We start from the raw sequence: 1,120,439 nt of genomic DNA, 5'->3' as shown, positions 1-1,120,439 counted from the left end.
TTAGTGGATGTTTTCCTCTGCCTACAGCTTTGAGCTGACCACGAACCCTGACCCAGTTGGACGCATAGTAACCAACCCAAGATCTGGCCACTCCTGGCTTCTGAGAAACCGCAAGAGTTTCCCCTAACTGCATGCGCCACTCCACTGCGTGACCTACTAGAGACAGGTGGTGGCAGAGGGCAGGGGACAACAGCGCGTGTCCCATATATTAAAGACCACCAGCAGCCCAGGGAGAGAGACCCAACTACTTGTTACGAACTGAGGGCCCTTGGCCACAGCCAGGTGTTGGTCATCCTGTCTTCCCTTCCGCCTCTTGAATTCTGAGATCAACTGCAGCCACTTGAAATGTCCATTTTTAAAAGAGGAGCAGCCAATCCCCACGAGTGGCGGACCCACACAAAAACTCTAGATGGCTGACTAAGCACAAGGAGCCAGGTCCCTGGGGTGGGTGTACCAGGGACCGATCCTGCTAGGAAGGCAGACCTAGGCAGACCCAGAAAAGTCTCTGTCCACAGGAACCTTGATCTGAGAGTGCAGGAACCTTGATCTTGAGAGCCTCAGGGCCTGGGCTGGGGGACCTACAGGGGCTGGGGGTAAACCTCACCTCCAGCCCCACCACACCAGCCAGGAAGGGAAGCTGCTAAAAAGCAGGATGAATCTGGTCCAACCCCAGGACCTGGACTCCCCTATCCTCTCCTCAGTGATGGTCCCCCCAAAACATTTCACTGTGGGCAGAGCATCACGGGCTACAAAGCCTGTCCACGTGTATCACCTCATTTCATCAAGGTGTAAGGAAGAGGAACCAAAACCAGCCCAGGCTGTCTCGGGCCATGCGTTGGGAGAGGGGAGGATCCCCCACCCCAAATAGGTCAAAAGTCCCAGAAGAGTCCCAGTGGAGAGGGCCCCAGCTGGAGGTGATTTGAGGAATCGGAGATGAGGGAGAGACCCAGGTCCAGCCTGGGGAGGGTTCACTGTTGGGGCAAATCTGGGCTCAGACATACAGACCGCAGTCTCCACCGGGAACTCTTGCCTTCCTTAAGGACACAGATCCCACCCCTCTGACAGAACGGCATAAAAAGTGGCCACGGATTAGGCCCTGAGAATCAGGAGACAAGAACGAATAGTCTTTCAGGAATGACCGGACAAAATGTTTCAAGTGGGTGCTGACCCACGAGATGGTTGCTGTACAAAACCTAGGGTACACATCTACCTGTCCCTCAGACTGAGTGACTGTCCCCAAAGTGTAAATTGACTTTGGGGTGCCACATGGGGACCCTCCCCCAAAACCTAAAGATTCAGCGCAAAGATAGAAGTAGCTTTGAAGCACCTGCATGGCTCAGTTGCTTAAGCGTCTGACTCTTGGTTTCAGCTTAGGCCGTGATCTTGTGGTTCGTGGGTTCGAGCCCCGTGTCGGGCTCTGCACTGACAGCTGGGAGCCTGCTTGGTACTCTCTCCCTCTTTCTCTCTCTCTCTCCCTGCCCCTCTCCCTCTCTGCCCCCACTCGTGCTCTCTCTCTCTCTCTCTCAATCAATCAATAAACATTAAAAAAAAAACCCAAAAACGTAGAAGTAGCTTAAAGTCTCCCCCCAGAACCACATCCGGGGCAGTACCATGTTCCTAATGGCCAAAACCCTGGGTACAGAGGAAAGAGGAGCCTGGCGGCTTCACTTCTGAAGGGGGGGAGGGAGGAGGGGGGAGGGGGGCAAACCAGGCCCCACATCTCTTCTTCCTTCAAGTGGCAAGCCAGAGTCTCAGATGGTCTTTTGGGAGTGTGGACCCTCAAAAGGAAGAATGGGATCAGGGACACAGACCCCCATTCGCACCCTTAGCCCGATCTCAATCCTCAAGCCACTGAAGGCTGGAAGGACAGATGCCCGGCTGACCCCATTCACAGCTCTTGCCTCTTGGTTGGGAATATCCAGACAAGGGCACAAAAGGAGACAGAACCTGTGGGTGCTGCCTAAGGCCAGAGCAATGACCTGCATCTGTGGGCAGACGCGTCCTGCGGCCAGTATGACTCAGGCCCCTGGGCTCCCGGGGTTCTGCCCGGATGAGCCACAGCACCCAGCGGGCTGGCGCTCTCTGGGGGACTGAACGCCAAGGTCAGTCTGGCCACAGGACAGACAGCTAGAGAAGCGAAGCTCCCCCACAGGTGCCGAGCTACCTGAAGATCGTGCTCATCCTCAGGCAGAGCATGACAGCCCGAGAATCTGAGCATCTGGGAGCTGTGAGTGAGGGGCACTCGAGGGCAGAGCCCAGTCTCCCGTCCAGGGCTGGAATCCCTTCCCGAATACTTGAGCTCATTCTTCCTCCTCCCAGGGGACCCCAACCCACCATGGGAGAGTTCTGCCTGTGAGAAGCTCCTTTCTCCTTTGACTGAAACACCCAACCCCCAGCCTCTGCCCATCCCTCCCCATCTGCCCTCGAGAGCCTCAAACAGTGAGCCCGTCCCGCCCTCTTGCCTATGGTGGTTCTTCCAGTCCTTGAAGAAGGCATCTGTCCTGGGCTCGGGTCTTCTTCTCCCAAGACTCTGCACCCCGGTACCAGAAAACTTCCTCCCAGGGTGGGGATTTCCAGACCCCTCAGCAAACCGGTCACCCTTGTCCAGACCAAACAAACTGCGATGGTGTCAGCTGCCCACCTACAGGTTTCTGTTCACCTAAGTAAGGTGACGGGAGCCTTTCTGGCAGCCGCGTCACCCTGTTGACTCATCTTAAGCTAGCAACCAGCAGACTCTCGGGCCTTTTTCTTCATCAACTGTCGGTAAGCCAGGTCTTCCCTAACTTTTCCCCCGACGGTTGAAATCTTAAACCCGAGTCTAGGTCTCTATATATTCCCCTGTCAATTCCATCTGGTCAGCTTGGGCCTCTAGTTCCAGGCTGTGGAGGACGCTGCATTGCCTGGAAGGGTCCCCCAGCCGTGTCAGCTGAGACAGGGTGGAGAGTGTCAAAGGGGTGAGGGTCCGGGACAGACTCCGGAGGAATGCTCCGGTTAGCCTCTGCCCCACCAGCTCACACAGTCTAATCGGCAAATGTTTGCTAATCCTCACGCTGGCCAGTGCAGCGCCCCGATGCACCTGCTCCCCTCCTCTCCCCCTGCCCATCCTCTCTTCTCCTCAACACCAGAACACAGAATGTTCTAACTCCTCTCGCCCTGTCCCCGGTGCTCAGAGCAATTTCTACCTGGATTCCTGGCTCACTGCTCAGCTTTATCCTGCTCATCAGGTCTCCTTGCCTTCTCCGGGGCATGAGCCCCCGGCCTCTGTGCAGGCTCTCTGCTGGGTACCTGCCTAGGCCACATGCCCTCGTGGCCTGGCCTGGGCACGTGGCTGTGTCTCTAAGCGGTGCGCAGTGCGTGCTGCTGTCAGAGTATGTGTGTGCCTGAGGGCCCCGGGTTCCTGCAGCTTTTGATGTCAAAGAATGAGTAAGCGCTCGGCCAGATTGCCTGCACTGAGCTCCCTCAGGGTGTGAGCCTTGGAGGGTTCCCTTCTGCACCCCACTCCCCAACGTATTTAGGATTCGACGTATTTAGGATTAGGTTCCTCATCTTCTCACCGGGCCAGAGTCAACCTTGCCTCACTACCTCTCTCCATGGTTCGGGGAGGGGTGGGGTGACTGATCCCCTAGGTATGGGAAGTGGCTTTCACATGTGCCACTTCTGAGCCTCCAAAATGTCTGTTTGACACCTCCTGCTGAGATGTACTAACAACTCCCAGCACCCCTCAAACCGGCTTCCTCCCATGTTGTTGCCCTCCCTGCCCGAGCACTTTTCCAAACAAATACCTCTTGGCAAGAAGGAAAAGATAGCTCCCCTCAACCCTCTTTGAAACCCAGCTTCTCAGGAGATGGGAGTTCTAGGGTCCTGGGGGCACCTCCCGCCGGGATGTTAAATGGGCAATAAACCAATCAGCCTGGATGCTTTAGAGGGTAAGGATTTGAGTGGTTCTCATAAAGGGCCTCCGGGGTCAGGTAGGCGGGCTGTACCTATACCGGCCAGACGGCCAGACGTTGCCCAAGGGGCAGTGGGCTGCCAGGCTCCCCCCCAACGGTAGGCAGTAGGCGGAGTCCAGCCCCACTGACTGTTCCAGGCCCCGTATCTCTTCGCCCCTGGTCTGAATTGCTTTGCTCACCACTCACCTCACTGTTTCCCCCGTGTACCTCCTGGTCAATTCCAATAGGAGTCAATGAGCATACTGGAAATAGCTCCCGGTATGGGGACAGAACCCAAGATGGGCTCTAGGCTCTCAAGGGTATTGGGAGGAGGCAGGAACCGAGGAAGGGTGAAAAGAAGTGTTTGAGTCTCTGCAGAGGCACAGAGAGGGACTTGCCTCAAACTTTGGAATACAAGGGCCCCCAGCCCTCTCTGAGAAACTGCTCTCAGTGGTAGTAACGACACAGAGAGGGGCGCCTGGGTGGCTCAGTCAGCTAAGCATCCGACTCTTGATTTGGCTCAGGTCACAATCTCACAGTTAGCGGGATCGTGGGATGGAGCCCTAGGTCAGGCTCTGTGCTGACAGTGCAGAGCCTGCTTGGGATTCTCTCTCTCTCTCTCTCTCTGTTCCTCCCCCTGCTCTCTCTCTCAAAGTAAATAAAGATGAAAAAACTTGGTTAAAATGACGCAGAGAATGTAAGAAGAGAATCTAGTTCCAAGCTAGGAAGGAGGGAGGTAGGAAGGTGGGGCTGAGTGGGACCTTGGAGGAACCGTAGGCATTAATGAGACAGGCAGTCGTGGGGAGAAAGAATTGTTCTGTAAAAGGTAGAGTTGGAGCAAAGTCTTGGAGACGGGAATGATGAACCTGGAGGACAGGGCGCCTAAGGCGATAAAGTAGAAGGCGAGGCTTGAAAAGTTGGAGGAATATACATTTTGTAGACACGTCAAGCCCCCATAGGGGAGTTCAGACGTCACCCTGCAAGCCCATGGTTTTCAAATGAAAGTAGAGCTGGTTTTTTTTTTTTTTTTTTTTTTTTTTAATTAAACGAGAGCTTCTGTGTGAAACACCACACGAGACAAGAGTGGAGAAGTTTGGTTCGAAGGCAAGGAGAGGAGCTGAGCCTCCCCCCTCCCCACCCCCAGCCCCAGGAAGCCCTGCAAGGACAGTCCCTGGATGGGATCACGCTGTGTGGCGTGCCCTGCAATCGGATCTGAAATGTGGCCGTGTGTGTCAAACCTCTTTCCCTAAGAGAACATGCAGTTAATCTCATTTCTTTTTGAGAACTACATCGTATTCTGTTGTGTGAATGCACGGAGACTGGCTTACGCCAATCTCCTGTTGAGTAATTGCATCACAAACATGACTTCTTATAATTGGCTTTGCTATTAAATGTGAAACTGGGCGAGGGGGGTAAAGGTGAAAAGCAAACCACTGCTTACAGGTAACCGGGGACCAGCAAAGGACTTTAAGCAGGACACTGATGGGATCTGCGGGTTGGGAAATTCCTCCTGTGTTTGGCGGATGGACAAGGGTGGAGAAGTTGCTGGCATGGGGCCATGGAGGCGGTAGGGTGAAGAAGGGCTGGACTGAGGCTGTGGCAGAGGGATGCTGGGGTGGGGGGAGGCAGAGGGCTCTGCCATCGCACCGATGTATCCCCCACCCCCTTCCCCCAGACCCACTTGCCCCGGGGACCAGAAGGAAAGACACACGTTGGGGACCTGGGTCTGCCCACTGAGAGCGAATGTGTGACCCACAACTGGGGCCCCTGGGTGGCAGCGTAACCATCTCCTGCTTTGTGCAAGACCCTCACTCTCCTGGAAGAAGGGCAGTGTGAGACCATCTAGAGCTTCTGTGCAGAGTATCCTGTCCCATCCTCTGCCTCCCCGGGGCTCATCATTTATAGAAGTGTCTTTTTCAACCCACATAAGTTGGTTATAATTGGTTTGAAACCATGGGGAGGGGGCCGGTGGGAGGGGTGGAGAACAGGGCTGGGAAGTGAGGAGGAGCAGGTGCAGGGGGACAGCTGCGAGTGAAAGGTATGAAAACAGACACCCGTGTCTTCCTTTGCGGTTAGCTGGGTAAACAACCTGAGCGCTGGTGGGGTGGGGTAAGGGGGGAGGAGGAGGGGGGGAGGAGAAGGAGGAGGAGGTGAGGGGAGGAGGAAGGGGAGGAGGAGGAGCTTCCAGAGACAAAGTGGGCGCATCACCCTCTCTTGGAACAGCAACACCCCTTCCTCTCTTCTGAAGCCGAGAAGGAAGCAGAGGAGGGAGCTCCCGAGTGATGGGCAGGAGCAGGGAGGGAAGCCCAGGCAGGGCTGCGTAGTGGTGAAAAAATCGGCTCTGGAGGGAGATCAACGTGGGTTCAAACACACCTGACCTTTGTAAGATAGGAAAATCACAGGGGCGCCTGGGTGGCTCAGTCGGTTAGGCGTCTGACTTCGGCTCAGGTCATGATCTCACAGCGAGTTCGAGCCCCGTGTCAGGCTCTGTGCTGACAGCTCAGGAGCCTGGATCCTGCTTCCGATTCTGTCTCCCTCTCTCTCTGCCCCTCCCCTGCTCGCTCTCTGTCTGTCTCTCTCTCTCAAAAATAAACAAACAGTAAAAAAAAAAAAAAAGACAGGAATAGCACATACCTGAGCTTGTTATGCGGAGTGAACAAAGCAGGAGGCTAGCGCTACAATTTCAGCTACAGTGAAGACATTCAGGAACAGGGAGACGCATCAAGAGGAAGCCCGTAGGCCACACCAGCAGCTGCCCCCTCAGCAGGATCTTAGGTTTTAGCGCCCGCTGCTCTGTTGGGAATTGGAGCAGACGGCCCCTTGCCCCAACCAGACCCATTTCCAAAACTGAAGTTCCAATTCCATGCCGTGAGCCGGCGGCCTTCCCTACCCGAGGACACGTAAACTCAAAGCACCTAACAGGTGCACAGCCCTTCAGAGTCCGTGAAGCCTCTCCCTACCAAACGCACCACGCATCTCCTTCCATCTTCGTCACCACCCCGCGAGGAATCAGTCCCGTTTACAGTCGAAACCTGCAGCTGGACAGGGCAAAGCGATTTGTTCGTGGACACACAAGGGGAGGTCGGGATTTGGTCGGTGGGATGTATCGGGAGCCCAGGGACAAAGGCAGCGTGGGGGTGGGGAGGACAGGAGAAATCTACAGGGGACTCGGGGTCCCCCTGTGAGAGGGAAGATGGGTCCTCAGTTCCCCGCCCTGCTGTCTCCTTGCCCTTGCAGTACAAGGAACTAGGCAACTACAGCGACAGCACGGAGAGCCCCGCGGTGGAAAATCACCTCTGCTCCACAGCGGAGGGGCCCCTCCTGTCCTCCTTCAAGGCCGTGTTCATGCCCGTGGCCTACGGCCTCATCTTCCTCCTGGGGATGATGGGCAACATCCTGGTGCTGGTGATCCTGGAACGCCACCGACAAACCCGCAGCTCCACCGAGACCTTCCTGTTCCACCTGGCCGTGGCCGACCTCCTCCTGGTCTTCATCCTGCCTTTTGCCGTGATCGAGGGCTCCGTGGGCTGGCTCCTGGGCACTTTCCTCTGCAAAACTGTGATCGCCCTGCACAAGATCAACTTCTACTGCAGCAGCCTGCTCCTGGCCTGCATCGCCGTGGACCGCTACCTGGCCATCGTCCACGCCGTCCACGCCTACCGCCACCGCCGCCTCCTCTCCATCCACATCACCTGTGCCACCATCTGGCTGGCGGGCATCTTCTTCGCCTTGCCGGAAATCCTCTTCGCCAAAGTGAGCCGCCTCCATCGCAACGACTCTCTGCCGCGCTGTACCTTCTCTCAGGAGAACCGAGCTGAAACCAACGCCTGGTTCACCTCCCGCTTCCTCTACCACCTCGGGGGCTTCCTACTGCCCATGCTGGTGATGGCCTGGTGCTACGTAGGAGTGGTGCACCGGCTGTGCCAGGCCCAGCGGCGCCCGCAGAGGCAGAAGGCGGTCAGGGTGGCCATCCTGGTGACGAGTGTCTTCTTTCTCTGTTGGTCGCCCTACCACGTCGTCATCTTCCTGGACACCCTGGCGAGGCTGAAGACCGTGAGCAACAGCTGTGAGCTGAACGGCTACCTCTCCGTGGCCATCACCATGAGCGAGTTCCTGGGCGTGGCCCACTGCTGTCTCAATCCCATGCTCTACACGTTCGCGGGCGTCAAGTTCCGTAGTGACCTGTCGCGCCTCCTGACCAAGCTGGGCTGTGCCGGCCCCGCCTCCCTCTGCCAGTTCTTCCCTACCTGGCGCAAGAGCAGTCTCTCTGAATCAGAGAATGCCACCTCCCTCACCACCTTCTAGGTCCCGGCCCCCTTCGTTTCTGCTTTCCTTGGGGGATGCGGTGTTACTGGAGCCCCTTCCACGGGACCTGGGATCCTAAGAGCTCGCCGTGGCCTAGCTGTGTCCTCACATGGGGCAGCTGGATGAACCAACCCCTCTCTCCAGGACATCCCTGCCATCGCTTCTTCCAGCCCCAGGCCTGGGCTGCAGGCCGGGGAGGGGAGGCAGCCCAAAGGCAAGAGCAGAGGATACCTGTGCCCGGCTGTATCCCCCCGGGGCTGAGATGACCCCCCCCCACACCTTGTTTCATCTTAACCATTGGAAGCTCAAGAAACAACTTTTACTTCTGCCCTTGCCCATTGCAGAAGTCAGTCCCCTCCCAGAATGCACTCCGTCGGCTCAGGGACCACTGACCTGCACCACTACCCACCTCTCCTCTCGCCCCACCTGCCGAAAGAAGCTAGAGGCTGAGCACCAGGGGATGGATGGAGGTCAAGGCCGAGGAAAGGCCAGCTGGCAAAAGAACGCGGCCTTAATGTCTCAGTCACTAACAAACACAGACGTTCTGCCGGGCCACCAGCCCTGCAGCATCTTGACCAGGCAGGAAACTCAGACTGACCCAATCCCGGAAGCTGCTCCTGGCCCTGACCAAAATGGCCCTGGGCCAGCCCCGCGTCACTGGGCCCTGGGAGGTCTGCAGACTGAGGGCAGACTCCAGGCGCCCTCAGAGACCAGCCAGACAGTGTCCTACAGAAGAAAGAAGGCCCAGCCAGCAGAGAGAAGCCACTGACAGGAAAGATTCTCCTTAGCCCCAAGGAGGCACAAGTAAAAACCAAGGCCTGCTGTCTTCTCTGCCCAGTGTAAAGAGGGCCAGGGGCAGTAGGGTCCGGGGTCCCGGCGGGTCTGGGCACTGATAAGGAAGGAGGCAGTCCGTTCCTTCCCGCCCCCCTCTCTGCAAGCTACACAGCAAAGGGGTCGCAATCGCACGGAGGGAGCACTTTGCCGAGAGTCAGAACGGAGATGGAGACCCGCCCCCCAGAGAAGGACGACAGACTGAAAGGGGCTTCTGGGGGTCGTCACATCCAGCGCCCTGCCTGCAGGCCAAGCCCAGAGCTTGCCTGTCTCTCTGGGCCTCAGCAAGAGCCACGAGGCATCCCCTTCGTCTAGGCAGGGTGAGAAGCAGGCCTGGGCAGGGAAGTCCCCGAGCCTCAGGAAGCCAAGCCCTGCCCCTGAGAGGATACTACTCAGATGGAACCAGAGGATGCTGCTCCGTGCCTGCCTGCCCAGAGAGGGCTCTCCCTCCCTCCTCCGCAGCCTCTGGGCTCGCCAGGGCGGGATGTCCGGGACCCTAGCACTTGCTGAGGGCACCTCTGGGTTGCCCAGTCCCGCTCAAGGCAGCTGGCCAAGCTCCCTGGGAGGCCCCCATGGTGGAAGTCAGAGCTTGTGACCCCAGGAGGGAGGGCTGTATCTTCACCGTAGGACCCTGGGAAAGCCCCCGGAGCCCCGCTTTTTCTCTCCCAGCATCCAACAGTAAGCTGGGCAGTCGAGTAGCCAGACACAGAAGCAAAAAGGCAAGAGGATGGATTTTAATTTTCTCTTTTTAATAAAAAGGCACCTATAAAACAGGTCAATACAGTACAGGCAGCACAGAGACCCCCGGAACAAGCCTAAAAATTGTTTCAAAATAAAAACCGAGAAGATGTCTTCACATATTGTATTTATATATTTATATTTATATATATATATTTATATAATGGTACAAAATGGCTGGGGGTATGGCCATGGATGGAGGGAAGTAGGCTGGCCTGTGGAGTTCACCTTGGAAAGCTAGTCTGGTGGCGGAGATGGGAGAAGAGAACGGGGAGGGCATTAGGCCCTTTGCGGTCTGACCCCTCTCTCCTCTGGGCAGGAAACACTTAGAGTCAGTTTGGGGAGTCTTGGGTCGGGGGGGGGGTGGTTCATGGGTACAAGGCCCAGGTTGAGGCAGGGTGGGCAAAGCGCCTGGCAGGATGGAAGCTAGGTGGCCCCCAGACACAGATGTCGGGGCCCTGGCCCTGGGCCCCTGGGAAGGTGCTGGGGGAGGCAGGGGCCTGCAGCCAGCCGGCCCCAGAGGAAGCGCTTGACCTGGCTGACGGTGGACTGAGGACAGCACCAGACTGGGAAAAGTGGGGCAAATTCCCTTTGTATCACAGCTGCCAATGCTAGACCAGACCCTGCAGATCAGGAAGGCTGGGGATGGGGCCACGGCAGAAGACCCCTTGTCTAGAAATGGCCCCCGGCCCCGGAGGCGGGGCACAGAAGGCCAGGGAACTGCCCTGCCACCTCACAAGGCAGGAAAGGAAGTGAGAAAAGGAGAAGTGTTTTACTCCTGGGGCCAAGGGGGCAAAACACTGAGTCTGTATGGCTTCAGCTCTGACCAGAGGCAGGTGGGGAGTTTTGGGAAAGAGCAGGGGACTGAGGGGGAGGCAGTGGCTGCGCCTGGGCGGGCACAGAGCCCTGAGCCCGGGGCAGGGGGACCTTGCCGGTGAGAAGGCAGGCAGAGAGGAGGCGACAGGAGGCCCCCTGCTTTTCCAACACTTTCTCTAATCCATGCTCAAAGGATGGAGGCTGGAGAGAGACAGATCTACTCAGCCAAACCCTTTTCCTTCCGCCTTTGGTGATAAGTAGGTGGCAGTTCCTGGAAGAGACGCGGCCTGGGGGTCACCTGGCCCAGGGCTACCGCAGCAGGCACAGGACCACGTGGACCGCCGTGCCACCACCCCATGGCTCCACTCAAGGGGGCCACACAGCCTCCACCTCTCCCTCCTTTCCTTCATCCCACACTGGGGAGGGAGGACTTCAAGTTCTGGCCAAGGTGTAGCAGCAGGGGATACCAGCCATCCATAGCTGGGAAGCCAGGGCCCCGTGTCGCCTGTGCGGGGCGAACACACACGCCCGTGCACACATTCTCCTGAATCATTCAGCAACAGACAGACTGCCGCTCTGGGAGGCCTCAGCCCGGATGGGGCTCTCCAGGAGGAAGCCTCGGTGGTCTGACCTCAGTTTAGGTGCGGGCTATCTTTCATTTCACCGTTTGGGGAAGGGACCGGAATGGTATCCTTACAGACCCAGAGACAATGCAAACACTGGGTACCTGTGTCAGACTGCATGGTCCTGAGTCCAGGAGAATGGAAGGGGCAAGAATTTGAAGAGGGAGGGAAGGGTTTTCTTTTATCCTTTTTTTCTTTTTTGTGACTTCTATCAAAACACAGAAATACAGCACACACACAAACCGGCACAAAAGCGCAGCGCTCTATTTACAGCTGCGGCTGGCACCTGCCCACCTGGCCAGCCGCCTGCAGGGAGGGGTGGGAGAGGGGGTCAGCCACATCAGCAGGGAGAGGAAATGAGGCAGGAAGAGACAGAAGGAAAAACAGGTGGGAGCAGAGAAACCAAGAGGAGAGAGAAGCTCGCGGCAGAAAGGAAAGGGACAGAGTGGGGAGACCTCCTCCTTCCCCTCTCCCCCCACGGACTCGACACAGGACTCCGAAAGCACAGCTGCAGAGGGTGGGTGCAGAGAAAGAGGGAAGGGAGAGGCTCCATAGGACTGGGGAGGAACGGGCGAGGGGCAGTCCCGGTGGTGGCCGAAATGGAACCCCAATCCAAAACCCCCCACCCCGCTCTGTCACTTCCCCTTAAGCTGCCAGCACATCTGGTTTCCACAAAATGCCACGCCCCACACAAGCCCCTCCCACCCCCTCCACCCCACCCCTTGACCCAGGCCATCCCAACACTGGAGGGGAAGGAACTTCCTTAAGGTTATCATATTTGCAGTATCGCCCCAGCTCCGGCCCCGCACGGGGACTGCTAGAAGGGCAGGTTGGCCATGCTGCCCGGCGCCGGGAGGTAGCCCATCTGGCTGTCCAGAGACACGCTGCGCTGCCGCAGGGGATGGGACACCATGAGGTTCTGCTGGGGCGGGGGGCCCATGAGGGAGCCCTGTGGGGACAGCATGTGGGGGGGCTGGCTGTAGACCTCGCCCCCCACGCCCCGTTGCTTCATCAGCATGAAATTCTGCTGGGTCATGAGGCCTTGCGGAGGCGACATGACCCCCTGGTGCAGGCCGTGGGGCACCATGCCCTGCTGTGGGGGCACACCTGTCCTGCCCAGCAAGGACATCTGTCCGGGGTGGCACATGGACATGTTGAGCCCCCGCTGGACGCCCTGCTGGCCCGGGAGGTTGGGGGGCCGTGAGGGGGTCTGCTCCGCCATCATGTTCTGCAGGTTCATGAGATGCAGATTGGGGGGCTGGGCCTTGGGGGGCTGGTTCTCGCTCTTGGGGAAGTACTGGAGGGTGCTGCTTGGCTTCTCAGAGGGGATGATCCTCGACAAGTCGAACTCAGGGATCCCCGTCGGGGTGGGCCGGATCACCTCGCTCAGCTCGGGGTCGTTCAGCACTGACGCCACCCCGGGGAGCACGCCCGGCGGGTAGGCGTCGCCCATGCGCCCAGCCATGCCTTTGCCCATCAGGTGCTGCTGAGGGGGCATGGGGCCGGGCGGCTGGCTAGGCAGGTCCTCTGGGGGCAGGGGCATGCCTGAAGGGTAATGCTGCTGCAGGCCAGGCCCCCCACCCCCACCCCCACTGGGGGCCATGGCACCGTGGGGCTGCTGCAGCCGAGGAGGGAAGGGCATCATCTGGGAGGAGCTGGGCACAGGGCCGCAGGGGGCATTCAGGGAGTCTGGGCCCCCTGGAGGCAGCATCATCGAGTTTTGAGGGGGCCCTCCTGTCCCCTGCGCATTGGGGTGCAATGGAATGTTGGACCCCAGAGGGGTAGGGGAGGGCAACATGGTAGGTGGGGGTTCGTGGGACAGGGGCTGCTGGCCTGGCAGGTTCATGCCCATGGGGCTCTGGGCAGCAGCCGAGTTCAGGTGCATCTGGTTGGGCTGGTTATTGCTGATCCCTGTGGGGAGAGAGAAAAGAGGGTCAGAAGCTGTGTGCACCCAGCTGTGAGAGGGTGCAGAACTCAGTCCTTCCCCACTCCCCAGCCAGGCTCATGCCAGGAGGGGTAAGGGGCCTCCACCGTGGGCCTGTCCTGGCTGCAAGGGCATGGACTTGAGGCATTCAAGTCAGAAGCCAAGAGACCCAAGTTCTGGCCCAGTTTGCCATGGGGTCATCATTGCATGTTGGAAAGACCACTGGAGTACTCTGGGCTTCGTTTCGCTAAATTGACGACAAGCGGGAACTTGACCCGGGACGTCACACCCCCATTCCCAGGGCCCACTGGAAGCACACGAAAGCCAGCATAACCACAGGGGTGACTGCTGGCCATGGCATCTCTTCCCGTGCCCGGTGCCCACACCAGCTCTTCTCCTTGCGGCCCCCTTCCTGCCTCGCACCTGGCCCAGAGCCCTGCGGCGGTGGCGGAGGGGGGAGCAGGGGCCGGTCGGGCAGCAGCTCGTCGTCAGAGGTGGCGATAGTCTTGATGGCATTGTGGTAGAGCGGGGTAGAGCTGGGCATGGCGTACTTGGACATCTGGGACATCATCAGTGACAGGGGGTTCTGGGAAGGCGTGGGGTCTGGGGAGGAAGTGAATGGCAGGCTGGGGTTCATGAGGCCGCTGGGAGGGTTGGCGGGAGGCGCTGAGGAGCTGCTCCGGGGGCCGCTAGGCGGGAGGGCACCTACAGAAGCGGGGAGACAGAAAGAGCGGGAGTGACTGGGGAGGGGAAGACGAATTTGGCTGCTCACGTTGTGGGTGAGGGAAAGGCCAGCTCCCGAATCTCCCGACTCCTCCAAGCACACCTCCGTTCCAGTGTTCTGTTCAGCACCCTCAACGTGGACCCCCGCTATCACTACAGCCCACCCGTCTTCAAGCAACTCCTGCAGCCTCAGGGGCCCAGACAGTGGGGAGACCCCAAGTATGAACCCCTCAAAAGGCCTGGGAGATCACCACGGCGCTCCCTGCGGACGCTCACGCCCAGCTGGTGACATGTGCCCCTTAAGCAGAGCCATCCACCTCTGCGCCCGGATACAGACGCCTTCACTCACTTGCCTGCCCCAGCCCGAACACGCCCCCCCGACCCCGGGAGGTTCCCAGTGCCAGAGTCCAGTGCCCCCCTGCCTGGCCTGGCGGACTTACCCTGTTCCATGTTGCCCAGGGTGGTGGAAGAGTTCATGTTGAGAGGCGGCTGCTTGTTCTGGGGGACCCCAGGGCTGGGCATGGCTGTCTTGGGTGAGGCGACCCAGCCCGGAGAAGGCACCGCCATGGAAGGAGACTTGAGCCTGCTGGGCGAGCCAGTGGGCGAACGGACACTGAGAGAGGAGCTGAGGACCTGGGGTGACTTAAGAGGTCCCGGTGGGTTGGCCGAAGGCAAGGGCACCATCTGTGAGGGAGTCTGGGGTGATTTGAGGTTGGCAGAGGGCGATGTGACCAGGGGTGAGTGCACCTGGCTAAGGGTGGGCGACTTCAGGTGCCCCATGCCTGGTGAGCCCATCTGATTAATACTGATGGTGAGGTCTGAAGGCCGTCTGCCCAGCCCCCGACTGGGGGCCGAATGCACGGACCCGGGAGGATTGGACGCGGGGGGCAGAGGCATGTGGCTGAGCCGGGTGGTGCCCACATTGCCCATGGGCATCGAGCTCTGGTCAGGACTGAACATGTCTTGAGTATTGCCCATGTCCTGGGGCATGGCTTGGTAGGGTCCCTGGCCCCCAGAGAATCCCTGCTGGCCCTGGTTGGGAAACTGTGAGGGCATAAGCATCTTCTGCGGGCCACCCATCATGCCACTGCTGTTCTGGGCCCGCACCCGGGCCATCTCCTCAGGGCTGAGGCCCTGCGGCCCCATCATGTCCCCCGGGCCCCGCATCTTCTGCGACATCAGCATCTGCTGCTGTGGGGTCATCTGGACGTTCAGGTTCATGTTCATGTTCATGTTCACATTCATGTTCATGTTGAGGTTGCCTGGCCCCATGGGAGGGTCCACCTCTCTCAGCCCAGACTGCCCCATGGGGGGACTCAGGAGGCCCCGGCCTCCACCAAACTCCATGCCCATGGGGGTGCCCGCCAGGCCCTCGCCACCAGCCATCTGCCCGGGGAATATGGCCGGATCCATCTGCCGATGCGCCTGCATCATCCGCTCCATCTCCATGCCCTGCCCCATGGCGCTGCCTGCCATGCCCAGGGGGCGTTGCATGCCCATCGACCGCTTCTCCAGCAGCTGGTGCCGCAGTAGCTCCTCCCGGACCCGAGGGGTCATGAATCGCTCTGCTTCGCCCTGCCCCCCTGGGTAGGGCACAGCATTCTGGGCAAAATTGCCGGGGCCCCCCATGGGGGGCAAGTCTTCGGTCCAGCCCATACCCGGCCTCACAGGCCTCTGCATGGCATTCATGGGCACCTCCATGGGCATACCCTGCATGCCCCCAAACCCAGGCACCCGTTGCATCTGGTTGCCGGGGAAACGGGGGCCGGGAAAGGGAGGTCCGCCCCGGAGCTGCATGGGATCTTGGACGTCCATGGGTCCCCGCAGCTGGGCACCCATCCCTGGTGGCCACTGATCCCCAGGCTTGCTGTGGTAGGGAGGCGGCGGCCCCCTCACCATCATGCCCCCCATGCCCATCATGTCCTGCAAAGGGCGGCCCCCGTGCAGCCCAATCTGCTCCTCCTTCCGCCGCTTCTCCTCGTAGTATTCTTCCTGCAGCTTGCGCCAGGCCACCTGCTCCGGCGTCAGGCTGTCCTGACCCAGCCTCTGCATCATCATGTTCATCTGTTGCCCCATGTCGCCGCCCGGGGGGTGCCCAGGCACTTCATGCTCCAGCGGGGGGCCCCCTAGGCTCTGCGTCTGTGAAATCATGGACTGCAAGGGCTCCTCGTACTTCTTCAGCCCGCTGGGAGGGGCCGCAGGGGGCTGCTGGGGGGCGGGAGGGGCTTGTGCTGGTGGGCCCCCCTCCACGGCTCCTCCTGGGGGCCCCTTGAGGAAGGGCTCGGTCTCCCCGCTGCGGAGCAACAGCCGCTCAATGTCTCGAAGCGTCTGGAGGGAGCGCTCCCGATGCTCCAGCTGCTCCTTGGACAGGCCTTCCGAGCCCACCAGGCTCCGCTGCCCGTTCCCGGTGGGGGCGGCCTCCCCCAGCAGGGCAGGGCCCGGGGCGCTGCCGGGGTCTCCTCCAGGAGGCAGCGGGTTATTGGCGGTGGCGGCTGTAGGGGTGTTGGGGTGGGTGCCCCCGGCGCCACCGCCCGTGCTGGCGGCTCCCACGGAGTTGGGTGTCAGGTCCTGACCGGTGTCCTCGGGAGGACCCTCTGAAGGCAGGGCGGGCGGTGCGCTGCCAGGGGCGGGGGGCGGCGGGGGCGGCGGCAGTGGCTGGGGCTGCGGCGTGCCTGCTGATGGCGTGCTTAGGGGTAGCGGTTCTGGGGTAGGTGGCACTTTCGGGGCCTGCAGGACGACAGAGGCAGAGTGTGAGACAGCTAAGGGGATGCGCCGGCCAATCCTCCTGTTCACAGAGGCGCCGCACCCACCTGGTCCAGCTTGGCCCGGGGCACGTTCTGCTGGTGGTAGGTGAGGATGGAGTCGGCCCGGCCCTGAAGCACCGCCTCAGCAGCCCTGCACGGGAGGGAGGGTCGGGCACAGAGAGCTCAGAGAGGGGGCGGGAGGGAGCCCCTGCCCTCACCCAGCCCAACCTAAGCCTGGCTCCCTGCAGCCACACACTCAGGCTGAGGGGCACTGGGGAAAGGGAGCCGGCTCGGCCTGCCCCAAGGCACTTACGTGTTGGCCAGGTGGGTGGTGAAGACGTACACGTACTGCGAGGGAGGCTTTCCGGGGACGCCCCCGCCCCCGCCCCCAGGGGCATCAGGCCGGAGGCCTGGCGGAGGCCCGTGGGGGGCGCCTGGGGCGCTGCTCTCGCTGAGGGGCAGTTGGGCGGCTTGGCCGGGACCCAGCTGTGGGGCCGTCATGGCTGGGTCTGCTACATTACAGTCTGCATGAGAGAGGAGAGAAACAGGGTAAGCAGCCCAGATTTAGAAAGGAGAGCCAGCTGGCACTCCCCACCACCCCATCCCAGAGATGCCCAGGGACAGACGGGCTCACTGTTCTGCAGCTCGTGCCGGCAGGGGCCGTTTGTTGTCACACTCTGGCGGTGTGTGTCTGGCTTCTACGCTTACTTGCCCGATACCAGTCCTTGACCACGACGGATAAATTGTGGGGAGCATACAGAGCCGAGGGGGAGGGAAAGTGTGACCCCCGCAAAGAGGCTCCTGTGTGCCTGGCATTCTGCAGGATACTTACAGATGTGATTCCATCTAACCACAACGTCCCTGGGAGGGAGGTGTCACACACCCTACTTTACGGAGGAGGAAACGACTTTGGAAGGATGACATTACTCACCCAAGGTGACACAGCCCATCAGTGCAGAGCTAAAGTTTGAACCCAGGCAGGGACTGCAAAGCCCTTCTCTGAGCCACACACTATAGCGTGTGTGTGTGTGTGTGTGTGTGTGTGTGTGTGTGTGCGCTCCAACGGTGGGGGTGACGGTAGGAGGAGGCCAAGAGGCTGTACAGATCGATGATTCAAACGATGAATGGTTTTGCAAGCGAATCCACCATTAACGGATGTTATGACCTTATGAACATGATAGTCCGTCCCCTTAAGCCTCAGTTGTTTCGTCTACACAATGGAAATACTAACTCCCACTCTGCACAGGAGGCAGGCCAAAGAAATCTGTTTTTACGGTAACTTCAGAACTGTGTCACAAACTAAAAAAAAAATCACTCCAAAAACAGAGTTATGAAAGGCTGGCATAGTGGATGCACTCCCAGGGTAGACGGACCGCCCTGAGTATGGACTGAAGTTTGTTCCATGGTCACAAAGTTGATTCTGAGTCCTAGCCTAAAAAAAAGATCTACACGTGGTCATTAACGGGACTAGGTAAGTCAGCAGACCCATTCCCACGCCAAGAAAAACAAAAGTTAGGGGCGCCCGGGTGGCTCAGTCAGTTAAGCGTCCGACTCTTGATTTCAGCTCAGGTCATGATCTCATGGTTCGAGGGATCAAGCCCTGCGTCAGGCTCCGTGCTGACAGTGGAGCCTGCTTGGGATTTTCTCTTTCCCTCTCTCTCTCTCTGCTCCTACCCCGCTCCTTCACGCTCTCTCTCAAAATAAATAAACAGACATGAAAAAAAGAAAGAAAAACAAATTTTACATAGAATGACAGAGCCAAAAGCTTGGGGGCCCAGGGAGGGCTTGAGAGCTGACCTCAATGTGCAGGGTTGCCCTGGGGAAGAGGAAAGTGCATATTTGGTATACAGAATTAGGACTCCCAGGTACAAGTTAGGGGAGGGAGGCAGGCTTTATTCCAATGAGGAATTTTCTAGTACAATAAGAACAATAGCAACAGCTAACTGTTCTAAGTGTTACACATAACTATTCATTTTCTCTTCATACCAACCCTATGAGGTAAATACGTATACAGATGGGACAACCGAGGCTCTTTCCCAAATGTACACAAATAATAAATGGGAGACCCGGAGTATGAACCAAAGCGGTCTGACTGCACTCTGTGCTACTCACCTCTACATTAGACTGCCCCCAACCTAAGAATTTGGGAATCTAATGACAGAACTGAAACAGCAACAGTGGTTGCCTTAGTTTGGGGTATTGGAAGCTATCAATTTCTCCTTTGTATTTCCCTGTTTCTTTCAATGTTTCTACATCCTGGCAGTCTAAATGTTATAAAAGTGAATGAGGGTGGTGGGGGGGGGCTGAGGGTCCTGGGAGGCACTGACCAGCCCCATCTATCCCTGATGGGTTCAGTGGGGCTCATGGGCCACCTGGGCGGGGGTGGGGGGGAGACTTGGGACCAGATGACCTTTAAACTCCCAGACAGCTGCAGAGGCTTCTGTATTTAATCCCATCCACCGACACGACACGGTCCACTCATTCCACAAACATCTGCTGAGTCTGTTTCCTCCTCTGCAATAGGCATCCTAAGAACACCTACTTCATAGGGCTCTTGTAGGGATTAACTAAGACAAAGCAGCAAAGTAGCCAGCACATTCTTTTTCTTCCTTCTTTGTAGGGTCCCAGCCCTTGAGAAGTTCACAGTTTAACATTTCTCTGGCTGGCTTCTTCTGCATTAAGTTGTTTCACCCCTTGAACAGGTGTAATCTTTGAGGGGGCCGACCAAATAAACGCGTATGGACTTCTCAAGGGCAGGACAGTATCTGGTTCTCCCCATTACGTGAGCAAAGGCCCAAATACACACTGATCAATACAATAACGAGAGGAAGGGGCATCCACCCACACCCACTCCTCGTCCTGGTGACGCACTCTAGGCATTTGCCAGGAGTCAATTAGAGGTTGGGGAAGGGTGCCAGAGACACAGCCGCTGTCAGCTCACACCCAGGCTTAGCGAGACTTCGCGAGCAGAGCCAATGTCTGGCTCCCAGGGATGCAGGACCCTCGCCACCCTCCCTCCACTGACCAGTAGGTGGCAGCAGAGGCCAGGAATTCACGAGAGGAGGTCTAGGTGGTGTGGCCAAGAGGGGCCACCCCACCCTACCTCTGTCCCAAGGAAGAGGGGGCCACTGAGCACCTGGAAGGCAGGGGCTAAGCTGTCACATCGCGGGAGGGACAGAGTGACAGGTAGGATGGGAAACAAGTAGCCTGGGCTCCTGACCCCTGCTCCTTGCCCAGACTCAGCCGTCTAAAGCCCTAGGTGAGGAGAGGGAGGCTCCCTCAGGGCAGCCATCCCCCAGGGGCACAATGGGCCACAGCATCCTGGGATCAATGGGCACTCACTGTGGGTGGCCCCAATGGGCTTGTCGTCCTCCTCGCTGTCGGGTCCTGAACACCATTCGTCCCCACTGTACGGCTGCTTCCGCTCCAGCACACAACGCCGCTTACTCCGGGGTGCCACCTCTGCCCGGGCAGGACAGAGCAGGCAGGGGTCAGAAGGAATGCCCAGAGGCCCTGTCCTCCTACACCCAGGGTCTCCACAGGCCCATTCTCCCAGATGCCCCACCCCAAGAGGGCAATGCCCAGGACATGGTGGGCACTTTGCCAGCCCTTGGCCCCCACCACACCGCCATTTGTTTCTGATTTCTCTCTCCAGCCCCGCTGCCTGTCTCCCTTCCCCCACCCAGCACCAAGCACAGCATAATCCCCAACCACAACTGGTTCTAATTAGGGCTGGGGTGGGGGGGGGATGGTGAGGGAGGGGGAAGGCGCTGCTACTCTTCCAGGCCCCAGAGCCTGCTCAAGAGCTCCCACCAGCTGGGATACTAGGAGGTTCCTAGGAGGTGTGTGGGTCTGCTCCTCACCCCAGAGCACCTCCCTCTCCCCCTCTGGAGGTTCTGGTGGGAAAGCAGAAGAGCAATGAGGCTGACCGGAAGCCCCATCACGCTGGGTGGCCACTCCATGGGTGGCACCTAAGGATGAGAAATCTCCACCCTGGCCAACCCCACTCCTGAGAGAATGACCAAGTTGGTGGGTATAATGGGGGTAAGAGAAAGGCGACCCTGCATAAATGCTGGAGAGAAGCAAGTGACAGGAATCAGGCAAAGAGGGCAGCAAGCTTGGGCCTTGGACTATGGAACATGCTGGGGTCTTGGGGACCAGGAAAAGGGATACCTTTGGCCTCTGAATCCAGGGATGGGGTCCCAGCCTCTCGCTGCTCTCCAGAGTCCACAGACACGCTCCTCTCCCTCTTCACCTTGCCCTTGAGCGAGCTGAAAGGGGGCACCCCTGCCTGGGGGTTCTTCAGACTTGAGTTGCTAGGTGAGATCTGGTTGGCCTTGGCCCCATGGTTCCCCGCCCCCACGCCCTTCGAGCCCAGGTTGCAGGTGGGTCCTTGGTTCACATTCTGGTGCTGGGATTGGGCCCCGCCATTCCCTGTCTTGCCATGATTGGTCAACTTATTTTCTGGGTGCATTGGCTTGGCTGGGGCTGGGGGGCAGTGGCCGCGTGGGGAGAGCGGCGGGCTCCCTGGAGCTTCTCTCCTCCTGGGGTGGGGTAACCTGGGAGAAGGTGGGAGAGACATGAAAAGTTAATCTTGCTAGGGGCCTAGAGCACCTGATTTTAATGCCCCATCCTGCCTCACCTGGTGGTAGTGGAGGTGGGGGCTGAGTAGCATCTTAAGACCACCAGCTATTCCCTATCTCCCTCCATGGTTTCTCAGACAAGGGCTGAGGTCTTTCTCCACCTTGGGGAGTGAAGATAGGGCAACCCCCTCCACATCTCAGACCCCACGATTCAAGTGGACACCAGGGCCTTGGTTGGCAGAATCCGCCCCCACCCCCAACATCCATCACACTGCAAGCCTCCATGGCAACTCCGCTCCTCTAGCACCTGACCAACACCTCAACAACCTCTTTTAGAGTTTGCTGTTTTCAGACTCCTTCCAAGTTCCTACACCTCAACTTTCATGTGCCCCTACACCAGCAGGTAAGGGAAATGGGACCTGAGGGTCATTGTTCATGCCCCAGCCCCCTTCCTCAGGGGAAGTGGGGAAAAGCACACTGGAGAGTAGTGCCCACTGATCCAGACAGCTCCCCAGAGCAGGGAGGGGGGGAGCCTGAAGGGGGTCCACCGGCAGGCCTGGCAGGCAGGCAGGCAGGAGCAGGAGGAAAGGGGGAGGGGAGTGGCGTGTTAAGCAGAATGGAGTGAAGCTGGAAGCCAAGGATTCCTGCAGCCTAGGCTGCGGGCCCTTTAAGCTCCAGCCCGCTCCCCCCACCGCCTCCCCCTCCCCGGAGACCTATTAATAGCCGCTGGAAAGATCACATCACGGGAGAGGATATTTATCCCCCCTCATTCCACACCAGCTCAGATTTATTTCAGCTCTGCTGTCCTGCTGCTGCCGCCTGGCCCTGTCTGCCGGCTTCTCCTGGGGAAGGGGAGGGAGGCAGGCACCGCCCCTCCCTCCAGCTCCCACCCCCGGCTAGACTGAGGCCAGAGGGCGCCATTGGACCCGACAGTGAGGTGGGCGGGGGTCTGCTCAAACCGTTTTTTTAGGAGGCAAGGGCTGGAAGGGATTGGAGCAGCAGTCATAGCTGATTGCCATTCCCCTCTGTCCCCTGGGCCCAGGCACTAAGGCCGTGGGCTCCTGCCTCAGGGCAGGCCTTCCCATTCTGACCCCCCTTTAGCCCACCGGTGGCCTGGAAGCCAAGTGCCCACAGGGCGCACTTTCCAAGCCAGCACCGCTCAGCCCCGTGACCACTGGGCCCTTCCCTTCCCCGCACTCCACACACACACTTCCCGCCCTCCACGACACCCACACACCTTGTCTTGTTAGCCAGGATCCTCATGGCTCCCACACACAGTGGGGCTACGGCCCCTGTGCGTGCCCAGGGCCCAGCCAGGTACTCGGTACTGGAGCACGGACTGCAGCAACAAGCCCCAAAGAGAAAACTTGTGACTTGGGGAGGGGGTGTGAGAAGGGGAGGGGTGACGGGAGGACCCAACAGCCCTGGGACTAAGGAACTAGAGAGGGTAAGGTGGGAATGGAAAGGGAGGACTACTAGGTGGGGTCTCTATCCTGGAGGCCGGTCCTATCCCCATCCCTCCCGCACCTTACCCTCAGGGAGCTTGCAGTCTCTAGCAAGCACACAGCCCACACCCCCCGCCCCACCCCGGGCCGCTGAGGCAGAAATCACTAAAAGGATAGGTTGCAAAGGTGCCCGCGTGGGGCTGCCAGGAGGTCTGCTCTAGACCCCTGGGGGACTCCCGCTCCCAGGCACGCCCCTCACCCGGGGTGGGGACCTCCTCACGCCCCGCCCCCAGGGCGCCCGGGGCGTGGAGGGGGCCGGGATGGGGGCAATGCCCCGCCCCGCCCCCAGCTCGAGGCCTAGCCCGTGCCCATTCCAGCAGGCCCGGGCGGGCAGCTAGAGGCCTGGCGGGGCCCCGGGGCTGCAGCTGGGCTCTTCTGGAGACCAGTAACGCTGGCTCAGATTCCTCCCCGACCGCAAGAATGCAGGAGCCTCCCCTCCCCCCCCCCGCCCCTGCACCCCACCCCGCCCCCTTCGGCAGAGCCCGAGCGGAGAGGCAGAGCGAGCGAGGGAGCCAGCGAGCGAGCGAGGGAGCGGGAGACGGACAGGACTGCAGCGTGCCTCGCCAGGCCCCGCACGCGCCGCACGGACAGACACACGGCCAAGTGCGGCGATGGGCGGGGCGCGTGCGGCGGCGGGCCGAGGTTCAACCTAGCGCTGGGCGCCGCCTGGCAGGGGCTCAGAGACTCACAGGCACCCAAACTGACTCACACACACTCACAGCACACACGTGGACGGGAAGACAAAGACACGCACGGAGCCCAGGAAACTAAAGGCGCGCCCACGCCGACCCCGAGGAGGTGTGCTGGAGGGCGAGGGAGGCGCTGGCCCAAGCAAGAGCACGGAATCAGCCTGGGGCACCCGCGGACGCCCAGGCTGCCCGACAGCAGAGAGGGAGCGTGCCGACTCATTGAACAGATGAAAAGACTGAGGCCCGGCCACAAGGGAACCATGGAAAGTTGAGCCTGATAATGACAAAGAACCACGCGCGTGCGCGCACGCACACACACAGACACACACACACACACGCACACGGGGCCACAGATACACCAACAAACAGACTTACACAAGCACCGACGCCCCACCCAACCTCCCCCTACCCTGCCCTTCCCCGCCCCACCGACCGAGTGGGGGAGGGGAGGAGTCTTGGGCCTAGCTTTGCCCTCGTGATAGGCCCAGCCAGACACCGGTGCACATTCTCGCTGCTCCCTGGAAGGCTGCTGGAGGCTGGGCTGGAGCTGGAGGCGAGGCGAGGCTCCCTCCCACCCCCCGCCCCCGTGATCCTGTTGGAAGTCTAACCCTAATTTAACCCCAGGCATATTGGCCTTCCCTGCTCTAGCTCTGTCTCCGGGAAGAGAGGCTGCTCAGGGGAAGGTTCCAAAGTCCAGGGCCTGGCTGGGAAGCCGCCCGCTGCCAGCCCGCATCTCCTGCAACAGGTCAGAGCAGGAACAGTTAAAGAGTGGGGCTGGAGAAGGCACCTGGGCTTAGGGACAGGCCCGTGGCTGACAAGTCTCGAGCGCTCCCTTTCACCACCGCGCTGATCCTCAAAACTACCTACCACCCAATGGGGACAGTATCCCCATTTCACACCGTAGAAACGGAGATTCGGGAAAAGGGTCTGGGTCATGTGACCAGTATGCGGGAGCGCCGAGACCCCATTTCTGGGGTGTTTCTCCGCACTGCAGCGTCTCGCCCCCCCCCCCCCACCTTTGGTGTCATGACGACGCATCAGAGCCTGCACCATATCGGTGGGCTTCTCACAGGCCACCTACTGGGCCCGCCCCCTGTGGGGCAGAGGGGCAGGGCGAGGGCCACCCACTACCTCCTGTGTTTACTTCAAATGTTGGGACCTGTAATAATTTGGGAAGGGGCTGTTAGAAAACTAGTCCTCTCCTGTGTCCCCAGTCAGGCCGGGGCCCCTCCTCAGAAGAATCTCGGAGTGACCCTCCCGACTCCCTCTCGGACTCCACCCCCTCGCTCCCACCCCGCCGCAGGGCGAGCTGAGTCAAGCACAGATGAGTCAGGACTTTCCCATCTCTCACACCTCCCCCCGTCTACCCCTCAGGAGTCTGCCCCAGCTCCCAACGACCCCTCATCCTCACACATTCACAGGCCCAGAAGAGACCTGGAAGGCCTGGGGATGGGGGTAGAAGGGCTAATTCCTGGAGGGTGCAGTTTTTCACCACCGAGTAAAGGGGACTTCCCAGCACTAGAGAAGCCCCTGGGATGAGTGAAAGGAAAGGCACCACCGGGCTCTGGGAACAGCGCTGTGGCTCCCTCTTAGAGGGTAGGCTGGGGAGTGGTGACCTGTGCTCACAAACCGGCTTCAGTCACCCGAGTGAATCGCCAGGAGCACACCCTGAGAACAGAGCCCAGGAGGCAGTTGAGACAAAGAACCTCAGATCAGCTGCTTTGCTGGTTGTCTTCCTGGCTGGGGGGGGGGGGGGGGGAGCCAGCGGACCCGACCCCAGCTGGGGGAGAAGACCAGGAGGCTTCCACGGATGCTCAACACAGAACCGCCACAGGTAACAACAGGCATTCACACACCGGTTGGCAACCTGCTTATTTCCAGCTGCCCCCACACTGGAAGCCCCTGCTTGGTTCACCAGCCAGCCCACCGGTCTCATTGCCTAGCTCAAAACCATCCAAGAGACGCAGTGAGAAAATGGCTTGGAGGCTCCATGCTCCCCCCATACAGTGGGCAGACACCTCTAGAGAGGAAATGGGCTGCCTGGGCCCTCTGTGATGGCCGAAAGGTCACGGCCCTGCTAGAGCAATAGGGGTAGGATTATTGTCCCCTGGCTCAGGGAGACGCAGCTCCCAAGACAACAGGGTCCGGGTGCCCCTTCCTCCTGGGTGTCAGGATACCTTGGTCCCTAGAAGCTCTCCCCTACCACCCAGGTCACTTCCTCTTCCTGAGGTGGTGACTCAGCCAACAGGGGAGGTCAAGGATTCATACCCCAGCAGGAAATCTGCTCAAGGACCAAGGTATTGCTCTGGGACCCTCTATGGGGACTCGTAGACTCAGAGGCCTTCCCCTTGCCCTAGTTCCTAGCAGCTCTCCCCCTTTCCCCCCACCTCCTGCCAAAGGAGACCATGCAAATCAACAATTTTTGTCTGGTTGACAAACCACCTCAGCCCACCTGCAGCCCCAGGGTGACGCCAGGCAACCTCAATTCTCCAGGGACATGGCAACTTCTGGCCCCAGACTACTGTAGTCTGGGGGCTCTGAACAGGGTGCTTCTGGGGGGGGGGGGATGCTGCCCATTCTGGTGCCCACTGTCCCTTCTGGAGGCCGCAGAACAAGTGGCATTGCCTAGACAAGCTTGAAGTCACCTCACTTGGCTCCTTCAGCCAGTGCCAATGTGGCCAGGCCTTGGGACACAGTCATGCCCTGGCAGTGGGGTGCCCCCAAAGGCTGCTGCCCAATCCCTGGCTGCTCCCTCCCTCGGGGGGGAGGGGGAAGGGAGGGTGGGGGGCACAAGGAAACAAGACAGGGCAGGAAGCCCAGGCAGGCGGCGGGCACTCTGGGCCAGGCACAAACAGCCAACACAGGAAACCACAGCCCACCCCCGCCCACCCCACCCGCCCAAAGCTCTGGGAGAGAGGAGTTGCCAAGAGGCTGGTACCCCGACTGGGGCAAGGGCCTGGGGTTAGCCGGGGGCAAGGCGGGAGCAAGCAGTTCTTCAGCCTTCTCTCTGCCCCAGACCCTACCTGGGGAGGGGGAGAGGAAGCCAGGCTGGCAAGGGACGGTGCTGCCTCTTTAAATCCACCGAAATCCTGAGCTAGGCCCAACCCAGCTCTGGTTTCACAGGAAGGAAAGGAGCTCAGGAGCCAGTAGGGCAGGCGGTGGTGTCTGGAATTAGCCCCACCGGCCCAAATATATCTGGTCTCCGCCTGCCACCCCACTGGCACTTCCTGCCCCCTGGCACCTGCACCACGGTGGGGGTGGGAGAGGGTCTAGGTGCTACTCCCTACCCAGTGGGAGACCCTGGTCTCTGGAGTTGTCCTGTTGCTGGGTACACGTGGGTGGGAGGTGACCTCCCAAAGCCTTCCCAGAAGGGAGGAATGGGCAGGGTAGCTCCCTGAGGGCCCTCACCTGGCCTGTCCTCCAAGGGGTTAATCTGGCCCCTGTTGGGGGGGGGGTAGGGGTGGCCTAGGAACCTCCTCCAAACTGCCTGGCGGCTGGGAACAATGGGGCCATTGTGGGAGGACCGGAGTGCGGGCAGACTTGCTGGCACAGCCAGCCAGGCGGGACCTCACCCAAAGCCGGCCTGCCTGCCGCACTGCTCTCTCCCCCAGGTACTGCCAGCGGCCCAGACGTCCTCCCAACCCCCTCCCCTCGCCCGCCTGGCCCAGACCCCTGGCACCAGCAGCACCTGGAGGGCCCTCAAGCTCTGCCCACGTTGACATCCAGACTGCTCTGACCCTACAGGAAGCAGGGGCATGTGGGCCAGGGCCGGGTGGGGGTGGGGACTGACGAGACAGGATGTGTGCCTGTGATCCTCCTGCAGGGAAGACAGGAAGGCCAAACGGGGTTTCTGGTGTCAGTCCTGGCACCCTCAGGCCAGAAGGGCTTAGGGGATTGTGAGACCAGTGACCGGCAGGGCCTCCTTTCCCACACTCATTCCATAAACCTGCTCCCTGAGGAGATCCTGCCCCAGCAGCCTCACCTTCTGGGGTCGGGACACTGGCAGGCAGTGCGAGTGATGCCGGGCAGTGAGAACTGGGTTTGCAGTCAGACAGACAAGGTGCCAGTGACATCCCGCCCTTTCTGAGCTATGGGACTTGTCCCTCTGAGCCCGTTTCCTCATCTGCAAAATGAGGATACATTTACAGGGTGAGATACGAGTAGTGAAATAGCTAACAGAACACGTATGACATACTCAGCCCTCAGGAAACCACCTTTGGCCCTGATAGCCCCTTCTTTGCCCCCTGCATAGCACCCAGATATGTGGGCATTTGGTAAAGGTGGGCATTTGCCCTTGGAGTATCCAAGGGAATGGGGCCTGTGGACATCATATCAATGGTACCAAGTACAAACGCTTGGCTCTTCCTCTGCCCTTCTGGAAGAGGCCAGCTCCCTCAGCTAGCACTCCCCTGGGTATCAGTAGATGTACTGACATACACTTGAACCCAGAGTGTGAACCCCCAAAGTGATAACGTTCTCCGCTCTCTTAGCTTCAAAGCCTCAGGAGGCAAGTGGAAGGGGTTTTCCTTCAGGAGTGGCCTGTACCCTCCAGCCAGGCATCCCTCTCCCCGTCTGACCCCTTGGTAGTATCCTGCAGGGTTTGGGCTGGAGGAAGCTGGGGCCTCCTTTCTTGCCATGCGCATCTTTAAAGGGTGAAGGGTCCAAGAGAGCAAGAAAAGCAACTGGCACAGGCAGTTCTGGAAAGCATGGGTCCAGGGAGAAGACCTGTCCTCTTCTCAACTAGAGAGGGCTGTCCCTCTCAGGGTGGCTCCCCGAGCCCCCAAAGGGTTAACAAGGCCCTAAAAATAACCTGCTCCCAGCAGGACCCGCTGATTGGAACCCTCCAGCCATCTGTTCCCATTTTCTCCTGTTCACATTGGAACATCTGAAACCAGCCCCAGAGCCCCAGCCCGATCCCAAAAATAGCCCCAGCCTGCCCAAGGAACAGGCCCCAGGGGCTGGGCATAGGCAGCATGGCCAGCCCGGCAGTGAGGCATGGCCCAGGCCAACTCTGAGCCCTCGCTTTCAGGCCCATAGAAGGGAGGTGTCCTCTCTGGTCCCAGAAGGAGGTGATGAGCAGAGCCAGGGTCTCCAGCCCACTCATCTTGGTACCAGGCCAGAGTACCAGGTCCTCATCTTGGTACCGACCAGCCAAGCCCAGGTCTCAGACCCAGGAGCCCTGGGATCCTAGCTCTGCCACATCTTAATCCTCTTTGTCCAGAGATTTGAATACTCGCTCCGCAGAAGATCCAAACCACCCGTCTGCAGAGCTCCCCCTGTTGTGGGTACCCCATGCCTGCTGCCTACTCCTGGGCTCCTCATCCAGAAGTTCCCAAGCCTCAGCCCCTCCACTATCTCTCACTCCTACCCCAGGGCCCACAGGACCCTTCTCACCCAGGGTCACTCAGCATCCCCCCTGCCCCACGGCACACAGGGCTGAAGCAGATCTCTTTCCAGCACTGCCCACACTCAAGCAGCCCAGGAAAAGAGTCCTCTGGCCACGGTGGATGCCAAGATGACCCCACCCCACCCCCGGGGGTTCAGGATGCCTCCTCCCTGCCGGCTTGTGTACAGCAGGTGCCAGGCAGGCCCATCTGGGCTTCTATACATATCCCGGGCCTGGGCACTGCTCTGCCACACTTGGGGAAAATGTCCAGGCAGGGTACAGGGAATCTAGGGGACCCTGGACCCTGGGGCAGGCCTCACAGCTGCCATCCAAGTCACAGCTCCACACTGCCATGGCTCTCCCCAAGGAAGGTCCCTGACCTCTTAGGCCAGGAAGGAGAGGAGGCAACCAGTTAAGCCATTTAAGGACAGAATGTAGCGTTTCAGCCTGGTGAAGAACAGAGCAGCAGGGATGGGATGGTGGGAGGGGTGCTAAAGTTGATCTGAGCCAAGCAGCCCGGGGGAGGGAAAGCTCAGCCTGAGAAGGGCTGGCAGACCGGGAGGGACATGTCCTAAGTCCCCCAGGCTCCTCTCTGGGCCTCTGGCTATTTGGCAAACTTGCAACTCAGATGTTGGTGGGCTCCAACAGTGGGGAAACTGAGGCAGCAAGAAAGTGAGTCTGGAAGGGTATTAGAATCCAGGAATCTGAAGTGCTGGAAAGGTTGCCCCCCCCCCCCACTCCTCCCACCGACCATCAGTTCTTCCCTGCTAGAGCACCACTGGGAGGGTCGGGAGGGGAAGGGTCGGGGGTTCCTGCAGAAAGCCGTGACTAATAATGAAGAGAAGCAACTCTAGCATTTATTGAGCACTTGCTCTGTAACATCAGACTGCCCCTAATGCTTCACATGCATGATCTGATTTAATCCTCCCCATAACGCCACAAAAAAGTACTTTCCTGATCCCCACCTTTAAGGCACAGGGAAGCTAAGTAACTTGCCGAAGGTACACAGTCCAGAATTGGAAGAATCAGGATTTGAACCCAGACCCGCCAGCAGTTGGGTTCGTAACCATTTTGCAATACAGATTCACCCTGGATCGGCTTTGACGAGAGAACGGGTGCCCCTCACTCATTCCGCACACACTCCCTCCACGCCTGATGTGCGCCAGGTCCTGGCTAGAGGCCCCCAGTTCCTGCCCAGGGAAGAGACCAAAGAGAGGGCACCAGTCCCCACCCCCTCAGCACAGGTGCCCTGAGAGCAAAGTTCTCTAGGGCCCCCAGTCCTACCCACCCCCAATCTGCTAAGTCCTCACCCATCCTGGTCCCTAATAGTGGGAAGGGAGCCAAGCAAGTTACCATGACAACAGCACAGGGCCCCAGCTGAGAGAGGCCCCTAGGCTGGCGGTGAGTCTGCCGCCCCTCTCACTCACCAGGTGGGGGTCAAAGGTCAAGTGGGACTCACTAGTGAGGGTGGAGTCTAAACCCTGCCCCCACACCTGCTCAGCCACACCTGTCACTGCTCCCCTCTTTTTTCAGGGCTCCAGTTGGAAACAGGACCACTTCCTGCCAGTCCCTGAGGGGTAGTGGCCTCCAGCAGGGAAGGGGGGGGGGATTAGAAGCCCCTCCCTCCTGAGGACAGTCTGAGAGAAGGGCCTCCTCCTGGTCCTCAGCCTTCTCCAGCTTTCCCTAGTCAGTCCAGGAGCCTACAGGCGTGTTTGTTGTGAATTCAGAGAGTTGTTGCTAAGTAAGGAAGGAGGGGAGGGAGGAGAGGGAGGGAAGGAGGGGGGTGGTAGTAGGGAGAGAGCCTCTGTGTGTGTGTGTGTGTGTGTGTGTGTGTGTGTGTGTGTGTGTGTGTGTGTGTGTCTGTGTGTCTGTGTGTCTGTGTGTGTCTGTGTGTCTAGAGGCCAGGGCAGAAACCACATTACGGTGGCTGGTAGCCACCCTGGCTTTGACTCAGCCAGCTGAGGCCAAAGCCGGGACAGAGCGGGGCAAGTACTTGGGATGACCAGGAAACTGTACCTTGCCCTCCAGGGGTGATTGGCCAGGAGCTCCCCACCTCCCACCGGGATGGGATCCAGCTAAGAAAAGGATTGGGACTTTCACTGGAGTGGCGCTTTAACCCTTCCTGCCCCGCCCCGCCCCAAGGCTCCGCAGCTCCCCTCCAATGGGTGTAAGAGAGCGAAAGGAGAAGTGGGGGGCAGAAAGCCAGGAGGAGGGCGCCCGAGACAAAAAGCCAAGCGGGAGACTCTGGCAGACAAGAGAGCAGCGAGGAGGCTGCGGAGGGCACACACAAGCACACGGAGCTCTCACCTCAGGAGCAAAGTGTGACGGGCTCAGGCTCAAGGGTGTGGTCTGGGAAGGGGGCTCCCTGTGGAGAGACGGTCAGAGCTAGAAGCCCAAGCCAGCAATCTCTGCCCCTGCTCCTCCCATAACCCCGGCCCCTCCCCCAACATGCACACCACATAAACGTGTACACACAGACACACAGCCTGCAGCTCCAGGAAGTCTCTGAGCAACTCGGACACCCCCACCCCCCCCCACCAACTCCAGAACTTCTGTGGATTGGCTGGGAGCCAGGCCTGACCCAGCTGCTGCACCACACCGCTCCCCCTCCCTATCCTGGAAGCAGGAAAGGAGAAGGCACTGGAAGATGCCTTTGAGAGAGAGAGGAGGGGCCGATGACTCCCATGACCTGGCCTGAGGTTCTGGGGGAAAGGATGGATGGGGAGACCTGAGGACCCTGGCTTTCAGTGCCCGCCGCCCCCAGGGCTATCCTATGTCAGAGAAAAGAAGGGTGCCCCTCCTGAGCCCCTGTGTGGTCTCTTTGGCTACACCCCTTATCCCCTGAAGACGCAAAATCCCCACCGGCCTCGGTGGGAGGACCTGGGGTAAGAGAATCAGGCTTAGCCGTTCAGTAGGAGGGGGGCTGGGTGAAGCTCCCACAGGCAGGCGGGAGGGAGGCTGGTGGCTGGGCTCAGTTTGTACTGGGGGTCAAAGGGGAGTTCTTTTCCGAAGAATTCTGGGAGAGACGCCAACTAGAGCAAGCTGCTAACCACCCCTCCCTCTCTCTCTCTGCACTGGGGGCAGGGGGGTGTCCCTGCCAACCAGACTTAACCCTGTCCAGACTGTGTTGTTCCCAGGCCCAGGATGGGGGAGTTGGGTAGGAGACTTCCAGTTGAGCTCAACTTCCAGTTCAAGGGGGGCAAGTGCAGAGTTTCTGCCAGAATGAAGCTGGTTCCACATAGCCCCATCTGGTAGCACCCTGCCCTACCGCCACCTGGGTGACTTTTCTAGGCTCATCTCCTGAAGGTGTCTGCGGTGACGTGTGTGTGCGTGTCTCAGAGACAGAGATTGAGAAACAAACTGAAAATTCCTTGCCAAAGCCCTCCCCTTGCTGGGTCACTGAGCACTGTACCAACCTGTGCCTCCATCCCTCCCTTCCTCCCACTGTGTCCTGGGACCAGAGGCCATGGGGGTGGGGGGAAAGGACAGCTTATCCTTCTGCCTACCTCCTGCTGCTGTCTCCACAGGCCCTTGACTCCTACAAACAGCCCCTGCCGTGGCCCTCTTCTTCCTCACTGATTTGACCCAAGTGCTACTGGAGGGAAGCATCCAACTGTAGCCAGAGATCCCAGGATGGGAAACTGAGTCATAGCGAGACATCAGGGTTTCCAGTGCCTGAATCCCAGGCTGACATAACAACATAACTCTGCTATCACCACCCTTGCTTTAGCCAAAAAAAAACCCCAAAAAACAAAAAACAGCCCCTCTGGCACCACCACCCCCTCCCTGCCCCACTGCAGAGCACAGTCTAACTGCAGAAGGGACGGATAAGATTCAACATCAGGAAGGACTTCCCAGGATCCAAGCTACAATGGCAGCTGGCCCCACCCCAAATGCCTCATATTTCTGGGGTGAAACATCACACCCCTAGGATTCCAGCCCCTTCTGTCTTCTGTGAAGGTGGGAAACACAAACGTCTTGTGTCGTTTTACTGTCTGCCCCTAGCCAGAGAAGTCAACTTTCCTGAATCTTAAATTAGCCACCACCAAGCTCCCAGGTCTGATATGGCTGGATGTTCCTCATCCCTGCGGGAAGGAAGTGACTGGGGTAGAGGGGTAATCCCCTTTCCTAGTCCTTTCGGGCACTGGGCCTCCCTGTGACAGCCACCACTGTATCATCAGGTCAAGAAGACGGTGCACTGATAGTTTGGGGATCGCTCAACATGCTGGGCATCTGCGAGGCGCAGAGGAAGAGAGGCCAGCCCTGGGGATAGTTTATCCCAAAGTCTCCCCACTCCACTACTTTCTCTCCAAGGACCAGAAGCCTTGGCCCCACTCCAGGAAACCTCCCTATCAAGGGACAGAGGACTCCATGTCCCAGGTCGCTGCAGGGAGACCTGTGACGACACACCCCAGACATGTTCAAAGGGAGGAGGAGAGAAGTGAGAACAGAAGCAGAGCACACACGTGCACAAACGCACACACATCCACACACGTACACTCATCCAAGAGACACAACCCCAGGCATACCCACTCCTTACAGGTACTCCCCGTAGGTGCAACTGAGACACGGACACAATTCCCAAAGATACACATCCGAGATACCTCCTAAAAAGTAACCCCAAACTCCCTAAGAGTGGCTCAAAACCCACAGAGGCTGCCATCCTCATAGAGAATGAGGAGATCTCAAGAATCACAAAACACATGGGCCAGTCACACAGAACTGCTGACAGAAGATACACCCACAGTGGGATACACACATACACTGGCGTGCACGCGCACGCACACACACAGAGTAGTATGCACGTGGCTGAGTGTTAGCACTCAAACTCACACACACACATACCCTGGCCATGCACAGCGTGAGGTCAGATTAGAGGACTAAGTTCTGGGCTAGTGGGGAGGAGGGGAGGCAGAGGGGGGTGGAGAAGTACTCAGGGATTTCAAAACAATCTTGGTTTCGAAATGCTGGAAATGCTGGATTCAGGGCCATTCCCAGTTGAGGCTGGGGGGGGGGGGGAGTAAGGGGGAGGGGAAGACAGGCCGGTGCAGGGCCACGAGCCCTTTGGAGGAGGGGGTTGGACAGAGGGAATCCCAGCCTCCTCTGGGAGAAGGGGGCCTAGAAGAGACACCAAGGTTAGGAGGGGCAGGTGGTCCAGAACCAAGCAGGAAGGGCCTGGGGTGGAAAGGAGGCAAAAGAGGAGAGGGCTCCCCTTTGGCCACTGACTGAAAAAGTAAGAAGACAGGGAGGCCACCCCTCCCCTGAGGAGTGAGAGGAAGAGGGAAGCTGCCTGTGCCCACTTCCCCCAATTATGGGCAGTGGTAAACACCTTCTCCCCTACAGAGTAGCCCCCTGGCTGCCCTTCTCCACCAGCTAGCAGAGCCCCAAGGTGGGCCCAAAGCTAAGGGGTCCAAGAAGGTGGGGGGATAGCTAGGCCCTGCAGGGCTCAGAGATCTTTCCTGGGACCTGAGCCTCCCCATACTCAGAGCAGGGTGGGAGACAGCTGCCTGGGAACCAGGAGCTTCCCTCTTCTTCATGGGGGGGGAGGAGGCTTTGGGGAGACTGAGGGAGTACAACACACCCCCGCACCCAGGAAGTCACCCCTTTCCTCCCAGGGCAGCAGAATGCCCTCCATGCCCCTCCCCCAACCTCTGGGGAAAGTCGGCAGTTCTCTCCCAGGGAAGGGAGGTCAGGCCAGGCTGGGGGTGGGGCTCTGGAGGCCTGGCCCTGGCACCCGGCAGAGGAAATTCCAGGCTGTAACTCCAGGCTGCCTTTAGGGCCGCCCATCCAAGTGACATGCAGCACCTCAAGAGTGCTAGTACGGGGGCGTCCTCCACTGAGACCCTCAGCTCCCAGCCTCTGGCTACCTAGCCCTCCAATGGGCTCTAGCCCCAGCTCTAGTAGATAAAGGACAGGACCTGGGGAAACTTAGGACTCTCTGGGCGAGCCTCCACCAGCCCCATCCTGGCCCCTTGGCCACTCAGAGCCTCCTTTTCCCAGATCCCCGGGGGGCAGCCCCTACAGTGTGGCTAAGGGTGGGCAGCTGCCAGGGCTGGCAGGCAGGGGCACAGATGCCAAACTACAGCAGCCGGGCGCTCAACAGGTTGAGCCAGTCCCTGGAACAGCCAGCCCCACCCCAGGGAGTGCGGGCCTGGCAGAGGCTCCCTGCCCGCGGCACCCAGCCTGTACCCGCTTGGCTCCCACGGCTGCCCACTTTCCCACGGTGCCATCCCCCTCTGCCCCCTCCCCCCCGGGTCAGCACCCGGGCAGCGCCCAGGGCTCCTGGAGCAAGGAAGGGATGCCATTTCCCCGTCACCCCTGGATGCCAGGCTCTTGGGGTGCCTCACTACCAGCAACCAAGGAGCCCCAGAAGAGCAAGCATGGCATCAGGACAACAAGAACTCCAAAGTGCCCCCCACCTCCTTGCAGGCTTTTCCCGGTCCTGGGGAGACAGGACACTCAGACACCCTGGCTCCCTGCAGCTGCCCCGTCCCCTGGGCGCTGGGGCAGAAGTTCAGCCTGTGGCGCCAAAGGCAGTGTGGGGGTGCCCCCAGCTCCTGTCTCAGACTCCCTGGAGGAGGGGCTGCAGAGCTGGGTGACCGCTGGCCCCTTCCGCTCCTGCCAGAGCTTCTGCTACCTGCAGCGCTGGTCCCTTCCTTCCACCCCACTCCTGGGCTCCACGGAGCTCTGTCCCAGCCACTCCCCCACAGGCAGGCATCCCCCCTTTGCAGGCATCTCCTTTAATCTAAAGCAGGTGCCAGGCATTCCAGCCCTGGCTGAGTCGACATTGCCACCCACTAGGCCTCTGCCCAGAAGGCTACTGCCCTGCTCATTCATGGAAGTCGAGTCCCCAGCCCAGGGCTCCCGCTTAACCCAGGTACCCAGACACTGGGGTGGGGGCGGGGGGCGGGAATTCCCCAGACAGGCACGGGCGCCCAGCACAGGTTCAATAAGCAAGTTCACTGGACCCCACGTTACCACTGCTGTGCTAGCCCCAGATTTCTGTGGACCACCAATCCCTCTCCAGGACTCTGTAATCTCTTCCCGCCTTGACCCTCAACCCCAGTAGTTAAAGACTCCTTTTGAACCTCCACATGGACCTCCACAACCCATCTCCAGCCATAGGGCCCCTGCTATCCCAAGCATAAGAGTTACTCTGGATCTAAGATTATGCCAGTCTATCCCTGACCAGCACCTTCGGAAACATTAAGCTCCCCTTCCCCTAATCAAGAACAACACAGGTAAGCAGAGAACCTCTGGAGGGAGGCAGCGAGAACCAGACCGGGTTCTCCAAGGCCAAGGAGCCTGATCTCTTAGGGGAGTGAGCACCTTCCTCCCTTACCAGACTTCCTCGGCCCCTCACCTTCCTTGCCCATTCTCACTGGGTCCTGAGGCTTCTATCAGCAGACAATTCACAGATGACACGAGAAAGACAGGGCCTAATCACGCTCTTCCCCTGGGGCCACAAAAGCATGGTCTTGACCCAGAGAAGGCGAGATGGTGCTGGGGGTTGTGGGGGGCAGCAGAAAAGCCAGGCCCAACAGAAGTGGCTGCTTGCTGGAGAGGCTGAGGAGCAGGGAGAACCGGGGCAGTGGAAGCCCACCCACCCTGGAGGTCTCACTCAGAGAGCTGCCCAGAGGCATCAGTAGGATTCCAGCTGATACAGTGTGCAGACAGCTTTCCTAGGTAAAACAGGAAACCAAGGCCAAAGATCAAGTGGGCCTCAAGCCCCCTATCCCATGGCTCAGTCACATGCCCAGCTCACCTTTCCCAAGCAACACTTTTTCTCTCTGCAGCAGAGCACACCCCCCCCCCACACCCAGACACAGACACACACCCCAAGCAGCAGACAGACTGAAGGAGGAGGGAGGAGGGGTGTCAGAAAAACCCGGAAGGAAGGAGGCTGGACAGACAGACAGAAGCAGATCCTGGCTTCACTGCTCCAGAGAGACACCCTCCAGACTCCCAGACTGTGAGGGACACTCTCTTTCTCTGCTCCCAAGAGGGAGAAGGGGAGAGTAGACTTAGTGTCTCCTGAAACCAAATTCCAGTAGCTCTGGGATAGGACATACCCCCAGACAAGTGAGAAGCCCTAAGCCTCACTTCTCTTCCCCATATTCCTCCCCCACGGTCTCCAGGGGGACCAAGGCAGAGGGAGCCTCCCCTTAGCAGAGCAGGGACACCTCCAAGGAACTGTGCGACTGCCCCACCCCCCAGCCAAGCCCACACCACTGAGAATCCTTGGCCGGGAGACTCCTCCAGTCACAGCCCCTGCTGCACCTAGGCACTGCTTGGGGGCAGAGGGTAACCCCAGCAATCCCCAATCCCAATGTACCTCTTTCTGGAGGCTCCCATTAGCCAGGGGAGGAGTGCTGGGGTGCTGAGACCCAAGGGGTTGGTGAGCCTGGGAGGGGGACTACATCTCCCAGAAGCCCCCAGGGCAGGGTTGCTGCTCCAGCTGGCCCAAGGCCGGCCTTGTTCTCTGCGCTAGGGTGGCAGGGTCCCCTGATTGCCCCTAAGCCCTCCCCCCTGAGCTCTGGGGCTGCCAACCTGATTGGGGGCCCAAGAGTAGCCACCACAAACCCTGAGGGCGTCCCCCACCTCTTAAACAGCCTAGGGGTGCGTGCCAGAGGGCAACAATCAGACTGTGTTCCCCCTTCCCAGTTCGAACTGGATCTCCCTCCTCGCGCCTCTGCCTGCCTGGCATGACTTTCGCCCTCGGCCCCAGCCCACCCCTCACCTCGCGCCGGTCGGGGGTCCTCACGCCAGGCCGGAGCTGGACACCATGACCAGGTCAGGGTCGGTGACTGGATTGGGGTCCTCCGGGTTGCCAGTTGGAGGTGCGGAGGGGGGCGGGCAGGCGGTGATCTTTTGATGCTGGATGCCTTGATCTCAATACCAGCCCGGGCCGGGAGAGGGTATCCGGGGGTCTCTGGGCGCCTGGGTTCCTGCCTCCCAACCGCCGAGCATGGTCTTGGGCGCCGGACACCGGCGGGAGAGCGTGCACACCCGCCCGGCCCGGGGCTCGGGGCTGGGGTCTCGGCCCCGAACCTCAGGGCTCCGGCTCCTGCTCCTCCTCCCTTCCTTCCTTCCTTCCTTCCTTGCTTCCTTCCTCCCTTCCTTCGCCTCCTCCTTTCACTTTCCCCGAGGCCCGCGGGGACGGCGGGCGCGGGGCGGGGAGGGGGCTGTCTGGGCGCTTATTGTTGGTCGGACGCCGAGGGTCCGGGTCGCAGCCCCCGGGCGGCGCGGCGCCGGGGGACCCAGGCGTGCGGGCGTCCGTCCGGCTGGCTCCGGGCGGCGGCGGTGGTGCAGCGGCCCCGGGTCCGGGGCATGTCCGGCCACTGGCTCCGCCGCGCGCCGCCGCCTCCCCGGGCTCCCCTGCGCTGCCGGAGCCTCGCTCGCCCCTCCACTCGGCTCCTCTCCCCAGCCTGAATAAGCATCGGGGCTCTCTGGCTGCCTCCTTCTGCCTTCATACCAGAGCCCGGAGAGGCCCCTGTCAAAATAAGAGCTCCCCCATCTCGCTCGCCTCCTCGCCCAACCCGGCTCCCCCAGCCTCCCAGTGGTCTGACTCGGTAAGGCGCCCGGCCGGCTGGCTAGCGGGAGGCAGGTTGGCCCGGGGGCGGGGAGGGGGCTTCTACCCTTCTCTCCTCCCCATTCCTGAGGACTGGGCATGAGACGCCCCAACAACATCCCAGGCAACAGAGAGATTTGACAAACCTACCCTCCAATCTACACTGATTGGAAGGAGTGGGAGTTGCCTGGACTTCCCGCAACCCCCAACACACACACACACACACACACACACACACACACACACACACACACACACAAATACTGGGTCCCCTTTTCACTGTACCCACCCACATTCATTATGCACTGAGCATCTCTTTATTCATCTTTCTTTCCTAGTAGATCATGAGGTCCTTGAGAACATAGACTGAGTTTTTTCATCTCAGTCCTCAGCCCAAAGTGAATGCTAAGAAAATGTTTGTGGAAGCAAAATCTTTGTCTTTGCAAAAGAACTCTCTCCTAATCTCAAAGTGCTCCACGCGTGGGCGCGCGCGCGCACACACACACACACACACACAAGACCCTATAGGAGGATAGATGCAATGAAAAAGAAATTGTAAAGCCCTTTTAAAAAGCATTTCACCAATGTGATTTCGGTGTTCACCACAAGCCCATGAGAAAGATGTTATGGCCCCATTATATCGGTGAGGAAACTGAGACTTGCATTTGTTAAGGACCTCCTCAGGTTGATACGGCTAGAACGTGAGAAGCCCAGAAGTGGAATTCAGGTCTCCTTATCCCAGGACACTTTCCCTGTATCCCCCTGCTCCCACCTAAAATTAATACCAACAAGTAACAAGCATGGGCTGCTTCAGAAAGAAGACCAGCAAACCTGTTTGCTCCTGATATTCAGTTCCACTGCCCTCTCTCCTCCCCTTCGGATAGATGGTCCCCAGAGAGCTCTAGTCCTTACAGACCGCCCTCTCTCCTGACTACCTCTCCTTACATCTATGCCACTCAACTGGGTGCTTACTTAACGTTTTGTTTCTCCTGTATATATGTTTGGTTGCCCCAAAAGATTGAGGGCCCAGACCATGCTTTCTATGCCTCTACATTCCCCACAGCACTCAAATGCTGGGCTCATAGCAGGGCTTTCGTAAACACTTATTTGGTGGGTTGATAGTGCCAGCAGCTGGGGCCTGGGCAAGGTCTGAGGAGGCACAGGTGGAGATGAGGGAGAAACCCTCAAAAACAGATAACCCCTGTGTGAGCCTCACATCGGTTTACAAATCATTTTCATGCACATTATCTCTAGATCATGTTTGGATCCAATCAACAAAACTTCCCCAAGTGCCTACTAACTGCTGTGCCAAACACCAAGCTGGGTCAGGAGTTGAATCATCACAACCTCATGAGGTAGGTATTCCCACTTAAAGGAAGAGAAGACTGAAGCCCAGAGAAACTGGGCTCAGGTTTGAAAGATCCTAGAGCCTAGGCAGTAGGCTATTTCCTCTCCTCTCTCCAGGGTCCTGTGGATATAGGTGAGCCACCAAGGCAAAAGGGCCATTTCTCAAACATCGTGCTGGTTAGAAGGAAGGGCCCACCCCATTTGTGTGGATCAGTCTCCCCTTACATACATGACAAACCACATGGGCTTGTTATGATCCGTTTGGCACAATGCCCGGTTCACAGGAGGTCCAGAAAACTGTTCTCAGGAGTGAGAGCTGTGTTGTAAGAGGTCTGTTAAATGGGGTACACAGTAAGTTCAAGCGTATTCAGCATGTCCTGTGGAGCAGCCATGTAGAGCGCTCCCCTGGGTGGGGCTGTGACTCATTGCCCCAGCGTAGGTTCCAGGTCGGGATGCGGAGCTGAGCTCCGAGCAGCCACGAGTTCTGGGTGGAACCCTGGAGCGAGCGAGGAGAGGAGAGGAGAGGGGCCCGTGGCCCACTGCCGGAATCGAGCGGCTCCCTCTACTGGCGAACTCGAGGAATCACCAGGTGTTTCCGTGTATCTGTGTGTCACCGTGTCACGAGGAGTGTCACAAGTGTGTCAGCGAGTGTCGGTGGAAGTGCCAGCACGGGGTAGAGGTGAGTGAAGGTGCCTGCTCATGGAGCAGTGTGGGTGCGACAGTGCCATGCGGGCCTGTCTCTGCAACCACAGAATGTACACACACAACCGTATCATGGAATACAATTTACTTTGGGGCTGGAGGCGGAGGGGGAGTGAGGAGGGCGGCTCTAGGGCTGGTTATCTGAGATTACCTCGTGAAGTGGTTAGGACGAAAGTCGGTTCCAGCTGAGACTCCTCACCAACCCCATACCGATGGGAGGAATTCAGGACTGAAGAACAGTTCTTGGGAAGGCACTCTATCCCCTAAAGGAACTGACGACCCAAGAAAGGGTTAACTTTGAGCCCTACAGTGGCTTCAATCATTGGCTCAGAGCACTGTCAATCAGAGTTCTGGGGCGGGGTTCTCGGGCCGCCTGCGGACTGCCCAGGGCCCCTCGCTTGCCCCTAGACCCCCACATCATTTTACTTCTGGGCTGCGCCCACACCCCTATCTTGGTGGAGACACCTTCCTGAGCCTGGAGGAAGAGCAGATCCGGGCATCCTGGCTTCCCCACTCACTCCAGCTGCCTGGCTTCCTGATAGATGGTGATTATTATATAATAGACCTGCTGGACAGAACCGTGCCAGCGCTCGGAACACTTTGCCCCCTCCTCGAAGCGTGCCCCAAGGTCTGGCACCAGCCGCACCAGAGCCTGCTGCCCAGCTCTGCCGGCTCCCCCAGCACCACCTCCACCTCCGGGCGGGAGACCCCTGGGCCACCTTCCCCGGTGGACCTGGGGCCACGTCTTGGGATGGGGCGGGCGCCCAGCAGGTCTCAGTGTCGGCCTGCAGAGTTTGGCTTTACCAGCGCCTCGCCGGGATTGTGAGACCCACCTGGCCCCTCGAACCTGAACTTGGAACTTGGGAGCCAAAAGAGGTGGGGATAGGGGGCGCAGGGGCCAGGGTGGAAAGGGAAAGAAGTTTGGGAAAGGTGCGGGGGCAGGAAAAAGGAGCCTGGGTGAGGGGGCCGGCAGGGGCAGTGGGGGAGGGACTCTTATCCTGACAGGGCTCCCGCCTTCCCCGACTGGAGGGTTTGGAAAAACTGAGCAGGCAGCCAAGGCTTGGCTGGAAATCCTGCAGCCCACCCTCCTGGGGACACAAAGCTGGAGGGCGGAGGCAGGGCGGGGGAAGAGAGCACGACCCCGGGGAGGGCAGGGCCTCTTTTGGGGCTGGGGGCCCAGGGGCCAGGTCCCTGGGGAGGGGGTTCCTGGCGCTGTCTCCCTGCAGTCTGTTGCCCCCTTCTCCTCCACTCCCCCTCTCCTCGCCCCCCCTCCTCCCCCTCCCCGGCTCCAGTCTTGCAGATTGCGGGCAGACTTAACTCCTTGAGTGCCAGCCTGGTGGACTCCGAGGTGGTGACGCTGGGAGGGAGGGAGGGAGGAAGGAAGGAGGAGACTCCGGACCCCACTCCCACCACTGTTTAACACCTTGTGGCCCGGAACGCAGTCTCGGGATCTGGGCTGGTCAAAGCCCTGGAAGGTTGCCTGGTACTCGAGGAGAGATACACAAAACCCGGCACCCGAGAGCTGCGTAATCTGGCCCATTCTGCTGCCAAATCTTAACCGTCTACACTCCCGCCACCCCAGTCCTCTGTGTCTCTCCCTCCACTCTTCGGCCGCCCTCCCCCCACTACCCGACCCACCAGTCGTTACAAAGGTCCCCGGCCGACAGAAGGCTCGTGAGAACCCGGAAGTCTGGGTTCTGTGGCTGCCCCAGCATTCTCTGTATCCTCTGTGAGGCCCAGCGCGGGTGACCACAACCCGTGCCTCTTTTGCCTCCGGGGGGCTCCTTCACCTTTCAGCGGAGATAGCTGCCCAACTGAGGCAGGGAATGGTAGCCTCCGCCAGCCCCGGCTGGAACAGGGGCCTGAGTAACTGGAAACCCTGACTTCACCTCCACCCTAGCCCCTTTCTCGGGCAACACCCCCTGCGCCATCAGATTTGCCTTCCAGTTCGGCTCTGAATGACTCTGCCCGAGCAAAGTAAACCAGGCCAGGCAGGAAGGGGTTAACGGAGCTAGCCGACTCCGTGCGAGAGCCAGGTGAGGCACCGCCCATCTTGGCCCTCAGGTGTGTGTGGGTGGGGACGTGGAGGGACACCGACCTAGGGGCCGCTTTTTTGCCCCCTGGTGGCTAGATCTGGCCTAGCAGTTGCAGGCGGAAGCTGCGCGCCGCGCCGGTGGGGATGGGTGGAAAGACTTTGCAGACAGTTAGAGGACTCCTCCTGCGCGAAGAACACTTCCGGAGGGAAAGAGAATCCTCTGGGAGAGCTCGTGGAAGCAGGGAACTCCCACAGGCCCTGCCATGTCCCCCTCACTCAGCGGGCTGCCTCAGCCACTTCCAGATCTTTGCCCTCGGGGATTCCACTCGCGGGTCTCAGGTGCCCAGGGACCTGGAAGAGGGAGGGGGGAGTGAAGACATAGGCTCTGTCTCAACCTAATAGAGGAGGTCAATCGCGGGGCGCTGCTCCTCACCTTCTTTTTCTTCTTGTGCCTCCAGCCTTCCCAGAACTCCCATTCCCTCTGGACCCCAGCATCATATTCAAACCGGTAGTCAGGCTTCGGAGCTCCTACCAGCTACCCTGGCACACCTCAGCTTCCCTCCCCTCCAGCCAAGTGGCCCTCTGGGTTTCTCCTCATAAAAGAATCCCTCTTGAGGGATTCTAGGTGCTCACAACCGCTTCCCCTTATCCCCCTCAGGGCTTGAGACCCTTCCTCCCCTCCACCCCAAGCCCTTCCAGGTTATTGAAGGCCTTGTTCTTGCGGGCTTCCTTTCTTCCTTCTTTTTTGCTGTTCCTTTCAGCTGGCTCACTTCCCTCCCTCTCCCCATTTCCCATTATCCTCTAAGACTTACTTTCTTGCTTGCTTGCTTGCTTTCTTTCTCTCTTTTTCATGTTTATTTATTTGTTTTGGAGAGAGACAGAAAGTGCATGCATGGAAGGGGCAGGAGGGGCAGAGAGAGAAAGAGAGAATCCCAAGCAGGCTCCGAGCTCACTGCCAGAGCCCAACTCATGACCTGAGCCCAAATGAAGAGTCAGGCCGACTGAGCCACCTGGGCGCCCCAAGAATTCCTTTTTCTATGGGCACTTCATGCACACAGGGACCCTGACTGACTCAACATTTCCCTTTTCCTCCTGGAATCTTTCTCTGACCAACCCATGGACTTATTCATTCAAAAACCATTTTTCAGGACCTACTATGCACTGGGCACTGGATGAGATGATGAGTATGTGTTGGGGAACAAGACAGATGTGTCACCCTCAGAGCCTGCAGTCTAGGTGGGGACGGATAAGTGAACAAGTGATCTCAGTTCATTGTCATGAAGCCTTGGGGAGCATCTCGGAGAGACACCTATCCTGGACTTGGGAGTCTGGAAAGTTTCCGGCTTGGGAGCAACATCTGAGCTGAGACTTACTCTAGCCTAAGGTGTGGTTCCGCCCAGGTGAACAGTACATCTCACTGGAGGCCTAAAGATAGAACAAGATTCCAACAAGGGACCTCACCAGATGTTATGGGGGGGGGAGGGGGATCTCTAAGGCTGCACTCCCAAACAACCCATTTCTTTTTTAAGATTTTTTTTTGGGGGGGGCGCCTGGGTCAGTTGAGCTTCCGACTTCGGCTCAGGTCACGATCTCACCGTCTGTGAGTTCGAGCCCCGCGTCGGGCTCTGTGCTGATAGAGATAGACAGCTCAGAGCCTGGAGCCTGCTTCGGATTCTGTGTCTCCCTCTCTCTCTAACCCTCCCCCACTCATGCTCTGTCTCTCTCTGTCTCAAAAATAAAATAAAACATTAAAAAAAATTTTTTTTAAGATTTTATTTTTTATTTTTCTGACTTTGAGATTTTATCTTTTAAGAGCCCACAACCCCAAGATCAAGAGTCGCACGCTCTACCGACCGAGCCAGCCAGCTCTCCCCCAAACAACCTATTTCTAATAAATTTTCCAAGTCCCAAAAGAAAGAGGACTAACCTGAGAATCTAGAGTATGTGACCTTGGCCTAGTCACACCCAGTCTCTGGGCCTTAGTTTTTTCAAATGGAAATCAAGAGGGTTGGAGTTTATCTTCAGGCTCTTTATCAGGAAGATAGCAATTAAATAGAAGGCTTGGTTAGTTCAGAGAGAAATACTCTCTTAGCTCTGGTGGGCTTGAGGAGGGATAGCAGCATTCAGAAGCCCAGGAGAGGCTACCACTAGCAGGGGCCCAGAGAAAGCCACCTCCTACCCCTCACCATACACGTTGACTGGCAGGTTTTTTTTTTTTTCCTTCAATGTTTACTTTAATTTTTTTTTTTTTTAAAGGGATTTGGGGCAGGATAGTATTTAAATTTTTTTTTTCAACGTTTATTTATTTTGGGGACAGAGAGAGACAGAGCATGAACGGGGGAGGGGCAGAGAGAGAGGGAGACACAGAATCGGAAACAGGCTCCAGGCTCCGAGCCATCAGCCCAGAGCCCGACGCAGGGCTCGAACTCACGGAGCGCGAGATCGTGACCTGGCTGAAGTAGGACGCTTAACCGACTGCGCCACCCAGGCGCCCCTTAATTTTTTTTATAACAACGTTCATTCATTTTTGAGAGACAGACTGCGACGGGGGAGGGGCAGAGAGAGAGGGAGACACAGAATCCCTAGCAGGCTCCAGGCTCTGAGCTGTCAGCACAGAGCCGGACGTGGGGCTCGAACTCACAAACTGTGAGATTGTGACCTGAGCTGAAATCAGACATTTAATCGACTGAGCCACCCAGACACACCCTATTTATTTTATTTTTGAGAGAGAGAGAGGAGAGAGAATCCCAAGCACGCTCCACGCTAATCAGCACAGAGTCCGACATGGGGCTTGAACTCACAAACCTGTGAGATCATGACCTGAGCCGAAAACATGAGCTGGCCACTTAAACGGCTGAGTCACCCAGGAGCCCCATAGCCTGGCAGTTCTGAGTGCTGGGAACATTTAATTTCTGCCATCAACTGAAGGCAAGAGCCTTTCTAAGACGGTGCTGGGAGGAGCGAGCATGGGGGCAGGGAGCACACATAGGATACATTTAGTTGCTGCATTAATTTGCTCTCAAGTGTAGCACTCCAGAGCTTTTGTTTTTAAGAGATAGAATGTTCGCAAGTAAGGAAACTGAGGCCCAGAGTGGTGAAAGGACTTGCCCCACACCACGTGGCTGGTGAGCAACGGCTAGAAGCGATGCCCAGGCCTCCTGATTCCCAGTCCAGACCCTCTCCACCACACCACTGTAGCATTTGCTTCCAACTTTCCATTGGACTTCTTCCTGTGTCTGGCTCATTTCCCTGGGAGGCCACGAGATCTGGGAAGGCAGGCTTGGCCTTCTTATCTGGACATCCCCCAGAGCCTGGTGCAGAGCTCTGAACACAGGGAGGGGTGCCCAGATGCCCCGGGCACCCCCATCCCCCCCTTTTCTGTCTCATCATGAGTCTCTTTACAGGCATGGACCTCTCTGGCCCAAGGGAAAAATGGCACCCTTGGACTGTGGACAACCCCCTGAACGAGGCATATCCTCAGTCCCAGCAGGGCCTAAAGCCTGCTCTGTGACTTCCAGAAACCGCTCTGTGATGGACTTCCGGGGGCCTTATTTTCTCCATCTGTCAAGACCCATAACCCCTTCTAATTGCTAGGGTACTTGGAACTTGAAGTCCCAGATGAGGAAATGTTTTTACAAGACGTAACTCTGAGGTAAGGGAAGAAGCTTCACGATCCAGTCTGTTTCGCAGAATCCCGCAGCCTCGGGACCCCGTCTGCTGGGACTAGGGTACCGCCTCACGGGGTGCCCACACCCTGGCACTGTGCTGGACCCCGCGGAAGTTGCAGGATACGAAACCTGAATCTATTCTGCGATCCCGCCAACTAATTTCCCACAACCAAAAATAATTTCAACAAGGAATCCCAATTTTCACTTGTATCTCTTCGGGCTGCTCCGGTTCATAACCTACCACGCCGCTTGTTAAAATTCCCTTCCCCCTTTTCTGCTACATCTTGCAGCAGCTACCTGTCTCTCTGCCTCTCTCTGTCCTCTGGAGTCAACACAGCTTTTCTGCCTCTCTTTGCCCGATCTCTTCTCCTTAGTGTATGGACTGGCTTAGCCTGTCAGGCTTCATTATTTTCCGTTTCTTTCACCCGTTACCCAGATTCTAACACACAAGGAAGCTGCTTGGTTCCTGCCTCCTGTTTCTCCCCGGCTATTCCTCCAGTTCTCTGTATCACAAAAGCCCTGGAACTGAGTGGGCCTAGACAAGATTTCCAACAACAGGTGAGGGATAAAATTATCTTGGGGTGGGGGCAGGGAGAGGGGAGGCAGAGGGAGGCTGAGAACAGTCAATGATGGATAGGTTTTGATCCTCTAACAGGCACCTGCCCTCAAGGAGCTTATGAGGTGGAGACAGTTAAAACACAATAAACGTTGCTAAATAATTAAAAGATGTGGACCTGATGTGATCAGCGCGGCATCCTCGGGGAGACCTGTGGAGAAAGAGGAGACTGACCTCAGGTCCAGGGGAGGGCAAGGGCTTAGTAAGGGGCACAGGAAGAAGAAAAGCAATGGAATCACAGATCTTGGTGGGAAGGGGCCTCAACAAAGAACAACTACCTAGTTCAGGTTCTTTCTGATGCTCAGCTAACAGCCCTGGCAAGCAGGGGATCAATCACCGTCTTCTTGAACACCTCCAGCCGTGGGAAACTTACTGTCTCCCAAGGAAGCCAGTTCCATTTATGAACATTTGTGGGGTTTTTTTTAAGTTTATTTCTTTATTTTGAGAGAGAGAGAGAGAGAGAGAGAGAGAGAGAGCTTGTGCACCAATGGGGGAGGGGCAGGGAGAAAGAGAGAATCCCAAGCAGCCTTCATGCTGTCAGCACAGAGCCCCATGTGGGGCTTGATCTCATGAACCATGAGATCATGACCTGAGCCGAAGTGATGAGTCAGACATTCACTTAACCGACTGAGCCACCGAGGTGACCCTGGCTTTTGGTTTTAATTAAAGTTATTTCATGTATTTAAAGTAAGTCTAGGCCCAACATGGGGCTTGAACTTACAACCCTGAGATCAAGAGTCATATGCTCTACTGACTGAGCCAGCCAGGCAGCCCTATGAATGAGCATTTGTTTTTCCTTCCTTTGAGCTGAACTCTCTCCCAGTGGTCTTTACTTATTAGTCCGCACGCACTACCTCCTCGGGTCACAAAATGTAAGACTAGTTCTTCCTCCTCATGATAACCCTTCACTTATTTGAGCTTCAATGACTCCTGACTCTTCTCCTCCTACCCAACCTAAATATTCCCAGTTCAATAAACCCTCACTCCCATGATAACACCTGGCCAACTTAGAGTCAAGCAAGGCTGTCAATCCTCTCCTTTATTCCAAATACCGTATCTCTATTAATACGACCTAAAATTGAATTTACTTTGGCAACCATATCATGCTGATGACTCAGACTGAACTTACTAAACCCCTCATTTCTGTGATTCTGTTTCACCCAAACTGCTTTTTCTTTTTTCTTTTCTTTTTCTTTTTTCTTTTTTCTTTTTTTTTTTTTCTTTTCACGTGAACTGCTTCTAAGCCTCACCATTGTACAATGCTGAGGTCTTACACGGACCTTTGATCATTTCATCTTGTTAAGTTGGCCTGACATTCTACGCATGGAGACGATTGGGGGATCCTTATCTTGTCCTTCAAAGTGTTTACTATCCTTCCAGGGCTATATGTGTGAAATGTGCTACTACGTTTTCATATCAGATAATGATAAAAATATTTAACGGGACAGAGATGAAGACAAAACTCTAAATGACACAGTTGTCCTCCTGGTTGATACCGGTCTGTGTCACACTGAGACGATGATACATGGTTTTGTAGGTGGGATGGGGTCAGATGGTAATGAGCCTCCAACATGTAAAGAAAGAATAAGAAAATAGATTCAGAAGGTTTTTGAGCACAAGAGTCTTATGGAAACAGGTTGATGTAGCAAAAAATAAAACAAAACACCAACTTTGGAACTCTGTACATCTGAAGCTGAATCTCAGCTCGGTCGCTTTCTCGCTGTAGAACTTTGAGCAAATTACTTTAACCACTCAGAACATCAATTTCTTCTCTTGTAGTATGGGATAACGCCTCCTCGACTGTGGAGATTAAGTGAGATGATATATATGAAAAGCCTCATACATAAAAGTCTCTCAATACACTAAGAAGAAAAAGCAGGAGAAGGAAGGAGGAGAGAAGAAAGTCGTGTTTAGAACAGGCTTAGTTTCAGCGGCGGGGGGGGGGGGGGGGGGGGGGGTGGGCGGGGGCGGGGGGGGGCAAATTTATGATAGGCCCAAGTAAAAAATCCAAGTGTAAAATGAGCCTTTGGTGAGGCCCAGATTGACTGGATGCTTGGTCTAGGGCAATATATATGAAATGGCGGAGCGCTGGAAGTGGATGTGGGTGACATTTCAAAAGGAGAAGTGATTCACCTTGGATTCTGGCTACGTGTGTGGAGAATGACAGAGAGGAGACACGGGAACACAAAGAGAGGACATGGATTAGGGAAGAAGGGTTCAGGGGCGTCTGGGTGGCTCCAAGTGTCCAACTTTGGCTCAGGTCATGAACTCACGGTCCGTGAGTTCGAGCCCCGCTTCGGGCTCTGTGCTGACAGCTGGGAGCCTAGAGCCTGCTTCGGATTCTGCGTCTCCCTCTGTCTCTGCCCCTCCCCCGCTCATGCTCCGTCTGTCTCTCAAAAATAAGCCTTAAAAATTAAAAACAAAAATAGAAGCGTTCGTGTTTAGAGTGGTGGAAGTTGTCAGGATAGTAGGACATCCCAGGGGGTATGACCAACGAGCGGGTGGAGAGATTTAAGGGGAACTGTGTGCAGAAGAAGTCAGAGGGAAGGTTAGGTGTTTCGGAAGCACCCTGGTAGCTGTAGCCATTGGGTCAGGTCTCCGAGGGTGAGGTGGGAAGGTGGGAATCGAACTGACAACAATAGCCTGCAGGACACCCCAGAGCCACGCTGATTTCCCTCCCCCCCCCCCCCCCCCCCCCCCCCCCCCCGCCCCACCTGTCAGAGCTGAACCGGAAAAACTCGACCTTACATTCACCTTTGCATCATGGGCCTCAGTCCAGGGCCCCTGGGACCCGAACCCTGTCCCTCCAGGCCTCTCTGCTTCTCGGCCCTGATATCAGAAGGACAGGAGTTCTTATCTGGTCAACGGACTCTAGCTTGTTGCTACAATCATGGGCTGGAAAAGGGAGAGACGGGAGGGGACCTGTAGAGAGAGATTTGGACGGAAGCGGGTGGGGACAAATGGAGAGCGAGTGACAAACAGAAGCTGGGACAGGCAGGGCAAGGTGGGCACCATGAGTAGGTAGAAATGCGGGCTGATGGAGGAGAAAAAGAGAGACCGAAGGAGGGGGCAGAAAAAAAGATTTGCCGAGAAACTGATGAAGTGCAACTGAGAAAACTGTTGCCATGGTGACGGGTCCAGAGGAGGGAGTAGGAATATCAATCGGATTATGAGTTGGGGGAATGGGGAGGGGGTCGCTCAAGACCCAGAGGCAGTGCCCCCCACCCCCGCTGGCCGGCCCCAGCAGCCCTCCCGCAGCGTGAGGACCGCCTTCCTGAGAGGCCTCCCAGAGGCCAGCCGAGGGAGGACCGTGGGGACAGAAGCATGGGAGGGGCCCGGGGCTCTGGCACTTTCTCCCCTCCTCTCCAGCCTGGGCTGGCACAGATCTGTCCCCCCCCCCCCCACCACCACCTCAGCGTGCCTCACTGGCTCTGGGACAACCTGCTCCACCCACCCTACTTTCTGTCCTCCCCACGTCTTCCTCCTCGGAGCCCCCAAGTGAAGCGCGGGGAGGGGACTTGTGTTAAGAACCTACTGTGTGCCCCGCACAGTGTTGGGCACCTCGCGCCTTGTTTCATCCGGGGCCTCACCGCAGCCCCGTGGGCTAGGTGCGCCACCCCCACTGGCAGACAGGAAACCCAGACCAAGGCCCCAAGCTGGAAAGTGGCCGCCTAGCTGGCCCATCTGCTCCAAAGCCATTTTCTGTCCTCCGAGCCCCCTGCCTACCCTTGGCGGCCTGCTTTCCGCCCCCTCAGGCCAGGATGGGAGGTGCTGGGGGGAGGACCCGTTCAAGGCTCGAGCTCCATTCCTAGAGACAGAGAATTGGGGACACTTGAGGCAAATGTGCCACAGCCAGCTCGGCCTCCAGGCTAAGTGGGAGGCGCAGGGGAGCTCAGAGCTCAGAGCTCGGGGCTAGGGGAGTGGGGAGGAAGGGCTGAGGGGGAGAGGACTGCGGGGCTGAGGGGAAGCTCTGAGGCAGGCGTTTCCGGCAGAGCTGAGGAGAAACTTCCAGCAAGGCCCAGTGGGGAGCACTCAGGCTTGCAGCGTCTGAGCTGGTGAGTGAGTGTGACTGGGGGCTGGTGTTTGATTGCAGGTCCCTGCAAGTGGAAGTGGCTATGTGGTGGCGGGGGGGGGGGGGGGGGGGGGGGGAGGGGGGGAGGGGGGGGCTGTCTCCCTCCCCCTCCCTCGGGCGGCTGTACAAATAACAGTTTTGTAAAGGGCACCGGATCTGATGTGCATATCAAACAGGGCCTGAGGAGATGGGAGAAGGCAGAGTTCAGGGCTGTGACCTTGGGTAGCCGTGCCAAGACTACCCCTCCCTGCCAGAGGGTGGAGTGGGGTTCCAGAGGATTCTGACCCCTTCCCACACGCCTTGCTTTTCCTTCTAGTGGCCACCTTGAAACACTTCCCTGTTCTCTCTGGGGATTGGCTGGAGCCACAGCCTAACCCGGAAGTTGCTGGGGGTGGGGGGGGGGTGGGGCAGAAATTAGCTGGACCCCAAGAGGGGCTAAAGGTCACAGTTCTGTTGGCCCCCCCACCGGTTCGCTGGGTTTGAGTTCCCAGGTCTCTGCCCCTCACCCCTGTAGAGGGGGATGAGGGGATAGAACCCCTTCCTCTGCAGATGTGACCCAGGGAAGACTGACCCAGACCGGCTCACCCCTTCACACTCCACCAATATCCCAGGAAGCCCTCCTGACCTCCTTCCCCTACCCATGTTAGGTTTCTACAGACAACTAGAAGGGGACCCCGCCTGAGGTAAAAGAACGGGGGAGGGGGTGGAAGGGAGTCCCCCCCCCCCCACAACTCCTACCCTCCTCTTTCACACCTGCCCTCCTTGGCCCTTCCCTGAACCCCAGACCCAGCTCCACCCAGACAGCCAGTCCTTCAACACCCTCTGGTCCAGCCCCGTTGTCCTCATCCACACACCCTCACTCCCAGACTGAAGCAATCTCCATGACTTCTACTTGCCAAAGCCAAGGAGCACGCTTCGAATCTCTCTGGTGCCCTATGAACCAGTTTGCTGTGGGCCACGGGTCCTGGAAGCATTCTTCTTTGGGGACCTGGGACACCACTCCCTCCTGGCTCTTTTCTTTTTTCTTCTAGGGAAGCTTCTCAGTCTCTTGGGCAGGCTCCTCTTTGCCTTTGACCCTAGTGGTGTTCCCCACGCTCTGTCCTTGCTCTTGTCCTCTCACTGGGCCGCACTGCTCCCCCAGGCTGCAGCTGTCACACCAGGGCCCACAGCCCTCCTGAGGTCCAGACCGGGAATCGCAGATCTCCAGCCCCTCCCAGAAAAACCTCCTCCCACCACCACCTGCACCCCAGCTGGTGAGGGTGCCGCCATCCACCCAGCTGCCCAAGCCACAGCCTGGGAGGCATCCTTCACCCTGCTCCCCACCCCGCCCCATAGCCCTCCCAGCCAAACCATCGCCTTAGAATTTTCTCTTCGGTCATTTCTTGCCCAGAATTGTATCTCAACAGTGTGTCAAGAGACATCTAAAATATCTCCCAACCACTCATCCAACACAATCTCTACAGTACAACGAAAATCATCTTTATAAGATACAAATTTGATCATGACACTCTCCAGTTTTAATCCTCCAAGGGGCTTCTTTGTATCCTTAGGATAAAAATTAAAATTCTTTAAACGGGCTTACAAAGCTCTTCATCTGGTCCTGGCTGCTTCTCCAGTGACTTCCCCAAATTCCACTCTTTTTTTTTTAATGTTTATTTTTATTTTTGAGACAGAGAAAGAGCACAAACGGGGGAGGGTCAGAGAGAGGGAGACACAGAATCTAAAGCAGGCTCCAGGCTCTGAGCTGTCAGCACAGAGCCCGACGCAGGGCTCGAACTCATGGAGAACTCACGGACCATGAGATTGTGACCTGAGCTGAAGTCGGACGCTTAACTGACTGAGTCACCCAGGCGCCCCTCTTTTTTTTTTTTTTTTTTTTTTAAGTAGGCTTCATGCCCAGCGTGGTGCTCAGCGTGGGGTTTGAACTCACAACCCTGAGATCAAGACCTGAGCTGAGATCAAGAGTCAGACACTTAACTGACTGAGCCACCCAGGTGCCCTCCATCAAATTCCACTTTAAACCTCCAGTCGCTTAATGAGCATTTGCAGCTCTTTCAGCCTAGAACAATCTCCCCTCTCACTCCTTCCTCCCTCCACCTTCGCCCTGCTAATGCCTACTCAACTTTCAGATCTTCACTTATTTACTACTTCCTCCAGGAAGCCCTCCAGGACTGCCCAAGCCCATGTAAGTTACCCTTTCAGTGAGGAGCCTCTCTGGCAAGTCATTTAGTGTCTCTGACCTTAGTTTCCTCATTAATACAATGAGGACAATAACAGTAGCCACCCACAGAGTTTGCTCAGAGGATTAAGCAAGAAAATATAGGAAGGACTTAGTGCAGTGCCTGACATGTGGTAAACACTCGATAAATAATAGCTGTTAGCATTACTTTTTCTACTGAAATCCTGCTGCAGTGAAATAGTGGACTCTTCAGTATCTCCCATTATACCATAATTTTCCGGGAGAGCAATCGTGCTCACCTCTGAATGCCCGGTACTTAGCACAGTGACTGGTACAAAGGCATGTAAGAAACATTTATTGAATAAATTAATTCATATTCATTCGGGCCACTATTATTTCTTGGGTCGATTAGCTCTCCTTTAGGCCTAAGGAGAGGCTTAATTACCCCCGCAGTCAAGCCTCCGCCTTTCCTACAATACTGAATTTTGCCACTTCCCTGCTTAAACCCTGTCAGGGGCTCCTGACAGTCTGAAAAACATGGTGGGCCAGGCCTTTGCAGGGCGGTTGCCCAGAAGATCTGCTTCTTTAGATCTGCTCCTCCCCTCCCTCCCCTTCCACTGCCATCCCTCCTTGCCAGGCTCTGCCCCACTGGCTACAGGGAACCCCTCTGCTTTGACAACCCTGCAGCCTCTATCCCTTCAGCCTCAAATATGCTTCCTCCTTGCTCACTAGCAAAACACCACTCCCCTTCCGACACCCTGTCCCAGATGACACCATCTGGGGCACCCAGTGGCAAAGTTGGCCTCAAAGATATATGTTGTTCAGTTTCACTCACCTTGTTTTACTGATTTGGTTACCTGCCTGGCCCCAGGGGTCCACAGCCCCTGTCCGACCTCACAATGTTGTGATCCATCCAGCTGCACTGAGGGCCTCGACTTTCTCTCCCCAGCAGCCACCTGGATGGCCGCCACTCTCCCTCCTGTCCCCGACCACACGCCCATGCTTCATTCGACCTTGACCTCACCCCTCAGCGCCCCACTTCCTGGCACATCCAGTCACTCCTTTCCGTAACTAGCCCCATCTTGTTCTCCAACCCTTCAGGCTCGCCAATACCCTCAACTTTCCGTGCCTTGAGTCTGGACAACCTGACAGTTGTATCATTTCTGCACTCAAGCTGTCGTGTAATTTGAAAAACTCCCAAAATGTCAAAGTTAGCGTGATGGTTAGTTTTATGTGTCAACTTGACGGGGCCACGGTGCTCAGATATTTTGTGAAACGTTATTCTGGATGGCTCTGTGAAGATGTTTTTTGGGGCAAGATTAACATTCAAATCAGTGAATTTTGAGGGAAGGCAGATTATCCCATGGTGTGGTGGGCCTCATCCAATCAGTTGAAGGCCCTGAACAAACAAAGACTGACTTCCCCTCTCGCCTGCCCCACAAAGAAGGATTTCTGTTGGTAGATCACCTTTGGACTCCAACTGCAGCTCTTTTCTGGGTCTCCAGCCTGCCTGCCTCCCCCTTTAGACTGTGGATTTGCCAAACCTCCACGATCACATGAGCCAATTCCTTAAAATAAACCTCTCTCTATATATACACATCCTGTCGGCTCTGTTTCTCCAGAGAACCCTGACTAATGCAGCCAGTGCCCCTGAAGACCAGTGGTCCCCAAGCCCAGCTGGGCCACAGCCACCAAACAGCCTTCCTCAAGGCCCCTGGTAGCTGTGTCCTCTTCCCACAAATAGCTACTCAAACTCTCACCCCTCTTCAGGCCCCAAGCCCTTCTCCCCACTGAGCTTCCTACTTCCCAGAGAAAGTGGAGCCATCAGGACAAGCTCCCTTAATTCGCTTCTTGACTCCTCCTGTGGTTCTCCCCCCACCCTCTCTCCACAAAAGTATCGCATTTCTCTCCCTTGTTGCCCCATTAGTTTCTCTCTGCTTTGAGAGTGTCACTCCTATGGCCAAAGGCTAATGACTCCACCTCTGATCTGAACCCCATTTTCTCCCTCCTCCAGTCACACCCCTCTCTCTCCTACGTCTTTACCTTTTTTTTTCTTCTTGATGCTTATTTATTTTTGAGAGAGAGAAAGAGAGAGAACGAGCAGGGGAGGGGCAGACAGAAAGGGAGACAGAGGATCCCCAGCAGGCTCTGCACTGTCAGGACAGTGCCCCATGTGGGGCTTGACCCCACAAACCGCGAGATCATGACCTGAATCGAAGTTGGAGGCTTACCCACTGAGCCACCCAGGTGCCCCTTTACCTTTAAAAACACAGCAGGTGAGCCTTTTCTGAATCCCAAACTCCCCTCTCCTTCCTTGTCTCCTTGTCTTCCTTTGTTTTACCTCTGCTTCTCCCCTCCCGGTCATCTCTAGACTCTTGCAGTCTGGCTTCTGTCTTCCTCACCTACAGGAAGCTGCTTCGAAAGATGTGTGTCCTTCAAGATGCCCAGCCCAGTGGACATTTCTCAGTCCTCCCCTTTGTATCAGTTGTCTATTACTACATAACAACGTACCCCCGAACTTAGCAGCCTGTGAGAACAAATATTATTCTGAGAGTCAGGAATCAGGAAAGACTTAGCTGGGCAGTTCTGGCTGAGTATCTTATGAAGGTGCAGTGAAGACGTTGACCTGGACCACAGTCATCTGAAGGCTTGACTGGGGCTAGAGGATCTGTTTCCAAGCTTGCTTATTCTCATGGCTCTTGTCTAGAGGCTTCGGTTCCAGGCTGGATGTTGGCAGGAGGCCTCGATCCTTTGCCATAGGGACCTCCCCGTAGGGGTGCTCCTATGCCTTCCAGAGTGAACAGTCCAAGAGAGAGCAAGAGGAAGGTGCAAGTCCTTTTAGGATCTAGCCTCAGAAGTGACCATTGCCCCTGCTGAATTCTATTGGTCACACAGACTAACCCTGCTACAATATGCCAATCCATTACCTCCTGCCAATCCCTTCCCACACTGTTTCCAAAATGCTCTTTCCACAATTAGAACTCCTCAGAGGCTCTCTGTTTCCTTTAGGGTAAAAACCAAGCTCCTTAGTATAGGATCCAATGCCACCGGCGACCCAGCTGCTGGCGAGGGGTATTGTCCCACTCATCTTTGAAGACCTCTTTCTAGCCAAGGTGTATTTGTTCACGGTTCCTAGAAAGTGTCAGGATAATTCACTTCTCTGAGCCTTTTCATACGCTGTTCCCTTTTTGGAATATCCTCTTCCACTGATTTCTCTTTTTTTTTATTAAAAGTGTTTTTTTTAAGTTTATTATTTATTTTTGACATAGATGGCTCAAGTGGGGAGAGGCAGAGAGAGAGAGAGAGAGAGAGAGAATCCCAAGCAGGCTCCGTGCTATCAGCACAGAGCCTGATGTGGGGCTCAAATCCATGAACTGTGAGATCATGACCTGAGCCAAAACCAAGAGTTGGATGCTTCACCGACTGAGCCACCCAGGCGCCCCATCTTCTTACACTTATTTTAGCCAGACTACCTCCAGTTCATTCTCCAAAACTCAGCAACTTGAGAGCAGGAATGCCTTCTTGTCCTCTCTGTATCTCACCTATCATGGCAACTACCACTGAGCAGTTGTTTGACAGATGTTTACTGAATGAATACACGAGTGAGCAGGCAGTTCCTGTGTGCCTGGGACCCCGGTGGCATGCTTAGCATACAAGGAACAGCTGGCTCACATCTCCGTCACTTTCCCGTTCACACTACCTTTCCCGCCCAACCATTTCCCCCTGCATCGATGCCAGAATTGGGAAAACAAATTCCTATTTCTTCCTTTTAATTACTTAATTTTAAGTAGGTTCCATACCCAACGTGGGGCTTGAACTCATGACTCTGAGATCAAGAGTCGCATGCTCTACTGATCAAATTCTGAGCAGCTCTACTGATCAAATTCTATCCCACCTCATTCCCTACTAGCTCTGTGACCTCAGGAAACTCATTTATTGCCTCTGAGCCTCTAGACTTCATCTGCAGTAAGGGTTAAAGGAGAAGATAAGATGAATTACTTAAATTAATATTTATTGAACCAGATATCATGCTAGGCACTCTTAAATAAATTAGCTTGAGTGATGGTCATATTAGTTCAGTGAGACAGATTTTAGGCCCTTTCTGCAGAGGAGGAAACTGCAACAGAGTACTCAGGTAGGTAACATGGTCACAAAGCTGGAAGAAGGTTTGGGGTAAGTGGTTGTATCATAGGGAGCATTACAAAAAATAAAGGAGCATCCAGGTCTCTTTCAACCCTGAATGACACACAGATTTTCCTTTCCTTCCAGCCTTTTCCTCAGATCTCAAGGATTGAGGCCCTGCCATTTCCCATCAGACCAACATTTGGTAAGCCCTGCATATTACTTCTCGATCCAAGTCCCCAGGACTCCCCCAGTCTGCTCCCACCGACTGTGACAGTGATGGCCAATATTCCTTCTGCACCTTTATTTTAAAGCATTTTTACACCTGTCATATCTTGCTAGATGATTGAGAAGGAATGAGTCTTCCCATTTTATAGGTGAGAAAACTGAGGTTCAAAATGGTATCACCTATCATCAGGAGGACAATAGTCCCCATCAGAGGCTCACATGCCCATGGAGTCAAGTGGACATGGGTTTTTTTTAATTTTTATTTTTTTTAATGTTTATTTATTTTTGAGACAGAGACAGAGCGTGAGCAGGGGAGGGGCAGAGAGAGAGGGAGACACAGAATCCAAAGCAGGCTCCAGGCTCCGAGCTGTCAGCACAGAGCCCGATGCGGGGCTCGAACCCAAGAACCGTGAGATCCTGACCTGAGCTGAAGTCGGACCCTTAACTGATTGAGCCACCCAGGCGCCCCAAGTGGACGTGTTTTTAACTGACTGGCAAGCAGAAGAGTGGCATCCGGAGCAAGAACCATCGGTATACCAGACAGAGCTGGGTTCCCATCTGAGATCCCGTGGCTGCAAAACTACTACATTCTAGAAAAGATAAAAAGTACCATAATTCAGAAAGAGTAGGTCTGCTTTAAGAGCTAACCTTTTAGTCCAGGCAGAAGAGAGAGGTTAAGAACTCCCTGAAGGCAGAGACTTATTTTGCCTTTGCGTACCTGGTGCCTAGCACAGTTCTGGTACTTAATAAAATGTTTGTTGACTTGAGTATGGAGCTTGGCAGGAAGGAGGCAGAAGAGAAAACTTGCGTGAGTTTAGAATCAAGAATCTGAGGGGGAGACAGCCTAGGAGGTGTGGGTCCAAGAGAGAAACTCCAGACATTTGTGGCCCTGGTTCCTTTACTCCAAATCGTGAGGACATCCTCCAGAGGCACAGGGTGCTGTGGCTTTAAATGACTTCCGTGTGTCAATGAATCTGCTCTGCTAAAAGAGTTATCCTCTTGCTCCTGCGCTTGGCCTCCCCCTCCTCGCAGCTCCCCAAACCCTTCTCGGCCGCTGTGATGGGATAATTAGATGCGAGAGCTCAGCACAGATGATGCTCCAGTTGCTTAGCAACTAATGGTTTCCATGGAGACCGCAAAGCACAGCCTCCAGAGCAGCCAGTGAGCAGCTCGGCAGGGCAGGGAGAAGACGCAACTCTCAGTTCCTCCAGAAACCTGGGGAGGGCCGGGTGGGTAAGGGGGGCTGGAGGGAGAAGGGAGGGCTTAAAGGCACAGGGCCCTCTTATCCCTTTAAAATCCGGCCAGGGCTCTGCCCTGCCCTATTCCACTCTGCCCCACTCATGATTTCAGATGGGATGGGGGCTTAGATGTGGACCCAACACAACGCACCCTGCAAGAAACCCGACCTCTTCTTTCTGCTTCTTGGTTTATGAGTGAAATGGGAAGACATACCTCCCAAGCCTGAGCATAAACATCCTTCCGGGTTAGTGATGGGATTTGAAGAGCGAGCATCAGGAAGATCCCCTCGCTCCTAGAATGCCACCACCTACTTCTTCCCTCTCTCCAAAGTTCTCCTCAACGTGCAAACAGTCCTCTTTCAGTTTGTAGAATGATGGTAGGATCTGATGGAAAAGGGAACAAAAGCCAAGGTGCCGGAAAAACAGAATTCAGTTCTTCACCCCAAGGCAGCCTGTTCTGGGAGACTGGGGAAACACACCTGCCCCTGATCCCCACCAGTGTGTGTGTGTGTGTGTGTGTGTGTGTGTGTGTGTGTGTGTGTGTACGGGGTGCAATATGGAACATCTGGCAATTCAAAGTGTGGGCCTCTCAGACTAGCATCAATTGATGTTACCTGGAAACTTGTTAGAAATGTGGACTTTCAGGCTTCACCTCAGACCCACTGAATCAGAAACTGCATCTCATCCCTGGTGATTCATAGGCACATTCAATGTGGAGAAGCGCTGGTCTGAGACCCTCTGACCCTCTGCTTGGGTCTGTGAGTTCTATCTTTACCCTCACCCCCACCCCCCCACTCCGGGCTCACACTCCAGGCTTTGAACCTACCCTTCTTCCCACCATCGGAGTAAGGACACAGCCCCACCAACCCTTTGCTTCCTTACAGGACCCTGGCCCTTCTCTGGGTCTGGGGAAGACAGAATAGTTCATGGCACAGAGACCTACATCAGCGCTCTCTGTACAGCTCTTGGCCTCTCCCTGTGGAGCATCCTGCTTCTCACAGGTGACTTCCTCTCTGAGTCTGTTTCCACATCTGCAAAAAGGAGCCTGTGACATCTGCAGCCCCTTGGCTGTAGGGGTAAGTATGTTGGCTCATGTCCACAGTGGGCACTTTCTCCTCGTCTCTCCTTGCTTTCTGCTTATAACCCCCCTTTCACTTCGGTCTAATCCAGCACAGGGCTGGGGGATGCGGTCAGAGGAGTTGTGTCTCTTTTTCATTTTCTCTTACCGGGTCTGTTTCTCCCCTTTATTCTCAATGGTTTCAACAGTGGTTGCTGAGCCAGGCTGACTGTGCCCACCGCTGCTGGATGGGGTTGGTGGCCACCCCTCCGGTCTCTCTGGAAGTCTTCCCTAGCGTCCCTCGGCCCAGCTCCTCCCAGAGCAGCAGTACCTGGGCCTCGTTGGAGACCATGAAGAGGAGCCCTTGGGTCTGCTGCCCCTGTCCCCTCCTACCAGCCTCAGTTTCCCTCCCATCCTTGCCCGGCCAAGGCCCTGGCAGAAGCCCCTCAGCGTTGCTTTCCTTTTCTTGCATGCCACGGCAATCTCATAACTCGCTGCACTCCCGGGAAGACTCCCATACCTGAGGGGGCCAGTCCTCCACAGGCCATGCCCCAGATGCACGCACAGGCAAGAATACTCAGGCCCTAACACGCGGGAGTCCCAGAAGAAGGGGTGATTTCCGCCTCCCACTTTAGTTACTCTGCCCCTCTGCAGTTGACTAAGCCAGCAAGATCCAGCCAGGGCATCCCCACTTCTGACCTGAGAGCCAGCTCCCCATCCTGAAAAACCTGTCTGGGGGCCTGCCCTGAGGCTGTAGGACCCAAAGGGCAGGTTGGACAGGATTCCCCTCCAGCCACTCCCACCCCAAGACAAAATCAGCCACCCCAGGGGCCAGGCCTCACTTGCCTCAGGAAGCCTCAGCCTGCCAGCACCTGTCCCAGCTCCCAGCCCAGCTATGGCATCCCCGCTGCCCTTCCGGACCTTGCCCTTGAACCTGATTCTGCTGACTGTCCTGGCCCTGGGGGCTGCAGGTCTCTGCCTTCCCTGGCGGGGGTGTGGGGAGGGGAGGCACTGGGCCTTCCAGGGCTCCCAAAGCAGAGCTGGCCTGGCTGGTTGGGGGTGGGGAGCTGATGATGGCAGTGACCAGGCATCAGTCACTGAGCCCAGGGGACACTCCTGGTCCTCTTCCAAACCCAGGAGGCGGAGAGATGTGCCGAAGGGCCCAGGGCTAAGGATTGGGGTAAGGTTGACCTCTGCCCCCTACTGACACCCAGGATCTGGCCGCTTGGCGGAGGACCCGGCTTTTGCGTCCCAAGCCTGCCACCTGGTGGTCACACAAGCAAAGGCCTGTGTTCTGCCGGCCGACTGCAGCACGGCAGGGGAGGACTCTGCATCCTTAGAAATGGCCCCCAGGGGTCAGGGCCAGGAAAGGGGATTGCATGCCCCCACCCCAAACCCCCTCTTGGCTCCCCAGCAGACTTCAACATCTCAAGCGTTTCTGGTCTGCTGTCCCCGGCGCTGACGGAGAGCCTGCTAGTTGCTTTGCCCCCCTGTCACCTCACAGGGGGCAATGCCACGCTGATGGTCCGGAGAGCCAATGACAGCAAAGGTTTGCTACCCCCCTCCCAAAGTGGCCCCCTAATCCCCAGAGACCCCTACCCAGGCCGCCACCAGCACCCTTTCTCCCACTCCTGCCTTCCTGTAGACCTTTCTCCTGAGCCATCCATACTCTGCTGCCCCTTCTCTTTGGGGCCTCAGAAGCATGACCCCGACTTCACCCCTGATTTCCTGTCCAGTGGTGAAATCCAGCTTCATGGTGCCTCCGTGCCGTGGGCGCCGGGAGCTGGTGAGCGTGGTGGACAGTGGGGCTGGCTTCACCGTCACCCGGCTCAGTGCATACCAGGTGACAAACCTCGCGCCAGGAACCAAATACTAGTAGGTACCAGATCCAGGCCTGGGGCACCTGTTGGCGGAGGCGGGGGGTTGATAGGAAGAGAAGCTGAGTCCTAACATTTGGTGGGAGGTGATATGGTCAGCCTGGGGGAGAAAGTGAGGGCGTCTAGACGCAGCTGACGGCGTCTAGAAGGGGCCTCTTGGAGGAGGGCACGGCTACGAAGGAGGGTGCCTGGGCTCCGTCTTCTTCCAAGTCCCAGATAATCACTGAGGAGTCTCCACTCTCTCTCTCAAACCCCACTACAAAAGCGTTTCCTACCTAGTGACGAAGGGGGCATCCACTGAGTCCAGTAGAGAGATCCCGATGTCCACGCTTCCTCGTAAGTAACATCAGGGTCCCCCAAACCTCCCCTGGCCCTCCCATCCCATCCCCCGGCTGCCCCTCCCTGTGCCCCCTTAGCTTCTTTGTACCTATGTCCTCGTACTAAGCCCTTGGCATTTTAAGTGCCTGTTGGCTTGTCTCATAAACTAAAGGTTCTATGCGTGTCGGGATGGCGCCCGATTGATTTCTGTACCCTCAGTGACCAACATAGGAGCTGCTTCGTAAATGTTTGCGTGATGGATGTGTGGATCAGTTGGCTGGTTGGATGAATAAATGGACGAAGGATGGCTGGATGAGACGGAGAGCGTGGGGTCAGGATAGGGGCTCTTCCTGCCCACGAAGGCCTCCCCGCTCTGTCTTCTGACAGGGAGGAAGATGGAATCCATTGGGCTGGGGATGGCCCGGACGGGGGGCATGGTAGTCATCACGGTGCTGCTCTCTGTCGCCATGTTCCTTCTGGTCGTGGGCTTCATTATCGCCCTGGCACTGGGCGCCCGAAAGTGAGGAGGCCCTCACCAGGCAGCAGGCCTCCAGAGGGCCCGCGACGCTATCCATGTCCCCAGCCCCCGGCTTTGCGCTCTGTGCCTGCCTCCTTTCCTGAAAACGCTGCCTGCTCCCAGACCTCAACCTGGAGGCTTTGGCCTTTTCAGTGCCTTCACCTCCCCTCCCTGCCCCCTCCCACTGGAGCCCTTTCCTCCCTCTGCCCCTCCCCCTTGTCCCCAGTGCCTCACCTTCTCCCCACACTTCCTGTCATCCCCTCACCCCCACTCTTGTCAGAATTGGCGCTCCTTCCACTTCACCTCTTTAATCTCCCCCTCCCTCAACAATTCACCCCTCCCGCAGTGATGGAAGTCTCCAGAATAAAGTCTCATGCCGCCTCTGCTGTGTGTTTCCCTTTCATGTGCTCCACCTGTGTGGAACCGAATCCCCGTTAGGCTCCCAGTCCGCCCTCCCTGCCCCCCTAGAACAGCCTAGTTGCTCCTCTCAGGAGGCAGGAAGGGGGGGGGGGCGGGATTAGATGCCAGGAGTCAAGAGTCCTCAGAGCCCACGTGGGCTGTGGGTTTTGCCCCCTCCACAGCAGGCCACCCAACCAGGGCACGGTGCACTATGTGGGTGAGTCTAGAGGCTGAGGGTGTGGTGTTGGGAAAAGGATTGCAGGCTCTGACTGGGGAGAGCCAGAGAGGGCTACCAGGTTGAGACCCCAGACAGGGTGCTGGGCGGTGGGAGAAATGGAGAATTTTCTAGAGGGGACCTAGGAGGAGGGCAGAGAAATGGAAGAAGCCTGGGTACAGGAGGACAACGGAAAAGTAACTGGGAACTGAGGGAAAAGAGAAGGAGCGTTCTCCTTTCCAAATACACGACTCTTCTAAGGATCAGTGATCTTTGCATTGATCTTAGGGGAGATGCCAGAATCTTTAAGGCGACCTTCAAGACCAGCCCTGGTCTCTCCCCTAACTGCCCCTCAGTTCTCACTGTGTTCCCTCCAATATCCTGTGTTCCCTCTTGCATCAGGGCCTTTGCACCGACTACTCCACATGCCCGACTTGCCTTTACGACTCCCCCCATCCCCACTCCATTCTTATTTGCACAGGTAACCCACCTTCTCCGAGGAAGCCCCTGACTTCTACCCCCCGACATTGGGTTGGGTTCCCCTTTCCTGTTTTTCATAGCAATACCGTGGTTTATAATTATATGTGTATGTGATTATTCAGTTATCTCCCCAACCAGACTGTGTGTTCCATGAGAGCAGTCATTTTGTTCCCAAAGTACCTTTCCTCCGCAATGCCTGGGGCACAGTAGGTACTCAGTAAATACTTGTTGAATCGGTGAACAGATGAAGGAATGAATAAGGCCCTGAAGAGAAGGCGGCAACTGGGCAAGTGCCAAAAATTCTGTGAAAACAATAAAAAACAACACAGAGCTAGAAGATGCTGGAACAATGGTGTTAATGACCCCTTCATAGAGTAACATGAGAGCCTCGGAGAGGAAGGCAATGGAAGAGAAGAGCAACAATGTTTATTCATCCCACAAACATGAATTGAGCATTTATTATGTGCCAGGTGCTGCTAGAAGTGCTAAGAATAAAATGTGGAAGGACATTGTTCCTCCCTCCTGGAGTTTATGGAACTTAAGGCAAGAGACAGATTCTCAAAAATGTGAACAAGTAAATAAATTAAAAATGAGATACGTGCTGGGGCGCCTGGGTGGTTCAGTCAGTTGAATGTCTGACTCTTGATTTTGGCTCAGGTCATGATCCCAGGGTCATGGGATCGAGCCCTGTGTTGGGCTCCACACTGACCGTGGAGCTTGCTTAAGATTCTCTCTCCCTCTCCCCAGCTCCTGCACAGGCCATGAGCTCTCTCCCTCTCTCTATCTCTCTCTCTCTCAAAAACAAACAAACAAACAAACAAAACCAACAACAATGTGGTAAGTGCTGTGAGAAATGAGAGAGGAAACAAACACTGAAACTTTGGGTGGGCCTAACAGAGCTGAGGCTTAAAGTCAGGAGACACAGGCAGAGAGGACGTGCCCAGCAGAGAGAATGGTTTGGGCTGTTTCCCTAACTTCACTGCACCAGCCAAGGCGGGTTTGGGAGCCCGACCTTCCCATGCTGGGGGAAGACCATCAGACTGGGAGTCAAACTGCCCACTGGAATCATCTAGGGGGTTTTAAAAACCTCAACGCCTAGGCCATACCCCATACCAGAATCAGAATGACTGGGGTAGGAGCCGGGCATCAGTATTTTTTCAAGATCCTCAGGAGATCTTGAAAGTTTGGAATATGCACTAAAGGTTGAAACGTACAGATATAAACATTTTTTTGAAATTGTGATGAAATATACATAACATGAAATTAACTATTTTAACCATTTTTTTAAAATGTTTACTTTGAGGGAAAGAGAGTGCAAGTCAGAGAGGGGCAGAGAGGGAGAGAATCTTAAGCAGGCTCCGAGCTGTCAGCGCAGAGTCCCATATAGGGCTCCATCCCACGAACTGTGAGGTCATGACCTAAGCCAAAAGCAAGATTCAGATGTTCAACCAACTGAACCACCCAGGCACCCCTATTTTAACCATTTCTAAGTGTTCAGTTTGGCAGCATTAAATACATTCACAGTGTTGTGCAACTACCAACACTATGGGCTCCAGAACTTTTTCCTTACCCCAAAGAGAAATTCTGTATCCACTGAACAATATCCCCATTGCCTCCTCCCCCACCCTTATCAACCACCATTCTACCTTCTGTCTGTGAAATCGGCTGTTGTAGGTATCTCATAAAAGTGGAACCACGCACGATTTGTCCTTTTGTGTCTGGTTTATTTCACTTCGCATCATGTTTTCAAGGTTCACGCATGTTGCAGCCTGTGTCAGAGTTTTATTCATTTTTAAGGCTAAATAATATTCCATTGTATGTATAGACCGCATTTTGTTTATCCATTCACCTGCTGATGGACATTTGGGTTGTTTCCACCTTTTCGTTCTTTCGAACAATGCTGGTACAGAGGTGCACAAATATCTGTTCAAGTCTTTGCTTTCAATTCTTTTGGAGAGATACCCAGAAGTGGGATGGCTGGATCGTATGGTGATTCTTTGTTTAATTTTTGGGGGAACCGCTATACTCTTTTTCCCTGGGGACTGTACCATTGTACCTTCTCACCAGCAATGCACAGGTGTTCTAATTTCTCCACATCCTCATCCACACTTATTATTTTCTCGTTTTATTTGTTTTTAAAAAAGCCTTCCCAATGGATGTGAAGTAGTATTTCATTCTGTTTGTTTTTTTTTTTAATTTTTTTTTTCAACGTTTATTTATTTTTGGGACAGAGAGAGACAGAGCATGAACGGGGGAGGGGCAGAGAGAGAGGGAGACACAGAATCGGAAACAGGCTCCAGGCTCTGAGCCATCAGCCCAGAGCCCGACGCGGGGCTCGAACTCACGGACCGCGAGATCGTGACCTGGCTGAAGTTGGACGCTTAACCGACTGCGCCATCCAGGCGCCCCTTTCATTCTGTTTTTAATTTGCATTTCCTTAACGATTAGTGACGTCGAGAATCTTCTCACGTGGCTATTGGAAATTTGTCTATCTTCTTTAGAGAAATGGCTATGCAACTTCTTTGACCATTTTTAAATTGTGTGTGTGTGTGTATGTGTGTGAGAGAGAGTTGTGGTTCTTTATATGTTCTGGATATTAATTCTTTATCAGATATATGATTTGTATGATATAAACATTCTTAAATGGTAGACTAATTTGAAAAGGGCTATAAAAGTGTAGATGCATTATAGTAAGTATTTTTAACAACACAAAAATGAAATACCCATATGGAAAATTTTTGGAAGTATATACATCAAAATGTGATCTATTATCTGACTGATAGAAAGAATGATTTTTGCTCTATTGTTTTCCCCTTTGTGTTTTCTATACTTCTGAGTTTTCTGCATCGAATGTGTATTATTTATTTATTTATTTATTTATTTTTATTATTTTAAAAATTATTTATTTATTTTTAATGTTTATTTTATTTGAGAGAGAGAGAGCAGGGGAGGGGCAAAGACAGACAAGGAGACAGAGGATCTGAAGCGGGCTCTGTACTGACAGCAGAGAGCCCAATGTGAGGCTCGAACTCACAAACTCCAAGATCGTGACCTGACCTTTATTATTATTATTTTTTTTTTAAGTAATCTCCAGGGGCACCTGGGTGGCTCAGTCAGTTAAGTGTCCAACTCTTGATTTCAGCTCAGTTCATGATCTCAGAGTTCATGAGATCAAGCCCTGAATCAGGCTCCATGCTGACAGCTCAGAGCCTGGAGCCTGCTTCTGATTCTATGTCTCCCTCTCTCTCTGCCCCTCCCCTGCTCACACTCTCTCTCTTTCTCAAAATAAAATAAACATTTAAAAATTTAAAATAAATAAATAAAATAAACTTTAAAAATAAATAAACAAAAAATAAAAAGTGATTTCCACATCCAATGTGGGGCTTGAACTCACGACCCCAAGATCAACAGTCAATGCTCTACTGACTGAGCCAGCCGGGCACCCAGAACAGGTATTATTTTTATAATTAGGGAAATTATCATTAAAATTACTATTATTGGTATTAAAGGTAGAGTCCTAGCAAATTTTTTAAAAGGGAGCTGTTGTTTTCAGTGTAGTTAAAACAACATTTATTGAGGGTCTCCTACATGCCAGGTGCTGTCAAAGTTTCTGGTCTATTAGACAAGCCACAGGCAGCACAGTAGGGGAAAGGAGGAACCCAAGGAGGCTCCCACTGGCAAAATCTGGCACAATTGAGGATTAAAATACATACTATTAATGAGTTATACTTCACTATATAGAATTACAGAATTTTATAACTATAATAAATTGCTATAATCAATAATTACAAATAATCCACTCTAAGAATCCTTTGGGTCCATACTGACAATAAACAAACAAATATGAGATAAGGGGGCACCTGGCGGGCTCAGCTGGTAGAGCATGTGACTCTTGATCTCAGGGTTGTAAGTTCCAGCCCCATGTTGGGTGTAGAGATTACTTAAAAAATAAAATCTTGGGGCGCCTGGGTGGCGCAGTCGGTTAAGCGTCCGACTTCAGCCAGGTCACGATCTCGCGGTCCGTGGGTTCGAGCCCCGCGTCGGGCTCTGGGCTGATGGCTCAGAGCCTGGAGCCTGTTTCCGATTCTGTGTCTCCCTCTCTCTCTGCCCCTCCCCCGTTCATGCTCTGTCTCTCTCTGTCCCAAAAATAAACGTTGAAAAAAAAAAAATTAAAAAAAAAAAATAATAAAAAAAAAAAAAATAAAATCTTTAGGGGCACCCAGGTGGCTCAGTCGGTTGAGTATCTGACTCTTGATTTCAGCCCAGGTCATGACCCCAGGGGTTGTGGGATCACACCCCTCGTTGGGCTTGTTGATGAGCATGGAAGTCCTGCTTAATAGTCTCTCTCTCTCCCCGCCTCTGTTTCTCTCCCCGCTCATGCTCTCTCTCTCTCTAAAAAAAAAAATTAAGGGGCGCCTGGGTGGCGCAGTCGGTTAAGCGTCCGACTTCAGCCAGGTCACGGTCTCGCGGTCCGGGAGTTCGAGCCCCGCGGCAGGCTCTGGGCTGATGGCTCAGAGCCTGGAGCCTGTTTCCGATTCTGTGTCTCCCTCTCTCTCTGCCCCTCCCCCGTTCATGCTCTGTCTCTCTCTGTCCCAAAAATAAATAAACGTTGAAAAAATAAAAAAAAATTAAAAAAATAAAATCTTGGGGTGCCTGGGTGGCTCAGTCGGTTAAGCGTCGGACTTCAGCTCAGGTCAAGATCTCGCGGTCCGTGAGTTCGAGCCCCGCGTCGGGCTCTGGGCTGATGGCTCAGAGCCTGGAGCCTGTTTCCGATTCTGTGTCTCCCTCTCTCTCTGCCCCACCCCCGTTCATGCTCAGTCTCTCTCTGTCTCAAAAATAAATAAACGTTAAAAAAATATATATTAAAAAAATAAAATAAAATAAAATAAAATCTTTACCTCTTAGAGTTAAAAAAATCAATAAAAATAAAATAAAATATTTTAAAAAATATATGAGATATGGAAAAGCTCTTCCTTACAATAGAATGTCAACTAAATAGGGGCGCCTGGGTGGCGCAGTCAGTTAAGCGTCCGACTTCAGCCAGGTCACGATCTCGCGGTCCGGGAGTTCGAGCCCCGCGTCAGGCTCTGGGCTGATGGCTCAGAGCCTGGAGCCTGTTTCCGATTCTGTGTCTCCCTCTCTCTCTGCCCCTCCCCCGTTCATGCTCTGTCTCTCACTGTCCCAAAAATAAATAAACGTTGAAAAAAAAAAAAAAAAAAGAATGTCAACTAAATAAATGGGAAAGGAGGGATAGATTTAGAAAAACCATTTTAGAGGCACCTTGGTGGCTCAGTCAGTTAAGTGTCTGACTCTTGATTTAGGCTCAGGTCATGATCTCACAGTTCATGCATTCAGTCCTGAGTTGGGCTCTGTGCTGCCAGTGTGAGGTCTGCTTGGGATTCTCTCTCTCCCTCTCTGCCCCTCCCCCCTCAAAATAAATAAAGCAACATTAAAAAAAAATCATTTTATACCATCATAGTAATGATTGATTCAGGCAAGGATCATAAATAGATAGGAATTAAAAGGCCCAAACTTGATGAGGAACAGGACTTTAGTTAATTTTATTTATTTTTAGTATTTAATTTTTTTTTTTTTTGAGGAACAGGATTTTAGATCAAAGTACCTCCCCACAGATTACTTAAATTACAAAATAGAAAATAACTATCGGAGGGAAACCTGGTGGAGACCACTAAACCAAGTGATTGAAGTTAACGTCAATAATAATGAGATAAACTGACACGGTGTGGCTCTTGATGTGAGGTACTGAGAAAGAAACAGCATTCAACAGCACTTGTGTGGTGTTCTTGCCAAAAATGTGTAAGTCGAATTATGAGGAAACATCAGACAAACCTAAACTGAGGGACATTCTACAAAACAAATGGCCAACACTCTTCCCAAAATGTCCATGTTATGAATGACTAAAAAGGCTGAGAAACTGTTTCACATGAAAAGAGGACTAAAGAGACAATGAAGAAATGCCCTGCGTGATGCTGAACTCGATCCTAGACCAGAGAAAAAATTTATATAAAGGACATCATTGGGATGATTAGTGAAATTTGAATGGAATCTGTATGTTAAATAAAGTACTGAATCAATGTTCAATTTTCTGGTTTTGATTATGTTCTCATTTCTGGTGATATAGGCCAGTATCCCTGTTTTTAGGAAACACACGCTGAAGTATTTATGAGGAAAGGGGCATTGTCTGTAAATTACTCTTAAATAGTTCAGAAAACAACAACAAAACAACAACGATGTCTTCTATATGGAAAGAAAAATTTTAATGTGATAAAATGTTGATAATTAGTGTCATTGGTGGATTATAGGATTTAGGCATACAGGAATTTTTTTATACTATTCTTGGCATTTTTCTGTAAATTCGAAATGATTAAAAACCAAATTAAAAAACAAAACAAACCACCCTCCAATCCTATCGCCATAGGTGCTACGGATGAGATCTTCGATAAGCCATAAAATCTATCAGAAAGTAGCTATTAATACTATCACGGGATCATTCTTAAGTGGTAGAGAAACTTACTAAACACAGGAAGAGCTTTGTGCAAATGCATAGCGGAAAGAGAGCCTGGGATCCCTCCCTTCTGGACCCCCAGGGTCCCCAAGCCCCCAAATGAAAGCGTAGGGGGTTGAGGAGAGACGTCGCATGAGTACCGGGTGGAGGCCAGAGGCGATTAAAGGCGTCAAATTGGGGACTCTCCACACCTGAGCTGGCGCCAACTAACCAGATCGAGCCCGTGGAAGTGAGGAAGTGGTGCGAGGCCTTCAGCCCCGGACTCTCCCACCCCCTGCCGGGCGACCTCTCCTCTCCCTGAAGGTGGACCTGAAACTCCAGCACCTCGACCTCTGGGCCAGCCTCCATGGCCAGGTTCCGGGCTTGCTGGACTGGGACATGGGCAACGAGTCGTTCCTGGCCTTCACCACGGCGCACCTGCCCCTGGCCGAGCAGAACCGTGAGTGCGTGGGGGGCGGGGAGGCGTGGGGGAGGGGCGTGGTGGGCGCCCGGGTGGGGTGTTCGCGGGGCTCCCGGCCCCTTGGCCCCCAGCCCCCCCACCTTCGGCCCGGCGGACTAGCTGGGCGCCCGAGTGCGGTTTCGGGATCCCGCGCCCCCCCCTCCCCCCACCGCGGCCGAGCGGGAGCCCCTCGGCGCCCCACCCCCACCCCAACCCGGGCCATGGCGACACTGGCCTCGACCCAGAGCCCCCAGGAAGTGGGTCCTGCCACAGCACACCGCCTGGCACCTCCACCCCCACCGTCCGCTGCGTCCCAGAACCTTCTAGGCCTCACCTCGGCCCTTTTCCCATGGTGCCTACCGCCATTTGGCGCGCCACAAACATTTTACTCGTTCTGTTTTTAAAATGTTATCGGTTTTGTTCGAGGCTGTACCCCCACCCCCACCCCCGTTAGTACATTGGCTGACACCTAGAGGTGCTCGATATTTGCCAAACGGATGGTTGACCGTTATGGTCTTTTAAAAAAATGATTTTTTTCTTTGGACCTCCAAGGCAGAGGCAAAGACGATCCCCTCCTACGTTCGTGGTATATTATTGCCATCTGGTCAGGCAAGGTCCTTGGATTAACCCCTTACCCCCACTTCAGTGCACCCACCTCCACCCCCACCCTGCCTTCCATCACCTCGCACACTCCCTTGTATCTACCCTAAGTGATTTAATGTCTTTAGATAGGTTTATCTTTGAAAACGATTTAACGTTATTTTATGTTTATAGACGACCTTCATTTACTTAATGCTCATTGCTTTTTTGTGCCTACTCGCATTGTTTTTGAGAGCTACTCAGGTTGCTACACGAAGGTCTGGTTCATTATTTCTGATGGCTGGGTGGTATTCTGTTATCTGCATATACTACCTTTTGCATGTACCTTGCTGATGGAGACCTGGATCGCCTCCAGCTCTCTGCCACCATAAGTAATGCTAAGGAATTCCTGTATCTTCGTTGATTAACAAATATTTATTGAGCACTTGTAATTTGCTAGGCAGTGTTCTTGACACTCGTGGTACATAATGAACAGAACAATCTATATGGAGCCTACGTTCCACTGGGGGCAGACAATCCACATAAAAATATATCTATAGTATAAGGTGATAACTGAGATGGGGGAGAAAGGATACAGTAAGAGGGCTCAGGAATGTGGGGAGGTGGCGACAGCCACGGTTTTAAATAGGGTCATCAGGTTGGGCTTCCTTGGGAACATAACCTTGGAGCAGAGAGTTGAAGGGTATTTAGAGGAAAAGTTTCCCAGGCAGAAGAAATAGCCAGGGCAAAAGTCCTAAGGAAGGAATATGTCTGGAGTGTTGGAGGCGCAGGAAAGAGGCCAGTGAAGCTGGAGGAAAGTAAATACAGAGGGAAGTTCAGAGCATGTGGAGCAGAGATCAGGACAAGCCCATCTTCCACTCTAAGGACTTTGGGGTTGACTTTGAGGTTGAAAGGTTTTGAGCAGTGGAGTGCCATGATTCAGGCTTCCCAAGTGTGTGACCCATGTAGTTGCTTCCTCTGCCGGAGGAATAGTTTCTATTACAGGATATATAGGAGGATAATTTCTAACTTGAGATCATTTTAATTTTAGAACAAGGAACCCCTCATTCTCACTTTGCACTGGGCTCTGCAAATTAGGTAACCCAATCCTGCATGATCTATACTTGGTAAAGATCACTTCGGCTGCTGTGTTGAGGGTACATTGTAAACGTAGAAGAAGCCAGCAGACTAGAAGGCTACTACTGTAATCCAGACCAGAGATGGTGGTAGGCTGGACCCTTAGGGTGGTGGCAGAGAAGGCAGAGAAGGCAGCCACCCTGCTGGGGTGGCTGATGGATCGGATGTGGAGTGTATGAAAGAGAGAAGATGACTCCTCCAAAGTTTTTGGCTGATCCAGTGAAAGGATGGAGTACTGAGATGGGGGAAGCTTCTGGTCGGACAGAGAGAAAGATCAGGAATTCTGTTCGGGACCTGCTGAGTTTGAGGATACTTTTTAGATTTCCAAGCAAAAATGTTGAGTGAGCAGGTAGACGTGTAAGTCTGGAGTACCGGAGAGAGGTTTCTTTTGAGAGTCCTTGGTATGTGGGTGGCGTTTAAAGGACGAGAAGAGAGAAGAGAGAGAAGGACCAAACATGAGCCCTGGGGACATTCCATTGTAAAGATACTGGAGAGAAGAGAGATAACCAGCCCAAACTAAGGAAATGACCATTGAGAATCAAAACCAAGAAACCGTGGTTTCCTGGAAACAAGTGAAAAAAGTGTGTCATGGAAGGACCGGTCAGATGAGAGGACTACCCCTGTGAGGTCAGGTGGGAGGTACACGGACAATTTGGTTTAGCAAAGCAGACATCATCGGTGACCATGATGATGGTGGGGTGGTGGAGACGAAAGCCTGATTGGCAAGGGCTTAAGGGTGGAAGGAGGGGAAGTGGGGTCCGAAAGAATAGGTAGTTCTTTTGAGGAGTTCTGCCTCAAAAGAAAGCAAAAACATAGGGCAGTGGCCTGGCACAGAAAACCAGGGCAAAAGGTCTTTTCAATAAGATGAGAGAATTAACATCATATTTGAATGCTAATAAGAATGATCCAGTAGTAAATACACACACACACAAATAACAGGAAATAGAGGAGTGGTTGGTTGGAACATTATCCCTGAGAAGGCTCAAGAGCATCTGTGCCAGGGAGGGAGGGAGGGAAACAGAGACACTATGCTCTGATCTCCCTGAGATCACCAACCTGTTGATGTCACCCTTTTTTTTTCCTGCTCTTGAGCCCTGGGTGTTTTTCCTTTTTTAACCAACCTGTAATCCCGTGGTCAAACATGCTCTCCATCAATTCCTTTGACCCTCTCTGGCTCTGGAGCACTTGCTTGGCCAAACCACCACCCCGATTAAATCCAACTCTACCAAAGAGTACTCCAAAGCCATAGACCAACGGATTGGTGATATCATGGTATCCAAGGATAGTTGGAGTGGGGAGAGAGTTAGCTGGAAAGATAGGTGAAGTATGTTTGTTTAATTTGTTTATTAAATCGGGGCACCTGGGTGGCTCAGTCTGTTAAGCGTCCGATTTTTTATTTTGGCTCGGGTCATGATCTCATAGTTTGTGAGTCCGAGCCCTGCATGAGCTCGGTGCTGACGGTGCAGAGCCTGCTTGGGATTCTCTCACTCTCCTCTCTCTCTCTACCCCTACCCCACTTGCTCTCTCTCTCTCAAAATAAATAAACTTAAGATTTTTAATTTGTTAAATCAGTTAATCAATGTCTACACCCAACTGATCATACCACAGAAGATTAGCATATAAGTTCCCCTACAGACTTGAATAGACACACCCAGGAGTAGACCTTGATGTCTTGAATCAGCCCTTCACTGTGATAGCACCAGCTGCTGTTCAGATCTGCAGTATGAGAAAGGATTCTTTTCTAGTTCCCTGCATCTTTGCCAACACTTGGGATTATCTGTTTTCATATTTGTCAGTATGATGTAAAGTGTTATCTCATTATTTTATTGTGTTCTTGTTACTAGTTAGGCCAAGAACATCTTGTTAGTAATTCAGGTATCCCTTCCTTATGAATACTGATTTATATCTTTTGCCCACTTATAGGTTTGTGTTAGCTTCTGCAAGTCAGTAAGTGAAAGATTGTCTGGTAGAGAGCTGAGAACTTTAGGAGTTGAAATTTTCTTTTCTGGCTTTTTTTGTTGTCTATTGATTTTTTTGTTGTTGTTCGTGGTTTTACTCTGCAGAACATTTTAATTTTTATGTATTATAATATTTACATAAAATGTATAGATTAATTTGAGGGTAATTGGTATCTTTTAATACGTATTATGTCTTCATTTATTCAAGGCTTTCATGTCCTTAAATAGTGACTGCATCTTTTTCCCATGAAGGTCTAGTTCGTTCTTTGATGGGTTAACTCCTGAATACTGTATACTTTTGGTTGCTACTGCAAACAGTACCTTTTTTAAAAAACTTAATTTATTTTTTAAATTTACATCCAAGTTAGTTAGCATGTAGTGCAACGATGATTTCAGGAGCAGATTCGTTAGTGCCCCTACGCATTTAGCCCATCTCCCCTCCCACAACCCCTCCAGTAACCCTCTGTTCTCCATATTTAAGAATCTCTTATGTTTTGTCCCCCTCCCTGTTTTTATATTATTTTTGCTTCCCTTCCCTTATGTTCATCTGTTTTGTCTCTTAAAGTCCTCATATGAGTAAAGCCATATGATATTTGTCTTTCCCTGATTGACTAATTTCACTTAGCATAATACCCTCCAGTTCCATCCATGTAGTTGCAAATGGCAAGATTTCATTCTTTTTGATTGCTGAGTAATACTCCAGTGTGTGTGTGTGTGTGTGTGTGTGTGTGTGTGTGTGTGTGTGTGTGTATACACACCACATCTTTATCCATTCATCCATTGATGGACATTTGGGCTCTTTCTATACTTTGGCTATTGTGGATAGTGCTGCTATAAACATTGGGGTGCATGTGTCCCTTCGAAACAGCACACCTGTATCCCTTGGATAAATACCTAGTGGTGCAATTGCTGGGTTGTAGGGTAGTTCTATTCTTAATTTTTTGAGGAACCTCCATATTGCTTTCCAGAGTGGCTGCACCAGTTTGCATTCCCACCAGCAGTGCAAAAGAGATCCTCTTTCTCCACATCCTTGCCAACATCTGTTGTTGCCTGAGTTGTTAATGTTAGCCATTATGACATTTTGATTTGTATTTCCCTGATGATGAGTGATGTTGAGCATTTTTTTCACGTGTTGGTTGGCCATCTGGATGTCTTCTTTGGAGAAGTGTCTATTCATGTCTTTTGCCCATTTCTTCACTGGATGATTTGTTTTTTAGGTGTTGAGTTTGATAAGTTCTTTATAGATTTAGGATACTAACCCTTTATCTGATATGTCATTTGCAAATACCTTCTCCCATTCTATCGGTTACCTTTTAGTTTTGCTGATGGTTTCCTTAGCTGTGCAGAAGCTTTTTATTTTGATGAGGTCCCAATATTCATTTTTGCTTTTGTTTCCCTTGTCTCTGGAGATGGGTTGAGTAAGAAGCTGCTGTGGCCAAGGCCAATGAGGTTTTTGCCTGCTTTCTCCTCGAGGATTTTGATGGCTTCCTGTCTTACATTGAGGTCTTTCATCCATTTTGAGTTTCTTTTTGTGTCTGGTGTAAGAAAGTGGTCCAGGTTCATTCTTCTGCATATCGCTGTCCAGTTTTCCCAGCACCACTTGCTGAAGGGACTGTCTTTATTCCATTGGATATTCTTTCCTGCTTTGTCAAAGATTAGTTGGCCATACGTTTGTGGGTCCATTTCTGGGTTCTCTATTCCATTGACCTGAGTGTCTGTTTTTGTGCTAGTACCATACTGTCTTGATGATTACAGCTTTGTAATACAGCTTGAGGTCCGGGATTGTGATGCTTCCTGCTTTGGTGTTCTTTTTCAAGATTGCTTTGACTATTTGGGGTCTTTTCTGGTCCCATACAAATTTTAGGATTGTTTGCTCTAGTTCTGTGAAGAATGCTGGTGTTATTTTGATAGGTATTGCATTCAATACATAGATTGCTGTGGGTAGTATCGACATTTTAACAATATTTGTTCTTCCTATCCGGGAGTATGGGATATTTTTTCTTTGTGTGTGTGTGTGTGTGTGTGTGTGTGTCTTCTTCCATTTCTTTCATAAGCTTTCTATAGTTTTCAGTGTACAAACAGTACCTTCTCTAAAAAAAATTTTTTTATATGGGAATGCAAGCTGGTGCAGCCACTCTGGAAAACAGTATGGAGGTTCCTCAAAAGACTAAAAACAGAACTACTCTATGACCCAGCAATGGCACTACTATTTATCAAAGGGATACAGGTGTGCTGTTTCGAAGGGACACGTGCACCCCCATGTTTATAGCAGCACTATCAACAGTAGCCAAATTATGGAAATAGCCAAATGTCCATCGATAGATGAATGGATAAAGAAGATGTGGTATATATATACAATGGAGTATTACTCGGCAATCAAAAAGAATGAAATCTTGCCATTTGCAACTACATGGATGGAACTGGAGGGTATTATGCTAAGTGAAATTAGTCAGGGAAAGATAAATATCATATGACTTTACTCATATGAGGACTTTAAGAGACAAAACAGATGAACCTAAGGGAAAGGAAGCAAAAATAATATAAAAACAAGGAGGGGGACAAAACATAAGAGATTCTTAAATACGGAGAACAGAGGGTTGCTGGAGGGGTTGTGGGAGGGGGGATGGGCTAAAAGGGTAAGGGGCACTAAGGAATCTGCTCCTGAAATCATTGTTGCACTATATGCTAACTAATTTGGATGTAAATTTAAAAATAAATAAATTAAATTAAATTAAAAAAAAAATTTTTATTTTTTCCAGTTTCTTCATGCAGCTATGGAGGAACAGTGATTAGTATTTGTTCTTATATCTAGCCAACTTTCTAGGCTCTTGTCGGTTCAGATAATTTGTCTATCGATTTTGTATGGTTTCTGTCTTAACATATTTTTCTATAAATAATGCTAGTTTTGCCTTTTTCTTTCTGACTTTATATCTTTTTCTTTCTGACTTTATATCTCTTTCTACTTTTTCCTCTTTTCAATACTATGTTGGACATTATTATTAATGAAATGGGCATTCTTTCTAATTACTGAGCTCTCTAATAAGTATATCATCATTTTCCAGACAAAAACCTAGATTCAACTGCAGTATGATGACACCCAAGGGGTCCTTTTGGGGGGGGGGGTGAGGTGGAAATAGTTGCCACTAACCCCCAAGGAGCCAGCATAGGGCCAAGCAGATAGCTCTAATATACACTCGATTTACTCTTTTTCTTTTACTGTTCCTTTTTATTTTTTAGTATTTCATGGTACAGAGGGACCACAGTTTGTTTACAGTTCACCCACTGGAGGACATCTGGGTCACTTCTGGTTTTTGGCTAATACGATTAAAGCTGCTCTGAACATTATCATACAGATATTTTTTTAGTTTTCACAAATGATTTTATAATTTTTTAAATATAATTTATTCTCAAATTGGTGAACATACAGTGTGTAAAGTGTGCTCTTGGTTTTGGGGTAGATTCCCCTGGTTTTTCACTTACATACAACACCCAGTGCTCATCCCAACAAGCGCCCTCCTCGGTGCCCATCACCCATTTTCCCGTCTCCCCCAGCCCCCCATCAACCCTCAGATTGTTCTCTGTATTTAAGAGTCGCTTGTGGTTTGCCTCCCTCCCTCTGTTTATAACTATTTTTCCCCCTCCCCTCCCCCATGGTCTTCCGTTAAGTTTCTCAAGATGAGTGAAAACGTATGATTCACTCTTAGCCCACCACGTATTCATTCATCCAGTTAAGCTGAGCTCCTCCAGGTTAAGCTGAGCTCCTCCCATGTGCCAGGCAGTGAAAAAGACAGTCCTGGTGATTGGCTCTAAGCAAAGTAATTAGGATAAAATGTGTGTTAGGGAAGTGTTTGGACAGGCAGAGAAGGCCTGCTTTAGAAAGATGTTTCAACAGAGACATGATGAGTGAATAGCAATTAACTAGGGCAGCGGGAAGAGAGAAGAGTGTATCTGGCAAAGACACAATAGTTTGTTGGGAGGCCCGGGATCTAGAGTGTGGTCTGTTGGAGACCTGGAGAGCCTGGGAGGAATGACCCAACACTGATGAGGAGCCAGGGCCTTGCAGACTGTCCCAAGAAACTTCAGTTTGGCCCAAGGGTCATAGAAAGCCATCAAAAGTGTTTAAGCAGAAAGGTGACAGGATTGCATTAATATTTTAGGAAGATGCTCCAGCTGCAGGGGGACTAAGTTGGAGAAAAGCAGATAAACAGACCATTCGGGTTATGGCTGGACTTGGGGATTGACTGGGTGTGGCTGGATGGGAAAGAGAAGGCAAGAACACTTCCGAGTTCCTGACCCAAGCCAGTTCGGTTAGATGGTGGTGCCACTTGCGGAGACGAATACAGGAGGGAGAGCAGGAAGGTGGAGTTTAGTTGCAGGAATGTGGAGTCTGAAGTACCTGCGGGTTATGCAAGGAAAGATCTCCAAGGCCCAGTGGTACTTACGGGCAAGCAGAGGAGTCTGGGCCGGAGGTACGGATTTGGAAGCCCTACGTTGATAGATAATGGCTGAGGCCACAGGCATTCATGAATTGGCTCAGGGACAGTGTATGTGGAACGAGGTCAGAGAAGTCGAATATGGTGTCATAACGCCCCAGGGAGGGCCCACAGCCACGTGGTCCAGGACCCTGGGGCCACAGTGGAAATACTAGGACATTTTGACCCTCTTCTGTCTTTCTTTTTGCCAGTTGCCAGGTATAGACTTCGAATAGTTGAACCACCAAAAGTACCTGTGGGAAAAACGCCCAACTCTGATCAAGATGGTGAGTGGGGGTAGTGGGTTCTCTGGCATGGTCATGCGGCCTGGGCCGGACCCCAAAGCCAGTGAGCTATGGCGCACAATCTCATTTTTCTCTGCACAGGCCCAGCTCTTGAGCCCAACCTGTGGATGTGGGTAAACCCCAGCATCGTGTATCCCCCCGGAAAGCTGGAGGTCCCAGAACCTCATAAGGGAGAGGATCTCCCAGGCGCACTCCCCTCCCCTCAGCCAGCCCCCAAAGAGGAAGACTTTGCCAGCTGCTCAGAGGCCACGGCGGTGGAGTCACTGCCACCATCCTCGCCCTCCAGCGAGCAGTCTCCCCCTCAGAAGCGGTTTGCCTCTTCCCCCAGCAACTGGGAGGTAGGAGTTTCTGGGGTCCTGGGCTGGACTTGGGCTGGACTTGGGCTGTAGGCAGGGAGGGTGCAGGGATGATGCGATCAGAGAGGGATCCTTAGGGACCACCAAGGGTTAACGGGTTCAGAAATAGGCCGTGCCCTTGGGTTGGGGAGAAGCCCCGATGAGGGCCCCCTACCACTCTCCCTCCCTGCCACTGCACCCCTGGAGTAGAGGCGGTGGGGTTAGGACCAGTTCCTACTCTGTGCTCCTCTAGCTCACAGAAGAGGAGGAGGCTGAGGACCAGGATGACAGCTCCTCTGTGGCTCTCCCGTCCCCTCACAAAAGGGCCCCCCTCCAAAGTCGGAGGTTTCGGCAAGCCAGCAGCCAAGAGGGGAGGCTCTGGTCCCGGCCCCCTCTCAATTACTTCCACCTCATTGCACTGGCATTAAGAAACAGTGCCCCCTGTGGCCTCAACGTGCAACAGATCTACAGTTTCACTCGGTACGTGCCCCGGGGAGGGGGGGCCCTGTAAGGACGGGACGGGAGGGGGTCAGGGCCCTCAGACTGACACCTTCCAAGCTGCCCCTGGCCCTGAGCTGCTGCCTCAGTTCCCCCATCTGGGTCTGAAAGGATAAGTGTGTTCCCAGGCCTCCTTCCCCAGACACTGGTACTGCGCTGTTCCCAGGTGGGTGTCCATGTATCCTGTGTTAGGGAAGACATCCACCTCCACCCCCTTTCACGTCTAGAAAACCCTAACCGTTTTACGTCTTAGTCCCTTAAAACGTAAATTCGCCTGGGTCAGAAATTCTCCCATCCTCCCTGTCAAGATTATCCAGTAGAAAATCTGGTTTCGCCAGCAGTTTCTCACATGCTTTCCCTTTGGCTAGACTGCCTGGCACAGGTCCCCGCACGCCCAGGGGAGCAGGGGGGCACCCGGCTGAGAAGGGATGTGCATTTAGCTTCGACAGTCGCCTACACGTGAGCGTGAGGGGTTTCTCAGACCCTTTCCCTCTAGCAGGAGAGTCTCAGAATATTAATCCACAAGCGGCATCCTTCCTTGACCAGGATTCCTCTTACAGGCATGGGTTGGCCTGATTCTGGTCCGTTCATGTCACAAGTCACAGTCATGAGCCCTCAGAGGGAAGCAGGACAAAATGAGTCTCGGAACGGGAGCAGTAAACTGGGTTTAAAAGACGAGGGTTTGCGGGGTACCTCAGGTGGCTCAGTCAGTTGAGTGTCTGGCTCTTGATTTCGGCTCAGGTCGTGATCCCAGGGGCTTGGGGTCAAGCCCCACGTTGGGCTCCATGCTCAGCATGGAACCTGCTCGGGATTCTCTCTCTCCCTCTGCCCCTGTCCCCTGCTCGCTCTCTCTAGAATTTAAAAAAAAAAAAATGAGGGTTGGCACAAGCAACACACCGGGTCAGGCTTTGCCGTGTGCTCCGTCAGCAGAGAGCTGTTCCAGGCCGGCCTGCCACCATCCACCTTGACAGAGGGGCCGAGGCTCCTGGCGCCTGGGGGACAACCGTCTCGAGATGGGGCGTCTCCCAAAGACAGCATATCTTTCCTCACCGTTCCCCCCTGTCCGCAGACAGCATTTCCCCTTTTTCCGGACGGCCCCGGAAGGCTGGAAGAATACCGTCCGTCACAATCTCTGTTTCCGAGACAGCTTTGAGAAAGTGCCGGCCAGCGTGCAGGGTGGCGCCGGCACACGGCCCCGCTCCTGCCTCTGGAAGTTAACTGAGGAGGGACGCCGCCGCTTTGCAGAGGAGGCCCGCGCCTTGGCCTCCAGTCGGCTGGAGAGCATCCAACGGTGCATGAGCCAGCCAGGTGTGAGGCCCTGGCACGCGTGGGGCCGAGGGGCGCCCCCCCCCCATCCTGACGCGAGGGGAAGGAGACCAGGTCCCACCGTGGGGGGGGGGGGGGAACACCTTCTGTAGGAAGGGGAGGGGATAGCGGTGGTCCGAGACCCTGGGCCTGCCCTGGGTGGGACCCCAGCCATCCAGGCGTGTACTTGAGGTCCAGGGGGTTGACGGAGAAACAGCTGAGGTGCAGTTGGCCTCACGGCCCGGCAGCCTAGGGAAAGGGTGGCGGCGCAGCGAGAGACGCACGGTATGAGCGGCGACGTGCAGAGGAGGTTTCTTTTCTTTTTCCGGAGACCGGGTGGCATTTGGGCCTTGAGGGGAAAAATAGGTCAGCTGCCGCGAGGTGGGCCAGGCTGAGGGAACGGCAGCCGCAAAGGGCAGGTAGATTCTGTTGACTCTCTTCTTTTCTTACAGATGTGATGCCCTTCCTCTTTGACCTTTAAATCCAAGAAGCAGGAGTCAGCCCATCCCTTATTAAAGTTACCTGCAGCAGCCTGGTGGTGTGTGTGTGGTCTCTGAGGGTGGGGACGGGGTGGAGGTGGAGGTCAGCTCTCGGGCTGGAAATGGGATGCCGTTGGAGCTGACGGATGCTCCAGAGGCGATAGGGCAGGTGCCTGGCGCGCCGCCGAGGGAGCCCCTACACTTCTTTCCTCAAAGGAAGAAAACACTCGGCCCCGTTCAGGAGCCTGGAGCAAATCCCATTTTTCTGGATTATGAGGATAGTCTCGGGAGATGCTAGCTCGTAGCGGCCAGCCCTGCCAAAGGCCCAAAGCAGCACGGCCCGCGCACAGAGGGGATGTAATCAACTGGGGACAGTGGAGAGAAGCAGAAGGAAGCACATCACTTGTAGGGCTGTTGAAGGAGAGGCAAACCCTCCTAGGAGGCCAAGAAGGAGCAGTGAGAAGGGCGAGAGGAAAGACTTTTGGAAAAGGATGGTCAGGCTCAAGCCTCATTCCCCACCCCCATTTAATGGTTTTGAGCGTGGGAGGGGTGGCAGTGAGGGGTGGGAAGTTGGAGGCAAGATGGGGTACCTCCCCGTGCTGTTTGTCTCCACCATGGCTCAGCAGAGGCCACAGCACTGGTTGGATTAGGAGTCCTTAGAGACTTCAGATCCCAGCTGGGCGCTGTGGATTTCCTGGCGGCAGGGGCGGTGTCCAGGGCAGGGCCAGATGCCAGCCTTGGGTCCGAGGGGAGTACGGAGATGCCCCGAGTGAGTGAGAGAGGAATGAGGTTTAAAGCCGCATCGGGATACCCCAGACATTCAGACAGTGCTTGAAGGCAATACTGAATTTCCCACAGGGCTGCAATGACCTTTCTCATTCCCTCTCCTGCTCTCCCTTCTCCCCCTAGGAGATCTGCACAGAAACAGGGCTCCACCCTCAGAACCCAGGGCTTCAGCTATCCTCCGTGCAGGAGGCAGTCTTTGACCTTGAAGAACTGACCCTTCTACCCCAGGCCATTGGCCATGAGATCAGCCAAGAACCTGACCTGGGGTTATACCTAAGCAGAACGTATTTGTGGCACCATTTTAAGATACACTGAACTTTCCAGGAATGCAACTGTTATGTAAAATGAAGGATGATTGTGCTTTTTTTGGTTTGGAAGTTGACCAAGAGTTGTTTGCCATTTCAGAAAATCACTTCACTGACAGCAAAGCTGCTCTGGTATTTAAGTCACCAATACCACATGCCTGTATCAGATTGTGTTTGTGTCTGCTGCACTCACGGGGATTCTGCATGTATAAACAAATCTTTATTACATCCAGGCAGCCGATATAAAGACAAAGTATTGTCAATAGTCGTATGACTGTCAGCTCTTAAATCTGAGCTCTTCACTGTAAGTATGTACAAATTTCCGACTATCTCCTTTTCAAATACAGTTTATCCATTGAAATACAATTTCCCTTTATTTTTCTGTTCTATTGCAGTTAAAGTGTTATATTGATCTTTTCAAAATCGCATGTGTAGGTCAGTTATTTTATTAGTAAGATTCATTCCAAGGTGGTAAAGACAGTCTACAGAATGTCTGCTCTGTTCCTTGGGTGTTAAGGCTGATGGGATAGAGAACCACTGAACCAAGCAACATATAAAATAGAGTCCCTGCCCAGAGGTGCTCACCCACAGTGACACTGGTAACCAGTGAGGACAATGGAATAAATCATGTTTATGTCCACCCCCCCAAAGCCTAGCGTGGGGCCTGTTAGGCAGTAAGAATGCATTATTTGTGAGGTGCCTGGGTGGTTCAGTTGGTTAAGTGGCCAGCTTTGGCTCAGGTCATGACCTCACGGTTCATGAGTTCGAGCCCTGCATCAGGCTCTGTGCTGACAGCTCAGAGCCTGGAGCCTGCTTTGGATTCTGTGTCTCCTTCTTTCTCTGCCCCTCCCCCATTCGCACCCTGTCTCTCTCTCTCTCTCTCTCTCAAAAATAAACATTAAAAAAAATGCATGATTTGCCACTAGTGACTTCTCTAACAGGCAGCTTCCATATTCTCTGGAAGCACACGTAACAGCAATGAGCTCTGTCTAGAGCTAGGGAAGAATTCTCACAGGAGGAGTCAGCCCTGGGTCTTTCCCCAGGTCTACAAAACAATAGCTGGCACTTGTCCAGAAGCACCCAAAGCCAGCCATGCTCTGCGGGTAGCTGCTTCTGCTCCTCTGAGGCAGAGGTGGAGGCTGGAAGGTACAGAGGAGCAGCGATGGGGTGGGAAGGAAAAGTGACCTATTCCAAGGAAAAGACAGGACAGACACATGCAGGTGCACTGTCCGTGCAGAGCCCGATGGGGTCTTGAACCCATGAACTGTGACATCACGACCTGAGCCAAAATCAAGAGTCTGACATTTAACTCACTGAGCCACCCAGGTGCCCCTATCCAGAAAGTCATTTTAGAGACTTTCTTAAAACCAGAGTCTAGAGGATAAATGGAGCTGAAATAGACCAGACACTTGGAAACCAGTTAGAGAGATTTTATATGAATCCAAGTAAGAGAGCAAGGGAATTGAAACAAGGTATGCTCTAGGAGTAAAAAAAAAAAAAAAAAAAAAAAATAGAGAACAGGCTTTAAACATCTTAGAAATCCAGGGGCACCTGGCTGGTTCAGTCGGTTAAGCAACATGACTTGATTTTGGCTCAGGTCATGATCTCACGGTTCATAAGATCGAGCCCAGCATTGGGGCTATTAGCATGGACCCTGCTTGGGATTCATTCATTCATTCTCTCTCTCTCTCTCTCTCTCTCTCTCTCTCTCTCTCTCTCTCTCTCAAAATAAATAAATACAAGAAATCTCAGAGGGATGCCTGGGTGGCTTAGGCAGTTAAGCATCCGACCTCGGCTCAGGTCATGATCTCACGGTTTATGGGTTCAAACCCTGTCTTAGGCTCTGTGCTGACAGCCTGGAGCCTGCTTCAGATTCTGTGTCTCCCTCTCTTACTTCCCCTCCTCCACTCATGCTCTCTCTCTCGCTCTCAAACATTAAAAAAATAACAAAAAATAAAAAATCTCAGAAATCCAAGAAGACAACTTGGGTGGGGTGGATATGGGACTTGGGTGGGGTGGATATGGGGACTGAAAAAGCAAGTGTCAAGATAACCCTCCCCCAAACTCCAGGCTTTAGCTTGGCTGTATTCAGTGGAAGCATGATAATAGGGGATGTTCTGAAGTGGAAGATGTTGAGTTCCATTTCACACAAGTCAAGTTCAGTGGGCAACTGAATGAACACTCAGTAGTGAAGAACTTTAGGGAGACGGCTTCGAAAGCAAAATTGCAGAGGGCTGAGAAGGTAGAAGTCGAAGCAATGTAGACTAGCTTTGGAACAAATGAGGAAAACAGATGACTGGGTTGATCTGCATTCGGGGTTTGATGAAATGAAGTTTTGGAAGGTCAAGTGAAGTAACAGGTTGCCATAAAAGTATGGTAGAAATAGTCCTGGGATCCAGTGGGTAGAGCAAAGCCAAGGACCTAAGACCTAGACCAGTAATTTTCAAACTTGCTTGATCATCAGAATCACCTGAAGGACTCATTCAACTGAAGCTTGCTGGGCCCCACTCCAGAGTTTCTGATTCAGTACATCTGTCATGGGCCCAAGAATTTTCATTTCTTTTTTTTTTTAATTTTTTTTTCAACTTTTTTTTAATTTATTTTGGGGACAGAGAGAGACAGAGCATGAACGGGGGAGGGGCAGAGAGAGAGGGAGACACAGAATCGGAAGCAGGCTCCAGGCTCCAAGCCATCAGCCCAGAGCCTGACGCGGGGCTCAAACTCACGGACCGCGAGATCGTGACCTGGCTGAAGTCGGACGCTTAACCGACTGCGCCACCCAGGCGCCCCCAAGAATTTTCATTTCTAACAAGCTTACAGACTCTACTGTTGCTGACCCGGAGGCCACACTTTGAAAACCTAGACCAAAGTCGCTGGTAGATACTGAATAGTTTTCTGAGTGAATTGATTAGAGTGCTCATCTTCAAGAATGGAAGAGAAGACGGTGGTCGGAATATAACTGCAGAATTTGAATTCAGAGAAGGAGCAATTTTGGGCAGACAAGATTCAGGATGGACCCTCCCAGGGAAATGATGGGAGGTCAAGGAATCGAGTGTTGTGGGGTCTTCAAAATGAGTCACATCTGTCAGAGGCCTGAATCTAAAGGGGGGCTCAAAGAGGAAGTCAAGATCTGAAGGGGAGTCTGGCTACTTTCTGGGCCTGAATTATGTATAGTTAACATACACCTACAGACATGGTGGCCCATCCAGGTTAATGCACCAGTACTGGTAACAAATGTAAGGGAAATTTGGGACTCTGTGCTAGTTTTGTGTGGCACATTCTTTTTCTTATCTTTTTTTAAAGTTTATTTATTTTGAGAGAGAGCAAGTGGGGGAGGGGTACATAAGGAGGGGGGGGAGAGGGGGGGGAGAGGGAAAGGGAGAGAGGAGAGAGGAGAGAGAGAGAGAGAGAAAGAGAATCTCAAGTAGGCTCCATGCTGCCAGTGCAGAGCCAGACACAGGGCTTGAACTCACAAACTCTGCCATCATGACCTGAGCCAAAATCAAGAGTCAGTCACTTAAATGACTGAGCCACCCAGGTGCCTCTGTCTGGCACATTCTAATTTTTTTTTTATTTTAATGTTTATTTATTTATTTTTTTAATTTTTTTTTAACATTTATTTATTTTTGGGACAGAGAGAGACAGAGCATGAACGGGGGAGGGGCAGAGAGAGAGAGGGAGACACAGAATCGGAAGCAGGCTCCAGGCTCCGAGCCATCAGCCCAGAGCCCGACGCGGGGCTCGAACTCACAAACCGCGAGATCGTGACCTGAGCTGAAGTCGGACGCTTAACCGACTGAGCCACCCAGGCGCCCCTTAATGTTTATTTTTGAGAGAGAGCACGCATGTGCATGCGTGCCAGCGGGGGAGGGGCAGAGAGGGTGGGGAGGGGCAGAGAGCGTGGGGAATGAAGAATCGGAAGCGGGCCTTGTGCTGACAGCAGAGAACCCCACGTGGGGCTCGAACTCACAGCTAAATCATGACCTGAGCTGAAGTTGGACCCTTAACGGACAGAGCCACCCAGGCACATTACGCATTATGTAAGTAAGGTCTGCGCTGGGCCTCAGGTTTTTTGGGGGGGTGCTCTAAGGTGGAGATCACAGCCTGGGGATTCCAGCCATGTAAGGGAGCAATTCACCTTAGACCCTCAGGCTTAGGGGAGCAGGACAGACAGGAAGGCTGTTCTTTCTGGGAAAAGCAGCTTGTAAAGAATGAAAATTCCACCAGATGAGCATGTTTACAGAATAAAAATGTCTGTTAACCCTCAGCCATGATTCTGTACCCTTTATAGCTTCCCCTTTACAGGAACAGCTGCTCAGAATACCCCGCAAGGGTACAGCTGTGATTAGGTCTTAAATTAAGGCCACCTCCAGCATGTATTCCTTACTGCCAGCTGGTACTGATGAACACTGAAACCCAAGGTGCTGCCTTTGACGCTTAACACCTGTGCAACCTTCCACAAAGTTCCTTTCTGTCCGTGCCTGTTTTCCCATCTGTAAAATGCCGGTAGAAGAAGATAAAGTGCGTCACATTGTTTGGATCAGGTTAGGCAGGTAATGTAAAGCTCTGGACATTAGTGAGCACCCTAATAATACTAGTTATGATTTGTTGCGGTGTCTGATGCGGGTCCTTGACGATGCCCCGACATGCGTGCGATTTGTGGTCCTGCGGTGTCACCTGTTGCGTGTGTCCTTTCCGTGCATCTGTACAGTGGTGCTGCCACTTTTTCTAGGTAGACGGCATCTGGGGATCTTGAGGATGGCTGGGTCTGCGCGCCTACGGGGAGCCCCGGAAAGGACTCGCGCAGCCGCAGAAGGGCCTGCAGTGGCGCCTGCCGGCCGCTGGGGGCCGCAGGGGCCGCTGGGTTCGCCCCGCCCCCGAGGGGTCAGGGGTCACCGAATGGCCGGAGATCGGCAGGTCGTCGCGGGTATCCAGTCTTGGGCCCATGGCGCCCGCGCAGCGTTGTCCTCTGTGCCGCCAGACCTTCTTCTGTGGTCGCGGACACGTGTATAGTCGCAAGCACCAGCGGCAGCTGAAGGAGGCTTTGGAGCGGCTCCTGCCCCAGGTGCGGGCGGGAGGCGGAAGGGGGCCGCGGACCGCCTGGGGGCGGGGATGCGGGCCTTGCGGTGAGAGCGCGAGGGTGTGGGGTGCGGGGGGACCCCTGGGGTCCTACACGGCCTCTCCCCGCCGCAGGTGGAGGCCGCCCGCAAAGCCATCCGCGCCGCTCAGGTGGAGCGTTACGTGCCGGAGCACGACCGGTGCTGCTGGTGCCTGTGCTGCGGCCGTGAGGTGCGGAAACACCTGAGCCACGGAAACCTGACCGTGCTGCACGGGGGGCTGCTGGAGCATCTGGCCAGGTGAGAAGCGGCCTGGGAGCCTCATCCAGCCCACTCGCCTACTTGTGTGGGAGGGAGGGTTTAGGAGTGGGGGAGAGGAAGAACGCTTTGATGGTTTGATGAGGGTAGATTGAGTCACCTTTAGGCATTGCATTCTTTAGGGGTAGAAGGGTTTATGGCTTGCATGGCCCCAGTGGTAGTGGTGGGAAAACCAGCTGGGTAGCTGGCTCGGCATTACCTCCCATCGTCTATCAGATGCCTCTATTTTTCTTGGAAGAGGGAGACTGGACATCTGGAAGAGACTGATAACAGTATCGTCAGCCTTGCCCAGAGGCAGAAACCCCGATGTCAGTGTACACTACGTATCTGATGTCTGCATAGCTGAGTAATATTTTGTAATAGATCATTGAGATTATTCCTTCCTTCTCAGCCCGGAGCACAAGAAAGCAACCAACAGATTCTGGTGGGAGAACAAGGCAGAGTTCCAGATGAAAGAGAAGTTTCTGATCTCCTCCCAAGACTATGCACGGTAAGTCATTGGTAATGAAAGGTGAACTAACAGAATAGGGCTTCTCTGGGTCTGTGTCAGGTTCTAGAGCTTCCTCTACTAATTGGAAAATTCAGTAGGGACTTCATAAGTATCTATCGTTTTCATAGCACTCATGGTGCCAGGCACTATACTGGACACAAAAGTATGACAGTCCTTGAAAGGTTTGTATCTACTTGGGGGGGGTGGGATTTACAATGCCGTTAGCAAATGGAGAATAGTATATAACAAAAATTGACTATAACCAACCATTTAAATGCGTGGTACAGAGAAGATAAAGTCCTTTAGAAATAGAACAGGCTTTATTATAGTGTGCAAGAAACTGGTACTCCCCAGTGTCAATAGTTTTAGACTGTTTTAACTGGCCTCTGAAGGACCCTGAGAAACTGGAGTGCAGGAAGCTGGTCAGCACGGAGTGGGGGTGAGTGCTGACTGCTTCAGGAAGAGGACACAGGCAGCCTCACACTACGTCTATTGGGACTATATTGAGATTATGGGGTACAGAGCCCAAGGGGATCCCAGAGCCAAAGTTACAAAAAAACTCATGTCTGTTCTTCTCAGTGTGGAGAATGATAAGGGGATGATAAGAAATGCCTAAAACTTACCACCTTGCCTTCAAATCTGTGGTTCATACAGGCAGGAGATGGGAAACTGAGGCCAAAAAGCACTCACTCCTTAGATCCTGACCCAGCTCCAGATGGTTTTGGTGGGTGAATAAAGGATAGCTGAGCAGAAAAGGTTATAATTGAGAATTGCGAGGATGGACACTTTGAACTTTTTTTTTTTAATGTGTATTTGTTTTTGGGACAGAGAGAGACAGAGTGCAAGTGGGGGAGGGGCAGAGAGAGAGAGGGAGACACAGAATCTGAAACAGGCTCCAGGCTCTGAGCTGTCAGCACAGAGCCTGATGCGGGGCTCGAACCCACGAACCGTGAGATCATGACCTGAGCTGAAGTCGGACGCTTAACCCACTGAGCCACCCAGGCGCCCCTGAACTTTTTATTAGTTTTGACTTCTGCATCTTATAAATTTCAAGGTCACACACACAAGGCAAAACCAAGCCTAATTTGACCAGTAAAGATACCATGAGCCTTCTTTAGACTGTTCATTACATACACAGCAAAAAGAATACACCTCAAGTGCCGACTTCCCAGGTCCTTGCCCCACCCACCAGAAAGAACCACTCTGAAACAAAAAGAGCTAGCTAACTGCAGCGTGAGCATGGGACACCCTGCTGCTGGGGAGCCCAGTCTGGCCTACAGCTTTAATCTGAGTGGGCAGAAAGCAGCATACTGCCATCAGAGCCCGGAGGTGATGACAGACTCTCATGACAGCCTGGGGGTGTTGGGGGAGATCGGGAGGTGAGTGGCAGATGGCCCCACAGCAGCTTTTCAGCTCTCCCATCCTCTTGTATTCCAGGGGCATCACACAAGCGTTCGGCTAAGACTCTGATGCTACAGTTCTAGGCTTCGCCCGTATGGATAGGCACAGGGCTGCCAGGGCACCGTGGTAGAGCCATTCCCTCAGAGTTTTACATACTCAAATCAGGCCAGAAAGCAAATCCTAAAATTAATTGCAAACAGTGACAAGTTATCATAGCTGTATATAAATTGGTATCACAAAAGAGTAAGAATTTAAGTAACTTGAACACAAAATTCTGACCATATACCCTCAAGAAGGCTATTTTCTAAGGACTAAAAAACTGCAAAGAAATTGAGGCTGGCTTAGTTTTTTTGTGATAGTGGTATCAGTAGTATTGGTATTATTCTGATACCTTTACATGTGTATGTAAGATAAAAACAACTGCAAGTATATTGGTGGTGTTCCAAATATGGACCAATTCAAAAGGATAATTGATCAAAAAGGATAATTGATTTTTTTAAAAAAATGTTTTGAGTACACATGTGCACGTTGGGGGTTGGGGAGAGGGAGAGAATCCCAAGCAGGCTCCATGCTCAGCACAGAGCCCAGTGCAGGGCTCGATCTCAAAACCACGAGATCATGACCTGAGCTGAAATCAAGAGTCGGACCTTTACCTGAGCACCCAGGTGCTCTGATCATTGATTTTCTTACGTATGGTAATGGTTTCATGGTATCTTAGGCTCTTCCTGTTCTTAGGTGCATGCCGAAGTTTTCAGTTAAGTCTCATGATGTTCTAAAGCCCATTTTTGACTTGGAAAAAGGAAATGTTTGCATAGAAGAGAAGTGGAGCCAGTATGGCAAAATGTTAGCAGTGAATCTGGTTGAAAGGTACATTGGTGTTCTTTGTTCTATTTTGATTTTGAAATTACCAAAATTTAAAGAAAAAGTGATCTGAAGGTCTTTTCATAACTGGCAGGGATTGGAGTTCTTGGCTGACTTGCCCTTTTTCTTTAGATTCAAGAAATCCATGGTGAAAGGTTTGGATTCCTATGAGGAAAAAGAGGATGAAGTAATCAAAGAGGTGAGTTAAAAGAAAGGCCTCTGGAGGACCCAACCTTACGACCTTGTACCTAGCTAAGCAGCCTCTCTCCCACAGATGGCAGCTCAGATCCGTGAGGTGGAGCACAGCCGGCAGGAGCTGGTTCGGTCTGTCTTAGAGGTTGGTTTCCCTCGGAGGAGCCAGAGCAGTATCCAAATCCATTTGATCCCTGGTTCTCCCAGGTCCAGCATTTCACCTACCAGCTCTTCTAAGAGAACTCATGGACTCCATGCTTCATCTGCTCAGCTTGAATTCCCTTAACTGTCTGCCGGGGGGGGCAGGCCTTGTCAGTGGCAATGTGGGCAAGGCAGGGAAGGGGGGAGGGACGGAGGGAAGTTTGCGAGGACAGTACCCTCCGTATGCTAGTTTCCTTCTGAAGGGTGGGAGCATGGCCAAGACAGACTGTTAAAGGGTCCTAGACACATTTATTTTTCCTGAATCAAACTCAGCCTCAGGCAGTGCCAGACCCAGAAGAAGGCTCTTCAGCGCTTGGAAGCTGGAAAGGGACCAACAGGTAAACTTGATAAGGACTCTTGTTGAGTCTGACATGTTAGAGCCTTCTGTAACTTTCTGGCTGGGAAATGGGAACAAAGTTCATCTGTGCCATCCTCATGGCTCAAGGACCTCATCTGCCAGCCTGGCTCCTGTCTGTCTTTTTCAGTCAAGTGGCCTCCGCCTCACAGCAGCCTTCCTACTTGGACCTGCCACCAGCCCCGGAGCTTGACTGGATGGAAACAGGACAACCTTTGACATTCATTGGCCATCAGGTACAATGGATAAGCCAGCCAGGCAGGGCCAATGCCCCCTTAGTTCCCAGGACACCCCTCTCTCCTGGGTTTTGTACCTATTCTAACCCTTCCTACCTTCTTTTCTGTGTTGTTCCATAGTATGTTCTCAGACACATTTCCTCACCCTCCAGTGATCTCATCACACCTTTGCCCCAATGCCTAGATCTCATCCTTTGCAGAACCCCCAAGTCCCACTCAATGTAGGATATCTATAAATATCCCATAAGCACTTGAAGCTAACCTCTACCATTCTATTATTCTATTAACTGTGGATGAGTTAACTCTTCCATCTCCTACCTCCTGTCAACAAGGTTTGTTTTATTACCTGACTGGAAGATGGCCTCCAGATACATATACTTTCCCGCAAGTTTCTATTCCTCCTGCACTCCTGTCCCAAACACAGAAAGTCACTGCTTCACCTATTCTTATGTTGTATACGCCAGCCATATTGTGCTTCCTGTTTTTGCACATGTAGTTATCATTGCTTTAAATAATGTTTACCTTCCTTCAGCCTAGTTCAAATGTCACCTTTTCATGGAATGATTATCTGAACAGGTTGCCTGTTATAAATGTACTTAGTACCATGTAAAAAGCTGCAAATATAATGTGTGATTTATGCTTAATTCTCTTCCCCTACGATACATATGCCCTGTGAGTAAAGGGTTTTGCTTACCGGCATCTAGCAGGCATTCTACTTTTGGACATCTTCATTACAGAGACCCAGAAGTCTCTTGAGGACAAGACTGTTTCTCAGTTATCTGTGCTCTTAGGATTTAACATCAAACCAGAACTAGCACTTGTAGTGCTTCCACTACCCCTCCCCCCCTCCTGTGGTTTGTCATTTCTCTAGCTAGGAGTATCCACCCTGTCCTGGCTGCTCATCTGGAATTTTTCCCCTCCATTTCTAACTACAGGACACGCCAGGAATTGGTAATATCCACTCAGGTAAGGCCTAAGGCAGTGTTTCTCAGATGGTAAGAAACAATTATTTTAAAGAATAAAACTGATTAAGTACTACCGGGGGCCCCTGGGTGGCTCAGTCAGTTAAGCTCAGGTCATGATCTCATTTTGTGAGTTTGAGCCCCATGTGGGGCTCTGCACTGACAGTGCAAAACCTACTTGGGTTTCTTTCTCTCCCCCTTTCTGCCCTTCCCTTACTCGCATTATCTCAAAGTAAATTTAGAAAAAATTTTAAAGTACAGTATGGAGTACTATCTTGTGGATAACAAGATAGAGTTGTATCTTGAATACATGAAGAACTCTCAAAACTCAGAAGTCATGTAAAAAGATGCTCATCAGAGTGGCTAAAATTAAAGATGGACTGTGTTAACGCTCATATACTGCTATCAGGAATGTAAAATAGCAGAACCAATTGGAAAATGGCTCAGGAGTTTAAAAAGTTAAACACATACCCACTGTTATAGGATACAGACATTACAAGATAAAAGAAAGCTTACCTGCACACAGGCTTGCAACACACATGGTCACAGCTTTATCTGCAGTACCTCCAAGCTGAAAACAACCCATACGCCCCTCAACAAAGCAACGACAGAGTAGTGCCCAACAAGGAAGGAATTGTTATGTGCAGCATAGATAAATCTCAAAACTGTTAGAGAAGCCAGACCAAAACCAGGTACGTCCTAGAAAATGCAAACTAGAGTAACAGAAGCAAACCCATGGTTCCCTGGGGCTGTGAAAAGGGATATGGGGAGGTACAGGAAATATTTCTAAAGGTTTTTCTTTTCAGATTGTACACTTTCAATGTGTGCAGCTGTATGTCAGTTATGCCTCAACAAAGGTATTAAGTATCAGCACATCATATCACATGTAAGGTGTGTTGCTTTAAATTAGTCCAGGGCCCTCAACTTCCCAAGGTCCTGAGTCTTGTTTTTGAACATTTCTAGTTATCAATCAGTTAAGAGCTTTTACCTAGGGCAGTTTCACAGTAGCCTAAAACTTAGAGTGCCTTAATTTCTGCTGAATGGGTCTTTTCCAGGAGCTACACCTCCCTGGATGGTCCAAGATGAGGAATACAGCTCTGGAAACCAACAAATAGGGCCCTCCTATGAAGAATTTCTTAAAGAAAGTAAGTAAAAAAAATTCCAGAGTGGGAATGGGTTAAGTTTCCCTACTCAAATAAAACTGTTTACTTCTTTGCAGAAGAAAAACAGAAATTGAAGAAACTCCCCCCAGACAGAGTTGGTGCCAACTTTGATCACAACACCAGCACCAGTGTAGGCTGGCTGCCCTCTTTCGGCCGCGTCTGGAATAATGGACGCCGCTGGCAATCTAGGTATGGGCCCAGTGCCAGGACCCCAACCCACTACCCCTTTGGAGAGATCTCAGCCTTCATCCTGTTAACCCTTCACTTTCTTTCAGACATCAATTTAAAACAGAAGCTGCGGCAAGGAGCAAACAGTCACATAAAGAAAAAAAGCCAAATGTTTCCTGATACTTTTCCAACCACCATGAGGCACAAAGCCAAGCCAACAACCCATACCTGCTCTTCTCTCTTATCCTTTGTAACTGCTTTTCTTAGGAAAAGACACATACCCACTTATTTGATTTAATAAAGTTTTATTTTCCAAAATGTACAGTTGGTGGTGGAATCTGCAAAAGAAAAAGAAAAATCACAATTATAAAGCCTTATGTAGCAGGGGGATGTAGACTTTCTATACCATGAGCCCGTAGGTTCTTGCCTACCTGTTCATGCATCTTCACCAGCAGCTGGGGCATCTCCACCCTTGGTGTTTCTGGTGTAAATTACTTGAGCTCTGTGCTTTGAGACGAGTTTAATAAGTCCTGGGGAGAAAATAAGGATAAGGTTTTCACATAATCCTATGAAATAAATACTTCACAGACATGAGAAATACTGAATTTGAGCATGAGAGTTTAATAACAAAGGCAAGCATGCCTATGTTTCTTGGTGATAATCTGATTTATCCTTTCTAAATGAGGGACCCACTATCTGCTCTTGGGATGATTACCCTTATTGCACTTTAATAAAACTTAAAAGTCACTATATTTCCATACTAGACACTCCAGGGGCTTAAAATATATATACTCCTATTAAAGTGAGACTATGAGTAGACCCACCACTCGATTTTTAAAACACAGAAATAAAAAAGGATTTACTATCAAAGCTTTTAATATTTTAGTAACTGTATTTCACTACATTTGGGTTACTTCTGTAACTCTGTATTTTGAGAGAGACCAAGAGAGTGTGAACAGAGAAAGGAGAGGGAGAGAATCTCGAGCAGGCTCTGCACTGTTAGCATAAGCCCAAAGCCTCCCATGAACTAGGAGATCACAACCTGACCCGAAATTAGGAGTTGGATGCTTAACCAACTGATGCCCCTATTCTGTAACTCTTAAAGTGGATTTATTCACTTGAGAACACAAGAAATCCTTGTGCTTCACCAAAATGACAAAGAGGTACATGACACAAAACTGGCCAAGAACCCCGCTTTGAGGTCTACCCTAGAGATAGCATGTTAGAATATTACAATCACTGGTTAGCCTGTGCCCGTTTTAATAAATTCCAGTAAAAAACACATTTAAGATGGCTAACATGGTCAGGCCAGTTTTACATGCAAAAGCACACTAGTACGATTTATCCCTCTCACCTTTACTAAGGAGCTCCTGAAGGGCTGCCCTGGCCAGGGAACCTCGAATCTTCAGTCTCTCAGAAACGACAGCTGGAGTTATAAGCTTATAATTGGGAACTTCCTTACAGAGTTTGTCGTACGTTGCTTTATCAAACAAGACCAGGTTATTGAGCTTGTCCCGAACTTTGCCTTTGGACCACTTCTGCTCCCAAAAGAAAAAGGACAGTCAGCGTTCCCTGGAAGAAATTACTCTTTCCCTCACCAAACCATCTGTGTCACCGCAACTTTTTTTCCATGGCCATAGGAATATACTGCAAAGTTGTCTGTTCTTGCCCTGCAGAAATCTACGAAATTTAGAATTTACAGCAATTCTGCAAACGAAGATTCAAGTAATCTGAAACCAAGATACAAAAAAAAGACCCCATTGCCATTTACGTTATCCAAGATAAGTTAGATTAAAAAGAAAAAAAACAACCACCCCCGAACACATCTGCAAGAGTTTCGGGTGTAGGCTAAGCCCCACTAAACCAATTAAAAGAACACCACGTGACCATCAGACTACATTCACACTTAGTGTGTACCACCCCATTCTTCCAAACACAAAACGGTTTGAGAGCGCAATTCTAGTCCTCGGACTCCAGACGCCACAACCGTAAAAGCCATTTGCTATACACGTCATTTATTACTACAGCTACACGGGCCCGGCGTCCCCAGTGTCTCCCACTCTTGGAGGACTCCACGCCTACCTTCTTTTTGGCCTTGCCCCCAGATTTGTTCACTGGGTCTTTGTCTTTTTTGGCCGATTTCCCGGCATCTTTCTTCTTCTTGTCGTCCTTGGGCGGCTGTGCGGAAAAGGGAGAACGCAGCCAGATCACACGGCAGCCCCACGCTCCCTCTGCAACGGCGCCCCCACCCCGCCCAAACCTCACTACCTGAGCACATGGGTGAAGCAATCCCCCCGCCCGCCCGAAGCAGCCCGGCAAGTCTGGGGCTCTGCGTCTGGTGCCGCCTCCACCCCGTCCCGGCGCTTCCCGGCTCTCACAGCCGCACCAGTTTCCCACTCGGAAGAGCTCACCATAGCGAAGCTCAGAGAGCAACAGCCAACACCGCAGCCTCGCTAAGATGTCGGACAAAAAAGGAAGCGGCGCTCACGCACGGGCCCAGAAACCTCCACCCTCAGCAAGCGTTTCCGGGGCAAGGGGCGGAGCCAGCGACGGAAGGTCGTAGGTCCAGCCCCTTCGTCCAGCGGGCAGTAGGGAGGGTGGTTGTCGTTCCCCAGCCGCGCACCCCGAACAGTGTCCGCGGCCTTTTGGACTTTGCCGCTAGTTGTGAGGTAGTCACACGTCGCTATCCCCTGGTCCTGGAAACTAATAAAGAGAGAAAACAATCTGCCAGCCTCCGTAACTACCCCCAAGATCCCGCTAAGCGTGGTGCTACAAGTGCGCAGGCGCCGGCTTTGCGAGGATGGGAGGAGGGGGCAAGGGGCGGGTCCCGCGACTGCGGTTCCGGGGCGGGGCCGTCTGGAAGAAGCCGAATCCCCGCCTCTGAGGGGCAGCGGCCGCAATGGCGATTTTTAGCGTGTACGTGGTGAACAAAGCTGGCGGCCTCATCTACCAGTTGGACAGCTACGCGCCACGGGCCGAGGCTGAGAAAACTTTCAGTTACCCTCTTGATCTGCTGCTCAAGCTGCACGACGAGCGTGTGCTGGTTGCCTTCGGCCAGCGCGACGGCATCCGGGGTGGGCTAGGATTGCGTCCGATGGGCGGGCCCGGTGCTGCGGAGTGGGCTGGTGTCTCTGCTGGGCAGTAGGGTTGGGGGAGAGGGGGTGAGGCCGGGTCGCTGGTCCCATCAGCGGAGTCCCCACGCTGGGGCTTCGTTGACCCTTAGCTTCACCTCTACAGTGGGCCACGCAGTGCTGGCCATCAATGGCGTGGACGTGAACGGCAAGTACACGGCCGATGGGAAAGAGGTGCTGGAGTACCTGGGCAACCCTGCTAATTACCCGGTGTCCATTCGGTTCGGCCGACCCCGCCTCACCTCCAATGAGAAGCTCATGCTGGCCTCCATGTTTCACTCGTAAGTCCCCCAACCCTGTCTAGTGCCTTTTGGCCTTCACTTGGCCCTTAGGCTAGCTGGATTAGTGTGGTTCTACGGGAAGTCTCCTGAGCAGCAGTGCTTATCTTTCTTTGCCTTTTCTTTTTTTTAAGCTTATTTATTTTGAGAGAGCACGCGCAAGCAAGGGAGGGGCAGAAAGAGAGGGAAAGGGTGAATTCCAGGCAGGCTCTGCAGTGTCAGCAGGGAGCCGATGCAGAGCTCGAACCCAGGAGCCAGGAAATTGTGACTTGAGCGGAAACCAAGAGCCGGACGCTCAACCAGCTGAGCCACCCAGGCGCCCCTCTTTGCCTCCTTTTAGGTCATCAGTTCTTGTGTTATGAAAAGAAAAAGAACGAGTCCAGTATAACTAGGCTTTAGATAATACTGGCAATGGTGTGATCTTGTGTAAGTCAACTTCCCTCAGCTTTAGTTTCTAAGTCTTTAAGGTAACTGAACTAAATGATCTTTAAGACCTTTTCCTGCTCTCAACTATAGTATGACATATGCTGGATAATTATAGTCATGGGGTAAGTAACCCTGGCACATATTCCCAGTGTTAATTTCACCCAAAGCTTTCAAGGTAAAATGCTTTACAGCAGAGTAGGAGTGTAAACTACATGCAAAGTTCAAATGAATTTTAAAGAAATTTTGGTGCTTCTGCTAGGCAATTGAGGAAGCTGCCTCTTCTTTTTTTTTTTTTTTTTTTAATGTTTGTTTATTTTTGAGAGAGAGAGAGAGAGCTCCCAAGCAAGAGAGGGAGGGCAGAGAGAGGGGAGACACAATCTGAAGCAAGCTCCAGGCTGAGCTGTCAGCACAGAACCTGACCCGGGGCTCAAACTCACAAACCATCACACTGCCTCTTCTGACCTCTCAGAGTGTAATGTAAACTCCTCAGCAGCTAGGGTTACTTCAGTGGAAAAGTTTGAGCAGCACCCCTCCCTTAAAACAGTGGGGTGCATTCCCAACCTTACCTCCTTTGCAAATAGGCTGTTCGCAATCGGTTCCCAGCTGTCTCCAGAACAGGGCAGCTCAGGCATTGAGATGCTGGAGACCGACACGTTCAAACTGCACTGTTTCCAGACACTGACAGGTATGCGTCTTCAGATAGGCCAAAGGGATGCACTGGGGGCTGGTTGGGGGAAGGGACTGACCAGAGACAACTTTGGTAAGCAAGGGGGTGGTGGTTAGCTTTTCCTGGGACAATTGCACGGACACGTCTGTTTTGCAACTCCAAAACCAATATTTAATCTGATGCCGGTTTTGCCCACACCACCCAGCACGCTCGGCCATGGTTATCTTGTGTGCAGATAAAACCTTAATGTTGCACATGTTTTGGTAAGTGTTTCCAAATGAAACTTGAATGCCAAATGGAAATGACCTTTGGATCATGTCATTGCCTCACTCCCTTAATGGGGATAATTGAAAACCTCCTGAATTTGTTTCCTGCCTGGCACTTGCTGCCGAGGGACCACATGACTAGGAATTAAGTGACAGAGCTAGAAATCAAAGCTTGGTCTCAATCAGTTGGGTGATGTGATAAAGTCATGTTACTGCTCTGGTCTTACAGATCCACAGTCTTGGTGTTCCTGCTTTACGGAGCAATAGGATAAAAGTAAAAATGGGCTTATGAAAATGCTACACACACACAGGATGATGTTATTTGCTTTTCTCCACTCTTTGGTAACCATTCCTGGCCCTTCTCCAGGGATCAAGTTTGTGGTACTGGCAGATCCCAGGCAAGCTGGAATAGATTCTCTTCTCCGAAAGATTTATGAGATTTACTCAGACTTTGCCCTCAAGAATCCATTCTACTCCCTGGAAATGCCTATCAGGTAGGTAGTCGCCCTCCCCAGATATTGGTCAAAGCGTCCTTGCCCTTCTCTTTGTGCTCTTCCCCAAAGATATTTTTCAAAAGTGTAAGAAGAGTTATTTTTCAAATAAAACAAAAGTGACTAGCCTTTTCTTGCTATTTTGAGAGACTAAAGACTTTCCTGTGGGGTTCATATCCTTCTTCATGGAAGAGTTTCCACTGGCTCTACCTCGGCACCCAAAGTGGGGAAGAGTCTGAGACTTTACACTTTGTCCTCATCTGTGCCACTTGGGTCTGGCCTAGGTGTGAGCTGTTTGACCAGAACCTGAAGTTAGCCCTGGAGGTGGCAGAGAAGGCTGGAACTTTTGGACCTGGGTCATAGGCTGAGCCTGCAATGGATCTCCCAAATTTTGAGAGATCCTGCAGCAGGAAGTCTGCTGTATCCACTCCGATGGAGATCCTCACAGCTTCCTTAGTGCACTTGACAATGGGAGGGTGCAGAGCCTGATGACACATACTGATCCCTGAGCCTTAATACTGCTCTCTGCCCTCCCGTGTCTATCGTGGGCCTATTTCCCAACTCTGTACAGACTTATTTATGGAGGGAGTAGGTCCATAAATGCTAAATAAACATTCCTTTGATCTGTGTTTGCTATCCTAATTGATGGTTTGGGGGGAAAGGATCTGGTGGGTAGACAGGAATGAGAAAAGAATTCTGAGATGAGATATGTTCCAATAGAAAAAAATAAGTATTCATTAAATGAATGAACTTGGGGCTTTAAGTCAGGACCTTGGTCTAGTTCCAGAATTGCTGATTTCTAGGGTGATGGTGGAATATTTATCAAATGTTTATAGCCAGCCTTTACTGCTTTATCAAACTTAAACCTCACCCTAATCTCAGGGGGTACATTCTCCTATGGACAAGAGATTTAGCAAGGTACAGACACTCTATGCCTCAGAGTCTCAAAGCTGATTACTAACTGCATGAGTTTGAACCCAGGCTTTCTGACTATGCTATCATAAGCCACTGTTCGGAGCGCCTAGGTGGCTCAGTCAGTTGAGTGGCCGACTTCAATTCAGGTCATGATCTCACAGTTTGTGAGTTCGAGCCCCGTGTCGGGCTCTGTGCTGACAGCCTGCAGCCTGCCTCCGATTCTTGTTTCCCCCTCTTTCTGGCCCTCTCCTACTCACCCTCTATCTCCTTCTCTCAAAAATAAATAAACATTAAAAAAAAAAATTATAAGCCACTGTTTACTGATTCCCTCCATCAAAGTATTTAATTTGTCTGAAACCCAGTAGCTTCATCTCTAAAATGATCATTGAATTATACAGTGTAAAGTTGAAGGCAAAGGAGACATAAGCTAAAAGGAGTATACGTCAGATCTCCCATTCCAAGGAAATGAAGTCTGTCCTGTTTGGGGTGGAAAGAGCAGGTAGCAAGAGAATATTTTCCAAGGAAAACTGTCTCTGGTCTGTAATACCACTTTTGAAAGAATGGCTCACTGTGTTTAGTATCAAATCTAGTTTTAATCTCTTTATCAAGTCTTCCTCCCTCCCACCCAGGCCCTGGTGTTCCCAGGGTATTGGTGAGAGTGATGGCCTCCTCTCTGCCTGGAATCTTGAGGTATTGGCAAGAACAGTCACCGTGTGCTAAGAGGCCTTAGGGCAGAAATCATGGCCCATTGGTGCCCTGCAGCTACAGGAGGAGCCTCACCTCTTGTGGGGATGGGGTGGGGTGGGGTGGGGTGGGGGTGGGGCAGGGTCCAGGAGAGGAAGAGGGTATTGGAGACTCCCTCACTGTAGGGGTTTCCTGTTTGAAGGCAGGAAATTGGAGCTAATGAAGTCCAAGAACAAAAGTTGTCTTTTAAATAGAGCACAGGATGGGGAGCTGGGACCTCATTAGCCACTGATAACTTCCAGCGCCACCTGGGCGAGGGAAAAGGAGCAAAAAAGGCGATCCAAGGTTCATCGGTAGCCGGAGCAGCCCCACTTTCTTTCTCCCCGCCCCCGCACCTCCCCAGCCCTGTGCAGGGGAAGGTCCACAGGTGGGAGAGGATGCACAGGTGCCTGTACTGTCTTCACTCAGCCTTCTTGGGCACTGGGCCCATCTTGGTGCGGATGTTTCGTAGCAGAAAGAAGGCGACTGTGCTGACTGCACAGATCACTTCGGCCACCCAGAAGGCTGTGCTCCAGCTATAGTGCTTGGCAATGGTGCTGAAGGGCAGCCCAGCCAGAAAGCCGCCCACTGCCAAGGAGGAGGGGAAGAGTCTGGGTCATTTGTGAGGCTAGGGCCGGCGGGGCCTGCCCTAGACTATAGCTGGCTTAAGTGCGAGGCACAAGTAGGGGTGAGGTGGAGACTCCGCTTACCGTTGGCCATGAGTCCCACAATGGCATGGGAGGTGCCGCACAAGTTGGGAGGAGCACTCTCATTGGCTATAACTCCGAACAAGGCAATGGGACCGTAGGAGGAGAAACCGAACAGGGCTCCCAACACCAGGATCCAGAGCTGCAAGGGCAGCACAGAGTGGCATTCAGAGTTTGAGAGAGCCTACCTACCTATCTACCTCTGCCAGAGGACAGAACAAATAACTGTAGTAAGGACACAGGAAATGACCTCCCTCACCCCACTTTCTGATACAACGGACAGGGCAGAGCTAGAGGAGTGAGCGCCACACCGAGCCAACCCGAGGGCTTGTGTGGGTAGGTAAAGGAGGTACAGAAGCCATCCCTCCAAGTTAGATGCTATCTCTTCTCAGAACTCATGCTAGCTGGATTGGCTAGGGGCAAGGAAGACAGTAGGACAAGGGTAAGACAAACCAGGAAGAAAACCAGAGATAAGGCACCTCGTGCTCCGTAAAGCCTGTGAGCTCAGCGAGAGGGTGAAGAGCTGGAGTCCAGAAAGCAACATCCTAGAGGAGCACAGGAAAGAAAAGGAAACCAAGTCCCGAGTCCAGGAGGGGCACCAAAGTACAAAGAGGACACGAGGTAAGACAGACCTGGAAAGGGAGATCTGAGAGGCAAAGAAAGGCCTGGGCCAGGGTGGAGCCAGGGAGAGGAAGCCTGAGAGTCGGCGGCCCTTGCTTTCTCATCCTTGTGCCTGCTGTGGGCCAGGCCCTCCTTATTTACCTTGGAGGAGTCACTGGTCACAGTGACCCGGAAGAGGTACATGGACACGGTCATGCCAGCCATCATGAGCAGCAACAGGCCATGGCGAGGGTTCCCGTAGATGGATAGGCCTGCCTGTGGATACAGTCCCAGCAATGTCAGGGCCTAAAAGCAGCAGAGAACCTCCACCCCTGGACTCTGATACAGCAGGGCCTCTGCTGACAGGTCTTTGGCAATCCCACCACAGCTCTTGGCCCCGGGCAGCTCTGGGAGGCCCCGGGACCTGCTCGTTGTGTTCAGAGGCCAAACTCCACAACATCCCTTCCTCCCCCACGGGGCAGGGTCGGGACATGTGCTGGCAAGCTGCACCTGCTTCCTCCTCAACCCCAGTTTTCCTGGGGCTGTGGAGAAGCCCACTGCCAGGCTGAGAGACATTCCAGCTCTCCTTGACATCATTTAAAGCCTTTTCCCCAAGAGTCTTAACCTTCACACCCCCAGCGAATAGCGGCAGCCTGGAATCATTCCAACCTCCCCCAACCTAAACTGGCTTATGCCAGCCTGCCCGTGCCCCAGGGCTCCCGCCTCTCTGGTGCCTGTCCCAGTCACGCTGGGAAGATTTAAAGGGACCCTCCTCCTTCCTGTCCTGTCTGCCCACTCACCTTTGCCATGGCCCGGTCTGACAGGTAGCCAGCTGCGATGCTGCCTACAAGGCCCCCAACCTCCAGGGCACTCATGTAGGAGCTACCTGGAGTAGGGAGTTGTGGTGGGAAGAGGGAAAGGAAGGGTGGGTGTTACACACTGGGGTTGTCCCAGACTGGCTTAAACCCAGAGAGGTACAGGGTCCCCAAGGGTGACCGACCACAGCTGTCTGAGTAGTGCCTGGCCTCAGGGAAAGAAGGAAGGGATAAAGAGAAGCTGGGCCTGAACTTCCCATCCCCTTCATTGACTCCTGCTTCCTAGGCCCACCCCCATTCCAAACTCATCTTACCCACGAGGACGGATTGTCCTTTCTCCTGGATGAGGAAGAACTGGCCCCAGTCAGTACAGCAGGTCTTTACTCCAAATACCACGAGGTAGCCGGTGGACAGTACCCACAGGTAGGGGGACAGCAGCAGCTCCTGTAAAGTACTCTCCTCCTTCGAGGAGCCTGGGGGCAGGAGGAGGCCAGGCCTGAGGCTCCACTCTTGCTGCTCTGCCCCGACTGAGCCCCCACCACTCATTAACCAGCCACAGGGCCAGAGTCCATCCACACAGCCAGGGACCAGCAGGAAGGCACCCCTTTACCCACTGTTCTACCCTGTCCCCTCCTCTATAGGCCTCAGCAAATGAAACAGGGACCAGGGCACATGGAGGAAGGCACCCAAGCCACTTAAGCTTAGGATGCTGTCCAGGACAGGACAGGGAAGTCTGGCTCTGCTGTGAGGAAGGACCGGGATACAACATGAGTCGCACAGCATTTGTTGGCTCTGCTGCTTGTCTGGTACTTAAGTGTCTCTTGGAACGGAGTTTTATTTACTCCCCACCAACTTGCCACCACCATCCCTCCCCCTGCCTCCATCGGCTAGCACAGGGCCAGGCATACAGCCAGACCTCAATGAAAGTCTGCCAAATGAATGGTGGATGAAGGTGCCCCAGTGATTTGGCTTGGGTGCGTGCTCACCCTTCTTGTCCTTGGAGGGGGCGGGGTCCAGGTTCCGGAGCCCAACGTCAGCGGGTTCATTGTGGATGAGCAGGAGACAGAGGAAGGAGACAACTACACAGAGCGCCCCAGACAGGGCCAGCGTGCTGCGCCAGCTATAGCTCTGGGCGAGGATGGTTGCCAGGATAGGGCCCAGCCCTCCAGCCAGGTTCATGCTGGTTGACAGAATGGCCCACCAGGTGCCAAACTGAGATGGCTCAAACCACTGTGGGGCAGAGGGTTCAGAGTAGGTGCCCACGTTAAACACGTTGAAGGTGAGGGTCAGGTGGGGCAGGGGCAGACCTAGAAGCTCACATTACAGGGACGAGGAAGAGGGCGCCTCTACTTGGCAGGGCCAATTCCCTCATCTGCCACCTGATCCCACCATGTTTAGCTCCTAAAATATCTCGACGAGCAACAGGAGTTGGACTGGAACTCCCGAGGAACCCGCTCGGGGATGGGAGTGCTGGTACTCCCACATGCCCTGTAGGTATCCCCTCGACCAGTCTCAACTGGCTTCTTGGGAGCAGACACTCACCTTCCGCAGGATCTTCCCACAGGGAGGCCAGCCCAGCCCCTGTGCCAGGCCATTGAGGAACCAGAGAGCAGCAAAGACAGGTACCATGGAGCTCCAGGAAAAGACTATGTTGACCAGGCCGACCAGAAGCAGCCCAGAAGAGAAGAGCCAGCGGGCACTCATCTGGTCAGACAGCACCCCGCTCACAAACTTGCTGATGGCGTAGGCTGCCGACTGGCTGCTGGTGATGAGCCCTGCAGGGGAGGGGAGCAGGAAGCAGCACACCTAGGGGGTTAGGGGCCAGGGCAAGGGCACAGGAGGGATGGAGGAAGGCATGGGGTCACGTGTGTAGAGGTGCCTGGCAGGGTGAGATAGGTTCCTTCCAAGGGGACCAGAAGCAGCCTGTGTTGGAATCCCAGCACCCTTTCAGGGGGCGCCGCTACCCCTCCTCACCGCCGGCGCTAGCCCCAGGCTGACCCTTGACTTTTCAACCTGGAGAGTTCCAGCGGCAGCTGTCAGGGGGCAAGAAGGGGAGAACAGGGCAGCCCCACCCTGGGATTTACCCATGCCTGATTACATTTCCTCCTCACCCTGGATGCCGACCCAGGGCTTCTAGCAGTTCCGTCACCCCCACCTCTGGGCATGGGGCAAAGAGCTTAGAATTGGAATCAAGGACGTTATTCCCCCTGAAATGTAGCGTGCGGGGCCACGTGAAGTTTCTGTGCCAAGTCTCCAGTTCCCATTGCTTACGACGTCAGTGGCCAGCGTGCACCCTGTGGTCTTAGCACGCACCCACGAGGTGTGGAAACCATGCCCAGAAGCCCCCTAAACATACTCGGAATAAGCCAGACCTCTGGGGGCGCGTGTGGGTCACAGGCACACAAACACACATCACATAGGCAGCCCTCATCAGACGCGTATCGACTACACTCCTGGTGCTTAGCCCACAGCCAGGCGTATGGTTTTCAGAGTCCGGTCGGCGTGTGCCGACTCTCCCTACCCTCCACTGTGCAGACGCTCCACACACGCTACGTGCCTTTATGCACGACACTGCCACCAACACCAACTTGTCCTACGGGTCCTGGGTCCCAGGGCCCACCACCCTGCCCTTCCGTGGCTCACCCAAGTCGTCCTTGTCCAGAGGGATCTCCTCCACCAACGACGGCATGACAAAGGAGAAGGTCTTGCGGTTGAAGTAGTACAGGCTGTAGCCTCCAAACATGGCTGAGAAGATCACAGCGCGGTAATAGCCGTAGCCTTGGGCGGCCATGGTGGAAGGGAGCAGGCCCCAGTGGCCAAGACGCGAAGCCCTCTCCGACCACAGCTCCTGCCTGTGGCTCTCTCAGTGACCAGATCTGCTGAGTTAGGCTTTCTCTGTTCCCTCCTCCACCCAGCCTCCCAGGCTCCCTTTATAGCCACCTTCTGGACAATCATTAAGCCTGGGGCAGCTCGTAGGGAACCCAGTGTCCTGAGGGAGACAAGAAAACAGGAGATTACTGTCGGAGAATCTGTGGGGGCTGGAGGGGGTCCCAGAGGGAGGCGCTGCCCAGAAGCCAGCACGCTGTGTCCCTAGAATTTCTGCCTTTCTCCGCTCTTCCTTGTCCGCCTGCCTGTGAAACCAGCTGTGATTAAAGGCTCAACCTAATTACTTTTGTCTGCCTGAGCCCAGGGGAGGCAGGGGTGGGATAAAACAGAGCTGCCCTCTCTAGCCCTGCTCCCTCAGCCACCTACCTTCTCATTCATTCAGCCAAGGTTTACTGGTTGCCAGACACTGCACTAGGTGCTCGGTTAGTTTCTACACACACACACAGACACATACCCCCACTTCCAAGCCTTCTTAGGGCTGCTGACTCAAGCCCTGTAACTCCCAATGCCTAGCACACATCGGGATGTAGCTGTTTATGGATAGTTGCAGAATTGTAAGCGAGGGGAACTTCCCAGCGCAAGCCCCTGTTGCACTGAAAGCCCCTGTAAAGCCTGCGGTCATGGTCACTCAGCTGCCTCTGGTCCCTTTACTCTATGACGCCAGTGTGGGGTGCCCTCTGGCTGGCTGGGGGCTGCAGGGCGAGTGACAGCACGACCCGTGAGCGGGAAGGTCCACCCGCGGACTTCAGGCTGCACTGCCGAGCCCGCTAGCGTTCTGGGGCCCCGGCAACACGCCCCCGGGCTTTTCCGCTCGATTAGGAAAGCAATTGGAGCAGAAGGCGTAGGCGAGAGCCGAGCAGGCGACCGCTCATAGTCTCCCGGAGGCTCCTCGCTCCAGGCGCCTAGTGGCTCAGCCCAGCAGGACGGGGCCAGGCGCAGGATCTCGGCACCTGCCCAGCCCCGTGTCCTCAAGCTACCCAGGACACCTGACTCGGGCTGCGAGGCCACAGACCCGGCAGCCGGAGAGGTACGGAGACACCGGACTGGTGCGACAAAAAGAAGCAGGTGCATGCTGGTCCGGAGCAGCGCCTCAGAGGCCCCCAGACTCAGGAACTGCCCCTCATCCCAGAAGAGGCAGCTGCAGGAACACCTCCGCTTTGGATCGGAAGTTACGGCAACCTTTACTGGGGCTCTAACAAAGGAGCCCCAAGACCCGAGACTCCCCCTCCAGCCCCGCCTTCAGGTGGCACCCCTCCCCAGCATTTGTCCCGCTACCTGCACGCAGGCGGGAGCCGGAATAGGACAGAGCCCGGAGGCGGGACCGCATGCGCATGCGCATGCGCTCGCTAGGGGGCGGGGCCTCCGCCTGCGCCTAGCTGGCTGAGAGCCAAGTCCACCTCCAAGGGTGTAGTCCAAAGCTGCCCGTAGTACTGGTCCTTGGGTGAGAACAGCGCCCCTTAGGGGCTGGACTCGTAGGTCCCTTCTTTAACCGATGGCATTCAACATACCAGTTTTTAGTGAGCGCCTCCCACTACCAATCACTGTTCCGCGTTAACAGTCTGGAAAAGGCCTTGCAGAGAGCACAGTCTTTTCTGTAAGAAATTAAAGCGGTCTTCAATAAATACAGTATGAACAGTTGATTTGTAATCAGACTGCTGGGGACAAAGTTAAGACAAAATACACGGGGTGTTTAAAGTGCCTGGCCAGGGGCGCCTGGGTGGCTCAGTCAGTTGAGCGTCCGACTTCGGCTCAGGTCACGATCTCGCGGTCCGTGAGTTCGAGCCCCGCGTCAGGCTCTGGGCTGATGGCTCAGAACCTGGAGCCTGCTTCCAATTCTGTGTCTCCCTCTCTCTCTGCCCCTCCCCCGTTCATGCTCTGTCTCAAAAATAAATAAATGTTAAAAAAAATAAATAAATAAAAAATAAAGTGCCTGGCCAGGAATAAACCTTAAATTCTAATCCTGGACCCATTACATTTTAACAATGTGACCTTGGGTAATAATTTCTACGAACCCCAGTTTCTTACCAACCTCATAGGTTCATGTGAGGACTCACTAGAAGATTTATTATTATTTTTTAAAGATTTTATTTTTCTAATTATTCTCTAAGTGGGGCCCGAACTCACAACTCCAAGATCAAGAGTCACATACTCCACCAGCTGAGCCAGCCAGGAGCCCCTCAACAGAAGATTTAGATAAGAATTTAGAAAATTTAGGTAATCGCTTTCACAGACTACTGGAGAATTGCTGAAAGAATTCTAAGTGTTCCAAAGTTGACAGCAAAGATCTTTTAGATTAGGAAGGTGATCAGGGAAGGGAGGAGAAGCCTGCAATCAGCCACCACCAGTGCCACTCCAGAATGCCTCATGAAAGCTCTTATTTTATTTTTATTGTGTTAACGTGTATTCATTTTTTGAGAGACAGAGAGAGCACAAGTGAGGGAGGGGCAGAGATAGAGGGAGACACAGAATCTGAAGCAGGCTCCAGGCTCTGAGCTGTCAGCACAGAGCCCAACACAGGGCTCAAACTCACAAACTGTGAGATCATGACCTGAGCCAAAGTCAGATGGGCAACCGACTGAGCCGCCCAGGTGCCCCTTGATCGGATTCGGATGAGAATCGTGGGTGGGTTCGGTATTTCCCCTCATTTCCGGACTGGGTACCCAGAACAATGAATGCAGCCAGGGATTCCCATGAGCAGAAAGATGAAGCATTCAGCCTCCCAGATGACAATCTTGGATCTAGCAATTGGGAGGCAGCCGATTTAGGAGAAGATAAAAGTAATGAAGAACTGGGAGTCTTACTATCAGCAAAGTACGGATAATAAACTATCAGAAAGATATTGAGGACATTGTAGACTTGGCTTCAGTGAGGTAGGAGGATCATGGCACAGAAGGTAATATGGCTGGAGATGATGATGATGATGATGATGATGATGATGATGATGAAGATGATGATAATGATTCACCTGATTCTGAAAGTCCAAATGACTCTGAAAGTGGTTCACGGAGAAAGAAGAATCTGCTGAAGAACTCCAAGCTAACTGAGCACCCGGATGAAGTGAAGGATCCCCAACAAAACTAAAAGATAACCTACTCAATGGGAGAAGATATTTGCAAATGACATATCCAATAAAGTGTTAGTATCCAAAATATATAAAGATACTTTATACAAACTCAACACCACAAAGCAAATAATCCAATTAAAAATGGGTGGAAGAGGGATGCCTGGCTGGCTCAGTCAGTAGAGCATGCAACTCTTGATCTCAAGGTTGTGAGTTCAAGCCCCACATTGGGTACAGAGATTACTCAAAAATAATTAATTTTTAAAATAGGCAGAAGACATGAATAGACATTTCTCCAAAGACATACAGATGGCCCACAGACACATGAAAAGATGCTCAACATCGCTCATTATCAGGGAAATGCAAATCAAAACCACAATGAGATGGGCTGCCTGGGTGGCTCAGTCGGTTAAGCATCTGACTCTTGGTCTCGGCTCAGGTCATGACCTCACAGTTCATGAGTTCCAGCCCCGTGTCGGGCTCTGCTCTGACAGTGTAGAGATTGTCCCTTCTTGGGATTCTCTCTCTCTCACTCTGCCCCTCCCCCACATGCAATCTCTCTCTCTCTCTCTCTCTAAATAAACTTAAAAAAAAATGAGATTTCACATCACACCTGCAGAATGACTAAAATCAAAAGGACAAGAAACAAGTGTTGGAGAGGATGTGGAGAAAAAGAAACACTTATGCACTGTTGGTGGGAGTGCAAACTGGTACAGCCACTGTGGAAAACAGTATGGAGGTTCTTCAAAAAATTAAAAATGGAATTACCATATGATCTACACTACTGGATATTTACCCAAAGAACATGAAAACATTCAAAAAGATATATGTACCTCTATATTTACTGCAGCATTATTTACAACAGTCAAATCATGGAAATAGCCCTATTGTCCATCAATACGTGAATGGATAAAGAAGATGTGATAGTGTCACCTGGGTGGCTCAGTTGGTTGAGCGTCTGGCTCTTGATCTCTGTTCAGGTCACGGTCTCATGGTCATGGGATCAAGCCCTGTGTCGGGCTCCACGCTGATGCCTGGAGCTGCTTGGGATTCTCTTTCTCTCTGTCTCTCTCAAAATAAATAATAAACATTAAAAAAAAGAGAGAGAGATGTGGTGTGTGTGTGTGTGTAACTCAGCCGTAAAAAAGAGTAAAGTCTTGCCATTTGCAACACCATGGATCGATCTAGAGAGTATAATGCTACGTGATATAAATCAGAGAAAGACACATACCACATGATTTCATTCATATGTGGAATTTAAGAAACAAAACAAAGGAACAAAGAAAAAGGAGACAAACCCAAAAACAGGCTGTTAACCATAGAGAACAAATTGGCAGCTGCCAGAGGGGAGGTGGGTGAAGGCTGAGTAAAATAAATGAAAGGGATTAAGAAGGTTCTTATGATGGGGTGCCTGGGTGGCTCAGTGGGTTAAGTGTCCAGCTCTTGATTTCGGCTCAGGTCATGATCTCATGGTTCGAGGGATCAAGCCCTGTGTTGGGCTCTGTGCTGGCAGGGAAGAGCCTGCTTGGGATTCTCTCTCTCTCTTGCTCTCTCTCTCTCTGCCCCTCCCCCGTGCATGTGTGCTCTCTCTCTCTCTCTCTCTCAAATAAACTTAAAAAAAAGTATACCTATCGTGATGAGCACTGAATAATGTATAGATATAGAACGGTTGAATCACTCTATTGTACACCTGAAACTAATATAACGCTGTATGTTAACTATACTGGAATCAAAATGAATATAAATAAAAGCCTTATTACAATGGACAGTGGGGGACTATACAGCACAGACTTTTACATTATAATTATTTAAAAGAGGGGGCGCCTGGGTGGCGCAGTCGGTTAAGCGTCCGACTTCAGCCAGGTCACGATCTCGCGGTCCGTGAGTTCGAGCCCCGCGTCGGGCTCTGGGCTGATGGCTCAGAGCCTGGAGCCTGTTTCCGATTCTGTGTCTCCCTCTCTCTCTGCCCCTCCCCCGTTCATGCTCTGTCTCTCTCTGTCCCAAAAATAAATAAACGTTGGAAAAAAAAAAATTTAAAAGAGTGCCTGCAGATACTATGGGTTACACTTGTATGGGTATGACTATAACCATTTTGACAAAGAGTAAGGGTTGTCGAAGATAATAAATAAATACAGTACTCAATTTTCTTTCTTATTGGCACCATCAAACTTCTTTGTTATTAAAAAATGTCTAAGTTTATTTATTTTGAGAGAGACAGAGACAGCATGAGTTGGTGGGGAGGGAGGGGGGGCAGAGAGAATCCCAAGCAGGCTCCATACCATCATGCAGAGCCTGATGTGGGGCTCGAACTCACGACACCGTGAGGTCATGACCTGAGATGAGACCAAGAGCCTGCTGCTTAACCCACTGAGCCACCCAGGTACCCCAGCACCGTCAAATTTCCAATCTCATCCTTTTACAACCTTTCAATTACAGTTACGGGGAGGACATTTTATAGTTCGTGGTAACTGTTTCACCTTTTTTGTTCCTGTATATTTTTCTCTTATAAAATCTTATCGGATACTGTGATATGTTCATGAAAAATATTCTTGTATTATTCTTTGTAATAGTAGTACTATTCATCATGGATATTTCTACTGCCAATAGCAATCTAAATTATTGTTGGCATAAGATTAGGTACTGGCCTTTGAACCAAAGCAACACGAAAGGAAATACTTTCACATCTGTTAGGATGGGATGGCAACTGTCATACATTTGGAATGTTACGATCCCAAGCAATCTTTACATAATATGAATTACATAGTGTATTATATTTTTGATGAAACTTGGCCCGATTTGACATAAAAAAAATTACTTCTCTGATCAATTGGTCTTCTATATGTAAAACTGGATTTTTTAAAAAGGGAATATGTGACTAAAGTTAATTTTCTTCCTAAGGCCTAGATAAAGAGAAAGCAGTTTCCCATTTTTAAAAAAGAAGAGAAAAAAAATCTTACATGGCTAATATTTTTCAGGAGTCTAGGTCAGTTGTTTTACAGAATGTCCCTCGATATTTGTCCAACTATTTTTGCGATGATTATATTACTTTTGGAAGAAGTACTGCATAGATGATGATGTGTGTACCACATCGGGAGGCTTGGGATAAGTTTGATCATTTAGTTAAAATGGTGTCCGCCTGATTTCTTTATTGTCAAGTGTATCTCTTTGTAATTAGTAATCTGTGGGTCCATACTTTGGTACTGCCTCATCAACCTTCATCTGTGGGCCTACCTGACCTCTCTCCAGGCTTCAATTTCTTCCAACATCTGATCAACGTCCATAGGCAACCTTCAGAACCATCTTCACACCACACCCTGCCTCCGGGACCAGCCAACACCTGCTTTTGAGATTAGCGCCTTGTGGTCGACCAGCTACTGAGCTCCCAGATTTGCCAGAATTATTCCACCCACGTGGCCTGCCGCCTAATCAACCTGCATCTGGGGGCCTCCTACCCTCCCTCCCTCCCAGCTTCTATTTCCGCCGCGACGGTGTGGCTCTGGACCGCTGGGGCATTTCCTCCGCCAGTGGGCGGAGGACCAGCGCCAAGGCACTGGGAGCCCCTCGATGCCAACCCCGCACCGCGGCTGTGCCCTCTTCCAGGACGAGCAGAAGCCTCCCAAGACTGACAGGGCCAAACCCCGAACTCAGTGGAAGCCCCCCCAGCCCAGGAGAAAACCCCGAAGCAGGCCCTTCTGGGTCTGCAAGCCCCGCCCACACACACTCTGGGTTTTGCCGGAAAACCGGATCCTAGAGGAGCAGGTGAACCTCGTCAGGAAGATGGGGTGCACCTGCCTGAGCTCCGGGGGCCGGGCTGCGCAGCGTCTCTTCCAGAGACTCACCCTCCTGCCCCCTAGCAGCCTCCGGAGCCCACGGCTTTTGAGGGGCCCTTTTGCACCCCCTGGTGTGGGGGCTTCTGCCAGAGCCTCTACCCGCAGCCCCTAGGCAGCTTTTTAACCACCCTGCAGCCCTCTCCCAAGCCCTAGGCCAGATAGAAGCAATAATGCTTTTTGCAGGAAAAAAAAAAAATCTTTATTGGACGGTTCCTGGTTAGTGTATAAAAAAACACAAGTGAGGGGCGCCTGGGTGGCTCAGTGAGTTAAGCGTTGGAGTCTTTAATTTCCGCTCAGGTCGTGATCTCATGGTTTATGAGATCCGTTCCCGAATCGGACTCTGCGCTCTCAGCTTGGATTCTCTCTCTCCCTCTCTCTGCCCCTCTCCCACTTGTGCTCCTCCTCCCTCTAAACAAACAAACAAACAAACATTTAAAAAAAAGGAAAACAATATGGCTTTAGAAAAACCACACCCACAAGTGATTTGGGGGTCCTTCATTTTGTATCTCGCAAGGCTACTGAATGCCTTTATCAGTTCTAACAGTTTTTCGGTGGTCTTTAGGGTTTTCTATATATAAAGTCATGTTATCTGAAAACAGTTTTAAGGGTAGAGGAAGATCATCTGAATCCGGTATTCTCAGGATAATTTTACCTTCTTAAGTATTATTGAAGACTCTAAAGAGCCATGTGGGTTATCTCTGTGGATATTTTTCACATCATTAAAACTGAGAGATTTAGGGGGTGCTTGGGTGGCTCGGTTAAGGTTTTGACTCTTGATTTCCACTCAGGTCATGATTTCGCAGTTGTTGAGTTCGAGCCTCACATTGGGCTCTGCATTAACAGTGTGGAGGCTGCTTGGGATTCTCCCTCTCTCCCTCTCTTTCCGCCCCTCCCCCACTCACTCTCTATCCCTCTCTCAAAATAAAAATAAACGGAAAAAACTGAGAGATTTAAAAAGTACTTATGAATACATTTTAAAGTAATGCTAATAAACCAAATAGGACATCAATGTAAACAGCTTTTTAAATGACAAATAATTATATTTTAAGAATTTATGAGGGGTGCCTGGGTGGCTCAGTCAGTTAAGTGTCCGACTTCAGCTCAGGTCATAATCTCGCGGTTTGTGAGTTCGAGCCCCGCGGCGGGCTCTGTGCTGACAGCTGGGAGCCTGGAACCTGCTTCGGATTCTGTGTCTCCCTCTCTCTCTGTTCCTCCCCCGCTCGTACTCTGTGCCTTTCTCTGTCTCTCAAAATTAAATAAACATTAAAAAAAAAATAAACAATTATGAGAACAGTGAGATCGTTTTACATTTTTGCAAATCTCTTTAACTTCTGGTTTAAGAGAAGACCACTGTATTTTCACATCTGCTTCTGCATTCAAACTGCTGCCTGCGCTAGCTTGGTTGAAGCATATGAATATGGAGCCTCACACAGATAATGTAGCTGGAAAGGAAGTAGTTTTATAGCCTTTCCAGATATTTGTGATTTAAAAAAAATTTTGTGGGGGGGCGCCTGGATGGCTCAGTTGGTTGGGCGACAACTTCGGCTCGGGTCATGATCTCATGGTTTGTGAGTTCGAGCCCCACGTCTGTCTCTGTGCTGACAGCTCGGAGCCTGGGGCCTGCTTCGGATTCTGTGTCTCCCTCTCTCTCTCTGCCCCTCCCCCACTCATGCTCTGTCTCTCTGTCTCAGAAATAAATACATATTAAAACTTTTTAAAAACTTAAAAAAAATTTTTTTTTAATGTTTATGTTGAGAGAGAGAGCGTACGCACATGCACAATTGGGGGAGGGGCAGAGAGAGAGAGACTCCCAAGCAGGGTCCCCACTGAGCGTGGAGCACAATGCAGAGCTCTATCCTACAACCGTGTGATCGTGACCTGCACTGAAATCAAGAGTCAGAAGGTTAACCAACTGAGCCACCCAAGAACTCCATTCTTTTTTTTTAGTTCTTCTATTTTATGAATATTCTCTTTTTGTTTAGTGTTTATTTATTTTTAAGAGGCAGAGAGAGACAGAATGTGAGTGGGGGAGGGCAGAGAGAGAGGGAGACACAGAACCCGAAACAGGCTCCAGGCTCTCAGCTGTCAGCACAGAGCCTGACGCGGGGCTCGAACTCACAGACTGTGAGATCATGACCTGAGCCGAAGTCAGATGCTTAACCGACTAAGCCACCAAGGCACCACCAGAGATTTTGGATTATTGATTCAATCTCCTTACTTGTTATAGGTCTAATCTGACTTTCTGGGTTTTTTTAGTTTTGGTAGTTTGTGTGTGTCTATGAATTTGTCCATTTTATCTAGATTATCCACTTTGTTGACACATAGTTATTCGTACCATTCTCTTACAATCCTTTTTAGTTTTGTACAGTTAGGAGTGATATCCCTTCTTTCACTTCTGATTTTAGTAATTTGATTCCTCTCTGTCTTCTATTTTAGTTAATTTACCTATAGATTTATTTATTTTGTTGATCTTTCCAAAACATTAACTTTTGGTTTCGGTGATTCCCTATTTTTTTTTTCTATCTTGTTCCTCTCTGCTTTCACTTTTATTATTTTCTGTTACATTTGAGTTTAGTTTACTTTTTTTTTTTTTTTTTAGTTTACTTATTTATTTCGAGGAGGGGAGGGGCAGAGAGAGAGGGAGAAAGAATCCCAAGCCGGCTCCTCACCATCATCGTGGAACTGGACGCGGGGCTCAAACCCATGAACTGCGAGACCATGACCTGAGCTGAAACCAAGAGTCCATGCTTAACCGAATGAGCCACCCAGATACGCTGAGTTTAGTTGACTTTTATTTTTCTAGTTCCTTAGGCAGTGGAGTGAGATTGTTCATTTGAGATGTTTATTCTTTTTATGTGTAGGCATTTACTGCTATAATTTCTCTCTGTGCATTGCTTTCAGTGATCCCCACAGGTTTTGATATGTTGTGTATATATATGTATACACACAAGCGCGTGTGTGTTTCAATAGACTTTATTTGTTACAACAGTTTTAGCTTCACAGCAAAATTGAGTGGAAAAGTACAGAGAGGCCCCATATACCCCTGCCACCACCCCCACCCCCACAGTCTTCTCCCCTATCAACGTCCCACATCAAAGTGATATGGTTTGTACAATCCATAAACCTGCACTGACACATCATTATCACCCAAAGTCTACAGTTTACATTAGGGTTCACTTTTGGTGTTGTACATTTTTTGGGTTGGGAATGACATGTAGTCACCATGAAAGTGTACAGAACGATTTCACTGCCCTGAGAATCCTCTGTCCTCCACCTATTCCTCTCTCCCTTCCCACTGACCCCTAGAAACCACTTATCTTTTTTACTTTCTCCAGTGTTCTTTTCATTCATCTTGAGGTAGTATCTGATTTCCCTCATGATTTCTTCTTTTTTTTTTTTTTTTTTTAATTTTTTTTTCAACGTTTTTTATTTATTTTTGGGACAGAGAGAAACAGAGCATGAACGGGGGAGGGGCAGAGAGAGAGGGAGACACAGCATCGGAAACAGGCTCCAGGCTCCGAGCCATCAGCCCAGAGTCTGACGCGGGGCTCGAACTCACGGACCGCGAGATCGTGACCTGGCTGAAGTCGGACGCTTAACCGACTGCGCCACCCAGGCGCCCCTCATGATTTCTTCTTTAATCCATTGGCTGTTTAAGATTGCATCACGGGGCGCCTGGGTGGCTCAGTCAGTAAAACGTCTGACTTCCGCTCAGGTCATGATCTCGCGGTTTGTGAGTTTGAGCCCCAGGTCGGGCTCTGGTCTGTTTGCTCGGAGCCTGGAGTCTGCTTCGGATTCTGCATCTTCCCCTCTCTCTGCCCCTCCCATGCTCATGCTCTGTCTCTGTCTCTCAATAATAAATAAATGTTAAAAAAACATTTTTTTAATAATAATAAAAAAAGATGGTATCACTTTCCACGTATCTATGAATTTTCCAGTTTTCTCTTTGTGACTGATGTCTAGTTTCATTTCATTGTGTCAGTGAAGATACTTTGTATGATTTCAGTCTTATGGAGTTTATTGAGACTTCTTTGGGAACCTAAAATATAGTCCATGCTGAAGAATATTCTATGTACAATAGAGAAGAATGAGTATTCTGCTGTTGCTCAGCAGAGTGTCCTATTATTGGATGAAGTCTGTTAGGTTTAGTTGATTTATAGTGAGTTTTAAGCCCGCTGTTTCCTTACTGATCTTTCATCTAGAAGATCTATCCATCATTAAAAGTAGGGTAGTGAAATCTCAACTATTACTGTGGAAGTTCTATTTCTTCCTTCAATTTTTCATTGAGTGTCATTGCATGCTTTACATATTTGGGGCCTCTTTGGTTTGGTACATATGTTTATAATTGTTATAGCCTCTTAATTGATTCTTTTATTAATACATCATGTCTTTGTCTCTTATAATGAAGAAAAAATGTGTATGTAACAAAAATATAGAGAGAATGTCTTTCTTTATATATATATATTTTTTTCTTTCTCTCTCTCTCTCTATATATATATATTTATCCTGAGAGAGACAGAGACAGTGTGAGTGTAGGAGGGGCAGAGAGAGAGGGAGACAGAGAATCCCAAGCAGGCTCTGCACTCTCAGCATGGAGCCCGATGCGGGGCTCAGACTCACCAAAGTGTGAGATTATGACCTGAGCTGAAAGCAAGAGTCAGAGGCTTAACTGACTGAGCCACCCAGGCACCCCTAGAATGTCTTTCTTAAGCCTCTTTTGACTTCTGGTCCATTTTGTCTGCAACTAGTAGAACTACTCCAGCTACTTTTTTAGTTACTCTTTGCATGGAATATAATTTGCCCATTTTTTCACTTTCAACATATTACTGTTTTTGACCTAAAGTTAGTCTTTTGGTAGCCAGTGCACATGGGAACATGGGTCACGTGGTAGGACCAATAAATAAAGAATAATAAAAAGCAAAAAAAAAAAAAAAATAAAGTGAGTCTTCTGGGGGGTACCTGGCTGCCTCCGTTGGAGGAGCACGTGACTCTTGATCTCAGGGTCACGAGTTCGAGCCCCACGTTGGGTGTAGAGATTACTTAAATAAATATTTTATTTTTAAAAAAAAAATTTTTTTTTCAACGTTTATTTATTTTTGGGACAGAGAGAGACAGAGCATGAACGGGGGAGGGGCAGAGAGAGAGGGAGACACAGAATCGGAAACAGGCTCCAGGCTCTGAGCCATCAGCCCAGAGCCTGACGCGGGGCTCGAACTCACGGACCGCGAGATCGTGACCTGGCTGAAGTCGGACGCTTAACCGACTGCGCCACCCAGGCGCCCCATTAAATAAATATTTTAAAAAATAAAGTGAGTGTTTTGGAGGCAGTGTATCCTTAATTATTGAGATCCATACTTGACTTTATTTTTTTCTCTTTTCCTTAAGCTTTCCAAAATTGATATCATCCCCTTAATAAGATAAATTCCTTAGTCGACATTCCTTTACTTACCATCTCCAGTTGCCATCATTTATCATTTTGTTTCAGGATTCTTTTTTTTTAAATTATTTTTTAATGTTTATTTATTTTTGAGAGAGAGCGAGCACGAGCTGGGGAGGGCCAGAGAGAGAGAGGGAGACACAGAATCTGAAGCAGGTTCCAGGCTCTGAACTGTCCGCACAAAGCCTGACGCAGGACTCAAACTCACAAACTGTGAGATCACGACCTCAGCCAAAGTTGAACACTTAACCGACTGAGCCACCCAGGCGCCCTGTTTCAGGATTCTGGTTAATAAAACAGCAAACATTTAGACAGTATGCATTATGTGCGTGGCACTGCCCTGAGAGCTTTCCTATGTTATTTCCATTAATTCTCACAACAACCGTATGAGGGTGGGACGATTTTTATGGGAAAACTGAGGCAAGGGGCTAAGAAATTTGCCCAAATCATGGGCCATTAAGTGGCAGTCAGGATTTAAACCCACTCATCCCTGCAACCTCTCAGATAAGCCAATTCTAAAGCTGTTAGGAAAAAAATAAGCAAGATTACCCAAGAAAAAAATTTTAAACTACAATAATTAAACGTGTGCATTATTTTTTTTAAGTTTATTTATCAAAAGTTGCATGCTCTATTGACTGAGCCAGCCAGGTGCCCCAAACCTCTGCCTTATTAAAAAATATATATATCATTGAGGGGTTCCTGAGTGGCTCAGTTGGTTAAGCGCTTAGTCCAACTTCAGCCTAGATTGTGGTCTTGCCGTTCCTGAGTTTGAGCCCCGCATAGGGCTCTGTGCTGACAGCCTGTTTCAGATTCTGTGTCTTCCTGTCTCTCTGCCCCTCCCCCACTCACGCTCTGTCGGTCTCTCTCTCAAACATAAACATTAAAAAACGTGTAAACAAGAAGGGAAAAGCTTTAAAAAATTAAAATAAAATAAACTATCATTGAGACAGGATTAAAAATCCCAGTAGAAGCTCAAACCCACCTGAAAACTTGTTATATAATAAAGGTGGCTTTCTGTAACAGCCTAGAAAAAGCAGATTTCAATAAATGGTATTGGAATACTGGCTAATTGGATCCTGCTTCATACCTTACCATAAAATAAACTGTAGGTGGATCAAAAGATCTAAACACAAAAAAGTAGAACCAAAAATACCAGACAAAAGCATGGCAACGTAATCTTGGATTGGGGAAGGCCTCAGTACAACAAATCCCTAAAAGCCGTACAAAAATAGTAAGTTCTACCTAAAATAAACTTATGCCATACAAAATAATACAAAATAATAAATTCTACCTAAAATAAATTCATGCTGAAGACCACATACTCAGTCAAAGCCTAAACTGGATAAGACAGATTTAAGTCACGGACCAAGGACTGATTTCCTTAATGCAGAGAGAATTCTTCAACTTTTTTTTTTTTTTTTTTGGGACAGAGAGAGACAGAGCATGAACGGGGGAGGGGCAGAGAGAGGGAGACACAGAATCAGAAACAGGCTCCAGGCTCCAAGCCATCAGCCCAGAGCCTGACGTGGGGCTCGAACTCATGGACCGCGAGATCGTGACCCGGCTGAAGTCGGACGCTTAACCGACTGCACCACCCAGGCGCCCCAATGCAGAGAGAATTCTTAAAGATCATTAAGACCAACCACCTAATAAGGAAAAGGGGCAATGGATAGGGAACAATAGCTTACGGCAAAAGAAAATACAAGCGGCTCTTAAATAAGATGTTCAACCTCAATCATAAAATAAAATCGAAGCCACTTTTTAATTTATCAGTCTGGCAAAATTACAGTATTAATACTGTATTGGTTAAAAAAATACTGTGTTGGCTTCAGCAACTATGTAGGGTTGGGTCTCGTCTTGCTTTAAAAAGATAAGAAAAATCAAAGCCAAATGATTTGTCTCAGGTGTAGGTTACCGACTAGTTCCTAATTTGTTGGACTCCAAAACTCATGTCCTTAATCAATGAACAGCGCTGCTTCCCATACACATTAAGAATTAAACAGAATTAAAAGAAGGTAACACTTGAGAATTTAGATTAGGGTTTCTCAGTATCACTGCCATGGACGTTTTGGGCAAGGTAATTTGTTGCAGTGGGGAGGGCTGTCCTGTGTATGGGAGAATGTTTAGTGGCATCCTTGACATCTATCCACTAAATACCAATAACACCTATCCTCCACAGCCCCTTACCTGCCAATTTTGACAGCCCCAAATGTCTCCACACATTGCCAAATGACCCCTGGTAAAATTTCCCCGGTTGAGAACCGCTGCCTTAAATATTCCTACCTTCTAATGTAACCTAAGAGATCAAGAAAACAGTATTATGCCCAAAGGCAGTCACTGTTGTAATACTGAGAAGCAGAAACATCCAGGGGTGCAATATGGATGAAAGATTTAAAAAAACTATGGCATATCTAGCCAGTGTATTACAGAGTTGTTCACAATGCCCGTATGATGATGGAAACTAGAGAATCAAAAATTGATCCTTTAAAAATAATGGCTACAGGGGCGCCTGGGTGGCTCCGTCTGTTAAGCGTCCGACTCTTGATTTCAGCTCAGGTCGTGATCTCAGGGGTTGGTGAGTTTGAGCCCCACATCAGGCTCCACGCACTGACAGTGTGGAACCTGCTTGGGATTCTCTCTCTCCCTCTCTCTCTGTGACCCTCCTGCACACTCTTGCTCTCTCTCTCTCTCTCTAAATAAATAAACTTAGACATGGAGGAAATGTTAACGCATGTTGCTAAGCAAAAGTGGCCAGGCTGAAAGGCTACATACTGTAGGACTCCAACTACACGACATTCTGGGAAAGGCAAAACTAGGGAGACAGCAAAAAGATCCGTGGTTGCCAGGAGTTACAAGCGGCAGGAGGGATGGACCAATAGAGCATAGATTTTTTGGACAGTGAATCTACTCTGTATGACATGTAATGGTGGGCACATGTCATTATAGATTTGTCCAAATTACAAAGAATGTACAATGTCAACATTAGTACATTAGTGAACCCTAATGTAAACTATACTTCCGGTGATGACAATAATAAACATCGGGTCATACGTTAGTATGACTATATTACTTTGGCGGGGGGTTGTTGATAGTGGGGGAGGCTGTGCATGCGTGGAGCCAGAGTATATGGGAAGTCTCTGTACTTCTTGCTCAATTTTGCTGTGAACCCACAACTGCTCTAAGAAAGTCTATTTAAAAAAAAAAAAAAATCTTCAGGCTTTAAAACATGTCTGACCTGTTCAAACTTTAGAGAAAAACAGAATCTTCCCATTATTTATTCAGCTTCTTAGACATGCGATTAAGGACTAGAATGATCTTCCTTTGGCAAAATATGGTTCCATCACCACTGCTAACCCAAATTAACGGTGCTGAGTGGTGACTTTAGTAACACATTCTCATATCAGAGCAGTTAACAGCGAGTGCTAATGGGTCAGCCTTAAATTCAAACCTAGCCGAGGCACTTAACACCTCTGATTCCCTGGATCCATTACTGAGATCTCTGAACTGTCAATTTCATTTTCTTTTTTAAGTAGACTCCACACCCAATGTGGGGCTTGAACTCACAACCCTGAGATTAAGTCGCATGCTCCACTGACTGAGCCAGCTGGGCCGTCTCCCGTGAACTGTCAATTTCTTACTTGCAAAATGGGGTTGTTATCTTAAAAAATGGTAGTCACCTAAAAATGCCTGGGACATAGGGGTCCAAATGTCAAGGGAAAAATAAAACAATTGTGTTCTCATGAAAAAACAACTTACATATACGAATCTCAACTAAGTCCAAAATGTATTTTGGCGGTAGTAGGATACGTAATTTTAAGATTCAAACTTCTAGCGTCCAAATTTTCTATAATAAACATGTATTGTTCATACACAGGAGACTTTTTTTTTTAGAGAGAGCAAGCAAGTGCACCAGGCTCCATGCTCAGCAAGGAGCCCAACCTGGGGCTCGAACTCCTGACCCTGGGATCATGACTTGAGCCAAAATCGAGTCGGATGCTTAACCAACTGAGCCACCACGCTGCCCCAGGGAACAAACATTTTAAAAACCATAGCACAAAAACTGTAGAAAAGAATATTTTATTGAAACAGTTTCTCAATTAACAATGGACCAAAGTACAATTTGACTCAAACCTGTCCAACCAGCCTCAACCGCTAGTGAAAGAACTCAAACATACAGGATGGGGTGGGACCCTTAAGTCTCATATCTGCCAATGTGGCAAAAAAAAAAAAAAAAAAAAAAAAAAAAAGGAAAAAAGACAAAGGACAGACACAACCAGGTTCCCCCTTGCCCTGGGAGCTGGGTGGCGCTGTGGCTCCTGCTCCAGACGAATACTGGAGGACAGGCTCCCCAACATCGGCATGATGGGTAAAGAGCCTCCATCTTGGCAGAGCAATGCAAGAAAGGCAGGCCAGCCCACACCCTCTTCCTTCACCCACACGGCCTGCCTCAAAGAGGGCGAGGTGGCATTTTTACATTCACGCCATGGTCTCTCCTTCTCCCAGGGTCTTGGGATAGGGGCTCACAGTAGAAAGCACATTTTGGTCAGCCCAGGGGGCCAAGGGACCAGGGAAAGGCCATATCTAGGAGGGCAGAAGACAGGAGAGCAGAGAGGGCCAGGAGTCACAGGGACACGGAGGGACAGGAACAGGGAAGATGCAGACTCTGACAGTGCTCGCAGGATGCTGGCATCCCACGCTGGCCACTCCACACGCTTTCCTGTGTCTGAGAGGCCATAAGTGGGAGCTCCCGGGTTTTCAGACGTCTCTCCCACAGAGGCAGCTGGCTTCCCTTCTTCACGTTCTTGCTGCCTACTCTGGCCACCGCGGGTGGGGATGGATCTAGCTTTACTGCAGCCAGTCCAGATGGAAAGGCTGGGGCAAGAGGCAGACAGCTGCCTTACTCACAACCGGAAGCCAAGGAAACCAGGGGAAGAGTCGTCACCGGGGATGGGGCCTTTTAGGGAAAGACAAGACCTTGGAGGAGGAAAGAGCATAGATAGGCACTCAGAAACCAGACCTGGTAACCAAGGCTCTGTAGACACTGGCCCCTGTAGGGGCGGACTTGGTAGTGGAAGAGGGAAGCAGGGAGGAGGACAGAGAAGACTGGAGACTCTCTAATAGCCCAGGGCATCCGTCTCCCACCTGCCAGGTCCATCGACCCCATCAACAGCCAATCTCTCACCTACCCACAGGCAAAGAATTAAGACATAATAGTGATTTTCCCCAAATGAGGGCCTGGATGGGTAAGGAACCAGGGGTGGGACTGGGAAATAAAACAATTTCAGTTTTTACCACAGAACCACTGCCGAAGGAACTGGTGAGCTGTCCCTTCCTCCCCATTCTCCACACCTCCAATCAAGGTGAGAGAAAAGGAACCGAAGCCTCTGAAGGCAGGAGCAACCCCTCCCCCGACCCTCGATGTTTAATAAATAGAGGAGGTAGGAGAAGGGGGAGGGGTGAAAGGGGGAGCTGGGGGTTGGTTATAATTCATCATTCTTCAAAGTCCGCTTCTGTCCTGTCGGCTGCTCCTTCTGTTCCGGTTCTGCTGGGAGTGGGGAAAAGCGAAGGAATGCCAGCAGGTGAGATGAAGGTAACTGGCCCCATTCTGGGCAGATCCTCCCCGCTGGGCCCTACTAGGCTTCCCGGGTGCCCCCAGCCCCATGCTCACCTGCTCCAGGACCTTCTAACTCCAGAGGTTCGGTGTCTGCCTGTTCAGATCCTGCTTTTGGGAGGAAGAGGTTAGCCTCTGCAGAAGGGAGGAAGGGACTAATGAAAGGGTTGGCAAACTTTTTCTATAAAAAGACAGATGGTGAATGTTTTAGGGGTTGTGGGCTACACCCGGCTTCTTTGCACAGACATGCTTGTGTGGATATGTAAGAACCTAAAAACGTAAGGACTGTTCACAGCTTGTGGACCTTCTAGAAACAGGCTGTGCCTGCAAGTCTGCCGACCCCTAGGCTTAGCAATATCCATATTCCCAATCACTTTCTTCAACTCACCAGTCTCTTTCTCAGGTTCTGAAATGGGCTTTGCATCTTCAGTCTGGCCTGGAGGAAAACCAGGGGTAAAATGTGGTCCCAGGAGGGAAAGGAGGCCTTCTTCCTGCCCAGTGGCACCTGGAGCCAGGCACCCTGCCCTCACCTGGTGGAAGGATGACCTTCTCTGCTTGGTCACTGGCACTGGCATTGAGGGGAGGCTCTGCCCGGGTTGCATTCTTGTCCTTGGGTCGGGGCCGGGGCTTGGTAAACTTGGCCTTGTTGAGCAGATACTGCACCTCACGGTCCAGGGCCATCATCTTGGCCTCGATGTCTTTTGAGAGCAACACGGGTTTCTCTGTGGCGGGAAGCTTGGCCTGCTCGGCCATGGTCGCATTCTTCCAGGCCTGTGGGTGAGCCCAGGACAGGCTCAGAGCTAGCCCTGGAGAGGGTAGGTTATCTCTGGCCCGGATGAAATACACCCCAGACCGGCCCCAGGCTCTTCTCTCAGATGGCAAACCACTCCACTACTCCTGGCTGTCAGCCCCACGATGGTAAGCAGACTCTTCAGAATGGCATCTGAGGCTCCCCACAAAGGAGTCCCAAACTCATAGCCATATCTGTGGCTTACAATACTAGGGACCAACTACAGCTGAAGCTGTTGATTATTCCCTGGTCTCTCCACTTCTGAGCTCTGGCTCAATATCACTCTCCACACACCCAAAAGGAAGAGTTTCGGCCTCCCATGACAAGTTTTCCCTGGCTCACCTTCTGAGCGCAGCTCAAGCCCCAGCTGCTTGGAGCAGCTGCTCTAACCTCATAGGGATGGGCTCTGCTGCTCCTGCAGTCTGACAAAACTCATGGCCGTGACCCTTGCTTGGGGCTAATCAGACGTGGCCTCAAATGTAAATGCCTTCCGCCTTCCCGATTAGCTGCCGGGCCAGGAGGCAGCAGCTGCTGAACCCCGGTTTCTCGGCATCTCCTCTCTGTCCAGCATAGCACACCTTGCCAGGTGAGCATCCCAGTAAGTGTTCATGCAGGGATTACCCAGGTTTCGTTGATGACTTTCTCCAGCGTTGTCATCTCCACCTCAGTGAAGATCTGCTCCATCTCTGGGATGAGCCGGGCGCCCCTGTAAGCCAGGAAGGAGACGGTGAGCCCAGGGGAAAGAGGGATCTGGGGTGTGGGCATGGGGCATGGGAAGCTGATGGACCTCCAGCCTTGGCAGGACCGAATAAGGAAGAAAATCGAAGGGGCTGCTCACTTGAGGAACATGCTGGAATGGTTGAGGAGATTATCAAGGGCAGCCAGCCGTTCGGGCCACTTCTTGCGCTCTTCTACCCGAAAAAACAACCCGTGGCATAGCTTCCTCAGCTCAGTCAGCTTCTCCTTCAGCATCTGACGGACGCAGGGTGGGAGTGGGCAGAGGGGGTTGAAGGGATGAGAGCCTGGCCCTGGAGCCGACCCCGCGTCTTTCTCCTGGCCTCACACCCCAGCTCTCCTCACCTTCTCTGACCTTCTGCCTGTAAAGAGCAAAGCGAGGGCTCCCATCCCACCCACCACGTCCTGGGAAGCCACTTACCACTGTGGTGGCCCCAAAGCCCTCGTCCTCCAGCCAGGCGGAGGCAGCGCCGAGTTTCCCAGAGATCTCTTCACGCTGCTCCTCTGTGGACACTTCCTGGTACTCGGGTTGGTACAGTTTGTCCTAGAGAGGTGCACACGGGCCCAAGCATGCACCGAACCCCAAGAGCAGGGCTCACAGAGGCAGACCCTCCTCAGACACAGGTCCCGGGGCAGCTGTGTCTCCCAGCCCACCAACCTGGGTCTCAAAGATAAAAGCTTCCAAGCTGTTGGCAGCCTTTTCCCGTTCCTGCTTCTCTAAGTCTCGGGACGTCAAGTCTTGAAGTCTGTGGGATGACAGAAGCAAGCATGAGGGAGAGAGCATGTTGACCTCAGACCCTGGGGCAGACGGCTCTCCCTCCCATGGGTGCCACTGCCCTTACCACCCTGTGCGTGCATGCTCACACAGACACACACACACACACACGCGCACGCTGTGCACAAACCTCTACTCACTTTTGCACTGAGTGGGCCAGCTCATCCTCGGGCAAGTCAGGCAGGTCCAGAACCACCAGCTCCACCCCAATCTCCTCTACCATTCTTTGCTTCCGGGCAGGCTTCTGCTTCTTTTCTTCCTCTGGGGCTGGAGGGGCAGCCTCAGACCCTGCCTCCTTTTTCTCACTTGGCTTCTGGTGGGGGAAAGAAATGAGGAGGTCAGGGGAAGCTCAGGTCCTTCTATTCCCCACAGGCAGGCATCTATTCCCTTCGCCTCCGGCTCACCTGGGCCTCAGGCTTTTCCTCGTTTTCTTTTTCTGTGGCCTTTTCTTCCTCAGGAACCGCAGCCTCCTTCGGCTCAGTGGGTGGGGGCGGCGAGGTGTCCTCCGCTGGGGCCTCCGCCTCCTCCTTGAGCTCCGCTTGCTCTCCAGGCTCATCCTTGCTCCCCTCAGCAGGGCTCTCCTCTTCCTCCTGGGAAACAAGAGGTCCCCAGCAGAGCCTATGGATGAATCGCTCAGCCGGCAACGCCAAATCCCCCAGGCTCTGCTGCGAAGGGGCCTGCTGCTCCCAGCACAGCCTGGGGACAGGCAGATGCCCATACGGTAACAGGCTGTGCAGACTACGGCAGGCAGTCTGGTCGGAGGAGCAGTGCTTCGAGATGAAGGGAATGTGCCCTGGAGCCCGAGCACAGGGACAGCTCAGGGTCCAGAGGATGGTATGGTTCACTCGGCAAGGGCCCGGGGAAAGCGGGGAGGGTGGGGGTCTAGTCAGTCCTAGGCAGCTGGAATGCCTGCCCCAATCCCTCCCTGCCTCTGTTGCTACTACCCGGCCCCGTTCACCATCCTCCGAGCTCCCCTGGCTCCGTGCTGGCCTTACCTGGACAGTGTCTGTACCATTCTCTTTAGTGTCTGGTGTGGTACCACCTCCAAACAGGCTGGAGATGGTGTTGCCAAGTTCTAGGAGGAAGAAAACCCAGAGACTCAAAGGGGCCACAGCAGTGACACCACCTCCTTGCCCAAGGGCAAGGCCTGCCCGCCTCCCCCAAAGGCACACAAGTATATCCTCTCTCACACATACACGCACACGCGCGCGCACACACACACACACACACACACACACACACACACACACACTCTCAACTTACTGGTCAAGGTAGATTCCTCCTCTGGGCTGTCCTCCACCAATGTCTCAAACACAGACTCCACCTAGAAACAGGGATTCGAGGTGACGAGACGCACACGCTAACCCACCTCGTCCCCACAAACGTCCTGCCACGGTGGGTGTCGACTCACACACATCCACGTGACCCGTGGCGGTGCTGGCCTATTCCCTCACCCGCCTTCTTCTAAGGGATCTTGGATCAAGTCATCACTACCCCCCTGGATTATGAGCCCTCCTGAGGACTGGGTCATAGCTCCTTCTTTCCCTCACGGCCTTGCACTTCTCCACTTGACAACAGAATGGGCCGTGATTTCCCACGGTACCTTCTAAAAGATGTTAACCCCCAGAACTACTTTTTTTTTTTTAAGTAGGCTTCATGTCCAGCGTGGAGCCCAGCACAGGGCCTGAACCCACAACCGCGAGATCAAGACATGAGCTGAAACCAAGAGGTGGACTCTTAACTGACTGAGCAACCCTGGCGCCCTCCCCCCTCCCCCCAACCGCCCAGCCCCGAACCATTCTTTGAGAACGGATTACTTGGCCATTCTACAGATCCTGAAATTTACAACATCTGTAACTTTTTATAGGCCCTGACCCACCAGGTCCCTGGTTAGCTGTGTTTAGAGCCAGGACTTATCCACCTCCATAAACCTTTCTCGCTTATCATGTTCTAGTACCAGGTGGAACCGCTCTGCAAAGGCTGGTGGGGCCTGGACCCTTGCCCTGTACCCACGCTCTCATTCTGCTCTCACCCTGATGAGGCTGAGCACGCCACTCTCATCCAGGTTGAAGTGAGCCTTGATGCCCTTAGACTCGTAGTCGGGATACTTCTTGAAGCTCTCACCCACACCTTTTAGCTTCACTGTGGTCAAATTCTGGGAGCCAAATACCCTGGTTAGGGAGGAGAGAGCAAGTCCAGGGAACTCAGCCAGCCAGCCTCCAGCCTTTGACTACAAGGCCTCCCAGCACGAAATGTTGGGCCCTCCAGAGAAAATGCTCACCCCAATCCTGACCGCACAGCCCGCTTCCCCCTGTCAGCCCCGTGGCCCCAGATCCTCCCTTCTGGAGCCCCCACCTCGCCCCACCCTCTCACCGAAGATCCTCGGGCCCCAGGAAGCCCAGGTCACCATAGTTGATGTGGAAGTTAAAGTCATGGTTGTAGCGGTTAAAGGTGATGACTTTGCGTTGAGGGTAGGGCCCCATTCGGGAGAAGAGAACACGCTTATTGTGCTTCAGGCTGCGAACCCCAGGCTCCTCCTCCACCTCCCTCGTGAACTCCACCTACACAGCAGGCAGAGAGGAAGCACACTGGAGAGCCAGAGCAGATTCTGGGGTAAAGGTACGTGGAGACCGTCAACTGGCAGAAAACAAGGGTACAGGCTACGGCAGACGAGAGAAACCACCCTCGGTGAGGTGATCAGACAGGCCTACTCACCAGGATGGGGTAGATCACCGCATCTCGCACTACAAACGGCTTCACCTTGAAGGCTTTACTGAGTGCGGCTGCCTGGTACACAGCCCCCATAGCAGCTGCTTCGTCTGCGTTGATGTTCTTCCCCAGTTCCTCCCTGCAAAAGTCCTGCACTTCAGCACATCTACTCTGGAGCACCCAGCCTGGTCGCCCTCTCCGCAGCCCTGGCCCCAATGCCTCAGCACCCACACTCACTTGCCCACAGCCTTCAACAGCACCTCCTGAACTTTGGGGACCCGAGTGGCCCCACCAACCAGGATCACCTGCTCAAGCTCATCCTACAGAGAATGGGAAATGGAACGGCACATCATCAGCCCTCCTCGGCACCGACACATCCGGTGACACTCCCGCCCCCTCCCCCTGCCACCTAACCACTTTCTATCCCACATGCCCCCCACCCTACGCCCACATCTCACTACCCCCTCACCAAATTCATTTCGGCACTCTGGAGGGCCTGCTGCACAGGCCCGGGCACCCGCTCAAATAAATCTGCACACAACTCCTCAAACTCCGCACGGGTCACTTTCGCCTTGAAGTCCACATCATCCATCAGGCCCTCGATCTAGGAGGAGGATGGGGCAAGTCAGAGCGCCCACCCAGGTCCTCCTCTTTGGGGGGGCAGGTCAGAAATCGAGGGAATTGGACTTTGGGAGAATGGTAGGAGGCCTGGGAAGAGGGATGAGCCACACCGCACACCAGGGGCCTAGCTCAGGATGGAGAATATTTGCCCTCGACCAGCCATGAGTGGGCACCTGTGCCATGTGATCAGCGTTGGCACTCAGGACGGTTTTGAGTCGATTCGCCTCCCGTAGCAGCTTGGCCATGGCACGGGGGTTCTCCCGCACATCCTTAGCTCCCTGGCCCTTCCGCTGTTTGTTGAAAAGCCTTGCCAGGTGCTCACGCAGCCGGAGTTCCATCTCCAAGCCCCCCAGGGTGCGGTCAAATCTATCCAGGGAAAAGAGAAAAAGCGTGAGGAACACACAGTGTCCCTTCATCGACCTAGGAACCTCACCTTCCTCTCACGTGGCTGACACCTCAGTGGCAGTTCACGTGCGTATCCAATCCACCATACTTACTGGGCATTGACTATCTGTTTGTCTCTGGAGATGCAATTAACAGCAAAGAGACAGGGAACCTGCTGTCAAGGAGCTTACAGTCTAGCATCGAACAATTACATGAAAAAAAACGCCAACCACCCCGAGTTATAAGGGAGACATACAACAGCGTTAGAAGACGTAGAAGGGAAATGCCCCCTATTTACAGACGCCATAGAAAGTTCTGTGGAGATGTGATGCCTGAGCTGAGACCTGCAGGATTGAGTGGAGTTAATGGGTTGAAGAGAAAACAACCCTAGATGGAGGGACCAGTGTGCATAAAGACCCTGAGGTGAGAAACAGCCCAATGAATAAGTTCCAAAGGACAGTCATGGTAGAACTCAAAAAGCAAAGGCTCTGGGTAGAGACAAAAGGGAGGAGTCAGAGCTCTCACAGGCCACAATAAAGGTCTGGGACCACTAAGGTTTTTTTTTTTCCTTTGAAAGAGAAAGCTGGTGAGAATGCGGGCACGTGCGAGAGCAGGGGAGAGGGGCAGAGAGAGAATCTCAAGCAGGCTCCAGAGCCAAAATCAAGAGTCCGACGTTCAACCGACTAAGCCATCCAGGCACCCTGCCACTGAAGGCTTTTAAAGAAATAGACTATAATCAGGTTGGCACTTTGGAAACAACCTTCTGGCTACAACGTGGAGAAAGAACTGAAGGGGGGCCACAGCGAAGACAGGGAGACCTTCTATCGTAACCCTGCAGGTCAGAGATGATGGAAGCTGGGACTAGAGTGGTGGAGGAAGAGCTGCACAGAAAAGAACGGCTCAGAAAACCAGACCACGTCACCAGTAAGTACGCTGAAAGTGACAAGAACAAGCAAATGACCGCATCTGACACTGCGCATGGTCGGTAGCCCCACGGATTTCCTAAGTAATAGCTCACGGTAGTTCCCTGCCTTCCCAGTTTGGGGAAGCAGGAGGGGAACCCCCATGTGGCCCTTTACAGGGCCCGTTTTCCAGAGCATGAGCTAGGCTTCGACCCACAGGCTGTCTTCCCAAACTGTCCCCTTCTCTCTCCATCTTCCCCCCAGTTCTTCCAAGACGTACCCTACAGGGACCGATGCTTCAGGAGAACATTCATGCAGGGAGCAGGAAAAGGAGGCAGCTGCCCCTCCAAGAAGAAACCCCCGACCCGAGGGTGTCTCAGCAAGTACCCACTTACCCCACTCCCCGGATCTGCAGCTGTGGCTGCATCCCCGCCTCCTTAGTCTTCACCGTCTGGTAGGTGACAATGGTGCACACGGTGCTGCCAGAGCCCATGTCATAGAACATGACGTTCTGTGGAGACACCGAGACAACTGTCACGGAAACCTTCTCTAACTCCAAGGTGCTGTATCGACTCTCCACTGAAAGCCGAAAAGCCCCAACGCTGGCCGAGAGGGGCCTGGTGTTGCATTTTGTCAAGGGCTAGTCGTGCAAACGAGATGCAAAACAGAGTCAAGTGGTCTCCGTCGTCACAGCCAGCCAGCCTCCAAGTCCGGTGAGAAGTTCCTCCCCAGCTCACCTGGGCAGTGGTGTTGATATCTTTCCGGCGGAAGACGCCGTAGCTGAGGGCGGTGGCGGTGTTGTCATTGATGAGCTGTAGCACTTTGAGGCCAGCCATGCGAGCCGCCTGCAGCACAGCTCGGCGCTCGGCCTGATTGAAGAAGGCTGGCACGGTGATCACTGCATCCTTGATGGGCTGCTCTACAGAGGGCAACAGACCAGGGTTCCCACCAGCTCCATACTCAGACGACCCTTTCCGAGTCTTGCTACTAGTGACCTTCTGGGCCAAGTAACTCTTTGCTGTGTGGGGCTATTCTGTGCATTGTAGGATCTCGGGCAGCATCCCTGGCTTCTGCTCGTTAGATGCCAGTAGCAGCTCCCCAGTTGTGACAACCAAAGAGGTCTTCAAATATGGCTGGCTGTTCCCTGGGAGGCAAAACTGTCCCACTGAGACCCTAGGGAACCTGGCCACCGCTGGCCCCACCTTAGCCACTCACCTGCAAAATCTTCAGCCAGGGAACGTGAGTAATTGAGAACCATGCCGAGTACCTCCTCAGGTGAGAACTGTAGCTGCCTGTGGGGAGGGGATGAGTTAAAGGCAAGGACAACCATGAGCAGGGGAGCCCATCAGGCCCACTGAGCCCACTGTCCCCAGCACAACACTCACGGACTGATTTGGAAGTGCACAGTCTGCCTCTGTGGGTCGAAGCCTAGCTCATGCTCTGGAAAACGGGCTCTGTAAAGGGCCACATGGGGGTTTCCCTCCTGCTTCCCCAAGAGGTGCTGGAAGTAACGCAGTGTCGCCTTTGGATTCTTGATGGCCTGAGAACAGATAAATAAGGAATATGGCGTGAGGTTCCCAAGTCTGCCATCACCTACCTCTCACATCAGAGGCTGGTAAGAGAACAGGCTCTGGGGTCTGACATCTCTTTTCTGCCCATCGCTTATGGGAAAGGGGTGGGCTGTTAGCTCACCATGCTTGCTGCACTGTCTCCAAAGAATCTTTCATTTTCTTTCAGGGTCACAGTCACTGGGGTTTTCCTCCGGGATTCCCTGAAAAAAAGAGACACAGGGCCCAGGTGCCTACAGCAGGATGTGGATTCAGGAGCCTCAACACCCCAAATACAATCACTTAGACACCAGCCTGTTGTGGGCCCTCGCAAGAACACACACGGGCTTGGAGCACAGACTTCCCTCTTCCCCCACCCCTGACACTGGGGCCGCCCTTACTTGTTCAAGACAATTTCCATGGGCACTCCGGGTTTGACGATGGCCACCTTCATGGACTCGCTGCCCAGGTCCACAGACATCACTGCCAGCGTGTCTGAAAAAGAAAGAGATTTGTTGATTACCCCCTGTTCCCCAACACTCCTGAGTCCCCTCTAACCAAAGCACTTCACCCTCCAAAGAGAAGGACAGATAGCAAAGATAAAACCCTAGGTTCAGCAACTCAAGAGTCCAACTTCCAACTAAAAGCCTCCTCTCCCACCATAGTTCATTCATCACTTCTTCTTTTGAGCCCACTACTGGGGTACATACCACTCAGTGCCAACAGATCTGCCAAGAGCACAGCCATCAAGACCCAACAGGCTAGCCTCCTCGGCCTCTGCCTCCTGACGGTGGCTGCCATTGTGCCTCTGAGGGAGGAGAAAAACAACACTTGTAACCGGATGCCCTGAGTGAAGAAGACAGAAACTCATCCCAGAACAGAGAAGCTTTAAGATTCATACTCCACCGTCCCTAGGTAGGGCAAAGGGGCCTACATCCCCCTCCCCGCCCTCCTGATAAGGACCCAGCACTCTAATCACACAAAGGGTCCTGGGCTCCATCCACCACATCCCTAAACAGGGAAGGTACCGGGACAGGAGAAAGGAGACCAGAGCCTTCCGTCCACGGCATAGGCTGTAACTGGCTCACCCTAGCACTGCCCCTGCTGTTAGACACCTGGGGTGCGGCCAGGGATCCCCGCCCAGGGCTCAACTGCCTCCCTACACCTGCAGCTCCCCCGCTGGCGGGGAAAGCCAGGCCGGGCCTGGACGGGAAATGAGAAGTGGTGACGTTGGAGGCTGGGATGTTAGAAGGGCCTGTCTCCTCCTCGGTATCCTTTCGGGTTGTCCCGCCCGCCGCCCGTTCTCCATCCCAACCCCCCGCCCCGCTGCCTACACAGACGCCGTGCCTGCAACGGTAAGATTCCTCGCCGGGCAGGTACCGAGTCCCCCGAGTTCACCTAAGCGTCACCTGGCGAAGGCGGCGGCTCCCACCCCCGGAAACGCGGCCCGGCCCTCCCCTAAAGCGTGAGGGCGCCCCGGGACCGAGCTGCGGGGTCAAGCGCACCGGCGTCCGTGCGGCCCTTGCTCCCGCTACCGACCCGCCCCCGGAGCTAGCACGTTGCCTCTCCTAGGAGGGGTGGCCGGCTCCCATCGCCATCCCTAACCCCGTTACCGCTTGCCTGCGCTCCTGCGGCCCCAGCTCTGGGGCAAACGCGGCGGCGGACGTACCCACGAGGCCGGCAGGGCGCCCCCAAGCCCGCGCCCTTCACAACTCCCCTCGGTTTGCAAACTGTTACATTAGCCACCAATCTCTCCGCGGCGTCTCGCGCACCAGCCGGCCCCGGACGCGGCGCGCGCTCATTGGAGCCTCGGCCGCCCGGCCCTGCGCCGCGCGCCGGGCCCCGCCCCCATCGCCGCGGCGCGCGCTCCCATTGGGCCACGTCCTAGGCCCGCCCCCTCCTCCGTCGCCGGCTTCAGGCCGGAGGCTGCCGAGGGGCCAGTCCGCCAGTTGGGGGTGGGAAACGGCCGACGCCGGCCAGGGATTGGGCCACGTCATGGGGCCCGGCGCGCGCCCCGGTGCGTTCCGGGACCTTTCCGGCCTCAGCGCTGGATGCCGGACTGCCGGTGTCGGGAGTGACTCGTGTCCCGTGCAAGTGAGCACCCGGACAGTCCCGCAGTCGGTCCCCTTACTCCGGTCACCAGGGGAGCCCCGGCCGAGGAGCAGGAATGACCGGCATCCCCTCCGCAGCCACGCGGAAGAGGCTCTCGCTTGCTGGTTGGTATTGAACTGCTTAGGCTTCGGATAGAAATCCAGAATGGCTACGCTTCAGGCTTGGTCCACCCCCACCTTCGTTTCACCTTAAAGACACCAAGACAGATCTTCGCTGGTGGGACAGAGATAACAGAACTTGGCCTGGACCCCTTACTCTAAGACCCATTTTTCTGAGACAGAATATTCCAAAATGGAAAGCGCTGCACGCAAAAGACACTTTTATCTATGAGGCTGTGATCAACTGAGCATAAATGCATCACCTCATGTTTCCGTTCCTTTAAATCTTGTATATCTTCTTTTTTCCCGCTTCTGTCAGAATTAAAGTATCTCGGGCAGGTTTGGCGCTCCTCCCTCCCTTCTGTGTACTTCGTAGCCTAATGGAAGTGTGCACAGCGCTTGGAGAGCTCACTTTTCTTTTTTCAACCTGCCCCACCCCCACCCCCGTTTTGTTGACCTGAGCGCACTTTTCTTAAATGTGGAAAATCGGTCTCCTGTATCCTCCCTCTTCCGAAATCGACTCCTAGCCTCCCTTCGCAGAAGGTTCCCTAGAAGGTCCTGGCTGTAACGGCCAGGACTTGTTTAAGGAACTCTTACCTGTTCCTTTCCCTACATTTTTCATGATGCTTAGGGAGGCAGGGTAGTCAGGTGTCTGTACTTGGAAGATAAACACATCTACTGGTAGTATCAGGGAGAGGTCTATTTTTCTTCCCTTTGTGGACTGTTCAGTCTTCATATGGAGATCTTGGTAGAAATAAGGAGAAATAAATCCCTCTGATACCATGCTCAGTCTCACTCTTTCTGGAATTATCTACTGTTAACAGTGTGGTGTGTAACCTTCCAGGCCTCCTCCTGGGCATTTATGGACATTTGTTGAAATCTGTAGCTTTTGCTTTCTTTTTAAATGATAAAATGTTGTATAATGAAGTTTGTTTGCAGCTTGCATTTTCTCCCCCTTTTTTTTTTTGAAAGTAATAACATATCACGGAGCGTTTTCCGGATCAGTGTGTAAAGATTCACCTCATTGTTTACTGCTGTAGAACATTCCATAGCACGGGGGTTGGCCAGCCACAGTGATGGATATCTAAGTTGTCATTTCAGCTCTATGAGACATGCTAAGTTGTCATTTCAGTTCCACAGAGAAAGATTTTGTTACTGTATGACTGACCCAACTTTTGGGTAGCAGTCTGGTAGGATAGATTCCATCCATTTCAAACAGATTATTCATTTCTAATATTTATTGGGCCTCTGTCAGTTATAAGCATTGCACTAGGTGTGGGATTCCAGAGATGGGGATGACCATGTCCTTGCCTTTGGAAAAGTCAGTCTGTTGGGAAACATGTTTATGGTTTCAGTGCACTTATTAATTTATTTATTTTTTAGTTTATTTTTTGAGAGTGAGAGGGGAAGGGGCAGAGAGAGGGGGAGAGGATCTGAAGCGGGCTCTGAGTCAACAGCAGAGAGTCCGATGTGGGGCTCGAACTCATGAACCTCGAGATCATGCCCTGAGCTGAAGTTGGACGTCCAACCGACTGAGCCACCCAGGCGCCTCTCAGTGTACTTATTAAAAACCTATTGAGGGGCGCCTGGGTGGCGCAGTCGGTTAAGCGTCCGACTTCAGCCAGGTCACGATCTCGCGGTCCGTGAGTTCGAGCCCCGCGTCGGGCTCTGGGCTGATGGCTCAGAGCCTGGAGCCTGTTTCCCATTCTGTGTCTCCCTCTCTCTCTGCCCCTCCCCCGTTCATGCTCTGTCTCTCTCTGTCCCAAAAATAAATAAATGTTCAAAAAAAAAAAAAAAAAAACCTATTGAATGTGTGCAAATTGGGACACTAAGAAGGTCAGTTTGATCTGCTCCTAAGTGAGCTCCCATCCTCGGGTTATCCTTGGTGGGAGTACAGTTTTGCTGCAGCTACGGTTTTCGACCTGGGTATCTGTCCCCTTGGGAGGTGCGGCAGGTGCGAGTGCTCTAGAGAGTCACCTGTTTTGTTTTCTGACCAGAGAGGACCCTAGTGTTTCACAAGAACAAGTTGTAAAATGATGGGAAAATGTTAAGGTAAAACACCTGATTTAGATTGACGAAGGCAGCTGAATTCACTAGTTCTCACTTAGAACAACATGTTAATAACATTTGAGGACTACATCGCTTCCCCCACCCTGAGCAGAAACCCTAAAGTTGCCATCTTGCAGGACATGTGCAACTGTCAGAAGATTAAAGTGAACACATTAGCAGGAGCATGTGCATATGTTATAAACCATGCATGTTACATCATATGCTGAGGGCAGTGTTAATCAGGACAAACATCCTGGTTCAGGAGAATTTTAAAAATTAGTTGTCGGGGCGCCTGGGTGGCTCAGTCGGTTAAGCGTCCGACTTCAGCTCAGGTCACGATCTCACGGTCTGTGAGTTGGAGCCCCGCGTCGGGCTCTGGGCTGATGGCTCAGAGCCTGGAGCCTGCTTCCGATTCTTTGTCTCCCTCTCTCTCTGCCCCTCCCCCGTTCATGCTCTGTCTCTGTCTCAAAAATAAATAAACGTTAAAATAAATAAAATTAGTTGTCATTCAGCAACTTCCATCTTAGGTTTAGGTAATGCTTATATATATTCACTAAGAGACTGTTTGTAATAGCTTTATTCATAACGGCCCCAAATTGAATATTACCTAAATGCCTATCAATAGTTGGATGGGTAGGGGTGCCTTGGTGGCCTAGTCGGTTAAGCATCCAACTCATGATTTCAGCTCAGGTCATGATCTCATGGTTCGTGAGATCAAGCTCCATGTTGAGCTATGCACTGACAGCTCAGAGCCTGCTTGGGATTCTCTCTCTCTCTCTCTCTCTCTCTCAAAATAAAAAAATAGTTGGATCGGTAAATAAATTGTGGTGAATTCACACAATATAATTCTATACAGCAATGAAAATGGTCTATGATTACAGTCTGCGACTTAACTAAAGCCCACAAAGCTAATACTGAGTGAAAGAAGCCAGAAGCTAAAGGGTACATACTTTATGATTTCAGTTATATAAAGTTTAAAACCAGGCAAAACTAAGCTATGGTGATAGAGGTGGAGACGGTGCTTACCCTTGTGGGGTGCTAGTGTTTAGAAGAGGACATAACACGCTTCTTGGGGGTGCTTGCCGCGCTCTGGTTACCATGCTGGTTGCAATGGCTTTGTGAAAATGTAATGGGCCATGGTATGTATGCTTTTCTATATATGTTATACCTTAATAAAATTTTTAGAAGTTATTTTAGAAAATTTTTAGAAGTTATTTTGTGTCACTCAAAAGACTAGAAGGTTTGATTTTGCTGGAACCCTGAGACAGGGGAAAACTCACTTTTAGCAGGAGAGGCTGTACCTAGATAAGTTTTGTTTTTGTTTTTGTTTTTATTTTCTATTTCTTCACCAATGGTTTTAGAATTATGAAAGAAATGTGATTGAAGAAAACTGAAGAACATAGGAAAAACAAATAGTAAAATAAAAATCACCCACAATTCCATTTTTTAAATTAAACACTTAGCATTCTGATGTATATGCACACACTTTACACTTTAATGGAGATAATATTTTGTGACTAATTCCGTTAATTTTCCTATGTCATTTTTCCTCTACAGAATTTTCAGTGGCTATTTTTATAGATTTGTATAAAGAACTACAATAATTTTATTTACCAACATTAGTATTTGACAATTATGTTGCTTCCTTTTTCCCTTCTATTATAAAATTGCAGTAGACACTTTTATTGACAGATATTTATGCAAATCTGTCCCCTATAATCTACTTAGGATAAATTCCTAGAAGTGCCTATGCAGGCTTAAATTCCTCTTTAGGCATTTGATACATATTGCCGAGTTGCCCTCCAGAAAAGTTTACCATATGCACTACCAACAGCAGTGAATGACAGCCCCTGTATCTTTAATAATACTGTTAAGGTTACAGGGGTGCCTGGGTGGCTCAGTTGATTAAGCATCTGACTCTTGATTTCGACTCTGATCATGATCTCACTGTTCATGAATTTGAGCCCCACACTGAGGAATGCAGAGCCTGCTTGGGATTCTCTCTCTCTTTCAAAATAAATCTAAAAAACATTGGAAAAAAATACTGATGCAATTCTCCAGTCCTGGTATTATGAATTTGAATTGGATGGAGTGAGGAGTGGATGAGGAGACAAAGTACTGGGGACATTTCCCAGTTTGCATTGAGATGGGAATGATTATGTGTCCAGAGAAAGCAAGGCTTTTTGTGTTCTTGAATTCTGTGATTTCACGAACACCTAGAAAATCACTCAGATTTATGAACAAATTTATGGAATTGACTTCTAAAAACAAAAATTTAAATCAAGCACCCAGAGGTGCCTGGGTGGCTCAGTCGGTTGAGTGTCCGACTTCGGCTCAGGTCATGATGCCACGGCTTGTGGGTTCGAGCTGACAGCTCAGAGCCTGGAGCCTGCTTCGGATTCTGTGTTTACCTGCCCATCCAGTGTTCCTGCTCTGTGTCTCTTTCTCTCTCTCAAAAATAAATAAATATTGTTTAAAAAATAAATCAAGCACCCACAATATGGGGCTTCAGAGTTGGACAGACCTGGATTTGCCTGTAAGCACTACTTCCTACCTGTGTGACTCTAGGCAAGTTGTTTAGCTTTCCTGAGCCTCAATTTCCACATCATTAAAAGCGACATGCTGGTACATGCCTCACAAGGTTGATGTACAAGGGGGTAAAGTGCTTAGTAGAGTGCTTGGAACATCCTAAGCACCAAGTACATGTTAGTTAACCACTTGTTTTTATTATTACTCTAGAGAAATACAACTTAAAAATGGGCACTACTGCAGTTGTTAAAAGCTTGGTTAAGTGCTTTGCCAAGTTCATGGGGAATTTCCCTTCCCTTTTTTTTTTTTTTTTTTTTTTTTGGCCAGATTTTCACAATCAATAATGAGCTAATTGCTTCCTCCTGTTTCCCTGTGACTTTGGAACCTGTATGGGGAGACCTCTGAGTTTGTTGCTGAAGCGGAAACTTTAGCTGTCCTGTTGCTAAGGTGGAAACTTTTGATAGCCTTTTAGGGGTTAAGAGAAAAAAGCCCAGACTTTTCAGTAGTCTAAAAAATGGTTTTCTACCCAGAGAGCCACATGAGGCAGGAAAAAAACAACAAAAAAACAAAACCTGATAGAAAATAAAAGTTTGAAGCCAAAACAAGAAAAGTTCCTGTTTTGCTCCAGTGAATATGACTGTTTTATACATCATGGGCAGCATTTTGCTAATGCAGAAAAGAGAGGCCGTTGCTAGGCAATCCTTGATTCTGAGTTGCGATCCCTTTAATTTCGAGCTAAAGACTTGAATTGCTTCTTTAGTCCCTTCAGAACTCAAAGTTCTCCAAATACAGAACTGTAACAATTAGTACATCATTTTCTGTGTAGTTCCTCTGCTTATCTTCCTCACTATACTGAAGTTCCTGGATTCAGACAAGTATAACAAAAAGACAAATCCTGGTGTATGTTCTGACAAGTACAGCCTAGCTTCACACTCCAGAAGAGCATCTAATTAAAGGTTAGGGAACTGAAGAACTTTGATGTGCTTGCCCAGAGAGTCACTTGAACCTCATAGAGACTCCCGTTTCTCACCGGAGATAATGATACTTCTGCAGATGGTTGCTAGGAAAGTCCATAAAAAGTGAAAGCACTCTGTTAGGTATAATTAATTGTATGAAATTCAGGGCTGGTTACTGGCAGTCATTCCTATGTCTGTCTCCCATGGTGGTGGTTGAGCTCCCTAAAGGGCAAGAACCACCTCTTGTTCATATTTATATTCTGGGCATTTAGTACAATTGCAGGGATAGTGAGTACTTGATACATGTTTGTCTAAAGGAGGAAGGGAAGGAAGGCAGTGAATCTGAAGAAGTGCAGTGGGTCACCAATCCCTGCCTTTGTACCCTCATCAATAAGACCAAATGGGCATAGGCCTTCCCAGGTTCAAATAGGAAGTAGGAAAACTCTGGACCTCTGCCGTTAGACAGTAGGAGGAGCACCTAAATCAACAACAAAGATGCCACTCTGCTGTTCACGTCTCTATATTTCACATTGCTTGTTTTCTTTTCTTGAAAAGTGACTTATGTACAACCTTGTGTTCATTTCATGTGTACGTGGTGTTTATACACATTACAAAATGGTTACCACATAGATCCAGTAAACCATCTGTGGCCATACAAAGTTTGTGCAATATTATCGGCTGTATTCCCTATGTTGTACATTACATCCCTGTCTTTTTTTTTTTTTTGTAAATACCTCTTAATCCCCTTTATCTATTTCACCCATCCTTCACCCCTTGTCCTCACATCACTGTTTTTTTTTTTTTAATGTAAACTCTGCATCCAACATGAGGCTTGAACTCATGACCCTGAGATCAAGAGTCACATGCTCCACCAACTGAGCCAGCTAGATGCCCCCCACGTCACTTGTTTTAACATGTTATTCATAGTCTTAACGATTGACGTAACACACTTGCAAACATTCCAATAAGTAATACAAAATATACTCAGCAGGTGAAAGTGGGTCCAGGCTACTCCCCATTTATACTTCTGCACATGGGTTTAGATGTTGAAACTGTGAAAGAGGAAAGAAATCTGAGCTAGAAGTCAGGAAATCTATGTGCTATACAGTTTCTTCCCCTCACTTATCTCTTTAGCAAATGGACACTACCTTTCCCGTCAACCAGATTGAGGAGAGGCGGGGGTAAGAGGAAAATCATCCACATTTATTCCTTCAACCACACAGGAAGCCTCTACCGGGCTCTGTTAGGACTGGTCATGGTAAACAAAACACAGCCCCCGCGTTCTGGGATCTCCAGCTGGTGGGAATAAAGACAACATTTTCTGGAAATAAAAAGCTGTGGGGGAGAGAGATGCAAAAACAAACTTCACAGATACCACATGGTCACTTTTTCATATGTCCGTATGATCTCAAAATGACTGCCACTCCTGTACAGAGCTCCTTGTGACGCCAAACTGTTCACCTACAGTTTTCCCCAGGAACACTTGCTTTAGCCAGAGATGTAAATGGTGGGTGGCCATGGAATATCTTAGACACTTGCCACTTGTTAAATCACTCAGCTCCCAGAGCTGCCACTTCCAGGCCTTTTCCCACGTTCGGCTTATGTCCCATACCCTCCCACTACGGAAAGGGAAAAAAAGCCCACGCTCTTGAGAGTTCCTGCCCCACAAGTATTTCCTAGCTTCGTTAAGAAACAGATTCTACATGTCTAATTCATGCCACACTGACAGAGGGACACAAAAATGAACGTAAGACACTGATTGCGGTGCGCAATCCGTATCTCGTTGCAGACACAAACTTCTAACTTTATGTCTCCGCTCCTACAGCTGAAAAGCCAGTTTCATATACATTGGCTTATTCATGCCTCAAAACCGTCGTAGGAGGTCATAATCCGCTTGAGCACAGTGGGTTACAATTAAGGCGTGTGATAGTCCTCATCTTGATCCTTCAGTGCCCACGAATTTAATAAAGGAGGAAACTGATGCTCAAAGAGGTGAAGGGTCCAGCACTTCAGAAGCACTTTAGCCAGCGCAGGTACAGAGCCGGTAAACAGGCCAACTGCGGGGCGACGGACCGGCGGGGAGTCCTACCTCACGCGGCCCCGCCCACTCTCCCCGCCGCGGGAAGCTGTCACCTGGCCGCCAGGGCGCATGTGCACTCAGGCCCCAGGAATCTGTCGGCTCACGTGATCCTTTCGCCCCTCTCACATGACCTCTCTCCCAGAGGCGGGGACCTTCGGCCAAGATGGCGGCCTACCTGCAGTGGCGGCGTTTCGTTTTCTTCGACAAGGAGCTGGTGAAGGAGCCGCTGGGCAACGATGGTGCTGCTCCCGCGGCTGCACCTGCCTCAGGACCCGCTGCTTCTAAGTTCCTTTGCCTTCCTCCTGGCATCACTGTCTGCGACTCAGGCCGAGGGAGCCTCGTCTTTGGAGATATCCTTCCTCTGGAGCTGTCTGTTCCCTCCCCGGATCCCTGAAGAGATCCAGCTGGGATGGAATCTGTCGGTCAGAGGGGTTCGTGTTACGTGACACTTTCCTTTAGGTGGGCGCCCAGTGGCTCCTTCTGTGGCCTGAGGGAAGAAAGGAGGAAGTCCATTCTGTAACTTGTTGCCAACTGAGCAGTCGTGGGCAAGGCAACCTCTTCGGGCTTCCATTTACTTCTCTGTGAAAGAGGTGTAAGATACCAGTTTGGCAAGGCTATTTTTAAGATTTATCTAAACAGCGTATGCAGGTTGGCTTTACAAGATGAATGTGTAAGGTGGCATGATCTCTCCTGCCCAAATTGTGAGACTAGAAGTTTGCTGCTTTGTTCTTCATATTGTTGCTACTAAACTCTGGTCTCCGTTTTCACTGGTTTTAAGATGGAGAACTTTTGGGAGATAATATGTGGAGAAATTCTTGAAAATTTGAGAGAGATTAAATAATATATGTTAGTAGTTGTCTGGGATCTGGTCTAAATAGAAGTCTGTCTCCTTGGAAAGGAGGTTCCTTGACTATTCTACACATATGGAAGGCCAAATCTGGTTCTTGCCCCGCTCTCTACAGCTTACAGGCTTCCAAGCCTACAAACTACGGGTGACACACCTATATCAGCTGAAGCAGCACAATATTTTGGCATCTGTTGGTGAAGATGAAGAAGGCATCAACCCCCTGGTGAGTCCCAGAAAGGAAGTGGGAAAGACCCAGGCCCTGGGAATGGCTGTTGGAGGGTGAGTAGTATTCACATATCTGAGGTCTGTTCACAGGTAAAAATCTGGAACCTGGAAAAGAGAGATGGTGGCAATCCACTCTGCACTCGCATCTTCCCTGCCATCCCAGGAACAGAGCCAACTGTTGTGTCTTGTTTGACTGTCCATGAAAATCTCAACTTTATGGCCATTGGTAAGCGGAAGAAGGCAAAGCTAACACTCCGTGGTTTTTATAGATTTTCTTCAGAGTTGCTTTTGCAGCTCGTCTTCATTGTTTTAATGAGGCCACTTTATACTGAACTAAGGCCTTTGAGATAGTAAAGTTTGGAGCGGGAAAGCATTTAGTTTCGTTCTTTGAAAAAGAGCCTGTGTGCACCGATTTTTATGTTAACCATTGGAAGAGTTAGATATAAGGAGAAAGCTTGTTACTTCTTTTTTTAAGTTTATTTATTTTGAGAGTGAGAACGAGTCAGGTAGAGGGGCAGAGAGAGAGAGAGGGAAAGAGAGAGAATCTCAAGCAGGTTCCATGCTGTCAACACAGAGCCCGACGCAGGGCTCAATCCCACAAACCATGAGGTTATGACTTTAGCTGAAATCAAGAGTCAAATGCTTAACTGACTGAACCACCCAAGCACCCTGAAAGCTTGTCACTTCTAACAAGTGCCTTAAATGGTCTTTTCCCCCTTCTGTGCTCCCTGATCTTTTCAGCCTCAATGAAGTGCTGTTTCCTGGTCCCCTACAGGTTTCACAGATGGCAGTGTTACATTGAACAAAGGAGACATCACACGGGACCGGCATAGCAAGACCCAGATTCTGCACAAGGGCAACTATCCTGTTACTGGACTGGCGTTTCGCCAAGCGGGAAAGACCACTCATTTGTTTGTTGTGACAACTGAGAACGTTCAGGTATGATGGGGACCTGCACTGTTAGGGGCAGGCAAGAAAGGGGCCTACGATAAGGAAATGACGAGAGGTAGGGTTCTTAAACTCTTTATCATGTAGCCTTGAGTCATTTGCCCAGCTTAATATTTTATTTTTTCACTTAAGAGGCAAGGAAGAGTCAGAGTTAGGAAAAGAACAATGGGCTTGTAGTGAAAGACCTGCTTTTTTCCCCCTAACTTGTTAAGTAACATCGGACACTGATGCTCTTAATTTCTAACAGTCTCCTCTCAAGTATGGTCTTGGTAAAAGTTCAAAATTATTGCATTTCTTGCAGTGGCAGTTTTCCTGTAGTTAGTGACCATACACACAGAGGGAGAAAATGTGGGTGATGGTAATGGACAAAGCAAGGAGCCAGGGAAAGTGTTAGGGTGCTAAGAGTCAAAAAGAAAGAGAGCCAGTATGGAGATGGGAATACCTTTGGGAAGGCTTAGATGCCCCCTCCTGAAAGGGAGCCTGTTAACGCCTTTCTTCTTGCAGTCCTATATAGTTTCTGGAAAGGACTACCCTCGTGTGGAGTTGGACACCCATGGTTGTGGCCTGCGCTGCTCAGCTCTAAGCGACCCTTCTCAGGACCTGCAGTTCATAGTGGCTGGAGACGAATGTGTCTACTTGTACCAGCCTGATGAACGTGGGCCCTGCTTTGCCTTCGAGGGCCATAAACTCATTGCTCACTGGTTTAGAGGCTACCTTGTCATTGTCTCCCGTGACCGGAAGGTTTCTCCCAAGTAAGGACTCCAGGGGGGAGGGAAAGGGAGAAGGCTGCACTTGTTTGCCAGAATTAGCATGATTTTAAAATCCTAATACCCCAATCCTGTCAGTCTGCTACTTTGGTGTTCTGTACATTGTCCTCACACTTAGATTCAGTTGTAACATTTTTACTGAAAAAATGTATTTTTGCTACAGGTATTTGCTAAGTGCCCTAGAACGCCCCAGGGAATTTTTGACCTGTTTTTGTTTTTTTTACTCTTCAGTCAAAACACACTGGGTGGCGGAACAAGGAAATGAACAGTGGAGAAGCTATAAAGGGCTGGGGAATGCAGGACACAGTATTTTTATTCTGAGCCACCTGAAAAGGGGTGGCACGCTCTTCCTCATGATGGAAATGATCCGTGTCAGTGTTTATCTTCAGTCAGCACTAAGTGCAGTATCTCACATGTACCAGGGGCTAATTATATGAATGGGTGTTTGGATGTTCTTAATTTTTTAAGCTACCCCTTATGTTAATGGTAGGATCCTGAAAGGTACGATCAGGTCTATGTGTTCTCTTCCTACAACTGCCCATGCAATGCTGCATTTATGGGATATGCTGCTAGAGGGGCCAGAGGGTGATTTGTTCTGGGCAGAGTAGGCAGCACCAAAGTTGTCATGGGAAGAGGAGCTGGTGCAAATAGCTGGTGCTTTTTCTTTCCCACACAGGTCAGAGTTTACCAGTAGGGACTCCCAGAGCTCCGACAAGCAGATCCTCAACATCTACGACCTGTGCAACAAGTTCATAGCCTATAGTGCCGTCTTTGAGGACGTAGTGGACGTTCTTGCTGAGTGGGGCTCCCTGTACGTGCTGACGCGGGATGGGCGGGTCCACGCGCTGCAGGAGAAGGACACACAGACCAAACTGGAGGCAAGGCCACCAGATTTCCAGAGCTGGCCACGGGCACCCAGACGCAGGTGTAGGAACAGGCTCCTCTTGGAGGCCAAGTCACCTTGGCCAGGGTGTTTCCTTCCCTTTGGGGCACAGCCTTACCTAGCTCCTTTAGGGCTGAATTACAAGGTAAATGGCCTGGGATGAGGTTTTAAGAGTAAAGTAATGGCTGAGAGCCTGAGTCCACTCTCAGGGTCCATTCATCTGCAGAGAGCCTTGGAAAGTAAGGCCATGTTGGACTTCGGGGTATCTGAGAGGTCTTGCCCTGTCTAGGATCTAGGCAGATCAGAAATCCAGGACCGTCTGGCTTGTGTGTTGTAGCTGCTTTCTGGTAGGGTGTCTCCTCAGGACTGCTTCTAGTAATTTTCTAATCTCTCTCCCCTTGCAGATGCTGTTTAAGAAGAACCTATTTGAGATGGCCATTAACCTGGCCAAGAGCCAGCACCTAGATAGTGATGGGTTGGCCCAGATCTTCATGCAGTATGGGGACCATCTCTACAGCAAGGGCAACCATGATGGGGCTGTTCAACAGTATATCCGGTTAGTCTTGGTTGCTTTAGGATATAGCTCTAAATGCAGCCAGATAGACTAACACCTGGGCTTGGGTTAGGGGAGTGGACTCCACCAAAAGGAGCCATCCTTTTTCCCTGCAGAAACTGTGATGGCCTGGGTGAGAAGTTGGTACAGTTTACCGTAAAGGGAACATTTAGGGTCAAATATTACATGACCAGGGTGCAGTGGAGCTGATGAGTATCTCTTGTTTTAAACTTTATTTTGTTTTTACCTGTGTATCTATATTTTTTAAGTAGGCTTCACACCCAATGTGAGGCTTGAACTCACAACCCCGAGATCAAGAGTTACATGCTCTACTGACAGAGCCAGCCAGGCACCCGTTCTTGTTTAGGCTGGCCTTTGTTAATATTCACTTTTGGGGCACCTGGCTGGCACAGTTGGTAGAGCACACGACTCTTGATTTCAGCATCATGAGTTCAAGTCCCACATTGGGCACAAAGCTTAGTTTAAAAAAAAAAAATTCATTTTGACCTGATTTGTTTGTTTGTTTGTTTCTTTTGAGAGACACAGCACAAGTGGGGGAGGGGCAGAGAGATGAGGACAGAGGATCTGAAGCGGGCTCTGCACTGGCAGCAGAGAGCCCGATGGGGGGCTCAAACTCATGAACCATGAGATCATGACCTGAGCCAAAGGCAGACACTTAACCGACTGAGCTACCCAGATGCCCCTTGATTTGATTCTTTAAAGGGAAAGGGTATTCATCTCTTGGCTTCTACAGTTTCTTCCCTTGAAGAAACCCTAATTCTTGAAATTTTCTGCCCTACTAAGAGGTGGTGTGAACCTGTCTGGCCCCTCTACCTTTCTAGAATTCCTATCTTCAGCCAAGTTTAAGAACCAGTGCTGTGTTAGCCTTGCATCTCATGTGGTCTACAGTCTAGTAGCATTGATATCCAGGTCTTGTTAGAAATACAGATTCGCAGGCCTCCCCCCAGACGTGCTGAGGATCTGCAAGCGATTCCTAGGTACATGAAAGAGAAGTACGCTGATCCAGATGGTGTTTGATGCACGTGTCTCTCTAGAACCATTGGAAAGTTGGAGCCATCCTATGTGATCCGCAAGTTTCTGGATGCCCAGCGCATCCACAACCTGACCGCCTACCTACAGACCCTGCACCGGCAGTCCCTGGCCAATGCTGACCACACTACCCTGCTGCTCAACTGCTATACCAAGCTCAAGGACAGTTCGAAGCTAGAGGAGTTCATTAAGGTGCAGGGTGGTGGTGGTGGTGGTAGATTCCCCGAGGGCCCCACTGAGCGGGAGGTGGCTTTACCAGGGTTTGCCCCTTTTTCAGCAGATGCAGGGAGAAGAAAGGGCTCACCTTATTTGGGGACCAGGACCCTCTGGTCTATAAACTGGGAAGAGGAATAGCCTTTCCTGCTAGTTCTCTCCTGTCTCCCTCTTGTTTTATGATGCTTGAACTTTTGAGGGTATGTAAGCTCAGGGAATTAACAGTGGTGGGCCCCTGGGTCCCCAGAGGTGTCCCTGTAATAGTAGGGGAAGAGGAAGACTTTAGCTCTTAAAAACTTACTGAGAAGTAGGAGGACCTAGTGTTTTAAAACCATGGACTTTCTTTAATTTTTTTTTTTTTTTTTTTTGTCTCCAACCCTCCCGGCCTCAACTTTATTGTTATCTTAAGAATCTGTCAGGGGGCACCTGGCTGGCTCAGTTGGTAGAACATGCAAATCTAGATCTCCAGGTCGTGAGTTCAAGCCCCACATTGGGCCTAGAGTTCCTGTTAAAAAAAAAAAAAAAAAAGAATCTGGTCTCAGATGCAGGTTTCCTCTCCCTTCCCCAACCACAACCTTTCTGTGAATGATTTTGTCTGACGTCTCCCTGGCAGACCAAGAGTGAGAGCGAAGTCCACTTTGATGTGGAGACAGCCATCAAGGTCCTCCGGCAGGCTGGCTATTACTCCCATGCCCTCTACTTGGCTGAGAACCATGCACATCATGAGTGGTACTTAAAGATTCAGCTAGAGGACATTAAAGTAAGTGAGACTCTTGACCCAGACAGAGACCTGTTCTTTTTCCAGGACCTCCCCGGAATGATGAAAGTACTTCCTGGTGGGAAGGCAGGAGCATGCGCTTACTCTGCCCTTACCTCTCCACAGAATTATCAGGAAGCCCTTCGGTACATCGGCAAGCTGCCTTTTGAGCAGGCAGAGAGCAACATGAAACGCTATGGCAAGATCCTCATGCACCACATACCAGAGCAGACGACCCAGTTGCTGAAGGGACTGTGTACCGACTATCAGCCTAGCCTCGAAGGCCGAGGTGACAGGGAGGCTCCAGGCTGCAGGGTGAGACGTCAAGGAGAATGGCTTTTGGACAACGGGGATCACTTCTGGGGCCTCATGGATACCACACCCACTCACTTGGCCTCCTCTCTCCTCCCTTGCCATCCTAGGCCAACTCAGAGGAGTTCATCCCCATCTTTGCCAACAACCCTCGAGAGTTGAAAGCTTTCCTAGAACACATGAGTGAAGTACAGCCTGACTCCCCGCAGGGCATCTATGACACACTCCTTGAGCTGCGGCTACAGAACTGGGCCCATGAGAAAGATCCACAGGTGAGGCCTGGCGAAAGCTGCAGCAGATGCTGGAGAAAAGACAGCCCTTCCATCTTTTGTGGTTGCCTTTTGCTGCATTCTTTAGACCAGTGACCCCTCACCCTTGGGGGCTAACTGGTTCCTCCGTGAAGAGGCGATCGAAGAGGCAGTTGACTTGCCTTGTCACAAGAGAGCTTTGTGATTTTTTCCCCCCTTATGCCCAGCAACTCTACCCTCCTTCCCTAGGTCAAAGAGAAGCTTCATGCAGAGGCCATCTCCCTGCTGAAGAGCGGCCGCTTCTGCGACGTCTTTGACAAGGCCCTGGTCCTCTGCCAGATGCACGACTTCCAGGATGGGATCCTTTACCTCTATGAGCAGGGGAAGCTGTAAGATTTGGGGCAACTTCAGGGAAGGGGGAGGATCCGGTTTTCCAGGGACAGCCACTGAGGTGCGCCTTGCCCCGGCCCCAGGTTCCAGCAGATCATGCACTACCACATGCAGCATGAGCAGTACCGGCAGGTGATTGCTGTGTGCGAGCGCCACGGGGAGCAGGAGCCGTCCCTGTGGGAACAGGCACTCAGCTACTTTGCCCGCAAGGAGGAGGACTGCAAGGAGTATGTGGCGGCCGTGCTCAAGCACATCGAGAGCAAGAACCTCATGCCACCGCTTCTAGGTACTTCAGAGGGCGGTAGGGAGGGGTGCGGGCTGCCCACAGCTCTGGGGCAGGGGCGCTTCCATTCTATCGAGAGGGTGCTGCTCGGTTCACTGTCTTGTTTCCTTCCGGGCCCAATCTCAGTGGTGCAGACTCTGGCCCACAACTCCACAGCCACCCTGTCTGTCATCCGGGACTACCTGGTCCAAAAACTACAGAAACAGAGCCAGCAGATTGCACAGGATGAGCTCCGGGTGCGACGGTACCGAGAGGAGACCACCCGCATCCGCCAGGAGATCCAGGAGCTCAAGGCGAGGTACTTGGCGACTAGATATGTGGAGGGGGGATAATCTTGTTCTTCACTGGGTGTCATTAAATACTTTTCATAGAGGATTGTATGAAAATATGTTCAAACTTTGCATTTTTGAAGATCTGTTTTAATGGAAGAATTCCAAAGAATGGTTTATTCCATAGATCGTTATTCATTAGGTTTTTGGAGGATGTTAACTTGCAGCAGGTGTTTTTCTTTTTATGAGTCTGTATTTTTTTCTAAAGACACATTTTTTTTTTTTTTTTTTTAAGAGAGGGAAAGGGAGAGAGGGCGAGAGCAGGGGAGGGCTGTGAGATCATGACCTGAGCTAAAATCAGGAGTCAGATGGCAAGCACTGATCTTAACACAGACAGAAAAAAGCCCTGCCATGTGGAGCTTACAACATAGAGGTAGGCAGGCGCTGAATACATTCAAGAAAATATTACAGTATGTCAGATGGTGATAAGGTCTAAGGAGAAAACTAGTTTAGGAAGGGGAGTGGGGTGCTGTGTGTGTGTGTGTGCGCTCGTTTATAAGGTGGCCAGGAAAGTCCTCACTGGAAGGATCACGTCTAAGTAAAGATCTGAAAGGTACAAGTTCCCCAGCTGTGGAATGAATGTCACGGGGATGAAAGGTACAGCACAGGGAACGTAGTCGGTGTGGTAACGGTGCTGTGTGGTGACAGATGGTAGGTACACTTGTGGTGAGCGTATAGCGCAACACACAGACTTGTCAATCACCATGTTGTACACCCAAAAATAATGTAACGTATGTCAGTTGTACTTCAATTAAAAACAACAACAAAAAAACGGCGCTTGGGTAGCTCACTCGGGTTAAGTGTCCGACTTCAGCTCAGGTCATGATCTCAAGGTTCGCGGGTTTGAGTCCCGGGTCAGGCTCGCTGCTGTCAGCTTGGAGCCTGCTTCGGATCCTCTGTCCCCTTCTCTCCCCGCCCCTCCCCCACTCGTGTGTGTGTGCTCCCTCCGTCTCAAAAATAAACAAACATGAAAAATTTTTAAAAACCGTGAAAGACAATTTAGTGGTGGTTGTGAAAACTGAACCGGTTAGTCGGACTTGCTGGAAGCACGCTGAGACTCTGCAGGCCCGGGCGGCATCCTCATTTCACTCCCTTTTGGTGGTTAAGAGCAAGAGCTTGTAGTCCCTCGACAGGGACCCCTCATCGACTCCTGCCACCTTCTCTCTGCACCCGGCTCTTGGCTCTGCCCCCACTCTTTGCCACTCCTTTCTGGTCTCCCTTGCCTGCAGTCCGAAGATTTTCCAGAAGACCAAGTGCAGCATCTGTAACAGTGCCTTGGAGCTGCCCTCGGTCCACTTTCTCTGCGGCCACTCCTTCCACCAGCACTGCTTTGAGAGTTACTCAGAAAGTGATGCCGACTGCCCCACCTGCCTCCCTGAAAACCGGAAGGTCATGGATATGATCCGGGCCCAGGAACAGAAACGTGATCTCCATGATCAGTTCCAGCACCAGGTGGGCATGAGTGGGTAGATGACTGCCCCACTCACGGAGAGTCACGGGAGCATTCGCTTCTTTTCTTTCCTCCTCCTCAGGACAGGACACCTGCAGTTCTGATTCTTCTCTCCTCTTTCCCTGCAGCTCAAGTGCTCCAACGATAGCTTCTCTGTGATTGCTGACTACTTCGGCCGAGGGGTTTTCAACAAATTGACTCTGCTGACCGACCCTCCCACGGCCAGGCTGACTGCAAGCCTGGAGGCTGGGCTGCAGCGGGACTTGCTCATGCACTCCAGGAGGGGCACTTAAACAGCTCAGGGGAAGGGGTGTGATAGTGGAGGCACAGTAGTAGGGACATGGGGGACAGAGGTAGGGCTGTTGCACAGGAGTCAGGCAGACATGCCCAGGACTCCACCCTGATCTGATGCCATAGCCCTCAGGACTAAAGAGGACTTTTTCTCCCTTCTTCGGCCAGCCCGCCATTCCTCCTGTTGACTTTTTGAGCAGTGTGGATCATTCCAGACCAGCGGGGGAGGGTACCTCAGCAACCTCTGAGTGTGGACAATAGCTGCTTTGTTCTCTATCCAAGGGCACCAGGCTGTGCTTGGGTCCTTGCTCCCAGAGTCTATAAATAAAAGAATATAATGGTTTGGGGGTTGAAGGTTTTGTTCTGGGGACTTCCTGGTGATTCTTAATTGTGCAAGATGTACTTTCCCTCTGCTCTTGTAGAACTCCAATTCCCTTCTTGCAGGGTTCTTTGAAGATTATGTTGACAAGACCTCATTCCAGTAATGGGTGGGGCTGGTGGCCTCCAGTCGACCAGTTTACTGAAGAGCCTCAGTGACGAAAGGCCTGGTACCTGAGCTCCAGGAGCAACCTGGACCAAGGCCCCCAGACTAGCGCCTGCTCTGTAGTCTGGCTGGTCTCAGTGGCTCTTGTTTGCACAAAATACTCAAGCAGGAGGCAGATTCTGGTGGGAATCCTGGGGTTTGAGCCTGCCTTCATTATGCATAGGTTGGTGTCTTGCCGGATTTAGTACCAAGTGATAAACAAGATAGAAGGGCCTTGGTTGAAACGCTTTTTTTCCTACCTCTTGGAAGCTGCCCATTGAAGTTTGTGTGGCTACGTGTCTGCCTACAAATGTGTGGGAAGACTGCTCTTACGTGTTACTCAGCTGAAGAGTAACTCGGACATTGTGCTTTAGAGTTTAGGTAGTATGTGGAAAAGGGAGAGTACGCTGTATTTGCAGTGGCTACGAATACAGACTTCGGGGCCGCTGACCTAAGTTTGAATCCTAGTTTGATTTAGGTTGTCTCTTACCTCCTCTGCACCTGTTTCTTCGTCTGTACATTAGGAATGACAACATCGCGTATAGCTGTTGTGAAGGCCTGAGGCGCGAATGGGTGTCCAGTTCCTTGGTGGTAGTTAGCACGTGGGCACTCAGTGCATGGTTATTAATACAAGCACTTTCTCCAGCACTTTTCCCACTAATAATTATGTGCCATTTATAACGGCACTCCCACTTGGGTTGTCTTTTTTTTCACGTTTATTTTTTGAGAGAGACACAGTGTGAGCAGGGGGAGGGGCAGAGAGAGGGAGACACAGAATCCATAACAGGCTCCAGGCTCTGTGCTGTCAGCAGAGTCCAACATGAGACTCCAACCCACGAACTGGGAGATCATGACCTGAGCCAAGAGCTAAAGTGAGACACTTACCCGACTGAGCCACCCAGGCGCCCCCCTTCTTGGGGCATGACCTTTGATCTCTGAGCCAGTCTCCTCAGTTAAGAAATACGAGTGTTGCCTATTTCAGGGCTGTGGCAGAGCGAAGTTTTAATAGAACAAAGGAAGCACCGCATCAGTTTCACTAATTGTGCCACAGCCAAGGAGATAAAGCTGTAGAATTCTGGGTGACCAACTTTCTGCAACATCCTCTTATCTGGAGGTGTTGAATCCAGTGGAAGGGGCATGGAAGTTACCCAAGGACGCTTTACTTCAAACGCAGCATTTTAGAGTTAATACTTTTCCTCTCGGGCCCTGCTAACTTTGGCTTGGCCCTTTGGGTGGCGTCGGAGGGCTGCTCTGCGGGTAAATCTGGGGAGCATCTCTTAGTCATTGACCATCAGTACTCCCGGCTCAGAACGAGGTATATGTAAAAGTAATAATGAATGGTTAATAGGCCCGGGTCTCCAGCAAGGAAGACGGGCGCACAGGGTCCCCAGGGTCCCCACCAGCCGGGTGGAGTAGGGGCGGTAACAGAAGGGTAAGGTCAGGTCTGTCGCAATCCTTCTAATTCCCGCCCCGAGGGTGGTCCTCCCCTCCGGGGGCGGGCGCCGGAAGTGACGGAGAGCCCGGAGTCTGAGGCTGCAGGAGGAGTTCGCACCCCGCGTGCACCTGGTGCCCGTTGGCCGGGACCTCCGGCTTCCCTGTACTCCCGGGGACCCTGGCGGCACCTCCCGGACCTACCTCCTGAGCACAGCCATGTCTGACAATGGCAACGCGGCCGCGACGGCGGTGAGTATTTGAGCCGGTGATCCTCGCAACTTCGGCATTCCGGACTAGCCGGGCAACGATTGGCCCCAGGTTGCCACCCTCCGTCATCTATTGGTCCGAGCGACTATCCGTCATTTTTTTTTTTTTTCCCGAAATAGTTTTTTAAAGGACCAGTAGCTGAGTTGCCCTTAGGAAGGACGGGAGATCAGGGAGCTGTGGGGGCGGGATTAAGAGTGGAGGGATAGTCTGGAACGAAACCCCCATACCTGCGAGGATCTGGGTGGGGTTCCGCCGGGCCTGGTATCCACTCTAGACTTAGTGAACAGCCCAGATAAGTTCGTCTACACAAGATCGGGACCCTTTTATACGAGACAGGGCCGAGGCAGCATTCGGCCACTTTAGGAATATGTTCCACTTCGGATCCTGAGAGGAGAGTATACCCCAAGTCTTCCACTTGCACACACACATCTTGGAAGTGCGCCTTCTCCCCTTTTTCCGTTTTAGCGGTCACTCAGCCCTGGCCTACTCAGGAGTCCCCAGCTGAGACACACCTTAGGGTTACGATGGTGGGTGGGGCGCCACCCTTGCGCCTTCCTCTTCCAAGCTCGGCGCCGGAGCTGTGGGCTTGTGTAGATGCAGACTACAGCCAGTGGAGGCCACTGCTAGCCTGAGATAAAGAGATGGGCAGGGGCCCCTGGGTGGTTCAATCGGTTAAGCGTCCGACTTCAGCCGGTTTGTGAGTTCGAGCTCCACATCGGGCTCTCTGCTGTCATCACAGAGCCTGCTTCTGATCCTTTGCCCCTGTCATTCTCTCTGCCCTTCCCCCCAGTGCTCTGTCTCTCTCTCAAACATTTTAAAAAATGCTTATCTCCCGTTGTCCAGCCTGCTGGTGAGGAGAGGGATTTTTTGCCATTGCACACATTCTTCTCTTTTTAAATTCTTTTCTTAATGTTTATTTTTGAGAGGGGGGGCGGTGGACAGAGAGAGAAGGAGACTGAATCTGAAGCAGGCTCCAGGCTGTCAGCACAGAGCCAGATGTGGGGCTGGAACCCACCAACCGAGGGGTCATGACCTGAACCGAAGTCGGAGGCTTAACCGACTGAGCCACCCAGGCACCCCTACCATTGCACACATTCTTGAGCACCAGGAGTAGGAAAATTTTCGACTAGGAGTAGGAAAATTCTAGCTCCAACTTTTTGCCCATTATTAGCTGTGTGACTCTGGGCAAGTCATTTCACTCCTCAGTTGCTTCCATAACATGGTGCTGGAGATCCTGCCCTGTCTAGCTGATAGGTTGTCATGAAAATTAAAAGCAATAGGATACATGTTCAATAAATAACTTTTTTTTCCAATTTTTGAAAAACATTTATTTATTTTTGAGAGAGGGAGAGACAGAGCATGAGCAGGGGAGGATAGAGAGAGAGGGAGACAGGATCTGAAGCAGGCTCCAGGCTCTGAGCTGTCAGCACGGAGCCTGATGGGGGCTTGAGCTCCCAAACCGTGAGATCATGACCTGAGCCTGTCAGAGGCTTAACCAACTGAGCTACCCAGGCGCCCCCAATAAGTAACTTTTTAATGGAATAAAATATGCTGTGCAGAATCGATGCAGGGATTGTTTGAACCCAGCAGTTTCTGAGACCTTAGATTTCTTTCTCTAGGCTCCTAGTGGCCCAGAATTTTAGGGGCCATATTTAGCATTTCAGGCCTAGCCTAATTTGCTCAGGGTCCCTAGGGTTTATTTATGGGAGAAGTGACAGCAATGCAATAGACTAGGGTCCAGGAGCAGCCAGCTGTCACATCCCCAACAACAGAGGCCTCAGAATCCTGCCTGCAAAACAACTCCACGGGTTAAAGATCTCAGAATAGGGAAAGTTGACATTATCTGCAGTGGCTACTCTTTGGTCTAGAAAGAAATAGGACCTGAGACTGAGGAATGCAATTCTACCTGCTAGGCACTGAACACCTTTGTCCAGGGTGCCCTGGCAGGAGGAAGAGGCATGTCCCTTTGAGTTCCTAGCTTGGTCACTGACCTCCTGATATTTCTGGTTGGTGAGACCAGAGGCAGCACTCTAGGTGAATGGACAGTAGGCAGCTCAGCCTTTCAGTCTTATAAACATCAGCGGCACCGGGGCGCCTGGGTGGCTCCATTGGTTAAGCGTCCGACTTCGGCTCAGGTCACGATCTCACAGTCTGTGAGTTTGAGCCCCGCATCGGGCTCTGCACTGACAGCTCGGAGCCTGGAGCCTGCTTCCGATTCTGTGTCTCCCTCTCTCTCTGTCCCTCCCCCACTCATGCTCCGTCTCTCTCCCTCTCTCAAAAATAAATAAACATTAAAAAAAAAAAAATTAAACATCAGCGGCAGAAATACCTGGAGTCCAAACCTCTTCATTTTATAGATGAACAAACTGATACTAATGGGATGGTATGCTCAAGGTCACCTGGACTCTACAGAAGATCTGTTTGATCCCAGTCCTTTATGTGTACATTCCAGCCAGATTAGGGAATCCATGGTGTGGCACCTGTGGGGTAGCTCTCGGTATCTAGGTGGCACTGAAACTTTCTCCTGTGCCTGCTGTATTATGGATACTGAACTTGTCCTCAGTGACTCAGCGCAAGTTCCCTCGAGGCCCCAGCTGCCCTGCCCCTGCCTACTGCAGGGCCCACCCTCCCTGTGGCCAGGCTGATGGGCCTTATCTCTCAACCCACCTGGCTGTGTGCAGCACTCCCACCACCTTAGCCGGGATGGGCTTCTGGACCCAGTGTCCGGTTATTACAGCAACAGCAACAGCGGGTCCTGCTATTGCTTCCCTCAGGTCTCTGTTTCTCTGGATCCGTGAAGAGGGCAAAAGGTGCTGAGGCAGGTTAAGGGACCAGTCTTGGAGTACTTTCCCACTCCAAGGCTCAGCTGGCCACAGGCCAGGGGCTGGCTGAGGTTCTTTTCTTCCAAGCCAGGGATTCTGGTTCTTGGACAAGGTGTTGAGGCACACGAGGAACAGAGGGGACTGTGACTTGGGGACTTTTTCTGCAGGAAGAAAACAGCCCAAAGATGAGAGTGATTCGCGTGGGTACCCGAAAAAGCCAGGTGAGTACGGTTACTGGGCAGAGCAAGTTTGTCACAAGAGTTCTGTGCTCCACAGTATTGCAAGCTGGGGGGCCGAGAGGGTTAGGAATGGAGGAAACTGGGTGGGGGTGGGGGGCTGGGTGTTAAATCCCACGCAGAATGGCATATTGCGTTCTGTGGAGAGATAGTCCCCGGGCTGAGCAGACCAGGCCAGGCCCCTCTCCTTCCTACGTGGGCATTCAGCCACCTCTCTGACTCCAATTCCTTCCGAGTCTCCCAAACCCTGTGAGGGTGTGAGCTCGGGGCAGTGCCAGGGAAGGATAGGACTAATCTGAATGTTTGCCTCCAGCTGGCTCGCATACAAACAGACAGTGTGGTGGCAGTGCTGAAAGCCTTATACCCAGGCCTGCAGTTTGAAATCGGTGAGTCTTCTGGACAGGAATGGAAGCTAAAGGGAAGCCCTTTCCCCCCAGAGGGGAAAACACAACACTGTTGGCTTTCCCTGGACCCAAAGCTTGGTCCCAGTGCCTTTAAGAATTGTTAGCTGTTTCCCCCGCCCCTCGCAAAAGAATTCTTAGCTATTCCCCCCTCCCCCCCCCCAAAAAAAAGAGAATTCTTAGCTGTCCCCATTTTGGAGGGCCATTTCCTCCTCTGAATACCTCTAGCTTTGACTCCCTGGGCTAACCTGGCATTTTGCATCTTCTGCTTTGGGTCTTTTTTTTTTTTTTTTTTTTCAATGTTTATTTATTTTTGGGACAGAGAGAGACAGAGCACGAACGGGGGAGGGGCAGAGAGAGAGGGAGACACAGAATCGGAAACAGGCTCCAGGCTCTGAGCCATCAGCCCAGAGCCTGACGCGGGGCTCGAACTCCCAGACCGCGAGATCGTGACCTGGCTGAAGTCGGACGCTTAACCGACTGCGCCACCCAGGCGCCCCGCTTTGGGTCTTTTTATGAGTGTGTCTGGTCTTCCTAGATCATACATTCCTAGAGGGCAAGGAATTGGGCGGGGGTGGGGGGGGGGTGTCTGTATCCATTAGGAGTCTTAGTACAGTGCTGGGCTCAGTAGGGGCTCATTAAACGCCGATTGATGAGCACGTGACTGATTCTCTCCTCAGTTGCTATGTCCACCACAGGGGACAAGATTCTTGATACTGCGCTCTCTAAGGTAACGTATTCCCCCCAATCCCTTTCCCTCCTTTCTCCTTCCTTCCCCCAAAAGATTCACTCTGAGGCTTTTTCTTGACCGGCAGATTGGCGAGAAGAGCCTGTTTACCAAGGAGCTGGAACACGCGCTGGAAAAGAATGAGTATGTGAAAGACGGGAGAGCATGGTTCCGTCCCAGTCTCTCACTGGGACCCCAGTGCACATCAGAGCTGGATATCAGCTAGACTGGGGGGCTTCAACACTTGGCTAGAAGGAGGCTCATATGTGGGTTTTTCAGACCTCACAAAAGGGGAGTGTCCTGGTTCCTAGCCATCTGGCTGCCTGGAGGGCAGGATTGGCTGGGGCATTGGGGACAGGAGGGAGGGTGGGGAGGAACGGGTCTCAGGGTCCTGAGGTTTTAGACGTGCCTGCTTCCTAATGTGCTCTAAGCACACCACTGAAGTAGAGGCAGGTGTAGGTAGAGGAGGGGTGGGGGCCTGCTGCTGGGATCCCTTCTCCTAGCCTCCCTCTCCCGTCTCTTTAGAGTGGACTTAGTCGTTCACTCCCTGAAGGACCTGCCCACTGTGCTTCCTCCTGGCTTCACCATTGGAGCCATCTGCAAGTAAGAACGCTGCGAGTCGGGGGATGGGCAGGCGGGTAGGCATCATGTTGACCTTTGCTTTTCCCTTTGGGACGCTACCCTCTGCCTCTACGGCTGAGGGGTGTCAGGCATGGCCAAAAACAGAACATGCCAGTTAGTTGGCTATCAAGAGACCCTGGAAGTGACCTTAACTGAGATCTCTTTCTCATTCTGTGACTTTTCCTCCATCTCCAGGCGGGAGAACCCCTATGATGCCGTTGTCTTTCACCCAAAATTTGCTGGGAAGACCCTAGAAACCTTGCCAGAGAAGAGGTGAGTGGGGCCCAGATAGACATCCCGGTGGGACATGCACAGAAGACAGAGGGCTAAGAGGAGGAGGAAAGGAACCATGCCTTTCTTGGGTTAAATCTTATTTTACACCCTCTCTCTGAACAGTGTGGTGGGAACCAGCTCCCTGCGGAGGGCGGCCCAGCTGCAGAGAAAGTTCCCACACCTGGAGTTCAAGAGCATTGTATCCTTTCAGAGGAGGGAGGGGGCAGTAGCCAGGGAGGAAGATGAGGTCCATGGGGCCACTTTCAGAGGAAGTGGACCATGGACCAGCAGGTCTGTCCTCCACTGTCTGCTCTATTTGTCCATCTACCCATCCATCCATCCATCCATCCATCCATCCATCCATCCATCCCTAATCCTTTTATGTTTTCTTAGCCCCAGGCCAGTGCCTGGCACTGGGGATAGTGGTGAGATCAACGATGTCCTTGCTTATAGAGTTATATTTTTGCCTGGAGACAAACAGGCATTGATAATACAGAGTGATACTGAACAGTGATTACTGGGGAACAGGGGAGGTGGAGGGTGCTTCCATTTTTGTTTCATATTGTACTATATTTTGATGTTCTAAATATATCAAATGTTTCATAAAGCTGATTTTCAAAATAGTACATGTTGAGTGCTCCAGTGCATGAAGTAGGGAATTCTCTAGAAGCTTCTAGCTGGAACATCGATAAACACAGACTTGGGGGTCGGGGAATGCTTCCCAGAGATCTTGTAATCTCAGGCAAGTTATTCAACCTGTCTATCATTTTCCTCATCTGTAAAATGGAAGTAATTCTAATACCTACCTCATAGGATTGTGAAAATTAAATAGATGTATGCAAAGCACTTTAGATCAGTGTATGTAGCAATTAAGTGTTAGTAATTAAGTAAACGTTAGGTGTTATCAGTAAGCTGAAAACTAAAGGTGAGATGTTAGTTGGATCCAGAAGGACTCAGGCAGGGGGAGCAGCAGCATGAGGCTCCAAACTGCCCGGCGCTTGTGGTCCTTAGCGTCTCTGCACAGCGGGGAAATCTCAACACACGCCTTCGGAAGCTGGATGAATTTCAGGAGTTCGGTGCCATCATCCTGGCTGCAGCTGGCCTGCAGCGCATGGGCTGGCAGCACCGGGTGGGACAGGTAAGGGGCTGTCCCTTCTCCATCCCCAGTTAATCTTCCCCCTGTTCCTGCCTGTATTCTCTTTCTGAACACCCTGCCTCTAACGGTATGCACTGGAAGTGAGTCCCAGGCTGGGAAGATTGGGGATCAGAGGATAGACCCCCACTTTTGCCTACCTAGGCTTTCTGTGTGGTAGGGAAGCCCCATCTCACTACTGTCTGCTTTTAGTACCCCCAGTTCCACCCTTTTGAGTGCCTATTCTGCCCCTGCAGATACTCCACCCGGAGGAGTGCATGTATGCTGTGGGTCAGGTATGTTTGACCTGGGAAGCCATGTGTTGATGTGCTCTTTTGTTCTCAACCAAAAAGCTGGTCTTGCAACCTTGTGCATAAACATTTCTAGGGAGGGGGAGGGCTTGCGAGATTTCTGGGCTAAAAGAGACCCCAGGGAGCAGGTGGAGGTGGGCTGGTTCCCATGCTCAGCTCCATTGGTTGGGGAAAGATTAGGCCTGATGTCTTAGGCTGTTTTTCCCTCAGGGGGCCCTGGGCGTGGAAGTCCGAGCCAAGGACCAGGACATCCTGGATCTGGTGGGTGTATTGCATGATCCTGAGACCCTGCTGCGCTGCATTGCCGAGCGAGCCTTCCTGAGGCACCTGGTAGGACCTGTGTTCCGGGGATTGGAGGGGTGGGGACTTGAGGAGTTGGGAATAGTCATGGGGGAGATTTCTCAAATTGATGCTCTTTATTTCATGGTAATTCATTCTTGAATGTATAGGCAGGACTGGGCCCCTGCCTGTTTCAGTTATGTCTTCAGAAGTCTATCTCTGAGGGTTCTGGTGACAGAGTCCTTGGAGACACAAGAGTCCTTGGAGTTCACCGGGCAACTTCTCATTGCAGGAAGGAGGCTGCAGTGTGCCAGTGGCCGTGCATACAGCTATGAAGGATGGGCAAGTAAGCACTGTGACATTTGTCCCCGTGCACGTCAAGTTGTCCACAAGAGCCCAGGTTTCTAACCATTTCTCTCAGAATATGCTGAGATAACCGTTTTCTTTCCCAGCTGTACCTGACAGGAGGAGTCTGGAGTCTAGACGGCTCAGATAGCATGCAAGAGACCATGCAGGCCACCATTTGTGTCACTGCCCAGGTGCCAAAGCTGGAGGGTGAGGGAGCGGGTGAGAAACAAACCTGCATGTTACCTCCTCTTTTGTGCTCACCAAATTCCCCCTCCTTCCCTCACTTAGCATGAAGATGGCCCAGAGGATGATCCACAGCTGGTGGGGATCACTGCCCGGAACATTCCACGACAAGCCCAGCTGGCTGCTGAGAACCTGGGCATCAGCCTGGCCAGCTTGTTGCTGAACAAAGGAGCCAAGAACATCCTGGATGTTGCACGACAGCTTAACGATGCCCACTAACTGGTCTGTGGGGCACAAGTGCCTGGGTTGCTATAATGCAGCGCCTGCATCCCAGCCCTAGTGCCCGGGTCTCACTGCTAACTGGGGAGTGATTACCCCAGGGGATTGAACTGCAAGGTCAGAGACTCCCAGGGACTTGCCTCACCTTGGGGCTGTGTGAGTGCCTTGCCTCCTCAGTAGGTGGGGGTTTCATCTCTTTAGAGAAAAAGTTCAAGCCACAGCCTTTGAATGTAACCAACTCAACTAATAAACCAGCTCTGAAGGCGACTTTGCTTTTGGTGGGGTTGCAGTTCAAGGACCAACAGAAAACCTTTTATGCTAGAGGCTGGGACGTCTGTCCAAAGTTCTTCTGGGACATTTTTGGTTTCTGCCACCGTAGTTATTTCAAACAACAAATGGTCTCCCAGGGAACACCAAGAAAGCCGTGATCAGACAAACCTAGGACTTGCCCCTCTCGGGCTAACCCGTGTGTCTATCAGGTGAGCCACGTATCAGATAGCCCCCCTCCCCCACCAGCCCCCACGACCTCAGGAAGATAGGAGTCTACAAAGTCAACCCTACAACTCGTACAGAACGACCACAGACATTGCGTTTTTAAAAAACAATCCTTTAATAAACAAAATTAGTCCATCTGAAACTCCCCAATATGTAAGGTACTAGTCTTGGATGGGTTATAGCTGCAAAATTCCAGTTCCGAAGCTATCGGAGGCTCAGTGCAGACGGGGACTCACGGGCCGGTGCTGGTACGAGGCGCGTGGCCCGGTAGAGTAGTCGCCGGAAGCGAAGTGGGGCGAGCGGCGGAGCCAGAGGGCCCGGCGGCGGTCACACCGCGGGCGCGCGCACACCTCCTGCGGTCCCCACGGCCCGCAAACCCGGGCTCCCCGCCCATTCCCCGCCGCGGGCCGGCCCCCCGGGCGAAGGAGGCGGGAGTCGGGGGGTCTGTCAGGACGAACGGCGATCGGTCTTTCCCGCACCGCGTGCGATAAAGTCCCGGCCCCGGCGCGCGCCTCAGCCCTGCGTCAGAGCTGCGAGCGGCTCTTCCAGAAGGCACCGCGGCCTCACCGCAGCCCACCGGCTGTTCCGGGGCCGGCGCGGCTGAGTCACGGGCGCCGCGGAGGGCAGGTGCGCGCCCCCAGCCCCCTCCCAGCCGCAGTTCTCTGGTCTCTGCGCCAGGCGAGCGGGGCCGCCCCTCGGCCCGAGACACCGAGAGCGAGGACCCGCGAGCCCGCGCGGGGGAGGGGTGGGCCGGGCGGCGGCGGCGACGACAACGCGGGAGGGGGAGCCGAGCGCCGCGGCCTCCCGCCCCGAGCCCGACGTGGCTCAGCTCTTTCCGTGAGGGCTGTGGTGGCCCTTAAAAGGGCCTTTGTGGTGGCATGGGGGGCCGGCTGCGACGCGGGCTCCCCTCAGTACTCCTGAGAGGCCTGGGTGGCCTTCTTGCCGCCCGCCGGCGCCTTCGGCCCCACGGTGGCGCTGGTTTTCTTGGGCAGCAGCACGGCCTGGATGTTGGGCAGGACGCCTCCCTGGGCGATCGTCACGCCGCCCAGCAGCTTGTTGAGCTCCTCGTCGTTGCGGATGGCCAGCTGCAGGTGGCGGGGGATGATCCGCGTCTTCTTGTTGTCGCGGGCCGCGTTGCCCGCCAGCTCCAGGATCTCCGCGGTGAGGTACTCCAGCACGGCCGCCAGGTACACAGGCGCGCCGGCGCCAACCCGTTCGGCGTAGTGGCCCTTCCGCAGCAGCCGGTGCACGCGGCCCACTGGAAACTGGAGGCCGGCGCGCGACGAGCGCGATTTGGCCTTGGCTCGGGCCTTGCCGCCCGTCTTGCCACGGCCCGACATGCTGCGCGAGGTAGAGAAGCGGTGAAGAGGGACGCCTACCAAAAGGCCAACGAACAGCCGCCCGCCGCAGTCCAACTGCTGCCGCGCGCGCCCAGGGGCCGCCCTTATAAGCCCCCAGGGCACACCCCCGCGCCCTCCTGATTGGCCCTTTTCTCTAATACCCGCCTCCGGTTGGTTGCAGTTAACCCTTCAGTGACGTGCCACGACTGAGGGAGCGCGCCCGCCGATTGGTCGAATTTGAAAACCTTTTGCCCGGGGAAAAAGGCGAGGAGGAGTGGTAGCACGCAGCCAGCCAGCCACTCCCTGATGTAGCCAATCTATGTGAAAGGCGCCAGATTTAAACGCTCCAGCTGGAGCCCAGAACCGGAAGACAAAGAGGGTGGAGTCTGAGCCACCTCAAGAGCCTCTGGGAAATCTTTGCGGGCCTAGGAGTTTTCACGGCAAAGGGTCAACACCACCGCCTCCCCTTCCAGGTTTGGTCACCCTCTTTTTTCTCCCTCCTCCCATCCTGCAAAGGTAAAGCTGAAGAGGGAATAAATAAGACGCGCCCGCCACCCCAATTCTATCCCACACCAGAGAGCAGGTAAGTCCAATCTTATGGCCTTTCCTGCTACCTGAAGTAGCGGGACTTCAATATTTATTCAACATATTCTATCCAGTCTCCGTTCTTTGTTCGCTTCCCGATACACTGAAAGAAAAAGGACGGGGCCAAGAGAGAGGCATCCTCTTGAAGGAGGTGCCTCCACCCACCCTCCCAATCTACCCTAAAATGCCCATATAGGAAATACACCTACCGGAACAACAAGAAAAAGACAACACTTTATTGTCACCACTGGAAGCACCTGGCCCCCCAGTCTGCTCTTACTGATCAGAATACTTAATTTATAGTCAGATATCAAGTGATCTTCAAGCCCGTGTCCCTATCCCCAGCCAGGGTTCTATTCTCAGGCCCAACATATTCCTTCAGAGTCAGAGTTGTGGATAACTGCATAAAAGCTGCAGTATCCCACCTTCGGAGGCTGCAAAGACGGGATGGAGAGGGAGAGTGGCAGGTTGAAGGAAGCCATAGCCAAAATCCAATCCACAGTCGTTAGATGTCAATAATCACAGCAGAAAGGAAATGCTAAGTACAAAATCTGGAGGAGAATGAAAGGTGGGAGAGGCCTGGCCAGGAGGCATTTCGCGTCCAGAAAGAGGTGGTGGGCCTGAGTCAGGAACCCTGCAGACCGTGCAGTACAGGGCAATGATCAGGGGACTCAGACATCGTAGAAGAGCCGGACAAGCTGGTACCGAATGGAGAAGGTGACAGCACTGCCGAGGATCTGTGAGGGGAAACACACTAGAGTCAGAACCCTGGAAAAAGGGACACATGGCAGTGTTAAGCCCTTCCCCAACCACACCTGGAGCAGCAGCAGCAGCAAGGTCAGGTTCCTCTCATGCATGGGCCCGAAGACCTTAAGTACCAAGTTGATGAGGGTCATGTTGTTACACTCTGTGAAGGCACCGTCGTCATTCTCATTCTGGTGCACGGTCACTAGCTGGAGACTCTCTGCTACCTGGAAGGATCAGAGGTGGAGAGAATACCAACCATGCTTCAGCAATGGGGATCTGCTTCATGCTTCCAAACTCCCCTTGGATCTGATGCAGGCCTAGGTTCCCCAGTCCCTGAATTCCAGATGGCGGCCTAGAGCCTTACCTCCTTGTTACCCTGTTACCTTTAGAATAAAGGTGCCCAAGAAAGAGAGGCTCTTGGTCTTGAACTTGGAATAGCTCATCTCCAGTTTGCCTGTCTTGGTATTGAGTCTGCAGGGGGAAGAGAGCTTTATGTGACTGGGCCACTACAAGAACTCTCCTCACTGGGGCCAATAGGAAGAGCACTGAATGTGGAAACCAACCTAAGATCTTCTGGCTCTGCTTACTACTGTGTGATCAGAGCTGATCAGATTATGTAGGTAAACGTGCTCTGTAATTTATAAGAGCTAACCACATGGACAGAGTTAGCCCTTCTTTGGGCCCACTCCCTTTGCACAGCATATGTGTAAGGCTGGCTTTTCTGCATCCCGAGTGAAAAAGCTATGATGTCCCTTTCAAGCCCCAAAGTGGCTACCTGGGCATACGGTGGCGAGGGCAGGGTATGATATGCAGGAGCTGAGGCAGTGAGTAGAGGAAGTTGAACACCTGGGGCATGAAGAAGAGTAGCATGGTCTTGCTGAAGTGTCCCAAGATGCCCACCACGGCAAAGGTCATGCCAGCAAAGTAACAGAAGGTATCTCCCACAAACACCCGTGATGGGTACCTGTGTGGGGGAGAGGATCTGAGCCAGGGGCAGGAGGCACTACCAATCTTTTCTCGCACATCACGTACCCTGGGCTAGCCCTGACTCTAGTTCTGGCCCAGAGGAGACTCCAGCGCTTTCAGCAACTGTCCAGAACCCAAAGCCCTGAGTTCATTTCTTTCTGGGGGCTCTGTAGCACTTGTCCGTAACTATGATTGGATAGAGAGTAATTGAAGAATATTACCGACTAAAGACCCGGAAAACACTCACTGCAGGTGTGTACAGGTGTAGCCTCTCCAGTAGGAGGTGGGTCAAGATCAGGACCATACTTGCTACAGATTCAAATAGTTATTACCCCTAGCCGCAGGCCTACTTACCAGTTATGGTAGAGCAATCCCAAAGTGGTGAAAAAAAAGGGTATCATGAAGTAGAGGGAAAAGACATGATCATCCCGATAATCACCTTTGGAAGCAGGGGAAAAAGAAAGCACAAGTTGATAGGTATTTCCCCTGCATACCTTGGTCCTATTTTTGTCTGTCTCTTAAGTTCTGTTCCAAGCTGTATTCTCCACCTCTTCCCAGTCACATTCAAGAACACAGTACCCCTTTTATGTCACCCAGGCAACTCCTAACATTCCACCTTGTTCATGAACCCCTCCTAAATGAGTTACTGTCTTCAATTGGGTTTAGATCATTCACACCGAGGTTTGATATATCAGCTTTACTTCCTAACTGTGTGACTTTGATCATGACCATTTAAATTTTCTAACCCTCAGTTTCCTCAAATGTAAAATACGGTTGAGGAGAATTCGTGCCACATGTTACAAAGCTTAAATGAGATCATGTTTTAAAAATGGTTGGTTTTGGGGCGCCTGGGTGGCTCAGTCAGTTGAGTGTACGACTTCGGCCCAGGTCATGATTTCGTGGTTCACAAGTTTGAGCCCCACATTGGGCTCTGTGCTGACAGCTCACAGCCTGGAGCCTGCTTCAGATTCTGTGTCTCCCTCTCTCTGCCCCTCCCCAGCTTGCACTCTCTGTCTCTCAAAAATAAATAAAAACATTAAAAAAAAAATTTTTTTTAAGTGGTTAGTTTTTTTTTTTTTTTTTAAGTTTATTTATTTTGAGAGAACCAACAGGGAAACAGCAGACAGAAAGGGAGAGAGAGAATCCCAAGTAGGCTCTGCACCATCAGCACAGAGCCTGATGCCAGGCTCCATCCCGTGAACTGTGAGATCATGACCTGAGCCAAAATGGAGTTGGACGCTTAACCTACTGAGCTACCTAGATGCCCCTAAAATTAGTTAGTTTTATTTTTATTTGTTTATTTTTAAACGTTTTTTGAAAGTTTCTTTATTTTGAGAGACAGAGAGAGCGCAAATGGGAGAGGGGCAGAGAGAGAGAGGGAGACACAGAATCAGAAACAGGCCCCAGGCTCCGAGCCATCAGCCCAGAGCCCGACGCGGGGCTCGAACTCACGGACCGCGAGATCGTGACCTGGCTGAAGTCGGACGCTTAACCGACTGCGCCACCCAGGCGCCCCTAAAATTAGTTTTAAAAGGCACTTACTGATCTCCATCAGCCAAAGACCACCAGAAACACACCTGTAGTCAAAGCTGGGTTTACTGACTTGTAATAAGGGAGACACTGGAGACCACACATCACAGGCAACCAGGGGATGCCTCAGTAAGAGGCGCCTATTATAGGATTTAAGTAATTCTGGGCAAAGCAAGGAGGCAGAACTTTGCCCTAGACTGGGTGCTGTCAGTAGAAGTGATTCTGTGATTGAGTATCTTAATTTTATCTAAGAATTAGCAGGAACTGAGTTATCAGAAAGCAGCAGCAACTGCCCATGTTGGCCAGAAGAGGGAGGTCTTAGTCGTTTTTATTAATGCACAGTGTTCTTGCAGTTTGTCTATATTCAAACATGGTTATGGAGGAATCTGGTTTTTGTTTTACTGTGTCATGGTCACAGAGTGACCCTTGTCTGATTCCGAGGTTCTGTGAAATTGCTTACGTTCAATAGGAGAAGACCATAACCTACCTATTAGTGCCAACCCAGCTATAAAGAACGGGGCAGCTATTTTTCTCACATTTAATAAATCTGAATATATTGCTTTTTCCCCTAACCTCCCCAAAGCCAGATATCAGGCAAGTTCCTCAACACTCAGACTTCTCTCCCTACTCCCCAATCCCACCTACCTTCCAGCTCCACCAGATTGAAGACAATGATAGAAGCAGAAATGACTAGCGACTGGCCAGCCTCTAGGCCATTAATTCCTGCTAGGATATTGATGGCATTGGTACAGAACACGGCCAGCAGCCCCATGTAGACGTAGTACAGGATCCCTGGGGGAAGAAGACAGGAGTGTGCCACTCATAGAAATGAGGGTTTAAAGGGATTCTTCAGAGACGAGTGGCGAGGAAAAAGTACAGAAGCAACAGAAAGGATCTGAGACGACACAGGGACAAGACAGGGATACTTAGGGGAGAATCTGGAGCATCAGGAAGGATGCTCTGCTAGGTATCTCCCAGCGTAAGGTGCCCTAAAGTAGAGGCCACAGGGTCAGCAGCGGCAGGGTTACTCACCCAAGTCCAGATGCAGGCCAAGAATCGGACGGAAGGGCTTGGGTACCACAACGGTCGTGTTGCCAAAGTTGGTGAAATAGACCATGAGAAGAGGTAGTGAGGCAGCTGTAGGCAGCAGCAGCTTATGGCGCCAGCGCAGATTCAGTACATCGTCCGCGAAGCCCAGGAAAATCATGCAGCAGATGGCAAGGAGCGCACCTATCAGGGCCACAAACTGGGGGAGGCTCGGGCAGGTCACAGCTCAAGCCTACTCCTACTTCGCCTTTCAAAAATTCCTGTCTTTGCGCTCGTTCCTCAGCCCCTCAACCCAAACCCAAATAACCCCGACTCCCTCAAGTAGCTGCCAGCCCCCAGCCAACAAGCAACCGCCCCCACTCACCCACTTACTTCATGGTGCGGGAAGGCTTTACACTGCTCCTCCACAAAGCAGTTCAGGAAAGGGAAAGGGATGAAGCAGAAGAGGATGATAAGGAAAACAGCACCGCTGATCACTCCCTGGGACTCTGGGCTGTGGCCCAGCAGCAAAAGGGGTGGGCGGGGGGGGGGGGGGGGGGAAAGGAGGAAAGGGGGCGTGGTCACTCACTAGTGCAGGCATCACAGCAATCTAATGGGGAAGGGGGGAAGGGCACCAGTGCTGGAGTGCCTGATACACACGAGGGTCCCCCAAACCACTACCTCCCTTCCCGATGTTAACTAGCTCTGCCCTTCACCTCCCAGAGCCCGGAGCTCTCTGCGGAGTTAGCGTTCCGTCTCCGCGCTCAGGCACCCCAGTTCCCGCCGTTGCCCGGCCCACCCTTTTCCTCTGCCCTTGCCTCCCGCCCGGGACCAGGGTGCCGCCGCTCACATTTGCTGCTGGCCGATTTTGTTGAGGTCCTGGCCACAGAGGCGCGCGGCGATGAAGTGGCCACGGAAGGCGGGGATGAGGGTGACTGTGGCCACAAATCCCAGCAGCGAGCCGAACAAATTCACCAGCAGCGGCATCGGCAACTCGGGGAAGGCCCACATGATGACCAGCCAGGGGGCCCGCTCCGCCGCCTCCGCAGCTAAAGGGCAAGCTGGGCGGGAGCCCTCGGCCCTCAGCAGGGGGAAGTGGCTGCGTCTTCCCACAGCCGCCTGAGCGAAACCCAACAACTCCGACTTGAGCCGCCCTCGGGACTCCGGCGGGCCTCTATAGAGCAACCTCGCCTGTGGCCCCACTGCATTTGCCTTCCCACGGTTTCCTCCCGGATCTTGCTCGCAGAGCAAACAGCGTTGTGGGAGGCGGCGGCGGCCATTTTTAATGCGGGCACGAGAGCGGGAACCGGAGTGTTATTTTAAATTTCACCCTTTTATTCGAGAGTTGAGTCACCACGAGGGTATTGGGAAAGTAATTAAAAAGACAAACAAGAGTGGATACTTTCCTAAGACCATGTTAAAGGTGTACAGCCCAAAGCGGAAAAATTGCTTGCCCGGTTCCAAAATGAACACCTCCTTGTCCCACGTGTCTGACGCCGCTTTCTGTTGGTTCCACGTCAGTTTTAGGTCGGCCGGCCGCCTCAGGTCACATTTAAAGGGCCAGTACCCTGCGTTTCCTCTGGGGTACCTCTGGAGCCGGGAAGATGGCTCCTGGAGGCAAGGGGAAGGGCAGGAGGGACGAGGATGAGGAGCACCCCTGCTCCTGGTAGAAAACTTGTTGCCAACGTAGTCGGAAGCCAAGGTAAAAGCAGCTTGGCTCCTGGAAACGCAACTACAGTTTGGAAGATGATGTAAATTCTAAAGCCCAGACACTTGAAAACTCCCTCCCACTCCATGTTTTTCTTGTCCTTGATTCAGGTACTCTTCTTTCAAAGCCCCACCCGCCTTCTACCCCCGCCGAAGCTGTTAGTTGCCCGGCAACCCAGCGGGGCATTTAACCACTGAAGGGACTGAGAGTGCCCTCAGGTCTTGAATTCAACCTGGTACTTGACTTTCCTTAGTCCTGGAACACTGCATTGTGCCAAGCTCCCAAACCTAAGAGGTGGAACTGGAAGGTGGCATTGGAAAGAGCTAAGGAAGCAGGAGGCTGAGCCCCACACGTGGTTTCCTGTGGGCCTGAGGAACTGCCAGTCAGGTTTCTTCCTTTAGGTTACCATGCCTTTTCCTTGGCACCTGCTTCCTTGCAGATAAGGTTCCCCCGTTTCTTCCCTTTCATTCACCAGCAGGCTTTCAGTGGAAAATGATTTACATTCCACAGAGAGGAAATCGCCACCAGGGAGTACAAAGACAACTCAAGTATCCCCTCACTTTGTCCACTCTCAAAAATGGTGCTCACCGGGGCGCCTGGGTGGCTCAGTCGGTTGAGCGTCCGACTTCGGCTCAGGTCACGATCTCACAGTTGGTGAGTTCGAGCCCCGCGTCGGGCTCTGGGCTGATGGCTTAGAGCCTGGAGCCTGCTTCGGATTCTGTGTCTCCCTCTCTCTCTGCCCCTCCCCCATTCATGCTCTGTCTCTCTCTGTCCCAAAAAAAATAAATAAACGTTAAAAAAAAAAAATAAAAAAAAAAAAAATAAAAAAAAAAAAAATGGTGCTCACCAGGAGTCAGAGGCAGGTTGACTTTTGGGGCCAAAGATGGTCTCTCCTGTCTCTCAAAACCAGGTGTGAAATGTCCCTTCGACTTGAAGGCAGCTGTAATTAGCAAGAAAAAACTCATCTCTGTATAAAATATACTTTATATATATAAAGTAATCCCAGTAATGTACTTGATAGTATTCCACCAGATTGTAAGTACTTGTTATTCCACTGGTAGTGTTTCTCTCTCTCTCTCCCTCTCTCTCTCTCTCTCTCTCTGTGTGTGTGTGTGTGTGTGTGTGTGTGTGTGTGTGTGTGTGTGTGTGTATCGGTGCCTCTTAGACTGGAAACTCCCCAGAGGTGAGTGTTTTCTGTTCTAAGGAGATCCCCATGGGGCTAAGCACACAGATATCTGTATACAAGGCATCATCACACACAATGAGTCTGGGTCTTGAAAGAGGGTCAAATCACAATAGGAGCACACAGAGCAATTAGGGGGAGGTGAGAGGATGTTGAAGAGTAGCATCTCCAAAGATTTCAGTCGGTGGCAAGGGTGGAAGGGCCTCCCAAATAGGGAAAGTGAGACTCCAGGAGCAGGTGGAAAGGAGGAGCTTGTGGGAGCCTCAGAGGAGGCAGCATTTAGTTATCTTGTTGATCAGGAGCAGGTTGAGACTCCCTGGAGGTTTGAGGGAGAGTGTATCTATTTCCTTTTTTGTTAGGAGTTCAGTCCTAATCTTCCTTCCCAACCTGGCATTGGGAACATTTGACTCTTTCTTCTCCAGAGATCATTAGCCAACCCCCCACCCCCCCTGCAACCCCCACTGGAACAGGGTTGGTTGGCGGGGGGGGGGGGGGGCCTTGTTCAACGTCAAGACACTAGGGATTTTTCATCCAATATACATGTTTGCCATCAGAAAATGGTTACTTGGGTACTTACATTATAATCTCAACATTTTTGTACCCATGATGGTAAATGCCCAGTTGATTATCAGACTAGTTAGGAGAAACAAACACAGGACTTGGCCACACTTGAAATTTTGTGGCTTTCCTGGTTAAAGTTCAAAGCATTTGCCTGAACGCCGAAGCTGGTCCTAGAACTTACAGATGAGGTGAGTCCTCAGTAGCTTCTGCCGGTTTCTTGGGCTAAGGAGACAACATTTCAGATGCATGTCTCCTACTAGGGAGCCCTGAGCACCTCCCAGTGAGCAAGGCCAATCTATTGTTAAGTCTGATTCCCTGTCAAAGCCTGTCCCAAAAATGTTTTATAGTGCCTACAAAGTCCATGAGACAGCTTTGGATAGTCTGGGCAATGACACTTGCAGGATCCAGGCTCTTTCCAGGCAGCTGAGCTACGTTTTTCTTTTCTTTTCTTCCCATCTCTCCCCTATCAGTATATCAAAAGTTGTTAGCTGAAAGCAAGCCCCAAGATCTCCCATTCCATTGAGATGAAATGAGTTTTCTTTAAAAAATTTTTTTTTAATGTTTATTTATTTTTGAGACAGAGAGAGACAGAGCTTGAATAGGGGACAGTCAGAGAGAGAGGGGGAGACACAGAATCTGAAACAGGCTCCGGGCTCCGAGCTGTCAGCACAGACCCCGACGCGGGGCTTGAACCCACAGACTGCGAGATCATGACCTGAGCCGAAGTCGGACGCTTAACCAACTGAGCCACGCAGGCGCCCCGAAATGAGTTTTCAAAAGATGGAAACAGTATAGAAATTCTTAGTGTTGACATGCATAATGGAATATTTTCTGTTAGACTTTTTTAAATGACAGGGGCGCCTGGTGGCTCAGTCGGTTAAGCGGCCAACTGTTGATTTTGGCTTGGGTCATGGTCTTACAGTTCGTGAGTTCGAACCCCACTTTGGGCTCTGCACTGGCCGTGCGGAGCCTGCCTGGGATTCTTTCTTCCCTTCATTTCATGTCTTTTCCTCACCTAATGATTAGAAACATTCTAGGGGCACCTGGCTGGCTCAAGCCGAAGAGCATGCGACTCTTATCTTGAGGGCATGAGTTTGAGCCTCACGTTGAGTGATTACTAAAAAAGATAAAAATTAAAAATTTAATAAACTTAAAAAAAAACACATTCTAGGAATCTTTCATCATTTTTGGTGTCCAGTGATGACGCACGCATGGGCAGGACGACAGCAAGGTTAGTCCATTACCAACCATCCCCCCATCATTTCTTACAGTGAATTCCCAGCATCCCAGGCTACCCCACCACCTCCTCTGGCTCAGGAACCCTGTTGCTGACCTACCAGATTCTGCCTAACTCTGCAGCCCTGCACTTTAGAAGGCATTGTTTATTCCCAGATACTCCTTCTTTGGACTACTGACTGGATTTGGGAGGGAGATTAATACCTACCCTGTTACCCTGTGTGCTGAACACTTTGCCATATGTACATGGAGAAGGGCCTCTTGGGGAATGGGGCTTCCTTTTAATTCTGTTGCAAGAGTTTCCTTCCTCTCCCTCCAGAAGGAAATGACAAGCTCCTGTCCCGTAGGGATGGAATCTCCTCCCTTAAATCCAGGAAAAGGGATCGATCCTGAGGCCAGAGTGTACCCATAGCATCATTTTGTATGTGTGTGCACTTGTTGGGGTATCACATATTTGGATGGCATCACATGTTTTGGCTGAATCTATTGATAGTCCAGTGCTACGCTGCCAGCTCCCTTCTCATTACCACCTCTTCTACACGTGCTCCATGGGCAAGAGCTGTTACTATGGAAATATATTATTTTTAAAAACAGAAGCAGCCCCAGGCTTGGGAAATATCTCCAGAACAAACCCACGCGAGCAAGGAGGTTAATAGGGTGTTCCTGGGTCCTAGGTGCTAGGAGAAGGGAGGTGGTGGTGGTGGAGGGAGATTAACATTCCATGTTCTATTCTCAGACTCTACTAGGTTCAAGTTCTTTCTGGTCGGTGTCTCCTGGACCTCCGCGAGGCACTTCTATGTAGGAGGGATGCTCTGCACCTATTTACTCACCCAGGGCCTAGCTTAGGCCAAGAAATGGGAACCAAAGAAGCTGCTGCGCCTAGGGGTGTTGGGAGAAGGAGCCGACGCCATCCACGGAGGTCATGTCCTTAACCCCACATGCGTCCAAACTATAGAAATCTAAGTGCGTAAGGGAAATCAGACGAGATACCTCAAGTGAGCGAAAGTTACTCTTGCTGTGAGCTCGGGGGAAAGGGAGTACCCCTTTTTCAGTATGGGGCGGGGTGGTCAAAGATCCCGCCTATTTTCAACCCCGGAACCTCCTCCCCTCGGCGTAGTCCTCCCGCCCTCCTCTAAGCGCTTGGGCGCCGGGCTCGCCAAGCCCCGCCCAGCGCGGGTGCGGCTCCTTTAAGGGCGAGTGGGGGCGGGGCGCCGGCCGTGTTGTCAATGTCGGCTTTGCGCACGCAGCCCTTCCGGAGCCGGTGCCGGTCCGCGAGCCCCCACGTCTCTGCAGAAGAGTCCCCGCCCGGGTCCAGAAGGGCCCACGCCGTGGGAGGAGTCGGGCGCTGGCAGGCGACTAACCCAGGTCGGACTGCCGGACCAACTGAGGAGGGACCCGGATCACGCAGAGAGGGACCCCGGCGCTGCGAGCCCCCAGGACTCCTCTCATCGATCTGTGGCATCCACTAGTTCCGGACACCCATCCCCGCAGAGCCCCCAAGCCCGCGCGCTCAGCCCCGGGGGAGCCCGCCCCCGCCCCGCGGCCCGCCCGGGCCATGCTCCCCCGGGGCAGCGGCTGAGCCCGTGCCGGGGCCCGGACCGGAGCCCGTGCGGAGCATGGATCCGGGCTGGGGGCAGCAGGACGTGGGCTGGGCGGCCCTGCTGATCCTCTTCGCCGCCTCGCTGCTCACGGTGTTTGGCTGGCTGCTACAGTATGCCCGGGGCTTGTGGCTGGCACGGGCCCGCGGGGGCCGGGGGCCGGGACCCGCCTTAGCTGCCGAGCCCGCGGGCTCCCTTCGAGAGCTGGGCGTGTGGCGCTCGCTGCTGCGGCTGCGGCCGACTCGGGCTGGTGCCCCCGAGGAGCCAGGCGTCCGGGGCCTCCTGGCGTCGCTCTTCGCCTTCAAGTCTTTCCGAGAGAACTGGCAACGGGCTTGGGTGCGAGCGCTGAACGAGCAGGCCTGCAGGGACGGGGTGAGTTGGACAGGAGCACCTAGGTGGTTCCCTCAGCCTTTCCTTCCAGGGCGGGGAGGGAGGGACTGCTCTTGCCTGGAGGGCCAGATGGGGGTGGGGATCAACTGGAGAACCCTACGGCTTCTCTTCCCCTCTGGGATCACAGAAAAGGGTGCAGGTGAGGCTGGAGGTTGTAGAAATCTAGCTATGTCCCAGATCCTCTATTCTGTGGTCAAGGTACTCTCTGGCTGCAAACCCAAGCACAAGTTGCTGTTTTCATAGCAACGCTAATCCCTGGGCCCGAGGGCACTTCCGTGTAGCCTGGGTGCTGGTTGTGTCGGGGAGCAAGGATAGAAGGGAAACAGGTGCACCTGCAGAAGAAATTTGCCTGGTCCTCATGCCACCACACCCAGTTAACATTTCATGCCCCAAATCCCTGGTTTGATCAGGCAGATAGATCCCCAAGGAGCCTGAAATATACACCCCCTCCACCCCCCCCACCCTTAGTAATTTCACTGATACAGTCTAACACACCCTTCTTTTTGCTGACCTGCAGTGTATATATTGAGGAAAAGGTGTTAAGGTGGAGAGCAGATTGACAGTCCATGCCCCTCTCAGTAGATGAGTCTGGAACTGCCTCTTGAGGGTCAGTCACAAACCAGCCCAGCCTACTTCCTCCCATTGCACCATGGGCATCTGGTCTCCCAGGAAGTAGGGCAGGAAGCGTGGTCATAAGACTGAGGTGGGGTGGGAGGTAGAGGCCTCCGTGTCATGGGGCCCTCTCCCATCCCGGCCCAGTATTCTGTCTTCACTCTCACAGCCCATCAGCCCCCTACCCAGAAGGTTCTCCATTTCCAGCTCCCACTAGGGCTTTGCTCCACTAGCTCCCCAGATGCCTGGAAACAAAAGTGGCCACGTAAGAAGTTGCTCAGTCTCCTCTGTCCAGCTAGCCAGCAGAAAGCCAGATGGCATCTGTTAGTCTACATCTTGAACTCATGCCTCCACCCACTTCTCCCTGTACCTTGTCCCTTGGTCAGGAGAGACTCCCCAGGACAGCTGACTCAGCTGGACATTGGCCTCCCTTGCAGGGGGTGGGGAGATTGGGGTTCCTAGCATCCATCTCCCCATCTCCCTGGGCCTGGCCTTCAAACAAGCCAGCTACAGGCGCAGAGAAGTTGGTGTTTTCTGGTGTGCCAGGCACACGGGTCCTGTGAATCTGTTTCCTCCCATCCCAAGACCCGAGGAACGGCTGCCAGCTCAGTGGGTGCCCCTTCTTCAGTTCTCCTTCCCATCCTGCTTTCTGGATGGGACTGCAGTAGGCTGTTTCCACTGCTGTGTAAGAATCAGGAAGCTCTTTCAAGACCCAAGCTAAGCAGCTTTCTGCTGCCTAATACCACCCTGCTGTCTGCCTTGGGGAATTAGCCAGGCCTCTGGAAGCTTGAGCTCTCTGAGCTTGCTTTTCTTGCCAGTGCCTCTGGTAAAGTTCCCCACGCCCATGTGGAGCTAGTCCTCAACCCCAAGAATATAGATAGGGTCATACTCTTGAGCTTCTGCATCCTGTGTATGTAGACGTAGGCTTAGCCTCATTTCTCCAGCTCTTATCTTGAATAAGTGGCCCTATTGCTTTTGCCTTTAGCTCAGCCGAGTCACTCTCTCCCTCACTATACGTAGGTAGCAACCAACACCTTTATTATTTTTTTTTCCCGGTGTGCACCTTTCTCTGGGGGTAGGTTGAGGAATGAAGAGAAAGGTGGGAGGAGAAGAGGGAGGCTCCTAGTATTCCAGGAGGAATCGAGGGTCTTCAGCTCAAGGTGATCTGGTCTTTGAGGTGGTCTAGCTCCTCCATCCTTCCTAGCAACTGCAGGCCCCAGAGAGGTGTGGTTCAAGGGGAACACTCCCTGTCCTAAAACCCTGAGCCAAGAAGGGGCCAGAAGCCAGCCTGCAGCTGAGGACTCCGCAGTGCCAGGACCCAGCCAGCAACCCAGCAGGCCAGCCCTGTGGGGGGCAGCTCCGGAGACCTGACCCTGTGTCCACACTACTTACTCCCTCAGAGTTCCATCCAAATCGCCTTTGAGGAGGTGCCCCAACTCCCACCCAGAGCCAGCATTAGTCATGTGACCTGCGTAGACCAATCAGAGCGCACCATGGTAAGGGGCTGCCGGGCACTGCCTTCTATAGACCCCGAGGGGGGCTGGTCCCAAGAGTTCCCTTTAGTCTGAGGGTTCTTGGCCTGAAGTCTGTGAATGCCTTAGGAATGCAAGGATTGGCTTCAGGAGGTCTGAGAATCCCATTAAAGTTGCATGCGAAATGTAGCACATGTGTGTGTATATCTGCATTTTTCTGGAGAGAGGAGTCTTTGACTTTAATTCTTCTATGGGCTTGTGACCCCAGAAGGGTGAAGTCCCAAGGAAAACCCAGTGGGGAGGGCTCTCTAAAGGGCAGCGCAAAGCAAGGTTGGGCACCTTCCTCCATGCCTGACCCTCCTGGCCTCCGTGCTTCGCTTGTCTCAGGTGCTGCATTGCCAGCTCTCTGCTGAGGAGGTGATGTTCCCAGTCTCCGTGACCCAGCAGTCCCCCGCTGCCGTCTCCATGGAGACCTACCACGTCACTCTGACACTGCCACCAACACAGGTGGAAGGGGATGTGGGAAACTGAGTTGGGCAGGGGGTGGTTCAAGGCCTCAGCCTTTCAGTTTGGTTCCCTCTGGGACAGAATTTGGGAAGGGAGGGTCCTGGGGAGTAGGAGTAGTTGGAGGTGTGAGGCAAGTCAACCCAGCCCCTTTGTCCCTCCTCCGCAGTTGGAAGTCAGCCTGGAGGAAATCCCTGATGAGGGGCTGCTTGTGTCCTGGGCCTTCACTGATCGTCCAGATCTCAGCCTGACGGTGCTTCCCAAGCTGCAGGCCAGGGAGGTAAGGGGGCAGGGCTCGGCGGAAGAGGCAGAGCAAGGAGGGGGTGCGGAGCTGGGGGCCCCACCTCTTTATTCTCCTTTTCTCCCTACAGAGAGGCGAGGAGCAAGTAGATCTCTCCACCATTGAGGAATTGATTGAGGATGCCATTGTCAGCACTCAGCCAGCCATGATGGTCAACCTCAGGGCTTGCTCTGCCCCTGGAGGCCTGGTAAGTAGGCACTCAAAGCAAATAGTCTGTATGCATATCGTCCCCAGGGTGCTATGTCGGGATCCTCGTTCGTTTTCCCTCCTTCTGCTCTTAGGTATCCAGTGAGAAGCCACCCACGGTGCCCCAGGCGCAGCCAGCCATCTCCAGACCTATCCGGTTATTCCTACGGCAGCTTCGAGCATCTCACCTGGGAGGTGAATTGGAAGGTGAGAGCTAGAAGCAGCTGGGGGCCTGCCAGGGCTATGGGTGCAGGTGCCCCCTGCCCTTCTTCCACGGGTGTAGTTTCATCATTCCTCAGTGGCTTCCCATCTTTGAGCATCTTCTCATTTCTCGTTCCTCCCAGGCACTGGGGAGCTATGCTGTGTAGCTGAGCTCGACAACCCTGCACAACAGAAGTGGACCAAGCCCGCAAGTGCCGGTCCCGACGTGGAGTGGACTGACGACCTGGCACTGTAAGGAGTGACTCCTCCAACCCCACCCCTGCTCCTATGGGCAGACTGAAGATCAGACCCTTCCAGCATAGCCTTAGCACGAATCAGCTCTGCTTTCACTGAACTTTGGTGTGAGCCCCCATTGTATGCCAGGCCCTGGCCTAGGTCCTGCGGATACAGACGTGACCAAGATACACCCCCACCCCTGAGTCGATTGCAGGCTCCAGGCAGACACAGATGTATGTAAAGACGATGGTATAAGGGCTCCAGTCAAGATCTACACAGAATGCCGTGGGCGTGCTTAGGTGTGGGGAGATTAATTCCCATGGGGAATAAAGATCAGAGTAGGCTTCGTGGAGAAGGTGGCATTTAAACCGCACCTTAGAGCAAGAAGAGGGTTTCAACAGAGTGTGAGAGAGAAGTGTTTTTGGCAGAGGAAACAGCTTGAGCAAAGGGAAGGGGGTGGTTTGACATGGAGAGACAGGGAGGGCAAACGGGGCAGGATCAGGGAGGATCTGAATGCCTAGCATACTATTCACTGAGCAGAGTTCTGTCCCGTTCTCTTGGGAAGAGTATTTGTTTTTGTTTTTAATTGTTTTAAGATTTTTAAACATTCATTTTAGTTTTTTAAATTTATATCCAAATTAGTTAGCATATATACTTTTTTTAAGATTTACTTTTTTAAAATTTTATTTATTTAACTACTCTCTACACCCAAAGTGGGGTTCGAACTCATGACTCCGAGATCAGGAGTCACATGCTCTTCTGCCTGAGCCAGCCAGGCACCCTGGGAAGAGACAGTAATTTGGAGGGCAGGCTCCATTGGAGCCCTTATTCCACGGGCCTGTGGCCTGTGATCAGTTCAAGGGTGGATTCAGTTTACTAATCTTCCCCTTCCCTGCCCCACCTCCTCTTGGCCACAGGGATCTGGGCCCCCAGAGTCGGGAGCTGACCCTCAAAGTGCTGAGGAACAGCAGCTCTGGAGACAGTGAGTATGGGGCAGGAAGGAGCCCCTCTGGATGGGTGCTCAGTGGGGCCCGGTCATGGGCCCAGCTCACAGTGCTCCCCCTTTCCCCAGCTGAACTCTTGGGCCAGGTCACGCTGCCTGTGGGCTCCCCTTCCAGACCGCTGTCCCGAAGACAGGTATGCCCGCTCACCCTAGGGCCGGGGAAAGCCCTGGGACCAGCGGCCACCATCGCAGTGGAGGTGAGAAGCTGAGCCTGGGGAGAAGACGGGAGGACACTGGGGAAGCACAGTTTTTGAGGCGCCGCCTCTTGGCTCTTCTACCCCTCGGCAGCTTCAGTATGAGGAGGGCTCCCCCCGGAACCTAGGTACACCTGCTCCCTCCACTCCACGCCCCAGCATCACTCCCACCAAGAAGATCGAGCTGGACCGGACCATCATGCCTGATGGCACCATCGTGACCACAGTCACCACCGTCCAGTCCCGGCCTCGTGTAGAAGGGAAACTAGGTAAAGAGAACGGAGCCCAGCTTGAGCCAGGGGTCCCTGGCTGCAGACCCATGCAGGACAGGGAAGGGCAAGGGAAGACCTAATTCCAGCTCCTCCTGTATCCAGCCACATCTTCCTCATCATCTTTCTCTCTCAAGCCTTCTCTTCCATCCCTCCTTTTCCCCGCTGTTCCTATCCTGCTTTAGCACTGGGTCGGCCAGGGCCTCCTCTACAAGACTCTTGTACTTCGCTCTCTTGCCGTTCCTTCCCCCCTGGCCCCAGTTGCCTACTTGTGCCTCCTTCTACCCTTGACCTCCTAGCATCCTTGGGATCCTCCAACAAACCCAGTGGCCTCTGTAGTACTTCTCCCACTCCCAGGGGCCCTCCAGGACATTTCTCCCAGCTCCAGAGGTCTCTTGGGGTTCCCCCCACCCCCAGGGGACCCCTGTGCCATCTCCGTGCACTCTGCATTTTCAAGGTGTCTCCCCATACCCTCAGTGGGTCCCATGCCATTGCCCCACACTCCCCTTGCTTCCCGTGCTGTCTTTTTGCCCCCATGGCATCTTATTAATCACCCATGTGATTAATTGTCCCTTAGTCACCCCTGCCCTCTGAGTCAGCCAAAGCGTGCATCTCAATAAAGACAGTAGGGGGTGGGGGCCACTTTAAGGCACCTCCCGGCTCACTGACCCTCCCCCACCCACCAGACTCCCCCTCCCGCTCCCCGTCCAAGGTGGAGGTGACCGAGAAGACTACGACTGTGCTGAGTGAGAGCAGCGGCCCCAGCAGTGCCTCCCACAGCAGCAGCCGTGAGTGGGGGATCGGGAGGTATGAGTGGCGGTTGGCACTGGAGCCCCAGAGTCAGAGTCAGAGTCATTTTGGGTGGGGCACAGGAGTCCAAGTCCAAGAAGGAGCCACGGAGGAGTCATGTTACCAATCCTCTGTACCCCCAGCAGGGGAGAGCCACCTTTCCAACGGCTTGGACCCTGTAGCAGAGACAGCGATTCGCCAGCTGACGGAGCCCAGCGGGCGGGCAGCCAAAAAGACACCCACCAAGCGTAGCACTCTCATCATCTCTGGCGTTTCCAAGGTAACAGGGCTCTGAGGAGAGGAGCTGGGATAGGGAGAAAGCCCTAACGGGTCAGTCCTGCCCATTAAAATGTGTCCCTCCTGCCAGGTGCCCATCGCTCAGGACGAGTTGGCACTGTCTCTGGGCTATGCGGCATCCCTGGAGGCCTCAATGCAGGATGATGCGGGAACCAGTGGAGGTCCCTCCTCACCTCCCCCAGACCCACCGGCCATGTCTCCAGGACCCCTAGATCCCCTCTCCAGCCCCACGAGCGTCCAGGAAGCAGATGAGACAACACGTTCGGACATTTCTGAGAGGCCATCTGTGGATGATGTTGAGTCAGAAACAGGGTCTACTGGCGCCCTGGAGACCCGCAGCCTCAAGGATCACAAAGGTGGGGAAATATTGGCATGTGCTCTCCACTTCTTCTTTTTTTTATTTAAAAAAAAATTGTTTATTTTTGAGAGGGAGAGAGAGAGAAACAGAGAGAGGGAGCAGGGGAGGGGCAGAGAGAGAGGGAGACAGAGGATCCAAAACAGGCTCTGCCCTGACAGCAGAGAGCCCAACGTGGGGCTTGAACCCACGAACCTCGAGATCATGACCTGAGCCAAAGTTGGACGCTTAACCGGCTGAGCCACTCAGCCACCCCTTTAAATTTTTTTTAATGTTTACTTATCCCCCTCCCCTTTTATGCCCAGTATCGTGACCTGGGTCCTACTGGACACTTACGGGAATGGGATTCTCAACCCAGTTTGCCTTCTCCTTCCTCCCCTAAGGGATCGCTACATTTCCCAGCCTGTTTCAACCAAGCCAGAGTAGAGAAGGGGCACTTACTGCCTTGGGTCCTGGCCTGGATCTGACAGGCACAGGTGACTGGGAGGGATGCCAAAGGATTTCCCTTTACCTCTGTTCTTCTTTCTTCCTGGGTCTAAGCACACCCCTTCTTTCCTTTCTTCTTTTTTTTTCTCTCCCCCCCCACCCCCGCCGACTTCCATTCTGTACTCGCTTTCCTCTGAGTGTAAGGAATCCTACGCCCAGTCAAACCTAGAAGTGTCCTTCTAGCAGTGACACAGCCCGTGGATAGTCGTGGTGCTTTTCTAACTTCTAAGGATGAGAGGCTTTGCCCCCAAACATCTTTATCCCTCTGCCAACGAGTCCGTCAACCACACATGTATTTTAACTATGATGTAAGCCTGCATCACTTCTTGGGATAATGAGATTCCTAAGTCCAAAGCCTGCTGTGTAAACACTTGTCTCATTATACTGGTCCCAAATTTACCTCCTTGAAGTTTTCCAGATGCAGCTTCTTGCTCGCATCCTGGAATTTGGCCACCCACCTTATCCTTTCATGATTTTTATGGGCTTTTAGAAATGCCCTCTGCTCCGTCTTTTCTTTCCAGAGTAAAGAGGTCCATTTGTCAGTCTGTCCTTACAGGGAAGCAGCCCTGTGACATTCCTCCTCAGCGGCAATAGTTAGACTTGCCCACAGAATCCCATGAGTGCCACCATTTTTTCCTCAGGAAAGATAAGAGGCATTGTTTTGTCTCTATTTTCTTTCCTAAGGAAGCCTGGCTTCTAGGCGAAGGAAAGGTTCTGTTCTGTATCTTTGACCCCTCCGTGCTTGGTCCTTTCTCTGCTCCCCACCTCACCCCATGCCTGTCATACCCCTCTGTCTGCCTCAGCCTCCCCTCTTCCCCCACAGTGAGCTTCCTGCGCAGTGGCACGAAGCTTATCTTCCGCCGGAGGCCTCGACAGAAGGAAGCTGGTCTGAGCCAATCACACGACGACCTCTCCAACACGACGGCCACCCCCAGTGTCCGAAAGAAGGCTGGCAGCTTTTCTCGCCGCCTTATCAAGCGCTTTTCCTTCAAATCCAAACCCAAGGCCAATGGCAACCCCAGCCCCCAGCTCTGAGGGCCCTCCTCACCTTTTGAGCGAGGAGAGGGCAGGAGTCCTCTCAGCCCACCCTCCACATCCTCTTCCATTCCCCTTCCTGGATTCCCAACAGTCTGGGCCAGGGAAGCCCTCTGGGTTCCAGGAAGCCCTGTCCACCCTGGGCTGTGGGGCCAGTTGGAAGGGTGCTTACAACGGGAAGCATGAGAGAGGTGGGCACCTGTTGCTGAGAACACAGAAAAGGGAGTGGGTGGCTGGGAACAAGAGGAGGGCTCTGCCCCTGCACTTGTGGGCATTCCTCGGAACCGGTTGTGCTGTCGACATTGGCCCCTCAGAGGAGTCCCAGGGTGCTCAGCTCCTCAGCTGGTCCTTCCTCCCCTATTTATTCTCTTTTCTATTTATATGTGTGGTCCAGGACCCTCAGTGCACAGACGAGAGAGGGCATCTCTCCCAGGTGACCCTTCTTTCCTGTCCCAGGAAGGTAGGCAATTCCCTTTGGGACAGGACTCCCTTGTCTCCCTCAGGTCCCCACTCTGACCAGCACCAGTGTCTGCCTCTGAGGACATTGGCAGCTCACAGAAAGCCGGGCCGGTGCCCGGGCTGGGGGGCAGGTACTCCCCACCTCCCTGCCTCCCCTCCTGCTCCTCGTCCCTCCCTCCCTTTATTACCGTTTTTGTACTTGATGCCTTCTCTGTGAGCAGTGGCTCTGTTGGAAGGAGGGAGCCCAGAGCTGGGTGGGAGCCTTCCCCAGAGCGATGGCTCCAGGGGCTTTACTAAAGACTGATGATGATGGAGCGAGAGCAGGGCTGCACCCTCCGCGTGTTGGGAGATGATGATGTCCATTGCTGTGTGATGGCTTGGAATTTAATTTATTAAATTAAAGTCAAATTGGAGTTTATAAACTGGACCACTGGTTATCCTTTGAAAGGTGAGTGGGCAGCGAGGCTGTGGGATGGGTGGGGTGAGAGGGTCAGAGACAGGGGCCCAGACGGTGAGGTGCAGTAGGCGACCCACGTGTTGGGGCTGCTAAGAAGTTCCCGTGGGGAAGAAGGGACCTAGAGAGGATGAGGGAACGGGCCTTTGAGGGATGATATTGTAGCAAAAGAAGGCCATCAGAGAAGAAAAAATCAATTAGGACAGGCATCTTCACTCCCCTTTCTTGAATAGGCTGTTGCTTCCCTGATAGAACAGAATCCTAGGCAGGGACTCTGGCTCTAGACTGCCTAGATTTGAATCTCAGCTCCTGTAATTACCTGCGTGACCCTGGGCAAGTTACGTTACCTCAGAATGCCTCAGTTTTTTCATCTGTGAAATGGGAGCCGTGATAGTAGCTATGGCTTGGTTGTGGCCGAGAAGCAAATGCGTCGAGCACTCACAGTTTTGCTGGCATATGGTCGGTGCTGAATAAGTGTAACTGTTGCCTCAGAAGAGACAGATTGGGAGGGGGAAGTCTTATAAGGGTTTCATCACAATGAAAGTCTTTCATTCCTAAGTTTGGGCAAGGTTCAGGGAGCTAGGGATACTAGCAAAATCTACACCCCTGGTCCCTGTTCTCTGGGACCTTCCACAGGACTTGAACTGGGTAAGCTGCTACAGGGTGTCAGACAGAGCCCTGGACCAGGGACAGAAAGCCTGAGTGTGCCACAGACACACCAAGTGACCTTGGGACAGACCACTTCTCCTTTCTGGAACTCCACTTCCTCATCTCTAAAATGAGGAGTGGCCTAGATAACCATTCAGGTCACCTCCAGCCTCACCATTCTGACCTACATCACTGGGGGGGTTAGGGCACATGCCTTTGGGTAGGCAGCACAGGACTGGCAATATTCCCCACGTTCCTGTCCATACTAGTCACAGAATATGGGATATTTAGAAAGAGTGGTAGAGTGTGGATATTTAGCTAATTTGTATACAGTGATACGCTCAACTCTAGGTCACGAGAACTCAAAAGAGATTTATCTAGCTATTTCGCCTGATCTAAAAAGTGCGACTCTTAGTGGTCCACACAGGAGTGGCTTGCTTACCAGGATGCCAAGGTAGCCAGACACACTGATCTCGAATTTTTACAAGAAATTTTTGTCACGGGGGGTGGGGGGGCGAGCGTTCAGATTCCCACTGCACCTGCGGATTGAGTGGATGCTAACTGGAAGCTGTACTCAGCTTCTAGTGTTGAGCTGCCCGGAGCTCAATGGAATCATCTATTTTATGGTAAAGAACCTGATCACATTTCAAAGATACAGGTGTTTTTACAGGAACACAAAAGAAATACAAAACATCACTTGATAACTTTATTCATTTTACACTTTCGGAAGAGAGCCACAGCTCTGGAGGAGTAGGAATTATGCTTTTAAGTTTTTGTGGCAGCTCTTACAGACCAAATCTGAGGATGTGTCTGAATTATCCGGCCAAAATTGTAGCTTGTTTTCAAGAGAAGCAGATTGAGATGGAAGTAAACTATGCTAGACAGCAAGACTCAGTCTCAAATTTCGAAGACATATGTGTGGATTCCAGAGCTATCCTGAAATTTTTGCTCTGTAAAAATCGTTTTGGGTCTACGTAGTTCTGTGAATGAACTTTTTCTTCATGCAATTGCTAAATTAAAGCTAAGAACCATCTTCAGTGGTGTAAATTTGAATTAAAGTAAGGTTGGCATTTTGTGAAGTATTACTCTATGCGCTTTTGAAGGAATGAAGTTGATAAAATATATTTTTGTTACTTCTGGATTGTATTTTAAAAGTCCTGTTTTAAAATAGGGACAATAATGTAATTCGCTGTTGTTAGTAACAAACTTCATGCACGAATTTCAGATTTTACTATGATGCTTATTTTTAATAGTATCTTCTATTGAACATTTAATGTGTTTCCTGATGATATGAATTACATAGGCTTATTTTTAGGTTAGGAAATACAGAAAAATGTAACAAAATAAATATCAACCCCAATGAACTTTACTAAGGTACATTATTTAACAAATATGTCTTGAGCCCTTAATGTTTCAGCCACTAGACTAAGTGATGGAGTATGAAGGTGAAGAACACATACAATCCCTGCCCTCCCTTACTGGAAGACTTCTTGGAAAAAGAAGCATATTCACTGAGACCAGAAGAATGAGTAGGCGTTAGTCAAATACATGCCAGACTGGGGAGAAGGGAAAGACGGTACCAGGCAGAGGAAACAAGTACAAAGCAGAAAAAGTAAAAGGCAGCTAGGTGTGGTAGAGAAACCGAAAGTAACTCGGGGCGGGAGAACAGAAATAGAGGACTAGGACTCAAGACACCATCGAAGTACACAGGACTCAGATGCTGAAGGTTCTAGAAAGCCTCACTATAGTTTGGGCCGGGGGGGGGGGGGGGGGGGGGGAGGGGAGCGGTGTGTGCCCCGAGGCCACAGAATGCCTTTTAGCGTTTAAAGCAGGGTGGTGGTTTGATTAGGTCTCCGTGGGGAATGGCTTAGAGGAAAACAAGAGTGCACGCAATGGAACCAGTTAGTGTAGACATCCGGGCTCCACGTCGTTAATAGACTAGACAGGGAGCGGAGAAGGACCGGGAGGAGGGGCAGAGGGGGCTGAATTCGAGAGCTCCGGCGTGTGTTTAAGGACGTAGAATTCAACTTGGAGGAGGGTCGCACGTGATGCACGAGACAGAAATCAGGGATGACTACCGGGTTTCTGACTTGGAGTGGGTGGATAACATGGTTGCTTACCGAGCCAGGGAACAGGAGAGGTGGGGGGCGGGGGGAGAGAAGACGGCTCAGGAATGCCGATATTTAAGAAATCGGAGTAAGAGAACGAAGGATAGAGGTAGGACCCTAATTTGGGCCGGGCGGGGCTTACAGCCGCGCGCACCCAGCCTCACGCGCCGCCACCGCCGCCTCCTCCTACTCCCCCTCCCTGTGCTCGCGGGCAGCTTAACACAGTAACCCACGCGACGAAGGAGATGCCACTCGGGACGCAGCTGGAGCCCCGCGCAGGCCCAGTGGGTGCCGAGCGCGGAGCCTGCGCAGTTGGGGGAAGTCGGGGCCTCGGGATCCTCGCCCGCACCTCGCCTGGAACCCAGCGGCTGCAGCAAAGCTGCCATCCCCGAAGCCCGCCGCTCCTTGCTCCCGCCCCTTCCGTATTTTGGTCGCGCACGGGTTCCGTCAGTCGTAGCGGCCATTGGCTGCTAGAGGTATCCGAGAGCGATGATTGGCTCTCGGTGGCCGTCGCTCAAGCGCCCTTCCGGAGATGGTCGGGGGTGGGAAGAGCTGGAGAGACCCGGGAGCGGAGGGACGGTAAATTGGCTTCCGGCTTGACTGGGCGGCTTTGGGGACGCTCTGAGTAGGCTGCTCAAGCCAGGCTCTTCCCTAGTCACCTTGGCTAGGCTTCGTCTTGTAGCTCGGCCACGCCGGTCGGCCTGGCGCCTGCAGCGCCCCTGGCCCTTAGTCCCTAACCCCAACTCGAACCTCCCTGCTTTCTCGTGTGGGGCTTGGCTGCTGCTGAGACGTGGTCACCGCCATGCCTTAATGCGGGAAGCACTACGAGAAACCTGCGGGGCTGCCAGGAGGGTCTCCTTTCTTCTCTTCGAACTCTCCCGGTGTTTCAGGGGCCCGATCCCGGCCGCTCAGGACAAGTCTTCCCCGCTTCGCCTGTGCACTGGGATTTCTTTCTGTCCTGACCTCCCTCATCGGGTGCTTTGTTTTGGCAGTTGTCTTCACACGTCAGAGTCATCTCTTCGGCCAGATTGTGAGTCCTTAGGAGGTTCAGGACATCAGTCCTTTCTTTTCTTGACTATCGTTCAGGGTTAATTTGATGCCTTGCGTTAAAATATATACTCAAGTATTTGCTGGTTGTTTCTTACTGTGACCCCTGATGAAAAGAAGTGTTGGGAATCCGTCGGGTTGTCCTTTTGTTGACCTTTTTGTAGAATTCTGCTTAGATCATCTCACCGTCAGAAGCAAGGATACAAATAGCTGACGCTTGTTGAGTTCTAGGGGTGTGTTATGCTAAGCATTTTAATCTACATTATCTAGTTTAGTCCATAAATCAATCCAGTGAGACAAGTTTAATGATTCCTCTGCTATATGGGAAACTGAGGCTTAAGTAACTTGCCTAGGGCCCCACAGCTAGTAAATGTTGGAGCTTTCTAACCAGTTTTGTTGACTCTAACATCAGCTGTGATAGTAGTATCCTGTTTTACATTTAGAGAAACAGGTTCAGAGAAGCTAGGTGATTTATCCAAAATAAAATAATAAGTCATAGATTCACGTAAACATTAAAAGAGCTTGTATTAGGATGTACTGGCCCTGAAGTTAGAACTGAACAGGGCACAGGCCAGGCTTTCTAGGAGCTCACAGTTTATTGGAGGAAACTGACAAAATAGCTACTTAATGAAACATGTTTGGGGTATTGTGTATACAGATATGAGGTCTGTGGAGAGGAAGGAATCAGACAAGGAGTGATAAGATGGCAGATGTAGAAAGAAAATGGAACCAAATTCCCTGGCTTTGAATTCTGTCTCCATCACTTCCTAGCTTGTGGCTTTGGGTAAATTATTTAACCTATCAGGGCCCATTTCCTCATTTGTGAAGTGGGATAATAGTGGTACTTCCCTCAATAGGTAGGTGGTTGTATTAGTGAGTTTTTATATACATAAGATTCTTAGAACAGTGCTTTGTCTACAGTAGGTACTTAATGTTACATTATTCTAGGCAGAGTAAAATCATTGAGATGGGGAACTTGAGCCCAGGTTTTCTGACAACTTGTCCATTGCCCTTGCCAGTATACAAGTTGCCTCACTTTGCTCACAGAAAGAGGAGTGGTGACCAGATTGTCACTGTCCCACTGTTCCCCAGGCTAGAAACAAGTAGGACACAGGCAAAGAAAGTAAAGGAAGCTGGGGGACGACAAAAGAGGAATTCAGGGGGGCGCCTCGGTGGCTCAGTCAGTTAAGTGTTTGACTTTGGCTCAGGTCATGATCTCACGGGTTTGTGAGTTTGAGCCCCACGTCGGGCTCTGTGCTGACAGCTCAGAGCCTGGAGCCTGCTTCTGATTCTGTGTCTCCCTCTCTCTCTGCCCCTTTCCCACTCGCTCGCTCTCTCAAAAAAAAAAAAAAAAAAAAAAGCGGGATTCGGGGAGCTTTGCCTAAGGTTCAGGTCGTTCTCGATATCTAGATAACCCATCTCCTGGGTCTTGCCCACCAGTCAACAACAGGTGGGTGTGATGCGGTTTCTGCCCAGAAGCAGCTAAGATTGTCCCATTGGGTAAATGAGAATAGAACATATCAAATGACCATGAGTGACCATGGGCAGCATACAAATAGGTCGAGATTTTCTGGCATTATCTATGCCAGACATAGAACCAAGAGGCAAGCATAACCTGAGGGTGGGTAGTTTTGGAAAGCTTCCTGGAATGTGATCAGATGCTGACATTTATTGAGTGTCTGGGGAGTACAGAGCTCTGTGCTAATGTTGGGAATAGGCAATGAAGGGGTGATGGTCCCTGCCCTGAGAAGCTCCTAGTCTGGGGGAGACAGACCTTCCATTCCACTGTAGCAACACCATAATGAAGGTGTGCACAGTGCTGTGGGGACAGCAGGTAGATATTCCAGCTGCACCTGGATGAATTGGGAAAGAACTCATCAAGGAGGGGACATTGGGCTTGAAGGGTAGGGAGAAGTTTCTCAGGCAGAGAGCTTGAGGAGAACGTGATGTGTTTAAGATAAAGTTCATTGAATCAGAGAGGAAGAGGAACGAATGAATGGGAGAGGAAGCCAGAGCAGCAGCATGGTGTAGAGGAGGAGGGTGTGATCTTTGGGTTAGAGTCTGGGCGCTCTCACTTTGAAATGAACTTTGGAAGAGAAGTTTCCACAGGGCTGACTCATGGTAGGCCCTCAAGAAGGGTTAGTTTCTTTACCCAGTTCCTGGAGAAGTAAGTTGAGGCCAGTTGAAGAGCTTTGCATGCGGTACTAGGTGGACTTGAATCCCGTAGGCAGAGAGTTAGAGGAGGTTTGGGATGTTGTGTCTGCCTTAGGAAGGTGTTCCCTACTTTTCCTACCCCAATGTTATAAAAACAGTGAACGTTTTATCCTGATAAGGTTCACTGTTAGTCTCGAGCAGCCCAGCAGCCCCATGGACATCCCAGAGTGTCCGAGGTGACTGGCTTCTCGGAGGAGGGGCAAAAGCCTTAGATTAAAAAGGGGTTTCTCTGATAAGCAGTTAGGTATAAGAGGTTCTTGAACTTGTAGTCATGAAGGATTTCACGTGTTTTGTTTTTTCTGTGTTTTTTTTTTCTTTTTCTTCTCCATGTGTAGTAAGTAAAGGCCTTTCCCAGAGTTCCCAGCTCTGTCAGGTAGACCAGTGCCTTGCTCCCTTCTAGGGCAGCGACAATCAGTTAACATCCGCCCAGAGGTGACACACCAGGCAGAGTCAAGGCCTCTTAGTGTCCTCTCTTGTCCCTGGACTTTTGCTTTCACTGTTGTCCTCTGTCATTCTGTTTCCTTTTAATGAGGGAAACTATTCTTTTATTGTTCCACAAACTGTGCTTCTGGAACTGCCTGCATCAGAACTGGGGTGCCGAGGTAAAAGGGCAGATTTCTAAGCTTAACCCCAGCCTACCTGAATCCGAATCTCTGGCAGGGTGTCTAGAGAACCCTGCAATTGAATTCATATTAAAGGTGGAGAACCTGCAGGTTCTTATTCAGCTTTCTTCAACAGGCATTTGTTATAGGCCTAAGCATGACTAGCACTGTAAATACCCAAGGTACGATATCAGCTAGACAGATAAGGCCTCTTTTGTTCAAATGGAATCTGTACTTGACCCTTGAACAATGTGGAGGTTGGGGTGCCAACCCTTACGCAATCAAAAATCCATGTATAACTTTTGACTCCCCCAAAGCTTAACTACTAATAGCTCTACTGTCGGTTAAGCATCTGACTCTTGGTTTTGGCTCAGGTCATGATCTCACGGGTCGTGAGTTTGAGCCCCGCATCGAGCTCTGTGCTGACAGTGCAGAGCCTGTCTCTCTTAATAATTAAATTATTCTCTCTCTTAATAAATTCTCTCTCTCTTAATAAATAAACTTAAAAAAATATTGTCTTATGTAAAAACAACAACACTGCAGATGTTACATGTGTTACTAACACTAGATGTCAAAAATGAAAAGATGACAGTCTGTAGGTGTGTGTGTAAGTTTTGATAAATTTTAACTTAATAAAAAATTTTTTTAAGTAATCTCTACACCCAGTGTGGGGCTCAAACTCATGACCCCAAGATCAAGAATTATATGCTCCACTGACTGAGCCAGGCTGGTGCCCTGATAAATTTTAACTTTTTTAATAGATTTGTATATATTTTATGGTATTAAATAATGAAAGACTGGTGTCTACATATATTTTATGTGTTTGTGACCTACCTTTTTCTTATTTTTTTTAGAGACAGTGTGAGCAGGGGAGGGGCAGAGAGAGAGGGAGATAGATAATATGAAGCAGGCTCCAGGCTCTGAGCTGTCAGCACAGAGCCTGATGTGGGGCTTAAACTCAAGAACCGCGAGATCATGATCTGAGCCAAAGTCAGACCCTTTACTGACTGAGCCACCCAGACACCCCTAATTTTTAAAAATATTTCTAGGCTACACAGTTCATTTGCAAAGTTTTTCAAATTGTTGCAAATATCCCAAAATTTTCCAATGTATTTGAAAAGTATTTTAAAAGTCTGCATATAAATGGACCCGCACAGTTCAAATCTCTGTTCAAGGATTAAATAGACATTTTAGTTCAGAGAATGTCAGGGGAGTGGTGAGTAACCACTGGATAGATTAGGCAAAGGCTGATAGTATGGCAGTTTGAAAGTCTGGTGGGAATTTAGGACATGATGCAGTGAAAAATAAAGAGCTTCTGGGCTCATCTGTAAGCCGTGTGGAAAGAATATGGACTTTGGAGTCAGCCTGACGTGACCCTACCACACGAGTAGTGTGTGACCTTGAACAAACCAGTTAACCTCTCTGAGCCAGAGGTTCCTATTTGTAAATGAAGTCAAAAATAGTACTTACCTCATAGGGTGGTGTTGGTAATTCAGTGACATAATATAATATGCTTAGTATGATGCTTGACATATAGTTAAGTGTGAAATTAACAACAAAAGGTTTTGCTATCCCCGTTTTGAAGATGAGGATGTTCAGGAACAGAAGGGTTAAGTTACTTGGCCAAGGTCACACAGCTAGTAGGTGGCGGACACAGGAGTCTAGATTTGAAGTCTCTTCCTTGTCCAGAGCCATCTCTTTGAACCTGTGCGTTGTTCTGCATCCCATTGGAATAATTAATTCCTTCTTGGCCAGTTGCTCTGAAGCTTCAAGAGAAATGGGCCTTTAAAGTTCTTAGCTCAGTGCCTGGCACACGCTCAATAATGTTAGTGTGTTTTTCCCTTCCCAAGAACGCCAGACAGCTTCCAGGGGTTTGAGGAACTGCTACTCCATCCTTATTGAAAAAGCACAGGGTTTCTCACAGGTCACGGGAGAAGGTGCCTGCTGCCGCCTCTAGGCAGCCTGTCAGCCCAGCCGTTCACCCCCTGGTGGCGTTTGGGTGGAATCCTTGCAGCTGTGGGTTTCTTTCCACTCTAGGGTGAAGGCCATGCCGCCCCCTGGGAAAGTTCCCCGAAAGGAGAATCTGGGGCTACAGTGTGAGTGGGGGTCCTGCTCCTTTGTGTGCTCAGCCATGGAGGAGTTCTGCGAGCATGTCACTCAGCACCTCCGGCAGCACCTGCACGGCTCCGGGGAGGAGGAGGATGAGGAGGAGGACCCACTTGGTAAGGGGGCAGGACAGGAGGGGGAAGGAGCTCAAGGAAGGTAGAACGTCTGACTTTCCTTTCCTAATTGTGCTTGTTTTGCTTATAAAAGCGTTGTAGATGGGAATGCAAACTGGCGCAGCCGCTCTGGAAAACGGTGTGGAGGTTCCTCAAAAAATTAAAATAGATCTACCCTGTGACCCAGCAATAGCACTGCTAGGAATTTACCCAAGGGATACAGGAGTACTGATGCATAGGGGCACTTGTACCCCAATGTTTATAGCAGCACTCTCAACAATAGCCAAATTATGGAAAGAGCCTAAATGTCCATCAAGTGATGAATGGATAAAGAAATTGTGGTTTATATACACAATGGAGTACTACTTGGCAATGAGAAAGAATGAAATATGGCCATTTGCAGCAACGTGGATGGAACTGGAGAGTGTTCTGCTAAGTGAAATAGTCATACAGAGAAAGAGAGATACCATATGTTTTCACTCTTAATTGGATCCTGAGAAACTTAACAGAAGACCATGGGGGAGGGGAAGGGGAAAAAAAGGGAGGGAGGCAAACCATAAGAGACTCTTAAAAACTGAGAATAAACTGAGGGTTGATGGGGGGTGGGAGGGAGGGGAAAGTGGGTGATGGACATTGAGGAGGGCACCTGTTGGGATGAGCACTGGGTGTTTTATGGAAACCAATCTGACAATAAATTTCATATTAAAAAAAAAAGCATTGTAGACTCATCATAGAAAATTCATTCAACAAGGAAATGTGGGACGAATCTGAATCCGCCAGCCTGCCATCAAAAGGCAATTAGTGACATTACTTCAGTGAATGTTCTTTTGACGTCTCTCTGCATGCAATAATAAATTAGATAAAGATGATTTTCTTTTTTAAAAAGGATCATATTATTATTATACAAGCTGTCGACAACCTGCTTTTGTGCTTCTCTGGTAATGCTTCTCAATTTTTTTTTTTTCCACTGCAACTACCAGATAGGCATGGATTTTACTTCCCAACCCCAGATAAAAAGTTTAAAAAATACTTGAAACAATACTTGCTTTTATTAAATGTTCTCTCAAGTATTCTTATTCTTTTTCATTAAAAAAAAAAAAAAAAAAATGGGGGGGAGTGCCTGGCCGGCCCAGTGGGTAGAGCGTGTGACTCTTGATCTCAGGGTCATGAGTTCAAGCCCCACGTTGGGCCTGGAGCCTACTTAAAAAAATAAAAATTGGTTTGAGCCTCCCTAAGTTGATGTATTCAGTCACTAACAGGTCACAAAACCATTTTAAAAATTCTGTTCTACACAAAGTACAGAGGCAGCTCTCCTTCCCCAACCTCAGATTCTGTTTTAAGTCTAGTGACTATGAAGCATAAGTGATAGTTTCAGAAGTCAAACAGTACGTACACAAAAGAGAAATTAGGGGGTTATTATGTATTTCAAAGTAGCTCCTTTTAAAAACAAGTAAGCCCCTGTAAAGCATTGAAAATGTGCTTCGAGAGAGATGCACGAGAGCCAGGCATTGGACTGCCGCAGCTGATGGCTTTCCCGGAGAGGGTGGATCTCAGGCAGAATTTGGAGGAAAGAAGGACCTGTGGTCCGACGGGAAGGAGTGAGGGGTGTCCCAGCTTGGGAGCCGGCAGCGCACGCCAGCCACACTGTGAGTTTGTGGCTCTGGACCTTGCACACACCCTTCCCTCTGCCTCGACCACACTTCTCCATCTAGCTCACAGATGCTCGCCCTTCGGATCTCAACGCAGCGACACTTCCGAGTCCTCCATGCCTACATCACATGGGCTCTGTTTAATTATGTTTCAGTAACCCGCACCCCCTGCCCCCTTCATAGAACTCGGAGCTGGCTGCAGTTTTAGATTTATACGTGGGATTACTTAACTAACCTTTCCTCTCCCTGACTGAAAGCTATCGTGAGGGCAAGGACCGGGACTCTTTACTCATCAACCCCCCCCCCCACCCCCCCAGTGCCTGGTGCACGATTGGTAGTTGTTAAATGCTGGTATTTGCCGAATGAACTGTGGTAATTCGGTCAGAGTGCAGCCTGCTCGCTCGCCGCTAAGTGTCACAGGTAGAAGGAGAGCTGAGCTTTGGAAGGTATCAGACTTTTCCCCCTAAACCCCTTTCCGCAGAAGAAGAATTCTCCTGCTTGTGGCAGGAGTGTGGCTTTTGCTCTATGGACAGTTCTGCTGACCTCATCCGCCACGTCTACTTCCACTGCTACCACACCAAGCTGAAGCAGTGGGGGCTGCAGGCTCTGCAGAGCCAGGCCGACCTCAGCCCCTGCATCCTGGACTTCCAGAGCCGCAACATCATCCCTGACATCCCTGACCACTTCCTGTGTCTGTGGGAGCACTGTGAGGTCAGCGGGCAGTGCTGGGCGTAGGGGTGGAAGGAAGTTGGGGATCTTTGCTCAAGATGCCTTGACCCTCTCAGGGATGCCCTGCGTCTGCCAAGGTTCCTGCTACTATGTCATTTCATTTCCGGGTGGCCCCCATGCTCAAACTTTCTCAGGCCCACCAAGTTAGTTTGAGAGAGCGCCAAGAAACCCCCTTTGGGCACGTCGGTGTAAAAGTCCCTCTAGCCACCCTCGGTCCTAACCCCAAGTTGCCCCTGGCACAGAGTTCCTTCGACAACCCCGAGTGGTTCTATCGGCACGTGGAAGCACACAGCCTGTGCTGTGAATACCAAGCGGTCGGCAAAGACAACCAGGTGGTGCTGTGTGGCTGGAAAGGTAGGGCCACTCCTTAACGTCTTGTCCTTAAAGAATCCCTGGGGGTGGTAAGGGGTTGGGTTGGGGCGGCGGGGTATGGGACCAGTCCCCCAGGGTAAGGTCGGCTGCTGGCCGGAGACTTGATGTCAGAACTGCCTCTGGGCGTTTGAGCCTGACTGGGCTTTCCTTCCCAGGCTGTACCTGCACCTTCAAGGACTGCCGTAAGCTTCGAGAGCACCTCCGCAGCCACACCCAGGAGAAGGTGGTGGCCTGCCCCACCTGCGGGGGCATGTTTGCCAACAACACCAAGTTCTTAGATCACATCCGTCGCCAGACCGCGTTGGATCGTAAGCAATCAGAGAAGAAGGGGAGTGGGTGCAGGCCGTCCTTGCGGTGGGGGTAAGGGGCATGTTCCCGGGAGAGGGGGCCACCGAAGGCATCTGCAGCCTGGCTACATCTGCCTCTAGGACTCAGTCACCTGCCACAGTGTGACAGGAGAGTCATTAGGTGCTCTTACTGTTCAGTGCTTACTGTGTGCCGCATCTCTTCCCAGTGAATCCTCGCAACCCCATGAGGTATGCTGCTCCTCCCCCTTTCTGCAGGTGAAGAAACCGAGGGCCAGGTTAACTCACTTACCTGAGGTGGCACAGCTAGTTAGGGGTCAAGCAGGGATTCTCATTCAGGTCCTCGACTGCAAGCGCCATGCTCTTTCCATGGTCTGTGTCCATCCCTGGTTCCTGAGCTCCCCCTTTCTTGGGTGGTTCTCCTCTCCCGGGCTTGCTCTCCTGTCTGTGCCTCTCCGCCATCCTCCGCAGCCCAGGCTCTCTTCTGCCTGCCCCACTGTAGAGCAACGCTTCCAGTGCTCTCACTGTTCCAAGAGATTTGCCACGGAGCGGCTGTTGCGGGACCATATGCGTAACCATGGTGAGCGGCCGGCACCCCCAACCTCCTTGCCCACCCTCCAGGTATCCGCTAGGCCCCCGATCACAGCCTCCTCTCTGCTCCTCTCAGTGAATCACTATAAGTGTCCTCTGTGTGATATGACCTGCCCGCTGCCATCGTCCCTCCGAAACCACATGCGCTTTCGCCACAGCGAGGACCGGCCTTTTAAGTGTGACTGTTGTGAATACAGGTAAGGGGAACCAGGGGCCAGAAATGGGAGAACCCGAGGTCCAGGGTCCCCCGTGCCCTCCCACCGCTCCTGACCTCTCCTGGCAGCTGCAAGAATCTGATTGACCTGCGGAAGCACCTGGACACCCATAGCAAGGAGCCAGCCTACAGGTGTGACTTCGAGAGCTGCGGCTTCAGCGCGCGATCCCTCTGCTCTATCAAGTCCCACTACCGAAAAGTGCACGAGGTGAGTTGGGCGGTCGGTGGGAGAGGGCAAGTGCAGGTGTGGGGGAGCCCAGGATGCAGAGCTGGCCTCACTCTCCCTCCCCTCCCCATCAGGGAGACTCAGAGCCGAGATACAAATGTCACGTGTGTGACAAATGCTTCACGAGGGGCAACAACCTCACCGTGCACCTTCGAGAGAAGCACCAGTTCAAGTGGCCCTCAGGACACCCCCGTTTTCGGTATGTCTCTGAACCCTGCCCCGTAGGTTCGCAGACCTTCCCCCCCCCCCCCCCCCCCCCCCGATAACCTTTTCAACAAGTTAACCTTGAATTTGAGGATAATTGGATGTCCACCATCTCCGTTGAGGTTCGGGGAACCCTGAGAATCAGTGGTGGAGCAAAGATGAGTTTTGTGACCTTTGAATGGAAGGCACAGTGCCAAAGCCCTACAGCCAGAACCGGAGCCTAAGGGCCCTCATCCGTAGCCCCAAGGCCATCTCCTGAATCCTGTGACACTCCCACCCTCCAACACAGATCATTTCTTTTTCCCCCCTCTGCACCCCCTCCCTCCCTCCCTCCCTCTCAAGTTTCTACATCAAATTTTCCATTTCGAGTAATGCTCCCTCCCTCTTGTCATTTCTTCTGCATATTCCAGTAAAGACCCCTCTTGGTCTCCAACTCCTGTCACTTAACATCCCAGGGCTTCTCCCATCCCTCGTGTTTGTCCCGTAGCTTGCCGGTCTCTGGACATTTCTGCGTCCCCCCCGCGCGTGTTTGCTGCCCCCCATGCTCCCGCTTCCCCAGGTACAAGGAGCATGAAGATGGCTACATGCGGCTGCAGCTGGTTCGCTATGAGAGTGTGGAGCTGACACAGCAGCTGCTGCGGCAGCCGCAGGACGGATTGGACCCGGGAGCATCGCTGAGTGAGAGCAGCCTGCAGGGCATCATTCTCGAAGCAGTGCCAGGGGAGCCGGGACCCCAGGAAGAGGCCGAAGAGGAAGAGGAGGGTGGGAGCGGTGACGGCACGGCCCTCTCAGCCTCTCAGGACACTCCCAGCCCCGTCATCCATGTGGTGAACCAGACCAACGCCCAGGGCGAGCAAGAGGTTGTCTACTATGTGCTGTCCGAGGCCCCGGGAGAGCCCCCCCCAGCCCCCGAGCCCCCCTCAGGGAGCGTCATGGGAAAGCTTCAGGGAATAGCTGAGGAGCCACAAGTCCAGATGGTGTGAGGGCTGCAGAGCCTGACCATTCCTACCCCAGACCCTGGCGTGTGAGCCAGGCTGGTGGCAGTGCCCCTAGTGGGCAGCCCCTGCCAACGGATGCCTTTAAGGGTGGTGCCGAGAGCTGTGTGGTGCACTCTGGACCCGGCTTGCGTCATTCAGCGGATCCAAAGGACTTCCTTTTCTGCCAGACGGCGCTTTGTGGGGACCTGAGAAGTTTGGGTTCCTTGAAGGGGATGCGCTGGTTGTGTGTGTCCTCGTAGAGGGGCTGGTATCAGGCTTACCCATAACCCCCTAGTCACTCTGAAACAGTGAGTAAAAGCCCCCGTCAACTCGCACCCATTCCCGTCCTTAGGTCCAGGGGTGACACATAACCGGTTCCTGCGAGGGCCTTTTCCTTACAACCAGCCAAGGCAGCATGAACCAGGCAGCCATCTCCCTCTAAAGGGCTCCTGCGATCGCAAGGACTTTCATGGTTACCCTCAGGGATGGGATTGGAGGCACTGAGTGTGTGTGTAACGGTTGTTTTGGTAATAAAAGAAACACGGGCTCTTACTCATGTCTTCCTTATGCTTGGTGGCTCTCAACCAGATAGGAGATGCAGCTGCCCAGAAGAGGAGTTGACTCATTAGGCTTGTTCTCCTTTTAGTGACTGGGGTTTGTTTTTGTTTGTATCTTTACTCTTGCTCCCCCCCCTCCCCCCTTGGTGAAACTTCTCCATTTCTTCTCAGAGCACCTGCTGTCTCCATGGAGGTCTCAGGCGTAGGCTGTGAGCGGGCAGTAGGAACACTCCCTCTAGAATGCACGATCGGCTGGGAGACAGGAAGGTAGGGCACCTGGCCACGGCCATGCCGTCTGAGTCCTGGTTAGAATCCAGTGTCTCTGGGGCAGGGTCTCTACCTGTGGGGCTGAGGAGGAAGCTGGGACGGGTGGTGGATTTGGAGGCCCTAGGGAATGGCAGGTGCTGTAGGTTTAAAGACCAGGTTAGAAAATTGTGTCTGAATGTACAGTTTCCTGGGGAAAGGGTCTGTTTTTCACTAGATTCTCAAAGAGGTTGAAACCCTCCAAAAAGAACCATTTCGCTTGGCCTGTCTAGCCACTTCTGGGCACCCTGTGTCCATTCTTGGGGTCGCTGCCACTCTTGAGGTCAAGGGAATACTCTCAGGGGTATTCGTGGGCAGAAAGCTGCCCACAAAAGATTTCTGCACCTTTTTGAGAGGACCGAACTTAACTCTTACCGCAAAAACAGCATGTGCCTGTTGCAGGAAGAATTTAGGAAAAGAACAAGCTTTTCGTTAATTCCAGCCGCCGTTTACTGAGTTCCTTCTATAGTCCGGGCGCTGTGGCAGGTGGTAAAGATACAGTAAATGATGAGTAAAACCCAGAGATGAGTGACACTCTCTGCCCTGAAGAGACTTGGAGTACAGAGACAAGACCAAAGTAAGTGGAGGGTTGGAAGCCTACCAGAGTTCACTGAGGAGGCTCAGAGGAGGAGGAGACCGCATTACGTGGGCGAGGGATCAGGAAAGGCTTCATCAAGGAAGTGATTAGAGCTACAAGGTACAAAGAGGTGGACACATTGTTCCAGGTAGAGGAAACCAGGTCTCTACACCTGAAGGAGGACTCCGTGGCCTGCAGCACAGGGCAGTACGCCACGGGGAGAGACGAGACCAGGAAGGAAGGCCGGGCCACCCAAAAGGATCCACGTGAGGTTTTAGGACGGTGATTCTGCCAGTGATGAGGAATACAGATTGGAACAGTGAGAAGTTAGGGGGCTGCTGGGAAGAATTCAGGCAAGAAACAGTGAGGGCTTTAAGGTTATGCCCGTGTGGATGTTCACGTTGCCTCTACGAGAGCACCTTCGAGGAAATGGCAGTGTGGAGAAGAGAGGAAATGTGAATGAAAAATGTGCTCAAGCAAGGCCATCTCATTCCCAGGCTCACTCCTCTAGGGTCTTGTTCTGATTTTGCCACCCACGCCCTGTCCTTCCCCTAAACAAGTATCCACTAACCCCAGCAGGCCTTCAGTTCGTTGAAGACAAGCGAGGCTTCTTTGGGCCTAAGTACCCTCAGTTTCTTCTATATCTTCTCACGTCACTTAATTTGGGGCCCCTTCCACCCCACCTCCTCTGGGCCTGTGTTTTTGGTGGTTACACATTGTGAAGCCACTGCCCTCTAGAACCCCTGTCTTTACATACTTTGTGCTGCCCAAACCATGCTCCTTCCAAGGTATGCACTTGTTACCTTGGTCTTAACAGCAGGCCCCCCTGTTTATCCTTATTAAATTTTGTCTTGTGAGATTGGCACCTGTCCCCAAGAGGTAGATTAAAAGGTTGAATAAAACAGGGCCAAAGACAAACCCCAAAGGCAAGTCCTTAGAGACCTTTCTCCTAACCATGACCAGATGAAGACTTTAAAGACTCCAAACCTTGAAAACACACGGTGGTGCCCCACTTTCCATATACGATTCAAATACAGTGGATCCTTGAACAATGCGGGGGGTGGGGGCGCCGACTCCCCCCACGTAATTGAAAATCCATGTGTAACTTTTGACTCCCCTAAAACTTAACTGGCGATAGCCTGCCGTTAGCCAGAAGCCTCATCAATAACGTAAGAAGTTGATTAACACGTTTTGTATATGTATTATATGCTGTGTATTCTTACAATAAAATAAGCTAACAAAAAAAATTTTTTTTTAACGTTTTTATTTATTTTCGAGACAGAGAGAGACAGAGCATGAGCAGGGGAGGGGCAGAGCGAGAGGGAGACACAGAATCCGAAGCGGGCTCCAGGCTCCGAGCTGTCAGCACGGAGCCCGACGCGGGCTCGAACCCACGGACCATGAGATCATGACCTGAGCCGAAGTCAGATGCTCAACCGACTGAGCCACCCAGGCACCCCCTTGCTGGTGCTCTAAGCAGTGGCTCAGGCTGCCGCCTCCAGCATCCCTGATGCCGTCCTTTCCTCAGTTGAGCAGTGTCTTGAGGATCAAGCCAATCCCTTATGTAAAGTACCTCCCTTACCAGTCTTGACAGTTACACCCACACCAGATCTCATGCTCTGTACCATGGGGACAGCGGAAGAGGTTCTGGCTTGCTACTGCGTGAATCCAGTTCTTCGGGGGAAGGGGATTCTGGGCTCAGCATGCATAGGTTAGAAAGCACCGGAGCTAGCATGAGGGGTTATTGAATCGAAGCAACTAGAGCCCTATGGAAGGATATCAGAGGCTGGGGCTGGGTCAGCGCAGGACTTTGGAGGTAGGGCGATGACACTGCTAATTTGATTACCTTAGGGTTTCATCCAGAGTCAGCCCATACGTCAGACATCATGGTGTCTGAAGATTAAGGAGACAACCTACCTTACTGTCCCTTAAAGAGTGGGGGTACAAAGAGAAGGCAGGCGGCCCAGGAGTGTGGAAGCGAATGCTTCTTTTCTCTTACTTGGGGCAAGTCCACAGTCTTCAGAGAAGAGCACAGGAGAGCTGACTAAGGTATAGAAGAGAAATGTTTCCCCAAGATGAGGGGAGGGAGGAATGGTCATGGGGAATCAGGTCATTTCCGTAAGGTTACGACCTATCGAATATAGGTATAGTGAATGGTAGATGAATGGAGGAATTTTGCTCAAGGGCAGGAATCCCATGACGCACTTCGGGAATAAGGAGCACAGCCGTCCTGTTCAACAGCAGGAGTTGAGGCTGAGAGGCAAGGTTGGTGGATGCCGGCAACTCTTCACGCTTGATAGCTTGCATTTCTTGACCGGGCAAGGAATGGAGAGGACAAGTAGATAAATGACACTTGGGGAAGGAATGGAGACACCCCTTTTGAGCAAGGGAAGGAGGGATGAATGGGAGGGGTGAGAAAGCTTTCACATCTGTTGTCTGTATTTCCTTGAGGAAGTAGGAATTAAAGTTTTGAGGAGAGTGATAAGAATCGCCATTAAAGGATAAAAGAGTGAGATCAGCTGATGGTCGAAGGCCAAGATCAGGCACTGGCAAATTCACCACAACCAGGTACTTTTTTGTAGCAGATACCAGCACCCCTGGAGCAAAAGCAGAAGACAGACCGCTGGGTTGACCCACAGCCAGGACGTGGATGGCGTCGGGCCAAGGAACAGGGTAATTAGAGCAGCTGGAGAAGACTGGACAGGGAGCCCCTGAGAGACCAGAAGGTAGTGGTTAGGATCAAAGCACTGGAGGTTAGGATCAAAGCACCTGGCTGGCTCAGTCGATAAAGCATGCAACTCTTGATCTCAGGGTCATGAGTTCAAGCCCCATGTTGGGCATAGAGCTTACTTAAAAAAAAAAAAAGCCAAAAAACAAAGCATTAGAAGTTCCGATGAGGCTTCTGAAGATTAGAGGGCAGAGGGGAATGCTTGTGGTCAGAAAGGGGACATTTTTAAATGGAACTATTCAGAGTCCACAGTACATCTAAAAGAAGTAGGCTGCTGTGAGGCGCCTGGGTAGCTCAGTTGGTTGGGTGACCGACTTCGGCTCAGGTCATGATCTTGCAGTTTGTGAGTTCGAGCCCCGCGTCGGGCTCTGTGCTGACAGCTCGGAGCCTGGAGCCTGCTTCGGATTCTGTGTCTCCCCCCTCTCTCTATCCCTCCCCTGCTCACACTCTGTGTCTGTCTCTCAATAATAAATAAACGTTGAAAGAAAGAAAGAAAGAATGAAAAGAAAGAAAGAAGGCTGCAGAGTGGAGACATGTCACAGGAGTGGGAAGAATCCAAAGGAAACACCTACCTGCAGAAGCCTTTGTGCCCCCTCCAGTGGAGTGGGTCCTGTCTCACAAGGGGAACCGATGCCAGAGAACCACTAGGTGATACCCGCTCAAGGCTGGTTCCATGCAAAGGACACACATAACCAAGAGGTGTGGTGGAGGTTCAAGTTGTAAGGGAAGAAACAAGTTGAGGGGGGTGTGTGGGATCAGAAGGAAAAAGAGAGACTCTTGGGTAGTGACCCTTGACATTTTGCAGCTTTGGAGGTCCCCTCATTTTCTTCTTAGCAAAAGGGGGTGGTACAACATAGCAGGGGAGAGATGGAGAGGTATGTGTTACACTTTAAAAAAATATTTACTTTTGAGACCGAAAGCGAGGGGGCATGCAGAGAGAGAGGGGGACAGAGGATCTGGAGTGGGCTCCATGCTGATAGGCGAGAGCCGAGAGTCAAGAGCCTGACGCAGGGATCGGGGCTTGAACGATGCGGGTCTCAAGGGGTCTTGGGGCTTGAACTCTGAGACCATGACCTGAGCCAGTCTGATGCTTAACTGACTGACCCCTTACTTACTACGCTTTTTTTTTTTTTAAGTTTATTTATTTATTTTGAGAGAGAGAGAGAAGCAGAGCACGTGAATGGGGGCGAGGCAGAGAAAGAGGGAGGGAGAGAGAATCCCAAGCAGGCCCATGCTGTCAGTGCAGAGCCCCACACGGGGCTTGAACTCAGGACTGGTACGATCATGACCTGATCGGAAGTCAGACGTTTAGCCAACTCAGCCACGCAAGTCCCCCTGTATTTTTATAATTTTAAAAGAATAAAGATCTTTTAGAAAGCAACAGCAGGGGCTCTGCCTCGCAGGTACCCCCCTCCACCGTCCAGATTCGAGCCTACGCCCATCTTTGCTTCCTGCCTTGGGTAGGGGAGGGCTAGGGTCGGCCTCCCTCTTAATCCACCCCTCATTCCCAGTCCTGAGCTGCATTTCCCCCAGTGGCCAGCAGAGGGTCCTTCTATTGATAAACACATTTTAAAACCATTCTTGCCGAAGACGAGAGACTAGTGCCGTGGGCAAAGGAGGCCCCGCGGATGAGTGGCCTGGGGTGGTAGGAACAGAACTGAGTTGGTTCCAGAGTCCCCAGTCCAGTTCCTCCCCCGGTCCCATAGGACACTGCTACCCCCCTTTTGCCATAGGTACATAAAGCTCCTTACCGACTGCTTCTCCCACAAATCCCTGCCCAGAGCACCCGTCTGCTAGATTAACTCCTGGCACTAAGCTGAGACAGGAGTTTTCTGCTTCTGCCTTGTTCCTCGTAAGCCAATTATCATCAACCCTTACCTTTCTGGGTCTAAGGAGCCTGCCCTGTTTGGAGGCTCCCTCTTGGGAAGGGGGGGAAGGGTCTGGGATGGGAATTGGGGAGGTCTCAGAGAAAGAAAAGGGTCAGTCTCAGGGAAGGGAGGAGGACTATTTGGGGAAGAGGGAGCAGGTCCACTCTGAGGGAAAGTCCTTGGTAGGTGATAGGGGGATTGTTCTGGGAATGATGAGGTCTGGACTGAGGAATGAAGGGTCTCTTGAGCAATGGTTCTCAAAGTGTGGTCTCTAGACTAGCAGTATCAGCATCACCTAGGGACTTATTAGAGATGCCAATTCTCTGGCCCCACTGCGGATGCTGAGTCAGAAAGTCTGGGGGTAGGGCTAACAATTTGTTTTAACAAGCCCGCCAGATGATTCTGACATGGATCCCTGGAGCCATCACATCAACTCATACTTGTGCTTGACATTTCTGAGCGTCCGTTTCCTTATCTGAAACACGGGAGGATAATATTGACCTCATAAAATTGTCATGCGGACTGGTTAGACCATTCAGGCAGCTGATAGCTATTGAGTACTTTCTGTGTCCAAGTTCTAGGAATCCAGGGGAGAAAGTTACAGACCTAGCTCTTTTCAGAGGTCACGTGGTTATGCCAGGTGCCTAGCACATAGTAGGCATTCAATAAATGTAGTTTCCCTCCTTTGCCGAGAAAATGGAAGCTTCTTCTGGGGGAAATAAAATGAACCATGGTAAGCCTGGCCTGGAGAGTAAGGATGTATGATCTATTCTTGAGAATAAACACTAAGGTCTTGGACACTTGAACCTCATGAGACTCTTTTGAGGCCGATCTGCAGGAATTTTTATCATCTCTATTTCATGGATAAAGCTCAGAGAGGTGGAGAAAGTTGCTTAAGAACACAGAATGAATCAAAGCATCAAAATCAGAAAGCAGGTAACTGACTCCAGATTCAGGACATGGAAGATGTGTTCACAAAATGGGGAGAGGGTGCCCCCAGAGAATGGCAAGGTCTGTTCTAGGGAAGAGGGAGGACTTTCATGGGTCCATGGCACGTGTTCAAACCCAGGGGATGGAAGGTTCAATTAGGGCAGGGGCTCTCGACTTCCTACCCAGTGGGGTCCACCGGGGAGCTTTTTAAAAACACTAAGAGCTGAGTCCTGAGATCAGGACTAACTGGTTTGCGGTACTATCTAGACATATTTTCTAAACATCCCCCAAGTGATGTTTAACTCGTAGCCAAGGCTGAGGACCACGGCTCTGGGGCATGGGGCGCAAATCCTATGGTGTGGAAAGCTGATGGAACACTTGGAAATGTTGGTCTCTGAAGCTGGGGAAGCCTGTCCCGAGGAAAGGGGGACACGGTGTTCCTAAGAAAGGGGAGAACATTTTCCTGAGAATTGGAAAGTTGTACGCCAGGGAAAGGAGGGGAGTGTCATTAAGATGTGGTTATCTTGGGAGAATGGAAGAGCCTGTCTAGAAAACAGGAGGGAGGGAGGGAGGGAGTCCATTTGAGAATAGGGTTCTGAGAGGCCCCATAGCAGGTGGGTAAAAGCAAAAACTTCAGGATTCAAGCCCTGTTCTGCTGCTGACTAGATGTGTCCTCTTGGGCACATTGCTTAACCAACCTCCTTATGCCTGTCTTCCTTCCTTCCTTCCTTCCTTCCTTCCTTCCTTCCTTCCTTCCTTTCTTTCTTTCTTTCTTTCTTTCTTTCTTTCTTTCTTTCTTTCTTTCTTTCTCTTTCTTTTCTTTCCTTCCTTCCTTCCTTCCTTCCTTCCTTCCTTCCTTCCTTCCTTCTCTTCTTTCCTTCTTTTAAATTTATTATTTTTTAAAATTTACATCCAAGTAAGTTAACATGTAGTGCAATAATGATTGCAAGAGTAGAATCCAGTGATTCATCCCATATGTGTAACACCCAGTGCTCATCCCAACAAGTGTCCTCCTTAATGCCTCTTGCCCAATTAGCCCTTCCCCCCCCCCCACTCAAAACCCCTTCAGCAACCTCAGTTTGTTCTCTGTATTTAAGAGTCTCTTATGGGTTGTCCCCCTCCTTGTTTTTATATTATTTTTGCTTCCCTTCCCTTATGCTCGTCTGTTTTGTATCTTAAATTCCACATGTGAGTGAAGTCATATGATATTTGTCTTTCTCTGACTAACTTCGCTTATTATAATACACTCCAGTTCCAACCACGTTGTCGCATGTTTCTTTATTTCTAAAGAGAGGTTGTAATGCCTGCCGCATGAGGATATTGTGAGAATGAAGTCAGATAACGCCAGGTCCATAATGATCGCTCAATGAATGCAACCATTGGAGACGGGGAGTCTATACTAGGGCATTGGAGTTAACTTGGAGAACGGAGGGTCCATCTGGAGAAGGAGAACGTTGGTCCTGAGGAACGGCGGTGATGTAGGGCATGGGGTGGGGCGGAAGGTAAGGAGGGCTGGATCCGAAACCCACTGAACCTTACAGTTACAGGGTGGAGCCTGGTGATGTCTTGAAGAGGCTGCCAGCCTCGGGGCGCTCATGCGCTGGAGAGGCTGGAGGAGGGGCTGATGAGCAGGGGAGAGGTTTGACTGCTAGTAACCTCTCAACTGCTGCAGTAAGAAGGTGGCTGCAGCACCAGCAGCCTCCCCTCCCATCTGTCTTTGCCCTGTGACAGGTGGGAACTTAAAAGCTCAGGTCACACGTCTCAACTGGCTAACCTACTTACCCCTAGAAGACTGGGTCTGGGGCAAGCAGGGACCAAGAGGAGCAAGAGTAAGGAGCAAAGCAGGGGAAAGCCCCAGAGTGTTCTGGAGACCTGCATTTGAAGGCTTGTGGGGTGAGGGAGAGAACGCATATGTGTGCTAGGAGATGCGGAAGGCCGTGTCTGTGAGCCCTGTACATGCCCTGGCGCATATGTGCTTGTGTATAAGGCTTGTGCCTGTCTTAAAGGCCTGAATTTGCCTGGGAGAATAAAGATGTCTGAAGCAGGTTGAGCTCTAAGTACCACCTTAACCTTGGAGCTCCTTTCAAGCTCTCCCAAGGCATCCACTCTCCTTCCCTTCTTAACTAGTTTCCTCCAGCTTAGAGAGGGAAAGTGGGGGTGGTGTGGGGAAAGGGGAGGAGGATATCCCAAGACTAGCTTTCAAAGCCTTTTATCTAGTTTGGGGAATCCCTGGGGGAAGCCTGAGCTCAAGGGCCAGAACCGAGGGAAACTGATGGCGTGTGTGTGTGTGTGCGTGCGTGCGCGCGCAGTCTGACAGCTTTCACAATCCCTTGAGAGAGATGGCATTTGCACCCTAATGCCCACCCCCCACCCCATATACGCACCACCGTCATCTAGTATGTAATCCAGGGACTTGTCCCCACTGCACGACTTCAGCTCCTTTCCTGTCTTCAAGTTGGCCTTTCGTCGCCAACCCCCCAGTCCCGGGGCCACACCTGCGCTGGCTCCGGCCTCCGCGTCGCCGGCACCGCCGTCCCCTTCGCCTTGCTCGCCCCCCGCCGGCTGCGGGGCCGCGCGGGCCCTTTAAGAACAGCGGGACCGGCGAGCAGTAGCTGGGAGCAGAGCGCAGTCGCCCGGCGGGCTCGGGAGGACACAGCGCCCGGGACCGGGCTCCGGGAACCGGGTGTGCGCAGCCCAGCCGAGTCGGGGCGCGCCCCCCTCGCCCCTCCCCATCCTTGTCATCTCTCGGCGGACTGGGGCCCGGGCCCTCCCCAGTCGCCCGCCCCGCCCCGGCCCCGCCCCGGCCCGCGCCGCCGGGACCGGGAGCCGGGCCGCGGTGCCGCAGCCGGAGGCAGGTGAGAAGGGCCCGGAGTCTCCATCCCCGGCCCGCGGCAGCGCCAAGCTTCTCGGTCCGCACCGGCCCGGGGGCGCATCAAGGTGACTAGGCACGCGGGAGATGGGGAGGGGGGAGCCCGCCGCGGGAGGCTAGTTGGCGCGGCGGTGGAGGGGGGGAGGTCTTGGGTGCGGGTGGTGCGGCCGCCGGGGCCCCGGGGCGCCGGCGGGAGGGGCGGGCCGGGCGTCGCGCCCGGGGATGGGGAGGGGGATGCTGCGGGAGGCCCAGAGCCTCCTCTTCCTCCGTCTTCTCCCCGGTCCGCCCTGCGCGCACCCGGCTACCCAGACCAGCTAGCGGGCAGCCTCCGCGGGCCGCCCCTTCCCTCCTCCCCGCTCCCCAACCCTCCAGTCCCCAGGGGCTGCTGGCCTGCGGGGTAAGGAGATTAGAGCCACCGCGGGGAGGAGGGAGCGGCTGAGGGCTTGTAGGGGTCGGGCTGCGGCCAGGCTGGAGCCGGAGCTGGGGCTGGCCGGACCGAGGAGAGGTCGGAACCGAGCGTTGCTGCGCCCGGAGTGGGGGGCAGGAGGGGGGCAGACGCTCTGGCGGTGGGGAGTGGGGTGCTCTCCGTAGCAGATCTGCCCTGAGAAAGAGGCGGGGAGTGGGGGCGGGGGAGCATTAGAAGGCGAGGGAGGTTTGAGCCAAGGCTTGGGGGTCTCCGCCGAACCGAGCAGGCCCTCTCCCTGCAGGCCGGCGGCGTGATGGCGGAGAAGGCGCTGGAGGCCGTGGGCTGTGGACTAGGACCCGGGGCCGTGGCCATGGCCGTGGCGCTGGAGGACGGGGCGGAGCCCCCGATGCTGACCACGCACCTGAAGAAGGTGGAGAACCACATCACCGAAGCCCAGCGCTTCTCCCACCTACCCAAGCGCTCAGCAGTGGACATCGAGTTCGTGGAGCTGTCCTATTCCGTGCGGGAGGGGCCCTGCTGGCGCAAACGGGGTAAGGGAGCAGTCTGGTGGGGAGCTGTGGAGCCCCCAGGAGTTGCCTCGTGGAGAGCAGGAGGTCTGGGAGTCCCCTGTTCCGCACCAATGGGCCCTGTGGGAGCACTGAAATCTCAACCCGCTGGCTATGCACACAGTTGAGGCGGCGGGGCTGTGCTCCCCCCACACCCGCGAGCACTGTGTGGGACTCTAGGTTCAACTGGCTACTGGAGCTTTCTCCCCCTAAGTTGACATGATGACCTCCGGGGGTTCAGTGACTCTTGCAGAGTTTTCCTTCCTTCTTTTTTTTTTTTTTTAGGTAGAATTCCTGCCTTTGAGGGCTGGTGCGAGGAAGTGGGGGGCTGCGTTGCACAGGTTCTCCCCAGCGGGTAGCAACATCCTTGTACCCACAGAACACTGCTAATCCTAAAAGATGTTCTCATTCCTGTCATCTTACTCCATTCTTGCCGAAGTCCTCCAAGGCAGGGAGGGTGAGGGTTTAGCAAGAGAGATGACATCCTCACGTCACTAATAAGGAAACTGAGGTCCAGGGAAGTTGAGTAACTTGTCCAGTGCCACACAGCTCATACGTGGCAGAGCCAGGACCAGAAGCCAGGTTTTCCAGCTCTCTGCGTATTGTTTTTCCCCGTCTCTTAACTTCCCTGGTACACCAATTCCCATCCCCTCCTCTTTTCTCTCATCAGCACAGGTGGGGAAGCGCTGGGGCTCTGAGTTCCTTGGAACCCTCGCCATCGCCTGGATCCCTTGCCCCTGGCCGGCCACGGGCAGCTTGAGCTGGGAATAGAGAAGCTGAGGGGTTTATTTTGTTTTTGTTTTCCCCCAGAGCTGGGTGTGGACGAGGGGTGGAGCTGGGACATTGTTCTCTGAGATTTAAGAATAAGTTTGGGGTGCTTCCGAGCAGGACCAAACATGAGCTGTCTCTGTACTCCCCACCCTCACTCCCATGAGTGACCAAAAGGTCACGGGGCCTGAGCCAATGGCAACTGAGGCCTCTGGGCCCCCTGCCCGGTGCCCGTCCCTGAGCAGCCTCTCCACCCCGAGACCAGCTCTGGGCAAAATGAAGAGGTAGCCATTATGTCCTTAGCCGTCTCGTTTCCTCAGTTTCAAGGAGATGTGTAGATAAGAAAGAAACGTAGTTAGATGGACCGGTTGCTTCAACCCACCCACCCGTCACAAATTGGCACCTCTGACCAGGTCCTTTCTCCTTTGACCTGGCCAGCCCCATACTCTCCACTGTCCACTTTGCTGTCTCTTCTGTCCCTTGCCCTTTTCTTTGTCTTCTGTCCTCCTCTCTTTGACTTGCCTTTTCACCGGAGTCCCTCTCCCCTTGTCTGGAGGACAGAAAGCAATTAGAGAAATTAGAGGTGGGCAGAGAGGAAAAAGAGAGAGGGATGTGGAGAGAGGGTAGTTTCTGCCTTTCCCAGGTAAGGATTTGCCGCCCTTTTCCCCTAATTATTACGGTGTTTCTTGTTTTCAAACCACTTTCCTATTAGTTAGTATTAAACACCTCACTTAACATTCACAATAACCCTGTTATGCCTTGGGAGGAGATGTTACTGTCCTGATTTTGACAGGACTTGACAGAATTGCAAGAGAGTTACTGACTGAGGCAGGACTAGAACTCTGATGTGTCTTTATGTCAAGGCCTGGCAGGCCCTTCCCATGAAGAGCAGCTATGGAACAGCAGGGGTTCAAAGACTGGGTTCCTAGCCACCTGTCCACTGGAAGATGACCTTGGGCCATCTGCTCACCCTCTCTTGGCCTCACTTTCCTCATCTGTGAATAGGGGTGATAAGAAATGTCATTGCACAGGCTTAGCTGAGACATTATCTGTGGAAATGCTTTGTGAAAGGCAAGTGTAAGCTGATATTTGTATTAGGCATCAGTGTCCAATCTAGTGCTTGGCTGTGATTAAATGAGAGGAAGGTTCATCATTGCCAGTTTCCTCCCCTGCAAAAGAAATCATTTCCTGTGAGTGGTTCTGAAAGGCGTTTGCTGGAGTATACAACCACACGTCTTTCGGATTGATGGTCATAATGACTGAGGCAGAGGGATAGAACCTGTGACTTGCCCTCTCCCAGTGAAGAACTTGCTGTGTGACCTTGGGTGAGTCACTGGAGGTCCCTGGGCCCCAGTTGGCTCGTCCATGTTGCTGTAGCAGCAACCCGGGTAATGAGTTTATAAACGGGAAAGCACTATCCAGGCCGTCGGTGCGATCAGGACCCCAGAGTGGACAGCAGCTGAGCCTCCTTCTGAATGGATGCGTCCAGAGGGATAGCTGGGTGCTGTGGAGGGAGAGTGAAAGATCACATCCCTTCGCTGTCTCTGCTGAGGAGGTATTGTGGAGAGGGAGTGGGGCTCAGTGGGGGTCGGAGGAGGGTGGTAATGAACAAAATCTCCAGTGGGAGATTGGTGTTTCTGCCTCACTGAGGCAGGTCTGCAAGCATACGAGGCAAGGCTGGTCTCATGGGCTTCCTCCTTCCTCTCTACCTTGTTTTCCCGGGTGACTCCCTGTAGTCTCTGACCTCTGCTTCCTGGATTGTGTTCTGTATATTCTCTCACATGGCAGAGCTCCTCCTTCCAAGGATTGGCGAGCCTCTGACTTTCCTCTCCATTTTTGAGTGCTGAGCATCCTTCAAGACTTAGCTCAATTGCCACTTCTTCCAGGAAGCCATTCTTGATATTTCCCTTGGCCCTCCACCCTCCTCAGTTCCATTTTCTGCATTCTCATTGTGCATTATTTGTGCTTCTATTATAACCCTTATTTTATCTTTCCTTAGATCCACAGACGTTCCCACCATTTTTACCTAGACTATGACTTTCTTTCTTTCTTTTTTTTTTCAATGTTTTTTATTTATTTTTGAGACAGAGAGAGACAGAGCATGAGCGGGGAAGGGGCAGAGAGAGAGGGAGACCCAGAATCTGAAGCAGGCTCCAGGCTCTGAGCTGTCAGCACAGAGCCTGATGCGGGGCTCGAACTCACAGACTGTGAGATCATGACCTGAGCTGAAGTCGGACGCTCAACCAACTGAGCCACCCAGGCACCCCAGACTATGACTTTCTTGAAAGCAGGAAATGTGTCTTCTTCATATTTTTTTTTTTTTTTTTTTGTCCAGTGTCTGGTACAGAGCTTGGAATGTAGTGGATATCAATAAACATTTGTCAAATGGAATTAATGATAAAATGTCATTTTTTAAATATACTCTATGTGCCAAGCACTGTGTCATATGCCTTTACATATATTATCTCATTGACTCTTTACAACAACCCTATGAGATAGGTACTATCATCCTCATTTTACAGATGAGGGACCTGGAGCTCAGAGAGGTTAAGCAACTTGCCTGAGGTCACACAGCTGGTAAGTGTGGAGCCAGAATTTGAACCTAGATCCACCTGACTCCAAATCGGTGCTCTTAATGCATATGCTGCCTCCCAACGAGTGAATGAATGATGAGATGTTACTGGGCCACGTTAGGGGCTGCAGAGACAAGCCTAGGGGGCCAAGGGAGCACAAAGAAGGCTTTTCCAGAATGAAGCAAAAGCTCTGAGAGCACTCACTCCGGGAACACTTACTGAGCACCTAGTACCTGCCAGACGGTCTCCTGAGGTTACAAAGATGAGCAAGCCACAGACTCTGCCCCCAAGCAGCTCACAGACTAAGAGGCTGGGTGGGGAGGGGGTGAGAGACAGGCGCGTCAAATAGCTGCCGTGCTGGCATATGCAAAGCGCTATGGGAACACCGAGGACATTCGACCAGCTCACTAGGGCTGATCGTTGGGAAAATCTTCCTGGAGGCAGTGAGGGTCACTGCTGTGTGTATAGAAGGGGAGCAGGGTCGTCTATAAGCTTGACCCCGCTCTCCGCGACCATCCATGAGGTGTGGAGGTTTTTCATAGCCTACCGAAGAGTATGGTCACCTCTGATGCTTCGACATTAGGAGTGGCCGTTTCTAGGGGACCAGGATGAGAGGGTGTGAATACTGTTGCTGCTCTGAAGGTCGTTCCTCCGTCCGAATCAGTTTACCCTGAGTAGGGACTGCCTATTTCAATAAAAGCCATGGCCGCTGCTAAGAGTTTGGGGCTCCTCTGTTCACTGCAACCCTGATCAGAAGTGCCTCCCTCCCTCACTGCAGGTTATAAGACCCTCCTCAAGTGCCTGTCGGGTAAATTCTGCCGCCGGGAGCTGATCGGCATCATGGGCCCCTCGGGGGCTGGCAAGTCCACATTCATGAACATCCTGGCAGGGTACAGGTGAGGACGCAGCTGGGGCGGAAGCGGGGAAAGGGGCCGGGAGGACGGATCCGGATCCCCGGGAGAGCCCAGAAGGGGATCTGAAGTGGCCTTGACCTCCCACCCGCGACCAATGTTCCTCCAGGGAGTCTGGCATGAAGGGGCAGATCCTGGTCAACGGGAGGCCGCGGGAACTGAGGACCTTCCGCAAGATGTCCTGTTACATCATGCAGGAAGACATGCTGCTCCCACACCTGACGGTGTTGGAAGCCATGATGGTGAGGGCTGGATGGCCGCCTCCTCCTCCCAGCCCCCGCTTCTGTCCGCTGCCCCCATCCTCAAGGGGTCGAGGCAGGGCACCCCTCCCACACACATCTGACCCGCCTACTCTCTGGGCCTCAGGTCTCTGCTAACCTGAAGCTGAGTGAGAAGCAAGAGGTGAAGAAGGAACTGGTGAGTGGGGAAGAGACAGGGGTGAGAACAGGACGGCTGCCCTGTGTGTGTTTCTGAGTCCTAGAGCCCCGAGTTGGGGGGGGGGCCCGGGTGGGGACAGTGGACTTAAGGGAAGACTTCTTTAAGTTGGGGTGGTGTGGGGGTGGGGAGGAGTGGAGAATCTGAAGCTGACCTGGGATGGGGGTGGGGCCTGGGCCAGGTGACGGAGATCCTGACAGCACTGGGCCTGATGTCCTGCTCCCACACGAGGACGGCCCTGCTCTCCGGTGGGCAGAGGAAGCGTCTGGCCATCGCCCTGGAGCTGGTCAACAACCCGCCGGTCATGTTCTTTGACGAACCCACCAGGTAGTTCTCCCCCTCCTCCCCCAGCAGGATGCCCCCTCCTCTCAGCCCTGAGCCCAGGGAATCTGCTCCACTGCTGGAGACCAGAGTCCGCTTTCGCAGCCTCCCAGGGCCAAGATAAGGGCTTACTCCTCGTCGGTCCCTGCCAATCCTAGTGCCGTAGCAGCCCCATCCTTCATGCAGGCAGAAATCCCACGTCCTCCTTGACTGATGCCTCCCTCTCCTTCTCTTCCCCACAGCCAATCAGTCACCAAATCCTGCTGATTCTACCTCCTTTCTCCGTCTCTCAGATTTGCCCCACCCCCATCCCTAGTGCTCCTGCCTAAGTTCAGGACATCAGCAACTCTTGCCCGCATTTCTGCAACCGACTCCTATCTCTTTGCCTCCAGTCTCTTCCAGCCAATCCTTCCTCCAAAGTGCAGCCAGAGAGAGCTTTCTAAAAGACAAGTCTGGCAATTCTCACTCCCTTGCTTGAAAACACACCCAACGGTTCCCATTTGCCCTCCTAATAAAATCAGAGGACTTACAAGGTCCTGGTCTGAACCTACTTCTCCAGCCTCACATCTTGCTTCATGCCGTCTTATATTTTATGCTCTAATAACACTGAATTGCTTATAATTCCCTGGGCCGGACATGTGTTTCCTGCCTCTAAGCTTTGCACATGCTGTGTCTTGTGCCTGGAATGCCCTTCGCCTCCATGCCTGCCCTTCCACCAGAGCTGGCGTAGCTCCTTCTTCTTCTACATGCACTCGGCAAACTTCTCTGACTACCCTCCAACCCCTGTATGGCAGACCTGAACCCTCCCCTCTTTGTCACGCCACGTTCCACATTATCTCAAGTGATCTGTGCGCTTATCTCTCCCTCCCTCTGGACCAGAGTCTGTCTTAGTTATCCATCACCGTAATCCCAGTGCCTGGCCTTCAACAGGTGCTCGCTGGATATTTGCTTGTTGAACTGAGTGGTGCTCTGGGCCTCTTGGTAACTCCAAACGCCTGAATCGTCCAGTATGTACAGGCTACGGGGATGGCCAGAGTGACTCCCTTCCTTGCCAGCTCCATCCCCTTCATAGCAGCCGCCCCACCCCAAACACTCCCTTCTTTGGCTCTGCCCACCTCACCCCACCCCACCCCCTTTCTCTGGACAGTGGTCTGGACAGCGCCTCCTGTTTCCAAGTGGTGTCCCTCATGAAGTCCCTGGCCCAGGGGGGCCGTACCATCATCTGCACCATCCACCAGCCCAGTGCCAAGCTCTTTGAGATGTTTGACAAGGTGAGGGTCTCTGGGCCTCACACGTGCCTGGCCTGCAACGGGGAGAGAGCAGGGCATCAGTAGAGGTGCTGGTGGGGCCTGCCGGGTCCACTGGCTGTGTTTTCCTCACCCTTCTCTTTCTGCCTCAGCTCTACATCCTGAGCCAGGGTCAGTGCATCTTCAAGGGCGTGGTCACCAACCTGATCCCCTACCTGAAGGGGCTCGGCTTGCACTGCCCCACTTACCACAACCCGGCTGATTTCAGTGAGTGATGACACTGGGCCAAACCTGGGGGATCGGGTCATGCACCCGGGCCTCCTCGGGGGCAGAGGCCTCACTGTCACTGGCCTTCCCCACACACCCATGGAGGGGCTGGCTTGCCCTTGGGAACCAAGGATGCATCTTAGCTAAGTGCTCCCCTCTGTGCCTCCTAGTCATCGAAGTGGCCTCTGGAGAGTACGGAGACCTCAACCCCATGCTGTTCAGGGCTGTGCAGAATGGGCTCTGTACCATGGCTGAGAAGAAGAGCATCCCAGAGAAGAATGAGGTCCCCACCCCTTGCCCCCCTTGCCCTCAGGTGAGTAGGGGTGGAGACGGCAGAGAAGGAAAAGTGGGGGAGGGGGGATGGGACGATGGACAACGGCCCTGCCAAAGAGGCTTTCCCCCAGAGGCATCACAACCACTGGGTTCTAGGAAGAACCCAGAACTTGGAGTAGACCTACTATTAACAGCTGCGTGACCTTGGGCACGTTGCTCGACCTCTGAGCTCTGGCGTTCTCGTTCATTTATTTGTTCAGCAAGTTCTTACTGAGCATCTGTGTGTTGTCCTCGGTGCCGGCACGGTGCCACCTGGTAAGCCAAACCGATGCTGTCTCTCGCCTTTTGGCCAAAACGTGTCCAACTGTCATCTGCAGCCTGGGGGTGACGACACTTACCTCCAGGGTCATTGGCAGGACTAACTAGATCATCACGTAAATGTCTTTGCACTGTAGGTCCACCCAGGAGAATGGGGAGCTAGTGCTCAAAAGTCCCAAACTCCCCAGGGGCTTGCAAGTGAGGGTTTTTAAGGCCAAAAGTTGGGGCAAGGGTCTCTTGAGAAGGTGGATGGCGTTGACTGGAGACCCATAAGGTCATGCCAGCAGGTGCTGTGGTGCTGTTTCGTCCGGAGCAGATGGAGATCTTTCCCACCTCAAGAGAGTTGGAATCTGAAAAATCTTTGTTCTGTATGTTAGAGATTTCATTCGGTCCATCTGGTGCTTATATCTTTAGGGTAGTGATAATTAACCACTTGTGAGCTGGTGGCGTTGCACTCCTACAATCCCTTGGTTGGTCCAGCTGTGCCTGGAGGCCATATGACCTCTGGTTAATTCTTTCTTCTGAACTGATACGATGGATGCTGGCCTCAAAACCCAGAAGGGTTCCTTACTGTTGCTGCGGTCATTATTATCATTGCTAGATATGATTGTCATTACGCCCTTGGGGTAAAGGTTTCTTGATGGAGTAAAGAAGAGGAGTGACCGGTCTCCTATTAGCCCCCACAGGTGTCCTTGACCTCCTTGCTCTCTCCTGCCTCCCACGTTTTTACTTGTTCCTTGTCTCTTTCTCTCTCTCTCTCTCTCTCTCTCTCTCTCTCTCTCTCGGAATCTCGCTCCAGTTCATGACTTTGAGGCCAGCTTCCAGGCACGCACCTCAATGGTGGGGAATTTTCCATCGGTACACCTGGAGGACCCCTGCCCTGAGGAAGGGCTCAGGGGTTTTCCCATCACTGAGCTGGATGTGCAGTGAGTGGGTGGGACAGGCTCACCTAAGCCAATGTCCTCTCCCCAGGAAGTGGATCCCATCGAAAGCCACACCTTTGCCACCAGCACCCTTACACAGTTCTGCATCCTTTTCAAGAGGACCTTCTTGTCCATCCTCAGGGACACGGTGAGGCATCAAGTTGGGGGAGAAGAGGCTGGTAGAGGCCTGGCTTTGGGGGGCATAGGATCTCAGCAGCTGGGAGGGGAACGTCCCCCCTCCCCCCAGCCCCCACCGCCGGCAGTCTCCCAGTACCCCTGTGTGTCTGTGTGTCCGCGAGGGCAGCTCTGAGTTCCTACCCCAGTGTGGCTGCTCATCCCTGGCCTGCGGCCCATCCCCTCTCCTCACCCAGGTCCTGACCCACCTGCGGTTTGTGTCCCACGTGGTAATCGGCGTGCTCATTGGTCTCCTTTACCTGCACATCGGTAACGATGCCAGCAAGGTCTTCAACAACACCGGCTGCCTCTTCTTCTCCATGCTGTTTCTCATGTTTGCTGCCCTTATGCCAACTGTGCTGACCTGTGAGCTGAGCTGCCCTGGGTGCGGGGGGGGGGGGGGGGCGGGGAGGCTGGGGGCACAGGGGGTCAGGGTATCAGACAGCTGTGCCTAATCTGCCTGTGTCCTCAGTCCCCTTAGAGATGGCAGTCTTCATGAGGGAGCATCTCAACTACTGGTACAGCCTCAAAGCATATTATCTGGCCAAGACCATGGCCGACGTGCCCTTTCAGGTAAGCCTCTTCCTCCCTCCTAGCTGGCTCCTTCCTCACTTGCTTGCTGGCCTCCCTCAACCCTGTCCCCTGCCATCCTTTCTTTTCCGTTTCACTTAGCAAATAGGCGGGGAGTCCCTACTGTGCACCAGGCGCTGGGATCCGGCAATGAATAAGACAGATGCAATCCTGACCTTGTGGAACTTATGTTCTTGTGGGAACGACCGATGACAGACAGACAGTGATAAGAATAATGACCCCGTGAATGACTCTGTAAATCTTATCCACGGCAGTGGGGGCTGGTGGAGTCCCTGGGGCCTTAGTGCTACTTGGTAGCCGGGAGACGTTGAGCTAGCCCCTGTCTCTCTCCGCTTCCACGTCCCCATCTATAAAGTGGGTGACGAGAGTATCTACCTCAGGGTCGTTTTTGAGGATTAAATGAGTTAATACGTGTAAAGTGCTTGGAATAGTGCTTGGCAGGGGTGCCTGGGTGGCTCCGTCAGTTAAACGTCCGACTTCGGCTCAGGTCGTGGTCTCACGGTTCACGGGCTCGAGCCCCGCGTCGGGCTCTGTGCTGACGGCTCGGGGCCTGGAGCCTCCTTCGGATTCTGTGACTCCCTCTCTCTGCCCCTCCCCTGCTCACACTCTGTCTCTCAAAAGTAAACATTAAAATAAATTAAAAAAAAAAAAAAAAAAAAGAACAGTGCTTGGCATGCACGAAAGTGCCCACTAAATGTAAGCCAGTTTGGTTTTTTTTTTTTTTTTTTTTTTTTTGCCACTGCCACTCTTTTCCAAGCTCCAGGGCCACCAATAATCCCGAGGGCACCTTTGTACAGATTGGACGAAGATGCCCCTTCCTCAGGGAGGCTGCTGCCCCGCGCCAGGGTGCATGGCTTTGTGGGGAGAGCACAGCTGGATCTCGGCCTCTGGTGGCCTCTTGATTGGGTGCCCCTGTGCAGGGGGCAGCCTGCCGTACCGTACTCGTGGCTTTGGACTCCGCCTCCAGGAGCTGATAGCTCAGAGGGGGACAAAGTGTGCTTCCGACGTAGAGTTGATTAATCAACAATACAAAGAATAAGCTGGTCCAGGTTTCGGAGCTCAGATATGGAGAAGTCACCATGCCTGAACTGGTCAGAGTGGGTCTAATGGAAGTGGTGACACCGGAGGAAGAGAATAGGTTCATATAGCCAGGAAGAAAGCGGTCATGGGCAGCCTGGGGGGGGGGGGGGGAGGGAACAGCAGACAGAGCGCGGGGACAGGACTAAGCACGGACGCTCGAGGAAGAGCTGTTCTAGGGCTTCTACCGTGCCCCTGGCTCGCGGTCCACTGCCCAGGCCTGTGTCCCCTCCCCAGGTGGTGTGCCCGGTGGTATACTGCAGCATTATGTACTGGATGACAGGCCAGCCAGCTGAAACCAGTCGCTTCCTGCTCTTCTCAGCCCTGGCCACTGCCACCGCCTTGGTGGCCCAGTCTTTGGGGCTGCTGATTGGAGCCGCCTCCAATTCCCTACAGGTGGGAGGGCCGGCACTTGGGGGTCTTGAGGGGCGGTGGACAGGATCTGGTGGGAGGAAACAGGGGCTGGCATAGGAATGGATCTGTGGGAAACCCCAGGGCCACCTCAGTCCTGAGTCTATCCTGGTCACTCCCGTGATGGCCCGGTCCCCTTCCCTCCCCTCCAGGTGGCCACCTTTGTGGGCCCAGTTACCGCCATCCCTGTCCTCTTGTTCTCCGGTTTCTTTGTCAGCTTCAAGACCATCCCCACTTACCTGCAATGGAGCTCCTACCTCTCCTATGTCAGGTCAGTGCCCCTTCCCTCACCATCTGTCCCTGCTCCCCCCACCCCCACCCTCCGGCAGGAGCCCAGGCCCCAGGGCTGAGAGAGTTGCAACTGGGCCCTGGCGGTTTGCCCAGGGAACAGTGACCTATGCTCTGTATCCTGCTCTGATGTCCCCACGTGCCTAGGTATGGCTTTGAGGGTGTGATTCTGACCATCTATGGCATGGATCGAGAAGATCTGACCTGCCTGGAGGAGCACTGCCCTTTCCAGAATCCACAGAGTATCCTCCGAGCGTTGGATGTGGAGGACGCCAAGCTCTACATGGACTTCCTGGTCTTGGGCATCTTCTTCCTGGCCTTGCGGCTGCTGGCGTACCTTGTGCTCCGTTACCGGGTCAAGTCAGAGAGATAGAGCCTTGCCCTGGCCTGCGCCCCAGCCCCCGCAGCGGAAGCCCCCAGCCCCAGCCCTCTGGGACTGTTTTAACCTCGTAGACTTTGGCACTGGTTGCTGGTGCAGCCATCCTCCCCTCTCTCAGCTGCTCCACAGGCTGGCTGCTGGACTGCGCTCCCGGCCGTGGCCGTGGCAACCGGGGCTCCAGCCCTCTTGCCATGCCCAGGAGTCTTCCCCAGTTGATGCAGTTTGTAGCTTCCTCTCTAGTCCCTCCAACATCTGCATGCAAAGACCACTAGGAGGCTGCCGCCCTCCTTCCCGCCCTCGGCACCCTCCTCTGTTGTCCGCCTGGGAGCCCCAGGGTCTCCAGGCCCCCACTTACAACTGACCAAAGTGGCCTCCTCTGGGGGTCCCCGCCACACAAGTGTTTGTAAACTGGACTGTTCTGAGGTTCAGGTTCCAGGGCTGGGCCCTGGTGGGGCCCCCTGTAAGTCCCATTTGGACACTGGAACGGAGCAGGGAAGGCTCTGGAAGTCTGTTCCTCCTCCTCACCTTCTCCCCACCCCCAGACCTGGCCGCCTTGGACAATCTGCTGGGACAGAAGCTGGGTTTTCTGTCTGGGTCACCCCTCCCAATCCTGGGGATTGGAGAGGCCTGGGGCCACGGGACGCCCCGTTTACCCTTCCCCGTCCCCTTTGGTGGGGGTAGGGTCTGGTGGCACCTCTGCAATAATGTTTGTGTTTCTCTCTCACCTGCCCCTGGAACTGGAGAATGCACTTTATTCTGGGGCACGAGTAGGAGAAGACCAAGCTTCCTTTCTTGCTTCTCCTACCCGGTCCTGCAAAACTCCCTACCCTCCCCAGAGTTAACGGGCGCATACGTGCGAACAGGCAATCTCAGACCTACACACACTCGCTGTCCGCCGTGGCTCCGAGGAGCGATGGTGGCAGTGGTGGCGGTGGGAGCTGCGGGAAGGGCAGTGCCGGCCTCCTCCTGGGCATGCTGCTTGGACTGTAAGGTTGAGGCTGGTGCTACCCGGGGTGTCTCCAGGATCTGCAGGTGTCTACCCCCGAGTCTTCCTTCCCCTCCAAGTCAGGGGCGGCACAAGGCACTATCTCTCTGGAGTTCAGGAGCCAACACAAGCACAAGCACGGGCATCAGTTGGCCTTGGCCGCCTGCCACCCCATGCCCCCTCTCTTGTGCGTCAGGCTGGTATTCTCACTCTCTTACCCCTTCCCCAGCCGCTTGCTGCTCATTCAAACTCCCGTCTGGGTCTCTCCACGCCCTTCCCATCAGCCAAGGCGGCCCCTGGGCACCAGAGCGACAGACACAGAACATGTCTGGCCGTTGTGGTAGGTCCAAGGCTCATGCCGCTTCTGATTTCCCCTTCCCCCAGGGCTCTTTCCCGCCCCCCTGATTTCTGTACACATACCACTCTTCCTTCTCTTGTCCTGCCACGGATTCCCGCCATCACCCAGAGATGCCAGTTGTATTTGTGGGGTTTCACCCATTATTAATAAAACCTATATTTATACAGTATGCCGTGTAGAAATGTGTACGGGCGTGGCACCCAGGACCACGAGCTGTGAGGGGTCTTCGAAGCACTTGAAAGGAGTCTGCGCGCTTTAGGGAGTTTGTGGCAGTGGGTGGTAAGCCAAGCTAGTACATGTCAAGGTAGCGAACGTATAGCATATAAAGTACCTGTATTATGCTTTATATGTTACAAATGCTTTGTGTGCATTATCTCAAGAAAGTCCGATGCCGACTCTGCATCGTCCCTCATGATAACCCATTTTGCAGATGAGACAACTGAGACGTGGGCTAAGTAACTTGCCCAGGGACCCTTAGCTAATGGAGGTGAAGCCAGATCTGGGAACCGGGTCTTCTGCCTCCAGACTCCTCATTCTTGACACTGGCCAATGATGATGATGAGGGTGGACCTGCATGCTCTGTGTGGGTGCCTTGTGTCTGTTGCGTGGGTGTGTTCTTGCCAAGTGATACACGTCCCTCTCTTCAGAATTCACTGAGCCCCGGTTGTGCCTGGCGGGGCGGGGCGGGGGAGGGCATCTAGTCAGTGGTCATAAAGGGCAGTGAGAAGCAGGAAAGACCCCGGAGCCTAAGCGCTAGGATGAGAATACCAGGTACCTCACCGAACTTACCCCAGCTTTCTCTTTTTCTTCCTCTCTTCTCTCCTGCCCCCCACCCCCCAGCCCCGTCCCTGAGCCACACTTAACCAGGGCCCAGCCATCAGCCATCAGGACTGGACGTGGGTTGGTGGTCTGAGGTTTGCAGTAGACAACTGCCCAGAAGTCCTTGAAGGTTGGTGGCAAGGTGACCCAAGAAGCAGCACATTGTCTCACCCTCTTCCTTCCTGATCCTGAAGCTTGGGGACTGAAGGAAGGGACTGACATTGACCCTGCCAGCTGCTAGGACTACCTTGCATGTGCTACATGCAGAGCTAAGTGTCCCGGGCTAGATGAGGGTCTAGTCTATTACTGGTTGGGTGCCTGCCTGGAAGTGGACTTTTTTTTTTTTAATTTTTTAAATGTTTATTTACTTTTGAGAGAGAGAGAGAGAGAGGCAGAGCACGAGTGGGGGAGGGGGAGAGAGAGAGGGAGACACAGACTCCAAAGCAGGCTCCAGGCGCCGAGCTGTCAGCACAGAGCCCGATGCAGGGCTCGAACCCATGAACTGTGAGATCATGGCCTGAGCCGAAACCAAGAGTCGGACGCTTAAGTGACTCAGCTACCCAGGCACCCCTGGAGATGGACGTTATCGTGAGGGGTTCAGAGTGGTGGTGGGAAGTGGGAAGAGGTCAGAGTCCTAGCTTCCGGAACCCTAGCTAGCTTTAGGGGCCATGCTGGGTGCCGCCCTTTCCCTGGAGTGATGCCTGCAGGTGGCTTATTAAAATCAGAGGGCACAGATCCCACCGTTCAGCCGTCTTTCTTAAGATTCTTCGTCTTTACTTTCTCTTTCAAAATGTAAATACTCCGAAAAGAGTAAAAACATTTATAAACTCACACACTGGTAAGAGCCCTTGGGAGCTACAGGAGACGAACAGCCATCCAGAGCCAGCAAGGGCCACTCGGGCCCAGAGAACATTTTGTAGAGTGGCTCATGTCTTTGCAAAGAAAGCTCTTTCGATTCTTACAGTAACCCCATGAGGCTTCTGGGATGAGTATTATCGTTTCCTCCTTTCACAGAGAAGAAAACCAAGGCTTGGAGAAGCAACTTGAGCAAACTCTCCAGATCCTGTCCTCTTGCCACTGTGAGCCACCTACGATTTCTCCCACCGGTCCCATCAACCTGCAGGGGTGTGCCCTCCGCCCGTCCCAGCATGCTTAGGAATGGGCCTGCTCTCCCTGAGTGCCAGCCTCCCCGGACTCAGAGATCATTCCCTTCAATGCAGCCACCTTCTGTGCCAGGGCCCGTGCAAGGGGCTGGAGGGCAGAGATGATTAAGGCAGTTCTCCGCGCTATGGGTCTACAGCACCTGGTGCCCCATCCTGAGGTTGGACGACAGAGCACATCCCACAGCGTGACTCAGGGTACTTCTGTCCGCGAGATGCCGGTCAAATGATATGTTATTAATAAAGCCGACATGGCTGTCATACCCACTGGGGGTGGGGGAGGGGAATGGTTTGCTCTGAGCCGTGTCCAGTAACTGCAGCCGGGGGCCCTTCTGCCTCGCACAGCTAGGCAAGTGGAGTGAAGCTGGAAGAGTCCCCCAGGTCTGAAGTGTCACTCCTGAGACCACATTCACAGCGTTGTCCCCCCCCCCCGCCCCCCTTCTTCTCCCCTTTCAGAGCTTCTCTTAAAATGAAAATGTGCTATTTCCCCTGATGTTCTGGAATGCCCTGCCCTTCCCTTCCTGGACTTACTCGAGATCCAATTCAAATGTCACCTTCTCTGTCAGAGGCAGTTAGTAACTTCCTGCCCCAGCCTTTCCAAAGGCTTCTGTCTGCCTCCGATGGACCATCATTTGGGCTAGCCGGAGGGGAGCGGCTACGGTCTGGACCCTGCGTGCCTTGTTCCGGTGGCTCAGAACTAACCCCATACCATGTATTCAGTGAATGAACATAGGCCTGTGTGTGTTAATGAAATGTCAACACTGTCTTCAGTCCGGATGGACAGTAGGGACCACAAAGCCCTCTTCCCAGCCTTGCCTCAAGGTGCCTCTCTATGGCTTCCCTGTTGCACACCTCTGCTCCGTGCACATCGCACACCTACGTTTGCATGTGGAGGCGGGCCCTGGCTGTGGGCGGTGGGTGGCTGCTCTATCAGCTCCGTGGGTCCTGGGTGTGCCCTGTGTGGAGCCACAGGGATGAGAGTGAGGGCTTTGAGGACCAGGAAGCCCCAGGGCGAGGCCATGACAGGGCGCCAGACAAGAAGAGCAGGTTGGGGCGGGAGCGTATCCCTCATTCTTACTCCTTTCTTGATCAAAGTGACCAGAAGCCATACACAGAGGTCTGGGGGCTGAAGAGGGCCCGGTACAGAGGGAGGGACCGCTAAGGCGTTGACTAGGCTGTCTGCCAGGAGGTAGGCTGAGGAGGTGAAGAGGCCCAGAGGGAAGAAATGCCCCGGGGACGGGTAGGTGCCTCAGGAGGGGTGAGGCCGGAAGATCTAGGCCGGGAACTCTCATTCCCGGCCCTTCCACTTCCTAACTGTGTCAACCTGCGGGAGTCATCCCACCCTCTGAGCTGCAGTTCCTCGGTCTGTACAATGGGCACGACAGCAAGCCCCGCCCGAGAGGGGAGAAGTAATTGGATGGCACCGGCGCCTGGTAACCTGCAGAGGACAGTCAGGGCGGCGGCGGCGGCGGGGCCAGCTGGGATCGAGGCCCGGAGCCGCGGAGGGCGGGCGCGAAGGTGGGGGGCGGTGGGTGACGCACCGGGACGTCCCCGCCCCGGGTCTGCTCGCCGCGGCGCCGGGCTCCGGGCGCCGTCCCCTTCCTCCGCGGGCCGCCGGGGTCCGGGCCGTCCTCTCCGCGACCCGCGACCGGGGCCTGCTGCCGGGGCGGGCCGGGCTCCGCGCACGCGGGGCGGGGCGGGGCGGACGGGACGCGCCGAGCGGGGGCCTCTGGGAGGAAGCGGGAGCCGCCGGAGGCCCGCGGGTGAAGGCCCGGGCGGCGCCGAAGCCCCGCGCCCCCCCGGCTGGGCCGCTGCTTCGGGGAGGTCAAGCCCGGGACCCGGAGGAGCGAGCGGGTGCGCTGAGCGGTGGGCTTGCCGGCAGCCTCTCCCCTTGGGCTCCGAGGCCAGCGGGAACGGGGAGAGCTGTTTGGGACCCAGTTTGGAGGGCGGGGAGGAGCTCTGAGCACAGCCCCCGTACTGTTCCTGCTGTGCCCGCTGCTTGGAAATGATCTTTGGAAACTGCCCTCACCGCCGCCCCGCCTGCTCGGCGAGCCCCATCTTGAGGCAGTGGCCCTGGATCTGACTTTCTCCCACTGAGCTAGTTTCCCCGAGCTTTCTTCTCAGCTTTCCAGGGCCTTCTCCTAACCCTTCTCCAGCCCCTGGGACCTTGGCTCTGGCCCGGGCCGCTCCACCGGTGGGCCTTGCTGGTGGGTGGGCCCAAGCCCATTTCCCCTGCCCTGAACGCGTCCTGCCCTTAAGGAGCCACATCTCAGGGCAGACCAGGTACCAAATTAGCAGCACGCTCCATTTAAGGGGCATCAGGGTCCCAGGAGAGGAGACCTTGGAGCAGGGTCTTAAAAAATTGGGTAGGATTCCGGCAGGGGAGAAAGGCCATTTCAAGCCGAAGAAAATGTATGAACAGTTAGGACAGTTGAGAGCAAGAATTTGGTGAGCCTGGCTACTGAGGTAGGGGTTGGGGGCAAACTGAAAAATAGCTTGTGTGGGCCAGGTGTTTGGACTCTTTACGTAACCCAGGATTGTAGGGAGGTGATTGGTGGTTGAGATGAGGGATTAGGCTGAGATGAGGGTGGGGTGAGACTGAAGGCAGAGAGCGGGGAAGGAGAAGGAGAAGGGGGTCCTCAGAAGTCGGCAGAGAATCTGAGGTAGCACAGAGGCAATGCCATAGGAACAGGCTGGCAAAACGCTGGCACGAGGAGTCGGTAGGGCTGTTTCAAGTGTGTGAAGGGAGAAAGTGTTTCAAGACCCAAGAGGTCAGGTGCCTAGTATAAATGGTATGCTTGGAAAGATAAAGCAATAAAGTAACTAAAAGGGGTGGGGGGGGGTGAGGAGTGTATGCGCGAAGCATGAAGCACAGGCAGGATGGCCATATGGAGATGTCAAGTAGGAAGTCATCCATTCATTTATTATTTATGCCAGCCTCAAAGGCGGCTTACATAAAAGTCATAGAATAGATAAAGTGATGAAATCATTAAAACTCAGCCAACAGGACCTGAGAGCTGGGGAAAGTGGATAATTGTTACTTGAAAACGTCGGCTCAGAAAAGCCGTTGAAAATGAACACAGGACTCATCTGAGCCTGCTGGCAGCCAAGCGAAAACGACGCCTAAATAAAGTAGTTCACCAGGCTGGAAGTCGAGAGAAAGGCATTCGTTGAAGGCTCAGGGGTAGTAGGAGATGAAACGGAATCCCTCGAGTAGGGGGTGTAGGGGAGGGAGTCGATCTGAAGCCAGGTCAAGGCTTTGGCAGTGCTGACATTTAAGGGAAGGCTGATGCTCCCTGAGGAGAAAGGCCTTTCTGTGGCCTGCACGGGGAGATGGGAGTGGGGAGGTGTGTGTGTGTGTGTGTGTGTGTGTGTGTGTGTGTGTGTGTGGTCCATTCACAGAACTCTTCTTACAGGGGAACAGGATAGAAGGTGGCGTGCTAAGTCCCCCGGGCTCTGACCTTTCCTACCATGTGGTGGGTTTGCCACTTGCCCAAGGCCTCTTGGGGCCCTGGTCTGGGAAGTGTACTCCAGCCAGCAGGTGAGCAGGAAGAAGCAGTCAGTTTCTGTTTCTACATTCCTCTTCAGGATCCAGATGGTGTCTCCAAGAGGGCAGGGATCCAGACACCAGGTGTGCTAGCCCTAACCGTGCTTCAGGAGCTGTTGGCCTTGGGCAAGCTACCTCACCTCCCTGAGCTTCCTTTTTCCCATCCTAAAATAAGGGAGTCAAGCTTAGATGACCTTTGAGGGTCCCTGTAGCTACAGGAGTCTAGGATCCCTTGTCTGGTTTCGTTTTGCATTCAGCAGATATTTCTTAAGTATGTGCTATGTGCCAGACCCTGTGCTAGGTTCTAAGTATGTAATTATGAACCAAAACAGACGGAGTCCCTGCTCTCATGGAGGGGGTGGGGCAGAAATGTCTGTTAATCAAATAATCATACAACAAGATATAAAATTGCATGGTAACTGCTACAGAGGGGCAGCACACGATGTTATGCGAACAAATGATGGGGGATTTAATGTAGACATGGAGTCTGTGTATTGGTGGGAAAATGTGGGTGGGATGTGGGTGCTGTTTCTTCCTTCCCCTTTCCCTCTGTAGATGGACGAATCCCCTTCCTGATCCACTGGAGTTGGCCCCATAAAGGGGAGCGTCCCCTTGGGCTCTCTAGGTGAGGCCTCCATGCCATGCCTTAGAACACATCTGGGCATAGCTGAGTAGCCTGGGAAGGGGCAGGACTTGGAGAGATCTTGATCCCTCGGGAGTGAGATTGGTTTTCTGAGGGTGGGGAGGGTACAGAGTCAGCTACCAGGCCTGAGATGAAGTTGGTTTACATGATCTACAGTACAAGCGACGGTGGGCAGCCAGAGGGAGGATCTGTGGGAAGTGGGTGGAGACTGGCAGTGGCCAGCCTGAGCTCCAGGCAGGCAGTCAGCAGAGTGGTGCGGTCGGGGGGGGGGGGGGGGGGGGTGAGCGGGACAAAGACCTCAGTCCCCGGGAAGGGTGTGAGAGTCTGATAAGGCTCTCGACTTGGGTATCCAGGGTCAGGCCTGGATCTCAGGAAGCTCGAAGTCCAGCAATTCAGACGGGCCTGGGTTCTGAGCCTGTGCAGAGGCTGAGCCCAGTAGCCCAGCCCCAGCTCAACCCTTCTTGTTCTCAGGGCCTTTATACGTCACCATGGAAGCTCAGCAGGCAGTGGTCCTCCATCCAGAAGGCATGGACAGCTGTTCCAGGACATCTCTGCATCTGGTAAAGAGACTGGCTGCTCAGTCAGCCTGAGGAGAGGGGCTGAATGGGATCCTAGTGATGGGGATTGATGGGGGGTGAGGGGGGGGGGAGTTGGGTCTGGAGGGAGAAGCAGGCAGGAAGAAGGAGGCAGAGAGGATCCATCAACTCCCCTCACCCCATCGTCCACCTGTCCATGTATCCCTTCCTGCAATACTTGTGCAGTATACTCTTAGCACACTTAGCGTATACAAAGCACTGGCGGGGGGGGGGATATATCACATCCGCCCTCAACAAACCGGGGGTCTGACATTCAGGTGGAGATTGCGCACAGACAACCACACAACCAGTCAACCCAGGTTTGGTGTCACTTGTCTCAAGGCTCACCACTCTCTGCCATGGGCGTTCCAAACTCTCTGGACAGTCTGTTGTCTGAGGGTGTCCTCTATGCACAGCATCGTTCTGGGTCTCGGTATCCTGGTCCTGTGATTTGATTCTGCTGCCTGACCCTACCACCTCCCTGGCCAGCCCTAAGCTCCTGCATCTTCCAGCCCCTTTCCTTGACCCATTCCCCTTGCCTTCCCATCCAGAAGCTGTCCAGCACTATCGCCGGAATCTGGCCGAGTGGTTCAGCCGGCTGCCCAGAGAAGAGCGCCAGTTCGGCCCGACTTTTGCACTAGACACGGTCCATGTAGACCCTGTGATCCGCGAGAGCAGCCCAGATGAGCTGTTTCGCCCAACGGCAGAGCTGGCCCTGGAGCATCAGCCACCCCTAGCCGGTCTCCCCGCACTGGCTCTGTCCCAGCTCTTTGACCCAGATGCCTGTGGGCGCCAGGTGCAGACAGTGGTGCTCTATGGGACAGTGGGCACGGGGAAGAGCACACTGGTGCGCAAGATGGTCTTGGACTGGTGTTATGGGCAGCTGCCAGCCTTCGAGCTGCTCATCCCCTTCTCCTGCGAGGATCTGTCATCCCTGGGCCCCGCCCCCGCCTCCTTGTGCCAACTTGTGGCTCAGCGCTACACGCCCCTGAAGGAGATTCTGCCCCTGCTGGCTGCTGCTGGGTCCCGCCTGCTCTTTGTGCTCCATGGCTTGGAGCATCTCAACCTCGACTTCCGGTTAGCCGGAACAGGGCTTTGCAGTGACCCCGAGGAGCCAGAGGCGCCAGCTGCCATCATTGTCAACCTGCTGCGCAAATACATGCTGCCCGAGGTGAGTGGCCCCCTGCCTCACCACTGCTGCCCCTAACTTGCCTCCTAAAGACTTGTGTGTCCCGAGCCCTTGTGTTTTATTGGTGTGGGGGCATAGGTTCTTGGTTAGTTCAAACCTGCCCCTCCACTTCCCAGCTGTGTGTCTTTAAGCCAGTCAGTAACTTCCCCAAGCTCTGTTCCTTCTCTCCTAGAGCTATACTCATCAACTGAGACACTGCATAGGAAGTACTTCAACATGGTGCCCTGGATCCTAGTGGAGGCTCAGTAATTGTTAGCTATAATTATTATAGTCGCCATCATTTTCTTTTTTTTTAAGTTTTTATTTATTTGAGAAAGAGGGGGGAAGAGAGGGAGAGAGCGAATCCCAAGCAGGCTCTGCGCTGACTTGGGGCTTGAACCGATGAACCATAAGACCGTGACCTGAGCCGAAGTTGGATGCTTAACCAACTGAGCCACCCGGGTGCGCTGTGGGCATCATCATTTCCATCCTGGGACACTCAATCTTCAGGGGCTCTCTGGAGAGTGAGGCCATCAGGACACAAAGGTCTTGCTTAACTCTCAACCGTGCCGTTCCCAGGCCAGCATTCTGGTGACCACCCGGCCCTCCGCCATCGGCCGAATCCCCAGCAAGTATGTGGGCCGCTATGGCCAGATCTGTGGCTTCTCTGATACCAACCTGCAGAAGCTCTACTTCCAGCTCCGCCTCAACCAGCCAGACTGTGAGTACGGTGCTGGGGGTGCAGGGATCTCGGCCACGTCAGCTCAGCGTGACAATCTGGTGCAGATGCTCTCCCGGAACCTGGAGGGGCACCACCAGATCGCCGCCGCCTGCTTCCTGCCCTCCTATTGCTGGCTAGTCTGTGCCACCTTGCACTTCCTGCATGCTCCCACGCCGGCTGGACAGACCCTCACGAGCATTTACACCAGCTTCCTGCGTCTGAACTTCAGTGGGGAGATGCTGGACAGCACTGACCCCTCCAAGCTGTCCCTAATGGCCTATGCAGCCCGAACCATGGGCAAGTTGGCCTACGAGGGGGTGTCCTCCCGCAAGACCTACTTCTCTGAAGAGGATGTCCGTGGCTGCCTGGAAGCTGGCATGAAGACTGAAGAAGAGTTCCAGCTGCTACATGTCTTCCGCCGGGACGCCCTGAGGTTTTTTCTGGCCCCGTGTGTGGAACCAGGGCACCAGGGCACCTTTGTGTTCACCGTGCCTGCCATGCAGGAATACCTGGCCGCCCTCTACATCGTGCTGGGTTTGCGGAAGACGACCCTGCAGCGGGTGGGCAAGGAAGTGGCCGAGCTCGTGGGCCGCGTCGGGGAGGACGTCAGTCTGGTCCTGGGCATTGTGGCCAAGCTTCTACCCCTGCGAGCCCTGCCTCTGCTCTTCAACCTGCTCAAGGTAACGACCCAGCACCCCAGGCTCTCAGCCCCCCTATCCCCCATTCACCCCCTTGCTCCTCTCCCAGAAGGAAACCGCTACTTCCTGTGTAGCTGTGAATCTTCTTCTTGACTCTGGTTTCAGATTTGGGCAATCTGGCTTTTAGTGGGATTGAGACATAAGGGAAGGGGGAGCAGGAAACCACAGACTGGGGAAGGCTTGATGGCTGGGAGGAGGATGTGAGGGCGCAGGCACTTTAGTCACAATCCTATGACCCTAATGACGGTTTTCTTTTTGCCTCTCTTCTGGTCTTTGTCGGTGGGAGGCAGGAATCGCGCTATAGTCCAGGGTCTGGCCTCTTCTTTGCAGGCCCAGAAACTCCAATGTATCTGTTCCCTTGGAGGTGGTTAGACTCCGGGAATGATGACTCATTCTAACTAAATCACCAGAGACAAGTTTATAAAGCAGATGCCATTTTATTCATTTATACCAGGAGGAGAAATGGCATTGATAATTGGCTTAGGATAGTGCAGGCCTGCTCCAGAGTCCAAATCACAGGCCCAAGGACTGTGCTGTGAGCAGGGCAGACGTGCTAAGTTTTTGAGGGGAAGAAGGATCCACCTTCTGGTGATGGCTACCAGGTGCCTTGGGAATGAAATCTTATTATGATCCCTTTGTAGAATCCTAAGAAAATCATAAGAGACCGAGGCTCACAGAGGCTAAGTAACTTGCCCAAGGTCACCCAGACAGTAAGTGGGATAGCTGGGATCTGGGTCCAGGTTTAGGAGTCTGAACCCTGTGCTCTCTCTGCCAAACCTTACTGCTGTGTGATAGATATTTCTGTTAAGCTTTGGTGCCTTGCTAGGTAACCCTGGTCCCCTCTAGGAATGCATCAGTAACTTCTTTGGGAGGTAGAACCCTGGTCAGTGCTGGCAAAATTTTAACAGGATTTCCTCTTTATAGGCACCGAAGCATAATGTTTAGGAGCAGGGATTCAGTAATTCAGCTATATGGGATTAAATCCAGGCTCTGCCACTTACTAGCTGTGTGATCTTGGACAAGTTACTTAACTGCTATGTGCCTCCAAGTCTTACCTGTTAAATGGGGATAACAAAATCTATAGCATTTGGCCTAATATGAGGAGTAAATGTATTCATCCTCAGGATCTGGTACATCATAAGTGCTATTTATTGTTTGTTAGACAGGAAAACAGGCTCGGGAAGCCCACCCTTTCCCACACCATAGGCTCAGACGGGAAGGTAATGGCCATTGCTCAGGCCAGCCCAGCCCTTTGAGGATGTGTTTGCCTTATCTGGGTTACAGTGAGAGGCTGTGGTCTCCTGACAGGATTCCAGAAGCCCCTCAGTGCACCAAATTGTTAGCACCACAACTCCGGCCCTCTGGGAGGGAGGGTTGCTGAGCAGAATGCTGGTCTGATTTGTTTCTTCACGAGCCTATTGACTCAGCTTCGCAGGGTGACATTTTCTCATGCTGTCAGCATGTGACTGTTGAGGGAGGAGCGCTATAACCTCCATGGCAGAGACCTCACCTGTAAAAAGGGAAAAAAGAAACCAAACCAGCCGTTAGAGGAGGTGCCACAAAACAACCTCGTGGCTCCTTGCCAGAGCCACGGGCCCTCCTTGCCTTGCACCAAGGCAAGGACGGGAGACGATGTCCCAAACCTCCTAAATGTTAATTTCCCCAACAAACATTTGAGTGCCTGCTGTATACCAGGCAATGTGTTAGGTTCTGGGGAAGAAACAATTAACGAAACCCCAGATTTCTGCCCTTTCTGGTCCTCCAGTGGGAACACAAACATGTCCCTGTGACCGTGTGATTTAAAACTATGGTTTGGCACCCGGGTGGCTCAGTTGGTCAAGCGTCCGACATCAGCTCAGGTCATGATCTCACAGTGTGCCAGTTCGAGCCCCCCCCATCGGGCTTTGCCACTGTCAGCACAGAGCCTGCTCCTGATCTTCTACTCCCCTCTCTCTCTGTCCCTCCCCGACTTGCGTGCTCTCTCTCAAAAATAAACAGAACATTAGAAAAAATGAAAACTAAAAAAAAAAAAAAAAAAAAAATGAGATTATGGTAAGTGCCTGGAAAGCAAAGTTGCAGGTGCTGTGAAAATGTGTAAGTGGGGGACCTGATGGGTGTGTGTGTGTGTGTGTGAAACACTTCTCTGCAGGAAGGGCATTTAACCTGACCCTGGAGCATAGCCAAGGAGAAGAATTGGGGAGGGGAGTCACCCCAGAAAGAGAATACAGCTTTGAAGGAATGGAACCGTGGTACTGTCGAAAAATAATAATAATGACAAAAACCGAAAGGACAGAAGCAGAGCGCGTGAGCGTAAGAAGTCTGTAGCTGAAGGCAGTGTGGCTGGCAGGGCCTTGAAGGAGCAAGAGCGACATCAGTCTTTGTTGCTGGGGTGACCGTGATGATGTGGAAGATGAGGATATCTTCGTAGCAGCACCTAGCCTGGTACCAAACCAAATGCAAAATAGATATAAATTCCTTCCCACCACCGGGCTTGCAAATGTATGGGGTGTCTGGGAGAAAGAATTTCCTAATGTCAGGAATGTAGGACACAAGTATCGAGAGGTGACTGTGGAAAGGTCAAATTGGGGCCAAATTATGACAAGTTTTCTATTCCGCGTGGGCAGTGGGGAGCCACGGCGGGTGCTGCCGTGGGGGAGCACAAATCGTGCTGGGGGTTTAAGAGAGACGGTGAGGCCGGATGGGCAGGGAGAATGCACCTTCCGCTGAGCTTTGAAGGCCGAGCGGGCACACAGGAGGCTGCAGCACCGTCCCTGTGTCCCCTCCCAGGTGGTTCCAAGAGTGTTTGGGCGCGTGGTGGGTAAGAGCCGCGAGGCGGTGGCCCAGGCCATGGTGCTGGAGATGTTCCGAGAGGAGGACTACTACAACGACGATGTCCTGGACCAGATGGGTGCCAGTATCCTGGGCGTGGAAGGCCCCCGGCGCCATCCAGACGAGCCTCCCGATGATGAGGTCTTTGAGCTCTTCCCCATGTTCATGGGAGGGCTTCTGTCCGCACACAACCGGGCCGTGCTGGCTCAGCTCGGCTGTCCCATCAAGAACCTGGATGCCCTGGAGAACGCCCAGGCCATCAAGAAGAAGCTGGGCAAGCTGGGCCGGCAGGTGCTGCCCCCATCAGAGCTCCTGGACCACCTGTTCTTCCACTATGAGTTCCAGAATCAGCGCTTCTCTGCTGAGGTGCTCAGCTCCCTGCGCCAGCTCAACCTGGCCGGTGTGCGCATGACACCCCTCAAGTGCACAGTGGTGGCAGCTGTGCTGGGCAGCGGAAGGCACGCCCTGGATGAGGTGAACTTGGCCTCCTGTCAGCTGGATCCTGCCGGGCTGCGCACACTCAGGCCTGTCTTCCTGCGTGCCCGGAAGCTGGGGTGAGGACCCGCCTTCAAGCATGGGCCGGAAGTCAGGAGAGGGTTGGGGGTGAAGAGGTGGGAAGAGAAGGTGCTGGGGAGACCAAAGGTAGTGAGGAAGGACCAGGGGGCGGGACGAGGAAGTCTGGGGTGCGTGGAGGTGACAAGCAATAGAAGGGAGGGCTGCATGGGCTTTGAGAGGCAGGATGGTGAGAAAAGGGCATGGTGGGTGGGCAGGCTCCATGCTGAACTCCTCCCTTGCTTCTCACCTCCCCTCTGGCCACTTTCCGTCCCAGCTTGCAACTCAACAGCCTGGGCCCCGAGGCCTGCAGCGACCTCCGAGACCTGCTGCTGCACGACCAGTGCCAGATCACCACCCTGCGGTGAGTGTTTCGGGACGGGTTGGGGAGGGCTGGAGGGAGGCTCTGGCCATCCTGCTGGCAGGCTAAGGTCAAGGGTGAGCCTCCCGCCTCAACACACCTGGCGCTGGCCCACCCCTGGTGTGGTGAAGGGGGTGGGGGCCTAGACCCCCGTCCTGCCGCCCAGGTCCGGTACAAGCAGCGGGGTGGAGGAAAGCTGCCACTGGGGATAGGTGCCTCTCTGGTGGCTAAAATCAGCGTGGGTCCGGGGGAATAATAGCCAGGCCGGTTGCCTGGCAACAGTGCCGCTGATGCTCTCCCAGGATTTTCCCTGTCGCCTCACAAGGATGACCCTAATGCTGGGCACTCAGCAGATGCTTCCAAAGCGCTGACTGGTTTACTAGGAACCCAGAAGCCTGGTTGGAGTAAGAGGAGGTGAATGAAGAGGGGGAGGGCAAGGGGCAGGGCGGTCTGGGGAGGAGGTGAAAAAAGGAAGGAGAAGAGAAGTGGTAACGATGAAGAGAGGTGGGTCAGCAGAAGAGAATGGAAGGAAGGAGGAGAAGCCAGCCCCCACCCTGCTCTGCCTCCTGTGCGCTCTACCACACCCCTGTTTCTTGGTTCTTTTCTCCCCTGCCTGCACACCTTTGTGTCCAGGCTCCCCCACCCCAGGCTATGTATCCTTTCGGTCCAAGTCCCGCCGCCCAGCGCAGGGCATCTGCCGTGGGCCCTCATAACGTTGGGGTGCTTGTGGCCATAGGCTGTCCAACAACCCGCTGACGGCGGCCGGTGTGGCCCTGCTGCTGGAGGGGCTGGCCGGAAACACCTCCCTGACACACCTGTCCCTGCTGCATACGGGCCTTGGGGACGAGGGCCTGGAGCTGCTGGCCACCCAGCTGGACCGTAATCAACAGCTGCAGGAGCTGAACGTGGCCTACAATGGTGCTGGTGACACAGCGGCCCTGACCCTGGCCCAAGCTGCCCAGGACCACCCCTCCCTGGAGCTGCTGCAGTGAGTCTTGTCCTCGGTGCCATCCCCCCACCCCAGCCCTTCAGTCTCCCTCCTGTCTCCACTGCATTCTTCCTGCCCTAGGGCCTACCCTCTACCCCTGCCTTCTCACTGGTCCTCACAGACCCGCTTCGGAACCGACCCATGCCTTACCCCGCCCCGATTCCCTACTACCATTTCTCTTCGAGTCCTAGTGGCTCCATCCCTACTGTCCCGGGTCCTGCTGAGTTTAGATGTCATCTCCAACTCCTGTTGGCCACCCCCCTTCATCTCTGGCTCATCTCACACGCCCCATCACATTCCACAGCCAGGGGAGGAGTCGTGAGGACCCCCCAGGCTCTGTCCCGTCCACCCCCTGCCCTCCTTCTCAGAGCCCCGCTGAATGGCATCTTCTATTTTCTCTCCTTCTAGTCTCTACTTCAATGAGCTGAGCTCAGAGGGCCGCCAGGCCCTGCGGGATGTGGGGAGCACTGCTAAAGGTGGTGCCCGGGTCGTGGTATCGCTGACAGAGGGGACAGCAGTGTCTGAGTACTGGTCGGTGATCCTTAGTGAAGTCCAGCGGAACCTCAACAGCTGGGATCGCAGTCGTGTCCGGCGCCACCTTGAGCTGCTGCTTCGAGATCTGGAAGACAGCCGAGGGGACACCCTTAACCCCTGGCGTAAGGCCCAGCTGCTGCGAGTGGAGGGTGAGGTCAGGGCCCTCCTGGAGCAGCTGGGAGGCCCTGGAAGCTGAAGCAGTGGCGGCAGTCACCGAGCTATGTGACCCCTGGGCCCAAGACCCTTCCCTCTGTGGCCTCCTGGTTTGCACTACTACTTCCAGAAAGATCCCTGTGGGGCTGGAGGTAAAGGATAGGGCACAACTGTGCCAGTTGCTCTCCCGGGGCATGTCCAACCATTGCTCCCCCAAGTCTGGAATTGCCAGGGTCATGGAACGTGCCTCCTTCCATTCAGCTAGGGCTGAGAAAGACTCTTCATGTGGCATCTTGGCAGCCAGTCGCCCTGTGGCACCACCAACCTTACCTCCATCCTCTCGAGGAGCTTCCGAGTGTGCCACCAGGGGGCGCACTTCTCCTGCCCGCCTCCCCAGCGGTGTTGCCATCAGATGCGTTGGAGGGCCTCCACCTTCTGCCTTTCTGCTCATCAGAGGACACGGAGGATGCCCGGAGCCGCTTCCCTCTCTTGTTGGTGCCTTCTCCTCACCTTCACGCCCCCTTTCTCACAATGTACTTATGCTCAGTGGCTCCGAGGGGCCTGTGCACTGCCCTGCTTCTATTAAAAAGCTGTGTCTTCTACCTACTATGGCCTCCTTGCCTGATGCTTTCAAGAAGGGGCGCTGTTTTCGGACCACTTTCTGTTGCAGGTGGTTCTTGGACGCTAGGTTCAGAGGCAGCGAGGGCTGGGGGTGGTCTCGGAACAAGATACTGGGGTGGGAGGAGGTCATGCGGGGCTATAGGACTTCTATCACCTTTTCAAACATACCTATCCCAGGCTTGGCATTATCATGACAAGCAACCTACCTTTGTCTGCCCGGAGCAGAAGCTGGGCCCGCAGCAGTCTCCAGAGAAAGTTGGGGCCCAGGAATGGGGGCAGGAGGAACACACATACTTCTCCCTGGGGGATAAGACTCCTCCCGTTAACCATTACCTCACTGCTCCTAAGGCAGTGTCTTTAAGGAGGCGGGACGTGGCAGGTTAGGTGGGAGGGTCAGCTGTTTTTCATGGACCTTGTCCCTACCCTGAGCACTGGGTCACTGATCCAACTATGGAAGCAGCTGCAGGTAGGAGACTGGGAGAAATCCTCTGCTGGGGACTTGAGAGGGCAGTTGAGAGGGCAGATTGGGAGGCCAAGGCTTTGGGACCAGGGTGTACTTGATGTTGGGGCTTGGTGCCCGGAGGCAAATAGATGGCGAGTTAGAAGAGAAGAGGTGAGTGGATAGGTCTGTCTTCCTGGTCCACGCCCCGTCCTGATATGCTCAGATTTCTGTGGACTGGGAGGCAAAGGGAAGAGAGAAGAAGGGAAGGTCTTTCTGGAGCAGAATGGAGGGGGCAAGTTCTAAATTTGGGGGTTCGCCCAAGTCCTTTCAGTTAATGACTGTGGAAGAGGAGTGGGGTGGGGAGGGAATGCGCCCCTCCTCTCCTCATCCCTTCTTTGCCCAGCAGATCTTCAGGACACAGCCTCGTTAACTCTGTAAGTGCCATGCTGGGAAGGATTGGGGCAAGGGGCAGAGGAGATCCAAGGTGGGGAAGGCCTTCATTCGCACAAGTAGAGACCGGGACCAGAGTCCCGATGTCAGCTTGCTCCTACCTGTGTCCCTTGCCTCCTTGCAGGAAGTTTGAGTTTAACCCAAAGCAGGGCATTGATAATCCTGTCCTCTCTCTGGCTGAAGACCTTGACCCCTCCGGTAACCCCCTCGCCCTGGGCAACCATTCCCTTTCCCCAGAGATACCACAGCTCCTCTCCGGCCTCCCGTCTCCTTGGTAACCACTCCACTCGGCCTCCCTCTGATAGCAGCCTGGTGGGGAGTAACTGTGTGGAGGTAGGAGGGGTTTGGGTGTTTTCTTTTGTCCAAGCCACTCTTCCCACATTTGGGTATTTGGCCCCACTGCCCGATACTTAACTGGGTAGGAGCCTGCCCAGTGCCCTATCACAAGGGTAGCGTCTGCCAGGCACAAGGCGACTTGTATTTAGGCCCCCTCTTCCTCCCCCTTTTCTGTTGCCCACATCCCCTTCCAGATCTCTGGAGCCTGGAGCGGCCTCGCTTCTGTCTGCTGAGCAAAGAGGAGGGCAGGAGTTTTGGCTTCCACCTGAGACAGGATCTGGGCAAGGCTGTGCCTGTGGTGTGCAGGGTGGAGCCAGGCACCTCTGCCCAGCGCCAGGGTCTTCGGGAAGGGGACCGGATCCTAGGGGTGAACGACCACGTTGTAGAATGTGAAGACTATGCTGTGGTGAGGTTGGGCTGGGGCTTCTCTGTGGCGTAGAACATCCCTTAGCACCTCAAGGAGAGAGAAAGTCACTTCCCTGGATAGATGGGGGCAGTCCCTAAGCCTCAACCTCCCCTACCTTCCAGGATTTAGGGCTGCCCAGGTTGGGATGATCCGGAGAGTTGGTTCCAGGGGGTATAGCTCAGGGGTAGAGCATTTGGCTGCAGACAGCTCACTCCAGGGAGGGGGCGCTGGCAAGAAGGGCCGCTCCCAACCTCCCCCTGCATGCCCTCTCTTTAGGTGGTGCGCCGTATCCGGGCCAGCGGTCCGCGGGTGTTGCTGACAGTTTTGGCGCAGCACGTGTATGACATGGTTCAAGATCGGCAGGGGAACAGTGCCCACCTGTCTCCTACTCTCGGCCCAGGGGTCCGGCCCCGACTGTGTCACATAGTGAAAGATGAGGGCGGCTTTGGCTTCAGTGTCACCTACAGTGAGCCCCGAGGCTCGGGAGGGAGGTCAAGAGCGGGATCTCAGCCCAGTTCTGGGCAGGTGGCAGATGGAAACTTACTTGTTTTTTTTTGTTTTTTTTTTTTTCCGGCTTCCAGGTTATCAGGCTCCTTTCTGGTTGGTGCTGAGCACTGGAGGAGCAGCTGAGCGGGCCGGGGTGCCTCCTGGGGCCCGACTACTAGAAGTGAATGGGGTCAGCGTGGAGAAGTTCACTTATAACCAACTCAGCAGGAAGGTATGGCCGGCTGTCTTCCCCCATTCGGGCCTCACCCCTCTGGGCCCGGGGGCCATGCCTCAGGCAGCAGATTCCTCCCCCTCACACTCATCTTCTCATCTGACCTTGTACCTCCTGCCATCCTTCCCTTCACAGTTCCTGCTAGGCTCTTCTCTCCCCCACCCTTAGTGCCTCCTTCCTGGGGTTTGGAGGAGGGGCTGGCTCTGCCCTCCCTACCCAGCTGGTTGATGCCGATGCCCTGCTGGGTTCCTACAGCTTTGGCAGAGTGGAGAGCAAGTGACCCTGCTGGTGGCCGGGCCAGAGGTGGAGGAACAGTGTCGCCAGCTGGGAATGCCCCTGGCTGCGCCCTTAGCGGAGGGCTGGGCACTGCCCACCAAGCCGCGCTCTCTGCACCTACAGAAGGGGCCCCGGGGCTTTGGGTTCCTGCTTCGGGAGGAGAAAGGTCTTGACGGCCAACCTGGTGAGCGGTAGTCCCGGAGGCGGGTAGGGAAGGTGTGTGTTAAACCTGTTCACATTCGACTCTCAGTGCATATAAGTGGTATCCCTGGCTGAACCCCAGCCCTGAGCCTCCTCCTACTGTGTCCCCCCCCCCCCCCGGGGTCAGTCCCTCAGTGTGCCCACAGTGGCCTGGGCTGGGGTTAGCAGGGAAGGGGCCATGAGGATGTTTACGTCCTAGGACAGTTCCTGTGGGAGGTGGACCCAGGACTGCCAGCTGAGAAAGCCGGGATGCAGGCTGGGGACCGGCTGGTGGCTGTGGCTGGGGAAAGTGTGGAGGGGCTGGGCCACGAGGAGACAGTGTCCAGGATCCGCGCGCAGGGCTCCTCTGTCTCCCTCACTGTTGTCGACCGTAAGGCTGACCGCTTCTTCAGCATGGTGCGAGCTGAGGGCCGGGGGCTGGAGTGGGGGCAGGAATGGAGCAGGGCTCCGGTAGGGGGGGAGAAGCAAAAAAGAAAGGTTTGTTCTGTCTGCCTCCTTCCAGGTTCGCTTGTCCCCACTTCTCTTCTTGGAGAGCACAGAGGCTCCTGCCTCTCCCCAGGAAAACTGCTCGGCCTCTTTGGTTGAAACCAAGGACCTACCAGTTGAAGACACAGCCATGCCTCTTGTCCCGTGTGGCTCCCGCCAGTGCTTCCTGTACCCTGGGCCTGGCGGTGGCTACGGCTTCCGGCTTACCTGTGTGGCCAGTGAGCCTCGTCTCTTCGTCTCCCAGGTGACTTATGCCCTATGGACCTCGGATCTTTTCAGTCCTTTGCCTCCTAATGAGCCGTCATCTGCTTCCCTCCCAAGGTCTTAGAGCATCCAGCAACTTTTCCACGGTGTCCCATGTTCCGTAACCCCCCTCTTCACCAGGTGACCCTAGGAGGCTCAGCTGCCCGGGCCGGGCTGCAAACGGGAGATGTGATTCTGGAGGTGAATGGGTATCCCATGGGTGGAGAGAATGACCTGGAAAAGCTTCAGCAGCTGGTTGAGGCTGAGCCACCCCTCTGCCTGAAGCTGGCCGCCAGGTCCTGCCGGGGCTTCGAAGCCTGCGATCGCTCAGGGTTTGGAGAGGTAAGGAAGTAGGGACAGACGGGCAGTGAGCAGCCAGAGAAAGAGCCCAAGAGGAGGGCTACAGGGTGAAGCAGTGTGAGGCATGCAGGTTGGGACTTTAGACCATGGTAGGTGGGGACAGAAGGACCCAGGGAACAAGCCACATCCCTGGGCGGTCCAGTGGGGGTGGGGGCAGGGAAAAGGAACACTTCTGATCTGTGAATGACCTTCTGTCTTCTCTCTCTCTGCTCAGGACGGGGCTCTAGCCTCAGAGCTGCTGTAGTCCTCCTCTGCTGGACAAAGATCTGCCCATTGGCCTTCCCGTCTTCACTCTCCGGCTTGTGATGGTAGGAGCTGAGAAGCTCTCTTTAAGCCAGAACTGCAGCTCTAGGATTCCGGACACCCCCAATCACAGGATTGCCCAAGGTCTCCCTCCCTTCCTCCCAGAAGAGGGTGTGGCCAGAGGCCTCCGGCAGGCCCACTAGGGGGCCTAGGAGCATCGGGTTGTGTCCCTGGGATGAACTTCCCGCCCGAAAGGAAGAATGGTGTGATTTCGTGATTTGTAATAAATTAGACCCTTTCCCAGCACAGAGCTCCTAAAACCCTTGGAATTTCCGAAGTAGTAAGATGACAAAGGTGTCTTCTGTTACTCGTACCAAGCCCCTTTCAACCACATCTGACTTTGTTAATTAAGGAAGTGATTTTTGGAAAACACCTAAGGTTGGGGGACTGGTTGCCAGGGGAACCTACCACGTGATTAGAGAGGGTTGGAACTTTCAGCCCCGCCCCGCCCCGCCCCACCCCACCCCCACCCTGGACCTCCCGGGAGGGGAGAGGCACTGGAGGTCGAATTAATCACCAATGACCAATGGTTTCACTGCTTGTGCCTCCATAGTGAAGCCTCCATAAAAAAACCCCCAAAAGGACGGGGTTCAGGGAGCCTGGAGGTGCCGGCCGGGTGGTGTACCCAGAGGGGGCATGGAGCTCCCACGCTCATGCCTTGTCCCGTTCCTACTTTCATCTGGCCGTTCCTGACTTGTGTCCTTTATAAAAAAACCGGCAATCTAGCGATTAAAAGGTTTCTCTTGAGTTCTGTGAGCCGCTCTGGCAAATACTGGAACCCAAGGGTGGGGGGGCGGGGTCGTGGGAACCTTTGTGTTTTGGCCAGCTGGTCAGAAGCACAGATGACAACCGCTGGCTTTTGAAGTGGGGCCCGTCTTGCGGGGCTGAGCCTGAGGGATCTGATGCTCTCTTCACGTCAGTAGTGACAGAACTGAGTTAACTTGTAAGGCACCCGGCTGGTGTCCACAGAACTGTTAGGGGATTTCTTGGTGTGGGAAACCAACACCCCCCCCCCCCCCACATTTGACCAGAGGTGAAATAGTACTGGGAGGGTTGTAGTAAAATAGAGGAGAATCCCAGGGTTTTCCCTTTTTAGGTGGGCTGTGGGCTGGCTAGGATTGAAGCCATCTGGAACTTGCCCTAGGCATGACGCCAGGAGACTCGGGTATATTGCAAGAATTTGGAGACAAGTTACACCTTCCTCTGCAACCTGAGGATTGTGCGGGCTGGTGGCTGGTCACTGTTAGTCTATTATAGAAATGGCCTTTCTCCTACAAATCTGGCTGCCTGTGTTGGTGGGGGGGGGGGGGGGGGTGGTGTCCGGGACGGTGGTTTGGAGGGACCAAAAAAGCTCCAGACCCAAGGCATGGGACCCAGTTTCTCTAAAAGAGAGTTGAGACCTTACCGAATTTCTCTCCTCTCGTTCAGTCTTCGGAGTAATGGGTCAGCCCAGAACCAAGCTGCCCCGTAAGAGGTCCTCACCTCTGCCAAAAAGCCACAGCCCACAGTTCTGCTGAGTTCCACATGGAGACAGCTTTATTGCTGGAGCCTCCCAGAGCCCCAGAGGCTAGAGGCTTACAGCTTCACAGATCCAGGGGGTTGAGTCCAAACTGGCGGAGCCGCTCCTTGTATTTGGTATGAAGTCTCAGCACGGCCCCATCCCACTGAGGCTTCACTGCTCTCAGCTTGGCCAAGAGTTGGTCCAGGCTGCCCTGCAGACACCAAGCTTCAGGCCCCAGGAAGGGAGAGGGCAGCGTGAGGGGTGCCCCAGGCTAGTCTGTAAGCTCTCCTTTGCCAGTGGCTTCTTCGAGCTTTTACACTTAGTGGGCATGGTTGCAGCCCCTGGTTGTCTGCCCTCAAGACAGAGCAGATTTCCTTGTGGAGATGCTTCTTTTCCTTCCCCCGGTCTGTCACTGTCATACTAGTTGGGGTTTGGGGGGATGGGGGGGTGCTGGGTACTGGGGTGGTTGGGATTCAAACGGGTGCTTACGTGTAAGATTTCCTCGTACTTGGCCTCCATGTCTGCCACGTGTGCCCGAAGCTGAGCCAGAGTCTGGTCCCGCTCTCTGAGGGCCTGCTCTGCCCCTTCCCGTGCGGCCTCAGCCTCCCTCTGGCACGTCTCTGTGGGGCCGGGCAGAAGGAGAAAGAGGATTGGGTAGTGACACTCTACCTGTGAACAGAGTCTCCAAAGGTAACCTAAAAAGCGGAACTTCAATGGGATCATTCCAGACTCCCCCAGTATCACCAAGTTTCCCGCAGTCCATATAAAGGGCGGACATATACCTCTAAGGTACAGTAGAGAGAGTAGTGGCATTGGGACAAGAGATGTGGGTCCAGAGTTTGGTTGTCGCTTATTGACTACCTGTGTAACCTCAGGCATGTCTCTCTCTGAGCCCAAGGTTCTTCATCTTTAAAGACAGAACGATCCAAACCTTACAGGCTTACTGTGAGTTGAATGCGAGCGTATAGGGGGAAATGTATAGTATATACAGGAGGTGCTCCATAAATGCTGATCGAATTTAAATTCCAGAAAAGGCAAGGATGAAGAAGGGCATTCAGGGTCTGCATGGCAGATAAGCAACTCTTGGGTATCTGAGACTATTTTAGGTTAAACTGAGGCTATCTTAGGTTAGGAAAACTTTGAGACCACAATTGTGAAAGATCCTATGTGCACGCTAACATAGCTCAACTGCATCCTGTAACCGAGAGAGAAAGGAAAAACTTCCTGTTTTTTACATTTTTTGCTTATCTGGAAGGTTTATTCCTTTATGTAGCAAGTACTTATTTATGTAGGACTGAGCATGCATGAGGCATTGAACATAGGGACGTAAGTCTAATATCTTTCCTCAGTTTCGTTGTGAAAATCAGCTGAGAGGAAGTATGTTTTGCCCATGACAGACATGGCAGTGTGGGGAGAAAGATCTGGATTTGGAGAGACCATTGAGAGAGGAAGATGGGGTAAGAGACTTGGGTCTTTTTTTAGTTACAACCTAAGAGGTTTTTGCCATCTTGAACCCTCTGCTCCAATCCTCCATGGTGGGAGAGTTGATGGGGAAAAGGATAAGAGAGGGCGCCTGGGTGGCTCAGTCGGTTAAGTGTCCAACTTTGGCTCAGGTCATGATCTTGCGGCCCCTGAGTTCGAGCCCCGCTTCGGGCTCTCTGCTGACAGCTCGGAGCCTGGAGCCTGCTTTGGATTCTGTGTCTCCCTCTCTCTCTACCCCTCCCCCGCTCGCTCTCTGTCTCTTAAAAATGAATAAATGTTAAAAAAAATTTTTTTTTTTTAAAAAGGAAAAGGGTAAGAGAGCCTAGATAGCAGTCTTCTAGAGAAGGACTTTTTTTTTTTTTTTTTAAATGTTTATTTTTGAGAGAGAGCACAAGCAGGGGCAGGGGCAGACGGAGACGGGGACAAAGGATCCAAAGTGGGCTCCATGCTAACAGCAGTGAGCCTAATGCGGGGCTCAAACCAACGAACCGTAAGATCATGACCTGAGCCGTCATCAGATGCTCAACAGACTGAGTCGCCCAGGGTTCCCTAGAGAAGGACCATCGTAAGTCCACCCCTGCAGACTTGGACCTTGTCAGTGCCCCTTGGAGAGACAGGGGTTAGGGAGTGGAAGCCTACCCAGCTGCTCCCGAAGTCCCCTCACTTCTTCTTCCAGTGGCCTGCTGCGGGTCTCCATTTCCTTCCGCAGGACTTGGCACTGACGACTCATCTCTGTGGTGGGGGCAGAGGGTCCCAGGTGTGGATGGAGTGGTGGAGAAAGGAAGGGACATTGTGGGCAGGGAGGGCCTTCTTGGTCCAGTGGGACAGGAGCATAAAGGCCGCCTTGGTGGTTCTTGTGATTCTGAGAGGCTGGCCGACCCCGAAAAGCTGGGGAAGAGCTAGGAAACCAAGCCCCTTTCCCCATTCCAACTCAGTACCTAGACTGTAGCCCTTCTCCCCACTCACTCCCATGGGATGAATGAGATAAAGGCCATGACTGCATTTTTTAATCCACAAAGCACATGGCATCAGGCATCCAGGAAGGTTCCTGCCTGGGATCCCGGGAGGCTGTCCTTCGTTTCCCTCAGGACCCTGCCCAATTCATGCTGAGCGGGGAAGGTTAAAGTCAGGCATGGCAGACGGACATCTTTCTTGTTTCACTTCCTTGTATCCTCTGGCCCTCTTGGCTGTCCTTTTCCAGGCCCCTGTCTCCTGCCCACCTGCCTGACCAACCACACACACCTGCATAGACGACCTTCCCCTCACTTCGGGCCTCTTGCAACTCAGCCTCTAGCACTCGCAGCCTCCACCTCAGCTGGTCTTCAGAAGCCTTGGCTCGGCGGGCCTCGTCCCTCCTCAGAGCTGTGAAAAGTCCCAGAGCCGTCCTCACGACTGGCTGGGGGTCCCACGTGGCCCTGTGGGCTTGATGGACCGTGCCCACCTCTGGGAACCCGGTGGCAGGCTTCCAGCCTTTCATTTTCCCTCTGGGTTGGAAATGGGTTTGTCCCTGGAATGCCATGAGCTTTTCCTTACTAAGGGAAACCCCCCTCTATGTTCTGCTTATAAAAACTAGCTATCATCACCAACCCTCCCGGCCCAACCCTTCTTCGCAACGTCAGTTCTTCCTCCACCAGGGATTGGCAGGGGTCACCTCAGCCTCCCGCAAACAGCTCTAAGCCTCCGAGCCTCTGACGATGTGAAATGCCCCCCCCCCGCCCCCAGCCCACCTCTGTTGTCCTGAGCTTCCACTTTCTTACCCAAGTGGTCTTGGAGCAACTCCTTTTCCAGCACTGCCAGCCTGTGTGCGGACTTGGCTTCCACATCTGCCCTGGCAAGTTGGCAAAGCCTCAGCTTGGTCTCCTTGGACCTTTAGGACCTTATCATGATCTCAGCCTCCCTCACTTCTCCCCATCCTCATGCCACGCCCTGAACTTTCTTCCTGCAGGAGATCTGAGGACCTTTCAAGGAGGGATTTCTGATGGCAGGGACTACTGAGTTCCCTGCTGTGTCCTGGCAGCCCAGCCCAGGGTAGGTACTCAGAATATGTGTGATGAATATATAGGGAAGGCACAAAGCCAGAAGGGCAGCACAGAGTGGGTATATGCCGGTTTCCCCAATTTCCCAGCTCCATGGAACGTGGAGGGAAGATATCGGGGGAGAGGGTCCTGAAGGCTCTATCTTGTCATGCAGAGGGCTGAATTCTCTCTGGAGCACCTCTGCTTGGTGTCCAAGCCAGAGAATGGAGAAGCAGGAGGCGCTCACCTCCATCCACCCTGACTCACCAGCACCCACATTCTTTTTCTTCTTCTGTGACCCAGCTTTCATCCCTTTTCCTTCGGTCTTAGATGGCATCTCCTTGCTGTCCTGGGGAAGGAGAGGACTTGTATTTAAGATTGCACATGGGGGGCGCCTGGCTGGCTTGGTCGGTTAAGCGTCTGACTTCGGCTCAGGTCATGACCTCGCCATCCGTGAGTTCGAGCCCCGAGTCGGGCTCTGTGCTGATGGCTCAGAGCCTGGAGCCTGTTTCGGATTCTGTGTCTCCCTCTCTCTCTGCCCCTCCCCCATTCATGCTCTGTCTCTCTCTGTCTCAAAAATGAATAAACGTTAAAAAAAAAAAATTTAAAAAAGACTGCACATGGGGTTGCTTTCCTGACCCCTAGATTGAACCAGGAGTCCCAGGAGAGTTAGAGCTCTAGTCTCCGAGCATGTCTCTTATACCTTCCAGAAGCTTCTGTTCTTGGTCTCCTTGGACCTTTAGGCAAGCCTGGGGTAGGGGGAAGGTAGAGCTGTTTCTTTCTACCAGTAAGGTTCTATGTACAGAAATCATTCCCCTCTACCCTCTTTTGGAGAAAATAAACCTCAGTACTTGTCTCTTCCCTCTTCCAGTCACCCTTACCCTGCCTCGTCCTGTAGGATCCTCTCTTGCTTCTGTTGTATTTCCCTGTAGGGTGACCCACTCATGGAGAGGGGCAGAGAAATGGCCCAACCAGCTAGGAGCCTGAGGAGGAGCCTGGGTTCTGGGAGCCAATCCAGGGTGACAAATTTCCTTTGAGGGCAGGACTGAGAACTGGAAGGTTCGGTTTCGGGAGGCTGAGTGTTGTCCAGGTAACTGGGAAACATGGAGTCAGAGACAGGTGGAATGGGCCAAGTACAAAGCTTAAAATAGCAAGGTCCCAGAGGGTCAATTCTTCAATTCTCTCCTTATCCCTAAGTTCTAAATGTAGTTTGAGGAGAAAGGGCTTTGGAGCCCGGTAACTATGCTTCATTTCCATGTAGCACTGCCTGAGGTTTGGAGACTTACAAGTTACAGATTTACACATCTGATATGGTGCTGTTATGCTGATACAGCGGAAAAGAGCTCATAGTAGCCATTTCGGGCAATTTACATCCCTAGGGCTGATCAGCAAATGACATTATTAGGCTTGGGGAAGGCATTCTGTAGCGTACAAGGGAAAGAAATGCAGGAGAAGGGAGTTGAGAGAGTTTCTCACATCGGAGAAAGGAGACACAGAAGAAAGATAGACCCACGGACTCCAGGCTGCTGACATAGAGGCTACAAATGTAGAAGAAAGGATACTGGTTAGAGACAAGAGCCATGGGTTCTAGTCCCCCCTCCAGTTATGTAAACTTGGCAAGCCATTATATTTTGCTCAGCTTCAGTTTCCTGGTCTTTAAATCTTTGATTCTGTAAATCCTGTAAGGCCTGGGTTTCAACTGGGCATTCACAGGGCTATCTTCCCTTGTGGAGACTTAATTTATTGATCTTCCCCTATTCTCTTATGAGGCTGGTTTTCAGAGACAGGTGCTCAGAAACTACTTTGCTGGGCTCTCTGTGGTATTGAGTTTGTCGGGGCTCCCTCTAGTGGACTTGCTTGACGCCCCCCCCCCCCCCCCCCCCTCCGCCAGGCTCCTAAATTTTTCTACTTAAATTATTGATGGTGCCTCCCTCTTGGGGATACTTTCTAGCATCTTGCTGGAGTCATGAATGGCTGGAAAAATGACTTTGGGGGAGGGAGTATGGTGAGCGACCTGCCCTTGTGAGGCAGCCTCTACCCTCCTTCCAGCCCTGTTGCTATTCTGGACCCTTGTCATCTGTCTGCCACCTGGATCTCTGGGCACCATACTGGCTAGAATGAAAACAGCAAAAACGTCAGGGATTTCCCCCTTGTGGATTAAGGAACCTGCAGACTTTTTTAGCTATTTCTCTCTATCTCTGTCCCCCTCCACACTTCTGTTCAATTGCCTGTTGTCAGTTTGCATTTATTCTTCCCCCAGAACCGTTTCCCCCTGCATTGGAATGCAGTAGAGGTTTTTGCACTGGTCCTCCTCATCTAGAAGCCTCGTTGGGGTCATTTGCCACGGAATGATCAGTTTCTCTGTTATGCTGATGCATTGGATGACATTTTGAGGACAGAGTTTACAGAATACAAACGACATATCACGCCTTGGAAGAGCATTTACTTTTCAAATATGTTCAGTCAACCAACCGACATTCAGGTGCAGAATGAGGATGTGGTCTGGGTGAAGGTGAAATGTGATAAAAGTGCCTCATGTCACATGATGTGATGGTACAAACTGAGCCAGCTCTAGAATAACCAAGAATGACACTGTGATCAACAATCCAATCCCATCTTGAGTACACTTTGAAAATAAGCCAAGTAAAAATTATTAAACAAAAAAAAAGGCCAAGCTTTCCTTCTTTTTTCATTAACGTTAAAATTTTTTTTTTACTGTTTATTTATTTTTGAGAGAGAGATAAAGACACACACGGAGCGTGAGTGGGGGAGGGGCAGAGAGAGAGGGAGACACGGAATCTGAAGCAGGCTCCAGGCTCTGAGCTGTCAGCACAGAGTCCGACAGGGGGCTTGAGCCCGAGAACCGTGAGATCACGATCTGAGCTGAAGTCGGATGCTTAACCGAATGCCCCTGATTTCTTTTTAAAATTCATTTATTTTCTGAGAGAGAGAGAGAGAGAGCGCGAGAGACCGAGAGTGCGAGTGGGAGAGGGGCAGAGAAAGAGGGAGACTCCCAAGCAGGCTCTGGTGCTGCCAGTACAGTGCCCGTGCGGGGGTTCAAAGTCACCAACCCGTGGGATCATGACCTGAGCTGAAGTTGTCGCTCAACTGACCGAGCCACCCAGGTGTCCCACTCATTAACTTCAGTTTAGAAGTGAAAATAGGAACTATCACCGGACAGAACTCTGTCCATCCGGGAGTGTTTAAGGGATATAGAGGAGAGAACTGTCACTCTGCTTTATTCAAATATGCGAGGTAGGTCATTTGTATATTTAAAGAAATATGTCTTCTTCAGCAGAAACAAAGTACAAACTATACAAGTTGTACAAACAATACAATTTGATGATAGAGGGGGGAAATACCCTGTGTACCTACACTGTGTTAGGTACTGTGGAAGACCAAAGTCAACAAGACAGTATGGCATGAATTAATGTACGGTAGCTGTAAGAATAAATGGTTATGGAAATTTAGAGGAGGAAAGGGTTATTTCTAGCTGGAATGTCTGGTTATTTCTAGCTGAATTCTGAAGAATGGATTGAACTTCAGTAGCACACTTTGGGCAGAGGGAATGCTCTGAGCAATGTGGATGAAAAAAAAAAAAAAAGAATTGTGGTATTTTGTGATTTGGTCAGTCACCCAGCATAGTATGTGCATTGATATTATAAAACTGCAAGGTAGTTTGGAGTTAGATCATGACTGTTAACTTCATTCAGGAGACCATTAGTAGTGTTTAAAGGTTTCTTTCTTTTCTTTTCTAAAAAAAATTTTAATGTTTATTTTTGAGAGAAAGAGAGAGAGGGAGACACGGAATCTGAAGCAGGCTCCAGGCTCTGAGCTGTCAGCACAGGGCCCGACGCGGAGCCCAAACCTACGGGCCATGAGATCATGACCTGAGCTGAAGTCAGACACACTTAATCGACTGAGCCACCTAGGCGCCCCTTAAAGTTTTTTTTCTGATGCTGTCAGAACTATAGTTCAGGAAGACTGGTCTGGTGGCAGAAAGGATTGGAGGTGGCAGGGAAACCAGTGAGGAAAAGGTTTTAATAGATCAGGGGAGAGAAAGGGAGGGCCTGCAGCTAGGGTGGTAGATGGGAAGTTTTGACAATTATCTAAGAGCCGTGCTTAGATTTTCCTTTGGGAGATTTCTTCTCTTTCTAATTCTACTGATAGGAAACGATAATGCTGACTCCTTAATCAATCTTAGATAAAGGCCACTGAATTGCAGGATAAGGAGGTCTGACAGATAGGTCTTTGAGTCCAGAGATATTTCCCCCCCTTACAGGGGCACACAATAAACTTAATTCCTTAATCAGTCAAGGGCTTTGTGGAGGACCCAGGTGGGAGGATCTAAGACTGAACTGAGTACTTACGGACACACTAGAGCCTGCAAGCTCCCAAAGAAGAGGCTCAGAATTAACAAATTAGGTCAGGGCACTTCCTTCTTCAGGAAGAAAGTTCCCTTTTTTCATAGTTTTTCCAATGAAGCTTTTAGATTAGAGAAGTGGAAATGACTGGGAACTGCTTTTGTTTCATGAGAGGAGTACTCCTCGGGCTAGGGCTCGCAGCTGTCTTTCTGTGGTCAAGGCCTGGTGCTGGGGATGCTAACCTGCGGTGCAATGCGCTGAGCCCGGGGAATCTTAAGCACATACCCAATTCCCAGAAAAGGAACTAGTGTTCAGAAGGCAAAAAAGGGGGAAATGTTTTGTTTTCAGAAGGTCAAAGGGCCTGGAAGAAGAGCTTGCGGCCTAAGTGTCTTAAGCCTTTCTGGAGTGTTCGTAATCAGGCTGCAACAGTCTGCAGCATTCGCATTCCTGTCCCTCGGTGCCGACTTAATGAGTTTAAAACACCAAAGGGGTGGGGAAATAACTTCCGTTTTTCTCCCACAATGTTCAGAAGCAAATGACTTTAAGCTCAATTTCCTTATTCACCAGGTATGTGGCGGAAGACTTGACGTTAAGTTTCTTTCTACGGCTAGCTGTCCTAATTTAAATACCCCAACCACCCCTCAAAGAGAGCCAACCTAACAACCCACAAGGAACATGGAGGGCTCGGCTTCTGTCTAACGCGCAGACTCCACCCCAGACCCCGCCCCTTCCTTTCCCGGATTCTCCAGCAGAGGGCGCAGGCGCAAAGGTTCTGTCTGGGCCCGCCCCCGGGGGCAGGGGAGGGGTAGGCGGCGCGGAAACTTGGCCTCGGCTTTCCGGGAGCTGTGGCTCGGGAGGGGGTGGCGCAGGAAGGGTCGCTACCCAGTCGGGACCGGGCCGCCGGCTTCCCGGGGCGCCGTGCGCTCCTCCCGTCCCCGGGCTTGCGCTCTCGGAAGGGGCGCGCCCGCGCGAACCTCGCTCCCGTCACCGCCCACTCCTCCTCCCCGCGGCCGCCCCTCCCTCCGCCCGGACAGCCGGCGGCGGCTGCGGCGGCGGCGGCCGGGAGAGGCCCCTCCTTCACGCCCTCCTTCTTTCCCTCGCTCGCAGCGGAGCGGAGCCGGCGGACGCGGCTGGGCCCCCAACCCTCCCCGGGCCATGGCCGGCAACGTGAAAAAGAGCTCTGGGGCCGGGGGCGGCGGCAGCTCCGGGGGCTCGGGCTCGGGCGGCCTGATCGGGCTCATGAAGGACGCCTTCCAGCCGCACCACCACCACCACCACCACCTCAGCCCCCACCCGCCCGGCACCGTGGACAAGAAGATGGTGGAGAAGTGCTGGAAGCTCATGGACAAGGTGAAAGGCCTGCCCAGGACCCGCGGGAGCAGGGGTGGGCGTGGGCGGAGGGGGCCGAGGGAGGGGAAGGAAGGGACAGAGGAAGCTGGGGGAGGGGACGGGTCATGCGGGGCTGGGGAGGCAAGGAGCTGGGGTGACCCGGCCGAAGGGTGGGGGACGCGGGGGTGAGGAAGAGACCGGGAAGGTGGGGGTCGGCGGTGGGGGAAGGGCTGCGGTTGGGAGTTGGGGAACGTTGAGATAGTGTTTGGGGGTGGCGAGACAAAGATGGGTTGGGGGCTGGGGTGAAGGTTAACTGGGAAGCCACCAGGGCGGAAGTATAATGGGGGGGTGCAGAGTTTGGGGCTCTGCAGGGTCTGGGGATGTGGGTCACGGAATTGGCCCCAGGAGGTAGGAGGGAGGGGGAGGGCGAAGAAGAGCGTGCAATTTACCGGCTGGGGCTGTTAGCTGGATGAGCAGTCGAGCTCTGAGTCGGGAATTAACGTTTATGGGCTCTGGTTGAGAGACCTGGGGTCAGGACAACTCCGTAGGCAAACTGCGCTCGGGGAGAGCCCGTAGTTTTTTTCTCATTAAGATATTAACACCAAGGTAAAAGAAATCAGGATGTTTAAATGGCCAAGGAAGTAACTTTCCTCCACCTCTAGCGCTGGGGCAAATTTTTATTCTCCAAAACATTGGATGTGATCCATTGCTGGTGCCGAGATTAAACCACAAGTTCTGGTTAGAAACATTATCTTTTGAAAGATGTATTAACTGAGCGTGCTAAGCAGCAGATTCTGACTTCTTCCAGATTCTGACTGCTTCCAGAACTTCCTCCTCATGCTGCTTTTAGCTGGGTTCTACTTTTTTCGTGGCCGACCTGACTCCGTGTTACAGGACCTGACTTTTAAGCTTGTTCAATGAGCTTCTTTGCTTACCTTTTTTAAAGCAAGTTTGAAAGATATCGCTTTTATATTTAGCCATTAAGTGTGGCATTTGGGAGAAGTTCACCTCATTGTAGTGTCTATAATATAGTAGTCCTTAAAAGTGTTTAAGCATTTTGAGAGCACCCAATATAGTGTTTTCTTAGTTCATTAATGGACATTAATTAATAACTTATTTTTGGAAAATTTCATATTGTCAGCGAAGTATCTGGCATATTGTAAGAGAATGGTGTTATTTCCTCCAGAGGAAAATTGGTTTTCTCTGGTTCCTCTCTAGGTCTAGGTTCCTCTTCTGTAAAGTTCTTCATGGATTGTTTTGGACTAAAACAGCTAATAAGAATGATTATGAAACACTTGGCAAATATAAACGTGCTGTATAAATGCTTAATAAGTCCGTGCGTGCATTAACACTCCTGAAGTGCATACAAGTGGTTTCAGAGCCACTTTTTCAGGGCTGGTGTTTCTCATGTTAAATAATTGGTATTGTAGTTAATGATACAAGTTTTTTCATATTTATTATGTTGGTGGTGTAGTTTTAATTTCATTATTTAGAAATTGTAATAAAACCATTATAGAAAGTTAGGCATGTAAAGGAAACTTTAAATTCATTGACACCTTTAAAAACGTTTTTTTTCTTAAGTGTTTACTTATTTTTGAGAGAGACAGAATGCAAGTGGGAGAGGGGCAGAGAGCAAGGGAGACAGAATCTGAAGCAGGCTGCAGGCTCTGAGCTGTCAGCACAGAGCCCTATGCGGGGCACGAACTCAAACCACAAGATATTGAGATCGTGACCTGAGCCGAAGTCGGAAGTTGGACCCTCAACCGACTGAGCCACCCAGGTGCCCCTCATTGACACCTTTTTAAAAAAATACCAAATGTATTCAAGATCTGAAGTTTGTAGGTTTGCATTTTAGGGATTTACAGCTGAGGACTGAAAAGGTTCCCCTGGATTTAAAAAAAAAATTGTATGTTTAATTAGTTTCTCGTGTAAGATACGTGTATGCAATATACCCAAACTTGTATGGATTAGAGACCTTTCCTTAAAAATAATAAACTTTTCCTCAAACTTTTGAATCTCTATAAGGTAGTTCAAATAAGATCCTTTTTAAACTTTTTTCCTTCATTTCTTTAAAGTATGTGTATAGCGATGTGATTTTTTTCTGCAGAATGTTTAGTTGTATGGGGAGAATAGGACTCGTTTTGAGTGCTTTTCAGGTTTTGATAGCTTCAAGGGAAGTAGGTGCCCAGCTTTTCCTTTCTAGTGTTGGGAGAGAGGGATGTTTTATTCTTGTGTTGCTTGTCTTAGAAGGTGATTTTTAGTAATGTCTGTGCCCCGTATCACAAATTACTAGTCTTGTTTCTGGTGTATTCGGCTGATAGGTTCATATTGCTCTCCAGATTTCCTGAGTACTTTCATAAGTATTGGATTGAACTGTTTCTTTTATGCTTGCATATTTTTTTTCCACGTTTTTATTTGTTAGAGCCTTAAATAAATGTCACTAACCCTTCTTCATGTGGTATGATGTAAGTGGTAAAGAACTTACTGTCAAATCCACAATTGCCCCACACATTTATTGAATTCGGTTCTGAGTCTCTCTCTCATACCTGTTCTATCCTTGTTGTTGAAGCTAGGTGAATATTATTCTAGCTTATCAATGATCAGTGTCTTGACTTCGTGCTGGGAACTGTTAGTCTCTTCCCCTCCCCCAGTATTGAATGTGTGCAGATGGAGAAGTTGGCATAAGTCATGGGTTCTGGTCAACATAGGCTCAATTTACTAATCCATTGTGGAACTTAAGCTCATTGTCGGAAAAATCCTTGTGCTGGGACACTTGTTATTAAACAAAAAACATGGTCAACCTCTATTTTGCCAGCTGAGTATATTGTAATAAATACTTGTGTGTGAAGAAAGTGGCTGGGAAGAGAGGATTGGGCAGGGGAGTGGAGAGAAAAATCCTATAAATTGCCTTAAATGTAAACTTAGAAGTAGTAAGGTATCTAGTGAGACACAAAATTCCATTATGAAGTAGAGCAGGAGTTGGCAATCTGTTTTTGTCAAGGGACAGTAAATATTTTAGGCTTTGCTGGACACATACTTAGTCTTGTATTCTTTGTTACTGTTTTACAACTCTTTAAAAAAGTAAAAGCCATTCCTAGCTTGCAGGTGGACAAAAAGAAAGGTTTGGAGATTGTAGTTTGCCCCTGAAGCAGAGCAACATACTGGGTATATTTTAGGTCTATGTTATGTTTTTATTTTGAATTAGCTTATATCATTAAAACATTAAGGTGTTGATTTTTTTTAATGAGATATAATTTATAAGTGAATTTATAGTTCCCTTATGATTTTAAGGGAAAAAGCTTCCCTTTAAGGCATGAGTTTTAAAAAAGTATTTTCAAAAGGTGATCCTTCTGCTACCTGCCTTCTTCTGTTTGTCCCACCTCTGTCCCACCACCCCCCAAAAAATACCTTGAGTAACTTCCTGTATTTGGGAAGTAAGATGCACTAATTAGAATTTATGATGCAGTGTATTTCATTGGACTACATCCTCCTTTCCTTCCTTCTTCCTTCCTTTGCACACTAAGTCCCAGGCATACTGCTAGGTGTAAATTCTTACACTCCAGGTTACATTACAGTGATGAGTGACTACGTAAGTATGTAAACAGTGATAGGAGATCTCTTAAGTTTAAACTTATTTTTTCTGTACATATTACTTCTGTACTCATCTTAACCTCTTGAGATTGTAAATTCTGTGAGGACAGCACAGCGACTATAATCTGCTTATCTCCTGCAGTGTCCGGTCATGAGGACTTATACAATAGTAAGAGCTTTGTAAATATTTAAATTGCTTTGTGTGTTCTTTTTTTTTTTTTTTTTAATTTTTTTTTTTTTTTCAACGTTTATTTATTTTTGGGACAGAGAGAGACAGAGCATGAACGGGGGAGGGGCAGAGAGAGAGGGAGACACAGAATCGGAAACAGGCTCCAGGCTCTGAGCCATCAGCCCAGAGCCTGACGCGGGGCTCGAACTCATGCACCGCGAGATCGTGACCTGGCTGAAGTCGGACGCTTAACCGACTGCGCCACCCAGGCGCCCCTGCTTTGTGTGTTCTGAAGGAATAACTGAAAAGAAAACGTGTGGGGGTGGGAATAAATTTTAATTACATTAAACTTATTTCTTGCAGTAGCCCTTTGGCGGTATCATCTCTTCTATAGACGGAGACACTTGGGCTCAGAGATGTTATGTAATTTAATTTAGTTAATGGTGGAGCCTGACTTGGAATCCAGGATAACCCACCTCCTTAGGCTTGGTTATTTCCTCCATACAGTACCTTCTCAGGTGTACCACAAAGCGTCAGTAACAGAAACCATTCAGCAAGTGACCTGTGTGGTTACAGTAGTCCTCACGCACACACGTTCATTAACGCACCCAAGCACAGTAGACATTCTCTTGAATAATAAGGTAGCATTTAATACCATCCAGTGAAATGTCTGTTATCTGCTTTCAAGTTCAGTGTTTGCATTTCTTCAAATTAATGTCTACTGGCTACTTTGCATGGTGGTCACAGAGGCTTGTACACTTCATTTTCCTCTTCTACTTAATTTGTGTTCTCTGCGGTAGTATTTATCACTTTTTCATCCGTTTCTCCCTTCGCTAGAGCTCTTCAGGACCCAGGCTCTGTCTTAATATCAGTTCCTGGGCCTAACATGTGGTACTTGCTGAATGAAGTGCAGACATTTAACAAAATAAAATGAGATCAAAACATAGTCCCTCCTCATTTTTTGTATGATTGATTAGGGGGGAATCAGGTAGGGAATCCCCCCTTTTTTTTAATGTTTATTTATTTTGAGAGAGAGAAAGCAGAAGTGGGGAAGGGCAGAGGGAGAGAGAGAATCCCAAGCAGGCTCTGTGTTGTCAGTGAGGAGCCAGACTCGGGGCTCCATGTCACAAAGTATGAGATCGTGACCTGAGCCGAGATCAAGAGTTGGAAGCTTAACTGACTGAGCTACCCAGGAGCCCTAGGAATCTTCTTGAGTGCTGAATTAAAGTATCATTTACTTAAAGTAGTTTTACCTTTTTCAATTATAGAGGTAATATACAGTCATTGTAAAACATGATTGTGTTGTTTTTATGCTATTAACTCCCCAAAAGGATGTAAAATTCTTCATAATTTCCTATGAAATGAGCTCACTTGAGCATTTCATGTGATTCATGGTAGAAATTTTCAAAGGTATATAGAATAAAAGTGGGGTTGGGCCAGGGGAGAAGAGAATTTGTTCTGTTCATTTTGTAGCTTTGGCTAAAGTTTTTGGTAATTCTTGCTATAGTAAACCTTGTGTTTTTTTTTTTTGTTTGTTTTGTTTTTTTTTAAACATACAGTGTAGACTTGGCTTCAGGAGTAGAACCCAGTGATGTACCAGTTACATACAATGACCAGTGCTCATCCTGAAAAGTGCCCTCCTTCATGCCCATCACCCATTGACCCCGCCCCCATCAACCCTCAGTTTGTTCTCTGCATTTAAGAGTCTCTTATGGTATGCCTCCCTCTCTGTTTTTATCTTATTTTTCCTTCCCTTCCTTTCTGATCATCTGTTCAGTTTCTCCGATTCCACATGTGAGTGAAATCATGTGATAATCTGTCTTTCTCTGACTTATTTCGCTTAGCATAATACTCTCTAGTTCCATCTGTGTTGTTGCACATGGCAAGATTTCATTCTTTTTCACTGTCGGGTAGTAGTCCATTGTGTTTATATTATGTACCACATCTTCTTCTTTTTTTTTTTTTTTAATTTTTTTTTTTCAACGTTTATTTATTTTTGGGACAGAGAGAGACAGAGCATGAACGGGGAAGGGGCAGGGAGAGAGGGAGACACAGAATCGGAAACAGGCTCCAGGCTCCGAGCCATCAGCCCAGAGCCCGACGCGGGGCTCGAACTCACGGACCGCGAGATCGTGACCTGGCTGAAGTCGGACGCTTAACCGACTGCGCCACCCAGGCGCCCCTGTACCACATCTTCTTAATCTATTCATCAGTTGATGGGACATTTGGGCTCTTTCCATAATTTGGCTATTGTTGATAGCTCTGCTATAAACATTGGGGTACGTGTGCCCCTTCGAATCAGCATTGTTGTATCCTTTGGCTAAATTCCTAGTAGTGCGATTGCTGGGTCAAAGATAGTTCTATTTTTAATTTTTTGAGGAACCTCCGCACTGTTTTCCAGAGTGGCCGCACCAGTTTGCATCCCCACCAATAGTGCAGTAGGGTTCCCTTTGCTCCACAACAGCTGTTGTTTCCTGAGTTGTTAATTTTTGCCATTCTGACCGGTATGAGGTGGTATCTCATTTTGGTTTTGGTTCGTATTTCCCTGATGGCATGTTGAGCATCTTTTCATGTGTTCTGTTTGCCATCTGGATGTCTTTGGAAAAGTGTTTGTGTCTTCCGCCCAGTTCTTCACTGGATTATTTGATTTTTGGTAGTAAACCTGTTTTTAGTATGTTGTTGGTATGTTTTTAGTATACATACACTAAACCTGATATGGGCGTGGCAACCATGGGCAAATTGATCTATTCCTCTTTCATTGGAGTTTGTGTTATATTCAAACATAACATCATAACTTTTATGCCGTGAAAAAAACCCCATTTCCCTAATGATTAGCCTAGATCATTAAAAGAAAAACAAATTAAGTGTTAGTTTGGAAGCTAAGCCTAAGCTTCAATGACATTTTTTAATGAAGCTGTTAATTCTGATCTACGTTAGGTTTGTTGAAAGTAGGGGGATTATGACAAGCAAGTCATTGTGAAATGTTTTCATGATTAGCACATTTTGTGCTGGAAGGAAATAGGTGGGAGTAGTCAGCCAGGAGCACTGGAAGCCAGCCTCAGCTCTGTCCCCACAATGTTCCTTCCTGCAGCAGCTTCCAAAAGGAGGAGGGGGAAAGGGTGCAAATTTCAAGCCCTGGGAAGATTTGGTGCTACTCTCCTGGATGCTCCCGCGATTCCTTCAGAAGAAATCCACAGATGACTCTGGGTCTCCTGTCTGCAGCTTTTGGGATGGATGATGAGTCTGTCTTAGCAGACTCTGCTTCCTGGGCACCCTGTCAGAACCATCTCTGGTCACTGCCTTTCCTCTGGCTCTGGGATCAGCCATGAGGAAGTCTTAAAATGAGACCAGCTTATTGGTAGTTCAGTGAATGGGATGGGATCCTAATTCCTGCCTCTTCCTTTCTTAGACCTGCTTTGCATAGGTGTAACACTCTTTATGAAAAACAGTTTAATGCAGAACAAAATGTCTCCCTTTACTCTCATACCTTCAAGTGACTACCTCTCCAGAGGTACCTGGCATCTATAGCTTACAGTCCGTCCTTATCCATTTCCCTAAGTGGCTCTGAGAAGGTTGGATGGACATCTTTTGCCCTTGAAAGATTTATCAACTTGAGCAAGTTACTGACTTCTTAGCATTTACTCCCTAAGACTGATAGCTGAGTTCTAATCATTTCTTATATTGTAGACCAGTTTACAGTTTCACATCTTATACATCAAAAATCTCAAAACAGTGTGTTTCAGGAGAATGAAACTGAGATTCAGAGAGATTAAATAACCTAAGTCACCCACCCATCTAATACTTTTGTTTTTTTCTGTGGATCTTGAACTGGTATTCAGACTCTGTTAAGTGATTCTTATAAACAAGTGCTTCTCATACTTTAACGTGAATTCAGACCATCTGGGGATCTTGTTAAAAATGTAGAGGCTGAATGGATCTGGGGTGGGGCCCACGATTCTGTAGTCCTGACCAGCTCCCAGGTGATGTCCATGAAGCTGGCAAAGGGACCGTGCTTGACGTACCAAACCTCCATACCACAGTTGCTTTTATTTTAGGTAAGCTTGCTGGATTTTTTTTTTGTTTTTTGGAAGAAATGGCAATAGGATATCTTGTTTATGTTGAAGATTTTAATTATTATGTTCTTAAATTTCAAAAGTAATTTATACTCAGAATTAAACATTTTTAAACCAAAGTGGGATCCTTTTTAATTAAAAGAATATTTTTTAAGTTTATTTATTTTGAGACAGAGAGAGAGGAAGGGGATCAGAGAGAGGAAGAGAGAGAATCCCAAGCAGGCTCCGTGCTGTCAGTGCAGATCCCGACTCAGGTCTTGATCTTATGAACTGTGAGATCATGACCTAAGCCAAAACCGAGTCGGTTGCTTAACTGACTGAGCCACCCACGTACCTCAAAAGTGGGACTTTAAACAAAAATGCTTCTAGAATTTTTTTTGTATTTGCTAAATTGTGGAGATTTTCCGTGTTAATACCACATATAGGTCTTCCTGAATTTTAAGGATTGTGTAAGATTTCATAATTAAATATGTTTACTGAATTCATCTTAATCTTTTTGTTTTATTATTTCTTTAGAGAGCATTCAGGGGAGGCACAGAGAAAGGGGGAAGAGAATCATAAACAGGTTCCATGCTCAGTATCGAGCCCCTGTGTGGGGCTCAGTCTCACGACTGTGAGATCATGACTTGAGCTGAAATCAAGAGTCAGATGCTTAACTGACTGTGCCACCCAGGCACAGTATTGATAATCTTCTAGGTTATTTCTGATTTTAAGTATTAGAAACTGTGCTGTAGTGACTATCCATTTTGTGGTTTCTGAATATTTCTTTAGAATAAACTCCCAGAAATGAAATGTGCTGCGTCAAAGGACTCGCACGTCAAAGTTTTAAAAATATATGTGTGAGCATATTGCCCTCCAAAAAGTTTGCTTCCGACCACAATCTTTGTCTAGTTTGTTGATTTAAATGATTCCTGGGGCACCTGGGTGGCTCAGTCAGGTAAGCGTCCGACTCTTGGTTTCGACTCAGGTCATGATCTCATGGTTCAGGGACGCTGATAGTGTGTAGCCTGCTTGGGGTTCTCTTTCTCCCTCTCTGTGCCCCTCCCCTGCTCCCTCTCTCTTTCTCTCTCAAAATAAATAAACATTAAAAAATATATATGATTCCTTGTTACCTTAGGTGAAAATTATGGTGGATCTTATCGCAATCACACTTTTCCTGAACTCAAGCTATATGCCTGGTGCTGGGGAATTAAAGATGAATCCGTGTACTCAGACTCTGGTGATATAACTGGAGTCGTACAAAGGCTCTGGGAAGCCTCTGTGGGAATCATTAGGCAAACCATGGCTTAGTCCCTGAGGACACGAGAAAGGGGACTGGGAATGGGGAGGGCTTTAGAGCAAATTGGTGCCTCTGCGATATCCTGAGCCACAGTTACATCTCATTTGGGCCTGACATCCAAAAGCGATGCTAAAATCGCCTAATTTCTAGCTCATGCTGAGTATTTGGTTTGAAGTTGCACCAATAAGTCCGGATAGAGATATTTTTTTTTTTCTTTTAAAAATAGGATCTGTGTATAAAAACTGCATGTTTAAACTATCAGCACATGTAGTTTCTTTAATATTGTACATTGTGTTGGATGTATTTTTTTGTGTGTGCAGTTAATGTGATAAATGAAAGTAATGAGATTGGTAATTAGTTATAAGTGGCATAGTGTCTTTAATAAATAGTGTTGGGTGGTATTTGAGAAGTGTTAGGTAGTAATTACAGTTCAAATCCCTGAATGGAGTTTTGATAAATCAATAATGGAGAATAGTAATTAGAAGTAAAAGGCTTTTTTCTTGGGGCCGTTATCTAGTGATGATATGTTTCTTAAAAAAAAAAAAAAAGTATAGGTTTCTGATTTCTCTTTAAAAAATATTTAAAAGCTTCACTGTACATTTATACTTGTAAAACTTAAATCTCTTCAAGTTTCTGTGTTGATGAGTTTCTAAAACTTGAAGCTTTAATAAGAAACACTTAACAAGGCTTTAGAAATTAATTGATCACTCTCATTTATAGGAGCAGAAATTCAGATCCAGAGAGGTGAATAAACTTGCCTAATGTCAACAGAGCCAGTTAATGTTGGTCATCAGACTAGAACCCAGGTTCCCAGACCTGGTGTCCTCCCTGCTATATCTCCTGCTCCCTTGAGCAATATGGAGCCTTTTAAAATTGTAATCAGATTTTGCATGTTTTATGTTGAATTCAACATACTGAATACTCATTTAAAAAAAATTTTTTTTGTGTGTTTATTTCTGAGACAGAGACAGAGCATGAGTGGGGGAGGGGCAGAGAGAGAGGGAGACCGAGAATCAGAAGCAGGTCCCAGGCTCTGAGCTGTCAGCACAGAGCCCGACGCGGGGCTCCAACTCACAGACAATGAGATCATGACCTGAGCCGAAGTCGGTCGCTCAACCGACTGAGCCACCCAGGCGCCCCTGAATACTCATTTTTAAAGTATAAAGCTTAATCACATTAAAATATTTTAATGTTTATTTTTGAGAGCATGAGCAGGGGAAGGGCAGAGGGAGAGGGGACACAGAATCCGAAGCAGGCTCTAGGCTCTGAGCTGTCAGCACAGAGCCCGACGCAGGGCTGGAACCCATGAACTGTGAGAACTGTGACCTGAGCCGAAGTTGGACGCTTAGCCAGCTGAGCCACCCAGGCACCCCTATCATGTTTTAACATATAAAAATGTTTGAAAAAACTTCCATGGATAAGTTGAGGTCTGTAGAGATAAAAATACTTAGTCATTCATAGTCCTATATGCTTAGAGTTTTCTGCCTAATGAGAAATTCACATTCCTTAGCGTTAGAAAGGAGTCTGTGTTCAGAGTAGAATTAGGTTTAGGCACTGTTCTTGGTACCTTTTCTCTTTTTATAAATTTAGCTATTTCCAAGCATAATTTTATTCCTCTTTATTGTGACCATAGCACTTTCCAAATTTTTTTTCTATTGACCATTGAGCCTTGGCAGAAGCAAAGGGAGGAGTGAGGCCAATGAGAAAGCTATTATGAATGGGCTGTATGGCAGCTGTACAAGGATGCTGTTGCTTTCCCAGAGCTAAGCACGTTTCTTTTTGGCGTTACTTTGAGTGACGCTGTAAATGTACAGGCAGAAGTAAACAAAAGGAAGCCATTTTTGCTATTGCAAGACTTGGAAGGCAAAATAAAGTTGGCCAAATGGAGGACACAATAAGCAGGAAAATATTTTATCTTTTTAGAAATTTGGGGGGGAATGTTTTTTAAGCTCAGAGTGTCCATTTATGCTTTAACTATGACTGCTAATTTAAAGTTCACTAAGTAGTAAAGGCAGGTTGTTAGCTTTTGAAGTTTGCTGACTATTGACTTGAATTATTCACAAAGCCTTTTTTGAACTTTTTCCCTAGGGATTATACATATTTAGGGTGTTTCTCTTTCTAGAAGATTTTAAACATCAAAAGAGTAGGTCTCTATGTTTTCTTTATGTCTGCATTAGTGTTAAAAACTCAAGAGCTAGTGGTGGAATGCTGATTTCCCTGGTCATTGGAGGATTCATCTCAAAAAGATCTTGAGAAAAGCAGACATTTAATCTACAAATGATCTTTACAAGGTCACATTTGAAGGAAGGACAAATAATACTTGTGGAAGGTACATGGTACCAGCTTCAAAATGCAAGCAAATCAAATGTTTTGGAGACATTTTTTAACCCTTGATATTTTAAATCTGGTATGTTATGAGAAGAGATATATTTTTCAATTAATTGTCATAAACATTTATAGATTGCATATTATAGGTTGGACATCGTATGTAAGACTAAGCAATTTTATTTTCATTTTGTTAGAAGGAAGCATGTCTTTTTTCCAGAGGTATTAGGCAAATATTGCATTTTAACCTAAATTCTGTGAAGTTAATGCATTTACTTTTCTTGTTTTTCTTTTTTTTTTTTTTACATTTATTTATTTATTTTGAGAGAGACAGATACAGTGTGAGTGGGGGAGAGGCAGAGAGAGAGGGAGACAGAGAATCCCAAGCAGGCTGTGCACTGTCAGTGCGGAGCCCGATGTAGGGCTCGAACTCATGAAACTGAGATCATGACCTGAGCCGAAATCAAGAGTTGGACGCTTAACCGACAGAGCTAACTAGGGACCCCAGTGCCCTTATCTTTAAATAGGGAGAACATGTGGGTTGGTGTGTATCGCCCTGGATATAAATGGAAACTCTTATTGGGAGCTCTGCTGGATTTGTGCCTTTGAAGGAGTGGTGGTTACTGTAGCTTTCGCAGATCGTAGGTTACGCTGTTCTTGGGTGGCCTGCTGCCTTTTCTCTATCCTTTGGTCATCAGTTAGAGAGCATGCAGGATTAGGAAGTTGGAGTGGCATGAACCAAGATGGTAGAAATAATGGTACCAGTTTCGGGGAGTCATCAAAGGGTGATGTGTTATCTATCGCTCATCTTCGGTACATAATTCCTGCCTACCCTGAAGATAAGCCTGGCCAAGTTGTATGGAAATGGGGAGGGGAACTAACATATTGAGTGCCTACTTTATTGGAAGTTATACAGGCCTTTCATAAGTGTTTATTGTGAGTAGGTATTATCTCTGTTTTTGCAGATAATTTTTTAATTTTAATTGAAAGCTTAAACATTTTTAATTTTTTAAAAATTTCATTGAAAATTTAAAAAGCCTGTATTTTAGGCTTTATTGTAATGTCTCCTTATTAATGCCCTACCTCTTCCACATCTCTCTCTTGCTCTCTCTACTTTGCTGTCTCCATTTTAGTCTCACTGATGTTTTTATTCTTCAAACAAATCTAGACCTGTTTCACTTTTGGACTTAAAGATGACCCGTCCTCTGGGCTCCTCTTCTGCTGATACTACCTGGCTAGCTCCTTTGTGTAATTTCCGCTTTTAGTCCAGATTCTTCTCAGAGAAGCTTTCCCTGTTCACTGGCCTAGAGGAGTTGTTCAGCATATTCTTACTATATTACTCTAATTCTTTGCATTGAGTGTGATATTTTTCTTTATATTGAAGTATAATTGACATGGAACATTCTGTTAGTTTCAGGTGTATAACATGATTCTGTATTTGTATACATTATCGAACGATCACCACGATAAGTATAGTTACCATCTGTCACCATACAGAATTACAAACCTGTCCTCACAAAAATTTTTTTCTTACAATGAGAACTTGTGCGATTTACTCTCTTAGCAACTCTCAAGTATGCAGTACAGTATTATTGACTGTCGTCCCCAAGCTGTATATTACATTCCCATGACTGAAGTTTATACTTTTTGACTCCCTTCGCTCATTTTGCTGACCTCCCAATCCCCCCTCCCCTCTGGCAACCATGAATTTTTTTCTCTGTATCTATGAGTTTTATTTGCTTGTTTTATTTTTTAGATTCTACATGTAAGTGAAATCATACGGTATTTGTCTTTCTCTGCCTTATTTCACAGCAGAATACCTTCAGGGTCCATCCATGTTGTCAAAGACGGTGAGATTTTATTTCTTTCTATGGCTGAGCAGTAGTCTCTTGTGCATATATACCACATCTTTCCAAGTTCTTAGTTCAGGATTACACTTTTTATTTTATTTTTTAAACATGTTTATTTAGTTATTTTGAGAGGGAAAGAGTGCGAGCAGAGGAGGGGCAGAGAGAGGAAGAGAGAGAGATTCCTGGTTGGCAGTGCAGAGCCTGATGCTGGGCTCAATCCCACGACCCATGAGATCATGACCTGAGATTAAATCACAAGTCAGACACTTAACTGACTGAGCCACCCAGGCACCCCTTACCGTGTCGTCTTTATCCATTTATCCATCAGCCGACACTTAGATTGTTTTCGTATGTCGGCTCTCGTAAATCATGCTGCAGTGAGCATAGGGGTACGTGTATCTTTTCAAATTGGTTTTTTGTTGTCTTCAGATAAATGTCTGGAAGTGGAATTATTGGATTCTATGGCAGTTCTATTTTTAATTAAAACAATTTTTTTTAAGTTAGAAAGAGAGTGAGTGAGCAGGGAAGGGCAGAGAGAGAGGGACAGAGGAAGTCTCAAGCAGGCTCTGCACTGTCAGCATGAAGCCTGATGCGGGACTCGAACTCATGAACCGTGAGGTCATGACCTGAGCCAAAACCAAGAGTCAGATGCTCAGCTGACTGAGCCACCTTAAGCACACCTCTATTTTTAATTAAAAAAAAAAAAAAAAAAAAAAATTTTTTTTTTAATGTTTATTTATTTTTGAGACAGAGAGAGACAGAGCATGAACGGGGGAGGGGCAGAGAGAGAGGGAGACACGGAATCGGAAGCAGACTTCAGGCTCTGAGCTGTCAGCACAGAGCCCAATGCGGGCCTTGAACTCACGGACTGTGAGATCACGACCTGAGCCGAAGTCGGATGCTTAACCGACTGAGCCACCCAGGTGCCCCATATTTTTAATTTTTTTTTTCTTTTTTTTTTTTTTTTTAATTTTTTTTTAACGTTTATTTATTTTTGAGACATTGAGAGACAAAGCATGAACGGGGGAGGGTCAGAGAGAGGGAGACACAGAATCTGAAACAGGCTCCAGGCTCTGAGCTGTCAGCACAGAGCCTGACGCGGGGCTCGAACTCACGGACCGCGAGATCATGACCTGAGCCGAAGTCGGCCGCTTAACCGACTGAGCCACCCAGGCGCCCCTATTTTTAATTTTTTAAGGAACCTCCATACTATTTTCCATATGACGGCGCCAATTGACATTCCCACCAAGAGTGCATGAAGGTTCCCTTTTCTCTACATCCTTGTCAACACTTCTTTTTGATACTAGACATTCTGACAGGAATATGGTGGTATCTCATTGTGGGTTTGATTTGCATTTCCCTGATGATTAGTGATGTTGATCATGTGCCTCTTGGTCATCTGTATGTCTTCTGGGGAAAAATGTCTATTGAGACTTTTGCCCATGTGAAAATCAAGAGTTTTAAAAAAGTTTTTTTGTTGAGTTATAGATGTTCTTTATGTGTTTTGCATGTTAACCCCTTACCAGATACATGATTTGCAAATATCATCTCCCATTCCGTAGGTTGCCTTTTCATTTTGTTGATGGCTTCCTTTGCCGTGCAGGAATTTTTTAGTTTGATGTTGTACCATTTATTTTTGCTTTTTTGCCCTTGCTTTTGGAGTTTGATCCAAAAAATCCTCATCAAGGGGCGCCTGGGTGGCGCAGTCGGTTAAGCGTCCGACTTCAGCCAGGTCACGATCTCACGGTCCGTGAGTTCGAGCCCCGCGTCGGGATCTGGGCTGATGGCTCAGAGCCTGGAGCCTGTTTCCGATTCTGTGTCTCCCTCTCTCTCTGACCCTCCCCCGTTCATGCTCTGTCTCTCTCTGTCCCAAAAATAAATAAACGTTGAAAAAAAAAATTAAAAAAAAAAAAATCCTCATCAAGACCCATGTCCAGGAGCTTGCCACCTGTATTTTCTTCTGGGAGTTTTATGGTTTCAGGTCTTAGAACTTTGTATTTTTTTACTTCTTTTTTATAGTTTATTGCCTGATTGCTCTCTGATTCAGGCATGTTGTCTTTTCACTTCTTTATCCCAGTGCTTGGCATATATTTATTGAATACGTGCACGGAGAAAAGGCAAAACCATCAGGAACAGCCTTTAGCTTACTGCCTTCCTATCTCTGAGTTTATCTCTGAACCTGCCCTCCCTGCCTTTCTTCTGTTTTAGAGGAAGGAGGTATCCTTTCTTTTAATGGTGTTTAGTGTTTCTAGCTGTGTGGTAGATCTCATTCCCTGTTGTTTGCCAGAAACCTTAGCTTTTCGTTTATCTTTTTCTCTTCTGATTCTTTCTACATATAAATCATGTCCAATTTTCTCTGCAAATAAAACCCTTTAGTTATAGACCTCTTGTAGTCTTTGTTGGGTCTTGATCTCTCAGTCTTATTGTCAGACTCTCCTACCTCCCTCCATGGACTAACCTAAGGAAGCTCTCATTTTAGTTGTTTTTATTATAAATACTGTAAAAATATATTCTGAATTATAAACAACCGACTTACAAATGAGGTTTTGGAATGTAACACTTGTAAATTGGAGACTGTTTTATTAATATGAGTTCTTGCTGTTAGCATATAGTTGTCTTCTGAGGTAGAGTTTTTTTTTTTTTTTCTTGGCTATGTTGTTCCCTTTTGGCTTAAACCTTTGATAGGATGAGCAGCTTCCTAAAACACTGTTAAAATATTCATACATCAGATATTTATATTGATGCAGCTTGTGTTTATTTGGTAGGGTTATATGGGACTATTTTTCAAGAGTTCAGGAAATGGGGTACAGAGAATAGAACACCTACCTGGCTTTAAAAATGTATCGACTTACTCATCGTTTGAAGAGTCATTGATGATTAGTTATTAAATGGGAATTTTACAGTTATTCTAGATGGACCTCATGTTTCCACTTCTGGGGCATCTATCCTGAGGAAATAATCTAATGTACAGAAGAGTACCATGCCCAGTGATGTCCATCACAGTGATACTTGGAGCAGTAAAGACTTGAAAACAATGTAAATGTTAAAACAAATGGGGGGGGGTGATGTTTGAGATACGTTATGGTATATCCATAGAATGGAATCATTTAAACATCACAAAAAGGTTTATAATGAGCTTTTGTTGACTCAAGGAAGAAATCGGTGTTTTTAAGTGTGAAATAAAAAGCAAGATGTTACACTTCTCTCCTCCGACTGGTACACAATGTTAGGTAAGTTTCAAACCAAATATTGCTGATAATTAGGAAAACCAGAAGACCCTCAAGAGCTGTGAAGGCAGTAAGGAATTATGAGGTTCTGGAAGATAAGGAAAGCTCTGAGAAGTTTGCCTGATGTTTGAGGCTACCTTGCCCATGAGGTCATGGCTGATTCTGGAAGTGACCGTTGAAAGGCTGAGCAGACTTTTCAAGATATGGATGTCGAGGAAAAAAAATTGGAATTAGAGCCTGCCAAGGTAGAGGGCCTTGGGAAACTCTAGGTTTTGGGGTTGGGTCCCTCAGGGCCTAAATTGGAGTAAGGGTGAAACGGAAGTAGACTAGTCTTTATAGGGACTAAAGTCCAGTTTTTCAATCTGTTCAATTCTGGATTACATGAAGGTGGTCTGGGATTCCTAATGTCTCCAGCCTGTTTGTCTGCCAGAAGCAAAAGTAAACCCTTTCTGAATAACATCATCCATGGCCTCAGGTTGTCTCTATAATTCTTTTTTATAATTTTTTTGATGTTTATTTCTGAGAAACAGAGAGTGCGAGTGGGGGAAGGGCAGAGAGAGAGGGAGACACAGAATTCAAAGCAGGCTCCACACTGTCAGCACAAAGCCCGATGCGGGGCTCGAACCCATGAACTCTGAGTTCATGACCTGAGCTGAAGTTGGATGCCCAACCGACTGAGCCACCCAGGCGCCCCTCTATAATTTTTAAAAAATGTTTATTTATTGAGAGAGAGAGAGAGTGAGCGAGTGTGCACACGAGAGGGGGAGGGGCAGAGAGTGTGGGAAAGAGAGAATCCCAAGCAGGTTCTGTACTGTCAGCGCAGAGCCCAATGTGGGGCTTGATGTCACAAACCGTGGGATCGTGACCTGAGTTGAAATTGAAATCAGGAGTTGGACACTTAACTGACTGAGTCACCCATGTGCCCCTCTATCATTTTTTGTATACAGAGTCCAACATTCAGTAAAAAATAGACGTATGAAAAGACAAAATGCAACTGGAAACCAAAAGGAAAAATTGACAATAGAAATATACCCATAGGACAAGCAGAGATATTTGAGTTATCAGTCATGAACTTAATAAATCTGTGATTAATGTGTTAGAATAATTAAAGATAAAATTGGTACCGTTGAGATTTGAAATAATGAATTAGAAATTCTGAAACCGAAAAACACAAGAACTGATGATTAGGAACTCAGTGAATGGGTTTAATAGCATAGATACAAGTGAAGAGACAACTAGGAAAGTGAAAGATAAAAAAAATTCAGACTAAAGCACTGAGAGGCAGAAGGATGGAGAAGACCGAAGAGTGTATGACAAATGGAATATGATGAAAAGGTCTTTATGTATAAGTAATTGAAGTCCCAGAAAGAGAGGAGAAAGGAAATGTCACAGTAGCAATTACAGGTGTGCCTTGTTTTATTGTGCTTTGCAGATACTGCATTTTTTTTTTTTTTTTTTTACAAATTGGGTGTGTGGCAACCCTTTACTCCACTATTCCAACAGCATTTGCTCACTTTGTGTCTCTGTCATATGGTAAATTCCCCCAATATTTCAGACTTTTCTTATTTACGTTTGTTACGGTGATCAGTGATCTTTGATATTCCTATTCTAGTTTTGGGGCACCACGAACCACACCCATGTGAAATGGTAAACTTTTTTTTTTTTTTTTTTTTTTTTTAAATAAGCTCTGTGCCCAATGTGGGGCTTGAACTCATGACCCTAAAATCAAGAGTTGTGTGTTGTGCTGAGCCAGCCAGGCGCTCCTAAAATGGTGGACTTAATTGATAAATGTGGTATGTGTTCTGACTACTCCACTGAGCAGATTCCTCCTCTCTCTCTCTCTCAAATGGCCTATTTCCTGAGATACAACAATATTGAAATTAGGTCATTTAATGACCCTGTAATGGCCTCTTAAGTGTTCGGGTAAAAGGAAGAGTGGCAGGTCTCTCACTTTAAATAAAAAACTAGAAATGATTAAGCTTAGCGAGGAAGTCCTATCTAAAGCTGAGACAGGCTGAAATCTGTGCCTCTTGCACCAGTTAGCCAAGTTGAATGCAAAGGAAAAGTTATTGAAGGAAATTAAAAGTGCTTCCTACTCCAGTGAACACACAAATGGTAAAAGCAAAACAGTCTTACTGCAGATGTGGAGAAACTTTGAGTGGTCTGGATAGAAGACCAAACCAGCCCCAACATTCCCTTCAGCCAATAAGAGGGTGGGGGAAGCTGCAGAAGAGAAGTTTGAAGCTGGCAGAGGCTGGCTCTTGAGGTTTAAGGGAAGACGCTGTCTCCATAACACAGAAATGCAAGTTGAGGCAGCAAGTGCTGGTGTAGAAAGAAGCTGCAGCAGGCCATCCAGAAGATCTAGCTTAGATAGTGAATGTGGCTGCATTAAACAAGTTTTCAGTGTAGATGAAACAGCCTTCTATCAGATGAAGATACCGGCCAGGACTTTCATCAGTAGAGAGAAATCAGTGCCTAGCATCAAATCTTCACAGGGCAGGCCGACTCTCTTGTTGAGGGGCTAATGCAGCTGGTGACTAAGTTGAAGCCACTGCTCATTTACTACTCCAAAATCCTAGGGCCCTTAAGAATTATGCTAAATCTACTCTGCTTGTGCTCTGTGAATGGAACAACAAAGCCTTGATGATAGCACAACTGTTTACAACATGGTTTACTGAATATTTTAAGCCTACTGTTGAGACCTACTGCTCAGAGTGAAAAAAAAAAAAATGATTTCAGGGGTGCCTGGGTGGCTCAGTTAAGCATCCGACTTTGGCTCAGATCATGGTCTCACAGTTCATGAGTTCAAGCCCCGCATCGGGCTCTGGGCTAACAGCTCAGAACCTGGAGCCTGCTTCAGGTTCCGTGTCTCCCTCTCTCTCTCTGCCCCTTCCCCACTTGGTTTTTCTCTCTCAAAAGTAAATACTAAAAAAAATTACTTCAAAATATTACTGTTCATTGACATTGCACCTGGTCACCCAGGAGGTCTGATGGAGATGTATAAGGTTAATATTGTTTTCATGCCTGCTAACACCGCATTTAATTAACACTGATTTTCAAGTTTTACTACTCAAGAAATACATTTCATAAGTCTATAGCTGCCACAGATAGTGATTCCTCTATGGATCTGAGCAGAGTCCATTGAAAACCCCTGGAAAGGATTTACCATTCTAGATGACATTGAGAACATTCTTGATTCATGGGAAGAAGTCAAAATATCAACATTAACAGGAGTCTGGAAGAAGTTGATTGTAACCCTCATGTAGACTTTGAGGGGTTCAGGACCTCAGGGCAGGAAGTAGCTGCAGGTGTGATAGAAATAACAAGAGAACTAGTTGCAGAAGCAGACCCCAAAGATGGGACTGCATGGCTGTAATCTCAGGATCAAACTTGAACAGATGAGGAGTTACATCTTAGGAGCGAAGAAACTGGTTTCTTGAGATAGAATCTCCTGGGGAAGATGCTGTGAAGACTGTTGAAATGGTAGCAAAGGATTTAGAATGTGACATAAACTTAGTTAATAAAGCAGTGGAAGGATTTGAGAGGACTGAAAGATTTTGAAAGAATTTCTACTGTGGGCATAATGCTATCAAAGAACATCTCATGGTACAGAGAACTCAATCATGAAAGGAAGAGTCCATCGAAGCAGCAGACTTCACTGTTGTCTTAATTTAAGAAGTTGCCATAGCCACCCAACCTTCAGCAGCCACCACCCTGGTCAGTCAGCTGTCAGCATTGAGTCAGGACCCTCCACCATCAAAAAGGTTACAACTCACTAAAAGCTTAGGGGATGGTTGGCATTTTTTAGCAATAAAGTATTTTTTAATTAAGGTATATACGTTTTTTAAGACCTAATACTATTATACTGTTAATAGACTATAGTAGAGTATAAACATGACTTTTATATGTACTGGGAATCCAGAATACTCATTTGACTCATTTTATCGAGATGGGTGCTTTATTGTGGTGGTCTGGAATCGAGCCTGCAATATCTCTGAGGTATGCCTGTATAGTTTGGATATAGGTACATTTAGACATATTTTGTGTATTTCAAATATATTCTTTGATTCTGTACATGTGTTTTTACTCTTTGTACAGTATCTCGTGAACAAGTTCTTATAAAGTGGTAGAATTTAAGTAGCTTTTGTATGTGTGTGGTTAATGCTTTTTATCCTGTTTAAAAAAGTTTTCTCATGAAGTAATGAAGATAATTTTCTTCTATTTTCAAGCTTTATAGATATGCCTTTCACATTTAGGTCTATAACCCACATAGTTCTTTGGTGTTTTGTTTTTGTTTTTTTGCTTATTTATTTATTTATTTTTGGGATAGTGTAAGGTGAGGGTTTAGTTTGATTTTATTGTTTTTCTATATGGATACCCAGTTGTCCCACTACTATTTTTGGAAAAGACCACTCCTTTGTGATAAGTGAAGGGTCTGTATACGTGTGGGTCTATTTCTAAGCTTTTCTGTTCCACTAATTTATTTGTTTTTCCCAGACACAGAAAAATCCATGTAAGTGGCGAAGTACAAAATAAGATGGTAGGAATAAATACAAATTTATCGGTCATTGTAACAAATATAAAATGTACTAAACTCACTAGTTAAAAAACAAAGATTGTTGCATTGAGTTTTTTTTTTTTTTTTTAATTTTTTTTTTTCAACGTTTATTTATTTTTGGGACAGAGAGAGACAGAGCATGAACGGGGGAGGGGCAGAGAGAGAGGGAGACACAGAATCAGAAACAGGCTCCAGGCTCTGAGCCATCAGCCCAGAGCCTGACGCGGGGCTCGAACTCACGGACCGCGAGATCGTGACCTGGCTGAAGTCGGACGCTTAACCGACTGCGCCACCCAGGCGCCCAACATTGAGTTTTAAAAATACAGCTACCTGTTCTCTGAAAGAAACCTATATAAAACATCAGGAGTCAGAAAAGTTGAAAGTAGAAGATGGGAAAAAGAATTATCAGGCAAATTCTGGAGGCCATTTATATGGCAAGGAATGGTGTCTCGGTTCAGCTGCATGCTTTACTGGGTTCAGGGCCGCTCCGCTCCCTCACACCAGTGGTTGTTAAACTCTGGCCTCTCATTACTTCCCAGGGTAGCCATGTGTTTGATTTTATATAGAGAGGGGGAGGGGCAGAGAGACAGGGAGACACAGAATCCAAAGCAGGCTCCAGGCTCCGAGCTGTCAGCACGGAGCCGAATGCGGGGCTTAAATGATGAACCGCAAGATCATGACCTGAGCCGAAGTCAGACGCTCAACTGACCGAGCCACCCAGACGCCCCTAGCCTGCTATGTAATTTCTGAACCGTTAGTCTCTTGTACGGTTTTAAGAACCCACCCTTCCAGGGGAACCACTAAAAATGGAAAATCATTGTCCATAGGCAGGGGTGTTACAGATCATCTCTTAGGGTCTTGTGCATTTTTTTTTTCTATTTCTGCAATCGAACACATATTTTGTAACTTTTTTTTTTTTTAACTTGAAAAAGGATATTGTCCTTAAGATCCTCCCAGTAATAGCCCTTCTTTTCCATTTGTTGCAGGTGGTGCGGTTGTGTCAGAACCCAAAGCTGGCGCTAAAGAATAGCCCACCTTATATCTTAGACCTGCTGCCAGATACCTACCAGCATCTGCGCACTATCTTGTCAAGATATGAGGGGAAGATGGAGACACTTGGAGAAAATGAGTATTTTAGGGTGTTCATGGAGAATTTGATGAAGAAAACTAAGCAGACCATAAGCCTCTTCAAGGAGGGGAAAGAAAGAATGTATGAGGAGAATTCTCAGCCTAGGTAATGGCAAATACCACACAAATACTTATTCAGGTCTGTGACTGCCTGAATGGGTAACACACAGAAGTAGTTGAATTGGTTTTAATATTTATGTCAACGAGAATGCAGAGTTGACATTTGATTTAAAAGTGTGCTGTTACTATGTTTATTTTTGAGAGAAAGAGAGGGAGAGACAGTGTGAGCAGGGAAGAGGCAGAGAGAGAGGGAGACACACGATCCAAAACAGGCTCTGGACTTCCGAGCACAGAGCCCAACGTGGGGCTTGAACTCACAAACCGTGAGATTATGACCAGTTGGAAATATTAATTCATCTAGAACAAGTAATAAAAATGTAAATGCTACTTGAACTTTTTAGGTAGTAAATTACTCTCAAGGAGTGACATGAATTAGGAAGGACGGGATTAAGTTAGCATGTGTGACGACTGAAGCAGTAACTTACTAAATGGTATCCCTGTAGCCTACCTGCCACTCCTTTGACTCTGTTGGCTTAGATTCCAGGAGCCCTCATCTCTCACTTAAAATTATACCCACATCATTATTCGTATTACCTTTACTATGACAAATTACTCAGGTTTGGTCCAGAGTACCAGTCTTTTCTTGTTAAAAAGATCTCTGGCGATTGAATTCAATCTGTGGGAACCTTTGTAACTCCTAGGTTTATAGGAACGTGAACTTTGTTCCTTTAAAATATTTAAATTTTATGACTTTTGTTAAAATAAAACCCTGACTGTGTGGGCTATAGCTAACTGGTGATTTTGTATTGCTAAGTTTTTAAAAAATAATTTTCCTTTATTAGGTACCAGAACTTAAAATTTAATTTTAACATCTACAGTGAACTAGGTTCTAATTGTGGGAGGTGAAAAGGGGAGTTAAGCTCTCAGTTGAGGTACTGTGTTAGATCGCTTAATAGAGATATGTACAAAATGCTGTGTGAACACAGTTTGGCCTAGCAGCATCAGAGAATTTGGCACAGAGGAAGTTATTTGAGCTAGGTTTTAGGAGGGCAAGTAGAAATTTCCTAGTCAGTGAAATGAAGAAAAGGCCTTTAACACAGGGGCATGAAAACATAGGCTCTGTGTGTTGAAGGAAAGGGAGCAGTCTACTTTAGCTAGAATTGGGGAAGATAAGTGAGCTGGGAGTACAGAGTGAAGTCAGGTGGTAACTGTTCTATTACTTCTAGACAGTCCCCTATAGATCATACATACGCTGCCATGATTTGTAAGATTTTTTTTAAAGAGCACTGTTACAGTGAAATTATAGATTTTCCAGTCTTAGAGCATACTGAATATTTAACTTTTTTTTCAATGTTTGTTTATTTTTGAGAGACAGAGACAGAGCATGAGTGGGGGAGGGGCAGAGAGAGGGAGACACAGAATCTGAAGCAGGCTCCATCCAGGCTCCAAGCTGTTGGCAGAGAGCCTGACGTGGGGCTCGAACCCATGAACTGTGAGATCATGACCTGAGCTGAAGTCGGATGCTTAACCGACGGAGCCACCCAGGCTCACGTTAACTTTTTTTTTAAACAATGAAATGTTCATCTCTGAGTGGCAGTATGGTGTACTAGTTAAGAGGATGGACTCTGAAGCCTGTGTTTGAATTTTAACTTGGCACTTAGCTCTTTGATCCCTCAGTTTCTTCATCTGTAAAATGAGATAATAGTAGTACTTTGCTTGTAAGGTTGTTGGGAATTATTGAGTAAAGGTTGAGAGCTTAGGACAGTGATTGGCACAGTGAAAGTGATAAGTGTATTAGCTCTAATTTTAATCATCTTCCTCATTTTCTTCACTCTAAACATAGCTTATTGTACAAGGCCGAGTATTTGTGACACTGCCAGATCCTAATGAAGTATATAGACCGATTTGTCCCAACTGAATGGCCTCATACTATTGTTTCAAGTTCTTTTGCAATTTTTTTTTTAACCCAAAGGCCATGAGGTTTTTACTTTTTCCTTTTTTTGTTTAAACAATGTGCACCACGATGGTTCAACAAGGAAGCAAATGCTATGAATACGAAAGCTGCAGTTGGCAATATACCCCATCTAGAACCCAGGGAAGGTGAATTAGACAGAAGTGGTAGTCATTCTAGTTAAACAATCAGGTAACATCATGACGAGTCAGTTTGCAGCATCAAAACTGTCCATTTAAGTTTCTTTCTTAATGATCAGAGGTCCCACGTTGTCTCAAGTCTCTTCGTTGCGTTTGTGTGAATCCATCACAGACTGGGAACTTTTTGGACCTCCAGCAATGGCAGTACACGAGCTTTTATTTCCCAAATCTTCCATGTCAAAAGCATGTACTATCTTAGAGTTGTCTTTCTGGATGTGAGGGTTCACCATAGATTTGTGGGATGATCTTTTTTTAATGTTTATTTATTTTGGGGCGGGAGAGAGGGACCGAGACAGAGTGCGAGCAGGGGAAGGGCAGAGTGAGAGGGAGACACAGAATCCGAAGCAGGCTGCAGGCTCTGAGCTCCAGATCCCGACGCGGGGCTCGAACACACAGACTGTGAACTCATGGCCTTGAGCCGAAATCGGACGCTTAGCTGACTGAGCCACCCAGGCGCCCCTTGTTGGATGATCTTTAATGTAAAATCTTTTGTGAGCCAGATAATCCAGTCGCAGCTGTACTGGCAGCAGTAGTAACTGCTGCCACCCATTCAGCTCGCTGGAAGTCAGACACGTGGTGCCGCTGCTTGCAAAGCATGTGCACGGGACACTAAGCACAAACGGGCTGTCGCGGAGGGCCCTCGTTTGCCTTTTTTTTTTTTTTTTTTTACTTTACTGTTAGTGTGCCTGATACTTTACCCCAGTATTCCTGGGGAATATCAGTTTTATTCCCCATAATATAAAGTTTTTAATATACTATGGGTTTAATACAGCAAGATTTGTACAAGTTATATGTAAAGTGAGAATAAATTTCAGTTGAGATTCAGTTTTTTTTTTTTTTTTTAATGAAGGAAAATGGCTTTACTGTATGACCTTTGTGATCTGTATTTTGGTTTCTTAGAGGCTTTTTTTCCTAATCAGTTTTGGGTTTTTTTTTTGTTTTTAGTTTATTTTGAGAAAGAGAGAGAACGAGCGGGGGAAAGGCAGAGAGACGATGGGGGACAGAGGATCAAAAGCGGGCTCTGTGGGGGAAAGGCAGAGAGAAGGTGGGACACAGAGGAGGCAAAACAGGCTCTGCGTTGACAACAACAAGCCTTATTGTGGGGCCTGAACTCCCGAACCGTGAGATCATGACCTGAGCTGAAGTCAGATGCTCAGCTGAGCCACCCAGGTGCTCCTTCCTAATCGTTTTTTTATTTTTTTAAAGTTTATTTATTTTGAAAGAGAAAGCATGAGGGAGAGAGAATCCCAAGCAGGCTCTGCACTCTCAGCGAAAAGCCTAATGCAGGCTCCAACCCACGAACTGTGAGATCATGACCTGAGCAGAAGTTGGATGCTTAACCGACTGAGCCACCCAGCGTACCCCAATCAGTTTTCACATTGAGATGTTAACATATCATAAAATCCACCCTTTTAAAGCATGTAATTCAGTGGTTTTTTTAGTATGTTCACAAAATTGTGTCACGTCCCCAGTGTCTAATTTCAGAATGTTTCCATTCCGTTAACAAGAAACATCATACTCATTAGCAGTCACTCTCCATTCCCCACTCCTGCTCCGTACCCCTGAACCCCTGACAATCACAATCCTTTCTATCTGTGAAGATGTGCCTGTTGTAGGTGTTTTGCATAAGTGGAGTTCTATAACATGTGGCCTTTTTTGTTTGGCTTTCATAGCGCATGTTTTCACAACTCATTCATGTTATAGTGTGGGTTGGTACTTCATTCATTTTTAATGGCTACATAATATCTGCTTGCATGGGTATATCACATTTTGATTACAGACAGACAGCTTCGTTTCCACGTGACTATAATGAGTAATGCTGCTATGAACATCTGTGTGCAAGTTGTTGTGTGGCCATGTTTTCTTGGGTATATACCTGAGAGTAGAATTGCTGAGTCATATGGTAACTTTTTTGAGAGAAAGAGAGTGCGCTAGTAGGGGAGAGGAAGAGGGAGAGAGATAATCTTAAACAGGCTTCAAGCCTAACCTCAGGCTCCGTGAAGCTCCACGAAACTTGGTCATCTCATGACTGAGATCCTGACCTGAGCCAAAATCAAGAGTTGATTGCTCAACCATCTGAGACACCCAGGCACCCTCTACGTTTAACTTTTTGAGGAACTACAAGACTGTTTACCGCAGCAGCATTTCACATTCCCCCAACAACGTACAAGGGTTTCAGTTTCTTACCAACACTTGTTATTGTTTTTGTTTCTGATTATAGCCATCCTACTAGGTATGAAGTAGGTATCATTGTGGTTTTGATTTGCATTTCCTTAATGAGTAATAATGTGAACATGTTTTCATGTGTTTATTGGCTGTTTGTATATCTTTTTTGGAGGAATGTCTATTAAAATCCTTTGCCCATTTTGGGTTGTTTTTCTTTATATCGTAGAGTTGTAAGGGTTCTTGACATATTCTGGATACTAGACCCTTATCAGGTATATGATTTACAAAATTTTATTTCCATTCTGTGGGTTGTCTTTTACTTTCTTGTTAGTATCAGTTGAAGTACAAACGATTTTAATTTTGTTTTTTTATTTAAAAAAAATTTTTTTAATGTTTATTTATTTATTTTTTTTAAATTTTTTTTCAACGTTTATTTATTTTTGGGACAGAGAGAGACAGAGCATGAACGGGGGAGGGGCAGAGAGAGAGGGAGACACAGAATCAGAAACAGGCTCCAGGCTCCGAGCCATCAGCCCAGAGCCCGACGCGGGGCTCGAACTCCCGGACCGGGAGATCGTGACCTGGCTGAAGTCGGACGCCCAACCGACTGCGCCACCCAGGTGCCCCTTAATGTTTATTTTTGAGACAGAGACAGAGCATGAATGGGAGAGGGTCAGAGAGAGAGGGAGACACAGAATCTGAAGCAGGCTCCAGGCTCTGAGCTGTCAGCACAGAGCCTGACCCGGGGCTCGAACTCACGGACCATGAGATCATGACCTGAGCCGAAGTCGGACGCTTAACCAACTGAGCGACCCAGATGCCCCCAAACGATTTTAATTTTGATGTCCACTATTTTTTCTTTGGTTACTTGTGCTTTTGATGTCATGGCTAAGAAACCATTGCTTAATTCAGTGTCATGAAGATTATGCCTGTGATTATTCTGAGTTAACTTCTGTATATGGTCTAAAGGTAAGGGTCCAACTTTATTCTTTTGCAGGTGGGTATCCTTTAGTGCCAGCACTGTTTATTGAAAAGAACACTCTTTCTGGGGCACCTGGGTGGCCCAGTCGGTTGAGCATCTGACTTTGGCTCAGATCATGATCTCATGGTTCGTGGGTTCAAGCCCCATGTCGGGCTCTGTGCTGACAGCTCGGAGGCTGGAGCCTGCTTTGAATTCTGTGTCTTCCACTCTCTCTCTGTCCCTTCCCCTGCTGGTGCTCTGTCTCAAAAATAAATAAACATTAAAAAAAATAAAAAGAGAAAAAGAACACTCTTCCCCATTGAATTGGCTTGATGCACTTGTCAAAAGTCAATTTACCATATGTAAATTTTTATTTTTAGATGTAAATTTTATATGTAAATTTAAATTTTTATTTCTGGATTCTTTCTGTTCTTTCCATTGGGTATGTGTCTTTCCTTATGCCAGTATCTACACCGTCGGTTTTTTTCTCTTTAAAAACAAATTTTTTTTTCAATGTTTATTTATTTTTGAAAGAGAGAAAGAGAGACAGTGTGTGAGCAGGGGACGGCAGAGAGAGAGGGAGACACAGAATCCCAAGCAGGCTCCAGGCTCTGAGCTGTCAGCACAGAGCTGGATGTGGGGCTTGAAACCACGAACAGTGAGATCATGACCTGAGCTGAAGTTGGAAGCTTAACCCACTGAGCCGCTCAGGTGCCCCCTACACCATCTTGATTACTGTAGCTTTGTAGTAAAGCTTTGAAATCAGGAAGTGTGCTTTGTTCTTTTTCAAGATTGTTTTGGTTATTTGAGGTACCTTGAGATTCTTTATGGGTTTTAGGATCAGCTCATCAATTTCTACAAAAAGAGTGGCTGTAATTTTGCATTGGACTGGAAGATCAATTTGGGAAGTATTGCTATGTTAACAATACTAAGTCTTCCAATCTATGAACATGGGATATCCTTCCATTTATTTAGGTTTTTTTTTCTAAAAGTCTTTGAACATTGTTTTGTGGTTTCCAGTGTACAAGTTTTTCACCTTGGCTTAATTTGTTCCTAAGTATTTTATTCTTTCTGATGCTATTAAAAATGGAATTGCTCTTCTGATTTCACTTTTGGATACTTTATTGCTGGTTTATAGAGCACAATTGATTTTTATGTATTGATTTTATATCCTGCAACTCTGCAGAACTCATTTATTGATTCTAGTAGGGTTTTTTTAAGTTGTTTTTTTTAATGTTTATTTTTGAGAGAGAGAGAGAGTGGGGAGGGGCAGAGAGAAAGAGGGAGAGACAGAATCTGAAGCAGGCTCCAGGCTCTGAGCTGTCAGCACAGAGCCCGATGCGGGCCTTGAACTCACGGACTGTGAGATCACGACCTGAGCCGAAGTCGGACGCTTAACTGACTGAGCCACCCAGGCACCCCTGTTCTAGTAGTTTTGTAGTGGATTCCTTAGGATTTTCTACAAACAAGATCATGTCATGTGCAAATAGAGGAAATTTTACTAGGATAACTTTTATTTCTTTTTCTTGCCTACTTGTGTTGTCTAGAACCTCATGTTGAATAGAATTTATGTTGAATAGAAGTGGTAAGAGCAGACATCCTTGTCTTGTTCCTGATATTAGGAGGAAAGCTTTCAGTCTTTCACCATTGAGTATGATGTTTAGCTGTGGGATTTTCAGAGATGTCCTTTATCAGGTTTGAAAGTTTTCTTCTATTCCTTGTTTAGTGGGGTTTTTTGTTTTTTTTTTAAATCATGAAAGGAAGTTAACAAGCCTTTCATGCTTCATTCCTGGTTTTTCTTCTTTGGAGAGGGAAATCTGTGGACTTGTAAAATTCTAGAAAAAGTGAATATGTTAAATTGCATTAAGGGCAAGAATGCAAGTAAGCCTGAGGAGTAACTGAAACCAGGGTTGGAAATGTGCTGGGATTCTATCTGCGTTCTCTCAATGCAGGTTAATGTCTGAATTAAAGGAAAATCTGACCTCTGCTACATCCAGGATTTACATCTTAAGGGTTTCTGCTGTAACAGACCATCTGACTCTTAGTTTCGTTTTGATCTGACTTGCTAGAGATCAGTTGATTATCCCTGAACCAGTCAACTCCAAAGAAAAGGCAAGTGCTGGGATTCATCCAGCGTGGGCCAGGTGTCACCTCTAGATGAACCTGTGGCTTGGGGAGCATACTTATTCCCCTCAAGCTGTATGCACAAGGGAGTTTGTTCTTAGACTGAAAGTTGAAGAGCTGATCCCTTCAATAGGCTCTGCATAAGTATATCTATCAATATTTAATATAGTTGCTTCCTGTCTTTGTTTTAGAGAGGATATTGGATGAAGTAACTTCCCTAAAGAGAAATTTGCCCTTGTTTTTCTTAGACTTCATAAAAACGATTTAAGCAAAAGCTATAAGCTACTTTTTTGTCTTTGATCTGTAACCCTGGTTTTTGCACCTGTTTTCTTTCTTGCACAGGATGTTATAGCAGAAGCTGAATGGGATATTGAGATGCAGCTAATTTTAAAACATTACTGTTTTGTTGTATGTACTTTGGAAGTAAGACTAAACTTTGTTGTAACTGTCCTGCCTTTTTAGTTATAAAGTTAGTATGCCAAATCTCACTGGTAGATGATGGCAGCTTAGATCTTTGTGTTGAGAAGTTTGGGCTTGGTGAGGAAAGATTCCCTCTCAGATTAGGAATGCATTTCTCTCAATTGGGAAAGGGGCAGCACCTCCTTTTCAATGCTGGGCAGAGAAGATGATGAATTGAACACAAAGTTGTGATGGCAGAGAAGGTAAGAAGTAGATAGTACTTGATGTGTTTTCAGGCTGGCATAACATGAGTTGTTAATGATTGGCTAGGTTTCTGGTTTGAGAAACGGGATAGATGGTGCAATGGGAAGCCATAGAGAAGTAGAAAAGGGGAAGGACCTGACCTGTTTGTTACTTTACAGTGATAACTGCTGGCTGCTCTGTGGGAAACAGATTAGGCCTGTGGGGGTAGCAGTGATGGGAGGAGAGGCGTACGTGACAAGGTTGTTGCTGTCAGTTACATGGGAGGTGAGACATCCTGGTCTGGGGAGAAAAGTGGACAGACAGGAGATGGATTGGAGCTAGAATCGAAAAGAATTGCTAGTGAATTGGACAAGAGGAGAGCTAGAAAAGATGACAGAGAAGGATCGATGATGACCTATAGATTTCTGTCATTAACTCTGTCAGTGGCGGCAGCATTTACTAAACTGGGGAATTTGTGGAGTCTAGGTGTGGGAAGAACTAAATCGGGAGTGGGGAGAATCAAGAGTTCCTTTTGGACTTGTTTACTTTGGAGCTATTTTTATGAGCGATCTAAGGCAATAAGTCAACCAGGCAATTAGCTGTGTTGGACATTGGAATTCAGAGGGAGAGGTGTAGATTACAGTTAGAAATTTAGTGGCTTTCAGAATAATATTTGAAGCCATGAGAGTAGACAGAATCATCTAACGGGAGAGGAGTTGATGGTGGAGACTGAGAAAGAAAGAAAGGAGAGGATAGATTGCAGTAGCCAGCAAAGAAAAATTTAAAAACACACAAAAAAACCCTTTCTCTAAATAGAAAGTTGACAGGGGGCACTTAGGTGACTCAGTCATTTAAGCGCCTGACTCTTGTTTTCAGCTCAGATCATGATCTCAAGGTTACTGAGATCAAGCCCTGTGTCAGGCTCTCCGCTGACAGCAGGGAGCCCACTTGTGATTCTCTCTCCCCCTCTCCCTCTGCTCCTCACTTGTTTGTGCAACACACATGCCTGCCCTTGCTCTCAAACAAAAAAGGGCAAATAGAAATACTAAAAAATAAATCTAGTTTGCTAGTCCTAAAATAATTTTCCTTTGGACTAAAAAAATTGGCAAAAAAAATGGAAAATTGGCTTTAGTGTTTCAAAGGAGGGTGCAGGAAATTGAGTGCACCCCTATCTGGTTGTGGTAGGAATGAAATTGGTTCAGCCTTTCCGGGGGCTGGTTTATATACAAAGATTTAAACTTTTGCTCAGCAGTTCCACTTTTATTTATTTAAGAAAAAAAATTTTTTTTACATTTATTTTTGAGAAACAGAGTGAGGCAAAGTGTGAGTAGGGGAGGGGCAGAGAGAGAAGGAGACACAGGATCTGAAGCAGGCCCCAGGCTCTGAGCAAGAAGTCAGCACAGAGCCCGACGTGGGGCTTGAACCCAGAAACTGTGAGATCATGACCTGAGCCAAAGTCGGAGGCTCAACTGACTGAGCCACCCAGGTGCCCCCAGTTCCACTTTTAGAGATTTATCAAAAGAAGTGAGAAGGGATTTGAATTAAAATATAAAACCATGAAACTCCGAAAAGAAAATCTAGGCAGTAAACTCATTGGTTTCCTGAGGCAAGAGAAACAAAAGCAAAAATAAACACTTTGAGAAGACCTCAAATTAAAAAGTTTTTGCACAGTGAAGGAAGCCATCAACAAAACAAAAAGGCAACCCACTGAGTGGGAGAAGATATTTGCAAATGATATGTCCAATATGGGGTTAATAATCAAAATATATAAAGAATTGCTACAACTCAATACCAAAAACAAATAACCTGACTAAACAATGGGCAGAGGACCCGGATAGATATTTTTGTGTTATCAAGAGTTAGAATAAGTTACCCAAGTACGTGTAGCTAGTTAAATGCCAGAGCCTCTTTTTTTTTTTTTTTTTTAAAAAGCTACTCTCCCAAATGTTTATTACTAATGACTTTGGTTTTCTTTGAATGTAAAGGAAAGGTAACTGTATATTCCATTCCATACTATAGAAATGATCCCTTGGAGACCCCACTTTTCAAGTATCTTCTGAAATAGTAAACCACATAGACTCAGAGAAGTTAAAACATTTTTTTAACAGGCATGTCTTTTGAACACAAAAATATTCAGCAGTGCCATTTATCACAGGATTATGTCCTTACATAACAAGAGAAGGTCACTCAAATACTTCTAATTGGACATAAGCTTGATTATGCTAATAGAAGGAATATGAAGATCTCCTCCCTTGCCTCCCCTCAAAGAATCTGTGGTAACTTTTATGAAACCAGAACATTATAGCGAAGTAGGCAGTGAATGTCAAGTAGAATGTGTAAAAGCCTTTTTCTAATCACTTTGCTCTAATAGTGCCAACCAAGGCTTGCTCTAAAACCATAATACTTGTGAAGTGTACAACTGCATTTAAATGAGAACATCTTAAAGAACAAGCTCAAAAGCTGGCTGCAAGAATGCCTTTTTTGCCAGGCTGTTGTGTACAAAGTAGCAAATGCTTGCTAGGGATACCTAACTATGTGAACTCTCATCCTGGCAACTTCTTTTTCTCCTTAAACTTACTGTGTGTTGAAATACATGTTTTTCGTTTTGTTTTTTCCGAAAGCTTAAATCCAGTGTTTTAAATTTGCCAAAGAAATGGACTAAGAAGACTTCGTTAGCATTTTTCTTTCCTCTTTGTTTAAACCCTCCCCCACCTCCTTTTACATGCAAAACACTCACCCAGCTTTAGTGTCTAATAAAATACACCTAGATGGTTGAAATCCAAGTTTAAGTACTTAGAGTTAGTATTTCTTAACTTGTTTCCATTCTTATTCTTAGGGCCTCTTCCCCCAGTTAGTTACATTTAATGTTTATTTTTGAGAGAGCGAGCGAGAGAAAGAGAGAGAGTGAGCGCGCGTGCGCAAGTGAGTGCGAGCGCTTGCAAGTGGGGGAGAGGCAGAGAGGGAGACAGAATCTGAAGCAGGCTCCAGAATCTGAGCTGTAAGCACAGAGCCCGACTCAGGGCTCCAGCCGGGAGATAATGATCTGAGCCAAAGTCGGCCGTCCAACCCCGACTGAGCCACCCAGGCGCCGCCTCCCTCTGCCCCCAGTTATTTATACTTAGAATAGTTGACTTGTATAATCTTGGTGAAGTTGAACCAGATAATAGTGATCCTTTTCTTTGATTCTCCTGTTCTGATTTCAAAGAGCAGGATTGAAAAGGGATTTAGGAGAGAGAATCTTCCATTGTTGTTTGTGTTAACAGTGAGTTAAATTCTCCACACGAACTTTGCGCAGGGGTCTTTAGGCCTGTGTATGTGTGAATATTGTCTATTTTACTTTTTAATCACTGGATCAAGATTTTGTAGATTAAATCTTTACTTGCAGATCCTGAATGATTATTAAGGCCCTGTTTTATACCACAGTTTGTCAGTCATTTCCACTCAGCGGCACACTTAATGTATCAGGAAACATGGCATGTTGAGCCGTGATGTTTTGGCACAGTAGAATTAGGTGCTAAGCGGGCTGACGGTATGTGTGAGCTGGATTGCCCAGATTGGAGTCCTCTGCCATCAGCCGTGTGTAATGGCCTTAGAGAAGTTACTGCTCTTTGCCTCAGTATCTCACTTAAAGGTGTTCTCATAGGATTATATTATGTTATAATCATGTTATATTAAGTTAATATTATATATAATTATAATTGCGTATCACAATCATAATAAATATTATATAATATGTTCTGAATTATATATAAGGTATATAATATGTTATATTATAATTTTTATTATATTATAAATATTGTATTTATAATATATCCTATTATATTAGCTGTCATATTATAATAAGTTAATATTTAGAAAACTCTTAGAAAAATGCCTGTACACAGAAAACAGACCTAAGTATTTGCTTTCTTAAAAAAAAAATTAGATAGACAGTCCTCAAATTATGGGAAGGAGAAAAGTATTCAATGTCCTATCCATTGAATTATAGACTTGAAAATGGTTAAAATAATTTTATGTCATGTGTATTTTACCATAATTTTTTCAGAAGAAATCTCATAATTCAAAAACTACTGAAGTCACTTTTGAAAACTTGACTCTCAGTAGACTCCAGATGAATGTCAGGCTGGAATTCATGCGTGGAAGGATGACAGGTACACAGATCCCCCTGTTCTCGTGGTGTCCTGTGGAGAGAAGTGCTTAGGTTGGGGCATGTGACTGAGCTCCAGGAAAGAGACCCTACCTCCCCAACCCACTCCTGAGCTCTCTTTACGGGGTTGAGTGTGATGAGTAAGGTAAAAAGTGGGATTTGGGGAACCACCTGTTTCCAGGAACTGCTGAGAACCAGCTGCCTGGTACCTAGAGACTGTGGGAGCCCTTGGGAAGATGTTTAGGAGAAACTCTTCCTGTCAGGGAAGGAGGAGCACTTCGTCTTTGTTAGCTCATTGCTAAGCTCATTGCCAGAGAGCATAGGATGATCAATCAGGAGCCAGAGTCAGTTATCTACGTGAGGTGGCTGGGACTAAAGTGGTAACTGGACTGTGATGGAGATAAAGATGACTCTATAGGGGCACCTGGGTGGCTCAGGTGGTTGGGCATGTGGCTCTGGATTTCCGTTCAGGTCATGATCTCGATCTCGGGGTCATGAGATTGAGCCCTGCGTCAGGTTCCATGCTGGGTGGGAGGAGCCTGCTTAAGATTCTCTCCTTCCCTCTCCGTCTCTGTCCCCCCCCCCCGCCCCCCCACGCTTATGCGTACACTCCCTCCCTCTCAAAAAAAAGGTGGCTCTATAAAGGGAACCTTTTTTGTTTTTGTTATTTCTGTATGCAGTTGTTAACAGTGAATTGTGGTAATAGATTTGTGATGCTAAACTATCCTTGCGTTGCTTGGATCAACCCTAGTTTGTAATGATGTATAAATGCCTCATTGGATTCTATTTAACAATCGTTTACAATTTTTTCATCTATGTCAGTAAGAGAAACTAGCATAGAATTTTTTTCTCATGGTCTTTTGACTATGGAAGTAATCAAAATGAGTTATTCTCTTTCTGTTATTTGTGACCGTTTGCAAAAGTAATTAGTTTTTGTGGGGAATATTCAGTAAAAATTCTTCTGTAGTACTGTTATGGTCTAATGTGCATGCTTGTGCATACATGCATGCATAACTATGTCTGTGTGTGAGGGCTGGGGAGGGGGTTTTTGATGACTACTCTGTTTAGGGGTTGTGGTTTACTCAAGGTTTGAAATGAAAGTCCATTTCCCCTAAACGCGTTTAAGAACAGTGCTCGCCATATAGTAGGCATTCACTGTTTATGGAATGAGTAAATTAGTAAAGGTTATTGGAATAGATTTCATTGTATTCTGTTATTAAAATACCTTCTATATTTTTATTTGTGTCTAATTGTGTTAGATTTTAAAAGTTGGTGCATTCTGAAGATTTTATTTTGCCAATTCATCATGATAGGTTTAAGATTTCAGCTTTCAAATATCTTACATTCTACTCAAGACACGTTTGTGATTTTTTTCTTTATTTTTCTTCATTTGTGAATATACCTCTGCACTTTGACAATGTTGACGTTTTATCATATGTGTCTTACTTTACCAAATTTAATGAACACGGTAAATATGGTTTACTTTTGCATGGTGGCTCTAATATACAGGTTCCATATGATTTTCCTGTTGGGAAATATGAATGGGTGGTAGAACCCCTAAAATTTTAGAACGTAGGGAGATGCGCTAGGATGCTAAATGGATTTTCATCAAGTCTATAAAAGATACTGAGAAACAAAGTCTGGGTCCAAAGAGATGGCATTAATTTCTGCCTTATGTGAGAACAAGTAGAAAATCATGATTTTCTTAGAAAGGTGGCTCACTTGGGACACCGGTTGCCCATTGTTTCAAGACAACCTTCCACATGGATTTGTTCTGCTTTTTATAAAACAAGTCTGCCACTCATGTTCCGACTTCATCCCACCTTCCCCCACACTCCTCCCAAAGGGAGACATACGCTCCACGTTTTTTTGTTTTTTTTTTTTTAAATTTTTTTTCAACGTTTTTTATTTATTTTTGGGACAGAGAGAGACAGAGCATGAACGGGGGAGGGGCAGAGAGCGAGGGAGACACAGAATCGGAAACAGGCTCCAGGCTCTGAGCCATCAGCCCAGAGCCTGACGCGGGGCTCGAACTCACGGACCGCGAGATCGTGACCTGGCTGAAGTCGGACGCTTAACCGACTGCGCTACCCAGGCGCCCCTCTCCACGTTTTTTCAAAACGCCATCATTTCAGTTGGATTGTCCTGTGTGAGGGAAGGAGCAGACAGGCCGTTCCATTCCCAGTCGTGTCAACAATCCTGTGCACATCTGCTTCCCTGCCTCTTTCTCAGGCGGCTGGCTAGATGTTGCCGTGTTAATATCTTTCGGACACCTCACACTCAACGTGTCAGAACACAGAATGTGCCCTTTTCACTAAGCAGACCAGTAGCTGCTGCTTTGTTCCTAGCATTGGTATCACATAGTGGTGATAGGCCCGAACTGCTAGGATTGGTTATAGGCTTTTTCTTTCAGCCTTGGGTTTTTCATCTGTAAAATGGGGATAATGGCTCAATCTATCTGGCAGGATTGTAAATGAGAATTAACTAAATAGTAAGATACATAAAGTGCCTGACACATAGAAAGCCTTTAATAAAAGTCTTAGCTTTTATTACTATAAAATATTAATATATTGTATATTTATTACTATAAAAATGGGAATAACCCTATCCCAGTTGCTCAGGCTCAGAGTTTCCTGTTCACCATCTCTTCTATTCAGTTGTCTCTTCTTGATTTTACTTCTGCAGTATCTCTCAAATTGGTCTTTCAAAAATACATACATATACGTGTGCGTGTGTGTGTATATATATATTTTCTTTTTTTTTTTTAATTTTTTATTTTTTTTCTTCAACGTTTTTATATTTTATTTTTGGGACAGAGAGAGACAGAGCATGAACGAGGGAGGGGCAGAGAGAGAGGGAGACACAGAATCGGAAACAGGCTCCAGGCTCCGAGCCATCAGCCCAGAGCCTGACGCGGGGCTCGAACTCACGGACCGAGCTCATGACCTGGCTGAAGTCGGACGCTTAACCGACTGCGCCACCCAGGCGCCCCCCCCTTTTTTTTTTTTTAAAGTAATCTCCACACCCAACCCAGGGCTTGCATTCATGACCCCAAGATCAAGAGTTGCAACCTCTACCTACTGAGCCAGCCAGGCACCCTAAATCGGTCTTATTTTACTGCCCATGCTCAGGCTCCCATTACCTTTCTACTGCAGTGTATCCTAACTGATGTTCCTGCTTTTGTCATTTCTCCTCTAATTCACTCTTCAATGCTGCTGTTATTTATGGCCTTAAAACACATTAAATATGACTCCTGATTGCAGACTTTTAATGACCTTCCACTGCATTTGTCCTGTCTCCCACCCAGCTTGCTAAATCTCCATTTTGGGTTTTGCCCGCATTTTCAGTTTTATCGCAGGCTCCCACGGTGGTGATACACTCCAGCCATCCCGGTCGGGTTTACCAGTCTCCGAGCTCCTCTGTGGAGTCTTGGTTCACTCCCTCGGCCTGGAATCCCTTTCTTTCCCATCGTTGGAAGTTTTATGGATTCTGTAAAGCCCAAGAGGTCTCCTAAATTTTACTAGTTTTAATTTGTGGTTCTCCCACCCATGTTCTTATGGCACTTGGTTTTTACTTGACTTTAGTACTTACTAGAGTCTTCCTAAGTGTGCAAGTCTGCTTTGCTAACTAGACAGTAGCGTCGAGGAAGAAGTTCTTTCCTATGTCGTAGGAGTTGTCTTTGTTGATGGTTTCTTAATAAAGTATGTTAAGTTTGATAAAATACTGCTAATACTATATACTACATATATACTATATATACACCTTTACATATATAAACTGTATACTAAATACTAATTCGTAATACTAATAGCTAAAATACTAATACCAGAGTTGTACAGAGATACAGAATTGTGAGCTTGAGGATTATATTTCATGGAAAATACATTGAAGAGAATGGCAATGATGAAGATTTCTCTAGTTTTGATCCCTTAGAAGCATTAGATTCAGATAGTTATAGAAAATTCCATGTTCTTTCCCAAGTTTTGAGGATAGCAAAGTTTAGTAGCTACTCTGTATTTGTTGGGAAAAACCATGTATTTAAACGTCTAATGTCTAATATATTCAGGAGGTAAATAATTAATGCTCACCAGATAGACTTTCTGCATAGTTGATTAGATTCTATTAGAGCTATCTCCTCAGTATAATTTGTTCTGTCTATAATGTATCCATATATTAAAAAAAAATTTTTTTTTACACTTATTTATTTTTGAGAGACAGAGCACAAATCGGGGAGGGGCAGAGAGAGAATGAGACACAGAATCCAAAGCAGGCTGTAGGCTCTGAGCTGTCAGCACAGAGCCCAAAGTGGGGCTCGAATTCACTGTGAGATCATGACCTGAGCTGAAGTCAGATGCTTAACAGACTGAGCCACCCAGGTGCCCCATATATCCTTATATTTTTAAATTTATTTTTTAAGTTTACAGAATGAGCTTTCTGAAAATTGCCTGGTGGTTTTGTCATTTGTTAGTGGGAGGATATGAGAAGTTTTGGAGATTTCTGCATTATGTTACTTATGTGTTTGTGTATTCTTTAAAGAATTAGTATAGAGAAGTAGTAATCAGTTCTCAGGGTTAATATGCTTTTAGCTGCAGACAAATGCTTCAGTGTATATAATAACTTATATAGTTACCTTTCAGAAGTTGGTTGAATAAATTCAAAGGTTATTTTGAAATATAGAGAAGTCAGATTTTATTTTTAAACTCTTTAGGAAATTTGTTTGTTTATTCATTTTTTTGAGAGAGAGAATCTCTCTCTTTTTTTAAATATATGAAATTTATTGTCAAATTGGTTTCCATATAACACCCAGTGCCCATCCCAACAGGTGCCCTCCTCAATATCCATCAGCCACCTTCCCCTCTCTCCCACCCCCCCCATCAGCCCTCAGTTTGTTCTCAGTTTTTAAGAGTCTCTTATGCTTTGGCGAGAGAGAGAGAGAGAGAGAGAGAGAGAGAGAAAGGGAGGAAGGGAGGGAGGGAGGGAGGGAGGGAGGGAGGGAGAAAGAATCTCAAGTAGGCTCCATGCTGTCAGCACAGAGCCCAACATGGGGCTCAATCCCACAAACTGTGAGATGACCTGAGCGAAAACCAAGAGTCAGATGTTTAACCGACTGAGCCACCCAGGCACCCCAGAAATAATTATTTTAAAATATTGTCTCTAGTATAAGTGATCACTGTTTCAGATGAGTTAGGAAAGAAAGAATAGATCTGTGAAAAAGTAAATCTTTTCCACTAATAACTATACAGTGGAGAAGCAGACAACCCAGCATTAACCAAATGGTCAAGCTTAACATCACTAGTGATGTCATGTGTGCTTCACATATCCCCTGTTGTGATGAGAAGGGCACCTCACTTCTATGACATTCTTTCTGTAAACTCAAGCACGGTCAAAAATATGAGAATAAAATCAGCTAAACACCTTGAGGGCATGTGCTACAGAATACCTGACCAGTAACCCTTGAAACTCTTAAGGTCACGGAAAACAAAGACTAAGAAACTATCCCACACCAGAGGAGAGTGCCGATATATGATGATAAATGTTATGTATCCTAGATTAGATCCTGAAACAGATAAGGACATTAATGGAAGAAACAGGTGAGACCTGAATAATGTCTGGGGTTTACTTAATAGGACCATACTGATGAAGGTTTGTTACTTTTGATGAATGTACCATAGTAACATGAGGTGGTAACATTAGGAGAAAGTGAAACTGAATGAGGGGTATATGGGAACATTCTGTACTATCTTTGCAACTTTTCTGTAAATCTAAGATTCCAAAATAAAAAGTTTATTTAAAAGGTAAAGTTATATTTTCTATTTCCATTCTACAAATTTATTGAATGCCTGTTAAGTGCAAGGCAGTGTGCTCACTACTGCAGGAGATAGTGTGTAAGACCCTTTACCTGCTCCTGTCCCTAAGGAGTTGTTATTCTGTTGGGGACTGAGACAGCTGATACAAAGCAGGACATGATGGAACCTGTGCTAAGTATTTTATTTTTTATTTTATTTTTTTTAGGTTTTATTTATTTTGAGAGAGAGAACAGAGAAGAGTCAGAGAAGGAGAGAGTGAGAATCTCAAGCAGGTTCCACACTGCCAGTGCGGAGCCCGATGTGGGGCTCAGACTCATGAACTGAGAGATCATGATCTGAGCCAAAGTTGGAGTCTTAACAGACTGAGCCACCCAGGCGCCCCATGAAGCCTGTGCCAAGAATTAAGATGCTTTGGGGTCTGGGGTTGGAGAGTAAGACATTAAATGAAAGCTGTTAAATATCCCATGCCCACCCCACCCAATACATACACCAAAGAGACAGCATTTAGAATGAACTTTGGGCAGGATTTTAGTAACCACAGGCATTAGAAAGGAAATATATATCATTCCCACCAGCTTGGGCTCACGACCTGCTCTGCCAATTACTAGCTCTATGACCTTGGGTGAGTCATTTAATATCCCTGTCTTTGTTCTTCATTTGTAAGGTAGGATTAATGATTCCTATCTCAAAGCATTGTGAGAATCACAGGAGGTATGCATGTAGTTTAGCAAAGCATCTGACACATAATAAGCTCTTAATGTGAACTATTAGAACTAGAGGGAGGCATGTATTGATGTAACACCATCAAGAAAGGTGTGGGGCCCCAGAAGGTATAGAATGTTTGGGAAAATATTGTAGTATATGTTTAGAAGGATGAATTGGGACCATCTTGTAAGTGCTTTAATTTACAAGCTGAGGAGTTTGAACTTTTTTGGTGGTTATTGGGAAGTCTTTGAAAATCTTTGTGTAGGAGGGAGTAAAGAGATTGCGTCTGAGTTTTAAGATTAATTTGTTAGAAGTGTGAGGGGAGTATTAGAGATTCTCACATGGGCTGCTGCCCTCCCAGTCACTTGGTGAATTACATTAGTGTCCCTTTAGCTTTGAATTCTATGAAACCGGTAGTTCAAAATGCTCTGGATGATTAATGTTGTGTGATGGTAGTCTGTTACATGTAACTGGGGATCTCAAAGGCAGGACCGCCAATATACAGATATGTTTAATGTGTGTTTAGTATTATAAAAAAAAAAAAAGGTCATTGATATTTTCAGAGATACTGGTTCAGAACTCCTTTTGTAGGTGATGCTTTTGGTTTTGCACCCCCCCCCCTTTTTAAAGCAGTTTAAACAGATAAGAGCTAAACAGTACTTTATTGACTTCCTGTGAAGCTTGTTGAAAGAAGTTCCGTTGTATCTATTTTTAAAGCTGATTACTCTGAGCAGAGGATGCTGCTATTGAGTTATAAATGTCATGTCACTATGTTCTCAGTCAGCATTCTTTGGATGACATTAGTGTTTGCATGTAAGGTTTTTGGAGTCCAGTGACTAGGAAAGCAGCATAGTTATCACTGAAATGGTACCAGTACATAAAGTACTTACAAACATTGATCATTTCACCATTCAACAGTATAATTAATTTGTCATCATCTCTGTGGAGTCCTTAGCCCACACCATGGCTAAATGTCAAAAAATGGGTTATATTGACCTCATTTGGGAGAATGTTTTACAACTTCAAAATGATACTGTATAATGTTGTGTAGCTATTTATGAATCATTGTATTAAAAGTGTTAATCACTTTGAAATTTACCCACTGGGAAATACAGGTTCATTGGGTCCACAAATACTAAAACACATTTCAGCCTAAATTATTGGGGTTTCCCCCCAGTGTTTTACTATGAAAATTTTCATTCATACAGAAACATTGAAAGAACTTTACACCATTCCTATACCTGTCTCCTAGATTCTTCAAGTAACTAAATTATGAAAGTCTTGCTTCCTTTGCTTTAAAAATCAAAGAAACTTCTTTCTGAGTCTTTGAACCATTTTCACATGAGACAGTATTTTGAAATGGCTGAGATGATTTTTGATGTTTCTGTGTTACCTTTTTTTTTAATGTTTTTAACACTTATTTAACATTTAATATTTATTTTTGAGAGCAAGAGCAACCAAGGGGGATAGAGCGATGGGGATAGAGGATCCTAAGTAGGCTCCGTGCTGACAACAGAGAGCCTGATGCAGGGCTTGAACTTAGGGACTATGAGATCATGACCTGAGCTGAAGTCTGATGCTCAACAGACTGAGCCACCTAGGCACCCCTGTGTTATTTCTTCAGAAAGAAAATTGAGTAAAATAATTCACAGATTCTGGCATTTAGCAAGTCTCTAATGTTAGAATGTATAACAATATTTAAAACAATTTTTTTTAAGTTTATTTTGAGAGAGAGAGAGAGAGAGAACACAGGCAGGGAAGGGACAGAAAGAAAAAGAGAGACAGAATCCCAAGCAGGCTCTGCAACAACCTCACAGAGCCCGATGGCAGGGCTTGAACTCATGAACTATGAGATCATGACCTGAGCTGAGATCAAGAGTCGGACACTTAACCAACTGTGCCACCCAGGCACCCCCAAATAGGTAACAATATTTAACTTACCACATTAGATTAACAGGCTCTGTGTTGACAGCAGAAAACCCAGCATGGGGCTCGAACTCACGATCCACGAGATCCCAACCTGAGCCAAAGTCGGTCACTTAACCAACTGATCCACCCACGCATCCCCTCCAGGAAATACATTGTAGATCTCTAGTCTTTTTAACTATTCTCATGTATATTTTCACATACTCCTTTGTAGAAAGAATAGACCATGCTTGTGAGTTACAGAGTTTATTACTATCAAAATGGAGGGTTTTTTTTTGTTTTTTTTTAAGGACCGTACTTTAAGTTCATGTATTTATTTTGAGAGAGAAAGCACAAGTAGGGGAGGGGCAGATAGAAGGGAGCAAGGATCCCAAGCAGGCTCCACACTGGCAGTCCAGAGCCCGACATGGGTTTCGAAATCACGAACTGTGAGATCATGACCTGAGCTGAAGTAGACACCTAACCAACTGGGGCATCCAGGCGCCCCCAAAATGGAGTTTCAGAAACGTAACCCTAAGTGAGAATATCTTTATGAATACATTGGACTAACTGTATTGTAAGTCATCATTGTTTTCTAAAAGATCTCAATCTCTTAATACTTATTTCTGAAAAGTCCTTTTCTTCATGAAATAAATTGTTGCTGTACTTGGAAGGGATGGAGCATTCTCATTAAAGCAAGAGTGGTACCATTCTCAGTATTCCTCTTAAATGTTCATAAATTTTAATATAAAGAGTTAATTTATCTCCCCATACATGTTCTTTTTTTCATTTCCTCTTTCTCTGCAAAGTACTTTGTGGCCGTGAGTTCTAAAGATGGCTTGTTTTTCAGTATTTTGTGTAGTAAGTTCATTGGTTGGAATCATTTGAAGAGTTTTCTGTTTATCTCATGTTCATACAAAGGCTACTTTTCAACACTGTCCTGTTTGATTTATAGAAATGGTGATTGCAATTCCTATCAAGTTGTATTTATCTTTCTACTTTAGAAGCTAAAGCAGGAGCTATATTGCTTCTTTAATCTTTTCTTTTTTTTTTTTTTAATTTTTTTTTTAAAATGTTTATTTATTTTGGGGACAGAGAGAGACAGAGCATGAATGGGGGAGGGGCAGAGACAGAGGGAGACACAGAATTGGAAGCAGGCTCCAGGCTCTGAGCCATCAGCCCAGAGCCTGACGCGGGGCTCGAACTCACGGACCGCGAGATCATGACCTGAGCTGAAGTCGGACGCTTAACCGACTGAGCCACCCAGGCGCCCCGCTTCTTTAATCTTTAATATAGCTATGTATTGGTGACATAGAAATCTTAGTTCCTTATTAACTGAAACTCTACACAGAAAATGTAACCATTATTTTAGGCCTCAGGTACAAAGGTATGTTGGCTTGTAGAGTAGGACCTGAGTTAGGGGGAAAGAGCTGACACTGGTCTGAACTTTGAAAACAACTGACACTGTATACTGAGTCAGCATTCGATTATTATGGGGAAGTTGTGAGGTAAGAGAAGAGGAGGAGGGAAGCTAGAGGGTAGAATTTGTGGTTACTTAGGTGTAGATGTTTGGTGTCAAAGGTAATAAAAATGGGAGCACCTGGGTGGCTCAGTTGGTTGAGCATCCAACTTCGGCTCGGGTCATGGTCTCATGGTTTGTGAGTTCGAGTCCCGCTTCGGGCTCTGTGCTGACAACTTGGAGCCTGGACCCTGCTTGGGATTCTCTGTCTGTCTCTCTCTCTCTCTCCCTCTCTCCCTTTCTCCCTTTCTCTCTCTCTCTCTGCCCCTCCCCCACTTGCTCCCTGTCTCGCTCTCAAAAATAAACATTAAAAAAAAATGACTTCCTTCTTCAAATACCTCATGAGTTAAAGTAAAACCTGTATTACTTGCTACTGCTGGAACTTAAGAAAAGTTTTGTCTTCAGGGTATTTATAAAAAAAATAGAACAGTTGTGTTCCTTTGTGGCTCTTTGGAGAATTGTTAGAACATATTGTATGAATTGAAGTAACTGCTGACAGAATTTTGAAAAGTATTGCTTACCTCGTAATAAGCTAAATATCCATCACACCTCGTGGTTCTAAGATTACATGTTTAGACGGATTCTGCTGATTAAACTCAGCCTTATACACAGCACTCAACCATAAGCCAGCGGCCTTAAAATGTTATTGAACAGAATTTCAACTCAGATCAGTTACAAAATGCTGTGACCCGTGGGCTTTTATAGATATTTAATTTCCTTTTAAGAAGTATGATGCTTATGGTGCACAACTCTGGTGGTTTTCAGAAATGTAAGTTGGCTTTTTGGGGATGCATCCTTGAGTAGGAAAGTGTCTCAGATTGATTTTCAGTAACTATTTCAGTCAGCACTTTGAGCTGCTCTTAGGTGCCTGGTGCCATTACATCCTTGTGGTCAATAACTTTCCCTTTTCTTTTCTTTCTCTCTCTCTCTTTTTTTTTTTTTTTTTTTTTTGTGGCTTCACAAATTAAAATAGCTTTCTGCTCATTATGATTTTGGTGTGTATATTGTATCTCTGATCCAGCATCATGCTGGACCCTTGGTAGATCTCACTGGAACATTCTTTGAAAAGATGCCAACACAGCTCAGTCATCCCAGACTCCCTTCTTGCCCCTGCTTCAGACTTGGTTTAGAAGTCAACTCTCAAAAGAGAGGTTCCTAAGACGACCCTCTCTAAAACAGCAACTCTCCATGGCTCTCTTCTCATAGGCTGCATTGTTTTTCTTCAAAGCACTTTTCTCCCACCACCTGATGCTCTCCCATGGGAACAGGAATGCCGAAAAGCCAGATTTTGTTTTGTTCATAGCTGCATCCATCCATAGAGCCTAGCACTAGCAGGCAGTGTTTTCTGAAGGTATAACGAAGGTTAGAAATGGTGGCAGCTGCCCAAAGGGATGTGAATACCCGTTAGAAATGCATTTAGCTCTCGTGTACATAGATAACGATAGTACAAGAGGGGTTCAGATGACATGAGAGCTGCGGTGAACGTGCTGTGGGTATTTGAGTGGTTCATTACTTCTAGCTGGCTTCTTAGGAAATGACATTTAAGCTGCGTCTTATTTCAGACTAGGGAAACTGATAAGCAGAGGCTTACAGGTGGGAAAGTGAACAAGGGTAGTATGTATGAGAAAAGATGACGTATTCAGTTTGGCTAGAACATACTCGTGAAGAAGTAAGAAATTAGTTAGAGAGGTAGCTTAGATTCGAGTCAGCGGAAAGTCTTCAAATCAAAATTGAGCTTGGGTTTTGTCCCCCTGGCAGTGTGGAAATTGTTTTTTCCCCTCCTTAAAAAGGCAGTTACATATGTGGCATGATTCACCTTCACAGGAGGAGACTGGAGACTGAAGTCTGTTTTTGTTACTGTATTTACTTTTAATTCCAGTTGGTTAACGTACAGTGTAGTAATGGGGTGCCTGGGTGGCTCAGTTGGTTAAGCGTCCGACTTTTGATTTCGGCTCAGGTCATGATCTTGCGGTTTCATGGGTTCGAGCCCTATGTCCATGCTGAATCTGCTTCGGATTCTCCCTCTCCCTTCCCCTCCCCCGCTTGTTTTCTCTCGGTCTCTCTCAAAATAAATTTTAAAAAAACCTGTAATATTCGTTTTAAGATGTACAGTTTAGTGATTCTACACTTGCATTCATCACCCCGTGCTCATCATAAGTGCCCTCCTTAATCCCCACCATCTGTTTCACCCGTCTCCCACCCTCCTCCCCTCTGCTAACCATCAGAGTTCCCTGTAGTTAAGAGTCTGTTTCTTGGTTTGCCTGTCTTATTTCCTTTACTCATATGTTTCTTTTTTTTTTTTAATTTTTTTTTTCAACATTTATTTATTTTTTGGGACAGAGAGAGACAGAGCATGAACGGGTGAGGAGCAGAGAGAGAGGGAGACACAGAATCTGAAACAGGCTCCAGGCTCTGAGCCATCAGCCCAGAGCCCGACGCGGGGCTCAAACTCACGGACCGTGAGATCGTGACCTGGCTGAAGTCGGACACTTAACCGACTGCGCCACCCAGGCGCCCCACTCATATGTTTCTTAAATTACATGTATGAGTGAAATCATATGGTATTTGTCTTTCTCTGCCTGACTTATCTCACTTAGTGTTATACTTTCTAGCTCCATGCATGTGGTTGCAAATGGGAAGCTTTCATTTTTTATAGCAGAGTAATAGTTCATTGTGTGTGTATATACACACACACACACACACACACACACACACATCTTTATCCATCAGTCAGTGGACACTTGGGTGCTTCCATAATTTGGCTATTATAAATAATGCTGCTATAAACATAGGGGTGCATGTATCTCTTTGAACCAGTGCTTTTGTAATTTTTGGGTAAATACCCAGTAGTGCAATTACTGGATTGTAGGATTGTTCTATTTTTACCTTTTTTTTTTTTTTTTTAAAGGCTGAGACCTAATCATAGGACTAGAGACCACTCCCCTCCTCCTCCCCCTCACCCTAACCATATTTTTTTGGTAATGTTTATTTTTGAGAGAGAGACCAAGTGTGAGCAGGGGAGGGACAGAGACAGAGGAAGGCACAGAATTTGAAGCAGGCTCCAGGCTCCGGTGCTGTCAGTACAGAGCCCGAAGTGGGGCTCGAACCCACCAACCGGGAGATCATGACCTGAGCCGAAGTCGGACATCAACCGACTGAGTCACCCAGGCGTCCCTATTTTTACCTTTTTGAGGTACACCGTATGGTTTTCCACAGTGGCTACAGCAGTTCACTTCCTACCAACTGTGCATGAGGGTTCCTTTTTCTCCCCATCCTCACCAACAATTGTTTCTTGTGTGTTGATTGGAGCCATTCTGACAGGTGTGAGGTGATATCTCTTTGTGGTTTTCATTTGCATTGCCCTGATGTTGAGCGATGTTGAACATCTTTTCACGTGTCTGTTGGCCATCTGTGTGGAAGACTAAAGTTTGAATTGTGGAGTAGGTGGGGGAGGGTAGCAACGAACTTCAATTAAAATCATGTAGTTTAAAGGTAGGAAGACAACAGTGGTCAGCAAATTGACAAATAGGTCAGATATGGAGAATAAGGGAGGCGGAAGAAGCCAAGATAACTCTAAGCTTTATATATATATATATATTTTTTTTTTTTTTTAATTTTTTTAATGTTTATTAATTTTTGAGAGAGAGAGTTTGAGCAGGGGAGGGCAGAGAGAGAGGGAGACACAGAATCGGAAACAGGCTCCAGGCTCTGAGCCATCAGCCCAGAGCCTGACGCGGGGCTCGAACTCACGGACCGCGAGATCGTGACCTGGCTGAAGTCAGACGCTTAACTGACTGCGCCACCAAGGCGCCCCTCTAAGCTTTATATTTACATATATATATTTCAGAAACTCTTTATTTAAAAAAATTTTTTTTAATGTTTATTTTAGAGAGAGCACGCACATGCGCTCCTGCGTGCAGGCGGGGAAGGGGCAGAGAGAGAGGGAGACAGAGGATCCAAAGTGGGCTCTGTGCTGAGAGTGGAGAGCCCGATGTGAGTCTTGAACCCATGAAACCGTGGTGAGATCGTGACCTAAGTCGGAGTTGGATGCTTAACTGACTGAATCATCCAGGCGCCCTTCTAAGGTTTTGAATTTGTGGGAAGTAAGATGGTGTTGTCATTACAGAGAATATGAAGACAGAACAGATTTGAGAAGGAAGATTAATTTAATTTTGAACATGTTGCTTTGAGGTGTTAGCATGTGAATGGAGAAGTATAGTTGGCAGTTGGAAAGTTACCAAATTTTAAGATTTGGGAATCGCTTGCAGAGTGGTTTCTCAAGCTTCTGATTGTGAAGTAAGAGTCAAGAGATTACCCGGAGAGAGAAAAGAAAGTAGCCGAGAGCATATTCTTGGGAAATAGCTCTGTTGAGAGAATAGGAAGAAAAGCCAAAGAAAGACAAAGCCAGTAGGAGAACCAAGAGAGGACAGCATGAGAGAAACCAAAGAAAGATACTTTCAGGAGGAAATAAGAGTCCTGAAAAAGCTGTTAAAACCTTGAGAGTGTGATATAATATCTTCTTGGTCATATTATACATATATTACTCTGCTGTACTGTTTAGCATAGTTTGTTTTGTTTTTTGTTTTTTTAATATTTAAGTAACCTATACCCGCAGTGTGGGACTTAAACTCACGACCCAGAGATCAAGAGTCGCATGTTTTCTGTCTGAGCCAGCCAGGCGCCCCAGCATAGCTCTTTACACATAGTAAGTTCTCAACAATTTAGCATAACTTAAGGAAATCCTGGGCTCTCACTTGTTTCTCTTTAAAGATTAACATTTGGCAGAATGTGATCTGTGTTTATTGAGGTTCAGTCTACTGTGTCCTGCTGACGACTTGAAAGTAAGGTCATTGGGAATAATTGGTGCTTTGCACGTTTTCTGCCAAGTTCTGTGTTGCAGAATTCTTCTGAGATATACTCGTGATATATTCTTTCTGTTTGTTTGTTTGTTTGTTTGTTTTTAAAGTTTATTTATTTTTGAGAGAGTAGGGGAGGGACAGAGAAGGAGGGAGAAACAGGATCCCAAGAGGGATTGATGCGGGACTCAATCGCACAAATTGGAAGATCATGACCAGAGTTGAAATCAAGAGTCAGATGCTAACTGCCCGAGCCACGCAGGTGCCCCTAAAAATTTTATTTTTAAGTACTCTCTATACCCAGTGTGAAACTCGGAACCCATGACCCCAAGATCAAGTGTCGCATGTTTTACCAGCTGAGCCAACCAGGCACCCCATTCTGTGATACAGCCTTGATCTTTATGATTTTTGTTACAACTTTGGTAAAATAGTAAAAGTTCTAGAAGCCATCATGGAAGGATCTCCGAGTGCCAAGAGGAGAACTGCTGATGGAACTCAGGGATTGGATAAGTGCTTGTATTCCTGTCTCACACTTGATCTATTTAGCATATGAATTATTTTAAGACTGTCTTCAAGGAATATATTATCACTTTTGTAGGTGCTTTCAGAAAACAAATAGGAAACTAGAAAGAGAATAACTTGCTACAAGTGCAAGAAGACATATCAGGAAAGTGGAGCGGATTTGTTGAAAAGCTGACTGGAAAGATTTCAGTAGCATTTTGCACAAGAGTCAGGGCCAGAGAGACTTGGTTACTTTGGTGCAGCATTTTATACATTAAAGACAAAGATGGGATCTCCATTATAACAGAAAGAGAAAAGTCTCTATTAAAGAGAATTTTTAGATGATCAGATTTGATTATGAATTGACTTGAAATTTTATAAGCCACTCATGACAAGAACAGACTTTTGAATACAGAAATACCAATGATTGAGACAAAGGGAAGGTAATGCAGACGGTAGCTGGTTTGGTGCTTAACAGTAAAGCATCTGTCTGTATCTTTTCTGTGTGACAGCACATTAAAGATAAGAAAGGTAATCTGATTACAGTATGCACCTAGGAGTGCCTGGCTGGCTCAGTCGGTGGAGCATGTGACTCTTTAATTTTAGAGAGAGAGAGTGCTAGCAGAGGGGGTGGAGAATCTTAACGTGTGCGGCTCAGTCCCATAACCCTCAGATCATGACCTGAGCCAAAATCAAGAATTGGACGCTTACCCGAATGAGCCACCCAGGTGCCCCAACACACTGATTACATAACTCAGTGCATTAAGCTGTGTGGCATCTTTATGATTCCATTCATTAAGCAGAGATTAAACAGGTTATTAGAATAAGTTCCCTGATTGTCAAAGCAGAATAGTAGCATATTCAGGAATTTTTACATGGTTTGGATTTTAGCATTTCAGTTTTGGTATAGGATGAGGAGTTGTTTTGGTAAAACTTAACCTCTTTAAGGTCTGATTTAAGTGAAAATATTTGTTAGGTCTTAGATATTTAAATTGAGAATTGTAATTTATTAATTTATTAGTAATTTATTTTTTAATTTGTGTGAGTCATATGATGATTCGTTTTAAAATCCAGAATAGTTTATACAAAGCTATTCTGATTATTTTGCTTTTTTAGCATTTCCTCTCTTTTGTGAGTAGATTAGTCGAGGTGTTCAAGTAAGTACCTTTATTTGAGTCCTCTGTCATCTTCACAACGTGGATTTGTTCATATTAGTGAATACTCAGAGGTATTTGGCTTGAGTTAGATTAAAAGCCTTAAAATATATTCCTGTTAAATTTTTTCTATTTACTATAGGACATCTTTTGAATGGAGGGAATGGGAGTGGATCTAGTGAGTGCCACAGTCTTTGTTCTATCTGCATCTTTCATATGATGTTAGAGCAAAAACAGTTTCTGAAGCCCTGCTTTGAACACAGATAGTATCACAGAGTATTTCATATGTCAACAACACATTTGCTTCCTCTCTCCTTTCCTAGTTTTATAATATCTCTGAATAATATTGATGAGAAAGTATATTGGAAGAGGTTCTTCGTAAATGTATATTCGTGTTCATATTAATTACACACCTGACTAAGTTGATTTGAGTGAATTTAAAATAAAAATAACGTTATGTGTTTAATTATTGCACTTCTGATCATTTGTAGGCGAAACCTAACCAAACTGTCACTGATCTTCAGCCACATGCTGGCGGAACTAAAAGGAATCTTTCCAAGTGGACTCTTTCAAGGAGACACATTTCGGATTACGAAAGCAGACGCTGCAGAATTTTGGAGGAAAGCTTTTGGGGAAAAGTAAGTGCCCAAATAATTTGAACTATGAAAACTAAAGCATATGTTTTGGCCTTTTGTGTATTTTAAAATTTTTTATCTAATTTTTAACTTTTTTTCCTTTTTTTTTTTTTTAATGTTTATTTTATTTTGAGAGAGAGAAAGAGTGGGGGAGGAGCAGAGAGGGGGAGAGAGAATCCCAACCAGGCCTCCTGCTCAGCACGAAGCCCGACACAGGGCTTGATGTCACAAGTGATCTCACAAATGTGAGCTGAAATCAGGAGTCAGATGCTGAACCAACTGAACCACCCAGCTGCCCTAACTTTTTTTAAGTAAACTCTAACCCCAGTGTGGAGCTCGAAATCACAACCCTGAGTCATATGGTCTTCTGACTGAGCCCCTACTTATTTTTTTATGAATGGAATAATATGGGAAAGCATAGAGAAAAATAACGAACATGAATGTACAGTAGCTTCCCCCCTCCCCCCCTTATCTGCAGTCTTACTTTCCATGGTCTCAGTTCCCTGCGGTCAACTGTGGTCCAGAAGCAGGTGATCCTCCTGATACTTCATCAGAAGGTCACTAGTAGCCTAACACTACATCACAGTGCCTACGTGATTCACCTCCCTTCATCACATCACGTAGGCATTTTATCATATCACATCACCCACCACAAGAAGGGTATGTACTGTAAGATATTGTGAGAGGGAAAGATCATATTTCCATAACTTCCATTACAGTATACTGTTAGAGTTCTATTTGATTAGTTATTGTTCTTAATCTCTCAGTGTGCCTAATTTAGAAATTAAACTTTATCTTAGGTGTGTGTGTATAGGACGAAACATAATATATATAGGGTTTGGTATTTACCTGTGTTTGCAGGCATCCACTGAGGGTTTTTGCAAAGTATCCTTTGCAGATAAGGGAGGACGTGTACTGTATCTGCTGCTTTGGTGTAAATAGTTAACTTTTTTTTCTTTTTGGAGAAAATTTCGCAGATTCAATTGAAACCCGTGCTCTTTGTTTGAATATTTATTTCTTTTTCTCCCCATCCGTTCTGCTGTTAATGGACATATGTTTCACATTATTTGCTATCACAAACAGCGCTGAGGTGAACAAAATTATATTCACCTTCATAGGCAGGAGCTTCTTCATAGTTCCATGCTAGGAGCAAAATAGCCAAATCAGGGGGTTTCACATCCTCTGCTTTGCCAGATATTGCCCAGTTGCTTTCCAAAGTGGTTATACTAGTTTATATCCCTGTGAGTAGTGTACGTAAATTCCAGTAGCTCCAGAGTCTGGCTAACACTGGTGATGTGAATTGGGTGTCATATTTTGCTTTATAGTCCTGATGACATGGGGGACTGAGCATCTTTTCACAAGTGTGACCAGTCAGGATTCTTACTCTAACTTGCCTATTCCTCTTCCTGACTTGTCCTTTTTACTACACTTTCTCCTCTTGTAAGATACGGATTGTCTGTTAGTTACTTACAAGTATCTTCTAATCTGTAGCTGGTTTTTCCACTTTCCTTATATTGTCTTTTGACGTATAGAAGTTTTAAATTCGACAGACAGATTCATGAATTAAGCTTATGCTCTTAAGTATTAATATAAATGTTCCTGTATGTCCTCTGAAACTTTGGATCAAGGAAATGAAAAGATAGAAAACAATAAAACTTTTTCATCGAATATACAGATCCTAATGTAAATTTCTTTTTAAATGCCACCTTTTTCAAAATATGTGTAAATGTAAAACATAGAATAATTAGTGATTTAAAAATCTGGGTAAAGAGGATGGGAATAAGTTTAACTTTGTTTCTTTTAACTTAATAACTACATTAGAAAAGAGTTCAAAATGCCACTTGATGTCTTAAAACTTTTCAAAGGCAATGAGCTTGTATTTTGAGAAATAGAAATCCCATAATATCTGGTGCTTGCCTTATCTGGGGTTTAATCACTTATATTAATAATTTATTCCTCATCCCTGTCAAACTCTGTTGCTCCTGTGCCATAAGCCTGTTTCCTCCTGTCTCATTCTTGAGAGTGTGAGTTCCTCAGAGAACTCAGAATGTATTTCATGCTTTGAAAAAGTTATTTTGGGGGCCCCTGGGTGGCTCCGTCGGTTGAGCTTCTGACTTTGGCTCAGGTCATGATCTCGTGGTCCTTGAGTTTGAGCCCCGCGACAGGCTCTGTGCCTACAGCTCAGAGCCCGGAGCCTGTTCAGATTCTGTGTCTTCCTCTCTCTGTGCCCCTCCCCCACTCGCGCTTTGTCTCCCTCTGTCTCAAAAATAAATAAACATTAAAAAAAAATTAAGAAAAAGTTATTTTGGGGCGCCTAGGTGGCTCAGTTGGTTAAGTGTCCAACTCTTGGATTTTGGTTTAGGTCATGATCTCACGGTTCGTGGGATCGAGCCCCATGTTGGACTCTGCCCTGACAGCTCGGAGCCTGCTTGTGATTCTCTCCCCTCCTCTCTCTGCCCTTCTCCCGCTCGTGCACGCGCCCATGCGTGTGCAGTCTCTCTCGAAATGAATAAATACTTAAAAAAAAAAAAAAAAACTTAGTTTAAACGTAAGCTTTCTGTTAATTGAGGCCTGGCCAGAGGTTGCATTTATTATATAAAAAGAGTAATTTCCTCTCTCTTTCCGTGCTTCCCTAAATGGAACAAATGTGTGAAGAAAGATGAGAAAGGGGTTAGTTTGTGACCTTCTGCCAAAGAATAGTGGAAGAAGATGTCTCTGTTACAATGTACGCATTAGAAAGTTAAGAAATACATCGTTTACTCCCTTTCTCTTCTCAATCCAAAATATAGCTTAGCTTCTTTAAGAGAATTGAAATTGGTTTTAAGACCTCATGTGGCTTTCTTTTCCTTGGTTATTTTAGCAATGCCCAGAATTGTCTGTTGTCTCACTCAGTGCCTTCCCTCCCACCCCCCACCCCCCACCCAGGACAATAGTCCCTTGGAAGAGTTTCCGACAGGCCCTTCACGAAGTGCATCCCATCAGTTCCGGGCTCGAGGCCATGGCTCTGAAATCCACTATTGATCTGACCTGCAATGATTATATTTCAGTTTTTGAATTTGACATCTTTACAAGACTCTTTCAGGTAGGATACTACAAACAAAACTAACAACTAGTTGTTGCTACTTTTCTGAAGAGAGAGCTCTTTAAAAAAGTAACATTTGAAAGTTTATTGTATAAAAGTATTTTTAGTCTAGAAATTATAAGCAAAAAAACCCCCACTGCCCTGTATTTTTGTTTATTTATTTATTGGTAAAAATAACTATATGATCTGCTTTGTTCACCTCATATTTATCATCTCATTTTGTTAGTGAGTAGTCTTCTTTTGCATTGTCTTAATGGTTTTGGAACGTCCAGAAAATGGGTATAATATGATCTATTTAATCAGTTTCCTGTTGCTGGACATTATGTGTTTCCAACTTTTTCTCCTATTGCATTGAAATTCTTGACTGTTAATATTGAGAGCTTCGAAAGAGCTCATTTATTTCTTTCCATAAAGATAATGTGCATGTAGCCAAACTTGCATAAGCCTTTGTTTGCAACTTCTTAGTTGCACGTGTGGGTCCTGCTGTTTCTCTGATTTTTTTGTTTGTTGCCATTTAACCTCACTCCTGTCAGTAGAACTGCGTTAGAATGTCTTGAATTTCATTTTATGAAAAAAATCTTTCTGTAAGTGTATATTTGTTTTTTCTTAGTTTTTGTAAGCTCTTATCTCAACCGTGTTTCCCTCATAGTGACAACGTAATTCAAAATTTGTGAGAGTAAATGGAGAATTTATCATTGAGAATCAAGGTTGTTTTCCTTCTGTTTTTCACTGCTCTGAAGTTGGTTTTAGGTCTTGAGCTGAGTGGTCTGATTGAACTCTTGTTCCCTTAGCCGTGGTCCTCTTTGCTCAGGAACTGGAACAGTCTTGCTGTAACTCATCCCGGATACATGGCTTTCCTGACGTATGATGAAGTAAAAGCTCGGCTCCAGAAGTTCATTCACAAACCCGGAAGGTCAGTTCCTTGAAGCAAAGAGGTTTATCCTCCTATATTTTATTCTCTTGTGACCTTTGCCAGAAAGGAGGAAACACGATCTTGTGTTAGTTCCCCAGCGGCCACGTTTCTTTACTGGGATTGCTATCTGTTCACCAGAGGAATTGACGGATTCAGATCTTAGGGTTTGATAAATGCTTTCAAGCCACTTAAAAATTGAGCGTATGTGTTTCTTGCTTTTGCTCTGTAGTCATCGTAGAATCTATTATTGGTGGTCCTTTTGATTTTTGTCTCTGTCTCAGCTTCCACCCGAATACAAGTATGTAAAAGGTTCTGTTCCTCACTGTTCACAGTTACATTTTCCGGCTCAGCTGCACTCGTCTGGGTCAGTGGGCTATTGGGTACGTCACTGCTGACGGGAACATTCTGCAGACAATCCCACACAATAAACCTCTCTTTCAAGCCCTGATTGACGGCTTCAGGGAAGGCTTGTGAGTATCTACTGTTTGTCATCTGCTGGAGTCTAGGAACTTAGGGGTTGTGAAACTTGATCATCAGTGACTTTATTCCAGGGTTCTTTTACAGTTTAAGATTCAAGGAGCATCTTAACAGGTTATATTGTTTTGACCTCCAGGTTCTGTAGGACTTTTGTTTTTATTTAAAAGGAGTCATAGGGGTTGGCAAACTATGGCTCGTAGCTGTTGTTAGCTATGAGGCTGACTGTTGTGGTACAGCCCGCACCTAAGACAGGTTTTCCCTTTTCAAGTGTTACTTAAAAAACAACAACCAGAGAAGAATACATGACACAGACAGACTTACGTGGCTTGCAGAGCCAAAAATAGTTACCGTCTGGCCCTTTACTGAAAAAGTTGTCAGCCTCTCAGACGATAGAGCCTGGGGCGTTGTGGCCTAGAGAAAGAGCTATCAGTGTTTGGGAATATCTTCTTGGAACTGTTCTGTTTTTGTTTTGTTTTGGTTTGGTTTGTTTTTAGAGAGAGAGAGTGCAAGTGGGGGAGAGGGGCAGAGGGAAAGAGAGAGAATCTTAAGCATGCTCCATGCTCAGCATGGAGGCCGATGTGGGGGTTGATCCCTCAACCCTGGGATCATGACCTGAGCCGAAATCAAGAGTCGGATGCTCAACCTACTGAGCCACGCAGGCGCCCCTGTATGTTTTTTGAAGTATTAGTAAGATACATCTTTGTACTTATGCAAAACTACCCTTTTAGAATGAGAGAATTGCTAGATAAAATTTGTCTGTCTTGGTAGCAGTTACAAATTAGCTTTAGTAAAACCCCGAGGCTGGTTACTCTTTTTACAGCTATCTGTTTCCAGATGGACGGAATCAGAATCCTGACCTGACAGGCTTGTGTGAACCAACTCCCCAAGACCACATCAAAGTGACCCAGGTGAATTTTGTTGTATGGTATAACCATAGCTCTGGAGGCAAGCTTTTTTTTTTTTTTTTTTTTTTAATTTTTTTTTTCAACGTTTATTTATTTTTGGGACAGAGAGAGACAGAGCATGAACGGGGGAGGGTCAGAGAGAGAGGGAGACACAGAATCGGAAACAGGCTCCAGGCTCTGAGCCATCAGCCCAGAGCCTGACGCGGGGCTCGAACTCACAGACCACGAGATCGTGACCTGGCTGAAGTCGGACGCTTAACCGACTGCGCCACCCAGGCGCCCTGGAGGCAAGCTTTTGTATGTACTTTACAGAACTGACAGTTCTATTGTATTAAGTGATTGAAACATTTACATTTATGTATTTTTATCCTTTTTTTAATGTTTATTTTTGAGAGAGACAGAGGGCGAGTGGGGGAGGGGCAGAGAGAGAGGGAGACAGAATGTGAAACAGGCTCCAGGCTCCGAACTGTCAGCACGGCGCCCAACGTAGGGCTCGAACCCACGAACCTCAAGATCATGACCTGAGTGGAAGGCGGGTGTTTGAGCCACCCGGGCACCCCAGAACATTTACATTTTAAACCATTGACTAGATTAGTGAATTTATATGTGTGTGGTTTCTCTAAAGAACTTAAAATAGGACCGAGACCGAGTGCTTTTTTTCTCTTTTAACGAGAGACTATTGACCACTTTCGTACAAGCAAAATTTGTATAGAAAATAAGTCTTTAGTTTTTCTGTTGTTAGTATTTACAGTTACAATCAGTAACAGTACAGTTACAGTTCAACAAATATCTGAATGGGCTGAGTAATCTCTTTAATTTCTTTTTAATCAAAGGAACAATATGAATTATACTGTGAGATGGGCTCCACATTCCAACTGTGTAAAATATGTGCTGAAAATGATAAGGATGTAAAAATCGAGCCCTGTGGACACCTCATGTGCACGTCCTGTCTTACGTCCTGGCAGGTATGGATCCAAAGCATGCATTTCCCCAGCTGTGTAATCACTCTGAAGAATTGGGGATTGTGTATCCTTTACAGATAAAAAGGATGACCTGGCTTCTGGGGTAGGTTTTAAATTTTTGATTTCTTTTTTCGTCTCTAGGAAATGCATTTCCCAGTGGACAGATCTTGTCAGTACTTTGAGACGTGTCTGTTACCATCTCCTGTTTCCTCCGCAGGAATCAGAAGGCCAGGGCTGTCCTTTCTGCCGATGTGAAATTAAAGGTACTGAGCCCATTGTGGTAGATCCGTTTGACCCTAGAGGAAGTGGCAGCCTGCTGAGGCAAGGAGCTGAGGGAGCTCCCTCCCCAAATTATGATGACGATGACGACGAACGAGCTGATGATTCTCTCTTTATGATGAAGGAATTGGCTGGTGCCAAGGTAAGACTGCAGTGCAAGAGACTGTGACAAACTGCATGCTGAGTTGTGCTCTAAAGCGATAGAGCACCTGCTGACATGGATCTATAAGGGGTCACAGTAGCTTACGTTTACTGAGTATTTGTTATGTGAGAGATACCATGTCAAGCACTTCCCTTATTTTAACTCCTACAGTCCTATACTCCTGTCTCCTCCAATAACCGAGGAGTAGATACTACTCCTCTCATTTAGCAGATGAAGAAACCAAGTCATGGCAAGGTTAAGGAATTTGCTGACAGTCACACTGCTACTGAGTTGAACCGGGGTCTGTGGCCAGACATTCCGCCTTTAAGGCCCATGCCCTGTGTCTTAGACAGGGCTTTACTCACGGAGCTTGTTGGAGAAAATGAGGGGAGTATAAAAAAATGGGACCCTATTTTGCTGCTGTGAGGAGAATGCGGTCTTCTTGCCTTCTTTCCTAATTAATGTCTTGGCATCAGAAGGTTAGATTGCGGGGGGGCGGGGGGGCGGGGGGGCTGAGGCACTGTTAGTAACCAAATAAATGACAACTGGCAGTAGGAAGTATTATGTAGAAACTAAACAAACTGGAAAGGCCCTGGTAAAGAGAGGAAACATATAAAGGCCGGGAAAGGATGGGATCAAATTCTGTAACATGAGGAGGTAGGGTAAAACAGATTTATTCCCAAGTAAGAAGTAAGGCAGTCCTTGAAGATTTTAGCCAATATAGGGCAAACAAAAGCTTCTGATACGCTTTAGGTTCTCTAGTTTAGAGTGTTACAGATCATCGGCAGCTTTCTTTCGTATCATCCCCTTACTGCCTGGCACATAGTAGGTGCTCAATAAGTATCGGAAGAGTGGATTGATCTCTTAAATGATTGTATCCATTGTGTCTCCTCTCTGTTCTCAGTGCCACTGCCTTATTTCAGGCTGTCCTCCTTATCTCTTCTTCCTGCTTCCAGAACCGTTGGTCTACCGTGCAGACTTGACCACCTCATTCCTTTGCCTCATACTCTTACCACAGACTTCTCATTACTTAATGAGTTAAGCCATTCTCCTTTCCAGGCACTTTGCCCTTATAATTCTTTCTGCTTTATGTTTTATGGTCCAGCAAGGCCAAACCACTAAAAATCTCTCCATGCTTTTGTCTTGGTAGTTTCTATGTAATTTAGTGGAGATTTCATTTCCTAGGAAACCTTTCCAGGCTGTTCCCTGCCTCCTCCACCCTTAGTTCACATGTATTTACACACATATCTAGGTCTGGCCAGGTGTCTCTAGGACGCTGAATATGTCCGCCATAGAACTTACCACCTTGTAATATTTTATAAATGTATTTCCTGGTATGTTATAAATTCCCAGAAAGCAAGAGCCATGTCTCATTTGTAATTTACTCCTCAAAATTGAGCACTTAGTAATTGTTTTGAATGTTTGGGAATTGAAACCGCTTCAGAACAGGATTGATAAATCTGTCTATACTGTATCAATAATGGATAGTGGAGGAAATCTGGAGTGAGGTGTACATTTTTGGTTTTTTGAAGTGGACAGATTTTTTTTTTTTGAAGTTTTGGCCTCTTAAACAGGCTCTTTGGTTCCAAAGTTTTGGTTCCAAACCGCCTCTAAAGCAGTTTTATATTCTTACATAAATTTCTGTGTGTTCATTCATGAAAATCTATTCGTAACTCCTGGAATATTAGGGAAGCTGAATAAAAGGATAAAGAGGTGAACTTTCATGGATGTATTTGTTTGAAATTAAAATTACCCCTTTATGAAATTTTATAGATGAGTAATACTGTGGAGAAATAGGAATCACATTCAGTGTTGATGTGGGTACAGATTAGCCCGTCTTTTTGGAGGACAATTTGACATCTATCAAAATGTGTAATGTTTAAACTAGCAATTTCAGTTTTAGCGATTTATCCTGAATGGGACACCTGGGTGGCTCAGCCAGTTGAATGTCCGACTCTTGTATTCCGCTCAGGTCGTGATCCCAGGGTCGTGGGATCAAGCCCCACGTTGAGCTCTTTGCTCAGTGTGGAGCCTGCTTAAGATTCTTCCTCTTTCCTCCTCCCCTGCGTGCACGAGTGCTCTCTCTCTCTGATTAAAAAAAAAAGAAAGAAATACTCAGATAAGCACACAAAGATGTAGATGTAGTTATTCTTACAGCATTGTCTGCAACAATGAAAAATCAGAATGAATTCACATGTCCAGCAGCAAGAAATTATGATACATCCATGTGCTTGTATTCTATGGCTGCTGTAACAAACGACTGCAAATTTGGCAGCTGAAAACAACACAAACTATTGTTACCGTTTCCAAGAAGGTGGGAAGTGTAACACACGTGCCGTCAAGCTAAAATCAGGCTGTCAGCAGGTCTGCAGTTCTGTCTGTAGGCTCTAGGGAAAGATCCATTTCCTTTCTTACTTGGATTTGGCAGAGTTTAGTTCCTTGCCAGTTGTAGGCTCAAGATCCCTGTGTCGTTGCTGGCTGTCAGCTCGTGCTCTTCCCAGCTTCCAGTGGTCAGCTGCATTCTTTGGATCCTGGACTCCTTTCCTCCTCCTCCTGCCTTATCTCTCAGAGGTTCTCTGCTTTTAAGGACTCTTGGGATTAGATGGGCCCATGCTGATAATCCGGGGTAATTCCCCCATCTCAAGATCCACACCCTTGGGGCGCCTGGGTGGCGCAGTCGGTTAAGCGTCCGACTTCAGCCAGGTCACGATCTCGCGGTCCGTGAGTTCGAGCCCCGCGTCGGGCTCTGGGCTAATGGCTCGGAGCCTGGAGCCTGTTTCCGATTCTGTGTCTCCCTCTCTCTCTGCCCCTCCCCCGTTCATGCTCTGTCTCTCTCTGTCCCAAAAATAAATAAAAACGTTGAAAAAAAAAAAAAAAGATCCACACCCTTAATCATATCAGCAAAGTTCCTTTTACCAAGGAAAGTAAGGTATCCACAGTTGCTGGGTTTTAGGGTGTGCATGAACATCTTCGGGCTGGGGGACAGCGAATCCTCATTCTGGTTACCACAGTCCACATAGTGGAATCCTCTGCAGAAGGAGTTCAGTTTACATACACTTCAGTGGAAAGCTGTCTCATGTATGTATCTACATATAGATTTTAAAGTTTATTTATTTTGAGAGAGAAGGAGAGAATGTGAGCATGGAAGGGGCAGAGAGAGAGAGAATCCCAAGCAGGTTCTTCGGTGTTATCACAGAGCCCCATACAAGGCTCCATCCCGTGAACTGTGAGATCATGACCTGAGCCGAAACCAACCGAGCCACCCAGGCGCCCCTAATGTATATTGTTTTAAAAATAACTGTATACTATATATAGTGTCACCTTATTTTTGTAAAGAAAAAAAAAATTGCTTGTAAAAAATTTTCTTAATGTGATCTGTATGATTTTAAATTTATTCATTTAAATAAAAGTATAAATAAAAAGTACACTGTAAAAATTCAAATCAAGAAAAAACAGCTTTGTGTATTATCAGTTGGCTATTCCATAATTTATTTATAGTCTTTCCTGTTTTAAAAAAGATTTTATTTTTAATTAATCTCTGCACTGAACATGGGGCTTGATCTCACGACCCTGCGATCAAGAGTTAGATGTTCCACCAACTGAGCCAGGTACCTCAGTTTATGTAGTCTCTCTCTCTCTCTCTCTCTTTTTAAATTTATTTTTGAGGAAGAGTGTGTGAGCAGGTGAAGGGCAGAGAGAGAGGGAAAGAGAGACAATCCCAGGCAGACTCTGTGCTGTCATTGTGGAGCCTAGGTTGGGGCTTGAACTCAGGAACGTTGAGACCATGACCTGAGCCAAACCAAGAGTTGGATGCTTAACTGACTGAGCCACCCAAGCGCCCCCAATTTACATAGTCTCTCAATGAACATTTTGTATTATTTCGAGACTTTTTATGCAGGCTGGTGTTCTCTTGCAAGTCTGTCTGTATGATAAATTTCACGCGGTGGGATTGCTGAGTGAAAGTGAATGTACATTTAGGCTCTTTGATGGAGGAAAAGATACAGTTAGGGGAGAGGCACAGGGGAGTTTCACAGAGACAGTGCTGTTGCATTTCTTAGATGTACTTACGTAGGTGTTTATTATTCTTTGCATTTGTATGAATAAAATATTTTACGAAGATATTTAATTTTTTTTGTGTAGATACTAAAATTTATCCTCGGTTTTTTTGTTGTAAAATCACTCCCAAAGGTAAATGAGACTAGGAGAGTGCCTGTTTCATCATGTCCTGGGTAGCTGCTGTTTTCTGTTGCTGTTTTATTTTGATTCATTTTTAATACAGTGGATCTACTTACTACAAAATCCAAATGATAAATGCGTGTGGATTTTCTGGTAAGTGTAAAAGAATTGCTAGAAGGCTGACAGAAACCTTGGTTCCCTGCCTCCACCGCCCTCCCTTCAGCTCCTCTGTGTGCCCACTCAGATTTGTTAGTTCTTGAACCCTTCATGCCATCTACTTACACTGCTTTCTTTTGCCTCCTCAGTAGTAGTCTCTGTTCACTTCAGGTGTTGTAGAAAAGGGTTTATTATCTCCCTCCTTCCTCCACCATATCTCCCTATTACATTTGAGTGGTTTGGGGCCAAATCACTCTTCGGTGTGTAAGGGTTTTGCTCCCTGACTCTCCAAGTAATATGCGACGATGCAATTGCTGTTGTTTTCTCACGTGACCTTCTGCTCTTCTTGGGATAATCGCTTTATTTTTATTTCCTTAGTTTTCTGTCTGTACCTGTCACTGCCAAGGCTTACCAAGCTGTCCGATAGCCTCTTAACTCTCTGAATACAGTACGTAGTATATAATATAGTGTAGGACCATATGAGAGTCTTTCACGTTCCAGCCCCAGCCTGGACTTTCTGGGGGTGCTGCAACCCAGCCCCTGGAGCCTTCCTCTCACCCCCGTGAAACCTCCCTGTCGCTCCTTTCTGTGGAAGTGCCTGTGAAACACGTCTCCCATGTTCCCTCTTTCTTGCTTTACTTCCTTGTTTGGGTGGAGTATCTCTTCCAAAAGGTGAGAGGTAAAATTTTTGAGATGTTTGATACCTTACAGTGTCTTTGTTCAACCTTCAGATGGACTGGTTACAGAATAGTAGGTTGAAAAAGACTCAACTCTCAGTGGTTACGGCTTCACTTTGCTTGTAGGTTCTAGTTTGCTGTTTGGTGTCCCCTTTCCCTGTCCCCACGAAACTTTTAGGTTATTTTCCTTATCCTTAATTCCTTGAAAATGTAAGGGCCTTTTTGGTTTATTTATTTGCTTGTTTGTTGTGGGTTTTTTCCTTCATTGGGCTAACTGTGCAGTAAAACCTTCCTATGGATATTTGTGTCCGTTAGGTCTCAGAAACATTCTTGTTTCATTTCTCTGATAATTTCTCCCCTGTGTTTTTCTCCTTTTCTGGAATTTTCATAGATGTTGAGATAAAAGAACACTGCAAGGATCAGTTGTGATGGTGAGACATGAACTAAAGAGTATGATTAGCCCAACCTCTGCACTTCAGGAATGAGAACGAGGATAGATGGCGAGAGGGGTTGAAATAGGCTGGCTCAGCCGGTGCAACGGGTGACTCTTGGGGTTGTGAGTTCAAGCCCCATGTGGGGTATAGAGATCACTTAAAAATAAATCTTCAAGGCAGAGCGGGCCTTTCAGATTGGGAAACAACTTGAACAAAGGTGAGGAGGTAGGAATTCCTGAGTTGAGACATTGGGAAAGTGAGTTAGTGTTGGATGGTGTTTTGAGCGACTGCATATTGAAGGATGGCTAAGCTGGTAATGGTGAGCAAAAAGGATTTGGCGAGATAAGAAACCAGAAGTTGGGAGAATTGCTAGAAGCTGGCTTTAATAAATCGGGTCTGGGATTGGTGAGCAGAACGAAAAGGCACATAAAGGTACGAGACTCTTCCATGGAGAAATCCGGATACAGCGACTGGCTAGAAACTAATGGAGAAGTGAGAATTAGCCTGACTAATAACTTCTCACTTTCTTAACCCTTGAGGTGCCTGGCTGCTGCAGCTGCATCGCTCATGCACCACTGAGTCGGAGCCCCGTTTCCTTAGGCATGAGTACAGCAGGTAGCTGATGAGGGCTTTCTTTGCCCTCGTTTACAAACCACTCAGCATTAATGGCAGGACTAAGGGTGTGAACGTTTTTTGTTTTTGTCATTTTACGTAAGTGCTTGTAATACATATTTGCCCATATTCCATCTGTATTGCTTCCTGGAAGGGAACACAAATGCCAAGTAGCATTTTGTATGAATTATGCATCTCTTTTGATCGCTTACCTGGAAACGCTTATCAGCTACTCGTCACCCTGCGATAGGCACAGACATGTATTGCTTCGACCGGTTTGGCACCTCATATTTTAAGAACACAGATTGATAAAAGATATTAATCCCTTTGCATTACTGAATTGAAATAACTGGTTTCTTCAGAAGGACGCAAGATGCTTTTTAGCAATCCTGTTGGTTGTTTTCCTCTTAAAACACCTTTATTTATTTATTCCTATCATAACAACCCATGGAGAATTTATCATCTTTGATCTCTTTCATTGTCCTGTGCCCTTAAATGTTTTTTTTCCCAGGTGACTTGTTGAGAGGTTAACGTCTGCTCCTTTCTTTTTTATATGGGCTCCTATTTGTAACCTTGAAAAGATTTTTTTCTCTCCAGGTGAGGATGTGGAAAATTGTAACACTTGTTTTCGGATGTAAACTAAGAAGCTTTTTGTAGCACAGCCATTTTTAGTATATGTGCTGCCGACGCGAGCACTCACAGCCATTTTTAGATCCTTGCCTGTAACTTGCATCTGTATGGTGTTTCTGTGATTGAGAGCGCCCTCTTATGGTGACACAGAACTAATTCAGGAAGTCTGAGCCATTGGCCGTTCTAGTCAGTGTTCATCTAGCACTTGCTGTCTACAGCTTTCGGAGGAGTTGAAAGATGCCACTCCCTCAAAACAAGAATGACCTATTAGGAAATTTTATTTGTGTCAGGTGGAACGGCCTCCCTCTCCATTTTCAGTGGCCCCGCAAGCCTCCCTTCCCCCGGTGCCGCCGCGACTTGACCTTCTGCAACAGCGGGTGTCTATTCCTTCAAGTGCTTCTGGGCTTGGAAGTGCTTCTAAGGTAAGACGTTATCCGTTTCTACGGTTTTCTGATTCGTTGTTGTGGATTAGTGGGCTTTGTGTGTGGGTGGTGGTGGTTGTTGGGTGTTTTGTTGTTGTTTTCGATTAGTGGGTTTTGACTGATTTGCTTTCGTCCTGCGTCCACAGGCAGCTTCTGGCTCCCTTCATAAGGACAAACCATTACCGATACCTCCCACACTTCGAGATCTTCCACCACCGCCCCCTCCAGACCGGCCATACTCTGTTGGAGCAGAAAGCCGGCCTCAGAGACGCCCCTTGCCTTGCACACCAGGCGACTGTCCGTCCAGGGACAAACTGCCCCCTGTTCCCTCTAGCCGCCTTGGGGAATCATGGCTGCCTCGGCCGATCCCCAAAGTACCAGTGGTCGCTCCAAACGCTGGTGACCCCTGGACAGGTAGAGAATTAACCAACCGGCACTCACTTCCATTTTCATTGCCCTCACAAATGGAGCCCAGAACAGATGTGCCTAGGCTTGGAAGCACATTCAGTGTGGATACCTCCGTGGTGAGTCCTGCTTTTGAAATTATTTAGCCTGTTAACAAATATTTGTGGATGGCATTTCATGGGTCGCACTTTTGTCTACGTTTTGTATAGGATTCAGAAATAATAAAACGTAATCCCTACCCTCAGAAGTATATATACCCTCAAGAAGTGTATTAATAGATCAGATAAGGCATGTTTGTAAATACTGCAATATGTATGTGGGTGCGTGCGTATGTGTGTATATATGTAGGTATGGCTGGATTCGTGTAGTGTAAATAGAAAACACTTCAGTTTTGGAGAAAGGAGAGGTTATTTCCAAATAGAGCAATCATGAGGGCTTTGTGGAACGAATGGCATCTGAATTTGAAGTGTTCTTTCCCAAGTGGATAGTTTTAAGGTCAGAGCCACAGTGACACAAATGCTTGAGGTGTGTTGTGGGATTAGAAGTAGGTTAATATGAGTGGAGCAGAAGGTTTGTGTGTCGGAGTGGGGAAAAGGTCATGAAAGGAGCATTAATACTAGATTAGAGGACCTGGAAAACCCCATCAAGGCCAAAAGAATTTGAATTTATTTGGTAGGAAATGAGCATCTGAAGGTTTTAAGTCAGTGGAGTGACATGAGCAAAATGATGGTTTCAAGAGGTACATGTGGTAGCATTATGTAAAATAGATTGCTAAAAGGATAGATTGAAAAAAGGCTGGTAGTTCATTGAATAAGCATGAGAAAGAGGTCCAGACCTGGGCGTGGGGAGGTGTATCTGTTTTTGGGGGGTTCGTTTATGTATGTACTCAACAAGAAATCTTACCCTTAGAAAGTTTACATTCTGGTGGAGTAAAGACAAAATAAACTCGGTAAGTTAATGAAACACAGGATGTTGGGTGCTGATGAGTGCCGTGGAGGAAAATAGCTCAAAACGGGGTTGTAGGGATAGCTGGAGTCGGGCTGAGGGGTACGTGGAGGGATGGGGTACAGTTCTGAGCAAAGACCTGGAGCCCGCTGTGCTGATTCTCAGGGAGACCATTCCAGGATGAAGGGGAAGCCAGCGAGTTTGGGAGAGTCTGAAGAATCACAAAGGGGCTTATAGAGCTGATGCTAAGTAAGCAAGAGAGAGAATGGTCTAGTGCACATTTCATTACCCCGTGTTCTCTTGTATATGCGAGCGGTGTTATTTCTTGTGTGCTGTACGGATAGTTGAAGGTTAATTAGCAGTATAACTAAGTAGTAATGCTGGCAGTCTCCTTCAGACAAGTAAAAAGAGAGAATGGTCTGTGAGTAGTGAAGCTGAGGAATGATGCTGTGGCCCTTAAATGAACTGCATCTTTCTTGGTTGCAAGAGAAGGGGGAGAGTGGCTTACATTTAAGTGGCATCTGTGTGATAGGCAGTCTAATTAGAATAAATTAGACTGGACTTTCTGGTGGCATCATTGTAGACAGAGGTACAGATATTTAAAATTAGAAATGGTATTTGTGGAGACAGCCAATTTCCTCAAATCTAGAATTGAAACCATAAACCCCATCTCCTTGGCTCTTTTTAGATCTCTGTCTTCCTAACCCTTACATTTAGACTTTCTTCAGAGCCTGAAAGCAGTCCCACTTTTGGTGGGATGCAATAACCCGTAAGCACAGCGTTGAGAGTGAGGTGTGTGCCTGTGTTACTGTTCTTGTTATTTTGAATAAGTTAAATAAATAAGAGGAGATACTGAGCTGTGTTAAGAAGGTTCTTTTTCACCACCTTTCTTTCCAGAATATGAATAACAGCCCATTAGCAGGTTCAGAGTTTGAGCACCCCAAAATCAAACCTTCTGCGTCTGCCAGTGCCATTTATTCTCTGGCTGCCAGGTAAGTACTAAAGCTGTATTTCAATTTTTTTTTTTAAACATTTACTTATTTTTGAGGGAGAAAGAGAGAGAGAGAGAGAGAGAGAGAAAACGAACACACAACAGGGGAAGGGCAGAGAGAGACTGAGACACAGAATCTGAATCAGGCTCCAGGCTCTGAGCTGTCAGCACTGAGCCTGATGTGGGGCTCGAACTCACGAACTGTGAGATCATGACCTGAGCTGAAGTTGGATACTTAACGGACTGAGCCACCGAGGTGCCCCTAAAGCTGTATTTCACTGTGGAGTTGGTACTGTTAAAACAGCTCACTCACGGAATTTAGAAAACCCACAGGAGTATAAAGAAAATAAAAATTGATCTGTATTTGTATCAATTCACAATTATTATATTTTCTGTTTTGGACTAATTTTTTTTCTCTGTGCATGTTCTCTGTCTTATTGGGCTTAACAATTTTATTCATCTTCTCAAAGAAGCAGTCTGGTTTTGTTGACTTTTGTAAAAACAATTCTTTTCTTAATTCTTATCATTTTTAATTTTAATTCTTAATTCTTCGGTGTCTTTTTTTGTGTGTGTGGCAAAAAAACACATGAACTGTACCATCTTGTTTATAAGCGTACAGTTCAGCAGCATTAAATACATTCACTGTATTAAGTACATTATTAGTATTAAATATTAAATTAGTATTAACTACATTCACAACCATCACAACCATCCATGCTCATAACTCTTCATCTCGTAAAACGGAAACTCTGTACCTGGTAAATAGTAGCTCCCCATCCTTCCCTCCCACAGCCCCTTGCAGCCACCGTTATACTTTATGATTTTGACCACTCTACCACCTGTATAAGTGAAACCATGCAGTATTTGTCTTTTTGTGATTTAACTCACTTATCACGTCCTCATTCATGTTGTATAGTATTGCATAATTTCCTTCGTCTTTAAGGCTGAATAATATTCCCCTTGTATGCAGTACCCACCCCACCCTGTGCCTTATCTGCAGGGGGTGCATTTCAAGACCCCCAGTGAATGCCTGAAACCAAGGATAGTACCGAAACGTGTGTATGCTATGTTTTTTCTCTACGTACACACATGACGAAGTTTGATTTATAAATTAGGCACAGTAAGAGATTATCGACAATAACTGATCATAAACCAGGACAATTACAACAGTATGCTGTGATACAAGTGCGTGACTGTGGTCTTTCTCCGAATACCGTACTGTACTCACCCTTCTTGGGGTGATGTGAGATGGTAAAATGCCCATGTGACGAGATGAAGTGAGGTGAGCGACGTACGCACCGTGACGTAGTGTTAGGCCCCTATTGACCTTCATCAGGAGGAGGATCATCTGCTTCCAGACCGCAATTGACCGGGGAAGTCAAACCACAGAAAATAAAATTGCAGATAAAGGGTGACTGCTGGACCACATTTTGCCTATCCGTTCATCGGTGGACGGACACTTGGATCGCTTCCACGTTTCAGCTGTTGGCGAAGAGTTTGCCGTGAGCGTGGGGGAACAAGTACCCCCCAGGGCCCTGCTTCCAGTTCTTGTGAATATGTACCCAGAAGTCGTATTCCTGGATCATAGGATAATTCTTTCTTTAATTTTTTTGAGACCCCATTACACCATTTCCTGCAGCAGCTCTTGTACCATTTTCCACCCCCACCAACAGTGCACAAGGATTCCCGTTTCTCCACATTTCTTGCCAACACCTGGTATTTTGGGGGTTTTTTGATGGTAGTCATTCTAATGAGGTGGTGTCTCATAGTTTTGATTTGCATTTCCCTAATGATTAGTGATATTGAGCATCTTTTGATGTATTTATTGGTCATTCACATATCCTCTTTGGAAAAATGTCTATTTAAGACATTTGATCATTTTTAATTTTTTATTTATTTAAAAAAAATTTTTTTTTAACGTTTATTTATTTTTGAGACAGAGAGAGACAGAGCGTGAACAGGGGAGGGTCAGAGAGAGAGGGAGACACAGAATCCAAAGCAGGCTCCAGGCTCTGAGCTGTCAGCACAGAGCCCGACGTGGGGCTCGGATTCACGGACCGCGAGATCATAACCTGAGCTGCAGTCGGACGCTTAACCGACTGAGCCACCCAGGCGCCCCGACTCGTTTGTAATTTTTTAAATTTTGCTTATTTATTTTGAGAAAGAGAGAGCACAAGCAGGAGAGGGGGAGAGAGAAGGAATCCCAGGCTCCTTGTGCTTGACAGCACAGGAGCTCGAACCCAGTGAACTGTGAGATCTTGTCGTGAGCTGAACCCGTCTGAGCCACCCAGGCACCTGCCTGTTTTTTAATTGGATTGTTTGTCCTTTCATTGTTGTCGTCAGGTTTTATAAGTTCTCTCTATATCCTGAATGTTGATCCTTTATCAGATGTGATTTGTGAGTAATTCCCTTCCATTCTGTGGGTTGCTATTTTATGGTGGATAGTTTTTCGATGCATAAAATATTTTAACATTTTTATGAAGTTGGGGCATCCAGCTGGCTCAGTCGGTGGAGCATGTGACTCTTGATTTCAAAGTTGTAGGTTCGACCCCCATGTTGGGTGTAGAAATTACTTAAAAAAAAAATTGGTTGGGGGGGTGGTGTCTGGGTAGCTCAGTCAGTTAAGCATCCAACTTAGCTCAGGTCATGATCTCATGATTTGTGACTTTGAGCCCTGCATCGGGCTCTGTGTCTGGAGCCTGCTTCAGATCCTGTCTTCCTCTCTTTCTCTGCCCCTCCCCTTCTCACGCTCTGTCTCTCAAAACAAATAAATTTGTTAAAAAGAAAAAAAAAAAAAGTACAGTTACAAACCATTGCTTTCTTTCAGCATTTTAAGAATACCCCATTGTTTCTGTTGGAACATTAGCTCTCAGGCTAATGTTGCTTCTTTACAGGTAGTGTTTCTTTGCATGACTACTTAAGACCTCTTTGTCTTTGGATGCCAGTGCGGTTACTATAATACTTCTAAATAGTTTTCTTTATTCTTCTTAAGGTTTGTAGAGCTTATTGATTTTGTGATTTCATGTTTTAAAACCTGTTTAGACAATTTCAAGCCACTCTTTCTTAAATAGACTGAACACTGCCATCTCCTTCCCTTCTCCTTCTGTGACCACAGTTACCTGAATGTCCCTCCTTTTTGACCGTGCCTCGTACAGCTCTTAGGCTCTCTGCTGTTTTCCTTGCCTCTCTTTACTTTGATCTCAATAGTTTCTACTCTATTCCGGTTTCCTGATCTTCTCTTTTACAGTTTCTAACCTGCCCTGAATCCATCTGTTCAGTTTGTATTTTCAGATACTGTGTTTTAAGGTTCTGGAATTTCCACGTGATTTTTATTTTTATTTTTTTTTTTAATTTTTTTTTAACGTTTTATTTATTTTTGAGACAGAGACAGCATGAAGGGGGGAGGGTCAGAGAGAGAGGGAGACACAGAATCCGAAACAGGCTCCAGGCTCTGAGCTGTCAGCACAGAGCCCGATGTGGGGCTCGAACTCACGGACCGTGAGATCATGACCTGAGCCGAAGTCAGACACTTAACCGACTGAGCCACCCAGGCGCCCCTCCACGTGATTTTTAAAAATGTACGGATTCTAATTTTCTAATAAAATTCTCCATTCGTCTTTTTGTTACTGAACACGTGAAGAGTAATCTTTCAAAGGCCGTATCTGTGAACTCCAGCTTTGTCTCTCCAGGTTAGTGAGATAACCAAAGTATCAGTTGAGCCCTTCAGTTACTACCGTCTGCTCAGTTTCTCAGAATCTGCTGGCCTCTAGACACAGTTCAGAGGTTAGCTGCAGCTCCAGGGAAAACTATAGCAGGATTTCACACCTACTTCTCCCCTGTGCCCTTCTCTGGGATTTTTGGCCGCCCATGTCTTGGCCATCATGGAACCCCAAATTTCTAGTCCCTTTCTCCCTAGCCTGTTGAAACTGCCTTCACAGCTCAAGTTCAGAACCCCTGTATAGGGCTGGCTTTAAGGTATCCTGAGTCTTGGCCCCTTGAGTCTTGGCTGCCAGGCCACTCTCCAGTGCGTCCTTTCGTTTGTATTTCATCCTGCTTGTATAGCTGTTTCAGGCAGTTAGATGATGTTTGCGACTGGTCGTGTCTGTAGACATGTAAAATGTACGTATGTTTTAAATCAAGGTATGGTTTTAAAGTCTCCCTTTTCTTCACCTTAGCCTTTTATTTTGGGCATTTCTCCCTATCATTAAAAAAGTTCTTTAACAATCCAGTGTGTATAGCAGCATTATTAACAGTAGCCAAACTAGGAAGAGAGCCTAAATGTCCATCACCTGATGAATGGATAAAGAAGATGTGGTAGTACATATACAACGGAATACTACTCAGCCATCAAAAAGAATGAAATCTTGCCATTTGCAACAATGTGGATGGAGCTAGAATGTATTCTGCTAAGCAAGATAAGCCAATCAGAAAGACAAATACCATATGATTTCACTTATATGTGGAATTTAAGAAAGCAGGTGAACATATGGAAGGGGGGAGGTAAGAGGAGAGGGAAACAAACCATAAGAGACTCTTAACGATAGAGAACAAACTGAGGATTGATGGAGGGAGGTGGGTGGCAGATGGGCTAGATGTGCAGTGGGCATGAAGAAGGGCACATGTGATGAGCACTGCATGTTGCATGTAAGTGATGAATCACTGAATTCTCCTGAAACCAATATCGCAACATATATTAACTAAAATTAAAAAAAAAAAAAAAGGTTTTTCAAAATAGTCACTTTTAATGGTTATATAGTATCATATAACATTACGTATTTAACCATTGCCCTGTTGGATATTTATTTTTTTTTTTTATTTTTAAATTTTTTTTTTTTCAATGTTTATTTATTTTTGGGACAGAGAGAGACAGAGCATGAACGGGGGAGGGGCAGAGAGAGGGAGACACAGAATCAGAAACAGGCTCCAGGCTCTGAGCCATCAGCCCAGAGCCTGACGCGGGGCTCGAACTCACGGACCGCGAGATCGTGACCTGGCTGAAGTCGGACGCTTAACCGACTGCGCCACCCAGGCGCCCCATGGATATTTATTTTGCATAAAACCTCTTCCCATAATAAATTTGCTTCATTGAACATCTTCACATAACCAGAGATACATCCAAAGTAGAATTACCAGGACAAGAGATTGTGAGTGTTTTGATGTATTGCCAAGATACTTAATGAGGAAGGAAGTGCAGTTGTATACTTTTATTAACATCATCAACAAAAAGATTCTAATAATTTAAAAAGTTTTTGCTTGCACCTTTAATGACCTTTTTCTCTCTATGGAAGTAATATGCTAAAGAATATTTAGAAAATAGAGATATGTGACACTGAAGAAATGAAAGTTATCCATAATCTTAACACCTAGGTTCAGACATTGGTTAGCAATTTGAATATCTTCGTTGCCATTCTATGTGGGTATGGAATCCTATTGTACATGCGTTTTTTCACTAGGAGGATCTTGAACATCCTAGGACATCATAATATAGTCTCCTACTACAATGATTTTCAGGTTATTGCAAATGATTACAAAGCAGCAGAACTGACTTAATTGGAACCTTAGTAGGTAAAGTAGATAAGAACAGACTGACTGTGGTAGAAGGAAGTAGGCCTCTGAGGCTTCTGCTTGGAACCTCTAAGGCACTGAGGGACCCGGTTGGCTTCAGGTATATTGCTGCGTATGTGGTTCCACAGTTACTTTATTCAGTACATTCTTACTTGACCGGTTATCACCTATTTTTTCAGTATCATAAATAATGCTCTAGTGAGTATTCTTGATTATTTCCTTAGGGAAAATTCTTAGAAATGGAATTTCTGAGCCCAAGTGTATGCCTGTTTGGTTAAATATTTTTGCTGAATTACACTCCAGAAAAATTGTACCAATGTCTCATTTCTGACACTATTTGAAAGTACCATTTCCCTGTATCTTCACCAATACTTGATATTTTTTCTTAATCTTGATGGGTTTTTACCATCAACAGCTTGTTATGAAAAATTTCAAGCATAGAGTCAGGGTGACAGATTTTTACAGTGAACAGCCATATATTCCCCACCCGGGCTCTATTAACATTTTCTTATACTCACTTACACTTTTTTTTTTTTTTTTTTTTTTAATTTACATCCAAGTTAGCATATACTGCAACAGTAATTTCAGGAGTAGATTCCTTAATGCCCCTTACCCATTTAGCCCATCCCCCCACCCAAAATCCCTCTAGCAGCCCTGTTTGTTCTCTGTATTTAAAAGTCTGTTATGTTTTGTCCGCCTCCCTGTTTTTATATTATTTTTGCTTCCCGTCCCTTATGTTCATCTGTTTTGTATCTTAACTTCCTCATATGAGTGAAGTCATATATTTGTCTTTCTCTTGCGAATTACACTTAGCATAATACCCTTTAGTTCCATGTACTTTTTGTTTTTAAATCATCTCTGCACCCAGCGTGGGGCTCAAACCTGCAATTCTGAGATTAAGAGTTACACGTTGCAACAATTGAGCCAGCCAGGCACCCCTCTATATACTTCTGTCCCTACCAATCTGTCAGTCTTTCTTACTTCTTGGGCACGTTTCAGAGCAAATTGTAGATACTAATATGCTTCCACCCCAAAACTTCAGCACGCGGAACACAAAGTAATACGTAGACATAAGAAAAACCTGCAGTTAGATTATAGGGACTGTCGCTCTGTCTTAGGTGTCTGTAACATTTAAGTGTTTTATAATAAGCAGCTATTGCTTTTATAGTTGGGAAAAAGAAACATGGAGTAAATACAGACAAATCCAGTAGATGCTCCTTATCGAGTGTTTAGGATGTGCAAAAATACAAAGACGAAGGGAGGAGGTACACTCTTTAACTCACGTTCCCAGCAGCAGTTGTGTGTATGTGTGTGCGCTTGTTCACACGTGCATTTGTCTTGTTTGTTGATTTTTTTTTCCCCTGGTTTTGTCAAGTTTCTTGGGTGGGGGGAGGGAGCAGGAGAAGTTTTGATTCCAGAGCTGCTAGGTGAGAGCTTCGGGTGGAATGGCAAGATCCCCAAAGCAGGAGTCAGAAGATGGGAGATGCCATCTCAGAATTGATGCTAACCTACCACTTGATCTCTCTTGATGTCAGATTTTTGTTTTCTAAAATGAGGAGAAAAGTGATTAAAGTAGGAGATAACCTATGAGGAAGCTTTCAACAAGCTGTATTAGTCTTTGAAACCATAGGTAGATGTTAAGAATTAGCATCTGGCATAGGTTCCTAGCATATCGTCAGAAGGCCACAGCTGCTGCTCGCTTCGTGCCTGGTGAGGGAGAAACTGGCACGCCAGCTCTTGGGCTGGGACCCCAGTTTATTTGGGGACTGAGACGAACCGGCTTCAAGCACTGTTCCCGTGTAGCCCATCTCAGACAACATAGCTGTGTCTGTGGTCAGCTGAAAGCAAAACTTGAAGTTAGTGTGTTTTGTAATAATGAACCTGTCTCGACCAGGAGAAGTAACAGTTCCCTAGGTGGCATGTGTTTTTCCGTCAGAAGTGAGTTGCGGCCTGTCTCGAAGACTCTCATTTCACACTTGCACGTTTTGCAGCTTGTTTATCGTTTTCATTTTCTTTTTCTGTCTTCTTCCTCTCCCAGGCCTCTTCCTGTGCCAAAGCTGCCCCCCGGGGAGCAGGGTGAAAGTGAGGAGGACACGGAGTATATGACCCCCTCCTCCAGGCCTCTAGGACTTCCAAAACCGGATGGGAAATGGCCTTTGGACACAACCCAGAGTTCACGGTACGTTCACGATAGTCTTCTGGGAATTAAGTTGACACCACTCACCTGCCTAGCTGCTCCCTACGTGATGTTATCCGGCCAGAATGAAAGCAGAAAGACGTGTGGAGCCTACATACCCCAGCGTTTGGCCCCTCGCACCTAGAAGCAATTCCACTTATGCTTCCTCACTGTCACAGTAGTTACAAAACCACACGTCCACTGTGCATCGTAAGAGTCGATCCTGTGCCATTTATTAGTGATCCTGGCAAAAGGAAAATGCTATCTTGATAGACTCAGGGTCTAGGATAGTTAAGAATAGACGAGGCTTAATAAGTTTGCAGATAACAGAGTTCTGTTTCTGAAGATCATATGCCACTTTCCTTCTGGTTCAGAGCGTGTGATTGTGACCAGCAGATTGATAGCTGTACATATGAAGCAATGTATAATATTCAGTCCCAGGCGGCACCGGCTGTCACAGAGAGCAGCACCTTTGGTGAGTAGCCATTCTGCTACTTTGAAAATCATTGATGTGCCATTGGAACGAGCCTGTCATACTTGGCTATTTGAGACAGCTTGATTCTAGGCAGAAACTTCTTTTAAATAATCTTCTTGGCAAAATATCTTTGATCCAGGGGCAGTAAAACCCTCTCCTCTATTTCCTGTTCACGCAACTAGTTCCCTTTGTACTTTTTCATCCTTCCAGGGCCTAGAGACATTTGGGTTCTATGGCCTGGGCCCGCAATGCTGGCAGCTCCCTTTTATTTCCTTTGCTTTTTTAGCATTGATGAAATTCTTCTGTGTGTGGGTGGTGAATACTCAATTCCCATATCAACTAGCTTACCAAGTTGAAAGTTCAAGAAGGCAGCACACACAGGCCCTTTGGCTGGTCTTGCGAGGTGAAACGCCAGTAGAAATGTTGAATGAATGCTATAAAATGACACTTGAGTCTTTGGCTTCAGTGGCTGTTAACCCTGACAAGGGTAGCCTTTACCACGTTCAGGAGAGCAGGGCCGCAGTGTCGGTGCAGACTGTGTTTTCTCTGTTCTTTTGTCTCCACCCGCGGGGCCTGCCATGGCGGTCAGGCCCAGGGTAGACCATTGGTAGCTTGCGTGCTGGACATGTGTGAACGAATGAGCTGCGTTAGAAGACGGGGTGTGTGTGTGAGAAGCAGAAGATAACCGCACAAACCGTTCTCTAGGTGAAGGGAATCTGGCCCCGGCCCACGCCAGCACCGGACCCGAGGAGTCTGAAAATGAGGAGGATGGCTATGACGTTCCCAAGCCGCCTGTGCCGGCGGTGCTGGCCCGGCGGACTCTGTCCGACATCTCTAACGCCAGCTCTTCGTTTGGCTGGTTGTCTCTGGAAGGCGACCCCACTGCAAGTGAGTCTCCAGGCCGGCCTGGGTTTGTGCTGAATGGCTGTGTGGCTCCCGGTTTGTATTGCAACAGAGGTGACTGCCTGGTGACAGTGCTTTTGTCACCAGATGTTAAGTCTGTTTTAGTCTGTGTGGGAGGAAAGGTGGTCCCGGGGTCTCCATTAGGAAGTTGAACTGTAGTCAGACTCTTTAGGATTCTGCCAGACTTAGAAACAAGGTTGTTCCTTAACCCGTGGCTGCTCCTGGCTGGTGCTAGGTAGGACGTCTGGTTCTTTGGGGTGCGTGTCATGACACCAGTAATGAAGCTTGATGGTTCAGAGCGCGCATTCTTGACTTCCGGGCCCTGTCCCATTGGAACGAGGGCGCGCCGGCTCTGGAAGCACACTGAGTGGGCTCGGAGCCAGCTCACATTTGGGCCTTGACTCTCAGGGGCTGCCCTTGCACCTGTGGCTGCCTGGGAGGGCAGCAGCCAGAGTTGCTGTCACTTTGGAAATTGAAGACTGTGCTCAGGACAGCTGGCAAAAAAGATACATCCAGTTGCCCAAACAGGTGGTGATCCCCACCCGCCCAGCCTTGTTTAATGCTTCTCCACTGCAACTTAGTCTTATTTCTGTTGTCCTCTTTGTGGAAGGAGAAGTTTAGTGTCTTTGGCCCTGCCAGAGAAGTTGTTTTAAATAATCTAGGCACTCTGTGTGTGAAAAGTGTATAAAGCGTGATGCGGATGCAGGTGTCTGTGCTCAGGACAGCAGTGTTCCTGTCAGCGGAGCAGGTGCATGGTATATTTAGAAGGCTGCTCCCGCTGTGAGGAGGAGGCGAAGGCTTTCTGCTAAAACCCTGGAACCGGTAAAACCCGGCCCTTTAAGAGCACAAGTCCCTGCCCAGGTACAGTAGGTCGGTAATACCTTGATCTTAGCACACTGTTATTCCTGCCGTTAAGTGGGGATCTCCCCCGCCCGCCCCCCCCCCCCCCGCCAGATTTGCAAATATTTTCTTTCTGATTTCTTCTAGACTTCACTGAGGGTTCCCAAGTTCCCGAAAGGCCTCCCAAACCGTTCCCCCGGAGAATCAACTCTGAACGAAAAGCAGGTAGCTGTCAGCAAGGCGGTGCCGCCCCCGCCCCACCGCAGCTCTCCAGCGAGATCGAGAACCTCATGAGTCAGGGATACTCCTACCAGGACATTCAGAAAGCTTTGGTCATTGCCCACAACAACATCGAAATGGCCAAAAATATCCTCCGGGAATTTGTTTCTATTTCTTCTCCCGCCCACGTCGCCACCTAGCACACCCCCGCCCCGCTGCAGCGTCAGAGGACCAGTGAGCCGGCCGCTCTTACTGGAGTGGCACCTGCAAGGGCAGAGGTGCCTTTGGAGACTTCGCGGTGAGGTCTCGCCCTCTCTGTGGGGTTTCACATCTGTGGTTCCAAGATTTCAAAGCAGTGGAATGAACATGGAGCAGCTAGTGTGTTTTATTATTTTATTTGTTTTGAGAGTGGATTCGAAGGTGTCCTTCAGTCCTCACCTTACAGTGTGGATTCTTAGTAAATGGTAGCCTACCTGGGGAACAGTCCGGAAAGCAGTAGGAGAAGTATTGTGCTGTAAATCCTCACTGGGGACTTCAGACTTCCCTGGGTTAAGGATGTGGTTGTGTTTCTGTCTGTCTGTGGTTGCGTGTGTCCTGTGATTATAAGATTAACCTGCTGTGTGTGTTAATCCCAGGCAGGGAATTAGCACAAGAGATTTAGGAAGGAATCATTTAAAGACTTCCATCTACTGTGGTATTCTACCCAACCCCAGTGTGTATTACAACTTCAACACTCCCTGACGGCTTGGATTACCACGTGCATAGCTCAAGTCTTGTATTTTTAGAACACCCTCCCTCTGTCCTTTGTCCTGCTTCCTCCTCCTCCTTGGTGTCTGTCACTGGCAGTGGGCTTGCTGTGACCAGACTTACTGAAGCCGAGTGGCTTATAGGATGTTCCTTATTACGTGTGATGGTTGGTGTTGGTTTGTGTGGTAGATGGGTAGTGGGGGAAAAAGTACTGTTGCTGTATCCTTATAGTCATGTTTGATCTAGCAGCTAACACTGGTCACTCCAAAGCACTGTTTCCATAGGAACATCGACTCTGTTAAAGTACGATGTTTTCATTATCCTAATTCCATAATGACTGATTCGAGATAGAGGCCTTCAGATACATTCCATGCCCTCCCCAGAAGGTGGTCTGTGGAAGTCCGTTGCCTTGATGCCGGGAATGTGTTCTAACGTAGGCCGTGGGTTTTTCTGCTTCACGGGAAGGGAAGGGCATTTGTTTCCAGCAATGGCTTTCTGACCCGAATACCACAAAACTTTTAGCAAGCTTCACGCACAGGCTCTTTGCCTTGTTCTACATAAGATGCACAAAATAGTGAAGATGTCTCTGTTGGGTTTTTTTTTCCCGGTGAGTTAATTCCAGCTTATACGGGTGTCTCCCTTTGAACATGAGCCAGGTTATATTTTCGGAGGAGAATCTGCTCTTTGCCCTCGAAGGAAAGGGGCTGACACCCATGGTGGTGCAGCATTGCGCTGACAGCCCCAGTCCTGCATCGGGGCCTCCGACAGCTGGGTTTCTCTTGTGCCTGTGGCTTTGGGCATGTAGCACGTCCTTCCGTCTCCTTGTCACCTTAGTCCTGTGTACTCGTGACTGCGTTCTCCACGGTAATTAGCATTCAGTGTATAAATGACTTTACTGTGGTCAGAGACCGTATGTGAGAAGCCTGACGATTTGTGTAATTGCAGGTTACAAAGGAGATTCAGGGTCCAGCACGGGGCACCCGTTAGTCGGTTCCTGGAGGTGCTGCGAAATGACCCCTGGAGTTGGGTCAGTTCTCTGTCCGGTCTTTGCTGGCTTCCCCAGCAAAGCGGGTGTACCCCCTCGCTTGTCAGAAGCACGCCTGCTCTTTGATCAATCTGCCCTCTTCAAAATCTAAATCACGCTTTTGTCTTTAGATCCAGAATCTCTTCAGATCGGTTTTCTTTCTCATCTTGTCATCTGTGGAACTAAAATTTTTTCTAACTCTTCTCTTGGCTCTCAGCTGTTCCTAGACCTGTTGGCTTTATCCTCTTGCCTCCGAACCATTTACATTCCCAGGGTAGAAGGTACAGGACTTCTTGTTGATTTGCTCTGGTTCCCCAATGTCTGCTCCACGTGGCGGAAAACAGCCCAGCCCACCGTCAGGTGCAGGAGGTCCTGATGGTCGTGGCCGGGGGCAGGGAGAGTGGCAGTAACCTAGCGTCTCCTTCTAAAAGCCAGTAAGGATAGGGTTTCGTTTGTGGTAACGTTCAGTTTGTATTTTGTTTAAATGCTGAAGACCCAGACGAAAAACTAGAAGAAATGGCAGCATTTTCCATGCCTGCCCACACTGGAAGTTTTCCTTGTCTGCAGACATTGCCCATAGTCTGAAGATGTGTCAAGAGAACAGAACACTGGGGCGCCTGGGTGGCGCAGTCGGTTAAGCGTCCGACTTCAGCCAGGTCACGATCTCGCGGTCCGTGAGTTCGAGCCCCGCGTCAGGCTCTGGGCTGATGGCTCGGAGCCTGGAGCCTGTTTCCGATTCTGTGTCTCCCTCTCTCTCTGCCCCTCCCCCGTTCACGCTCTGTCTCTCTCTGTCCCAAAAATAAATAAACATTGAAAAAAAAAAATTTAAAAAAAAAAAAAATAAAAAAAAAAAAAGAGAACAGAACACTGATTCTGCATATCTTTTGCCTGTTCAGTGTATCCAAAATCTTTGGAGAGTGTGTCCTTACATATATAGGCTAAGGGCGAGTTCATCCTTTTGTTCCTCGTTGAGCGCCCCTGTGGCTCATGGGGTCAGGCCTCCAACTGGGGTGTCAGATCCCAGTGTTGGACATACGCTTCATTGATTGGCTTGGTCATCGGCCTGGCAGCTGGGTAGCTATAGGCTTTCAAGCTTCTGAGACCATTCTGTGAGGTTTTCTCTCCTCGGGTCTGTGAGGACAGACCTGGGTCCAAGCCTCAGGTCGCCAAGGTAGTCTCACGAAAGTTTTCACGTGGAGGCTTGTCTTGAGGGTATTTCCAAAACTTTAATCTCTTAAATTTTCCTTGGGCTAAGGCACGAATACCAGCTTCTTCATCCTCCATTCGTATGGCAGTTTTTAATTCTTGGGCTCTGCTCTGAATTTAGAATTGCTCTTTCAGAAGTTGGCTTTGAGTTTTGCCATTTTGGGTAAACCCATCTCCCTTCTCCCTCCGAATTACAAGTGGTTCCTTCTGTGTTAACTTGCCAGGTGGGTAAGGTAAAAGTCACTTTGATGTTTTTCTTTTTTCTCAAATGCATTAGGCTATTCTGTTCAGTCCAGTCTCCTTTCCCTCTTTCTGGCTTGCCCTGCACGGCCTGCCTCTGTGCTCCTCTGTGCTCCTCTGTGCTCCTCTGTGCCCCTCTGTGCCCAGCTGCCCTCTGCGCTCCTTCCACTAAAGTAAAAGATTCCCAGAGCAGAAACACCTGTGGGCTCTGTGATATACCTCCCTTTAAGAAAATAAGAGATTGGGCACTTTGCGGTCTCCACGTGCATCTGTTCATTCTTATGTAAGTAATGATCTGCACCTTGGACGGCCATTCTCTTCCACTATCCCTCCTCCCCCCACTCAACACACTCCGCCATTCTTCTGTGCTCTTCCCAGACAGACGACACCAGGGCCCAGGATGGGGGACAGCGCTCGTAGTGTCATTCAGCTGCTTTGCGGGTTAAAATTTTTGGATGGGGGTCGCTATTCTTCAATCTTAAAGTATTTATCTCCTCTATAGAAAACTAAAATATAACTTAGGGTCCAAACAGCAGACCTACAAATGAGTTTTTGTAAATTTGCTAGCAGAGTAGGGACTGTATATTCCCTTCAAGGCACTATGATCACACTTGACACCTGTGTGTGTGGGTGGTTGGCGATGGTGTTGATGCAGAATATTCTCCTACCTCACCTCATGACAGTCAGGGTTCTAGATCTCCTTCCCAAGCTAAGGAAGTCCCCCCTCCTGCCGTTGGCCTTTCTGACTCTGGTGACCGCTGCCCAGGGAACAGTGGTATTCTAACCATCGGCCTGGCCTGGTGGTTACCAGTTAGGTTGTTCGTTCAGCAGATGTGTATGAGCGATTACCATGTGCCAGAAGCGCCAGCTTCTCCGTGTTCCTCCCTGTCCAGGACTTGCATTTGGCCCTAAAATAGCTCATCCCCAAAAGACGGTGCAGTTTTTATTCACAGCTCTTTTATGTAGATCTGTATTTCCTTAAAGAGCTGTCCTGGGTAAAATCAATTCAAGGCTCTTCCGTTAACCCATGTCGTCTTCCTAGAGCTTTGATACTTTCTGGGAGATTCCTCAACGTGTCTCATGGGTACCCACCATCTTTTGTGTATTTCAGTGGAATCTGTTTGGTGGGTTGAGGGGTGTGTTGGCTCAGCTGCACGGTTAGGGCAGTTACGTGTTTAAGTAAAGCATCTGCCCGTAGTTCCTCTCCAGTCTAGTGCCTTCCTTGATCTTCCTACTGAGCTGCTGGAGTTCCTAATCCCCCTTGTTGTGAAGTTTCCTTGTCGCCCTTCGGGGACCTGTTACCACCTCCCATTCTCTTTGGAACTTATTTTCCAGTCTTCCAACACCTTTGCAGCCGATTCTATGTCTTAGAAAGGCAGAAGGTGTGGGAGAGGGGCGGATACCTGTTGTTCGGTCCTGGTCTTCAGCTGATCCTTTGGTCTCCCAAGAGCCAGTCGGCAAAATAGATGGAACTCAGTTCTCAGAAATGCCAGCCTTTCCTGGGCTAAGGAGCCTGGGACCCTAGAACTTAGCATCAGAATACATACGTCACCACTCTCCTGCTAGACTTTCAGGCTTTAGAATTCAATCCGAAGTATTCTAAGTCCACCTACAGTGTTACTGGCACTACTTTGACCTCAGCCTATGTTCGTTGTCTTTCTTTAGAAGCGCGTAAAGCTACCCAGTGCATGGAGGAGGGTTCATAGTGAAAGGAAGCCACAGTTTTGTATCTTTGTCCTGTTTCGGAATCCTTCGGATGTCAGAAACAGGTATTCAGGCTAAAGAAAGGAGGGAATCCTAAGGATACAGGGTATTTTATAGACCCCAGTGCGAGAAGTACAGTCGATTCTTGTATGGGGCTGGGCTGGGACTGTCAGACTTTGCACCTGGTCCTTTCTCCTGCTTGTCAGGCACAGCCCTGGAATAGACAACCCAGTCCCCAAGTATACACAACGTCCCAGCTCTAAGGATCACCGTACACAGCTTCCCAGTGCCTCTTGATTCATTCAGATTCTCAAGAAAGAACACGATCGGCCCAGCACATTGCCTGGGTGTCTACGCCTGACCAGTTAGCCTTGGCGTGTGGGGCGGCAGCGGTGTGCCCCTTTGGGTGGGAGATGGGGGGAGAAGAGGCTATAGGCAGGATAGATACCCTCCCTAAAGGTCTTTTAGTAGTAAAGCTGCTGTCATACTGCCTTTTTTTAGAGTAGAAAGGTAGGCATGGGACTGTGTCTGGCATGTTGAGAAAATTCTTGGGTTTTGCTTAATTTGGGTTATCGTCGTCTTTATTTCTTTATTTCCTGTTGTCAATCCCTTTATCAGTCTTGGCATCCAAGATTTCTTACCTCCCTCCTCAGGACCCGTTTCTCCTGTTCCAGAGCTAGTCTGTTCTTAGGTGACGTTTCTTTGCCTTCATTCAATCTCAGGTTTTTAGCCTTCTTTCATATTATTTGGAGAGCAGATCACACATCCCACTGTAGCCACCCATGGACTTTTGGGCTCTCTTCAAGTTTTAGCACCGAAAATACATCCATTCTATGGGCCCGTGGTCCTGGCTCCCCTCCTCCTCGAGGAGAGCCCTGCGGTAATATTCTTGGGCAAGCCTTCCAGGGTACCTCAGAAACTGCTTCCCCATAGCCAGCAGGAATATATAATAACCGGGACAGTAGCCAGGATATAAATTAGATGTAGATTCCAGTTTAGAAGAGTTTTGACTGAGAGCTCTTTAGACCGGGAACCCTGGTCTCCCCTGTCCACTTGATTTCTTTGTAGTCCTGTATCAGAGCCTTTTTTAATTTTAATTTTATTTTTCAAAAAACTGCTTGCCTACTAAGTCTTTTGATCTTGCTTACCTCATCCTAGAGCCTGTCCCGTGTTCTTAAGGCATGTTCATAATTACTTGTAACTTTTTTAAACTGTTGGAGTCGTTAGGAATACACAGAAGTAACCTAGTAATCCAAAGATACACATTGAGGCACGTGATGAAGGGTGGGTCGTCAGCCCTTGCATTTGGTATCCTGGACTGGGCGCCAGAATCAAGGAGCAGAGGGACAGCAGGGCCGGGTGCCTCCCTGTCCTAGGAAATCTGGCGTGGTTCCACAGGGGAGCGCAGTGTTTTTTGGGTCTAAGCAGCGGCACCCGCGTAAGAGGTGGGGGGGCCGGGACGGGAGGAGCAAGCTCTGGCCGGAGGCTCCCTCACATTCAGTTGGGAACGGGAAAAGAACGGAAGGGCCAGCTGTCGGCTAAGAGCAACAGCTGTCTGGAGCTCTCCCTGCCGCTTCCCTTGTGTAACGCTCGAGAAAAACGCGGTGGACCGCTCCCTCTGTTTGCCCAGAGCAAAGGCTGAAAGCCAGCCTCCGCTCTCCTACCGCTCAGGCGGCCGAACAGATCAGCGGACTTCTGGTTGCCCGGCTCCACGTTCTTGACCCGCTCCTGAAATGAACGTGAGGGGCACCCCTCCACTGCCTCTCACAAGTCCTCTTTGCACGTCCGAGCCGGACCGGAGGGCCAGGGAATGGGGGAGGCTCGGGCACACGCCCCGGGCAGCTCCTCGGGCCTCACTCCGCCTCCCGCCCAGCCCCGACGAGGGGGGCGCCGTGTGCCCACGCCCAGTGCGCCAACCTGCTCGCGTGTCGCGTGCCCCGTGTGTCCGTTCCCTCCTCCCTACCTACCTCGGACCCTGCTCGGGGCGAGGTAGCCGTGCTCATGGCGGTCTTGAAACCGCAGAGGCAGAGAACCACGTAGGAGTCTGTAGACTGTGTGTTTTCTCTTCCTCGGTTTCTTCCTTCTGCTGTCTGGGTAAGCCTGCAGGCACGTTGCCCGTGAGAGTGGATGCCTCCTGACCTACCGGTCTCCGTGTCTCGGCCTTGACCTCCTGCTGAAACATGTGGTAGGGGCATGGCAGCTACGAGGTACCTCCTCCTACATTTGCTTTCTGGCTGTGGTGACTTGGGATTTTTAACCTTATATATCTTTTTCCTTTATTCAAAACAAAACAATTTTTAGCACACTGAAAAAAAAAAAAAAAAGCCAAACATTTTTGTGCCTTTCTAAGGCAGCACTGTAACTCAGGCTGCATTTTAGGACTTAATATGGAAATACCAGAGTCTTAGCTCCTCTACCTTGAGTGTCCATCCTTACAGACTGGGGGGAGGAGGAAACGCTCTGTGTGGCTGGAGAGATGTCAGATAGGTGAGGCACGTCTGGGGTCCCCTCTCCCTGCCGTGATGCTCTTTTGGAGTACGTGTTCCCCTGGGATCATTCGGTTGGCTCTAGTCAGGATCGCAGCCGCCAGGTTGAAGGCTCTGTCTCCAGCGAGGAGAGAGGGAGACTGTTCTGGGATTTCCAGGTACGCCCTGGACCATTTCAAGTGTGCCAGCCTCTGGGCCTGCTAGTGACTCAACTGCATGGGAAAGTGTAGGACGGACTCTCCCGAGAACAGACGTGGTGTGTCTTTTCTCTTTGCTGGATCCTGAACTGGCCTAGACCTCCCGCCTCTCCCTCGAGACATGGCTTTCCTTTCATTTGCAGACTTCAGTCTTAAAGCATTAAGCAGCCAGTGCCCTCTGCGGGTCCAGTTTTCCCCTGGGGAAGGCAGCAAGGACCACGTGCCCGGTCCTCAGCATGGTGGTCACGGTCAGTTTCAGCAAAGAAAAAAGGAAAAAAAGTTTTCTGAGAATTTTACTTCTCCCTTTCCCCTTTCAGTTCTTCCCTGCCTTTAATGAAGAATTGGGAGAGAAACCATTCCTTTGAACGTCCTCCCTCTTTAGGATTTTGACATTCTTGGCCTGGGTGGGGCTGAGGAGAACTTGATGCTTCCTCCGGAATAGAGTCCCAATTTGTATATCAGTGTTAAAAATGAAACAAAACGAAAACTTAGAGGAGATTTTTGTGGACTATTTTAAAAATGTGTCATTAATATAAAAAAAAATTTCTATTAGCAGTATTTAATCCTTCTCACCTGTAAAGAATAAGACAGAAGGTAAATATTCTTACAGAGAAGAGCAGAGCTTTAAGATTGGTTTTCATTTGACGTCCCTTTTGTTTTGCCAATGTATTAATGTTTAGAGGTCTGTTATACTAATGTTATTTATTAATTTTTTTTCATTTCCATACACAGTTAACTAAAGAGCTTTTTCAAGCACCCATGTCTGTAAAAAAAAAAAAAAATATTTTTAAATAAAGTTTCTTTTGTTGTAGCAGCCTGGAGTTCTTGCCCTTCCGTGGGGGTGGGAGAGTGAAAGACCAGGCCCGCGCAGTCATCGTGGTGAGTCTGCTGCTACCTCAAGGCAAGTCTGAGCCGCTGGAAAGCCTAGAAAAAAGTTGATAGCTCCTCCTTGCCAACAGCCTTCCGGGCCCTGAGAGCTGCCTTAGGGCGAGGCGGCCTTGCTGCTGACAAGCAGGGGGATCATCCTCTGTGGTGGAGCAGGAGCTGTTTGCTCAGAAGCAGAGGGAACCTCTGGTCCCCGCTCCTAAATGTGAAGGGTTTTGTGTTCTGTTCGGTACGATTCCAGTTGTGGAGACCCCAGGCTGCTGTGGTGCCCATGATGAATAAAAAACGGGGTGAGATTTCTGGGACAGTTAAGCTTTATTTTTCTTACATATACATATATATATATACATACATAGAGGAAATTTGCAAATTTACACACAACCTAACGAAACCACATATACATACAGGTGCGCGCACACAGATACACATTCACACCCCAAAGCTCCAGCCAGGCCAGCTCTTGTCCCTAAGTACCATTCTCCCATTAGGGAAGGCCCTTCTCCCAGGGTCTAAGGCCATTAGCTCACTTTATAGAAGTTTGGTGCTTATAGAGTTATAGTCTTAATCGTCATAAAGGACAGTCTGGACCTCATGGCTGTCCCCTAACCCCACCTTTCAGTCTTACGTGACCCCCGGACAGGGCAGTGGGAGCCAAATTAACGCAGGGGGTTTGGGCACAACGGCCTAACTCTGGAAAACTGCCCAGCTTCCTCCCTGCAGGGACAACAGGATCTAAGGAACACCACCAGTCCTGGCTTCTTCCCAGAGAGAGGTGGGTCACAAAAGGGCCTCCCGCGGCAGGCAGGCAGCTGCTTTGTAATGAATGCTGGGGTACATACTCTCCAGAACCGGTGTGAGCAACATACTTCAGCAGAGAGGGGCCTGGGCTCAGTGTGTCCTCACCTCAGTGACACAAGCGAATGAGGACGCCAGCCTTTGGGGCAGAAACCAGCTCCAGATAAACAGACTACCTAACTTGGCTGCCCGTAGAAAACAGGTATATACATCGACAATATGTCTACAGAGAAAACGCGGTCTGCAAGAAACTCCTTCCCACTCCCGGGATACTGAGGCCCCTCCCTGGGATGAGCCTCACCCAACCGAGACCTCGGTGGGTCGGTCCTTGAAGAGGACCTTCTCCCGACGGCCCTTCCCTCAGAAATGGGGTCTGCAGGCCAGCTGGAGTAGGGACCTCCTCCTACCCCGCGTTAGAGGCTTTGGCGATCATCCTGAGTGTTGGGAGAGGGTAAGCAGGGAGCAGGAAGTGTTCCAGGCGGGAAGGGCACTCAGTGTGATGAGCAGGCTAGTGCCTCAGATCGATGTATTTCTCTCCCTAGAAGTAGGTGAAGAGGAGAGAGGTGAGGGGAGCGCGGGGGGACCGCGTTGGCGTCTGGGGTGGGAGCGCTGAAGGGATGAGGGACCGAAGCCAAAGCTGATGGACGAGGCGTGGAGGGAAGCGGTGGGAGGGGGCGGGGCAGGAGGGCCTAGGCTCCGCACTGGACTGGCCACACCGCGCTCGGTGACCTGAGCCACGGCACTGTTTGGGGAAAGGTGGCGGTGACAGGGCGGAGGGTGTGCTGTCAGTCCGGGGAGCTCCCCCTTGTCCACGGCCCCCTGGCCGCTCTCCTCGCCCTGCCAACCTGGGACTAGTGTTAGGAAGGCAAGACGGGCCTGCTCCCAGTCTCCAGTAGAGGAGGAGGAAAGGGAGAGAGAGTGAGTGTTCAGAGGACGAGAGCCATTAGCCCCCGCGGCTCCCAATCCCTGGAGAGGCGTCAGGCACTGGCCGCAGGAACTGCCTCCTACCTGGTCTCCTGGAGCCCTCTTGTCACCGGTGCTGCCCTGTAGGAGGCCCATCTCTTCTGGGAGCTTATCTGACTTAACTTCAACTACAAATTCGCTCTTACGAGACGGGGGCAGCGTGCTGGGAGGAGGGAGGGAGGCAAGAAGTTGGCAACTCAGGGGCAAGGGAAGGGAAGGTCGCTGGGAAAGACACTGGACTGGGTGATGGGGCTCTTAGGCAGGTGCTGTGGGGCCAGCTCAGGGAAGGGAAACACGCAGTGAATGGAAGGGAGAAGGCGTGGGTGAATGCAGCGGGCAGGAGAGCAGGGAGCACTCACACTCAGCGTCCCCCTCCTGCTCCTAAGGGGTGAGCGGGCACTCGAGCAGGCAGGGAATGTGCCCACGGAGGCAACAAGCTGGGTAGCACGACGGGGGGCGGGGGGGATAGAGGGCGCGGGGTACCATGCTTACATCTCCTGTTTGCCCGACCGCCCGCATGGTAGCTTGCCCTTCTTGTAGAAGAAATAGAGAACGGCACCCAGCACGGCCAGGACGAGGACGCACACGGTCACGGCCACGATGGCCACGCCCTTGCTTTCAGGCTCCGGCAGCTTCTTCTCTGTCCCACAGAGATGTTCCTAGTCACTCCCGGCCCCAGGTGGCCACGCTTCCACCACTGCCCCACCCAGCCCGGGGCTCCCCGGGCAGGGACAGGGCAGGATAAGGGTGCCCTGGCACAGCCCCGCGGCCCCCCCCCCCCCCCCCCCCCCCGTTCTCGAGCCCAGACTGCCTGCTCACCTGTGGAGGTGCCGTTGGCTCTGCTGTAAGGACTGACAGTGGAGGTGCTGAGGCCAGTGGTTCTGTTTGAGTCTGTGGTTAAACGGATCGAAAGGTGGGTTAAGAAAAGCACAAGCCCGCGCTCGCCACACCCCGCCACACTGAGGACGGACGAGGCCCGTACCCAGCTCCAGGAAAATGGTGGTGGTGTTTCTGCCCAGGAAGTTGAAGGCCACGCACTCTGCACCGGTCTCCAACAGCTCTGGGGTCACGAGGACATTCAGGACACTCAGGACGCTCTGCGGATCTTGGTCTTGTTCATGGGCCTGTAAGGAAGGAGGCGGAGCTCAGGGGCCGGGCCCGGTCCCCGCAGCAGAGCCTGGGGCAGGGGTGCGTGAGCAGGGGAAAAGGAGGTGGGCTCACCGTGCCGTCCACGCTCCAGGAGATGGAGGGCCGGGGATGTCCCGACGCTTCACAGGACAGATTCAACACTGTGTTCTCTTTCACCCACATCTTCCTTTCCTTTGATGTCATCCACGGGGACCCTTAGGGAGGGAGGGGGACAGGTGTGGCGGCCAACTCCACTGGCCTGCCTCCCCCTCCCCGCCAGAGCATCCCGGGGCGGCCGGTGGCCTTTCGTCCTCGAAGAGCTCGAAACCACCCAGCCGGGGGTAGCTTCCCAGGCCGCCCGGTCCCTGCCCAGAGGGCCTCACCAAAAATGGCCACGCGGACCAGCTGAGTGCGGTTCAGGCCCGGGACGCTGGGCACGGAGGCCACGCAGCGGTAGCCTCCCCCCGCGTCTCGCTGCAGGTTGTGTAAGCGGAGCACGGGCCCCTTCTCCAGCACCTGGCCTGTCTGGGGTGAGAGAGGGGTCGGTGGGTCACTCACAGCCACACGGCCCCCCACGCCCCACAGCCCCAGGCCCGCCTGAGTACCTTTTCTCTCAGCCACTGGAACTCCAGGGCTCGGTTACTCTCTGCCTCACAGGTCAGGGTGAGGCTGCCGCCCTCCCGGCTCTCTGGGGCCGCAGGGCTCACCCGGACATCAGACACATCTGGGGACACGGCAAGGGCGTCAGCCTGGGCAAAATTCCCGCTTGCCCCCCGCCTGCTCCCCCCCCCCCCCCCCGTCCGGGGCCCGGGGCCCTCACAGTTCACCAGCAGCTCCTGTTGCTCGCTCGGCAGCGATGCCATGGTTTCCAGGTCCAGGCCCTGACACTGATAGAGCCCACTGTGCTCCTTCCGGGCAGACTCCAACACCAGGACCCCGTTGTCCTCCGTCGCCTTCTCCTCCATCTCCTGGGTGCTGGGGTTCTGGGGGAGAGCGAGGGGGTGAGCAGCGTGCGCCTCCAGCCGCTCTCGCAGCCCTCGTGCGCCCAGCGCGGGCGCCCTCCGCACCTGCTTGCTGATGGTGAAGTGGGGCGGGGGGTTGCCGTCAGCCAGACACCGGATTTCCACGCGGTCCCCTTCCTTCAGCACGCCCACGGGCTCCACTTCCAGCCACACTTTCTCCGCCGGGTCTATAGCACAGGGGGGGCACGGGGGCCGCGGCCGTCAGCCCACCAGCCGGCCCCGCGACGGGGAGCGGCGGGACTTTTCCACCCGCCCCAGCCCAGGGCCGGATCGGGACTCACAGAAAACCGGGACGACGACTTCCCTGGACTCCTTCATGTGGTTCCCGCTGGGCAGCCGGTAGTTGAGCTCGCAGTAGAACTGGGCGTCTTTGTCTTCCTTAACCAGCTGGGCCTTCAGAACGCTCTGCAGGGTGTACAGACCGCTCGACTCGACGATCTGGGACGACTGAATGTGGACCCCTGGGCAGGGAGGAAGGGGAGAGAGGCTCGGCCTCGGCCCCGCCTCCGCCCCCACCCCCTGGTCGCAGGGGCTGCCGGAGGGGGCTCCCGGAGGGACCCCGGCCTCCGCAGAAGGCCAGGCACCACGGGAGCCGCGACTCTTCACCTCCGAAGTTTTACTGCTCGTTATCCACCTGCTCCGCGGGCGCGTGCCAGGAACGCCACAGTGACTGACCGATGCCCCTCAGCAAACACTCCAGACGCCCACCCACGGGGGTAGTGAACGGCCAGCCTGAATACACCATACCCACTGGGGGGGGCGGGGGGGGGGGGGGCAAAACAATCCGGTAGAGCTACACTGACGAAGCTGCAAAGGTTTCCAAGGCTCACCGTCAAAAGAAAAGTGATCTACCACACAGAACCACCGAGATCGGGGGCTTCCCGACCTCGGTGCTGCCCAAGCGTCGGCGCAGAGAATTCTTTGTGGGGTGGGGCTGCCCCGTGCACTGTAGGCTGCCAACCGTCCCCCAGGTGCCATCACCACCATTCCGTTCGCGACAACCAGAAATACCTCCAGACAGCGCTAAACGTCCCGGAGGGAGGAGCAAAATGACCCCTCTTTGAGAACCACTGATTCAGAGAATAAAAAATCAAAAGCCTACACGTGCCGAGACGTATCTCTGTATGTGTAAGGACCCAGAAACTGGCCGGAAAGAACGAACACTCAACTGGCAGCAGAGATTACTTTCTGGGAGGGGATGTGGGGCAAGAAGGGAATTTTCCTTCTAGATCTCCTGGGTCGTTTACATTCTCACGAGAACGTTTTCAGGCCTCGCTTGTGGACTTCAAAAAACCAAGGTCCGGGGCGCCTGGGTGGCGCAGTCGGTTAAGCGTCCGACTTCAGCCAGGTCACGATCTCGCGGTCCGTGAGTTCGAGCCCCGCGTCGGGCTCTGGGCTGATGGCTCAGAGCCTGGAGCCTGTTTCCGATTCTGTGTCTCCCTCTCTCTCTGCCCCTCCCCCGTTCATGCTCTGTCTCTCTCTGTCCCCAAAATAAATAAACGTTGAAAAAAAAAAAAATTAAAAAAAAAAAAAAAACAACAAACCAAGGTCCGACGAAAGGCAAGGTGGTGGCACCGTAAGCAGGGCCCTTAAGGGCTGACGGGGCTGCACTCACGTTTCTTCTCCTCCTTCAGGGGCCGCCCGTTCTTGTACCAGATGACTTGAGGAACGGGGTACCCATTTCTCCCCACACAGGTAGCAACCTGAGGGGGACAGGCCGTGAGTCTCGCTGCCGCTCAGGCCCCACCGGGCCCCGCCGGGCCACCCTGGCCTGGCTCACCTCCTCGGGCTCCTCGCTGTTGACCGAAATGCCCAAGGGATTGACCTGGATGGTCGGCTCCTCCGGGGCTTCTACGAGGGAAGGAGAGGGCATGGGACCACACCGCTTCCCGCGACCCACGCCGCCCGCGAGGCACGGATGGGGCACTGACTGTAGACGTGGAGCTGGATTCGGTGCTCCTGGGACTGAGGGCGCTTGCCCTGGCACAGGAAGATGCGCTCGTCGTGGGGGGGTGACGTGTGCCAGGGCCAGAGTAGTCCCTCTGTCCAGGAGGCTGAGCCGGTGCTGGTACTCGCCGGGTTCGCTCTGGCCCTGGCCCTTGCGCACGCGGAAGATGAGAGTCGGCTTCTCCTTGTGGACCTGAGGAGGGGTGACGGAGGGGAGGGGAGGGTCCTGGGGCTGCGGGAGGGGGACAGCCTCCCACCCTGCCACCCTGCCACCCTCCGCACGCACTCACAGAAAACCAGTCCACGTGGCTGAAGTTGCCCGGGGAGTGGGAGGGGCCGCACTTCAGAAGGGCTGTCCCGCCAACTTCCACCTCCAGGGGCTCGGGGGTGGGGGGCTCCGCCTCTCCAGGCACACCTGGGGTGCGGGAGGGGACACCCCAGCAGTGGTGTCAGCTCCAGCTGCTCCCCGTGGCCTCCCCTCCCAGCCCGCTCCCTGCAGCTTTTCTTCCGGGAGAGGGCCCTGCCCTCCTGAGCCTCAACCCCTCTCTACCGGCTGCCCCAGTCTGCCCTCTCCCCCAGTTCAGGGGAGTCGGGGGGGACCGTCTCTGGTCATCGCAGGAGGAGACCCTGAGCACCAGGCACCTTCCAGACGAGGCTGGCAGAGGGGCAACCCAGGCGGTGGGCCAAGAGGAAGGCCCCTTTCCTTCCAGGCCCCCTCCACTCCCAGTGAGCTCAGAGTGTGGGAATGCAAGGCATGTGCCAGGCTGGGGCACACAGGCCCCTTTGTGTCCCCACACCACGGGGAAGACCTCACTACTCTGCCCCCCAAAAAAGCCCTCCCCAAATTTCCCACAAGACGCAGCGAGCCAACCCCGGCCAGAAGCTCCCATGTCAGGCTCCCAAAGCGGTACCTCTGTGGACATCCCACACGCTCAGGGGACCCCCCAGCCTGGGAGTCCTGTGAGCACGAAGGGGTCAGAATGTCCCCTAGGGGTCAGGGTGAGGGCCAGGCAGTGAGCAAGAGTGACGTCAGTGGTGCCAGCGTGCTGCCTGCCCTGTGAGGAGGTGATGTCACTCAGTACCATCTGGCTGGCCTCCGGGATGCCTGGGTTGTTGCCCCGGGCTGGCGCCCAGACAAGGAGGGCAGATGGAGCGGTCTTCAGCCCACAGCAGAGGCCTCGCTCGCGTCCCTGACTCCGTTTCCCCAGAGCGAGAGGAGCGGGGCAGGGTGGGGCTAGATTGGCTGCAGCTGTGGAGCCCAATTTAGCCCTTTCCCCAGAAACACAGTCAGCCTGGGAGGCAGCAGCCTGGGGTACCCCAGGGACACTGTAGGCACCGGGCATGAGGCCAGCGAGCTGGGTATTGCCTAGCCCTCCCCTTCCCCAGCCGGACAGCGGCTGGGACCCGGGAAAGGGAGCCAAGAGAAACACGCGACACCGCTGCAGGCCATACAAGGGCAGCGTGGACCCGGGAGCGCCCGGCTCCCAGGCAGTTCCAGAGAAAATCTCTGAGGTGCAGGGGCGCTCTTCCCACCTGAACGTGGTCCCACTCCGGGAGGCGTAACAATTCTGGGCGCTTCCACACTGGGCACCCTCGAGCCCTCGCTTCTGCCACCTGTGATCCCCTCACCCGGACAGGCGCGAGGCGACCCACGCCGCCCCCCAGCCCCTGCCAACGCCCTTGCTCGGGCGGGAGCCGCCGTCCCTCCCCCGCTCGCTCACCTCCAGCCTGGCTCGGAGCCCAGGCCGGAGAGGAGGCGTCGGCGCGCCCCCTCCCGCTAAGCAAGCCGCCTTTTCCAGCAACAGGCGGGCGCAGGATCCGGGATTTGGGGATGCGCTCCAGCGGCGCCTCCCGCCGCCGCTCCAGCCGCGGGCCCCCAGAGTGGGCACCTGAGGCAAAGCTCTCCCCAGCTCCCCCGAGAGGCTCGGCTCCACCCCCTCCGGCTCCGGGCAGCAGCCTCCTCCCTCCCCGCGTCCTCCTTCCCGGGATACCCTAGGATCGAGGCTGCAAACTGGCGGCGAAGAAGAGTTGCACGCGCGCAAGGCGCCGGGAAGGAGGAGCGCACGCCGGGGCGCAAAGCCCCGACCGGCGCCGCGCCGCCGGCTCCGCTCCGCTCCCCGGGCGCGCTCCGCCAAAGACCCCTGGCCCGTGCCGCTCGGGGGCGCGGGCCCCCTGCGAAGCCACTCACCCGCGGCGCGGCGACAGCAGCAGCAGGCGGCGAGCAGGAGGGCGCAGACGAGCCCGGACGGCCCCATGCTTCCCGGCCGGAGGGCGAGCGCCTAGTGAGCCAGCCGGCGGCGGCCGGGGGCTGACGTCAGGGGGGCGGGGGAGGGGGCCCGGCCCGCCCCGCCCCGCGCAGCCCCCCGCCCCCGCCGCCGCTCCACGGGGGCGGGCCCGGAGCTGCGCGGAGCCGCGCGCCCGGCTAGGCCGGGCCCGGCGCCCAGCCCCCTTGCCGGCTCGGGTCGGGCGAGGGGGCAGTGACAGGTGTCTCGAGGCCGGGCTGACTGGCCGAGGCGGCGGCTACGGGAGGTCGGCCCGGACGCCCCGAGTCACGCCGGCTCAGAACCGGCGGCGCTCGGCCCCGCTCGGCCCCTACCGGGACGGCCGGGCGGAGGAGCAGCAGACCAGGTCCTCGGGCGCCCCGCTGGGGGCCTCCCGTGCAGGCGCCTCTGCCCGCCTCCTCCTCCACCCCGCCGGACCCCTGCCACCGAGAAGCTGGCCGGCCGCGGCGGCTTCCCAGAAATATTGCACCACTGCGGCTGCCGCCGGCCTGACACTACCCCCAAAGCCTCGCACACCCCCAAGCCTCGCAGTGCTGGTCGCTTTGAGGGAACAGCCCCGGGCCGGGGCCCGCAGACCCGGAGGTACCCGCACTGAGGAGTGGAGACGGTGCCCCGTGGGCTCCCCCTTCGAACCCAAGCCCCCGCAAGTCTGAAGAGCGGAAGAGGGAGGGGGGCTGAATTCACAGGCCCAAGGCTTTCACACGGAACCGAGTCCGGGCCTTGAAAATTCTGCTTTTGCCCTCTTCACTCAATGAGCCCAGCTGGGGCTCAGTTTCCCCTCTCCTGAATAAAGAAAAGAGGGAGAAGGAAGGGTTCATGGGTGCGACGTCTCCAGTTGACCTCTGAAAACCTGTTGCTGTCCTGATGGTTGAAAGGACCCCCTGAAGCAGGGCTTTTCCCGCCCCCCCCACACCCCACCGCCCTTCACCACCACCAACAGCACAACCCCAGGCCCCCTGTGGACTGGCTCCGCAGCTGGGGGTGGAAGCATGGAGGGGGAATCAGGTCTGATCGCAGGCAGCCCTCCACACAGCAAGCTCCCCCTCTTCCCACACCCAGGTCTTCTGGCCCCTTGAACTCCGGCTCTGGGGAGTGGGATGGGCTCCTGCCTCTTAGAGACCCCAGCATCACATCTGCTGGGACTCCAGGGAGAGGGTCAAATAGAGGTCTGGATTTGGGGTGGAGGCCGGTCGCCTGGCAGAGCAGCCTCTCAGCGGGCTGGGGGAGGAGCAGCGTGAGGCAGCAAACGCTAGAGATGGGCAGGTGACTTGAGAGAATGCTCTGGGCTGGTATTTTGATGACGCAGAGATGACTGGCAAACCACATGAGCCTCGGTTTTTTGGAACCTTGCTGACCCCTCCTCTCCCTTCATCAGTCTCCAGCCAGAAGCGATGCCAAGCCGGCCAGGGCAGGGGCGTGGGGCCTGGAGCCTAGGGGGAGAGGCCGAGCGGAGGACCGGAGGACCGTGGCTCCGCATCCCCCAGGAGTGAATGTATGGACTGGCCCCGGGGCCCGGAGTGGAATGGATGAGTTTGTTCGGCTACGGGGGAAGGAGCAGGAATGGCTGAAGGATGCTGTTTGCCTCCCCCACCCCACAAGCCAGAGCTGGGCAGGGAGCTCCGCTTCCCCGCCCCCACTCCCTTCCCTTCACTTAACACCATTAACTAATCATTCTCCTCTCCGCCTGAAAACAAAGCCAGCTAGCCACCAAGGACAGTCAGTTCGGAATTCTTCTTCCGCCCTGAGCAGAGTGCAGCCAGGTGGGGTAGAGGAGCTGCCTCAGCGTCGAAGGGGAAATGAGGTTAGAGCCCAGGGTGACATCCTTTCCCAGTGTGGCTCCACCAACATGCGCAAAGACGGTCCTTTAAGGAAGCCGGCAGCCTGGGGGCGACCTGGGCTGCCAGGGAGTGGGTGGTAGAGGTCAGGGGGCAGGCAGCTTTGGGATGGGCTCATGATGGGGGCACTTTGAGATTCCAAACCAAAGAGAGATCAGGACCTTGGAGAGGATGCAAAGGGGCACGGAAACAAGAAGAAAGGGCAGTGAAGGCAGGAGAACAGGGTAGAGAGAACAGAAGGTGGAGAGTATCAGCCCTCCGGCTCCTCGAAGATGCCAGAAAGTGGAGCTGCAGTAATGGCAGGGAAGAGAGAAGGCAGCAGAGGAAGAACTTTCTGCAAGAGAGGACTGTGACCCAGCTGGAGAGGGATCAAGGAGGCGGTGGCCACGGGCAGAGACACCTGGGCTGCGTTGGAAGCAGCTTTACTCGAATGTAGGCCAAGACAAAAAGAAGCCCAGGACCAGAGTCCTAATTCTTTGTCTATTTCTCTCCAGAAGGAAGGGGTAGGAAGGCTGCTTTCCTCCACCCCCATGATAGGCCCAGACTACTCGGAGATGAGGGGTCCCGCCGTGTGGAATGTCCTCTTCGTGTCTCCCTGGCATGGGTCTGACCACAGGCAGAGAAACTGAGGCTGGGTGGGGTGGTGGCCATGGTCTGGTCTCCAGGGTGGGTGGGGCTTTCGTTTCAGTGTAAGTTAAAGTGGAGAAGAGTGAGGCCCCCGCCGCAGTGTAGCGGATGGGGAGGTAAAAAGACAGGGATGGGCCTGGCCCAAGGGGCCACCGGGGCAAGATTCTAACCTAGGAGTCCTCTCTCAGCACAGTGGGCACGGTGGCCCTTCCACCCAACCCTCTAGTTGAGGGGCTTGACTGGGAGGAAGATAGGAGAAGGGCGGGCTGGGCAGAGGAAGGAAGCTGATAAAGACAAGTTTGCAGCTGCAATGAGGAAGGAACTGGGGGGTGGAGGGGGGGCAGCCCAGCAATCTTGGCAATTATGGAGGCTGGGGAACCCCCTGGCCTGGCCAGAGAATAGGGTCCAGTTTGAGTGTTTGGAGGGGAAGGGAGGGGAATTTTTCCAGAATGGGGGTCTGAGTTGGGAGGAGACCGCATTGAGGGAGTGGAAAATAGGGTGGGAAGAGGGTGGGGGGGCGGTTGTTGCTGAAGACATCATCAGGCCAGGAAACCGGATACTGGGGGGCTGGGTTGGAAGATGTGGGGGAAGAGATTGAATGGGGGGAAGCAGCCCCTATCCTGGCCGGACGCAGTCTCACATGTCCTTTGCACCTGACCCAGGGCAGGAGGAAGGAGGTGCAGCGTGGATTGAGGTGTGCCCCCAGAAAGGCAGGGGAAGAGGAGGGTGGCTTGGGCGTGGGGGATGGGAGGGGCTATTTTTAAACTTGGAAAACCTTGAGTGAGTTCATCTCCACCCTGAGTGCTGGAGGCGGCAAAGGCCCCATTGTACAGGGGTCTAGAGACGGGGAGCGGGGAGGGGGTGAGTGGCACAATGGCAAGAATTATGTTGGAGCCGCAGGGCAAGCGAGGGCGGGGGAGGGGACTCCTCGTCACAGCTGGCCTACTGAACTACGGGTCGGCCTAGGCTGAGGCTTGGAAGGGCGGGGCGGGGGGAGGGTTCCACTCTCACAAAGCCCCCTGTGGGGGAGCTGGGGTCTCTGGCATCCGGTGGTGGTCCATCCTGGGGAGGGGGCTGCGGGTGGGATTCCCACAGCCTGGCTTTCCCAGGGACTGCACGGCCTGTTCCCAGGCTCCCAGCATTCCAGAGACTCCCCTGGGAGCCGCCGGCCTCTCTTCTCAGCCCCCTGTCTGCTGGGAGTGGGGGGGAGAGAAGGAGAAAGAGGATGTGGATGCATAGGGACGCTTCCTGGGGACTAGGGACCCTTCCACCAGAATGGAGGGGGGCTGCCCTCCCATCCCAACCCCGCTAAGGCCTCTGAATGGTGACTGTCCTTGTCCTCTCCGACCCCAGGGGCCTCTCCACGTTGGCGGTCCTCCAGCACCCAGGCCTCGGCCCGGGGGAGCCCGCCGGGCGTCCCAGGAGCCCTGCTCTCGGGGTCTCGCCCAGCGGGGGCCGCGGGAGGCGGGGCATCCGGCGCCGCTCGCACCAACCCAAACATTACCTTAAATGCTCAGGCGGCAGCCGCGGGCCGGGGAGGGGCTCTGGGCGGGGGCCCGGGAGCTCTCCGGAAGCCCCAGTCGGTCCCTAGGCCTTTCCCAGAGCGCAGCCGGCAGCCGTGATTCAGTCCAGTACCCCACCCGCCCCCCTCGCGCTGGAAAGTAGGAGCGGGAAGTGGAATTGGGGGAGTGGGTGGAGAGAGCCGAGGCTGCATGGGGAGCCCCAGGGGGCCGCCTCCTGGGCGCGCAGCTACCTCGGATCAAGGAAAGAGTAGGACCCTCCAGCCAGGGTTTCAGCATCGGGACAGGAGTGGGGGTTTCTGGGTCTCTCTCTAGCTCTGCAATACCCACTCCTGTTAGCTGTGATAAGAGGGCCTCCTTGCACATCCCCTTCCCCGTCCCCCCTCCCCCGAATCCTGGATCTCAGTTCTCTGGCTTCTGAGGCCCCTGCTGCTTCCTCCTCCCATCCTAAATTTGGAGAAGGGAGCAAGTTGGTAGGGTGGGGGGAGGGGGGGGGGAGGGCATGGGAGCAGGATGCTGGAGCTTACACCTCTCCCCCTCAGGGAAGTTCACATCCGCTCCCCAAAATACCACCACCTAGAAATGTCCCCAGAGGGCTGTTTAAATTTGACTTTGAGTTGTCCCTGAGAAAAGGCCAGCTAGTCTAACTGCAGAGAGACCTAAGGGGGACCCAGGCACACCACCAGGGTCTCCTGGCCTTCTCTTCCGGGCGACTTCTGCATTTTGTTTTCCCCTCCTTCCACACAGACCTGTGAGCCACCTGGGAGGAGCCCTGGAGGTGGGGACCTGTGATCCCCACTGTAGTTGACACAGCTGACCTTGGAGGAGAGGAGAGAGGAGGAAAGAGAAGAGGGGAGGAACGCCTGGAGACTGCTCCCTGCCTCCCTGTGCCACACCCCTGTGGCTGGAGGATGAACACAGAATTGGGAGTCAGGAAAAAGCCCCAGACTAGGTTTAAGACTGGGGCTGCGCTCCCCCCTGGCATCTTCCCTTTGCGTCCCTGTCAACTTTGGTCTCAAACCGCTGACTGTGGGTGGCTTTGAGACAGCACTGCCACTTCATTAACTAATCTTGGGCAAGTGACCAAACCAGTGACTGTTCAGAGGGGACACGGCAGTGCTCAGAATGAGGGAAGAAGCCACTCATATCTAATATATGGTGCTTTACAACTTAGACGTTTCACATCAAGATCATTTTTATCACCAGTGTTTATCTTGATCTTTGCAAAAAAATGAAAAAACTGAAGAAGAGTGACATGATCTTGGGGTGCCTGAGTGGCTCAGTTGGTTAAGCATCTCTTTTTTTTTAAGTTTATTTATTTTGAAAGAGAGAGAGAGAGAGAGAGAGAGAGAGAGAGAGCACGAGCAGGAGAGGAGCAGAGAGAGAGGGAAAGAGAGAATCCCAAGCAGTCTCTGCACCATCAGTGTGGATGGAACCTGATGTAGGGCTCGAACTCACAGACCATGAGATCATGAACTGATCCGAAACTAAGAGCTGATGCTTAATGGACTGAGCCACCAGGTGCTCCCCACCCCACCTTTTTTAAGTTTAGCGTCTGACTCTTGATTTCAGCTCAGGTGATGATCTCAAGGTTCATGGGTTTGAGACCCGCTTTGGGCTCTGCACTGCAGTGCAGAGCCTGCTTGGGATTCTCTCTCCTCCTCTCTCTCTGCCCCCTCCTCCCCCCCCAAAATAAATAAATTTTAAAAACTTAAAAAAAAAGAGTGACATGATCTAAACTCACACAGCCTGTGAGCAATGGGAATACACACACACACACACACACACACACACACACATATATATATATATATATATATATATATATATATATATATCTTACTGTGGTAAAATACACATACCATAAAATTCACCCTTTTAATCATTCCAATTGTGCAATTCAGTGGCATTAAGTACATTCCCAATGTTATCCAATCATCAACACTGCCTACTTCCAGAACTTTCTGATCACCTCAAGGAACTAAACTTTGAACCAAGACTACTCTAACTCACAAACCAGTGTGCTATACTTGTAACAATTTATAGCTGAATTAAGTAAGCCTATAATGGAAACAAAGGCAGTGGATTGAGGAGCACTGAATTCGGTCGTATAAACAGGATGTTCAACAGGGATTCAGAAAAGGGAACATCCATGTGAACCTCTGCCTGCACTAGCCAGGAAGGTCTTTCTGGAACGGTGGAGGCTTCTGTGAAGAGTCTGGTTTTAGAGAGGGAACAGTGAGGAGAGATCTTTCCAGGCAGGGCGGGTGGCAGGAGCAAGGGGAGGGCTGGGACTGAAAGGGAGGCTAGGAGATGGGGCAAGTATATCTGCTTTCATTTCCATTATAGGTTTATTTGGAGTGCCTTGAGGAGAGTTTTAGCCACTACCATCACCTGTTGGCATCACCTTTCCGTAAACAGCTGGTACCCAAGAAAGTGTTACATGGCTAGATATTCAGCCGGGTAGAAGGTGCGTAATGTGTGAGTTTGGACAGATGGGGTGGAGTTAGGTCATAGGGGAAGAACTGGATCTTAAGAGACAGTAGGCAATCGGGAGCCACTGCGGGTTCTTGAGCAATGGCAACCGATGTGCTGCGATTGGAACTCAAGATTAGAGGGCCTGTTTCTTCTTTGCCCGAGAGCGCCCCCTGGTGCCCCTAGTTTGAATTGTTTCCCTCATCTTCTGGAGTAGGTGGGAGGAACTGGGATTGAGAAGCAGGACTGATGAGTTGGAGAAGCCAGACTCTAGGGCCACATTCCAATTCATCCTGAGTGATAACAGCAGGGAAGTCAAAATCAAGGAGATGTGTGGACAGAGAGGGCTTGATGTGAAGGAAAAAGGCATTGTGGTGGTTCCCTTGTCCGCCCCATCGTTCTGGGCAGGATATGGGGTGTCAGGTGCTAAGGTGGAGCTGGAGGTAGGATGATCATTTTTTTTTTTAATGTTCATTTATTTTTGAGAGAGAGAGACAGAGCACAAGCAGGAGAGGGGCAGAGAGAGAAGGAGACACAGAATCCAAAGCAGGCTCCAGGCTCCCACCCGTTAGCACAGAGCCCCAAGCGGGGCTTGAACCCACGAACCGTGAGATCATGACCTGAGCTGAAGTCGGACGCTTAATCGACTGAGCCACCCAGACGCCCTGGTAGGATGATAAGTAAGACAGGATCCATGTTCTTGAGGAACTTATACTCTACTGAGGGAAACACACAAGTCAACAGTTATAATACGACGTGCCAAGTGCTTGAGCGCAAATATGCACACAGGGCAGTTACTGAACCCGGCCTGAGGTTGTCAAAGAAGGCCGCCTAGATGAGTTCACACCTAGCTTCATTTTAACCATGACAGTAGGTAACCAGGGGACGGGGTGTGGCGTGTGCTGTTTAAAGTGTGACCTGGGGGGGGCGGGGGGGGGGCGCTTGACTGGGTCGGTTGGTGGAGCCAGCGACCCTCGATCTCGGGGTTGTGAGTTCGAGCCCCACACTGGGTGTAGAGATGACTTCAAGATAAAATCTTTACAGTCTGACCTAGCATGCTGTGTGCAGGTGACCACTGGCAGTTGGTTAGTATCCTGCAAGGGAAGGATGAGTTTCGTGAGGGATGAGGCCAGATTACAGAGGATTTGTAAACTACGGGAAATTATCTAGAGCAACAGGGTGCCTTGTGAAAGCTGCGATCACGGAAGCATCCGCAGACGGGTGTAGATGTATCAGCGCTCAGGCCCCAGAGGGACAGAATGAGAGGCCCCACTTTCTAAGGTCCTGTTTCCCTTCTCAGGTCCATCCTTTCCCCTGTGACTGAGGTTGGAAACATCCAGTCCCTTCTGGGGAGGCAGTCTCCACACACGGGTGTGGTCTTATTTTAATTTTCTACAAGCCGATTTATCTGATCATGAGAGACCCTCGCTATAGCGAAAGATGAGTGTTGGGGGGGGGCCCTCTTCCCTTATGTCACCCCCATGTGACTGAGACCCTCTTGGGAGCCTCTGTTCCTTCCCATATCCAACTTGAAGTGGGGTTCACTTTTTGAGCCCCCTCTACACAATCCTTAAACCCACACAGCGGAGTACTATGCAGCTGTTAAAAAGAATAATGATTTCTGTACGCTGATAGGAAGTGATGGCCAGAACACGATTTTAAATCAAAAAGCTAGTTATAGAACACTATGCAGACAATGCTATTTTTTGTGTAAGAATGGGTGAACATTTGGGGCGCCTGGGCGGCTCAGTCGGTTGAGCATCTGACTCTTGATTTCGGCTCGGGTCATGATCTCGAAGTTTGTGAGTTCAAGCCCCACATCGGACCCCACACTGACAGCATGGGATTCTCTCTCTCCCTCTCTTTACCCTACCCTGCTCATGCTCTCTCTCTTTCTCAAAATGAATAAATAAAACTTAAAAAAAAAGCGGGTGAACATTTTATACATTACACCTCTATATTTATACTTTCAAATAGAAATGGTGAAAGGACCAAAACCAAATAAAAATCATTACTTGCAGAGGGATGGAAGGCACAGGCCCACCCCCAGTATTTGTGGGGCCAGGTCAGAGTACAAACGAAGGCTCACATATCGTATATCGAAATATTTGAGTTATTTGGAAGCTAACTATCAAATATGCTTTACCCTCTTACCTTGACAAATACACTTTCTAATGACAAAATTAAAAAATAGGTAAAGCTGTGGTTTTTGTATGACTTAAAGTCAAGAAAATATTCAAGGTAAACTAACTTAAGGTTTTTTGTCTTTTTTTTTTTTTAAGATTTTATTTTGGGGGGACACCTGGGTGGCTCATTCGTCAAGCATTGGACTTCAGCTCAGGTCATGTTCTCACAGTTCGTGAGTTCAGGTCCCACATCCGGTGAGCTTGAGCCCTGCTTTGGGTGAGCCCTGCTTTTCTCTCTCTCTCTCTCTCTCTCTCTCTCTCCCTCTTTCTCTGTCCCTTGCTCACTTGTGCCCTCTCTCTCTAAAAAAAAAAAAAGATTGTTTTACTTTTCATTTTATTATTTTTTTTAAGTTTCTTTATTTTGAGAGAGAGAGAGAAAGCATGTGAGACCACAGGAGGGCCCAGGAGAGAGAATCCCAAGGAGTCTCTACACTGTCAGCACGCAGAGTCTGATGTGGGGGCTCCAACTCATGAACCTTGAGATCAGGACCTGAGCTGAAACCAAGAGTTAGACACTCAACAAATCGAGCCACCCAGGCACCCCTTACTTTATTTTAGATAGAGCAAGTGGGGGAGAGGGGCAGAGGGAGGGAGAGAGGGAACCCAGGGATTCTTAGCATGGAGCCTGAGGCAGGGCTTGATTCCATGACGCTGGGATAATGACCTGGGTTGAAATCAAGAGTTGGACCTTCAACCCACTGAGCCACCCAGGTGCCCCAAAGATTTTATTTTTTATAATTTTTTTTTATTTGAGAAAGAGAAAGAGAATGAGAGAGAGAGAGAGAGAGAGAGAGAGAGAGAGAGAGAGAGAATGAGTGGGGGAGGGGCAGAGAGAAAGGGGAGACAGAGGATCCAACTCGGGGTCTGTGCTGACAGCAGAGACCCTGATGTGGGGCTGGAACTCACCAACCATGAGATTATGACCTGAGCCGAAGTCAAATGCTTAACCAACTGAGCCACCCCGGCACCTCCCAAAGATTTTATTTTTAGTTACTTAAAATATACACTTAAAATACTCTACATCCAACGTGGAGCTCAAACTCACAGCCCTGAGTTCAAGAGTCACATGCTCCACCGACTGAGCTAGCCAGACGCCCCATAAATTAACTTAATTATTTATCATTGCCCGTGCCTGGGTATTCTCACGACGGGCCTGCAGTGTTTGGATGGAATAATACAGTCATACACAACTCATAAACTATTATCTATTTATCCCATGAAATTAATGTTTGCCTTAATTTTGGCAAAATCCCTAATTGTGTTGTTATAATAAAAATGTTCTCATGATACATATTCTGTTGCCAGTAATGCTAAACTAATTGACCTTTCTTGAATGACTGTTGTTCTTAGATGTTTTAAAAAATTAGTTCCAATTTAAAGAAACTTTGCTCCAAACTGAAATTATTCCTACTATTTTTAAACCGGTGCTTTGATTCAGAATTGGCTCATAAATTTTACGTCATGTTCAAATCTGATACAGGAGTTACATATAATAAATATTTTATCCCAGAAAATATTTATTTTGTTTATTTTTTATTTAAAAAAATCGGTCGCTTAACTGTCCGACTTCAGCTCAGGTCATGATCTCAGGGTTTGTGAGTTTGAGCCCCGCATCGGGCTCTGTGCTGACGAGTGAAGAGCCTCCTTGGTATCCTCTCTCTCTCCCTCTCTCTGCCCCCGCACCCTCCCCCCGCATGCTTTCTCTCTCTTTCTCAAAAAATAAACAAACATTTAAAAAAATTTAGGGGTGCCTGGGTGGCTCAGGCTGTTAAGCTTCCAACTTCGGCTCAGGTCATGATCTCAGGGTTCGTGAGTTCAAGCCCCGCATCAGGCTCTCTGCTGTCAGGACAGAGCCTGCTTCTGATCCTCTCTCTCCCTCTCTCTCTGCCCCTCCCCCATGCGCTCTGTCTCTCCCTGTCTCTCTCTCTCTCAAAAATAAACATTAAACTAAAAAATTTTTAATTCAGAAAATAAAAAAGTGAAAAATGTGATAAAATGTTAATACCCTGTGACACGAAATAAAGAGTATACAAGGACTCTACTCTTCTTTGCTTGCAACTTTCTGAATGTATGACGTTATTTCAGAATAAAGTGAAATGTATACATGTGGAAACTGTAACAAGGAAATAAAAAACGTTTGCATGACCATAAAGGAAAAGACTCACATGCAAATATTCCCCAAACCAATGTCTATACAGAGACTTCTGGCCAAGATCAAGTTACAATCTCAATTGAGGAGAGATTTGAAGAAATATAGCAACATACTGCTTTTCAGAGTGTATTTTTTTAATTAAAAAAACTTTTTAATGTTTATTTTTCAGAGACAGAGTGTGAGTGGGGGAGGGGCAGAGAGAGAAAGAGGGAGACACAGAATCCGAAGCAGGCTCCAGGCTCCGAGCTGCCAGCACAGAGCCCGACTAGGGACTCGAACTCACGGACCATGAGATCATGACCTGAGCTGAAGTTGGATGCTTAACTGACTGAGCCACCCAGGTACCCCTCTAAATTAAAATTTTTAATAATTAAAAAAAAATTTTTTTAGTAATCTCTACACCCAATGTGGGGCTCAAAGTCACAACTCAGAGATCAAGAGTTGTACACTTTACCTCCTGAGTCAGCCAGGCGCCCCAGACATTTTTTAAAAAAATTTTAAATGTTTGATTATTTACTTTGAGAGAGAGAGAGAGAGAGAGAGAGAGAGAGAATGAGCACAAGTGGAGGAGGGGCAGAGAGAGAGAGCGTGAGAGAGAATCCCAAACAGGCTCCAAACTGTCAGTACAGAACCTGATGCAGGGCTCAATCCCATGAACTGTGAGATCATGACCTGAGCTGATATCAAGAGTTGGACACTTAACCGACTGCAGACGCCCCAGCCCCAGAAAATTTTAATTTAAAATTGTATTTGGTACAGTGTATATACATATAGATAATTATTTTTCTTATGACTCATAAGAGTAGATTGCATACATCATGCTCTGAGGTCCCTGAATACTTCACTATTTCCTATGAAGGCTATTCTCTCTCTTTTTTTACAGTTTATTTATTTATTTTAATTTACATTTTTTTTAACGTTTATTTATTTTTGAGACAGAGAGACAGAGCATGAATGGGGGAGGGGCAGAGAGAGAGGGAGACACAGAATCGGAAGCAGGCTCCAGGCTCTCAGCTGTCAGCACAGAGCCCGATGCAGGGCTCGAACTCACGGACCGCAAGATCATGACCTGAGTCGAAGTTGGACGCTTAACCGACTGAGCCACCCAGGCGCCCCTATTTATTTATTTTTTAATAATCTCTCACCCGTCACGGGGCTCGAACTCACAACCCTGAGATCGAGTCACATGCTCCTCCCACTGAGCCAGCCAGGCACCCCAAGAAGACTATTCTCTTATATAACCACAGAACGGTTATCCAATTTAAAAGATTCAAGTTGATACAAGGCATGTCTAATCCATATTCCATATTCCAGTTTGACAAGAGTCTCAATAATGTCCATTGTAGCAATTGTGTACCCGCTCCAGGATGCAGTTCAGAACTCTCCATAGCATTTAGTCCTCGGGCCTCATTATTCTCCTTTCACCGGCAGTGATTCCCAGGCTTTGTCCTTCCTATTTGTCAATTTGGATTCGTCTGATGTATCCTGGTGCTCAAATTATGGATATGCACCCAGGCTGGGATATTATGTAAGTAATCTGTACGTTAATATCCTTTGGTGGTTCTGGCCTGAACAATTTTCAATTTTTGCTATGATAGTTTGGAAATGGTGATTTTCTACCTTCAGCCTCTCTCCTTGTGTATCAGTGAGCATTGCATTGCAGAGAAGAGCTCTCCTTCCTCATTTATTTATCTAGTGTGTCAGTTTGGACTCATGGATTCCTATTTTATTCAATGGGTTTTATTCCATTACTGTCCTTAATTAATTAATTAATTTTTTTTCTAAATTTTTTAAATTAACATTTATTTATTTTTTGAGAGTCAGAGAGAGAGAGCACGAGCAGGGAAGGTGCAGAGAGAGGGAGACACAGAATTGGAAGCAGGTTCCAGGCTCTGAGCTGTCAGCACAGGGCCTGATGCGGGGCTCGAACCCATGAACTGTGAGATCATGACCCGAACCGAAGTCCGTCGCCCAACTAACTCAGCCACCCAGGCGCCCCTGTCCTTATTTATTTTGATATTGAAATTAGCCCAGATCTGGCCACCTTTGAGCTGACTCTTGTGTTCTTTGACATCGCCCCCCCCCCCATACACCATAATTTTTGGCAATGCTTTCTTTCTGGCACACCAAATTTACCTTGTTCTCTGCCCCAGCCCTGTAATCAACCATTTTTCAAGGAATCTCAATTCCTTTTAGTGCAGAATGGTAGTTAGAAACCAAGACCTGGGCATTAGGTATGCCCCCTTGCTATGGGGATGTTACTGTTTCTTGGCCCTTTCAGTGGACAGAGCTAGGGGGAAAAATATGTAGGTATCATTTACATATGATCTATATAATACATATATAAAATATCTATACATAAAATAATACACATATAATACATCTAATCTAACATCTATTATATATGATACATATCTAATCTAATATGTAATATATATGTATATGTATATGTGTGTGTGTGTATATATATATACATACATACACACACACACACACACACACACACACACACACACACACACACACATATATATGGAAGCATGGGTTCATGGTGGTGACTTCCAATTCTGACCCAACTCCATGGGGTTCTACCTTGCCTTCCTGCATTCCATATTTATGGCTCCCTTTTTCCAAAGGACTCTGGCTCCCAGCAATATTTCAGAATCGCTATACCCATGGTGCTACAAAAAGCAAAGCTAATAACAATAGTTCGAGAGGTGTCCTTCCGCCTCAGGCTGAGGGTCTACAGTTAGTTCTTACTCCTCTCCTTTCTGGATGGTTATGTTGTTCATATGAAATACAGTTGGGTTCATTTGTTTCTGTTTGCATTCAGTTTGGGAGATTTTTTTTTTAAGTATTTTTATAGATTTAATTTAATTTTTTTTTTAAATTTTTTTTTCAACGTTTATTTATTTTTGGGACAGAGAGAGACAGAGCATGAACGGGGGAGGGGCAGAGAGAGAGGGAGACACAGAATCGGAAACAGGCTCCAGGCTCTGAGCCATCAGCCCAGAGCCTGACGCGGGGCTCGAACTCATGAACAGCAAGATCATGATCTGAGCTGAAGTCGGACGCTTAACCGACTGCGCCACCCAGGCGCCCCTTAATTTAATTTTTTAAATGTGTAGAGCATTAGCATGCTTTCAAAAGTCAAAATTATGCAAAAAGTATACTAACTTTTTAGTGGCACCACCTCCCCTTCCACCCCATTCTTCTACCTCTTGTAAATAATTCACCTTATCGTTTTTCTGGTTTAACCTTTCTATGTTTTTATTTTTTCAAAAATAAGCAGATATATATATTCCCTTATTTCCCATTTCTTACACAAAAGGTATACTACAACATTTTGCACTTTGCTTCTTTTTCACTTGTAAGCTGGAAATCACTCTAAGTTATGCAGATCGTCCTTATTCCTTATTTATTTATTTATTTATTTATTTATTTATTTATTTATTTAATCTTTAAATAGGCTCCATGCCCGACATGGGGCTTGAACTCATGACCCTGAGATTCCTGAGTTCCCTGCTTGCAATCCCATAAAAATAACACCAGCATTTTTCACAGAGCTAGAACAAACAATCTTAAAATTTGTATGGAACCAGAAAAGACCCCAAATAGCCAAAGCAATCTTGAAAAAGAAAACTGAAGCTGGAAGCATCACACTCCCAGACTTTAACACATATTACAAAGCTGTAATCATCTAGACAGTATGATACTGGCACAAAAACAGATACTCAAATCAATGGGACAGGATAGAGAACCCAGAAATGGACCCACCAACATATGGCCAACTAATCTTTGACAAAGCAGGAAAGAATATCCAATGGAATAAAGACAGTCTCTTCAGCAAGTGGTGCTGGGAAAACTGGACAGCGACATGCAGAAAAATGAACCTGGACCACTTTCTTACACCAGACACAAAAAGAAACTGAAAATGGATGAAAGACCTCAACGTAAGACAGAAAGCCATCAAAATCCTCAAGGCGAAAGCAGGCAAAAACCTCTCTGACCTCGGCGGCAGCAACTTCTTACGCAACACGTCTCTGGAGGCAAGGAAAACCAAAGCAAAAATGAACTATTGGGACCGCATCAAAATAAAAAGTTCTGCACAGCGAAGGAAACAGTCAGCAAAACTAAAAGGCAACCAACAGACTGGGAGAAGATATTTGCAAATGACATATTAGATAAAAAGTTAGTATCTAAAATCTATAAACAACTTATCAAACTCAACATCCAAAAAACAAATAATCTGTGAAGAAATGGGCAAAAGACATGAATAGACACTTCTCCAAAGAAGATATCCAGATGGCCAACCGACACATGAAAAAATGCTCCACATCACTCATCATCAGGGAAATACACATCAAAACCACAACGAGATACCTACCACCTCACACCTGTCAGAATGGCTAATATTAACAACTCAGGCAACAATCGATGTTGGCGAGGATGCGGAGAAAGAGGATCTCTTTGGCACTGCTGGTGGGAATGCAGACTGGGGCAGCCACTCTGGAAAACAGTATGGAGGTTCCTCAAAAAATTAAAAATAGAACTACCTACGACTCAGTAATTGCACTACTAGGTATTTATCCAAGGGATACAGGTGTGCTGTTTCGAAGGGACACATGCACCCCAATGTTTACAGCAGCACTATCAACAACAGCCAAAGTATGGAAAGTATGGAAATAGCCAAATGTCCATCGATGGATGAATGGATAAAGATGTGGTATATAGGGGCGCCTGGGTGGCTCAGTCGGTTAAACGTCCGACTTCGGCTCAGGTCATGATCTCATGGTCCGTGAGTTCGAGCCCTGTGTCGGGCTCTGTGCTGACAGCTCAGAGCCTGGAGCCTGCTTCCAATTCTGTGTCTCCCTCTCTCTCTGCCCCTCCCCCATTCATGCTCTGTCTCTCTCTGTCTCAAAAATAAATAAACATTAAAAAAGATTAAAAAAAAAAGATGTGGTATATATACAATGGAGTATTACTCGGCAATCAAAAAGAACGAAATCTTGCCATTTGCAACTACACGGATGGAACTAGAGGGTATTACGCTAAGCGAAATTAGTCAGAGAAAGACAAATATCATATGACTTCACTCATATGAGGACTTTAAGATACAAAACAGATGAACACAAGGGAAGGGAAGCAAAAAGAATACAAAAACAGGGAGGGGGACAAAAACATAAGAGACTCAAATATAGAGAACAGACAGAGGGTTGCTGGAGGGGGTGTGGGAGGGGGGAGGGGCTAAATGGGTAAGGGGCATTAAGGAATCTACTTCTGAAATCGTTGTTGCACTATATGCGTTATATGCTAACTTGGACGTAAATTAAACAATAAATAAATTAAAGAAAAAAAAAGAGTTGCATGCTCTACTGAGACAGCTGGAAGCTCCCCCCCCCCCGCCTTTTTTTAAACAGCTGCATTGCATGCCATTGATTTACCTACCACAGTTTTGTCAAACAATCTCCTGTTTGGACTTGTGGATAATTTCCAATATTTTGCAATTACAGATAATGTTACACTAATTTTTACTTTGTTGAAAGTGTCCAGGACACCTGTGTGCCTCAGTCGGTTAAGCTGCCTCCGTGAAGCATCTGACTCTTGATTTTGGCTCAGGTCATGATATCAGGGCCATGAGATCGCGCCCCACATTGGGCTCTGCACCAGGTGTGGGTTCTACTTGAGATTCTCCCTCTCCGTCTCCCTCTGCCCTTCCCCATCTTGCGTGTGTTCCCTCTCTCTTGAAAAATAAAATAAAAATAAAGAAATCGTCTTAACAGTAAATTCATGGAAGTGGATTGCTGGGTCAAAGGGTAAATGCATATATAGGTTTTTTTGCTTTGTTTTCTTTTTTTAATTATGGTAAAAAAAAAAAACCCCACACATAACATAAAATCTATCATCTTAACCATTATTAACTGTACAGTTCAGTAGGGGTAAGTATATCCTGTTGTGAAATAGATCTCCAGAACTTTTTTTAATCTTGAAAAATTGAAGCTTTATATCCATTAAACAAAAACTTCCCCTTTCCCTCTCCCACTTAGGCTCCATTAATCATTGTTATAGTTTCTGTTTCTATAAATGTGACTACTTTAGATACCTGTATAAGTGGACTCATACAGTATTTATCCTTTTTTTTTTTTTTGAGACAGAGAGAGAGAGAGAGAGAGAGCGAGCACAAGTGGGGGAGGGGCAGAGAACGAGGAGACAGAGAATCCCAAGCAGGCTCTGCGCTGTCAGCACACAGCCCAACATGGGGCTCGAACCCATGAACCACAGGATCATGACCTGTGCCGAAGTCAAGAGTTGGATGCTTGACACACTGAACCACCCAGGCGCCCCCAGTATCACCCGTTTGTGATTGACTTCTCTCGCTTAGCATAATGTTTTCGCGTTTCATTCATGTTATAGCATGTATCAGAATTTCATTTGTTTTTATGGTTGGATGAGATTCCGTTGTATGCATAGACCCCATTTTGTTTGTACATTTTTTTTTGTCAACGGACACTTGGGATGCTTCTATGTCTTGGCTGTTGTGAAGAGCGCTGCTATGACCCTGGGTGTGCCAAATCTCTTTGAGACCCTGCTTTCGGTTCTTTTGCATATATTCCCAGAAGTGGGGTTGTTGAATCATAGGGTAGTTCTATTTTGAAGTTTTTGATGAACCTCCATACTGTTTTCTATCCTGCTGCACCACTCCACAATCCAACTAACAGTGCACAAGGGATCCAACCTCTCCACATCTTTGCCAACACCTGCTATTTTCTGTTTCCTTCATAGTAGCCAACCCACTGGGTAGAAGGGGACCCCACCTGAGCCCTACTAGTAACCTTTCTTTTCCTTTAAAAAAATTTGTTTTTAATGCTTATTTATTTTTGACAAAGAGAGAGACAGAGCATGAGCAGGGGAGGGGCAGAGAGAGAGGGAGTCACAGAATCGGAAGCAGGCTCCAGGCTCTGAGCTGTCAGCACAGAGCCCGACGCGGGGCTCGAACTCACAGACCATGAGATCATGACCTGAGCCAAAGTCGGACGCTCAACCAACTGAGCCACCCAGTTGTCCCTACTAGTAACCTTTCTGATGACTAGAGATGCCAAGCATCCCCCCATATACCTGCTGGCCAAATGCACATCATCCTTGGAGAAATGTCCATTCAGGTCTCCCACACAATCCTCCTCTATGTGATTTTCTGCTATTGACTGGGAGGAACTCTCCAGACACCAACCCCCACTAGATACATGGCCTGTAAATACTATCTGTCCCCTGCTTGATAGACTTGCTCCCTACTCTGTTGATTGTATTGCTTGATGCATAAGAGCCTCCACATCCGATGTAGTATGATTTGTTTAATTTTTCTGTTTTGTTTATGCTTTTCATGTCAGATCCAAGAAGTCACTGCCAAGTTCAATGTCATGAAACTTTTCATCTATGTTTTCTCCTAGGAATGTCATAGGTTTGGGTCTTATGTTTAGGTCTTTCTTCCATTTTCGGTTAACTTTTGTAAATGGTGTAAGATAGGGGTCTAAATTCATGCTTGTGCATGTGGATATCCAGTTTTCCCAACATCATTTGTTGAAAAGACCGTCCTTTCCCCCACTGGGTGGTTTTAGCCCTCTTGCTGAAGATCATATGACCAAGTATGCAAGAGTTTACTTCTGGGCTCTCTCTTTATTGGTCTGTATGAATTTCTGTCTTATGCCATTACTACCCTGTCTTGATTATTGTAGTTTCATAATAATGTACATGTAGGTCTTATAGATACTGCCCTCCTCCCATTGCTTGGTAATGTATTGCTTTCCTACCAGCAATGAGTGCCTGTTTCCCCAGAACCTTGCTAACAGGGTGTTCTGTCACGTTTGTTTCCTTACAAGTTTATTAGAATAGAGCTCCCTTAGATTGAGAAAGTATTTTAGAATTCAAAAGAAGTTAGTTAATCCTTTGGGAAGCAAAACAACTACTAGACAGGCACACGCAAAAGAATTAATCTAGACACAAACCTTGCATGTTTCACAAAAATTAATCTCACAGACCTCAATGTAAAATGCAAACCTTTAAAACTACTAGATAACGTAGGAGAAAATCGAAACAATCTTGGGTTTGGCGTGACTATGAAAGAGAAAATTGACAAGGTGGACTTAAAATTGAAGATTCCTGTTTTGTGCAAGGCACCGTTGAGAGACTGAAGAGACAAACCACGGACTGGGAGAAAATATTTGCAAAACATACATCTGATAAAGAACGGGCATCTAATGGGGCCCCTCGGTGGCTGAGTCAGTTAAGTGTCCGGCTTCGGCTCAGGTCATGATCTCCCGGTCTGTCAGTTCAAGCCCCAAATAGGGCTCTGTGGGGACAGCTCAGAGCCTGGAGCCTGCTTCAGATTCTGTGTCTCTCTCTCTCTCTCTGCCCCTCCCCTGCTTGCATTCTGTCTGTCTCTCTCTCAAAAATAAATAAAGATTAAAAAAAAAAAAAAACCTAGCATCTAAAATATACAAAGAACTAGGGGGCGCCTGGGTGGCTCAGTCATCTGACTTCGGCTCAGGTCATGATCTCACAGTTTGTGAGTTCGAGCCCCCCATAGGGCTCTGTGCTGTCAGCTGGGAGCCTGGAACCTGCTTCAGATTCTGTGTCTCCCTCTCTCTCTGCAACCCCCCCCACTCACGCTTCATCTCTCAAAAAATGAATAAACGTTAAAAAATTTTTTTTAAATCTACAAAGAACTTAACAGACACCTCATCAAAAAGATATACATGGGAATGCAAGCTGGTGCAGCCACTCTGGAAAACAGTATGGCGGTTTCTCAAAAAATTAAAAATAGAACTCCCCTACGACCCAGAAATTGCACTACTAGGCATTTATCCAAGGGATACAGGTGTGCTGTTTTGAAGGGACACATGCACCCCCATGTTTATAGCAGCACTATCAACAATAGCCAAAGTATGGAAAGAGCCCAAATGTCCATCGATGGATGAATGGATAAAGAAGATGTGGTATATATATATATATATATATATATATAAAATGGAGTATTACTCGGCAATCAAAAAGAACGAAATCTTGCCATTTGCAACTATGTGGATGGAACTGGAGGGTATTATGGTAAGTGAAGTTAGTCAGAGAAAGACAAAAATCATATGACTTCACTCATATGAGGACTTTAAGAGACAAAACAGATGAACATAAGGGAAGGGAAATAAAAATAATATAAGAACAGGGAGGGGGACAAAACAGAAGAGACTCATAAATATGGAGAACAAACAGAGGGTTACGGGAGGGGTTGTGGGAGGGGGAATGGGCTAAATGGGTCAGGGGCATTAAGGAATCTACTCCTGAAATCATTTGTTGCACTATATGCTAACTAATTTGGATGTACATTTTAAAAAATAAAAAATAAAATTAAAAAAATAATAATAATAAATAAAATAAATAGTTCAAGGGGATGAAAAATACAGCATAGGGAATATAGTCAATAATAATATAGTAACATCCAGTGAGCATTACATAATGTATTAATTGTTGAATCACTATCTTGTACATGTAAAACTAATGTAACATTGTATGTCAACTATATTTCAATAATAAAAAATTTTAAATAAAAAAAAAGATATACAGATAGCAAATACCCATATGAAAAGATGTCAACATCAGTTTGACTGGGGAATTGCAAATTGAAACAACAAGGTGCAGGCTGCCTGGGTGGCTCAGTCGGTTAAGCATCCGACCTCGGCTCAGGTCACGATCTCACAGTTTGTGGGTTCGAGCCCCGCGTCGGGCTCTGTGCTGACAACTCAGCGCCTGGAGCCTGTTTCAGATTCTGTGTCTCCCTCTCTCTCTGCCCCTCCCCCGCTCATACTCCGTGTGTGTTTCTCTCTCTCAAAAATAAATAAACACTAAAAATTTTAAAAGAACAACAACAAGGGGCTCCTACGCATCCGTTAGAAGGGCTAAATTTGAGGACACCGGTGGGTAACAGGAATGCTGGTGAGGCTGTGTTGCAACAGGAGCTCTCACTCAGTGCTGACGGGAATGCACAGTGGTACGGCCACTTCCTAAGATCGTTTGGCAGCTTCCTACAAAGCTAAACATACTCTTTACCAAGCAATCAAGCAATCGCCCTTCTTCGTGTTTACCCAAGTGAGCTGAAAACTTATGTCTGACAAAAACCTGCACGTGGATGTTTACGGCAGCTGTATTCATAATTGCCCAAACTGGAAGCAACCAAGATGGCCTCCAACAGGACAATGGATAAACAAACTCGTAGGTAAGGGATAAAAAGAAATGAGCTATCATGTCACAAAAAGCCATGGAAGAACCCTGAATACATATTGTGAATACATAGCATATTAGCACGATGCTAACTTGGAAAGGCTACGTACTATAAGAGTCCAATGACATGACATCCTGGGAAAGGCAAAACTATGGAGACCCTAAAAATATTAGTGACGGTGGGGTTTGGGGGGGTTTAGATGGCTCAGTCGGGTAAGCGTGGACTCTTGATCTCGGCTCAGGTCGTGATCTCACGAGTTGGTGAGTCTGAGCCCCGCATCAAGCTCTGCTCTGATGGCATGGAGCCTGCTTGGGGTTCTCTCTCTCCTTCTCTCTCTGCTCCTCCCCCGCTTGTGTGCATGCATGCACTCTCTCTCTCAAAATAAATAAATAAACATTTTTTTTTTAAAGTTAAAAAAAATATTAGTGTTGCTAGGGGGAGGAGGAAAAAAATTTAGCGATGGCCAGGGGTTGGGGGTGGGGAGAGGGAGGGAAGGGATGAATAGGTGGAATGTGGGGATTTTTAGGGCAATGAAAATATTCCAGGTAATACTGAATGGTGTATGTAGATGGCCTCATACATTTGTCAAATCCCATACAAAGAGTCAACACTAATGGAAACTATGGACTTCAGTTAATAATAATAATAATAATAATAATAATATATTAGTATTGTCTCATCAATTATAAACAAAGTAAAATAGTCAAATAAACTTAGATTTTCTTGGTTAAACTTTTGTCAATATTATTATTAATTTTTTTAATGTTTTATTTATTTTTAAGACAGAGAGACATAGAGCATGAGCAGGGGAGGGGCAGAGAGAGAGGGAGACACAGAATCCGAAGCAGGCTCCAGGTGCCGAGCTGTCGGCACAGGGCCCGACACGGGGCTCGAGCTCACGAACTGTGAGATCATGACCTGAGCTGAAGTCGGACGCTTAACCGATTGAGCCACCCAGGTGCCCCTATTAATATTATTATTATTATTATTATTATTTGTAAACATTTATTTATTTTTGAGGGGGGGGAGGGGTGGGGAGAGAGAATCCCAAGCAGGATTCACGCTGTCAACACAGAGCCCCACATGGGGCTTGAACTCGAGAACTGTGAGATCATGACCTGAGCCGAAATCAAGAACTGGACACTTAACCAACTGAGTCACCCAGGCGCCCCGAATCTACTTGTTTAACAGCATTGAGCCTGTTTTCCCGTCATGTGTCCCAGAGAGGTAGTGAAGTCAAATGTGATGTGTGTCTTTCCAGGTTGTTTTATCTTTGGGCAGAACCACAAAACATTGAATATAATCTTTTTATTGTTCCCAAGAACGCCATCACGATCAGCGCAATTGAGGCCAGGTCTAGAAACAAGTTCACCTTTGTGCCCTACAGGGAACATGGCACAAAAAATGCTTCTGGAACCTTGTTTCTCTTCACCTTTACTAACCACGTCAGTCACATCATCATTGACTTGCCCTCAACGATCTTTTAAATCAATGCCTAAAATTACGAGATGCTTTTTTTTCAGTCTTTTCCTTCCATTAAAACAGAGCTACAACCAATTAAATATGTATGCATGTTTCACCTAGATGTGCATATATGCACCGTTTAAAATATCTGAGTTGACATTACAAATGTTCCTCAGCCATTGCATTAGTTTCTGAGTACTTCTGGAACCGCAAATTAGAACAAGAAGAAAAGCATGAGGATTCGACTAGTTAATTAATGTATTTCTTTTCTTACCTAAGCATTTTAACTGCTCGAATCCTCTCCCACATAAAAATTCAGGAGTTTTGTTTGTGGCTTTTGGACACAGTCCCCTCAGAGATGCAGGAAAGGGCTTCCCTGGGCCCAAATGGTGTCATGAACAGAGCTGATGTTTAGGGTTATGAGTTCTGCTGTGCCAATGCCAAGCCCTGGATCCTGATTGACCAAGCAAAACATTTTTTGGTATGTTTGTGATTTGCGGGGCCCTTAGCTGGTGCTGGGAGGGAACAGGGTGGAGGGGGCAGAATGAAAACAAACCTATGAATGTACCTTTTTATACAGTTTGGACTTTGGGACACTGTAAATGATTTGTATAAGTCAAAAGCAAACTTGGATCAAAAAGAAAAAAAGATCCAACTCTAAGCCACGACAGTAATAGAAATTACACCGAATGCTTGATGGGGAGCTAAAGGGGAGGGTTAAAGGACACACAAGATTACAAACAAGACCCCTGAACTGGACATTCTTTCATGGTTTTACGCCATCTTTAAAATCCCCTTTCATTATGGCAGCTCGCATCTCTCACCTAGCAAAGCAAAAGCCCTCCCGCAGTTAGCGCCACAGCAGAAAACGAGTTGTTGATCCAGGAGGCCCCTTGGGGTCAGGTCTCCCCACTACAACTTCCGTTATAAAATTCTACAAGGATAGAATGTGCCTCTAGGCCTTAAATTTTCTCAAGATCTGGCTGATTTTCTTCTCAATCACTGTAACTCATGCTAGTAAGCAACTTGAACTTCCTCCTTAATGTTGGTGTAAGATCTTACCGCCAACTCTCTCCAGTCTCCTTTCTCCAGCCTCCAAACAGGTGATGACCCCCGCTTTGGCAACTGTGGGTTTGAACCCGCTCTTATCTGAAACACAGTCCTGGAGGAAAAGGAAACATTATCAAGTTAGTAAGAGATACCACGTGACTCCAAACCAAGTGATCATTTCCAAGGTCACCTCAAGGAGAGTGGTTTAAAACCTCTCAGCTCTAGGATGTGCCTTGGCTTCTCCACGGGGGTGTCAGCCCAGCACTTCTTTAAAAAAATTTTTTTTTAGTTTATTTATTTATTTATTAAGAGAGAGAGCGAGCAGGGAGGGGCAGAGAGAAAGGGAGAGAGAATCTCAAGCAGGCTCCACACTGCCAGCGCAGGGCCCTATGTGGGGCTCAAACTTGCAAACCATGAGATCATGACCTGAGCTGAAATCAAGAGTCAGAGGCTTAACCAAAGCCCAACACTTCTTTAATATATATATATTTTAAAAGTTTATTTATTTTTGAGAGAGACAGAGTACTAGCAGGGGAGGGGCACAGAGAGAGGGAGACACAGAATCCGAAGCAGTTTCCAGGCTCTGAGCTGTCAGCACAGAGCCAACACAGGGCTTGAACCCACAAACCATGAGATCATGACCTGAGCCAAAGTCGGACGCTTAACTGGCTGAGCCAACCCAGGCGTCCCCGAAGCTCAGCACTTCTTTTGTATTGTGTTCACACGGTAATTTTCAGCTGTTTCTAGCTGAAGAACGGAGAGCATTTTGCAATACACCAATTCATTTATCACAAGAATTTTGGCCACACAGAAAACCTCTGCCTGCCCACAGCTGGGCTGCCAGTTGAGTCAAAGGTTATAACTCATTTAAGTGGCTTTGGTGAGTCTCAGGTCACTCAGAGGGAAGGCTTTGGTCCCAAACTAATGGAAATACCGTTTTAGAGGATCCTGCCAATTCTAAGAATGTTTTTCTTGGTGTTGAAAGCTGGCTGGTTAATTGCACACAGTGTGGGCACAGCAAGTTTGCTGAATTTGAAACATGGTGAGTTTGAAGTACCATTGTGATATTCAGGCACTGTCTATGTCTAGGAAGCACTTGGAACCTAAACTTTGCAAGAGATTCAGGCTGAAGGCACAGAATTGGAAATCATCATGTAGAGAGAAGGGGCCATGAAAGAATACAGGAGAGTGTAATGTCCAGGGGCCAAAGGTGGAGGAAGTGGTCACTGGTATGAAGTGCTGCAGAAATACAGATTAAGAACACCTTAGTGTTCACGGAACAAGGAAGGTTTCTGAAGAGAACAGGTTACCGGTGGGGAGATCAAACATCTTGAAATGGAGGTGGGTGTATTCTCCAAGATTTGAAATTGGGGAAAAAAATGCACAGTCGGACAATAAAAACATCAGTAACAACAATCACAACAGACCATGATCTGAGCAGGAGGCTAAACCAAATCTTTATTTATGCTCCCTTGTTTAGAGAGATTAGCATTTTGTGGGGGTAGAGACAGACTCTTCTGTAAAATCAAATAACAAAATAGGAAGTTGGAGGCTGATGGCTAGAGAAAGGGAGGGGAAATCCCAAGAGGAAGAGGAAGAGGAAGAGGAAGAGGAAGAGAAAAACATGTCTCAGAGAAAACATTAAGTTGGGGCCTGACAGATGTGAGAGAGAGGCTGGAGGATAACCAGTGGAGTTGTAGGAACGGCAGTCCCTGCACCACACTATGCTGTAACCCTGTTGGGACCCCACATCTCAGTGAAGGCTTGCTGCATACCTCAGCTTTGTATTAGTGATGCTTTGGGGAATGAGGGATTCAGGTAGTGCTTGGGGTTGGGAGGGTGAAGGGGGACAAACACTTTTAGGAGTCCAGGCCAGAGTGGAGATGAAGCATTCAAACGTGCAGGAAATTAAACCAATGGTGACCAGGGGAAGGATAAGACAGACCCCCAAGTATCCTTGGCATTGGTAGAGAACACCAGGTTTGGCTTCCGGATATATTTGGGGTGGGGACTCAAATATATTTTGAATATTAAAGGAAAGGATAACTTGTTGAGGAACCTGGAGCCGCCCAGGTGTAGATATCTAACTACAATGTTCTAGTAAACAAACAATAGGGGCTAGTGTAGGAGGGTGAGCTATTTCTCATCTGTGGCCTCCTTTTCATAATCATAATGAGGTAATCTAAAAATGCTGAGAAAAGCTGATGGCGCCAAAGGAAACAGTTTGGAATAGCAGCTTGGGAATGCCCTGTAACAACAATGTTTCCCCTCGTGAACGGCTTGAGAGAAGGCACCCCCTTAACCATTATTTGTATCCCCAATGTATCTGCAGGAGCTCAATAAACGATAGACTAAATGAATGAATGAACAGAGGAGGACGAGGCAGCGAGTCTGAGGAGGATGTGGAGGTGGTAAAATCCCAGAGTCCAGCCCAGAGGCAGTAACCGTCAACAGCACCTAAAAAGTTCTGAAATCGAGGGCTAGGAGCAAGAACAACTCCCGTATTTGGCCCAGTACAAAATCCTGCTGTTAGGGGGCGGGACTAGGAGGAGGGCATAGTCCGCTTCTGCCCGTCAACTGACCAATCACCGCCTCAAGGGGGCGGGACTTCATTCTGTCCCCGCCCTTTCCTCTGGAAAGTAAATACGTTCGGGCACCGTTCAAACAGACCAATGGGTGCCGGATGTTTCCTGCGGTTCCTCCTCAAGATTGGTCGGAATTCGTCGTCCCGCCCTCCTTGTCACGCTTTTTGCCCCACCCTTTCGCACACAAGATGGCGGCGCCCAGCGGAATAGAGGCCGCGTTTGGGGTTTGCTGAAGCTGACTCCCTTTCCCACTGCCCCTTTGGACGCAAAGAGCCGCGAGCCCCGAGGACAGGGGCCGGGCGGGGACAGCGGTTCCTGCGTAGCTGGACCGCGAGCCCGCGCCCAGCCTGCGCCGCCCCCACCCGGCCCCGGCCCGATCCCATCCGTTCCCGGTCTCCTCTCGGTCCGACCCACTGCCTGGCCGTGGTTCGCCACCACCGGGCCTCCAAAGCTGAGATATCTCCTCCAGCCCGGGCTCACCTCCACTTTAGAGATGTTTGGCCTCTTCCCTTCCAAACTGGCCGCATTCAAAACCGGGACTTCTGGACCAGCACCTGGTCTCCTTTCCCTCCACTGAGACTCCACTTCGCTCTAACCCACTCCTTCCTCTGTTTCTTGATTCTCCCTGGCTTGGAGACTGCCTCACTTCCCTTCCAAGTTAATCTCCGACGCCCCCAAATATTATTAACCTTGACACCCTCCTCAACCGGGAGTCAGACTTCCTTTTGGATTAACCTCCACAGTCCTATCATGGAGGCTGTGTACCTGATAGTGAATGGGGTGGGCCTTGTGCTGGACCTGCTGACCTTGGTGTTGGATCTCAACTTCCTGCTGGTGTCCTCCCTCCTGGCTTCTCTGGCCTGGCTCCTGGCCTTCATCTACAACCTGCCACACACGGTACTGACTAGTCTTCTGCACCTGGGCCGCGGAGTCCTGCTTTCACTGCTGGCCTTGATTGAAGCCTTGGTCCGGTTCACTTTTGGGGGCTTGCAGGCCTTGTGTACTCTGATGTACAGCTGCTGCTCTGGCCTGGAGAGCTTAAAGCTCCTGGGGCACCTGGCCTCTCACGGGGCACTGAGGAGCCGGGAGATACTGCACCGGGGTGTCCTCAACGTGGTCTCCAGTGGCCATGCTTTGCTGCGCCAGGCCTGTGACATCTGTGCCATTGCCATGAGCCTGGTGGCCTACGTGATCAACAGTCTGGTCAACATCTGTCTCATTGGCACTCAGAACCTTTTCTCCCTGATGCTGGCCCTGTGGGATGCCGTGATGGGGCCACTGTGGAGGATGACGGACGTTGTAGCTGCCTTCCTAGCCCACATTTCCAGCAGTGCTGTGGCCATGGCCATCCTCCTCTGGACCCCCTGCCAACTAGCACTGGAGCTCCTAGCGTCAGCTGCCCGCCTCCTGGCCAGCTTCGTGCTTGTCAATGTCACCGGCCTGGTGCTGCTGGCTTGTGTGCTGGCGGTGATGGTGACCGTGTTGCACCCGGACCTCACTCTGAGACTGGCCACCCGGGCACTCAGTCAGCTCCATGCCCGGCCATCCTACCACCGGCTGCGAGAAGATGTCGTGCGGCTATCTCGCCTGGCACTGGACTTGGAGGCCTGGCGCCGAGTCTGGAGCCGCAGCCTGCAGCTGGCCACCTGGCCGAACCGGGGAGGGGCCCCCGGGGCTCCTCAGGGTGGCCCGAGGAGGGCGCCCTCGGCCAGGACCTGGCGACAGGACACTCTTCCTGAAACAGGGCCCAGATCAGAGGCAGAGGAGGAGGAGGCCGGGACGGTCAGAGCAACAGCTGCCCGCGGCCGGGAGAGGCTCAATGAGGAGGAGCCCGTAGCTGGGCAAGACCCATGGAAGTTGCTCAAGGAGCAAGAGGAACGGAAGAAGTGTGTCATCTGCCAGGACCAGAGCAAGACGGTGCTGCTGCTGCCCTGTCGGCACCTGTGCCTGTGCCAGGCTTGCACTGAAATCCTGATGCGCCACCCCATCTACCACCGCAACTGTCCACTCTGCCGCCGGGGCATTCTGCAGACCCTCAATGTCTACCTCTGAAGACTCCTTCCCTGTCTGCCCACCCGTCTGTGCTCCATGAAGCCACCTGTGCTAGGACAGCTTTAACACCCGACCTCTCGGTTTCCGGCCTGAATTCCCTCCTGCCCCCATGGCTGTCATGCCAAGCCTCTAAGCCATACATCCAGGACATTGAGATAGGATACTCTGGAAGACTTATGAGCCGGGTGGGGCAGGGTAACAGCTCTTCCTTACCCAGTGGGTCCCTGTGACGCCGGAGGTGGTGAGTGTGTCACACTATGCAAGGCCCCGAGACTGCCGTGGACTCCCCTCCAGGTTGCCAGGGCCCATCCAGATGCCAGCCTCTGGGGCTCCCCCCTGTGCTTCTGGTTTTTCTGTTGGGGATTTGCAGGTCCTCTCCCTGGCCCCTCCCCATTTCCTCCCCAGCTTCAGCCACAACAGAGCACTGTCATTTGGGTGTTTGGGCAACTCAGGGGCCTTGGAATGATCTTGAACCTTTGCTTTCAGCCAGAGCGCCCGTGCCCTGGTAAGCCTTGGGGATAGTATCTCTCAGGTGCCCTTAGAGCTACCACTTCTGCCTGTCTTGATCTTACGAGGCTCCCTCCCAACCTGGTCCAAGAGCTAGGATCAAGAGTTTACCCCTTGGAGGGTGGGTGTCTGCACCTGGCTTTGGGACCACATACCCTCTGGCACCCCAGCTCCACTGGGAGCCTCAGGAGGGACAACCAGATTTCTACTCCTACCCTTTTCACTCCCCACATCACAAGAGAACATTGGCATTCCCCTTCTGTTTGTGTCTCCCTGGCACTGGGGAGGGCAGACCGTGCACATTTGACTAGGGTCCAAATACAGAAGGGGCCAGCCTAGGGGCATGCAGCCCTCTGCTGGGTCTGTGTGGCCCAGTTTCTAGTGAATAAAGTTCTGTTGACCGCTCTGACAGCCTCTGTGTGCATCCTTACAGGGGTGAGCAGTTGGTCAGGTTGACTGATGCTGCAGCAGGGTCCTTTGGTCCTGCTGGAGTCACTGTGGTCTGGGGGTACCTGGTGGGGGAAGAGATAGGATGTGAGTACTGTGCCTCGGGGAGAGCCCGTGCCAAGGGTGGCTGAATCCACCCCCGATTTGTGCCTTCTCACACACCTGGCTTTGGAAAAGCCCTCCCCGTCTTTTCTACTTTTGCCAGAATGAAGTCCCAGTACGGAGGAGTTGCGAACGGCTTCCCAGCTTCTCTGGTGCCACTCGTCCCAGGAGGGATTTGGGGTCCTTGCTGTCTGGAGTCCAGTCTACCCTCTGGTCCCTGGAGGAGCTGGCCCTTGACTTTGTGTCTCTTGGCATGGTGTGGGGCTGTGGTGGGCTGGGGTGTGGCTGTGAGGCCTCCTGGTGGAGAGCTGGGAGCTGAAGCCTAGGACCTGAGCCCAGTCCCCATGGTCATATCTGCCCTCACATGACCAGCAAGAGGGGGGCGGGGCACTCCCCCATAATTGTATGTTAAATCTAGGAGCATAATGCCAGGGGCAGCTTTCTAGAAGCCGTTGGGTGGTAGGGTGGGGGTGGGGTGAAGAGGGAGAAAGGGTAGGTCCGGAAGAAACTGAGAAGAGGCCCCACCACATTCTTTGGGGGTTGAGAGGCTGAATTGATTGTGGGTCTGGCAAGCCCTGGTTTGTTAGTCATTGGGTTGGGGGTGGGGCTGGGGCTGGCTTCTGGAGGTCTGAGGAGGGGAACCTTGAAGGGGCTTTGTGGCTAGCCTCAGACTTAGTGGCGCGGCCCACCCAGGCTATGCCCAGCATGGTGGGGGAGTTCTTCACGTCCATTTTGGAGTTGGGAGGCCTGGGGAGAGCTCCCCGCCCCCCCCCCCTCCTTCGCCCAACCCTAGGGGAGTTGAGCGCGGGGAGGCTTGGCTCCTTTCAGTCTCTGTTTAATGTGAGGATAAACATTTTCTGAGAGAAGATAAACTTCCTGAGCTGGGAGCAAAGGACCCCTTTTTCCTGCACCCCCATCCAGAATTACATTGGCAGACGTCAATATCCCATCCTCCCCCCTAACCACCCGAAGCAGGCATGAGCTCAAGCTCCTCAGGATCATTGCTGCATTCTGGAGCTGGGACGCCCTCTTGTGGTCATCTCAGAAATTACTTATCTCTAGCCACCCAGGAACGCACCACTTCCCTGGGATGGGGGACAGAGAAATAGCTTTCCAGTCATCTAGAGACCAGGCAAGCAGCCAGAGCAGTCACAAATGCAAACCCCGGGCTCCTTTTTTGTTGATCAGGGCAGGGGTGTGTGTGTGTGTGTGTGTGTGTGCGGTGAAGGTAGCTCCCGCCCCGTTCATATGACATCTTTGAGTTAGGAAAAGGTGGTCAGAGCCCCATGTCAGAAGGCCACCCTCCTCAGCCAGGCACTCCTATTCACGTCCCACGCGACTTAGGGGCAGCTCTACGGAGCGGCCTCCCGGTCAGCTAGGCCTGCATCCTGTATCTCTTGCCCCACGGCTCGTCCAGCCCAAGAGCCCTTCCTTCCGCATCGCTCCCTCTCCCCTCCCCCATCCTCAGAATCAGGGCATCCCCACCACTTAAAGAAGAAAGGCTGAGCCAGTAGGAGGATTTTTTGGGGGGAGATTTATTGAATGGTCTCTGAGAAAAGGGCCCAGGAATAGGAAGGACAAGAGAGGACCCAGAGAAGCAGAGCACCAGGAAGAGGGCACCCCACCTCTGGGGTCCCGGGCCAGAGCAACTGGGGGACCCACACCTGCCAACACAGAGTGCCCCTTGGTTTTGGGCAGAAATCCAGCCACTGCCCATATTGCCAGCCCTGATCTCAGACAGCCTCTGTCCCCATTCTCTGCCAGCAGCAGGACGGAATCATTCACAACATCCCAAGGGGGGGCCAGCCCTCCCGGATATGTGACTGTCAGAGTCACACCCTCCTTCCCTAGGAGTGAGAGAGCGCGAGCTCGCTTTCCAGTGAGCATCAAGCGAAGACAGGGGAGTTGTGCCAGTCAGAATACACCAGAAACCCCGAGAAGGTGCTGTCTGTCTTGATGCTGGCATAGATGCCAATGTAATCACCCACGCCCACCTGCACCCACACCTGGTCCTCTGGCTCCAGCCTCACCATGGCGCCCCCGGACAGCGAGGCTGGCTTGGGCCACCCTCCAAAAAACTGGAAGAAAGAGGCGATGGACTCGCCGTTCTTGACCAGATCGAACTGCAGGCTAGCCCGGTAGACGGTGGCGTGGACCGCGAAGTAGTAGACCCCGGGCACCTGGCAGGTGAACTTGCCGGTGGTGGCGTCGTAATGTCCCTGCTCGTTCACCAGCACGCGGTCGAAGGGTAGGGGCGCGTCCGACGGCGGAGGCACCCGGCTCTCCGAGCGCTTGGCGCTGAAGGCGGAGCGCGGAGGTACTGAGCACTCGCCCGCAGGCCCGGTCGCCCCCGCGGGTCCCGCCTCTCCTCGCGGCCCGGGCTCCCCCCGTGGCCCCGGCAGTCCTGCGGGGTGCGGGCAGCGGTTAGGGCGAGAGTGGCGGCGGCGGCCGCCCGCAACGGGGTGCACGGAGGGCGACGCTGAGCACCCTCCCCACCCTCTCTGGGGCCCCCTGCCGCCGCTTCCCCGGCGAGGGCCGCCCCGCCGCCCGGGCCCCGGGCTCCGCTGCCCGAAGGGCCGGGGCGGACCCGAGCGGCCGCCCGCAGAGGGTCCCCGGGGCCGTGGCCTGCGGCGGGCTGAGTCACCCTCTCGGCGCCCCGCTCCCGGAGCCCGGCGGCGCCCCCTGGCGGGACCCCGAGGCCCGGCCCTCCGCCCCGCGAGCGCGGACGGCCCCGCGGACGGCGACCCGGCGGCCTTCTTACCTGGCCTCCCGCCCTCGCCTTTCTCTCCCGGAGCCCCGGGCGCGCCGTCTCGCCCGTCGCGGCCGTCGCGGCCGGGCAGGCCCTGGCTGCCGTGGTGGCCCGGCGTGCCGGGGAGGCCGGGGTGCCCCGGACACAGGCTGGGGATCTTGTTGTCGTCCAGCGGGGGCGAGCCGGCCGCCAGGCCCAGGAGCAGCACGGCGACGAGCGGCCTCATGGCGCTGGCACGGGGACTCCGGCCGCCGGGGTCCTCTCGCAGTCTGTGGGTCAGGCGGGACGGGAGTCGGGACCCAGAATCCGGACCCAGAATCCCACTCGGCGCGGCCGAGCGCGTCCCCACCCCACTGCCATGGGCCCGAGGCTGAGCGGCCGCGGGGGAGAGGAAGGAGGGTCGCCCCCGGAGCCGAGGAGACGAGAGCGCTGGAGGGGGGGGCGGGGTGGAGGAGGTCAGGAGAGGCTGGCTGCCCCCGTCCCGCGCCCCCGGCCCGGTCTTTCCCCCAGCCCCCTCCCGTCCCCACTCCTCCCTCCTGCTCTCCGCCAGACTCACCCCCTCCCGGCTCCCGGGGCCTCCTTCGGGGCGCTCGCTCGCTTCTCCGGACCCTCCAGCTGACCCCTGTCCCGCCCCGGCGCTTCTCCCCTGCCAGGCGTCCCCTGCCCTCTTCGCCCCCCTGGTCCCGGTTCGCTCCCTGCCGGCTCCGCTCTGCTCCTCCCAGACTCCAAGAGGAAACCAGTTGTTCAGGGGCCAAGAACTCCGAGCCGGGAAATAGCAGGGAAATAACTCGTGGTGTCGCCCGGCCGCTGGCCAAGGTTTGGGAGAGAAAGGAGGGGGAGAGAGTCTTAGCTGGGCACAGAGAGGCAGAGCTGTGTGAGACAGACACTCAGGACACCCAGTGCTCCAAGGAGCCGAAGGAGAGGTGGTGCGGTGATGGAGACCAAGGACCAGACTAGTCCAGGAGAAATAGAAGCAGAGAACCCAGGGTGGAGAGTTCTAGAGGCAGACGGACAACTGGATCTCCAGGACTCAGAGCAGGGCCTGCCACAATTCCTAGGCACTCAATACTTTTTTGTTGAATAAATGACGAAAGTCAAAAGGCAGGTGATGGAGAACCTGAAAAAGGAGGTGCCGAGGGGAGGGCAGAAGACAGGAAATGGGGGTCAGAGGCTTGGGTGGGAAGCACTCCTCACTGTCAATGGCATGGTGTGGAGCTGGGGCAAGTAAAGGAACAGGGAAGCTTCCATCAGCCCCTCTGGGGACTCCTCTTCCCCTCCCTGGGAGGCTCCAGAGAGGATGGGCAGAGTCCCCTGCCTGCCCGCCCTGATAGGCAAAGGTGGATGGGCAGGCAGAGGGCAGGTGCCTGCTTTAGGGTCAGGGCTGGGCACAAGCCTCCAGGCCAGCCGCCTCAGGCAGCCTGTTGCAGTTGAAAGGCCAGGGGGTGCCCAGTAGAGCCAGGCCGGACTGGCACTGGAGCTCTGCCTCCTGGCAGACAGAGCGGCAAGGGGGAAGGACGCTGCCTGTGGGGGTGCAATGGGGCACAAGCAGCCCACAGAGGAGCCTCCGGAAGTTCTGGTAACAGGGTAGACTTGTCAGGCTCTGTGGAAGGAGGAGATCAGCGCTCAGGAGCCACACTCTCACAGCTCCCTCCACTTCCGGCGGGGGGTGGGGGGGGGTCCCCCCCGATCTCTGCCCGGAGCACCTTGTAACTTCTGAGGACCTCCATCACTTCCTCCTGGGTGGCCATGCCCACCCAGATGTTAGGGAAGGCTGTGGCGTTGTAGCTCAGGCCGATGCACATCTCCACCTGGACGGGTTCACAGGCCAGCTCTGTAGGGGCGGGAGGGGACAATCACTGTGGGGATACACTGGCCGATGACCCGGGGCAAGTCACTACATCGCTCCCTCTGGGCCAGATGGGCATTGTTGTGGGAATCAAAGGCAACAACGTGGAGAGATGCTTTGCACATATCGCGGGTTCTATCATCCTAGAGAGCCTGCCCAAATATCCTTTGCCAGCCCTGGGCATCATGAAGGTGTCTTTTCAATCTCTCAGAGCATGGGGCACTGACACTGGCAGGGACTGCTCGGCATCCAGAAGGAACTCCCTGCTCTCACCTCCATCTTCTTCTGCTTTTTTTTTCCTTCCCCCTTTTTTTAATAGGCTCCACACCCAACATGGGGCTTGAACTCATGACCCTGAGACCAGGAGTCACATGCTCTACTGACTGAGCCAGCCAGGTGGCCCTCACCTTCATCTCTGAGGTGGGCTGTGGAGAGGGGCTCTTTGTGTGACAAGGCTGGGCTGGTTCTTTTCTTAAAAAAAATTTTTTTTAAATGTTTATTTTTGAGAGAAAGAGTGAGTGTGAGTGGCAGAGGGGCAGAGAGAGAGGGAGACACAGAATCCGAAGCAGGCTCCAGGCTCCGAGCCATCAGCACAGAGCCCGACGCGGGGCTCGAACCCACAAACTGTGAGATCATGACCTGAGCCGAAGTCGGACGCTCAACCGACTGAGCCTCCCAGGCGCCTCCTTTTCTTTTCTTTTTTGAATTTGTTCATTTATTTTGAGAGAGGGAGAGGGAGGGAGAGAGAGAGGGAACCACAAGCAGGACCCACACCAGCAGCATGGGGCTCGAACCCACGAACCGCAAGATCATGACCCGAGCGAAAACCAACAATCGGACGCTCAGCCGACTGAGCCACCCAGGCGCCCCAAGGCTGGGCTGGTTCTTGAAGCCCCACCCACTGACTCCCTGATTCCCACTTCCCTTGGGGGTGACATTAAGTACCATTGCCACCACTGGGTGAGAGTCCCTCCCGGACTCTGTGGCGTGGCCCCTGAGTCAGGATGGGGAACTCTCCATCAGGGAGGACAAGGGTGTCCGTTAGGACAACCTGTAGGGTTGCTATGAACAGGCACCCAGCTGGCTCAGACCTGCCGCGCCCTGCCCACGGTGCTCTGGGCCAGGCTTCTCACCTGGGGGCGGGAGCAAGGGGCTGCTGCAGTTGCCATTGCTGCTATCTGTGCAGTCTCTCCACGTGTCACACATCCACTGCAGACTCTTACACGCTCCATCGCGGCAGGAGAACTCTCCGGGCCCACAGGGATCTGGAGGCAGAGGGGGCGTGGCAGTGCCCTGGGACGTGCCTGTGCCCCCACACTGCCTTCACGGTGCCCCAACCAAGGTCCAGAGCCCTTCCTCGTTCTCCCAGAGGCAGCCGTACCACCCACGCCCACTCACCCCGGGGCACCTACTCTCTGTGGCATTGAGGGCCCTGTAGGTGGCAGAGAAGCCCCCACTGCTGATGCCACGGTCTGTCCTAAAGAGCACCACCAGCTGGTGGCTGGAGGAGATGAGGCGAGGTGGTGGCTCCGCTCCACAGAACCTGCCCAAGGCGGAGAGCAGACCTGGGCAGGGGGCCCTCGGAGACCCGGGGTGTTCCCACAGGCGTCACTGTGAGTGGCACTCGGGGCGATGCCAGAGGGGATGGGACACATGGCCGCTGACTCATGGAGCTTAGGCCCCCCCCCCCACCCGAGAAGAAGACACACATATGGAGCAGACGAGGAATTAAGCAAACTGCTTGAACTCGAGCCAGCTGGAGATGGGAAAAACCAGGGAGGGTGTGAGGGGAAGTGGAACGGGCCCTTCGGGGCAGGAGAGGCAGGAAGGGCAATGTGGAGCAAAGGCTTTGGGCTGAGCAAGGACAAGCCTTTTCCTAGGGCGACAGTGAAGAGACCTCTGGCTTAGAGCAGAAGGAAGGATGGGATGTATCCGGGGCTCCTGCTCTGCTGCTACCTGCCCAGGAGGCCCAGGGCCCCTGAGGTGCTGGTCTCATACACCGCCACGTAGTCCAGCTCGCACTCGTCCTGAGCTTCTAGGCTGAAGTTGTGCAACTGCAATTCCACGCCACGTCCCGCAGGCACCGAGATATGCCAGGTGCAAAGCTGGGGGAGGGCACGGATGGAGTAGTTCGAGGGTCCCTTCTCCCATCCCCGTCTGGGCATCCAGGCTGAGCTCCAGGAGGGTTCCCTCCCTGCTGCAGGCTGGGTAGGGTGCGGGCGGGTGCAGCCCCGCCCTTTCCTATTCTCCTAAGGATAGCTCTTATCCTCGGCGGTAGAAAGGCCCTTTATCTTGTCTGCTCTGAGAGATAAGTTTACCCAGCAGGGGAAACTTACCTGGCCACCTAGTAAACGCTAAATACGGTTCCCTTTCTGCCTGTTTGAGCTCTGATCTTCCCAAGAACAAGGCAGTGTCTCCCATGCCGTTCCCAGTCACACAAACTGGGGGCACAGGTGTGCCCACGTGTGCCACACCGCCCTCCCCGTGGACCGCTGGCTTACCTGTTGGTGAGGGTACCTCTGCAGGTAGCTGGGAGCAGAGAAAGTGCCCTGGAGCCCAGTCAGATTCCCCCCACACCCTGCGGAGAGGAGGAGGGGCTGGTGAGTTTGCCAGGGTCTGTCTGTGCCTTCGCCCAGTCGGGCTGGCAGGGACCGCAGGGGAGAGTTTTTGGCCAGGCCCATGAGGAAGCAAGGTCTGGGCCAGAAGAATGCCCTGGCAAGCTTGGGGCTGGGCCAGAGCTGGGCAGCTCAGGCCGAACCCGAAGCAGATGCCCGAAGACAGTACATGCCCTGTGCCTGGCGGGGCCCGTACCCGAGAGCTTGGTGCTACAGTTGGCCTCATCGCTGCCGTCAGCACAGTTGGCAAAACCGTCACACATTGAGTCGGGTAGCAGGCAGACGAGCTGGTCACAGGGGAACTCGTCATGAGCACAGTTCCCTGGGGAGGGGCATCTGGATTCAGAACCCCCCCCCCCCGTCCCCCCGAGTCTCCACCCCTTTGGCCAGTGCTGGAGGGGCGTGGAGACACTTGAGAGGTAGCCAGAGACATGGTGGGAAAACACTCACCGTTCCCGGGGGTCACAGCCTGGTACCAGGCATGGAAACCAGATCCTTCCACACTGCTGTCAGAGACGAAGGCCACCCGGAGGCGGCTGGCGTTGGTGTTGAGTGTAGGGGGAGGCACCTTCCCGCACACTCTGCAAGAAGCCAGGTTGGGCGCCATGGAGGCTCAGAGCTCAGGGCCAGCCAGACTGGGGGCTGCCCGGGCCCTGTGGTCCTCTTTCTTCAAGCCCTGAACCGGTGGCGATGCGGTCAAAAGGGGCCCTTTCATTTCCTGGGGAGCTCTGGCTTTCCTGACCTGCACATCCATCCTTGTGGCATTTATTCATGGGTAAGATAGGTGGGGGCCCCATTGGACAGAGAGGGGAGGGTGACCTTCCCAAGGTCATACAGCAGGCACGGGGCAGAGCTGGGTCCAGAGGTCAGGTCTCTCGGTGTCCTTCCAGCCCAGTCTTTCCCAACGCTGCTCCCTGGTTCTGCCCTCTAGACGGCAATGCAGGGCAGCGGTGAGATCTCCTGGGGGCAGGGGGACCCACCTGAGGAGGGGGCCTTCAGGCTCAGGGGAGATTTCCAAACGATCGAAAAGACAGGAGGCCACGCTTTCCATGCTGAGCGCTTCAATCTTGAGTTGTACTGCATGGCCTGCGGCCACCTGGATATGCCACACGCAGTGGGCGTTGGGTGGGTAAGGGTCTGGGTAGTTGGGGCTGCTGAAGAAGCCCCTTGGGCCAGGGAGGAGGCCCCCACAGGCTGCAGAGATGAAGGTTAGAGTTCAGAGCTCAAAAGGAGAGAGACCCTTTTATTTCCAAGGTTCCCCTTCCTAGCCCCCCTGCCTCCTGCCATCTTGGGCTCTTCTCCAGGAAGATCTTCCCTGGGTACTCACAGGACTGCGGTGAGGGGCTCATGCCTGCCTCCTTCAGCTGTCCTTTAGGGTTCCCTGTTGCTGGAGAGGGGGTGGGAGTGGTAGGCGTGGTGGTGGTGGTGGTGGTGGTGGTGGTGGTGAAGCCTTGGGTGGGCAGTGGGTGATAGGAGGCCCCAGGCAGGGGTGTAGTCTGCAGCTCTGGAGGGAAGAAGATGGGGGAGTGGGATTCAGAGGAGCTGGTCCTCTAGGGGTGATGAATAGAGTGGCACATGGAATCTCATTCAAGAGCACTTTTAACCCAAGCAAGGCCCGGTACTCACGGGCTAGAATGATGGCCACCAGAAGTCCGAGCAGCAGGAGCAGGAGGCTGGCCAGCAGGAGGACACAGAGCCAGGAGAAGTGACAATCTGGCTGCAGCCCTCGGGGCCGCCGACCTGTGGGTGTGCGGGGTGGGATTTTGAGGGCCCCTTGGGCTCTCAGCTCCTGGGCCGGTTCTCCCCCGGTCACCCCCTGAGATGGTTACCATGCCAGGGAGCCGGGACGCTGCAGCTGGCATCCTCCCGGAAGGCCGGTGGGGGAGGCCCTGATTCAGGCTCAAAAGCAGGATTGCAGAACTCAGTCTGAAAGGGAAAGTCTTGAGGACTGGGGGCCAGTGGTGGCACTGCCTGGCTGGCGTGTCCTCTGGGCACGGCCAGCCCTAGGCAGGGGTCTGGGTCTTGGGAGAGGGGTCCTATGGGACCCTTACCTTGCTCAGCTCTGTCGCCTCCGCACAGAGGATGATATCTGAGCATTCCTTCATGGCTCAAGGCTCTGCATGGCTTTCCTGGAGTCCCTGTGATAGCCCAAGACCGCCAAGGGCCCACTCCCTGATCCGAAACTGCCTATCAAGGGGCAGCCTCTGCTCCCTTGGGGGAAGGGCTGCCAGACTAGACTGACTTTCAGACGGCCCTTGGCGGACCGGTTCAGGCTACTGGCTACTGGCTACTCGGTCTCTGTGTGGGGGAAGGACGCAGGCAGAAGGAATTCGCAAAGGCATGAAAGGGTCCCTTAATCCAACTCAGCTGAGGATGCTGAGGTCAAGAGCTTGGCTCAGGGCAGCAGTCCTTAAAGGCACAGGCAGTGGTGGAGGGCACCCTGCAGAGGAAACCAGGTGCTCGGTGGGGGTGTGACCAGGGGAACTGGACACCCCACTTTCCTAACCTCACCCAAACTACTGAGTGAGCTGGGGTGGGTGGGAAGGAGGACAATGCAGGCATAAGGGAGCCTTAGAAGCTAGGTGTCGAGGTTTGGCAGCTTTAAGGCCTATGAGCCCTAAGGGCCCTGGAAAAACCTGCTGCCCTCCCATCCGGGGACTGGGGCATTTAGCCAAGCCTGGGTCTTTGGAAGGTCCCTGTTAAAGCACCGGTGTGACCAGGACAAGGAGATAAGCCAGTATAGGAAAAACGTCGTATGTATGGGCTTCTTCTGTCTGTGCCGATGTGACTAGGGGAGCTTCAGGGGCTGGCTGCCTTTTCCCGGGCCCTTTAGGCTGCAGAAAAAGGGCAGAGGAGAAGAGGAGCCAAGTCCTTGGACAGGGGCAGGCCCTCAGCTAGGCGGTGGAGTCTGGCGGTCCGTGCCATTTGCTGCTGCAGGATAGAAAACCCACACTCTGCCACCTGGACCACTTCATGCCTCTTCCTCTGTGACGACATTCTCTTGGAAAAACCCAGCCTGGCCCAGCTGTCCTCCGGGAGAGAGAAAAGGGCTTGTTAACGGGTTTTGTGTTAGCCATGCTCAGGCTGAGTCGGGCAGGGCAGGACGGGGTGGGGGTGGGGGCAGTATAATGACATTTCTGGCTACCGTTTGCAGAACATTATGTAGTAGGCCCTGGGCAGGGAAGTCTTACTGGTTTCCCCTCCTTAGGTCGCGCTATGAGGTAGCATAATCATTTCGCGAATGATGGCACCAAGGCTCCAAAGTGTTCTCCGTGGCACGCCACTTTCACCCTCCACTGGGGCTGAGGCATGTTGGTGACAGAGGGGAACAAAGCCAGAAACCCAGAGCGGAGAAAAGGGACAACAGAGATAGGTTCTGTGTTTCCTAAGGCAGCTGTCCTCATACCCAGGGGAGACCCTTCACCCCCAGGTTCTTCTCCATTCCTCCCTTGGGGGGCCTTGGGCTGCTTTTGTATAGGGGGGCAAGCCTTTCTTTCTTGGACCCTCGGATGGGGACTGCTTTTAGAGGGTTTGAGAGGTCAAAAGTATTTCCATAATAACACTGCGAGCTTATTTGTCTTTTCATCTGTGAGCACAGGGTACAGTTTTCCAGAGGCTGTGTGGGAAGCTTCTCTCTGGCTTTGCTGTTGCCCACGGCCGTCCTCTGGGCAAGGGAAACTTGGAGTTTCTAGCTCCCGTGGGCTTCTGCTTGTATTCCTGAAAGCATAGCTTCCTGTAGCCCCCCATGCTGACCCCACACACAGTTCTCTCTCCTTGGCTCTCTGTGGTTCTTCTTTCACCAGGAAGGGCGAGGCCAGACCGAGGTTGGCTGTTAATACTCTGGGACTCCGGCTCTCTAGCGTTCTCTCCTGCTGGTTCTCTAGCTCACACTTCCACTCCAGCCAGACCAGCCTGTTCGTTGTCCCTGGAACACGCTGTGTCCAGGCTCAACTTTCATCTGGAATGCCTTCTTTTTCCTTGTGCTCAGGGCTGGCACCAGAGGTGTGCATTAGGACCCGACTTCTCCTTGCCCACCCAAATCTGCCAATTTTACTCCTCCTCTCCTTGTTCACCGCCACCCCTAGCCTTGACCCTCATCCCATGGCAGTGCAATCCCAGCCAACCTTCCGCTATGTCCGAGAGGCAGGCGATGCTGAGTATCAGGAAATCAGAAATGCTCATCCCTTGGATTTGGGTCGTCCATACTGTGGCTCCACGTCAAGAATTCTGCTTGGTTTGGGCAATGCTAAACTTACTCGGCATTCCGAGCCTTTATCGTATGTTGTTCGGAGGAGCAAAGGCGGCACCCGGGCATCCTGGGAGGCTGGGGAACCAAACACTGGCTAAGCATCACCCACTAAGAGAATGTGAATGGAATGTTGATGGTACAGTCCTGGAAATGTGTGTGTGTGTGTGTGTGTGTGTGTGTGTGTGAAATGCACAGCTGAGTACCTAGTATGTTCCAGACACTCACAACTCTGAGTAGCTATTGTTATGTTCGGATTACAGAGAAGGAAACTGCGAGGCTCAGAGAGATTAAATAATTTGCTTGTGCTGAAAATACTAGTCTCTTTCTGCTGCCTCCTGCCTCCCACCCTGTTGCTTGTTTCTGCCTATAGAGCGATGAAGGATGGGGGCCCTCAGAGGTGCCCGGCCCAGACCCTGCTGGGGCCCAGGTAGGTGATAGATTGTGCTGGTTTTGCTCTCGGGTGTGTGTGGATGTGTAGAGTTGGGAGCTCCCTTGCTATCCTGCCGTTCAGCTCAGTTCCTAACAGACACAAGGTTGGAAAGTCTGCTGCATAAAGTCCTGCAAAAAGCTGTCAATTATTCACCCAAAGGCAGAGTACTCAGATGGAAAGGGAACTGTCCCACCTCTGCCACTGACAAACCAGGGACTTGGACAAGCCTTCTCTAGTGCTCGTGTCCTCACTGGAAAAGTGAGAAGGTGGACAAGGTGACCTCTGTGGTCCTGACGCTAAAGCTTTACAGAAAAAAGTATTTTCTGAGCTCTGGTCATTAAAAAAAAAAAAAACCTAGAGTAACTCTATAAGCTGGAATCACGGAACCAGAGGCATGTAAGGCCCCCTAACTTGGGACTTGGAGGCATGTACTTAGACAAGAAGTGACTTAGAAAGTGGACACTTGGGCCGAGAACTTCAAGGTCCAATATCCTTAATGCAGATGAGGCACAAGGCCCAGAAAGAGGGAGGTTCTTGCTCAAGGTCACACAAGAGCAGTTGCGGGGGTGGGTGGGGGGGGGGGAGAACTCCCACCCTCCCCCAGGGAGAGGCCCGCTGGAACATAAGCAAAGAGTGGGGGAAGAAATTCCAGTTGCTAGGAGGCAAAGCTGATGGATAAAGAAACGTGGGGGACAGATTGTGTTTGGGATCTGGGTAGCATTAGGACCTGTTGCCATGGGAACGAGAAAGCGCCATAGGTTAAGTACAGAAGGGAGAGCTGGGTGCAAGGGTGGAGTGGGCTGCCTGTAGCTGTCTGCTCCCCTGTGGGAGACCACAAAAAGGCCGCGGTGGCTTCCACATCCAGTGAAAAACTGGTTGAGAGGTACAGCAGGTTACAGTGATTTGGGGCTCACCCATCTGCTTTGCTAGAAGCCTGTTTCCACCTTGAAGAGCATCCTGTTGACTTGTGGTTTGGGGGAAATCATCAGCATTTAAAACCTTACCCTGGGTCAGGCCACTTCCAGGGCCTGTCAGGGAGAAATCCCAAGGATTGAGTCGATGTTTTTCCCACTCTTGGAAAATGCCCAGGAGAGATGCTCCGAGCATGGTCTCATCCCACGTGAGGAGTTTGACAGCAGGCACTGCGGTCTCAGCAAAGATGCGATAGACAGGCCTTGATTTTTCAGTGTCTGGAGCAGGGAGGCAGTTAGGAAAAACCCCAATAAAATACTCTTAAGTTCAGCTGGCGGAGGCTTCAGCTTCCAGAGTTCTAAAATCAGTGGCAGAAAGGGAAAAATCTAAATTGTACTAAGAGTTAAAAGACAAAACCAAAGGAGACAAGTCCCCGAGTGCTCCAAAAAAGCATTCTCTTTAAAGGGTTAAATCTGTTTTTAAGTCTTGAAAAAAAGCACCTTGGAGAACAAAACCTTCAGCATAAAAGCGGCTGTTTCTAGGTATTAACAGGGCAAGTCAGAGTCTCGTGTTCATCAAGGGCCAAGTCTTTTATTCCTCCACATCCAGGTACAGCCACTCTGCTCCAAGAGCAAACTCTGTTATACCCAGCCTCTGCTGGAGACACCAGTTGTGGCTCATTCTAGGTCTGTACAAGACGCCCAAGTGTCAACAGTGCCCACGCCAGCAGTTAAATGGCAGACGGTGGAAATGTCTAGTAGATATGCTAATTTTCTTCGGTGTGAAGACGATGTTGAGGTTATGTGGGAGAATGTCCTTACTCTCAGGAGACGCATGCTGAAGTATTTAGAGGTGGTGAGGGCACCTCACCACTACATGTTTGGCCCCCAAGAACAAAGTATATGTAAGCCAGCCTGGCAAAATGTTGATCGGTGAATACGGGTGAGGAGAGCATTCAAAACGTGCACTATTTCAGTTTTGTAGAGTTGGGAAGTTTAGACTGAAAAGCGGGCAACTTTTTCAAGAACTTGGAATTTACAGTCTGGTGGTAGCAGTAAAACATGTGGCGACTAACAGGCTCACAGCTCTTCCTGGGTGCAGACCCTTCCCAAATCAAGATGCCGTCACTTACCAACTTCTTTCTCAAAGCTATTATTTATTCTGTACAAGGTTCCACTGTACATCAGACATTCTTCTACTCTTGCTTACACAGTAAACAAGTGCACACCAGCCCTTTGGCTCAGGTTCACAGGGCTTCCCTGGGGAAGGGGGTCAGGCCAGTTAAACTTGGGGCGTCTCTCTCTGATGCCTCCTGGGAGCATTGGAAAGCTTCAGGCTCCAAGGGGCACAAGCTGGGCCCACCTGCGTGGATGCACAGAGCTCCGTGCCTTGGTGCCGGACGGCTTACTCTCTGGGACAGCACCGAGTTTTGTCCAGAACTACTCAGGGCAAAATCACGCCCGTGGGAAAAGAATCATACGGCTGAGGCAAGATGTCCCCAGACACCCAGGCTCCAGCTCCTGGGGTGGGACTGACGACCGATGCCAAGAGGGGCTGAGGGGTGGCATGGGCATCCCTGAGAAACTCGGTCCAAAGGGCCTATGTCTAGGAGGCTCTGAGACGGGGTGGGGGCATGAAGGTCAGGAAGAAGAAGCACATTAAGAGGGAATAAATTAAAGGTGAGAGAAGTTCTAGGGATAAGGGGCTTGTGCTATCCTTCAAACAGCTGGGGAGTAGACCAGGGGTGGCTTAGAGGAAGTGGGCAGGAAAAACTTGATACACTACCGTAAGAAATCTCCTTCCACCTACTCTCCTCTTCACCTCACTGCAATGTAAAACAAGCCAGGGGCTACGGGCACGACCCCCATCTCCCCCAGCGGGTTTGAACACGGCACTGGGGAAAAGGGAAGAGGCTGAGGGATATTTCAGGGAGGGGCAGTTACCCCCTGGTCCCCAAATGCTATAAGGCACAATTCTTGGAGGCAACTAGATTCCATCCAAAACATTAAAACAAAAACAAAAACAAAAACTTGTTAGATCCCGGGTCTACTGTGGCTGTACTTAGGGCCTGGCCGACGCCCACCTAGCACCACTGGGGGCTAGCATTAGAAAAGCTGTATTTGAAGAACTAAAAAAAAAAAAAAAAAAAAAAAAAATGACCAGCATAACATCCCAGCTGTCAAGAAGTGTGAAGGAGAGCATCTCCAGTCTGAAAGCTTTAGTTATTGTAATTAAAAAAAAAAAAAAAAAAGTTGGGCTTTTAAAAACCAAAATCAGCTTTTTTAAAAGTCATCCCCTTGTCTGTCTCCCTGGAGATAGCAGCGTTAAGAGGGCTCTTGGCTCATGGGTGTTTTTCTTGCTTCTGGACTGGTGAGCAGGGTCCAGGCGAAGACAGGTGCCAGGCTCCGACGCCGGGGCTCCCAGGCGGCGATCCTCCCAGCAGGCTCCAGAGGGCGCTATCTTCTCGGGAGGAATGGGGGCTGGAAGGGCACCAAGAGGACGAGATCTTCTCCCCACAGACCGCTGTTGTTTATTACACACAGGAAAAAACCACAAGCTTAAAAACGCAAACAAGAGAAGCCGAGGGGACACTGTGCTGGCTCCGGGCTCTGTGTCCTGTCGATCTTCGTGCCGCGTATGGCTCAGGGGCTCCTGGCTCCGCGCTCCAGACCCTGACCAGGCTGCAGCAACTCCTGCTCGGCAGCTTTAGTTTACTTTATTTTTCTCTTATTTGTCAGGATTTTTTTTTTTTTGTCTTTAAAAAAAAAAAAAAAACTTAGGGTGTGGGGCCACCACAGGAAAGGGAGACAGGGATGTAGCTCCTTGCTGCTACATGCGGGAGGGTGGACTGGCCAATTCGTAGAAGAGCAAATAGGCGTCGCTGGTGCGCACTTGGCTGGAAGACATGGGTGTGACGCTGTGGAGAGAGCAGGGAAAAGTCAGGGCCCTGGTGAGTGGGCCACCGGACACAAACTGAGTGGCTGAGGGAGTCGTGAGGGCCCGCTGCTTCTCTCCCTACTGTGCCCCCAAAGCCAACCTCTCTCGTCTTCTAGAAATTCTGCAAATGCGCAGCGGACTCGTATATATCACACGGCCTTTTGGTTCTGACCTTTTGCAGTCAAGTGGAAGCCACACAGATGGGTGAGGTACAGGTGTCTGACAGCCAGGAACCCTGAGACCTCTGTCTCACCTGGAGTCATTGAAAGTGTGCCATTCGCCCGTCACTGGACTCCGGCAATAGGCTGTATAATGGCCGCCCATGGTGGTTCCAGAGTGATTGGACACAGCGTACAGGTTGTAAACAGCGTGGTCTGAGGAGGAAATACGAGGTTTCAGGCCCCCAGGGCATTTCTCTCCCACCTGGCCTGGCCTCTATTCCTGATTTTCAAAACTCACTCTTCAGCAGCTTCCTTCTACCTCTTGGCCTCGCATCTGGATTTTAGGCACCTGTACCTTGTTTCCGCCCTTCCAGCTCAGAATACTCACTGGTGTTTTCTGAGGCAAATTCTCTCAAGTCCAGGTCTCTTAGTGGGAAATTCACAAATGTTGTGAGCTTGCTGGTTCGTATCCTGGATTCTGAGAACCGCTTCAGATCTGGTGTTGATGTGAGTCAAGGACAGACAGGGTGGCAAGAGTAGTCACAGTAAAGGAGACTGGGTCCTAAGAGGGCGATGCGCTTCTCAGAAGCATTAGAGCAAACAGGGAAAGGAAAGTCTACCAAGTTTCCTTTTTTCCTACTCTGTTCGCCCTCACTTAGGCCCCCAGTCACTCTTTGAAGGCAAGGCCCTGCCAAGGGGGATGTTTAAGGATACGGAGCACCAAGATCTTTGGGAACCTCTGGATGGAGAACTTCTTTATACATCGTTTTCTGGCTCGGCAGTGACAGCATGTCTGAAAGACACGACAAACAGAGCTACAGAGGACTTGGGAGAGAAGTTAACAGGCCGCGTCCCGCAACTCCTGGGCTCGATCTGCCGGTGACAGGTCTTTCCCAGAGAGGTCTCTTGTATGCGTGCTCTTGCTCTCGTGGAAGGGGGACTTACTGGCTTTTCATCGCCATCAAGCACATCCTCTTTGGTGAAGAGCCTCATGCAGTCCATTAAAGTTACCTCAGGATAACCTCGCTGGGAGAGACAAAAAGTCACAGGTCGATGACGTGAAAAGATAAGAGTGGGAGTTTCCAATGTGGGGCAACAGGGGCACATACCTTAGCGATGGGCAGGGAGAGGTCCCAGAAGGGATCAAAGACTGTAGAGCAGTAACCACAGTCAGTGCACGTCAGGGAGCTCTTTAGCTGCCCAACAAAAAGATCTGCAGAAGAGATGGGACAGTGAAGCTTAAACCCGGAGAAGGAGCACACGTCTTCTCTGGGCTGCGTCCCTTCTCAGCGCTCCTGACTCTGTCTGTGGGCCACTGGGCAGAAAGAGGGTTCCCTGGGAGGGTGATTCTTAGGGCTTTTCATGCTCATTCTCTACTCAGGCAAAAGCAGTTGAGGGGGAGAGCAGGCATTCCTCCCATTCACGCACTTACCCCCAATCCGACTGTCTTCCCGTTCTAGATACTTCCTCCACATCTGTCGCCCTTTCTCATCATCACTAGGAACCAGAGAGAGGGAGACAACTGGGTCAGAGCTCACGAGAAGTTTAAGGATCCATCGATCTAAATCCTTAATATTAAGAATTCTCTCCAAATTATTAACCCCAAAGTAGTCAGCAAAAGATCACAAGTTCACGAAGGGTTTCTTTCCTATGGCCTTCTCCTCTTACTTACGGAAGATGATCGAGGTTCTCAGGGTTGGACTTAGGCCTCACTGTTACCCGGTTCACCTCGTTGTGGAGCCCATCCAGAAGAAAGCGCAGAAACTCCTGAGCATCTTGCTGACTGAGTCCAAAGAAAAGAGAGTGAGCAACACCTCTCGTTCTAAGAACCGACCTGCTGTGGCCGACTCCCACCCCGGAGAGGACATGTCTGCAAGGCTCTTACTTATAGCCAACGAAGCGCGGGGCGTATCTCTGGATCTGCGTCTTGAACTCAGATGGGCTCACCACATCATTGGGGGATGAAGTCCATATGGTCTGGATTAGTTTTGCAAACTCTACAGGAAGGAGAGGGTAGAGAGGGGGCACGGAGGGCAGGTGAGACATTTTCTGGAAGAAACTCCAACTAGAATCCCACCAAAAAGCAGCTAAAGGAAGAAAAACAGGACGGATACTTAGAAAACACATCTACTGGAGTATGGTAGTGGAACGGAGAAAGTGTCCGCGGATGGGCTCCTCACCTTCCATGAGGGCTGTGTGGACACTGCTGCCGTGGCTGAGATCCCGCATGTAGAGCCTCTGGAGGCAGTAATCCCTCAGCTCCCGGGTGTTGCTCAGACACTGCAGAATGGAGTTCATGAAGCACTGCAAGAGATCATCAGACCATCAGCGGAGAGAGGCCCCTGTCATGCGTGTCTACTCACGCAGTAGCAAAGGCCCTCTGGTTCATCTACTCCAGAAGCGAACCCTCCCACAGCCTCAAGTTCCTCTTTTCGCAAGTGAAAGGGGTGCAGTGAGGCAGATTCCCACTGCTGGCAGAGGTGGCGTAACTGGTTATTTACCGTAGAGACGTACAAACGGGTGTGGGTGAGCTGGGCAGAAGTGGGTGGGAAGTGATGGATGTCCTTCAGGAGAAGGATCCAGGAATGTAGCTGACAGTGAAGAGGGCAACTCCCCTTTAGCAGTGCTTCCTGCTCGGGGCGAAGAGTGAGGCAAAGCCCTGGCCACAAGGGCACATTTCAACGGGCCTAGAGGATGGGGAGTCAGCAGGAGCTGGGAGGGAACTCTGGTTAGGTGGTCCCAGGTGGGACAGGAGGGGGTGGCCTCAGGAAAGAAGTGGGCTGGGAAGAGCTCACCGTGTTCCCAAGGTTTCGAAGACCAGCCAGACCCTGGGCGCTCTTAGAATTCTGTAAGCAAAGAACACATGGCGTATGAGACTGAAGGCAGAGAGGTTGGGCCTGGGGTAGGCTCTCCTGGGCACTTTTCTGCCAGTCGGAGCCATGAGCATCAGGCACACACATTATTGTCTCTTCAACTTTAGACTATGTACGTGGTAAGAAAGAGGGTTGAAGGATGCCTGTCATTTTCAACAAACAGCAAAAATATTCTTCAGGGCTTTCTTTTGTTGAGATGTGTCTCCCCCCCCCCCCCCCCCCATCTCTATATTACTCTTCATTCTCTGCCACACTGGAGGCTGGAGATTAGAATGAGAGACTAGGAACTTGTGTATTTCATTCTGGCTACAAGGAACTCCAGGTCCCAAATCCAGGCATTATCTCCAATGACCCACTTTTCTGCCCGTAGATGTCCAAAACATGAAGCAGCTGTCATAACAGGCACTTCAAGGAGGTCTTGAAATGCTCAATGACAAAACATCTGAAGCGAGTCGGATCTTCAGCTGGGGAAAACCGAAGTTGGCCTGCCATCCTCAATTGCCGGGAGACAGGTGGGATTCCTTCCAGCTGAGCTCAGCTCCTAAAGGCTGATTACAGCCTGGGAGAGTCCTCCCTGCCTGGCTCAGGTTTCAGCATCCTGACTGGTCACTGGCTGGGAACACTTCTGATGGCAGACTGTGGCCACACAGAGGTAAGCACCTGGCTGAAGGTGCCACTCTGGTTCTTGTCCTTGTTGTGGAGGCCGGTGAGGGGGTTGGAGCGAGGCAGCTGCTAGGCCGAGGACTGTGAGTATTGTTTGTCCAGCTCTCTTGGCTAATTCCGGCCCTACCTCTAAGGAGTCAGAAAACATTTGGGCTCAAAGGGTTAAAGACACAGTGCGCAGATGAGCCTGCCACCCCCTCTCTCCGGGAGGGGACGCGGGAGCCGGCAACTCTGGAGCAACACTGACTGGGGCATGCGTGGGGCCAGCTCAACCCTGATCAGAACAGGAGCCTGAAATAACTCAGCTAAAATTACTCATGCTGTGTGCTGACAGCCTCTGAGGCTGTCAGCAGCTCAAAGCCCATGAGGTTGTCAGCTCAAGGGGGTGGGGAGAGGCAGGCTGAAGGAGGGCTTTTCTCAGGAACTGCCCTGCTGATCCCACAAGGAAGTGGATCCCTCCTTCCTAGTTACCAGGTCTAACACTAACAGGGAAGGAAATATACTCAGAAGAGAGACCTGGTTTCCACCTGCAGTTAGAGAGGAAAGCTTATTGGCAGCAGGTGGGCAGAAGCATCCTCAGCCAGCACTGGAAGTATATGGCCCCAAACACAAATTTAAATCTTACCTGACAGTCTAAACCCTGATGTTCCAGTATGAGGGCCACAACAGAGATAATTCCCCGGACAAAGACCTTATCAGCATTTTCAGGGAAGCCCGGAGAAGGACTCCCCACTGCCCATTTGGAACTAAACGTTAAAGCCCGTCCACAAAAGGATACCCACTCTTCCCTCCCCCAACAGCCACTCTTACTCCTATTTTTGGCAGCGCTTTGTTAGTTCTTACCCCCTGTGCCTCAGACGACACCTGTTTAAAGGAGCTGTAGAAGCAAAACATTCTACCACTGGTGATCATGTCAAGGTCCATCAAGGTGGGCCCTCAGCGGAGACAGTAGTCACTCAGTACTAATGGGGGAGGGGCAATGGAAAACTGGAGGCACTTCTGTGGCCTTGACACTTTTAACTCTGACCCAGCAAAGGGAGGGTCAAGAACACATCATCACCTGTGGTTACGGTTCTTGATCTAACCCTACCAATGGCCTAGCCGGTGCAGACATGGGGAAGGCTCCTTTAAGGTTTCGTTAGACCCTCTGTTAGTTTTCCTTTTCGTAGGGGGTGGGGGGTGGGTCGTGCCTCTGTCTGAAATTTCCTGAGTGCAAAACTACTTGCCAATTTCTAAGCGCTCTGTGTAGAAGGCCGTTGGATAACAGGAGTCTGGGGGTGGGAGTGGAGGGGAGAGCAGGGCTGTTCTGTGCCCAGCCAGATATTCTTCTGCCATGAATAGGAAATCAGGAGCTCCGGGGAAAGTCAGCACTTTCCATTCCAGAGAGAACAAAATGTCCTAGGAGTGACCTTTCTTATGGGGAAAACAATCCTACCTCAGGGCTGACAGGGAGAGGCTGGACCGGGAGACCCCCCACCCAGCGAGAGCCTCTCACCCAGCGGGAGACAAGGAAAGGATTCCAGCTGCTAATGTGGAGCTCATATGCCAAGACCTGAGAAAGTCTGGATCAAGAACTTCCTCGAAATGAGCCATCAGCCAACCTAAGCTTGACTTAGTAGCAACCGCAGTTCTGAAAAGTAGACGCCACCTCCGCAGTTAGTAAACAGGCAGCATTCACCTTCCGCGAAGGGGCAGGGGGCTCAGCGAGAGCCCGCTCTGGGTTAATGGGGCAGAAACATCTGGGGATACAGAAGCACAGGCTTATGGGTCACATAAGCAAGGCTGATGGAGGTTTGTGTCTTCACACTCAAGACCCCGCTAAAGGGCTTTCCTGCTTACTTCACCTGTGCCACGAGTGTCAGCCATGAGTCCTGGCTGAGGCCAAGGAGCCTGGTGTGGCCCTGGCACGGGGCAGGGCACGCACTGCCAACTCGTGGAGCTGGTGCCTGTTACGTAAGATCTGTCAAGCTCTGGCCCCTTCTCCCTTCCCCAAGGGGGCAGTGCCCAGCTTCTAGCCCCAGCATTACCCGGGGGCGGGTGGTGGCTACTTCATCTGAGGGACCCAGTGCCCACTGAGCAGAACTGGGGACGGCCGAGAAGAAAAGGGAAGTTGCCCTCTTTCACCTGTCTGCGACTCCTCTGCCCTTCGCGGGGGTCAAAGGACCCCCGTTACCAACCCTTTGGGAGAGCGCCCTTTGGGATCAGTGAGGGGGAGGCGGCTCCTTTCCCACCAGCCTTTCTTGCCGGGTTTTGGTCTTGGAGGAGTCACACGCGCAGAGTCCAGCGTGCCGCCGGTTCCCTCACACAGCGAGAGCCAGTCAAGGTTACGCTTTCCCGCACCTGTCCTGAGAGGTGCCAGGAATTAAGAGCCCAGGGGCCACCTGGTGCCGGGGTCTCCAAGAGGGAGGGGAGGAGGGGGGCTCGGCCTGGGACCTCAACAAGGGGAGGGGGCCGCGAGTAAGCCTGAGATCACCTGGGGAGGGGGCATTCCTTGCCGGGAGAAACTGGGAAAGGAGGGGCGGGGGCTGGGAAGAATCGGTCCCCCAGGCCGGGGGCGCGCGCGGCAGATGGGGGCGGGGGTGGGTGGGCGTCCCGGGGAGGAGGCGGAACCCTAGGCCCTCGGCGTGGGGGTCCCGGAAAGGGGGCCCCGCGTACCTTGGCTTTGTTGAGCAGGAGCCCCACGAAGGTGGAGAGCAGCAGGGAGGGGGAGAGCGGGGAGCGCGGCCGCAGCTCCTTGGCGAGGGCGGGAAAGGGGGCGGCGGGGGGATCCTCGGGCAGGGTCACCGTGTACGAGGTGCGCATGCTGGGGGGCAGGCGGCGGGCTCGGCCCCACGCCTAACGTTGGCAAAGGGGGCGCGGGGGAGGACCGCGCGGTGCCGCGGCCCGGACGCCAAGGCCGGCGAGGCCGCCACAGGACACCGTCTGCGGCGCCCGGCGGTAACCGCTCCGGCCGGCCGACCGCGCGCTCCTTCGCCTCAACCTCCCCGGCGCTCGCCGCCAACCGCCCCGACACCCGGCTCTCTCGCGCTCCGGCAGACTGGCGGCCCCGCCGGCGCCTCGGGCCCCACGACGTCAGCGCCGGGGGCGGGGCCGGGGCTCCAGCCCCGCCCCCGGCGCCGGCACGCGGCCCCCAGCGCGGCCCCGGCCCCGCTCGCCCCCGCGCCTCCCGCGGCTCGGCCCCCGGCCCGGACCGCCCCCAGCCCGCCGACCCCACGGGCCGCCCAGAACCCCGGTCCCGGGGAAGGGCTGAACGGGCTCCCGCGCCGGCCTCGGGGTCGGGGCTCTGGAGGACACGACCCCACAGGACCGTGTCAGCCCGGTGAGCTTCCCCCCCAAGGCGGTTCACAGTTCCTGACTTCTGGGGGCCGCGGAGCCTTTGGCGAACCCCGTGAAAGCGCCGTTCTCTCCTGGGGGCGGGGGGATGCACTTATGCACAAACTTTTGCAAGGCGTTCGGGGCTGGGGGTACTCAGGCCTTTGTGGAGCCCAACACCCATACAAACCGCGAGGGTCGAAGGGCTCCCGGTTAGGAGGATGGATTTCCGCCGCGTCGGCGCTGAACTTTTTTACCCCCCAACCCCGCCCCAGTCCCACCTGGCCCATTATCAAGCGAGGCACTGCTCCTATTTTATAAAGTGCAATAGGTCACTGTCCCATTTGGCCCCAGGGAAGAACATTTTCTGGCTTCTTCTGTCCAGTTACCCAACTGCATCTCTCACCAAATCTCAAATTTTGATTTGTTTTGGGAGGTGGGAAGAAAGAACCACCACGTTGAGGAAGCAGGTGCTCAGCCCGGGTGGGTGGGGTGGTGAGTGTACTGCTCTGACCCTAAGGGCGCCAAGGCTTGAAGAGCAGAGGCCTCTGCGTTTTATTTCGATGCTCCACCCCCCACCTCCCCACCTATCAGGGACCCACACGGAATCTGCCTAGAGAAAGTATCTTGTTTGGAGCCTGCTGGCTATTTTTAGCCAGTATTTTTAGCGTTTAAAAATACTCCGAGAAGCAGCAGTGTGTGCTGTTACTCATCTGTGGCCTCCTTCTGTGCCTCTTGGCGTGCTCGTCCCCACATGTACACGCGCACCGCACACACGACCACAGCCACATGGGGAATGTGCCCGGGACACATGTATGGAGTGGGCATGAGGCAGGAGCCACAGGGCATTTCACCTGATGGTGAGTGAGGGCACCAGCGTTAAGGGTGGTGAGCTCCACAGCCACTGTTTTCACTCGGTGACCAACACTGGACACACTGCCATGGCCTTTTCCTCCATGCTTCCCTCTTTCTAGGTGCACTCTTTCCAGCAAGTCCCACACAGTCTGCAACAATTCTTGCATTGGATCACAGCACGCTTCTGCCCCCGAACACCTAGAGCACCGGACTCTTGTTGCCTCCAGTCCAGAAGCTGAGCCAGCTCTGCGAGGCTGTCGGTCCACAGGCTCCTTCCAGCATCACCACCCTCCCTCTTCTCTGATCCCTGCTGCTAACCAACCTGCTCTTAGTTCTCTGCTTCGGCACTTGCCTTCTCTCACTTCAAGAGCAAAACTGCCACGGATTAAGTACTTATTAAATGCCAGGCACTGGCTAAGTGCTTTATATATGTTATCCTAGTTAACTTACATAATTAACACAACGCCGTAGGAACTATTACCTCTATTTTCTGGATGAAGGGCCTTAAGTCCTGAGAGGTCAAATGACGTGCCAGAACCACAAAGCTAATAAATGACAGTGTGGGGCTTTGAACCCCAGCCTGCCTTACGGCAAAACCCATGCTTTTAACAACTACCAGGAGACTCTGGAATGTCCTTCCTGCTCTCTGCCAATTACCTGCTTGTAAATTCTGCTCAAAACTTGTGTTTTCCACCAAGCCCTCTCCAAAGAGTTCCACCCAGCTCAGAACGCCCCATTACTGCATACCCTCTGTCTATTGGTGTTTGGTTTACATAGTACTAATTTATCTTAATATGTTTATCTTTGATTTATAAGTGTCTCCAAAGCTTCTGTAAATGGTCTTCGAGTGTGTGTTGATTGTGCCATCACAATGAAACTCCCTCAGGGGCAGGACTGTGGGTGCTCTTAGTGGGTGCTTAATAAATGGTGTTGATCTCATCTGTAAAGTGGGGGCCAGGATTCTTGGGTATCCTGGAAGTCCCACTGAGCCTCACAGGGTGGGGTGAGTCTGGATTTGCATGTTGAATAAGCATGCTGTGGTAAGTGCTGTCTAACAGGTGCTTACCCACGGGAACATTTGGCTTCTCGCCCCATGACTTAGTCCAGTGATGTGCAGTGATGTGAGTACTACCCCCCCCCCCCACCCCGGGATTCTGTTAGCACATTTTCTCCCTCTTTCCTGGGATGTAGAAGGTTAAGGGCCCAGAAGGGGAAAGCTACCTGGATGGGAGCTCTTTGAGAAGCCTGGGGTGAGGGGAAAGAATTCACACAGGGTCCGGTCTTGTCAGGCAGGTCTGACTGCTGGACACAACCAGCAAAGAACTGTGGCTCATTTCTCAACTGGCCAACCCCCCCATGACATGCTTTCTCCTCAGTGCCATTTCTTGAAGTGGGATGGGCAATCTGGGATCTGAATCTGGCTCTGGCTGCATTACTCTCTGCCTCCTGAACGGGGCTCATTCCGGCAGCTCGAGACTGCCATTTCTCAGAAGCCTGTGCTTGGCCTGTCTTCCCTGTAGGTTAAGAAATTTTCTTCACCTCAAATCTTTTTTGGCATGGATGGAGTATAAATAAATTAGAGTCAGGGTTACCTCTGTGAGGGCAGGACTGAGAGTATCCTGCTTCCTCAGATCTTAGGGGCAGCTTGGTTCAGGGTTTGGAAACACTGAAGCAGGCCTGCTCCCCGCAAAGCAAGCACCTTTTATTACTGTCACAAATGGAGAGACTGGTGGCCTGACTGATTGAACCGGTAGGGGCTCAGAGTCCTTCATGGGGGTTGGACTTTCAGCCCACAAATGCCCCTGGGGAAGGAGGGCGCTCTGCTTGCCTGAATCACTCAGACCCCAGGAGGCCAAAAGCTCTGTACTCCTTTGAGCCCCTGGGCAATCTGGCCTGAACCAGCTGGATTCCAGAGGCCCACACATTTCCCTCTCTTGCTTAGATTTCTGTGTGGGTGCCAGTTTTACATATCCATTGAGGTGACAGGGTGCAGGGGGCCACGTGTGCAGCTCTGGGCCCTGAACATGATGTTCATTTCTGTAGCTGATGGTCAATGGAGCGGCTCCCCCATGGGCACGGAACATTTTGCCAGGCTTGGATTAACTTCTACATTGCTGAGCCCCACCCCAGCACCACATGAACTCATGAAGGCGTCCTGGAGTGGGGGTGGAGGAGGAGGCGGGGAGGATGATGCTGGGCCCTGATTGAGAAATTGAACCTGGGTAAGGCAGCACTGGGGCCACCAGCCAGCTGACAGTCCGTAGCCAGTGTTCCAGGGATGGAGATGGTCAGTACCTTGCTGACTCTAAACGCAAACCCCAAACCGACTCTCTTTTCTTTCTCAGCACTTAGCACTGGTCCTGGCCAAGGGATCCTCCTGCTTAAGGTCTCCTCTGAGTGACCTTCCCATGCTGTCAACACAGATTCAAGCCCTTAGGAAGTTCAGCTTCCTCAGGGTGGCTGAGTGGGTGAGGGCAGCTCCAGGGTCTTGGGCTGCTAAGCTGGACAAACGAGACAGTGAGGATGCAGTTCAGCGTGGCTGAGTAAACAGAGGGAGAAGGCAGGGGAGGAGAGAGGAAGGTCACACTTTTCCGCTTCTCATCCAGGACTTCTAGGGCAGTCCCTGCTGTCTTCAACTTGTTCTCTTTGGAGTAACCCCTGCTCACTGCATGGCAGCAGTCAAGTTCAAAGTCCCACCCAAGAGAAAAATCACATGACCTCTGCTTATATAATCTCTCTGTCACTGAACAGCTGGGAACCCAAGTCTTTGGGAGATGAGTCAGCAGCCCCGGTGACAAAGAGGACCCAGGTAGTCTAGGTTCCTGGACCTTTTGCTCCTAGCAACAGGTTTCAGAGCAGAGGGCAAGGGTCTGGAAGAGGCTGCATGGGGAGAATAGGTGGGGCAGGCTCTGAGCCTCACTCCCTGGCTCTGTATCTGAGCGGCAGGTACTTGGCACGATGACTGCGCTCTGGAGGGCCCTGGGCCAACCGTAGTTTTCTTAGAGGAGAGGGTGGCCTGGGCAGGGCGGGGTGAAGGCAGGGCTGAGGCTGGCAGGCAGAATGCCAGGGAGCAGTTGGAGGGGTGGGGCGGGGGAGGATTAGGATGGATTGTAGGGGTTAAAGCGCAGCCCTGGCAGGGCTCAGTGGGAACAGCTTGTCCTTCCATAGGCCCAGGGAACAGGAGAGGTGGGGCGGAGGGGGCTATAACTGGTTGGGTGCTTGGGCTCCTGGCTTTCTGCAGGGCCAACCCACCTGGCCTGGCTTGGAGTCCCCACAGGCAATGGGTGGGGGTGGTAGTGAGAGCTTTTTTTTTTTTTTCTTTTTGCCAGTTTTGAGCTATCATGTCCCTCCCCTCCAATCTGTCTGCATTTTAAACAGAAGGTGGAGCCTGGGGCAGCCCTTGTTATCCTAGGCTGAGGTGCACCCTGGCGGACTGGTGTTTTGTTGGTGCTTATGCAAGCACGGTGGGGGGGGGGGGGGGCGTTCAGGATTCATGTATCCCTTCCACCAGTCCCTTACTTGTGCTCAGCTGAGTCTGTGAAATTCTAAGTTCATGTTGGCTGTTACTATTAATGAGGGAAATGAGTCTGGTTAGAACTCTTCTACACCCTGGTGGGGGGCCTGCTTTTGACCTCCCTTTATGAATATCAGCTAGTTCAAGTCAGCTACCCTGAGAGCCCCTCGGGGTCAGGCCTGCCCCAGGGGACCCCAGAGGAGTCCCATCACACTGGGCCCTGCCACTTCCTCACCTTTGTTCCTCCCAGGGGTGGTCCCCTCCCGCCCCATTCTACTCAGCTGTCAAGTGCCCCTGTCCTATCATGCTCTTCCATAGCATTTTATAGGTTGCAGATTCCTTCGCATCCACTGTTTGCTCTGAGCCTCACGCCCGCCCCGTGAGGTGGGCAGGGCAGGCATGACCAATCCCTTTTATGGATGAGGAAACAGCTCAGATGAGAGGTGTCTAAGGTTAAAGAAGCAAACTGTTCTTTCCAGCCTCAGACGACCCCTCCCTTTCCCACCGTCTATGACACCTAACAACACCTGGGGCTGCCTCCTATCACAGCTGTTCTAAGAACTTATTTCCCCAAGTTGTGAATGCGCTGAGGGCAGGGACCATGGCTTGCATCTGTCTTGCCTCCCAAAGCACCTAGAAGGGTACAAGGAGGACTAACATTTATTGCGTGCCTACTCGGTGCCATGCAACCTTTGACTTCTCACAATGATCTATGAGGTGGGAACGACGAACACTCGTTTCATAGAGGTTCAGGTTCAGACATTAAGGAACTTCTCTAAGGTCGCACTGTCAGTAAGCTGAGCGCCATAAATGAACGAATGAGAAGTCGAGATCCCCACCTGGAGATCTGGAAAGACACTGCACCCGATTTTAGAAAGAAGTGGTCCAGGCCCCCTGAGCAGGGCTGTTCGCACCTCAGGAGATGGAGTCAGCAACAGGAAATGAGGCTGAGAGTGGCGAGGAGGGGGTGTGAGGCTAAACCGGAACTTACACCAATGACCCATTAGGAGCCTTTCCCGTTGGTAGTGTCTTCTTGAGTGTGAGCTGAGGGTGAGACACTAGCTCAATCGTAGGCTGTTACTGGCTACTTAAGGGTGCTGGGAATTGTTTCTGGACGGGAAGTGAGGGATGTTAGGGGGGCTGAGTTTGCCCCGGGGCGGTCTCAAAACTCCCTTCATCTGGCCCCGGAGGTGGAGGAGGGGCTGAGGTGTCCCCCTGTGGGAGAGGCGGAGGGCAGCAGACTCCTGGGGGGTTTGAGGTGTGCCGGTGTAGGAAGGAGGCAGAGTCCCAACAGAGTTTGACGCCCAGTAGAGGAGACCTGGCTGAGGGGGGTCTGCAGTGTAGTCTGTGGAGAGGAGGTTTGCAGACCTCAGGCTGCTGACAGATTACCCGGAGTGCTTGTAAAAAGGCCAGAGTCCCAGGCGTATCCCTAGGGAGTTTGATTCAGGGGCTCTGGGTGGGGCCCAGGCCCCTGAATTATTAAGCCCTGCAGGTGATTCTGGTGCAGGCGGTCTGCAGACCTTACTTGGAAGAGCACTGCATACCATAGAGAACCCTTCTCTTCTGAGCAAAGGGAGGAACCTCTCAGAGGCCTTTAGGGCCCAAGCCCCTCCATCGAGAGCTGCTTTCTGATTGCCCCTGAGATGAGCCACCCCAGACATGCCCAAGGAGTCATGCTCCAGTCCAGCCACACATCCCTCGGAGAGCTCGTATTTCTCCCAGGCCAGTGCTGTTGCCCCTCACTTCTCTTTCACACTAGCCCTCCAACATAGCCACTCCTGCCTTGTCAGGTTCTGAATGTGCCGGGAGGCACCAACTTTTGTGTCTCCCATGGCACTTCACAGACAGCCCATAAGGGCCAAGACTGTCTCATCAAAGTTGTCCTCTCAAGACCTTTAGTTATGACAGGCTTAACGGTCTATGATCCAAAGTTCTGCCCCTATTTTGCACCCCTGCTCCATTTGTCTGGACAAGCCCACTAAGCAGCATTTATTTCTTGCTGTGGCACAGCTATTATTTCCAAAAGGCACCTGTCCTAGAAGTAGGGGACTGGTACGTAAGGTGATGAAGGAAACCCAGTACCCAGCTCTCCTGACCATTTACTTGTCCATCTGTCTATCTGTCCGTCCGTCCGTTCATCCATCCATCCACCTACCCACCCACCCACCCACCCACCCAACCACCCAAACACCCATCCACACATCCAGCAGGTTAGCTGAGCTCTGTGCAGTGCTAGGCACTTGGGGAGAGATCTGGAGGTGGGATTTCTTTCTCATCCTCTGAGAGCTGGCCACTTTACGGGTACGCTAATAACTAAAGAAAAGGCAGAGAGGTGACCCAGAGAGGTGTGTTCAGGGATTAGATGCAAGCCAGCCCTCTTCCCTCATTCTAGCCTAGGCAGGACAGGAATATAGACGTATGGGATTGTCTCACGCCCTAGACAAAAATTTCTCCACCGTTTTCTCCCAAGATACAGGATGAGCACTGCCATCCAGACACCCTGGTCCTGAGTCAGGACCAGTGTCAATCAGAGGGGAGCCGCGCTCCCCCTGATGTCTTATGCCAACGTTAAGCCACGTCCCCAGGCTGAGCAAGAGGAGAGATGCAACCAGAGCAGGGAGGCCTCTCTTACCACAAGGAACACTGGCGGTTTGGGGGCCTCAGCACTCAGTCCAGGATGGTGCAGGGCCTGCAGGGGACACTGGCATGTTGGGTGGTGAGGTGGCGGGTGAGAATTGCAGTGTATGTGGGGGTAGCTGACCATTTCCGAGAGTACTGCTGGATCGTCGTTGAGTGCATGCGTCCTGCAATGGGTGTCCTAGGGAGAGTGGGAAAGTCCCTGAGCAAGGCACCGAGCTACAAGGGTACCAGACCTGCCGAGATGACGTCTCTGGCTTGGGCTGCAGGAGTAGCTGTCATGAGGTTTAGGAAGAAAACCTCTGCCTTCAATCATCAGTCAGATGGGGAGTCCTTCCCTTAATCTGGCTCTTCTACATCATTCGCTCCCTCCCCAGCCCACCGACGGGTCCCCACGGGGCAAACTCACCATGGTGTCTCGCCCTGGGGAGCTGGAGCGGCTGGACCCAGGAGCCTGGCCCTTACTCTTCTCCCACAGAGTGTAACGGCCAGTGGGTCGGTAGGTGGGGCTGAGGACTTCAGGGACTCGAGAGGAAGGGGCCTGGGTGGGCACCTGAGGGGCGCTGCCCTTTCGACCATAGTTCTCCAGGTAGTCTGTCAGGTACTCTGAGCGGCTGGCTGCCTGATAGAGCCCCTGCAGGGCGCACAGCTCCTTGCGCGTGCGGGCCAGCATGGGGCTGCGGCCCAGGTTCCCAGGGTCTATCCGATAGCTATCTGAGGTCCGGAGGCTGGAGAAATCCCGGGCCAGGTCTGATTGACTGCTGGACTTCTTCTGGGTCAAGGTTATACCCTGGTCCCGGGCAGTCCCGGGCAGGTAGCTGAGGGAGTTGTTGGTCACTCCATAAGGGAATCCACTGCCCCCGCTGAGTCCGCTCCCTGAAGGCCGCTCAGTGCCTCGAGTCTGGCTCTCTGCCCGCTTACCACCCCCGATGATGTCGGGTCTCAGCAGGGGGCGGCCCCTGTCATAGTCCAGGATGGAAGAGGGGCCGTAGGTACGGGGACGGGTGAGGAAGCTGGTTGGGGGGCCTGGCTTAAAGGCGAGCTTCTCCTTCTCCAGGAAGGAGGCAGCCAGGTTGGCCCCATAGGAAGAGGGAGTGTAGGTGCCATAGCCTGATTTGGCATAAGGGGCATCTGTGTAGCGGGCCGATTCTGTGTAGCGCTTCAGGGTGGAGGAGAGCTGGGACATCCTTCAGGGCGGCACTCAGTGGGGACTGGGAGCCTCATGGGCTGAAAGACAAGGAAAGCAGTTGTCAGAGGGCCCTGCCAGGTTTCAGGCTGCCCCGTACCTGCTCTTCATCCCCAGCTGGCCACAGCCAGAGACCACACTGTCCGTGTCCGCAAGAGGCTGGCCCGCTGTTAAGAAATACCCCCGTGTGTGTGCGTACACACACATGGGTGCGGGTTTGCGTACAGGTTTGCATGCCCCCATGTAGTCACGCCTGAGGGAGAGCACAGGACGCCAGCTGGCTTTGATAAACCGTACGGGGCCATCGATCTCAGCACGTCCTGGCCGCTCCGGGTGCTCCCTGGCAATGACCCAGACTTGAGAGTGGGGACTGCCCTGCCTCACAGGCCTCCAGTTGACTCACAGTATTCCAGCCCAGATCTCCTCTGCTTTCAGGGGGGTGCTATCGCCCTCAACCCCTGGATTGAAAATACGGGACATTTTAAGAATTAAGACTGCTTCCCTCCCTTTCTGCTTAAAGGAGGGGCAGGAATCTTTTTGGAATCCTACATTATCTGAGCTGGAGTGGCCCGAGGATCACTTGGTCAGATCCCTGGTGGGGAGAAGGAGGCTCATGAGAGGAAGTAATGGGGGCTAGGGAGGCAGTGGTGAGTGAGCATGTGGCAGAAAGGGGACTTGACCCCAGTCTCTAGATCCAATCCCACAGTTCTTCCCTGGACATGGTCACTTGCTGTGGTGGGGAATCCTCGTGTGGTGGAAACTGCCCTCTTCACGGATCTAACTCTTCTGTTCTAGGTGGAGTTAAGGTCCTGTGGCCTCCAGGGGTTCCTTTACCAACATCCAACCCAGCCGCCTCAAGGGTGATGACTTGTGCACAGGGGGCCCCCTAGAGGCTAAAATCCTTCACTACAGGCAGTGCTCTAGTGGCTGCGTGCCATTTTTTGCAGCTGGGGTGGGTCTGGCGAAGGCACCCAGAACTCTCTGAATTGAGGGGTTGTAAAACCAGGATAGGAATCCAGGCCTTTTGGGTTTCTAGGCCAGTGCTCTTCTTGCTGTACCTTGATTCACCACCGCCCCCCCACCCCATCAAGTTTAGGCTCACTTGGGGACCACCAGAGTCCCTTCATCACCCTAAGGGCACAGGCTTTATCTACAATGGAGCTGAGGGGCAAAGGTGCTTTGGAGAGGGGAACCAGTAAGGTCAGGCCCCTTTCCTTGAGGACTTCAGGGGCTCTTGTGGGGCTCCTGGGTTGGCGGCGGTGGGGGGCGGGGGTTGGCGCAGAGCCCTTCAGGAACCTCAGAGTAGTGGTGCAGGGCTGGTTTTGACTTGCCCAGTGACTGACTAGCTGGGTGATTTTGCACTATTCATTTAACTTGTCCGAGCCCCAATCTCCTCACCTGTACCGGGAGTATAATCATCATCATTATGCTTCCTATCTCACAGGGTTGTTGTGAGGAATAAATGAGATAATAACACGTGAAAGCCCTCGACTATGACAGTGGTTATTATCTCTTCCCCTGGCCCCTACCAGGCCCTGGGCTCCTCCTTCGTAGGCCTATAATAATGTCAGGGCCGGCCGTCTCCTGGCCTGGCCGGCCTCTGACCTCAGCCCTGGGCGCCAGGCTTCCTCTGCATCCCTCAGTGAGGTGTGCGGATGAGCAGGCAGCGGGCAGAATCTAGCCGTTCAGCAGACACCGGCTCGGGCAGCCCACAGCCTGCCTTAGGCTGGCAGCCCAGCCCATTTGGGCAGAGAGGAGCTGATGCCAAGCCCTAAATGCTGTTGGCTTGGCAGAGAGCCCTAGAAACTCAGTCCATGCAAGGCGTGGGATAGGTGCAGGGGTGGGAGATCAGCAGGTGGCAACCTCCGTATGGATCCCAGAACAGAACTTGTAGACCCTGCCAGAGATCTGCAGCAGTTTTCAGTCTGGGCTGGCTCCGAAAGGCCTGCTCCGCAGTTACTGGGTATGCTTCTCCCACCTGGCCTGGGGACCCCTGTCTTCGCTTGCATGCCCTTGCCCACTGTGCTTCCGCCTCTAGCACGGATTCCGCTCTTTTCTAGGAGAAAGTACCTGGAGGAGGACCTTGTGTCCGGTCGGAGGGGAACCACAGGTCTCCTTCCATCTGCTTAGTCTCTGGGGTGCAGAGAGGAAGAGCATGAAGGCTGAGGGAGGCCAGGGGAGACACAGACAGAGCCACCGGGGGCAGGGGCGTGGGACTAGTCCTGCTCTATTTCACTTTGGAGAACTCCATCAATAATTCAAAGTCAAAGAGACTCCAGGTCTCAGGAACTGGGCTCTGGGACAGCAGGCGGCCAATCAGATACAACCTCCTCCCCACCCCCAAGGGCATGAGCTCATGCCTCCTCCCCATGGCTCTCACTCCCCCTCCTCCACACTAAGGCTCCCAGGGAATTGGCATTCTGCAGGCAGTGCCCCAAACTCGTGACCTCTCCTGGCCCTGCTAATGACGCAGAAGTGCTGGGGCCAAACAAAGTACAGGGCACAGAGACAGCCAGTCCTGGGAAGGCCCACGAATATTCCTTGGGAAGGGATGGGGCTAGAGGTGGAGTCACACCTTCTGGCCCGTAGAGTCCCAGGAGGGCTCCTAAATCCCTCTCTCCTGTCTGCTCCCATCTGGCAGGCAAGTGACAGACCTCCCCCTTGCCAAGGCAGCCCTGGGGGGTCATACCATCACTAACAGCTCCCTGGAAGCTGACTCTCAGTGCTGACATCTGGCTTATAGTTCCCCTGTCTGGGGAGAGGCTCCCTTTTGGGACTGAGGCCTTGAGCATGCCTGTCCCCTTCCCTAACCCCTAGTTTCATTCTTGAGAAAAGTGTCAACACTTTCCAGGTGAGCAGACAGCTTGGGTTGGTGCCCCTTGGCATTACCTGGCACGGCTGTCCCTGGAGACTGCAGAATTCACCACGGGTGGGAGAGCAGGCTGGGCCCTGGCTGTAGCCTTGCTGCGCAAGACAGGGACAGGACGGGCACTCACATGGCTTCGAGTCTCCTTGTTGCCACAGGAACGGGCTGGACTGAATGGCCCTTTCATGGGGCAGTGGGAGGCCAGCCGATTGGCTGGGATTCCCCCGTCTCCCTCTCTGCCCGGCGTGGGGCCCCCGCTGCCTGTCTCCTTCTGCTGTTTACCCAGAGCTGGCAAGTATAGGCATGTGGCTCTAGGCAACTCCTCCCCAGGTGCCCGCCACCTCGGACAGCAGGGGCCCTCCACCTGCCAAGCTCCTCCTCCACTCCCGTCTTCGCAGGGGCGCCTCCACTCCTCCCTGCTCTGTCAGAGTTCCCCCTCACTTTGCTGTTTCCCCCCGCTTTGGAGGCGCCTCTGCCTTCATTCCTCTGCCCAGAGCACTCAGCTTCCTGAAGGGACATGCGGTGCCTGGCGCTCTCCTGAGTGAACTTCGTACCGAGCGTCCTCAAAGTCTCAGTGCGGATTTAGGCTTGGATTCTTTCGGAGAAAGAATGTAAACTTGCAAACATCATTTGAAGGCTTAAATGATTTATGTTACATTGAAATGACCATTTTTGCTCAAAAGTCAAAAAACAGACAAGAAATTAAATAATGACACTTTGAAGTGTGTAGCACTCATATTTCTGAAGTTACTGCAGTTTGGAGCTGCACTAAGGCTTCTGGGACACCCTGTATTAACCTGCTTAATTCTCACGATCACCCTACGCAGCGGGTGCTGTTATTCTGCCCACTTGCAGATGAGGAAACCAGCGTTGGTGGAAGTGATGTGGATTTCCCCAAGGTCACACTGTGAGCAGCGGCAGAGCTGGACTGGGGACCTGTGCTCTGTCCCCTAACAGCCCGCCCCCCCCCCGAAGCCCCCCGCCCTGTCACTTCACACTTCCCTGGCCTCTCCCTGAGCTGCACAGGGTAGGACCTGCGGCATGGGGTCTGGGGTGGGGGAATGCAAGCATCCACTGTCTAGGCAACAGCGTGGCGGGTACAGACTCCCGCAGGAGCGGCCCTTCGAGTTTCCACGGCCGGCAAGTGAGAGCGAAGCCAAGTGCAACCTGAGCGCCAGTACAATTCTGATCGGCCAAGAGATGGTCCAGGAGGCCTCCATTTCACCTGCGGTGCCAAGCTCCCAAGTGTCCCCTGGCCGGCCTGGGCCCTTGGCCCCAGGCCTGCTTATGGACATGACCCCCAGCCTCCTACCCTCTCTGCAGCTTGGCCCACTCCCCAATGTACCCAGGCTGGATGAGTCAGGGGTTAAAATGAGCCCTGTCTCCCTGGGGCAGCCAACCCCCTTGCGTCATTTCCTGTTGCTCACGTGAAGGGCTCCCCAACCTGCCCAGCCAGGGGAGGGACTTGTTCCCCAGGAATCCCAGGCACTCCTGGCCCTCGGGGTAGGGGATGGGTAATGCCCCACATCCCAGAAGGCTTCATGGCCCCTCTCTGCCCAGATCCACTCTGCTTTCTGGCGTGAAGGCATGCCAGCTTCTGTGCCCTTGCCATTGCCTGGATAGAAAGCCCCTAGCTGAGTTTCCGAGGCGTGCCTCCACAGAGTTCAGTCCTTCCCTCCTACCCAGGTGTCCAGGACAGGTGAGTGGAGAGTCCCGCCAGGTGCTTGGGAATCTCCACAGTGGTGACCTCAGAGCTTCCCAAAGCCACTTGCTAACACCATTGGAATGAGGCACTGCTGATGTGCTGACCTTGAAAGGTAAAGAGGGCTGAGAGAGGGGTCCTGTCTCCCTTCAGCTACACTCTCTGACCCTTAACTGCTATCTGCTTGGGCACTGTCTGGGCACAAGCATCAGCTCCTAGGTTGAGGGATGTTCTGGGAGACGTGGTGAATGCAGATAGGGTGGAGGACCGGGGTGGGGGCCACTTGCGCCTGCGTGTTCCAGGAGCTCTGTGTATACCTCTCGGTCCCCAGCAGCCTCAGTGTGTCCCCTTGCCTCCAGCCTGTCACTGGTAGCTCTGTCTGTCTAAGGCTTGCACTCAGGGACCCACCAGTTTAGTGCCTAATCCCCTTGCATGCCTTGGCTGAGGGTCAGTCAAGGGAATTTGGGTCTGTCTCAGTCTCTTTTGCTCCTAGTAGTTGCCCAAGGGCTGGGAGAAGGGTGAAGGGGTGAGAGAGATTGGAGATTAGGGCAAGAATCCTGACTGGTGGAGAAAGGGGTGGGCCCAGGGTAGTATGTCTATAGTATGCTTCTTGATTTAGGGTTTGGAGGGGGTAGGCATCTCTACACTTCCAAGAAAAGGCAAAGGAGTGGGCCCTCAGGCAGTATCGGTATCCTTAAATTCTCTTTCCGAATCACCTCTCTTGGGAGCTCTCCTGGTGCCCCCTCCCTAGGGGAGAGGCCCAGTCTCCCTGCTTTTCCTCCAGGGCTTATCTTTTTTCTGTTCCTGCTGCCTCCTCTGCCTCTGCCTGCCTCCTCTGAGCCTTCGCCTTCAGTCTTGCCCACAGCACCTTCCAGGCCCTGTTGGACAGCCTATCACATGCTCCTCCCAAACACCCAGGGCTCTCTGGACAGCAGCCCCGCAAAGCTCACATACTACAGGGGCAGCTACTGACCTGTGTCCGGGGGCACTGGACAGGATCTGGGGGCTTCTCCTTCCCCAGCAAGGCAGGGAGAGCAGTGGAGAGCCGGGAGGCTGGAGTCTGACTGGGGCTGGGTAATCCGGAGCTCAGGTTACCGACTCCGATATATATAGTATCTTATCTGACCTCACAGAGATGGCTAGCTCAACTCACTTGCATTCCAAGCCCGGGGAGAATTAAAGGGGCAGAGGCAGGCCCTCCCTCGAGGTGCTGCCCTTATGGGCCAGGGCCAGGCAAGGAGATCCTGCGAGGGCTCTCTGAAGGAGGGGGCATTTTGAAATGGACAGAAGGGGGATCCAGGGGAAACAGAACTGGAAAGAGGGTAGGGGGATGGTGGGGGTGGGAGGAATAGAGGCAAGAATATGGAGAAGGAGGTGTCGGTCACAGAATGAGAGGAGAGGATGAAGCCTCAGTGCTAGTCCCAATCCTCCCTTTCGAGGTGGAGTAGCTCCAGAGGTCCAGGGCATACAGGTAGTGGGAGGCAGGCGGGACCTGCTCTCAGGTATTCAGTCCAAACTCTTACAATGGACTTCTAGGCCTGGGCTTATATTCCAGCTCATTCTTTTTTTTTTTTTTTTTTTTTTTTTTTATAGGCTCTGACACTGTGGGCAAGGCACGTTAAGCTGCCTGAACCTTAGGGCGTTAATCTGTAAATCAGGAGTAAAAAGGATAATAACGCTATACCTCACAATTTGAAGAATTAAATAGAATAACATAAGTTTCCCTGGCCTATGGTTAAGAGTTCAATAAACGATAATAATGATTATGCTGAATACTTCCACTTATTATTAGTTAGTGGCGGTATGTGTAGGAGCACCTACCAGGGAAACCTTCTTAGGGAGAGCAGGGCCTCGGGGCTACCCATTGGGAGTGCTCTGTTCTAATGCCAGATGACAGCCCCATGGGTTTCTGAGCTGGTCCGTGTCCCATAAGTGGCGTGGGCAAACGACCCTTGCGATATTCCGAGATGTCCAGCCCATCCAGCCGAGAAGGGCCAGGCCTGTTTCGGCTCCTTCCCCCTTTGCCTAGAAAAATAGAGCAAGTGCAGCTGTCCCCAGGCTACCAGGAGAAAGCTGCTCTGGGGTGGCTCCACTCTACCTGTAGGAGTGCTCAGGATTCCAAGGCCACAGAGCTGGGCTGGGCAGGCTCACAGGAGGAAGGAGCAGGATTCTTAACCTCTTGGGCCTTGGTGCTCTTGTGTGCTCCCGGTCCGTGGCTCCTGTTTCCCGATGGCTCTCCCTGAGGACTGGGAGTACCCAGTACTCCACCCTGTCTCAGCAGAGGCTACTGACTCAGCTTGGGTCCTGGTGATGCACTTCAGAGGACGCCCTCGTCCCTGGCCCTCATTCCAGTCCTCATTCCGACTCCAGTTTGGTACGCATCTACAGTATTCAAAGGAGTGGGGGATGCCCCAACCCCAGCCGGTGCTTATGCCGGTGCTTTGGGGAGGTGAACATCACCACGATCTTCAGTGCAGCCCCATTCTAGAAGGCAGATCAGGAGGTAGGTGTTCATTCCTCGGAGGACAGCTAAAATGGGTTGGTCAGGGCTTCCCTTGGCTGTTAAGTAGAAGTTACTCGCCTTGGAGCACCGCGTGCCTGCTTCTGGTTTGGGATTGGTGCGAATTTCAAAGATGCCTCTTTCTGGTTTGGGATTGGTGGAAAATCTCCCCTTCCACTTAACTGCTGCCCTACCCCCACCCTCACCCCTTCGGGCGAACTGACCGGAGACAGCCCCCAGGAGCTGAAACAGGGTGGAGTAAGTGAACTGGATGTACACGTGGGGAGGGGGGTTGTCAGTGTCCAGGCGTCACTCTCAGGCCGTATACCACACAGGGCACAGAGACCTGGACCTGCCCAAGCGGCATTTCCTGAGAACACACTGATCAGCACACAGATGGCTCTTCCTGGCACCCCGGGTCTGTCAGCTGGCAGGTTCCCCCCTCCCACAACTGGCACCCACAGCTGGAGCTCCTCCACACAGCTGGCGCTCGCCCTACATTTCTGGTGCCCGTTCTACCCAGGCTGTCGTTGACACCTCACTTTCTGAGCCTCCAACGGCACTGACCTCCGCATCCCTCCTCCCCAGTCTGCGACAGGTGGCACGTACCTGCCTCTTCTCCGAGGATGGACGAGTCGAGCCGGGCACAAGCATGGAGCTGCGGGTGAGTCCCGCCTGGTACTGGCGCGGCGCAGTGAGCAGCAGCTGACGCAGAGGGCTCCCTGGCCTCGGCTCCTGCCCGCCTCTCCCCCACCTCCGCCGGGGGCCCAGAAAGGACCTCCCCGGGAAATCGGCGCCACCCAGCGGGCAGCCGCCTCATTGCGCCCGGCCGGCAAAACCACGCCGCGCGTCTCGCGTCACCGAGATGCGTCAAGGCTATTGGCTTGTTCCAATTGTGACGTCAGGAGAGCCCCGCCCGGCCTGGGTCTCCCAGGCGACCGGTATATACAGAGAAGCACGTGGAGGCAAAGCCCGCGAGTTTGGAAGGGGTGGAGCTCGACCAGAAGCGGACTGGTATGTGTCAAGGTGGGACCCAGTGGGAGGGTATTGGGAACGAGAAGGGGTTCCCGGGAGAAGGCCCAGCCTTTGAGCCCTGGGGTACAGATACCAACTTCCAGGTTTGAGGGAAGGCTAAATAAAATGTTCCCGCTCCTTCCCACCTGTCTGGGAGAGGGTCTGCTTTGGCTCTCCTTGTTTTCTCTCCTCTCCTCTTTCTCCACCTCTCTCTCTGCTCATTTTACTAACATGAGACCAGTGATTGGGGATGACTCTCTGGGGAAACTGAGGCACCGAGTTAGTGGAAGGGAGGTGTTTTTTTTTTTTTTTTTTTTTTTTTTTAGTTTTTTGGGAAAAAGCTAAGACAGAACTTTGCGGCTCCCATTTGTTGTGTATCCTGTGGTGTTGAAGAAAATCACACAGCCAGGTAGATTGGCGCCAAGGCAAATCCAGGTTTTTGGTCTTTCCAAGTGTCCTTAGCTCCTTCTCCTGTTCTCTGTGGCTGGTATTTCTGTCCTTCACCGTTGCCTTCAAGATCTTCCTTGTCTTCTGTTTCCCAGAGAAACTAGAGCCAACCAGAAGGGAAATACTTAAGTTTCCGCCTGCAAACATATCTGAATCCATTCTTGCCTCTGCTCCAGGGCAGTGAAGGAGGCTTCCCTCTCCTTGTCCAAGATGACTCCCTTTGATCTTGATTCTTTATACTCCTTCGGGGTCCTCCTTCCTTCGTGTTTTATGGATAGCTCTTGGATGTGCTGGGCACTCTTCTAGGCACAGAGGATACTGCGGCGAACAGAACAGGCAAAAGTTTTGCCTTCAGGGAGCTTACATTCTAGTAGAAGCAGAAGACAAATGAGCAAAATATGTAGTATGTTAGATGGCAGTAGGAGCGATGGAGGCAAACAAAACACAGGCAGATACACAGTGTGTAAGGTGTTGTCAGAGATGGTCTCAATGAGAAGGTGACATCTGAGTGACCTGAAGGAGGCGAGGGAGTGAATCATCTGGCTATCTAAGGAGAGAATGTTCTAGGAAGAGGGGAACTACAGATGCAAAGATCATGAGGTAGAAACACAGTTGCCATTTTTGTGGAAAAACAAGAAGGTCAGTGTGACTGGCGTGAGGACAGCTTGGGAGATGAGGTCAATGAGGGAAGGCAGGGATTGCACCCTCTAGGGCCCTAAGGCCATTTTCATGGACTTCAACTTTTACTCTGAGATGGGAGCCATTGGAAGGTTTTGAGCAGAGGATGGGCACATCCTCTGATGTCTGAGAACACATCTGAAAAGAGCCAGGGAACACATCTGAAAAGAAGCAGACCATTAAGGACGTCACTCAAATTATCTGGTGAGAGATGGCGGTGTTAGTGTGGTAGGAGGCAGGAGGGTGGGGAGGTGTGGTTAGGTTCCGGACGTACTTGGAATGTTAAGAGCCAATAAGGTTTTCTGATGGATGAGGTGGTGTGAGAGAAAGGGAGGAATTTTTGACTTGAACATTAACTGAGAAGGTGGGTAGGAGGAGGGCAGGAGCTTGGTTTAATAATGTCAAGTTTGAGATGTCTGTTAGGCGTGTCAAGATGTCAAGAAAGTGGCTGGATGTGCAAGTTTGGCAGGGTCTGGGTTGCAATATAGAATTGAGAGCTGTCAGCATACGGCTGTTGTTTAAAGCCGTAAGATTAGGGGAGGTCACTGAGGGAGCAAATAGAAATAGAAGAGGTGTGCAAGGACCGAATCCTGGAGCTCTCCAACATTAAATGGTTTTAGAAACGAGTAGGAGCCGTCAGAGACTTAGGAGTGGCTAGTGAAGTAGAGAAGGAAAGAATCCAAGAGATGGGTGCTATGTTGTAAGCCAAGAAAGGAGATTTACCAAGGAGTAGAGAAAGATCATTCGTGTCAAATGCTGCTGATGGATTAAGTCACCCAAGTCTGGGAATTGATTTAGAAGGCTCCTGATGACCTGGAAGGGTACGAAGAGAAGGATGGGGTACAGTGTAGAAAACTCTTTGGAGGAGTTTTGTGGTAAAGGAAGGTGGGTGGGAAGTAAAAGGAGAAGTGAGGTCAAGAAAAATTTTTATTTTTATTATTGATTTTGAGAGAGAGAGAGAGAGAGAGAGAGAATGAGCAGGGGAGGGGCAGAGAGAGAGAGAGAGAGAGAGAGGGAGAGAGAGAGAGAATCCCAAGCAGGCTCTGTGCCGTCAGTGCAGAACCTGACTCATGGCTCAGTTCCACCAACCGCGAGATCACGACATCAGGAAACCTACCCAACCTGGGCACTGAGATCTCCTATGTGCAATCCCAGTTGCCTGTTTAGTTATAACCAGTTACTGGACCCCTTGCAAATTTGGTCCCTTTCACCATTTCATCCTTGGAGCTCTCTTCTCCTTTAGGTTGTATCATATAAGGCTTTTCTGGTTTTCCTCCTGACAGTTTCTTCCTCCTCTTTATTTCTAGTAGCCCTTATAGCGTGGTGGTTGTTCTGGGTGCAGATTGTAGATTTTCTGGGATGACTTCTGATTCCTCTGGTTACTAGCTCTGAGGCCTGCAGCGTTCCTATCTGTTTCTTCACGTGTAAACAAATGCGGCTGGTAGTAGTACCCGCCCTGTAGAGTTGACTTGAGCATTAAATGAGTTAATATGCATGAAAAAACCATTACAGCAATGCCTGACCTATAGGCAGCACGTGAGAAGATCGCTCTGATCTGCTACCTGTTCATCACCTGCTCCTTGTACGGACTGATGACGCCAAAACCTGTAGTTTCAGCACCAGTCATGGTTATCTGTCTGCCTCCTGACATGCCCTTGGACACCCCATCACCATCTCACCCTCAACATGTCCAAGCCTTAAACTCATCGTTCTTCACTTAGTTTGTTCCCATTCCTTTATTGCCTACGTCTGTGAATGGCATGATCGTTCATTCAATTTCCTACTCAGAATTTGCTGGTTTCCAACTTCTCCCCTCACTTAATTCTTAAAAAAAAAATTTTTTTAACATTTATTTATTTTTGAGAGAGAGAGAGACAGAGCATGAGTGGGGGAGGAGGAGAGAGAGAGAGAGAGAGAGAGAGAGAGAGAGAGAGAGAGAGAGGCACAGAATTCAAAGCAGGCTCCATGCTCCCAGCAGTCAGCACAGAGCCTGACTCGAACTGTGAGATCATGACCGAAGTCCATCACATCCAAAGTTGGACTCTTAACCGACTGAGCCACCCAGGTGCCCCTCCCCTCCTTTAATTCTTACAGAGGGATTATTTTAGTCCACAAACTCAAAGATGCAGGAAACATAACATTGTTTTTCTGTAATATACCTACATTTTTTCCCCTTCCCTTCCCTTCCCTTCCCTTCCCTTCCCTTCCCTTCCCTTCCCTCCCCTCCCCTCCCCTCCCCTCCCCTCCCCTCCCCTCCCCTCCCCTCCCCTCCCTTCCCTTCCCTTCCCTTCCCAAGAGAAAGAGAAGAGAAAGAGAGAGCACGGGAGGGGCAGAGGGAGAGAAAATCTTAAGCAGGCTTCAGGCCCAGCCCAGAGCGCAAAAACGCGGGGCTCGATCTCTTGAAATCAAGAGTCCAACACTTAACCAACTGAGCCACCCAGGCGCCCCTGTAATATACCTACATTTCTGTTTGGAGTGGTGGACACTTAGTTTCAGAAAGTGACGGAATTTCCCCTCCTTTCTCCAAGGATTGCCTGAGTTTCTGAAGAGTGTCCCATATATATTTGCCAGAGCACTAGAGGAAGTGGGCCTTGTTATTAAATGACCAGCCAAGTGTCCACTTAAATGTCTACTGCCTGGTTCCTGCTTGCCTGGCCTCTTTAGGTCTGGTGTCTTTATGCTACTTCTGGGTCACTCTTGGATACATAGGCATCATTCTTGGGGTAGCAAGAGAGAGTGTGACACTGACCAGGGTTCTAGCTGCCTCCAAAGTAGGTTACACTCTGTAGTCATTTCCTCTTTCTGGGACTGTGTCTCCTTTCTGAGGCTCTACCCAGGATGTTGGGATGGAAGCATAGTGATATCAGATCTCAGAACCTGCTTGGGGGTTTTGCTGTCTAAGGTGTCTGAGGACAGAACCCACCATCTGTTCTCTTATCTCTTCCCTCTGGCTGGGGGTAACGCCAGTGGGAGTCTGGCTTTACCCAAGATCTTTTCTCTGCATCTTTTGTATAGGTTTTGAATCCTTTCTGTTTTATTAAGGGCCTAGGCAACTCAAATCCAAAAGCTGGAATTTTTTCCCCCTGGTTTTTGCTGTCTCATCCCTTTACTGAGGCATAAGTACAAAAACTTGGCTGCTTAAAGTGGGACTATGCGGAGAAAGGGAAGCGAGCGAAAATACTGTTTAGAAATATTATCTCACCATGTTTCCTACATCTGCTGGGATCGGATCTTTTTGATTTTCTGTCTTTTGTTCCCCGAAATTTCCCCCCATTCTATGTCTATCGCTTCTGTTTTCTTTTGGAGTTTTATTCTGTTTCTCTTAGTTCGGGCAATATATTCCTCCCCAGCCATTGACAGTGGAGTTGCTGAAATGATAGGAGGTTTTGCATTTGAAGACCCTTGATGAAAAGTAAAATTAGGAAGACTGAGTGAGTTATGAAATGCCGATATGTGATTTAAGTTCATTAACATCTAACATTAAAAATTTAGCACACTAGGGGTGCCTGGGTGGCTCAGATGGTTAAACATCTGACTCTTGGTTTCAGCTCAGACCATGATCTCATCATGGTCATGGTATTGAGCCCTGAGTTGGGCTCAGAGTGGAGTGCAGAGCGTGCTTGGGATTCCTCTCTGTCCCTCTCTCTCTCTGCCCCTCCCCTGCTCGTGTTCTGTCTCTCTCTCTCAAGATAAATACACTTAAAAAAGTTTATTACAGTAAATAAAGGAAGTGTCAGTAGCATTTTACAGATCTTAAATTAGCAGTAACACGCACACTGTCGTGCCTGTGTGAGATCACCTTTTTTAGGATTGCCTAAACACACTTTCCACAAGAGTGTGTTAAATCTAGTTTGTTTATGGGGCGCCTGGGTGGCGCAGTCAGTTAAGCGTCCGACTTCAGCCAGGTCACGATCTCGCGGTCCGGGAGTTCGAGCCCCGCGTCGGGCTCTGGGCTGATGGCTCAGAGCCTGGAGCCTGTTTCCGATTCTGTGTCTCCCTCTCTCTCTGCCCCTCCCCCATTCATGCTCTGTCTCTCTCTGTCCCAAAAATAAATAAACGTTGAAAAAAAAAATTAAAAAACAAAAACAAAAACAAAAAAATCTAGTTTGTTTTGATGTATGTGCTATATAGTTGGGGTTTTCCTCATGCCAGTGTCCTTCTCCAAACATCCAGTGCCTTCCTGGCTTTAGGTCTTCCAGTTGGCTGGGTCCCCCTCCCTTACTGCCTCCCCCCCCCCCCAACCACCCCGCTCCTTCATGGTCTTCACGTCAGCTTTGGGGAGACTTCTATAAGGCGGGGGGGTCTGCCTGACATTGGACTCTATGATTTTTGGCACCTTGGTAGGGAGATACAGGAAAAGCCATCATTTAAAAGTTTCAAGCAGTTTTCAGTTTCTAGAGAGAGAGGGGCTTCAATTTATCTTGGGGCTGACTGATTCTTTGCTTTGGGAAAATCACTACATACAAAGGGCTTTTCATTTCCTAACTGTAAAGCAAGTATCCATCACTGAGCTGAGAGGAATGTTAAATCTGGTGGAATGGGAATTGTGTTCTTATCTCTTGCTTTTTAAATGTTTATTTTTATTTTATTTTTGAGAGAGAGAGAGAGAGAGACAGAGAGAGAATCCCAAGCAGGCTCTGCCTGTCAGCTCAGAGCCTGACGTGGGGCTCGAACTCACAAACCGTGAGATCGTGACCTGAGCTGAAATCAAGAGTCGGACACTTCGCCGACCGAGCCACCCGGACACCCCTGAACATTTAATTTGTTTAACTGTGATTCCTTTAACCTTACATTTGAGGAGCCATCCGAGACTAGTGGCTATCATGTTGGACAGCTCAGGGCTAGATGGCAGGAAACTATAAAGACGTTAAGTCCCAAAGCCTGAGCCCAGAGCTATGATGATGGCCGTCGTCATGAGAGAACACAGAGGCGCTAAGAGGCTGAGTCACCCCCATGTGAGGGGTGGAGCTCCCCCAGAAGGCCCTGCAGCAAGAGAGGGCAGCATCCTGACTGTGTCAGGGCTCATGTCCAGAAACTTAGTGGCTCAAAACAACACGGTCTATAGGTCAGAAGTCCTGGTGGGATTTGCTGGTTCTTTGGCCAGGGTCTTATGAGGCCAAAATTAAGATGTTGGCCAGGCTGGGGTGCCTGGGTGGCTCAGTCGGTTGAGCGTCCGACTTCCGCTCAGGTCATGATCTTGCAGTTTGTGAGTTTGAGCCCCGCGTCGGGCTCTGTGCCGACAGCTCGGAGCCTGGGGCCTGCTTCGGATTCTATGTCTCCTCCTCTCTCTGCCTCTCCCCTGCTCATGCTCTGTGTCTCTCTGTCTCTCAATAATAAATAAAAGAAGTTAAAAAAAAAAAAAGATGTTGGCCAGGCTGGCTCTTAGCTGGAGGCTCAGGGTAAGAATCCACTTCCAAACTCATTTAGGCTGTTGGCAGAATCCGAATCCTTATGGCCGCAGGTGGGGGGAGGGGGCTTTGTTTCTTCCCTGGTGGCTAGTTGGGATGGGCTGTCTGCTCCCAGAGGCTGCCCACATTCCTTCTCAAGTGGCCAGCATGGCATGTCGAATCTCCCATGTGCTTTTTCTGGCTTCCTCTCTTTCTCTTCTGCCACTAGCCAGAGAACATTCTCTGCTTTTTAAGGGCTCATGTGATTATGTTAGGCCTACATGGATAATCTCCCTCCCTTAAGATCAACTGTGCCACATAACATAACATAATCATGGGGATGACATCTTACTTCACGTATGGACTCCAGGGATTAGGAGGTAGGGAATCTTCAGAGACCGTTTTTAGAATTCTTCCACCGCTCGCACTTTTTGATAGGAGTATTTTATATTATCTACTCTCCTCAAATCTGTCTCATCTTCTCTCCATCTCCTCATCTTCTCATTCAGCTGATGACCTTGCTGCTTGTATGAAAACCCCTGGCCCTCCCGACTTCGGGTTCACACACCTCCCCACCTCCCACACCCAGTCATGACCAGACTTCCTGCAAGAGAAGCCTGCATTCTCCCACTTACCCTCACTGACCACTGTAGTCTGGCTTCTGTTACCAGAACCCCATTATGCTGCTCTTGTTAAAGCCACTGGCTGGTTATCGATGGCTGCATCACAAACCACTTCGAAATTCAGTGGCTTTAAACAATTTAATAATGTATCCCATCCTGCTATGGTTGATGGGCTCAGCTGGGAAGTTCTCTCTTGAAATTTCTTTCTCACGAGGATGTGGTCAGTAGCAGCTGGGCCTGGAGTCATCCAAAGGATCTGCTGAGTTGGACGTCCAAGGCAGCACACGGACACGACTGGCAGTTGGTGGTGGCTCTTGGCTGGGAGCTTAGCTGGGTCTGGGGACTGGAGTGCCTACACATGGCCAGTTATTTGACTTAGGCGCTCAGAATGGCAGCTGGGACACTTCCAAGAGGGAGTGTCCCAGGAGTGAGAATTCCTGGAGAACAAGGTGGAAGCTGCAAATACTCTTATGATCTGGCCTTGGAAGTCGTGCAGCGTGACTTCTACCATATGCTATGGGTCATAAGCAAAACACAGGGCCATCCCAGCTTCAAGGGGAAGGGATTACGCAGGGGCATGGTTTATTTAGGGGGCCATCCTTGGAGGCTAGCTACCGTAGTCACCAACAACTTGGTCTCTTCATCTTACTTGACTTCCTCCTCCTCCTTTTGTTGTCCTTCTCTCTTCTCCTCCTCCCCCCTTCCTCTTTCTCTTCTTCTTCTCCTCCTCCTCCCCTCCTTCTTCTCTCTCCTCTTCCTCCTCCTGCTTCTTCTTCCCTTAGTTTTTATTTAGTCATCTTACTTCTTAACAGCAGTTGATCTAGTTGATTGCTCTTTTTCGAAACTTTCCCTTTTTTGACTCCACAGACCCCTGGCTTTCCTCTTCCCTCTCTAGCTCCTGTTTGATATCCTTTGCTTCCCCCTGAAACTCTAAATATTCGATCATCTCAGATTCTAGGCCTGGGCTTGATTATTTCTCTTTGCCTTCCTGCATGATCTTTTTTGTCCCATGGTCGGTGCCTGCCACCCAAATGCTGATGTCTACCAAGTTTTATTTCTTTTTTTATTAAACATTTGTTTTAGGGACACCTGGGTGGCTCAGTCGGTTAAGCGTCCGACTCTTGGTTTTGGCTCAGGTGATGATCTCACAGTGCGTGAGTTCGAGCCCCATGTTGGGCTCTGTGCTGACAGTGCAGAGCCTGCTTGGGATTCTCTCTCTCTGATTCTCTCTCTGCCCCTCCCCCACTCACTCTGTCTCTCTCAAAAGTAAATAAACTTAAAAAATTTTTTTAATGTTTATTTTCGAGAGGGAGGGAGAGAGAGAGAGAGAGAGAGAGAGAGAGAGGGACAGAGACAGAGCGTGAGTGGGGGGGGTGGTGTGGGGGCAGAGAGAGAGGGAGACACAAAATCCCAAGCAGGCTCCAGGCTCTGAGCTGTCAGCACAGAGCCGGACACGGGGCTCGAACTCGTGCACCGTGAGGTCATGACCTGAGCCGTAGTCAGAAGCTCAACTGACTGAGCCGCGCAGGCACCCCTACCAAGTTTTGTTTCTAACCCCGACTTCTCCCCTGTGCTCAGAACTGGGTTATCCAGCTGTCTTCTTGTTACTTCTATTTGGATGTCTGATGGGCAGCGTAGACTTAACATATCTACTTCTCAACGTTTATTTATTTTGGGACAGAGAGAGACAGAGCATGAACGGGGGAGGGGCAGAGAGAGAGGGAGACACAGAATCGGAAACAGGCTCCAGGCTCTGAGCCATCAGCCCAGAGCCTGACGCGGGGCTCGAACTCACGGACCGCGAGATTGTGACCTGGCTGAAGTCGGACGCCAACCGACTGCGCCACCCAGGCGCCCCCACATATCTACTTCTCTATCCTAGCGCTCTCCCAGCCTTTTCTGTCTTAACACATTGGTCAGGCAAAAACCTAGGGGTCATCTGGGATTCTTTCTTCTTTCCTTTCAGCACCTCCACTTCCATCCAAACCGCTAGTTAGCAAGTCCTCGCTGTTCTTTGGGAGCAGGCCTTAACATATTTCTTTAAATATGCTTAATTTTTATTGCTTAGCGAACTGATCTATTTATAGAGAAGACATATTACATTACTAGGTTTGTCATGTAAAAGCAGCGTGTGACCCCATCCCAAATTCTCATTTCCCCAAGCAACCCCTCCCCACTGTTTTGGCTAGTTTTTTCCTGCTATTTACATCTGTATTTGGGAATTTCTCGAATCGATAGCTATTTCCTGATTTTTCCGTTCGAAGTAATGCCCGTTTTCTTTCACCTGTGGAAATGAGGTTAGCTTTCTTATATGCCTGTTTACTCCGCCACCAAACACGCTTACCCTTTTTGCATGTCCAGTACAGCGTCCTCACAACTTTTGGTTAAAGTTTAAGTGTTCATTCATCACAGTTTAGTGTTTATATTTGTATGCCTATGTAAGTATTCTTTACAGCTAAGCCATGTTATATGCTATGATTAGAATTCGATTTTTCTTCCCTCTGGAATTAATACTTGCCATCTTTTTTGTGTGTGTGGTTCTTGTTGAGAATTTAAAAAAACCTTATTTTAGGGGCACCTGGGTGGCTAAGTCGGTTAAGCGTCCGACTTCGGCTCAGGTCATGATCTCGCGGTTCGTGAGCTCGAGCCCAGCGTCGGGCTCTGTGCTGACAGCTCAGAGCCCGGAGCCTGCTTCGGATTTCGCGACTGCCTCTCTCTCTGCCCCTCCCCTGCTCATGCTCTGTCTGTCCGTCTCTCTCTCTCAAAATTAAATAAACATTAGAAAAAATTAAAAAATAATTTATTTTAAAATAATTAATATAGGGGCACCTTATTAATTACCTTACCTTACCTCAGTCGGGTAAGCGTCTGACACTTGGTTTCGGCTCAGGTCATGATCTCATGGTTTCGTGGGTTCGAGCCCTGCATCGGGGTCTGTGCTGACAGTGTGGAGCCTGCTTGGATTCTCTGTCTCCCTCTTTCTCTACCCCACCCCCACCTGCTCTGTCTCTCTCAAGATAAATAAATAAACTTAAAATAATTAAAGACATTATAGATTTACGGGAAGTTGCAGAAATACCATAAAGAGGGCCTGTGTACCCTTCACCCAGTTTTCCCACTGGTAACATCTTACATAGCTATAGTACAATATCAAAACGGGGAAACGGATATTGGTAAAATCCACAGACCTTATTCAGCTTTCACCAAGCCTCTCACTTTTAATTTTGTGTGTGCCTGAAAGGCACCACTTTTGCTGCTGTGGTTTTTGCCCAAACTGTTGTAGCGTCTTCCTAGGGTTAATGCAATATCCTCCCGGTTTTTTGCTTCTACTGTTGTTGTCTGCTGCCCTTAGAATAAGATTCACCCTTTTCACCGTGACCTGCAAGGCTCCATGGGACCTGGCTCTCGTCTGCCTCTGCAGTGACATCCCTTGCCTGAGCACCTTGAGTGAGTGCGCCTTTACTGTCCCTCTGCCTGCGTGCACTGCCTGCTGCTCTTGAAAAGGCCAGCTTCTCTTCCAGGACTCAGCCCAAGGGCCCTCTCCCTAGACTTGCCCTGGCCATCCTGAGTAAAGTGTTCTCTTATCGCTTCTCGTGTGTAGATGATCCCAATCTATACTCATCAGACTTAGTCACTGGTTTACTTGCTTAATGTCCATGTTCTGTGTGAGAGCATTTTTGTGGGGTGGGAACCTGTCTGTATCATTCACTACTCTGTGCTCGTCACCCTGCCCGGGGAATTACTCCCTGGCATGCAGTGTGCGCTTAGCGACTCTGGGGGTGAGGATTGCCTGGGTCAGGGACCCTGATGATGGGCTTGTGTGTTCAGAGAGCTGTTATATCAGCCAGCAGCGGTGAGCTGCCCTGGAGAGAGGCTAAGGCCTGTCCTTTGACTGAATCCACAAAGGCTTCCCATCCCTCTTCCCATGTTTTTCAGGATATAGAAGCAATAAAATAATACTTCTTTCTTTGTAATCACCTTATAACATAGTAGAGCCTGCTTTTTGTGCTAACTCCTACTCATGACTCCTTCTCTGGCAAAGGGCCCTGCCTCTATATTCCCATAGCACTTTATGGAGGACTGATTTTCATTTAATGAAATTCACCCATGTTCAGTATACTGAAACTTCCAGAAAGTTCCCTTGTGCCTAGGCTGCTGCTGCTTTTTAAAAACTGTGGTAAAATACATATAACATAAAATTTACCATTTCGGCCATCTTTAAGGGTGTGGTCCGGTGGTGTTAATTAAGTATGTCCGTATTGTGTCTCCATGACTACCGTCCATCTCTAGAATGTTTTCCATTTTGCAAAACTGAAACTCTGTACCCATACTCCATAGATACTAACTCCCCATTCCCCCATTTCTCAACCTCCTCCAGCCCCTGGTAACCACCCATACAACTTTCTGTCTCTCTGAATTTGACTTTGGTTTCTTCTTTTTTTTTCCTATTGTGGTAAAAAACACATATGACATTTATTGTCTTAACCATTTTTAAGTGTGTAGTTCAGTAGGATTAAATAATGGCTTACTTTTATTTTTATTTTATTTATTTATTATTTATTTATTTATTTATTTTTTAAGTTAATTAATTTGAGAGAGAGTGTGCACATGTGTTCATGAGTGGGGAAGGGGCAGAGAGAGGGAGACAGAATACCAAGCAGGCTCTGTGCTGCCAGTGTAGAACCCGAATGGGGCTCGATCTCACGAACTGAACCATGAGATCATAACCTGAGCCCAAATCAAGAGTTGGACACTTAACTCACTGAGCCACCCAGGAGCCCCAGTGGCTTCTTTTTCAGGTACGTTTAGGTTTAGTTGTGAATGCAGAAAACTCCAAATAACAGTAGCACAAAGTCGGTAGTCCACAGCTGCTACCACGAAGTACCATCACTAGGAACAGAGGCTGCTATCTTGTGCTTCGTCATTTGTAACACACAGCTTCTATCTCATAGTCCGAGATGGCTGCTCTAGTTCCAGCCATCAAGTCCACATTCCAGCCAGCATAAAGGTAAATGGGGCAGAAAGGCATGTGTTTTTCCTTTAAGAGCACTTCATAGGAAGCACACGTCCTTTTGCCCTCACGTCCCATCGGAAAGAACTTAGCCGCGTAGGCACATCTTGCTGCAAGGGAGCTGGGAAATGCAGTCTTCATTCTGGACCACATGTTCCATTTCTAATTTGTGGGTCCTACTGCTGAGAAAGGAGGGGGAATACCCAGCAATGTCTGCCACAGCTTCCCTGCCTCATGGCACTGATCACTGCACTGAGATCAATTTCTTCTTCCTGGACTGCAGATTCCCTCAGTCAGGGGCTGTGTCTTTTAGGCACAGAGCCAGGTCCTTAATGTTTGTTCTACAAATAAATGATTCCAGCCGAACCATCTTATTTTGAATATTAGAGAAGTGAGGCGTTAAAGAGTGAAGTGACCAGGGTCATCGAGTCCAGGTTCTGACCTAATTCAGGAAACTGCTTTACTGCAGACTGGGCAGGTGACCTCCACTGACCATGCCCACTGCTGGGCACTTCCCACCTCTGCTGCTGGGCAGCTCCAGCCATCCAGGGCCCCTTCTGGGTGTGGAGCCGAGCCTGGCCTCCCTGGAACCCTCCTGTGGTCCCACGTTGCCCCCTACACCATGTGTCCACTTCCCATACCTTCCCCTGGCTCCAGGTGTTCCTCTGCCCGGCACGGATGCCTCCTGTGAGTCTTCACAGGACATGAGCCTCCCTGAGGCTAAGGGCCCTGGGCAGGAAGGCAATCCACCTCTGTCCTGGGCTGTGTGGAAGAGAACTGATGGCCCCCACACTTCTCCAGGACTCTGAAGGGCTCCAGCTCCAACATTTCCCCTTAACCTGAGATGGCTGCTTTCTCATGCAAAGACAGACGTGCTCTTTGCAGCCCGGAAGCTGCAAACACAGGGAGGGGATCGGGGTCACGCTGAGGAGGCTGGAGGATGCAGGTCACAGGTACCCTGGACGCCGTGTAGATTTATTGGTTGACCAGTGAAAGTCCCTGCGTCTCCTCATGGTGGCCTCCTTGCCCTTCCCGAGGGAGTTGCTAGACGTTGGAGAGACCTTTACACTGTGCCCTGTGCAGCTAGTCCTCTGTCTCAGTGGATGATCTAGTCGGAAATGGGTGTGTGTGGAAAGGAGCTTCTGTTGCTGTTGAGCAAGAAGAATCCAGATCCCAAGGTAGGGACTGACATGGCTGAGGGGGACATGGGAGAGGGGTGAGGAGAAGTAGGGAGGAGCTTGATGGGCTGGGGTCTGGGGCATGTGGGCAGGAAGCAGGGAAGGCCCCGCCCTCTTTATAATTAGCCATGTCACCATGGACGTCCCGCAGCCTCCTCAAGACCTTCTGACTTGCCCAGAGACGACCTGATGGCCGTTGTGGCCTGCCTCTGAGGGCCCAGATCTCTCCCAGCCCACAGCATGGCCTTTCTGGGTTGGCTTACGTTGTGAGGCCTGACGGCCCAGGCTTTAAGTTGTAGGGTTCCCTTTTGGGCCCGCCTGTCCCTCTCTTCTCTTTTCCTGCCTTCCTAGAGAAGCATGGTTCCTAGAGAACCATGAGGCCCTGGTTCTCTGATGGCCTCTGTGGCTTCTTAAGCTAGCCTCACCCACTGCAGGCCTCAGGCTCTCCTCCCCCAAGCATGGCTGCAGGGGGCAGCACCATCTCCCCAGGACCCTCTGCGTAGTGTGGCTGCTAAACTCCAGGGGAGCTGCTCCGGAGTGTGACAAACGTCACATAGGAGGCTTTACACAGGTGCCAGGGGCTTGCGGTGTTGTCACAGTTGAGGCTTCACACCTGGCTCCTCAGTTCCTTCCAGAAAGCCCTTCCAATTTTAACTCTTACCACCCCACGGGTGGCATTCAAACTCCCTTCCCCCACAAAGGCTCTTTTTATTTTCTTGGCGTGGCGCTCAAAGCTCCCAGCAGGACCGAACAAGAGGCGCCTGTGTCCACTGGCGTCCTCTGGAGACCCCAGGCTGGCTGCACCATGCTGAGTGATGTGGGCCTCATGGTCGGTGATACACAGGCGGATCCCTCTCCCAACTCGCAGGCTTCTCTTGCCACCTTTTGGCACGGTCACTGCACGGGGCCACTGGCAAGGCACAGGCGTCGACGGGAGGTGTCAGGAAGAGTGGGAGCCGGGGGCATGAATTTAGATCCCGGGCCCTTAAGTAAAGGCTTAGAATCAGCCTCCACCGTGGGGAATACGAAACGAATAAGCCCCTGGATGGTCACCACCGCCTTCCCCCAAATTTCCCGGGGCAAAGCCGGGAAGGCTCTCTGGGGGAACCCGGAACCACCTCGTGATCCTGTTGTAGCTCCCAGCACGAGGATGGCCACTGATGTTCGCATTCTACTCATTGACTCTCAGGGGAGCGGGCTTGGGGAGAGATGGAGGGAGCAAAGCAGAGAAAGGCTAGAAGACAGATTCCAGAGGCTTGGTTTTATTGTACACTTTTCTTTTTCCTCAATGAGATACCATAAGCTGTGGTGGCACTACACACAGTCACAGGACGGGGCACAGCTGCCGGCTGGGGAGCTGGGTGTTGGGAAAAGCCATCTCTCGAGGCATGTCCCGCTCACGGGTCTCACTCCATGGGCTGCCTCAGACGCCCTTGCCCCCCAGGTCCCCGAGAGGACAGGCCTGTGGGGCAGAGGGCCGTCTCAAGGCTTGGCCACCGGCCAGAAGGGGTTGGCGCTGTCGGGGGAGGGAAGGAAGAGCCTCCCAAACGCGGGCCAAAGTCTGCTCTGCTCTGGGACTCTACCTGGCCTGACTTACTGCCTGCGGGCCAGAGTTCTGGAAGCTCTTAGGAGCTTGGGCCAGGCTGGGAGGAGGCTTGTCCTCTGCCACCCTCTCAACGGCTGCTTGAGGTGGTGAGGGACAGCAGGCTCTCAGTTTTAGTTTCATCAGGCAGAGAGGGCTGATGGACCCTCTCTTCTACCCCCTCTCCAACCCGCCAGTAGATTGCTCCCAGGCAGAATCTGCTTTTTCACGGGGCCGCACCAGGCCTGAGGCCCCTAGGGAACCTCGGCAGTTCCCTATGTGGAACTGCTTCCCGTATGTGGACGGCTTCTTGCTGTGGCAGAGGCTGCTCCTGGAGATGTTCCTTCTCTCCTCTTGTGAGGGGCCCCAGATGCTTGGTGGTGCCCTCACATCCGGGCTCTTCAGGCACCATCCCTGCCTGCTGGGGGATGTGCTAGGCCCAGATGCATCCCATCCTCCTCCTCATCCAGGTCTCTCCTGGGCCTCTGGTCCTGGTGGGCAAGGATGATCCCCCCCCTCTCCCAGGGACTGGCATCCCTCCATCCTTCTACCCCTCCCATGCCCTCACTCTCCATCACATTCCCAACCCTGGCTTCCCTTTTCACAAACTCCTAAAGAAAAGGAAGGATAAACCAGACAGAAGCAACTCTGGAACAAAGAGTTAAAAAAAAAAAAAAAAAAGATAGCCAGTGGCGTGCGGAGAGGGTGTGAGCGGCAGTGGGGCTGGGGAATGGGTAGACGATGGCATGCGGCACTGGGATTCCTTGTGAGGGGTAGGGTCCCCATTTCTCCCCAGGGTGTGTGAGGGATTGAGGGTAGGGGGTCAGCCAACTCCGAGAAGTAGGGTCTCTGGACTGGGCCTTGTGGCTTCCTGCCCAGCCAGTCACAGGGAGATGAAGTCCATGGCCTGGAGGAGAGGCAGGGAGAGCAGAAGCAGCAAGAGCCACGAGGTGTTCTGGGCCAGCAGGCTTATGCCCTCACACTTGACCAGTTTGTCTGTGGGGAGAGAAGAGGGAGGAGGGGTAGGGCAGGAAAGAAGAGGCACCAGGATTCAGGCAGGCACAAGCCCTGAGAAGGGCACGTTCCCTTGGGGAGGCTGGTGTCAGGATGTCTTAGCCGGAACCAGGGCCTGTCTGCTCGACTAGAACCACCTGTCTTTCCCATTTGCAGGTTCCTGAGCTCTTGGACAAACATCGTATCAGATCTTTATTAAGCATCATCAAAAGAAAACTATGGGTGTTTTCTAGGTGGGGAAGAGGAGGGCTGGGGAGGCCAAGTGATTTGCCCAGTCATGGTGGAAGTGTCCGCTCCACCACTCTGCCTGTCTCACCGTTCCCTCAGCCTTTCTCCCTATTCACACAGAGGGCAGTGGTTCCCCAGGGCACCAGGCAGCAGTTGGGGGAAGGGGGAGAGAGGTTTCTGGGGCCCCTCTCCTCTTCGGCCCAGTCAAGGGGGACTGCCTTGCTGTCCTAGCCAACCCTTTCCTCCCTAGCCTCCCTCTCCCAGCTCACTTGGACTTGTTGGGAGCTCGCCTCACCTCTGAGCACAGAGACATTCTTGCTGGAGCTGGTGGTAGACTGGCCAGAGAGCTGGAGTTCACATGTGTACATCCCCTCGTCCTTGGTGGTGAAGCCGGATAAGTAGAGGACCTTGATGTTGTACTTGCTGGTGAAGTTGGTTCGGGAGCGGTATGAGTGCTCAGGCACCCCCATAGTGCCAAAGATCACGTGCTTCTTCTTCTCACGGGTTATGCTGAACTCATACTGGATGGGGGAGGTGGTGGAGTTCTCGTGGCGGCAGTCCAGACGGAGGCTCTGGTCCACCAGGCAGGCTGTCAGGCTGGTCACCTTCTGCCCACGGGCTACCTGCAAGACTGGCACCGGCAGTGCCCACATCCAAGTTGGGGGGCCCTGCAGAGCCGGGGGCCTCCCACCCACATTAACAGTAGAGAATGGCCTGGCCAGGGAGGGCACAAGGGTCTGTTCTTTGGGCACCCTTCCCCACCCCAGAGGTCCCCGAGGGCCAGTTCAACCTCCCCGTTGCAGATTCAGCCCCCCTCCCTCATCATCTTTAGTCCTGGGTGTTCCAGGGGCAGGAGATCTTGGGGAGCTGATGTAGGTTCCTGGTTTCCATTTGGAGATTCCACCTCAGTGTGGGGCAGACTCAGTAGACTGCTTTTCCGAAAGCCACCTCAAGCAGGCAGAAGATCAGCTAGGCTGCTCAGCTGATTTAGGGATGAAAAAGAGCCCTCTCTCCCTTTGTCACCTCCTCCCTCTGAGGTTGGCAGGAAGAAGCTCGCTCCTCTGAAGGGAAGGAAGCCAGCGTGCTTTGAATCCCAATCCCAGCCCTGCCCCTTGCCCAGTACCTGTCAGCAAAACAGCGATGCCGATGGTGGGGTTCATGGTGCAGAGAGCTCAGTCCTCGATCTGGTGGGGGGGGGATAGGATGGGTATCAGCCAAGAGGTGGGGTAGGTGTGCCCACACTTGCTGCTCGGGCTGGAGGGCCTCTGCCATGATGGCCCCGGCAGCCATGGAAGCTGCTCTCCATGGTTGTCCCCTCCCACTTACTAGTGAATGTGACACTGCCACTAGGTGCTTTCCCCCCTCCAGGAAAGCGAGGGGGAGGGTGGACACACCCTATAATGGTGTGTGTCTGCTGAACTCTTTGAGTGAGTGACTTTTACCGTCTCCTTTTCCCTTCGGGAAGGCAAAGTAGACGTATCACAACATTTACCACCTTAATCATTTTTAAGTGTCCAGTTCAGCAGTGTTAAGTTCACTCGCATTGTGGTGCAACCCCCAGAACTCTTTTTATTTTGCGGCACTAACACTCTACCCATCCCACAAAAACTCCCCATTCAGGGGCTTTCTGTTTCTTGTTCAGGAGAAAATCCCCAGTGCCCAAACAGTTCCTGGCATATAACAGATGCTCAAAAGATACCGAACGAATGAAAGAATCAGCTTTAGATACCTACAGCGTGGTGATGGGTTTAGGAAAAATGATAAACCTTTGGCACTGAGGACTGCTCCATAGTAAGTGACCCACAAACATTAATTTCCTTCCTCTGAAAGGACTGTGTGGCTAACGTGCTTCCAGATAGGACTGTCCCTGGCACACAGCTAACGGTGTTCCCGAATGTCTGTGAGGGAAAGCGACTGTGCTCTCTGATTGCATATGTTCTCTGATTGCAGGATGTTTCCAAAATGTCCAGCCCTCTGGGCATGTCTCTTGAGCCCTGCTACAGTAGACTCCCTGCCTGGGCTCTGTGCCTTGTCTTTTTCCGAAGCCTACTCTGGACCAATATCCCGGCGTCCACACGGGGCAGATAGCTTGGCCTGTCCGCATCAGGGCTCACCGGGGAGAGGCCACGGGAGTGGCCTGCGCCGGGGGATGGGGGGGGGGGTGGTACGACTGCCCTGGTGCCTGTGCCCAGGTGCACCGTCAGTCGAATCCCAGGGTCCCTGGCGCTCAGCCCTGAGGCTGGGGGAGGCTGAGGTCCCGCGAAGCCTGAACCTGCAGTCCTTACCCCTTCGGACTTGTAACTGAGAGGTGCCCTTGGGGAAGAAAGGGGGTCGGCATCTGGCTTTGACTCAAGACATTTGAGTTACGGAGGGGGGGTGTGAGCTTGAGATCTAGGAGGGAAAGGGGAAGCCTCGGCTAGAGGGCTAGAGCGGGGAAGAAATGGAGCTGGGGCTGGAGGAGGGCTGGAGAGCCAGAGGGGGGTGGTTACCGAGCGGTAGGGGAGGCACAGATGTTTTCATTTCCCTTGCTCTGTGTCCCTGCAGCCCAGAGCCCAGAGAAGTTCTGCGCTCCCACCCTCTCCAGCCGCCGTTTGACTAGCCCCATCCTCATTCCGTTTCTGAATTTCACTCGGCTCCTCTCCCAATTGAGGTCCCCCCTTCCCTCTCTCACCCTTTCTCAGTTCTCCCCTCCCCCCCCCCCCCCCCCCCCCCCCGTCCGCCCGCCTTCCAGTCCCCGCCCGCAGCACTGCGGTTCCCCGGTCCTTTGACGCCCCGCACCCAGCCCTCCGCGAGGTCGCAGGGCAGAGATTCCCTCCAGCCGGCGGTCATCCGTCCTCTCGCCGCAATTTCACCGCCCCCACCCCACGCCTTGGCGAGCTCGGTTTGGGGACGTCTGTGTGGAGAGCAGAACCCAAGGCTGGCTGTCCTTGGCGCCCTTCCTCCAGGTTCTCCTCCTGCGCCCCAGCCCCAGACAGCCGTCCCTTCAGCGGGCGAGAGCCCGGGAGCTCCTACCGCAGAAGGCGGGGTGCGGCCCGGCCCCTGGCCTGCAGCGAGCAGTTGCGTCCCGCTCTCCGCTGCCTGGGAAGCCGACCCCTCCCCGAGCACCGCGGAGCTCCCTGCCGGGGCGCCCCCGAACCTTTTCCCGAAGCCTCGGGTCGGGAGGGCCTCTCCCAGCGCCCCGGGCGCCGCCCTGGCTCCTGCTCCCACCTGGGCTCCCGTCCTCTGCTGCTGCAGCCTCCCCCGGACGCACCGCCGCCTCCAGTTGCAGCACTCTGCCGGCGCCCCGCAGTTTTCACCCGGGGTGGGAGTGGAGGAGCGGGGAGGGCCCGGGACTCGGCCAATCAGAGCCCGAGTGGGGAGTGGGGGGGAGCGAGGAAGGATGGCAGAGGGCGGAGGAGGTAGCCTGGTATAGATGTGGGAGAGTGGCCGTCTGCCGCAGAAGGGGGACCTCACCCTGTGGCCGGCAGGCCAGGCCAGGGACAAGAGGGTTCAGGACCCCGGGGATCCGGGTGGGGCAGCGCAAGGAACACTAGGCGCTGCCCAGAACCCCGAAATGATTGCTCCCCTTTTAAGGCTTTAACCCTTTCTTCCGACCGGCCGAGGCTTCAGAAGCCTGTGGGAAAACCAAGGGGTAAGGGGTGGAGGCGGCAGGGCAGCCACCCGCCCCTTTGGTCAGTGCCCACGCCTCCTCCTGCCTCCTCCTTTCCTTTTCGGCTGGAGCCCATCTCCCTGGAGCCTCCAGTGAGAAGTTTTGGAGTTGGAATATTCCAGGCTTTCTCCAAAGGAAGATGGCGGGGTGTTTTTCCACATTGGAGCAGCTCTTCAGAAGCAAGGCAGGCACTGCGTCCTGCCGGTCCTTCCTGATCCTGAGCCCTGCCCCACTCCCTCCTCCATCCTAGAACACCTAACCCTTTCGGGGGCTTTCTGCTCTGGGGCATTCAGTCTCCCTCTACTCCTGGACTGGCACCTCCCAGGGCAGATAGCCAGAAGGTTCTTCTCGATTTCATATAGTCCTCCTGATCCTAGGCACCCCTCCCCCCCACCGCCCCCTGCGTAGTGAGTAACTGCTTGCTTGGTCTTCAGACAAGGGCAGGAGTACTGGTTTCTGCCAGACATTGTGCCGGGCACATGACATCCCTGGCTGTGCTGACCTCACAACGGTATGTGGGGTTCGTCCCATCCCACTCCCAGTCCTATTTCGTGGAGTGGGAGAGCTGACCAGCCCACCTGAGCTGTGTGTGGAACCCTCGGTCCTCAGTGCTGAGCCACTCAGCTGCTGTGTCTCAGCCCAGTGGGACGGGACAATGTGGAACTGTGGGGGAAGGGGAGAAGACAGGACCGCTAGAAAGGAATGGAGGAAACTAGGCTTTTGATTCCCTGGGGCATCCACCCTAGCTCAATCAATTTCAAGTCACCAGAAGCCCTTGGATCTTTTTTTCTTTTTTTCTTTTTTGGTGGCCAGTGCCAATGACTTGTCGCTCCCACCCACAGGTGAGGTGAATTTCTTTGAATGAAGGTTTATTTGTTTGATTTGCATCTTCATGGCCTTTTTGTGAATTCTGGTTGGGACATCCAGTAGGCTGGCCCTGCCTCCCGGCCATCTGCCTGCCCCTTCTCCTATTTCTTCATAGCAGTCAGCCCTGGCACCTTAACTGCAGTTTCCATTACTGCAGTAGCACTGTTGGAAGTCATCCCTGGGCTAGCAAGTGGGAGATTTACTTCCCTCTCCCTCCCTGGGAGGTTAGGTGGCCTCCTAGTACTGAGAATGATGGAACCTTCCAACTGCAAGGAGCTTTGAGGATGGTCCAGTGTAGGGGTAATTCACTGTGGTAAATAGCAGAAGCTCTGGGGGCATTTTATGAAAAATGCAGTCGTCCCTGCCCACCTGGGGTCTCCCTAGTCCAGTATTCCTGCTGCCTGTGTCTGCACTTTTCACAGGCTCCCCAGGGTCTGGGAACTGCAGAACACTGGCCTAATAAGATCATCCCTCTTCCATAGATCAGGCAGTCTGGCTTCTCATTGTCTGTAGGATAATTTTTAAGGGCCTGGGTGTCCTGGCTGTCAGCCTTCACCACCATTTCATCTTGTCCATTTATCTTCCTGCTACATGCCAGAAAGGCTGGCCTCCTCCCTGTCACTCCCTGCATTGTGTTCTTTTTTTGCCTAACAGCTTTCTGATTCTCAGTCCAGGGACCTTTCCTATCAGAGCACAGTTGCTTTAGGCTGGGGCCTATCCCTCTTCTCTCTCTTTCTCTCTCTCTCTCATACACACACACACACACACACACACACACAGGTGGGACTGGAGACTGTTCCTTTTTTGGCAGAACATGGGGATACCCAGAGGCATTTTAACTACAGAAGCTATCAGGGCTCTGGCTGGACGAGACCCTGGATGCTCTTCCCCACGCTGTGGCCGAGTCTCTGAGCGTTGTTGGATGGAAAGCTTTGCTGTGCTATTTTGATGAGGTTATGAGGACCTGGCCTCCTTTCTGGGTCCCCAAGCACTTTACCTCGGGAAGGGGAGGGGAGTGTGGACTCCAGAGGGTATGGCAGTTGTGTGTTTGCTAAAGCAAGATCTCTGGCTGATTGGAATTGATGGTTCAAATGAGATAATCTGGGGGCAGGGATGGGACCAGATGGTGAAGGGGAGATGTAAAAACTCCCACTTGCTGGGTACCTGGGTGGTTCAGTTGTTTAAGCATCCGACTCAGGTCACGATCTCATGGTTCATGGGATCGAGCCCCGCGTTGGGCTCTGCACTGGCAATGCAGAGCCTGCTTGAGATTCTCTCTCTGTCTCTCTCTCTGTGTCCCTCCCCCACTCACATGTGTGTGGTTTCTCTCTCAAAATAAACATTTAAAAAAGATTATAAAATAAATAAACTTAAAAAGAAAAAAAGAGGTCCTCTTATTTGCTAATGGGACAGGATCAGGGTGCTGAAAGCAGGAAGGGTTTAGAGGAATCCACCCAAAGCAAGATTTCCTGACAGCCTGTGGCTGCCCTATTGGTTCCTTAGAACTGACTTTCACATCATCTCCAGTTGCTCTAGCTAGAGACACACGGGGTGAAAACTCCTCTAAAAATGCATATTTCTTTAGGGTGACCATAGGACTCCCAGCCATTCACTCTTCTTCTTCACCGATTTCGTCAGATCGGGTTTATAGAATCACACAGGTGACAGAAGCTGTTCTATCATTTTATAGCTGGAAACAGGTCCAAGAGGATAATGATTTGTCAAAGGACCGACAAATACTTTGGAGCACTACCAGGACTAGTTGTATCCTAGATCTCCTGACTCCACATACAGTGGTCTCCACTGGCCCTGGGGTGGGACTTCAGACTTCTACTAGACTGATTTCTCTGGTCCATGGTGAAATAAGAAAAACGAGGACAGTGTGGGATGCTCTAAACATAGCCATCAGGTTGCCACCTTGTTCTGATCACCGCCTCCTCACCGTGTTGATGAGGGAGGGATTTTCACCCTTGGGTTCCAGACATGGCTGAACGCATGGCACCTGACACCAGACAGGTGAGATCGACAGTAGGTTATTGGTCATGTATGCTCACAGCCCAGAGGAGGACCCTGCACACAGGAGTTGCACAGCGGAGTGAACAGCCAGGAGCAGTGGGAGGCAGGCTTTGTTGGCTAAACGGTGGGATGCCCGTTTCCAGCCGGAGGATTTGGTTGGCTTGTTGACTAATTCTGTGGGCTGGCATGGAACTGAAGCCCGCTGCTTGGGGACAGTCAGGAACCATGCCTAGTCCCCATGATAAAGAGGGTCGATTGGCTAGGGGAACTTCTTAGCAGGAGCCAAGCTGGAAGAAGGACTTGTGGCTAGATGGTCCAAATTTTATCAGATGTCAAGACAGCACATACTGTTGAGTCCCAATTTGGGGCTACTTAAGGTCTTATCACACATACTTGCCCTTCCTTGGGAAGGCCTACGCTTTCCTTCTAAGGTTATGCCTTTCTGCTTCTTTGAAGTGATGGCGGTAGGTGGCATGTGTGTTTTGAATGCCCAAAGGCAAGAAGGGAAATTTGGTAACTTTGTGTTGATCTGCAAATTTCTTTGGAAACATGACTGTTCTCCGAAATTCAAACATCTTGGAATCAAGTGCTCTACTCTGAGCGGCCTCTCCCAATCTCTAGTTGAGGTGAACTCTCCAAGTGAGGTCACTTTCTGAAGTTCATGTTTGGTTGGAGAGTATGACAAAAAATGAAAGTTAACTCTTAGAACACAGGGAAGAGGGCAAGAGGACAAAGCACCATGGAGATATAATTTTCAACATTTATTTAAAAATCTTTGGGGCACCTGGGTGGCTCAGTCGGTTGAGTCTGACTTCAGCTCAGGTCATGATCTCACGATTTGTGGGTTCGAGCCCCGTGTCGGACTCTGGGCTGACAGCTCGGAGCCTGGAGCCTGCTTCGGCTTCTGTGTCTCCCTCTCTATCTGCCCCTCCCTTGCTCGCACCGTGTCTCTCTCTGTCTTTCAAAAATGAATAAACATCAAAAAAATAAAAAAAAAAGACTTTTATTCATGGATGTATGATTAAATAACATTATTCTGGGCACAGTGTTCTAGGCATGGGGCTAGACCCTGGAATTACAAAGATCAACAGAGCACAATCTCTGCCTTCAAAGGGCTGTCCAATGGGGGAGACAGAAATGGTATAGAGATAATTAGAAAACAGTAGGGTAAAGGCAAAGGTAGAGATGTGTACAGAGTATTGTGGGACCCCAAAGGAGGGGCAAGTGACCACCCAGTCTGTCAGAGAGGCTTTCTTGGAGGAGAAACATGAATTGAGTCTTTAAGGGTGAATGGGAGTTGCCCAGGTGTGGTGGCTTGTTACATTAACAGTCTCCAGTGAATCATGCGTCCTGGTACCCATGCCCTTTGTGTGATTCCCTTCCACATTTGTTCTGGGCTTGGCCATGTGCCTTGTTTTGGCCAATGGGCCATCAGCAGATGAGATGCAAACAGAAGCTTGGTAAGTGCTTGTATGTTAAGACTTGCCTTCTTGGAATTCAGTTGCCATGTGAGGAAGTTGGAGCTAGCCGTGTGGAGAACTGAGGTGCCTCAGTAGCCCCCAGTTGACTGCCACATGGTCATAAAAGCATGTGCGATCACAAAAGCATGTGTAATTCCTACTGATGCCACATAGAACAGAAATAAAGCATCCCAGATAAGCCTACTAAGCTGGTTCTAAAACCTGGATACAAATTCTGATATTGCTTCATCAAGAAATAAAGTCTGTGTCTCCCCCTCTTGAATCTTAATGGGGATGTAACTGCTTCAGCCAATAGAATATGGCAGAAGTGATGCTAAAAGACTTTTGAATTTACATCTTGAAAGACCTTATAGCTTTTACTTTGTTTGCTAGAATACTCACTTTTAGGGCCCCGGTATAAAATGTCTGAGTATCCTGAGGCCATGCTGTAAGGAAGCCCTTGTCACATGGGGAGGCATTGTGTAGACACTTTGGTTGGCAGTCCCAGGTGAATTTAGCTTTCAGAGTCATTTCAGCCCAGACTCCAGACATATAAATAAAGAAGCGTCCAGATAATCTCAGCCCCAAAGCTGTTTGAGTTGTCCACCTAGCTGCTCACATTTTCAAGTAGAGGCCCCAGATGTTGTGGGACAGAGACAAGTCTGAATCCCTAACCACGGAATTCATGAGTTTAACAAAATAGTGGTTGTTTTAAGCTATTGTTTTAGGTGGTTTGTTATGTAATGATAGACATGTGATACATATATGGGTGCCTAGAAGTGTGATGCTGCCTTAAAACACTGAACAGATGGCATTTGGAACAGGGAGATGGGTGAAGGCTTGAAGGACAGGCAATAAGAATTGTGAATGTACTGGCAAGGGAGCTGGAAACCGCTTGGACCAAGGGTGACCAGTGTTATTTAGTGCTGTGGCCACTGGCAGAAAGTGTGCCTAATGAATTTGTGGGTTTGGCTTAAGAGATATGGAGATGGAATGTTAAAAGTGCCATCCAGGTGCTTCCAGCTGGCATGTCAGGTGTTATAAGGGAGCGATCAGCTAAATAAGGATCTGTCCAGTTTGCTGGGTTGGAAAAGAAAAGTAGTTCTCATTTTCAGTCTCTCCAGCAGGCGACAGATTCCCAAAGTAAGAATTGGCCTAAAGGTAAAGATGAAATCAAGGGTATGATTGTAGAACCTCTGTTAACACCCCGAGGATTTAAGGTGGTGTCTAGTAGGCCTTCTCAGTTAAACAAAAGGGTTTCTAAGAATATTAAAGATGTTGTTCCATAGCTGAAGTAGAGTCTTCTTGAAAGTAACTATGTATGTGGCTTTTGGTGCAAGAAGTGAACCCAATAATACTCATAGAAAATCCATAAAGTTTTGAAGAGTACTGTTTTGGAAGAAACTCTATTAGTTTGGGCTAACATGAACGGAAATAGTTAAAAAAGGGAAAGGAGGCCTTTGGGCCCCCAACTTTCTATGGGCAGTAAGCTGGCCAATAGTCACAAGGGACTTTTCTTATGGAAAAGAAAATCCTCTCAGAGGGTAGATCCAGGAGCCTAGCGGGTGTAACTAGAAGCCAAGGAGAACTGGACTTTATTCAAGTAACATCCCTGCTTCCAAAGGAGGGGGGTCCTGATAACAGAACCTGGCTGGATTTCAGAATTGCTTTGAATCAGTGATTGCTATGTGCCTCCCATTTCTCTTTTAATGGGAATGTCTATTGAGGCTATTCTATGCCTGATTCACAGTTGTATGTTGGGCACATGGAGGGCAGATGTCTTGTCTTACTAATTCACAGGTCTGTGAATCAAGAGGAGCCACACCTGAGGAGTTGTACCCCAGGAGGCTCAGCTACATCCAGACTTGCTTCATATTGTGAGATCATAGACCTTGAGCCTGGTGTCATGATTGAATACTATTTTGGGTGTTTTGGGAAGGATGAGTATATCTCACATGTGGGAAGGCTGTGCATTGGTAGGGGTAGAGGGCAGACTGGTAGGTTGCTCTGTTAATGTCCCCCCAGTGAGTCACACCTCTTCCACATTGATTCTGGGCTCAGCTATATGACATGCTTTGGTCAATGGAACTTCAGCAAATGTGATGCAGGCAGAGACTTCCTAAGTGCTTGCTCATTAGGGCTTGCTTCTTGGAGAACCCAACTGCCACATGAGGAGCCCAGACTAGCCAAGGGGAGAAACCTGAATTGAGATGCTCCAGCTGGCAGCCTCACCCAATGACTAGACACTGTGTGAGTTCCTCTTGGAGCATCCAGCCCCAGTGCACCTGTCAGCTGACCATAGTGCATGGGTGAGCCCAGCCAACTCAGTTTGGAGCATATCTACGCACTGTTCCAGCTGATCTGTAACCAAACTGATGATTCACAGAATAGTGGTTGCCTTTAGTTACTAGTCTGAGTGGTTTGATATACAGCAATAGATAACAAATGAACCAGATGAAGAGAAGGAAGGGCATTATGACAGAGGGGATGGTACGAGCAAAGGCATAGAGACAAAGCAAAGCAAAGTGGGTATGCGAAAATGCAGGCAGTTTGGGGTTGTCTGAGACAGTGCACGTTGAGAGGGAACATTGGAGAAATGGGGAAGAGCCAGCCGAGGAAGCCCTTGTCTCTTTGGGCATGGGTGATGGGGAGTCAACAGTGGTCTACAGAAGGGTACAGATAGATGCATTCTTTAGAAAAATTACTCTAGGGATAGAATAGGGGATGAACAGAGGGCCACGTAGACCCTCTCCTGGCCAGGTGGTTTTTTACTCTTTTACTATGTTCAGAGCAGTGTTGGGGAGGACACCTTGGGAAACAAGGTGGTATGATAGACACTGCCTTGAGGTCAGGGTCAGTGTCTGTCTTGTTTACTGCTATATCTTTGGGACCTCCAGGTCCCAGCACAAAGTCGCTTCTCAATTGTATGTATGTATGTATATATGTATGTATGTATTTGAAGTATAGTTGACATACAATATATGTTTTTTGGTCATGTTTTCTAAATTTATTTTTGAGAGACAGAGACAGAGCACAAGTCAGGGAGGGGCAGAGAGAGAGGGAGACACAGAATCCGAGGCAAGCTCCAGGCTCTGAGCTGTCAGCACAGAGCCCGACGCGGGGCTTGAACTCACGAACTGTGAAGATCATGACCCGAGCTGAAGTCAGACGCTTACCCGACTGAGCCACCCAGGCGCCCCCAAACAATATATATTTTTTAAGTTTTTATTTAAATTCGTTAGTTAACGTAGAGTATAATACTAATTTCAGGTGTATGACAGTGATCCGACAATCACAGTAAAAAATGCTCACCATAGTAAGTGTAGTTACCCTCTGTCACCATATGAAGGTATTAACCATATTGTTGACTATATTCCCTATGCTGTACTTTTCATCCATGTGACTTATTTATCTTACAATTGGAAGTTTGTATCTCTTAATCCCCTTCACTTATTTTGCCCATTTCCTTACCCCCCTCTCCTCTGGCAGCCACCAATTTGTTCTCTGTATTTTTAAGTCTGTTTCTGGTTTTTTTGTTTGTTTGTTTTTTTAGATTCCACATGTAGATGAAATCATACATTTGTCTTTCTCTGTCTGACTCATTTCACTTAGCATAATGCCATCCATGTTTTATTCTGTTTTGTGGCTGAGTAATGTTCCATTGTGAATATGTGCCGCATCGTCATCCAAGGGTCTATCAATGAGCACACAGATTGCTTCCAGATCTTGGCTATTGTAAAGCTGCATTAAGCAGAGGGGTACATATATTTTTTCACGTTAGTGTTTTCGTTTTCTTTGGGTGAATACCCAGAAATGGCATTGCTGGATCATATGGTAGTTCTGTTTTTGAGGAATCCCCTATACTATTTCCCATAGTGGCTGCACCAATTTACATTTCCACCAACAGCACGCAAGGCTTCCCTTTTCTCCACATGCTCACCAACACTTGTTATTTCTCGTCTTTTTGATTCTAGCCATGCTGATTGGTGTGGGGTGATCTCATTGTGGTTTTGATTTGCACTTCCCTGATGGTTAGTGATGTTGAACATCTTTTTCGTATGTCTTTTGGCCATCATGTATCTTCTTTGGAAAAATGTTCAGGTTCTCTGCCCATTTTTTATTTATTAAAAAAAATTTAATGTCTATTTATTTTTGAGAGAGAGAGAGAGAGCGCGAGTGAGCAGGGGAGGCGCAGAGAGAGAGGGAGACACAGAATCCGGAGCAGGCTCCAGGCTTGGAGCTGTCAGCACAGAGCCCGATGCGGGGCTTGAACTCACAAACTGGGAGATCATGACCTGAGCCCAAGTCAGATGCTTAATCGACTGAGCCACCCAGGTGCCCCTCTGCCCATTTTTTAAATAACATTGTTTTTGTTTGTTTTTGGAGGTGAGTTGTATGAATTCTTTATATGTTTTAGATATTAACTCCTTATTAGATATATCATTTGCAAATATGTCTCCCGTTCAGTAGGTTGCCGTTTCATTTTCATGGATCTGTTTTTCTGCCAGTACTGTACTGTTTTGGTTTCTAAAGCTTTGTAGTAAAGTTCAAAATGTGAGATTGTGATGTCTCCAGCTTTGTTCTTTCTTCCTCAATATTGCTTTGGCCAGTCAAGGGTCTTTTGTGGTTCTGTACAAATTTTAGGAGTTTTTTGTTCTAGTTCTGTGAAAAATACTGCTGGTGTTTTGATAGGCATTGCATTGCACGTCATTCTTGCACAGGGACCATGCTAATTTTCTCTGTATTGTTCCAGTTTTAGCATATGTTGCTGCCGAAGCGAACGCTGATAGAGATCACGTTGAATCTGTAAATTGCTTTGGGTCGTATGAACATTTTCACAATATTAATTCTTTCAATTCCTGAACAGGGTATATATTTCCATTTATTTGTGTCATCTTCAATTTCTTTCATCAGTATTTTACAGTTTTCAGAAGTATAGGTCTATCACCTCCTCGGTGAAGTTTATTCCTAGATAATTTATTCTTTGTGATGCAATTGTAAATGGGGTTGTTTTCTTAATTTCTGTTTCTGCTAGTTCATTATTAGTGTGTAGAGACACAACAGATTGCTGTATGTTAATTTTGTATCCTGCAGCTTTACTGAACTTGTTTATTAGTGCTAACAGATTTTTTTTTGTTGTTGTTTTTTGGTGGCGCCTTCAGGGTTTTCTATATACAGTATCAGTCTGCAAATAGTGACAGTTTTACTTCTTCCTTACTAATTTGGAAGCCTTTTATTTCTTTTTCTTGTCTGATTGCTAGGACTTCCAATACTATGAATACAAATAGTCAAAGTCCTTGTCTTGTTCTTGATCTTAGAGAAAAAGCTTTCAGCTTTTCACCACTGAGTATGATGTTAGCTGTGATTTTGTCATACATGGCCTTTATTAAGTTGAGGTATGTTCCTTCTTTAAAAAAAATTTTTTTAATGTTTGTTTATTTTTGGGGGGGTCGTGTGCGTGAGCGGGGGAGAGGTAGAGAGAGAGGGAGACGCATAATCTGAAGCAGGCTCCAGACTCTGAGCTGTCAGCACAGAGCCTGATGTGGAGATTGAACTCATGAACCATGAGATCATGACCTGAGCCGAAGTCATACACTTAACCGACTGAGCCACCCAGGTGCCCCGAGGTATGTTCCTTTTATACCCACTTTGTTGAGAGTTTTTATCATGAATGAATATTGACTTTTTTTAAATGCTCTTTCTGTATCTATTGAGATGATCATATGATTTTTATTCTTCATTTTCTTCATAGGGTATATCATGTTGATTGAGTATGGTTATTGAACCATCCTTGAATCCCTGGAATAAGTTCCACATGATTGTGGTGAATCATCCTTTTAATGTTGAATTCAGTTTGCTAATATTTTGTTAAGGATTTTTGCATCTGTGTGTTCATCAGGAATATTGGCCTCTTTTCTTCTTTTTCTTTTCCTTCTTTCTTTCTTTCTTTCTTTCTTTCTTTCTTTCTTTCTTTCTTTCTTTCTTTCTTTCTTTCTTTCTTGTCTTTGATTTTGGTATTAAGGTAATGCTGGGCTCATAGAAATTTGGAATTTCTCTTTTTTCCTGATTCAGTCTTGGGAGACAGTTTCTAGGAATTTATCTGTTTCTTCTGGGTTTCCAATTTGATGGTGTATAACTTTTCATAGTAGTTTCTTATAGTCCTTTGTATTTTTATGTGGTGTCAGTTGAAATTTATCTTTCATTTCTGATTTTATTTATTTGAGTTCTCTCTCTCTTTTGATGAGTTTGGTTAAAGGTTAGTCCATTTTGTTTATCTTTTTAAAAATCCAGCTCTTAGTTTCATTGATTTTTTTTTTTGGTCTCTATTTTATTTATTTCTACTCTGATCTTTATTATTTCCTTCCTTCTGCTAACCTTGGACTTTGTTTGTTGTTCATTTTATAGTTCCTTTAGGTGTAAGGTTAGATTGTTTATTTGAGATTTTTCTTATTTCTTGAGATAGACCCATATCACTGTAAACTTCCCACTTAGAACTGCTTTTGCTGAGCTGACAGCACAGAGCCTGACACAGGGTTTGAACTCGTGAACTGTGAGATCATAACCTGAGTTGAAGTCAGATGCTCAACCGACTGAGCCACTCAGGTGCCCCTACAGTTTTTGTTTTAAGGTCTGTTTTGCCTAACATAAATGTTGCTACCCCAGCTTTCTTTTTTCACTTTCATTTACATGGAATATCTTTTTCTCATCCCTTCACTTTCACTCTACATGTATCTTAAGGCCTGAAGTGAGTCTCTTATAGGCAGCATACAGACGACTCTTATTGTTTTAAATCCATTCAGTCACCCTGTGTCTTTTGATTGGAACATTTAGTCCATTTGTATTTAAAGTAATTGTTGATAGGTATGTACTTATTGCCATTATGTTAGTTGTTTTCTGTGTGTGTGTGTGTGTGTGTGTGTGTGTGTGTGTGTGTGTGTTTGTAATTCTCTGTACCTCTTCTCTCTCTTGCTCTCCTCCATTCTGATTTGATGAGTTTCTTTAGTGTTATGCTTAGATTTCTATCTCTGTTTTTTTGTGTATCTTTTATAGGTTTTTGGCTTGTGGTTACCATGAGGTTTGTATATAATATCCTGTGTATATAGCAGTCTATTTTAAATTGACAATCATTTAAGTTCAAATACATTCTCAAAGCATTGCATTTTTACTCGATGTATCAATGTATATGACATCATATTTTATATCTTTTTATTTTTATGTACCTTTAATTATTGTAGATATAATTTATTTCACTACTTTTGTCTTTTAACCTTTGTACCAGCTTTATAGGTGATTGATCTACTACCTTTACTGTATGCTTACTTTTGTTGGTGAATTTTTTTCCTTTCATAATTTTCTTTTAGTTATGGCCTTTTTTCTTCTCCTTAAAGAAGTCCTTTTAACATTTCTTTTTTTTTAATGTTTGTTTATTTATTTATTTATTTGTTTATTTATTTTTAAACAATTTTTTTTAACGTTTATTTATTTTTGAGACAGACAGAGACAGAGCGTGAACAGGGGAGGGGCAGAGAGAGAGGGAGACACAGAATCTGAAACAGGCTCCAGGCTCTGAGCTGTCAGCACAGAGCCTGATGCGGGGCTCGAACTCACAGACCGTGAGATCATGACCTGAGCCGGAGTGAGACGCTTAACTGACCGAGCCACCCAGGCGCCCCAATGTTTATTTATCTTTGAGACAGAGAGAAACAGAGCATGAACGGGGGAGGGTCAGAGAGAGAGGGAGACACAGAATCTGAAACAGGCTCCAGGCTCCGAGCTGTCAGCACAGAGCCCAACTCAGGGCTCAAACTCATGGACCGCCACATCATGACCTGAGTCGAAGTCGGATGCTTAACTGACTGAGCCACCTAGGTGTCCCGTTTTAACATTTCTTTTAAGGGTGGTTTGGTGGGGTGATCTTTTTAAGTTTTTGTTTGTCTGGGACACTCTTTCTCCTTCAACACTGAATGATAATCTTGACAGGTGGAGTATTCTTGGTTGTAGGTTTTTTCCTTTCAGCACTTTGAATATATCCTGCCACTCTCTTCGGGCCTGTAAAGTTTCTGCTGAGAAATAAGCTGATAGCTTTATGGGATTTCCTTTATATGTAACTAGGGGCTTTTCTCCTGCTGCTTTTAAGATTCTTTATTTTTGATTATTGACATTTTAATTATTCAGTACATATTTTTGAATGAGTATAAAAAATAAGAACAATCAAGTATTATAGGTGCTGCCTACAAGGGAAAAAAAAGGAGGGATTCCAAGGAGAGTTCGGGAGAAAGCAGTGGTTGTTTTTCTGGAAAGAAGAAGAAAGGCACTCTCCACAGAGGGATTCTCAGAAGCAAAGTCATGGAGGAAGGAAGTGTGTCTGGGGAACTGCATATTCTGAAGTTCTGTGTGGCTCAAGCATGGAATGGGAGGAGGGGTGGTACCTGAGATGTGGTTGGGGAAGGAAAAGGAGCCAGATCACAAGAGACTGGATCTGCAAGGCTAAAGATGTTAGATTTTATCCAATAAGCAGTGGAGAACCATGGAAATCTCTAAAGCAGAGTGGAAGTGTGATGAGACTTGCACTTTGTTTTTTACATTTATGTATGTATGTATGTATGTATGTATTTATTTATGAGACAGAGAGACAGAGCACTGGTCGGGGAGGGATATAGAGAGAGGGAGACAGAATCCAAAGGAGGCTCCAGGCTCCGAGCTGTCAGCACAGAGCCCGACGCGGGGCTCGAACTCACAAACCACAAGATCATGCCCTGAGCCAAAGTCGGACACTTAACCGACCGAGCCACCCAGGCGCCCCGAGACTTGCACTTTGGAGAGGTGAATGGAAGTCAGGGCAATGGTGTGGGATTGGAAAGGTGCACAGTAGTGGGTGTAGGGCAACTGGGAGGGAGCAGAGGAGCTTAGCTGAGGGGGCTGAGAGCTTGAAAGAGGGGATGGAGGAGAATAGGACAGGTGAGGGAGATTCAGTTTGGAGAACTCATAATACATAGGCATTCCCTGGGTATGTTTTGTGAGGGTTGCAAGAACTCCCAGGTTTCTGGTGCGTCTCTTCTGAAGGATGGAAGAGACAAGGAAGTTTTGGGGCAAAAGATCATGAATTTCGTGTCGGACAAGTTGAGCTTGAGGTACCCGTGGGATACACATGTGGAGAGGTCCAAGTTGGGGTTGAGGAGTGAGGTCTGAGTAGAGGGTGGATATCCGACAGGTGTTGGCAAACAGGTGGTAATGGGCACCCAGGGAGGGTTGCAGGCCTAAAAGAAAACAGAACCTGAGACAGGATCTGAAGGAGCACTGATATTTAAGGAATAGCAACAAAGGAGTGTGAGAAGGAGTGGCAGAAGGCCAGGAGAGCCAGGAGAGGGCCATACCACAGAAATGGGCACGTTTCAGTGAGGGAATGCTCAGCGTGTTAAGTAAAGACTAACAGATCAGGAAATGACTGCCCTTGAAAAGCAGTTTGTTATATCCCCAGATCCAAAGAGGAGGGATGCACGATCCACAGGGGGCCACTCTGGGAATCAGGAGGCAGAGGAGGGAGAAGGGGGTTTCCGTGGGAAAGAATGTGTGAGGCAAGATAAACAGGTTTAGCATTACTACTTTGAATAATTGTAGTGGGTTCTGGGGGCACAGGGGTGACTCCAGTTGGCTGGTACCTGGCCCTGTGATGAAGGCTAGTAGCTTGGAGTGTGAGAACCTGATAAGGAGATGGTTGAGAATGTGGACACCATCAAATCCGACTGGTCAACTAAGTTAGATTGGTAAACAAGATGGGTTAAATTAGATTGGCTTGTTTGTAGTTGAAAGGTGCACTCGTGGGTGAATGGTGTATTATCTCTAGGAATTGGCTAACCCTGGGGTGGGAAGTCATCCCAGGTGTCGAAGCATCAGAATATAGAACATAAAAGACCTAGTTAATGTAGTGATGGGTGGGGGAGTGAGTGGGAAGAGATTGGAGATGTAAAGCAGAGGAACCTTGTAAGTGAGGATAGTATAACTGCCGTGGCTCCCTCTTCTCTCAAGGGTGGTCGGAGCCACGTGGAGAGGTGAGTTGCTGGTTTCCAAAGAATGGGGCTAGAGCATCCCCTGGAGGCAAGGATGTGCCTGCTGGTAAGATCTTGCTCATGCGTGGGGCACCTGGGTGGCTCAGTCGGTTGAGCGTCCGACTTCAGCTCAGGTCATGATCTTGCTGTGCGGAGTTTGAGCCCCGCATCGGGCTCTGTGTTGACAGCTTGGAGCCTGGAGCCTGCTTCAGAGTCTGTGTCTCCTCCTCTCTCTGCCCCTCCCCTGCTCACGCTCTGTCCCTCTGTCTCTCAATAAGAAACGTTACCAAAAAAAAAAAAAAAATCTTGCTCATGCATGTCTCCTGTGCTGCAGCCGTTGGCAAAAATGCTTGAGAGCATGGACTCTGGGGCTGCTTGGGCTTTGGGCTCCACCTCAGGGTTTTGGCTTGGCTAACTTTAGTTCTTCTCCATCTGCACAGAGTCAGGGGAGGGCCAGAAAGGTCTGCCTGAGAGGCGAGAATAGCCCTCCCGAGTCCTGACTCAGTCTCTCCAGTAGAAGGAAAACGAATTAGCAGTTTTTTGGCAGGTACAGCTGTGCCTAGGGATAAACAAGATTCATCCTCGTGGAATGTGAGCAGAGTTAGCTTTTTTTAAAAAATTTTTTTATTGGCTTTTGGCAAAAAAGGGGAGGCAGAGATCCCACAGTTCTCCGAGGCCACTTCTATCTCAGCTTTTCAAAGTCAGGACCCATCTTGGGCAAAGTCGCTTTGTAAGCAAGCTGCTGTCTCCTCATTTACAAGCTCGTAATATCCCTAACTCCTTCTGAAGAGGCTGACAATTACCCAGCACCCCTTGCCAGCTGGCTTCAGCCAATAGAGCTGCGTACAAATGCAGCATCCTGTAGCTACTCTGGGTCAGGCTACCCCAAAGTGAAGGGAAGTTCAACACTTAGATGGGGAAAAGGAAAAAAATCTGAAATATTTCCTTTATGTTGGAGGCATTTCTGCTGCTCATTGGCAGGGAGGAAAGGCAGAAAATGTCGATGGGTGTTCTTTTTCTAGAGTGCGGTGTGTAGGAAAGCACGTGTTTCAGCTTCTCTAGGTGAGAATCAGGCAGATGTTGTCCATTCATCCTTCCAGGAGCTATTGGAGGAATGGGAATGGATGGATCTGGGGGTGGGGGTGACTCCTAGCACAAAATCTTTCTGGGGTGCCTGGGTGGCTCAGTCAGTTAAGTGTCTGACTTTGGCTCAGGTCATGATCTCACAGTTCATGAGTTTGAGTCCTGCGTCAGGCTCTGTGCTGACGGCTCAGAGCCTGGAGCCTGCTTCAGATTCTGTCTCTCTCTCTCTCTGACCCTCCCCTGCTCATGCTCTGTCTCTCTCTCTCAAAAATAATAAACATTATAGTTTCTGTGTTGTTCTATAGCTAAGGCATTTCCAGTAGATCCAACTTATTAAAGATCCAACTTTAAAATTTTGGGCCCAATTTAATTTTTAGTTTAGTGTGCATTGCTTTCTGATTATGAATGGCCTATAGTCATATATCGTATAGACACATAGATACATAATACATAAAGAATATAAATTAAAAAAATAAGAAACATGAAAAAAATTTAAATACAATGATACTAAACAACATGGAGTAAAAAGTAAATTTCCAACTAGTGCCCTCCAGCCATTGCTACAATTGCTGGCACTTGTGTATCCTTCCAGAAATATCCATGAAAATAATGGTGTTAGCAAATTTATTCTTTGTGGTGAGGCATAGAACTGCACACAGATGCAGTCTGTGATATATTTTTGTTGTGTACCTTGCTTATTTATTTATTTATTTATTTATTTTTTAATTAGTATTTTTTTTTTTTTATTCAACGTTTATTTATTTTTGGGACAGAGAGAGACAGAGCATGAACGGGGGAGGGGCAATGAGAGAGGGAGACACAGAATCGGAAACAGGCTCCAGGCTCCGAGCCATCAGCCCAGAGCCTGACGCGGGGCTCGAACTCACGGACCGCGAGATCGTGACCTGGCTGAAGTCGGACGCTTAACCGACTGCGCCACCCAGGCGCCCCTATTTATTTATTTTTTACTGAACAATGTCTCTTGTGGATTATTCTGTATCAGGATATATAAAATTGACTTATTCTTTTATCAGTTCTATGCTATTTCATTTATGATCCTATTACGGTATATTTAACCAGTCCTCTCTTGGTGGCTGTTTAGGTGATTTACAAACTGTACTATTACAAGCAATCGTTGAAATATTATTACTAAGTAAATTAAATCATCCAGTGTTTTCTTTTTGCAAATGATGAGCAGGCTTATATCTTCAGTCCAGACTCTTCCCTGTGCTCTGACCCACTGATCAGCTATTAATATCCACACGAATGTTTCAAATCTAATATGTCCTAAATTGACCCCCAGTCTTTCCCACTGCATAAAGGGGACCCCCATCTACACAAGTGCCCAGCTGGAACCCCCGAAGTCGTCCGTGATTACTTCCTTTCTCTCCCTGCCCACTCGCCTCACCCATCCACCTCCCACAGAGCTCTTTTTTGCCCACTTCTCTCCAAGCTTTTGCCTTTTCAGTAAACCTTTTAACTCCATGGTGCTCTACAGCTGCAGCCCTTTCCCAGAAATACTTTTACTGTCATCACTCAAAGCTCCTATCACCTTCTATCTGGATTAATGCAGTCATAATAAAGAGTAAATGACTTACAAAGCACTTGCCATGTGCCGGGCACCATTCTAAGTGTATTATAAACCCTAGTCCCTTTTTTTAAAAAAGTTTATTTATTTATTTTGAGACAGTGAGAGAGAAGGAGAGGGAGAGAGAGAGAATCTCAAGCAGGCTTAGTGCTGCCAGCTTGGAGCCTGATGTGGGGCTTGAACTCACAAACTGTGAGATGGTGACCTGAGCCAAAACCAAGAGTCGTACACTTACCCGACTGAGCCACCCAGGTGCCCCAAACCCTGGTTCCTTTTGATCTTCAAAATCACCCTCAGGGTATGTGTACTATTATTCTTATTATTTTACTTGCTTTTAAAAAATTATCTATTATTCAATTCCAGTATAGTTACCATATAGTATTATATTAGTTTCAGGTGAACAATATAGCCATTCAACCATTCTATACATTTCTCAGCGCTCATCAAGGTAAGCGTGCTCTTAATCCCCTGTTTCTATTCCACCCACCCCCACCCGCCTTCCCTCTGGCAACCACCAGTTTGTTGTCTGTTTTTTCTGTGTCTTTTTTTCTTTGTTTATTCGTTTGTTTTGTTTCTTAAATTCCACATATGAGTTACATCATATGGTATTTGTCTTTCTCTGACGGACTTACATCACTTAGCATAATACTACCTAGCTCCATCCATATTGTTACAAATGGCAAGAGTTCATTCTTTTTTATTTATTTATTTATTTATTTATTTATTTATTTATTTATTTTTTCAACGTTTTTTATTTATTTTTGGGACAGAGAGAGACAGAGCATGAACGGGGGAGGGGCAATGAGAGAGGGAGACACAGAATCGGAAACAGGCTCCAGGCTCCGAGCCATCAGCCCAGAGCCCGATGCGGGGCTCGAACTCACGGACCGCGAGATCGTGACCTGGCTGAAGTCGGACGCTTAACCGACTGTGCCACCCAGGCGCCCTGAGTTCATTCTTTTTTAATGGCTGAGTAATATTCCATTCTGTATATCCTCTTCTTCATCCATTTATCTATGGCTGGACATTTGGGTTGCTTCCATATCTGGAATATTGTAAAGAATGCTGTAATAAATATAGGGGTGCATATATCTTTTTGAATTAGTGTTTTCATTTTCTTGGGGAAATACCGAGCGGTGGAATTATGGGATCATAGGGTAGTTCTGTTTTTAGTTTTTTTCAGGAACCTCCATACTGTTTTCCAGAGTGGCTGCACCAGTTTGCATTCCCACCAGCAGGGCAAGAGGGGTCCTCTTTCTCCATATCCTCGCCAACGCTTGTTATTTCTTGTGTTTTTGACAGGGTATGTGTACTATTCTTATCTCCATTTTACAAATGAGGAAACTGAGGCACAGAGAAGCTCATCAACAGGTAAGAGCCGGGGCTGTTAACACTATGCAATTCTCTCTACTAAGTAATCCGCCTTGCAGACCTTTCTCCAAATCAGCGCTCTTTTTAAAAACACGGAGCAGGTCACGTCCTGCGCCTCTTTAAAACCCTTCAGTGGCTCGATGTTTTGTCCTTTCTCTCAGAATAAAACCCAGATTCCTACAAGGGATTGCGCGTGTAGGCCCCACATCTCATTGCCTTACCTAGCATCATCTTTCCTGCCAGCACTGCACTTGGCAGGCTGTTTGGCAAGTCTTGTCCCACCTCAGGGCCTTTGCATTTACTCTCTGTTTGTCTAGACAAGTGGTTCGCTCCTGGGGCTATTCCCTCTTCTTCCTCTCCCCAGTGACACTTGCCCACTTCTGGAGATACTTTTGGTTGTCACAATTGGGGCAGGGGGAGGGGCTACTGGCAGGGATGAGAGCGACCAGAGTTGCTGCTAAACATCCTGCAATGGACAGGACCATCCCCACAGCAAAGAATTATCTGGCCCAAAATGTCAATAATTGATAAACCTGTCTCTGTGTATTCATTCAAAGTCACGTCTCTGTGTATTCGTTCATATGATTCATTTACTTTCAACTGTAGATGTTGGCAGAAAATGTCTTCCTGACTGTCCTATTTAAAGGAGAGCTAGCCTCATGCCCCACCCAAGTTATCGCCATCATTTTCCTAATTATTAGTACTTTTGCTTTATTTTGTTCTTCTGGTTTCCTGGGTTCAATGCATTAGGCCACTGTTTCTAATCTTTTGAGAAAATACCTTAGTGAGATATTCTAGGTTTTTAAATCTGGGTCATGTATGGTCTTTAAATTTTTTTTTTTCTATATATTTGTGTGACTATTATTGGAGTCTAGTTTACATTATACTTTTTAACCTATTAGTGTTATCATGTACATAGGTACTAGTGTTTGAGAAGCACGTTTGTTTATTGAATTCACTCAATGTTGAGTGAATTAAATGTGTTCAAAATGCTATAGATATTTGTGCTGCTTAATACAGTACGGTAACATGTGCCATTTAAATAAAGTTAAGCTAATTAAAAATAAATAGAATTAGAAATTCAGCTCCTTACTCATGCTAGCTACATTTCAAGTTCCTGACAGCCAATTGTGGCTCATGGCTACCATGTTGGACAGTGAAAATATAAAACATTTCCATCATGGCAGAAATTTCTGTTGGGCTGTGTTGTTCCAGAATTTCGTTCTATTTTAAGATAAAGTGTATATATCACACATATGGTCATATAGATGTAAATATATGTTATATTCCTGTTATAATAAAATGGTTTTTAAAACCTTTCTTTTTATACAACGTACCTTTATTAACTACTTAGGATGTACTAAATTCTTAAATGTTAAAAGATTATCACATTCTTTGCGATAGAAATCTCTACTTTGCTGCATTAAAAAAATATGCTGTTCAGGGGCACCTGCGTGGCTTAGCGTCCAACTTCAACTCAGGTCATGATCTCATGGTTTATGGGGTTGAGCCCCACATCAGGCTCTTGGCTGTCAGCATAGAGCTCGTTTTGGATCCTCTGTCCCCCCCCCCCCCCCCCGTCCCTCCCCTGCTCTATCTCTTTCTCTCAACAATAATCATTAAAAAAAGACACTGCTAAAATAAATAAACGTTAAAAAAAATTAAAAAAAAAAAGGGGCGCCTGGGTGGCTCAGTTGGTTAAGCGTCCGACTTCGGCTCAGGTCATGATCTCACGGTCCGTGAGTTCGAGCCCTGCATCGGGCTCTGTGCTGACAGCTCAGAGCCTGGAGCCTGCTTCCGATTCTGTGTCTCCCTCTCTCTCTGCCCCTCCCCCGTTCATGCTCTGTCTCTCTCTGTCTCAAAAATAAATAAACGTTAAAAAAAATAAAAAAAGACACTGCTTCATAAATATCTGTTTATTTTAAAAATTCCTATTACATCTTAGGAAAAGTGACACAGTCTTAAAATTTTTCTTCATGATGGGAGGGCCTGATTTCATAAGTGAATCTCGGGGGGTTCAAGAGAGAGAAAGGTACTGGGAAAGTAATGCCACATCCTCTATCTTATTTCGTGAAATGCACATTCAAGACACCTGTGCTCACCTTTGCCCACTCACAAGACAAAGGGCGAAATAATACTTCCGGAAGTGAATGTTGCTAAGGATTATGGATGTAGGGCGTGCTCATTTACGAGGGTCCTCCGGAGATTTCCCCATGACTGACTGTGGCTACTACCTTTTATCCAGCTCCCTTTCAGGCAGTGTGTGGCCCTGGGTCCCTGCCTGCCGAGCAGCGCTGCCTCTCAGGAGCCGGGAAGCTGTGGGGTCAGGAGGCTTGGTGGAGACTCAGGGAGAAGGGCAGGGGTCTTAACTGTGCTTCTTGAGGCTGAGACAGGCACTTCAGGAAGCACCCCACATATTTGTGTATGTGAGCCTTCTGGGTGGAGCCAGTGGGAAGCAGCTGGGGACCGGTCGCCTTTGCAATTCAGGCTGCATGTCCTTTGGTTCACCAATGGTGCTGGGTTGAAATTTAGGGCTGGGAGTAGGGTGAGGTGAGCGAGGCACTCGTCAGGGGTGCAACATTTAAGAGGATGCCCAAAACTCGGTAGCTAAGGTAAATACTGTCTTAATGACAGTATCTCAAAACAAAACAAAACAAATACAAAAATGCCACGCAGAACAAAGTGTCAGTCTTTAAAACAAAGACAGGATCTGACCCTGGGCTCGCATGATTTATCTTACTTGCATCAACCTCATCTTGGCCCTGTCACCAGATAAAAGCTGCTGTCACCGTCCTAACTGCAGCAAGAACTTCCCCTTTATTTATTTATTTATTTATTTATTTATTTATTTTTAATGTTTATTTATTTTTTTGGGACAGAGAGAGACAGAGCATGAACGGGGGAGGGGCAGAGCGAGAGGGAGACACAGAATCGGAAACAGGCTCCAGGCTCCGAGCCATCAGCCCAGAGCCCGACGCGGGGCTCGAACTCCCGGACCGCGAGATCGTGACCTGGCTGAAGTCGGACGCTTAACCGACTGTGCCACCCAGGCACCCCAAGAACTTCCCCTTTAAAGAGTACAAAACAAAACTTCCTTTTACTTTTGTGACATACAAGGAGGACACAGCACACATCTTTAGGATATTGGTAGCTGCATTTTTACAACTTCACATGCAAGTGCAACCAGAAGCCCGGCCCCCAGAAGCTGCCCTCGTGCTCCTTCCAGGCACCACCCTTGCCTCCAGGTGATGCCAATCCCTAGCCTGATGTCATCATCTTTCTTTTTTTATTGAGGTGAAATTCACACAACACAAAACCAACTATTTTAATTTTTTAAATATTTATTCATTTTGAGAGAGAGAGAGAGAGAGAGAGAGAGAGAGAGAGAGAGAGAGAATCCTAAGCAGGTTCCATGCTGTCAGCATAGAGCCCAACGTGGGCCTCGAACCCACGAACCATGAGATCATGACCTGAGCTGAAACCAAGAGTCAGATGCTAACTGACTGAGCCACTCAGGCGCCCCCAATTCAGTCATTTTTTAAATTAACTAATTAATTAATTGATTTTCAAGTTAGCTAACATACAGTGTAGTCTTGGCTTCAGGAGTAGATTCCCGTGATTTATCACTTACATACAACACCCAGTGCTCATCCCAACAAGTACCCTCCTTAATGCCCATCACTCATTTTCCCCACCTCCCCAACCCTGCACCCCATCAACCTTCAGTTTGTACTCTGTATTTTAAAGAGTATTTATAGGTTTGCCTCCTTCTCTGTATCTTATTTTTCCTTCCCTTCCCATATGGTCTTCTAAGTTTCTCCAGTTCCACATATGAGTAAAATCATATGATATCTTTCTCTGACTGACTTATTTCACTTAGCATAATACCCTCCAGTTCCATCCATATTGTTGCAAATGGCAAGATTTCATTTGTTTTTCATCGCTGAGTCGTATTCCATTGTATACAGGTACACGTCTTCTTATCCATTCATCAGTTGATGGACATTGGGCTCTTTCCATAATTTGATTGTTGTTGAAAGCACTTCTGTAAACATTGGAGCACATGTACTGCTGTGAATCAGCACTCCTGTATCCTTTGAATAAATACCTAGTAGTGTTATTGCTGGGTCGTAGGGTAGTTCTATTTTAAATTGTTTGAGGAACCTCCATTCTGTTTTCCAGACTGGCTACACCAGTTTGCATTCCCATCAACAGTGCAGGAGGGTTCCCGTTTCTCCACATCCTCACCAGCATCTGTCGTTTTCTGACTTGTTCATTTTAGCCACTCTGACAGGTGTAAGGTTATCTCATTGTGGTTTTTTTTTTTTTAATTTTTTTTTTTCAGCGTTTATTTATTTTTGGGACAGAGAGAGACAGAGCATGAACGGGGGAGGGGCAGAGAGAGAGGGAGACACAGAATCGGAAACAGGCTCCAGGCTCTGAGCCATCAGCCCAGAGCCCGACGCGGGGCTCGAACTCACGGACCGCGAGATCGTGACCTGGCTGAAGTCGGACGCTTAACCGACTGCGCCACCCAGGCGCCCCTCATTGTGGTTTTGATTTGTATTTCCCTGATGATGAGTGATGTTGAGACTCTTTTCATGTGTCTGTTTGCCATCTGGATGTCATCTTTAGAAAAGTGTCTATTCATGTCTTCTGCCCATTTCCTCACTGGATTATTTGTTTTTTGGGTGTTGAGTTTGGTAAGCACTTTACAGATTTTTGATACTAACCCTTTATCCGATATGTCATTTGCAGATATCTTCTCTCATTCCATTTGTTGCCTTTTAGTTTTGCTGATTGTTTCCTTTGCTGTGCAGAAGCTTTTTATCTTGATGAGGTCCCAATAGTTCAATTTTGCTTTTATTTCCCTTGCCTCTGGAGACATGTCAAGTAAGAAGTTGCTGCAGCCAAAGTCAAAGGGGTGGCAGCTTGTTTTTCTTGTAGGATCTTGATGGTTTCCTGTCTTACATTTAGGTCTTTCATTCATTTTGAATTTACAACATCAACCATTTTGAAGTGTACAATTCAGTGACGTTTTATACCCTCACAGTGCTGTGCGAATGACCACCTCTATCAAGTTCTAGAACATTTTCATCTCCCCAAAGGGAAACTGTACCCATGAAATCCTCATCAAAAAATCCTCATCAAGGGGCGCCTGGGTGGCGCAGTCGGTTAAGCGTCCGACTTCAGCCAGGTCACGATCTTGCGGTCCGTGAGTTCGAGCCCCGCGTCGGGCTCTGTCATTTCCTGTTCTCCCTCCCCCCAGCGTATGGCTAATACCAATTTACTTTCTGTCTCTTGGGATTTACCTATTCAGGACACTTCATAGAAATGGAATCATCCAGCTGTGTCTGGCTTCTTTCACTTGACATAATGCTGTCAGGGCTCATCCTGCTGTAGCAGGTATTGGCACTCGATTCCTTTGTAGAGGTAAATAACGTTCCATTGTATGAATACACCCCATTTCGTTTGTGCGTCATCTGTTGATAGGCATTGGAGTTGCCTCTACTTTTTGACTCTTGTGAATAGCACTGCTATAAATATTCACGTAGAAGTATTTGTTTGAATACCTGTTTTCAATTCTTTTGGGTTAGTACCTGCTACAACAGGGATGAGCCCCTGCCTAGAGTTGTAATTGCCGGGTCTTATGCTAATTGTATGTTTAACTCTTTGGGGAACTGCCAGGATGTTTTCCACGGAGGCTGCATCACTTGTGCATTCCTACCTGGATTGTACAAGTGTTCCAGTTTCTCCACGTCCTCACTAGCACGTCTTTTCTGTTTTGTTTTGTTTCGTTGTTTAATTATAGCCATCCTAGTGGGTGTGAAGTGGTATCTTAACTGTGGTTTTGATTTGCATTTCACTAATGACTAGTTAAGTTGAGCATCTTTTTATATGCTTATTGGCCATGTGTATGTCTTGTATGTTCAAGTCCATTGCTTATTTTAAAATTGTTTGTCTTTTTGTTGTCTATTGAGTTGTAAGAGTTCTTTATCTCTTCTGGGTGTTAGAGCTTTTATTTGTTTGTTTATTTATTTATTTTTAAAGTTTATTTACTTATTTTTGAGAGAGAGGGAGAGAGAGAGGGAGAGAGAGAGAGAGGGAGGGAGAGAGAGAATGAGTTGGGGAGGGGCAGAGAGAGAGAGGGAGACACAGAATCTGAAGAGGCTCCAGGCTCTGAGCTGACAGTACAGAGCCCGACGCGGGGCTCGAACTCACGGACCGCAAGATCATGACCTGAGCTGAAGTCGGACACTCAACTGACTGAGCCTTATTATGGGTGTTAGACCTTTTAAAGATATATGGTTTGTAAATACTTTCTACCACTTTATAGGTTATCTTTTCACTTTTTTGATGATAGCATTTAATGCACAAAAGTTTTTAATTTTGATGAATTCCAGTTTGTCTAGTTTTTCTTTGTTGTATGTGCTTTTGGTATCATAGCTAAGAATTCATCGCCAAATCCAGGGTTCATGAAGATTTAACCTTATGGTTTCTTGTTAAAGTTTTGTAGTTTTATGGGGCGCTTGGGTGGCTCAGTTGGTTAAGCGTCTGACTCTTGGTTTTGGCTCAGGCTATGATCTCACAGTTCGTGGATTTGAGCCCCATGTTGGGCTCTGCACTGACAGTGTGGAGCCTGTTTGGGATTCTCTCTCTCGTCTCTCTCTGCCCCTCCCAGCTCATGTGTGCTCTCTCTCTTTCTCTCATCAAAAATAAATACATATTAAAAAAAAGTTTTGTGGTTTTAGCCCTTATAGATAGGTTGTTGATGTATTTTGAATTAATTTTTGCATATGGTATGGCACAGGGATCCAGTTTCATTTTTTTGCATGTGGATATCTAGTTGTCATGCCACCATATGTGGAAGAAAATATTTTCCCCCACTGACTGCTCTTGGCACCCCTGTTGAAAATCAATTGGCCGTAGATGTATGAGTTTATTTCTGGACTCTCAATTCTATTCCATTGGTCTGTATGTCTGTCTTTATGCCAATACCACACTGTTTTTATTACTGTAACTTTGTGTAAGTATTGAAACAGGGAGACCTAAGTCTCCTAGCCTTCCTTTTATTCATTTTTGACTAGTTTTACAATTTGTATAAATGGAATCGTATACCATGTACTCATATGATATGTTTGTTTTCTTCTACTTAATATAATTTTGAGAGCTGTAAAGTTAAGTTAAAAAAACCTCTTAAATAAATAACACATTGAAATGATTTAAGATTTTATTTTATTAAAAACATTTTTTTAAATGTTTTTATTTATTTTTGAGACAGAGAGAGACAGAGCATGAGCAGGGAAGGGGCAGAGGGAGAGGGAGGCACAGAATCTGAAGCAGGCTCCAGGCTCTGAGCTGTCAGTACAGAGCCCGACGCGGGGCTCGAACTCACAGATTGCGAGATCATGACCTGAGCCAGAGTCGGATGCTCAACCGACTGAGCCACCCAGGCGCCCCTAAGATTTTATTTTTAAGTAATCTCTACCTTCAACATCAGGCTTGAACTCATGACCCCAAGGTCAAGAGTCACACGCTCTACAGACTGAGCCAGCTAGGCACCCCACACACTGAAATGATTTAACACATTCAAAGTGTGGGGGGGGTGCCTCGGTGGCTCAGTCAGTTAAGCATTGGACTCTTGATTTTGTCTCAGGTTATGATCTCACAATTGTGGGATTAAGCCCCATGGTGGGCTCAGAGCACAGCTCAGAGCCTGCTTGAGATCCTATCTCCCTCTGTCTCTGCCCCTCCCTGCTCAAGCTCTCTGTCTCTCAAAATGAATAAATAATAAATAATTAATAATTAATAAATAGACTAAGAACCCCCACAACATTCAAATAGGATGACAAGCTTAAAGTGAAAAGCTGGCTGTCTCCCAGTCCAGTTCTCCACCTCCCTTCCCCAGAGACACTCAGTGTTACCAGTCTACTGAGCATTTATGGAGAGAAGTTTTAGGCATAAAGAGGTCTTGGATTATATACCATCCCCCACCGCTCCACAGAGAAGGTAGCCCATGCTACAGATGGAAGAGAACACTTCATTAGACAGAACTTTCTAGTTCTTTCCTTGGCTTACCTTCTCCCCGTCCCCATTGCCAGGATTCAGTCCATTTTATGAGTACAGGGCTGTTACTTTGTAGACTGTAACTCCGTTTTTCCGGTGTTTCCTCATAATTAGAGTCAGCTTATGCACTTTGGGCAGTAATAACGCAGAAGTGATGTGCCAATCTCAGCCCGGTATATCAGGAGGCGCCTAACGTCAGTTTGTGCCATTACTGGTGAAATAAATTTTGAGCACTTGGTGAAGGTGGAGCCTGCCAGGTTTCTCCACTGCAGAATCATCAGGTTTTTTTTGTTTGTTTGTTTGTTTGTTTTTTTGTAAGTAATAAGTTATCTTTGGGGAGATTCTTTCAGACAATGCATATGTTGCTACTCATCAAATATTCACTTAAAGGTTTTAACATCCATCGATGATTTTTACCTGAATTGGTGATGATTGGGAAGTGATGCGTATGAATTTTATTTGCACCGTCCTTGAGCTCTGCTGAACCCAAGAGTCAGGCTAGGTCAGTAGTGCTGTGAGGTGCCTCCTACAGGGTTTCTGCATGTCTGTGGCTCCGGAAGTCCTGCCTGCTGTCTCTACAAGGCTCAGCTTGTAGTCCAGGGGAAGGGTGAAGACCCAAAAAGAGTGAGAGGTGTGAGGCACAGAGTGACAACGTCAGATTCACTGAACTTGCCTCCATGCCCCTACTTCTGGCTCCAGAGAAATCAGAGGGGCCATCGGTAAGTTTGGGGCCGTTGAGGCTTGATCTCATGATCCTGAGATCATGACCTGAGCCAAATCAAGAGTCGGGTGCTTAACAGACTGAGCCATCCAGGTGCCGCTAGATCGTCAGTTTTGAAACCAAATTTGGACTCTCTGCTCTGGAACCCCAATTTCTTGAGCAAATCATCCTCTGATATGCATCCTAGAGTTAAGGGCTGTTCTTTTTTTTTTTTTTTTAATTTTCTTTTTTCCAACGTTTATTTATTTTTGGGACAGAGAGAGACAGAGCATGAACGGGGGAGGGGCAGAGAGAGAGGGAGACACAGAATCGGAAACAGGCTCCAGGCTCCGAGCCATCAGCCCAGAGCCCGACGTGGGGCTCGAACTCACGGACCGCGAGATCGTGACCTGGCTGAAGTCGGACGCTTAACCGACTGTGCCACCCAGGCGCCCCAAGGGCTGTTCTTAAATGCCTTGATGAGGATATGTCACTGGGAGAAGGTGTAGTATATGAAACCTGATTGCTTCTCTACCTCGGATCTCCTCTTTTTTTTTTAATTTTTTTTTTTTCAACGTTTATTTATTTTTGGGACAGAGAGAGACAGAGCATGAACGGGGGAGGGGCAGAGAGAGAGGGAGACACAGAATCGGAAACAGGCTCCAGGCTCTGAGCCATCAGCCCAGAGCCTGACGCGGGGCTGGAACTCACGGACCGCGAGATCGTGACCTGGCAGAAGTCGGACTCTTAACCGACTGCGCCACCCAGGCGCCCCTCGGATCTCCTCTTCATGATGACCTTGTTGTGGCCTTGGCTTGATTCTGAGACATCTGTAGGATCCGGTCTTCTCTGAAGTAGGTGTCTGGCTCTTTGATTCTAAAGCCAAATTCGGATTCAGACTCTTCAGTGTTGCTTTCTAAAGCAAGTTTTTGTTTGGAAGCATAATTGAGGTAAGATTTTTGGCTGAATGCGTGGATGAGAATTTTTAATGGATCCTCTGTGAATTTGGTGCAACTGTACCTACTATGTGTAGCCAGAATCTTGTTTGGAGAGTTGTCTCAGGGCATATTGGAGGAGAGTCCTGGAGTCCATTCTGGGATGTGACCAGCTAGATTGATCTTGTAAAATTGCAGATCTCACTAGTCCTATGCCCTATCAAAGACAGCTACCCAATACCTACAGCATCCCCAACTTTATACTGCCAACCCCTGGGATCTGCAAATCCATGTAAACACTCCCCAAACAATGTCATTTTGATCTTTATTTAGCATGAAAAATATGAGACGTGAATAATTTATGTGAGGTCAATATAGCTAATAATACAAACAATATAGCTAATATACAAACAATATAGCTAATAATACAAACTTATGATGGATTCTTGGATTTGTCACAGTTTTTGTATCTGTGGATTCTAGAAATGTTGATTTTTCTTGGTGGGATATTCAGAATATTTTGCCATTGAAAAAGGACAGTGGAGGGGCGCCTGGGTGGCGCAGTCGGTTAAGCGTCCGACTTCAACCAGGTCACGATCTCGCGGTCCGTGAGTTCGAGCCCCGCGTCAGGCTCTGGGCTGATGGCTCGGAGCCCGGAGCCTGTTTCCGATTCTGTGTCTCCCTCTCTCATTGCCCCTCCCCCGTTCATGCTCTGTCTCTCTCTGTCCCCCCAAAAAAAAAACAAACAAACCAAAAACGTTGAAAAAAAAAAAAAAGAAAAAGGACAGTGGAATATTACTCAGTGATAAAAAAGATTATCAAGCCAAGAAAACACACGGAGGAACCTTACATGCATATTGCCAAGTGAAAGAAGCCAGTCTAAAAAGGCCACCTAGCATAGGACAACTATATGACATTCTGGGAAAGGCAAAACTACGGGGACAATAAAAAGATCACTGGTTTCCAGGGGTTGGTGCATAGGTGGAACACAGAGGATTTTTAGGGCAGTGTAACTATTGTTTGATATTATAGTGCTGGATACATGTCATTCATTGTACATCTGTCAGAATGCGTAGAATGTACCCAAGAGTGAACCCTAATGTAAACTATGGGTTTTAGGTGATAATGATGTGTCAGCATAGGTTCATCCATTGTGACAAATGTGCTACTCTGGGGTGAGAAGTTGATAATGAGGTGGGGGTGGGGAGGTTGTGAGTGTTTATTTGTGGGCAGGGAGTATATGGAAATTGTTTCTTTTCAGCTTTGCTCCAAACCTAAAACTGCTTTAAAAAATAAACTCCATTAAAAAAAAAAAAAAAAAGGATTCATACATTTTTAAAATGTTGGGCACCTCCTAGCCTTCTGGATAAAAATCCAAACTCCTTCATGTACTGGGCCCTCCACTGTTGGGCTTGTGTGCCTTTTCTGGCTTCATCCCCTACCCTGTTCCCCCCTTCCAGCAGGACAGGCTGTGTTCTGACCACATACATCCTCTTGCTGGCCACCTTCTTGCTTTGTGCCTTCATCACCCCCTCTCCTACAGGGCTTGTCTTTCTCCTCGTCCTCTGCCTGGTGAGATCCTACAGGTCCTTAGGCTCAGCTCAGATGTCTTGCCCGTGGTGAGCCTTCTTTGGTGCATTCAATTCCAGGCAGAACTCTCACCACCAAAACCCTCCATGACTGCACTTTTAGAGCAAGGTTTCTGGTGGATGCAACTGCTTAGGAGTCTAGTCATTTATCTATGATTTATGTTTCTTTTTTTGCAGTCACACTTTTCTTTTACTCAAAGGATGAGCGTGGCATGGAGTATATAATGGCTAATTTCTTTCTTTCTTTCTTTTTTTAATAATGTTTGTTTATTTTGAGAGAGACAGAGAGAGGGAGAGCACATATGAGTTGGGGAAGGGCAGAGAGGCAGAGAGGAGAGAGAGAATGTCAGGCAACGCTGGGCTCGATCCCATGACCGTGAGATCGTGACCTGAGCTGAAATCGAGAGTCAGGTGCTCAACTGACTGAGCCACCCAGGCACCCCTGTGATGGTTAATTTCATGTGTCAATTTGACTAGGCCAGGAGATGCTCAGATAGCTGGTTACACAAGATTTCTAGGTGCATCTGTGACATTGTTTCTGGAAGAAATTAGCCTTTGAGTTGGTGAGCTCAGTAAAGCAGATGGCCCTCCCAGAAGTGGGTGCCCTTATAACAAAGACCTGACAACATGAAAATGACTTTGCGACTGGAAGGGTTTTGAAGCACGTGCGGGACCCATATTGCTGCCACGGGGAGTCTGAAAAGCATTTCTAGTGGAAGCTCAGGAAGAGGAGAGCTTCAGAGAAAATATCTTTTTAGAGGGTATAAAAACCATCAAGCGCAGAATGTTGGTAGAAATGTGAATGGTAAAGGCCATTCTGATGAGGTCTTGGATGGAAATGAGGGACAGGTTACATGACGGTGGAGAAAAGGCTGTCCTTGTTATAAAGCAGAGAAGTTGGCTCAGTTGTGTTTGTGTTCTAGTGTTCTCCAGAAGGTAGGACTTGGTTGCATTGAAATTGGATATTTAACTAAGGAGATTTCTTAACAAAGGGGTGGCTTGGTTCCTCCTGACTGCTTCTAGTAAAGTGCAGGGAGAGAGAAAAGGATTGAAGATTGTCCAGAATTGTGAACCAAAAAGGAACCAAAACAAAGATTTGGAAGATTCTGTCCATACTGTGAAAAAAGAGTGTGTTCAGAAGAGAACAGTGAGGCTGTGGCCGACTGACCAATTGATAAGGAGAGCAGTGTGACTGTGAACGAGGCATTGAATCAGCCATCTCAGCAGAGTCCCAGATGGGATTATACTGGTGGAAACACTGTCAGCTGGGACTGTGTGCTGTCCTTCATGATAAGGGAAGAAGGATCTTGAAGGCGAGTTAGAGTCATCAGGGCCACTGCCTATCTTTCAACAGGGCTGAGGGCTGCCCAGCAGGCTCTGGGAGTGTGACCCCCAGTTGGCAGAGGTCCTCAGCAGAGGTGGCACCCCAGCAAGCCATGGGTGTGACGTTGCCCACCCCCCACCCCCCAGTGGGTCTGGAAGGCAGAGCATCTATCCACAGAGGATTGTTTTCCAGCCTTAAGATCTCATGGAGTTTGTCCTGTGGGTTTTGGACTTGCTTGAGACCTGTCACCCCTTCCTTCTCTCCTGTTCCTCCCTTTTGGAGAGGGAATGTCTGTCCTCTGCCTGTGCCATTATTGTACTTTGGGGGCACGTAACTTGCTTGGGTTCGCAGGCTCGCAGCTGGAGAGCAGTCTGCCTGGGGATGGAGCTTAGCTCCAGCGTCACCCACATCTGACTTAGGTGATAGTTAGATGAGACTGAATGCCTCTAAAGAGTTGACACTGGAAGGAATGAGCTTGGGGGTCCGCTGGGAAGAAATGAATGCATTTTGTATGTGAGAAGGGCATGCATCTGGGCGGGGCAGGGGTAGAGTGCCCTGTACTGACTGTGTCCTCCATATTCCTACGTTGACAATCTCCAGTCGTGATGGTGTCAGGAGGCGGGGCCTTTGGGAAGTGATTAGGTCATGAGGGTGGAGCCCCCTTGTTCCAGTGACCTTGTATGAAGAGACCCGAGCGCTTGCTTCCTCCTTGCCCTGTCTGCCACGTGAAGATTCAGTGAGCAGCAGACACAGCTACGATGTGGCCCTGCTTTAGGAGACGGGGACATATGGAGGCACAGGCAGTCTAGGTTTGCTTCCTGGCTCAGAAGCATGAGCGTGCCAGAGCTGATGAGGGAGCTCCAGAGGTGTGGTTCCTGCATGACTTTCTTCTGTTCCACTCAGCTGCTTCCTTCCAGCTGGACCTCTTCACCCAGCACTTGGCATGCCCTCAGGAAGGAAGCTGGGTCTGCGCAGGGCAGGAGGGGGGAGGGCGTGGTGGCCCGGGAGCTTAGCCCTTGGCAACTGGTATGTCCCCCTCAGACCTGAAGACAGATGCTTTCTTTCCTCTAGGGCAGTCCCATTTCCCCTTTTCTCCTCCAGCAACTCTTGGTCCTGTGCATCTCCTGGGCAAGGTCTGTCCTCCCTCCGACCTCATACCATCCTCTGTGAAATGGGCTAATGTCTGATCTGCTGGCCGCGGGAGGAGCATCCAGTGTTGCCTGGATTTATATCTGGAGGCTACACTCCAGGGCATCCCACACGCTGTGTCTTCCGAGAATAAGCCACCTGCCTAGGCTATTTTCAGACACAGCTGCAGTTGAATAAATCATGATCAGGACGAGGACCGCACTGTGAGCCCAGAGCTGGCCCTCCAGAGGGCTGGGGGTGTGGCCTGGCCCGGGGCCCTCCCCTGGCTGCTATGCTCCTCTGCTCAACCACACTTTCTTCCCCTCCCTGGATCCAGCCCAGCTTCTCCCCTGCAGGAGGCTTTCCCCCAGGGACTCCACCTGCTCCCGCTCTGAGGGACTTGACCCAGTACCCATTCCATGCACTTAAAAAACCCCACACCAGTTGAGTAGCTGCCTGGGGTGCAGTGGGAGTGCAGGATACAGGGGTGAATAGGTGTGGTCCTTCACCTCCAGTGGGTCATCCTCTGTGGGCATTTGAAGGCAAGAGCAGAGCCACGCAAGAGAAAGCAGTGTCCGTGAGAAGAAGAATGTTAGATGGAGTGCAGAAGAGGGAAGCAGTACATCTCATTGGGAAGATTGAGAAGCAGGAGGTGCTGGTTTGGGGTTTTCTCTGTGTATCTTCTTCCGTTCCCATTTTCCTTTCCTCCGCTCATCTCTCAAGCACGCTGTTCCGCACCAGGCACTCTGCTAGGTGCCAGGGGAAACAGGTGCGCTGGTGTTAGTTCGTTAACTCAGATGCAAGAAATGATGCACTTCTTTATTTTCTCTAAGCTGACTTAGACTCCAGGCACCAACTCTGCTGGGTTGGTGGGAAATGCACCTTTGTCGTCCTAGAGCCTCCCGACCCCAGCTTGTGCAAAGGCCCAGGCCGCACAAGGAGCCGTGGCACTAGGTGGCAGCTGTGGGTCTGCTCTCTGCTCTCTGTGTTGCTGAGCCTCCCTCGGCCTGTTCTGCCGAGCCCCTGGGGCTCAGGCTCAGCTACAGGAATCCCGTGCCTGGACACCTGCTAGGAAGCTGCTGGGGGGGTGGGCGGGGAAGGACAGGTTCCTCCCCTCTGTCCCTCTGGCTCAGGGGAATCTCTCTTTTGTTCACAAGACTCTCTTTCTTCCTGGGCTTCCAAGCCTGTCTTCTGTCCCTCAAGGACATGTAGCGTATTCACTCAGGGGAAAACAGAAGGCAGGAAGAAAAATGTATTAGTGTCATGGGCTGAATTTTGTCCCCTCAAGATTCCTATGTTGAAGTTCTAAACTTTAGTCTCTGAATGGCTTCAAAGAGGTAATTACGTTAAGATGAAGTCTTCAGGATGGGCCCTAATCCAGTATGACTTGTGTCCTCCTAAGAAGAGATTTGGGTACAGATGTGCACAAATGGAAGGCCATGTGAAAACACAGTATGGCCATCTACAAGGCCAGGAGAGCAGCCTTGGAAGAAACCAACCCTGCTGATACTTTGATCTTGGACTCCCAGCCTGCAGAACCCACGAGAAAATAAATTTCTGTTCTTTAAGCCACACAGTTGGTGACATTTTCTTATGGCAGCCCCAGCAAACTAATGGTTAGGATCTATGTTTGTTTGGTTGCTGTAATAAAAGAACCCCCGATACAGTGACTTAAACAAGATGGAAGTTAATTTTTATCTCATGAACCAGTCTGAATGTGGGCTTTGTAGCTGACGGGGCTGGGGATTCACACTGCTGACTTGAGGCTCTCTCCCCCGCTGGGATGTTGTTCTCATCTTCGAGATCCCAGAGAGCTTCCCACTATGTCCCTAGGTCCATCTCTGGCCAGCAGGAAGGGGAAAAAGAGAAAAAGGAGAGCAGTGTCCTTTCCATCTAAGGGCAAGAACTAAAAGGTGTGGAATCACTTCTGCTCGCATGTTCATGCACTGAATTTGGTCACACGGCCACATGTAATGACAAGGGAGGTTGGCAGATGTCTTTACTCTGGATGTCTGTGTGTGCAGCTAGACTTTGAGGTTCAGATACTACAAGAATAAGAGGACTACTGAAGGACAGTCTCTGCCCTTCCAGAAGCAAGGAAGAACGGGAGTGGTCAATCTGCTGGAAGAGAGGAAGGGGGAAAGGGAACATGGCAAGGAGGATCTAAAAAATTTATATCAAAATTACCTGCCGCATGGACAATAGTAAGACCTGGGCAGAGTCTGCCCTCAGGCTGCTCCCAAAGGCTCAACATTTCTAGAAAAGAGTCCTTAGAAATAAGCAATTACAGGGACGCCTCCATGGCTCAGAGAGTTAAGCGTCTGACTCTTGATTTCGGCCCAGGTCACGATCTCATGGTTTGTGAGATCAAGCCCTATATCAGGCTCTGCACTGACGGGGCGGGGCTTGCTTGGGATTCTCTCTTTCTCCCTCTCTGTCTGCCCCTTCTCCACTCATGCTCTCTCTCACTCTCTCAAAATAAATAAGCTTTTAAAAAAAGTACAGACTCTTCTATTAAAAAATAAAAATAAGCAGTTATAACAACATGACAATATACAATGTCAATAAAGTAGACGTTATTACAGTTACAACCTACATTGGACATCACGGAGGTCAAAAGAGAGCGCCAAGTAATAGGTGGGAAGGTGGGAAGTGAATTGATATAATTTTTAGAACAGGATGCCTAATATTTAATTTAATATCATTAGGGTTCTGTAACATAACTCCTGTACACCTTTAGTCAAATCTACGAACTATATAAAGGCCTGTGTGTGTGTGTGTGTGTGTGTTTGTGAATCACATTTTGTTCCACACATTTTGTGCCGAACGGGGAGGATAGTGCATCTGTTTATTGAACACATCAGGCAAAGCAGAACTGAGGCAGGTGTCTAGAGAAACCACCACCTCACATCCCCTGTAGAATTCCAGAGAGACTGGGCTGGAGTTGGGAACGAGGTTTTAGCCCATTTTGTTGAGTGTCAAAGATTGAAGCAATGCCTGTATTGCAGCCAATGCGATGGAAACCAGTTTGAACATGCTTCTGGGGCATATTTCCCTGTGCCCAGGGGAGTCAACGGAAGTATTACAGACTGGGAGACACTTAGGATTTTGCCTTAAAAGAAAAGAAGAGAGGACTAGGTATCCTAGTCGAGGGTAGAGGTTTGGTTCTGAGGCACCAGAAGGCTTTAAGCAGCTGTCACGTGATTGCCCCTGGACTTTTAGAACCGTGATGAGGATTGGAATTGGCTCTGTGGATGTGAGAAGGGGAAGAGGAAACAGCCGGGTCACACATGCCGGGTTTTCCTTCCCAAATCACCAGACAAGTTCCTCCATCTCAGTTGGGGTAGAGTGTGGTGAGAGGGTGGAGGGGCCCAGAGGGTGGTGTTGTGGGACCCCTTCACGTGGAAGGAGGCTCAGGACAGGGAAGAGTACCCATGTTCCCTGGGATTTCATTTTGTTAACCCATTGGGTTTCGCCATTAAGCCTTTGATTAGCCAAGTGGGGATGTGTTTGTCCCCTCTGGGTAGTTGTTCCACAGTCTCACTTACCTTTGCATTTCCGCCACCTAGCACCATGCCTGGAAAATGGTAGGTGCTTGTACATAGTTTTTGAAGGAAGAGAGGAAGGAAGAGAGGAAGGAAGGTGGGCATTGCCTCCAAGTAGAGGAATCAGGGCACCTGGTCATTGCCTGCCTCTGGGTTAACCTGTACCATATTTCACCCACATTGAGATACAGGGGAGAAGCTCATGTCTTTCTTGGGAATCTTGAGGGAGGTGGACGCACCCTATCCTTGGTTACTTCCCTATGTCTTCCACGGTGCAAATCAGTTTAGTAGGTTGTGACCATAATGTAAAAAATAAAATAGGCTATAACAGTACAGGATAGAATGAACTTGCAAATATGAAAGCACATTATATGTAATAAAACAGCAGTTGCTTTATGAAAGTTGGTGTGTGTGTGTGTGTGTGTGTATGTATTTGTACTGATTTGTTATATAATTTGTGTATTTCACTATGAATTGCAGTAAAAAAATGTAAAAGAAAACTACTGACTTCTTCCATTTAGCAAAACTGAATTGCAACTTCTCTTTTCCTGTAAGGGAGTGAATTTAAATAGTGAAGTATATTTAATCAAGGGATGAGCTCAAAATGACAAGCTCATTTGTCAACCCCTTGGGGACTGTGGCTCAAGCGCCTTACTGGGTGGCATTGTTTTGCGGTAGCATATGTCCAAGGGGGTGCAACAAAACACTGAAATGCACTTGCGCAACTGGCTGTCGTTGTGTCTCCACACGATTGCCAAAGCACGACACCCACGAGCATGGTGAAGAGTTTGATTTCCCATCTTTCCTGTGTGTGGAGCTGGTTCGTGAAACCTTGGTGCTGGTGATCGTGGTGAACATTAGAGTAATGATAGTATTAGCAGACCTAACAAGCCTGTCAATGTAGTGAGTTCTTTTCAGCTCTGAGAGTTTGTTCCACCTGTCTTTTCATTTAATTCTGCAACAGCCCTGGGAGCCGTCGGTCAGGTAGCGTTATACCCATTACACTTGAGAGGAAACAGGGCCGTCCATGCTCCCACAATTCCAAAAGAATTGCCAACAGGAGCTCAAACTTGTACATCAGTGGTCATTGCAGCATTATTGGCAGTAGCCAAAAGGTAGAAACAGCTCAGTGTCCCAATGACGGATAGATGAATTAAAAAAAAAAAACAGTAGTGTATACATGCAACGGGTTATCATTCTGCTGAGTTTTGATCCGTGGCGCAGTATGGATAAACCTTGAAAATGTTATGGTAACTGATGGAAGGACAACTATTGCATGATTCCACTTAACATGAAATATCTGGAAAAGGCAAATTCCTAGAGACAGACATTAGATTACCAGGGTCTGGGGGAGGGAGAAATGGGGAAATTATTACTTAATGGGTTCAGAGTTTCTGTTTGAGGTCACAAAAAAAGTTTTAGAAATAGGTAGTGGTGATGGATGTATAACATTATGAGTATAATTAACGCCCCTGAATTGTATACTTGAGATGGATAAAACGGCAAATAGCATGCTGTATGTATTTTACCACAATAAAAATACATTTAAAGCATGGATTAGAGGCATAAATGTAAAGCCTAAAATCTGTAAAGCTTGAGGAAGAAAACTAGGAAAATTTTTTTGTCTGCTTGGAGCCTGGAGCCTGCCTCAGATTCTGTGTCTCCCTCTCTCTGCCCCTCCCCTGCTTTTACTCTGTTTCTCTCTCTCAAAAATAAATAAAACTTAAAAAAAAAAATTAAAAAAGCAGGGGAATGCCTGGGTGGCTTAGTTGGTTAAAGCGTCCGACTTCGGCTCAGGTCATGATCTCATGGTTCATGAGTTCAAGCCCAGCCTCAGGCTCTGTGCTGACAGCTTGGAGCTTGGAGCCTGCCTCAGATTCTGTGTCTCCCTCTCTCCCTCCCCCTCCTCCCCCGCCCCACTCATCCTCTCTCTCTCTCTCTCTCTCTCTCTCTGTCAAATAAATAAAACATTAAAAAAGATTAAAAAACATTTTTTTTTTGTCTTTGGGTCAAGCAAAGATTTCTTAGATATGACACCAAAAGCATGATCCATCAAAGAAAAAAAAATTAATAAATTAGACTTCATCAAAATGAAGAACTTCTGCTCTTCAAAGAGAATTCTAATAATGTCCATCAACCGATGATACAGTGACAGATCCATACAATGAAATATTATCGGTCAATAAAAAGGAACGAGGTACAATGTGGAGAACCTTGAAACCGTATGCTAAATGAAAGCAGGCCACATATTGAATAATTCCCTTTCCGTCAAATATAGATAGGCAAATTTATATGGATTGCTTAGGGTTGGGCGAAGGAAGGGAAATGGGATTTACCACTAATGACTATGGGGTTTCTTTTATGAGGGGCAAAAACGCTCTAAGATTGTGGCCATGTCTACACAGCCCTGTGCACGCTGTAAATGAGTAAATTGGGTGATATGTGAGTTGTACCTGCATAAAGTTGTTTAAAATAAGAATGTTTTGGGGATGAGAAGATAAGCCACAGAGTGGGAGGCAATCTCTGCAAGTCACTTATCTGATAAAGAACGTGTATCTAGAATCTAAAACCCTCCCACACGAAAACAAGAACACAAACAGCCCCATTGAAAATGTGTGCAAAAGAGTCTAACAATTGCTTCACCAGAGAAGATCTATAGATAACCAAAAACCGGACATCATTCATTATTGGGTAGGTGCAAATTAAAGCCATGGTGAAGATACCATCCACACCTGTTAGGGTAGCAAAAAAACTAGACGAAACCCCAAATGCCGACAGAGATGCAAAGCAATGGAAACTCATATATTGCTGATGGGAATGCAAAATGGTAGAGCCGCTTTGGAAAACAATTGGACAATTTTATGAAGTTTGGTATACACCTACCATATAATTCAACAGTTCCACCCTTTAAGTATGTACTTAAGTGAAATAAAAAAAACTTATGTTCACCTACTGTAAACCTTGGACTTCGGGTGATGATGATGTATGAGTGTAGGTTCATCGGGGGTAACTAATGTCCCACTCTGGTGGGGGATGTTGCTTAGAGGGGAGGCTATGCAAGTCGGGGGGGGCAGGAGATGTATGGGAAATCTCTGTACTTTCTGTTCAGTTTTGTTGCGAACCTAACACTGCTCTTAAAGTCTTAAGAAAAAAACCTCAAACAACGTATATTCCCACAAAACGCTTTATGTGACTGTTGATAGTGGCTTTATTTTTAATTGCCGCAAACTGGAAACAACCCAGATGTCCCTCAACTAAGAAAAGAATGTAAACAATGTATAAACCAAGTATGGACACATCCACACAATGGAATAGTACCGGGTAATAAAAAGAAAAGAATGGCTAATATAGGGCAACAACATGGGTTAGTCTCAAATGCAGCATGACAAAGAAAAGGAGCCCTCCTCAAATAGCTGTGATTCCTTTTTACGACATTTTGGAGAAGGCAAAGCTATGGGGACGGAGAACAGATTCTGATTCTTTGCCAGAGACTGACCACAAAGAGGAGTGATAAGAAGTTTTTGGATAAGAATGCTCTGTCTTGATTGTGGCATGACTTCATGTGTTTTCAGGATATATAGAATGTTACACCTAAAAAAGGGTGAATGTAAGTTATACCTCAGTAAACCTGGCTTAAAACCGGGTCATCAAAAGACAAGGCAAAGTACACACATTCATACTCAGAATAACCAAAAGGGGATAATAACCCAGGTGTCCATCAGTAGATGAATGTATAAAACACTGTATACCCACACAATAGTATATGACATAGCAGGGCAAATGGATGAACTGAAGTATGTTCAACATGGATACATTTTAGTAAAAATAGGAAAAAGCAAGTCGCACAGGACTACATGCAGTATGATGCCCTTTTTGTAAAATCCAGAATCAAAACTGAAGAGTATATTGTTACACATACGCTTATTTGCAATAAAAATCAAGGAAATGCCAAGCACAAAATTCAGGTTCCGGTTGCCTCTGGTGGGAGTGAGGGGAGTCTGGAGGATGCAATGGGGAGGAGCTTATAGGCCAATAGAAGTCATTGCTAACAGTCTAGTTCTTGGGTAATAGGCAAGTGGCAATAACACCTGTGTTATTACAATAAATATAGAGGGCCACGCATTAATCAGTGATGGTCTGTTATGAAATGGGAATGATTAACTGTCTTACCTGATCCTCCTACAAAAACTAAAAACTGCATTAGAGGATGTGGCTTCGAAGCGTGGGCGCATTTGGCTTGGGACTGTTTCATCCCTGGTGGATGGGCGCCTGCACGTCTCTCCCCCAAAGGCAGGCCCCTTTTCACGTGACAAAGAGCAGGCTAGACTGAGGCTGTGTCTGCAGACAGTCCCTCTCACAGACTCGCCATCAGATAAGCCGTGGGGAGGAGTGAGGAGAAGGGCCAGGTGCAGATTCTCCATGTGGAGGCACAGGGCCTGGGAAGTGGAGCCAGGTTCCCTCTCTGCTGCCCCGTCGCTGGCAGCTGTATCTCTATGACCCAGAGTTCTCTGAGCACCTGCTGCCACCACACTGTGAATGAAGCTTGCTGGAAATCTCTCCGTGTCCCCCCAGAGGGTTCTTTTTCTTTTGCAAGTCGACAATTCTTTTTTTTTTTTTAATGTTTATTTATTTTTGAGAGAGAGACAGAGCGAGCAGGGGAGGGGCAGAGAGAGAGGGATACCCAGAATCCAAAGCGGGCTCCAGGCTCTGAGCTGTCAGTACAGAGCCCGACGCGGGGCTCGAACCCACAAACCGCGAGATCATGACCTGAGCCGAAGTCGGATGCTCAACCGACTGAGCCACCCAGGCGCCCCTGCAAATTGACGATTCTTTAGAGCAGTTTTAGGTTCACAGCAAAACTGAGCAGAAGGAGGAGAGATTTCCCAGATGCCTCCTGCTTACCACTGCCCGCCCCCCCCCCCCCCGCCGCCCCACACAGCCTCTCCCATTATCAGCATCCCCCACCAGAGTGGTACATGTGTTATAATCGCTGAACCACATTGACACATCATTGTCACCCAGAGTCTGTAGTTCACATTAGGGTTCACTTTTGGTGGTGAGCATCCTGTGGTTTTGGAACATGCAATGACATGTTTCCACCATTCTAGCATTGTACCTAATAGTTAATACTTCCCTAGCAGTCATCTGTGCTGTCTATTCACCCCCCTGTCCTTGCCACCACAACCACTGATCTTTTACTGTCTCCATAGTTTTGCTTTTGGCCTTAAATGGTCATATAGTTGGGATCATACAGTTTGTAGCCTTTTTTTAAAAAAATGTTTATTTTTGAGACAGAGAGTGTGTGTGAACAGGAGAGGGACAGACGGAAAGGAGGACAGAGGATCTGAAGCAGGCTCCGTGCTGACAGCATAGAGCCCGACGTGGGGCTCGAACTCACGAACCGCGAGACTGTGACCTGAGCCGAAGTCAGATGCTCAACCAATTGAGCCCCCAAGGTGCCCCGCTTTTTTTTTTAAGTTTTATTTATTTATTTATTTATGTATTTATTTATTTATTTATTTTTAAGTTTTATTTATTTTGAGAGAGAGAGTGAGAGCGACGGAGAGGTGGAGAGAGAGGGAGACAGAGGGAATCCCAAGCAGCCTACACGCCCAGCACAGAGCCTGAGAGACCATGAGATCCTGACCTGAGCCGATAACAAGAGTTGGATGCTTAACCCACTGAGCCACCCAAGCGCCCCAGTTTGTAGGCTTTTTCGATTGGCTTCTTTCACTTAGCGATATGCATCTATGTTTCCTCCATGTCTTTTCATGGCTTGATAGCTCATTTCTTTTTAGTGCTGAGTAATGTTCTGTTGCCTTAGACGTACCAAAACGTATCCACTCGTACTGTAGGACATCTTGGATACTTCCAGGTTTTGGCAATTGTGAGTAAAGCTGCTCTAGACCTCCGCGTGAAGGTTTTTGTGTGGACATGTGTTCGACTCCTTGGGTAAATACCGAGGAGTGTAATCGCTGGATCTTGCTGGTAAGAATATGTTCCATTTTTCGGGAAACTGCCAAACTGTCTTACCAAGGGGCTGTACCATTTTGCATTCCCACTAGCAATGCGCGAGAGTTCCTGTTGCTCTGCCTCCTTCCTAAAATTTGGCCTTGTCAGCATTCTGGAGCTTGGCCATGCTAGCAGGTGTGTAGAGGTATGTAGTTGCTGTTTTAATTTGCGTTTCCCTGATGACGTACAACGTGGAACATCTTCTCATATGCTTGTTTGCTCTCTGCACATCTTCTTCGGTGAGGTGTCTGGTGAGGTCTTTGGCCCATTATTTAATTGGGTTGTTCGTTTTCTTATTGTTGAATTTTCGGAGTTCTTTGTACATCTCGGATAGTAGTCTTTTGTCAGGTGTGTTTTTTTGCAAATATCTTCTCCCAGTCTGTGGCTTGTCTTCGCATTCTGTTGAAATTGTCTTTTGCGGAGCGGATTCTTTTTAATGATGCCTAGCTTTCAACTATATCTTTCATGGATCACGCCTTTGGTGTTGTATCTAAAAAGTCATTGCCTGGATGCTTGGGTGGCTCAGTCGGTTGAACATCCGACTGTTGCTTCTGGCTCAGGTCATGATCCCTAGGTCGTGGGATCAAGCCCCTAGTCGGGCTCTGTGCTGGGCGTGTAGCCTCTTGGGATTCTCTCTCTCCCTCTCTCTCTGCCCTCCCTTGCTCACGCATTCTCTCTCTTTCCAATAAATAAATAAATAAATAAATAAATAAATAAATAAATAAATAAAATAAAAAGTCATCGCCACTTTCAACACCCAGTGGTTTCTTCAGAAGACATTTCTTTCACGATTGCTTACCTTGTGGGAATAACTTGTGAGTGTCTAGTCCGCATTGGATTCTTGGTTTCTCATCCTTCTTGAGCTTATACTGGTTGGTTCCAAAGTCAACACAAAGGGTGCAAATCTCATAGAAAGTCATGATAGAACAACAGATTACCACCCCTGTGAATGGGCCAATGTAGCCAGCTCCCCCCCCACCCCCCAGTGTGGAGTAGATCACTTATTCTTTAGCTGAGCCTCACGCAAAGTAATTGGCTTACGTTAGGTGCCACATTTGAAAGATATTTACTTTTATTTTTATTAAAAAATGTTTATTATTTTTTTTTGAGAGAGAGAGAGAGAGCACGCACAAGCAGGGGATGGGCAGAGAGAGAGAGAGAGAGAGGGAGACCAGAATCCAAAGCAGGCTCCAGACTCTGCAATGTAGGCACAGAGCCCGATGCAGGGCTCAGACTCATGGACCGTGAGAGCATGACTTGAGTGGAAGCCAGATGCTTAACCGACTGAACCACCCAGGTGCCCCCAAAGATACTTACTTTTAAACATCACAGTAACGTTTAGCTCAGCAGGATGTCCGCACTATGAGAGGCACACAAAGAGAGCAGATTCAGGTCTCTGTAGCAAACACTCATTGGGTAGGATGGTGAGCATGATTGCCCATACTGCTTAATTTGACACTTTGCCTTCTTTTGGAGCACAGAGATTTGAATTTATGTGAGTTAAGTGCTTAATGTGATGGATTCTCTTGTATTTGCCTCTGGAGTTTTTGGCTATGGCACACCAATCTCCTCTTTGGGTTTTATAAAGCTCTCTAAAGGACATGGCAAGAATATCTCTGAGGAGCCTTTTTTGTGCCCAAGCCACTGGGGTCAGAGGTGGGCCTGCCACCTTCCTGAAGGAACAGGTCAGAAGCTGGACCAGAAGATAAAATCAATACCAGGGACTAAGTCAGTGTATTGTCAAGACATGTGGGCGATCCTGGGTGGGCAGAAGTGGGATGCGGGGACAAGTGAGAGAGGAAAGGGAAGGGTGGGAGGTGGCCAGGTTCAGGTGACCAAGAGAAGAAACTGGGTGGTTAACAGTGCCAGTGGTGCCCAGGCCAAGAGGCTGGGACAGTTCCTGGGTCTGGTGGTCAGGAGGTCACTGGTGAACAACGGCGGGGGAAGTTTTAGTGTATCAGTGGGTGCTGAGGACTGCAAAGTGAGAGCAAGTAAGTGAGAGCTATGAACAGGTCATTTCCCGGAGAAGTTGGGTTAAGGAGGACAGCAGAGTGGTAAGGGACAGCAGTGACGAGCAAAGGCACTGGCACCCTGACGGGACCCTAATTAACACTGAAGGAACAAATGAATGAACATACAGAGGTCTGATGGTGAGGAGAAGGAGTCAGTGGAAAAAATTAAAGATGGGACAGGAGTTTCAAGCAGGCAAAGGGTGGAATTTGAGAAGAGAAACTGTGGGAGTTTCCATCTTGGCCAGTGTCTGGGTCTCTGGAGCTGGGAGGTCCCAGGCGGGGCCGGACAGGAAAGCCGGGGGCTGAGCCGTAATCGAGGAAGGCTGCCAAGGCAGAACCCCGCGAGGTGGAGCTGAGTAGGGTGTGAGTGGTGCAGTGGTGGCCGATCAAGGGGCTGGGGGTTGAGGGCAGAGCGGTGGTGAGGTGTGGGGGCTGGGAGCCAACCTGGAGGTGCAGGTTGGGGCGAGTTCGGGGCATAGGACATAAAGATGGAGGGGGTCCTGGAGGCGTGAGGTGGGGCAGGTGCCTGCTGGGAGCCGGGGGATGGCTGCACGCGGCAGCGTCTTCCCTGAGCTATGTCCCTGCAGGACTGTCCTCCTGCTTCCTTGCCTGGAAACACCTGTGGTGACTTAGCTAAAACCGGGGCTCCGTTAAGCCATGGCCCTTGTGCTATCTGGAAGGGGTTTGGGGCCCCGAATCATCTCTGTCACCCTTCCCCTCCACTCTCAGAGATACACCGGCTGCTGAGAAGGTAAGTGCGTATTTTCTTAATCTGCACAAGGACCCTATAATTTATTGGCCAAATCGGGACATGTTCGAGTGAAAGGGGATGCCATTGCTACTTATGCCAGGAGACCAGGCAAAAACGAAAACCGTCCCAGGAAAACTGGAAAGTATATGATATTCCCCTGCCTATAACCTCCCGAATCAGATTCTCTGATAAAAGCTACGTTCGAAGCTCAGGAACTGAATGAGGATGTGGAGAAAGGGCAGGAGGGGATGCCACACCTCTTTCAGTGGCCCACTTGCCAATAAAACATGGCCCAGTGGGGTCAGACTCCAATGCATCATGTCAGCGACAGAGGAGCCAGGCGGGGGAGGGTTTTCTGTTGCAAAGGAAATAAGAGCAGGGAACGGAGGAAGCCCGTGGAATAGTTGTTTCTCCAACAGCAGCCAGCGTGGGGCCCATTTCCCCCCAGCGCGCGGTGTGTCGGGGCCGCTGTTTATTCACCTCCCACCACCTTGCGGAAGCTGGCTTCAGAAACCAGTCCTCCACCCCAGGCACCACAGGTTGAGAGGAAGCGAGGATCCACAATGTTTAAACAATCCAACAAATAAAAATTATGCAAGGAAATTGGGAGCGCTGTGCACCGCTGGTGAGAATACAAGACTGTGCGGCCGCTGTGGAAGACAATATGGAGGGTTCCTCAAAAAATTAAAAACGGGTCTATTGTATGGGCCAGCAATGCCTACTCCTGGTTATATGTCCAAAGGAGATGACAGCAGACCTTAGTGGACCTTGTCCCCCATGTTCGTTTCAGCACTATTCACGGTAGCCAAGGTGTGGAAGCAGCCTAAGTGTCCGCTGACAGATGAACGGATAAAGAAGATGTCGTATATATGCCGAATGGAATGTTATACGGCCCTCAGAAGGAAGGAGAGTCTGCAAATTTGGCAGCAATGCAATCAACAATACTGCATTATACACTGAACATTTTGTTAAGAGGGCAAATCTCTGGGGGCACCTGGCTGGCTCAGTTGGCTAAGCATCCGACTCTTGGTTTGGGCTCAGGTCGCGATCTCACAGTTCGTGGGCTCGAGCCCAGCATCGGGCTCCGTGCTGACAGTGAGCACAGAATTTGCTTGGGATTCTGTGTCTTCCTCTTTCTCTGCCCCTCCCCTGTGCTCGCTCGCTCGCTCTCTCTCCGAAGTAAATAAACTTTAGAAAAAAGAGGGTAAATCTATGTTAAGTATTCTTACGCGACAAAATAAAAAAAAATTACTCAAAGAAAAAAAAAAAGACTGGAAGGAAACACAAAAATGCTAACAGCGATTCCTCTGATTGATAGGTCTTGGGGTGATTTAAAAAAATGTGTACTTTTCAGTGTTTCCTAATTTTATTTTATTTTATTATTTATTTATTTATTTATTAAAAAAAAATTTTTTTTAATGCTTATTTATTTTTGAGACAGAGAAAGATAGAGCATGAACGGGGGAGGGGCAGAGAGAGGGAGACACAGAATGTGAACAGGCTCCAGGCTCTGAGCTGTCAGCACAGAGCCCGACGCGGGGCTCGAACTCACGGACCGTGAGATCGTGACCTGGTTGAAGTCGGACGCTTAACCGACTGCGCCACCCAGGCGCCCCTCCTTCCCTATTCCAAAATGAAAAAGATAGTCTTTACTGTTCTCTTCTGAAAGCTTCATGGTTTTACTTTTCATTATTAGGCCTTGAATTGATTTTTGTACATGGTGTGAGAAGGAATCCAGTTTCATTTTTTTTCCTGTATGATTATCTAATGACCTCCGTTCCATTTATTAAAAAGTCTATCCTTTCTCCAATGATCTGAAGTCCTACCTGGGTCAAAAAATCAAATGTATGGCTAAGTCTCTGAAATGTACCAAAAATCTACCTAAATTTCCCTGTGGCAGTACTACATACTACCATTATAGTTTTATTTTATTTTCATTAAATTTTTTTAATGTTTATTTATTTTTTGAAGAGAGAGACAGAGCATGAGCAGGGGAAGGACAGAGAGAGAGAGGGGGACACAGAATCTGAAGCAGGGTCCAGGCCCCCAGCTGTCAGCACAGAGCCTGACACGGGGCTCGAACCCACGAACCATAAGATCATGACCTGAGCCAAAGTCGGACACTTAACTGACTGGGGCACCCAGGCGCCCCCTAATCACTATAGTTTTAATGCTTATCTTTTTTCTTTTCTTTCTTTCTTTCTTTCTTTCTTTCTTTCTTTCTTTCTTTCTTTCTTTCTTTCTTACATTTATTTATTTTTTTTAGTAATCTCTACACCCAACGTGGGACTCAAACTCATCACCCCCAGGTAAAGACTTGCACTTTCTTCTGACTGAGACAGCCAGGTGGCCCCTTAACATCTAACTTGATACCTGGTAACGCAAATTTTTCTACATTTCCTGCTGGTATTTTTCCCTTGCAATACCATGTACATTTGGGATTTTTACTAGGATTGCATTAAGTCTACAATCAATCTGGGAGAATTGATATCTTTATGGTAATGACTTTTCCAATCTAAAAGCAGAGTATAACTCTCCAGCTACTTAGGCATTTTAAGAAATACTTTTCAATAATGTTTTTTTTTTTTTTAATGCTTATTTATTTATTTTTGAGAGAGAGAGAAGGAGGGGAGGGGCAGCGGGAGAAAAAGAGACAGAATCTTAAGCAGGCCCAGCACTGTCAGCACAGGGCCCGCTTGAACTCACAAACCATGAGATCATGACCTGAGCCAAAATCAAGAATTGGGTGCTTAATCGACTGAGCCACCCAAGAGACCCTCAATAATGTTGTATTGTGTTCTCCATACGCTTTTTCTCTAGCACTTCTTTGTTTGATCGCGGTATCTTTTAGTTCTATCCTAGATGTCTTGTAATTTTTATTGCTATTGCACATGCTGTCTTTTAAAAATTATATTTTATAATTGCTGATTTATTACATTAACAATTGATTTTAGTTTGTGGATCCTGTAGTCAGAGATTTGTTAAGTCTTTTTAATAATTCCAGTAGTTTACTTGAAGATTCTTTTGGATGCTTTTCTTCAATCATATCCTGTATGAGTAAGGGTAGTTTTGTATCTTCTCTTAAAATCCTTAAACCTTTGATAACTTTGCTTGCACTGGTTAGGACCTCCTTCTGCACTTGTTACAACCTCTAGTACTCTGTTGTATGGAAGCAGTAATAGACATCTTTGTCTTTAACCTAAATGTAAAATGAGAATTTTAAGAAATATTTAATTAGTGGGGCGCCTGGGTGGCTCAGTCAGTTAAGTGTCTGGCTCTTGATTTTGGCTCAGGTCATGATCTCATGGATCATGAGAAGGAGCCTTGTGTGGAGCTCGTGAAGCCTGCTTGGGATTCTGTCTTTCTGCCCCTCCTTGGCTTGTGTGTGCATGTGTGCATACTCTCTCTCAAAATAAATAAACAAACATTTAAAAAATATTTAATTAGCTTAAAAAGATTTTTTTAGGGGCGCCTGGGTGGCGCAGTCGGTTAAGCGTCCGACTTCAGCCAGGTCACGATCTCGCACTCCGTGAGTTCGAGCCCCGCGTCGGGCTCTGGGCTGATGGCTCAGAGCCTGGAGCCTGTTTCCGATTCTGTGTCTCCCTCTCTCTCTGCCCCTCCCCCGTTCATGCTCTGTCTCTCTCTGTCCCAAAAATAAATAAACGTTGAAAAAAAAATTAAAAAAAAAAAAGATTTTTTTTAATGTTTACTTATTTTTGAGAGAGAGAAAGAGAGAGAGCAAGGGAGGGACAGAGAGAGAGGGGTCAGAGGATCTCAAGCGAGCTCTGCACCAACAGCAGAGAGCCCAGTGTGGGGCTGGAATCCACAAACTGTGAGATCATGACCTGATCTGAAGTTGGTTGCTCAATGGACTGAGATACAGCTACCTAGGTACCCCTAATTATCTTTTTTAAAAGTAGACTACACACCTAGCATGGAGCCCAACATGGGGCTTGAACTCATGACCCTGAGATCAAGACCTGAGCAGAGATCTAGAGTCAGATGCTTAACTGACCAAACCACCCAAGTGTCCCAGTATAATGAATATTTTTAATGTTTATATTATATTGCATTTTTTTAATATTGAATTTTTTAAAAGTTTATTTATTTATTTTGAGAGAGCCCAATGCCAGGCTCAAAGTCATGAACTGTGAGATCATGACCTGAGCCCAAATCAAGAGTTGGTCACTCAACTGACTGAGCCCTATTATTTTTCATTTTTAAAGAGCTTTTTAAAAAGTATTCTCTACACCTAACATGGGGCTCAAACTCATAACCCCGAAATCAAGAATTGAACACTCTATCGACTGAGTCAGCCAGGCACCCCTAGGATATTGTATTTTGTATTTTTTAAATAAAGTTTATTTATTTATTTTGAGAGAGAGAGAGAGAGAGAGAGAGAGAGAGAGAGAGAGAGAATCCTAAGCAGGGGGATTCTCACACCATCAGCATGGAGCCCGATGTGGGGTTTGAACTCCGGAACTGTGAGATCATGACCTGAACTGAAACTGAGTCAGACACTTAACTGATTGAGCCACCCAGTGCCCCAATTATATTTTATTTTTAATGTTAATATTAAGTATGATGTTTGCTGCAGGTTTTGGTAAATATCTTTTATCAGCTTAAGGAAGTTCATTGTGTCTCAAGTTGGAAAAGAGTATTTATAATATGTCTGTAATATGTCCGGAATATTATGTCTAACACACATATATGATATATGATATATCTCATATAGTAGGTATTTACATATATCTTATGGCATATGTGATCTATATTATATATCATATAGTGTATATATGTGTTAAAGAAGAAAAACCATACAGGTATTTTAGTAAATGAAAAAATATATGATATACATTATATTTATAAGATATATGTAATACATATAACATGTATGTACATACATACTATATCTGATAATGTAGTAAGTTGCTGGCACTCTGATTTACTTATTAAGGAGTGCATTCATGCTGTTTGCTGTGTAGATGGTTTTGAGGGGAATAAGGTTGGAAAAAAGAGTTCAGTTAGGAGGCTACTGAAGTGGCATAGGTCAGACATGCTTGTGCCTTGAGCTGGTGTGGCGATAACAGAGATGGAGAAAAGCAGTCAGGTTTTTTTTCTTCCAAGATTTTATTTAAATTCAAGTTAATTAAGAGGTGCCTGGGTGGCTCAGTCGGTTAAGCATCTGACTTCGTCTCAGGTCATGATCTTGTGGTTCATGAGTTTGAGCCCACATTGGGCTCTGTGCTGACAGCTCAGAGCCTGGAGCCTACTTTGGATTCTGTGTCTTCCTCTCTCTGCCCTTCCCCCACTCACACTGTCTCTCTTTCTCTCTCTCTCTCAAAAATAAACAAACATTAAAACATTTTTTAAAAAGTTCAAGTTAGTAAACATATAATGTAGTATTGGTTTCAGGAATAGAATTTAGTTATTAATCACTTACATATAACACACAGTGTTCATCAGAACAAGTGCCCTCATTAATGCCCATCACCCATTTAACTCATCCCCCCCCCACCTCCCCTCCAGCATCCCTCAAGTAGTTCTCTATAGTTAAGAGTCTTTTATGGTTTGTCTCCCTCTCTGTTTTTATCTTACTTTATTTTTCCTTCCCTTCCCCTATGTTCTTCTGTCTTGTTTCTTAAATTCTATATATGGTATTTTTCTTTCTCTGACTTATTTCACTTAGCATAATACCCTATAGTTCCATCCATGTCATTGCAAATGGTAAGATTCATTCTTCATGAAGGCTGAGTAATACTCCATTGTGTATATATACCACATCTTCTTTACCCATTCATCAGTGGATGGACATCTGGACTCTTCCCATAACTTGTCTATTGTTGATAGTGCTGCTCTAAACATAGGAATGCATGCGCTCCTTTGAATCTGTATTGTTGCATCCTTTGTATAAATACTTAGTGGTGCAATTGCTGGGTTGTAGAGTGGTTTTATTTTTAGTTTATTCAGGAATCTCCATACAGTTTTCCAGAGTGGCTATACCAGTTGGCATTCCCACCAACAGTGTAAGAGGATTCCCCTTTCCTCACATCCTCAACAGCGTCTGTTGTTTCCTGAGTTGTTAATTTTAGTCATCCTGACAAATGTCAGGTGGTATCTTATTGTGGTTTTGATTTGTATTTCCCTGATGATGAGTGATGTTGAACATTTTTTCATGTGTTTGTTAACCATTTGCATGTCTTCTCTGGAGAAATGTCTGTTAATGTCTTCTGCCCATTTTTTTTTTCTTTTTGAGAGAGAAAGAGAGAGATAGAGAGAGAGTGAGCAAGTGGGGGAGGGGCAGAGAGAGAGGAAGACAGAGGATCTGAAGCGAGCTCTGCATGGACAGCAGAGAGCCCAATGCTGAACTTGAACTCACGAACCGTGAGACTGTGACCTGAGCTGAAGGCAGACGCTTAACCAACTGAGTCACCCAGGTGCCCCATCTTCTGCCCATTTCTTAATAGGATTATTCATTTTTTGGGTGTTGAGTTTGATAAGTTCTTTATAGATTTTGGATACTAGCCCTTTATCCAATGTGTCATTTGCAAATATCTTCGTCCATTCCATACGTTGCCTTTTAGTTTTGTTGATCGTTTCCTTTACTGCACAGAAGTTCCAATAGTTCACTTTTGCTTTTGTTTCCCTTGTCTCCAGAGGCATGTCTAGTAAGAAGTTACTACAGCTGAGGTCAAAGAGGTTGCTGCCTGTGTTCTCCTCTGGGATTCTGATGGTTTCCTGTCTCACATTTAGGTCTTTCATCTATTTTGAATTTATTTTTGTATATGGTGTAAGAAAGTGGTCCAGTTTCATTCTTCTGCATGTCACAGTCCAGTTTTCCCAACACCATTGTTGAAGAGACTGTCTTTTTTCCATTGGATATTCTTTCCTAAGAAGCAGTCAGTTTTAAGGTATATTTTAGATTTGCTGATGGACTGGATATGGGGTAAGAGTTGGGAGCAGATGGAGAATAAAGGGAAAGGGAAGACTCAAAGAGAAGTCTTAAATTTCTGGTTTTAGATTAAAAAAAATTGTGGTAAAATACACATAACATAAAATTGACCATTTCAACCATTTTTAAGTCACAGTTCAGTGTCATTAGGTACATTTGTGTTGTTTTGGGACCATCAGCACTATCCATCTCCAGAAGTTTTTCATCATCCCAACTGAAACTTAGTATCTATTAAACAAGAACTCCCTATCTCCTCCTCCCCCGCAGCCTCTGACAACCACCATTTTATTTTCTGTCCCTATGAATTTGACTACTTTAGGTACCTCATGTAAATGGAATTAATGATATTTATTTTTTTTGTGACTGGTTTTTATTTCACTTAGTATAATGTCTTCAAGTTTCATCCATGTTGTAGCATGTGTCAGAATTCCCTTCCTTTTCAAGGCTGAATAATATTGCATTGAGTGTATATAATACATTTTCTTTATCCATTCATCTGTTGATGGTCACTTGGGTTGCTGTGACCATTGGGTTGACTGTGAGATCATGACCTGAGCCGAAGTCGGACGCTTAACCGACTGAGCCACCCAGGCGCCCCAGTGTTTCCTAATTTTAAACAAATGAGTATTATGTCTATATTGGAAAAAAATTTTTTTAAAAAAAAATTCCTGCATTTGTTACCTTTAACTAGTCCAAGATCCTCTAAATGGTGAACAAAAGCACCCTCTCCTGCTGAATTGTGCCCACTTCCCCAGGAGGATATTTGCCTGTGTTACTCACTGGGCTGGGACTGCTGTATGTCTGAGTCAACTTTGCAGCCTCATACCTGGCCCAGAGCAGGAAGTCCGTGCGTGTTTGCTGGGGAGAAAGCGCAGTGGCACACACTTGTGTACATCACGCGCAACCCCGAGAGTCCAGACTAGTATACCCTTCGTGCCTTAGAGGAGAATATTTGGGGAGAGAGCCCCAGTCCCCAGGAGCTCTCTTGATGTTGCGAATGACAGACAACCTGTCCCAACTTGTCTTAGGCGAGAAAGAGAATTTGTTGGCTCACGTAACTGAACAATCCACGGGTTGTGTTAACTTCATGTGAGGCTCTACCCAGGGCTCTAAGTACTTCATGGGGACCCAGTTTCCCTTTTCCTTAGTGGGGAGGAGAACATCGAGAGACCGTTACCAGGGGAGAAAGATGCTGGGCAACCAAAAAAAAAAAAAAAAAAGAGGAAGATCCCCCACTTGGACGTGACAGTGGATAATAGGGAAGTTGGGATCGCAAGCTCAGCTGGCACATCTCAGCAAGGCCAGGGCACAGAGATTGGCAGGGGAGTTCTGGTCCAGGGAGAGCCAGCCCAGGGTAGCTCCTGGGGTGGTTGTCTGAGTGGGCATGGACGGCAGGGCTGGAATAGCGCAGGTGCGGGGCAAACTTGAAGGTTAACTGGAAAAAAAAAATGGACATTTAATTAATTCGCACATAAGACCCACCATATGCTACACACTGACAAACCAGGAGTTGCTAGGGGGTTCCTGTCATTTCTCTGCCAACAGCTCATTGTGTGAACTTAGATCATTTCCCCTTTGGGGCTTTGTTTGCTCGTCGCTAAGAGTGAGGGTATTGGATTTGTCCATAGGGCTCACGCACCTTGGGGACCAGACAGACAGAAGCTGCTAAATGAAGCAGGCAGAGTGGTCAGTAAGGCCAGGTGGGGACTGTGTCAGACTGGAGTGTGGACCCCTGACATGGCAACCCCTCCCCAGGGCCAGTCCAGTGTCCCTAGGAGAGAGTGCCAGGGAAATGTTGCCGATCTTCTGTTCCTTTTTTTCCCCCAAGAAAAACAAAATCCAAGTTTTTATATAGACTCTGATTGTTAGATGTTAATAAAATTTTAAATGACTGTGGAGGCGGAACAACACATGTCTGAGACCCAATTTGTGCCCTCCGACTAGATGGTCTTGTAAGGCCCTTCTGGCTCAATCGTTCTCCCGTGGCCCCGCGCAGAGGGAGGTAAATGGTGGGGAGAAGGCGGTGGCGCCTGTAGCTGAGGCTGGAAAAGAACAAAGTGCTAGATTAATAAATACACGTAGAGCTGGGATAATCGGGCAGCAAGGTGTCTCCTTTCCATACACTCCGGAGGTATGTCTGTTCTCTTCCCTCCTTTCACGTCCCCTGCACGCTGCCTGGTCTCGTCAGCTGAACCAAGCTCTGTCCACGTCATGAGATCCAAAAGGTGTCCACAGTGATTTGACCCTTCTAGGAATCATTGCTGATGGAGGTAACTCCCAAAAAGGAAAGACACTTCACCTTCATCCATCCGTCTGTCCATCCATCCACCCACCCGCCCAGCCACCCATGCAACCGTTAGTTTACCAAGTGTTGAATGTCAGTTTATGCTTCACACTATGTTAGGCACCATGGACCCTTTCCTCGGTGAGGGACCCTTTTACTCAGAGGTCCCAAGCTGCTGCTTAGAATATCAATCCTCCTGTTGACTGGTTAAACCCTAGGGAGAAAGATGACTTTTTTTCTATAGTACATCATGAGAGCTCTTTTTAAACAAAAGTTTATTTAAATCCAAGTTAACCTACAGTGCCATAATGGTTTTGGGAGTAGAATTTAGTGATTCATCGCTTACCTAGAACACTCAGTGCTCATCCCAACAAGTGCCCTCCTTAATGCCCATCACCCATTTAGCCCATCCCCCACCCACCTACCCTCTAGCAAACCCCAGTTTGTTCTCTGTATTTGGGTCTCTTTTTAAAAATGTTTTTTAAAATGTTTATTTACTTTTGAGAGAGAGAGAGAGCAAGTGGGGTAGGGACAGAGAGAGGGAGACACAGAATCTGAAGCAGGCTCCAGGCTCTGGGCTGTCAGCACAGAGCCCAGTGCAGGGCTTGAACCCACGAACTGTGAGATCATGACCTGAGCCAAAGCCGGACGCTTAACTGACTAAGCTACCCAGGCGCCCCGAGTCTCTTTTTAAAAAAAATTTTTGTTAAAAAATTTTTTTTATAAAATTTTTTAAATAATTTATTCTAATGTTTATTTATTTGTGAGAGAGAGAGAGAGAGAGAGAGTATGAGCAGGGGAGGGGTAGAGAGAGAGGGAGAGAGAGGATCTGAAGCGGGCTCCCAGCCGTGAGCACAGAGCCCAACGTGGGGCTCAAACTCATGAGCCATGAGTCATGACCTGAGCTGAAGTCAGACACTTAACCAACTGAGCCACCCAGGTGCCCCTGAAAGCTCTTTTATTAACACTCCAGTTGCATCATTTAATCAGGAGCTAAGCACTTAGGAGCATTCAGGGCATCAGCTCCTTATCTAAAGGCTCAATAATTTAAGGAGTCTTCCAGCTCGCAGTTCCTCCTTAATGTATCGTAAAGACAAATTTTCTACACTTCGTGGGCCCTCCGGAAAGGTCAGCATATGGGTGTGGGTCCCATAGAGAATACACTCTGCCTGGCACATAGGAGCTTTGAAGGATGTTTTTAGAGTTCACAGTAGCTTCTGGTACCTAGTTGACTTGCCAAGTCCTCCATATATTTCATTAAGCATTTTACTGAATAAGGAGGTTCTGGAAGTATATCAAGTCCCTGTAGCAGCCTCCCTCTGGCAGGGGAAAGGAAGCTCAGCATCCTGGCTCACAGATCACTTCTGGCTACCTGTCCCACTTCCAGGGCCGGGGAGGGCAGGGTGGAGCTGGAGGGGGACCCCAGGGGTTGCCTTGGATAGCACAGTCTTGAGCCCAGCAGGGGATACTCAGAGCCCTCACTTTCCTTTCCTCCATGTGTGGTTCCCAGGGCCAGGAGACCGTCAGTTAGTTTCCTGCAGTGAGAATTGTCCCAAGCTATAGAGGTCCATGCTGCTATTTGAGCCATGGCTGACCCTGAGACCGTCACTCACTAGGGGTTTCGTCACAGTTTGTCAGCACCAGCATCCATGTGAGTCCTGGGCAGCTGTGCCTGGCTGCCTGCGCCTGCTGGGAGCTCTTAGTGACCAAAGCTCCCTGAGCAGGTGTCAGGAGTGGGTTCTAGGCACGCCAAGCTGTTGACCTCCTCAGCTGGGTGGAGCCCAGGGGAGCTCAGCTCCCAGGCCTTTCACCTTCAGGTCTGAGCACCTTTGTCCGTTTCCTCCAGAGTGCCCGAAACTGTTATTTTTCTCTGCCTGTCCTGATACGAAAAAGTCTGGGAAATAACTCTCCTGGTTGTGTATAAGCAGATAGCAGCTGAGTATCTGGTCCCTTGAGGCTGGCCTGGTGATGATCAGGGCCAAGCACTGGTCTAGATCAGAGACTCTCAAATTTCACTGGGTGTGAGAATGTCTCGGGGGAGCGTCTTTAAGGTGCAGAGTGCTAGCTGCAGTGTCTGTCTCCAGAGAGTCTGATTCTCAGAATCGGAGGTGGGATGGGGCTGTCTTCTGCCACTGCTGATTTGGGACCCCACTTTGGGCAGATCTGGCTGGGCTGCTCGTTTGATTGTGCTTCTCTTCCTGAGCCCCTTCGTGCTGCACATAGGATCTGTGTTGGTCCCCGGGGCTACAAAGCTAAAAATGACACTTGCAAGATTAAAGAAGTGATTACGAGGCAGTGGGTGAGTGCCAGGACCCAGTGAGCACACAGTGTCCGGGAGCTCCAGGGAGGCAGCCAGTCCACCTGGCGAGATGATGGGGCTGGGGTTCCTAGGGAAGGCAACTCTCTGCTAGTCTTAAGGAATGAGGAATTTTCTGGATAGAGAGGAGAGGAAGCTGATTGTGCTGAAGCATGGGGCAGGCCCATCTCAGCCTGGCCATTCTGTCTGGCTCTAGAGTAGAAGACAGTAGAAAACAGAAGGCTGGGACGGTTTGAGGACAATCTTGGACACCATCCTGAGGAGTCTGGATTTTGTCTGGAGTGCAGTGAGGTGGTAATGGACTGGTGCGATCAGATTTGCATTTGCGGGAGCAGGTAGGAAGTGACTGGGGCTGGCGCTCCAAATGCAGCTCTATCTGTAGAGGTCTTGAGGCTTGGGTAGGTTGCTTATGCTCTCTGAGCCTCCGTTTCCCTCATAAATACAAATGGGTGCAATAATATCTAATGTACGGGGTCATCAGGAGAGTAAATGGACTGGTCTATGAGAAAGCTCTTGGCATAGTGCCTGGCACATAAGCTCCCAACAAAACAATGTCCCTGCATGCCCTAGCTATATGCCCGTGGCAGCAGGGGGAGGGTGGAGGGGGCAGATCTCTGGGCACAAGCCGGGGGGAGGCTGTCTTACTAGGTCTGAATAAAGGTATTGGGTGTGGATGGAGGACTGGGGGTCACTGTGGAGAGGAGAGCTGGAGCATCAGGCGATAATATGTGGACTGCAGGTCAGGTGGTGCCTCGGTGTGGAGGGTTGCAGGGAGCAGGGGCTAGATTCCTGGGAACCTGGGAAGGGTGGCATGAGAGAGAGGCTCTAGGACAAAACTCTGGAGAACCACAGATCTGAGGGGCTGGCTGAGGAGAAGAGTCAGAGCTAGAAAAGGAACATTCAGAGAAGCAGGAAGAAAAGCCGGGAGAGGCCCGTCTTCCAGGTCAAGGAGGGCGTGGCGATTCCTGGCACTGCACACCTCAGAGAGGGCAGTGAGACGGGACGGTGTGGGTGCCTCAGGCCACAGTCCTCTTCCTGAGAGCAGGCAGGACATCAGGGGCTGGAGTAAGCTGAGGAGCCCACGCAAAGCGACCGTGCCTTGGAGAAAGGCCTGAAGATTCAGGGTCATGGGAGGAGCAGAGAAGGAGCCTTTGTCCTGAGAGGGGCTTAGATGAGGGATCGGTGAAGGAGAGGAGGGAAGATACAGGAGACTGTGTGGGTGGGGTGGGCAGGGGGCTACCGGGGAGGCCACCAAGGGCCCTGATTGCTCTGAAGGAGGGGTGACTTGGGGGAAGAGAAAGAATCCAGAGGTGTGGGGGGTGGGGGGCAAAGGGTGGACAGGGGTGGGGTGAGAGGGGAAAGCAGGAACGAAGGTATGGAGGGGCTCACTGGTAATGGGAGTCAGCGGGAAAACTCTGGATGGAATGGGACAGAGCCGGGCTGGCAGTGTGGGGAATGCTTGCATTGGAGTGATGGAGTGGAGCACGTGGAGGCGAGATCTGGTCACTCCCAAGGGGCCTGGGCCCCGGAAGGCTTGAGGCGTGTCTCTGGGCCGGGGAGCCCTCCCTCAGTAGTTGGGGGCGGGGAGCGGCTGCCCTGGGAGCCGGTCTGGAGCTGACCTAGGCCCTGCCTGCAGCCCAGACATAGGCAGTGCTTTGTTCAAATGGGTACTGACAGTTTGCTTTTTCTCTCCCCCGTTTGTGGTTGTTACCCTGCCCCCTCCGACAGTTTCTGGATACTGAGCCAGGATCTCCATGTTGCAATTACATCTCATATATTTAATTTGGAGCCTTTAATAAACTGGGGGGTGGGGGGGTGGGGGGTGGGGTGGGGTAGAGGCTGCAAGGGAAGGATGGAATTAAAACCACATCCTGGGGTAACGAGATCCCCATGTAGCCTTGCTTACTTCTCCCATTCCCAGACCCTGCTGTCTGCCCTCCTTTCTGGGAGGGAAACCCTTCTCTGCCTGCCTAGTGGAAGCCAGTGGAAAATCCGGTTCACATTCCATATGTCAGCTTGTTGGCAGGCACCCGTCCCACAGCCGGAGAACTGCCAGAAGGCGAACATACTCATTTAGGATCATACTTGTGGCTGCAGCCTTGCTCTTCCGGCAGAGGGGGATTGGACAGGAAGGAAAGACGGGAAGATCTCCCACCAGAGGAGAACCTGGAGGGGATGGGAGTCTGCCTTCGCCTCTGGGAGGATAGAGAATTGGGAGAAGGCTCTGCGTGATGTGACCCAGAGGAGGATCCCTGGGTGGGGAACGCCAGGGAACATATCTGGACGCTGGGAAACTGTCAATATAGGAACCAGCTGACTCAGTACAGTCAAATCCCAGTTCTCCAGGGTTGGAAGCATAGAGGGAGACTCCCACTTGCGGATCAGGGTTGGATTCTGAAGCCCCGTTTGCTTCCGGGATGCTGCTCTCCTTGGCTCGGGGACTACAGGGCTCTGTGGCCACACCCCACTGGCTTTAGGTGGCTGGCCCAATCTGAGCTGGAACTGGTGTCACTGCCTCAGTATCCCCAAACACAGCTGAGTCAAGATGGAACGCAAGAGTGCTCATGGTTCAGGGATGACAAGGGAGAAGCAAGCATAGGAGGTAACGTGAAGCCCACCCACGTGCCAGGTACAAGGGCTGCTGCTGCTGCTTCAGCTGGAGGACCCGCTCCCCCACACCTCGGGCTCTATCCTGACGCTCTGTATATGACAGAGATCACGTTTCTCCATCTCTCCTGTCCCGGGAGAGGTCCTGAAGGGACAGCTTCCTCGGGCAACACCCAATAAGCTCTTACAACAGTCAAACACATAGCAGGAAGCTTGGTTCGTGAAACCTCCTTCCGCTGTTTTTCTGGACGCTGGGGTATTCTCTCTGGCAGGAACATAAGGTCATGTGGCCCTCCATAAAGACAAGGTCCCCATTGATGCATCCTGGTGGGTTCTTTTTTCTTTCCTTTTCTTATTAAATTTTCAATTTATTTCTCAAATTGTTCAGAAACCAAATAGTTGGTTTATTGGGGGGTCCTGCCAGAGACACCTGTTTATTGGGGGGTCCCACCAGAGACATACCACTGGAATCAAGATGTAATTGTGACAGGGGGAAAAAAACAAACAAACTCCAAACCATCCACATGGAGCTTAATTCCTTAAATTATCGTGTTTCTTGGCAGGTCCTCGATTGAGGCTTCCTCTCTGGGGGGCACTCTCCATAGATCATGGCAAGGAGGTGGGGCCCAGGAAGTCTGGCCCTTCCCCCCAGCCTTCCTGGGTGACGGGACAACAGAGCTCTCTGCAGATGAACGGCGGAGCCAGCCCCCTGAGGGGCCGAGAGATGCGTGCGTGTTCTAGAATGAGAGCATAGTTCTGCCCTTTGGGCTTCTTGGAAGACGTGAGCACAGGAGAAGGCTGGGCTGGGGACTGCTGGGGGGGGTTGGCGTCCAGTGGGTGGTTGTCTTCTGGCCTCTGGGTCTCCCTTTATGCTGAGGATAAGTGATGTGGCTGTGGTGGCGGGCCACCGAGTTAGGCTTGCTGGTTCGTGGCTTGGTCCCTGTTTTTGCGAGGCTCTTTACTGGGAATCACTGGCCTCCTCCCTTGTGAATGTACCTCCCACAGCAGGAGGCAGACAGTCCAAGTATTAAGTAAGCGCCTTAAGATTCAGTCCCCACAGTTTTGTGCTAAGTGGGTTCCAAATAATCCCGTTACGAAACGAGAGATCACGTTCCTCTGAGGTTAACGAAAAGTGAATCATCCGGTGGGGCATGTTGATGATGGGGCAGGCTGTGCATTTGGGGGGGGGGGGGGCGGGGAGAATCAAGTCTATGAAAACAAAATTGTGGCCTGGAAACATGGTTTCTCAGCATCAGCAAGAAAAGGAGGAATTAGGTAACTGTGTTCACGTTCCTAAAAGAAGTTCTGTGTAAAGTCATTTTACAAAAATGTCTTAAGCACCTTGGCTGCGCCGATAAAGGTTCAGAGCTGTGACATTGCTCTCAGTGAGGCGGCCCAATCCAGGACTTCGACGGATGTCCTGTGTGAAGTCATTTCAGAAGTCACGTGAAATGATTGTAAAAGCAAAAGGTCACAAACCTGCATAGTGTAAGAACACCGTGAGATTAATACATTTTCGGTCCGGAGACTTGTATTCTGCGAGCTGAAATCAAACATTGGATTTCAAAGAAGGATTTCTTTTTCTGTCGCAAAAAAAGGAGACAGGGTGCAGCTGACACTCCTAACTGAACTTGTGTGGAAATGGGAAAGTCCTCAATAAGTCACACGGTTGTTGCTTCTGGGACATCCCGTGCCTGTCCCCGAAGGCGTGAAGCTGAGCTTTCCCTTGTCGGGGACAGTGGTGGCAGGTGGCTGGAGGACAGGAGGGAACCCCAATGGTGCTGTGTGTGCTGGGTTTTTCCTGGAACTCTGACTCCATGCCAGAAGCTGTGAGAGTGGGAGACAGAGACTGAGAGAGGGGCCCGGCTGGACAGACTGACCAGGACGGCCGGGGAAGCCTTTCCGAGGAGCGAGGAGCGAGAGCAGCGTCGATGGGAAGGAATGAGGTGCTGGTGGGGTGCACGGCTGTGGACAGACTAGAGAAGGTGGTGCTGGGGGAGTCCCGAGGCAGCGGCTGGAGGGAGTCCGGCCTGCCTCAGTGTACCCTGTGGCGAAACCCAGCCGTTTTCGTCTGGCTGCTACTTCTCTTCCAGGTACCGGTTGCATTGCTCATGGTCAGTCCACTTTCCGGCTCCTGTGTCCTCCTGACTTTGGCCCACGGTGACCTCTCTGGTCTCTTCCTACCTCTCCCTCAACCCTAGGAAGTAGGTTCTGCGATTATCCTTGTTTTCATGCAACGAGACAGACCAAGTTAGGTGACTTGCCCAAGGTCACACAGAGAAGGTCAAAGCCAGGCAGTCTTGGCTGCAGAGCAGTTTTCTTCACCCAGACCACCCTAAACTGCACCTCACACGTGTGCTGCCACTGTGGCTCCTGCCCCCACCCCTGGCGCTGACGGCGCACCTTGTGGGTGTATCTCCATCCACCTGACCTTGATCGGCCACTGCTGGGGCGTCTGCAAGTGCCTGGGACCGGTTGGGGTGTGCTGAGAGGAGTGGGGGAGGGCTCAGTGGCTGCAGCTGCTCACGCCCAGGTGCTCTGAATCCCGTGGGCTCTCTGGAGTCATCGCAGCCTCCCGGGCCATGGTGCATGATGAAGGGGCTTCCTGAGATTTCTTACACCTATGCCAGGTTCTGGTCACCGTCATCATCATCACTAGTGAGCACCGACTGTGTGCCAGACTCTGGGCTTATGCTTTCATTTCAAGGCAACCCTTGGAGCAGGATGCAGTTTCCAGTTATGACTTCTCTGACCTCAGGGTGACAAGGGTATCTGTTGCTCGAATACCCAGAGATTGGGGTATTGGGGCGCTCACAGGCGTCAAGGTGGTTCTAGCAATGGCTTCTGCCATCCCTGCTTCTCTCTGCCATCCATTCCCATCGGCACCAGCCAGACTGCTCAACACACTGAGATTTCTGCTTCCAAGTCCTACTGGAACAGAGCCTCAGCCAACATCACATGGCCTTTTGCTCTTAGCCCCCACGAGCATTTGCCATGTCCTGCTGTACCTGTTAGTTCGAAGTTCCCAGGAAGAGGGAGACCCCACTCAGGGTGTGCACGGGGACTGCCCTTTAACTTGGCAGGGTGTCGTAAGCAGGACAAGCAATGATAGTTGTCACTGGTGTAATATCACTATCTCCACTTTATAGAAGGGGAAGCTAGGGTTGAGAGAGGTTAAATAACCTGCCTAAGGTCACACAGCAGGTTGGGACAGAGCTGCAATGAGAATTCAGAGCCACCAGACTCCACAGCCTCTTTCGTGGGCTGTTGGGAGTCCCCAGGCCTAAATTCTAACTTGAGACCCCCTCCTGTTCTTTCCTCCTCCCTTACGCTCGGTTCTCCCAGGCCTCTCCATTCTTGCTTCCTTCTCTGGTTTCTGGAAGTGCAATTCCTCAATATCCTGCCTCCCAACCAGGTAGGCAGGAGAGGAAGACCTAAAATCTGCTGAATTACTTTTTTGAATTTGGCCTGTTTTCCAGGCTGTCTACGATGTTGCTTTATCTGGAATTTCTTATTATTGATTTTTGTAATAACCTTATGAAGTATGTACTATTAAAACCTCCATTCTTTCCTGGGGGTGTATAGTGTGGTGACCATAGTTAGGAATACTGTATTGTAGGGGCACCTGGGTGGCTCAGTCCCACCAGTTGAGCGCCCTGGATGCTCAATGAAGCATCCGACTCTTGATTTCTGCTCAGGTCGTGATCTCATGGTCGTGGGATTGAGCCCTGCACTGGGCTCTGCGCTGACAGTGCGGAGCCTGCTTGGGATTCTCCCTCTCCCCTTCCACCGCCCTCACTCTCTCTCTCAAAATAAATAAGTTAAAAAAAGAAAAAAACAGAACACTGTATTGTATATTTGGAAGTTGCTAAGAAAGTAGATCTTAAAAGTCCTCATCCTAAGAAAAAGATTTTTTGTTAACAATGTGAGGTGATGGATGTTAACTAGAATTATTGTGGGAATCATTTTGCAACATACACACATATCGAATCATTGTGTTGTATGCCTGAAACTGATATCTGATATGTCAATTATATCTCAATAATAAAAAAGATGAATAAGTTTTGAGGATCAAATTTACAACGTGCTGATTATTAGCTAATAATAGTGTATTATATACTTGAATGTTGCTAGGAGAGTAGATCTTAAATGTTCCTCACTACAAAAAAGAAATAGTAATTATGTCATAGGAAGGAGGTGTGTTGGTTATGCTATGTTGGTTATCTGTCATATTGCTATATATAAAATGTATCAAGTGAATACATTATACGTCTTAAACTTACACAGTGTTATATGTCAGATGTATCTCTATAAAGTTAGAAAAAAATGAACCCCCCCCAACAAAACCAACCCCTCCCCCTGCCATTTTACGGATTGGAAAAAAGAGACTAAGAAAAATCAAGTAGGGGGGCACCGGGTGGCTCAGTCGGTTAAGCGTCTAACTTCGGCTCAGGTCATGATCTCACGGTTTGTGAGTTCGAGCCCCACATTGGGCTCTGTGCTGACAGCTCGGAGCCTGGAGCCCGCTTCAGATTCTGTGTCTCCCTCTCTCTCTGCCCCTCCCCTGCTCACGGTCTGTCTCTGTCTCTCAATAATAACGTTAAAAAAATTTTTTTTTAAAAAAAGAAAAATCAAGTAGGTTATTCAGAGTCTCTGAGCTAGTCTGTGCAAGGGCCAGGATTGGAAGGTCGCTGGGAGGCAGTGACATCTAAGCCTCTGTTACTCCAGGAGCAGGGGAGTTAAGCAGGTGAAATCTGTGTTGGCAGGATTGTATGGGGGATGAGTCAGGAGGGGAGGGGTGTTTCAGGCGAGGGAAAGCCTGTGCAAAGGTCTGCAGCATCTACTCTGTGCCCCACCTGGTAGAGACCAGGCAAGAAGATGGAAACAGCATGAGCATCTCAAAGACCAGGGCTATTCTCATTCTCATTCCCCTGTGTATGTCCATTGTCTGCCCATCGTCAGGTGCACGATGTGGCTCACAAATATTTTTTGGGGCCGGGGAACTTTTGGAGAGTTGCTCAGTGACAAGGAAGAGGGACTGTGCTGGGAAACTTTGCTGTACCCCTTCCTGCCAGCACTTTCCCTTGCGCCTTGGCAGACGTCCCAGGAAAACGGACTCACACCCTGCCCACCAGCCTTAGGATGCTGCCCTTGCCTGAGTTTGGACGTGATGTCCAAAGATCATTCAGCCGGTGTCTCCTGACCTTTTTTGAGGCCACACATGTCTCTGAATAGCTTGGGAGAGTTATTACCTGGAGAAAACACATATGCTGCACCTACATGATTTGACACGGAGTGTTCTGAGGCCTCCCCTGGGAGGTTGCCCTGTGTGGAGCCCGGAACCCCCCCTTCTTCCACCCCTGCCTGGACCCTCTCCCTCTGGACTGTGATATGAGTTGGATCAGATGTCGGTTTGGGAAAACTCGAAACCGGGCTCTGCCTCTATCTCGTGCCGGCCGCTGGGCCTTGAACAGCCCATCCTACTTCCAAGGTGCTGCTGCCAAGCCAGGGGGCCCCCCTCGCACCCCCCCGGCCCCCCCTCCCTGGGGCCCCTCCCTTCGGTCAGCTTTGCTCCACCCCGGCTCCCCCCTTTCTCTTCTGCTTCTGCCAGCTGCCTGGGGAAATCCAGAGCATCCAGGATCTCCAGTAGGAATGGCCCCCATTCCTGCCCAGGCCTCACCAGCCCCGCCCTCCTTCCCTTCCCCTCCCTTTCCATACTGTGATGTATGTGATCTTCCTTCCTGTTGTCCCATTGTGCACCTACTTCAAGTGTTGTTTTTAAGTTTATTTATTAATCTTGAGAGAGATTTGATCCACGCACAGAAGCGGGGAGGGGCAGAGAGAGAGAGAGAGAGAGAGAGAGAGAGGGAGAGAGAGAGAGAATCCCAAGCATGCCCTGCCCTGTCAGCTCCGAGGCCCCTCCCCGTCCTGACGCGGCTCAAACCCATGAACCAGGAGATCATGACCTGGGTCAAAACCAAGAGTTGGACACTTAACCGACTGAGCCACCCGGGCGCCCCCAAGAGTTTGTTAAAAAATGTCGTTAGGACTTCTGTTTTCTTTTTAATCTCCTCCTGTGTTCATTTTCCTTTCTAATCTGCTGGGGTTACATCATTTCTACCATCCTCTTGCTGAACTCTAAACTGCCTTTTACCACTTTGCCCTTTTGCTGCTCCTGCTGAGCCAACCCCCAGGCCTAGATTGCCTTGGGGCAGGAATCCTTTCCAACCAGTTCGCTGTTCCTCAGGCTTGCTTTTCTCTCCCTTCTCACGCTTGTGCTCCAAAACCCCCTTCCCTCCCTCCCTCTCTGGGCTGTTTTCTACTTCCCAGGGACAATGGCACTCTGAGAGTGGACCACAGTCCTGGGTGTGTGTGTGGGGGGGTGGTGGGGGGAGGAGGGAAGGGACCGAAGTGAGTGGTCCCCAGTAGTACCCATGGAGACCCTTCCCCCCCAAGGCATTGACTCCCACCTGTGGACACCCTTCTACTTGGCCCACTGAGGCCACGGTCTGCCCTGTGTGGAGCGGGACACAGGAAAGCCACTCTGTCCCTTGATCGCTCACCCCTAAGGAAGGCAGACCGAACAGAAGGGGCTGGGGGTGGGGTGGGCAGCCCTGTGGACTCAGCTGCCCTCTGGCCCGTGCTGGCCCCTGAGCACTGCTGGAGAAAGCATACCCTTGGGCAGTGGGCCAGTCTCCTTCACTGACATTTCATGGTCTTTACCTGGGTGTGAAGTCCCGCCTAGAAATCACTTGAGCATTCCAGACATCCCATGCAGCCGCCCACCTGCCCGACACTTCCCCTTGGATATCTCACAGGGATCTCATACGAGGTGTGTCCAAAACTCAATTCCTGATTTTCTTCCCCTACCTGTCCCACTGCCAGCCTTCCCTCATCTCAACACTCAATTCCTGTCTGACCTGGAATCGCCCATGGTACTTCCCTTCCTCCCCCGTCCTCTTTCCATCCATCACCGAGCCCGAACCTTTTCCTCCTCAGCGTCTCACAGATCCAGCGGCCCCTCTTCTCCCTGCTGTGCCTGCGTCTCCACACCCCCTCACTTCTCTCCTGGACACTCCTCCCTGGAGCTCCCAGGGCGGGTGCTGTCTCCTCTGGTCCTGCCCCACCCCATCCCGACCTCTCCCATCTGCTTCTCGGATCACACCTCTCCCTGCTGAAAACCCATCAATGGGGCCCCGTTGCTGTCAGGAAAAAATGCAAACCCCTCCTACGACCTCCAGGGCCCTCCCTTCCCTGGATGCTCCGTACCCAGACCTTTTGGTTTCTTGCAGTCCTCTGAACTCATCCCTCTTCCTGGAACACATCACCTGCCCTGCTTGACTGCCACCACCACTGTGCCTGGGGAGTGGGTCAGTGATCACCCCTGTATGGGGGATGCTGGGCACACGTGGTCGGAAGCGTGAGGCCAGAGCCTGGGGGCTGCCCTCCGCGAGCTCCTCACCTGACCGGAGGGATGGTAAACATAGGAGACCCAGGATGCACACATAAACCTTCACACAAAGCTTTCCCCAGAGGCACACAAGTAAGGGCACCATTACTGTGGTTAGGCCAATCCAGAGACCTGGCCCAATGTCATTGCCATCGTCATTGGCAATCACCATCAGCGACTGATTATGACAGCTACTGTTATTGCATACCAGTCATGTGCTCAGCTTTAGACATTGGATCTTAGTAGTCCCTCACCATTGCCCTGAGACTCAGTGAGGGTAACGACATCGCCTCTTTGGGATCTGTTATGGTTTGAATTGTGTCCGCCTAAAATTTCCTATGATGAGCTCCTCACCCCTGTACCAGGGAATGTGATTGTGTTTGGAGATAGGGCCTTTATAGATGTGGTCAAGGTAAAACAAGAAGACCTGTGAGGAACTAAATTTCTCTTGAAGCAGCCCCAGTCCCTGGTACTGATTAGAGCAGCCCCAGCAAACAAATACAGGATCTAACAGCTGGAAGAGACCTCAGAGTCTCAGAAGAGACCTCAGGTCACGGTTGACCCACTTCTTTTCACTGAAGGGGAGATGAGGCCCTGAGAGGGGAAGTGCAAGGCCATAAAACAAGTCAAAGACAGGACTTCCGGCCTAAGGCTCCTCAGACCAGGATGCCAGGGCTGGGTGCTAGAGCAAGTGGATCTGGGGGAGGAGGGGAGAGGGACGCCTTCCTGGGGGCAGGGAGAGAACTGTTCAGTAGTCACTCCTTATCCGAGGTCTCAGTTGCTGATGTCAGCTGTGATCAGGAAGCAGATGATGTATTGTCAGAAGGTCAATAGCCTAAGGTTACCTCACAGTGCTCACGTCATTCACCTGTCTACCTCATCACGTGAGCATTTTATCCTCTCCCATCATCATCACAAGGGTGTGTGGGGCGCCTGGGTGGCTCAGCTGGTTAAGCGCCTGACCCTTGATTTCAGCTCAGGTCGTGATCTCATCATGGTTCGTCGGTTCGAGCCCCGCATCAGGCTCTGTGCTGACAGCATGGAGCCTGCTCGGGATTCTGTCTCTCTCCCTCTCTCTCTGCCCCTCCCTGACTCATGCTTTCTCTCTCTCTCTCTCTCTGAAAATAAATAAATGCAATTTATAAAAAAAAAAAAAGCCGCAAGAAGGGTGTGTATGCTGCAATAAGGTATTTGGAGAGAAAGAGACCACATTCACGTACTTTTTATGACAACGTGTTGAAGTTCTAGTTTATTGTGGTTGTTCATCTCTTACTGTACCTAATAAACGAAACTTTATCATAGGTGTGTATGTATAGGAAAACAGCCTGTATAGGGTTCAGTACTATCCGTGGTTTAGGCAGACACTGGGGGTCTTGGAACTGGGGGGTCTTCGAACTGGAGGTCTTGGAGGAGGAAAGATGGTACCTGGAAACCTGACTGAGAAATTCCTGGGAAGTTTCCTGACCTGGCAGGGGCAGGCGAGGGCCTCGAGGCACTCGGTGGATGCAGAGGGTGTGAAAGAGGAAAGGCTGGACACAGGAAGAGAGGAGGCAGCTTGACCCTTCCCCAGGACCTTTGAGTTGCCCTGCTGGAAGTTGTTTCAAGAGCCTGAGAGGAATTGGGCTTAATAGGAAGGAGTGATCAAGAGTCCAATCTGTCCAGAGGTGGGCTACCCCAGGAGGCGTGGAAGGGGCAGAACTTGTTCAGCAAATATTTACTCAGCACCCACCTCGGTGCAGGCTCAGTTCGGGGGGCGGGGGATCCAGTGGTGACCGGACGGACATGGTCCCCAGGAGCCTCTCAGAGCTCACCCTCCGCCCAAGACAGCGGGAATGAAGAACATAATTACACCTGCAATCCTGACAGAGGCTAAGGCAAGGCTCAGAGGGCTCCGAGAACATTGGCCCAGGAGGGCATTCAGAAAGGCTGGAGGATGGTAAGGAGGGAGAACGGTCCTCGCTCTGCGCAGGGAGGGGTGCGGTGTGGAGGCTGCCCGGCTAGCGGGAGTGAGAAGCGGCCATGGGCTGGCGTGACACTGAATGCAGCCGGAGTTCCCAGGAGGCTGGTCATTACAGCTGCTGAGACCACAGCAAAGGCCTTGAACTTTGCCCTGAGGGTGGTATAAAGCCACTGGAGGGGTTTGGGTGGGGAGTGATGCGAATCCATTCATTCATTTATTTATTTATTATTTATTTATTTATTTATTTAGAGAGACAGAGAGAGCAAGAGCGAGCAGGGGAGGGGCAGAGGGAGAGAAAATCCCAAGCAGACTCCACGTTCGGCTCAAAGCCCGACGCAGGGCTCAATTTTAGGAACCATGAGATCATGACCTGAGCCGAGATCCCTAGCCGACTGAGCCACGCGGGCGCCCCTCCACTTAGGTTTTGAAAAGGCCAGTCTGGCTGTGGTGTGGACAGGAGCAACAACAGAGAGCAGCTGGGAATGCGAGATGGGCGGACGGGAAGGAGGGCGGTGGGCCCCGGCTGGAGAGTGGCGCTGGCCCTTGGGTGCAGGGGCAGAGTCGACAGGCCCCGTGGAGCTTGGCTGGGGTGGGAGTGGTGGAGGCTGACCGAGGGCCGCTGGGTGTGTGCCATGTTCACTCACGGCATGGAGATCAGGGGTCATCGTTGGGCATGTACAATGTTAGGTCCCTGAAGACATCCAGGAGATGAGTAGAAGGAAGTGGATAGGCTGGTCTGGAACCGAGGAGAAAGATTGAGGCAAAAGGCTTAGTTTGAGAATTCAGGCTGAGTCATGGGAATGGATGTTGCTGCTCAGGAAATGTGCATCCAGGGAGAGGAGGAGAAGCCTGAAACGGAGCTTTGAGAAATACCCACACCTACAGAATGATCATCAGAGGGGGAGCTTCTCTGAGCTTTCTTGTCTGTAAAATGGGCATAACGATTTGAGTTGCTGTAAGGATTGGGTAAGACGAAGTATCTACAGTGTTTGACACAGTGTTGGTGCTGGTCGAGAGTTCTCGTACGTGGGGTGGTTCCGCAGTGGCCTTCCTCCTCGGTCACGTTGATTTATGAACGGCCCTTCCAAAGGTGTGAGCAGAGGCTTGGACTGCTTTGTCGCTGACTGCAGCACCGTACCAGATGTTAGTTTCTGCTACTGCAGCTGAAGGATCCCCTTGTATTTCTAGCCCTGCTGGCTGCTCACAGGCATGGGCTCAGCCAAGATCTCTGGATCTATGTGAGGGAGGCTTTGAAACCAAGAGCCTCCTGGGAAAGATGGAAAGGAGGGGACCAGGCCTTCCGGCAGGAACTGAGGGTGGTCCTCAGACCTAGCATCTGTTTGTGCCCCCAAGAGCAGGGAAATCAAATCGGCAGGCGCCCCCGGCCCCGCCCTTCGGTGCTCTGGGCTTCCTCTGCAGGTGTCTCGAAAGGGAGGACGTGGCTGGAGATGGGGAATGGGAGGGAAGGGGCAGGTTTGAGGATATGCTGGGTTGAGGAGGGGAGGGTCTCCAGGCTAGGGTGTGCATGCGCTGGGTCCCCCATCCAAGTCTCTTACACCTTTTCAGTAAGCCTGATGCCCTGTCTGCTGCCTCTGACAGAGGGAGTCTGACATGGACCATTTTGGAGAAGCTGGACTCCTGGCTCGTGGGCGGTGGCTGGGGCAACACCGCCCCCTCATGGCTTGCTCTGAGAGTGCAGCCAGTGATTGTGCCCAGGGGCGCCGGCCCCACCGTCGTCCAGGTCCACAGGCAGCCTCTAGTCCTTGGCTGTCTGTGGAAGCCTGTCAGTCTGTCTCCAGCTGTGTGTACCTAAGAGTGGCCCTTTGTTTTTGGCTTGTGTTAGCCGTCACTGGTGGGTGTATCTCTGTCTATCTGTCCTGCTGGCTTGGGCTGCCTGTCCCTGTGTCTGTGAGCACCACCTCCTGTCTCTGTAGACTTACTATCAGTCTCCGGCTCACTTTCTGCCCAGGTCTCTGTTTCTGCATCTTCTTCTGTCTCTGATTTGCTCCTTGCCCTCCCCCGCTCTGTCCCTGGGTCCGGGAGCTGGGGTCACAGCTGCCCTCCCCCTTTAATGTTGGACTGATTCTTGAGAAAATCTGGGCTTTTCAGTTTTTTCCGTGATGAGTCAGGAATTCCTGGAGGGATCAGGGCTCAGGCCCCACCCAGTAGTGACCTCAGAGAGGATGCAGGAGGTCAGAGGAGCCTTTGGTCAGGCTGGAGACTGTGGCAGGATTTTCCAAAATATGCTCAAGGGGCTGGCTGGGGCTGGGTGCATTCCAGTGGACATCTGAGAAGAATGATGAGTGAGTTGGTTGGCCACCAGTGTGGAGCTGTGCTGTGGGGCCGTTCTGGCTGCTGCCTGTGTGAGAGCTTTCCTATTCTCCATAATCCTCACCAGGCTTTCTGTTGCCTCAGGGCCTTTGCACAAGCGATTTTTTCCTTTTTGGAATAGTCTTCCCCTAGGCCTCAGCTTAGAAACTACTTTCTCTAGGAAGTCTTCCCTGATTTATACTGTCTGAGATGGGGTCCTCCTTTATGCGGTACCCTATACTTGGTTCCCATTATTACCTGGTTTTAGTTTCACTTCCCAACTTGTGTGTCTATTGCTGTATCATCAATGTTTGGCCCTTTTTGGCTGTCAGTAAATACTTGTTGAAAGAACATTCTGGAGTTCCACCTGGCCCCACCAAATGTTGTCTCCTCCCTGAAGCCTCCCCTTACCCCTCTATGCTCCCATAGCTCCTAGGACTGTGCTGTCCAATCCAATATAGTAGCTGTTAGTTGGTTACATTTAAATTTTTTTTTAACGTTTATTTATTTTTGAGACAGAGAGAGACAGAGCATGAACGGGGGAGGGTCAGAGAGAGGGAGACACAGAATCCGAAACAGGCTCCAGGCTCTGAGTGGTCAACACAGAGCCCGACGCGGGGCTCGAACTCACGGACCGCGAGATCATGACCTGAGCCAAAGTCGGACGCTCAACCGACTGAGCCACCCAGGCGCCCCAGTTACATTTAAATAAATAAACTTAAGGAAAATTAGAAATTCAGTTCCTCAGTCACGTTAGCCACATTTCATTTTTTAAATGTTTATTTATTTTTGAGTGAGAGAGAGAGAGAGGGAGAGAGAGAATGGGGGAGGGGCAGAGAGAGGGAAGGAGACACAGAATCCGAAGAGGGTCCAGGCTCTGAGCTGTGAGCAGAGTCCACCGCGGGGCTTAAACTCACGAACCGTGAGATCATGACCCGAGCCAAAGTCAGACGCTTAACCAACTGTCCCACATAGCCACATTTCAGATGCTCAGTGTTCACTGTGGTTAGGGGCTACTGATGTACCGAGCAGTGCAGATATGGAACATTAGCATCATGACAGCAAGTTCCATTGGTCAGCACTGTCTTAGAATAATCTTTGGAAACCGCTCCTTTTCTGAGATTCCTTCTTACCCTGGGAGGAAGAAGAAGGACATAATGGGTCCCTCTCAGGATCCCTAAGGCCTGGCACTATCAGGGAATATGTGTTTGTTAGATGGATGGATGGCAAGTTGCCTCGGGCTCCCAGGGGCCCAGGAAGGTGGCAGGGGTGCCTCTGAGCTGACCAGGGGAGCTCGCGTGCTGGTCTGTGGAGACGTGGCTCTGCTCCAGTTTCTGCAAGTGGACAGAGGGCCTTTGGGGGCCCTCAGCCTGAAAACTTGCAGCTGCAAGAGCTTGGAGATTCCTGCAGGTGAGTGATAGACTGTAGGTCAGACTTTGAGGCCTCATGTTTTGGGGAGAGCTCCGAGCTGTGTGGTAGGTGAAAGTAGCCAGGTCGGCTGGCAGTGAATGAACCACAGAAGGTTCCAGTCCTCCAGGGAGGCTGTCGGAGGCTGCCCTTTTGCTCTAGGAGAGGAGCCAGGGCCCTGGGAGAGGGATGGGGCAGCTGCAAGGCAGGAAGGAGTTGAGGCAGGTCTGCGAGGCCCCTCTGCCCCAATCCCTCCTCAGCAGCTGGGCTTGGACAGTCATGGCAGTTGGGGTCAGAGCGGGGGTCTGACCTGGCAGGATCAAGAGCTCACAGAGGGCCTCTGTCCTGTCCCTGTGACCTCCTCTCCACTTGGTGCCCTGGAAGGCTCTGCCAAGAGCCCTGCTTTGTTTGGGCTGCTCTGAGGGGAAAGGGACTTGCCCACCCCTGGGCAGGAGAGAGGGAGGTCAGGCCCACCACACACACACACACACACAAGCACACACGCATGCACAGATATTTATATAAACACACAGACATACTGACAAATGCTCACATATGCATATGCTTACACACACACACACACACACACACACACACACACACACACACACTCAGATACAGTTCCCTAACCAATCCCTTTAATGGCTTGCAGTGCTCCCTGGATACTCTGTGATTTTGTCTGACAAGCTTGGAACTGGCCTCCGGGAGACAGGACAGGGTGGGGATCTCATCTCTGACCCACATCTGAGTAGTCTGAGGCTGCAGGGCTGCTACAGGAATTCTAGGAGCCCCTGCCAGCCTGCAGCAGGCACAGAGCTCCAAGGGGGTAGAACCGAATCAGGCCTCGGAATTCGGGTGGCTTTCCAGGGAGGGGTGGTGGGCGTTTTTCCTGTCCATGGACAGGGAGGTAGCAACTTGCCAGGAAGGCTGGGGAGCAGGGGGGACATGGATGGCCCACATGGGTCGGGTAACACCCTCTCCCCACCTCCACTTGTTCTGCCTCTTCCTGTCCAGTTCTTCCCTCCCCCTGGTTTCTCAGCATCTCTGTGCCCTAGAGGTTCCAGGAAAAGCTCCTGTCTGGCCTCTGGCCCAGAAACAGGCCCCAGGAGGCAGCTGGGGAAAGGCTGCCTGTTCATCTGTCTGTTGGATCCGCTCAGCTGGCAGCCCAGGGGGATGGGGCTACCTGTAAGCAGCCCAGGACTGCGGAGGAGGGGTGCAGTAGGGGAGGGTGAGGGCCAGGGGCACTTCTAGCCCGAGCCCTGTATGGGGGAGTTGACGTATCTCAAGGTGGCTGTGTGGCATGAAGCAGGCGGGAGGGACAGCTTTCCTGATGTCCACACATTGGTCATGGGTCTGCCGGCAGCCTGGAGTTGTGCCAGGGACTGTGGGCCTGCCCGGCACTTTGTGAGGGGATCAGGGCCCAGCGCACGCACACAGAGCTCCAGAATATGCCCCAGGGAAGGGAAAAGGAAATACTCGAAGGGTGACCTCTGGTGCATGTGAGGGCAAGAGGCCCACCCCCCTTATTTTTTGCTGGGTCACCTGGACCTCCTTTGAAGGCCGAGACCTGCTGTTGTCTGACTGTGTGATGCTGAGTGATATTCTCGCTTTGCTAGGAGGCTCTGTTGAGAAATGAGTGGACCGGTTATAAATGATGGGGGCCATGCAGGACTTGGGGGTGGAAGCTCTGGAACTGAGTGAGCCCACCGTTGGGATCTGGCCCAGGACTCCTTGGACGGACCCGAGGCCACTCCTCAGAACTGAGGGTTGGCTCCAGAGCTGAGGCTGGAAGGCCAGGGCTGGGGCTCCATTCGAGTCCCAGCCCAGAATCCCTTGCTCACCGAAAGCTGATGGAACAGTGTGGAGAGGCGTGGGATTTGGCCTTCAGGAGGTGAGTTTAGGCTCCAGCTGGGGACGTAGGCCCTGTCACTGGCTTCTCTGGGCCTCAGTGTTCTCATCTGTGAAGAAAGGGTGTCGGTACCATGCGGGGCACCTGTGAACTGATGTGTGAAAGTGCCTGACACATAGGGTTAGCTCCCCTCCTTCTTTGTTCCCTGAGGTTGTCCTGGCACTTTCCAATCTGGGTAAACAAGGACTGGAAGAGGGTTTCCTCTGGCTGGCGTAGCCCATGGAGACTTCGGGAGACCCTGCTTTGGACCTCAACCTCCCCTGTGTCTGTGAATCAGAGATAGACTCACCTGGCCAGCTGTGCCCCACGGAGCTACCACCTGTGGCCCGAATTGATGTGCACTCTCCTTCACCTGTGGTGGCCACCTGGGTGCCACGATTTTCAACTCAGGGGACAGGAGAAGCTTCCTGATTTCCCTGGCACCCGGCTGGGCAGGGGTGTCCCCTGCAGAGCCCGTGGACCAGTGCCTGGGCCTGTGCGAGGCAGTTGTCTCCTAGAGGAGCTTGAGTCTTGTTAGATAGGAGAATGTCAGGTGAGGTGCCTGTCTACACTTGTGGTTGGGTGAAACCCACGTTCCCAGTTGGCCTGAACGCCCAGGAGGGAAGGCATCATGTAAGATGTCCGACCTTCCCATCCTGACCCTCGCGTCCCACCGTTTGAGTCGTCCTCTTGGGATAAGCGCTGGCTTCTCTTAGCAACACCTTAATGCTGGTCCCAAAGTTGTTGTCAGACGCCATCTAGTGCACCTGCTCATTTGATAGATGAGGAAACCAAGGCTCAGAGGGCAAGACCCAAGGGGACACTGTGGGACGGGGGTGGGGGAGCACAGAGCAATTAATTCAGCAAATGCACGTTGAGCACTCCCTGTGCACGAGATGGGCACCAGCAATGTGCCACGCGTGCGTAAATGCTGGCGTCTGGGTTGAGAAAGCCACAGCCTTGCCCTGGCGGAGGGCATATGGCCCTCTCAGAACGTCCCAGGACCCAGAGCTTCGGGGGCTGGGGGGAGGGAGTGAAGCAGGAGGAGGAGGAGGCCGGCCTGGACTGTGGATTCCCAGGGTGGTGGCAGCTCCCCAGGGTCAGCGTGTGATTCCACCTGGGGGCTGTGGCACCTGGGGCTGGGGATTTAGCCTTTGTGCAGCCTTCTTGTTTGCTTGTTTAAAAACTGCTATGAAGGGCGCCTGGGTGGCGCAGTCGGTTAAGCGTCTGACTTCAGCCAGGTCACGATCTCACGGTCCGTGAGTTCGAGCCCTGGGTCAGGCTCTGGGCTGATGGCTCGGGGCCTGGAGCCTGTTTCCGATTCTGTGTCTCCCTCTCTCTCTGCCCCTCCCCCGTTCATGCTCTGTCTCTGTCTGTCCCATAAATAAAATAAAAACGTTGAAAAAAAAATTTAAAATAAAAAAAAAAAAAACTGCTATGAAGGGAAGGGCGCCGTAGTACGGAATCCATCGGGTTGTTCTGAGTTCCTATGTGGACTGTTTAGAATAGTGCCTGGTATACAGTAAATGCTATATAGGCACTTGCTATTACCGTTATGGTGGCAGCCTCCCTGGCCTTTGGTGCCTTTTGTTTGGTGCATTGATGAGATAGATACCTTCCTCCCTGGAAAGTGGCCGGAGAGGAACAGCTGTGGAGGAGAAGAGGGCAGGGTGGGAAGGGGAGGTGTTTCCTGCTCTCCCCTGCCTGCTTGCTCTCCCCTGCCTCGAGGTGGGGAGGGCCGGGCACAGGGAAAGCTGTTCAGGACCCGGCCATGCTCTGGTGGGACTGGCCCCTGCCTCCAGGGACACAGAATTGCCTGGGCTGGCAGGACACTGGCCTGGGGAGGAGTGGACCTATGAGTGGGGGAGGGAGCCACAGTGATTCTTTTTACATTGCAAAAGCGTTTAGGGGCCTGGGGGGCTCAGTCGGTTGAGTTGGACTCTTGATTTTGCCTCAGGTCATGATCCCAGAGTTGTGAGATCAAGTCCCGTGTTGGGGCTTGAGATTTTCTCTCTTCCTCTCTCTCTGCCCCTCTCTTGCTTGCGATCTCTCTCTCTAAAATTTAAAAAGAAAAAAAAAAAAAAGCACCTATGCTTCATGTCACAAATTAAAAAAAAAGATAGGAACATATAAAATAAACAGTGAAAGCCCTTTCAACCCCTTAACTCCCCTCGACTCCTTCCCCAAAACCTACTCCTCAGGACTAAACACAACTAACAGTCTAAACTGCATCCTTTCTAGACCTTTTCTGTACGGTAATAACGTAAATACGCACACATAAATACCGTTTTTGGTCACACACAAAAAAGAGAAGACAGTTACATAATATCACACACATTATTCCGCAACCTGACTTTTTCCACTTAACGAAGCGTCTCAGAAATCCTTCCGTGTTACACGTATGGGCTCCTCCGTTGTCTCTATCGCGGCAACACGGCGGACCAGAATTTATTTCACTGCTTCCCCAGTAATGGACATGCGGGTGGTTTCCGATTTTTTGCTATTACTAATAATGCTGCCTGAAACATCATCATACATACATCTTGCATCTACCTGCGGCTGTTTCTGAGGCCATGTGCCCCTAGAGGAGTGGCAGACTGAAGGGGAATGTGCATTTAAAATTGTGAGGGCGAACGTGTGGGCATCTTTAGTGTTTGTTGATGCAAACCCCCGTGTATGTACGTGCGTGTTCAGGGACCAGAGCCGTGTCGCGTGGGGAGCACAGTGCCTGTAACCCAGGTCTCTGCACTGTCAATGCTGAGGGAACACATGGGGTGGGACCCCCCCCCCACCCCCACCCCCACCCCAGCACACTTCGGGTTCCTCTGCCTCCCTCACGTGGACCTCAGTGCTGCCCTGCAATCCTACTAAATGTTCCCAGTCCGTTCAGTTTCTCTCTGTCTCCTAGGCAGTCATTTTGTGCCTTCTCTCTTGCTGGAGCCCCCCTCTTCACTCTTGGCCGATGGCCTCTCTTCCTGGGTCTCTGAGAAAAGAGAAGCCACCCAGAGAGAATGCCCACAGTCGCCCACACCACACCCACCTGCCCACCTGCGTCAGTGCCCGAGTCTTCTGTCTCTTTCCCCGGGCCAGGGCGGCCCCTCTAATCTACACAACCAGATCTTTGAAGAAATTATTACTGAGCTATAAATTACAAAGCGTAAAATTCACCCTTTTAAAGCATACACTTCAGTGGCCTTTAGCATATTCGCGGAGTCGTGCAAACATCATGGCTACCTAATTCCAGAACATTCTTAATCTCTCCGTATCCATTAGCAGTCACGCCCCATTCTCCCTCTCCCCAGCCCCAGGCAAACACGAATCTACCCTCTGCATGGAGAAGTCTGTGTCTGTGTATTCACCTATCCTGGACATTTCATATAAACAGAATCATACAATAGCCTTTGGTATCTGGCTTCTTTCACTTAGCATAATATTGCCAAGGTTAATCCACGTTGTAGCATGTCTCAGTATATCAGTACTTCCTTCCTTTTTTATGACCGGATAATATTCCAGTATGAACAGACCACATTTTGTGTAGCCACTCGTTAGCTGATGGACATTTGGGTGGCCCCTTTTTTGGCCATCGTGAACAACATTTCTGTGAACGTCTGTGTACACATTTTCATGTGGCCGTAGGTCTTTATTTCTCGTGGGTATACCCAGGAGTGCCATTGCTGGGCATATACGAACTCCATGTTTAGCTTTTTGAGGAAACTGCTCAATCGTTTTCCAAAGTGGCTGTGCCATTTTATCTTCCCACTAATGGTATACAAGGGTTTCGATTTCTCTATGTCCTCGCCAACACTTGTCACTGTCCTTTTTTTTGTTTTTTTTTTTTTGAGAGAGAGAGAGAACACAAGTGGAAGAGGGGCAGAGAGAAAGATACACACACACACACACACACACACACACACACACACACACAGAATCCGAAGCAGGCTCCAGGCTCTGAACTGTTAGCGTGGAGCCCAACGCGGGGCTCGAACCCACAAACTGTGAGATCATGACCTAAGCCGAGGTCGGGTGCTTGACCGCCTGAGCCATCCAGACGCCCCTGTCTTTTGAGTCTAGCCATTCCAGGGGGTGTGAGGTGGTATCTCATTGGGATGGACAACTGGATCTCATCCCTTTTTCCCTGCTCAAGGACAGTGCCCTTGTTCTTGTGATTCATCCCTACATTCTCCCTCAACAGCTTTCCCCTCTCTACCCAGTCACCCTCATCGCTTTCAAGCAAATTCTAATTTTTCCCACCTTAAAACCACCCTCCCAAGCCTCTTGACCCCACCCCCAGCTACCTTTTCATCTCCCTCCTTCCTTTTATATATATATATATATATGTTAAAACCCCACAAAAGGATTGTCTCTACTTGTCTCCCATATGTCCCCTTTCATTCTTGCTTGCACGTCCTGCTAGCAAACTTTGGTCCCCACTCTGTCTCCGGAATTGTTCTTCTCTGCGTCCCGGAGCCAGTAGACCTTTCTCAGCCCTGACTTGAGGATCAGCAGCTTTTGACGTGGTTGCTCACTCCTTCCTCTTTCTTGGCTTGGGTCCTGGGACACCAGCCTTCCTGGTTCTCTCCCTTTGCAGCCCCCTCCTCTCTCTCTTGCACTTTTCTGTGGCATCTGGCTGACACAGAGTAGTTGAGGGCTCCCTGACTCCGTCCCTGGTCCCTTCACTTTTCTTTCTACCCACTTGGATCTCGTCCAGTCTTATGGCTTTAAATGTCACCCAAGTGCTGATGACTCTCAGATTACAGCTCCAGGCAGGCCCTCTCCCCTTAGCTCCAAATTCATTCATCCCCCTGTCCCTTAATAGGCAACTCTGACCTGACAAGTACCAAACAAAGCTCCCACTACCTGCCATCGAGGGAGATGTGCCAATCTCACATCTCAGTAAGGGCAATGCTGTTCTCTCTGTCGTTTAGGCCAAACCCTCAGGATCAGCCTTGACTCCTCCTTCTCTTGCATCCCAAGAAATCCTGCCACTTCTCCCCATTTGTCCCCTTAGGTACCCCCAGCCAAGCCACCACCGTCTCCTGCTTGGAGCTTGCAGTCGCCTCCTGACAGTGCCCTTGTTTCCACCCGTGCTCCCCTCAGTTTATTCTCAACTCAGTGCCCAGAGAGATCCTTTTATTTATTTATTTATTTTTAATTTTTTTTCAATGTTTGTTTATTTTTGAGAGACAGAGAGAGACAGAGCATGAGTAGGGAAGGGGCAGAGAGAGGGGGAGACACAGAATCCGAAGCAGGCTCCAGGCTCGGAGCTGTCAGCACAGCCCGACGCGGGGCTCGAACCCACGAACCGTGAGATCATGACCTGGGCCGAAGTTGGACGCCCAACCGACTGAGCCACCCAGGCGCCCCATCAGAGAGATCCTTTTAAAATGCAAGTTGGATTATGGTATTTTCTGCTCAGAACCCTGCAGTGAGGTCCTACTTCACAGGACAGAAGCCCTTGCAGCGGCCTCAGAGGTCCCATAGGATCTGGTCCCACCTCCTACCACTGTCCCACACCCCCCATTTAATTCTTCCTGGCCCCTTTCTGTTCCTCAGACACAACAGGCATGGCTCGACCTGGGCACTTGCTGTTTCTTCTGTTTAGAATGTTCCTCCCCGGATTTCCACACGGCTCTCTCCTCATCTCCTCCCAGACTTGACTCAAATGTCCAGTGTCTCAGTGAGGTTGTGTCTGACCATCCTATCTACAATCACTGGGCGTTGCCCACCTGCCTCCTGATTTTTCTCCCGGTGCTTACCCCTCTAACAGACTGTATGTTGTATGTGTTGGCCTTTATTATTTGTTTCCCCCACTAGATTGCGAGTGCCGTAGGGGCAGCGCTTTTAGTCTCTTTTGTTCACTACTGTGTACTCAGCCTCTGAAATAATGCCTGTCCCACAGCAGGTGCTGAGTAAGTATTTGTTGAATGAATGAATGGATGCCAGTAGTCTGGAAGGTCTGTATGCTGGATAACTCCTCCCTGCTATTCCATGTATAGCTAACAGGTGGCACTGTGACCACAGAAATGGCAGGCTCCTCGGCTACTTCCCGCCCCCTCCCCCCCCCCCCCCCCCCCCCAGAAATCCGCCGTGCTAGATGCCCCCGCTTGGGGGGTAAATTGCTGAAATATATGCGTGACAGTGTATGTGCTTACGGGCCAGTCTGATGCCTGTTTCTGGCAGGATTTCAGAAGCCCTGTTATTATTTCTGGGCTGAGGAGGGTCACTAACTTTGCCACCTGTTTTCTGCCCTAGGCCCTGGTGATGGTGAGGCATATGGGACCAGGCAGCCAGCCTTTGGCCACCTCTGGATTTTGAGTGGCCAAATCCACCCAAAATCCTCTGAATGGATTTGGCTAGACCCTAGGGAATGTTTCAGAGTCCTGGGAGAGGGGAGGGGCTTCTCCCGCCTGCCTCCTCTTTGCTCTCAGCCATGGGACCTGTCCCACAGTCCTGGGGCATCCTTGGACACTTGGCTGTGTTCAGCTCAGACCACTGTCTACAGTCAGAGAGCCCTTCTTTTCCCCCTTGGGAGGTGAGGCAAGCTCAGGCTTTCTAACCCTGCATTCGTGCTGGTTCTCACTGTCAGCACGTGGAGGTGTGAGCAAGGAGCCTGGGCTCAGACCAGGACCCATTCCTGGCTCTGCCACTTGCCAGCTGGGTGACCTCAGCTAGGTGCTAAGCCTCAGTTTGTCGTCTGTCCGATGGGAGAGACGTGTCTGCCTTATTGTCGGGAAGGCTAGATGCTTGCCACGCACCTTGTCTGGTTCTGGGCTGATGCAGACAGGTGCTCTCAGTAAGTACCAGTTTCCACCTTGAAGGCAGATAGAGCGAGGACTAACGGCACCGAAATCAGACTAAGAGCGACGGTGGGTGGCTGGGCCATTCATTGTTCATTCACTTATGCTAGTGTCTGCACACTATGCCTCCCATATGCCTTTGGCTGTGTAGGTCATTGGGGGCACTGTAGGGAACAAAAAGACTTTGCTCCAACATTCAAGGAGCTAAGGATTAGTGGAAGAGACGAGACTAGGTGCGAAAAAGTTAAATAACGAATTTGAGTTGGAGTACAAGAGATGTCAGTGGGCTCCTCATGATGAATTGCCCAGTGGGTGGAACAGATAGGCAGTGCTGTGAGCTGGGGCTGTTGTGGTCTGGGGAGGCCATGGTGGGCTCGGGGGAGGAGACAGATGGAGGCCGTGGCCATGGCTGTGGCTGTGGAGGGAACCAGCCTGTGATGATGTCAGCTGCACCCACCTTTACTGTCTTCTCCCCATGGTTGGGTCTGGGTCTAGCTTCCAGTTTCCATGAGTCACGCTGGAGGTGTCCTGCTGTCTGCCCCGGGCCACGGCTGGCATCAGGTGAGGTCATCTGGAATTGGACCTGGCCCTCACCTAGGGAAGGGTTCTAAGGATGGGGCTGCTGTCTACAGATACAGAGCACGCCAGGATGATGTCCTGAGCAAAGGGCACCCTGGTCCCTCTGAAGCTGGTTGGGGGTGGGAGAAGGAGCCACCCTGAGGATGGGGAGCTCTTCCCTGGGGGGTATCTGTTAGGACTCTTCAGATGCTGGAGCTGATGCCTTCCTGCAGGACCCTGGGGTGGGAAGCATGATGAGGAACATCGCTGTCCCACAAAGTCCTAGTGTAACCTTTAGGAAATCAAACTATCAAGAGCCTACGAAAGCCGGCCTGTACAGTGAGTGATGGATAAAAGCAGAGGCTCTGAGCACCATCTAAGAATTCTGTGGGCCACTCCCTTCCCCCAACGCGTGTCCCATGCTGTACCTAAGGCAAAAGGCCTTCAGGACCCCCGGGTTAGTGTTTTGTAGGGCAGAAATAGTCACAGCCCCATCCAACCCTTCCTTGTGTTTTAGAGCTTGCAGTCCTCCATCCCTGCCAACTTCCCGCAGGGCAAAATCCAGCCTGTGCCCAACTTTCTATGCCAGGTCCTAGACGTGCTGCCGTTGACCTTCTTTCTACCTTCCCCCTCCCTTATCCAGGTACTCCTGGTTTCCAGGAAAGGATCCAGGGGCCCTGATATCCCCTCACTGACCTCAGAGACCCTGCACCTGTCAAAGCTGACTCCCCGGAGCATCTGGTCTCTGTGGTTCCCATCTGCCAGGGAAGCTGCCATCCCACGTGGTCCCTGGCAGGCCTGGGGCCCAGGGGCCCAGACTGGCCCTGGACCTCCCGGCTGCCTCTGCCCCTCTCCCTGCCGGGGCGGGCTTGGCACTGCTGGTCTGCCCACGTCCTTGCTTTGCCCAGCTGCCTGCCTGGTACAGAGGATCGGCATCGGGCCCTCGGGGGCAGCGGCTGGGAGGTGAGTCTGTTTACTCCACCGCCCCACTTTCCCTTAGCACAAAGCAGAGCGCTCACTTAGATTAATTAATCTGCTGCCCAGCCTGCTCCTCCGACCCATCTTTTATTCATGGACATGCGGCGTTCTCCGCTTTACCAGGACGCGGGCATCAATATTTCATCCTTGCCTCACCTGCCAGCTCCCTGCTTCCTCCTTCCCGTTTCTCTCCAGCTCTAGGACCCTGAAGGCTGGGCAGGCTGGCCTAGCCCAGGGCGTCCTCGTCACCACAGATCCCCCTCTGCCTCCTCAGGCCCCTCACCTGCTCACCCTGCCGATGCCACTGATGGCAGAGGCGGGGCCTGACCCAGAGGCTTCTCTGCGCGAATGAGCTGGAGAGGTAGAGGAATCAGAGGGCCAACCCAGGAGTGAGCATCTGGGCTCAGGATTCTGAAGGGTGGAGGGGGATAAGCCCTGGGGCAGCGGGGTGTTTGTGTGTGGCACCGCGGCTGGTACTGTAGACCTTCTACCGTATCTGCTGGAGTTGTTGTCGGGATGGGAGATGAAGGTTGTGCAGGGCTGGGCCTAGATCCGGTCACACAGGAAGTGCTCCTTTTTCTTCCTCGTTTAGACCAGACCGTCTGACTCATTTTTTCCCATGTCCCGTGCCTAAGCAGTTGAACAAACGACTGTTGGAAGGAACGAAGTGATAACCAGCATTCGGGAGCACCGGCACACCCGTAGCCAGCTTACACCCTTCTCTCTTCGTCAGCTGCAGGCTCTCTGGGCTTGTACGAGGTGCTCAGGACCCTGGGGGTGAACTCCCCAACTTGGGGGGGACCTGACCAGGATCCCAGCCCAGGGCTTTCAACCTGGGGTCCATGGAGGGCCTGCTGGATGGCCACGAACGCTTGAAACACAAAATCAAAATCAAGTGGGGTGTGTGTGTGTGTGTGTGTGTGTGTGTGTGTGTGTGTGTGTTTTGGTGGGGACTAACTCCTAGACAGGACAAATCTCTTCTTTTTAATGAGCAAGGAAGCGTTGATGGGTTTACTTGTCTAAGGAGCCACCTCTAAGGTGTGAGTGTGGGAGTATGTGTATCGTGGGTATACAAATGCACATGTGTGCTTCTCTGTGTGTGTGTGTGTGTGTGTGTGTGTGAGTGTGGCAGTACTGGGTGGGTGTTGGGTCACAAAGGAATATGTTGCGGTCCTGCCCTGGAGGAACTCACGGTCCAGTTGGCAGAGTGTGTAGCCTGGATGGAAGTGGTGACACTCAGGTGGCCTTTGGACAGGCTGTGTGTCCTTGCCTGGGCTGTCGAGCTGCCTTTTATCTCAACGTGGCCCGTGGTTTAGGGCGTCTCCCGTGCTGACCACCGGGTCTGGGGGAGTTGCTCTGAATCTAGCTTGTGCCAAGGTGGAGGATGAGAAACCACCCACCAACCCTCCCCCCCCCCCCCCCCGTGCTTGGTGGGAGCTCCCTGAGGGTGGGGATTTTTATGTTTTGTTCAGTGACCCGTAGCAGAGCGAGGAGGGGCTCCATAAACATTGTGGGGTGAATGAATGAATGAACGAATGAATTCTGCACCACATTACTCCGTAGCCCACAGATGAGATATCTTTTTTTCTCCTCAGACCTAAGTACCAGAAAAAGCATAGCCTGTGTGGAGAAACCAGTGTTCATCCATTTATTTATTCAGGATATTTATTGAGCACTTACTGTGTGCCAGGCACCATCCCAGGTGCCGTGGAGACCATGATGAACAAAATAGGCAAACGTCTCCTGCTTTCTAGCGCTAAGTGTGTATCTCACGGATCCTGAAGGTCTTGTCACGGATACTGTTACTGTTTCCTCTCTGTTTTGGCTGCCCTGCCCGTGCCCAGTGCTAATTTTGTGAATTTTTCTGAGTATTGAAACTGCGCCTCCGATCTCATCTCGTTATTCTGTTTTTCTTCTCCTCGTGTCTTGACTGTTTTTAACAGGAAAGGGAGTGTTTCTGGCCCAGGAGTTTGGGAAGCTGCTGAGGGCCAAGGCTTTTTCTTGGTCTCTCTCTGGAGTCTCTGTCAGACACGATCTGCGGTGCCTTACCTCCATCTCCGGGTCTCTGCCCCCGTCTTCTGTCACTTGTGGACCGGCTTTCCCACTCCCATGGCTGAAGAGGAGGCCTGGCCACTCTTTTGCTTTGAGGAAATGGTCCCTTTGTATGTTTGATCTTAGAATCTTATGCATTCTTTCAGAGCGTTTCAAGATCTTGTGCAGCACATCTTAGCCCTGCAGACGAGTGAGAGTGTGTAGGGGTAGGGGGTGGGGTGGGGCGGGGCTGGCTCTGACTGGAGGGCCAAGTAGAGATGGAGCATGCCCCAGAGAGAGGAAGCTGAAGGTGACAGACCTCTTGGGTGGGGGCATGGTCCTTTGCTGCCCCTCCCCCTGACAGGCCCTCTTTAAGAGTCAGTGGGATTTGCTCAACCACAGATAAACTTTTGTTCCTAGTCACCTGATAAGCTCCCTCCTCCCTGGCCCCGCCCAGCCAGCCTTGGACTTCACAGCCTCATTCCCAGGTGAAGTCGCTGCCCCTTTGGCTGTTGGCCTCCTATTACCATCACAGTGGCTGGTATTCAGCCATTCAGGATGCTATGAAACCGTACCATTCAGACTTCAGTGTCTGAAGTTTGGTGCCAGGAAAAGGGACAGATGGATATGGGGGAGGCAGGAACAATTGGCACAGAGGGCCAGAGGTGGGGGACGCTCAAGGAGGAGACTGGGGGGCTAGGGTGGGGTGTGGGGTGGAAGGAACCAGGCAGAGGTGCTGGCCACACAGCCGTGTGTCACAGGCATGCCTGTGTCTTTCTACCTTGAACCCTCATCGGCACCTTGGCCTTGAGCAGCACTGACCGGACTGTTGGGGTGGGGGAAGGGCTATGACCAAGAGAGAAGGGGACTTTGATCTGAAAGCCAGATCACCCTCCCCGTAGGCCCTAGGTCTGGGGTTCTCACTCTGACGCTTAGCCCCTCTTCACTCCATGGTCCCCCCCTGCCCCTCCCCAGCCCCCTGGTTTGGGAAGAGGAGCCTGAAGTAGGGGAAACAACATCCCTGGTGCCGGCACTGGGCTGTAAGGTATAGTGGCTAACCGGTCATGTGCCTTCAAACCAGTTATATAACCTCTCTGTGCCTCAGTTTCCCCAACTGCATATTGGAGATAATAGTACTTATCTCATAGGATTGTTGTAAGGATTAAGTGACTGATACAATAAAGAATTCAGAAGAATGCATGCATATAGTCAGTGCTCAGCAAGTGTTAGCCACTATTACTGTAATTTAAGGGTTCTAGAAGTTTCTTTCCACTCTTGTATTTCCTCCATATATGCACGGCCTGAAATTCTTCCTCCACATATTCCACTGGGTGATAGTCTTCCTGAAGGCTTCTTTTAAGAAACACAGAACAGTGCCTGAGAATGCAGGGCGCAGATCAAGGACAAGGACTTGAGGCCTGGCTCCATGCCTTGTCTGCTGTGTGACCTTAGGCAGTTCCATAGCCTCTCTGCACCTTGACTCGTTCTTCTTAGATGAGATGACAGCAGACCTACCTGCAGGGTCCTTGTGAAGACAAAATGAGCCCAAGTGTTTAAGACACTCTGCATGGTGTGTGGCATGGCATGAGAGTTCAAGAAGTAGGAGGCTGTTTCCTTACAAGCTGCCTCCCATTCATCATCATTGCATTGGAATGGCCTCACCTCTGAGCTGGTAGTGCGGGGCTCATCCTGTCCCTTCCAGGTGAGGAAATGGAGGCTGGGAGAGGGGAAGGGGCTTTCTGAACAGGACTGGAGCTTGGGCCTCGTGCCTCAGGCCAGTGCTCTCTTGAGGCCTCAGAGGCCTGGCACATGTGGCCGGTGCTCTGGGCATGATGGGGTTAATTAGGTGCTTTGCCCTGACCTGCAGCCCCTGTGGGAAGAGGGCCCACAGGGTGGTGAATCTGGAAGGCCTGGAAAGGGCCAGCAGGGGTGGTGGTAGCCTGTGAGTTTATGGATGCTGCAGGGGGGTGGGGGCAGGGGCACATCAGGAAACAGAGCCAGCCTACCATTTCACAGATTTGTGCCAACACAGTCCTGCTGTCTGCCTCTGGGAGCCCTCACCGTGTATGCCCTGCCCCTGCCTCGCCCAGGGCCTGGTCTATGGCCCTGGGGGACCCTGGAATAGAGCTCATCCACAGGCCTGGAAGCTGGGGTGCCTGCCCCACTCCACCCCCCAGGGCATGGCCTTTTCTGATGCCTATGGGCCTCAGGAGGGATAGAGACTGGCCCCAACCCAGAGACATGATAGACATGATCTCATTTTTCCATGAGATTGTGAGGGAGGGAAAAAGGCAAGTAGCAAGTAGCCCATCTGGACTGAGCAGGGGAAAAAGCAATTTCCTTCTGAAATCTGTTTTTCTGATACTTGAAAGATGCAATTTGGAAATGTCTTGGTGGCTCTGGCTGGGGTGTGAGCCAGGCCACCTACAGGGCATTAGGGTGGGGACCTAGGGGGGTGGTTGAGGAGGAGGGAGGGCCACGGAGAAGGGGACCAAGCCCTTGCTGGGTTTCAGCTCAGCCTCAGAGACCTCGCTCAGTCAAGAAGAGGGAGGTGTGAGAGGGATGGTGTGGCAGAGGGAGAGCTGAGTGAGAGTGGCAGGGATCGAACAGGCAGAAGAAGGGGGTCTGGGTCCTGAGTCCTGAGAGGTGCAGCCGTGGTGGAATGTGCTGGATGAATGCCAAGCCTGGATGGGTTAGAAGGATGGCCCATCACCTGAAGGATGTCCATGCTTTGAGATCTTCTAGTCTCAGGAGATTTCATGGGGCAGAGACAAAAATCCATCCTGAAGGACAGAGAGTTTCAGTCCCCTTTCTGGAAAACCCTCTGGGTGCTAGGCAATCAGATGGTACCTTGGGGGCTTTGTCAGAGCCTGTAGGAGCAGCTGGGGTGCAGCATGGGACAGTAGAGGGCTATAGGCCAGCCTTAATGCCTGTTATCCCCTAGGGCCCCTCTCCCTGTTCTCCACAAGCCTCCTCCTCATGCTGCTGCCTCTTTTTGCAGAGGTGTTCCAGTAGCTGTGGCATGGCTGTGAGGGTTCCAGCTTGGGGGGAAGGCTGGGCGCCTTTGGGTAGGGCAGAAGTGGAGACTGAGATTCACTGGCATGACAGGGGCTTCCCTGGGGCTTGGTTTTCCCTCTGACAGGATGCTAACCCCATATCCTAAAGCACAACCTATCAACTGACTCTCCAATGAAGCCATCAGCCACCTGAGTCCAATGACCTGTCAATCAAACCATTACCCTACTAACTAATCCACCAACCACCCATGAACACACAACCCTACACCATGCCGCATCACCAACCCAGCAACCTTCTAAGCAACTACCAACCTGCCCACCAACCAGCCAGTCTGCCAGCCAACCAGTCCACCAACCTGTTTGTCCACCATCCTACCATCCCACTAACGAGCCTGTCAGCTAACTCACCAATCAACCCTTACCCCCACTGTCCATTCACGAGATAGAAACCACACAGTAATATTAACAGGAGAGGTTTAATGTAAAGAATTATTAACTATAACCAGAGAAGACTTACTAAGGTTTACCTACTAACTATAACAGGGGATTGCCTATCTGCTGTGAAGAAACACAGGAATAGCAGGTATGGAGAGTGGGTACTACCTCTGGGGCTGAGGCAGAGCATCATAAGAAGGAACAAATCCCAAAGAGCCTTCCTTACATGCACACACTCAGGGCTGACATCATGACCCTATTAAAGGAAGGTACAACGAGACCCACTGGGCGGCAGAAGAATTTGCTGAGTTGCCATGCTGGTGAACTCCCTGGAAAGCTGCCTTCTGGGGCACTGGAGGAAGCAGTATGCTGAGGGATGCCTCCTTGTGGGGGTCTGGAAGAGAAGTCCCTTCATCCAGCAGTGTTCCAGTCCCTCTGACAAAGCTTAACACAGCCAGCTGGTACAGGAGAAATCTTTACAGAGTCCAGCCATGATCACAGGCAATCAGATGGTAACTGGCACACCCATTTTCCCAGTACCGTACCACCCCAGCAACCCTCTAACAGATAAACCAGTCCATCCACAATCAGCCTTCTCGTCCACCAACCCATCCTACCACCCCATCAACTAGCAACCTTCTAACCGGTTTGCCAACCCATCCACCCACCTTCCAGCCAACTCAAATCTAATTTTCCTGGTGGTAGCCTGCTCCAGGCTGTGTGCTGAGAACTGTGAGGAGAGTTCCACCTTGCAGGAGAGACATTTTGGAGTAGTTCATCCAAACTGGGGAGATGTATGCAACTTACACATATGACCAGCTATGGGCCAACAGGAACCTGTCACACAGGTGACACCCATCAAATGGACAAACAGTGGCCACCTAAAGTTAGTGGTGGGAGGGATGGCTATGGCCTAATGGTATGGGACAGCTTTGTGGAGGGGAAGTGATCTGGGTTTTGAAGAATGAAGAGAATGGAAATTTAGACTTGACAAGGGCTTCAGAAAGAAGACAAGTGGGAACAAGCATCTCTGGTATCTCTAGCATAAAGGAGGATTCAGGCATATGAAGACTTCTGCATGGAAGACTCAGCATGCCAGGGAGTCCTTAACAGGCAACTGCCCTGGACCTGCAGGGAGCAAGTCTCCATTTTTCCCATGAAAATAAAGAGTCATAATGATCCCACATGGGAGGAGATGGTGATCATATCATCAGATTCGTTCTCAGGCAGTGGATGGAATTTCTACCTAATAGCACTCTTCCCTTTTCATCAAGGACTAAGCTGGGAAAAACAAACAAACAAACAAACAAACAAACAAACAAACAAACAAACAAACTCATCCAGCATCAGGCAGACATCAGGAAGAACTTCTAGTCCAGACCAGCAGGAGTCTCAGGAATATGCTTCTCTGTAGACCTTGAAGAAGAGAGACTCCCACCCATCTGGGATGGCTGCAGTATTGACCTTCTCAGAGGCAGGGGTATAACTCTGATGATCCTTCCTAACCCTGTTGTTAAAGCGTCCCCTGTGCCCCGGGTCCACCTGGTCCCAGGCTGCCATCAGCCCAAGTGCCATCGAGTATCTTGGAAAAAAAACCGGACTTTCAGAATCAATTGATGGAGAGGGGTTCTCCAAACATTCGCCAGAGAAGGTAATTAAATTCCAATAGGAGAAGATGGAGCTGTGTGACAGGGTGGTAGGGGCAGCGTGCTGGTGCTGGGCTGCTGAGCAGTGAAATCACAGGCGTGCGCAGCCCGAAGCTGGCAGCGGCACAAAGGAAATTGGAGCAGTCAAATATTTCCCTCCTCGCTGAGTTCCATTTACATGTTTATAATAGAGGTTCTTAAGGCCCTAATGAGAAGGCTGCTCATTGCCGGGAAGAGGATGATTAAGGCTCTGCCAGACGAGATCAGGGACAGGAACAAAGGCCTGTTAATTACTACAGAGGGACAGGAGGGGAGCCAGGCTCCACTTGCTGCTCCCCCAGAGCCTTCCCAGACTAGTACCTTCTTGCTCTCGAGGATCACCTTTGCCCCCAGCCCCAGTGACCTCCAAGGGATGGGTTGGATAGAGCCCCAGGACTGCATCTGGTGTCCTTCAACACATCCCTGGCCCATGCCTCCTCTTCTGGTGATGGAGGTGTCTGGGGCTGCATAGGGGAAGAACAGCTGTCAGTCTGGTCGCTTGCACCCTGCCTGCCCCTGTGTGCTCTATGCTGTGCACCTACCTGAGGACCTCATCTGTGTCCATCCTACCCCTGGGCTTAGGTGATGAAAGGAGAAATGAGAGGCAGGAGAGGAAAAGACTTGAGGAATCTCTCTGTCTTCCCCGTGGGGAAGAGGGATCAGAGGAATGAGTTATGTCACACAGAGTAGAGTGAATGTGGCCATCAAGAGTGGAATTTGAAAAGCCTTGATTTTTAGGAAAATGATCATCTTGTAAAGGCCCAAACCAGAGATTTTCAATTAGACTCTAGAATCTAGGCCCAGGAGATATAGGGTCTAATGATTTTGGAGGAAAGGCAAAGGCCCTAAGATGGGAGACCCAAACTCCCTAGAGGATATGGTGCTATCTTGGTCTTCTCAGGGGTCAGTCTTGGGTGAATAGCTTAGAGTCGTGATGTCATGGGAGGAGGTTGGGGGGGAGGGCAGCTAGGAACATCTCAGAGGCTCCTTTGCTTACCAAGGTGCTTTCCTTGGAGCTGTCCACGGTACTGGCCTCAGATCCCATCTGGAACTGTCTGGCCAGTTGTCTGCAGAGCCCCTGCCCAAGCCCGTAGCACTGATCCCCTGCCGCAGATCCCAGAACCCTCAGATATATCTAGCTCTAAGATGAATTTTAGCTGAAGCTTTAGTGCTAGCAGTAACCTAGTCCCTAATCACAGCCTGTACCTGAGAGCTCATCTTAACCAGAACTCTAACCAGAACTCACACTGGAACCCAATATGAATCTGAAGTTCGGCCCAACCCTATCCCTTCCCTATGATGAATCTTAAACGTTATCTCCAGGTGTAACATCAACCCTAGCATTTCACTTCACTCCTCACCCTTGTCTCAGACTGAACCTGAGCAGTCTGGCTCTTCCTATGCAGACTGGCTCTTCCCTCCCTCCTCTTCTCTCCCTCCTTATAAACATGGCTGAGCATCTGTGGCAGGCACTGGAACTTAGCCATGTGCTCCAACCTCCCTCACTGCCAGGGATCGACAAAGTCACATCAAAGTCAGTATTGAGAACATTTCCTCAAGGGGGGAAGGCTTTGGAGAAGACATTGTTATTATTTTGCAAAGGTGAAGGATAGGGTGGGCCGTGGCTCCTGTCCACTGCTCTCCATCTGCCGTGTGTCTCTGACTGTGGTCTTCTCCAGCCTCTGGCCCATTGTGCATGCTGTGTGGGGGAGGAAGAGAAGAGTGGGGTACTCCTCGTGGAGGAAACTCTCACAGAGGCAAAGCAGGTGGCTGGTTTGTACATAAATGCTGAGGAGTGCTGAGGATGCAGGAAGTTATCAGACACGATACTACCATCCAGAGGCCCCTCACATGCTGATCCCGTTAAAGCCCCACAGCACTCTCTGAATGGAATGTAGTCCCATGTTGAAGTCTAGAAAGTGGAGATTCAGAGAAGTGAAATAACTTACCTCAGATTGCAAGGATACCAGGTGGAGTTGCTTGGAGTAAAATATAAGCCTCTGGCTGTGCACCTGTGAAGCTGGGGAGGTTAGAAAGGGGAGGGTCCTAGAGAAGGGTTTGGGGGAACAGCTGTAGGGGCGAGAGCATGTGGCTTTTCTAGTGTCTGGAGGGGTGAGTTGGGATTGAGGTGGGCACTGAAGGAGAGAAGCTAACCCAGGCTGAGATGGGCTGATGGGACGGGGTGGCTGGTGTGAGTTGGTCTGGACATTGTCTTGGCCCAAAGGTAGGCACTGGAAAAAGCTGAGAAAGGGAAAAGAGCCCATGGCCAATTCCTACTGAGGGGGGCCTGCTCTTGTGTTCCAGGTAGAGAGCCCAAGGGGTGAGATGGAGAAGGTAATGGGGGAGAATGGCATCCAGGAGGAGGCATGCCATGTTCCTCAGGATCCACAGGAAGGCCTGTGTGTCCCAGTCTACTGACCCTCCACTCCTCTCATGCTCCAGTCCTCGGCCTCCATCTCCTCCCTCCTCCCTCTGTTGGGTCTTCTGCTCACAGTCAGAAGAACCTTCTGAGATCCTTGTAAGAGGCTCTTCTCCCCAAGAAGCTGGGTTGCTTCCTCTTTCCAGTCAAATTCCACTCAACTGTGCTCCTTGGCTTTCCAGTCACTTATAGTTGGGGTGGCCATTATCTGTCTTCCAGACTGGGACATTGCTGAAAATGAAGGGAGGGCTGTTAATGATTGTTCGGAGCAGCAGGTGCAATCCCAGGATGTACACTATGGTCTTACCCCTCTAGCCTGACCCCAGGGCCCCTGCACTACCACCCCAGCTTCTTGAGAATCTGCCACAGTGCAGACCTGCAGCTTCCAGGGCCTGGAGGGCTTTTACTGTGAGAGTTCTTTGCCAGCTTGGGGCCAGGACCCGAGCCCCAGCCCCCCACTCACTGTGTCGAAACCTTGGCTGGGCACCCCTCCTCTCTGGCTCATCTCCCCGTAAAATAGGATAGTCACGCCCGCTCTGCTCTTCTCCCAGTGAAGTAGAGGATGTGTTGGCAGATGGATGCATGCACGCACGAGGCTTGCTAGGCTTATTGTCCCCTTTCCTGTCCACATTTTGGCCCCAATTATTCTTTAAAAAATTTTAAATTATGGTAAAATACACATAACATAAAATTGCCATCTTAGCCATTTTTATGTGTACAGTTCACTAGCATTAATTATAATTACATTATTGTGCAAGAGATTCCCCAGAACTTTTTCATCTTCCCAAACTGAAACTCTTCGCCCATTAAACAAAAACTCCCCATTCCCTTCTCCCCCACCCCTGGCAAACACTGTTCCACTTTCTGTCTCTATGAATCTAAGTACCTCATGTAGGTGGAATAATACAGTTTTTGGCCTTTTGTGATTGCCTTATTTCACTTAGCATAGTGTCTTCAAGGTTCATTTATATTGTAGCGTGTCAGAATTTCCTTCCTCTTTAAGGCCGAATAATACTCCACCGTAGGATAGACCCCATTTTGTTTACCTGTTTATCTATTAGTGGATATTTGGATTGCTTCCACACCTTGCTTTTGTGAATAGAGCTGACGTGAACATTGATGGGCAAATCTCTCTTCAGGGCCCTGCTTTCAATTCTTTTGGGTATACCCACAAGTGGGATTGCTGGCTCACGTGGTAGTTCTATTTTTAGTTTTTAGGGGAACTTTCATACTGTTTTCTATAGTGTCTGCACCATTTTACATTCTAAACCGGCAGGGCACAGGGTTCCAGGTTCTCCACATCCTTACCAACACTTGAAAGAAAATAATTTTTTCTTCCCTTAAAACAATTTTTTTTAATGTTTATTTTTGAGAGAGAGAGAGAGAGGGACAGAGTGTGAACGGGGGAGAGGCAGAGAGAGAGGGAGACACAGAATCCGAAGCAGGCTCCAGGCTCTGAGCCGTCAGCACAGAGCCTGATGCGGGGCTCGAACTCACAAACCATGAGATCATGGCCTGAGCCGAAGTCTGGACGCCTAACCGACTGAGCCACCCAGGTGCCCCTCTTTCTTTTTTGTTTTTAAATAGTAGCCATCCTGATAGGTGTGAAGTGATATCTCATTGTGATTTCGATTTGCATTTGGTCTCAACGTATTTTTTTGGGGGGGGGGCGCCCAATTTAGTTGAATTCCCTTTGTCTTAGGACCTTCATTCCCTGTAGCATCATCTATCCTCCTCTGCACCTTCCAGGATCCTCAGGCTGGTCTTGCCTTAATTATCGCGTCTCCTATCAGCCCTGGACCATCAGCTCGGTGCAGAGGAGGTGGTATCTTTCTTGAAGCTTTAGCATAGATAGCCCCGGGGGCCCAGGGGGCTCTGTCCAGTTGACTGGATGTTGGTTGAGCGGGTCTTTAGCTCAGCTGTTCTCAAACGTGACCATGAATCAGAGTTGTCTGGTGGGCTTGCTAGACCTCAGATTGCTGGGCCCTGCACCCGGTTTCTGATTCCGTACATGTGGGGCAGGGTCTGAGGATTTGTATTTCTAACAGGTTCCCAGGTGATGGTGCTATTGCTGGTCCAGGGACCGCACTTGGAGAACCACTGCTGTTTTCAGCAAAAGCTCTGCTGGCCTTCCAGGGAGCCTTCAGCCTAAGGGGTGCACTGGCAGCAAGGAGATGGCCTCATGGGGAGTGGTGTGGGGCTCCCCACATGCTGGGTCGGGGGTGGCGGGGTAGCACCTCAGACGCTCGGGAACTGAGCTCCTCTTGCCTAGAGGCAGAAGCAACCTCCACTGCTTTTGGAGAATGTAAGTGTTGGATGTCCTCAGCCAGAGCCGTGACATCCAAGTTTAATCTGCACGGAGCAATTAGAGGGAGGGGGCTGAGCGGGGAGTGGGAGCTGGGAAGGCGGTTGCATATTTCATGCTGTTCCTGGCTTTGAAGGTCCCAGGAAGGCAGGCTCTGGCAGTCGGTGACAGCTTCATCGTAATGAGGGATGGGGACGTGTGCCCTGCTGGGGGCGGGATGCAAAACCCGGGGCTCCTCGCCTGGGGTGGAGAGGCAGTGGATGGGGAGGAGCAGGGGACGTGCCTGGTGGGCACCGAAGGGAGGGGGGAAGGAATTCTGTGATCTGGGCCCCTCCCAGCTCAGCCCCTCTTCTCCCACAGGGTATAGGGGTGGCGGTGAGCTTCCTGGAGGACTTTAAAGTCTTACCTCTGTCCCCAAGGGCACATCTGGAACATCCCCCCCCTCCAAAAAAGTATCTCAACAGCTGCAGAAGCTTCTGGTAGAGCAAAGCCCCAATGTTCCTGAAAACTGTTCCCAGCTGGGCTTTGGTGGTATTGGGAGCCTCTGGATTGCAAAGAGAATAGGACTTATTACCATTTGGTCTCAGATCCACACTCCTCCTGCTCCATCCCCCATTCCCAACCTCCCACCAGTAAAGGCCAAGGCCATTTCTAAAGAGTTCATAATTGAGGGCTTAGGGAGGATCTGTGAACATTCTGCAAAAGCCCTTTTCCTTTTTCTTCGTTTCGGCCACGTCGGCCCCACCCTCGGCACAGCCATGATGTAGCATCTGAGATCCAGGGTGAGGGGAGAGTGGAGAGGCAGGGTCCCTGATCAGAGACAAGCTTTGTTGGGGGACACTCTTCTGGGACCAGAGGTGGGGTGGGGGCCTGCACGGGGTCGGTGCCTCCTGGTCTCAAGTTACAGACTCAAAGCCTCTCAGCGCCCTTGAGTTGGCTGCATTGACCTACATGCCCCTCTGGGCTCAGTAGGGCACTGTGCCTGCCAGTCTCTGAGGAGACACAGGGCCATGTAGAAAATGACCTTGGTTTCTTTACTCACAGATATGCAAGGCATCAGTGAGAGACTGGATACCTGGGAACGACTTAAGCTGAGTCTGCTGCACTTCTGCCCTGCCCCTGCCCTGCCCTGCCCTGCCCCATTTCTAGGGCTCCATTTGCCCTTCCAAAGGACTTTGCAACCATGGGATAGGACAGGGCCAGCGAGCTGGGAAGAAATGACAGCGCTGCAGTACGACTTGTGATCAGACAGACCTGGGTTCGAATTTTGCCTTTGCTTCCTAATTGCTGGAGATGTGACCTTGAGCAAGCCATGTGGCCTTTCAGGGTCTGAATTTGCTCATCTTGAAAAGGGGGACAGAACTTCAATTTTGCTGGGATGTTGCGAGAACGTGATACGTGGAAACACTTAACAACGGGCGTGTACAAGACCTTGAGGTGGATGCATGGAACACAGTTCAGGGTCTTACCCAGCCCCACAGCCCTTCCCTCCAGCCCAGGCAAGGTGGAACCAGGGACCAGGCCTCGAGGCCCCTCCCTTAGAGCGGGTTTGAGTGAGCATTCAATCCTGATTAGCTCCACCGGCTCCCTCGTAACCTTTTCATTAGGAAATTATGTTTAATAGAAATTGTTCTGACACCTCTCAGCGCGTTTCCCTGCAATTCATTACCATCTCGGGGGAGGGGGCAGGCAGCTGAGTGGCTCTATCAAGGGAGCCCCACCCCCCTCCCCTGGTCCAGTCACTGCCTGTGTAGGTGGAAGGGACGCAGGACAGAAGTGTTCCAGCTTGGTGTCCCCGGGGAGAGGTAGGCCAGCTGTTGAAGCACATCTGGACGGGATCGGCCTGCTCTTAGCATCCTCCCCTGGGTCTGATTTGGGACTACCCAGCTGCTGCCAGTGATGCTTGTGTGTTGATGGCATCTGATTCTTGTTCTGTCCTCAGACTGCCCCCAGCAGGGAGAGAGCCCAGTGGTCTCCAGCTGCCGTGGAGCCGGAAGACGAATATGCTCTGTGCTCTGGTGCCTCTCTCTGCCTGCCCACTATCTTCTTCCTCAGCTCCCTTCCTCCTGGAAGCCTCCCTGGATGAATCCCCTCCAGCTCTGCTGTCATTGTCTCCCCCTTCCGCACTGGGTCTCAAGATAGGAGGAGTTTACACCTGCTCGTCACCTGGATCCCAGGAGTCTGGTCTGCATCCTCCCTCCCCTCGCCCCCTGCCCCACTGACTGAGAATGGGGAAGGCAGGGACTTCATCAGTCCCTGGCCTCATCCATCAGGGGCTCTCAGGATTCAGTTCTGAGGACCGAGACCTTCCAGAATCCTCCTGTCTCTCTCCTAACTCTGGACAGTTCTGTTTCTCACGCTCCACCTTGGGAGGAAGCAGGGGGAGGGACACAGGTAGAAGGTCACCCCCATCTCTCTCCCTTCCACCTTCTTCCAGACCTGAAAACTAGCTGGGAAGTACTTTTCCGTGTCCCTCCCATTTTGATCCTGGGCTCCTGGCTGCTGCTTTCCCCTTTCTTGGTGCCTTGGATTTCTGCTCCACGAAATGAATGGCGGCGTCCCTCATCCTTTTCTCCGCCTGAGAAAAGAGGGTGCCAGGAGCTTGGCGCTGACCCAGTCCCTGCCTCCCAGTGCTTGGAGATCTGGGGAGCCGGCTTGGATGCCCCAGCATGCTTTTCCTGACCCGACACCTGGTGAGACCCCCATGCCATTTCAGCAACCAGTATCTGAAATTAGCAGCAGCCTAATCTCTCTCTGCCATATCACTCAATGGTGTAATTGTGCAGAAAAAAATGTATTAAAATGCAAAACACTCAGTTGTACTTCTTTATGTTAAATCCCTTCTTCGCTCTATCTCCCTCTTAATTTTACAAGGTTTTTTCCCCCTCTCCCCCTTTCATAAAAGGGAGAGCTGGGCATGCAGGGAATCATTTCAACTCCCCTATAAATCTCCAAAATGAATACTTAAATTCGTGGAAAAAAATACATTCTTACACCTTTAATTTCCCTGCTATGAAGTGTAATGAAAAAGCCTGATTATTTTTAATTCTTCCCTTTAATAATTCAGCGGCAGAGTGATTTAAGACTGGGATTCATAATTACCTTTCCACTTTCTTGGCAAATGGAGTTTTAATAGAAATGAGAGCTCTGGCGACTGAAATGTATTTCAACAGGTGGCTGAGGGGTCAGGCCTGACACCCACTGGTGCAGGAGTGATCTGAGGGCCCCTCCAGGCTGTGGGGTCTGGGCTGGACACATGGGCCAGGTGGATGGAGGGAGAGGTGTATCGCTTGTGCTCACTGAGAACCCCCTCTCAGGACAGTAATGAATGGTCACAGTGTGGGTGTTAGATGACCCATTTATCCTGGAAGGGAGAAACTGGTGAAAAACGGCCATGAGGAAAGTCTTCCTGATGAGCAATAATAACCCAATAACCCAGAGCTTAATGATGGTGGCTGCAATTAAGTGAGCAAATACTGTGTGCCGGGCACAGTGCTAAGTGCTTCAAAGGCGTTCTCTCTTCTAATCTTTGTAACAATCTGTTCCGTGTATGTGGAAACTGAAACTAAGGTGCAGAGGAAACTAACAGGCTGAGTCAAGGTAAATGGGCAGGACCTCATTTCTGTCTGACCCTAGAGACACCACTGTCTATACTAGACTCATTTCCCAAGCACTGCCCAGAGTCCAGAGTCTATTCCCCAGGCCCGGTACCTGCCCCCAAGGAGCTTACAGACAGAAGCAGACAAGGTAGTGGGGTAGGATTGGAGAGAGGCTGTGGAAAGGTGCCGGGCCAGGTAGGAGTCAGGAGCCCTGGGCACTTCACTAGCTCTACTGCCTGTGAGCTTGGAGACACTGGGAAAATCACTTCTCTGAGCCTCAGTTTCCTCATCTATAAAATGGGGATAATAAAAACTGAGTTGTCTAGTTCAGAGGACTGTAATGAGACTCAGATGAGGAAATACATGTGGAAGAGCCTTGTAAATCCTTAACTGCTCTACAGGAGTGAAGTGTAGCTATTGTTATCTGATAACAGAATGCAGAAAACTGATCTGTTTCTGTCCTCCTCCCGAAGCCATTTTCCCTGCCGCCTGCGTGTCCAGCCTTTCTACCAAAATCCGGCTCAGACTTTATCTCTTCTTCCAGGAAGCCTTCTGGATTGACCAGTCTCAGGACTCATTATTTTATGACTCTCCACCCGCTTCTTTCTCTATTTTTTTATATTCAGTTATTTGAGTCCTTAAGTTCCTTGAGGCATAGGGGTGTGTGTGTGTATGTTCTCTCTCTCTCTCTCTCTCTCTCTCTCTCCCCCCTCTCCCTCTCCCTCTCCCTCTCCATCTCCGTCTCCATCTCCCTCTCCCTGTCAAACCCACTACAAGGCTTTTTACTCCCTTTCTTTTTTAACTGGAAAACTCTGCCTCTGCATTCTGACTGTGACACATCAATACAGTTGATTCACTGCCTGAATAGAGACATAGATGGTGAAAACCCACAGTGAAAACCCAAACCATGAAATATTGGTATTGGAGTGTTACAGCGTGTAGTAAGGCAGCCGTATACGCGCGCGCGCGCGCACACACACACACACACACACACACACACACACACACACACACATACACGCGCGCATGCTCTTACCATCATGTGCCTGCACCTGGCTCGTCTGAGCTTGTGTATATTGTGATGATGATCCAGTTGGGGACAATTGTACCCAGCCCTTATTTTATAGTTTATCAGCTGCTTTCCCATACATTAAAGAATAGGATTCTCACAATAGCCTCCTGTAGAGGAAGGCAGGGCAGGAATCATTGTCGTTTTTTTCAGAACGGGAGAGGTTATGTAGCTTGCCCAAAATCCTTCTCTGAGCTGGGAGAGCCTTAAAAGGCTTTCACACTCCTGAGCCATGACTCTCTAAGATAGCAATGGGACTGTCTGTCTGCAGAGAGGGAGTTTGTGTGTGTGTGCCAGCGGAGAAGCCTGGCCTTGGTCCTGGAGGACTGTCTGAAGGAGGAATTGGCTGCCCGGGACAGGGACTCAGGAGCCCCAGGGCCATGAACTTTGGAGACAAAGCCCTTCTTGGGGTCAGAATCTGAGTTCTGACCTAGCCTTCCTGCACCAGTCTTTGAGCCTCCCTGAGCCCGAGTCTTTCTAAGGACCCAGGAGTCAAGTTCTCCACTCTGGAGTCCCCACTGTCCACACTCTGGCTTGTGGTAGCTTGCCCCTGGGGACCTCAGGAGGAGAGGAGGGGGCTGGAATCAGAGGGGTGGGTTCTGAGGGCCTTCGCCCAGATCTGGGTGTGTTGGATGCCCCTTCCCCACCTCCCGTTAATGCTCCCTGGAATGAGAAGAGAGCAGAGGGGCCCTCAGAGGCACTTGAGCCCTGATTGGGAATAAGTATTTGATAATGACTCCCATCAAATGTCAAGCGGCCTGCTCAGTTCCTCCGGGGCTGATTGCTCCCCCTGGGCTGGGGGTTGGGGAAGCATGCTTCTACACCATTGAGATCCCACCCTGGGGCTTTGTCAGGGTTTTGTCTCTGAGCTGAGCTGCTCCTGGGCTATGGATGCTTTAGCTCTCATAGCAGCCCTCCCTGTTCAGAGCACTGGAGTCTTTACCCCTCCTGGATACTGCCATGGAATGGGTTTTGCAGGTGCCAAGATGGGTGGTCAGGGTAGTACGGAAGCTGGAACTGACCTCACTGGTCCTGGGGCTGGGTCAGAGCCTGGTGGCTGGAAGCTCAGTCAGGCTCTTTGCAGGAAAGGGTCCTGCTCCTTCAAGGCCCTGCTGGAGCACAGGCCCCAACTTCTGCATGGCTAGGACTTGTGGTCTTAATGCTCAATGTTATTTGTTAGCTCGTGCTTTATAACAAATCACCCCAAAACTCAGTGACTTTAAAACAATTAGATTTATGATTTCTCATGAGTCTGTGGATTTTCTGGATGGTTCTTCTGGTCTTGGCTAGAATCACTTACGTACTTGTGGTTGGCCCTGGGTTGAGGAGATACCTCTCTTGATCTCTGGGTTCTCACGTCTGGGCGTCAGCTGGCCCTAGGCAGGTTTTGGGAGGCCTCAGATGGGACATCTGGGCTCTTCTTGACAAATTTCATTCTCTAGCAGGCTATCCCAGGCTTGCTCACACGATACTGGCAGGGTTCTAAGAGAGCATGGAAGGTCGCAAGGTCTCTTAAAGGTCTAGCCTTGGGATTGGCATGCCATCACATCTGTTGACCTCCGTTGGTCAAAGCAAGTCACAGGGAAGCCCACGTTCAATGGGAGGGGAAAGACTTTGCTTCTTGTTGGGAGAAACTGCAAAGTCACATTGTAAAGGGGTATGGGTATAGGTAGAGGAGGATTTGGGGACATTTGGCAGCCAACCTGCTGTATCCAGCCTCTGAAGCCTCTTGTTTCCTCTCCCCCAAAGTGTGAATGGGAGAACTTGGCTTTCATTACCAGGGAAGGATGGGGCAGGGCCTTGGCTGCATGACCTCCTAGAATTCTTCTGAGATTTTGGGATGAGCTCCTATTCTCCTATTAGTGGGTCCATTGCATCACCATGGAGCTGTGTAACCTTGGGCTCTTCACTTCTTCGCTCTGTGCCTCAGTTTCCCCATTGGTGAAACGAAGTGGTTGGATTGTACTTGATGATTAGAGTAGGTGATTAGTTATTGGGAACCTGCTCTGTGCCAGGAGATGTGCCAGATATTAGGCTGTAAGGGCTGCAAGGGCTGCCAGGCTGGTGTGGGAGAACATGCTGGCAGGGGGCAGAGTGCCCGATAGTATGGAGAGAGAGATGACGAGGTGAGTTCAATACCCTTCTCTACTGCCTTGAGGAAGTTGGTTCCCCGGTCTAAGCTAGTTTCCCCTTTGGCAAAACTGACCTGTGAAAACGTTTGGTAAGATACGAACTTAGAACGTATCATTAACTGTGAAGTGTGATGTGTATGTCAATGGCTGGAGCCACTAGCCCTCTCCTGGACACTGGCCTTACTGTCAAGAGCTGCAGGGATCTTACTCACTTCTGGTAAAATCTGATGTTGGTTTCTCACCATTAAATATGTGCTCCTTGGGCTGGAGAAACATGGCAAACTTGGCTGGGTTAGACACGGAGGGGTGAGTATTACAGAAATGGGGTCCTTCTTGGTCAGCAGGTGCAGGAGGCACGGGGAACTAAGTCTCCCCCACCGAGCGTTTGAACAGATCCAGATTCAACCACCATCTCTGGTCACCGGCCATCCCAGGCAGTCTCTTAGGTGTCACCGCAGTTGTTTTCACCCTCACTGTGACTTTGTGGGGACGGTGCTTCTTTCCCACTCTACAAATAAGGCCACCGTGGCGGGTGGCTCAGAGAAGCAGCGTGACCTTCGTCCATCCACCCAGCGAGTCATCATGTATTTTGAATCTGTTTCATGCCGGCCAGATAGAAAGAGGTCATGGCTACAGACTCGAGATGGGGTTTGAATGTAGCTCTTCTGCTTCTAGTACCGTTACTTTTCCTACCACGTCACGCCAGGGATCGCTAGGTTCCATGACCATTCGGAGTAGGACATGCTGGAATGGCCTTCACAGGCAGTGGATGGCACTGAGGGTAGATGAGCCGAGGACCTGCTGACTACAGGGAGTCATGATATAAACAGAAAGACTATTAAGGACTTTGTGCCAGGCACCGTGCTAACGCTTTGCAAACAGTATCTCGTTTAATCGTCAGAAGAACCTTGTGAGGTTTGTACCATTCAGGTGGCTTGCCCAAGGTCACACAGATGGTGAGAAGGGGTCTGGGGTCTGCACCCTGGTGGCGTGGCTGCATCTGTAATATAGTGCTCCTGGCTAACCAAGGTAATGGGCCAGGCGCTTTCTGCCTTAGGTCTCTCCAGGTTCCCGGCTGATGGGAGGCTGGGTGCTGCCTGGGGAAAGGGGAAGTGCAGGTCCTGTCGAGGCCCAGGAAGATGCAGCTAGGGCTTATGTTAGTCTGCACCAAGTAGAGCAACGTATGGAGAAAAAGTGGGTGTGGAGAGAGTGTCTGAGGTCAGGCTTTCTTTTTCAGGGAGTGATGCATCACTCAGATACCCAAGGCCATTAGCTCCCTTGATGGGTGCTGTTCTCTGCTTAGTTGTTTATCATGGCCAAAGGCATGAAATTGATTCCAGAAATCTTGTCCGTTTCCTTTGGCTCTTCCTGCGGAGGGGGTAGAGTGGGTGTATGTGTGCGGGGCTGGCCAGGATGAGGGATGCTCTCGGGGTGGCAACATAACCCATATGGTCATATCCTTTCAGGGGCCTTTGGGATGTCATCTCCATGTCCAAGAATGGACATCTTCCCAGGGCTGAGAGGGTTGAGGGTAGAGTGGCACCAAGGCAGAAATGGGAACAGCTGGTTGGAAGGAGTAAATGCAAGACTGTCAGAGGTAATTGGGGAACTGGGTAGGGGTCAGAGGACAGTCCTGTGGTATTTTAGGGGACTTTCTGGTGGGGACTGCAGTATTTGGAGCCCATAGCTATGAACCTGGTAGCGGGTTTTGCAGAAAGTAGGAACAAAATATGGGCCATTCTCTATGTATGTTGCTCAAACCACAATCAGGCATTGATGGGTTTTTGTTGTCAATAATAAAGACAGTGGCAGTAATCACATTGCAACATACTTAGGGAGCGCTAGATCCAGGTTCTAAACTAGACCTGAATGAGAAAGGTGTGGTCCCAGGGCCCGTGGAAATTAGTGTGTGTGTGTGTGTGTGTGTGTGTGTGTGTTGCGGGATGTAGAGGAGACTCCCACAGGGGCTCATGCCTTTATTAAGATGGCTGTAAGAGGTATGAACAAAGTGCCTGGGCTTGGGGGAATTCAGAGAAGGGGCTACCCAATCTGGATCTTAAGAATGAGTTGGTTTCACCAAGGATCGGTTAAGTCAGTTGGGGTTCGTGGCTATAAGCAATAGAAGCAACTCTGACTGATTAAACAGAAAAAGAATCTACTAGAAGAATACTGGGTGTCTTATCTGATCACAGGGAGGGTTGGTGGAGAGCCAGACTCAAGACTAAGCTTTTAGGCAAGATGCCCCCTGTACCATAGAGCCAGACTGATGGGGAAGCCCCAGCCACTGCTGCTGTCCCACTGGACACCAAGGGACCTCTGTTGCTGTCACTCCCCATTGATTGCACTTCTGGTCCAGGAACTCAGTCCTGCTATCACTTCTACCCCAAAGCTGGACACCTCCATTTCCACCCTCACCAGCACAGTAGATTCTGGGCATTTCTTCCATACTCAAATTCCTCCCTCTAAAGTGAAGTCTCCTATGGGTGAATCTGATCAGCGGGATCTGGCTCACAATCTGTGTCCTAGCTACAAAGGAGGCTGCGTAACCAAGCTTCTGTTTTCTGTTTGACTCATGAGGTGGATATAAGGCTCTTTATTGCCCCAACCACCTTGTGGTCTAGTCTGATGATGATGGATACACACACAAAAAAAGAATCATAGGGAAAGGAAACAGGACCAGACTTCCAGATCACATCAGATCTGCACCCAAATCCTGCCCTATCTCCAGGTTTCCAGAGCTAGTAAATTTCTATAACCTGAGCCACTTTGAGCTGTTCAATGTTCTGTCCTTTGCCTTTGAAAACCCTCTAATAGCTACATTGATCACTGGTTACTCATGTGTAATGGCAGCCCAATCCAAGAGACAGCAAAGTTGGCATCTGAGTGGCGCCGAGGGGGCTAAAAACTGGCTCCTCTCCTTACCCTCAAATGCCTTCCTATTGGCACATGTGAGGGTGCCCGAGATGTGTGAAGAAAGGTCCTTTCCTTTCAAGGAAAGCCCTTTGCCTAGGGACCACCCTGTCCCCCTTCCTCCTAGAGGTGACCCTGTTTAAGGTAGAAAGACTCCAAGAATAGTTGATGGGCCCATGGTCCAACTCAGCCCAAAGGGCTCAGAACATGACTTTGTCAGGGAGGTGCAGAGCTGCCCACTGCTTGAGACCTTGAGCAGGTGGGGAGGGGGCCAGAGCCCCCTGATGCATTGTCACTCCCCAGCAAACCAAGATTGAGGAGTTGCATTCTGCCCAAATCCGTGGCCTGGCCTGGCCACAGTTCTCCCACGGTGGGGTGGCATAGAACAGCCAAGGTGGGGTGGGGGAGCACTTGGCGTGTCTTGTGACCCCAGCTAGGACAGAGGCTGTCAGGGGCGTTTGTCTCCAAATCATTACCCCCCAGGGACATGGGCTGGTCCCGTATTACTTAAAGAGAAGTGGAGGGCCCTGTGCTCCAGAGGGCTCCAAATGGCTCCATATTTCCCTGGGAGGGGAGTCGGGCGGAACATAAATAAGACAATTTATTCAGAGAAACCATCTCCCCTATTTACATTTAAATTGAATAATTTAAAACACCTTTACCCATTTCCATAAATTATCCCCCATTGGACGGGCAGTCCAACTGCGTGGAGGGGGTGCCATCCTGGGGAAAGGCCTAATTACATTCCCTGCTACAGGGCTGGAGTGGGAGGGGAGGAGGGGAGGTGGGGAGGGGCAGGCAGGCCTGAGAGGAGGGAGCTCCAGAGGAAGCAGATATTTGCTTAGAATTGGCAGGAAGAAGGAGGGAACTAATAAGAGGTGAGGTCCTTTTTAAGAGCTTTACAACTGAGAGGTGAAGGGCAAAAAAAAAAAAAATCTTCCTTTTATCAGAGGAGTGAAGTCTTTGGTACCAGTCCTCTGCCTCCAGCCAAGGACATCACTCAGGTTCGATCTGGGTCAGCTGTCCTGTGTTTACAGCTTCTGCAGACCCAGTCTGGTGTAGGGGCAGAGGGGGCAGAGGGGGAAGGGACAGGCTTTCCTCAGGGATTGGTTAGTTAGGGGTGTTTCCCAAGCACCTGCTATTGGCCAGGATCTGTGCTGAGTGCTGGGGACATGGGGCCAACCAGCCCAGCCCCGCCCTTCAGGACTCTCGAAAAGAAGGCTGTGGAAAGGAGGCTGTGCACATGCAGCCCAGCAGTGGGGGAGAGGACACGATTCGAGGGAGGCGGGTGGGGTGAGGGGCCTGTCCTATTGGAGCACCAGGCTCAGAGGAGGGGCTCTCTGGATGGCTCTGGAAGGATGGGTGGATTCAGGTAGGTGCCTGGGAAGACAGAAGGCCTTGCTGCGAAGGGACCAGTGTGGAGAAAAGGCTCCAAGAGGAGAAAGCTCACAGTTTTGGACTGAGGAGGCTGGAGTAACTTCAGGGGAGGAGAATGAGGAGTCGCCCGAGTCGGCTCAGGAGGCAGCACGCCTGCCTGGGCCTGGTGGTATTACCATGGCGGTTTCCCTCCACAGCACGCTGAGCTTTCGTGGATGGAGCCTGGGCATTGCGATCCCCCCATCACTGACTCTGTTCAGGCCTCTGAGGAAGGGGGGCCCTCCTTTTGCCCAAGCGCCTCTATTTCCCCACCAAGGGCCCAGGGAAGCTGCAGGCTCTTCCCGGTCCCCCTGATGCAGAGGGATCTGATTCCTGGCATTGGCCCATTTGGTCTTCAGGGCCCTGGGGCCCCCTCTGCCTCCAGAATCTCCTGGCAGGTCTCCCTGCTTCCCCACTCTCCGGGGATCACCTCCCAGAGATGCAGCTCTTTCCAGCTTCTCTCCTCTCAATCAAGGTGCCTCTGGCCACAGGGTAGAGCCCCAAATGACTCCATCCTCTCCCCAGCTGAAGATTTGAAAAGGCAGGCAAACGATGTGGAGCAGGGGTAATTTGGCCTGGAGAGGGGACAGCGAAGGATGGCCTTGGAAGGAGGCTGGTGACAAGCTCTTAAATGCTTATGACAACCCGAGGAGGCAGGCGAGATTAGCTCTGCTTAAGAGTTGAGGACATAGGGGCTCCAAGCTGGACAAACCAGAATCTGCCCTTTGCTCTGTCTTGAAGTCCCTGCTGTTGATTGCTCATAAGGATGTTGTGGCTCACAAGGATGCTGACGAGCGGTCGCCGGCCAATAGTGCTGTGCTGCGGGCTGTGGGGGCAGAGGAGCCTAAACCTCTCTGGAAAACTGATGAAAGGGTGGTGCTGTCCCCTCATATGTTAGTGGAATCGTTCCTTTGCCACCTTCGTGGACCCTTCGTGGACCCTTCGTGGACACATCCAGCAGTGAAAAATGCCTGTGGGTCAAGGCACACCTTCAGAGCTAAGGCCCTTAAAATAAGCCCCTATATTCAAGGAAACAGATGTCTCCCTCCTGTGGCTGCTGGCCTCTCCCCAGCACCTACTGTCCCTGCCGGTCAAGCCAGTGGTTTTGCCCTCTCCTACTGGAACCAGACAGGTGTAGGTTCAGATCCTGACTCTATCATTTGCTAGCTGTGTGACCTTGGGAAAGTCACTTGCCCTCTCTGAATCTGAGTCTCTTTAGCATCATAACACTGATGTCAGAAGGTGGTTGTGAGAATTAGATGAGATTGTACAGTGAGCATCAGGGCTTAGAGCTCAGCGCACAGAGCAGTTGCTTAATAAGTGTCAGCTTCTTGGGGCGCCTTAGTGGCTCAGTCAGTTAAGCATCCGAGTTCAGCTCAGGTCATGATCTCGTGGTTGTGAGTTTGAGCCCCGCATCGGGCTGTCTGCTGTCAGCACAGAGCCCGCTTTGGATCCTCTGTCCCCCCTTCTCTCTGCCCCTCCCCGCCTCTCTCAAAAATAAACATTTAAAATAAATAAATGTCAGCCTCTTTTCCAATAGGTCTGCCACCTATTAATGACGTCCTCTCAGCTACCCCTTGCCTTTCTCGAAAAGTCCCAGGGAACCTCTTTTGGGAGACCTTCCACAGTTTGTTCCTTGCAATGACTGTCACAATATGCTCGGGGTCCCCTAGACATTGAGGTGTTCAGTTTGCAGCTCTTGAATTAAAGCCATTTGTGTCTTACTCCACTTGTGTCTCATTCTCCTTTTTCTGTTAAAAGACACAAAATAATACTTACCTTACAAAGGTGCTGTGAAAATTAGGTTAGAAATAACTTGGGTTAAGTGCCCAGTACGGTGTGGGCACACAGCTGTCACTCAGTAACTGCACTGATGTTGGTGGGGGAGGGGAGTAGACTGCCTCCCATCAGGTTGAGTCCTCCCAGGCAGAGACTGCCTGCTCCCTGACTTTCCCAGCGCCAAGCAGAGGAAGTCCCCTCCCTGGAGGATTCAGGCTCTGGTGGGGAGAAGTCCTTCCCCTCTTACTTGATAGTCTCTCAGGACATTCCTCTTACGAACCTGGTAATTGTGCATTAACTATTGGCGAAGTGGTTACAGGTGTGGCTGGGGTAATGGTGGAGCTATTTAGGGATGATTTTCGTCCCTCTGATGAGGTTCCTCATTTGAGGTTAGGGGGTCAGTGGTCTACAAAATGTGGATCTCCTATTTCATCAACAAAGAGCATTTAGGCATCTAAAGGTTGAGCAGGGCAATCCCTAGGTGCATCCTGGGCTAGTACTTGGGCATTAGAGACACCTCAAGACCTCAGCCCAGATGTGCCCCCTGATAGCATCTTGCTCATGCCAGCCCAGTCCCAAGGATGGTTACTTAGCCAAGTTGCATGACCCTGGGAAAAGGAGGCCAGCAAGGGCAAAGACTGGTGTCATGGGAAGCAATGTCATGGATGTCCCAGATTATGGCTCAGACACAACTGGCTGTTTGATTTTTTAATGAATTTCTAATTTCTCTGGGCTCCAGTGGGGATTTTATTAGATAAACTCCAAGGTCATCTGCAAATTTTAAAGTTCTGAATTTCTAGGTCTAACCTGAATCCCTCTTGCTGTATTTGGAAGCCAACAGAGACAATATTCTTGGTATATACACTTATACTTGGTAATAAGTGGCCAACATTGGGTGAGTCCTAGAAGGCTGTGGTTTTTAGTCTCTTTTTAAAAATGTTTATTTATTTATTTTGAGAGGGAGAGAGAGACAGACAGACAGACAGACAGAGAGAGACAGAGAGAAGGAAAGAGAGAGAGAGACAGAGAGTGAGAATCCTAAGCAAGCTCTATACTTTCAGCACAGAGCCCGATGGAGGGCTCGATCTCAAGAACCATGAGATCATGACCTGAGCTGAAATCTAGTCGAACATGTAACCACCTGAGCCCCCCGGGCACCCCTTTAGTCTTTTATCGTAGAAGAGTTTTGATGGGATTGTATTCTAATTAAATATTTAATGCAGTGTATCTGCCTGTTAAAATCATTACCACCACCTTGGGGATGGGCCTCCTTTGTGTTCTTATTTGCAGCTTGTCTGTAAGTGACAGAGCTAAGAGCCGCTGGAAATCTGCTATGTGAGATCCAGGGATCCAAGTGGGTTGTCCACAGGGCAAAGGAAGGTTTCAGGGCTCTGAACTTGCCTTGCTACTCCACTTCCTAGAGCCTGTTATGGTATCACAAGCAGGACCCAGGGAATGGGATCGACCCCATGTTTGGGGCTGCCCTTTATTCTGCCCAGCCCTCTGAGAGTTGGGGAGAGAATATGTGCTTTTTTTTCCCCATGTTAATAAACCCCAAATGAGTCTTCATTAAGGGCTCCATTAAGAAGCCACTGTTATTCTTGGCACTCATTAGCATTGCTGCTTACTGCTAAGTTTCCACACTGGTGCTTTCTCGGGGCTTCACAGGGCCCCCTCTCTATGCTGGAGGGCTGCTCTTGAGAGAGACCTCAACTGGCTGAATCTCAGAGGGAGAAGAATTTGGACTTCCCCAGTCTACCTCACCCATTCCCCTGTCTCTGGACAATGGCCTGTCAGATTTCTAGAGCCTCTCTTAGCAGCCTGTTGAAGGGGTTTGTAGATCTTGGTGGGAGTTTCTCCTCTTGTCTAACTTCCCTCTTTCACTGTAGTGTGAGCCAGTTTCCAACCCTTCCCTAGGATAACGAAGAGTATCTTTCTTTCTAAGAGCACCTTGCCTTCTCTCTCCTTCTGAGTTCAGGTCCTAGATTAATTTTGATACCTGATGAAACCTGCCTCCTTTCTGTATCCCTGGGGTCAAACCCATTCCTAGATAACATATCTCTGTAGGTCAAGTGTCTGTTAGGGTCATGCCCATCTCTCCCCCATTTGTGCCGTTCTTCTGTCTCCTTAGCTCCCATCATCACCCTTGTTCTCTCAAGGCTTCAGGACGACTCCCGGGCCTTTATCAGGACCTGTGGCTGCCCGACCCCTTCCTCCAAAAGCACCGCCTAACATACATTATTCATACTGTGTGCCAAGCACCGTGCCAGGTCTTCTATCGCATTTACCCAGACTTGCAGTCCTACCAACAGATGGGCATGACTGGTATCATTTTGGAAATGAAAACAAACCAAAACAAAAAAATGAGGGGTGCCTGGATGGCTCATTCGGTTAAGTGTCCAACTTTGGCTCAGGTCATGATCTCGTGGTTCGTGATCAGGCCCCACATCAGGCCCTGGGCTGTCAGCGTAGCCTGCTTCAGATTCTGTGTCTCCATCTCTCTGCCCCTCTCCTGCTCAACTCTGTCCATCTCTCTCTCAAAAATAAACATTAAAAAAATAAAAACAAAAACAAAAACAAAAAACTGAATCTCAAAGGGATTCAGGTCTTTGGCCACACAGGTAATTAAAGGTAGACCCAGAACTGAACCCGGGTGTCCTGACTCCAGGTAGGATTCACCACCTGCTTCATCGAGCCACCCTTGCATTCTTGCCCCTTCTGGTTTCAGTGTAATGACCAGCTAACAGGAGAAAGGGCTTGGGGTGGGGATGGGGCACCTGGGTGGCTCAGTTGGCTAAGCCTCCAACTCGATTTTAGACCAGGTCATGGTCTTGCAGTATGTGAGTTTGAGTCCCACATCAGGCTCTGTGCTGACAGTGCAGATCCTGTTTGAGATTTTCTCTGTCTCCTCTCTCTGCCCCTTCCCTGCTCCTGTGCTCTCTCTCTCTTTCTCAAAATAAAGAAATAAACTTAAAAAAGAAAAGTGTTGGATCCACAGCTAGTGGCTAGCTGCTGATGTGACAAGAAAAAATTAGACTAACTTCTTCTCTCACGCATCAGAGTTTCCACATCCAAGTGCGTGTGGTTCCTTCAGTGTGGCCCGCTTAGAAAGTTTGATACATATGCCCATGATGTCACATTGTTGGCACCTTTGGAAACCCCCTGTGGCATTTGGTCTTGACTATTGGTGAATATTTATCTTTTTTTTTTAGGGTGAACTGTATCTTTGGAAATACCCTAAGGTCATTTGGATTCAACCCTGAAATACAAGGTAAGGCAACAAAATAGGTGATTCCACTTTGGCTCACTACCTTTTGAAACATTTCTCAGGGAAGTGTAGTGTAGACATTCACTGTTCCACAGGTCCCAGCTTATGTGCTGTACAAAAGATTTCTTGAATGTCTCAGAATCTTGACATGTGAAATAAAGCTGGAGTGGCTATTTGATGGGGAAGGGATGAGAGAAAGGTGGGCAATGATGCTCACAACCAGATGGCGCATGACCTTTTCTCATGATTTTGAGCTACTTTGTGGGCCTGGGGAGTTGGAGTTCCCCTGGCAGATACATTGACTCTCTGATCTTGGGTCAGCTGGGGCATCAGTGACAATCGATGAATATTTTCCTGCCAAAGGTGTTGCTTAGTCTGACTTTATCTAGAAGACACAATAAATAGAAATGATTTCTCTTCTGTCCATGACAAGAGTGTGGCTCAATCTGTTACAAAACAATGTCATGTTTTTTTTACAGGAGTCTGTTTCTTTGCCTTAGCTGGACAATTCAGCCATCATTCTCAAGATGGCTTGAAAATGTTCTTCAAAAAGAACTAAATCTTTTACCTTTCTCAGTATTTTCACTGGCTTCAGGGAGAGCAGGAGAGGGGCTGGACAGTTGCCTTTGGCAATGTCCTGGTTACCTTCCTTTCTTTAAAAAATTTTTTTTAACGTTTATTTATTATTGAGAAGATGGAGAGACACAGAGCATGAGCAGGGGAAGGGTAGCAAGAGGGGGAGACACAGAATCCGAAGCAGGCTCCAGGCTCTGAGCTGTCAGCACAGAGCCCAAGGCGAGGCTTGAACCCACGAACCGTGAGATCATGACCTGAGCCGCAGTCGGTCGCTTAACCAACTGAGCCACCCAGGTGCCCCTACCTTCCTTTCTTTAAACCTGGGAAGTCTGTGAGATACCATTGCCTTGGACATCATCTCACTTCTGTACACTTCGTTGAGCCTCTGAAGTGTCCTCTTTGCAAGATTTCCGTGACTTTGGCCCTGACTGGGCTTGATTCTCAGGCTTCAGGAATACCTGCTCACTTTTTGCTGAACACCAACGCAGCATACACTTCCTGTCTGCATCAAACCAGCTGGGGCTGGCTGTGGTGGAGATGGGAAATACGTGACGGGCTGACATTGAGGGGTTGCTGCTATGGGCTGACACACGTCAATCTCTCCTCTTCTCCTTTTAGGGAAAACCTGTCTGGTGAAGTTACTGTCATATGAAGATTGTGCAGTTTATTTATTTATTTTTAAAAATGTTTATTTTGAGAGAGAGAGAGAGAGAGGGAGAAGGAGAGAAAGAGAGAGAGAGAACAAACATGAGTAGGGGAAGGGCAGAGAGAAAGGGAGAAAGAGAGAATCCCAAGCTCATTCTGTGCTGTTAGCCCAGAGCCCTGAATGGGGCTCCATCTCATGAACAATGAGATCATGACCTGGGCTGAAATCAAGTCGGGTGCTTAAACGACTGAGCCACCCAGGCGTCCTGAGATTGTACAGTTTAACAGGGCCCCCTGAAGTTGTGCCCTTGCCTTTGTTATTTTAGATAAGATCAATGAAAACTGTGGAGAATTACTCCACTTCTGTGAGCTTCAGTTCTGTCATCTGTGCAGTAATAATAACTCCAACCTGGGAGATCGTGAGGACCAAATGAGATGATTCATACAAAGAGTTTGGCTTGTGACTGGTACATAATAGGTGCTCAAAAATGAAAGCCATTATCGTGATTACCAATAGTGACTCCAGTTGGATGTGAGCTGGGGCTGTTTTTGGTCAGGTGAACTAACTGATCCAGGGCAGGCACATGGAGGGGCTGGGGAACTGTCCATGGTTCTGCCTCCATTCAGCTGAGATGAGTAAACGTCAGTAACCACCTATTTTGTGTCATGCTTCTAAGCACCAGATTCTTTAGACAAAGGGAAAGGCTTTTATTGGGACTCACAGAACGTCTCATATGTGCATAGGTGAGAGTGTGTGTGACATGCCCTGTCGGTGAGCATGGGACTATCTCATGTACATGCGTATGTGTAGGCATTTAAAAACCAGTGTGTGTGTGTGTGTGTGTGTGTGTGTGTGTGTGTGTGTCCATTTGGAGGGAATGAATGGATGGGGGTTGAAGTGAAGGAGGGGTATTGCTATAACGTAGCTCACCTGGGTAGACTAGATGGTGAGAAGGCCCCAGCTTGGCCACGAGGAGAGGCTGACTTCCTAGAACTTCCTGGAGACACTGAAAAGTACACTGGCCCCCACCCCATACCCCTCCTGGCCCACCAGAACAGAGTAAATCTGAGGCCAGAGTGGAACTGCTCTCCTGCCGGGCACTCCAAACTAATTTTCTGGTACATTATACACTTGGCCTTTTGAACAATCAATAGCCTTAAATGCTGTTTGGTTCCTGCAGCCAAATCCAAAAGAAATAAGACATAATCCATCTGGCTGATATGGCCAGAGCAGGAAGGGAAGGAGAAAGAAAGGGGGGGGGGGCTAGAGCTGCCCTGGGGAATCTCTGCTTGGCTCAGGGAGGCGGGGGACTGGAGGGACCTGCCAGCTCTTGAGAGAATGGGCCTTTAAGAGATATTGATGGCTAGCTAATCACAGCCCCATTTGTCTCAATGCATCCTACCCATAGAGCTGTCACTACGGCAGTTGTGGAGTTCAAGTGGGGAAGAGCTGGGATGAGACTCAGGATGCAGGGTTCAGAGCGAGGGGTGCTATGGGTGTCTTAGAATCCTGGATGGAAGGGTCTGACTTAGTCTGGGGTTAGATTTGAGATATAAACCCCCAGAAGTCCTGAGATGGCACTAGGCAGGGTATCCCTGGGGGGCAGGGATCTAGAGTCCCAGAATAGGCTTGGGGCTGCTTGGAGAAACCCACATCTGGCTTGAGAGAAGACAGCATGGCCCCTGCAGGCCCTGCCCTGCGCTCAGGCTAGCAGAGGGTGGGATGTGAGGAGGTGCATGGAGGGAGAGAGGGGGTTCCACAGAGTAGGAGCAAGTGCAGAATCAGCCTCCTTCAGAGCTTCTGCTCCCATAGGGTGGAACTCCTAGAAGGATAAACAGCACCTTAGGTGTCCCTGGTCCTTCTGACAGCCTAGCTGGGAGGGCTGCATCCCAGGGGCCTCCAGATGTCCTCTGGTTCTCTTCCACCCTCAAACCTGTGCCCCACTCAGAGGGATGAATGAAAGGAGTCAAGTGCCCAACTCAGGGCTCAATTTCCCCATCTCTTTAAGACATGGTCACTGTCTAGAGACAGGTAGGTGGAGAACGCAGACCTCTGCTGGACCCAGGGGTTTGGGTCATTTCCCTTGGCGATGGAATGCCCAGACGGTGGGAGAAATGATATTCATGGTGTGAAGTCAGTCACGTAGCAGCCTGGCGGGATGTGGGGGAGGCAGGAATGGCACATCTTTCCAGAGGATTATCTGGGAGTGGTTTCCCTGGGGAAGGCTTGTAGGTGGAGGGGGGAGGAGGAAGGAGGTGGCACCTCTCTTGCCTTACGCCGCACCTGGCTCTAGGGAACGGGACCCACTCTAACTGCCTGTCTGTATCTTCAAGCACTGTAGGTGACCCCTTAGTCTCTGGGAGCAGTGGAGTAGGGGAGGGTGGGAAGGCCAAGGAGAGGGGTCAGGGCCGGGGCAGAGGGGCCACAGGCAGGAAATAGGGAGCCTAGGGTGGACATATCCCCCATCCAGAGGGAGCCTCAAGATGGGCGGGTGGGGACTAGCTTGGGGAGTGGTGAAGCCAGGCTCAACATCTGTTTGGGCCACCGGAGGCTTCCCAGCTACTCACAGCCAGGGCCCGGGGAGCCTCCTAGGGCTTGGCTCTACCTGGCCCTGCTTAGCTGGAGAAGTGTTCTGGCTTCGTAGGTCCAGGGCAGCTCAGCCTTCAGCTGCCGCAGCAGCAGGAATCCAGTGGTGGCGGCAGCTCTGTGATAAGGGCGGGGCCTGCGCACTTCTCCGATGGGTAATTATGCTTGGAGCATGTTCTATGGAGATGCAGGGCTTGTCTGACAAGGCACGCTCTTGTTCCTGCTGCTGAGGCAGCTCGGGAGCGGAGAGGCCAGGGGCTGAAGGTGACGTTGCCGCTTGGGGAACCTATCGTGGATAATGAGCTGCCGATCCCGAGGGGCACTCATCCAACTGGGCACCCCCGTCCCTCCCCCAGCCAGGGGAAGGCGAGCAAGAGGGGGCTCAGTGAGAGGATCCTTTTGAAGTAGGGGGCGCTGGGGAATGCCATACGTTTATGGTAACGATGATAACAGTTTATTGTTCACGATTATTATAATAGCAGAGGCGCCAATATTTATATAGTGTTCTGTACTTTTCAAAGCATTTCCACATTTGGTTTTCTCCATCCACCTTTCACGTAGGGACAGATCTTTATCCCTGCTTGAATAAGGAAAACCTGAGTCGCTTGGTTCAGATCACAGGGCAGAGCCCTGTCCACAGCCTGGTTTCATGACTTGGATTTCAGAGCTCCTTCTCTGTCTCCCAAGTGGGGCAGTATTTCTGTTCCGGTCACTCGCCACTCGCTAGCCTGGTGTCACTCCGGATGCTGTGTGTGAGGTCGCAGGGCGGGAGCTGAGGGAGGGGGAGAGGGAGGAGGCCTGGGTCCCCGCGTTGGGAAGCGCCTGCAGCAGGACAGGCCTGGCACAAGACGGGGAGTGAAGCTGATCTGAAGGCATGGGCATGGGCCAGTGAGACGGGCCCGCTGAGTATTTCCACAGACTTGGTGCTGCAGCTGAGCCGCCATTCTGGGAGGAAGCTGTGACGCTGATTGCCATCTGCGTGAGCAGGTCCGTGAGCAGGTCCTCTTTAAAAGACATGGTGTGACAGACTGCCCTTCCCCTGCAGCACGCACGTGAAAATGGTGCCAATGAACACCCTGCAGATTCCACACTGAAAACCTGGGAACTGGAGAAGATGACAGGGTTGTTCAGTAGGGCCGCGTTAAACCAAGGAAGCCTTCCTGTTGGAGGCACTTCTGAGTGGAGTCTGGGAGGAAGGAAATGACAAGCGCAGTAGAGGCAGAACAGAGGGCCAGGGGCAGAAAGTGAAAGGCTTGGGATGGTGAGCATGTTAGCTTGGATGGGCCTAGGGGTGGAGAACTGAGGTGGGTGAGGGGCCAGGATAGCTGGGGATTGAGGTAAAAGGTCGGATGTGACATTGATAAGCCAGAAATCGAGGAGGCTCTGAGGATTGTTAGAAGGGAGGAAATAAGATCAAAACAGGGCGTGGAATGCTTTGCAAAGCTCTGTGTAGGATGAAGGTTGAAAGGAGAGACCAGACAGGTATGGGCAGGTGAACCCTCCGGGAGATAGCCGTGTTCCATTCTGACTTGGAGTTCCAAGTGCTAATCATGGAACCGGGAATTCTCTGGATGGCCTCAGGACTTTAGGATGCTCTGCACATCCTCACCCAGGTTGGGCTGTGTTCTGGAACTTGGCAGGTTGGATGGCTCCCCACACCTCATTGCCCCACCCCACGGTGCCTTCCTTCCCCCATCAGGGACCCAGCCTTCCCTCTACAGGACACCAGTTCAGCGCTGGATCCTGCCTCAGGCTCCAGGAGAAATCTTGCTGCTCTGGGAAGATGCCCCGCTGCTCCTTCTGCTCTGCTCTGGGGTGATTGATGGCTGTGGGTAGGTGGGTGAGCAGCCTTCCCTTGCCCAGCCCGGTTCAGATGGTTGGAATGGGTGGGAGACAGACTCCCAGAGTAGCCAAAGAGGAAGTGGCAGGGAGGATAGGCCAGGGGATGACCCACACACTCCAAGGGTGGTTCTAGACGAAGGGACTGGTTCCAGGGTCCAGGAGATGGTTGCAAAGTACCAAACAATTAGCTTAATGCTGGATTCTTCTGAGTAGGCAAAAAGTACTGGTTTGCTGCCTGATTTCTTGGTTTCTCGGGGCCACCCTGCAGTAAGGCCTTGAAAGACCCACGATGTGGAGAGTGAGGGGAAACTGAGGCCCAGGTAGAAGGAGGTGGTTTGCTCTGTGTGCTCTGTGAGTCCCACTGTGAAGTGTCTTCTCTGAAGCATTGTCCTCCCCTCTGGACTTCCATGGTACATGGTTCGGAGGGGGTTCTCTGTGTCTCTCTTTGCCAGGCCTTTCTAAGGAATTTTAAAGGGACAAATGCTCTTCTCCGGATTGGGGATGGGGGGAACCCGAGAGCTATAGGCACCTGTAAAACCAATTTAAAAATCAGTCTAGCCAACCAGCCCCCAAAGGAACCAAAGGGAGCTATAGAGTAACTCAAAAGCAGACACTAATGGAGGAGAAAAGAAATGTAGTTACATATTCATCAGCTTTTAAATATTCATGAGGATTGTAAAGCAGATTAATTTTCATGCCTCATTTCTCCCGCGGTTCTCGCTGTCCATATTTTACCGCAGCAGCAGAAGAAAAAGGAGCTATGGATCACTTGGCCAGTGCCCTCGCTATCACTTAAGGAGCAGTGTGCGTGCTCATGTGTGTATGTGTGTGTGCGTGTGTGCATGTGTGTGTGCATGTGTGTGTGTGTGCCTGTGTGTGTTTGTGGGGGCGGGGGAACAGGAGGAGCCGTCACTGTGGAGGTGAAGATGTTCATCTCCTGAGGGGTGGGCCTGTCTGGCCAAGCCAGGACGATGCGAGGACGGCGCAGGACAATGCAGGGAGGTCATGGAGGTGTCTGAGGGAGGGGATCCATCTGGAGCAGAGAGGACTCTGGAGGCATCGAGTTGATTCCTGGCCTCCCCAGGGTGAAGAGGGAAAAAGGACGTTCACCAGAGTCAGCAAGGGTTTTCTCTACACTCCCCTAAACTAACTGTCTGAGAAGAACGATCCACTGATGGACTGAGGTGAGAGAGCAGGGGCGGGGGCACCAGTCGGGGTGAGGAAGGTGCGGGAGACACTGAAGAACAGAGGGAGAGCACCCAAGCGGGAGCAGAAACGGAGAAGGAAATGAAGGGGTGGCTGAGGGCCCATCTGTTCCAGGTGGAGAGCATTAGATGAAAGGGCAAAGTTTGAAATGATGAGATTGGAGGCTAGATATCTTGAAGGACTTTCAGATCCCGGGGCTGTTGGACCTTCCCTCTCTGGGGATGGGAGAGGGCTTCCTCTGAGTCATACCCCAGCTGCCGCCACCCTGCAGAGTGGAGGGAGCCCGGAGTAAGAGGTGTAGCAGGGACCGCTTGGGAAGCACAGCCAACAGGTGTCCTGCTCAGAGCGACCGGGCAGAGTTGGCGGGAACTCAGTGTCAAGAGCAGGGTATCAGGGTGAGCCAGTCTAGGGCCAAGGGCAGCGAGTGTTGTCGTCCAGAGTCATGAATGGGAGCCAGGCAGCCTGTGAAGTAGCAAAGATGGGCCCTGGGGGACAGAGTCGCCGATGCAGCCTCTCCCGGGGGTCCTGGAGTGTGGCCCCTGGGCACTGATGCCACCTGGCAGCCCTTAGTGGTTTGGGCCAACTTTCTTGGAATTAGAGGAGGGACGAGCTGGTCCATCCTGGTCTGCCAGCCCCTGCCCCACTCTGTGGAGGCAGAAGGGTGTTCTGTGGAGCACGGTCCTCGGGGTGCTCTCTGGTGACCTTCGAGTATCACTAGGCCAGACCTCCCGGGTGGGTTCCCTCCCCAGCCTTATTCCCTCCGTACTGCCTTGGACCTGAATTCTCAACCAGAGTCCAGCCGCCCAATGGATACCTGCACATGGCTGTCTAGCACACATCTCAGACCTAACACATCCACACTCAGACTGACTGCCCCCAGCACGCAGACCTGTTAGCCAGCAACCGTCCCTATATCGGTCAATGGCCACTCTACCCGTCCAGCTGATCAGGTCAAAAAACTGAGGAGTCATCCGTGACCTCTTTCTCATCCTGTCCTTCAACGTTAACACCCGGAATCTTCTGAGTTCACTTCCACCAGCTCTGTGGCCACCGTTCAGGCCCGAGCTCCTGCCTTCTCTTATCTGGATAATGACGGTAGCCGTCTGCTCTCTTTCTGGGGCCTGTGGGAGCTCCTCGTAGTCTGGCCCCTCCCCTTTGTCTCTCTCACCTTGTGTCTTTGTCACTTGAACCCCCAGAGCTACACTGATCTCCCCGCTATTCCTTGAGTGAGCCAGGCCTGAATGTGGGGCTCACGCCTTCCCTTCCTCTAGGACTTTGCTCAGTTTGCCTTCCTAGTGAGGCCTTCCTGAGCACTCTAAAACACTGATCCCTTCCCCAGTTCTCTCTCTCTCCCATAGTGCTCTATTTTTCATAGAACTTTCACCTTCTAACATGATGCATGACTATTATGTTTTTTTGTTGTTTATTGGCTGCCCCCCCCCCCCGCCCCTGCCCCGCCGGACTATTAGCCCCTTGAGGGCAGAGATTCTGTCCATTCAGTTCAATGCTTTATCCTCTGCACCTAGAGCAGGTTCTGGCACACCTGAGCTCTCCTAGGAGATTTCCCCAACGAACAGTTATTGACCAGGAAGCTTCCCCTTCTTCCCGTAGAGGAGTAACTGCTCCAGCAACTGTACATCTGATGAAAACAATGGAAAATTGGGTAAAATACCTAAAACCATTACTTTCAGAAAGTAGGCCACAAGTAGCACAAGGTGGTCCCTGGGAGAAGAGAGGCCCTACTTTCACATCAGTTTATCCCCAGGCCAAAGCAAAGGAGCAGGGATCCCAGACAGAGCCCAGGGGCTGAATTGGGAAGACTCAGGTTTGGGGATTGAGACTGGGACTGAGGAGGCTATAATTCGTAAAGAAGAACACTGGAGTGGGGTGCACCTGTCCACGGAGAGTTCTGAAAATCTGCAGAAGGGTCCGTGAAACTTTAGCTGAGCACTGATCTGGGCATAATTGGGGTGGAGCACCGCGAGGTTCTGGCGGAAAGCAGAAGGCTGAACAATTCCTGAGCTCACACAGGAGCTGGGGATGGTTCCGATTTGTCCCTGTGAGGGTGGAGAGAGCTTGTAGCTCGTGGTGCATTGGATACAGTCCTCAGAAGGATGTGAGCTTAGTCAGAGGCCAAAGGCTGCTCTGGACCCACCCAGTAGAGCTTGAAAGCAAGGTTTCATAGGATCACAGTGATTCCAGATAACTGCGAGCCAGAACGAAATCCAGTTCTCTCTAAAACCATATGACAAAGTCCAGATCCCGAGGTGAAATTCACAATATCCATCACCTAATGATAATAATAATAATAATAATAATAATAATGATAAATCATGCAGAGAAAAAGGAAAACATGAACTGTAACCAGAAAACAGACCAAGCAACAGACACAGACCCCCCTCCCCCAAATAAGAAAGATGGTGGAACTAGCAGACAAGTATGGTAAAGCAGGGATTACAAGTATGCTCCATAGGCTCAGAACTGAAGAGGAAAACATGAACACAATAACGAGAAAAATGGAAGGTTTCAAAAAGCACACGGAACTTCTAAACATGCAAGCAGAACTGAAGTGAAACCCAATTGTTAAACACACAAGTGATTTTATTTCTGCCACAGCCACTACCAGGACCACATGGCGGGGTGGGGGCACTTTTCCCCTCCAGCTTATTCTCCCAGCGGTCCGTGCTTGCCCCTCCTGTGAGGGCGCTACATTTGGTTTCTCGGTTCCCCAGGACTCTGGAAAAGCAGGCTTCTTTTCTGTTCGACCCCCAAATGCAGTCTGGATTTCAGGGAGCAAGCAGTGGCCCTCTTGAGTCTCATTTCAGCTGCTGTTTCGTGAATCCCTCCTGTGTCTTCTGATCGGAGCACTCTGCCACCTGTCCAGCTCAGTAGTGAACCCCTCCTCTCCATCAACAACTTACCCGAGTTGTTCCAGAGCTCTTATAATGGTGTGATAAGCCAGAGCTGGCCTGCCCCGTAGAGTGACACATTGAGTCCGGTTGGCACAAGGCAAGGAAGAAAGGGACGAGGTTCAGGAGATCGGTGGGGATAAAGAGGGAGAGGGCAGACTTCATTAGGAGGTCAGGGAAGGCTTCATGGAAGATGTGGCATTTCTGTGGGGTTTTGAAGGATAAAGTTTGGGCCGGTGGGAATCAAGGGGCAGGCGCTGTAGGTGAAGTAGGGTATTGTCTTGAGTTGTCCTCCCTTCCTGAACCCCCAGGCTGCCCCCTCCTCTTGGGGTTCCAGTCAACTCTCTTCCTGTCAGGAGTGAGTTCTGCAGGCTCCAGGCACCCAGGTTTTCCCAGCAAACTAGTGACACCAAGTGCGGGCAGCTTCGGAGCCCAGCTATTCCTCACCTCCTTGGGCTCTGACCAGATGGAACGAGGCCCCAGATGGGCGGCGTGTGTTTCCAGGACAGGCTCAAAGACCAGCCCGAGGGGACAGGTCTGAGCCAAGACTAGATGACTCTGTCTCTCTGGCCCTAAGCCCCCGTTCAGCTGCTCCTTGATCCCCAGGTCAGCATTGCTGCCATGAGGCACCCCTGCCTGGTTTGGGGGCATGGGAGCATCTCATTTGTCATCTTTCTCTCATTTCGTTTTCCCCGTCTCGCCCCACCCACCTGCTCCCTCCCATCCTCCATCTTGAGTGTGTGTGGTATGATCAGCTCCCAAAAGGGGCTCAGTTTTTCCCAGGCTGCTTCCCACATATCACCTGACCTTCAGAGTCCCTCTTGGGCGGGGGGGCGGTGGCGGGTGTGTGCAAATAAGCAGGGCTGGGGGCGCCTGGGTGGCGCAGTCGGTTAAGCGTCCGACTTCAGCCAGGTCACGATCTCGCGGTCCGTGAGTTCGAGCCCCGCGTCAGGCTCTGGGCTGATGGCTCAGAGCCTGGAGCCTGTTTCCGATTCTGTGTCTCCCTCTCTCTCTGCCCCTCCCCCGTTCATGCTCTGTCTCTCTCTGTCCCAAAAATAAATAAAAACATTGAAAAAAAAATTAAAAAAAAAAAAAAAACCAAAAAAAAACAAAAAAAAAACAAATAAGCAGGGCTGGGGGAGCGGCGCAGGTGCCCCTCCTTCAGGCGTGTTTGGTATAGATAAGGAAGAGCTTGTCAGCCATGGTGATGTCACCGCAGAGAGCCTAAGGTGGGAGGACCAGAAGCAGGGTTCCCCAAAGTGGGAGGTCTGAGCGAGGTAGGTGGGGAGCTCAGACACGGGCTTCGAGGTGACGTGTGCACCCCTCCTCACCTCCCACCTCCCCGGGTCTGCCACGTCATGGCCTCCGCGTGTCACCCAAGCCAGATGTTCCTCCCCTTCCTCCCCCACAAAAGGGTGGAGAGATGGTGTCCACCGTGCGGCTGCCAGGGCGTCTCGATCCCCTTAGGGCTTCACCCACCTGAAACCTCAAGCGCTGAGCTGGAGCAGTGCTGTCGTGGCCCCGGGCACCAAGTGGGCCCGGTCGGGGGAGGTTGGGGTGGTTGTGAGCCCTGACTTTGGCGCCCAGGGGAGCTGGGCCTGAGTTTCATCTCCGCTCTCTGTATGCTCCAGACAAGTGACCTAACCTCCAATCCTCCATTTCCTTATCTCATCTGGAAAAGTGGGATAACGGCACTCCCCCACCGTCTAGCGGGGGCATGTTGGGCCCCGAGTAAATGGCAGGTGGTGGTGTTTTGTTGTTGTCGATGAGCTTGCTGAGACGGTGGAGGCAGGACCTCCACAGGCCTGTCCTGGCTCCCCTCTGCCTGACTCCCCACCCCAGCTGCTTTGCTAAGCCCCCAGCTTCCAGACCCTTGTTCTGGATCCTTGTCTGACAGCCCCCCAGAGGGACACATTGCATCCTTAATTGCAATTCTCTTGCTCGGCAAAGCCATCAGCACCTAATGTCCCATGTCGTTGCTGCTTCTCTGCCTGCGGACACCTCGCTTGTGGGGGCTGCTCAGCCACCCAGGGCAGCTCCATCTGGCCAGGACCGGCCATGGTGGGGAGAGGGATGGGCAGGCCAGGATGTTCCACGGATGCTTTGGTGATAATTTGCTTACAAGTAACTTAATATCAGAGGGCAAAGTTCTTCGTGACTCTATCACTGGTCCTTTCTACCACTTTAGACCTTTATTTATGGCCCCCTAGAAACCACAGGGGTACCTCTGGTCTCTTAACACCAGAGCTTTGTCCATCTCTCCAGTGCAGGGAAGAACCCTGAACCCAGGGATAAACTGAGCCCCCCCCCCCCCGCCGCCTCCCTGCCCCCGCCGATGCCCATGCAGAGTTTTAAGGTAGCACCCAGCAAAATGTCAGGGCTGGGGAAGTTGAACCTGGAGGAAGACCTGGATGCTGCTGGAGACCAGGATCAAGGGAGAGCTTGTCCTGGGTGCTCGGATTCCCATTCCCTGGGTCCCGGGGCAGGCCCCCTCCTCTGGGCTGGCACCTGTGTGATCCCCGTCCCTGCTCCCGCACCTGAGGAGCATCCAGGGGCATAGCTCCTCAGGAGTTCATGTTCAAGACTGGCCCGAGGGTGGCCTTGGCTGGCCCCAAGATGGGGCAGACAGGAAGTGAGCAGCACTGACACTTTCTGTCAGTTCAGGACAACAGACTGTTCAGAGGAAGTCCAGGGGTTCCCCATTTTTGAGAAAGAGCTGGGCCAGGGGAAGAGGGAAGAGGAGCCTCTCAGCTGCAGCTCTTGTCCCCCCTCCCTGCCCCTCCCTTGTCCTCCTGGCCAGGTTCCTGCCACCTCCACTCCCAGGCTCCAGGATGTGTCTCTTTTACCTTGAGCCCAGGAAGAGACACAAACCCCTTTGCTGGTTCGTCTTAGCATTGCTGGGATCTGCTGGCATTTTCACAAAGGACTTCCATAAATACTAAGGGAGAACAAAAGGGAAGTAATTACAGAAAATACAAACAGCATGAAAATAGTCAAGTTTCTAAAGTACAGGTTTCCCAGCCTCGGATAACCACCCTGGAGCCCAAGAGGCTGGCCCGCCTTCCTGGCAGGCCCCGTGCCAGGACTCCAGCCTTCATACACTGGCCTATCACTGAGGGCCAGGGGCCAGGCCGAATCCCCTTGCTCTTAACTTTCCCACCTGAGGATTTGCCTCGGCCGCAGCTGGCCTCCCAAGCTGTGGTGTCTGAAACACTGAATGTGTGTTACTCACCACTGGGCTTCAGGTGGAGGCCTTGACTGCCTTGAGAGCACCTGCTGAGACAGGTAAGCCCGAGTCTCCGCCCCCAGGCCTGTCCACCGCACACCCACTACCCAAGCATATTTCCACTGCCTTGACCGTTGTGGCATTACTGTCTGACTCACTGTGGCTCCTGAATCGTCCTGCTCACACGCAGTGGTGAGCACACGGCAGCCATTTGTTCAGCGTGACCCAACCCCCTGGACCGAGGTCAACTGGATTAGAACAGGCACCCGAGCAGAGCTGGGCCAATCAGAATTTATCTTTGGGGTATTATAGGGCCTAGAAACTGTCTCATGACACCGTTGTTTATTACACGTGGGCTTGGGAGCCATGATGACCATTGTGAGTTTTGACGTTGGCCCAGATGTGCAAGGAGAAGCAGAAGGGTGTGATGGGCAGCAGGAACTCCTGGTTCCTTGATATTAGTCCTGACTCACGCTTGGCCACGTTCCTGCCTACCAGACACTCCTGTGTCCTTTTAGCAAACTTTTCCTTTTATCTAAATGCCAGTTTGAGTAGATTTCCGTAGCTTGCAACCCCCCAAGTCTCAGCCCATCCCACCACCCCGGAAGTTGGGACAGATACAGTAGGGCAGCCAGGCTGTCAGACAACCAAAGCTGCGGCCCCCGCAGGGACTTGAGTGAGGCGCTGAGAAGTCCCTTGGGAAAGCGTGAGAGCAGCCAGGAGCATCAGCCTGTTCCACGCTGTTGTGGGTGGGGAGCCCGGGGAGCTCACTGATGGGGCAGCGCAGTGCTAGCAAAGGGGGACCTTGAGAATATTGCTCGTCCCTTGTGATCAACATGGAGTAGTCCGTGAAAGGGCCTTGGCTTTCCTTCCAGCATTCCACCTTCTGACCACTCCTCCCCACCCTGTTGCTCCTGTCCATGGGGGTGTAATGCACAGACTAGGAGTCTGAAGTCTGAGCTTGAGCCCCATCTCAGCCACTGATGAGCTGTGTGACTTAGATAAGTGACTTCCCCTCCCTAGGCCTTCCTCCCCCCCCTCCCCCAACTAAAAAGTGGTAATGTACTCTGCAGGGCTCCATCAAACTCTTCCCTCCCTTGTCCCATCCTTGCTTCTCCACCTATCTTCTCCTGCCCAGCATGTGCCTCCCCAGCAAACCTTCCCCTCTGACTCCAGCCCCTTCAGGACCTTGTGATACCCTTCCTATAGTTCAGGGCCATCATGTGTTGGGCATGAGTGTGTAGGGTTTCTTTGAGCCTTACTTTTGGGTGGGGTGCTGACTCAGTCTCCCCCATCAGAGTGAGACTCCCCAAGGGCAGGGTTCCGGTGCTTCCTCCTCCCTCTAGACCCCTCAATGTGCCTGGAGCAATACAGGGACCAGAGAGGGTGCCTGGAGGCAGGCTGCCTTCCCTGACCTGTCCATCTCCTCTTTCCTTTCCCTCTCCCGACAGGGAAGACATTCCAGAATCTACTTTTTTTTTTTTTTTTTTTTATTTATATATGAAATTTATTGTCAAATTGGTTTCAAGAATCTACTTTCTAAACTAAGCAAGAGTTATGGGCTCCCCAGGCCTCTTTCGAAAACTAGCTCATGCCATGGGAGGGGGCATTCTGGCTAAGTCTTCCTTACATGGCTGCCCCCCAACCCCCATCCTGGCTTCGTTCTCTCTGCAGGGGCCGCGGCGCGCCCCGCCTGAGCCAGCCACCACGCGCCCACCCCCCTTGCGGCAGGCTCCTTCCCTTCCTCTCCCCCTTCCTGGCTCTCCCTCCTGTCGCTGCCACCCATCGTCGCCCCCCTGCCTCTCCCAGCCTTTCTATTCCCATCCTGGCTTGTCTCCCCAGGCAGCTGGGAGCAGGGCGCCTTCGATTTCTCTATTCAGTCTGAGGCGTAGCAATTTTCTGCTCTCCCGTAATTAGGGGAATTTTAAGCAAACTCCCCGACGGATGATTACAGCAGGTTCAATCCAAGCTCCTTTGATCAGGGAAGAATGAGGACGTTGTTGGAATATTCCTCGACCTGCTGGCCAGACAGGCTCTGAAGCGGAAGTCTGGCTCTTGGGCTCCCCCTGGAGGGCTCTGGACTTTCATCCTGGTGCCTGAGTGACCCTGGGTGCCGGGGTCTTTCCTGGGGAGGACTGGGTTCAAATCTTGCTTTGTTAAGGATTATCCCAGAGGTGGCTTCTCTGGCTTTGGGCCCATATCTGGACTCAAAGCCAGGGTCGGTGACTTGGGCGGGGAGGGAACTTAAAGAGGCACATTGGGCGGTCTCCCAGGTCATACAGGCGCTCTACAGTGGGACATCATTCCCACTGCAGCCTATGTGAATGGTGATTCCTAGGGTTTTGCAGTGTCCAACCTGCACCGCACAGTTGTAACCTTGAACCTGCCTCCAGGAAGCTTGAATGGCTCCATTTTTCTAAAACGTTGGAGGGATGTCAACTCCTTCGTGTTGAAAGAGCCTCTTTTCTTTATTTTGTCCGTTTCCCTGAGTCTTTTGTGTCTGCCAAAGGCAGTGACGAATAACAGGAAGAGCATGGCCTTTGGAGCAGCCTAGGGAATGGATTCCATTACAGCTACTTCCTGGCTGTGTGACCTCGGTTAGTTAAGGAACTTCTCTGAAATTGAATATCTATCCCAAAGGGTTGTTTTGAGGATTAACTAAGGAACAGATTAAAAACACTGCTTGGCTCATAAATGCTCTCAGTAAATATCATTCCCTTCTCCTTTCCCTGCCCACTTCACACAGTTTAAAAACATCACCACCCTTCAGGGCAAACCCTACTCTCCTCTGTGTCCCCCCCCCCAGCCCTGTGTCCCCCCAAAGCTGTGCTAGAGAGCAGACTGAGTGTATTAATAGGCTATTAATGTCTCCGGCATTCCCAAGCAGTGGGCCTGGCTTTTCCATAGGTTAATTAGGTCATATTTCAGGATAATTATGGCGGTATATTCCTACACTAATTAAGTGGCTTTAAACCATCTTCACAACGCAGCTCCATGAATCATAATTAAGCCTTACCACCGAGTGCCTCTGCCAGCCACGGAGCCCCGCACACGGCCCGCTCCGCCTGCGCTCAGTCGAGGGAGTGGGTACACTGGGACCGCGGGTTTGAAAAGGACTCATGTTCTTGGGATCATGTCAGGATGATTCCTAGTGAATATCGGATGAGGCTTTGCATGGTTTCTCTTTTGTTTCCACAAGGAGGGAGACGAAGAGAAATACAGTGTTCATATAGGTTTATTCTCTCCTCCTTGCTGCTCTGTTGACTAGATTTGAATAGATTCCCAGGGGATGCGGGCGGGGGTGAGAGAGGGAATGCTGGAACACAAAGTTGCAGGTGTCGGTCGGCGGTGAGTGTGCGTAAGAATTTGCATTGTACCTGTCGTTCGCTACGGACTGTGTCTACCACGAGCCGGCTTAGTTCATGACTACCTGGGAAGGAAAACAAAAGCGTCAAAACACACGTGTCTGGGAGGGCTGGATGTACCTCCTCCTTCCTGATTGTTTTGCTCTTGACATGCCTTGCAAGTTGAGCGGCTCACACCTCAAGAATGGCCACCATTTTGGCTACTGTCCGTTCTAGCTGAGTCATGGCGGGATTATTGGCACCAGCGTCAGGAGATCCAGTTTTGAGTCTGGGCTCTACAGCTTGCTGGATGTTGCCCTGAGAAAGCCCTCTGGCCTCCTGAGCCTCAGCTTCCTTGTCTGGAGAATGAAAACAACACTAACTGTCACGTGGGACTGCCGGACAAGTTGAATAAGACAACTGGAGGGTGCCAATGACTTCAAGGAGGAGTCAGCAAATTCTGAGCTGTTCTTCCAACCATGGAGAAGGGCTCACGTGGACAGGGCCACACTCCCTTCCAGGACTCCTTGGCACTCATCTGTCTGATGGCTCTCGGGTCTGGTGTGTTTCGCTTGTGTTCGTGGAAGCCACAGAGGGTCCCTGTGGGACCAGGATCTAGGACCTCGGGTGCCGTAGCACCGAACATTCACCAACTGGGGCCACCGGGACACACGTTTTCTCCTGCCTGAGAGAATATACAAAGCCTGTCTTACCAACTCCTACTACCGGAGCTTGGAGAGGCCACCATGGTGGCACGAAGAGGATAATCATGGGATGTCTGGGAAAGGTTTATGAATCAACGTCTGGGAACCTCGATCCTAAGCTCACAGTCCTCAAAACTCCTGGCCTCTGTGGTTCTCCTTTTCCTGTCTCCCTGACTTCACACTACACCATCTCCCCACCCTGCTCCCTGCAGTCCTGCCTCCCCCAGGCAGCACCTTCCCAGAGCCAGAGGCTCAGGCAACAAAGGGGAAAGGGGGAGACTTGTTTCTGCTCGCTCTCTCTCTCTCTCTCTCTCCGTCTCCCCTTCTCTCTGTGGAGAGATAGCCCCAGGCATTTTGAGTAAGACACTAATCAAATAAGGACAGGTCACAATACACCAGCATCTTCTGCGGAAGCCAGGGAGCCGCTCCGGTGTCCTCAGCAAAAGGACAGGGAATTGGGGGGCAGGGGGATGGGGAGGAGGCAGCATTGATTTAACCCGGTTGTCACATATAGCCCCCGGCCCCTCTGACAAGAGAACACCATGTGAAGGCGCAGATAAGCCCAGCTGGAAAATTGACAGCAAGGAAGGTAGCCCTGGTTCCCCCCTCGCTGCTGTGGCCTGTGGATTACGGCTCTGTTAGAGTAGAGAGAGGTGAGAGGCGAGCGAGGCTTCCCCCCGGATACCACCTGTAGATAGAGGGAATGAGCCTTGTTCTCCCTGATGAGCAAATGGCCATCAGGAGATGAGAGCTCTGGGGAGGGGGTGGGGGGTGGCATCCTGTTGAATTCAGATGGAGAAGAGGGGCTGTTTCTTTAGTGGAGACGCAGGTTGGACCCAAGGTGAGCCGCCTGCTGTCTGCACTGAGGAAGGGAAGAGAGGGCCGAGCAGCGCGCAGCCCAGCACGCAGCAGTGGGAGTGGGCCGGCTTCTGTGGGATTGGACCGCTGCCCCGTGCCCACGGAGCTCTTCTGGAAGCCAGAACAGCCTGTTGGAGATCTCAGCCCGGGAGGAGCAGCTCTTCTGGAGGGGGAGGCTGGGCGGGGGTGGAGAGAGTACAAGGATCGGACAGCCGATAATGGGGGTGGATGGTTCTTCCAGGCAACAGTGTGGAGCCGCGGGGGCCCAGCTTAGGGAGACAGCTCCCCCTGCATATGGCATTCACGCTGACTTCTTGTGCCCAGGAAGCCTCCACCATGACATTTAAACATGCGTGTTCACATGTGAACGCACATCTGTGCGTGTGTGTACACCCACGTAACCACGATACATTGGCATGAGGTGGTAGAGGACGGTCCTCCTGAGACCACCAATTCAAGGTCACAGTGCAGCCTTTGGTATATGACTCTACCTTGCTGGGCCTCAGTGTCTTTGACTATATAACGGGAATGAGCAATCCCTTGCTTGCTCCCTTCAAAGAGCTGTCATATGGGGCGCCGGGGTGGCTCAGTAGGTTAAGCATCTGACTCTTGGTTTCAGCTCAGGTCATGATCTTGCGGTTTCGTGAGTTCGAGCCCCGTGTCAGGCTCTGCCCCGGCAGCACGGAACCTGCTTGGGATTCTGTCTCTCCCTCTCTCTCTGCCCCTCCCCTATTGGCACTGCCCCTGTGTCGCTCAAAATAGATAAACTAAAAAAAGAAAAAGAAAAAGAAGAGCTGTCAAGGTAAGATACAGAGGGTGGGCAAACCCTCTGTAGACTATAAAATCCGCTCCAGCCGTGAGACCTAGTGAGGGTCATGTTGTTGTCCTACCTGAGCCTCTCTGGACAAGGAGGAGGGGGTGGGGATGGGCACAGTGTCAGCTCCTCACGCCTCCTCCACCAGCACCCAGCCCGTGGGGAGGAGGATGAGTGGGAATCACTCCTTCATTACTCTTGTCAGAGCCAAAGGGGTGGAGGGAGAGGCTCTGGGGCTGAAGCCCAGTTACATAATCCGTTCGACCAAACCCAACTCTGTGGAGCATACAAGGATAAGTAACTCTCAAGGATCTCTCCCAGGGATTGAGACGCGGAAGACAGGAATACAGCCACTAATAGGTGTCTATCATGGAGAAGAAAAAAGATAAAAAGAGTACACAGGAGAAACTACTAGAAGAAACAGTGACTTAACTTTTCCCAGAATTAAAGGGACATATACGCGTTCAGAGAGAAAGGGATAAGAGAGTGCTGAACAAGATAAAGAAGAAAAAAACCTCATTCACAGATACATGATGGAGACATTTAAGTGCATCTCAGAGAGAAAACCTCCACGTAGATCACCTACCAATAAGGAGAGCCAGAGTGTCGTGATAGGACAACCGAATGATATCCAGAAACTACTGAAGTTTGTATATAGCGAAATATTTATTTACCTATAAATAGGGGCGAAGTAACGATAAATAGGGGCATAAAGATGTATGCAGAATGTATTCCAGTGATTTAAAAAAAAAAGGGAGCACATACAAGATACCAAAAATAAGACTGAGAATGTATTATTCTTCTTATTTGACTATTGCTTGAATAGATGATGAATATATGTCACAGTCTGGAACTATATTCCAGATAATGTCAACATGATAGCAGTCAGGAGAGACAAATGGGAAGAGACCAAAACCAAAGCAAACCAAAATCACCAAAACGTCTTGCACGTGAGAAAAATAAAAACATACTACCAAATAGCCCTTGGACTAAAGAGAAAATCTTAAGGGAAATTATAAATTACTTAGAATTAAAGGTCAAAAAACAGCTCTGCATGACGGAATGTATGTCCTACAGCTAAAGTAGTCCCACAAGGAAAACTTATAGCTTTAAATACATCTATCAGAAAACAAGAAGGGCTGGGGCGCATGGGTGGCTTGGTTGGTTAAGTGGCCGACTTCGGCTCCGGTCATGATCTTGCAGTTCAGGAGTTCAAGCCCCGTGTTGGGCTCTGTACTGACAGCTGAGGGTCTGGAGCCTGCTTCGGATTCTGTGTCTCCCTCTTTCTCTCTCTGCCCCGCCCTTGTTCACATTCTGTCTCTCTCTCTCAAAAATAAACCTTAAAAACAAATTTAGAAAACAAGAAGGGCTGGAAACAAATATAGTAAGTAAATGTAGTAAAATAAAAAGGAAAGTAAAGTAAATAAAGTAAAATAAAAAAAAACAACAACAGTAGAGAAAACCCAAATAAGCAAAAAGAGAATAATAACGATTAGAATAGAAATAAAGAAGAATGCCAAGAACAGCAAAAACAGTATAAATGAGTACTAAAAACAAAAATTTCCCTGAAAAGACAAAATAAACAACTTTGAAAAGACCCATAAAATAAACATCAAGAAAACAAGAGAGCAGATTTTAAAATAAACTACAGAATTAACCCAACTCTGTGGAGCACCAAAGGGTCTCTCCCAGGGGCAGGGAGAAAGACTATGGGGTAGAACTAAAATTTTTAAATATAAAAATAATGTTAGAACAATAAACAGGTATATGCAAGTATATACATTTGAACCTGGATGAAATGTACAGATTTCTGGAAAATATGCTGAAACAGAGACAAGGTAAATAGAAGGCCTGAACAGACTAATAGGATTTGGAGGGAAAGGACTCCTCTTACACTGCTGGTGGGAATGCAAACTGGTGCAGCCACCGTGGAAAACACTATGGAGTTTGCTCAAAAAGTTAAAAATAAAACCACCCTATCATCCAGTAATTCCATTACGGGGTATATATCTGAAGAAAATGAAAACACTAACTCGAAAAGATATCTGCACCCCCGTGTTGCCGTGGAGGGAAGCTGGGGTGGAAGAGAATGCAGTCTGGACCAGTTGTGGTTAAAATATTGTGGTTAAAATATTCTACTTTTGCAATTTTGCAATGCACAGACACATGTCTAGGACCCTCCCAGGATCCCGGAGAGGACAGTAGACCTGTATCTGACAATAGCAGTGAAAAAATCACAAGGGCTTCAGGCACTAACAACAAAGGCCCAGGATCACAAAGTGGAAAAAAAAAAAAAAAAAAAAAAAAAAAAAAAAAAAGCATTAAACTTTAGGAAAGCCATTAAATGAAAGACCTAAATAAAAAGAAATACTATATCCACATTTGGGATGACTTAATTTTGGAAGGATGTCTATTAGCCTCCAAATTAATTTCTACATTCAATTAAATTCAAAGTGAGCAAGAATTTTGGGGGGAATTTAACAAAGTGAGTATAAAATTTCTACTGAAGAATTGAGGTCCACAAATAGCTAATCCAATTAAAAAAGAAGCAACAAAGAAGCAACATTTGTTCTGCTGATAATCAAACTGATTACAATAAAAGCGTAATAATAAAAAGCAGTGTGTTCTTGGCATAGGAACAGACAAATAAGGCAGAGGAACAGAATAAGAGACCAGAAACAGACGTAGACACAGAAATAAACTGAATAAAAACAAGTCTAAACGAAAATAAACAAACAAACAAAAAACCACAAAATACAAGGGAACACCTTCTGAGAGAGGTAGCATCACAAATAGAGAATGAATTATTTAGCAAAAGTCATCGAAAAGAAGATGGTTCCCTGTTTTGGAAACGAATTAAATTGGATTGGTACTCAACACTAGATTTTTAAAAATTCCCAAGTGAAGAAAGACCTAAATGTGAAAAGTAAAATTATAAACGCAAATGGAAGAAAAACGTATTAAAAATAACTATGAGCCTCAAAGTGAGCGTTTCTTTGAAAAGATTTAAAAAATAACCAGACGCAAACCATAAGGCACAGAATAAATAGATTTGATCACACCGACATTAGAGACTTTTGTTTAAAAAAAAAAAAAAAAAACCCAGAATAAACAAAGTTAACAGAGGAGTAACAGACTGGGAGTAGATATTTTTGGAAGTCTAAAAACTGACAAAGGTTTAATATGCAGCATATACAAAGAACTGCTAATCTTTCTAAGAGAAAAAAGGGAAGAGGGATACAAACAAGGCCATTCATAGAAATGGCCATTTGAAGAGCTAATGGCTATATAAAGAGTTACTTAATTTCTTGAACACAAATTAAAATAAGAAGGTATGGGGCACCCGGGTGGCTCAGTTGGTTGAACACTGAGTTCATGATCTCACGGTTCATGAGTTCAAGCCCCGCATCAGGTTCGCTGCTGTCAGTGTGGAGCCTGCTTCCTCTGTCCCCCTCTAGCTGCCCCTCCCCCGCTCTCTTTTTCTCAAAAAAAAAAAAAAAAAAAAACCCCACAAAAATTAAAAAAAAAGAAGGTATCATGTTACCCCCTCAGATTGGCAAAAAATTTGAAAATTGGAAGCCTATCAAATACTAGTGTGGAGGCAGGAAAAAGAAAGCCTTAAGCCTTCAGTCCCTGTTGGTGGAAGGTGTAAACCACGCAGAAAGAAAAACCTGGCTGACCTTGGTACTGAGAGTCTGTGTGCCCTTTCCCTGCCACTCGCACACTCTGGGTGTACGACTCAGAGTCTCTCACACTATGACGGGAGGCATGTGCAAAGAGGTGCCCGTCGGTCCTGGTCAGGATCTGAGCCAGCCTGGTGTCCTTCACCGGGGGCTGGGTGAAGAAAACGTGGCATTCGAGTGTGATGATGGCATACCATGCAGAAGTCAGAGGTAATGAACTGCATCTCCATTCAACAACTTGGGAAGATCTCACAAGCAACCCAGAGGGAAGAATCCTAAGAGACAGAATGGAATTGATATCATGAAACCGGTTACGTACATTTCCAAGCACAGACCACAGTGTGGTTTTTTTTAATTTTATTTAAAAAAATTTTTTTAACGTTTATTTATTTTTGAGACAGAGGGAGACAGAGCACGAACAGGGGAGGGGCAGAGAGAGAGGGAGACACAGAATCTGAAACAGGCTCTAGGCTCTGAGCTGTCAGCACAGAGCCCGATGTGGGGCTCGAACTCACGGACCGTGAGATCGTGACCTGAGCCGAAGTCGGACGCTTACCCGACCGAGCCACCCAGGCGCCCCACAACAGTGTTTTTAAAGGGTGCCCGCGTGTCTAAAACGAAACTCCCAACGTTAGAATGGAAGGGCATTTTAACTCCTCAGGCGTGACACAGGACACCTTTTGATGCTTTTGATGCACCTGCACCGAAAGGTAGCAGGTCTGTAACTTGTTACCCAGAAATGTTTGCCGTGGAGACTTGCCACTTACCCCGCCTCTGGGCTGAGGTTTGGGGATGGGGTGAACAATCTGCTTTGCAGATAACCTGTCAGTAAGAGGAAGCTAAAGGTTTGATGACTGCTTTAGAGGCCACATCAAGTGTCTTTGTGTCAAAATGCATTCATCAAAACAAAACAAAAACAAAAACAAAAAAACCCCGAAGTGCATTCATCAGGGCGTCACTAACCCTCCCAGAAATAAGTTAAAAAACCCCTGTGTTCCAGTAAGTTCTCTGGCCTGTGGAGGGGCTAATCTTATCTTCTCCCGTGAGAGGCATTTGTCCTGTGAATCTCTGTGCTGCTGAAACAGGTCATTTTAAAATGGGAACATTGGTCTCTTCTGGGGGACCACATCTCGAGCCAGGGTTCATGCTCCGGGGTCCCAGGTCTCATTAGACTCCCTCGGGGCCTCACTTGATGATACTGCTACCTCTCTGTTTGCATTTAAAAAAAAAAAAGAAAAAAAAAGAAGTGAAATAAATGAGATGGGGGAAGAAAAGTGAAAGGATTACTTAATAAAATAATAGGGATCAAAACAGTAAAAACAGACAGCTCTGGTAAAAAAGACAAAAAGCCCCACTGGATGGGACCATAAAGGGCCAAGTGAGGTCTTTTGTCTAAATTAAAAATAACTAAGCCATAAAGTAGGGAGACCGAGGTTCAATATGTGGAATTTCCAGAGGCTGCAGTACACGGCCGGGCACAGGGAGCTCCCCTGCTTTCTCCCTTAGGCTCTGGATCCTGGGCCAGATACTGAGATGCCCCAGCTGATGGGGCAGAGCTGACAGGGTTTCTCCCCGCTTCCTGCCCCCCCCCCCCACCCCCCAGGTCTGCAGCTCTAGGTTGGGAGCACAATTCTGGCCTCAAACTCACCTTTCCTGGCCTCTGCTCATGTGTCCACCTGGCCTTTGCCCAAGTGGTCCTCTCCCCCTTCCTTCCTTCTGCCCTCCTCACTACACCTACCTGCCCAGTAGGGAGGGGAGGAGTCACCACCTGTGGGCTCGTGTTCCACTTCTGTCCCCTGTGGGCCATGGGACTGGGCAAATTGTGTCTCAACTTCCTTAGCTCTCAAATGGGAAGAATCATAACATTGGCCCTGTCTGCCACCCAGGCATCCTTTGGAACCCTAGGGAACCACAGAAAGCTGAGGGACTTTTGCTGATGGAGGGTCAGCTCAGGACTCCCTCCCCCATGAAGCTTTAAGTGAATACTCCACCCAGACTGAGAGAGTTGCCCTGGGTATCCTCACACCGACTGCTGTTAGCACCCGAGATATCCCCTCCATGCCTGGAAAAGCGTGGAGGTTATTAGTCGGTGCTTAATAGATATTGATTAATTGATCAAAAGGGCCTGCAGTCTCATTGTTTTCCCGCCTCTCCAACCAGACTGTGAGTTCTCTGAAAGAGAAATTTCTTCTTTCTCCTTCCCTCCCTTCCGTTTGTCCCATCAACCATCATATACTTGTGTACCTACCCTGTGCCAGGCCTCAGACACAGTCCCGCCCTCAGAAAGCCTGCATTCTGGGTGGCAGAGGAGGGAGGAGGCAGTTAAAAGCCAAGGAAACAAGCAAATAGCAACAGTAACTGCAGATTCTGTGCAGTGGTCACAAGACAAGACAGGCAGGGGGCCACTGGGGAGGAGTCTACTTTAGGTCCAGCGGCCAGGGCAGGTCTCTCTGGGGAAGGGGCATTAAGATGGGTGGAAAGATGAGGAGGGGCTGGCTGGTGGCCGCGGTGGCAGAGCTGAGGGGGAGCATTCTAGGGAGAAGGAACCATGTCTGCACTGGCCGCCAATGTGTCCGAGGGGGAGAGGTGGCCCATAGACTGGAGCGGGAGGAAGCAGAGGTGGGGAGTTGGAACCTGAGAGGGAATCAGGAGCAGGTCCCAGTGGCCCAAGAAAGGGATACGGATTTTCTTTTTTAGGGCAACAGGAAGCTACAGAGGGCCTTTTTTTTTTTTTCCCCTTTAAGTTTATTTATTTTGAGAGAGACCTAGAGAGTAAGGGTGGGGGAGGGGCAAAGAGAGAGGGATTGAGAGAGAGAGAATCCCCAAGCAGGCTCTGTGCTGTCAGCAGGGAGCCCGATGCAGGGCTCGAACTCACAAACCACGGATCACCACCTGAGCCGTTTGGACGCTCAACCGACTGAGCCAACCGGGTGCCCCTACAGAGGGACTTTAATCAGGAGAACTGTTAAACGTTTTTGAGGCAACTGGGAAATTTGAACATAGATTGCGTATTAGATAATATTAGGGAACCATTGCTAACTTTGTTAGGCGTGTTAATGGTATGGTAATTAGGAGAAAGGAAAAGAACTCCTTATCTGTTAGAAATATAGATTGAAGTCTTTGCAGGTGAAATGGAATGATGTCTGAGATTTGCTTTAAAATACTGCAGGAAAAAAAATTAGTGTCTGGGAGAATAGATGAAACGAGATTAGCAAAATGTTGATAAGGTTTGAAGCTGGGTGATGGTACATGGGGGTTCATTATACCAGCTTCTGAAATTTTGCATAATAAAAAGTTAAAAAAAAATTTTTTTTATGGGAGGAATTGGAAGGAAACCATCTGTGGGCACTCTGCTCATCGCTTCAGGCATAGGCCCATCCTGCCCCAAGCAGAGGTATTTGACCATGAGCTGTGGACTCAGACAAACCTGGTATAGTTCCCAAGTTGGCCGGTTGCTTTCTGTTCCCTTGGGTAGAGCCGCTCAGTTTCTTATCTGTAAAATGTGGGATTGTTACAAGCATTAAATAAAATAGTGCACGTAAAGCCCAAGCGTAGTGCCAGGCAATGGTTACTGCGCAATTCCTGGCAGCCGTTGTAGATGTGATGCAGACTGGTCCGAGGCACGGCGTGACTGGATTCGAGAAACTTCTCTTGGCGATTAGTCTGCAGTCTCTAGGAAGCTGAGGCCAAATACACGCGTTGGAGTATACAAGCCGTCAGGCATGCGCACACACCCCTGGCTTGCATTCAGGCACCTGCACGCACGCACAGACACCCTCCGTGGGGAGGCCTCCTCATGGCACAGCCTGAGGGGGCTTGGGGTGTGACCTCTAGGAGAGGCTGGGCGGTCCTCCCCGCAGGACCAAGGGCGAGGTGAAGAGGGTTATGCCCAGATGAGACGGGCTGTGTGGCCCATGGAGAAACGTGGCACCTGGTGGTCCAGGTAGGAGGGCACAGCTGGAGGTAAAGGTAGTGCCGTGGGGTACGCAAGGGGCTGCGGAGACCCCATAAGTGAGAAGGGGGGACAGGCTGGGGCCGTGGGACCCTGCGGGAGAGCCAAGAGGCAGTGCCTGACTAGAAAGTCTTCAAATACAGGAAGAACAAGGAAAGCAACTACCAAACCTACCCGCAGCGTGAAAACAGTTGTTTCCCAGGGGCCTGGTGATGGACTCCGAGATGCTAACCTCGAGCCGCCCGAGAGCTGGGTGACCTCACAGGCCCCTCGCTGCTCCTCCATCCCCCCACACGACACCCGGTGCTCTGTCCATGGTGGGGCCAGAGAAATGCAGGCTGGCCGGGCCTCCGGAGACCCTTCCTCCCTGTCCTGGTTTTTGATCTGAGAGCCATGCAGCTTCCAGAGCCAAGAAGGAAAGGCTTGGGGTTGGAGAGACAGCCCCGATCGTATGTGTGGGAGGGTTAGCCCCCATCTGCCCAGGTATCAGAAAGAATCCCAGGATCCTATGCCAGAGAGAGACAAGGGAAGCACGGGGCGGGGGTGGGGGGTGGGGGGTGGCTGTGCCCCTAGGATAGGGAGGGAGGGAGAGAGAGAGGGCTGGGGGCAGAAGAGGCTTCTGGAGCTCAGGTCTGGGGGGAGGGGCGGGTATGCCGAGAGAAGTCTGGGGAAGAGAAAGGCAAGGAGGCGGGGCAGAGAGGCCAGTGCCCCCTGCCTACGCCCTTCTTTCCACTGCAGGTACTGGGGCCACGGGCTTTTGATGCGATTCTGTCATCATTGCTGGGAAGACACTTTTAATCAAACCCCGAGTTGGGTGGCAGGAGGGAGAGAGGAGACCCATTCTGCCTTCACTTACTCTATTCCAGAGAACAATTCGGGGAGTTGCTGATCCTGCCCCTGTCACATTAACAGTAATAAAACACCCTGGCGACTCCCACTCTTCAGATGTCAACATCGATTTACTCCAGAACCTGGCGCCCACTTCCGGGCGGCCTGCATCCGAGTGCGGGGGCCCTGTCCTTTGACTGTCACTGCCTCCTGCCCTCAGTTTGGCCTTGAAGCCCTTGGGGTCAGTGCTAGGCGTGGGGGCTCAGAGCCCCCAAAGTCTCGTGGACACCTGTGTTGGAAAGGAGGCTTCTCTTGTCCCCATCCGAAGGAACGTGTTCCCCTTGCCCATCCTAAGGAGGATCAGTTTCCGTGGTAGCCCAGTCTCCTCCCTCCCACTGTGGAAAGGGGTCCCCCTGGTAGTATGGTGGGGGTGCCTTGCTGGAGCCTCAGGCTTCCTTAGGCCAACCGGGGCTGGGGGCTGGGGTTCCTTTCGACCCAGACCAGACACCTAGATACCAGAAAGTCAAGTGGTCTGCTCAGGAGCTTGGGATCAGGGCCCGCAGTCAGATGAGTTTTGTTCTGCCTGGTGCCCTCCCAGACCCGCCTCACCCCGAGGCACACGCTGAGAGCCTCCGGGCTGAGGAACGGCTTCTGGGCAGCCCAGCAGGTTCCAGAGGCTGAGCCTCCTTGTGTGATGGCTGCGGAATCACCGCCTGTCACTTTGGATTTTCCTTCTGGGGGACATCTCTCTGCACAGGGGTGACTGTGGACATCCCATGGTGGTAGTGATCATACGGGTGTCTGGGAGCAGAGCACCCAGAACAACCACAGCTTTCCCGCGAAGCTTCTTTCTTATCCGAAAAACTTTAGACACACTGGTCTTCCGCTCTACAGCACATGCCTTTTTGTTTCAAATTATTTACGAGTTAAATCGGTTGACTTTCTCCTGAGAACTTTGGAGTGAATTCACACTCCAGGAAGTGGGCCATGGGCTCCCCAGAACTTTGAAGGACTTATGGGCCCGAGTCGGAGCAGCGAGGCTTTGAATCATCTGTGCTCCTGTCTCACCATCTGGCTGGGCTTACAAGTAGGATCACTTTTTATTTGAGGTGGGGGGTCTTTATTAAGGGGCTCGAGTATTTCCTACGACTGGGAACAAATGACCACACATTGGGTTGCCTTAAAACAACAGAAACAAAGTCTGTCACAGTAAGGAGACCGGAGGTCTGAAAGCAAAGTGTTGGCTGAGCCAATGTCCCTCTGAAGCCTCTCGGGTAGGATCCTTGCTTGCCTCTTCCAGCTTCTGGTGGCTCCAGGTGTTCCTTGGCTCATGGCCACCTCCCTCTAGTAATCTCTGCCTCTGTCTCTACATCACCTTCTCCATTAGTCCAGAAGAGGAGCGACCCAGGCTAGTCGTGATGGAGCGTTTAGAGAAAAGCAGCCCCTACCCCTTGGGCTGTTGACCGTTAACCAGGTGAGAAGAAGGTGGTTCTAGGTCTTGGAGGTAAGGAGGCCCCTTCCCGGAGACCAGCTTGTGGCCGGTAGGTGAACAGAGCGAGGGGTGCTGACAGCATCAGTTCCTTGGGCTCAGGCCTCGTGGATTTGCAGGGCAGTGCCTCTCTGAGCACCACTGTGAGGAACGCTCTTTTCTGAGAGTTCTCCCCACCGGGGTGGTGGCATCGGCCGGGGCCTCTGTCGCTCTCCTTCTGTCTCTGCACTTTGGTCTGAGCTTCGGGGGCAGCGTGGCTCACAAGGAAGGTGTTCCCCGGTCCACAAGCATGGTGGGGGGTGGGCAGCCACCCCTGTGTACCGTCCGCCGCGGGCACCCGTGGCCGCGGCAGGAGGAGCTCCAGACTGTCTCTCTGGCATCCCGGCGAGGGGCACGGAGGCAGCCTCCAGCTTTCCTTTAAGACCCTGGAAAGTGCCGTGCCAGCGGAGAAGGGACTGGCTGGGGAGAGGCTTGAGTGTTTGCTCTGCGAGGAGGGACCCGAGCCCGTGACTGGGGAGGGGCCACTCTGCCTACGTTATCATCCTCTACGTTGGAATCACTGTTGTCCTGTGAAAAATCCCCTCTTCTAAGGCAGCACGCTTATGCCAGCAACACCACCGTGGCTCAGAGCATCTCTTAAGCTCCCTTGGGGCACTGCCATCAGAGTGTGTTTGCATCAACCAGACGCCTTGCTTTCCAGTCACTCCTCATCGTTGACCTAAACAGCAGCCCACAGCCTGATGGCTCCCTGCGTGCCAGGCTTGGCTCTGAAATGCCTCCCCTTAAAAAAAAAAAAAAAAAAAATCACATCTGGTGCATTCAGTGGCCTTCAGCCAAAGCCTTTGAGAATCCACAAAGGCAGCAGGGCATTCATTATTTGAGGTTGGATGTGGGTTTTGGAAATGATGGTGAGGCTCTCTGAGCTGAGGCATAAGAGCTCCAGAGGGGCTGGCGTCTCCCGCTCTCAGCCCGCCGTCCTGCTACTGTCGCACCTCTGGTGGCCATAGCAGATGCGGCCACACAGTGCCTGGCCTCGCTTGCTGTCTGCTTCAGTTGCCTCTGCCGGCAGAGCCGTCGCACCCCTTCCGTGTCCTGATGTATTTTGCATGGTTCACAAGGGCTCCCCGGCAGCACTGAGCCCCGGTTGCCCCCACCAGTAACCAGCTCAGTTACCTCTGGGTTGGTCTTTCTCCTTCCTTGTTTCTCTCTTCCCACCGTGGCTTTCCCAGGGATCTCTCCCCCAAAGAAGCAACCTGCATGGAAGACTACACGTGGGGGACCCAGACTGACAGCTGCCCTGCGAGATTTCTTTAGAGGTTCATGAATGAACTATTTCCACGGAGCCTGGCAATTGACAGCATCTAGGGAGCTGTGTGTCAGCCATTGTCTCATGGGCCATTTTTTCCCCCCCCTCTCCATTCTTCTTTTTAAAAACATGGTTTCTTGAGATCTAACTCACCCATTTCAGGTGCGCAATTCAGTGGTTTGTAGTGTATTCACAGAGTTGTGCAAACAGCACCGCAATGAATTTTAGGATGAGTCTATCATTCTAAAAGGAAACATGGTACCCGTTAGCAATCACTACCCATTTCCCCCTCAAACCTGCCCCCCACCCCAGGTAACCACTAATCTGCTTCCCGTCCCTAGAGATTTGCCTATTCTAAGTGGTTCATTTAAATAGAATCATACAATATGTGGTTTTTTGTGTTTGATTTCTTTCCTTTAGCATAATCTTTTCCAAGTTCATCCATGTCGTAGTGTGGATCAATAATTCCTTTTTTTTTTTTTTAATCTTCATCATCTATTTTACCCATTTCCCCCACCCACTTCCCCTCTGTTAACCATCGGTTTGTTCCTTATAGTTAAGAGTCTGTTTCTTGGTTCGTCTCTCTTTTTCCCCTTTGCTCATTTGTTTTGTTTCTTAAATTCCACATATGAGTAAAATCATATGGTATTTGTCTTTCTCTGACCAACTTATTTCACTTAGCGTTATATTCTCTAGCGCCATCCATGTTACAGCAAATGGCAAGATTTTATTCTCTTTCATGGATGAATAGTATTCCATTGTTTATTTTTACCACTTCTTCTTATCTATTCATCAATTGATGGACAGTTGGGCTGTTTCCATATCTTGGCTATTGTGAATAGTGCTGCTATAAAGATAGGGGTGCGTGTATCCCTTTGAATGAGTGTTTTTGTATTATTTGAGTAAATACCCAGTAGTGTGATTAGTAGATTGTAGTGTAGTTCTATTTCTTTTTAATTTTTAATTTTATTTTTTAGAGTTTATTTATTTATTTTGGGAGAAAGAGAGGGTGAGCAGGGGAAGGGCAGAGAGAGAGGGAGACAGAGAATCCCAAGCAGGCTCTCTGGGCTGTCTGCTCAGAGCCTGGTGCAGGGCTCGATCTCATGAACTGTGAGATCATGACCCGAGCTGAAATCCAGAGCCTGATGCTTAACCGGAGCCACCCAGGCGTCCCAGTGTATTCTATTTTTAAGGTTTTGAGGGACCTCCATACTGTTTTCCACTGTGGCTGCTCTAGTTTGTATTCCCACCAACATTGTAAGAGGGTTCCTTTTTCTCCATGTCCTCGTCAACAGTCGTTTCTTGTACTGTTGACTTTAGCCATTCTGACAGGTGTGAGGCGATACCTCATTGTGGCTTTGATTTGCATTTCCCTGATGATGAGTGATGATGAACACCCTTTCGTGTGTCTGTTGGCCATCTGTATGTCTTCTTTGGAGAAATGTCTGTTCATGTCTTCTGCCCATTTTTAATTGCATTATTTGCTTTTGGGTGTTGAGTTGTAGAAGTTCTTTATCTATTTTGGATACTAACCCTTTATCAGATATGTCATTTGCAAGTATCTTCTCCTGTTCTGTAGGTTGCCTTTTAATTTTGTTGATTTGTTTTTGTCTGCTGGGCAGAAGCTTTTTATTTTAAAGTAGCTACAATAATTTATTTTTGCTTTTATTTCCCTTGTCTCAGGAGACATACCTAGAAAGATGTTGCTATGGCCAACGTCGAATAAATTACTGACTGTGTTCTCTTCTAAGACTTTTATGGTTTCAGGTCTCACGTTTAGGTCTTTCATCCATTTTGAATTTATTTTCGTGTATGGTGTAAGAAAGCGGTCCACTTTCATTCTTCTGCATGTTGCTGTCCAGTTTTCCCAACACCATATGTTGAAGAGACTTTCTTTTTCCCATTGGATATTCTTTCCTGCTTTGTTGAAGATTAATTGACCCCATATAGTTGTGCGTTTATTTCTGGGATTTCTATTCTGTTCTATTGATCTAGGTCTCTGTTTTGTGCCAGTACCATACTGTTTTGATTATTACAGCTTTGTAATATAACTTGAAGTCTGGAGTTGTAATACCTCCAGTTTCGCTTTTCTTTTTCAACACTGCTTTGGCTATTCAGGGTGTTTTGTGGTTCCATATACATTTTGGACTGCTTATCTAGTTCTGTGAAAAATGCTGTTGTGGAACGCCTGGGTGGCTCAGTTGGTTGAGCATCTGACTTCAGCTCAGGTCATCTCATGTTGGAGGGGCACTGACAAGTTCGAGCCCCTCATTGGGCTCTGTGCTGATAGCTTAGAGCCTGATGCCTGCTTTGGATTCTGTGTCTCCCTCTCTCTCTGCCTCTCCCCTGCTAGCACATGCTCTCTCTCAAAAATGAATAAACATTGAAAATAATAATAATAAAAAAACCAAAAAATATTTATTTTGAAAAAGAGGGAGAGAGAGAGAGAGAGAGAGAGAGACAGCGTGAGCAGGGAGGGACAGACAGAGAGGGAGGGAGAGCATCCCAAGCAGTTTCTGCATCGTTCAGCACAGAGCCTGATGTGGGACTCAATCCCAAAAACCGTGAGCTCATGATTTGAACTGAAATCAGGAGTCAGATGGACTGAGCCACCCAGGTGCCCCATTTTGAATTTATTTTTGTGTATGGTGTAAGAAAGTGGTCTAGTTTCATTCTTCTGCATGTTGCTCTCCAGTTCTCCCAGCACGATTTGCTAAAGAGACTTTTTTCTACTGGATACTCTTCCTCCTCTGTTGAAGATTAGTTGGCCATATATTTGTGGGTCCATTTCTGGGTTCTCTATTCTGTTCCATTGATCTATGTGTCTGTTTTTGTGCCAACACCATGCTGAGCTCTCTCTTCTTTTAATTTTTAATTTTATTGTGAGATTCAGCACTGCATTCCCATATTATTTCGCAATTTAAAAGGTACGGAAGAATTCCTATTCTCTCTTCAGAGGCACCCAATATTTCCCAGTTAAACGTATTTTGGGGGGATGTTTCTAGCATATATGAACAGTTATGAATACGTGTTCTTCCTTTTTTTTACACAAATAGTGACAGATAATACACACTGTTCAGCACCACCTTTATTTATTTAACATTAAATCTTATAGATTATTCCATATCACTACCAAAATAACTTAAAAAATTTCTTTAAATGTTTATTTATTTTTGAGAGAGAGAGAGAGAGAGAGAGAGAGAGAGAGAGAGAGAGAAACAGAGTGTGAGCAGGGGAGGGGCAGAGAGAGAGGGAGACACAGAATATGAAGCAGCCTCCAGGCTCTGAGACCCCAACGCAGGGCTTAAACTCACCAACCGTGAGATCATGACCAGAGTCGAAGTCAGACGCTCAACCGACTGAGCCACCCAGGCGTCCCAAAGGAACTTTTGATTCTTTTTATAGATGTGTAGTATTCCCTTAGATGGCAGAAAATAAATTATTTAATTTATTATTAAATAAGTTATATTATGTTAAATTATATTAAATTATATTATATTAAATACACACATTAATTTAATTAAACTTAAATAAAAAATAAGTAGTAAAAATTTGTTTAATTTAAATAATTTATTTTATCAGTTTCCTATTGAAAGGCATTAGGTTCTCCCCCAATCATTTGTTATCACAAACAGTGCAATGAAAAGCCCTGAAACAAATACCGTTTCCCTTATGTTGAGCTCATCCATAGGATGCATATCTAAAAGTAGCAGAACCTTATCGGAAGGTACGTGAACTTTAAATCCTTCCCCATAAGGCCAAACTGGCTTCCCCAGAGGTGGCGACAACTCACTGTCCACCAGCCGTGTAGGAGTGGGCTGCTTTGTCCACACGTTCACCAATCGGATGGGTGAAAAATGGTATCTCTGTGTATTTTAATCTGCAAGTTTCTTATCTTTCTGTAAAATGTTCATATCTTTTGCCCGTTCCCTCCTGGATGTGGTCATTTTGCTTGATGATTTGCGGGTGCTTTTTATTTACCAGAGAAATGAGCTCTTTGTCTGCAGTATGAATGCCTCAATCTGTTTCCCACAGGCGAAGCCTGCTGCTTTTGTGTATTCCCATTCATAAATATGCAGGTGTTCCCCCTGAGAAGGTATTCTGTTGCCCACCCCGTCGACCGGAGGTAGCCGGGTGGCTTGCTTTAGCCAATAGCGTGTGGACAGAAGCATGTTTGTCATTCCGGGCTCAAGTTTGAATTGCCGGCGCTTTGCACATTCTCTTTCCTGCTGTCATGGTAATTGGCATCAGCGGATGATGGCTGTGCCTTCAGCCGAGGAACCCAAAGCGAAGGTGGCAGTAGTGACAGCATGGGAGTAGGGCCCCTGGCCAGTCTGCAAGAGAACATACAGGGTGGGCAAGAAAGACTCCTTTGTTGTCTTACGCTACCAAGACTTCGGCTTTTTTCTTGCTGCAGTGTGGCTAGCTTATCTCAGCAGATACAGATGATTCTTGCCACAAAGAAAACTTTTCCATTTTGATGAGGTTAAAATGATCGATTCTTTATTTTAAGACTGCTGGGTTTGTAGATCTCCCCCACTTCGGGAGTATTATTTCAAACATTCTCCCATGCCTTGTTGCAAATCCATGATTTCTCTCCCAATTTGAAATGCCGTCAGGCAGATCTGATTGTTGTTGTTTCAGAGTTGAAGAAGCACAGCCTGGGGTAGCGGCTGAACCAGCCACCGTAGCCGACGTTAGATTATGTCTGGCTGCTACTAAGAGACTTGCTTGCCTGTAGATACTTACCCCAATTAGGAGCGTGTTCTTTCACACCAAAGTCCAGAGTTGGGTATTCTGGGGCTGCCAAGAGCAGTACCAGGGGACATCAGGGACTCAGGCTTCATATGTACTTCTTCTGCTTTATTCTCCTTAACGTGTGACTTTCTTAGACTTCATGGTCTAAGATGTCTGCAGGAGCTCCAGCCATCAAGTCTGAATTCCAGGCAGGGAGTAGAAGGAAGAGAGTGGGGCAGAGGGTCCTGGACCAATTGTTCATCTCCCTTTTGAGGAACTTTCTTGGAAGTCTCACCGAAGGATTTTTGCTTATTATCTCATTGCTCAGAACTTTGTGAGAGGGTCATGGCTTGATTCAAAGAGGCAAGAAATGTTTTACTATGTATATTTTCAAGTAGTGTTTGACTAAGTAACTGCTGGGCGGTTTGGGTGTTGGCGTGACTGAATGATGCAGGCTACCACTGAGATGTGGTGATAAAGCTCTCTGACAGCTTCGGGGCTTTCGAGGCAGGACCTGCTCCTAAAAAAGAGCTCCCTTTGTCGTGAATCGTGACAGAAGGCACCATAGCATGCCCTCCTTGCTTCTTTGCCATTCCCAGGCCATCTGCAGCTTTTGGGGACTCCCGGGATGTGGCTGCACCTGTGTATGGGAGGGGAGCCCTAGGAGGGAGCTGGCCTCCGCTCTGGGAGTCAGAGCTCTGGTGGTCTTTGTCCCATCCAGCCCCAACTGGCCCCGATTGGCTGTGGCTTCACCTGCTCTGAGCCCATTTCTTGCCCTGTACACCTGGGTGACGAGAACCACCTCCCAGGGCTGCCGTGATAACAGAATGGAATCACGTCTAGCAAGGCCTTTGGGTTTGCCGCTGTTGACCTTGGGACGAGAACAGAAGGCTCCCTGAGAGTCCCCACTGCCCCCAGCCCGCCCACAGAGCAGGGGCGGCCGGTGTCGTCAGAGAAAGGCCTGGAGGACAAGGGTGTGCTGCTCACCTGTTCACCTGCTCCCACACTTCCCATTGCTTCCTGACCTTCCTTTGAGATTTCTTCACCAGCTCCACAAAACTGGAGTCACTCACTTCCTATCAGATCCAGCTTCCTTCCCTACTCCAGCCCTGCTCCGGCCTCTCCCGGACAATGGCCCGTCGCCAAACTCATCTTTAATGCCTTTATTTACTTCCTGCTGCCCTCAGTTACCATCTCTAAACATCCCTCTCTTCTGACCCTTTCCTTCTCCCCACCTCTACCCTCTCCCTGAACTGAGTCCCCTCAGCCTCCTGCTATTAGTTCGTCAGTTAGGAGAGGCTAGACTCACACCCTGTTGCTAAAGACCCTCCTCTAAGTGGCCTAATTAGTGTATACACATTTGGGGGTGCCTGGGCGGCTCGGTTGGTTAAGCGTACCACCCCCTACTTGCGCTATCTCAAAATAAATGAATTAATTTAAAAAAAAATCTGCATGGCTCTCTAAGACAGCTGTCCCTAGTGATCCTAGCAGACCTGGTGAAGGTGCCATCTCAACACGTGCCACACTTGTCACAAAACATGCAGGGAGCCCAGGGGATCTGGTCTTCCATGCTTCCTCCAGGAGGGACACTAGAGCAAGGTGCGTGGCTCCCGCGGGTGGCTGGGAAACGTGGGGGAGCACACGTCTGCGGTCAAGTCTCTGCTTCCAGCAGTAACACGTGCAGTCACCCCCTCTGCCAAAAGCCTGTAGGAGCCTCCTACCAGTTCATGGCCAAGTTCCTGCCAGACCCTCCATGATTCGGCCCCACCTGATGCTCCCCAGCCTCATCACCCGCCCCTCCCCAGTGTGAACTCCGTGCTCCAGGCATATCGCGCGAAGTCCTCCCTCCACAGCCTCTGCTCGCCCGCTCCCCTTGCTTATCAATCTTCCCCCCAGTCTTTCCTGAGTTCTTCAGGGCCCAAGTCAAGGTCAATCTCTTCTGTGAAAAAGCCTCCTTTTGGCTCAGCCCCTCGTGCTTTCCCTCCTGGGAGCTCTTCCACGGCTTATTTCGAAGCTCTCACTCAGCCCCGAGCATATGTTCCTTCTGTAGCCTGTGTAGATTGTAACCCCTGGAGGTCAAGGGCTGTTTTCATCCTCTTTGCCTTCTCAGTGACCTACTCAGTAGGGCTCCCAGTGATTTTAATTTGAGAACGGTTATTAAACACCCATGAAATGCCAGACACCAAGCTCGGCAAGGAGGAGGAGAAGAACAAGGAAACATGATCCCGGAAGGAAAGAAGCTAGCATTTTTATGTGCCTGCTCTGTAACATTTAATGATGAAGAGAGAGAGAGGGAGAGAGAGAGAGCTCTAGTGTCTGCTTGGGGCCGAATCCTGCCTCTGGTTAAATGAGCTACAGGACCTCGGGCGAGTTACTTAACTTCTTTAGCCTGAAATTTCTCACTTCAAGGATAATACTGATCATTATCTAGGTATTGGCTTCTTAGGACTGCTTTGTAACAAATTACTGCAAGCCGGCTGGCAGGAGACGACAGAAGTGTATTCTCTCTAGGCTCTGGAGCCCTGCAGTCTGAAACCAGGGTGTTGGCAAGGCCATGCTCTCTCTGAAGGCTCTAGGAAAGAATTACTCTCTTCCTTCTTCCTAGTTTGGTGGCTCCCAGCTTGTAGGTGCGGCATTCCAATCTCTGCCCCTGCCTTTGTATGACATTCTCTCTCTCTCTCCCTGTATGTCTTCTCCTTTTTAAATAAAGACATCAGCTGTTGGATTTTGGGCTCACCCTAATCCAGTATGACCTCATCTTAACTAATTACATCTGCAAAACCCTACTTCCTAATTAGGTCATAGGGTTGACATATATCTTGGGAGGGGACACTTATTCAACCCACTACACCTACCTCGTAAGATTGTTGTGGGGATTAAATAAGGTGGTTCTTGTAAATCATTTGGCACAACGTCTGGCATACAGTAAAAACGCATTGAATGTTAGTCATTTTAGAACAGTATCCATTTTTTTTTATTTAAAAAATTTGTTTAATGTTTGTTTATTTTTGAGAGAGAGAGCACGAGCAGGAGAGGGGCAGAGAGAGAGGGAGACACTGACTCCGAAGCAGGCTGCAGGCTCTGAGCTGACAGCATGGAGCCCGAGGCTGGGGCTCGAACTCACGAACCATGAGATCATGGCTTGAGCTAAAGTCAGACGCTCGACCGACCGACTGAGCCACCCAGGTGCCCCTAGAGTAGTACATTAATCAGGGTTATTTTATTAGCAAGTATCAGAAACCCAGTTCAGTCCTGGTGTGGCTGGATCTGGGTGCTTAAATGAGGCTCTTAGGAATTTTCCCCTGTTCATTTTTCAGCTGTCTGTGTCATCTTTATTTTGGGGCACTCTCTCCCAGTGAGGTCACAGAGACGTCACTCAGCAGGTCCAGGGCTCCATTTGACCAGCGGATCATCCTCAGTGGAAAAGCAACACTTCCTTCTCAGTAGCTCCAGCCAAAATCTCAGGGCTGCCTTCCATGGAGCTAGTCTGGACCATGAGTCCGTCCTGGAAACAATCTCTGTGGCCAGGGAGATGAATATCTGTCTGAACGGGGGTGGGGAGGGTGGGGAAGGGGGTGGAGGATTAGCCATAGCAGAACCACTGGGACAGCAGGTGAGGGAGGGGGGTGGTTTCCAAAAGGAAAATCACAGTGCCGGGAGATCAGATACCGAGCAGGCAGAAACACAGGGCACCTACTACAGATCATGGCAATGCTGTGTGCCAGCTCCTAGTCCAGTGCCTGGGACAGTGCGGGAAATGCTTACTGGATGACTGCGTGAATGATGCTAGAAGGAACATGCTAGTCGCCAAGTCAGTTGCTCATGTTTTTTTCACTACTTCCTACAACAGCATGCAAAAGAGGTTTTATTATTTCTAGTTTGCAGACGTAGAAACTGAGGCTTAGTGAGTTTTAAGTGATCCGTCCAAGATTTCCTAGTCACCTTCCCACGATTTACCACCTCAGAAGCTCAAATGCCCCCTTTTCCTTTGTCTAGTCACTTCTTCCAATTTACTGCCCTTTGTTAAAATGGTATAAAAGCCCCTGGACGTAACCACCTCTTTGGGTTTTCACTTCTTTTGTGTGAAGCTCCACGAATGTAAAAATATCAACATCAATAACATTTATATGCCTTTTCTTCTGTTAATCTGCATTTCATTAGTTTAATTTGCAGACCTCAGGTACTGAACTCAAAGGGTAGAGGAAAAGTCACTCATTTCCTACAATGATGTTTAGGTGGCTTCTAGTTTTCAGGTATTGGGAATAAAGCCACTCTGAGCATTCTTATGCATGCCCTTTGGTGGGCATAAGCCAAGGCACTCATTTCTGTTAGCTACACACTTAGGAGTGGAATCTTTGGGTCATCTGGATATCTTCTATCAAGCATTTGTTGTTCTCTGTCTCCTTCCTCTCAGAGTCTCTCAGACTGTGCAGAACCCCTGCCTGTCTAGACCTTGCTAAGCCTGGAGGCAGAGGGTTGAACAAAATGACCTCCTGAGGCCCCTCAGCATTTCTCAGAAGGATTTAGCCATAGGTCTCAGGCCCCAGTTCCCGCCAGAGCCACTGTTTGCTCATGAAAACGTTTCATGTGATTAGCCAAGTAATGACATCTTAAAACTGTAAAGCTAATATATTACGTAATAAAACACAGGAGCAAATCTCTTTGACACATACTGGTGATTTACTCTGCCAGCCATAAAGATAATTACATTTCAGGTTGATATATAAAAGGCGGCAGGCAGAGCTTATGTAGAATTAGCCTAGCTGTGTTTCGGACCTCTCCATCCACACGGACCTGTTCATCATTCCTCCCGCAACCGGCCAGCAAACACTGACTCAGCTGGGCCTGCCCAGTCACTGGTCACCACTGCCACTGGCAGGACCTGTTGGTGGCATTGAAGGAATAGGTGGAAAGGCTCAGGTTTGGGGTATGAGGCATTCATTCCTATAGACAGCTCTGTAACATTGCAGGAAACACAGCCTGGGATTCAGGGCACCTGGTCTCTGAGCCTGCAATGCCACCTCCGGCTTTAAGCAAGTCACCACCCCTCCTGGAATCAAAATATGCCCTGGGGCTATGCTCCTCCACCTCCGTGGCCTGTTACCCAGGACTCTGAGCTTTTAGGACCAGTTTTCCAAAGCAGAAGTCAAGTCTCTCATTGACAGGAGCTTCCAAGGACAGAGAAACAAGGCATTTATACCTGGGGCTCTCCTGGTGTCACTGACTTCCAGGATTCCCTTCTCCCAAGTTCCCTGCTGCCCCAAACCAGGAGGCAAGGCCCCAGAGGGAGACCAGGGAGAAAGGTATCTGGAAGGACACTCAGCAGAAGTATCCAAATCTCCCACTTGGAAACAGGAGATTGAGGAAGAGAGAGAATGTGTGGCCATCTGTATTCACAGAGAAAATCAGTGTCAGAGCTGAGACTAGAAGCCGGGACAAAAAGCATAGGGCCACAAATGGGGAGATTTTGTTACCCTTCCAGGTGAGGAAGCCTGGAATCCCATTCGGTATCTGCTCCTTTTACCTTGGCACAAACCTGGATTACAGAGGGAACTCAGCCCCAGGCTGCTTTGCTCTTGCTTTCCCATCCTTTGTCTGTTGCTCTGGTCGGTGGTAGGTTGTCCAGGGGAAGGTCAGGCTGCATGCAGGGGGATGGACAGAATGATCTCCAGAGAGCCTGGTGGCTGATCCTCCGACTTGGGGAAAGGGGCGACCTGGGAGAAGTGTGGGTGACTACAGTTGGAGTAGCCATCCTGGTGAGCCTCCGGGAACTGGACGCCAGGACTCTTGGGGTCTCCTGCCCTCCCCCCTCTTCTGTTGATCTACTGAGGCCCTCACCTTTGGTTTTCCACTAGAAAATGGCTTCATTTTATCAAACCTAGGCAGAGCGCCTCCTCCTGGTCTGGTGGGGACCTCAGAGTTCGGGAAGCACCACTGCAAATGTGTGGTTCATCAACACACACACACACACACACCACAAAAAAGCCGTTTCCAAGGGGTTGGGGCTGAATCCTGTGAGCTCCCAGCCCCTCTTCCTCGGCTTGAACGCAGGCATGGCAGGTCTGGGGCGCAGTTAGACTGGTTGGGGGCGGGGGGGGGGGGGCAGGCGGGGAGAGCGGAGGAAGCCTGTTAGCAGAGGCCCAGAAGAACCAACAGAGGCCCTTCCGTGTTCTGGAATGTGCAAACTCAGACAAACACACTCCCTCAGCTTGCAGCCCCAACCCCCTGCCGAGTCATTGAGGCAGACAATGGGCGTTGGGAGGGGTCTTCCGAGCCCCTCTGCGGCCCGCAGGGGTCTCTAGAAACCCCCATGCTCCTCCTCCCGCCTGCTGTCGCTCCCCTCCCCCCCACTCCCCTGCAGACAAGTCTCCTGCAAATCCGTCTCGTCTCGGGGCCGGGAGTCCGGGAGGCAGTTTCGCGGGCTGCGGAGCGCGGGAGCGCGGGCTCTTTGAGTGACAACGGGGCGGGGGGACCGCGGGGCGTCCATTTGTTCTCCTCCGCGGAGGAGGCAGATAAACAGCGTCGCTAACGACCGCGGCTCCACGTCCACGGGCTTCGGGGAGCCGTCCCAGCGGGGCGCCCGGGAGAAGATGAATCGCGTTGAATGACACAGGACATGGCAGATTGGATGTTTAATTTGGGTATCTCTTTAGAACACCCCCACACCCACCTCCTCGGCTCCCACTTAGCATCCTGCCGGCGAGAAAGCCCTGCTCCTCACAAATTGCCTTGTCAGGCGCCGGGAAAAATCCCAACGTGACTGATGTCTAGGTGGGCCCCTCCAAGTGCGGGGAAAGGGACCGGCACGACTGCAGAATGTTCCTTCCTACGAAGACCGGGCGTTGGGCCAGGGCCAGAGATTGGAGTCAGACATCGGGAAGGACCGCCAGCCAGCGGGGAGGGCCACCGGTGGAGGTGGGGAGCGGGGAGGAACAAACCGGTGGGGGTTTGTTCAGGGGTCTGCTGGAGGCAGCAGGAGGGCCAGGCGACCCTCCCAGCGGAGGACCTGCGGGGGCAGGGGGGTGGGGAGGAGGCCTGTACTCGGTCCTCCAGGGTGCGGTGCCGGCCCGGGGCGGCCACGAGGTGCAGAGGCGGGCTCAGCCTCCCGCAGCCAGCCGGGCTTCCCCAGAAGACTTCTCCGGAGCTGTCTGATCACAACCTGTCAGTCCCGCTTCCCCTCCAGCCTCACCTGCCTCCAGATCTTTCCAAACAAGGAAGGGAGCTACAAACATGGCAATCACCTTCCCCGGCAGAGGCAGACAGCTGCCAGGGCACAGCTAGGGCTGGAGCCCGGCCCAGCCTGGGAGGGGGAGCCGAGGGGGAGGCCAAAGCGTGTTGTGGCAGTCCTCTGTGCCTGTCTAGAGCTCAAGCCGAAGCCCCTCCCACCCCCAGTGCACAGATGGTGAGGGTGGCCATGGGCACCCCTGAGCACCCCTGAGCCAGGCCAGGGATCAGTATGTGAGAGGCCACCTGCTCAGGCAGCAATTCTGGAAAGACCTCTAGGGGCAGGGGTGAGGAGTGAGAGTAGGACTAGGATATCGGCGTTTCTGGAACACTTGGGTCACCTGAGTGAGTCCCCTTGGCCTTGGCCTCTTCAGTTGTGACGCACAGCGGCTGGGGGGTCTTCTCCATCCAGCCTGGTCATTCTGTGGTTCTGGAGATCCCTTAGGAGGAACCGGGGCGGCATGTAGCCCCCGAAGAAACCACACTTGCTAGGCTGTGGAGTGGCCCTGTCCTCTCTTCATGGCCCCCACAGGCTCTGTGGGATGAAGAGGCCCCAGTAGGACAGACTCCCCAGGCCTGAGTGATCTGGGACTTCTCAGTGTCCCCGGAAGGCTGGAACTAAGAGGATGACCGAGGGGCATTTGGATGCTCCCCACCTTCCTTCCAGATTCCCCAGAACTGCCTGCCTCTCTTATTCCCTTGCACTGTCTCTCTGAGGCTGCATAACTCCCTCTGAGCTCTTGAAAGCCTGGGGACAAACAGAAGGGGGGGTGTTCTCAACACGAATGTGGATTATTTGCCTCCAGTGAAGGCGCAGCGTGGATAATTTATCGGTGCAGATCGAGACGGGTTCTCCATCTGGTCTCACTGAGATTCCTCTCAAGTCAGACAACATCTTTACCACTCCTCCACCAAGTCCGCCTTCCCAGCTTTCTCCCCTACAGTGGTGAATGTCTACCCCCCGCCCCCAGCCCCAGCCCCACCATGCCACTCAGGGAACAGGGCCGTCAAGGTGGGGAGAAACCTGAGAGCTGAGGGGCAGGCGGGGACTCTGAGGGAGAAGGGCCACCTGAAATATCCCTTTGGCCTAAAACATGATGGAGGTGGGGGAAACTATGGTGATCGTGTGGAAGTTAGGGCGGCAAAGCGTGTCACCAGCTCATTGTGACACATCACAGGAAAGCTGTTGGGGCCGGCATGCTGAGGTGATCCCCAACCGGCTGTGTCAGAGCTCAGCCTCCTGTGCCACACCGGTTCCCGGCCCTCTGCAGGGGCCTAATACCCTCATGTTCTCTGCTCCCTCTCGATGTTTTTAGCGAAGTGTCTCCAGGCGCCGTTTTCCACCTGCATTAGAAGATAAGTTACCAGGTGACGTCGTATGTAAATTCCTGGGTGATCTTTTCTGAAGGTTTTGTCACCAAGTTAAATAAGACTGTTAAAAACCGAACCCTGCCCTTTGTTCCCTGGTCACATCAGACCAGTACTGATGGCACTTGGGGTCTCCTGAAAGTAGCAGTCAGGAAGCCCTTACTCTGCCATCGGATGAAGTGACCCTGCTGAGACGCTGGCGGTAGAAAAAGCCTGAAAGAAGGCAGGTGGCTCAAGTGGCCTTTCTCTTTTCCACCTTATGCTCCAGGTTGGTGGAGGGAGTCCCCTCCTGGTCCTCTTCTGAATCAGCCTGCTGGTGGCCTCTCTTGGTTGGGGCGACTTGGGAGAGCAGATTGCACAGGCAGAGCCGAGGGCAAGAGCGAGGGCGTTGCTGCAGCCCAATGTCAGCAGCTGCCCCATGTCAGCAGCTGCCCCCTGCCGGTCCCAATGCCATCCCTCTGCTGGTTAGTGGCTGCACATGTTTTCTAGCTGCTCGCTCTCTCCTGGCATCTCCACCCTGAGCCGTGGTTGGCGGAGGCACATAAATGGGCCTGTGGGTTGGAGTGGCTCGTCAGGAGCCGCAGGAGAGGCTGGGGACGGACTGAAGGATGCTGCGCCTTTTCCTCTGCCCAGCCCCTCTGTCCTCAGGTGAATCACGCATGATGGAACAGAAACCCAAGGATGTGCAGCCGGAAGACCCAAGTCTTCCTTGGGTAACTGTCCTCTAAGTTCATTTAGCCTCAGTTTCTTCATCTATAAAGAGGCGGGTTGGCGAGACAAACACTGAGCTGGAGGATCAAGGGAGTTTTGGCACAGGAAAGGACTTGGGAGTCCGCAGAACGATGTGCAGATGAGAGTTACCATTTCGGTTCCCGCTCCTTTGTAGCAGGAAGGGAGAGCCTGGCCAGGTCACTTCAGTTCATAGTGTGTGTGGCTCATCAGGCCACCCCCCCACCCCCCGCCCCAGACAGGTGCATGGTTCATGGTAAGAGGGGAAACAGCAACCACCACCCCAAACTGGGGGTGTGATGCTTAGCCACATGGGTCCCTCTCCATCCAACAGGAGACTCTAGGACCTAAACGAGGTGAGGACCCTCTGAGCACTCATGGAAACTTTCATGGGATCCTGCAGAAGGGACGGAGGCTGGAGGAGGGGATGGTCTCCTCCAAGGACAAGTTAATACAAACCAGGCCGATCTATGCCAACCAATGCTGTTGAACATCCCCCCGGTGCCCATTCCTGGCTGGATATTTTATAGGACCTACAAAAACTCTGAAGGGTTTTGCAGACCAGTTGAGATTGTAAGGTAACCCTTCAAACCGGGAAATAATAGGCAACGTGGACTGCTTATACCCACAACTGTAGAATGAAGGAAGTGTTCACCCCCCATGCTCTCCCGGCAACAGTGGCCCTGTTCCTGTTTCCTTGGGGGAAATGGAGTCTTCCTCGGCTGGGCAGGGAGCTTGAGAGGCTGGGAGAGGGGGACGTGGGGTGCCAGGCATCATGCAGGCCCATCCTCTACCTTTCAACACCAATTCTCTGACACCAGCTGGGTGTCCTACAATTCAAATCAATTCTGACACCAGCTACCCAGAGTTAGCGTGGTGACCCCACAGGTCACAGGGCTTGGTCCCATGAGACTGTCCCCACTTCAGATGCCAGGTGCAAGTCTTGGGTCCCTGAGCCACCCACACTTCTTCCTGGCCAGCTATAAATTCTGGAGCTCCGCACCGACCCCCACCCCTTTCAGGTTCAGCAATTTTCTAGAATGACTCAGAAGTCACTGCAAGTGGTATACTTATGATTATCGTTTTATTGTAAAATACACAGATGAATTGCTAGATGAACAGGAATATAGGACCGGGTGTGGAAAGGGCCAAACACCAAGAGCTTCTGCCCTGATGGGGTCAAGGTGCATCTCCCTCCCAGTACATCTACTTTGATACGTTCACCAACCAGGCAGTCAGTTCTCAGCCTCGTTGTTCAGTTTTAATGGAGGTTTCATTTCATAGGCATGATGGGTTAAATCACTGGCCATCTGATTGAATGCCATCTTCAGCCCCTCTCTCCTCCCTGGAGATCAGGGTTTAAAGTTTCAACTCCCTGATCACTTGTGCTTGGTTTTCTTGAAGGCCAGCCCAGCCCTCATTCAGAAACTATCTAGTTCCCCACCATGAGTCACATCATTAACATAGACTCAGGTATAGTTGAAAGAAGCATGAAAGGGACAAGTTATGAATAACAAAAGATACTCCTATGGTTCAGGAAATTCCAAGGGGTTTTGAAGCTCTGTGCCAGGGATGTAGGACAAAGACTGAATCTATTATTTTTTTTTTTTCCAAATTGGAACACAACCTTCCTACTCACAGAAGCATCCAGAGCCTGGTTGTAATGGGGAGAATCCAGAGGGTGGGGGAGGGGCTGGTGGCTTCCCAGGAGGAGCAGCTAAGAGAACTGGGGGTGGGTGGTTGAGCAAGGAGAGTATGTGGAACCCAGGGGCAGAGGTCATCTTTAGTTAACTAGAGGTCTGTCCTGTGGAAGAGGAAGCTCTGAAGAATGGAATTTGGACCGTGAGTGGGAGTAATAGGGAGCCATGTTTCAGCGACAGCTTCTTGGCAACAGGTGGGCTGTCTTGGGAGGTCGTGAGCTCACAGCACTGGAGATGTTTTAACTAAGCTGAATGCCAAGTTCCACGTGAGCAGGGACTCAGGTTTGATCTCGGCTGTATGCCTGGGACCTGGAGATTATCTGGCAAAGAGTAGATATTTGGTAAATATTTGTTTGTTGAATGCCCATTTGTCAAGGTCCCAGAAGTTAGATTAAATAGCAAGAAGGCACAGGCCCAGTCATAAATCTTTAGAAGCTTCTACCCTATCCAGCCATTTTGATGTTTGCTGTTTGGTTTTTTTGGTTTTTTTTGTTTTGTTTTGTTTGTTTGTTTTTGAGGCTAAAAAGACAAAAGCAAAAAACCAGAAAACTAACCAACCAGCCAGCCAAACAAACAAACAAACAAACAAACAAAAAAGGGAACCTCTTAAGCTCACAGTTAGTGGGGAGACAGGTATTTATATCTAGAAAGAAGTTCAATAAAGAACAAAGCAGTTTCGGGGCGCCTGGGTGACTCGGTTAAGCGTCTGACTTCAGCTCAAGTCATAACCTCACGGTTTGTGAGTTCCAGCCCCACGTTGGGCTCTGTGCTGACAGCTCAGAGCCTGGAGCCTGTCTTTGGATCCTGTGTCTCCCTCCCTCTCTCTCTGCCCCTCCCCTGCTTGTACTCTTTCTCTCTCTCTCAAAAATAAACACATACTAAAAAAAAAAAAAAAAAAAAAAAAAAATGAACAAAGCAGTTCCAGTTAAAGATGACAAGTTGAAACCATCCATTGGTTTCTACACTCCTCAAACCCCATGAAAATGTCAGTAAAGGGATTTTATTAAGAAGCATGAGGCCGTACGTTCAGAGGTGAGAGGCAGATGGAAACTTCTAGGTAAATATAGTGAACTGAACACACACAATTAATTTTGCTCTTCTTGAAAATCCTACTGAAGTGACCGTAAAAGGTTTTTTTTGAAAAGCCGGAAACCCACAAAGATGGAGACAATGGGTGTGGCCAAAGAGCAAAAGAAGTTTGGAAACTAGAAAAGCAATGAAGGAGGGGATTTAGCAAACTGGAAACCGCTGTGGGGGAGGGTGGATCTAAAAATCCCTCTGCCCCCCAGTCTCTCCACAGTCTCTGGTGTCTCTGGAGGTAGGGCAAGCGGGGGAGCTAAGTAAGGAGGCCTGGCTGAAAATGGAGAACTTTGATCTCTGGGTCCCCTCCCCAGATCTGTGCAGGTGGATAGTTGCTTCTTCCCCATGTCAGCAGAAAACTGAGGTTTGTTCCCAGAAATGGTAAAATAGAGGATCTCTGGATGGGGATACCAGGTTGAGGACGGATACCATGCTGAAAAAGTTGGGGTGGCCAGGTGTGAAATGAGCTCGTCTACACAGGACGCTGAGAATTCCTCATCCCTCTTCCTTGAATGCTGGTGGCCAGGCCTTTACTCTCTGGAGACGGGAGGCAGGAGGCCGGGAGGTTTTCTCTGGAGAGTCTGATCACTCAAGAGGGAAGGCTTAAAGGTACAGACATCAGAGGTTCCCCAGCGAAACAGCCAATCACCCTACATGAATCTCACTGTCAGCAAGTCCCTCCCATTCACCTAGAAAGAGCTTCCATTCAGCAGTTGGTACTCTACTCTTCCATAGTTGCTGACAATACAGGATTGCGATTTATATGAGGAAAGTCACCAACATGACAGATAGGGGCCAAGACAAACAGAAAGAAACTACTCAGCAGAAAGAAGTGTATGCAAGAGAGGAAGACATCAGAAAAGTTGTCATGAGTACCCTTCGTGAGATACATGAAGAGAATTATAGGAAATAAGAAATGGATGCTATAAAAAAAGAACAAAAAAAGAGCTCTTGTAAATCAAAAATATGATCGCAGAAATGAAAAAGTTCACAGAAGCAGAAGAGGATGAAGTCTAAAAAACATCTCCCAGAAAACAGAACAAAGAAGACAAAGAGACGGAAAATAGGAAAGGCAAGAAAATTGAAGGGGCGGCTGCTGGCTCAGTCTGTAGAGCTTGTGACTCTTGATCCCAGGGTTTTGGGTTTGGGCCCCACTCTGGGTGTAGGGATTACTTAAAAATAAAATCTTAAAAAAGAAAATGGAAGGAGCAATTCAAGAGGTTCTCTACGTGAATCAAAGGGTTTCTGGTTAAAGGAAACCGAAGGAAGGAAGTTGGAAACTAACTGGAGCCGCTCTAGGTCTGGAGGATTCTAGTTTCCCTACTGAAAAGCCCCACCGAGGGTCCGACGGTGGAAAAACGGCCACTACCAAGGCACAACGGAGTGAAATTTCAGGAAACTGGGAACAGACTCTACAACCTTCCCACAAAGGATCAGACCTCAGAATGGCATCTTTATAGTCAAGATCATGTACCTATAGATCTAACAGAAATTACAATATAAATAAATAGGGTGGGGAGGGTGAGAAGTGTGCGTGTGTGTGTGTGTGTGTGTGTGTGTGTGTGTGAGAGAGAGAGAGAGAGAGAGAGAGAGAGCGAACGAGAGAGACAGACAGACAGGAAGGAGGAGAGCCCGAACCTCATTCTACATAGTAGAAAGTCAATACCTAATGCCAAAAATGGAAAAAACCAAAGAAGTAGCAATGTAAGCACATTTTAAAGAGAGATGGAGGTAAATATCCCAAGAATCAGCTAAAAGCAGTGAAAGTCATTGCCTCTAGGGAGTGGTGCCTCGCCTGGGGTGTTTGTGTGTGTGGCGGGGGAGTAGGGGACTGCTGTTGTGTTTTGTGTTGTTTTTCATATCAACCCTGGTAGAATTCTGTAACTCCTTAAATTATGTGCATTATAACATTGATAAAATAAAACCGTAAAACTAAAAAAAAAAAAAAAATTGGGTGCATACATTTTGTTACATTATTATACGTTTTTGGATGTCTGTAATCTTTCATAATAAAAATGTTTCAAAGGAAAAAAAACCCAGGCCAGGGATTTCTGTGGGTTGGAGCTGCCAGACAAGCCTGCCGGAGGGGCTTCCTTAAGCTGAGTGCTGAGCTTGGAGAAGAGTTCTATAGGGTTGGAGGGGAAGCAGGAGGACTTTTGGGGAGGAGGGATGGCCAGAGTAAAGGCTCCGGGAGGTTCTGATGTAGGTGTATGTAGTACACTGTTTGCTCTGATTGGGTGAAACGCCCAGCTTACCTGTCCTTTGCTCACAGGTGGAAAATAAGGTGGATTGTTGGGGAGACTGAAAACCAAGCAGAGGGACGTGGACTTTACTTGGGGGCAGGAGGTGGATTAGAGTGCCTGGGTTTTGCTTTTGGTGTGCCTGAAGAAGGTGAACTGTCCCCGCTGAGAGCAGGACAAAGCCATAGGAGAGGCTGGAGGCAGGGAACCAGCCATTGCATTTGCAGAAAAGCAATGATAGGCTCCAGTGGAAGGAGAGGAAGGAAAAAAGAAGGGTTGAAAGTTGAAGGAAAAGAAGGTGGTGGTGGCTGGAGGGAAGGGAGGGAGGAGGGACCCTGAGGGGAAGACTCAGAGTGAGCGGATGGGATGCAGTTCTAGACGAGATGCCCCAGGTGATGGCACAAAGCCCACGGTGACAACTGACATGTTTCTGGGGCTTTGCACTCAAAGTACATCCTCAGACTTGGTCTCATTCAGCGTTGCCAGATGGGGAATGAAGGCATCATTCTCCCCATCTCAGCAGTGGGGAAACTGAGGCTCCCCAGAGGTTAAATGACTTATTTCAAGGGCTCATAATCCAAATGCTCATCTTTTGCCCCCAAATTCCATAGCTTTCCCCAATCTGCCCTGGTAGGTGATAGAAGTAGCCTCTGAGGGAGGCTTGTGGAGGGACAGGCATGAGGGGGTCCAGGGGGTTGAGTGCCCTCGGAGGGGATGCAGGAGAGGCAGACGAGGAGAAGTCTGGCCATGCTACGAGAGAAAGAAGTGGTCGTGTAATAAATGGGAGAGGAAGCTCGGGCTTCAGGATGATGTTAGCGACGAAACCCTAGGCAGATGAGGTGTCTTGGGCTCCTGCCCTGTGCTAGGAGGCTGCGCTCAGGCCCTCACTTGGTCCGGTGTGAAGTAGGGGAGGCACACGGGAGGAAACTGAAATGACACACTTTCCAAGGTCATTTCATCAGTGCGCGGTGGAGCGGGGATTTGAATCCAACCAAGCATCTGACTCCGAGACTCGGAAGCTCTCCTCTGCCATGTGTCCAAGGCCTCATGCCTTCCAGCCCCCGGGGGGTCCAGGACAGGAGCGGGAGGGGTTATTATTTTATTATTATTATTATTACAACATCTTTTTAGCATTAAATAGATTTCTTTTTTGCCATTTACCCAAAGTAGTGGTAATCGTACGAATAAGGAAACCGTTCTTGAAAGACAGTAGGACTTCCCAGTCCCCTCTTCCCTCCGCCCGTTTGTGCACTCAGCCTAGTGAGGACAGGAACAGGATCGCCTGGGGCCCCCGGATTAGGGGACTTAAAAGCTGAAGACCCTGGGCGGGTTTCAGAAAGGATATGAATCCTTGGAGTGGTGTGCAAAGGTTTGTGTGTCCGCACATCTTTCTCCGTGGGGACAGCCATCCCTCAGAAACTAATCGGCTGCTGATAACTGCCTCGCAGCCTGGCCTGCTGTGGGGGTTGGGGGCTGCCTGCGTCGTGAGAGGGGAGTGTGTGGGAGAGAATTCATCAGAGCGTGCGCACGCATACACGCGTGTTTGTGAGTTTCATTGTGTGAGTCTGTGTGCAGGCCTTGTTTGTGATTATGAATCGTGTGCCTGCGAACAGATAGTGGTGTAGGTGGTACCTATAAATCAGTGTGCGTGTGTGTGCAAGTGTGTGTGTTCGTGTGTGCATGCGAGTCTGTATGCTGACGGTTTGTGATTGTGAGTCCTGTGTAAGAGAGCAGATTTGTATAAACGTGTGTACATTATGTGAATTTGTCATGGGTGGAGGTGTGAGGGTGTGTGTGGTTGTGTGTGTGTGTGTGTGTGTGTGTGTGTGTGTGTAGTGGTCCCTGGGAATGAATGAGTACATGGGTGCAGGCCTGCATGTGCTGGGAAGGAGGGACATCCGAGGTCCGTGCCATTTTCCGTCCCAGCCCCCAAACCCTCTGGTCCTGCTCTCATCTGGGTCTAGAACAGCAAGTTAGAGAGAACATCTTCTCAGCTGCCTGTCACCTGCCCGGGGAACAGTGACAAGAAAATGTGCTTGTTTATATCCAAATACCTTAATAACCATCAATTTCACATGTGTCAGGGGGAGGGGTGGGGACAGGCAGCATTCAACTTGAAGGACACACGGATATTAAGCTCAGCTCGCAAGTTAATTTGCGAGCCCACAAGCCAGCAGGTGCTGGAGCCAGACTCCTAGGCTGCCCAGAGATCCAAGCACCGTCTCCTTTTTTCACTCCTCTCTCCCTTACATGCCTTTGAGCAGAGCCTTGGAATAACATTAATTTATCCAACGCGTGCATGCCATAAGTTACTTTTTTAATTATTATGATCAAAATATTGCTTAAAATTGACGCCAGCTGCATGTGTTTCTGTCGGAGATCATAATTGCAATTGTAAATTGGGGAGCAGCTCAGAGCCGGGAGCTTCCCTGAGTAACGGCCCCGATACCATTATAGAGAGGTGGATAAAAATAAACCCGCAGATCACACGGCAAAAATACGCCAGTGCGAGTTAAAAGGATAATTAGTAGAGCAGAAAGGGAAGACGCCAGGCTCCCCCGCTCTGAGGCTCCGGGGCTGGGACTGGGTACTGTGTGGGGGTGGTGAAGAGTGGGGTCTGCTGGGGGAGGGTGGCGGTGGGGGACTGGGATCTGGGGGGAGGGAGGGGTTGGAGGAGGGAGAGGCAGACAGGTGGGGTTCCCTCTCTGGACCCCAGTTTCTCCTTCTGTAAACTGGAGATGATGAAAACACTCATAGCGGTTCAAACCAGATGATGCATGTGAAAAATTTCCAGAATCCACAAATTCCATATCTCAGTAAAGAGATCGTTACTGATGTGGAAAGAGACACTGGGTGTTTTTTTCTTCTGGGCCAGGAGTTGGTTAGGCTGCTTTATTTATTTATTTATTTAGAGAGAGGGCACAAGTGATCGAGGGGCAGAGAGAGAGAGAGAGGAAGAGAGAATCCCATGAGGGGCAGAGAGAGAGAGAGAGAGAGAGAGAGAATGAGAAGCGGGGCTCACCCAAAGCAGGGTTTACGTTTCCCCAAAGTGGGACTCGAGCTCACCCGATGTGGGACTCGAACTCACGAGCTGTGAGATCTGTGACCTGGGCTGAAGTCAGATGCTGAACCACCTAGCCACCCAGGTGCCCCTAAGGCTGCCTTTAAAAGGAGGCCGCAGGTCTGGGACCAGAAGGCTGCCTGAGAGCATAATGCTTAGGAACACAAGCCTTGGAATTCTTCTGTTCGCTCGTTCATTTGGCGCTATTTATTGTGTTCCGGACGCATTGAAGACATTCGGTGGTCCTACGGCAGTGAGCAGCATAGAGAGCCCTGCCCTTAGGGAGCTCACGTGCTAGTTGTAGAGCCAATAAACAATGAACATAATAAGCAAACGGTGGGATTTTATAGAAGTAAGTTCCATGGCAAATTGGAAAGAGATACATTTTAGTTGTATGACTTGGACCCAGCACTACCCAACCTTTTTGACATCGTGGCATGTGCCATTGTCACCAGAGGAGTACTGGAAAGAACAATAGGTACCATTTATGTATCACCTACCATGTGCCACACACCCTTGTGTGCATATCAAGCTATTCAGTCCTCAGAAGGGACCCGTGAGGCAAGGAGGAAACGGTGGTATTTTAAGGCTTGGGGGGTGTCCCCACCGAGCCGCCTGCCATCCTGTGGCTGTGCCACCCTACGTCCTCACTCCTGTGCCGTATTTGCTCCATGTCTCTCTGAGCGTGAATTCCCATAGCTGAGAAAGTGACCAGCATGCAAACGTTGACAAAATGCCTGTGAAAAGTACTTAGCACAGAGCTCCGCTCATAGTCAGCGTTCAAGATGCTGGCTTTTGTTACTAACCAGGAAGCCTTGACGGGGGAGTTTCCAGAAGCTGGTTGGGAGCAGAGAGAGGGGGGTTCCCACCCATTAACCGTTAACCAGGCAGTCACTGGGGACACATGGCTGTGAGAGACAATTTCGAGGGGGAAGAGTCTTTTCCCTGGGCTGTTCGCAAATGAAGACCAGATCAGGCCGAAGTGAGGGGAGACTTTATTCGAAAACACAATTGCAGTAGCAGGAGGGGACCTCAGCGTCGCAAGGGTCAGACAGAAAGGACTTTTTTTTCCGTAGTAAAGGAAAGTAAAGGCTAGAAGGACCAGATGGGGGATGGGCCAAGCAGGTGGTCTGAATGGGAAGGTTCTTCTCCCGGGTCAGCTGATGCCTGGGAGAGGTTGTTAAGGAGGGGTTTTTCCCAAGCTCTGATGCTGACTCAGGCTGTGGGTGGGTCAAAGTCTAGGGGAGAGTGGCCTAACTGAAGTTTGGTCAGGTCAGGTGAACAGGCATTTTGTCCCTATTGGCCAGTGGGGACAAACGGTTTGGCTTCTCATTTATTACTGTTTTTTAAAGTTTATTGATTTATTCTGAGACAGTGAACGCTGGCAGTGCAGAGCCAGACGCGGGGCTCGAGCCCACAAAACCGTGAGATCATGACCCGAGCCGAAACCAAGAGTCGGACGCTCAACCCACTGAGACGCCCACACGCGTATCATTTGCGAGACGATAAGTTTGGAGGGTCTGTGTCTCGTGTTGTCTTAGGTAAACAAGGGGACATCTTTGCATCTAAGTCATATGGGAAAGTGCGGTTTTCCGCAGTGAGCCTTTTCCTGGAACAAGAAAGGGTGGGGGATTTCTGTAAAATTGCGGTTTTCCAAGAACACAGAACTCATGTAAGACACTGTCCCTGACCACTGCAGGCTAGAGTGAGAGATGAAGAGGAGTTTGGTTGGTTGGTTGGTTCCTGATTCCCCTGGTCCCCACATTGGAAGGGGCCCCAGGTGGGGGACGCTTTGGGGGGCTATTCCTCCCTGGTAAGATCGAGACCCTGGTGCCTCTGGGCAGTTCACAGCCTGCTGGGCCTCCCCACCCTCCCCACCCTCCCCACCTTTGGCCCAGGTAGACAACAGCAGGGGCTGGGAACTCAGGGGTCTGGGCCACCTCTGAACCACCCTCCCTGTTTGCTACAGGAGCTTCCCTGAGTAACAGGAAGAGGAGGGGCTCTGTCCCTCTGAGTCTGAGCAGAAGGTGAAGGTGACCACCCAGGTCCCACCAAGTCAAGTTTACAGCCAGCTGCATGCCTTTTCCCTCCCAAATCCTTTCCCAGCAGCTGCCCCGAGTGCTGTGAGTCTGCCCTGCACTTGTCTGTGGTTGCAAGGGGGCAGTGAAGCCGACCTGGCACCCAGAGGGCAGATTGAGGGGCACTCCTTTGTCTGCAGCCCCCTGCACCAGGCCGGCTGTTCTCCCCACCCTCCTCATGCACTTCTTACTGTGCGGGCTGTGGGCTGTTTTAGGGCCACATGGATGCCTCCCTTGCAGGGAGAGGGCAGGAGAGGAGCCTCACCCCTGCTCTTTCTCCAGGCTCTGCTCTCCAGCCTGATCTGGCCCAGTCTCAGCTGCAGCCGCCTCCACCTTCCAGGCCACCGCCACCCGCCTGTCTTCCTGTCTCTCCGGGTGACTCCCTAATGACTATAATCAGGGTATGCGCTGAGAGGCAGGGGGGAGGGACGGCGAGTGGAGAGTGCTTCCCAGCCACCCAGTCCATTAGTGGGGCAGCGGCCTGTCACTGCACCGGAGGCAGAGGACCGGGGAGGGGTTAGGCAGGAGCCCCTGTCTCCCTCACCCCTTCTTCCCTCCTCTCTCCAGGCCTGCTCAGAGCTCTGCTCTAATTATAAATGGTTTGACAACTTTAGGCTGGGCCCTGTAATTAAAAATAAAGAGGAAGACAGGCAGCATTGTCTCCTAACGACGCCTTTAATTGGTGGAGTTAATTTTAACGGGGTGCCTTGGAGGAGGGAATTCCAGAATGGGGGCTCTTGCTGATATCCCCTGTACCGCTCACCCAGCCCGCTTACCCATCTGTCTCCCCATCAGATGGGAGCTCTGCGGGGCAGGGGCTCTGTCTTTCTTTATTCGTTTTTATCCCTGGTGCCTGGCACCCAGTAAGCACTTAACAGATATTTGTCGAATGAACAAAGAGTGAACGGCCTGCTGTGAGGCACACAAGGATCATGAGCTTCTAAGGGTGGTGTGTGTGTGTGTGTGTGTGTGTGTGTGTGTGTGTGTGTGTTTCTCCCTTCTCTGCCCAGAATTCTCACTCTTAGAATCATGCCTTTGGGCTAAGATGTTCTCCTAGTCAGGGATGGTGACTTACAAGTAACAGAAAGAAAGCCTCTCAGACCAGCTCAAGTGACAGGGGAGATATTGAAAGGGCAAGGAGGGGGCTCTCATGGGTCCCCCAGGGCAGAAAGGGAGCTGTGATTGGAACAGCTGAAACCAGGGGAATCAGGACCCCGGCCTGTCTCCATCTCCTGAGGCCTCCCCACCAGCCAAGACTCCTCCCTGCCCCCCAGGGTTCTCCGACCTGCTTGGGGATTAGCCCCTAAGAGGGAGGGGACAGCATTTCTCTTTCAACTTCAGCTCAGGCTTGAGTTAAGTCTTTCCTTTGGTTCTCTAAACATGGCCCAAGACAGGTGGCTATTTTCAAATTTCACTGAATTTTTTTTTTAAAAATTTTTTTTTTCAACGTTTTTTATTTATTTTTGGGACAGAGAGAGACAGAGCATGAACGGGGGAGGGGCAGAGAGAGAGGGAGACACAGAATTGGAAACAGGCTCCAGGCTCTGAGCCATCAGCCCAGAGCCCGACGCGGGGCTCGAACTCACGGACCGCGAGATCGTGACCTGGCTGAAGTCGGACGCTTAACCGACTGCGCCACCCAGGCGCCCCATCACTGCATTTTTTAAAACACGGAGGGTAGGAATAGAAATAGCAGAATCTGTTTCCCAAAGGGCAGGTTCCAAATGCTAGGCATCCTGCTAGAAGTTACGGGCTCACTTTTCTAAATTCCAAACCACATGATAAGCTCACTCTAGCCTCCTGAGAGCCAGGACTGTTTTGCCTGCCATCCCCCAGGTGAGGTCCCCGCAAGGTGCTTTAGGTGGAAGTCACAGAAGCAACACTGTCCCCATCTTTGGGGGAAGCCTTTGGAACAGAGCATGCCTCAGAGTAGGCGCCCAGTACATATATATGCCATCCAATTTCCCACCAAGTAGAATAGTTTAGCAGGCTTAGTTTCTCCTAGGAGGAACAAAAAAGTCCCCCCAAAGACCAACCTTTCCATAAATCAACTCTAATCCTTCTGTCATCCCCCACCCCCCAAGCCTCATCCCTAAATCCTGCCTGCATAATGGTTTTGAAATATGAAGCCCACGTGTTCAATGCAGGGTGGCCTGCACCCACTCAGTCAATGGCACCCATGCCTCTGGGGAGGGCAGCTGCAGCCTAGAACAAAGAAGTCAATTGAGTTGCTGAATGGATTTTTCGACCTGAGGCAGACACAGATACAATAGTCTGTGAGCAAAGTGATTCTGATTGGCAAGATCTGGAGCTTAAGAGAGAAACAGTTTGGCTTTAAATTCCAAGAAGGCTTAGCTGATCCCTGAATTTTTAAAATGTAACCATAGAGTGTTTAGGGAGGTAGCAGATGCTTGTGTACTGACTGAGCTAACCTTTCTCCACGTGCAAACATCTATAAGGACTCAACTTTTATTCTCATGCGATGCTTCTGACATTAGACTGAAGATTCAATGAGTGATGGTCGTTAATATTGTGCTTACATTGTAGCTTCCTCTGAGCTGGGCACTGGGCTAAGTGTTTGATAGATCTCATTTATTACACTCAGCAACCTTGTAAGGGGTATTATGACTGTCCGCAGGTTACAGATAAGCTCCTGTGAATTGCTTACTACTACGCCCTATAATAATGCTTCTCTGTCTCTCTTTAAATCAATCTTGTGACTTTTCACTGCTGCTTCTCTAGTCCTTTTGTGTGCTCTTCTCTAGGGGATTATCTATTGACATTTTGTTGGCTTGGGGAGACCCAACCTCCCTTCTCCCCCTCCGGAGGCTTCCAGGGAGAGGCGATCCTCCCCTCTTCCCTGCTATGACTAAGCCTGTGCGCACTTTGATTTTTTTTTTTTTTTTTGTACTTTAGATGCAAGACTTGACTATAATTATTTGTGTGTGTTCATCCTTCTTATTGTTCGCTCCACGAGTAGTGTGGTTCCCTCTGTTTCTGGCCTCCGGCAAACGCTTGGCACAGAGTAGTGATCTAGGATCCACTGCGAACTGAATGTGTGGATGAAAAAAAACACTGTTCACCACAGGGTGAGCACTTGAATGTAGTTGCTCTACTACACGGGAAGGCACTCCTTCCGAGGAAGCTGGGGAGCCACAGGAGTTAAGTGTTGCGCCTCGACGCAGGTCACGATCTCACAGTTCGTGGGTTCGAGCCCCGCATTGGGCTCTGTGCTGACAGCTCAGAGCCTGGAGCCTGCTCAAGTGCAGCTTGTCTCTGTTCTGCGATGACTGTGGTCACAGGTGGAAAACCCAAGGGCTCAGGGCTGGAGTTATGTCAGGACTCCTCTGGCGTGAGGACCAGCTTCCGGGGCGGTGCATACACATGGCTGCCAAGTTGATGCTGGCTGTTGACGGCTGTCCACAGGGGGTCCTCTTGGGGATGGTTGGGTATCCTCATGGCATGGTGGTGGTCTTTGTCCAGAGTGAGCAGTAGAGGGGGACAAAGAGAGAGGGAGACAGACAGACAGATGTATCCTCTTATAATCTAGCCTTGAAAGTTATACAGCACCGTCAGCCCCATTGTGTTAGTTAAAAGTAAGTCACTAAGTTTGGTCCACATTTTGAGGACATAAAAAAAAAATTTTTTTTAATGTTTATTTATTTAAAAAAACTAAGAGAGAGAGAGCATGAGCAGGGGGAGGGGCAGAGAGAAAGGGAGACACAGAATCTGAAGCAGGCTCCAGGCTCTGAGCTGTCAGCACAGGGCCTGACGCGGGGCTCGAACTCACGGAGTGTGAGATCATGACGTGAGCTGAAGTCGGACGCTCAACCGACTGAGCCACCCGGGCGCCCCATTATTTATTTACTTTTTGAGAGAGAAAGCAAACAAGCCAGGGAGTGGCAGAGAGAGAGAGAGAGAGAGAGAGAGAGAGAGAGAGAGAATCCCAAGCAGGCTCCACTCTGTAAGCACAGAGCCCGACGCGGGGCTCTAACCTACGCACTGTGAGATCATGACCTGAGCCGAAACTAAGAGTTGGGTGTTTAACCGACTGAGCCACCCCGGCGCCCCTGAGGACATTATTTAAAACCACCACAAAAATGAAGTTAAATTCAGTTATAGAGCGATAAAGTCATGTTTCTGCAGACTTCGGTTGTGACTGTGTATGTTTAGACGTGTTACATCCAACCTGTATGGTTCTTGGATCTGACCTTTTCCGTCCGCTTCCTTTGTGTGGGCCACCATCACCCCTCACTGAGACCCTGTTACAGCCTCGCAACTGTCAGGATTTTTCTGCCTCCAGTCTGTTTTCCACTCCGGGGCCAGAGCACATTCCTTCCAAAATGCCGACAAACCCCATCGCTCTCCAGCTCAAAACTAGTCGGTGGCGTCCTTTTTGTTTTTATTGACATACAATTCACGTATCATGAAACTCACCATTTTAAAGTATACAACTCGGTGGGTTTTTGTATTGTCACAGAATTGTGGAGCTATCAGCAGAATCAATCTTAGGACACGTTCCTCACCCCCGAAAGAGACCGGGTTCCCGTTTGAAGCCATCTTTTTAGTCCCTGTTCCTCGGCCACCACTCGTCAACTTTCTGTCTCTGTGGATTTGCCTACTCTGGGCGTTTCATCTGATTGTAATCCCATAATATATGGCCTTTTATGTGAATTCTTTCTCTCTGCATATTTTCAAGGCTCATCTGTATCATAGTATGTATCAATACTTCATTCCTTTTTATGGCTAAATAAAATAAAATGGCTGTTTTGTGGCTAAAGCATATTTGGTTTATCTCTTCATCAATTTAGGGACACTTGGATTGTTTCCATTCGTTGACCATTATGAATAATGCTGTATGAATATTAGTGTACAAGGTATATATAGACATATATTTTCAGCTTGCGTAGGCGGGTATTTTGGATTAAAGTTGCTGAGTCATATGGGAACCCCGCCATCCTAGTGGGTGTCGTGCCTGTCTCATTGTGTGTGCATGTGTGTCTTTTAAGTTTGGTTTTATTTATTTATTTATTTATTTATTTATTTATTTATTTATTTATTTTTAAAGTTTATTTATTCTAGCAGAGACCTTGCAAGCGGGGCAGGGGCAGAGAGAGACAGGGGGACAGAGGATCCGAAGCGGGCTCAGTGCCGACAGCAGTGAGCCCGACACAGGGCTTGAACCCATGAACTGTGAGATCATGGCCTGAGCTGAGGTTGGATGCTCAACCAACTGAGCCACCCAGGTGCCCCTGGGTTTATTTTCGAGGGAGAGATAGAGAGCAAGTGGGGGCGGGGCAGGGAGAGAGGGAGACAGAATCCCAAGCAGGCTCTCTGCTCTCAGCCCAGAGCCCGGTGCGGGCCTGGAGCTCACAAACTGTGAGATCATGACCTGAGCCGAAACCATCTATCTGTGGGTGTTCAAGTGTATCTATTGTGTATACCAGAGCCTTACCAATGGCTTCTTTTTACTCACAGAATGCATTCCAGTCCCCTTCGTCTGGCCTACAAGGCCCTTGCTGATCTAACCTGGTTTCTTTTATTTGGTTCCATCCCCTTCCACTTCCTTCCTTTCTTTCACGGCTAACCTTTTTTTTTTTATGTTTATTTTTGAGAGAGAGAGAGAGAGCATGAGCAGGTAAGGGCAGAGAGAGGGAGACAGAGGATGCAAAGTGCCCTCCAGGCTGACAGCAGAGAGCCGATGTGGAGCTTGAACTCACGAATGCGAGATTGTGACCTGAGCCAAAGTTGGTCGCTTAACTGACTGAGCCACCCAGGTGCCCACTGCTAACCTTTTTGTCACTTGCTCGTCCAAGAAGTGTTCTCTATCACAACTAGCTTTTTGCAGAGAGTGTTCCCTCTGCCAGGACACTATTCCCCCTTCTTGCCTGGTTAACATCTACTCATCCTCTACTTAAGGTCCCTCCCTGAGGGCTAAAAAGATGGTGATTGCAGGCAGGTTCGGTGGCTGAGTGTTAGTACAGGTTCCAGCCTCTGAGGGGATTCTAGTGATGTGCTGATGGTAACGAGGTCTAAGGCTCTAACAAGAAAGCTCTTTGTTTCTAGGGTTGCAGTAGCAAAGTACCAAAAACTAGGTGGCTTACAACTTCTGGAGGCCAGAAGTCTGAAATCAAGGTGACAGTAGGGTCATGCTCTCTCTGAGGTTCTAGAGAAGAATTGGTTTCATGACACTCTCCTAGCTTCCAGTGGTTTCTGGCAATCGGTGGTGTTCCTTGGCTTATAGACTCGTCATTCCTATCTTAGTCTTCACATGGCATTCTGTCCCGTGTGTCTCTATTTCCTGATTTCCTTCTTCAAAGGACATCGGTCATACTGGATTTAGGGTCTACCTAATCCAGTGTGAGTTCATCTTAACATGATTACAACTGCAATCATGTTTATTTTCAAATAAAGTTCACGTTCACAAGTTCTGGGTAGACACGAATTTTGGGGGGACAATATTCAATCCACTACATTCCACCTTGTAGTCTCCCCAAATTCTTACCTGTCTCATATGAAAAAGACATTCACCCTATCTCACCATTCTCAAAAGTCTTAACCACTCTATCATGAACTCTAAAATCTCCTCTAAATATTATCAACCCAAGGGGCACCTGGGTGGCTCAGTCACTTAAGTGTCCGACTTTGGCTCAGGTCACGATCTCGCGGTCCGTGAGCTGGAGCCCTGCATCGGGCTCTGTGCTAATGGCTCAGAGCCTGAAGCCTGCTTCGGATTCTGTGTCTCCATCTCTCACCCTGTCCCTCCACCACTCATGCCCTCTCTCTCTCTCTCTCTCTCAAAATAAATAAATAAACATTAAAAACATAGTGTAAATATTATCAACTCAAAAAAGTTCCATATCTCGTCAAGTAGTAAGTCATTTACATTGAGCGTGGATGGGGCTCTGTGCATGAGCCTTCCTGGGGCCGAATTGCCCTCCATCTGTGGACATGTGAGACTAGAACACAAGTTATCTGTGTCCGAAGTTTCTCCACAGGTCCTTCCTAGATAATCACACCTCTATTCCCAACATCTGATGAGACGGGTAATTGAATCCATAGGTCACATACCTAAGCTCTTTAGCAAAAGTTGTTCAGTCATACCCTTGGCCCTATCTCTGGAGCACAGTATTTAGATAGGATGAGAATTTTCCACATCAAATGCTAGTTCCTTTTTTTTTTTTAAATATTTTAAAAATATTTATTTTTGAAAGAGAGAGGGCAAACAAGGGAGGGGCAGAGAGAGAGGGAGACACAGAATCTGAAGGAGGCTCTAGGCTCCAAGCTGTCAGCACAGAGCCCAAGGTGGGGCTCGAACTCATAAATGGTGAGATCATGACCTGAGGGGAGATCATGACCTGAGCCGAAGTCAGACGCCCAACGGACTGAACCACATAGGAGCCCCCTGGTTCCTTTTTGCTTAACAATCCATTTTTCAGTTTCTCTCTTTCCTCTCACGTTTTGATATAAATGATATGGAAAATCCAGGCCATGGATCCATACTTTGTGTGAAAAATCTCTCTCCTAGCTATCCAAGTTCTACTTCCTAACCAATGGTAGAACACAAATTGACAAGGATTTCTTTATAACAAGAGTCGTCTTTCCTCCAGCGTCCAGTAACATGAGCTGGACACCAGAAGCACCTTTAGCATTCACAGGATAGCAGTCTTCTGTTCGTGACAACATATGTGTTCTCTAAGACGATGCAAGTTTTCTCTAAAGCTCTTCTCATTTCTTTCTGAGCTATCTCCAGAATCCCTTTGAACGTCCCTATGTCTACCAACAGCCTCTTCCAGCCAGTCTAGATTTTTTCCTACCATAAACCTCAGAATTCTTCTAGCCTCTACCCATTACCCAATTCCAAAGCCACTTCCACATTTTTAGGTGTTTCTTTCAACAGTGACCCCCCTCCCTCATACCAAAATGTCTCTCAGCTTCCTAGGGCCGTAGTAACAGAGTACCAAAAACTCGATGGCTTAAAACAACAGGAATTTGTTTTGGCAGTTCTGAAGGCCAGAGCCCCCAAATCAGAGGTGCCTGGGTGGCTCAGTGGGTTAAGACTCTGACTCTTGATCTCAGTTCAGGTCATGAGCTCCTGGTTCGTGAGTTCGAGCTGTGAGTCGGGCTTTGCCATAACAGCGTAGAGCCTGCTTGGGATCTGTCTCTTTCTCGCCCTGCCCCTCCACCGCTCTCTCTCTCTCTCTCTCTCTCTTAAAATAAATAAATAAACTTAAAAGAAAAAATAGAGCCTCAAATCAAGGTGACAGCAGAGTCATGCTCCCTCCAAGGTTCTAGAGAAGAATCTGTTCCTTGCCTCTCTCCTAGCTTTCGGTGGTGTCCCACAATCCTTGGTGTTCCTTGGCTTGTGGAGTCATCACTCTGGTCTGCCTCTGTCTCCACATGGTATTCTCCCCTGTATGTCTCTGCTTCCAAATTTCCTTTTCCTTAAAAGGACAGCAGTCATATTGGATTTAGGGCCCACCCTATTCCCAGTATGACCTCATCTTAACTAATTACATGTGCAAAGGACTTATTTCCAAACAAGGTCATATTCATAGGTACTAGGCGGGTGTGAATTTTGAGGGGATACCGTTCAACCCAGTACAGGAGACAATCCCTGTTCTCAGGGAGCCAACAGTTGAGTGGAAGTGGGGGCAGAGATATGAAAAGGTGTGATACAGTAATGGGGAGAAGGGCACGTTGGAGCAGAGAGCTTCTGCGGGGAGGGGTGTGGGAGGAGGGGGGAAGGAGGACATCTGAACCACACCTCCCAGGGGATAGGAGTTGGCAAGGGAAAGGAGGTGAGGCCGGCTCTCCAGGCAGCAGAAACAGCGTGAGTAAAGTCACGGAGAGCTGGCTCAGGGTGTGCAGTGAACTACCAAGAGTTGTGACGTTGGAGAATGAGGTAGGGGCCAGGAAGTGAAGAGACGAGGCTGGAGTTGTAAGCAGTGTTGGTGTGGCTTGCCTTGTACATCATGGGCGTTATTCTTAGGGGACTGGAAGCTGAAAGGTTTTAGGCAGGAAAATGATAGGACCAAATATGTCTAGAATGATGGTTGGCATCCGGGTGGCATGGGTGGGAGGTGGCCAGCTGCAATGGACTGAATGTTGTCTCCCCCTCAGACACATGTGTTGAATTCCTAGCCCCCCACAGTGTGATGGCATTAGGGGGTGGGGCCTTTGGCAGGCGATCAGGTCATGAGGATGGGGTCCTCATGATGGGATTGGCGCCCTCCTAAAAGGAACCTAGAGATGTCTCTTTTCCTCTTTTCTGGCTGACCATGCTGCTCCAGCCTCTAGAACTGTTGAGACATGAATTTCTGTTGTTTCTAAGCCCCCCAGTCCACGGTACTCTGTTATAGCAGCCTGATCAGACTGAGACACCAGCCGAGTGGTTACAGGTTATTGCTAGTTCCGGCCCGAGATGTGAACTGTCAAGTGTTGATGTGGCTCTCGGCCGGTTTGCACAGACTGTTCCTCCAGAGAGAAACACCACGGATCTGCACCACAAACTCCGTTTTGCAGGTAGAACTTGACCTTCATAAAAGGAAAGCGGAGAAAGACACCAGAAATCGTTTTCCAAGAGCAAAGGTTGGATTTCCAGAGGATCTGAAGTCAAGAGCATCGGCCCAGTTGCCTGTCAGAAATCTGGATGATTCTTGGCTCCTCTCTCTCTCACCCTCCAAGGTCTGTCCTCCTGTAGGATTTGACCCACTTGTCCACTAAGTTTTCCTCCTAATTAGCTTCCCAGTCTACCCCCTGATCTCTTTCCCTTGGGATGCTGTCTCTTTCTTGCTCTGCCCCCCTCCCTCCACTGTCTCTCACAACAGGCCAAGGATCGCTGAATGAAGTCACAGACAGATGTAAAATGGGTCCATCCACCCGGCAGTAATCAATAGCACTCCAGGGAACACCAGTTGCATTTTTAATGACAATGAGTATTTGCATTATTACCAGTTTTCTACAACTTCCAGAGCTGTAAAACACCTCAAAGACAATGAAAGGTTGTAAACACACACACACACACACACACACACACACACACACACACACACACACGTGTGCTGGTCAGGACACCCAATAATCTTTTCGGTCCATTTCAGTCTTTCACAGTGTTTCCCTACAGAGTGGATCGGTGAATCAATGAAAGCAGTTGTCCAGGCCGCGGCAGGACATGCCCACTCCCCAGCCGTCCCTAATGTCATCTCATTTGGACTGCTTTTTTTTTTTTTTTTAAAGTAGGCTCCAAGCCCAGCGTGGAGCCGAGCCAATGTGGGGCTTGAACTCACGGCCCTAGGATCAAGCTCTGAGCTGAGATCAAGGGTGAGACGCTTAACCAACTGAGCCACCCAGGCACCCCCTGGACTGCGCTTTTACATGCCTCACTCTGCTGCTCCCAACTGGGGGTGCTCCCTCAGCCTGGCCCCTAGGACTTTCAACTCCCACCCGCAGGGATACTAACATTCATATTCACAGCTGCCTTTGAATGGAATATCTCCGTTGCCCAGACTGGAGGAAAGAAGGTTGCATTAAAATGTCCTAAAAGGAGGGGGACCTCACATGCTGAGTAGCTCATAGCAAGGGCACAGGTGGACGGGGGAGAAGAAAACCCTGTGATCCTTGGACACCCTAGCCGCTCACAATTGGCACTGGCCCATGGAAGATCTCCTTAGCCCAAGAAAGTGGGTGCACTCTACAGTCCTACTGGAAAGGGGCGTCCCCAGGCTGCTTAGACCCCAAGGGCTCCTTTGCTAAGTGGGCGCTATTGAAGAGTTTCAACTCTTACCAGAAACTGCACCTGACAGGGACAGAGTACAAGAGGAAGAAGAGGAGTGTGGAGGAGGTTCCCACTGGAAACGTCAATGGAAAGCAAGCCCTGGGACGTCTCGATGCCAGGAAGAGCCCAGCTAGCTCGTTGGGTGGTTCTCCTGGGCCCTCCGTTCCCCGGAGTGCTTTGCGGGTGGTATCTGAGGCCCTCTGCCTCTCCCTCCACAGGCTGCCTTGCGTGAGCTCATCCTTCCTCCCCATGGCTTTAATTACCATCCATAGGCCCGTGACCGCCTCTCCAGTGCGGGCTTGTCTCCAGAGCTGCAGAACCGCACCCCGACACATGTACACTTATGCACAGCTCTCTCATTGGCGCCTCAAAGGCACCTCCACCTCCACGTGGGCAAATGCGAACACATCGTAAACACCCCCTCCCCGCCTTCCTGATGGCCACTACCTCAGTGAACATCAGTGACAGTGACAGTTGCCTGTCAGAAATCTGGATGATTCTTGGCCCCTCTCTCTCTCTCACCCTCCAAGGTGGGTCCTCCTGTAGGATTTGACCCACTTGTCCACTAAGTTTTCCCCCCTAATTAGCTTCCCAGTCTACCCCCTGATCGCCTTCCCTCGGGCCTCCATGCTAAGGTGGGGGTGCCCTTCCTCTGTTCCAGCCTCTTCCCAGGCTCCCTGCCTCCGGGCCGGCTCTGGCCTGCTGGTCAGCTCAGCTGGTCTGGGCGCTGCACCTGCCTCTGCTTTCTGCCTGGTATATTCCCCATCCTTCAAGGTTCTCTTAGCCTCGCCTCTTTGAAGATGAGTGTCATAGTTAAAGGGGGTGGTTCTGGAGCCAACAGACTGGTTTCAAATCCACACATCACCGTGTAGTAGCTCTGTGACACTGGGCAGATTTCTTAACTGCACACTGAGCCTCAGTTCCTCCCTGTGTAAACAACGGTCACTGTGTCACAGATTGTTGTGAATCGAGCGTGTGTCTCTAGCTGCTTTTGCATTCTAGGGAAAGGCGCTAACCGTTGGCGGGGAGACAGGGATCCTTGTTTAGGAAAAGGACCCTTCTGACTGTGACAGATAACGCTCTCCAGCCAGCCCTCACCCCCAGAGGAAGATGCAGAAAGAGTGCGAAACAAGTGGGGCAGGTGTGAGGGAGCCCAGCGGCTGGACTGGAGGCTGGAGGATAGAGGCTGGAGACACCTCCGGAGGTGTGGAGGGCAGGAGAGGGACTTGGAGGACAGGAGGTCTGGCTTTTAAATTTCGAGCTGTTTGCTAGGCTTAGAAAACTTCCAGCTCTTCCCCAGTTACTCCCAACTTTCGGTAGAATTCTCTTAGGTTCTGCTTTATGTCAGTAACGTTTGTGGGGGTGGGGGGGGGGGAGGGGGAAATGAAGGAAAAGGCAGAAAACACTGCCCGGTCTTCCAGGAAGCTTTCCTGGATTCTCCCTGCCCCCACCCCAGGTCTGGTTTCAGAATCCCCACTTCTGCAGGTCAATGTGAAGACAAAAAAAGCAGAGACTCCGGAGCACAGAGCAAGATTGAGAAAGAAGAGGAAATCAGAGTGAGAGGGAATCAAGAAAATGCCGGGTCATTCCTGGCAATTCTCAGGAATCTTGGAGAGCGTGTGGCGTGGGACCACGTTTGCCTGAATATTAAAGGAAAGAATGATTCCAAAACCCTTAAAAGGGCTTCAAGGGAGCATGTGGATCATTCAGAATTCAACTAATGTAAACTAATGTACCCAAAGCTCCCAGCACTGGGCCCAACACATTCGGCACCCTTAGAAATTTAGGAGTTTCTATTTTTTAGAAAAACCATTGTAATGTCCTATTTTCTATAGAGCAAGGACACAAAGATCTTAGAAGTGAGGTGGGCACACGCCTGCAGGAGCCTCCTTGTATTGTCTCTTGTCACCCAGCCTCCCTGACAACTCTCCCCAAGCAAGGGATGGTCTCACTGTATCTGGAAATGTCCATTTTTGTTGTTACTATTAACTATAACTATTAACTGACTATAGTTAAAGCTGCTATTATTTTTAGTAACACCACTCTTCTTCCTCTGTGTTCCCAAGAGCATGGAGTGTCTGTCTCCGCTCCTCTGCTGCTGGGTGCCAATCTTAAATTACTATTTTTCTACTTAGGCATAGGAAAGCTGGCTGATTTTCACGTGGGGTTTATGCAAACGGAATTACTATTTTTTGGTTCCGTCATACATTCTGTCTCCTTCCTCCAATTATGTCATAAACTCTTTGAATCAGAAATCGAATGGACAGTTCTCTTTCGTTCCTTTTGTTTTGGGCACAATAGGGGCTCCATAGATGTCTGTTGGTACAGTGGGTGTTAATTCCAGCCCCGGCTGGGCCGAGAGCCCACGCTTGGGCAGAAGAGGACTGGGATTGGCCCAGAAGCCCCTGCTTTGGCTTTGCCTGTGCTTTTTATTTATTTTTTATTATTTTAAAAAATATTTATTTATTTATTTATTTATTTATTTATTTATTTTTTAAATGTTTATTTATTTTTGAGAGAGACAGAGACAGAATGTGAGTGGGTTAGGGGCAGAGAGAGGGGGAGACACAGAAATCCGAAGCAGGCTCCAGGCTCCTAGCTGTCAGCACAGAGCCCGATGTGGGGCTCGAACTCACGAGCTGTGAGATCATGACCTGAGCCGAAGTCGGATGCTCAACCCACTGACCCACCCAGGCGCCCCTGCCTGTGCTTTTTTAAAAAAAACTAATTTTTTTTTTAACATTTATTTATTTTTTGAGAGACAGAGAGAGAGTGTGTGTCGGTGGGGGAGGCAGGGAGAGAGAGGGAGACACAGCATCCGAAGCAGGCTCCAGGCTCTGAGCTGTCAGCACAGAGCCCGACACGGGGCTCAAACTCACAGATCGCGAGATCAATGACCTGAGCTGAAGTGGCGCTTAACTGACTGATCCACCCAGGCGCCCCTAAAAAAAATTTTTTTTAATGTTTATTCATTTTTGAGAGACAGAAACAGAGCATGAGTGCGGGAGGGGTAGAGAGGAAGAGAGGGAGACACGGAATCCGAAGCAGCCTCCAGGCTCTGAGCCATCAGCACAGAGCCCAACGCGGGCTCGAACTCAACGAGCTCTGAGTTCATGACCTGAGCTGAAGTCGGAGGCTCAACCCACTGAGCCACCCAGGTGCCCCTGCCTGTGCTTTAAAAAAAAATTTTTTTTTTAACATTTATTTATTTTTTGAGGGACAGAGAGAGAGTGTGTGGGGGAGAAGCAGAGAGAGAGAGGGAGACACAGAATCTGAAGCAGGCTCCAGGCTCCGAGCCATCAGCACAGAGCCCGACGCGGGGCTCGAACTCACGAGCTGTGAGATCGGGACCTGAGCTGAAGTCAGATGCATAACCTATTGAACCACCCGGGCACCCTGCCTATGTTTTTAATCCAGTCTCTCGAGACAGTCTGAACTGCCCAGATGCAGTGGTGAAGGAGACTGATCATCTCTCTTCTCTCCATCACCCCTTTCCCTCCTTCCTAACTCAAAACCTGATTTTAAGCAAGTCCCCATGCATCAAAGGGAGAATCAGAACTGGCTAAGGAGTCGTAGTGAGCCCATTTCCCTTTCCAATGAATGATTTAGGCAAGGACCCGGCCACCTGACACAATTGTAGCCACGGAGGTGGAGGAGAAGCCCAGGGGCTTCTGGGAAAGATTCCCTCCCTTTTAAAAAGAGGAAGAGCTGGCCTCTTTTTCTGTTAGAAGTTTGAGCCTGGATGTGATGCTTAGAGCTGGGGCAGCTATCTTGTGACTGTGAGTGGACCTGACTTGAAGGCAAGTACGTAGACTGAGGCTAACTGGGGCAGAAATATATAAAAACAAAATAAAACCAATAAACACCCAAGCAGGCAAGGAAACAAGCTGGGCACATTGATGTCGTTACTGAATAGCTAAGTTAACCAGCTGTGGGGCCGGGTCAACCAACTTCAGCAAATCCCCAAAGTTGTTAACCTCATTTTTTTTTTTTTTGAAGTTGATTTATTTATTTTAAGAGAGAAAGAGAGAGGCAGAGAGACAGAGAATCCCAAGCAACCTCCCTGCTGTCAGCACAGAGCCTGATGTGGGGCTTGAACCCATGAACGGTGATCATGACCTGAGTCAAAACCAAGAGTCAGATGCTTCACGGACTGAGCCACCCGGGCGCCCCAGTTAACCTCATTTGAAACGTGCTGTCGATGCAACAGTTTACGTGAACGGCAACCGAGCCGGGAATTGCTAATCCCAAATGTGTGTGACTGAGGTTTGAACCTACATAAAGGACAACACATTCAACTCTGTTAAATGTAATTCAGGGGTTTTGTTTTAACCTTACATCTTTCACAGACCTTTTGGATTACCAGTTTAACTACAGAATAATTTCTAATTCCTTTCAGCTCTGTTTCTTTCGATGTGCACAATTTCTGCATTCAAAGAAACCACGAGGAAGTTGGAACTGGGCCAACGAGAGGGTTCTGTAAAACGACGCTGCGCTCCTTAGGGCACCGCGGTACTGACCTTGGAGCCCACCTAGCCGTGCCACGCAGCCCATTCCTCTCTGTCCCGTACATGTTTGGACAAACGCCCTGTTGAAATCAGAGTGGAGGGATTACGGTACAGTGATCCACCCTGCCTTGTGATAAAAAAAATTGCACGAAGGTTAGCAGGACGTAGGCTGGGGCCGGGGTTATGAGCTTCTCTGAACTTCAAGTCTGTGGCCCTTCTGCACACCTCTTGTCTCTGGGTTCTGGTTTGGGCATGAGGACTGGGTTCTGGCTGGTGGGGGGTGAGGGGGTCAGGCCAGGGGAAGCCGGCTGGAAATGTGGATGATGGCATGAACTGCTTTTCTTGTCAACGGCCAGAAAGGCTGTATCGGCCCCAGCTCCTTCTTAGGCCTTTTTACCTATACACTCCCTTCTGCTGTCCTGACCTTCGGCAGGGCCTTTCTCCTCCAGAGCTTCCTGAGCCTCCGGCAGGGTTGGCTCCATCCTTTACTGATCCCCACAACAAATCTTGGGTGGCAGGCGGGCTCTTGAGAGGGAAAGTATTGGTGGGGAGGATGAAGGCCCCCTCAAGCCTCTTCAGCCCATGGATTGGGGATGAGATGGGGAATCTGGGAGAGGAGTTTCTCCTAGCTAGAAGGTGGAGGCTTTCCTAAGCTGCCCTGGGGGTGACCCGTTCCTGCCCCCCACCCATCACTGTTCACGCAAGCCGGTCTGATCTGGCATCCGCTGGGCCTCGTTGGCCCAGGAGCAAGGAAAAGGCAGACCCGGGGATCGGAGACGGCTGCCTCTTGGTCTGGTGCCCTGGGGACTGTGTCTACCAGGCCACGCGGCTTCCTTCCTCCCCCTGCTCACCCAGGGCCCTACCTGTGGGCAGTTGCGAGTAGTGAGGACAGATGGCCACCTTGTGGGGGCCCTGCCCAGATGTCCCCAGGGCCCTCTCCGTCAATGGTACATGGCTTGCTCTGGCCAGGCCCAAGAGTCTGGAAGGTGGGAACTTCTCCCTGTCACTTCCTGGGTTGTCTCTTCCCCAGTCTAAGGAGAACCAGTTGGCACAGGACTGGCCTAAAAGCTGTGTAAGTTTCCCGCCGGAAGACCTCATGATCTGGGAACCCCCAGGCCTCTTGGACCTCTCAATTCCTGAAGGTGGGCAAGGGGACCTGACCAGACAGAGGTGACTGAGGCTCTGAGTGGCCAGCGGAAGCCATGGTCCGGTCTGAGTTGTTTGGCCCTTTTAGGGGATCAGCCTGTGATGCCTGAGATGATGGGCAGCGGGAAGCAGGAGCTTGGTATTTGAGTGTGGAGGTGATTTGAGGGGTTCTGGAAAGCTGGGGGAGCTTCCTCGTGGGGCTAGAGCTCCGGAAGCTTCAGTGACAGGATGAGGTAGTGGGGTACCTCATCCTGGGGTACCACAGGATGTGTGGTAGTGGGGAGGCATGCACACCTGCACACCCACTCACTCTTAGCCAGATCCATGCACATCCATGATGGGGTGCGGTTTATAATCGTTCACTCTCAAGTTCACCCCTGTTCCCTCATGTGTGGGGCTGGAGGGAAGTGGAATCTCAGGGCTCTGTGGGTCTGGGCGGAGAGGACTGGGATGCAAGGTGAGGCTTCTGTCCTGGGCTGTCCTAAAGCAGCAGCTGTGGGCCAGGGTGCGTATGGAGAGGGGACCGTGTCCTCTATATGGATGGCCATTAGAGGCAGGTGCTGAGCCCAGGGAGGCCAGTGAAGAGGCTGGAGGAAGTGGCCGCAGGTGTGACAGGTGGGCAGCTAGCAACAGGAGGTGGTCTTCCCAGATGTAACGGTGGCTCTGGAGGGCTCGGGGCCTGGCAGGTCTGATCCTGGGGTATCTAGGGAAAGCGGGGAGAGGTGGAGGGGGTGCAGAGGAAGGGAACCGGTAGAATGATGGCTACCAAATGGCACCTCACAGTCCATCTTCTCCCCTCTGTCGGCTCCATCCATGTCCCTGAGCCTGGCGGGGATGTCTCAGGGACCCCAGGTACCCAACACCCATATCCTACTGTCACTTCCCTGGGCGCAGCTCACCCGGGTGAGACTGGGGCACGTTTCCTGGGCTATCCAGCAGGGGGAGCTCCATCCCACCAACCCGGTTTCGTAGGGTCTGGCAGTGAGAGCCAGGGCAGCCAAGACAGCTGAGGCCAGAGTGCTTCTGCCTAATGAGTGGAGGAGCCTGGCAGGCTCTGGGGAAGGCTTCCCCTCCCTCTCTGCCCCTGGCCCGCTTGCCCTGTCTGGCCTGTGCGGCTCCTGGCCTCCCGTGATATTAAACATAAGACTCAGGCCATTTGGCTCCCAAGACCCTTCCAGGTGTGGACCTGGGTCTCCTACTCTTCCAGGTCTAGAGAGAAGGAAAGAACACCTGAGGTGGTGAGGTGTCCCGGGAGCAAAGGCTGTCCTTGGGAAGGGAAGGGAAGACTCAAATCAGAAGGCCTGGGAGGGGGCGCCTGGGTGGCTCAATCAGTTAAGCATCTGACTTCCATTCAGGTCGTGATCTCACGGTTCACGAGTTCGAGCCCCGCATTGGGCTCTCCGCTGTCAGCACAGAGCCCGCTTTAGATCCTCTGTCCCTCCCCTGCTCATGCTCTCAAAAATAAACATTAAAAAAAAAAAAAGGCAGCCTGGGAGGGGGGTGGGGCTCAGGCCTGGGGGCTCCCAATCTGTGCCCCTCAGGGCAGCGCTCTACCCTCCACTTGCCCACCCCGCCCTGCGTCTGGCCACATTTGGGTAGTGGCCACTCGGGGCTCAACTAATGAGGCTGCCCTGGGGCCTGGAATTCGGGGAGCAGGAACTTTTCTTGCCCGCCTCATCACCCTGAACATCCCGTGGGCCCACTTCAGAAGTGTCCGTTGCTGAATGTGCCCGCTGAGGAGAGGGGCAGAGGCCAGACCCTTTGGCGGTGCCGCTGTGTGTAGATCGGTGCGGCGGCCCCTAGCTGCATGTGTCTGTTAAGGTTGGAACGAAGTTGGAGTAACGTCACAATGAGGAACAGTACGCAGCCAGTGGCTGTGTACTGGAAAGCACAGGTGTGGAACTCGTCCCCTAGCACAGGCTGCTGGGCACCTCTGGCCCAGCCCTCGACACCTAGGGGACCCTGGTGTGTGTATGGGGGCAGGCAAGGGAGGGCTTGCCGAGCCAGGAAGCTGGGAAGGAGGAGGTCGCTTTTCTCAGTGTGTCGGGGGGCCGGTGATCCGGAGGGTGGGATGCTGCCTTGGGGAGCCCTGGGACTGGGGGTATAAACGGGGGCAGACGTGTAGGGTGGGGCCAGTGCTGGGCAGTGGGGAGGGGGCGGAAGAGTCCCGGGCCGTGGGGCAGGCCGGCGGCACAGAGCCTGACCTGTGTTCCTTGGCTCCGAGCTCCCATATGCCCGTTTCCAACCTGGGGAGAATCGTCCCCATCAGATGGTACACGGGAACAGGGGGCAGGCCCATTCCTCTCCCGAGCCTCGGTTGCTTCCTGGTGAAACCGGACCAGCAGAGGCTCCGGCAGGGATGCTGAGTGGCCACAGCTGCCGGCTGTCGAAGCAGTGTGGGCTGAAGATCGGCTTCTAGTCTCCTGGTCCTGAGGGGCTCAGAAAGCCTGGAGTTCTACCTCCTCGGTTCTTTAAAATTATAATGTATGCACAGTCTGCAGCCAAAGGGGGATTTGAAGCAGCTCACCCCTTATTTTACAAATGAGAAAACAAGCTTCAGGAGGTTTAGGGACTTACTCAAGTCACGTCCTCCTTGGAGTTCTCTGATGTTCAGAGCCAAGAAAAGTTTCATAAATGCAGCCCTGGCCTCTTAGCCCCACCTCCCACCCCATCTAGACGCCATCATCCCCTTGAGGGATGTGGGGCTGGGCCCAGGCTGAGAGCAAGGACGCGGGCCGGAGGCTGGGGAGAAGGGGCTGCCTGGGCAGGAGAGCCCAGGCTGGAGACAAAGCCGAGGAGGCTTCCAAGTGGCCGCCTCATGCTCTTGAGGCCCCGGCCGGCCGGTGAGCGGGATCCAGATGGAGTGGTTCCTTCGGGGCCCAAAACTGAGATGCTTGGACCCCTGTCTTTTGAGGTAGCAGCAGGCCTCACTCCCTGGACACCTCTGTTCTCATTTCTACATTTTCTCATCTCTGGAGGATTTTGTAATAGCAGCAATAGTCAAAGCAACAATTTATTGAGCACCTACTATTCTAAGACAGGCCTAGTGCTAGATATTTACCTGAATTTCCTCCTTTAATCCATTTGATAGTCCTGTAAGATGAATGATAGCCCATTTAAAAAATTTTTTTTTACTGTTTATTTATTTTTGAGACAGAGACAGAGCGTGAACAGGGGAGGGGCAGAGAGAGAGGGAGACACAGAATCGGAAGCAGGCTCCAGGCTCTGAGCTGTCAGCACAGAGCCCGATGCGGGGCTCGAACCCACAAACTGTGAGATCATGACCTGAGCCGAAGTTGGACGCTCAACTGACTGAGCCACCCAGGCGCCCCTACGATAGCCCATTTAGACAATGTAGCTGTGTGTCAGAGAGGTTCGGTGACCCGCCCAAGGTCACACAGCCAGTAAGGGGCTCACTGTATTGGGTTTCCACTAGTTTTTTGAATCCCAAGTGCTGGGAACTTTCCAACAAACACAGCAGCCTTTCCAGCATGGGGCTCTGGCCGAGAATGTGCTTCCTGGGGTGCTGGGATGTGGGACTCTGGCCTGTCAGGGAGAGTTATGGTCTAAGGGGGGGTGCTCCTGGCAGAGCCTGGTCTTTGATGGGGGAACCCAGCTTTGATCTCCTTTTGAAGTCCTGGCCTCTGGAGCCGGCAGCTTTAGTGGGGTGAGCTCCAGGAAGGGGGAGATGAAAGGGCGGGAGAAGCTGGGGTGGGAGAGAGAAGGGAAGGTTGGGGGAGGGGGCAGTGAGGAACAGATGTGTGAATGAGAACCGGGAAGAGAGGAGCTGGTGGACGGGACAGTGAAAGGCTGGTGGGGAGGAGACACTGTGGGGGAGCCCAAACCAGAGACGCTGGGGGCAGACAGAGACTGGCCAGGCCCGGGGCCGGAGAAAGGGCAAAAAGGCTGAGTTTGCCTGAGGACTGGGGAGGGAGGCCTGGGAAGGGGGTGCGGGCCGTGGGGCCCCAGGTTTTGGCCTCTTCTGCCCACTGCCCCTCACCCGCCGTGCCCCCTTCTCCCAGGGGAGGCACCTCTCTCTGGGTACTTCTGTCACTGGCTGATTGTTGGTTTAATGATCCAGAGGTTCCAACACGTTTCTGGCCTCGTGGAGGGCATCAAATGGTCCAAGGGGATGGGGTGAGGGGGAGGTGAGGTGCTCACCCCTGGGCTTCTGGGGTTCATGGCCCAGGCCCGCTGTGAGGGGGAGGGTCTGCCCGAGTGGCTGTGCACCTGTTCCTGTCTGACATCCCAGTTCCTCCTTCGGGGCTGCTCAAGCTGGCAAGTGAGAACACGTGGTGGGAAGGGGCCAGGCGCCGGGGGCTGGGGGTTGGGAGCCAGCCAATTCCCCAGCTGAACAGCCTCCTTCTCCCCCCAGACCCGCAGCTTAGAGCCCGGCCCTGCCCTGTGCCTTCTGTTTCCCAGAACCTGGCCCGGCACCTTTCAGACCCAAACAGGGTCCCCTCCCACAGTGGGATCCAGGCGACACTCCTTAGCTCTGCTGGCAGTGGGAATGTTGGCTGGGGGGGGGGGGAGAGGGGAGGGGCGGCAAGTGAGAGCTGATGAGGGAGGTGGCACAACCTCTCCCTGTCCTGGGTTTCTGCCAGGAGCACCCAGGATTATAACCGCCCCAATTCCCTGTGCTTCAGAGGGGCTGGGACGGCTTCCAAATTAGGATTTATGGGATTAATGCCTTTTTTTTTTCCTGCCCCCTCCCCACCCAAGCCGGTCTCTCTCTCACTACGCCCTCCTCCTCCCTGTGGGCCTCCCGGGGCCCAGACCTCACAGGAAGGCTCTGAAGTAGCCCTCTCATTATGCCCGCAGCACCCCTTCCTCGGTGGGGTGGACAAGTCAGAGGAGGGAGATGGCCGATTACAATGCCAGGATCTCCAAAGACGGCTGTACGGGGGCCTTTGGGAAGACTGCGTCCCTTTGGGTCCTTGTCCTTCCCACACTAATGCGGGGTTTGGGGCTAGGCGAAATTCTGTCTGTAGAGGTGGCTGGGGATGGCTGATGTCTTGCAGGAGTGCACGGGGGTGTTGAGAGGCAGGGGGGTGGAGGACAACGGGGTTGGCTAGGGAGCAGAGTCCTGGCCCTTCTGGGTCCCGAGACGCAGTGGAGTAAATGTGCCGTGGGGGCCACCAGTGAGTCCCTCCTGGGTCCTACCCCCTCCAGTGTCAGCCCTCAGCGGCCTTGTGGGACTTTTCTCACACTCAGCACTGCCATCTCTCTCCCGGCTAATCCTGACCTTCTCCATCATGTCTCTTTCTCTGTCCTCCCCGACCCTGTGCATCCCCACACCAGCCCGTAGCGCAGGGCCTCGAGCTCAGATTTCCTCACCTGCTGCTGGAGCAGTGAACCCTTGGATCTGAGTCTCCAGCCCTGGGATTCTAGCTTCTTAGTTTGAGGGGTCCTGAGCTTCCTTTAACCTCTCAGGGAGGCTCACGTGTTTGGTGACTTTCCTTATTGTCTCTCTGATTCTCTGCTCTGTGACCTCCATGTAACTCCAGGATCCAGGCTGCAGAGAGAGCCCTGCTCACCACCCCCTGCAGAGCCCAGCAGTTCCTCTTTCAGTCCAGGAGCTCAGGACCCTCCCCTCTGCCGGGAGCCCCCTGGCAGGACCTTGCTTTGGGCGGGAATCTCTGAACCCTGAGCCCTTAGCACAGTGCCTGGCACAGAGCAGATGTTCAGTAAAGGTTGGTTGAATCCAGCTGCTCAACTGAGCCAAGAGAGGTCAAGAGGAGATGTGAGCATGCAGCCTTGACCTTGGGGGCCCCGTGATTAGAAAATAAAGTGGAGCACCCAGGTGCCGGGTGAGGGCTAAGAGGTCACCCGTGATGTCGGCAGTGAGGCAGCCGCTGGGAGAAGTGTATCCCTATTGGAGCCACAGAAGGATAATTGGGGACCGTTGGAGCAGGAAGGAGCCCTAACGATTCTTGGTTCCAACCTCCTTGTTTCACAGATGGGGGAAACTGAGTCTCCAAGGGGGGAAATTATGTGCACGAGGTAACACAGTAAACTCACGGCAGAAATGGGACTACGTTGCAGACCTCCCAACCCCTGGGGCAGGTGCCTTCTGCACCTGTCTGGCCCACCTCCCCTCCCCTTTTTGTCACAGTTTCTCTCCAGCCCTCCATGCGTTTGTCTCACTGGGAAGAGTGAGGAGGGCCGAATGTACCTGTTGCCCAGAGGTAGGGATGGGTGGCTAGGGGTCATGTGCTAGGGTGGGCTCAGCTGGATGGTGGCATATTCCACAACCTCTCCAGGCCCTGGCACGGTCGTCCATGACCCTGGCACCAGTTCCAGGGCTGAGGTGTCCAGTTCTGCATAGCGGAGATCAGGGTCCGTTAGGCCAGAGCCCTAGAGATGAGGCAGAGGTGCAGGAGGGGGCGAGGTGGGTAAGGGCAGGGACAGAGTGCCTCAGGGCCAGGCATCGGGATGAGATGGGGAGGTGTGGGGGGTGAGGTGGGTGCATGGGGAAGAAGAAGGGGCCGTGGAAAATTGTGAGGTATGGAGGGAGAGAGAGAACCAGAAAAACAATCTATCAGTGGCAAGAGAGAAAACAGGGGTTGGCAAAAGCGTTTACAAAACTGGTCACAAAGCATTTATGTGCTGCTCTGCGAAGCTGTCTCTACCACCTGTAGATCACTGGAGGGCTCTGGGGTGAGTGGAGGCAGAGTGGGTCCTGCCCCCAGCCCCCCTGTGCTTGGCTCCGGGAGATTATTTTGGCCAACCCTCTCATTTTGCGGAGGGCGGAGACTGAGGCCCACAGAGGGGAAGCGATGTGCCTGAGGTTACAGGGAAGATACTGGCAGAGCTGTGGGGCCATCAAATGAAACCTGAAGTCAGAAGACCTGGCTTTGAACTTCAGCTGGGCTTCTTGCCGCGGCCGGTCAAGTAGGCGAGCCAACTGAGCCTAGTTTTTCATTTGTAAAACAGGGGACGAAAATTTTACGTGAACTAGCACTATCATGGAAACCTAGGGCTCCAGCTCGTACCTGAGCTCTGCAAGGGGCCACTGCATTACTTCTGACTCTTACTTGGATTGGGGGGTTATTAGAACAAGAGTCACCTGAGGGCAGGGGCTGCTGCTCTACTGTTTACTCCCGCTGTGGCTGGGCCGGGCCCCTCCCTCTCTCTCTCACCTGGCCTTGGTTTCCCCTTCAGCAAGATCAAAGGGTCTCTCGGTGACTTCTGAGGCCCTGCCAGCTCTTAGCCCTGGAGCTTGCCTCACCAGCGCCTCCTCCTAAGCTCAGTGCCAGTGTTGAAGCAGACAGACAGATGGTCCCGTCAGCGGAACAGGGGTGGAGGAAGAGGTGACTTTCCCAGGGCCTGCAGGGCAGGAGCCTGGGGGCAAGGTGGAGGGCTCTGCTCCATGGGAGGCCGACCCCCTGTGACCTAGGCTGGTGCCTGTTTTCTTTTCCTTGGCTGGGCTGCTTGCATGGCAGGAAGGCTGAGTGTCCTGATTTCATCTGCCTTTCAGCAACGCCCATCCCGTGCCCATCGGTGACCATCGTCAGGGACACACGGCAGGGCTAAGATTAGAGCAATTAGCTCCTGATTTCCCAGAAGTGAAACTGACACCCTAGCGCCTTTCCTTCTGCAGCCCCCAGTGTTTCCAGAGCCTGCCTGGAGGTGAGGGAGGACGTTGAGGGCACAGGAGGCTAGAGGCAGAAGGAAGGGGGGGCGAGGCTGAAGAGACAGGAGGTCTGGCTCCCAAGCCCTGAGCTGGAGGGCCGGGAAGGTGGGCTCGAGGCAAGCAGGGCAGTGTGTGAGCAGCAGCTGCTGAGAGGAAGGGGTCTCCTGGAGGCAGTGCAGACTCGCCTCATCCCCGAGAGCCCCCGAGGCCAGAGGAGCTGGGACTCCACAAGTGGGGACTCCCCCAGATGGGAGGGGTGGCCGCCTCCCCGGATGGTGTGAACGCCATCCTGCGGAGGCAGGCGATGGACACATCGATGGTGTCCTCATTCCACACGCCAGCGGTGCCGCGGGATGAATGGACCCTGCCTCCTGTCCTTCCCGTCATCATGAAGATGCCTAGGGATGGGTGCTTCAGGTGGGTGGGAGCCCGGGCGCATTCCCACCGAGGCCGTCTGCTCAGAGACCAGCATGTCCACAGAACTTCTCTGTGTGGACCCTTCCCGACCGAGTGCCGTCTGTTTGGGGCAGCCTTGGCTCTGATCCCCACAGAGGCCTGGGAGATTGGGGGTGATGGCGAGAGGTGGTTCCGGGCCATCTCACCCAGGGGGGTGGAGGGGAGCTCTCCAGTTCTGGGTTCCGGGGGGCGGGGAGAGGTCCCCTGGAAACCCTGGATGCTTCGCCTTCAGCCTTGATAGAACTTTCTCAAAGATGCAAAGAGCAGTGACCTGAGCCCCGCCTGGCAAGAGCACCTTGTAGGCCTGGCCCTGGCCACCAGCCTGTCCCGGAAGGCACACGCCTCCCGGGATGAGTTCGGAGAACTGATAGCTGTCATACCCTGAGATGGCCTCTGGGAAACCTGACCACCGGCTCCATTCCGAGGTCACCCCAAGGTCATCCATGCCCGGGACGTCCCATACTCCGTTTTGTCTGAAACTGTAGCAGCCCTGGAAATACACTACTCGGGTCCGCCGTGGGGAACACTGCTGGGTGACAGCTGTCACCTGCCGGATCCACCGTGGCATTTGTGGTGAGCGCGCTTTCCCTGCTGTTCCTGTCCCTGAGCAGCAGGGCCAGGTGCTGGCGTAGGCCGTTCTGGCAGGACTTCTCCGACTCCGGCTGGAGGGTTCCCCACGGGCCCAGCGGCAGCTTTCACAGAGCTGTGCCGCAGCCTGAGATTTGTCCCACGTGCTCCGCCCTTCTTCCCCACTCCTTCCTCAGGGCCGGACCTGTGTTGAGGCCAGACCTGCCTTCTGTCCCCTCTGCTTTGGCCTCCAGAGGCCTTCCCTCCCAGGGAAGCTCTCGTCCATCACATCTTGTCATCTCTTCCAGGAGGCCTCGAACTAGCACCGGCGACACCGGGAACGGTCTGAGAAGGATAGGTGGCAACAGGTAACCTGGGCATTGGGGCCTGGCAGCAAGGAGGACCCACCGCAGGTGGAAAGTAGGCCACAGAGCCTGGTGGTAACGCTCTCACCCGTGAGGACCTGGGAGAAGCGCCCTGGCGGAGGGGATGCTCTGTCAGGCTCGGTGATTCAGCCGCTGGAGACGTGCAGGAAGCAGTGTCAGGGAAGTGATGGACTTGGCTGGTTATTTGGTGATGTTGGCACTTAGGGATAATGAGAAGCTGGGAGTCACCGACAGCGAGGGGCTCAATGTGAGAGCCGGAGGCCCTTGTAGGGGGTGATAGAGAGGCCCCACCTCCACCTGCAGCCGACCCAGCAGCGGGGCAGATCCAGGATTTGAGAATAAGCATCATCACAGAGCGCCAGAGATGCTTGGCTAAGCCAGGTGTATTATTCTAGGGCTCCGGCTGGGAAAATCTGGAACTCGGGAACTGAGGTGACAGTAAATGGATGTGTCCCCTCAGAGCACGCAGGTGGCCCACCCATCCCCGGCAAGAGTGAGCACCATTCCAGGCCGGAAGACGCTGCGGGGGTCTTCCCCCTGCAAGGCAACAGGTGCCTCCCTCGGGAGCTGCCCCACCTCTGTTCTGGGCTGCCAGGCTGATAACTGAAGATAAAGTCTGGAGTGACCCAGCTGGGGACAGCTGGCCTGATGAAAGAGGAGAGATGCCACCCAGGGAGAATGCGGTGGCAGGAATTAACTGGCATGTCCCGGCAGAAACCAGGCTAGCGCTCCTGGGTTGGATTTGGAGGGTTCTGGATCAAAGGGGCCAGAACCAAGGCTGGATAGGCAAGAATGCTTTTACTTGGGGGTGTCTTCGCAGGACATGGGCTTCAACGCCCTGGCAAGGACCTCAGAGAACAGGGCACATTCATTGCTAGGGGGCATGGCATTTGACGTGCTCATATCTCATTGGACCCTTGGTCTGCGGGACAAGAGCCAGGTGGAAACCTCTGGAAATGCCCCCACCAGCCAAGAGGGCAAGTCAAAAGTGATGTCATTGCTGAGGTCGGGGAGAGACTAATGCTGTCATTACAGCCCAGAAGGATACAGGGGTGGTCTCTGTCTTAGTTCCGTTTAACCCATAGTCTCTGCCCTACAGAAACTGGATGGAGCCCAGAGAAGGATTGTTGACTACCAGAGGCTTAACTGAATGGCAGCCCCATTTGTAGCTGCCGGACCATCCAAATGCCAGCAGAAGGGCTAGCTCGGTGGCAATACTTTGAAAGCCTCCATAGGGTGCTGTGTCCCCAGCAGGGAAATACATGGGTCCGGAGACCCAAGGGAAAACAGGGGTGGCCCCACTGACCATCACTCCCAGTGGCCCAGTGGGGGAAGCTGTGTTTCCCAGCCTCACAACCGTGGGCCCTGGAGGGCAGAGGGCCCCACTGCACATTGAGCTCAGGCTACTACCGGGGCACTTGCCTGCTGGTGTTCAGGCACCCTTCTTGGTGGAGCCCTTCTTGCTGGAGCGAATTGGCTCTGATCGGCAGGAGGAGGCGGGGCTGCTGTCACACAGGGAGGGATAGGTGCAGGGCACAGGGGACTACTGGGGCTTCTACTTTAATGGTGAATGGACACATGCAATGGCCCCGGCTGAGCAGGGTGTGCTGGTCAAGGGCTCAGACCCCTCAGGAATGAAGATTTGGGTCATAGCACTGGGAAAGCCACCGAGACCTGCTGAGGCGGTAGCTGAGGGAGAGGAATCTAGAAGGGGTGTGGAAAGGACAGATGCGTACCAGCTGTGACCCTGAGATCTTCTGGAGCAACAGGGGTTACGTCCCTCAGGAAGAGGGGCCCGCGTGGCACGGAGCAGACCTCCGTGGTGCCAGGGTGGACCATGGCGGCCGTGGACATGCGCCACTCAGGGCTGCTGTGGGCAGTGTGGCTGACGCAGCCGGAGCTGGATCCCTCACCGTGTCTGTGCTGAGGTCACAGCCCTCCGGCTGCTCCCACCAAGGACTGAGCATGGCGGGGATCCCGTGCGGGACCGTTCCTGCGGGGGCAGGACTTTGCTAGCAGTGAATGAGTGACTGTGGCTCCAGGACTCTGTGGCCTGCCCCAAACTTTTGTAGAACGTGAGGCCAGCCGAGACTCTTCCCACCCAACCCTCCTTCCTTCCCCACCCCCTTCCCAGGTGTCAGGCCTGCAGCAGGGGCTGACAACTCTCCCTGCCTGCTCCCTCCTTGGTCCCTCACAGCTGCCCTCCCCCCCCACCCCCCACTGCATCTAATCCCATCTGGGTGGCTCCTTCTTGAGAGACACAGTAGTTTCAGTACTCCGTCCCTCCAAAGGTCGTTGTGTCCAGTCTTCTGCTCTGAGCCTGGGCTTTGTCTCTCCTTCGAGACAAGGCAATGTCTCCTCCTCTTGGCTCTCCTAGAGTTCGTGGCTCTGCTCTGGAGCCTCTGGGAGTCCTTCCTGAGTTCTAGCCTCCGGAGCCACCAAGCTCTTCAAATGGTACCTGCCACGTGAGTAGACTCCTAGCCCAGGAACCTTGATAGAAATTGAGGGCTGTGTTGCCATCTTGGTCAGTGCCCTTGGGTGTGTGTGCAGCACGGGGACTGGGCCGCCCAGGCTCTAGTTGCTGGGCCCCTGGACCCCCTGCAGCCCTCTCTCTCTCCTCCCCAGCCTGCTTCTGCGAACAGTGCATGCTCTCTGCCTGGCTCCCTCTCACCACTTGTTGGGAAGGAGAATTGATGACGACATCAATAATGTGACTTGTATACAAGCTGCACTGCCAACAGGCCAGAGCGCCGGGGATAAATCCTCTCCCGGCCCGGTAATTGCTCTGTGAGCCAAAAGGAATTACACTTCTTTTGGCGACAACACCACTGCCTCCCCGGGACACCAGAGTTGACCTCCCTACGCCACCCTACAGGCCATTTTCATGCGCACGCATCCACCCCAGTGCCCCAGTCGCTTGGCCTCTGGGTTCGGGACCGTAGATGTCCCCATCATCTGGCCCCGTCTGTGCCGTGGCTGATGGGTAGAGGTTGGCTCGCTCTGTTCTGTGTCCCAAGAGGTCTTGTTGTGTTTCTTGAATGCACAAGCTCAGTCGGGGTTTCCTTCAATCCGATATGAGCAGAGGCCGGGGAGGGAGGGCTAGAAGGGAGGGGACAGGGTCGGAGCCACGTGCCGAGGTCTGGAGCTTATAGGAGAGAGGTTGCAGGGGGAGTGTGATTGGGGGTGCGGGGCCGAGGCGGGCTGTCCTGGGGTGAGGGGCTTGTGCGAGAGAGGGCGTGTGTGTGTGTGTGTAAGTGTGTAAGTGTGTGTGTAAGTGTGCTTTGTGGGGGGCTGAGGTGGTGGGGCTGTCCTTGAGCTGTCCGGCCCCTCCTGTGCCCCCAGGGAGGGCTCTGCGTGCCAGGCTGAGGGGGCAGCAGTCAGAGCCCAGGACTGGGAAGTCGTTAGTGGGGACTGGGGCCAGCCAGCTGCAGCTGTCCCGTTACATCACAGCGATTTTTATGCCGAGCCTGGGCCCCTCTTCAGGGGATCCCGTTGGAGGCTTCCGTGACTTTCTAAATCACTAGCCTCTCCCCCCCTGTGCCTCAGCCCTCCCCCCACCCCCATTTCTGCTTATTTCCCTCCCTCCCCACTTCTCTGTCCACCCAGGGCTCTGACAAGTTTACGGATTCTTGGCTAGGGCCTGAGCTGAGGAGCGAGGCTGATTTGGAGAATCCTAAACAGGGCATGGCTTTCTCCTTTCTGGAAATATCAGGGTCCCTGCACTCCCTCCTACCTTAACCATGCTCAGGCCTGGGAAGAATGTCCTTTCTCACCGTCCGGAGGAAGGGGTGGGTGAGCTGAATCTCTGTGTTTATTGGGTGGCCCAAAGTGACACCCAATACTGAACTCAGAACGCCAGACCCGAGCTCTCAGGGGCTGGCTTGTGTGCTCTCTGGGTCCCTGGAGCTGAGGGACAGCCAGGCAGTAGAGCTGGGCATTCTGTTTCAGACAGGAAGCCTGGGGCTGAAGGATGCTCTGCATCAGCTGGTTCCCACCCGGAGGCTCCGCAAGTCTCGAGGCTCCTGTTTTTAGGTGAACTCCCCACCGGTCTGCTCATCCTAGTGGCTGCTGCGTGGTTAGGGCCTGGACTTGGGAGCCAGAGGACCAGGGGTTTGAATAATGCTTTTCCCAGTGCTCTCTGGGTGATCTTGGACAAACCTCACAACTCCACTGAGCCTCAGTTTCCTCCTCTAGAAAATGGGGCGATAACAGGACTTAACAACGTAGGTTGTTGTGAGGGTTGAATAGAATAGTGTTTGGAACCTCTCCACATAGCAACTGCTCACGCCGCCATTATGATCCCTTCTGTTGGAACTGACAGGACCACGCAGTGCAGCCTGGGACACAGGGTTGGGCGTGCACCCTCACTTGGGAAGGGGCTGTCTAGCTGCTGTCTAAGGAGCGGACTTTGTGTCCCCAGTGTGTCCTAGCTCGCTTCCAAATCTCTAGGCTGGTTGAGGAGCAATAAATGGCTGGGGGTCTCCTTACCCCCTGCATAGAATCAGAAGGTAGGGGCTAGGTTGGTCCTCTGGGCTTGGCATCCTGGGAACGCTACCCCCACCAGGGGCTGGATTTGGCATCTCAAGATGGGCTCACTTTGGCTCTCCCAGCCGAGAGGGAGGATGGCTGTGCCCTGAAGACAAAGGCCTGGTTCTCCCACCAGTGCCAGGAGAGAATGTGTTATCTTTGGGCCCAGGTGGTCTGGCCTGAGTCTCTGGGCTGGTGCCGTCTAGGGGCCGCCCCAGCCCCCATGTCTGCTGAAAGGCAGAAGCTGTGGGCAGAGATGGCAGCCATTCAAGTGGACGCTGGCCCTCTGAGCGGCTGGGAGTGGGGCCAGGAGGAGGGGCCGCTGCTGGCTTTTGGGTGGTCGTTGGCAGGACGGAGGACTGGGGTGCAGGACGCAGAGATGGAGGGCGGGGCTTGGGGGAGAGAGAGTTGGGCTTCAGGTTGGGGTTCCACCCCACTGGGAGCCCCACTCTCCTGCCCTGGTCTGTCAGCATCCGAGACCCCGCTTTGCCCAGGGAACCCGCTGCCACCATGAAGGGCCACCCCTCCCCTCCCTAGTGGGCTGACCTGTGCCCTCCCTGCCCCATCTCCTGGGCTTCCTCTGCCCTCTTTCCCTCTAGGCAGCTGGGCTCGTGGCCAGGCTGAATGGAGCTGGGTTTGGGGAACCCTCCCGGAGGTTCGGTGGTCCTTACCGAGGGGCAGTAGGAGGGGGAGGTTCCCAGGTCATAGTAGGGGGTCTGCAGGACCAGCTGTTGCATTTCTTTTTCTTCCGGCTGCACCTGCTGCTTCCCTGGCTCCAGGTGGAGAATCTGGAAGAGAAGGAGGCCAGCGGCTGGCTACCCGGCCTGTTCCCTGCACCCTGCTCCCTGCAGCCGTCTTGGACCCCCCCCAGTCTGGTTCCCATGCATCCCCATCCTGGCACTCACCACGCTCGTGGCTGTCTGGGAGGCACAAGTGATCAGCACAGGGTCAGGCATCTGCTGGGTACTTGATTTTTTTTGTTTTTAATGAATGAATGCACCGAGCAGTGGAGGAAGAGCTTCCCCTGTGGGCCCTGGGCAGGGAGGGAGGATCCTAGTTTGTCATTTCTGTAGGGGGAGGGGAAAGCCTGGGCCACGGCCTCTCACCCAGGCCTGGCCTTTTGGGAACTGGCCAGGGCTAGCACCGTGCTGGGGACTGGTCAGAGGCCCATGCATGTGGGAGGGCTCTGCCTTCAGGTGGCCATCTCCCAGTTTTCCTCCCCAGCCCCCCATTCCAGGGCCGCAGGCCCACCTGGATGTCCTCAGGTGCAAGGTGGCTCTGCCTGCGGTGGGGAGGCTCCAGCTTCTGGGAGGAGGGCATTGAAGTCCTGGGGGAACAGAATAAGGCTCACATAGGGGGTTCTGTTCCAGGCAGGCCATCTGACAGTCCTGGTCCCTGACGGCCCCCCAGTGCTCTGCTCCCAGGCAGCTTCCCAGATGGTCTGAGCTTGGGGTGCGGTTACTCAGCATAGCTGGGTGGAGGCTGAGAGTGCCCCTCCTATCTCCCTGGGCATCTCTGCCCCCAGCCCAGCCTGTCCCTCCCTCCAGCCCGGGTATGGGAACCGTGTGAGACTCCGGTGTCCTGGCCTGGAGGACAGTGGGAAATCCCGAGGATGCATTCGGGCTACGACCAGGGTGACGGGAGCAAGACCTCAAGTGCAAAGCTTATGGGGGCCCCAGAAGTCTCGGTCATCACGATAAATAATAGTTGAATACAATATATTTAAAAATAAAATTAATGCAAAAAAGTCCAAGACGAACAAAATACCAGCATTTTAAAATAAGGTAGAAGGGCACCTGGGTGGTTTCGCTGGTTAAGTGTCTGCTTTCGGCTCAGGTCACCATCTCACGGTTGGTGAGTTCAAGCCCCACCTTGGACTGTGTGCTGTCAGCACAGAACCTGCTTTGGATCCTCTGTCCCCCACTTCTCTCTGCCCTTCTCCCGCTCATGTGCGTGCGCGCGCGTGCACGCTCTCTCAAAAATAAAAATATTTAAAAAAAAATAAAATAAAAGTTTAAAAAGTAGGATTAGTATTACTGATTTTTCCTTTCACCTTGTGCTCCAAAATAGCTTGCATGATACTATTTCTTTTTTTTTTTAATTTTTTTTTTTCAACGTTTATTTATTTTTGGGACAGAGAGAGACAGAGCATGAACGGGGGAGGGGCAGAGAGAGAGGGAGACACAGAATCGGAAGCAGGCTCCAGGCTCCGAGCCATCAGCCCAGAGCCCGACGCGGGGCTCGAACTCACGGACCGTGAGATCGTGACCTGGTTGAAGTCGGACGCTTAACCGACTGCGCCACCCAGGCGCCCCACATGATACTATTTCTGATCCTGTCTTTACTTAACATGTTGACATTCCGTTCACCATGGACTTTTGCCTTCACCCTTTGTCAGCGGCTGGGGTAAACGTGTGTAAAGCATTTAACCTGTGTGCCTCGTTTCCTCATCTGTAAACCGTGGATTAGAATCGCACACCTACTTCTCAGAAAGGGCAGCGGCAGCTGAAAGGGGGCGTCTGGGTGGGCCGATGGGTGGGCTTGCCAACACTCACCCGCCACAGTCCGGCTCCATTTGGTTCTTCTGCTGTCGGTGATGCAGTATGAAGATGGCAAGAGCCACGCCAAGGATGAGGACAATGGCCACGGTACCCCCTAGAAACCTGGCCACATTTCCAGGGTCTTCCTGGGGGAGGGGCTTTTCTAGAGCCGAGAGAGGAAGGTGGAGAGAGAGAGAGGTTGAGAGAGAGAGAGAGAGAGAGAGAGAAAGAGAGGGAGAGGACTCTCGGAGTCGGAGAGGTGGGCACAAAGCAAGAGAACCAGACCCTGAGGCAATGCCCCAGCCTGGTCCCCCTCCCCCTCCCCTGTCGTGCCCCTCCTCCATCCCGCGTCAGTTCTGGGAGGGGCTGGCCCAGTTAGGGTGGGGTAGACCTCCTACTCTGGCTCCCCAGGGCCCCATAATCTCCGACTCTGATCTGGGGATCTGGGGCATGGAGATGGGGGTGGGGGGTGGGGAGCCAGGGCAGGCAGAGGGGTGCTCAGAGATGGGGGTCCCCACCCCCTAATTCTATCTCTGGCCCTGCAGGGAAGATTCCTGTTGAGGAGTTTAATTTTCTTCCCCTCCCTACCCAATTAAACAAGCAAATGAACTAATTGGTGCTTTGCCCTCCCAGCTCTGGAGAGGGAGGGAGGACTGAAGGGAAGGCAGAAACGCCGAGATTGCAGGGGGACCCTGGGTTGGTGGCAAACCAAGTTTGTCCAGCGTGGAAGCTGAAGAACTCAGAGGGCCTCCGTCTAAGCCCCGGGGGCTGTCTGGACATACCTGGCTGTTCTCCCAGGAGCATTAGCCCCACGGTCAGGAGTGGGGCTGGGGTGCAGGAGCTCCTCACCACCTGCTCTGTGGTGGGTGGGGCAAATCAATCTCTCTGGGCCTGGGAAAGCAAGGCGTCCTGGGGGCTTGTGAAGGTTTGTTGACTGATTTCCCAGCCTGAGCCAGAGCCACTGGCTGTCCCTGAGGGCAGAGACGCCACGGGGCTGCTGGAAAGGCGTCTATGGCAGGAAAGTGGGGAGCACACGCTGCTTTCTGGCCCGGCTCTGCTGCCCCAGGTTGGCATGCAAGGCCACGGCCACGCCAGGCTTTCTTTTCCCTCCCTCTGCTGGGCTCCATTTCTCACCTCTGACCCTTACATCATGCAGGGAGGAAGGGACTGGTGGGAAAATCATAAATGCTTCCTCCCCTCTTTCCTCCCTGCACCGTATTATATATAATTAAACACAAGAGCACCTGAATAGGGATGCTAAATTGCAGTTTGCAATAAACATCACGGAGCCAATTTTCCTGAAGCGGGATTGACAAGCACCCGCCTCTCTCTGCTCCATCCCAGTGCCCTGACTGAGGCGGTGCCCGGGGGAGACCTCAGCACCAGCCTGGCTCCCAGCGAGTCCGCAGCCCCTCTCTGGCTGGGCTCCTGTCCATCCCCAGCCGGTGGGCTGTGGCCCCATTGGGAGGGCAGTGTCTGTGTGTATCATGGGGACTCCAGACACCCTGGACCCTGTGCCAGCACCGTCTCTTCTTGACTGTCACAGCCCCCTGGGTGGGGATAACTGCCATCAGTTAAACAAACCTGCCCCCTTTGCTCCAAACCGTAGCATCTTAGTACCCACCCCACCCTCCTTCCTGGCCTTTCTTCTTTATCCTCAAACCTTCCTGCTTCCTCCCCTGCCGTCTTCCAACTCTGCTTCTCCTTTGGTTTTGCAGGCACTTCTTTGCTCCTCTGCTGCGTTCCAGGCACTGTTCTGGTGCCGGGCAACAGAGAGGCACAGGCCCTGCCTCTGAACGCCGCTGGGTCCCACTCATCTTCCTTCTGCCTCGTGGACAGTTCGCAAGTACGGCTGCGCCTCCCTGGCTCCCTGTGCCGCCCCGCCGGTCCACACCGCCAGCATCCCCTGAGCTGCGGACCTAGCCTCCCTGCTCCCAGTCTTGTCCCCTCTGAGCCCTTCTCCACCCTGAGCCTGAGTGATCTTTCTAAAATCAAAACTCATCAGGCTACATCCCTGCTTAAAACTTTCCAAGAGGCCCTCGTGGCCCCAGCGAAGTGTCTGAGCTTCAAGGCTTTGACCTGGACCCTGATCATTCTGGAGGAGGTGACTCAGTGCTTCCCATGGCTCGGCTTGTGCAGCCCACCCAGGCTACTTGCAGTTCCCAGTGGCGGTGGCGAGGCGGGGGTGGGGGGGGGTGGGGGGCGCGTCCCCTGCTCCCTCTCTCCGCCAGGCTCTTTCTCTCATGCACCCTCCTCGCCAGGCCAACCAGTCCTCTGGGGGAACCCTCCCTTCTCCTTGGCTGGAATGGGCATCTTCCTTTTCTGATATGACCGTGAACGCGTGTCTGGTTAGCCTCTGTCCCCCTAGTCCTCTGCACAGCACCTAGTATGTGGGAAGTTCTCCGGAAGGGTTGACGAATCAGTCAATGCTCGCTTGAACAAAGGCAGCTGGCAGTTTCTGAGCCCGCCTGTCCCTTGGAATCTCCGCTCCCACCAGGGGGTACAGAATCTTCAGCCCCTCTGCACTGGACCTGGGAATTCTGTTTCTGGGGGCACAACCCAAACCTATCTTCCCGTTTCCTCTCTGCACAGCGGAGGCAGGCTGGCACTTCAAAGGACTGGGTGGGCAGAGCAGTGGGGGAAATGAACAAAGAGGCATTAGCACAGGTACCGGGTCTGGCTCACACGGTTCAGGTTTCTCTCCTCCCACAGCCAGCTCACCATGGGGCTTGGGGGCAACCCCATGGGGGAATGCGGGCAGGAGGGAGAGACAGTTTCACATCGGCCCTGCCTCGGCTCCCTGCTTCCAGGTGACCTCCCCCTGGAACTCTGGAGTCACTTTAGCAGAAGAGGGAGGCAGCTGTCCTTCTAAGGGGCCTTCTGTCGTGCTTACAGTACAGACAATAACATGGTAAGTGAGATTGTGAACGCGCCAGTGTGCGCATCGGGGAAAGGATCATAATGGGTGGGATGCTGTGGGCAAGGCCTCAAAGGTGCCAGGACCAGAGTGGATAACTCTGGTTTTGTTCCCTCCCAGCTGCCCTCTCTGCATGTCCCACCCTCACAAAATTGGAGTGCAAGATCCCAAGAGCCCCTGGGCCCTGCCTGATCCCCCTGGAGGGTGCCCCCCTGGTGGAAGAAATAATAGCAGAGGAAGAGTGAGAAATGGAGACTAAGGAAAGACAAGGAGAAGAGATTGGCCTGAAGTCTGGGCCCGGCACCTGGGCTGATGTGGGGTTGGTTTGATCCTCACATCAAGCCTGTAAAATTAGATAAATGTTACTCTCAAGGAGGAAAACAAGACTCAGAGAGGTTAAGTAATTTGCTCAAGGTCACCCAGCCAGTCAGTGGCAGGGTGGGCACCAGAACCTGCATCTGTCTGACATTCCCTGATGAGGCTGCGGGTCTTCTTAGTAATCCTGGTCCCTCGTATGGCAAGAAGCGGTTCCCCCACCCCCCTCGGCAGACACATCCCTACCGACCCCCTCGCCTTGGGTTGCTTTGTGTCTGAGCCTCCCCTTGACAGCTGTGAGGTGGGGGCCCAGCACTGGCCCCAGCTGGAGCCCTGGCACTGAGCCCTCAGACATTCTCTGGTTACACCGGGACGAATCCGCTCCCCCAGCCCCAGCTCCACAGGCTTCAGGGCAGGGCTGGTCACCTACAGGCAGCCGGGCCTGGCTGGGGCTGGAGTGCAGGGCCTGGGAGAGGGGGGGATCAGTGTGCGAGGGAGGAGGATCCGGAGAGCATCTCCTGGGAGGCGGGCTGGGTGCTGGGCTGAGGCTGGTTGTGTTGGCCTTATCCTACTGAGAAAGCTCACAGAGGTCAAGTTGGTTGTCCAGAGTCCCACAGCCAGGAACGCCACAGCTGGAATCGGACAAGGTCGACTTCTGAAATCCCTCTTTCTCCTTTTGTCCGCAGGGCCTGGTGTCTCTGTGACCCAGGAGCCCCTCCCCAGGCAGCGCCTGCCCTCGCCCTGGCTCAGGCCCCAAGGACCACCTGCCTCTGGCCTGTATCTAGGGCCACGCCAGTGACATCTCCAAGCCTCCGTGTTCTCACCTGTCACATGGTGACATCACACCTGGCTTTCCTGCCCTCTGACTGAGCAAGTGAAATCCCCAGGTAGGACATAAACACAGACCTAGATTCCAGTCAGGTCAGTGACTTCACAGCGTGCTCGCTTGCTCCGCCCACTGCCCCTCCTTCAGTTCAATAAACTTGTCCCGAGCACCTTCTATGGTGCCAAGCGCTGTGACAGGTGCTGGGGGGCTTGCCCCTGGCTCGGGGGGGGGGAGGGGGAGTCAGAAATGTACACAAATAAGCACCGTCTTTTGTGATTCCTCAAAACAAGTCTGTCCAAGGCCCAGGACAGGTGTAGAGAAGAGAGTGATTAGCTCCGGGAGTTCATGGCTTCACACAGGAGGCGCCTTTTGAGCAGGGTTTTGAAAGCGTACGAGGAGTTTACCAGGAGAAAAGAAGACGAGCATTGAAGGCAGCGCGAGGAGCGGTGCAGGGACACGTGTGTGAAACGTGGGCTGTATGAAGGAAATTCCAAGGACTGGATCTGCTGGGAAATGGGATGCAAGGGGAGACGGGCAGGACAGGAATCTGGGGCAGGGGTGGAGGCAGACCCCACTCAGAGGTTTAGATTTTACCCGGAAGTGATGTAGCACCTTCTCTCCTGCTCCCCCGGCCTGGGGACAGAAACACTGCCTTCTCAGGAGCTGGACTGACCAGGGCTCCCTTGTGATTGCCTCTTAATGAGCCTCTCGGGGCAGCACCCGGCCCTTCTGCTCACAGAGCTGTCCTGGGGGGGGGGGGGGGCACCATCAGCATCCTGTGACGCAGGCACAACAGGTGTTTCTGGGGGACCAGGAGTTTAGAGGAGGCTGGTGTCTGGATTTGGCCCCAGTGCCCCAAGGTAGGACAGGCCGGTGGAGGAGGGGCTGTTTATACTGCTTAGGGCCTGCCTGGTGGGTCAGAGTCCATCTGGCTATTTCCCCAGCCCAGGTGTGCAGGAGTGGCTCCTTCCCGATGGCCAGAGGCGGGTGGCAAGGGCTTGAGCGAGGGCGCTCTGGACCACTCTCCCCTCTCGGGAAGGTCTGAAGGCCCCCCAGCAGTCTCATGGGTACCCCGCATTTCTAAGTGCCAGACGGAGGCAGGGCTCCCAAGATCCATTTTAATCTTGTCGCCGTACAGAATATCAACTGTGAGAATACAGGTCCTGATCCACAGGCGATAGGGGGCTTCTGACCGCACAGGCCAGGGCACCACTGAGCCTGGGACAGTGAGGGGCAGGGAGCTTCTGGCACAGCCCTCTGCACTAGGGAACCAGCACTGGTATCCCTGTAGCCCTGTGGCCTTGGCATCGAGACCAAGCTCCCAGCCTGCCCTCCAGGGCCCCGCATGAACTCCCTGCCGGGCCGCACATCCCTTCGCACAGCCTGGTTGTGCGTTCTGGCTTGCTCCAGCTCTCTGCGTCTCTCTCTCTCTTCAATTCTTCCTTCCTGGGACTCCTGGGTGGTTGCTGTAGTGCCCCACTTGGAGATTGTGGAAATCTCCTCCCCTTTGCCCGGGAGCAGACGTATCCCTCTCTTCTCCAGTTCGGCCCCTACGGGAGGCATTTTCCTCTGACCCAGGGAGGTGAGGGAACCCACCCAGAGGCCTGGAACTGATGTAGCCAGCCAGTGGTTACCTTGGACTCAGCCAGGCCTCTGCCTTGGCCTTCCCTTGGGCTATAGAGGCAGGAGGCCTGGCCCGTTAGCTTATAGCCTGAGGTGGCCCTCGGCTGGTGCTGGGGTTGAAGCTGGGGGAGTCCCCCGCCTGCCTCTTCCCTGGGGTGGGCTCCGGGTCGCTCCCTCTGCCTTGGACTGCGTTGCACTTCAGCCCTGTATCTGCCCTGGTGTGTATCAGGATTAGCGCAAATAGCCTTTTTCTCTTCGGCCACAGAATTTGCTAGGTTCTGAACCCAGGTGGCGGTCCCTTTGCGGTCACCTTCTTCAGACCTCCTAGTTGGAGCCTGGAGGCTCCAGGTTGTCGTAGCCCTCCCTCTCATCTCCCTCGCCCCTGACTTCCGTTCCGCCTGTCTCGAGCAGACGCGGATTATGGAAGGTACTCGGCACAGTGATTGGCACATAGTTGGCATGTAATACGTGGTCAGTAGTTTTGTTATTAGTATTCAATAAATGTAAATTGATGGTGATGATGTTGTTGCTGACGGCGATGTTGGTGCTGATAATGACAGTGATGATGTTGGTCCCTGGAAGCTTGGCGTCCTTACCCAAACCCCATGGGCCCTGTTACCCCCGAGGCCACACTGGCGTATCACTTTTATCGTACGCATGCACTTTTACTTCAATGATCTCATTTGAGCCTCCACCCCTTTGCCTCTGTTGCCAGGTGGGTAAGTGGAGGCTCAGAGAAATTTAGGAAAATGCTCAGGGTCACGCAGCTCACTGGTGATGGATATGGGACAGGAACCCAGGCATCCCCTTCCTCAGGGCAGTGCTCTGACCCGCCCCCTCGAGGACCCTGACTCGGGCCTTTTTCCTGGCCTCTGCTGCCTCCATTTCTAGGTATATCTGCGGAGGAAGACAGGCCAGCTGTCTTGAGTTTGCCGCTTACGTAGCTGTATAATCTTGGGCAATTATGAAACCTTCTGAGCCTCAGTGTCTTCACCTGTAAAATGGGAATAACAGGGTTGCTGTCAGGTGTAAGTGAGGTAATGGATGTTCAGGCCCTTAGCCGGTGCCTGTGCTTACTTACTGCTAGGAAGCTTTGTTTCTAGGAGGGCAGGGACATGTCTGCTCCTTGGGCAAATCCCAGGCAGCCGGGGCTCCGACCTCTGCTCTAATCGTGCCTGTTGGCCTCTTAGCCTTGCCCTCAGCTTTCCCTATACTTTGCCAGTTGTGACCCACAGACCCCAACTTGCGTAGGGCCGTGCGCGGGCTCTAGGACAAGGGGTCAGGGCCTCCCACTCTGGGTGAGCATGTGCAGTGTGAGAGACTATGGCACTCTGCCCACCATGTTCGGCCATCTGGAATGTTCTCCCCCGTGTCACCAGGCCTCCCAGCCCCTCCCACCGGCTCTTCACACCTTGAGTTGTCATTAGGAGAAAAAAGGATCCTGAAGAGGCTCACTTTCCCAGAAGCTCACCCCCACCACAGGGTTTGTCAGAGCCGCCTCCAAGGTCAGGACCAGCTGGAGAGAGTTACTGAGATTTCACGCACATTCCTAGGGGGAGGAGGACTATCTCTCTGATGGGGATCCTGCCAGGCAGGGACCTGACCCCCATCCCTCTCTGAGGGAGGGGATGAGTGAGGGGTATGCAGCCAGGGGGTAGGGCTGGGGGCACAGGGAAACCATTTATCTGCCTCCACCCCACAGGGCATGGTCGGTCTGCGGTGTAAGTGGTGGTAGGGAGGGCGGGGGTAAGAAACAGTCTGACTGCCCCTCCCCCACTCCAAAATACACACTACCCCAGGTCTCAGAAACAGCCTGTCCTCTGAGCCCCCTGCTGCCCGTTCAAGGGGGCCCATCACTCCCTCCCGGTCTTGGTGGTACCCAAGGAATTCCTCACCCACCCCACGAGGCCCAGGGCTTCCCCCGTGTGGATTGAGGATGGCCTGTGAAGGGCTGTACCTCTTACAGGCTCTTCTCTTCCTGATGACCCTCTCAACAGGCCCTGACTTTGGGGTGGGGGTGGGGGTCCTCGACCCCCTCTCCCCATGCCACGTGGCCCTGCCAGCCTGAACTTCTTGCCACGCCAATTACTACCCGTAGGGCCAGGTCATTCTGTCACTTTATTCCACTGGGACAAGCTGAGCATTTTTCAAAAGGAACGTTACTAGGAAAATAAGAACAGGCAGGCAATAGGGACCCCTGGGTGGCTGAGTCGGTTAGGCGCCTGACTTCTGACTGCGGCCCAGGTCATGATCTCACCCTTCTCGAGAGTTGGAGCCCCACATCGGGCTCTGTGCTGACAACTCAGAGCCTGGAGCCTGCTTCAGATTCTGTCTCCCTCCCTCTCTCTGCCCCTCCCCCGCTTGCACTCCGTCACTCCATCTCTCTTTCTCAAAAATAAATAAACATTAAAAAAAAAAAAGAACAGGCAATATAAGAACACAGGAGTGGCCAAGTTCACGGAGAAGCTATTTCTTCTCCTAATGTAATTTGTCATCCAGCCACAGACTCACTAGGAATGTCCGAAGGTCAAGTGCTGCTGGCAGAAAGCTTGGGCTTCCCTGGAAGGAAGTGAGGTCCCTGTCATTGGAGGTGTTCTAGCAGGGCCCTGATGGTGCCTTGGTGGGAGGTGATTTTGAAAGGTCAGTACATAAGGAGGATTCTTTACATCCACACTGAACTTCAGGATTTACGTAGGGCTTTTCAGCTGTTTTCTGATGTCTTTGGTATAATCCTAGAAAATAGAATATGGACCACTGTCACTGTTTTACAGGTAAGAAAACTGAGGCCTAAGAGAAAAGTGGCTTTTTCAAAGGTGCCTCGAGGTAGTGACCACCCTGGCTGGGATTCACATGGGGAGGCCCCTGGGGTACAGCTGCTTCAGCTTCAGGCCCCACCCCGCTCCTGTTCTGCCCCCACCAAACTGGAGGTAAGGGTGGCCCACATTTGCAAGGTACTTAGGAGGTGGCCAGAGGTGATTCTGGAATTAATGGCCTTCAGCAGGGACAGTGGAGGCCTCACTTCCCCCAAAGGGCATATTAGCATGACAGACTGGGGTGGGGATGGGGGTCTCAAGGCTCCTAGGAGGGGCTAGGAGGGCAGGGGACCAGAAAGGGTAGAACTCCCAAAACAAAGGCAGGAAGCCAAGGGGCAGTCTCCCTGGGGGTGATGAGTGTTGATGGTCTAGCAGTCTGTCCATCCCAGGCAGGGGGCCCTCCATCATCTCAGGACCCCACATCACAGCCTCTCCTTGTAGAAAATCTCCCACATCAAATGTAGAATGAGAGTAACCACAGCACCATGTGGAGTTATTGAAACGAGAGGGGATTTAGATATGAAAATGCTCATGCTAAAATGTAATGACCCTTAATGGCTTTTCTCTGGGCCTTGCCAAGGTGGCAGGCACAGAACCCCTCCACTCAGGAGGGGCTCTGGTTCTTAGAGGGGGTGTGTTGGGGCAGGTTGGCGATGAGCTTCGAAACCCTAGGGGGCACAGAAGACTCCAGAATTCTGGAGGACTCAAGACCTGGACACATCTAGGAAGGCGAGGAGGAGCAGGCCAGCTTAGTTCCAGCAAGTTCTATGAGTGACACCATGGGACGCCTCAGAGAGATGATTTGAGTCATCTGTTTTCCCCAGGGGAAAACAATCTCAAAGAGAGAAGTGGGGACACCTGGGCTCCAGGTCCTTCCTGGAAGACATGCTGGAGGACGTCTGATGGGGACTGGGCTGTGAGACTTGGGTGGGGGCGTGGGGCTGGGTGGGGGTGGCACGGAGAGGGTATTTCCTGTGCATAGGTTCCTCAGTTTTTCCCTACCTACCCCTCATGGTGGCCCTTGAAATAGGGGTTCTCATCTCCGTTTTATACTCCTGGTCTCAAATCGCCAAGCTAACACGACACAGATTTGGTGGCTGCACCCAGGCCTGTGTAACCCCAGAAGCAGGCCTGCCCGCCAGTGTTCGCAGGTGTCTGGGCTGTGCTTTAAGGCCCTGGAGCACGACCTCGGATGGGACTGTGTGTGTGTTCAGTGTGTTTTGCAAGTTACAAACCATTGCGAAATCGTGAGGCACGGTGGCATTTTGGTTCTTTTTAATGTGAAGTTCGGTACGTTGCAAAGAGCACTTGGCTTGGCGTCAGAAGGCCTGGGTCCAAGTTATGAGTCGCCTCCTCACCACCTGTGTGACTTTGGGCAAGACACTGAACTTCCTGAGCCTCTGGTTAATCATCAGCTAAATGGGGCCGGGAGGACCTGCCTCCTGCTTGCCTCCCCAGCTGGCCGTGAGAATCCTGGGGCACAGAGCTTCCCTTCCTGCAGCCCAAGGGGCCTGGCCTCGTCTGGTCGATTCCTGCTGCACACGTTTGCATGGAGGTCCTCCCGGTGCTGGGCGTTTGACGGCTTTTGCAGATCATTTCCGCTTTGCAACGTCATCTTTGGTACTATCTTTTTCCAGGAAACCTTTTCCCGGGAGCCCCGCCTGCCTCGGATGACTCCATCTGATAGCAAACATGGTTCCCACAAGCCCGGTTGTACCCGCCTGGGGCACTTGCTGCTTTGTGGGCGTACTGAAACTTGTGTCAGGCCCAGGACCCCCCCGTGCGTTAGGCTGGTGTGGCCCCTTCTCCTGGCCCTCCTCCTACCCTGTCGTCAGGACGTGGCTCTGATCTTCAGGGTCTTGATGGTGGCAGGCAGTGCGCACGCTGTAAAGCGGTTAGAGACACAGCTTCTGCGGCCAGGCCGCCCCCTTCCCGTGCCAGCCGACTCTGTCACTCAGCAGCTCCCTTCATGTCTTCGTTTCTGTGTCTTGGGATGATGGCACGAATACTACCTTACCTCCCAAGGCTGAGGTAAGGACTTCTTATCATAAAGTCCTTTGAATAGTGCCAGGCACTTAGTGAGCGATATTGTAAGTCTTAGCTAATCAGTAGAAGCCCTTGGGTCATTCTGTAATTTCCAAACATTACGTAACGGTAAGGAATTCTTACGGTTATTAGCCTTCTAGGACTCAACTTCCCCATTTGAGGATTGGGGCAAATGATCTTTGAGGTTCCTCTGGTGTTAGTGACTTATAATTCTAAAACAGGTAGGTGAATGTCTTGCTTGGGACCCGCATGTGTTGTGCTGTAGGGACCAAAGCACAGGGCACGGGGGTGACAACCAAACGCCCAGGCTTCAGGACAGAGAATCCGGTAGCTGGAAGGTGATGGCAGAAAACACGCAGGAGGAGGGGCAGACGTTAGATGGTGAGCCTTCCCAACCAGGGTGGCCCTGTGTGCTGTCTTTATCTGGAGCCTGTAGGAAGGCCAGGACCAGCCAGCTGGGGGCCCCGGTGCCCAATGGGGGGCTGGGATGCCTCCTGAAAGAGCTGTTTGTAAGGGACCAGCACTTCTCACTGATCAAACCCCCCAACTTTTTCCTTCTCTGGAGGAAAACCCTGGAGACAGACAGACAGCGGCCACAGTCCTTCTTGGGGTTCTGGCCTTCCCCCGACCCTGGTACTCCCTAAGTGGGTTGTCAGAAGAGACATTCTCACCCATTCTCATTGTGATCTTCTCTGTTGGGGACCCCTTCTCTGCTCTGCTCAGGTAGGTCTTTGCTCCGTTAGCAAGGCAGATTCTTCACTTCTGTGCAGAGGAGGGCAGAGCAGGGAGGCTCAGCAGCAAGGGAGGTGAGAACAGCCCAACGGGCTGCTGTCCACCCTCCCACATGCTCCCACTGCTCCAGCAGGCCGGACTCTTCTGGAAGCTTCCCTGGCCACCAGCACCCTGGACACCTGGTCTCAGGATCACTTGTAGTAGATAGAGGTGATGGATGGAGTGTGGTGACTCATCACTGTCCTGCCGGGGAGCTCTGGGGGACCTGCTACCCCAGCCCCACGTGGTGTCCGGGAGAGGCTGCCAAGCTCCCATCCTCCAGGCTCTTGGTTCTCCATGCAGGTAGGCATGGGCTCAGGTGAAGAGCCTTGCTGGGGAAGTGGCCACGATGGAAGGAGAGCCCCAGTCCCAGTCCAAGGCTCTTCCCAGTGTCTACCTGCCTCTTGCCCGTCCTCGGGCTCTGACATCCCTCCAACCCATCACAGCCATCAGTGAAAACTGCATCTGGGTGTGGCTCACCGTCCCCTGCCCTTCTTGTGAAACCCCAGGAAGCCCGCATTGCTTAGGAGTCAATCCAGGCAGCAGAGGAAGGTTTCCCAGCTGGCCCCACCCAGCGTGGCCATTATGGCACCTCAACACCTCATCGTGGCCACAGGGCATCACCCTGTTTTGTGTCAGGATTGGCATTTCCTGATCGCTGGCCCTTCCTTCCTGCTACTCGGGGGCTCCTCCAGAGACACACCATCCTCCCTCCACTTCTGGCTCTCCCCATCCTGTCCTGCCTCCCCAGTGCCTCCTGGGCCCCCCAGAACAGACACCTGAGGAGGGTCACAGCATAGCTGGATGGACACCAACCCCTCCTCCTGGGAACGCATGACAATGCATCTTCAAGCTTTTTTTTTTTTTAAAGTCCTTTCAAAACCCCAACTATCAGATAGTCATACGAAAATGTGCTTGACATTCTTAGTCATCAGAGAAAGGCAAATAAAAATCACAATGGGATGCCACTACGCCCTTGCCAGAATTGCTACAACAGAAAGACCAGATGGTATCATGCCTAGGCAAGGAAGTTGAGTAACTAGACCCCCTCATATTCTCCTGATGGGGGCATATATTGGCACAACCACTTTGGAAGACTGTTTGGTTGTATCTGCTAATCCTCATTCTACTCCGAAGTATATACCAAAACAGCAATGAACGTCGTGTGCCCGAAAGTTACATATAAGAATGCTGTAGCAACTTTATTCATAATTGGCCCAAACCGGAAACAACACACACAGTATCTATTGATGACAGCATAGAAGTAATATATTGCAATATATTCACACAATGCGATATTACACAGCACGCAAAAACACTCCACGTGGATATATCTCACAGATATCATATGGAGTGAAAGAAGCCAGATAGACAAGTAATTGTATACTTTGTACGATTCCATTCATGCAAATTTCCAAAATAGGAGTATTGTCTGGGAGGGAGCTTGAGTGACTGTCTGTGTCTTGTCTGAGGGGGTGGTGACGTGGGTGTATACGTGTGCAGCTGTACCCTTAAGATTGGTACGCTCTAGGGTCACCTGGGTGGCTCAGTCAGTTAAGCGTCCGACTGTTGGTTTCAGTTCAGGTCATGATCTCACGGTTTCCTGAGTTCGAGCCCTACATCGGGCTCCCCGCCGACAGTGTGGAACCTGTTTGGGATTCTCTCCCTCTCTCTCTGTCCCTCTCCCACTCGCGCTGTCTCTGTCTCTCTCAAAATAAAAAAAATTTTAACATTGGTATACTCTGTTGTTGGTATGGTATCCCTCACCTTAAAAAAAATACAAAAAGTTAAAAACAACAAAGAACTAAAACCTTACATGGAGCCTTGGTGGGTAAAACAGGTGGAAACCAATGCCCATCCTCTTGCTTCCCACGTCGGGAGCCTCCTGGGGCATTTCTGCAGATATCACTCTGGAGGACACACTGGAAGCTTTTTCCCCGGAGTAAACATGGCCTCAGGGGCCTCAGTCAGGGTCCTGCCTCTGAGGGACACATCCTAGCTTTCTCTATGCCCTTGTCCCTCCCACAAGATGGCAGGTATTATGGGACGATGCAAATAATGTGGTCACCACCGAGCCAGGAAGCCCCAGAGCTGGGCAACTAGCTGGGACTTGGCAAGTGTCCTAAAACCTGATGTCATTTCCATGACAGGTTCCGTTTCCCTGCTGTAGTTTGCTGCTTAGGGCAGATAGGCAGGGGTGGAAATAATAGTAAGAGATAATTCTATCCCCACTTAACTTGGCTGAGCACTCGCTCTGTTCCAGGCATTGTGTCAAGTGCTTTACAAAGGGATGATTCTCCTTTAATCCCTGCAGCAGCCTTCTGTGGTAGGTGCCACTATTATCTGCTTTACAAATAACTTTCTCTATATACAACTGTTTTTATTCATCTCAGCAGTCAATTCATGTAGCTTGAGTTATAAAGCTCAGGGAAGGCAAGCAACTTGCCTTAGGTCCACACAGCTGATAAATGGTACAACTAGGGATGGAATCAAGGTCAGTTGGACCCTGAAGCCTTCCTCTTTCCTTTCACCAGGGTTTCAACAAATGTCTGCTGTGAACTGAACTGATGATAGAATCGTCTAAAAGGACCACAATGGGCTGAAATACTGACCCAGATCATTAAGATAAATGGATAGCAGAGAAATCACCACATTTAGAGGGAAAAATAGACAGTACAAGTACTGAATAAGAGAGATCTGCTTAGAAATAGCACACATGAAAAAGACTCAAAGGTTTACTCATCCATCCACCCATCCATCCACTCACCTATCCATCCACTCATTCATCTACCCACCCATCCACCCACCTACTCACCCATCCATCCATCCACCCACCCATCCATCCATCCATCCATCCATCCATCCATCCATCCATCCATCCACTCACCCATCCATCCACTCACCTATCCATCCACTCAGCCATCCATCCATCCACCCATGCATCCGTCCATTCATCCAAACCATCCATCCATCCACTCACCCATCTACCCACCCATCCACCCACCCACTCACCCATCCATCCATCCACCCATTCATCCGTCCATCTGTCCATCCAAACCATCCATCCATCCACCCATCCATCCATCCATCCATCCATCCATCCATCCATCCACTCATCCATCCATCCATCCATCCATCCATCCATCCATCCATCCACCCACCCAGAAACTTAACCACCAGGATGGAGCCCACGCCACCAGGTGTTTCATGTGACCACTATTATTGAGGTCAGCTGGGTTGTGTATATCCACGGTGTAAGAGGAATAAGCCAGGTTCAGGGAGGACACTCAGACAATCCTTCCACCCCTCCATCTCCCATCCCCTGCTGGTCAGATCAGTTCCAGGGAAGACTATTTTATCCCTGGTCCTCAGAATGAGAGGGAGCTGGTTATGTGTTGTTTTTCCAAAGAGCTGGAGTATCAGATTATGTTTTTTTTTTTTTTAAAGACAATTTTTTAGGAGCAGTTTTAGGTTCACAGCAAAATTGAGTGGAAGATATAGATATTTCCCATATACCCTGTGACCCCATTATGTACAGCCTCCCCTACTACCAAAATCTCGCACAAGAGTGGTACATTTGTTATAATCCATTTTGTTGCACAAGAGTGGTACATTTGTTATAATCCATTTTGTTACAATCAATAAACTTCTGATACATTATGACCACCCAAAGTCCATAGGTAGAGGCAGGTGGGGGGGATGGGTTAAATAGGTGATGGGGATTAAGGAGTGCACTTGTGATGAGGACAAAAGTCCATAGAGTCCAAAGTCCATAGAGTCCAAAGTCCATAGGTAACTGGGATTTTTAAAATTTATTTATTTTTATTATTTTTTAAACATTTATTTTATCTTTGAGAGAGAGAGAGAGAGAGAGCGTGAGCAGGGGAGGGGCAGAGAGAGAGAGACACACACAGAATCTGAAGCAGGCTCCAGGCTCTGAGCTATCGGCACAGAGCCGGATGCAGGTCTTGAACTCACAAACCATGAGATTATGACCTGAGACGAACTCGGATGCTTAATTGACTGAGCCATCCAGGCGCCCTGGTACCTGGGATTTTTGATGTGGCTTTGAGAGCTTGCTCTATGCTGGGCATTGTGATAATGCTTTTCTACAGCTACTGGTCACCTGAGCCAAGACTTGAACCCAGGTTTGCCTGACTCAAGTCCAGGCTCCTAACAGATGTGTTGCTAAGTGGCCTGATGTTTCGAGCAGAGGGATAAACACATGGGGAAGAAGTTTGGCCAGGACTAACCATCTCCAAATATTTGAAGGACTGTCCTAAGAAGGCCAGGCCAGCTTCTCAGGGAAATACTTGGACCAGTGGGTAAAACTTAGTGGAGGGGAATTTTGTCCGAGTAGAGGAGTTGCCATATGATGGTGGGGCTTAATTCGAGAGGTAGTGAGCTGCCCGTCCCCAGAGGTACCTGGGATGCTTGAAGCAAAACCCTGCCTTAAGGGAGGTTGGGTCATTCCACCTACAAGGTCTTTTTGACTCTCGCTTTGATAACATTTAGTTGTGTTCAACCTTTATTGAGCACTCACTGTGTGCCTGCCCCGGGCTAGGTGCTGCGGATGAATAAGCCCTGATTCTAGCCTTCAAGGGGCTTCCAGCCTATGGGCAAGGCAGCTCGTATGGTTCGAGTACTTGCTGACTTGCTGGCCATGGAGGCGCTCTCAGGCCTGAGGATCCTGGGAGCATGGCACAGCAGAAAGGAGCTGGGCACTAAGTGAGGGGAGAGTGGGTGTGAGGAGTTCAGGCCGAGGGGACCCCAGCTTGCTGGGCTCTGAGTCAGCCATCCCCCAAAAGGCCTGCTTCCTGGGGAATAGTATACCCTGTTCAGAGAGGGCCTCCAGGGGTCCTCGGGGCCAGTCCTCAGGCAGCGGGAGTAAAGGGCTTGCAGGGCACAGGCCTGCCATCCTCCCCTCTGCCTCTCTCAGCGTGTCCCCCTTCATCTAAGGGGGCTGTTACTGTCCTTCATAAAGCACACCCACTGCTTCCAAGGTGGTCACACTGTGGAGCAAGAATCTCCATTCAAGGAGGGCCTGTTGGACCTCCTGCCTGGGCTTTTAACTCAGAAGCCCGCTTGGCCTTCTGGCATGTGCCCAGAGACCGGGTGCCCAGGAAGGGTCTGAAACCAGAAAGCCTGCCTCATGAGGACTACAGGTATGGCTCCCTCCTGGCTCTGTACTTGCCTCCAGGTACTGGCCTCCACTACAGTCACTAGCACCCAGGGTCCCAGGTCTCAGAGGTGATGATGATGGCGATGATCTTGTCATGACAATAAATAGCGTATTTGGCACCCCAAGCTCTTAAGTGCTTATCCACTGCATCGCCCACCTAGCCACCCCTGGATCCAGTCTCCTATCTCAGGACCTGCTTCTTCCTCATGATTGACACCTGGGGTGGCCTCTGCCTCCACACCATTAGAATCTCCTGGGTAGCTTGTTGAGAATACACCTGTCTGGGTCCAACCCCCAGAGGCTCTGACCTTCTTCATCTGGGGTGGGGCCTGAATATTTGTGTTTTTAACCCCCGAGTGATTTGGGTCTGTTCCCTGGCCCGATGGAGCCAGTGATGTGTGCGGATGGTGCCCTGGAGCTGGTTCTCGAGCCAAACAAGGCTATTCCTGTGCCCTTCCTAGCAGAGTTCAAGATGAGCTTGGATGCACCAGGCCGGAGGGGCCAGCTTGGATGAGGCCCCAGGCAGTGGAGTGTGTGTGCGGAGGGGAGGGAAGAGGGCAGGGCCTGCAGCTTCTCATTTGGAGGTTGAGTGTGGAGCTAGAGTGAGGATTGGCCTGGCTCTCCCGTCAGGCCTGCAGACCAGGGGAGAAAATAGGGCTTGGGGGGCCACAGAAGTCAGTACCAGGGTGGTGCCCAAGGATTGCTCCCCAAAAGTATCTGGCCCTGGGGGCAGGGCAGAGGTGCCTCCAGGAGCCGGGGCTCCCCTCCAGCTTGCACAGGAGGCCTTGCCCCTGACCCACCTACCTCCCATTCTTCAAAAGCATGGCAGATATCACCCGTGATATTGTGATTTATAATAAGAAGCACGCATTTGGTCTTTGTCCTGGTTCCTGGCACAAGGCTCCTACAACCCTTGGAATTTCCTAAGCGATAAGAGCCATAAAAGGTGTCTTGATGCTCAGAAGAAATCCTTTCAGCCACACCTGGGTTTAAGTTAATGAAGTTTGGAAAACACCTAAGAATGGGGGCTGGCTGCCGGGGGAGCCAACCACGTGATTAGAAGTTTGGAACTTTCCGCCCCACCTCTGACCTCCAGGGAGAAGGGAGGGGCTGGAGACTGAGTTCAGTTGCCAGTGGCCGATAAGTCAGTCAATCAGGCCTGTGTAACGAGGCCTCCATAAATACCCAAAGGGACGGGATTCGAGAGCTTTCCGGGTTGGTGAACACCCGCAGGTGCGGGAAGAGAAGCTCCCAGCCCCTTCCCATGCACCTTGCCCTAGGCGGCTCTTCCATGAGTTACAGCCGTTTATAATAAACAGGTGATCTACTGAGTTAACTGGCTTCCTACGTTCTGTGGGCCACTCTCGCAAATTATCCGAACCCAAGGAACCTCTCTGATTTATAGCCAGTCGGTCAGAGGCACAGGTGGCATCCTGCAGTTGACCCTGGCGTTGGAGTCGGGGACAGTCAGTCTTATGGGACTGAGCCCCTGGCCTGTGGGATCCGATGCTCCTTCCGGGTCCATAGTGTCAGAATTGAGTTTATTGCTTGGTGGCGTGGAAGAAAATGCACACGGGAACTGGAGCCAGAATTGTACCATCTTTTCCACTGAACACACCAAATGTGGCGCCCACGAGCCCAGCTGATCACCCGCGGGGGTTCGCTCTGCTCCGTGGGTGAATCGAAAGTGGTGTCAGCTCTAGCATTCTCCAGTCAGGGGGGTGCCACCCCCTTCCCTGGCTTCCTCCCCCCCACCCCCCACTGCTCTCAACACCTGGCTCTGGTTCTGGCCCAGAGCATGTTCAGCGTGTGCTCTCTGCTGGTCTGGTCGCCAAGCCTTAGTTTCCTCCTCTAGGCTTCTGTTCTCACCGTGCTAAATGTGTTGGACTGAATGATCTCTTTTAGAACTGATATAAGATGCTAAAGTCTCAAGTTAGCCTGGGATGCTCTTAACACACCTCTGGTCCGGAGAACTCCTGCACATCCTTCAGGCCCAGGGGGAAATCGTCACATCTTCCATCAAACCTTTCAGACCTTCCCAAGCAAAATGAGCCATTCCCGTTCTGTGCTATCATAGGGCTTCGCACACAGCTCTGCTCCAACCTGTGGCCAGCAGGCACTGGCTGTTTTGGAATTTGGGACCCCTAGAGCCTCTGAATTCTTTCAAAGCGGGGACTCTGGGTGGGACTATCACAGTATCTCACAGGGCCTGGCCCAGAGTGGCCAAACGAATGAATGCACGCGTGAGTGAAGGATGCAACCCTCAAGTTCTTCAAGTTCATTCTCTTAACCATCGGCAAGCAGAGTGGTCAAGGTAAAGAGGAAGGGAAAGAGGCCTCCACGGTATCCAGAAAGCAGCTCTGGGTGCCCAGCTATCTTAGTCCTGTTCCACAGCTGAGGTAGGGCAATGGTGGGCACACCCAGGGGGACCTTAGCCACCTGGACAGGTCCTGTCCCCAGGACCCCAGGACCCCTGTCCCCAGCGTTTGGTCCTCTGCTGTGCTGAGGGTGGGGATGTGGGGACAGGGCCGAGGGTTGAGGTTGGGGCAGAAGGACCCTAACGAGCCAAGTTCTTCCCGCACCCAGCTCAGCTAGCACCTAGAAAGCTAGGTGTTCCCTGGACTCCCGGGACCCTGGGGGAAGGGGCCAGATTGGGCTCCTCCCGCCAGGAGAGGCTGTGCCTGGGACTAATTGGCTTGCCCTCCTTCCGATGCCGGAGAAAGTCTTGGCTAATTTGCCGGAACGCTCTAGTTAAATGCCAATTAGGACGTTCTGTCCACTGCTCTCTTCCAATATATTAATAATGTAATTAAGCATTTATTGCCTGCGCAAATTAAAAATTAACTTGAACGGACAGCCTGGAAAACTGAGGAAGTGACCACCTAAACAACCAATTTGCATCTCGTTCGCGAATCCGCATCTAAACACAGTCTAGGGTGCTGGGTTTGGCCTTCCAGTGAGGGGCCCAGCCAGCTGCCAACAGCTGCCGGCTGCTTCTCCCGGCCCGATTCCGCCTGATTCCTTCTGGCCCTGGCCTCCCCACCCCGATCCTAGGAAAGGAGGACGGGGCTTCCCCCCACATGTGCAGGAGGGCTTTCCGCTAAGTGGCCACCTTGGCTCTCAGCATCCCTACCCCCTTTTCTCAGAGGTGTATGGTGTGGATTTCAGGGAAGAGAGGCTACCGGGGGTGACTGGGGGAGGTGAAGCCCCTGCCACTCCCACCTAGGATCGATTTGTCCTGCATTCCAGCCCTGGAGATGGGAAGCAGATGGTGGTGGAACGGGGAGGGGAGGTAAGCAAGGAATGAGGACACCCTCCCTGCACCCAGCCCCGCTCCCCCCACCCCTGGAGATGAAGGGCTGGGTCCCTTGGAGAGACCTGGCAGGGGACAGAAGATAAAGCTCCCCGTCTCTTCTCTGTCTGACACGGCAGGCGATAACTGTTGGCTTTCCTCTCCAAAAGACCACAGGAGGCGAACTGGCAGGAAGGAGCCGGGCAGCAGGGAGTGGGCGAGAAGGGGGAAGGGAAGAAGCCTGAGCTGAGCTCGGCTGCTGGAGGGCAGCAGGGGCCTAAACTCAGGAAGGTAGGGACTCCGGCCAGCCCAGGGAGGGCCCTGCCTCCTCCCTGCCTGTGCCTGTAGAGGCCCAGCCTTCCTGCCTCTGCTGCCCATCAGTCTTCCCGGGTGTGGGTGCTACTTCCTGGCAGAGCCTGGGAGCTGGGGTGACATTTCAGGCAGGACCCTGACCGCTCCCCACCCCGGGGAGGCAGGCTTCTGCAGGGGTCGGTGTCACTGTCCCAGAACCATGGGACCTGGGCACCGGCCAGAGGCTCCCTCGCCTTCACTACCGTGCTGGCCCATCTCTAGCTCTCCCCTGTCTTCGTGCCCCCAGCACGGCCACCGCAGGGAGACGAGCGACACAGGCAACCAACGTTGTTTTAAACACTTTATTTATAAAAAAGTACATTTTTTTTTCCCTCAGTACATTTTTCAACTCATCATTTTTTTTTTTTTTATACAAGTAAAAGGGGGTGATGCAAACACCCCCCGGGTCAGAACCAGGAGAATCTGCTGGGTCGTCCCGGGACCAAAGACGAACACGGTGACGAAGAAACTGATGCCAAGGTAGCGCATCGCACTCGGAGGTGAGGGGTGGCAGCTTCTCCTGGATTTTGCTTCCATTTGTACAAAAAGAGAAAACCGTTTTTTTTTCTTTTTTCCGGCCAAGAATCCCGTTCCTCACAGCAGGAGTTAGAAGAACAGCACCAGCAGGCAGGGGGCTCGGCTGGGCCTTACGGTCGGGGCAGCAGCAGCAGCAGCAGCAGCAGCAGCAGAGGCAAGGCCTCGGGAGCCCCTCACGGCACCCGTAGCCACAGCAGGTCTCTTTGTGGCCTGGGAGGGGCCCACGTGCTCCTTAGCAGGAGAGGGCTCCTGGTGGCTTCAGAGGTCTCTGTCTGGGCCCCTGTCCTCCCAGGCGGGTCACCCACATCCACCTAACACAGTTCCCGATTCCTCTGCTTGGAGGGTGGCAGAAAAATTATTGCACCAGTGACTTGGGCACATGGAGGGGGCTGATGGGGGGGGGGTGTACGCCCGGGAAACGAGGCCCCCGTGAGTCTCTCTTACGGCCTAAGCACTGGGAAATCACGTCTCTGCTGCGGGGCTTTCGGCAGGACCAGCCCGTTCCTCTGCCGTGTCTGCGCGTCTGTGCGTGTGCACCTGTCGGAGGGGAGCGTGCCCCGTGTGCGCGCAGACTGGGCCCGAGGGGGCCGTGCTTGCCTGCTCGTGGTCACCGATTCCCTGCTGCTGCTTTTCGGCTCCTTCTGATGAAAGGGGACTCGGGATGGTTCGCTTACACGTTAGAACAATATCAAAATCTTAAAGAAATAGGGGGAGCAGGGGAGCAGGGTCGGGGCAAGAAGAAGGAGGGTAACAAGAGGCAGGGTGACAACGGGGGGAGGCCTTGGCACAATGAATACCAAGTTTATTTCATCTCCAGCAAAGGCAGAAGGCTCAGCTCATGCTGGGGGCACAAAGGAGAAGCAAAAGATCCTCATCTCTCTGTCGGGCCAGACCTCCCCTTTGCCCGCTGGCTGTGTCTGTGGGCCCGGCGGCAGTGCCCACCTTCCCGCAAACTCGGGGCGCAGAAAGCCCCATCTCCCCAGGCCCGAGCGCCGACCCCTGCCTGCCCCCGGTCTACCCTGGGCCCCTGAGGAGCGACCGCCCTGCCGGGTGTGCTGCTGCTGGACAAGGTAGGCAGGAGCCTCCCACGCGGCCCATGCGTGTGGCATGGATCCCATACTTTGTGCTTTGCTTGGGGGGAGGGCATGGAGGTGTCTTAACGGGGACTCAGGGCTTTGGCTGGGCCCAGGGGCCCTCCTAAGTACATCACATAATGAGGAATAGGGGGTGGCAGGAGGGAGACTTTCGGTTTCGTGGTTTCAAGGGGTCAGAGAATGCCTCTATCAGGGAGGCCCCTGGGATTTCCTCCTGCCAGGGGGTGGGGGGTGGGGCAGGAGACCAAGCAGAGGGGCCAGAGTGCCGTGAGGTGGAATGGGGCAGTGATGTAATATGGAAAAGGTCCTCTGCCCTGGGGCGACACTAATACTGCTGGGAGAGGCAGCCCGGCTCCTCCACCCCTCTCTGCCCTGTGGCTTGAAAGACCCCAGAATTTTCTCCCCCATCTCCACCCAATGCCAAGAGGGGAGAGCTGCCCCAGGGCTGGCATGGCTTCAGACTTCTGCTACGTGGCTACTGGGCAGCCAGGGCTGGGGCTGGGGCAGTGGGGGCCGGGTGAGGGTGGCCCAGCTGGTGGGCCCAGGGTCACCAGGGCAGAGACGGGGCTGGTGGGGGGGGGGGGTGTTAATAGCAGCACCAGGGAGGGGAGGGGAGGGAGAGGGCTGGGGCCTGGGGCTCCCTTGGGAAGCCTATGGCAGGGTAGGTCAGTGCCCGTGGGGCACAGAGTGGTCTGCTTCCCTCCCCCCGCAACACTTGCCATCCCACAGAGCCCCTGATGGCCTGGGTTAACCGGAACCCTAATGGGCAGGCATGAGCCTGCTCTCCCATCCCAGGGTCTTTCCTATCTAGAGTGCCCGGGGGGGACCGGGGTGGGCAGATGAAGGAACTGAGGCACTTTGAGCTGGGGGAACTGAGAGAGCTGGGTGGGGCCTGTCCCCCACTGTACAGACAGGACACCCTCGTCTTGGGTGACGGATGGGCCCCGGAGCCCCATTCAAGGAGGGAATCTGTAACTCAAAGGGAAAGCCTCCCCAAGGTCCCTCCCGCCCCATCCCAGAACGGAGACCAGGGACAAATGAGCGGGGAGTGGAGAGCAGGGAGCAGGAGCTGCAGAATTGGGATTCCTGGCTCCCCCATGCCCTTGCACTTTCTGGCAAGCCCAGAACATCTGCATTGGCCTTGGCGGGTGAGCCACCACCGACGCTCTTCAGCATCTGTGTCTGCAAAGCTTCTACCCGGTGGACTCCCTTCCCCGTGCCCTCCATGGTGGTGCTCAGTCACCTGTGACTCCTAGACAGCCTAGGGACCCCCTGCCCTGACTCCCCAGGAGAATCCAGACAGAGTTGCTAGCACGTGATAGAGAAGGGAGAAATCTGAGAACCTCCCATGCTGAAAGAAGCAATTTAGGGCCAGCCTGAGCTCCTAGGGTGGAGGCTCCAGGGGGCCCTGGTCTCTGCAGTCCCTGGAGGCTTCCGAAGGCTGTCCCCATCCTCAGCTGGGAGGGAAGAGGTGGGGCAGGGAGGGGTGGGCCTCGGGCAGTGTCCGGCCGGGGAGGGCCTGTGACCCCAGGGGAACGAGGGGCAGACACGAGTGGTGAGTGTGCATGTGGGTGCGTGTATGCGTTGGTGGAGGCGTACGGGAAGTGTGGGCCACCTAAAGTCCCACTATGTGGGGAGTAGATAGGGGTCAAGAGGACAGACACACCAGAGCTGGGCCAACTTCACTCTCTGCTGGCCAATGAGGACAAAAAGTGTAAAACCAACTTCACCAGGAGAACATACTGCCCAAGGCCCCCCCCCCGGTAGGGACCTCGATTCGATTCGCTTAACAAACAAGACAACCCTGGGTGCTTTGGAGAAGCCTCTCCCTGTCTCCTGGGTGCAACGACTGTCTAGAGCGGGGTCCCTAGCTCCTGGCTGCTCGTGGCAGGGGGTGTGGGCTCCCCCTCCCTGGGAGAAGAAGAGCGGCATCCGGGGGTGGCTTGGGGCTTTTCCTCTCGGAGCCCCTCAGCCCTCCACCCCCAGTGGAAAGAACACAAATTCCAGTGTCGGGGGGCCGGGGAGGGCTGGCTCCCCAAACCCTGGAGGGACGCCCAGGTACACAAGACGAGAACAGGGCTCCCCACAGAGAGGGCAGGCGGTGGGGGGAGGGCGGGGGGGCGGGTGGTGGCGGTGGTCAGGGGAGGGAAGGTACAGCGACACCAAAGCCACAGTGAACACAACACCACGGGGAGGGCGGGGGACAGGGAGGAAATCAAAACAAAGCCAGGTCGTGTCTGCCCTGGGCTCCCAGCTCCCCGGCAGTGTGGGGCTGGCTTTGGGCAGCCGGGCGAGTCTCTGTCGAGCTCCTGGAGGAGTGGGTGAGTGGGGGAGGGCAGGGGGCGTGCGGGTGGGGGCCGGGGAGAAAGGGGAGCCGACGGAGGCTCCGGAGAGGGAGGCTACACGTACCACTCCTTCTTGGAAATGAAAGACCCGTCGTTCTGAGAAACCATGTTCTCGGCCAAGTCCAGCTGCTCAGGGTCATACTGGTAGCCCAGAGTCCGGTCCCCGTAGCCGTCCTGACGGGCCTCTGCCTCATCCACCGTGAAGTAGGGCCGCTTGGCGTCCTCGTCGTATTTGGGGTGGGGGCCGCCCACCTTGCGCTCGCCCCCTCCGCCGCCCTCCTCCTCCTCTTCTTCCTCGTAGCTGCTCCCGCCCAGGGGGCCGGCCTTCTTCTCATCGTCCGAGTCATCAGGGTACTGCAGGTTCTGGGCCATGGGCGGGTGGTGCTGGGGGATGCCCGCCTTGCTGTAGCCGTTGCCATACACGTGTTTCTTGGTGCTGTAGTCGCCCTTGAAGGTGTGCCTGCGCCGGCGCAGGGCGACCACGATCCCGCCGACCACAATCACCACCAGCAGGATGCTCCCCGCCACGCCCCCAATGATGGCTGTGGGCACCGGCCCGGCGCGCCGCCCGTGCTCGGGAGGAGACGGGGTGTAGGGGAATTCTGGGTGAGGAAAAGACACGGAGGGGGACAGTGTCAGTGACTGCTCCTGGGGGTGGGGGCGTCAGCAGGGATGGCAGGGAGGGAGCGAGGCAGGGGATGGAAAGGCCAGGAAGTGGGCCCAAGGCCCAAGGGCGGCTCCAGTTCCACAGGCCCCTCGGTGCCCCAGCCCTCCAGTGCGCCGCAGTATTGTGGCTGAAGCGGGCGACGAGGCAGAGAGTCCCGGAGCCCCGGAGGCTCCATGCTGGCTTTCTCCTTGGCTGTGGTGCCAGCCTGGATCACCCCCATTAGTGGAGCCCACCGTGGACCCAGTGTCCCCTAGCTGCCAGTCGCCATCACGGCACCTTGAGAAACAAGTATGCTGTTAATTTCTAGCCAATGCACCAGGCAACAAGTCTTAGGTTAAATAGCTTGCCTGTGGCCACCAGCCAGTGATTGACATTGGTTCTCTTGCACGGAAACGCTGTGCAAACGTCCCCAAAAGTGTCCGACGCCTGCTGCTCACTGGGTACCCCACGCCTGATTTCACCTGCTCCCAGGGCACAGGGAAGAGGGCGGGTTCCCAGGCTGGCCCCATAGATGCCCTGTGAGTGCCAGAAACCAGGGCTGTGGCTCTCGGCTGCGGTCTGGCCCTGAAGGGCAAGGTGGGTGCCAGGGGTGCTGCCAGCCTGGGCTGTGAGCAAAAAGACACTCAGCATGGCTATGCAGAGAGGGGGCACGAGCGCACGTGAGTTCACGGCCACGATGACGAGTGGCGTCACCAGGGAGCGCGTGCCCGGGCACACCCTGGCCCGTCACGGCGAGCCTGCATACCTGTGCTGATGCGATGAACGTATGTGTACGAACATGTGCGCGCTGAGGACAGGGCGGAAACAAGAAAGCAGGAAAGGTGGAAAGGAGGGAAAGGAAGTAGGTGGGAGGGAGGGAAGGCTGGGCGGGTGACTGCCCGCGCTGTGGTCAATGCTGCCCGGAGGGGAGACTGAGGGAGGCGGTTCCCAGCACCACCACAGGGTGGCACCGGAGACCACGGTTGGCCCCGGTCAGGAGGCACAGGTGGGCAGGTTTTCCAGGGAACCTGGGAGGGCTGCTGGGCTATTCTAGGCCCTCCTCTCTTTAGGCCAGGGTAAAGGTGTATGGTTTGGGCATTTGTTCCGGTCCCTGGGAATCGGTTTCTGCCAGCTCACTCCCTGATTGAGCATCACTCATTCCAAGGGAATCCTGCTCCTCCTATGGGCCCACTCCCTCCTCCCAGAGGTAAAGCCGGCCCACTCCGGACATGTGTGTGAGTGGGTGGGGTGCTGGCAGCAGCAGGCAAGAGCAGGGCAGAGGCTCTAGAAGAGAAGAGGAAAGGACTTCCGGGAGTCCAGGCTGGAAGGGCTGATGAAATCACGGGGGCCCCGACAAGGGGAGGCGATTTGCCTGCGGTCACATGGCTGAGCAGGGACCACCCAGATGCTCCCGTTCCCGGCCTCTCCACATGCAGGAGTTGGCAGAGAAACACAACCACTTGTCACCACTGTGTCCTCAGTGTAGGTCACCGAGTGGCTGCCCAATAAATATTTATTGAATATTTGTCCTCACCGCTCACTTCCAGAACGGTTTCCGTGGAACCTCAAGCTTCTCCTGCTTCACCAGGTCTGTTTACTGCCTTTAAAAGGGCTGCACACCTGCTCCCCAGGAAGTGGGAGCTGCCTCCACAAGGCACACCCAAAAGGCAGCTAATAGGAACCTGGCCTCTTCCATACTTTCTACCCGTCTGCTCCCTCTTCAGTTCTCACCCCATATCTGAGTGCTCTCTCCTCTGTACAACTGCCTCATTGCTTCACCCATATACCCACCCATCCACTAATCTGTCCATCCATCTATCCATCCACCCACCCACCCGTCCACTTATCCATCCATCTATCCATCCATCCACTCACTCATCTATCCATCCATCCATCCATCCATCCACCCACCCACCCATCTATCCATCCACCCATCCATCTACCCAACCATCCACTGATCCATCCATCCATCCACCCATCCATCCATCCATCCATGCATCCATCCATCCATCCATCCATCCATCCACACATCCATCCATCCATACATACATCCACCCATCCACCCACACACCTACCCATACATCTATCCCCCCACCCATCCCCCCACCCATCTACCCATCTGTCCATCCATCCACCTATCCACCCATGTACCCATCTACCAATCCATTCATCCATCCACCTATCCAATCAACAATCCTCTATGGAACATCTATTTTGCTAGTCACAGGATACAAAAAACTCACAGCCTATCTGGGGAACGAAATGACACCCTTAGGGATGAAGCCGCCCGCAGACAATCAAGGACAGTGGCAGAGAAGTGCCTCAGGAATGCAGGGGAAAGAGGGCACTGTGGCCTGGAGTTAGAAAATGTTTCTCAGAAAGACTTAAGCCAAGCCTTGAAGGATGGCAAGGACTTGGAGAGGCCAAGAGAATAAGAAAGGTATCCAAATGGAGGAAACTCCGTTTCCTTTTAAGTCTTTCCATCAAATCTTGTTGACTTCTCCTATTCAATTTCTTACCACTTCATGCCAGGTTTTACTGTAGATTCCTGAATCTCCCACCTTCATTTGGTCTCTGTTCTCTTTCAGTCACCATCCACAGTCACCAGGTTAATTTCCATTGCGTACACACTGCCACTCCCTTTCTCAAAGACTAGCAATAACGTCCCTCCCCACTGCCTGCCGGACCACGCCAGTCTGGGCTTCAGAGCTTTCATCGTGCCACTTGATCTTGGCCTTGGCTAACTCACCATCCTTGCTGTCCAAGTTGATTCTTTCCTTCAAGCCTTTGCTCATGCTGTTCACTCTGCCAGGAATGCCCTTCCTCATCCCCTCGTGCCCATTTCCGTTCTTCAGTCCTGTCTTTGTGCAGCCTGGCCTTCTCCAGCTCACACTTCCCTGTTCCCTTTTGAACTCACACTTCCAGCTCACACTTCCCTGTTCCCTTTTATGTATTAACGGTCTACACATCTCATTCTAGTAGAAACAATACCCAATTCCATTCCATTTGTCATATACTGATCTATGATGGTAAAGCCTCTGATGAAACACCCTGTAGTAAATGCAAATCAGGATCCACCACAATTGGCTCTGGTCCTTCCACCAGTTTTCAAATGGCTAAAGTTCTCTCCCGAAGGAGCGAGGAGAAGAGCTGGGGAAATGGCGGACTCATGATAATTTGGGACTGCTTCCATTCAATGTGTTACAGTTGTGTGCAGTAGAAGTTCCATTATATTTATTCTTATGCTTTTTGCACCAGCAGAGACCCAATGAAAATAAAGCTCTCCTATGTTTTATTTGAATAGATTGAATTTTTTGGACCCCACTGATCACAGTATGGTAGTTTACTACCCGTTTCATGGGCGTGGCTTGTGTCCCAAATTAGTGTATAAGTTTGAATTTAAAGTAAATCTAGAATCTGACCATTTCCCACCACCACCACCTCTCTAATCCTACCATCATCGGTCACCTGGATTATTGTAGTAATTGCCTAACCGGCTTCCCCGATTCTACCTTTTGCCTCTATAGATGATCTTGAATCAGGAGCCACAGAGATCCTGTTAAGTCTGAAGAGCTTCAAATGCTCTACACGACCCGTGCCTCTGCTCTCCACCTCTGATTCCATCTCTTGCTTTCCTCCTGGCTCACTCGGCTCCAAACTTCCTCAGGGCCTTTGCACTGGCTGCTCTCCACCCCGGAAGACTCTGCTCCCATGTCTCAGGTTACTCCTTCACCTCCTTCAGGGCCTGGATCAAACTTCTCATTGACATCACCTTCTCACCAACGCCTCCCCTGACTGCCCTGTTTAAAACCACAGCTCACAAACCCCACCCCTGTACTTGGGACCCCTTGACCTTGCTCTTTTCTCCAAGTCACCTTCAAAATGACTACGTAATTTTTCAAATGTATTCTATCTGTTTGCTGTCCTCCTTCTGTGCTAAAACATAGACTCCAGAGGGACAGGGACAGGCCACTGCCTGGCATGTGGCCGGAGTTCAAGAACATCTGTTGAATGAATTGTGTCAAGGCAAAGCTTGTCTTAGAGCTGAGCCTCTGGGTCCCCCTCTAGGTCCTTCTGTTTCACTTTTCTTCCCCCGAGTCCTAAGGGAGTTTACCCTTCCCTGGGGTTCTTTTGGGACCAAAGGGAACCCTGGTTATCTGCTTTAGGGCCAGGTCTGCCTAGAGGTAGACAAATGGCTGAGATGACTGTCCAGCATTGCAGACTTCCGTGTGAAGATGCCATATGGGGACCTCATTCATCTGCAAGGAGAGGCGGCTGCTTGGTGTGGAATGAAGCACCCGCCCGCCCCCTCCGTCCTTCCAGCTGTCATGGTCAGCTAGTAGTTCCTGGGGCACCAGAAGCAGAGCCTCAAGGGCCTCTGCTGGCCGGGGAGAGAAGAGCTGGGTGGTGGGGTCTCACGGGCCTCCCTCACATTGTCTTACAAAGCGGGCAGCTCAGCCCCCTTTCCTGAAGGACTGCAGCCTCCACTCTGGGATGGCAGGCTGGCCGGGACCCTGGGGGCAGTGGGACCTCTGCATTCCTTTGGGGCCAAGGTTTCCTGACTGGGACGGGTGGGCTGGTACAGGGGCTTTGGATGGATCTGAGGTGGAGGGCAGGTTAGGGTTTATAGTCTGGTTCTGGGCTCTGGAGGAGTTTTAGCGTCAAAGAGGATGTTTGGGCTTGCTTCTAGAACCAACGCCTGGTGCTTCCTCAGGCAGGCGGGAAATGCTCTAGCATCACGGGATGAGGCCGGGAAGCTGCTGGAACTACAGCTCCCAGTGTGCAGTGCAGGGGCCGCAGGGAGAGTGGGAAGGCCCGGGGTCAGACAGCTGCAGCAGCTGTGTAGGCCACGGGGCAGGGCCTCGTCATGCCGGAGCAGGACCGAATCCTCCCAGGGGCGCAGACACAGCTGTCTGTTCAGGGGCTCCCCGACACACCCTGCCATCTGCCCGCCCGCAGAAAGGCACGTTTGCCCATGGCACAGCCAGGGTTCCCGTGTGCCCACTCGGCCTGCACATAGGCGCTCGTCTGCTTGCGTTTACACGCTCAGAGGCATGCGCCCTCCGTCCCAAAAGGACCCCGAAGCCCCACCAACACGCGGTCACAGGAACACCCGGTCTAAGAGGGAGGAGCCCTGTTACCTTCACCTTCAAGTGGTTGTCCCCAGTGGATGAACCTGGGGCTTCCCGGAAATGGGAACTGGGCCAGACGCTTGCACCACAGTGGCCTCCCTGCTCTGCTTCTAGAGCAGCCTGGATACTCTTTTCCCAACAGCCCCCGTCCCAGGGATAGATGCTGCCCCATTTGGCCTTTTTCATCTGGTCAAGGCCGTACCCTGAGCGCCCATCCCCGCCTTTCACATTACCCCTGGAGGGAGAAGGGAAGGAAAGGAAGCTCACTGGGTTGTTTTGTGACTGTTGGGCTAACCCCATGAAATTGCTCTCAGTACTCAGATCTCAAAAATGGGCCTGTGTGAGGGCCCCGGGCCCCATGGACACGTCCACGCCAATTCTGGGGAGTCTGTCTCTTCGTCCTCATGACCACAGCCGAGGCCTGTTGCTTCCCACTAGGGACATCCTCACTGTACAGCCCCTCCCAAACGCTTGGTCTAAACCACCTGCCTCTCTGCTGAGAACCCTTGAGAGGCTCCCCTTTGGCGACACAGAGAAAGCCCCACTCCTTACAATGCTCCCACCATTCTCTTCCCACAAGCTTCCCCTGCCTGGGGACCCCCACCCTCCATCACTGCCCACTCATCCTTGTAGGAACAACTCAAATGCCACCTTCTCCAGGGTCCGGGGCCCTGAGAAGCCTGTGCAGGTGAAGTGCCCCGCACACGCGTGCCCTGCACACGCACGTGTCTCTGGCACACACCCTGCGGCCCGCCTCCTCCCACCCCTGCCCCGGCTTCTCTTCATTTTCCTCTCCAGATGCGCCCAGGGCAAAGCTATTACCCGAACGGATGGCCAGAATGAAAAATTAAATTTCCACTTATCCGTCTCGCTGACGCATTCCCTCCTGACCAGTGGGGCTTGGAGCACAGGGCATGGCTGTGCCCCTACAGTGGGCCCCCAGAGAACGTGATAGGCACCAGCTGATGTGGGACAAGGGCCGGTGGTGTCAGCGGCTGCTCGGAGATTGGCTGTGAGCACCAGAACACATGGCTGTGAAAAGGCTCAGGCTTCCCGGCTGAGCCGTCTTGCGGGCCCGAGAGGTCCTCCCTCGGGAGGGCCAGCTAAACGGCTCCCGGGCCCATCAGTGATTCAGTGGGCACCACGCGTCCCTGGCCTCTGCCTAACTGGGCTGTCAACAAGAGTGTCCTCATGCAAGTCACCTGCGTGTGACTTTGCTTACCAGCCCTGTCTCTCTCTGTGCCTCCGGGGAGCACGGGAGGCTATGTCGCATGCGTCTTCCAGCTGGAGCCCTGGGCAGCTTGGCCCGCCTGCCCACAGGCCAGCTAGGCCTGACCACAGATCCCACGCAGGGCATCCCACTGCTTCCATCAGCCCCAAGGAGACGGCCCGCCTCCTCCACGGCTGGCTTCGCGTCCTCCCTTTCCTCTCTTTTCTTTAGCCTGGGCCTGGGAAGTGCCCCCTTCCCTTCCTCCTTGCTCCTGGATGCCATTGAGTCCCTGATGAGCAGCGTGCATTCACAGTCATCCTGCCTCCTCTCCAGCTTTGGGAGAAGGGAGGCCCCGACTTAGCTGGGTAGCGCCACCTGGCCCCATTAGCCTAGAAGGGCCTCTGGCTGGTCCACTCATGCCAGGGGTAGGATCACGGGAGATCACTGCTCCCGCTTCTTGGCCCCCTCCCCTGACTTCCCAGTCAGCAGTGTCTCCAGCCAGCGGAGTATGCATCTGGCCTGAGATAAACATATGATCTCTGTCATACAGACTGGGAAGCTGAGACTCTGAGACGTGAAAGCGACACAGCCAGGAAGAACTGCTACGTGACCACACTCAGGCCAAGTCTGACATGGCCCCCGTACGACACGCCTCCCTGTGGCGTGGTTATGCTCCCTTATGAATACTCCTCATCCCTGTCTGTCCCATGGCCCCACGGCCAGAGCTCGGGTACCCATGAGGCTCTTACTGAGCTTTGCCCAAATTCTCTCCAGGAGGGGAGAAGTCTGTGCTTCTGGCCCTCCCCCTCCCCACCGCCCCCAACCCTAGCCTGGAGGACGGGCTGCCGTAGCTTTTCCCAGGCTCCACCTCGGACGCTTCTACTACTTCTGGTTCACGGGCAGGGAGTTGACCAGTGTGAGCGCCACGGGCAGGGAGTTGAAGAAAACAGCAATCGACAAGTGACTCCACCTCCCCCTGGTGAGAGTGGGACGGAACGGCCCCGAGTGTGACTGCACAGGTAGGTGCACACCCTGGACAGCTCCTTTTGCCGCTGTGCCTCGGATGGACCCACACATGAGGTCTCCTACTTCTGGGACGCGGGCCCGGAGCCGATGTGTCTGTAGGGCTTGCCCAAGTCCTGTGCCTGGAGTCCAGCAACCACTGCCCAACTTCCCAGACTCCGGAGCCCGGCCCAACATCTCCCTGAGGTCACTTCCTGTCCATCCCCCCAGCCGCATGACACCCCTGCCCGTCCCAGGTGTTTCTTTCTGTCACTTTCTTTTCCTGCAACTACCTCAGCCACAATGTTAAAGACACTCCCTCTTCTGGCTGTGAAGCTGTGATGGCAAGTTTACCTCTCTCTTGGCTTGTTTTGATCCTCCCATTAATAATGATAATGACAGGGGCCAAGATAATGATCATAGAGCAGGGGCCATTTATTGACAGGCTGGTCTGCGCTAGGTCCTTGGCCCACATTATGTACATTCCGACAAGAAGCTTTCAAGGCACCTCGAATTATGCCCATATTCCGAGGAGCACTTGTCCACGTCCCTGCTGTCTGACATTAAGACCCATGCTCCCTTCATGGCCCACATGAAGGCTCCCCCAGGACATCCTAGCTCTTTGCTCCCTTTGCCCTGAGAGGGTCAGGCGGCCGAATCTCTTCATCTGCACCGACACAGAGAAAAATGCAGGGAAGACAGCAATTCAGGGCACACAACCACCATGGCTCTGGGCTGTCTCCTTGTATTTCCTCCAGTGTCCCTGCTTGAGGACAGCCTCACCCTCCAGCCTGTCTGTGTGGGTTTCCTGAACTGCAGGAGCAAATGAGCTCCACCTCCAAGCCCAGCCCCACCAAGCCGGCATCACAGGACCTGGGCAGGCTCTAACACCTGTCCCCCCACCGTTCCCCCCCCCCCGCAACAGCACCCACTTCCTCTCTGCTGGAACCTCTCTCTGATCCCTCTCCGATCGGGGGTCACCCTGTTTCACACACAGCCTCAACAGAGGAAAGAGAAAAGCAAAGCAAGGCCAGTGGCCAGAGCTCAGGAGAGAACCAGAGGAAGGGGAGACGGAAACTTCCTGCAGTGACCTAGCCCCAAAGGCAGAGCAGTGGGTGGGGAGAGGCAGGACAGGGGACAGCTTCCTACCTGTGATATTGACCTCCACCTGGCCCGAGCGGGTGCCGATGGGGTTGGTGGCCTCACACACGTAGGTCCCTGCCAGGCTGTAGTTGATAGGCCCCCTGAAGAAGAGGGTTCGGTTCTGGGCCTCCACGCCCTTGGGGAGAGAGCCATTCAGCCTGCAGGGATGGGGAGACATGGCAGTGGGTTATGACCCTCCAGCCCAGAAGCTTCCCCGGGTGTCACCCAGCCTCCAAGACTCCCAGCCCTCTTGCTGAGTTGATAGGCAGGGTCTGTCTTGGACGGAGTACCAACAATAACCACAACAATAATCTCTTGCGTTTGGCAGATTCCCATTATTCGGCATCTCACGCTCATGTCCCAGCACTGAGATGTAGACAGGCCGGAAAGGGACTGGTCCCACTGAACAGATGAGAAGCTCTTTGAGTTCAGGGTCAAAGAACACAGCTAGTAAGTGACAGAACTGGGGCTCTAGCCAGGTCTTTGGCTCCTGGCACAGTGCTCTCCCAACTACGCCTGGTTCCTGGTGTTTGGTCATTGGTTTCCTGGGTTGCTAGTTGAGAATATAGATGTTCGGGTTCTCACCCCAGATCTACTGAGGTTGAACTGCTGGGGCCACGGCTTGGAGATCTGTATCTTAACAAGCTGCTCAGGTGATGAGATGTGACCCATGTGGAGGAATCGTGCTCCGGTACACTATCTCATTTTCTTGCTGGGCATATCATAGGCCATTTTCCTGGGGGAGACACAGGGGAGCCTCCTCCTGATTTTCGATGTCACAAAGCTATTATTCTGTTGGACCTAGCAGCTCCCTGGTACACAGAGCCGAAACTGGTCACTTGTACCTTCAGATAACACTTCTGGCTCCAGAAAGTGGAGGGTGAGAACTAGCTAGGGCAGGCCAATGCCTTCTACTTCCAGGAAACAGAGTGTAGACAATGTGGGCAGCCATCTCCTGGCCATCCATGTCAACCCGCTTCCTGGCTTCCCCACATCCTCCTTTCTATGCGTCCCATCCATCTTTTCTCTGGGAAGAACCTTGGCTCAGGCCATCAGAGCCGGCTGGAGGGGCAGACAGGACCCTTCGAGAGCCAGGCTCAAAGACTGTGAAGCCAAGAATGGCACGGCGGGGTACGGGGCAAGCACTCCACGGACGCAGGCATTCTGGGGTGACGGCTGCCCCCTCCTTGACAATCTGGGGGTGCTGGAGAGAAGGAACGGGAACAAAGAAAGATCTGGGATGCTCCAGAAAGCCAGCTTCCCTGGGGACACCTCGATAAAAATAAATACCGGGGGCTGGGGTGGGAGTGACTCAGACTGAATCACCAAAGGAGAACGACTAGATTCTTTATTAGGGGGGAAGAAGGCAGGCGGTTGATGAGGGGATCCCCCTCGGGCAGAATGGTTTGTCCCACTGACCCTGATGCTGTCGTGGCTGGGGTCTCTCGCAGCCCCTTCCCTTCTCACTGAGAATCCTGAACCAAGACCCTAACTTTCTCCCCACGTAATGCTCCTGGAGGTGGGGTGGGGTGCCTCCCTGTGACCAGCTAGGCACCCTGCAAGGCGACCAGCCAGCCCCAGAGCACTTACGTGGTCCAGTGGTAGTCGGTGGCAGGGGGGTTAGCATCGGCTTTGCACGTGAGCTTCACATCCGTCCGCTGCAGGTACCAGTTCCCATCAAACCCCTCGATGGTCACCTCGGGCTCGTCTGTGGGGCAAGGGACGATGTTTGAGAAGGGTGAGGTCAGGAGAGCAGGGCTTGGGGCGAGGGAGTGAGCCTCAGATGGGGCAGGGGTGGAAGGGGCAGTGACATGGAAAGAGCTGGAAGACGGGGAGGGAGGGGGGAGGACCCTCGGAGCAGAAGCAGCAAGGGAATGGAGGAAGGAGGAGGACAGATGGGCACAGGAAGGACATGGGGAAAAGAGAGGGGGGAGGACAACGCACCCCTGAAAAGAGAAAGGGAGGGGAAGGCTGGGGGGCGGGCAGGAGCAGAAAGGGGGCAAAGGAAGCAAAGGAAGAGAGATGGGAGAAAAGGAGGAGGGAGGGCTGGCAAGAGTGGGGCGGTAGGAGGGGACAGCAGCACCCCCCACCCTGAAACCCGCCTGCGCCGCGCCCTGCTCACACTGCACGTTGAGGGTGAGGCTTTCCCGGAAGCGGTCCATGTGGTAGTTGACGATGCAGGCCAGGGTCTGCTGGTGGGCTTCCCGGCTGGGCACCAGGCGGTAGCGGCTAATGACGGTCACCGTGCCGTTGGGGTTCCGGATCTCTTGGTACTCCGCCTCGCCCTTCAGGCGCGTTTCCCAGGACACCACGCTGGGAGGCTTCCCGTTGGCCGAGGTACAGGTGGCCACCAGGACCTTGTCATCCTGCCCCTTCTTGGCTCGAAGCACCGTCTGGGTGCCCTCTACCCAGTTGGTGGGTTTGGCTGCGGGGAAGCAGAGGGAGCCGTGGGGCTAGCGCTACGGCTTCATCCAAAGTGTGCTGGCCCAGGAGGTCACCCTGGCCATCCCTGCCTCTGAGCTGTGCCCAAAGCCCCTCCCAGCCCTTCTCATGGGGACTGCTTCATGTCTAACCTGTGTCCTTCCTGCCCTACCTGGCACCCCCTTTGGTCAAGCGGAGGCTTTCCTGGAGTCTTGGCGTGCTCAAGGCTGGCGGCTCACGTGGCCCTTTTCCTTACCGTGGTGTCGGAAGCTTCTGCCTGCTTCCCGGTCACCCACAGAGTACCCTGTGGTGGGGCTTCCAACCCGAATCGTGACCCTCAGCTCTGTGCACAGCTAAGGCCTTGCACCCAATCCCGAGTGAGCTGTGGGACAGCCTGGCCGGAAGGGACCGGAAGCTTTGGGAGCATGCCAACCAAGGAGACTGTCTGGGGCCACCGAGGCACACGATGAGGGTGGCCAAGCCCCAGGCCACGGGCCTCTGCACGAGCAGGGAGAGGGGGGTGAGGCCAGCTTACCCATTACAGTGAGGTTGAGCTGGCTCTCTCGATTGCCGGCAGGGAAGGTGGCGAACTCGCAGATGTAGACGCCCTCGTCCTCCAGCTCAAGGCGGGAGAGGCGGATGGTGCCGTCGGTGAAAGAGGGCCGCAGGAATTCTACGCGCTCACGGTAGGGAGCCAGCACGGAGACGCCCATGGCGGGGTTGTAGATGGCCACATTCTGCTTGGAGCCGTTGGTGGCCTTCTGCCACGTGACCTGGGTGATCTTCACGCCGGGCAGCGGGTTGGCGAAGCTGCAGTGCAGGACCACGTCCGTGCCGATGAAACCGTACATGGAGTCGTTCACCTGGACCACCTGGGCGTGGGCGCCTGGTCAAAGGAGCCGGCGGGACTGGTCAGTGACAGGCACGGCCGCCCGCACCCCCCGCCCCCGACTCCCTGTGCACCTGCTCTTTTCTTTCTACCTCTTGTTACTCTTGATTCTGATCATAGGAATAAATAATTGCTTGTTACTAAAGCACTCTGGAGGATGCTGAAAAAGACCGTGATCCCCACCACTCAGAAGGATCACTGATCGTCTTGTAGGAAATCCCTTCTTTTATTTTTTTCTCGCTATATTAATTTCTCGATCTCCAGGTTTCTCTGCATAACCATCTTTTTTTTAAGACGAAATCAGAATGATACTGTACGTATTGTTCCATAGCTGCCTTTTCGTCTAGCGATGCATTACCCATAGTGCTCCATTGGGCAGTAAATATATACCTGCACCCTTATTTTTAATAAGGGGCGGGAGTCGAATGCACTGCTTTCCCTAGGAGCCATCAACTGCCTCACCTTCCTGGGCCTCAGTTCCCTTCTGGCAAATGGGGCATAGAATCCAGTCCTCTACCTCACGGGGTTGCTGGGAGAACCAAATGAGACTAACGAGAAAGTGTCAGGAGGCAGGAGGCGCTGACCATGCGGGCTCACGGTGGCCACCATTATGCTCCCCGCCATGGTCTTCTCCCTCAAGGCGGAGTGCCCGTGCCCTGGGGTGCGCTGGCTCCGTCCCTCTCACGGGGCCCGGGCCGCTCCTCAGAACATGCCATGTTTCCATGTTCCCTTCCTCTCTCTCTCCCTCCTCCTATCACTCCTAGACTCTTGCTCGTGCAGTTCCCTAGAAAGCCCTAGAAGGCCCTTCCCCCTCCTTCCCCTATGGATCTCCCACTCAGGCCACCTCCTTTGGGAAGCTTCCCAGATCTTCCCTGCACGTGTGAATCCAGCCACTTCTATCACAGATCTTTTCTGCCTCCGGATGTGGTTGTTCACGCCTGTGACTTCTCCGCCAGCACAGGGTCTGTGTCTTTCCCAGTCGCCCCAGCCCCAGTGCCCAGCCCAGCATCTGGCGCACAGTAGGTACTCAGTAGATAGCTCTGGCCAGGCAGACTGCAACGGAACCCATGGGAATAGAGATTTGCAAGAAGGAGGGAGTGATCAGTGGCGTTGGATGAATGAATAAATTCCCCCCAGTCTCCTTACTGATTGCTTTGTTTCACTAGAATGGCTTGTTTGAGCTTTTCCCTGACCCTGAACGCAGGGCAGAGACCCTCCAGCGGGTCTCTCTGGCCCAGGCTCTTTCTGGAGCTCTGTTATTGGCCACGCATCTGTACCCTTCATATTGTCGTATCCTTTCTTTACTCAGTTTATTGAGCACCATCGATAATATCAATGCCAGGTCCTGCACTGACCTAGAGGCGGGGGGGATGGCCTCAGTGGCTCCCCAGGGGAGTGGAAATTCGGGGCTCACCTTTGCCTCTGCATGGTGGAGGCACAAAAGCAGGGCACACTCCTCTGAGGGCTTGGAAGCCCATGATAGGTGAAGGCTGTCCCCCCCCCACCCCTCCCCTAAGGAGGGCACAGGCTGTGTCCCCAGGGTCACTGCGGTGTCCTGTGTGTACCATACAGCAGATACTCAACAATTTGCTGAATAAATAGATCTTTGGCCCCTTGTCATGCCCTGAAGACTTCCCCAGTGCTCCCTCCTTCTTTATGCCTATTCACATCCATGCAGCCCTTCGAGGCCCACCTGGGAGTGCCCCCACCCCTACCCCTCCAGTTGTCCCCCTGGCCGGTGTGTGGGGTTCTGACATGTCCTTGGGCAGAGAGCACCGTGGGCTGGTGGGAGTACGGGAGGAAGCACCCACCAGGGAGGCAGGAGGGTTGGGTTCTGCTCAGCCCTATTTTGAGCTGAGACCTTGGCCGGTCACTTCCCCCTCCCGAGCCCTATCTTCCTCCTCTCTAAGAGAGCGGGCTGGACTCCCCAGTCTTAGTGGTCCCTTCTGGGCCTGAGTCTGATCCCCTGAACCGCAGCCCAGCCTTGCTGAGGCCCCACCCCAGATAGAGTCCCATGGTGAGGTCAGCGGGCCAGACAGCCCAGTGCTCCTGCTGACTGGCCAGCTGGCAAGCGGCTAAGCCCCAGGCCCTCCCAGGAGGATAAGTGGGGGGGTGGGTGCTTCCCCCCCCCCCCCCCCCCCCCGCCTCCACTCACCAACCTGCTGGAGGTTGCCCAGCAGCTGAGATAATGTGGGTATAATTGGGGAACTTTCACCACACAAAGCCAGAAACAGGAAAAGCCAGTTGGGAGGGCTTGGGCCATAGGTTGTGTGTGTGTGTGTGTGTGTGTGTGTGTGGTGGGGGGGGGGTTGGCGTGTGGGCACCAGGAACCATCTTGGGATTGGTGCCAGGGCATGGGGGAGCCTATAGCCGGACATAGCCCACCAAGCCTGCCACGGCGACCCCCTCCGCCTCCCCACCCCCCGCTCCCCGCAGGTGTGGGGACAGGCAGGCTTCAGCGGCCGGCACACACACTGCCATTCATTTGCTGCGTCTTCAGCAGTGACCTCACCCTTCAGAGCTGTGAATGCCAGGAGCGAAGATCGCTGATAGTGGCCTGGGCGTGGGGGCGGGGCGGCCGCTGCCAGGGGCTCGGGCACCCTAGCGGCCCCGTCTCATGCATCGGTGCCTCACCAGGCCAAGGAGGCCTTCCCCACCCTAATGTCTGTTTTGGGGTTAAGGCCCCTCTCTCCTCTCCAGTGTGGCTCTCCCAGAAGCAACCCCACAGGGAGCAGTAAGGAGAGTGCCTGGGGTGTCCACCCACTGCGCACAAAGTGGGTTCTCCTGGCCCTTGCCCCTTTTGCGCTAGTGAAGAGTGGGCAGGCCAGAGTGGGAGAGGACCTCTAAGGTGCAGGCAGACTTATTCTGGTGTTCACCTCTCCATCCACAGCCTAGTGGGCACGAGGGAGCTTTTGGAGCATAGGGTTTGGGGCCACTCCCTGACCCCAGAGGAAGTGGGAGGCGCTGGGGCCACCGGCAAGGTCTGAAGACCCTCCTTAGCCCTCCACCCCACTCCGGGCTAAGGGACCCAGAGCTCTTGCTTCTGGCTTGGGGCTTCCCGTTTTTTTTTTTTTTTTTTTTTTTTTTAATGAGAGAGAAAGAGAGAGAGAGAGAGAGCTTACGCGTGTGTAAGCACAAGCACGAATGGGGGAGGGACAGACAGAGAGGGAGAGAGAGGATCTCCACGCTGTCAGCTCAGAGTCTAACTAGGGGCTCGAACTCACAAACCGGCAGATCATGACCTGAGCCGAAATCAAGAGTCGGACGCTCAACCGGCTGAGCCACCCAGGTTCCCCGGGGCTGCCAGTCTTGGACCGAGGGTACAGGGTTGGGGAGAATGTCCCTCATTCTTTAGACTGGTCAGGTTGGGAAACTTTCAGAGAAGGGGGGCAGACCTCCAGGGTCTGGGTGCGGCAATGAATGGGAGAGTGGGGATCCCCACTGAAAAGGCAGAGAAAGGGCTGGATCAGGGCAGGAACCCAGGAGGAGGCCCCTCCTCTGTGCAGGAAGAGGTAGAACCATAGGCCTCATCTGGAAGGCCCGGGGCCAAGGGGCAGAAGCAGGAGGGCAGGCTGGTCCAAGTTGGGTCCAAGGTCCCAACCCCTTGGGCCCAGATGACCTGGAGGTTGAGCTCGCTGCCCGAGCTCCTCCCACCCTCTGAGGGGCTGCCCCCCGCCCCCCCCCCCCCCCCCCAGTATGCATGGGCTTGCGAAGAGCCAGCTTTGTGGCTTTGCAGACTCCCTCTGTCACTTACGAGCCGAGAAACGTTGGGCCAATGACTCAACCGCTCTGTGCCTCAGTTTGCACTGAGATTTCTCGTCTGTGAAACGGGGATTACAACACCACCTATCCCATGTAGTGGTCCTAAGGATCAAATGACCACACGGGAAGCTAGAGAGCGGCACTTAGCACAGAACGAGACGGTCAGTAAGTGCTGGCTGCCATCATCATCATCATCATCCTCACCACCACCTTCGTCGTCGTCTGTATCCCTTTATTTTCTGTTTCCTGGTGTGCACGTCTAGCGTGTTTCTTATTGTGTGTCCCCCGGCTCCCAACAGATCGCGACTCCCTGTGTGAGAGGGAAGGCACCGGCGAGACCTCGGGTTTTGTTGGCCACATCGCGGCTCCCTGGCAGGGTCTAGGGCCTGGAGACTACCCTGCTAACTTTCTGTGGTTCCTCGGGCAGTTAGGGTGGTCCACACAAGGCATCGTCTCTCCTTCCTCACAGGCCCCCTCTTACATGAGAGGCAGGGGCTGTCCCAGATGTGGAAACCAGGACCACTAAAATGGTACCATACTGGGCCTCAGTGGAACACGTGATCCATGGTTTTACAAAGGAGGAGTCCAGAGTCCACGAGGGGCTGGGTCACTTGCTTGGCGACATGGAAGGGCAAATCCAACCCAGTGCGCTTCCCACCCTGCCTTTTTATAAGGGACTCACGTTCTCAACCTAACCCCCCAGGGCCTCCCTCCCTCTGGGCAGTGTCCCTCCTGGAATAAGCTCAGAGCCTCTCTTGCTCCTTTTGATAAGTGGCAGGAATACCAGTTACATTACCGTAGCCACAGTGCCCGCAGGCTGCCCTGCACTGGGCTTGGTGGGGGGGGGGGGGGTTGGGGGCCAGGGGTAAAGCAAAGTGGAAGCCAGGTGGGGGCACCTCCAGGAGGCTATGTACAGAGGAGGGAGGAGCCAGAGAGGTGGGGAGTGAAAGGTAGAGAGATCCATGGGAACCTCTGCCCTCAGTAGAGAGGTCCTTGCATCCTAGGGATATCAAGGAACGTTTTTCTTTTTGACCTCAAGCACTGCCTGTATTCTCCCTGACCACCCTACAGGCTCCACGGTCTGGGACTCAGGCCCCTGGGGCCTGTGTGCCAGTGCCTCAGTTTCCCCATTGGAGCTCCGGTTGGGCGGTTCGGGCTGCCTTCGTGGCTGCCCAGAAGTGCTGAGCCAACAAGGCAGGCGTCGGGCCGGCCCCCTGAGACGTCACAGACGTGCAAAAGCCCGAGCTCAGCAACAAAACACAAAGGCTCCTCAGTTGTGGCCGACAAACCTGCTCCCCAGGGCCCTGCCCGCCTGCCCTGCCCGCCATGGAGCTAATCTGAGGCTGGGGCCATGGGTTCCCACGCAGCGGGGTGTGGCCCAGAATGGGGGGGGCACTCTGCTCCCCGTACCCACCTCAAGCAGTTTCTCTTCCCGCCCTTTGAAACTTCAGACCCTTCTCGCCCTGGCCAGGCAGGCTGGGACTGGGCCCATGTGGGTGAAAGTGGCGGGGGGGGGGGGGGGGGACGGACACAGGCAAAGGGGGAGGGGTTCTGGGATTTCTGGCACAGACCACCTCTTTTTGTGTCCCCCATCCCCGCCGGGGTGCCCTCAGGTGGGCGGTCAGCAGTGGCAGACCTGGCCTGGAGGCAACTGGGGACACCCTGGGTGGGGAGCGCTGGGGACCTCACCGGGGGCCTCTCTGAGACCAGAATCCTTTGGGGTCCATCTCTAGAGCTTCCCAGGGATCCCCCTCCCTCCCACCACCCCAGAACTGGCAGAAAGGAAGAGGACCATCCGGTCAGAAACCAGCTAAGTGGTAAGTGGGGATGACTCACCTATGGGGGCGGGGGGAGGGGAGGGCCTCCAGCCGAAACCCTGCTGAGTCAGCACAGGGACCTGAAGGCTACAGGGCCCCTCCTCCCAGTGCAGCTACTTCCCCAAATGTCAACTCCCAGGCTGGCCAGCTCCTCACTTTCGGATGCCAAGGCTGATCCACCCGGGGGAGAGGCTGGCAAGGAGATGGTGTGATCAGGAGGGAATCCCCTTTCTGGGGCCCCCTCCTCTGGGCAAGGTTCGGCCAGTCAGTGTTGCCCAGACCCAATCGCTTCTGCCCCCAAGGACCCACACGAGCAGGCTTCTCACTGAGGTCCTCTGAACTTGTCCTGTCCCGTATCTATGTCTCTTCATTATTCAGGAGCCCCCTAGGGCCCAGGCTGCATCTCTACCCTCGGACTCCCCCGCCATGCCCGGGACAGGGTCCAGGGTGTCCCCAGGTCAGAGGGCACAGAAGCATCAACTGACCCGGTCCTTGTCCCCACACCCCTAGCCATCCCTCGCTGGGGCTCAGTGCCCCTGCCTCCTGCACGCAGGCGCTCTGCCTGGTGGGTATGGGCCCTGGGGGACCCTCTCTGGGAGCAATGCCTGCTGGGATGGCTCCAGGTGTCCTGGGGCCTTGAGTCCCCGCTGCATCCACCTTGCCAGCAGAGGTGATAACATCCCATGATCCCACAGTCAGGGCTAATTGCTACTGTCCAAACCCAGGCGCCTCCGCCCCTTCATTTGGGGTCACAGAAATTGCCGATGTTTTCTTCTTCTTGGCTGATGCCCCCCCTCACCCCAACCCCCGACTCCCCGACACAGAGCTGGTTAATGATGGGCTGTGGGGCTGGCGCCGGAGCCTTGGGCGGGTGAGTGCAGTGCGTGGGAGAGGAGGGGGCGCGGCAGCCTGGGAAAAGCAGGAGAAGGAGCCCAGGATCTTCCAGACGGGCTGGGCCAGCCCAATCCCCAGCAGCATGAAAGCCGGGAAGCCCCGGAGTTGTGGTGACGGCGCTGGGGGCTGCTCTGGCAAGTCCCGTCTCTCTGAAACCTAGCAGGACAGGTTGGGGGACAGGGATGAATCAGGGAACTGCGTTTTGTCTTTTCCCACCGAGGAGCAAGTGGCCAGGGACATCTGGATCTCTCCGACAGGCCGGTTTCACATTGGCTACCCCCTCCCCAAGGCCCAGGGCAAGGCCAGTCCCGAGCAGCACCTCTCAGCTCTGCCCCTCTCCATCTCTAGCCTTCTGGTTCCACCTTTTGGTCCCCTCTGTACCACTCACCCTTTACCTGTCACACTCCCTCTGGCCAGGCGGTGGGGAGGAAGGGTACATACCGGAGACCAGGAGAGAAGTCTCTGGTCCCCACTAGTTGGTTACGGTTTTCTAGATGGCCTTAGGTAGGTAGGCCAGTTCCCCTCCCTGGCCTCAGTGTCCCTTTCTTTAAAATGAGAGTGTTGGCACCCCATGACCCCGGAAGACTATACTTTGGACATAACCTGTTTGGCCCTCTCTCTGCCCTACCTCTGCACCTTCCCTGGACCAGACTCTGGACTGTTTCTACCAAGTGGCTGCTCCACCTCTGTAAACTGCCCAGCTCCTCCGGGAAGGCCTCCCAGATCGACTGGGATGCCAGGCAAACCCAGGCTACACGCACAGGGTTCTTCCGCGTCCACGCAAGCACAGCGGGAATTCATCTTTGTTCTCCATCCCCACTGGCCCCAATCCAGACTCCCCCTGAGCCCCCTCCCGCCAGCGCAGCCCCTTCCCTGCCCCCCACCTCCAGCAGAGTCTCACTTCCTTATTTTCTCAACACTCCTGGGCCACGACTGCAGCCCAGCTACGCAAATCCCAAACCCTTTTGCCCCTTAGCACCCACCACCTCGCTCCTCCTGCCTTGTCCCCTCCTTCTTCCCAAGACCTGCCCCGGTGCAGGCCACAGTCACCGCTTACCCGGCCACTGCAGCATGACACCAAGCCTACGTAACTGCCTCCAGGCCTTCCCCTAACCCATTGGCCACTTTTTTAATTTTAATGTTTTTATTTATTTCTGTGAGAGACAGCTTGGGCAGGGGAGGGGCAGAGAGAGAGAGAGAGAATCCCGAGCGGGCTCTGTGTTGCTAGCACGGAGCCCGATGCGGGGCTTGAAGCCACAAACCGTGAGATCATGACCTGAGCAGAAAGCCAGAAAGAGCTGGATGCTTAACCAACTGAGCCACCCAGGTGACCCCGCTGGCCACTTTCTAAATCCGGAATCCTTTTCTGTTTAAAATCCTTCCATGGTTTCCTGCCGCCCCCGGGATCAAGTCCAAAGCCCTTTTGGGCTCTGGACCTCATCTTGGGCTTCAGAGCCTGCAGCCCTCTCTCTCTCCCTCTCTCTCTCCCTCCTCTCTCCCTCTCTCTCTCCTGCCATATGGAACAATACCATCCATTCCCTGCCCCGTTACTCCCTCTGCTGAAAGCACATACCCCATTTCCCTGCCTCAGTCCTCGTCAGCCGTACTCAATGAGCTGAGCCTTGATTTTGAGGAGGTGGCTTCCTGGGGCACACCCCCTGCCCCCGAGTGAGGTAGTCCAGCAGCCCGGGGGCCCCGTACCTGCGCACACATCCATCGCAGCATCTCCCCTGCTGAGGGCAAAGGCCGGGGCTTCAGCCAGTGCCTGGCATACAATAGGGTAAGGGGGCCCCGAGCAGCTGGTGAAGGCTGCGAGCCAGATGGGGCTCCAGACCAGGCTCGGCACGTAGGGCAGGAGGAAAGAGCTGGGAGGTGAGGCCTCCCGTCTGCACCGAGGGCCAGCAGGTCAGGGCCGGAATCTTCTCCCTGACTGGAGCCGGGACGCTGCACCCCAAAAGGTAGAGGTCTGCCCGACCTCTTGCCTCCCCACGGCATCGCATCCTCTGCTGGCTTCCCAGTTGTCACTTCTTGGTTCCTTCCCTCTCTCCTCTGTCCCACTTCCTAGCACCCAGCCCCACTTCCTTCCTCACTCTAGACCAGAGGTGAAAAATATTCTTCTCACCCAAGCAAGCTGCAGCTGGAGGCCCTGCTCCCAAGGTCTTCGCCCTGCGAGGCCTGCACCACCCGCCCCCCGGTGCCATTCCCTTCCCAACACACGGCCTGGGTTTCTCCTGGCCTGGCCTTTTGAGGCCTCGAAGGCCTGGCTCTAAGTCTGGGGTTTCCACGGGTCCCATCTCCGCAGCCCACGCCAACCCCGTCCACCCCACCTGCGCAGACGACACGTCTCACAACAGACGCCCATGGCAGCCAGGGCTCCCTTCAGCAAGGGTGCGTCTTTAATGCCATATTTTGGGGAGCGTAGGCAGCAGCCTCTTCAGAAGGCTAGTGTGGGGGTGGGAGAGGCTGGGGGCTGCCTGAAAACAGAGGGAGAATTCCCTGGGCCTCCCCAGAAGAACCTCTTAAAATCTCAGTATCAACATATGCATTGTCTCAGTCCTGCGGGTTCTGTGCCGATGTTCACCACCTGTTTGGAAGTGGAAATCTCTAGATGTGCCTCTTGCCAGGAGGGACCTGTCTGACCACCCCAGTGCCCAGCCCTGCCCACGCCCCGTCCGGCTCCAGTCAGCTGTCTGCATCCGAGGCTGGGGACTCGGCCGGTGCCGAGAGGGGAGGCATGGCCTGCCTGCCTCTGTGCGGGTACATTCTGAGAGGGAAGGGTTGGGTGGGAGACTGACAGGGAAGGGGTTAAGAGGACGGTGGCGGGGGCGGAGAAAGTCAGTCATCCATGAGCACCGAGCTGGAGTTCAGATGGGCCTGGGCTTGTACATGCGACTCACGGGCTGGGTGACTGAGCAAGCGTCAACCTCTCTGTGCCTCAGTTTTCCCATGCAAGAAGTGGGAACGATTAACAGTGCCGTTGCCTAGGGTTGATGTGACGATTAAGTGAGATAATTCATACACGCTCTCAGTGCGGCGCTCGGCACGTAGTTATGCTGCATAAAGGGCCATGTTATTGTTATTGCAGTCTCAGGGGAAGAAGCTGCCCAGAAATCAGGTAGGCTGGCTTCCATTCTGGTTCTGCTAACCGCCGCGAGATCTTGCGCAAGTCCTTGCTATGGCGAGGCCACTGCCCCCGAGCAGAGGTCCTCGACCTCCGCACTGTTGACGTTTGGGGCCTGATGATTCTCTGTTGCAGGGCTGACCTGTGGGCTAAGGGTGTTTGGTGCCACCGCTGGCCTCTGCCTACCCTTCCTCCGTTGTGACAACCAAAAGTGTCTCTAGAAGGTGCCAAGTGTTCCCTACGGGGCAAAAGGACTGTCCCAGAGGAGAGGGCATGGAGCTCGGGCAGGGGTGCTGGTGTGAGTGAGGGATGTGCGGGGCAGCCCCACGCCAGCCAGGGCAGGAGGGTAGGGGCGGGGGGGCTCTCTGGAGGGGAAGTATCCTGCGTCCTGGGACAGAGGGCCCAGAGGTGGATCAGAGCAGGGGTGCAGGCCTTCCGGTGTGGAGAGCCTGCCGTCAGCTCTGTAGGAGGAGGAGTGTGAGGTGTGTGTTTGGGGAAGACAGGTGGAGAGGACTGGAGGCCCCGGGGAGCCTCGGAGCTGACTGCCCCGTGCTGTCAGAACATGGGTTACAGAATGGCACGTTCTCAGAGGACAGATCAGGAGAGACGCAGACAGTGGAAGTGTGGCTGGAAGCCTTGGGTAGGGAGGCGGGGAGGCTGCGGAGACCAGGGCGTGTGTTTCTGAGAGCAGAAACGAGGTCAGGCAGCGTCTTCCTCCGGCTGGTAAACCGCTATCATTTCGGAAGGTTTGCACCTCATTTGGTTCCTGCTTAAGTGAAATCCACAACATGTGTTCCCTGCATTAGTGGAGTGTTTGTGCTTAATTAGTGGCAAATTCTTTCATATTAAAGTCATTAAGTTTTGCCGTTTGCTCTTCTCACCCCGGGCCTGGCTCTCTTCTGTCTTTCCTTTTAATGCAGGCGGCCTGACTACAGGCCGTTCAGTTTCTCGGCCTCGGGAGGCATGCACGCGCATGTGCACATCCTTTCCCCCCCCATCCCCCCCCACCGCAGGCATTCGGACCCTCCAGCATCAGCCCTTGTGCCCGTCCCACCCTGGGCTGGCATTTGTAGCTCCCAGCACCTCCGTCCCGTGCCAGGTTCCTCCATGTGGGCCGCCAGCTCTGCCTCCTGCCCCTGGGGGCTCCTCCTAGGGCTGGACTGGCAGGGGCCTTCCAGACTTCTGGGTACGGGCCGGGGCACAGCAGCTGGTGGGGAAATGAGCCCAAGCCCACAGCAAGGCCTTGGTCTCAGCAGTCCCTCGTGCTGAAACGCGGGACCTCCGTGAAGATGCCCGTAGCCACTGCATGGTGGTGATGCCATTCGGGCCCAAGACAACCTCCTCACCTGCTTCTGAGGCAGTCCTAAGAAGGTGCCTGCTACAGGTCCTGAACCTGTTTCATTTCTGGGCAGGACTCCCTGGTCTGGACAGTGGAGCTGTCTCAGAAATCCAGGCTACATCTGGGTAGCACCCCAGTGGGGCCTGGGGCTGACTGGATCCCAACACGGGTGAGCGGAACTTAGGGAAGAGGGAAGGGAGTGTCTTTTAATGGCCCTTCTGTCACATTCACAACCTCCCTACTGCTCTGGCTCAGATACGCCTCTAATTCCGGTCCTCTCCCCAGTCTGAGGCTCAAGTGAAAATGAACATTTCTCTTCCAAATATAAGCCACAGGTGCTGAATCCCTCGAGCCCTTCCAACCTCTCTGATGACACCAGCTTTAGCTGAAATGCCCCCCGCTCACTGTACCCACCCCGCCGCTAGCCCTGAGAAGCAGCCTCCCCAGCCGCAACGTAAACCCCAACACCAGCCCCGGCCCCATCCCAAAGTCAACACCAAACCAGACCCTGAGACCTGGGTTATCATATCACCCTACCCCTGGTGGTAAGCTCTTACTGGTTTCAACCACAGGAAGAAGTGCAACGCGACGTGTGGCCGCCATTTCAACCCTAATCTCAATTCACCCCTGGTCTGGACTCAGCCTCAGCTTGGGGGCACCCCAGGAGGAAGGAAGTCTGGCTCAGAGTTTTGTTTTCTTTTCCCATCTGACAGTCTTCCCTTTTGGCGTAGCCAGAGGAAGTGGGGTCTTCAAAGGGTCCTGACGTCACAATGAAGGGAGAGGCTGGCTGAGGTTGAAGGCCTCCCCTGGGTGGGTGGGTCAGCTTGACGGGGGGGGGGGGGGGGGGGGCACTGGGCTTCCCATGCCATCTTGCTCTCCCACCATGCCACCTGCAGCTGGGCCATGTAGACATGGGCAGTCCCTGGAGAAAAGCCTGCCCTGGGCTGTCCCTTCCCCAGCGCCCAGGAGGCTGAAAGGGTGGTGGGTGGGCACGCACTTTCTAGTTTGTCCTGATCATTTCAGCCTCAGCTCTTACTCTAGCAGTAGGACCCAACGCCTCCCCGAAGCCCAGCCTTCTCACCCACAAAACAGGCCCAAAGCAAGGCCACCTTGTTTGGCTGAGGAAGGAGGGAGGGCATCTGTGTAAAAGGACTTCCTTGGTCCTGGGGCCTCCGGGGACACCGCCTGCCTGGCCTCCCTGTGCTGCCGGCCTCGGGCTGTCACCTTGCCTCCTTCCTCAGCATTGAAATCATCACCCTCTTCTTGGCAAAATGCTGAGGGGAACAGGTCCCTACCGTTGCCACGGCCTGTCCTCTTCCTGCCCCACGGGGCAGGGCTACAGGGGATGAGGGGACCCATGAGGCAGGAGGTGAAAACCTCAAGACCCAGCCATTCCCCTCAGCACCCCTGTCACTGGGAGTGTCGGAGTTTTTAACGGAGGGGGGTTGTCTCGCCCACACTCTTCCCCCTCTCCCCCCCCCCCCCCCCGCCCCACCATCCCTTTGCCCAACATAAATCTATCAGGAGCCGCGCCCAGTCCCGCTTCCAGCTCAGACTTGTTGGGGTTTCAGGAGTCACTGGGTAGGGGCCCGGCATGCCAAGACCTGTTTCCTGTCCTGCCTTGCAGAAAGAGTGAGCACGTAGGCAGTGGGGCATGGCGCCCAGCTGGAGGGGTGCAGCCCAGCCTCCTGGCCACCCGCTTCCCCTCGCTCCCCTCCTTCCCCCTCCTGCCCATTCTCATGCCCTCTTTGCCATGCCCACCACACTGCTCAGAATGGTCCCCGGAAGCCCAGGGGCGGCTGGTGGCAGAGGTGTGTGTGTGGGGCGGGGGAGGGGGTTCACATTCTGCCATGTCTGAGAAGGGTGCTGCCTGCCACCTTCAGCTGCCCCAAGACTGGGTGCTTAGCAGCACAAGCCAGGGGTCTCCCATGCTCCCGTCCCTCCCCAGAAGAGAAAGTACAGAAGGATGATGTTCCCTGCCAGGCCCTTGCCAATGGATGGCAACAACAGTTAACACATGTGTATAACTTATCTGTGCCAGGCCCAGGCCTGAGTGTTTATTTGTATTAACTCACTTAATCCTCATAACCACTCCGGAGCTGGGTAGCCTTATTGTCTCCATTTCAGAGATGAGGAAACAGAGAGGTCAAGTAACCTGCCTAAGGTCACACTGTCTATGAAGCCGATTCCACACACGCGGTCTCCACGAGGCTCGGTTCAGGGAGAGGCTACGCTCTTCACCGCGACACGGGCTGCCCTTGGCCTTCCTTTCCTCCCTTCCTGGGGAGACGAGTGGCCCGCACACACCCGCAAGCCCCAGAATCACGGGTAAGGGTGGGACTTGATGCACGGGACCCTTGCCGATTGGGAGCCAAGGTGATGGGGTTCTTTGTTGGGAGGGCAGACGGCACCCCCTCTATTCCCACCCGTCAGGACCACAGGGCTGGCTGGGACCGGGGCCTTCCTAGCCAATGAGATGTTACTGGAAGCCTGAAACACATAAAACCGTCATTCTCCCCTTGTTCCCTTTCCCTTCCGGCTCGGGAGTTACAAAACTTGACCCCTAGTCTAAACTCTGCTAGTCTCTGGCTGTGGGTCTTCCTCCTTCTGTTCCTGGGATTCTCCACCTGGGAGATGGAAGGGTCACATCCTCCCTCATTGCCTGTGGGGCCTTGGGGCTTGGGACGACCAGGTGTGGATGCCGAAGCTCTGGAAATTCGAATGATGGCCACCGCTGATGATGTGTCAGGCGTTTACATATATAATCTCACTTGGTCTTCATAGCCAGCCCACGAGAGGAGTCCCCTCAGCCCCAGGGTCAAAGAGGAGAGTGACTGCCAACTTCTGTCCTCTCCCCGAACCCCAGAAATGTGGGGTTCTGCTACTCTTCTCATTTTTCATCCCTGCTCCTCCTACCTGGCATGCGTTGCCCACCTACTCTGGGTAGTTAACTACCCTGAAGCCCAGGAAGTGGTCAGCAGGTGCTCAGGAAAAATCGGCAGAGATTCTTCGCCCCCCTCCCTGAGCAGGGGACTGGCGGCCGGGAGGGGGTACTGTGGGGTCCACTCGGTGCCCAAGGTGAGCGCAGAGCGTGGACAGAGAGCTCCCAGCCAGCTCCACTGGCGGGCTTCCCACCAGAGGCTGCCGGGATAGCATGTCAAATTAGCTTAATGAGCGAGGCCCCAGCTTTAATTGGGGCCCTCTGCTTTGCTGTGCTGTCTCCTGCTTTCATTTTTAATGCTGGGAAAGGGTGGGTTTTCTTTCTCGCGCCTGTGCGTTTTCACCCTGGCTAATGGCTCCTCGCTCAGAAAGGCCCCTACAATGCTAATTGGGTTTAATTACTGGGGTAATTAATGATTCCATTGGAAAACTGAAATGTCGTGGGTGAATTCTGTGTATAAATAGACAGAAAAGTCAAAGGGACAGAGGGATGTGGAATGAGACCCCCGGGAGAGACTGGGGGTGACGGGAGAGGCCAGGCGGAGAATCCTTCGGCTGGTGGTGGGGACCACCTAGCCCAAGAGCTCCCCCGTTCGTGGATGAGGAAACAGAGGTGCAGAGAAAAGCAACGCAACCGAGATCGCCAAGGGGTTGGTGGGGATGGAGGCAGGAGGAGCTGGTGGAGCTGGGCCCTGGAAGAACAGGGGTGGGAACGTGTGACTTTAGCCTCCGAAGGTTCAATAATGTGATAATGGACGTGAGCGCACCTGGGGAACAGCTATCAGCCCGACACCAGCCCATGGAAACATACTGTGGTTGTGTCTGGTTGCAGTGACAAAGGCCCTGCCTCTGGGTCAGTAGGGAAGCAAAGAGCTCGTCAAGCCCAGAGGCAGCCACGTGTAGAAAGGAATAGTGGTGGGCGGGTCGTGGAAGGCCCTGGAAGGCCACCGCCTCTACACCACTTAGAGACAGAACCGGGTGGGGCGTCTCTTGAGGTATCTCCTGTATCTTTCCTGCTTGGCTCGGACCCACAAGCCCGATCCTGAAGGGCTGGGGAGGAGGGACATATAGAGAAGACATCTGCCCCTTGAACTTCATGGTGGCTTGTAGGTTTGGCACCTTGCTGGGGAGGGAGGGGACTGGGGTTGGAATAGGAGACGAGAAGCGGGTGGGAGAGGACTGGATGCCTGGGGGTGGCTACCCGGTCCCCACCATAGGGTAAGCCCACGTGCCCCACGGCCTGGAGGACGCCTGTATGTCGAGGGCCCTGAATCCAAGCTGTCCAGCAGCCAAGTGGGCACCTCACCCTCCCAGGGCCCCACTACATCAGTCACCTCTTTGCATCCCGTGGACCCCGTCCTCTGAGTTTCCAGAACACAGTCCTTGACCTCCCGATCCTTACTACGACTTGGCTGGGAGGTCAGGCCCAGACTGACCTTTTCCTATCTGGAATCCAGGCACTAATAGCACTGAAAGGAGCCAACCTTTAATGAGCACTCACTATCTACGTGGTATTGTGAGGCACTGAACCTCCTCTCATCCTCACGAAAATCCTCCAAGAGAGGTCTTCCTGTTACTGCCAGGAAACTTGAGACTCAGGCTGGCGAAGGGTCCAACCACAGCCACACTGTTAAATGGGTCTGAATACAGACCTGATCTTGTCGCACAGGTCCTACCTAGCTCTCCGCTGCCCTGGGGGGACGTCTGAGATGGATCGGAGCTACCGATCAGCCTTCACAGTCTGTCTCTGCCTGTGCTCCCAGCTTCTCTCCTGTCCTTCCCACGTCCCCACCCTCCACATTGGCCGCCATAGAAAACTTGCACCCACACTGCCACCAGCTCTGTGCCCAGGTTCCCACACAGCAGCTCTTGGGGGCACAGTGCTGGGCTTTGCCAGAGACGGGTCATCTCTGAAGCCCCAGCATCCCTGCTCGGGATGGGGCCTCAACCTGTGTTTGTTCAACGACCTGAGCCAGGCTAGTCAAATCTCAGAGAGCACACTCGGGGGATGTGGGGCTCGGTCGACTTCTCCAGTCCTTGGGATTCTTTAATCAAGACTTCTTAGGAAGCTCACGATCAAAGGAGGAGCAGACTCCCTGGAGAATGCCATGATTATTTGTGAAAAGGAAGGCTTCTCTGTAAGAGAAGGGCTGAGAGGCCCACGTGTGGGAGAAGCATCCAACTCCTTCTCCCCCAGTGGGAGGTGGGAGGCCCCCTTCCTCTGCTCTCCAGTCTGGTCTGCCAGGGCCAAATCCCATCGCTCTGCTCTTCTAGCCCCCTTTACCCTGATGATCCTAGCTTCTGGAATGATTCAAGGAAGGGGGGGGGCACCCATTTCACAGATGTGGAAGTGAGGTGACTTACTGAGGCTATGCAGTCAATTAACTGAAAAGCCAAGGACAGAATCTGAGTCTCTTGCCCCTTCTTTTACTTTCCTGGTCCCAAAGGGATGAGGAAGACAGGAGGAATTGCCCCTGGCCGAGTGAGGGCTTCTGGGTAGCAGTCTTTGGAAGGCAGGTTGGCCTGAGTGAAGGTGAGATGGGCGCCCCCCCTTGCCCCCCCCCCCCCACTAGGCCTCAGCAGCCCCAGGCTGGGTCCTGGCTGGGTGCAATCAGGAGGTGCTCTGGAGTTCACCCCAGCCTGCTCCCTTGCGGAGGGGGTGGAGGAGGGAGGGAAGCCTAAAGAAGCAGGTCAAAGCAAATCCTCCCCACATGCCCCACCCCCACTGAGGGCGGGCAGAGCGGGAGCCTGTAGGACCAGAATCCAGGCACCCTGTCCTGACACGTCCCAGGGAACAGCTTGACTGGGAAAGTGAGGGAGTGAGTCAAGGGGTTGGGGGGCTGAGAAAGTGACGGGGAAGGACAGAGAGGGGCAGGCAGGGGACTGGGTGGTCTGTCCCACCTCAGGGGACATGGGGACCCAGGCTGGCAGGAGGTAGGGAAAGGGTGGGCTTGGTGGGGGTGGGTGGGGGAAATGAAGAGTGTTGGCTCAGCGGGTCTTTGGCCCAAGGCCCCTGCCTCCCCGGTCGGTCGCAGGCTCAGACAGGTCCGGAAGGCAGGGCTGTTGGCTGCAGAGAGGGGCAAGGTGGGAAGCAGTATCTGGTCTCATTGTCTGGGGAAGAATCAGGACAATGAGCTACAATCAACCTCTGGCAGGCAGAGGTGGGGGGCTGCCTGCTCTCCTATCTCCCTCCCTGCCTCCCACCAGGCCTGCCGACTCTGGGTGGGCAGTGGGCAGAGGGGCCCCCGGAGGGCCAGCGCCCACAGTGGACGTGGGAGGTGGGGGCGGGATTAGGGCGGGGAGACACTTTGAACTCAAGAAAGACTGGTGGGAACTGGTTCTTGACTCAAGGCAGAGAAAGGGGGCGGTGGGGGGGGCGGGAATGGCCAGGCTTGTGCTTTTTTTTTTTTTTTTTTTCTTTTACGAGATGTGGACTCAAGCAATTAAAAATCTGCATTTTGTTCTACACAACCTGCCTTGCTGTGTCTCTCCGTCTTTGCTCTATCTAGCTCTGGCCCTCTCAGAATGGCCGCAGTCGCCGTTGGCCTTCAAAGTGATGAGACCAACTGAGTGCGTCCCCAAGTTTTTACAAGGCTCAGCTCCCCCTCCTTGTAGGTTCCCTCATCCCTAAAAAGAAATACTGGTGGGCAAAATTTGTGCTTTCTGCCTCTCAGAATTCTAGCAGCAAGTTATATTATTTCCACCGATGTTGACTGAACACCTCTTATGTACCAGGCATTGGGAAGTGTTTCCTGCTTAGGGTCTCATAGTATTTCACTTCCATCCTTTGGAGCAAGTATTGGTATTCCCACTTTACAGAGGAGAAAACTGAGGCCCAGTGGTGGAGAGATTTGCCAAGTCGCAAAGCCAGAAAGTGGTCCGTCCGGACTTGAGCCGCAGCCTCCTGGCTTCTGTGCACTGTACTTCCTTTCGGAATGAGAACGCCCTGTGTTTTTCTGTCTGCTCAGCTACAGCCTTTCCTAAGCAGATTCCAGCTTCCTAGGCATGCACTGCCTAACTCAGAGCCCAAACTGGCTGACATTCACAGGTCCTCTGCGGACTTGCTTAAGAGAACAGGGTGAGTTTCCCCGGAGGACAGGGTGGGCGTCAGAGGTTGAAGACCCGCCCGGTCTGGGTTTCCTCCCAGCCCGTTCTGGAAGCAGGGAAGGGAAAGGGAGTAAGACTGGGGTTTTGGAGTAGCTGAGCTCTCACGGTGGAGTCGACGAGTGCCTGGACAGGTAGCTGGGGACCACACCTGCCCAGGCCCTGCCCTACCCTGCCCAACATGCTGCCCCAGGCACCACCAGCTGGCAAGGGCTACCAAATGGGCTTGGGCAAGAAAGCGTGTCCTTGGAAAGGCGACACTGTGCTTGACCCCCTGGGCCAGGCGGTAGCAGCAGAGGCATGTCCAGCCAGAGCTGGGGGCCTGAGCCTCTGAACTGCCCAAGCAGAGGTTAGAGAGAGGGGCTGTCATAGACTACTCTCTGCCCCTGGCAAGGTTTTACCCTAAAAACCTTCACCCAGGTGACTAAATAAATCTTTCCCCCTTCTTTTAAGGTCTTCATAGTAGGAGATCCTACCCTTTCCTACTGGGGAAACTGCTAAAATGTTCTACACCCTTCACTGATGGAGAAGTTCTTCCTGATGTCTGTCTTCAATTGCTTTTGTTGCAATGGAAGCAGACTCTGTCCTGTGGTGTTCTTGGGCCTCTTGAACCCGGTACCAGAGCTAGAGATCAAGCAGGCCCTCCTCTTAAGGAGAGAAGAGGAAGAGTAGGGAGGGGACGTATGTGGCAGACAGACCTGGCCTGGGCTCTTCCAAGCACTGGTAATGAGCCTCAGTGAGCCTATTTCCTCATCTGTAAAATGGACTTAATATTTAAAAAAAATGAGTATAAGCAGTCAATGAAATAACGTATATACATGGTGGGTGCGACACAGAGTAATTGATCAGGACGTGGCAGCTGGTATGCAGATACTTTGAGGTCATGGACAGAGCCCATAAGCTGAGATCCTTCCTGAAGACTGGAGCAGACCGTTTCCAGCACCCCAAAGGCCAAGGCTACCCCCACATGTCCGGATCCTGGAAGCTACCCGTGTCCTCCTGCAGAAGAATGAGCAGCCTCAGAGCTCCACACCAAGTCTCAGCACAATTGCTTCCCCCTCCCCCCCCCGCCAAATCAGCATCCTTACTCTGGCCTATCGTGCCTGGCCTGGCCCTGGGGTCCTATGGCAAGGTGGGACCCAGAAATGCTCTGCAGGGCGCCCCAGTATGTTCCTGCAGAGGGTGAGTGGCAGTGCCCCTGTGTCTCTGCCAGCTGGCCTCCTGAGCGGGTGCCGGCACAGACCCGTATTCACATCTCGGGCCCTGAGGATGCAGAAGAAAGAAGGACTAGACGTTCTAGACGTTTGACGTGGGTGGAGGGCCTTCCTCCAACCTCCTCCCCCAGTTCTGGGAGTCTAAGAGCGTTCTGAGTGTCCTTACGGGAATTCTGGGACTCCTTCACCCGTCCGGCCAGCAGATGCCAACTCTGCCAGCCCCTCCCTACCACCCCAAGCCAGCCACACCCAGCTGAGTCCTGGAGAGCAGAGGCCCCCGTCCGAGCTGCCCGCCCTCCGGGCCTGGCTAGAGTAGTCACAGGATGGCTGGGAGGGCCCCATTCCGCCAGCTCGCCCTGCTTCCTCATTACCCACAAACGTGCGAGGGAACGTGGCGGGAGCCTGGGGTAGGGCCTTTTGAGAGACACTGGGCGGACTCACTGGGCACTGGCTCACCCGGCTCCGGAGCTGCTTAGCGTGACCTTCCAGAGCAAGCGCTACGAGACAGCCGAGGAAGAGGAGGCTCGGCGGCACTCAGGCACGGTCAGTCAGTGGTGGAGTCAGGATGAAAACCCAGGTCTGCCCCCTGGCTTGCCCCTCCCCCACAAGGCTTCCAGAATGAGGAGACCTCAAGACCAAACCCAGAGTGGCCACCCCCAGCACGCCTGCTCTTCCCTAGCACCTCTGCTCTTATAGGCTTGTTGAAGACATCGAAAAAGACCAACTCTGCAGAGAGGGCTGAGTGGCCAGACCAGAGGTGCCCAGCTACTACCGGTCCATGATGTGGGGACACGGGACGGGACTCTGTCCCCCGTGGGGGTGGGCCGCCCCCCGAGAGCTTTGCCAGGGGTCCTGGAGGGGGTGGGGGCAGTGACTCGCCCCCAGACCCGCGCCCTGCGGTCCGGCCACATTGGCGAATGTCCTATCCCGCAGGGACATTGCACCGTCTGGCCGCCGCCAGGTCCTCAGCCTGTTTTTGGCTCTGAGGGTCCCTGATGTGACAAATTCATTTTGTTTTGATGTCATATCCCAAGCACTAACACCTAGTTCCTGAAAGGCGCCTGGGCTGGGAGTCAGGAGTCCTGGGTTCTAATCCCGGTGCTGCCATGGGCCAGTGAAGCATGCGACTTGCTCCGTGTGGGCCTCAGTTTCCTCATTTAAATGTAGGAGCTAGTCAGTTCAGGCTTCCTGCAGGTTCTCTCGGGCGTGGCTGGCCTGGGAGTCTCTGCTCCGTAGCCAGCCCCCAGCGGGCTGCAGGTGCAGAAAGCAACAGGCTCAGGGGCCTCAGGGGGACGCTGCTGGGTGGGGGTGTTCACCTCCGTGTGTTCCCAGGGGCCCCGGGAGGGAGGGGGCTGCAGGTTGGCAGCAGTGGAACCTTTGGGACGCTATCGCTGCACAACAGGACAGAGAACAGACTGGATTTTGCAATTCTCCGAGGCGTTGCAAACAAGGTGTGGCTGGTCCTCAAGGGCTTCTCATGCGCCTGGTGTGGAGGGGTGTTTCTGGGAGCTGGTTACTCGCTGAAATGGCAGGGCTGGGCCCTGTTCTGGGACAGGGGTGGGTGTCTAAGGGAAGCCACCAACTCCACAGAACGAATGCAGGCTCTTGCCCAAGCCGAGGGGCAGCCTGCAGAAGTGCCCGAGCTTTGGTAGCTGGGGAGGCCCCTGGGCTGGAGACCTTGAACTCACACCCAGGAAATGAGGCGTCTGTTAGTAAGTGAGACTCCGGCAGTGAGTCAGGTGTCGGGTCCCCGCAGAGCCCAGGGACAGGGGTGGGTGGCTCAGGCCTGGAAACGGAGCTCTTGCCCAGCTGGGCTCTGATCCCATCTCCGCAGCGATTTGCTGTGTGGTCTCAATAAGGTACCTAACCACTCTGTGCTTCCTTTCTGTCACCTGTGAAACAGGAATACTGGTGACCGCTCTTAACACCTCCTGAGATTATCGTTAGGTGGCCTTTGAATACGAAGGAACTCGGAGACCTTTGCAGTGCCCGAGCTCTGTCTCTCAAAGCAGCATCGAAGGCTGACCGCACCGGGCACTTACTGCCTCCCACTCTCCTGACATCCGGGGGTCAGGGGGGTGGGGGGAGGCAGGCCCTGACTCGGCTTCACCGATAAGGTACTGGAAGCTCAGAGGGGTGAAGTCATGAGGCCTGGCGCTGGGGTTTCTGGGGCTCCAGCCCTCACTGGTGCCATCCCCGACGGGACCCAGGGAAGCGGACGAGATGACTCTGTGGACCTTGAGGCCCAAAGTCTGGCCTCTCACAGACTCCTCCCTTCCTCCTGCTCAGGGGGGCATCTGGAGAGGAGACGAATCTGGGGGAGATGTTAATTAGTTCTGACAAATTAATAAAGAAAGCCTAATTTATTCTCCGGATCTAATTCCCTTCCCCGTGCTTTATTCTCCTGCCCAACAAGCTGCTGCTTGGGAAATGGAGGGGAGAGGTGGAGGCGGCGGGGTCATCTGAAGACGGGTCCGGCCCAGATCAACCTGCCTCCTCCTCGCTGGCCACCCCGCCCCTCCCCGCCCCTGCCCGGACATTAAGCTGTCAAGCCACTCCCAATTATCTCCCTCCATGCCCGCCGGCTCCAGGGGCGACAGTGGTAGCAAGCTGGCGTTGACTCATTCTGTCACCGGCCTGCCCTGCTTCGGGAAAATGCAATTTAATGAAGTCCGATGGCAGGGCTGGGGCAGACAGGGTCCCAGGAAGAAGGTGGCGCTAGCTCGGGGACGGCGGATAGCCAGCCTCCTCTCTCCGTGGGGCGGGGTCTTCGATCCGCCTGACATTATGTCATTTTCAGCGCCCAGCCAAATACCAGCGGGAGGGGTCATTCCTCTAGGTTCCTCTGCCTCCACTCACCCCTTCTGCGGCTCTGAGCAGCCAAGGCATTGACCTTCTCCACGAGGGCCTCCACCTCCCCCGGCTGCCTGTTTTAATAGCGTATGGTCATGACAGCTCGGAAATTCTTCCCGCTGTTTTAATCTTGATCCCTTTCGCTGAAAGGCAAGTGCATTTCCCCATGCCTTTTGATACGGAATCTGGGAGAGGGTCAGCCACTGCCAGAAACCACCAGGCCAGTCCAGGGTTGGGGAAAGAGGCCGTGCGTGAATTGGCAGGCCAGCTCTGGTGCCGGAAGGAAGCGGGTCTTCCCTTTGGATTTGGGTTCGCTTGGGCTCGGCCCTGCCTTTTGCACGCCCCTGGTCCTGCCTCGTCAGTGGCATTTGCTCCTCCTGAGCAGGAGGAAGGGAGGAGTCTGTGAGAGGCCAGACTTTGGGCCTCAAGGTCCACAGAGTCATCTCGTCCGCTTCCCTGGGTCCCGTCGGGGATGGCACACAGACTGGTGTGTTTTCTGGTGGGGTAGCAGAGAGGCCCCAGCTCCAGGCTCCTGGGTTCAAAGCCCGGCTCTGCCGCTGGCTTGCTGTGTGACTTTAGACTTTCCGTTCTGGTTTCCTCACGTGTACAAATGGAATGGTAGTAGTAACTTCCCCTTGGTTGTTGGGAAGATTAGCGCCCTCACCCGTTAAGACCCCCTTGTGGCGCGTTCCCGCCGGGCCATCATTGTCTTTGGTCATCGCTACACCCGGAAGACCTTGTTCACTGTCCGTCCCCTACTGGGCCGGGGCTCTGGGAGAACCCTGATGGCACCCGCCTGCTCAAGCTGGACCCCAGCACCCCGCCAGGGCCTGCACTCAGCCCCTCAGTCTCTAGAAGTCGATTGATACATGGCGTGACTGGGAGGCCACGGTGTCTGGGACTGAGACAGTTTCAAGAAGTACTCCTGGCAGGGATAGAGGGGGCCGGCTCGGATCGTAAGCCTCTCCTGCCTGGCTCCATTCTGGGTCCCACACGCAGGAGGCCCAAAAGTAGTTGGGAAGGACTTTCCCGCTGGTGGCCAAAGGGACAGAGAAATGTCTTACGGTAATGGCAGTTAGACATCTCTAGACCTCAGAGACCGGCCGGCCCCTGGGAAGTCACAGCACCCCATTCTTTTGTGCCCTTCCTGGCCTTGGAGGGCCTTGGACTTGACCACGTGGTGGAGGACAGCTATGGGCCCTGCTTGCATCCACTGTGCGCCAAGGATGGGCCAGAAGAGCCTGGACAGGACCGACTGATCCGACCCTCTTGCTGTACAGACAAGGATACAGGGGCTGGACAGTGCCAGGGTGACCTGGCTGGCAGGTGGCCGAGGCAGGACTCCTAACTCTGAGGCTCTTTCCCCTGCTCACAAACAAACAGAAAGCAAACCTGCTTTCTGTCTGATTCCCACATTTGATTCCCGTCACCCTGGATTACCGTGAAAGTAACTCCCCCGTCCAGTGCTCCAAGTGAGGTCCCAAAAGGATCGATCACATACGGTGCAAGACGTTCACAATGCCAGGTGAAAGAAATGTGCACTTGGCTCTTCCAGACTGTCCACTCCACTGCGTCCATGCCTCTTCTCCAAGACCAGTCGCTGCCTCCCCCGACCCCCACCCCGGACGCTACTCCTGCAGGACGCCTGCCCCTATGAGTGCCACCAGCTCCTGGCTCGGGGACCCTGCCTGAGCACCCAGTGGAAGGAGCACCTCTGGTGGCTCACCCAAGGCTACACGGCTGGCATTTTCGGTTGCCATCTTGTTTCTGCACACGCACTGGCGGGCAGGGCTGTCTCCCTCCTCCCTCTGGATCTTTCCCGGGACCACCCCGGTTGTTTCTGGAGATGGAGAGGGCCCAGGGCTGTGAGAGAAGGGCTTCCGGGGACAAGAGGGCTGTCCTCAGTGTAAAAATAGGTCCCTTGGGCCCTCCCAGCTTCCACCTCCCCATCTATAATTTGGTTTACTAAGCACCGTGAGGGCTCACTGCAGGTCTGACTCTCCTCCTTGGGGTAAGGGCAGGCCCCGGAGGTGCTGAGAATACCCCTGCCACATGCCCAGCCAGGTGGACGGACGCAGGGACAGGGCTGAAGATTCAGCTGTGTCTGTGTGCAGGGAGGGCGGGGAGAGGGGCGGGAGGGGACCCAGCTGAGCCGGGACACGGGCAGCCGGCGGTCAGCAGGAGCCAGGCCAAGACCCAGCCTGCCCTTGGCTGTGAATGGAGAGCTACTCCCAGGACAAGTCAGTGTGCATCCCTGGCCCGGTGTCAGACCCGAGGCTGGGGCAGGGCTCGGACATTCTCCCACTCACAGCCTGGTGGGAGCTTCTGTGGCAAATGTGGACAGCACCGGCTAAGAGCCTGCTGCTCAAGGTGGGGTTCCCCCGGAACTTTCCGCAAATGTAAAACAGGGATGACCACCCTGACCTCTGGAGGCTGCAAGGCGATGAGGTGGTGAGCACTCAGTGGATGCTACAAAGCAGGAAGAGTGGCCCTGGCAGGGGACAGGGCGGCATGGCTGGTCAGGGTCAGCTCCCGGAGCAGGCTGTGGAGAGCGGGATTTTCAAGGAGAATGTGTGTGTGTGTGTGTGTGTGTGTGTACACAGAGGACTATTGAAGATGAAGGGTGGCCAGGAAGGCCTCATTGCGAGAGGCGACATTTGAGCCAAGAGCCAAGTACCAACCGTGTGTCTGCCTTGGAGAACATTCCAGGTGCAGAGGCCTGAGGTGGGAGCGCGCCTGGGAAGTCATCTGGCCCGGGTGGCTGGAAGGGAGGGAGGCAGGGAGGCTACCGCAATCACCTGGGACAGCTCAGCAGCCCCTGCAGAGTTGGGGAGGGACAGCCAAGGCCCCAGGGGGTGTGGCAGGGCGGGCACCCGGGTCTCAGGGGCCCACCTCTCCCACCTCTCCAGGTGAGGCAGCTGGCGGCTCACCCCTACCTGCAGACAAGCTGGCCTCCCATCCAGGGCCTGAAAGGGAGGTGGGAGGGGCAGGGGTGAGGAGAAAGCCCTCCACAAAACAATGGCCTTGAGCCAGGACAACAGAGATGCTTGTTCTCCTTTATTTATGATAGTTGTTGGGAGAAATAAAGCCAGCACCCTCCCCTTCCACCTTTCCCTTCCGTCCCACCTCTCCTCTGGGCACAGGCTTTCCTCTGACACACAGAGATCAAATAACTTTTCACTCAAAGGGAAAGATATTATCTCCCCTTACAATTCAGCACCAACACGAGCACACCGACATCCCCAGATTAAAAGGCAATTAGGCAGCTTTGTTTTTGCAGGGGCAGAAGGTGTGCTTGGCACCCTCCTTGGGAACTGGATGCCACCGTGGGGAGGGCCAGCGGCTCCGGTGACTCCCCGTGCAGAAGGCTGCTGGCCTCGGCTGGGTCCTACCCCTGGCCCGGCCCCTAGCCCCTCACCGCCCCCCCCCGGGGGAGCACCACTGTAGCTTTTCTCTGCACACCCTTGCCCTTGGAGAGTGAAGGCTGTGTTTGTGATCCACCGGCCACCCCCAATATGATGGCTTTCGAGCCCATTTCACACGGCCGGGACCTGCCCCCGTCAGCGTTTCCAGTCTTTTGGAAACGACGTAAAAGACAAGGAGGGAAGGGGCCTCGGCTCCTTCACTTGGTTGGCTGTGCTGATAAGCGCACGTGGGGGTTAAGGCCCACACGGCCCCTTCAGAGCATCTGTGTCCCAGCTCATCGAAACCTTGGAGTCGGTGGTGTTACCCTGCTTTTGTGCTCAGGTGGTCAACATTCAGAGGCGCAGAAACTGACGGTCAGAGAAGCGGACTAGGATGTCCAAGGCACAAAGCTAGGATGTGGCAGGCAACCCCAGTCCACCCCTGCCTTTCAAGTCCTCCCCGTGGGGCTGGCTGAGGAAGGGGAGGGTTTTAAAACCCATCGTTCGCCTTCCAGTAGTTTCCATGTGCGGAGGACAGCCGCCCTTGCCAGCTGGGGTGGTCAGGGAAAGTCCGCCCGTCCTTAAGTGGCCCTTGAAGGACGGGGAGGTTTTCATCAGAGACAGGTGTATAGGTCACCATGCTCAGCTCGTTGTAAAGCTCCCTGGGCAACTGGGGTCCCGTTCATCCCACCAGCCTGAGCTTCACCCAGCCCTCCCCCTCCCCCATGCCAGGCTCTCTCCTCCAGGATATTTTAGGCTCTGCCTTGCCTCTGGGCCTTTGCACAAGCTGTTGCGTCTGCTGGGGCACCTTCCTCTCCTGTACCCACCGCTCTCCTTTTCTAGCTGAGGGTCGCCCTCTGCTCTCTTTTGCTGCCCCTCCCCCACTTGGTCTCCACCCTTTTGCCAAACTTTCCACCCCATCTCCCATGCTAGTGACCACCCAGGCGCCCCGCTCCGCAAAGGCTGTCTAACTCAGGGAAGGACGCCTCCCCGCCTTCTGTCACCTTGAGCATCCACATGAAGGCAGCTCTCAGACCCAGCCACACCCAGCCAGTCTTTGCTACGTCAGGATGCCGAAACCTCCCCTCCTTCCGGGTCCTTCTCCGGGGTCACCTCTCCCAGATGAACTCTACCGGCTCTGGCTTTCCTAGTTCCCTCGCCTTTATCTCTCAAGTGTTACCGAGTGTATACTCGGAGTCAAGCACCGGGCCAGCTTCCCTTGGGTGGAGGTGACAGCCATGGTGGCTGATGGTAAGAGGTGGGAGGATGGATAGAGGGATGAGAAAGGATAAGGCATTTTCTTTTTCTCTAGAGGCTCCGTCTAGCAGGGAACCCAGGCGTGCAAACAAATAATTCTCGAGTTAAGTGCTATGTTTCGTTTGTTTTTTGAAGTATGAACCAAAAGCGATGGGAGTCCAAGAGGAAAAGCGATTCTGAGGGGGATGCAGGGATCGGAGGAGTGGGGGGTTTTTAGCTGGGTTTTGCAGGGTAAGCAGGAGCCCCTCGGAGAGAGAAGAAGGAGCAGGAACAGGACAGCGTCTTTTACAGCTTGAATGTCGCTGAGCATTGGCTCCTGGTGCAGAGGTGAATGGGGCGGGAGATGGGCGCTGGTTTAAAGAGGGCTCTGTAGGCGACAAGGGTCTGCACGTCACCCTGCAGCAACCGGGGGGGCGCCGACACTCTCTAAGCAGGGTGGTGACACAGAAGCAGGCACGTGGAATGTACAGTGAAAGGCATCGGCCACCAAAAGGCCACACGGTGTGATTCCATTTATAGGAAATGTCCAGAACAGGAAAATCCATAGGCGCAGAAGTAGATTAGTGGTTGCCAGGGGTTGGAAGAATGGATGGTGGGGGGCTGGATACCACCACTGCCCTGACGGACCCAGGCTGGCCACTGGGAGACCCTCGGCAAGGCTGCAGCGCCCTCAAATGTAGAAGTCCCCGCTCAGCACAGCTGCTCCGAGCAACGACCTTCTGCAGGGTGCAGGCCACTGGAGAGATCCCGGGACCACCTCCCCATCTGGGGCAGGCTCCCCGTCTCTCTATGCTCAAGAGGTGTGGCTGGCACCTTTCGCCTGGGACCTGAGCGACAGACAGGTCACCTGACAAGCCACAGCACTTAATTTTGAAGACAGGCAGGTCCCCCGGTAATAGAGCAGGCAGGGAAGTGGCTTTGCCATAGACGGAGAAATTAGGGCAGAAAATAACACCGTGAAAACGGAACTGTCCAGAAATAGGAGAGAGGGAGCCTTACTCACATCCCAGTGTGTCAGGGCCTGTCTGAGCTGGGAGCCCAGGGACAACCAGTTTCTCTGCTGGGCTCTCAGCTCTTTTATGTGCCACGTACTTGGTGGGGCCCACTCTGCACCAGGGGTAAAGGGAGACCCCTGGGGAGCAAGGTGCTCTGACAGAGTCCTTTGTGTGTGGTCCTGAGCGACTATAACAGGGCTGTGAGGGAGCACTCACCCCCAAGGTTGGGAAGCAAAGGACCCCATTCTCAAAGCCCTGTCACCTGGAAGGTCTGGGGACTCGGGTTCCCTGGACACCGGCATTGGGGGAGGGGGGAGACGGATCAGCCATCACAAGTGGGTTGAAATTTCTGATACTTGTACAGTGGTGTGTGTGTGTGTGTGTGTGTGTGTGTGTGTGTCCTTGGTTGAAGATTTTGACACTTGGATGGGGTGAGGAAGAGGTCTGGAGGCAGGGGTGGTTGAAGCTTGAAACTATAGGAAAACCTGCAGGCTTTCACGTCTCCAGGTTTTCCTTCTGGTCCCAGGGCAGGCAGAGGGCAGGACCAGCCCCCCTCCCACCCCCCACCCCGGTCTGCACGGGGGCAAGTGCTTATGAATGGAAGCCGGAGGAAGCCCAAAGCAGCCTGGGAAAGGAAGGTGATGCCCTCCCGACTCCCTGGTGGGCAGTAGCTTTATTCTTACTCTGGGCTTGGGGGCGAGGGCAGGGCAGAGAGGAGAAGGCGAGGCGGAGCAGGTGTGAGGGGGAGGGCCTCAATGATTTTTCCCAGCATCCCCTAGGCCACTTCTCTCACTACAAACCTCAGTCTCAAGCCACTTGGTTGTCATGGAAACAGGCGGAATAGAACAGATGGTCTCCACTAGCCAAATTCCAATTAAACAGGGCAGAGATGGATGGAGAAAGGGGTGTATGCGACTAGGCCACAGAGGGCTCTGCCCCCCAACCCAGCCTGCCCGCCCTGGGCTCCCCGAGGATGGACAGGAAGCCCCCGATCCCTTCCGGCAGACCAGGGACTGGGGTCAGAAGGACGTTCTGGGAGGTGGGTGGAGAAAGCTGGCTGGAGGAGGGTCCCCACTCAGTCCCCTCTAACCTCATCCCTTGGCAACGGTTGAGGGAATGCCACCTTGGAGAGGGGCACTACCGGGGGGGGGGGTGGGGACACACATTTAAATCTAAAGAAACGCTGGAACAGAGATGCACGCGCACATGTACACCCAAACATCCACGTGCAACGAAATAGTGCTGCACACATATACGTGCACATGTCCGTGCACACGCACATGCACAGAAACTCATGAGGGCACGCGCAGAAAGGTTACGCAAAGCCATTAATCAGAGACATGCTTAGAATAGTACAAAGAAAATGCCCTGGAAAATAAAGTAAGCAATTTATTTCAATTTATTTAATAAGCATGTATTAAGAAAGTAGGAATTGCAAACACACACACACACACACACATACACACACACACACTCACACACACACGTGCATGCACGACATGGTCCCAGGCCCAAGGACACAGGAAATATTAACCACTAACATGATCAATGTGCTATGGCAAGAATGCTCGAAAGTGCCATGACGATACTGGGGGGGAAATGATGAACTGGGGGCAGGGGATTCTTGCCAGGCCACGAAGCAAGGCCCGCCAAGCAGAGGGACAGCAAGAGCAAAGGCCTGGTGGGGTGAAAGGTGAGAAACAGCGAGCAGAGGGCACGAGCTCAGCGTGAGTGGGGTCTGGACGCCACACACGGACACACCTGCCAGCAGGCACCTGCCTGCGGAAGCACACAGCCACGCCCAACTTCACACACGCAGCCACAGCGCCCTCCGGTCCCCCCAGGGCTCGATGCCCAGGAGATACTTAGCAAATGTGAACGGCATGAGAAAAGATGCTTTTGTTTGCCGCAAACAACATGAGGTGGGGATGGGAGGTGTCGGGAAGGAGAAAGGGAAGCTTCGGGAGTTTGCACATCTTGGCTACGGGGGTCACGCAAAGTGCCAACAACACGGAGAGGTGCGCAGAAGAAGGAAACCTCATCGTCGCCTACTAGGGGCTGAGAAGGAGGGAAGCCAGCCGGCTCCCATCGGTTTACTGTACGTTTACGGAGCATCTACTGTGTACAAGGCACCGAGCTAAGGCCTGCAGAGATCTTAAGGCTGAGCCCTCTCCTTCAAAGGGCTCAGTGTCTGGGGCGAGGGAAGGAGAGAAGGTACGAGACCATGCAGGAGGTTCTGGCTACAGTGAGACCCTAGACCAGTGGTTCTCACCTGGGGTGCCTCTGCCTCCCAGGGGACATTTAGCAATGTCTAAAGGCATTTTTTAAGTGTCGCGCAGTGGGGGGTGAGGGAGGACCCTGCTGGCTTCTACTGGGTAGAGACCGAACATCCTACAGTGCACAGGAGAGTCCCACATAAAAAGGAATTATCTGGCCCCAAACGTCCAGATAGTGCTGGCTGGGGCTGAGAAACCCCGACGTGGACCATGGGGTCTGTACTTAAGTCACTAGCACTGGGGAGCTTGAGAGAGCTTCAGACAGAGCAGGGCTGTGGCACATCACGCTTCTTGCTCTGACAGGGGTGTGCGGGCTCCCCAGGAATGGGGAGAGGCCCCCAGGATGTCTCAGAGGGTGGTGGTTGTGGGCGGGGGAGGGGCCGCTTCAGCCACTCCTACTCAGACGCCAGGTCTCAGCCTCAAGGTCGCTGCTCCGGGGCCCAGATTAGGGCCCCACCCCCACCCCATGTCCCCTTCAGAGCCCCGTGCCTAGTTTACTCACTCGGGAAATTCTCTGCACCGCTCTGTGCATCTCTGTGTCCAGAGAACAGGAATGACACCTGTTTGGAGCGCCGGACCTCCCTACCAGCTCCCCGCAAAGGATTGAAACAGGTGGGAGAGGTTCCTCTTTCCCACCTCCCCATCCCCTGACCACATGCCTTATAAAAACAGGTCTCAAGGAACTGTTCCGGCACCCATCGGGTGGGATAGCACCAAGGATCCGGATGGAGGAAGAGGCCTGGAAACCCACACGGCCCAACAGCAAGTTTTCTAGCAGTTGGAGATGAAAATGTCGCCCCGAAGCCCAAGCTCAAGGACGCGTGGCCCCCTCTCCTCTTCACCCTGAACCTCCAATCCTGTTTCCACTTGGGGAGTCACCTGGTCTTCAAGTGCCCCCTGAGGCACATTAGCCTTTCAATAAAGCCTTTAACCTCTGTTTGAGCTGCTGAAAGTACTTTTTCTTGACACAAGGGACCTGGCACCTATAGATAAACATCTGTTGACTAACTGACCTCAGCTAAAGGATTAGGGAAGCATTACCCACAGGGTCACCCCAGGACCCTACCTGGCCAGCAGCAAGGTCAGCCAAGTGAGTCAACAGAGGCCAGGGGCCCTGCTAAGGAGCCGCCTTCTGGGGTGGTCGTGGGGCCGCCCTCCCAGCAGGAAATATCTAGGGGCATCCAAAGAGCCTGTGGGGGGGAGGCTGGCTAAAACAGGCCACTAATCTCTCTTGAAGATTAAATACCACACTGGCTCCAGGGACCAGAAACCAGCTGGGGGGGAGGGGAAGGGGGGAGGTGGCGGCCCGGGGCAGGGGCGGAGGTGGGGGCTTCTTTTCCAGAGACCTGGGCAGAGCCTAGAAGGTGGGGGTGGGGGAGCTGAAATTGGGGGAAAAATACCAATGATTAACCAGAGCTACTAATTATTAACCAGCTAGACTCTTGGACTTGAGCGCCCCGTTTCTGGCTTCACCCCTTCACTGGTGTTGAATCCCAAGCATCCCTAGATCTCCCTGCCCCTCCTCCTCTCGTGGAGACTATCTCCAGGCCTGGCCTTGCATTTTATCTTCCGGTGCCCTTCCCAGAGGTGGCGGCTGCTATTGAATATCAACCCCTACTCCCAGCCCTGGGAGGGTGTCGGGAGAGACTAGGATGACAAGTGATTGAAACTATTATTTGGGGCAGGTCCCATGCTTAGTCTGGATGACCCGAAGGCAGCGGTCCTTGGGATCCATCCCCTCTTGGCTTCCAACCCCCACCCTCACCCTCTGGAGGGTAGCTCAGCCCCTTATCTCTCCCTGCTCAGCCTCAGGGTTTGGCAGGGCGGGGGGTGGGGGTGGGGTGGGGTGGGGAGGCCGGAGGAGTAGGGAAAAGGAGGGAGGGGAGCTCCCAAATGTGCTGCTAGGGAGGGGTCTGGTGACAGGGAGGGTGGCAGGGATCGGGAAGCCTCGGGGACGTGGGAGAAGGGGTTCCAAGCTGAGCCTCCTGGGCTTTGGGCAGGGGCACTGGAGCTGAGAAGGGCAGAGGCATGCTGGGGTTCAGGAGGGAGGCTGCTTGCTGGGTTACCTTCAGGACAGAGGGAAGCCCAGATTCTCCAGGGGCGAGAGCCTCATCTAACAACTGGCCACAGGAAGCCATGGTTAATTCAGTCTCAACTGAGAAACAAAGTGGGTCACAAGGGTCTGCCTACGGGTTATGTAGTGCCTGGATGGTACTGATGAACTGCCTGCAGGGTGGTGGACCATATCACAGCCTCCGTATCACAGTGTCAGACAGCGGGGTGGGGTGCCTCACCCGGCCGCATGCCCCAGCTCGCCCTTAGTGCCGCGACATGCCATGGAGCCGCTGCCCCATGTCGTGAGGCACTAATGGGCGACAGGAGAGGCGGCCAGGAGATCACCCCATGTGGGCGTCCCTGTGGTGCACTGCCTCCCACGGTGACCACACCCATTCCAACCGGCCCCCACCCGTCCCCATCAGGGCACAGGCTGCTGGGAGAATTAGGGGCTGCTCCTGCTGTCTCCAGGGCGAAGTGACAGTGACGGCAGGCGGCCCCTCCCCACTGCCCTCCCCGCTGTCCTCCCTATGCCCTGAATCTGTGCAATATGCTCCCTTTCTCAGGCTCTTCTCTCCCCATCACCAACTTAATTCCTTAATTCCCGCTGGAGATAAGCGGATCTTTCACTGCAATTTATTGTTAATCCAAAGGAAAACAGGGTTCGGAAGGGGTGAGGTGGAGGTGGGGAGGCGTGAAGGCAGCCGACCCACTGTGCCAACTCCCGGATCCTAGGGTGGTTGTAGTGGCTGGGGAATCCTAGGCCAAAATCCTCGGGCAGGTCAGCCCGTATTTGGGGCATCACACCGGCCACCGGGGATCGAGAGAGCCTGGTTCCATGGAGCGCACCTAAGATGGGAAAGCGTGTCAGACCTGGTCAAAAGCACTCGCGGGAGAGAAAACTGAGAGCTGGAGACCCTCTTTGATGCCTGAAGTATATCACGTGCAAGATCAGACGTGCTCCACACGATTCCAAGTGGGCAGAAGCAGGATTAATGGGTGGGAGCTTCAGGCATGCAGACTTCAGCTCCGTGCGAGGAAGAATCTGGGGCAGTGAGAGCTGTAGGGGCATCCACGTAGGGTGGTGAGTTCCCCATCGTTGGAGGTATTCATGCTGAAGCCGGATGTTCAACCAGCTGGTGGGGATGCAGTTGAGGGGTTTTAAGAAGGATCATTCGTCTCTCCTTCCAATGCCAGGTTTCTCCTGACTTACCCAGTCTATCCTCCACAGGGAAGGGAGTTATCTTCCCCTGCAGGGAAGGGAGGTACCCTCAGCTGATAGCTGGGAGGCTCTTTTTGGACCCGAGGATGGGAGGGGACAGGAACCCATAGGCTCAGAAATTTAACCCGCCTGCAAGGGGGCAGGAGAACACACTCCTGTTCCTAGCCCCTTCACAGCCCAGCAGGGAAGGCTTAGGAGGAGTGGTAGGTTTACTTGGGCCGACCCTACAAGGCCCCAGCTCCTTCTCTCCATCTCCCAGCCAGGCCACTGTCCTGTGGCCACTAAGGGCACCCTCAGCTGTCACCTGCTGTGTGTCAGGTCAGAGGGCAGGTGCCGTCCCCTGTTAGGCCAAGTTGAGGAGTGACAGGAACCCAGCCGAGGGACCCCTGCGGTGTGCTGGGCCAGGCTGCCCGGTCCCAGGGAACTGCCCCTCCCTCGATGGAGGCTCCCCGGGCCAGCAGCAGCTAACAATAACCAAGTGGTGAGCAGGCTCGCTCTGGAGCAGGCACTGTGTTCATCACACCACATGCATTATTTACCTTTTCTAAACCTCTCATCATCACATCCCTGCTTTCCAGGGAAGGGAACTCAAGTTTAGAGGAGACGAGACCCAGATACGCGTGAGGGCGCACGTAAGTGATAAGAGAGGGGGACCACGTGGTTCCAATGCAGCCGGTGGGTTCAATTTGCTGGGGAGGAAACAGTCAAACCAGTTGTTTGCGATCCTATAGACAAAACAATTATCCAAGATTGACCTTCTGCATTCTCTAACTGGCGGCTGGGGGGCAGTGCAGACCCTGCCTCTGACGGTTATGGTCTTTGATTGCCTGCCTCTTCCCCCCACTTCCTGCCCCTGCCCCCCAGTATCCAGGCTCTGCCCATTCCCCTCCCCCAGCCGGGGGAGAGCCCCCTGCCTCCGTGGGGGAGAAGGTGGCAATCAGAGTCTAATAGGGAGCCCGCGCGCGCGCACACACACACACACACACACACACACACACCATAAACCTCTCTCATACACACACAGAGGACATAAAAACACTTGTAAAGAAACACATAAAGCAGCACAAATTATCATTACAGCTTGAGCTGTATACACAAGTGCCGAGGGGGTAGGAGTGATGGAGTGAGAAGGTGGGAGAGGAGAATCGAGCCATTTCCTGGGCAGGATGTTTCTGAGTCGGGGGGGGGGGGGCGGGGGGCGCTGGTCCCCAGAAAAGTGCCCTGGTGGCTCTGTCTGCCCCTGCTCCAGGCTCTCTGGGAGGAAGGGGGAGCCACAGAGACCCTTCCCGATTATCGCTGCCACAGTGCCAAGAGGTGGGTCCTACGGACGTTGCGGCCTCCCTCCCCCATTGCCACCCCCTTGGTAGGGGCAGGGAGGCCCATCATCTGACTCTGGGGAGGTGACTCAGGTTGGGAAGGGTGCCGGGCGGGCTGGGGCAGGCACGGGGAGCAGGGGGCTGTTGCCCCAAAGGCCCATCCATCAGCCGAATGGAGATAATCAGAGTGCTCAGCCGGCCCAGGACACTGATTACTCTCCGGGCACCATAAACACAGGGAATAAATCTGGGAAGGGGCTGGGTAGGAGGGCGGCTCGGTAGCAGGGCTGGCCACCCTGCCTGGGAAGGGGGAGGCAGCCCATCCATCATTCTGAGAGATGTAGCTATCTAGGCCAATGAGATGGAGGACAGTTCGGGGGGCGGGGGAGGTGGGCAATCATAATAAAATAATCCGGTGCAGTGTGGCTGCTGTGCTCTGATCTTATATACACTCAGGAGGAGGCTGTCCCTGCCCCTGCTTCAATTTTTACCCAGTAGCCACCGCAGGAAGCTTCTGCCACTGACACCAAACTCTCGGAGGACATCTGGCCCACAGGGTAGAGAAGAGGGGTACGGAGGTGGTGTGGCTCGAGAGTGCGGCTGGGCATCTGTGGGCCCAGGGCAACGCGGGTCCCTTGGTGCCGACAAAGGGCGCTCCTTAGGTTTGGATGGGGGCCAGCTGGGTCCGGAGCCCTCCATCCTACTATTCCTTCCAAGCACTTCCTGGGCGCCGGGCAGATTCCGGGCCCAGGAACCAATCGCATAGCGCTGGCCTGTGTCTGGGCCACAGAGGCCGCGCCGTAATTCAAGCTAACGGAGCATGGATAATCTAGAACAGCAGAGGGTCTAGGAGGAATTTCTCTTTGGCGTCGAAACCTATCAGATGACTGTTATGCAGCCCAGTTACCCTCCTAATTAAGCAAGTTTGTGAGGCCTGAGTCCACGTGGTGATGTGCGGGGTCAGGGTGTGCCGAGCGGAGCATCGGCCCGGGGTCACCCTCCGGAGGACAATCTGCATGTGAGCGATCTGGAGGTCGCTTAGTCCTCAGCCACAACGTCCAGAGAGCGTTTTGATTTTTCTGCTCCCACGACCCTCTTCCCTGGGATAGTTCTCTAAGCCGGCTCCGTGGCTGCCAGGCCTCTGTCCTCAGCTCCCTGCTCTGAACCTGCCTGGGGCAGAGGAAGCACCGGCCCTTTCATCCCAGGGGATCAAAGCAGCCAGCACAAGTGAACACCCTAAATCCTCCCCACCTCCCCATGTAGGGGCCCCTCCCTTGCCATCTTTTGGGATCGCTGGGTGAGGGCCTGCGAGACCAGAACCTTCCAGAAGCTTTGGATAGGCACTGGCATAGGATCAGCTTGCTGAGCTGCGGACCCACCCAGGACCCGGGGCTTGCCTGGGAACACCCGCTGCGGATAGTTCCAGGCGGCTTCTTTGGGAGAAGCTGTTACACCTGGCCCTAGTCTCGTCAGTGAAGCATGGGAGGAGCCCCCCACCGCCCCCCGCAGGTGGCATCAGTGATACCCAGAAGCTCAGGGGATGAAACAGTGATGACATTGGACATTTCTTTCTAGCAGAGCCACATTCACACTCCCAAGAGAAAACAGGGACTGCAGTGGAATCTACCAGCAGTGCAATGGTTGTTACTTCGAGCACCTGTAAGGTATCCAAGGACACAGTAATGACCACCAAGACTCTGATGATGGGCACTAATAACCTCACCCGCTCCAGGGCCGCGCCAGGTTATTCCTGCACCATCAAAGGGAGCAGGGGGGTGCTGAGCGATACACGAGGGTGGTGGGCATCCCGGACGCAGGGTCTTGTGTTAGTCCAGGGGTGGTAAGCCGTCTTTCTCCGTCACCCATCCACCCAGGAGAGAGGCAGCTTAGCTAAGTGGTATGATCATGGACACTGGGCCCGACTTCCTGGATCTGAACCCTGGCTCTGCCACCTAGGAGCTGTGGGACCACGGGCGGGTGGCCTAACCTTTGCCTGGGCCTCATCTTTCCACGTGTGAAAAAAGGGAGAAGAGAAGGACCCTCTACATGAGTGGTAATGAAGATTAAGTCAGTGATTACATGTGAGGTGTTTATAACAGTGTCGGGCACCCAAGAAGTCTCGATATAAAGTTTGTTATCACCACCATCGTCATCAGCTGCCCAAACAACCAACCATGTATCCACCTGGCCCACGATGTGGCCAAGCCTGTACTAGGCCCCGGGGACACTGAGATCCATCAGCAATGGACTTGTCCTTTTGCAGCTCTTGGTCTTGGGGAGAAGAAAAACCCCAGGCTCAAATAACTACACAGCAAAATGCAGAGTGGTTAATGCCATAGGGGGGCATGGAGGAGGTGCCAGGGGGCTTTGAGATGGGAGAGGTTATCCCCAGCTGGGAGAGGGGGTGGGTCACGAGGTTCATGACAGAAGTGGCTCTTGATCTCAGTATTTAGATATGGGAAGGAAGGGAGAACTTTAGGCGGTGGGGGGGGGGGGGGGTGGTGGCATGTGCAAAGGCACTGAGGTGGGGAAACGTGGGACATGAATAGAAGGGTGTGTGGCTGGGTGGGCCTGGCGTGCGGGCGAGGGCAGTGAGAGAGGAGCTAGGGAGGGGGTAGCCATCGGATGCTTCTGGGCCTGTGAGCGTCTTTCTCACGTGCACTTTAGGTGTATCCATCCAAGAAGCAGTGTGAGCAGACCGGAGCCAGAGAGCCAGGAGGCAGGGGCTGTGGCAACAGTCCCGTGAACAAGGGCACTACTAACAGCCCCTCCCAAGGTGGGGCCCATATCAAGTGGTGGCAAGGCTGGCTTGGCTCTGAGGCACCTTCTCTAACTTTCTTTGTCCTAGCAGCTGGCAGCATTTGCCCACAAGATACCAGGACTGAGGGAGGGCGTGCTGGGGGGCGCTGCTCGGGCCCCAGGAACCAGAGCGCATGGAGGCAGCCTCACCGATCCCCCTTGGGGCCTGCACTCCAGACCGGCTCGAGACTAGGGCCCTACAGTGGAGCCCCAGGAGCTAGTATAGGTCTCTAGTCCCCTTTTCTCCAGAGCGAGGCGGACTTGCGTCTGCCCAAACAGATCGGCCCTCCCAGCTCCGCTGACTCATTTGGCGGGCAAACCAGCTCATGCGCCAAAGCGTGGGCTGGCCTGTGTGACCCTCCATGGAAGTGTACCAAGTGAGCTCGTGTGCGCTAAGAACAAGTTATTTGCGCCTGTCGCTTACTTTTCCTCCACAAGACGGAGGTACCAGGAAGGGGCGAGCTTTCCTTTGCTCTGGTCTTGTTTTTTTATGGTGATGACCACTGAGCCCTGGTGGTATTCTGGTGACCAGCAGGTATATGCGGAGGATTGTAGGAAAAGAGAGATCAAGATAAAGCAGAGAGGGGAAGGTAGAGGCAGAGAGGAGCCAGGCTGTCGACAGGCACTCAACTCTGCTGAGCAAGAAATAATCCCGGCTCTGGTGGGGAGAACCCCATGACGGCACCCAAGCCTCCGTCACAGCAACTGTGGACAAGTTACCCCACCTCAGGGAGCGGTGTGAGACCGGTGAGACCCTGTCCTAGCTGTCAGGTGACAAGAGTGCATCTTCAGGGAGGAAAAATGTTTCCACTGTGGGGTCCCCAGGCCTCTACGCCCACGGGGCAGGAGGATGGGCCAGGATTCTGAAGCCATGGTGGCCGTGAGGAAGCCAAACTCATCTCTACTGCTGGGATGTGACTCTCAGACCTACGGGTGAGCGTGGGGAGCCGTCCCCTGACCCCAAGGCCCCCCTCCGCAGGATGGTGTTTTGCTAAGCTTCTCAGCCAGCTCGTGCCAGACAAGGCGGGCTCTTATGAACAGCCCTGGAGGGAGCGTGTGCTTCTCCCCTTCAGGCAGGGGACAGAACTGGGGATTCGAGTGGGCAGGAGGGAACCTGTGTTTCCAGCTTTGGGGAGCACACATTCCAGGACAGGGAACGGGGAGGCAAAGAACTCCATTTAAGCCCACAGATCGAACTCCAACTCCCAATGGGACCTTCTCATGCCCATGGCCACTGGCCTGCTTTGCTTCCTGGGCCACGCCTGCAGCTGTGTCCCAGTGGAGCTACCAGCCAGTGGAACTAATGTCCTCTAATGAGATCCGGGCCAGAGTGGCCGGGCGGGTTTTATTGTCTGTGGCTTGGTAATGAGACTCCTCATAAACTGGGAATGACATTGGGGTCTGTGCAGGCCAGAGCGGGGCGGGGAGTGGCCCAGGAGAGGGAGTCCGCTCTGCCTGCCAAATCTCACCCCTTCCCCTCTCTGTGGCTCTGTCCGTCCGCGTGCTCTCAGAGCACCACTCTCTGCCCCAGTGCCTGCCTGTGCCCTGGGGCTCTGTGCTCATACCTCAGGGCCCTGCCCATGTCTCAGGCTAGATCTCCAGGGGGTGATGCTCTAGCTTCCAGAGGGACACTGTTCTCCCTGGCTTCCCTAGCTGTTCTTGCTGGGCGTGCCGACCTGGGCTCCATGGTCAGCTCCCTCCGGCTGGGCCACCCTCCAACCTATGTCCTCCCCTTTTCCCTCTATTCCCCAGGGAGCTCTGGCTTGTTGTAGGGGGAGAATGGTGGTGGCTGGTGAAGTGAATGACCGTCTCACCGGACACGTTCCGTGGTGGCCCGGCTCAGCCTCTTCTGTATCTGTCCATCTCAGCCTGTGTCATCTCCCTCATCTACTGGATTTGAAGTCACAAGTTCTGGCACCTGATTTGGCCTCCCTGGCCTGAGATGGTCAGCAAATTACTAAGCCTGACTCACTTTCCCCATCTGTAAAATGGAAGGGCCAGGAATACCATTCTCACGGGGCTACTGGGAGGATCGGCTGGAGCCACGAGCCGTAAAGAGCGCCACAGACATTTTTATTATTGGTGGCGAAAGGATTCCATCTGCAACCGGAGAAACTGGAAGAGGGCTTCCTGCCAGTGAGAAGGGGGTGACGCCAGGAGGGATGCTCTATCTGGCTGTACCATCTTGCCAGATGAGTGGGCTGCTGGAGAGAGGGTCGTGCCGCCCACCCTTCGCCCAAACGTGGAATTTTGAAGGAAGGCAGGGGCTGAGCCCCAGGCCTTCCCTGCCGGCCCCGGCTTCTACCACAGCCAGTACTCCAGATGTAGCCAGGGAGTGAGGAGGGTGCCGGGGAGAGCCCCTGGTGACACGCTGCAGAGCAAAGACCACACAGCACCTGCTGCTTGTGAGTACATGACCACCGGGGTCGGGCGCACAGGTGCCTGGAGCCCACCAGGCCACCTGAGTCCCCAGGGGCTGCTGCAGCCCCTGCCCTCATTTCCAGGCGGGGCTCAATGAGCAGCTCCCGGTTGGCGACAAGGGAAGAGAGGTCAGCACTGGGCAGGCAGCTGAGTGGCTCTTTCTCAAGGGAGTACAAAGTGGCCACTGCCCAGCAGGCAGCTGAGAGGGCGCCAGGACCACTCCGAGGAAGGGCGTGGAGAATAGGAGTCGCTGCCACTTTACTGCATGTTTATCACAGGCCGGGCGACGAGCTAAGCACTTTTCATACTTTATTGTCCATCTACACTTCACAACCTCCTCTGGAATCTGTATTAACAGAAACCCATTTTACAGATGGGAAAAACTGAGGCCTACAAAGTAACTTAACCAAGCCCACTCAGCCAGCAAATAGGAGAGCTGGGATTCAAACCCAGTCCACCTGGCTGCACTCTGCTGTCTCACTATGCTGGGTGGCCACGATGGGGTCCTTCCTAGGTTGCAGGGAGAGGAACCAAGCTGTCTGCCGCTCTCTCTCAGAGCTAGGGCCCGAGACCGCTGTTGCCTTGCCCTAGAAGACTGTGAAAGGCACAGATCCCATGAGCCCGGGGCCGGGGGGGGGGGTGGGGGGGGAATACATACCATTGCTCCCCTCCCCCATTCAAGGATAAACCTTGGGATTATCCACTGCCCTAAAGTAAAGAGTCCGTCATCTGCCACCAGGAACACTTCCTTTGTGTCCTTGTCGGGTCTCTCCTATTGCACTGTGTCCATCTGTCCTTCGGGAACGGGTCAGGGTTCAGGTGCTAGGCTTGATGTGTTTTCTTCCCACCTCTTCCCTCTCCCCACCTCCCAGATCAGCACAATCCAGAGTTTCAAGGGTTAACTGGACTAAGGGGTGTTATCTCCAACTCAGGGCATTCCCTCTGCAAAGTGATCCCTGCTCAGATCTTAAGTTACCTCCTGCCCCCGCCAGCACATCTGCTGCTGGCTGGGCAGACCTGGTCTCTATGGAGAGGGGCGGGCATCGTGGGGGAGAAACACCTGCCAGCCGGTCTTGGGCACGGGGTCCTGGGTTCCCAGGACAGGCAAAGTTCTTCCCTGCCTCTCGCCCCTCATTCCCTCTAAGGGGGCTCTCCCATTCTGCTGCGTGGAGCCCAGGGTGGTTCCAGGCACATGTATGTTGCCGACCTGAGTACGCCTGTGGTTGGTTCCACGGGGCTATTTTCGTGGAGGACCCAAACCCACATTCCTGCCCCTTTTAAAATGCCCAGAGTAGGCCACCTTTCTCCTCAGATGATCCCCTTTCCCCCAAGTGTTCACGCAGAAAGTAAAGATGCCAAATCAGTAGCTGCAAACCTATCTCCCGGGGCCCCTCCCAGCCTTCTAGGGATCTCGAGAAGCCGTGGGGCAAGCCCGGCCCCAGTCAACACCAGGATCCAGATACCATGTGCCAGGGAGACAAGACAGGAAAGCCTCCTTCCTCACCAGGTGAGCATGCAGAGGCCCAGTGTAACGCCAAGGGCAAGAACAGAAAAAGAAACCAGTGTAAAGGCTTCCCGCTCTCAAAGGACCCAGCAGCCCACCTGGGAAGTCCTAGGTCTCTTCCCAAAATCACCTCTCTGACCCTGTGACATCAACACAGGTCTTATCAAGGCTCAGAGCCACTCACAAAATCCTAGCGGGAAAGACAGAAGAGATCAGTTATATGTGAATATACACCTGATACACCGTTATAGCCCTGGTCCCGTGCCGACCCACAGCCACCAGTGCTCAAGACCTCCTCGCCCTCGCGCCCATGGGTCTGCCCGTGCACAGGGGACTGCAGATCACCGACGCAAGCACACAAAGCCGGGCACGTGTGTGTGCCAATCCACACGGATGGTGAGACGATATGCAGGCTGTCAGAAATGTCACCGCCGGAGCGCCGCAGCTGGCTGGTGTCCAGTCTAGTCCGGCACGCGGGCTAACGGTCAGAGTCAAAACAACAACAACGACGACGACGACGGTAAAACAGGCGAATACACAGGTACCCCCTCGGTCTGTCTCTCCCCCAGGTGGGAGCCATTCAAGTTACCAGGTTAACCAGGAAAAGACACAATCAGGAAAATCGAAGGTATATTCACACCTCCCTCGGGTGTTTTCTGTTTGTGCCGAACAATGAACGTTAGTCAGCTGCTAAACAATGGCAGTATCGTAAGATGCAGCAACGGGGGCAGACCCTCTGCCCGTGCCCCCACCCCGCGCCACCCCCTGCCCCCCCAAGCCTGGCCCACTTGCTCGCTTGCTGAGCCATCGGCACCAGGGTTCTGCTGGCTGGTATGACCGTCCTGGCAGCATTCAACGGGGTCCTGGGTCAGGAAGTGGCTAACGAGTAGGTGGGTTCATTGTGCAAAGCTGAGTGGCTGAGACCGGAACTGGTATCATCATCTTGGCCGGCATCGGGCAACAAGGGACCACCTGTCCCCCTGAGCCACAGATATTCAGGCTCAGAGATGCCTTACGGGCTGCTCAGCCAGGGCTGCGGGGCCCAGGCTCTGCAAGATCTTCTCCTCCCCTCCAGCTTGGACTGTCAGGCCTTGAATCTGATTCTGAGACACTCTCTACAGCGCAGCCTCCAAAGCGGGCACTGAGATTGCTGTTCGCACACGCTGTAATCCCCAGGCCGGCAGAATTGGTTTTGCCATAATGTCCTGCCCAGCAAGCCTGAGCACATCACTGTCTGTGAGAAATGGGGAGAGAGGAAAATAGCCCAGCAGCTCCGACACTCGGAGTTTTGAAGGAAACCACCTTCTGCAGGCTCTGTACAGACTGCAGAGAAGGGATGTGCCGCGGGCCCGACAGGTCTTCCGAGGGTGTGCACGACACCTGGGGTGTGTGTTCTCTTTCCAGACAAAAGGTTTGGGGAAGCCAATTAGGGAGGGTGTGGTGTAGGTGGGACACCGGCTAGGTGCACCTGCTTCTAAGGCAGGTTCTCTGCCTCCTCCCCAGGGCTCCCCCTGTCCCTCTTCGGGGGTGTAGTCCCTATGCTCCCCTGGCCATCTCCTCTGAGTTGACCTGGAGGAACCACAGACTGTTATCTCTGAAGCTTGAGGGCTTTACCACCCAGCCTGGTAAAGGCTGTGTTGTTGAAAACATACTTCTGTGTTTACACGTCAATAGCCAGATTGAGTGTTTTTATTTTTTTTTTTTAGTCAGGGGGCCATCGCACACACTGGGGGCTGCCCCCACCTGCTTCGCCCCAGAGAGAGGACCTCTCTTTGCCCTCCATGCTCCCTGACACAGCCCAGGAGAACCCAGAAAAGAGCATCCGGCTGGCAAGTCTCCAGAGAGGAGCAACAGAAAGCACTCAGGAGGGAGCTGGCGAGTGGTGGAAAGTGGGGTGTGGGCAGGCAACTTCTGAGCCCCCCAGCCTCCATCCAGCGTCAGAGGGGCACAACCACACCCGCCCACCTCCCTTTGCAGGGGCACAGGGCACACAGGCGGGTGTGCGAGGGAGCTTGGCCAGCGGGGGGGATGAATTCTGGCTGCCCCTGATGCTACCCCGGCCATAACAATGACAGTCGACCGAGGAGGGCTTAAGTGCCTGAGTTGTAGTTCTCTGTCTGCCTCCCACCCCTCAATCTGCAGTTTTGGGGAGAGGGGAGTGTCTACACTGAGCCAGGTGAGACTGCCATCTCCCTGACCCCACTTCCTGAGTGGGGTGGAGCAGGGCAGGCTTCCAACCCCCCAGAGGAGTTAACCACTATGTACCTCAAAGCTGGGGGAAGAGAACAACGAAAGGAGTGGAAAAGGGGGTGAGTCCATTCTTTGCCCCCAAGCCTTTCCACTCTTTGTCCGATGGGAATGAGGTTAACCCCTGGTGTGCCAGTCCAGCTAGAGCTCCCCAAAAGCTCTCCTTTCCCTAGCATCTGGGTGTGGACACTATGCAATTGAAGGGTTCCCAGAAGCTCACCGCACCCCCCTTCCCGTGGTCAGAGAAGTCCTAGGGCCTAAGCTCTGGCTGGCTTCCCAGGAGGTCCGGTGTGAGAGAAAGACCTCTCACTCACCACGACCACCCTGCGGGGGAAGGGGGGGTCGACTCAGGCCCCTAGAAATGGATAATGCTGCTTGTGTGCCCTAGAACTCCCGCCCCCCCACCTAGCAGGGCAGCACCCCACAGGCTGCAGGGGTGGGGGCACCGTGGTGCCGGCCTCCACAAAGTGCTTTTGCTACCATAGGCCATTCAGCCAGATCGGTGGAGCCCTGGCAGTGAGCTGGCAGCAGAAGGGGCATAGAATTGAATGAGGCCAGGTTCCTGCCTTCCAGGGGTACACCCCAGCCCCGGACCTCGGCAGCCAGGCTCGCCCCGGGGTAACAAACTAGCCCGCGAGTCTGCGGCACCGCTGGCGTCTCCAACGGGCCCGCTGCCGGCGGCGATCCAGATGTGATATTCTTGCCCCATGCGAGCTGGTCTCTCCCTACTCCGACCCCTTAGGATACTAAGGCCAGACCACGTGCTCCAGCCAACCCCCTCCCTCCCCCACAAAATCCCCCATCTAGCCCGGGCGGGAGGTCGTCTCAGGTTTCCTCCCGGAGGGCTGGAGGCACCCCCACCCCCACCCTGACCCCCGCTGGTGTCACCAGCTACCGTGGGAGCCTAGCAGCTTCCCCAGGGACACAAAGGGTTAAACCCAGGCGAGGGGACTCGGTCGGATTTGCCTCCTAAACGCATTTTCCAGTTCATTCCCCAGCACAATACGCCGGGGCCGGTCCCAGCCTCCGCCCCCACCCCACCCGTCAGATGGGCCACCGCGGGCCACCCCAGGGTCGGGCATCGGGTTAACCCCTCGGCCGCCGGCCGCCTCGAGGAAGGACACGCGGGGCAGCCTCGGGAAAGTGGGTCATGCAGCCACCTGGCTGGCACCGAGCCCGCGGCGCTTCCTCCGGGGAGAGCCCCCAAACCCGGCGCGGAGTTCCGAGGCGAAGTCCGGCTCGCGCAAGGCGGGGAGGTTGCGAGCCCGCGCGGCCCGGGCCTCACCCACCGGGATAGGAACCGCAGGTGAGCGAGAAGCTGTCTCTGACGCAGGAGCCGGCTCTCCGCGCCCGCGTGTGGCTGCGTGGGGCGGGAGGGGGCCCGAGCGCGCGGAGCCGTCTGGCGAAGGGGCCGGCGACAGAGACGAAGCCCCCCTGCCATCCTCCAAACCCGCAGCCCACCAGCTCCGAGACTGACGCCCTCCCCCTGGGGCTGTTGTCTCATACCCCGAGACGGCGATTACGGCGATTATTTTGCATTTATGTAACATGCAGTGTTTCCAAACTGCTTCCCGAGCTGAGAGCTGGTTATTAAATAAATAGGACGCGATTACATATTATTATTTTTGTGAAAAACAGAGCGGAGAAAGTGCTTTCTTGCTACACAGAGACGTGCATCCGACTGCCTCCCTGCAGGGCAGGCTGTGAGGCTTCTCATCCTCTCTTTCTCCGCCGTGCCACCCGCACCCCCCTTACCTAAGCCGTGACCCAACTTTTCTGCCTCCTTCTGCTGCCTGTAACCCAGACGTGCCCGCCATCCAGCTCCCAGCCTCGGGAAGGCATTGGATGGTGGCGGGGAAGGGGGTGGGGGGAGAGTGGAAGGCAGAGGAGGAACGCGCTTACCTGGGAGGAAGAATGCGGTCAAGCCGAGAGCGAGTCCCCACCAGCGTCCAGCGGCGCCCGCAAGCCCCATCCGAGCCATCGGGGTCCGGGGGTCCGGCGAGAGGGGCCGCGAGGAGAGCGCTCCCCGCGCTCCAGAAACCAGTCCGGAAGACGAAGGCCGATCGCTGCCGGCCGCCGGGCGCTCCGAGGATCCAGGTCAGCCGCAGCCGTCGGCCGGGGCGGGGTGGGCTGGGTGGGATCCGCGCGGCCGCAATCCGGGCCCCGGGCCGCCGGCGGCTCAGAGGCTCCGTGGATGCCCGCCGCAAGTTGCACGAGTCATGCCCCCTTCTCCTCCTCCGCTCTCCTCCCCGTGCCGGTCCCCGCCCTCTTCTTCCACGCAGAGCCGGGCTGGGGAGAGGGACCCACCCCCGGCGCGCCCGGCTGCCCGGCTGCGCGGCGCGGGCTCCCGGCCCCCGGCGCGCTCACACCCTCCCGCTCGGCTCCAACTTGCAGGCGTCCATGGCCGGCCGTCCTCCGAGGGCGGCGGGACGAGCCCAGGCGGCGGGCGGGCGGCGCGGTGGGCTCGGGGCCCAGGCGGCGGGCGGGCGGGCGCGCGGCTCGGCTGCTCGGGCGGTGCGGCTCCGCGCGCGGAGGGCGAGCCGGGTGCGCCGCGCGTCCCCCTCCTCCCCGCGCCGCCGCCGCTCGCGCTGCCGGGTCCCGGCCGATCCGCAACAATGTGGAGCTGCCCGGGCGCCGAGTCGCGCCGCGCTCGCCGCTCTCGCTCTTTCTCTCACTCGCCGAGCTCCAGCCTCTCAGCCGCTCTGCCCGTGATGTCAGACCGAGGGGGAGGGGTTAGCGTTAACTCCCTCCTGGCTCCGACGCGCGGCCCGCGCCCGCCCGGCCCCGGCCCGGCCGCGCGCACCTTCCGGCCCCCGGCGGAGGCGGGTCCCGGGCGAGGGCCGTGGGGTCGGCCGCGGCCCACTGGCTCGGGAGGTGCCCCTTCGGTCGCCTTCCCGCCCGGGCGAGGGCCGGAGGGCTAGCCGCCCTCCTCCTCGCTGACAAAGGGAGGCAGTGACCCCTAGCGGCCGGCGTGGGGGGGAGAAGCCGCTCGGTGGGGGTGGAGTTAAGATGGGGCGGGGGTGGGGGCTGTGGAGGAGCGAGCGTGCAGTATGGAGCCTACTGGATCTGGCGAAGTCCAGCTGAAAGGGCGTCTGCAGGCCCTCTACGCCAGCCTTGGCCCCATTTTACAGATGCGGAAACAAAGGCCCAGAGGAAGGGAAGGCGACTCGCCCAGAGGCACGAGCTTGGACTAGAACCCGAGAGCCAGAGCTACCCCCCTCTCCTCTGCATCTCCTGAACGCTGAAGGGAGAGGCAGCTCTGCGGGGACGACCGGAAGCTGCCAGAGAAGTCCGTGGTGGGCATCCGTGGGTGAGATGGGGCCACCGAGGTTTCTGGCCTTTTCTAATCTCCGCCGCTTTTCAGGGGTCTCCTCTCCCAAGACTGAAGCCCCCTCCTCTTCTGAAGTCAGCGGGAAACTGAGCTCTGCTTCCTTTGCCAGAACCTTGGTTCTGAGTGATTTGCAGAAATCCCGCGAAAGTGACCCATCCAGTCAGTGTCCGCGGCGGGGCAGGGACTCTCCAGTCCATCCCGTTCACCACCCACCACACTGGGGTGTGTCTGGCTTCCTGCCAAGGGGGCTGGACCTTCAGGGCCCTTGGCAGCCAGAAGCCTGCCCTCTGTGCCTTCTCTGTGGACGTCCTACCCTCGTCCTGCACCCTGGGAGTAGGCAGACAGACAGACAGACAGACGGTTTCCCACCAGAAGTTCTCCCCAGATGTTTGACCAGATAATGCTCCCTTTGCCCATTGCTGCCATTTGCCCAGTGGGTAGGAGCCAGAGGAAGCACCAGTTTCTGATAACGTGTAAATACCAGTTCCTGGGTGCAGGAGGAACAGAAGGAGGATGGGCAAGGAGGGCACCATTTTCTCACTTTTTGGGATCTGGCCCTGGAGTGTCTCTTGTTTTCCTGCTGAAGTGGTCTAGTTTGGCACTCACGTGGACGTTTGTGCCCTCGTGTGTATATCTTCTACATTTAATAGATGTAATCGAGCTGTCTTTGTGCCAAGCAGCGTGCCAGGCTTGGGGATATAGAGACCTTGTCATTGCCCTAAAGGCACAACATCTAGTTGGGGGGGGGATGGGGGGTGGGCAAAGGGAGAAGACAGATATAGAAACAGATATTGTATTTAAATAAGTGTTTAACGTGTGTAGTGTGTCCCAGGAGTGCACACCCAGGATTTGGTGGGTTTTGGAGAAGGTGCTGAGTTCGGCCTGGGGTGGGATGGGGATCAGGAAAGGCTTCTGGGGAGCAGCGACACAGGGGCTGGTGAGTCATCTGGTAGACATGTACTGGAGTGGGGAGGCATTGAGGAGACTGGATTTAAGGTTGGGGGAGGTCCGTGTAAGGAAAGGCACGAAGACCAGCAATAACTGGGGGAGTAGGACCCACGAACTGGTTGTAGCCTGAGCCTAAGACTTGGGGGAGGCCTGTGGGTCTGTGAATGTCTGGGGGACCACCAGGAGGTGGTGGCCCAGTCTGATGGTAGCTACCTCCTCTCTGGCCCGGAAGTACTTTAAGGGCCAAGGCTCAGTTGGTTCATTGCTGTGGTCTGAGACTCTGCCTGGTGTATTGTAGGAGACGAATGGATGGGTTTGAGAGGGTCATTCCAGATGCACCAGTACCCACCAGTGCCCTGCACATGTTCTCCCGCCTTTTCATCCTTGGCTAAGGCTTCTCTGATCTGCTCTTAAATGAGCTTCCAGAGAGGGTGTGTCTGGGGGTTAGCATGGCTGTCTGGGGATGGGGTTGGGTGGAAAAGAAGAAGACAAGTAAATGAGATAGTATGGTCATTCATTCATCACCTTTAAACAGACCCTGAAATATGCAAAGCACCAAATAGGTGCCTTGTGTGTGTGTGTGTGTGTGTGTGTGTGTGTGTGTGTGTGTGTTGTGTGTGTGTTGTGTGTGTGTGTGTGTGTGTGTGTGTGTGTGTGTGTGTACTGGGTTACAGGGGACAGATAAGAGAGCCAGGGGAGGCACAGAGGAAAATAAGATAGAGATTGTTTACTCAGAGAGTAAACAGATGTCTTTTTGAGTGTCTACTGTGCTAGGGACTGACGGGACGAAAGTGCACAGCCAAGGCCTTAACTCAAATAAGTATATTATAGCATGGAAGCTGGTCACGGCCGAAGACCGCCCCCCAAACACAGCCACCTAGAGGGAGGAGTGAGTGCTTCTCATTGTGGAGAACAGGGAAGGCTTCTGGAAGAGGTGTCCTTTGTTTGAGGCTCCGAAAGGTGGATCAGATTTGGGCCAAGGGGAACGGGGAGAGAACTTTGGTGGAGGGAACAGCTTGTACAAGCACATGGAGGTGGGAGAGGTTGGGGCCCTGTGGGGGAACGACCGACAGTGCAGTTTTGTTTGTTTGTTTGGAGTTTTTTTTTTTGTTTGTTTTTTTGTTGTTTTGCTTTTTATGTTTTTTTTCTTTTCTTTTCTTTTCTTTTCTTTTCTTTTCTTTTCTTTTCTTTTCTTTTCTTTTCTTTCTTTCTTTCTTTTTTTTTTTTTTTTTGCATTCTGGGGATGTGTAAGAGAAAGGGACAGAAAATTGCAGCCAGATTTCAAAAGGTCTGAAAGGGCTCCTTCGGTGGCAGGAAGGAGCGCAGGACCACGTGGTAGGAGGCTAGACTCTGGTCCCTCCTCTTAAGCTGGAAGCCCAGGAGTCATCCACTGCTGCTGCTTTGTCTTCAACCAGCATATTCTAATCCAAAAGCAAACACTGTTCATTCTACCTCCAGCATTATCTTAAGTCTAAGTGACTTTGCTCCATTTCTTCTGTTAGCACACTATCCACGTGCTCATCAGCAGTATAGACAGTGCACCCCGAGGGGAGAGAGTAAAATGGTCCAGCACATGGGACTCTGGAGTTAGACTGCCTGGATTTGAATCCTTAAACCCCTGCCCTGCCATGCAGTAGCTGTGTGCCCTTGGGCAAGTGACTTCACCTCTCTGGGCCTGGGTTCCTCCCCTGTAAAATGAGGGGGAAATACTAGCACCTACTTCCTGGACTTGTTGTGAGGATCAGATGGGTTGGACAACATGAAGTCCTTGGAACAGTGTCTGGGATACATAAAGAACAGTGTGTGTTAGCCGTGAGTGTAACCGTAATCTCTCTCCCCACACCAGTTTGGCTCTTCTCTGCCCTGGTGCTAGAGGGATACGTGAATTGTTAAAACGTTGATTTTCAAGTGATTTGGAATCTACAGAAGAGTGGCAAAGGTGGAACAGAGTTTCCAGGTGTCCTTCATCCAGCTTCCTTTCATGTTGATACCTGATGCGCCCATGGTGTATTTGTTGAAACCAGGAAATTAGCATTGGCATAATACTATTAGCTACAGAATTTGTCTGGATTTCTCAGTTTTCTACTAATGTCTGCTCGGTGTGCCAGGCTCCAATCCACAATTCTACACTGCATTTAGTTTTTCTTTTTGTTTTTTAGGTTTATTTATTTGGAGAGAGAGCAAGTGGGGAGGGGCAGAGAGAGAGGGAGAGAGAGAGAGAGAGAGAGAGAGAGAGAGAGAGAGAGAGAATGAATCCCAAGCCAGTTCCACACCATCAGGGCAGAGACCCACGTGGGGCTTGAAACGTGAGATCATGACCTGAGCCAAAGTCAGATGCTTAACCGACTGAGCCACCCAGGCGCCCCAATACTACATTGCATTTAGCAGTGGATTGTGTTCTAATGCAAATGAGCAGGACCCCATACGAGAGACCCCTTCCTTGGCCTGCCAGCCTCGGAGGCCTGTGTCAAATTCTCTACAAGGCCTGTGGGGCTGCATGTTTCCTCCGCCCGGTCTTATCCAGTTCCAGGGCTTTGAGTAGGAGCCACTGGGCTTTCCTGAAGTTTCTTGAGGCCATCTAGTTCGCCTCCTTGGCCTTTACTCATCTGCACCAATGCTCTTCGTCTTCCTTTCGGCCGGCCACTTATTTCTCATGGCTCAGTTTACATGTGTCATTTCCCCAGAATGGTCCACTCTACCCTTTAGACCAGGCGAGTCCCCTTCTATATGTTCTCACAGCTCCCTCGCATGCTTGTAACCCTTCAGCAAGTGTTTATAAACGTGATTCTTTCCCCACTGGGCTCTCAGCCTCTCCAGGGCAGACCTTGTGGGTCTCGTCTGCTCTATCCCTAGCATCCGGAATGTGCCTGCCACTTGGTCCGCACTCAGCGAAAACGTGTTGCTTGACTAACTCACACCCTGTGCCACTTGCTAGCAGTTGCTTCTCCTTTCTGGGCTTCAGTTGTCTTCTCTGCAGCCCGAGGAATAGAATTTGTTCAGTGGTTTTCCAATTGCGCTTTGAAAGCCCTACATTTTCCTGGGTTCCCCACTTCCTGCTTCAATTAGGAGCCATGTTTAAAGAGCACCTTGTTTTACGCTCTTTAAACACGGGGCTTTTTGAGGAAGTTTCTTCCTAATGGATTCTGCTGCTTAAAACGTTTGACCCCCCCAACCCGACATATTATTGCATCATGTATTCTGTATCACATAGACGGTTGACTCTTGAACAACGCAGAGGTTAGGGGCACCAGCTTCCCGCACAGTTGAAAATCTGCATATGACTTTTGACTTCTCTCAAACTTAACTACTAACAGCCTACTGCTAAGACCGGAAGGCTTATTAATAACATAAGCAGTCGGTTAACACATTTTGTATATTCTACGTATCATATACTGTATTCTTACGATAAAGTGAACTAGGGGAATGAAAGTGTTATTAAGAAAATCATGGGGCGCCTGGGTGGCTCCGTCGGTTAAGCGTCAGTCAGTTGGCTCAGGTCACGATCTCACGGTTCGTGGGTTTGAGCCCCGCATTGGGATCTGTGCTGACAGCTCGGAGCCTGCAGCCTGCTTCGGATTCTGTGTCTCCTTCTCTCTCTGCCCCTCCCCTGCTCACGCTCTGTCTCTCTCTCTCTCTCAAAAAGAAAAAAAGAAAAAGAAAAAAATCGTAAGGAAGAGGAAATACATTTGTAGCACTGGACTGTATTTACTGCAAAAAAAAAAAAAAAAAAAAAAAAAAAAGCCACGTGTAAGTGGACCCGTGTAGTTCAAACACGTATTTTTTCCAAGGGTTAACTGTAGTCACATTATTTTAGAACTCCTTGATTTATTTTTTCTGCAGGCAGCAGTGAGCCATGGAAGGTCTCTGAGCAGAGAAGCACTTATTGGGGGCTGCCGGGACTGTGGTTCAGGAGATGAATCTGGCAATATCACCGGCACGATGGTCAGAGGCGGACTGGTCAGTGAGGGAGGAGGGGAGTGTGGAGACAGGGTTGTCATGGAAGCCAAGCGAGGAGAGAATTTATTGGAGGAGGAGGTGGCCAGTAGTGTCTGATGTTGCAGAAAGCAGGTAGGGATCAGAAGGGGGTCTTTGGAAACAGGGGCAGAAACACCAGTGGCCCGTTGGAGTCATGGTGATGGCAGAGTCGGGGCAGAAGCAAATGGAAGGTGAGCCAGCAGAAGCAGCAGGCGTCCACCCCGCTCCTGAGAAGTTTGGTAGTGGTCGGAATGAGCAAAATGGCTCAGAAGCTTGGAGAGACTTGGCGCGACAGAGACCAGGGGGCTTATGCTCCCCTCTTTGCTGGGAAATCAGAAGCTACTCTGAGCCACTTGCAGGCAGTGAGAAAAGAGCTAGTGAACAGTGAGATCTGGGAAACAGGTGTAAGGCGTGAAAAAGGGTGCACTTCATGGAGTGGGCCCTGGACGAGGCACGGGTGGTGGCACCTGGGTGGAGGAGGGATCAGCCTTAGAAAAGAAGGGACTTCTCTTCTTCTGAGCCTGTAGGGAATGTGAAGAGGGCAGTGAAGACGGAAGTTTTGGGGTGGCGATCGGGGAAGTGAATGATAAGGCCGTTGCAGTGGGGTAGGAGATGGAGTTACCTGCCCAGAGACGAGAGAGGTGGCTTCAGACCTCACAAAGGAGAAGGGCCAGAGGAGGGGGAAGGGGGGTGTGGTTAGCGATCTTCCAAAACCCAAAGGGAAAAGGAACAAACGTGGTCTGCGTGCCTTCGTAGAGAAGAATCAGGACCAGTGGGCGTATGTGGGGGGGAAGTAGATTTTGGTTTCGTTTGGGAAGACTGTTTAGGGAACTGAAAATGGAATAAATTCCCTGTCTCTTTTCCCACTCAGGCCTCAGGTCCGTGTACCGGCATTGCTTGCTGTATACGGGATCCTTGCCCCGGGGTGGAGAGTGGCCCATATGAATTCCATGTTCTCTCCTGGCTCTGAGACTGATGGCCGCAGGAATAACACTCAAAGGACAGGCACGTGAATTCACCTGTCTCACCAACCCCGTGTCTGGGGCCAGTGATCACACAGAGATCAGCTCCGAGGAAGGTGCCATCACCAGGAAACTGTCCCAAGGTCCCCCGCCCCCCCTCAGCCTCCACAGGCTCTTTCATAGAGACAGCTGTTGGGCTTGGAAAAGACCCAAAGTCAACACAATAATGACTTCCCCTCCCGGCCATATTCCAGGCCCCTCTGTGTCATTTAGTAATTGGCTAATAAAGCTCACTTTGATGTGTGGGGAGCCCTCTTAAGAAGTCCCCAAGATTCCCCAATACCCCAAAATCTGTTGACAGAAGATAAGCTTGAACATGTATTAGAATGGTATGCCGAATGGGGGTCACCCTTCCCTGTGACCCTGGTCCCGGGTCTAGGGTCAATGGAGGCTGAGGGCAAGGGGAGAGGAGAGGAGGAGGGGAACCCCGTAGAGGAAGTATGGCTAAGCCCTAGCCAGCCCCAGAGAGGACCCACTGGCGTGGGTGCCCCCTTCCCTAACCTGACAGGCCAACCTCACCCCAGGCAGTGGGAAACCACAGCACCTAATTACTATTATCACTACCTTGGTAGCTGTGGTGATTATGATGGTGCCTGTGTATCCCACAGTGCTTAGAAACGTTTAATTATTGTTATTCTTACAGAGATCGTTGCAGAGCCTCCCTATTGCCACGGCTGCCATTGCTCTTGGGGACGACAGATCAGCTGAACACAGCTCTGCCCCAGGTACAATGACGACCAGGTCAGAGCGGTACCAAGATGGCTGACAGCCAGCCAGCCTCTCCCTTGTGGGCCATGCTGTCCCAGGGATCTCCACGCCTTTGGGAGCGAGAGCTCTGAGCAATGATAGAAGGCCCCAGTTTCACCTCGAACCACCCAATTCTCCAGAAGGAAAGGGCCCAGAAGGCAAATTGGTCTACACCCTGGCTCTGGTTAGAAGGCCCTCAGTGCATTGCTGTGAATCACCATGTCCAAAGTCCTAGGGGATTCTATTTATTTTGAGAGAGAAAGAGAGAGAGAGAGAAAGAGAGAGAGAGAGAGAGAGACCCCAAAGGATTCTAGATGTGAGTGGAGGCACCATTTCTGATTTGGGAATACCTAAAACTCAACAGTGGTACGAAGAAGAAGCTTCTGCTGAGGACCTGCATGGGCCAGGGAGCTTTGACCAAGACACGGGAAGGGGCTGAGAAGGTTTCCACCTGCAGCATACCTGATGGGGAAGGCCAGAGGGAGAAGAGCGAGGACGAAGACCCTCGGCCTCCCACCCACACTCCCTTTTCTTCACTGGTGCCTTCAGATCGGGGGCGGGTGGGGGTTGTGGTCAGGATAATGATCAGGATGTACTACTTGTCTAGAGGAACCAGATTTTTTTATTTTTTATTTTTTTGAGAGCCATGTGGAAGTCAAGAAGTGGACTTGATCTTAAGGAGGAACAGAGATCCTGGGTCAACCCAAGCCTCGTAGAGAAAGCGCGTGGTGGACATTCGCCCTGGGAGCCGGGGGATGAGGCTGTTTGTTCTTCTCCGGAGCACTGTGGAGTGTGGCTCTTTAGCTCTTTGGGCCTCAGACCTCTTCAGGATCTGGCAGAAGCTGTCTCCCTCTGCCCTGCCGGCCGCACACATGCACAGGACAGCGATTACACGGCAGCCCCTCAGAAGCCCAGCTGGGCCCTGCGTTAGGAAGGAGTCCTTCAGGAAGGGGACAGCCCTGAGCCCAGGCTCCCTGGTATCTGGGCTAATGAGGGATGTTAATGACACGGAGGGTCCAGAATGAGGAAAATCGAAACCAGATTTCTATCGCGTGAGCTAAAAAGAAGCACGACACACGTCCCGCGTTGCAATTTTGTAAAAAAGATACACCGGTAAAGAGAGAACGGTGAAGGCCATGTGGAGAAATGAAAACGATTTGCAGGTAAAGTGGTGTTTTTTTTTTTTAATTTTAAAATTTACTTTAACATCATTATAAAGTTATTTTATGCTAGATTTACTTTTTTTTTTCCCCTTCTGTGTCAGGTACAGTGCTTTTCCTCCAGAAATGAGGTTCTGAATTATATTTGATTTAGGTTAATATTAATGCCCTGTATTCCTTGAGTACATGCTTCTGGGCACAGCTCCTCCAGGAGCGTGTCAAGTGGCCTGGATGTGACATCCGAAGGGAAGACAATGCCCATGCGAAGTCACTGAACTTGGAGGTGGCCTGGGAGGCAGCTGAGCAGGGAGGGGTATGTGTATGATTCAGAGTCAGGAGTCCCAGGTTTGCGTCCTGGATCTGCCACTTGAGGACCGTGGACAAGAAGGGGGATGAACTGTCCCAGTTTTCCCGGGACCGAAGGGGTTTCCCAGGACATGGGGCTCTCAGTGCTACCACGGGGAAAGTTCTGGGCAAACCGGGGGATGGTCATCCTGTTCACGAGCCCTTTACCTCTCTGCGTCTCAGTTTGCCCATTCGTAAGATCGTGTCGTTGACTTCCATTTGTAGAAGTCGGGGATGGGGATTATTGCCGTTAAGATGGGATGAAGGAGAGGGACTGGGGAGAGGGCGCAGTTCTCCTCAGCCCGGAGATCTGAGACACCCAAAGCCGTACAGATGCACGCTGTGATGTAACGTGGAGAACTCAAGGGAGCCACTCTCTCACAAAAGGCTTTAGCAGCGATTCGTTAACAAGTATTTATGGACCACCTATGACGGGGTACCGCGCTAAGCGTTGGAATAAAACCATGAACCACTAAGGCATGCTCTGCCCCTTCCCGGGGCCCGAGTCGATGGGAGAAAAGAGGGCGAATAAGGAAGCGGGATACTAGGGGAATCTAGGGGCCTACAGGAATGTCGGGGGTGTGGGGACTCTTCCCTAATCCGGGGGGGTCAGAAAGGACGAGGGAAGCATTCCTGTGGAGGTGAGCTGAACCTCGTGGGAGCCAGGACTGGCCAGCCAGGGATGTTGCATGGAGAAATCAGACAGGGGAAAGGCAGCGAAAAGACCCATGGGTCCAAGCGCATCTTAGGACCGTGAGTAGTCCAGTCCGCCTGGTGCGGTGCAAGGAGGGGTGGGGGGAGAAGGGGCTGGGAGGTATGTGCCAGGTGTGGGCCTTGTGCGCTGCCTGAGGGAGTTTGGACTTAATCCCGAGAGCAGCGATGAGCCACGGTGGGGGTGCAGCAGAGCAAGGATGTTTCACTCCTGGCCACTGGGCAGCCACGACTGGTATTATGCTAAGGTGGTAGTCTCGGGCCGGGCCCTGGGTTCAGCTTGTTAGAGCCAGGTCGTCTGGACCTAAAGGTGCCAGCTCTGTCTGTCCTGCTCCCAGGGCCCCTGAGCCCGACCCATCTGCTGAGCACTCCTGCGGCTCCAAGTCTGGTGTCGTCAATCTGTGCAGTTCCCCGGCAGGGGCCCTGCTGCCTGGCACAGAGTGTGGCTCCAGAGAGCAGAGTGGCGCCCCCCTCCCAAGCAGGCTGCTGTCACCACAATGTGTGTGTGGGCTTGATGGCTGTGTGGCAGCGAGCTCAGGGCAAGCAGGGGGCTCACGTAGCCCAGGCAGCTGATAAATAACGAACAATTACACCAATCCATCCGGGAACAGGGAGGTGGGTGTGCACCCGTGTGCATGCGCGTGCAGACACGTGCATGCGCACATACGCTCAGATTCACTGACATTTAGGCCCACACCATCACTGACCCCCGGGCAAGCACACGGAGGGATTCCCCGCTGCCGGTATGACACGAATAGTCACACGTTCCATTGCATTCCTCCAACACTGACACGCGTATGTTGCAAATGCTCTGCACACCTTTGCGGACCCACACCCCTGTATCAAGTGCTTAGCACAATGCCCGGCACTCAAGATTATTGTGTTATTATGTATCAACGTGGTATTCTATGAAGATACCGGAATGTGTGCACATGTCCCCATATACTCATAGACACCCATACCTTGCCCCATACATTCCTGTATTTTTAAAAAAATGTCCTTAAAGTTTGTTTATTTAATTTGAGAGAGAGAGACAGAGCATGGCGAGCAGGGGAGGGGTGAGAGAGAATCCCAAGCAGGCAGATGCGGGGCTCGAACCCACAAACCGCAAGATCATGACCTGAGCCGAAACCAAGAGTCAGACGCTTAACCGACTGAGCCACCCAGGCGTCCCTGCCCCATACACTCCTTTAAATGCAGGTGCAGGGGCACCTGGGTGGCTCAGTCGGTTAAGCGTCCCACTTCGGCTCAGGTCATGATCTCGCGGTTCGTGAGTTGGAGCCCCTGCATCTGGCTCTGCGTTAACAGCTCAGAGCCTAGGGCCCCTTCAGATTCTGTGTCTCCCTCTCTCTCTGCCCCGCTCCCACTCATGCTCTGTCTCTCTCCTTCAAAAATAAATAAACATTAAAAAAAAAAAAGGCAGGTGCAAACACTAGAACTCCATCCTTCCACAACACAGGTACATACACTCCCGTGTGCAAAAACAGGCTTTACTCTCAAAGATGTACAGGTTCCTATCATTTGCTCTCCCAGCCGCACCTATACAAAATCACAACAGCAATAATAATAATAGCAAAACCGGCTTGGGTGATTGCTTTATATTTTTCAAAGGGTTTTCAAGCCTATAATCTCATTTGATTCTCACAGTGGCCTGGTGAGGCGGGTGGGTGGAGCAGGCTTTATTACCCCAGGTTTATGGTTGAAGAAGCAGAAGCCAGGAGAGGTGAAATACACCATCTGGGAGGCGGCCTGGAACCCAGATCTGACTTCTCCGCAGTGAGCTTCCACGGGCGGGGGGGGGGGGCCCAGGCCTGTTTGACAACTTCCAGCTCGCACTGTGGAAAGCAGCAAGCGGGGCACTGGCTTGCTGCTGGATTCTGGATTCCTGGTCAAAACATTTCCCCGAGTCAACCCTGGCTGAGAAGTGGGAATTGGAGGCTGATAAAGGGAAACCGCCATCATTAGGAATCCCATAAAGTCTCATTTACAACTCCAGTCAGATGAAAGGAGCAATTGACTGCGTTGGAGGGAAAAGCAAATACGGAGCTCCTCGAGGACGGTGGCCTCAGACAGCTGATCCTGGGGAGGGCACGGAGGTCCTGGGGTGGGCGGAGCCTGTCCCATCTGGGCGCTCCCCTACTCTGTGCACTTCCTCTCCCCTCTGTCTGGGCTGGCCTCGGGGGTCCTTGAGCTCTGGTTCTTGGAGAAGGGGACAAAAGGACAATAAAAGGTCTCTCCCTCCCCCAGAGCCCCTCTCCCCCATGCCACTGCAGAAGCCTCCCTCTTTTGCTCAGTCCTGAGCCTTCGGGGCATCCAGCACCGTGCCTTCTATTGGCTGGGGCAGAAATGCGGAACAGGCTGCCAGTCCCCTTACACCTGGCCTGCCACAGCCACGGGGGCCAGACCCTTAGGCTTGAGATCCAATTACTCGGAAAGGTGACAAAGACAGTTTTCTTCAGAGGCCTGGGCTCTGTGGGGAGGTGGCCTGATGGTAAAAGGACAGCAGTGTGATCATCCTTCTTTGCTTCTGCCGCTGCTGCTTCACTCTGGTTTCATCATCACTGGTGCCTCAGTTTCTGCGTCTGCAAAATGGGGATATTAAGACCACCCTTACACTGCTGTGGTGAGGGCCAGATGAGATGAGGTGTATAAAGCCCCCTGCACAGTGCCTGGTGCGCTGCTGGGCTCCATGGTGTCAGTCTCCCGGGGAGGGCCTCCGCGGCCAGGACTGGAGGGGTGGTGTGGCAAGAGGCGCTCCCCCAGCCTCCTGGGTGTGCCGGCTCTGGCTGGGAGGGAGGGAGGGGCAGGGAGGGGACATCTGTTTGACACTCTTGTCAGCATCCGTTACCTGGTGTGTATTTTCCCAGGAGCTGATTACATTACAGCATGTGTTGATAAACATTGGGAGTCGGAGCGGAGTGGAAACTGAGCGGAATGTTAAGCGGGTGGAGGTTTGGTCAGGAGATGCCGAGAAAGGGCTGGCTGTGAAGAATGGGAGGTGGTGATGGGGGGGGGGGGCAGCAATCTGGTGACTTTTTAGCCTGCCCTGCCCCTTTCTCGTTCTCTCGCTCCCCTTCTCTGTTCCCTGCCTCGGCTTCCAGCAGGGCATCCAGACAGGGTCCCAGAGGCAGTGCCTTATAGAAGAGGTGTGGGATTTGGACCCAGGCAGTTGTGGATTCGAAGCCCAGCTCTGCCACAGGCTGGCTCTTGGCACCCCGGGCTCGTCCCTTAACTTCCCCAAGCTCAATCTTTTCCTCTGTAAAGTGGGCTTAACCTACACTCCACAGAGTGAAGATTGAGAAGTGAGGACAAGAGACACCCCAGCCCTGAGTTTGCTTCGGATGTTAGGCAACTTTTTCTTAAGTCTACTTTGGACCAAGGGGAAGGGGGCCCGTGTCTTCCATAGGACAACTTCCCCACCTCTGACCCTGGTTAGGACTGGTCAGATGACCCGGGGTGACTGGAACATTCCACCCTAAATCTTTATATACCTGTGTACTTAACAACAGCTGCAGTTAGTTAATTATTTGTTTAGTTATCTCCCTGATGTCTTTCTCCCTCACTGGTCCACAAACTCTCTGAGGGCAGGGATTGTCACCTGGTCACAAGTGAATGCTCAGAGCCTCAGTGGGTGCCTGGCACCAGAAGGAATGGGCGACTCTCATCCGTCCCATTGGTTCGTAGCAGAATGTCAAGGTAACCCCTCTCAGAGGTCTGTGGTGCCTTATTCTGTGGTTGTTTCTAGACGGAAAGCACTGGCTGTACTTCTCACTTGGCCTTTGTAATAACTTTTCCCGTGGGTATCTCTTGTCGCTGAGGCTGTGTGAGCTTCCCCAGGACTGGGGTGTTTAGACTTTTAAGATTCAAGAGAACAGGCAACTGAGTGCGGCAGAAATCCCACAGACACGTCTCAATGGAGGATGCTGCTCCTATCCCCCTCCCCCACCCCTGCGGGTCCCTGCCTCGACACCTGCCACTCCAGCCCACTTCCAGGTGCCCCAAGCCGCCTGGCGCCTCGGAGGCTGCTGGGGCTGCCGCCGAAACGGGTCGGAGGAGCACGACTGCCCAGCGCCACCTAGCGGGCGTGGGGCCGGGGGAGAGCGCGTCCGGGTCTTCCCAGGCCTGCGGGAGAGCGACCGCCCCCCAGCGCAGAGTAGGGAGGCCAGGGCCACCGCCCCGCTAGACCCCTTTCTCTACGTCCAGAGAGTGCAGGCCCTCCGGGAAAGCGCGCTCGTCCCAGGTTCCGGGGAGCCCTGGCCCCGACGGCAGCAGTTGGGGTCCTGCGCGTCCTGCCGTCCTCAGGACGGCCTTCCACCCCTCCCCCCGCACTTCGCGTCGTCGTTCCCCTCTTTCGGCAGCCACAAAGAGGCCATTGATTGGGAAGAGTAGCCGGGTTGTGGTAGAAAAGCTGGAGGGGACGCGCGCGCGGACACACACACACACACACACACACACACACACACACACACGCCCTGCCTCCTGCAGCGCCCAGCACTCTTGGCGGGGGTGGGGGCCGCGGCGGCATGGGGCTGGGCGACAGGGCCTGGGGAGAGCTCTGCGCCTCGCCCACTTCTCCTTCTCTGCCCTCTGCGGTCCTCCCCCCCCACCCCCACCCCCATCGCACCTCATTTCTGCACCCACGATCCACCTCTGGACGAATCCGCAGCGAATGGTTCATCCCCAGAGGCTGGCCTAGCTCCCCATCCTCCCCATCGGCCCCCCAGATGTGGTCTCCTCTCCCAGATGTTCGGGGCACTTAGGGGCCCTTTTTAGTACCAGGCGAAGCCAGTATTGTTAGGAACCAGGAACCGCTGTCGCTGCTGCTGGGAAGACAAATAACATGCAGTAATGCATCCCGGGTTGATAGGAAGGTTTGACCATGCTGCCGCTCTGGTTTATCAGCACCCGGTCCTCTCTGTAGAATGGCTAATAGAGGGCACGCAGCACCCAGAGGAAGTGTTGGGGGCGGGGGGGCGGGAGATGTGCCAGGCGGGGTAGGAGACCGGAGAGGGCAGGGGCAGGAATAGTTCTGGAGCAAGGATTCCCTGAGTCTCTCTTCTTATCCTACTCCTCGAGGGCGGAACTACGTTTGAGCCTTGGCGTGAGGCAGGACTTCTGACCCTTCTACAAACTCCTGCTTTATCAACGTCTGTGAAAAGGAAACCGCCTCCGAATTCTGGGCACCTTGACCCTTTAGAGGCCAGGGCTGTCCCAGGTTCCCTACCTTGCGAGGCTCCTGGTCCCTGCCCCCATCCTGTCTTAGAGCTGGGTGCAGTGGAGATGGGGAGGGGGGGATGCTGGCAGCTGGTGCCTGGAAACACAGAACTGGGAGTGGCAGGAAACAGGCTCCTTGAAATCCCACTTGGTGCCTCCCTCAAAGCTTCTGCTTGCCACCTGGATACCTGTGTGCACACAGGAACTGGCTGGGTGCTGGGGGAGGGGCTGGCCGGGGGTGCTGGCTTGCCTGCTTTGCAACACTCCTTCCTAGTCCTCAAAGCTGATGTGGAGGCTGTGCCCTTGTATGTGTGCCCCCATTTGTTGGCGAGGCTGTGCCCACACGGGTGCCTAGAGATGTGGGTTTTTTCCACATATTCACAGTCTATCCGGGTTTGAAGGGACTTTGGAAGAGCTCACTGTCTGCCCCACCCCCTGCCCCCTTCTGCCCCAACTATGCCGAGCGCTCATCTGTATTCTGCTTGATTGCTCCCACTGACAGGGAACTCACTACTCTCCAAGGCAGTCCATCCCTGCTCTGGCAGTTGGAATACTGAGATGGAGACTCTGCCAGGCAGCCTAGACAATGTCCTTTCCCACCCCCACCCCTGACTGCAGGAAAACAGGACCAGGACAAGGTGTGAAGAGACAGCAACCCAATATATTTACAGCCAGTGTTTACTGAGTGCTGGCTATCAGCCAGGCCCTGTGCTAAGTATTGCACATATATTGACTCTCCTAATCTTCATAAAAATCTATGAAGTTATGTCTGGTGTTACCTAATTGTATGGAAGAGGAACCTGAGGCACAGAGTAGTTAAGGCACTTGCCTGAAATCTCATAGCCAAGAAGTCGGAAAACCAGGTCTCAAAACCAGAAAGTCTGGTTCTGCCTGAGCTTAATCACCATATTATAATGGTAGGCACCACCCAGAGAGAGAGAGAGAGAGAGAGAGAGAGAGAGAGAGAGAATGTGTGTGTGTGTGTGTGTGTGTGTGTGTGTGTGTGTGTATGTATCTTCACCTTCATTTCAGGTTTAGCAGTATTAGAGGTTCGCGGTAATCCTGGACAAGAAATTAAGGCATCAAGAATTGCCTTTCTTTCTTTCTTTCTTTCTTTCTTTCTTTCTTTCTTTCTTTCTTTCTTTCTTTTTCTTTCTCTCTCTCTCTCTCTCTCTCAATGTTTATTTGTCTTAGAAAGAGAGAGAGAGAGAGAGACAGAGGGGGAGGGGCAGAGAGAGAGGGAGACAGAAGATCTGAAACAGGCTCTACATTGAGAGCAGAGAGCCCCATGTGGGGCTCGAACCCACGAGCTGCAAGATCATGACCTGAGCTGATGTCAGCTGTTTAACTGAGTGAGCCGCCCAGATGCCCCAAATTGCCCTTCTTTCCTTTCCTCTCCTTCCCTCTCACCCTTCCCCCCACCCCCCACTTCTTCTTCATCACCATCACCCTCCCCTTTGTCTAAATTAAAAGTCATCTTCTGAGCACTTGTGTGTTCAGGGATTCTCCTGAGGCAGTAAGCATGGTCTGAGAGTCTCCAGGCCAAGACAGATGTACGGGCTAGAGAGACATAGGGGACATACTCACAGTGAAGAGGTGTGGGATAAATGCGGTTGGTGGACAGGAAACAAATGGGGACGATCTGTATTTATGTTCCACACCAGCCAAGGGTTAGGTGGTACTCAGTTCAGAGAGTTTTATGTTCAATTTTATGTCTAGACAGAGTTTGGGATGAGGTTATCACTTTTCTTCTAATTAGTGCAGGAAGGCTTCCCCAGGCACCGCTTTCAGGAGCTCTCTGGCTGTCTTGGCTTTGCCATCTGTCCCCAAGAGCGAGGCATGGGTAGAGTAGCCGAGGGAATAGGCAGCAGATTGGGAGTCAGGGCACCTGGATCTTTGGCCTTGGGTCTGCCCCCAGCTTGGTGTATGACCTTGGATGAATTACCCTGCCCTTCTCCCCTTTCTCATTTCTAAAATGAGGGGTCTATCAGACCCCTAAAATGTGGGTCTATCAGACCCCTACAGTGGGTATATTCTGCAGCTGTTCAAACGGGGCTGCTGTGCACAGGTGGGCAGGTTGTGCATCGTGCAAGGACACTTGGCCAAGGGGTGGATGGGGGCTGAAATCTGCCCTAGGCTGTTCTCACCAGGCTATGCATGGGTGGGGCCTACGTCCACCTGGGGAAAGAGGCCCTTTTCCTGATTTGCACAGAGGTACCACCTGGGTCCTCGGTAGTGACCCTGCAAGGTCCCCACGCAGATTGGGCCCCTGTGGTTGGTCAGAGTTGGGGTGGTGGTGGTAAAGGGAATTTCTGTATCAGAAGGTGAGGTTGTGGGCTGGGGGGCTGGAGAGAGGAACAAAGAGAGGTTCCATGGCCCATGAACTGCCCGCCAGGAAGGGGTGGGCAAGTGTCTGTAGGAAGCTAATCTTTAGACAGAAAGGGAGTTTGAGGGGCTGGGGGTGTAGGGAAGCAGGTCTCAGCCGGCAGCAGGTGACCACATGGGATGGGCTCCTTGGCGAAGGGAATGGGTGTCCGTGGGAGCAGTGGCTCTCCCTGTCCCCTCAGCCTGTCTCACTCCCGTCTCCAGTTACCTCCAAAGCAGCTGGTCTCTTTGAGGTGGCTCTTTGTGCTGAGTTCCCCTGGTGAGCGAGATGGGAAGGGGTAAGGTTTTTTTCCAGGGCCTTCTGAGAGGGCTGTACATTTTTAGAGGTGTTCCCTTACCCAACAAATGGAGGTCCACTCCGGGCCAGGCCCTGTGGCAGATTGACAGCGTGAACCCTGTCCTCAGGGAACTTCCAGTCTAACGGTGATTTGCCCATGAGTCTAAGAGGAAATGGCCTTTGTCCCGAGAGGCCTGTCGACATCATTGGGCAGTCTGGTACCTGCACTGGGCTTAGTCTGGTCGGAGGCTGAAGGCTCTGAGAGGGATCACAGGGCCTCACTGACTTCCTGAGAAGAAGGAGATCTAGTGGGGACAGATCTCCGAGGTCTCTCAGTATCCGGGGAGAATGTGGGGTGTCACTGAGGAGGCAAACTGGGGGTGAAGGAGGAAAGGGAGGTACATAGGCTGGGGGGGGTGTGTCTGTCGGGGGAAAGCCTCACTTTCGCTTGGCTGGGGGAGTGACTGCGAATGAGGGGTGTGAGCCCCGAGGGGAGCTTGTTCTGTGAGGGCGACCACTGCTGATCACAGACCAGGCCTCTGGAGACCATCCGTCTCCCTCCCCCATCCCGCCTCCATCACACAGCTGCTCGGAAGGATCCCGGCAGATGCTGCGGTACCTGGCGTTGTTTCACGGGAGAAAGTCCCCCCTTCCGTCTGGTGAAGTCGTTCCTATTGCGGGTCCTGCCATATTCCCACGTGCACAGCAGGTGCAAGTTTTGGGTGCCAAGCCGCTGGAGTGGCCAGGCCTCTCCCGCTGTGCGTGGTTGGAATGGGGAGCAGTTAAGCCCCGGAGCTGTCATCTCTCCAGTGACAATGTCGGGGTCAGGCAGGCCCACCCCCCTCTCCCAGGGGGCCCCCCCACGGCTCTTCTTTAAAAGAAAGGGATCACAGGGAGGCCAGTCATCTGCCTCTTGCTCACAGGGAGTGCGCCAAGGGACATTGTTTTGAGGATGTTCCCTACTCCCTGACTGCCTTGTACTTACTCTCCAGTGCTTAGCTGAGTGTGATTCCGGCTTGGAGAAGCTCACACTGGACAGGCGGCTGCCGGGGGCGGGGTGGAGGCAGCAGGGTGTCTCTGCCCTGGGCCATAACAATGGTGGTGGTGATGACAGACAGAGCCGACATCGAGTTCTGACTATGTGCTTACACACCAGTATGTGTGAGTTTCCTGTTGAAGCTGTGACAAGTGACCACAAACGTAGTGGTTTAAGGCAACGCGAATTAATCTTGTGGTTCTCTGTGGGTTAGAGGTCTGACGCAGGTCTCACGGGGCTGAAAGTCAAGGTGCAGGGAGGGTCGTGTTCCTTTCTGGTGATTCTAGGGGTGCTTCCATTTTCTTACCTTTTATAGCTTCCATAAGCCTGCATTCCTTGGCTTGTGGCCCCTTCCTCCGTCTTCAAAGCCAGCAATGCTGCCTCTCTCTGGTGCTTCCTCCAGTCGCACGTCTCTCCCTAACCCAGCCAGGAGAGATTCTCTGCTCTTAAGGACGCATGTGATTAGGCTGGGCCCACCTGGATAATCCAGGATCATCTCTCCATCTCAAGGGCCGTACTTTAAATGCCTCCACAAAGGCCCTTTGCCGCGTAAGGTGACATTTTCATAGGTCCCAGGGATTAGAGCGTGGGCATCTTTGGGATCCGTTATTCTGCTATCTCGGCATACTCGTGCCTTTTCATATAATGGACCCGTGAGGTAGGTAGTGCTGTTACCCCCATTTTAAAGATAAGGAAGTAGAGGCACAGAGAAGCTCAGTAGTTGCCCAAGATTACCTTGCCTGTGCTAATCTACTTGGGATTCAAACTGGGGCAGCCTGACTCCACAGTTGTACTTTAGTTACTGTGACAAAAGCAGAACCAGAGAGCAGGAGGCAGAAGATGTCCAAGCTTCCGATGGCATAAGGCCAGGTCTCCTTAGGTCAGCCAAGCTGTGGAGCAACATGTGTTTATTGAGCATCTACTGCGGGCCGGGCCCTGGGAGGGGCTCCTAGGAGGATGCCACAGGTCTCTAGCCTGAGCCCTGGTTTAAGCCCCTCCTCTTTCCACTTCCTATTGCCGTGTGAAGGGATGGGCCCTGTCCTGCAGAGGTTAACTGGGAGAAAGGATGGTGTTCTAGTGGGCTCGGGCCCCGGGGGCTCTGGGTGAGCCCTGGTGGAGGACTAGGTTGCCCTGCACCCCACAGGACCCTGCTGGATCACGGGAGCTGGCTCACCAGGCCCACTATTCCTGCCCATCCATCACGAGGGAGACCGGGCCCTCGGTGAGCCTGGGACCTGCAAATCATGGAAATTAAGACCAATTAGAGGGGGAACCAGCAGCCCCTTGGCAGGCCTTCCGGCCTCAGAGGCGGCTCGGGAACTTTATGGATGTTTCCTTCTATTTTGTGGTCCAGCTGGGAGGCAGAAACATGCCAGCTCAGCACAAGGCCTTGTCTAGATGCTTCTGAGCAACTGGGAGGGAGGGCGCCACCTCGCCAGGGTCCGTGGCTCCCTCTCCAGCTCCCCGAGGGTTGTGCTCTGCCAGCCCCAGGGAGGCGAGAGCCGGCGTCTAGTCTGTGGGGCCTTCTTCGCTGCGCACCAGGCTCCTTTCTCTACTCGGCTCTGTCCTCCACACAAGGCCTCTGGAGAATCAAGCCCCGGGAGCTGGAGGAGGGAGGGCGACAACGACAGGTCACCTTGCTGGGCAAGCGGTGTGCTGCCGGGCCTGCCCCTGCTCCCCCCTCCCCTCCCTCCATGCTCCCACGTCTCCCAGCTAAAGGCAAGGACTTCCCCTCCCCTGCCACGGGCCCCTCCCGAACAAACCCTTCCCCTTGGTTTTTTCCCCAGCAAAAAGGAGACTGAGCTCTTGGCAGGTGTGCAGACTGAAGTAGCAGGGACCTCATGGTCCCCGGGAGCAGCGGCAGGATAGCGCTATAGGCATGGAGACACAAGCAAAATTAATTCTCCAGCTTCCCAGGTCCTTTTTGGGCTTTAACTCCTGCCCCCTTGCCCTGACCCCTCACCCCGTGCCCTGTGATGAAGGCAGAGACGGACCTGTGCACTGTGGGGAGGGCCGGCCCTGAAGGGGCCCAAGGAAGGGGGGCAGGGTTGTCCGGTACAGAGGTGACACTGCAAGGGGCACCCCTTGTCCCCACCCTGCCCCGAGGTCTGTTTTATTAAAAAATTTTTTGTTTTTAATGTTTATTTAATTTTGAGAGAGAGAGACACAGGGTGCGAGTGGGGAGGGGCAGAGAGAGAGGGAGATAGAACCGGAAGCAGGCTCCAGGCTCTGAGCTGTCGGCACAGAGCCCCACACAGGGCTCGAACTCACGGACTGTGAGATCGTGACCTGAGCCGAAGCCGGACGCTTAACTGACTGAGCCACCCAGGTGTCCTGAGTCTGGGTTTTTAGGATAGGCCCATTGTGCTGGGTTGAGGCCATCTTCTGGAAGAAAACCCAAGCGGAAAGGAGGGGCCACCTTGCCCCAAGGCCTCTGAGCCGGCCATCAGCTGACCCTCTTCCTTCATTGGCTCAGCTATAGAGGGAGCCTCGCGAGAGGGTCGGCAGGGCCTGGGGGTCACGGGGAGACAGAGCCGGACAAGGCAGATAAGGCGGTGCCTAGGCCGTGGCCAGCACGGCGAGCCAGAGGGGGTTGTGGAGGGCAAGTTCCCAAGGGAAGCGGAGGCCCCTGGATACCTGGAGACAGATGGGGGAGAGAGACAGCACGGGGAGAGGCAGGGGATGTGGCCGGGCACGGAGTGGCTCCACTACGACGTCCGTCCCTCCCTCTGGGCCTCCAGCTGGGGGCTGCCGAGGTCATGCTCAGCCCCGCTGTTCTGTGACTCTCATCTTGGTGACTGTCCCTCAGGACTCATCCAACTGGCCTTGGACCCCTGGCTTCACTTAACCTCTCTGTGCCTCAGTTTCCTGACCCGTACCACGAGATTAACAATAGCATATCCCTCAGAGGGTTATTTTTTTTATGGGGGTTGAGTGATTTCAAATCACAGTGGGACCTGCCCCATAGAAAGTGTTGTAAATATTAGCCATTACAGGGGCACCGGGGTGGCTCAGTTGGTTAAGGATCCGACTTTGGCTCGGGTCATGATCTCGCAGTCCATGGGTTCGAGCCCCGCATCGGGCTCTGTGCTAACAGCTCAGAGCCTGGAGCCTGTTTCAGATTCTGTGTCTCCCTCTCTCTCTGACTCTCCCCTGTTCATGCTCTCTGTCTCAAAAATAAATAAATGTTAAAAAAAATATATTAGCCATTACACGAATTATCGTTCCTCATGTTATTAAAAAGATCATACGATGTCGCTGCAGGGTCTGGAGTCGAGCAGGCCTAGGTTGGAGTCCTAGCTGTTCCACTACTCCTAATGTATGACTTTGGGAAAGTGGCTTAACCTTTCGGAGCCTCAGTTTCTTGATCTACAGAATAGGTATGAACAATGAGAGCGACACCAACTTCACAGTGTTGCCGCGGTGATTAAACGAGACGGCGGAATAAATCTGCGATATAAACTGTAAAGTACCTAGCACAGTACGTTGCTTTGTCTTCCTGGCTGAAGACCAGATTTAGGACAGCCTGGAAGGGAGAAGGTAGGACTCCTGACAAATGGCCGTGACCTTCAGAGTGGCCGGATTGTGCCGGGAAATTCCGCAGGAAGAGTGCCTCCTCTTGGTTGGACGGAATGAGGGATCAGAGCAGGACTTCTGGTTCTATTCCCAGGCCACCCTAGGTCCCGAAGTGGGGTGGCAGTGGCAGGCCAGGCGAGGGGGACTCGGCCCTGCCTGGGCTTCTCACACGGAGGGGGAGCAGATACTCCGCTGCCGCCAGACCCGTGAAGGGCACAGATGGGCTTTGTCCTTGTTGGGTGCCGGCTGCCGGGCATGGCGTACCCGGGGTGGTCAGACTCAGCAGGGAGGAGTGAGATAAGAATCACACTTGAAAGAGCCTTCCCTGACCCAAGAACCTGTCGGGTCCCCTGTTGTATGCTCCGAGTTCTCTATTTTCTGCCTTTATTGTCTCTCATTACAATTTGTAAGTAGACTTTTTTTTTTTTTTTTAATTTTAGTGATTATTGACTGTCTCCTTCACTGAAATGTCAGCTCCCTGAGAGTAGAGACCGTATCTGGACGGCTTGCCTGGGGTTTGAAAGAGCACCTACAATGTAGACAGTGCTCAGTAACATTTTGATGACTGAATAAGTAATAACGACAGCAAATACTTACCCGGTTTTTTAAAATGTGCCAGCCATTAGCCCAAGCACTTGCCATATATTAACCTATTTAAACCTCACAAGACTCTTATGAGCTAGTTATTCACATCATCCCTATTTTACAGGTGAGGAAACTGAGATACAGAGAGGTTAAGTGACTTCCCCAAGGCCACACAGCCATCAGCTGGTGGAGCTAGGATTTAAGCCATCCGGTTTGGCCCCAGAGTCCACGCTCTTAGTGACAGCGCTGTGCTGCCTTTCAGAAGGCGCGGGTGAGGGAGCCACGTTCCACATTTATCATGTGTGCTGCATGTGGGCAAGAGGGTTTTCGGGGAGGGAGCGAACGGTGTGATTCCTATAGACTGGGCCATGTGGTCCTGAGGAGCAGGATACAACCGGCCCCCGTTTATCTGCAGAGGGACAGGAGGTCCTGGGGGGGGGGGCCTGTGGGCCCATCGTCCGCCCCCTCCCCAGTCAGGTGCTGAGTGCATTCAGGGCCCCCTGACTTGCCATAGTTCCGGGTTCCCTCTGCCTAGCATTACGGAAGTGCAGGGAGACCAGCACGGATGTGTGAACCCCTGAATTCCCTGTCCTGGTGTCTGCCTCCTCCCAGGCCTCCTGTGTCCCTGGAAGCCCCGTGGACAGAGTGGCGGTCAGGGGGCTGCTTCGTTCCTGTCTTCCAGGAGGGGATCTGTTTTGGCACAATCCTGCCAGCCCTAGCACTAGGTGATCCTGTTGGCCAGGACAGAGGTGTATTAAGGACACAGAGCCAGAATAAAGGGCCAGATTTCTAGGCTCCTTGGCACTGGTCTGTGCCACAGAAATATCATGGGATGGAGAAGCCTGCAATAACTTGAGATCCTTTCCTTTAGGGAGAGGGTGGTGTGTGGTTGGGGGAAATCCTTTGATCACTTACAATCGGTGGGGGCTAACCCCCCTAGGGACACATGAGAGGGGCCACAGATGGGCACTAACCTGCCTTCGAGCGACAGCGGGGTGGGGTGGGGGAGCAGGGAGGATCCAGTTCTCTGCAGAGCTTTTGGCTTTGCTAAGTGGGAATGCAAGTCGGGGGCCAGAGCAGAATTGCACAGAACTCTGGAAGGAGTCATGGCTCTGTCCTGCCGCGTCCTCCTCCCCTGCCCTCTGCCCGGCCCACACCCCAGGACTCAGTCTTACCTCCAGACCAGTGGGAACAAACCTTCCAAGAATGGCACGGTGAAATCCTCTGGCTCTGGCTGAAGGCGGAAAGCTGAAGGCTGATGGTGGTAAAGTGGGAGAAATGTATTCTGGTCTTGCCTCCAGTATTAACACAAGTTACACCTCTGTGAGCCTCACGTCTTCACCTACAACACGGGCATGTGGTGGCGCTTGGACCTCCTGACTTCTAAGGTCACTTCCAGCTTTAGGATTTTAAGGAGGTGGTGCAACTTGGGAAGCCCCTGGGGCTCTGAGACAAAAACCTACCCACGGGGGCTTGAAGCAGAGAGACTGGAAAATACTAGTAACTACTTTATGGTTGGCACACTGCCAGGGGCTTCAAGAAATATCTTATTTATTTCTTACAGGAACTCTATTCTCTCTTTTTTTTTTTTTAAACGGAAGAAACTAGGGCTTAGAAAGGCCTGAGTAACTTGTCCAAGGTCACACAAATAGAAGAGGGAGAGACAAAATCTGAAGGTGGGTTGTGCAACTCAGGGCCTGTGTTTGGTGCTCTGCTCAGGACAGAAGCGGGTGTGGGGGCGGGCAGGTGTTTTGTGGCTTCTGGAGACTGTCACACGCCAGGGACATGCAACCCTGGGGAGGAAGGAGGAGACTCCTGGGCAGAGGGGCGGGGTGGCAAGTGTGGGAGGTGAAGGCAGGAGAGGGTCCAAGTGGCAGCAGAAGGAGGCTGTCCGAGGAAGGGGACCCTGGGGGCCAGCCTGGCCCCCAGAAGGGTGAGCGCACATCCACGAGTGGGCATCCAGTCCTGGGGGCTGCTGGCTGTGGGACACCGTGGCCTGCCTTCCTCATTCTCCCCCCGGGCCCCTGCGGCAAGCCCCAGTTGCACACGTGCACCGACACGCTCTGTTGTCCTTTGTCACACACCCATCAGACACAAACAGGCCTGCACCCTGGCTTGTTCTGACGGTGCTTCACTTCCTGGCACTCACCTTGGCTCTCCTGTTCCCAGCCTCGCCCACATCCGGGGTGTGTGTGTGTGTGTGTGTGTGTGTGTGTGTGTGTGTGTATGTTCATCCGCAGTGGCTTCTCTTGGGTTTGTGCAGACATATGCACAGCGTCATAATCCCTCTGTTGTGTCTCCTTCACACACACACACACACACACACACACACACACACACACACGCTTCTGTCTATCCCCCTGCTTCTCCGCTGATCTTTGTTTCTCTCCAATCCGGGCACATCCCTGGGTCCCAGAGAACCCCATTAATCTTTAACGGGTCCGGGCTCTTCCTCGTCTTGTTTTTCTTCTCACTGCTATCTTTGCAGGCTCCTCCGGCAGGACTGCAGGGCCGGGCGGGCCCCCTCCTCGAAGTGGCATCCACAGGAACAGCTGGCCAAGGAATGGCTATGTGGGTGGGGGCAGGCAGGGCCGGGAAGGGATTTATTTGCCTTGGATGCTTTTCTGCGAACATTTTTGTCCATTTGCCACGATGTTTCATGGGTTTCAGCTGATGTCATTCTGGTGCGTGGGAGAGGCTTTGACACCCACATGGTGGAGGGTGAGCCCTGACACAGGAGTCGGGAAACCCTGGTTCTAGCTCCAGAGGAACCTCGGTTTTCTCATCAGATGGACGAGGGCTTTGGAACGGATGAACTTTAGTTTCATTCCAAAACGTTGACATTCTAGGAGACTTCTGCCCTATTTAGAACCTGTCTGCACCCTGATCATTTCAATTACAATCTCTCTTTCTCTTTCTCTTGAACTCATTTGTATGCACAGACATCATACATGCACACATGAAGACACACACACATGCACACATCCGAAGGAAGCTTTGCTACTGTATGTTTTCCAGGAACTTCTCCAACTCATCTGGGCCCCAGGCCCTTTTCCAGGGTGGGGGCTGCAAGCACAGGTGTGTATGTGTGTGTGTGTGTGTGTGTGTGTGCGTGCACATGGGTCCCACGTCACCCAGAGGTGCATCTCTGAGTTGAAATGTACCTCCTGATGGCGATGACCCAGGAACTCATCCGCTTCTCCACCTAGTCTCACAGCCCCTCCTAAGAGTCGGGACCTGAATCCTCAGCCGTGTTCTTGCTGCCCCCATCCCTGACTGTGAAGGAGAAACAGGATGAGCAGGGGACCCTGCAACGTCCGAGCTGGAAGGGCTAATCTGGTTGACAGGTTTTCAAACACTTCACCTAAAGCATGGGACCTCGGTTCTGACCAACTCTTACCTGGGCACGAGAACAAACAGCCTAACTGATGATGCCAAACTGCTGGGGGTAGGGTGGGTGGGGGCTGGGGGCTGGGGGCCAGCCAACTGAGCATCCCCCAGCCCCCATTACCACTCCCACATGCCCCTTGAGGGAGCGAGCTTGCTGCAACCCCTTGGAGCTTTGACAAATACAGCTTAAAATCCAGCCAGCCAGCCGTTGAGTTCTCCACTGTGGTCCCGGAAGCAGCAGCACCACCTGCAAACTTATTAGAAATGCAAAGTCTCAGGAGGCCCCTCCCCAGTCGGGCTGAATCCGAAATCAGAGGGTGGGGCTAGTGATCTGTGCTTAAGCCTTCCAGGTGATTCTGATGCGTGTGCCAGTTTGAGAAGCGCTGGGCCGGTCCAACCCCCGTGCTTTACAGATTTGGAACTGAGGCCCGGAGAGGGGCGTGTCTTACCCAAGATCTCAGCAAGTGGCATTAGGTTCAGGCTATGACTCTAGGTGACCTGTCTGTAAACATCTATATGATGTTCCTGCCTCTTGCCTCTCCTTCTCCTGGGCTGGCATAAATACTCAGGGACAGGTTAGTTTGGAGCACTTTTTCTTTAGGGAGGCTGCTCTGAGTGGTGGGCAGTAAGGGCAGCCCCCTGGGCCGGTATGAATGAGGGGGGCTGCGTATTAGGGCCCCGCTGAGGACAAAGACCTAGGGCGTGTGGTTGGTCATCCCCCGCGTGGTGCATCTAGGGAGTCTTCTTGGAAGAGGCACACAAGACTTTAGGAACCAGAGGTGGTGGTTTTGCACAGGCCAGTGTGAGGGAGTGGGAGGGGTGGCAAGGGTGGCCCAGAGGATGAGACCCAGGACGGCCCCGGGCTGGGAGCGTGCTGGCAGGGGAGGGGCTGGCACCGGATGGAGGGGGTAGGAGGAGTGAAAGAACTCAGTTTGCCAGCCCTGCTGCCAGTCCCCCAGAAGCCTGGGGACTTCACCGAGGAATTAGGGAGCGTTTAACATCTCTGGCTAATTAGCTGCCGCCTGCTACCGAGGAAGGAGGAGAGGGGAGTTGGAGCCAGGCAGCTTTGAAAGGCAATGGCTGCTCCTTGACAAAGCCGGCCTGGGGAGGTTTCAAAGACAACTTCTGAGCAGCCCGCACGTTTCATGTTCATTAGATCCTCGCTTCCCAGGCTCCAAAGACAAACAGTGGGATTTAAGGGTTTTCTTCCCTTTTTGGAGACATTTCATTCTGAGCTGTGAGCTTTCAGCTGGGGAGGAGGCCGAGCCGGCTGAGCTCCTGCTCCTCCAAATCCACAGCCTAAGCAGAGCCCGGCTTCACCTACTCTGCACACTAGAAGCTTCCCAGGGGCCCCCCAAAGCTCGACACCAACCCCCCTCCCGAGGCTAGTTGAGCAGGTGCCGTGGGCACTGAGGGGTACTGCTGGACTTTATGCTCAGTGAGGACAGGACCCAGAATTTTTGTTTGTCTTTATCTCCCCAGCACTTGGGTGCTCAGTCAATGTTGGCCGAAGGAGTGAGTGAGTGAACGAATGAATGAGTGTGCTGGTCCTTTGTTGCTCCCAGGTCCATTTCCTGCCTTGCTCGGTCTTGTTTGGTGGCACAGGGAACTACATTTCCCAGGCTCCCTTACCTATGGGCAGGTCCAGACAATGAGAGGCAGTGGAAGAAGGTGGAGGGTGGGAGGAGGGGAAAGGCCAGGGTATTTCTTGCCTCGCTCAGTTTCCAGCCAGGTCTCTGCAGAGTCTGTGTCTGCTCTTTGGCTCCTGCTGAGCAGCCGGCATGGCCCAGCTCCCTCTGGCAGGCCTGCAGTGGTTCCCACTTCTGTCTGGTGGCCTGAGCTCCCGGGACCCTAGAACACAGCCTTCCCCTTGCAGCCCCAAGGAGGTGGTGGCTAATCTCTGGGTTGTCCCGCCTCTTCCGTTACCTTACAACCAAATCCCTGATGTAAATCCCTCCAGTTGAAAGGCCTAGAGTGGGTTGTGTTTTCTCTGTGGGCTTCATGAAATGAATGACTAAATTGCTGCTTATTCTGTTCAGAAAGAAGGCTCTGTGAGACCAGCCAGGTTTGATGTGCCTGGGACCTGTTGGCCTACAGAGCTGGCAGCCTTTCTCCATTGCCAGGGCACATGTCTTGAGGACACAGGTGCAGCTCTAAGCCCAGGAGACGCCTCCCTCCTGTCCCCCCCCATTGTTCTTTCCCTCTGAACTTGGCTCTGCTGCGTGATGCCCTAGTGGAAACCTATGGCGTAAAAGGACAGTAAGGTGCAGAGGAAAAAGCTGCCTACTGCCAGTGGGACCCTGTGCAGCCCTTTATAGTCTCTGACTCCTTGGAGGCTCACAGTGACGCTGCTGGGTAGACCATCTTGTCCCCATCTTAGGTGGGCAGAGCCCGAGACTCTTAAGAGCTTATGTGGCATCGCTCCTCTTTCACAACCGCATGGCCACTTAGTTCTGTGCATTCAGGGTCACTTTTGTCCTCTTCTCACTCACCTGCCCGTCCTTGCTGTTTCTGCTCCCCTTAAACACTCAGGGTCCGTCGCCAGCCTCCTAGCTGGTCTGCCTGCCCCAAGCTCACCGTCTTCCATGCAACCTCCATAGCCCTGCCAGGGCCATTTTCTACAACACAAAAAATACCCCCTTAAGCACCCCACTGTTTAAACCCTGTTATATAGCTCCTTATTGCTTAAGGAGTAAGGTCCAATCTCCTCAGGTGGTAGCAAGGCCCTCTGAGATGTGGTCCAGCCCCTCCCCAGCTGTGTCTCTGGGGTCACCTAGAGCTTTTCTAATAGAGCTGGTGGTTCACACCAGGGCCACGCTCTCAGCGCCGAGGACCCCCATCTTCCTGGGAAGCTCCTGCTCTTTCTCCAAGATCTGTCTGTGGCATCCCCCTCTCTGGGACACCGTGCCCAGCTCCCCTGCTCCGGGCGGATCCCTTCCCCCGTGACCTGCGTCTTCTTGTTCCTGCTGTGTTCATCACACTGAATTGCAACCATCTATCCGTGCCTCAATTCCCCCTCCTAGGCTGCAAGTTCCTGGAGGGTGGGACTATGTTTCATTGACTCACTTATTTAAAAATGCTTACTGAGGGGCGCCTGGGTGGCTCAGTCGGTCGAGCGCCCGACTTCAGCTCAGGTCGTGATCTCGTGGTCCGTGAGTTCGAGCCCCGCGTCGGGCTCTGTGCTGACAGCTCGGAGCCTGGAGCCCGCTTCGGATTCCATGTCTGCCCCTCCCCTGCTCATGCTCTGTCTCTGTCTCAAAAATAAATTAAAACAAAAAGCATTAAAAAAAATTTTTTTAAAGCCTACCGAGCACGGACTTTACACCCAGCACTGTGGCAGATGCTGGGATACTTGGTTTGTATCTTGGAGTATATGGTCTAGCGTGGAGTAATCGCTCATGCCAGGGACACCAGCGATAGAGGGTCACACTAACATGTATACGATTATAGGTCAGGAAGGAAAAGGAAGGAGTGTGACAGCTTTGGTATCTGGTACCGGGAGGTGTTCCCTAAAGGCTACTTTTCTTCCCCGGCCTCAGCCCCAGGCACCAGGATGTGCATTTATGGCTGTATTTATCGTGCTGTCCCCACAGTGGAATGGGTACTAACCCCTGGTCTGTGAGCTCCCTGTGGGAGGGATTCGGTCCCTTCAACTCCTCTCTCCAAGGCCTGATGGCATGTAGTGGCCATATGACGAATGTGAGTTGAGTTAGAAATAGAGTTGCATCCCTGTATATGAGTCGGGATGGAGCCGAGGCCACCGGGCAGTGGGGTCAGCGCTCTGGACGTGATCGCCCTTCCTCTCCCTGAATATGGACCACAGGAAAAGGGGAGTCCTTCCACCTCTGTGACTTCCTAGCTGTGCGACCTTGGACAAGTCACGTAGCTTCTCGGAGCCTCATTTCCTTCACCTGTAAAATGGACGTGATGATAGTACCCGTCATGAGCTCACTATGAGGAAGCTTAAACACACAGAAAGTGTTAAGAGTCAGGCCGGGCACAGAGTAGGTGCTCTGTTAGTCTGCGGCATTATTATCACGATTATTATTGTTCCTACCATTTCTACGGCCGGTTCCCAGTGAATGACCTACTGTCTTCTGCACGCGTCTCCCCAGCAATCCCACACCCGGCCCAGCCCCCTCTGGGTCTGGCACGCGACTGGAGTCCCATCTTTCCTCTTGCTAGGAAGCTGTGGGTAACTGGGGCTTAATTAAGCATGCTTGACTGGGGTGCGATTAGCAGCTGCTGTGAGTCAGCAGAGGCCTGGGCTGGGGGGGTAGGGGGAGGACAGAGGAGGGTGCAGAAAGCTTCTGGTGCGTGGGGCTGTGTTTCTAGGCCCAGTCAGCCCACGTTGTTCGACAAGTGAGGGAGACAGGGTGAGCAATCCTTCAGTCTCTTCGATTCCTCTGGTAGCTCTCACCAGCCAGCTGGCCCTCGCTAGAGCTCTGTGGTTGTTATCATTCATTCATTCATTCATTCATGCGTTCATTCAGCAAATACTGCTTGCTTCCTATCTGCCAGGCATTGTCGTAGGTGCTGAGTATGACGCAGTGAAGATCATGGGCTTAGGTTATTGCCCCCATGTGACATACAGACAGGAATAGAGATTAAAATATGTTGTGGAAGGGGTGCCCGGATGGCCCAGTCGGTGAAGCGTCGACTTTGGTTCAGGTCATGATCTCGTGGTTCTTGAGTTCAAGCCCCCGCACTGGGCTCTGTGTTCTGAGCACAGAGCCAGCTTTGGATCCTCTGTCCCCTCTCTCTCTCTCTCTGCTCCTCCCCCACTTGTGCTCTCTCTCTCAAAAATAAATAAACATTAAAAAAAAATAATAAAATAGGATGTGACATCTGCCTCCGTGGGGTGGGGAGGCAGCACACAGGAAACCCAGGAAGAGCTGGGGTCTCCCTGCTCTGGATGCCCTGTCCTGCACAGCCTCCCATCCGGTGGCATTACTTCCTTATCTGACTATCTTGCCCACTTACTGTTGGCAATCTTAAGCCACGGCCTAGGTGACATTCTCGGTCCCTCCAGTTCACAGCACAGTGCTTGGGACATAGCAGGTGCTCAAAGAATTGGCTGGTTTGTTGGCTGAATGAACCCCAGCTTAGGAAGCAACTTAGGTTGTGTGACCCCGCCCCTCCCCAGAACAGGGGTTGGCAAACTGTAGCCTGCGGGCTCTATGCCCCCTGCAGCCAGCCTATTTTGTAGAGCCCTCGAGCTGAGAATGGTGCGCACATTTTCGAAGGGGTGGGTTGTAAAAACATAAAAAAATTATCAAAGGATAATATGCTGCAGAGATGTATGTGGCCACAAGGTGTAAAATATTTACTCTTTGGTGTTTTACAGAAAATGTTTGCTGATCCCTGGTCTAGAAGCCCGGCTCTGCACCTTGCTCTCCTCGTCTGTGTAATGTGGAATCCGAGTTAAGTACCGCGAAAGCTCCTTCCTGGCGTGTGGTGGAGTCATTCTGCATGCCACGGTTCTCGCTCTGCCCTTGAGGGCCCGCGTTGCACACATCTTTGTGTCACTAGCAGCCCCGTGATGCCTGCACCGAGCAGGTGCTCAGGCAGCATCAGCTGACTGGTGTTAATGGTGGCAGGAGAGGGAGCTCAGAGCCCGGCCCTGTTGCCGCACGGCTGTGTGAGCTTAGGCAGCACTTTGAGTCTCTGAGCCTCAGTTTCCTCACTTGAAAAATGGGCATAATGACTTAGCACCGACTTGCTAGGGTTGCGATGAGAATGAAGGAGATAAGTACCCGGGAAGGTGCCTTGGGAAGTCTTCGGTGCTGTCCAAATGCTAGTCACTGTTGTTCCTGGGCATGTCACACGTACTCGGCTTTGTTGCCTAGTTCCATTTGGCGTGCTTTAACTCATAGGATGGTTTCCCTAAGGATGGTTGGGTTCTTGAGGGTCAAGGTGATTCTAAAGCTGCCCATCAGAAAGGTCCCAGGTGAGTGGTCTCAGTGATGCGATGTGTGTGGCCCTGGGGCACCCCCTGCCTGACCACTGCTTGCCCCTTTAGTTGTGAGGGCAGAGAAGGACTGGGAAGGGATAGTTTATTAAGACTTGGGGAGGGTGGACCCCCCGAGTCTTGGTCCCTGACCATTCCCAGGGCGGGGGAGGGAGCCAGACCTGCACAGTGGGCTCAGTCCTGCCCCCACAGCCACCTCTGTTCATTGAGACAGAGGATTGGGCTCTCCCGCCCAGGCTGCCTGCCCCCTGCCCGGCGGATCGTCCTGCCACAGAATCTAGCTTCATCTCTTGATAACCTTGACCGGCCTTTGTTTAGCATTTTCTTTTCAATGAGCTCTCCCACAGACATCATTTTGTCTTCCATAAGAATCCCATGTGGTAGGGATTCTATCTATCCCCCTTAGAAATGAAGATGCTGAGGTGCAGGGAGGTTAAGAGACTTGCCCACAGTGAGTGTCCCAGCTGGGATGGGATCTGCATCCCTTAATGCCAGGGCTCTTTCTATCACACCAAGTTGCCTCTCTTCACCTGCCTCAGTTGTACCAATGAACCTGTCTTCTCCCAGTCCCTCTCCCACTCCTGCATGGCTTTGTCCCCCAGGCCTGGGAGAGTCCCCTTCACCCCCATGCTGGTATGGAGGCTGGCCCTCTCCTGCAATGGAAGCCTAGTGTGACAGCAGGGGTTCTGGAACTCCCCTCGCCTGGTCCTGACCCCTGGGTCTGGCAGAGGGGTAGAGATGGCTAGGGAAGGCGCACACTGGGGGTGCCAGGGAAGACATGTCAGATTCAGTTACCATGATGTGGAATATTTATGCTGCCATGGGGCCCTGGGTGTCATACTGCATTAAGTGGGCACTCAGTGCCCACTCCCTCCAGCCACGAGATCAGCTGCCTGCCCCTCTCTCCCTTCTTCCTGCTGGATGCCATAGTCGGTGGCATTCCTGACCCCTGGGGATACAGTCAGGGCCTCCTGGGTGCCCAGCCTTTGGGAGGCGCCACTTCCTAGGGACTGAGGGTTTGACTGAGGGAAGGAAGCTTTGACCCCTTAACACATCATTCTGGTGTTTCCAGGGGGGCAGGCTCCTATTTCACGGTTTGGTGGGGAGAGTTCAGGCTCCGAGGACCCATCAGACCCTCTCTGTAAACTCAGCACAGAGGCGATGCCCAACGAAGCCTGGATACAAGGGGAAGGTGGATACAAGCCGGGATGTCACGGGGAAGAAACTCCGACCTTGCCTCCTGAAAGGAGAAGACTGTTAGTCCTGTAGGGACACCCAGCAGGCCCCCGCCATCAATGTGGTTTCCCTTCTGCTTTGCTCAACTTCAGCTTTGTCTCTGCAACTGCCCCCCTGCTTTCCTCTGTACAGCCTGAGGTTGAAGGGCAGGGCTGGGCAGCAGAGGGAGAGCAGACAGGGCATGTAACCACACCCCCGAGGAAGAAAGCGGTTCGGGGGGTGGGTACAAGGCTCTGTGGGGTACCCAGAATAAGGAGCGAAGGGGGAAGGGGTAGAGAGCGTGAGCCTGGTGCAAGCTGAGCCCCAGGGTGCAGGGTGCATCCTCCCCTTCCCCCCAGGCCTTCCTAGCTACCCCCTCGGGGTCTGGCCTGAGCTGCCCTCTCCAGGTCCATTACCCCAGACCTTGTCACTGTTTATCCAGACTCGAGGCCACTCTACAGCCTTAACCGGCCGCCATTGCATCCACCAGGCTAATGCTGACCGTTATCGCCTTCCTACCCTCGATCCTGCAGTAACTTCCCATCGCTGACAGCACCACATCTAACTTTTGAGCCTGGCGCCTGTGGTCCATCCATGGTTTAGCCCTGCTTTGCCCTGCAGCCTGCTTCTCCCTACTCTGTACTCCAAGGCTGTCCTCTGGCCCTGGGAATGCGCACAGCCCCAGACACAGCGTGCTCGCTCCCATCTTGAACGCTGGGACGCGCTGACACTCTGCCAGGTTGGACCGTGACCCGACTTCATCCTCTAGAGAGATGCTCCCCGCCCTTTGTGTCTCCTCTCAAGATCCACCTCCACCGTGAGGCTTCCCTTGGCCTCTCCTTCCACGGAAATGCCACCCAGTGAGGCACACATCTCCGTTGTAACAACTCTCTGCTTTTACTTTGGTTATTCACGGATGTTTCTCCCTGACTCTTGACAGGGAGTAACTGAGGGCTGAGACAGTGTCTGAATCACCTTGGGGCCCTCGGCAATCACTCTGCGTTTGACCTACGTTGCCGATGTGTAGTAAACGGAAAACGCACCAAAAAACGTTTGGAAAATGCTTAGATTAGTAAACTGATCCATGCCACGAGGAGTCCTCCCCGCTCCCTGTTCCTTTAGCAACGTCCCTCACGCCTCCCCGTGGGACAGGGCGAGACGGGGCTCCGAGCCCATCGTGTTCTGTCCAAATTTCTGGCATGCAAAGCCGAATCCGGCTTCAGAGCCCAACACGCTAAGCCCATCTGATGAGCCGCATGTATTGTGGCAAATGTCAGCCTCGGCCAGCTCCAAACTAGGTCAGGCCCGGCTGCCAGGCACCAGGAGTCGGCCAGCACTGACTGCCCAGTGGTCTGGCCACGTGGTTGCAGCTTCTGGGTAGAGAGAGCAGGCGGGGATGCTGCTGAAATAGGAGGGTGGTAGCTGGGGGCGCCCTTGACCTGGAGTGGAGGAGAGGATCCAACACTGAGGCCAAGGCGGATTGAAATGTTTCCCTTGCTCCGCATTCATGATTTAATTAGTGAATTCGCCATTCATTCCTTCACTTATTTACTCAACATACATTTACTGTACCTGCCTGGTGCCAGGTACTGTGCTAGGTGCTGGGGTAGGAGGAAGAGATCTTCGGGCAGAGAAGGGAGGCAGGAATAACCAACCACAGTAAGTTGAGCTGGAGAGACACCAAGGTTTGTACTGGACACACTGGGCTGCCCAGGGGAGGGTCTGTGGAGATCCGAGAGCCACCATGTCCCGAGGGCCAGCTGCTTGCACGGATGCAGGAGCCGGCCTTGACCTCACACCCGGCCCGTGAGCATGCACTCTCCACCCCCGCCCCCTGCCTGGGTGGCCACTGCCCGGACTTGAGCCCTCTTTTGCCCTTCACCATGAAATAGGATGTCCGCTGCATTATTGTGATTATGCATTTTTGTAGGTTCCCTTCATCGGTTTGAGGAAGTTCCTTCCTTTTCTCTGGTTTGCGGAGAGTTTTTCTCAAGAATGGATGTTGGATTTGTGTCCAGTGCCTTTTCTGCGTCTTTTGAGAGGAGCATTATGGCTTTTCTTTTGGAGTCTATTAACACGGTGAGTTACATCAATTGATTTTTGAATTTTAAACCAACTCTGTATTCCTGAGATGCGCTCCCCTTAGTTGTGATGTGTTGTCCTTTATACATTTCTTGAAAGTTGGTTCGGAATTTTTGCATCTATCTGTCAGCATGAAACATATTGGTCTGTAGTTTTCTTTAAAAAAATTTTTTTTTAAATGTTTATTTATTTTGAGAGAGAACACTATTGGGGGGGAGGGGCAGAGAGAGAGGGAGACACAGAATCGGAAGCAGGTTCCAGGCTCTGAGCTGTCAGCACAGAACCCAACATGGCGCTCGACCTCATGGACCGCGAGATCGTGACCTGAGTTAGAGTCGGACACAATCGACTGAGCCACCCAGGCACCCCCGTAGTTTTCTTAGAGTGTCTTTGTCTGGTTTTGGTATCAGAGTGATGCTGGCCTCATAAGATGAGTTTTGAATGATTCCTCATTGTCATTTTCTGGAAGAGTTTATATAGATCTGGTAATATTCGTTTCTCCAATGTTTGGTAGAATTTACCAGGGAAGCCTGCTGGGCCTGGAGTTTTCTTTGTGGGAAGATTTTTAACAGCAACTCCAATTTCTTTCATAAATACAGGCGAATTCAGTTCACTTCGTCTTAAATGAGTTTTGGTAGTTTGCCATTGCTCTATTCTTTGCACAGCCCTTTACATTGAATGATACGTTCTTGTTTATTTCCTTGATTTTTATATGTTGTTTCTGCGTTTCCCCTATAAAACTGAGCTCTGGGAGGATAGAGACTATGATTTTGCTTTTGTACTGGGCAGAGGATGAGCTCAATGAATCCTTGTGGAATGAGTGGAGGTTAATTTTAGCCTAAAAATACTGTAACCTGGGTATTCCCATTCCGTACCTGTGAAAGCTGAGGCTGAAAAGAGGTTAAGTAAATTGTCCTGTAGCCACCGCATCACCTAGCAAGTGGATCAAACATCTGATCTTGCTTCTAGATGGTTTTCTTTCTGGGTAAGTATTGACTTGGTAGCAAAGCGTGAGAGTGACATCCACGGAGAAACTAGACAGCGGGTCTCAAACTTCCGTGCATGAGAATCACTTGAAGAACGTGCTAACCGGGCAGGGAATCCGTATCCTCACCAGCTTCCCATGTGACTCTGGTGTGCATCACCAAGAGGCCACGCTTTGCGGGGCTCTGGCTCAGCCCGTGCAAATGTGGGGGAAGTGTAAGGTCTGCTCTGCTCAGAGAAGGAGGAGATGCTTGGTGCGGAGCCCTAGAAGCACGGGGGGTGGGGGGGTGGGGGGGGTGGGGAGGGGGGTTGGGGTGGGGTGGGGAGGGTGGGTTGTGAATTCTGAGCGTCTGGGATCCCTGTCTCCGAGGGTGGGGCACTTGTAGCTGCTTACATACAAGCAGCGAAGGTGCTAAGTCAACTTCAGCAAGTCCTTTTGCAGAGCTGGTGGCTTGGGATCCAATTCCTTTCCACTCGTGTGTTTCTCCAGTGCCCAGAGATAGGACCAGTGCTATGTCTCTGCTTTCAATAAAAGAATAAACTCTAGGGGTCTTCCAGGCTCTTCTTGGATGAGGTCCCAGAAACCTCACTGCCCATCTAGCCCTTGGGGAAGTGAGGACCAGGATGGGAGGGGAGACAGGGAAACAGAGGAGTCCTGGGCTACTTACTAGGGAGAACTTAAGTGTCAGATGCCTCTCTCAGGGGCCTGGGGACAGCTGTCCTCTTGGCAGATTCAGGGGAGGGGCATGGGATGGATGAAAAGATTCTAGGCCCTAGGAATGTGCCATAGGATTTGCTCATCACTGGAAGGTCTCCTGGCTCACTATCGACCTGTGTGAGTCAGGGAAGGAGTGGGGTACACGTGGGGATGTGAGAGGGTTGGGAGGGGTGCTGAGACAAGGGGGGATGGGGCCTGTCCTCCACGCTCATGCCTTCCTAGGGCCCATTCCAAAACCTCAGCTGAGTTCCCTGTCCCCTTGCCCTCCGATGTCACATTGGATGAGGCTTCTGCTGCAGTAAGGCAGAAGTGGCAGGCAGAGGCACTAGGGGCTGGTGCCCCATGGGGCAGGCAGAGAGGAGGGCAGGAGGGAGAACATGGAAGGAGGAAGGGCAGAGGGCCGGCGACTGCACTAGGTGCCAAGGTGTTGTGTTATGGGGGGGTGGGAGTGGGCACCCTCCTGGAGGCAATTTATCTAACGCATGGCTTGGCTGTCAATTGGCCTGGAAGCTAATGGAGTCATTTGCATGCCATTACCAGATTGGCTGGGAGAAATAGAAGGGCACTTGTCCCCTGGGGTGGCCTCTGCCATCCCGTGTCGGCGCTGGACTGAACAGATGTCATCGCCTTCACGTGGGAGGAGGCAGCACCTCCCTGGGTAGAGTAGCCCTTTGTCTTTGCGGCCTAGTCTCAGTGACTGGGGTCAGAGGGAGGGCTCTTAGGCAATTCCAAAACAGCCGAGGGGGCAGGCCACTTGTGCTTGGCATTGGAGCGGCATCCAGGCAACACCCTGTTGGGAGATGCTGGTGTGATGTTTTACCATCTGGTTAGATATTTCTGTTCACTTTCTATAGCTCGGTAACAGATGACCGCGAACCTGCCAGCTTAAAACGACCATGCGATTTTATCATCTCGTGGTTTCTGCGAGGCAGGAGTCCAAGCCACCCTAGCTTGGTCCTTTGCTCGGGGTCTCACAGAGCTGAAAGCCAGCCGTGGGCTGGTCTGTGGTCCTTTCTGGAGCGCAGGATCCTCTTCCAAGCTCATATGTTGGAATTCGGTTCCTTGTGGCTGTAAGACTGAAGTCCCATTCTCTTGCTGGCTGTCATCCAAGGGACTCTCTTGGCCTCCAGAAGCTGCTCACAGTTTTCCTGACCTGTAGCTCTGACACGGGCTCACTCACTTCACAGTGGCTTACTTCCGCGAGGTCTCTCTCTTCCTGGAAAGGGCCCCTCCCTCTATTACGTGCTTTCACCTAATTAAGTCAGGCCCACCCAGGACAATCTTCCTTTTACGTAACTCAAAATCAACTTATTTGAAACCTCAATTATCTCATGATAATCATGATACAGGAGGAGGCAGGCATCTCGGGGCCACCCTAAAATTCTACCCATGACAATATTTAATGGGAGGGGGCGCTGAGAGAGGGAGACTGAGAGGTATTTAGAGGTTTATAGATGAGAGGGAATGATGAATATAGAACACAGGAGTCCTAAAGAGCCCACCTGCAATTCTGTTCTGCTGTGCTCTGCCCTCCCCTTCCTTACTTATAATGAAAACAGTTGATAATTCAGAATTTTAATTATAAACAGTGGCTGTTGCATGGATAGGAACCAAAAAGAGCATTTGCTGTATGTGCTCACTTCTTACAGGGAATTGGTGGGAGCCAGCTCAACCAATGACTATTGCTATTGGCCATCTGCTGGGACGTGCAGATAGCTTATAGAATCTGAGAGTCACAGCCTACTGGAGCCAGAGGGGACTTTGGGGATCTTGTCATCCAACCTAGTCATCGTGCAGATGATGGAACCGAGGCCCAGAGAGGGGATGTGAGTTGCGTGCGGTCACACAGCTAGTTGGTCGCAAGGTTTGCCAGGAACCAGCTGATGCCCATTCGTTCAGCAAGCAGGTCTTGGGGGAGGATCGGAGAAGGCAGATGGGTCCTCGGTCACCTCGTGCACTTTCCACTACGCCAGTTTGCCTCATTACATAGTCCCTGCCCTTCTAATGCACCTGGCTTCATAAAATTCTTAATGTGTAAAATATTCAATAGCGGTTGCCTACCTTGTCCTGGTTGGCCATGGGGAGTAGGCAGAGGGGGCTGCAGCCTGAGCACAGATGGGGTGGCAGCAGGAGGAGGGGGCTCTGCAGGCTGCAGAATGGCAGTGTGTGTGTGTGTGTGTGTGTGTGTGTGTGTGTGTATGTGTTTGTGTGTGTGTCTCCAACTGAGCTTAAACCCTGAAAGCAGGACTCAACCTTGCCTCTCCCTCCCCCATGCAATCACATCCCGCCTGTGACTTTGTCATCTCCATCCCTCCAGCCTTTATCAGTGTCACAGGTGCTGAGTCACCAGACACAGGTTACCAGGGAAGGTGATTAATGATGGCAGCTGTGGTCCTTCCTACTCTCCCAGCCTCCCTGACCTTGTCCTTCCCCTCTTCTTTCTAGTTTCTCTTACCCCCACCATCCTCTAAGAAAAGAGATACACATTCAGTATCTGAGAGGGGAAGGAAGGGACATTGGACCCTTCTGGAACAGCCACTCTGGGTCAGGCACCGTGCCAGGCTCTTTCATTTGTTCTCACTGCACAGTGTACGTGGAGAGATGCTGCGGGGCGTCCTGGGATGCAGGGGAGGGCTGTGTTCTTCCCACGTCACCAGAGAAGGCAGTGCCAGGCTGATTTCCTGTAGACGCATTTGCCACCCTTTGGCACATATGTTGCTCATGTGGGCTCTGATGTGCATAGTTGTCAGCTTGCCAGGATCCAGAGGACAAGCCCATGGAACCCCGGAGCCTTCAATGTCAAAGCTGTCAGGGACCTTAGCAATCGCTGACTTTCCTGGAAGGGTGAGACGGAGGCCCAGAGGAGAAATGACTCGCTCAAGGTCAAAGCCGGTCTTTCCCGATTCCCGTTCCAGAGTTTGTTCTTGCATCCAGCTTTCATTTCCCCTGCTGTACTTGTCTTCTCCGGAAGCAGGGACATGGTCACTGAGAGGTTCAGAGCTGTAGGGTGAAGGGTGAGGCAGGGTAAAGGTCTCTAGTGAAGGATATTTAAGGCATGAGGATGGCCTCCTCCAACACCCAGCTCTGAGCAGCTTCACACAGCTCCCTCCTTGAGTGATGGGTCCTGTTGTCACAGTGACTGGACCGGACGGCCTGCCCACTGACAGGGCCTGGGATGTGACGGAGCCTCTTACACTGAGGCCATCTCCATGCAATGTTCTCTGTCCTTAGTCCTTGCCATTGTACCCGTGTATGTAAGTGTGTGTGTGTGGGGTGCCTGGGGGGGCGTTGCAGGTTGAGGGCTGCAGACTGTATAGGGAGGGCTATAGTACTAATACACATACAGAACCCCAAGTCCAATTTCTGATTTGTGGAATACGAGAGTGGGTCTTCACGTTCCCTTACGTTCTTGGGAGTCCTGAGGAGTCAAGCAAGTGGCTGACAGAGTACAACTCAGGAGGGCCTGGGGTGCTTTTCCTGCTTCCGTTGGCTTCCTCTGGGTCAGGCTGAGAGGGTCCGAGAGGGGGCTGGGCCCAGCCCCCACCTTTCTGCCCTCTGTAAGCTGGTCCTTCGGTGAACTTGGCTGAGGGAGAAATGAGATCAGAGGAGACAGGACTGGGAACTCAGGTCTGGCCGATCGGGGAACACGAGCTAAACTCCAAGGGCCCTGTTTTCTTGAGAAGCGTCTGGGTGGGTAGTTGACTCAAGTGGTATCTTCCCCCTTGGGAGGAGCCAGGCCTCTCTGTGAATGCAGAACCTCGGACGGGATCCATGACGGGGCCTGTGAAGGTAGGAAGGTCCTTCATACCTTTTGGTGCCCCTACTAGGCCTGTGGGCCTGGTGGTCATGGGTGTCAGGCACCCTTGGCTCCTAGCAGATCAGGATCTGGGTCCCCAGGCTACTTACAGGGTAGGCTGGGCTTTCATGACTGGACCCTCAGAAGACTGGACTGCCTAGGAGTCACGGAGCTGGGGCTGTTCCTTCGGGTGGGGCGGGAGCGAGGGGGGTCATGGACCCGCGGCCAGGATAGTAGTTGCTAGAACTGGATTTGGGGAGGTTAGTGCATAAGCACTGGTACATTTTTATCTCTTTGCCTTCTCAACGTTGTGAACTCAACGTTCTCCGTCGTTGTAAACTCAACGATAGGAACTGAGTAGGTCTGGTCCATTGCTGTGCCCCCAACACCTCACAGAGTGCCTGGCACACGGTAGGCGCTCTTCAGCGATTGGTTGGTTACTGAATGCGTTTTAAGGAAAGAGGCCACGGAAAGTGAAGTCTGGATTGGGAGCTCAAGAGGAACAAAGACAGGACCTGGGGTGGGCCTCTGTGGGGAGACATCGTCCCTGCCCTGATTCATTTTCTACTGCTGTCACCAGGAAACTCCTTCCTCAACCTCCCAGTCTCCCCAGTGCACCCCACTCCCTACACCACGAATGCCTCTTTGCTCTTGATATTGGCCCACTTTGGACCTATCCTTCAGGGCTCTTCCCAAGGCCACCAGCCATTCCTTCCTGACCCTTCCCTCACACTGCAGAGGGCTCTCTCACTCCTGAACCCCCAAGGTTCTGACTCTCTGGACCCCTAGCACTAATAGGGAATTTGCGTTCTGCCCATGCATGCCTTCGTTCTGTGCTGGGATGCCGTGGTTTAAACAGTCGTTTTAAATTTAATCATATATTTTATATAACCCAATAGGATCATTTCAACGTGTGCTCAATATTACAAAATTATTAACGAGATGTTTTACACTCTTTTTTTTTTTAACTTTTTTTTTTAACGTTTATTTATTTTTGAGACAGGGAGAGACAGAGCATGAATGGGGGAGGGTCAGAGAGAGGGAGACACAGAATCCGAAACAGGCTCCAGGCTCTGAGCTGTCAGCACAGAGCCTGACGTGGGGCTCGAACTCATGGACCGCGAGATCATGACCTGAGCCGAAGCCGGATGCCTAACCGACTGAGCCACCCAGGCGCCCCTACACTCTTCTTTTCAAATCCCATGGTGTGTTCTGTACCTGGAGCCCTTCTCATGTCCCCTGGCCGCATTTCCAGCGCTCTGTGGTCCCAGGTAGGGTGGACAGCACATCTAAACAACTTTTGGCACTGGGAACGGGCCACCGGAGTGCATGTGGCATGAAGCACCAGCCGGGCCTCTTCCCTGGGGGCCAACAGGTCAGAGACACCCCCCCCCCCCCCCGCAAGCCAGGATCTTGGGTTCCCGCTCCATCCTTCCTGTTCTTTGCTCTGTAACTGTCAGCAGGGGCTGGTCCTCTGTGCTTCTGTCACCTGCTCCTGTAAACGTGGGGGATCATTTCTGCTTCCTCTCTGCAGCACCCGAAGGCTGTAACTTGTTATCTCAGGTTTCCCACAAATAGAAGGTGCTATATTTCCTTCCGCAGAAAAGATTTCAGCCTATATGGCCCTACATTCTATTTTGTATCACCTCTTCCTCTCCCTGCCCACACCCCCCCCCCCCACAAGCTGTCCTAGAATATTGAGAAGCTCTCATTCTAATGGACTTGCCCACTTACCGCTGGCATAGGTGACTTGACTGGTCCTGAGCTCCCCATTACCGAAGGTGACCAAGACTGTATACTCTTCCCTTGGGCTGATGTGAATTCTGCAGGAGCGAGAAGTCAAGCAGGAGAACTTCAGGGAGCCACTTCTCACGTCGAGATGCCACAATTCTATCAAATACGTGGCACAAGTGCCCTAGAGGACTGGATAATGGGAGAACAGAGGGGCCTGTGAATAGCATAGTGTGGAGGTGAGCGTGAAGGGTGAGGAGTAGTGTTGCCTCCACAACACTCGCTGACGCCCAGGCTGCTGTCCGGGTCCCCCAGCGCTGACCCCGCACACTCCCTGCACGGTAGGCAGCCCCACCGCCCGCCACTCTAAAGCCTTCTCCTCTGTGGGGTAAGGATCCCTGTTCCTTCTCAGCTGTCTGTGTGTGGGAGGCAGCGGCGGTGGGGTTAGAGCACGATTCTGGAGCCAGATCTCCTGGGTTTGAGCCCTGACTGCACGAGGTGCCTGGGGGTTGACCTTGAGCAAGTTAATTAAGCTCTCTGCACTTCAGTTTCCTCATCCCTGCCAGAGGGCTGGAAATAGTGCCCGCCTCACACGGTCATCATGAGGATGCAGGGAGTTAGTAGTGTGCAGGGATACAGCATTATAGAAGCATTTGTAAAATTAACTACGGGACATGGCTCCCTCCACCCCTCCCTCTTATTGTCCCCCTGTGGAGGTGACTTGGTTGTCAGTGACCCTTCATGATGGGAGACCCAGGACTGAGCACAGAATGTCAGGAGCATGAGACCCTGACCTCCCTCCTCTGGCCACTGTTCTATCGGCGCAGCTCTGCCGAAGGTACGCACGTTGAGATGGGTCAGTGGACCCATCGTGTTCTGGTCTCATCTCAAGCTGGTTTTCAGCTACACCCGGAGTCTATTTTCCACATTCTGCTGCAAAGTGGGTTCCACCCCATCTTGTACTTGTGCAGCCAGACTTTGCCTCTAAGACCAGAAACGTCCCTTTCCCCTCTATCTGCTATTGTCCCAGACTTTTCCAGGTCCTTTGGGGGTCTGAGTCCTCGTACTGGACATATGCATGCTATCTCTCTGCTCAGGAGCACTTGAGGCCACTGCACTCGCCATGGTCTCCAATAGGGAGAGGCCTCTGGGATGGGGGGACACTGAGAAAACAGACCTGGGTCTTGCGCCTTCCCTTTGGCCTTGGCGGTCTGACTCTTTTCCTTTGCCTTTGACCTGAGCCTTTGCTGGAAGGCCGAATGTTCTTGTGCGTATGCCTGGTCCCCTCGAAGTCTTTATGGCAGGTGCTAACCCTCATCTGCTTGTCTGCCCTCCCTCTTCCCAGCTGCTGGGACTTATCTCTGGGCCCGATGCCAGTCTGAGCTTCCTCTTCGCTTTCTGGATGGTTCTTGTCTCTGCCATTAAAAAAAGTTGGTCCCTGAGGGCAGCAGGCACGTCGCCTTCTCTTTTCTCACTATCACTCTTTGCGCACAGCACCAGTGACCAGCTTTGTCCTCTCTACCGAACAGATTACCAGTTCTTAGACAGTGTTTCAGAACTGTGGGTGCTCCCTTCCTTGGATCCATGAAGGGTGTCCCTACACAGGACCCTCAGTTGGAGTGATGCCACCAGAGAGAGGCAGATACAAGCAGGGAGATGCAGGGGAAGACAGAGAAAGACCGAGAAATACGCAGGGCCTCTCACCGTCGCGCAAACCAAAGAATGGAGCACGAGACAGAGAGGGCCAGGGGGAGAGGTCAGGGATAGAGTCACGGAGTAGTGTTCTTCCTTTCCAGATTCACAGAGTCCGAGTTGGGAGGGACCTCAGGGATCTCCTAGTCCCATCGCCTCGCTTTGTAGATGAAGAAACTGAGGCTTGATGGGGAGTTGACTCCAGTCCACGCAGCTAAATTTTCCCCTTGTGTTGTCCTGAGCAAGATTGTGCATGGATGGAGCCCAGGATCGCCTCCCGCTGTCTTTCCTACAGACTTTCCAAGATGCCTTCACACTAAGGGCTAGCAGCCCAGGGCATTTCACCACAGAGGATGGGCAGCAGAGGGGGCAATTCTTCACCCACAGAAACCACCTGAGAGCGCCTACCCCACTGTGTGTGAGCCTGGCTGAGGGTGGTTGCCGTTCAGGGCTCTGGGGGAATACAGGGCATGAACTCATGGCCTAGGGGGACTGATGGTTTCACGTCCAAGTTAAGAATGGGGTTTCCTTCTGGGTCTCAATGCGAGCCGTGTGATGGTGGCCCAGTCACTCAACTTCTCGGAGGCTCAGAGACAGTACTTCTCTCCTCCTAGGAAGAGTGCTTGGGGTTTCTACATCGCGGCAGAAAAGGGGGGGCAATATCACTACTCTCTCCTCCCCGTTCCTTTTTGTCGCACTGCCCGACTCTCAGCTCCAAACGCTTCCTCTGGTTGGAGCAAGGCCGCCGCTCCGGCCTCTTGGAAGAAGCCACTGTCCCCTTGGCTGGTTGTGGAGAGACGCCAATCTTCCCGCGCCTCTTCATTGGCGCAGTTTTTTTCTTTCCACCCTCTGCTGAGTCCCAACCAGCCCTTCTCTTGATCTTCCACAGCCAGCAGCTTTTGGGGGGGGGGGGCGGTGGTGGGAGGGAGGCTTTGAGCCCCCAGCCGAGAGCCTTCCCACACCAAGAGAGGGCAGTGGCCGTGCCCACCACCGTCCAGCAGGCCAGCCTGGGCACAGAGGCAGCGCAGCTCTTCTCTTGCTGTCCCCGGAGGCGGCCATCGCCGCGTCTCTCAGACCGAGTGGCCGCAGCAGTGCACGCAGAGAGAGCCGACCACCTGCTCCCCCCTGATGCCGACACGGCCCAGCCATCTGCAGAGCTAGGTGCGTGACTGAGCCCTCAGCAGTCTGCGGTGCCCGAGGCTGTCAGACGGCAGAGTCTCATCCCGCCTCCTGAGGTGTTGAGGAAGCACGAGATGTGCCACCCAGCCCACACCGTGGTGGCGAACGTGGCTCTGCCATATGCCAGCCTGGGGGCGCTCCTGTCCGTGCACCCTGGGTGTGGTACCCACCTTCCAGGTGGGAAGACTCGATGCCCGCAGGGCAGCCGGAGATGGGTGGGGACAACTGGACGCTTCCTCCTGCCCCTGGCTCCAGGAGCCTGGGCTCAGGGAAGGCAGCAGGGCCCCTCCCATGCCCGGGGGTGGGGGGAGGGACACGTCCAGATGCCAAACATCTGCAGGGCCAAGCGGCTACGGAGCACAGTTGTCCAGGGCATGCTGTTAAGGAGACGTTAAGGAGACGCTGACTCGGCATGATTGTGGCCTGCTGCGGGGAGTGGGGGGCGGTGCGGCAGGGGGATGGAAGGAATGACCTGTCAGGGCACCTCCTCGAGCGAGGCACCCAGCTGGTGGGGCCTGGATCTGCCCCGCTTGGGGAGTAAAGGGTTGTGGGACAGACAGCGAAGCATCTTCCTAGGACAGCACGTCTGCCAGCTGAACACTGTTCAGAGGCAAGTTGACACGGATTTATGCTCCTACACGAATTCAATAAACTCTACAACCCCCGCGCTCCTGCATGCAGGCTGGCAGATGGCTACGGAGCCCCACGGCCCGTCTGCGAGGCTGAGGGCTCAGTTGGGGTGAATCGGGGTTCTGGAGACCCCGATGGAAGGGGTCGTTTGAAGGACCCAGGACGCAGCGGGGAGGGGGCATTGGCTCCTGCCTTCGGGCGTCCCATGCGTGCCTCCCCCCGGGCGCGTGTCTGGCGGGGTCACCGGGGCTCTTGCCTTCCCCTGACTTCAGTGCCAGGGTTTGTACAGTGAGGGGGTGGGACAGCGTGGCCTCTAGGCACTACTTTGATAGGCACCCTGGGTCCCTGAGTTCCGCATCCACTTCCTTGTCCTCTCTGCACCCTCGCAGCCTTCTCTGCTCCTGGCTGGGCAGGACAATGATGTCCCAACCATGCCAGGAAGCCCATCCTCTGGGCTTCTGTTCTGGAAGGGGACACTGAGTACTGTCCCTCTTTTGGGGCCCGGCTCCGCCCCAGCCAGGAGTCCTCTGCTCTGGGATGGAGGGGAGAGGCTGTGGCCAGGGCCTCCAAAGCATCCATCACTGCACCTGGCCTGCTGCTACCCCAGTGTTGTCATTTTACATAGAGCCACCAAGGCCAGAGAGGGAAGGTCACTTGCTGGAGGCCCCAAAGGTGCCGCAGAGTGATACAAATGGCTTAGAAGGCAGGCCTCCTGGGTCTCAGCGTAGTACAGGTGCACTGTCCCAGGCCGCCTACTACAGTTCCCACCCTGGAAGGGACACAGGGAGCTCTCGGTGCAGCTCTGCTTTCTACCAGAACAGAGGTGGGGGACAATAGAGGCGACAACCGTCGGTTCCCCGATTTCAGTGGGCGGGATGGGCCATCTGTGTCCTGCTCTTTCCAGCTCTTCAGTGCTCACCACCCTCTGGCCCGGGGCAGCACTGGTCTGTAGTCCCTCCCCTTTTCACTGGGCCCCCCACCCCCCAACATCCGAAGTTGGCCACTTACAGAAAGGCCTGCAGGGAAAGGAAAGAGTGAGGATGCTAACGGTGGGGTCTGTGGCACAGTAAGAAGCAGGTGTGGAGGCAGTGCTTTGGGGAAGGGGCCTGACTCCCGGATGCTTCTGGGGCACCATGGGTTTGGGACGGCATGACCTCGGGCTCCAGCGTGCTCCCGGAAGCTGCTCTCCCCATGCCCCTGCCGGGCTCCCCTCCGCCAGCTCGAGGGCCAATAGCTTCCGATGTCACAGCTGCTGCCCCTCCGGTGCCCCTCGTCCGCCACAACTGATTGCAGTGTGTGCCCTTCCATTTTTAACAGCTCTGCTCGGCCCAGGCTGCCTGAACCGATCCAGAGGCGGGCCCACTGTTGATTGCGGTACTAAAAATACCAGCATGGCTTCTGATGAGAGCAGGGGGCTTGGCTACCCCTTCACCCAGCACCTTGGCTCTTGGCTGCCTTCCTGAAGAGTACTTAGTGGGGCGAGTCTGGAGCCTGGGGGTAGAGAGGCCCTGTTACTCCCATGCCCTTTGCAAGCATCCAGACAAAAAGCAAAACGGCTTTCCAGATATTTGGGGGCCAGATGGCATCTGGGGGCTTTCTGAAGTTTTCAGTGGTTGTGCTGTGTAGACAAGAGTCCTTAAGGTCTTTTGTGATTCTAGGTGTGTGATTTGCTGCATCTATGCTGGGGAGGAAGGCTGGATGTTTCCCAGGCTTCTGTCCCTTTGTTCTCTCTGCTTCCTACTTCCAGTCAGTGGCCAAGTCCTATGGGTTCCTCCTCCTGTATAATCCCTCCCATTTCCCCCCCTCCTGCTCCTTTCCATGACCACCCTCTCTGTAGGGTTCAGGGCCTCCCCCAAGCCTTCTCAGGGCCACTAGGAGTCCCCTCTCACCCCCTTGCATGGTCTGGGCCACCCACTGCTGTCAGGATACCTTCCTAAGCTTATGGCTCATCAACCAGTCCTCTGCTCTGAAAGCTAACTTCTTGGCCCAGCAAGTAACATCGTCCACAATCTAACTTCGACGGGTCACTCTAGTCTTGTTTTCCTCTGAGGCACCCTCAGTACGGGTCACACTGGGCTATCCTCTGTTCCTGGCACGACTCACAAGGTTAGCTTGCCTGTGTTTCCCTAGGGTGGTCTGACCGTGGGAGGCTGAACCCAAACCATTTCAGGGAAATCGCAGGTTAACATAGTCACAAAGTTTTATTGGCCCCTTTGCTGAGAAGTAGACTTTGGAACAGAACAGTAGAGCCTGTTCTGGGAGCCTGGTCTTTTAGAACATGGTGATGTGGCCTACTGGTGTCTTTGTCTTTCCTTCCTTCCTTCCTTCCTTCCTTCCTTCCTTCCTTCCTTCCATCCATTTATTTATTCTTGAGAGAGACAGAGACACAGAGTCCGAGCAGGGGAGGGGCAGAGAGAGCAGAGACACAGAACCCGAAGCAGGCTCCAGGCTCTGAGCTGTCAGCACAGAGCCCGCCGTGGGGCTCGAACTCACAAACCATGAGATCATGACCTGAGCTGAAGTCAGACGCTCAACCGACTGAGCCAACGGGGCACCCCTCTTCTTGCTTTCAAATCTAAGTAAGCGACCTCACTGGAAACGAGGATATTCTCCCTGAGGGCACCGTGGGCCTTGCCAATGTATTTAAATTTCTTGGTCACAGTGTATGCTGTCATTTCACTCCTGGACCCCTGTCTGAAGGTCTGGCACCCAGGATTAACAGAACATTCACAGAAAGACAAAATGAGACTGAGTCTTACCAGATGGGGCTCCCCTGGCCTGGTCTAGGGGCAGTTGCCCATCTGGCCCAGGCAAGCTGTTGGGGAAACCACTGAATGCTATCAAGCTGTGTAAAAACTTCACTCCCCAACCTTCCCCTCCCCCCAGCACCTGCCACCATAGACTCTCTAATGCCAAAGCTGCTAAGTCAACCTCCCTTGTTGACAGATGGGAAACTGAGGTCCAGCAAGGGGAAGGGGATCTTCTGAATTAATGACAGAATCAGAACTACAACCCAGGCCTCCTGGATTCCTGTCCAAGCGTTTTCCCACCAAAGTCTGCTGTCTCCTTCATTCCCTCATCCAGAATGTCCTTCTTTTGTGTGGGAATTCTGCCCATCTTTCCCATGAGCTACTAAGGGCCTCTTCCTATGTGTCATTGGATGAGTGTCTTCTATGGAAGAACTTTTAAAGCTCCAAGAACTTTTAAAGCTCCCCAAGGACAGGGATTGGGTTGGATTCAAGTGTGTACCCAGTTCAGGACCGGGTATATAGAAAGGGCTCAATGAATGTTTGTTGGAGGAACTGATGCATAATTCAAAAGTCCATTCTACTGAACTTGCATTTGAAGGTGGATGTGGTTACTGTTGTCAGAATCGACATTGCTTTAAAACCAAATAATGGCCTCTCTCAGGGCGGCAGGAGCCCATGAACGAGTGAATTAGCTCTCCATCCAGATGCTGTCCTTCCCCTCTCTTTCCTACTTGCTGGTAGCGTCACTGCCCAGGCCAGAGCCAACATCAGCCTACGAAGCCACCCCCCTTTCTGTAAGCCTACTGTCTTTCCTGCTCACCTCTGCCCAGAGGGATTGAGAGAAAAACCATCCGCCGTGGTGTCAGACTTTTCGTTCTCATTGCTGCTGGGTACCAGCCACAGGAAGAGTAATAACGATGCCGGAAGCAAACAACAGTGCGTAAGTTGAGTAAGTGTCTCGTTTTGTTTGTCTGGATTCCGCGGACTTAACAAGTGTGCGGTGAATGTGACAGTCTTGCCCAAAGGCTCTTCCTGGTAGGGTTGCAACAGGGACACGGCCCCTCTGTCTCCTCCTCCACCTTCAGCTCTTAGGCAGGATGGTCTGCCTAGAAAAGAACCACTCAAGCTTGCTTCAGGAATGGGGTTTACCATGAGGATGCAAGGGTGCCTCACGGGGACCCCCCCCCACCCCCGCCAAGAAGAACATCGGGCCTCGGGAGAGCTGAGAGGCACCCAGAACCCTGCGAACTGCCCTTCCCACCTGTTTCCCCCGCTTTGATGCCACGCCGGGTCGCATCCCTGCTGCCCTCCGAGCTCCATTTTCCTGCCTTACTCTGCAGATCAGCTTTCTTCGCTTGCTCATCAACACAGGGTCCTAAAATAGCTGCTCCCGCCCCAGCCTGCCTGGACCGCGTAACCTCCAGCTCCCAGCCGGCCCCACCTGACTCCCAGGCTCTGGACACCTTGGTGCCAAAAAAAAAAAAAATCTTAAGAGAGAGGATCTGATTGGCTGTTGGTCAGCCAATGACTTCTCTCCTGCTGGGTCAGGTGTCCACTTGTGATCCAATTGCATGAGGCCAGCAGGCAGGGGTAGGCGGTACTGGATGCTGCCTTCCCAGGATGGTGAGTGCGCAGGTATGTTGAGAAGGGGTAGCAGGGCAAGCCAGCCTTCACCTCTACAGTTTGAGTTTTGCCCCAAGGCCAGCCGTTCTCCAGGAGAAGGCAGTTTTCCTTTCCAAACCCATGACCATTGTTAAGGGTGTGCCCAGACGTTTTCTGCAAGCCCTGCAGGAAGGAAGGAGGGCTCCTTCCCCTCTGCTGTAGGCAGGGGTGGGGGGGGGGATGCAGCACCCCAATCTCTCCTTTCTGCATGCGCTTAGGCTTGAGTGTAGGCAGCCTCCACCACACCCTGGCAGGTCACTCCTTCCTCCAACTCAGCTACTGCCCCAAAGCATCTGGTTCCCTTGGTTCTTGGTAGCCCAAGCCCTTGCGGGATGAGGGCAGGAGTCAGGGACTCTGGCTGGGGTGAGGGGGACTCTCTGGTGCCGCGGCAGGGGCCTCTCGCATGCTGGTCCTGACCCGGTAAGTTGTCTCCTGAGTCTGTTCTGAGCACGCTCTGCCAGTCTGAGGGTGTTTAATCCCTCGTGGTGGCTTCAGATAGAGCCACGGATTCTTTAAAAGGTGGAGTCGGGGCACCTGGGTGGCGCAGTCGGTTAAGCGTCCGACTTCACCCAGGTCACGATCTCGCGGTCCGTGAGTTCGAGCCCCGCATCAGGCTCTGGGCTGATGGCTCAGAGCCTGGAGCCTGTTTCCGATTCTGTGTCTCCCTCTCTCTCTGCCCCTCCCCCGTTCATGCTCTGTCTCTCTCTGTCCCAAAAATAAATAAACGTTGAAAAAAAAATTATAAAAAAAAAAAAAAAATAAAAGGTGGAGTCTAACTCTCCTTCCTTGAGCAACTTACAGGTTTGTTCCTGATAAATAGACTAAGACAGCAGTGACAGAATGTGAGTCCTAAGACTCGGTCAAAAAAGTGTTGTGACTTTCTCCTGGCTCTCTGGGGCCAGCTGCCATGCCATGAAGATACTCAAGCAGCGTAGGAAGCCCGCATGGGGAGGAACTGAGGCCTCCTGCCCATGGCACATGAGCGAGCCACCTTGCTGGTGGGTCTTCCGGCCCCAGTCGAGCCTTCAGGTGGCCTCACCCCTTGACTGTAGCCGCACGTGGGAACTGGAGTCAGAGTCACCCCACCAAGCTTCTCTCAAATTCCTAACCCACACAAACTGTGACATAATATTTCTGTGTTTAAAACACTGAGGTTGGGGATTGTTTGTTACACGGCAACGGATAACTAATGCACCCCTGTGTTGGTCTTCCTCGGGTATTTGACATTTTGCAGGAAGAACTTTAATTCATGTTCCCATTTCTGCTATGGGAAGAACCAATGCCCAAGGTCATTCTTGGGTCCCCCCGCCATTCATCTGCTGTCACCCGGGAGGCTGGGATTGGGGCCTCATGTTACCATCTTGCCTCCAGTGGGTGTTATCTTACTCCTCTCTACTCCCAGGAGCCTGTCTCCCAAACTTCTTTGGGGGAAAATTCTTTGCCTCAAGTCCAGTACCAGCTTTGGCCTCACCCCCATCTCCCAGGCTTGTGTGTTGTGTGACGACCGTCAGCCGTGTCCACCCAAACCCTGTCCTTCGGTTGAAAGAAATGGGCCTCAGCTCTTGAAGCCCCCACAAAGTCTTTGAAGTTTCTTGGGCTGCCAGGCCACACGGTGGACCCAGTAGATCCCATGAGGCAGGGATTTGCATGGCAAAGCAGAAGTCCAGTGGCGGGGGCGGGGAATTCAGGCTCGAAGTCAGGAGGTTTTAATTCTGGTTTTGCATACTCGTGAAGTCTTGTGGGATTTGCACAGCTTTCTTTTACCCTTTTGGGGTGCTGTCATCGCGTCTGTAAAACGGGGCTAAAAGAATTTTTCCTGTATACTTAAGTGATTGTTATAAGGATGACAGGAGATCATAAATGCGGGAGGCTTTCGTACACAATAAAACCCTTTACCAAAGTGAAGACTAAATTGTGAGGAGTAAAGACAAACTGATCGAATGTAAGGTTTATCCATCATACGAGCTCGCATTTTTTGGGTACTTACCTTTTTTAATCCCGAGGTTGGTATTCCTGTCGCCATTTTGGGATCAGGAAAGCGAGGTGCAGCGAGTGGACCCCACTGGCCAGAAATCCACTCGTCCGCTATCTGCTCACAGTCCTCACGCCTGGGCCCCGACGTGACTACGCACTGAAGCATCCAGAGAACTGGTGAGACCCACAAATAGCCCTGGCTCTGGCCCCTGATTTCCTCTCACTGCCTCGTTCATCTATCTGCCCAGCTGCCCCTCGAAGGCCCTGGCAGCTCAGAAGGTCAAGATCCTGACTGCTTCCGCTAGGACATGACTGCTTCCACTAGGACATGACCCAGCCGAATGTGCTTGTTCTTGGCTGTATACTAGGGGGATGGGTGTATTCTCTACTTGGGCAGGGGATCCTGGTAGCAAACTGACTCAGATCGTCTCAGGAACAATGAACTGCTGCCTGCGTGAAGGAGAAAAGGTTACAGAACCACAGGGGGAGGTTTGATCAGTGAGAAGTTAAAAGCTAGATTCGCTACAGATAAACTCTGGGTGACGACCCCGGAGGGAGGTCCGCGTCCATTAGCACTGGTGGCCCTGCAAAGCCTTCACCGTGTTTCCATTAGGCTGAAAGCCCGCCCCCCCTCTTTCCACCGCCCTGGGTTTCTTGTTTAGGCCGTGCTCCCTCTGAGGGCTCCAGGGGTGTGGACAGGGGAAGTACTTCAGTGAGTCAGGCCACGCGGTCCAGCGTCAAGAGGCCACGCTGCCTCAGTTAGCCCCTTACGTTCACGTCCCGCCTGTAAAGGAGCCCTCCCCCAGGAGATCCTGTGTTCACCCTCTCTCCCCTGTGTGGGCCTGACTTCTACACGCATGAGAAAGGATTTCTGAGAATTTCTCCCAGGCGTGCTTTACTCACGACCACAGTGCCCCCATCTCCAGCCTTGCCCTAGTGCTTTGTCTGCGGTCAGTGAGCCCATGTTCTTTTGGCCTTTTGAAAAGGAAGGTTTCTTTGCTTCTGCGCTGTCCTTCTGGGTGAAAACCACGCTTCTCTCCTGGCCTCAGAGGCTGCACACGGCCTCTGGGATGGGGTAACAACAGCCACTGTTGGGGAGCTTGGGGATGAGTGGCAAAGACGGGGGGTGGGGAGAACATCATGTCTTTTCTCTGAGCCTGAGAAATCTCTTTTGCTGCTGCTTGTGGGCCAAAGCACAATGTTTTCCCTGGCTCTGGGAGTACCTAATTGCCACCCCTGCTCGCTGGGGCTGGAGCATTTGTCCCCACACAAAGGAAAGGTCAAGAAGCTGCTGAATTGCATTTTCCTCTCTCCTTGCCATGTGTCTCTGAAAATGAGTCATTCTCTTTCCTCTCCTGCCTTCCCGCCTCCCTCCCTCCCTTCCTCCCTCCCTCCCTCCCCCACCAGTCAGTCATTGGATCTGGGGTGGAATCACTGCCCAGCCTGGCTGCCTGGGCCTCTCTGTCAGGGCTGGGCTCCTCGGTTCCTCAGCAGGGCATGGGAGCCCCGTCCTAGGCCTGGGGGCCTTGGAGCTCAGCCTCCTTTATTTAATCTTCTGAAGTATCTGTTGAGCAACTTCTACAGGCCAGGTACTGTACCAGGCACACAGGAGAGATGAAGGGCGTGATTCCTGTACTCATAGGCCTACAGTTGAGTAGAGGAGAGGAATGTTACACACGAAATCGTGCAACATACACATAATCATATGTAATTCACACCGATATGGGTATTGAGGGAAAAAGTACAGAAGGCTTTGAGAGGGCAGGAGGAGAACCACATATAGATGAGGTAGGGAAGCCTCCCTGAGGAAAGAAAACGAAGATAGCGCTTGAAGAACAGAGTGGGGAAAGCATTTCAGCACATACAAAGGTCCTGCGGTCCAAAGAAGCTTGGTACTGTAAGGCAATAGTAAGAAAGAGTGAGGTTGACATACAGTAAGCCCAAGTAAAGGGAGGGGAAAAGACTGAAAAGAAGGGAGGGAACAGAGCATGTAGGGCCTTGAAGATCAGGCTAAGAAGCTCAAAATGTATCCTAAGGGCCAGTTTGGCACTTTCTTATGATGTTAACTCTGTACTTACTAGGAATACTTACATACAGTATTTCTAGCGGCTTTACTCATAATAGCCCCCAAATTGGAAACAACCCAAACATCCATTATCTGGTGTTTGGATCAACAAACAGCGGTACGTCTTTGTAATAGTAAACTATAGAACCGTGAAAAAGAACCAACTACTGAGAGATGCACGCATGGTATATGTAGCAATGGGGGTGAATTCTAAAACCGCTATTTTGAGTGAAAGAAGCCAGAAACCAAAGAGTACATAGCATGACTCCACTTCGTGAAATTCTAGAAAAGGCAAAACCAATTTACAGTGATTGAAATCAGATCAGTGATTGCCTGGGCGGGAGATGGGGGTGTAGGGTGTTGACTGGGTGGGGGGTATGAGGGAACTTTCTGGGATGATGGAAGTGGAACGGGCTGATGGTTACACAGGTGTCTATATTTGTCAACACTCGTTATCTAGACACTTACAAGGGACGCGTTTGGTTTTACGTAAGTTGCATCAATAAAGTCGATTTTTGAAAAGAGCGCTTTGAAACGAGTATGGTTTCTGTTACCCAGCTAAAGGAACACAACACTTGCACAAACAAAACAAGACAAAAACGGGTTATGACGATTAGATCTGAGTGTTTCTCAGCCCTCTGGCTTCTGGAAGGAGACAGAACCGGAAGGGAGCAGGTGAGGAGGTAGGGAATTACTGCCGGGGTTCAGGCGAGTCAGGATGTCGGTGCTGGGGGGTGGGGGGGAGCAGCAGGAGACACACTGGGACGTGGTGCTTCCTCGGCAAGGTCGGCGGGCTCTGTTGGCCGCTGTCAGCTGGGCCTGGCCCTGGGGCAGAGATGCTGTCTAGGGTGAGAGGACCCACCTGGCTGGCTCACAGACGCTCAGGTCCTGAGTTTTTTCCTGCTGTCACGCTCACGAACTCATATTTGGACTCCCGCTCATTGACCCAAGCCCCATGCACACCCCAGGCCACGCACCCCAGAGCTTTGCATCCTGGAGGACCGGGTTTGAATCTCGCTTCCCTCAACTTGTCAGCTGTGTGATCTCAGCCCTGCGGCGGCCCCTCTGGGCCTCGTTTTCCTCATCTGTAATGTGGCAACGACAGCAAACGCGGCTGCTTTCGAGGTGGCTGCGAAGACCTGGCCAGATGAAGGACAGAAGGCGGTCTGGGCCGTTCCTGCGTGTCCTGAATGCCCTGCGATGATGATTCGTATTTCGCATTCACGCCTACTTCCGTTCACACTCCAAATTTAGCAGAAGGCGCGGCAGGAAAGGGAAATTCATTTCTCCATGGAATCGTTCACTAGTCCCCGGCACCCCCTTCCCGTCCTGGGGTCCCCGCATCTGCTGCAGCCCTGCTGCCCCTTCGGACAGCTTTCCTGGATCTGCCCAAGCGTCTCAGCTCACCTTGCTCGAGTGGGCTCGGCCTATCCTCCCTCCTGAGCCTGGGCCGGCGGGCGGGCCTGGCGGTGCAGAGTATGGCCTCCACCCCCTGGGGCCTGGCTCCCCCTCAGCCCATCCTGCCGCCTCACACCTGGTCCCCAGGAGCCAGGCCTGCTCCCAGCCCTCCTGGGAGGCTGAGGTAATTGGCTCAATTAATCAGTTCAATTAGCACCTTCCGGGTGAGCAGATCAGCTCAAGTCCCACCCAGCCTCTATCCAGTGGGCTCATCTGTGCCAGCCCTGAGCTAGGGACAATGGCGGTGGCCAAGGGGGCCTGGATGTCTCCTGCTTCCTTGGAGAGGCCCTGGGGCGAGGAAGGAGGAGTGCAGGGCTGGGGAGAGGGAGGAAGGCGGAGAATGCTCCAGCTTTCATCCCTGTTGCAAACTCCATCCGTTTGCTAAGGAACAATACAACAGGGTCTTGAATGAGATGATCGATCGTAGTGGGTCTGAATGAGTGGCCCCCAAAAGATATGTCCGTGTCCTAATCACCAGAACCTATGATTGTGCCCTGATTTGGGAGAAGAGTCTTTGCAGGTGTGACTAAGGTAGAGGCTCTCGAGGTGCAATCATCCTGGGTTATCTGGGAGGGCCCTAAATCCAATGACAAGGGTCCTTATCAGAGACACACAAAGGGCAGAGGTGGAGAAGGCCTGGTCAAGGCAGAGGCAGGGATTGGAGTCACGCAGCCCCAAGCCGAGGAAAGCCCGGAGCCACAGAAGCAGGAAGAGGCCAGAAAGGATTCTCTTCCTGAGCCTCAGGGAGACAGCATGGGTCTGCTGACACCTTGATTTTGGACTTTTGGCCTCAAACACCGTGAGAAAACACATTTCTGTTGTAAGCCACCTCATCTGTGGCAATTTGTGGTGGGTAGACAGCTAATGAAGTCATTTTTTTTATAAGAGTTCCAATACAAAAAAAAAAAAAAATGATAAGAAATTCAAAGTGGCCTGTCCCAACAGATCCCAAGGGGTGAGTCTGTCACCGAAGGGAGGCAGTGGCAGAGGTGGGACCAGAACTGCGCCTCCCCCCCCCCCCCCCCCCCACAAAGCTGCCGCACCCAGTACTGATATTGTCAAAAGTCCCCTCTGTGGTCCGGCTGGGGGATCTTTATTCATTTCCCTCCAGGGGGGGCCAACTTATCATTTTCTTCTTCTTCTTCTTCTTCTTCTTCTTCTTCTTCTTCTTCTTCTTCTTTTTTTTACTGTTTATTTGAGAGAGAGAGAGAGAGAGAGACAGTGTGAGCAGGGGAAGGGCAGAGAAAGAGGGGGACAGAGGATCCGAAGCAGGCTCTGCATTGACAGCAGAGAGCCTGATGTGGGGCTCGAACTCAGCAGCTATAAGATCATGACCTGAGCCGAAGTCGGATGCTCAACTGACGGAGCCACCCAGGCGCCCCCAACTTAACCATTTTCTTAAAAAAATTTTTTTTAATGTTTTATTATTTATTTTTGAGAGAAAGAGAGAGAGAGACAGACAGAGCATGAGTGGGGGAGGGACAGAGTGAGAGGGAGACACAGAATCCGAAGTGGGTTCCAGGATCCAAGCTGTCAGCACAGAGCCTGATGCGGGGCTCGAACTCACAAACCGTGAGATCATGACCTGAGCCGAAGTTAGATGCTCAGCCAACCGAGCCACCCAGGTGCCCCCCAACTTATCATTTTCTAAGTGTGCCTGGCTGGTGAAGAGGCTGGGAGGCCCTCCTTGGAGTCCTGACTGGACCAGTGCTGTAACTGGGCCCAGGCCCCAGGCCACAGGTCCTCCCTCTGGTGCCCCGCATCCTTCTGGGGCCATTGGAGATGGGCCAGGGCTGTGAGAGAAACTCAGAGCCTTGGGGGGATTAGGGGGTGGGTAGAAAGAAGGGGTGGGATAGAAGACCACCTCTCTTCTGGTGGTCTTCTCAGAGACGTTTAGGGTCTTTCCGGACTCCACATACGTAGCAAGTACCCTAGAGACCTTGCTCTCTGCATTGTGGCACACAGCTTCCTGCTCAATAACGTGTGCAAGATAGGGTGTGGGGGGGTAGGGGGAAGCTGGAGGGGGGCAGACTCATGGCTAGAACGTCCCAGACCCAGGTGGAAGCTGCCGGGATCTCTGGTCAGCACCGGGCACTGAGTGCTACCCACTCGGAGAAAGGGGGAGCAAAGGGGCTCGGAGAAAGGGGGAGCCAGGGTCCGCGCCCGGGGCGAGGGGGGAGACAGGGCACATAAGGGGAGAAACAGGGGGACAGGAGGCACTTCAGGGGCGCCTCACCGGGGAAGCCTTTGCTGGCTGCAGCAGCCCTGGGGGCCCCTCCATTCGCCACAGTCACATGTGATGAACCCAGAATGGCCACAGTGGCTTCTGCTTGGCAAAACCTCCTCTTCCTTCTGAGCAGGGTGCCCTGGACAGGAAGTCAGCAGACACTGATCCTGGTCACCCCTCTCTCTGGTCTCAGTTTTCCCACCCACGAAGCCCAGATGACTTCTCAGCCCCCCTAGTTCATGACAGACACATCAGAGTACACATCGGCTGGGCTGTCCAAAGGTGCAGGCCTTGGTTCCTGACTCTCCCCACTCCGTGGCGCCGTCTTTCCTTTTCCAGAAGAGGGGCCCAGGACCCCCGACTTGCTGAAAGGCTATGACTGGGCAGGGGTGAAGCCGGCAGTGGGGAGATGCAGGGGGGAAGCACGCAGCTCCTGGGCTAGAGCCAATGTTGGAGGGGCCTGCAGTAACACGGGCCCAGGAGACACCTGGGACACCCACGGGAACGGTCCAGATGTGTCTCTTCTCTCCCAGACGTGTCCTCCACCCTCAAATTGATGGCCCTTCCCAAACTCCAGAGATCCGTTCAAGCCTCAGGATCCAGAGGCAGCGCCGTGAGGATTTCTGGCTCCTTCTTTTTCTTTTTCTTGAGGGTGGTAGTGTGGGGGCTGCTTCGGGTGAGTTATTTTTCATCTCTTGTGTCCCCAGGGCTCCAGTGCCTGGGCGCCTGTGGGATATTTGTGGCTCCCTTGGTTGCAGAGGGGGTCAGGTTGAGCTCACGGGCACCGGGGAGCGGGGGACGGGAGGGGTCCCCGCACAGAGCCTCGTTTCCTGACTGACTGACTGACTGACTGATAGGAGTGATAGCATCTCTCCCAGCCCTCCCCGGGGGCCTGCTTACAGAGGAGTTCAGCCGGAGTCATCTCTGCCGTCAGACGCACCTCTCTGTCCTGTGGAGATAAACTCATCACTCTCAAAGGCAGGCCGGGAGGGCTGTCGAGGCAGGTGTGCTGAGCCTGTGCGGCCGCACATGCGTGTGCCCGCTTCTTGGCCCTGCTCCCATGCTTGGTGACTGGAGGGGTGGAGGTCTTGCCGGGAGGACTTTCTTCTCCTCTGCCCTTCACGAAAGGCCGGCAGGATGGCTGGTGGGGGAGCTCCCCACTGCCTGAGGGTGCATGAGTGTGTTGGGGGGGAAGTAGGAAGATGGGGTAAAGGCTGTCACTGTAGAAAGGCAGAGAGAAGTGGGGATCAGCTCAGCTCTGTGTGGGGCCACTGGTCCACCCCACTGGCCTTCTCTGCCTCCCCAGCTGAAGGTCTCGGCCTGTCCTCAGGACGGAGAGACGACCTTTCGGGGGTTCTCCTTCCCCAAACTGCAAACGGAACCAGTAATGTGTAGGATAGCAGTTCTCAGCTTTTTGGGGGGGTCACAGACCCTCTGAAAATCTGAAGCAGACCCTCTTCCTCTCCAAAGGCACACGTGTGCGTGCCTGGATGTGAGCGTGTGTGCACATGCGTAGACTCCTGCCTACTGTTTGTGGGAATTCACAGACCCCCCTCTCCCAGCGCCCTGCCAAATGTCCCACGGGCCACATGGCATGCATTTGTGGGGTGAAGGGCCGCCAGGGACCTGCCGGAGCCATTTGCTGTGTGCTCTGCACGAGCAGGGGCTCTCTGTGGGAGCTGGAACAAACTGGCACGGAGACTGTCCCTGTCCTAGGCATGTCCCAAATCTTGGCAAGACAGAGCCCACCCGGGCTTCTCCTGTCCTGCCCTGAGTTAGCAGATGACATTGCCTGGATGGACTGGATATTTAGGGGGGAAAAATATCCCCTGATTTCTTGAGCTAGAATCTGCATCATCTCCTGAATCCTTTACAAAGGGACAGTAATGAAAATGACCGGGACCGAATGCCATGATCTCATTTAATTCTTACAACATGTCCTGAGGTAGCTCCTACAGTGTCCCATAGACAGAAGAGGCTGGAGGGACAGGCCCCAGATCTCATGGCTAGAAGTTGTCAGGCAGAAGAGACCCAGGCTGTCTACCCTCTGTGCCCTTAATCACACACCGTCCCGGGAGCCTGTGTGTGGACGCCAGGGAATGACTGAGGCCACACTTGGTCACCCCACAAAGTAGCACCCTCACACTGATGCTGACACGTCAGCAGAATCACGGCATCAGACTGAAGCCACATCCTAAGGACGGAAGGCAGAGCACTCTGTGTGTGTGTGTGTGTGTGTGTGTGTGCACATGTAGGAAGGGACTGGACTTAGGACAGACACATGTGTGGGTACTCTGGCTTCCAAGTTTATAGGGGTTCCCTCCCTTGGGGCCCTCAAGGACATATGTGTGGACAGCAGTCGGAGCCCCCTGCTTTGTCCTGTCCAGACCCTGCCAGCCCTCCGACAGCCAGAGTCTGCATGTCCCCCACTGGGACAGTATGGGGGACAGCACATGGAGCTCTGGATTGCAGGCCACTGTCCCAACATCTGCCCACCTCACCCCCTGGGCACCCTCGATCCCCAGCAGGGCCCACCCCTGTTCCCTGGGCAGCGACCAGCTTCCCGCTTTACCATGTAAAGGCTTCCTCCCCCTCCTCATGAAGGCATGGAGCTGTGTGTGTGTGTGTATGTGTGTGTGTGTGTGTGTGTGTGTGTGTGTGTGTGTGTGTATGTGTAAAGGGGAGAGGGAGATCAGAAGGGTTTGAGAGCTGCTCAGTGTGGGGACGCACCAGGAAAAAAGATCTGTGGATGCGCGTGGTGGCCGGCGTGGGGGCTGGAGCGGCTCCCTTCTGTTTTCCCTGTCCCTTTCCCTGGTCTGGACTGGGTGCCCGTGGGAGCCCTGCTTGGCCGCACGCGTGGAGGTTAGCCTGGCCCTGAGAAGCTAACTCTCACAGCCCCAGCCACTGGACAGCGCTTCAAGCCCTGCCCAGTGGTCCGAAATGCACCGATGCCCCATCCTCCTGCCTGGTGGCATGGACTGATGCTCCATAACCTGCCTGGATGCATCTGTAGCAGACTGAGGGGGCAGGAGGCCTGCGCGGAGCTGAGTGAAATCCCACAGGCCACAGCCAGGGACGGCCTTTCCCGCGGAGGTTCCAGGGCCTCAGAACCAGGAGCAAGAGTGGTGGGTCTCCTTCATTCCAGGCCCCCTGGGTCTGCGCTGGAGGCTGGGGCTGGGATGGCTTCCCAGCTCAGTGGGTGGCTAGGAGTTACTCATCTTCATAACCGAGAGCAAACAGCAGCGGCTCAGCAGGGAGGGTGGAAGGGGCCTGGCCCACCCGGAGCTTGTGTTGCCAAATTTGTTTGTGTTTATTTTGGTTCCTCTGCACAACGTGGAAACAAATGTGCGTGATACCGCTGCTGTTCCGTCTCTGCTTTTCATGGGGTGGTGACAAGCCGGGGGTGGGGGTGGGGTGGCTTGGCTCAGGCCTGCCCTTCCCTCCATGAAGAGACCCCCTTTCTCCTGCCCTGGGGCCAGTTCTTCAAGGGAAGTTGGGGGGGCTGGGGTGCGGGGCTGAGAGGTGGGCAGGGGGAGAGAAGCCACGCAGTGGCTGGCACCAGGAGTTGGGAGACCTGGGTCTCCTGGTGCCTTGGCCATGATCATGGGTAACGGGGCTAGCGTTTAATGGGCACGTACTAATTACTACATTCTTTCACTTCAAAGATACCCTTACTATCAAAAATACCTACTCTAAAATGATAATCATGTACTACCACGGGAGTGCTAATTATCACTACAATGGCAATCATATTACAATATATAACTGTATCAAATTAACGTGCTGTACAACTTAAATCTATCTAATGTTGTATGTCAAATATATTTCAATTTAAAAAAAACCCCTACTCTCTCCTTCCTGGCACTGGGAGTACCGTAGGAACAGAAAAGGAAACATCCTCGTCCCCACGGAGTGTACCTTCTGTTAGCTCTACGACATACATATTCTTTCCTCATTTTGCAGATAAGGAACCTGAGGTTCAGAAAAGATAAGTGCTTCCTTTGCCTGAGATCCCTTCACTTGCTCAGCAGGTCCCGTACCCTCCGTGGCCTCAGTTTCCTCCTCTGTAAAGATGAGGAGTCAGATTGGAGGCCCTCCAAGGCCTTCCGTCCCTGATGGTCTAGGCCAAGGGCATGGGATTTGGAGGGAGAACTTCCCTGGGGTACACACGCATGCCCGGTGCTTGCAGGGAAACTGAGGAAAGGCTTGGCCTGATTTGAAGTGGTTGGATGAGAGGCCGTAGGGAGAGGGCAGCAGTGTTTTGGGTCTGGGACGCTGCTTAGCGGCTTGCCCTCTGGGGGGGGGGGTGCTGGTGGGGGTCAGGCTCTGCGGCTCCGGAAAGGTTCTCTCATCCTCGGGTTAACAACAAAATGCTCCAGGAAGAGAAGTGCCGTGTGCATTCGGTCGTCTATATTAAATCCTGTAGACTACCTGACCTTTCAGCCGTGAGGGTCCAGGCCCCAAATTTACGGTGCTAGGCCCAGAGGGATGAGCAATTTTCAGGACGTTCCCTGCTGGGGCCGCTCGGCTTCCTCCTTCCAGCCCCGGCCTCCAGCCTGCAGTCGAATTGCCAGGGCATCTTTGACCTGAATTGACCTGACGTGAGGGAACGGGCAGTGGGGGAGACACCTTGCTTGGAACCTGCAAGGCAATGAGTGTGTACGAGTTCCAGGTGCCCTGAGAACACGCAGGGAGGGCTGTGTCCACCAGGGCCCCGCCGCTGAGCTGCCGTGAGGGGGCCCCGAGGGCTTGGGGAGGGCTGGCCACAGTGGCCCTCGGAGGCTGTGAAGGTCCAGGAGGGCAGACAGAGCTCCTGTCTGAGGAGGAGAAAGCTGGGAGCTGGTGGGAGGTGTATGAATTGGTGGGAGGCCCTGGAAGGTGAAGCCTTCGCTGACGTGCTCCTCAGGATCAGAGCAGTAGTTTGAGGCTATGGTGGCAAAGTCAGGCCGGATAAAGGACTTCCTAACCGAAATGCCTGTCGTGGCTGAACTGGGGGTGCTGCTTTCTCTGGAAGGAAGACTGCCTAACCTCTTGACAACTGCAATGACGAGAGGGCAGCACGGCCAGGGGCAGAGGGCTGGAATCAATGACCCCTTCCCTGCCCTCCTGCAGGATCCTATCAATCCCCCAAGTCCTAGGACCTTAGCCTGCCTGATATCAGAAAGGAGCCATGCTGGGGGAGATGCTCCTGTAGTGACGGGGTGCGAAGGCCCTTCCTGACCCCCTTCCGTGGAGAGGCGCCCGAAGGGACCTTCTAATACCCCCCTGCCTCTGCCTCCCCTGCCCTCCCAGGCAGCCCAACCTCACCTCAGCCCCTCTCCTATCCGGCCTTGCATGGGAAAGTTCTTCTTCAGGTCTGCCCTGCAGCCTGTGCTGACTGGTGGGGAGTCCCCTGGTAACAGCCTGCCCCCCACCTGCGGGGACCTGGGGAAATGTATTGCTTGTGGCAGCGTGTCAGTAGGCCCCGCGTGGCGCGGCTGGGCAGGGCTGACAGCGGAAATTGGAAGCTGGCTGCTGTTTGACAGGTATATTATTCCCGCTGCCCTCGATTTATTTACCAAACAGCATGCAAGAGCCCCAGAAAGCTCCCAGAAAGAGGGAGGGAGTTGAGGCCAGGGAGGCTTTGAAAGGGTGAGGTGGCCTCGGTGTGCCGACGTTGGCACTGTGTGGAGAGGGGAGTGGGGAGCCAGGCCGATGTGGGCGGCGGAGGCCCCCGGGTCTTTGGGCCGTCTGTGGAAACTTCCTCCACGGCCCTAGCAAGAGGGGCTTCCTAAGCATCCTAGGGGATGCTTAGTGGTTTGGGGTCAAAGTCAAATGAGAGCCCATGCCTCACAGGTGGTTTGGGGAGGGGTCCCTGCCTTGCCTGGCACACAGGGGGAAAAAGAGGGCTATGTTGAAGAGGGGGGCCTCTCGGGGTGGGTGGGCGGAGCAGGGCTGCCCCGTGTGGTTGTCCGGCTGCCCATCAGCACACAGGCGCCCAGGCCTGGGGGGAGTGGGGGCTGACCTTGAACCTACGCCGAACGAGGCACCCTGCTACAGGGTCATGTCTGCCCGGAGGGGGCACCTTTCCCTAGTTTGCTCAAGGGTGCCCCGGAGGCCCAGTGACAAGTCTATGAAGGGAAGCAGGATGTTTGGAATCAGACAGACTGGGATCCTGGCCCATCTGGGCCACACACAACCCACGTGACCCGGGGAAGGTCCCAGCTCCTTGCGCTCGCGCAACAAATGGTAGGAGTAAGAATGCCACTTCTGGGGGCTGCGGTGAGGAATAAATAAGATAATCCACACGAGTGCTTTGTAAGCTGTGAAACATACACGCGGTTTTTCAGGGTTTCTAAATGAAGAGAGGGAAAAGGCAGAGGGAGCGATTCCCGCGTGCGTCCCAAACGTGGAGTGGTGAGTCACGGGGACGGGAATGTCTGCAGCGTGTTCGGGGTGGGGTGGATGTCGGAATGTGGGTGTGCCCGTGTGGATGTGCTCTGCACAAGATGAGGAAGCTCAGCCCAGGAGCCCTTGGCTGCCGCCTGCGAGTCTGTGCTCCGCGCCTGCGACCGCGTGCTGGTCTGTTACCCGTGTGCCGGGTAGGGTGTGGGGACGTGTGTGTGTGGCTCTGTGAGAGGCTTTTCTGCAATTCTGACGGAGCTCTGCACGGATGCACGGGGTGTGGCTGTGCACGAGGGTTAAGGTGCCGGGGTCGGCGCGCACAGCAGCGTGTGCAACTTGGCGTGTGTACACGCCCCCCGCCCCCCGCCCCTGCACAACGTGAAAGGAGCCTTGCGGTGTCTGCTGTACGTCTCCCGCTTCTGAACCTGATGCAAGATTCATGAAGCATCGGTTTCTAGAAAGGAGGAGATGGCGGTGGAGCGGGGATGACATCCCATCCTGAATGGTGAGTCACAGAACAGAGCGGGGCTGGATGTAAGATTCCTCCCTCTCTGGGGGACGCAGATGCCTGTGCGTCTATTTTTTTTTTCCCTGCTTCTGGTCTGGGAACTTCCCTTCCTTGGCTTGTAATAATGATGATCCCACCCCCCCCCACCCCCTACACACACACACTGCCCCCACCACCCAGCACGCTGACTGTGGTCCCAGAGGTTGGCGGGTGCAGACAGGAAAGCGAGAAGTGCTGGGGTCCTAATTCATGCGAGCCTCCTGTGCCCCATCAGATCGGGCGTCTCTGGAAGAGCGGGCAGCTGATGATCTGGGGACCACAGGTGGTAACTGGGAAGCAGCATCTCTGAGGTGGGCAGTCTCCCGGAAACCCCAGTCAAGTCTCCGTGTTGGTCCAGCTCCTTCTTCTCCAGGGTCACCAGACTGGAACTGAGACTCCCTGCAGCGGGTTCATTCACACCTGCAATGTGCCCCTTGCACCCCATGACGGGGAGGGGTTCCTGGTCTTCATAGGGCAGCAAGGTTTTCGGGCTTCTTACGCTGGGCCCTGGGTGGAGCGGGACTGGAAAGGCTGCAGAGCACCCATCCTTGCTCGGATGCTGGCACCCAGTTTCTGGTGATGGATATGGCTGTGATGTGGGGTGGGCTGGAAGGGTCCTAAGAGGAGCCCGGCGTGCTGACCCCTGTGGAGGAAGGTGCTGTGGAGGCTGGCAGGGGTGCAGACGCGTATAGCCGGGAACGAGACAGGGAGTCCAGAGGGGCAGGGACCTGTCATGTCCATTTATGCTTTGTGTACTGGAACTCGGCCCTCTGGGGAGGGAGGAATATGGGCAGGGGGAGGCAGTGCCAGAGAGGCTGGGGGGCCCTCTGTCCCCCCGTCCAGGCCAGGGCATGCTCGTCGCCGACAGCCACACGGCCCTGCTCCTCCTGGGTCCCAGACCCGACTGTTTCCTGTGTCCTCTCCCTTGGGCCCCTGCCCCGCCACCAGGGAAGCACATGTTTGCGCCTCTGACCCTGCCTGTCAGCCTCGCCCCCCCTTTCTCTCTGCTTCTCAGCATCCCTACCCCCTTGTTTCTTGCTCCTAGTTCTGCACTTGACCTGCTTTCTCCTGAAATCCCATTCCCCATCCTTTCTTTGGATGCCCTCGCTCAGAGGGCTGGTAAATACAGAAAGAGCAGGCCGGGCTGGAGAGAGGCAGAGGAGCCTCAAACGCCCTCTGCCCTGCCGTCCCCAGATGGGTGTCACCACCCCAGAGAGGAGGGGCTCCTTTGCGACGTGCTGTTGTGCACACACGTGGGCGTATGCTCATGCGCGGGCACACACATGGCTCACACACAGCTCCATGCCTTCATGAGGAGGGGAAGGAGGCCTCTAGGCAGGAAAAGAAAGAGGTCAGAGTGACATTGGTGCTTCAAATGTATCAGGGCTCTGAAAAGAGAGTGAGCAAATGAGGGGAAGTGGGCAGGAGGCATGCACGCTGGCCTTGGCTTCTCTGGGCCTTGAGCTTCCCGCTAGACCCCTCTAGTGAGTGTGGCTGTCTACCTCCAGGCCTGCTGGCTGCCGCCCAAGACTCATCCAGGCATGTGTCTGAGTAGGTCAGCCCTCGAACTCCTGGGGGCTCCATGCTGATCCTGTGGCCACCAGCCTGAGGTGAAGTGTTGGGACCCCAGGAGACCCTGCGTGGGACCCTGCCCCAAACCCCAGACTCCTTGGCTGAGGACTCAAGACCCTTCACAGCCAGCCCTGCCTTTCTAGCTACCCACCTCCCCGTGCCCTGTGTGGGTTCTCATCAACTCCCTGGCGTAGGATATAGCATTAAAAACCCCAGCAATCGGGCGCCAGCGTGGCTCAGACGGTTAAGCGTCTGACTCTTGGTTTTGGCTCAGGTCATGATCTCACGGTTTCGTGGGTTCAAGGCCTGCATTGGGTTCTGTGTGCTGACCTTGCTAAGCCTGCTTGGGATTCTCTCTCTCCCTATCTCTCTGCCCCTCCCTTGCTCGTGCTCTCTCTAAATAAAGAATAAATAAACATTAAAAAAAAAAACCACCCAGCAATATGCACTAACAACAACAACAACAACAACAACAACACAATAAAAAGAGTTTGGAAGTTGGACCATCAGATTGGTCCCTGGGAGGGCTGCTTGATCTTGCTGTTTCTGGAGGCCCCACCACCTTCTTTGCTTCGGGTAGTCAGCTTTCTGGCTTTTTCCTTTTCCCAGTCTTCTCTCAGCTGTGTCTCTGAAGAGCTCAGATCACCCTGGCCACAGGGATTGATCCAGAGATGGGGAAGTCAGCCTTAGGACGTTTGTTGGAAATTCTGGAAGGGGTTCTCTTTCCCCTGGCATGGCCAAGCTGATAGAAGTATACCCAAAGATGCTTCGTCTGTGCTCGGGGAGACTCTTCTGGAGAATAAAGCCACACAGGAGAGCAGAGTGCAGTGATGGAGAACCCATGTACTCAGTAACCTCAGTAGAGTGCCTGGATACAGCCACACCTGAAACACTGAAACCATACCTCCTCCCGCACAGTTCACTTCCAAGAGCCGGTTCCTTTTTTCTCTTGCTTGCTGAAGCCAGTTTGACTTGGGTTTCTGTCTCTCACAAAGCGAGGGGTTGGCCAGTATGGGGAGGGGACTTAACCTCTCTGAACCGGAGTCTCTTCATCTGTCAAATGATCTCCTTAGGAAACCTGAAAGGACTCGCCCTGAAGGGTGGGGCCCCGCAGGCCCGCCGGCAAGAGCGGGAATGGTCTTGCTACAAAAGCTCTTGCCAGGGTTATCTCACCTGGTCCTTTGGAGAACTCTGTGAGGTGCTTAGCGACTGTAATGGTCGTGCTCCACTTGGAGGGGAGGACTCTCGCAGTCAGGGAGGTAGCAGGTACCGGATCGCTTTCGTTTCATCCTCGCCACCCCCCCCAAAAGAAATAAATAAAAACTTAAAAAGAAATCCCCCCCATTGGTGTAGGTGTCAGCCTCCACTGAGTGCAGGGTGGGAGCAGACCCTGGCTAACCGCTGGGGTCCTTGGCAGGTGGTCGTTGGGATAAGGCTGCCTGGGAGGGCAGGCAGCGTTTGCCCCAAGAGCAGGAGGACACTGTGGTTGTGAATCGTCCCGAGAAGAGGAGGGTCCCCGGACAGGTGGAAGCAGGAAGCCCTCCCTTGAACAGGGAAGTGCTCCCCAGGCACCAGGGACAACTTGTAAGGATCAGCAGGATCCTGGGGGTCTGGGAAGGGTTCCTGGACAGCGGGGGTTGAAGATGGCACGCGCCTCGTGGAGAACAGCAAAGGCCATCAGAAACTGAGCGTGAACCACGTACTCAGGCCCGGGCTTGGGGTTTCGATCCCGTCGCGCCGGTACGACCAGGTATTGTCCTCCCATCGCTCGGAGGAAGGACCAAGCGCTACAGGGATAACAGCTTTCTCAGATCACGCAGTTAGGAGGAACCTGGGTTCGGATTCAAGCCTGGGTCGAAAGTTCGTGACTGTAGCTCAAGTGGAGGCAGAGGGGACCAGAGGGGGGGAGCTTTGTGGTGGTCCCCACTTTGGCAATGAGCCACACCATGCCGTGGGAGTCCAACTCCTGTGACTCGGGCGGTGAGTCTTCCCCGGCTATCCCTGCACCCTTGGGCCCCTATGTGATTGAGCCATCGGGACCTACGGGCAGGGTCAGATGGGCCGCAGTGACAGGCAGCAGGCCTGGCCTGCAGCCTGAGTATGGGTCAGCCGGAGACCCCAAGGGGAAGGTGAAGCTTGGGCACAGAGTCTGGCACAGCGTCAGCTGGGCACTGGCGTCCGTGTGGCCCGCTTCTCCCACGGCCATTCCGGCACCTGACAGCCCCGGGCCGGGAAGGGAAGGCTCGGAGTGCCTGGGCTCGACGTGGAGCTGGCAGGACCCGATTCTCCATGTTCTCATCACAGAACTACACCTGGGCGAAGCTTCCAAAGGAGCCACCCAGGCTAGGCTTCCCTCCCCAGGGCTTTGGACGCCGGCACCCTCTCAGCCTCCTGTGCTCGCAGCGCTGGAGAAAAGAAAACGCGTGCCCCCGAGCCAGCTGCATGAAGGCGAAGGGTCTGTCCTTTGCTCCCAGACCATGTCAAACTACAGAGTTATAAATGAGATGGAAATACATTTCTAAAGTATCTGCTGCTTTAGCTCTTCTGTTCCAGGTTGAGCTGCCCGCTGGTTCCGGAGAAAGGACAAGAAAGCCCAGGGCTGCCCGGAAGCAGAGGCTGAGACTGAGCCTGGGTTCCCACCTTCCCTCCCTGGGGCCCTGCAAAGACTCCAGGTAAGGCAGGAGCAGCTCTTTCTCTTTCTCTCTCTCTTTCCCTCTCTCTCTCTGTCTCCCTCCCTCCCTCTGTCTCCCTCCTTCTCTCTCCACCCACCCCGGTAGCCCAAGGGAGAGACTCTGGGTCCCAATGGGTGATGTGGCTTTCTGTCTTCTCGATCAGCAGCTCAGTGCACAACGGATCCATTTGTAGTCGTAGCAGCTTTCCAGCCCCAGCACTGCCACCAGTGCTAACTCAAGGCTGGTGCGGGGACGGCCACCAACCCGCTTTCCTTCCCGCCTTCCGCAACTAGAGCTCAACGCGAGGCAGGGAGCAGGTGGGAGCCTGGGACCCAGGGGTCAACCGGCCCAAGGTCTCCTGGGCCACACCCGCTATGCAGGGCCCTCTCCCAGGGGCAGGGGGTGGTCCAGCCATGTAGAGGAGCACGAGGGTCGGGGATGCCAGGAAACAGACAAAAGGCCGGTGTGAGGGGCACGTGAAAGGCACAGGCGAACCGCGGGTCCTCCGTGTGGCAGGGACCCCAGAAGCCATCCAGCCTGGCGGTTCCTGACCGCTGCAGCACACAGAACATAGCAGGTGACGCTCCCCTGCTCCTCACACATCCAGCTCCTTCCATGTCACACTCGCCACCCTCTCTCCACCCCACACTGCACAAGCGGGGTGATGCCCTGTGCACACAGAGAGCAGAGCTTCGGCAACCCCCGAGGCCACCCAGCGTGCCGTGGCTCCTGTCCATGCTGGGCTTCCCAGTTGGACAGACATCCAATAAATATTGGTTGAATGAAAACCTGCGTGCTTTCCACAATGCAGATGACCAGGCCTCACCCCAGCGCCACTGAATCGGAATCTCAGGAGCGGGAGCCTGGCATTTTAATAGTCTACAGAGCTTCTGGGTGGTTCCAATGAGGTGCATAGGTGAGAAACCGAGGGTAGAAACGACTTGCCCAGGCTGCTGCGCTCAGTGGTGAGATCAGAAGCCTGGCCTCCGAGGCCGAGTGGTGGGTGATGGGGGTCAGGTGGGCTTGGGCTCCCTGGAGGTAGTGTGCCTGAGCAGGGGTCACAGGTAGAAGGGAAGAGAGGAGGCCCGGTGGAGGGAAGGGGCAGGGGAGTTCTGGAAGGCTGGCGGTGACACTGAGCACATTCATTCCTTTCTGGAGAGAACCTGGAGCCGTGGAGAGAGAGGGAGCGGTCGCCCCGCAGCAAGTCTAAGAAGGCTTCCTTGAAAAGGAGCAAGTTGGGTTTCTGTGGCAGTCCAGCCCCGGAGAGGTCACACGGGGGGTGGACTTGGCATGAGAGAAGCAGCAGTCAGCAGACCTAGCCTGGAGTCCGGGTTCTGCCCTCTCCAGCCGCGTCCCCACACCACGCCTCAGTTTCCCCTGTGACCCCCTGATTGAGAAATAGGGGATAATAGCACCAATTCGCTTGTAGTGAGCGTAAAGGGACGACGAGAACACGGGGGTGAAACCACTTCTCAACGGGGACTTGCCAGATACACAGAAAGAGCTGGGGTCCGGAGTTTCACAGACAAGGGTCTGAATCCGGTGCTGCCACTTCCTAGCTGTGCCACCGGGAGACAAGTGACTTAAGTGTCGTCATCTGTAAAATGAGGATAATGAACCTCTGCATCACAAGACAAATACGAGTTGTCAGCGAGGGAATGTGTCCCTGGCACATAGCGGCTCAATTAGCGTCTCTGTTCCTTTTGCTGGGGGGGGAGCGGTGTGGCCTGGCAGAAAAGTGACATTCAGGTCTGGCCCCTCCCCTGCCCAAGTGGCCTGACCTCGCCTCACCTCTGTGAGCCTCAGTTTCTGCACGCGCGGGGGGAAGTGGAGTGTCATCCGAACCTCACCGGAGGACTTTGCAGAGGAGGAGTTTACTGGAGGGGTTCCCTAAACGAGGGGGACCTGCTGTCAGCCAGAACGACCAGATAAAAGCAGCCATGAATAATCAAGGGCCACAGAGCAAAGGGGCCGGGAGAGGAGGGAGGTGATGGGGGTCACAGGTGGCCAGCACCCAGCCCCGCCTCGCAGAGCCCAGCGCACCCGGCCTCGCTCCAGCCAGAAAGCAGCTCCTGGCGCGCTCCGGTCTGGCCCGGCCCGAGGCCAGTCTGCCGCCCGCCCTGCCTGGCATTGATGGATGCTGGGGCTGCAACAGCGGGCTGGAGCCAGGATCAATACTCTAATCAACACCACACGGAACCGCCAGCGCTTTTCCCCTCCCCGAACTTGGTGTGCTTGGGGTGGGGGGGACGTTGGGCGTTGCTGAGAAGGGGGAGAGATGAACTCCAACGCTGAGAACTCGCTAGATGAATAATTGAACCAGTGGGAGAGGAGGAGGGTCGGGCAGCTGCACCGGAGCCACCCCGGCTGCAGGTGGGGGCCCGGAGGCCGGGGCCTCGTGGACCGCCCTGGCCAGGGGAAGGGATTTGGGACAAAGGTGCAGGCTCGGGTGGGGGATGACACGGTCATCTGCTGCTTTGCAGCCCGTCCGCTGCGTGCCCCCACCCCTGGGATGTGCCAGCTTATTATCCTCACCCTGTCCCCTTCTCCTTTCAGGCCTCCTGCGGGACCCTGGATCTGAGGCTCCCGCACAGACTCCAGAATGGCCTTTCCTTCCACGTCTGAGTTCCCTTCTGCGTGGGGTCCCAGGTCTTCCTCCACCCCATGGGCCAGAACCTTTTATCTGGGAGCCCAGGGCTCTTTTCCCGGCCTTGCCTTGAGGGAGGCGTCTGAGTCCCGGAAGCTCACCTGCCGTCATAGCTTTTGTCCACTTGCTTCCGAGGCACCACGCCTCGCTCTCCTGAGCGCCCAGTGCCGTGATGAGTGTCGAGGGTGAGTTGAGGCCTTTGCCGTCCCCCTCCAGCCCCTGGTGCCCTGCTCCACTGCCTCTGTGGTCATCCTAGGGCCTGTGCACCCCACTGCCCTCCAGGGAGGAGGTCTGGGCATCTCCCACTTGCCCACCCGCCCCCCACCCTCTACCCGGCGTCGAGAGCCTTGCAGGTGTAACATCTGAGCCCCACGGGAGGCTCACGGGGGAAAGGACTCGGTCCTAGTTTATGGCTCTGCCAGGGTTTAGCTGTGTGACCTTGGAAGCGTCACTTCATCTCATTGAGCCCCACTTCACTCAGCTATACAAGGAGGATAATCGTCTCTGCCCTCCCGGCCCTGTGAGGTTTCTGAGGGGAGAAAATGCAATAATGCTTCCTAATGGCCCAGGAAGGCTCAGCCAGGAAGGGGCAGGACGGGGCTCAGGCCGACGCTGCTGACTCCACACCCCGTGATATCAATCGGCCAAAGCCGGCCGTTTCCTGGTGGGGACACAGTACAGGAATGCAAGCATCGGATGCATGTGGGTGGACCTTGTGAGCAGTTGGGGGGTCAGGGACGGGACCCCACACCTCATCTTTTGTCATCTGTCACCGGTTCCTGCGTACCAGTCCCAGGGGTCCACGGAGGTCTGTGCTCAGGGTCAGGGCTCTGGGAAAAGGAAATGTGACCCCAAAGCCTGGCTGAACCAGGGAGGGTCTGTGGTCAGCAATACTGTCCCTGGCCGGCCCCCTTTATTCCTCTCCCCAAATCACCTAGAATGTCACAGCCAGGAGAGACCTCCGAGATTTTACAGAGGAGATCCCTGAACTGACTCCAAGGCCACTGCTCCTTGAGGGGAGATTAGTGGTTTGCAAACTGGGTTCCTGGGGGACCCCGGGCCTGTGGAGATTGCCGTGGAGGCACCGCGATGGGGGTGGGTAATGGAGGCTGAGTAAAAAGGGCTTTGCCTCCTCTCCTCTAGCTCCATTTGAGAGCCACTCCCTCCTCTTTGATCTGTATGTCACTTCCTTGAAAAACGTATGAAAAACAGTGTGAATCTTCTACCTGGCGTCAGTCTCCTGTGCCGACTGTGCACCCACCCCCCCCCCCCCCCCGCTCTGTCCCTCCCCTGCGGACTGCCCTCATCCGTCCCTGTGTGGTTCTGTGCTTTTTTTTCCAGACCATGATCCTCTTCACCTCTGTGTGCCTCTCTAAAATCAAAGCCAGTCCTCTAACCAACCAACCCGGCCTCTGCTAAACAGACCATAGCAGAGCCCTCCCACGTATCGACGTGTATTTCAACCGGGGTCTTCTGAAGATGATGCCTCCGTTCGCTTTAAAGGTCTCGGGGTAAGCCAGCCGAGGAGAAGCTTCTAGTCAAGGAGGTCTTTCGGAGCTTCTTCCCCCACAGCGAAACCAAATCCCTGCCCTGCTGCCTGGCTGCCCAAGGTGCTCCTCGGGGCACAAAGCTGAGTCTTGCTGCTGAGACCGGGCAGCCAGCGGGAGCGGCAGAGTCTGTGGTGGGGCGGAGGGAAGGAGCAAAGGGTCCGGAGCCTTCTAAGCCTGGCTCTGCCCTGATCTGGGGCAAGCACTGTGCTTCCATTCCCTGCTCAGAACTGGGGGTGATGGCCAGAGCATCACCTCCTAGGGTGGGCATGAGAATGCCAGGATGGAATTCACGGGGAGCCCTAGAACGGTGCCAGGCGCAGAGTGCCCTTTGACCTTGTGTTTGCTGTTATGGGTAAGGGCGGGAGCAGAGGCAGACCCAGCCGCCCTGCAGGTGATTCATGCCTCTGAAGTCCTTCCATGCCCCACACTCCAGCTCACGTCATCCCCACGATCATCCCAGTGCCACGTCCCTATTTTGCAGATGTTGAAATGGAGGCTCAGAGCAGGTCTGTAAACCTTCCCCCAGGGCCCCGCATTATGAGGGGGCTGACTCCCAACCCATCCACCTCCCTGCATTGCACTTAAACTGCCGAGGGCTGCCCGAGTCTGCCTGTTCCAACGTCACATTCGCACCCAGGGCCCCCTCCAGTGCGCACCGCACTGGCCTCTTCCTGAAACTGTCCCGTCTTCCCAGGCAGCCACGCCCACCCTGTCCCCTCTCCATCTCTCCCCTCCATCCCCTTCTCCCAAGATTTGGTCTGCTGAGCCGCTGCATCCCTCCATCCGTTCTGTTCATCCTCACTTTGGCTCGAGGGCCTGACCTAATTTACGGGTGGCTGGTTAGGGGAGGTTGTGTGTGTGTGTGTGTGTGTGTGTGTGTGTGTGCACATGTGTGCATTTGCATGCGTACACGCGTGCATATCTGGGGGACTGCAAAACAGAGGGAGCGTGTAGTGGGGGGGGTAAAGAGTACCAGGCCGGGGGAGCCGAGCTGGGGAACTTCAGCTGGGCTCTGCAGATTGCTGGCCAAGTATATGACCGGCAATAGGTACTTAATAAATGCCCACCAAAGGGATGCATGTGTCCCCAGCACAGACTCTGGAGGGCAGTATCCAGAGCAGGGCTGCAGTGAGGCTTTCTCCTCCCAGGGCAAAGTGTCTGTCATTTGTCCGTGGCTGCCCTCTGTGGCCTGGGTGTGTGGGGAGGGACCTCGAGCTCCCCCGTTCATTGTCCAGTGTGTAGATTCCATCCTGGACGTAGAAGCCCCCTCCCCTTGCCCCTGCCCCCTGCTACGGAAGCCGTGGTGGAAACGAGCAAGTGGGACCTTGGGGACAAGTCCGGCACCGACCGGCGCTTGTCAATGCTAGGAGACCTTCGGCAAGTTGCCTAAGCTCTCTGAGCCTCACTTCCCCTTTGGTGAATGGAGGCTCCTCCTCTCTGCTGTGATGGTCTCTGGGAGTTAAGTGGATGCAAGGAGACTGCAGGGGCGTTCTCACGTGAGGACTTTCTCTTGTCTATACAATAGGGATATTTGGCTCTGTGTCACAGGGCCAGTGTGCAGGTTCCTCAAGATGGCTCATGTAGAGCTCTTTGCACACTGCATGGCATGTAGCAGGGGGTCGACAAAAGCAGCTACTTCTAGGAAGTAAGCGGCCAGCTCTCCCCCCAGGCGGGTCAACCCCCAGCTTACTTCTTCCCCTGGCAATGCAATGCAGATGCCAGCAGCCAAGCCCAGGAACTCTCTGGGTGTTCCATCTTCCAGGGTTTTTTTTTTTTTTTTTTTTTGTCCCAGGCAAACCAACCACTGATGAACTTCCTGCCTCTGGGACAAAGTGGTCCCCAGCATGACTGTCTGGGGGTCCTGGTGGGGCTGTGTTCCTGGGCTGGAAGAGGGACTGTATGACCTTTGGCTCTGGGGGTTTAAACTCAGCCCTGGTCTCCACCTGCCCTCTGGCGTGGGCAAGAGGAGGCAGGGTTCTGGGCCCAAGAGGCCTGGTGGGAAACACATAGCTCGCTTGGCTGCTGGTTGGGAAGGGAGGAAAGCTCAGGGAGCAGGGGCTTGGCCTGGGGGAGCCCCATCTTATTCTCGCCCTGGCGGCAAGAGCTGGAGCCCAGGCTGGAGGGCAGGCTGTGGGTCAGGACACCTGAGCTCCATCCCTGACCTTTCTGGTAATCCGTGGGCACGGCGTGAGGTCAGTCTGGGCATGGGCTTCCCCGCTTGTGGACTGGGGTGCCCCACAGCACTCTCTCCAGCATCATCAAGGGGCTGATAAGATACCGGAGACGGCAGACCCCTCTGTGAACGGCAGGTGCCGCCTTGCGTGTCCTCTGGGCAGGCTTCTAGCCCTCTCCCTGCCACCCTCCCTCCTCCATCCTGTCCGGACAGCAGCCGGTGGCCCATGGGCAGAGCCTCTCCCCAAGCTCCCCGTGGCCTGGCCGCGGCCTCACTAGAGAGCACATTTCTGCTCCGTTAGCCGGCCATGAAATGTGTTCAGAGTTTCCTGACGGGCACAGAAGCTGCCACCACATAAAACAGGCAGAAAACGAAACGCTCATCTTCCTCCTGGACCTGGTATAGGCGGGTCAGTTCTGTATGATCAGCCCTCAGACTGTGGGCTGGAAAGACGCAAGATCCCAGCTCTGCTCACCACCCTGAAGAAACAACCTGCTTGTGGCAAAAAAAAAAAAAAAAAAAGGAAAGTTGAAATACAATCACAGTTTAGTTCAAGTTGGATATTAATAGCTTCAGGGGCAGGGCTCAGAAAGAAAGAGGGGAGGGCAAGGAGAAGGGGAGAGGGGGCTGTGAACACCATCAACATCCAATTTCCTTGGAGAATCAGGAACCTGCAAGGCTCTGGTCTGGGGTGGGGGAGGATGGGGTGCTGCTGCCTGGGCACCGTGGGGGCCCCCAGCCTCTGGCCCGCCGCCTCACCGGCCCGGACACCTGTCTCCAGCTCCAGCTGCCCCCTTTCCATGCCTCGGTGCGCAGTGCTCTCTGGCCGGTCCATACATGCCCGGGGCTGTGGGCTCTCACATCTGTCGGAGACGGGGCCGGGGCCACACCTGTGGGGATGCTGCTGTGACTTACCCATCCCTGACTGCGTGAGTGTGGGCTGCTGACGGCTCATAGCTGCCCCTTCTGCAGAGATCTGCCCTCTGGGCAGTGGGTTACCTCTAGCGGCTCCTCAGGGCACCCACCAGCCAGCCAATGACGGGCTGACGCAGGGAACAGTGGGCTGAGCGCCTTGCCAGGAGTGGAGGTAATATTCTTGGCTGATTTATGTTCGGGGGTGACCCATGCAGTGACTTGCCCTGAGACCCTCATGCCCTTCCCTCTGCTGCTTCTCTTACTTTTTTACGTGTTTTGGCTGAAGGGGACTCCCTCAAGAAATCATGAATCCCGAACCCCTGCCTCAGGCTCTGCTGTTAAGAAACCCACGCTTGGGGCACCTGGGTGGCTTGGTCGGTTAAGCGTCCGACTTCGGCTCAGGTCATGATCTCACGGTCCGTGGGTTCAAGCCCCGCGTCGGGCTCTGTGCTGACCGCTCAGAGCCTGGAGCCTGTTTCAGATTCTGTGTCTCCCTCTCTCTGTGACCCTCCCCTGTTCATGCTCTGTCTCTCTGTCTCAAAAATAAATAAACGTTAAAAAAAAAAAAAAAAAAAAAAAAAAAGAAACCCACGCTTAAGAGCAGCTGGGTGGCCTGGAGCAGGTCATCAGACAATCTGAGCCTCAGCGCCCTCAACCAATCCCTCGGGAGGTGTTGCAGGTAGGTAGGTAACTTTCAAATTCGGTGACATACAACACACACTTATCATCATCCCACAGTTCTTGGGGGCAGAAGCCCGACTGGGGTCTCACGGGGCTAAAATCAAGGTGTCGGTGGGACTGCATTCCTCTCTGGAGGCTCAGGAGAGGGGCTGTTCTGCTTCTGGAGGCCTCTCCATTTCCTTGACTTCGTGGCTCCTACTCCCCATCTTCAAAGCCGGAAGTGGCCAGTGAAGTCTCCCTTGTGCTCTGTCACTCTGAGTCCAACTCTCCTGGCCCCCTCTTTTACTAACAGGGACCCTTGTGATCGTGTTGGGCCCACCCAGATAATCCAGGATAATCTCTCCATCTCAAGATCCTTAGCCTAATCATCTCTGCAGAGTCTCTTTTGCCATGGAAGGGAGTATATTCACGAGGAAGAGGAGGGAGACACTTGGGGAGCATTATTCTATGTACTGTATACCCGGTGGATCTCAATCAATATCTCCTCATTTCCTCTCCGTAGGCATGTTATCGCACCCCTATGAGACTATTCCTACATCCTTAATTTAAAGATCATGGTGGGGGTTAATAGGGATCAACGGGGTGTGTGGGGGGGATTGCAGACGGGCATAGAGAAGGAGAGGCTAGTCCTATGGACTTATTTTTTTTTTTAATTTTTAAAAGTTTATTTATTTATTTTGCAAAGGGGGAAAGGGCAGAGAGAGAGGGAGGGAGAGAATCCCAATCAGTTTCTTCGCTGTCAGTGCAGAGCCCACGTCGGGGCTTGAACTCACCAACTGCAAGATCATGACCTGAGCCGAAATCAAGAGTTGGACACTTGACCAGCTGAGTCCAGGTGCCCCAGTCCCACGGACTTAGTGATCTCCCGTTATGGTCCCCACTCCAGATTCCGTGCCCTGTGTGTTCTCCTCTGAAGGAAGCCCTTCTCCTTGCCTTCCTGGGTGCTAAGTTTTCTGGGGATACCTCTGTAGGAGAACCCCGAGTTGCCCTTGAGAATGGGATAGAGAGGGGAGGGCTTCTGAGCCTGTTGTGGAGAGGGGAGAGAGGAGGGAGTGCTAAGCCCATTTCTTACCCACCGTTTGCCCGGAGCGTGACTTCTTGGTGTTGGATATTCGAGAAGGGACGGGCATCAAGATAGAGAGTGAAGAACGGCTGCAAATGGACGGGGTTCTGTGAGATATGCAGGCACTTGGGATTCAGTTGACGGTCATCGCAGGACCAGGATCAGAAACCGGGCCTGTCGCAGCCAGACTGCTGGTAATTTCCCTTATTTATGCTCTTTAACTTCCGGTGAAGTTCCTTATGAAAAGGCCACCTGGGTCAGTTGTGTTGAGGAGAAGAAAAGGAAGGGGTTGTGCTTGAGAAATGCTTGGGGGGTGGGAGAAGGCCCCAAGTTGGTGGGGCAGCAGGGGTGGATGTGGGGACCTCCAAGAGGAGGCAAGGCATTCAGGGGCATCACCTCCTCCAGGAAGCCCTGCCTGGGCTGGGTTGAGAACCCTCGACTTGTTTTGCTGCTCCATTGTAATGATCTGGTTAGGGGTCCATACACCATGCTGGACTAAGCCCCTAGGGGATGGGGGCCCTGCCCTGTTCTTCCTGAATCCCAGAATCCCGCTGTCAATCACCGCTCACTGAGGCAAGGGACCAAGGCAGGAGCAAGTGACTGCCCACCCCCATCACACCAGCCCCGTCGGCAAGTCTGTCCTGGCAAAGAAGCCCGGTCAAGACGGGGGCCGAGTCTCCCTAACGCTCTGCAGACCAAGTCCAGCCTTTCTTTTTCTTTTTAAATTTTTTTTAATGTTTATTTATTTTTGAGATAGAGAGAAACAGAGCATGAACAGGGGAGGGTCAGAGAGAGGGAGACACAGAATCTGAAACAGGCTCCGGGCTCCGAGCTGTCAGCACAGAGCCCGACACGGGGCTCAAACTCACGGACCATGAGATCACGACCTGAGCCGAAGTCGGACGCTTAACCGACTAAGCCACCCAGGCGCCCCAAGTCCAGCCTTTCTCTGGCCAATTATATACTAAGAACAGAAGCTGCTTGAAATGTTTTCACTCGGCTTGACAACCATGGTGTGAGTTCTGGCCACGAAGACAGATTTGAGATCAGTTCTCTAGTCTGTTAGAATTCTCTGACAGACCTTGGGCAAGTCACTTTCCTCTCGTGGACTTCCTTCTCTCTCCCGCCCCCCTCAGTTTCTCCAGGGGTAACTGACAAGTAAAATTGGAAGATATTTAAAGTGTACATCATGGTGATTTGATATGTGTATACATCGGGCCAGGATCCCCCCATCTAGTTAATTTTTGCAAATGCATCTCTTGTTTGTTTGAAATGTGAGAACATTTCAGTTCTACTCGCTTAGCAAGTTTCACTGATGCGATACACGGTGCTCTCAACTATGGTCACCATGCCATACGTTCGATCTTCACATCTCACTCACCGTATAGCTGAAAGTTTGCATCCTTTTACCAACGTCTCCCTATTTCTCCCCAGCCCCAACTTCTACTCTTTGTTTCTATATTTGACCTTTTTAAATTTTTTAATGTTTTATTTATTTTTGAGAGAGAGAGAGAGAGAGAGAGAGCAGGGGGAAGGGCAGAGAGAGAGGGAGAGAGAGAGAGAACGAGGATCCAAAGCAGGCTCTGCTCTGACAACAGAGAACTCGATGCGGGACTCAAACTCACGAACCTCAAGATCATGACCTGAGCTGAAGTTGGTGCTTACCTGATGGAGCCACCCAGGCACCCCTCTATGTTTGACCTTTTTTTTGTTGAAAAAATTTTAAAACGTTTATTTACTTTTGAGAGACAGAGCACAAGGGGGGAAGGGGCAGAGAGAGAGAGGGAGACACAGAATCTGAAGCGGGCTCCAGGCTCTGAGCTGTCAGCACAGAGCCTGACGTGGGGCTCGAACTCACGGACCGTGAGATCATGACCTGAGAGGAAGTCAGATGCTTCACCGACTGAGCCACTCAGGTGCCCCTGCTTAATAATTATTTTGATCTCGAGGCACTTGAGAAACAGCAGATGCAGGAAGGGCTCTCTGACCTCCCCTCTCTACCTAAAAGCCGGTCCCAACGTTTCCCGGGAGAAAGATGCCCTCCTTGTACTAGGAAGAAGAGAACATTCTCATCACCAGAAACTGAGAGTCAACACCGAGAGGGTTCTATGCAGACAGACTCCCCAAAGTAACTCTGATCTCCCATCACTAATCACTGTGCCACAGTTACTGGCCCTGGTCTAAGCACGTCCATCTTGTCACGTCCCCACAATTTATCATTCTTTATTTAAAAAGGATATGAACTTGGGGCGCCTGGGTGGCTCCGTTGGTTAAGTGCCCGACTTTGGCTCAGGTCATGATCTCATGGCTCGTGGGTTTGAGCCCCGTGTTGGACTCTGCACTGACAGCTCAGAGCCTGGAGCCTTCAGATTTTGTGTGTGTGTGTGTGTGTGTGTGTGTGTGTGTGTGTGTCTGCACCTCCTCTGCTTGTTCTCTCTCTCTCTCAAAAATAAATAAGTAAACACTTAAAAAATAACAAAAAATAAAAAGGACATAGGGGCACCTGGGTGGCTCAGTCAGTTAAGCATCCAACTTCGGCTCAGGTCATGATCTCACAGTTTTTGAGTTCGAGCCCCACGTCAGGCTCCATGCTGACAGCTCAGAGCCTGGAGCCTGCTTCGGTTTCTGTTTCTCCTTCTCTCTCTGCCCCTCTCTCCCCCTCTCAAAAATGAATAAACATTAAAAAAATTTTTTAAATGATAAAAACAAAAAGGATATACACTCTGGAACCTAATGGTTTCTTTGGGTCTTCATTTTCCTTTTGAAGATTCTTGTGTACAAGTACAAATATTAAATAAGGTGTGTATGCTTTTTTCCCGTTTTTTTTTTTTTTTCCATGTCTTATGTCAATTTAATTCTTAGGCCCAGCCATGGAACCTAAGAGGGTAGAAGGAAGTTTTTCCTCCTCTGCATCATATCCATCACGCCCCAAAGTTTCTTCCTGCCCATTGGGAATCCCTCCTTCCTGCTCCTCCCCTCTTTAAAGCCTGTGGTTCTAAAGTGAGTAGACGGCTTCCATTCTCAACGTTTATTTATTTATTTATTTATTTATTTATTTATTTTTGGGACAGAGAGAGAGACAGAGCATGAGCGGGGGAGGGGCAGAGAGAGAGGGAGACACAGAGTCGGAAACAGGCTCCAGGCTCCGAGCCGTCAGCCCAGAGCCCGACGCGGGGCTCGAACTCCCGGACCGTGAGATCGTGACCTGGCTGAAGTCGGACGCTTAACCGACTGCGCCACCCAGGCGCCCCTAGACGGCTTCCATTCTGATGGCAGGAATGAGGGTTTACAAACTGAGAGGGTTCCCTTCTCGGACTAGGGAGAAGAGGTGTATACAGCCAGGTAGTTTCTCTGCAGGGCTGGCGCGGTGGGGGTTTGGGGAGAGGGCTGGAGAGGTGGCGTAATTGGCAGGGCTGGGAGCTCTGTCAGGTGACAATGTCACGGGTGCTGATAAAGATGAAAATTTTACTGCATAAGAAAGGCCCCTTCTCCCCTTCACCCAGGTGCATGGACCTGGAGGACAAAGAATGGGAGAAGAAAGGAGGGATTGGTGCTGAGCCTCAGTGGAGCAAGGAAAAAGGGACCTGAGAAGAGGAGGAGGGTGTATCCAGCAGAGACAGGTGGAAATAGGGTTTTCTGGACCCAAGGGTGGGCCGGGGCAGAATAGAAAGTAGAATTCTCCTGGCAAAGGTGGGGCTGTCAGCTCTGGTTCCTTCTATTCAAGTTGGTTTAAAAAAAGAAAAAACAGGGGCGCCTAGGTGGCTCAGTCGGTTAAGCGGCCGACTTCGGCTCAGGTTACGATCTCGTGGTCCGTGAGTTCGAGCCCCGCATCGGGCTCTGTGCTGACAGCTCAGAGCCTGGAGCCTGTTTCTGATTCTGTGTCTCCCTCTCTCTCTGCCCCTCCCCTGTTCATGCTCTGTCTCTCTCTGTCTCAAAAATAAATAAACGTTAAAAAAAAATTTTTAAAAAAAGAAAAAACATATATTAAGCACCTACTATGTTCCACAATATGGATGGACCTGGAAGGTATTGTGCTAAATGCAGTAAGTCAGGCAAGACAAATACCGTACGAGCTCTCTTACAGGTGTAAACCAAAAAGCAATAAACGACAAACAACAATCCAGAAATCTCAACTCATGGATACAGCGGACAGATTGGTGTGGTGGTTGCGAAAGGTAGGGGGAGGGGGTGGGGGAAATAGGTGAACTGTTTTTTTTTTTTTAAATCTATTTTAAATAAATTTGAATTAAATTTAAAATTGAATAAAAAATTCCTAAAAAGCAGATTTGGGACCTGTTCACCTCCCACTCACCCCACTCCTTACCTCCTGATTTGGAATTTTAGAGGGGCCATGCGTGATTCTAGAATCCCAACTTAATAAGTATCCAGGTATCTCTTTTTTAATGTAAACCCTTAATTAAAGAATGCATGCATAAACGTGCAAAGTCATAAATGTGCAACTTGGTGAACACAGCACGTCTGGAAACGGAACCTCACCAGCCCCTAGAAGTCCCCTTTGCCCTATTCCAGCCTCCCCGCTCCCTCCACCAAGGGTAAGCACCAATCTGGCTTCTAGCTAAACTAAATTTGCCCTTACCTTTCCGACTTCCCAGAAATGAGACCATAAATATGTACTCATTTGCGTCTGGCACAATTTCCCCGAGCAGTAGGTGAATCTGGGTAAAGGCTTTCTTCCCTCTGCACTACTTTAGAGATTGATTTCTATTGCCTATGGCCGTCACTCGTTCGTTCTTATTGATGTCTCGCATTCCTTTGTATGATTATGCACGATTTATTTATCCGTCCTTCTGTTGATGGGCATGTGGATTGTTTTCAGGCGTGCTGTTGCGAACGGTGCTGCTGTGAACATTCTCGTACGAGACTTTGGCGCCCGTCTGCACACACTTCCGCTGGCGTGGACTGCTAGGCCAGCGTGCGTGCTTGTGCTCAGCCTCTGGAAATAGTGCCCGTGGCAGCAGCTCCCAGGATGGTCCCATTGATCCCTGCTTCTCAGTGTTCACGCTTGTTCTGGACCGAGCGTTTGGGTCCCACCCAAATTCGTATGTTGAAGCCTTAGGGCTTCCAGGGGTGGCTGTATTCGGAGACGGGGCCTCTGTGGAAGTAACGAAGATTAACTGACGTCCTAAGAGGGGGGCCCTGATCTGATAGGATCGGTGTCCTTATAAGAAGAGATCAGGGAACTAGCCTGCTCTCTCTTATTTGCTTTATCGTGTGTACTCTCTCACCACGCTGCCCCACTCCACGCACACACACACACACACACACACACACACAACGCTTTTCTGAACCTTGAGAGTAAGTTGTGTACATGATGACCTTTTACTCCCAAATGATTCCGTCTGTATTTCTTAGGAACATTCCCGTCCATGATCACCCTGCAGCTACCAACTTCAGTCTGCTTGACGTTGCCATAATACTTCTATCTACCTTACTATCTGTATTTCCATTTTTGAAGTTGATCTAATAATGCCCTTTGTGGCGTCTTCCCTCTTCCAGTACAGAATCCTGTCTAGAGTCAGGCATTGTTCTTACTGTCACGTCTTTTCAGTTTCTTTCAATCAGGAACATTTCCATGGCCTTTCTTTGTCTTTTATGACATTGACATTTTGAACAATACAGTCCCTCCCCCTCTTCCCTCTCAGATGGAACGTTCCTCATTTTGTTTGTCTGATACTTTCTTATGATTAGAGGAAATATTGCTTTGCTGGCTGGCACCCCGTGCGAGTGGTCGCCGGGTCTTGCATCCGGGGCCACACAGTTTCTCTCTGCTCCTCGTTAAGGATGCTAATTTTGATCACCTACCTGGTCCAGGTGGGGTTCAGTGATATTTTTTCCCTGAAACTGATAAGCGACCTGTGAGGACATTATACTGTGAGCAGGAACCCTCTTTTTGAAGGTAGCTTAATTCAATGTAGTCTAACTTACTGGCTTTTTCCTTTATAGTGGATGTCTTTTGTGTCCAGTCAAAAAAAAAATTTTTTTTTTTTTTTTTTTGCCTAGCTCAGAGTCTAAAGGTATTTTTCTAGTTTCTCCTAAAAGCTTTATTATTACTAGACCTCCGACATTTAGATCTGTGATCCATCTGGAATGGAGGTTTTTTTGTGCCTGATGTAAGCTAGCGGTCAAGACGTGGAAATCCAAGTAATCCAGATGTTTTTATTTACTTGTTTATTCTTTTTTTTTTAATGTTTCGTTCATTTTTAATGTTTTGAGGGAGACAGAGTGTAAGTGGGGGGAGGGACCGAGAGAGAGAGGGAGACACAGAATCTGAGGCAGGCTCCAGGCTCCGAGCTGTCAGCACAGAGCCCAACGCGGGGCTCGAACTCACGGACCGCGAGATCATGACCTGGGCAAAAATCGGGCACGTAACTGACTGAGCCACCCAGGCGCTCCAATCCAGATGTTTTTATTAATAATTTTTAGTTCCACAAGAAATGCATGACTATGTACCCTCCCCCTAAAAAATTACAGATAATGCTAACATCCTCTTTCCCCCACCCTCCCTAAATCTTTTCCCTGCTCCAGAGCAGGGACCATGAAAGTAACCCTTGTTATCAGTTTATTACATCCGTCTGGAGTCTTTTCCCTAAGAAATAAAATACCTGTTAATTACACACTATTTTCTTCTTTCCTCCCATAGCTCACCTTGTATGAATCATTCTGCAACTCGCTTTTTTTCACTCAGCAACGTGTCTTGGATGTCTTTCTGCGTCAACATGTCCAGATCTCCACGATGCTTTTAAACGGCTGCGCTGGATTATATGCTATATATGACACATGTCATAAGCTGTCAAAGTACAGCCTGTCTAGTCATGGGATTGGTTCGTCATGGATTTTTAAGTCGGCCATAATACTTTGTTTTGCTTCCACGATTTTTATTCATACCGTGTCTGTATCATACTCTATTTTTATTCCTACTGGATTCAAAGTCTACAAAGTACTCATCGAGTAGTGCTGCCCTGAAAATTGAGGCATCCCAAAGGGGCGCTGCTGTCCCAACCCCCCTAAGAAGTAGATGAGGTTAGACCTGGGGTCTGGAAGGCACTGGGCTCGTCCCGGATTCAGGACAAGCGAAAGCGCTCAGGCAGGGTCTGGTGACCGGCCCGGGCTCGTACACGGCAGACCCCCCAGGCCTGCTCCTGGGGCCGCCCTGTTCTCTCCCTGCTTCACCTGCCTTCAGAGCTGGACTCTGACACAGGCCACCGTGCGGGTGTCTGTGGGGGTCTGCTCCCTTCCCACCCCTGATGCCCGGGGGTCTCCCCTGCTCTCCCCCTACACCTGGGCTCTAGAGCCCTCCCTCCTCTGAACGTCCATTTGTCGAAAATCCTCTGCCTTCCAGGATGGCCTTGCGGGACAGGTGCGAACACATTTCGAATGTAGAGAAGCTCCATAGCCGTTAAATCACATGTTGGGTAAAATAATCAAAGAATCTTCCCCAAATTTGTCAACGGCGGCGCTGGGCCTAGCGGTTCCGTAATGACTCCCACTTGATGACAGATCTCGAGAAAATGCGTTTTGGAAGCAATCAGTATATGCTGAATAGAATCCTATTTTACAAGCGTTTTATCTACTCTTAAGGACATGGGAGATGAGGAAAACAGATAAGCCTCTCTATTAATATTGATTAGACCATTATATATCTGAAAAAGAGATTTTAGTCGGAGATGATTGCACCTTACCAGTACAGCCTCCCTTCTTGAATGGAGTCATTTAATCTGCCGCTCAGCGCTGGGGGGGTGGGGGGAGGGAGGGGCACGCAGGCTTTGCTCCCTCACGCTGGGCACAGGAGGCAGGACAGGGACGCTGGTGAGAGGGCCGCGAGGGCAGTTGCACACTTTCTTACCAATCCCACAAGGGCCCGATAAGAGGAAGATAAAAACAGCAGCGGCAGGAAGGATCGAGGTCAGCCTTCAGCAACAACGGTTCCGTTTTTTGGTTTTTTTCTCTAGAAGAGTCCAGAAGTTGGAGCTAGAACACCTTCTTTTCCCGAATAGCTTTAAGAATAAAGACAATCACCACAGGTTAGAAATGGGTCTTTTACTATGGACTACACGAGGAGCCTGATAAACACGACGTCACTACGTCACCAGTAATCAGGTTTAAACAATGAAATATTACTTAAAATTTTTTTCAGTATTTATTTTAGAGAGAGAGAGAGAGAGCAGGGGAGGAGCAGAGAGAGAGAGGGAGACACAGAATCTGAAGCAGGCTCCAGGCTCTGAGCTGTCGGCACAGAGCCTGACTCAGGGCTCAAACTCACCAGCCGTGAGATCATGACCTGAGCCGAAGTCAGATGCTTAACCAACTGAGCCACCCAGGCGCCCCCAGTGAAATATTATTTTTGCCGTCATGTTAGCAAAGATTCCTATTTTGCAAAAAAGGGCATAATTCTCAGTGTTGGTGAGGATGTGGTGACCTCCGCTTTCATGCATTACTGGTGGAAGGGTAGGAGAGTACGACCTTTTTGGAAGACGACATGATGATATTTATACAGAGACCAACTTTCTGTTAAGCACTGGGTTAGGAACTGGGTGGATAGTAGTGAGTGAAATTAAGTCCTTGCCTTCACAGAGCGTACCGTTTAGTGCAGGGAAAGTGAAAACTAATAAGTAAAAAATACAATTAAATACAGTAAGACCTTGGATTGCCAGTAACTTGTTCTGCGAGTGTTCTGTAAGGCAAGCAAAAATGTATAATAAATTTTAACTTGATAAAGGAGCGACGTGTGGCTCTACGAGTAGTACATGGCACTGAATGTCACATGACCACCACTGAGCCAATGGTTCTTGAAATTTACTTTGATGTACAAGTGCTTTGGACGACAAGCGTGTTTCCAGAATGAACTATGCTCGCAAACCAAAGCTTTACTGCATTTACACACGTGAAGGACCTTGAAGGAAATCAAAAGGGAGCTGGAGACAAAGGAGGGGAGGTTAGTGAAGTCATTTCCAAGGAGGCAGAGCCGGGCTGAGTCACGGTTGGTAAGAAGACGTGAGCCATCAGAAGAGGGACTTCATGTGCAAAGGTCCTGTGGTGGGAGAGATCTTTGATGAACCGAGAAGAGACCAGACAGGACATGGTGGGAAGGGCAGCTGGAGAAGTAATGCCCACAAAGCATGAGGGGAGTCCTGTTTTCAGGGGAGGTGATACCACCTGCCATTACTGTTTCACGAAGAGGTTCTGGCCGCCATGACAATGGTTTGGGTTGAGTAAAAGGAAGCAGGAAGGACACTTAGGAGCTTCTGGAAGCAGTGTGGGTGGTAGGTCGTGGTGCTATTCCGAGCGCCTTGGCAGGGGGGTGGGTATCAGACCTCACAAAGTTTAAACGCTGTGGACCAGCAGTGCCCCATGGGAATTCATCCCAAGGAAATAATCAGATGCGCACAGAGATTTACATACAAATAAGTTCATTATGATTTTAGTTTCAAAGACAAAACACTGGAAACAGCATAAATGCCCCCCACGAGAGGTTAAGTGGTGGTACATCCACATAAGGGCAGCCACGCAGCTATGAAAATCACTGTTTGAGAAGAATATTTAATGTGCAAAAAAAAAAAAAAATCAGTATACAAAACAATGTATGTTAAGGTGCCGTTTTTTTTTGGTTTTGTTTTTTTTTTATTTTTTTTAACGTTTATTTATTTTTGAGACAGAGAGAGACAGAGCATGAATGGGGGAGGGTCAGAGAGAGGGAGACACAGAATCTGAAACAGGCTCCAGGCTCTGAGCGGTCAGCACAGAGCCCGACGCGGGGCTCGAACTCACGGAGTGTGAGATCGTGACCTGAGCCGAAGTCGGCCGCTTAACCGACAGAACCACCCAGGCGCCCCAAGGTGCCGGTTTTTAAACAAACTGTCATTTATCTTTCTTTCCATCTAAAATAAGCGTCTAACCTCTACAGACGACTCTCTGGGTGACCTATGAGTGAGTTTAATTTTTTTCTACCTTTCAGTGTAATGTCTTATAATAAGCATATACGTGTACGGTTTAAAACGCACAAACAATATTTGGAAATGAAAAGGTAAGTCTTTCAAAGAGGCGCAGGCAAGTGTGCGAATTTGAAAGGGAGGGCTGTGGGTTGGGGCAGTGCTAAGCGGCGCCTTCAGCGAAGGGTGAGTGCAAACCCAAGTGACCTGTGCGGCATTCAACCACTGCCCCCTCGTCACCTGGGCACCCCCCCCGTCCCTGAAGGTGCCCTCCTAAAGCCTGCTCAACTCTTCCGTCATCCGCCTCCTTGCGGATTTCCTGAAGGTCTCACTCGTCCAGCCATAATGCACAGCCTTCCCGGGGTCAGGTCCTCTGGGGGCTGAAGCCGCGTCCCATCCTGAGATGCTCCCTTCTCCCCCTCCCGTCCCCCTCCCCTCTACCCCAGTCTTCTCTGCCTCCCTAACCCGCTCCACCTTCCTCAACAGAGGCTGTGAGCCTGTCTTCCAGGAGTGTGGACTCTGGGTTGGAATCCTGACTCTAGCTCTTTGCTGCTTGGTTCTGTGCCCTCAGCTGTAAATGGGGATTATCCCAGGACCTACTTGACAGAGCTGAGGAGACTGAGTGACTGAAAATATGTCTAACCTTGAGAACGGTGCCTGTCACACAGTCGGCACTATATAACTATCATCTTTCCAGTTAATCAGGCCCCAAACTTAAGAATCATTCGGGATTCCTCCTTCCCCTCATTCTAGCATTTTGAGCCACCGGCAAATGCAGAGTCGGTCTGTTTCCCAACCCCCGCACCGCTGCCCCAGCCCAGGTATATGCCCCGCTAGGACGACTGCAGTAGCCTCGCTGTGGTCTCCCTGCCTCCGTTCTTGTCCGCCTCCAGCCCAGCATCCTCTCACCAGCAAGCCAAACTTCTTGAAATGAAAATCGGATGATAAGACTCCTCTGTTGGGGTTTAGGATAAAACCCGAACTCCTTACTGTGGACTACGAGGCCCTACAGAATCTTCCACTAGAAAAGACATGGAAGTGTAAACAATAAAATTGTTTTGGCCATTGGATTAGAAAAGATTTTAAAAATAAGAATAACACCCAACGTGTGTGTGTGTGTGTGTGTGTGTGTGTGTGTGTGAGGGTGGAGTGAAACTTTACTCTTAGCCTCGGAACCTCCTGTTGGTCCAGCATTTTGAGGGAAGAGAATGTTTCAAGAAGGAAGGTGGCCTTTGGGTCAAAGGCTACTGAAAGATCAAGTAAAGTGAGGACAGAGAGCTGACCGTAGCTTTGGCCAGAATGGTTCCAGGGGAGTGATGAGTAGGGCAGCCATATTGCCAAAGAAGGCAGAGAGTGAACCTGGTGAGTGGCAATAGCAGAGAGAGAGGGTGGTGGAGAGAGAGAGAGAGAGAGAGAGAGAGAGAGATGGACAGTGAGGAGACACGAGCCTAAGGAAAACTCTGGAAGAAGCAGAGAGCTCTCTGGGGTGGGAGGGGCGCTGGCTGACTGGGGGGGTCCTGAAAGCCCAGCTGAGGAGCCAGTAGGCAGCAGGAAGTGGGAGAGAAGGAACTTCAGGAAGCCTGATATTTGCTAAATGTCCCAAGGGGATGGGGCCCAGCTTAAAACTCATTAGAAAAAAAACACAGCAAAGCGCCTGAGTCTGAGGAGTTTGGTGCTCTGTGGCAATTCCTGCTGGAGCCTTCTTAATTTCCTTGGTAAGTCAGATTGCTTTGATGACTGCCTTAGAGGAAGCACCATTCTGATAAGGGATGTCTGGTTGTGTATCTGTGTGGGGATTTTCCACAGGAAAACGAGCTGGTGATGCCAGGGCCCACAAAGGAGAAGACGAACACCTGTGTGTGTGTGTGTGTGTGTGTGTGTGTGTGTGCGTGCGCACGTGTGCGCATGGGTGCGTGAACGTGTGTGTCCTTTTCCAATCCCAGTTGGGAAGGTAGGAAGGGAGCCTAGGCACTTGCTTTTGAGCCTCTTGGATAGGAGAGCTGGGTAGGATCGGGTTGGGACTATTGTTTGGGGCTCAAAGAAAGCACAGATACTTTGAGTGTTGCTGTTTCAAAGCATGGGCATGTGGGGAGCCATATATAAGAAAACCTCTCTTTCTGCCGATCTGTGTTCCACTATTCCACTATTCCCCCACCAGCGGGAGTTCTTCCTAGTGGGACCTGGGGAAGGTAAAGTTTTTGTTTGTTTCCTTCGTGAACTTCTTCATTCATTCATTTTTTAAAAATTGATTTATTCATTAATTCAACCCTGACTTATTGACTACTCAGCCTGAGTCACTATAATTGGCATTTGGTCAGAAAATGGGAAAGTCTTAGCTCTAAGAGTGATGTTCGACCTGTTGGGATGAGCACTGGGTGTTCCACTATTCCACTATCCCACCGATACTGTGTTCCACATCCTGCTTAGAGCCCGCTGCACTTGGAAAGCCTTCTCTCTCACCCTTACTCCTGGTACGACCAGTCCCTGCTTTCAGCCAGATTTGTGTCACTGGACCGAGGATAGATGCTCACACTCCAGCATCTAGAGCAACCTCACTTCTCTGGGCCTCGGTTCCATCATCCCTACATCAGAGAGGATGAGGGCAAGCCTGACTCTTGGGGTGTCCTGGTCCTAAGTGTCCACAGGGAGCATAAGGGTGGGCGGGGCAGACAGGGTAAGCAGACAGCCCTGATATCTGCAAACATTTGTTATCCACAGGATGTTATGATCTGCCCTTTTCATGCATGGCCTCCTTCAATTTCACAATCCTATCAAGTCAGGAGCTACTCATATCCCTATTTTGGCAGAGGAGGAATTGGAGGCTTCCAAGGTGTCAAATGAGTTGCCCAAGGTTGGTGTGGCAGGCAGTGGCAGAGCTGAGTGGGAGATCGCCACCTGGCCTGGGCAGGGGGCCTGGCCAGAATCGGGGCAGGGGGCCAGGCAGAGCTGTGGCCATTCTCCACGCGTTAGCAGGGACTCTAGAGGTCACCTTGCCTCACAGATCTCTCGCTCTGCTGCCCCTGTGTTCTCTAGTTCTCCTAGGCTTGGAAACTCCGGGGATCAGAATTGCACACCACCTTTTCTCTAGGTCAAGGACTGAAAAATTAAATTCCTAAGGGCCAGGCAGTGATCACGCGAAGTGGCACATGGCTGGAGTAAGTGCAAATGTCAACTGTAGCCCCTAAGGGGAAGATCTTGCTTTTCGGGAGCTCCTCAGCTCCAGCTGTCTCTTACCTCCTGGCATCAGGGCTCAGTGTCGTCAGAACCTCCGATCCTTCAAGAGGAGCTAAAACCTCTCGACTCTTAAAAGTTGGTTCAAACCTGTTCTGAGCAGTATCTTAAAATAAGTGAATAAACAGACAACATGCATTTAAAGATAGAATGGAGCTCTGTCAGGTGGCGGAAGTCTGATCGCACCCCTGCCTTGCTCCGGGCAGGCTCGTGGTTGGTGAGTTTTCCATGTGGTGGGATAGAAATCTCTCCGAGGAGTCTTCTTCCTTACACCTTCTCCCTTCCCCCTCACCCCAGCACACGTCAGCACATTCCAGGAGTGGAGCAGACGTTGACAGGAATGAGTCCCAATTTCCGCTCTGTTGGAGGAGTTTTCTCCCTGGACTTTGGATAATAATGTGAGCTGACACCGTGCTGGCAACAGCAATCCCTTGAATTCTCATCCTTCACTCTCAAGTTTCTGTGAGAAGTTTGGAGACATGGTAGCTGGGGCAAAATGAATGTCCAACAGACATTCAAAGATGACCAACACACGGGGGAATAAGACACCATGAGCAAGAACCAGGAGAAACAGAGGCAACACAGGGTCACACGGACTCCAGATGTTGGAAGTATTGTCACAGACTATAAAACAGTTGTACTTACAGGGTTCAAAGAAATAAAAATCCAGCTCGAACACTTCAGCAGAGAATTGGAAACCATAAAGCATACAACATTTTTGAAAAAGGAATTCTAGAATGACAAATTCAACATCTGAAATTAAGAACCTGATGGATGGGTTTAATGACAGATTAGATATAGCTAAGAAGAGAATGAATCAATTGGAATTTAAGTCAGAGGAAATGGTTTAGAATATAGCACGGAGGGGCGGAAAGATAGAGGTACAGAAAGGACAACCAAAGAACAGGGGCACAAAGTGACAAGCTCTAATATATGTCTCCCTGGTGTCTCAGAAGGACATGGGGAAGAGGAGAGAGGGAACACAGAAGAAATGTTTGGATTATCCATCACTGAGGAGAGACATGAGCGTGTAGATTCAAAAAGCCTCCAGAGACAGCTGGTTTGTACCAGACACAGGAGGACTCAGTCACTCACTCGCTCAGAGGGGTCGGGAACCAATACATGGCAAATCCCTGAGCCTAGATGGGAATGGGGTCCGAGGACCGCCCCCACCCACCACCCGTGGGAGTTCTTCCTAGTGGGACTTGGGGAAAGTAAAGTTTTCGTTTGTTTCCTTCATGAACTTCTTCATTCATCCATTTTTTAAAAATTGACTTATTCATTAATTCAATCCTGATTTATTGACTACTCAGCTTGAGTCACTGTAATTGGCATTTGGTCAGAAAATGGGAAAGTCTTAGCTTTAAGAGTGATGTTCGACCTGTTGGGGTGAGCACTGGGTGTTGTATGGAGACCAATTTGACAATAAATTTCATATTAAAAAAAAAAAGAGTGATGTTCGTGCTTGGATGAAGCAAGATGTTTAAGGCAATTAGCGTCTGGGCGCTGGAAGAAAGATAGCTCCTGGAGGTCTATGATGATGGGGATCAGAGGCTGGTTTTGGGAAGAGAGGCAGTGCTATGGGAAATAATCCAAACTAGTGCCTAGGAAGTTTTTGGACCATCTGTGAAGACAGGAGTTATTTCAGGAAGAGATAATTTGGGCCCCAAATAAATTCTTTGATACTGTGAGTGAAATTTGTAGGGTTTTTGAGAACCCGACCAACTTAATGTTATTTGCAGTGTATTTATTCTCCTTTGTCGGTAAAATTTGTTGTAATCTAAGGAGCCTGTGTAAACTCTACTAAAAGGAAGAAATGGGTTTGCGTGCTGGTGTGACCCATGGAGGAAGGAGGCCCTGAAGCCACCCCTCAGAGGTACTGGTGGCAGTGAGCACGAGCGGGGGCAAGCCACGGTAACCCTTTCGGGGGGCAAGGCAGGACTATTTGAACAGCTCTCCCACCTGGAGGTTTGGGAAGGCTGAGAGCACTTAAGCCACATGCAGACTTGAACATTGGCTCCCTCTATGGCTCTCAACTCTTTTGGGGTCACAGGCCACTTTGCGAACATGACAAAGCCCAGTCCCAGAAAAGTGCACACACAGGCAACATTCCTTGTGCAACTTCAGGGGATTCGTGGATTCAAGCCTGAAATCCTTTGGTCTATCCACTCCTTCATCGTAATTTGGGGAAACTGGGGTCTACCTTGGGGAAGGGATTTGTCCAAATTCACACAGAGTGGCAGAGCGGGGACTCTATCCCAAGTGTCTGGACCTTGGTCTGGTGCTGGTCCTGACTCACCCCCCAGCAACCTCCAGGCTGTGCAGGGTGGCACTGTACGTGTATGGGGGGCAGCTCTCTCTCTCTCTCTCTCTCTCTCTCTCTCTTTCTCATGGCATTGTGGGGGGGGGGCAGGGAACTTATCTGATTGCTTGGGGTGGAATCAGGGTCATGGGAGGGGTCTTGGAGGTCAGTACTAGCTGCTTCTTTTTTTTTTTAATTTTTAAAAATGTTTATTTAAGAGAGAGACAGACAGACAGAGTGTGAGTAGGGAAGGGGCAGAGAGAGAGAGAGGGAGACACAGAATCCAAAGCAGGCTCCTGGCTCTAAGATGTCAGCACAGACCCCGATGGGGGGGCTCAAACCCACGGACCGCGAGATCATGACCCGAGCCGAAGTCAGACACTTAACCGACCGAGCCACCCAGGCGCCCTAGTACAAGCCGCTTCTTAACCCAGAAGGCACTGGGCAGGAGCAAAGGCTCATGGATAGAATGACATGGTGATTTAAGTGTTACCGGAGGAAGGGATTCCTACAGTCTGTTCTCTCCTCTCTCATATCAGTCTCTGGAGCGACCCAGTGCTCTGGAAACAGCTCGAAATTCCCAGGGTGACCTCTGCCTGGGCTCCCCCTTCCTCGAATCCACCAGAGCACCGCTTGGAGCCTGACTCCAGCCTCATGGGGCTAATTCCCGTCTGTTTTTCTCTCCTCTCTCTGCTGTATTTCCCTCCCTCTCGCCTTCTTCCCCCTCCGCTGCAGGGACAGAGGAGGGAGGGCACAAGCACCACGCACTAAATTCTCATTTTCTTTCAAGAAAAAATTATGATTATTGAAGATTTAATCTTTGAGTCTAAAAATACCTCCATGCAAATGCCTCTGTTCCCCCAATCCTCTTTCCTCCCCTCCTGTTATCATTCCCTTTGTTAATCGGGCCCGGTGAGAGTTGCACTGGGGCAGGTGTGGACGCCCTGGTATCTCCATGGCACAGCCGAGAAGTGGGGGGCCTGGAGGGTTGTGGGGAGGTGCGGTCAGCGCTAGTGAGGCTGCAGGAGCGGGTGCTGGGGTCTGTGATGTGTGCTGCTTGCTCTAGTCCTCGTGTGCTGCGGGTGGGGCAGTGAACCAGCCTCAGCCTCTCCCTCCTGAATCGGTGAGCAGTTTCCAAAAACACCGAAGCTCTGAGGCAGACTTCTCCCTCTTCCCGGCGAATGTGTGATTTGGAGCCTATTGATTCCATTTGCCAGAGCATTTTCCTTAAATATTTTTTGAGTCTAATGCACACCGTCCGTGCGCCCGTAATGGCCCTAGCTAGCCTTGTTTTTCTGCGAAACCAATAAAGCAATTTGGACGAGCTGAAATTGAACTCAGAGGCATCAGGAGAGGGTAGCTGGAGATGTGGGCAGGGAGAGAGGAATGGGCTCGAGGTAGAGGAAGGGCCAGGAGGGGGGGGAGAGGCAGGACTGAGGATACAGACGGAGGATCCCCTGTGGATACAGATAGATGGGCAAGAACAGAAAAGTGGAAGGAAATTAGACAAGGAAGGGGATAAGGAAACACAGCAGGGAAAGAGGGAGAAAGGAAGGCAGAGGAAAGATGAAAAAAGGTATTATGACCAGCTTGCAATTTTGTGTGACCTTGGGGACTGGGTGAGTTAAGTCCACGGATGACTCAAATTACTGCGGAGTTTCCAGTTCTAATCTCTTCCGGCTCTCAGGCAACCTTTCATGAAAAAGCAAAATGGGCATGTGTTGGACAGTGCTGTCTGCTCCTCCAGCATCCTGTCACCCCTCTTTCACTGTGTACATACAGCCTGTCACTCGGGTAGGACGGAGCTCCTGAGTTAGTAGGGACCAACTGGCTTAAGCCAACCACAGTATTCCTGCCCCCACCCCCACCCCAGGATTGGCTGAGGAACAGGCATGCCACCCAGGACCACGCCCATCAATGCATAGCATTCTCCTGGCCTTGGTGATTGGCTCAAGGGCTATCTTGTCATTGAAGTGGGTCCAATCAGAGAGAAAGTTGAAAGTTTCGTTAAAAAGTAGGGTAGGGGGGCGCCTGGGTGGCGCAGTCGGTTAAGCGTCCGACTTCAGCCAGGTCACGATCTCGCGGTCCGTGAGTTCGAGCCCCGCGTCGGGCTCTGGGCTGATGGCTCAGAGCCTGGAGCCTGTTTCCGATTCTGTGTCTCCCTCTCTCTGCCCCTCCCCCGTTCATGCTCTGTCTCTCTCTGTCCCAAAAATAAATAAACGTTGAAAAAAAAAAAAAATTAAAAAAAAAAAAAAAAAAAAGTAGGGTAGGAAAAGCCTTTCATCTCCTCCTGGTTTATGAAAAAGGAAGCATGGCATCTCAGAGCTGTTGGCAACCATTTCACCACCATGAAAGGATTCAGTCTGGGAATGAAGCTGCTATATTAGGAGGGCAGAGTGGAAGGAATCCCAAAGAGATGGACATCCCATGGGCCATCACAGACCTCTGGATCAAACTCGTCCTGGAGCCAACATTTCCTCTGGACACTCCAATTACCCGAGCCCGTAGCTCCTTACTGGTTCAGTGACTTTGAGCTGGATTGTCTGTTACATAGAGTTGAAAGTATACTAACCAATGTAACAACTGAATTTGATCCCTTCTGTTCTTCCAACTCATGAAAAGAATAGAGACTCCACCTCCTGGATGATCAGGTCCTTCCTACTCAGCAAGGGAAACACATCCTCTCCTGATGAGCCCTAAGAGCAGCTTTCAGCTGCAAGTACAGATTCCCCAGCTTGGCAACCCAGACTCACCTTCCACTGCCTCCCTCTGTGTCCCCCACTGCTAGCCAGACTCAGCCCCTCGCCATTCTCCGAGCGTGCCCACACCTCTTCTTATCTGCACGCCTGCTTTTAGATGTCCTCTTTGCTTACAACACCCCCTCTCACTTTGATCTGTTTGTGTGTCACTCATTTTTCAAGCCCTGCTTCCGGGCCACCCATAGAGCCTTCCCTGACTTTAACAAACCATTGGACCCATTCCTGGTAAGGCTTCATCAGAATCTACACCAAGTAGGAGTGGGAAGTGGCCAGGGAGAACGTGTGGTTTGAAAAACCATAACCCGCGAGCGGGCCTAGCGTTTCTGTACATAAAACCGCCGAGAGTGAAGTTGAAAAACTGTTCTTGACTGGTGGAATTATATGGTGGGTAGCAAGAGAAAGCATTGTTGGGGTCACGGGTTAAAAATTATGTTGAGAACTAGCAGGCTAATTGATGAGTCTTCTTTCTTGGTTGACCTTCCAAGGGCCTTCGTACCTTTCTTGTGGCACTCTCTGGGTCCTGCCTTAGGCTGCAGTTATTTGTATATTGACCTCGTTCCCCTGCTGGGTCATAGAACCGTTGGCTGCCCGGGACCCTGGGATGTCGCGGGCCGCAGAGATTCACCACTTCTCCATGGAGATGCACACCAGCGATGGGGTTCATCTATACAGTGCGGTTCCAAGATTATTTTTAAAAATCTGGCTTGGAGAGCTGTCGCCCCTCACCTTTCTTTTCTACTCAGGAAAACGCAGAAGGAAAGGAATGACTTGGAGCAAAGAGGTCATCGCATGGCTTTTTAAAGACCTTAGTAAACTGTGGTCTTGGCCGCCTCGTCTGTAGAGATAAAACGCTCTTCTCCATTTACGAAGCAACTCTTTACATTTTAAGAACAAAGCTTGGAGGTCTGCGCGTGCACAGAGTTTAGCACAGGGTGCGGTGGGGAGACATACAAGAGGGACCTCCCTGCCCCATAGGAGGGAGACAAGGAAGGCTCTCTGGGCTCTGTAGGAGGGGTGCAGGGAGCCGTGAGCATCCCTCATTCTCCACGTCACTCTCCCTGGGGTCAAATCCAGAGCAGGATGGGTGATGGAGAGATGTTCCTGAGAAAGTGTGGGGAGCCTGAAAATACCAGGGTTCATGCCCTGCTTTCCAAGTGCAGCCCGAGGAGAGGACCAGCCTTCCAGAGTCTGGCTGCAGCTTCCGTCCAGGGAGGTGTCCGGGGTGGGTTTGAGTCAGTGCTCCCGGTGGGGCGTCCTGTGTCCTGTAGAGGGTCTCAAAGCGGGGCGTTGCAGAAGTGCAGAAAGGATTGATGGTAGGAGGCCTGAGGTCGGGATGAGGTGGTCACATGCCTGGAGGTCATGGCAGTGGCCTGGGCCTTCATCGGGGAGTGCAGCTGGGATGTCAGGAAAGGTCAGGTGGGGCCAGGGGACACTTAGTTGAAACCAAGGACAGGTGGCCTGGAAGTTATCTCACGAGGCTGGCAATGACCCAGAGGACAGCAGGTGTGTACTAGGAGCCCCTCCCCCAAGGGCATCTAAGGAAGGAGGATGGAACGTGGAGGCTCTTTGAAGCAAAAGAAATGGTTCTAAAAGGGGCTTTGATTCTTGATGGACTATTTACAAGAGAAAGTTTTAAAGACTTAATTTTTTTATTATCTGTTTAATGTTTATTGATGTAAACATTTTTAATTTTATTTAATTTTTAATTTTGGATGTTTATTTTTGAGAGAGAGAGAGAGACAGAGCGCACGCGGAGGAGGGGCAGAGAGAGAGGGAGACACAGAATCCAAGGCAGGTTCCAGGCTCTGAGCTGTCAGCACAGAGCCTGACTCGGAGCTTGAACTTGTGAATTGTGATGTCATGACCTGAGCCGAAGTCGGGCGCTGAGCCACCCAGGCGCCCCTTAAAAGAGAAAGTGTTAAAAGTAGTTACTACTTCCTGGTATGTTGATCTCTTCTACCGCCCCTCCGTCTCACCCCCCACCCCCCAGCCCTCCAACTACCAACAAGAATGGAGAACGTGGATCAAGAAGCAATTGGGGAGGAGTAACAAAGTTACTTGGTTTTGCCCATTGAGTTGTTGTTATAAACACCACACTTTGCTGCCGTAATCACAGTTTTGGGAAGAGATATGCAAGAGAAAGTCGGGGTGCTCAGGGAATGTGTGTTGAGAGATCTGACCTAGTTTGGGACATCAGAGAGGGCTGCCTGGAGGAGGTGAAACTGCCCAGAGTTAAAAGTGAAACTCCAGGGGCGGGGGTTTGGTAGGAGTTAGTGGGTTGCAAAAGGAGGGCAGTGTTCCAGGAAGCGGGTGTCCCTGGCTTCTTCACCCCATGTGAGGGCTCCACCACTCCCCTGGGGCCGGCTGCCTTAGTCAGTTGTCTCCGCCTCCTGGCCACAGCCTGGAGAAACGGGATGTCTCCCAAAGACCCAGGGGCCTGCTTGAAGGCCCTTTGCCAGAAAGGCGAGCAGGTGCAGAGAGAGCCTAGGTCTGAGCCTCTGGCCAAGCAGCCTGACTGCTTGTCCTCCTGGAGACTTTGGCCCCAGCGTCTCAGCCGGCCACAGCCCCCAGCACCCTGAGGGGGCTCCCGGGTGCCTTTGCTTTCTGAGCAGGGCTGGGGCCAGGCACCTCGCAGCCTCCACACCCCCTCTGCCAGTCCATATGCAGGGCTGCTCAGCCGGGAGCCGGTGCGTGGTGTTGGCTGCTCCACTTAATGGTCAGGGAAGGAGGCAATCGTGTACCCATCTGCCAGCTGGGAGCTTGTGTGGAGGAAACCCATTAGTGGCCGCTGCTCAGGTGCCAACCTCAATTAGCCCGAGTAGGAACAAAAGGCAGCAGGCAGAGTGGAGCTAAGGCTTCCTTTCCACGGCCCCGGGGGGATAGATAGCAATTTGGGGGGGGGGGCGGTCCGTGAATGAGACAAAGAGAAAGGCAGGTATTCAGCCTTCTCCTTGCTCCTGGTTTGAAGGGAAATGTTCTAGATCAGAATCAAAACCACAGGACAGGAAGTTCTCTTTCACTGAAAGCATCTGGACCGAGGCTGAGAGCAAATGGACTGTCGTTAAAGAGGTTAGAGGAGGGCTTACCAGGAAGCTGATTCTCAGAACGGTAGGGTAGGGGTGGGGTGGGAAGATGGCTGAGGCCTGGACTGGCCTCAAACCTTCAGGGGCCAGTCCTGCTAGTGAGCCTGGCTGGGAGAGCAGGGGGAGGGAGTTCTGGAGAGGGAGCCACCATGCTGATGCCTCGTGTAGGGTGTGTGGGAGTCAAAGCCATGGCCCAGGCTTTCCTGGAAGAACAGAGACCCCTAAACAGACCTTCCAGAGCCCCGTGGGCACGTTAGAAACAGCAGGCTGGGTCCTGGCTGCTGGGGACTAATTTCCCCCTAGATTAGCATCCTTTTCATGATGCCTACCCCTCATAGAAGGTCCAGGGACAGGGCTGCCAGACAAAACGTAGGATGCCTGGTTAAATGGGAATTGCAGATAAGCAATAAATAATTGCTTAATGTAAGTCTATCCCAGCAATGTGTGGGACAGACTTATACTCCACCATTATTCATCCTTTATCTGAAATTCAAATCCCACTGGGTTTTTTGTGTTTCTATTTGCCAGATCTGGCAGACTTTTAAGGGGTTTTGTGTGTTTGGTTGGTTTTTTTTCCAGAGAGTGATGTGAGGGTCTGCACCCAGTCTTAGGGAAGCAGGCAACAGTGTTCTGACTCCCAGTTCTCCCCCTGGGCCCATCCTGGGGGCACGTGGACTGTGGGATGTAACCCAGGACCCTGGCCGTGGTCACTGTGGGGAAATGGCTTCATCAGCTATATGTTCTGAGCTCAGGCTGGCAAAGGAGGTTTGGGGGAGGAGACGCTGAGGCAGGAGCAGGGGAGAGGCCCAGGCCCCTTCCCCAACCCGGCAGAAAGGGAGTCAGAGCACCTTTTGGATTCCTCCGGCTCCTTGCTGGGCGGCTCTCCCCTCCATTAGCTTGTCTGGCCTCCCTGAGTCGGAGAGAGAGGAGGTATTATTCCCAATCAGACTCCTTTTTACTCTGATGAGGGGAACGCTCAGCATCTCTCACTGGGCTCTTATAAGCTCTTAGAAGCAGTGGCGTTGGCCTTCCTGGCATGGGGGCCCTGGCCTCCAGCTTCTAAATCTTACTTCCTGGAAGCCCGGGAGCCTTGTGGAGCAGGAGTGAGACAGGATAAAAGGAAACATCAATGTTCCAGTGCTCTGCCCCTGACACATTTCGAATGGGGAGCTGAGTGTTTCTGAGTGCCCTGGCTGGGGCACTCTGGAAACTTGTTCTTTCTCCTTGGCCCCCCATCTCCCTAGGGCAAAGGCTGCAATTCATGAAAATAGGCCACGGGGCTGGAGACATGGGGTTGGAGTCGGGCAGCTCCTCATCAGGCCTCTGGAGGAGACCCCTCAAGAGGGCTGATGATGCCAGGAAATCACAGACCTGCAGAGTTCATTATACATCCCGTCGGGGTCTGCCCCAGACGCACTTAAACACATGTCTCTCCCTGGGGTCGCTCCCTACGGTTCATGCTCTGGGCTCTGGCCCATCTGGTTTTAAATGAACAAAACGATGGGACCACAGAATCTTCCTCGGGAGAAGATTCTGGAGGCAAACCACCCTCAGCAGGATAGGTTTGCTCCTGACCGCCAGCAGCCACTCTGTGATTTTCTTTCTTTTTTCTTTTTCTTTTTTTTTTTTTGGATCCTACATATCCTTTCCTGTCCCCAACCTGGATAAGCCTCCGCTGCCTCTGGGCCAATTCCTAATCCCCAATTTCCTCCAAACTGCTAAAAATGGATGTCTTTTGCTGCAATTGTTTGAGGTTAGCTACACTTGGCTCCGGGGCCGCCCTTGCCCCTTCCACCCCACCTCCCTCAGCCCTCCGACCCCGGGCCTGTGGATGTTTCGGGTTTCCTGGGTGTGTCTGCCGTTCCCCTGGAACAGACCAGCCGCTTCCTTCCTTTTCCCTTTGTGCTCACCACACGTCTCCTTTCTCAGAGGGCGTTTGTCGTTCCTACAAGATGTCTTACGGTCTTTTGATTTGACAATCTTTCTTCAGTGCATGCCCTCAGCTCCACTTTCTGCCCATTTCCATATCCTAACTCAAATGGCCAGGTTGCTCCGGGCAGCCCCGGGGAGTATCACTCATTCATCGTGACCACACGTTCTCTGAGAACCAGCCGATTGGAGGGGCCCTAGGTTTATCGACACTCAGGGTGGATCTGGATGGAACAGAGAAGTCAAATTCTAGCGGCCACCCCCACCCTCGTGTTACCGATCCTGGGGCGTCAGCCTAAACTGGGTGCTACTGGAAATGCGTGGGCTACACAGAGCTTAACCGACTGAGCCACCCAGGCGCCCTGGGCTACCGAGAACCGTCTGGAGCTGACAAGTACACCCTGTAGGCAGTAGAAGCCCATGGCCACGTACACTGATCAGCTGCTTGGGGTCTCGGGTGAGGCCTCAAAAGGGTATGTTCAAGCAGCAACTGCTGACCGATCCCTCGGTCACCTTTTGGGGAGGATGCCCAATTAGCTGCTGGCCTCTGGCTTTGCTATGTGGAGATGGAGTGTGCATTTGGGGCGGGAGCTAGAGGAGAGGCCAGGCCGTGCCCTGGCCTTAGCTCTCAGCTCCTCCCCCATGCAGCCCTTGCCGTTACCTCTAAGTGCGTCAGGAGCACATATCAGTTCGAATGAGTGACAAATGATGACTGCCTGGGGCACCTGCAGATTTCTGCAGATCTCTGGGGATTCCAGTGCCCCACTTCCTTACTGTGTAATCTCGGGCACCCCTTTTTCCTCTGTTGTCTCTGCTAGGTCCAGGAGTCAGGCAGGCTTCAAGAGAAAATCCTCCCGTGCCTGGACACCCTCACCCACCTGCCCCCCCGAGACACATCCCCACGCATGCCTCCCTCCCAGCCAGCCACAGCAGCCCCCAAGAGCCGCCTGCCAGTGCTGCTCTCCCCAGGTCCTTGTAACCTTCTCCGGTTAAGGGCAGTGGGTGCCCTGGGGCCCTCATGAGGTCTCTCTGGAAGCATGGGACATGGTGGCCCGTCCCTCCACTTAAAACCTCTTGTTGAATAAACGTGTCTTTTGATTCTCTTCTTCCTTCTGTGGCTGGACTCTCTCTTCTTGACTCTACTGTCTATCCCCTGTGCGCTCCAAGCATCAGACATCGTTTTATACCCATTTACTCATTTATTTATTCATTTGGCAGATAACTGAGGGTCACCGACGATGGGCACGTCCTCTTCTGGGGCCCGGCTGTAATGGTGAGCAGACCCCGGCTCTCACGGAGCTTACGTCTGGTGCGCGGGTGCGTTGGAGGAGTGTGGGAGGCATGCAAGGAGCAAACTGATGTGCGCGAAAAACGCGGATAGCCAACAGCATTAAAATGCGACAGCGCGATAGGCTGCCGAGCGGCTGCTGTCGAGGGTGCTCGGGGAGGCCTCTCCACCGAGTGGCACTCCCATGGAGAGCCACAGGGCGAGGAGGGTGAAACCTGGGGCCGTCAGGGCGCAGGAGGTTCTGAGACCAGAGACCAGCAAGTTCCAAGGCTCGGAGTGGGGAGCTGGGGAGGCCGTCAGAGAAGCAGAGAGAAGGCCAGAGTGGAGCAGGGCGAGGGGGCGGCAGGGCGGTGTGCTGAGCAGGGCGTGCTCACACAGAGCTTTGCAAGCCGGGCGAGGGGTGGGCATTCGATCCTCATGGGGAAGAAGAGGCACTGGAGGGTTTGCTGCTCTGTAGAAATGGGGTCTGGTCACTGCGGGGTGGGCAACGTGCTGTGGGAAACGGGGAGCGGGCAGGAGCAAGAAGGAAGCAGGCTGCTTCTGGAAAGACAGCCAAGGAGCTCCGAGCAGGTGGAGAGGAGAGGGCACCCGGGCCTGCCTGGCATGGAGACAGGGCCCGCAGGCTGACCTGGATGGCCTGGATGGCCTGGACGTCGCACAGGAGAGGGAAGATTTGGGATTTGCCGTAAGTCACAGGACAAGTGGCTAGGCCACTTGTGAGCCCAGAGGAGGGAGGGGGAGGCAGGCTGTTTCCGAGGGAGGGGTGTGGCCTCAGTCTATCTTCACCCTGAAAACTGGACACACCTCCAGCCTGTCGCTTCATCCTCGCCATGCCCCTGACCTCTGCATTCGTCTCTCCAGCCACCCCTGGCCTTCTTTAAGCGCCTTGTCCACAAGACCCTCAAGTTCAACCTCCAGTGGCGGAGCAGGAAATCAGTTTGGGATCCAACTTCACTTCCTCCATCTGACCCCCCTTCCCACACCCAGGGAGTCCCTGCTTCCTGTCTATTTGAGCATCTAAGTGCTCCTGGGTTTTGAGCCCACTCCCCAGCTGCCCCGCCCACTCCCACCAATTCCCTTGCCGGGCCACAGGCCAAGGGATTCCTTTTTTTTCAGAGCACAAGCCTGACCATGCCATTTTCCTTCTCAAAACTCATCAATGACTCTCCTTGACCTTCAGGACGGAGTCCAAACTCTTCAGATTCCCTGCCCCATGCCTGGCTCTCCAACCCCACTCCTCACCTCGCTTGTGGCCCACCGTGCCCCAGCCAAGCCCAGCGACACAAGTAACCTAAGCCAGCTGCCTTGTGCCTGCCGGACTTCGCCCAGGACCACGGCCCTTCCCCGGAGCTCTCCTCAACTAACTGTATGCCTCCCTCATGTTCCCATCCTATCTGCCTTTCAGCAATAAGCTCGGTTAAGAACCCCTTTTTCTGGTTTATGTTTATTTATTTTTCGAGCGGGGGGAGGGGCAGAGACAGAGGGAGATACAGAATCCGAAGCAGGCTCCAGGCTCTGAGCTGTCAGCACAGAGCCCGACGTGGGGCTCGAACCCACGAACCGTGAGATTATGACCTGAGCCGAAGTTGGACGCTCAACCGACTGAGCCACCCAGGCGCCCCAGGACCCCTTCTTAGAAGCCTTCCTGAAGCCTCCTCACCCTGTCCTAGGGAAAACCCAGCCCTGGGATAAGCTGAATGCGCCCCAAATCATGCACTAGAAGGGCTCTGGCTCCTAGTCACCGACCTCAGGTAACGGGGCGGGTAGAAACCCCTACCTCTCTTCCGCCTCCCCGGGCTCTCCACCATTCAACCAGGCAGCGAGGCTGACTAATTCTGACTCCTAAGTTCGTTCCAGGCAGCTTCTGTTTCTATTTTATAGATGAGGAAACTTGTTCTGCCCACTGACACTTTCCACGGGTGCACACGCCCCCCACGGTCATGAAGCAATGATTTGCGCAGTTGAAAGATGGCTGCTTCCCTTTCTTGACTGAAGGTTGGGGAGAGCAGGACTGTGTCTGCCTGGGGGGGCCGCATGTCTCAGGCACCCAGGAGCGCCTGAACGCGTACGCAGGCATGCTGTGTTTTCTGGATGAGCACGCATGCCTTTCGCAGGCTTGTTGCATCTCTGAGTCCCTTAACGAACGCTCCAGGCTCCTGCTTGTCCTCCTGCCTCTCACCCCTCACCCAGTTACCGGTCTCTTAATGCTTCAGCATCAGCCCAAATGCCCCCTCCTCCGGGCCGTCCTCCTTGACTTTCCAGTTAAGTCAGCTCTGGTTATACGCACCACGGCGCTGTGTAATTTTCTGTCCTTGCCCTTACCTGAGAGGACTTGTAAATACCCCCTTCTCTGACTGTTTGCTCACGTCTGTCTTCACTAGGCTGCGAGCTTCATGAGTCCAGGCACTGTGAGTGTTTGGTCACCCTGTGCTCTCAATGCCTGGCACAGTGCCTGGAGCACGGCAGGTGCTGAATAAATATTTGGTGAGCGAGTGGACAATCGAGAATAATGGATGAGGAAGGGCTTTGAAAACTGTAAAGTTCTGGGGCGCCTGGGTGGCTTAGTCGGTGAAGCACCTGACTCATGATTTCGGCTCGGGTCACGGTCTCACAGTTAGTGAGTTGGAGCCCCGCATCAGGCTCTGTGCTGACAGTGTGGAGCTGCTTGGGATTCTCTGTCTCCCTCTCTCTCCGTCCTTCCCCTGCTCTCTCTCTCTCTGACTCTCAAAAATAAATAAATAAACTCTAAAGTTCTACCGCTGTTTCCCAACCTTTCTTAGGCCCCCTGTCTATAACACTGGCCCTACATGGGGGTGATTCTTAAATTTGTAGGGATGGGAAGACATGGATGGCAGTCTCTTGGCAGGCAGGTGTAATTTAGACATGACCCAAAGTAAATCCGATACCTTCCCCTCCCTTGCACACACACATACAGAGCTGGGCACGCGTGCACATGCACACATCTGGGCTCTCTCTGTCACACCCAGAGGCATGGGATCTTTCCGGGTTTGTGTGGTGCTGTGTGGCAACATGTTCTGTACGTGTGTATTACTTTCTGCGGGCTGATCTTACATTGTCAGCTCCCAGAGAGAAGGAACTGGTGCCTACGAGAGTCTCTGTAAGGCTATGAGTACTTAAAGGAAGTAGACACTGAATCCGTGACCAGCTAGTAAATTGCGTTCAAAGCCTTTTTCCGTGGAAGGCAGGCAGAGAGAGTATGGATGTTACCTTGGTAGCGGACGGGGGAAGTGTTCAAGGACTTCAGTCTCCGGAGGGATCACTCCAGGAAGGCCGAGCGGAGGAGGTGAATGCCCTCGGCACTCTCCACCTTGCCTCTGTGTGGGGGACAAGTGCAGATGTGGCCGCTGCTGTGTCCCCCTCCCGGAAGTCCTGATGTTGGACGATCCCTCGACATCACGGCTCCGTTTCCCTTCCTTCCGGAGCTGGAACTCGTCCAGCGGCCTCCCTGGCAGATTTCACACCGTCAGCATCAGAAAGGGCCTCGAACACTGAGGTTGTTCCCCAACTCAGCGTGAACTCTTCCAGAGATGGGGAGCTCACTACTTTGCAGGGCAGCCCCTCCCACTGTTGGCAGCTCGTGGTCATTTCTCCTTTTCCTGAGCCAGCCGTGCCTCCTGGCCACCAGCACGTCTCTCTGAGAACCTGCATCTGTCTGCCTCTTAGAGGAAGAAGGGGGTTACTCAGCGGGGTGGCCAGCAGCTGGAGGTGACTGTGTGCGGTGCCTCCCTCCCCACTCCCCACTCCCACTGTAGGGGGGTTCCTCCTCTGTGCTCCCTCAGGCCCCGTGGTCCCTCACCCAGCTGTGACTTACCTAAATGTGCGTCACCCAGAGGATGGGTACATTTGATTGCTGGGGAAAACGACTTTTTCTCTTATGCCTTTCAGAAAGTAAGTCATGATTGGTCTAAAAATAGCCTGTGGAAATCAGAAGAAACAAACACACGCACACAAAAATGATACTAAAAATCCAGAGTACCTAATTATAGGAGAAAGGAAATGGTTTGGCAGTGATGTTTTCATATTTTCTCTGAATCAAACATTGTGCAGGGAGAGTGAAATACATTAAGCATTGTTAATAAATTTTCCTACCCAGAGACTCAAAAATCCCTCTGTCAAGCTATTTACAACCTCCATGGGCATTCCTGAGTTTGTGGTATTTAGACTTGCTTGCCTCTCTGCTTTTTCCCCAGGCAGCCTCTGCTCACCACCATAAACCTCACAACATGCATAATCAATCAGGCAGCCTGTCACAGTTGCTCAGTCCAGACACTGAGCAAGCACCTTGGGTGAAGAAAGCTCCGTAGAGGGCACTGAGTAAAAATTATCAACTGGATGGTTCATGAGTCTATAGGAAAAAAAAAAAAAAAAAAAGGAGAGATCACTAGGAATCATCCTGGGTTCACCAAGCACAAGTCCAGCCCAAACAACCTCCTTTCTCCAGGCTGATCGGTTGTCTAGACTGGTGGATATGGTGTGTGCTATGAACGTCGCATGTGTGGATTCCAGCAAGGCCTTTTGTAAAGACTTTGATGTAATCCTCGGGGACAAGATGGAAAACTGTGGATTAGACAGTAATAGAGTTAGATGGATTAGCAGGCAGAGTGCAAAGTGAGCCAACGATGGGGGGGAAGGAGCCAGGAGAGCTAATGTAATCTTGGACGATATCAATCGAAGCACAGAGCCCAGAAGAGGGGAGATCGCGGCGTGTGCCTCTGTGCTTGGCAGTGGCCAGACCACATCTGGAGCATCGCATTTCATCCTGGGAGCCATAGCTGAGCGAGGACGTTGACAAATGGGATGGCATTTGGAGCCGGGGGGCGGGGATGCCCCAGGGCCTACACGCTACGCCACGTGAGCAGTGGTTGAGGGAGCTGGGGACCTGAAACCTGGAAGAGAGAACATCTAAGTGGATCCTGACAGCTGTTTTCAAATATTTAAAGGTCTGCTGTGGAAGACAGAGCGGAAATATCGGATGCAGTGTCAGAAACACAGCACTTGACTGCAAGGTGGATTTCGGTTTGGTCCGTAGCACGTCGACAAGAAGGGCGCAACTCTGAGCCGTGAAAGGGGGTTTTCTGCGCTTGGCCACCTGCATGGGTTTCCTTCCCTGGAGCAAGACCGGAATGTGGGGCTTGGTCTGTGTACCCTCTTCATTTCTCTTGCTCACCAAAAACACACCAAGCCCTGTGCCAAGCCTGGAGGAGGATAGACGGACACAGGGGTGCCTAGGACATTGGCCTTGCCCTCCAGGGCTTACGTTTGAGTCGGAGAGATAAACACAGAAACAGCTACTGTTCACACAAGGATTTCCCTGCAGTTTAGCAGGAGGAGCCTTCCTGTTCGGCTGCTAACTCGCTGTGTGACTGGGGCAGATTATAGTACTTCTCTGTGCTGCAGGTGGGTCCTAGGTGGATCCTAGGGCTGGTCTTCTGCCTTTGCAGCGGGCGCTAAGCAGCTGGGAAATTTGTGTAAAAAGGCAGGCTTCTGCCCCACCGATGCAGTGGTTCCGGGGTGGCCAGGTGATTCCAATGCTGGGGGCGCACGGATCACTGACAAATACTGGCGGAATTAGGAAATAACGTGGCCCCTAGAAGAAGCGTCAGTTTTCTGCTGAGAGTTGGGCTGGAAGGGAGTCCAACCAGTAGGAGGCCGTGGCCCTGAGCAGAGGAGGAAGGAACGCCAGCCAGCCTTAGGGCAGTGAGAACCGGCACACAAGGACGGTTCTCAGTGGAGACACAGAAGTGGCAAGTCTCGCCGTGTGGGACAAAGGGGGAGACACGTTCAGACGACTCTCCGGGATAAAGCTTTATATTTGTTTCGCAGATAGACTGCCCTTGAGGCTTGGGATGGTGAGTGGCCACGGTCTCTGGACTGTAGCTTCTGACCACTGGCCTGGCAGCCTGAGGATGTGCTGGGCCTGGTGTGCAGAGGGCGGTCCCTGCTCTTAAGCAACCTGGAAGAGGGACAGGTGCGTGTCCTGCTCCCCCACCCCCAGGAACCCAGAAATGGAGGCCCCTGGGGGAAAGGATTCTAGCCGCTAGGTGCTTGCCCATGGCAGATCCAGTGGTCTCCTCCCCCCTCCACTGCCCTTCTCCCTCTCTCCCCTCCGTGCCTTCTTCCCCTTCCTCCTCCAGGCAGCAGGGCCAGGGAAATAATGAGGTTGCCCAACTGGCGGTGCACGCGCCATCAGGGTGTAGAATGAAGACGGATGACTGTAGCTAAGAGACAATTTGAAAAGGGATAAATACAGGCAACAAGTTATTCACCACAGCAATTTGTAAAGAGCGTTAAAAACCTGCAGATGGGTTGTTTCACATCATCTCCTTTTCCATTTGCAGGCTGACAGGCCCGTGTAAACGACAGTGATGGATGGCTTTGGGCCGGGCCCCTTAATCTACAGCTCTGCCATTGATTAGTTTGGCTCGTGCCGCACCCCGGGGTGGTGGACGTGACCCGTCTCCTAGAATCGAGGGCCTGGGCAGGGCAGTTGGACTTGGAGGGGACTCCATGGGGGAGAAGGCAGAGAGGCTGACGAGAGGAGTGGGGGGTGTGGGTGGGGAGCAGGGAGGCCCCCAAGGGCTTGGCCCTGGAGACCTGGAGGTTGGCAGAGAGCAGCCGGAGGTTTCTGGGGTGTTCAGTGGATTGGAGGCAGAGGTAGGGGGTGAGAGAACAAGCAGAGGTCGGGAACCTGGAGTCCAGTCCTCCAGGCCAGCCTCCATCAGAGGCTGGGTCCCCTCACGGCCTCATCGCACTGCCTGGTACTGACTGGTGATGAGCAGAGCTCTTTCGTGAAGTGCTCTTGGACTCTGTATCCCAAGTGCCTAACGAAGTGCCTCTCTACGAATGAATCGGCAGGTAGCGTTTCCCTCTGTTATAAGTGGGAGGCTGGAGATCCCACGGATGAGGGGTCGTAGTCGGCTCGGGTGGTGAAGGGTAGGCTGATCCCAGGCTGAGTTAGGATGTCCAAAGCGAACAGAGTGTAGGCAGAAGGCCCCTCGAGATGGCAGGGAGGCAGGAAGGGCACAGGCAGGCCTGCTGCTGTGGAGGGGATCAAAAGATTACAAGGCATCAAAGACTACAAATTTAGGGCAAGGTGAGAATGCGCGATTCCCCGCAGTGCCTAAGAAATTAGGGAAAGAAGAGAGATTTGGGGAAGGGCTGTGGCGCTCTATTGGAAAAAGCATTAGGGCAGGATTTGGGGGGGCTTTGGTCTTGCCTCTGCTCCCATATGACTCACCGTAGGGTGCGGGGCAATGGCGGGAGCCTCCCTGGGCTTCTGCATTCCGAAATTAAAAAGAGAGGTGCGGAAAAGAGAAGCAGCTCCTACCTGTAGTGTGTTTTGCCACGGGCAGAAGTGTTGTCGCGATCGCGGTCCCTTTTGATCCTCTTAATAACCCAGAGAGAGGCAGGAAGGCAAGCTTTGTTGTCCTCGTTTTAAAGCGGAACGAATTGAGGCTCAGAGAGGTTAAGTCACTTGGCCAAGGTCACACAGCTTACAAGCGTGAGCTCAGATTCAAGTCTCTGCCCCAGCTACACCGCATGGCTCCGTGGCATGTGGGACTTGGGCACTTTAGAGAGAAGCAGGCCTACTGAAGGGCACATCAGTCAGGTTGTAAACAAACCCTCGTCCAATTTTGAAGCTTTAGAGCAAAATATGCTTTTCTAAAAACTGGGCAATCCTTGCCTGCTGGTCCAGGAGTCTGAGAGCCCCTGAGATCGCTCAGTTTTGCTGGAAGGATGATGAGAATACATATCAGGACTGGTTTCCTTAGAAACTGGCTGACCTCAGAATGAGGTGGCAAGTTCTGGGGGCTGGCATCCTTCCTAACTGCTCCGGATCCAAAGCCTCACCATCCATGCGAGTCTGGTTCAGGGCCCACCTCCTCCCTGAAGGCCTCCTTGATAACCACACCACAAGGAGGACTCTGTCTGCTGGGTGCTCAGGGTGCGTGATCATATATTGCCTTTGTATCGCCAGTTTGGGGGGGGGAATCTGCTGAGGAAATGGGGTTACCTTGTGGTTCTGTCGGAGAGAGCTGAAATCAAAGACCTTCTATAGTCCCCTGCCCTCCCCCAGGTGATGACCCCCCCTGCCGAGTGAGTCAGAATTAAGGAGTTGAGACCTATCTGGGCAGCTAAGTACCTGTCTGTCCTCGGACTGGCCACTTTGCTGGACGTGGGTCTATGGTTCTTGCCTGTAAATTCAGACGCGACGGTGATAGAGAAAGATGGCCCAGGTCAGGGCCTCCCAGCCCTGGCCATCCATCAGAACGCTTGTGGGACTTCTGAAATCACAGAAATCTGGGCCTGCTTTCAGCCCTACTGAATCAAAATCTCGGGGGAAGTGGCCCAGGCATCCGGACTTTTTCTTCCCAAGCTTCCCAGCTGATTGTGATGTCCAGCCAGGACTGGGAAACAATGACCTTCGCGGAAGATGGTAACGGCTGTCATGACCAGAGGCCTCACTGTATGCCAGGCACTGTGCTAAGCCCTGTGCTTACCTTACCACATTTAACCGACTACAACTTGGCTACTCCGTTCGGTCCCCTAGGAAAAAGACTCCGAGGCAGGGATTAGTGCCCAGGAGGCTTTCTGGGGAGCACTCCCAGAGAACAACACCTGTAAGGCAGTGAGGGAAGAAGGATGGGGCAGGAGAAGAGGGTGACTGTGACGTACCTACAGTAAGACCCGAGCCACCCCCGGTGCTGAGGCCGAGATGGTCCTTCAGAGTTTTCTCGAGCGTAGGGAAGGGGGTTGTCCCTCTGTACCCCACATGGGCGAGTCTTTGGTTGCAGACTGCCTCTGGGGAAGGTGCCTAACCTTGGCGGGGGACAGCTCCTCTCTGCCAAGGACGTTCCTGGCGAGGGACTCAGGCGCGGCCGTGAGCAGGCAGTGTCCAGGCGGCGGGAGGGACTGAAGGCCTGGTTCTGGCGGATGGAGTCTGGGCCGCCTCTGCTATCCTACAGCACCCATTTATGCGAGCAGAGACTCAGAGGTTGACTTGTCTGAGGCCACGGTCTTGGTGTGGGATCCTAGGTCAAGTCCAGATCACACAGTCTTTCCACATGGCTCAAAGCTACACAGTTACATTTAAAATATTTGCATAAGATGTGGAACCTTAGCTCCATATCCCCGTCTCCCACCCAAACGCATGAACACACACACACACACACACACACACACACACACACACAGAAAGAGCATTTACCATGTTTGCCATCAAATGATTATTCGTTTACATTTTTCAGAGTAACGTGCTTTACCGTTCGGGCAATTGTCAGGCCAAAGTTAGGTCCTAACGACCCCACTGGAAGCCAACAGTTCCTTTGTCCCCACCTGTCTCTTTCTTCCAGGGACCCCCTCCCCGTGCCCCGGTCTGAGGGGCAGCCACACCAGGCCGGTCGGGTTGGCAGCTAACTCAGGTGCCCTGATGTGGCTCTCGATGGCAGCTGCCCGGCACCCTGGTTCCTCCTTTGCCAGCAGGCCCGACTTGGCTGGGTCTCAGCCCAAGATGGCGGGGACGGAGGCGGCGCTGTGTGCTCCCACTTGGTTCCAGGCCCCAGAAGGCAGAATGGGAAAGGCAGCAGCTGTGAGCAGAGGGAGTCGTCAGCCTGTGTGGTGCAGAAACACCGAAATAGACGCAGTGGCGGGGGCAAGGGAGGAGGAGGAAGTCTGAACGCTCACCTTGGGGACAGCCAGCTCCCAGGGGGCCCGAAGGGGGAAGAGTTGGATTGCGGAGGGTACAGACGGGTGAGGAGCCCCTCTGTCCAGGGGAGCCCTGTTGGGACCCTCAAAAGCCCGAATACCTGTGCCCTGTCTGGTCACCTATTTACTTTCTCTCCATTTACTCACTTACCCCTCACGGACGCACTCCTGCGTCCCTTCAGATGCAGGGTTCGTGAGCACGGGGTCCAGTCTGTTTTAATGTCCCAGGCCTCCTCATCACTCAGCACAGTGTCTGGCCTGCAGCCCTGAATAAGTGTTTGTTGAATGAGTGACTCTCCTCCTTTACGTGTGCCTTTTCATGTATCAATCTCATATTCGTGCATTCTCCGTAAAGCGTTGGAGTCTTTTAAAGGCGTAAAGAGAGCTCCCAAAGGCATGTAGAATGTGAATGTTGGCTTCTGGTGGTCATCACCTAGTTGTGGAGTCAAGAGTCCACCCACGAGGAAGTCAGGGGTTGAAACGAATGATCTGGACAGCCTGGGAGTCAGGGCAAGGGAGAGAATGCCAGGGGCTGGCCTGGCCTGGGGACTTCTCCCTCAGGAAGCCGCACTCTGCAGCAGGGAGGATTTGCGTAGAGTGAGGGGCAGGGAGTAAAGGGGAGTCAGGGATGAGTGAGAGAGGAGGTAGACCAGGGGAGAGGAGCAGTGGGGGCAGGATGAGAGCCATAAGGGGGGGCATGTGCTGTCCTCGCTGGCCTTCTGGAACGGATGACAGTGCCTTGACCTCTGTAGCCTGCAAGCTTGACGTTCTAGCCTCCGCTTGCGGGCAGGCTAGGAATGGGCGTGTCCCCCGGGCTCACCAGCTGCCAATCGTCACACTTTGGACCCTGACATTTTCCCAGGATCGCTTTCTGGCGACCTCAGAAGGCAACTTTGGACCAGATAAAAATGACCTCCTCCCAAAGTGGAAAAGAAACCAGCTGGTCCCTCAGATCCCACCTCTGTCCTGGCCCATCAGACACGCTCCACCCTTCATGTTCACACAGCCTCTATTAATCGGGCCCTATGAGAGCCGGCTCTGACGCAGCCGCGTCGTGGAGCCCCCAGACCTCTAAGGATCCTCTAGCCCCACGCCTGAGGGACCCTACCTCTCACGCAGGAGGCCCCCGCTAGAACTCACCTGTGTCTAAGCCATTCCCAAGGCACAAGTGAATCCTGACACTGCTCAGGTGAGGGACTCAGGGGTTCACATCCTTGTCCCCTCCCTGTTCCCATCTCGCCCACCTTCTCAGGAGGAGGGAGCCCTTCTCGGGTCACAGGGAAGAGGGTGGGGGACCCAGACCCTTTTGCCCCCCTCTATTCAGGGGCCCTCAGAAAAGGGCAGCTTCCTCCATTGGCTTCTGGGGAAGTGACTGCTCTTCCTTAGTAAACAGGAGAAGCAACCAGAAAGGAGCTTGTATCCCAAGCTCTCAGGTACAGCTTTGCAAAGGACTGGCCCTATCCCTGGGCCCGTCTCGGCCTTGCCAGGATGATGCATGGACGAGGTGGCCCAGCAAAGGAGGAAGCCTGAAATTCCCAGAGCCTGTGGGAATCCCAGGGTCTGTGGAAGCCCCTCTCAGGGCAGGGGTGGGGGTCTGTCACTCTCTCTCTGCCACAGCCACCCTGCCCCACTGCCATTTCTCTTCCCCCAACCCCACCCGCTGGCTGAGACAGCAGTTTCTACCTAGGGCTGAGGTCATCTGGCCACCAGAGGGGGGTCAGCATCATTGCCATTGCCTGTGTGGGTTCCTTTGACAGGAAGTCTTGCCATTGGGGCACCCACCCCAGAGCATCGCCTGGACCCTTAGCCCGAGGGGAGAGGCAGAGAATTTCATCCCCAGGGGAAAGGCCACCCTTGGCGGGAGGGGAGGGAAGGGGCAAGGTTTCCGGGACATGCCATTCCGAGCGGCTTTCGCGGTTTTGAAGGTCACTTTTTTTCCCCTTCCACGAAAGAATTTAATTAGGCTTCCATAAAGCAGTTAGATTTAGGAGCGGAACATTTTTAGCTCCCCTGCTAGGAGTGCTCATGAATATTAAAGACTGGGGAAGGAGGCAAGAGACAGGAGCTGGGCCAGCTCATACCCCTACCTGGCTCCCTGGGGACTGCGATGAGGCACGTGGGTGCAGGATAAAGGGCAGCTGTCTTCCTTTGCAGCGGGGGCTGGGCGGGAGGGGGGGGGGTTGTCGCTAAGAGTTGTCACTAAGAGTTGAAGTCATCACTTCTCCCACTCAGGCAGGACCCGGGACGGAGTGTCCCGTGGTGCCATGCATGCCGTGAGGGGGTTCCAGGCTGCAGCACAGGGTGGGAGCCCCAGGAACTGCCCCTGAGGCCCCACTCCAGGCCACCTGCCATTGCTCTGATGCTCCTGGGTGGCCCTCAGAGGGTTTTCCTGCCAAGGTCAGCCCCCTCTCCAAATGGGGCACAGCTGGGTCACGTCGGAGAGCAGGGGTCGATCAAGTCCTAGACTCTAGAGAGGGACACAGAGGTGGACTGGATTGCCCTGCAGGGCTTTGCAGGGGAGCGAGGGGACAAGACAGGCTCCCGGAGCTGTACGAATGAGCAAGCGGACGGGCCCCAACGCGCTGTAGACAATGGGTAGATTCTTAGCTCCGAGGAATACGGGCGAGCAGGGATGGTGGATGGAAAATCGCGCTGATGTGCGTCTCTGGGCACCGCCAGGTCCGGCTCTTCCGTCAACCCGAGGAGCCCCCTCCTCCAGCTCTGCTGTTGATCCCAACCACACCCTGTCTTCTAGTACCTTCCGACAGTGTGCTGTGCTTTCCAGGCAAGTTCATTTCCGTCGTCCCGCAGGAGCCCCACTCACAGGACCCCCGAGAAAGGCCTAGAGCGGGGGCTCCTGTCTCCCTCCGTTTCACAGATGCGGACCCTGAGTTCTCATGAATACCATCCCTGGCCTACTCTGATTCCAACCCTTGCCTGGAGGTCGCAGAGCTGATAAATAGCAGGGCGGCCCCGCACAGTTTGACCTCAGCCGTCACCGTTCTGCTCACGGTCAAGGTTAAGGTCTTGGAGATAGGGCTCTGGGCTGCGTCAGGAGGAATTCGGGGGTGGTATTCCATTTCCTCTATGTCTCAGCCTGCTCAGGGTGCCGTAACAAAGTACTACACGTGGGTGACTTCAAAAACAAACATTTGCTTCTAACAGTTCTGGGAGCTAGAAGTCCGAGATCAAGGTGCTGGCAGATTCAGTTCCTCGTGAGAGCCCACTTCTTGGTTTTCAGACTGACACTTCCTTGCTGTGTCCTTACCTGGCACAGAGGGAGGGGTGGGGAGAGGGGGAGCTCTGACCTTTGCTTATAAGGACACAGATCCCCTCATGAGAGCTCCACCCCTGTGACTCATCTAAAACTAATCACCTCGCAAATGCCCCGCCTCCAAATACTATCACACTGGGAGGTTAGGGCTTCGACATAGACAGGTTGGGGGTACACAATCCCTATTAGAGTCCCACCTGTTGGCTAGCGCCCACACCTTGTTATAGACAGAGCTGAAGGCAAAAACTAGGTTCAAAGCGGGGCAGACCGTAATCAGCCTGATTCATACACCCATCAAACTTCATTTACTCAGCAATCCCTGAGCACCCAGTAGGGGACAGGCACTGTACCCAGCACCGTTAGATGGCAGGAAGACAAAGAGGCTAAGTGATGTGGAACAGAAGCGTAGAGCACCTGTGAGCCTGGGGAAGAGGAAAGCTTCCTGAAGGGGCCGCCGTCTGGTTCTTGGTTTTGGGTGCGCAAAGGCCAGGCCCAGCACGGGCAGGTGAGGCAACAGGACAGGAAGGGAAGGGAAGGGGAGGGGAGGGGAAGGGAGGGAAGGGAAGGAGGCAGCTCATTTCTGGGCTCAGAGCTGGAGCTGTCTCCCCAGGCAGCTGCCTCCCCATCCTGGTCTTGGTCATCTGCCCATAGATACCCTCCCAGTCCCCAACCTGACACAGTGTGGCAAGAGCCAATGGCTGGAGCACTGGTCCAGGGGCTTAGAGAGCCATAAAAAAGACCGTGGGCTTGCTGGCTGCCATTCGTTATTCCGGCTCTTCGAAAGCTGAGGGCAGGAGGTCAGCTCTCCTTCTGCTGAGGCATGGGCTGGACCCTCAGAGTCGCTGAGCTGGCCAGGGCCTTGTGGCCCACGCACCGGCTGCAGCTCAGTGTGGCGTGGGAATCGTCCAATGAGTTCTATGGGTTTTGTTTTCGTTTCTGTTTCTATTGCGAAATTGAGGCCTCGCCAAGGTCTTGGGATGCCAGAGCCTACTCTATGCTACTCTTGGTGTCACTGCTGGTCTTGAGCCGGGATTCTTAACCTCTCTGGGCATGTTGTCTCTTAATGACAGGATGATGACAAGAGCCCCCCGGCGACACCTGCTTCCAAGCGCACGAAGGTGTTCTGCAGAGTCTCAGTATCATGATGCCAAAGTCCGGGCTGTCCTTGCTCCCGGGGCAGCCCTGCCATTCGGGCTCGGGAGCACAGGGACGGTCAAAGCTCCACCCAGGTCTGTGCTGAGGGTCATCTCTGTCCTCTGCATGCTCTGTGACCCCGCTAGGGAGGAGGCTTGCCCTTCAGGGTTTCTTTCTGCTCCCATGCCTGGTGTGGGGATGGGCAGGGTCTACATCCGCCTTCGACATCCCTCTGGGTGGCAGGGGAAGACGCCCACAGCTTGGGTTTGCAGACAGCACACACCTCCAAAGCCCAGAGAGCCCCCCCGGTCTGCCCGGAAAGCTTCCTGCCTGTCCCCCTGCCCCACAGTTCAGCCCCTCTGCCCTCCTCTCGCTCCTGTTCACCAGCCGGGCTCCCTGGCCACCCATCCGTCTTGCCTATCGGAAAGCCCCCGGCACGCGCTCCCAGACTTGTCAGCTTGAAATTAAAGACTTGCTCCACGGAGCTGGGTCCTCTCCAGAGACGCTGCACTTTGATTATCCCCTCGGAAGGAGCGGCTGATTTGGTTTCTGCTGTGGTGCTCCCGGAGTGGTGACGCGGCATCGGGCGGGCAAGGGAGGAGGCAAGGGAGAGGGGAGAAGGGTGGAGAAGCTTGTGTCTCCGGAGGAGAGCACCTTGCAGAGCCGAGGGGCCTGAAGACGGCTGCTGGACTCGCCCTGCAGGGAAACTGGTGTTTCCATGGCCATTGCACCAGCTCGGATGGGATGCAGGATACGCGCCAGGGTGTGTGATGAGGCTCCTTCGGATGGACCAGCCGGAGGGTCCCAAGGAAAGAGGAGGCGCTTGGTGCCCGCGAATCTGCCAAGGGGCCAGCCTCCCTTCTTTGCCCCGATCTTGCCTGTATTTGAGAAGTTTCTCTATAGAGAGAAAGCAGCTCAGTCAGGAGCCATCCCGTCTCCCCAGAGTCGGGCCCACAGCCCCACGATGGAGGGCCTCGCTTTGCAGTGCAATGTAAAGAGAGGTGGCCGGAGGGGGCACTTCAGGTGCCTGCAAGTGCTTCTGTCTATGTGAGGCACGCAAGTGCCAACGGGGACCCCCCCTGCACCTGAAGATCTGTGACACTGCCCTGGACCCTGGCTGCACATCCTATAAAGGTAGTGCTCTCTCCCAAGACTTCTAAGAATTTTCCAGAGGTGGGGCACCTGCGTGGCTCAGTTGGTTGAGCGTCCAGCTTTGGCTTAGGTCATGATCTCACGGTTTGTGGGTTCGAGCCCCAGCTTGGCAGCTGACAGCTCAGAGCCTGGAGTCTGCTTCGGATTCTGCGTCTCCCACTTTCTCTCTGCCCCTCCCCTGCTTGTGCGCGCGCGCTCTCTCGCTCTCTCTCAAAAATAAATAAATAAATACATAAACAAACATAAAAACAAAGAATTTCCAGAGGTGAGTCCGAGTCCCCCTGAGTACCTCAGAACTCAGGTTTCTGCTGAATTCGCTAGGTTTGTGGCTGTGTCTCCTGCGTCACATGCACTGTCCCAGTTCTGTGGTTTCTACTCATGCGGGATGCAGTTCCTGCCTTCCAGTTCTACCCCAAGATCCCTCACACAAGGCCTTCACACCTGCGTGAGACTTGACTGAGGTGTGGGGAGACGGGAAAAGATGTTCGGGGTGGGGGGCGGTCAGCACCTGTCGAAAGGTAGGGGAAGTTAGGACATCTAAAAGCAAGAGAGACCGAAAGAATTGTATCCAATTGGTATAAATGACTTTTAAAACATTTGAACAGCTTATTGAAGCATACTTAACACACAAGGAACACATATTTAACATGTTCAGTGGGTAAGGTTTTGAAATTATCGCCACAGTGAAGTTAGTAAGCAAGTCCCCCACCTTGAGGTCCCTCCCCCGACCCCGTGCCCTGGGCAACCACTGGTCTGCTTCCTGTCACTCTGGATTGGTTTTCATTTCCTAGAGTTTTATATAAATGGAATCGTGTCGTATGTACTCTTTTTGAGACAGAGAGGTTTTATATCCCAGAAACGCAAACAGCTTCGTGTTGAATATTTGACATATTTATTCTTAAAACAGGCTTTGCCCACTCCACACCACTGGGCTATTGTATTTTCTGCTGCCCCGGAATTGTGTCTCAATTTTAATGCAGAACTGTTCAGCCGTCTTTTTGTTTCCTTGACTTGTGTTAATCCATATCCTTGGAGACTTATCAAGGTAATTTCCTGAACAAAAGAGACGTCCCTCCCTAAGATCAATTCAGGTACCAGCTGTTAGGATAAATTTTTCTATCCTCTTATGCCTTGAGTGTGTGTGTGTGTATGTGTGTGTGTGTGTGTGTGTGTGTGTGTGTGTGTGCATGTGCATTTGGGAGGAGAAACGTAGGTAGAGCAGAGGGGGACTATCTTTTTTTTTTTTTTTTTAAACGCTGATGCCTCCCTTTACCGGACACCAGGCTAACAGTTTTCCAACATGATCGAATTTAGTCCTCTCTGCAAATACATGACATGGGAAGAACACCCTTGAACAGACTGGAAACTGAGGTCCGAAGAGGCTAAACAAATTGTCCACGGACAAAAGCAGAGCTAAGCCCCAAGTCTCTTGGACTCCAAGCTTGGGGCTCACTTCTCTGCACTGGGTGCAGTGATGAGGAGGTTAACTCTGTGCCGTCACAAGCCCAGGGGGGATAGCTGCCTGGTGGCCTGTGTTGACAAAGACAACCTGCTGAGCCTGGGCTCAGCGGCAAGACTGGCACAATTGATTGGGGATGTCTGTGGGTCTGGGGGTGCTGTCTGCATGCCATCTTGCTTTATATCATGCTTCTTTGGTCCTTCCTGTAATGCAAAATTGAGTTATTCTTCAGCAACAGGTGATTCAAAGCACTGATCTCCGGAGGAGCAGCCACAGGGTGTCCCTCGTCAGTTGACCCTCTTTGATGGCTTCTCTCCAGCAGGGTCTCTTTTCTGCTCATGGTCCCCACATTTGAGTTGCCGTCCAGGGGCTGCTGCTGTGAGAGTTCTCCTTGCATTCTCTCCCCAGCCCTTCCTCTGTAGGAACCCAGGCCCCCCCCAAGACTGCCATCTTGTTTTCTTCCAAGCATCACAATTCCCTGGCCAGGCGGCCAGGGCTCAGGGCCATGCCCGGTCAGGACAGCGCTCAGAACTCGAGTTGAGTGCTTTGCTTCGCCTCCCTCTCTCACCCCACTTTTGATTTCCTCTTTTGTCTCCACTGCCTTTCTTAGTCTCAACATCGCCATCTCTCATCTGGACAACAGAAGTTGCTTCCACTCTTGCCTCCGGACAGCCCATTCTTCCCAAGGCACCCCGAAGGATCCCTCTAAGGGGCCCATGGGATCATGCCGCTTGTCCCATCTCCACCCCTTGGTGGCTTCTATCCTGCTAAGTTTACTCTAACTCCTTCCCGTGGAGGCCTCCGAGGGGCCCTTCCTCCCTCTCTCATCTTGCACTGTTCTGTCCACTGGGGCGGCACCGGCCTTCTCTGCGTGGGATGTGACCACGCCAAATGCAAGTTTGCTTAGGGCCTTTGCACCTGCTTGAAGGCCACCTCCTTGGAGAAGACTTCCCTAACCACCTCTCCAAGTCATGCTTCCTGTGGTTATGACCGCTTACCCTCATCTCCTTCAGAGTGCTTATCACAAGGTGCTAAGGTGCCAGATCTAAGCTCCATGGGAACGGGGGAGGGGGAGGCGTCTATCTTTCTTTGTTCCCACTTCAGTCTAGAACGACCCCAGGCACACAGAGAGCACCAGATATCTGTAGAAAAACATGAATCCCAAGCACTTTATTATGAGCATACATTTTACTATAAGCCTCCTCCAGTCGTTTACTAAATTGGAGGGGAATCGGAATAACAAATAGAAAAGGCAGGAATATCTAGGCCACCTCGGGGAAGACACTTTGCCACTTGGACTTCAGTGTCTTCACTTGCAAAAGGGCCTGCGTTATGTCCTGCCCACCCCCACGGGGCCAAAGGGGCCGGTGACAGGGCACAGGAGGCACCATACCCAGGGCCGATCACCTTTAGGCATCTCAGGAATTTGCCTGGGCTTGAGGGGCAGTGACGACACGCTGTGCTCCGTCTCAAGTGCTGCCGCTTTGGGAGTCTGAGGTGCCTGTGTCTCTCCCTGTCCGGGGCCAGAACCAGAGACGGGCATGGCCTCTCCCCAGCCCCAGCTTCAACCTCCATCCCTCTTTCTCTCTTTCTCTCCCTCTGCCCCTATCACCTCCCCCTTCCCAATCCAATTCCCAGATCTAGCTGGGAGTACTTTCCCACCTCCTTTGTGCGCCAGAGGCCCTTCTTGGGAGCCCCAGAGCCCTCAAATCCAAGAGGCCCATCTTGCTGGCCCATCTAGTCCTGCTGGAGGAAGAGGGGGTGGGGGGTGGGGGACTTAGGGGAAGAGTCACCACCTCCTCCCAGGCCTCCTGGATTCTGCCTAACCCCACCCCCCACCCCCCGCCCTGCCCAGAGCACCTTGGTAGAGGCACATTCCTTCTCCTTCCAGGGTCACTTCTCTGCACCCCCTCCGCTGACCTGCACCCCCACCATGCCCATCACCTCCTTCCTCCCCCACCAGCAGGAGGAGATAGATTCTATGTGACAGGTATAGGCTCTTAGGGAAACTGCCCACGGCATTCAGCGCAGGAAGGAAGCCAAAGGGCTGGGAATGGCTCTCTTCTGGGGACATTCCCAGATGCTGATGACTTTTTAGATGACCCCATCTTTGCACCGCGGCCGCTTGGTGTGGGAGGGGCCTCCAGAAAGTAGTCTGGGGAGGCACTCTGGCTTTGGGGGGGCTCCGCCCTCATTTCGCTCCCGCTGATGGGGTCTCTGAAGAGCGGCCGTGCCTCTACCAGCCTGTGAGTTGGGCTGATGCGGCCTGAAGAGGCCAAGTGGACGTAATGGAAAGTCAAGGGCGTGGGTTCCCCTGGTGGGCGGGATGGCCTCTGGCAACCCGCTGTCTGCCGGGTTGGAACTAGAGGTCTTGGGATGATACTTGTTCTAAGAGACTCCACCCTGTCCTGGGCTGAGGTGCCCTCGACGGTTCCTCGTGTCGTCCAGGTGAGCCGCTTTTTCTGCAGAATTCCCGGCTTCTTCCCCAGGTTCTCAGGGCAGACGGGGCCCGCTGCGGCTCAGCGGCGACCTCGTCATCGCCGTCCGCTGCCCTCCGTCACAAAACCGCTGTTTGGTAGCTGTCTCTTGTCTTCCCTTGCTCCTCTCTGCGGGAGGTTAACACTTGCTTCGCAGAGGATGACACCGAGGTCCTGAGGCCGGGAGTGACCAAGCCGAGATTCTCCCCACAGCCGGGGCCCTGCTCAACCCCCGGGGCCGGGCGGCACACTCCGCCCCTCTGGCTTCCTGCTGGCCGGCAGGACTGCAGAAATACCCACGGTGGTGACAGAAGACTGAGGGGGGTGCTCTTGCCTGGACACCCTGGGGAACGAGGCAGGCAGCTCCCTTTGCCTCTCCCAGGACAGTCGGGTGTTTGCAGGGATGCTGGTGCCGCGATAGAAAATGTCAGCAAGGGACGGACTTCTTGCCAGCCGTGGCGTGTTCCTTGGCAGAGCGAATGGCTAGCGAACGAGCACGATCCGAGGACGGGCCCGAACAAGGATAAACAACACGTTGGTTGGTGCGCGGAAAGCAAAGAAACCAGGCTGAGTAAATAAGGAGCCAGATGCTGAGCACGGGGCCAGGGGAGTGAGCGCGCAGGAGGGCACGGGGGCCCTTTGATACAAGAGCAGGGGTACAGAGTGCATCTCTCTGCTTTGAGACGAAGGGAGATGGGGTCTCTTTTCCCCTGGAGCTTCCAGCTTCTCGTTCGGAAAAGCCTGAGGGCCAGAAATAGCCTGTGCTCCCCTTGCAAGCTGAGGTAGGGTCTCCAGCCACCCAGGCGCCCCCGACTCACACCCCGCGGGGGCCCATCACACAACAGACACGCACTGTCAACACGTAACGGCAGAGGGATAAAGGAGTTAATAACAAATCAGAAGGTAATAAACCAGTCAGATGGTTTCTCTCTAAGGCAGCTTTGCAAATAAGAATAAAATACACCAACCTAAAAATAAGTCTTCTTTATCTGGCCCCCACTGGAGAGGAAGAGGCAGTCAAGGCAGTGATGTGGGCCTTGTTTGCCTGGTGGAGTCTATGGAAACCTAACAGCACGCCGGGCTGGGCGCCCATCCTGCAGCCTTCGAGTCTGGGATCGTGCTGGGTGACAAGACGCCCCCCCAAGACCACTCTTAGGGCTCCAGCTAGAAACTGGAGAAGCCAGGGCAGAGAGGCTCTCTCTTCTTCAAGACGGCCCCAGGGTTCTCAAGAGGAGAGTGCCACCCAGAGCTCTCTGGGACCCCTCCAGGGACTGTGGGCTGGATGTCCGCAGGGGACAGGAATCTACGTGCCATCGGCTGTAGGTCTTGAGAAGACACATCCATCTGATAGCACTGCCGGTTCATTTGTATCTATTTGGTGTCCTCGTCAGATGCTGGGATTTATCTTCATTAAGGAGGGAAAGAGACATTTTCTGATGAGGTCTGAGAGACGATTTCACCTTCCTCTTGTCTCACCCCAAAGCCGGGGCACTGGGCAGGGTGTTCTTCTGAGCTCTCGGGGAGAGAGGGGTCCTTGTCCCTCTCTAAGAGGAGGAAAATGCCTCTGGACCGAAGGATGCCTGGGCAGAGGGTCTCTGGCTTTGTGCCCACTTCAGGGCGTTTTCTACTTTCAGGGGAAGAAACCAAAGACTATCCAGCCCTCAGCCCGAGGGATCTGTGTAGGAGGCTCTGAACACATTAGTGCCCTTTGTGCTGAGGACGGCGGATGTATTAGTTATCTGTTGCTGGGCAATAAATCACTCCAAAACTTAGTGACTTGAAATGACACTAATCATTTATTATCTCTCCCAGTGTCTGGCCCTCAGAAACAGCCTGGCTGGGTAGTGGCCAGGGTCTCTCGTGGGGTTGCAGTCAGGATGCTGCTGGCCTGCTGTCGTCCGAAGGCTGGACCGGGGCTGGGGCCCCACTTCTAAGGTGGCTCTCGCATGGCTGGCAAGTTGGTTCCTCTCAGGCACGCTCTCCGTGGGGCTGAGTAGCCTCCTAGTATGGCGGCCGCTTACCCCAGAACAGGCAAGCCAAGAGACCGAGGCAGAAGTTGTGGTGCCTTTCAGGACCTGACCATGAAAGTCCCATGCTGTCACTCCAGTATGTTCCACTGGACACAGAGTGCGGCCTGCTTCCGCGTGGGAGCGGACTATGCTAGGGCCTAATTCCAAGAGCAACGGTGGGGCCATCTTAGAATCTGGGTATCGCAGCAAGGACGAGAAGATGCTTAGGGCAGGGCTGGCATCAGGATGAAGGCTTCTCCCAGGACGGGGGAGCCTAGGGTATGGAGATGGCAGAAAGAACACTGACCTCAGAGTCTGAAAGATCTGGGATTGGATCCCACCTGAGTCACCTGCCAGCTGTGTGACTTTGAACAAACAGCCTTGCCCTCTCAGCCTCAGCTTCCTTATCTGCCAAAGAGAGTGAGCATCCCGACCCTACTCTGCCCTTGACAGAGTGACATATAGTATGTGACATATAGTCAGGCCCAGGAAATGATCATTCCTTCCTTCCAGTGTCTTGTCCTCCCGATACCGTGATGAACCCCACAAGCTTTCCGGGCACCTGCCAGACATCTCCTAGGGGCCACTGACCAAGGCACACTCCTGGAGCTCCACCCACAAGGGTCTGAGGCCTGGGAGTAGAGGCGACGTGTCTTTTACCCTTCCCGGTCTGGTTGAAATGCCCTAAGGTGGTTCGCGGACCCTAAATTCTGCCTCCTTTGCCTCCTAGGTGAACCCTTGTCTGGGGTGATCACAAGCCCACCCTCCAAAATGCTGCACTTGTTAATGCCTGGAATGCTAATGCCTGCTAGAAACAGCTGCTTAAATAGCACCAGGAAGGATGTGCTGAACAGCCAGCCCCAAGGGGGGTGGGGGAGGGCAGAAACAATGGAAGGAGGCGGGCCGACTCCAGGCCCCGAGGTCCTGAGCTTGTGCCGGGCAGCAGGCACGGAGGAAGTCCGTGGCTTTGACTTCAGGGACCCTGGGTCTGAGTCCTTCCTCACCCCTTCTATTTGGCTCATCTTCTCCGCGCTCCATGGCCAAGATCCCGGGGAAGTTGCACAGTGCCCAGCATTGACCATGCGCCGCCTCTGGCTCCAGGGCCCAGCCAGAGGCAGCGCCCCCGGCAGAGAGAGCGGGTTGGTTCCTGGGGAACCTCTGCGTCAGGGTACCTGGAGGTGTGCCCAGACCCCGGCTCCAGACTTGGCTAAGTCTCCATGGTCCATGTCTGTGCCTCAGCAAGCTTAGTGCCTGCTGAAACTGTCCCCACTTTGGGACCTCCCTCCCTGGAGGGGTATTTGCCGTGACCCAAAAGACTCCATTCATCTCTACCCAACATACTTTTCCCGAGGACTTGCTAGAGGAGCACGACCCAGCTCGTTCTAGATGAGCCAGGTAGGCAAAGGGCTACCATTTTGAAACAAAGAATCGTAGGATCCCAGTGGAGAGAAAACTTCTCTCTGCCTCCAGAAGGGGGCTGCCACGGGTGGCTTCTGAGAAGTGAGAACATTTGAGTTGGGCCTTGAGCGAGAGGTGGAGAAGGGGAAAAGGGGCGGGGAGAACAGCATGAGCAAAGGCCAAGGGGGTGGAAGGGAATAGTAAGCGCCAGTCTGATGTGTCTGGAGTGTGGAGTCTGTGCTTCTGAGAGATGAGGCCGGGAACGCGGGTCGGGATGAGGTTGTGAAGGTCTTCACCGCCAGCTAAGCATCTCATCCTTTGTGGGTGGGTCCAGGGGAGCTACAGGAGGTTCCCGAGCAGGGGAGGTCCAGCCTGGCCCAAGCTCTGCTTCGGAACAAGCCACACCAGGAGGGCCCGGCTCCGCTTTCTTCTCTGTCCCCCACGCCCGTCATTATTCACCTGCTCCCGGCCACCACCCAAACCCAGTGCCTCAGAGAAAGAAGGGCCGACAGAGCTGTACTCCCAAGTTTACACAAAACCCCCAGCACCGGTGCCACACCAGCCCAGGAGGGAGGCAGCCGTAACAAGAGAGGAAATTACAGATAAGAGAGGAGAAATGGCCACAGCAAGATGAAGGGAAGGCAGGAGCCGGCAGAAAACAAACCAAGGTGTCAAGACAGAATCAATAACCATCACCGCGAAGAGAAGAAGATGGGATTCATTACAGAGAGGGTAAAACAGACATTACCCAGCCTGCCCACGCGGCTCACTGCACAAGTGGTAGAACTTTCGACTCGACAAGTGCTGACGGTGGAACTACTTGACAACATAGCGACATAGGAGAGACAGAGACGGCAGAGGGGGGAGACGAGCGGAGCAGAGAAGGAGACACGCGGAGGGTCTGAAAGACACAGCCAGGCACGCGGGCGACCACGGGTCAGCTCGGGGGGAGATACAGAGAGACGAATTCGCGGTGGCGTTGGCTTGATTTGGGCCCAGGTTCACCTCTGTCACCTTGTCTGATGCCAGGAGGAAAGGAATCTGACCCAGAGGGTGGGACTCGCGGAGAGGAGTCTCTGTGGCCGGGGCCAGGACTATGGTCCTCCTCTCCATCCTTCCTGGAGGCCTTTCCCCCACACAGGCATAAGGAAAAGGGGAGAGGGATTCTAGGACAGCCTTCTCTGCAGCTGGACCAGGCAGTGGGGCAGGGTTGGGGTCAGGGGCTCGGCCGCCCCCGGGGTGGGAGAGAGGTTGAGTGTCACAGCCGGCTGCAGGAGCCCAGCCAGGCAGACGTGCAATCGTTAGGCCGGTGATCACAAGCATGACTACTATGGAGAGAGCGCACCCAGGATTGAGTAAGTAGCTGGTACTCTGACAGGCGGGCAGAATGATGGAGGGGGCAGCAGGCAGCCTCGGGGCGGCCTGGCGCTGGCAGCCAGATCCCAGCCCCAAGGAGGAGGTGTGAGACTCTGTGGGCAGAGGCCCAGGCCTGGAGAGACCGGAGTATCAGGGACCCTAGCGTGATAAGGCCTAGAACGCCAGGAACAAAACAGACCCTGCATTATCTGTCCCCAGAGCCTTGCAGACCGACACTGTGAAACCGGACCACAATGGTGAAACCCAGAGCTTCAAGCCGGAACTGCTAAGATCTGCCAGTCCTACAGCCAGCCCCGGGCCTGGGGCAGAGCCTGCAGGTGGGAGGAAGGGAGGGGGGAGTGCAGTGAGAAATCCCAGCCTTGGAAAGAGGAGAGCTGCAGAGGCCAGGGCCCGGGCAGGTCCAGGGACCCGAGGCCCCACCCTCAGGTCTGCCCGGATCTTCTCCACCCCAGGCTGCCGAGGCTGGCTGGTTGAGAGCCTACGGAAGCAGGAGCAGGGCAGCTGCAGGCAGGGGTCTTGGCGTGCGAGAGGCTAAAGGACCCGAGAGGGAACACGGGCCGGACCCTGTGCCCCCTAGGCACCCTTGCACCCAGCAGGCGGGTGCCTGATATGGCTTGCCTAGAGGATCTTGGAAGCTTCACTTGGCGCTGGTGTTAAAAACATGTACCTGTCAGGGCCAATCTGGAGAGTAAGCGAGATGGAAGCTGGGAGAGCATCCAGGCCCCAGTGCACTCACACCGGGAGAGAGGACAAGGCCCTCAGCTACATGTTCCCTGTTCAGACACTGTCCTCCCAGGTAAGGAGGCCAGTGAATAACGGTAATGGTCACTGTGCTCAATGCCGCATGGGCTTTGTCTCATTTGAACCGCACAACTAATAAAGAGGAGGAAACAGGTTCAGAGAGGTGATGGCACCGGCCCAAGGTCACACGGCTAGAACCAGGATCCGAACCCAGACCGGGTGGCTCCAAAACTGAAACTCTTACCCCCCCCCCCCCCCCCCCCCCGCCGCCGGGAGTGGTCCAAGGACAATCCCTAAGCTCTTTGGATTTCTTTTTCTCAAAGATGTCTGCAGATGGCCCCGTGTGCTGGCCCTCGTCCTCACAACCCCAAATCTTCAGGCTTCTTGCTGTAGGCTGGAGGTGGTGGGCCAGCTCCCCCTCCAGGTCTCCCCACTCCTGGGTGTTCTCCCTTCCCTGGAAGGAGGGTTCTGGGCTTCTTGAGCCAGAGGGAGCGACGACCAGCTGGGTTCCGGGACCCCTCTCCGTCTCCCCACCTGCGTTCCACCTCTCCATCCCTCCCACGGTGGGGCCCTTCGTTCTTGGGTCTTCGTCTCTCTCCGGCATCCTGGCTCTCTTGCCTTTCTGTCAACCTTTCTCTTTGTCTCTGAGTTCCTCACAGCATCTGTACCTCTCCTTCTGTCATTCCCTCCTGCATCCTTCCCCATGTCTTGCCTCTGTCTTCCTATATTCTTTTTTGTGCCTGGATTTGCCTCCACCTCCCCTGTCTGTCATTCTCATACACCTTGCAGGAAAGCCAGCGCTGTTTGGGGTGATGCGCTTGAGAAATCTCCTATAGGCAGGGGTATCCTACAGGCTCTCCCCGATACCCGTGATCAGCTTCCTTCTCTTTCCCAGATCCCGGGCTCAGAGCGGGCTTCGAGAGCAGGAACAGCCCAGCCAGGGAAGGCAGAGTCCTGGGCTTAGCACGGGGGCTCTCAGGGGAGCCAGGGGCTTTGATCCCAGGCAGTCAGCTTGGAGACAGCATCTTTGGCCATTGCGGGGAAAGTGATGGGCTGGGGAGGAACAGGAGGTAGTTAGTTGAATGCACGTTGATACTAACAAAAATCTGGCTAAAACAATGAACTGGTAAGATAGAACCATCGCTGCTTCCTAACAGCTTGCGATGCTACGGATGTGCCCTGTCCTGCCCCACAGTAAAGGATGCTCCAGCCCAGCCCCCGCCCTGTGTCTGCCATAATAGCAGCAAATCCAGACAAGCTCCTCCCCCGGGGCCCCAGGCCTAATGAATGTTCGCAGGGGCAGAGCCAGACTCCCTGGCACCTCAGGGCCTCTGTCCTGGCCCTCCACCTGCCTGGACCGCTCCTTCCCCAGATGTTTGCATGGCCTGCTCCCTCAAGTCCCAAGGGTGTTTGCTGGGATGTGCATCCTGCCAGCCAGGCCTTCTCTGAAAACCCCATTTAAAATTGCCCCCACCTCGGGGCGCCTGGGTGGCTCAGTCGGTTGAGCGTCCGACTTCCGCTCAGGGCATGATCTCGAGGTTCGTGAGATCGAGCCCCACGACAGGCTCTGTGCCGACAACTCGGAGCCTGCTTCAGATTCTGTGTCTCCCTCTCTCTCTGCCCCTCCCCCACTCACACTCCATCTCTCTCCTTCAAAAATAAATAACCGTTAAAAATTTTTTTTTAATTGACCCCACCTCGCCATCCCTCTCCCCTCCCCTCCCCTGCTGCAACGTGCTTACTTTCTTCCACCTGTTTGATTAGGTTACTCTGTCCCCTCCCACCTGCATGTAACCCCCGCCCACCTCTTTGACTTACCACCTCCCCAGAACCTTCAGTAGAGCTGGTGCACAGTGGGCACTCAATAAATATTTGTTAAATAAATGGATATTCTTTCTACCTGGATTAAAAATTTCGCCATACCATGGGGATGGTTCGGCAATCTTTATGCATTCTTAAACGTTTTTGTCGATTTTTTTTTCAGAATTTGAGTTATTTCCTTTTGTGTGTGTTTTTTTTTTCATTTCTAATTCACATTCAGCCTATTCTTGTTACTCCATACTGTTTAGATAATATAAACGGCCATAAAAAAGTTAGAAATAACCCAAATACCCAATAACAGAGATTAGTTGGATACCTATCTAGCATTACAAAATGGAATAAATGAGATATTCTATTTTTGTAAACTAAATCTGTAGATATAGAGATATTTATCTCTCATTATTTGGCAAAATGTTTTCTCACAAACCCGAGTATGGATATTAAGAGCTGCCAGATGAAAAGGGGACTCGAGAGTCAAAGGGTTTAGGGAACAACAAAGTTAAACAGATTTTCTTAGCTGGGGAACTCTCCAGAGCTTTAAATTCATTTATGATGAATATCACAATGAATATTCATTACGGCGAATATTACAAGCTCCAAGAAGAAAGTAGAATACGTAATACTTTTCAAACTTTGACCAGGTTTATGGTTGCTGTTAGTGTGAACTTGTTTTATAGCCTGAGGGACTGAAATGCTGAAATTTTCTTTGGGAACCAGTAAAATGTACACACACACACACACACACACACACAGAAAAGAATCCAAGGTGTATACACCAAGATGTTCTCAGTGGTTGTGTCTGAATAGGTGGGCTTATAATTGTCTATTATATTCTTTTTGCTTGTTTGTATTTCCCACAATGTGCGCTTTCTGTAATAAGAGAAAAAGAAGAATAAACAGGGGCTCCTGGGTGGCCCAGTTGGTTAAGCGTCCGACTTCGGCTCAGGTCATGATCTCGCCGTTCGTGGGTTCGAGCCCCGTGTTGGTGTCTGTGCTGACAGCTTGGAGCCTGGAGCCTGCTTCAGATTCTGTGTCTCTATCTCTCTCTCTGCTCCTCCCCAACTCGTTCTCCGTCTCTCTAGCTCTCTGTCTCTCTCTCAAAGATAAACATTAAAAATACAAAAAAACAAAACAAAACAAAAGGCATAAACAAAAAATAAAACCAACACAGAAATTATAAGGGAAAATACCTGTAATTTTCCAGTTTGGGGTTTTCTCCCTCTTTTTAAACATTTCTAACTTGTTTTCAGCCTGCTGTGTCCTGCTTTTTATTTGATTTTTCGATGTTTGTGTACTTTTTATTTTGAAAATTAGTTGAAAGTGGATGTTTCCAACCCACAGCCATATTTTTTACGACCCATTCATCATCTTGACCAAATACTCGTCTCTGGACCCAATCAGGCAGGGGGATGGGAGGAGGGGCTTGGAGGAGGAGGTAACAGAGAGACTAGGTGTAGACAGGTGGGAAAAGAGAGGGAGTAGGGCAGGGAGGGGTAGAGAGATGGGGGGGGGGCGGGGGATGTGAGGAGAGAGCAGAGTTGGAGCAGGATGGAGAGAGGACTCAGAGAAATGGTGGATTAAACAGGAGGCGAGAAGGGAGGAACGCACAGCCGTGACATTCCCCGTCACTTGCTGAAATGGGGGTGGGTTGGTGCCCAGGACACTTGCCCTCAGTGAGATCACAACGAGACAGGAAATGGGTAACAAACTATTTCCAGAGAGTGTTTGTGTCCTGATGCAGGAAGCCCAGGGTGTTCTGGGCCCGAGGGACCCCGGGAGGCATCTGTCAGCACAGCCCCCACAGGCAGGGCCTACCTGAGCTGCCCTTCCTCCTAGAGGACAGAAGCGGGGTCCCTGAGCTCCGGGCCCAGGGTCTCCATGGGAGGGGCTTAGACAGCCACCTGATTAAGCTGGGTGGGGGTGGGGAGGGCTGGACCACTTGTCTCAAAGCTGCACAAGCATCTCAGGCAGTGCATGCTGTTTTTACAGACTGTTTGTTATAAATGGACAGAAATAGATTTTTTTTTTAAATCATTCTTATTCACATGCTTTACATAATATTGAGAAACGTGAATTGCCCCCACCAGAGAACATGTATTATTACCGTGATCTGGAGACTGGAGGACATTACACAGGGGTTGAAGCTGCCTCTGTCCCCAGCCCAGGGCTGTGTCAGGAACTGGTGCAGTCATGTCCTGCTCCAAACCAGGAACGGGGCGAAGATGGCCTCTGGAGGCCCCTTTCAGGCCTGCCAGTCCCGGAATCTGCGCAACTTGGTGAGGGCCAAGCCTCAGCTGCGCCCCCCGCCAGCCCCCAGCCTTTCCCTGGCCCTCATCACAGTTACTAGACCGCGTTCCCAGTGGGAAGGCCAGCGGCCAGCATGAATCTCCCCCACCCCCACCCCCACCCCTATTTCATGTTTCTGATGGACGGCTCCGAGGTGCCAGTGTGGAGGGAGAGGGGGAGAGGCTGGGCCTGCTCTAGGGACCCAAACTTAGTGTGTGAAAATCTGGGTGGGGCTGGGCACTGGAGCCCCCACTCACCTCCCTGATACAAGCCCCATTCCGGGACTCTTCCTGATCTCGTGGAGTTTACAGCCCCGCAGGAAAGGCAGGCATGTAAATAAACGTAAATGTGACTGGTCCCTCCTCCCAGAGGGGGTTCTGTGGCCACGGAGAGCCCTGAGGGTAAGCCAGGCAGGGTCTAGAGCTGGGGAGGCTGAGAGGGGTCTGGGAGTGACCGGAAGGAAAGGCGACAGTGTGTAAGTGTGTGCATGCATGTGTGTGCGCAAGTATGCATGAGCGTGTATATGCATGTGTGTGTGTGCATGTACGTGCACGTGTCAGTGTGTGTGTGTGTGTGTGTGTGTGTGTATGTCCCCTCCATCCGGGGCCCCCGACCTGTGGCAGGCGGTTTAGAGTCTAAGGATCCAGGCTCCAGAACCAGACTCCTCACTTGGGATCCTGGCTGTATCTTCCCTTGATTCGACCTTGGCCAAGTTCCTTTACCCTCACTTGGAGCTTTGGCTTCCTCCTGTACAAAATGACAGTAAAAGCACCTACCTCGCAGGGTTACCAGTGAGCATTCAGTGAGGTCATACAGGTAAAGCACTGAGACTAGCACTGACACACGACTGTCGCTGACATTATTCTATCAAGAGAACTTGACTTGCCCTTGGAAAGCGAAGCTTGAGATACGGACTCCCACTGCCAAGCCCCCACCCTTTTCTGCTTTGGGCAGATTTTCAGCTGTATGTGCCCTGCCCTCCCCCGCCGCCCCGGACATCAGAGAGGACGATGGAAGCATCCCAGGGCTCCTGGGAGTGACCTGGGACCCAGACGGAGGAGCCTAGGGTGCAGCACCCGCCTCCCCATCCCACCCGGGGAAGCCCGTGACAGATGGTAGTGCTTTGAGTGACTACTTCAATTTTAACTCTTTTCGATAATCCAGCGCCAGAAAGCCACATGCTTTAAAACTGTCCCCGGATCATAGATCAGCCCAAAGAGACCAAGTCCGGCTCAGTTAATAACTTCTGGAAACCCCATCAATCACTGGGGGCAGCCCTCCTTAGTGCTCTCCATATTGACTCCTGGCAGAGATGAATGGACCTCTACTCTTGGGGGCGCCTCTTGGCGGTTTGCAGCTCGCCTTCCTGCGACAGCAACTTGGGCTTTTCTGAGCTGAGGCCAGGGTGAGATAGGAGCGATGGAGGGACTATCTCTTAGAGAGAGGAAGTTGGCATCTCCTCCTGTCCTCCTGCACCATCCTCAGGGGACTCCCCTCCTTCCTGACCTCTCGTGGGCTAGGCCTCTTCTTGGCCCCCCAGTGATTGAGTAGAGCCCCAGATGGCCTCTGCCCCTCCTACAGAAAGCCCCGAAGGGTCTGCTCACTAGGGAGGGATCCCACAGGACAGAGCCGGAGTCACGTGGACACGGCACACTCCCCATTGGCTGGGAGCTGCCATCTGCTCACAGCAGAGCCCAGGACCGTTATATTCCACAGAAGTTGAGCCCTCCCTCTGTCTGGCCAGGGATGACATCCTCTCTGATGGAGACACCCGAGGCCTCTGGGCTCCTCCTTCCGGGCAGCTTTCATACCCAGCCCCGCTGTCACTTGAGGACCTGCCCATACACCCTGCCTCCGAAAGTGTGACCCCACTGCCCTCCGGTCAGTCCCCCCACGTACCCCGCCAGAGGCCTCTTTGAAGTTCAGACACCACGCTGATCACATCCCTCCTGTGGTGCAAAGCACATTTCCAGTGTCTCCCCTCTACTTGGGGAATAGGGTCTAAACTCCTTAGCCTGGTGTACAAGCCCAAACTGACTCTGCTGGTTGGCCCAATACTTATTCCTCAGCCTGAACACTTGGCTCACTCTTGAGTCATTCTTCCCTCGCCTACCACCCTCTTGTACGTTTCAGCATTTACTTCTAATGCTTGTGAAACCTCCTCTCTGTCCTCTCCACCTATCCAATCCTACCTCACCTCCTCCATGAAGTCCTCCTTGACCACTCCAATCCCCCACTTCTGGCACTCTGATGGCATGCACTGTGCCTGACACAGCCTTGGGCATGTGGCACGGGCAGCTTTGCATTGTAGCCCTGTCTTAAATTTCTTTGAGTACTGCATAGGACACCTTGTCTTTGTCCAGCCAAGATATTGTCCAGCAATATCAGCAAGGTGCCTTGCTTTAAATGCCCACCTCTTGGATATACTCCTGGACGAAGTCTCCCCCAGGCATCCTTGGAAGTTCTCTTTGGCCTACGGTAACCTAGACACATGTGGGAGGTGCCCTGTTCAGGGGTCCGATGTGCCACCTAGTTTGGTTAAACAATTCCCTGTCCCGGTGCGTAAATGTACCACATTTTCTTTTTCCATTCTTCTCTCGATGGACGTTTCCTTGCTTCCATATTCAGGCTATTGTGACTAGCCAAGCCAACCTACTGCCATGATGCAGTATTATTACCTTCTTAAAGAAGAAGACACTCTCATCATATGTGACAACATGGATGAACCCTGAGGACATTACGTTAAATGAAATAAGCCAGTCGCAGAAGGACATATTCTGAGTGATTTCACTTACACGAAGTATCTAAAGTGGTCAAACTCACGGACGCAGAAAGCGGAATGGTGGTTGCCGGGGGCAGGGGGAAGTGAGAGTGGGGAGCTGCTGTTCCCTGGGTATGAAGTTTCAGCTCTGCAAGAGGAGAAAGTTCTAGAAGTCTGCAGTAACCAGTGTGCTAAAGGTGAGCCATAATGTACTGTAGACTTAAAATCTTGACGGGGGTGAATCTCATGTTCTGTGGTTCTTTTCCCCACAATAAAAAAAAAAAAAAAAAAAAAAAAGAAGAAGAAGGACACATGTTTAGAGGAATTAAAACAGTAGATCTGTCAAAAACAAAAGCAAACGAACCAGCCCTCCAGCCCCATGCCCACCGTAGCCCTCCCCCGAGAGTTCTCTTCCCGGTTCTTCCTGTCCAGGACCAGCTGTAGACTCTGGCAGCTCTGTATTCTGCAAGGAGCTCAGAGTGTAGCGTTGCAAGATTTGGGCTTCTTGACTCTGCTCTTTATTAACTGGGTGATGTGTGCAAAATAGCTACACTCCTTTTCCTGAGTTTCCTCGTCTTTGAAAAATGGAGACCATGGAAATATGGAGTCCTGGCTACCTCGCAGTGCTTCTGTGAGAATCTGACGAGCTCCTGTTTGAGAAAGCACATTGTGAATGGTAAAGCGTTATACAGGTTGCTGTGAGCATTCCAGGGAAGGTTCTGGCCAGATGGAGGTGGGGGGTCAGAAGCTGTAGCGCCTCGTTCCGTTGGCTCATTTGAATCGGGAGCAGTGAAGATTGCTGTAGAAAATGACCCTGGAGTCTGAGCTGCCAGAGGGGCTGTGCTCCAGTTGGGACTGGATTCAGCTACAAGTGACCAAAATAACCATGGCTCATATGAGATTGGAGTTTATTTTTCTCTCACATGAAAATCTGGAGGCAGCCAGGGAATGTCAGGGATGGAAACGTTGACCCATATATCCCTCAGAAGTCCCATGATCCTCCCAGGTTGCTCCTGTGCTACCCCTGTGGGGCAGCCCTTGTCCTCGTTGTTGAAGATGGCTACCATCATGGCCGTGTTCCAGGTGGCTTCATGGAGAAAGGGACAAATACACAAAGGGCCAAGGGCATACATGCCAGCTCTAATTTATGGAAGACTCTTGGAAGCTGTCCGACGACACTATTGCCATAGGGCAGAACTTAGATGCATGGTCTTACTTAGGTGTGAGGGAGGCTAGGTTATGTAGTCTTCCCTCTGGGTGGCCATGTGTCTAGGAAAATTCTACTGCCTCGAAATGAGAGGAAAATGAATCTTGGAAGGAAAACTAGTTATCTCTGCCATGGGATGGGTGGGGGGGGGTCAGAGGGGCAGAGCGGGGAGAGGGGAAAGTGGGTGATGGGCATTGAGGAGGGCACCTGTTGGGATGAGCACTGGGTGTTGTATGAAAATCAATTTGACAATAAATTATATTTAATATGAAAAAATCCACATTTTCCTGTTGGACTCCAAAGCCCTTTATTACCTTGTATGTTTCTCTGCGCCAAAGACCCAAAAAGAAGGTGACGATTTGGATCCTGGTATTGACCCCTTCAGGTTGTCCTCTCCATTCCCACCGACCAAGCAGCCACCTGGATGACCCAAATTTCAGGGCCAATCGTTTTGGATGCTATTAACTGCTCCCTTCTTCTGAAAGCTTTATCCATCCAGGTTAGATTTGGGAGGTTTTAACCCAACTGAGGATGTGACACAGGTGATTGGATGGGCAAGTGTGGGGTTCAGGGAGGACTTGGGGCTGGAGGTATCACTCCCTGCTGAAAACCCTCTCATGGATCCCCTTTGCCCAAAGGCCAGAGTCTACCCTGGGAGGGGCCGGAAGAGGGGTCCTCTCAGCCCAGGCTGGAGAAGTTGGAAAAGTCAGGGGATCAAGCACAAAGCCTGGGGCCAAGTAGGAAGCAAAGTCCAAACTCAAAGAAAGGAGTTCAAAGAGCTTATCGACATCCAAGGGGCCAAAAGCAAGCTTGACGTTAATCCTTATCTATCTAGTGGTTTCAGCTCAGTCTTTAGTACTTCTGAAGACTTTCCCACGTCTCTGAGTAGTTAGTCTCTCTGTTACAAGCCCCTATAGCACCAAGCAGGTAGCTGCCCTTCGTAGCTATCCTAACTCACATTTGATATTTACATTTCATATTTGTAATTTAAACAGGTCATTGAGATTACACGTGATAGTTGCGATTTACACGGATGCGTTTGCTGGTGAGATCAATGATGGTCTCTTAGACTAAAAACTATGTGAGGGCAAGTGTGGCTTCTGTCTCACTTTCTGCTGTGTTGAGAGAATGGGAGATTAATGAGTGTCCAGAGGGATCCCAGAGGCAGAGGGACAGGAGTGCAGAGCGGTTGAGGTCAAGAGCAATTGCCAGGAACATACGTTGTGGTCCAAGACTGGTTTCTGTGGGTTCACCGAGGTGGGACGTGTGGGTGGGGCCCCAGGGGTGTGCTGATTTCAGGATTTTTGCTGGCCTGGCTCCTTCCTGCCCTGATGCCTCATTTCTCCCAACCTCCATCTCTGTCTCCATCTTTACATCTTTACAGTTCTAGGGCGCTGCTTGAAGCTCCCATATATTTGCAGTGTGATACCCTGAACCTATCTTTATTCATGTTCTTCCCTATTAATCTTCTGTTCTTAACCATGGCAAATCATTGTTTATCTTCCCAAACTAAACTCAGATGTCTCCTTCTCCAGATGGGCTTTCAAAACCTCCCAGACTTTCACGCTTTCTTCTGCTCCACACTGTTCGGGGTCATTATGTGTAAACTAATCAGCGGCTCTGTGAAGGCAGGAGCCGTGACCCCGTCTTCACTCCGCTCCCCGGCGCCTAGCACATAGTAGGCGCTTCACAAGCAAGCAAATGCGTGAGTGAATGAATGGCGATCTAACCCAGATTTTTGGAAACCGTATGGAGCATGATCAGCCTGTCTCATTACTCATAGTTGTTACACCGTAGGTCCTGATTTTTCTCCTGAAAATTGAGCTTGCTGTAAAAATCGCGCACTATTTCCCAACCTAAGGTCTTTGGACCCCCAGGGAAAGTCATAATAAAAGATTCTGAGAGCTTCTGTCAATGTCTCAAATAGCCCAACAGAAATCATACTGTTATCTGCACTCTGGCCGCACAGCCTACCTAAAACATCGGGTTTCTCTGCTTTTAACCGGGATTGTGTCAACTCAGTGTGCTAACAGTGGTTATCTCCTGCTACTCGAGACCTTCGATTGGCTGGGGATGACATCATAGGAGTCCCTGGGGTCTGTGGAAGGAAAAACAATAAAGGAGATCCTGGGAAGTTAAGAGGTTGGAACCACGGCAGGGAGGACGGGGCTCTGGGCTCACAGAATTAGGAGACACGGGAGTTGGCCATGGCCCTGGTTGAACAAGCCACCCCTCTTCTCTGGGCCCCCATCTCCTTGTCTGGAAAGGGGGAACACTCATATCTGCCTTGAAGGTCAAATAAGGGCCTCCAAAAGGAGGAGTGCTAGAGGAAGAGCAGGATTGTGCCCAGCCTAGGAGGTCCCCAGGAGACCACAGGCAGAGGGAGAAGGAGAAGTGCTTCCTGGGGTACAGAGAAGGGTGGGACGTCGGGCAGGTGTCAGATGGTAAAGGGCTGTGAAGCCATGCTAAGGGGGATGGACTGTGTGGTGCTTCGCGGAAAATTCCAGAACTGGTATTGGCCCTCCATTATGATGGATGTTGTGGATCCCAATGCTTCCCTCTGCTTCTCAGGCAGCAGTCTGGACTCAGAATCCGCCCCAGCCCACCTCTGTCAGTATCGATTTCAGCCCGTGGCTCTGAAGGTTTCAACCCAGCTGTGGCTCCCAACATGTAGAGCTCCTGAGTCCCGGGTGCTGGGGAGCACAAGTGTCTCCTGGGGTGGTGCTCGTGGCAACCGGCCAGGTCGCTGGGACCGGACACCGTGGGCACCATCGCCATGAGGACCAGAGCCAACGGAAGCCCCGGTGGATGATGGGGACCCTTGGCGGGAGGTGCCGCCGCGTCCTGGCTGAGCTCTTCTGTGCAGAGGGGACACTCGGTGCTGCCACTCCCCCCCACTCCCACCCCCAGTTGTCTTCGGAAAACACTTTCTTCCTGGAGACCAACGAACAAGCTGCCTTCCGGGGGAAGTTCCATCTTCCCGGAGTCCCAACTCAGAATGCGTTCATGTGTTCTCCGTGCTCGTATACACACTTTGGACACCTCTACTTACTACTTACTTAACTCTTTCTCATTTTTGGATGATTTCCTTTCTTGCCCAGACTGAGCAGGATTGCACCCCGCCTGACCTTGGATCTCCAGCCCTGGATGCTGAGCCACGGCCGGGGCCCATTAAATGTTGTTGACCGTGGGAGGAAAAGGTCTTGTGTGGCCAAATGTGATGCCCGATTTGATCCTGGCCTGCTATTACTATGTATGCACCGAGCGCCATACCCCTCTCCCGGGCCCCATTCCTCCTTCGTGTGTTCTCAGTGTCTACGGTGACAGAAGTTGAAACGGTGCCCACAGGGCTCCTTGGAGAAGGTTTCCATGAAAACGTCAAAAGATATCTCCGGCGAGGACAACACGGAAGCCACTCCAGAAATTAATTTCTGCCACGAAGATTTCCCAAAAAGGCGATGGTGTCAGAGATACCTTTCAGCCCTGTTTTGTACCTGGCCGATTCCCAGAAAGAGAAAGTCCTTCTGGAGGGCCCCCTCCTGTTCTCTGAGCCCTTGCCCTACTAGAGGCCCCCAAATTGCTCTCCCTTCTCCACCTGGATTGGAGGAAAGCCCACAGAGACGTGGCTAGCTCCTTTGCAGGGGTAGAGCCAACTGAAGGAGTGTGTTTTATGCTGGTGACCTCAGGACATTGGGACCCGCTTTAGGACGGTCTGACGGTGGCAGTGCCACACATCTTTAGGGCCAAGGGAGCACCCGATAGCTACTTTTTTCTCCCACGCCTCCTCCAAGTCACCACGCCGGAAAAAAATCCTTGCCTCTGTCACAGGCCGCACCTGTAAATAAATCGGGAGATAAAAGGCGCCTTTTGCTTTTCAAACGGTGACAGGCGCCTCCTGGTAAATTGCCTCCACGCTTTTTTAATAGAAGTAAAAAGGTTTGGGTGGATTGTGTCGCCTAATACAGAAGCACTTTTCTCTCATTTGAGCGGCCGCGGATGGGATAACAAACACATTTTTATCTCGGTCTCTAAACAAAATGCAAAGAACCCGGAGTCAGACAAACGTTCCTTTAAGGTGTATCGAGGAAAAAGCTGGGAGTGGGTGGGAACCTCTTGGTGACAAACCCCACAGGAACTGGCAGCTCAAGTTTAGGGACTGGTTCCCCCAAATAGCAGGCAGCCCTCTCTTGGCCTGGAAGTGGCTTCTTCCTGGGTGCAGAGACACGCTTCTGTATTCCCCCCTCGCTTTACTTATCTACAAGATAGAAGTAAGGTTCCCGATTACCAGATTTGTCCGGAAAGCTCGGGCCCAGTTCAGCCGCGTGGGAAGTGTTTTGTCAGCACCAGTCAAAGCCCATCCTGGTTTTGTATTCGAATGTCCGCCACCACCCAGGTACATGTTCCTACCAAGCAGCGGTAAGGCACCGCCTCCATAAGGAAGAAGGTGGGGGAAATGGTCTCTGCGGCCCTGCTGGACGCCCCCCCATGCTGGCTGGCCACTGGGGCCCCCGCACGTCCACGCAGTCCTTCCTAAGGATGTGGATTCCCTGGCAACTCCTTCCATCAACCCCTCCTCTGGGCCGTTGCTTTGCAGCTGTCATGCTTACCCAGACATTGGTCTTTCCTCCGAAAGTGGAAGAAAGAGAGCAAGCTTCAAGCTGTGGATGCTCTTATCCTGGCCCGGCAGCTGGTCAGGGACTGAAGGTGCCTGTGTGCCCCCAGATTCATATGTTGAAGCCCTAACTGCCAATGTGACGGTATTTGGAGATGAGATCTTTGGGGGATAATAGGATTAGATGAGGTAATGAGGGTGGACCCCATGATGGGAATTATCCCCTCTCCCTCTGTCATGTAGGCGCATAGCAAGATGGCGGCCACCTACAAATCCAGAGAAGAGACCTCAGAAGGAAATTACCTTGCACTTTCTGGCCTCCAGACCTATGAGAATAAGTTTCTCTTGTTCAAGCTACTCCGTCTATGGTGTTTTATGAGGGCAGCCTGAGCTAAGTGCTCTTGGAATGATTGTGGGTGAATGAATGCGTGGTCCCAAGAAGTTGGGCCCTCACACACTTGGGGTGAGTAGTGAAGCCGACTAAGGTGCTTGGGAAGAAGGGTACGGTCGAAACTCTGAGGCTGAGAACTACGCCCCGCCCCATGGCCGCCCTGCCACCCAGGGAAAGGCTTTGAGCAACTGCTGTGTGACCCTTAGCTTCTCAGCCACCTCAAGCGTATAAAACTAGGATGCAGAGAGATTGGCGAAGCTGCTGGGAGGCTTTCTCTGGAATGACCTGTCCGTGGGCTGTGTCCCACCTGTCCCCACAGGAGAGGAACTTCCCACCTACCCAAATGAAGGGACACGAAGAATGCCCCTCAAGAGCTTGGCCAAGGCCTGGGAAGGTCTAAAGGTGAGAGGCTCTGGCCGGCCGGGCGTGAGGATGCTGGGCAGAGAGGGACACGGTGGCCTCAAACTGCCTCCTCCCAGAGGCTGGTGGGGCACAGAGAGAGACCCTACTTCCTCTGGGCTGGTGGCGGCCAGGCAGAGGGATGCTGGGAACTTTGAAGCCTTTGTTCCTGCCGCAGGACTGGAGGAGGTGGGGACCAAAAGCCACCAGTAGAGGAAGCGTCACCCACATGGAGGGAATCACAAGCGAGAGAACACGCATGAGTCCCTGACGAGAGAGAGACTTAGCATTTGGAACATGCTAGGTCCAGAGGGCATGGATGCCGTAATACCGTCTTACAAGTCAAGTGAGACCTTCCCTGGCCTTTCTTCCTCCTCCCCCGCTGCCCCATCTGCACCCTAGCTGGCGTTGAGGGGATTCCCAACAGCAGACACGAGTGGAGGGAGAGCAGAGTGAGAACACAGTGAGAAACCTGGCGACCCCCGTGCCCCCCCCCCGCCCCCGCCTTCAGATTTCCAAGCTGGTGGATGGGAGTCTCAGGTAGGATACAAGCAGGAGGGTCTGATATTAGATTGACCTGGCCTTTTTTTTTTTTTTTTTAATTGAGAGTCTGCTCCAGAAGCTATGAGGTTTTCCTGAGAGATCCTCCAGTGGTCAGGAAAGATGGAGCTTGAGGGGGCTGCAGAGAAAAAGAACAGAATGAAGTTGCCTTCTGGTTGCACCTAGCAAATCCAGTGCCCCTGCCCCGGGGGAACGATTGTACTGTGTTCTGCCTGTACAACGGGGCCGGGGGAAGCCTAAGAACGTGCTACCCTGAGGGGGCAGGGGTGAGGGAGAGCTCACGGCAGCTCCTGGAGGGGCACACTGAGTGTTGTGGCCTGCGAACATCCGACGGTGCCTTGTCTGGCCTGACTCCGAGTTCAGCAAGAGAGGGAAGGGTGGTCCCCGAGATTTCTTCCCCATCAAGACACAGCACATTTTTAACCTGCTTAGGAGATAAGTCAGGCACAGCAAGAGAGTTTAGAGGAAGCGAGGGCACATCTGTGTATGCTGTTTCTTTACACGATCCTCGGCCTGGGGTCCCAGCATGAAGTGGGTCCAAATAAGAGGGGCAGAAAGGACCGCTGGGAGATCGGTCTCTGAATTATGACTTTATTATTTTATTTTTTAATTCTCACTGTTCGATTTTTTTTTCCCCAACGCTCATCATTCCTGGACCATTCAGACACTTGATTGTCTTTCCATTTACATATGGAAAGACAACCCCCCCCCCCCCCCCCCGCCCCGTCCCCAGCTCGGTCTAAACTCAAAAGAAATGATCTTTGAATTAGCCAAGTTTCCAGGTTCTGTGTGCGGCTCGCCTCTTGAAATCGAGAACGCGTAAGATCTATTTTACTGGGTCACTTTAACCCCTTCCAGGCCATCCCTCCCTAGAATTCTTCCCTATGATGAGGACGCTCTTGGAGAGAGAAGGAAAATAAACACAGAGAGGGCTCCGGCAGCAGGCTGGCTGTGCACTGAAATGGAAATGTGTTTACGGTGTGAAGAAAAAAAACCGATTTTGGGCAGTGAGGTTGGCAAAAAGAGATAAAGGGGATTTGGTTAGAAGCGAGAGTTAAATGATAGTAAAGGTCTAGAGACGCTGTGATCAATAACTATGAAGTTCAACCTCATTGCTTTTTTGCAGCCGAGAAGGGGTGAGCCCTGCCTGCCTCCTACCACCAGGCCTCTGGCCGCAGACTGTGCTGGTGGATTCAGTTGATGAGGGCCTCGGACTCTGAACTTGAAGTTCAGTACGTCGGGCCAGAGCTCTTGCTGAGGCAAAAGAGAGTGCACACTGCCTTCCTCCCATTCCGGCGGGGGGTGCATATGAGATGGGGGGCGGGGGGTGCATATGAGATGGGCACTTCTGTCGTGATCCGGGGCTGCCTGGAGCCAGCCCAGGGCTTCCTATGGGGGTACTATCTAGAGAATCCCAAGTTCCGTTGGACAAGGTGTTTTCAGGACAGAGTAGTTTAGCCCAAAGGAGAGACCGGTTTGTTGTCAATATAAAATTCAGAGCCCCATCCACTTGCCTTATGAACAACGGGTATGTATATGCTTTGGAGAAAAACGAAGTGAGGGATTCTCTGGAATTATCTTCAGGCTGTGAGAGTCAAGTAAGGCCGGATGCCCACCCCTTTCCCACCATTTGATGAGTCCGAGGTCATATAAGTGGGATGAAAGTATTGGTCTCTGTCTAGATCACCAAGACAGGACTCTGAACTTGGGTGCCTGGATGCCTAGATGACCCCATGGGGGCTCTTCAAGAGTGCCTGCAAGCCTCTTATTGAGAAAGTTGCACATTTTTAACGTGTTTTCTGAAGTTTGCCATTTTCTTTCGACCCTCAAAGAGGCTTGGGCTCCCCCAAAGGGAGAAAAACCACTGGCCTATCAAGTTCTGTAATACCTACAAAGACACTCTGTTGTATATGACTATATAGACCAACAGAGCTTTGAACGTTGAGGGAGTGAAAAACAGGAGCGAGTTTTGATATATTACTTCTTAAAAGTGGGGGAGAATGCTCTGGAGAGGCTTTCCTCCCATCCGTCTGTCCACCCATCCATTCCCCATCAACGAGGGTCTAATACGTGTCACCACGGTGTTAAGTATGGAGGTTCTAGACATAAATGGCCAATGTGGAGGGGAGATAGGTAGGCGACGTAAAACGAAATACTATGAAGTTCATTCTAGAACTGATGCCTTTCACGCTACAAGTGGAGGTATATTGTGGGGAGGCAGAGAACTCTGGTGGGCTTCGTAGAGGCTATGATACTCGAGCTGGGTCTGAAAGGATACGTCAAGGTGATAGAATCTTTTATCTCGGGTGTCTTTAAGTAAAGGTGCCCTCCCGGCCAAAGGCGGGAGCCGGAGAGCAGGACTTTCGTACAGCAGACCGTGCAGGGGGCGCCTGGGGACGTGCACATGCTTGTTTGCACACGCTGTTGGCCGTGTGTTTTGTGTGCCTCCTGGGGAGCAGGCAGCGGAGGAGGGATGGAGAAAGCGGAGGGGCTCTGTGCTCAGTATTGTCTGGCCTCCTGTTTTGCTTGGTCCCAGGCCGAGAGAGAGGTGATCGACATGTCTTTTGGAGGAGAGAGACAGGCCAATAAATGGAGTAGAGAAGAGCAGGAGACTGTTTGGGCAGGATACCGCTTCCGCATCTCGGTCCCTGGCTGCATCTTGAGAGACAGGGGGCCGTGACCAGGCTGGCCGATAGACTGGAGAGAGGCCAGCAGTGATTTTTTTCCTCCCCCTCCCTCTCCGTCTGCCCTCCCAGCAGGACGGGGAGTACGGGACGGGGCATCGGGGTGGTCGGCTCCTCCTCGAGGACCACGTGTGAACGAAGGCCTGGGTCCAAGGAGGAGCGAGGGGCAAAGCGTTACTAAACGCCCGCTCTCTCTGGTGTGGTTTGAAAGACTTTTCCCAGCCGGCTTCTGGGAAGCCCACCCCGTGCTAATACAAGGTAGAGCCGGTAAAGTCCAACTCAGCCCATACCGGGCTTGGGGCCACGGGAACTGCGAGCCGCCCGGAGGTGGGGCTGCCTTAGCGGTTTGCTAACAAGTGTACGGATGAGAATTGGAGAGAACGAAGACTTAACTCGCAGGGATTCAACCAGGGGCTATTGCTCCCCATTCCCACCCCCCCACTCCCCTCAGCGTCCAGCTCTGGTGAGCACACGCAGAGGGTGAGAAGGCAGGAGGAGGGAATGAAGACCCAGCTCTGTTCCTTGTGCTAATGGAGGGGAGAAACAGGTGTTTGGAAGGACAGACAGCCCCTAAACCTGGAGTTAGAGTAGTTTTCACACTTAGAAATATTTTTAGGGGGCGTGCCTGGGTGGCGCAGTCGGTTAAGCGTCCGACTTCAGCCAGGTCACGATCTCGCGGTCTGTGAGTTCGAGCCCCGCGTCGGACTCTGGGCTGATGGCTCGGAGCCTGGAGCCTGTTTCCGATTCTGTGTCTCCCTCTCTCTCTGCCCCTCCCCCGTTCATGCTCTGTCTCTCTCTGTCCCAAAAATAAATAAAAAACGTTGAAAAAAAAATTAAAAAAAAAAAAAAAGAAATATTTTTAGGGGCGCCTGGGTGGCTCAGTCGGTTAAGTGTCCGACTTCGGCTCAGGTCATGATCTCGCGGTCCGTGAGTTCGAGCCCCACATCGGGCTCTGTGCTGACAGCTTGGACCCTGGAGCCTGCTTCAGATTCTGTGTCTCCCTCTCTCTCTGCCCCTGCCCTGCTTGCGCCCTCTCTCTCTCTCCTTCTCTCAAAAATAAATACATAAACATCTTTAAAAAAATATTTTTGGGGGTGCCTGGGCGGCTCAGTCAGTTAAGCGTCCCACTTCGGCTCAGGCCATGATCTCATGGTCGGTGAGTTAGAGCCCCACGTGGGGCTCTGGGCTGACCACTCGGAGCCCGGAGCCTGCTTCGGATTCTGTGTCTCCCTCTCTCTCTGCCCCACCCCCGCTCACACTCTGTCTCTTTCTCTCTCTCTCTCAAAAATAAATAAACATTAAAAAATATATTTTTATAATGTCCAGTCGTCTTCATTTCCATTTAATGCTACCAAGAGCCCCGCGAGGCAGGTGTTTATATTAGTTAGCCCTCTTTCCAGATGGAAACACTGAGGCACGGAGAGCGGTTTGACTTTGGTCGTGTAGCTGTCAAGAAGCGAGACACAATTCAGACTTGGAAGTCTTCTGGCTGCAAGGCCCCTGGGCTTTGCAGCCAAACCTGCCTGGCCCTTCAGAGCTTCTGGGAAACCATAGCCTTCCCCCGTTTCCCCGGAAGCCTTGGTAGACAGGAGCTGGAAACCTGTCGTTCCTTCATCTGAGTGGGCGAGCCAGGATGTGCATATAGCGTGCCCTCGGCAAATGCAGGGAGGAACAATGGAATGTTCACATTTCTTTTTAATTATGCAGTGATACATGTAGTTACATTTAAAAATCCACATAGTACAGATAAAACCTAAGTGCTCCCTCCCCGCCCCGACACTCCCAGGTCATCGGGAGACTGGTGTGCATCTTTACAGACTGGCTTCTGTGCTTGTCACATATACGCACAAATAGAAACATGTTGGGTCTTCTGTTTTTTGCAGAGATGGTAAAATGTGGTATCACGGTTTGCAATTTGCTCTTTTCACTTTTTTGCTTAACCATATGCCTTGGACAGATTTCAATCTCACTACCTATAGAACTAGTCATTTTTTAACAGCTAAATGAAATTACATTATATATGTATACATTGTATATAAGTATTTATGTGTCTATTATTTAACTCTCTTCCTCTCTTTTTAAAAACATTTTTTTTAATGTGCATTTTTGAGAAAGAGACAGAAACAGCACAAGCAGAGGAGGGGACAGAGACGGGGGGGGCACAGAATCCGAAGCAGGCTCCAGGCTCTGAGCTGTCAGCACACAGCCCGACGCAGGGCTCAAACTCACGGACCGTGAGATCATGACCTGAGCTGAAGTCAGACGCTTCACCAACTGAGCCACCCAGGAGTCCCAACTCTCTTCCTCTCTCGGACATTTGGGTCACGTGTTTTTTCACTGTTAGAAACAACAACAACAACAGAAAACAACATAACAAAGCACATCTTTGTCCATGGTCTTCCATTTACATAAATGAGGAATTCTCTAGAAGTAAAGTTCCTGGTAGGAAGGTAAGTGCATACTTAATTTGAGTAAATACTCTTTGCCAATTTACACTCCTGACAGCAGTGTGTCAAACTTATGCCCCCACACTCCCTTGAACGCTCGATGTTATTAATATTACACTTTTTGCCAAAATAAAATATTTGATTTGATTTGAATTTCCCTGATTTCTAATAAACATTTTTCATATGTTCGCTGCTTATGTATCTTTCCTTTTCTATGAATTACTTGCTCTTAGTTTTTGCTTATTCTTATCATTTTTGTGGAAGCTCTTTATACATCCTGGGTATTAATTCACATCTGTTATGCATATTTCACATATTTTTCCCAGTCTGTCAATTACCTTTTAACTTTAAGGGTTTTTCTTTTCTTTGCCCGTCAAAAAATTCGTTTTGACGCAATTTATCAATTTCTTTCGTTTATGGTTTTGGTTTTATTGTGTCTTCCCTAAGAAGGTCTTCTGTACCCCAAGGTTATATTTTTTCTCATTTTTTTTTCTTTTTTTAAAAAAATTTTTTTTTTCAACGTTTATTTATTTTTGGGACAGAGAGAGACAGAGCATGAACGGGGGAGGGGCAGAGAGAGAGGGAGACACAGAATCGGAAACAGGCTCCAGGCTCTGAGCCATCAGCCCAGAGCCCGACGCGGGGCTCGAACTCACGGACTGCGAGATCGTGACCTGGCTGAAGTCGGACGCTCAACCGACTGCGCCACCCAGGCGCCCCTCTCATTTTTTTTTCTAATGCTTGTATCGTATTCCCCTTGCTTATGAAGCTTAGTCAACTTGAAATGTGTTGTTTGGTTATGGTGGAAAGTAGGTTCTAACTTTATTTCTTCCAAATCGATAGCTTCCATGGCCATTATTTCCGCTTCCCCTAGATTTTCCTTTCGGCATCTATCCCAGCCCTGTGTGTCCCCTGGGCTTTGCGGCTGGGCCTCATTAGTTTAGGGGTAATCCCATACACCTTGCCTAAACATCCGAGCATGGCACCACGTCGGTCATGGTGATTAGTTCAGGACCAGCGGTACGACCCAGTTAAGGCGAGGGAAGTTTACCGAGGGCACCTGGGCGAAATATTTCGCTCACTTCTAAAAGGTAACCCTGGAAGGGGGAACTAAACAAAAACTCTTCTTCCTTTGGACATCATGCTTTGTGACTATGGATCGAGGCGTTTCTATGGCTCTTTTGCCATCAGCAGAGAAGTCAGCTTGAGGGTGAGGCCACCTGTAGAAATGGGCCTGGCTATGAACTATGAACAAAGAATGGAGTCAGGGCCAGCGGCTTGGGCCAACCTCAAGGCCTTACTACCACCTTACCCACCTCTGGGCTTCCCTATGCAAGCAATATGCTTCCTTACTATTTAAGACTAGTTGAGTCAAGTTCTCTGTGAAGGGCAGCAGGCGGTCGCTTGATACAAGCCGTTGCTCCAGGACCACCCGTGACTTATCAGCCTACCCTGTAATCATTAGCTCTGTCATCATGCACTCCTGTGCATGCATGAACTGTGTATTATCTGTCCATTCTCAGGCTGACATCTTGTTGTTCTCAGGACCGTGGCTGATGTAATTATCACATATTTTGTATTTCGTACTGGTAGGCGAGATGCCTGAAGTCGGACGCTTAACCGACTGCGCCACCCAGGCGCCCCTAGATGGATTTAAATTAAGTTGATCAAGTTCTATAGAATTCTGTTGGGATTTTGACAGGAGTGGCTTTGAATTTGGGGAGAATCATCATCTATACCATACTGAGACTTCCCAGCCAGGAACAGTAGAGGCCTCTCCGTTCCTGTAGACCCTTTTCGGTGATACTCATTAGAGTTTTATAGTTTTTTCCATAAACGCCTTGCTCATAGCTTACTGGATTCATTCCATTTGTTGTTGTCATTGTTTGTTTTGTGTTTTTATTTTGCATCTCTCTCTCTCTCTCTCTTTTAAAGTGGTGGCATGGAGGGAAGCTTTGGGTTTTAGTGGTTGTTCAGACACTCAACCATCGCGCTGGAATCTTATTATCTAACAGCGTGCCATTTCGTTCTTTTGGATTTCCTAGGTAGATAATCATATTATCTGAAAATAACATTTTCCTTTCATCCTTCTTTTGTTTATTTTCCATACTTCTTGTTCTTCCCTGGATGCGTCTCCAGAATCTTGTTTGAACAAAACGGGCACCGATGTATTCTTTCCAGGCAAAATGGAGATGTTTCTAACGGTTTGGGGAAGCTCTGGAATTAAGGAAGCTTAATTTTCTTCCTGATTGAGGTGTTTTATTTTTTCTCTTTTAAATGAAGAAAATATAGAGAATTACCAAATGCTTTTTTGGTGTGTACCAAGACAACCACACAGATTTTCCGTTATCATACAGTGAACTATGTTAACACATTTCATGATGTTGCATCGGCCTCTATTACTAGGATCCACCCAAATTGGTTCTGAGATATCATTCCATCACTCATTGCTCAAAAGATTTTATTTTGGATCGGGGCAGCAATATTCAAAAGTGAGATACGAGACCTTAGTTTTTCCTTGTTGGTTGTTGTGCTCTCCTTATCTGGTTCTAATATGTCATGAGACACTGCTTCTCAGTCCCTTCTGCTGGATCCTAACTTGGCAATGCTCTGGGGCTCAGGCTTTGGTCCACCTGACTTCTCCTTCCTCACCTGCTCCCTCCAGACCTGTGGCTTTAATATCATCTATATGCTGGCAGCTCCCAGATGTACAACTCTGGCCCAGTCTTGCCCATTTCTAGACCCATATAAGTAACATTCTTATCCACTTAACACGTCCAGAACAGAATCCGTAATTCCCCCTCTGAAAGATGCCCCACCCACAACCCTTCCCAACTGCAAAGGGCAGCACCATCCTCTGGTTTCTCAGACCCAAAACTTTGGAATCAGTCTCGACTTCCCTTTGTCTTTCATACCTCACATCCAATCCCTCAACAAACCCTTTGGCTTTGCCGCTTCCTGAACGCTCCCCATTGCCTCCAGCCAGTCCAAACGATCATCTCGTATCTCGATTATTGCAGTAGCTTCTAACAGTTCTCCCCACGTCCACTCTTGCTCTCCTTCTATGACATGGCACAGTGGTCCCTAACCCCTCCATCCTGGTCACTCTTCCATCCATGCTGATCTCCATGCTTTTTCTCCACCGTGCCCAATATGCTTCAGCCCCAGGGCTTTTGCACCTGTTGCTTCCTCTCCCTGGATCACCATATGTCTTTCTTCCTTATTTCCTTCAGGCCTCTGTTCAAACGATTCCTTATCCTGAGGATTTCCGCGACCACCCTACAAATCATAGCAACTCTCCCTTCCAGCACTCCCTACATGCCTCATCCTGCATATTTTTGCCCCATAGCACTTACCTCCATTTGACATACTATGTATGCATTTGTTCGTCCATTGTCTGTCTCCCCCACATGGAATGTAATCTCTGCAAAAGCAGAGACTCGACTGTTTTGTTTGCTGCTGTGTCCTCAGCACCAGGAATAATACCTACACATAATAGTTTGTCTCCTAAACATGGGTTGAAGAACGATTTTTCTTTTGCATTTGCGGGTTGACTTTAATGTCAGAGAATTCTACACTTCTATCCTTGAAAAATATTTATAACGAAAGCAGGGACAGAATCATAGAATCATGCTTTTCTTTTCTTTTCTTTCTTTTTTTCTTTTAAGCTGAAGCCCAGAGAGCCTAAGGGATTTCTCAAGGTCGGGAGCCAGTTGATGGTCGAGTTGGGGTTGGATCTGTACCTCGTGGAGACCTGAGGGACTCCCAGAGTATCAGGAGCTGGGGGGCTGTCAGGGGCTGGAAGCACGGATCAGGTGACATGAGAAAACCGTGATCTGTCCTCCCTCACCTGCTGTCCTACTTTCTTAGAGATAAGACATTAGACAAGCCATTAGAGAGAGCATGGGGGTAGGCTCCAGCTTTGAAATCAGTTGTTGACTCTGGCCGCTTGTAAATGGGCGTGTTCCTATCTCTTGTGTGCTGACCACCTGCCGTGGGCCTCCCTGGGCCCTTCTCCACCCTTCCTCACTGGCCCACCCCACCCCCACTGGCACAGCACCAGTGAGCTTTCTCGCTCTCTGGCCCCTGATTGCTCTCTGATGGGTGGTAACTGCTTAATGTCGGAGGACAGGAGGACAGTAAGGTCTGGGATTTATTCCCCTAACTCCTTCCTTGCAGGACCCCCACCAGATGGCCGTGTCCCTTGATCAATGGCCACAGCTTCTATCGGGCAGCCCCCTCCCCACCGCCCTGAAAATTTCTCTCTTCATAGTATGGAGACTGAGTGTGTCACCACCCCTGGGGTCCCCAACAGATGTTATGGCTCTAAGGACTCCCCCAGGTACTTAAGTGCCTGAGACAGCCCTTGGCACAAAGCAGAGAGGCTCCAAGGGACGGTTCTTCCTCTCCTCCTCTGGGAGAGCTGAAAGGGACCATTGAAAGGTATGGTGTGGGAGACGGGGCCACAGTGGGCAGATCCGGGCTCTGCATCGTGGTGTAAGCATCACAGGAGAGAAAGGACCACTTCCAGGGCAGCGTGAGAGGAGCTCGGGTCCCCTCTTCTGCCCCACCCGTGTCCTGCAGTTGGGCAGACTATGTGGTCTCAGGGACAGAGGTCCATGGTGAGGTGGCAGGGGAGGACAGGGGAGGACAGGGGAGAGTGTAGGTACATTCTTGCAAGACTGCTTCTATCTTATAGCAAAATTTGCAGCTCCTTGGTCCCACTGGCCTTCCCTAGGCCACCACCAGGCTGAGACACAGCTGCTCATCCCCATCCCGCCCCGCCCCCGCAGCAACCCAGCAGCCTCCGTCCATGCCCCAGCCTGGCAGCGGGAGACAGGGCTGTCAGACTGCATCACATCAGTGCTCGAGCTAGAACTCCAGCTGGGCCAAGTGACCTTGTAGGTTCTGAGGGGCACGGGCGGCGGAGCAGGAGATAAATATCCTGGCTGGATGTATAGCATCTTCCGGGCCGGAGGGAGGTGGGAGCCAGGCCTCCCTGGAACAGCAGCCCCTCCATCCTGCAGTCACTCTTTGGGATCTGTCCCTTCAGGGGCCTCACAGCAGGTCAGCGTCAGCCTAGGCTTGGGGGTGACTGTTCTGATTCTGGAGGCTACAAAGAATTCATTAACGAGGAAACATTTCTTGTTCGGGGTAAGGTACGTTCACCTCCTCTTGGAGCCCACGATCTCCAGTGCGTGGGCGGAGAATTGCCACAATTCGCTTCTGCCAAGCCCTTTGGTGTTTTCAATGCACGATCCCTCTGGAGCTTTACGACACCCCCACGAGACAGGAATACGTCGCCGTGTTTACCACCGTGGAGGAACCAGAAGCCCAGAGAAAGTTCAATGAACCGTCCAAGAGGCAGAGAGGAGACTCAAACCCACCTCCGCTGAGTCTGTAAACCAGATGGAGACTTTCCCCGCAGGTTCTTTTAAGTGAGGATAACACTCATCTGCCTTTCTCTTTCTCCTCCCTCTAGGTCGTCGGCTGTGGATAGCACGGGAACCAAAGTTAAGTCAAGAGTGTGGTTTAATCTCATCTGGATCAACTTCCTGGAAGAGGTGAGAGGAAGAAGGTACAGTTGAGACTAATTCCGTCTGTAGATTGGGTTTTTTTTTTTTTAAGTTTATTGATTTTTTTCTGAAAGAGAGAGAGAGAGCACGGCCAGGCGAGGGACAGAGAGAGAGGGAGAGAGAGAGAATCCCAAGCAGGCTCTGGGCTGTCAGCACAGAGCCCGGCGCGGGTCTAGAACTCACAAACCGCAAGATCGTGACCTGAGTCAAAACCAAGAGCCAGACACCTAACCGACTGAGCCACCCGGGTGCCCTGAAGTGGGGATGTTGAAAAGGAACAGCCATTCTGAAGGTCGAAGGCCTGTGGTCACTGGCCATCCTGAGGGAGCCCTCCCCCAGCTTGCCTCTCCCTTGACACAGGCATCGTTTTCCTTCCCCCATCCCTTTGGTGTCTTGTCAGCAGAAGAGATTTCAGTCAGACTTTGGGGAGGATCTCCCTATCCTTCCACTGAGAACCCTCTTGGACACTTATATCTCCTTCCAAGGAGATTGCGCTGTGGACCAAGTTGCTGTTCCTTGCCATTGTGTTTGGATCCGCCCGGTTCCACTCCTTTGTCTTTCGTTTTTGCTTCCCCCCCCCCCAATTGTCTATAGGCTTCCCTGATGCAGAGCAATCACCCCATGGAGCATGGCCCCGAAGCTGAGGGCTGGAGCGAAAGCTGTGTTTGGGGGTGACAGTGACATAATCTCGAAAAAGCTCCATCTGTCATCTCTGGCCTTTTACTGTTGTAACAGCACTTATGGTCCCAGCCAACTGCTGAGGAATCTGTCTGTGGTTTAATTAGCCTATAACTCCAGCCTCCCCCACCATGCAAGAAAGCAATAAACAGCTTCCATCCTCTTTAGTGGGGCTGGGCAGACACAGCAGGGGGAGCCACATGAGGCTTGGGGCCAATGAGGTCTTTGAGGGCAAATGAAGGACTTCCGGACCTGCAGGGAATGACTCTCGACTTGTGCCTCCGCTCCCTGCTTGGGCCATGGGAGACCAGTCAGTGCGCTCAAAGGAAACCTAAAAATGACAATGTAACAACCCCTCGTGCCCGTGGTGTTTTCCACTCCGCAAGAGCTTTCTCTGACACTTTCTCATCAGGTGCCACTCTGGACCTCAGTTTCTTCTTCTATGAAGTGAGGGCATTGGGCTCAATGATTCCTGAAGTCTTCTCCCCATCGGGACTTTCTGCGGGCTCCCTTATCCCAAAGATACCCCAGGGATGTGACCGGAACTGGTGTCATTAGGCTCATTTTATAGCTGAGAATTCCGAGGAGCAGCGAAGGGAAGTGATTTGCCCTCGGTCACTCAGGGAACGCCGGCAGAGCCATGCCTGGCACCTGGTGTGGTGGAAAGAGGAAGGAGATACACCTTGACCCTTAGCTCAAGGACATAGGAGGTAGAGGTGTGGTTGGAGGCCCCAAAGCTGTGCCTGGACCATCTTGAGGAGGGGTTTGCCCTGCAAGGGAGCAAGGTGGGGAGCTCGCCTGGGTCGGTGAGGGATATAGCCAGGAATTTGTGCCTGAGAGCCTCCTTTAGAATGCCTGTTCCACAGGTGTGGTCTATCCAGTTCGCCACTATCCCTACAGCCTAGAACAGTGCCTGGCGTGTGGGAGATGCTCCAAAAATGCCCGTCAGTGAATGGATGGGTGGATGGGGCTGGTGATGCCAGCCATCCCCGTTCACAACGCCCTGCTCCCCTTGTGCAGGGCCCAGACAGCGAAGCCACGTGGGCGCTATCCGCAGAAGATACTGGGCCATGCAGGATTCTGAGATCCGAGACCGTTCCCACATTTTTCTGGCTGCATGTGAGCACCCCCTGACTCTCTTCCCTCACTTCCCCCAGTGCCTTCGGAGTGATGGATGCTCTTCCGGGGAGGAAGGGTTCGATCTGGGTTTCCAATCTCCTCTGGATGCATCGCTGCCAAAATACAATACACAATTACGGGGACACGATACATCAGTGATCACTGGGGGAAAGAAACCCCGTGTGGACAGCAAAGCTAATGGCTGGTATCGAAACCTATGACTACAGTCAGCTCAGAACCCCTCTGGTTCTACGGCAGGAAGCCGGTAGTCGCCCTCGGGTAACACCCCCGTGCTCCTTCTCAAACCCCAGCCACACCCCGGGCCCACCCTCCCTCCTGTCCTTCCTTCCAGGCCCCAGAGCCTTCCCTTCCGCCTTCCCTTCCCTTCCGCTCTGGTGTGGCTACCACCACTCTGTCCCTCGGGGTTCACTGCCTTCCAGCCTGACTGTGGCAGGAACACAGTCCCCCCACTTGCCCCTCTTTGCTGCCTTCCAAAGCCCCTTTGCTTCCAGGAGATCATCTGCTGGGTCATTTGGACAGCAGAGTAGAGGCGACCAAGATCCCACAAGACAAGAGACCCGCGTGCAGGTCCCCGCGTGGATCCAAGGGCCACAGCTCCTGGACTCGACCCTGCTGGCCCCTGGCTTCCCTTTCACCCAGAGACCCAGACACCTGAAATCACAAGCAGGGAGGCCCAGAAAATTAAAACTCGAGCCCGCTCCAGAGCCCGTCTGTCTCAGGGGCTGGCCAGCTTCCGGATGGCCTCCCGCCTACTCCACATGTGTCTCAGTGGGGTATATCCCCTTTCCTCCAGGGTTCTGGGACCTGGGGTTCATGGTCAGGATGTGTGGACCCCTGAAATTGCACCACAACTCGGGTGTGTGTGTCTGTACTTTTTCTAGAAAGAGCCTTCATCAGTTTCTCACAGAACAAAAATGTGTATCTCTATGAAGGTAAGCATGAGGGTCAAGTGAGCATAGGGGCTGAGCTAGCTTCAGTAGTAAGGAGTTTTTATTTATTCATTTATTTTTAATTTTTTAACATTTATTTATTTTAGAGAGAGATAAAGCGACAGAGCACGAGCAGGGAAGGGGCAGAGAGAGGAGACACAGAATCCGAAGCAGGCTCCAGGCTCTGAGCTGTCAGCCCACAGCCCGACACGGGGCTCGAACTCACGAGCCGTGAGATCATGACCTGAGCCGAAGTCGGCACTTAACCAACGGAGCCACCCAGGCGCCCCAGTAGGTAGGAGTGTTGAAGAAATTTACGTTACTGCTTTAAGCCTTGAACCACATTGTCTTGGCCTGTGGATGGGTCCTCTTTTCTAGTCTGATAAACAGGTTGGTCATTCGCACCCAGGTGCACGCACAGAATTAACCTGCCCCAGAGCATGGGTCACGATTCAGCCCTGGGACGATGAGGACACGAGCTAAATGCCACCAAAGTGGAGCCAAAGCCCCATCGCAGCCCGCCCAACCCGAGCACTCAGCACGCAGTCGGTGAGCAGGCCGGACACCCACCGGAGGGAGCGCAGTCCTAGGCCAGGGTCCCTTGGAACCCACCCTCTTTCCCCAAACCTGCGGGCTTTCGGGGAGGCCTAGCTGAGCCCCACAGCTAGCCAGCCGGCAAGGACACGAGGCAGACCTGCCTATTTGTTTATGAGAAGGCCTTCCGTCTCTGGATATTCCAGAAAGACGGCGCTGAGCTCACTTGTCTCGCTGAGAAGACAGAAAGGCCCGGAGACCAGGAAGCATCCTCGAGGTATGTTGATAAATACCACAGCTTTTCAGCCTGCTGAGACCGTATGATCTTTGTTGAATCACCTAATCTACTCGGCTAATTATGCACATTTTCCCTTCTCTCTTTTTCTCTTACTCTCCCTTCCTCGTCACAATGTGGCACTTCAGAAACTCTCTCTCTGAGGAATTTCAAGGAGCCGGCTGGGTCTCTGTGGAGCACGCGGCATTATCTCATTACCATCTCGCCTGGTGATCGGATTCCGTTAGCTGACTCTCTTTATTAGCAGGCAAAGGCAAACTTATGAAATACCTTTAAACCTGGATTTCCTTAACAATATATCATTGGGGAACTGACAGCCCTCGTTCGCTTCCCTCTGCCAGAGAGAATTAAGATTGTTCCCAATTTAATCTCTTCTCCGCATCGGAGGCGGGCATTTGTGTTTCAGCCGAAAACTCGAGGTAGCGGCTCTGGGGGAGGAGGCTTTGGATGGTCACAGAGGAGCTTTGATAGGTGTCCCGTGTGCCGTGATGCAGACGGGACGGGGCTGGCCTTGGCTTCGGGGAGCCTGGGCAAGAAGTCTCCCGTTCTGCCCTTGGTAGGAGCGGTGGACACGCGTCCCTGCTGGGAAGAGATAAGAGAACAGATCTGTGAGTTATCAGCTCTGTAGTGTCAGGGACAGGTGTTGGGGTGATGCCTAGGCTGTCACAGATACTGCTCACTGTAATGCCAGCTAATTCCGCGGCCTTCTGGCTTTCTCGAAGTCAGAGTCATCAGGCTGGCTCTTGGTAGGGTTCTGGCTGAGTCGTGCCCTGGCTGTGTACCCACGGGTACGGTGCAAGTGATGCTGCTGTCCCTCTCAGATCCCCGTGGCTGGCCCGGTGCACTCCCCACCAGCGGAGCATTGGCTGCTAAAACTCGCAGCTGTCCCCCTTCTCTAGAGAATGAGTCTTAGACGGAATGGGAGCCACCTGACCCCAGAGGGTAGGTAGTAACACCCTGCCCTAGTCACCTCGCCTTAAGCCATGAAACAATGACTGACTGACCCAGGGGCACAAAAGACCAGCCCCCTTGCCTTCAGGTGAGTCTGACCTTGAAGTATAATCCATGCTCCTGGGGTCCCCGGCTGAAGTTGATCCCAGCCCAGGCCTCGTTCCCTCACCCGCCTCTCCCGAGCGCGCTTCCCCAGTAACTCACTTTCCCTGGGCTCAGCCTCTAGTAAACGGTTGCATTTGGGCTGCTTGGGTTTTCTGGGCTCTGCTGGGCCTCTTCTGGAGTCAGACTGCGCGTGGCAGGGAGTTGCCATGGACGGTCAAGGCTGGCGGGACCACGTAGTGAAGCCGTGAGCAGTCACGGAGGCCCCCCCCCCCAACCCGGGGCACGTCCTGAGTACCCTCCCCCGGTAACAAGCAGGCATGGCTGGGAGTGCCTGGACCCATAGCCTGCCTGGCAGGGGCTGCCCGGGACGCTGTCCTCCCCCTCGCTGTGTTAGTGGAGCACATAAGCCGCCCTCCGAGGCAGCTCTGAACCATGGCCTCTTAGATCTGCACGGCCCCCGCCAGAGCCGTGGAGCCTGACCAGGGCGCGCCCGGCCAAGCACATCACATCCCTACAGGCGCTCTGCATGGAGATGTGGAAGGCTGCAGAGGAGAGGGGAGAAGAACTGTGTTGGAAAATACTATTATCTAGCCAGGCCCCCATTGATAGCCCATGCATGAAACCAATTTACAAAGTGTGAGTCAAAGCTTCGTGGACCGCCTGTTCTCATGGGAGCCCAGCAATCACCCTGCCCACGGCCTCCGCACACAGAATGCCGGGCTGCCCTCCGTCCACGCTGGCTCGCTCTAGAGTTGTCAGTCAGCGCCCTGGGCTGACCACCCTCCCTCGCCACCCCCCCCCCCCCACCCTCGGCTCCTGCTAATGTCGGGAGAATTTATTACTGTGGCAGAAGAGAAACACTTTGAGGAAAGCATGATGATTTTCCAATCTCCACTTTGCTGGCGGCTTGAGCGAGCCCAAGTGCGAAGCTTCAGGCTGTGAGGTTTTTCCAAAGGTCATACTGTCTGTCCATCTTCTGTCACCGGATGCAGTTGCAATGGCACGGAGGCCCGGGTGGCGCCTGTAATCAGGGGCAAGGCTCATAACCTCTCTGAGCCTCGGCTTCCTTCTCTGGAAAAGGGAATGCCCTTCTGAGCCGAGGTCAGGACCGCACGAGACGCTGCACACAAAAGTGCCCGGCACATAGTAGGTACTCAGACAAACGTTTATTATCTTTCGCCTCCGCCAAAACAGGTCATACAAGGGGCCAGGGAAGGAAAGGCTACTGCTTTTCCTCATAGAATATTCTGGTATGTCTGATACGTAACAGTCAAGAAGCTCTTTTATTTAGTAGGGGCGCCTGGGCGACTCAGTCGGTTGAGCGTCTGATTATTGATCTCAGCTCGGGTCACGAGCTCACGGTTGGTGGGCTCGAACCCCGCATGGGCTCTGTGCTGACTGTGTGGAGCCTGCTTGGGAATTCTGCCTCTCCTGCTCTCTGCCCCTCCCCGCTTATGTGCGCACGCGCGCTCTCTCTCTCCCTCTCTCAAATAGATAAACGTAAAACAAAAAGAGGCTCTTTGATTTCGCCATGGCGTCCCCTGCTGAAAATTATTCCGGTCTCCAAAGAGACCACCGCTTCTCTGCTAACACCAGCACCGTACTGACTGTGTGCCAGGCACTGTCCTAAGTATTCTATGCACATTAAACTACTTAAGTCTCGCCACAACACGTAGGTGTAGAAAAATGTTAACAGACAGACACTGTAACATGCTTATCCTAAATTCATTTAATGGATTCATGAGCTGTTCCCTTTCTCTGGGAGCAGGGTGGGAGGGTCTCTGCTCTGCCTCACCTTGAGAAGCTTCCCCTGGAGAAGTGGACACACCATCCCTGCTTCCCTCTAACGGGGTCTAATGGGGTCAAAGATGACCCCGTCTTTGACATTAGCCCCTTGCTAAAATGTCCTGGTAGAGTGGGGGGAGGGCCTCCGACACGGGCCAGGCCGATACATCTTGACTCCCTGCTCCAAGAGGGGGGGCTCTGTCCTCTAGGCCATTTTTACCCGACAGTCAAGAAGGCTCCTCTTCCCCAATCTCCCACTCTAGGGGTCCTGCTCCTCAGTGAAGAGTATCCATCCCCCAGGGAGAGGGGCTCTGGTGCCTTCCCAGGGCAATAAGAATGTGCCTGTGGTCTTAACGCGGAGGATTCTGGAGCTTACGCAGAAGAAGCCACTGATGAAACGTGCATCTCTAGATCCACATCAAAGCCAGGACCTCCAAGTCCTCATCTGTAAAATGGGCATGAGAAAATACCAGTACTGTTAGGGGATTAGGAGGATTTAACGCGTAAAATGCAGTATCTGGGACACAGGATAAATAAAGCTTGGCCATTACAGCGGCCAGACTCAAGATTACAAACCGCCTTTTTCTTTGCCGTTTGGGTCACCCAATTCATCCATTGGAAAGTTCACTTTTTTGGTTCATATCCGTGTGAGACCTTTCTCTCCCGCCTTGGTCTACAACTCTGTGCCAAGCGAGCAGAGGAGGGCGGGAGGGAGGAGGGATCTGGAGAGGGGAGGCAGGCGTGGGTAAGGACAGGGGAGATGGCCTCGGAGCTAAGATATTTAGCGGCCTCCAGGTGACTCTGCGGAGAGCAGCGTGTGTTAGAAGCCTTTGCCAGCTGGCAACAAGCCAGGTCCCTTTGGCTAACTAGGCCATCTCTGATGGGGCTCCCGGGGCCCACCCTGCACAGCGCAAGTGAATGGCATCTTCTAGATGCAGGTACGTGACCCTTGTCCTAGGTGGCAGTTTGCAGGTTGTCCGTGCGGGACCCCTCCTGGCCCCTCCAGCCCCCCTCAGCTGCCTGGGAGGCAGAAGGAGTGGAGAGCCCCCGGGGATCAAAGAAGGAACGCGGCTGTCTGCAGGTTCCCAGCTCCACAATCTGCAGGACCAGATCTACCTGGGAAACGGCCCTCTTCATAGAACACAGAGGCCCACGTCATCAAGGGATAACAGATTCTCCCCAGAGCGATCCTTCTGTGACCACAGGAGATCCCATCAGCCACTCAGCCTGGTGCTCTGCCCCCGGAGCTGGGCACCAGCCTCTTTTCCTTCTGTCACAGGGTACTCTGTGAGTGGGACCCCACCCCCACCCCCACCCCCGGTCAGAAAACTGGCGTGGACCCGGCCGACCTCGTGAAAAGTTGCTGACCTGGACAGACACTGTGGGCCTCTTTGTAAGTGAGCCAGTCAGGCCTGCGGGGACTTCGGGGGACCACCGAGGGTCGTCAGAACCCTGTGAAATGTCGATCTGCTTTGAAAGGAGTTTTTCAGGCACCCAGACAAGCAGGCACCCACGCATGGGGAGAGGAGAGAGCCAAAGATACAGGCCTCCATGGGAAGGTTAGCATGAGTCCTGCCTGCCTCCGGGCCTCCGCTTTGAGGAATGAGAAACGGCAGAGAGGTCACAGAGCCCATCTTCCCTTGCATAGCGTTGTGGCTCTTTCTGAGCTGAATTGAGAGCCAGAAAGCAGCTCAGAAGGAACTTCAGAGTCTCTCTGCCCGAGCAGGCCTCTCACGCGATGGCAGTGCCTATGGCACCGGCTGCAATCACGTGGGGGGGGGCTTTAAAAACTACTGATGCCTGGGCCACCTGGGTGGCTTAGTCGGTTAAGCGTCTGACTTCGGCTCAGGTCATGATCTCGCGGTTTGTGAGTTCGAGCCCCGCATCAGGCTCTGTGCTAACAGCTCGGAGCCTGGAGCCTGCTTCAGATTCTGTGTCTCTCCATCTCTCAGCCCCTCCCCTGCTCATGTTCTGTGTCTCCCTGTCTCTCAATAATAAATAAACGTTAAAAAAAAAAATTCTAAAAAAAAAAACAAAAAAAAAACTACTGATGCCTTGTCCCCACCCTAGAAATTCTCATTTTAATGGGAACGGGGCGTGGCCTGGGCACTGAGATTTTTTTAATGCCCCCTGGGCCATATTTAATGTACAGTCAAGTCTGAGAAGCACTGGGATCCACACACACATGAAGACAGCAAGGTTTTTGGATGCCGGCTTTGTAACAGAGTATCATCTGTATGGTCTCAAGAGCTGTCCCCAACTTCCCCAAATAATGTTAGTATATATCTTACTTAACAAGGAAGTATTTTTTTATAAGATTATTTTGTGGGATAGTGAGAAATTAAGCAAAGAATGAATGCCTCTCTTTAATAACAGAGAATTAATTGTATAATAATGAAGTAGATAATTACACTCAACAGACATCTGTAGATTGTTGACATCTCAAGAGGGTGGGGTTAAACGTCGGGAGACAGGTGGTCTGAAGGAAATTACAAGTGCACATCCTTGAGGCCTTGAAAAAACAAGAGAGTTAAAAAAAAAAAAAACTTTTTTCCTTAGAAAAAATTATGGATTCACGGGAAGTTACAAAAATGGGAGGTCCCAAGGGCCCTTCACCCAGCTTCCCTCAGCAGTCACATTTGGTATAACTCCATCCAATATAAAAACTAGGAAATTCACATTGGTAAAATCCATAGACCTTATTAAAATCACAGATATTTGGTGGGGGGGGAGGGCGCCTGGGTGGCTCAGTTGGTTAAGCACCCGACTTCGGCTCAGGTCATGATCTCGCGCTCCATGAGTTCAAGCCCCGCGTCGGGCTCTGGGCTGACAGCTCAGAGCCTGGAGCCTGTTTCAGATTCTGTGTCTCCCTCTCTCTCTGACCCTCCCCCGTTCATGCTCTGTCTCTCCCTGCCTCAAAAATAAACATTAAAAAAAAAAAATTAAAAAAAAAAGAAATCACAGATTTTTTTGTTGACCTTTAATTTCTTGGTTTTGTTCCTTCATTCAAAAAGTTTTTATCAAGGCCCTGGCATCGTTTTATTGAAGTGTGGTCTGTAGATCACATGGACCAGATTCACCCGAAAAACTCATGAAAGATGCAAATTCCGGACCACAGGCTCAGACATACTGAATCAGATCGCACAGGAGTGGAACTGGAAAGTCAGCATTTTTAGCAAGTTTCCCAAGTAGTTTTTAGAGTCACAAAACTTGGAAAGCCTGCCTATGGCAGGCACTGGGCTCAGTCCAGGAGATACATTTAGGAAAGACTAGTTGCTGCCCTTGTAAGGTAGAGGAGACAGGTACTAACAACAATGAGAAGGCCTGAAATAGAGCCATGGAAAATAGCCAGGGGAAATATCTCTTGGAGGTGGGGACGGGCAGTTGTGTAGGTTGGGCATATTTAAGTTGGGTTTTGACGGATGAGTAGGAGTTTGTTAGTTGGACAAGATTACAAAATCTGAACCCATTGCTTTAGCATATTGTCTCCCTTTGCCTTTGAAGCAAATCTCCTGCAATGTGAGCTCCTTAGCAGCAGGGAGGTGTGCCGTCCATCTGTGTATTCCTGTATTCCACACCTAAGGTGCTCAATAAATGTTTGATGAATGAAAGCGTGAAAGCTACGGCCGGCTCGATACACAAAGGGTGGAAGGAAGGTGGGTGAACGACTGGCTGGGTGGAGGGACGTCTGGGGCATGGCCGGGTCCTGGCATGCGCAGTAAGAGTGCAGCCGGAAGAGACTGCGTCCTGGCCCGAAAGTCTCAGCATTTCTATCCCCCGAAGCCCTAAGGGGAGGAGCCGGAAACCACTTGAGAAGACGCAGCAGGGCTGTGTGTAGAACAGGCTCATCCTGTATAGTTAATCCCTGAACACCCCCAAGAACCCATGGAGACAGCTGCCTTTGAGTTTGTGCTAAGTGGCCTTCACCCTGGGGAAAAAAATAAAAGGACATTTACCCTGAAAGCACTCTCCTGCTCCTTAATAAGTATATTAATTTTAAACGCCAGAGGCAGACTCATAAACTCTTTCTTGGGGGATGATGGCCACAGCCCTGCTTGCTGGAGAGAGCCAGCCGGCCACTCCCGCTCCCATTAAGCAGAGAGGGCGGGAATCCGCTGTTTTACAGGCAAGCCTTTGCAAAGGTCACTCCTGCCGTGTGGTGGACGTGGAAGGGGCAGAGGAGCTGTGTCTGCTCTTTATTTGCTTTGCCTCTCTGGCTAGGCCCGGGAAGTTGTGAAGGAATTGCCTCTGGTTTCCAGCATGGGATCGCAAGATCCTGGGAGGAGTTGGGGGGTGGGAGGGGGCACGTCCAACTGGAGGCAGAAGGAGGGCTGAGAGGAGCTCTCTTCTCTGAGGAGCCCAGAGTGTGGTGCTTCAAGCACCTGCCCTTTAACCACTGAGGGCACTTCTAGAAGATGCAGACGCCCAGCCCTCGTCTACAGTGCTACCAGATCAGACTCTTGGGTGGCGGGTGCCCCAAAACTCGGGTCAGCCATGCCTCTCAAGTACATCACAGGCTCACTGAAGCTCAAGGAAACCTTCCCATCAAGGCTGTATCGAAACAGCCCCAGGGGCGCCTGGGCGGCTCAACCGGTTAAGCGTCCGACGTTGGCTCAGGTCACGATCTCGCCGTTTGTGCGTTCGAGCCCCGCGTCAGGCTCTCTGCTGCCAGCTCAGAGCCTGTCTCCTCTCTCTCTGCCCCTCCCTCTCTCGAACTCTCTCTCAAAAATAAAATTTTAAAAAACCCTAAGCAGCCCCAGATGGTGGCAGTAGGAGGCAGCTGAGGTTTGAAAGCAAAGGACGCAGGTTTTGAAGCCAGAACCCCTCAACCTTTCTGAGACGCTATCTATTCATTAATAAAATGGGAGTGAGGATCCCCAACTTAGAGCACTGCGCGCAGATTAAAGGGACATTCTCAGCAGAGTGTCCAGTGCGTAGAGGCCTCAGTGTTAGGTGAGATTGGGCTGGGCATTGAAAAGTATAGCTGGTTCCCGTACCTGTGACTTGAGCCTGAAAGATATAATATGAGTTTAAAGAAATGTGTGCAGTGCCCGCCCCCTGCCCCCCGGAATGTATAATCTACATTACGTACATTTTTATTTAGCCAGATGGGCTCTTTTTTATGGATTCTTCTCTATGGGTATCTACAAGAACTTAGGGGTCCCGCTTGATGTTTTTCATTAAGCACCTTTTACGAAACGATCTCGTGTATTTAGTCTTGTAAGGCCCTTGTCCCTCCCAGTAAAGAGTGAGAGAAGCTTGGCTGAAAAGTGAAAAGCTGAGGTCTTTCTCTGATGAGGTACCTGCTGGGAAAGAGGGAGAGGGGAGGTTTCAACAGTTATTCAAGTCAAAAGTGCATTAACCATCATAAGAGCCTGTGTTGCTAACTTTTCGAGACAGGTTTATTGCATAACGTATTGGGGAATGTTATCAAGATGGTTTATTTACTTCATTCTTGTGCCTATCCCATTGCTGGGTGGAGGACACTTGTCAAAGGAGCTCGCTGAAACGCTTTCTCAGCATGGACAGGCCCACGGGGTTGAATGCCCTGTAATTCATTACTTCCCCTCCCCCCCCCACCCCAAGGAAATCTGAACAAGAGAAGTAGAAGCTGTAGGGAGTTGGGGGGGGGCACCTCTGATTTATTCTAGGACATATAGACATTCAGACTCAATGGGGCCGTGAGGATGGGCCAGATGACAAGTGGAGATTGTGCTCATTCCCATCAATGACGTGCCCAGCTCAGTAGAATCTCATGTTTTAGAGGATTGCTGAGCTATTTGGCGATAATAAAGCCACGGTTTCAGAAGTGATTCACAGACTTGGATGACCGTGAGGCGTGCTTTTAGGCTTGGGGGCCGGGGGTCATCAACAGCAGGACATTCTGAAGTGTCCTAGCTTGTCCCTATGACTCCACAGTATCTCCAGAATTGTGGACCCAAATGGGCAGCCCTCAGGCCCATCTGTGGACAATGGCAAGCTCTAGGAAAGCATCATTCTGAAACCTAGAGGCAGAAATGAATGCATTCCACTGTTCTTCGAAGAGTTTCAGGCATTAAAATACAATATTCTCAGCCACTTGATCAAAACTGATCGATGACAAGCACCGGGCCTGTAACTGTGCACTTTGATGGGAATAAAATTAATTAAATGGGGTGTGGGGTTTTTTTCCCACCCTTCAACAGTTGTATTGCTGCTAAAAATCTATACTTTTAAATATACTTCATTGTTATTCATTAAAACTGCGTGCAACCTGTACTTACACAGCCTCAATCACATAGGCCATAACTGAAAAAAGCTGGGCATCTCAGGCGAATGTGCTTCTAGCAAGCAGATTTGCTGTGCTCCCCAAACCGAGCTGCATTTAGCTTGAGGAGACAGAATAGTCATAAGGCTTGGCCGAGCTGGCTCTTTTCATAAACCTGGCAGAACATGATCAACAGACTCCAGAGGACTCACCGTTAAACTGGGTCTGCGGTAAAGTGGCAGGCATAAATCAGTGCCAGGGATTTAGAGAGGTCGTTTCCATATCTGGTGATGGGCCATCATACCCTCTTTGTAGCTCCTGCTCCCTCCCTGGCCTGCAGCCGCCCATGAGTCTATGTTGCTGTTCCTTAGCCCCGGCTCTGGGGCCCTCCCGTCCCACATCTCCTTGGCCTCATTGTGCTCCGGGTCTGTCCCCTGTTTTAGCAGGTGCCCCTCTCCCCTTGGCTGCCTTCTCTAGCCCGTCCTGGTTTCCCCCATCCTCCTCTCTGAGTTACTTCCAGGATAGTCACTGTCTGGGGAAAAGTATCCTTTGATGCTCACGATTTTTCTATGATTCTATCACAGATGAGACCGATGGACCCAATGGGTGTGGTTACAGTCAGAAGCGAAGTTCACGGGCACAGCGTGCCCCAAAGAAGCAAACCCTAGAGTTCAGCTGATGCACTCCCAGTGACAGGGGAGCGGGAATCAGGACCCAGAGATCTGGGGTGTAGCCAAAGAGTTGCTAGCATTACAAAGAACAGCTTTGATGTGTCCTATTTTATCCTTATAATTCATTAGAATGATATATGTGTCTCCAGAACGTCTTTGTTTAATACAGTCCTCTTCTCTAAAATCTTCAGGTAAAATTTATGCTTTAGGAAAATATACACCTCCCACTGTATCACCACGTAGGCCCAGGGCCAGAGTTCCCTGTTTGAGAAACATAGACATCCATTGTCACGATGAATTTCCACCAGTAATTCTGTCGTGCCCATAAGGCAAGTGGGGAAACTGAGACTCACAAAGGTCAAATGACTTTTTCTGAGGTCGTCTAGGGCTTGGAGTAAAAATGTGGTCCCAAATCCCCGTGCCGATCCACTCCCGTTCAACTGAAGTACTTTGCTTTCCTGTCTGGCAGGCAGCCCCCGTCCCTTGCAGAAGCAGCCTGGAACTTCGAAACTGCTCAGGACATCCCGTTTTCAGAGAGTTGGAGGGTGACCCCCCACCGCCGCCCCTGCTCCGCATGTCCCTGCAGCCACAGTGACAGCGCACAGCTGGCCCGTCACTAAAGAGCAGCAGCTAGAAGTTCAGAGGGAAGGGAGCCTCGGTGCCTCCTCGTGCACGTAATTGGATTGTGGATTCAGCTGTTGCCTCCAGGAATGACAATCGTCAGAGTCACAGGGGGGCTGCGTAAGCTGGGTGCCCTTAGCAGAGGGGGGCTGTCTGGAGGCCCCGGGGACTCCCCTGGCAACCTGGGCAGCTTCTGCTTGGCCTCCTGCTCCTGCAAGGAGCAGAAGCAAGGTGACGGCTGGGGCCCTCTGTCCTTCCAGCATTAGCCCAGGCAGGGGCAGCGTGGAGGGTGAGGCAGGCCGTGGTGGCAGCAGAGGGGGTGGCCCGGGGCCCCTGAGAGCTGACTCCCTGGAAGCAGTCTGATGTCAGGCAGCAAGGAGGGAAGCAGGGCCGGGTCTGGGGTTCTCATCACACAGCCTCCAGGCATCACCCTCGGGTGCCTCGGTCAAAGCCTTGATGAAGTTCAGGAGGACTATTTAAATTTTTTTTTTTTTAACGTTTATTTATTTTTGAGACAGAGAGAGACAGAGCATGAACGGGGGAGGGGCAGAGAGAGAGGGAGACACAGAATCGGAAACAGGCTCCAGGCTCCGAGCCATCAGCACAGAGCCCGACGCGGGGCTCGAACTCACGGACCGCGAGATCATCATGACCTGAGCCGAAGTCGGCCGCTTAACCGACTGAGCCACCCAGGCGCCCCACAGGAGGACTATTTAATGACATAGGCTCCCGACCACCTTTTGATGAATCACCCTGCCCCGCCCTGACGCAGTGCAGGTGCCTCCGTCCAGCATGTTGACTTCCTCTCTGGCTCACTGCCCCCCCCCTCCTCCCCTCACTGACCCTTAGCCATCCCAAAGCTGCCACTCTCTTCTGTTGCCTTTGTCAGTGCTCATTCCTGCTTCTGCCTAGAGCAGTGTTCCCACTGTGACTGCCTGGCGAAGCCTCACTTCTCTGGCAAGATTCAGCCTGAGTGCTGCCTCCTCCGGGAAGACCTCCCTGACCATCCCAGCCTGGGCCGGGCAGTTGAACCCTGTGCCCCCACAGCCTTCACCCCATATCACAGCTGTTACCTCCACTCCTCTGTCTCCAGCGCTGGACTTTGAGCTCCTTGAGATCTCTCTTCCTCCAGTGCCGTGTGGGAGGTGCCGAGGAAATAGTTTTTGGGTAAATAAACAGGAACAACGGGAGTGTGCCAACAATAACTACAATGGCTGCCACTTACTGACTGCAGACCGCGTGGCCAGGCTCCGTGCTGGGCAGTCAACACGTGTTAGCTCACGTGATCCTTAGCACGGCCCTGTGAGATTTGTCATCCCCATTTCACAGGTAGGGAAACTGAGTCTTAGGTGGCCCGAGGGCACAAGGCCAGGGGGCAGCAAAACCAAGATTTGAACGGAGGTCTGTCTGGTGGAAAAGTCTGAGCCTTTAACCAGCATGGAGCTTGGGCCCTGGATATCCCAGGCCGCAGCCTGCAGCCTGGGCTTGACTTGCACAACCATTTCCGGCCACCTGGGGCAAGGCCTGGGACCCCAGAAGGACCTCGACATCTCCCTTGGGGGGTTACTATAGCAGCAGTGTCTCTGTGAGTGAGTCCCCCGGTGTCCTCGCTCCATCTCAAGCCCCCAGACCCAGCCCACCTTAGGGTGGAGAGGAAAAGATAAACACGAATATTGTATGATCTACAATGGTTTGTGTGACAAGAAACTGATGTGCCTGTGAGTATACCCGTCCTGGCCTGGGCAGCACTGGGCCTCGTCCTGCCTGCAGGAGCCCAGACGTTGAGAAATGAGCCTTTCAAAGTCAGTCCCCACTGTCAGGAGAAGCCACATCTCCGGAGCAGTCTGGTGGCCGGCACCGATCCACAGCCCTGCCTGCCAGGCTGTGCCAGCTGGACTGGATGACCCCTGAAGCAGTCGTCACAGAAGCAGATGAGGGAGAGGACGCTGTGGGCCTCATCCCTGTGTCCCTAAAGTCAAATTGCAGTGCTGTCTCCACCTTGGGCGTCTCTGGCCCAATTGTGTCCTTTCCACCCCTAACCGCAGCCTCTCAGAGGACGACTCGGCCAGCAGACCTCGGCCAGCCCTTAATCACGGGTATTCACAATGGGGGCGCTGTGGCCTGGAGAGTCTAAAAGGGCAGATCGTCCAAACTCGCCCCATGTCTTCTCTGCGCTGTGGTTAGGCGGTTTTCAGTTGATGTCTCGACACTGGCCGCCTGGGTGTTGACAAAGCTCAGAACCAAGCCTCGCTTTGCAGAAGATGAGAGCCATCATCTCTGCTCCCAGACCTCGCACTCCTGCTCTGCAGTCTATACTGGGGTGCGGATGCCTTAGGGGTAGTGGAGAGGAGCAGAGGAAGACGATGCGGGATGGGTTATTAGCTGACAAATGGACTTTCACTATTGTTTCATTGAGGCTCCAAGCTGAGGACGGTGGGTGACAAGTTCCTGCACATTGTGAAGACGGGTCTGTGCTGGATATTCCCCAGTGTATCCCTGGAGCACAATTCTCCACCCCCGTCCTGCCAGGATGACCTCTACAGACAGCATTAACTGGCCTCCCTCGCCCTGGGGTTTCAGGCTGAATTCAGCCAGTGGGAGGCACGGGCAGGAGATCTGAGGGCAGGAGGAGAGAGGCCAGGGTATTTATTCCTCTGGCTCCTCTCTGCTCCGTCATTGCATGAGACGGGCTGAATCCTTCTAGTAAAGGCTGTGGCCCCTGTGTGACAGTCCTAGATCTTGTAAGGTTCCAGAAACATCTCCCTGCCTTTGCCCATTACACTCAAGATGTTTCTCAATCCCTTGTGTCTCCCTGAACCCTGCCCACACCTTTATAAATAATCTCTTTAACTCTCTCCAGTTACCCCTCTGAGCATGCCATCTGTTTCCTGGCCAGAAATGGCCCAATAGACATATCGCCAGACGTAGCCTTTCCTCTCAGAAAGGAGAAGGTTTGAGACAGAATTTTGGAGGGGAGCTGGTACTCTGAGTTTCCCTTCCTCTGTCTATCCCAAGCCAAATAAAGGAAGCTTGCAGAAAATCACACGTAGGAAGAGAATGTTGTCTACAAGCAGGAAGAGTGGCACTCCCCCATCCCTGGCTGGACGCTTACACTGTAGGAACTTAGAGACCTGTCTCTAATTCTCCTGGCGTGGACCTCAGAAAAGCACCTGGGAGCTGCCCGCATAGGCAGAGTTTGGAGGTGCAAGGTTACCTCCTGAAGGCCAAAGGGATCATTACAGGTTGGCCTGGCTTGAGCTGTCTTGAAAGGTGCTGCCACGCACACTGGCCGGAAGGGGAGACCAGGCAGGCTGTGTGGGTGCACCCCTGAGTTGGAGATGACGGGGAGTCACGAGAGATCAGTGGGAAGCCCACTGCCCCCATCAGAGAACTATCTTATGGGGAAACTGTCTCGTTCCCCAGAGAATATCTCAAGGAACCCACAAGGTTCCCCCACAAGAGACAAAGCTTGCATTCGGACTTCTACCAGTAGCCAGAGAGCCAATAACAGCTTAAACCAAATAAAAAGATCCTCCCTCCCTGCGCCATCCATGGAGGACGCAGAGGCAGCACAGAGTAGGGGAGGTGGAAGAGAAAGGTGTGGGCGGGGGGGGGGGGGGGGGGGGGGTAGAATAAGCCGGAAGCGGCTTCCCTTCCCCATGGCAGGGTCTCAGGCTTGGGACAGGTGGGGGAGGTACCAGTGGGAAGAGCTTTCAACTGGATAGGACACTGAGGTTTTGATTTGGGTTGAAATGGATTTTTAAACAACTGAAAATAAAGTTAATACTGACGAGTGAAAAGTGATAGGATCATAGGGTAGCTCAGGTTTTCATTTTTGGAGGGACTGCCAGACCACTTTCCAGAGTCGCCGTACCGTTTTGTATTTCCACCGCAGCGCACAGAGGTTCCCTTTTGTCCGCATCTTCACCAGTATTTCTTATCCCTTGTCTTTTTGATGACAGCCATCCTAACAGGCGTGACATGATATCTTGTTTTCATTTGCCTTTCCCTGATGATTAGTGACGTCGAGTACCTTTTCATCTACCTATTGGCCATGTGTATGTCTTCTTTGGAAACACATCTATTCAGGTTCTTTGTCCATTTTTAATTGGATTATTTGCTTTTTTTTTTTTGGCATTGAGTTATGAGTTCATTATATATTTTGCATGTTACCCCTTCTATACAGTTTGTGACAATTTTCTCTCACTCTATAGGTTGCTTTTTCAGTTTATTGATTATTTCCTTTGCTATGCAAAAGCTCTTTGGTTCGGTGGGGCTATATCTGAAGCAAATGAAATCAGTATTTTGAAGAGATATCTGTATATCTGTGTTCACAGCAACACTAGCCACAATAGTCAAGAATATGGAAGCAACCTAAACGGCCTTCCGTGGATGAACGGATAAAGAAAATGTCATACACGTATATAATGGAACACTATTCAGCCATGAGAAAGAAGGAAATTCTACCTTTTGTGACAACATGGATGAATCTGGAAGGCGTTATGCTAAGTGAAATAAACCAGACAGAGAAAGAAAAATACTGTTTGGTATCACTTATATATGGAATCTTTAAAAAAAAAAAAAAAAGCCAATTTCCTAGAAACAGAGAACAGAATGGCGGTTGCTAGGGACTGGGGGGTGGTGATGGGAAGACTTGGGGTACTATAGGTAAAGGGTACAAATTTTCAGTTAGAAGAAGAAGGTCTGAGGGTCTAATGTACAGCAAGTGACTATAGTTAATAATGTGGTATTATACCCTTGGAAGCTGCTGAGAGATCTTAAGTATTCTTACCACACCCCCCCCCATACACACACACACACACACACACACACACACACACACACAAAGAGGTAATTATGTTAACTATAGGAGGTGATGGATGTGTTAATTATCTTGATCTCGGCAATCATTCTACAATGTGTATGCGTATCAAATCATCACATTCTATACTTTAAATACATAGAGTTATATTTGTCCATAAAAGAAGAAAGAACGTTTCTAGGATCTGCTTCCTGTGGGGTGGGTGGGTGTGTGGGTGGAGAGGGACATCTGAGGGAGCAGGTCTGAATGCAGTAGTGAGGGGAAAGGCTGTGTCCTGATTTTCCCACCGAGCCCGCTCATTCAATAAATTGGCTTTAAAGTCATTTAAGTCTTTGGGATTCTGCAGGACTACGGGCTGAATAAAAACATAAAAGGAGGGTAGTTACCCAACCCAGGACTGAAACAATTAGGGCAGGTGGTGAGGTTAATGAGAAGTTGAAGGCAGAGTGACAGGCCACTACCTGTCCCCCAGGTCACATCTGAGGACAAAATGCAGGCAGAATCTGCATTCGTCTCCCCGGCTCTTACAACTTGCACTGAGCGGGGGCTCTGCTGGGCATTTACTTGGGCATGTGTGGGCCTGGGGCAGAGATGCAGACACGAATCCTGACCACAGTCCAGTGGGATATTTGATTAATCTGCTCCTTTATTTTTCTATAATTGTTCCCTTTGTCCCCCCCAAAGGAGTCAGCTCCTGAGAATAGAATCCACAGCAGACAATCGCTTACACATTTACTGAACACCTACCGCAGGCCACGCTCTGCACCGACCACGGGGGGACCCAAGACGTCCTAAGTCACTTGGCTCTTAGCCCATGCTGGGCTCAGGGCAGACACGCCATCAAAGCTTCAATTTAACTGCATAGACATGACGGGAAGCAAGCAGACCCCTCTAGGCAGGGGTGTGCAGGGTCTGTGTGGGTCCCCGGTTTGCTCTGATCTGGCTTCATGCCTCCCCCAAACGTAGCCATGCATAAGACCCAACTCCCGCCTTCAGAGAACTTGCTATCCAGGAAGAGAGATGATAAGTAAGCCCCGAAGAGCAATCACACATGTGACGAGTCACCGTGTAGAAGAGAGTTGGGGTGCAGTGGAGACCGGCGAGGGCAGGGGTGGTTTGGACCGGGTCTAGGGAGGCCGGGAGAGGCTTCACATGGAGACAACGTTTAAGCTGCAAGCGAAAGGGGAGAAGAGCGCTCCAGGCCGAGGGAGCCGCTCAGGGAAATCCCAGCATGCACTTGGGAAATGATGGGCGTGGGGAGCTCGGGAAATGTGGGTTAAGGGGCACGCTTGGAGCAGTATGTCCTGCTCGTCTTATAGGCCATGCTAAGGGGTTTGCGTGTTCCCCTTTGGGAAGCCACCTGTACGTTTTAATTTAGGGAAATGCTGGCCTCGGATTTGCATTTGGGGAAGCGCAGCACAGGTTGTCACGTAGGACCGGTTAGGAAGCTGTGGGGAAACTGGTTGGAAAGCTGTGGTCGTAATAATCCCATCAAGACCTAGGCGGCAGAGGTGAGGCCAGAGGCCAGAACCTTCAGGAGAAAGAACTGACCAGAACCAACAGGTGAGGCGGGGGAAATGGAGGGGAGGCCGAGCCAGTGGCTGGCGGACAGGCGGGGGAGCCTCATTCCAGTTGGTTCTGATCTGGCCACGCTGCGGGCCAGTCATCAATCCCGGGGCGTAGGTGGGGAAGGCCAGGATCCAGCCTCTGTGCTCAGAACCAGGCAGGCGAGGCCCCTGGGGCCCAGGCGGGGCATCTGTGCCCCAGGCAGGCATCCTCCAGGCCCCCTGCCTGGCTTAGCTCTGTCTCCAGGCCTAGAGGCTGCAGCAGTATTCCACAAAATTACATTTTCCTCTTTGAAGGCAGCCTTTGCAAACAGAGCATTACTTAATCGAGAAGATATTTAGATCTGTGTATCTCTTGTAAGGTACACGGCTCCCCATGGTGACATCTTAATGGCCAGGGGCACGGAGAGGAAGGTAAATAATGTTTACCTTTGCTGCGGCCTGGGGATTCTCCTCGTTTGTCAGATATGATTAGCTGTTACCCTCCTGGTCCCCGCTTGTTATTCAGGTCCCCGCTTGTCACAGTCACACCCCTTTGGATGCTCACGCCTTGCTTTCTCTCCAGCTCTCTCTCCCTCTGGTGGCACCCTGACTGGCTAGTAATTTATGTATGACAATATGAGACTAATTCGGTTATTATGTCAAAGGGAAATTGAATCTAGGGTTTTAGTGCCGCATCTGGGAGAAATCTTCAAATGAATCTAGAGTGGAGAAAAAAGCCTCAAAGTTCGATTCATCCGCTTGTCACCCTGTCGGCAAGATTAAGTCATTATAGAGGGCTAAGCCAGGGCCAGAAATGGGAAGGGAGAGGAAGGAGATAAAGGGAATGAGAAGGGGGTGGGGGATCGTGAGCGCAGGGAGGAGGAGGCAGAGGCTCTCGGCTGGGCGGTGGGAGGGAAGCCTGGAGGCAGCCGGCCCTGGAGGAGGAGGAGGAGGGCTTCCTGCCTCTCTGGGGACTCCCTTATTTACCCACAAAGGCGGTCCTAGCTGTGTGAGAGCCAGGGGACAGATGGACAGGGAGGAGGTTCAGTGGGAGGGCATTTATACAAACATTAGCTTGTCTCCGCTCCTGGGTGTCTTAAACATTGTCTGAGTTAAAAGCTGCCTTCCCTGCCTTCTGGGATTAGAGCGCTTTGCTCTGAGGCAAGTGGGATGGTGGCATTTCTGCAGGCATCCAAGCTCAGGCGACCGACGGACGGACGGAAGGAGGGACGGGAGGGTCCCAGCCTCCGGCGGGGCCCAGGTATATGCCACGGGATCACATGTCTAGGGGACCGCGTGTATATTCACTCTCAGCCTGGCGAGACAGGAGGAGGCAGACGGGGTGGGTGCCTGGGAGCCTGGGTGGGAATAGTGGGGAATGAGGACCAGCAATGTGCCTGTGACTTGAGTATAAAGGGATCTGATTCCCAGGATTTACGAAAATTCCTTCAGAAGGTTGTCCTACCCTCCACGACGCTCACACCCTGCTTACGTTGTCGGTCCCGTTGCTGAGATTTATTTTCTCTGCCGTGACGGTATTCTCCACCTTTGACCTTGTGGAAATGTTTAGGTTCACTCGTGCTGGGGGGTATGTTTCCTTTCTCTCCTCCACCCCATGGCTCTCCCACTCTGGGTGTGCCTGGGTCTCTAAGCAGCTCCTTCTAGCTGCTGGGCCTTCCTCTCCCGGAGGAGGGTCATGGGGGACTTGGCAAAGGGAGCCACCGTCACACCAGGAAGATGAGCCGCTATGTTGGGACCCTGTGGAAACTGTGGTGCCCAGATTTGAGTGTCTCCCTAAACGTCAGATTTGGATTCTCATAAACTGGGACCACCTACTCACATGGGGAAACTGAATTGCATGGTTACCATGACTACAGGTCTCCCCTCCAGCCTCATAGGTATGATTCTTGCCTCTTAGAATCTCCCAGCCAGGATTCCTCTGGCCCCCAGAGAAAGGTGCCGGAAGGTCATCTCGACCACGCCAATGCCTCCAGGCAGGACTTCAGGGGAATGACCAGGCTGGGAGTGAATCGAGGCTCGTTCCTACACTTGTCTTTCTCTAACCAGCCCCTCTTCTTTCCACGTTCCTGGCCTATCCACGGAAAAACAACTCCCCCCCCCCCCAAAGAAAAAGGAAGAAGCTCAAATTTAAAAAAGAAAGAAAGAATTCAAAATAACCCTCAGTTCTTAACTCACGTCAATTTGGCTGTTTCTTCCACCACCCACACATCGGCTTCGACCAGACACCCACCTAACAGTACTTATGCAAAAGATATCGGCAGCTGCTACTAACCCGAGAAACGTCTCCGTTCTCAGAGTGGCTTTGTTACCACCCATTTCTTGGGCCTCTGTGCGTCGGGGGGCTTTTTCCACTCTAAGGAGGGTCCCAGTCCCCTCAGAACGACCCTGGCCTGCTGCAATCTTGTGCCCTCGCCTCATCAGCAAACAAGATGGGTAAAAGTCTGCCCCATCTCTGACACCCACCTCCATGCGGCTTAATACCAAGCTTCTGTTAATTGCACTGTGTGATCTCAGGGATAGTTATTTATTAATAGATTATTTGGAGCCCTGGATAAGTTCATCATTACAACCAGAGGATTTGAGAGAGGCCAAGGGACCTCGGGTGGGTATCGCCGAACGTCAGAGGAGGGCTGTATTTGAGTTCAGGCAGACCCTACCATGATAGTGGTGGAGAACAAAACCCATCGTCATTCTTGGGGGAAAGCTGTCTCTATCCATACTAACGCAAGCTGTCCATTAGGTAGGCCTGCCCGACCCCATGGAGGGACAGGTATCTCCTTAAGTTCATGGACATCCCAGGAGCCCTCAGGTCTGCATTCCTAATAAGCTGGGTGTTCCTAGAAGGGCAAGTTCTAGGGAAGAACATGCTTGTTGCAATTACTTTGTTCCCAGTCTGCTGAGTCCTGGCATGGGCTTGTCATCAGGGGTCATTTCGTTCATTCTCCTGCCTCCGGGCCCAACGACAGACAAAATAGTTGGACAAGCTAGTTGGGGGGAAGGAACTCTCCTCCTTCTCGAGTCTTCTGGGAAGAGAGATCACACAGCTCCCTACAGTCATGCACAACAGTGCAGGCAGACCCACTCCTGAAATCCTCCCCAAAGCCTCATGCTGCAAACTTAGCCGGAAGAACCAGATGGTCGGAATACTCTGAGTAGACAGGTAGGGGGTGGCAATGCCCAGCGAGGGACCTCATGCTGACTCCCACCCGGGCTGTTCACTAGCTCACGGGAGACTGAAACCAAAGAGCCACCTGTCAGTTTAGACCCTCCAGAGCCCATGCAGGTCCTTGGAGAGTTCATCCAGGCCACTTGCTCCAGAGCAAGGGGGCCACCATGGCATTTTCGTAGACCCAAGCAGAACCCACACACCCTTCCCACTGTTGCTGGCATGGGGCCGTCAGTCTAGGCTCCCAGCCAGCGCTGTTATGCCAGTGGGGACAGTGTGGGGGATACAGCTCTAAGAGCAGGGCCCAAAGAGGGCAGCAAAAGCTGAGGGGACATCAGGGGGGGCACTTGGAAGAGATCCCGGTGGAGAGACGTTGGGTCTGGAATAAGGACTAGACCCCCCAGACACTGGCTGTGGGACAGACACAGTTCCAGGATGGAACCTTGGGACCCAAGATGCCTGCACTCTCCTGGTTTTCAGAGACTGGGGTCAGTGAGGCTGGTGGGTGAGGCTGGGCTTGCAGGGGACATCAAGGGCTGTCATCAAGGTGACATCAGCCGAGGAGAGAGGAGGGACTCGAGGGCGGGGCAAAGAGCCACGCAGGCCATTTCTGGGCAGGACTGCTGCTGGAGCTGAAGAGACAAACGAATAAACCAAGGCTGGATTTAGGGATGTGCTGCTTTCTATTTTGTTAGTGGATCATTCTCTCTAGCTTTGCTTTCCTTGAGAATGTATTTAAATTTTAATTTTATAAGTAATACATGAATACATTCGTGTCACAATTCAAAGGATACAAATGAAGCAAAAGTCGTGGTTACCTCCCTCCACCCCTCTCCCCTCCTTGAAGGAAATCACTGTTTTCAGTTCACTGTTTGGATAGATGGGCAGGTAGGGAGATAATAGACAGAGATAGGGAGATAGATGGGTGGATGTTTATGGGGCTTGTCTTTTTCACTTGACAATCTCCTTGGTGTGATTTCCGTGCCAGTGAAGAGATCATTTCATTCACTTAATTGTTGCATGCTGTTCCATCCGTAAGTGGTACCGAAGTTTAACTGTAACCCTATTGATGGCTCTTCATTCTGTTGCTGTTGTTCTCATATTTACAATAAGCATCCTTTTGCATGGCTTTGGCAGATTTTAAAATGGGTTTAGGAGTGATGGGTGGGGATAGGAGTCCCTTGGGATCCTGGTAGGGGTGGCCTGGGGTGTGGAGAAACGGGGCCAGTATTGAAGCAGGTCACCGAACACCCTCCAGACCACTCCTGTGCCTTGGCCAGCTTCTCAGAGAATCTGCTTTCCGTGGGGCTCAAGTGGCTCACAGGGTTGGGTCCCATTGCTACCCCTCGATGGCTACCTTGAGACCCAGACTACAGCTGGTACAAGAGGCCATGTTCCACCGCGACTGTCTGGTAGGAAACGTGCAAACTCCGTAGCCCAGCCTGTTCTGGGTAGGTTAGAGCCGGACATCGGCGTGAGAGCCAGATAATCTCACTGCACTGATTTCCAACAGGCTTGCTCTTTCTCGAAAAGGATCACAAGCCATATTCCTGCAGCAGCCCCAGCTGAGGGACAGGTGCTATTTTGAGCTGTTTTCAGTAATTGGTTAATGGATGAGAGGGAAGGAAGGTACAAGGGCCGTTCTGGATGCAGGGCTGACGTCATGGGTGAGTTTACAGAGACGTGGTTTCCTGTGTGGCTTTGGGAGCAGTTTTTCCCTCTGATCACGTGTCTCTGGGACAGTTGGGGAGGACGTGACTCCTTTGTTCTCAAAGCTTTCACGCAGCCTCAGGCCGCCTTGGCCTTTGGTCTTGGTATGCCATCTTAGAGTGGGGTGAAAGACGCAGGCAGCCTGCCCAGGGGCCCAGAGGAGAGCAGTGAAGGGCAGGGTATCTCTTTGTTTGCATGCTGCGAAAAGAAATCTGCTGCAAGCTCTTGTCTTTCTCCTGCTTCCCCATCCACTTGCCTATTGATGGGACTCCTCCGAGGCTAAGGCCAAAGGCAAGACACTGTCCATACTCAAGGCTGACCTTGCAGAGGGAGGTATCTGGTAAGAGCAAGGACTCTGGAGCTGGACCTCCACTGAGTTTATGTCTTGCCTCGCATTCTTAACACCTATCTTCTCTGTGCCTCGGTTTTTCCATCTGGAAAATGGGCACAATTGTTAACCTATTTCTCCTCAGAGGAGTACAGTCAAGGCTCGGTGAGAGGAAGCAAATGCATCACTAAGCACACTGCCCAGCCAAGGGCAAATGTGTGAGAGCCGGTGGCCATGAGGATGATTTATTACATTGGATTGTAGTGCTCTCTTTAGCTTTCTGTTCGTCTGCCAGAGTTTGAGTCCTTTCCAGGGATCAGAATCATCTCCCTTGTCTCCTCAACGCAGGTCCTCCAAATAGATTTCCTGAAAAGAAGTGTGGTAGGTGAAAAGTGGCCCCACTGTCTTTGGAATTCCTTCCATCAGAGGTCTATTTCCCTGCCCCGATCTGGGCTGGCCATACAACCTGCTTTGACCGGTAGAATCCAGCAGAAGTGATGTCACCTGACCTCCAAGCCCAGGCTTTAAGAGTACTTACAGCGGGGATGCCTCGGTGGCTCCGTCGGTTAAGCATCCGACTTCAGCTCAGGACCGTGATCTCACAGTTTGTGAGTTCAAGACCCACATCGGGCTCGCTGCTGTCAGCGCAGAGCCCGCTTGGGGTCCTCTGTTCCCCTCGCTCTCTGCCCTTCCCCCCACACGCTCATGCTCTCTCTCTCAAAAATAAACAAACATTAAAAAAAAAAAAAAAAGAATACTTACAGCTTCTATTCTTTGACTCTTGCTGCTCTGAGCCTGGCCCCCAGCCGTGCGTCCAATGACAGCCACGAAGGTAAACCCTGGTGAGACCAGCAAAAATCTAGCCCCAATTGCAGAATCAGGAGCAAATAGATGTTTGCCATTTTAAGCCACTGAATACTGGGGTGTTTTGTTTGTTTTTTAATGCAGCGATGGATAAATGATAACAGGAAGCTTGGGGCAAACCCTTCCTAGAGGTCATAAGGGACAAGAGGGAAAGCTAGGCATATCAGAGCGAACCACAGGACTTCAGAAGGTAGAGTTGCCCAGGTTCAGAGAAAACAGTCCCAGTCCCAACGGTAGAGGCTCTAAAAGGGAAGACGGCTCAGGAGGGCCGAGAGGCTCTCCAACACTGAGTTCTGATGCTGTAATCACAAATGAGGCTGATGGGGAAAACGAAGGCAGCGTCTAGGGCGACCCACGGTGCCGGAGGAACCCCGTGGTGAGCGCAGACTGTAACCAGGCACGTTCCAAAACCGGGGGCGGGGGCGAGGGGGGGAGGCGGAAAGGGGGAGAGTCCACATCCCAGGCAAGCAGGACCCTTGGGGGAGGGTACCAGTGACACCACAGTCCCGGACGACCTGGGAACGCCAGGGAGAGCGCGGTACCTTAATGATGGTGGAAGCAATTGCAAGTGAAGCAGCCCCATTCTTTCGGGAGGATGTTACACCGTTGAGAGAGGACCCAGTGAAACAACATTCCCAGCCTGCTTGTTTCCTATCAAGGAAAGCATTCAGCCTGGGCGCGTTGCCGCGAGCCATTATCCAGGCAGCGCGCATCTCGAGCAGGGAGTGGCGCCGCCAAGCTCCTTCCCCGGGAACTACACCCAGCATCTCCGCATCAAGCTGCCATGGTCTGGAACTGTCTGGGAGCATCTGTGCTTTATCATGACTTATCTTGGGCAGCCATTAGCAAGCTGTGCCCTCAGGTATCACCTAAGAGAGGTTATTTGCGGGGGGGGGGGGGGGGGAGGTGGGCGGGGGGGGGTCTGGGAACACCTAAAAATTTGCCACATAAATTAAGGGTAACGGTTTCTTCCCTTGCACCGTTCTGGCTTACAAAAGATCTCACAGGAACACTGCTTTTGGATAGTAGAGGAAACCTGTATTTGCTTGGGATTTTAATTCCCGGGCTAAAGTGTATTTCACCCCAGCTCTCGGGAAAAGCTTCACGCGGGATGGACACGCGGCATCATCTCAGGGTGGTTGAGCCCCTGGCATCAGGATCCACTGGGACACTCCTGTCGAGAGCAGATTCCTGCCCACAGCCTTCCCTCACCCAGCCTGACTCATCATCTCTAAGGCTGGGGACTGGGAACATATATTTATTTAGCCAACACATGCATACCACTTACTGGCGCTGTTCTACACAGTGTATACATACCTCTCCCTTAATCTTCATAACGATTCCACGTGGGAGAGCCTCTCGTTACTTCTATTTTAAAGATAAGAAAACGGAGGCCTGGAGAGATTGAGTGAGTCACAGTAGGTGACAGGGCTGAGATCTGAACATGGGCATTCTGGCTCCTGACTCCGTCGTGCAGTTAACCACGATGCTATGAGGCCACTCGTAGATTTTAAACAACTCCACAGGTATCCCCCTGGCTCACTTACATTTGCAAACCACGGCTCTGAAGGATCCTGGGAAGGGCGCCTGGGTGGCTTCGTCGGCTGGGCATCTGACTCTTGGTTTCGGCTCAGGTCATGATCTCACGGTTTGTGGGTTCGAGCCCCGCATCGGGCTCTGCACTGACAGTGTGGAGCCTGCTTGGGATTCCCTCTCTCCCTCTCTCTCTGCCCCACCCCTGCTCACTCTCTCCGTCTCTCTCTCAAAATAAATAAATCAACGTAAAAAAAATAATTTTAAAAAAAGGATCTGGGAACAGAAGAGGTAAATGGTGTCCCCATTTACTGCGAGAAAGGCATCCCAGAGACTGTCGTCCTTGGTAAAACTCCAGCATTGGTTTTTAAATAGACGGTTTGTGGACACGAAGGGAGATGGTGAACATCAGGAACCAGCACGGACTCACGAAGCACGAGCCAAGCCAAAACCATCTCGTTTATTTCTCAAGCGTGTGGCTGGACTGGAGGATCAGAATGTAGCGAACACGTTCTAACTTCAATTGCACCAGATGACGGGTTCAGTTTGAGGCAGACCTGAGAGAACTGAGCCAAGGACACACGAACATAGAGCTTTGGAGAAGACAATCCAGTTTCTGTCTCTCCGGATGGGGACGAAACGTGTTGCCGAATTACTCTGGCAGCCACCTTCGGAACAGGAGGGCAACCGGACGTAAGAAGCTAGTGCCGTGTGTCTCTTTAACAAATGGCGCTGGGAGAACTGGACAGCCACGTGCAGGAGAATGAATCTGGACCGCTTTCTTACGCCATACACAAAAATAAATTCAAAATGGAGGAAAGACCTGCATGTGAGACTTGAAGCCCTAAAAATCCTGGAAGAGAACACAAGGCAGTAACTTCTTTGACGTCATCTGTCGCAACTTCTTTCTCGATACGTCTCCTTGAGGCAAGGGAAACAAAAGCCAAAATAAACCATCGGGACTGCATCAAAGCAAAAAGCTTCTGCACGGCGAAGGAAACAACAGAACTGACAGGCAGCCTACTGAATGGGAGAAGATATTTTCTTTTTTTTTTTTTTATTTAAAAAAATTTTTTTTTCCAACGTTTATTTATTTTTGGGACAGAGAGAGACAGAGCATGAACGGGGGAGGGGCAGAGAGAGAGGGAGACACAGAATCGGAAACAGGCTCCAGGCTCTGAGCCATCAGCCCAGAGCCCGACGCGGGGCTCAAACTCACGGACCGCGAGATCGTGACCTGGCTGAAGTCGGACGCTTAACCGACTGCGCCACCCAGGCGCCCCGGGAGAAGATATTTTCAAATGACATGTGTGATAAAAGGTTGGTATCCAAAATATATAAAGAGCTTACATAACTCAACACTAAAAAAATAATCCAATAAAAAATAGGCAGAAGACGTAAATAGACATTTTTCAAAAAAAGATATACAGATGGCCAACAGACACATGAAAAGATGCTCAACATCACGCATCATCAGGGAATCGAAACGACAGTGAGATGTCATCTCACACCTGTCAGAATGGCGCCAATCAAAGACACCAAAAACAACAGGTGTTGGCAAGAAGGTGGAGAGAAAGGAACCCTTGTGCACCGTGGATGGGAATGCAACCTGGTGCAGCCACTGTGGAAAATAGTACGGAGGTTCCTCAAAAAGTTAAAAATAGAACGACCCTACAGCCCAGCAATCACGCTGGTAGGTATTTACCCATAGAATACCAAAATACTAATTCAAAGAGATACAAGCACCCTGATATTTATAGCAGCATTATCTACGACAGCCATGTTATGGAAACAGCCTAAGCGTCCATCGAGTGATGAATGGATAAGGAAGATGTGGCATATATATACAACGGACTATTACCCAGCCATAAAAGGAATGAAATCTTGCCATATGCAATGACGTGGATGGAGCTCGAGAGTGGAATGCTAAGTGAAATAAGTCAGTCAGAGAAAGACAAATACCATGGGAGTTCATTCTTATGTGGAATTTAAGAAACAAAACACATGAGCAAAAGGGCAAAAAAAAAAGGAGGGGGGGAGGGCAAGCCAAGAAATCACAGAGAACAAACCGATGGTTACCAGAGAAGGGGTGGGTGGGGGGATGAGTTAAATAGGTGATGGGGATTAAGGAGGGCACTTGTGATGAGCACAGGGTGATGTATGGAAGTGTTGAATCACTCTATTGTACACGTGAAACTAACGTTACACTGTATGTTAAGTAACTGGAGTTTAAGTTTAAAAACAAACGAAACCCAACCAGCCAAACAAAAAAGGTAATGCTGTGGATGTCAGACGAGATGGGTAGAATCGAACCTCTGGGGACATCATCAAGCCACTGGATCAGCCAGTCCTAAAGCTGTACCCATCCCTGGGCTTCTCGTTATGTGAGACCTATGGTCTCCTTACTGTTTAAGCCAATTTGATTTAGGGTTTCTATAACCTGCGGGGGAAAAAAAAATCCCGATATAAGGGGGATGAATGCCTTACATATGAAACACTTCAATTTTAGAAAGTTATTTGCCCACAGTTTTCATCCTTATGGGCAAACTGGAGAAACAGGGCTAAATAATATCGTCAAGAAGATTCACAGCCAGGGGATCTAAAATTGACCGGAGGCCAGGTGGAACAAGGCAGGGGGTACCTTTAAGACAGCCAGGTGCACACTCAGAAAGGTTGTATTATCTGCGCCTTTAAAAGGACCCCCAGGCCAGCAGCATTCAATCTTCTGGAATTCATCTGGACAATGCCTAAAACAAGGTTCATTTGTCTCTGCATATTCCTAAGCTCAAACTCCAACTTTGGTGGATGTTGCCCTGAGCTACTGACATTTCCAGACCAGAAGCCACAACCTGTCACCCTTGCTTCCTGGACAGATGTGACTTTTACCGAGTTTGACGTTTCTCCCTTGACCTTATCCTTTTCTCCTGGATTGGTATTGACCTTTGTCCCCTACTTCCCCCCAAGTGATCCCTGGCATATCTCTAGTCTTGGTCCAAATACACAGGTGTGATGGCACTTGACATTGGAACCGGAGTAATGCTTTGTAGATCAGTATCACCTGGTCGGAGGTGTCTAGGAGATGATACAAGACTCCGCCCTTGAACCCTGGCCTGACTTTGATCAACTACTTGGCATAGACACTCAGCTTACCCCATCTGCAAACCCCTCCAAGCTGCAAGCCTAGTTAAAGTACCAGCTGACAAACTCCACTTCAAAATGATCTTAAAAGTGGCTGGAATAATAAGCTGAAAACATTTTTCTTATTCTTAACTACAGCAGTAGTTTATAGTAGTGTATGTAAAATAAAACCGCCAGCTAACTAAAGTAAAATAAAAACCCACAGTGAGTTTAAAACGGGACACCTGGGTTGAGCGTCTGACTTCGGCTCAGGTCATGATCTCGCAGTTCGTGGGTTCGAGCCCCGTGTAGGGCTTTGCGCTGACAGTGTGGAGCCTACTTTGGATTCTCTATCTCCCTCTCTCTCTGACCTCTGCACCTTCCCTACTTGCTCTCTCTCTCTCTCTAAAAAATAAATAAACATTAAAAAATGATGTGATGTTGCTGTCCAAAAGGCCAGTGACATCTTAGGGATGCACCCTTCAAGTAAGTTGTCCAAACAATGGAGGTGATTTCCCACTGAAAATGGAATTCTTTGGGGGGGGGGGGTGCTATATTTGGAAGAGGGCATCAGAGGAGAGGGACAAGCCTGGAGAGAAGGGAGGCGCAGGAAGACAGGAAGAGGCCTCTGCAAAGCTCCAGCGCGCAGATCTGGGATCAGTTGCAGAAAAGCCGAGTTTGGTTCATTCTGAGGAACAGTCTCCTGCACCATATATGTGACCTGACGGTGCAAGCAGTGTGGAGTCAGACAGTCCCGGGTTCAAATCCCAGCTCTGCCACCCACATGGCATCACCATGCACCAGTCAGTTTTTATGAGACTCGGTTTAAATTATTTTTGTTTATTCGCTTTTGAGAGAGAGAGGGAGAGAGACAGAGTGCAAGCAGGGGATGGGCAGAGAGAGAGAGGGAGACAGAGAATCCAAAGCAGGCCTCAGGCTCTGAACTGTCAGCAGAGAGCCCGACACGGGGTTCGAACCCACGAACTGTGAGATCATGACCTGAGCCGAAGGACGCTTAGCTGCCTGAGCCACCCAGGCGTCCCCTGAGACTCAGTTTAAACTTCCATTAAATGGAGATAAGAATGCCTACCTCACTGGCTTATCTGCCATAGTCTACCTAAAGTGCTTAGCATAGCACTGGGCACACAGTCAGCACTCAATAAATGATAGTCCTCCTTATTAATAACAACAATCAGATAGGGTTCCAAATCGGGTAATAGGTTCTCCATCACTGTGGTGTTAGGCAGAGGCTGTGTGTCAACACATCAGAATGTTAGAGAGGATTTTTCTGCTCTAGGTCGGAGGTTGAAATAGCTGATTTGTCAGGCCCCTTTGAACTATAATTCTGTGATTTTAAGTCATTACGAGAGCCCAGGCTTCTGGTCGGGTCAGGGACAGCAATCTATTAGTGGGATTGAAATTCTCTGCTGGCCCAAGGGGACAGAAGTTTCACTGTGTGAACTGCTGTTCAAATATGTCATGCGTGTGCCCGTGCATATCTGCACGAGTGTGCGGGTATGCAGGTATCTGTGCACATCTGTGTGTTTGCACACGTCGGGAGTGTGCGGGCACGTGTGTGCGAGGAACTGTGCACCACTCCAGACGACACGCACGCACCGCGTGTGAAAACGCACCGTTTGAAGGCATGATGCACGTAGATCCCGCTGCGACCAGTGTCCACATTTGTCTTTGGTCTTCTGCCGATCTACTCACGGGGGATGCGTCCCTCTGTTGATGTTTATACTTGGACGGGAAGTTCATGGACAAGGGCCTTAGCACCATTGATCCTTTCCAACCGCAGAGGGTCATGCCTGGGAGTGGGGATTTGATAGCCTGGGGTGGGTACCCTGGGCACTAAACTTCTTCAAGCCCCTCGAATTTGGTTTCAGCCCCCTTGCCTCGATTCCCCCTCTAGACTCTTTGCCCCCTTTAAGATGCTTTTCTCGATCCCATCAGACGCACCCCGTGCCGATCTGTTTCATCAGGCCCCACCTCCTGGAGGAAAAGCCTTTGACGGACAAGTCACTGGTGGTTAGTGCCTGACGAGACCCACCTTTACCCCCAGGTCGCTCGCTCACTGAGTGCTAGTGCGCGTCGGGACCGTGCCTTCTGCCGCCAGCAACATAAGGGCTTACGATTCAGCGGGAAAGTTAGAGGCAAAGAATCCCATAAGGATACCAATGTTTCCATCACTGCTCAGAGGTCAGGTTAGGGGATGGGGGGGTTGGGGGGGGGCAGATCCCATCTCTCCTCGGGCCCAGACCCTTGATTCGGTTCTGCCTCAGTGAGGCTGAAGGTAGGGATGCTGGTCCTGGGGTAACTAGGGTGTGGCCAAGATATCTTGGAAAAGGAGGCATTCCCGGGATACTGCCCATCGTCCCACATGGGTAACTGTCTAATAACAACTGAGTATTTTGCAGAGAGCCTCCGCAGTCCTCTCTCCGGTGATATCTTCGAGCAACAAATTAGCTGTCATTGCCTCCGCTTTGCACACGCGAAGCCCAAGGCCAGGGAGGTCACGTGACTAGCCCATCGCCGGGTATGACGTTCCAGAGGCAGGACTTCAAACCAAGCCCTTGAATTCCACATCCCATGTCCTTTCCAGCATATCTGCTCTCTCTTGGAAGCTGCTAGGCGGATGCGCCCTGCCTGGCGCGGCCAGGGCCCCTGTAGAATGCCATCTGAAGCAGCGATGGCCGCAGGACAGGCTGGCCACGCAGCGGGGTGGCCGCTCCCGGGAGCAAGCCTAGAGGCTGAGCGGATGTGGGCCACACAGGAAGCCTCTCTCTGCTTCTGCCTTATCTGGCCCTGCTGCCGTGGGGTCCTTTATGGACTCTCTCCTGAGTTATTCCCTATTTATGTTGTTATTACTATCGATCCAGCCTCTAAATAGCAAAGACCCCAAGGCTCAATTGAAACCATCAGTCACGTCGATAATTCCTTTATTTGTAATAGTGTCACTTCTGAGACTCTTTGGACGCCTCCCAATATCCTGGAGAGGTGAAGGAACTGGCAAAGATTATCTCCCCGAGAGAAACTGAGGCACAGAGAGATGGGGAGTTTGGCCAAAGTCCACGGAGCAGCACAGGCCCCGGGCCCCTGATAACTTCGCTTCCTGGCTCAGCGTCTCATATTCCATCTCCTCTCCTGCTATGTGATGTTCTGCGCTGGGTTGAGATTCTCCGCTCAGGAGAAGATTCCCCAGGGCCCCCGTGAAGGCAAGGTGCCCTTAGCCACGGAGTGGAGGCCTCCCGTGTCTGACTCTATTCCCCTCAGGCCCTAGCAGCCCTCAGCCCTGCCTCCCTGCTTTGTGCTCCAGACTCAAAGCGGGTAGAGTGAAGACTTTTCCTACTTTCTTCCATCCCAACCCCCCAGATATTGAGAACCGCTTTGTAAGAGCTGGAAGAGTCTTTTTTGTAAATAGGGTGGGGAGGGGGGTTGGGGGTGGATGTAACATCACAGATGCTTGCCTTTTCCATTCTGAGAACATTGGCAGGAGAAGAGAAGTTAAGGTGGTACGTGGGTACCCGACTTTCCTTAAATGCACAGAACAGCGTGTCTTCCGGTGGGGGCATGACAACCTCTTTCGGCAGCCAGCGGGGAGCGGTTCTCTTCTCAGAGTCCACAGGCTGGCAACAGGGGCTGTGAGGTAGAAGCTGATGGTGAATGTGGGCCGTGTTTATGCCGGTTATTCAGCTCCCAAAGTGTTTATACTGGCAGCATCCAAGACAGTCTCCGCAGGGGACAACAACCACCAAGTACCTGCCTCTTCTCCAACATACTGCTTCGCTCTTCCTTGGCCCTGTTGGTTTGAGCCCTAGGGGTGTCTGTGCCCCCTCCCAGCAGCCACAACCTTCCCCGCGCCCCCATTTCAACAACATGCCAAGGGGACCTCACCTTTCCAACCTTCCCGGTTCTTAAAACTTGCCACTCCCTCCATGCAAGGTGGGGGTGGGTTCGTCCCTTTTTTATCTCTGGGGGAGAGCGGGCGCAGATGCTGCTGATGGATGGGAAGTTTAGAAAGCGAAGTCTTGGAAATCGATAGAAGAATATACAAGCTATGTATCATGTGAGCGCCTCTTGTCTGCTCTGCAGTAAATCAAAAGTAATGAATGGCAGGCTTCTGCAACCCAGGACCCCTGCCTTTCCCTGAGGGCGGGGTTGGCTTCGTGGCTGGGTTTTCAGAGTCTGAGCACATATTTTCTACTTCAATAGGCCTAAAAATAAGGGCTTTTACAGATTTTTTTTTTCCTTTTAATATCTCTGCCCCCACCTCAGCCCTTTCCCTCTGTAATTTCCATCGTGCAGGCTCTTGGCGTCCCTTGTAAGAGGAGCGATGTATTGCAAGATAAGCGGCCTCTGTGGCTTCGCGGATGGACGGCGCATCCCCAGGGCTGTGTTGCTGCGATATTAGCAAACTCTGATCCTGCAACAGTTTGAACACCTCAGCGCCTGCGAGATGATTATCTCTCAGGTTCCTCAGACGCGGGGCTGCAGGCAGCACTTGGCTGAGAAACCGCTTGGTGGAGATCTGCGCAGGGGTGGGAGGAAAGGGGGCAGCTGGAGGGCCCGGGCCACGCCTTCTCTGGACACCTGCCTGCCAGGAGGGGTCCACGCCTCCGCCTCGCCACCAGTTCCCTCTCTTCCTCCCTCCGCACACCAGCCTCCCTCGGCCTCTTCTTTGAACGTGCCCTTCCCTCTCTCGCTGACCGGCCCCCCTCTCTCTGGCTTCCTCCCCTCCATCCCCACACACGTAGGGGGCCGTCTTCTCCATCCTGGGGCTGGAGGCCGGTCCTCCTGGCTCCTCACTTATCCACTTCCTGCCAATATCCATCCCTCCTCCTGACAAACACCCAGATCTGCATCTAGGGTCAAAGACTCGACCACTTTCCATTTATGATCCCTCAACTCAAGTGGGTGCCGCCTGCCGGCTGGCAATATTCATCATTTCTCCGGTCCATTCCTTCTCCCACCTCCCCTGCATCCTCAGCTCCACCAATAACCTTGCTGTCTCTTCACTGGAAAAGTGGGAAGGGATCGACGACAGCCACAAACTCCCTTCCCCACAACCGTCCTCCCCCCGCCTCTGTTTGCAAACTCTGTACCTCCCTCCTGTGCCGTGGACAGACCCCCCACCCTCCGCCATGCAAGGTGGCCACCTGAGCACCGCCCCTGCCCTACCCTATGCCTTGAGTCTCTCATTCTCGCCTGGGCCACTCCTATCAGCGTGCAAACCTGCTGTTCCCTGTCCCACGGGAAAAGAAAAGAACAAAAAAGAAAAGAGGACAAGCACTCTGGGCCCAGCTCCCTCCCCTGGCTACACTCCTTGAAAGAGCTGTCCACCTTCATGCTTCCTGTTCCTTTCCTCCCTTCTCCTTGAGAGCATGCAGAGGCTCGTCCAGCCAGCCTGCCCCAGCATTCCAGAAGGCTACATTCACCCGTGAGCCCCCAGCCCCCACCCCACTTGACCCACCTCCAGCGTCTAGTGGTATTGATCACTCCCTGCTTGTTCAGATACTCTCCTCACAAGAGTCCAGGACCCCACGTGCTCTCGGTTTTCCTCTTTCGTCCCTGGCTCCCCCGTCTCCTCTGCTGGCCCTTGATATTGGAGGCGCCCAGGACTCAGCCCGTGGGCCACTTCTATTTTTCTCTCTGCACACAGCCTCTCGGTAATCTCATCCAGACACGCGGCTTTAGATTGGCTTTATAAGCAATCTATACGGTGGCAACTCCAAATTGATGTCTCCTCTGAACTCCAAAGCACATCCTGGACGTGTCACTCCCGGCCTAAGCCCTGCGGTGGCTCTCGTCTGCCCGAAGGATAAAGTCCCAAAGCCGGAATGGGGCATAAAGTCTCCTTTAGGCTCTGCCCTACTCCCTTTATTTTCTAGCCTTAACTCTTGGTCTGGCCCTGCTGGGCCCTCTGTGGCGCTCTGTTTCTGCGGGCATGCTACCACGCTGCCCCTCACTCCAGCCTTTGTACGCCGTCGTCCTCACCAAGGACCCCGGCCACTCTCCCTCTCCTCCTCTTGCTTGGCTAATTCCTACCTCTTCAGGTTGCATGGACCTCTGGGGCGCTGTTCCCCCCACCCCCCCCCCGAAGTGAGGGCAGATGTCCCTCTTAACGATCGCACAGCACCCCGGACTGGGTGATGTGGAAACACACAAAAGTGTACCCCCTCTCAGGCTAACTCTCTCGGGGAACTTTTCTGCGATCCCCTGCTGAACGCAATCCTGACCCAAACCAATCCCCAATGCTGGCAGAGCTCCCGGCGCCTGGAAGACACGATGGTGCCGGGCAGGACCAGAAAGATCTCCCGTTTTCCAAACCCACACTGTGCTTTCCGGCCTTTGCCTGGAGTGCCCCCCTCTCTGCCCCTCTTCCACCCCATTTTCATCTATTGAAAAAGACACTTCTCTCTCAAATCCCAGCAGGAACGCCCCCTCTTTAAGTTGGCACTGACCACGTCCCCCTCTGTGCCCCCAGATTTTTTAATGTTTATCACCCACCTGCCCTTTAGACCGTGAGGACTGGTGTTGTGGCCACTCATGGTTGATTCTGAAGTCCCTGCCTGGAAGGTTCTTGCAAGTGGGTGGTTATGTTTATTTACCTCTCACCACATCCCTCTCCAGCCTCCACTCCACACAGAACCTAAAATCCTGCCTTTCACATCACAGGTCATCAATAAGTGTTCTTTGGATGAAAGGTGCGGCTGTTCAATTTCTCAACCCACCTTCTCAGAGAAATCCCTCCCGGTCACGGCACCCTCTTCCCGTGTGGCTCTTTTGATGACTAGTTATTGTGGCCTCGTCTTGTTTTTGTTGCCTAGAAATGCGTTGGAAGCCCATGTGTGGCAGGAAGTGTCTCCAAATCTGTGTCTCTGCTCTCTCCTCCCCATTCCCAAGGTATTGCCCGTACCTCGTAGGTAGTGGGGGCAAAGCAGGCTGGTCAAATGCTCGATCTGGGGCCGAAGCTGATGATAGCTGTGGACAGTGGGGGTGTTAACACCTGCCTCCGTTTCCCTCTGAAGCCCCTCCAGAGACATCGGGTGGTTTTCAGAGCCTTGATTCCTAAGATCCCAGGCAGAGACTCCAGAAGCATTCTATGGGACCGGCTCTTATTTCTCAAGGCAGATTCCCTACCGCTCATCCCAGTTCTCAGTGACATAGTCTCTCTGGACCCACCACATGCCCTCAGTCCATTCTCAGGTCTCTCCTCTCTCATCTGCTTCCCCTGGGGCCCTTCTTTTTCTCAGATGATTCTAGGCATGAGGGAGCTTCCCAATGGGGTGCAGATTAAGTGTAGGAATCTCTCCAGGGGCTTTCCTAAAAGTGTAATTCTAGACGAACTGAAACCCCAGGACCTCAGCCTTCAGAGCTTGGAGGCGGAAGTAGTGCCCAGGAACAGAAGCGTTTGGCCAACGAATTTGAGAAAGAATCTGTGCCCTTGATTCTTGGAAATCTAAGCCCGTAGCTTGTTTGAGCAGAGGATGTAAGAGACCAGGTGCCCAAAATCAGATGCCCCAGGGACCAGGAAGCGGATGTGAATGAGTAAACGGAGGGTTCAGATAATACATGACAACTGGCCCCCACCTTCAATGTTGGAGATCGTCTTTGCCTGGCTTCTCCCAGAAAGCGGAGCCCGAGGCCAAGGCTTACGTGCCGTGATTTGATCAGGGAGTGCAAGAGCGAAGGGCAAGGGGAGAGAGGCCGGGAGGGATGGAGAGATTGTGTTATCAAGCTGGCCACCACCACGGGCAGCTCATTGCTCAATCTCAGAGAACCAGCCCCAAGAAGCTGCAGAAATGCTCTGTCCAGGGGAAGAAAAAAGGAAGATTGCTACCAGTTCCAACACCCTGTTTGTCAAAGGTTGGCCCCACGGAGTACTGAGTTCGCTTCCCTTCTGGATTGTAATCCTTGAGTGCTAGAAGATACCACTCGGCATCCCAGGTCTTAGGTCAGCGGTGCCAGAGGTGAGAGGCGCGCGGCGGGCAGCACGGACACGAAGTGAGCCCTCTCGGGTAGCATCTGCATAATGTCCGTTGAGCCCATGCAGAGATAGTCACCGCTGCAGCAGGAAGAGAGGTGGGTCAAGCCAAAGGCCTCTGAAGTAGGGCCTAAGAGATGTAGATAGAGTCCACGCTGGCCGGGCCCACCTTGACTTTCCGTCACATCTGGCACTCAAAATGCAAAACAAGTCCTCCTCTCTTGTGAACAGAGATCTTCCCCCTTTTCTGAAGACGGAGGTATAAGCACCATCGGTCACGGAGTCCCCCTCAAGATGGTGGCCAGAGGGGCGCCTGGGTAGCTCAGTCGGCTAAGTGTCCAACTGTTCGTTTCATTTCTCCAGTGGGCCACTGGGTGTCATGATGAGAGGACCATGCCTACTTCTACACCCCGGTCCTCGGTTCTGTGCATTCTAGCTACTGGGGGACGCAACACCATATACGGGCCATCATTTCAGCACATACACCCACTCCTCAGGGTATTGTCCCTAAACTGGTACCCTCGCTTGATGGGACGTTCCGCCATTTTGAAGGCCGCTGCTTCAGGGTGATAAGTTCACGGTAAGACCATAAATCGCATGACCGTGCGCTTATTGGCACACCTCCCTGGGTGACCTGGGTTTCTTGGTTTGAGACAATATCACATGGGATATCGGGTGTTTTGTACACCCTCAGATGCGGGTGCTAGGGGAGGTTCTGTGGACAGGGAAGGCAGACCGATGTCCAGAGTAGTAGGGGTAAATTGCTGCCCCTTCCAGGCTGAAGGAGGCTGGTGCAATCCACCTGCCAACAAGTGACTAGTCTCCTCAAGGAATGGCGCCATATTTAGGACTCAGTGTCGGTCTCTACTGTCGACACTTAGTATATCCAGCTGCGGTGGTTGCAAGATCAGTCTCGGTGAGAAGGAGCCCGTGATGTTGGCCCACGCATGGCCTCCATTCCCGCCACCATCGTCACCCCGTACCTGCTCCCGGGTGACCGATGAGAGAGGCTGGCTGACATCCCCAGGATGACTCATCCTTTCCACCTGAGTGGGGAGAGTCAGCTCCGCTATAGATGCTTCTGGTGGTACAAACACAGAGATCTCTGTCCATCCATACCCTCCTTCTCAAGGCTTCCTGGTCCCCGATCTTCAATAGCATTCTTTCTAAGCCCCTGACTCAGCGGCCAGGCTGCTCGCCACCACCCAGGTGTCCATGTATATTCGTACTTCAGGCCGCACTTCCCTCCGTAAGGACTGGACAACCAAGTGTATTCACTATTCCCGGCTCTGCCCACAGATGGGATTTTCCACCACTGATCTTCGGGCCATGATTCCACCGACATGATGTGCCAGCCTCTTTGTTGTCCAGGCCCCAGTTCTTTGTCCCTCTGTTGGTCAGTTGTAGGGATCCCCCCGCCCGCCGGAGTCCATAGGCGTGGGTTAGGGGAGAGGGGTTGGTGCAGTAGAGGTCACTGATACGGGGATCTGTTTATCCGTTCATTTGTTTGTGCCTTTGGACCCTGTGAGGGCCTCTTTCTGAATATACCATTTCCACCATACAAGGGACTCTGCCTGCTTGACTCCATGACTCAACGGTAAGAAGCTGGCCCTTGGTGACAAGCGTGAGTCTCCCAGTCACTTGGTGTCGGGTGGGCTCCACTAGGGCACAGGAGCACACCAAAAGGAGCTTCTGAAGGCCCGGCCCTGTTCTAGAACCCCAGGGGGTGTGCACTACAAACTGTTGTACCAGGGCTTTGCCAAAGGCTCCTCACGGCGACTTTCTCTATCACACGCACCTGCAGTGCCCTCTGGTCTTCTGGGACAGGCAATCCCAGGGCTGGGGCAGCTCGCACCAGAGGCAGAACCCCTTGCAGAGCCCTCTTTTGCCTGGGTCTCCCCCAAAACTGGTAGCTTTTCAAGTCACCCAACAAATGGGTCAGAGGGCTGTCCCCAAATGTGCCGTAGACTGCCTCAAAAATCCAGAGGCCCACTGAGCACTGTGCCTCTCTCTCAGTGGCAGGAGGAACGCAATGTGACAGTTTGTCTTTTGCCTCAGAAAGGAGGTGCTGGAATGTTCCATGCGCCTAGACCCCTAACAACATCAGCGACGTGGCAGGTCCCCAGATTTTTGTCCTGGTACAATCTGCCTGAGGTCATCATTGCAGTGGACCTGTGTGAGGTTCCGAGGAATTCAAGATGATCGGGTTCCCTTTGGACCACACTGTGACAGAGAAGAGAGTTAGCATAGCCCTGGGGGGAGACAACAAATGTATCCCCAGCACATGAAAAAGAACTGCTTTTGATCCTCCCTATGGGTGGGGAAGTAGGCGGTTGCTTGATCAATAGTCTCATACAAGTGCCAGGGGCTATTTGACCTACTCTAGTAAAATTACCACATCTGGCTCGGGAGCTACAGTCGAGGCCGCCACCTGGTTAGGTTTATGCTCGTCCACAGCCGTTCCCCATGATCCATTTGGTTTTAGCAGGGCCAGAATGGCGAGCCGAATGAGGGGGTGATGGGGAGCACCAATTCTGCATCCTCTAAGTTTTTAATGGTGGCACTAATCTCGGCAATTTCCCCCACAATGTGGCAATAATTCTTCTGATTTACTATCTTGGCTGGAACTGAGCTGGAGGGTAGTTTCAGAGCCTCCCACTTGGCCCATCCTACCGTAATGGCCCTTCATTCACATTTGTGGGACCAAATGTGAGGCTTCTGCCAGATCCTTAGTCTATCTATCCCAATTACACACTCAGGAACCAGGGAAATAACCACGGGGTCAGCCCATGGGTCCACTAAAAGACAGACTTGGATCCAAGTCCATTTTGCCACCTGAGCTGAAGGCCCCGCACCCAACTGGAAGACCGTGATGGCAGATCAAGTCCCTTGTCAGTGCTGGCTCGGAGCTAGTACCCAATAGCCCCTAGAATTGTGGGTGATCTGGCCCTTCCCTTCATGCACAGTTACTCTAGCAAATGGCTGTAGGTCCTTTGGGAAGAGATCGGAGGGGTATGTATCGTATAAATTTGTGGTGGCCTTGGATGGTCCTTCCTCAAAAGGACTCTCTTCTCTTTCTACCAGTGGACCCTGGGTATGGCCTTAGATCTGGAGACCAAGGGAGGGTCTGATGTCACCCTCCCACTCACCATTTCTTGATATCTTTTTTAAAAATGACACAAGTTAAGCAACACCCTTGCCTCCTGTCCCCTTTTCTCACATCATGGCTGATCAGTCCTCACCAAGTATTCCCGGTACCATTCTAGCCTTGCCATCCATTTTGCCTCTGATGCTGCTGTGCCCCTGCATGGCCTCTGCCTTTCCAGAATCCCATTGTGTCCATTAGAAACAGGGAGCCTAGTTTCACCATCAGCCCCCCTGCACCATCCCAACCCCACAAGGGCATCCCTTATAAAGGGGGGGGGGGTTCCTTTAGGCACTCCTGGACTTTCCTAGGGCTGCCATAACAAAATACCACAAGCGGGAGGTTTAAAACAACAGAAATTTATTCTCTCACAATTCTGGAGGCCAGAAGTCTGAAATCAAGGTGCTGTCAGTGCCCACTCCCTCCGAAGGTCCTGGGGGTGGATCATTCCCTGCCTGTTCTAGTTCTCTGGACTATGGCCACATCACTCCAGTCTCTGCCTCTGCTTCTCTGTGTGTGCTCTCCTCTCCTTATAAAGACACCAGTTATATTAGGGTTCACCCTAAGGACCTCTCTTTAAGTTGATTATATCTCCAAAGACCTTTATTTCCACACGAGGTCATATTCACGGGTATAGGGAGTTAGGGCTTCAACATATCTTTTTTTTTTTTTTTTTTTTTTTTTAAGAATTTTTTTTTTTTAATTTTTTTTCAACGTTTTTAATTTATTTTTGGGACAGAGAGAGACAGAGCATGAATGGGGGAGGGGCAGAGAGAGAGGGAGACACAGAATCGGAAACAGGCTCCAGGCTCCGAGCCATCAGCCCAGAGCCTGACGCGGGGCTCGAACTCCCGGACCGCGAGATCGTGACCTGGCTGAAGTCGGACGCTTAACCGACTGCGCCACCCAGGCGCCCCTCAACATATCTTTTTAGAGGACCCAAGTTAACTACAATAGTTGACAACAGTTTCCAGGTCCTCCATGGAAAATACACTCTAGAATTCTCTCTGAGCCTCCTGACCCCTTCTTCAATGCTCTGCCAAGAAAGTTCTGGCCTTTCTATTCAATTTCTATGGCCCTTTGTCATGGCCAAGCTCATACTATCAGGACCTGCTCTGAGCTGACACTGGACCCTGAGTCCAGGGTGGGTGTTCCCATGTACTAAATTCTCCCCTGTGCAGCCCCACGTCCCCTACCTCTACCCTGCCACCTTTCTCTACCTAACACTGCCACGTTCATGTCCACATCTACCTGTGCTCATCTAGCCCTGGTGGTTCCCACTAGTCAGGACCCGCCATCCATTTGGCATATCAGCTCTTTCCTCCTGGAGCAAAAGACTGTACTTTCCAGCTCAGGCTCTTTTTTTTTCTTTTAATTTTTAATGTATGTTTATTTTTGAGAGAGAGAGAGAGAGAGAGCATGAAGGGACAGTAAGAGAGAGGGAGACACAGAATCCGAGGCAGGCTCCAGGCTCTGAGATGTCAGCACAGAACCCAATGTGGGGCTCGAACCCACAAATCGCGAGATCATGACCTGAGCTGAAGTCAGACGCTTAACCGACTGAGCCACCCAGGCACCCCTAGCTCAGGCTCTTTTGAGATGATGAGGGGGCAGATTTTTTTTTTAAACATTTATTTATTTTTGAGAGACAGAGAAAGAGCACAAGTGAGGCTCCAGGCTCCGAGCTGTCAGCACAGAGCCCGTCGCGGGGCTCGAATTCACGGAGTGTGAGATCACGACCGGAGCTGAAGTCGGACGCTTAACCGACTGAGCCACCCAGGCGCCCCCCAGCGGTGGGGTTCTTAACGCCAGGCCCCAAGGAGTAACCCAACTCCAAAATTCCACCTTGAGGGGCAGGTTTCTAGAGCTAGTCTTGGTACCGGTGTCTTTAACCTGGGTTTCCAAAGAGCAGAGCCTGAAGCAATGGCCCCGGGGAATGGCTGCTTCTTTATTAAGAAATGCAATCCCAAGAAGCAGGAGGAGGCAGGGAGGGGAGAGCCACTCTAAGGACACATTGCTGAGTTGGCCGCCGGGTGCGACTGATTGCTCAATCTTGCAAGACCATTTCAAGAAGCTGTATGTCTCAGGAGCATCTGCGGTGAGGGAGAAAAGGAAGAATGTTCCACGAGCTCCCATTTCCCGTGGACCAAAGTTTTGCCTCACTGAGCATCACCTCCCCAGCGCTTTTAGGTTGTGCCAGTGTGGGTGCTGAGAGGGGTTCCGCAGGGTCCGCAGCTCAACCCGGAAAGGGAAGCCCCAGGGTCCGAGGCAAGAGGCCTGCGGCGCACGGTGGGGGCTCCAAGCAAGGCTGTGGCCGGTTTTACTTGCGTGAAGTCAGGTGGAGCCCACCGACGGCTGGGAGCAGCAAAGAGGCTTGGGGACCCGGAGGGGCTGGGGGAGGGATCAGGGACCCGGGGGGGGGCCGACGGCAAAGCGGACAATGTGTGCCTGGAAGGGGAGCAGCTGTATTTCGCCCGGCTGGTGGCAAGACCTTCCGCCTGTTTCTCAAGGAAGCCAGCTCTCTGAGGTTTCTTTCAGAGTTGACGATGAAGTCAGATCTAAAGTGTGATGTGCGCCCACGTGGCTCAGGGCCAAGAAAACGTGTCTGACTCTTGCCCTGGCGCGGGGGTGGGGTCTGCTGGTCCGCAATTTCCCATTCGCTCACCTTATGAAACTGCGGACGCGAGGAGCGAGGGGCAGAGCTGGGCCTGGTGTCGGCCCCCCCCCCCCCCCCCCCCCCGCAAGGCCCAGCTTTGCTTTACTTTTGCAAGCTGCTGCCACAGGGCTCAGGGCCCCAAGCCTCTGGAAAGATCCCTCCTCTGCCCTGAGCTGCCCCCGATGGCGGTTTTCCTTGCTAGGACCTAAGCACACGGGGATAAAGCATCTTCTGGAGCAGAGTCCCCCCCCCCCCCCCCCCCGACTCTCAGCCCCGTTGGCCTGGCTAATGACATAGAGAGGATGGCTTCCCACCACACCGCCAACCTGAGACCGGGGACCCATCAATCCTGCTTCCCCATTGCGGAGGACGCCCCAGTGACGGATGAAGGGCCCTGGCCATGAATCATCTCTCTTACCTTTCCCCATCTCCCAGCCAGCCTCACAGAGCTGGGAAGACGAATGTCTCCAGAATCTCACCTGCTCTCTTGAATAATTTCCCTTTAAAAGAGGCCACTTATCAGTAATTCATTACTCGCCTTTGTTAGCACAAACAAGGCCCGGGAGGTGGGGAGGGGGGAGGTGGAGGGGTCGCTGCCTGCCCCTCTTCTCAGCCGCTGCCACTTCTGCCTCCATCAGTCCCTGTCACATGGGTTGGCCTCCAACCTCAGCTATACCTTCCCGCTGTGGAGAAAGGCAGAGCCGGGGTGTTCAGGAGAGCGGCTCCAGCTGGTGGTACCCACTCTGGCAGATGGCTTACAGCTGTTTCTGGTGACATCTGGATGAGCACAATCAGCTCCAGTTGGCGATTTCTTTTAATCTTGAATTAAATGTCACATGTTGCCTCTTGCTTTTATGGCCCGTATTCACCCCGTCTGTGTTGTCCATAACCACAGCGTAAGATATCACTGGCCGGGGACCGCTTCTTTGAAAGGCAACCTTGTCCCCCGGCAGCCTCTGTCGTAGGAGCGTGAGGAAGTTTCCGGAACCGCAGGAGTGACCCTGGGAAGGATGAACATCCAAATCACGGAACAAGGAGGTCATAGCGAGGGAGGTCGATCGGGGTTGCTCCGCTCCCCTGGGGCCCTTCTTGGTATGGGGGGGGGGTCGTGCGGCACTGGAACGAGCACCTGGAGGGGGTGGTGTTTCCACCGTAGTAGGTGCGTGTCACAGGTGCGGTTCCAGAGGTCCCCCACGGGAGGACAGCAGGCAGGAACCAGGGCAGGGGGACAGAGAGGCAGGGAAGTCCCCCGCCCCTCTCACTCTGCGAGGAAGCGAAGAAGAGGACCCCAGATTTAGGTTTAGTTTGTCCCGCAGGCAGGGACCGCGACTAACTTTTTTACGCCACCACCAGGGGACTAGGAAGCAGAGATTTTACTCGGGACCTCATCCCTTATCCAAGGTCTTTGACCAATTCTCCTATCCAGCCACGGTTCCCTCACAATGACCACGACATGACATGGGCCATTCAAGGCCACCATTTTTACCTGACTGACTCTGTTCATTTCCCAGTAGCTGTGGGGACATATTGAAGTCATAAGTCTGATCGTGCCACCCCTTTAAAAGTCACTGTCACTCCTTCTAGTCACTGTCTTCAGGATCACGTCCAAAGTCCTGAATGTGGTCTGTTGTGTTCCCCGGCCTCTGCCTATCCTCGACTCTCAAACTCATCCTCACTCACGCCGCATAAAACCCTAGAACCTTAAAAAAAATTTTAATGTTTATTTATTTTTGAGAGAGAGAGAGAGCACAAACAGGGGAGGGGCAGAGACAGAGAGGGGGATACAGAATCTGAAGCAGGCTCCGAGCCGGCAGCACAGAGTCTGACGCGGGGCTCGAACCTACAAACTGCTAGATCATGACCTGAGCTGAAGTCGGACGCTCAACCGACTGAGCCACCCAGGAGCCCCAACCCTAGAACCTTCGTACGGACTAGTCCCCCTGCCCGGAATGGATTTACACTAACGTAAGTGCCAGGTGCCCAGGGAGTCTCCTTTGCCGCCCCAGATTATGTTAGACATGCTGTGTTTTCCCTTTGCCCTTGAGTCGGTGCACCTAAAAATCGTTCGCTTATCCATTCTTCCCCGAAGACGAGGACTGTGTAGGAGAGGAGGGACTGTGTCCTCATCCTGCTCCTTCCCCAGCGGTGAGTTCAGAGACAGCCACAGAAGGGCCCTTTGTGGAATGAATGAATGAATGAATGAGGGCATGCACAGGACAGAATTGAATTCCAGTCCTGACCATTATCAGCACGGCGATCTCCCTGCTGGCTCATCTCTTCCAGACTCTGCCGTCTCCAGCCTCCGGCCTCTCCTCCACCATCTCATCGATGTCTGCCCTCTGTTCAGACCCCCTCGGCCATAGCCGGGTCTCCTTATCTTTCCTGGTTCTTGAAAGTGCAAGATCCTGGCTCTGAATTCAAGTCCACCTCCTCTCTGGCTTCAGGGTGAAATGGCTTTTTAAGGCTCAAGGAACCCAACCTCACCGGCCTCTTCCCCTGGGGAGGATGTCAGGCTCCCCTCCCCCTCAACTGTGTCTCTTCCTCCCTCAGAGCTCTGAGACCTCCAGCTTCCAAGGCCCGCTCCTCCCCCCCCAACCCCCCCCCACCCCCACCTCAGGACCGGCCCAGAGCTCACACTGTGTATCATCTGCCTTTTCAGACTCCATTCTGGGGTCATAGTTCATCTCAGACAACACTGGCACCGATTAAACAATACAGCACATTTGCAATTCAATGACCACTCCAACCTTTTGTCTCCCACTGAGACCCAAATCCTGCCTGGTTTTCGGGAGGTTTGAGGATGTTTGCCACAGGATGGTGATGTGATGACTGGCGTCCTTGCTGACAGAGGCCAGCTGTCCAGTGGTCGGTGCTAATATCCTTTCTCTGGGAACTCAGAGAGCGGTGCTGGGACCTCATTTGCATAGATTTGCATAGCCTAGGCTGCCTTCTATCCCAGGGTCTGCCACCTCGGGCTGGGGAGCCAAGCTGGCCAGCGGGCTGGTTTTATCTGGCAGCCCCCGACCCTGGCCATTCCAGCCACGGACTCCGCTACCACACTCTCTGTGACCCTCGCAGGCCACTCAGCTGGCGGCTCTGCCTCGTGCTCCTCAATAGTCCGCCAGACAAGGGCAGCTCAAACTGCTTCTCGAAACGCCCTCGACTCCATCGCCAGTGGTCCTGCCCACCCCCTTGGCTGCTCTCCCCTGTCCCACCCCAAGTGGAAGGGGCTTGGTAATCTGGCATTTGCTTGCTCGTGCGTTCAATAGGTGCACTGAGCATCTCTCTGTGCCAGGCGTTGTGCTAGGGACTGGGGATGTAAAGAAAGTAGGGGGGCCATCCTGAGATGCGAGCTCCCTTCTTCACCATGCCTGGGGGTCCCACAGCCTGGAGCTGGGTTCTTCCCACCGGTCCTCCCTCTGCCATGACTCACACCGGAACCCTGGCCCCCCTCCCCCAGGAGGACAGGACCCCTTCCTCTTTGGGAGTGGGGGGCACACGCAAGTAAGCCTACTGAAACAGGCCCCTGCACTTCCTTTGGGGCAGAAAGGGGCCCCACTCCCGTGGGCAGGTTGGGGCTTCCATGGCAGTTTTCCTTTATTGGCTTCTGATCCCCAAATGTGAAAGGCAGACAGGACAGCAAGGAGGCAAGCTGGGTTACACTGGGTTAGCAATGGGAAAGCCAGCTTCCAAAATGGGCCCTGTCTTGGGAGACTCTTGGGGGACTTTGGTCATGACCCGGCCTCTCTGAGCAAGGTTGTCTTTTGGCCAGTTCCCAAGAGGCCCAGACACCAGACAATGGCCCAAAGGCTCTGGCGGGCAAGGTCAGCCTCCCCTTCAGTATCTTCCCCCCGGGTGGGCTCTCCCCGTCTGCTCCCTGTTTCTGCTGGAGGCCCTTTCAGCCCTCCTTCCCCTGGGCAGCAAGCCTCACTCCTTCCAGGACACCGCCCTTCCTTACAGGGCAGCCCACATCCAGAACATCACCGCGTCCTGTCCTGTCCCCCTGTCTATGCAACACACTAGCTGAGGCTGCAATGACCTGTGGCCGGCACCACTAATGTAACCTCTTTTTTTTTTTTTTTAATGTTTCTCATTTATTATTTTTGAGAGAGTGGGCAGGGAAGGAACAGATAGACAGAGGGAGAGAGAGAGAGAGAATCTGAAGCAAGCTCTGTGCTGACAACAGACAACCCTATGCGGGGCTCGAACTCACGAACTGTGAGATCATGACCTGGCCAACGCCAGATGCTTGACCCACTGAGCCACCCAGGCGCACCTAATGTAGCCTCTTAGCCAGTCTCCCTGCCCTTTGACCCCACAGCCAGGTTAAAGTGCCTAAAACAAAATCGTATCAGCACCTTTCCGTTCGAATACATTCAGTACTTCCCTAAAGCCCGCAGAATAAAGTCACCTTTCATTGTTGGGGCGTAGGAGATTTTGCAGCACCTTGCACAGCGCCTATGACAGGGAATAGTAATGGTGGCTATAATTACTATGTGCCAAACCCTAGTTTATGTGTCTTAGACGTATCATCTCTCTTAAGTCTATTCAACAACCTGAAAGGTAGCTACTAATTATATTTTCACGAAGGAGTAAACTAAGGCACAAGATGATTAAGGAACTTGCCCAAAGCCCCACAGCCAGTAAGCTGTGGAGCTGGGATTTGAAGCCAGTCTGAGCCCAGAGCCCCTGCTTTCAGCCACCATGTAGAATATACCCCTAGATGTATAGATAATCTGTGTCTTGGGACTCAACACCTGCATTCATGAATCAGTAAGTGGAAACAAGGAGTGAAGGAATGAATGAAGTTACTTCATACCCTAGGTCACCAGGCACATGTACTGATGTCTCCTAAAACAGTTTTATTCTGTCCTCTTCTGAAAAGAGACAATATAGCATAATGGTTAGGGACATGAGCTGTGGAGTCAGATGGACCTGGGTTTGAATCCTGACACCACCTCGTGTTGGCTGTGTCAGATGGGGCAATCATTTAAGCTCTGCAAGACTCCATTCCACTCCTGGAAAAGGGTATGGTGATAACACTTATTGGAGATGAAGTGAAATTTCACGTGGTGCTCAGGGCACGGTAGGACCTCAGTGCCTTACCTGGCCGCCATCGTTCCTGGGAGGTTGTCCCCTGTTCCCACCGCCCCCGTGGGCAGTCTGAGCAGGAAGTTAAAAATGCCTAAGAGAATGATTGTTCTCTGTTGGCTAGAGACAGTGGGTATGATGGGTGATGGGGAGGAAACCCAAGGGCAGACGGGGAATATAGGAAGGGGGTGACCCCAGCAAGGTTCAGGACAGGGCTCTGGCTTGGAAGGAGGGTGCATAAACAGTAGAGAGGAGGGACCCACCATTCAGCGTACTCCTTACACAAACAGGGCTCTGCAAAGACTCTCCCCTTCCCTCCCCTGGTTAATAGGAAACAACGAGAATTGACAAAGCCCTTTTTGAAACCATAAAATATTTGCAATATTTTTCTTCTGTGCCACGGGTAGGGCTTGGGTTTTTCTACTTCTCTCTCTCTCTCTCTCTCTCTCTCTCTCTTTTTCCAGATTCTCTGCTGTTTAGCAAACACAAACTGTCTTCCCAAAAATGTAATTCTGGGACTGGACCCATTTAAGAATGTTCTGCTCTGGTCAAACCCGTAATGGCTTTTTTTTTGTTTTTGTTTTTCTATTGAGGACTCCTCAGTTCAGTGAATCCCTGCCAAGGAAACTCACCTGGAGGCCAGAACTGTCTCTCATGGCAAGTGTAAGACAAGCATCCTGGCTTGAGTCCTCTCCCTCCCAGGTGGTAAGCTGCCTGGGAACCAGGATTGGGCTCTTCCTGGCATCTCGAGATGCCAGCACAGCGTCTGGCCCAGGTCAGACGCTCAGTGACAGCACGGGGGATTCCGATCCTGGAGCACTACCGCTCGCCATGGGAACATGGGAAGTAATTTCACACCTTTGAGGCTCAACTTTCTCATCTGCAAAATGGGAATAGTTTTAGTAACCTATTTGATAGGGTTATGGTGATGCTGTCTCCCTCCCTCCCTCCCTCCCTTCTCTCTCTGTCTCTTTCGCTCATCCAGGTGGACCCAAACCGTTGTTCTGGTCCTCCAAATCCCATGTGTTCCGTAGCTCTCCGCAGTCCGCAGGGCCCCCCAAATACATTGCCTCGTTGACTGTGAAATAAGGGAAGGGTAGCATCTCCGTCTTTCGGCTGAGGATGCGGAGTTCAACATGTGGCCAGGACCATTTAGCTAGTAGTTAGCAGAAGTAGGACTCAAACCAGGCTTTTGGACATCACGTGCTGATTCCTTGGGGTGAAAAAGCCAGGTAGTAGTTCCAACATAAAGGACATTTACTCGTTCTGGTTGGAATACAGCTCTCAGATAGCCTGTCACTTCACCTGGGGAGAAATCAGGCAAACCGGGTGTTTGACGCTGAGGGAAGCCAACAACCAGTGATGAGGTTGAATTTTCCCTTTTTCCCCAGGTGGCTTTTTGGGGCGGGGCTTGGGGGGCAGCCTGCGGAGACAGGGGCATCAGGAGGAGCTGCCGGGATGTCTATGAGTGACCTCTGTGAACCGGCTGCCTCCAGGTGCTGGGTCCCCTAGATGAAGCAATGAAGGAAGGGGACACTCCCCAAGACTTCTCTGGGACGGGAGTGTACCCATGTGGGGGCACCTCTCACCCTCCCATCCACTTGCCTAACAAGATAAGATGGTGACTGCCGTGGGTTCCCATTTTGAAGATGGACAAACTGAGGCTTGGGCTGTTCAAGGTCACACAGCTAGTAAGTTATGAACACACCGCCAGCTGGGTGTAGCCTTTCTTGTTCTACAGTAGCGAGGAACCCGCCCTCGCCGTTTCTGGGCTTTAGAAGGGGCTACATGGATACCAGATGTCTCCGGTCACCAAGCAAGTCTGTGAAGGGCCAGGCACGCGAGCCCGGTACGTGACCTCCTAGCCCCCCGCCGCTTCCTCAGCCTCCCCTGAGGGTTTTCAACACTGAAGAGGGTGCCAGGATTCAAACCCGGGATTCGAACACCGGCTGAAAGACCCGGGTAGTCCTGGAATCCCAGCTCCACCCGAGGAGGGGAAGTTCCCGCCTGCCAAGGAAGAGTGAGGCTCCGAGAGGAGCAAGCTTCTGGGGCGGCTGCGAAACGTCTGGTGACAATATTTGTGTCTAAAAATATAGCAGCCGAGAACCAGCTAATTACAGCCTCTGGAGTCATTCATAACTTGGCATTTCCCTGTTAAACCTGGTCTCTCTCGCTGCTTCTCTGCAGCAGCAAGCCACAAAGGAGGCCACCTGCAGGTGGGAACCCCCTGTCAGGAGGACCCGGGGTGGGGCCTCAGCCCATCCATCCTCTGTCTCAGGAGCCCAGGCTGCTCCCTGGTGTGTGGCTGGCACCTGTCAGTGAAGTGAGAGAGAGCAGGAGTTTCTCGAGTCAGCTGAACACCCTCCCCCCCCCACACATGCACACAGATGCCCTTGGCTGCTTGCCTGTCAGGAGTCTATTCCGACCTGCTGGGACCCTCCAAAGGTCAATGGTCTGGGTGTAACCTCATGATGAACGACCTCGGGAGAGATGCTCCGGGCCCAGGCCCCAGTGCTGGAGGGTCTCTCTCCTGGGGCTGGGGCTCTGGGAGACAGGCACGGGGCCCCCACACCTCCCTGCTCTGGACCCATTCCTGCCTGAACACTCACAGCGGACAAGGGCCACGGCAGAAGTGCGAGAACGAATCCCACGTGAGGGAATGTCCTCACCCTCTTCAGGAGAAGGGAGTTTTGTTGCTGTTTTTTTTTTTTTTTTTTAAGTCGAGGAGACATTTGGAAGTACAAGGCCTAAGTAACGCTTGGATAGTGTATTTCACTTGACTTGCTGTCACATGTGTGGTGCTCTGTGGTTCCCATATTAATTAGATGAGGTGGTATCTATTATTATCCCCTCTTTATAGATAATTAAACTGAGATTGAGAGATGATAAGTCATTTTCCCAGGGTCACCCAAGTAACGGCTAGCCTTGAACTCAAGGCTCAGTCTCCCCTCCAGGAATCTTCCCGCTGAGCCAGCAGGAATTCTGCCCACCTTTGAAGCTTGGATAGCCAGCCTGTGGGGTCCCAGACTGAGGGAAATGTCACACTTGCCCCTGCCTCTGTATCGCACCAAATTCAACCTAAATCCAGCTTCACCTCGCCCTGTTTTGGCTTCTGAAATATGTTTCAATCTCGCTGGGAGTCTGGGGGCGCCTGGGTTGGCTCAGTCGGCTGAGCCTCCGATTTCAGCTCAGGTCGTGACGTCGCAGTTTGTGAGTTCCAGCCCCGCGTCCGGCTCGCTGCTGACAGCTCAGAGCCTGGAGCCTGCTTCGGATTCAGTGTCTCCCTCTCTCTCTCTGCCCCTCCCCCACTTGCACTCTGTCCTTCCCTCACTCTCTTTCAAAAATTAATAAACATTTTTTTTTAAAAAGCTGCTGCTTCACTGGGAATCTGGATCCATTAGCCTTTGACCTAAAAGAATAAGCCAGAGTCTAAGAGAAAGCAGGCATCGAGAGAATAGACAGGGAGTGAAATAGCAGTTTTCCAGGGTGAGGCCATCTGCTTGTTGGTCAGCACTTCTTATGAGCCTGAGCCAGGTCAGCTGGGGCTTCCAGGGTCAAGGGAGCACCAGGCCTGGCTCCTGGCTGTGAAAGGCTGGGCTGTGGACAAGACCAGACTCTGTATCTGTTGGCTACTCAGCACCCGGGAGAGCAGCGACCCAGAAACAGGCTGTTGCACCTGTTACACCTTCTTGCTAATCACCACTGCACATGATTGAACACCTTGACATTCTTTAGCAAAAGTTCAGCTGGACCACGACTCAGGGCGCTGCATGAAGAACGAGGCTTAGGTGGAATCCCAGAATCACAGAAATTACAGATGAAAAAGGACGCCGAGGTCAGAAGCCGTCAGTCCCCAGGAGCCGCTTACGGGTTCTTCGCAGTAATAGACTTCCCCCTTCTTCCTCCAGTCTGGGCTGCTGCCTCCCCAAAGACCACTCTCTGCTGTTTCCCAGAGAAGACATTGTTTCTAGAAATGAGAGGTCTGCGCCGATCCGTACATGATTTGCTATGAAGTTTATTAATCATTCAGCAGTGGCTGAAGAGGGGAGACCCAAGCATGTGAAGTCACCTCGTAGCCAGTGTGCCTGAGCAGGGAGGGGAGGAGAGCCGGGGCACGCTGGAGCTGGCTGTAGCCCCGGGGTGGCACAGTGCGGTCTGAGCACTTACTTACTGTGCAAACTATGGCCAAACTTAAACCTTTCTGAGCCTCAGTTTCCTCATCTGCAACATAGGCGGATGAAGCTTCTGCAGGGGCTGGCTGGGGGAGCTTCCTCGGCCAACCAGACAGTCCAGTCATCCTGAAACTGAACTGCAACCCCAGCCCCTCCCCTCCCCTCCCCCCACACCCCTCCCACCTTGTCCTTTCTCCTCCCCCATCCTGGCGCCCCCCCCCCACCCCCCGCCACCACCACCACTCCTGCTATTGTTAGATGCTGCATTTCCAGTACCTTTTGCCAGAGAAATAATTTTTTTGGTGCCGGCAGATGTCAGGGTTTGAAAGGGGCTGTATTAATCACAGTGAGATACACTTTAGTCAAGAGTACAGCCAAGGTCCTCTGGAGAACCCTGGAGGAGAGCTGGGGGGTGGGCAGGACCCATCTGCCACCAGCTGCCATCCAGGCCCACCAGACCAGCTGGTGGAGTGCTCTCTGTGGGCTCAGGCCTGGGCTGGAACCCCAAAGGCTGAGGAGACGGTATAGAACAGTCCCTGACCTCACCTGGTCTATAACCTATATCGGGAGTGACGTACGCCGGGCTTTAAAACGCTTGCACAGCAACATACAGACAAGTGCAAAGTAGTGAACCAGGGTTGAGGAAGGGTGAAGAGAAAAAATATCAGTGAGAAGCAGACCTGGGGGTGGGGAGAGGGGGTAGGAAGGGCCCTACATACGGAGTATAAGAGGAGGTTATGCCCTGCATAGGGAGAGGTGGGGTAGGGAGGGGAGAAGGGGAGGGGAGAAGGGGAGGGAGTCTGCAGGTAGTAAAGGAGGGATTGTTTTATTACCAAACTTTTGTTTCAGTTTTGTCAGGTGTGTGTGTGTGTGTGTGTGTGTGTGTGCAAGCACGTGCTGGGCCCTGCTATAAAATGTGTTTCTTGGGGGCGCCTGGGTGGCTCAGTAGGTTAAACACCCGACTTCGGCTCAGGTCGAGATCTCGCAGTTTGTGGATTCAAGCCCCGCGTCAGGCTCTGTACTGACAGCTCAGACCTGGAGCCTGCTTCAGATTCTGTGTCTCCCTCTCTCTCTGCCCCTCCCCTGCTCTCTCATTCTCTCTCTAAAAGAATTAAACATTAAGAAAAATTGTAAATAAAAAAATAAAATGTATTATCTTACTGTGAATCGTGGTCTAACAAGCATGCATCATGGCGGTCACAGCTCTGGGTTTGAGACCAGCACACACCTACTTACTTTGGCCCCTGTATCTCGGCCAAAAACCATTTCACCTTTCAGCAACTCTTCCCTGCCAGAAAAAGGTGGCTGCCACTCCCTGCCCCACTCTTTCCCTTCCAGGATTCGCTGGGAGGCTGAAATAAGAATCTATACATGGAAGCACTTTGTAAGCTGAATATTCCGAGTATGAAGAATCCTCTCTCATTAGGTGAAGTCACTCGGAAACCTATTCACGAGAGGAAGATACAGAGCTGGGTTCTGAAGACGGGGCGATGGTGATGGTCAGAACTGCTCACCCTTGAAAGGAGCTTGCTGGGTGCCTGGCGCTGTCCTATGAAGGGGCAGAAAGGGGACCGTGGGCAAGGAGGTGGCCAGGGCACTGGGGCCAAGCTAGGTGACCAGGAAGCTTGGGTGCTGGGCCAGCAGGACGTGGCGAGTCACAGCAAACAGAAATGCTAAGGTTGGGTGCTGGGTGCCCCTCGGCGCAAGGACAGCTAATCTGGAGTATGAATCAGCTACATTTGGGTGTCCCCAAAGTCCCCAGCAGAGGCGTGCCGACACGTGTCCATCTGGTTCCCTTCCTGCAGGAGAGAGAACACCTTTGCTTTGGAGCATGGTGTCCTCCCTTTGCAAACGGGGAAGGAACTGTTAGCTGTGAATCCACTTCCACCCAGAGTCTGTGTGGACGTGTTTCAGCGTCTCCTGTCCTCAGAAAAACCAGAGGCATGACTCTGGGCAGATAGGCTCCCCTGCATCCCCGGAGACGCTCTTCTTCCCCACCAGAGGCCCGTGCTGGCCTCAGAGGAGCCCGTACAGGAGAAATCCCAGACCCCGGTCAGAAGATTGTGATCAAGGAGCAATTAAAGGCCTCGTTGCAGGAAATTGAAGCTGCCAATCTCCTAACAATTGGGGTATTTTTTTTTAACACTATGCATTTCACGAATGTACGGTAAGTGCTTGGGAATCACAAAAGTCCTATAAGTGCTCCGTATTACAAGTCAAATCCTGTTACGGCAAGTACCATTGCAATGAAACTTTCTGTATGACAAAAGCAATTTCCATGTCCTAGTCGATGGCCCACTTATTTCAAACAATATTCAATAGGCCGACAGTGATAGTTCCCTTCTCTGAGCACTCGGCTTGCTGATTGCCCATTCCGCTCATTCGGTAATGCACGCATGTACCGTCTTGAACCATTCACCACTGTCGGATGCTTATTATCCTCGCCTTCCTGTCTGGATGAAGAAGCCCTCAAGGACGGGAGCTGGCTCCGCCCTGGGCCCAGCGTGCATGCATGTGGAGACCGCAAGGCCTTTGTTGGTTCCCGCACCGTAGGTTTCCTGCTCACCCGCTACAATGTTACACCAGGTGTGAGATGACATGCCAGTAAGAGGCGGGTCCCGCTCTCAAGGGGCTCCAAGACTAGCAGGGGGGAACTCACAGCTCATTCAGAATGAGAGGTCCATCCTATAACAGGCCTCGGAGCAGAAATACATGGAAGTGGCACCCAACACAGATCAAAGGGATCCAGGAAGACTTCCTGGAAGAAATGACATCTAAAATAAAAAAGCTGAAAGATGAGCAGGAGGTATTCAGTCAGGAGGTGGAGGGGAAGGGTCAAGGCAGTGCAGGGAGCTCGACTAGAATCCCGGTGGCTGGGGCTCCTGGGTGGCGCAGTCGGTTAAGCGTCCGACTTCAGCTCAGGTCACGATCTCGCGGTCCGTGAGTTCGAGCCCCGCGTCAGGCTCTGGGCTGATGGCTCAGAGCCTGGAGCCTGTTTCCGATTCTGTGTCTCCCTCTCTCTCTGCCCCTCCCCCGTTCATGCTCTGTCTCTCTCTGTCCCAAAAATAAAATAAACGTTGAAAAAAAAAAAAAAAAAAGAATCCCGGTGGCTGCACCAGCGCGATAACAGTAATCCATTTGTATTAAATGCTTACCATTTCCAGGCTCAAAATAGAGACTTTAGCAACTTTATTTTATTTGGGCCTCACATCAACCCTGCTATCCCCATTCAACAGATGAGGAAACTGAGGTTTTGAGAGGTTAAGCAGTTTGCTTAATTTGTGCAATCTAAGTATTAGCTGTCTTTATGATTATCATGATAATCACTGCAATTGTTATCTCCAAACCTGAATTCACCTTTTCTGGTAAATTCGGTTTCTGATTAACCTCAGCTACCGACAAGGTCGCATTGCTAGTTATGGGCAGTGTCAGGCTTTGAACCCAGTACTTAAGGCTGCAGAGGTGAAAACAGGACAGGGAGCAGCTCAGGCTGGAACCCTGGGCTCTGGAAGGGGAGAGAGAGGTGGGCGGGGCTGGTGAGGTGGGCGGGGCTGGTGGTGAGGTGGGCGGGGCTGACCGAGCCTGGCAGCCATCCAAGGCGTCCAGCGGAAGGGCCTGCCAGCCTGGGGCTTTAGAAAGAGTCTTCTGGCTTCACTACAAAGAATGTGTCCCAGGGACACAAGTGGAAGCAAGGAGACATGTTAGGTGCTGTCTTCTCTGGGCAAGAGGTGTGGGCAGCCTGAATTCAGGTCTCCTATGTATCAAGAAGCAAAAGATGAGGCGGGGCCTCATACACACGGGCTGGTAAGGGGAAGGCGAGCGTGGACCAGGGAAGAGACCCAATTACAGAGGCTGGCTGTGCAGGGTGGGGAAGGCACCTGGAGGTCCACTGTCCGTGCCCAAGGGCGCTGGAGAGGCAGATGGGGTTCTGGTGGCATGGTGGATATTCGGGTGATAGGTGATGCTTGCAGCCAAGCGGCAGTGGCCTGCGGCTGGGCAGGAATGGCCCCTTCACGGCAGTGAGGCCCCCATCCCCCTGGGGAGGCTAAGGGTAGACATCGGGTACAGCCAGGCAGGCTAGTTTCCGAATAGTCAGGAGTCAGAGGGTTACATCCAGAAAACAAAGACTAACTGAATCCCCATGGGCAGGTCGGGGTAGGAGGTGTTAGGGCTGCAGCTCTGGGGGGTCAGGGGGCGCCCACAAGCAAAGACAGGACTGGCTTCAGGGGGCATCCAAGGCCGCTGACATCCTTCCTGAGGACCGGGGCACCAGCGACTCCATCTGGGTGGGCCGATAGGGGCAGCATCTTTGTCCTAGTTTGGTTCCTTCCCCCCCGGGCTCAGCCCAGAGGTGGGGACATGCCGGGCACTCGGCAGATGCCAGTTCGTTCCGGAGTCCAGCATCATGTTCCAATTTACATCCCCATCCTCAACTTTTGAAGTTGGTGGTGTTGACACTGTGTAGAGTTTGGAAATCCTAGAAGGAGACAAAGTGCTCAAGGGGATGATTCTAAAATAGGTAGCGATGCTCCCCAGCCAATATTTTGTGTGTTGTGGGAAGAGAAATATACCCAGAGATAGTGACATCAGAACGCCACGCGAAAGCTCTAGAGAATTTAGTGCCGCGGCGTCCCTTCTCCCTCTCATTAGGAGAGAGCAGCGGTGTTTTAAATTCTTTAAAGTGGCTCTTCAGTCAAGGAGGAGTTTATAAAAATAATTTCTGCAGCAGGGAGGACAGCGGGTGACAGGCGGCAGCTGGGCCAGAGGTTGAGAGGGTCGGGAAGGGAAGCTGAGGAGGCCGGAGACAGTTGCTGGTGGGTAAACAGGACAGAGCCCTTAACCCCGGGGTTAAGCAGAGTGGGCCCCATCACAGGCAGCGGTGGGCAGCCACGCAGCCCGAAGCAGGGAGGGGCTCAGCGGGCTGATGGCCGGGTGACAGCTGGCGGGTCCTCACTGCTGGCCTCTGAAGTCCTATCGGGGCTGGCCTCAGGTGGCTCACTCCTAGTGTATACAGAGCGTCTCCAAGGGGCCGGGCCAGGAGAGCCCCCTCGGCAGATACGGCCCTGCACCAGGATGCAGGCAGAACACAGCCGACTCTTAGCCCCTGGGCCGGGTGCCCTGGTGCAGCAGTCCGGGGGAGAGAAGGGACTACATCCTGGGGTGGCCGTGGAATAGAGAGCTTGCAAGCAAAACTGAAAATCATAGCCTCCCAAGAGGAATGAAGGCACTTTAAATGAAAAAAAAAAAAAAAGAAGGAAAAAGAAAAAAAAAGTCCGTTTTAAGATACAGAAGCAGAGAAGTCTCCTGATTAGCCAAGGCAACCATAGGGCCTGGGGTAGAGGATGGGGAAGGCCAGAGCAATCCCACCCCCAGCTAGAGCAGGCCGCCGGTGGCCAGGTGCTTTGCTCTGCATAGTCTCACTAAATCTGCGCCCGTGAACGCCTGGTGGAGGGAATGTCACAGAGGTCTCATGACTTCCCGAGGGAGGGGAGAAATGGGATTCAAACTCAGGTCATCTGACTTCAAACACAACCGTTGTCTTAGGCAGCCTCAGTGGTGTGGGAGATGGCAAAGAGGGCCACCAGAAGTCTCCCAGCCCTGTACGAGTCTGTTCCGTCCCCATTTAGAGGTCGGATTTATTTCCCCTTCCCTCGACCTGGGCTGACCCCGTAACTTGGCGTTGGCCAATGGAATGCCGCAGAAGTGACGCGGTGCGGGGCCTTAGGCCCAAAACCCAGCCGCCTTGCAGAGACGCACAGGCCGGGCTTTTGGCTTCTGCCAGATCCCACGGCTCGGTGGGGCACAGGGAGAGGGAGAAGCCTGGCAGCCCTCCAGCCACCCACGTGCCAGACGTGGCACTGAAGCCACTTGGGATGCTCCAGCCCCAGCTCAATGCAGCCTCATGAGCCAGCCAACCTGACACAGCGCGTCGAGTGGATGAGCTGCCCAGCGGAGCCCAGCTGCCCCTGGAATCATGGAAAATAATAAGTCACTGCTGTTTCTCACACTGTGCCTCGTCACTGAGACACCCAATTAGTGCCAGACTCTCCCCCTGGGGTGCTGATATTGGAAGGGTGCCCAGGCTGCCTTCCTGGCTCTGATAGCTGAACGACACCAAGCGGGAATGATCTATAGCGACTCGACTGCCATTCGTCTTGCCCTTGTTTGTCTAGAGAGACCCTGTTCTATATCTAGGGCTTCCCTTCTTCCTCTATGCCCTATTGCTCCCCTTGGGAAGTCCACGCGGGCAGGACAGTGCTTTGCTCTGCTTCCTCTCCAGACGTCGGGACAATTCTCTACACACATCGCGTGCTCACTCCTGGTGTTGGTCCGTTGGTCTGCCCCGCTAACTGGCTCACTATTAGGGGAAATGCCCAAATCAGATTCTGTTGACCATCCGCTGGAAGGGGCTCTCTGGTGGGTGACTTATTTTCAGTGGGGTGATTCAACTTCAGTTTGTATTTTGCTGCTAAGCCAGGAGAGCTTGGTCCCGCTGAGGGACCCGCTGTTTTCGGTCTTTGTCTCGCTCCTTTCAGCCTTTGCTCCATGGAAGCCATCATAGGCAACTCAGAGGTTCTGAAATATGGCCCCACGCCCTCTCCACCAACCCCTCACTGGCAGCATACCTTGTCATACACGCTGTGCCCGGCTGATAATGTGTTGTCACATAAATTAATTATAAAATGACTAACGTCAGTTTCCCTTTCATCAGGGAAGGCAGAAGGACTGGGGACCTGGGGAGGGGATGGGACCACTGTTAAGTGGAGCCACGTCTTTTCCATGGAGAGAAAACTCCACAGGATCTGGGTACTCCCAACATTTCTCCACCCCCAGCCGCCTCCATGAGCCTCTGCAGGGAGATTTTTCTGAATAATGGAACATTTTCCTGTTTTAATCAGATGCAATTTTGCAAGCAGTTTTTATGATTTAGCAAGTCCATTAAAACTGGCATTTGTTCTGCTCCGACACTCGAAAGGGGCTCCACAGAGCATAAACATTGGAAATTACTTGTAGGGAAAGACAATATTAAAATTCCCCAGCCTGGGCCTGTTGTCTGAGAAATTCTGTTATCAAGCATCATGCCAGCTACCATCAGAGGCGCTTGAGATATATGCTGCGTCCTCTTTACGCACTAGCTGGGGGCGCTGGAACTCAGGCAGCAATAAAGACTGGATGCTGTTATCTTTCAGCACTTTTGGGCGTCAGGAGGCGAGTAGGCTTTAAAGGGAACTCACAGGAAGGGCAGGTCACAAAGCACAAAATCTCAACGGAGAGGGTGTGTAGGCACATGCTTAAGGGCAAGCTGGGAAATTGCTTTCCTGCCCACAGTGAACGGATGGGCTATATCGGCTCGTAATTAAGAAGGTCAGTTTATCAATTTCACTTGTAGTCAGTTCTCAATTATCCGTGTACAGACAGATGACCGGGGTCAAACGAAAACTCTAATGAAACTCTCCTACCGCTCCCTCTGCTTCCCGTCAGCCCTTCCCTCCCCGCAGTCTTTGGGGAGCATTTCTGCTCTCCTAATCAAGGCAAAAGCAATCGCAGAAAGGTAAAACCTGGCAGATCGAACTACATGAAAATGAGAATTTATGCAAAAAAACCCAAACTAATGCTTCTATAAAAAACAAAGAGTGGCAGGCCAGCACAACAATAATCGATGTTGTCGATCCACTATAATACACTAGAAAAAAAAAATTTTTTTTAATTTAAAAACAGACTAAAGAGGGGCATCTGGGTGGCACAGCCTGGTAAGCAGCAGACACCTGATCTCAGCTCAGGTAATGATCTCACGACTCATGAGTTCAAGCCCCACACCGGGCTCTGTGCTGGTAGCGTAGAGCCTGCTTGGGATTCTGTCCCTCCTTCTCTCTGCCCCTCCCCTGCTTGTGCTCTCTCTCTCTCTCTCAAAATGAATAATAAAATAAACTTAAAAACAACAAGACTAAAGAAACATATCTGCTTGCAACCTTCAGGCCAAGTGTTAATGTTTTAATATAAAGAATTGATATGGAAACTGAAAGGAACATTCTAAGAGTCCAGATGGGATAAGGGTGGGGTGAGGAGAGCAAACACAAAACAGGTAAAGTATACAAATGGCAACAGAAAGATGTTTTGCAATGAACATATGTTACAAAGTACAAGCTCACTTGTGACTAAAGAAATGTGAAGATAAGATACAATTTGGAATCCCCGCTCACGGTGGAGGATTGAGGGTGTATTTCTTTCCTCTCCCTTCCAAATCCCCACTACGGTGAAAATAAAGAACAAAAGAAAGGCGTCAACTCACAAGAACCCAAAGAACAAGAGGGGAGATGGGGGAGGAAGCCAAACATTAAGAGTCTGCAGGAGGGGGCACTTGGGTGGTTCAGTCGGGTCAGCATCCAGCTCTTGGCTTTGGCTCAGTTCATGACCTCACAGTCTGTGAGTTCGAGCCCTGTGTCAGGATTGGCACTGACAGTGAAGAGCCTGCTTGAGATCCTCTCTCTTGCTCTCTCTCTGCCCCTCCCCTGCTTACTTACACTTTCTATCAAAATACATAAGTAAACTTAAAAAGAAAAAGGACTTGAAATCCTTAAAAAAAAAAAAAAAAAAAAAAAAAGGAGTCTGCAGGGGAATGGACTTAGAAGCCTGAGGATTCTCTATAGAGCCCCAAGGCACCAGAACTAGAAGGCACTGGGGCTCAGGAACAGACCAGGAAAGACTCAGGGGCAGACTAGAGGTTCCACGGGCCGGAGAGAAGGATGTAGGGGTGGGTCGTGGTGGGATTCAGGGGCAGGACTTCCAGTTCAGCAGTGGGGTGGCCTAGATAACTAAATGCATTCCCAGGACAGAGGCCTAGAAAGGCAAGTAATCTTTAAATGCCCAACTGACCTTTAAGGAAGTAAGAACATTCACCCCAGAACCAGACACAATGAACCTAGAATAAGAGGCACTTGAATTGACACAGAAACCATTACATGATTTTGCTAGCTTTGGTGAGCCAGGGACGTGGGGCCCCGGGACTAGGCTCTGGGCCTTCTCAGGCGTGTTGCACCTGAGTTCTCTGCACAGAGCCTTGACTCGCAAGCGGTTACACTCCCACCAAAGAATGGACAGAAAAAGACCACTGTGAGTCCAGAAGCATGACAAAGACGTTTGTCCCAGCAAGACTGGTGTAGAAGTCTCACCTGGTAATTTATCACCAGGGACCAACTCCTCATGCAGAATTGGCCTTTGACTTTACACTACCAGCATGCACAGAAATAAACAAGCTGATAATTTTGTCTCAAAAAGTGGTCCTGGTTTGGTGGATAGATTTGGGACTCCTAAAACACAAGATGTTCTTAAGTGAACATTTTCTTATCTGGGGCTGCCTAGGATCCTAGAGACGACTTTACGAGACAAATTAAAGACACACAAAGAGGGGCACCGGGGTGGCTCAGTCGGTTAAGCATCCGACCTCGGCTCAGGTCATGATCTCTCGGTCCGTGAGTTGGAGCTCCGAGTCGGGCTCTGTGCTGACAGCTCAGAGCCTGGAGCCTGTTTCGGATTCTGTGTCTCCCTCTCTCTCTCTCTGCCCCTCCCCTGCTCACACTCTCTGTCTCTCTCAAAAATAAACATCAAAAAAATTCAAAAAAAAGAAAAAAAGACACACGAGGAACTTGGTGATAGAAGAAAGAAGAAAAAGAAGGGTGATTGCCACAATGGAGACCAGAATGAGAATGTCTGACATGTCTAATAGTTAAAGGAGGGACATGAGGGGAGAGGCAATATACGAAGAGAGGGTGACTGAGAATTTGCTGGAATTGGAAATCCTTGTATTTGTGAAGAATCCCAAGTAGGATAGATGAAACTGTACGCCAGGAAGCATTACTGTGAAATTTCAGAGCACTAAAGGCAAAGAAGATCTTTGAAATAAGCAGAGATAAAAGTCACAGATTAGCTGAAAGCACATTTGTGCTGAAAATAGGGGAATATTTGTCTAGAAAATACTGGAAGACTGTATCTATAGTTTGGAGAGAAAACAATTGTCAACCTTGAATTTTACACAAGTTAAGTCATTTTTTTCAAGAGTGAGGGGGAAGTAGAGATATTTTCAGATAGAAATGATTGAGAGTCTTTCACTACAGAGCTTTGTTGAAAATACTGTTATGGAATAAATGCACAGAAGCATAGCAAAACCTTCGTAAAAACATGGTACATGTCAGTAAATTGGAATAAGCCTATGCTGTTATTAAAAAAAAGACAAACCACGTAATAATAATGACATATTGAAGTTATGAATCAAAGAGGAGTTAAAATATGAACAACGGAATATAGAAATTAGGGAAGGGGCGATAAGGAGTTAAAATGAGGAGTTCTGAGATCCTTGTTTTATTTGAGAGGAAAACAGGCCCTGGTTACCTTTGGATTTTATGTTACATATAGATACAAAAAATTTAAGGGTACGCACTTTTTAAAAAGATTTTTAAATTTTTTTTTTTTTTAATTTTTTTTTCAACGTTTATTTATTTTGGGGACAGAGAGAGACAGAGCATGAACGGGGGAGGGGCAGAGAGAGAGGGAGACACAGAATCGGAAACAGGCTCCAGGCTCCGAGCCATCAGCCCAGAGCCCGACGCGGGGCTCGAACTCACGGACCGCGAGATCGTGACCTGGCTGAAGTCGGACGCTTAACCGACTGCGCCACCCAGGCGCCCCAAAAGATTTTTAAATTTTTAAGTAATCTCTACAACAAACGTGGGGCTCGAACTCACAACCCCGAGATCAAGAGTCACATGCTCCACTGACTGAGCCAGCCAGGCGCCCCAAGGGTACACACTTTTAAAAGTCGAAATACAATGTGTAACTTCCAAAACCATAGGCAGAATACGAGAATAATTTTTTTAGCAGCCTCAACTGTTCCAAGAGGAGGCAAGAAAGAAAATAAATAAAGCAAATAAAAAGCAGGATGTGGTGGGTTGTATTTTCTGAAAATGCCTACAATATTTCCAATCCCCTGTGCTCTTCCAGAAAATTGCCACTCCCCACCAAGAAGTAAAGTCTACTATTCCTCCCCTGAACCTGGGCAGGCAGGACCTTGTTATTAGCCTGACAAATGGAACGTGGTGGAAATAATGCTCTGTGATTTCTGAGGCTGGTGCTTAAAAGGCACCATGACTTCCACTTGGCACTCTCTCCCAGGATTCTTGCCCTTGGAACTTGGCCACCATATTGTAAGGAACCCCCAGCCACACAGACAAGCTGTGGGTAGGTTGTTTGGACTGACAGTCCCAGCCAAGGTTTCAGCAGCCAGCCAGCATCAGCCCCCAGGGGGCAAGTCCCGAGACAAGTGTGACCTTCAGGTGTTCTAGATGAGGCCCCCAATGCGGTGGAGCTGTGCCCTGCCCAGTGTCTGACCCACAGAATCTAAGACATAATAAACGTCTGCTTTACAGCACAAAGTTTTGGAAAAAAATCGTTAGACAGACATAGCAACTGAAATACAGTATAAGCAAAAAAAGCACAAAATAAAATGGTAGCATTAAACCTAATGTATCAATAATCATAAGAATGTATCCTGATGAAACTCACTCATTAACAAAAATTGTCAGGTTGGGTTTTTTTAAAAAAAGGTTTGTGTTGTTTATAAGTGATCTTAAAGAAAAGGCACAGAAAATTTTTTTAAACATTGGAAAAAGATGCACCTGTCATATACCAATCCAAAGAGCACTGGTATAGAAATATTTTGTTATATAGTAATATAGCTTTTATTATTAAACATAAAGATGGGACACCTGGGTGACAGTTAAGCCTCCGATTCTTGGTTTTGGCTCAAATCATGATCTCACGACATGAGTTCGAGCCCCGCTTTGGGCTCTGCACTCCCTCTCTCCTTTTTTCTCTGTCCCCACCCTGCTCGCTCTCTCGTTCTCTCTCAAAAAAAAAAAGAAGAAGAAAGATGGACACACACACAGAAGAATAGAAATGGACACCACATGACATTAAAAGGATCCATTTGCCATGAACATATAGAAATTTTAAATTTGCATGAAGCTATTAATACAGCCTTAAAACACATAAAGTCGAGGTGTCCCTGGGTGGCTCAATCGGTTAAGCATCCGACTTCGGCTCAGGTCATGATCTCGCAGTTTGTGAGTTCAAGCCCCACGTCAGGCTCTGTGCTGACAGCTCAGAACCTAGAGCCTGCTCCGGATTCTGTGTCTTCCTCTCTCTCTGCTCTTCCCCTGCTCATGCTCTGTCTCTCTCTGTCTTTTTCTCTCAAAAATAAATAAGCATGAAAAAAATTTTTTTTAATAAATTAAAACAAATAAAACATATAAAGTCAAGGTTGACAGAATTCCAAAAAGAAATTTACATATCATTAAATCCTAATGACAATTGTAATACAGCTCTCAGTAATTGATAGATTAAGCAGATAAAAATGAGTAAGGACAAAGGTTTGAAAAAAATGTAACCAAGATTGAGCTGCACCTGACAACTGGAGGGCACGCGTCCTTTTCAAGGGCACATGTCATATCAGCAAAAACAAACTACGTGTGGCACCCTAAAACAAGTCACAACAAACACCAAAGAACTAATATCATAAAGGCTATGTACTCGATCCAGAGTGTAACTAAACTAGCAATACATTCTAAAATCTTTTTAGAATATTCCATTTGGCCATACATTTTAAAACACACTTTTAAATAATTCATGGGCCAAAGACAAAATAAAAAGGGAATTAGAAAGCATTTCGACGTAAAAGAGAATAAAAATGTGATGTGTCAAAATATGTAAGATGCAGCTATAGCAGTAACACGTGGAGTGTAGATAGCCTCAAATAATTAGATCATAAAAAGGGAAAATTAAACAATTAATGAGCTAAGAGCTCAACTCAAAAAGTTGGGAAAGGAAGGCAGGGTAAACCCAAAGAAGGTGGAAAAAAGATAAAGGCAGACAAATAAAGAAATAGGAAATGTTATAAGAGAAGAAGTCAATAAAATGAGAACCTGGTTCTTTGAAAAGACTAATGAAAACAGACAAACCTCTGGCAGGATTGAAGGGGAAAGGGTATGAGCACAAACAGTATTAAGGTGAAAAAAGGAGATGTAACTCCAGCTACAGCAGAGAATTTAAAAATTAAAAGATTCAGGGGTGCCTGGGTGGCTCAGTGAGATGAGTGTCTGGTCTTTACTTTGGCTCAGGTCATGATCCCAGGGTCCTGGGATGGAGCCTCCCACTGGGTGTGGAGCCTGCTTGAGATTCTCTCTCTCCCTCTGCCCCTCTCCCCTGCTCACACTCTCTCTAAAATAAAAAAAAAATAAATTGAATAAAAAGTAAAAATCATAAGATTCATATGAATATCTTTTTTTAAATGAATAAGTACAGTAAGAACCATAGACAAAACAGGCAGTTTTCTAGAAAAAGGAATAACTTAGTAAAACCTAGAAGAAAATTAAAAAGCAGAATAAGACTGTAGTCATTGAAGAAATTGGGTGAGTAACTAACCGTTTACCTATATCAACAACAATAGACAGGACTCCCAAAACATCATCGTCAGGTGGTTTTATAGGGAATTTCTACCACATACACAAGAGGTGGAGGGATCCCAGTCTTATACAAAATGTTCTAAATCAGTGCTTCTCAAACTTAAATGTGCAGTCAAATCACCTGAATCTTGTTCAAATAAAGAGTCTTATCCAGTGGGTCAAGGGCGGGGCTTGGAAATTCTGCATTTCTAAAAAGCTCCCAGATTATGCAGGTAGGAAGCCTTCTCTATAAATCACTAATGTAAAGCTAAGCCAATAGAAACTTGGGCAAAATTACACACGGACATACCTCAGAGATATTGTAGGTTCTGACCCAGACCACCACAAGAAAGCAAATATTATGATAAAGTGAGTCAAATAATTTTTTTTTGCTTTCCCAGTGCCTATAAAAGTTATATTTACACTGTACTGTATTAAGTGTGCAATAGCATTATGTCTGAAAAAGAAATGTACAGGGGCACCTGAGTGGCTCAGTCAGTTGAGTGTCCGATCCTTGATTTCGGCTCAGTTCATGATCCCAGGGTTGTGGGATCGAGCCTCTGTGGCAGGCTCTGCCCTGAGTGTGGAGCCTGTTTAAGATTCTCTCTCTCTTGGGGCGCCTGGGTGGCGCAGTCGGTTAAGCGTCCGACTTCAGCCAGGTCACGATCTCGAGGTCCGTGAGTTCGAGCCCCGCATCAGGCTCTGGGCTGAGGGCTCAGAACCTGGAGCCTGTTTCCGATTCTGTGTCTCCCTCTCTCTCTGCCCCTCCCCTGTTCATGCTCTGTCTCTCTGTCCCAAAAATAAATAAACGTTGAAAAAAAAAATTAAAAAAAAAAAAAAGATTCTCTCTCTCTACCCCCACCCCCCACCCCTTCCCTGCTCATGATCTCTCTTTCTCAAAAAAAAAAAAAACAAGAAAGAAAGAAAAAAGAAAGAAATTTTAAAAAAAATTAAAAAGCAACGTGCATACTTTAATTTGAAAATACTTTATTACTAAAAAATGCAAACCATCATCTGAGCTTCCAGTGAGTCATAATCCTTCTGCTGGTGGAGGGTCCTGCCTCCACGTCCATGGCTGCTAACTGACCAGCATGGCGGGTGCTGAAGGTTGGGGTGGCTGTGACAATTTCTCAAAATAGGACAGCAGTGAAATCTGGTGCCTCGACTGGCTCTTCCTTTCACAATTTCTCTGTAGCAGGCGATGCTGTTTGACGGCATTTACCCACAGTAGACCTTCTTTCCGAATTGGAGTCCATTCTCTGAAACCCTCCCACCGCTCTATCTGCTAAGTTCATGTCACGTTCTAAATCCTTGGTTGGCACTTCAACGGTCTTCACAGCGTCTCCCCCAGGAGTAGATTCCATCTCAAGAAACCACTTCCTTTGCTCCTCCCTGAGAAGCAAGTCCTCATCCGTTCGGGTTTGATCCTGAGACGGCAGCCGTGCAGTCTCATCTTCAGGCTTCGCTTCGGATTCTAGTTCCCGTCTTATTTCCACCACACCTGCAGGCACTTCCTCCCCTGAGGCCTGGAACCCCTCAAAATCTACATGAGGGTTGCAGTCAACTTCTTCCAGACTCCTGTTAATGTTGGTATTCTCTTCCCGTGAATCGCGAATGTTCTTAATGGCTTCTAGAACGGAGAGTCCTTTCCAGAGGTTTTACATTGACTTTCCATAGAGGAATCACTATCTCTGGCAGCTATAGCCTTATGGAACGCATTTCTTGAGTGATAAGACCTACAGTCAAAGTTACTCCTTGATCCACAGGTAGCAGAATGGATGCTGTGATGGCAGGCATGAAAACATCATTAATCTCATACTTCTCCATCAGAGCTCTTGACTGATTGGGTGCAATCTCAGTGAGCCATAATATTTTGAAGTAAATTCTTTTCCTGAGCAGTAAGTCTCAACAGTGGGCTTGAAATATTCAGTAAACCATTTTGTAAACAGCTTTGTTGCAACCCAGGCTTTGTTGTTCCATTTATAGAGCACGGGCAGAGTAGATTTAGCATAATTCTTATTTATTTATTTATTTATTTATTTATTTATTTATTTATTTATTTTAATGTGTATTCATCTTTGAGAGACAGAGAGACAGAGCATGAGCGGGGAAGGGGCAGAAAGAGGGAGACACAGAATTCAAAGCAGGCTCCAGGCTCTGAGCCATCAGCACAGAGCCCGACGTGAGGCTCAACCTCACGAACTGCGAGATCATGACGTGAGCCGAAGTCGGATGCTCAACCGACTGAGCCACCCAGGCGCCCTGAGATTTGGCATAATTCTTAAGGGTCCTAGGATTTTCATAATGGTAAGTGAACATTGGCTTTAAAACTCGTGAACTACATTAGCCCCTAACAAGAGAATCAGCCTGTTCTTCGAAGCTCTGAAGCCAGGCATTGATTTCTCTGCAGCTGTGAAAGTCTTAGATGGCATCTTCGTCCAAAGAAGGCAGTTTAGTCTACACTGAAAACTCTGTTGTGTAGTGTAGCCACCTTCATTGACTATCTTAGCTCGATCTTCTGGATAACTTACTGCAGCTTCTACACCAGCACCTGCTGCTTCAACTTGTACTTTTCTGTTATGGAGATGGCTTCTTTCCTTAAACCTTAGGATCCAGCCTCTTCAAGCTTTAAACTTTTCTTGTCTCAGCCTTCACAGAATGGAGGAGAGTCAGAACCTTGCTCTGGATTAGGCTTTGCCTTAAGGGAATGTTGGGGCTGGTGTGGTCTTCTATCCAGACCACTCAAACTCTCTCCACATCAGCAATAAAGCTGTTTTTGCTTTTTTTTTTTAATCATTTGTGTGTTTCACTGGAGTAGCACTTTTAATTTCCATCAAGAGCTTTTCCTTTGCACTCAACTCGGCTAACTGGTGCAAGAGGCATAGCTTTCAGCCTATCTCAGTTTTAGATGTGACTTCCTTGCTAAGCTTAATCATTTCTAGCTTTTGATCTAAAGTAAAAGACCTACAACTCCTCCTTTCCCTTGAACATTTAGACACCATTGCAGAGTCATTAGTTGGCCTAATTTCAATATTGCTGTATCTCAGAGAATAGGGAGGCTGGAGGAGAGGGAGAGAGATGGGGGAGTGGCCGGTTGGTGGAACAGTCAGGACACACACAACATCCATCAATTAAGTTTGCTGTCTCACCCTGGTGCGGTTTGTGGCACCCCAAAACAATTACGATAGTAATATCAAAGATCGCTGATCACCGATCATCATAACAAATATAATAATGATGAAAAGCTTTGAAATAACCGTGAGCGTTACCAAAATACGGCCCAAGGATACTGAGCGAGCAAAAATTGTTGGGAAAATGGTGCCGATAGTCTTGTCCAACACAGGATTGCCACAAACCTTCAATTTGTGAAAAATGCAGTATCTGCAAAGCATAAGAAAATGAGGCATGCCTGTGCGTTGAGTCCACAAAAGAGGAAGCTTGAATGCCAACACAAAGGCGTCCGTAAGCAAATGCAAACTAAGAGTAAGCCACTGTTTCACACGAACCACATTAGCAAACCTGGCTCGCTAAAAATATGGACTACCGGCAAATATGTGGAACAAGAAAACCCTCCATTGCTGCTGATGGGTGGAAGGATAAATTGGTGTATTTGCTTTGGAGAACAAGTTGCCAACAGGTAGCCAAGTTGGAGAACCTTATGTGCTCTGATGCAGCATAGATGTCTAGAGAAATTTCTGCACATGTGCCGGGGGAGAAAAGTACAAGAATGTTCAGACTAGCACCTGTATGTAAGCGTGAGAAATTGGAAACAATTTGCACCCTGCATCAGGCTCTCTGCTGTCAGCGTGGAACCAGCTCTGGATCCTCTGACTCCCTCTCTGTCCCTCCCCCACTGGTTCTCAGTCTCTCTCTCTCTCTCTCTCTCTCTCTCTCAAAATAAATAGATAAACTTTAATTAATTGATTAACTAATTAATTTTAAAAACATGCATGGGAGTGAAAAACACAGAATCAGCAGTGGTTGCAACTAGAAAGGTAGGGAATAGGATGGGGTAAGGGTATATGCCAGCTGAATAGATAACATTTTACTTATTTATTTTTTAAAGCTAAGAATAAAATATAGCCAAATGCTATGAATGAATGATTTAACAGAGCAGAAGGGGTAGGTATGTGAATATCTTGACATTATCCCCCATACTAGTCTGCACATTTGTAATAATGTATAATAATAATAGTAATATATATAACAAAGAGAATGAGAGAGGGCATACCAGCAAACAAGAGATTTCTTTAAATGTCTTAAAGGTAGCAGGTGGTAAAAAGGTCACTGATAAAGCTAGGAAAAAGAGGGGTCTGCTACAGAGAAAACAACCAACCTGCCTAAGGAAGCAGATTTTGATCTCAGATGTAAGGGACATCAGAGAATGGAAGTAATATTCGGGGCTAAATCAGGGAGGCTGATTGAAAATCCACGTATCAAACAGTAGCTGACCATCCCCACACTATATAGAGTTCCTGGCAACCATATTTCTGCCCTCCAGATTAAAAAAAAAAAAGTTTCTTCTAAAAATAAGTTGAATGACTCTAAAACAAAGACCCTGCTTCATTGTGACACTTAAGTGTCTTCCAGTAAAATGAGTGGCTCATAGCCCAATCATCCCGAGATAAAGTCCATCAGGCAGCCAGTCCTGCCAAGCTCCCAAGTGGCTTTTAATTTTCTTGTTCTTACATATGAAAAGATAGCCAAGAATCCCAAATACTCGGAACTAAAAATTAAAAAAAACAAACAAACAGAAAAAAACCAACCCTGGAAGAAGATAATTCAGGCAACAGAAAATAATTTTAAAACAAACATTAAAAAGACCAATTAGATCCTCATGGAAATTAAGAAGATACTGTATACATGTAACAAGAACAGGATGCTATGAAAAGAGAATAATAAAATACAAAAGAACTCTTGAAAATTTATTTTTATATGTATTTAAGATTTCCTAAAATTTAAACATGTAATAGAAAGCTAAGAAGATAAAGTCAAGGAAATCTTCCTGAAGGAGAACCAAAAGCAATAGAAAATATAAAAGAAAAAATAAAAGGCATAAAGGAGCAATTGAGGCAGTCCATCATCTGGTTAAGAGGATCCCAGAAAGGAAACAGAAAAAAATATAGAGAAAGAAAGTTTCAAAACAATGCCATGAAAGAATTTCCCAAAATCGGAGGGAATCATTTTGGTTCAATAGTTCTATGGGGAACTCAAGAAATGAATGTAAAATGTAAATTGAGAACACTAAGGTTAAAGAAGGATGGGGTGGTGAGAATGGTTATACTGGGGGGAGGAGATGGTGACAAGTCATCTACAAAAAACCAGAATCAGACTGGCATCACTGTTTTCATCTGTAACATTGGAGTCGAGAAGACATTCAAGCTAGTCTTCAACAATCTGAATGGGAATAACTTTCAACCCTAGAAACTTAGAATTCCATACCTAATTGAGTATAACAGCAGAACAAATATATGTTCGGGCACACAGGACTCAGATCATTTATCTTTCATGCTTTCTTTCTTGGGGATTTAGTTGAGAGTGTGCTCATGAAAAATGGAATAAATGAAGAAAAAGGAAAATATGGGCTGAGGAAAACATTGGATCTAACCCACAAAAACAGTAAGGGGCAATTCTGGGACTGATCGCTGTCCTGGTCGTCCAAAGAACAACCAGTCCAGACTGGCACAGGAGGACTGAGGTCTCTGTGAAGAGGTTTTCAAGAAAAATACAAGAGAGGCTTATTGAATACCTAAGAAAACACACACACACACACACACACACACACACACACAGAATTCTATAAAGACACATAATGCAAGACAAAAAGAAAGGAATTAGAAACTCTAGGGAGAATAAAAAGTTATATAAAAAGGACATGCAGCTAATTGATGAGGCAGTAAACAGTATTTCCATAAGCAAAGTAATAATTATATTGATTTTTACCAAAAATAGCAATAGTGGAAGGATGAGGGAAGGAGGGGGTAAGATAATTAAATACTCGACCATCATCACAGGGAATCAATAAATAATGTGTAAAGTACATAAATCAAGACATATCCGTAAAAACATATTATTTAGAGATACAAAAGTAATTACCAGAATAAATCAATCAAAAAGATAAAAAATGGTAAGCCCCTGGGGAACACAACTGAAATTGTTGACAAGTATAGAACCAGACTGTTGTATTTCATTATAAGCCTTTTGGTACTTTTGGCTTTTAAATCACTTGTCCTGCTTTGATTTTTAAAAGCACATCCTTCTTTCAGGCTCTGGCTAGCTTTGCATGCTTCCAGACTGAGAGACTGCATTCAATTCTGTACACACGGGGGAGCCAAGGGAAGTTTGGGAAGATAGGCGGGAATGGTCAGATCTAGATGCTGCTACAGCAAAGTCCATCTCCAAGTGGGACCTCCAGGGCTGAGCGCATTGCGCCCAGTGTTAGCCTAGCCAGCACGCAAACCAACAGGATCCTTAGGGCTACAGCAAAGCAAGGGCACTAGCTTTTTGAAATCTGATCTTTTACATTTCAAACGTAATCAACACTTTTCAGGAGAAAACATAGAATTTTCTGGACTTTACCTACTCTTATTTTATTCTCTGCTATTGATTTCTTCGGAGTGACATGAGCTGGCAGTGGGCGCACTGTTATACTTTTTGGTGCTTTGAGTCCCTAAAATTTTAGTTCAAGTCTGGCTCTGGATGAGTTTAGCTCATCTTCACCTCTGTATCCTGCACCCTGCATTCCATCAACAAAGCCGAACATTGTACTGACCTTATCGACGCCACACACATTCTGTGGCTCAAGGTGAGCTTAGACTCAGCTAAAACCTCATGTTTGTCCCCTCCTTTCCCCTATTTCATGAACTGCTATCAAGTTACGGTGTCACTGTTCCGTTGCTTTTTAACTTTTTTAATGTTTATTTATTTTTGAGAGAGAGAGAGGCAGAGCCTGAGCAGAGGAGGGGCAGAGGGAGAGGGAGACACAGAATCCGAAGCAGGCTCCGGGCTCCGAGCTGTCAGCAGAGAGCCCGATGCGGGGCTCAAACTCACCAGCCTTGAGATCATGACCTGAGCCAAAGGCGGAGGCTCAACCGACTGAGCCACCCAGGCGCCTTGGTTTCGCAATTCCTTTCTAAAATCAAGTACAGGATTATACTTGCTGCTGTAAAATTTCTCCTTGGTTTCTATCCCCTATCGTAATCTGCTCAGATGGTTTAAAATTGGACTCTATTGGGGCGCCTGGGTGGCTCGGTCGGTTAAGCATCCGACTTCGGCTCAGGTCATGATCTCACGGTCCGTGGGTTCGAGCCTCACATCGGGCTCTGTGCTGACAGCTCAGAGCCCGGAGCCTGTTTCAGATTCTGTGTCTCCCTCTCTCTCTGCCCCTCCCCTGTTCATGCTCTGTCTCTCTCTGTCTCAAAAATAAATAAACATTAAAAAAAAATTTTTTTTTTTTTAAATAAAATTGGACTCTATCATCTTTCCCTCTCCACTTGAGGTCACCTCTAAATCGGATACACCTGTTTTCTAGGTCTTCATTCCAAATCATTTATAAACATGTGGAACGGGATGGAGTACCAAATAGTCCTGTGACATGTCTCTAAGACCGCCCTGAAAGTCAAGGATGGCCAACGGGTGGCATGTCTGTTCTCACTGACGGCTGAGGGCTGCATGGAGCCCTGTGCCAAGAAGGACTCAGAAGCTCCATCGGGATTCAGGGGGAAAGAGTGATGTGGGTGCTTAGCAATGCCAGCCTTGGGGAGGGCACGGGGGTGCCTGCCCCTGAACAGCCTCCCATCCGTTAAACTGTGTGATTTGTGTTTGCTGCTCAATCTCCCTTAAGTCCATAGTTACTTAAGTCTTAAGTTACAGAGTGCTGTCTTCCAGCCCACATTTCTCCGCCTCGTTCGTAAGGACGTGAGAGGCTTTGTCAACAGGACTGCGGAATCGATACACATTATGTCTGTAACATTCTCCTTATCTACCAGTCGAGTAACTTCTTCCGAGAGGAAAATGAGGTGAGTCTGGGAGGCTTTGTTCTTGGTGAACCCGAGGCCGAGTTCTTAACGGCCACCACTTTATTTTCTAAAATTGGGTGCAACAACTTTAGATTGCCTGCCTCCCGGATGTTTTCCCAGCCTCCAGGAGTTCTCCGGATGTTTAGACAACGGCTCTGACATCCTATTAGCACGTTTTCAGCACCAGAGAAGTAAGTCACTTGAACCTGGAGATATGAAGGGTGAAAGCAATCAATTCCCTTACTATGTTTATATGTATCGATCACCATCTGAGCCACTGTTGTATTCATTATAAAGATAACGCATGTCTATTAAACCGGACACGATGGACAGATGGAAGGAAGCAAAATCATCCATGATCTCAACTTCTTTTCTCTTGTATGATTTTTGAGACTTTGCTTTTGTGTCATTGTAGATAGCTAGGACCATGACGTACGTGCAACTTTGTATGTTGAGTTCCCACATAACATTATATCTTAAAAGAGTTTTTCAAGGCAATATTAATTTTTCATCGGCATAATTTTTGGTAGCTGCATAATATTCCATCTAGGGGATGCGTCCTGGTCTATTTAACCATTCCACTACTCCTGTTGGCCACTTAGGCTGCTTCCGTCATTTGCCTACCTGAGATGCCCGTTCTTTTGTGTATTTGTTGTTAATAAATGTGGATTATGTGCCAGGCACTATGCTAGATGCTGAAGATGCAGAGATGAGCAGCCCTCAGGGAGCAAACAAGTAATGACAGTGGAAGCAGGGGAGGTGGAGAGAATGGGGGAGGAGGGGGGCAGGCATAACCCCTCCCCATGGGCAAGTTAGGGAAGCCTTCATGGTAGGGGGAGAGGGGTGCACATGCCTATGAGCTTCTTGCACCCTGGTAAGGACTTGAGATTCAAACCCAAGGGAGCTGCTGAAGGACGGTCGGAAGCCCTAAATATGAGTTCTAGCTCTGCTCTTGCAAGCTGAGCGCCCATAGGCAAATCACATAATTCCTGAGTCTCCTTTTCTTCTTCTGGAAATTAAGGATACTAATTTCTCCGCTACCTGCCTTCCGATGTTACAGGGAGAATCAAAGGGAGGTAATCGATATGAGTTTTGTCAACCAGAGAGCACCATAGAAAATGTGAAGCACTGGGGGAGAGGCTGGATAAAATCCTTGTGGAATTGAATTCAATTCTCTCAGAAACCTGGTGTGAGCGGGGGGTGGGGGAGGGAAAAGAGCGGACAGGGCTCAGGTAGCGGTGTCTGCTTCTCCGGGGCACCTTTAGAACAGCGATGGGAAGTTAGAGGCAGGTTGATCAAGGCGAGGCTCCTTTCCCCACAAAACTTCTGGACATAATCCTGCCCCCCATCCCCACCCCCCACACACACACACCCACCCCCCAGGCTCCCTCCCTGAGGTGTCAGAGCTTGGCTGCACCTCTGGTCTCTTGTTTTTCGTCTGATACAAGGGTAGAGTGAGAGCACAGTTACATCAAAGGCTGGCCTTCCTCCTGAACCCTTCCTACCCCCATTAATTTTCACCAGAGGGTACTTGACCTCTTCTGATCTTCTCCGGCCCCACTGTGTAGCAATTTACATGGGAACTTGGGAATGACATCTTGGAAGGGCCACCTGTCCGTCTGCCCCAATGGATCGCATAGAATACATACGCTCGTGCACACATGTGCACACCCACTGTGAAAACTTTGTGAAATGTATTTATCATCTCGCAGGGCTGTCTCATTGATTCTCACCACCACCATGAGAAGAGAAGGGGGTAGGGACTCTTTTCCCCATTTGACCTAGGAGGAAGCTGTCAACATTTGCAAGGAGGCTGCAAGGCAAACAGAAATGTATTCGGCGGGGGGGGGGGGGGGGGGGGGGGGGGGGGGGCGGTCTTAGGAATTGCAATCCGGGAGACACAGATTCGGGAGAAAACCCAAATCGTGCTCTGCTGAGGGGGAAAGGCAGAGGAAAGGCAAAAAGGGGAATTCCAAGAAGGCTAACATAAATCGTTTCACAAAATTATAATTCCCTGAAAGAGTCTGATGTCTGTGGAATTTGTAGCTTGCTGTCTGGGGCTGCAAGAAGGAAGACGGTGCAGTTTGGCAATGAGCTACATTCGAAGTTCACGTTCTGTGCAGGCGTGGACACACGTAAGACCCGCTCCCCTAATGGCTTCCCAGCTCCGTTTGGGATGTGCTTTCCTGACGGGAGTGACCCCATTTCAGGTTTTTCCTTTACAAAACAGAGGCTCAGAGAATCGAGGTACCCTGCCCCAGGGCAGACAGTAAAAACAAGCAGAAGTCAGTCTTCCGACAGGATGCTCTGGACTTTTCTGTGCACCCCTCCGGGCCACATCCGAGCAGGCAGGACTCGGAATAGGCGGCCTCAACCTGGGATAAAAGGATGATGGGAGATGAACCGTGGCCTCAGGTCGGCAGCCTTCCCCCAGCATCCTCCTTCTCCTGTTTCCCTGACACTTTCCCCGTGGATGTGGGAGGAGGGCTCGGAACTGATATCCTCAGTATGAAAATCTGTCTGCGGAAGCCTGGGAAGATTTGCAGCGATCCCAGAAACCCAGAAAGGGCCAGCTCCCCCCTTTCCTTCAGAATTGGACTTTCCACAGGCCTAGAAGCCAGCAGATGAAAGGGGGACCTTGGGGTATTTTGTGTGTCCCAATAGCATGACAGACTCCAAACCGGCTTGGCAAGAGCAAACCCCAAGGCGAGGACTACGTAGGTAATCCCACCCCGAGGAATGTCTCTTGTTTCTTTGTTCTGGTTTTCACTTCTAATTTGAGGCAGCGGGATAAATAAGCAAACAAAAGGGGTCATGCAAACCTCAGAGTCCTAGGGAAAGAGAAGCCTTGGGCTCTGACATTCTCTGTGTTTCTGGTCCCTAAGCTTTTTGGAAACTTCCAAAAGCTACAATCGTCATTGAGAGGACTTAGGCTGAAAGTAACAGAGGGCCAGATTGTCTTTGTGCCGAATAAAGCCACCCCTGTGGGGTCTGAATTCTGGACAGAGGTATTGGGGGGGGTGATGGTGGGGTGCTCAACCGCATTTCTGCCCAAACTCCCTGCTCTGATTGTCTCAGGGGGCAGATAAGAGCTCTGGGGCCCATCGGTTCTCTCTCCCCTCCCCACAGGTGCCTTGGGAAGGGCTCCTGGAGAGACCAAAAGCCTTGGTGTCCTGGCCAGTGCCCCACATCTGAATCCCCTCTTTGGCCTCATCAAGTGGTGGAGTATTAAAAGATTACTCCAACTCCCCTGCCCCCCGTGCTTCAGCATCCGTAAAGAAAACAATCCCTGGTTAACGATTGGGTCCATCTTTTGGGGGGGAATGCTTGTGTGGTTATCATAAAGTTAAGCTGTGCAGAATGCCTCTAAGAAGGTGGAATCTTGCCAGAAAAAAAAAAAAGTGGTATTGAAGGAAAAGGGGGTCTTCCCCCAAGAAACCTGCAAATTGTGACGGAGGTGTGGATGCACGTGGGCCTGGATATTGAGGATCGTAAATATTTTATCTGAGCTCTGCTAGGTGAGGGTCACTAAAATGGTGTCCGCCCCGTGGAAGAAAATCCAGAGATACGGAATTCTTGAAGCCGATGGGGATAGGACTTTATTAAAGAAAGATGGCATTTATTTATAATTACACATTGATTAAAGGTTCAATTAGAATGATTTTCCCCTCGAACAAGGGAACAATGCGAGGTAGGGGGCCTAGGAGAGAGAGATCACTCCCAATGGATACAGCGGCTTTCAAGCTTTCATGTTAGCAACAAGCACCTCGCTTTTTACCAGAATCTTCTGTGGGATGTCCGGATGGAAAACGGATAAAAACGGAGGTGTTCTGAAGAGGGACATGAGGAAAAGTCTCTTCCACCTGGCCCCTTTCTGTTTCTGCTTGTTTGCAAATCGTCCCTGAGACATTTCCCAGAATCCTAGGATCCCTGACAAGCATCTGAGAAGCATTCATTCTATCCAAACTCCCCATCTATTTGGATGAGGAAACCTAAGTTCAGAGAAGTGAGGCGACCTGGCCGGGCCGGTTAGCGCACAAGTGGGACCCCAGTCCCAGGGTTCGGAAGTAGAGCTTCCCAAAGGGGGGTGGGCACCACGCACTGATGAACTGCTGTGAGGTCTCAGAGCTCTGCAGAACGGCAGGTGGGGGTGGGGGCTGTTGGAGAGCCCTTGCCAAGGTTCCTTGGAAAATAGCAGGAGCAGAGCAGGGTATCATGGTGAGTCCTACGGTCCTCCTCAGCAATGACCCTGAACTACTCCCCCACGCTCTGCCACCCCGTGATGTGCTAAACGTGGCCCAGGAGATGCTCCCGTGCCTGGGTGTGTACTTGAATTACCAGCTCAGAACCTGCCGCTGCCATTTATTGCTGGGGGACTCTTGGTTTGGAACAAGCCAAGCTCAAGGCACAGACCCCAAGACGCTGCTGGACAGGGCTGGGGATGGACGCAGAATCGGGGGGAGGGGGGAGCTGCTGGCAGATACGCCTCCAGGCAGTGGCCCAACCCTGTATCTTCACGAATATCAAACGCTTCTGAACATTTCCAGCTCCTGTGCCCCTTTTAGGGGCATCCAAACAAGCTGCAGAGGGACTGCTCTAACAATGCACACACCTGCTACAAATTAGAGCCTCAGCATTATCTTAAAATACTTGATATGAGAAAGTTCCAGAGCACTCAAATCCATTAGCATTATGGCAAGATATTTTAACATTACATTTGTCAATGAAAGAAAAGGGAGAGCTCTCCGAGGGGCTTTGAATATAATTCCGACGGCCGTAAAATTTTGAACGTGCCGCTGACTTTGGCACATGAAGTTTCTTGTCAATGAAGACGAGCAAGAATTTGAAGAGATCTGGATTGAAAACCTGGAACAAGAATGACATGGAAACGTTTCAAACATAAAACCCGATACAAAAGGTTCCGTTCGTGGAAACAACATTAAGTTACCATCTAAAAGTTAGAAAATGTTTTCTCGTTTCCGAAATCTAAATTCCATGCAAATTTAAAATTTTAATGTCATCCCTAAGAGTCTGTATTTTGATTCATTCCTTCAACAAATATGACATGAAACCCAGGAAAACCTATCCCTCAATAAACAGGCAAAGGCCTCTGTCCTTTGGGGTTTATATTTTCACGGAGAGAGGCAAAAAATAAGTCATAACATAGTCATGTGAGGTGGTGAGTACTAAAAAGGAAAAAAAAAATCCAGCTGAGTAAAAGAGATTGAGAAAACAAGGTAGTCAGGGCAGACCTTACTGAGAAGCTGATGTTTGAGCAAAGATTTGCAGGAGGTGAAGAAATAAGCCAGGCAGACATCTGCGGAAGAAAATTTGGGCAAAGGAGAGACCAAGTGCAAAGGCCCTGTGGCAGAGCAAGTTTGGTGCATTCACAGAACAGCAAGGGGGCCTGGGTGGCTGGAGAGGAGTGAGTGGAGGAGAGAAGGAGAAGAGGAGGTTAGAGAGGTGATGGAGAACAGATTATAAGGGGGCTTGTGGGGTATTTTAAGACCACCGCTCTTAACTCTGAGTGAACTAGGGAGCCATCTGGGGCTTGAAGCAGAAAAGTGACATTATCTGGCACTTCTAAGGATCACTCTGGCCATTGCATTGAGGAAAGCCTGCAGGCATAGAGATCAGAGTAGGCAGACCAGTTAGGAGGCTATTGTAAGAGTTCAGGGGAAAAGTGGGGTGCCTGGGTGGCTCAGTTGGTTAAGCATCCCATTCGTGATTTCTGCTCAGGTCAGATCTCACGGTTCATGAGATCTAGCCCCCGCATCGGGATCTGCACTGACAGCTTGGGGCCTCCTTGGGATTCTCTCTCTCTCTCTCTCTCTCTCTCTTTCTCTTCCCTCTCTCTCTGCTCCTCTCTTGCTCACTTTCTCTCTCTCTCAAAATAAAGAAGTATTAAACAAAAAAGAATTCAGGGGAGAAGTGACAACGGTCTGGAGCAAAATAATAGCAGTGAGGGTGGTTAGTTAACGAACATATTCTAAGAAAATACAATGAGCTTTCCCCTACCAAGCCATACATCTCCCCCACCTCTCTCCCTCCCTCCCTCCTCACCACCCTCCTCCCTTTCCCAGTTGTCTCAAGTTTACCCCAGCGTGCCATCAAGTATTACATTATCTATGGAAAAGCTGGGGAGCCTTGAGTTCTAATTTTGCTTTGTGTGTAGAATGGATAATCAGCTTTGGGCACAGCCATGACAGAACTCTTACTCCTGGTGGCATCTATTCTGATTGGCCGGCGTCGGTGCCCCATCAGTTGTTAAACGGCTTGGAACTTTGCCTCTGGTGGTGGTAGAGAGAACACATGATTTGGAACCTAGAAGACAAGGCTTTTGTCCTTGCTCGGCCTCTCCCCTGCTGGGTGGGGGCAGGGGACGCGGGTCTGGTTTGCTACTTCGTGAGAGGTTGGCAGCTCAGTTCCGGAACCCCCTTTTCCGTATTTGGGAGGCCTTCAAGTGATCCTTGGTAGGAGTCGGGATCCACGACGGGTGTCCTGACCCTGGCATCATGGCCTGCTAACCCTCAGTTGATGCCACTTGGGACTCTGGATTTTAAGATGAGGATATAAAGGCACGGAAAGAATTTGAAACGCATTTTGGCAGTGGCCACGGTGACATCCAGCATCCAGTGTCCCCTAACAGACTCTTGTCGGTGTGGTCTTGACCATCACCCAGCCATCTTGGCTCATCGTGTGCTCCCGGCTTCCCATGCGTTCTGTAAACCTTCAGTATCTCCCCCCGCACGTCCTTTTCTGTTTACGTTAGCGGGAGTCGGTTTCTGTTGCCTGTAATCATGACCTAGGGTATGACCTTGCCTCCTCTGAGTCTCGTTTTCTCCTGTTCTCACTTCTCTCTCCGTGGAGACAATATCCGCCTCACAGAATGCGAGACAGAAGGAGACAACAGCTTCAAGCACCTAGCACAGCACTTGGCAAACGAGCTCCTTCAGCACCATTCTTTCTCGGAAACAGACCCCTCTCTCCCTTGGCTGCCCTTGGTTCCTTCCTCTTGGAAGTGGAGATGACGGAGAATGCAAATTCATTCCTTCTCTTCAACCCCTTAAGAGGACGGCCGACTGGTTCACCGGGTCACAAGGCATGGGTCTGCCGAAAAGGCGAGAGAATTGGGAACAGGGCAAAATTAGGGCAGTGACGGGCTTGCTGGTGTCAGGAGGAGTCTCATTAGCGAGTCCATAACTCAGCAGATCAGAGTGCATGTGCCCCTGGTTCCTGAGTGTTCTGCAGTGCGGGGGACGCGGCCTCATCCATCAGCCCGCCGAGCAGAAACACAGACAGCAGCAACCGCAGTGACGCCTGAGTCAGCCGGGGAGCCGTTAGTGGAGGGACGGAGGCTGGGGCAGAGGGAAGTGAAGCTTCCACCAGCACCTGGCATTTCTAAGGCTGTATTAGCAGGAGGCTGTCAATCTCCAGGCAGAAAAAGCAAGAGACAGAAAGAAGAAACAATCGAGAATCAGACAGCGTCGAGAGAGGGGGGCAAGAGGCTGGAGGACTATTTTAGGGAGTGTTTGATAAATTACCTGCCTGTCCTGGCTTCCCCGGAAAGGAGACGCCGTGGAGTTGATGTTTGCATTCGACAACTCACCACAACAGTAGGGCTCAGGGATAAGACAGGCCAGGGCTGAAGGAGACAGCTGTGTGCTCAGGTGGGGGGGTGATGCCCACCGGTCACAGGTTCACACGTGCAGTATTGCACACACACACACACACACACACACACACACACACAGAGGCACGCACTGTCTACATGCACAGGGAACATGATAGCCATGTCCATTCTTATGCACACGCACACACAAAAGACACAGGCATGCCCATGCCATGCTCCACAGGAGGGCCTCCCCCTCCGGGTCAAGGACAATGGCAAAAGGCATTCTTGGCTGGGGTGCTGTCTCCAGGGAGGCAGGAGAAGATGCCCAACCGTGAGCAAGCACCTTAATTGTTGGCGAGAGGAGACAGAGGCTTTGCAATTTTCCAGAAGTTAGCTGCTCCGTCCTGAATCTTGCCTAGATCTTTGTGCTGCCCTAGGGAACCCCTCAAAGCCTATTAACAAGGACTATTCATTTAATTAACAGCCTTCTGTGAAAGTGGCAAGAATGCTCTAGCGAGGGTGCTTCTAAATAGGGCACCTAAGCCTGAACATTCACAGAGCCGCTGCCCTCCCCTGCCTTTCTTGACATCTAACCCGCCCTCCCCGCTTGTCCCAACAGAACCATCAGAGCACAGGTTGAGCCCATCGGCTTCTCCACCTGAAAACGGGGATATCGTTACCTACTTTTGTCTGCCTCTCAGGGTTGTTATGAAACTAAACTAAAATGAAGGTGAAACTTGTGTTTCATTGGCTATCCTGGGGAATATACAGGTTGGCTGTTCAGAGAAGCTACAGGCTGTCATGCAAATGTAGAAGACCTTGGTTGCAGTCCCCGCTTTCTTGTGACTGAAGCAGAATGGCTTAAACTCTTTACCTTCGGTTTTTGTCATGCCCGCCTGACTCTACGTCGACGTCGTGAGGACCCAAAGCCACCACGCTTGTAAAAGCGCTTGATGACTGCACGCAGGCCAGACTGGATCACGAAGCTGGTGATGAGATCTGAAATGCCTGGTCTTGGCCTGGGTGGGGTTGGAACTAACCTGGTGCTGGGGTGCTGGGGATCTAAGATCGCAGGGGTGCCCGCTGCCCAACTGAAGCCATGCCCTCCTAGTGGAATAGTCAAGAAGCCCCCGACCTGCCGGCAGGAGTTCAGTGCTTCTTCTAGAAATCCCACCGATGTCATGGACTTAGCAACACATCCAGTCTTTGCCTTTTCTTCCTCCCCCGTGAGCCTTGAGGATTCCCTACAAATAAGGCACAGGAGACACTGGATGTTCTTGAGGGACCCTAATGCCTCTTGTGTCTCCCAATGTCTGACGGCACAGGCCATGCAGTGCTTCCATTCTCTCATCTGGAACGTAAAGACAACGTCAACCTCTCTGGGAAGCTGTGACAATTCATTGAGAAAGGCCTCACCAGACAGACGGATGCAAGGCCTCCACTTGGCTCCCCAGTACTGAGAGCTCAGTGCTCATGGGATTCTCTTTCCTGCCTCAGCAAAACGACAAAGGGTCTGCGTGGAAGGCCTTTGGGGATAATCACACATGGCCGAAGTGGAAATGTCAAATCCGGGAATGCTCCCTGGAATTTCCTCATGCCAAGCAGCCCGATGGGAATCAGAAGACTTGACTTGAGCAGGGCTCAACCCAAATGTCACACAGTCCAGAAGATCCTGTCCCTGGACTAGAATCAATCATGCCCTTTGCTATCTCTGGAGCCTCCGCTGGCTTTTCTGGCCAACAAGACTAACAACTGTGTGATGGGGCTACCTTGGGAAGGCGAATGGAATGATGTACACGAGGCCCCAGGAGCCCCGGCCAGAGCAGGGCCTGAGCCTTGTCCAGAGCAGGGCAGCAAGGCAGTTGAGAGGCTGTCGCCAACAGCGGGGTGGGCTGGAAGGATGAGAAGAATGTTCTGGATTGTTCCAACCTTCCCAGAGCTGTGGCAGCCAGCTGTGGGGCCTGGCCAGAGCTGCCTCTACCGATGCCTCTGATAGCCGGGGCCAAGGGGAGTCTTCTTACTCTAGAGTCAACCGCAGATGTCTCTCATCCACTTGCTTTCTTGCCCATGGGGGAAGCTGGTCCAAGCATTTGTTCCTTCCTGAAATGCTTGCTGGGATTGATGTGCAGGCCGGCCCAGAGGGGAGCCGTGTGACGGGAACATCGTCTTCCAAGTTCCCAGCTCTCCCCCCAGGATTCCAGAAGGCCAGCCATGGCTGCCTGCCCAGTGAGAGCCCTACACAGATTTCTGCAATATTGTCAGGATTTTCACCATAGGTACCAACTTGTTCCTCATCTGGTAGACGCATAAATCTCCAATCTGACAGGGAAGGAATATGCCGCAGTGGGAGGGACATGGAACTTGGGGCAGGAATCCCAGGGTCTAGAGCACTTCAGCCACTAGCTGACCGTGTGAGTGATTCTTCATCTGCAAAGTGGGGCGAATAGCACCTGCTATGCTTGCCCCATGGGCTCAAATGAACACAAAGGCACTTTGAACGAGGGAAGAAGATTTATGCGCCGAACCCCTGCTCCGTGCCAGGTACTTTACTGCGTCTCCCTTACTAACTGATCACTTGACACAAGGTCATGTCTTTGGTCCCCTCGGCGGCCCGGTAAGTAGCTAATCCCATCGCCATTTTATAGATGAGGGACTGAGCCTTGGAGGGATTAAATAATGTGCTCCGCGTCTCACAGCCAGGAAATGGTGACACTACACTGCCCTGGACCCAATGCAGAATCTCGGGCACCAGGGTAGATGTACGAACCAGAGTCTGCAACTTTAACAGGATCCCCAGCTAACTGCTCTACGCCAGGTTTTTCCCCAAGGATTCAAATGCAAGCCCAAAATAAGATGCTGTAGGTTGTGGAATAATAGCATAAAAACCTCTGGGGCAAACTCTCCCTCCAGGAGGGGTTGCTGGAAAAGTTTTGTTCCTGTTTCTTGGGAGCAAATCTTACTTTCCACGGCAGTTTCTCAAGCCCCAGCTGGGCCCTGAAGGACCAGCTCTGCAACCCAGTCATTTTCAGCCCCACCCTGAGCCCGGGGCCACTTCTTCCTGGAAGTGATGCAGAAGAAAGGCTGCTTGCTCCTTGGTTCTGGAACTTGCTTGCCCAAGGGAATTTCTAGCTGGGAAGACAGGCTTTGAAGCATTTTTCCTCCCCATTGAACGTTGCTGGCCCCCCACCGGGTGGTGATTGGCCGCACCACCCATCTGGCAGGAGCCCTGCTAAAGTGACTTGATCTCAGGGGCACTCTGAGGGGCTGCACCAGCTGCAGATGCCCTGGCCTCCTGCATACCCATCAAGGGCGCTCTCCAGTCGTCTAGCCCTGCCGCAGACTCCCAGCCAAAATTAACTGAGTCTCCTGGGGCGGGGGGTGGGGGGGGGTAGCCCTGCACCCACCCAAACGATCTGGCCCACAGGCACTCAGCAGCCAGCCAGTGGGGAGCAGACGTCCCTGCCCTGCCCGCGCTGTCCTCCAGGCCATGGCTGGGCTGCTCCCAGAAAGAAGCCAGCGCAGACCGGGATGACAAGCCTTCCCTCTGCTGCTCGGCACAGGAGGTGAGACACGGAGCCTCGCCTGGGAGGCTGGGGCACCTGAGCCTTCTCCTCAGGGGGCTGGTCCAGGTAGGTTAATCCGGGAGGCGGATGGCGGGCCCTGTAGCCCCGTGGTCAAGTGGCCAAGCATTGGAATTGGACACGGGGTTTGTGGGCAAGTGTGCAGCAGTAAACCTCTCCGAGCCTCAGTTTCCCTATCTGTAAAATGGAAATAATAAGGTTTACTAGTACCCACCTCACATAATGAGGATTTAATGAGATAATGAGTGCTAAGAATTTGGCGGATGCTTGACAAATAGTAAGCACTTAATAAATTATAGCTGTCATTATTATTCAGTAGGCTTGTCCCTGCTGCAGAACGTACATTAAAAAGAAACTCAAAAATAAAGAAAAAGCTCATAAACAGGAGCCAGTGAGTATAGCTGTTCATTCAGAATGTCTGTCTGAGATCCTACTGTGCTCCAGGCAACGGAAAGAGAATGTGGCGCATGGTGTGGCCGCGCCTCGTGAGCTCATGGGACGGGACGGGCAGGGAGGCGGGGGTCCTGGTAGTTTACGGGCGCCCCGGATGGCATTTAACCTAGCCTGGTGACTGGGGAAGGGTTCTTGGGGGAAGGGATACCAGAATTGTCTTAGAAGATAGGCAATGAGGGTCACCTGGGTGGCTCAGGCAGTTGAGCATCCGACTTCGGCTCGGGTCATGATCTCAGAGTTAGTGGGTTCGAGCCCCGCGTCGGGTTCTGTGCCGACAGCTCGGAGCCTGGAGCCTGCTTTGGATTCTGTGTCTCCCTCTCTCTGCCCCTCCCCTGCTTGTGTTCTCTCTCTCTCTCTCTCTCTCTCTCTCAATAAATAAATAAATAAATAAACATTAAAAAAAAAAAAAAAAGATTAGGCAGTAAAGCCAGGAGGAGCTGATGGAATCAGGGGAGAAGGGAATGTGTCACAGGTAGGAGGTAAAGACCCAACACTGGCACAGGGCAGGGACAGACCGTGAAGGACCCGGTATGGATGCCCAGGGGTTAGGACTTTATCCGGAGTGGCCAGGTGCACAGTAGGAGCTTGGTAAACATTTATTGCTGCCGAAGAAAAGATAACGCTAAGCCCCTGAAGCATGTTAAGCTAGGGAGTCACATGGTGAATGATCACTTTAGAAAGCTCTGTCTGGTCAGCAGAGAGAGAGGTGGGCTGGGAGGGGACCCACGCCCAGGACAGCAGAGCTGACAGGGTGGGTGCAGGGGCCCGAGGAGCGGGGTGCTGCCGTCCCTGGGGTGATGGGCGCACAGGGCAGGAGGAGCCAGCACAGAGGAATGGCGTGGTGGGATGGGTGGGGTCGAACGAGACAGCTCTAGAACATGCTTGTGGAGACGTGGAAGATGGTCTGCAGGAAGAGAAGGGAGCCAGAAGAGGGGGGTTGTGTGGAGTCCAGGGGCAGAAGGCAAATGGGAAAGACAGACTTGCTCACCCAGAGCTTCTGGAAGAGAAGGACCATTGAAGGAGATGAAAACTAGGACAGCAATGATTCCCTCGTGTCTGTCCCTGACGCATCAGCTTCTGTGCCCCTCCTGACAATCCTTCGTCCACTGGGGCCGGGCTCTGTGCAGGGACGGTGGGGAGCAAAGAGGAAACATCTTGGCCCCCAGTCACCGGGCTCTCCCGGGCCAGGAATGTTGATGGAGCAGTAATACGATTATCATCCATGCTACAGAAGGGTCTCGGAGCTTCTGACGTGTCCTGACAGCGCTTGGGGCAAGAATGCAGCCGGAAACTGGGTGTTTTGCTGATAAATGTGGCAAGGCTCTCGCTACATCATTCCACCACCCTGGGGGAGAGCCCCCAAAGAGCAAACTGTGCTGGTAAAACCCTCCCTGGGGTTGCCACATGGTTAGACATCCAGGGACAAAAAGTGCCAAGGTGAGGATGGGGAAGGTTATGGTGGGGGGTGGGGGGCGGGGGGTACAGGCTGTGAAGGATCTACGCAGAGCAGGACGCCGCAGATTTGAACTCAGGTCGGTCCCAAAGCCGGAAGTCCCAAACACCACCTAGTCACCGGCTCGCCTCACGGCTCTTTACAGAATTTTTTAAAGAGCGTGTGCAGGTGCACATGAAGATGCCTCTCCGCGACACCCACACGCCTGTGCAGAAGCGCTTCCGGCACAGGGTCCTGATCCTCCTGTTCCTTCTCTCCGGCCTGGCTCTGGCTGGCATCCCCTCTCACTCCCCTCTGCCTGCTCTACCCGGTTCCCTTCCCTCTGCCACAGTCGGGGGTGGGGTGGGGGAGGAGGGATGGGACACCCAGGACAAGCCAAGCGGTTGTTTGGAGATTCATTCATTGTAATCAAAACGAACTCTCCTTGACTACATTCCCATCCAGCAGCCATCAATATTTCAGGACTATTGCTCATCCCAGGGTGGCAGAGATGGCCCCCTCCGTGTCTGAGCGTGGCTTCCAGTTAAAAGTTCACCACAGAAAATTTGACGCCTAATAAATTGGAGCCTTCCCTGCTTTAAATCATTTTTAAACCACGATTGCTGCACAAAATATAATTATTACAAACTGGTCATTTGTAACAGAGAAATCTCATTAAGACGAGTCCATGCTGGAAAGGCAGGTGGGAGGGGGAGGAAAGGGAGGTGGCAGGCAGGGGGGCTGAAGGAGCTGGAGCCTAAGGAAGGCTGGGAAAGGGCTGGGGGATGCTCTTAATTACAGATTGATTATTTCTGGTGATTGAGCACAGAATATAATCAACTCAACATTTCCAGACCAGAGCAGAAAGGGGTGGGGACAGGCGAGATGACAAGGACTGAGGGATCTTCCTGATCTCTATTCCGAGCCGAGGAGCTGGCTGAGGGGTGGGCTGTGGGTGGGTCGGAGGGGCATGGGCTGGCACCAGGACTCCCCCATCAGACTCCTGGTTAGCCCCTGGCCTGGGGGTGGGGTAGCTGCAGGGTTTGCTGGGCTCTGTCGAGCAATTTGTTTCATCCACAGTAGAAAGAGACTGTGATTTTTCTTTAAGTTTATTTATTTTGAGAGAGGGAGAGAGAGAGCGTGAGCAGGGAAGGGGCAGAGAGAGAGGGAAAGACAGTCCCAAGCAGGCTCTAAGCTATCAGCACAGAGCCTGATGCGGGGCTTGAACTCAAGAACTGTGAGATCATGACCTGAGCCCAAATCAAGAGTCGGACGCTTAACCAACTGAGCCACCCAGGTGCCCCAGGGACTGCGACATTATTGGAGCTGTGGCCAGTTATCAGGGAAACAGGATGGGCGACTTGAAATCAAAACATTCCCATCCCAGCCCTGACCCTTGGGAGACAGTACTTGGGGGGATCGATTCACCCAAAGTCCCAGAGCCTCAGTTTCCCCGTGACTGAGACGGGCATGGTCCTGCCCTCCCATCCCTGCAGGGCTGTGGGAAGGATCACCTGCGACGAGGTTAATGACTTCACCTGGCATGGAACACACCCTGGAAAAATCTCTCCAATCTCAATTTCCTGACAAAGACAGATGTGGAAAGAAGCTGCCAGAACGAAATTTCTTTCCCAGGAGAATGTTAAGAACAAGACGGGCACTTCTTTCCCAGGAAAGGTGTAGGGAGTCCTGGGTGGTCCCTCTCAGAGGCAGGGGGAGGGAAGTCTGGCCCTGACGGGGAACCACCCTCGGTGGCCGCACGGTCACCGCCCTGGAGCCAGTGTTGGGCTCTAGTGTGTTTATGGGGTTAGGGACTTCTCTTTGCTTGCTGCCCGCTGGCATTTTTACCCCTCTTCCGTGGCCTCTCTAGGGACCTCCACTAGGTGTGGGGCTGGGGGGAGCGGGGAGGGGAAACCCCAGGCCTGTCTCTCTCTGCTTATCTGGGAGGCAGCCGAGGAAACCTGCCTGGGAGAAGGGAAAGGAAAGCCAGCCCAGCTTCCCTGTCCTGGCCCTTGGTCCACACCTGCGGAAGCGGGTGCCTTGATCTCTTCCCCTTCCCCGTCCCAGTGCCTCCGCCCTCCAGCCCAGCCTCTGCAGCGGGCCTCAGTGCAGCCCAGGATACCCCCTCGTCTCTTAGATGTCACCACCTCGCCTCCGGGCTCGGCTCAGCGCTGGCCTTGGAGATCCGACACAGGAACTGCTTACCCCCTCCTGGCTCCAAGGACCCCCACTGGGGAAGAGTTCCAGGCTCCTGCATCGTGGTGGGAGTTGCAAAGAATATGGGTGGTGTCTTCGTCCGTTCAGTCTGAGATTCAGATGCTGGCGACTTTGGCTTTTGGCAAGGACTCTCGCTCCGGCTTACAGAGGACCACCTTCTTGCTATGTCTGCACATGGTGGCCGTAGAGACAGGCGCTGGTCTCCCTTCCTCTTCTAATAAGGGGCACTAAATCCCATTATGGGGGCCCGCCCTCATGGTCTCATTAAAACCGAATCACCTCCCACAGACCTCACCTCCTAATACCATCACGTTGGGGATTAGGACCTCCACCTATCAACTTGGAGGGACCCAAACATTCAGCCCGTAGTAGGTGATCCCGGGCCTCGGCAGGTGAAACCCAATCCCAGGGGCCGATTGCCTACACATCTCCAGGCCTCCCCACAATCAATCCCCTTCCAAGGCAGGCCTGCCCACCCCCAGTTCTCTGTGAGCCTACAGGACCCCGGCAGACGGCGTGCAGGCCAGCACGTTGAACACAGGCGCACACACGCCTGCACTGTCCCGTATCCTCCGGAAGCCTCCCAAGGGCGGGACCACAACTTCCCCCTCCTCCCTGTCCCTAACCCCCACCCTGCCAACACATGGCAAGACCCGCACACCGGGGACAAAGATCTTCCTGGACACCCTCAGACCGGGCCTTCCCCAGCACGTGGGGTTTGAGCCTGCCAGTCAAAAGCCATGTGGCCTTGAGTAGGTCACTTAACCTCTCTGGGGCTCAGCTCCCGCTTCTGTCAACTGTAGACGATAATAGCAGCTGTGCTGCTTACTTAAGGAGGACAAACCACATGCAAGGTGGTGTTATGATTGCTCTCATGGTCCGCTGTAGTACTGACTGGCCCGGGGTCCTGGGGGGACCGGAGGAGGAGGAGGCCAAGCTCCTGATTGGAGCTCTTCAGTCCTCCCTGAGGATTGGAGGAGGAGGGATCCAGGCAATGCCTACCCCCGAGGGACTCTGCCTTCTGCGTGCATTCTCCAAGCCCGTCTCTGTGATTGGCTGGTCAGGCCAGACCCCCGTAGGCTGGACAGGTTCAGCCAAGAGCCCACATGCGGAGGCAGGAGTGCTCAGAGGGGCACCTGTGTGTGTGTCGGTGGGACTGTGGGTGGCTGGGCGGGCAGAGGCCACCGTTGCTCCAAAATAGGTCCGCGGCTCAGCGGTGGTGAGGATGAATGGGTAAGTGGAGTCCGGGGGGGGGGGGGGGGGCTGCTGCCTGAGGGTTGCCGGGGAAACCATGGCTGCGGGAGCCCCCAGCCACTACCCTCCTCGCCATGGAGACAGTGAGCCAGAGGCAACAAGGGTAGCAGAACAGGTGGCCCCCACCGTGGGCTCTGAGAAACCACGGCAGCCCCCACACCTATCGCTGGGGGAGGGGGGCAGGCTCAGGATCAATTTTCCGATTACTAAACCGTATTCAAATGTCAATTCCTTCTCTCCTGCTCGTGGGCTTTCTCCCCTCCGTTTCGTCAGTCTATCCCTGTCCTCCCTCCTGCTCCTGGCTTGCATTTCATGCTAGCACGTTGCTGATCTTAGAAGAATGAAATCTGGCAGCAGTCGAGGGCCTAATATGACCTCATCTTGTCTGGTGTTTTCGGGAAAGGACGCCTCCTGAAAGGCGGGGGAAGCACGGGGGGGGGGTGGGATGCACAGGGTGACAGGCCAGAAACCAAGCTGGGGTGCTTGTGGGCTCTCTAGGCTTAAACGGGCCTCCTGCCCACACAGGGGCTTGGGGGTCTGGGGCTTTTCTCCTCAGTCAGACCCCTGGAGCCCAGTTTATTTCCATCTCTAAGAAAGACCATTAGCCTGAACCAACTCCAGCAGTTTCCAGAAAACTCCTCAAACTTCCCTGGTAGCAACAGCACATGGGCTCCCTTCTAGACTTTCTGCTGAGGTCATCCCATCCAGCCCTGGTCTCCCCTACAGTGCCCGGGAACCAATGGCTGCCCCCTCCAGGGCCACCAGCCCTGTCTCACTGCAATGCAAGCCCCCTTCGGGGGGCTGGGCACACCAGAGAGGGAGAGAGGTGCTCGGCCCCTCCTCAACATGAACACCCAGGTCCCCATAGGAAGAGAGAAACTTCCAGCTTCTCCCCATCCCAGACCCTTCCATCGGGATTTTCCCACTTTCCCATTAACCTTGTTGATCTAGAAATGTTAGTTTTGTTTGTTTACGTTGATCATGACTCATTGACGATTTCTCCGGGTAGGCAGACCATTGAGCTGACTCCTAGAAGTCACCATCCTACCGGGAACAGTTCCCCTCATCAGTCACTTAGGTCCTGACCTCTCAGCTGCCAGCGCGCCCAGCCCCTCACCTCTTGTCGCACGGCCCTCGCCCCTCAGTTGAGTCCTTTACCACACTAGCGTCCGCGCCCCTTCCCCCTCCCACTCTGGGTACCAAGTTGTCGGCCAGCACACCCTGCCTACTGGCCCCTCTCCACCCCACCCTGGCCATCTGTCCATCTGCTGGGCTTGCTGACTTGTCTCTGCCTGTTTGATGTTCAAGCCATCAGCTGTGACAATCATATCTGATCATTAATAATGCAATAATGGAACAGTGACTGGAGAGACACTTGGATAATCAGCTAGCACAGGCTCATTAGTGGCACAGAACAATCACAGCGATGTAATAACAGATCCCAGGAAATTTCAATTAAACCTGGAACTTTGTTAGGGTTTCATTTTATTTTCAGCACGGCGAAGGACAGCGTAATTGCAATCAACTAAAGCCAATGCAAATCTCCAAAAGAGACCCCTTCCCCTGGGTATGCTAGGGAATTAAGGCTTGCTCTTCCTTAGCTCCTGTCCGTCTTAATTCTGAGCCGTTCAATGAACTCCTTCTCTGCCCTGAAGAATGTTCCAACTTAATGTTCTAGCTTCTCTTTAAAAAAAAAATTTTTTTTTTTAATTTACATCCAAGGTAGTTAGCATAGTGCCACAATGATTTCAGGAGTAGATTCCCTAATGCCCCCTACCCATTCAGCCCCTCCCCTCTCCCACACCCCCTCCAGTAACCCTCTGTTTGTCCTCCATATTTAAGAGTCTCTTGTGTTTTGGCCCCCTCCCTGTTTTTATATTCTTTTTGTTTTCCTTCCCTTATGTTCGTCTGTTTTGTCTCTTGAAGTCCTCATGTGAGTGAAGTCATATGATATTTGTCTTTCTCTGACAGCAACTGCACTACTAGGCATTTATCCAAGGGATACGGGTGTGCTGTTTCGAGGGGACACAGGCACCCCCATGTTTATAGCAGCACTATCGACAATAGCCAAAGGATGGAAAGAGCCCAGATGTCCATCGATGGAGGAAAGGATAAAGAAGATGTGGGATATATATACAATGGAGTATTACTTGGCAATCCAAAAGAATGAGATCTTGCCATTTGCAACTACGTGGAAGTCCCTACCTTCTCTTAACAACAGGATCTTTCTGGCTTCTGGCCATAATGATAAAGATAGTGACGCTAGGAATTAGCATTCACTGAGAGCTCAACATATGCCCGGCGTCATACTAAGCCCTTTACGTGGATTATCTCATTTAAAACTCACTATAGTGTGCTGCGGTACTGACTAATATTGTCACCATTTCACCTACGTGGTCACTGAATCTCAAAGTGAAGAAAAGACTCTCTGGGTAGCACATCTTGTAAATATCAGTGGTGTGGCCAGATTTCCTAGCCAGAGCCACCCAGGTACAGAGCCCACAATTGCTTGCTCATTCCTCCAATCTCTCTCTCTCTCTCTCTCTCTCTCTCTCTCTCTCTCACTGCATTAGGTATTGGGGAGCCTAGAAAATTCAGAAGAAGAAGAATGAGGTACCCCAAGTACTGTATCACCCAACCACCTCATGTTGGGTCCTTTGTCCCCAGTGTAGAGTGGGCAGCTGGGGAGATTTTTGAAGAATAAGTTCTGTGCATGCTGCCTACGTCAAACCACCTGATCTGAATCTCTGGGCATGGTGTCCCAGCATCTATATTTTTTCAAAGCTCCTTAGGTAATTTTGAAGCCCACTGGGCTTAAAACCTCACCCGGTGCTTCTCCATCTAGCAGGTGGGGACACAGATCTGGGTCATTGGCCCAGCCCTGTACCCCCTGGGTCTGAGAGGGAAAGTGAGTCAGAATGAGGCTCCTTCTAAGAAGGTATGTGATGACTCCCCTTCTATGACTTCAGCTCTGGCTTCGATGTCCTCCTCCCTGACAGGAAGGGTTGGACCGGGCAGTCCCTAAGATGCTTGCTGGCTCTGGCAGGCTTCTACTTGAACAGAGGTTTCCTAGAATGGGCAACGCCTTTGCTGAAGTTCATGAATTGCCACAGGCTTGTAGGGGAGATAGTTCAGGGCCAGGAGTACCTTTCCAGAACCCCTTAAGCCCCTGCTTCTCTAAAGTCAAATCTCAGTATTTCATACTTGCCTTTAAGCTGATTCACTTTTGGGGCACCTGGGTGGCTTAGTCGGTTAAGCAGCCAACTCTTGATTTCTGCTCTGGTCATGAGCTCATGGTTCGTGAGTTTGAGCCCCGCATCAGGCTCTGCGCTCTCTGCACGGAGCCTGCTTTGGATCCTCTGCCTCCCTCTTTCTGGCCCTCTCCCCGCTCGTGCTCTCTCTCTCCTGAAATAAATAAACATTAAAAAAATATTAAAAAATAATAGAATAAATGGATTCACTTTTACTTAAACGTTCTTAAAAACCAAAGTTTACATCATTATTATATACGGAAAGCCATAATCGATGGCCACCAATCAAAGGTGACCATAAAAATTTTGCCATCAGGACTAATTTCCCATTTCATCAGGGCTATGCAGACCACACTGGCTCAAACCTCCTCACCCTTTCTAATAAGCTCCTGTCTTCAGGCGTAATCCTGATGGCTAACCACTGCTGGTTGGACTACAAACCCACACCGCTCACTCGTAGAGGAAAGAACCTTACGGGAGGGTCTAAGCCTTGAAGGGCGGAACTGTCCTTTTGGGAATCTTGTCCTTCCAGTAGGACTAAGTTCTAAGTCTGCATCATTGCCCTTCCCTGAACCTCAGTTTTGACACCTGCAAAATGGGCGTCATGAGACACAAGACACAACTTGCGGGCTTCATTGTGGCGTGAGCTTGCTTTCTCCTCCTTTCTCAGCTCTTACTGTCATGGGGCAGGGGCGGAACTGACAAGTGGAGGAAAGAGAAGTCAGATGCTTGTGTGGCGAGTGGAGGCCCTTGACCTTCAAAGTAGCAACCTCTCCAAACTCACAGGAGATACCTTATCAGCCACAATTGGCAACTTAGAATTCTGGGCGTAGAGGCCGCTTAGACCACAGTTTGTGGGCCACGTTCCATCCAGTCACTATTCCATCTGGGCCACGTTTCCTCACCTGTAACACTTGTTGCAGACTCACCACTTATTAAACCTCAGCTAGGCACCCAGAGGATATGACCCGGCCCTGCCCTCCTGGAGCTGCATTCCGGCCACGGGACAGACACGTGAACAAAGTGCACAGGTGCATGCTGTCCTGTGCTAGGTGCCAACCCCAGTGGGGTGATCACAGGGAAGGAAAGGAGGAGGCACTCGTCACACGTTCCCTCCACAAGCTCTTGCCCCACACTCCTCCACCCAAACAGTGTCTACACCCACCTGGCACACGATGTGTGCCTTCCGTCTTATCTATTTGGGGTGCGTGTGTGAGTGGTGGCTCCTCTACAGGTTAAGAGCACAGGCTTTGGGGCTGGCTCAGTTTAGGATTTGTGTCACTCATGGCAAAGGAGTAACCTCTCTCAGCTTCAGTTTCCTTATCTGCAAAACGGACGCTGTGGAGATCATGTGACGTGATGTCTGCAAATTGCTCAACAGAGAGCACGAAACAGCCCTCCAGAAGCATTACTTGTCATTATTATCATTCTCTCCAATAGGAATTCTAGTTTGGGAACGGGACGGGACAGACCTGGATTCAAATGCTGGGTCTATACCTTGTCTGCAGGCGACATTTGAGCCTTGTGTTCTCATCTATAAAGAAGTTATATATATAAAACATCTATATAATATCTATATAATAGTGGCTTCTCAGGCAAGGCCACAAATGCAAGGTCCCTGATGCCACCTGCCACCATCGACTACCTTGCTCTAAGAGGAGGTCCTGTGCCCAGTCAGCACAGGGCAAGTCTAGATGAAAGGTTCGAGATTCACCTGTATGCCCCCCATTCCCATCTACTCTGCCCCAACCCAGCCCCAAGTGCCCCTTCTAAGGTTCTGTTTCTTTTCCAATGTCCACTTTCATCACCACCCTGAGCCCCATGTCACTGAAAGGACAGACCCATCCTCCACCGCCAGATCAAGGCACTGCCACTGACCACACATGACGAGGGGCGTGTGCAGTCCAGAGACGAGGGGGTGGATGCCCCAGATGAGCTCAAGGCTCAGGGCTGCAGGAAAGAGAAAAATACCTCCCTCTTCTCCTTCTCTCCATCCCCATTCCCTCCTTGCTCATGTAAACCCTCACCAGTTCCTCGAAACTCTTCAAGGGAAGCTGTGGCGAAGGAGAGCCCCGGAACTCTTTGTGGAAGACATGTGTTTGAATGCTGTTCCTCCTTGCCAGGTGAACTTGGAGTTGGGGAGGGTAGAGCTCTCCTCCAACCACTGCTATAAGCAGTAAAGGAGAAATATTCAGACATGCAGCTTCTGCTCATTCCCCCTTTCTCCTCCTTTGAACCCACAGCTTTTCAGAAGGGGCAAGGGCTTCACTTCCTCTTGCTTCCCGCCTCTGAGCCCCTCTCTGCCTCCCAAGCCAGGACACCCTCACCACCCCCGACCTGGTGATACTGGAGCCATATTTTCAGGTGTCGTGAGCTCCGGAAACATTAGGAAACTGACAGTGCAATTAATCATTCCTCCTCTGGGCTAAGCCATGGCAGACCTAAAGATCCCTGCCTCAACCACTGGGGAAGAGACAGTGATCCCTGCCCCACGAACACCTACACCAGAGCCCATGAACGAAGACACGATGCCTCGGAAGGGCACGCTGCCCTGCCCAGTGCTCCTGATCCCGGAGGTGCCCTCTCCCGACCCTTCTGGAGCCGACAGCTCTCTCGCCTAGCATCTCTGGCCGGAAGCCACCAGCCCTCAGTCCACTCTGCAGCACCCCCACACTCCTTCCAAACAAGAGCCTGTTTGCAGCAGCACTCCTCCAGCAATTACCTGGAGAAACAGGGTGGAGAGTGTTGGGGACAGGAAGGGGAATTTATTTACTTGTTCTCTACGCTTTGAGTTAGTTTTTAAATTGTCCTTCTGTAGATAAAGGCATCTCTCCAGCAGCTCAGCCCAGATCACGGCAGCTAATCTGCATCCGGCAGATCAAAATAGCCTCCAAACCAGATGGAGACCCAAAGCACACCAGGAAAGCAGAACCGGTTCTGAGTGCTGAAAATGGGGATTTAAATAGAGTCACGTGAAGCCTTTTTGGGATTTTTCTGGGACGAGAGGGGGTAAGGAGGGGAGACTGGGAGTGCCAAGACCAAGAAGATGCAGAAGTTAAGGAAGGAAAGCGAGAATTCATGCTGGCACTTGCCCTATAATTTTCTCCGGGGCCTTGAGTGGGAGCAATCTCCTGGGAGGTCAAGGTGTTCATGGGTCTGCAGTGCTGAGACGGGAGCAGGGAGATGGGAGATTTGCGTGTTTCCCAGACGTGACAGGGTGCTGGAGAAGGCGTGGCTCTGGAGCCAGTCCTGCTTACGTTCTACCCATGCAAACTTTGGATGAGACAGTTTGCTCCCTTGAGCCTCAGCGTCCTGCTCTGTAAATTGGGATGATGACATTTATTGTTTAGGGTTCTGACAAGGCTGAAGATGAGGACTGTGATGTGTTGTGCTATAGACTGAATATCTACATGTCCCCCAAATTCAGGTTGAAATCCTAGCTCCCAAGGTGATGGCATTAGGAGGTGGGCCTTTGGGGGGTGATTAGGTCAGGAGGGTGGAGCTCTCAGGAACAGGACTAGTGTTTTTATAAAAGAAACCCCAGAGACGCTTCCTAGCGTCTATGAACTAGAAAGTGGGCTCTCCCCAGACACTGAACCTTCCGGCACCTTGGCCTTGGACTTCCCACCTTCCGGAAATGTGAGAAATAAGCATTTGTTGTTGAAGCCACCTGATCGAATCCAGGATTCCAATCCTGGAATCCATCTTCCGGAAGGGGTATGTGGAGGAATGCGATAGAACTTTGGTAGAAGAGGGGAGATTCCATGTGGGGCATCACGGTCTGAACACAAACTTCAGGCTCTTCTCGGAGCCAGCCTGCCACACCCCAGGAGCTCTCGTGTGCTCCCGGATTGACACATGGGTGCTCACTTCCAGATTCAGAGTCCGCTAGCGGGAAGGGGCCATGTCTGTCTTGCGCACACACTGCGTCCCCAGGGCCAAGTCCGGTGCCTGGTCCATAGCAGGCACTCAGTAAACACAGGCTGACGGAAATGATGGAGTGAGGGAGTGATTCCGGAAGAGGAGCCAAAACGCTCACCATAACCAACAATGAAACTTTGGGAACAAGGCAAGCAACTCAGTGCACTGTAGCAAGACCTTCCCCCAAATACTCCCATCCACAGCCGCCCCAGCCCAGCCCCGGCCCTAGGTCTGAGTCCCTGGCTTAGGGGTCACTCAGAAAGAACACAAGCCAACCTGCCCGTCTCAGGGTGTCTCCTCAGTGTTATCATCTGGTTTGGGGTCTGTTTGCTTCCTGGAATGGGAACTCCTTGGGGGTGGGGATAGTCTCGGGAAGCTCTAATCTTGGGTGCCCAGCACGAGGCCTGGCCGGTATCTGCTGGGAGGACAGACAGGAGGGTGGGCTGGGGCCAGGCGCTGCACCGGGTGGGACACTGGTTCCCTCTGGTCCCGGGAGGGGCCCGAAGCCTGGCTCCCACTTGCAGCCACGACGTGGCCTGTCTGGGGCTTTCCCCTGCCTGCCTGCTCTGTTCGCATCCAGCATCTGGCCCGATGCCCCGCTCTGCTCCCCCGCAGCAGCAGCCTGCCCTCGCGCCCTGGCCTGGCCCCCACTCACATGTTCACCCGTGGCCCGTCCCCCGGGGGCTGCCAGGACTCGACGAACCGCCGAGCGGCCGACGCTGCCTTTGTTCCCAGCGGTTCAGCAGAGGAAATCGATATCATTAATGCAGAAAATCTGGGTTGTGAAGTGGAGATTGGGGATGGGCCCCGTGACCCCGGGAGTGCTCACCTGCTGGGGATGGAGAGACCGAGCCCGGGTGGGGAAGCTGAGAGAGCAGTCAGGCCCTCAGGCGCCCAGGCGAGGCCCGGACTGGGTTAAGAGAGAAGAGTGACAGCCTGAGAAGGCACAGAAATGCTAGAAGGGAGAAGCTGAGTCAATGCAGTGAGGTTTCGGGTGTGCTGGGGAAAGGGGGGGGGGGGGGGGTGCAGAAGACAGGAAGATGGGAGGGGCCGGTTGGTGGCAGGAAGTCAGTGGCGGGGGGGGGGGGGGGGGAGCAACAAAGCAGGTGAGGAATCTGAAACTGGGATTGCAGCAGGAAGCTTGACGGGGTCAACTGGGGGAAAAGAATCTGAGCGCCACGCCGCAGCTCCCCGCACCCCGAGAGAAGGGAGGACGCAGAAAGCCACCACGTGGTCCTGTCTCGCTCACCCCGCCAGGGCCTGCTCACCACCCTCCACCCTCGCTGATGCATGTTGTTACTGTCAAAGGCCCCCACCCACGTGAAAGTCCAGCGCACAGGCTCAGTCCACATTTGCATCACCACCAACTGGCTCTCTTTCGCCAGGCACTGGTTCCCTGTGTCCTGCTCCCTCCACCCCAAGGCGCTCGGCACAGCTGCTGGGCCCTCACCGGCCCTCTGGTCCCCAGGTCAGACCCAGAGAGCACGCCAGGGAGGAAGCCTGTCACTGCTGCGTAGCCCTGGGCAGGCCCCTCACTTCGGACAAATCCCTGCTCCTCGCAGATCCTGGGTTTGCTCACTGAAAAGGTACAGGGTGCTAACACTTGCCATGCTCCCTCGCAGGACTCAACGGAACCCTCGAGGTGGGCGACACTGGGTATGGTTCTGGGTGTACAAAGTGATGAACGTCACGGGCACACACTTTGCTTGGCCCCCTACCTCTCATCCACTCACACTACGACAGGAACTCCTTCCCAGCGGCAAGGATGACCCTGAACCCTCCGTGAGAGGCACCGTCTGACCCTGTCTGACCCTGAAGACATTCATGGGCGGGGCTAGGGGGCAGGACGGGGTCAGAGCGAAGTTATAGGAGGAAACATCACAAACACACAGAAATGCGTGAACTCGCTCTGTGCCGCCCTCCCCACCAGTCTCTAAGGGTAGAGTTTCATGGCCCCAACTTGGAAAAACAGATGCTGAGGATCTTCCCAGTGATTCCCCCGGGGATGGCAGACACCCGAGACCTTTGGCTGGAGGCTGGGGCCCCAGCCAGGGGGGGTGGGAGATGTGCTTAGCGTCCCCAGCCCTGTCCGTGCAGGGAGGCGGCAGGTTGCGAGGAGATAGCTCAGAGAACAGGGTCCCCCTGCCCCTCGCCTGGTTCACAGACAACAGTGCCGACTTCCTTAAGGTCTGTGGGGACCCTCTACGCTTGCCACAGTCACAGTCAAGAGCACCTAGGTGGAGCCCCACCGGTCGCTTTGCACACTTGGGAGAAGCGTGAGCACCCACAGTGCTCTCCACTCCCTGAAAGCAGCCCCAGAGAACAAACAAGTCTGGGTGTGCCAATGATCTCCATCCTTCACTCTTCCCTCCCCGGTCCAGCAGCCTCTAGACCCCTTTCTAACAGCAAGAACCACTGCCCCCCACCCCCACCGTGGAGGGAGGGGAGGAGGCAGGTGTTCTGAGGCCAGGAGCCAATGAGCCTTTCTCACAGGGGGCAGGGCAGGGGTCTGATGTCATGGTTGTCGGGGAAGGATGCCAATGGGACTTCCTGGAGGGAAGTCTCAGGAGGGAATTTTGCTCAACAGTGTAGAAAAGCAGCCCAGCCTTGTCCGCAGCTCTGACCAGGGAGAAACCTCCCTTGGGGTTCCTAGCCAAGGCCTGCCCACCCCCCACCCCCCGAGACCTGGGTCCAGGGCCAAGCAATGGTCAGGGAGCAGCAGATGTCCCTCAGCGGCGGAGGCAGCCTCCATGGCCTACACCCAGCCTCTAACGGTCTTCAGCCTCATCTCTGGGCTTCTGAGCTCCATGACCACGGCCCCAGCCACAGAATCCGCTCTTCCAATCAGCAATGAGATGGCAGGAAGGTTTTTGAAGATGCTGTTTTCCCATGTTTTAAACCACGGGAATCAGGATGGGCCCATGGCAGCAGTCAGGATGTTAGCCCTGGAATCGCAGCCACATCAGAGCTAGAAGGATCTTTAGAGTTATTCATGGCACAGCCCCCAGTTCACGGACCAGAGGGGCACACGTGCCCAGAGTGCACAGCTGGCGGGGACAGAGCGGATCCCAGAGGAAGCCCCATCTGCCTCCACCCTCCTCCCCACTCGAGGCCCCTCCTCCCGCCCGTCCCTCAGGGCCCTGGGAGGGGATCTCAAGGGCTGAGCGGTCAGGGCCTCAGAAGGGCTCCACGTGATGCTTCTTAGAAACGTGCCTCTCAAAGAAGTAGAGGAGCCTCTTGGCAGACGGTGACGATGGCAAGACCGGAAGAGCCAGCCGGAAATACCTCAGCTCTGACCAAGAGCTGCCCAAAGTGGTTCTCTCGTGAGTTGTGATGTCACAGAGGAAGAAGCATGGGCCGTCAGTCAGGAGACCGAATCTGCTGCTTGGGGCTTCGTGACTCTGTAGCTCCAAGCGATGGAATCTCCCCAAGCCTCCGTATGCTCATCTGGAAAATGGGCGGGCTCTCTTTCTTTCTCAGATTCATCGAGAGGGTAAGAAAGCACCCACATTTAGAGCGTGCAGCAAGGTGTGGGGTTTATAATTGGCCTTTCCTTCTTTACTTGCCCCTCCCCCTCTGTGGACTCCGTTCCCCGAACCGTGAAAGGTAGAAGAAGTGAATTGAAATGGCTTTCATCGTATCTATGACCAACCCCCAGGTCATTTTTAACAATTCCTAGCGACTCTCTGGAGCCAGCACACACATTCTGCAGATCAGCCCTTTGCCACACCCACACACAAGGACCCACCAGGCGCTCCGACTCCATCAAAAGTAGAACTTCAATCCTGGGTTACATGTGCCCCGTGAATACAGCATTCATAGGTTTTCAGGAGCAGTTCTGATTTATGCCTGTTTGTCAACCAAACTGCGACATTGTTAGAATGAAAGCGTTGCCAGGACAACAGGTATAAACCGGGAATGCCCTGGGAATCCTATGAATGCTCATCGGGGCCTCGATCCTCAGGATAAGGAACCCTACCCCCCCCCACCCCCGCCCCCGCCCGCTCATGACTCTGGGTCTCTGCTCCAGGAAGTCTCCCGGGGCCGTGTCGGCCCCTCCACCTTTCTTCTCTCTTCTCAATTACCTGCCGCCCCGACTGACCTATTTGTTGCCCTGCCACTCACACTCACCGTGAGCAAGTTAGGCATGGGATCCCTGTCCCTGACATTGCCTGACATACAGCATGTGCTCAATAAATATGTATGGCAAGAAAGAAAGATGAATGCCCCAGCTAGGAGAGGGGAACCAGGCAGAGAGTAGGGGGTTAATGCAGCCTCCTGCTGGAAGCCCAGAGAAGTCAGCTTAGCAATAAAGAGAGCTATTGTTTCCTACCAGGCAGGCCAGAGCAGGCTTCTTCTGGGCTCTCCCCTCCATCCCCTACGCACATATCTCTGTGAATGGCACCTGGTGGTTGGCCAGGGAGCTGACACCTTTGTGCCCGCAGGTGACAGGCCTAGAAGACAGCCAGAGCTTTGTTGAAAGGCTTTCAGAGTTAGAGTCTCTGCGCCCAGAAGAGGAAAGGCAATTCAGAGCCCTGATGGCACCACTCTCTCCCTGTCCAGACGGGGCCTACCCCAGCCGCAGCGAGCCCGGTGGGCCCCCCGTGCGCTCTAGCAGGCTGCCCAGATGCTGTCACTTGTCACTTGACAATGGAGAAGGATGTTTCTCTATTTTCCAGCTCAGATGAGCTTCCGAAGACGCTATCTGGCTGTGATATAAATCCATGGAGAAAGCCCTGGAGGGAGCCCCTTGCAAAGCCCTAAATTGGACACTAAAAACAGATAAAAGCCAATGGTTTAAAAGCTTTGTGTGAGCCCCATTTGGGGGAAGGAATGAAAACAGGGATTTAGCTTGTCCTCTCTTACCAACGCACTTCATTCAGGCAGGTGTGGTCTGAGATTTTTAAATCCTTTGTGTCCCTGTTGCATGGATCCGAATAGCCAGTGAGCCAACCCTGGAGTGGAGTCATGGAGCTAAGACAGCCTCAGGGGCCTGCTCCCCTGATCTCTCCACCACTGCCACCCATAGCCCTGCTGGGACGGCCAAGGGCAGGGCTCAGCACTTGAACGGCTGCATGCATGAATCCCCGCCCTGCCCCAGCCCAACATCTGCCCAGTGTTTACCCAGGTCCAAGTATGCAGCATTTCCTTAGGACGAGTGGGTCAAGTCCACACCTGCAACCTCTGCCGCCCCAGGCCCTCGCTTCCCTAGGCCCAGTCAGAGGACGGGCGCGTCAAATAACAAGATGCTTTTGCCTGCCTGGACATCACCTCCTCACACACTTCCGTCTTTCTTGGCTGCTACCCTGCAGCCGGCAAACCTGGAATGTTGGAAGATGGAGAGGCCAAAATACAGGCCATCACTTTCGCAAAATATCCCCGTGGAGGGAAGAGGGATAGTGTTACTCTTATTCTCGGTGGCTCTCAAACCACGATGCATTTTAAAATCTCAGCATCTGGGCCACACCCCAGACCAATGAAATCAGAACTTCAGCGGTAAGACTCAGGCATCGACAGTTTCAAAGCTCCCACATGATTTCAACACACAGCCGAAGTGGAAAACCACGGTTCTAATTGGCTAGGCCTATCAATGACCGCGTGGAGGCTGGGATCAGGGGCTTCCGTATTTCTCAGGACTCATACCACTCCTGCCTTCAACCCCACCCTTTTTTTTTTTTTTTTAATTTTTTTTAACGTTTATTTGTTATTGAGAGACAGAGAGACACAGAGCGTGAGCAGGGGAGGGATAGAGAGAGGGGGAGACACAGAATCCGAAGCAGGCTCTAGGCTCCGAGCTGTCAGCACAGAGCTCCACGCGGGGCTCGAACTCACAAACTCTGAGATCATGACCTGAGCCGAAGTCGGACACTTAACCGACTGAGCCACCCAGGCGCCCCCATCCCCACCCTTTAATTCAGAATCGAAGCAGAGGGAAGCTGGAGGGGTGCCCAATGATGAAGGTTAAGTTAAGAATGCTACTGTTGGGGCGCCTGGGTGGCGCAGTCGGTTAAGCGTCCGACTTCACCCAGGTCACGATCTCGCGGTCCGTGAGTTCGAGCCCCGCGTCGGGCTCTGGGCTGATGGCTCAGAGCCTGGAGCCTGTTTCCGATTCTGTGTCTCCCTCTCTCTCTGCCCCTCGCCCGTTCATGCTCTGTCTCTCTCTGTCCCAAAAATAAATAAACGTTGAAAAAAAAAATTAAAAAAAAAAAGAATGCTACTGTTTCTTTCCCCCAGACATGGTGAACCTGACCTTGGTATGGTCTGCCTCAGGATTTGCAGAGTATGGAAATAGCTCACTGGCTCTGCGATCGTGTCAGATAGAGATGGGATGTTGGAAGTCATATAGGTCAATGAACCTTCCGCTTTTACAGGCGAGGATACTAAGGAGAGTGGGGGTGTGACCTCCTAGAGTCACTGAGCACTTGTCTGAGTCCTGGGCTCTTTTACATGATTACACCTACCTTGGGGCTTCTGGCTCTGCCACTCAATGGTGGGGGCCTGGGACAGCAAAACCTTTTGGCTTCTGGTAGCCTGTCCGTGAATTCATTCCCCAAGGCAGAGAGGAAAAGAGGAGTCATCATAGCACCAAGTTGAACAGATGTGTTCTTGAAACTTGGCCCTGCCATTTAGAGGCTCTGTGACCTTGAAGCCACGCTTAGCCTCTCTAAGCTTCTGTTCTACTCGTCTATAAGACGGGGAAGCTATAACCATCACACAGAGCTGTTAGGTAAAGGTTAAGTGAGATAATGTGTCTAACGTATGTGAGCCATATGAAGAATTTAGCAAAAGCTACTTTCCACCCTTCCCTCCCTCCTCCTGGTCCTTTCCTAGAACCAAGATGTTGCTTCTTGCAGGGCAGGATCGCTGCTCTCAGGTCCTAGAAGCCGTGCTGACCTGGGTCGGTGTAGGATGTGTGTGTCTCCAAACACCCATAGGATGGGAGGGTGAGGACCTTGCTCTTTCGCCAAAATAACCTCTTACATTATATAGAAAAGGGTACTTCCTTCAAGATTCATAGGAATGTTCCAGGGAGGTCAAGCCTCTGAGCAGAAGGTTGAGAGTTTCTGGCTGGCCCCTCCAGCCCCAGATGTGGCATCCTTCACAGCCACTGACCTAACCGACTTGGAATTAAAGGAAATAATTAATTGATTTGTCAACAAGTGCTGAGTGCCTGCTCCGGGCCAGGGATAAAGGAGTGACAAGACAGACACAGTTGTAGCTCTCACGCAGCTTCTAGGTGAAGACAGATGTTAGACAAGCAGTTTCATCTTGGAAGGTATGTGTTGTCAGGGGGAAAAGCAACGGTGCTTTGGGAGCACTAACGAGGAAAACCTACCCTGGCTCAGAGGAGCCCAGGATAACTTCCTGGAGGAGGTGACCAGCACGCTGAGAACTCAAGGATAGTAGGAGTTATCCACGAGCACTTCTGGCAGGGGCTGAATCACCTTCTGGGGAAGGGGAAGCACGAATATAAGGGGTGAGGATGGTAGGTTCTAGAACGCTGCACTTTTGAAGATCTGTGGATTGTTGAGAGGAGCATACAAGAGCCAGCCAGCAACAGACCTTTTAATGCAGTGGTCCTCAAATGCGAGCACGTGCTGGGCACCAGGAAGGCTGGTTAAGCACAGATTTCTGGGCCCCCTCCCAGCATTTCTGATTCAGCAGGTCCGGGGAGGGGCCTGAGAATCTGCACTTCTCCCAAGCTCCCAGGCGACACCGATCCACCGGTCCCAGCACGGCACTGCGCTAGGCCAGGTGGAACCATGAAGGCTTGGAGAGAAAGGAAAACCACGAGGCATCTTCAGCTGAAGAGGTCAGATGTGCCTTCCCGAGATCCCACGCTGCTGCACCGCAAAGACTGACTGCCGTGGCCCGAGTGGGCGCCTGCTGGCAGGGGCCCCGGCATCCCCGTCGCTCCCCGCTGCACTCAGGCGTTGACTCTCAGCTCGGAAAACTTTCTGTACTCCGTGCAAAGACGACTGCCCATAGGCCCCTTGCGTTCCGGCACGTCTTAGGATGAACTGACTTTGTTCTGACTGTCTTTTCAAGAACGTTTGTACAGTGAACAGCTTTGGAAGACGGAGAGAGTGCGTCTGTGGAGCAAAGGAAAAGTTAGCTCAGTGTCCAGGATAATAAAAAGAATGTCTCCGGGGCGCCTGGGTGGCTCGGTCGGTTGAGCGTCCGACTTCGGCTCAGGTCACGATCTCATGGTCCGTGAGTTCGAGCCCCGCGTTGGGCTCTGGGCTGACAGCTCAGAGCCTGGAGCCTGCTTCAATTCTGTGTCTCCCCCTCTCTCTGCCCCTCCCCTGTTCATGCTCTGTCTCTCTCTGTCTCAAAAATAAATAAACGTTAAAAAAAAAATTAAAAAAAAAAAAAAAAGAATGTCTCCTCCTGGGGCAAAGGTCAGGATGGCTGCTGTCCTATTATAAAAGATTCAGGTTCCCTGAGCTCCGGACTCCTTCTAGAGCAGCCGGCTGCACATGCAGGCGTCACCGGGCCCTCCTCCAGTCACCCTGAAGGAATTGGGGAGCCATGCCCGCTGACACTCTGGCTATTGCTATTGCTGTGAGCAACGGCCTTTGTCCCTCACCCAGAAGCCTCGTGTCTTCTGCCAGCATCCCGGAAGCTGGGCAGGCTAAGTTGTCAGCTTCTAAGTGTAACACACTCCCGACTCCGCACGGCTCTCAACAACCCCTGTCCCATTGCACCCCTCTGCTTCCCCTGGAGGGCTCTCCTGGCAGCCTTCCCCACCCCTCCACCCCCACATAAAACTGCACTAACGCAGCCTCCGATTCAGATTCTGGAATATCCAGACGTCCCAGACTCCTCCCCAGGACTTTGCAGCAGTGTTTTTTTCTGCGTCGAGGCTTCGTGTTCATCTGCAGGTGGGTTTTCCCTTGAAGGCTTGCCCGCCCCACCCCCACCCCCACCCCAGGTGCTGGAAGCCAAGCCACCCAGCCTGAGTGGCAGGGCCCGGGCTGTGGATGGATTGGTGACTGCAGTGAAGCTTCTTGTCCTCCTGCTTTTAGGTAATTTGGCGTTAAAACTACCTGGGGTGTTGTCTGTCGGGGGGGAATGGCCCTTGGCAGGCCCCCTGGGGAAAGAACCATTAGGGAAGAAAATAAGGTCCCGCAAGAAATTGTGCGGACTTACATTTAGCCCCTGCCATCCCCTATGGAGACTCCTCTACTTCCAGGAAGGATAGCCTCATGCCTTTGCCAGCAAAGAGGGCCCGTAAAGGAGACACATATGGATTTGAAAGCCTCACTCCAGCAACTAAGGAGTGTATCTCTGGGCACAGGTGACTTCAACCCCTAGGCCCATCTGGCCCCCCGGAGGCATTCCAGATGATGCCTGAACCTAGTCCGTTAAGCTACAGAATGGTTCATTGGTTCCTAGGTGCATTGTCTCTCTCCAAATGTATGAGGCATGGGTTTCTAAGGCCTTTTCACCCCCTTCCTGGCACCTCGGACCGAGGCAAACACGTTGCTCTTCTGGCCTCGTGTGGTTAGGAGGTCACATCCCTGTAACTGTTCCACTTGAGGTGTTGAGAAATGGAAGGCCTTTCACGAGAACAGCAAAGCAAATGCTTTGTAGATTGTAGATAAACGCAGATGCCTAATGGAATAATGTAAGAAATTAATCAATAATCAAAGGGTATGCGGGAAAGTTAGGGGAAAATCACCGTGTTATTTCTTGAAGGTCGTTTACACATAGGAGCATTTTCAAAATTAGGTAATGTTAGGGGCGCCTGGGTGGCGCAGTCGGTTAAGCGTCCGACTTCAGCCAGGTCACGATCTCGCGGTCCGTGAGTTCGAGCCCCGCGTCGGGCTCTGGGCTGATGGCTCAGAGCCTGGAGCCTGTTTCCGATTCTGTGTCTCCCTCTCTCTCTGCCCCTCCCCCGTTCATGCTCTGTCTCTCTCTGTCCCAAAAATAAAATAAACGTTGAAAAAAAAAAATCAAAATTAGGTAATGTTAGGAAAACATAGATGACGTCGTATCTAATGCCACGTTTACTGCAACAAATTGGCCAGTTCAACACACCGCTGTTGTCTGTAGTTTTTTATTTTAGTTTTTTTATTTTCGCTTTTTATTTTTATTTTTATTTTTGTTTTGTTTTATTTTCACTTTCTCGCCGACGCCGTTCATCCCTCGGGAACCCCTGGACCTGCTGGAGCTGAACTCCGGCACCCAGGAATCCAGGGCCCAGGAACAGCCATGGCCTTGTCACAGTCCCACTTGCGCTTGGACTTTGACAGATCCTTCCGCACTTGTGCGTTCATCACTGCATTGGACCTTCCCAACGACGCTTTGGGAGGGGGGAGGGGCGGTGTGGATTCAGCCCCCATTCTACAGAGAGGGAACAGATGCCCAGACATGGGGACTCATCATCAGCAGGGCAGGATCAGCTCCAAATCCCCTACTCTTCACCACAGCACAGTTGTTGTTTTCCTGTTTCAATGTCAACCTGAGCCAAGCGTGATTAGATAGGTAAGGTCTGATGGAAGCTAAAAAAAAAAAAAAAAAAAAAAAAAAAAAATTCTACAAAGCCAAAGAGAAATGGTTCAGGAATTACATTAGCATTAATAATCGAGAGCCGGCTGCCTGTACATTTAAACATTTCCAGACCTAGCTTTTACCCAAGGTTGGGAACAAAAGCATGGGCCGCATCACAAGGAGGTGGTTGTAGGTGGTGGTGGTGGGGGGCGTTCTTTGACAGTCTAGGAGAGGGGCTGTGCTTCCCAGGTGGTGGTGGGGTTGGGGGAGGCAGGCTGCTGGCACACTTCAGGCAGCTCGCTTTGTTTTTGAATTATAGATTGCCCGCTGTGATTGGAAAGTCAGAAGTGTAGCCAGGCCCCCTGCAGACCTATTTATGTAGAACTGGTCTCCTCTCTGGGGCTGAATAAACATCAGAGACCACCCAGCCCATTGTCAAAGCAGGTGCCAACTTCCAACTAAAGCTGAACATTTGGGGAGCCCTGGAACCCTGGACGGCACCCCCCCCTCCCCACCCCCCTGCCCTGTGTGCTCAGAATTTCCTTCTCCGCCTTCCACTCTGCATCCAGCCACATGAAACTTTTAGCACCTGCTTCCTCCTCGGCTCCTGTTTGGTTCAGTCCCTTTTCTTTCTCCCCCACCACTTCCGTTTCATCTCTAAATGATCTAATATTAACGTTCTCGTCATCCCGGCGTTCAGAGGGAAAGAACAGGTTTTGTCCACAGAGAGAGGGAGTTGAGAAATTAATATAATATTTGTTCAGGATTGATTTCAAGCTGTAATCCCTGCTGCCGGAGAGACCCATCTGTTTAAAACTATCAGACGCTAATTACTCAGAGCTCAAACACAATAGCAGGATTGAGGAGCGATGTCCTGATACTCCCACACACGCTTGCAATTTAGCATTGTTATTTATTAAGGAAAAAAAAATCTCTTAGGGAAGACGGATCCCCCATCCACTTGACTGGCAGACGTTCCCGGAGGACTGGGCACAGGAGGGAAGAAGCCCCAGGAATTTCTTGATCAAAGACTGCCAGGAATTGCATTCATCCGGCTGTAAAGGCCAAATCCATTCCCCATTCTTTTCCTCTTGCCCCTCCAGCCGGGTCGGACTCCCCACCAAACCAACTCTTTGGTGAGAGTTAATGAAGATACCATCAACCTCCGGGTAAACCAGGGTTGAGACCGCTGGTGCATCTTTGAGCTCTCTCTTTCTTGCGTCCTCCTGAGTCATCAGGTGCCAAGTCCCACAAAGTCTATTTCTACCACCTCCCTCATATCTGACCCTGCGCCTTTAGTTTCAAGGCTAACACCCAAGTTCTTGGACAGTATTCCAAGTCATAGGTATCCAACTCCTGTCTCTATCTCCTTCGAATCTACGTTAGGCTCCATTGCTAACTGAGTGGGAGGACAGTGAGGCTGGAGGGGGAGGAGGAGGGGAAGGAAGGAAGAGGAAGCAGAAAGGGAGGATGGAGGGGAGGAGGGAAGAGAAGGCAGAAGGGGAGGAGGAGGAGGAGGAGGAGGGATGCAGAAAATTGGCAGTAACATAGCTAATTAAGTCATTCACCTGTTCAAAAACCCTCAGTGGCCCCCCTGGGCCACCAAATAATTGGATATTTAATACCCTCCAAACTCTGGCCTCAAGGCATTTCCAGCTTTCCTTCTTCCTACTCTTGTCATTCTGTGAATGTATAATACGGATGAAATGGGCTGTTCTAGTCCCCAGATCCACCGTGGATGTTCTTGTGTCTTCCTCTGTTACGTTCAGTCTTCCTACACGGAAGGCCTGGCCCTGCCTCCTATGGCCCTTCCTTCTCCAAGCCCTTCTGCATTCCACAGCCAGGTCTCTCACCCTTCTCTTCTGCTCCACTGTCGTGTTTTATTTGGGCCGTGCTTTACAGCACCTATACTGTGCCTAAGATACTTGTGCGTGTCCCTGTTACAGTGGTCCTAGGAGCCTGAACACTTCTCGAGTGGGGGACCAGTATTTACGGAGCTCCTGTTCCGTACCAGACATTGAGCAAGGCACTGGGAAATGGCAGTGAACGGAAGAGACTCGGTTCTTCTATGAAGAGTACAGTGTGATGGGAAGACAGACAGTAAATGACGCACTGATGATGTCGCGTGCCACCCCTGAGCAGGACCTCAGTGCTAACCGAGTACTTGATTGGGGTTGGGGGGGGGGGTGGTCTCCAAGAAGAGGCAGTGTTTAGGGTAAGGATGATCTAGGCAAAGGGAGAAGATCCTCTTAGTTTCTATTTTTTATCTGGAAGGAACAACTTGTATCAAGGCTTTTCAGACATCACACACAAATTCTAGAAATCTCCCATTGGAAGTGGCTTAGAGGACTGGAAACCCAGTTAGAAGGCTATCCTAATAGCTAAGGTGTGAGGTAATAATGGCCTAAACCAGGCTGGAGAGGACGGGCTGAATTTAAGAGACACGAAGGAAAGAGAGTCACCAGAAATTAATTTCTGACTGGCTGTTGGTGGAGGAAGAGGAAAAAGTCCAGGATGGCTCTCAGGTTCCTGGATTCTGGGTAGATGGCAGTGCCTCCAACCAGGAGAGAATATGTCAGGAGCCACATTGGAAGCAGATCAGAAAAGAAGCGCCATCTTGGAGATACGGAGTCTGAGGTTCTGTAGACGTTAGGAGACTTTTAGCACTTTATAGGACTGGCCGTGGTGTTATTTGAAACCACCTTACAGGGGGCACCTGGGTGGCCAGTCAGTTGAGCGTCCGACTTCGGCTCAGGTCATGATCTCATGGTGAGTGGGTTCAAGCCCCGCATCGGGCTCTGTGCTGACAGCTCGAGGGGCCTGGAGCTACTTCAGATTCTCTGTCTCCCTCTCTCTCTGCCCCTCCCCCTGCTCATGCTCTATCTCTGTCTCTCAAAAACAAATAAACGTTAAAAAGATTTTTTAATCCCTTTGCTGAAGTGTAATTGACATACAACGAGCTGCCATATTCAAAATGGAGTTTGGTAAGCTTCGTCACATAGCTACACCCGCGAAGCCATCGCCACAATCAAATCGTGAACATATCCACCACTCTGGAAGTTTCCTCCTGCCCATTGTAACCCCCTCCTTCCTACCCCTCCTCACCTCCCCTCTCAGGCAACCACTGAACTGTTTTCTGCCACTACAGATTAGTTTGTGTTTTCTGGAATTTTACCTCAATGAAAGCATACAGTGCACACTCTTTCTTTGTGTGGCTTCTTTCATTCAGCATAATTCTTTTGAGACTCTTCATGTCGCTCCATGTTTCATTAATTCATTCCTTCTTATCAATGAGCAGTACTCCATTGCTTGGCTACACCACAATTTGTTTATCTATTCACTTACTGATGGACATTTGGATTGCTTCCAGTTTGGAACCATTATAAAATAGAGCGGCCAGAAACACTCGTATACAAATCTTTCACCTCATGAAAAATTATGTATTTCCCTTTCTCTTGCGTGAATACTAAGAGTGGAACGACTGGCTCGTATGCATGGATCTAGGACCGCAGTCCAATTCTGGCACAAACCATCCGAGTCAATGAGGGCGGCACGGATTAAGGGCATAGGCTTCAGGAGGACTGTCCCCACTTCAGAGGCCAGCCACAAGTTCGGGGAGTCCCAGACCACCTGCACTTCCGGCCGACTGGCAGCGAATTCAGACATCCTTACAACTTCCTCAGCCTTGACAACTCACTAGACCAACTCACAGAACTCCAGAAAGCATAATACTGACAATTACCGTTTAGGACAAAGGATACAAATCAGGACCAGCCAAAGTCAGTGTGGTCTGGGAGGGTTGCGAATGCATAGTTTACTTGCCCTTGCTTTCCTGGAATCCAGACACGTTGCCCTGCTGACACATGGATGTGCTCAGCCACCAGGAGGCTCCACTGAGCATTTGGTGCCCGTAATTTGTATTGGGGTTTCATTAGGTAGAAAGGGTTGACTGAATCATGGGCCATGTGACTGAACTCACTCTCCAAACCTCGTCCTCTCTCTGGAGGGCATTCAGGCCAAGTCACATAGCTCAGAGCCCAACCCTCTAGAGACAAGAGCCAGCCCCCATCCTGACTCATCTTTTTAGGGTACACTCAGGTGTGGTCCCAGGCCCTGTCATGAATAACAAAGGCATTCTTTTCCAGGGTGTGAGAGCTCCGCCCCCCCCCCCCCCCCCCCAGGAACCAAGAATAAAGATCAGTCAAATTCTTTGTGTATAACAATGGTGTTTTATAGTCAATAAATCTTTGTTAAATATATTAACGACTAAATTAATAAATGAAACCTGAAAAAAATAAATGACCAGGAATAGATCTTCTTAGTTGCATACAAATGAAGACCATCCCAAACTAATTAAGCAAAGTGTTGGCTTGCAAAGTGGAAAATAACTATAAAGAGTGTTCAAGGAATTAAGAGCTGCAGGTATCCAGCCATCAGGAGCTAGAATCAGGAACCAGGGTCGCCAGAAATCTGCCTCTCCACATCCATAAGTTTTAGGGAAGAACTCTAATTGGCCCCTATTTGGGTCACATGTTCAATTCTTGATCTGGTCACAGTCCCAAGGGAGGAGGTGACTGTCCAGGCCTGGGTCACATGCCTGTCGCTGTGGCCTGCTGTTGTGATTGGCACACCAATTAGAACCATGGGGACTGGTGGGTCCCCAAAGGGAGAGACGGCCAACGGATAAACCTCGGATATCCACTACCCTTTCCGTCTATGTTCTAAACTTGAGAACTGGCTTTCCCATGTATTATATCATGCCATCCGCATAGCGAGCGACTCAGTGAAGTAAGACCGCGTTTCACAGGTGAGGAATGAGGTTTGGCGAGGTTTTGTTCAACTTAAAAAAGTTAGAAATGACGAGCGCTTGGTCTTTTAACTGTGAGTCCGGGAAAATGTGCTCCTAGCGTGCAGTTCAGAGTCTAAGCAAAACCTTTTCATATTCTTTTTATCAACTAGTTGGTCACATGTTAATGGAGCTATACCAGGAGACACAGCAGGGAGACAGTGCTGTGTCCTGGGAGGCATACGTTCCGGGGAGCAATGGGTGATAAGCTGACTTAGCTGGCAGTGCTATGGGGAAAATAAGACAGGTCAGGAGGAGGGGGCTCTCTGCGTACGGCGGCCAGGGAAGGCCTCTCTGGAGAGAGATCATGGGCACTGAGAGCTGAATGAACCCCACCCCCCCACCCCCCAGGCCGGTCCTCCTCCAGCTCCAGCTCCCAAGTATTGACCATTCCCTTGGGAAGCTGGCCCTGCCTCCCCGGCAGTCAGGGAGCCGTGTAGTATGTCCACGTCAGAACCAATGACTCCCCTGGGAGGCCATCAAATTAAGACCCTTCAATCGGAAGGCCTAATGCTATTGATTAAAGGACAGACACCAAAGTCTGGACTCCCCTGGCCGTTGGCCGAACGGATTTATGTTCTCCCTGCCTCTAAATCCTGAGCCAGGACTCACTTGGCATCCCCAGGAAATCAGGATTCAGACAATAAACGGAGCCCTCTACCCTTTCCCTGGAACATTTCTGCATCAGCCCCAGTAAGGGGCTTGTCCTGAGTCCGGGGCTCTCTGTGTGGCCTGGTGTCCCCCCATCTTTCTGAACAGCAGCCGACGTCACATGCGAGGTACCCTGCCCAATATATCTCATGATTTCAGAATCTTTGCAGCTCAGGCGCTCTTTGCGTTGAGACAAACGCCATGGACAGCAATTTAAATTGTTTGCCCAAAGAATGTAACATCGAATGTAACCTGTAACTTCTCCTTCTGGACTGCGTAGCCAGCTCCTGTGTTTCCTTTGAAGGCACGGCTCAAATGTCATCTTTTGTGTGATGCCTTCCCTGAGACCCCAGGTACAGTCACTGTCCCTGTGGCACTTTGCACATAGAGTGCAATCAGCACACAGACTGTAATACGCGTTTGTATACATTTGTCTTCCCCAAGACCATGAGTGCCTTGGAAAGAAGGACCATGTTTGGGGTGCTTGGGTGGATCAGTCGGTGAAGCGTCTGATTCCTGATTTCAGCTCAGGTCACGACCTCACGGTTTGTGAGTTCGAGCCCCACCTCAGGCTCTGCCCTGTCAGTGTGGAGCCTGCTTGGGCTTTTCTCTCTCCCCTCTCTCTCTCTCTCTCTGCCCCTACCCTGTTTGCCCTCTCTCTCAAAATAAATAAACCTTAAAAAAAAAAAAGGACCATGTTTTATTTCAGTCTCCCCTGTGCTTTGCCCTGTGACTGGTGGGGCTAGAAAGTCAGGAAGCGTTTGTTCAATGAAGAACTCAATGAACAGATGAATGGCTGACTTAAGCAAGCCAGGGCCTTTCCTCGCTCTGAAATCTCTGTGGCTGTGGGTCACAGGTTGGAGAACGTCAGTCAGAATCTCAGCCTAGTTCAACTGCTATGAGGGCCTCAGCACCCAATAAGCAGTTACCCCCCTCCAAAGCTGTGCTTTCTCTGAGATGCTGTCTCAATTCCCACCACCACTGGGGATGGTGTCCCATCAAACGGAGATGCTAACAGGAAAAGAGCCATTTTTGGAGCCTGAACCAAAGATGGAGATGAGACGGAGTGGGAGTGACGTGGACAAAAGCCACAAATGAGGAAGGGACACCTGCCCCCGGTTCTTAACCTGCTAGACTCCTGACCCTGGAGACCAGGGGAGTGAGACCGAACACAACCTGACTTCTAAAGCTGCCGAGAGGGGCGCCTGGGTGGCGCAGTCGGTTAAGCGTCCGACTTCAGCCAGGTCACGATCTCGCGGTCCGTGAGTTCGAGCCCCGCGTCGGGCTCTGGGCTGATGGCTCAGAGCCTGGAGCCTGTTTCCGATTCTGTGTCTCCCTCTCTCTCTCTGCCCCTCCCCCGTTCATGCTCTGTCTCTCTCTGTCCCCAAAATAAATAAACGTTGAAAAAAAAAAAATTTAAAGCTGCCGAGAGCAGGATTTAGGTTACACCAAGTCATTCCCACAGGAAACCCCCAGAAGTGGGGAAGTGTGGAAGACGGAAAATAGAATTGCCTTTTCTGAAGTTCTTTGAAAAGGCTACTATTTGTCCCACACCGCCACCCTCCCCAGCCCAGGTAGAGAAGCCAGGGGACAGTCCTGCAGGCAAGGGGAAGAGACTGGGATCGTCACCAGCAGAGAGAGGGTTGTGGGAATAGCCTGGCGTTCTGTTGCCAGCATGCTGGGCAGCCCACCGGGATTTCTCCAAGCCCCCATTTGAAGGACAGCAGTGTCAGTAGTCAAAGCTCACTCCTTCCTGACCCGAGCAGAAGCCGGTGTAACCAGAGAGGCCCGATCTCACACAGAGGGAGGCAAGGAGGGAAGACCGTTGCTGCTGGCTGCGATCCTTCCTCCCCTCCCGGTTGGTCTGAGGCAAAGCCAGGTGCAGGAAGCAGCTGAATTAAACAATGTCATGGGGGTGGGAGCAGGAGGGAGGGACAGTGGTGCCACACAGGAAATGCTCATTCCGACAAAGGGAAATCAAAGCCCCGATGATCCCACAGGGAGGGAAGGTGAGCCGGAGGGAAATGAAATGGAAAACAGCAGCAAATTGGAAATCAGGCACAGGGATGGAGGGAAGGAATCTGGAGGCTATCAGGCGGGGAGACAGCTCCTCAAATGGCTGGTCTTTCTGGAGAGGACCTGAGACCCGGCAGGTCTGAATCGCGTTTCCCTGGAGTCAGGGGGAGCCCAGTACCTGCTGCTGTAGCCAAGAGGTCTGGCGTTCCTCTGGCTGTTCTACGGCAAAGTCAAGTTAGTGGTCACCCCCCGAGACTGGCTGAGTCTATTGCAAATGGGGGTCTCCCGGGAAGGTGAAGGGGCTCCTGGGTGCCCTTGAAAACACCCCTCATCTGGACCTCCCTTCAGTGAGAGTGCTGGTGGCCAGACACATTGTGTCCACGTGCACGGAGAAGCCCAAACGCAGGCGTGGGCTCCACCCAAGTTCCACATCCAAAGGGTCCCCTGTCCTTCGTGAGTCCCCTGGGACTCGAGCATCCTTGCTAAAAGGTTTTCATAGGCACAGGGCTCCTCATGCAAGCCTTCCTGCCAGGTCTCCAGAGCCACCTGTGGATTGCCCGTCTCACCCTCTAATCTCCCGTTACCCCCAGCACAGCCTCCCAGCGCCCTCTGCACCTGAATCTCCGGATCCTGCCTCCTGCCATCAGGAAGGGCCTTCCTCCTGCAGGTTGACCCTGCTTTCTCCAAAAGCCTTGGCACGGGGTCACTGGGCGCTTCCTTCGCCGCACTGCTCCAGATCCCTTGGGAATGTCACTCAGTCTCTGTCTCCTGTTTCTTCCAACCTGCCTTAATCCCCGAGAGGCCCTGGGAGCCGGCTTCAAGTCTCTTCCTTCCGTGATCCCCTCTCTGAGCCTGGGGTTCAGGCCAGAGGAGACACCCCACCAGCTGACTGACTGGCTCCCCGGGATCGGAACGTCAGCAGCCGGACAAGATTCAGCAGTTATGATGTCACTTTTACAAACCAACGGGAAGAAGTCTGAACTGAGATGGAATTTCAGTGTTCATTTCCAATCCAAAGGAAAAACTATGCGTGAGAAGAGCAGTTTAAGGAAGTAAAGGTGTTCTCCTGGCGGAGGTCATGTGCTAGCACCTTCCAGAGTGAGCCAGGCCATCATGGAGCAAAGACCTCACTCCATCCTTGTGCTTCAGGGGGAGCAGAACCAGAGCCAGTGGGTAGCAACTCAGTGAGGACAGACTCAGTTCAGTGGTTGGAAAAGCCATTGAACCATCCAGGCGGCCCTGAGCCTTAAGACATACCGACTTCCGGGGCGCCTGGGTGGCGCAGTCGGTTAAGCGTCCGGCTTCAGCCAGGTCACGATCTCGCGGTCCGTGAGTTCGAGCCCCGTGTCGGGCTCTGGGCTGATGGCTCGGAGCCTGGAGCCTGTTTCCGATTCTGTGTCTCCCTCTCTCTCTGCCCCTCCCCCGTTCATACTCTGTCTCTCTCTGTCCCAAAAATAAATAAAAACGTTGAAAAAAAAAATTAAAAAAAAAAAAAAAAAGACATACCGACTTCCCTGCCGGCAGAAGGATACAATTGCAGTGATGACCAACTCGTAGGGAAGGTTTAAGCATGGAGTGAGGGGAGGGGGAGGCGGTTAGCGGGGAGGGAGAGGGAAAGGGACCACATGACATTCAAAGTCTTTCCAGTCCTGGAGAATCTGACCATTACATGGGACAATGGCTTCGAACAGCAAGGGACTTCAAAGGCCTTCAGGAACGATCGTCCTAATCATGCATCATAAAGTCTGGATCGAACTCCAGAGGTTATTTTCTACAACCTCCCTGTCCTAGGTGGCCCTCTCCAGCAGCGAATTTATTACCAGCACAGGTGGAATTTCTATGGGGCTGCGGCCGGGGGTAGTGGGCGGGGGGGGGGGGGTTCCATGGTGGCAGGAAGGGAGGAGGCCAGCTCTCCGGGCGGGGCAGCAAGCTGGGGGGCTCTTGCTGAGGGCTCCCCTACCAGCCGTGGATGGATAACAGTGTGCAGACGTCCTCTCCGGGCCGGAGGGAGCCCCGCTCAGCTGGCAGCAGTGAAACAAGTGTCTTCCTATCGTTGAGCTGCCTCACCAGCTGCTGACAAGGAAGGGGTCTGCAGACAGATTGAACCTACGGAGGGGATAAAAGTCGCTCCGAGACACACACACACACACACACACACACACACACACACACTCACAGCATTTCCTGAGCTTAAGCTGTTTGGAAACCCCTGTCACACAGGCACCCCCAGCAAAGCGAAAGGAGGTGAGCGGGAAGTGACAGCTGCCGAAAGAGGCGCCGTTGCCACTCCGGGTAATTCTCCTCCTTCGTTACCGAAGCTTCCTCGCAGACCGATTGGGGAGTGGTGTGGCTCAGGACGGCAGCACCTTTACTTCTCGAGGAGCCACACCCTGGTGGCCTCACTGCGGAGTGGCTCTCGACGGGGAATTTCCCAGACGCCTCTGGGGCTACCTTGTGCTGGCTAACGTGGGCCTCAGCCCCTGAGATGCCAACCCGCTGAGCCCTGGAAGCATCTGGTGAGCTTTTCACACTCCGTCCGGGTGGTTGGTGTCCTGTGGGCACGACCATGGGACCTCAGAGCACGTGCGGGCCAAACTGTCCCCCCGATGGAAGAGCAAGATGACCTGGGTTGCGAACGGGAGCCTGTGCTGCCGGTTACCTCCCGCTGGTGGATCCTTCAGACTCTGCCCTGCGGTCACCTCCTTGGCCCCGCGCCTCACGCCTGGGTGAGACGCCGCCTCTTGGTCCCCGTCATCCAGACTTCTCTCTACCTCTGCTTGCCACGGCACACAGTCTGTCTCTGTTTACTGCTCCGCCTCGCCCGGAAGAGGCCGAGATCCGTGAGGCCCCTCTGCGGGGTCTGTTAAAACCGAGTGAGTCTGCTCCTGAGATCATAAATTGCTCAAGGGCAGGGCAGGACGGGGATGAGGGTGAACAAGACAGGTGCCCACCTGAGATCCGATGCCTCCCTGAAATACCTTAAACTGCCAGGCTGGGCTCACTCAGCTCCCGGCCCTGGGGCGCAGAAGCGGAACAAATATGAGTTGTTAAGCACCGACCACACAGAGACCACATATTACTTCGTGGACTCAGAGCAGCTGTAGGAAACAGGGGCTGACCCCTCACAGGAAACGTGCAGCCCCGGAGGCTTGGTACAGCTTTGCGCCTTGCTGTTGGTCCCCGAACTAGTACAGAGGCAGAGCTCGACCCCCGAGTGTTCCAAATGCTGAGGTCTTTGCTCTTTGCACCAGACCACAGGCTGCCTCCGGCAGCCGGGTGGAAATGCTGCCCCGGGTCAGGGAAGCACAAGGCTGAAGGAGAGTCCCTGGGGCTTTAGAGGTCCCCATTAGCCCTGAGGGGATGGAGACCAACCCCTCCGGACTTGACCAGAACGAGCGTTGCTCTGGCGGGTGCCTCCCAGTCCCGGCTCAGCAGCCCTGGCTGCGGGGCCTGGGTTCTCTGTGGGTACCAGGCTCCCCAGGTGACTCCCGTGCCCGCCAGCAGGTGAGGCCCACGTTATTCATGAAGCTCCCTTCACAGTTTGCAGCTCCTCACTGCCTCTGAGCAGAAAGTCCTCCCTACGGTCTGCCCTAATCTGCAGCCCTTGGGATGCACACGCCTTCCCCGCCCTCGCCCAGGGCCTCCCCGGGGACTTTCTTCAGGCACTTCTTCCCTGGAGCTGTCCTGGCTGCTCAGGTGGGACCCCAGGGCGGGGGGTGGGCAGTCTGTTTTGCCCGCTGCCATAGGCCAAAGGAGCAGCCCTCGGAGGGGCCTGGCGCTGCGGGGACTCTGCCCAGACTCAGACAGCTGGGCCATACGCAAGCACAGAGTTCTGCCAGCAGTACTCCGGGGCCTGGATGGTTCTGCATCGGGGCCTGGATGGTTCTGCATCCTTGGCCCCACCCCTCTAGCCCCTGCCTTCACGGCCTTGCAGCCTTTCCACCGGGGATGGCCACAGAGAAGCGGGAGCAGGCAGGGAGTAAGTCACGGGACGCATAGAAGAGCCCACCGAAGGGGCGCAGGTGCCCAGGCCAGCCCGAGGCGGGGGCCTCGTGAGCCCCCACCAGCAGGGCCTCCCCAGCAGCGGCAGAGCCCCCTGGCTGTCAGGGCACCAGCCATGCTCCACGTTTCCAGAGAGAAGAAAGGAGCCGGTGCTCGGGATGGATTCCAGGTGGTGAGATCAGCAGGTGGCCCGACTTGGAGCCAAACTGTCTGCCCTGATGGAGAGACCAGAGGCCCACCCAGGAAACGGGGCTCAGGAGAAGATTTTCCGACCCCTCTCCGCCATTACCACTCTCATTACCTCTCGCCTGCCCGAAGTCCTCGGGTAACAGTCCTCCATGGACCGGCCTGCCCCCCACAGGCTGTGTCCACCCCAAACTACAGAGTTTCGCGTGTTTCCTCTCCCAAGCACAGTGGTGAGAAGCTGCAAGGTGTGCTAAGGGGGCTTCAGGCCCCACCCGCAGGCGGGCATGGGAATCACGGGGGGAGAGACCCCACAGAGACCCCACAGAGACCCCAGCCCCCCTCCACCCCGAGCTACTGAGTTGGGACTGGGGGGCACTGGCCAGAGCGACACCTGCCCATACCCCTGCACCCACTGAACTGAGAAGCAGCCCCTAGGCCTGGCGTTCCCGGGAATTCCTGGGGGCGGAGACCCCACCATTCTCACTGCCCTGCTTCCTTTCTGCCCACCCGACCCCTTCCACTCCCGCAGCCGTTTCCACAACAGAGGCTCTTCCTTTAGCGGACCTCTGGAGACGGGAAGTTCTGCCTTCCATCTAGTCTAATTCCGCCCTGCTTGTGGTTTGTTTTCATTCCTCAGTGGAGATGGAAAGCGGTGGATTATCTTCTCCTAAATAATAACCCTTCTGAGGCTTTAAGAATGTTATTAAATCACCTTTGAGCCACTTTCCCTCTCCAGGCTAAATAATTCCAGCTCTTTTCATGTTCCTTCAGAATGTTGCCCCTGCCCTGTAATTAGCTTGGCAACACTTCTGAGTTCGCTCCGGCTCCTTCACACCCGGAATGAAGAAAGCACTCGAGAGGGTGATAGGAGGAACTGAATTGAGGGCCTACTGTGTGCCACGGATGTGCACACGTGCACACACACTAAATTTAATCTTCCTGGCAACTAATGAGGTAGCTGCTTTTCACCCCATTTTACACATGAGGAACAGGCTCACTATGGTTGACAGGGTTTCGCGATCTAGGCACTATTAACGTTTGGGGCCAGATCGTTCTGTCGTGGAGCCTGTCCTGTGTGCTCTAGGATGTTTACTTAGCAGCATCCCTGACCTCACTTGGTGCCTGTAGCAAAACCACACTCCCAATCGTGACAATCCGAAATGCCTCTAGATGTGATCAGGTGTCCTTTGGGGACCAAAAGTCACCCTCGTTGAAAACCACTGGGTTAGGGGAATTTCCCAGCGATCACTCAGCTCCTAAGTGACAGAGACTAAACTCAGCTCTGTCAACTTCAAAGACTTTTCTTTCTTTTTACTATCTCTATACAACCTCCTGAGACACGGCCTCACCTGAGACAATTATGGGATTTTAATCCTACCCTAACATTTAATCCTCTCTCTGTGTCACTGGGATCAACTAAAAGATTACTTGGCTCCGGGTCGAACCTTATACTCTCCAAGTTTACCCATATTCAATTTGAAAGCATTAGCTTAAGTCCACTGTGACCACAGGAACTTTTTTTTTTTTATTATTAGTGTTCCATCAATTTCTCAGTATCACTAATTTCATTCCCACGGCAGGCACCTGAAAGAAAAGAAAATACCACGGGCGCCTGGGTGGCTCGGCCAGTTAAGCGGCCAGATCTGGCTCAGGTCGTGATCTCACGGCTCGTGAGTTCCAGCCCCGCATCAAGCTCTGCGCTGACAGCTCAGAGCCTGGAGCCTGCTTGGATTCTGTGTCTCCTCTCGCTCTCTGCTCCTCCCTCGCTCACGCTGTCTCTCAAAACTGAATAGAAATAATAAATAAAGAAAGAAATAATAATAATAATAAATAAATAATAAATAATAAGAAATAAATAAGAAATAAAAAAAATAAAAAATAAAAAAAAATAGCAAACGCCTCCTCCTCTTCCTTCTCCTCCTCCTCCTCCTCCTCCAAGAACAAAAGGGTTGACCTGGGAACCGGACGTACATAGGAGCGGTTCCAACGCTTCACTGGAAAGTGCACAGACCATTCTTGCACCTCCCCTAAGCAGGCATGTGGAAAGTAGGAACACTGAGTCCACGGAGCAGTTGCTTAGACTAGAGATGCCAAGCAGCCGGTTTAAGGAATCCGCTGAGAACAGCCTTTGGCACGGTGAGGACGCTACCATAACCCAGGCAGACGAATATCGTGGACGGCAGATTGTGGCGGGGACACGCGTGTGGATGAGACGCAGTGTAATGGAACCAGGCGTCTGCGTGCCGCTCTTGCTTATTTCCGTGCCCTAGACCAGCCCCGGGGCGCCCGCTGTGCTCTGAGGCAGGTGCCCTGCCCGTGGTTTTGCCTCCTCTCCTCCAGGTGCCAAGGGTGGGAAAAAATCCCAGGCTCGTCCTCCGTGAACCGTTTCCTGTTCTCCTGGGAGTTCACATGAAGCCACCCCCCCCCCACCCCACCTCCAGCCGCCGGAGCCTCAACTGCAGCTCATTCTTTTCAATCCCCCTGTCAAAATCCGACTTCTTCAAGACCATTCCAGCCCCTCTCCTTCGACTCCACGAAACCAGTCTGCCGGTCTCACCCAAACCTACGATTTGCCCTGGACATTCCTTCTCTCATCCATTCTCTCAACATATAGATTCTGAGAATCTCTCCGTGCTGGCACTATCCTAGGAACTGGGGATACAGCAGCTGACAGAAAAGGCAAAAATGTGGGGGCGCCTGGGTGGCTCAGTCGGTTGAGCGTCCGACTTTGGCTCAGGTCACGATCTCACGGTTTGTGGGTGCGAGCCCCGCGTCGGGCTCTGTGCGGACAGCTCAGAGCCTGAAGCCTCCTTCGGATTCTGTGTCTCCCTCTCTCTCTGCCCCTCCCCTGCTCATGTGCTGTCTCTCTCTCTCTCTCTCTCAAAGATAAATAAAACATTAAAAAAGAATTTTTAAAACAGACAAAAATCCCCATGTTCATTCCTGGGGGGAAAGCTGACGTTCTGGTGTTATTATTTCTACCTGGATTCTATGGCCTCACCCGCTCCGTCTTTAACCTTAAAAACCCAACCCTTCTTTCAGCCATAGGTCTGACCTCACGTCCTCCAAGAAGCCCTCCCTCATTCTGGACTTCTGTTGCCTTTACTGCATGAGCCATGCTCATAGTGTATGTATGCATGCATCATGCATTGCCTTTTATTATCTGTGTGTCTCTGTCCTGTCTCCCAACCACAAGGTAAGCTCCCCAGAGGGTAGGAAACGGGTCTGCTTTCCCTCTGTAACCCTACAGCTCCCAACAGAGCGGCATACAGGGAGAAAGAGCATATTAGGACAATAATAACAATAACGCGTATTGATGTATGCTTACAAAGGACCCACTGTTGTCCTAAGGACTTAATAAGTATCAGCTCCCTTGATCCGGACCACAAGCCTATGGGGATTGGGGGTGGGGGGCCCGCTCAGGGGTAGGAGCACAGGTGGAGGTGGCTCTGGCGGTGGCGGCTGCAGCGGAATGGAAAACGCGCGCCGGGAGAAGCTGAGCAGGTGGCAGCAGACGCGGGCTCTGGGCTGAAGTCCTGGCTCCATCACTTCCCAGCTGGGTGACCTTGGACAGGTGGCTTATCTTGCCTTGGTTTTGGGGTCCTTTCCAACGACTGGATAATTCCGGCACCCACATCATGGAAGCACATGATGATGACATGAGCTAATGATGGCGCCTGACACACTAGAAGCGCTCGACGCAGGTGCCTGCTCTCATCATTGCTGTCATCGTTGTCGTTTCCCCCTTCCCCGAATCGCCCACACCTGCTTCCTGCCCCGCCCTGCCCCGGCTCCCCGTCCCCCTGGGCCACACACCTTCACACATCCTTGATGGAGCGGAGGCATCTTTGAGCGCAATACACTGAGAAGAGACTCTTCAGCCTCCACCTTATTCCTCCCCTTGCCACCAATGTGCCCTGAAACAACGGATCCCAGACATCACACCTCATTTATAATAACCCAGGCCCTTGGGACCAGAGAAGGGGTGGGAGCTCTGCCTGGGCGTGGCCAGGGCATCAAGGAGTCAAAAATAGAATCAAAAATAGAAGAATCCAAGGGGAGAGCCCAGGAAACCAGCTGCAAGTGAAATGCTACCTCTCTCTCGGCCGCGACGGACGTCTGGACATCGGCTGGGGACTTTGGCCAGAAGGCTCATGCTGCTGCACGCAAACACCAGCGGGCCCCAAATGGAGGCATGAAACACTCTCCTGGGGGGAGCAGCTCTACTTCTGGCTCGTTCACCCACTGCCTCTGAGTTGTTTGGCTGCCCAGCCTATGGCCTTTGGTGACTCCGTGTTCGGCAGGCTGCTAGGAGGGCTAAACCCTCCACGTTGCCCGTGCGGTAGAGCAGTCAGGATCTCCGTTTCTGCCCGCAGCAGCGAAGCATCAATTATACACTCCAATTATGTGATTACACATATTTTCACTAATTAATAACAATTCTTGCTACTCATCTGCCAGCTCCTATTGGAGGACCTCAGAGGCCAGGCAAGCGGATAACTTGCAGCTTTGACACCAGGGGGGGAACGGGCAAGGCCTGTAGAACTTCCAAGACGAAAGGGAAACTGAGTCACCGGGAGGCACCCTCTCCAAGTCTGTGACAGAGGTGACCATCGACTCTAAGACTTGGTTTTGTCTCAGTTAATTATTTACCAAACGTATGGGCCTGCTGGACGGTGCCGCCGCCTGGAGAGGCGGCCGGAAGGAGAAAGTAGTTTGGCCCAAGGGCAGTACTTTGTGGGTGTCACACTGGCTGATGTTAAGGTTGAAAGTTTCTCCAACTTAGAGAAAGCTGGATCTTTTGGGTTACATATCATGCTGTGTCCTCCCCTCCTGAGACTTATTAGCACGCTGTGACGAAAAGTCTCTTCCTGATCTGGACAAGAGCATTGCTGTATTTCCCGGAATCATATTTCAGAGCAGGGTGGCCCTGGGAGATCACCTGGTCCAGCCTCATCATTCTCCACAGCAGAAGCTTGAAGCCCGAGCCACTAAAAACTACAAGCATACCTCAACGTCACGTCCAGTGTCAAATTTAATTATCAAAAAAAAAACAAAAAAAAACAAACTGTGAAGTAAATTTTACTATCCCCATATTACAGAGAAAACTGGGGTCTTACCGACTTGCCCAAGGTCACACCGCTTCTAAGTGACAGAGCTGTGACAAAACCCAGGTTCCAGGACATCCTGAAACCAGTGACTTTTTCACTGTGTCATGCTGATCACACAGCCAATTGGTGGCAGAAGACTCGAGCACTTTGATGCATATGACAAATCCATGAGCTCTTGGAATAGAAGATAAGCCAAACTGACAAAGAGAACAAGACATTCCATCCTTAAGCCGAGTGGTATCGTCAGACAGCAGCGCTGGTCACTGAAAAGAAAATCAATCAAAGCAGTTTTGAGACTGAACAGACTGATCAGCATAAGGGACCTGATGAGTTCAGGTCCCACGGTTCATCCAGGCCGAGTGAAAGCCTTGAGTGATGTCAGGATTAGATCTGCATACCCCCCACTGACAACCTCACTGGACTGAGTCCTGCCACCAGAATGCTACGGCCAGCTCCCCCACTGCCCAGCCGCCTGGGGCCAGGACCAGCAGGGAGAGCTGGGCATGTGGGTCCCTCAGCCCTGCCCTCCACCACAGCGGGGAAACCGAGGGTCAGGATCTTGCCCCTGTCGACTCTGTGGCCAAGGGCTTTGTGTCTGTGGCTCTGGTGGGCTTGGTGGGCTGAGAGTCCAGGCAGGCTCAGAACTTATGTCCAGGAACAAGGAAACCTAACGAAAGGAGGTGAGGCTCAGGGTCAGCCAATCCACCCACCTCCCCACCACCCCACGGGTCTGTGCCCGACAGAGAGGTGGCCAGTAGCCAAGCACTGAAGCATCCCCATCACAGAAACGGGCCTGAGACCCCTTGCCCCTGTCCCAACTGCTTGGTTCCAGGAAAATGACACAGACCAGATGCGAGCTCTCCTCCCTGTCACACCTATACCTTTTCATCAGTCCTTTTCATAGAACTGATTCGCTGTGCTGTGAATTCATTTTCTGTATAATCTTCTATTGCCTCTGTTAGAGGTTGAGAGAGTCGGTATCAGGGTGTTATTATGTACAAATAGATATATGAATGGCCAACAAGTACATGAAAAGATGTTCAACATCATTAGTCATCAGGGAAATGCAAATGAAAACCACAATTATAAACCACTACACACCCATTAGAGTGGCTAAAATCTAAAAGAATGAAATGCTGAGTGTCGCAAGGACATGGGACACAGCATGTGCTCTGTACAGCCCCATGAAGTAGACCCTCATCCATTACCAGTGGGCGTGTAAAATGGCACAACACCTGTGTTGGGAAAGATACATGCTAGACCCAACATACACTGAACCCAACATACTCTAGACCCAACATACACTGAACCCAACATACTCTAGACCCAACATACACTGAACCCAACATACTCTAGACACAACATACACTGAACCCAACATACTCTAGACACAACATACACTGAACCCAACATACTCTAGACACAACATACACTGAACCCAACATACTCTAGACCCAACATACACTGAACCCAACATACTCTAACCCAACAACCCCACTTCTAGATACGTACCCAAGAGAAATGAAAACATGTGTCTACACAAAGACTCATACATGTACATTCATAGCAGACTGATCTGTAATACCAAAACCTAGAAACAGCCCAAATAGCCATCAGCAGGTGAAGAGAGAAACAACCCATAGTGTAGCTATACAATCAGTGGAATATTGCTCAGGAAAAAGGAAAAGAAGGAACCGATCGTATATGCAGCACAGTGCCTGCATGTCAAAAAAAAAAAAAAAATTATGCTGAGTGAAATAAGGCAGATAAAAAGAGTACACAGTATATGCTTCCATTTGTATGAAACTCCAGAAGACAGAAATCTAATTTATGGTGACAAGAAAGCAAATCAGTGATTGCCCGGGACTGGCAGTGGTAGGAGATCAGACAGGAAGGAGCACAGGGGAACTCTGGGGTGGCGGAAATGTTCAGATCATGACTATAATGGTGCTTTACAGGAGGGTATGCATTTGTCAAGACTCTCTGAGCTCTGTACACTCAAAAAAGATCTATAAATTATACCTCGATAAAGCTGGGGAAAGGCTGTGTACAAGATTATTATGAACAACCTTAATTTGGGATTTCAATAACACCTTGAAGTTAATAACACTTAAATATAACCCAAACTTAGAATAAAAGAATAAATGTCAACCCCCCCTCCCCCACCTCCCACACACATGCTATTATTGATGGACGCTGGCCTGGGGACCCAGGAATACCTAAAAGCTGCCCCTAAGGAGAGTCCTTAAAGAGACGGAATATGAACAAAGGAGGAAAGCAAGACAAAGAAATAAGTTTTCATCAGCCACAGCTTTGCCCCCAAACGCCACTGCAAAACCCTAGTAAGCTAGCCTGGCCCATGTGGAAGTGTCCATTTGCTAGGCCAGGTGGCCTTGAAAGGCATAAAACCACCTAAGCCCCACCACGCTACCATTGCTCAAATCCAGGTCTCTGATTATGCCCCGCCCATGTAAGCCACGCCCACCAGCGTCCCAGGGAAAGGAGCCAGAAATGGGCATTCACCCACTCAGGTTTATTTCATTCCCTAAAGTACCACCCCCCCAGCACACACAGCCTAATCCATGGCCAGCACATCCTTACTCAAAACAGGGCTCACAAATTCAAATTCCTATAGGGGTCCACAGGTAAGGTACAGAAATGGGCAACTACCGTGAGACAAGAAGGGGTAGGGGGACTGCAGTGGACCGGGGGATTCGCAAGCGCTACGTGAATGGAGTGCCAGTCTGCAGACCCGCTGTTGTGGCAAGCGGGAAGTAGGACTAGTGTTGCTGGGCCCTCTGATTTCTCAAGAGAAGCCAAACATCCAAACTTGTATGTGAACTGTCTCCATTTTAAATACTGGCAACCAGTTTTGGGGGCACCTGGGTGGTTCGGTGGGTGAAGCATCCAACTCTTGGTTTCAACTAAGGTCACCATCTCAGGGCTGTGAGATCGAGCCCCCCCGCACTGGGGTCTGCACTGAGCGTAGAGCCTGCTTGGGATTCTCTCTCCCCCTCTCCCTCTGCCCCTCCCCTGCTCACTTGCAATCTCTCTCTGAAATGGAAAAAAAAAAAAAAACTTTTTTGAATAAAAGTAAATAAATATTGGCAGCAAGTTTTTAAAACGTTAAACACGGTATGAGCCAAACAAAATACGTGCTCAGGCCAAAGCAACGGAGAACCACAGGGTTGTGATACTGCTCTAGAGGCCGCCATGTAGGGGTCAAGGGCTACATGTGCCCTTGAAAAGATCGCAGGTAAACTGCCTGTCAAGGCATAAATCCCCTGTTCAACATTTCCAGCAAGTTGTTTTCCAGCACATTCTTAAAATCTCCAGTGACTGAGAGACTGACCACTCCATCATGGGATGGATCACTTTATCCTCTACCCCCTCAGCTGGCTCTGACTATTCATCCAGGACTCAGCCGAGATGCTACCTACTGCAGGGAGCTTCACCGGACCCCCATACCTAGACTGGATACTCTTTATGTTTGCTCTGGTGGCCCCCCAAGACTTCCCCATCTCAATACTTTCCATACTGCATTACTTATCTGTCTGACACTAGACTCAGAGCTCCTGGGGGGGTCGGGGGGGGGGGGAGGTGGGAGCTGGGAAGAGGGTGTGTATCTAGTGATTAACACATAGAGTAGGTGTATCAGCTAGCCTTTTCTGATTGCAAGTGATGAAAATCTATCAGGTTCGCTTAAGTGAACGGGAAATGTATTCTCCATGTTAAGTGGCCAGGAAGGCATCAGGTTAGACTCAGACATAACTGAATCGGGGGTTCATACAATGGCAGCCAGCGTCCATGTCCATGTGGGAGTAAGATGGCGGCCATGGCGGGGGGGGGGGTTGGAGGGGAGGGGCGGCGATCCAAAGTGTATATGTGTATCATCCCCCTTGTGGGAAACAACGTACACAGAGGGTACCGACCCCATAGCACACGCCATTCCCGGCGCCTGGTGGGCAGCGAAGTTCTTTGTCCTCCCGTGTGTTTTCTGAGCAATCTCCCTTGGCCGCTGCCTTCCATGGCTGTGTTTGAGACGGCCACTGGGTGGGGAAGATGCAACCTCTAGAAAGGAGCGCTCCACTTACCGAGGTAGTGGGGACCTGAGGACTGCCTAAGATGACGGCATCTTACATAGATTACTTGACAGATTGGGTGTGTCTCTTATAGAATAATTCTCCTGGGTCTTTAGTAGGCTGCTGGCGTTTGCTTCGGGTCTGGTCCGTGGGTTAGAACCTGCAGTCAGAACTCTCGCTGAGGCATAGTCCTTCCATGTGCAACCTGGCCAGTGCTCTGCCCGTCCCCCTAGCCAACAGTTTCCCAAGTCTGCATCCTGGACTCCACCTTCCTAAGGTCATTGCAGACGATGGCCTTGGGGTGGGAAGGGATTATTTTGCTCCTCAACCCCTACTGTATCCCTTTCATGGGGCAGGGGTTCATCACAGGAGGTGACTGGGAGGGGCCAAGGGGACCAGGGCGTTCCCAGGTCTCAACCCGGTTTCTGCGGCTTCCCACTTTCCTGCCTTGCCCACACTAATTTTAGGTTTGGGAAAGATAATTGAGCTTTCCAACCCTGCAGGCCTCCATATTTCTGGATTCTCAGCTGTTTGGGACTTCAGGTCACAGCAGGAAGTGGCCCTCTTTGTCAAGCCTCATGGAAGGGCCCTCTGGTTTTAAGCAGGCCAGGTTCAACCCAACCTTTGCCATTTCCCAATCGCGCCTTCCTGAAGGTCACTTCTGTACAAGGTTCCCTCCTTTCAACCCAGGGGGCACCGTCCTGGCACTGCCCCGCACCCCACCTCCACACAGGGTGGTCTGCCATTTGGACATGCCCACTCCCGGAACTAACATCTGTATCAGTTTTCTTAAAAAGTGAAAAAAAAGAAACAAAACTATCCTAAGTGAAAAGCCAGGTGTTGGCTCATTGATCTGAACATCCAGGGTCTGGCTCCAGGCACAGCAGGCTTGAGGGCCGCACACAACACAGTCTCTCTGCTCCGTTATGTTTTGCTTCAGGTTCCCTGTGGTTAGCAATGCGTAGCCCATAGTTCCAGACCTATGTCCTCACCGATCACCATCCAGCAGGTCAAAGTTAGCGCTTTTCTTCTCCAGTAGCCAAACAAACCCACCGGAGGCCACTCTCCCCGGACCAGACTTGTCAGAGTCCATTGTGGAACTGATCACAGGGCGCGGGAGATGCGGTGCTCTGATTGGCCGGTTCCTGGTCACATGGCTGCCTCTGAGGTGGAGTCACCCTTACCTGAAAGGAAGGGAAAGGGGAAGAAGGGGATTTCTTCGCAGCGAAAATGGCCGACGTGTAGCTGCCTCCTACAGGGCGAGTGGAGGCCTAGTGACCAAAACAGCAGGAGTCCCTACAACGGATGCCCAATAAATACCCTATGAATGAACACACAAGGGACTCACCCTCTGAACATGAGTGGGAACCTATTCTGGAAACACATGACTTACTGTTCCTTCTTACTGAAGGAAGTCTGAGCCAGCAAAAACAGTGTGTCCCGAGAACATGTTTACATTAATAGGGACGCCTGGGTGGCTCAGTCGGTTAAGTTTCTGCCTTTGGCTCAGGTCATGATCTCGCGGTTTGGGAGTTGGAGACCCACCATTGGGCTCTGTGCTGACAGCTCAGAGCCTGGAGCCTGCTTGGGATTCTGTGTCTTCCTCTCTGTCTCTCTGCCTCTCCACCCCCCCCCCCCAAAATAAATAAAGGCATTAAAAAAATTAAATACATTAATTGTGAATTTCCAATGTTCAGGAGTGGCAGATTCTCTCTGGATTATCCAGGTCATGTGTTGAAGCCTCCGCGAGGGTCCTCTGGCACTGCAGGGCTCCAAGCAGAACCCACGAGGCCAAACGAAATTACTTTGATGTTCCCTTCAGTCGACAAGGCCTTGCCCCATTGCTCTGGACTGAACTGTGTCCTCCCCAATTTCATAGGCTGGAGCCCTCACCCCCAGTGTGCCTATATTTGGACACAGGACATTTATGGAAGTAATTAGGGTTAAATAAGTCATGATATAGGGCCCCAGTGCAACAGGATTCATGTTCTTATAAGAAGAGGAAGAGAGACCAGAACCCTTCACGCACACGCACCGAGGAAAGGCCACGTCAGCTGAGAGCAAGAAGGCAACCATCTGCAGGCCACAGAGTGGCTCTGACCAGGAATGGAACCCTGCCAGCACCTTGATCTCAGACTCCCCCACCTCCAGAACCGTGAGAAATAACACCCATTGTTTAAGCCACGCGGTCGATGGCATTTTGTTATAGCAGCCAGAGCCGATGGAGATGCCACATTCCAGCCCTCGCAAAGGGTGTACTCAGGGAATGTAAGCTCATTTTAATGGCTGTCCACGCAAAGTAAACATAGGAAAGCAAACCTGGTTTTGGTAGCAGGAGGCAGGGAGTGGGGCTGGCGTGGGAGGTTATAAAAATCCTCCAGAGCCACACCTGGGAAGTTGGATGTGCACATGCGTGCACACCTCGTATGTGGTTCGAGTTATCAACCTCACTGTCTCCAGCCACTGGCGTAGGTCCTCAGAACCTGACCGTCCTGGCGAGGCCACCACGCTAACCACCCCGATATAGACTAGAAAGCGTGTGAACTCACTGCCGCTATCCACAAGCCTCTTCCGAATGTGCTTCGGGCCTGTCCTAAGCTGGGGTCCCCAGAAGCAGATCCTGAGAAAAGGAAACACGCGCAAGGTATTTATTAGAGGCACGCTACCCGGGGAAACCAATCAGGCATTGGGGCCTTTAGTGAGCACAGGGAAGGGTGTGATTTCAAGCGAAGTCCCAACCTCAGCCTGACCGCATAGAAAGCTCTGGAATTTTACGTAAGTGACACTGCAGAGGTTTTTTTTCCCCAAGTTGAGGCAAACGTACCGGGCTTCTGTGCCACTGCCTTGGAGGTGGTGGGTGAGGGTGAGGTCGTCTCACACGCACGTCCGTGTCGGAGGGCTCCGGGAGCCCCAGGAGCCCCCGGCTGAAGGATGCCCATGCAAGTTGTGAGCAGCAGGGCACTAGGCAGGGGCCTGGGTACACAGAAGCATGAGAGGGACACGAAGGGCCCTAGACAGGGCACCAGCCGTGTCCACTACAAGTGCAAAAGCACAAGGATGTTGTGTTAGTGCACCTGCCCCAAGCCCCACAGGAGCAGGCACCTCTTGTCCTCTGGGATCCTAACTCTGACGTGTTTCCTTCCACCTCCCCCACCTCGCTCCCTTCCTGGTGTGTGGTCTTCCCTTCCTTCCATCTCTCCAGACTGCTCCCGACCGGACACGAGGTGGCTTGCTTGGAACTGACCTTCTGCTCCTCCCCCACCGCCCCCTAGCCCAGGGCCCCCAGCGACGAGCAGGACACAGAGTCCTGACTTCCCCCAAATGTGCTGCTCTGCCGGGGGTTCCTTCTCAACAGATGGATTACAGCAAGTTCGCTTTCTGTATCAATCACGTCACAAATCGTTAAGCATATTGACAATGACAGGAGCCAGCCCGTGAGCTCGCAAAGGGGTGGGTGTTTTTCTGCTGCTGAGATGGAGGGACCTCTTCTGCCCTATTGCCAGTCGTCAGGAGACCTGTCTCCCTCCAGGGCCCAAGGCCAGCCGTCCCACCTGGCTTCTTAGGCCCACAGGATGGGCAGAGTTCATGGTGATTTATCTATATCCCTGTAAGGACCTTCCATGGGCCACACCTTTGCTCAGGGCTCTTCAGAAACCAGAGACAGGAGGGGCTACCAAAGGGAGTCCTTCTCTAAATCCATCCAATAGCAAAAGTTGGTCTAATATATACTCAGGGCCTCAACCTCTATAGACAGAGCCCCACACCTTCAAGGAGCCCATGGGTTCCTCCAAGGTCATATCCTCCAACCTCTGTCTCTGCTCAGGACCATACTTTCTGACATCATGAGGCTTTCCACACTTTCTAACACTATCTCCTAATCCTCAGAAAAACCTCCAGGCAGTTCATATTTTTATTGGTATTTTATTTATTTTTTATTTTTTCTATGTCTATTTATTCTTGAGAGAGAGAGAGAGCACAAGCAGGGGAGGGGCAGAGAGAGAGGGAGACACAGCATCCGAAGCAGGCTCCAGGCTCCCAGCTGTCAGCACAGAGCCCAAAGCGAGGCTTGAACTCACCAACCATGAGATCATCACCTGAGCCAAGCTCAGACGCTGAACCGACTGAGCCACCCGGATGCCCCAACCTATTGGCATTTTTTAGAATTGGCCCAGAGACGTCCAAGGCCACGCAGCTAAAAAGCAGCAGGGCCTGGGTTTCAGACTCAAAACTGTGTGGTTTTACAGTCAGTACCAGTAACTACCACCCTATATTCTTTGCCTTTCAACTGAGGTTCCCCCTGTAATCCTGTCAAATAGTCCTCACTATATGTGCTTTCTGATATCTGAATTAATTCCCTCTAGGTGTAACTTAAACCCACCTTCTGTCTCTTTTATACAGTTTGCCTTCATAATAAACTTCATTCACTAATGGACGGATGCTGGCCCAACCCACTGCCTGTCCTTTTCCAGACACACTTTTAATGTTTGTTTGAGCACGCTTGGAGGAAGGCGGAGGAGGAGAGGGGAAGGAAAGAGGAGGAGAGGATCGTGTGGGAAACAGAGTCACCCCCACCCCTTACAGATGCCCACAGCCTCGTTCTCAGAACGAGGAATTGCTCCCTTCCAGGGTAAAAGGGACTTTGCCAGTGTGACCTGGTTAAGGATCTTGAGATGGGAAGATTATCCTGGATCGTCTGGGTGGGCCCAGTGGAGCCGTAAGGGTCCTTAGAAGAGGGAACAGGGGTGTGATGATGCCAGAAGAGGTCAGAGAGGGAGATTTGAAGATGCTACATGGCTGGCTTTGAAGCTGGAGAGAGAAGCCACAAGCTGGGGCAGCTGGAAGAGGCTAGGAAATGGGTTTTCCTGTCAGAGCCTCCAGAAAGAACTCAGCTCACAGGAAACTAACCCATGAAGGAAAACAAGAACGTTGCCCAAACAGTTAGGAACCTATTCTGGTGGCATATTTCCACAGAGTCAAGCTATTGTCACAAGGAGAAAGAAGCCCAAAGGGGTTAAGATTGCCCAAGTTCACGTACTTAGCTGGCATCAGAGCCTGGACCGTTTGCCACACTTAACACTCCATTCCATCAGCCAACAAACAGATCTTTGAGGTAGGAGCCTGTGGCAAAGGGAGTGTGGGGAAAGCTCTTGAAAACATTGCCATGAGTCCTTCCAGAACCAGCTTCCAAGAGCCTGGACCCCTGTCTGCTGAGCTTGACCTGGCCGGCTTGGGCAGCTACCGCGGTCCTGTAATGGACATATGCAATACGTCCACGGGCAGAATGTCACAAACACAGAGGCATGCAATGCTCCCTCCCCTCTGCCACAATTCAAAGAGCTCCCCAAACCATCCCTACCTCCTCCTCCAGGAAGTCTTCCCAGAGAGACAGAGGAGAGTCGTCTGCTCCTCAACCTTACCTTCCCGGACGGGACGGGACGCAGCTATGTTGCCCTAAACACAGTGGCTGTGCCCTCCTGTCTGTTCTCTGCACGTTGTCACTCCACCTTCTGTCTGTATCGTGGGTCTGTCGGGGGGGGGGGGGGGCGGGGGGCGGATTGTGAGCCAGGACCTAAGTCGACGGTGCTCCCTCGGCACAGAACCCAGCCAGCACCCTGTGCCAATTAGAATCCATTTGCACGGACCTGAGAGTGCCGCCCCCCTAAATTCTGTCCCCCAGGAGCCTCGGGCCTCACCCCAGTCCAGGCCCGTCAGACAGTGTGCAGGCTTGTCCCTGTCATCTCCCCCGCAGCTGCCCCAGACCCCCATTTCCCCGACCCCTGCCACACAGCGCCTCCCATCCCTGGCTCCGACTACCCCCACCCTCCCTGGACTCCCCCCCCACTATTGCGTGAAGCCCCACACAGCCCTCCCTGCCAACCTCCCCCGAGCTCCAGCGCCCCAGGTCCAAGAGCAGAAGCTACTTCCCTTGCAGAAGCCACCACTAAAGAATTGTGTTGTGATTTTTCAAAGGAAATTGAAATCCTCTCTTTACTGCTTTCTAAATGAACCTTATAATTTTTCCCTGTCTACAACATCCCTATGAATTGCCGTGTGTGTGTGTGTGTGTGTGTGTGTGAAAGAGAGAGAGAGAGAGAGAGAGACAGAGCGTGCATGAGCTCAGTGCCAGCCAGGGGCCAGGCTGGGCCTGCGCCTCACGTAGGGGCAGGGGCAGGGCCATCGCCCCGACGGCGTTGAGTGCAGGCTCCACGTCCAGGAGCCACATCTGCACAAAGCAGCCTTCCCCCACCCAATTCTCGGTCCCTTAGACTGGAGCCTCTGAAGGGGAAATGGCTCTGCCATGGCTGACCGGGGAATGGGATGGGACTAACCCAACCCCAAGGGAACTCAAGGCTGGTGGGGCGGGGGGAGGAAGGCCAGCCTGGGGAGGGGCACAGCAGGGAACTCTGGAAAGTAATGGGTATGAGGATTAAAGGGTGTGACAAAGGTCTTGGGAGACCAAGAACAGAAGGTGGTCCTAGCAGAAAAGTCACAGAAGGATCTAGAAGAGAAGCATTGGGACAGGGAGGAGAAGGAGCCCGGGCCAGGGCAGCATGGGTGATGGGCACATTGTATACAGCATCTAGCTCTCCAGAAATCCCTGACCCTCCCTACGCCTGCCGCTCATCCAGAGAGGGTGGGAAATCGGGGACCCCTCTGTCAGTCAGTAGGAACAGGGAAAGGGGAGTCCAGGCAGAGGATGAGCCAGGTCCTACCTGTGTCCTAGGAGTCAGCCAGTCCCCAAGTATCCTGCTCTGTCTGAGGACAGAGCATGCCACGTAGCTGGGATAGATAAATTCTCCATGGGTCAGGGGACACTGCAGAACGTAATGGCTTGTGCCATCTCTCTGGTAGACCCCCACAAGAGAGCAGCCCACCAGGCGAACGAGAACTTGGTGGTGGTGATTGGCACGGGCCGATGGAGAGAGACCTCCATGCCCCTGGTCAGGACTAGGCTCAAGTCACGTGTCCCTCCCCTCCCTGTCCTCACCTCCAGCGGGGAGGAGGCTACCAGCGTGGAGAGGGAACATGCCAGAAGGAAGCTGTCCCATCCCCACCCTCCCTGCACCCCAGGAGGAGGAGGAGTGAAAAGCAGACCACCTCCGGCCCCACTCCAGGCCCCTGGGCCACGGGCAGGGAGGAGAGGTGAGTTTCCAACAGAGGCGAGATTTGAATTCTTAAATCTGGTTTATTTAATAATCAGAAAGAAGTTACAGAATCTGCCCCGGATGTTGTCAAGGGACAGAAAAGAGAGATTCAACAGAGTACAGCTGAAAAGAGCGACTTGAGAAAAAACATTTTAAATAAGTATTTCATGTTTATGCTGAATTGAATTGAGCCTGAACGATAAACCAGTTACAGGAGGGGCAGACTGTCTTAGACGAGCTCAAAAATGCATGTTGGGGGGGTGGGGTGGGGGGTGGGGGGTAAGGGGACTATATTTCAGGAGACCAACAAAATAACAAGAAAGGAAACCAGAATCCCAAGGAAATGCTAACAGTGGGGCCGAGCCTCCCAATAGGAGAATCCAAGCGCTGTTCAGAAGCTGACACTGTCCTATCCTCCATTCAGCCCCTGGACACAGCAGAGCTTTGTGGTTGGGATTCAAATCCTGGCTCTGCCACTGGCTACGTGAGCTTGGGAAAGCCATTAAGCCCCCTTGTGCCTCAGTTTTCTCATCCATAAAATGGGAGTGCAGCACCTACCCGTAGGGTGGTTGTGAGGATTCCGTAAGTCAATACAATAAAAGTTCTTAGATTGGTGCCCGGCTTGGCTATTTTCCTTCCCTCCGGTGTCCCGTCTTTGGGGCTAAGTTACCTTCCCCGCACCTGCGCCTGTACCTCCCTCTGCCTCCTCCCCTGCTGCCCGTCCCCATCCCTGCCCTCTACCCAGCCTTTCCTCTACCTCCCAGCCTCTCTTTCGCATCCATAACGGTAGGGCGGGGGACTTGTGCGACCCCCGCTGGCCCAGAATCTGCATCGGGGCCTCTTGCGGTCTATGCAGGCTTCAGCTGCTGCTGCCGGGTTCACAGGCTGATGCTTCCTGGGTTTCCTGGTTCGGCTTCTCAAGAACAAGAAGCTGGAAGGCCCAGCCCTCCGGTTTAAGCTTGCCCTTCACAGGCCGCTGAAAAGCCGGGGCCAGGGATGGTGGGGGTCACGTGATCTCAACCCCGGCCAGAGAGGCTGCCCCTTCAGCAGAGGCTGTGGGGGTGTGGGTGGGTGGGGCACAGTTTCTCATGGAAGGAGCTGTGTGTGAGCCAGACAGGCCCCACGAGGGGCACACCTTGCACAAACAAGGACACACTCACTCTGTCTCAAGGCTCCCATGATGGGTAAAGCTGGAAGAGCGTTAGAAAGACTCGATCCACGATGATTTGTCCCATCCCATCTGTGTGCTCAGGACGAGGCTACGTGACCAACGGACCCGGCAGCGGAGGAGAGGAGGAAGGTGTTAAGGATGGTCCCGGCCCCCAGGTGAGGAGGCGGATTGGGTCAGACACAGACTTAGGGCCCCACGTGTGGTGAACACCCCAGGAGCCGCCAGAGCCACAGTGAGGACCCAGTGTGCCTCCCTCCCTCACTCTCTCCCACCGCTTCCCTGCACCATAGCCTGTGCTTCCCCAAGTCCAGGACCCTGCGAGGCCTCGGGTCCTTGCTCGACATCCTCCTTCCACCCCTTCAGCGGAGGAGCTCCTGCCTGCTTCGTGCCGGACGTTCTCTTCCCAAACCTGCCAGGTCTATTTCAGAGGAAGCTTTTCCTGGCCCCCCATCAGCCATTCAGTCCCCGGGGCCCCTCTGTGGCCGACCTTTGTGTCTTCATTTTGTTTGCTTATTTACGTATCAGTCTAACTGAGGTCCTTGAAGGCAAGGATCGGGGCTCAGTCATCGCTAGATTCTGGCCCCTGGTGGCTAAAAAACAACAAAAAAAAAACCTTTGTAAAATGACTAGCTGAGTCAATAAGGAATAAGGGCTAACTCTGCCTGGGAAAGTTTCCCTCAAGACGGAGAGCTCTGAGAGCAGGAAGACAGGACTGGGGGAAACGAGGCACGGGAAGACATTCCCTGGAAACAATGTGGGCAGACGCAGGGGGATGGGATTGGGGCAAGGGAGCCCTAGAATAGTAAGACCACTGATGGGATGCGAGGGCCAGGTGGGCGGGGGGAGCACAGGACGGTCGTGTCCCCGGGCTTTCTACCACCTCAGCCATCTGTCACCGGGTGCCTGCCTCCCCTACCCCACCCCAGAGTCCTCCCCGAGGCTCCTGACTTGACCCCTGCCGTGGATGTACCGAAAGCCCAGTGTGGATCAGGCTGGCCTGTGCAAGATTGATGCTAAGAGATGCTCCAAGCGCCAGAGCAAGCCCGTGGATTGATTGGCTGTCCTTACCTTGACAGTTGTCCTCGCCTGGAACCCTGCTAGGAAACCACCTCTTCACCTTGTCCCGCCAAGTCCTGGGCAAGCTGGAAGTCCTGTCCTCCTCTGGACAGCTCCCCCCACCTGGTCCTCCTGAGACCTCCAGTGTCATTCTGGGGTCTTCTTTTTTTTTTTCCAGTTTATTTATTTTTAAGTAATCGCTATACCCAACATGGGGCTTGAACTCACAACCCTGAGATCAAGAGTCGCACACTCCACTGACCGAGCCAGCCAGGCACCCCATTCTAGGGAATTCTTTGATGCCAGTTGTGGAGGGCTCACCCACGGAAGTCCCCTTTACTCAACATCAGGCAACCCAATCTTGCTACTGGCCTCAGAGAGGAAAAGGAAAAAGCCTCAGACCTCAAAGGGATTCTTGCAAACTCCCTCCCCACCTCCCTTTGCCTTCTTGGAGGACATTTCGTGTTTTGCCGCATTTCTCAGTTCTCAGACTGTCTTTTCTGCCCCAGCCACCCTCGGAGGGAGTCGGTGGAGCCAGAGCAGGGAAGATGCCCTCTGACTGAGCTCAGACTAAATGCCACCAGCTTGGGGGCATCACCTCAACTTAACCCAGCAGCGGCAGTCTGAGTTCCCTCGGGTCACCCCCCCCCCCCCCCCCCCCCCCGCCGCAACTCTAGACGTTTCACAGAGGAAGCCGTGGGATTTCGGAGGTTGAAAGAAAGCTCCTGTCTCCACTGGGGTTCCCCCCTCACTGCCCATCCCCTGCCGCCTTCCGGATCATCAGCAACCCCAGCTGTAGGAAGAACCGCCCGGGAGACGTTTGGATAATGAGATGCCCAGGCCCCAGGCCTACAGAGTTGGGGGAGTCTGGAGTTGGCCAGGCTGCCCAAAGATCGAGAAAACAGATGAGGACCCAAGGATCAGAGGAGAAGTGACTGCACCCCCCCGCCCCCATGCATGGCGAAGGAGGCTGGCCTAGAGGCTGGGCCTCCTGGCTTCTTGCCCTGTGCTCCCTTAGCTCCTCCATGGCAGCTCAGCAAAGGTCCTGCCTCCTCCGTACCAGCTTGCCCATACTGGCCCACGCTGCTGGTTCCCGGACCTCCCTTTTTTCTCTGCTTGCCCGTCTCCTTCCCCCTTTTTGCACCGGGCACGCTCCCCCCGACCTAGCCTTGGCCTCGGCTGCTGCAGAACGGAATGAGGACTCCCATCTCTACAGCAGCCTGGATGCATTGCCTTGTAACCGCTCACCACAGACTGAGTCGCTGGGAGAGGGGGACCCTGACTCTGTATCCCCAGGGCCCGGCACCAGTCACGTGGAAGGAGCTCAGCGTTTGTGAATATTGAGCGGCTGGGGTAATGGCTTCCTTCCTGAGGCTTGTGGGGATATTTGCCGTGTTTAGGGGCAATGCTTGAGCCCAGGACATACCCTGTTAAGGGTGGGATTTTGACCACTGGTGAGGGTTCTGCACGCTTCTAGTCCTCCCCTCGTATCCACACAGGTCAGATGGGCCCTGAGACCTTTCCGCTTCCCTTTGGGGGTTCACAGGCCTCCTCACTTGCGAGGGGTTCTCCTTGACCGAAGGGCCGGCTCCCCTTAGCTCCCACCACCTGCCAGCTGAGCGCAAAACTCCAGGCTCCCCTCACATGTGATGCCCCAATTTCTAGATTATGGGCGAGGGTGGGAACCTGACAGGCTCATTCAGCGGCCTCTTCGGGCCTTGGCCAGGCCAGCAACCACCTCTGGCCAGGGTCTCTGGGGGACTGCCGGGGCAGAGGAAAGCAAATTCGCTTCTGTGGGGCTTTCAACGGATGAGCATACTGGTGCCTCTCTCCGGCTGGCTCCTTCTCTCCGCAGATAATCTCACAGACCATCGAGCTTCCTGTGACAAGAGACAGGCTTTGTTCCGGAGACGGTGGCGGGCAGGCAGCTGGTGTTGGAAGGCTTTGCGTGATCCTCTGTAACCCCGCCAAGCCACCTCCTCACTGGAGCTGGACCCGTGAGAAAGAGGGGAGCAGGGGGACAGGAGACAGACGTCTGCTGTGATCCCAGCTATGCCAAGTGGAAAAGGCCATGCAAATATTTTCCAAGTGATGGGTTCCAAGGAAAGGAGCTGGGGAGAAAGGGAGAAAGAAGAATCCCTTCCTGGACCCACAGTCTGCCTCATTGGCCACACACGTAACCCCAAGGGAGCCCAGACCCCCCACGGCACCTGCTCATTCCCCACACCCACATCTGCCCGGAGATGGGCTCTCTGGCTCCCTCCTTCTTCTGCTTCCCAGGGTCTGCCTCACCCGACTCCCTCCCGAGAACACCTGGGATTTCAGGACCTGGAAAACTCACACCCTGGACCTTCTTCATCTTCTTCCCGACCAGCGTTTCCTGAAAGTCACATCGTGGCTTCTAACACCTCCCACAGCCCTGAGGCGGGTTATCCTTCTCTTGGACAACTGAGACAACTGAGGCAACTGAGGCAACGGAGCCTCAGAGTAATTAAGGAACTTGCCCAAGGTCAATGCAAGCAGCAGATCAAGGAACCCAATCCGGGTCTGAGTTTCCTCCCCACCTCCATGAGAACAGAGACCCACACACGGGCCTGCTGTGGTCCAGCTCCCTCCACTTTCTCCTCCAGGCTCCTGGTACGCCAGGAGCAAGGTGAGGGTTGGGGGTGGGGCAAGAAGTCACCTTAAATCTCTTCCAGAACAAGATGGGGCATGAGCCAAGCAAACTCTAAGTGTCTAAGTGAGAAAAACTGAGCTATTTTTTCATGAGGCCTGAGAAATGTGTTCGGGTTCATCTCTGTGGGTTAAATAATTCTGGTCAGAAGACTGTTTTTGGTTTTTTTTTTAACTCTCAACTCTTTACTATGAAAAGAATTTATACATCTAGGAAAGCTCAAAGAATAAGACAATGGGGTGGCTGGATGGCTCTGTTAGTTGAGCATCCGACTCTTGATTAGAGCTCAGGTCATGATCCCAGGATCATGGGTTCAAGCCCTGTGTCAGGCTTCATGCTGAGCATGGAGTCTGCTTAAGATTTTCTCTCTCTCTCTCTCTCTCTCTCTCTCTCCCCCCCTCCCCCCTCCCCCACTCATACTCTCTATCTCTTCAAAAAAAGAAGTAAATAAAATAAAATAAAATATTTAAAAAAATTTTTTTAACATTTATTTATTATCAAGAAACAGAGAGAGAGAGAGACAGAGCATGAGCAGGGGAGGAGCAGAGAGACAGGGAGACACAGAATCCAAAGGAGGCTCCAGGCTCTGAGCCATCAGCCCAGAGCCCCACGTGGGGCTCGAACCCACAAACTGCTAGATCGCGACCTGCACAGAAGCTGGACACCTAACCGACTGAGCCTCCCGGGTGCCCCGAAAATAAAAAAAAAATTTAAAAGAAGAATAAGACAATAATAGCCCATTGGCCCCAAATCTACATTCCACAATGAACGTTTTGTCAAATTGGCTTATCTCTGTATTTTTCTAGACCATTTGAGTCTAAATCGCAGACACCAAGAGAGTACACTCTTAAATACTTCAGCCTGGATCTCTTACAAAGGACATTCTCCTGTGTAACCAAAATGTCACCCGAACACCTTAAAGAATTAATGATTGCCTAATATCATCTAATATCCAGCCCATATTCAAATCTCCACAATTATTCCAGAAATGTCTTTCATAGCTGTGTTTTAATATTAGATGCCAAAGGTCGAGCACAGCATTTGCTTGTTATATCTGTTTAGTCTTCTTCTGTCTAAAAATAGTCCCCCCGCCCCCACACACACCTTATTTTTGTCCCGACACTGACTTTTTGAAATGATTGAGCTGATGGTCTGGCAGAATGGCCCAGTTTTTGAGCTCTTGTGGCTGTTTCCTTACGGTGCTATGTAACTCGTTGCTTTATTCCCTATATTTCCTGTAAACTGTGCCTTAGATCCGGAGCTTGATTAGATCAGAACTGAAGATTTTTGGTGAGAAACCCATCTGTGGTGGCAACTCCTAAGATCCCCGCCTCCTGGTATTCCCACCCTCGTATAGTCGCCTCTCCTTGAGCGTGGGCTGGACTTTGTGACTCGCTTCTAATAGGTCGAATATAGCAGAAGTAATGGGTTGTCACTTCTGAAATTAGATGACCTAAAAGCTGTGGCTTCTGACACGGGTGTCCTCTCTTAGTCCTGGGTTCCCTTCCTGGAGGGAGCTAGATGGCACATTGTGAGGCCGGCCGTGGAGGGGTCCAGGTGACTGACGTCTGCCCCCACCACATGCATGAGCCTGAAAGCAGATCCCCCATTAACCCTTCAGATGAATCCGCAGCCCCCACCAACAGCTTGACCTACAACCTCATCAGAGAGCCAGAGGCACCCAGCTACGCCGTGCCTGGCGGATTCCTGACCCACGGATACTGTGCGGTAATAAGTATTTCTTGTTTAGGCCACCAAAGTGTGGGGTATTTTGTTGTGTTTTGCTATAGACTAAATTGTGCCCACCACCATCACCAAATTCATACGTTGAGACTCTAACTCCTAATGTGACTGTATCTGGAGATAGGATCGTTAGGAGTAGATAAGATTAAAGGAGGCTATCTGGGCGAGGCCCTAATCTGATGGAAGTGTGTCCTCATGAGAAGGAGAGGGAAGCTCTCTCTTTTTCTCTCCCCACCATGTGAGGACACAGCCAGAAGGCAGCCTTCTCCAAGCCAGGAATAGAGCTCTTGCCATAACCAGCCAGCACTGTGTTCTTGGACCAGATAACAGAACCGTGAAGAACACGTTTCTGCTGTTTAAGCACCCCCACTCCCGTGTCTGTGGTCTATGGTGGCCCCAGCGGACCAATGCAGAAATTAACAGATAGTTAACACAACTTCACAGGCGATACTATCAACTTCATATTTCCTCCCATGAGAAGGCACATAAGGCCAGGTGCTCCCACGGATTCTCATCACTTGGTTAAGGTGGCCTCTGCCAGATCTGGCCATTGAGTAATGGTCTTTTCCCTTTTTACAATCAGTGAGTAACCTGTGGAACAGTACCTCGACCCCCTGGAATGTCCTGTTCTTCAACACGATCACCGATGCATTGACCATTTATTGATGTTTGCCTGCGTTGACTATTTCTTTGAAGATTGCAAAATCATAATTTTTCTCATTCTGCCACTCCTTCCATACTCATTGGCTAGTGTTCTTTGCAAAGAAGAGTTTCCCCTTCATCAACAGGAATTAACCATAATTCCTCCTACAAAGGCGGGATAAATGCGTAATTCCATCTTTTAATTACTAATTTCCTGAAAAGAGAACTGGTTCAAAAGTCGCTTCCAGGGGGCGCCTGGGTGGCTCAGTTGGTTAAGCGTCCGACTTCAGCTCAGGTCACGATCTCACGGTCCGTGAGTTCGAGCCCCGCGTCGGGCTCTGGGCTGATGGCTCAGAGCCTGGAGCCTGCTTCCGATTCTGTGTCTCCCTCTCTCTCTGCCCCTCCCCAGTTCATGCTCTGTCTCTCTCTGTCCCCCAAAAAATAAATAAACGTTAAAAAAAAAATTAAAAAAAAAAAAAAGTCGCTTCCAATAGTGGTGAATGAGCTTCTCTGTCTTTCAGCTCATACAGTTATTTATGTATCTATTTATCACCATAGTCTGCTGGATATCCATTTGTTCAATGTTTTACAATCATTTGTACTCATAATTCTTTTCAGTCCTCTTACTGTCCCAGGTCTTGCCAGTAAAAGCCCTTCCAAGCTGAGGAGCCTGACTTAAAATTCCAGGCCCCTAAGGAAAGGTTTGCAAAGGGATCTCTCTTCAGCAGTTTGCCCGCTATTCTTAGAAATCCCTGCCAGACGCCATGGATGGCAGGGGTTTCCAGAGCATTTATTCTGTTTAGAAAATAAGGTGTACTAGAAAAAGTAGAAACGAGGTATCCGGACCCCTGAGTTCCGGTCCTAGAGGCCTAACCAATTTTCTCTTTGTCATGGAGACCAGGGACCTACTTCTCCGTGCCTCAGTGTGGAAATTTGCCATAAAGCCTGGAGGACTCAGGGACTCCAGGCCTGGATTTCTGGCCCAGAGGGGATGAAATTAACTAGCACATCTGCATTGCCCAGAGGAGGACTGGCTTTGATGTCCGTACGACCCCTGGTGGCCAGGTCATGCCCACTCTGCCCTTGGAGTGGGCTGAACAGAGCGGAGTTCTGAGCTCACTTCCCAGCCCTCTCTCTTTCCGCCTGAATCTACACCGGCCCCTGACTCGAACTTCCTAAAAGGCAGCGAGTGAGCTTACAGGCCTTAGTGAAACCCATTCCGATTGCTTACTCCTGAGCTTTCTGACATTACTGCATAGTGAGAATGCTGTCCTGGCCTCCACTGAGAATCAGAATGTGACCTTGGCCCAGTTTGGGAGGAACCGGAGGCTCCCATTTTTCCCGTCCGCTCGGGCTCAGCCCTCCTGCCCTAGAGATCCCCCTTCCCCGTCCTTTCTGTTCTCCCACTGAGACTGAATGTCAAGGTGTTCTAAAAGCCCATGGGTCAAAAGGTGGGGGCAAGCATATCACACCTCTACTCTAAACATGATGGAACTACATCTCAGGGAGAGACTTTCTCAAGGCCCCACCACCCCAGGCCCACTGCAGAGTGGAGAATGGACAATGTGTGAAAGCCTAAGAGAAACCCAGGAACACAAATGATTTGCTAAGTGTCCTTGTACTACAAGCTTGTCCCAGCAAGGGGCCTGCACCTGTGCATGTGTCCAGCCAAGACTCAGCCTGGTGTGTGTGTCCCATGAACACTCACAGCAATTGCTCAGCAACAACAGGCAGAAGTCACTCTAAGGAAAACACTCGTCACCCAGACGCCTCTTGGCTCTCTCTGGTGACAGAGAGCACGATTTCCCTGCGCACAGTCTCCATTCGAGCGCACACACATACACACACACACACACACACACGGCTCTCCACCCTCTCGCAGGTGAACCCTCTTCTGTCTACTTCTCTCTCCCAGCTGAGCTCAGCTGGGGCAGTCTCATCTCTCTGCCTGTCGTCCTTACCTCATGCCAGCCAAGCACTCCTGCTTTCTATTCGGTTCAGCTGACATTACTTAGACGTGCCTCCATTTACCCATACTCTAACATACGTCGGCAATATAAGGATGAGTAAGGCATCTTTAAAAATTTTTTAAATGTTGGGGCGCCTGGGTGGCGCAGTCGGTTGAGCGTCCGACTTCAGCCAGGTCACGATCTCGTGCTCTGTGAGTTCGAGCCCCGCGTCGGGCTCTGGGCTGATGGCTCAGAGCCTGGAGCCTGTTTCCGATTCTGTGTCTCCCTCTCTCTCTGCCCCTCCCCTGTTCATGCTCTGTCTCTCTCTGTCCCAAAAATAAATAAACATTTATTTTTTTTGAGAGAGAGAAAGGGACAGACACGAGCAGGGGAGGGGCAGAGAGAGAGACAGAGAGGGAGACACAGAACGCAAAGCAGGCTCCAGGCTCTGAGCTGTCAGCACAGAGCCCGATACGGGGTTCGAACCTATGAGCTGTATGAGCAGTCCTTTCTTCTTACACCTCAAGAGATCATCTAGTACACACCCCCTTGGAGACCACTAGTCTTGACTAAAGATGTAGATTTATAAACAACAGCAAATAGGTAGCATATGGCTGAAGCGCTGCAGCTGGATGAGATCCCCCAAGGAGAGCACGGACGTAGAGGGAGAAGAAAGTCCCAAGGACAGGAGATTAAGGAACATCAACGTTTAAGATTTGGACAAAAAGTAAAGAAACAGGAATGATCTGAGAAACTGAGTAGGCATCATTGAGGGGTAGGAGGAGAAACTGGGGATAAGAGAATTTCAGAAAATGCCAACCATGGCGAAGACTTGAAAGGGGGCCATTGATTTGCCCATGCGAATGAAGGTCACTGGTAAACAGGCTGAGAAGAGACGAAACATAGGATGAACAGGTGAGGATTGGATGGTACATTGGCTTCTGTGTACTAGAAAAGAGGGAGCCATGGAAGATTATTGAGTAAGGGAGTCACAAGAGGACAGCAGAATGTAAGGAAGACTCACTCGGGTACTTGTATGAAAAGTAGGTTAGAGGGGCCAGAGTCTGAAGTCTGGAGGCCCACTAGGAGGATGTAAACCCAGACCAGGCTGACCAGCCTAGAAATGGCCTCAAGCACATTGCTTAGGAGAAATGGAAATTGCCCAGTGACCAACGTGATATTGAGACTTATGGAGAAGGAGGAGAAAATGGACCCCAAGGTTGGAAGCCCTGGAAGCCGAGAAAGTGGAAGCACGATCATTGTTGGGTGAGATTCTCGTGGGCAAATGCATGTGTGGGGTGTGGTCGTCCAGGAATGCTTCCTGGAGAAGGTGCCATGGGAATGCCAAGCCCTGGGTGCCTGGTCTTCTATCCTAGGCTCCTTCCGTACACCTAGGCCTACAGACTCTCACGGGTAGAGTCCCCAACCCCTGCCCCTCAGTGCCAAGGATGTGGTCGTGGCTGGATAGTATCCTAGAGACCCTCCAACTGGTCTCTAGCTGAGGAGGCCTCCCTCAGGGGTCCACAGAGGCCCCGGCCTTGGATGGTGGTTCTGACTAAAGACACTGATGGGGAGGCCCACCCACCTCCACGTGAGGAGCAAAGGCTACTGACCCAGCTGCCTCTGCATTGACACTTCCTCCATCAAGTTATTTTAAAGATACAACAGGAAGCTATCACTCTCATAAAAAGGGTTAAACTAATATGTGGGCTAAATAATACTAAAAACTTCAAAGTTCCAGATACGGTTCGCTGGATAAATGGGGGGGGGGGGGGGGGGAGGGGGCGACCCTGGATTTCCAGAGCATCTCCGAGGGTGGAATTCACTTAGCCTTGGTGAGTCTCCCCTCCGTGCCAGGCCCACGCTCTGAATCTTGAAGGAGGACGAAGAGGAGTTAAAACAAAGAGTGGAAGGTGTTCCAGGCTGAAGGAACTGCTTGTCTAAGGGACCAAGTGCGAGGAAGCATTCTATGCCGGCCAGGGTTAAACACATGGTTAAATTCCAGAATAATCTGGCCGCAGCAGAGGGAGGAAGGACAGCCGTCATCCCAGGGCTGGAGAAGTGAGCTCTAGCCAGATCATGACGTTGTTATGTGGTGGGAGCTTGGGTTTTATCCAGAGGGCACTGGGGAGCCATTGAACAATTTTAAGCAGAGAGGAGACATGATCAGATTCGTCTAGAAATGTGGCGGGGTGGCTTAAGAACGTTAGGTGGCCGAATAGCCTATTGAAAGACTAGCTGTGTCTTGCTTTCTCCATTGCAGGCTCCTTGGGAAAGAATGAAAGGTATTTCCACCCCTCTTCCTCCTCACTCCCTCCCCAGGAGGGGAGCCAAGCCACTGTATCTGTGAGGCCTGGGCTTTCCTTTCCCAAAGGGGGAACCGACAATGTTTTTGTGTATCTTAAGGCAAAGGAAGAAGTTGCCAGGCTGGACTGCCTCTTTGCTTTAGAAGGCCTGGGTCCAGCCAGGGAGTATCTGTGCTGAGAAGTGAGGCACTAGACCCAGAGAGGTTTGGGCATGAGTGGGGACTTCCAGACAGTCTGAGAATAGCTGTGAACCCAGGGGAGGGAGGAAATCTCATGGCTACTCTGCTGCCAAGCAGCCTGTCAGTCTCCTCGGCCCAGGCGCTGACTCTCAGGAAGATCCCTGGGCTGATACCGAAGGTGGCCGACCCCTTTGCACTGACGGGAAATACCCAGAGCGAGCTCCGACCTGGGACTCGGGATCCAGGCCCACCACAAAGCACGGTGTGAGATGAAGCCCATCCCAAGGGCTGTCAGGCTTCATCTCCCTCATTGGTAAAATCAGTGCTTTGTGGGGGGGGCGCCTGGGTGGCTCAGTTGCTGAAGTGTCCGTCTTCGGCTCGGGCCATGATCTCGCGGTTCGTGAGCTCGAGCCCCGCGTCGGGCTCTGTGCCGACAGCTCAGAGCCTGGAGCCTGTTTCAGATTCTGTGTCTCCCTCTCTCTCTGTCCCTCCCCCATTCTTGCTCTTTCTCTCTTTCTCAAAAATAAATAAACGTTAAAACAATTTTTTAAAATTAATTTTAATTAAATTTTATTTTATTAATTAATTAATTTAATTAAAAAAAATTTTTTTTAAGTGCTTTGGACTCAGCGAGGCGCACAGCTCCTACTGGCCTGCACATTCCGTGAGGTCGAAGGACACCCTTGAGCGGCCAAACGGAGCATAATGCCTTGTCACAGCACAGTGACAGGCACACAGAGCAGCTGGGGAAGTGGCCAGAACCCCTGGAGGTCTTCAAGGAGGGATTCCTTAGAGATGGGGTTTTGGGGCCCAGCATCACGCCCTGTAGCCGGGGCGCAGGGGTGCTAGAGTGCCTGGTTCCAGGGGTCCCAAGTTGAGCAGGTGCAGCCGCTCTCAGTGGGGCTGACATCAGCAAGACAGAGGACCAACATCTCAAAGACCATCTCCAAAGTGCTGAAAAGACCTCCAGGTTTATATGAGGCAAGTATGGGGCAAAGGTCTGTGGGTTCCGTAGGTGGGCAATAAAGGTCAGGTGGATCATTGCCTTGGGGTCTTGCTGCCATGGGATGGTCATTATTGCTTGAGGGGGGTAGTTTCAGCTTCACCCTCAGGGTCTTTTGCCTGAGGTAAGAGAGAAACGGGAAAGAAGAACTCAGTCGGTTAGAAAGCACAGACGGAGGTCCAAATGGAGGTCGTCAAGTCGTGTTTCAGCCCCTGGGTTGCACGAAAATCGAGAGCAGCAGCCAAGCTTTCCCCGCCTCACGTCCAGGCCCTGGCCTGGGTGGAGGACGCCTCCTGGCCCCGGGCAGGGGTCCAAGGGACAGGGTGCCCGCTTGCTGACCGGCCCAGAAAGCAGACCAAGGTTTCCACTCCTCACTCCGCACTCCTAGCCTTTTCTCTGTGGCTGCACACGAGCTTCCTGCTACTCTCAGGGACACCCGCACAATAAAAAGGCCCTTTCAGAAGCTGTGGCTCATTCTCCATTCTCTGTCTCCAATCAATTCTCCTCTCTCTTCCTACTCTATTATCCGCAAGTCTTTGCTTTCCTGATTGCTGAATTCATCTCTCCTGATTGCCTTCCCCGGGACCGGACTCCCCTTGAGAGAAAAGAGAATGTGTGACCAGTGACCTGATGCCCTGGAGGGTGGGAAGGGAAGCCGTTAATGGCAAGGGAAACATAGCTAACTTTACTGAGCAAACTAAGGGTCAGGTTTACAAGCTGTACACATAGGAGAGTCATTTGAGGGGCTGTTACCCCCATTTTACAGATGAGGAAACTGAGGCCAAAGAGTACGATCACTTTGCCCAAGATCACAAAAGCAGCATGTAGGGAGGGAAAAAATATTTTCCTCTGTCCACCTTGGGTTCTCCAGCTGTGGCCCTGTAATTAGCCTGACCACAGACAGATTAACAAGAGAAAACAGAAATGTATTAATGTGTGCTTCATCCCACGTATACGTGGGAGCTCCCAATAGTGAGTAATCCCCCAAGGGGCGGATAGACTTGGACTCCTGTTCCGTCTTAGACTACATAAAGGAAAAGGGGGCTTTGGGGCCGGGGTGGCAAGTTGTGGGGAGGTAACTGGAAAAAATGGGGGGGTATAGGAGTTGTTTGGTAGGGCTGGGTATGCAGATATAAGTCAGGACCTGTTCCACTAATAAGAGTTGCGAAAAGTCTGGGGCACCTGGGTGGCTCAGTGGGTTAAGCGTCCGACTTCGGCTCAGGTCATGATCCTGTGGTTCACGGGTTCGAGTCCCGCGTCGGGCTCTGTGCTGACAGCTCGGAGCCTGGAGCCAGCTTCGTGGATTCTGTGTTTCCCTCGCTCTCTACCCCTCCCCCGCTCGTACTCTGTCTCTCTTTCTCTCTCTCTCTCTCTCACTCTCTCAAAAATAAATAAAACATTAAAAAAAAATTTTTTTTTTAAAGTAGTGAAGAGTCTCCTCTTCCAGGTACAGGAGAGACACTTTTCCAAATGGAAATTTCCTTGATTGATGTCAATCCCCTCTACAAAAGGAAAGCTCGTTCCCTGTTATAGAGCTTTCCCTATACCTGTTGGCTCTCCATGGCCTTTAGCTCTAAACAACCCATGCGCTAAGGAGACATACTTTGGGGGGGAGTAGTCAAGTAATGTCAGCATTTAAGTCCAAATGTCTTTGGCTTTCTTTGTATTTCCCTTCCCAGTTTCCCCCCCAAACGTTCACTGAGCATCTATTTTGTGCCAAACACCGTACTGTGGACCGGAGAGCCAAAGGTGAATGATGCCATGTGCAGCCTTCAGACGCTGTGGTCCAGATGGGGGACAGACCCGGAGACAAAGTGTGGTGAGTGGCATATGGAGGCGTGTGCCATGTCCTACAGGACCTCAGAGCAGGGCAGGCTAAGCAAGGTTTTGTTGGGGCGGGGAGGGCATCCCAGGGGAGTTCCAGAGGATGGGTCCCAGTCTATCAGGCAGAGGTGAAGGTGAGCAGGGGTGAAGGGACCAGGGCACGAAAGCATGGGCTGTCATACCTTTGCACCTGCAGAGCAGGGGATGCTTCCTGCTGGCATCCACGGATGCCAGGATTGCTGTGAAGGTCAGGGTCGTGCCCTTCCTCCCTCTCAGGGCCCCTTTCCAAGGGGCCTGGGTCAGGGACTCTACCCCGAAGCCTGGCTTCCTGGGGGATGGCTCCGCCAGTGCCTGAGGCCCTCCCGACAGCCACAGCCCCCTCCCTCAGCCGCATCTTCAGTTTAGCTAAGCTGCTGGGTCCCTTTGGGTTCGATACCATCTAATTGGTTGTGGCTAATCCCATATTAACTCTCCTCGCAGAAGCTAGAGGGCCTCTCCCCACCCTCCATCACGTCCCAGCCCCTACAGAAGCTTCTGTTATCATGTTTATGAGCCTCCACCACCACAGACAGGCAAATTTGCATATAAATAACCTGCCAGCACAGAAGGCTGCAAGAGGCACCTGGTAACGACTCTGTTTATTACTCTGGAGAGGGAAGGGGAGCAGGAAGGCCTTGTGCTGCGTGGCCCAGTCGGGATGGTTACATTTCCACCTGCTGATTAGCTGAGAAAGAGTCTGTGACCCTCAACTGCGGAGGAGGAACAAACATAAAGCCTCTCAGTTCCTCCCCTTTGGGAAACCCTATACCAATCTACGTGTCACCTGAGGCTGTAGGACCCACCTTCGTCACCAAGGCTGGCCCTGCCTGAGCACCGAGTCGGGTAGGCAGGTACGGCCCTGGGCTCGGTGCAGTTGGATGATGTGATGCAAAAGGGAGATGGGTCGCGTCCTCAAACAACTGTGTGTTGCAGAGGACGTGTCACAGACCTAGCCGGAGACACCGACCAGACAAAAACTTCGAGATGAGGTCTGTGCATAGCGTGGTGCAGCCTGAAGGTGCTGGCGGGGGGTCTTGTTTTGATATTTGCAGGGGGAGGAGCACGGGGGCTGCTTCTTGAAGAAAACCTAGACCTTGCCTGGGTGGAGACCCGAAGAGGATGCATTCCAAGCCAGAAGGAACGAAGTGAGTGAAGGCACTTGAAAATAATGCAAGGCTGAGTGGATTATCTGCGGGGCAGGGGACAGAAAGGAATAGGGAGATAAATTGGAAGAGCAGCAGAAGTTATGCTGGTGGGGGGAGTGGTACATGACAAAGTTGTGACTTCACCTCTTAGACCTCAAAGGTTTTTGAAGACAGGGGTGATGTCAGTTGGGGGGGGGCAGCTCTGCTGGCTAAAGCAGTAGTTGCTAAAACCGCCCCCCAAATGTGGGATGGCCTAACAGTTACCTAAGAAGGCAGGGAGGGATCACCCTTCGCTGGGGTCAGATACCTGTTCACACACCAGCAAAGCTTAATTCAGAATAGACCACGCCCCCTGACACCGGGAACCTGAACATCCATGAGCATCCAGTCTTAGGGGTGAGAGGCACACATTCAAAGCACAGGGAATCTATGATTGGAAAGGCAAAGGGACTGTAGAGGAAGTGAAATAAAAAAAAAAAAATCTCCCAACCCAGAAAACCTCCACCAAGGTAGAGGGAACAGTGTTCTTATCAAATACGCATTAAGCCAGAAGGCGATGGGCATCACCGCTTATCACCTACGAGAATTCAAAGACAGAATGTTCCTTTATCAATGTAAATTTTCTTGACAAAAGAGCCATTTATGCTCTGATTTTAGAGGTTTTCCCGCATCTGCTGTTCCTCTGTGGCCTTCCGCTCAAAACAATCCATATGCCAAAGGGGCATATTTTGGGGTGGCTTATTCTGATCCCCTTCGGTAACCAAGTGGCCACAACCCATTATCTACATACATACCCCTTGTTTATACACCATGATCGACGAGAACTCATCCTCATATAAGAGGTGTTGATAGCGCCATTTGTCACACATCCTGCCTTTACCTGGGAACTGGGCGACCATCTGTGTTAGTTTATTGGCTTTATCCAGAGGAAAAACAAACGCAGAATTTGCAACGGGAGGTAGTTTTGCAAACGGGAGCAAGGCACCCACCAAAGTTAGGCTCCTACCTTCCCACGGGAACGGAGAGTGATGTGCCCTCTCTCTCTTGATGTTTGCATTTCAAAAAGATGGCTCTCGGTCTTTGAGGAAATGCCTGAGCTCTGGGACCAGCAGGAGACTCATCTAGCCGTTATAAGGATTTCCAAACATTTGAAAAGGACACAGGAAAAAACTCCGAAAGAAAAGGGAGAGGAGGAAGAAGTCTTCTCCTTATTTTCAACCGGGACAATTAAGTCTCTTATTTTAATTCTTGCCCTTCCAGGACAAACAGGTTCCTGAGAGTAGCTGGGTCCTCCTGGGACAAGTACCGACCATATTGCCAGACCTATTGGAATCCCACCTCTGCCTTGTGCCAGCTGGTGGACAAGTCAACTCTCCTCCGCAGGTCGGTTGGCTCACCTTTGAAATGCAGATTAGAACTGCCACCTCCCGGGGTCGTCAGGAATAAATGAGGTACTATTGTAAAGTCACCTGGAGCACATGGGGCATCGTGAAATACTCACCTTTGAAATTAAAGTGTATGCTGCCGTGAGGGTTGGAAGGGCAGGATGAAGAGTCGTTCACCAAATCCCAAAGCACCGGACACTAGGGGATTCCTTTAACGCGCACATCAGATGGGTACGGAGCAGATCAAGGGGAACGCTCCTCTGAGCAGCTGGCCATAAATTCAGGGAGCTCATTCCCCGAAGAGATGTCACAGTCTGAAAATATAAATAGGTTAAGGGAGGGTGTAGGTCACTCATGAGTGCCATCTCCAAAGGGGCTGTTAGGGCAGTGGCAGGAGTTGGGCCACGATCCTAACTTTGAGGTTGACAGCTTCTAGGGTAAAGCCTTTCCCATAGAGTGGTCTTGGCAGCTCTGTCACAGGGAAGCTCTGGCCAGACAGATGTATCGCGGGTTCGGACTTAGAGGATAATTCTATTTCTGTGCTCCGCGGCCCACGGGTTCCCCAAATCCCCCAGAATGACAGGCTGCCCTGGCAGTGGCACCGTCCCTGCGGCTCCCTTGCCATTTCTGCCACAAAGCCCGCCGTGGGACACCTGCCCACCTGTGCTCCAGAAGGGCCACGTCCCTTGAGATGGGGGAAGGAGGGCACAAACACAGCCACAGTGGTCAAATTTCATGTCCCTCTGCACTCTCCGGCTCCCTACCCCTTGCCTCTGGTGGGGCTGGCGGGGGGGGGGGGGGGGGGGGGGGTGGCCTTCTTGTTGCCATAGCAACTGGATTCCCAGGGAGGCAGCCATCTTGGGACAGTGATGCAGCCCCAAGTTGAAGCTGCTGGAGTTCAGAGGGAGAGAGCGTCCTGTAGGGAAACCACACTCTCTGGCCAGGGTGACCCGCCGCTCTGGGGCTTTTCCCAGCTTGCTTTGGTGAGATCCCACCTTGCCAGCCCCTGGGGAGAGTCTGGAGGCTGAAAAGGAGGAGAAGCCCCCTTCCCCAGCCTCCCATGTTCCCATTGCCCTCTCAGGGAGTCAGAGAGGAGCAAGGATAGGCCCAGCCCAGCGCACTGGGCGGTAAAATCTGATGCCAGGGAGGGTGGTGGGGGAAGGGGGGGGAGAGGAGCCTGAGTGATGGCAGGAAGTAGATTTTCATCTGGGGTGGCTGTGGGCCAGAGGGGGGGCTGGTGGAGCAGGTGACAGGATCAGGCTGGGTGATGGGGGTGACAGAGCCCACAGGGAGGGCTGGAGCAGAGCTAAGCCAGGCGCTGGCTGGCTCCGGAGGGATTGAAGCAGGAGACAAAGGATTTGCTGCGGAGCCCAGCGCCCTGATGCTTTGATGCTGATGATGGAGATAGCCAGTCGGGGAGGGGGGATGAAGCCGGGGCTGATTTAGCACCTTGGCAGGCAGGACTGGCAGGACGCTTGCTCCTGGGACAGAGCCGCGTGGGCTTTGCCCATCCGTCCCGGCTGAAGGCGCGGTGACAGAGCAGGCCCGGCCGAGGCGCACAGAGCTGGCCCCGGAATGCAGCCCGCAAGCACATTTCACCCTTGACGTTCAAACCAATTCCAGGGCAGCTTTTCTCCGGAAAAGGAAGCGCAGTTCAAAGAGAACATAATGAATTGGCTGAAATAAATAGCTGATTAGTTGCAGATAACATCAGAAGCTCGCAGAGCGCAGTGGAGCAGCCCTTGGGCCCTGGCAGCCAGCCCCCCGCGCCCCCCCACCCCCCCACTGCTGGATACAGCCTCCCCTCCTCTGGGGGCAGGGCTGCAGGCTCAGCCTGCAAGTGGGTCCCAAGGCCAGCAGTCTCAGACAGCAGTCCTTGGCTGTCTGGACAGCACCCCCATGGCCATCCCCGAGAGGCCTGGCCTGTTAACGGAGTAAACAGCACGTGGGGAAAGGCAGTCCGGGCTCTGTAGCTGTCACCTTGGACGCCTTCAATGGCCTTTCTGAAAAAGGAGATAAAGCTCAACTAACGTCTGCCCTGACTGCTCCCAGGGAGCTTTCTAGAGCCAAATGAGAAAGGGTTATGGCACCAACTCTGGCCATTGTGGTCTATAAGACACCGCCCTCCATGAGGGAAGTGGGGGCTGTTTTGCTCACCTTTGCACCCCCCGGATTGAACATAATGCCCGGCACCGGTGTTTGTTGAAGGCTGTTGAATAAATGTGGACCATTCACTACCCCAGTGGCACCCCCAGCCATTCCTAGGTGGACTGGACCCCCCAAACTTGGGGGTCCAGCCTAGGGGCATTCGGTTGTGACGCTGCCTGACGGCCAAGCTCAAACGATATTTGGATTGGCCATCATTCTGAGTTAGTGGACGAATGGGCAGTTATTTGAAGTTTGATGGAAAGGGCGGGCCATGAGCTAGATTGCCTTCCGTGGTCCAGAAGCCTCACACAGGAGCAGAGCTGGGCTCCTCCCTGTACCCCACGCCCCAGCTGAAACTCCCCTGCTCCTTTTCCTCCGAGTCTTTTGTCAGCTTTCTGATGCAGAAGCAGGGATGGGGAGGGGGACCGGGTCATTTTATGACCTCCGTGTGCTATTCAGTCTGATACTTGGGAGGCCACACAATGTATCAATCCTCTTAAGCTGCACACACACTCCACATTAATTATAATTTAGCATAACCGGGAGTCGAGTGAAGTGGCAGTTGACTAGTTGACATGTTTTGTGGACGTGCAATCAAACCTTTATTAATTTTGATTTTGCAGTGTTCCTTTGGCGTCAGGGGGCCAATCGGTTCTCTTTTCAGGTACCAGATACTTCTGGAGGGCCTCCACTTCAGAGGACCCGGGCACCCAGGCAGCTGGGGAAAGGAGGTGGTGCCGGGCCACCCTGTGCTTCCCTAGAGAGGGGAGAGGCGGCGTGGCCTGTGGCTTCTCGGCATTTTCGTGGGAAGTAGGAGACAGCATCTGTGCCTAGAAACAGTCACCATTTGCTGTGTGACCCCGGGAGAGCTGCGCGATGGTCTGGGCTTTAACTTGGAAGCCCTTTGGAATAGGGTTTTCAGGACTGGAGGCTCCAGGCAGAGGACGATCACCAAGCCTTGTCTCCCCCACATCAGAAGGTGGGACTGAGAGCGTGTGTGGGGGCTCCAGGCACCTGCAAGATTCTTTGCCACCTGGAGAGACACCCTACGGGGGGCGTCGGCAGCTGGCACATGAAACTGGGGTCTGTCTAGGCCCCTTTTTGGTCTCCAGTGACCCTCACTGGTCATCTCCTATAATTATTGTCCTGTTTCCTGTCCGTCTGGGGACAAGGGGCCTGGGACAGTGGGGCTCTGGCAATGCTGTGTCATCTTTCTTTCTTTCTTTCTTTCTTTCTTTCTTTCTTCTCTTTAATTTTTTTAAACGTTTATTTATTTTTGAAAGACAAAAACAGAGCACAAGAGGGAGACACAGAATCCGAAGCAGGCTCCAGGTTTGGAGCTGTCAGCACAGAGCCCGATGCGGGGCTCGAACCCACGAACCGTGAGATCGTGACCTGAGCCAAAGGCGGACGCTTAACCGACTGAGCCACCCAGGCGCCCTGCGTCTTCTTTCTGACAACAAATAACGTGTGGCTTTTCCACACTAGGACCAATTCTGTACTCTCTGAAACCAACCCTGTGTCCCATAATTCAATCCTATTCTGACGCTAACGACCCAGAGTTAGTGTCAGACCCCCTAGGTCACAGGGCTCAGTCCCACAAGACCACCCCCACTCCAAACACCAGTCACAAGTCCTGACTGACTGGCTGTAAATCATGGGTTCTCACAGCCTCCTCTCAGGTGCAATAATTCCACAGAACGACTCACAGAACTCAGAGAAACACTTTATTTATGTTCACCAGTTTATTAGAAAGGATGCGACCGATGGAAGAGACGCTCAGGGTAAGAAATGAGGGAGGGGTGGGGTGGCAGAACTCCCCCGCCCTCCCTGAGCACCATATCCCCAGCACATCAGTATTTTCAACAGCGCGGAAGCTCTCCAAACCCTGTTGGTTAGGGGGTTTTATGGAGGCTCCGTTATGGAGGCATGGTTGATTAAATCAATGGCTGCTGGTAATTGGAACCCAATCTCCAGTCCCTCTCTAGAGTTCCAAACCTCTAACCCAGGCTCAGGCTTTCTGGCCACCAGCCCCCATCCTGAAGCTGTGTAGCACCCCCCTCCCACACACACACACACATTCCAACCCAGCTGGAGTCCTGGCATCAGCACGCAAAAGACACTCTTATCACTCAGGAAGATTCCAAGGGCTGGAGGAACTCTTTGCCAGGAACCCCGGACAAAGACCGGACCAGATGTTTTTATTTTATTTTATTTCATATAGTATTTTTTATTATGCCACAAACAACTTGCAGTTACCCTCCAGTCCTCAGCGGGACGACCAAGTGTGGGCTGAGCTTGGGTTTCTCAAACATCCCCCCAAAGCATATCTTTGGGTCACCAGGCAGACCCCCAGGGTTTTTTCCAGTGGGACGTTTTCTAGGGCAGCCCCACCCTGCACATTGTCTAGTTAATCAGGCCCTAAGAGAAAGACCCAGAGAGACAGAAAGGAGGGTAAAGATACTCTCCCATCGCCTTTGAGCCCCTTCCTGGAGGACCTGAGAGCATCCGTCCTCGTTTCCCGGGCTGAGTCTCCATGTCTCGGGAGCAGGACCCGCGCATTCCTTGATAAATAACGCATCTAATCCCAGTTTTTCAGGAGCTCACCTGGTCCAGACTTCACGATAGGGACTTCTCTTCCTCCTCCTCCCACCTGAACATGCAAACACCCCATCTCCCCAGAGGGTAGAGAGGCCAGAACAAACTTCTGGGAGTGTGTGGACAGAGACACGAAAACAAACCTGGCCCCTGGCAATTTTCCTCTCTGGGTTTTATAAACCAGTGCAGTTTCTGAGTGAAATCGGATCCATGTGGGTCCTGATTCATTTGCGCACTGGGAAAGTGTTTGTGCATGAGAGAGAAGGAGATCCCAGGGGCCCCTTTCAGTTGATTTAACAAATCCCTTTCAAGCTTTTATTTTTTCATTAGGAAGCAGAAGTTGCTTGTTCCAAAACCACACACGCACACAAAGGCACATATACACACACCTCCCTGGTTTCAAATTCTGTACCTCTCCAGGCCCTTCGGCCTGGAATGTCCTCATGAACCAAGAGTTAGGAGACACTTTTCCATCTCCCCCACTTAGCACCTGCTGAGAAAGGGCCCAAGAAAGAAGTCTAGGAAGAACTTGCAGGAACTGGGTGGAAAGGAGGAGGGTGTCCTCCTGCCCTGGGAAGCCGGTGCCCTTGCAGCCTCCTGTGTCAGAAGGACAGTGGTGGCTCCCGACCCACCTTTCTCCCGTCTGGGTTCAACTTCAGTTTGGTGGGAGGGTCTTGGGCTAAGAACAAAGACCCAAAGGGGAGGGGGACGGCCTGAGCCATGCCGTTGGTTTCCCATTGTCTCTGCTGGGCAGGACCTTCCAGAAGCACCCACAGCAGCCCTTCACCCACAACACCAGACACAGACTCCAAGGTAAATGGAAGAGAAATGGAGTCCAGGGAGAGCTCAGCTGTGGTCCCAGCTCTCCGGTTACTGGCTTTGCGAACGTGGCCACGTCACTGAACCACTGAGCCTCATTGCCCTGCCTCTGCAACATCTATGATCTGATTACCTTCCAGAAACCAATGAGGATGGGCACGAAGGTACTTTGTAAACTGCCAGGTCCTATGGAAAGGTGAGGTGTTGGAAGTACCTATCTTGGGAGGTGTCAGTTAACAGTCCTATTTGTAAATGTTCTCAGGACAAGGGCTAGGGCGACTTCCCCCAGTCACTGTGTCATAAGTGCCCGGAAAGTCCTTCCTAGCATCCACTTGAGTTGCTTCTGAAGCATCTCACATCTCACGTCATCAGGGGACCTGAGCACGCTGTCCCGTGACAAGTTGTCCCGACTGTCTGTGTGCATGAACTGTGCACATGTCCCCCGCTGGGAGAGTGAGCGTGGCCGGGACGGGAGGAGGGCGGGACTCTGGTAGGGTCTCCCCTCTGAGGCCTGGACCGCAGGGAGCAGTGCAGCACCTCCGTTGCCTAAGGAACCACAGAGCGAGGTCTCTCTCCTTCCTTCCTCAGAAGGAAAGTCACCTGAGCAGGTTTGGCCGGTTTTCTTTTTTTTTATTTTTTAAATTTTTTTTTTTTCAACGTTTATTTATTTTTGGGACAGAGAGAGACAGAGCATGAACGGGGGAGGGGCAGAGAGAGAGGGAGACACAGAATCGGAAACAGGCTCCAGGCTCTGAGCCATCAGCCCAGAGCCCGACGCGGGGCTCGAACTCACGGACCTCGAGATCGTGACCTGGTTTGGCCGGTTTTCAAATCAGTGGGTGTGAAAACGCACCCAGATCTCAGGTTATGAAGTGGGTCATTTTCATCTGTGCAATTTGTACCCACTGACCTTGTAGCCTCCCCGAAGATGGGGTACCTTCTCACCTCCTCCTGCATCTGATTTGCTGGCAGATCTCAGACTCATCTGCACCTTTTGGAGCCATTTCCTTCCACTTAGGAGTAAATGGTGGGGCCAGGGAGCATGCTGATGGGAATGGCACTCACCCAGGGGTGGCCCTTCTTTCTCTCGTGCCCTTCTAGGACCTTGCCTGGCACACAGGGAGGCCCCAGTGCACCGAGCTTTGCAGCCTGCCTCTGTCTGCACTCACAATGCAATCACACAACCTGTCTGTGAGCATAAAAACGGGTTTTCTCTTCTAATGACTCCCTTAACTGAGCTGGTGGCTGCCCTCCCTCAGGGCCCCGTGGGTAAGAGCACTGGAGAAAGACGGCCCCTTGCCTCCGCATCCCTCGGCCCCTCCTCCCCTCTGTCTCTTGGAAGCAGAGGAGCACAGATGGACACATTCCTTGAATGGGCCCAGCGCGGGGAAGAGGGGAGAGTACGCTGAGCGACAGGAGGTGGGATGCACGGTCCCCAAGGGGCTCCCCCGCTCCTGCCAGCCCCATCTCGGTTCCATTAACCTTGCTCCGCATGTGCTGTGTTAATGGGCTGGGAAGGACGGATCACCCTGCTCGCCTACAGAAAGGAGCAGCTGCTACATGTTGCCAACCTCAACGGCGGCTGAGAGGGCGGGACTCAGGGCCCAGGCGGCCCTGGCTTGTGACCTGGCTCCCCGCTGCACCCCTCACCCCTGCCCCAGGGCGATGTGAAGGGTGAAGGGCAGCCTGATGCTGACAGGCCTGGAGGAAAAGTCCTCCCTTGATCCTCGGAGCCCCTCCTCAACAGCTAGGGAGACTCCATAATGTCAACTTCCTAAGTGCAGTAAAAGGGTCTTTGACGAAGCGTCCGTTCTATTAACTCTTCCACTTCCGCCCGGTGGGCCTCGGAATTCACTCATAGGCTTGCGAGGAAGAGGAAGCCGTGAGGCAGGTTTCACGGAAGCAGGAGGACAAGCAATGTGGCAAGTTGAATGTCACAGGCTCGAGTGGTGCAGAGACCCAGCACTGGTGATGCCTCCATGGCTGAGGATGGGCACGAAGGTACTTTGCAAACCGCCAGGTCCTATGGAAAGGTGAGGTGTTGGAAGTACCTGTGTTGGGAGGTGTCAGTTCTATTTGCAAATGTTCTCGGGGAAGGGCAAAGGTGGCTAGAAATCTCCCAGAGATTTCTCCTTGCCACGTTTCACAGTGCTATCCCCGAGCGGGGCTAGTCCCAGTCTTGTGAATCGAGGCAGGATCGCAGCGTCAACGGACAAGGAAAGAATAAAGCCATGGGCATGGGAGGGAGAAGTGAGAAGCCACAGAAGAGAGGGCAGATGAGTCCTTTTGGTGGTAGAGTCTGGAAAGAAGAGAAGTGCTGGCCTTTGGGGGGCCTTGGGGAACCACCCCGGACACCCCCCCCCCCCCCGCCATGTCACCTTGTCTTCCTGCCTAAGCCTCATGCCACAGCTCCTGTCCTGGAATGTTGTCCTGAATATCTTTGCAGTAAATCTCCATGTGCTGGACAGACTCTAGATAAGCTGGGGGAACTAGCCCAGGGTTTCCCCATTTTACCTGATTAAAAATCACATGGGCAGTTTGTTAAACCTACAGATTCCTGGGTTCTTTCCCAGACCAAAGAGCGGGATCTCCAGAATGGATCAGTACGTGCACTTTTCACCAACACCCAGAGTGGGTCTTACAGCAAGTTTGGGAACCAATGGCTTACTCTCATCCCCCTTAATTCATCCATGAAAGACGGCTGAGTTAAGTGAGCACAGCCACATTGCTTAAAAAAGAGGGGGAAATGCCCATCTGGGGGTGCAGCCGGGCAAAAAAGGAGGCTGCACAAATTTCTTAGCCCTTCTTTTCCTCCCTAGCCCCAAGGCAGGATATTCTAACAGTTGGAGCAGTTTCCCCGAGGATGGATGTGATATCCGGGCCCCTTCCAGGACCATGAATTAACTGCTGCTGGGTTACCATCTTCAGGGGTAGGAAAGAGGAACATTCCAGTTCTGGAATTTTCTAAGTCCAATCGTCACTACATATCCATTTTCCTCTGCCTCTGTGGTAATAGAATTTTCAGCTGAACAATATAACAGCCGGAATTCCAGCCTCCCTTTCAGCTTTATGTGGCCACACAACGAAACCGTGGCCAAAGGGATGTGAGTAAAAGTAACGTAGGCAACTTATGGATCAAGGCTGGTAGAAAAGGTACATACCCTGCCCTCCCCTTTCTCCCTTCTGAGGCAGAGCTGGGGCGGGGGGCGGGGCACTTTGGCCCACATGAAGAGGGGTATAGGAAGTGCCTCCTCTTCCAGGGAAGGTCAGCCTTTTGGTCCTGGTTGGGCGTTCAGCTGATTGGATGAGGCCCACCCACAATAGGAAGAGCAATCTGCTTTCCTCATTCTACCAATGTAAATGCTAAACTCCCCGAAAAGCACAGAAATACTCAGAATAACATTTGACCAAATATTTGGGCACCCCATGGCCCAGTCAAGTTGACGCATAAGATTAACTGTCACCAAGGGCAATGCTGGGGATGCCAGAGCAGCAAAATCAAAAGGGCCTGGCTTTCTCTACCAGCCCTGTGGTAGGAGAGAGAAAGAAACTATTTGGTATAAGCCACTATTATTTTGGATTTTGGTACAACATTACTGCAGCTGATCCTGTATCTTAACTACAGGATCCTAGGGTAACTTTCACCCGAGAGATAGGTTCACCCCAGCTGTCCCACTTTATGGCAGGGCTCAACCGCCCCTAGAAGGTTCCCCCACATCCCTCCTGTCCGTCACATAGGTCCTTGTTCCCAGAGATGGGACATCAGAAAAAGGACTTGTTTCCTGTGGGTATATTCAGTAGCATCCCTAGCACATTCCACACTGAGAGTGGATTTTTAATTTTTTTTTAATGTTTGTTTATTTTTGAGAGACAGAGCATGAGCAGGGGAGGGGCAGAGAGAGAGGGAGACACAGAATCGGAAGCAGGCTCCGGGCTCTGAGCTGTCAGCACAGAGCCCGACGTGGGCCTCGAACTCACGGACCGTGAGATCATGACCTGAGCCGAATTCGGATGCTTATCCGACTGAGCCACTCAGGCGCCCCTCAGAGTGGATTTTTTTTTTAAAAACCTTTTCTATATTCAACAAAATTTTTTGCAGTAATAATCATGAAATGAAACAAATAATAATAAAGTACAGAAAAGAAACACAGAGAGTAAAAATGTTCTTATATTGAACTATATATATATACAATCAGTCCAATAAAAAAATAATAATATTTTAGGTAAATAATTTTCTAGTAATTAATAAGTGAATTTTAATAAAACCCAAACATTTGCAAATGGCTCAATTTAGGCCATACTAAAGCGTACCAATGATGTTATATTTTATCTTTCGGAATCATTCTTTACCTTTAAAACAATTAACAATTAATTTTTTTTAAAGAATAATACATTTTAATTTTAAAGATATTATTTAAATTAAGCAAAATATTTCATATGTTAAAAAAAAAAAGCATTGCTAAAAGGATCTAGGCCTTTTTTGTCATTGGCATCATCATTGGCTGCAGCAGTGTTGTATTCAACCAACAAGTATCTGTCAAGATATTGGTTCTGTGCCCAGTGTCATTCTAGGCATGGACAATCGGCAGTGAACAGAACAGAGATCCCTGCCTTCCTGGAGCTCAGTCGTAATGGGAGAGACTTAGGCAAACATGGGAGTGAAAACCGCTAGGAAGAAAACTAAGTCAGAGTCAGAAGGTGAATGGTGACAGGGGTGCTGTTCCTACAGGGGTCTGGGAAGTTCTCCGTGAGGAGGGCTGTAGGAGCCTTGGACCCCATTTCTTACCTCCCTAGCTCAGGGCGTCAGGCTCCCTGGAATCCAAGACCACAGGCCCTGAGCTGAGCACCTGTTACTAGGAGGGTGCTGATTCTCCCTCCAAGTGCAACCAGAATGTTACAGGAAGTTAACAGGTGGTCCCATTGATCTCAATGCTCCAAGCCCCCAGCCGCGTGGTGTCGGGAAGGCTGGTCTTTTAGGGAGTCATGGCTATATATAGTCTTGAGACATTTCAGGGAAGTCCCACGTGGGCACAGGGCCACTCTAGCCTTGTTCTCTGCACCTACCACCCAAGGCCCAGGGCCAGCAGCATCCCTGAGGCATCACTTTTAGGACTCCATTCTACTGTTAGTATCTTGCCACCACCAAGTCCGCTGTTACTGTAGTGAAGCCGTAAGTCAGAGACTAGGAACGTGGCCCATGATTTTGCCAACACCGGGGAAGCCGAAACTCGGTACCGTCGCTCTTGCAAAGTGAAAAGGGAGTAATACAAAGAGTAACACAGCACAAAGCTGTGCACGGAGAGTAACACAAAGAGCACAAAGAGTAACACAAAGTTGGTTCCTAAAACATTATCCAGTTAGTCAAGCAGCAATCCCACTCCCCTGGACAGAGTCGGGGAAGGCCTCCACCATGGCTCCCCATCCCTGGTGGCCATGCCAGGGCTCTCCCAGGCCAGAACAGGCGCTGCTCCAATGAATCACACCCTGCTCTTACCCCAATGGCAGCTCTGACTTTGCAAACAAGAAGAGTATGTCTGATCACTCAGTCGAGGGATGGCACACGGATTGAGTGGCACGAGGATTTCTGACGTGAGTTCGTTCTGAGTGCCCCCTGTCATTCTCTCGGGTGATCTGCTTTCCTTTGGGTGTCATCCCTCCCAGTGCTCCCTCTAGCCCCCCATCCATCCGACATGTTTGTGTCCATGCTCCAAGAGTCGACAACGTTTGTCTCTTAATCCTATCTTTTGTATGAGAAAGAAAGGAAAATAAGAAAACGTATGTATCTATCAGCTTCGGATTACAAAAGAAACACAGGGCAGATAAACCAGAAAATAATGAGGTTGGTTATCTACAAGAAGTAGGAAGGAATGGGGCTACAGATGGAACATTTGTGTCTACTCAGAGGTTGACTTCATATGTTGAAACCTAATCCCCAGTGGGATGGTATTGGGAGGTGGGGCCTTTGGGAGGTGATGAGGCAATCAGGGTGGAGCCCTCATGAAGGGGACTACACAGCCAAAAGGACCCACAGCTTATGAACCAGGAAGCAGGCTCTCACCAGACCCAAAACCTATTGGTGCCTTGACCTTGGACTTCCAGCCTCCAGAACTGCGAGAAATGAAGTTCTATTGTTTCTAAATCCCCTGGTCCATGGTATTCTGTTACAGCAGCCTGAGCAGACTGAGACAGATTGGGTGGAAGCATTATGGGAAGAAGTGGTACTTCTCTGAGTGTATCTTTTAAAAAAAAAAACTTTTTTTAAATGTTTATTTAGTTTTGAGAGGGAGAGAGAGAGCAAGGGAGGGGCAGAGAGAGAGAGAGAGGGAGACACAGACTCTGAAGCAGGCTCCAGGTTCTGAGTGGTCAGCATAGAGCCTGACAGAGCCTGATGCGGGGCTTGAACCCACAGACCACGAAATCATGACCTGAGCCAAAGTTGGACACTTAACCGACTGAGGCCCCCAGGTGCCCCGAGTGTATCTTTTTTAAAAAAATAGTTTGGGGCACCTGGGGGCTCAGTCAGTTGAGCGTCTGACTTCGGCTCAGGTCATGATCTCAGGTACATGAGTTCGAGCCCCGCGTCGGGCTCTGTGCCGATGGCTTAAAGCCTGGAACCTGCTTCGGATTCTGTGTCTCCCTCTCTCTCTGCCCCTCCCCCACTTGTGCTCTGACTCTCTCTCTCTCTCTCAAGAATAAATAGACATTAAGAGAATAATAAAATAAAAATAATTTTGACTTTTGTAACCATGTCAATAATCTACAAATTCCAAAAATGAATTAAAATTCATACAGATGGGAAGAAAGCAAAGAGCGAAACCAGTGAGCCTAATTATATTTCAAGTGAGAATCATAGCCGCACTGAAGGGGGAGGAAAGAGAGAAAGAACTAATCCAAGTAACTTATGAAGATAGTTTTTTACTATTTACCCTTAACCTGGGGCAGGATAGAGTATGTGTGTGTGTTGGGGATGGCAGAGGAGGGGAGCAGGGGAACAAGCACAGACAAATCCCAAGTTCCTTAGAGATTAGTTTACTGTAGTGGAATGAACTACAGGGTTCTCACTAAGGAAAAAAAGCTATACAAATATAAAAGTGGGAAGGCAAGAAGAACCCTGTGTGAAGAGACTTGAATTACAACTCAAGTATTGGTGTGACCTCGTGATTTTACAAATGTGTGCGTGTGTATGAATGTTTACATGCATGTGCATAATCCAGGCCGGTGCATATGTGTATGCATATTTGTGTGTGTATTTGTATATTCGTGCACATATTTCCTAGCTCGACCACTGAAAGGGCCAAGAAGCAAAGATACCCCAGCAGCAATGAGCACACCCAGCCCCCAGATCTTGGTCTCTAATACCATTTTCCCTCTAAAAGGAGCCAGGACTTCTCAGAGAAGTGGCTGATTCTAGGACCAGAGCAGAGTAGGGACAAGACAAGCCTAGAACATCTTATGCCACAAAGTAAGGAATTGCTCAAGAGAAAACAATAAAAAATGATGGGGTATGTCACAGAACAGAGGAGCCACCATGCTGGGGCCCCCACTGGCCCAAATCTGGACAATTTGGACAACAACAAAATAATGGGCTAGAATAATGAATTATGAACCACTGAAAAAATGGAAATTTATGAGTCCATATCAATAATAGATATTTATTTATTTAGATGATGATAGATAGATAGACAATAGTAGATCAGCTCTTGCTTATAGTAGAATGTTGAGGACAAACACATAAATGTAGAGAGAACGTTAGAGCTGGGCGATTAGCATTTTACAACCATTGGTATAGATGGATTGAGTCGGTCAAGAATCATTAGTAGATATTAAATCTAGGAGAAAATTTTGACAAGAAATGGTCTTCTCTTCCCAGACTGCTTACTAGCTGCAAAGGTGGGGGGAAATGATGGAAATTAATAGTGGAGAAATCAGGCAACACATGACTGGATGATCAAAAGTAAGATCACCTGTGAGGAACAAATGGCTGTTATGTGCCTCCAGATGGGATACCCCAAGAAACATGCAGCATCGCGTACATTGATTTGTTCCCAAGTATGCACAACCCCAGCCTAATCAAACTGGCACACAAACACAGAATGAGAAACAGCCTATTTTTAAAATGGAAGCGGGGCACCTGGGCCGCTCAGTCGGTTGAGCGTTCAACTTCAGCTCGGGTCATGATCCCGCAGGTTGTGAGTTTGGACCCCATACGGGGTTCGTTGCTGTCAGCCTGTCAGCGCAGAGCCGGCTTCAGATCCTCTGTCCCCGCCCCTCTGCCCCTCGCCCACGTGTGCTCTCTCAAAAAACAAATGATAATAAATAAAAATCAAAAATGGGGGCACTGTATTCTTCAAAACTGTCAATATCCTACAAGGCAAAGAAGGGCTGTGGAAAGGTTTCAGATCAAAGGAAGTTAAAGGGACGTGACAACCAAACACAATATCTGAGCCTCCCCTGGAACCTGTCCTGGAGGGGAAATGCTATTAATAGATCAAGCAGAAAAAAATTCTAATCTGGGTGATGGACCAGATAATGCCCATCTACCAAGTTGGTAAGCACACTGTGGCATGTAAGAGAGAACCCCTAGTTTCAGGAAACATATACTGAAATGTTTAGGGGTATAGAGCCATAATGCATGTAACTTACCACAAATCACAAATGGTTCAGAAAATATGTATGACATATATACATATAAAATTATGTGTGCATGATATATATATATATATATATATATATATATATACACTGTTCTTAGAACAAAGTAAACTGTAAATAATACGGTAAATCTGGGCGAAGTGTGTGTGGCTGTTCTTTGCGCTATTTTTAGTTTTGCACCTTTAGTGAGTTTGAAATTCTTTCCAAATAAAATGCTTAAAAATACCCTTATGTTTGCCTTGCACTTGACCATTTTTTGGCATGTCCATATGCTCTGGTACTTCGGATGCTCCCAGCATCCCCCTGAGGCAGGCAGGACGCGCATTGCTATTTTATTTCCCATTTTTCAGATGAGGAAGTGAAGGCACCGGGCCGCTGAGCGTCTCGCCAAGTATTACTTCCGGTGCAACGGGGGGGGGGGGGGGGCTCGGCCCCTCCCCTCCAGGTGTCCAGGGCAGGCGCGCATTTCTCCCATCCTGTCGCGATCCATTACGGTTCCTGCTACTGATCTCTCTGGGAGGTAATGAGTTTCATAATTCTGTTTCCCTGAGTTTATTACTCAGGCCTTTGAAACCCAAGGCGGGAGTCTGTTTCTTCAGTGATCCCCTGGCCCCCTGTGTCCCCTCCGCTGGCATTACAGCGGCCCCTCGTGTGTTCTCTCCAGTGCTGGACACACACTGACTTCAGAACGGGTTGCACGTATTGTCGCCACGTCCGATTTGTTTCTGTTTGTCTCCCTAAAGGGCAGGGACCACGTATTGTACCTCTGACCCTCAGCCCCAAGCTCTGTGCCTGGCTCTGAATGCTTGACGAATAAATGGCTGTGGGGCTGAATGAAACCTTCTCTTATTTGACCTAAACTCACCTCAATCAAGTCTCAAAGTGAGCCTTTCATCATGGAATTGGAATTAAGTAGGATTAAAGTTAACACTGTCCTGGCTGGCACACCTCTCCGGCTCCTTCTCTCTTGTTGTTGTTGTCTTTTTGTTTATAAATGTTTATTGACTTATGGTGAGAGACAGAGACAGAGAGCGCCTGAGGGGTGGGGAGGGGCAGAAAGAGCGGGCGAGGGAGAGAGAATCCCAAGCAGCCTCCACACCCAGCGTGGTGCCCAAAGCGGGGCTTGATCCCGTGACCTTGGGATCATGACCTGAGCAGTAATCAGGAGTCAGAGGCTTAACCGACTGAGCCCCCCTAGGCCCCCTGGCCCCTTCTCTTTCTTGCAGGGGGTAGCAGATTGAGGGCGAATCCAGGTCATATGGAAGCAGGTGGGGGTTTTTCCCTACTACGGGAAGGAAGAGCTTCCTAATGAAAGTGGTCCAGAGGGGGGTGGGAAGCGACAAGGTTAGGGGATGGAGTAGACAGAAGAGTTGAGGTCTGAGACAGGTGAATAGGAACTTACTACTGAGTCCCAGGCTCCACGTCAGCGGGAGGTTCAGCCCTCAGGGAAATGGGAATTTTGGTGGACCAACCTTCAACGCCGTCTAAGTGACCACCTCCCCTATGTAAGTAGCCCAGAAAATAACTAAGGAAGGGACCCTGCACACCCATCTCAGGGAACCAGACTGATATCTGCCCTCCTGAGTCATCGCCCTAGGGGGACTGGGGGCTATGATCTTCCCAGCACAGCTCCGTACAGAGCGTGAGAAGGTAGAACCTCCAAAGAAACCCCTGGATTTGAGACAAGGCTGAAATCTTATTTGAAGGGATTTGCTTTCGATTTCCTTTTTTTAAATGCATTTTTAATAACAAGCCTGTTCAATCAAAAGGGGGTATTGGACTGCTCGGAAGAGCAGCGGGATCTCCCTCAATGTAATTTGGATCCTTTCCTAAACCCACTTCCTTTGATTCTGCCAGCTCAGATCTGTCTTCAGTCGGGAACTCACAAAGCCTTGTTGTCAGTGGTGTGGAAGAAATTCAGTTAGAAGCGTCCCCAAGTACATCTCTGGACCCATCCTTGGCGGGCAGGAGGGTGAGTTGCCTTTCGCCGGATACCAACGAGCGACATCACACAGATACTTTGAATGTTAGAGCGGGACCCTGGGTCGTATGGGCCCAGCCTCTCATGGCACTGACACCCGCAAGGCTAACCTCCTGAGTCCCCCATGAGGATAGACAGGTTCCGGCTCCTGTGGCTGACCTGTCCTTCCTCTTACGGAACAGGAGGCTGGACAGGCAGCCATGACCCTGGGGCATGGCACCAACACTCCTGGTTTTCTGGACCATGGAAGAAACAATGAGCACTCAGATCTGATAGGCAAGTCTGGGGATTCTTGGGTTAAAACTCCCAAGGAAACCGGGGAGATGATAGGTACCGTTAACCGCTGGGGTTGGGCTGCTCCAAGCCAGTCTTGGCTGGGCCGTGCAAGTCAGTCTAAGGTCAGAGGGCTGGGGGCCCTGGACCTCAAACCGATCTGAGTTAGTCACAGTGGTGTTGCATGGATTCTTCCAGTTCAGAAGAGGGAGGTGTGATCTAAGCCTCTGTGCCCAGCAGCAGTGCCCATGTGGCAGAGTGGACACACCGTCAGGGGAAGGAGGTGGCCATGGAGCCCCACGGCACAAAGCGAGGCTGCACGGCTTGGGAGAATTTGACCAGGGCAGGAGCCTGGGTATCAGAGCTGGCCATGGCAGGTGCCCCTAAAGCCAGGGTAGAAGATGAGGCCGGAGTCATACCTAGATTGAGCCAAGTCAGCCTCCTCCCTCATTGGTACAAACATGGGACATGTTCTTTTCAATGTTTTCCTAGAAATGTTCCAATCCTAGAAGGGTACAGATAATCTGGCAATCATATAGACCTTCTCCAGTCCGGGGACAAGGACTGAGTGAGGACCTAATCTCAATTCAATGTGTGCTGAATGCAGTACCCAGAAGGATCCTGTAAGAGCTCTCCTCTGTCAAACCTCCCTTGCAGTGGCTGCAAAGCCCAGGGTGTTGTGGTTGCCTGTTAGTTCTCAGACAGCATCCTCTATGGTTCCCCCCACTTTGTGGCCCCATTCTGGCCAAGCAGGCCTTCTCCCTATTTCCCTGGCTCACCAGGCCTGCAGGTGCATGCTTGGTGTTCTCTCTGTCTGGGTCTGCCTCTCCCAGATATCCCCAGGGCTCTGGCTCTCTCCTGCAGTTCTCTACTGAAGCATCATCTTCTCAGAAGGGCCTGCCCTGACCACCCTATTTTAAATTACAACACCCCACACTCCCTATGCCCCTCCCCTAGTGTAGACCTTATTTACCGTCTGATGCACTTGGTGCTTAGATGATCTGCTTATTATTGGGCTCCCTGACCAGAAAATGGAGCTCCATTGGGTTGGGATTTATGTCTGTTTTGCTCACCACTCACTCATGAGGACCCAGAACAGTGCCCGGCACAGAGCAAGTACTCTAAAAGATCCGGGGAGTGCGTGAAGGTGAAATCGGTTAAGATTCCTGGCTCCTAGCTTGGCCAGCCATGTCGGCCTGGGCCCCATACCTGACCACCTTCTAAAAGGGTTCCTCTCCCCAGGCCCCAGATTTGCTTAGCTCAGCTCCTGGTCCCCCACTCCCCTGCCTGCCGTCTGCCCTCTCCCACCACCCAGCTCAATCCTGTCCCATCCCCACCACGAGAGAGGTGCCTAACCTCAGCATTTCCCTGTTTCCCGCAGCACTGGATCCACTTGTCTCTATAACAACCTTTTTTGATTGAGAGACTTTTAATTAGCAACCCAGTCCCTCACTGCCTCTCTCTTTCGGGCAAAGCAATTGACAATATCTTTAAAATATGTGTGTGTGTGTGTGTGTGTGTGTGTGTGTGTGTGTTGTGTATACCCCGAACCATTATACTCAGGCAAATAAGCCATCAATTTGGTCACAACAGGTGGTCCTCTAGCTATAAGGGAAGTTACAAGCCTTCCCAGTACAAGCCTGCCTGCCTTGTAACCCTCAGCCATGGGCAAACCCGGCCAAAGCCTCCTCTCCACTGATCATCAGCGAGCCAACAGGGAGAAGAGCCCCTCTTCGGGCCCCTTCCCTAAATCAAAGGAACGTATGCTTTCAGAATCATAAAGTACGGGAAGGCCCCAAAGAGAGATTCAATAGACACGTGTCCCATTTTGCCAGGGCAATTCTTTCAAGGCTCGCCGATGTTAACATCCAGAGCTTGCGTCTCAACAGCCCCACACAGACTCCAGGATTTCTCAAAGCAATAGAGCAAAACAGAAACACCAGCCATCTGTCTCTTGAAATTTCCTAGGAGGGGCAACCCGTAGCTGGGAAGACACTCGAAGGCAGTTTTCAAGTCTGAGACGCATCACACTGAGTTATGGGAGCAGAACTTTCGGGAGGCCTTCTCTCCAATGGTGTGAACGTGAAGCAGGCATATTTCACACCCACGGCCACGGCCATGGCCCCTCTACCGCCAGTGGCCACAGCTGTGGGGGGGACCCCGCAGGAGCCAAACAGCCTGCCAAGAACGCTGACTCGGGAGAGCGAACCCTGGCCCAGCAACGTCCGCAGTCATTCCGGGCCAAATTCAGTTGAAATGAGACACTTTTCAAGAACGATTTCTAGGTAAGTGGTGGAGAAAATAGGATCACCCCGAACACGCGGAGCAAAGAAAGGAGCAGCCCCGTAAGTGTAGAGATGGGTCCTCCGCCTTCAGGCAGGGTGAGCCCAGACGCGCCTTCGGCTGGGACAATGACTTGTGTGGGTTGTCATGACAATGAAATTGAAACTGGGATAAACAATAGCCACTCAGCCAGCCGCCTAACCTCTGAGCCGACCTGTCATTACGACAGCAGCTGCCTGGGCCTCAAGCAGACGTCAGGAGATGAGCATCCCTGGGGCAGGCTTTCCTAACAGGTGGCCAAACGTGAGGCTGGAAATCAACTGGGCCCTTTTGCTCATTCTTGAGCTACCCTAGGGAATCCAGCAGCCTCCTGTAAAAGGTCCCCGGAGCCTGTAGAGGGACCACAGAGCCCAGAAAGTTCATGCAATGGGCCCACAGACCCACAGCATGCCAGCAGAAAAGGCTAAGACATGGTACCTCATCCTAAGTGCAAAACCTCAGAAACCAGTGTTTCCTGGGACTGGCATTTCTAAAGGCTTCTTTCAGCAAGAGCTTCCCGGCATTCCTCACCAAATGGACCGATGCAAAATTGAATTATTGTCTCTGATAGAACTTGAAAATCCCTTTGTACTTCCAAGGCAAATGTAAATGCACCGTCCTGTGGCACCTCTGTCCCACCCTCCCCACCGCCTCTGCTCGCCTCAGACTCCAGCCTAAGCCCCCACCGCATGTGCAGGAGCCGAGCACCAGGAAACAGAATCAAATATGCCCCATAGGGCTCAACTTGGCTTTAAAAAATGGTATTATTTATATTTAATAGCAGCTTCAGAAAAAGCTGCAAATCCTAGGGCATGGCAGAAATGTAAATGCTAACTGATTGTTATTCTTACGGAAACTTAGAATTCAAAAGTTTAATCAACCTCGTTAGCATAATTTGGGTGACTTCAGTCCATAACCTTACCCTGGAGTTGATTATTTATGGCGCCCTGAACAGAAGTCGAAAATTAACTTTGATTTAATGTAACAATTCCATCCCCAATATAATTCATAATGCAGATACGTTTGTCAAAAATAAATCACGTTGCTTCGCCCATCTCAGAACAGGAAACCCAGAAAGGAATAGAAACAGAATCCCTAATCTTTGGTTTCTGCAGTCGTTCTGGCTCTCCCCCTGCTCAAGTCTGTGCCTGCCCAGGGACAGGCTTTGGAGGAGGCTGAGAGCATCCGTGTACAGAGAAATCTATGGATCAAGACAGACGGGCCCGGCGGGGAAGGGGGTGTGGGGATCTCTCGGGGTGGGTATCTTGCTTCTCTTGAGGGTTTTACCCGAGTAAGCAGCTTTTTAATAAGGCGGAATGAGAAAACATCACAGGAGGCCAGTCTGGTGAAAGGGCTGTTTGTGGAGAGCACGATCCGATGTCTTGCGTGTGTTCGAGGTGTATCTGTGTACAGTTTGCTTTCACCCGTATCACTGCCTCAGTCTTCACATCGATAGATGGGGCCGATGGCAACTGAGGCCCGAGGAAGCTGAACGCCTTGTCCACATCCCGTGGCTGGTGAAAGGCGGTGCTGATCCTGGAATGCTGGTCTCCCAGCACCATCTGTCAGCAGGTGGAGAGAAAGGAGTCCAGCTAAGCAATCTGCCTCCTGGCCAAGGAAAGCAGAGTCCTTGCCCACCCCATCAAGGGACAGTAGGAGACCCCGCTCCCAGAGCAGACAGGAGAAATCCTCGCGACATCACCAGCGTAATCAATTTCCAAGAACTCAGAAGTGGCATTCGTGACGCCTGCTGGAAAACCTCAGAAAATGTAGGTTTCCCACACGTTTGGCAAAAAGCACCGTATAGAACCTCCCTAGATGATGGGGGGCATAGAACTGCTGGGATCCTCTTTATCCCCCTTCACATAAATTTACCTCTGCGATGTACCAAGCTCCCTGCCGAGGAAGAAATCTCTTTCCATGGGCAGTACCAAGGAGCCAGACTGGCGTTGCTGTGTGCTAATTCTCTGTCTGGACTGCTAAAGCCACCCAGACGTGCCAAGTTTTAGCGGCAACAGGTTTGCCTGCCAAGAACCAGCGTCCCCTGCTTCCTCTCCCACCTACAGGCCGGGCAGCGCCAGCTCCCCTTTTCCATGCCAGGCGGAGCCGATGCGATCTCACAATGGGCCGCAGAGCAGGGTGCCAGCAGCCAGAGCCTTGGCCAGTGGCTGGCAAACTCAGACTGTGCCATTTGGCTCTTTGGCTTCTGCTGTGGAAAAGAACTGGCTGAGAAGAGGTAAAAGCTTTTGGCAAAATATGAAGTTTGGGTTCTCTTGGTCCCAACCCAGCGGGGATAATCATGACCTGGCATGGCTTGTGTGTGTGTGTGTGTGTGTGTGTGTGTCCTCATGCATTAATCGCATAGCTTTAACGGTTATAGAATTAAGACGAAACCAGGCCACCTGAAACTAACACAGCGCTGTATGTTAACTAAGTGGAATTAAAATAAAAACTTAAAAAAAAAGACAAAACCAGGCCAAAAGATTCATTGTGAAACAGCACCCAGGGCCTTGGAATAAATTGTGACCAGCCTTGGATTGGGTCACCATGATGTCATAATGCATACGTGGGTACATCCACCACCAGCCAATGCTCTATTGTGTCCTCCATCCATGTTCTTTCAGGTGATCTTCTCAATGATATGCAATCAGTGTTTTTATCGTCTGGGCTTTAAAGACGAGAAGACTGAGGTTCAGAGCCGTTGAGTAGCTTGCCCAAGGTCACACAGCCACTTAATGACCTATTCAAGGCCCGGACCCATATCCATCCAGTTTTCCTCTTTACAGTTACATGTATGCAGTTGTCTCCTAACCAGACCTTAAGCTCCATGACGAAAGGGTTTGGATTCCCACATCTGAAACGGTGCCAGCATCCAGGCGCAGAATAGGCTCTCGGTAAATATATATTAAGTACGTGCACGAATAAATGAACGAGCCCCACTATGACTATGTCACGGAAGCAAACGGCTTCATATCCACTCCCTACCTGAAGCCCCGGAACAGAATAGTTAAGGACGGGGCACTGGGGTGTTACACTCCCAGGGAACAAGGGTGAGGTGAGCCTACGCTCTCTGCAGGGTCCGGACGACAGAGACTGCCTGCCTTCCTGTCTCCTAGATATTTACTTCATCACACCCCAGCGCAAGCTTCCCGTCGGTCACACGTCTCCCTGATAGGCCCCTGCGCCGAAACGCCCCGTGCCCCTTGGCACCCATGATCATGGCGTAGGCATCCATCCTCCATCTTGTCAAACAGCTGTCACACCTTGACAGCAGATGGCCTTGGCAATCTTGGCAATCCAGCCGGACAAGTTTCTACCTGAACTTTGGCTCAGCCAGTGCCTGGATGGAGGAGTCAGAAAGGAGACCTAGAAAGGAAAGTACCTTCTGTTTTCTCATTCCCAACCGCACAGGGCTGGGGGAAAGAGATATGCTAATGGCCATGGGGAAACACCAGTGGGAATATACCTGCTTTGGACAGATAGGAGCTAGGGTCCCCCACTCATCCCCTTGCCTCCAGGTATGCCTGCACACAACTCACCTGCGACAGACCTGTTCTTCCACAGCCCCCAGACAGGAAGCTCTCTGATATCATATCTATCTGCCACGGTCAGTCCCTCCCCATGGGCAACGCCACAGGGGTGGGGAAATCCAACAATCTGATGATTCTCTCCAGGCGCTCGGGATGGAACAAACATCAGTTCTCAGCCCAGCTTCTCAAATGTATGTGTTGTTACTGCTGCTATTTTCAAGGACCTGCTCTATTTACGCCTCACTCCTCGTTGCTCCTCCTAGGACAAGAGAACTGAATAAATAAAGAAGGCAGGCTTAACCCCTCCCTTGGCAGGGATAGGAATTTGCCAGAGCAGAAAGTCCGCAAGACACATACCTTGGGCCCACAAAATGCTTTATATTTGGCAAAGCATTTGCTCATGTAAGCCCCGCAGCTGTGAGATATGAAGTCCATGTTACAGGTACGAACACAGAGGCGAGGCCAAGGACACGGAGGTTGCTCTAAGCCATCTTTCGTCTCCTCGTCACCCGGGTTCTCGGTGCCTGGAGAGCAGGAGAAGAGAAACAGTGGTGCTAACAGGCCCCACCACTGGCGGCCTGTCGCTGAGGCTCCCGTGTCCTGCTCTCCCTCCCCTCTGTGAGGGCTGGGGCGGATAAAGGGCCCGTGGAGCCACTCCTATGTGCCACCTTGACTGGGCCATGTGTGCGGTGCCCAGACAGTTAGTGGAACATTATCCTGGGTGTGTCTGTGAGGATGTGTGGAGAGGATTTACCATCTGAATGGAAACATCGGCTCCTCCTGGGCCTGAAGCCCTAGCCGAAAGGCGCCGCCAGCTTCCCCGCGGCACCAGCTGGCCCACTCCAGATCTTGGGACTTGTCAGCCTCCATAATCACATGGGCCAGCTCCTTGGCGTAATTCTCTTTCCATTTCGATGTATCTATATCTACACCTATTGGTCGTTTCTCTGGAGAATCCTGACTCACACAGAGCCCCGGACGGGCTCTAAACGGGAAGATGGGCTCTGAACAGCAAAGCCAGGCTGGGCCGAGGCAGGCGGGGACCTCCCATCCTGGCATCCATCAAGAAAGGAAGTGTTATTAAAATTTAAAAAAAAAAAAAAAAAAAAGGAAGGAAGGAAGGAAGGGTTTTCTGCTCTCTTGCACAGACTCTTCCTCAGAAACTCTCCTTTCTCTCCTAAAGCATTTCTCCAAAAATATTCACTGATACCTGCCTTGTAGAGGCACTGTTTTTGGAGTATGAGTATATCAGTGAATGAAACGGACCAAGATCCCTGCCCTCAGGACACACAGTTCCCATTGCAGATGTAATAAGGAACTTAGATAATATATTGCAAGGGGAGAAATAGGAGGAAAAAATTAAAGATTGGCTAGGGTAAGGGGGACCGGGTGTAGCGAGGTGGGGGGCAGGTGTTGTGCTGAGCAGGTGACCAAGGAGGGTCGCGGTGGGAGTGAGATGTGAGAGGTACTGAAGGAGGCAAAGGGGTCAACCAAGCAGGTATTTGGAGGAAGAGCACTCCAGGCAGGGAACAGCCAGTACAAAGGCCCTAAGAAGGGAGATGCCTGGTGGGCACAAGGAATTGCAATGAGGTCAGTGTGGCTGGCACAGTGAAGGTGAAGAGGGCAGAGGGGCAGGCGATGGGGATGACGTCACAGAGGCAGGATGGTGCAGGGCCATCGGAAAGATTTGAAAGGGAAGCCATGGCAGGGCTTCCGGCAGAGGAGGACATGATCTGCTTTGGGTTTTAAAGGGATCTCCTTGGCAATCTCTTGACCCCTTTTTGCAGGGGCAGGGGGAGGGGAGGGTCAAGGATAGAAGCAGGAAGACCAGTTAGGAAGCTCTTGCCAAAATCCAGACCAGAGATGGTGGTGGCCCTGCCCAACATGGTGTCAAGTGGTCAGGTTCCAGATGGAGTCAGGCGGAAATGCCCCCCAGAGGAGAGTACGTGTTTTCTGGTCTTGAGTCCTGCTCTCTGCCCAGGGACATGCCCTAAGGTGTCCTTAGAGTCCCCTCCCACCCCCCCCCCCCCCAGTCCCGGATATCCCTAGTCACAACTAGGAAGAGTCTTTTTATGAATGGAGCTGGGGAGAATGATGAGAAGGTCAAGTTCTATTCTCTTCCCCAACATCTGGAGCAGCATTAAGGGCTGATGATACCATTCAAGTCCTAGAGCCAAGTGGGGGACAAAAAGGAAAGGGATAGTGGTCTCTTCCATAAGTATAGTCAGTGGTGTGCTGGTGAATGTTTGACAATTGGCTCTCCAGGAAAAAAAGTGTGTAATTTTATGATATGTGTGTAATTTTACTGATAAAAAAAATATGTTGCATATATTTTACAAATACTAGGGCCGCCTGGGTGGCTCAGTTGGTTATACTTCTGACTTCAACTCAGGTCATGATCTTACAGTTCATGAGTTTGAGCCCCGTGTCGGGCTCTGCACTGACAGCTCAAAGCCTGGAGCCCGCTTCCGATTCTGTCTCCTCTCTCTGCCCCTTCCCTGCCTGTGTTCTCTCTCTCTCTCTCTCTCTCTCTCTCTCTCTCTCTCTCAAAAATAAATAAAACTTTAAAACAAATACTAATAAAATACACAATAGCCTTTACTATAAATTCTATAACCAATTGGTTCTCACAAAATGCTCCTGTTGATTTTTGGAGAACTCGTATCTGTAACCAATGTATGGTTGCGATTGACAAATGAGTGTAGTTCCCACATGAATGTTGGTTGATATTTGTATTCACATTAATGGGTAAAAAGAAAGTGAACCAGCAAAGATGTTCCTTGGGACTTCCTTCTGTTCGTCAATGATGTGAACGACATCTTTGCCGCATCTGATTACTAGTCTTCAGTTACTGCGAGAATATTTCCTCGATTTCTTGTGCCATTTACAATGTAATAGCTACACACCCAAAACACTTTTAAGTTAAATCTGCATTATTAAGATTTTCCCCATCACTGTTTAAGTCTAAACAAACAACAAACCATCAAAGGAAGTCCTGACTTAAAGCATGTGCCAATTTCCATCTCGTGAATACTCCCACCCTGGCCGATTTCAAGCTACCAAGGTGACATTACTGAATGTGGACTTGGAAAGGGATTCTTAGCCATGAGCCATTATATAATATTTCCAACATACAAATACAGTTGATGTAAATAACCTCAAGCGTAAAGATAATAGTAAAATGGAGTAAAATAATTAGGAGCTAGTAATGAGTTTTGAGTATTTATTACCTTTGCGTTTAATATAGCTTATTTAATTGTAAGTTTATATAATTTAATTTTTAATAATGGCTGTGTTTATCAACCAGCTTGCAAAATCACTGGAAGTTTAACAGTCGACCCTCGTGAGCCAATTCGAGCAGCCCTAGCGCCCCGTCGACCGTGCGGTACTTTCTCAGACATCGCCCATCTTCCCACTGAGAGATCTGCTAGCTAACTATCAAAAACTGGGGACACTGGGGCTGAGGGGGTGAGGTGAGATGCCCAAGGCACCTAGCAGCTGATGTCCTCGAGCAAGGGTGGCCTCAGGAAAAAGTAGCTGGTCTGCGGGTCGGGGAGGGTGGGGGAAATCCGAATGGGCCAGAGGAAGTTTCACACGAGGGCAGTGAGGTCGGCGAAGGTTATGGATGAGAGGGAGTTCAAGCCTGTGTTCACATCGCCATCACCAATTCCCCTCAAGCTGCCTAGGCTGGCCTCTTAGAACAGGATCTTGGCGGATCTTCGTGGAGAGGTAGCTGCACCCTAGTTGCATAGGCCGTGGTTGATCAACAGCTTAGCTGCAAATCACTCGCCAATCAACATAAACACCAAGTTCATCTGCATGATGGACAATCTGCCAGCACCAGCCCCCTCAGAGTCAGTGTATGAGGATCAGGCCACAGGGAGTCAAGCAGAGTGTCTGGCTCTATCTGCCCAATGCACTAGTGTTTTACTGTCCCAGAACTTAGAGAAGGGCCAAGAGAAGAGTTGAGAGGCAGGAGCTGGCAACCCAAAGATCATAGGTGCACCTGCTTGGTGGGTAGGACCTGGTTTTCCTGGGGACAGCCCTACTGTCCCCTGTAAGTCAAGCAGGGCCCTGTTTCAGCTCCCAAGTTCCTTCTCTATGCACCAATGCCTCCAAAAGGCCCAAATGACCTTCGGGGCTCCAGAAATGAGAGTTTTGGTGGTGAGGCCGGGCCCTCCCAAGCCTCCCCAGGCCCACCCAGGTCCTGGACATGAAGGGAGAGCGCTGTGTCACCCTGAACAGCCAGGGAGGCCGAATGGTGGCCAAAGTGCGGTCACTCAGGTTTCGCCCAGCTTAGAAGCTGAGGGCAGAGCAGGCGTCCTTGGGTTCTGGACCCTGAAACAGGTGAGGGCAGCAGAGAGAGTGTAGTCTGGGTCTGGCCGGAAAGTGGTCTACACCCTGGCTTGTAAGCACAGAAAGGAGAGCCCCCAGCCCACAGCTGTCTTTTCTGATTCCATTAGCTGTGTGACCGTGGGCAGGTTAAAAAACTTCTCTGAGTTTCCAGTTTCTTCATGTTACAAGAAATGAGTTAATAATACAATAAACCCTTGGCTTCCATGAATTTAATATTTGGCTTTTGGTTGTTATTGTTTTTTCACTATTTAATGATCTGCCTATTTGCCTGAGGAGCACCCACTCGCTGGTCCTGTTTGCCTTCCCAGAAGTCCTTGGTCTCCTGCCTCACCAGCCCTGATGAAAGCTTGGGAAGAAGGACCCAATGTCTGCTTTTAGCCCCCTATTCCCTACTCCTCCGTCCAAAAGCTCGTTCCCCCAGGGGAACTTGGGGTCTGGGTTCCGGTAACTCACACCTTACAGTGTGAGGTCCCAGCCAAGCACCGGGACCTTCACACAGGGCTCTGTGTGGCCCTGAGTGGGGCGGCTGTGCTCACTCCCCTGGTGTCTGTATTTTAACCACCTTGGGGATGGAGGAACATGTGGGCCGGGGGGTCCCACAGACCCTAAGGCTCAGAGTTGGCTCTGCTATTGAACAGTTACTGAACACAAGTTAAGTGACTTGGCTTTTCTGCCTCCAGGTCCCCTTCCTGCCTCGTGGGAGATCACCTGAGCGTGCCTGCTGGGCCTGGGGCTGGTGGTAGGGTGGGGGCGAGGGGAGGGAGCTTCTTCATCCTGCTCTCCCCCACCTGCCCACCCCACGCTCAAATTTCCTGGCCGCTAGTGACAGCTCAGCTCTAGAAAGGAGCTGAAATTAGGCCCAGCTCAGCCTTGGGCAACTCCTACAGGGGAGAAGCAGTGGGAGGAGAGCAGCAGGCAGGGAGAAGCAGGGGTGAGCAGCCGATAAAGGGAGGCAGACACCAACGTGGGAAGGTTAGGAGGGGAAGGAAGCGCTGATTCAGCACTCACTCTGCAAATTTCTGCCATAAATCACTCTCAGGAGCAGCCTGGGAGCCCTCACAGCTGGAGGGAGAAGATTCTCGAAATCCCAGATTCTGAGCCTAAAACGTTCTCCTGGAGGGCTGGGGACCTTAGTCAGCTCTTTGCTCTCGCTGGGGGCCTCAGTTTACCCCACTGCAAAATGGGGACCACTAGCCCCTCCTCTTAGGCCCTGTGCAGAGACAGTGTCCCCAGAAGCATTGAGGTCCCCATGCAGAGGTGTGTACATAAGCAATGGGATCGTTATTAGCAATTATCATTCCTGACAGTGTTGGTAAAATCAAAAACAAAAACAAAAAAGTCACACAGAGCTCAGGAACATGCTTGCTCTGGGGTGTGGAATAATAACTAATGTTTATGTAGCGTCTCACAGCATGAAAACCCCAGTCATGTGTATTTTTCTTATTTGATCCCCACAACAAGGCAGCAATGCAGGTAAGGCAGAGATCTTTCCCCTGGTTTTATAAACCAGGAATTTTCCATTTATTGAGGTAAAGGGGCTGCCCCAGGCCACGGAACCACGTAGTTTGGGGGAGCAAGAATGAGAACCCACGTTTTCCCTTTCCGCTGCCTCAACTGAAGACGCTGGGAAACAGGAAACAAGCTGATTCCCGGGAAGGTGAAGGTACCACAGGATTTTGGGGTCCAGGTTTGGCTCCCAAACATGCCGCTTACGAGTGGTGTGGCCTCAGCTACTTCCCCAGTATAACGGGGGTAATACCAGCAGTCCCCAGCTCCTGTGGTCACTGGACGCATTAGGAGAGATAATGGATCAAGGAGCTCAGCAAATTCCCAGAACAGAGTAAGTGCTCAATTGACGTCAGCAATTGGCTTTCTCATTCCTTTGTTGTTTATTTTTTAAAATTTTTTAAAATTTTATTTTTTTAATTTACATCCAAGTTAGTTAGCATATAGTGCAACAATGATTTCAGGAGTAGATTCCTTAATGCCCCTTACCCATTTAGCCCATCCCCCCTCCCACACCCCCTTCAGCAACCCTCTGTTTGTTCTCCATATTTAAGAGTCTCTTATGTTTTGTCCCCGACCCTGTTTTTATATTATTTTTGTTTCCCTTCCCTTATGTTCACCTGTTCTGTGTCTTAAAGTTCTCACATGAGTGAAGTCATATGATATTTGTCTTTCTCTGACTAATTTCGCTTAGCATAATACCCTCCAGTTCCACCCATGTAGTTGCAAATGACAAGATTTCACTCTTTTTGATTGCTGAGTAATACTCCATTGTATGTATATACCACATTTTCTTTATCCATTCATCCATCAATGGACATTTGGACTCTTTCCATACTTTGGCTATTGTTGATAGCGCTGCTATAAACATTGGGGTGCATGTGTCCCTTTGATGGATGCTGTATCCCTTGGATAAATATCTAGTAGTGTAATTGCTGGGTCGTAGGATAGTTCTATTTTTAATTTTTTGAGGAACCTCCATACTGTTTTCCAGAGTGGCTGCACCAGCTTGCATCCCCACCATCAGTGCAAAAGAGATCTTCCTTCTCCGCATCCTCGCCAACATCTGTTGTTGCCTGAGTTGTTCATGTTAGCCATTCTGACAGGTGTGAGGTGGTATCTCATTGTGGGTTTGATTTGTATTTCCCTGATGATGAGTGATGTGGAGCATTTTTTCCTCTGTCGGTTGGCCATCTGGATGTCTTCTTGGGAGAAGTGTCTATTCATGTCTTTTGCCCATTTCTTCACTGGATTATTTGGTTTTTGGGTGTTGAGTTTGATAAGTTCTTTACAGATTTTGGATACTAACCTTTTATCTGATATGTCGTTTGCAAATATCTTCTCCCATTCTGTCGGTTGCCTTTTAGTTTTGCTGACTGTTTCCTTCGCTGTGAAGAAACTTTTTATTTTGATGAGGTCCAAATCGTTCATTTTTGCTTTTGTTTCCCATGCTTCCAGAGATGTGTCGAGTAAGAAGTTGCTGCGGCCAAGATCAAAGAGGTTTTTGCCTGCTTTCTCCTCGAGGATTTTGATGTCTTCCTGTCTTACATTGAGGTCTTTCATCCATTTTGAGTTTATTTATTTATTTTTTAACGTTTATTTATTCTTGAGACAGAGAGAGACAGAGCATGAACGGGGGAGGGGCAGAGAGAGAGGGAGACACAGAATCCGAAGCAGGCTTCAGGCTCTGAGCCATCAGCCCAGAGCCTGACGCGGGGCTCGAACTCACAGACCGCGAGATCATGACCCGGGCTGAAGCTGGACGCTCAACCGACTGAGCCACCCAGGCGCCCCATTTTGAGTTTATTTTTGTGTATAGTGTAAGAAAGTGGTCCAGGTTCATTCTTCTGCATGTCGCTGTCCAGTTTTCCCAGCACCACTTGCTGAAGAGACTGTCTTTATTCCATTGGATAGTCTTTCCTGCTTTGTCAAAGATTAGTTGGCCATACGTTTGTGGGTCCATTTCTGCGTTCTCTATTCTGTTCCATTGATCTGAGTATCTGTTCTTGTGCCAGTACCATACTGTCTTGATGATTACAGCTTTGTAATATAGCTTGAAGTCTGGGATTGTGATGCCTCCTGCTTTGGTTTTCTTTTTCAAGATTGCTTTGGCTATTCGGGGTCTTTTCTGGTTCCATACAAATTTTAAGATTGTTTGTTCTAGCTCTGTGAAGAATGCTGGTGTTATTTTGATAGGGATTGCATTGAATATGTAGATTGCTTTGGGTAGTATTGACATTTTAACAATGTTTGTTCTCCCTATCCAGGAGCATGGAATCTTTTTCCATTTTTGTGTGTCTTCTTCAATTTTCTTTCATAAGATTTCTATAGTTTTCAGTGTATAGATTTTTCACCTCTTTGGTTAAATTTATTCCTAGGTGTTTTACGGTTTTTGGTGCAACTGTAAATGGGATCGATTCCTTGATCTCTCTTTCTGTCGCTTCATTGTTGGTGTATGGGAATGCAACCGATTTCCGTGCATTGATTTTATATCCTGCAACTTTGCTGAATTCATGAATCAGTTCTATCAGCTTTTTGGTGGAATCTTTTGGGTTTTCCATATAGAGAACCATGTCATCTGTGAAGAGTGAAAGTTTGACCTCCTCCTGGCTGATTTGGATGCCTTTTATTTCTTTGTGTTGTCTGATTGCAGAGGCTAAGACTTCCAATACTATGTTGAATAACAGTGGCAAGAGTGGACATCCCTGTCTTGTTCCTGACCTTAGGGGGAAAACTCTCAGTTCTTCCCCATTGAGGATGATATTAGCATTGGGTCTTTTGTATATGGCTTTTATGATCTTGAGGTATAATCCTTCTATCCCTACTTTCTTGAGGATTTTTATCAAGAAAGGATGCTGTATTTGTCAAATGCTTTCTCTGCATCTATTGAGAAGATTATATGGTTCTTGTCCTTTCTTTTATTGATGTGATGAATCACATTGATTGTTTTGCAGATATTGAACCAGCCCTGCACCCCAGGTATAAATCCCAGTTGGTTGTGGTGAATAATTTTTTTAATGTATTGTTGGATCCGGTTGGCTAATATCTTGTTGGGGATTTTTGCATCCATGTTCATCAGGGAAATTGGCCTATAGTTCGCCGTTTTAGTGGGGTCTCTGTCTGGTTTTGGAATCAAGGTAATGCTGGCTTCATAGAAAGTGTTTGGAAGTTTTCCTTCCATTTCTATTTTTTGGAACACCTTAAAGAGAATCAGTGTTAACTCTTCCTTAAGTGTTTGGTAGAATTCCCCTGGAAAGCCATCCGGCCCTGGGCTCTTGGTTTTTGGGAGATTTTTTTTATTACTAATTCGATTTCTTTACTGGTTATGGGTCTGTTCAAATTTTCTGTCTTCCTGTTTCAGTTTTGGTAGTTTATATGTTTCTAGGAATTTGTCCATTTCTTCCAGATTTCCCATTTTATTGGCATATACTTGCTCATAATAATCTCTTATTATTGTTTTAATTCCTGCTGTGTTGGTTGTGATCTCTCCTCTTTCATTCTTGATTTTATTTATTTGGGTCCTTTCCTTTTTCTTTTTGATCAAACTGGCTAGTGGTTTATCAATTTTGTTAATTCTTTCAAAGAACCAGCTTCTGGTTTCATTGATCTGTTCTACTGGGTTTTTTTGTTTGTTTGTTTTGGTTTGGTTTCGATAACATTAATTTCTGCTCTAATCTTTATTATTTCTTGTCTTCTGCTGGTTTTCGATTTTATTTGCTGTTCTTTTTCCAGCTCTTTAAGGCATAAGGTTAGGTTGTGTATCTGAGATCTTTCTTCCTTCTTTAGGAAGGCCTGGATTGCTATATACTTTCCTCTTATGACTGCCTTTGCTGCGTCCCAGAGGTTTTGGGTTGTGGTATTATCATTTTCATTGGTGTCCAAGAACTTTTTAATTTCCTCTTTAACTTCTTGGTTAGCCCATTCATTCTTTAATAGGGTGTTTTTTAGTCTCCAAATATTTGTTACCTTTCCAAATTTTTTCTTGGGGTTGATTTTGAGTTTCATAGCGTTGTGGTCTGAAAATATGCACGGTATGATCTTGATCTTTTTGTACTTGTTGAGGGCTGATTTGTGTCCCAGTATGTGATCTCTTCTGGAGAATGTCCCATGTGCACTGGAGAAGAATGTATATTCTTCTGCTTTAGGGTGAAATGCTCTGAATGTATCTGTTAAGTCCTTCTTGTCCAGTGTGTCACTCAAAGCCATTGTTTCCTTGTTGATTTTTTGATTAGATGATCTGTCCATTGCTGTGAGTGGGGTGTTGAAGTCCCCTACTATTATGGTATTACTATCAATGAGTTTCTTTATGTTTGTGATTAATTGATTTATATGTTTGGGTGCTTCACATTTGGCGCATTAATGTTCACAATTGTTAGGTCTTCCTGGTGGATAGACCCCTTGATTATGATATAATGCCCTTCTGCATCTCTTGATACAGTCTTTATTTTGAAGTCTAGATTGTCTGATATAAGTATGGCTACTCCGCCTTTCTTTTGTTGACCATTAGCATGATAGATGGTTCTCCATACCCTTACTTTCTTTTTTTTATTTTTTTTTTATTTTTTTTTTTAATTTTTTTTTTTTTCAACGTTTATTTATTTTTGGGACAGAGAGAGACAGAGCATGAACGGGGGAGGGGCAGAGAGAGAGGGAGACACAGAATCGGAAACAGGCTCCAGGCTCTGAGCCATCAGCCCAGAGCCTGACGCGGGGCTCGAACTCACGGACCGCGAGATCGTGACCTGGCTGAAGTCGGACGCTTAACCGACTGCGCCACCCAGGCGCCCCAATACCCTTACTTTCAATCTGAAGGTGTCTTTAGGTCTAAAGTGGGTCTCTTGTAAACAGCATATAGATGGATCTTGTTTTTTTTTTTTTTTAATCCATTCTGTTACCCTATGTCTTTTGATTGGAGCATTTAGTCCATTGACGTTTAGAGTGAGCACTGAAAGATATGAATTTATTGCCATTATGTTGCTTGTAGAGTTGGAGTTTGTAGTGGTGTTCGCTGGTCCTTTCTAGTCTTCGTTGCTTTTGGTCTCTATTTATTTGTTTGTTTGGTTGGGTTTTTTTTTTCATCTTTTCTCCCCTCAGAGAGTCCCCCTTAAAATTTGTTGCAGGGCTGGTTTAGTGGTCACAGACTCCTTTAATTTTTGTTTGTCTGGGAAACTTTTTATCTCTCCTTCTATTTTGAATGACAGCCTTGCTGGATAAAGAATTCTTGGCCGCATATTTTTCTGATTTAGCACATTGAATATATCCTGCCACTCCTTTCTGGCCTGCCAAGTTTCTGTGGATAGGTCTGCTGCAAACCTGATCTGTCTTCCCTTGTAGGTTAGGGACTTTTTTCCCTTGCTGCTTTCATAATTCTGTCCTTGCCTGAGTGTTTTGTGAATTTGACCATGATATGCCTTGTTGATGGTCAGTTTTTGTTGAATCTAATGGGAGTCCTCTGTGCTTCCTGGATTTTGATGTCTGCGTCTTTCCCCAGGTTAGGAAAGTTTTCTGCTATGATTTGTTCATATAACCCTTCTACCCCTATTTCTCTCTCTTCCTCTTCTGGGACCCCTATGTTTCTGATGTTGTTCTTTTTAAATGAGTCACTGATTTCTCTAATTCTTAAATTGTGCTCTTTTGCCTTAATCTCCCTCTTTTTTTCTGCTTCATTATTCTCCATAAATTTGTCCTCTATATCAATGATTCTCTGTTCTGCCTCATCCATCCTTGTAGCCGTGGAATCCATTTGAGATTGCAGCTCAGTTACAGCATTTTTTTAAAGTTCATCCTGACTAGCTTTTACTTCTTTTATCTCTGCAGAAAGGAATTCTAATCTATTTTCAACTCCAGCTAGTATTCTTATTATCGTGATTCTAAATTCTGGTTCAGACATCTTGCCTGTATCTGTGTTGGTTAAATTCCTGGCTGTCGTTTCTTCCTGCTCTTTCTTTTGGGGTGAATTCCTTCATTTCATGATTTTGAAGGGAGAAAACAAATTAATGAGGTAAAACAAATTAAAAATTAAAATTAAAAAATTAAAATTAAAAAAATATTAAAATTAAAAGATTAAAATTAAAATTAAAATTAAAAAATTAAAATTAAAAAAATATTAAAATTAAAAGATTAAAACACACACACACACAAATCGAATAAATGATGCTAGATCCTAGGTGTGTTTTGGTCTGGGTGTTGAAAGGGACTTGACAGATTAGAGAAAAAAGGGGAAAGAGAAAAAAAGAAAATTGTTTGAAAATTTGAAAAAATGAATACACTGAAGTAGACTAAAATGAAACGATGGAAGTAAAATTGAATTTGAAAAAATATACACAAAAGTAAAAAATATAGTAGAAAAAAATAAACAAAAATGTTTTTAATAGAAATTGAAAATAAAAATGAATTTTTTCTCTTTCTGTATTCAAGAAAATGAAAAGAAACAAAAAAGAGAAAAAAAAAGACAGAAAATTGAATAGGTGGACCAGTGAACAGACTGAAACATGACTTCGTTTTCCCCTAGGTGTCAAACTGTGAAACGCTTTATTGTCCATAAACTAAGCAGGCAGAGAGACTTGTGTTCCTGAAGAACAAGGTTGGCCCAGTTGGGCTGGGCTTAGTGTAATGGCTCCGCTCTCCACTAGATGGCGCTGCTTAGCTTACTGGGGCAGATCGTTGTGGCGCTCGTAGGTGCGTATGCGCATGCGCGGGAGCGGTTAAATGGCGTCACCCAGCCACCTGGTCTCTAGTATCTGAATTCTGTTCTCCCCGATCAGCAATCGCGCACCCATCCTTTGTCTTCGGCTTCCATCTACTCCCCGCTTTTACACGGTTCGTGACCAAGCCCCAGGCAGCACCTCCCTCCCGAGTTTTGTCTCAGATGCGGCTGTGTTTCCCGACTCCTTACTTCTGAGAAGCTGCGGCTTTGACCCGTTCTGCCTGTCTGCTGGAGGGTCTCACCGAGCAATGGCCGGGTGCCGGCCGCACCCAGGAACGTTGGCAGGACCGTGCTGCTGCTGCCACCTCTCCCCCTGTGGCCTGAACCCCGGACCCCGCTCTGCCCCTGGGGATTCGCCCTTCCCACCAGAGCACCACCAGGTACCAGCTGCGGAGTTTCAGACTCTGCGCTCCCCGTTTATAGTCTTAATGGAATTGAAACCCTCTCCTTTCTCCCTTTTTAGTTCAGTCCCTGCGGCTGTTTCCACTTTTCCACTTTCTCTCCAGCTGCTTTTGGGGGGGGTGCTTTTCCCATATTCTCCTCCCCACCCCCACCCTCCCACCCCCCCGTCTCCATCCTCTCTCCACACGCAAAACACCTCCCTGCCCTCCGCGGCTTCTCTCTTCCCAAGTTCACCTCTCCACGCCATGTACCTGCTGAGTTCTGTGGTTCAGGTTGTGCAGATTATTGTGTTAATCCTCAGACCAGTTTTCTAGGTGTGCAGGATGGTTCAGTGTTGGTCTGGCTGTATTTTGGGGACGCGAGACACCTAAAAAACTTCCATGTTGTTCCGCCACCTTGGCTCCTCCCCTGTTGTTGTTCATTTATGAGAGAGAGAGAGGGAGAGAGAGGGAGGATCTGAAGCAGAAAGCAGAGACAGCAGTTCTATGCTGACAGCAGAGAGCCCGACATGGGGCCTGAACCCGCAAACCATGAGCTCATGACCTGAGCTGAAGTCAGAAGCTTAAGCAACTGAGCCACCCAGGCACCCTGGCTTTCTCATTCCTAAGATTTGAGGAAAGGGGGATATGTCCTTGGTTTGCATGCCAACTAGAGGCTGAGGGATGGATGTGGTGACCCACCCTCCCCCAGTTCCCTCCCAGATGGAGGGACTCAGAAAGTCATTTCCGTGGTCTTTCTCACTCTCCCCCGGATTCCCATCCCAGGGGCTTCCAGGCCCACAACAGCCAGGATCACCAGAGAGCCAGAGGACGTCACCAAGGTGATGGGTGTCCTGAGCTGAAGCGGAGGGAAGCATGGATCTAGACCCCAGAAGTTAAGAAGCTTCTGCTCTGACCTTGGCTTTGGAGCTGATTTGAGCTCAAGGCAAGTGCCCAGGACAAAAGATCTGCTTCTGACTAAAGTGATGATTTGGGAGGAAGCTTGGAGCAGTCCAGGAGCACAGGCTCTGGGTCCCGGCTGATCTGAAAGCTAACTCTGCCTCAGTTTCCTCTTCTGTAAAGTGGGCTATAATAGCCATAGTGAGGCTTGAATGTAGTTATCTGGTAACGAGTTTCCCTCCCTCCCTTCCTTCACCGTGGAGGCCGGAATAAGGCTCAGGAGGCCAGACCACCAGGCAGAGCCACCTGAAGACCTTGCTTCTCTTTTTGTGAATGCCCTCGGGTAGGGTTCCCCGGGATGGGACCCTCTCGTCAGGCAGAACTTGGCAGGTGGATGTGCTGGTCACAGGAGCACTCAGGGGCTCTCCGCTTCTTCAGGGCATGCCAGCTGCCTCCACCTTTCAGGATGCACCCACCCAGCTGACACTCTGAGCCCTCAGAGAATGCCCTACCCCCCTCTGTGGCTGCCTGACTTCCCCGGTCCCCGGCTCCCCTCCAGGGTCCCCTTGACCTCCATGCCACACATAGCCATCACACGTGACCTCCTCCTGCCGTCCTCACCCCTGTGGTGGGCGAGCAAGTCAGGTGACGTGTCGTGAGGCTCCGAGGGCTCCCTGTTAAGTGCTGTAATTTAGCCCGGGTTCTGTGTTTTGATTTTGCCCAGCTGCGTCTGTGTGCATTTAGATTAATCCCGTTAGCTAGCGGGAGCGGGGCTACCTGCTGTTTATCAAGAGTGCTTGTGTGATTCCCTTTTGATGTGTAGCCACCGTCCCCGGCGGAGAAGCCTCCAGTTTCCTTCTGCCCGTAGGAGCAGGGAGAGGCGTGGGGGTCTGGCCTCAGCCACATTCGATCTTGCCCAGACCCACCCACCGGCTTGCACCGCCTCTTCCATCCTCAGCCCCTACCCAGGTCCCACTTTCACTGCACAGCCTTTGACCTGCTGCATCTCGGAGTCCAGAAGGTTCCAAGGACGTAGCCGTGGCTGCTCTAAAGCCCACAGGAGGCAGGTGCTCTGAGTGTTCGGAGACCCATCCGGACTCTGTTTTCTCACCCGTGAGTTGGGGTGACTGATACCCATTCCCACTTACGCAGACATTTGCCCTGAGGGTGAAATGAGAGTACCTGTTGAGAGCGCTTTGACGGGAGTCGCCCCTGCCGTGTTGTCAGGTACAAGGCAGGAGGGTGGTGTGGTGGAGCATCATGGGAAGCAGGGTCGGGTTCTGCTGAGATAGGTGAGGGATGGTCATTACTCCCATTTTGCAGGTGAGGCAAGTGAGGCACAGAGAACTTGCTAAAGGTGAGTGATTCCAGAGCTGAGAGCCACAATGGCGGATGGTAGACAATCAATGTGTGTTGACTGAATGAATGAATGCCTTCACCGCCAGGGAACTTACTACCTCACCAAGCAGTCTGCTCGACTGTTGGATAGTTCTAGTTACCGCAAGATTCTTTCATTGAGTAGACATTGTCTGCCTCTTATCATACCTCCTTACCGTTGGCCCTAGCCCTACTCTGATGCCCAGGGGCTTGGGTCACTCCTGCTATCTCCAGCCCTAGTCTACAGCCCACCCCAGGCCAACTCATGTCCTCAGGCACAAGCCCAGGGACCACAGGGCTGAGTCTGGGGAATGACCACCCCCTGCTGGGTACAGAAAGAGCCAGACCCCCCTCCCTAGGGAGCAGGATCTAAGTCCTCCTCATAGAGATGAAGCTCTTGTTACAGTGATGTGGGAGCCATGGGTCCTGGCTTTGTAACCCCCCATCAGCCACTGGGTCAGGGTATGGCAGGAGCAGGACCCAGGTGACAGCTGGCAGACAGGAGGGGTGCACACGGGGGAGCCCCTCCTTCCAGCAATCTGAACAATCCCACGCTTGGTTAGCTCCGCAAGTGACATTGCCTCTGAGCTGACCAGTTGCGGCCCTGAGTCTGACCTGACTAGAGGGCCGTGAGACCCAATCTCGGGCTGTGAGGCTTGGAGAGCACTCGGAGCGCCGCAGGGGGGAGGTGACTTCAGGGCGTGAGCCTCCCTTCCCCCCGTCCTGAGGAGTGCAACCAGCCTGTCACGATGTCAGGCAGGAGACAGCACCTGAGTCCACTGGGGCCCCTCCGGACAAGGTGGAAAGTCTGTTTCCAGGAATCATCCTGCCTGAACCCTTCACCACAGCAGGGGGCCCAGGGCAGGGCCCCCTTCTGTCTGCCCTTGAGAAGCCAGGCTGGGAGGCACAGGCTGGGGACTGCTCCCTCCCGCGTCTGGGACTGAGACCCCCCCCCAACAACCCAGGGCCAGGACCTCCGGCCATGTGCTGGATGCCGAGGGGACTCCCCCTGACAGGGGGAGCATTGAGAGTCGTCGGTTCCAACGCCACCTGCAAGTCAGGGTGGCCACGGCGAGCCAGGTCTGGGACTCAGGATGAACCGGGCTTGAATCCTGCTTCTGCCCGTTACCTCACTGCCCCGGCCTCAACTTGCGTTTCTGTAACACGTGGAGTGATGCTTACCTTGCCGCGTCACATGAGTCACTCAGGCCGACTTGCAAAGGTCACTACGTATTTAGCATTCGTGAAATAACAAAATGAAAGAAAGGGAGAACAGATCAGGGGCAACCCCTCAGGGAAGGGGAGGAAGGGGAGGTGAGGACATCTATAGAAGGGCAACAGGAGACATCCTCGTGGACAGGATGGAAACCAAGGAAATGCTCTGTGCCTGGACCACATCGGTGCCAGTATCCTGGGTTGCGATATTGTACGTAGGTTCTGCAAGATGGTGTTAGCGGGGGCAACATGGGATCCCTTCGTGAATCCACTGCATGTGAATTACCACTGCATGTGGATCTTCAACGGTCTCAATAAGCTTAATTTCTTGAAAACCGTCATTTTATGTCTGCTGAAGAGTAAGCATCTATGACATTATCTGTTCTTCCTCCTCCCTGCCTCGAGTTCTTCTGTGAGCTGGGGTGGCCTGGGAATTGGCATCATATAGAACTGTCATGGCGAATGGCGGGGGGGGGCGGGGGGGCTGGGTGGGTAAGAAGCGCCTTGACTGTCTGTCTAGCATCTTTTATTTCCATGCCTTCCGTGAGTGCTTAATAAATGCACAAGTGACTGAATGAGTGTGTGCGTGCATGAATGAATGCCCATTACAGAAAGTAAACTGTTAACCTCTCACGAAGTGAAATGGGCTTAAAGCACGAGATACTTGGGGTAGACGCGGGGCCAGTCTTGCAGCCCCAGATTGGCCAGCCCAATTCCCTGCCCAGCCTCGTCCACCCCGGGGCTGCATCGTGAGGCATGTCGGGGGGGGGGGGGTGGAGAGCCAGCTTCGTGCCTGCGAGGACAGCAATGTGACACAGTTTAATTAGCACAAGAGCAAATTACATCAGACGTAGCGAGCCCCGACTTCTCCCGACGGCGTGGGGAAAATGGAAGCCTAGCATTTTCAATTTAAGGTTTAGTTAGATAATACCTATTGGTGCCAGTAGATTACAGAGTGGATATTAAATCCTGCAGGATTTGGAATCGGAGCATACAAGTGGAATCCATAAGTAGGGGGAAGCAGCCGGAAGGAGCTGGCCCTGTGTCCTCGGCTAACAAGAAAGCGTCTCTGCAGCCAGCTCAGACCCGGGTCCTTAAGCTCCCACCAAAGACTCCAGGCCGGTGAGAGGGGTTGGTGATCATTCTAGGGGCTCCCCCAGCAAATTCTCCCCACGTTATGGGTGCGGGTGCCGGGGCCCAAGTGCAACTCACATTTTAACAATCAGAATTGCAACTCACGTGTCGGCTCCTTCCAGCCCTTCCTCTCCTCTCCATCTGGTCAACTCCTACCCTACCTTCAAAATGGCTCAAGCCTTCCTCCTCCAGGAAGCCCCGAACTCCACTCGGATTCCTCCCTGAGCCCCACGAGCCTGGGCTTCTGGGCGTTGCAGTCACCACGGGTTCTGGTCTTCAAGGATGACCTCGTACCCCCACCTCTCACTCTTGGAAGAGAGTGACAGGACTTACTCTCCTGCACCCTCGTTCTCAGGCGCACGGGAGAGCCAACGAACGCGGGCTACACAAATGGGCTGTTTGCGTTACATGCGTATTGATTTGTGGACAGCCGATGAATTCTGAGGATGAGATACATGCGCAGCATTTGAGACTCAAAAAGTAGAGAAGGACCTGGCCTGCTTTGCAGGGCCCCGGCTCCTCCCTGGGGCAGCCCGTGGCGGGTGCAAGCCTCCAGGCTCGAACCTCCAAGCAGATCTGTGGGTGCATTTCCCCCTTTCTTAACAAAACAGCAGCATTCGCTCCATGTTACTCCCCCTTCACCGGCTTCCCTTCACCGCCTTTCTTGGAGCCTGGTCTCATCACTGCCGGGTGAAACATCTCTGGCAGGCCCGGCACGGAGGCTCAGACTCAGTGGAGAAGGAGGATATAGAAGCTTATTAGTCTAAGCAGGATGAAATGTGTAAATTAATTACCTCGGCCACCCGTGCATGTAGTGGCCCGCCCTGCACTCGGGGAAGACAAGAATTAGCCTCCATTCTTACAGTTTGGCAACCCTGCCAGACGTGACTGGGAGGGCCCCTGGCCGCCTGCCCGACACGGGGGAGGGAGGGCCCCAGGAACCAGAGTCGGGTGGTCTTGTGGGACAAGCAGGTCCCTCCCTAGATGGGGGAGGCTGGACTCTGTCTCCACCAGCAGCAAGAGCGGGGGGATGGGGAGGGGCCTCCCTCTGTCCTGTCCTCGATGCCCGTTCACTGAGCACCTATTTACCAGGTGATACAAAGTGTCGGTCACCGTGGTGACCCTTTCCTAGTTTCCCTTCCTTTGATCCTCTCAAAAACCCCAGGGGGCTCTATTATTAGAGCCCCACTTCACAGAGGAGAAAACTGAGGACCAGGAAGAATAAGTAACTAGTTCTACTGACCCAGCCACTAACTGCCGGGGTCAGGATTCAGATCCAGGACCGCAGGCTGCCTCCCAGGAGGACGGACAGGCAAGGAACCGTCTCTGGGACCCTGTCACCAAATGCGCCTTCCCTGCTTCCACGCCCCCTGGCAGGACTCGCTCCCCACACCCCCACCCCAACCTCTCCCCCGGAGCCTGTGCAGCTGAGCCTTGGCCCTCCTCCCCCTGCAGCTGGGACCTCCCACCTGCCTCACCTGCCCACGGGCCCTCTGCTCTCGGCCAGTTGCCCAAACTGCCTCACCCCCCTGCACACCTAGCCCCCTTGTCGTTGCTTCTTCCGCCATCCGGAATAGCATCACCCGCCACAATCGGCCCCACCGCCCGTGTCCCCGGCCACCGTCACTGTCCGCCTGGACCTCCACTCCAGTGTCACCCCAACCTGTCCTGGAGCCCTCTTCTTAGGGCGCTAATATGATCACTCACCCTCCTGCTGTGGCAGTGCCACCATTTACGGGAAGCCCCAATTCCCCACGAGGCGCTGTGCCCTGGGGCCCTGCCCGCCTCACTGCTGCCCGGGGTCCCCTCCTCAGCACCCCCAGCCGGCCCCATACTTGCAGAACATACTCTTTCAGGCAGGTCCCCTGCTGGGCGATCCTCACCCCCAGATGCCCTCAGAGGGAGAGCCCGCCTCCCCCAGCCCTGCTCCCCGACGTCACCGTGTGTCATATGTCGTGCTCTGCAGGACACTTATCACATCTAAGTCAGCCCACATTCACCGGTGACTTTATCTTCAGCTTCCCCGACCAGCTGTGATTTCCACAGAGAGAGTGCATCCTGTCTCCCCGTGCTGAGATCTTGGTGCACCACGAATACTGGCAATGAATGAGGAAGCCCCTGGGTCCCACCATTCGGAATCCTCACCCCCAGCCCTCTCTGTCACCTGGGCCTGCGCGGTGGACCCAAACCTAGGCTTCAGGTCATCTGGTCCAGGTCGCCCTCTAGGAGGGTCCCCTGCCTGAGCCATCGAAGACCCACAACCTTGCCTCCCAAGGAATAACCGTGAGTGCTTTTCAGTGACAGGCTCTCAAGGCCATGCCTTCCTCTGACAGATTCACCTTCTGCATGTTGCCAGTCAGCGCTAAGGCTTGCGGTCCATTGAGGGTCTACACACGAGGATGGAAATGCAGTTTGCCCCCCAAAGCCACCCCAAAGCCAGTAGGGAAACAAACTATCAGTCCACTTAGGATTAATTCCTTCACCACCAGCTAGTCAAAGACCTTCCCTTCCTCCCTGACCTGGCTTCTGCCCTCCCTGGAGAGCCCCCAGGGACTAGGGCATCGTTCTCAGTTCCTGGGGGAGGGGGGTCCTGCCCCCCCCCCACTGTCCCCCCTCTTGCAAGAGGGTCTAGTGGTTCCCATGACCCCTGTCCCCGATTCCTCCTCCTTGCCTTGGCCCTTCCCAGCCTCAGCCTTGCCGGTTTTCAAACTTAATAGTCAATCCTCAGAAAGATAAAACTGCCTGGGTCCCTCCTGGGAGGCGATTTGAAGGTTTGGTGGGAAGAGGAGGCCCAGACAAGAGCTGGGTCCCCACCTCTGCCTCCCAGTCCCCACCCCCTCTGGACATTCATTCCTGGCCCCAACTTTTATCCTTCCGATCTCCCCGCACAGTCAGTCAGAAGGGAGATACAGATCTCCCCATCTGGTAAGCAGGAAATCTGAGGCTGACAGAAGTCAAGGGGCTCTGCCCCTCTATTTGCTGTCACCTTCAATTTTGACGACTCTGCCTTTCTATTTACCACCTCACCTGTTGGTCTGCCCTGTACAGAGTCCCCTCAAGCTTCAGGGGCTGCAGAACTGAACCTGACATGCCCACCAGACCCCCTCCCTCAGCCTGCCCGCCTGCAGGGAGAGCCCAAGGGCAGCAGCCCCCACACGGAGGGGACCCTCCCCATGCCCCACCCTGCAGTCCCCCCCCCCCCCCCCCCCCAGCCAGGCTGGGCAGAGTTCGGTGGGGTCAGCAGCAACCTCTCGTTCCTGCCCAGCTGGGGGACTGCTGGCCTGTAATCACCCGTCCCACAGTCTAGGGCAAGATCTGCTTAGCTCATGCAGAAGGAGTGCAGAAAGGGGCTCCCCTTGAGAAAGAGCTGTGGGGGGCCGCCTTCGGCCTGGGGAGGGAAGCTCAGCGCCCTTTAACTGCAGTGAAATGCTGCCACCTGCTGGCCATGTCTCAGAACTGCAGGGAGCCGCCGGGCTGGTTCTGGGCCCAGAGAGCGGAGGGAAACCGCCCTTTCTGTGCCCCTGTCCAAGGGCGGAAGCTAACAAGGATGGGGTTGGGATGCTGTCGTCGCTGCTGCTGCTGGCTGCTGTTGTTAATGCGACCACAACCACATTACCACGTCTCAGTTATTGATCACTTGCTGTGTCAGGTGCTTTGCACATTGTTCTTGTTCTGGCAATCCTTTAAGATGTTTCCTTCTTGTAGGCTGGGTAGCTTGCCAAGGTCACACAGCTGGTGAGTGCTGCAGCCGGGATTCTAACTCAGGCAGTCTGGCCAACTGTCGCCCAAACTCAGAGTCCCAAGTGTCAACTCCCCCAAGAAGTGTCCCAGATATGCCCTCAGGCCTGGCGCCTCCCCAACTCTTCTGTTAACCTTCCCCACCTCCCCCCACCCCCCAGGGAACTGCTCCTTAGCCTCCAAGTCCTGTCCACATGGCCACACTCTTCTAGAACAAAACGGAATAACCCCTGACGTCGTGGAGTCCCTACTGCAGCGGGTCCTGGAGATCCAGGCCCAGGGCAGAGCTTAGATGCCTCGGAGGCTCCCAGACCCTCCCTTCTGAGCAGGGAAGGCTTCTGTTGGGGAGGGACCCAGGCCCTGACAGGGCGTGGAGGTAAGGAGGGGAAGCTGGGCTGGGTAAGGGGAGCCTCGGGGATTTGAGAATCTGATCCACCCGGTTCTTAAGCCAGTCCTGGTCACGGAGCCCCCGCTGGGACGGAGCTCGATTCCCAGTCCTCCCAACTATCCTCGCTGTGATCCTTAGCTCACAAACTATCACAGCTGGGAAAGAACCTCAGGAATGATCCAGTGAAAACACCACCTCCTTCTGTAGATGGGGAAGGTCAGGCCCAGAGAGGGCAAGCAGCTGTCCCAGATCACACAGCCAGAAGCGACTGAGCCAGGAAGAGAACTCCCAGCGACCTAGCCAGGGCTCTCTGCTCAGCCCCAGTTCTGCCTCCCCCCTCCCGCAGCCCAGAGCCCTATGGCCCTTCCCCCACGTGCCTGTAGGCTACCCACAGCAGGCCTAGAATTGCCTAAAGCCCACAGCCTTCGGGGACCAGACACAGGGGAGCAGGGACAGGGACTTGGCTGGGGCTGAGAGGAAAAAGAGTGGAAACAGCATTGATCCTCTCCTTTCTCTCCCTTTCTGGGAGAGATGCCTCCCTTCCCCTGCACTCCCGTCCCTGAGCCCCTGTCTCGAGGCCTCCAAGGGGGCCAGTGTTTTCACTCATGCTGAGGGAAGCATTCTCAAGAAATGGAAGCAAGGATTCTCCTGATCACTGTATTATCACAGCTCTCACGGTAATGGAGCCAGTGGGGAGTGACGGGGAGCATGGTGCTCAGGGGACATCCCCACCCAGGCCCCAGCAGAGGACCTGGGGCCTCTGGACATGGCTGTCCTCCCGCTGTGCCGGCCTCCGGGCTGCAGGTGGAGGTTCCCGGTGAGGACCCAGCCAAGGGCAGACGGGGGCCCGGGGGATTCGGCGAGACAGGGGGTGCCCGTCCTTCTCGCTTCTGGAGCCAGCGGCTTTGGGAAGGGCCCCAAATGTTGGGGGACTAAGGGCTTTCTCAGAGAACCTGGGAATCCCTGGAGCCCAGGAGAGTGACCCTCCTCCTGCTCATAGCCACAGGATGGCAGGTCCTAAAGAAGGTCTGGGAGGCTGTAGGGCACCCAGTGCCCACGGGCTGGACCTGCTGGCCTGGGGGAGGGGCTCCAGAGAGAATTGCTCGGGGTCAGGGGCTGCAGGGAGCAGCGGCCAACCTGGGGGACACCGTCCTCACAGCTCCCAAGGGAAGGCACGGAGGTGACACAGCACACTGCTTCCGTGGTAGGTAGCTTCCCTCACACTGCTGCGCATCCTCCCGAGATGCCCCATGTGTCCTCACCATCCTTTCCTGTCTTACCCCTTCCCCTCTGTCCTCTGCTTCTGGCTCATTTCTCCCCTCCCTTTTCTGATTCTAAGGAGCCCCCTCTGGAAAGTCTGGCCACTGGCCCAGCAGGGCAGGGAGAGGGAGGAGGGAAGGGGGTTGTCCCTCCATGATGCACCAGCAGCTAGCTCATTTAGGTACTGTGACTACGCGGCAGGGGAGAGAGCTGCTCCCCTGGTGTCCCTTGGCCTCGGGTAGGGAGAACAAGGAAGGACAGTGAGAATGAAGAAGACTTGCGGCGGTGGCGGGGGTGGGGGGTGGGGGGGGAGGTTCCCGGCCACACCAGGGAAAGGGTGTGTTTTCCTTGCACCCTCTTCCTCTCTCTTCCAAGTCTTGCTTGCCTCTTCCAGGAAGCCTTCCCCGACTACCCCTCCTGGCCTCTCTGGGCTTCCGGGGCCTGGACAGCCTCATCTCCTTCCTGCATGCCCCCAGCCCAGGATGGTGTTGCCCTCAGGAGCCCACTGGTCCTCCTGCCAGGCCTTGGCCGTGGGGTCCCCCTGCCCAGAAAGCCCTCCCCACCACAGAGAAGCGCTTGGCCAGTCTCGACTCCAGCCACTCCTGGGTCCTGCTCCCCTCCAAGGACTGCAGGATAGGCTGGCTGGCAGGGGGGTAGGGGCGGCGGTCAGAGCACGCAAAGCCCTCTGGGTATTCAATGTACCGCAGGACCCTACCCCACCATCCTCCCTTCTGTTCACTGTTAGCTGAGGCCCGCCTGACAAAGGTCCAGTCTCCTGCACTGCACCCCAGGGACTCTGATGGGAGGTGGGGAAGGAGAGGAGGGAGACCTGAAGGAGCCACGTCTTCTGGAGGAAAGAGGAACGATGACTCCAATGCCCCCAGCGGTGGGGAAGTGTTCAGCAGAGGGCCCCTCTGGTGACCCTCGAGAAATGCTTGTTCAGTACAGAAGTGGGTGATCAATGGTTTATTCAGGAGGGGAAAGCCCAGGCTGAATGTCCCCCTCCCCAGAACCCTCAGGGCCCTTGGGAGGGACAGCGAGAGGAGGAAGGGCCCCACCTTGCCGTTCCTGGTTTGGTCCCCCCTGCAGGCCCCGAGCCCCATGACGGCGTGTGACATGGAAGGTAGTCAGAGGGAGGAGGAAGACGGGTGCGGAGCAGTGTGGAAGGCACCCTTGGAAACAGCGGCAGTTACGTGGAAATTGCAAGTTACCAGCCCAGCCCCACTTTCCCCCCACCTGCTCACTTGCCATTGCTGGAGAGGACACAGAATTGCAGAACCATGAAAATTCCATAGGTAAATGGCATTTCCCTTGGGGCAGCTGGGCCCGTAGCTGTTTTCGTAGATGGATTGTATCATGGTGAGGAAATTGCTTATCTCAGCTGGTGGAAGAGGGAAGTATCTTGGCTAAGACCATCCTAACAGCCAGGAGAGCCCATTCCCAGGGACTTCAGACTCAGAGTAGATATGGTGACGCCCAAAGTGGCCAGGATGACGCCAGACACTGGGAGCTTTTCCTGCATGGTGGCCAGGGCCTGCAGGCTCCTCCGGGCTGGGCACTGGTGGGCAGGACCAGAGCAGGGCACTTAGGGCCAGTCTCCTGATGGGGCCGGGCTGCTGGGAAGAAGAAGGTGGGCCCATGCGGGTGGGAGATGGGCAACTATCTTGGCCAAGCATCTACTGACCACATCACACGGGAAGGAGCCCTGGAGAGAAATGGCCAACAGGCCTCAAGACAGCGGGGGGGGGGGGGGCAGGAGAGGCAGGCTGCTACCACGTGGGCACCCATGGGAGCCCCAGCAATCCACCCTGGAGGAGGGTGGTGGGTTAGGGGAGTCAGGCCCACCTATGTCCCACCCCTGCGACGGCTGGCCTCTGAGCACAGGAAAGACGGTGACCATCAGAAGTCCCAACGCTGGAGAGGGGCCTGGATGGAGCATGGCTGATGGGGGAGGAGGGGGGAGGCTCCCATCCACCCAGATGAGAAGGATGCCAAGAGGAATAGGATCAGCCGGGGAGGGCAGGGGTGGCAGTGCCTCGTTTCTGTCCGTCTGGAACTCACGGGGCCTCGTTGGACCCCATCGCGTTGCCTTTGTTGACGTAGAACGGTCGGTAATGAGACTGCGGGGGGGGGGGGGAAACAAGAGTCGTTAGAGGAGGCAGATGAAAGCTGAGCCTATTAGCCAGACCCCCTAGCCTAATGTCCCCGCGGGAAGCAGCAGTAACCTGAACCCACAACTCTAGGGCCCTGCGGCCTCGCCTGCAAGCTCTCCCTGCCTTGTGAGCGGGGTCGGGCCCCAGTATTATTGGAGTCTCTGGGCTCATATCCTAATGAGAGCTCATTCCCTTCCATTGGTAAAGGAGCAAGAACCTCAGCCCCTCATCAAACCTTCTCTCCGTGGCCCAGGAACACCCCCAGCCCACCAGAGCCCCCATTTGTATACACTTTCACCTCTATGGAACTGCACTATGCTGTTACCAGGGTCTTCCATAGATGGACCCATTTAGGTTTTTACAGCCACCCAATTAAGTGGGTTATTATTACCATCCTTGTTTTATACATGAACACATCAAGGCACAGAGAGGCTAAGCAGCTTCCCACAGCCACCCAGCAGCTGAGTAGGGGAGCTGAGATTTGAACCCTAGCATTTTAGCTCCAGAGCACGCCCCCCAATTCCACCCATGTCTCCGAATGACCTCTTGGGTCTTCAAGCATTTGCTTCTGTCGTCTCCGCATGACTCCCACTGACAGAGAGGGTGCAGGTCAACACCCAGCTGCCCAAACCCAGCTCCTTTGCCTCTCTCATCCTGGCCCCTCATCGGGATTCAGGAAGCGTCCTCAGCAGAGTCAGCAACAACTTTCCTCCCCCCACTCTGCTCCCAATCAGCTCACCAGGGCCCTGAGAAATCCTCCAGCAGCGAAGAGGCCGGGTGCTTGCCTGTGTGAGCACCCCTGGCCTCTCTGTGGGCTTCTGGAAGTGGCTCTGTCCCTGAGCTGGGTCAGGGACCGAGCCCGTCTCACCCTCCACTGATGCCGGTACAGGAGACACCGAGGATGTTTCCAGCCCCTGCCCTTGACCTTGCTTGCCTGGAAACTTGTATCTACTGGTAGCTCCTTGCCCACGTCTGGTCCAGAGCAGAACTGGGGGCCTGAGGAATGTGGGGGCCGAGTCCTTAGCTCAGACCTCGGTTAAACCACTTATTAAACAATGCAAGAGGGGCGCCTGGCTGGCTCAGTGGGTAGAGCACGTGACTCTTAATTTCAGGGTTGTTGAGTGCGAGCCCCATGTTGGGTACAGAGATTACTTTTAAAAAACAAAATCTTTAAAAGTAAAAAAAAAAAAAAAAATGTTTTTAAAAATAAGCAACACAAGAGACAGAAGCCCAGGAAGGAGAAAGGCATGGCCAAAGTCACATAGCTCCCCGGTGGCAGAATAGGCCTGGACCCGAAGGTAGGCAACAAGGCAACATGAATAGACCTAGAAATGGATGAACTCTTTCTTTCTGGAAGGCTGGGTCAGGCAAATGGGCCACAGGTCAGTGAAGGGTGCTGTCCTGTTAAGAGCCCAGAGTGGTGGGTAGGCAGGAACAGAGCTTCAAGGCCTCTGGGCTTGTCCCCATTTTCCCAGCCTGCCCCTGTCCCCTCCCTGGTTCAGGGTCATGGCACATCAGAGTTGGGAGGACTGTGAGATCATCCAGGCCATCTGACTCTCGTTACAGATGTGGAAACTATGGCCCAGAGGAAGAAGGACTCACATGAGGTCACACAGCAAGTCGGTAAGAGGGTGAGGGCCAGACCCCAGGTCTCCGGACCCCCAGGCCAGCCTTCTTCACATACGATCACCTGCCTCATACATATGAGCATCCTTCCAGTGCTGGGTGCGAGCTGCGGATGTCAGAACCCTACCTGCCAAGCAGTGCTAATGAGCCTTCTCTGCTGGGACCCAGGCTCACGGAGGTGAGAGTATGTGGTTGGGAGGGGAAGGACCGAGTCCAGGAACAAAAACCCTCTTTCTTTCTCCCCATATCTGCTCTTTGCAGTCCTGCTGCTACAATGCCTCTGGACCCAGCTCCAAATTACACACACGATCACTTAGCTCCCCTCACCAGCAAATTAAAAGATTCTCTCCAATTAAACCAGCCCCAGTCACCGTGGCCCGGAGCAAATCACTTCCCCACACTCTGACCTCGAAATGCAAAGACAGCAGGGAGCGAGGGACTCGAGCCCCTGTCCCCGGCAGAGCCCCTGATGCCACCCATACCCCAGGGCAGCTGTCTGACTCTGTCAGCGGGAAGAGATATGCACAGCAGAAGGTGGGGGCACAGCCTGTCGAGGAAGCCCCTGCTTGCCTAGGTCTTGGGTCAGGTCTAAAGGTTATCAGGGGTCACTTCATCTCAGTACTACATTATAAAACGGGGGCAACAGTCTCAGAGAGGGAATCGGGGATCCCATGAGCTGGCTGGCCCCCAAAGTCATGCTCCCCTCTTGTGTGGCTTTTCAGTTCCTGGTTCAGGGTCATTAGCTACTGAACCCAAAACATCTCTATTCTTAACACTGTAGCCTCTGCCTCACCGCACTATAACCCCCATGGCCTCTGTGCTGTCAGAGCTGGGGAATGGCCGCAGGGAAGTGGGACCCGTCACTAGGATGTCTGTCCCCTGGGTGGAGAATATCACACTGTCAGAGCTGATGAGGACAAAGCTATCATTCAGCAAACACAGGCACCCAGCAACCATTTGCCAAATGAAAAAAACCAAAAAACAAAAAAAAACCCCAGGGCTGCCCACTTTACAGATTAGAAAATTGAGGCCCAGAAAGTGTGTGCTTACCCAGACCCACTGCCTATTAGCCCTAGGTCTCTACTGCCCTTGGCTGAGTGTCCGTATTCAGGCCACTGTCGCCTCCCCCCTCCATCCCAGAGATGTCCCCATCCCTCTATCACCTCCCCTGGGAAGTTGCCCCTGGGGAACCCCATTCAGTGCCCATTCTGGACACACCTATGCCCAGGCAGGCTCTCCTGGCAGTCCCTTACTCACCAGCAAAGTCTGCTTGCCAGATTTCCAAGTCTGGGGCTGGGTCTTAGGGCTCTGGCTCCTGATGAGGGAGGGATAGCCTGCGGAAACAGGAGGTGCCGGTCAGAGGGAGAGGGGCTGGGCAGTCAGGGCCTCCAGGACCACAGCAACACGGGTGCCATCTCCAAAGTGACCACCAAGCTCCATCCAGCCCATTACCAAGTGTGGCTACCCCTCAAGAGGTATGCAGCAGCTATGGGGGGGGGCGGGCAGTGGAAAACCCTGGGGAGGCTGGCCAGAGGGAAAAGGCACCCAGACAGAGGGAGGAGGAACAGGCCAGGAGGGTGGGGCCAGGCCGCAGGGGAGTGTGGCCGCCAAATCCAGGTCAGGCTCACATTACTCCCCAAGGATTTCCCCCCACCCACCCTGAAGGTTCACACCACTGGCTCTGTCTCTTCCCATGAGCACAACCTGCCAGCGTTTCCACCAGGAGGCGCCCTTTCCAACTGCCCACGCTGCCTGGACAGGGCTCCATTGTCACCACCGTGGGGACTTTGCACACGGCTTCTCCTTCAGCCTCACCCCGTTTCTGTGAGCTCAGCGGTTGGCCCCAGCTGCACGGCCAAGGGAGCGGCAGTCGGGATGTGAACGCAGGTTTTGTGGGGTATCGAAACCCATCCCCACGTTCCTCCTGCCCAGTTCCTCTGCCTCTGGCCTATTGCGGGGCAGGAGGCTGGGGCCAGGGACAGGCAGTAATTTGCCTGGTGGCTATGGTCCGGGCTTAAGAGAGCAAGCCCACGGAGCCCAGAGCACATGGGTGCTACCCGGGCCTGATCCTCCCACCTACCCCACTCCCCTTCAGCCCAGTGGGATCTGGGAGGACCTCTGGACCACAGAACAGTGGAAGGCACTGTCAGCCTCAGCCATCGGCCTGCTGGGACAGTCCGCAGGGCCTGGGGAGGAACGGACTATGACCCGGACTAGAGAAGCTCAAGAAATAAACAGGGTCTGTCCTTGGCTGGGGCAGCCCGGAGCCCTGTTCTGGGCTGCTCTAGAGGAGGATGAGCCGGTCAGGCCCAGAAACCACCTGCAGCCCTGCCAGGCTGCCAGCCAGGCTGACCCTTCTCTTGGTCTGCCCTCCGCAAGAGGGTGGAGACAGAGCAGAGAAGCCAGGTCTCTCCCCGCATCTGGGGGTGGGGGAAGCCTTGGAAAGAGAGGGTTCCACGGGTCCTGAGTGGCAGATGGAGAGAGGGGGGGATTCAGATCTCAATTCTCCGTTCCCAGAAAGAAAAACCCACGCCAGCCATGAGAGAGGGGAGGATGGGGGTGGGGCCGGGGGGTGTGGTCCAGGAGACCAGCCTCGTAGAGCAGACAGAAGTCCAGGGGAAGGGTGAGCTAGGGAGGGTGCTGGGGGGGGAGGGAGGGGGTGGTGGGTGCGGGGATGCATCCCTCTTCCAGGGGACTCTGGGGAGGAGGGACCAGGGTCCCCTAGAAGTGGCAGAGAGCCCCATAGGATGTCCCGTCTGCCCTGCTGTGGGAGAGACACGGGGAGGGAAAACAGGCAGGTACCAGGATTGTTTTTAAACAGCCCACTGCCGTCCAGGGGTTTGGAAAACTCTGTGGCGGCCTGTCCCGAGGTGGTGAACTGATAGGGGACTTTCCCAGTGCCTGCTGGGAGAGAGAGAGGCATTAGCAGCACGGCCTGGTCCCAGGAGGGGCCAGAGGGAGTCACAGCTCACCCCGGGGCGCGGTTATCCTGGCAGCCTTATCCAGCCAGCGCTGAGCATCTCTGCCTCCTTCCAGGGCCGTGGGAGTAGGTGCAGGTGGGGTCCACCCTCACGGCGGGGGGGGGGGGGGCAGGGGGGCTGGGGGGGCGCGGTGTGCGGATTCTGCTCGCACACAGGCAGGCACCTGCCCAGAACCCCCATCCGAGGCCATTACCGGCTGGGATGGGCTGATCTGTGTGAAGGCGACCACAGATGTTCCTGGGCTGTTCCTCTGAGGCTCGGTATATTTGAGGAGGGGCTGTCCTCGGGCCAAGCCTTTAACAGGGGAGGTACTGCAGGCCAATGGGGGGATCCAGGGAAGCCTGAAAGCTCCAAATCACACCAGAGGGTGACTGTCTTCCCTGACTGGTGGCCTCTGATCTAGAGGCTTGACCAGAGAGCAGGGAGGGATGTGCTAAGAGGCAGACAAGGCCAGGGCAAGTGCCGGTTTCCTGGGCCTGGCTCGGGGAGAGGACATCCGTGGGGGTCTTGCGGGCTGGGACCCTCCGGTCACATTGCCTTGTAAGGCGAGCAAGGGGAGCTGGTCCTTCCAAGAATCCCAGCCCTGGGTACAGGCTGGGATTCCAGCCCGGAAGGGACAGCTGACTGATAAAGCCACCCTCGGAGGCCACAGCTTGGGGGTCTGCTGCCCTGCACAGCCCCTTTCTCCTCCCCCTCCCTGACTCTGGCCAACCTTCTTATCCTTGCTTCCGGGCCAGATGCTTGTCCGGAGACAGACGGGCTTATACCGGAGTCCACAGAGCTGTCCCTGGGGCCTTTCAGAAGAGACACGAGGGCCCTGGCCAACCTCAGGGGACATGAGTCACTGACCGCTCAGCTTCATCAAAGAATTCTGGGGAGCAGAGTCAGACTCGGGAGGCCTTAGAAGTGGTGTAGTCCTGCCTTTGCGAAAGAAGGCTTCACAGGACTCTGACTCTGCAGCGTGTTGGCAGCTGCTACGTGGCCACAGGGCTCTGGAGTCAACTGAGGCCGGCTGTCGCCGGATGAACCAAGTTAAGTAAACCTTCTGCAGCGGGAGGACTCCAAAGTTAGGCCCGAGGGAAGCACCCTGGGGATGTCAGGGGTGGCAGTGGGCATATGGCATGGTCACGTCCTGACGCTGTGGCTCGTCGTTAGCGGCCATCGCTGGTGTAGCCCGCGCTTCTCTAACAGCAGAGGCACAGGTGGAGGCAGCTCCCTGGCTCTCAAGCCGGGGTCTGTGCCCTACAGGGCGGGCGGCTGGTGAGGGAGGGAGCAGAGACCAGCATAGAGCTCAGCGAGTGACGGGAAAAGCAGGGCAGGGTGGGGACCGCTCACCTTTCAGGGAGAAGGAGGAGCTGCCTTGGACAGCGGGCAGGTCGTCAGAGCTCTGAATGGTGGAGTATTCCCAGACCCTGGAGGTGTAGTTACCTGGCGGGACACGGGAAGAGGCGTCAGACCCGTGCTCCCCCCGTGCAGCCTCGTATGGGGACGCAGAGGGCAGGACGAGACCATTTCTGCCAATGTGTCCAGCCCCCGTCCCGCTTCCTGCCAATCCTTCCTGCCATCGAATTCATGCTAAACCACAAGGTGTCTGCACATCCCTGCCCGACCTCAAGGCCGGGACTCAGGTGCCAAGTCCTCAATCAGCGCACAGCACTCTCCCGGGCCGCCGCCCCCACACTCACCGGCACCTCCACCTCCCGGCTTCACCTCCCTCCCCTCCTCTCCAACACTCCACCCTCCATCCAGGCTACCCCTGAGCTCCCCCAGCGCCCCAGGCACAGACACTCGACCTGCTCCCCATCCTCAACACATATGTTGGATCTTCTGACGTCAGCTTCCCTGTCACTCCCCCAAATCTGCGTGTGCCTCGGCCCCAGGCTTCACGTCACCCTGCACCCCTCTTCCCCCTGGGTCCTAATGGCAAGTTTCATCGTCTGTGTCCTCCCCCCCCCCGGGCTCCATGGGGCCAGGGGGCAGGCCTGTCTGGCCCAGCGTCACACGCAGCACCTGGCACTGAGCCCGGTTCCTAGAAGATTTCCTTGTAGGGTTGATGGAGGAATGAACGAAAGAACAAATAAATACAAACACATGCGGACACCCGGGGACGGAAGCGGCTGATACTACTCCTGAAACTCTGCTTGCCGAGTTGAACGGGAACAAGTGTCCGTTTGGAAGTATTGCCCCGTAGTCTAGAGGAGGAGAGGCAGCAGGGAGGGCACAGAAAGAACGGCAGTAGCACCATGGGGACGCTCAAGTCTGGGGCTTCAGAGCCCCCCATGGACGACGCAGCCATCCCGGGCCCTCCCTCTCAGCAGTCCGGACAGCCCCCTCCCTGGTGGTCCTCTCCCACAGCTGCCTGCGTGGGGCTGACGTTGGGGCTTGGCGGTCAGAGATGGCTGGGGCCGCCTGCCCACCCCACCGTGAGCCCCTGCCAAGGGGACCTCGGGAGGGCTCTCCAGCACGGCCCCTGGGGAGCAGACCCACCCAGAGCTCCGAGGGGCCAGAGGCCCACACCCTTTCATCCACTTGTTTGGATCCACTCCTAACACTCTTCAACTCTTCTGTCCACTCTCCATTCCTCCTCTCTTTCAACTTGTGTTTGCTGAGCTCCCCCCTCCAGGTTTGCAGCAGTGAGCCGGACAGACCCAGCGTCTACCATGCATGTGGTAGTAACAGTGTGAACCCAGTCCTGACACAGAGGCCTGGCCAGTGCCCTGTCCACGGGTGCCCTTGACCCTCCAAGCCCGCCAGATCTCTGAGGGCCCGTGTCCTCGCCGAAGAGGTCCCCCACCCCCTTCCTCACCTCTTCAGACCTCCCGGTGCCACATCCGAGGTGGGGGTTCTGGTGGAGATGCCCCAATCCCCTCCTTCCCTGCACATGGCTGGCACGCACCTCAGAGCCTCCCGGAACCTGGGTTCTTGGGGTGCATGGCCCTACCCTTGGCATGACGGTGCCCTCGGTGCACCGGGCAGAGGGGTCTCTGTGTTTGGCAGCTCTCCCAGAGGAAGCCACGTCTCCGCCCCTAGTTCACCTTCTCCGGGGCTTAAGGGCATGCCACTCACCTCGAAGGGTGGCAATACCTCCCGGATTTCCAGGGACGGCCCCAATTCATATGATGCCATCCTCTCCCTTTACAGTTACACTAGTCTGTCTTAACCACCGTGACTTCTCCGTGCAGAAGTGTCCAAATCCATAAAGGACCGGGTCCCCCTCAGGTCCTTGTGTCCCCATGCTTGCTAAGGGAAGCTTCTACACCTAACCCCAGCTCCCAGTCTCCCTGACTCACCCTTCAGGGGGAGGAAGATCGTTTGGACTCAGCGATGCCCAGGTGCCCGGCTGCCTCTCCGTAGCCCAACTAATGAGGTCACACCCGCCCCCCCCCACACACACACGCACACGCACACACTCTGAGCTCATCAGGCCCTCTCCCACCTGTCTCTGGGCCCCTAGCCCGCCTCAGCCCCCACATTCGCCCCACATCACGGGCCCTGCCCATCTACACACTGGGCCATTCTCTCACCTTTGGTGCCATAGAGATTGTTGAAGTTCTTCTGGTTCGTCTCCTTGGAGAGGCGGCTGGGGGACCCTGGCTGGTACGATGTCCTGGCCCCACCTGTGAAGCAGATGAGCAGGAACCATCATTGCAGAAAGGTGGGTCTGGTTCAAGGCAGGCCCATGGCTCCTGACTTGGGGGTTATATGGGACTCCTGGTCCCCGAACAGCCCCCACTGCCCGTCTCAGGACCTGGGTTTCACCACCAAGGTCCTCTGGGTCTAGGATAGGCAGTCACTTAATCTGCCCTCCAGCCAGGACACTTGAGCAGGAAGGAGGGCTATTAAGTATGCAAGAACACAGGTGTAAACCTGGACAGACTGGGGCGTATGGTCACCCTACCCAGGGGGCTTTGAAGGTCACCAGAGGCTGGAAAAGCCAACACTTCCCTCCTGAGCCAGCCCCCTGTGTGAATGAGACCCCAGAGGCCAGGAAATGAGGCGCCCTTGAGGAAGGAGGATCACGGCAACCGTGGAGGGGGCCCAGGCATCAGGCCCTGGGCCAAACGAGAGCTCTCCAGAGATGGCGAGCGGGTGCCCGCAAACACCTCTCGGGTGCTTCCCCGTCCGGGGACAAGACCTTACACTGCACGGCAACCTCCAAATTCGGGTTCCCACAATCTTGAGAGGACGGCAGACTGGGACTCATACCCCCACCTCACAGGTGAAGAAAACACACTCCCCATATGTGCCAGGGTCCTTCTTTCGGCCCCTCCCCTCCCACCTAACCAGCACCTGCTGGTCCTTCTCTAAACCCCTGTGCCTGTGGTTCCTCTCACCCAGGTGTCCTCTGTCCGTCACAGCCACGCCTCTTTACTGAGCACACTGCCCGTGTCGGGGGCCTGGAAGCCGACCTCCACCGGGAAGTCTCCCTGCCCGAGCCCACTGCCCCGGGGCCCCCAGACTCATGCCAGTGGCCCTCGGGTGGGCCTTGCTTCCCCGATCCCCTTGCCGACTCTCCCTGGCCCTTCCTTTGCCTCTACCCCGAGCCTGGGAGCTCCCGGAGGGCAAATTTCCTCCTTCCTCCTGTCCTCCGTGCAGGGGCGGGGACACCGGATGAACCTGTTTCTTCCACCTACTAATGTCACAGCCTGACTCAGTGACAAGCTGAAAGGCTTCCTAGCATCTGAGCCTAATCTGTCTCCTCTCAGAGGGGGCAGTGACCAGGCCAAGGTCACCAGGTCCTGGCTCTGGGACAGCCCCTTGGCAGCTCTGTGCTCCTCCCTCCACCCCTGTTCTTGCTCTGCTCCCCTCCCCACGACCAGACTCACGGTGGAACCCACACTCTCCTTGGTCTTCCACAGAGCAGGGGATCCCAGCAGGGGCCAGCCAAGGGGAATGATCGATGCACACCGGGGTCCTCAGAGGGACCAGCTTGGGCAAGGGATGCTGGGGAGGCTGGTTAGTGCAGCTCAGCCACTGGCAGACCTGGGACAGAGCCCCGGGAGGGGAAGGGGCAGGCCTCACCAGGAATGTGGGGCAGGGGGCACCCGGGGTGCCCAGCTGCCTGGCCATGCCTCTGCCAGAGCCCAGGTGTTGTTTTCAAGTTGGGTGGAGCGCAGAGTTTTCTCCCGCTGAGCTCATCTCTCTAAATCCCCTACGCCCTTCCCATGGCGTGTGTGTGTGTGTGTGTGTGTGTGTGTGTGTGTGTGTGTGTGTGTCTGAGGTGTGTGAATCAGCGCTCTGGCCTGGAGGCCCCCCTCCTCCCCAGTTCCCTGCGCCTTCCCCACGTCTCCGGTCTCCTTTCCCACCTTTCCCCACACCCCCATTCTTCTCCCGACGCCCCCCACCCCCACTCACACACCTTCTGTCTGAGGGCCCACAGGCCTGGCACACCCACCCTTACGTAACGGGCATTACCGTGGTTTGTTGCTAGTGCAGAAGAATGCGACAGGCTACCTACCGCCCCGGGCGAGGACAGGCAGGCTCTAGCCTATACCCCCACCCGGCTGGGACCGTCCAGGCCCAGAGAGGGAGGGCCAGGCGGCAGGCACGGGAGAGGTGAGGCAAAGTGGAACCAGCCATCGGTCTCCCTGCTCTTGAGGAGCAGACTGGCTCTGGAGGAGCCAGCCTCCCACGGGACCACAAACACTCAAGCGGAAGCAGAACACGGCTCAGGCCTGGCAGACGGCCGCTGGTGAAAACAGCGGCCAGGGGACCCTCCGGGAGGAAAGGCAAGGAAGGGTTCGGACTGGAGGCAGGGACCCTCCGGAGGGGAGGGAAGCCGTGAGGGGCAGGGTGCCAGCAACTTATCTCTAACCCGGATGCTTCTGAGGGTGAAAGAGGGCACCGTTCGAGGTTCTACCGGGACAGCGGGTATGTCCCAGGACTTCCCGAGGCAAACCGAGTGACGGTCACTCGACCAAGGCGGAACCCGGCTGAGTCTCCGGGCCCGTGGCCCGCAACGGCAGGGTCTCTCCCTTACCCTTGGGCGTGAGGTACATGGAGTATCTCTTCATGGCATCAGGCGCACTCCACTCGCTCGTGTAGCTGTTAGCGTAGTTGTTCATGTAGCGGTGGTCGCCCCCTGGGAAGGAGAGGGGTCAGTCACCAGAGGGGCAAGTGGAGAGGAGAAGCCGGCCCTTGGGGGCATCCCTGGGCTCTGCTGAGTTGGCCCATAGCCCCTCTGTCCCAGGGAGAGGCAAGAGTCTCCGACCTCAGAGAAGGCAACACCCTGCCCTCTGCTCCTGAGCTCCCAGGAGGCGAGAGAGACTCTACAGTGGGACATCTTTCTCCCTGGACTGAGCCTCGGCAGTAAGGCCACAGGGACAGCACCTTGCAGTTGACAAGGCGCTGCCGATCTCCGTTTCTTCTTGGTTGTGTACATCCTCATGTGACAGACAAGGAAACTGCGGCTCAGGAGGTAAGTGAAGCCACTTGCCCAATGTCACATGGCCCATAAGGGCAGCATTGGGGTGGGAGCCCTCGTCCCCACTTCCTCACTTCGTCCCAGCCACTGTTGGTGGCCCGAGGGGATGGAATGACGTCCTCACGCTGACCCCCATGGCCAGGGATCCAGCTGGCTGAGCAGAGGCACGCAGAGGGGAGTGAGCTGAATGGGAGGGGCACTGACTCTTCCCACCCCACCCCCACCCACCAGTAAACCCCCAAACCCAAACAGATCTGTGGAGCCAAGCTCGCCCTCCCCACCCCATTCCTTCCTCTCGCCACTTCCCCATCTTCTACTTTCCCTCTGCCCTTCCCTCTCCCTCTCCCCGGGGCAAGAGAAGGAACGAGAGGAGGCTCAGACCCCCATCCTGTATCTCCACCACCTGTGCCTAGCAGGGGCCTGACACACAGTAGGCTCTCCTAGGTATTGGCCCAGCCCCCACCCACCCTTCCACCACCATGGCAAGCCCCGGATGAAGGCGATCCGGTGCTTCTTAGTCTCCGGGCCTAAGGCTGAGTCCCTGGTCCGATGGGCAGGCTGGCATCCGGGAGGAGAGGAGGTCTGACTCACTGGCCACCCACCCATTCCCCCCCGGCCACCCCGCCCTAGCCAGGGACACTCCCAACAACAACACAGCAGCGACCAAGAACCAACTCGGAGGCCCAGGGCCCCGGGCACAGGTGCAGGGCCACTGACATCAGCAGCACCACCACCCTGCTCCTCGCAGCGCCTCCCTGCACACTGTGCACCGGGCACGGGGCCACACCTGCACAGAGGCCATGGCCAGCACGGCCATGACCTAGAGATGGCACGGCGGGCGGGTGGGCGGTAGGGCTCACGGGCCACCCTGACCCAGTCAGGGCCACCCTCGTTGGTCTGGCCAGACCTCAGATGAGGGGCTCTGCCCTCGAGGTCCTACCCCAGGGACCGTGATCATCACACTCCCCGACCCCTCTGCACAGCCACCAGCAGCGGCAGCTTCTCGGAAGGGAAGATGTGGAAAACTGAGTAGCTGAGTGTGAATCCTAACTACATCCCCTGCTTAGCTGTGCGCCCTTCGGAAAGCTGCTCCTCCGAGCCTCAGCCTTCTCGTCTGTGAAATGCAGTCCATCCAGCATGGAAAATAAGCTGCGGTAAGTGGGGAGCTCCCACAAGGCCAGCACACAGGGAGTACTCAGTCACTGTTAGCCATCGCCATCGGTGTCGTCGCCGTCGTCATTAGGAGGAGTTCAGGATCTGAATGCCTCTTGAAGCCAAGTTATCGTCTTGCTGCAATGGCTCAAGAATCCTCAGATGTGACTGAATGTCCCTCACATTTCACAGGGACACCGTGTGATGGCACCATCACCAACATATATAGGTGCCCCCCTAAACTTCAGCACATCTGCACGCTGCTATCCCCTTGTCATTCCCAAAGAATCACATGCTCCATCTGGAGACAAGACAGGGACCACTCACTTCCTTTGGGGTGTTTGGAGCCAGAAGTGTCCTTAAGGCCCTGTGTTGGGCCTGGGCCACCGGGTGGGGCCTTGGGAGAAAGCGCTCTGGCTTCAGGCCCTGGAAGGACTACGCTGGGCTGGTGAGAAAAGACTTAATGGACTAGTTTCTCAGATGAGGAGGCTTTCTATGAGACGACTCAATTGGCCTCTGCGGGGGACAGCATGACTCGGAAGAGAAGCTGACTTCAGGGGAGCTGGTGAAGCACCGAGACACATGTATCACATTGTCCCCAGCCAGCCCATCAGGCCAGGTCTAGCCTCTGGGCTCAACACCACTCAGTGTAGCCACAGTGACAGGTAAGCTCTCCCTCCAAGCATGATGCGGTTCTGGGTCATGTCTACTGGAGTCTGCAAAGCCACCAGGTTAGCGTCTGGCCCTTACAAACGGCAGCATCTGCTTGCCCACACAGCTGTTGGATTGAGCTCCATAATCAGATGTAGACCTGAATGAAATTAATCCCTGAGTTTGATGGATGACCCACCGAGAGGAGGCATTTGTGCAGCCAGTGCCCAGACGCTCGCTGCCCTTGAGGGCCCTTGTAATCACTGCATGACCTTGGCAGCAAGTTCAATGGAGGCCTACAATCCCTGAATCCCTCGGGTAGGATGGGTGGTTTGGAACAATGAGGGGCTGGCTGGCTAGGTGCAGGGATTGGCCTCAGAGGAAAGTGCCCGTGGCCGTGGGACCTGCCCACAGAGGGACCTACCGTTCTCCATGTGATTCCTCTCAATGAAGTTGCGGCTCAGGTCGGCCTTGCACATCTTCTCAACGTGGCGCATGCACACATTGAGTAGGTCATCCTTGAAGTTGCCAAGCGACTGTCCCAGGCCCTCCCCCTCCAGCAGAACGTGGTAGGTGGGCAGAGGTGGGGGGAGGGAGTAATTGCTCATCAATGCACCGAATTCCTACCAAGGAAGGAAAGAAGCCATCAGCTTTCTAGGTCTTTGGGAGCTGGTGGGGGGAGGGGGGTGCTCCTCTGCAGGGGGGCTCTCAGTCCAGCTGGAAGACTCAGTACCCGGAGCCAAATGTGCTGGATTCAAGACACAGCTCTGCTACCAACTAGCCACACTTGTCCTCATAAATTTCTCCCTCCGTGAAATGAAAGGGTTTGACCAAACTCCACTGGGGCTAACAGCTCTGATGGAGCTGGTAGTCAGATATGCGACTCTACGGTTCCCACTTCCACAACTGGACACTTCATCCTACCTCACAGGGGTTTATGAGAGTGACACAAGCTGTAGCATCTTTGGGAGTGAAAGCACTAAGGAAATGCAAGGAACTTCTAGAATGTTCTGGGCCAGCCATGGCACTACCTCTACCTTTACGTGCCATACTCAAGCCTGCCTCATGCTTTGTGCTTCTCCCCTCCCTTCCCCCTCACTGGAGAGTCCCTCCTCTTTCTCAAACCTCTCTGGGCCTTCAAGACCCAGTTCAAATTCCATCTCCTCCACAAAGCTGTCTTAGATTACTCCTGCCTGCTTGCCCTTCCCAGAGCTCCCACAGAATTTATCTCCCGAACCACATGCTTTATCATTTAATTACACACTCTTCTATATTGCTCTCTAATTGTACACATCTTATCTTCCCAGCTGGATTGTAGCTCCTGGGGGGCAAAAACCATATCTTGTACTTTTCTATTCTCCACAGCACCTAGCAGAGTCCTGGGCATGCTGTAGTACCCAAAACACTCTAGCAGTTGGAAGGATGGGTGGAGGAATAGACACACAGATAAGATCAAGGACAACACTTGGGTAGCGCTTACATGCCACTCCCCCATAACCACAGCAGGCATCGCTAATCAATCCCAGAACTCTTTCCCGCTGAGCCCGAAGCAACGTTAATACATATCAACTGAAGTTGGTACAAGGTGATATTTGTGTGCCATCTTTAGAGTAGACAGGAAAATGGCTTGGATGGAAAAAGTAAATGGGCAGATGGGATGGAGGATGGATGGATGGATGGATGGATGGATGGATGGATGGATGGTGGGTGAATGGATAGACACATGGGTAGTAGATAAATGAATGACGGACAGATGGATGCTGGATGAAGATCTGGGAAAGCAGATGGAAGAATTGAGGGATTGAATGGTGGAGGAAGTCCTTGTTACCTGCAGAAACAGCACTGAGTCACTGATGCTTTGCATCTGCTCCCTGGTCTGCTTGTCCTCATGCAACACCTTGGCCCTCTCGTCCAGAGCATCCACGATCACCTTCACTTGGTCCACAGCATCCTGCTCCCGCTGCTCCAGGGCAGCCCTCACTTCCTCCTTTTGTTTCTCCAGGTCCCTCACCAGGTCCCGGAAGTTTTGCTCCAAGATAGCCTTCTCGTTGGTGGTGAAGCTCTGGGTCCAGAGTGAGAGGAGAGAAGAAAAAGGCTTTCCATAATTAAAAAGAAACTCCCCCGTGGGATGTATCTTTAGGTTCCCAACCCAGAATCAGAGCCAGGCAGGGTATTTCTACTGCCCCAACCCAGCAAGCCTGTTTGGTTAAGAATCTCATTCAAAGGCACCATTGACATCATCTATTGACAGAGATGGCCAGGGTTTTTTACAGCCCGTTCTTCCTTATCTATCTGTGACTCCTCCCTGGGTGGGTTGACTAGAGCCATCATTCCAACTTTGGGCGATTCCAGAGACCCAGAAGTTCCCCCATGAGTCAGGCTGTGCTCTATGAAACTCAGCTAGAACCAAACATCATTCAGAAAGTGAATTGATGGGCTGTTTATGCAGCCAGGGTCAAGAGTCAGTGATTTCGGACTGTGGTTGGTAGTTACTCAAACCATGGCAGGCATACATCCAGCCATACTGGCACAAGTCAAAGGACAACGTCATGCATTTGGTGGCCGGGTGGTCTGGTAGACAGAGCAGACAATGGAGGGCCCTGGAGGACCGGTTGGCTTTATTTGCTCCACCCCTGGAGGACCTGGAGGGGCTTTATTTGCTAGGATGTTGTCAAATGAGCACAAGGTGATGGACAAGATCCCACCCAAATGCCTGGCCCAGACTTAGAAGGGGAACTGGTGGGGACGCCAGAGGGGTGGGAGGAGCCAGAAGAAGCATGCAGCATAGATGGGGGCCAAGCCTGGCTCCTCGAAGGTGGGACAGGTGGGGTGAGCCCACGGCAAGGCTGAGGCATGGAGGCGGCCCACCTTGATGCGGTCCTTCTCTTTCTGCCACTTCTCAGCTTCGTCTTCAATCTCGATGATCTTGAGCTGCAGCTGTTCCTTCTGCAGCGACAGCTCTGTCTGCAGGGAAGGAGCCAAGGTTGGAGAAGTCGGGGAGGAGGAGCACCAGAGAATCCAGGAGTGGACCCACCCAGGGGGCCGGCTTGGGCAAGGTTCACCACCCAGCCCTTTGGCCTCCATTCTGCAGACATTCATCGGGACCCTAGGTATGCCAGGCACTGTGCCCTTCATCAGGGATCCAGCAACAAGCCAAACACGACTTTGCTATGAACTCAGGCCTCGGGGGCTGGACATCCCAGCTGTGTCTCTATAAGGATTAAACCTCCGCCAGGTCTGTCCGCCCAAAGTGAGCAGGAAGGAGGTTTGTTTATGGGGTTCCCCCTCCTTTCAATGGACCTGTGGCCACTGGGAAGAGGGAAGAAAGCTCCTGTCTCCTTCAAGCTTGGGGGAGCAAGGGACCCAGCCAAGCTCAGCCCAGCCCAGCCCAGCCCAGGGAGTATCCCGTGGCAGTAACAGTGTGCAACGTTTCTGTGCCATGACGTGGGGCCTGTGTTGCAAGCGGGAGCCCAGGCTGCAACCAGCGGGGACTCCTGTCTGGACAGGCACAGCTATAAACCTGTTTACAGGAAAGAGAGTGCAGTCTGCAGTTTGGGCAGGATGGGGACCTCTATTCAGGGTCCCTGGAGGAGGAAGGGGAGACCAGTGAGTGAGGCAGTGATGGGGGGGGGGGGGGGGAAGGATAAGAGAAGACAAGCAGAGATTCCAGGGACCCCGCTCAGGGGAGGACACAGGCTGCTGGGGTCTGGGGTGGGTTGGGAAGGGGACCAAGGAGAGGTGCCTTGGGAGGGGAGCTCTGATGGATATGGAAAGTATAGATAATACTTTCCTTCCATTTGGGGAAATGCCTTCTCTGGAAAGCAGCTACCACAGAGACGAAAGGGGAGGCATGAAGCCAAGGCCAAGCTGATTAGGCCAAGCCAGGAAGCACCTCTTTGTTCTGCTGGGCCCCCTGCCAGTGCTCTCAAAGCACCTTCCAGCTCAGAAGACTGGTGGGTGATCTCCACCCAACAGGCAGGAAGACTAAGGCATCTGAGAATGCCTTGGGGTGCTTGCGGTCACCCCACTACCCTGGGTTTTGAACACAGAGTTCCAAGCCTTTCTCCAGCTGCCTCTTTGAGGAACCCACAAGAAGAGTCAAGATGAGGAGGCCACAAACCACTGGGAATGTGAGCTCCGTTGGCACGGGGTCCTGAGCCGGGTATAGACTTCGCCACACGTCACACTTAGAGTGCTCCACCCAGACGACAGGCCGCCACCTGGGGTCCCTCAGCACATGCCCAAGGGGAGTGGATTTGTAGTGGAGACAGCTTCCCTGGCTTTCTTGGAAAGGGTGCCCAGAGGGCCAGGGAGCTGGTGGAGAAGATGGGGAAGGCCCGGGGCAGGAGGTGTGGAGCTCCCTGGCCCCTGATCCCACCCCACACCCGCTCTCTGCCCACGCTCCTGCGCCCTCCAGGCAAGGAGACTCCGAGTTCTCGGTAAGCATCCGCCCCACCGGCAATGGGCTGAAAATCCCGTAACGTGGAAAACGCCATCACCAGAGAGAGAAAATGGTGGTCCGGAGGAAAGAATGAAGGAAGTTGAGGACAGGGTCCGGCCTGGTCTCTGGAAAAAGGCTGGGGAGAAGCCAGGAGCTGATAGACACCGCGGTGCGGGAGCAAAGGAGTAAGACCCCACTGTGGACACGGAGACTCAACCTTCGCGCTCCCTGAGGATGCAGGGCCCGAGAGCCCAGGCCACAGAGAGTAGAGCAGATCCAGTGGCCTGGAAGGATCTGGGTCATAGGAAGAGACAAGAGTCTGGACAATGGGTCTGTGCCAGGCACTTTGCCCATCCCGGGACTGCTGCTGGGTGAGGCCCGAGGTCAAGGGGACAGCTGGAAGCCACTTCCTGACCTGGCTGGAGGCGGGGAATTGGCCGGGCGCTCTCTCCCCTACCTCGGCACCCCCAGAACAAGGCCTGATGGACAGGAAAGCAGAGAAGGAAAGTGCATTCACTCCCACCCCCGGGCCTGTGGCTGGTGGGGGGCAGGGGCAGCCCTCCCATGAACGAGGCTGGGGGATCCAGCAGGGAGCCCACCCACAGCACGGGACTGCGAGTCTAAACGTTTGGATCCAGTTACCGCCGCCCCCAGGCAGGCGACTTAAGTGCTCCGTGCCTCGGTGGCGCTATCTTCCATGGACACAACAAGAGGCCTGCCCCCCAGGAGGTCATGGGAAGAGCTGGGAGCAGGACAGTGAAGCTGTCAGAAGGTGCCCGGCACAGAGAGAGCCCCGGCCTGTGGCCCAGCATCGTGTTGTGTGGGGCACCTTCCGTGGACCAGGAGCCGTGCCGGACGCTCTCGCTCGAGCCAGGCTCGGCAGGGTGAGTGCAGTGTGGCGAGCAGGCCAGCGGGGCACAGGCGAGCGGGGCGGGGGGCGGGGGGCGGACAGTGCGATCAGGTGGGGCCTAGCTGGTGTCCAGAGGTGAGGACCGCAGGTGCGGCCTTGGGATACACAGTGAAGGGTTGCACACACAGAGGCCTGCATCGTGGGGAACAGAAGCCCAGGGGACCCTGGGGAAAGCAGAATGGGGATGAGGGAAGGCCGACCTTGCCAGTGGGAAGAGGTATGACCAGAGAAGGTGAAGGCCAGGGGAGTCACGTGCAGCAAGCAGCACCTGCTAGCCGCTGTGGGGGGAAGGGGGGACATGGGGCTGGGCTGGGGCCTGCAGGTGAGGAGAAGTCTCACCAGACAAGTGTGGATTCGCCGGCCAAGAGAGTGGAAGAACCATGGAGTAAGAAGGAAGGGGGTAGCACAATGGAGAGCGGGGCTGGCAGAGGTGTGGCGAGGAGAGCCAGAGGGGAGGAGGGGGAGGCGGCTGATCTGGAAACATGTGAGGGCAGAGGCACAAGTGGAGCCACACTGTCTGCAGCAGTGGGCGGGAGACTCAGGGCAGAGGAGAGACTGGTCTCCTTCTTTCTTTGGGGCACTGGGGAAGTCGGACACAGGCTGGGAGGGGGCCTCGCAAGACCAGACTTGCAGGACGCAGCGGGATCAGGGAAGGGCCCTTGGCCTGGGAGCTCTGTGCTGCTAGAATGGTCCTTGCTCGCCTCTCTGGGATGAGGGCTACGCTCTTCGGAGAGGAGGGTTTGGGGTGAGACCCCTGGGGACGCAGCCAGCACCTGTGTGGCTCTTGGCAGTTTCTGCCCGCTTGGCAGGGCTGCACGAAGCTGGAAAAGGCGGGATGTAGGAAATAAGATGACGTAGGAAGGCTCCGCGATCCTGGGTTCCCCCACAACACTAGGAGGAGGAACGACACTTAACTGTATTATTGAATATCACCTACACGTCTGGCGTTGTCTCCTTTAACCTGGTGTCACCCCATTTCACAGATTCAGAAACGAAGGCCTAAGAAGATGACGTACCTTGCCCGAGTTCTCACAACTAGAAAGCCGCTGCGGCCAAGATACAACAAAGGACTCAGGTCGTAGTATGTGGCCTCTTCACCTGCAGCCTCTTCTCCGGATCTTCCCGGACAGCGTCCTTCCCCTTCAGTCCTGCTGCTGGGGCCTCAGCTCCCCACCCCTCCATCCCTGTCTGCACCTTCCTCATCACTTCCTCCTACTCCCGGTTCATTCCCTCCACCCTGCCCAGGCCTGTCCCTAAATGCCTCCTTTGTTCCCTTCTCCTACACTCGTCTGGTTGCCTCCCGCTCTGTTGCCCGGGATGGGCACTGGGTAAGCCACCCTGCCTGCAAATCCTTCTGGCCTTGGGGGACCAGAGGTCTCCCTGAGAGCAGAGTGACGGCACAGCAGCCGGTGCCTCCATCCGATGGGGCCCTCAGACACACCCGAGCCAGCGCTCACCTGGACATGTGACCTGCATGCCCCCAGGGAAGGGGGCGAGGAGGCTGTGATCCTCTTCTGGCTTGATTTGACCGCACGGGCCGTTGGCTCTGATATTTGCCAAATGAGCCAGTTAATTGCCAAATTTGTACTCTCAGACAAATGGTAATTATCTGGATAAGGATCTGAAATGCTGGATGGATTTCCCCATTTCCACCCAGATGTCAAACAGCCTGGCATTAGTCTGTCTCACTGAGGCTTACTGTCTCTTCTGCTTCCTCGGGTGTCAGGACAGGGAAGGGGCGACTGGGGGCAGACACAGTACCACCCAGGCTGGTTCCAGACCAGCGGCGGGCCCTTGAGAACGTCGCCCCGCCTGTCCAGGCCTCAGTTTCCTCCTGGTGATGTTGGACGTGATCCCTGACTCCCAACCTGGTTCCACGTTAGAATCCCCAAGGGAGACTTAAAAATACAAGATCCCAGGCCTCAAACCCCTGAACCAGAACCTCCCAGGGAAAGGCCCAGGAAGCAGTGTCATGATTCACCCACCAGGTGACTCCAACTTAAGGATGGCTGTTGGGAGCCACTGGGCACAGTGGCCCCCCTGGAAGGCCTGCCATCACCTGAAAACAAAGTTTAAAATACTAGAGGGGCACCTGGGTGGCCCAGCCGCTTAAGCACCTGACTCTTGGTTTCGGTTCGGGTCTTGATCTCACGGTTTGTGGGTTTGAGCCCCGGGTCGGGCTCTGTGATGGCAGCTGGGAGCCTGCTTGGGATGCGCTGTCTCCCTCTCATCCTGTCGCTTGCACACTCATGCTCTCTCTCTCTCTCTCTCTCTCAAAATAAATAAACTTCGTTTTGAAAAATGGTAGCGAGGAAACAGCCACCGGAACAGTCCGAACCCCAGCTCTGCCGCTCTGCACTGTGACTTCAGGTAAGTCTCTTAGCACCTTCAAGCCTCTGTCTTCATCTATAAAATAGGTGAAAAGCACACACCCTGTGGGGCTGTTGTCAGGAGTAACATGTAAACATCTGGTGCATAGATGTGTCCATAAAAACGGATGCGTCTCCTGCCACCTGCCGGTCCCTTTCTTCCCCTGTCTCCAAATAGTTCACAGGATAAACTGCTTCCCCTCGGCACCCACAGGCGAGTGCTCCCCCATTCATGCCTCTCCAGGCTGCCGACCCAGAGCCCAGGCCAGACCCATGCCAGGGCCACGCAGCTGGTGGTGCAGAGGCCGGGCAGGTCACCCTCGAGCAGACAGCCATGGGCCAGGAGGAGTCCTCCCTCCCGAGTCGATGCAGCAGGAGGAACTTGGGATAAGACAGGAGGCGGGCCGTGAGACACAGAAAAGGAGGGATATGTACAATGTAATCTCATCAGCCTACTCCAGCCCGTCCAGAGGCAGGAGGGCAGACCGGAGGACATCTGTGGAGCGGGACTAGAACATTCTGATCTTGGATCCACCAGAGGAAGGACTGTCATGCTTCTGCATCAAGTGGCCTTTTCCCCAACACTGCCTCCGCTCAGAGGCTCCAGGGAGAGTTGAAACCCAGGAGATGAGCACCCCCGCAGCCCTGGGTGTCCTTTGCAGCCTAATGCACCCATTCAAGGTAGGTCTAAGATGACCTCACCTGGGCCTTCACCAGCCGGCCTGCAGAACAGGTTCTGGACAGGGCTCCTTGCAAAAAAAACCTGTGTGTGGGTTGACGTTTGGGTCTGCAGGGGATGCTTCCAAAGGACGCCGGGATTGACACGCTTATTCATTTCAATCAGTCAACCCACTAACCCCGCTCTGTGCCAACGTCCCCCATGTCTGACATTCCAGCAGAGCCAGGCCTAGACAAACAGCCGTGCTCCAGCTCAGTCTCCCAGCTGGCTCGCACCACTCCCTGTACCCTTGGCTGCTGGTGCACGCTCGTGCACACGCACACACACGCTGTCTGAAGTTCCCGCCGTTAGTCACTCCGGCGGATCAGAATTTTCCTCTGAAAGCCCCTGTAAAGCACGCGTATCCTGGATCCCATCCCCTCAATGCCCTGCCTCTTAGTTGCTCTCAAATCTTGGAAGAGAATTAGGGGGCTTCTTCCTCTACATGCTGGCACAGATCCCTTTCTCTCCCTGGGCATGTGTCCCTGTCTGCAAGGTGAAGGAGGAGACAGAGGAGACTGCTACAGTCCAGCTGGCCTGGCATTCCGCCCTCTACAAGTTGATGTTGATCTACGGCTGCTTCTGTTGTAACTGGGCGGATGTTCCCCAGGCTTGTTTGTGCGTCTGAGCTCTGCCTCCTGACCTACATCGTGAGCCCTCAAGGGCGAGGGCTGTGTCTCGGAGTCCTGCGGCAGCCCCAGGCACTGGAAGGTGAACTCTTGAGTTTCTGGTGCCTCCACAGAGGGCTGACCAAGACCCTCGAGTCCTCCAGGGGCACTTGGACTTTTCTTAGGTGATACTTTTGTTTCAGACGCACTTTGCGGGCAAACCCTACGTATAAAACAGATAAATAAGAATGTATTCTGCTTGTAGAAGTGGGAGCCGGAAGCCCCTGCCTTCTTGGCACCAATATCTGCCCCCTCCTTGTTGGGGAGGTGTCAAAGACATCTCCAAGAATCCTAGGACTCCATGGGGGAATTTGAAAACCGCCAGTCTAGTCCAACACCTTGGTTTCACACATGGAAAAACCAGGACTGAGAGAGCGGTAGGGACTTGTCCACAGTCCAACAGCTAACGAGAGGCAAACCCCAGGGCTGGACCTCGGTCAGGCCTCCCAGAACCCTCTGCAGGGTTTCGGTTGCAGTGGATGAGGATGATGGCCCTTGCTCTGTTGTGGTTTCCCAGGTAAGCTCCCAAAGGATGGGTTCCACGGCTCTGCCCCAGCCCCGTCTACCAGCGTGAGGCTTGAAGCCAGGCTGGGGTCCGGGCGTTGGGAAACAGGAAACACCTCCCTGGGCTAAACGAGGCCTCTGAAAAGGATCTTTGGGTCTTTCCTCATTTGTAACCCGTCTCTCTCTGCCCAGGGCTGTGGGCACCAGGGGTGCAGGAAGACAGTAATCGGCCAACTCTCGGTCAGGAAGGCTGAGCAGGGAGGAGTCCCGGGCTGCCCCATCTGGATGGTCACAGAAGCTGTTGAGGAAGGTCAAGTCCCCCACATTGAGCACCAGGAGGTTCACGCCGGGGGGGAGGCTGTCCACGGCCACCCGCCGCGTTGCTGTTACAAGAGAGCAGGACGCAGCATCCATGGGGCTTGGGGCAGCAACCACGGCTGAGCCTTTGGCCCAGAACACCTTCCCCAGGTGTAGCACATTCACAAGCCTCCACACGCCTCTGCTCCTCCCCGTGGAAGCCCAGACGCAATCACGTCGACAGAACCCATGCAAACACTTAGGCATCACCTACACAAACATATGCACTAAACACCCACACGCACATATCACACACACATATATACGTACATCCCGCCCACACGCAAACTCCAACCCTCGCCAAGTAGTGTCCACCTACAAGCATAGGCACGTGCGCACGCAACGACACAAAGCACGCAGGGCCGGCCCAGCTGAGAGAAGGACAAAGGAGGCCACTGGGGACGGCAAGAGACCGGCCCGGGGATCAGATAAACAACAAGAAGCCTCTGTACTGCAAATGCAAACTCTAAAGCCAGAAGAAAAGAACGTTTAAGTGGCCCCCAAATGCCCTCCCCCTCCCCCATCACCCCTGCCCCAGGGGTCAGTCCTGCTCAGGTGGTAAGAATTATTTGGCCCTCAAATTAAAAAAAATTAAAAAGAGGGGCGCCTGGGTGGCACAGTCGATTAAGCGTCCGACTTCAACCAGGTCACGATCTCGCGGTCCGGGAGTTCGAGCCCTGTGTCAGGCTCTGGGCTGATGGCTGATGGCTCAGAGCCTGGAGCCTGTTTCTGATTCTGTGTCTCCCTCTCTCTCTCTGCCCCTCCCCCGTTCATGCTCTGTCTCTGTCCCAAAAATAAATAAACGTTGAAAAAAAAATTAAAAAGAAAAAGAAAAAGAAAAGAATCACCCCAGCCAGGCAGAGCGCAGGATTGAGCACTGATTCTCTGATCAGACTTGAATTTATCCTATGACCTTGGTCAGGCCCCCAGTCGTTCCTGCCCCTCCGTTTGCTCATCCAGGCAGTGCCCCTGTCTCCAGAGGCCTCAGAGCATGAGGGAACTGCCTCTGCCCCCCAGCCTGCAGGCGCAGAGGGGCAAGAAACGTATCCTGAGAGAGCCAGGGACCGAGGAGACTCGAGGCCCAAACCCTGGGGGCCCCCAGCGCAGAAGAGGCCCCAGCAAATTACCTCCTTCTCGGCCTTGGCCTCTTCCACCGTCACCGTGCTGTGATTCTTGTGCTCCTGGAACATGCAGAGGTAACAGATGCAGGTCTGGTCGGTCTGGCAGAAGAGCTCCATGGTCTTGCCGTGCAGGGGACACTTCCGGGCCTCGAAGTCCCGGATGGGCTCGAGCAGCTGGTGGTCGCGGAAGGCGGCGCCCTCCAGGTGGGGCTTGAGGTGCAGCTCGCAGAAGGACGCCTGGCACACCAGGCAGGACTTGACGGCCTTCTGTTTGTTGCCGATGCACGAATCACACAGGACCTCCTCGGAGCCCGACTTGGAGCGCAGGAGGAGGCCGCCGTCGGCCCGGGGGTAGCTGTTGCGCCGGGCCTCCCCGGGCTCCACGATGGACACCGTGGGCTTTCGGGGCTCCGAGAAGATAGACTTGCGTAGCTCCCCCTTCTCGGCGAAGGAGACGGGCTGCTTCCTGGCGGCCCCCAGCTGGAGCCCGGCGTAGGGGGACCTCTTGCCGTCCCCGGAGTCCATGCTGAAGTAGCTGGAGCCCTTGTCGTCCACGGACTCGACAAACTGGATGATGGGCCGCCGCCACTCATTCCCCGAGAACAGGGCGCTCTTGCCCTCCCCCGGTTTCGGGGCGCCGCCCAGGCTCTTGCCCTCGGCCGCCTCCCCGCCGTGCCCATTGGTGGTCTTGGCATCCTGGCCTTCGCCCTTGGCCCCGTTCTCCAGGGCGCCGTTGGGCCCCGGCGGGCTGCGGGCATCCCTGGCTTCCGGGCTGGCCCCGTTGCTTCTGGAGGCATCCGCGGCTTCCATGGCGGGTCACTGGGCAGGCGTGTTTGGGACTCGCTGGGGCTGCAGGTGGGTGACCTCTCGGGCCGGCGTCTCGGAGGGGAGTGGGACAGGCGGCAGAGCCCAGAGAAACACCTATAGGGAACAGGGGAGGGGGAGGAGGAGGAGGGGGAGGAGGAGGAGCGGAGGGAGAGGAGGGGCAGCAGGCCCAAGCCTGACACAACGGGCCCAGGAGGAGCAGGCAGCTCCCAGAGCCAGCAGAGCGGCTAATTATACAGGGGGCCACGCCCTGCACATTCATACCTAACCTGATTTCTAAAGGACCTGGGTTTTGGTTTTCTTTTTCCTCCCCTGGTTTAATTATTTTCCACAGCTCAGCAAGCACACGGCCTGCTTCCTTCCGACGCAGCACCGTCTTCTCCTGAGGAAGTGGGGGGGCCTCTGTCCTCGCAGGTGGGCAGGCTTTGCTGAGCCAAAGGGGCGCCTGGGGCGAAAGGTGAGGTGTCTGCAGAGGCCCGCGAGACAGAGGGCTATTAATTGGGTCACACAAACCAAATAGCCTTGTAATTTGCCGGATTTCAGAGGAGAGATTCCCCACCCTGGGACGGCGAACTTGCTTCTCACCTTAAGGGGAAAGGTGGGTGCAATTCGATAGGGACTGTAGGATGGGCAGCGAAGTGGCTACTGATTATTGAACCCCACTTGCCAACTTCCAGGCATTGACCCAGGTACATCGCCTACATGAGCTCATTTCAACCCCACCATGACCTGTTCGATGATCCTTTTTTCATTTATTTATCCTTGTTCATTTATTTTTGAGAGAGAGAGAGTGGGGGGGGGGTGAGGAGCAGAGAGAGAGGGAGACAGAGGATCCGAAGCGCAGAGCCTGACGCGGGGCTCGAACTCACGAACCGTAAAATCATGACCGGAGCCAAAATTGGACACTTAACCAACTGAGCCACCCGGAGCACCCCAATGGCCCTATTTAATAGGTGAGAAAACGGAAGTTCTAAGAAGATGATTCGCTGGCCTAGGTCAAGCGGCAGAGTCGAGATTCGAACCCAAGGCCTCTGAGCTGCCGACGTTCCTTCTTCAGCCGGGGTGTCACGGAGCCGCCTGAACGTCTCAATGGAAGATGACCTCTAGAAGCCGTGCCTCTCCTAGCAGCCCGAACGAGATGCACGTGGCCCTTACATTATTTCTACCCACCCCCCCCCCCGTATTCTTTTTTTCATGTTTTTTAATAGTTATTTTTTATAGAGTTTTGTATTTTAATTCCAGCATAGCTAACATATAGTGCAATATTAGCTGCAGGTGTACAACAGAGTGATCTGACAATTCCATACATCACCCAGTGCCCATCAAACCAAGTGCACGCCTTAGTCCCCGTCACCTATTTCCATCCCCACCCCCACCTCCCCTCTGCTAACCAGTAGCTTGTTCTTTCCTTAAGAGTCTGCTTCTTGGGGCGCCTGGGTGGCGCAGTCGGTTAAGCGTCCGACTTCAGCCAGGTCACGATCTCGCGGTCCGGGAGTTCGAGCCCCGCGTCGGGCTCTGGGCTGATGGCTCAGAGCCTGGAGCCTGTTTCCGATTCTGTGTCTCCCTCTCTCTCTGCCCCTCCCCCGTTCATGCTCTGTCTCTCTGTGTCCCAAAAATAAATAAACGTTGAAAAAAAAAAGAAAAAGAGTCTGTTTCTTGGTCTCTGTCTTTTTTTTTTTTTTTTTTTTTTTTCCTCCTTTGCTCGTTTGTTTTGTTTCTTAAACTCCACACAGGAGCGAAATCATATGGTATTTGTTGGCCCTTATGTTATTGCTACCAGAGCAGGTCAGAACCTGTTTGGACTAAAAGACAGAGTAACAGTAATGAGCGGGGTGCAAGCAGCGGCAGGCCGAGTAGCTGAGGCCCTAGGCCCCAAACCCTTCACCCTCCTCTGTCTCCACAGCAGTTTTGCTGTATGGCTAAAAAAAAAAAAAAAAATCTGCCTGCCCCTTCTGGGCCAGGCCACAGAAAATACCCTCCGAAAAGAGAGGCCAGTGAGGGGTGAAACTCAGTCTCAGAAGGGAGCTGTTTGAGTATGACCGTCATATAAATACAGACCTCAGGGAGCAAACTGAGAAAGATGACTGCCACCGCCTTCTCTCTCTGACCACCTGCAGGAACACTGGGGACCCTCAGCTCCTGCCAAGACGTGCTCTCGGGTCACCTCTGGCTGCAACCCATTGCTACGGTCCTGGGAAGCCAACACCCCCATCGAGGAAAGGGCTGTACTTCGCCCAGGCTGGACGGGACGGGGCTTAGTGGCAGGTGAGTGTGGTGGGGGTGGCAGGGTCTGGGCTGTGTGGAGGGGAGTGGGTTTCCCTTCCTTTCCCTACAATCCAGGTCAAGTTCTGGGGGCCCTGCCCCTTTGGCTCACTAGGCTGAACAGCTAATCCTTTGCAATAACAGCCCCTGGGAGCAAGAGCAGAGACAAGCTTTTCACAAAGCAGCCAGAGTTCTAAGAAGAGGTGGGGGGTAGGGGCGCCTGGGTGGCTCCGTCGGTTGAGCGTCTGACCTCGGCTCAGGTCATGATCTCACGGTTTGTGCAAGATCATACTGGCTTGGGAGCCAATAGGGTGCAGATTTATTGACATGTACTCATCCTTTTTAAAAAAAAAAAAATGTTTTTAATGTTGGGGCGCTTGGGTGGCTCAATTGGTTGGGCATCCGACTTTGGCTCAGGTCGTGATCTCACAGTCTGTGAGTTCGAGCCCCGTGTCGGGCTCTGTGCTGACAACTCAGAGCCCGGGGCCTGCTTCGGATTCTGTGTCTCCCCGTCTCTCGGCCCCTCCCCTGCTCATGTTCTGTCTCTCCCTGTGTCTCAATAATAAATGTTAAAAAATATTTGTTTTTAAAAAGAAGAGGTGGGGGGTAGTGTTGGAGATGGAGAGAGCTGGCTTCACGAGGGGCTTTCTTCTTACCTGATGTCTCTGTTCCCAAGCCCTACTAAACCCCCTCTTGTTTTTACTCACCGGTAAGTTAGCTAGCTCATTGGGCCTTCTGGGGTGGAGAACCGTTTCTCAAAAGGTCGGGCCCAATTCCCCTGGGCTTTTGCTTGAGGCTTGGAGGGAGAGGTAGAGAAAGCAGTACAGGAATGTTGGGTGGGGACACGTCCGTCCCTCTTCCCCAGATAGTGACTCCCCCACCCTGTGAGAACGGCCTGTGGAGAAGAACGAGCAGGGAGGACAAGGAAGAGAAGAGGAGCACCCAAGCATTCCGGTTATGGATCCAACATCAGTGTTGGCTGAACTGGAGGTGCCATGCTAGTGGGTGTCTGCTATTCCTTAGGACTCATGCACCTGTCTTCTAGGAGTCTAGGCAAAGATCATGAGCCTTGGGAACAGGTCAACACAGAGTAGATGCTTGTGGGTGGGTGGGTGGGTGGTTGGATGGACGGACGGACGGATGGGCGGATAGTGGATGGATGGGTAGGTGGGAGGGATGAGTAGATAGTTGGCACGTTGGACACAATAATTGAAAAGAAAGGGGAAGAAGGAAGATAGGTGGGAAGCAGAGAGGTAAGAGGAAGGAAGGAAGGAAGGAGGCGGGTAGGCAGTGGGTAGGTAAGTGGACTGACAAACTTTAGCCCTGGCTCCGCCAGGGTGACAAAGCACTGATTTGTGGCATTTGCCGGTTTCTCCCACCCTGGCCGATTCCAAGCTACCAACACAAGGTGTTCTGGGAACAGAGGCACGCTATCGGCTCCCAAGCCAGTATGAGCCAGTTCCAGCATATCACAGAAGATTGGTGGGTGATTGAAGTAGAGAAATTGACTGCAGGAGGGAAGATAGAAAGACGGATGCTGGAGAATGCTGCTCTCAATTGTCCTGGGGGAGGAAGAGAGGTTCAAGGGATTTCAAGGCAGTGGAAGACAAGGCTAATTTATTTATTTATTTATTTATTTTTCCAACGTTTATTTATTTTTGGGACAGAGAGAGACAGAGCATGAACGGGGGAGGGGCAGAGAGAGAGGGAGACACAGAATCGGAAACAGGCTCCAGGCTCCGAGCCATCAGCCTAGAGCCCGACGCGGGGCTCGAACTCATGGACCGCGAGATCGTGACCTGGCTGAAGTCAGACGCTTAACCGACTGCGCCACCCAGGCGCCCGACAAGGCTAATTTATCTCTTCCTCGAGCCTTTCCCTCTACTACTGGTGCTCAGGGATGGCTCCCTCCCCTGAGCTCCTGGAACATCCCTGTCTCTCCTGCTAGAGTCATTTAGCTCGGACCACCCAATGTCGCCAATTATTCACTCATTCACACAGATTTCTCGAAAATCCTTCCATGTGCCAGGCTCTAAACAGGGACTGATCACACAGACATGAATGAGAGTCCCAGACCTCACTGTTGGGAAGCTTATAGCCGGTCTGTTAAGAAAACAGACCAGTGAGTCAATTGTTTGAATTCGGTGTGAACGGCGAATGAGAGACATCTGTGTGAGTGGCTCGGGCTTCCCGGAGGAGGAAAGCCCAGGACGCGCTGAGAGAGGCCTGTGCCTCCCAGCAGGCTGAGTGTGGCTCACTTCCCCACTCCCTGTGCACAGGGGCACCCTCCCCGGCCAGCCCGAGGCAGCGTTTGACGTGGCTCCAAGGAGATTTATTTGGTTCAATTCTCAGTCGATGCTGGGGGACTGGCTTTTTGGTCCCCCTGAGCAGGGGTCCCAGACCCTCCCTTCCTTGGGGGGACTGTTCCCTGCAAATGCCGGGTGGACAGTAGAGTCTCCTGGGGGTCCCCAGAATCCAGGGGCTGAAAAGACATTCTCAGGGGAAGAAGTCAAAGAAGGAGCTGTCCTTCCCGGACTGGTTGCAGCCTTCACACACTTCCCCAAGCCCATCGGCCGGTGGGGCTGAACCAGGGAGGCAAGGATTTCTACCCGCTCGAGTGCTGAGGTCTGGGATGGACACTGAGGACCCTCCATGGGGAGTGATCGCCCCCAGAACCCCCCTCCCAGACCCCTCACTCCAGCTCTGCCCTCTGTGCCCACCAAAGGGCCTAAACACACCCGACCCCACCTGCCCGAGGTCCCACCCCTCTGCAACTCCAAACCCAGTTGCCCAAGTCCCAAGAAAACACATTTCCTGATAACCTGCAGGGCCTATGTGTCATGTGCAAACTGGCAAAAAAGCCCCCAAAGGCCGATGCATCCACCCCTGCGGCTTGGGAGTGGGGGCTGGCTACAAAGGGAGCTCTTCATTTCCAAAGGCCTGGGAAGAAAGGGATCCCGGGAGCCTCCTCAGTCAGTCATCTCCCGTCTTATCCTGTTCACCCCCCAGCCTAGCTTAAAGCCCTCCTGCTGCAACATCTCTCCCTACACCAGGTGAGGGTGGAATTCGGCTGCAGCCCCTCCTCTAGCCTTTGCAGGTTTGGGAGGAAGAAAAGCTGGCAGGTGTGGCCTCCAGAGAAGCATCCTTATGGAGCTGGGGTGAAGTCCGTCTCTTCAGATGAGGCAGGCCCAGCCAGCCCCCACCGAGTCCCTTTCTCCCACGCCCACCTGCTAGCCAACCCCAAGCTTCCTCCTGGCCTTCTTTCATGAGGCATCTCAAAGCCGTTCCCCTCCTAAGAAGCCTCCCTGGGTTCAACGGGTGGAGCAGCCTCCCCCACCCACAGCTGGGGCCTGGTAACACCTGACTCCATCACCAGTCACCTTCAGATGAAAGAGGAAACCCCTTACGAGGAGTTAAAACTCCTCCGGCTTCCTTGAAACCCCAGGGTTGGGAGGGAGCCGCTGCCTCTGAGCGAGACTCTGTCTCGAAACGTCCTCCGAAAGACTGGCGAGCGAAAAGCTGCCTCCACCTCCTTCGGCCATCCGCGACAAGCTCCGGGGAGGCTCACTGCAGTCTAACTTAGATACTCTCTGTTTTTCCCTCTGAGTCTAACTTAGTCTATACGTTTCAGCCGCAGATGAGGAACTGAGCCTCCAGCTCAGCAAAGGCCGAGATGAGGGACCGTGGCATCCGTGAGGGGGCAGCTCTGGTCCAGCCCCGGCGGTCCTGTGGTTCTTTTGGCCGCTCGGCATCTGTGTCCTTTGGGAGCACCTCTAGCTGTAGATAACAGCGGGAAGGCTGTGGTGGTTCAAAACTTTATAGAAAACTCCTCAAGTCTCCTTTTCTCGTGTCTGCTAGCCTTATAGTAGGGGGTTTATCCTGAAGTTGGAGGGGTTTAGATTGTATATTAAGAAGAACTGTCCAGGGGCGCCTGGGTGGCTCAGTCCGTTGGGCGTCCGACTTCGGCTCAGGTTATGATCTCACAGTTTGTGAGTTCGAGCCCCGCGTCAGGCTCTGTGCTGACAGCTCGGAGCCTGGAGCCTGTTTCCGATTCTGTGTCTCTTTCTCTCTCTGCCCCTCCCCACTCATGCTTTGTCTCTCTCTGTCTCAAAAATAAATGTTAAAAAAAATTTTTTTTTTTTTTTTAAAGAAGAACTCTCTAGGAGTGCCTGGGTGGCTCAGTCAATTGAGCGTCTGACTCTTGATTTCAGCTGAGGTCGTGATCCCAGGGTCGTGGCACTGAGCCCTGAGGAAGGGTCTGCACTGGGATTCTCTCGCTCTCTCTCTCTCAAATTGAAAAAAAAAAAAAAAGGAGAAGGAAGAGGAAAACAAGATAGACAGCAACAATAACAACAACTTTAAAACCAGGACTGATTTCTACCTGCCTAGGCTGTTTCAGGCCCCCACCTGGGAGGGAAATGGAAGGGGAAGGAGCAGACATTCGTAGCACACCCTCAGTGAGCCATGGTCTCAGCCTGGGCGCAGAGAAAATGCGACACTGTCCCCCCCTTCAAGGGCCCTTGGCCGACTGGGTCCTCAGGGCTCAAGCAATAGTGTTCTTACCCTTCCTCCTACTCCAGGACATCCTCTTTCCTCCTTCCGGGGCCTTCTGCCCCCCTGAACAGACGCTGGGCCTTAACTGTAGCTCTCAAGTAAGCAGAAGCAAGGAGGGGCCTCCCCAGGGGCAAGCGGTGAGGTCTGGATCTGGCGGCATCACCCTGACCTAGGACACCTTCAAAATGAAGAGGTTCACAGAGGGACCGCCATCCCCAAGTCCACTCGCTTGGCACTTGCCTGGGACTCTGTGGAAAAGGCCCTTTGGATCAGGCTGGCTTCTCCCCGTGGCTCCCCATAAACACCCATAAAGGAGGGGGTGATGATTAGTTTCATGTGTCAACTTGGCAAAGCTATAATACCCAGTTATTTAATCAAACACTAATCCAGGGGCTGCTGTGAAGGGATTTTGTAGACGTGGTTAATATCGACAGCCAGTTGACTTTAAGTGAAGATTATCCTCTATAATGTGGTTGGGCCTCACTGAATCGGTTGAAAGCCCTGAAGAGTAAAAACTGAAGTTTCCTGGAGAAACAGGAAATTCTGCCTCAAAACCATACCCTCAGCTCCAGCCTGAGTCTCCAACCTGCCAGCCCGCCCTCTGGATTTTGGATTTACCAGTCCCCACGATGGCATGAGCCAATTCCTTGAAATGAATCTATTTACATAAATATATATCCTGTAGGTTCTGGTTCTCCATGAAATCCTGGCCGATTCCTGCTGCGGCCCAGCTCTGGTCCCCCAGGGCGGGGGGGGGGGGGGGGGGGCGGGGGTTGACAGGCTCTTCATGAGAGGGGCGCCTCCCTAAGGGCCTGCGGGTGCAGCCGGGTTGGGGTGCCAGTAACATGCCGGAGGGAGTTTGGGCGGAGGAGGCTTGGAACTTTCTTGGTGTGTGAATCTGGGCAAGTTACTTAATCCCTTGGAGCCCGGTTCTGGGCCTACAAAATGAGACTAATCATAGCTCCTTGGCAGGACTGTTGAGAGATTAAGGGGGTAACAATGGTGAAAATGTCCACAAGGAGCACAGCTCACAAAAACTGCTCGACAAGGTTTTTGTTTAATGTATCGCTTTAAGGGAAAACGAGCAAGGCTTATCCTCTGTTGGAGGAAGACTAAGGAAGGGGGAATTATCTAGGGGACAGCTGGGCTTCCTTCCCGCCCCCGGCCTGGGTGGGGCGAGGCCTTGCACCTGGCTCTGTCCCATGCAACTGCCAGGTACCTTCCAGCACTGAAATTCTATGATTATAGGGCTGCAGCCCACAGAGAAGGGCAGTGAAAATAATTAAAGACTTGGAAAACACAACCGGAGAGGAAAGGGTGAAGAGCGCTGGGATTATTTAGCCTGGAGAAGGGGTAGTTTAATAACACCCTTCTTAACCAGGGAGGGTTATTTGGATGTAGGCACCGGCCAGCTCCTCTCCCCTTCTCCAGAGGACAAACAGGAGGGGACAGGCTCACAGCACAGCTGGGGGGACGGGAGTCAGCCAGCAGAGTGTCTGTCTCACCTGAGATAACATCTACTCCTGTAGAGGGTTTAGGGTTTGGGAGGGTGATTTGCAGACCCGCCTTGTGGTTGGCAATGGATTGGGTGACCCCTGAGTTTCCTCCCTGCTGTCCGATTTCTAGAAAGTCATTTCCCCCCAGAATGGTGAACACTAGGAGGAAAGAGGAAAACCTGAGAGCAGACCCAACAGGGGTGGGGAGGCTGGCCCAGAGGTTAGGAGGGGTCAATCGGCTCAAGCCCCGCAGAGCAGGGACCGGCACGGAAAGACACCTGTGCCCTAGGCTGCTGCTCCCAGGACCTCGGGAGGCACCTGCCGTCCCATCCCTCCCACGCAGATTAAACGTGAACCTGCTCGGGTTCTGACAGTGCTAACATCTCAGAAGGACCTCAAGGAGAATAGAATGCACTTCTCATCCTGAGGCTGCAGCAGGCAACGCTCTCTCCCGAGGAACATGCACGTACGTCCACTTCCCTCCTGGACCCCTAAGCTTCTTCCCCAACTCTGTCATCAGTAAGACAACACTAGCCACTATTTTTTACTGTGGGCTCTCTGCCCACAGTAGGTTAGCCCTGATTTCACAACTCTCCCTGGAACGTGGTGCATGGTTCGGATGAGGAGGCAGAACACAGAAGCCCAGAGGGGTGAAGCAACTTGCCACGGTCACACAGCAGAGCTGGGACTCAGCCCGGTGCTGAGTCTATCCATGCCACACCGCTGAACTTCACTACTAACCCGTAAGATAACATTGTCCCCATCTTAGCGACGAGGGAATGAAGACTGAGAAGTACTCGTGAAGACATCCCAGGTGCCAAACCTGAACATTTCCCCAAAGAACTGAGGATGATGGGGGTCGCCCCCTCCCCCAGTCTGCAGCTCTCTGATCCCCACAGAGGGAGGCAATAAATCCCTGTGACACCCCCCGGCGGATGGCAAACAAGGGTCACTCACCTGTCCACCAGAGGAATCGGACAGAATAATATTAACAAATAGCATTACTATCATTATTCACTAAACATGTACCATGCCGCAGGCCCTAGGCTCAACCCTTAAGTGGATTATCTCCCTGGATACTCCCATAATCTTACAAAGCGGCTACTCTCATTCTCCCCGCTTGCAGAGGAGGAAACTGAGGCACAGAGAGGTTAAGTAACCTGCCCAAGGTCACGAGGTTAATAAGCAGCAGAACTGGGTTTTGAACTCCACGTAATCAGACTGCGGATTCTAACCCCTTCAACCGTATGGTTAATTTCTTCCTGCCGAGCTAAGCACGCGAACTGATTTGAGTCTCACGGCTACCTCTGTGAGGTCAATTCCCTGCTCCCCTACATGGCTGCCCCTGTCCCCACCCTGGCTCAGGGGTGGGGGAGGGCCCTCCCCAGGAGGAGGCCAGGAAGCCAGCATCTGCTCTCCCCCCACCCCCTTTCCTCCGGCAACATCTGCCTTCCTGTGGACGGCCTCACCGGAACCAGGGCCCAGACCGCCCACCCAGAATACGCTCCGACTCCTAGCGGGAGCCACAGCCAGAACTAGACCCAGACCCAGAATCCAGAGCCCCAAGCAGGACCGGGACCGGGACTGCAGCCAGCCGCAGGGCCACAACCAGACCCAGAGCCAGAGCACTCCCCGAAAGGCACAGGGGGCAGAGGAGGCTGCCCGGCCCCACAGAGGCAGAGGCGTAAGTCCCAGGGGAGAAGGTGAGGCAGGCTCTGCCTGAGTCACTGCCCAGCCTGAGGGCTCTCTGGAGGGAGGGCTGGTGAGGGGAGGACGTGGAGGAGGAGCACCCAGGCGCCAGCTCAGCATCGCCCTACTCCAGTCCTGCTCTGTTCCAGGGGAGTCCCCCCCGCAGATCCGGGCAGAAGCACAGTGCCCTGGGGAAGGGGTGCGCAGGCCGGCTGGGTATGGCCGCTTCTGGTAGGGGTGCTGACCTCCAGGCCTCCTCTCCCGGCCGGGCCCGCCCCGCACCCTCAGAGTCTGCCCAGACAGAACTGTCTGCAGTTTCCAGAAGGCCCTGCCCCTGGGGTCTCACTCTGGGGCTGTTTCCCCTGCTGTGTCTTTGCCATATGCCGCCGTCTCTGGGTCTTAGCTTCGTCGGCATTTCCTCTGAGAACTGCTTCTTGAGCCCTGCTACCCTGGTCCAGGCTGGGCGTCCCCTCCCTGTGCCGCCCCAGCTCCTCCTGGTTCCCTGCTGGCTGTCCTTGTCACACCGTACAGTAGCCGTCTGTTCCTCCACGTCCTCTGCCAGCCCGCCTCTACGGCCACCAGTGTCTAACTCGGTGCCCAGCACGCAGCGGGTGCCCAGTAAATACCTGCTGAGTTAAGGGATGGTTAGAGCAGGAAAAAAGAGAGAGAGCAGACTGTAGGTGTCTTGTGGGGCCTGCCCTGGAGCCTGAGGTTTCCGGAACGGCGCCAGGCGCTCAGCTGGTTCGTGGCAAGAACTATCAGGGGCACAAGGGCTGAGATGCTGACAACAGTCATGAATGAGGCAAGTCACCCCGACGGAGGGCGGGGTGGGGCAGGGCGGACCCAGAGAGGAGGTGCACTGGGGCGCAGCGCTGGGAACGCGGCTCAGATTCCCCTCAAATCTGACAGTTTTCGGGGAGGCCCGGTGAGGAGACATGTCAGGGCAAAGGCAGCCCGTCCGTCCTGTTGCAGGGAGCAGGCTGCCTGCTGCGTAGCCACAGGGTCAAGACAACACCCTGACCCAGGAGGCAGCTAGGCGGGTAAGAAAGGGGAACTGGAAGGAGAGCAGCAGTAAGGACGAAGCAGAACAAGAATGCAGCACAGAGAGCAAGCCCCGAGCGCAGATTCCAGAAGGGGAGGGAGGCGGATCTGGCGGAGAAAGCCAACGTCAAAACGTACTTCCCAGCCTACAAAACCCCTTCCCCAGCACTGTCTCCCAGGCACGCACAGCAGCTCTGCGAGGTGTAATTATCCTTTTCCTTCCTTTTCTTTCACTTCCTATTACGGGAACCTTCAAAAACACACAATGTAAACACAACAGTATAATTGAGATCCCTATATACCCATCGCCCCGCTTCAACAATTATCAAGCTGAGCCGTTCTCTGTATTTTCACTATGTTTTCGCCCACTCAACTTTTATTATTGACATTACTAGTTTTTAGAAAAATTTGCATGCATTGAAATGTACAAATATTCACCGTAAGATGTTGATACATCTTTTACCCAACTCACCCACATCCCTGTCATAATATGGTACTTTACCATATCTCACTGGAAAATTCTCTCCTGTTCGTTCCCTGTCAGTCCCACCACCCACCTCCACCCCAAACGAATCTCTTTATGTTATTATTCCTTAAGGTCTTTATTAACAGGTGTTTGCTGTTTGTTGACTTTTTTTTTTAATCAAATTGTAAACTATTATTACCAGTTCAAAGTGAGGTTCTTAAAAAAAATCTCAACTTCACCAGATATAAAATGATTTAAAAACGTTTAAAGAGCAGGGCGCCTGGGTGGTTCAGTCCGTTAAGCCTCTGACTTCAGCTCAGGTCATGATCTCACGGTCTATGAGTTTGAGCCCCCCGGTCAGGCTCTGTGCTGACAGGTCAGAGCCTGGATCCTACTTCAGATTCGGTGTCTCCCTCTCTCTGTGCCTCTCCTCCACTCACACTCTGTCTCTCTTTCTCAAAAATAAACATTAAAAAAAAAAAAAACCTTTAAAGAGGTATTGAGAAAACCCAGGCTTTTAACATGCACATACACACACACACAGGGGCGCCTGGGTGGCTCAGTAGGTTAAGCATCCAACTCTTGATTTGTGCTCAGGTCCTGAGCTCACGGTTCATAAGATCGAGCCCCACGTCAGGCTCTGCCCTGGCAGCACAGAGACTGCTTGGGATTCTCTCTCTCTCCCTCCGTCTCTGCCCTTCCCCTGCACATGCACACACATGCTCTCTCTCCCTCTCAAAATAAATAAATAAAGATTTTTAGAAAGTAAGCACAAGAGTGCCTGGGTGGCTCAGTCAGCATCTGATTTTGGCTCAGGTCATGATCTCACAGTCTGTGAGTTCAGACCCCGCATGGGGCTCAGTGCTGACAGCTCAGAGCCTGGAGCCTGCTTCCGATTCCGTGTCTCCCTCTCTCTCTCTACCCCTCCCCAACTCATCTTCTGTCTCTCTCCCTCTCTCAAAAATAAATAAACATTAACAAAAAATTTTTTAAAGTAATCACATAAAGAGACACCTTGAGATAAACGTAATTAAAAACCCCAAGCTGCATACATAGTAGAGACAGGTCCAGTCATCTGGTCGACAGGGAAAAAACAAGCAACTTGAGGTCCTCAGCTCCAACCTTGTTCATTTCTTACTGCTGGAAGCTACTGTTCGTTTCTCCTTTTGGTTTGACTAAACCGGTGATGGTGGCATGAGGAGGCTGGCGTTGACTCAGCCCGTCCTGCTCAGCCTCCAGAGGGATCAGACAAGCCGACGAATTCTTAAAAGTGGGAATTAACCGAAGAGTAGGCGTATGTGGAGCTTTAGAAAAAACTGTCAAAAGTTTTTCCAGAGAGATTGCACTCTTTTGCATTCCCACGGGCAATGTGCGTGCATTCCAGCTGGTCCACGGCCTTGTCCATATTTGGTGTTTGTGAGGCTTTTAAAATTTAGCCATGCTAGTGGGTGTGTAATGTGCATCGCGGTAATGCCCAAGGATGTCAAGCAATGTTTCATATGCTCGTTGGCATTCACATGTCTTTTTTTCTGAAGCACCCGTTCGAGCCTTTTGCCTGTTTTTAATGGAGTTGTCTGTCTTTTTATTATTGAATCATAGGAGCTCTTTGTATATTCTGGTAACAAGTCCTTGATCAGATATATGTCTTCTGAACATTTATTCCAAATCTATGGCCTGCCTATTAATTTTCTTAATGGTGTCCTTTTATCAGATTTATCAAGGCATAATTCACATAAGATTCACTAATTTCAGTGAACAATTCATTGAGTTTTTAACAAAAGTGTAAAGTTCTGTAACCACCATGAGAAGCAGGGTGTAGAACTCCAAAACGTTCCCTCGTGCTCCTTTGTAGTGAATCCCATACCCCTCGCCCCTGCAAATCACCAATCTGCTTTTTCGCACTATAGCTCTGCCTTTTCTAGAATTTCATATAAATAGAATCTGGCACTATGTAATCATTTACGTCTGGCTTCTTTCAGTGTAATGCCTTTGAGATTCATCCGTGTTGTTGCCTATGTAAGTTCTTGGGGCACTTGGTGGCTCACTCGGTTGAGTGTTCAACTCGATTTCGGTTCAGGTCATGATCTTAGAGTCATGGGATTGAGCCCTACATTGAGCTCGTCACTGAGCTTGGAGCCTGCTTTAGATTCTCTCTCTCTCTCTCTCTCTCTCTCTCTCTCTCTCTCTCATCCTCTGCCTCTCTCCCCCACTCGAGCTGTCTCTCATAAATGAATGAATGAATGAATGAATGAATAAATAAATAAATAAAAGTTCCTCTTGGGGCACCGGGCTGGCTCAGTGGTGGAGCATGTGACCCTTGATCTTAGGTTGTGGGTTTGAGTCTCATGTGGGGTATAGGGATTATTTGGAAATAAAATCTTGGGGCACCTAGGTGGCTCAGTTGGTTAAGCTTCCGACTTCAGCTTAGGTCATGGTCTCAGGGTTTGTGAGTTCAAGCCCTGCATCAGGCTCTGCCCTGTCAGATCCTTGGGGTCCTCTGTCTCCCTCCCTCTCTGCCCCTCCCCCACTCACGCTCTCTCAAACATAAACATTTAAAACATAAAATAAATAAAATAAAATCTTAAAAAAAAATTTTTAAGTTCCTTTTTATTGATGAATAGTATCCATTGCATGGATAATCCACAATTTTTTTATCCATTCACCCCTTGATGGGCAGTTAGGTATTTGCATTTGCAGCTGATTAGATAAAGCTGCTATGAATAGTTACATAAATGTCTTTGTGTGTTTATTTTTATTTCCCCTGGGTAAATACCTAGGAGTAGGTTTGTTGGGTCATACAGTAAGAATATGTTTAACTTTATTTTTTAAATTTCTTTAATGTTTATTTAATTTTGAGAGAGAGAGAGACAGAGAGACAGACGGAGAATGTGAATGGGGGAGGGGCAGAGAGCGAGACAGAATCTGAAGCAGGCTCCAGGCTCCAAGCTGTCAGCACAGAGCCTGACGCGGGGCTCGAACCCACGAACCGTGAGATCATGACCTGAGCCAAAGCTAGATGCTTAACCAACTGAGCCATGCAGGCGCCCCAGCTGTGTCATTTAAAAAGCAAAAAAATTTTCATGTTGATAAATCAAATCTATTGATTTCTTTTTTCTTGTAGGGATTGTGCTTTCCGTGTCCTATCTAAAAAAATCTTGGCTAACCCAAGATCAAAAAGATTTTAAATCTCTGACCCACCATTTCTTTTTTTTTTTTTTTTTTTTTTTAACGTTTATTTATTTTTGGGACAGAGAGAGACAGAGCATGAACGGGGGAGGGGCAGAGAGAGAGGGAGACACAGAATCAGAAACAGGCTCCAGGCTCTGAGCCATCAGCCCAGAGCCCGACGCGGGGCTCGAACTCCCGGACCGCGAGATCGTGACCTGGCTGAAGTCGGACGCCTAACCGACTGCGCCACCCAGGCGCCCCTGACCCACCATTTCAAGTTAATTGTTGTCTATGGTATGAGACAAGGTTTTGTTTTGTTTTGTTGCTTTTTGTTTTTAGATTTTCAGTTGTTCAGGACGATTTGTTGAGAAGACTGTCCTATTTCTCCCATTGAATTACCTTGGCATCTTTGTGAAAAATCAATTAATCATCTATGTGTAATATATTTCTGGACTCTCTATTCTGTTTCACTGATCTAAATGTTCTACTCCATACTATACTACACTGTCTTACTGAAATTTTACTATAAGTCTTGAAACCAGGTAGTAATTTCTCCAACCTTGTTATTTGTTTTTCACGTTTTTTGTTTTTTGTTTCTAGTTATTAGTCCTTTGCATTTCCATATGAATTTTAGAATCAGCTTGTCAATTTCTCAACATACCTGCTGGGATTTTGACCGGGAGTACGTTAAATCTGTAGATCAACTTGGAAGAAGGACTTGTTACCCATATCAAGTCTTCTGTCCATGCATGTTATTTAGATCTTTAATTTCTCTTTTTAGATCTTTAATTTCTGCCGGCAGTATCTTGTACTTCTCAGTGTACTATATAACTTTTGCTAAATTGTCCCTAGATATTTCATGTTTTTATGCTGTTATAAATGTTATTTTAACTTAAATTTCTAGTTGTTAATTTCTAATAGAAAATCATTAATTTTTGTAAATTAAACTTAGATACTACAACCTGCTAACCTCACTTATTGGTTCTAGTATCCTCGATTTTTTATGAGTTCCTTAAGATTTTTCTAAACGGATAATCATATTGACTCCTCCCTTCAACACAACCTACACTTTATTTCCTTTTCTTAAATTTTTGCAGTGGCTAAGACTTCTAGCACACTTTTTTTTTTTTTTTTTTAAAGAAAAAGTTATAAAAGCATGGGTGAAAGTGGTCAAAAGGTAAAACTTCCACTTATAGTACTAGTAAGTACTGGCAATGTAATGCACAGCATGGTGACCATAGTTAATAATACCGTGCTGTTGGGGCACCTGGGTGGCTCAGCTGGTTGAGCGTCTGACTTCAGCTCAGGTTATGATCTTGTGGTTGGTGCATTTGAGCCCTGCATCGGGCTCTGTGCTGACAGCTCAGAGCCCGGAGCCTGCTTCCGATTCTGTGTCTTCCTCTCCCTCTGCCCCTCCTGCACCTGTACTCTGTCTCTCTCTCAAAAATAAATTTTAACAAAGGGGCACCTGAGTGGCTCAGTCAGTTAGGCATCCGACTTTGGCTCATGTCATGACCTCAAGGATTTGTGGGTTTGAGCCCCACGTCGGGCTCTGTGCTGACAGCTCAGAGCCTGGAGCCTGCTTTGGATTCTGTGTCTCCCTCTCTCTCTGCCCTCCCCCCACTCATGCTCTGTCTCTCTTTGTGTCAAAAACAAATAAACATTAACAAAAAACATTTTTAATTTTAAAAATTTTAGGTAATAATGCTGTGTTGTATATTTGAAAATTGCTAAGAAAGTAGATAGTTCTCATCACAGGAAAAAAATTCTAACGATATGAGGTGATGGATGTCAACTAAACTTATTGTGGTAATCATTTTGCAATATTTATATTTACCAAATCATTATTTTGTACACCTTAAACTAATATAATGTTATATGTCAATTGTATCTCAATAAAACGGGGGAAGGTGAGAAATAGTTATGACAGATATCCCATCCTTCCCTTGTTCCCCATCTAAGAGGGAAAACATTCAACCTCTCACCAAGTACGATGTTAGCTGTAGGTTGTTTGTGGACATCCTTTGTTGAAGATTGTGTAAATTTCCTTCTATTCCTAGTTTGTTCATGTGCCTTGATGTCATTTTTCTTAGTTTTATTCTACTTGGGTTCATGGCTGGGGGGGCGGTTGATCTGTGGTCTCATACTTTTTATCAAATCTGGAAACATTTTAGTCATGAATTTCTCGGTTTTCTTCCTGCCCCCTTATGGAATGCTAATTCCACGCATATGAGACGGCTTGACATTGTTCGACAGATACTGAAGCTCTGTTCATATTTTCCCAGTGTTTCTCTCCGAGCTTCATTTTGAATAATGGATACTGCTGGATCTTCAAGTTCATTGATCCTCTTTAGTATCTAACTTGTCAGTCATCCCTTCTGATCTATTTTTTATTCCACATACTAGATATTCAGATATTTTCATCTCTGGAAGTTCCATGTGGGTTTTTTAAATATTATCTACCTCTCTCACATTATGTTCGTGTCTTCCTCCATCCTCTGGAACCTGGGCAGCCTCTTTACGATACCTCTTTTAACACCCTTGTTTGCTAATTTTATTATGTATGTTTCTCTATTGGTTGATTTATCTCCTGCTTGTGGGTTGCATTTTCCTAATTCATTTTATGCTTAGAAATTTTTATGAAATGCTAGGCATTGTAAATTTTATGTGATGGGTGGTGGTTTTTGTTGCACGCTTTTAAGTAGTGCTACACTTTATCCCGGTGCACAGTTAAGTGACTTGTAATCAGTTGGAGCCTTTTAAGCCTTGTGTTTAAGCTTCATTAAAGTGGACCCACAGCAGCGTTTAGACCGGAGTTAATTTAGCCCCACTCCTAAGGCCATAACCTTCTGAGCATTTTACCCAACGTCCCATTATGGTAAGGTCTCTCCACTCTGGCCGGAGAGAGTACAAGTTCCAAGTTCTGTGTGGGCTCCAGAAATTGTTCGGCTCTCTCCTTTCTGGTGATCCTTTCCCTAGCTTGGGGCCCTTTCCTCCCACACATTATGGATCAGTAGCCAAAGACGGAAGGGGCCCCTCTGCAGACCTCCAGAGCTCTCTCTTTCAATGTAGCTTCCTCCTCTTTGGCATGTCGCCTGCAAGTCCTTGGCTCCCCTGAACTCCAGTCACTTTCTCCTCAATTTGATGAGGCCACCAGCCTCTATTTAGCCTCTCTCTCCCTCTGTTCTGTGACCTGGAAACTGCCTCCAGGAAATGAAACTTCACTTCATTTGTCTCCCTTCTCTCAGGAATCACGGCCCTGTGCTGACTGTTGTCTAATATCTAAGAAATATTTACTATATATTTTGTCCAGTTCTCTGGTTGTCTAAGGTGTCAGGTGTCTGTGACGCCGATCACCAAGCTGAAAGCGGAATTGTTTCGTGATGAACACAGTTTGGGTTTAGTTTTTTTCCGTGGGCTTTTTGTTTTGTTTTGTTTTTTTAATGAAGGCTAATTTATTATTTTTTTGTTTATGGTTATTGCCTTTTGGGTCCTGTTTGAGACTTCTTTGCCTACCTTTGGATTTCAAAAATATTCTCTCCTATGCTTGCTTTAAAAATATTTTAGGGGGGCGCCTGGGTGGCTCAGTCGGTGAAGCGTCCGACTTCAGCTCAGGTCATGATCTGGCGGTCTGTGAGTTCGAGCCCCGCGTCGGGCTCTGTGCTGACAGCTCAGAGCCTGGAGCCTGTTTCAGATTCTGTGTCTCCCTCTCTCTCTGACCCTCCCCCGTTCATGCTCTGTCTCTCTCTGTCTCAAAAATAAATAAACGTTAAATAAATAAATAAACTTTAGGGGCACTTGGGTGGCTCTGTCAGTTGAGCCTCTGACTCTTGATTTTAGCTCCAGTCATGATCCCAGGGTCACGGGATTGAGCCCTGCCTACGGCTATGTGCTGGGCATGGAGACTGCTTGGGATTCTCTCTCTCTCTCTCTCTCTCTCTCTCTCTCTCTCTCTGCCCCTCTCCCCAACTCATGCTCACTCTCTCTCTAAAATAAAATAAAATAAAATAAAATAAAATAAAATAAAATAAAATAAAAAACTTTATAACTCTAACTGCTATATTTAGGTCTATATTCCAACAGACTCTAATTTTTTTATATGTGATATAAGGTTCAGGAGTCAAAGCTTATTTTTTTTTGTCTAGACAAAGATGCCCAGTTGTTTCAATACCATTTGCTGAAAGGTTTTCTTTTCTCTATAGAATTGCCTTGATAACCTCCATCCAAAATCAATTAACTGTGTAAGTACAAGTCTATTTCTAGAACCTCTGTTGTGTTCCATTGATCTACTTGTCTATCCTTACGCCAATACAACAAGGCTTTGATCGCCACAGCTTTATAGTAAGTTTTACAGTGATCTACTATAAATTCTTGAGCTTTGTTTTTCTTTTTCAAGATTATCTTGTTTCTTTTGAACTTCCATATAAATTTCAGCATAAGCCTATAAAATGTTACCACCAAAGCCTTCTAGGATTATGACGGGAATTACATTAAAATCTAGGGATTAACTTGGCAAAAATGACATATTGTCAGTATTGGGTCTTAACAAATATTATATTTCTCTTCATTTTTTTAGGTCTTCTTTAACTTCCCTCAGCAATGTTTCGTAATTCTCAGTGCACAGTTCTTGCGTATCTTTGGTCAAAGACTTTCCTAAGTATTTTGTTATCTATAATACTATTGCAAATAGAATTTTTCGTTTTCCAATTGTCTGCTGCTAGGATGTAGAATCACAATCCACATGTTTATATTGACCTTGTAGCTTTCAACCTTGCTAAATTCACTTATGAGTTCTAGTAAGGTTTTTATCCATGTAAACTCTTAGGGCATCTGTGAAAACAATGTGTTTTACTTCTTCCTACCCCAAATTTGTGTTTTTTTAAAATTTCTTTTTCTTGCCTTGTTGCATTGACTATGATTTCCAGTACGGTGTTGAATAGAACTAATGCAAGTAGACAACCTGATGTTATGGGGAAAGCGTTCAGTCCTTTACCAGGAAAGATGACATTAGCTATAGGTTTCATATAATGCTCTGTATCAGATTGAGAAAGTCTCTTATTTTCCTCGTTTACTGAGAGTCTTTATCTTGAACAGGTGGGATTTTGTCAAATGCTTTTTGTGCATTCATTGAGATAATCAAATGAATTTTCTCCTTGGCTCTGTAAATGAGGTGGGTTATAACAATTGATCTACAAATATGAAATGGATAAACCTCGTATAGTCAGATATGTTTTACATATTATTGGATTGAATTTGTGAATATTTTGTTAATACACTGTCTATACACTTATATATGTATAGTTGGATTCAACTTGTAAGTATTTTGTTAAAGGTTTTGTATATATATTTATGAGAGACAGTGACATATAGTTTTCTCGTCTTTGTCAAATTTTGGTCGCAAGGTTATGTGCGACCCTGAGAAGACTTGAGAAATATTCCTGCCTCACTCTGTTTTCTGAAAGACTATGTGTAGTGTTGGTATTATTTCTTCCTTAAATGTTTGATAAACCCAACAGTGAAATCATCCAGGCCTGGAATCTCCTTGATGAAGTTTTATAGCACAAATCCAAGGTACCGGATAGGTATAGGACTACTTTGATTTTCTATTTCATTTTATGTGTGTTTTGATAAGTTCAACACTGTGGTCCTCAAGAAGGGGTGGAGTGGCAGGAAGGCCGAAAAAGAAGAGACAGATGTTTCCGTGAGATCCAGCAGTTCCCCGAGGAGACCTACCATGTTTCTCCCGGGGGAGAACAGGGATATTTCAGGCAGCAGGGAAGCATGTTCTGTCGGAGGATAGGGGGAATTCACTGGGCCTCACTAAGGACTTCCCGGTGACACTTTACAACGATGGATGAACCAACATGTGTTCTGAATACAAGCTCATAGAGAAACCTAAAAACTTAATCAGCATCCCAGAGAAGCAGCCTATTTGGTAGACCCCAAGACTGCACCTGCTTTACCTCCATTACAGTAATAACTTTCTTTGTACAGCTGTGTGTGTGTGTGTGTGTGTGTGTGTGTGTCCTCAATATTTGAGTCTGCCAGATATGATGTGAGGATGCCTTACAACCTGTGAAAATAGTACAAACTGCATTGTTATTATGCTTTCTATTTCAGTCTCCTGTTTGTTTATCACGAATCAGTTTCCTGGAGATACATTGCCTCCAGGTGTACTGACAGAATCAAGCTTCAGAATGTGAAAACAATGGACAGACTATAAATTTCAGTGATACTCCCCCCCCCCCCCACATACCCACGGTACTGTGGGTACCCTTTTGAAGAAGGCCTGACATGTGGTCCAGCCAGGCACACGGTGGCTTAAGGTGGGTACAAGAAATGAGGAGGGGCTGGACCAAGGGCCGAATCCCACGTACGTATGTCATTCTGGGCATCGCATCTGTCCCCATCACCACCCTGGACTTCTCAAGAGCCTCCTGCTGCACTCCCCACAGTGACTCGTGCCCCGTCCAATTCATTCTCCATGCAGCAACCAGAGGGACCTTTCTGAAATCCCTTCATGGCTTCCCATTTCTCTCGGGGAAAAGACCCAAGTCCTTTCTCCTGGGATAAAGACCCTAAGACGGTTCACAGCCTGCATCCTCAGAGCTTGGCACGCAGCAGATGCTCACTGAATGAATGTGGTCCTTGGGCCGGTCAGCACCCCTGAGCCATCCTAATTCCTCCTCGGTCTGTGATGCACATTAAATGAGTAACTCGAGTGAACTTGCTTCCGAAAGCGGTAAAGCCCTGCAAAGTAGTGTTTATCCCCATCCGTGAAGTGGAACTTGGGAAGGACGCAAGCGGAGGGGGCAGAGGTGCGCGGGCGGGCGCCCCCGTGCGGCGAGACCGAACCAGTGCGGCGGCGGAGGCGGCTGGAGGTGGGAGCGGTGGGAAGCCAGCGAGGCCCAGGCTCTCAGCCTCCCAGACCTGCCCGGGCCTGCTGGGCTTTGATGGCTGCTCCCCCGCCACCACCCCCCCCAACCCCCGCACAAAGTCCTGTTTCATGCCCAGCGCTGGAATGGGCTTTATGTGTGCCCTCGGGCACCCGCAGCCGGCCAATGGGGGACCTGGGTTAGGTGTCTAGTGAGCATCTGGGGGTGGCAGGGGCCTGAGCTCCATAGGTTCTGTCCAGCATGGGAGGAGGGGGAGGGGAGACCAACCTGACCAAGGACGCAAAGGGGCTGTTGCGAAATCCACCGTCCAGCCAGGTAACCAGAAAGATAAAGGCGGTGCTCGTTCTAGACGGCAGTCCAGCTAGTTAATATCTGCTGGTAGTGTGCTTTGTTCGGGGCTCTATGCCCAGCCTCATCAGGGAAATGTATCTTGGTTTCTGTCTCTGGGTCTGTGTCCCTGCCCTGGGTCTCCTCCCCCTCTTTGCAGGCTGGCACCGCAGAGCAAGGATTCATTTCCCATCCCTAACACCAACCACTGCCTGGCACAAAGCAGGACTGGAAAGCCTTGCTGAGTGACGGGATGTACTCATTTAATGCCACAAGTACCCTCTGCAAGGGTGGGGGTGTGCGTTTATCGTTTTCATTTTCCTGATGAGAAATCTGGAGCCCAGGGAGGCCACCTGCCCTGCATCTTGCAGCTATAGAAGTGAGCAGGTGCAGGGGACCCGGATAGATAAAATGTGCTTCTCATGGGAGATTCCCTGAGCTTCATGGGCTCTAACTAGGCAGCTTCAGGGCAGAGAGCCCACCCACCGTGACCGACCAGACCCACCCCTACAGAGCCCCCCAGCACTGCAGCGTGGGAATGGCTGTCCTTGCCTGGCTCTGAGGTCGTACTCAGGGTCGCTGTTGAAGCAGCATCTCATGTGCTGGGCCCCTGGAAGGGTGAACAGGAACCTCACCCTCGTCCAACCCAACCCAGCTCGCCCTGCACAGCCAGCTCTCCGTGGCTGTGGTCCGTGGTCAGGGCACGTGGGCAGAGCAGACAAGAACCTGGGGAGACCCACTGGCTACACGGGTGGAAACCGAGAACGGCTGCAATGTGTCCAGGACATTTAAGAGCCGAGGACGAAGCAAAGCCTGGGTTGCCCGCTGTGGCCACAGTGTCCATGAGGACATCATCGTCGACGGGACCAGCCTCTGAGTGGTCATCTGAGCACCCCGGGAAACAGTCCCTTCCTTTACCTTCTATCACGGAATGTGGCCCAGGCAATGATGGCTTCTGTGCCACCAGGGATCCATCTTCCACCCAGGAAGTCTCTCCTGGAATCCAACTACAATCCCTCCTGCTGGCGTTAGCTCACTCCTCACGCTCTGATCTGAGAGGTGATGAGGACCGGATCGTCATGCTCTTGCCTTGCCCTGGGCCCAGGAAAGGTTGTCATAAAGCTGAGGAGAGAAAGTGCTCTTGAACATCAGACTTGAGGTCCAGGAGCCTGGCCACCAGATACCAATCTGATGTCCCACAGCTTCTGCCTGACCAGCGCCAGGAGTGACCCATTAGGCTGAGCCGCCAGGCGTGCTGTGGCCACGTCCTTGAACCCCTTATCCATTACAGACACGCAGGAATACGCCTATACTCGGACCGGCCCTGCCGATGTCAGACTGAAGGGTCCCAGCAGTGGGGAGCCAGGGAGGCAGCTGGGACCTGTGTGCTGAGACACTGGCCTGGGGGCTTGGGCTCCTGGGAATGGCTCTAGCATGTTTTGAGGTGAGGTTCCACCGTGGCTCTTGGGGACAGGATCCCAGCCCAGCCAAGCCACGACCACACCCCGGGGCCTGAATTGAAGCAGGACACAACCCCTGGCTGCGGGGAAAGAGAAAACAAGGGGTGACAGCAGGGGTGGTTCTCCTGAACACAGCTCAGGCATCAGAAGGGTTCACAGCTGCACAAGCCTACGCTCACCCCACCGCACGAACGATCCCCTGGTGATCCTCCTTGGAGAGCCCGGAACACTGGGGAAGAAAGGTGGGTGAGGAAGGAGTGCCATTAGGAGCCTGCTGCCGGTGTCCAGGTAGGATCGGGAGGGCCTGGAGGATGGCCTCGGAGGAAGCACACGGCGTACCCAAGCCCCAGCCTAGAGATAGGGCAGTTGGAGCTGTGCCTGAGCTCAGGGATGAAAAGGTAGTCACAGCCCTGTCTCAGCTCTGCCCTATGCCCGTCCCATCCTGCCCAGGTCACTTGAATTGGCCAAGCCTATGATCGATCTCCTCTTTAAAATGGAAAGGAGAGGGGCGCCTGGGTGGCTCAGTCAGTTAAACGTCCGACTCTTGATTTCGGCTTGGGTCATGATACCAGGGTCGTGGGATCGAGCCCTGAGTCGGGTTCCACACTGAGCGTGAAGCCTGCTTATGACTCTCTCTCTTTCCCTCTACCGTCTACCCTGTTCTCGCACTGTCTCTCTCACTCTTGCTCTCTCTAAAATAAAATAATAAAATGCAAGGGAGACACCCCACACCTGTGCCAGGCACCTGGTCCTGGGGGAATATGGGGGAAGTGGCCGAGAAGGGAAAGAGGAGGGCTGGTAACTCACCTCTTCCCACCTCTGGTTCTGCCTCAGTGGCCTGAGTTGGGCTGGTCAGGAAACCAGGTGTGGCCAATCAGCACTCTTGCCCACCACCCCCACCCCCACCCCCACCCCCATCCCCCACCCCAGATGAGCTCTAGCTCCTACCCACTTCATCTCGGGAATAAACCTAGAACAAACACTCCACAGTCCCAGCTCTGCTGCTTTTTGTGGGGCGGAGTGGCAGAAACCCGGATTCGACCCCTGCTGCGTAAGTCCTTCCTGGCTGCGTGACAGTGGGCATGACGGAACCCCTCTACAAACGGCCAGCCTTGCTTTGGCCCTTCGTGCGTGCCAGATGCCGGGAGAAGCACTCTGCCCTCACCCCTGCGGCAACCCTCCGAAGTCTCCCGTGTCACAGGTGAGAAAACCGAGATCCAAGGGGTTGCATAAGCTGCCGAGATCACGCAGCTGGTGAGTCGCGGAGCTATAAGGTGGACAGTCCCACGCTGAAGGAGGCGTTGGGATATCTACCTCCCAGAGCTGCTGTGGTGAGCAGATGAGCTCTCACTTGGAAAGTACCTGCCTGGCAAAGGCGTGAGCTCAAATAAGCCTCCTTCCTATTTTGTCCCCTCCACCTTCCAAAGGGAACGGGACTGTGGTTCCTCCTTCTGACCACAGGGTGTCTCCACGCCCTTGCTCAACCAGCCACCCAGGCAGGGCCCAGGCTGACTTTGACACTGCCCTCCATGGGTCTGGCCTAAATCCTTCGTGCTCCTGGTTAGCATATCCATCCCCCCCGCCGCTCCCCACCCCTGTTTGGTCTTGACTGTTATGAGCACAAGGTCTGTGCCACCCACACCCCCACCTTGCCGGGTTGAGCCGAGTGGCCTGGAGGGCGTGTCACTTTCTGGGTGGGCCTGCATCCTGTGGACCCCTGGGTAGTTGGTGACCTCCTCAGGTTCCGGTCAGCAGCTCAAGGATCAGATTTTCTCAGGAAATCCTGCACCCTCCCCATGGTGGGCCTTGACCGGCCTGGAGAGAGGCTCCTGCCACCTGCTTTGGCGACCCCTGCCCAGCCTGACCGAGTAACTGGTGACCCGGGTTTTGCTTTCTAGTCTCCACCACCTGTGTTCTCCTGAGGTTCTCCCTGGGAGGGTAATTGGAAGACGCATAGTTCTCTCCTTTCGGAGGATCAAATGAGGTTAAGTAGGTGAAAAACACGATGTAAGCTTGTTATTACAATTTAAATGTTGGTTGCCAAAGATAGGGAAACTGAGGCCCCACAAGCCACACAGCATGTCAGCGGTGGCCACAGGGGAGAAGCCCGGGCCTCCTGATCCCAACCTAGCCAACTCGCCCAAAAAATCACATTTGGCTTCGAAATGGCTCCCTCCATGTGACCGCAGTCCAGTGGTTTGAAAGGGCAGCAGAACAGAGATCAGGGAGCCAGAGGAAGGCAGGGACGAAGGGGTTAAGGGGGGCCTGGAGCTGGATGGCTGAAGGCTATTAACAGACCAGTAGGAGAGGAAGAGGCCAGAGAGTGGGTCTGGCTTTGATTAGGTCCCAAGGCCATCTGGAGAATCAGACTCTGGAGATTGGTTGGTTTTATAGGGGGCAGATGGCATGAATTATAGGGGCTTTAATGGGGAAGGGGGCTCTCCCCACAGTGCCTCTGAAAGGGTCCGGGTGGGGCCTCTTCCCTCGCAGCCTGGACCGATTGCATTAGCTTCCGCCCCTGCTGTGCCTTCCTGCCTGCAGTACAGGACCCCTCTTCACGGGCCCCACAGTACCCACCCCCTGAGGCGTCTGAGAGGATGTGCTATCACTCACAGGAGAAAGAGACCCTCTGCTCTTTCTACAGAAGCCACATCAACATGTGGTACAAGCCAGGAGCCACTGTGTGATGGGTTAACCACCACGTGGCCCAGCGAAATGTGAGTAGCCAACTTGCCCCCAAGCTAACTGCAGACCTTAGACAGTAATCCACCCATATCCTTGATGGTGAGGAGCTCGGAGACCATCCTGTCCAAAAGCTTCCACAGAGGCCAAGACCACACAGCTAACCACTCAGTGCTGGACCTGAACCCTAGTCCCCCAACCCTCTTCCTGACCACACTCCCTCACACGGCCTCTCTGGGTGTCCTTTCCTCACGGAACCAACAATACCTGTTGGGCCTCCCTCACAGCTGGAATGGAATGAAATGTTGGCTGCAAAAGGCTTTGAAAAATTAGATCCACCCCGCAAAAGATCTCGGCATTATTGCAGTTTGGTGAACAGAACCCGGAAGCCCACGGAGCTCCCTGGAAGCAGGCCAGCTAGTGGTTCCCTCTGAGAAGAAAGGAACCCCGCTTGACAGCCCGATTCCCTCTCCAGTGCCGCTCTGCTCAGGGGAAGCCAGTAGGGCTCAGCCCAAGCAAACATCTTTAGGGCGATGGGCCATTCTGGGAAACAAAAACAAAAACGAAACAGCTCTCTCTTCCTGCATCCCAAGGCCAGAGATGAATTATCCCCGCCTGGTATCCCAGACGGGGAAGGGGGAGGGAAGGAGGGTTGACAACCAATTCTCCCGCCATTTTGGATATTATCTTGGCCAGCCAGAAAACAGCCTGAGCCATGCCTATCACCCTAAGGTATATATCTCTGCCATGACAGTGCCTCTTCTACAAATCTACCCTCCGTTAGATTTGCACAGACGTGTGTGCAGAGGGCTGTCCATACAGCTTTGCAATAACTGAAGACTGTCCCTAGGGGACAGGGTAAATGCATTAGGGCACATGCATACTGTATAATACCAGGCAAAGAATGAAGTAGGTATATATGTGTATATAAATGAATATACGTATAGATAAGTGAAATCGACGTACAGGAAGATCTGTAAGATACGCTGTTAAGAACAAATCATACATGGAAAGGTACGCGTATAATATGTTCCTGTTTCCCACACACGCCAAAAGGAGATGCAAATAAAGCACAGAACGTTTCTGAATGATGCACAACACAGCCGTTAATCGTAGTTGCTTCCCAGTTGGGAGACAGATGGTGTGAGGTAACAGAGGACTTACCCTTAAGTACATGCCTATTTTAGCAACTGGAGATGTGCTACTTTTTCAGTGAAATGAAGGGAGGGAAAGCCAGTGTAGAAAGATAGCTGCTTGGGCTCGGCCACATCCCTCATCTTCCCCCTTCCAATTTCCCGAAGTTTTACCCCCGCTTCCTTTCCACCTGCTCCGACCCACGCCAGCCCATAAGGGTGTTTCCACCTCAGCCACCCTTCATTCTGTGAGGACCAGGGACTCCCTTTCATGCCCAGCTGCAAGAGGCCTGTGAGGACC

The 1,120,439-nt window shown here is 51.8% G+C and overlaps 29 protein-coding genes, 13 long non-coding RNA genes and 2 other non-coding genes across 120 annotated transcripts in view; 24 read left to right on the top strand and 20 right to left on the bottom strand.

Moving 5' to 3' along the window:
* The window catches only part of CXCR5 (C-X-C motif chemokine receptor 5), an 11,714-nt gene extending 1,793 nt beyond the window's left edge, over window positions 1-9,921 (top strand). Inside the window, exon 2 of the mRNA XM_025928970.2 lies at window positions 7,167-9,921. Within this exon, the coding sequence (XP_025784755.2) occupies window positions 7,167-8,234 (1,068 nt within the window). The 3' untranslated portion in view covers window positions 8,235-9,921. The remainder of the gene's footprint in view (window positions 1-7,166) is intronic.
* On the bottom strand, window positions 9,794-38,339 carry BCL9L (BCL9 like). Of its 5 annotated transcripts, XM_086678938.1 has the most exons (10): window positions 37,537-38,339; window positions 31,104-31,161; window positions 22,454-22,555; window positions 20,807-21,192; window positions 19,976-20,095; window positions 16,947-17,157; window positions 16,700-16,784; window positions 14,330-16,616; window positions 13,590-13,871; window positions 9,794-13,153 (listed from the first exon to the last, which is right to left on the bottom strand). In XM_086678938.1, the coding sequence occupies exons 3-10, from the start codon at window positions 22,477-22,479 to the stop codon at window positions 12,060-12,062; spliced, it is 4,491 nt and encodes a 1,496-aa protein (XP_086535064.1). In that variant the 5' UTR covers window positions 22,480-22,555; window positions 31,104-31,161; window positions 37,537-38,339; the 3' UTR covers window positions 9,794-12,059. The 5 variants fall into 5 exon arrangements, with proteins under 5 accessions (XP_086535064.1, XP_086535067.1, XP_086535065.1 ...); XM_086678941.1 differs by lacking the exon at window positions 22,454-22,555; XM_086678939.1 differs by lacking the exon at window positions 31,104-31,161.
* Window positions 38,084-48,658, top strand: LOC147576933 (uncharacterized). The gene is made up of 6 exons (XR_015241310.1): window positions 38,084-38,368; window positions 39,622-39,722; window positions 39,832-41,292; window positions 45,856-46,103; window positions 46,556-46,677; window positions 48,515-48,658. It is a non-coding gene; the product is annotated as an uncharacterized LOC147576933 (long non-coding RNA).
* Window positions 48,659-59,937: 11,279 nt separating this feature from the next.
* Window positions 59,938-62,724, top strand: UPK2 (uroplakin 2). Its single transcript, XM_086678943.1, has 5 exons — window positions 59,938-60,602; window positions 61,046-61,180; window positions 61,368-61,506; window positions 61,774-61,844; window positions 62,214-62,724. Exons 1-5 carry the CDS (start codon window positions 60,527-60,529, stop codon window positions 62,348-62,350), a joined length of 558 nt encoding a protein of 185 aa, XP_086535069.1. The 5' UTR covers window positions 59,938-60,526; the 3' UTR covers window positions 62,351-62,724.
* Window positions 62,725-70,182: 7,458 nt separating this feature from the next.
* On the top strand, window positions 70,183-81,471 carry FOXR1 (forkhead box R1). The gene is made up of 6 exons (XM_086676437.1): window positions 70,183-70,401; window positions 78,760-78,834; window positions 78,934-79,190; window positions 79,441-79,667; window positions 80,755-80,993; window positions 81,443-81,471. Exons 1-6 carry the CDS (start codon window positions 70,341-70,343, stop codon window positions 81,469-81,471), a joined length of 888 nt encoding a protein of 295 aa, XP_086532563.1. The 5' UTR covers window positions 70,183-70,340.
* A 5,965-nt stretch (window positions 81,472-87,436) lies between these two features.
* CENATAC (centrosomal AT-AC splicing factor) lies at window positions 87,437-94,286 on the top strand. 4 transcript variants are annotated; one of them, XM_025927970.2, is made up of 12 exons: window positions 87,437-87,625; window positions 87,754-87,917; window positions 88,327-88,425; window positions 90,562-90,693; window positions 90,820-90,886; window positions 90,962-91,024; window positions 91,354-91,418; window positions 91,566-91,671; window positions 92,607-92,637; window positions 93,689-93,778; window positions 93,853-93,985; window positions 94,072-94,286. In XM_025927970.2, exons 1-12 carry the CDS (start codon window positions 87,506-87,508, stop codon window positions 94,142-94,144), a joined length of 1,143 nt encoding a protein of 380 aa, XP_025783755.1. In that variant the 5' UTR covers window positions 87,437-87,505; the 3' UTR covers window positions 94,145-94,286. The 4 variants fall into 4 exon arrangements, with proteins under 4 accessions (XP_025783755.1, XP_086535059.1, XP_086535060.1 ...); XM_025927971.2 differs by lacking the exon at window positions 90,562-90,693 and having other exon boundaries at window positions 87,438-87,625; XM_086678933.1 differs by lacking the exons at window positions 93,853-93,985; window positions 94,072-94,286 and having other exon boundaries at window positions 92,543-92,637.
* Window positions 94,250-96,516, bottom strand: RPS25 (ribosomal protein S25). Its single transcript, XM_025927972.2, has 5 exons — window positions 96,376-96,516; window positions 96,047-96,142; window positions 95,319-95,502; window positions 94,396-94,494; window positions 94,250-94,302 (listed from the first exon to the last, which is right to left on the bottom strand). The coding sequence occupies exons 1-4, from the start codon at window positions 96,376-96,378 to the stop codon at window positions 94,400-94,402; spliced, it is 378 nt and encodes a 125-aa protein (XP_025783757.1). The 5' UTR covers window positions 96,379-96,516; the 3' UTR covers window positions 94,250-94,302; window positions 94,396-94,399.
* Window positions 96,517-96,799: 283 nt separating this feature from the next.
* Window positions 96,800-99,852, top strand: TRAPPC4 (trafficking protein particle complex subunit 4). 3 transcript variants are annotated; one of them, XM_025928018.2, is made up of 5 exons: window positions 96,800-97,038; window positions 97,202-97,376; window positions 98,381-98,484; window positions 99,100-99,226; window positions 99,508-99,852. In XM_025928018.2, the coding sequence occupies exons 1-5, from the start codon at window positions 96,864-96,866 to the stop codon at window positions 99,584-99,586; spliced, it is 660 nt and encodes a 219-aa protein (XP_025783803.1). In that variant the 5' UTR covers window positions 96,800-96,863; the 3' UTR covers window positions 99,587-99,852. The 3 variants fall into 3 exon arrangements, with proteins under 3 accessions (XP_025783803.1, XP_086535061.1, XP_086535062.1); XM_086678935.1 differs by having other exon boundaries at window positions 96,857-96,880; XM_086678936.1 differs by lacking the exons at window positions 96,800-97,038; window positions 98,381-98,484 and having other exon boundaries at window positions 97,243-97,376.
* On the bottom strand, window positions 98,122-107,240 carry SLC37A4 (solute carrier family 37 member 4). 3 transcript variants are annotated; one of them, XM_086678931.1, is made up of 10 exons: window positions 107,145-107,240; window positions 105,627-105,972; window positions 104,526-104,758; window positions 103,970-104,213; window positions 103,298-103,456; window positions 102,969-103,054; window positions 102,331-102,444; window positions 102,048-102,113; window positions 101,572-101,710; window positions 98,122-98,540 (listed from the first exon to the last, which is right to left on the bottom strand). In XM_086678931.1, the coding sequence occupies exons 2-10, from the start codon at window positions 105,772-105,774 to the stop codon at window positions 98,455-98,457; spliced, it is 1,275 nt and encodes a 424-aa protein (XP_086535057.1). In that variant the 5' UTR covers window positions 105,775-105,972; window positions 107,145-107,240; the 3' UTR covers window positions 98,122-98,454. The 3 variants fall into 3 exon arrangements, with proteins under 3 accessions (XP_086535057.1, XP_025783927.1, XP_025783928.1); XM_025928142.2 differs by lacking the exon at window positions 98,122-98,540 and adding an exon at window positions 100,712-101,449 and having other exon boundaries at window positions 107,145-107,239; XM_025928143.2 differs by lacking the exons at window positions 98,122-98,540; window positions 102,048-102,113 and adding an exon at window positions 100,712-101,449 and having other exon boundaries at window positions 107,145-107,238.
* Window positions 107,241-122,258: 15,018 nt separating this feature from the next.
* HYOU1 (hypoxia up-regulated 1) lies at window positions 122,259-134,094 on the bottom strand. Of its 8 annotated transcripts, none has more exons than XM_086678923.1 (26): window positions 133,941-134,094; window positions 132,982-133,079; window positions 132,673-132,766; window positions 132,417-132,495; window positions 132,110-132,264; window positions 131,940-132,016; window positions 131,462-131,643; window positions 131,120-131,235; window positions 129,612-129,804; window positions 129,287-129,421; window positions 129,055-129,137; window positions 128,824-128,956; window positions 128,482-128,669; window positions 128,141-128,279; window positions 127,372-127,432; window positions 127,104-127,183; window positions 126,513-126,698; window positions 126,249-126,421; window positions 125,992-126,079; window positions 125,755-125,877; window positions 125,437-125,570; window positions 125,220-125,304; window positions 124,339-124,579; window positions 124,197-124,244; window positions 123,866-123,943; window positions 122,259-123,742 (listed from the first exon to the last, which is right to left on the bottom strand). In XM_086678923.1, exons 2-26 carry the CDS (start codon window positions 133,070-133,072, stop codon window positions 123,678-123,680), a joined length of 3,027 nt encoding a protein of 1,008 aa, XP_086535049.1. In that variant the 5' UTR covers window positions 133,073-133,079; window positions 133,941-134,094; the 3' UTR covers window positions 122,259-123,677. The 8 variants fall into 8 exon arrangements, with proteins under 8 accessions (XP_086535049.1, XP_086535051.1, XP_086535048.1 ...); XM_086678925.1 differs by having other exon boundaries at window positions 133,885-134,084; XM_086678922.1 differs by having other exon boundaries at window positions 133,892-134,084.
* Window positions 134,095-134,321: 227 nt separating this feature from the next.
* Window positions 134,322-151,984, top strand: VPS11 (VPS11 core subunit of CORVET and HOPS complexes). Of its 4 annotated transcripts, none has more exons than XM_086678912.1 (17): window positions 134,322-134,487; window positions 142,238-142,449; window positions 143,021-143,165; window positions 143,258-143,393; window positions 143,943-144,106; window positions 144,620-144,867; window positions 145,559-145,760; window positions 146,170-146,321; window positions 147,374-147,560; window positions 148,195-148,341; window positions 148,465-148,653; window positions 148,761-148,922; window positions 149,148-149,287; window positions 149,372-149,574; window positions 149,728-149,869; window positions 151,130-151,352; window positions 151,479-151,984. In XM_086678912.1, the coding sequence occupies exons 2-17, from the start codon at window positions 142,259-142,261 to the stop codon at window positions 151,641-151,643; spliced, it is 2,796 nt and encodes a 931-aa protein (XP_086535038.1). In that variant the 5' UTR covers window positions 134,322-134,487; window positions 142,238-142,258; the 3' UTR covers window positions 151,644-151,984. The 4 variants fall into 4 exon arrangements, with proteins under 4 accessions (XP_086535038.1, XP_086535037.1, XP_086535040.1 ...); XM_086678911.1 differs by having other exon boundaries at window positions 134,325-134,487; window positions 149,698-149,869; XM_086678914.1 differs by having other exon boundaries at window positions 134,325-134,487; window positions 142,238-142,517; window positions 143,058-143,165; window positions 149,698-149,869.
* Window positions 151,985-153,671: 1,687 nt separating this feature from the next.
* Window positions 153,672-161,744, top strand: HMBS (hydroxymethylbilane synthase). 5 transcript variants are annotated; one of them, XM_086678920.1, is made up of 15 exons: window positions 153,710-153,847; window positions 156,640-156,687; window positions 156,859-156,908; window positions 157,237-157,309; window positions 158,005-158,054; window positions 158,140-158,195; window positions 158,577-158,654; window positions 158,868-158,945; window positions 159,069-159,144; window positions 159,970-160,083; window positions 160,335-160,373; window positions 160,599-160,718; window positions 160,960-161,013; window positions 161,120-161,206; window positions 161,304-161,744. In XM_086678920.1, the coding sequence occupies exons 3-15, from the start codon at window positions 156,873-156,875 to the stop codon at window positions 161,475-161,477; spliced, it is 1,035 nt and encodes a 344-aa protein (XP_086535046.1). In that variant the 5' UTR covers window positions 153,710-153,847; window positions 156,640-156,687; window positions 156,859-156,872; the 3' UTR covers window positions 161,478-161,744. The 5 variants fall into 5 exon arrangements, 4 of the variants coding, with proteins under 4 accessions (XP_025784782.1, XP_086535046.1, XP_086535044.1 ...); XM_086678918.1 differs by having other exon boundaries at window positions 156,855-156,908; XM_086678919.1 differs by having other exon boundaries at window positions 156,775-156,908.
* A 319-nt stretch (window positions 161,745-162,063) lies between these two features.
* Window positions 162,064-163,406, bottom strand: H2AX (H2A.X variant histone). Its single transcript, XM_086678921.1, has one exon. The coding sequence runs from the start codon at window positions 163,310-163,312 to the stop codon at window positions 162,881-162,883; it is 432 nt and encodes a 143-aa protein (XP_086535047.1). The 5' UTR covers window positions 163,313-163,406; the 3' UTR covers window positions 162,064-162,880.
* A 712-nt stretch (window positions 163,407-164,118) lies between these two features.
* On the bottom strand, window positions 164,119-169,404 carry DPAGT1 (dolichyl-phosphate N-acetylglucosaminephosphotransferase 1). Of its 2 annotated transcripts, none has more exons than XM_086678915.1 (9): window positions 169,017-169,404; window positions 168,560-168,680; window positions 168,173-168,293; window positions 167,786-167,932; window positions 165,965-166,049; window positions 165,420-165,608; window positions 165,028-165,115; window positions 164,711-164,868; window positions 164,119-164,634 (listed from the first exon to the last, which is right to left on the bottom strand). In XM_086678915.1, exons 1-9 carry the CDS (start codon window positions 169,175-169,177, stop codon window positions 164,523-164,525), a joined length of 1,182 nt encoding a protein of 393 aa, XP_086535041.1. In that variant the 5' UTR covers window positions 169,178-169,404; the 3' UTR covers window positions 164,119-164,522. The 2 variants fall into 2 exon arrangements, with proteins under 2 accessions (XP_086535041.1, XP_086535043.1); XM_086678917.1 differs by having other exon boundaries at window positions 164,713-164,868; window positions 168,173-168,386; window positions 169,017-169,369.
* A 3,379-nt stretch (window positions 169,405-172,783) lies between these two features.
* LOC147576931 (uncharacterized) lies at window positions 172,784-175,797 on the bottom strand. The gene is made up of 2 exons (XR_015241308.1): window positions 175,354-175,797; window positions 172,784-174,811 (listed from the first exon to the last, which is right to left on the bottom strand). It is a non-coding gene; the product is annotated as an uncharacterized LOC147576931 (long non-coding RNA).
* On the top strand, window positions 174,346-183,669 carry C2CD2L (C2CD2 like). 2 transcript variants are annotated; one of them, XM_025928682.2, is made up of 14 exons: window positions 174,346-174,824; window positions 176,855-176,950; window positions 177,314-177,433; window positions 177,600-177,710; window positions 177,802-177,918; window positions 178,013-178,124; window positions 178,262-178,370; window positions 179,273-179,337; window positions 179,428-179,555; window positions 179,647-179,821; window positions 180,508-180,609; window positions 180,757-180,890; window positions 180,978-181,263; window positions 182,572-183,669. In XM_025928682.2, the coding sequence occupies exons 1-14, from the start codon at window positions 174,471-174,473 to the stop codon at window positions 182,781-182,783; spliced, it is 2,121 nt and encodes a 706-aa protein (XP_025784467.1). In that variant the 5' UTR covers window positions 174,346-174,470; the 3' UTR covers window positions 182,784-183,669. The 2 variants fall into 2 exon arrangements, with proteins under 2 accessions (XP_025784467.1, XP_025784468.1); XM_025928683.2 differs by having other exon boundaries at window positions 180,754-180,890.
* A 2,382-nt stretch (window positions 183,670-186,051) lies between these two features.
* Window positions 186,052-200,481, top strand: HINFP (histone H4 transcription factor). 8 transcript variants are annotated; one of them, XM_086678906.1, is made up of 12 exons: window positions 186,950-187,031; window positions 187,445-187,482; window positions 192,353-192,537; window positions 194,665-194,894; window positions 195,155-195,266; window positions 195,440-195,592; window positions 196,092-196,169; window positions 196,257-196,377; window positions 196,464-196,602; window positions 196,695-196,819; window positions 197,312-197,684; window positions 198,530-200,481. In XM_086678906.1, the coding sequence occupies exons 3-12, from the start codon at window positions 192,363-192,365 to the stop codon at window positions 198,569-198,571; spliced, it is 1,548 nt and encodes a 515-aa protein (XP_086535032.1). In that variant the 5' UTR covers window positions 186,950-187,031; window positions 187,445-187,482; window positions 192,353-192,362; the 3' UTR covers window positions 198,572-200,481. The 8 variants fall into 8 exon arrangements, with proteins under 8 accessions (XP_086535035.1, XP_086535031.1, XP_086535032.1 ...); XM_086678907.1 differs by lacking the exon at window positions 198,530-200,481 and adding an exon at window positions 198,154-198,353; XM_086678904.1 differs by lacking the exon at window positions 198,530-200,481 and having other exon boundaries at window positions 197,312-198,353.
* Window positions 200,482-207,574: 7,093 nt separating this feature from the next.
* Window positions 207,575-221,073, top strand: ABCG4 (ATP binding cassette subfamily G member 4). Of its 6 annotated transcripts, none has more exons than XM_086678898.1 (15): window positions 207,576-207,701; window positions 208,341-208,590; window positions 212,725-212,842; window positions 212,967-213,099; window positions 213,224-213,274; window positions 213,474-213,619; window positions 214,761-214,884; window positions 215,013-215,127; window positions 215,298-215,440; window positions 216,691-216,789; window positions 217,013-217,181; window positions 217,288-217,388; window positions 218,721-218,879; window positions 219,047-219,165; window positions 219,330-221,073. In XM_086678898.1, exons 2-15 carry the CDS (start codon window positions 208,353-208,355, stop codon window positions 219,553-219,555), a joined length of 1,941 nt encoding a protein of 646 aa, XP_086535024.1. In that variant the 5' UTR covers window positions 207,576-207,701; window positions 208,341-208,352; the 3' UTR covers window positions 219,556-221,073. The 6 variants fall into 6 exon arrangements, with proteins under 6 accessions (XP_086535028.1, XP_086535024.1, XP_086535025.1 ...); XM_086678899.1 differs by having other exon boundaries at window positions 207,614-207,701; window positions 208,326-208,590; XM_086678901.1 differs by lacking the exon at window positions 207,576-207,701 and adding an exon at window positions 207,929-208,030.
* A 2,927-nt stretch (window positions 221,074-224,000) lies between these two features.
* On the top strand, window positions 224,001-236,259 carry NLRX1 (NLR family member X1). 10 transcript variants are annotated; one of them, XR_015241304.1, is made up of 11 exons: window positions 224,598-224,737; window positions 226,300-226,424; window positions 226,986-227,055; window positions 227,545-227,633; window positions 228,200-228,819; window positions 229,396-230,217; window positions 233,023-233,618; window positions 233,894-233,980; window positions 234,714-234,965; window positions 235,374-235,804; window positions 235,914-236,259. XR_015241304.1 is itself a non-coding variant. In XM_086678886.1 (10 exons), exons 2-10 carry the CDS (start codon window positions 226,355-226,357, stop codon window positions 235,693-235,695), a joined length of 2,928 nt encoding a protein of 975 aa, XP_086535012.1. In that variant the 5' UTR covers window positions 224,031-224,123; window positions 226,300-226,354; the 3' UTR covers window positions 235,696-236,259. The 10 variants fall into 10 exon arrangements, 8 of the variants coding, with proteins under 8 accessions (XP_086535013.1, XP_086535012.1, XP_086535011.1 ...); XM_086678886.1 differs by lacking the exon at window positions 224,598-224,737 and adding an exon at window positions 224,031-224,123 and having other exon boundaries at window positions 235,374-236,259; XM_086678885.1 differs by lacking the exon at window positions 224,598-224,737 and adding an exon at window positions 224,224-224,316 and having other exon boundaries at window positions 235,374-236,259.
* On the bottom strand, window positions 231,362-233,088 carry LOC147576930 (uncharacterized). The gene is made up of 2 exons (XR_015241306.1): window positions 232,953-233,088; window positions 231,362-231,745 (listed from the first exon to the last, which is right to left on the bottom strand). It is a non-coding gene; the product is annotated as an uncharacterized LOC147576930 (long non-coding RNA).
* A 139-nt stretch (window positions 236,260-236,398) lies between the features above and the next one.
* Window positions 236,399-241,241, top strand: NHERF4 (NHERF family PDZ scaffold protein 4). Of its 2 annotated transcripts, XM_086678895.1 has the most exons (11): window positions 236,399-236,739; window positions 237,122-237,149; window positions 237,290-237,363; window positions 237,696-237,907; window positions 238,184-238,373; window positions 238,489-238,625; window positions 238,881-239,085; window positions 239,302-239,498; window positions 239,605-239,832; window positions 239,973-240,173; window positions 240,406-241,241. In XM_086678895.1, exons 1-11 carry the CDS (start codon window positions 236,724-236,726, stop codon window positions 240,433-240,435), a joined length of 1,518 nt encoding a protein of 505 aa, XP_086535021.1. In that variant the 5' UTR covers window positions 236,399-236,723; the 3' UTR covers window positions 240,436-241,241. The 2 variants fall into 2 exon arrangements, with proteins under 2 accessions (XP_086535021.1, XP_086535020.1); XM_086678894.1 differs by lacking the exons at window positions 236,399-236,739; window positions 237,122-237,149 and having other exon boundaries at window positions 237,156-237,363.
* A 767-nt stretch (window positions 241,242-242,008) lies between these two features.
* DRC12 (dynein regulatory complex subunit 12 homolog) lies at window positions 242,009-246,054 on the bottom strand. Of its 2 annotated transcripts, XM_025929143.2 has the most exons (6): window positions 245,760-246,048; window positions 245,235-245,300; window positions 244,720-244,839; window positions 244,117-244,209; window positions 242,485-242,615; window positions 242,009-242,206 (listed from the first exon to the last, which is right to left on the bottom strand). In XM_025929143.2, exons 1-6 carry the CDS (start codon window positions 245,827-245,829, stop codon window positions 242,078-242,080), a joined length of 609 nt encoding a protein of 202 aa, XP_025784928.2. In that variant the 5' UTR covers window positions 245,830-246,048; the 3' UTR covers window positions 242,009-242,077. The 2 variants fall into 2 exon arrangements, with proteins under 2 accessions (XP_025784928.2, XP_086535022.1); XM_086678896.1 differs by lacking the exon at window positions 244,117-244,209 and having other exon boundaries at window positions 245,760-246,054.
* A 4,806-nt stretch (window positions 246,055-250,860) lies between these two features.
* CBL (Cbl proto-oncogene) lies at window positions 250,861-340,695 on the top strand. 4 transcript variants are annotated; one of them, XM_086678891.1, is made up of 17 exons: window positions 250,861-251,206; window positions 273,244-273,491; window positions 302,575-302,721; window positions 305,644-305,800; window positions 306,592-306,713; window positions 307,046-307,183; window positions 308,011-308,098; window positions 308,929-309,060; window positions 309,275-309,478; window positions 316,454-316,585; window positions 316,732-317,109; window positions 318,833-318,927; window positions 326,530-326,670; window positions 327,042-327,142; window positions 327,848-328,030; window positions 329,033-329,110; window positions 337,524-340,695. In XM_086678891.1, exons 1-17 carry the CDS (start codon window positions 251,012-251,014, stop codon window positions 337,559-337,561), a joined length of 2,577 nt encoding a protein of 858 aa, XP_086535017.1. In that variant the 5' UTR covers window positions 250,861-251,011; the 3' UTR covers window positions 337,562-340,695. The 4 variants fall into 4 exon arrangements, with proteins under 4 accessions (XP_086535017.1, XP_086535016.1, XP_086535014.1 ...); XM_086678890.1 differs by having other exon boundaries at window positions 337,521-340,695; XM_086678888.1 differs by lacking the exon at window positions 337,524-340,695 and having other exon boundaries at window positions 329,033-329,901.
* Window positions 318,209-318,338, top strand: LOC112866225 (small nucleolar RNA SNORA19). The gene has a single exon (XR_003224081.2). It is a non-coding gene; the product is annotated as a small nucleolar RNA SNORA19 (small nucleolar RNA).
* Window positions 337,890-345,780, bottom strand: MCAM (melanoma cell adhesion molecule). Its single transcript, XM_086678893.1, is given in 17 exon segments — window positions 337,890-338,926; window positions 339,397-339,514; window positions 339,844-339,991; window positions 340,171-340,242; window positions 340,334-340,475; window positions 340,573-340,694; window positions 340,863-341,004; window positions 341,085-341,203; window positions 341,300-341,462; window positions 341,547-341,668; window positions 341,783-341,962; window positions 343,117-343,204; window positions 343,282-343,352; window positions 343,433-343,511; window positions 343,513-343,641; window positions 343,739-343,863; window positions 345,637-345,780. Coding segments are annotated over 17 exon segments (1,917 nt in total). The 5' UTR covers window positions 345,704-345,780; the 3' UTR covers window positions 337,890-338,896.
* Window positions 345,781-372,060: 26,280 nt separating this feature from the next.
* Window positions 372,061-374,856, top strand: RNF26 (ring finger protein 26). The gene has a single exon (XM_025928429.2). It carries the CDS (start codon window positions 372,642-372,644, stop codon window positions 373,941-373,943), a length of 1,302 nt encoding a protein of 433 aa, XP_025784214.1. The 5' UTR covers window positions 372,061-372,641; the 3' UTR covers window positions 373,944-374,856.
* Window positions 374,857-376,513: 1,657 nt separating this feature from the next.
* C1QTNF5 (C1q and TNF related 5) lies at window positions 376,514-379,090 on the bottom strand. 2 transcript variants are annotated; one of them, XM_086678878.1, is made up of 3 exons: window positions 378,305-379,090; window positions 377,761-378,017; window positions 376,514-377,403 (listed from the first exon to the last, which is right to left on the bottom strand). In XM_086678878.1, the coding sequence occupies exons 2-3, from the start codon at window positions 377,972-377,974 to the stop codon at window positions 376,886-376,888; spliced, it is 732 nt and encodes a 243-aa protein (XP_086535004.1). In that variant the 5' UTR covers window positions 377,975-378,017; window positions 378,305-379,090; the 3' UTR covers window positions 376,514-376,885. The 2 variants fall into 2 exon arrangements, with proteins under 2 accessions (XP_086535004.1, XP_086535003.1); XM_086678877.1 differs by lacking the exon at window positions 378,305-379,090 and having other exon boundaries at window positions 377,761-378,036.
* Window positions 379,091-379,123: 33 nt separating this feature from the next.
* MFRP (membrane frizzled-related protein) lies at window positions 379,124-387,197 on the bottom strand. Its single transcript, XM_025928957.2, has 13 exons — window positions 384,261-387,197; window positions 384,039-384,135; window positions 383,836-383,949; window positions 383,537-383,713; window positions 383,190-383,403; window positions 382,660-382,790; window positions 382,406-382,531; window positions 382,096-382,172; window positions 381,551-381,699; window positions 381,007-381,137; window positions 380,728-380,859; window positions 379,452-379,579; window positions 379,124-379,348 (listed from the first exon to the last, which is right to left on the bottom strand). Exons 1-13 carry the CDS (start codon window positions 384,312-384,314, stop codon window positions 379,124-379,126), a joined length of 1,755 nt encoding a protein of 584 aa, XP_025784742.2. The 5' UTR covers window positions 384,315-387,197.
* A 1,739-nt stretch (window positions 387,198-388,936) lies between these two features.
* On the bottom strand, window positions 388,937-413,745 carry USP2 (ubiquitin specific peptidase 2). Of its 8 annotated transcripts, XM_086678867.1 has the most exons (15): window positions 413,616-413,736; window positions 412,328-412,531; window positions 405,162-405,979; window positions 404,748-404,933; window positions 393,694-393,744; window positions 393,079-393,202; window positions 392,784-392,895; window positions 392,571-392,681; window positions 392,331-392,395; window positions 392,008-392,111; window positions 391,844-391,924; window positions 391,613-391,691; window positions 391,287-391,394; window positions 390,991-391,111; window positions 388,937-390,717 (listed from the first exon to the last, which is right to left on the bottom strand). In XM_086678867.1, exons 3-15 carry the CDS (start codon window positions 405,936-405,938, stop codon window positions 390,630-390,632), a joined length of 2,007 nt encoding a protein of 668 aa, XP_086534993.1. In that variant the 5' UTR covers window positions 405,939-405,979; window positions 412,328-412,531; window positions 413,616-413,736; the 3' UTR covers window positions 388,937-390,629. The 8 variants fall into 8 exon arrangements, with proteins under 8 accessions (XP_086534993.1, XP_025784138.2, XP_086534995.1 ...); XM_025928353.2 differs by lacking the exon at window positions 412,328-412,531 and having other exon boundaries at window positions 413,616-413,745; XM_086678869.1 differs by lacking the exons at window positions 412,328-412,531; window positions 413,616-413,736 and adding an exon at window positions 412,605-412,882.
* Window positions 397,626-651,249, top strand: LOC147576927 (uncharacterized). Its single transcript, XR_015241302.1, has 8 exons — window positions 397,626-397,753; window positions 413,595-414,020; window positions 452,180-452,248; window positions 543,829-543,887; window positions 632,332-632,459; window positions 633,424-633,524; window positions 634,532-634,732; window positions 651,127-651,249. It is a non-coding gene; the product is annotated as an uncharacterized LOC147576927 (long non-coding RNA).
* Window positions 428,591-433,513, bottom strand: THY1 (Thy-1 cell surface antigen). 3 transcript variants are annotated; one of them, XM_025929117.2, is made up of 4 exons: window positions 433,376-433,513; window positions 431,292-431,352; window positions 430,464-430,799; window positions 428,591-429,922 (listed from the first exon to the last, which is right to left on the bottom strand). In XM_025929117.2, exons 2-4 carry the CDS (start codon window positions 431,326-431,328, stop codon window positions 429,810-429,812), a joined length of 486 nt encoding a protein of 161 aa, XP_025784902.1. In that variant the 5' UTR covers window positions 431,329-431,352; window positions 433,376-433,513; the 3' UTR covers window positions 428,591-429,809. The 3 variants fall into 3 exon arrangements, with proteins under 3 accessions (XP_025784902.1, XP_086534989.1, XP_086534990.1); XM_086678863.1 differs by having other exon boundaries at window positions 433,305-433,394; XM_086678864.1 differs by lacking the exon at window positions 433,376-433,513 and adding an exon at window positions 433,181-433,203.
* Window positions 442,837-442,942, bottom strand: LOC112866195 (U6 spliceosomal RNA). The gene has a single exon (XR_015241491.1). It is a non-coding gene; the product is annotated as a U6 spliceosomal RNA (small nuclear RNA).
* NECTIN1 (nectin cell adhesion molecule 1) lies at window positions 619,494-713,463 on the bottom strand. Of its 4 annotated transcripts, none has more exons than XM_086678875.1 (9): window positions 712,611-713,456; window positions 666,815-667,165; window positions 665,981-666,283; window positions 665,449-665,566; window positions 663,865-664,016; window positions 630,629-630,776; window positions 629,325-629,400; window positions 628,745-628,861; window positions 619,494-620,858 (listed from the first exon to the last, which is right to left on the bottom strand). In XM_086678875.1, exons 1-9 carry the CDS (start codon window positions 712,687-712,689, stop codon window positions 620,718-620,720), a joined length of 1,485 nt encoding a protein of 494 aa, XP_086535001.1. In that variant the 5' UTR covers window positions 712,690-713,456; the 3' UTR covers window positions 619,494-620,717. The 4 variants fall into 4 exon arrangements, with proteins under 4 accessions (XP_086535001.1, XP_086534998.1, XP_086535002.1 ...); XM_086678872.1 differs by lacking the exon at window positions 619,494-620,858 and adding an exon at window positions 628,016-628,465 and having other exon boundaries at window positions 712,611-713,463; XM_086678876.1 differs by lacking the exons at window positions 619,494-620,858; window positions 628,745-628,861 and adding an exon at window positions 628,996-629,106 and having other exon boundaries at window positions 712,611-713,449.
* LOC147576926 (uncharacterized) lies at window positions 672,490-698,081 on the top strand. Its single transcript, XR_015241303.1, has 2 exons — window positions 672,490-672,747; window positions 697,817-698,081. It is a non-coding gene; the product is annotated as an uncharacterized LOC147576926 (long non-coding RNA).
* Window positions 711,592-746,097, top strand: LOC147576925 (uncharacterized). Its single transcript, XM_086676436.1, has 4 exons — window positions 711,592-713,582; window positions 720,364-720,422; window positions 720,628-721,894; window positions 744,758-746,097. Exons 1-3 carry the CDS (start codon window positions 712,928-712,930, stop codon window positions 720,748-720,750), a joined length of 837 nt encoding a protein of 278 aa, XP_086532562.1. The 5' UTR covers window positions 711,592-712,927; the 3' UTR covers window positions 720,751-721,894; window positions 744,758-746,097.
* Window positions 724,515-727,865, bottom strand: LOC112866051 (uncharacterized). 3 transcript variants are annotated; one of them, XR_015240585.1, is made up of 4 exons: window positions 727,724-727,865; window positions 725,376-725,529; window positions 724,990-725,146; window positions 724,515-724,832 (listed from the first exon to the last, which is right to left on the bottom strand). It is a non-coding gene; the product is annotated as an uncharacterized LOC112866051 (long non-coding RNA). The 3 variants fall into 3 exon arrangements; XR_015240586.1 differs by having other exon boundaries at window positions 724,515-724,782; XR_015240584.1 differs by having other exon boundaries at window positions 724,515-725,146.
* A 31,880-nt stretch (window positions 746,098-777,977) lies between the features above and the next one.
* Window positions 777,978-790,359, top strand: LOC147576924 (uncharacterized). Of its 5 annotated transcripts, XR_015241300.1 has the most exons (5): window positions 781,408-782,719; window positions 785,276-785,551; window positions 786,708-786,877; window positions 787,350-787,422; window positions 790,291-790,359. It is a non-coding gene; the product is annotated as an uncharacterized LOC147576924 (long non-coding RNA). The 5 variants fall into 5 exon arrangements; XR_015241298.1 differs by lacking the exon at window positions 790,291-790,359 and adding an exon at window positions 777,978-778,433 and having other exon boundaries at window positions 782,587-782,719; window positions 786,708-787,854; XR_015241301.1 differs by lacking the exon at window positions 787,350-787,422 and having other exon boundaries at window positions 781,409-782,719.
* A 227-nt stretch (window positions 790,360-790,586) lies between these two features.
* Window positions 790,587-799,778, top strand: LOC147576923 (uncharacterized). 2 transcript variants are annotated; one of them, XR_015241296.1, is made up of 3 exons: window positions 790,587-790,683; window positions 794,611-794,748; window positions 798,410-799,778. It is a non-coding gene; the product is annotated as an uncharacterized LOC147576923 (long non-coding RNA). The 2 variants fall into 2 exon arrangements; XR_015241295.1 differs by lacking the exon at window positions 798,410-799,778 and adding an exon at window positions 796,586-798,383.
* A 3,457-nt stretch (window positions 799,779-803,235) lies between these two features.
* Window positions 803,236-817,718, top strand: LOC147576922 (uncharacterized). Its single transcript, XR_015240583.1, has 3 exons — window positions 803,236-803,410; window positions 816,218-816,272; window positions 817,468-817,718. It is a non-coding gene; the product is annotated as an uncharacterized LOC147576922 (long non-coding RNA).
* Window positions 817,719-868,639: 50,921 nt separating this feature from the next.
* Window positions 868,640-869,757, top strand: LOC147576921 (uncharacterized). Its single transcript, XR_015240582.1, has 3 exons — window positions 868,640-868,817; window positions 868,936-869,337; window positions 869,484-869,757. It is a non-coding gene; the product is annotated as an uncharacterized LOC147576921 (long non-coding RNA).
* Window positions 869,758-1,016,009: 146,252 nt separating this feature from the next.
* Window positions 1,016,010-1,021,551, bottom strand: LOC147576920 (uncharacterized). Its single transcript, XR_015240581.1, has 3 exons — window positions 1,021,443-1,021,551; window positions 1,020,898-1,021,095; window positions 1,016,010-1,016,507 (listed from the first exon to the last, which is right to left on the bottom strand). It is a non-coding gene; the product is annotated as an uncharacterized LOC147576920 (long non-coding RNA).
* Window positions 1,021,552-1,035,457: 13,906 nt separating this feature from the next.
* On the top strand, window positions 1,035,458-1,044,213 carry LOC147576918 (uncharacterized). Of its 2 annotated transcripts, none has more exons than XR_015241293.1 (4): window positions 1,035,458-1,035,518; window positions 1,036,861-1,036,970; window positions 1,042,361-1,042,468; window positions 1,042,691-1,044,213. It is a non-coding gene; the product is annotated as an uncharacterized LOC147576918 (long non-coding RNA). The 2 variants fall into 2 exon arrangements; XR_015241292.1 differs by having other exon boundaries at window positions 1,036,856-1,036,970.
* LOC147576919 (uncharacterized) lies at window positions 1,040,916-1,042,961 on the bottom strand. Its single transcript, XR_015241294.1, has 2 exons — window positions 1,041,450-1,042,961; window positions 1,040,916-1,041,136 (listed from the first exon to the last, which is right to left on the bottom strand). It is a non-coding gene; the product is annotated as an uncharacterized LOC147576919 (long non-coding RNA).
* A 22,802-nt stretch (window positions 1,044,214-1,067,015) lies between the features above and the next one.
* TRIM29 (tripartite motif containing 29) lies at window positions 1,067,016-1,093,142 on the bottom strand. Of its 3 annotated transcripts, none has more exons than XM_086678860.1 (10): window positions 1,092,146-1,093,142; window positions 1,083,920-1,084,015; window positions 1,082,880-1,083,113; window positions 1,081,476-1,081,674; window positions 1,078,805-1,078,906; window positions 1,076,349-1,076,441; window positions 1,074,160-1,074,252; window positions 1,072,646-1,072,747; window positions 1,071,101-1,071,177; window positions 1,067,016-1,068,184 (listed from the first exon to the last, which is right to left on the bottom strand). In XM_086678860.1, the coding sequence occupies exons 1-10, from the start codon at window positions 1,092,947-1,092,949 to the stop codon at window positions 1,068,122-1,068,124; spliced, it is 1,863 nt and encodes a 620-aa protein (XP_086534986.1). In that variant the 5' UTR covers window positions 1,092,950-1,093,142; the 3' UTR covers window positions 1,067,016-1,068,121. The 3 variants fall into 3 exon arrangements, with proteins under 3 accessions (XP_086534986.1, XP_086534987.1, XP_025784668.2); XM_086678861.1 differs by having other exon boundaries at window positions 1,072,646-1,072,744; XM_025928883.2 differs by lacking the exon at window positions 1,072,646-1,072,747 and having other exon boundaries at window positions 1,092,146-1,093,137.
* Window positions 1,093,143-1,120,439: the final 27,297 nt, after the last annotated feature.

This window comes from Puma concolor, chromosome D1 (genome assembly GCF_028749965.1).
Source record: "Puma concolor isolate L17-30 chromosome D1, mPumCon1.1.hap2, whole genome shotgun sequence".
Taxonomy (NCBI): domain Eukaryota; kingdom Metazoa; phylum Chordata; class Mammalia; order Carnivora; family Felidae; genus Puma; species Puma concolor.
This window is presented reverse-complemented; position numbering and strand designations above follow the sequence as displayed.

Bases quoted from the DNA above. Each gene is read 5' to 3' on its own strand.
- RNF26 (XM_025928429.2), top strand. From the start codon at position 372,642: ATGGAGGCTGTGTACCTGATAGTGAATGGGGTGGGCCTTGTGCTGGAC.
- C1QTNF5 (XM_086678878.1), bottom strand. From the start codon at position 377,974: ATGAGGCCGCTCGTCGCCGTGCTGCTCCTGGGCCTGGCGGCCGGCTCG. The intron at 377,404-377,760 runs GTAAGAAGGCCG...CGCACCCCGCAG, and splicing joins AGGCGAGGGCGGGAGGCCAG to GACTGCCGGGGCCACGGGGG.
- THY1 (XM_025929117.2), bottom strand. From the start codon at position 431,328: ATGAACCCCACCATCGGCATCGCTGTTTTGCTGACAG. The intron at 430,800-431,291 runs GTACTGGGCAAG...TGCCGGTGCCAG, and splicing joins CATCGCTGTTTTGCTGACAG to TCTTGCAGGTAGCCCGTGGG. The intron at 429,923-430,463 runs GTGAGGCGAGCT...CTCTCCCCACAG, and splicing joins GAATGTCTCTGTGCTCAGAG to ACAAACTGGTCAAGTGTGAG.
- VPS11 (XM_086678911.1), top strand. From the start codon at position 142,259: ATGGCGGCCTACCTGCAGTGGCGGCGTTTCGTTTTCTTCGACAAGGAG. The intron at 143,166-143,257 runs GTGAGTCCCAGA...GTCTGTTCACAG, and splicing joins AAGAAGGCATCAACCCCCTG to GTAAAAATCTGGAACCTGGA. The intron at 147,561-148,194 runs GTGCAGGGTGGT...TCTCCCTGGCAG, and splicing joins AGCTAGAGGAGTTCATTAAG to ACCAAGAGTGAGAGCGAAGT.
- UPK2 (XM_086678943.1), top strand. From the start codon at position 60,527: ATGGCATCCCCGCTGCCCTTCCGGACCTTGCCCTTGAACCTGATTCTG. The intron at 61,507-61,773 runs GTAGGTACCAGA...CCACTACAAAAG, and splicing joins GCGCCAGGAACCAAATACTA to CGTTTCCTACCTAGTGACGA. The intron at 61,845-62,213 runs GTAAGTAACATC...GTCTTCTGACAG, and splicing joins CCCGATGTCCACGCTTCCTC to GGAGGAAGATGGAATCCATT.
- TRIM29 (XM_086678860.1), bottom strand. From the start codon at position 1,092,949: ATGGAAGCCGCGGATGCCTCCAGAAGCAACGGGGCCAGCCCGGAAGCC. The intron at 1,084,016-1,092,145 runs GTAATTTGCTGG...CCTTCCCTGCAG, and splicing joins AGGCCAAGGCCGAGAAGGAG to ACAGAGCTGTCGCTGCAGAA. The intron at 1,076,442-1,078,804 runs GTAAGGGAGAGA...TCTGCTTCACAG, and splicing joins CATGTACCTCACGCCCAAGG to GTGGGGCCAGGACATCGTAC.
- TRAPPC4 (XM_025928018.2), top strand. From the start codon at position 96,864: ATGGCGATTTTTAGCGTGTACGTGGTGAACAAAGCTGGCGGCCTCATC. The intron at 97,039-97,201 runs GTGGGCTAGGAT...TCACCTCTACAG, and splicing joins CCAGCGCGACGGCATCCGGG to TGGGCCACGCAGTGCTGGCC. The intron at 97,377-98,380 runs GTAAGTCCCCCA...CTTTGCAAATAG, and splicing joins CTGGCCTCCATGTTTCACTC to GCTGTTCGCAATCGGTTCCC.
- USP2 (XM_025928353.2), bottom strand. From the start codon at position 405,938: ATGTCCCAGCTCTCCTCCACCCTGAAGCGCTACACAGAATCGGCCCGC. The intron at 391,692-391,843 runs GTAAGTCCCCCT...CGTGTCTTTCAG, and splicing joins TTGATGGCGATGAAAAGCCA to ACATGCTGTCACTGCCGAGC. The intron at 391,395-391,612 runs GTATCCTTAAAC...CATCAACACCAG, and splicing joins CCCAAAGATCTTGGTGCTCC to ATCTGAAGCGGTTCTCAGAA.
- NLRX1 (XM_086678887.1), top strand. The intron at 233,619-233,893 runs GTGAGGACCCGC...TTTCCGTCCCAG, and splicing joins CTGCGTGCCCGGAAGCTGGG to CTTGCAACTCAACAGCCTGG. The intron at 233,981-234,713 runs GTGAGTGTTTCG...TTGTGGCCATAG, and splicing joins TGCCAGATCACCACCCTGCG to GCTGTCCAACAACCCGCTGA.
- HINFP (XM_086678905.1), top strand. From the start codon at position 186,985: ATGGTCGGGGGTGGGAAGAGCTGGAGAGACCCGGGAGCGGAGGGACG. The intron at 196,378-196,463 runs GTAAGGGGAACC...CTCTCCTGGCAG, and splicing joins TGTGACTGTTGTGAATACAG to CTGCAAGAATCTGATTGACC. The intron at 196,603-196,694 runs GTGAGTTGGGCG...CCTCCCCATCAG, and splicing joins ACTACCGAAAAGTGCACGAG to GGAGACTCAGAGCCGAGATA.
- NHERF4 (XM_086678894.1), top strand. From the start codon at position 237,159: ATGCTGGGAAGGATTGGGGCAAGGGGCAGAGGAGATCCAAGGTGGGGA. The intron at 238,374-238,488 runs GTGAGCCCCGAG...TCCGGCTTCCAG, and splicing joins TGGCTTCAGTGTCACCTACA to GTTATCAGGCTCCTTTCTGG. The intron at 239,499-239,604 runs GTGCGAGCTGAG...GCCTCCTTCCAG, and splicing joins CTGACCGCTTCTTCAGCATG to GTTCGCTTGTCCCCACTTCT.
- DPAGT1 (XM_086678917.1), bottom strand. From the start codon at position 169,177: ATGTGGGCCTTCCCCGAGTTGCCGATGCCGCTGCTGGTGAATTTGTTC. The intron at 168,387-168,559 runs GTAAGTGGGTGA...AGCCTCCCCCAG, and splicing joins AAGCCTTCCCGCACCATGAA to TTTGTGGCCCTGATAGGTGC. The intron at 165,116-165,419 runs GTAGCCACTTTG...TTCCCCCTGCAG, and splicing joins CCTCGCCACCGTATGCCCAG to ACTCAATACCAAGACAGGCA.
- FOXR1 (XM_086676437.1), top strand. From the start codon at position 70,341: ATGGGCAACGAGTCGTTCCTGGCCTTCACCACGGCGCACCTGCCCCTG. The intron at 79,191-79,440 runs GTAGGAGTTTCT...GTGCTCCTCTAG, and splicing joins CTTCCCCCAGCAACTGGGAG to CTCACAGAAGAGGAGGAGGC. The intron at 80,994-81,442 runs GTGTGAGGCCCT...CTTTTCTTACAG, and splicing joins ACGGTGCATGAGCCAGCCAG to ATGTGATGCCCTTCCTCTTT.
- MFRP (XM_025928957.2), bottom strand. From the start codon at position 384,314: ATGAAGGAATGCTCAGATATCATCCTCTGTGCGGAGGCGACAGAGCTG. The intron at 381,138-381,550 runs GTAGCAGCAGAG...CGCCTTGGGCAG, and splicing joins GCCCTGGGCCTCCTGGGCAG to GTTCTGTGGAGCGGAGCCAC. The intron at 379,580-380,727 runs GTGAGAAGCCTG...CCGCCCCTACAG, and splicing joins CCCCTTGCTCCCGCCCCCAG to AGCTGGCCTGTGAACCCGTC.
- H2AX (XM_086678921.1), bottom strand. From the start codon at position 163,312: ATGTCGGGCCGTGGCAAGACGGGCGGCAAGGCCCGAGCCAAGGCCAAA.
- DRC12 (XM_025929143.2), bottom strand. From the start codon at position 245,829: ATGCCATCTAAGACCGAAGGAAAAGGGATGAAAGCTGGGTCACAGAAG. The intron at 245,301-245,759 runs GTGAGTCAGGGT...TTGCCAGGGCAG, and splicing joins GAAAAAGAATGTGGGTGCTG to ATGTGGAAGCCAAGTCCGCA. The intron at 242,616-244,116 runs GTAGGCTTCCAC...CCGGCCCCACAG, and splicing joins GGGACTTCGGGAGCAGCTGG to AGACGTGCCAGAGGGAGGCT.
- BCL9L (XM_086678938.1), bottom strand. From the start codon at position 22,479: ATGAGGATCCTGGCTAACAAGACAAG. The intron at 20,096-20,806 runs GTATCCCTTTTC...CTGCCCGGGCAG, and splicing joins CCTGGATTCAGAGGCCAAAG to AGGTGGCACCCCGGAGTAAG. The intron at 17,158-19,975 runs GTGAGTGCCCAT...TCTCTCATGCAG, and splicing joins GCCCATTGGGGCCACCCACA to ACTGTAATGTAGCAGACCCA.
- SLC37A4 (XM_025928142.2), bottom strand. From the start codon at position 105,774: ATGGCCGCCCAAGGCTACGGCTATTACCGCGCTGTGATCTTCTCAGCC. The intron at 104,214-104,525 runs GTGAGTGTCTGC...TCTGCCCCACAG, and splicing joins GTGGGAAGATCCTGCGGAAG to TGGTTTGAGCCATCTCAGTT. The intron at 101,711-102,047 runs GTGCCTTATCTC...CTGCCCTTGCAG, and splicing joins CAGGCTTTACGGAGCACGAG to CTCTGGATCCTGGTGTTGGG.
- NECTIN1 (XM_086678872.1), bottom strand. From the start codon at position 712,689: ATGGCTCGGATGGGGCTTGCGGGCGCCGCTGGACGCTGGTGGGGACTC. The intron at 665,567-665,980 runs GTGAGCAGGGCG...CTTGCCCCACAG, and splicing joins CCTCACCCTCAACGTGCAGT to ACGAGCCCGAGGTGACCATC. The intron at 664,017-665,448 runs GTAAGTGCTCTG...CCATCCCTGCAG, and splicing joins ACCGACTACCACTGGACCAC to GCTGAATGGCTCTCTCCCCA.
- LOC147576925 (XM_086676436.1), top strand. From the start codon at position 712,928: ATGCCCCCTTCTCCTCCTCCGCTCTCCTCCCCGTGCCGGTCCCCGCCC. The intron at 713,583-720,363 runs GTGCCCCTTCGG...TCCCGGGTCTAG, and splicing joins GCGGCCCACTGGCTCGGGAG to GGTCAATGGAGGCTGAGGGC. The intron at 720,423-720,627 runs GTATGGCTAAGC...TTATTCTTACAG, and splicing joins AGGGGAACCCCGTAGAGGAA to AGATCGTTGCAGAGCCTCCC.
- RPS25 (XM_025927972.2), bottom strand. The intron at 95,503-96,046 runs GTAGGCGTGGAG...TTTTGGGAGCAG, and splicing joins GGGGCAAGGCCAAAAAGAAG to AAGTGGTCCAAAGGCAAAGT. The intron at 94,495-95,318 runs GTGAGAGGGATA...TTTTCTCCCCAG, and splicing joins TCAGGAGCTCCTTAGTAAAG to GACTTATTAAACTCGTCTCA.
- ABCG4 (XM_086678898.1), top strand. From the start codon at position 208,353: ATGGCGGAGAAGGCGCTGGAGGCCGTGGGCTGTGGACTAGGACCCGGG. The intron at 213,275-213,473 runs GTGAGTGGGGAA...GGCCTGGGCCAG, and splicing joins AAGAGGTGAAGAAGGAACTG to GTGACGGAGATCCTGACAGC. The intron at 216,790-217,012 runs GTGAGGCATCAA...CTCCTCACCCAG, and splicing joins TGTCCATCCTCAGGGACACG to GTCCTGACCCACCTGCGGTT.
- CBL (XM_086678888.1), top strand. From the start codon at position 251,012: ATGGCCGGCAACGTGAAAAAGAGCTCTGGGGCCGGGGGCGGCGGCAGC. The intron at 302,722-305,643 runs GTAAGTGCCCAA...CCCCCCACCCAG, and splicing joins AGGAAAGCTTTTGGGGAAAA to GACAATAGTCCCTTGGAAGA. The intron at 327,143-327,847 runs GTGAGTAGCCAT...ACCGTTCTCTAG, and splicing joins CACAGAGAGCAGCACCTTTG to GTGAAGGGAATCTGGCCCCG.
- C2CD2L (XM_025928683.2), top strand. From the start codon at position 174,471: ATGGATCCGGGCTGGGGGCAGCAGGACGTGGGCTGGGCGGCCCTGCTG. The intron at 174,825-176,854 runs GTGAGTTGGACA...TTACTCCCTCAG, and splicing joins AGCAGGCCTGCAGGGACGGG to AGTTCCATCCAAATCGCCTT. The intron at 179,338-179,427 runs GTGAGTATGGGG...CCCTTTCCCCAG, and splicing joins GAACAGCAGCTCTGGAGACA to CTGAACTCTTGGGCCAGGTC.
- HYOU1 (XM_086678923.1), bottom strand. From the start codon at position 133,072: ATGGCAGCCACCGTCAGGAGGCAGAGGCCGAGGAGGCTAGCCTGTTGG. The intron at 132,496-132,672 runs GTAAGGGCGGCC...TCTTTTTTTCAG, and splicing joins ATGGAAATTGTCTTGAACAA to GGAATCCCGGAGGAAAACCC. The intron at 125,305-125,436 runs GTGAGCAGCCCC...CCTGGCTTACAG, and splicing joins CATTCCAGCATGTTCCTCAA to GGGCGCCCGGCTCATCCCAG.
- HMBS (XM_025928997.2), top strand. From the start codon at position 153,815: ATGTCTGACAATGGCAACGCGGCCGCGACGGCG. The intron at 156,909-157,236 runs GTGAGTACGGTT...GTTTGCCTCCAG, and splicing joins TGGGTACCCGAAAAAGCCAG to CTGGCTCGCATACAAACAGA. The intron at 161,014-161,119 runs GTAAGCACTGTG...TTTCTTTCCCAG, and splicing joins CAGCTATGAAGGATGGGCAA to CTGTACCTGACAGGAGGAGT.
- CENATAC (XM_025927970.2), top strand. From the start codon at position 87,506: ATGGCGCCCGCGCAGCGTTGTCCTCTGTGCCGCCAGACCTTCTTCTGT. The intron at 87,918-88,326 runs GTGAGAAGCGGC...CTTCCTTCTCAG, and splicing joins CTGCTGGAGCATCTGGCCAG to CCCGGAGCACAAGAAAGCAA. The intron at 88,426-90,561 runs GTAAGTCATTGG...TCCTGTTCTTAG, and splicing joins TCCTCCCAAGACTATGCACG to GTGCATGCCGAAGTTTTCAG.